The sequence below is a fragment of the Chionomys nivalis genome, chromosome 22 (genome assembly GCF_950005125.1).
Source record: "Chionomys nivalis chromosome 22, mChiNiv1.1, whole genome shotgun sequence".
NCBI lineage: Eukaryota > Metazoa > Chordata > Mammalia > Rodentia > Cricetidae > Chionomys > Chionomys nivalis.
The window spans coordinates 56,025,926-57,179,358 of NC_080107.1; positions in this window are offsets into that span (position 1 = coordinate 56,025,926).

Sequence of the window (1,153,433 nt, forward strand, 5' to 3'; positions counted from 1 at the left end):
GCTTTCGTGAAATCAATAAACTTTCAAAAGAACGCGATCTTCTTTCAAAATAAAGCTTGTACTGAGAACAGCAACACTGATCTCAGTTCTAACACTGCTTTCACACGTAGCAAACAACTGCTTGTCTTTACAAAGAAACGATGAGCGTTTCTTACTAAAGCTTTCGTGAAATTAATAAACTTTCAATAGAACGCGATAATCTTCCAAAGTAAAGCTTGTACTGAGAAAATTAAACCTGATCTCAGTTCTAACAGTGCTTTCACACGTATCAAACAACTGCTTGTCTTGACAAAGAAACACATGTGCGTTTCTTTCTAAAGCTTTCGTGAAATTAATATACTTTCAAAAGAACGCGATTATCTTTCAAAGTAAAGGTTGTACTGAGGAAATTAAATCTGATCTCAGTGCAAACAGTGCTTTCACACGTAGCAAACAACTGCTTGTCTTTACAAAGAAATGCATGAGCGTTTCTTACTAAAGCTTTCGTGAAATTAATAAACTTTCAAAGAACGCAATTATCTTTCAATGTAAAGCTTGTACTGAGGAAATTAAACCTGATCTCAGTTGTAACAGTGCTTTCACACATAGCAAACAACTGCTTGTCTTTACAAAGAAAAGCAATAGCGTTTCTTACTAAAGCTTTCATGAAATTAATAAACTTTCAATAGAACGCGATTATCTTTCAAAGTAAAGCTTGTACTGAGGAAATTAAACCTGATCTCAGTTCTAACAGTGCTTTCACACGGAGCAGCCAACTGCTTGTCTTGACAAAGAAACGCTTGTGTGTTTCTTACTAAAGCTTTCTTGAAATTAATAAACTTTCAAAAGAACTCGATTATCTTTCAAAGTAAAGCTTGTACTGAGAAAAGCAACACTGATCTCAGTTCTAACAGTGCTTTCACACGTAGCAAACAACTGCTTGTCTTTACAAAGAAACGCATGAGCGTTTCTTACTAAAGCTTTCGTAATATTAATAAACTTTCAAAAGAACTCGATTATCTTTCAAAGTAAAGCTTGTACTGAGAAAAGCAACACTGATCTCAGTTCTAACAGTGCTTTCACACGTAGCAAACAACTGCTTTTCTTTACAAAGAAACGCATGAGCGTTTCTTACTAAAGCTTTCGTGAAATAAACTTTCAGAAGAACGCGATTATCTTTCAAAGTAAAGCTTGTACTGAGAAAAGCAACACTGATCTCAGTTCTAACAGTGCTTTCACACGTAGCAAACAACTGCTTTTCTTTACAAAGAAACGCATGAGCGTTTCTTACTAAAGCTTTCGTGAAATAAACTTTCAGAAGAACGCGATTATCTTTCAAAGTAAAGCTTGTACTGAGAAAAGCAACACTGATCTCAGTTCTAACAGTGCTTTCACACGTAGCAAACAACTGCTTTTCTTTACAAAGAAACGCATGAGCGTTTCTTACTAAAGCTTTCGTGAAATAAACTTTCAGAAGAACGCGATTATCTTTCAAAGTAAAGCTTGTACTGAGAAAAGCAACACTGATCTCAGTTCTAACCGTGCTTTCACACGTAGCAAACAAGTGCTTGTCTTTACAAAGAAACGCATGAGCGTTTCTTACTAAAGCTTTCGTGAAATTAATAAACTTTCAATAGAACGCGATAATCTTCCAAAGTAAAGTTTGTACTGAGAAAATTAAACCTGATCTCAGTTCTAACAGTGCTTTCACACGTATCAAACAACTGCTTGTCTTTACAAAGAAACGCATGAGCGTTTCTTACTAAAGCTTTCTTAAAATTAATAAACTTTCAAAAGAACTCGATTTTCTTTCAAAGTAAAGCTTGTACTGAGAAAAGCTACACTGATCTCAGTTCTAACAGTGCTTTCACACGTAGCAAACAACTGCTTGTCTTGACAAAGAAACGCATGAGCGTTTCTTACTAAAGCTTTCGTGAAATTAATAAACTTTCTAAAGAACGCGATTATCTTTCAAAGTAAAGCTTGTACTGAGACAATTAAACCCGATGTCAGTTCTAACAGTGCTTTCACACGTAGCAAACAACTGCTTGTCTTGACAAAGAAACGCATGAGCGTTTCTTACTAAAGCTTTCGTGAAATTAATAAACTTTCAAAAGAACTCGATTATCTTTCAAAGTAAAGCTTGTACTGAGAAAAGCAACACTGATCTCAGTTCTAACAGTGCTTTCACACGTAGAAAACAACTGCTTGTCTTTACAAAGAAACGCATGTGCGTTTCTTACTAAAGCTTTCAGGAAATTAATATAGTTTCAAAGGAACGCGATTATCTTTCAAAGTAAAGCTTGTACTGAGAAAAGCAACACTGATCTCAGTTCTAACAGTGCTTTCACACGTAGCAAACAACTGCTTGTCTTTACAAAGAAACGCATGAGCATTTCTTACTAAAGCTTTCATGAAATTAATAAACTTTCAATAGAACGCGATTATCTTTCAAAGTAAAGCTTGTACTGAGGAAATTAAACCTGATCTCAGTAGTAACAGTGCTTTCACACATAGCAAACAACTGCTTGTCTTTACAAAGAAACGCATGAGCGTTTCTTACTAAAGCTTTCATGAAATTAATAAACTTTCAATAGAACGCGATTATCTTTCAAAGTAAAGCTTGTACTGAGAAAAGCAACACTGATCTCAGTTCTAACAGTGCTTTCACACGTAGCAAACAACAGCTTGTCTTTACAAAGAAATGCATGAGCGTTTCTTACTAAAGCTTTCGTGAAATTAATAAACTTTCAAAAGAACGCAATTATCTTTCAAAGTAAAGCTTGTACTGAGGAAATTACACCTGATCTCAGTTCTAACAGTGCTTTCACACGTACCAAACCACTGCTGTCTTGACAAAGAAACGCATGTGCGTTTCTTACTAAAGCTTTCGTGAAATTAATATACTTTCAAAAGAACGCGATTAACTTTCAAAGTAAAGCTTGTACTGAGAAAAGCAACACTGATCTCAGTTCTAACAGTGCTTTCACACGTAGCAAACAACTGCTTGTCTTTACAAAGAAACGAATGAGCGTTTCTTACTGAAGCTTTCGTGAAATTAGTAAACTTTCAAAAGAACGCGATTATCTTTCAAAATAAAGCTTGTACTGAGAAAAGCAACACTGATCTCAGTTCTAACACTGCTTTCACACGTAGCAAACAACTGCTTGTCTTTACAAAGAAACGCATGAGCGTTTCTTACTGAAGCTTTCGTGAAATTAGTAAACTTTCAAAAGAACGCGATTATCTTTCAAAATAAAGCTTGTACTGAGAAAAGCAACACTGATCTCAGTTCTAACACTGCTTTCACACGTAGCAAACAACTGCTTGTCTTTACAAAGAAACGCATGAGCGTTTCTTACTAAAGCTTTCGTGAAATTAATAAACTTTCAAAAGAACTCGATTATCTTTCAAAGTAAAGCTTGTACTGAGAAAAGCAACACTGATCTCAGTTCTAACAGTGCTTTCACACGTAGCAAACAACTGCTTGTCTTTACAAAGAAACGCATGTGCGTTTCTTACTAAAGCTTTCAGGAAATTAATATAGTTTCAAAGGAACGCGATTATCTTTCAAAGTAAAGCTTGTACTGAGAAAAGCAACACTGATCTCAGTTCTAACAGTGCTTTCACACGTAGCAAACAACTGCTTGTCTTTACAAAGAAACGCATGAGCGTTTCTTACTAAAGCTTTCATGAAATTAATAAACTTTCAATAGAACGCGATTATCTTTCAAAGTAAAGCTTGTACTGAGGAAATTAAACCTGATCTCAGTAGTAACAGTGCTTTCACACATAGCAAACAACTGCTTGTCTTTACAAAGAAACGCATGAGCGTTTCTTACTAAAGCTTTCATGAAATTAATAAACTTTCAATAGAACGCGATTATCTTTCAAAGTAAAGCTTGTACTGAGGAAATTAAACCTGATCTCAGTTCTAACAGTGCTTTCACACGTAGCAAACAACTGCTTGTCTTTACAAAGCAACGCATGAGCGTTTCTTAATAAAGCTTGCGTGAAATTAATAATCTTTCAAAAGAACGCGATTATCTTTCAAAGTAAAGCTTGTACTGAGAAAAGCAACACTGATCTCAGTTCTAACAGTGCTTTCACACGTAGCAAACAACTGCTTGTCTTTACAAAGAAATGCATGAGCGTTTCTAACTAAAGCTTTCGTGCAATTAATAAACTTTCAAAAGAACGCGATTATCTTTCAAAGTAACACTTCTACTGAGGAAATTAAACCTGATCTCAGTTCTAACAGTGCTTTCACATGTAGCAAACAACTGCTTGTCTTGACAAAGAAACACATGTGCGTTTCTTTCTAAAGCTTTCGTGAAATTAATATACTTTCAAAAGAACGCGATTATCTTTCAAAGTAAAGCTTGTACTGAGGATATTAAATCTGATCTCAGTTCTAACTGTGCTTTCACACGTAGCAAACAACTGCTTGTCTTTACAAAGAAACGCATGAGCGTTTCTTACTAAAGCTTTCGTGAAATTAATAAACTTTCAAAAGAACGCGATTATCTTTCAAAGTAAAGCTTGTACTGAGAAAAGCAACACTGATCTCAGTTCTAACACTGCTTTCACACGTAGCAAACATCTGCTTGTCTTTACAAAGAAACGCATGTGCGTTTCTTACTAAAGCTTTCGTGAAATTAATAAACTTTCAAAAGAACGCGATTATCTTTCAAAGTAAAGCTTGTACTGAGAAAAGCAACACTGATCTCAGTTCTAACAGTGCTTTCACACGTAGCAAAAAAGTGCTTTTCTTTACAAAGAAACGCATGAGCGTTTCTTACTAAAGCTTTCGTGAAATTAATAAACTTTCAATAGAACGCGATTATCTTTCAAAATAAAGCTTGTACTGAAGAAATTAAACCTGATCTCAGTTCTAACAGTGCTTGCACACGTAGCAAACAACTGCTTGCCTTGACAAAGAAACTCACGTGCGTTTCTTACTAAATCCTTCATAAAATTAATAAACTTTCAAAAGAACGCGATTATCTTTCAAAGTAAAGCTTGTACTGAAGAAATTAAACCTGATCTCAGTTCTAACAGTGCTTTCACATGTAGCAAACAACTGCTTGTCTTGACAAAGAAACACATGTGCGTTTCTTTCTAAAGCTTTCGTGAAATTAATATACTTTCAAAAGAACGCGATTATCTTTCAAAGTAAAGCTTGTACTGAGGATATTAAATCTGATCTCAGTTCTAACTGTGCTTTCACACGTAGCAAACAACTGCTTGTCTTTACAAAGAAACGCATGAGCGTTTCTTACTAAAGCTTTCGTAAAATTAATAAACTTTCAAAAGAAATCGATTATCTTTCAAAGTAAAGCTTGTACTGAGAAAAGCAACACTGATCTCAGTTCTAACAGTGCTTTCACACGTAGCAAACAACTGCTTGTGTTTACAAAGAAACGCATGAGCGTTTCTTACTAAAGCTTTCGTGAAATTAATAAACTTTCAAAGAACGCGATTATCTTTCAAAGTAAAGCTTGTACTGAGAAAAGCAACACTGATCTCAGTTCTAACCGTGCTTTCACACGTAGCAAACAAGTGCTTGTCTTTACAAAGAAACGCATGAGCGTTTCTTACTAAAGCTTTCGTGAAATTAATAAACTTTCAATAGAACGCGATAATCTTCCAAAGTAAAGCTTGTACTGAGAAAATTAAACCTGATCTCAGTTCTAACAGTGATTTCACACGTATCAAACAACTGCTTGTCTTCACAAAGAAACGCATGAGCGTTTCTTACTAAAGCTTTCTTAAAATTAATAAACTTTCAAAAGAACTCGATTATCTTTCAAAGTAAAGCTTGTACTGAGAAAAGCTACACTGATCTCATTTCTAACAGTGCTTTCACACGTAGCAAACAACTGCTTGTCTTTACAAAGAAACGCATGAGCGTTTCTTACTAAAGCTTTCGTGAAATTAATAAACTTTCTAAAGAATGCGATTATCTTTCAAAGTAAAGCTTGTACTGAGAAAATTAAACCCGATGTCAGTTCTAACAGTGCTTTCACACGTAGCAAACAACTGCTTGTCTTGACAAGAAACGCATATGCGTTTCTTACTAAATCTTTCATAAAATTAATAAACTTTCAAAAGAACGCGATTATCTTTCAAAGTAAAGCTTGTACTGAGAAAAGCAACACTGATCACCGTTCTAACAGTGCTTTCACACGTAGCAAACAACTGCTTGTCTTTACAAAGAAATGCATGAGAGTTTCTTACTAAAGCTTTCGTGAAATCAAAAAACTTTCAAAAGAACGCGATCTTCTTTCAAAATAAAGCTTGTACTGAGAAAAGCAACACTGATCTCAGTTCTAACACTGCTTTCACACGTAGCAAACAACTGCTTGTCTTTACAAAGAAACGATGAGCGTTTCTTACTAAAGCTTTCGTGAAATTAATAAACTTTCAATAGAACGCGATAATCTTCCAAAGTAAAGCTTGTACTGAGAAAATTAAACCTGATCTCAGTTCTAACAGTGATTTCACACGTATCAAACAACTGCTTGTCTTTACAAAGAAACGCATGAGCGTTTCTTACTAAAGCTTTCTTAAAATTAATAAACTTTCAAAAGAACTCGATTATCTTTCAAAGTAAAGCTTGTACTGAGAAAAGCTACACTGATCTCAGTTCTAACAGTGCTTTCACACGTAGCAAACAACTGCTTGTCTTTACAAAGAAACGCATGAGCGTTTCTTACTAAAGCTTTCGTGAAATTAATAAACTTTCTAAAGAACGCGATTATCTTTCAAAGTAAAGCTTGTACTGAGAAAATTAAACCCGATGTCAGTTCTAACAGTGCTTTCACACGTAGCAAACAACTGCTTGTCTTGACAAAGAAACGCATATGCGTTTCTGACTAAATCTTTCATAAAATTAATAAACTTTCAAAAGAACGCGATTATCTTTCAAAGTAAAGCTTGTACTGAGAAAAGCAACACTGATCACCGTTCTAACAGTGCTTTCACACGTAGCAAACAACTGCTTGTCTTTACAAAGAAATGCATGAGAGTTTCTTACTAAAGCTTTCGTGAAATCAATAAACTTTCAAAAGAACGCGATCTTCTTTCAAAATAAAGCTTGTACTGAGAAAAGCAACACTGATCTCAGTTCTAACACTGCTTTCACACGTAGCAAACAACTGCTTGTCTTTACAAAGAAACGATGAGCGTTTCTTACTAAAGCTTTCGTGAAATTAATAAACTTTCAATAGAACGCGATAATCTTCCAAAGTAAAGCTTGTACTGAGAAAATTAAACCCGATGTCAGTTCTAACAGTGCTTTCACACGTAGCAAACCACTGCTTGTCTTGACAAAGAAACGCATATGCGTTTCTTACTAAATCTTTCATAAAATTAATAAACTTTCAAAAGAACGCGATTATCTTTCAAAGTAAAGCTTGTACTGAGAAAAGCAACACTGATCTCCGTTCTAACAGTGCTTTCACACGTAGCAAACAACTGCTTGTCTTTACAAAGAAATGCATGAGAGTTTCTTACTAAAGCTTTCGTGAAATCAATAAACTTTCAAAAGAACGCGATTATCTTTCAAAGTAAAGCTTGAACTGAGGAAATTAAACCTGATCTCAGTTCTAACAGTGCTTTCACACATAGCAAAAAACTGCTTGTCTTGACAAAGAAACGCATGTGCGTTTCTTTCTAAAGCTTTCATGAAATTAATAAACTTTCAATAGAACGCGATTATCTTTCAAAGTAAAGCTTGTACTGAGGAAATTAAACCTGATCTCAGTTCTAACAGTGCTTTCACACGTGGCAAACAACTGCTTGTCTTTACAAAGCAACGCCTGAGCGTTTCTTAATAAAGCTTGCGTGAAATTAATAATCTTTCAAAAGAACGCGATTATCTTTCAAAGTAAAGCTTGTACTGAGAAAAGCAACACTGATCTCAGTTCTAACAGTGCTTTCACATGTAGCAAACAACTGCTTGTCTTTACAAAGAAATGCATGAGCGTTTCTAACTAAAGCTTTCGTGAAATTAATAAACTTTCAAAAGAACGCGATTATCTTTCAAAGTAACACTTCTACTGAGGAAATTAAACCTGACCTCAGTTCTAACAGTGCTTTCACATGTAGCAAACAACTGCTTGTCTTGACAAAGAAACACATGTGCGTTTCTTTCTAAAGCTTTCGTGAAATTAATATACTTTCAAAAGAACGCGATTATCTTTCAAAGTAAAGGTTGTACTGAGGAAATTAAATCTGATCTCAGTTCTAACAGTGCTTTCACACGTAGCAAACAACTGCTTGTCTTTACAAAGAAACGCATGAGCGTTTCTTACTAAAGCTTTCGTGAAATTAATAAACTTTCAATAGAACACGATTATCTTTCAAAGTAAAGCTTGTACTGAAGAAATTAAACCTGATCTCAGTTCTAACAGTGCGTTCACACGTAGCAAACAACTGCTTGTCTTTACAAAGAAATGCATGAGCGTTTCTTACTAAAGCTTTCGTGAAATTAATAAACTTTCAAAAGAACGCAATTATCTTTCAAAGTAAAGTTTGTACTGAGGAAATTAAACCTGATCTCAGTTCTAACAGTGCTTTCACACGGAGCAAACAACTGCTTGTCTTGACAAAGAAACGCTTGTGTGTTTCTTACTAAAGCTTTCTTGAAATTAATAAACTTTCAAAAGAACTCGATTATCTTTCAAAGTAAAGCTTGTACTGAGAAAAGCAACACTGATCTCAGTTCTAACAGTGCTTTCACACGTAGCAAACAACTGCTTGTCTTTACAAAGAAACGCATGAGCGTTTCTTACTAAACCTTTCGTAAAATTAATAAACTTTCAAAAGAACTCGATTATCTTTCAAAGTAAAGCTTGTACTGAGAAAAGCAACACTGATCTCAGTTCTAACAGTGCTTTCACACGTAGCAAACAACTGCTTGTCTTTACAAAGAAACGCATGAGCGTTTCTTACTAAAGCTTTCGTGAAATTAATAAACTTTCAAAAGAACGCGATTATCTTTCAAAGTAAAGCTTGTACTGAGAAAAGCAACACTGATCTCAGTTCTAACCGTGCTTTCACACGTAGCAAACAAGTGCTTGTCTTTACAAAGAAACGCATGAGCGTTTCTTACTAAAGCTTTCGTGAAATTAATAAACTTTCAATAGAACGCGATAATCTTCCAAAGTAAAGCTTGTACTGAGAAAATTAAACCTGATCTCAGTTCTAACAGTGCTTTCACACGTATCAAACAACTGCTTGTCTTTACAAAGAAACGCATGAGCGTTTCTTACTAAAGCTTTCTTAAAATTAATAAACTTTCAAAGGAACTCGATTTTCTTTCAAAGTAAAGCTTGTACTGAGAAAAGCTACACTGATCTCAGTTCTAACAGTGCTTTCACACGTAGCAAACAACTGCTTGTCTTTACAAAGAAACGCATGAGCGTTTCTTACTAAAGCTTTCGTGAAATTAATAAACTTTCTAAAGAACGTGATTATCTTTCAAAGTAAAGCTTGTACTGAGAAAATTAAACCCGATGTCAGTTCTAACAGTGCTTTCACACGTAGCAAACAACTGCTTGTCTTGACAAAGAAACGCATATGCGTTTCTTACTAAATCTTTCATAAAAAAAGAACCCGATTATCTTTCAAAGTAAAGCTTGTACTGAGAAAAGCAACACTGATCACCGTTCTAACAGTGCTTTCACACGTAGCAAACAACTGCTTGTCTTTACAAAGAAATGCATTAGAGTTTCTTACTAAAGCTTTCGTGAAATCAATAAACTTTCAAAAGAACGCGATCTTCTTTCAAAATAAAGCTTGTACTGAGAAAAGCAACACTGATCTCAGTTCTAACACTGCTTTCACACGGAGCAAACAACTGCTTGTCTTGACAAAGAAACGCTTGTGTGTTTCTTACTAAAGCTTTCTTGAAATTAATAAACTTTCAAAAGAACTCGATTATCTTTCAAAGTAAAGCTTGTACTGAGAAAAGCAACACTGATCTCAGTTCTAACAGTGCTTTCACACGTAGCAAACAACTGCTTGTCTTTACAAAGAAACGCATGAGCGTTTCTTACTAAAGCTTTCGTAAAATTAATAAACTTTCAAAAGAACTCGATTATCTTTCAAAGTAAAGCTTGTACTGAGAAAAGCAACACTGATCTCAGTTCTAACAGTGCTTTCACACGTAGCAAACAATTGCTTGTCTTTACAAAGAAACGCATGAGCGTTTCTTACTAAAGCTTTCGTGAAATTAATAAACTTTCAAAAGAACGCGATTATCTTTCAAAGTAAAGCTTGTACTGAGAAAAGCAACACTGATCTCAGTTCTAACCGTGCTTTCACACGTAGCAAACAAGTGCTTGTCTTTACAAAGAAACGCATGAGCGTTTCTTACTAAAGCTTTCGTGAAATTAATAAACTTTCAATAGAACGCGATAATCTTCCAAAGTAAAGCTTGTACTGAGAAAATTAAACCTGATCTCAGTTCTAACAGTGCTTTCACACGTATCAAACAACTGCTTGTCTTTACAAAGAAACGCATGAGCGTTTCTTACTAAAGCTTTCTTAAAAGTAATAAACTTTCAAAAGAACTCGATTTTCTTTCAAAGTAAAGCTTGTACTGAGAAAAGCTACACTGATCTCAGTTCTAACAGTGCTTTCACACGTAGCAAACAACTGCTTGTCTTTACAAAGAAACGCATGAGCGTTTCTTACTAAAGCTTTCGTGAAATTAATAAACTTTCTAAAGAACGCGATTATCTTTCAAAGTAAAGCTTGTACTGAGAAAATTAAACCCGATGTCAGTTCTAACAGTGCTTTCACACGTAGCAAACAACTGCTTGTCTTGACAAAGAAACGCATATGCGTTTCTTACTAAATCTTTCATAAAAAAAGAACCCGATTATCTTTCAAAGTAAAGCTTGTACTGAAGAAATTAAACCTGATCTCAGTTCTAACAGTGCGTTCACACGTAGCAAACAACTGCTTGTCTTTACAAAGAAATGCATGAGCGTTTCTTACTAAAGCTTTCGTGAAATTAATAAACTTTCAAAAGAACGCAATTATCTTTCAAAGTAAAGTTTGTACTGAGGAAATTAAACCTGATCTCAGTTCTAACAGTGCTTTCACACGGAGCAAACAACTGCTTGTCTTGACAAAGAAACGCTTGTGTGTTTCTTACTAAAGCTTTCTTGAAATTAATAAACTTTCAAAAGAACTCGATTATCTTTCAAAGTAAAGCTTGTACTGAGAAAAGCAACACTGATCTCAGTTCTAACAGTGCTTTCACACGTAGCAAACAACTGCTTGTCTTTACAAAGAAACGCATGAGCGTTTCTTACTAAACCTTTCGTAAAATTAATAAACTTTCAAAAGAACTCGATTATCTTTCAAAGTAAAGCTTGTACTGAGAAAAGCAACACTGATCTCAGTTCTAACAGTGCTTTCACACGTAGCAAACAACTGCTTGTCTTTACAAAGAAACGCATGAGCGTTTCTTACTAAAGCTTTCGTGAAATTAATAAACTTTCAAAAGAACGCGATTATCTTTCAAAGTAAAGCTTGTACTGAGAAAAGCAACACTGATCTCAGTTCTAACCGTGCTTTCACACGTAGCAAACAAGTGCTTGTCTTTACAAAGAAACGCATGAGCGTTTCTTACTAAAGCTTTCGTGAAATTAATAAACTTTCAATAGAACGCGATAATCTTCCAAAGTAAAGCTTGTACTGAGAAAATTAAACCTGATCTCAGTTCTAACAGTGCTTTCACACGTATCAAACAACTGCTTGTCTTTACAAAGAAACGCATGAGCGTTTCTTACTAAAGCTTTCTTAAAATTAATAAACTTTCAAAAGAACTCGATTTTCTTTCAAAGTAAAGCTTGTACTGAGAAAAGCTACACTGATCTCAGTTCTAACAGTGCTTTCACACGTAGCAAACAACTGCTTGTCTTTACAAAGAAACGCATGAGCGTTTCTTACTAAAGCTTTCGTGAAATTAATAAACTTTCTAAAGAACGCGATTATCTTTCAAAGTAAAGCTTGTACTGAGAAAATTAAACCCGATGTCAGTTCTAACAGTGCTTTCACACGTAGCAAACAACTGCTTGTCTTGACAAAGAAACGCATATGCGTTTCTTACTAAATCTTTCATAAAAAAAGAACCCGATTATCTTTCAAAGTAAAGCTTGTACTGAGAAAAGCAACACTGATCACCGTTCTAACAGTGCTTTCACACGTAGCAAACAACTGCTTGTCTTTACAAAGAAATGCATTAGAGTTTCTTACTAAAGCTTTCGTGAAATCAATAAACTTTCAAAAGAACGCGATCTTCTTTCAAAATAAAGCTTGTACTGAGAAAAGCAACACTGATCTCAGTTCTAACACTGCTTTCACACGGAGCAAACAACTGCTTGTCTTGACAAAGAAACGCTTGTGTGTTTCTTACTAAAGCTTTCTTGAAATTAATAAACTTTCAAAAGAACTCGATTATCTTTCAAAGTAAAGCTTGTACTGAGAAAAGCAACACTGATCTCAGTTCTAACAGTGCTTTCACACGTAGCAAACAACTGCTTGTCTTTACAAAGAAACGCATGAGCGTTTCTTACTAAAGCTTTCGTAAAATTAATAAACTTTCAAAAGAACTCGATTATCTTTCAAAGTAAAGCTTGTACTGAGAAAAGCAACACTGATCTCAGTTCTAACAGTGCTTTCACACGTAGCAAACAACTGCTTGTCTTTACAAAGAAACGCATGAGCGTTTCTTACTAAAGCTTTCGTGAAATTAATAAACTTTCAAAAGAACGCGATTATCTTTCAAAGTAAAGCTTGTACTGAGAAAAGCAACACTGATCTCAGTTCTAACCGTGCTTTCACACGTAGCAAACAAGTGCTTGTCTTTACAAAGAAACGCATGAGCGTTTCTTACTAAAGCTTTCGTGAAATTAATAAACTTTCAATAGAACGCGATAATCTTCCAAAGTAAAGCTTGTACTGAGAAAATTAAACCTGATCTCAGTTCTAACAGTGCTTTCACACGTATCAAACAACTGCTTGTCTTTACAAAGAAACGCATGAGCGTTTCTTACTAAAGCTTTCTTAAAAGTAATAAACTTTCAAAAGAACTCGATTTTCTTTCAAAGTAAAGCTTGTACTGAGAAAAGCTACACTGATCTCAGTTCTAACAGTGCTTTCACACGTAGCAAACAACTGCTTGTCTTTACAAAGAAACGCATGAGCGTTTCTTACTAAAGCTTTCGTGAAATTAATAAACTTTCTAAAGAACGCGATTATCTTTCAAAGTAAAGCTTGTACTGAGAAAATTAAACCCGATGTCAGTTCTAACAGTGCTTTCACACGTAGCAAACAACTGCTTGTCTTGACAAAGAAACGCATATGCGTTTCTTACTAAATCTTTCATAAAAAAAGAACCCGATTATCTTTCAAAGTAAAGCTTGTACTGAGAAAAGCAACACTGATCACCGTTCTAACAGTGCTTTCACACGTAGCAAACAACTGCTTGTCTTTACAAAGAAATGCATTAGAGTTTCTTACTAAAGCTTTCGTGAAATCAATAAACTTTCAAAAGAACGCGATCTTCTTTCAAAATAAAGCTTGTACTGAGAAAAGCAACACTGATCTCAGTTCTAACACTGCTTTCACACGTAGCAAACAACTGCTTGTCTTTACAAAGAAACGATGAGCGTTTCTTACTAAAGCTTTCGTGAAATTAATAAACTTTCAATAGAACGCGATAATCTTCCAAAGTAAAGCTTGTACTGAGAAAATTAAACCTGATCTCAGTTCTAACAGTGCTTTCACACGTATCAAACAACTGCTTGTCTTTACAAAGAAACGCATGAGCGTTTCTTACTAAAGCTTTCTTAAAATTAATAAACTTTCAAAAGAACTCGATTATCTTTCAAAGTAAAGCTTGTACTGAGAAAAGCAACACTGATCTCAGTTCTAACAGTGCTTTCACACGTAGCAAACAACTGCTTGTCTTGACAAAGAAACGCATGAGCGTTTCTTACTAAAGCTTTCGTGAAATTAATAAACTTTCAAAAGAACGCGATTATCTTTCAAAGTAAAGCTTGTACTGAGAAAATTAAACCCGATGTCAGTTCTAACAGTGCTTTCACACGTAGCAAACCACTGCTTGTCTTGACAAAGAAACGCATATGCGTTTCTTACTAAATCTTTCATAAAATTAATAAACTTTCAAAAGAACGCGATTATCTTTCAAAGTAAAGCTTGTACTGAGAAAAGCAACACTGATCTCCGTTCTAACAGTGCTTTCACACGTAGCAAACAACTGCTTGTCTTTACAAAGAAATGCATGAGAGTTTCTTACTAAAGCTTTCGTGAAATCAATAAACTTTCAAAAGAACGCGATTATCTTTCAAAGTAAAGCTTGAACTGAGGAAATTAAACCTGATCTCAGTTCTAACAGTGCTTTCACACGTAGCAAACAACTGCTTGTCTTGACAAAGAAACGCATCTGCGTTTCTTTCTAAAGCTTTCGTGAAATTAATGTACTTTCAAAAGAACGCGATTATCTTTCAATGTAAAGCTTGTACTGAGGAAATTAAACCTGATCTCAGTTGTAACAGTGCTTTCACACATAGCAAACAACTGCTTGTCTTTACAAAGAAACGCAATAGCGTTTCTTACTAAAGCTTTCATGAAATTAATAAACTTTCAATAGAACGCGATTATCTTTCAAAGTAAAGCTTGTACTGAGTAAATTAAACCTGATCTCAGTTCTAACAGTGCTTTCACACGTAGCAAACAACTGCTTGTCTTTACAAAGCAACGTCTGAGCGTTTCTTAATAAAGCTTGCGTGAAATTAATAATCTTTCAAAAGAACGCGATTATCTTTCAAAGTAAAGCTTGTACTGAGAAAAGCAACACTGATCTCAGTTCTAACAGTGCTTTCACACGTAGCAAACAACTGCTTGTCTTGACAAAGAAACACATGTGCGTTTCTTTCTAAAGCTTTCGTGAAATTAATATACTTTCAAAAGAACGCGATTATCTTTCAAAGTAAAGCTTGTACTGAGGATATTAAATCTGATCTCAGTTCTAACTGTGCTTCACACGTAGCAAACAACTGCTTGTCTTTACAAAGAAACGCATGAGCGTTTCTTACTAAAGCTTTCGTGAAATTAATAAACTTTCAAAAGAACGCGATTATCTTTCAAAGTAAAGCTTGTACTGAGAAAAGCAACACTGATCTCAGTTCTAACACTGCTTTCACACGTAGCAAACATCTGCTTGTCTTTACAAAGAAACTCATGTGCGTTTCTTACTAAAGCTTTCGTGAAATTAATAAACTTTCAAAAGAACGCGATTATCTTTCAAAGTAAAGGTTGTACTGAGAAAAGCAACACTGATCTCAGTTCTAACAGTGCTTTCACACGTAGCAAAAAAGTGCTTTTCTTTACAAAGAAATGCATGAGCGTTTCTTACTAAAGCTATCGTGAAATTAATAAACTTTCAAAAGAACTCGATTATCTTTCAAAGTAAAGCTTGTACTGAGAAAAGCAACACTGATCTCAGTTCTAACAGTGCTTTCACACGTAGCAAACAACTGCTTGTCTTTACAAAGCAACGTCTGAGCGTTTCTTAATAAAGCTTGCGTGAAATTAATAATCTTTCAAAAGAACGCGATTATCTTTCAAAGTAAAGCTTGTACTGAGAAAAGCAACACTGATCTCAGTTCTAACAGTGCTTTCACATGTAGCAAACAACTGCTTGTCTTTACAAAGAAATGCATGAGCGTTTCTAACTAAAGCTTTCGTGAAATTAATAAACTTTCAAAAGAACGCGATTATCTTTCAAAGTAACACTTCTACTGAGGAAATTAAACCTGATCTCAGTTCTAACAGTGCTTTCACATGTAGCAAACAACTGCTTGTCTTGACAAAGAAACACATGTGCGTTTCTTTCTAAAGCTTTCGTGAAATTAATAAACATTCAATAGAACACGATTATCTTTCAAAGTAAAGCTTGTACTGAAGAAATTAAACCTGATCTCAGTTCTAACAGTGCGTTCACACGTAGCAAACAACTGCTTGTCTTTACAAAGAAACGCATGAGCGTTTCTTACTAAAGCTTTCGTGAAATTAATAAACATTCAATAGAACACGATTATCTTTCAAAGTAAAGCTTGTACTGAAGAAATTAAACCTGATCTCAGTTCTAACAGTGCGTTCACACGTAGCAAACAACTGCTTGCCTTGACAAAGAAACGCATGTGCGTTTCTTACTAAATCTTTCATAAAATTAATAAACTTTCAAAAGAACGCGATTATCTTTCAAAGTAAAGCTTGTACTGAGAAAAGCAACACTGATCTCAGTTCTAACAGTGCTTTCACACGTAGCAAACAACTGCTTGTCTTTACAAAGAAATGCATGAGCGTTTCTTACTAAAGCTTTCGTGAAATTAATAAACTTTCAAAAGAACGCGATTATCTTTCAAAGTAAAGCTTGTACTGAGGAAATTAAACCTGATCTCAGTTCTAACAGTGCTTTCACACGGAGCAAACAACTGCTTGTCTTGACAAAGAAACGCTTGTGTGTTTCTTCCTAAAGCTTTCTTGAAATTAATAAAATTTCAAAAGAACTCGATTATCTTTCAAAGTAAAGCTTGTACTGAGAAAAGCAACACTGATCTCAGTTCTAACAGTGCTTTCACACGTAGCAAACAACTGCTTGTCTTTACAAAGAAACGCATGAGCGTTTCTTACTAAAGCTTTCGTAAAATTAATACTCTTTCAAAAGAACTCGATTATCTTTCAAAGTAAAGCTTGTACTGAGAAAAGCAACACTGATCTCAGTTCTAACACTGCTTTCACACGTAGCAAACAACTGCTTGTCTTTACAAAGAAACGCATGTGCGTTTCTTACTAAAGCTTTCATGAAATTAATATAGTTTCAAAAGAACGCGATTATCTTTCAAAGTAAAGCTTGTACTGAGAAAAGCAACACTGATCTCAGTTCTAACAGTGCTTTCACACGTAGCAAACAACTGCTTGTCTTTACAAAGCAACGCATGAGCGTTTCTTAATAAAGCTTTCGTAAAATTAATAAACTTTCAAAAGAACGCGATTATCTTTCAAAGTAAACTTGTACTGAGAAAAGCAACACTGATCTCAGTTCTAACTGTGCTCTCACACGTAGCAAACAACTGCTTGTCTTTACAAAGAAACGCATGAGCGTTTCTTACTAAAGCTTTCGTGAAATTAATAAACTTTCAAAAGAACGCGATTATCTTTCAAAGTAAAGCTTTTACTGGGAAAAGCAACACTGATCTCCGTTCTAACAGTGCTTTCACACGTACCAAACCACTGCTGTCTTGACAAAGAAACGCATGTGCGTTTCTTACTAAAGCTTTCGTGAAATTAATATACTTTCAAAAGAACGCGATTAACTTTCAAAGTAGTGCTTGTACTGAGAAAAGCAACACTGATCTCAGTTCTAACAGTGCTTTCACACGTAGCAAACAACTGCTTGTCTTTACAAAGCAATGCATGAGCGTTTCTTAATAAAGCTTTCGTAAAATTAATAAACTTTCAAAAGAACGCGATTATCTTTCAAAGTAAAGCTTGTACTGAGAAAAGCAACACTGATCTCAGTTCTAACAGTGCTTTCACACGTAGCAAACAACTGCTTGTCTTTACAAAGAAACGCATGAGCGTTTCTTACTGAAGCTTTCGTGAAATTAGTAAACTTTCAAAAGAACGCGATTATCTTTCAAAATAAAGGTTGTACTGAGAAAAGCAACACTGATCTCAGTTCTAACACTGCTTTCACACGTAGCAAACAACTACTTGTCTTTACAAAGAAACGCATGAGCGTTTCTTACTAAAGCTTTCGTGAAATTAATAAACTTTCAAAAGAACTCGATTATCTTTCAAAGTAAAGCTTGTACTGAGAAAAGCAACACTGATCTCAGTTCTAACCGTGCTTTCACACGTAGCAAACAACTGCTTGTCTTGACAAAGAAACGCATGAGCGTTTCTTACTAAATCTTTCATAAAATTAATACTCTTTCAAAAGAACTCGATTATCTTTCAAAGTAAAGCTTGTACTGAGAAAAGCAACACTGATCACCGTTCTAACAGTGCTTTCACACGTAGCAAACAACTGCTTGTCTTTACAAAGAAATGCATGAGAGTTTCTTACTAAAGCTTTCGTGAAATCAATAAACTTTCAAAAGAACGCGATCTTCTTTCAAAATAAAGCTTGTACTGAGAAAAGCAACACTGATCTCAGTTCTAACACTGCTTTCACACGTAGCAAACAACTGCTTGTCTTTACAAAGAAACGATGAGCGTTTCTTACTAAAGCTTTCGTGAAATTAATAAACTTTCAATAGAACGCGATAATCTTCCAAAGTAAAGCTTGTACTGAGAAAATTAAACCTGATCTCAGTTCTAACAGTGCTTTCACACGTATCAAACAACTGTTTGTCTTTACAAAGAAACGCATATGCGTTTCTTACTAAATCTTTCATAAAATTAATAAACTTTCAAAAGAACGCGATTATCTTTTAAAGTAAAGCTTGTACTGAGAAAAGCAACACTGATCTCCGTTCTAACAGTGCTTTCACACGTAGCAAACAACTGCTTGTCTTTACAAAGAAATGCATGAGAGTTTCTTACTAAAGCTTTCGTGAAATCAATAAAGTTTCAAAAGAACGCGATTATCTTTCAAAGTAAAGCTTGAAGTGAGGAAATTAAACCTGATCTCAGTTCTAACAGTGCTTTCACACGTAGCAAACAACTGCTTGTCTTGACAAAGAAACGCATGTGCGTTTCTTTCTAAAGCTTTCGTGAAATTAATATACTTTCAAAAGAACGCGATTATCTTTCAATGTAAAGCTTGTACTGAGGAAATTAAACCTGATCTCAGTTGTAACAGTGCTTTCACACATAGCAAAGAACTGCTTGTCTTTACAAAGAAACGCATGAGCGTTTCTTACTAAAGCTTTCATGAAATTAATAAACTTTCAATAGAACGCGATTATCTTTCAAAGTAAAGCTTGTACTGAGTAAATTAAACCTGATCTCAGTTCTAACAGTGCTTTCACACGTAGCAAACAACTGCTTGTCTTTACAAAGCAACGCATGAGCGTTTCTTAATAAAGCTTGCGTGAAATTAATAATCTTTCAAAAGAACGCGATTATCTTTCAAAGTAAAGCTTGTACTGAGAAAAGCAACACTGATCTCAGTTCTAACAGTGCTTTCACATGTAGCAAACAACTGCTTGTCTTTACAAAGAAATGCATGAGCGTTTCTAACTAAAGCTTTCGTGAAATTAATAAACTTTCAAAAGAACGCGATTATCTTTCAAAGTAACACTTCTACTGAGGAAATTAAACCTGATCTCAGTTCTAACAGTGCTTTCACATGTAGCAAACAACTGCTTGTCTTGACAAAGAAACACATGTGCGTTTCTTTCTAAAGCTTTCGTGAAATTAATAAACATTCAATAGAACACGATTATCTTTCAAAGTAAAGCTTGTACTGAAGAAATTAAACCTGATCTCAGTTCTAACAGTGCGTTCACACGTAGCAAACAACTGCTTGTCTTTACAAAGAAACGCATGAGCGTTTCTTACTAAAGCTTTCGTGAAATTAATAAACATTCAATAGAACACGATTATCTTTCAAAGTAAAGCTTGTACTGAAGAAATTAAACCTGATCTCAGTTCTAACAGTGCGTTCACACGTAGCAAACAACTGCTTGCCTTGACAAAGAAACGCATGTGCGTTTCTTACTAAATCTTTCATAAAATTAATAAACTTTCAAAAGAACGCGATTATCTTTCAAAGTAAAGCTTGTACTGAGAAAAGCAACACTGATCTCAGTTCTAACAGTGCTTTCACACGTAGCAAACAACTGCTTGTCTTTACAAAGAAATGCATGAGCGTTTCTTACTAAAGCTTTCATGAAATTAATAAACTTTCAAAAGAACGCGATTATCTTTCAAAGTAAAGCTTGTACTGAGGAAATTAAACCTGATCTCAGTTCTAACAGTGCTTTCACACGGAGCAAACAACTGCTTGTCTTGACAAAGAAACGCTTGTGTGTTTCTTCCTAAAGCTTTCTTGAAATTAATAAAATTTCAAAAGAACTCGATTATCTTTCAAAGTAAAGCTTGTACTGAGAAAAGCAACACTGATCTCAGTTCTAACAGTGCTTTCACACGTAGCAAACAACTGCTTGTCTTTACAAAGAAACGCATGAGCGTTTCTTACTAAAGCTTTCGTAAAATTAATACTCTTTCAAAAGAACTCGATTATCTTTCAAAGTAAAGCTTGTACTGAGAAAAGCAACACTGATCTCAGTTCTAACACTGCTTTCACACGTAGCAAACAACTGCTTGTCTTTACAAAGAAACGCATGTGCGTTTCTTACTAAAGCTTTCATGAAATTAATATAGTTTCAAAAGAACGCGATTATCTTTCAAAGTAAAGCTTGTACTGAGAAAAGCAACACTGATCTCAGTTCTAACAGTGCTTTCACACGTAGCAAACAACTGCTTGTCTTTACAAAGCAACGCATGAGCGTTTCTTAATAAAGCTTTCGTAAAATTAATAAACTTTCAAAAGAACGCGATTATCTTTCAAAGTAAACTTGTACTGAGAAAAGCAACACTGATCTCAGTTCTAACTGTGCTCTCACACGTAGCAAACAACTGCTTGTCTTTACAAAGAAACGCATGAGCGTTTCTTACTAAAGCTTTCGTGAAATTAATAAACTTTCAAAAGAACGCGATTATCTTTCAAAGTAAAGCTTTTACTGGGAAAAGCAACACTGATCTCCGTTCTAACAGTGCTTTCACACGTACCAAACCACTGCTGTCTTGACAAAGAAACGCATGTGCGTTTCTTACTAAAGCTTTCGTGAAATTAATATACTTTCAAAAGAACGCGATTAACTTTCAAAGTAGTGCTTGTACTGAGAAAAGCAACACTGATCTCAGTTCTAACAGTGCTTTCACACGTAGCAAACAACTGCTTGTCTTTACAAAGCAATGCATGAGCGTTTCTTAATAAAGCTTTCGTAAAATTAATAAACTTTCAAAAGAACGCGATTATCTTTCAAAGTAAAGCTTGTACTGAGAAAAGCAACACTGATCTCAGTTCTAACAGTGCTTTCACACGTAGCAAACAACTGCTTGTCTTTACAAAGAAACGCATGAGCGTTTCTTACTGAAGCTTTCGTGAAATTAGTAAACTTTCAAAAGAACGCGATTATCTTTCAAAATAAAGGTTGTACTGAGAAAAGCAACACTGATCTCAGTTCTAACACTGCTTTCACACGTAGCAAACAACTACTTGTCTTTACAAAGAAACGCATGAGCGTTTCTTACTAAAGCTTTCGTGAAATTAATAAACTTTCAAAAGAACTCGATTATCTTTCAAAGTAAAGCTTGTACTGAGAAAAGCAACACTGATCTCAGTTCTAACCGTGCTTTCACACGTAGCAAACAACTGCTTGTCTTGACAAAGAAACGCATGAGCGTTTCTTACTAAATCTTTCATAAAATTAATACTCTTTCAAAAGAACTCGATTATCTTTCAAAGTAAAGCTTGTACTGAGAAAAGCAACACTGATCACCGTTCTAACAGTGCTTTCACACGTAGCAAACAACTGCTTGTCTTTACAAAGAAATGCATGAGAGTTTCTTACTAAAGCTTTCGTGAAATCAATAAACTTTCAAAAGAACGCGATCTTCTTTCAAAATAAAGCTTGTACTGAGAAAAGCAACACTGATCTCAGTTCTAACACTGCTTTCACACGTAGCAAACAACTGCTTGTCTTTACAAAGAAACGATGAGCGTTTCTTACTAAAGCTTTCGTGAAATTAATAAACTTTCAATAGAACGCGATAATCTTCCAAAGTAAAGCTTGTACTGAGAAAATTAAACCTGATCTCAGTTCTAACAGTGCTTTCACACGTATCAAACAACTGTTTGTCTTTACAAAGAAACGCATATGCGTTTCTTACTAAATCTTTCATAAAATTAATAAACTTTCAAAAGAACGCGATTATCTTTTAAAGTAAAGCTTGTACTGAGAAAAGCAACACTGATCTCCGTTCTAACAGTGCTTTCACACGTAGCAAACAACTGCTTGTCTTTACAAAGAAATGCATGAGAGTTTCTTACTAAAGCTTTCGTGAAATCAATAAAGTTTCAAAAGAACGCGATTATCTTTCAAAGTAAAGCTTGAAGTGAGGAAATTAAACCTGATCTCAGTTCTAACAGTGCTTTCACACGTAGCAAACAACTGCTTGTCTTGACAAAGAAACGCATGTGCGTTTCTTTCTAAAGCTTTCGTGAAATTAATATACTTTCAAAAGAACGCGATTATCTTTCAATGTAAAGCTTGTACTGAGGAAATTAAACCTGATCTCAGTTGTAACAGTGCTTTCACACATAGCAAAGAACTGCTTGTCTTTACAAAGAAACGCATGAGCGTTTCTTACTAAAGCTTTCATGAAATTAATAAACTTTCAATAGAACGCGATTATCTTTCAAAGTAAAGCTTGTACTGAGTAAATTAAACCTGATCTCAGTTCTAACAGTGCTTTCACACGTAGCAAACAACTGCTTGTCTTTACAAAGCAACGCATGAGCGTTTCTTAATAAAGCTTGCGTGAAATTAATAATCTTTCAAAAGAACGCGATTATCTTTCAAAGTAAAGCTTGTACTGAGAAAAGCAACACTGATCTCAGTTCTAACAGTGCTTTCACATGTAGCAAACAACTGCTTGTCTTTACAAAGAAATGCATGAGCGTTTCTAACTAAAGCTTTCGTGAAATTAATAAACTTTCAAAAGAACGCGATTATCTTTCAAAGTAACACTTCTACTGAGGAAATTAAACCTGATCTCAGTTCTAACAGTGCTTTCACATGTAGCAAACAACTGCTTGTCTTGACAAAGAAACACATGTGCGTTTCTTTCTAAAGCTTTCGTGAAATTAATATACTTTCAAAAGAACGCGATTATCTTTCAAAGTAAAGGTTGTACTGAGCAAATTAAATCTGATCTCAGTTCTAACAGTGCTTTCACACGTAGCAAACAACTGCTTGCCTTGACAAAGAAACGCATGTGCGTTTCTTACTAAATCTTTCATAAAATTAATAAACTTTCAAAAGAACGCGATTATCTTTCAAAGTAAAGCTTGTACTGAGAAAAGCAACACTGATCTCAGTTCTAACAGTGCTTTCACACGTAGCAAACAACTGCTTGTCTTTACAAAAAAATGCATGAGCGTTTCTTACTAAAGCTTTCGTGAAATTAATAAACTTTCAAAAGAACGCGATTATCTTTCAAAGTAAAGCTTGAACTGAGGAAATTAAACCTGATCTCAGTTCTAACACTGCTTTCACACGTAGCAAACAACTACTTGTCTTTACAAAGAAACGCATGAGCGTTTCTTACTAAAGCTTTCGTGAAATTAATAAACTTTCAAAAGAACTCGATTATCTTTCAAAGTAAAGCTTGTACTGAGAAAAGCAACACTGATCTCAGTTCTAACCGTGCTTTCACACGTAGCAAACAACTGCTTGTCTTGACAAAGAAACGCATGAGCGTTTCTTACTAAATCTTTCATAAAATTAATACTCTTTCAAAAGAACTCGATTATCTTTCAAAGTAAAGCTTGTACTGAGAAAAGCAACACTGATCACCGTTCTAACAGTGCTTTCACACGTAGCAAACAACTGCTTGTCTTTACAAAGAAATGCATGAGAGTTTCTTACTAAAGCTTTCGTGAAATCAATAAACTTTCAAAAGAACGCGATCTTCTTTCAAAATAAAGCTTGTACTGAGAAAAGCAACACTGATCTCAGTTCTAACACTGCTTTCACACGTAGCAAACAACTGCTTGTCTTTACAAAGAAACAATGAGCGTTTCTTACTAAAGCTTTCGTGAAATTAATAAACTTTCAATAGAACGCGATAATCTTCCAAAGTAAAGCTTGTACTGAGAAAATTAAACCTGATCTCAGTTCTAACAGTGCTTTCACACGTATCAAACAACTGTTTGTCTTTACAAAGAAACGCATATGCGTTTCTTACTAAATCTTTCATAAAATTAATAAACTTTCAAAAGAACGCGATTATCTTTTAAAGTAAAGCTTGTACTGAGAAAAGCAACACTGATCTCCGTTCTAACAGTGCTTTCACACGTAGCAAACAACTGCTTGTCTTTACAAAGAAATGCATGAGAGTTTCTTACTAAAGCTTTCGTGAAATCAATAAACTTTCAAAAGAACGCGATTATCTTTCAAAGTAAAGCTTGAAGTGAGGAAATTAAACCTGATCTCAGTTCTAACAGTGCTTTCACACGTAGCAAACAACTGCTTGTCTTGACAAAGAAACGCATGTGCGTTTCTTTCTAAAGCTTTCGTGAAATTAATATACTTTCAAAAGAACGCGATTATCTTTCAATGTAAAGCTTGTACTGAGGAAATTAAACCTGATCTCAGTTGTAACAGTGCTTTCACACATAGCAAAGAACTGCTTGTCTTTACAAAGAAACGCATGAGCGTTTCTTACTAAAGCTTTCATGAAATTAATAAACTTTCAATAGAACGCGATTATCTTTCAAAGTAAAGCTTGTACTGAGTAAATTAAACCTGATCTCAGTTCTAACAGTGCTTTCACACGTAGCAAACAACTGCTTGTCTTTACAAAGCAACGCATGAGCGTTTCTTAATAAAGCTTGCGTGAAATTAATAATCTTTCAAAAGAACGCGATTATCTTTCAAAGTAAAGCTTGTACTGAGAAAAGCAACACTGATCTCAGTTCTAACAGTGCTTTCACATGTAGCAAACAACTGCTTGTCTTTACAAAGAAATGCATGAGCGTTTCTAACTAAAGCTTTCGTGAAATTAATAAACTTTCAAAAGAACGCGATTATCTTTCAAAGTAACACTTCTACTGAGGAAATTAAACCTGATCTCAGTTCTAACAGTGCTTTCACATGTAGCAAACAACTGCTTGTCTTGACAAAGAAACACATGTGCGTTTCTTTCTAAAGCTTTCGTGAAATTAATATACTTTCAAAAGAACGCGATTATCTTTCAAAGTAAAGGTTGTACTGAGCAAATTAAATCTGATCTCAGTTCTAACAGTGCTTTCACACGTAGCAAACAACTGCTTGCCTTGACAAAGAAACGCATGTGCGTTTCTTACTAAATCTTTCATAAAATTAATAAACTTTCAAAAGAACGCGATTATCTTTCAAAGTAAAGCTTGTACTGAGAAAAGCAACACTGATCTCAGTTCTAACAGTGCTTTCACACGTAGCAAACAACTGCTTGTCTTTACAAAAAAATGCATGAGCGTTTCTTACTAAAGCTTTCGTGAAATTAATAAACTTTCAAAAGAACGCGATTATCTTTCAAAGTAAAGCTTGAACTGAGGAAATTAAACCTGATCTCAGTTCTAACAGTGCTTTCACACGTAGCAAACAACTGCTTGTCTTGACAAAGAAACGCTTGTGTGTTTCTTACTAAAGCTTTCTTGAAATTAATAAACTTTAAAAAGAACTCGATTATCTTTCAAAGTAAAGCTTGTACTGAGAAAAGCAACACTGATCTCAGTTCTAACACTGCTTTCACACGTAGCAAACAACTGCTTGTCTTTACAAAAAAACGCATGAGCGTTTCTTACTAAAGCTTTCGTAAAATTAATACTCTTTCAAAAGAACTCGATTATCTTTCAAAGTAAAGCTTGTACTGAGAAAAGCAACACTGATCTCAGTTCTAACAGTGCTTTCACACGTAGCAAACAAGTGCTTGTCTTTACAAAGAAACGCATGAGCGTTTCTTACTAAAGCTTTCGTGAAATTAATAAACTTTCAATAGAACGCGATAATCTTCCAAAGTAAAGCTTGTACTGAGAAAATTAAACCTGATCTCAGTTCTAACAGTGCTTTCACACGTATCAAACAACTGCTTGTCTTTACAAAGAAACGCATGAGCGTTTCTTACTAAAGCTTTCTTAAAATTAATAAACTTTCAAAAGAACTCGATTATCTTTCAAAGTAAAGCTTGTACTGAGAAAAGCTACACTGATCTCAGTTCTAACAGTGCTTTCACACGTAGCAAACAACAGCTTGTCTTTACAAAGAAACGCATGAGCGTTTCTTACTAAAGCTTTTGTGAAATTAATAAACTTTCTAAAGAACGCGATTATCTTTCAAAGTAAAGCTTGTACTGAGAAAATTAAACCCGATGTCAGTTCTAACAGTGCTTTCACACGTAGCAAACAACTGCTTGTCTTGACAAAGAAACGCATAGCGTTTCTTACTAAATCTTTCATAAAATTAATAAACTTTCAAAAGAACGCGATTATCTTTCAAAGTAAAGCTTGTACTGAGAAAAGCAACACTGATCACCGTTCTAACACTGCTTTCACACGTAGCAAACAACTGCTTGTCTTTACAAAGAAATGCATGAGAGTTTCTTACTAAAGCTTTCGTGAAATCAATAAACTTTCAAAAGAACGCGATCTTCTTTCAAAATAAAGCTTGTACTGAGAAAAGCAACACTGATCTCAGTTTTAACACTGCTTTCACACGTAGCAAACAACTGCTTGTCTTTACAAAGAAACGATGAGCGTTTCTTACTAAAGCTTTCGTGAAATTAATAAACTTTCAATAGAACGCGATAATCTTCCAAAGTAAAGCTTGTACTGTGAAAATTAAACCTGATCTCAGTTCTAACAGTGCTTTCACACGTATCAAACAACTGCTTGTCTTTACAAAGAAACGCATATGCGTTTCTTACTAAAGCTTTCGTAAAATTAATACTCTTTCAAAAGAACTCGATTATCTTTCAAAGTAAAGCTTGTACTGAGAAAAGCAACACTGATCTCAGTTCTAACAGTGCTTTCACACGTAGCAAACAACTGCTTGTCTTTACAAAAAAATGCATGAGCGTTTCTTACTAAAGCTTTCGTGAAATTAATAAACTTTCAAAAGAACGCGATTATCTTTCAAAGTAAAGCTTGTACTGAGTAAATTAAACCTGATCTCAGTTCTAACAGTGCTTTCAAACGTAGCAAACAACTGCTTGTCTTTACAAAGCAACGCATGAGCGTTTCTTAATAAAGCTTGCGTGAAATTAATAATCTTTCAAAAGAACGCGATTATCTTTCAAAGTAAAGCTTGTACTGAGAAAAGCAACACTGATCTCAGTTCTAACAGTGCTTTCACATGTAGCAAACAACTGCTTGTCTTTACAAAGAAATGCATGAGCGTTTCTAACTAAAGCTTTCGTGAAATTAATAAACTTTCAAAAGAACGCGATTATCTTTCAAAGTAACACTTCTACTGAGGAAATTAAACCTGATCTCAGTTCTAACAGTGCTTTCACATGTAGCAAACAACTGCTTGTCTTGACAAAGAAACACATGTGCGTTTCTTTCTAAAGCTTTCGTGAAATTAATAAACTTTCAAAAGAACGCGATTATCTTTCAAAGTAAAGCTTGTACTGAGAAAAGCAACACTGATCTCAGTTCTAACAGTGCTTTCACACGTAGCAAACAACTGCTTGTCTTTACAAAGCAACGCATGAGCGTTTCTTAATAATGCTTTCGTAAAATTAATAAACTTTCAAAAGAACGCGATTATCTTTCAAAGTAAAGCTTGTACTGAGAAAAGCAGCACTGATCTCAGTTCTAACAGTGCTTTCACACGTAGCAAACAACTCCTTGTCTTTACAAAGAAACGCATGAGCGTTTCTTACTGAAGCTTTCGTGAAATTAGTAAACTTTCAAAAGAACGCGATTATCTTTCAAAATAAAGCTTGTACTGAGAAAAGCAACACTGATCTCAGTTCTAACACTGCTTTCACACGTAGCAAACAACTGCTTGTCTTTACAAAGAAACGCATGAGCGTTTCTTACTAAAGCTTTCGTGAAATTAATAAACTTTCAAAAGAACTCGATTATCTTTCAAAGTAAAGCTTGTACTGAGAAAAGCAACACTGATCTCAGTTCTAACAGTGCTTTCACACGTAGCAAACAACTGCTTGTCTTTACAAACGCATGTGCGTTTCTTACTAAAGCTTTCAGGAAATTAATATAGTTTCAAAGGAACGCGATTATCTTTCAAAGTAAAGCTTGTACTGAGAAAAGCAACACTGATCTCAGTTCTAACAGTGCTTTCACACGTAGCAAACAACTGCTTGTCTTTACAAAGGAACGCATGAGCGTTTCTTAATAAAGCTTTCGTAAAATTAATAAACTTTCAAAAGAACGCGATTATCTTTCAAAGTAAAGCTTGTACTGAGAAAAGCAACACTGATCTCAGTTCTAACAGTGCTTTCACACGTAGCAAACAACTGCTTGTCTTTACAAAGAAACGCATGAGCGTTTCTTACTAAAGCTTTCGTGAAATTAATAAACTTTCAAAAGAACGCGATTATCTTTCAAAGTAAAGCTTGTACTGAGAAAAGCAACACTGATCTCAGTTCTAAACGTGCTTTCACACGTAGCAAACAAGTGCTTGTCTTTACAAAGAAACGCATGAGCGTTTCTTACTAAAGCTTTCGTGAAATTAATAAACTTTCAATAGAACGCGATAATCTTCCAAAGTAAAGCTTGTACTGAGAAAATTAAACCTGATCTCAGTTCTAACAGTGCTTTCACACGTATCAAACAACTGCTTGTCTTTACAAAGAAACGCATGAGCGTTTCTTACTAAAGCTTTCTTAAAATTAATAAACTTTCAAAAGAACTCGATTATCTTTCAAAGTAAAGCTTGTACTGAGAAAAGCTACACTGACCTCAGTTCTAACAGTGCTTTCGCACGTAGCAAACAACTGCTTGTCTTTACAAAGAAATGCATGAGAGTTTCTTACTAAAGCTTTCGTGAAATCAATAAACTTTCAAAAGAACGCGATCTTCTTTCAAAATAAAGCTTGTACTGAGAAAAGCAACACTGATCTCAGTTTTAACACTGCTTTCACACGTAGCAAACAACTGCTTGTCTTTACAAAGAAACGATGAGCGTTTCTTACTAAAGCTTTCGTGAAATTAATAAACTTTCAATAGAACGCGATAATCTTCCAAAGTAAAGCTTGTACTGTGAAAATTAAACCTGATCTCAGTTCTAACAGTGCTTTCACACGTATCAAACAACTGCTTGTCTTTACAAAGAAACGCATATGCGTTTCTTACTAAAGCTTTCGTAAAATTAATACTCTTTCAAAAGAACTCGATTATCTTTCAAAGTAAAGCTTGTACTGAGAAAAGCAACACTGATCTCAGTTCTAACAGTGCTTTCACACGTAGCAAACAACTGCTTGTCTTTACAAAAAAATGCATGAGCGTTTCTTACTAAAGCTTTCGTGAAATTAATAAACTTTCAAAAGAACGCGATTATCTTTCAAAGTAAAGCTTGTACTGAGTAAATTAAACCTGATCTCAGTTCTAACAGTGCTTTCAAACGTAGCAAACAACTGCTTGTCTTTACAAAGCAACGCATGAGCGTTTCTTAATAAAGCTTGCGTGAAATTAATAATCTTTCAAAAGAACGCGATTATCTTTCAAAGTAAAGCTTGTACTGAGAAAAGCAACACTGATCTCAGTTCTAACAGTGCTTTCACATGTAGCAAACAACTGCTTGTCTTTACAAAGAAATGCATGAGCGTTTCTAACTAAAGCTTTCGTGAAATTAATAAACTTTCAAAAGAACGCGATTATCTTTCAAAGTAACACTTCTACTGAGGAAATTAAACCTGATCTCAGTTCTAACAGTGCTTTCACATGTAGCAAACAACTGCTTGTCTTGACAAAGAAACACATGTGCGTTTCTTTCTAAAGCTTTCGTGAAATTAATAAACTTTCAAAAGAACGCGATTATCTTTCAAAGTAAAGCTTGTACTGAGAAAAGCAACACTGATCTCAGTTCTAACAGTGCTTTCACACGTAGCAAACAACTGCTTGTCTTTACAAAGCAACGCATGAGCGTTTCTTAATAAAGCTTTCGTAAAATTAATAAACTTTCAAAAGAACGCGATTATCTTTCAAAGTAAAGCTTGTACTGAGAAAAGCAGCACTGATCTCAGTTCTAACAGTGCTTTCACACGTAGCAAACAACTGCTTGTCTTTACAAAGAAACGCATGAGCGTTTCTTACTGAAGCTTTCGTGAAATTAGTAAACTTTCAAAAGAACGCGATTATCTTTCAAAATAAAGCTTGTACTGAGAAAAGCAACACTGATCTCAGTTCTAACACTGCTTTCACACGTAGCAAACAACTGCTTGTCTTTACAAAGAAACGCATGAGCGTTTCTTACTAAAGCTTTCGTGAAATTAATAAACTTTCAAAAGAACTCGATTATCTTTCAAAGTAAAGCTTGTACTGAGAAAAGCAACACTGATCTCAGTTCTAACAGTGCTTTCACACGTAGCAAACAACTGCTTGTCTTTACAAACGCATGTGCGTTTCTTACTAAAGCTTTCAGGAAATTAATATAGTTTCAAAGGAACGCGATTATCTTTCAAAGTAAAGCTTGTACTGAGAAAAGCAACACTGATCTCAGTTCTAACAGTGCTTTCACACGTAGCAAACAACTGCTTGTCTTTACAAAGGAACGCATGAGCGTTTCTTAATAAAGCTTTCGTAAAATTAATAAACTTTCAAAAGAACGCGATTATCTTTCAAAGTAAAGCTTGTACTGAGAAAAGCAACACTGATCTCAGTTCTAACAGTGCTTTCACACGTAGCAAACAACTGCTTGTCTTTACAAAGAAACGCATGAGCGTTTCTTACTAAAGCTTTCGTGAAATTAATAAACTTTCAAAAGAACGCGATTATCTTTCAAAGTAAAGCTTGTACTGAGAAAAGCAACACTGATCTCAGTTCTAAACGTGCTTTCACACGTAGCAAACAAGTGCTTGTCTTTACAAAGAAACGCATGAGCGTTTCTTACTAAAGCTTTCGTGAAATTAATAAACTTTCAATAGAACGCGATAATCTTCCAAAGTAAAGCTTGTACTGAGAAAATTAAACCTGATCTCAGTTCTAACAGTGCTTTCACACGTATCAAACAACTGCTTGTCTTTACAAAGAAACGCATGAGCGTTTCTTACTAAAGCTTTCTTAAAATTAATAAACTTTCAAAAGAACTCGATTATCTTTCAAAGTAAAGCTTGTACTGAGAAAAGCTACACTGACCTCAGTTCTAACAGTGCTTTCGCACGTAGCAAACAACTGCTTGTCTTTACAAAGAAATGCATGAGAGTTTCTTACTAAAGCTTTCGTGAAATCAATAAACTTTCAAAAGAACGCGATCTTCTTTCAAAATAAAGCTTGTACTGAGAAAAGCAACACTGATCTCAGTTTTAACACTGCTTTCACACGTAGCAAACAACTGCTTGTCTTTACAAAGAAACGATGAGCGTTTCTTACTAAAGCTTTCGTGAAATTAATAAACTTTCAATAGAACGCGATAATCTTCCAAAGTAAAGCTTGTACTGTGAAAATTAAACCTGATCTCAGTTCTAACAGTGCTTTCACACGTATCAAACAACTGCTTGTCTTTACAAAGAAACGCATATGCGTTTCTTACTAAAGCTTTCGTAAAATTAATACTCTTTCAAAAGAACTCGATTATCTTTCAAAGTAAAGCTTGTACTGAGAAAAGCAACACTGATCTCAGTTCTAACAGTGCTTTCACACGTAGCAAACAACTGCTTGTCTTTACAAAAAAATGCATGAGCGTTTCTTACTAAAGCTTTCGTGAAATTAATAAACTTTCAAAAGAACGCGATTATCTTTCAAAGTAAAGCTTGTACTGAGTAAATTAAACCTGATCTCAGTTCTAACAGTGCTTTCAAACGTAGCAAACAACTGCTTGTCTTTACAAAGCAACGCATGAGCGTTTCTTAATAAAGCTTGCGTGAAATTAATAATCTTTCAAAAGAACGCGATTATCTTTCAAAGTAAAGCTTGTACTGAGAAAAGCAACACTGATCTCAGTTCTAACAGTGCTTTCACATGTAGCAAACAACTGCTTGTCTTTACGAAGAAATGCATGAGCGTTTCTAACTAAAGCTTTCGTGAAATTAATAAACTTTCAAAAGAACGCGATTATCTTTCAAAGTAACACTTCTACTGAGGAAATTAAACCTGATCTCAGTTCTAACAGTGCTTTCACATGTAGCAAACAACTGCTTGTCTTGACAAAGAAACACATGTGCGTTTCTTTCTAAAGCTTTCGTGAAATTAATATACTTTCAAAAGAACGCGATTATCTTTCAAAGTAAAGGTTGTACTGAGCAAATTAAATCTGATCTCAGTTCTAACAGTGCTTTCACACGTAGCAAACAACTGCTTGTCTTTACAAAGAAACGCATGAGCGTTTCTTACTAAAGCTTTCGTGAAATTAATAAACTTTCAATAGAACACGATTATCTTTCAAAGTAAAGCTTGTACTGAAGAAATTAAACCTGATCTCAGTTCTAACAGTGCTTTCACACGTAGCAAACAACTGCTTGCCTTGACAAAGAAACGCATGTGCGTTTCTTACTAAATCTTTCATAAAATTAATAAACTTTCAAAAGAACGCGATTATCTTTCAAAGTAAAGCTTGTACTGAGAAAAGCAACACTGATCTCAGTTCTAACAGTGCTTTCACACGTAGCAAACAACTGCTTGTCTTTACAAAGAAATGCATGAGCGTTTCTTACTAAAGCTTTCGTAAAATTAATAAACTTTCAAAAGAACGCGATTATCTTTCAAAGTAAAGCTTTTACTGAGGAAATTAAACCTGATCTCAGTTCTAACAGTGCTTTCACACGGAGCAAACAACTGCTTGTCTTGACAAAGAAACGCTTGTGTGTTTCTTCCTAAAGCTTTCTTGAAATTAATAAACTTTCAAAAGAACTCGATTATCTTTCAAAGTAAACTTGTCCTGAGAAAAGCAACACTGATCTCAGTTCTAACAGTGCTTTCACACGTAGCAAACAACTGCTTGTCTTTACAAAAAAACGCATGAGCGTTTCTTACTAAAGCTTTCGTAAAATTAATACTCTTTCAAAAGAACTCGATTATCTTTCAAAGTAAAGCTTGTACTGAGAAAAGCAACACTGATCTCAGTTCTAACAGTGCTTTCACACGTAGCAAACAACTGCTTGTCTTTACAAAGAAACGCATGTGCGTTTCTTACTAAAGCTTTCATGAAATTAATATAGTTTCAAAAGAACGCGATTATCTTTCAAAGTAAAGCTTGTACTGAGAAAAGCAACACTGATCTCAGTTCTAACAGTGCTTTCACACGTAGCAAACAACTGCTTGTCTTTACAAAGCAACGCATGAGCGTTTCTTAATAAAGCTTTCGTAAAATTAATAAACTTTCAAAAGAACGCGATTATCTTTCAAAGTAAAGCTTGTACTGAGAAAAGCAACACTGATCTCAGTTCTAACAGTGCTTTTACACGTAGCAAACAACTGCTTGTCTTTACAAAGAAACGCATGAGCGTTTCTTACTAAAGCTTTCGTGAAATTAATAAACTTTCAAAAGAACGCGATTATCTTTCAAAGTAAAGCTTGTACTGAGAAAAGCAACACTGATCTCAGTTCTAACCGTGCTTTCACACGTAGCAAACAAGTGCTTGTCTTTACAAAGAAACGCATGAGCGTTTCTTACTAAAGCTTTCGTGAAATTAATAAACTTTCAATAGAACGCGATAATCTTCCAAAGTAAAGCTTGTACTGAGAAAATTAAACCTGATCTCAGTTCTAACAGTGCTTTCACACGTATCAAACAACTGCTTGTCTTTACAAAGAAACGCATGAGCGTTTCTTACTAAAGCTTTCTTAAAATTAATAAACTTTCAAAAGAACTCGATTATCTTTCAAAGTAAAGCTTGTACTGAGAAAAGCAACACTGATCTCAGTTCTAACAGTGCTTTCACACGTAGCAAACAACTGCTTGTCTTTACAAAGAAACGCATGAGCGTTTCTTACTAAAGCTTTCGTGAAATTAATAAACTTTCAATAGAACACGATTATCTTTCAAAGTAAAGCTTGTACTGAAGAAATTAAACCTGATCTCAGTTCTAACAGTGCTTTCACACGTAGCAAACAACTGCTTGTCTTGACAAAGAAACGCATGTGCGTTTCTTACTAAATCTTTCATAAAATTAATAAACTTTCAAAAGAACGCGATTATCTTTCAAAGTAAAGCTTGTACTGAGAAAAGCAACACTGATCTCAGTTCTAACAGTGCTTTCACACGTAGCAAACAACTGCTTGTCTTTACAAAGAAATGCATGAGCGTTTCTTACTAAAGCTTTCGTAAAATTAATAAACTTTCAAAAGAACGCGATTATCTTTCAAAGTAAAGCTTGTACTGAGGAAATTAAACCTGATCTCAGTTCTAACAGTGCTTTCACACGGAGCAAACAACTGCTTGTCTTGACAAAGAAACGCTTGTGTGTTTCTTCCTAAAGCTTTCTTGAAATTAATAAACTTTCAAAAGAACTCGATTATCTTTCAAAGTAAAGCTTGTACTGAGAAAAGCAACACTGATCTAAGTTCTAACAGTGCTTTCACACGTAGCAAACAACTGCTTGTCTTTACAAAAAAACGCATGAGCGTTTCTTACTAAAGCTTTCGTAAAATTAATACTCTTTCAAAAGAACTCGATTATCTTTCAAAGTAAAGCTTGTACTGAGAAAAGCAACACTGATCTCAGTTCTAACAGTGCTTTCACACATAGCAAACAACTGCTTGTCTTTACAAAGAAACGCATGTGCGTTTCTTACTAAAGCTTTCATGAAATTAATATAGTTTCAAAAGAACGCGATTATCTTTCAAAGTAAAGCTTGTACTGAGAAAAGCAACACTGATCTCAGTTCTAACAGTGCTTTCACACGTAACAAACAACTGCTTGTCTTTACAAAGCAACGCATGAGCGTTTCTTAATAAAGCTTTCGTAAAATTAATAAACTTTCAAAAGAACGCGATTATCTTTCAAAGTAAAGCTTGTACTGAGAAAAGCAACACTGATCTCAGTTCTAACAGTGCTTTCACACGTAGCAAACAACTGCTTGTCTTTACAAAGAAACGCATGAGCGTTTCTTACTGAAGCTTTCGTGAAATTAGTAAACTTTCAAAAGAACGCGATTATCTTTCAAAATAAAGCTTGTACTGAGAAAAGCAACACTGATCTCAGTTCTAACACTGCTTTCACACGTAGCAAACAACTGCTTGTCTTTACAAAGAAACGCATGAGCGTTTCTTACTAAAGCTTTCGTGAAATTAATAAACTTTCAAAAGAACTCGATTATCTTTCAAAGTAAAGCTTGTACTGAGAAAAGCAACACTGATCTCAGTTCTAACAGTGCTTTCACACGTAGCAAACCACTGCTTGTCTTTACAAAGAAACGCATGTGCGTTTCTTACTAAAGCTTTCAGGAAATTAATATAGTTTCAAAGGAACGCGATTATCTTTCAAAGTAAAGCTTGTACTGAGAAAAGCAACACTGATCTCAGTTCTAACAGTGCTTTCACACGTAGCAAACAACTGCTTGTCTTTACAAAGAAACGCATGTGCGTTTCTTACTAAAGCTTTCATGAAATTAATATAGTTTCAAAAGAACGCGATTATCTTTCAAAGTAAAGCTTGTACTGAGAAAAGCAACACTGATCTCAGTTCTAACAGTGCTTTCACACGTAGCAAACAACTGCTTGTCTTGACAAAGAAACGCATGAGCGTTTCTTACTAAAGCTTTCGTGAAATTAATAAACTTTCAAAAGAACGCGATTATCTTTCAAAGTAAAGCTTGTACTGAGAAAAGCAACACTGATCTCAGTTCTAACAGTGCTTTCACACGTAGCAAACAACTGCTTGTCTTTACAAAGGAACGCATGAGCGTTTCTTAATAAAGCTTTCGTAAAATTAATAAACTTTCAAAAGAACGCGATTATCTTTCAAAGTAAAGCTTGTACTGAGAAAAGCAACACTGATCTCAGTTCTAACAGTGCTTTCACACGTATCAAACAACTGCTTGTCTTTACAAAGAAACGCATGAGCGTTTCTTACTAAAGCTTTCGTGAAATTAATAAACTTTCAAAAGAACGCGATTATCTTTCAAAGTAAAGCTTGTACTGAGAAAAGCAACACTGATCTCAGTTCTAAACGTGCTTTCACACGTAGCAAACAAGTGCTTGTCTTTACAAAGAAACGCATGAGCGTTTCTTACTAAAGCTTTCGTGAAATTAATAAACTTTCAATAGAACGCGATAATCTTCCAAAGTAAAGCTTGTACTGAGAAAATTAAACCTGATCTCAGTTCTAACAGTGCTTTCACACGTATCAAACAATTGCTTGTCTTTACAAAGAAACGCATGAGCGTTTCTTACTAAAGCTTTCTTAAAATTAATAAACTTTCAAAAGAACTCGATTATCTTTCAAAGTAAAGCTTGTACTGAGAAAAGCAACACTGATCTCAGTTCTAACAGTGCTTTCACACGTAGCAAACAACTGCTTGTCTTTACAAAGAAACGCATGAGCGTTTCTTACTAAAGCTTTCGTGAAATTAATAAACTTTCAATAGAACACGATTATCTTTCAAAGTAAAGCTTGTACTGAAGAAATTAAACCTGATCTCAGTTCTAACAGTGCTTTCACACGTAGCAAACAACTGCTTGCCTTGACAAAGAAACGCATGTGCGTTTCTTACTAAATCTTTCATAAAATTAATAAACTTTCAAAAGAACGCGATTATCTTTCAAAGTAAAGCTTGTACTGAGAAAAGCAACACTGATCTCAGTTCTAACAGTGCTTTCACACGTAGCAAACAACTGCTTGTCTTTACAAAGAAATGCATGAGCGTTTCTTACTAAAGCTTTCGTAAAATTAATAAACTTTCAAAAGAACGCGATTATCTTTCAAAGTAAAGCTTGTACTGAGGAAATTAAACCTGATCTCAGTTCTAACAGTGCTTTCACACGGAGCAAACAACTGCTTGTCTTGACAAAGAAACGCTTGTGTGTTTCTTCCTAAAGCTTTCTTGAAATTAATAAACTTTCAAAAGAACTCGATTATCTTTCAAAGTAAAGCTTGTACTGAGAAAAGCAACACTGATCTCAGTTCTAACAGTGCTTTCACACGTAGCAAACAACTGCTTGTCTTTACAAAAAAACGCATGAGCGTTTCTTACTAAAGCTTTCGTAAAATTAATACTCTTTCAAAAGAACTCGATTATCTTTCAAAGTAAAGCTTGTACTGAGAAAAGCAACACTGATCTCAGTTCTAACAGTGCTTTCACACATAGCAAACAACTGCTTGTCTTTACAAAGAAACGCATGTGCGTTTCTTACTAAAGCTTTCATGAAATTAATATAGTTTCAAAAGAACGCGATTATCTTTCAAAGTAAAGCTTGTACTGAGAAAAGCAACACTGATCTCAGTTCTAACAGTGCTTTCACACGTAGCAAACAACTGCTTGTCTTTACAAAGCAACGCATGAGCGTTTCTTAATAAAGCTTTCGTAAAATTAATAAACTTTCAAAAGAACGCGATTATCTTTCAAAGTAAAGCTTGTACTGAGAAAAGCAACACTGATCTCAGTTCTAACAGTGCTTTCACACGTAGCAAACAACTGCTTGTCTTTACAAAGAAACGCATGAGCGTTTCTTACTGAAGCTTTCGTGAAATTAGTAAACTTTCAAAAGAACGCGATTATCTTTCAAAATAAAGCTTGTACTGAGAAAAGCAACACTGATCTCAGTTCTAACACTGCTTTCACACGTAGCAAACAACTGCTTGTCTTTACAAAGAAACGCATGAGCGTTTCTTACTAAAGCTTTCGTGAAATTAATAAACTTTCAAAAGAACTCGATTATCTTTCAAAGTAAAGCTTGTACTGAGAAAAGCAACACTGATCTCAGTTCTAACAGTGCTTTCACACGTAGCAAACAACTGCTTGTCTTTACAAAGAAACGCATGTGCGTTTCTTACTAAAGCTTTCAGGAAATTAATATAGTTTCAAAGGAACGCGATTATCTTTCAAAGTAAAGCTTGTACTGAGAAAAGCAACACTGATCTCAGTTCTAACAGTGCTTTCACACGTAGCAAACAACTGCTTGTCTTTACAAAGAAACGCATGTGCGTTTCTTACTAAAGCTTTCATGAAATTAATATAGTTTCAAAAGAACGCGATTATCTTTCAAAGTAAAGCTTGTACTGAGAAAAGCAACACTGATCTCAGTTCTAACAGTGCTTTCACACGTAGCAAACAACTGCTTGTCTTTACAAAGAAACGCATGAGCGTTTCTTAATAAAGATTTCGTAAAATTAATAAACTTTCAAAAGAACGCGATTATCTTTCAAAGTAAAGCTTGTACTGAGAAAAGCAACACTGATCTCAGTTCTAACAGTGCTTTCACACGTAGCAAACAACTGCTTGTCTTTACAAAGAAACGCATGAGCGTTTCTTACTAAAGCTTTCGTGAAATTAATAAACTTTCAAAAGAACGCGATTATCTTTCAAAGTAAAGCTTGTACTGAGAAAAGCAACACTGATCTCAGTTCTAACCGTGCTTTCACACGTAGCAAACAAGTGCTTGTCTTTACAAAGAAACGCATGAGCGTTTCTTACTAAAGTTTTCGTGAAATTAATAAACTTTCAATAGAACGCGATAATCTTCCAAAGTAAAGCTTGTACTGAGAAAATTAAACCTGATCTCAGTTCTAACAGTGCTTTCACACGTATCAAACAACTGCTTGTCTTTACAAAGAAACGCATGAGCGTTTCTTACTAAAGCTTTCTTAAAATTAATAAACTTTCAAAAGAACTCGATTATCTTTCAAAGTAAAGCTTGTACTGAGAAAAGCTACACTGATCTCAGTTCTAACATTGCTTTCACACGTAGCAAACAACAGCTTGTCTTTACAAAGAAACGCATGAGCGTTTCTTACTAAAGCTTTCGTGAAATTAATAAACTTTCTAAAGAACGCGATTATCTTTCAAAGTAAAGCTTGTACTGAGAAAATTAAACCCGATGTCAGTTCTAACAGTGCTTTCACACGTAGCAAACAACTGCTTGTCTTGACAAAGAAACGCATAGCGTTTCTTACTAAATCTTTCATAAAATTAATAAACTTTCAAAAGAACGCGATTATCTTTCAAAGTAAAGCTTGTACTGAGAAAAGCAACACTGATCTCAGTTCTAACAGTGCTTTCACACGTAGCAAGCAACTGCTTGTCTTTACAAAAAAACGCATGAGCGTTTCTTACTAAAGCTTTCGTAAAATTAATACTCTTTCAAAAGAACTCGATTATCTTTCAAAGTAAAGCTTGTACTGAGAAAAGCAACACTGATCTCAGTTCTAACAGTGCTTTCACACGTAGCAAACAACTGCTTGTCTTTACAAAGAAACGCATGTGCGTTTCTTACTAAAGCTTTCATGAAATTAATATAGTTTCAAAAGAACGCGATTATCTTTCGAAGTAAAGCTTGTACTGAGAAAAGCAACACTGATCTCAGTTCTAACAGTGCTTTCACACGTAGCAAACAACTGCTTGTCTTTACAAAGAAACGCATGAGCGTTTCTTAATAAAGCTTCCGTAAAATTAATAAACTTTCAAAAGAACGCGATTATCTTTCAAAGTAAAGCTTGTACTGAGAAAAGCAACACTGATCTCAGTTCTAACAGTGCTTTCACACGTAGCAAACAACTGCTTGTCTTTACAAAGAAACGCATGAGCGTTTCTTACTGAAGCTTTCGTGAAATTAGTAAACTTTCAAAAGAACGCGATTATCTTTCAAAATAAAGCTTGTACTGAGAAAAGCAACACTGATCTCCGTTCTAACACTGCTTTCACACGTAGCAAACAACTGCTTGTCTTTACAAAGAAACGCATGAGTGTTTCTTACTAAAGCTTTCGTGAAATTAATAAACTTTCAAAAGAACTCGATTATCTTTCAAAGTAAAGCTTGTACTGAGAAAAGCAACACTGATCTCAGTTCTAACAGTGCTTTCACACGTAGCAAACAACTGCTTGTCTTTACAAAGAAACGCATGTGCGTTTCTTACTAAAGCTTTCAGGAAATTAATATAGTTTCAAAGGAACGCGATTATCTTTCAAAGTAAAGCTTGTACTGAGAAAAGCAACACTGATCTCAGTTCTAACAGTGCTTTCACACATAGCAAACAACTGCTTGTCTTTACAAAGGAACGCATGAGCGTTTCTTAATAAAGCTTTCGTAAAATTAATAAACTTTCAAAAGAACGCGATTATCTTTCAAAGTAAAGCTTGTACTGAGAAAAGCAACACTGATCTCAGTTCTAACAGTGCTTTCACACGTAGCAAACAAGTGCTTGTCTTTACAAAGAAACGCATGAGCGTTTCTTACTAAAGCTTTCGTGAAATTAGTAAACTTTCAATAGAACGCGATAATCTTCCAAAGTAAAGCTTGTACTGAGAAAATTAAACCTGATCTCAGTTCTAACAGTGCTTTCACACGTATCAAACAACTGCTTGTCTTTACAAAGAAACGCATGAGCGTTTCTTACTAAAGCTTTCTTAAAATTAATAAACTTTCAAAAGAACTCGATTATCTTTCAAAGTAAAGCTTGTACTGAGAAAAGCTACACTGATCTCTGTTCTAACAGTGCTTTCACACGTAGCAAACAACAGCTTGTCTTTACAAAGAAACGCATGAGCGTTTCTTACTAAAGCTTTCGTGAAATTAATAAACTTTCTAAAGAACGCGATTATCTTTCAAAGTAAAGCTTGTACTGAGAAAATTAAACCCGATGTCAGTTCTAACAGTGCTTTCACACGTAGCAAACAACTGCTTGTCTTGACAAAGAAACGCATAGCGTTTCTTACTAAATCTTTCATAAAATTAATAAACTTTCAAAAGAACGCGATTATCTTTCAAAGTAAAGCTTGTACTGAGAAAAGCAACACTGATCACCGTTCTAACAGTGCTTTCACACGTAGCAAACAACTGCTTGTCTTTACAAAGAAATGCATGAGAGTTTCTTACTAAAGCTTTCGTGAAATCAATAAACTTTCAAAAGAACGCGATCTTCTTTCAAAATAAAGCTTGTACTGAGAAAAGCAACACTGATCTCAGTTCTAACACTGCTTTCACACGTAGCAAACAACTGCTTGTCTTTACAAAGAAATGATGAGCGTTTCTTACTAAAGCTTTCGTGAAATTAATAAACTTTCAATAGAACGCGATAATCTTCCAAAGTAAAGCTTGTACTGAGAAAATTAAACCTGATCTCAGTTCTAACAGTGCTTTCACACGTAGCAAACAACTGCTTGTCTTTACAAAGAAACGCATATGCGTTTCTTACTAAAGCTTTCGTAAAATTAATACTCTTTCAAAAGAACTCGATTATCTTTCAAAGTAAAGCTTGTACTGAGAAAAGCAACACTGATCTCAGTTCTAACAGTGCTTTCACACGTAGCAAACAACTGCTTGTCTTTACAAAGAAATGCATGAGCGTTTCTTACTAAAGCTTTCGTGAAATTAATAAACTTTCAGAAGAACGCGATTATCTTTCAAAGTAAAGCTTGTACTGAGGAAATTAAACCTGATCTCAGTTCTAACAGTGCTTTCACACGGAGCAAACAACTGCTTGTCTTGACAAAGAAACGCTTGTGTGTTTCTTCCTAAAGCTTTCTTGAAATTAATAAACTTTCAAAAGAACTCGATTATCTTTCAAAGTAAAGCTTGTACTGAGAAAAGCAACACTGATCTCAGTTCTAACAGTCCTTTCACACGTAGCAAACAACTGCTTGTCTTTACAAAAAAACGCATGAGCGTTTCTTACTAAAGCTTTCGTAAAATTAATACTCTTTCAAAAGAACTCGATTATCTTTCAAAGTAAAGCTTGTACTGAGAAAAGCAACACTGATCTCAGTTCTAACAGTGCTTTCACACGTAGCAAACAACTGCTTGTCTTTACAAAGAAACGCATGTGCGTTTCTTACTAAAGCTTTCATGAAATTAATATAGTTTCAAAAGAACGCGATTATCTTTCAAAGTAAAGCTTGTACTGAGAAAAGCAACACTGATCTCAGTTCTAACAGTGCTTTCACACGTAGCAAACAACTGCTTGTCTTTACAAAGCAACGCATGAGCGTTTCTTAATAAAGCTTTCTTAAAATTAATAAACTTTCAAAAGAACGCGATTATCTTTCAAAGTAAAGCTTGTACTGAGAAAAGCAACACTGATCTCAGTTCTAACAGTGCTTTCACACGTAGCAAACAACTGCTTGTCTTTACAAAGAAACGCATGAGCGTTTCTTACTGAAGCTTTCGTGAAATTAGTAAACTTTCAAAAGAAATCGATTATCTTTCAAAATAAAGCTTGTACTGAGAAAAGCAACACTGATCTCAGTTCTAACACTGCTTTCACACGTAGCAAACAACTGCTTGTCTTTACAAAGAAACGCATGAGTGTTTCTTACTAAAGCTTTCGTGAAATTAATAAACTTTCAAAAGAACGCGATTATCTTTCAAAGTAAAGCTTGTACTGAGAAAAGCAACACTGATCTCAGTTCTAACCGTGCTTTCACACGTAGCAAACAAGTGCTTGTCTTTACAAAGAAACGCATGAGCGTTTCTTACTAAAGCTTTCGTGAAATTAATAAACTTTCAATAGAACGCGATAATCTTCCAAAGTAAAGCTTGTACTGAGAAAATTAAACCTGATCTCAGTTCTAACAGTGCTTTCACACGTAGCAAACAACTGCTTGTCTTTACAAAGAAACGCATATGCGTTTCTTACTAAAGCTTTCGTAAAATTAATACTCTTTCAAAAGAACTCGATTATCTTTCAAAGTAAAGCTTGTACTGAGAAAAGCAACACTGATCTCAGTTCTAACAGTGCTTTCACACGTAGCAAACAACTGCTTGTCTTTACAAAGAAATGCATGAGCGTTTCTTACTAAAGCTTTCGTGAAATTAATAAACTTTCAGAAGAACGCGATTATCTTTCAAAGTAAAGCTTGTACTGAGGAAATTAAACCTGATCTCAGTTCTAACAGTGCTTTCACACGGAGCAAACAACTGCTTGTCTTGACAAAGAAACGCTTGTGTGTTTCTTCCTAAAGCTTTCTTGAAATTAATAAACTTTCAAAAGAACTCGATTATCTTTCAAAGTAAAGCTTGTACTGAGAAAAGCAACACTGATCTCAGTTCTAACAGTCCTTTCACACGTAGCAAACAACTGCTTGTCTTTACAAAAAAACGCATGAGCGTTTCTTACTAAAGCTTTCGTAAAATTAATACTCTTTCAAAAGAACTCGATTATCTTTCAAAGTAAAGCTTGTACTGAGAAAAGCAACACTGATCTCAGTTCTAACAGTGCTTTCACACGTAGCAAACAACTGCTTGTCTTTACAAAGAAACGCATGTGCGTTTCTTACTAAAGCTTTCATGAAATTAATATAGTTTCAAAAGAACGCGATTATCTTTCAAAGTAAAGCTTGTACTGAGAAAAGCAACACTGATCTCAGTTCTAACAGTGCTTTCACACGTAGCAAACAACTGCTTGTCTTTACAAAGCAACGCATGAGCGTTTCTTAATAAAGCTTTCTTAAAATTAATAAACTTTCAAAAGAACGCGATTATCTTTCAAAGTAAAGCTTGTACTGAGAAAAGCAACACTGATCTCAGTTCTAACAGTGCTTTCACACGTAGCAAACAACTGCTTGTCTTTACAAAGAAACGCATGAGCGTTTCTTACTGAAGCTTTCGTGAAATTAGTAAACTTTCAAAAGAAATCGATTATCTTTCAAAATAAAGCTTGTACTGAGAAAAGCAACACTGATCTCAGTTCTAACAGTGCTTTCACACGTAGCAAACAACTGCTTGTCTTTACAAAGAAACGCATGAGTGTTTCTTACTAAAGCTTTCGTGAAATTAATAAACTTTCAAAAGAACGCGATTATCTTTCAAAGTAAAGCTTGTACTGAGAAAAGCAACACTGATCTCAGTTCTAACCGTGCTTTCACACGTAGCAAACAAGTGCTTGTCTTTACAAAGAAACGCATGAGCGTTTCTTACTAAAGCTTTCGTGAAATTAATAAACTTTCAATAGAACGCGATAATCTTCCAAAGTAAAGCTTGTACTGAGAAAATTAAACCTGATCTCAGTTCTAACAGTGCTTTCACACGTATCAAACAACTGCTTGTCTTTACAAAGAAACGATGAGCGTTTCTTACTAAAGCTTTCTTAAAATTAATAAACTTTCAAAAGAACTCGATTATCTTTCAAAGTAAAGCTTGTACTGAGAAAAGCTACACTGATCTCAGTTCTAACACTGCTTTCACACGTAGCAAACAACAGCTTGTCTTTACAAAGAAACGCATGAGCGTTTCTTACTAAAGCTTTCGTGAAATTAATAAACTTTCTAAAGAACGCTATTATCTTTCAAAGTAAAGCTTGTACTGAGAAAATTAAACCCGATGTCAGTTCTAACAGTGCTTTCACACGTAGCAAACAACTGCTTGTCTTGACAAAGAAACGCATAGCATTTCTTACTAAATCTTTTATAAAATTAATAAACTTTCAAAAGAACGCGATTATCTTTCAAAGTAAAGCTTGTACTGAGAAAAGCAACACTGATCACCGTTCTAACAGTGCTTTCACACGTAGCAAACAACTGCTTGTCTTTACAAAGAAATGCATGAGAGTTTCTTACTAAAGCTTTCGTGAAATCAATAAACTTTCAAAAGAACGCGATCTTCTTTCAAAATAAAGCTTGTACTGAGAAAAGCAACACTGATCTCAGTTCTAACACTGCTTTCACACGTAGCAAACAACTGCTTGTCTTTATAAAGAAATGATGAGCGTTTCTTACTAAAGCTTTCGTGAAATTAATAAACTTTCAATAGAACGCGGTAATCTTCCAAAGTAAAGCTTGTACTGAGAAAATTAAACCTGATCTCAGTTCTAACAGTGCTTTCACACGTATCAAACAACTGCTTGTCTTTACAAAGAAACGCATATGCGTTTCTTACTAAAGCTTTCGTAAAATTAATACTCTTTCAAAAGAACTCGATTATCTTTCAAAGTAAAGCTTGTACTGAGAAAAGCAACACTGATCTCAGTTCTAACAGTGCTTTCACACGTAGCAAACAACTGCTTGTCTTTACAAAGAAACGCATGTGCGTTTCTTACTAAAGCTTTCATGAAATTAATATAGTTTCAAAAGAACGCGATTATCTTTCAAAGTAAAGCTTGTACTGAGAAAAGCAACACTGATCTCAGTTGTAACAGTGCTTTCACACACAACAAACAACTGCTTGTCTTTACAAAGAAACGCATGAGCGTTTCTTACTAAAGCTTTCATGAAATTAATAAACTTTCAATAGAACGCGATTATCTTTCAAAGTAAAGCTTGTACTGAGTAAATTAAACCTGATCTCAGTTCTAACAGTGCTTTCACACGTAGCAAACAACTGCTTGTCTTTACAAAGCAACGCATGAGCGTTTCTTAATAAAGCTTGCGTGAAATTAATAATCTTTCAAAAGAACGCGATTATCTTTCAAAGTAAAGCTTGTACTGAGAAAAGCAACACTGATCTCAGTTCTAACAGTGCTTTCACATGTAGCAAACAACTGCTTGTCTGTACAAAGAAATGCATGAGCGTTTCTAACTAAAGCTTTCGTCAAATTAATAAACTTTCAAAAGAACGCGATTATCTTTCAAAGTAACACTTCTACTGAGGAAATTAAACCTGATCTCAATTCTAACAGTGCTTTCACATGTAGCAAACAACTGCTTGTCTTGACAAAGAAACACATGTGCGTTTCTTTCTAAAGCTTTCGTGAAATTAATATACTTTCAAAAGAACGCGATTATCTTTCAAAGTAAAGGTTGTACTGAGCAAATTAAATCTGATCTCAGTTCTAACAGTGCTTTCACACGTAGCAAACAACTGCTTGTCTTTACAAAGAAACGCATGAGCGTTTCTTACTAAAGCTTTCGTAAAATTAATACTCTTTCAAAAGAACTCGATTATCTTTCAAAGTAAAGCTTGTACTGAGAAAAGCAACACTGATCTCAGTTCTAACACTGCTTTCACACGTAGCAAACAACTGCTTGTCTTGACAAAAAAACGCATATGCGTTTCTTACTAAATCTTTCATAAAATTAATAAACTTTCAAAAGAACGCGATTATCTTTCAAAGTAAAGCTTGTACTGAGAAAAGCAACACTGATCTCCGTTCTAACAGTGCTTTCACACGTAGCAAACAACTGCTTGTCTTTACAAAGAAATGCATGAGAGTTTCTTACTAAAGCTTTCGTGAAATCAATAAACTTTCAAAAGAACGCGATTATCTTTCAAAGTAAAGCTTGAACTGAGGAAATTAAACCTGATCTCAGTTCTAACAGTGCTTTCACACGTAGCAAACAACTGCTTGTCTTGACAAAGAAACGCATGTGCGTTTCTTTCTAAAGCTTTCGTGAAATTAATATACTTTCAAAAGAACGCGATTATCTTTCAATGTAAAGCTTGTACTGAGGAAATTAAACCTGATCTCAGTTGTAACAGTGCTTTCACACATAGCAAACAACTGCTTGTCTTTACAAAGAAACGCATGAGCGTTTCTTACTAAAGCTTTCATGAAATTAATAAACTTTCAATAGAACGCGATTATCTTTCAAAGTAAAGCTTGTACTGAGGAAATTAAACCTGATCTCAGTTCTAACAGTGCTTTCACACGTAGCAAACAACTGCTTGTCTTTACAAAGCAACGCATGAGCGTTTCTTAATAAAGCTTGCGTGAAATTAATAATCTTTCAAAAGAACGCGATTATCTTTCAAAGTAAAGCTTGTACTGAGAAAAGCAACACTGATCTCAGTTCTAACAGTGCTTTCACACGTAGCAAACAACTGCTTGTCTTGACAAAGAAACGCATGTGCGTTTCTTTCTAAAGCTTTCGTGAAATTAATATACTTTCAAAAGAACGCGATTATCTTTCAATGGAAAGCTTGTACTGAGGAAATGAAACCTGATCTCAGTTGTAACAGTGCTTTCACACATAGCAAACAACTGCTTGTCTTTACAAAGAAACGCATGAGCGTTTCTTACTAAAGCTTTCATGAAATTAATAAACTTTCAATAGAACGCAATTATCTTTCAAAGTAAAGCTTGTACTGAGTAAATTAAACCTGATCTCAGTTCTAACAGTGCTTTCACACGTAGCAAACAACTGCTTGTCTTTACAAAGCAACGCATGAGCGTTTCTTAATAAAGCTTGCGTGAAATTAATAATCTTTCAAAAGAACGCGATTATCTTTCAAAGTAAAGCTTGTACTGAGAAAAGCAACACTGATCTCAGTTCTAACAGTGCTTTCACATGTAGCAAACAACTGCTTGTCTTTACAAAGAAACGCATGAGCGTTTCTTACTAAAGCTTTCGTGAAATTAATAAACTTTCAATAGAACACGATTATCTTTCAAAGTAAAGCTTGTACTGAAGAAATTAAACCTGATCTCAGTTCTAACAGTGCTTTCACACGTAGCAAACAACTGCTTGCCTTGACAAAGAAACGCATGTGCGTTTCTTACTAAATCTTTCATAAAATTAATAAACTTTCAAAAGAACGCGATTATCTTTCAAAGTAAAGCTTGTACTGAGAATAGCAACACTGATCTCAGTTCTAACAGTGCTTTCACACGTAGCAAACAACTGCTTGTCTTTACAAAGAAATGCATGAGTGTTTCTTACTAAAGCTTTCGTGAAATTAATAAACTTTCAAAAGAACGCGATTATCTTTCAAAGTAAAGCTTGTACTGAGGAAATTAAACCTGATCTCAGTTCTAACAGTGCTTTCACACGGAGCAAACAACTGCTTGTCTTGACAAAGAAACGCTTGTGTGTTTCTTCCTAAAGCTTTCTTGAAATTAATAAACTTTCAAAAGAACTCGATTATCTTTCAAAGTAAAGCTTGTACTGAGAAAAGCAACACTGATTTCAGTTCTAACAGTGCTTTCACACGTAGCAAACAACTGCTTGTCTTTACAAAGCAACGCATGAGCGTTTCTTAATAAAGCTTGCGTGAAATTAATAATCTTTCAAAAGAACGCGATTATCTTTCAAAGTAAAGCTTGTACTGAGAAAAGCAACACTGATCTCAGTTCTAACAGTGCTTTCACATGTAGCAAACAACTGCTTGTCTTTACAAAGAAATGCATGAGCGTTTCTAACTAAAGCTTTCGTGAAATTAATAAACTTTCAAAAGAACGCGATTATCTTTCAAAGAAACACTTCTACTGAGGAAATTAAACCTGATCTCAGTTCTAACAGTGCTTTCACATGTAGCAAACAACTGCTTGTCTTGACAAAGAAACACATGTGCGTTTCTTTCTAAAGCTTTCGTGAAATTAATATACTTTCAAAAGAACGCGATTATCTTTCAAAGTAAAGGTTGTACTGAGCAAATTAAATCTGATCTCAGTTCTAACAGTGCTTTCACACGTAGCAAACAAAAGCTTGTCTTTACAAAGAAACGCATGAGCGTTTCTTACTAAAGCTTTCGTAAAATTAATACTCTTTCAAAAGACCTCGATTATCTTTCAAAGTAAAGCTTGTACTGAGAAAAGCAACACTGATCTCAGTTCTAACAGTGCTTTCACACGTAGCAAACAACTGCTTGTCTTGACAAAAAAACGCATATGCGTTTCTTACTAAATCTTTCATAAAATTAATAAACTTTCAAAAGAACGCGATTATCTTTCAAAGTAAAGCTTGTACTGAGAAAAGCAACACTGATCTCCGTTCTAACAGTGCTTTCACACGTAGCAAACAACTGCTTGTCTTTACAAAGAAATGCATGAGAGTTTCTTACTAAAGCTTTCGTGAAATCAATAAACTTTCAAAAGAACGCGATTATCTTTCAAAGTAAAGCTTGAACTGAGGAAATTAAACGTGATCTCAGTTCTAACAGTGCTTTCACACGTAGCAAACAACTGCTTGTCTTGACAAAGAAACGCATGTGCGTTTCTTTCTAAAGCTTTCGTGAAATTAATATACTTTCAAAAGAACGCGATTATCTTTCAATGTAAAGCTTGTACTGAGGAAATTAAACCTGATCTCAGTTGTAACAGTGCTTTCACACATAGCAAACAACTGCTTGTCTTTACAAAGAAACGCATGAGCGTTTCTTACTAAAGCTTTCATGAAATTAATAAACTTTCAATAGAACGCGATTATCTTTCAAAGTAAAGCTTGTACTGAGGAAATTAAACCTGATCTCAGTTCTAACAGTGCTTTCACACGTAGCAAACAACTGCTTGTCTTTACAAAGCAACGCATGAGCGTTTCTTAATAAAGCTTGCGTGAAATTAATAATCTTTCAAAAGAACTCGATTATCTTTCAAAGTAAAGCTTGTACTGAGAAAAGCAACACTGATCACCGTTCTAACAGTGCTTTCACACGTAGCAAACAACTGCTTGTCTTTACAAAAAAATGCATGAGCGTTTCTTACTAAAGCTTCCGTGAAATTAATAAACTTTCTAAAGAACGCGATTATCTTTCAAAGTAAAGCTTGTACTGAGAAAATTAAACCCGATGTCAGTTCTAACAGTGCTTTCACACGTAGCAAACAACTGCTTGTCTTGACAAAGAAACGCATAGCGTTTCTTACTAAATCTTTCATAAAATTAATAAACTTTCAAAAGAACGCGATTATCTTTCAAAGTAAAGCTTGTACTGAGAAAAGCAACACTGATAACCGTTCTAACAGTGCTTTCACACGTAGCAAACAACTGCTTGTCTTTACAAAGAAATGCATGAGAGTTTCTTACTAAAGCTTTCGTGAAATCAATAAACTTTCAAAAGAACGCGATCTTCTTTCAAAATAAAGCTTGTACTGAGAAAAGCAACACTGATCTCAGTTTTAACGCTGCTTTCACACGTAGCAAACAACTGCTTGTCTTTAAAAAGAAACGCATGAGCGTTTCTTACTAAAGCTTTCATGAAATTAATAAACTTTCAATAGAACGCAATTATCTTTCAAACTAAAGCTTGTACTGAGTAAATTAAACCTGATCTCAGTTCTAACAGTGCTTTCACACGTAGCAAACAACTGCTTGTCTTTACAAAGCAACGCATGAGCGTTTCTTAATAAAGCTTGCGTGAAATTAATATACTTTCAAAAGAACGCGATTATCTTTCAAAGTAAAGCTTGTACTGAGAAAAGCAACACTGATCTCAGTTCTAACAGTGCTTTCACATGTAGCAAACAACTGCTTGTCTTTACAAAGAAATGCATGAGCGTTTCTAACTAAAGCTTTCGTGAAATTAATAAACTTTCAAAAGAACGCGATTATCTTTCAAAGTAACACTTCTACTGAGGAAATTAAACCTGATCTCAGTTCTAACAGTGCTTTCACATGTAGCAAACAACTGCTTGTCTTGACAAAGAAACACATGTGCGTTTCTTTCTAAAGCTTTCGTGAAATTAATATACTTTCAAAAGAACGCGATTATCTTTCAAAGTAAAGGTTGTACTGAGCAAATTAAATCTGATCTCAGTTCTAAAAGTGCTTTCACACGTAGCAAACAACTGCTTGTCTTTACAAAGAAACGCATGAGCGTTTCTTACTAAAGCTTTCGTGAAATTAATAAACTTTCAATAGAACACGATTATCTTTCAAAGTAAAGCTTGTACTGAAGAAATTAAACCTGATCTCAGTTCTAACAGTGCTTTCACACGTAGCAAACAACTGCTTGCCTTGACAAAGAAACGCATGTGCGTTTCTTACTAAATCTTTCATAAAATTAATAAACTTTCAAAAGAACGCGATTATCTTTCAAAGTAAAGCTTGTACTGAGAATAGCAACACTGATCTCAGTTCTAACAGTGCTTTCACACGTAGCAAACAACTGCTTGTCTTTACAAAGAAATGCATGAGCGTTTCTTACTAAAGCTTTCGTGAAATTAATAAACTTTCAAAAGAACGCGATTATCTTTCAAAGTAAAGCTTGTACTGAGGAAATTAAACCTGATCTCAGTTCTAACAGTGCTTTCACACGGAGCAAACAACTGCTTGTCTTGACAAAGAAACGCTTGTGTGTTTCTTCCTAAAGCTTTCTTGAAATTAATAAACTTTCAAAAGAACTCGATTATCTTTCAAAGTAAAGCTTGTACTGAGAAAAGCAACACTGATCTCAGTTCTAACAGTGCTTTCACACGTAGCAAACAACTGCTTGTCTTTACAAAGCAACGCATGAGCGTTTCTTAATAAAGCTTGCGTGAAATTAATAATCTTTCAAAAGAACGCGATTATCTTTCAAAGTAAAGCTTGTACTGAGAAAAGCAACACTGATCTCCGTTCTAACAGTGCTTTCACACGTAGCAAACAAATGCTTGTCTTTACAAAGAAATGCATGAGAGTTTCTTACTAAAGCTTTCGTGAAATCAATAAACTTTCAAAAGAACGCGATTATCTTTCAAAGTAAAGCTTGAACTGAGGAAATTAAACCTGATCTCAGTTCTAACAGTGCTTTCACACGTAGCAAACAACTGCTTGTCTTGACAAAGAAACGCATGTGCGTTTCTTTCTAAAGCTTTCGTGAAATTAATATACTTTCAAAAGAACGCGATTATCTTTCAATGTAAAGCTTGTACTGAGGAAATTAAACCTGATCTCAGTTGTAACAGTGCTTTCACACATAGCAAACAACTGCTTGTCTTTACAAAGAAACGCATGAGCGTTTCTTACTAAAGCTTTCATGAAATTAATAAACTTTCAATAGAACGCGATTATCTTTCAAAGTAAAGCTTGTACTGAGGAAATTAAACCTGATCTCAGTTCTAACAGTGCTTTCACACGTAGCAAACAACTGCTTGTCTTTACAAAGCAACGCATGAGCGTTTCTTAATAAAGCTTGCGTGAAATTAATAATCTTTCAAAAGAACGCGATTATCTTTCAAAGTAAAGCTTGTACTGAGAAAAGCAACACTGATCTCAGTTCTAACAGTGCTTTCACACGTAGCAAACAACTGCTTGTCTTTACAAAAAAATGCAAGAGCGTTTCTTACTAAAGCTTGCGTGAAATTAATAAACTTTCTAAAGAACGCGATTATCTTTCAAAGTAAAGCTTGTACTGAGAAAATTAAACCCGATGTCAGTTCTAACAGTGCTTTCACACGTAGCAAACAACTGCTTGTCTTGACAAAAAAACGCATAGCGTTTCTTACTAAATCTTTCATAAAATTAATAAACTTTCAAAAGAACGCGATTATCTTTCAAAGTAAAGCTTGTACTGAGAAAAGCAACACTGATCACCGTTCTAACAGTGCTTTCACACGTAGCAAACAACTGCTTGTCTTTACAAAGAAATGCATGAGAGTTTCTTACTAAAGCTTTCGTGAAATCAATAAACTTTCAAAAGAACGCGATCTTCTTTCAAAATAAAGCTTGTACTGAGAAAAGCAACACTGATCTCAGTTTTAACACTGCTTTCACACGTAGCAAACAACTGCTTGTCTTTACAAAGAAACGATGAGCGTTTCTTACTAAAGCTTTCGTGAAATTAATAAACTTTCAATAGAACGCGATAATCTTCCAAAGTAAAGCTTGTACTGTAAAAATTAAACCTGATCTCAGTTCTAACAGTGCTTTCACACGTATCAAACAACTGCTTGTCTTTACAAAGAAACGCATATGCGTTTCTTACTAAAGCTTTCGTAAAATTAATACTCTTTCAAAAGAACTCGATTATCTTTCAAAGTAAAGCTTGTACTGAGAAAAGCAACACTGATCTCAGTTCTAACAGTGCTTTCACACGTAGCAAACAACTGCTTGTCTTTACAAAAAAATGCATGAGCGTTTCTTACTAAAGCTTGCGTGAAATTAATAATCTTTCAAAACAACGCGATTATCTTTCAAAGTAAAGCTTGTACTGAGTAAATTAAACCTGATCTCAGTTCTAACAGTGCTTTCAAACGTAGCAAACAACTGCTTGTCTTTACAAAGCAACGCATGAGCGTTTCTTAATAAAGCTCGCGTGAAATTAATAATCTTTCAAAAGAACGCGATTATCTTTCAAAGTAAAGCTTGTACTGAGAAAAGCAACACTGATCTCAGTTCTAACAGTGCTTTCACATGTAGCAAACAACTGCTTGTCTTTACAAAGAAATGCATGAGCGTTTCTAACTAAAGCTTTCGTGAAATTAATAAACTTTCAAAAGAACGCGATTATCTTTCAAAGTAACACTTCTACTGAGGAAATTAAACCTGATCTCAGTTCTAACAGTGCTTTCACATGTAGCAAACAACTGCTTGTCTTGACAAAGAAACACATGTGCGTTTCTTTCTAAAGCTTTCGTGAAATTAATATACTTTCAAAAGAACGCGATTATCTTTCAAAGTAAAGGTTGTACTGAGCAAATTAAATCTGATCTCAGTTCTAAAAGTGCTTTCACACGTAGCAAACAACTGCTTGTCTTTACAAAGAAACGCATGAGCGTTTCTTACTAAAGCTTTCGTGAAATTAATAAACTTTCAATAGAACACGATTATCTTTCAAAGTAAAGCTTGTACTGAAGAAATTAAACCTGATCTCAGTTCTAACAGTGCTTTCACACGTAGCAAACAACTGCTTGCCTTGACAAAGAAACGCATGTGCGTTTCTTACTAAATCTTTCATAAAATTAATAAACTTTCAAAAGAACGCGATTATCTTTCAAAGTAAAGCTTGTACTGAGAATAGCAACACTGATCTCAGTTCTAACAGTGCTTTCACACGTAGCAAACAACTGCTTGTCTTTACAAAGAAATGCATGAGCGTTTCTTACTAAAGCTTTCGTGAAATTAATAAACTTTCAAAAGAACGCGATTATCTTTCAAAGTAAAGCTTGTACTGAGGAAATTAAACCTGATCTCAGTTCTAACAGTGCTTTCACACGGAGCAAACAACTGCTTGTCTTGACAAAGAAACGCTTGTGTGTTTCTTCCTAAAGCTTTCTTGAAATTAATAAACTTTCAAAAGAACGCGATCTTCTTTCAAAATAAAGCTTGTACTGAGAAAAGCAACACTGATCTCAGTTTTAACACTGCTTTCACACGTAGCAAACAACTGCTTGTCTTTACAAAGAAACGATGAGCGTTTCTTACTAAAGCTTTCGTGAAATTAATAAACTTTCAATAGAACGCGATAATCTTCCAAAGTAAAGCTTGTACTGTAAAAATTAAACCTGATCTCAGTTCTAACAGTGCTTTCACACGTATCAAACAACTGCTTGTCTTTACAAAGAAACGCATATGCGTTTCTTACTAAAGCTTTCGTAAAATTAATACTCTTTCAAAAGAACTCGATTATCTTTCAAAGTAAAGCTTGTACTGAGAAAAGCAACACTGATCTCAGTTCTAACAGTGCTTTCACACGTAGCAAACAACTGCTTGTCTTTACAAAAAAATGCATGAGCGTTTCTTACTAAAGCTTGCGTGAAATTAATAATCTTTCAAAACAACGCGATTATCTTTCAAAGTAAAGCTTGTACTGAGTAAATTAAACCTGATCTCAGTTCTAACAGTGCTTTCAAACGTAGCAAACAACTGCTTGTCTTTACAAAGCAACGCATGAGCGTTTCTTAATAAAGCTCGCGTGAAATTAATAATCTTTCAAAAGAACGCGATTATCTTTCAAAGTAAAGCTTGTACTGAGAAAAGCAACACTGATCTCAGTTCTAACAGTGCTTTCACATGTAGCAAACAACTGCTTGTCTTTACAAAGAAATGCATGAGCGTTTCTAACTAAAGCTTTCGTGAAATTAATAAACTTTCAAAAGAACGCGATTATCTTTCAAAGTAACACTTCTACTGAGGAAATTAAACCTGATCTCAGTTCTAACAGTGCTTTCACATGTAGCAAACAACTGCTTGTCTTGACAAAGAAACACATGTGCGTTTCTTTCTAAAGCTTTCGTGAAATTAATATACTTTCAAAAGAACGCGATTATCTTTCAAAGTAAAGGTTGTACTGAGCAAATTAAATCTGATCTCAGTTCTAAAAGTGCTTTCACACGTAGCAAACAACTGCTTGTCTTTACAAAGAAACGCATGAGCGTTTCTTACTAAAGCTTTCGTGAAATTAATAAACTTTCAATAGAACACGATTATCTTTCAAAGTAAAGCTTGTACTGAAGAAATTAAACCTGATCTCAGTTCTAACAGTGCTTTCACACGTAGCAAACAACTGCTTGCCTTGACAAAGAAACGCATGTGCGTTTCTTACTAAATCTTTCATAAAATTAATAAACTTTCAAAAGAACGCGATTATCTTTCAAAGTAAAGCTTGTACTGAGAATAGCAACACTGATCTCAGTTCTAACAGTGCTTTCACACGTAGCAAACAACTGCTTGTCTTTACAAAGAAATGCATGAGCGTTTCTTACTAAAGCTTTCGTGAAATTAATAAACTTTCAAAAGAACGCGATTATCTTTCAAAGTAAAGCTTGTACTGAGGAAATTAAACCTGATCTCAGTTCTAACAGTGCTTTCACACGGAGCAAACAACTGCTTGTCTTGACAAAGAAACGCTTGTGTGTTTCTTCCTAAAGCTTTCTTGAAATTAATAAACTTTCAAAAGAACTCGATTATCTTTCAAAGTAAAGCTTGTACTGAGAAAAGCAACACTGATCTCAGTTCTAACAGTGCTTTCACACGTAGCAAACAACTGCTTGTCTTTACAAAGCAACGCATGAGCGTTTCTTAATAAAGCTTGCGTGAAATTAATAATCTTTCAAAAGAACGCGATTATCTTTCAAAGTAAAGCTTGTACTGAGAAAAGCAACACTGATCTCCGTTCTAACAGTGCTTTCACACGTAGCAAACAAATGCTTGTCTTTACAAAGAAATGCATGAGAGTTTCTTACTAAAGCTTTCGTGAAATCAATAAACTTTCAAAAGAACGCGATTATCTTTCAAAGTAAAGTTTGAACTGAGGAAATTAAACCTGATCTCAGTTCTAACAGTGCTTTCACACGTAGCAAACAACTGCTTGTCTTGACAAAGAAACGCATGTGCGTTTCTTTCTAAAGCTTTCGTGAAATTAATATACTTTCAAAAGAACGCGATTATCTTTCAATGTAAAGCTTGTACTGAGGAAATTAAACCTGATCTCAGTTGTAACAGTGCTTTCACACATAGCAAACAACTGCTTGTCTTTACAAAGAAACGCATGAGCGTTTCTTACTAAAGCTTTCATGAAATTAATAAACTTTCAATAGAACGCGATTATCTTTCAAAGTAAAGCTTGTACTGAGGAAATTAAACCTGATCTCAGTTCTAACAGTGCTTTCACACGTAGCAAACAACTGCTTGTCTTTACAAAGCAACGCATGAGCGTTTCTTAATAAAGCTTGCGTGAAATTAATAATCTTTCAAAAGAACGCGATTATCTTTCAAAGTAAAGCTTGTACTGAGAAAAGCAACACTGATCTCAGTTCTAACAGTGCTTTCACACGTAGCAAACAACTGCTTGTCTTTACAAAAAAATGCATGAGCGTTTCTTACTAAAGCTTGCGTGAAATTAATAAACTTTCTAAAGAACGCGATTATCTTTCAAAGTAAAGCTTGTACTGAGAAAATTAAACCCGATGTCAGTTCTAACAGTGCTTTCACACGTAGCAAACAACTGCTTGTCTTGACAAAGAAACGCATAGCGTTTCTTACTAAATCTTTCATAAAATTAATAAACTTTCAAAAGAACGCGATTATCTTTCAAAGTAAAGCTTGTACTGAGAAAAGCAACACTGATCACCGTTCTAACAGTGCTTTCACACGTAGCAAACAACTGCTTGTCTTTACAAAGAAATGCATGAGAGTTTCTTACTAAAGCTTTCGTGAAATCAATAAACTTTCAAAAGAACGCGATCTTCTTTCAAAATAAAGCTTGTACTGAGAAAAGCAACACTGATCTCAGTTTTAACACTGCTTTCACACGTAGCAAACAACTGCTTGTCTTTACAAAGAAACGATGAGCGTTTCTTACTAAAGCTTTCGTGAAATTAATAAACTTTCAATAGAACGCGATAATCTTCCAAAGTAAAGCTTGTACTGTGAAAATTAAACCTGATCTCAGTTCTAACAGTGCTTTCACACGTATCAAACAACTGCTTGTCTTTACAAAGAAACGCATATGCGTTTCTTACTAAAGCTTTCGTAAAATTAATACTCTTTCAAAAGAACTCGATTATCTTTCAAAGTAAAGCTTGTACTGAGAAAAGCAACACTGATCTCAGTTCTAACAGTGCTTTCACACGTAGCAAACAACTGCTTGTCTTTACAAAAAAATGCATGAGCGTTTCTTACTAAAGCTTTCGTAAAATTAATACTCTTTCAAAAGAACTCGATTATCTTTCAAAGTAAAGCTTGTACTGAGAAAAGCAACACTGATCTCAGTTCTAACAGTGCTTTCACACGTAGCAAACAACTGCTTGTCTTTACAAAGAAACGCATGTGCGTTTCTTACTAAAGCTTTCATGAAATTAATATAGTTTCAAAAGAACGCGATTAATTCAAAGTAAAGCTTGTACTGAAGAAAGCAACACTGATCTCAGTTCTAACAGTGCTTTCACATGTAGCAAACAACTGCTTGTCTTTACAAACAAATGCATGAGCGTTTCTAACTAAAGCTTTCGTGAAATTAATAAACTTTCAAAAGAACGCGATTATCTTTCAAAGTAACACTTCTACTGAGGAAATTAAACCTGATCTCAGTTCTAACAGTGCTTTCACATGTAGCAAACAACTGCTTGTCTTGACAAAGAAACACATGTGCGTTTCTTTCTAAAGCTTTCGTGAAATAAATATACTTTCAAAAGAACGCGATTATCTTTCAAAGTAAAGGTTGTACTGAGCAAATTAAATCTGATCTCAGTTCTAACAGTGCTTTCACACGTAGCAAACAACTGCTTGTCTTTACAAAGAAACGCATGAGCGTTTCTTACTAAAGCTTTCGTAAAATTAATACCCTTTCAAAAGAACTCGATTATCTTTCAAAGTAAAGCTTGTACTGAGAAAAGCAACACTGATCTCCGTTCTAACAGTGCTTTCACACGTAGCAAACAACTGCTTGTCTTTACAAAGAAATGCATGTGAGTTTCTTACTAAAGCTTTCGTGAAATCAATAAACTTTCAAAAGAACGCGATTATCTTTCAAAGTAAAGCTTGAACTGAGGAAATTAAACCTGATCTCAGTTCTAACAGTGCTTTCACACGTAGCAAACAACTGCTTGTCTTGACAAAGAAACGCATGTGCGTTTCTTACTGAAGCTTTCGTGAAATTAGTAAACTTTCAAAAGAACGCGATTATCTTTCAAAGTAAAGCTTGTACTGAGAAAAGCAACACTGATCTCCGTTCTAACAGTGCTTTCACACGTAGCAAACAAATGCTTGTCTTTACAAAGAAATGCATGAGAGTTTCTTACTAAAGCTTTCGTGAAATCAATAAACTTTCAAAAGAACGCGATTATCTTTCAAAGTAAAGTTTGAACTGAGGAAATTAAACCTGATCTCAGTTCTAACAGTGCTTTCACACGTAGCAAACAACTGCTTGTCTTGACAAAGAAACGCATGTGCGTTTCTTTCTAAAGCTTTCGTGAAATTAATATACTTTCAAAAGAACGCGATTATCTTTCAATGTAAAGCTTGTACTGAGGAAATTAAACCTGATCTCAGTTGTAACAGTGCTTTCACACATAGCAAACAACTGCTTGTCTTTACAAAGAAACGCATGAGCGTTTCTTACTAAAGCTTTCATGAAATTAATAAACTTTCAATAGAACGCGATTATCTTTCAAAGTAAAGCTTGTACTGAGGAAATTAAACCTGATCTCAGTTCTAACAGTGCTTTCACACGTAGCAAACAACTGCTTGTCTTTACAAAGCAACGCATGAGCGTTTCTTAATAAAGCTTGCGTGAAATTAATAATCTTTCAAAAGAACGCGATTATCTTTCAAAGTAAAGCTTGTACTGAGAAAAGCAACACTGATCTCAGTTCTAACAGTGCTTTCACACGTAGCAAACAACTGCTTGTCTTTACAAAAAAATGCATGAGCGTTTCTTACTAAAGCTTGCGTGAAATTAATAAACTTTCTAAAGAACGCGATTATCTTTCAAAGTAAAGCTTGTACTGAGAAAATTAAACCCGATGTCAGTTCTAACAGTGCTTTCACACGTAGCAAACAACTGCTTGTCTTGACAAAGAAACGCATAGCGTTTCTTACTAAATCTTTCATAAAATTAATAAACTTTCAAAAGAACGCGATTATCTTTCAAAGTAAAGCTTGTACTGAGAAAAGCAACACTGATCACCGTTCTAACACTGCTTTCACACGTAGCAAACAACTGCTTGTCTTTACAAAGAAATGCATGAGAGTTTCTTACTAAAGCTTTCGTGAAATCAATAAACTTTCAAAAGAACGCGATCTTCTTTCAAAATAAAGCTTGTACTGAGAAAAGCAACACTGATCTCAGTTTTAACACTGCTTTCACACGTAGCAAACAACTGCTTGTCTTTACAAAGAAACGATGAGCGTTTCTTACTAAAGCTTTCGTGAAATTAATAAACTTTCAATAGAACGCGATAATCTTCCAAAGTAAAGCTTGTACTGTGAAAATTAAACCTGATCTCAGTTCTAACAGTGCTTTCACACGTATCAAACAACTGCTTGTCTTTACAAAGAAACGCATATGCGTTTCTTACTAAAGCTTTCGTAAAATTAATACTCTTTCAAAAGAACTCGATTATCTTTCAAAGTAAAGCTTGTACTGAGAAAAGCAACACTGATCTCAGTTCTAACAGTGCTTTAACACGTAGCAAACAACTGCTTGTCTTTACAAAAAAATGCATGAGCGTTTCTTACTAAAGCTTGCGTGAAATTAATAATCTTTCAAAACAACGCGATTATCTTTCAAAGTAAAGCTTGTACTGAGTAAATTAAACCTGATCTCAGTTCTAACAGTGCTTTCAAACGTAGCAAACAACTGCTTGTCTTTACAAAGCAACGCATGAGCGTTTCTTAATAAAGCTTGCGTGAAATTAATAATCTTTCAAAAGAACGCGATTATCTTTCAAAGTAAAGCTTGTACTGAGAAAAGCAACACTGATCTCAGTTCTAACAGTGCTTTCACATGTAGCAAACAACTGCTTGTCTTTACAAAGAAATGCATGAGCGTTTCTAACTAAAGCTTTCGTGAAATTAATAAACTTTCAAAAGAACGCGATTATCTTTCAAAGTAACACTTCTACTGAGGAAATTAAACCTGATCTCAGTTCTAACAGTGCTTTCACATGTAGCAAACAACTGCTTGTCTTGACAAAGAAACACATGTGCGTTTCTTTCTAAAGCTTTCGTGAAATTAATATACTTTCAAAAGAACGCGATTATCTTTCAAAGTAAAGGTTGTACTGAGCAAATTAAATCTGATCTCAGTTCTAAAAGTGCTTTCACACGTAGCAAACAACTGCTTGTCTTTACAAAGAAACGCATGAGCATTTCTTACTAAAGCTTTCGTGAAATTAATAAACTTTCAATAGAACACGATTATCTTTCAAAGTAAACCTTGTACTGAAGAAATTAAACCTGATCTCAGTTCTAACAGTGCTTTCACACGTAGCAAACAACTGCTTGCCTTGACAAAGAAACGCATGTGCGTTTCTTACTAAATCTTTCATAAAATTAATAAACTTTCAAAAGAACGCGATTATCTTTCAAAGTAAAGCTTGTACTGAGAATAGCAACACTGATCTCAGTTCTAACAGTGCTTTCACACGTAGCAAACAACTGCTTGTCTTTACAAAGAAATGCATGAGCGTTTCTTACTAAAGCTTTCGTGAAATTAATAAACTTTCAAAAGAACGCGATTATCTTTCAAAGTAAAGCTTGTACTGAGGAAATTAAACCTGATCTCAGTTCTAACAGTGCTTTCACACGGAGCAAACAACTGCTTGTCTTGACAAAGAAACGCTTGTGTGTTTCTTCCTAAAGCTTTCTTGAAATTAATAAACTTTCAAAAGAACTCGATTATCTTTCAAAGTAAAGCTTGTACTGAGAAAAGCAACACTGATCTCAGTTCTAACAGTGCTTTCACACGTAGCAAACAACTGCTTGTCTTTACAAAAAAATGCATGAGCGTTTCTTACTAAAGCTTTCGTGAAATTAATAAACTTTCAAAAGAACGCGATTATCTTTCAAAGTAAAGCTTGTACTGAGGAAATTAAACCTGATCTCAGTTCTAACAGTGCTTTCACACGGAGCAAACAACTGCTTGTCTTGACAAAGAAACGCTTGTGTGTTTCTTCCTAAAGCTTTCTTGAAATTAATAAACTTTCAAAAGAACTCGATTATCTTTCAAAGTAAAGCTTGTACTGAGAAAAGCAACACTGATCTCAGTTCTAACAGTGCTTTCACACGTAGCAAACAACTGCTTGTCTTTACAAAGAAACGCATGTGCGTTTCTTACTAAAGCTTTCATGAAATTAATATAGTTTCAAAAGAACGCGATTATCTTTCAAAGTAAAGCTTGTACTGAGAAAAGCAACACTGATCTCAGTTCTAACAGTGCTTTCACACGTAGCAAACAACTGCTTGTCTTTACAAAGCAACGCATGAGCGTTTCTTAATAAAGCTTTCGTAAAATTAATAAACTTTCAAAAGAACGCGATTATCTTTCAAAGTAAAGGTTGTACTGAGAAAAGCAACACTGATCTCAGTTCTAACAGTGCTTTCACACGTAGCAAACAACTGCTTGTCTTTACAAAGAAACGCATGAGCGTTTCTTACTGAAGCTTTCGTGAAATTAGTAAACTTTCAAAAGAACGCGATTATCTTTCAAAATAAAGCTTGTACTGAGAAAAGCAACACTGATCTCAGTTCTAACACTGCTTTCACACGTAGCAAACAACTGCTTGTCTTTACAAAGAAACGCATGAGTGTTTCTTACTAAAGCTTTCGTGAAATTAATAAACTTTCAAAAGAACTCGATTATCTTTCAAAGTAAAGCTTGTACTGAGAAAAGCAACACTGATCTCAGTTCTAACAGTGCTTTCACACGTAGCAAACAACTGCTTGTCTTTACAAAGAAACGCATGTGCGTTTCTTACTAAAGCTTTCAGGAAATTAATATAGTTTCAAAGGAACGCGATTATCTTTCAAAGTAAAGCTTGTACTGAGAAAAGCAACACTGATCTCAGTTCTAACAGTGCTTTCACACGTAGCAAACAACTGCTTGTCTTTACAAAGCAACGCATGAGCGTTTCTTACTAAAGCTTTCATGAAATTAATAAACTTTCTAAAGAAGGCGATTATCTTTCAAAGTAAAGCTTGTACTGAGAAAATTAAACCCGATGTCAGTTCTAACAGTGCTTTCACACGTAGCAAACAACTGCTTGTCTTGACAAAGAAACGCATAGCGTTTCTTACTAAATCTTTCATAAAATTAATAAACTTTCAAAAGAACGCGATTATCTTTCAAAGTAAAGCTTGTACTGAGAAAAGCAACACTGATCACCGTTCTAACAGTGCTTTCACACGTAGCAAACAACTGCTTGTCTTTACAAAGAAATGCATGAGAGTTTCTTACTAAAGCTTTCGTGAAATCAATAAACTTTCAAAAGAACGCGATCTTCTTTCAAAATAAAGCTTGTACTGAGAAAAGCAACACTGATCTCAGTTCTAACACTGCTTTCACACGTAGCAAACAACTGCTTGTCTTTACAAAGAAATGATGAGCGTTTCTTACTAAAGCTTTCGTGAAATTAATAAACTTTCAATAGAACGCAATAATCTTCCAAAGTAAAGCTTGTACTGAGGAAATTACACCTGATCTCAGTTCTAACAGTGCTTTCACACGTATCAAACAACTGCTTGTCTTTACAAAGAAACGCATATGCGTTTCTTACTAAAGCTTTCGTAAAATTAATACTCTTTCAAAAGAACTCGATTATCTTTCAAAGTAAAGCTTGTACTGAGAAAAGCAACACTGATCTCAGTTCTAACAGTGCTTTCACACGTAGCAAACAACTGCTTGTCTTTACAAAGAAATGCATGAGCGTTTCTTACTAAAGCTTTCGTGAAATTAATAAACTTTCAAAAGAACGCGATTATCTTTCAAAGTAAAGCTTGTACTGAGGAAATTAAACCTGATCTCAGTTCTAACAGTGCTTTCACACGGAGCAAACAACTGCTTGTCTTGACAAAGAAACGCTTGTGTGTTTCTTCCTAAAGCTTTCTTGAAATTAATAAACTTTCAAAAGAACTCGATTATCTTTCAAAGTAAAGCTTGTACTGAGAAAAGCAACACTGATCTGAGTTCTAACAGTGCTTTCACACGTAGCAAACAACTGCTTGTCTTTACAAAAAAACGCATGAGCGTTTCTTACTAAAGCTTTCGTAAAATTAATACTCTTTCAAAAGAACTCGATTATCTTTCAAAGTAAAGCTTGTACTGAGAAAAGCAACACTGATCTCAGTTCTAACAGTGCTTTCACACGTAGCAAACAACTGCTTGTCTTTACAAAGAAACGCATGTGCGTTTCTTACTAAAGCTTTCATGAAATTAATATAGTTTCAAAAGAACGCGATTAATTCAAAGTAAAGCTTGTACTGAAGAAAGCAACACTGATCTCAGTTCTAACAGTGCTTTCACATGTAGCAAACAACTGCTTGTCTTTACAAACAAATGCATGAGCGTTTCTAACTAAAGCTTTCGTGAAATTAATAAACTTTCAAAAGAACGCGATTATCTTTCAAAGTAACACTTCTACTGAGGAAATTAAACCTGATCTCAGTTCTAACAGTGCTTTCACATGTAGCAAACAACTGCTTGTCTTGACAAAGAAACACATGTGCGTTTCTTTCTAAAGCTTTCGTGAAATAAATATACTTTCAAAAGAACGCGATTATCTTTCAAAGTAAAGGTTGTACTGAGCAAATTAAATCTGATCTCAGTTCTAACAGTGCTTTCACACGTAGCAAACAACTGCTTGTCTTTACAAAGAAACGCATGAGCGTTTCTTACTAAAGCTTTCGTAAAATTAATACCCTTTCAAAAGAACTCGATTATCTTTCAAAGTAAAGCTTGTACTGAGAAAAGCAACACTGATCTCCGTTCTAACAGTGCTTTCACACGTAGCAAACAACTGCTTGTCTTTACAAAGAAATGCATGTGAGTTTCTTACTAAAGCTTTCGTGAAATCAATAAACTTTCAAAAGAACGCGATTATCTTTCAAAGTAAAGCTTGAACTGAGGAAATTAAACCTGATCTCAGTTCTAACAGTGCTTTCACACGTAGCAAACAACTGCTTGTCTTGACAAAGAAACGCATGTGCGTTTCTTACTGAAGCTTTCGTGAAATTAGTAAACTTTCAAAAGAACGCGATTATCTTTCAAAATAAAGCTTGTACTGAGAAAAGCAACACTGATCTCAGTTCTAACACTGCTTTCACACGTAGCAAACAACTGCTTGTCTTTACAAAGAAACGCATGAGTGTTTCTTACTAAAGCTTTCGTGAAATTAATAAACTTTCAAAAGAACTCGATTATCTTTCAAAGTAAAGCTTGTACTGAGAAAAGCAACACTGATCTCAGTTCTAACAGTGCTTTCACACGTAGCAAACAACTGCTTGTCTTTACAAAGAAACGCATGTGCGTTTCTTACTAAAGCTTTCAGGAAATTAATATAGTTTCAAAGGAACGCGATTATCTTTCAAAGTAAAGCTTGTACTGAGAAAAGCAACACTGATCTCAGTTCTAACAGTGCTTTCACACGTAGCAAACAACTGCTTGTCTTTACAAAGGAACGCATGAGCGTTTCTTAATAAAGCTTTCGTAAAATTAATAAACTTTCAAAAGAACGCGATTATCTTTCAAAGTAAAGCTTGTACTGAGAAAAGCAACACTGATCTCAGTTCTAACAGTGCTTTCACACGTAGCAAACAACTGCTTGTCTTTACAAAGAAACGCATGAGCGTTTCTTACTAAAGCTTTCGTGAAATTAATAAACTTTCAATAGAACGCGATAATCTTCCAAAGTAAAGCTTGTACTGAGAAAATTAAACCTGATCTCAGTTCTAACAGTGCTTTCACACGTATCAAACAACTGCTTGTCTTTACAAAGAAACGCATGAGCGTTTCTTACTAAAGCTTTCTTAAAATTAATAAACTTTCAAAAGAACTCGATTATCTTTCAAAGTAAAGCTTGTACTGAGAAAAGCTACACTGATCTCAGTTCTAACAGTGCTTTCACACGTAGCAAACAACAGCTTGTCTTTACAAAGAAACGCATGAGCGTTTCTTACTAAAGCTTTCGTGAAATTAATAAACTTTCTAAAGAACGCGATTATCTTTCAAAGTAAAGCTTGTACTGAGAAAATTAAACCCGATGTCAGTTCTAACAGTGCTTTCACACGTAGCAAACAACTGCTTGTCTTGACAAAGAAACGCATAGCGTTTCTTACTAAATCTTTCATAAAATTAATAAACTTTCAAAAGAACGCGATTATCTTTCAAAGTAAAGCTTGTACTGAGAAAAGCAACACTGATCACCGTTCTAACAGTGCTTTCACACGTAGCAAACAACTCCTTGTCTTTACAAAGAAATGCATGAGAGTTTCTTACTGAAGCTTTCGTGAAATCAATAAACTTTCAAAAGAACGCGATCTTCTTTCAAAATAAAGCTTGTACTGAGAAAAGCAACACTGATCTCAGTTCTAACACTGCTTTCACACGTAGCAAACAACTGCTTGTCTTTACAAAGAAATGATGAGCGTTTCTTACTAAAGCTTTCGTGAAATTAATAAACTTTCAATAGAACGCGATAATCTTCCAAAGTAAAGCTTGTACTGAGAAAATTAAACCTGATCTCAGTTCTAACAGTGCTTTCACACGTAGCAAACAACTGCTTGTCTTTACAAAGAAACGCATATGCGTTTCTTACTAAAGCTTTCGTAAAATTAATACTCTTTCAAATGAACTCGATTATCTTTCAAAGTAAAGCTTGTACTGAGAAAAGCAACACTGATCTCAGTTCTAACAGTGCTTTCACACGTAGCAAACAACTGCTTGTCTTTACAAAGAAATGCATGAGCGTTTCTTACTAAAGCTTTCGTGAAATTAATAAACTTTCAAAAGAACGCGATTATCTTTCAAAGTAAAGCTTGTACTGAGGAAATTAAACCTGATCTCAGTTCTAACAGTGCTTTCACACGGAGCAAACAACTGCTTGTCTTTACAAAGGAACGCATGAGCGTTTCTTAATAAAGCTTTCTTGAAATTAATAAACTTTCAAAAGAACGCGATTATCTTTCAAAGTAAAGCTTGTACTGAGAAAAGCAACACTGATCTCAGTTCTAACAGTGCTTTCACACGTAGCAAACAACTGCTTGTCTTTACAAAGAAACGCATGAGCGTTTCTTACTAAAGCTTTCGTGAAATTAATAAACTTTCAAAAGAACGCGATTATCTTTCAAAGTAAAGCTTGTACTGAGAAAAGCAACACTGATCTCAGTTCTAACCGTGCTTTCACACGTAGCAAACAAGTGCTTGTCTTTACAAAGAAACGCATGAGCGTTTCTTACTAAAGCTTTCGTGAAATTAATAAACTTTCAATAGAACGCGATAATCTTCCAAAGTAAAGCTTGTACTGAGAAAATTAAACCTGATCTCAGTTCTAACAGTGCTTTCACACGTATCAAACAACTGCTTGTCTTTACAAAGAAACGATGAGCGTTTCTTACTAAAGCTTTCTTAAAATTAATAAACTTTCAAAAGAACTCGATTATCTTTCAAAGTAAAGCTTGTACTGAGAAAAGCTACACTGATCTCAGTTCTAACAGTGCTTTCACACGTAGCAAACAACAGCTTGTCTTTACAAAGAAACGCATGAGCGTTTCTTACTAAAGCTTTCGTGAAATTAATAAACTTTCTAAAGAACGCTATTATCTTTCAAAGTAAAGCTTGTACTGAGAAAATTAAACCCGATGTCAGTTCTAACAGTGCTTTCACACGTAGCAAACAACTGCTTGTCTAGACAAAGAAACGCATAGCGTTTCTTACTAAATCTTTTATAAAATTAATAAACTTTCAAAAGAACGCGATTATCTTTCAAAGTAAAGCTTGTACTGAGAAAAGCAACACTGATCACCGTTCTAACAGTGCTTTCACACGTAGCAAACAACTGCTTGTCTTTACAAAGAAATGCATGAGAGTTTCTTACTAAAGCTTTCGTGAAATCAATAAACTTTCAAAAGAACGCGATCTTCTTTCAAAATAAAGCTTGTACTGAGAAAAGCAACACTGATCTCAGTTCTAACACTGCTTTCACACGTAGCAAACAACTGCTTGTCTTTATAAAGAAATGATGAGCGTTTCTTACTAAAGCTTTCGTGAAATTAATAAACTTTCAATAGAACGCGATAATCTTCCAAAGTAAAGCTTGTACTGAGAAAATTAAACCTGATCTCAGTTCTAACAGTGCTTTCACACGTATCAAACAACTGCTTGTCTTTACAAAGAAACGCATATGCGTTTCTTACTAAAGCTTTCGTAAAATTAATACTCTTTCAAAAGAACTCGATTATCTTTCAAAGTAAAGCTTGTACTGAGAAAAGCAACACTGATCTCAGTTCTAACAGTGCTTTCACACGTAGCAAACAACTGCTTGTCTTTACAAAGAAACGCATGTGCGTTTCTTACTAAAGCTTTCATGAAATTAATATAGTTTCAAAAGAACGCGATTATCTTTCAAAGTAAAGCTTGTACTGAGAAAAGCAACACTGATCTCAGTTGTAACAGTGCTTTCACACATAGCAAACAACTGCTTGTCTTTACAAAGAAACGCATGAGCGTTTCTTACTAAAGCTTTCATGAAATTAATAAACTTTCAATAGAACGCAATTATCTTTCAAAGTAAAGCTTGTCCTGAGTAAATTAAACCTGATCTCAGTTCTAACAGTGCTTTCACACGTAGCAAACAACTGCTTGTCTTTACAAAGCAACGCATGAGCGTTTCTTAATAAAGCTTGCGTGAAATTAATAATCTTTCAAAAGAACGCGATTATCTTTCAAAGTAAAGCTTGTACTGAGAAAAGCAACACTGATCTCAGTTCTAACAGTGCTTTCACATGTAGCAAACAACTGCTTGTCTTTACAAAGAAATGCATGAGCGTTTCTAACTAAAGCTTTCGTGAAATTAATAAACTTTCAAAAGAACGCGATTATCTTTCAAAGTAACACTTCTACTGAGGAAATTAAACCTGATCTCAGTTCTAACAGTGCTTTCACATGTAGCAAACAACTGCTTGTCTTGACAAAGAAACACATGTGCGTTTCTTTCTAAAGCTTTCGTGAAATTAATATACTTTCAAAAGAACGCGATTATCTTTCAAAGTAAAGGTTGTACTGAGCAAATTAAATCTGATCTCAGTTCTAACAGTGCTTTCACACGTAGCAAACAACTGCTTGTCTTTACAAAGAAACGCATGAGCGTTTCTTACTAAAGCTTTCGTAAAATTTATACTCTTTCAAAAGAACTCGATTATCTTTCAAAGTAAAGCTTGTACTGAGAAAAGCAACACTGATCTCAGTTCTAACAGTGCTTTCACACGTAGCAAACAACTGCTTGTCTTGACAAAAAAACGCATATGCGTTTCTTACTAAATCTTTCATAAAATTAATAAACTTTCAAAAGAACGCGATTATCTTTCAAAGTAAAGCTTGTACTGAGAAAAGCAACACTGATCTCCGTTCTAACAGTGCTTTCACACGTAGCAAACAACTGCTTGTCTTTACAAAGAAATGCATGAGAGTTTCTTACTAAAGCTTTCGTGAAATCAATAAACTTTCAAAAGAACGCGATTATCTTTCAAAGTAAAGCTTGAACTGAGGAAATTAAACCTGACCTCAGTTCTAACAGTGCTTTCACACGTAGCAAACAACTGCTTGTCTTGACAAAGAAACGCATGTGCGTTTCTTTCTAAAGCTTTCGTGAAATTAATATACTTTCAAAAGAACGCGATTATCTTTCAATGTAAAACTTGTACTGAGGAAATTAAACCTGATCTCAGTTGTAACAGTGCTTTCACACATAGCAAACAACTGCTTGTCTTTACAAAGAAACGCATGAGCGTTTCTTACTAAAGCTTTCATGAAATTAATAAACTTTCAATAGAACGCGATTATCTTTCAAAGTAAAGCTTGTACTGAGGAAATTAAACCTGATCTCAGTTCTAACAGTGCTTTCACACGTAGCAAACAACTGCTTGTGTTTACAAAGCAACGCATGAGCGTTTCTTAATAAAGCTTGCGTGAAATTAATAATCTTTCAAAAGAACGCGATTATCTTTCAAAGTAAAGCTTGTACTGAGAAAAGCAACACTGATCTCAGTTCTAACAGTGCTTTCACATGTAGCAAACAACTGCTTGTCTTTACAAAGAAATGCATGAGCGTTTCTAACTAAAGCTTTCGTGAAATTAATAAACTTTCAAAAGAACGCGATTATCTTTCAAAGTAACACTTCTACTGAGGAAATTAAACCTGATCTCAGTTCTAACAGTGCTTTCACATGTAGCAAACAACTGCTTGTCTTGACAAAGAAACACATGTGCGTTTCTTTCTAAAGCTTTCGTGAAATTAATATACTTTCAAAAGAACGCGATTATCTTTCAAAGTAAAGGTTGTACTGAGCAAATTAAATCTGATCTCAGTTCTAACAGTGCTTTCACACGTAGCAAACAACTGCTTGTCTTTACAAAGAAACGCATGAGCGTTTCTTACTAAAGCTTTCGTGAAATTAATAAACTTTCAATAGAACACGATTATCTTTCAAAGTAAAGCTTGTACTGAAGAAATTAAACCTGATCTCAGTTCTAACAGTGCTTTCACACGTAGCAAACAACTGCTTGCCTTGACAAAGAAACGCATGTGCGTTTCTTACTAAATCTTTCATAAAATTAATAAACTTTCAAAAGAACGCGATTATCTTTCAAAGTAAAGCTTGTACTGAGAATAGCAACACTGATCTCAGTTCTAACAGTGCTTTCACACGTAGCAAACAACTGCTTGTCTTTACAAAGAAATGCATGAGCGTTTCTTACTAAAGCTTTCGTGAAATCAATAAACTTTCAAAAGAACGCGATTATCTTTCAAAGTAAAGCTTGAACTGAGGAAATTAAACCTGACCTCAGTTCTAACAGTGCTTTCACACGTAGCAAACAACTGCTTGTCTTGACAAAGAAACGCATGTGCGTTTCTTTCTAAAGCTTTCGTGAAATTAATATACTTTCAAAAGAACGCGATTATCTTTCAATGTAAAACTTGTACTGAGGAAATTAAACCTGATCTCAGTTGTAACAGTGCTTTCACACATAGCAAACAACTGCTTGTCTTTACAAAGAAACGCATGAGCGTTTCTTACTAAAGCTTTCATGAAATTAATAAACTTTCAATAGAACGCGATTATCTTTCAAAGTAAAGCTTGTACTGAGGAAATTAAACCTGATCTCAGTTCTAACAGTGCTTTCACACGTAGCAAACAACTGCTTGTCTTTACAAAGCAACGCATGAGCGTTTCTTAATAAAGCTTGCGTGAAATTAATAATCTTTCAAAAGAACGCGATTATCTTTCAAAGTAAAGCTTGTACTGAGAAAAGCAACACTGATCTCAGTTCTAACAGTGCTTTCACACGTAGCAAACAACTGCTTGTCTTGACAAAGAAACGCATGTGCGTTTCTTTCTAAAGCTTTCGTGAAATTAATATACTTTCAAAAGAACGCGATTATCTTTCAATGGAAAGCTTGTACTGAGGAAATTAAACCTGATCTCAGTTGTAACAGTGCTTTCACACATAGCAAACAACTGCTTGTCTTTACAAAGAAACGCATGAGCGTTTCTTACTAAAGCTTTCATGAAATTAATAAACTTTCAATAGAACGCAATTATCTTTCAAAGTAAAGCTTGTACTGAGTAAATTAAACCTGATCTCAGTTCTAACAGTGCTTTCACACGTAGCAAACAACTGCTTGTGTTTACAAAGCAACGCATGAGCGTTTCTTAATAAAGCTTGCGTGAAATTAATAATCTTTCAAAAGAACGCGATTATCTTTCAAAGTAAAGCTTGTACTGAGAAAAGCAACACTGATCTCAGTTCTAACAGTGCTTTCACATGTAGCAAACAACTGCTTGTCTTTACAAAGAAATGCATGAGCGTTTCTAACTAAAGCTTTCGTGAAATTAATAAACTTTCAAAAGAACGCGATTATCTTTCAAAGTAACACTTCTACTGAGGAAATTAAACCTGATCTCAGTTCTAACAGTGCTTTCACATGTAGCAAACAACTGCTTGTCTTGACAAAGAAACACATGTGCGTTTCTTTCTAAAGCTTTCGTGAAATTAATATACTTTCAAAAGAACGCGATTATCTTTCAAAGTAAAGGTTGTACTGAGCAAATTAAATCTGATCTCAGTTCTAACAGTGCTTTCACACGTAGCAAACAACTGCTTGTCTTTACAAAGAAACGCATGAGCGTTTCTTACTAAAGCTTTCGTGAAATTAATAAACTTTCAATAGAACACGATTATCTTTCAAAGTAAAGCTTGTACTGAAGAAATTAAACCTGATCTCAGTTCTAACAGTGCTTTCACACGTAGCAAACAACTGCTTGCCTTGACAAAGAAACGCATGTGCGTTTCTTACTAAATCTTTCATAAAATTAATAAACTTTCAAAAGAACGCGATTATCTTTCAAAGTAAAGCTTGTACTGAGAATAGCAACACTGATCTCAGTTCTAACAGTGCTTTCACACGTAGCAAACAACTGCTTGTCTTTACAAAGAAATGCATGAGCGTTTCTTACTAAAGCTTTCGTGAAATCAATAAACTTTCAAAAGAACGCGATTATCTTTCAAAGTAAAGCTTGAACTGAGGAAATTAAACCTGACCTCAGTTCTAACAGTGCTTTCACACGTAGCAAACAACTGCTTGTCTTGACAAAGAAACGCATGTGCGTTTCTTTCTAAAGCTTTCGTGAAATTAATATACTTTTAAAAGAACGCGATTATCTTTCAATGTAAAACTTGTACTGAGCAAATTAAATCTGATCTCAGTTCTAACAGTGCTTTCACACGTAGCAAACAACTGCTTGTCTTTACAAAGAAATGCATGAGCGTTTCTTACTAAAGCTTTCGTGAAATTAATAAACTTTCAAAAGAACGCGATTATCTTTCAAAGTAAAGCTTGTACTGAGGAAATTAAACCTGATCTCAGTTCTAACAGTGCTTTCACACGGAGCAAACAACTGCTTGTCTTGACAAAGAAACGCTTGTGTGTTTCTTCCTAAAGCTTTCTTGAAATTAATAAACTTTCAAAAGAACTCGATTATCTTTCAAAGTAAAGCTTGTACTGAGAAAAGCAACACTGATCTCAGTTCTAACAGTGCTTTCACACGTAGCAAACAACTGCTTGTCTTTACAAAGAAATGCATGAGCGTTTCTAACTAAAGCTTTTGTGAAATTAATAAACTTTCAAAAGAACGCGATTATCTTTCAAAGAAACACTTCTACTGAGGAAATTAAACCTGATCTCAGTTCTAACAGTGTTTTCACATGTAGCAAACAACTGCTTGTCTTGACAAAGAAACACATGTGCGTTTCTTTCTAAAGCTTTCGTGAAATTAATATACTTTCAAAAGAACGCGATTATCTTTCAAAGTAAAGGTAGTACTGAGCAAATTAAATCTGATCTCAGTTCTAACAGTGCTTTCACACGTAGCAAAAAAAGCTTGTCTTTACAAAGAAACGCATGAGCGTTTCTTACTAAAGCTTTCGTAAAATTAATACTCTTTCAAAAGACCTCGATTATCTTTCAAAGTAAAGCTTGTACTGAGAAAAGCAACACTGATCTCAGTTCTAACAGTGCTTTCACACGTAGCAAACAACTGCTTGTCTTGACAAAAAACGCATATGCGTTTCTTACTAAATCTTTCATAAAATTAATAAACTTTCAAAAGAACGCGATTATCTTTCAAAGTAAAGCTTGTACTGAGAAAAGCAACACTGATCTCCGTTCTAACAGTGCTTTCACACGTAGCAAACAACTGCTTGTCTTTACAAAGAAATGCATGAGAGTTTCTTACTAAAGCTTTCGTGAAATCAATAAACTTTCAAAAGAACGCGATTATCTTTCAAAGTAAAGCTTGAACTGAGGAAATTAAACCTGATCTCAGTTCTAACAGTGCTTTCACACGTAGCAAACAACTGCTTGTCTTGACAAAGAAACGCATGTGCGTTTCTTTCTAAAGCTTTCGTGAAATTAATATACTTTCAAAAGTACGCGATTATCTTTCAATGTAAAGCTTGTACTGAGGAAATTAAACCTGATCTCAGTTGTAACAGTGCTTTCACACATAGCAAACAACTGCTTGTCTTTACAAAGAAACGCATGAGCGTTTCTTACTAAAGCTTTCATGAAATTAATAAACTTTCAATAGAACGCGATTATCTTTCAAAGTAAAGCTTGTACTGAGGAAATTAAACCTGATCTCAGTTCTAACAGTGCTTTCACACGTAGCAAACAACTGCTTGTCTTTACAAAGCAACGCATGAGCGTTTCTTAATAAAGCTTGCGTGAAATTAATAATCTTTCAAAAGAACGTGATTATCTTTCAAAGTAAAGCTTGTACTGAGAAAAGCAACACTGATCTCAGTTCTAACAGTGCTTTCACATGTAGCAAACAACTGCTTGTCTTTACAAAAAAATGCATGAGCGTTTCTTACTAAAGCTTGCGTGAAATTAATAAACTTTCTAAAGAACGCGATTATCTTTCAAAGTAAAGCTTGTACTGAGAAAATTAAACCCGATGTCAGTTCTAACAGTGCTTTCACACGTAGCAAACAACTGCTTGTCTTGACAAAGAAACGCATAGCGTTTCTTACTAAATCTTTCATAAAATTAATAAACTTTCAAAAGAACGCGATTATCTTTCAAAGTAAAGCTTGTACTGAGAAAAGCAACACTGATCACCGTTCTAACAGTGCTTTCACACGTAGCAAACAACTGCTTGTCTTTACAAAGAAATGCATGAGAGTTTCTTACTAAAGCTTTCGTGAAATCAATAAACTTTCAAAAGAACGCGATCTTCTTTCAAAATAAAGCTTGTACTGAGAAAAGCAACACTGATCTCAGTTTTAACACTGCTTTCACACGTAGCAAACAACTGCTTGTCTTTACAAAAAAATGCATGAGCGTTTCTTACTAAAGCTTTCGTGAAATTAATAAACTTTCAAAAGAACGCGATTATCTTTCAAAGTAAAGCTTGTACTGAGGAAATTAAACCTGATCTCAGTTCTAACAGTGCTTTCACACGGAGCAAACAACTGCTTGTCTTGACAAAGAAACGCTTGTGTGTTTCTTCCTAAAGCTTTCTTGAAATTAATAAATTTCAAAAGAACTCGATTATCTTTCAAAGTAAAGCTTGTACTGAGAAAAGCAACACTGATCTCAGTTCTAACAGTGCTTTCACACGTAGCAAACAACTGCTTGTCTTTACAAAAAAATGCATGAGCGTTTCTTACTAAAGCTTTCGTGAAATTAATAAACTTTCAAAAGAACGCGATTATCTTTCAAAGTAAAGCTTGTACTGAGGAAATTAAACCTGATCTCAGTTCTAACAGTGCTTTCACACGGAGCAAAAAACTGCTTGTCTTGACAAAGAAACGCTTGTGTGTTTCTTCCTAAAGCTTTCTTGAAATTAATAAACTTTCAAAAGAACTCGATTATCTTTCAAAGTAAAGCTTGTACTGAGAAAAGCAACACTGATCTTAGTTCTAACAGTGCTTTCACACGTAGCAAACAACTGCTTGTCTTTACAAAGAAACGCATGTGCGTTTCTTACTAAAGCTTTCATGAAATTAATATAGTTTCAAAAGAACGCGATTATCTTTCAAAGTAAAGCTTGTACTGAGAAAAGCAACACTGATCTCAGTTCTAACAGTGCTTTCACACGTAGCAAACAACTGCTTGTCTTTACAAAGCAACGCATGAGCGTTTCTTAATAAAGCTTTCGTAAAATTAATAAACTTTCAAAAGAACGCAATTATCTTTCAAAGTAAAGCTTGTACTGAGAAAAGCAACACTGATCTCAGTTCTAACAGTGCTTTCACACGTAGCAAACAACTGCTTGTCTTTACAAAGAAACGCATGAGCGTTTCTTACTGAAGCTTTCGTGAAATTAGTAAACTTTCAAAAGAACGCGATTATCTTTCAAAATAAAGCTTGTACTGAGAAAAGCAACACTGATCTCAGTTCTAACAGTGCTTTCACACGTAGCAAACAACTGCTTGTGTTTACAAAGCAACGCATGAGCGTTTCTTAATAAAGCTTGCGTGAAATTAATAATCTTTCAAAAGAACGCGATTATCTTTCAAAGTAAAGCTTGTACTGAGAAAAGCAACACTGATCTCAGTTCTAACCGTGCTTTCACACGTAGCAAACAAGTGCTGGTCTTTACAAGGAAACGCATGAGCGTTTCTTACTAAAGGTTTCGTGAAATTAATAAACTTTCAATAGAACGCGATAATCTTCCAAAGTAAAGCTTGTACTGAGAAAATTAAACCTGATCTCAGTTCTAACAGTGCTTTCACACGTATCAAACAACTGCTTGTCTTTACAAAGAAACGCATGAGCGTTTCTTACTAAAGCTTTCTTAAAATTAATAAACTTTCAAAAGAACTCGATTATCTTTCAAAGTAAAGCTTGTACTGAGAAAAGCTACACTGATCTCAGTTCTAACCATGCTTTCACACGTAGCAAACAACAGCTTGTCTTTACAAAGAAACGCATGAGCGTTTCTTACTAAAGCTTTTGTGAAATTAATAAACTTTCTAAAGAACGCGATTATCTTTCAAAGTAAAGCTTGTACTGAGAAAATTAAACCCGATGTCAGTTCTAACAGTGCTTTCACACGTAGCAAACAACTGCTTGTCTTGACAAAGAAACGCATAGCGTTTCTCACTAAATCTTTCATAAAATTAATAAACTTTCAAAAGAACCCGATTATCTTTCAAAGTAAAGCTTGTACTGAGAAAAGCAACACTGATCACCGTTCTAACAGTGCTTTCACACGTAGCAAACAACTGCTTGTCTTTACAAAGAAATGCATGAGAGTTTCTTACTAAAGCTTTCGTGAAATCAATAAACTTTCAAAAGAACGCGATCTTCTTTCAAAATAAAGCTTGTACTGAGAAAAGCAACACTGATCTCAGTTCTAACACTGCTTTCACACGTAGCAAACAACTGCTTGTCTTTACAACGAAATGATGAGCGTTTCTTACTAAAGCTTTCGTGAAATTAATAAACTTTCAATAGAACGCAATAATCTTCCAAAGTAAAGCTTGTACTGAGAAAATTAAACCTGATCTCAGTTCTAACAGTGCTTTCACACGTATCAAACAACTGCTTGTCTTTACAAAGAAACGCATATGCGTTTCTTACTAAAGCTTTCGTAAAATTAATACTCTTTCAAAAGAACTCGATTATCTTTCAAAGTAAAGCTTGTACTGAGAAAAGCAACACTGATCTCAGTTCTAACAGTGCTTTCACACGTAGCAAACAACTGCTTGTCTTTACAAAGAAATGCATGAGCGTTTCTTACTTAAGCTTTCGTGAAATTAATAAACTTTCAAAAGAACGCGATTATCTTTCAAAGTAAAGCTTGTACTGAGGAAATTAAACCTGATCTCAGTTCTAACAGTGCTTTCACACGGAGCAAACAACTGCTTGTCTTGACAAAGAAACGCTTGTGTGTTTCTTCCTAAAGCTTTCTTGAAATTAATAAACTTTCAAAAGAACTCGATTATCTTTCAAAGTAAAGCTTGTACTGAGAAAAGCAACACTGATCTCAGTTCTAACAGTGCTTTCACACGTAGCAAACAACTGCTTGTCTTTACAAAAAAACGCATGAGCGTTTCTTACTAAAGCTTTCGTAAAATTAATACTCTTTCAAAAGAACTCGATTATCTTTCAAAGTAAAGCTTGTACTGAGAAAAGCAACACTGATCTCAGTTCTAACAGTGCTTTCACACGTAGCAAACAACTGCTTGTCTTTACAAAGAAACGCATGAGCGTTTCTTACTAAAGCTTTCATGAAATTAATATAGTTTCAAAAGAACGCGATTATCTTTCAAAGTAAAGCTTGTACTGAAGAAAGCAACACTGATCTCAGTTCTAACAGTGCTTTCACATGTAGCAAACAACTGCTTGTCTTTACAAAGAAATGCATGAGCGTTTCTAACTAAAGCTTTCGTGAAATTAATAAACTTTCAAAAGAACGCGATTATCTTTCAAAGTAACACTTCTACTGAGGAAATTAAACCTGATCTCAGTTCTAACAGTGCTTTCACATGTAGCAAACAACTGCTTGTCTTGACAAAGAAACACATGTGCGTTTCTTTCTAAAGCTTTCGTGAAATAAATATACTTTCAAAAGAACGCGATTATCTTTCAAAGTAAAGGTTGTACTGAGCAAATTAAATCTGATCTCAGTTCTAACAGTGCTTTCACACGTAGCAAACAACTGCTTGTCTTTACAAAGAAACGCATGAGCGTTTCTTACTAAAGCTTTCGTAAAATTAATACCCTTTCAAAAGAACTCGATTATCTTTCAAAGTAAAGCTTGTACTGAGAAAAGCAACACTGATCTCAGTTCTAACAGTGCTTTCACACGTAGCAAACAACTGCTTGTCTTGACAAAAAAACGCATATGCGTTTCTTACTAAATCTTTCATAAAATTAATAAACTTTCAAAAGAACGCGATTATCTTTCAAAGTAAAGCTTGTACTGAGAAAAGCAACACTGATCTCCGTTCTAACAGTGCTTTCACACGTAGCAAACAACTGCTTGTCTTTACAAAGAAATGCATGAGAGTTTCTTACTAAAGCTTTCGTGAAATCAATAAACTTTCAAAAGAACGCGATTATCTTTCAAAGTAAAGCTTGAACTGAGGAAATTAAACCTGATCTCAGTTCTAACAGTGCTTTCACACGTAGCAAACAACTGCTTGTCTTGACAAAGAAACGCATGTGCGTTTCTTTCTAAAGCTTTCGTGAAATTAATATACTTTCAAAAGAACGCGATTATCTTTCAATGTAAAGCTTGTACTGAGGAAATTAAACCTGATCTCAGTTGTAACAGTGCTTTCACACATAGCAAACAACTGCTTGTCTTTACAAAGAAACGCATGAGCGTTTCTTACTAAAGCTTTCATGAAATTAATAAACTTTCAATAGAACGCGATTATCTTTCAAAGTAAAGCTTGTACTGAGGAAATTAAACCTGATCTCAGTTCTAACAGTACTTTCACACGTAGCAAACAACTGCTTGTCTTTACAAAGCAACGCATGAGCGTTTCTTAATAAAGCTTGCGTGAAATTAATAATCTTTCAAAAGAACGCGATTATCTTTCAAAGTAAAGCTTGTACTGAGAAAAGCAACACTGATGTCAGTTCTAACAGTGCTTTCACACGTAGCAAACAACTGCTTGTCTTGACAAAGAAACGCATGTGCGTTTCTTTCTAAAGCTTTCGTGAAATTAATATACTTTCAAAAGAACGCGATTATCTTTCAATGGAAAGCTTGTACTGAGGAAATTAAACCTGATCTCAGTTGTAACAGTGCTTTCACACATAGCAAACAACTGCTTGTCTTTACAAAGAAACGCATGAGCGTTTCTTACTAAAGCTTTCATGAAATTAATAAACTTTCAATAGAACGCGATTATCTTTCAAAGTAAAGCTTGTACTGAGTAAATTAAACCTGATCTCAGTTCTAACAGTGCTTTCACACGTAGCAAACAACTGCTTGTCTTTACAAAGCAACGCATGAGCGTTTCTTAATAAAGCTTGCGTGAAATTAATAATCTTTCAAAAGAACGCGATTATCTTTCAAAGTAAAGCTTGTACTGAGAAAAGCAACACTGATCTCAGTTCTAACAGTGCTTTCACATGTAGCAAACAACTGATTGTCTTTACAAAGAAATGCATGAGCGTTTCTAACTAAAGCTTTCGTGAAATTAATAAACTTTCAAAAGAACGTGATTATCTTTCAAAGTAACACTTCTACTGAGGAAATTAAACCTGATCTAAGTTCTAACAGTGCTTTCACATGTAGCAAACAACTGCTTGTCTTGACAAAGAAACACATGTGCGTTTCTTTCTAAAGCTTTCGTGAAATTAATATACTTTCAAAAGAACGCGATTATCTTTCAAAGTAAAGGTTGTACTGAGCAAATTAAATCTGATCTCAGTTCTAACAGTGCTTTCACACGTAGCAAACAACTGCTTGTCTTTACAAAGAAACGCATGAGCGTTTCTTACTAAAGCTTTCGTGAAATTAATAAACTTTCAAAAGAACGCGATTATCTTTCAAAGTAAAGGTTGTACTGAGGAAATTAAACCTGATCTCAGTTCTAACAGTGCTTTCACATGGAGCAAACAACTGCTTGTCTTGACAAAGAAACGCTTGTGTGTTTCTTCCTAAAGCTTTCTTGAAATTAATAAACTTTCAAAAGAACTCGATTATCTTTCAAAGTAAAGCTTGTACTGAGAAAAGCAACACTGATCTCAGTTCTAACAGTGCTTTCACACGTAGCAAACAACTGCTTGTCTTTACAAAACAATGCATGAGCGTTTCTTACTAAAGCTTTCATGAAATTAATAAACTTTCAAAAGAACGCGATTATCTTTCAAAGTAAAGCTTGTACTGAGGAAATTAAACCTGATCTCAGTTCTAACAGTGCTTTCACACGGAGCAAACAACTGCTTGTCTTGACAAAGAAACGCTTGTGTGTTTCTTCCTAAAGCTTTCTTGAAATTAATAAACTTTCAAAAGAACTCGATTATCTTTCAAAGTAAAGCTTGTACTGAGAAAAGCAACACTGATCTCAGTTCTAACAGTGCTTTCACACGTAGCAAACAACTGCTTGTCTTTACAAAGCAACGCATGAGCGTTTCTTAATAAAGCTTTCGTAAAATTAATAAACTTTCAAAAGAACTCGATTATCTTTCAAAGTAAAGCTTGTACTGAGAAAAGCAACACTGATCTCAGTTCTAACAGTGCTTTCACACGTAGCAAACAACTGCTTGTCTTTACAAAGAAACGCATGAGCGTTTCTTACTGAAGCTTTCGTGAAATTAGTAAACTTTCAAAAGAACGCGATTATCTTTCAAAATAAAGCTTGTACTGAGAAAAGCAACACTGATCTCAGTTCTAACACTGCTTTCACACGTAGCAAACAACTGCTTGTCTTTACAAAGAAACGCATGTGCGTTTCTTACTAAAGCTTTCAGGAAATTAATATAGTTTCAAAGGAACGCGATTATCTTTCAAAGTAAAGCTTGTACTGAGAAAAGCAACACTGATCTCAGTTCTAACAGTGCTTTCACACGTAGCAAACAACTGCTTGTCTTTACAAAGGAACGCATGAGCGTTTCTTAATAAAGCTTTCGTAAAATTAATAAACTTTCAAAAGAACGCGATTATCTTTCAAAGTAAAGCTTGTACTGAGAAAAGCAACACTGATCTCAGTTCTAACAGTGCTTTCACACGTAGCAAACAACTGCTTGTCTTTACAAAGAAACGCATGAGCGTTTCTTACTAAAGCTTTCGTGAAATTAATAAACTTTCAAAAGAACGCGATTATCTTTCAAAGTAAAGCTTGTACTGAGAAAAGCAACACTGATCTCAGTTCTAACCGTGCTTTCACACGTAGCAAACAAGTGCTTGTCTTTACAAGGAAACGCATGAGCGTTTCTTACTAAAGCTTTCGTGAAATTAATAAACTTTCAATAGAACGCGATAATCTTCCAAAGTAAAGCTTGTACTGAGAAAATTAAACCTGATCTCAGTTCTAACAGTGCTTTCACACGTATCAAACAACTGCTTGTCTTTACAAAGAAACGCATGAGCGTTTCTTAATAAAGCTTGCGTGAAATTAATAATCTTTCAAAAGAACGCGATTATCTTTCAAAGTAAAGCTTGTACTGAGAAAAGCAACACTGATCTCAGTTCTAACAGTGCTTTCACATGTAGCAAACAACTGCTTGTCTTGACAAAGAAACACATGTGCGTTTCTTTCTAAAGCTTTCGTGAAATTAATATACTTTCAAAAGAACGCGATTATCTTTCAAAGTAAAGGTTGTACTGAGCAAATTAAATCTGATCTCAGTTCTAACAGTGCTTTCACACGTAGCAAACAACTGCTTGTCTTTACAAAGAAACGCATGAGCGTTTCTTACTAAAGCTTTCGTGAAATTAATAAACTTTCAAAAGAACGCGATTATCTTTGAAAGTAAAGCTTGTACTGAGGAAATTAAACCTGATCTCAGTTCTAACAGTACTTTCACACGGAGCAAACAACTGCTTGTCTTGACAAAGAAACGCTTGTGTGTTTCTTCCTAAAGCTTTCTTGAAATTAATAAACTTTCAAAAGAACTCGATTATCTTTCAAAGTAAAGCTTGTACTGAGAAAAGCAACACTGATCTCAGTTCTAACAGTGCTTTCACACGTAGCAAACAACTGCTTGTCTTTACCAAGAAACGCATGTGCGTTTCTTACTAAAGCTTTCATGAAATTAATATAGTTTCAAAAGAACGCGATTATCTTTCAAAGTAAAGCTTGTACTGAGAAAAGCAACACTGATCTCAGTTCTAACAGTGCTTTCACACGTAGCAAACAACTGCTTGTCTTTACAAAGCAACGCATGAGCGTTTCTTAATAAAGCTTTCGTAAAATTAATAAACTTTCAAAAGAACTCGATTATCTTTCAAAGTAAAGCTTGTACTGAGAAAAGCAACACTGATCTCAGTTCTAACAGTGCTTTCACACGTAGCAAACAACTGCTTGTCTTTACAAAGAAACGCATGAGCGTTTCTTACTGAAGCTTTCGTGAAATTAGTAAACTTTCAAAAGAACGCGATTATCTTTCAAAATAAAGCTTGTACTGAGAAAAGCAACACTGATCTCAGTTCTAACACTGCTTTCACACGTAGCAAACAACTGCTTGTCTTTACAAAGAAACGCATGAGTGTTTCTTACTAAAGCTTTCGTGAAATTAATAAACTTTCAAAAGAACTCGATTATCTTTCAAAGTAAAGCTTGTACTGAGAAAAGCAACACTGATCTCAGTTCTAACAGTGCTTTCACACGTAGCAAACAACTGCTTGTCTTTACAAAGAAACGCATGTGCGTTTCTTACTAAAGCTTTCAGGAAATTAATATAGTTTCAAAGGAACGCGATTATCTTTCAAAGTAAAGCTTGTACTGAGAAAAGCAACACTGATCTCAGTTCTAACAGTGCTTTCACACGTAGCAAACAACTGCTTGTCTTTACAAAGGAACGCATGAGCGTTTCTTAATAAAGCTTTCGTAAAATTAATAAACTTTCAAAAGAACGCGATTATCTTTCAAAGTAAAGCTTGTACTGAGAAAAGCAACACTGATCTCAGTTCTAACAGTGCTTTCACACGTAGCAAACAACTGCTTGTCTTTACAAAGAAACGCATGAGCGTTTCTTACTAAAGCTTTCGTGAAATTAGTAAACTTTCAAAAGAACGCGATTATCTTTCAAAGTAAAGCTTGTACTGAGAAAAGCAACACTGATCTCAGTTCTAACCGTGCTTTCACACGTAGCAAACAAGTGCTTGTCTTTACAAAGAAACGCATGAGCGTTTCTTACTAAAGCTTTCGTGAAATTAATAAACTTTCAATAGAACGCGATAATCTTCCAAAGTAAAGCTTGTACTGAGAAAATTAAACCTGATCTCAGTTCTAACAGTGCTTTCACACGTATCAAACAACTGCTTGTCTTTACAAAGAAACGCATGAGCGTTTCTTAATAAAGCTTGCGTGAAATTAATAATCTTTCAAAAGAACGCGATTATCTTTCAAAGTAAAGCTTGTACTGAGAAAAGCAACACTGATCTCAGTTCTAACAGTGCTTTCACATGTAGCAAACAACTGATTGTCTTTACAAAGAAATGCATGAGCGTTTCTAACTAAAGCTTTCGTGAAATTAATAAACTTTCAAAAGAACGCGATTATCTTTCAAAGTAACACTTCTACTGAGGAAATTAAACCTGATCTCAGTTCTAACAGTGCTTTCACATGTAGCAAACAACTGCTTGTCTTGACAAAGAAACCCATGTGCGTTTCTTTCTAAAGCTTTCGTGAAATTAATATACTTTCAAAAGAACGCGATTATCTTTCAAAGTAAAGGTTGTACTGAGCAAATTAAATCTGATCTCAGTTCTAACAGTGCTTTCACACGTAGCAAACAACTGCTTGTCTTTACAAAGAAACGCATGAGCGTTTCTTACTAAAGCTTTCGTGAAATTAATAAACTTTCAAAAGAACGCGATTATCTTTCAAAGTAAAGCTTGTACTGAGGAAATTAAACCTGATCTCAGTTCTAACAGTGCTTTCACACGGAGCAAACAACTGCTTGTCTTGACAAAGAAACGCTTGTGTGTTTCTTCCTAAAGCTTTCTTGAAATTAATAAACTTTCAAAAGAACTCGATTATCTTTCAAAGTAAAGCTTGTACTGAGAAAAGCAACACTGATCTCAGTTCTAACAGTGCTTTCACACGTAGCAAACAACTGCTTGTCTTTACAAAAAAATGCATGAGCGTTTCTTACTAAAGCTTTCATGAAATTAATAAACTTTCAAAAGAACGCGATTATCTTTCAAAGTAAAGCTTGTACTGAGGAAATTAAACCTGATCTCAGTTCTAACAGTGCTTTCACACGGAGCAAACAACTGCTTGTCTTGACAAAGAAACGCTTGTGTGTTTCTTCCTAAAGCTTTCTTGAAATTAATAAACTTTCAAAAGAACTCGATTATCTTTCAAAGTAAAGCTTGTACTGAGAAAAGCAACACTGATCTCAGTTCTAACAGTGCTTTCACACGTAGCAAACAACTGCTTGTCTTTACCAAGAAACGCATGTGCGTTTCTTACTAAAGCTTTCATGAAATTAATATAGTTTCAAAAGAACGCGATTATCTTTCAAAGTAAAGCTTGTACTGAGAAAAGCAACACTGATCTCAGTTCTAACAGTGCTTTCACACGTAGCAAACAACTGCTTGTCTTTACAAAGCAACGCATGAGCGTTTCTTAATAAAGCTTTCGTAAAATTAATAAACTTTCAAAAGAACTCGATTATCTTTCAAAGTAAAGCTTGTACTGAGAAAAGCAACACTGATCTCAGTTCTAACAGTGCTTTCACACGTAGCAAACAACTGCTTGTCTTTACAAAGAAACGCATGAGCGTTTCTTACTGAAGCTTTCGTGAAATTAGTAAACTTTCAAAAGAACGCGATTATCTTTCAAAATAAAGCTTGTACTGAGAAAAGCAACACTGATCTCAGTTCTAACACTGCTTTCACACGTAGCAAACAACTGCTTGTCTTTACAAAGAAACGCATGAGTGTTTCTTACTAAAGCTTTCGTGAAATTAATAAACTTTCAAAAGAACTCGATAATCTTTCAAAGTAAAGCTTGTACTGAGAAAAGCAACACTGATCTCAGTTCTAACAGTGCTTTCACACGTAGCAAACAACTGCTTGTCTTTACAAAGAAACGCATGTGCTTTTCTTACTAAAGCTTTCAGGAAATTAATATAGTTTCAAAGGAACGCGATTATCTTTCAAAGTAAAGCTTGTACTGAGAAAAGCAACACTGATCTCAGTTCTAACAGTGCTTTCACACGTAGCAAACAACTGCTTGTCTTTACAAAGGAACGCATGAGCGTTTCTTAATAAAGCTTTCGTAAAATTAATAAACTTTCAAAAGAACGCGATTATCTTTCAAAGTAAAGCTTGTACTGAGAAAAGCAACACTGATCTCAGTTCTAACAGTGCTTTCACACGTAGCAAACAACTGCTTGTCTTTACAAAGAAACGCATGAGCGTTTCTTACTAAAGCTTTCGTGAAATTAATAAACTTTCAAAAGAACGCGATTATCTTTCAAAGTAAAGCTTGTACTGAGAAAAGCAACACTGATCTCAGTTCTAACCGTGCTTTCACACGTAGCAAACAAGTGCTTGTCTTTACAAGGAAACGCATGAGCGTTTCTTACTAAAGCTTTCGTGAAATTAATAAACTTTCAATAGAACGCGATAATCTTCCAAAGTAAAGCTTGTACTGAGAAAATTAAACCTGATCTCAGTTCTAACAGTGCTTTCACACGTAGCAAACAACTGCTTGTCTTTACAAAGAAACGCATGAGCGTTTCTTACTAAAGCTTTCTTAAAATTAATAAACTTTCAAAAGAACTCGATTATCTTTCAAAGTAAAGCTTGTACTGAGAAAAGCTACACTGATCTCAGTTCTAACCATGCTTTCACACGTAGCAAACAACAGCTTGTCTTTACAAAGAAACGCATGAGCGTTTCTTACTAAAGCTTTCGTGAAATTAATAAACTTTCTAAAGAACGCGATTATCTTTCAAAGTAAAGCTTGTACTGAGAAAATTAAACCCGATGTCAGTTCTAACAGTGCTTTCACACGTAGCAAACAACTGCTTGGCTTGACAAAGAAACGCATAGCGTTTCTCACTAAATCTTTCATAAAATTAATAAACTTTCAAAAGAACCCGATTATCTTTCAAAGTAAAGCTTGTACTGAGAAAAGCAACACTGATCACCGTTCTAACAGTGCTTTCACACGTAGCAAACAACTGCTTGTCTTTACAAAGAAATGCATGAGTTTCTTACTAAAGCTTTCGTGAAATCAATAAACTTTCAAAAGAACGCGATCTTCTTTCAAAATAAAGCTTGTACTGAGAAAAGCAACACTGATCTCAGTTCTAACACTGCTTTCACACGTAGCAAACAACTGCTTGTCTTTACAAAGAAATGATGAGCGTTTCTTACTAAAGCTTTCGTGAAATTAATATACTTTCAAAAGAACGCGATTATCTTTCAAAGTAAAGGTTGTACTGAGCAAATTAAATCTGATCTCAGTTCTAACAGTGCTTTCACACGTAGCAAACAACTGCTTGTCTTTACAAAGAAACGCATGAGCGTTTCTTACTAAAGCTTTCGTGAAATTAATAAACTTTCAAAAGAACGCGATTATCTTTCAAAGTAAAGGTTGTACTGAGGAAATTAAACCTGATCTCAGTTCTAACAGTGCTTTCACATGGAGCAAACAACTGCTTGTCTTGACAAAGAAACGCTTGTGTGTTTCTTCCTAAAGCTTTCTTGAAATTAATAAACTTTCAAAAGAACTCGATTATCTTTCAAAGTAAAGCTTGTACTGAGAAAAGCAACACTGATCTCAGTTCTAACAGTGCTTTCACACGTAGCAAACAACTGCTTGTCTTTACAAAACAATGCATGAGCCTTTCTTACTAAAGCTTTCATGAAATTAATAAACTTTCAAAAGAACGCGATTATCTTTCAAAGTAAAGCTTGTACTGAGGAAATTAAACCTGATCTCAGTTCTAACAGTGCTTTCACACGGAGCAAACAACTGCTTGTCTTGACAAAGAAACGCTTGTGTGTTTCTTCCTAAAGCTTTCTTGAAATTAATAAACTTTCAAAAGAACTCGATTATCTTTCAAAGTAAAGCTTGTACTGAGAAAAGCAACACTGATCTCAGTTCTAACAGTGCTTTCACACGTAGCAAACAACTGCTTGTCTTTACAAAGAAACGCATGTGCGTTTCTTACTAAAGCTTTCATGAAATTAATATAGTTTCAAAAGAACGCGATTATCTTTCAAAGTAAAGCTTGTACTGAGAAAAGCAACACTGATCTCAGTTCTAACAGTGCTTTCACACGTAGCAAACAACTGCTTGTCTTTACAAAGCAACGCATGAGCGTTTCTTAATAAAGCTTTCGTAAAATTAATAAACTTTCAAAAGAACTCGATTATCTTTCAAAGTAAAGCTTGTACTGAGAAAAGCAACACTGATCTCAGTTCTAACAGTGCTTTCACACGTAGCAAACAACTGCTTGTCTTTACAAAGAAACGCATGAGCGTTTCTTACTGAAGCTTTCGTGAAATTAGTAAACTTTCAAAAGAACGCGATTATCTTTCAAAATAAAGCTTGTACTGAGAAAAGCAACACTGATCTCAGTTCTAACACTGCTTTCACACGTAGCAAACAACTGCTTGTCTTTACAAAGAAACGCATGAGTGTTTCTTACTAAAGCTTTCGTGAAATTAATAAACTTTCAAAAGAACTCGATTATCTTTCAAAGTAAAGCTTGTACTGAGAAAAGCAACACTGATCTCAGTTCTAACAGTGCTTTCACACGTAGCAAACAACTGCTTGTCTTTACAAAGAAACGCATGTGCGTTTCTTACTAAAGCTTTCAGGAAATTAATATAGTTTCAAAGGAACGCGATTATCTTTCAAAGTAAAGCTTGTACTGAGAAAAGCAACACTGATCTCAGTTCTAACAGTGCTTTCACACGTAGCAAACAACTGCTTGTCTTTACAAAGGAACGCATGAGCGTTTCTTAATAAAGCTTTCGTAAAATTAATAAACTTTCAAAAGAACGCGATTATCTTTCAAAGTAAAGCTTGTACTGAGAAAAGCAACACTGATCTCAGTTCTAACAGTGCTTTCACACGTAGCAAACAACTGCTTGTCTTTACAAAGAAACGCATGAGCGTTTCTTACTAAAGCTTTCGTGAAATTAATAAACTTTCAAAAGAACGCGATTATCTTTCAAAGTAAAGCTTGTACTGAGAAAAGCAACACTGATCTCAGTTCTAACCGTGCTTTCACACGTAGCAAACAAGTGCTTGTCTTTACAAGGAAACGCATGAGCGTTTCTTACTAAAGCTTTCGTGAAATTAATAAACTTTCAATAGAACGCGATAATCTTCCAAAGTAAAGCTTGTACTGAGAAAATTAAACCTGATCTCAGTTCTAACAGTGCTTTCACACGTATCAAACAACTGCTTGTCTTTACAAAGAAACGCATGAGCGTTTCTTAATAAAGCTTGCGTGAAATTAATAATCTTTCAAAAGAACGCGATTATCTTTCAAAGTAAAGCTTGTACTGAGAAAAGCAACACTGATCTCAGTTCTAACAGTGCTTTCACATGTAGCAAACAACTGCTTGTCTTGACAAAGAAACACATGTGCGTTTCTTTCTAAAGCTTTCGTGAAATTAATATACTTTCAAAAGAACGCGATTATCTTTCAAAGTAAAGGTTGTACTGAGCAAATTAAATCTGATCTCAGTTCTAACAGTGCTTTCACACGTAGCAAACAACTGCTTGTCTTTACAAAGAAACGCATGAGCGTTTCTTACTAAAGCTTTCGTGAAATTAATAAACTTTCAAAAGAACGCGATTATCTTTCAAAGTAAAGCTTGTACTGAGGAAATTAAACCTGATCTCAGTTCTAACAGTGCTTTCACACGGAGCAAACAACTGCTTGTCTTGACAAAGAAACGCTTGTGTGTTTCTTCCTAAAGCTTTCTTGAAATTAATAAACTTTCAAAAGAACTCGATTATCTTTCAAAGTAAAGCTTGTACTGAGAAAAGCAACACTGATCTCAGTTCTAACAGTGCTTTCACACGTAGCAAACAACTGCTTGTCTTTACAAAAAAATGCATGAGCGTTTCTTACTAAAGCTTTCATGAAATTAATAAACTTTCAAAAGAACGCGATTATCTTTCAAAGTAAAGCTTGTACTGAGGAAATTAAACCTGATCTCAGTTCTAACAGTGCTTTCACACGGAGCAAACAACTGCTTGTCTTGACAAAGAAACGCTTGTGTGTTTCTTCCTAAAGCTTTCTTGAAATTAATAAACTTTCAAAAGAACTCGATTATCTTTCAAAGTAAAGCTTGTACTGAGAAAAGCAACACTGATCTCAGTTCTAACAGTGCTTTCACACGTAGCAAACAACTGCTTGTCTTTACCAAGAAACGCATGTGTGTTTCTTACTAAAGCTTTCATGAAATTAATATAGTTTCAAAAGAACGCGATTATCTTTCAAAGTAAAGCTTGTACTGAGAAAAGCAACACTGATCTCAGTTCTAACAGTGCTTTCACACGTAGCAAACAACTGCTTGTCTTTACAAAGCAACGCATGAGCGTTTCTTAATAAAGCTTTCGTAAAATTAATAAACTTTCAAAAGAACTCGATTATCTTTCAAAGTAAAGCTTGTACTGAGAAAAGCAACACTGATCTCAGTTCTAACAGTGCTTTCACACGTAGCAAACAACTGCTTGTCTTTACAAAGAAACGCATGAGCGTTTCTTACTGAAGCTTTCGTGAAATTAGTAAACTTTCAAAAGAACGCGATTATCTTTCAAAATAAAGCTTGTACTGAGAAAAGCAACACTGATCTCAGTTCTAACACTGCTTTCACACGTAGCAAACAACTGCTTGTCTTTACAAAGAAACGCATGAGTGTTTCTTACTAAAGCTTTCGTGAAATTAATAAACTTTCAAAAGAACTCGATTATCTTTCAAAGTAAAGCTTGTACTGAGAAAAGCAACACTGATCTCAGTTCTAACAGTGCTTTCACACGTAGCAAACAACTGCTTGTCTTTACAAAGAAACGCATGTGCGTTTCTTACTAAAGCTTTCAGGAAATTAATATAGTTTCAAAGGAACGCGATTATCTTTCAAAGTAAAGCTTGTACTGAGAAAAGCAACACTGATCTCAGTTCTAACAGTGCTTTCACACGTAGCAAACAACTGCTTGTCTTTACAAAGGAACGCATGAGCGTTTCTTAATAAAGCTTTCGTAAAATTAATAAACTTTCAAAAGAACGCGATTATCTTTCAAAGTAAAGCTTGTACTGAGAAAAGCAACACTGATCTCAGTTCTAACAGTGCTTTCACACGTAGCAAACAACTGCTTGTCTTTACAAAGAAACGCATGAGCGTTTCTTACTAAAGCTTTCGTGAAATTAATAAACTTTCAAAAGAACGCGATTATCTTTCAAAGTAAAGCTTGTACTGAGAAAAGCAACACTGATCTCAGTTCTAACCGTGCTTTCACACGTAGCAAACAAGTGCTTGTCTTTACAAGGAAACGCATGAGCGTTTCTTACTAAAGCTTTCGTGAAATTAATAAACTTTCAATAGAACGCGATAATCTTCCAAAGTAAAGCTTGTACTGAGAAAATTAAACCTGATCTCAGTTCTAACAGTGCTTTCACACGTATCAAACAACTGCTTGTCTTTACAAAGAAACGCATGAGCGTTTCTTAATAAAGCTTGCGTGAAATTAATAATCTTTCAAAAGAACGCGATTATCTTTCAAAGTAAAGCTTGTACTGAGAAAAGCAACACTGATCTCAGTTCTAACAGTGCTTTCACATGTAGCAAACAACTGCTTGTCTTGACAAAGAAACACATGTGCGTTTCTTTCTAAAGCTTTCGTGAAATTAATATACTTTCAAAAGAACGCGATTATCTTTCAAAGTAAAGGTTGTACTGAGCAAATTAAATCTGATCTCAGTTCTAACAGTGCTTTCACACGTAGCAAACAACTGCTTGTCTTTACAAAGAAACGCATGAGCGTTTCTTACTAAAGCTTTCGTGAAATTAATAAACTTTCAAAAGAACGCGATTATCTTTCAAAGTAAAGCTTGTACTGAGGAAATTAAACCTGATCTCAGTTCTAACAGTGCTTTCACACGGAGCAAACAACTGCTTGTCTTGACAAAGAAACGCTTGTGTGTTTCTTCCTAAAGCTTTCTTGAAATTAATAAACTTTCAAAAGAACTCGATTATCTTTCAAAGTAAAGCTTGTACTGAGAAAAGCAACACTGATCTCAGTTCTAACAGTGCTTTCACACGTAGCAAACAACTGCTTGTCTTTACAAAAAAATGCATGAGCGTTTCTTACTAAAGCTTTCATGAAATTAATAAACTTTCAAAAGAACGCGATTATCTTTCAAAGTAAAGCTTGTACTGAGGAAATTAAACCTGATCTCAGTTCTAACAGTGCTTTCACACGGAGCAAACAACTGCTTGTCTTGACAAAGAAACGCTTGTGTGTTTCTTCCTAAAGCTTTCTTGAAATTAATAAACTTTCAAAAGAACTCGATTATCTTTCAAAGTAAAGCTTGTACTGAGAAAAGCAACACTGATCTCAGTTCTAACAGTGCTTTCACACGTAGCAAACAACTGCTTGTCTTTACCAAGAAACGCATGTGTGTTTCTTACTAAAGCTTTCATGAAATTAATATAGTTTCAAAAGAACGCGATTATCTTTCAAAGTAAAGCTTGTACTGAGAAAAGCAACACTGATCTCAGTTCTAACAGTGCTTTCACACGTAGCAAACAACTGCTTGTCTTTACAAAGCAACGCATGAGCGTTTCTTAATAAAGCTTTCGTAAAATTAATAAACTTTCAAAAGAACTCGATTATCTTTCAAAGTAAAGCTTGTACTGAGAAAAGCAACACTGATCTCAGTTCTAACAGTGCTTTCACACGTAGCAAACAACTGCTTGTCTTTACAAAGAAACGCATGAGCGTTTCTTACTGAAGCTTTCGTGAAATTAGTAAACTTTCAAAAGAACGCGATTATCTTTCAAAATAAAGCTTGTACTGAGAAAAGCAACACTGATCTCAGTTCTAACACTGCTTTCACACGTAGCAAACAACTGCTTGTCTTTACAAAGAAACGCATGAGTGTTTCTTACTAAAGCTTTCGTGAAATTAATAAACTTTCAAAAGAACTCGATTATCTTTCAAAGTAAAGCTTGTACTGAGAAAAGCAACACTGATCTCAGTTCTAACAGTGCTTTCACACGTAGCAAACAACTGCTTGTCTTTACAAAGAAACGCATGTGCGTTTCTTACTAAAGCTTTAAGGAAATTAATATAGTTTCAAAGGAACGCGATTATCTTCCAAAGTAAAGCTTGTACTGAGAAAAGCAACACTGATCTCAGTTCTAACAGTGCTTTCACACGTATCAAACAACTGCTTGTCTTTACAAAGAAACGCATGAGCGTTTCTTAATAAAGCTTGCGTGAAATTAATAATCTTTCAAAAGAACGCGATTATCTTTCAAAGTAAAGCTTGTACTGAGAAAAGCAACACTGATCTCCGTTCTAACAGTGCTTTCACATGTAGCAAACAACTGATTGTCTTTACAAAGAAATGCATGAGCGTTTCTAACTAAAGCTTTCGTGAAATTAATAAACTTTCAAAAGAACGCGATTATCTTTCAAAGTAACACTTCTACTGAGGAAATTAAACCTGATCTCAGTTCTAACAGTGCTTTCACATGTAGCAAACAACTGCTTGTCTTGACAAAGAAACACATGTGCGTTTCTTTCTAAAGCTTTCGTGAAATTAATATACTTTCAAAAGAACGCGATTATCTTTCAAAGTAAAGGTTGTACTGAGCAAATTAAATCTGATCTCAGTTCTAACAGTGCTTTCACACGTAGCAAACAACTGCTTGTCTTTACAAAAAAATGCATGAGCGTTTCTTACTAAAGCTTTCGTGAAATTAATAAACTTTCAAAAGAACGCGATTATCTTTCAAAGTAAAGCTTGTACTGAGGAAATTAAACCTGATCTCAGTTCTAACAGTGCTTTCACACGGAGCAAACAACTGCTTGTCTTGACAAAGAAACGCTTGTGTGTTTCTTCCTAAAGCTTTCTTGAAATTAATAAATTTCAAAAGAACTCGATTATCTTTCAAAGTAAAGCTTGTACTGAGAAAAGCAACACTGATCTCAGTTCTAACAGTGCTTTCACACGTAGCAAACAACTGCTTGTCTTTACAAAAAAATGCATGAGCGTTTCTTACTAAAGCTTTCGTGAAATTAATAAACTTTCAAAAGAACGCGATTATCTTTCAAAGTAAAGCTTGTACTGAGGAAATTAAACCTGATCTCAGTTCTAACAGTGCTTTCACACGGAGCAAAAAACTGCTTGTCTTGACAAAGAAACGCTTGTGTGTTTCTTCCTAAAGCTTTCTTGAAATTAATAAACTTTCAAAAGAACTCGATTATCTTTCAAAGTAAAGCTTGTACTGAGAAAAGCAACACTGATCTTAGTTCTAACAGTGCTTTCACACGTAGCAAACAACTGCTTGTCTTTACAAAGAAACGCATGTGCGTTTCTTACTAAAGCTTTCATGAAATTAATATAGTTTCAAAAGAACGCGATTATCTTTCAAAGTAAAGCTTGTACAGAGAAAAGCAACACTGATCTCAGTTCTAACAGTGCTTTCACACGTAGCAAACAACTGCTTGTCTTTACAAAGCAACGCATGAGCGTTTCTTAATAAAGCTTTCGTAAAATTAATAAACTTTCAAAAGAACGCAATTATCTTTCAAAGTAAAGCTTGTACTGAGAAAAGCAACACTGATCTCAGTTCTAACAGTGCTTTCACACGTAGCAAACAACTGCTTGTCTTTACAAAGAAACGCATGAGCGTTTCTTACTGAAGCTTTCGTGAAATTAGTAAACTTTCAAAAGAACGCGATTATCTTTCAAAATAAAGCTTGTACTGAGAAAAGCAACACTGATCTCAGTTCTAACAGTGCTTTCACACGTAGCAAACAACTGCTTGTGTTTACAAAGCAACGCATGAGCGTTTCTTAATAAAGCTTGCGTGAAATTAATAATCTTTCAAAAGAACGCGATTATCTTTCAAAGTAAAGCTTGTACTGAGAAAAGCAACACTGATCTCAGTTCTAACCGTGCTTTCACACGTAGCAAACAAGTGCTGGTCTTTACAAGGAAACGCATGAGCGTTTCTTACTAAAGGTTTCGTGAAATTAATAAACTTTCAATAGAACACGATAATCTTCCAAAGTAAAGCTTGTACTGAGAAAATTAAACCTGATCTCAGTTCTAACAGTGCTTTCACACGTATCAAACAACTGCTTGTCTTTACAAAGAAACGCATGAGCGTTTCTTACTAAAGCTTTCTTAAAATTAATAAACTTTCAAAAGAACTCGATTATCTTTCAAAGTAAAGCTTGTACTGAGAAAAGCTACACTGATCTCAGTTCTAACCATGCTTTCACACGTAGCAAACAACAGCTTGTCTTTACAAAGAAACGCATGAGCGTTTCTTACTAAAGCTTTTGTGAAATTAATAAACTTTCTAAAGAACGCGATTATCTTTCAAAGTAAAGCTTGTACTGAGAAAATTAAACCCGATGTCAGTTCTAACAGTGCTTTCACACGTAGCAAACAACTGCTTGTCTTGACAAAGAAACGCATAGCGTTTCTCACTAAATCTTTCATAAAATTAATAAACTTTCAAAAGAACCCGATTATCTTTCAAAGTAAAGCTTGTACTGAGAAAAGCAACACTGATCACCGTTCTAACAGTGCTTTCACACGTAGCAAACAACTGCTTGTCTTTACAAAGAAATGCATGAGAGTTTCTTACTAAAGCTTTCGTGAAATCAATAAACTTTCAAAAGAACGCGATCTTCTTTCAAAATAAAGCTTGTACTGAGAAAAGCAACACTGATCTCAGTTCTAACACTGCTTTCACACGTAGCAAACAACTGCTTGTCTTTACAACGAAATGATGAGCGTTTCTTACTAAAGCTTTCGTGAAATTAATAAACTTTCAATAGAACGCAATAATCTTCCAAAGTAAAGCTTGTACTGAGAAAATTAAACCTGATCTCAGTTCTAACAGTGCTTTCACACGTATCAAACAACTGCTTGTCTTTACAAAGAAACGCATATGCGTTTCTTACTAAAGCTTTCGTAAAATTAATACTCTTTCAAAAGAACTCGATTATCTTTCAAAGTAAAGCTTGTACTGAGAAAAGCAACACTGATCTCAGTTCTAACAGTGCTTTCACACGTAGCAAACAACTGCTTGTCTTTACAAAGAAATGCATGAGCGTTTCTTACTTAAGCTTTCGTGAAATTAATAAACTTTCAAAAGAACGCGATTATCTTTCAAAGTAAAGCTTGTACTGAGGAAATTAAACCTGATCTCAGTTCTAACAGTGCTTTCACACGGAGCAAACAACTGCTTGTCTTGACAAAGAAACGCTTGTGTGTTTCTTCCTAAAGCTTTCTTGAAATTAATAAACTTTCAAAAGAACTCGATTATCTTTCAAAGTAAAGCTTGTACTGAGAAAAGCAACACTGATCTCAGTTCTAACAGTGCTTTCACACGTAGCAAACAACTGCTTGTCTTTACAAAAAAACGCATGAGCGTTTCTTACTAAAGCTTTCGTAAAATTAATACTCTTTCAAAAGAACTCGATTATCTTTCAAAGTAAAGCTTGTACTGAGAAAAGCAACACTGATCTCAGTTCTAACAGTGCTTTCACACGTAGCAAACAACTGCTTGTCTTTACAAAGAAACGCATGAGCGTTTCTTACTAAAGCTTTCATGAAATTAATATAGTTTCAAAAGAACGCGATTATCTTTCAAAGTAAAGCTTGTACTGAAGAAAGCAACACTGATCTCAGTTCTAACAGTGCTTTCACATGTAGCAAACAACTGCTTGTCTTTACAAAGAAATGCATGAGCGTTTCTAACTAAAGCTTTCGTGAAATTAATAAACTTTCAAAAGAACGCGATTATCTTTCAAAGTAACACTTCTACTGAGGAAATTAAACCTGATCTCAGTTCTAACAGTGCTTTCACATGTAGCAAACAACTGCTTGTCTTGACAAAGAAACACATGTGCGTTTCTTTCTAAAGCTTTCGTGAAATAAATATACTTTCAAAAGAACGCGATTATCTTTCAAAGTAAAGGTTGTACTGAGCAAATTAAATCTGATCTCAGTTCTAACAGTGCTTTCACACGTAGCAAACAACTGCTTGTCTTTACAAAGAAACGCATGAGCGTTTCTTACTAAAGCTTTCGTAAAATTAATACCCTTTCAAAAGAACTCGATTATCTTTCAAAGTAAAGCTTGTACTGAGAAAAGCAACACTGATCTCAGTTCTAACAGTGCTTTCACACGTAGCAAACAACTGCTTGTCTTGACAAAAAAACGCATATGCGTTTCTTACTAAATCTTTCATAAAATTAATAAACTTTCAAAAGAACGCGATTATCTTTCAAAGTAAAGCTTGTACTGAGAAAAGCAACACTGATCTCCGTTCTAACAGTGCTTTCACACGTAGCAAACAACTGCTTGTCTTTACAAAGAAATGCATGAGAGTTTCTTACTAAAGCTTTCGTGAAATCAATAAACTTTCAAAAGAACGCGATTATCTTTCAAAGTAAAGCTTGAACTGAGGAAATTAAACCTGATCTCAGTTCTAACAGTGCTTTCACACGTAGCAAACAACTGCTTGTCTTGACAAAGAAACGCATGTGCGTTTCTTTCTAAAGCTTTCGTGAAATTAATATACTTTCAAAAGAACGCGATTATCTTTCAATGTAAAGCTTGTACTGAGGAAATTAAACCTGATCTCAGTTGTAACAGTGCTTTCACACATAGCAAACAACTGCTTGTCTTTACAAAGAAACGCATGAGCGTTTCTTACTAAAGCTTTCATGAAATTAATAAACTTTCAATAGAACGCGATTATCTTTCAAAGTAAAGCTTGTACTGAGGAAATTAAACCTGATCTCAGTTCTAACAGTACTTTCACACGTAGCAAACAACTGCTTGTCTTTACAAAGCAACGCATGAGCGTTTCTTAATAAAGCTTGCGTGAAATTAATAATCTTTCAAAAGAACGCGATTATCTTTCAAAGTAAAGCTTGTACTGAGAAAAGCAACACTGATGTCAGTTCTAACAGTGCTTTCACACGTAGCAAACAACTGCTTGTCTTGACAAAGAAACGCATGTGCGTTTCTTTCTAAAGCTTTCGTGAAATTAATATACTTTCAAAAGAACGCGTTTATCTTTCAATGGAAAGCTTGTACTGAGGAAATTAAACCTGATCTCAGTTGTAACAGTGCTTTCACACATAGCAAACAACTGCTTGTCTTTACAAAGAAACGCATGAGCGTTTCTTACTAAAGCTTTCATGAAATTAATAAACTTTCAATAGAACGCGATTATCTTTCAAAGTAAAGCTTGTACTGAGTAAATTAAACCTGATCTCAGTTCTAACAGTGCTTTCACACGTAGCAAACAACTGCTTGTCTTTACAAAGCAACGCATGAGCGTTTCTTAATAAAGCTTGCGTGAAATTAATAATCTTTCAAAAGAACGCGATTATCTTTCAAAGTAAAGCTTGTACTGAGAAAAGCAACACTGATCTCAGTTCTAACAGTGCTTTCACATGTAGCAAACAACTGATTGTCTTTACAAAGAAATGCATGAGCGTTTCTAACTAAAGCTTTCGTGAAATTAATAAACTTTCAAAAGAACGTGATTATCTTTCAAAGTAACACTTCTACTGAGGAAATTAAACCTGATCTAAGTTCTAACAGTGCTTTCACATGTAGCAAACAACTGCTTGTCTTGACAAAGAAACACATGTGCGTTTCTTTCTAAAGCTTTCGTGAAATTAATATACTTTCAAAAGAACGCGATTATCTTTCAAAGTAAAGGTTGTACTGAGCAAATTAAATCTGATCTCAGTTCTTACAGTGCTTTCACACGTAGCAAACAACTGCTTGTCTTTACAAAGAAACGCATGAGCGTTTCTTACTAAAGCTTTCGTGAAATTAATAAACTTTCAAAAGAACGCGATTATCTTTCAAAGTAAAGGTTGTACTGAGGAAATTAAACCTGATCTCAGTTCTAACAGTGCTTTCACATGGAGCAAACAACTGCTTGTCTTGACAAAGAAACGCTTGTGTGTTTCTTCCTAAAGCTTTCTTGAAATTAATAAACTTTCAAAAGAACTCGATTATCTTTCAAAGTAAAGCTTGTACTGAGAAAAGCAACACTGATCTCAGTTCTAACAGTGCTTTCACACGTAGCAAACAACTGCTTGTCTTTACAAAACAATGCATGAGCGTTTCTTACTAAAGCTTTCATGAAATTAATAAACTTTCAAAAGAACGCGATTATCTTTCAAAGTAAAGCTTGTACTGAGGAAATTAAACCTGATCTCAGTTCTAACAGTGCTTTCACACGGAGCAAACAACTGCTTGTCTTGACAAAGAAACGCTTGTGTGTTTCTTCCTAAAGCTTTCTTGAAATTAATAAACTTTCAAAAGAACTCGATTATCTTTCAAAGTAAAGCTTGTACTGAGAAAAGCAACACTGATCTCAGTTCTAACAGTGCTTTCACACGTAGCAAACAACTGCTTGTCTTTACAAAGCAACGCATGAGCGTTTCTTAATAAAGCTTTCGTAAAATTAATAAACTTTCAAAAGAACTCGATTATCTTTCAAAGTAAAGCTTGTACTGAGAAAAGCAACACTGATCTCAGTTCTAACAGTGCTTTCACACGTAGCAAACAACTGCTTGTCTTTACAAAGAAACGCATGAGCGTTTCTTACTGAAGCTTTCGTGAAATTAGTAAACTTTCAAAAGAACGCGATTATCTTTCAAAATAAAGCTTGTACTGAGAAAAGCAACACTGATCTCAGTTCTAACACTGCTTTCACACGTAGCAAACAACTGCTTGTCTTTACAAAGAAACGCATGTGCGTTTCTTACTAAAGCTTTCAGGAAATTAATATAGTTTCAAAGGAACGCGATTATCTTTCAAAGTAAAGCTTGTACTGAGAAAAGCAACACTGATCTCAGTTCTAACAGTGCTTTCACACGTAGCAAACAACTGCTTGTCTTTACAAAGGAACGCATGAGCGTTTCTTAATAAAGCTTTCGTAAAATTAATAAACTTTCAAAAGAACGCGATTATCTTTCAAAGTAAAGCTTGTACTGAGAAAAGCAACACTGATCTCAGTTCTAACAGTGCTTTCACACGTAGCAAACAACTGCTTGTCTTTACAAAGAAACGCATGAGCGTTTCTTACTAAAGCTTTCGTGAAATTAATAAACTTTCAAAAGAACGCGATTATCTTTCAAAGTAAAGCTTGTACTGAGAAAAGCAACACTGATCTCAGTTCTAACCGTGCTTTCACACGTAGCAAACAAGTGGTTGTCTTTACAAGGAAACGCATGAGCGTTTCTTACTAAAGCTTTCGTGAAATTAATAAACTTTCAATAGAACGCGATAATCTTCCAAAGTAAAGCTTGTACTGAGAAAATTAAACCTGATCTCAGTTCTAACAGTGCTTTCACACGTATCAAACAACTGCTTGTCTTTACAAAGAAACGCATGAGCGTTTCTTAATAAAGCTTGCGTGAAATTAATAATCTTTCAAAAGAACGCGATTATCTTTCAAAGTAAAGCTTGTACTGAGAAAAGCAACACTGATCTCAGTTCTAACAGTGCTTTCACATGTAGCAAACAACTGCTTGTCTTGACAAAGAAACACATGTGCGTTTCTTTCTAAAGCTTTCGTGAAATTAATATACTTTCAAAAGAACGCGATTATCTTTCAAAGTAAAGGTTGTACTGAGCAAATTAAATCTGATCTCAGTTCTAACAGTGCTTTCACACGTAGCAAACAACTGCTTGTCTTTACAAAGAAACGCATGAGCGTTTCTTACTAAAGCTTTCGTGAAATTAATAAACTTTCAAAAGAACGCGATTATCTTTGAAAGTAAAGCTTGTACTGAGGAAATTAAACCTGATCTCAGTTCTAACAGTACTTTCACACGGAGCAAACAACTGCTTGTCTTGACAAAGAAACGCTTGTGTGTTTCTTCCTAAAGCTTTCTTGAAATTAATAAACTTTCAAAAGAACTCGATTATCTTTCAAAGTAAAGCTTGTACTGAGAAAAGCAACACTGATCTCAGTTCTAACAGTGCTTTCACACGTAGCAAACAACTGCTTGTCTTTACAAAAAAATGCATGAGCGTTTCTTACTAAAGCTTTCATGAAATTAATAAACTTTCAAAAGAACGCGATTATCTTTCAAAGTAAAGCTTGTACTGAGGAAATTAAACCTGATCTCAGTTCTAACAGTGCTTTCACACGGAGCAAACAACTGCTTGTCTTGACAAAGAAACGCTTGTGTGTTTCTTCCTAAAGCTTTCTTGAAATTAATAAACTTTCAAAAGAACTCGATTATCTTTCAAAGTAAAGCTTGTACTGAGAAAAGCAACACTGATCTCAGTTCTAACAGTGCTTTCACACGTAGCAAACAACTGCTTGTCTTTACCAAGAAACGCATGTGCGTTTCTTACTAAAGCTTTCATGAAATTAATATAGTTTCAAAAGAACGCGATTATCTTTCAAAGTAAAGCTTGTACTGAGAAAAGCAACACTGATCTCAGTTCTAACAGTGCTTTCACACGTAGCAAACAACTGCTTGTCTTTACAAAGCAACGCATGAGCGTTTCTTAATAAAGCTTTCGTAAAATTAATAAACTTTCAAAAGAACTCGATTATCTTTCAAAGTAAAGCTTGTACTGAGAAAAGCAACACTGATCTCAGTTCTAACAGTGCTTTCACACGTAGCAAACAACTGCTTGTCTTTACAAAGAAACGCATGAGCGTTTCTTACTGAAGCTTTCGTGAAATTAGTAAACTTTCAAAAGAACGCGATTATCTTTCAAAATAAAGCTTGTACTGAGAAAAGCAACACTGATCTCAGTTCTAACACTGCTTTCACACGTAGCAAACAACTGCTTGTCTTTACAAAGAAACGCATGAGTGTTTCTTACTAAAGCTTTCGTGAAATTAATAAACTTTCAAAAGAACTCGATTATCTTTCAAAGTAAAGCTTGTACTGAGAAAAGCAACACTGATCTCAGTTCTAACAGTGCTTTCACACGTAGCAAACAACTGCTTGTCTTTACAAAGAAACGCATGTGCGTTTCTTACTAAAGCTTTCAGGAAATTAATATAGTTTCAAAGGAACGCGATTATCTTTCAAAGTAAAGCTTGTACTGAGAAAAGCAACACTGATCTCAGTTCTAACAGTGCTTTCACACGTAGCAAACAACTGCTTGTCTTTACAAAGGAACGCATGAGCGTTTCTTAATAAAGCTTTCGTAAAATTAATAAACTTTCAAAAGAACGCGATTATCTTTCAAAGTAAAGCTTGTACTGAGAAAAGCAACACTGATCTCAGTTCTAACAGTGCTTTCACACGTAGCAAACAACTGCTTGTCTTTACAAAGAAACGCATGAGCGTTTCTTACTAAAGCTTTCGTGAAATTAGTAAACTTTCAAAAGAACGCGATTATCTTTCAAAGTAAAGCTTGTACTGAGAAAAGCAACACTGATCTCAGTTCTAACCGTGCTTTCACACGTAGCAAACAAGTGCTTGTCTTTACAAAGAAACGCATGAGCGTTTCTTACTAAAGCTTTCGTGAAATTAATAAACTTTCAATAGAACGCGATAATCTTCCAAAGTAAAGCTTGTACTGAGAAAATTAAACCTGATCTCAGTTCTAACAGTGCTTTCACACGTATCAAACAACTGCTTGTCTTTACAAAGAAACGCATGAGCGTTTCTTAATAAAGCTTGCGTGAAATTAATAATCTTTCAAAAGAACGCGATTATCTTTCAAAGTAAAGCTTGTACTGAGAAAAGCAACACTGATCTCAGTTCTAACAGTGCTTTCACATGTAGCAAACAACTGATTGTCTTTACAAAGAAATGCATGAGCGTTTCTAACTAAAGCTTTCGTGAAATTAATAAACTTTCAAAAGAACGCGATTATCTTTCAAAGTAACACTTCTACTGAGGAAATTAAACCTGATCTCAGTTCTAACAGTGCTTTCACATGTAGCAAACAACTGCTTGTCTTGACAAAGAAACCCATGTGCGTTTCTTTCTAAAGCTTTCGTGAAATTAATATACTTTCAAAAGAACGCGATTATCTTTCAAAGTAAAGGTTGTACTGAGCAAATTAAATCTGATCTCAGTTCTAACAGTGCTTTCACACGTAGCAAACAACTGCTTGTCTTTACAAAGAAACGCATGAGCGTTTCTTACTAAAGCTTTCGTGAAATTAATAAACTTTCAAAAGAACGCGATTATCTTTCAAAGTAAAGCTTGTACTGAGGAAATTAAACCTGATCTCAGTTCTAACAGTGCTTTCACACGGAGCAAACAACTGCTTGTCTTGACAAAGAAACGCTTGTGTGTTTCTTCCTAAAGCTTTCTTGAAATTAATAAACTTTCAAAAGAACTCGATTATCTTTCAAAGTAAAGCTTGTACTGAGAAAAGCAACACTGATCTCAGTTCTAACAGTGCTTTCACACGTAGCAAACAACTGCTTGTCTTTACAAAAAAATGCATGAGCGTTTCTTACTAAAGCTTTCATGAAATTAATAAACTTTCAAAAGAACGCGATTATCTTTCAAAGTAAAGCTTGTACTGAGGAAATTAAACCTGATCTCAGTTCTAACAGTGCTTTCACACGGAGCAAACAACTGCTTGTCTTGACAAAGAAACGCTTGTGTGTTTCTTCCTAAAGCTTTCTTGAAATTAATAAACTTTCAAAAGAACTCGATTATCTTTCAAAGTAAAGCTTGTACTGAGAAAAGCAACACTGATCTCAGTTCTAACAGTGCTTTCACACGTAGCAAACAACTGCTTGTCTTTACCAAGAAACGCATGTGCGTTTCTTACTAAAGCTTTCATGAAATTAATATAGTTTCAAAAGAACGCGATTATCTTTCAAAGTAAAGCTTGTACTGAGAAAAGCAACACTGATCTCAGTTCTAACAGTGCTTTCACACGTAGCAAACAACTGCTTGTCTTTACAAAGCAACGCATGAGCGTTTCTTAATAAAGCTTTCGTAAAATTAATAAACTTTCAAAAGAACTCGATTATCTTTCAAAGTAAAGCTTGTACTGAGAAAAGCAACACTGATCTCAGTTCTAACAGTGCTTTCACACGTAGCAAACAACTGCTTGTCTTTACAAAGAAACGCATGAGCGTTTCTTACTGAAGCTTTCGTGAAATTAGTAAACTTTCAAAAGAACGCGATTATCTTTCAAAATAAAGCTTGTACTGAGAAAAGCAACACTGATCTCAGTTCTAACACTGCTTTCACACGTAGCAAACAACTGCTTGTCTTTACAAAGAAACGCATGAGTGTTTCTTACTAAAGCTTTCGTGAAATTAATAAACTTTCAAAAGAACTCGATAATCTTTCAAAGTAAAGCTTGTACTGAGAAAAGCAACACTGATCTCAGTTCTAACAGTGCTTTCACACGTAGCAAACAACTGCTTGTCTTTACAAAGAAACGCATGTGCTTTTCTTACTAAAGCTTTCAGGAAATTAATATAGTTTCAAAGGAACGCGATTATCTTTCAAAGTAAAGCTTGTACTGAGAAAAGCAACACTGATCTCAGTTCTAACAGTGCTTTCACACGTAGCAAACAACTGCTTGTCTTTACAAAGGAACGCATGAGCGTTTCTTAATAAAGCTTTCGTAAAATTAATAAACTTTCAAAAGAACGCGATTATCTTTCAAAGTAAAGCTTGTACTGAGAAAAGCAACACTGATCTCAGTTCTAACAGTGCTTTCACACGTAGCAAACAAGTGCTTGTCTTTACAAAGAAACGCATGAGCGTTTCTTACTAAAGCTTTCGTGAAATTAATAAACTTTCAATAGAACGCGATAATCTTCCAAAGTAAAGCTTGTACTGAGAAAATTAAACCTGATCTCAGTTCTAACAGTGCTTTCACACGTAGCAAACAACTGCTTGTCTTTACAAAGAAACGCATGAGCGTTTCTTACTAAAGCTTTCTTAAAATTAATAAACTTTCAAAAGAACTCGATTATCTTTCAAAGTAAAGCTTGTACTGAGAAAAGCTACACTGATCTCAGTTCTAACCATGCTTTCACACGTAGCAAACAACAGCTTGTCTTTACAAAGAAACGCATGAGCGTTTCTTACTAAAGCTTTCGTGAAATTAATAAACTTTCTAAAGAACGCGATTATCTTTCAAAGTAAAGCTTGTACTGAGAAAATTAAACCCGATGTCAGTTCTAACAGTGCTTTCACACGTAGCAAACAACTGCTTGGCTTGACAAAGAAACGCATAGCGTTTCTCACTAAATCTTTCATAAAATTAATAAACTTTCAAAAGAACCCGATTATCTTTCAAAGTAAAGCTTGTACTGAGAAAAGCAACACTGATCACCGTTCTAACAGTGCTTTCACACGTAGCAAACAACTGCTTGTCTTTACAAAGAAATGCATGAGTTTCTTACTAAAGCTTTCGTGAAATCAATAAACTTTCAAAAGAACGCGATCTTCTTTCAAAATAAAGCTTGTACTGAGAAAAGCAACACTGATCTCAGTTCTAACACTGCTTCCACACGTAGCAAACAACTGCTTGTCTTTACAAAGAAATGATGAGCGTTTCTTACTAAAGCTTTCGTGAAATTAATATACTTTCAAAAGAACGCGATTATCTTTCAAAGTAAAGGTTGTACTGAGCAAATTAAATCTGATCTCAGTTCTAACAGTGCTTTCACACGTAGCAAACAACTGCTTGTCTTTACAAAGAAACGCATGAGCGTTTCTTACTAAAGCTTTCGTGAAATTAATAAACTTTCAAAAGAACGCGATTATCTTTCAAAGTAAAGGTTGTACTGAGGAAATTAAACCTGATCTCAGTTCTAACAGTGCTTTCACATGGAGCAAACAACTGCTTGTCTTGACAAAGAAACGCTTGTGTGTTTCTTCCTAAAGCTTTCTTGAAATTAATAAACTTTCAAAAGAACTCGATTATCTTTCAAAGTAAAGCTTGTCCTGAGAAAAGCAACACTGATCTCAGTTCTAACAGTGCTTTCACACGTAGCAAACAACTGCTTGTCTTTACAAAACAATGCATGAGCCTTTCTTACTAAAGCTTTCATGAAATTAATAAACTTTCAAAAGAACGCGATTATCTTTCAAAGTAAAGCTTGTACTGAGGAAATTAAACCTGATCTCAGTTCTAACAGTGCTTTCACACGGAGCAAACAACTGCTTGTCTTGACAAAGAAACGCTTGTGTGTTTCTTCCTAAAGCTTTCTTGAAATTAATAAACTTTCAAAAGAACTCGATTATCTTTCAAAGTAAAGCTTGTACTGAGAAAAGCAACACTGATCTCAGTTCTAACAGTGCTTTCACACGTAGCAAACAACTGCTTGTCTTTACAAAGAAACGCATGTGCGTTTCTTACTAAAGCTTTCATGAAATTAATATAGTTTCAAAAGAACGCGATTATCTTTCAAAGTAAAGCTTGTACTGAGAAAAGCAACACTGATCTCAGTTCTAACAGTGCTTTCACACGTAGCAAACAACTGCTTGTCTTTACAAAGCAACGCATGAGCGTTTCTTAATAAAGCTTTCGTAAAATTAATAAACTTTCAAAAGAACTCGATTATCTTTCAAAGTAAAGCTTGTACTGAGAAAAGCAACACTGATCTCAGTTCTAACAGTGCTTTCACACGTAGCAAACAACTGCTTGTCTTTACAAAGAAACGCATGAGCGTTTCTTACTGAAGCTTTCGTGAAATTAGTAAACTTTCAAAAGAACGCGATTATCTTTCAAAATAAAGCTTGTACTGAGAAAAGCAACACTGATCTCAGTTCTAACACTGCTTTCACACGTAGCAAACAACTGCTTGTCTTTACAAAGAAACGCATGAGTGTTTCTTACTAAAGCTTTCGTGAAATTAATAAACTTTCAAAAGAACTCGATTATCTTTCAAAGTAAAGCTTGTACTGAGAAAAGCAACACTGATCTCAGTTCTAACAGTGCTTTCACACGTAGCAAACAACTGCTTGTCTTTACAAAGAAACGCATGTGCGTTTCTTACTAAAGCTTTCAGGAAATTAATATAGTTTCAAAGGAACGCGATTATCTTTCAAAGTAAAGCTTGTACTGAGAAAAGCAACACTGATCTCAGTTCTAACAGTGCTTTCACACGTAGCAAACAACTGCTTGTCTTTACAAAGGAACGCATGAGCGTTTCTTAATAAAGCTTTCGTAAAATTAATAAACTTTCAAAAGAACGCGATTATCTTTCAAAGTAAAGCTTGTACTGAGAAAAGCAACACTGATCTCAGTTCTAACAGTGCTTTCACACGTAGCAAACAACTGCTTGTCTTTACAAAGAAACGCATGAGCGTTTCTTACTAAAGCTTTCGTGAAATTAATAAACTTTCAAAAGAACGCGATTATCTTTCAAAGTAAAGCTTGTACTGAGAAAAGCAACACTGATCTCAGTTCTAACCGTGCTTTCACACGTAGCAAACAAGTGCTTGTCTTTACAAGGAAACGCATGAGCGTTTCTTACTAAAGCTTTCGTGAAATTAATAAACTTTCAATAGAACGCGATAATCTTCCAAAGTAAAGCTTGTACTGAGAAAATTAAACCTGATCTCAGTTCTAACAGTGCTTTCACACGTATCAAACAACTGCTTGTCTTTACAAAGAAACGCATGAGCGTTTCTTAATAAAGCTTGCGTGAAATTAATAATCTTTCAAAAGAACGCGATTATCTTTCAAAGTAAAGCTTGTACTGAGAAAAGCAACACTGATCTCAGTTCTAACAGTGCTTTCACATGTAGCAAACAACTGCTTGTCTTGACAAAGAAACACATGTGCGTTTCTTTCTAAAGCTTTCGTGAAATTAATATACTTTCAAAAGAACGCGATTATCTTTCAAAGTAAAGGTTGTACTGAGCAAATTAAATCTGATCTCAGTTCTAACAGTGCTTTCACACGTAGCAAACAACTGCTTGTCTTTACAAAGAAACGCATGAGCGTTTCTTACTAAAGCTTTCGTGAAATTAATAAACTTTCAAAAGAACGCGATTATCTTTCAAAGTAAAGCTTGTACTGAGGAAATTAAACCTGATCTCAGTTCTAACAGTGCTTTCACACGGAGCAAACAACTGCTTGTCTTGACAAAGAAACGCTTGTGTGTTTCTTCCTAAAGCTTTCTTGAAATTAATAAACTTTCAAAAGAACTCGATTATCTTTCAAAGTAAAGCTTGTACTGAGAAAAGCAACACTGATCTCAGTTCTAACAGTGCTTTCACACGTAGCAAACAACTGCTTGTCTTTACAAAAAAATGCATGAGCGTTTCTTACTAAAGCTTTCATGAAATTAATAAACTTTCAAAAGAACGCGATTATCTTTCAAAGTAAAGCTTGTACTGAGGAAATTAAACCTGATCTCAGTTCTAACAGTGCTTTCACACGGAGCAAACAACTGCTTGTCTTGACAAAGAAACGCTTGTGTGTTTCTTCCTAAAGCTTTCTTGAAATTAATAAACTTTCAAAAGAACTCGATTATCTTTCAAAGTAAAGCTTGTACTGAGAAAAGCAACACTGATCTCAGTTCTAACAGTGCTTTCACACGTAGCAAACAACTGCTTGTCTTTACCAAGAAACGCATGTGCGTTTCTTACTAAAGCTTTCATGAAATTAATATAGTTTCAAAAGAACGCGATTATCTTTCAAAGTAAAGCTTGTTCTGAGAAAAGCAACACTGATCTCAGTTCTAACAGTGCTTTCACACGTAGCAAACAACTGCTTGTCTTTACAAAGCAACGCATGAGCGTTTCTTAATAAAGCTTTCGTAAAATTAATAAACTTTCAAAAGAACTCGATTATCTTTCAAAGTAAAGCTTGTACTGAGAAAAGCAACACTGATCTCAGTTCTAACAGTGCTTTCACACGTAGCAAACAACTGCTTGTCTTTACAAAGAAACGCATGAGCGTTTCTTACTGAAGCTTTCGTGAAATTAGTAAACTTTCAAAAGAACGCGATTATCTTTCAAAATAAAGCTTGTACTGAGAAAAGCAACACTGATCTCAGTTCTAACACTGCTTTCACACGTAGCAAACAACTGCTTGTCTTTACAAAGAAACGCATGAGTGTTTCTTACTAAAGCTTTCGTGAAATTAATAAACTTTCAAAAGAACTCGATTATCTTTCAAAGTAAAGCTTGTACTGAGAAAAGCAACACTGATCTCAGTTCTAACAGTGCTTTCACACGTAGCAAACAACTGCTTGTCTTTACAAAGAAACGCATGTGCGTTTCTTACTAAAGCTTTAAGGAAATTAATATAGTTTCAAAGGAACGCGATTATCTTCCAAAGTAAAGCTTGTACTGAGAAAAGCAACACTGATCTCAGTTCTAACAGTGCTTTCACACGTATCAAACAACTGCTTGTCTTTACAAAGAAACGCATGAGCGTTTCTTAATAAAGCTTGCGTGAAATTAATAATCTTTCAAAAGAACGCGATTATCTTTCAAAGTAAAGCTTGTACTGAGAAAAGCAACACTGATCTCAGTTCTAACAGTGCTTTCACATGTAGCAAACAACTGATTGTCTTTACAAAGAAATGCATGAGCGTTTCTAACTAAAGCTTTCGTGAAATTAATAAACTTTCAAAAGAACGCGATTATCTTTCAAAGTAACACTTCTACTGAGGAAATTAAACCTGATCTCAGTTCTAACAGTGCTTTCACATGTAGCAAACAACTGCTTGTCTTTACAAAGAAACGCATGTGCGTTTCTTACTAAAGCTTTCAGGAAATTAATATAGTTTCAAAGGAACGCGATTATCTTTCAAAGTAAAGCTTGTACTGAGAAAAGCAACACTGATCTCAGTTCTAACAGTGCTTTCACACGTAGCAAACAACTGCTTGTCTTTACAAAGGAACGCATGAGCGTTTCTTAATAAAGCTTTCGTAAAATTAATAAACTTTCAAAAGAACGCGATTATCTTTCAAAGTAAAGCTTGTACTGAGAAAAGCAACACTGATCTCAGTTCTAACAGTGCTTTCACACGTAGCAAACAACTGCTTGTCTTTACAAAGAAACGCATGAGCGTTTCTTACTAAAGCTTTCGTGAAATTAGTAAACTTTCAAAAGAACGCGATTATCTTTCAAAGTAAAGCTTGTACTGAGAAAAGCAACACTGATCTCAGTTCTAACCGTGCTTTCACACGTAGCAAACAAGTGCTTGTCTTTACAAAGAAACGCATGAGCGTTTCTTACTAAAGCTTTCGTGAAATTAATAAACTTTCAATAGAACGCGATAATCTTCCAAAGTAAAGCTTGTACTGAGAAAATTAAACCTGATCTCAGTTCTAACAGTGCTTTCACACGTATCAAACAACTGCTTGTCTTTACAAAGAAACGCATGAGCGTTTCTTAATAAAGCTTGCGTGAAATTAATAATCTTTCAAAAGAACGCGATTATCTTTCAAAGTAAAGCTTGTACTGAGAAAAGCAACACTGATCTCAGTTCTAACAGTGCTTTCACATGTAGCAAACAACTGATTGTCTTTACAAAGAAATGCATGAGCGTTTCTAACTAAAGCTTTCGTGAAATTAATAAACTTTCAAAAGAACGCGATTATCTTTCAAAGTAACACTTCTACTGAGGAAATTAAACCTGATCTCAGTTCTAACAGTGCTTTCACATGTAGCAAACAACTGCTTGTCTTGACAAAGAAACCCATGTGCGTTTCTTTCTAAAGCTTTCGTGAAATTAATATACTTTCAAAAGAACGCGATTATCTTTCAAAGTAAAGGTTGTACTGAGCAAATTAAATCTGATCTCAGTTCTAACAGTGCTTTCACACGTAGCAAACAACTGCTTGTCTTTACAAAGAAACGCATGAGCGTTTCTTACTAAAGCTTTCGTGAAATTAATAAACTTTCAAAAGAACGCGATTATCTTTCAAAGTAAAGCTTGTACTGAGGAAATTAAACCTGATCTCAGTTCTAACAGTGCTTTCACACGGAGCAAACAACTGCTTGTCTTGACAAAGAAACGCTTGTGTGTTTCTTCCTAAAGCTTTCTTGAAATTAATAAACTTTCAAAAGAACTCGATTATCTTTCAAAGTAAAGCTTGTACTGAGAAAAGCAACACTGATCTCAGTTCTAACAGTGCTTTCACACGTAGCAAACAACTGCTTGTCTTTACAAAAAAATGCATGAGCGTTTCTTACTAAAGCTTTCATGAAATTAATAAACTTTCAAAAGAACGCGATTATCTTTCAAAGTAAAGCTTGTACTGAGGAAATTAAACCTGATCTCAGTTCTAACAGTGCTTTCACACGGAGCAAACAACTGCTTGTCTTGACAAAGAAACGCTTGTGTGTTTCTTCCTAAAGCTTTCTTGAAATTAATAAACTTTCAAAAGAACTCGATTATCTTTCAAAGTAAAGCTTGTACTGAGAAAAGCAACACTGATCTCAGTTCTAACAGTGCTTTCACACGTAGCAAACAACTGCTTGTCTTTACCAAGAAACGCATGTGCGTTTCTTACTAAAGCTTTCATGAAATTAATATAGTTTCAAAAGAACGCGATTATCTTTCAAAGTAAAGCTTGTACTGAGAAAAGCAACACTGATCTCAGTTCTAACAGTGCTTTCACACGTAGCAAACAACTGCTTGTCTTTACAAAGCAACGCATGAGCGTTTCTTAATAAAGCTTTCGTAAAATTAATAAACTTTCAAAAGAACTCGATTATCTTTCAAAGTAAAGCTTGTACTGAGAAAAGCAACACTGATCTCAGTTCTAACAGTGCTTTCACACGTAGCAAACAACTGCTTGTCTTTACAAAGAAACGCATGAGCGTTTCTTACTGAAGCTTTCGTGAAATTAGTAAACTTTCAAAAGAACGCGATTATCTTTCAAAATAAAGCTTGTACTGAGAAAAGCAACACTGATCTCAGTTCTAACACTGCTTTCACACGTAGCAAACAACTGCTTGTCTTTACAAAGAAACGCATGAGTGTTTCTTACTAAAGCTTTCGTGAAATTAATAAACTTTCAAAAGAACTCGATAATCTTTCAAAGTAAAGCTTGTACTGAGAAAAGCAACACTGATCTCAGTTCTAACAGTGCTTTCACACGTAGCAAACAACTGCTTGTCTTTACAAAGAAACGCATGTGCTTTTCTTACTAAAGCTTTCAGGAAATTAATATAGTTTCAAAGGAACGCGATTATCTTTCAAAGTAAAGCTTGTACTGAGAAAAGCAACACTGATCTCAGTTCTAACAGTGCTTTCACACGTAGCAAACAACTGCTTGTCTTTACAAAGGAACGCATGAGCGTTTCTTAATAAAGCTTTCGTAAAATTAATAAACTTTCAAAAGAACGCGATTATCTTTCAAAGTAAAGCTTGTACTGAGAAAAGCAACACTGATCTCAGTTCTAACAGTGCTTTCACACGTAGCAAACAAGTGCTTGTCTTTACAAAGAAACGCATGAGCGTTTCTTACTAAAGCTTTCGTGAAATTAATAAACTTTCAATAGAACGCGATAATCTTCCAAAGTAAAGCTTGTACTGAGAAAATTAAACCTGATCTCAGTTCTAACAGTGCTTTCACACGTAGCAAACAACTGCTTGTCTTTACAAAGAAACGCATGAGCGTTTCTTACTAAAGCTTTCTTAAAATTAATAAACTTTCAAAAGAACTCGATTATCTTTCAAAGTAAAGCTTGTACTGAGAAAAGCTACACTGATCTCAGTTCTAACCATGCTTTCACACGTAGCAAACAACAGCTTGTCTTTACAAAGAAACGCATGAGCGTTTCTTACTAAAGCTTTCGTGAAATTAATAAACTTTCTAAAGAACGCGATTATCTTTCAAAGTAAAGCTTGTACTGAGAAAATTAAACCCGATGTCAGTTCTAACAGTGCTTTCACACGTAGCAAACAACTGCTTGGCTTGACAAAGAAACGCATAGCGTTTCTCACTAAATCTTTCATAAAATTAATAAACTTTCAAAAGAACCCGATTATCTTTCAAAGTAAAGCTTGTACTGAGAAAAGCAACACTGATCACCGTTCTAACAGTGCTTTCACACGTAGCAAACAACTGCTTGTCTTTACAAAGAAATGCATGAGTTTCTTACTAAAGCTTTCGTGAAATCAATAAACTTTCAAAAGAACGCGATCTTCTTTCAAAATAAAGCTTGTACTGAGAAAAGCAACACTGATCTCAGTTCTAACACTGCTTCCACACGTAGCAAACAACTGCTTGTCTTTACAAAGAAATGATGAGCGTTTCTTACTAAAGCTTTCGTGAAATTAATATACTTTCAAAAGAACGCGATTATCTTTCAAAGTAAAGGTTGTACTGAGCAAATTAAATCTGATCTCAGTTCTAACAGTGCTTTCACACGTAGCAAACAACTGCTTGTCTTTACAAAGAAACGCATGAGCGTTTCTTACTAAAGCTTTCGTGAAATTAATAAACTTTCAAAAGAACGCGATTATCTTTCAAAGTAAAGGTTGTACTGAGGAAATTAAACCTGATCTCAGTTCTAACAGTGCTTTCACATGGAGCAAACAACTGCTTGTCTTGACAAAGAAACGCTTGTGTGTTTCTTCCTAAAGCTTTCTTGAAATTAATAAACTTTCAAAAGAACTCGATTATCTTTCAAAGTAAAGCTTGTCCTGAGAAAAGCAACACTGATCTCAGTTCTAACAGTGCTTTCACACGTAGCAAACAACTGCTTGTCTTTACAAAACAATGCATGAGCCTTTCTTACTAAAGCTTTCATGAAATTAATAAACTTTCAAAAGAACGCGATTATCTTTCAAAGTAAAGCTTGTACTGAGGAAATTAAACCTGATCTCAGTTCTAACAGTGCTTTCACACGGAGCAAACAACTGCTTGTCTTGACAAAGAAACGCTTGTGTGTTTCTTCCTAAAGCTTTCTTGAAATTAATAAACTTTCAAAAGAACTCGATTATCTTTCAAAGTAAAGCTTGTACTGAGAAAAGCAACACTGATCTCAGTTCTAACAGTGCTTTCACACGTAGCAAACAACTGCTTGTCTTTACAAAGAAACGCATGTGCGTTTCTTACTAAAGCTTTCATGAAATTAATATAGTTTCAAAAGAACGCGATTATCTTTCAAAGTAAAGCTTGTACTGAGAAAAGCAACACTGATCTCAGTTCTAACAGTGCTTTCACACGTAGCAAACAACTGCTTGTCTTTACAAAGCAACGCATGAGCGTTTCTTAATAAAGCTTTCGTAAAATTAATAAACTTTCAAAAGAACTCGATTATCTTTCAAAGTAAAGCTTGTACTGAGAAAAGCAACACTGATCTCAGTTCTAACAGTGCTTTCACACGTAGCAAACAACTGCTTGTCTTTACAAAGAAACGCATGAGCGTTTCTTACTGAAGCTTTCGTGAAATTAGTAAACTTTCAAAAGAACGCGATTATCTTTCAAAATAAAGCTTGTACTGAGAAAAGCAACACTGATCTCAGTTCTAACACTGCTTTCACACGTAGCAAACAACTGCTTGTCTTTACAAAGAAACGCATGAGTGTTTCTTACTAAAGCTTTCGTGAAATTAATAAACTTTCAAAAGAACTCGATTATCTTTCAAAGTAAAGCTTGTACTGAGAAAAGCAACACTGATCTCAGTTCTAACAGTGCTTTCACACGGAGCAAACAACTGCTTGTCTTTACAAAGAAACGCATGTGCGTTTCTTACTAAAGCTTTCAGGAAATTAATATAGTTTCAAAGGAACGCGATTATCTTTCAAAGTAAAGCTTGTACTGAGAAAAGCAACACTGATCTCAGTTCTAACAGTGCTTTCACACGTAGCAAACAACTGCTTGTCTTTACAAAGGAACGCATGAGCGTTTCTTAATAAAGCTTTCGTAAAATTAATAAACTTTCAAAAGAACGCGATTATCTTTCAAAGTAAAGCTTGTACTGAGAAAAGCAACACTGATCTCAGTTCTAACAGTGCTTTCACACGTAGCAAACAACTGCTTGTCTTTACAAAGAAACGCATGAGCGTTTCTTACTAAAGCTTTCGTGAAATTAATAAACTTTCAAAAGAACGCGATTATCTTTCAAAGTAAAGCTTGTACTGAGAAAAGCAACACTGATCTCAGTTCTAACCGTGCTTTCACACGTAGCAAACAAGTGCTTGTCTTTACAAGGAAACGCATGAGCGTTTCTTACTAAAGCTTTCGTGAAATTAATAAACTTTCAATAGAACGCGATAATCTTCCAAAGTAAAGCTTGTACTGAGAAAATTAAACCTGATCTCAGTTCTAACAGTGCTTTCACACGTATCAAACAACTGCTTGTCTTTACAAAGAAACGCATGAGCGTTTCTTAATAAAGCTTGCGTGAAATTAATAATCTTTCAAAAGAACGCGATTATCTTTCAAAGTAAAGCTTGTACTGAGAAAAGCAACACTGATCTCAGTTCTAACAGTGCTTTCACATGTAGCAAACAACTGCTTGTCTTGACAAAGAAACACATGTGCGTTTCTTTCTAAAGCTTTCGTGAAATTAATATACTTTCAAAAGAACGCGATTATCTTTCAAAGTAAAGGTTGTACTGAGCAAATTAAATCTGATCTCAGTTCTAACAGTGCTTTCACACGTAGCAAACAACTGCTTGTCTTTACAAAGAAACGCATGAGCGTTTCTTACTAAAGCTTTCGTGAAATTAATAAACTTTCAAAAGAACGCGATTATCTTTCAAAGTAAAGCTTGTACTGAGGAAATTAAACCTGATCTCAGTTCTAACAGTGCTTTCACACGGAGCAAACAACTGCTTGTCTTGACAAAGAAACGCTTGTGTGTTTCTTCCTAAAGCTTTCTTGAAATTAATAAACTTTCAAAAGAACTCGATTATCTTTCAAAGTAAAGCTTGTACTGAGAAAAGCAACACTGATCTCAGTTCTAACAGTGCTTTCACACGTAGCAAACAACTGCTTGTCTTTACAAAAAAATGCATGAGCGTTTCTTACTAAAGCTTTCATGAAATTAATAAACTTTCAAAAGAACGCGATTATCTTTCAAAGTAAAGCTTGTACTGAGGAAATTAAACCTGATCTCAGTTCTAACAGTGCTTTCACACGGAGCAAACAACTGCTTGTCTTGACAAAGAAACGCTTGTGTGTTTCTTCCTAAAGCTTTCTTGAAATTAATAAACTTTCAAAAGAACTCGATTATCTTTCAAAGTAAAGCTTGTACTGAGAAAAGCAACACTGATCTCAGTTCTAACAGTGCTTTCACACGTAGCAAACAACTGCTTGTCTTTACCAAGAAACGCATGTGCGTTTCTTACTAAAGCTTTCATGAAATTAATATAGTTTCAAAAGAACGCGATTATCTTTCAAAGTAAAGCTTGTTCTGAGAAAAGCAACACTGATCTCAGTTCTAACAGTGCTTTCACACGTAGCAAACAACTGCTTGTCTTTACAAAGCAACGCATGAGCGTTTCTTAATAAAGCTTTCGTAAAATTAATAAACTTTCAAAAGAACTCGATTATCTTTCAAAGTAAAGCTTGTACTGAGAAAAGCAACACTGATCTCAGTTCTAACAGTGCTTTCACACGTAGCAAACAACTGCTTGTCTTTACAAAGAAACGCATGAGCGTTTCTTACTGAAGCTTTCGTGAAATTAGTAAACTTTCAAAAGAACGCGATTATCTTTCAAAATAAAGCTTGTACTGAGAAAAGCAACACTGATCTCAGTTCTAACACTGCTTTCACACGTAGCAAACAACTGCTTGTCTTTACAAAGAAACGCATGAGTGTTTCTTACTAAAGCTTTCGTGAAATTAATAAACTTTCAAAAGAACTCGATTATCTTTCAAAGTAAAGCTTGTACTGAGAAAAGCAACACTGATCTCAGTTCTAACAGTGCTTTCACACGTAGCAAACAACTGCTTGTCTTTACAAAGAAACGCATGTGCGTTTCTTACTAAAGCTTTAAGGAAATTAATATAGTTTCAAAGGAACGCGATTATCTTCCAAAGTAAAGCTTGTACTGAGAAAAGCAACACTGATCTCAGTTCTAACAGTGCTTTCACACGTATCAAACAACTGCTTGTCTTTACAAAGAAACGCATGAGCGTTTCTTAATAAAGCTTGCGTGAAATTAATAATCTTTCAAAAGAACGCGATTATCTTTCAAAGTAAAGCTTGTACTGAGAAAAGCAACACTGATCTCAGTTCTAACAGTGCTTTCACATGTAGCAAACAACTGATTGTCTTTACAAAGAAATGCATGAGCGTTTCTAACTAAAGCTTTCGTGAAATTAATAAACTTTCAAAAGAACGCGATTATCTTTCAAAGTAACACTTCTACTGAGGAAATTAAACCTGATCTCAGTTCTAACAGTGCTTTCACATGTAGCAAACAACTGCTTGTCTTGACAAAGAAACACATGTGCGTTTCTTTCTAAAGCTTTCGTGAAATTAATATACTTTCAAAAGAACGCGATTATCTTTCAAAGTAAAGGTTGTACTGAGCAAATTAAATCTGATCTCAGTTCTAACAGTGCTTTCACACGTAGCAAACAACTGCTTGTCTTTACAAAGAAACGCATGAGCGTTTCTTACTAAAGCTTTCGTGAAATTAATAAACTTTCAAAAGAACGCGATTATCTTTCAAAGTAAAGCTTGTACTGAGGAAATTAAACCTGATCTCAGTTCTAACAGTGCTTTCACACGGAGCAAACAACTGCTTGTCTTGACAAAGAAACGCTTGTGTGTTTCTTCCTAAAGCTTTCTTGAAATTAATAAACTTTCAAAAGAACTCGATTATCTTTCAAAGTAAAGCTTGTACTGAGAAAAGCAACACTGATCTCAGTTCTAACAGTGCTTTCACACGTAGCAAACAACTGCTTGTCTTTACAAAAAAATGCATGAGCGTTTCTTACTAAAGCTTTCATGAAATTAATAAACTTTCAAAAGAACGCGATTATCTTTCAAAGTAAAGCTTGTACTGGGAAATTAAACCTGATCTCAGTTCTAACAGTGCTTTCACACGGAGCAAACAACTGCTTGTCTTGACAAAGAAACGCTTGTGTGTTTCTTCCTAAAGCTTTCTTGAAATTAATAAACTTTCAAAAGAACTCGATTATCTTTCAAAGTAAAGCTTGTACTGAGAAAAGCAACACTGATCTCAGTTCTAACAGTGCTTTCACACGTAGCAAACAACTGCTTGTCTTTACCAAGAAACGCATGTGCGTTTCTTACTAAAGCTTTCATGAAATTAATATAGTTTCAAAAGAACGCGATTATCTTTCAAAGTAAAGCTTGTACTGGGAAAAGCAACACTGATCTCAGTTCTAACAGTGCTTTCACACGTAGCAAACAACTGCTTGTCTTTACAAAGCAACGCATGAGCGTTTCTTAATAAAGCTTTCGTAAAATTAATAAACTTTCAAAAGAACTCGATTATCTTTCAAAGTAAAGCTTGTACTGAGAAAAGCAACACTGATCTCAGTTCTAACAGTGCTTTCACACGTAGCAAACAACTGCTTGTCTTTACAAAGAAACGCATGAGCGTTTCTTACTGAAGCTTTCGTGAAATTAGTAAACTTTCAAAAGAACGCGATTATCTTTCAAAATAAAGCTTGTACTGAGAAAAGCAACACTGATCTCAGTTCTAACACTGCTTTCACACGTAGCAAACAACTGCTTGTCTTTACAAAGAAACGCATGAGTGTTTCTTACTAAAGCTTTCGTGAAATTAATAAACTTTCAAAAGAACTCGATAATCTTTCAAAGTAAAGCTTGTACTGAGAAAAGCAACACTGATCTCAGTTCTAACAGTGCTTTCACACGTAGCAAACAACTGCTTGTCTTTACAAAGAAACGCATGTGCTTTTCTTACTAAAGCTTTCAGGAAATTAATATAGTTTCAAAGGAACGCGATTATCTTTCAAAGTAAAGCTTGTACTGAGAAAAGCAACACTGATCTCAGTTCTAACAGTGCTTTCACACGTAGCAAACAACTGCTTGTCTTTACAAAGGAACGCATGAGCGTTTCTTAATAAAGCTTTCGTAAAATTAATAAACTTTCAAAAGAACGCGATTATCTTTCAAAGTAAAGCTTGTACTGAGAAAAGCAACACTGATCTCAGTTCTAACAGTGCTTTCACACGTAGCAAACAACTGCTTGTCTTTACAAAGAAACGCATGAGCGTTTCTTACTAAAGCTTTCGTGAAATTAATAAACTTTCAAAAGAACGCGATTATCTTTCAAAGTAAAGCTTGTACTGAGAAAAGCAACACTGATCTCAGTTCTAACCGTGCTTTCACACGTAGCAAACAAGTGCTTGTCTTTACAAGGAAACGCATGAGCGTTTCTTACTAAAGCTTTCGTGAAATTAATAAACTTTCAATAGAACGCGATAATCTTCCAAAGTAAAGCTTGTACTGAGAAAATTAAACCTGATCTCAGTTCTAACAGTGCTTTCACACGTAGCAAACAACTGCTTGTCTTTACAAAGAAACGCATGAGCGTTTCTTACTAAAGCTTTCTTAAAATTAATAAACTTTCAAAAGAACTCGATTATCTTTCAAAGTAAAGCTTGTACTGAGAAAAGCTACACTGATCTCAGTTCTAACCATGCTTTCACACGTAGCAAACAACAGCTTGTCTTTACAAAGAAACGCATGAGCGTTTCTTACTAAAGCTTTCGTGAAATTAATAAACTTTCTAAAGAACGCGATTATCTTTCAAAGTAAAGCTTGTACTGAGAAAATTAAACCCGATGTCAGTTCTAACAGTGCTTTCACACGTAGCAAACAACTGCTTGGCTTGACAAAGAAACGCATAGCGTTTCTCACTAAATCTTTCATAAAATTAATAAACTTTCAAAAGAACCCGATTATCTTTCAAAGTAAAGCTTGTACTGAGAAAAGCAACACTGATCACCGTTCTAACAGTGCTTTCACACGTAGCAAACAACTGCTTGTCTTTACAAAGAAATGCATGAGTTTCTTACTAAAGCTTTCGTGAAATCAATAAACTTTCAAAAGAACGCGATCTTCTTTCAAAATAAAGCTTGTACTGAGAAAAGCAACACTGATCTCAGTTCTAACACTGCTTTCACACGTAGCAAACAACTGCTTGTCTTTACAAAGAAATGATGAGCGTTTCTTACTAAAGCTTTCGTGAAAATAATAAACTTTCAATAGAACGCAATAATCTTCCAAAGTAAAGCTTGTACTGAGAAAATTAAACCTGATCTCAGTTCTAACAGTGCTTTCACACGTATCAAACAACTGCTTGTCTTTACAAAGAAACGCATATGCGTTTCTTACTAAAGCTTTCGTAAAATTAATACTCTTTCAAAAGAACTCGATTATCTTTCAAAGTAAAGCTTGTACTGAGAAAAGCAACACTGATCTCAGTTCTAACAGTGCTTTCACACGTAGCAAACAACTGCTTGTCTTTACAAAGAAATGCATGAGCGTTTCTTACTTAAGCTTTCGTGAAATTAATAAACTTTCAAAAGAACTCGATTATCTTTCAAAGTAAAGCTTGTACTGAGGAAATTAAGCCTGATCTCAGTTCTAACAGTGCTTTCACACGGAGCAAACAACTGCTTGTCTTGACAAAGAAACGCTTGTGTGTTTCTTCCTAAAGCTTTCTTGAAATTAATAAACTTTCAAAAGAACTCGATTATCTTTCAAAGTAAAGCTTGTACTGAGAAAAGCAACACTGATCTCAGTTCTAACAGTGCTTTCACACGTAGCAAACAACTGCTTGTCTTTACAAAAAAACGCATGAGCGTTTCTTACTAAAGCTTTCGTAAAATTAATACTCTTTCAAAAGAACTCGATTATCTTTCAAAGTAAAGCTTGTACTGAGAAAAGCAACACTGATCTCAGTTCTAACAGTGCTTTCACACGTAGCAAACAACTGCTTGTCTTTACAAAGAAACGCATGTGCGTTTCTTACTAAAGCTTTCATGAAATTAATATAGTTTCAAAAGAACGCGATTATCTTTCAAAGTAAAGCTTGTACTGAAGAAAGCAACACTGATCTCAGTTCTAACAGTGCTTTCACATGTAGCAAACAACTGCTTGTCTTTACAAAGAAATGCATGAGCGTTTCTAACTAAAGCTTTCGTGAAATTAATAAACTTTCAAAAGAACGCGATTATCTTTCAAAGTAACACTTCTACTGAGGAAATTAAACCTGATCTCAGTTCTAACAGTGCTTTCACATGTAGCAAACAACTGCTTGTCTTGACAAAGAAACACATGTGCGTTTCTTTCTAAAGCTTTCGTGAAATAAATATACTTTCAAAAGAACGCGATTATCTTTCAAAGTAAAGGTTGTACTGAGCAAATTAAATCTGATCTCAGTTCTAACAGTGCTTTCACACGTAGCAAACAACTGCTTGTCTTTACAAAGAAACGCATGAGCGTTTCTTACTAAAGCTTTCGTAAAATTAATACCCTTTCAAAAGAACTCGATTATCTTTCAAAGTAAAGCTTGTACTGAGAAAAGCAACACTGATCTCAGTTCTAACAGTGCTTTCACACGTAGCAAACAACTGCTTGTCTTGACAAAAAAACGCATATGCGTTTCTTACTAAATCTTTCATAAAATTAATAAACTTTCAAAAGAACGCGATTATCTTTCAAAGTAAAGCTTGTACTGAGAAAAGCAACACTGATCTCCGTTCTAACAGTGCTTTCACACGTAGCAAACAACTGCTTGTCTTTACAAAGAAATGCATGAGAGTTTCTTACTAAAGCTTTCGTGAAATCAATAAACTTTCAAAAGAACGCGATTATCTTTCAAAGTAAAGCTTGAACTGAGGAAATTAAACCTGATCTCAGTTCTAACAGTGCTTTCACATGTAGCAAACAACTGCTTGTCTTGACAAAGAAACGCATGTGCGTTTCTTTCTAAAGCTTTCGTGAAATTAATATACTTTCAAAAGAACGCGATTATCTTTCAATGGAAAGCTTGTACTGAGGAAATTAAACCTGATCTCAGTTGTAACAGTGCTTTCACACATAGCAAACAACTGCTTGTCTTTACAAAGAAACGCATGAGCGTTTCTTACTAAAGCTTTCATGAAATTATTAAACTTTCAATAGAACGCAATTATCTTTCAAAGTAAAGCTTGTACTGAGTAAATTAAACCTGATCTCAGTTCTAACAGTGCTTTCACACGTAGCAAACAACTGCTTGTCTTTACAAAGCAACGCATGAGCGTTTCTTAATAAAGCTTGCGTGAAATTAATAATCTTTCAAAAGAACGCGATTATCTTTCAAAGTAAAGCTTGTACTGAGAAAAGCAACACTGATCTCAGTTCTAACAGTGCTTTCACATGTAGCAAACAACTGCTTGTCTTTACAAAGAAATGCATGAGCGTTTCTAACTAAAGCTTTCGTGAAATTAATAAACTTTCAAAAGAACGCGATTATCTTTCAAAGTAAAGGTTGTACTGAGCAAATTAAATCTGATCTCAGTTCTAACAGTGCTTTCACACGTAGCAAACAACTGCTTGTCTTTACAAAGAAACGCATGAGCGTTTCTTACTAAAGCTTTCGTGAAATTAATAAACTTTCAATAGAACACGATTATCTTTCAAAGTAAAGCTTGTACTGAAGAAATTAAACCTGATCTCAGTTCTAACAGTGCTTTCACACGTAGCAAACAACTGCTTGCCTTGACAAAGAAACGCATGTGCGTTTCTTACTAAATATTTCATAAAATTAATAAACTTTCAAAAGAACGCGATTATCTTTCAAAGTAAAGCTTGTACTGAGAAAAGCAACACTGATCTCAGTTCTAACAGTGCTTTCACACGTAGCAAACAACTGCTTGTCTTTACAAAGAAATGCATGAGCGTTTCTTACTAAAGCTTTCGTGAAATTAATAAACTTTCAAAAGAACGCGATTATCTTTCAAAGTAAAGCTTGTACTGAGGAAATTAAACCTGATCTCAGTTCTAACAGTGCTTTCACACGGAGCAAACAACTGCTTGTTTGACAAAGAAACGCTTGTGTGTTTCTTCCTAAAGCTTTCTTGAAATTAATAAACTTTCAAAAGAACTCGATTATCTTTCAAAGTAAAGCTTGTACTGAGAAAAGCAACACTGATCTCAGTTCTAACAGTGCTTTCACACGTAGCAAACAACTGCTTGTCTTGACAAAGAAACGCATGAGCGTTTCTTACTAAAGCTTTCGTAAAATTAATACTCTTTCAAAAGAACTCGATTATCTTTCAAAGTAAAGCTTGTACTGAGAAAAGCAACACTGATCTCAGTTCTAACAGTGCTTTCACACGTAGCAAACAACTGCTTGTCTTGACAAAGAAACGCATATGCGTTTCTTTCTAAAGCTTTCGTGAAATTAATATACTTTCAAAAGAACGCGATTATCTTTCAATGTAAAGCTTGTACTGAGGAAATTAAACCTGATCTCAGTTGTAACAGTGCTTTCACACATAGCAAACAACTGCTTGTCTTTACAAAGAAACGCATGAGCGTTTCTTACTAAAGCTTTCATGAAATTAATAAACTTTCAATAGAACGCGATTATCTTTCAAAGTAAAGCTTGTACTGAGGAAATTAAACCTGATCTCAGTTCTAACAGTGCTTTCACACGTAGCAAACAACTGCTTGTCTTTACAAAGCAACGCATGAGCGTTTCTTAATAAAGCTTGCGTGAAATTAATAATCTTTCAAAAGAACGCGATTATCTTTCAAAGTAAAGCTTGTACTGAGAAAAGCAACACTGATCTCAGTTCTAACAGTGCTTTCACACGTAGCAAACAACTGCTTGTCTTGACAAAGAAACGCATGTGCGTTTCTTTCTAAAGCTTTCGTGAAATTAATATACTTTCAAAAGAACGCGATTATCTTTCAATGGAAAGCTTGTACTGAGGAAATTAAACCTGATCTCAGTTGTAACAGTGCTTTCACACATAGCAAACAACTGCTTGTCTTTACAAAGAAACGCATGAGCGTTTCTTACTAAAGCTTTCATGAAATTATTAAACTTTCAATAGAACGCAATTATCTTTCAAAGTAAAGCTTGTACTGAGTAAATTAAACCTGATCTCAGTTCTAACAGTGCTTTCACACGTACCAAACAACTGCTTGTCTTTACAAAGCAACGCATGAGCGTTTCTTAATAAAGCTTGCGTGAAATTAATAATCTTTCAAAAGAACGCGATTATCTTTCAAAGTAAAGCTTGTACTGAGAAAAGCAACACTGATCTCAGTTCTAACAGTGCTTTCACATGTAGCAAACAACTGCTTGTCTTTACAAAGAAATGCATGAGCGTTTCTAACTAAAGCTTTCGTGAAATTAATAAACTTTCAATAGAACACGATTATCTTTCAAAGTAAAGCTTGTACTGAGGAAATTAAACCTGATCTCAGTTCTAACAGTGCTTTCACACGGAGCAAACAACTGCTTGTTTGACAAAGAAACGCTTGTGTGTTTCTTCCTAAAGCTTTCTTGAAATTAATAAACTTTCAAAAGAACTCGATTATCTTTCAAAGTAAAGCTTGTACTGAGAAAAGCAACACTGATCTCAGTTCTAACAGTGCTTTCACACGTAGCAAACAACTGCTTGTCTTTACAAAGAAACGCATGAGCGTTTCTTACTAAAGCTTTCGTAAAATTAATAAACTTTCAAAAGAACGCGATTATCTTTCAAAGTAAAGCTTGTACTGAGAAAAGCAACACTGATCTCAGTTCTAACAGTGCTTTCACACGTAGCAAACAACTGCTTGTCTTTACAAAGCAACGCATGAGCGTTTCTTAATAAAGCTTTCGTAAAATTAATAAACTTTCAAAAGAACGCGATTATCTTTCAAAGTAAAGCTTGTACTGAGAAAAGCAACACTGATCTCAGTTCTAACAGTGCTTTCACACGTAGCAAACAACTGCTTGTCTTTACAAAGAAACGCATGAGCGTTTCTTACTGAAGCTTTCGTGAAATTAGTAAACTTTCAAAAGAACGCGATAATCTTCCAAAGAAAAGTTTGTACTGAGAATATTAAACCTGATCTCAGTTCTAACACTGCTTTCACACGTAGCAAACAACTGCTTGTCTTTACAAAGAAACGCATGAGCGTTTCTTACTAAAGCTTTCGTGAAATTAATAAACTTTCAATAGAACGCGATAATCTTCCAAAGTAAAGTTTGTACTGAGAATATTAAACCTGATCTCAGTTCTAACAGTGCTTTCACACGTATCACACAACTGCTTGTCTTTACAAAGAAACGCATGAGCGTTTCTTACTAAAGCTTTCTTAAAATTAATAAACTTTCAAAAGAACTCGATTATCTTTCAAAGTAAAGCTTGTACTGAGAAAAGCAACACTGATCTCAGTTCTAACAGTGCTTTCACACGTAGCAAACAACTGCTTGTCTTGACAAAGAAACGCATGAGCGTTTCTTACTAAAGCTTTCGTGAAATTAATAAACTTTCAAAAGAACGCGATTATCTTTCAAAGTAAAGCTTGTACTGAGAAAATTAAACCTGATCTCAGTTCTAACAGTGCTTTCACATGTAGCAAACAACTGCTTCTCTTGACAAAGAAACGCATATGCGTTTCTTACTAAATCTTTCATAAAATTAATAAACTTTCAAAAGAACGCCATTATCTTTCAAAGTAAAGATTGTACTGAGAAAAGTAACACTGATTTCAGTTCTAACAGTGCTTTCACACGTAGCAAACAAATGCTTGTCTTTACAAAGAAACGCATGAGCTTTTATTAATAAAGCTTTCGTGAAATGAATAAACTTTCAAAAGAACGCGATTATCTTTCAAAGAAAAGCTTGTACTGAGAAAAGCAACACTGATCTCAGTTCTAAAAGTGCTTTCACACGTAGCAAACAAAAGCTTGTCTTTACAAAGAAACGCATGAGCGTTTCTTACTAAAGCTTTCGTAAAATTAATACTCTTTCAAAAGACCTCGATTATCTTTCAAAGTAAAGCTTGTACTGCGAAAAGCAACACTGATCTCAGTTCTAACAGTGCTTTCACACGTAGCAAACAACTGCTTGTCTTGACAAAAAAACGCATATGCGTTTCTTACTAAATCTTTCATAAAATTAATAAACTTTCAAAAGAACGCGATTATCTTTCAAAGTAAAGCTTGTACAGAGAAAAGCAACACTGATCTCCGTTCTAACAGTGCTTTCACACGTAGCAAACAACTGCTTGTCTTTACAAAGAAATGCATGAGAGTTTCTTACTAAAGCTTTCGTGAAATCAATAAACTTTCAAAAGAACGCGATTATCTTTCAAAGTAAAGCTTGAACTGAGGAAATTAAACCTGATCTCAGTTCTAACAGTGCTTTCACACGTAGCAAACAACTGCTTGTCTTGACAAAGAAACGCATGTGCGTTTCTTTCTAAAGCTTTCGTGAAATTAATATACTTTCAAAAGAACGCGATTATCTTTCAATGTAAAGCTTGTACTGAGGATATTAAACCTGATCTCAGTTGTAACAGTGCTTTCACACATAGCAAACAACTGCTTGTCTTTACAAAGAAACGCATGAGCGTTTCTTACTAAAGCTTTCATGAAATTAATAAACTTTCAATAGAACGCGATTATCTTTCAAAGTAAAGCTTGTACTGAGGAAATTAAACCGGATCTCAGTTCTAACAGTGCTTTCACACGTAGCAAACAACTGCTTGTCTTTACAAAGCAACGCATGAGCGTTTCTTAATAAAGCTTGCGTGAAATTAATAATCTTTCAAAAGAACGCGATTATCTTTCAAAGTAAAGCTTGTACTGAGAAAAGCAACACTGATCTCAGTTCTAACAGTCTTTCACACGTAGCAAACAACTGCTTGTCTTGACAAAGAAACGCATGTGCGTTTCTTTCTAAAGCTTTCGTGAAATTAATATACTTTCAAAAGAACGCGATTATCTTTCAATGTAAAGCTTGTACTGAGGAAATTAAAACTGATCTCAGTTGTAACAGTGCTTTCACACATAGCAAACAACTGCTTGTCTTTACAAAGAAACGCATGAGCGTTTCTTACTAAAGCTTTCATGAAATTAATAAACTTTCAATAGAACGCAATTATCTTTCAAAGTAAAGCTTGTACTGAGTAAATTAAACCTGATCTCAGTTCTAACAGTGCTTTCACACGTAGCAAACAACTGCTTGTCTTTACAAAGCAACGCATGAGCGTTTCTTCATAAAGCTTGCGTGAAATTAATAATCTTTCAAAAGAACGCGATTATCTTTCAAAGTAAAGCTTGTACTGAGAAAAGCAACACTGATCTCAGTTCTAACAGTGCTTTCACATGTAGCAAACAACTGCTTGTCTTTACAAAGAAATGCATGAGCGTTTCTAACTAAAGCTTTCGTGAAATTAATAAACTTTCAAAAGAACGCGATTATCTTTCAAAGTAACACTTCTACTGAGGAAATTAAACCTGATCTCAGTTCTAACAGTGCTTTCACATGTAGCAAACAACTGCTTGTCTTGACAAAGAAACACATGTGCGTTTCTTTCTAAAGCTTTCGTGAAATTAATATACTTTCAAAAGAACGCGATTATCTTTCAAAGTAAAGGTTGTACTGAGCAAATTAAATCTGATCTCAGTTCTAACAGTGCTTTCACACGTAGCAAACAACTGCTTGTCTTTACAAAGAAACGCATGAGCGTTTCTTACTAAAGCTTTCGTGAAATTAATAAACTTTCAATAGAACACGATTATCTTTCAAAGTAAAGCTTGTACTGAAGAAATTAAACCTGATCTCAGTTCTAACAGTGCTTTCACACGTAGCAAACAACTGCTTGCCTTGACAAAGAAACGCATGTGCGTTTCTTACTAAATCTTTCATAAAATTAATAAACTTTCAAAAGAACGCGATTATCTTTCAAAGTAAAGCTTGTACTGAGAAAAGCAACACTGATCTCAGTTCTAACAGTGCTTTCACACGTAGCAAACAACTGCTTGTATTTACAAAGAAATGCATGAGCGTTTCTTACTAAAGCTTTCGTGAAATTAACAAACTTTCAAAAGAACGCGATTATCTTTCAAAGTAAAGCTTGTACTGAGGAAATTAAACCTGATCTCAGTTCTAACAGTGCTTTCACACGGAGCAAACAACTGCTTGTCTTGACAAAGAAACGCTTGTGTGTTTCTTCCTAAAGCTTTCTTGAAATTAATAAACTTTCAAAAGAACTCGATTATCTTTCAAAGTAAAGCTTGTACTGAGAAAAGCAACACTGATCTCAGTTCTAACAGTGCTTTCACACGTAGCAAACAACTGCTTGTCTTTACAAAGAAACGCATGAGCGTTTCTTACTAAAGCTTTCGTAAAATTAATACTCTTTCAAAAGAACTCGATTATCTTTCAAAGTAAAGCTTGTACTGAGAAAAGCAACACTGATCTCAGTTCTAACAGTGCTTTCACACGTAGCAAACAACTGCTTGTCTTTACAAAGAAACGCATGTGCGTTTCTTACTAAAGCTTTCATGAAATTAATATAGTTTCAAAAGAACGCGATTATCTTTCAAAGTAAAGCTTGTACTGAGAAAAGCAACACTGATCTCAGTTCTAACAGTGCTTTCACACGTAGCAAACAACTGCTTGTCTTTACAAAGCAACGCATGAGCGTTTCTTAATAAAGCTTTCATAAAATTAATAAACTTTCAAAAGAACGCGATTATCTTTCAAAGTAAAGCTTGTACTGAGAAAAGCAACACTGATCTCAGTTCTAACAGTGCTTTCACACGTAGCAAACAACTGCTTGTCTTTACAAAGAAACGCATGAGCGTTTCTTACTGAAGCTTTCGTGAAATTAGTAAACTTTCAAAAGAACGCGATTATCTTTCAAAATAAAGCTTGTACTGAGAAAAGCAACACTGATCTCAGTTCTAACACTGCTTTCATACGTAGCAAACAACTGCTTGTCTTTACAAAGAAACGCATGAGCGTTTCTTACTAAAGCTTTCGTGAAATTAATAAACTTTCAATAGAACGCGATAATCTTCCAAAGTAAAGTTTGTACTGAGAATATTAAACCTGATCTCAGTTCTAACACTGCTTTCACACGTAGCAAACAACTGCTTGTCTTTACAAAGAAACGCATGAGCGTTTCTTACTAAAGCTTTCGTGAAATTAATAAACTTTCAATAGAACGCGATAATCTTCCAAAGTAAAGTTTGTACTGAGAATATTAAACCTGATCTCAGTTCTAACAGTGCTTTCACACGTATCAAACAACTGCTTGTCTTTACAAAGAAACGCATGAGCGTTTCTTACTAAAGCTTTCTTAAAATTAATAAACTTTCAAAAGAACTCGATTATCTTTCAAAGTAAAGCTTGTACTGAGAAAAGCAACACTGATCTCAGTTCTAACAGTGCTTTCACACGTAGCAAACAACTGCTTGTCTTGACAAAGAAACGCATGAGCGTTTCTTACTAAAGCTTTCGTGAAATTAATAAACTTTCAATAGAACGCGATAATCTTTCAAAGTAAAGCTTGTACTGAGAAAATTAAACCTGATCTCAGTTCTAACAGTGCTTTCACACGTAGCAAACAACTGCTTGTCTTTACAAAGAAACGCATGAGCGTTTCTTACTAAAGCTTTCGTGAAATTAATAAACTTTCAAAAGAACGCGATTATCTTTCAAAGTAAAGCTTGTACTGAGAAAATTAAACCTGATCTCAGTTCTAACAGTGCTTTCACATGTAGCAAACAACTGCTTCTCTTGACAAAGAAACGCATATGCGTTTCTTACTAAATCTTTCATAAAATTAATAAACTTTCAAAAGAACGCCATTATCTTTCAAAGTAAAGATTGTACTGAGAAAAGTAACACTGATTTCAGTTCTAACAGTGCTTTCACACGTAGCAAACAACTGCTTGTCTTTACAAAGAAACGCATGAGCTTTTATTAATAAAGCTTTCGTGAAATGAATTAACTTTCAAAAGAACGCGATTATCTTTCAAAGAAAAGCTTGTACTGAGAAAAGCAACACTGATCTCAGTTCTAACAGTGCTTTCACACGTAGCAAACAACTGCTTCTCTTTACAAAGAAACGCATGAGCTTTTATTACTAAAGCTTTCGTGAAATGAATAAACTTTCAAAAGAACTCGATTATCTTTCAAAGTAAAGCTTGTACTGAGAAAAGCAACACTGATCTCAGTTCTAACAGTGCTTTCACACGTAGCAAACAACTGCTTGTCTTTACAAAGAAACGCATGAGCATTTCTTACTAAAGCTTTCGTAAAATTAATAAACTTTCAAAATAACTCGATTATCTTTGAAAGTAAAGCTTGTACTGAGAAAAGCAACACTGATCTCAGTTCTAACAGTGCTTTCACACGTAGCAAACAACTGCTTGTCTTTACAAAGAAACGCATGAGCGTTTCTTAATAAAGCTTCCGTAAAATTAATAAACTTTCAAAAGAACGCGATTATCTTTCAAAGTAAAGCTTGTACTGAGAAAAGCAACACTGATCTCAGTTCTAACAGTGCTTTCACACGTAGCAAACAACTGCTTGTCTTTACAAAGAAACGCATGAGCGTTTCTTACTAAAGCTTTCCTGAAATTAATAAACTTTCAATAGAACGTGATAATCTTCCAAAGTAAAGCTTGTACTGAGAAAATTAAACCTGATCTCAGTTCTAACAGTGCTTTCACACGTATCAAACAACTGCTTGTCTTTACAAAGAAACGCATGAGCGTTTCTTACTAATGCTTTCGTGAAATTAATAAACTTTCAAAAGAACTCGATTATCTTTCAAAGTAAAGCTTGTACTGAGAAAAGCAACACTGACCTCAGTTCTAACAGTGCTTTCACACGTAGCAAACAACTGCTTGTCTTGACAAAGAAACGCATGAGCGTTTCTTACTAAAGCTTTCGTGAAATTAATAAACTTTCAAAAGAACGCGATTATCTTTCAAAGTAAAGCTTGTACTGAGAAAATTAAACCCGATGTCAGTTCTAACAGTGCTTTCACACGTAGCAAACAACTGCTTGTCTTGACAAAGAAACGCATATGCGTTTCTTACTAAATCTTTCATAAAATTAATAAACTTTCAAAAGAACGCGATTATCTTTCAAAGTAAAGCTTGTACTGAGAAAAGCAACACTGATCTCCGTTCTAACAGTGCTTTCTCACGTAGCAAACAACTGCCTGTCTTTACAAAGAAATGCATGAGAGTTTCTTACTAAAGCTTTCGTGAAATCAATAAACTTTCAAAAGAACGCGATTATCTTTCAAAGTAAAGCTTGAACTGAGGAAATTAAACCTGATCTCAGTTCTAACAGTGCTTTCACACGTAGCAAACAACTGCTTGTCTTGACAAAGAAACGCATGTGCGTTTCTTTCTAAAGCTTTCGTGAAATTAATATACTTTCAAAAGAACGCGATTATCTTTCAATGTAAAGCTTGTACTGAGGAAATTAAACCTGATATCAGTTGTAACAGTGTTTTCACACATAGCAAACAACTGCTTGTCTTTACAAAGAAACTCATGAGCGTTTCTTACTAAAGCTTTCATAAAATTAATAAACTTTCAATAGAACGCGATTATCTTTCAAAGTAAAGCTTGTACTGAGGAAATTAAACCTGATCTCAGTTCTAACAGTGCTTTCACACGTAGCAAACAACTGCTTGTCTTTACAAAGCAACGCATGAGCGTTTCTTAATAAAGCTTGCGTGAAATTAATAATCTTTCAAAAGAACGCGATTATCTTTCAAAGTAAAGCTTGTACTGAGAAAAGCAACACTGATCTCAGTTCTAACAGTGCTTTCACACGTAGCAAACAACTGCTTGTCTTTACAAAGAAACGCATGAGCGTTTCTTACTAAAGCTTTCCTGAAATTAATAAACTTTCAATAGAACGCGATAATCTTCCAAATTAAAGCTTGTACTGAGAAAATTAAACCTGATCTCAGTTCTAACAGTGCTTTCACACGTATCAAACAACTGCTTGTCTTTACAAAGAAACGCATGAGCGTTTCTTACTAATGCTTTCGTGAAATTAATAAACTTTCAATAGAACGCGATAATCTTCCAAAGTAAAGCTTGTACTGAGAAAATTAAACCTGATCTCAGTTCTAACAGTGCTTTCACACGTATCAAACAACTGCTTGTCTTTACAAAGCAACGCATGAGCGTTTCTTAATAAAGCTTTCGTAAAATTAATAAACTTTCAAAAGAAAGCGATTATCTTTCAAAGTAAAGCTTGTACTGAGAAAAGCAACACTGATCTCAGTTCTAACAGTGCTTTCACACGTAGCAAACAACTGCTTGTCTTTACAAAGAAACGCATGAGCGTTTCTTACTGAAGCTTTCGTGAAATTAGTAAACTTTCAAAAGAACGCGATTATCTTTCAAAATAAAGCTTGTACTGAGAAAAGCAACACTGATCTCAGTTCTAACACTGCTTTCATACGTAGCAAACAACTGCTTGTCTTTACAAAGAAACGCATGAGCTTTTATTAATAAAGCTTTCGTAAAATTAATAAACTTTCAAAATAACTCGATTATCTTTGAAAGTAAAGCTTGTACTGAGAAAAGCAACACTGATCTCAGTTCTAACAGTGCTTTCACACGTAGCAAACAACTGCTTGTCTTTACAAAGAAACGCATGAGCGTTTCTTAATAAAGCTTCCGTAAAATTAATAAACTTTCAAAAGAACGCGATTATCTTTCAAAGTAAAGCTTGTACTGAGAAAAGCAACACTGATCTCAGTTCTAACAGTGCTTTCACACGTAGCAAACAACTGCTTGTCTTTACAAAGAAACGCATGAGCGTTTCTTACTAAAGCTTTCCTGAAATTAATAAACTTTCAATAGAACGTGATAATCTTCCAAAGTAAAGCTTGTACTGAGAAAATTAAACCTGATCTCAGTTCTAACAGTGCTTTCACACGTATCAAACAACTGCTTGTCTTTACAAAGAAACGCATGAGCGTTTCTTACTAATGCTTTCGTGAAATTAATAAACTTTCAAAAGAACTCGATTATCTTTCAAAGTAAAGCTTGTACTGAGAAAAGCAACACTGACCTCAGTTCTAACAGTGCTTTCACACGTAGCAAACAACTGCTTGTCTTGACAAAGAAACGCATGAGCGTTTCTTACTAAAGCTTTCGTGAAATTAATAAACTTTCAAAAGAACGCGATTATCTTTCAAAGTAAAGCTTGTACTGAGAAAATTAAACCCGATGTCAGTTCTAACAGTGCTTTCACACGTAGCAAACAACTGCTTGTCTTGACAAAGAAACGCATATGCGTTTCTTACTAAATCTTTCATAAAATTAATAAACTTTCAAAAGAACGCGATTATCTTTCAAAGTAAAGCTTGTACTGAGAAAAGCAACACTGATCTCCGTTCTAACAGTGCTTTCTCACGTAGCAAACAACTGCCTGTCTTTACAAAGAAATGCATGAGAGTTTCTTACTAAAGCTTTCGTGAAATCAATAAACTTTCAAAAGAACGCGATTATCTTTCAAAGTAAAGCTTGAACTGAGGAAATTAAACCTGATCTCAGTTCTAACAGTGCTTTCACACGTAGCAAACAACTGCTTGTCTTGACAAAGAAACGCATGTGCGTTTCTTTCTAAAGCTTTCGTGAAATTAATATACTTTCAAAAGAACGCGATTATCTTTCAATGTAAAGCTTGTACTGAGGAAATTAAACCTGATATCAGTTGTAACAGTGTTTTCACACATAGCAAACAACTGCTTGTCTTTACAAAGAAACTCATGAGCGTTTCTTACTAAAGCTTTCATAAAATTAATAAACTTTCAATAGAACGCGATTATCTTTCAAAGTAAAGCTTGTACTGAGGAAATTAAACCTGATCTCAGTTCTAACAGTGCTTTCACACGTAGCAAACAACTGCTTGTCTTTACAAAGCAACGCATGAGCGTTTCTTAATAAAGCTTTCGTAAAATTAATAAACTTTCAAAATAACTCGATTATCTTTGAAAGTAAAGCTTGTACTGAGAAAAGCAACACTGATCTCAGTTCTAACAGTGCTTTCACACGTAGCAAACAACTGCTTGTCTTTACAAAGAAACGCATGAGCGTTTCTTAATAAAGCTTCCGTAAAATTAATAAACTTTCAAAAGAACGCGATTATCTTTCAAAGTAAAGCTTGTACTGAGAAAAGCAACACTGATCTCAGTTCTAACAGTGCTTTCACACGTAGCAAACAACTGCTTGTCTTTACAAAGAAACGCATGAGCGTTTCTTACTAAAGCTTTCCTGAAATTAATAAACTTTCAATAGAACGTGATAATCTTCCAAAGTAAAGCTTGTACTGAGAAAATTAAACCTGATCTCAGTTCTAACAGTGCTTTCACACGTATCAAACAACTGCTTGTCTTTACAAAGAAACGCATGAGCGTTTCTTACTAATGCTTTCGTGAAATTAATAAACTTTCAAAAGAACTCGATTATCTTTCAAAGTAAAGCTTGTACTGAGAAAAGCAACACTGACCTCAGTTCTAACAGTGCTTTCACACGTAGCAAACAACTGCTTGTCTTGACAAAGAAACGCATGAGCGTTTCTTACTAAAGCTTTCGTGAAATTAATAAACTTTCAAAAGAACGCGATTATCTTTCAAAGTAAAGCTTGTACTGAGAAAATTAAACCCGATGTCAGTTCTAACAGTGCTTTCACACGTAGCAAACAACTGCTTGTCTTGACAAAGAAACGCATATGCGTTTCTTACTAAATCTTTCATAAAATTAATAAACTTTCAAAAGAACGCGATTATCTTTCAAAGTAAAGCTTGTACTGAGAAAAGCAACACTGATCTCCGTTCTAACAGTGCTTTCTCACGTAGCAAACAACTGCCTGTCTTTACAAAGAAATGCATGAGAGTTTCTTACTAAAGCTTTCGTGAAATCAATAAACTTTCAAAAGAACGCGATTATCTTTCAAAGTAAAGCTTGAACTGAGGAAATTAAACCTGATCTCAGTTCTAACAGTGCTTTCACACGTAGCAAACAACTGCTTGTCTTGACAAAGAAACGCATGTGCGTTTCTTTCTAAAGCTTTCGTGAAATTAATATACTTTCAAAAGAACGCGATTATCTTTCAATGTAAAGCTTGTACTGAGGAAATTAAACCTGATATCAGTTGTAACAGTGTTTTCACACATAGCAAACAACTGCTTGTCTTTACAAAGAAACTCATGAGCGTTTCTTACTAAAGCTTTCATAAAATTAATAAACTTTCAATAGAACGCGATTATCTTTCAAAGTAAAGCTTGTACTGAGGAAATTAAACCTGATCTCAGTTCTAACAGTGCTTTCACACGTAGCAAACAACTGCTTGTCTTTACAAAGCAACGCATGAGCGTTTCTTAATAAAGCTTGCGTGAAATTAATAATCTTTCAAAAGAACGCGATTATCTTTCAAAGTAAAGCTTGTACTGAGAAAAGCAACACTGATCTCAGTTCTAACAGTGCTTTCACACGTAGCAAACAACTGCTTGTCTTTACAAAGAAACGCATGAGCGTTTCTTACTAAAGCTTTCCTGAAATTAATAAACTTTCAATAGAACGCGATAATCTTCCAAATTAAAGCTTGTACTGAGAAAATTAAACCTGATCTCAGTTCTAACAGTGCTTTCACACGTATCAAACAACTGCTTGTCTTTACAAAGAAACGCATGAGCGTTTCTTACTAATGCTTTCGTGAAATTAATAAACTTTCAATAGAACGCGATAATCTTCCAAAGTAAAGCTTGTACTGAGAAAATTAAACCTGATCTCAGTTCTAACAGTGCTTTCACACGTATCAAACAACTGCTTGTCTTTACAAAGCAACGCATGAGCGTTTCTTAATAAAGCTTTCGTAAAATTAATAAACTTTCAAAAGAAAGCGATTATCTTTCAAAGTAAAGCTTGTACTGAGAAAAGCAACACTGATCTCAGTTCTAACAGTGCTTTCACACGTAGCAAACAACTGCTTGTCTTTACAAAGAAACGCATGAGCGTTTCTTACTGAAGCTTTCGTGAAATTAGTAAACTTTCAAAAGAACGCGATTATCTTTCAAAATAAAGCTTGTACTGAGAAAAGCAACACTGATCTCAGTTCTAACACTGCTTTCATACGTAGCAAACAACTGCTTGTCTTTACAAAGAAACGCATGAGCTTTTATTAATAAAGCTTTCGTAAAATTAATAAACTTTCAAAATAACTCGATTATCTTTGAAAGTAAAGCTTGTACTGAGAAAAGCAACACTGATCTCAGTTCTAACAGTGCTTTCACACGTAGCAAACAACTGCTTGTCTTTACAAAGAAACGCATGAGCGTTTCTTAATAAAGCTTCCGTAAAATTAATAAACTTTCAAAAGAACGCGATTATCTTTCAAAGTAAAGCTTGTACTGAGAAAAGCAACACTGATCTCAGTTCTAACAGTGCTTTCACACGTAGCAAACAACTGCTTGTCTTTACAAAGAAACGCATGAGCGTTTCTTACTAAAGCTTTCCTGAAATTAATAAACTTTCAATAGAACGTGATAATCTTCCAAAGTAAAGCTTGTACTGAGAAAATTAAACCTGATCTCAGTTCTAACAGTGCTTTCACACGTATCAAACAACTGCTTGTCTTTACAAAGAAACGCATGAGCGTTTCTTACTAATGCTTTCGTGAAATTAATAAACTTTCAAAAGAACTCGATTATCTTTCAAAGTAAAGCTTGTACTGAGAAAAGCAACACTGACCTCAGTTCTAACAGTGCTTTCACACGTAGCAAACAACTGCTTGTCTTGACAAAGAAACGCATGAGCGTTTCTTACTAAAGCTTTCGTGAAATTAATAAACTTTCAAAAGAACGCGATTATCTTTCAAAGTAAAGCTTGTACTGAGAAAATTAAACCCGATGTCAGTTCTAACAGTGCTTTCACACGTAGCAAACAACTGCTTGTCTTGACAAAGAAACGCATATGCGTTTCTTACTAAATCTTTCATAAAATTAATAAACTTTCAAAAGAACGCGATTATCTTTCAAAGTAAAGCTTGTACTGAGAAAAGCAACACTGATCTCCGTTCTAACAGTGCTTTCTCACGTAGCAAACAACTGCCTGTCTTTACAAAGAAATGCATGAGAGTTTCTTACTAAAGCTTTCGTGAAATCAATAAACTTTCAAAAGAACGCGATTATCTTTCAAAGTAAAGCTTGAACTGAGGAAATTAAACCTGATCTCAGTTCTAACAGTGCTTTCACACGTAGCAAACAACTGCTTGTCTTGACAAAGAAACGCATGTGCGTTTCTTTCTAAAGCTTTCGTGAAATTAATATACTTTCAAAAGAACGCGATTATCTTTCAATGTAAAGCTTGTACTGAGGAAATTAAACCTGATATCAGTTGTAACAGTGTTTTCACACATAGCAAACAACTGCTTGTCTTTACAAAGAAACTCATGAGCGTTTCTTACTAAAGCTTTCATAAAATTAATAAACTTTCAATAGAACGCGATTATCTTTCAAAGTAAAGCTTGTACTGAGGAAATTAAACCTGATCTCAGTTCTAACAGTGCTTTCACACGTAGCAAACAACTGCTTGTCTTTACAAAGCAACGCATGAGCGTTTCTTAATAAAGCTTGCGTGAAATTAATAATCTTTCAAAAGAACGCGATTATCTTTCAAAGTAAAGCTTGTACTGAGAAAAGCAACACTGATCTCAGTTCTAACAGTGCTTTCACACGTAGCAAACAACTGCTTGTCTTTACAAAGAAACGCATGAGCGTTTCTTACTAAAGCTTTCCTGAAATTAATAAACTTTCAATAGAACGCGATAATCTTCCAAAGTAAAGCTTGTACTGAGAAAATTAAACCTGATCTCAGTTCTAACAGTGCTTTCACACGTATCAAACAACTGCTTGTCTTTACAAAGAAACGCATGAGCGTTTCTTACTAATGCTTTCGTGAAATTAATAAACTTTCAATAGAACGCGATAATCTTCCAAAGTAAAGCTTGTACTGAGAAAATTAAACCTGATCTCAGTTCTAACAGTGCTTTCACACGTATCAAACAACTGCTTGTCTTTACAAAGCAACGCATGAGCGTTTCTTAATAAAGCTTTCGTAAAATTAATAAACTTTCAAAAGAACGCGATTATCTTTCAAAGTAAAGCTTGTACTGAGAAAAGCAACACTGATCTCAGTTCTAACAGTGCTTTCACACGTAGCAAACAACTGCTTGTCTTTACAAAGAAACGCATGAGCGTTTCTTACTGAAGCTTTCGTGAAATTAGTAAACTTTCAAAAGAACGCGATTATCTTTCAAAATAAAGCTTGTACTGAGAAAAGCAACACTGATCTCAGTTCTAACACTGCTTTCATACGTAGCAAACAACTGCTTGTCTTTACAAAGAAACGCATGAGCGTTTCTTACTAAAGCTTTCGTGAAATTAATAAACTTTCAAAAGAACGCGATTATCTTTCAAAGTAAAGCTTGTACTGAGAAAATTAAACCCGATGTCAGTTCTAACAGTGCTTTCACACGTAGCAAACAACTGCTTCTCTTGACAAAGAAACGCATATGCGTTTCTTACTAAATCTTTCATAAAATTAATAAACTTTAAAAGAACGCGATTATCTTTCAAAGTAAAGCTTGTACTGAGAAAAGCAACACTGATCTCCGTTCTAACAGTGCTTTCTCACCTAGCAAACAACTGCCTGTCTTTACAAAGAAATGCATGAGAGTTTCTTACTAAAGCTTTCGTGAAATTAATAAACTTTCAAAAGAACGCGATTATCTTTCAAAGTAAAGCTTGTACTGAGAAAAGCAACACTGATCTCAGTTCTAACAGTGCTTTCACACGTAGCAAACAACTGCTTGTCTTGACAAAGAAACGCATGTGCGTTTCTTTCTAAAGCTTTCGTGAAATTAATATACTTTCAAAAGAACGCGATTATCTTTCAATGTAAAGCTTGTACTGAGGAAATTAAACCTGATCTCAGTTGTAACAGTGCTTTCACACATAGCAAACAACTGCTTGTCTTTACAAAGAAACGCATGAGCGTTTCTTACTAAAGCTTTCATGAAATTAATAAACTTTCAATAGAACGCGATTATCTTTCAAAGTAAAGCTTGTACTGAGTAAATTAAACCTGATCTCAGTTCCAACAGTGCTTTCACACGTAGCAAACAACTGCTTGTCTTTACAAAGCAACGCATGAGCGTTTCTTAATAAAGCTTGCGTGAAATTAATAATCTTTCAAAAGAACGCGATTATCTTTCAAAGTAAAGCTTGTACTGAGAAAAGCAACACTGATCTCAGTTCTAACAGTGCTTTCACATGTAGCAAACAACTGCTTGTCTTTACAAAGAAATGCATGAGCGTTTCTAACTAAAGCTTTCGTGAAATTAATAAACATTGAAAAGAACGCGATTATCTTTCAAAGTAACACTTCTACTGAGGAAATTAAACCTGATCTCAGTTCTAACAGTGCTTTCACATGTAGCAAACAACTGCTTGTCTTGACAAAGAAACACATGTGCGTTTCTTTCTAAAGCTTTCGTGAAATTAATATACTTTCAAAAGAACGCGATTATCTTTCAAAGTAAAGGTTGTACTGAGCAAATTAAATCTGATCTCAGTTCTAACAGTGCTTTCACACGTAGCAAACAACTGCTTGTCTTTACAAAGAAACGCATGAGCGTTTCTTACTAAAGCTTTCGTGAAATTAATAAACTTTCAAAAGAACACGATTATCTCTCAAAGTAAAGCTTGTACTGAAGAAATTAAACCTGATCTCAGTTCTAACAGTGCTTTCACACGTAGCAAACAACTGCTTGCCTTGACAAAGAAACGCATGTGCGTTTCTTACTAAATCTTTCATAAAATTAATAAACTTTCAAAAGAACGCGATTATCTTTCAAAGTAAAGCTTGTACTGAGAAAAGCAACACTGATCTCAGTTCTAGCAGTGCTTTCACACGTAGCAAACAACTGCTTGTCTTTACAAAGAAATGCATGAGCGTTTCTTACTAAAGCTTTCGTGAAATTAATAAACTTTCAAAAGAACGCGATTATCTTTCAAAGTAAAGCTTGTACTGAGGAAATTAAACCTGATCTCAGTTCTAACAGTGCTTTCACACGTAGCAAACAACTGCTTGTCTTGACAAAGAAACGCTTGTGTGTTTCTTCCTAAAGCTTTCTTGAAATTAATAAACTTTCAAAAGAACTCGATTATCTTTCAAAGTAAAGCTTGTACTGAGAAAAGCAACACTGATCTCAGTTCTAACAGTGCTTTCACACGTAGCAAACAACTGCTTGTCTTTACAAAGAAACGCATGAGCGTTTCTTACTAAAGCTTTCGTAAAATTAATACTCTTTCAAAAGAACTCGATTATCTTTCAAAGTAAAGCTTGTACTGAGAAAAGCAACACTGATCTCAGTTCTAACAGTGCTTTCACATGTAGCAAACAACTGCTTGTCTTTACAAAGCAACGCATGAGCGTTTCTTACTAAAGCTTTCGTAAAATTAAAAAACTTTCAAAAGAACGCGATTATCTTTCAAAGTAAAGCTTGTACTGAGAAAAGCAACACTGACCTCAGTTCTAACAGTGCTTTCACACGTAGCAAACAACTGCTTGTCTTGACAAAGAAACGCATGAGCGTTTCTTACTAAAGCTTTCGTGAAATTAATAAACTTTCAAAAGAACGCGATTATCTTTCAAAGTAAAGCTTGTACTGAAGAAATTAAACCTGATCTCAGTTCTAACAGTGCTTTCACACGTAGCAAACAACTGCTTGCCTTGAAAAAGAAACTCACGTGCGTTTCTTACTAAATCCTTCATAAAATTAATAAACTTTCAAAAGAACGCGATTATCTTTCAAAGTAAAGCTTGTACTGAGAAAAGCAACACTGATCTCTGTTCTAACAGTGCTTTCTCACGTAGCAAACAACTGCCTGTCTTTACAAAGAAATGCATGAGAGTTTCTTACTAAAGCTTTCGTGAAATCAATAAACTTTCAAAAGAACGCGATTATCTTTCAAAGTAAAGCTTGAACTGAGGAAATTAAACCTGATCTCAGTTCTAACAGTGCTTTCACACGTAGCAAACAACTGATTGTCTTGACAAAGAAACGCATGTGCGTTTCTTTCTAAAGCTTTCGTGAAATTAATATACTTTCAAAAGAACGCGATTATCTTTCAATGTAAAGCTTGTACTGAAGAAATTAAACCTGATCTCAGTTGTAACAGTGTTTTCACACATAGCAAACAACTGCTTGTTTTTACAAAGAAACTCATGAGCGTTTCTTACTAAAGCTTTCATAAAATTAATAAACTTTCAATAGAACGCGATTATCTTTCAAAGTAAAGCTTGTACTGAGTAAATTAAACCTGATCTCAGTTCTAACAGTGCTTTCACACGTAGCAAACAACTGCTTGTCTTTACAAAGCAACGCATGAGCGTTTCTTAATAAAGCTTGCGTGAAATTAATAATCTTTCAAAAGAACGCGATTATCTTTCAAAGTAAAGCTTGTACTGAGAAAAGCAACACTGATCTCAGTTCTAACAGTGCTTTCACACGTAGCAAACAACTGCTTGTCTTTACAAAGAAACGCATGAGCGTTTCTTACTAAAGCTTTACTGAAATTAATAAACTTTCAATAGAACGCGATAATCTTCCAAAGTAAAGCTTGTACTGAGAAAATTAAACCTGATCTCAGTTCTAACAGTGCTTTCACACGTATCAAACAACTGCTTGTCTTTACAAAGAAACGCATGAGCGTTTCTTACTAAAGCTTTCTTAAAATTAATAAACTTTCAAAAGAACTCGATTATCTTTCAAAGTAAAGCTTGTACTGAGAAAAGCAACACTGACCTCAGTTCTAACAGTGCTTTCACACGTAGCAAACAACTGCTTGTCTTGACAAAGAAACGCATGAGCGTTTCTTACTAAAGCTTTCGTGAAATTAATAAACTTTCAAAAGAACGCGATTATCTTTCAAAGTAAAGCTTGTACTGAGAAAATTAAACCCGATGTCAGTTCTAACAGTGCTTTCACACGTAGCAAACAACTGCTTCTCTTGACAAAGAAACGCATATGCGTTTCTTACTAAATCTTTCATAAAATTAATAAACTTTAAAAGAACGCGATTATCTTTCAAAGTAAAGCTTGTACTGAGAAAAGCAACACTGATCTCCGTTCTAACAGTGCTTTCTCACCTAGCAAACAACTGCCTGTCTTTACAAAGAAATGCATGAGAGTTTCTTACTAAAGCTTTCGTGAAATTAATAAACTTTCAAAAGAACGCGATTATCTTTCAAAGTAAAGCTTGTACTGAGAAAAGCAACACTGATCTCAGTTCTAACAGTGCTTTCACACGTAGCAAACAACTGCTTGTCTTGACAAAGAAACGCATGTGCGTTTCTTTCTAAAGCTTTCGTGAAATTAATATACTTTCAAAAGAACGCGATTATCTTTCAATGTAAAGCTTGTACTGAGGAAATTAAACCTGATCTCAGTTGTAACAGTGCTTTCACACATAGCAAACAACTGCTTGTCTTTACAAAGAAACGCATGAGCGTTTCTTACTAAAGCTTTCGTGAAATTAATAAACTTTCAAAAGAACGCGATTATCTTTCAAAGTAAAGCTTGTACTGAGGAAATTAAACCTGATCTCAGTTCTAACAGTGCTTTCACACGTAGCAAACAACTGCTTGTCTTGACAAAGAAACGCTTGTGTGTTTCTTCCTAAAGCTTTCTTGAAATTAATAAACTTTCAAAAGAACTCGATTATCTTTCAAAGTAAAGCTTGTACTGAGAAAAGCAACACTGATCTCAGTTCTAACAGTGCTTTCACACGTAGCAAACAACTGCTTGTCTTTACAAAGAAACGCATGAGCGTTTCTTACTAAAGCTTTCGTAAAATTAATACTCTTTCAAAAGAACTCGATTATCTTTCAAAGTAAAGCTTGTACTGAGAAAAGCAACACTGATCTCAGTTCTAACAGTGCTTTCACATGTAGCAAACAACTGCTTGTCTTTACAAAGAAACGCATGTGCGTTTCTTACTAAAGCTTTCATGAAATTAATATAGTTTCAAAAGAACGCGATTATCTTTCAAAGTAAAGCTTGTACTGAGAAAAGCAACACTGATCTCAGTTCTAACAGTGCTTTCACACGTAGCAAACAACGGCTTGTCTTTACAAAGCAACGCATGAGCGTTTCTTACTAAAGCTTTCGTAAAATTAATAAACTTTCAAAAGAACGCGATTATCTTTCAAAGTAAAGCTTGTACTGAGAAAAGCAACACTGATCTCAGTTCTAACAGTGCTTTCACACGTAGCAAACAACTGCTTGTCTTGACAAAGAAACGCATGAGCTTTTCTTACTAAAGCTATCGTGAAATTAATAAACTTTCAAAAGAACGCGATTATCTTTCAAAGTAAAGCTTGTACTGAGAAAATTAAACCTGATCTCAGTTCTAACAGTGCTTTCACATGTAGCAAACAACTGCTTCTCTTGACAAAGAAACGCATATGCGTTTCTTACTAAATCTTTCATAAAATTAATAAACTTTCAAAAGAACGCCATTATCTTTCAAAGTAAAGCTTGTACTGAGAAAAGTAACACTGATTTCAGTTCTAACAGTGCTTTCACACGTAGCAAACAACTGCTTGTCTTAACAAAGAAACGCATGAGCTTTTATTAATAAAGCTTTCGTGAAATGAATAAACTTTCAAAAGAACGCGATTATCTTTCAAAGAAAAGCTTGTACTGAGAAAAGCAACACTGATCTCAGTTCTAACAGTGCTTTCACACGTAGCAAACAACTGCTTCTCTTTACAAAGAAACGCATGAGCTTTTATTACTAAAGCTTTCGTGAAATGAATAAACTTTCAAAATAACTCGAATATCTTTAAAGTAAAGCTTGTACTGAGAAAAGCAACACTGATCTCAGTTCTAACAGTGCTTTCACACGTAGCAAACAACTGCTTGTCTTTACAAAGTAACGCATGAGCGTTTCTTAATAAAGCTTCCGTAAAATTAATAAACTTTCAAAAGAACGCGATTATCTTTCAAAGTAAAGCTTTTACTGAGAAAAGCAACACTGATCTCAGTTCTAACAGTGCTTTCACACGTAGCAAACAACTGCTTGTCTTTACAAAGAAACGCATGAGCGTTTCTTACTAAAGCTTTCCTGAAATTAATAAACTTTCAATAGAATGCAATAATCTTCCAAAGTAAAGCTTGTACTGAGAAAATTAAACCTGATCTCAGTTCTAACAGTGCTTTCACACGTATCAAACAACTGCTTGTCTTTACAAAGAAACGCATGAGCGTTTCTTACTAATGCTTTCGTGAAATTAATAAACTTTCAATAGAACGCGATAATCTTCCAAAGTAAAGCTTGTACTGAGAAAATTAAACCTGATCTCAGTTCTAACAGTGCTTTCACACGTATCAAACAACTGCTTGTCTTTACAAAGAAACGCATGAGCGTTTCTTACTAAAGCTTTCGTGAAATTAATAAACTTTCAATAGAACGCGATAATCTTCCAAAGTAAAGTTTGTACTGAGAATATTAAACCTGATCTCAGTTCTAACAGTGCTTTCACACGTATCAAACAACTGCTTGTCTTTACAAAGAAACGCATGAGCGTTTCTTACTAAAGCTTTCTTAAAATTAATAAACTTTCAAAAGAACGCCATTATCTTTCAAAGTAAAGATTGTACTGAGAAAATTAAACCTGATCTCAGTTCTAACAGTGCTTTCACATGTAGCAAACAACTGCTTCTCTTGACAAAGAAACGCTTATGCGTTTCTTACTAAATCTTTCATAAAATTAATAAACTTTCAAAAGAACGCCATTATCTTTCAAAGTAAAGATTGTACTGAGAAAAGTAACACTGATTTCAGTTCTAACAGTGCTTTCACACGTAGCAAACAACTGCTTGTCTTTACAAAGAAACGCATGAGCTTTTATTAATAAAGCTTTCGTGAAATGAATAAACTTTCAAAAGAACGCGATTATCTTTCAAAGAAAAGCTTGTACTGAGAAAAGCAACACTGATCTCAGTTCTAACAGTGCTTTCACACGTAGCAAACAACTGCTTCTCTTTACAAAGAAACGCATGAGCTTTTATTACTAAAGCTTTCGTGAAATGAATAAACTTTCAAAAGAACTCGATTATCTTTCAAAGTAAAGCTTGTACTGAGAAAAGCAACACTGATCTCAGTTCTAACAGTGCTTTCACACGTAGCAAACAACTGCTTGTCTTTACAAAGAAACGCATGAGCGTTTCTTACTAAAGCTTTCGTAAAATTAATAAACTTTCAAAATAACTCGATTATCTTTGAAAGTAAAGCTTGTACTGAGAAAAGCAACACTGATCTCAGTTCTAACAGTGCTTTCACACGTAGCAAACAACTGCTTGTCTTTACAAAGAAACGCATGAGCGTTTCTTAATAAAGCTTCCGTAAAATTAATAAACTTTCAAAAGAACGCGATTATCTTTCAAAGTAAAGCTTGTACTGAGAAAAGCAACACTGATCTCAGTTCTAACAGTGCTTTCACACGTAGCAAACAACTGCTTGTCTTTACAAAGAAACGCATGAGCGTTTCTTACTAAAGCTTTCCTGAAATTAATAAACTTTCAATAGAACGTGATAATCTTCCAAAGTAAAGCTTGTACTGAGAAAATTAAACCTGATCTCAGTTCTAACAGTGCTTTCACACGTATCAAACAACTGCTTGTCTTTACAAAGAAACGCATGAGCGTTTCTTACTAATGCTTTCGTGAAATTAATAAACTTTCAAAAGAACTCGATTATCTTTCAAAGTAAAGCTTGTACTGAGAAAAGCAACACTGACCTCAGTTCTAACAGTGCTTTCACACGTAGCAAACAACTGCTTGTCTTGACAAAGAAACGCATGAGCGTTTCTTACTAAAGCTTTCGTGAAATTAATAAACTTTCAAAAGAACGCGATTATCTTTCAAAGTTAAGCTTGTACTGAGAAAATTAAACACGATGTCAGTTCTAACAGTGCTTTCACACGTAGCAAACAACTGCTTGTCTTGACAAAGAAACGCATATGCGTTTCTTACTAAATCTTTCATTAAATTAATAAACTTTCAAAAGAACGCGATTATCTTTCAAAGTAAAGCTTGTACTGAGAAAAGCAACACTGATCTCCGTTCTAACAGTGCTTTCTCACGTAGCAAACAACTGCCTGTCTTTACAAAGAAATGCATGAGAGTTTCTTACTAAAGCTTTCGTGAAATCAATAAACTTTCAAAAGAACGCGATTATCTTTCAAAGTAAAGCTTGAACTGAGGAAATTAAACCTGATCTCAGTTCTAACAGTGCTTTCACACGTAGCAAACAACTGCTTGTCTTGACAAAGAAACGCATGTGCGTTTCTTTCTAAAGCTTTCGTGAAATTAATATACTTTCAAAAGAACGCGATTATCTTTCAATGTAAAGCTTGTACTGAGGAAATTAAACCTGATCTCAGTTGTAACAGTGTTTTCGCACATAGCAAACAACTGCTTGTCTTTACAAAGAAACTCATGAGCGTTTCTTACTAAAGCTTTCATAAAATTAATAAACTTTCAATAGAACGCGATTATCTTTCAAAGTAAAGCTTGTACTGAGTAAATTAAACCTGATCTCAGTTCTAACAGTGCTTTCACACGTAGCAAACAACTGCTTGTCTTTACAAAGCAACGCATGAGCGTTTCTTAATAAAGCTCGCGTGAAATTAATAATCTTTCAAAAGAACGCGATTATCTTTCAAAGTAAAGCTTGTACTGAGAAAAGCAACACTGATCTCAGTTCTAACAGTGCTTTCACATGTAGCAAACAACTGCTTGTCTTTACAAAGAAATGCATGAGCGTTTCTAACTAAAGCTTTCGTGAAATTAATAAACTTTCAAAAGAACGCGATTATCTTTCAAAGTAAAGCTTGTACTGAGAAAAGCAACACTGATCTCAGTTCTAACAGTGCTTTCACACGTAGCAAACAACTGCTTGTCTTGACAAAGAAACGCATGTGCGTTTCTTTCTAAAGCTTTCGTGAAATTAATATACTTTCAAAAGAACGCGATTATCTTTCAATGTAAAGCTTGTACTGAGGAAATTAAACCTGATCTCAGTTGTAACAGTGCTTTCACACATAGCAAACAACTGCTTGTCTTTACAAAGAAACGCATGAGCGTTTCTTACTAAAGCTTTCATGAAATTAATAAACTTTCAATAGAACGCGATTATCTTTCAAAGTAAAGCTTGTACTGAGTAAATTAAACCTGATCTCAGTTCTAACAGTGCTTTCACACGTTGCAAACAACTGCTTGTCTTTACAAAGCAACGCATGAGCGTTTCTTAATAAAGCTTGCGTGAAATTAATAATCTTTCAAAAGAACGCGATTATCTTTCAAAGTAAAGCTTGTACTGAGAAAAGCAACACTGATCTCAGTTCTAACAGTGCTTTCACATGTAGCAAACAACTGCTTGTCTTTACAAAGAAATGCATGAGCGTTTCTAACTAAAGCTTTCGTGAAATTAATAAACATTCAAAAGAACGCGATTATCTTTCAAAGTAACACTTCTACTGAGGAAATTAAACCTGACCTCAGTTCTAACAGTGCTTTCACATGTAGCAAACAACTGCTTGTCTTGACAAAGAAACACATGTGCGTTTCTTTCTAAAGCTTTCGTGAAATTAATATACTTTCAAAAGAACGCGATTATCTTTCAAAGTAAAGGTTGTACTGAGCAAATTAAATCTCATCTCAGTTCTAACAGTGCTTTCACACGTAGCAAACAACTGCTTGTCTTTACAAAGAAACGCATGAGCGTTTCTTACTAAAGCTTTCGTGAAATTAATAAACTTTCAATAGAACACGATTATCTTTCAAAGTAAAGCTTGTACTGAAGAAATTAAACCTGATCTCAGTTCTAACAGTGCTTTCACACGGAGCAAACAACTGCTTGTCTTGACAAAGAAACGCTTGTGTGTTTCTTCCTAAAGCTTTCTTGAAATTAATAAACTTTCAAAAGAACTCGATTATCTTTCAAAGGAAAGCTTGTACTGAGAAAAGCAACACTGATCTCAGTTCTAACAGTGCTTTCACACGTAGCAAACAACTGCTTGTCTTTACAAAGAAACGCATGAGCGTTTCTTACTAAAGCTTTCGTAAAATTAATACTCTTTCAAAAGAACTCGATTATCTTTCAAAGTAAAGCTTGTACTGAGAAAAGCAACACTGATCTCAGTTCTAACAGTGCTTTCACATGTAGCAAACAACTGCTTGTCTTTACAAAGAAACGCATGTGCGTTTCTTACTAAAGCTTTCATGAAATTAATATAGTTTCAAAAGAACGCGATTATCTTTCAAAGTAAAGCTTGTACTGAGAAAAGCAACACTGATCTCAGTTCTAACAGTGCTTTCACACGTAGCAAACAACTGCTTGTCTTTACAAAGCAACGCATGAGCGTTTCTTAATAAAGCTTTCGTAAAATTAATAAACTTTCAAAAGAACGCGATTATCTTTCAATGTAAAGCTTGTACTGAGAAAAGCAACACTGATCTCAGTTCTAACAGTGCTTTCACACGTAGCAAACAACTGCTTGTCTTTACAAAGCAACGCATGAGCGTTTCTTAATAAAGCTTTCGTAAAATTAATAAACTTTCAAAAGAACGCGATTATCTTTCAAAGTAAAGCTTGTACTGAGAAAAGCAACACTGATCTCAGTTCTAACAGTGCTTTCACACGTAGCAAACAACTGCTTGTCTTGACAAAGAAACGCATGAGCGTTTCTTACTAAAGCTTTCGTGAAATTAATAAACTTTCAAAAGAACGCGATTATCTTTCAAAGTAAAGCTTGTACTGAGAAAATTAAACCTGATCTCAGTTCTAACAGTGCTTTCACATGTAGCAAACAACTGCTTCTCTTGACAAAGAAAGGCATATGTGTTTCTTACTAAATCTTTCATAAAATTAATAAACTTTCAAAAGAACGCGATTATCTTTCAAAGTAAAGCTTGTACTGAGAAAAGTAACACTGATCTCAGTTCTAACAGTGCTTTCACACGTAGCAAACAACTGCTTGTCTTTACAAAGAAACGCATGAGCTTTTATTAATAAAGCTTTCGTGAAATGAATAAACTTTCAAAAGAACGCGATTATCTTTCAAAGAAAAGCTGGTACTGAGAAAAGCAACACTGATCTCAGTTCTAACAGTGCTTTCACACGTAGCAAACAACTGCTTCTCTTTACAAAGAAACGCATGAGCTTTTATTACTAAAGCTTTCGTGAAATGAATAAACTTTCAAAAGAACTCGATTATCTTTCAAAGTAAAGCTTGTACTGAGAAAAGCAACACTGATCTCAGTTCTAACAGTGCTTTCACACGTACCAAACAACTGCTTGTCTTTACAAAGAAACGCATGAGCGTTTCTTACTAAAGCTTTCGTAAAATTAATAAACTTTCAAAATAACTCGATTATCTTTGAAAGTAAAGCTTGTACTGAGAAAAGCAACACTGATCTCAGTTCTAACAGTGCTTTCACACGTAGCAAACAACTGCTTGTCTTGACAAAGAAACGCACGTGCGTTTCTTTCTAAAGCTTTCGTGAAATTAATATACTTTCAAAAGAACGCGATTATCTTTCAATGTAAAGCTTGTACTGAGGAAATTAAACCTGATCTCAGTTGTAACAGTGCTTTCACACATAGCAAACAACTGCTTGTCTTTACAAAGAAACGCATGAGCGTTTCTTACTAAAGCTTTCATGAAATTAATAAACTTTCAATAGAACGCGATTATCTTTCAAAGTAAAGCTTGTACTGAGTAAATTAAACCTGATCTCAGTTCTAACAGTGCTTTCACACGTAGCAAACAACTGCTTGTCTTTACAAAGCAACGCATGAGCGTTTCTTAATAAAGCTTGCGTGAAATTAATAATCTTTCAAAAGAACGCGATTATCTTTCAAAGTAAAGCTTGTACTGAGAAAAGCAACACTGATCTCAGTTCTAACAGTGCTTTCACATGTAGCAAACAACTGCTTGTCTTTACAAAGAAATGCATGAGCGTTTCTAACTAAAGCTTTCGTGAAATTAATAAACTTTCAAAAGAACGCGATTATCTTTCAAAGTAAAGCTTGTACTGAGAAAAGCAACACTGATCTCAGTTCTAACAGTGCTTTCACACGTAGCAAACAACTGCTTGTCTTGACAAAGAAACGCATGTGCGTTTCTTTCTAAAGCTTTCGTGAAATTAATATACTTTCAAAAGAACGCGATTATCTTTCAATGTAAAGCTTGTACTGAGGAAATTAAACCTGATCTCAGTTGTAACAGTGCTTTCACACATAGCAAACAACTGCTTGTCTTTACAAAGAAACGCATGAGCGTTTCTTACTAAAGCTTTCATGAAATTAATAAACTTTCAATAGAACGCGATTATCTTTCAAAGTAAAGCTTGTACTGAGTAAATTAAACCTGATCTCAGTTCTAACAGTGCTTTCACACGTTGCAAACAACTGCTTGTCTTTACAAAGCAACGCATGAGCGTTTCTTAATAAAGCTTGCGTGAAATTAATAATCTTTCAAAAGAACGCGATTATCTTTCAAAGTAAAGCTTGTACTGAGAAAAGCAACACTGATCTCAGTTCTAACAGTGCTTTCACATGTAGCAAACAACTGCTTGTCTTTACAAAGAAATGCATGAGCGTTTCTAACTAAAGCTTTCGTGAAATTAATAAACATTCAAAAGAACGCGATTATCTTTCAAAGTAACACTTCTACTGAGGAAATTAAACCTGACCTCAGTTCTAACAGTGCTTTCACATGTAGCAAACAACTGCTTGTCTTGACAAAGAAACACATGTGCGTTTCTTTCTAAAGCTTTCGTGAAATTAATATACTTTCAAAAGAACGCGATTATCTTTCAAAGTAAAGGTTGTACTGAGCAAATTAAATCTGATCTCAGTTCTAACAGTGCTTTCACACGTAGCAAACAACTGCTTTTCTTTACAAAGAAACGCATGAGCGTTTCTTACTAAAGCTTTCGTGAAATTAATAAACTTTCAATAGAACACGATTATCTTTCAAAGTAAAGCTTGTACTGAAGAAATTAAACCTGATCTCAGTTCTAACAGTGCTTTCACACGGAGCAAACAACTGCTTGTCTTGACAAAGAAACGCTTGTGTGTTTCTTCCTAAAGCTTTCTTGAAATTAATAAACTTTCAAAAGAACTCGATTATCTTTCAAAGGAAAGCTTGTACTGAGAAAAGCAACACTGATCTCAGTTCTAACAGTGCTTTCACACGTAGCAAACAACTGCTTGTCTTTACAAAGAAACGCATGAGCGTTTCTTACTAAAGCTTTCGTAAAATTAATACTCTTTCAAAAGAACTCGATTATCTTTCAAAGTAAAGCTTGTACTGAGAAAAGCAACACTGATCTCAGTTCTAACAGTGCTTTCACATGTAGCAAACAACTGCTTGTCTTTACAAAGAAACGCATGTGCGTTTCTTACTAAAGCTTTCATGAAATTAATATAGTTTCAAAAGAACGCGATTATCTTTCAAAGTAAAGCTTGTACTGAGAAAAGCAACACTGATCTCAGTTCTAACAGTGCTTTCACACGTAGCAAACAACTGCTTGTCTTTACAAAGCAACGCATGAGCGTTTCTTAATAAAGCTTTCGTAAAATTAATAAACTTTCAAAAGAACGCGATTATCTTTCAAAGTAAAGCTTGTACTGAGAAAAGCAACACTGATCTCAGTTCTAACAGTGCTTTCACACGTAGCAAACAACTGCTTGTCTTTACAAAGCAACGCATGAGCGTTTCTTAATAAAGCTTTCGTAAAATTAATAAACTTTCAAAAGAACGCGATTATCTTTCAAAGTAAAGCTTGTACTGAGAAAAGCAACACTGATCTCAGTTCTAACAGTGCTTTCACACGTAGCAAACAACTGCTTGTCTTTAAAAAGAAACGCATGAGCGTTTCTTACTGAAGCTTTCGTGAAATTAGTAAACTTTCAAAAGAACGCGATTATCTTTCAAAATAAAGCTTGTACTGAGAAAAGCAACACTGATCTCAGTTCTAACACTGCTTTCACACGTAGCAAACAACTGCTTGTCTTTACAAAGAAACGCATGAGCGTTTCTTACTAAAGCTTTCGTGAAATTAATAAACTTCCAATAGAACGCGATAATCTTCCAAAGTAAAGCTTGTACTGAGAATATTAAACCTGATCTCAGTTCTAACAGTGCTTTCACACGTATCAAACAACTGCTTGTCTTTACAAAGAAACGCATGAGCGTTTCTTACTAAAGCTTTCTTAAAATTAATAAACTTTCAAAAGAACTCGATTATCTTTCAAAGTAAAGCTTGTACTGAGAAAAGCAACACTGATCTCAGTTCTAACAGTGCTTTCACACGTAGCAAACAACTGCTTGTCTTGACAAAGAAACGCATGAGCGTTTCTTACTAAAGCTTTCGTGAAATTAATAAACTTTCAAAAGAACGCGATTATCTTTCAAAGTTAAGCTTGTACTGAGAAAATTAAACCTGATCTCAGTTCTAACAGTGCTTTCACATGTAGCAAACAACTGCTTCTCTTGACAAAGAAAGGCATATGTGTTTCTTACTAAATCTTTCATAAAATTAATAAACTTTCAAAAGAACGCGATTATCTTTCAAAGTAAAGCTTGTACTGAGAAAAGTAACACTGATCTCAGTTCTAACAGTGCTTTCACACGTAGCAAACAACTGCTTGTCTTTACAAAGAAACGCATGAGCTTTTATTAATAAAGCTTTCGTGAAATGAATAAACTTTCAAAAGAACGCGATTATCTTTCAAAGAAAAGCTGGTACTGAGAAAAGCAACACTGATCTCAGTTCTAACAGTTCTTTCACACGTAGCAAACAACTGCTTCTCTTTACAAAGAAACGCATGAGCTTTTATTACTAAAGCTTTCGTGAAATGAATAAACTTTCAAAAGAACTCGATTATCTTTCAAAGTAAAGCTTGGACTGAGAAAAGCAACACTGATCTCAGTTCTAACAGTGCTTTCACACGTAGCAAACAACTGCTTGTCTTTACAAAGAAACGCATGAGCGTTTCTTACTAAAGCTTTCATGAAATTAATAAACTTTCAATAGAACGCGATTATCTTTCAAAGTAAAGCTTGTACTGAGTAAATTAAACCTGATCTCAGTTCTAACAGTGCTTTCACACGTAGCAAACAACTGCTTGTCTTTACAAAGCAACGCATGAGCGTTTCTTAATAAAGCTTGCGTGAAATTAATAATCTTTCAAAAGAACGCGATTATCTGTCAAAGTAAAGCTTGTACTGAGAAAAGCAACACTGATCTCAGTTCTAACAGTGCTTTCACATGTAGCAAACAACTGCTTGTCTTTACAAAGAAATGCATGAGCGTTTCTAACTAAAGCTTTCGTGAAATTAATAAACTTTAAAAAGAACGCGATTATCTTTCAAAGTAACACTTCTACTGAGGAAATTAAACCTGATCTCAGTTCTAACAGTGCTTTCACACGTAGCAAACAACTGCTTGTCTTGACAAAGAAACACATGTGCGTTAATTCTAAAGCTTTCGTGAAATTAATATACTTTCAAAAGAACGCGATTATCTTTCAAAGTAAAGGTTGTACTGAGCAAATTAAATCTGATCTCAGTTCTAACAGTGCTTTCACACGTAGCAAACAACTGCTTGTCTTTACAAAGAAACGCATGAGCGTTTCTTACTAAAGCTTTCGTGAAATTAATAAACTTTCAATAGAACACGATTATCTTTCAAAGTAAAGCTTGTACTGAAGAAATTAAACCTGATCTCAGTTCTAACAGTGCTTTCACACGTAGCAAACAACTGCTTGCCTTGACAAAGAAACGCATGTGCGTTTCTTACTAAATCTTTCATAAAATTAATAAACTTTCAAAAGAACGCGATTATCTTTCAAAGTAAAGCTTGTACTGAGAAAAGCAACACTGATCTCAGTTCTAACAGTGCTTTCACACGTAGCAAACAACTGCTTGTCTTTACAAAGAAATGCATGAGCGTTTCTTACTAAAGCTTTCGTGAAATTAATAAAATTTCAAAAGAACGCGATTATCTTTCAAAGTAAAGCTTGTACTGAGGAAATTAAACCTGATCTCAGTTCTAACAGTGCTTTCACACGGAGCAAACAACTGCTTGTCTTGACAAAGAAACGCTTGTGTGTTTCTTCCTAAAGCTTTCTTGAAATTAATAAACTTTCAAAAGAACTCGATTATCTTTCAAAGTAAAGCTTGTACTGAGAAAAGCAACACTGATCTCAGTTCTAACAGTGCTTTCACACGTAGCAAACAACTGCTTGTCTTTACAAAGAAACGCATGAGCGTTTCTTACTAAAGCTTTCGTAAAATTAATACTCTTTCAAAAGAACTCGATTATCTTTCAAAGTAAAGCTTGTACTGAGAAAAGCAACACTGATCTCAGTTCTAACAGTGCTTTCACATGTAGCAAACAACTGCTTGTCTTTACAAAGAAACGCATGTGCGTTTCTTACTAAAGCTTTCATGAAATTAATATAGTTTCAAAAGAACGCGATTATCTTTCAAAGTAAAGCTTGTACTGAGAAAAGCAACACTGATCTCAGTTCTAACAGTGCTTTCACACGTAGCAAACAACTGCTTGTCTTTACAAAGCAACGCATGAGTGTTTCTTAATAAAGCTTTCGTAAAATTAATAAACTTTCAAAAGAACGCGATTATCTTTCAAAGTAAAGCTTGTACTGAGAAAAGCAACACTGATCTCAGTTCTAACAGTGCTTTCACACGTAGCAAACAACTGCTTGTCTTTACAAAGCAACGCATGAGCGTTTCTTAATAAAGCTTTCGTAAAATTAATAAACTTTCAAAAGAACGCGATTATCTTTCAAAGTAAAGCTTGTACTGAGAAAAGCAACACTGATCTCAGTTCTAACAGTGCTTTCACACGTAGCAAACAACTGCTTGTCTTTACAAAGAAACGCATGAGCGTTTCTTACTGAAGCTTTCGTGAAATTAGTAAACTTTCAAAAGAACGCGATAATCTTTCAAAATAAAGCTTGTACTGAGAAAAGCAACACTGATCTCAGTTCTAACACTGCTTTCACACGTAGCAAACTACTGCTTGTCTTTACAAAGAAACGCATGAGCGTTTCTTACTAAAGCTTTCGTGAAATTAATAAACTTTCAATAGAACGCGATAATCTTCCAAAGTAAAGCTTGTACTGAGAATATTAAACCTGATCTCAGTTCTAACAGTGCTTTCACACGTATCAAACAACTGCTTGTCTTTACAAAGAAACGCATGAGCGTTTCTTACTAAAGCTTTCTTAAAATTAATAAACTTTCAAAAGAACTCGATTATCTTTCAAAGTAAAGCTTGTACTGAGAAAAGCAACACTGATCTCAGTTCTAACAGTGCTTTCACACGTAGCAAACAACTGCTTGTCTTGACAAAGAAACGCATGAGCGTTTCTTACTAAAGCTTGCGTGAAATTAATAAACTTTCAATAGAACGCGATTATCTTTCAAATAAAGCTTGTACTGAGAAAATTAAACCTGATCTCAGTTCTAACAGTGCTTTCACATGTAGGAAACAACTTCTTCTGACAAAGAAACGCATATGCGTTTCTTACTAAATCTTTCATAAAATTAATAAACTTTCAAAAGAACGCGATTATCTTTCAAAGTAAAGCTTGTACTGAGAAAAGTAACACTGATCTCAGTTCTAACAGTGCTTTCACACGTAGCAAACAACTGCTTGTCTTTACAAAGAAACGCATGAGCTTTTATTAATAAAGCTTTCGTGAAATGAATAAACTTTCAAAAGAACGCGATTATCTTTCAAAGAAAAGCTGGTACTGAGAAAAGCAACACTGATCTCAGTTCTAACAGTGCTTTCACACGTAGCAAACAACTGCTTCTCTTTACAAAGAAACGCATGAGCTTTTATTACTAAAGCTTTCGTGAAATGAATAAACTTTCAAAAGAACTCGATTATCTTTCAAAGTAAAGCTTGTACTGAGAAAAGCAACACTGATCTCAGTTCTAACAGTGCTTTCACACGTAGCAAACAACTGCTTGTCTTTACAAAGAAACGCATGAGCGTTTCTTACTAAAGCTTTCGTAAAATTAATAAACTTTCAAAATAACTCGATTATCTTTGAAAGTAAAGCTTGTACTGAGAAAAGCAACACTGATCTCAGTTCTAACAGTGCTTTCACACGTAGCAAACAACTGCTTGTCTTTACAAAGAAACGCATGAGCGTTTCTTAATAAAGCTTCCGTAAAATTAATAAACTTTCAAAAGAACGCGATTATCTTTCAAAGTAAAGCTTGTACTGAGAAAATTAAACCTGATCTCAGTTCTAACAGTGCTTTCACACGTATCAAACAACTGCTTGTCTTTACAAAGAAACGCATGAGCGTTTCTTACTGAAGCTTTCGTGAAATTAATAAACTTTCAATAGAACGCGATAATCTTCCAAAGTAAAGCTTGTACTGAGAAAATTAAACCTGATCTCAGTTCTAACAGTGCTTTCACACGTATCAAACAACTGCTTGTCTTTACAAAGAAACGCATGAGCGTTTCTTACTAACGCTTTCTTAAAATTAATAAACTTTCAAAAGAACTCGATTATCTTTCAAAGTAAAGCTTGTACTGAGAAAAGCAACACTGACCTCAGTTCTAACAGTGCTTTCACACGTAGCAAACAACTGCTTGTCTTTACAAAGAAACGCATGAGCGTTTCTTACTAAAGCTTTCGTAAAATTAATACTCTTTCAAAAGAACTCGATTATCTTTCAAAGTAAAGCTTGTACTGAGAAAAGCAACACTGATCTCAGTTCTAACAGTGCTTTCACATGTAGCAAACAACTGCTTGTCTTTACAAAGAAACGCATGTGCGTTTCTTACTAAAGCTTTCATGAAATTAATATAGTTTCAAAAGAACGCGATTATCTTTCAAAGTAAAGCTTGTACTGAGAAAAGCAACACTGATCTCAGTTCTAACAGTGCTTTCACACGTAGCAAACAACTGCTTGTCTTTACAAAGCAACGCATGAGCGTTTCTTAATAAAGCTTTCGTAAAATTAATAAACTTTCAAAAGAACGCGATTATCTTTCAATGTAAAGCTTGTACTGAGAAAAGCAACACTGATCTCAGTTCTAACAGTGCTTTCACACGTAGCAAACAACTGCTTGTCTTTACAAAGCAACGCATGAGCGTTTCTTAATAAAGCTTTCGTAAAATTAATAAACTTTCAAAAGAACGCGATTATCTTTCAAAGTAAAGCTTGTACTGAGAAAAGCAACACTGATCTCAGTTCTAACAGTGCTTTCACACGTAGCAAACAACTGCTTGTCTTTACAAAGAAACGCATGAGCGTTTCTTACTGAAGCTTTCGTGAAATTAGTAAACTTTCAAAATAACGCGATTATCTTTCAAAATAAAGCTTGTACTGAGAAAAGCAACACTGATCTCAGTTCTAACACTGCTTTCACACGTAGCAAACAACTGCTTGTCTTTACAAAGAAACGCATGAGCGTTTCTTACTAAAGCTTTCGTGAAATTAATAAACTTCCAATAGAACGCGATAATCTTCCAAAGTAAAGCTTGTACTGAGAATATTAAACCTGATCTCAGTTCTAACAGTGCTTTCACACGTATCAAACAACTGCTTGTCTTTACAAAGAAACGCATGAGCGTTTCTTACTAAAGCTTTCTTAAAATTAATAAACTTTCAAAAGAACTCGATTATCTTTCAAAGTAAAGCTTGTACTGAGAAAAGCAACACTGATCTCAGTTCTAACAGTGCTTTCACACGTAGCAAACAACTGCTTGTCTTGACAAAGAAACGCATGAGCGTTTCTTACTAAAGCTTTCGTGAAATTAATAAACTTTCAAAAGAACGCGATTATCTTTCAAAGTAAAGCTTGTACTGAGAAAATTAAACCTGATCTCAGTTCTAACAGTGCTTTCACATGTAGCAAACAACTGCTTCTCTTGACAAAGAAAGGCATATGTGTTTCTTACTAAATCTTTCATAAAATTAATAAACTTTCAAAAGAACGCGATTATCTTTCAAAGTAAAGCTTGTACTGAGAAAAGTAACACTGATCTCAGTTCTAACAGTGCTTTCACACGTAGCAAACAACTGCTTGTCTTTACAAAGAAACGCATGAGCTTTTATTAATAAAGCTTTCGTGAAATGAATAAACTTTCAAAAGAACGCGATTATCTTTCAAAGAAAAGCTGGTACTGAGAAAAGCAACACTGATCTCAGTTCTAACAGTGCTTTCACACGTAGCAAACAACTGCTTCTCTTTACAAAGAAACGCATGAGCTTTTATTACTAAAGCTTTCGTGAAATGAATAAACTTTCAAAAGAACTCGATTATCTTTCAAAGTAAAGCTTGTACTGAGAAAAGCAACACTGATCTCAGTTCTAACAGTGCTTTCACACGTAGCAAACAACTGCTTGTCTTTACAAAGAAACGCATGAGCGTTTCTTACTAAAGCTTTCGTAAAATTAATAAACTTTCAAAATAACTCGATTATCTTTGAAAGTAAAGCTTGTACTGAGAAAAGCAACACTGATCTCAGTTCTAACAGTGCTTTCAAACGTAGCAAACAACTGCTTGTCTTGACAAAGAAACGCACGTGCGTTTCTTTCTAAAGCTTTCGTGAAATTAATATACTTTCAAAAGAACGCGATTATCTTTCAATGTAAAGCTTGTACTGAGGAAATTAAACCTGATCTCAGTTGTAACAGTGCTTTCACACATAGCAAACAACTGCTTGTCTTTACAAAGAAACGCATGAGCGTTTCTTACTAAAGCTTTCATGAAATTAATAAACTTTCAATAGAACGCGATTATCTTTCAAAGTAAAGCTTGTACTGAGTAAATTAAACCTGATCTCAGTTCTAACAGTGCTTTCACACGTAGCAAACAACTGCTTGTCTTTACAAAGAAACGCATGAGCGTTTCTTACTAAAGCTTTCGTAAAATTAATAAACTTTCAAAATAACTCGATTATCTTTGAAAGTAAAGCTTGTACTGAGAAAAGCAACACTGATCTCAGTTCTAACAGTGCTTTCACACGTAGCAAACAACTGCTTGTCTTTACAAAGAAACGCATGAGCGTTTCTTAATAAAGCTTCCGTAAAATTAATAAACTTTCAAAAGAACGCGATTATCTTTCAAAGTAAAGCTTGTACTGAGAAAATTAAACCTGATCTCAGTTCTAACAGTGCTTTCACACGTATCAAACAACTGCTTGTCTTTACAAAGAAACGCATGAGCGTTTCTTACTGAAGCTTTCGTGAAATTAATAAACTTTCAATAGAACGCGATAATCTTCCAAAGTAAAGCTTGTACTGAGAAAATTAAACCTGATCTCAGTTCTAACAGTGCTTTCACACGTATCAAACAACTGCTTGTCTTTACAAAGAAACGCATGAGCGTTTCTTACTAACGCTTTCTTAAAATTAATAAACTTTCAAAAGAACTCGATTATCTTTCAAAGTAAAGCTTGTACTGAGAAAAGCAACACTGACCTCAGTTCTAACAGTGCTTTCACACGTAGCAAACAACTGCTTGTCTTTACAAAGAAACGCATGAGCGTTTCTTACTAAAGCTTTCGTAAAATTAATACTCTTTCAAAAGAACTCGATTATCTTTCAAAGTAAAGCTTGTACTGAGAAAAGCAACACTGATCTCAGTTCTAACAGTGCTTTCACATGTAGCAAACAACTGCTTGTCTTTACAAAGAAACGCATGTGCGTTTCTTACTAAAGCTTTCATGAAATTAATATAGTTTCAAAAGAACGCGATTATCTTTCAAAGTAAAGCTTGTACTGAGAAAAGCAACACTGATCTCAGTTCTAACAGTGCTTTCACACGTAGCAAACAACTGCTTGTCTTTACAAAGCAACGCATGAGCGTTTCTTAATAAAGCTTTCGTAAAATTAATAAACTTTCAAAAGAACGCGATTATCTTTCAATGTAAAGCTTGTACTGAGAAAAGCAACACTGATCTCAGTTCTAACAGTGCTTTCACACGTAGCAAACAACTGCTTGTCTTTACAAAGCAACGCATGAGCGTTTCTTAATAAAGCTTTCGTAAAATTAATAAACTTTCAAAAGAACGCGATTATCTTTCAAAGTAAAGCTTGTACTGAGAAAAGCAACACTGATCTCAGTTCTAACAGTGCTTTCACACGTAGCAAACAACTGCTTGTCTTTACAAAGAAACGCATGAGCGTTTCTTACTGAAGCTTTCGTGAAATTAGTAAACTTTCAAAATAACGCGATTATCTTTCAAAATAAAGCTTGTACTGAGAAAAGCAACACTGATCTCAGTTCTAACACTGCTTTCACACGTAGCAAACAACTGCTTGTCTTTACAAAGAAACGCATGAGCGTTTCTTACTAAAGCTTTCGTGAAATTAATAAACTTCCAATAGAACGCGATAATCTTCCAAAGTAAAGCTTGTACTGAGAATATTAAACCTGATCTCAGTTCTAACAGTGCTTTCACACGTATCAAACAACTGCTTGTCTTTACAAAGAAACGCATGAGCGTTTCTTACTAAAGCTTTCTTAAAATTAATAAACTTTCAAAAGAACTCGATTATCTTTCAAAGTAAAGCTTGTACTGAGAAAAGCAACACTGATCTCAGTTCTAACAGTGCTTTCACACGTAGCAAACAACTGCTTGTCTTGACAAAGAAACGCATGAGCGTTTCTTACTAAAGCTTTCGTGAAATTAATAAACTTTCAAAAGAACGCGATTATCTTTCAAAGTAAAGCTTGTACTGAGAAAATTAAACCTGATCTCAGTTCTAACAGTGCTTTCACATGTAGCAAACAACTGCTTCTCTTGACAAAGAAAGGCATATGTGTTTCTTACTAAATCTTTCATAAAATTAATAAACTTTCAAAAGAACGCGATTATCTTTCAAAGTAAAGCTTGTACTGAGAAAAGTAACACTGATCTCAGTTCTAACAGTGCTTTCACACGTAGCAAACAACTGCTTGTCTTTACAAAGAAACGCATGAGCTTTTATTAATAAAGCTTTCGTGAAATGAATAAACTTTCAAAAGAACGCGATTATCTTTCAAAGAAAAGCTGGTACTGAGAAAAGCAACACTGATCTCAGTTCTAACAGTGCTTTCACACGTAGCAAACAACTGCTTCTCTTTACAAAGAAACGCATGAGCTTTTATTACTAAAGCTTTCGTGAAATGAATAAACTTTCAAAAGAACTCGATTATCTTTCAAAGTAAAGCTTGTACTGAGAAAAGCAACACTGATCTCAGTTCTAACAGTGCTTTCACACGTAGCAAACAACTGCTTGTCTTTACAAAGAAACGCATGAGCGTTTCTTACTAAAGCTTTCGTAAAATTAATAAACTTTCAAAATAACTCGATTATCTTTGAAAGTAAAGCTTGTACTGAGAAAAGCAACACTGATCTCAGTTCTAACAGTGCTTTCAAACGTAGCAAACAACTGCTTGTCTTGACAAAGAAACGCACGTGCGTTTCTTTCTAAAGCTTTCGTGAAATTAATATACTTTCAAAAGAACGCGATTATCTTTCAATGTTAGCTTGTACTGAGGAAATTAAACCTGATCTCAGTTGTAACAGTGCTTTCACACATAGCAAACAACTGCTTGTCTTTACAAAGAAACGCATGAGCGTTTCTTACTAAAGCTTTCATGAAATTAATAAACTTTCAATAGAACGCGATTATCTTTCAAAGTAAAGCTTGTACTGAGTAAATTAAACCTGATCTCAGTTCTAACAGTGCTTTCACACGTAGCAAACAACTGCTTGTCTTTACAAAGCAACGCATGAGCGTTTCTTAATAAAGCTTGCGTGAAATTAATAATCTTTCAAAAGAACGCGATTATCTTTCAAAGTAAAGCTTGTACTGAGAAAAGCAACACTGATCTCAGTTCTAACAGTGCTTTCACATGTAGCAAACAACTGCTTGTCTTTACAAAGAAATGCATGAGCGTTTCTAACTAAAGCTTTCGTGAAATTAATAAACTTTCAAAAGAACGCGATTATCTTTCAAAGTAACACTTCTACTGAGGAAATAAAACCTGATCTCAGTTCTAACAGTGCTTTCACATGTAGCAAACAACTGCTTGTCTTGACAAAGAAACACATGTGCGTTTCTTTCTAAAGCTTTCGTGAAATTAATATACTTTCAAAAGAACGCGATTATCTTTCAAAGTAAAGGTTGTACTGAGCAAATTAAATCTGATCTCAGTTCTAACAGTGCTTTCACACGTAGCAAACAACTGCTTGTCTTTACAAAGAAACGCATGAGCGTTTCTTACTAAAGCTTTCGTGAAATTAATAAACTTTCAATAGAACACGATTATCTTTCAAAGTAAAGCTTGTACTGAAGAAATTAAACCTGATCTCAGTTCTAACAGTGCTTTCACACGTAGCAAACAACTGCTTGCCTTGACAAAGAAACGCATGTGCGTTTCTTACTAAATCTTTCATAAAATTAATAAACTTTCAAAAGAACGCGATTATCTTTCAAAGTAAAGCTTGTACTGAGAAAAGCAACACTGATCTCAGTTCTAACAGTGCTTTCACACGTAGCAAACAACTGCTTGTCTTTACAAAGAAATGCATGAGCGTTTCTTACTAAAGCTTTCGTGAAATTAATAAAATTTCAAAAGAACGCGATTATCTTTCAAAGTAAAGCTTGTACTGAGGAAATTAAACCTGATCTCAGTTCTAACAGTGCTTTCACACGGAGCAAACAACTGCTTGTCTTGACAAAGAAACGCTTGTGTGTTTCTTCCTAAAGCTTTCTTGAAATTAATAAACTTTCAAAAGAACTCGATTATCTTTCAAAGTAAAGCTTGTACTGAGAAAAGCAACACTGATCTCAGTTCTAACAGTGCTTTCACACGTAGCAAACAACTGCTTGTCTTTACAAAGAAACGCATGAGCGTTTCTTACGAAAGCTTTAGTAAAATTAATACTCTTTCAAAAGAACTCGATTATCTTTCAAAGTAAAGCTTGTACTGAGAAAAGCAACACTGATCTCAGTTCTAACAGTGCTTTCACATGTAGCAAACAACTGCTTGTCTTTACAAAGAAACGCATGTGCGTTTCTTACTAAAGCTTTCATGAAATTAATATAGTTTCAAAAGAACGCGATTATCTTTCAAAGTAAAGCTTGTACTGAGAAAAGCAACACTGATCTCAGTTCTAACAGTGCTTTCACACGTAGCAAACAACTGCTTGTCTTTACAAAGCAACGCATGAGCGTTTCTTAATAAAGCTTTCGTAAAATTAATAAACTTTCAAAAGAACGCGATTATCTTTCAAAGTAAAGCTTGTACTGAGAAAAGCAACACTGATCTCAGTTCTAACAGTGCTTTCACACGTAGCAAACAACTGCTTGTCTTTACAAAGCAACGCATGAGCGTTTCTTAATAAAGCTTTCGTAAAATTAATAAACTTTCAAAAGAACGCGATTATCTTTCAAAGTAAAGCTTGTACTGAGAAAAGCAACACTGATCTCAGTTCTAACAGTGCTTTCACACGTAGCAAACAACTGCTTGTCTTTACAAAGAAACGCATGAGCGTTTCTTACTGAAGCTTTCGTGAAATTAGTAAACTTTCAAAAGAACGCGATAATCTTTCAAAATAAAGCTTGTACTGAGAAAAGCAACACTGATCTCAGTTCTAACACTGCTTTCACACGTAGCAAACAACTGCTTGTCTTTACAAAGAAACGCATGAGCGTTTCTTACTAAAGCTTTCGTGAAATTAATAAACTTTCAATAGAACGCGATAATCTTCCAAAGTAAAGCTTGTACTGAGAATATTAAACCTGATCTCAGTTCTAACAGTGCTTTCACACGTAGCAAACAACTGCTTGTCTTTACAAAGAAACGCATGTGCGTTTCTTACTAAAGCTTTCTTAAAATTAATAAACTTTCAAAAGAACTCGATTATCTTTCAAAGTAAAGCTTGTACTGAGAAAAGCAACACTGATCTCAGTTCTAACAGTGCTTTCACACGTAGCAAACAACTGCTTGTCTTGACAAAGAAACGCATGAGCGTTTCTTACTAAAGCTTGCGTGAAATTAATAAACTTTCAATAGAACGCGATTATCTTTCAAATAAAGCTTGTACTGAGAAAATTAAACCTGATCTCAGTTCTAACAGTGCTTTCACATGTAGGAAACAACTTCTTCTCCTGACAAAGAAACGCATATGCGTTTCTTACTAAATCTTTCATAAAATTAATAAACTTTCAAAAGAACGCGATTATCTTTCAAAGTAAAGCTTGTACTGAGAAAAGCAACACTGATCTCAGTTCTAACAGTGCTTTCACACGTAGCAAACAACTGCTTGTCTTTACAAAGAAACGCATGAGCTTTTATTAATAAAGCTTTCGTGAAATGAATAAACTTTCAAAAGAACGCGATTATCTTTCAAAGAAAAGCTGGTACTGAGAAAAGCAACACTGATCTCAGTTCTAACAGTGCTTTCACACGTAGCAAACAACTGCTTCTCTTTACAAAGAAACGCATGAGCTTTTATTACTAAAGCTTTCGTGAAATGAATAAACTTTCAAAAGAACTCGATTATCTTTCAAAGTAAAGCTTGTACTGAGAAAAGCAACACTGATCTCAGTTCTAACAGTGCTTTCACACGTAGCAAACAACTGCTTGTCTTTACAAAGAAACGCATGAGCGTTTCTTACTAAAGCTTTCGTAAAATTAATAAACTTTCAAAATAACTCGATTATCTTTGAAAGTAAAGCTTGTACTGAGAAAAGCAACACTGATCTCAGTTCTAACAGTGCTTTCACACGTAGCAAACAACTGCTTGTCTTTACAAAGAAACGCATGAGCGTTTCTTAATAAAGCTTCCGTAAAATTAATAAACTTTCAAAAGAACGCAATTATCTTTCAAAGTAAAGCTTGTACTGAGAAAATTAAACCTGATCTCTGTTCTAACAGTGCTTTCACACGTATCAAACAACTGCTTGTCTTTACAAAGAAACGCATGAGCGTTTCTTACTAAAGCTTTCATGAAATTAATAAACTTTCAATAGAACGCGATAATCTTCCAAAGTAAAGCTTGTACTGAGAAAATTAAACCTGATCTCAGTTCTAACAGTGCTTTCACACGTATCAAACAACTGCATGTCTTTACAAAGAAACGCATGAGCGTTTCTTACTAACGCTTTCTTAAAATTAATAAACTTTCAAAAGAACTCGATTATCTTTCAAAGTAAAGCTTGTACTGAGAAAAGCAACACTGAACTCAGTTCTAACAGTGCTTTCACACGTAGCAAACAACTGCTTGTCTTGACAAAGAAACGCATGAGCGTTTCTTACTAAAGCTTTCGTGAAATTAATAAACTTTCAAAAGAACGCGATTATCTTTCAAAGTAAAGCTTGTACTGAGAAAATTAAACCCGATGTCAGTTCTAACAGTGCTTTCACACGTAGCAAACAACTGCTTGTCTTGACAAAGAAACGCATATGCGTTTCTTACTAAATCTTTCATAAAATTAATAAACTTTCAAAAGAACGCGATTATCTTTCAAAGTAAAGCTTGTACTGAGAAAAGCAACACTGATCTCCGTTCTAACAGTGCTTTCACACGTAGCAAACAACTGCTTGTCTTTACAAAGAAATGCATAAGAGTTTCTTACTAAAGCTTTCGTGAAATCAATAAACTTTCAAAAGAACGCGATTATCTTTCAAAGTAAAGCTTGAACTAAGGAAATTAAACCTGATCTCAGTTCTAACAGTGCTTTCACACGTAGCAAACAACTGCTTGTCTTTACAAAGAAACGCATGTGCGTTTCTTTCTAAAGCATTCGTGAAATTAATATACTTTCAAAAGAACGCGATTATCTTTCAATGTAAAGCTTGTACTGAGGAAATTAAACCTGATCTCAGTTGTAACAGTGCTTTCACACATAGCAAACAACTGCTTGCCTTGACAAAGAAACGCACGTGCGTTTCTTACTAAATCTTTCATAAAATTAATAAACTTTCAAAAGAACGCGATTATCTTTCAAAGTAAAGCTTGTACTGAGAAAAGCAACACTGATGTCAGTTCTAACAGTGCTTTCACACGTAGCAAACAACTGCTTGTCTTTACAAAGCAATGCATGAGCGTTTCTTACTAAAGCTTTCGTGAAATTAATAAACTTTCAAAAGAACGCGATTATCTTTCAAAGTAAAGCTTGTACTGAGGAAATTAAACCTGATCTCAGTTCTAACAGTGCTTTCACACGGAGCAAACAACTGCTTGTCTTGACAAAGAAACGCTTGTGTGTTTCTTCCTAAAGCTTTCTTGAAATTAATAAACTTTCAAAAGAACTCGATTATCTTTCAAAGTAAAGCTTGTACTGAGAAAAGCAACACTGATCTCAGTTCTAACAGTGCTTTCACACGTAGCAAACAACTGCTTGTCTTTACAAAGAAACGTATATGCGTTTCTTACTAAAGCTTTCATAAAATTAATACTCTTTCAAAAGAACTCGATTATCTTTCAAAGTAAAGTTTGTACTGAGAAAAGCAACACTGATCTCAGTTCTAACAGTGCTTTCACACGTAGCAAACAACTGCTTGTCTTTACAAAGAAATGCATGAGCGTTTCTTACTAAAGCTTTCGTGAAATTAATAAACTTTCAATAGAACGCGATAATCTTCCAAAGTAAAGCTTGTACTGAGAATATTAAACCTGATCTCAGTTCTAACAGTGCTTTCACACGTATCAAACAACTGCTTGTCTTTACAAAGAAACGCATGAGCGTTTCTTAATAAAGCTTTCTTAAAATTAATAAACTTTCAAAAGAACTCGATTATCTTTCAAAGTAAAGCTTGTACTGAGAAAAGCAACACTGATCTCAGTTCTAACAGTGCTTTCACACGTAGCAAACAACTGCTTGTCTTGACAAAGAAACGCATGAGCGTTTCTTACTAAAGCTTGCGTGAAATTAATAAACTTTCAATAGAACGCGATTATCTTTCAAATAAAGCTTGTACTGAGAAAATTAAACCTGATCTCAGTTCTAACAGTGCTTTCACATGTAGGAAACAACTTCTTCTCCTGACAAAGAAACGCATATGCGTTTCTTACTAAATCTTTCATAAAATTAATAAACTTTCAAAAGAACGCGATTATCTTTCAAAGTAAAGCTTGTACTGAGAAAAGTAACACTGATCTCAGTTCTAACAGTGCTTTCACACGTAGCAAACAACTGCTTGTCTTTACAAAGAAACGCATGAGCTTTTATTAATAAAGCTTTCGTGAAATGAATAAACTTTCAAAAGAACGCGATTATCTTTCAAAGAAAAGCTGGTACTGAGAAAAGCAACACTGATCTCAGTTCTAACAGTGCTTTCACACGTAGCAAACAACTGCTTCTCTTTACAAAGAAACGCATGAGCTTTTATTACTAAAGCTTTCGTGAAATGAATAAACTTTCAAAAGAACTCGATTATCTTTCAAAGTAAAGCTTGTACTGAGAAAAGCAACACTGATCTCAGTTCTAACAGTGCTTTCACACGTAGCAAACAACTGCTTGTCTTTACAAAGAAACGCATGAGCGTTTCTTAATAAAGCTTCCGTAAAATTAATAAACTTTCAAAAGAACGCGATTATCTTTCAAAGTAAAGCTTGTACTGAGAAAATTAAACCTGATCTCAGTTCTAACAGTGCTTTCACACGTATCAAACAACTGCTTGTCTTTACAAAGAAACGCATGAGCGTTTCTTACTAAAGCTTTCGTGAAATTAATAAACTTTCAATAGAACGCGATAATCTTCCAAAGTAAAGCTTGTACTGAGAAAATTAAACCTGATCTCAGTTCTAACAGTGCTTTCACACGTATCAAACAACTGCTTGTCTTTACAAAGAAACGCATGAGCGTTTCTTACTAACGCTTTCTTAAAATTAATAAACTTTCAAAAGAACTCGATTATCTTTCAAAGTAAAGCTTGTACTGAGAAAAGCAACACTGACCTCAGTTCTAACAGTGCTTTCACACGTAGCAAACAACTGCTTGTCTTTACAAAGAAACGCATGAGCGTTTCTTACTAAAGCTTTCGTAAAATTAATACTCTTTCAAAAGAACTCGATTATCTTTCAAAGTAAAGCTTGTACTGAGAAAAGCAACACTGATCTCAGTTCTAACAGTGCTTTCACATGTAGCAAACAACTGCTTGTCTTTACAAAGAAACGCATGTGCGTTTCTTACTAAAGCTTTCATGAAATTAATATAGTTTCAAAAGAACGCGATTATCTTTCAAAGTAAAGCTTGTACTGAGAAAAGCAACACTGATCTCAGTTCTAACAGTGCTTTCACACGTAGCAAACAACTGCTTGTCTTTACAAAGCAACGCATGAGCGTTTCTTAATAAAGCTTTCGTAAAATTAATAAACTTTCAAAAGAACGCGATTATCTTTCAAAGTAAAGCTTGTACTGAGAAAAGCAACACTGATCTCAGTTCTAACAGTGCTTTCACACGTAGCAAACAACTGCTTGTCTTTACAAAGCAACGCATGAGCGTTTCTTAATAAAGCTTTCGTAAAATTAATAAACTTTCAAAAGAACGCGATTATCTTTCAAAGTAAAGCTTGTACTGAGAAAAGCAACACTGATCTCAGTTCTAACAGTGCTTTCACACGTAGCAAACAACTGCTTGTCTTTACAAAGAAACGCATGAGCGTTTCTTACTGAAGCTTTCGTGAAATTAGTAAACTTTCAAAAGAACGCGATTATCTTTCAAAATAAAGCTTGTACTGAGAAAAGCAACACTGATCTCAGTTCTAACACTGCTTTCACACGTAGCAAACAACTGCTTGTCTTTACAAAGAAACGCATGAGCGTTTCTTACTAAAGCTTTCGTGAAATTAATAAACTTCCAATAGAACGCGATAATCTTCCAAAGTAAAGCTTGTACTGAGAATATTAAACCTGATCTCAGTTCTAACAGTGCTTTCACACGTATCAAACAACTGCTTGTCTTTACAAAGAAACGCATGAGCGTTTCTTACTAAAGCTTTCTTAAAATTAATAAACTTTCAAAAGAACTCGATTATCTTTCAAAGTAAAGCTTGTACTGAGAAAAGCAACACTGATCTCAGTTCTAACAGTGCTTTCACACGTAGCAAACAACTGCTTGTCTTGACAAAGAAACGCATGAGCCTTTCTTACTAAAGCTTTCGTGAAATTAATAAACTTTCAAAAGAACGCGATTATCTTTCAAAGTAAAGCTTGTACTGAGAAAATTAAACCTGATCTCAGTTCTAACAGTGCTTTCACATGTAGCAAACAACTGCTTCTCTTGACAAAGAAAGGCATATGTGTTTCTTACTAAATCTTTCATAAAATTAATAAACTTTCAAAAGAACGCGATTATCTTTCAAAGTAAAGCTTGTACTGAGAAAAGTAACACTGCTCTCAGTTCTAACAGTGCTTTCACACGTAGCAAACAACTGCTTGTCTTTACAAAGAAACGCATGAGCTTTTATTAATAAAGCTTTCGTGAAATGAATAAACTTTCAAAAGAACGCGATTATCTTTCAAAGAAAAGCTGGTACTGAGAAAAGCAACACTGATCTCAGTTCTAACAGTGCTTTCACACGTAGCAAACAACTGCTTCTCTTTACAAAGAAACGCATGAGCTTTTATTACTAAAGCTTTCGTGAAATGAATAAACTTTCAAAAGAACTTGATTATCTTTCAAAGTAAAGCTTGTACTGAGAAAAGCAACACTGATCTCAGTTCTAACAGTGCTTTCACACGTAGCAAACAACTACTTGTCTTTACAAAGAAACGCATGAGCGTTTCTTACTAAAGCTTTCGTAAAATTAATAAACTTTCAAAATAACTCGATTATCTTTGAAAGTAAAGCTTGTACTGAGAAAAGCAACACTGATCTCAGTTCTAACAGTGCTTTCACACGTAGCAAACAACTGCTTGTCTTGACAAAGAAACGCACGTGCGTTTCTTTCTAAAGCTTTCGTGAAATTAATATACTTTCAAAAGAACGCGATTATCTTTCAATGTAAAGCTTGTACTGAGGAAATTAAACCTGATCTCAGTTGTAACAGTGCTTTCACACATAGCAAACAACTGCTTGTCTTTACAAAGAAACGCATGAGCGTTTCTTACTAAAGCTTTCATGAAATTAATAAACTTTCAATAGAACGCGATTATCTTTCAAAGTAAAGCTTGTACTGAGTAAATTAAACCTGATCTCAGTTCTAACAGTGCTTTCACACGTAGCAAACAACTGCTTGTCTTTACAAAGCAACGCATGAGCGTTTCTTAATAAAGCTTGCGTGAAATTAATAATCTTTCAAAAGAACGCGATTATCTTTCAAAGTAAAGCTTGTACTGAGAAAAGCAACACTGATCTCAGTTCTAACAGTGCTTTCACATGTAGCAAACAACTGCTTGTCTTTACAAAGAAATGCATGAGCGTTTCTAACTAAAGCTTTCGTGAAATTAATAAACTTTCAAAAGAACGCGATTATCTTTCAAAGTAACACTTCTACTGAGGAAATTAAACCTGATCTCAGTTCTAACAGTGCTTTCACATGTAGCAAACAACTGCTTGTCTTGACAAAGAAACACATGTGCGTTTCTTTCTAAAGCTTTCGTGAAATTAATATACTTTCAAAAGAACGCGATTATCTTTCAAAGTAAAGGTTGTACTGAGCAAAATAAATCTGATCTCAGTTCTAACAGTGCTTTCACACGTAGCAAACAACTGCTTGTCTTTACAAAGAAACGCATGAGCGTTTCTTACTAAAGCTTTCGTGAAATTAATAAACTTTCAATAGAACACGATTATCTTTCAAAGTAAAGCTTGTACTGAAGAAATTAAACCTGATCTCAGTTCTAACAGTGCTTTCACACGTAGCAAACAACTGCTTGCCTTGACAAAGAAACGCATGTGCGTTTCTTACTAAATCTTTCATAAAATTAATAAACTTTCAAAAGAACGCGATTATCTTTCAAAGTAAAGCTTGTACTGAGAAAAGCAACACTGATCTCAGTTCTAACAGTGCTTTCACACGTAGCAAACAACTGCTTGTCTTTACAAAGAAATGCATGAGCGTTTCTTACTAAAGCTTTCGTGAAATTAATAAAATTTCAAAAGAACGCGATTATCTTTCAAAGTAAAGCTTGTACTGAGGAAATTAAACCTGATCTCAGTTCTAACAGTGCTTTCACACGGAGCAAACAACTGCTTGTCTTGACAAAGAAACGCTTGTGCGTTTCTTCCTAAAGCTTTCTTGAAATTAATAAACTTTCAAAAGAACTCGATTATCTTTCAAAGTAAAGCTTGTACTGAGAAAAGCAACACTGATCTCAGTTCTAACAGTGCTTTCACACGTAGCAAACAACTGCTTGTCTTTACAAAGAAACGCATGAGCGTTTCTTACGAAAGCTTTAGTAAAATTAATACTCTTTCAAAAGAACTCGATTATCTTTCAAAGTAAAGCTTGTACTGAGAAAAGCAACACTGATCTCAGTTCTAACAGTGCTTTCACATGTAGCAAACAACTGCTTGTCTTTACAAAGAAACGCATGTGCGTTTCTTACTAAAGCTTTCATGAAATTAATATAGTTTCAAAAGAACGCGATTATCTTTCAAAGTAAAGCTTGTACTGAGAAAAGCAACACTGATCTCAGTTCTAACAGTGCTTTCACACGTAGCAAACAACTGCTTGTCTTTACAAAGCAACGCATGAGCGTTTCTTAATAAAGCTTTCGTAAAATTAATAAACTTTCAAAAGAACGCGATTATCTTTCAAAGTAAAGCTTGTACTGAGAAAAGCAACACTGATCTCAGTTCTAACAGTGCTTTCACACGTAGCAAACAACTGCTTGTCTTTACAAAGAAACGCATGAGCGTTTCTTACTGAAGCTTTCGTGAAATTAGTAAACTTTCAAAAGAACGCGATAATCTTTCAAAATAAAGCTTGTACTGAGAAAAGCAACACTGATCTCAGTTCTAACACTGCTTTCACACGTAGCAAACAACTGCTTGTCTTTACAAAGAAACGCATGAGCGTTTCTTACTAAAGCTTTCGTGAAATTAATAAACTTTCAATAGAACGCGATAATCTTCCAAAGTAAAGCTTGTACTGAGAATATTAAACCTGATCTCAGTTCTAACAGTGCTTTCACACGTAGCAAACAACTGCTTGTCTTTACAAAGAAACGCATGAGCGTTTATAACTAAAGCTTTCTTAAAATTAATAAACTTTCAAAAGAACTCGATTATCTTTCAAAGTAAATCTTGTACTGAGAAAAGCAACACTGATCTCAGTTCTAACAGTGCTTTCACACGTAGCAAACAACTGCTTGTCTTGACAAAGAAACACATGAGCGTTTCTTACTAAAGCTTGCGTGAAATTAATAAACTTTCAATAGAACGCGATTATCTTTCAAATAAAGCTTGTACTGAGAAAATTAAACCTGATCTCAGTTCTAACAGTACTTTCACATGTAGGAAACAACTTCTTATCCTGACAAAGAAACGCATATGCGTTTCTTACTAAATCTTTCATAAAATTAATAAACTTTCAAAAGAACGCGATTATCTTTCAAAGTAAAGCTTGTACTGAGAAAAGTAACACTGATCTCAGTTCTAACAGTGCTTTCACACGTAGCAAACAACTGCTTGTCTTTACAAAGAAACGCATGAGCTTTTATTAATAAAGCTTTCGTGAAATGAATAAACTTTCAAAAGAACGCGATTATCTTTCAAAGAAAAGCTGGTACTGAGAAAAGCAACACTGATCTCAGTTCTAACAGTGCTTTCACACGTAGCAAACAACTGCTTCTCTTTACAAAGAAACGCATGAGCTTTTATTACTAAAGCTTTCGTGAAATGAATAAACTTTCAAAAAAACTCGATTATCTTTCAAAGTAAAGCTTGTACTGAGAAAAGCAACACTGATCTCAGTTCTAACAGTGCTTTCACACGTAGCAAACAACTGCTTGTCTTTACAAAGAAACGCATGAGCGTTTCTTACTAAAGCATTCGTAAAATTAATAAACTTTCAAAATAACTCGATTATCTTTGAAAGTAAAGCTTGTACTGAGAAAAGCAACACTGATCTCAGTTCTAACAGTGCTTTCACACGTAGCAAACAATTGCTTGTCTTTACAAAGAAACGCATGAGCGTTTCTTAATAAAGCTTCCGTAAAATTAATAAACTTTCAAAAGAACGCGATTATCTTTCAAAGTAAAGCTTGTACTGAGAAAATTAAACCTGATCTCAGTTCTAACAGTGCTTTCACACGTATCAAACAACTGCTTGTCTTTACAAAGAAACGCATGAGCGTTTCTTACTAAAGCTTTCATGAAATTAATAAACTTTCAATAGAACGCGATAATCTTCCAAAGTAAAGCTTGTACTGAGAAAATTAAACCTGATCTCAGTTCTAACAGTGCTTTCACACGTATCAAACAACTGCATGTCTTTACAAAGAAACGCATGAGCGTTTCTTACTAACGCTTTCTTAAAATTAATAAACTTTCAAAAGAACTCGATTATCTTTCAAAGTAAAGCTTGTACTGAGAAAAGCAACACTGAACTCAGTTCTAACAGTGCTTTCACACGTAGCAAACAACTGCTTGTCTTGACAAAGAAACGCATGAGCGTTTCTTACTAAAGCTTTCGTGAAACTAATAAACTTTCAAAAGAACGCGATTATCTTTCAAAGTAAAGCTTGTACTGAGGAAATTAAACCCGATGTCAGTTCTAACAGTGCTTTCACACGTAGCAAACAACTGCTTGTCTTGACAAAGAAACGCATATGCGTTTCTTACTAAATCTTTCATAAAATTAATAAACTTTCAAAAGAACGCGATTATCTTTCAAAGTAAAGCTTGTACTGAGAAAAGCAACACTGATCTCCGTTCTAACAGTGCTTTCACACGTAGCAAACAACTGCTTGTCTTTACAAAGAAATGCATAAGAGTTTCTTACTAAAGCTTTCGTGAAATCAATAAACTTTCAAAAGAACGCGATTATCTTTCAAAGTAAAGCTTGAACTGAGGAAATTAAACCTGATCTCAGTTCTAACAGTGCTTTCACACGTAGCAAACAACTGCTTGTCTTGACAAAGAAACGCATGTGCGTTTCTTTCTAAAGCATTCGTGAAATTAATATACTTTCAAAAGAACGCGATTATCTTTCAATGTAAAGCTTGTACTGAGGAAATTAAACCTGATCTCAGTTGTAACAGTGCTTTCACACATAGCAAACAACTGCTTGCCTTGACAAAGAAACGCACGTGCGTTTCTTACTAAATCTTTCATAAAATTAATAAACTTTCAAAAGAACGCGATTATCTTTCAAAGTAAAGCTTGTACTGAGAAAAGCAACACTGATGTCAGTTCTAACAGTGCTTTCACACGTAGCAAACAACTGCTTGTCTTTACAAAGCAATGCATGAGCGTTTCTTACTAAAGCTTTCGTGAAATTAATAAACTTTCAAAAGAACGCGATTATCTTTCAAAGTAAAGCTTGTACTGAGGAAATTAAACCTGATCTCAGTTCTAACAGTGCTTTCACACGGAGCAAACAACTGCTTGTCTTGACAAAGAAACGCTTGTGTGTTTCTTCCTAAAGCTTTCTTGAAATTAATAAACTTTCAAAAGAACTCGATTATCTTTCAAAGTAAAGCTTGTACTGAGAAAAGCAACACTGATCTCAGTTCTAACAGTGCTTTCACACGTAGCAAACAACTGCTTGTCTTTACAAAGAAACGCATATGCGTTTCTTACTAAAGCTTTCGTAAAATTAATACTCTTTCAAAAGAACTCGATTATCTTTCAAAGTAAAGTTTGTACTGAGAAAAGCAACACTGATCTCAGTTCTAACAGTGCTTTCACACGTAGCAAACAACTGCTTGTCTTTACAAAGAAACGCATGTGCGTTTCTTACTAAAGCTTTCATGAAATTAATATAGTTTCAAAAGAACGCGATTATCTTTCAAAGTAAAGCTTGTACTGAGAAAAGCAACACTGATCTCAGTTCTAACAGTGCTTTCACACGTAGCAAACAACTGCTTGTCTTTACAAAGAAACGCATGAGCGTTTCTTACTAAAGCTTTCTTAAAATTAATACTCTTTCAAAAGAACTCGATTATCTTTCAAAGTAAAGCTTGTACTGAGAAAAGCAACACTGATCTCAGTTCTAACAGTGCTTTCACACGTAGCAAACAAGTGCTTGTCTTTACAAAGAAACGCATGAGCGTTTCTTAATAAAGCTTTCGTAAAATTAATAAACTTTCAAAAGAACGCGAATATCTTTCAAAGTAAAGCTTGTACTGAGAAAAGCAACACTGATCTCAGTTCTACCATTGCTTTCACACGTAGCAAAAAACTGCTTGTCTTTACAAAGAAACGCATGAGCGTTTCTTACTGAAGCTTTCGTGAAATTAGTAAACTTTCAAAAGCACGCGATCTTCTTTCAAAATAAAGCTTGTACTGAGAAAAGCAACACTGATCTCAGTTCTAACACTGCTTTCACACGTAGCAAACAACTGCTTGTCTTAACAAAGAAACGCATGAGCGTTTCTTACTAAAGCTTTCGTGAAATTAATAAACTTTCAATAGAACACGATAATCTTCCAAAGTAAAGCTTGTAGTGAGAAAATTAAACCTGATCTCAGTTCTAACAGTGCTTTCACACGTAGCAAACAACTGCTTGTCTTGACAAAGTAACGCATGAGCGTTTCTTACTAAAGCTTTCGTGAAATTAATAAACTTTCAAAAGAACGCGATTATCTTTCAAAGTAAAGCTTGTACTGAGAAAAGCAACACTGATCTCTGTTCTAACACTGCTTTCACACGTAGCAAACATCTGCTTGTCTTTACAAAGAAACGCATGTGCGTTTCTTACTAAAGCTTTCGTGAAATTAATAAACTTTCAAAAGAACGCGATTATCTTTCAAAGTAAAGCTTGTACTGAGAAAAGCAACACTGATCTCAGTTCTAACAGTGCTTTCACACGTATCAAACAACTGCTTGTCTTTACAAAGAAATGCATGAGCGTTTCTTACTAAAGCTTTCGTGAAATTAATAAACTTTCAAAAGAACGCGATTATCTTTCAAAGTAAAGCTTGTACTGAGGAAATTAAACCTGATCTCAGTTCTAACAGTGCTTTCACACGGAGCAAACAACTGCTTGTCTTGACAAAGAAACGCTTGTGTGTTTCTTACTAAAGCTTTCTTGAAATTAATAAACTTTCAAAAGAACTCGATTATCTTTCAAAGTAAAGCTTGTACTGAGAAAAGCAACACTGATCTCAGTTCTAACAGTGCTTTCACACGTAGCAAACAACTGCTTGTCTTTACAAAGAAACGCATGAGCGTTTCTTACTAAAGCTTTCGTAAAATTAATAAACTTTCAAAAGAACGCGATTATCTTTCAAAGTAAAGCTTGTACTGAGAAAAGCAACACTGATCTCAGTTCTAACAGTGCTTTCACACGTAGCAAACAACTGCTTGTCTTTACAAAGAAACGCATGTGCGTTTCTTACTAAACCTTTCAGGAAATTAATATAGTTTCAAAGGAACGCGATTATCTTTCAAAGTAAAGCTTGTACTGAGAAAAGCAACACTGATCTCAGTTCTAACAGTGCTTTCACACGTAGCAAACAACTGCTTGTCTTTACAAAGCAACGCATGAGCGTTTCTTAATAAAGCTTTCGTAAAATTAATAAACTTTCAAAAGAACGCGATTATCTTTCAAAGTAAAGCTTGTACTGAGAAAAGCAACACTGATGTCAGTTCTAACAGTGCTTTCACACGTAGCAAACAACTGCTTGTCTTTACAAAGAAACGCATGAGCGTTTCTTACTAAAGCTTTCGTGAAATTAATAAACTTTCAAAAGAACGCGATTATCTTTCAAAGTAAAGCTTGTACTGAGAAAAGCAACACTGATCTCAGTTCTAACACTGCTTTCACACGTAGCAAACATCTGCTTGTCTTTACAAGGAAACGCATGTGCGTTTCTTACTAAAGCTTTCGTGAAATTAATAAACATTCAAAAGAACGCGATTATCTTTCAAAGTAAAGCTTGTACTGAGAAAAGCAACACTGATCTCAGTTCTAACAGTGCTTTCACACGTAGCAAACAACTGCTTGTCTTTACAAAGAAACGCATGAGCGTTTCTTACTAAAGCTTTCGTAAAATTAATAAACTTTCAAAAGAACTCAATTATCTTTCAAAGTAAAGATTTACTGAGAAAAGCAACACTGATCTCAGTTCTAACAGTGCTTTCACACGTAGCAAACAACTGCTTGTCTTTACGAAGAAACGCATGTGCGTTTCTTACTAAAGCTTTCAGGAAATTAATATAGTTTCAAAGGAACGCGATTATCTTTCAAAGTAAAGCTTGTACTGAGAAAAGCAACACTGATCTCAGTTCTAACAGTGCTTTCACACGTAGCAAACAACTGCTTGTCTTTACAAAGCAACGCATGAGCGTTTCTTAATAAAGATTTCGTAAAATTAATAAACTTTCAAAAGAACGCGATTATCTTTAAAGTAAAGCTTGTACTGAGAAAAGCAACACTGATCTCAGTTCTAACAGTGCTTTCACACGGAGCAAACAACTGCTTGTCTTTACAAAGCAACGCATGAGCGTTTCTTACTAAAGCTTTCGTGAAATTAATAAACTTTCAAAAGAACGCGATTATCTTTCAAAGTAAAGCTTGTACTGAGAAAAGCAACACTGATCTCAGTTCTAACACTGCTTTCACACGTAGCAAACATCTGCTTGTCTTTACAAAGAAACGCATGTGCGTTTCTTACTAAAGCTTTCGTGAAATTAATAAACTTTCAAAAGAACGCGATTATCTTTCAAAGTAAAGCTTGTACTGAGAAAAGCAACACTGATGTCAGTTCTAACAGTGCTTTCACACGTAGCAAACAACTGCTTGTCTTTACAAAGCAATGCATGAGCGTTTCTTACTAAAGCTTTCGTGAAATTAATAAACTTTCAAAAGAACGCGATTATCTTTCAAAGTAAAGCTTGTACTGAGAAAAGCAACACTGATGTCAGTTCTAACAGTGCTTTCACACGTAGCAAACAACTGCTTGTCTTTACAAAGAAACGCATGAGCGTTTCTTACTAAAGCTTTCGTGAAATTAATAAACTTTCAAAAGAACGCGATTATCTTTCAAAGTAAAGCTTGTACTGAGAAAAGCAACACTGATCTCAGTTCTAACACTGCTTTCACACGTAGCAAACGTCTGCTTGTCTTTACAAGGAAACGCATGTGCGTTTCTTACTAAAGCTTTCGTGAAATTAATAAACTTTCAAAAGAACGCGATTATCTTTCAAAGTAAAGCTTGTACTGAGAAAAGCAACACTGATCTCAGTTCTAACAGTGCTTTCACACGTAGCAAACAACTGCTTGTCTTTACAAAGAAACGCATGAGCATTTCTTACTAAAGCTTTCGTAAAATTAATAAACTTTCAAAAGAACTCAATTATCTTTCAAAGTAAAGCTTGTACTGAGAAAAGCAACACTGATCTCATTTCTAACAGTGCTTTCACACGTAGCAAACAAGTGCTTGTCTTTACAAAGAAACGCATGAGCGTTTCTTACTAAAGCTTTCGTGAAATTAATAAACTTTCAATAGAACGCGATTATCTTTCAAAGTAAAGCTTGTACTGAAGAAATTAAACCTGATCTCAGTTCTAACAGTGCTTTCACACATAGCAAACAACTGCTTGCCTTGACAAAGAAACGCACGTGCGTTTCTTACTAAATCTTTCATAAAATTAATAAACTTTCAAAAGAACGCGATTATCTTTCAAAGTAAAGCTTGTACTGAGAAAAGCAACACTGATGTCAGTTCTAACAGTGCTTTCACACGTAGCAAACAACTGCTTGTCTTTACAAAGCAATGCATGAGCGTTTCTTACTAAAGCTTTCGTGAAATTAATAAACTTTCAAAAGAACGCGATTATCTTTCAAAGTAAAGCTTGTACTGAGGAAATTAAACCTGATCTCAGTTCTAACAGTGCTTTCACACGGAGCAAACAACTGCTTGTCTTGACAAAGAAACGCTTGTGTGTTTCTTACTAAAGCTTTCTTGAAATTAATAAACTTTCAAAAGAACTCGATTATCTTTCAAAGTAAAGCTTGTCCTGAGAAAAGCAACACTGATCTCAGTTCTAACAGTGCTTTCACACGTAGCAAACAACTGCTTGTCTTTACAAAGAAACGCATGAGCCTTTCTTACTAAAGCTTTCGTAAAATTAATAAACTTTCAAAGAACTCGATTATCTTTCAAAGTAAAGCTTGTACTGAGAAAAGCAACACTGATCTCAGTTCTAACAGTGCTTTCACACGTAGCAAACAACTGCTTGTCTTTACAAAGAAACGCATGTGCGTTTCTTACTAAAGCTTTCAGGAAATTAATATAGTTTCAAAGGAACGCGATTATCTTTCAAAGTAAAGCTTGTACTGAGAAAAGCAACACTGATCTCAGTTCTAACAGTGCTTTCACACGTAGCAAACAACTGCTTGTCTTTACAAAGCAACGCATGAGCGTTTCTTAATAAAGCTTTCGTGAAATTAATAAACTTTCAAAAGAACGCGATTATCTTTCAAAGTAAAGCTTGTACTGAGAAAAGCAACACTGATCTCAGTTCTAACAGTGCTTTCACACGTAGCAAACAACTGCTTGTCTTTACAAAGAAACGCATGAGCGTTTCTTACTAAAGCTTTCGTGAAATTAATAAACTTCCAAAGAACGCGATTATCTTTCAAAGTAAAGCTTGTACTGAGAAAAGCAACACTGATCTCCGTTCTAACAGTGCTTTCACACGTAGCAAACAACTGCTTGTCTTTACAAAGAAATGCATAAGAGTTTCTTACTAAAGCTTTCGTGAAATCAATAAACTTTCAAAAGAACGCGATTATCTTTCAAAGTAAAGCTTGAACTAAGGAAATTAAACCTGATCTCAGTTCTAACAGTGCTTTCACACGTAGCAAACAACTGCTTGTCTTTACAAAGAAACGCATGTGCGTTTCTTTCTAAAGCATTCGTGAAATTAATATACTTTCAAAAGAACGCGATTATCTTTCAATGTAAAGCTTGTACTGAGGAAATTAAACCTGATCTCAGTTGTAACAGTGCTTTCACACATAGCAAACAACTGCTTGCCTTGACAAAGAAACGCACGTGCGTTTCTTACTAAATCTTTCATAAAATTAATAAACTTTCAAAAGAACGCGATTATCTTTCAAAGTAAAGCTTGTACTGAGAAAAGCAACACTGATGTCAGTTCTAACAGTGCTTTCACACGTAGCAAACAACTGCTTGTCTTTACAAAGCAATGCATGAGCGTTTCTTACTAAAGCTTTCGTGAAATTAATAAACTTTCAAAAGAACGCGATTATCTTTCAAAGTAAAGCTTGTACTGAGGAAATTAAACCTGATCTCAGTTCTAACAGTGCTTTCACACGGAGCAAACAACTGCTTGTCTTGACAAAGAAACGCTTGTGTGTTTCTTCCTAAAGCTTTCTTGAAATTAATAAACTTTCAAAAGAACTCGATTATCTTTCAAAGTAAAGCTTGTACTGAGAAAAGCAACACTGATCTCAGTTCTAACAGTGCTTTCACACGTAGCAAACAACTGCTTGTCTTTACAAAGAAACGTATATGCGTTTCTTACTAAAGCTTTCATAAAATTAATACTCTTTCAAAAGAACTCGATTATCTTTCAAAGTAAAGTTTGTACTGAGAAAAGCAACACTGATCTCAGTTCTAACAGTGCTTTCACACGTAGCAAACAACTGCTTGTCTTTACAAAGAAATGCATGAGCGTTTCTTACTAAAGCTTTCGTGAAATTAATAAACTTTCAATAGAACGCGATAATCTTCCAAAGTAAAGCTTGTACTGAGAATATTAAACCTGATCTCAGTTCTAACAGTGCTTTCACACGTATCAAACAACTGCTTGTCTTTACAAAGAAACGCATGAGCGTTTCTTAATAAAGCTTTCTTAAAATTAATAAACTTTCAAAAGAACTCGATTATCTTTCAAAGTAAAGCTTGTACTGAGAAAAGCAACACTGATCTCAGTTCTAACAGTGCTTTCACACGTAGCAAACAACTGCTTGTCTTGACAAAGAAACGCATGAGCGTTTCTTACTAAAGCTTGCGTGAAATTAATAAACTTTCAATAGAACGCGATTATCTTTCAAATAAAGCTTGTACTGAGAAAATTAAACCTGATCTCAGTTCTAACAGTGCTTTCACATGTAGGAAACAACTTCTTCTCCTGACAAAGAAACGCATATGCGTTTCTTACTAAATCTTTCATAAAATTAATAAACTTTCAAAAGAACGCGATTATCTTTCAAAGTAAAGCTTGTACTGAGAAAAGTAACACTGATCTCAGTTCTAACAGTGCTTTCACACGTAGCAAACAACTGCTTGTCTTTACAAAGAAACGCATGAGCTTTTATTAATAAAGCTTTCGTGAAATGAATAAACTTTCAAAAGAACGCGATTATCTTTCAAAGAAAAGCTGGTACTGAGAAAAGCAACACTGATCTCAGTTCTAACAGTGCTTTCACACGTAGCAAACAACTGCTTCTCTTTACAAAGAAACGCATGAGCTTTTATTACTAAAGCTTTCGTGAAATGAATAAACTTTCAAAAGAACTCGATTATCTTTCAAAGTAAAGCTTGTACTGAGAAAAGCAACACTGATCTCAGTTCTAACAGTGCTTTCACACGTAGCAAACAACTGCTTGTCTTTACAAAGAAACGCATGAGCGTTTCTTAATAAAGCTTCCGTAAAATTAATAAACTTTCAAAAGAACGCGATTATCTTTCAAAGTAAAGCTTGTACTGAGAAAATTAAACCTGATCTCAGTTCTAACAGTGCTTTCACACGTATCAAACAACTGCTTGTCTTTACAAAGAAACGCATGAGCGTTTCTTACTAAAGCTTTCGTGAAATTAATAAACTTTCAATAGAACGCGATAATCTTCCAAAGTAAAGCTTGTACTGAGAAAATTAAACCTGATCTCAGTTCTAACAGTGCTTTCACACGTATCAAACAACTGCTTGTCTTTACAAAGAAACGCATGAGCGTTTCTTACTAACGCTTTCTTAAAATTAATAAACTTTCAAAAGAACTCGATTATCTTTCAAAGTAAAGCTTGTACTGAGAAAAGCAACACTGACCTCAGTTCTAACAGTGCTTTCACACGTAGCAAACAACTGCTTGTCTTTACAAAGAAACGCATGAGCGTTTCTTACTAAAGCTTTCGTAAAATTAATACTCTTTCAAAAGAACTCGATTATCTTTCAAAGTAAAGCTTGTACTGAGAAAAGCAACACTGATCTCAGTTCTAACAGTGCTTTCACATGTAGCAAACAACTGCTTGTCTTTACAAAGAAACGCATGTGCGTTTCTTACTAAAGCTTTCATGAAATTAATATAGTTTCAAAAGAACGCGATTATCTTTCAAAGTAAAGCTTGTACTGAGAAAAGCAACACTGATCTCAGTTCTAACAGTGCTTTCACACGTAGCAAACAACTGCTTGTCTTTACAAAGCAACGCATGAGCGTTTCTTAATAAAGCTTTCGTAAAATTAATAAACTTTCAAAAGAACGCGATTATCTTTCAAAGTAAAGCTTGTACTGAGAAAAGCAACACTGATCTCAGTTCTAACAGTGCTTTCACACGTAGCAAACAACTGCTTGTCTTTACAAAGCAACGCATGAGCGTTTCTTAATAAAGCTTTCGTAAAATTAATAAACTTTCAAAAGAACGCGATTATCTTTCAAAGTAAAGCTTGTACTGAGAAAAGCAACACTGATCTCAGTTCTAACAGTGCTTTCACACGTAGCAAACAACTGCTTGTCTTTACAAAGAAACGCATGAGCGTTTCTTACTGAAGCTTTCGTGAAATTAGTAAACTTTCAAAAGAACGCGATTATCTTTCAAAATAAAGCTTGTACTGAGAAAAGCAACACTGATCTCAGTTCTAACACTGCTTTCACACGTAGCAAACAACTGCTTGTCTTTACAAAGAAACGCATGAGCGTTTCTTACTAAAGCTTTCGTGAAATTAATAAACTTCCAATAGAACGCGATAATCTTCCAAAGTAAAGCTTGTACTGAGAATATTAAACCTGATCTCAGTTCTAACAGTGCTTTCACACGTATCAAACAACTGCTTGTCTTTACAAAGAAACGCATGAGCGTTTCTTACTAAAGCTTTCTTAAAATTAATAAACTTTCAAAAGAACTCGATTATCTTTCAAAGTAAAGCTTGTACTGAGAAAAGCAACACTGATCTCAGTTCTAACAGTGCTTTCACACGTAGCAAACAACTGCTTGTCTTGACAAAGAAACGCATGAGCGTTTCTTACTAAAGCTTTCGTGAAATTAATAAACTTTCAAAAGAACGCGATTATCTTTCAAAGTAAAGCTTGTACTGAGAAAATTAAACCTGATCTCAGTTCTAACAGTGCTTTCACATGTAGCAAACAACTGCTTCTCTTGACAAAGAAAGGCATATGTGTTTCTTACTAAATCTTTCATAAAATTAATAAACTTTCAAAAGAACGCGATTATCTTTCAAAGTAAAGCTTGTACTGAGAAAAGTAACACTGCTCTCAGTTCTAACAGTGCTTTCACACGTAGCAAACAACTGCTTGTCTTTACAAAGAAACGCATGAGCTTTTATTAATAAAGCTTTCGTGAAATGAATAAACTTTCAAAAGAACGCGATTATCTTTCAAAGAAAAGCTGGTACTGAGAAAAGCAACACTGATCTCAGTTCTAACAGTGCTTTCACACGTAGCAAACAACTGCTTCTCTTTACAAAGAAACGCATGAGCTTTTATTACTAAAGCTTTCGTGAAATGAATAAACTTTCAAAAGAACTTGATTATCTTTCAAAGTAAAGCTTGTACTGAGAAAAGCAACACTGATCTCAGTTCTAACAGTGCTTTCACACGTAGCAAACAACTACTTGTCTTTACAAAGAAACGCATGAGCGTTTCTTACTAAAGCTTTCGTAAAATTAATAAACTTTCAAAATAACTCGATTATCTTTGAAAGTAAAGCTTGTACTGAGAAAAGCAACACTGATCTCAGTTCTAACAGTGCTTTCACACGTAGCAAACAACTGCTTGTCTTGACAAAGAAACGCACGTGCGTTTCTTTCTAAAGCTTTCGTGAAATTAATATACTTTCAAAAGAACGCGATTATCTTTCAATGTAAAGCTTGTACTGAGGAAATTAAACCTGATCTCAGTTGTAACAGTGCTTTCACACATAGCAAACAACTGCTTGTCTTTACAAAGAAACGCATGAGCGTTTCTTACTAAAGCTTTCATGAAATTAATAAACTTTCAATAGAACGCGATTATCTTTCAAAGTAAAGCTTGTACTGAGTAAATTAAACCTGATCTCAGTTCTAACAGTGCTTTCACACGTAGCAAACAACTGCTTGTCTTTACAAAGCAACGCATGAGCGTTTCTTAATAAAGCTTGCGTGAAATTAATAATCTTTCAAAAGAACGCGATTATCTTTCAAAGTAAAGCTTGTACTGAGAAAAGCAACACTGATCTCAGTTCTAACAGTGCTTTCACATGTAGCAAACAACTGCTTGTCTTTACAAAGAAATGCATGAGCGTTTCTAACTAAAGCTTTCGTGAAATTAATAAACTTTCAAAAGAACGCGATTATCTTTCAAAGTAACACTTCTACTGAGGAAATTAAACCTGATCTCAGTTCTAACAGTGCTTTCACATGTAGCAAACAACTGCTTGTCTTGACAAAGAAACACATGTGCGTTTCTTTCTAAAGCTTTCGTGAAATTAATATACTTTCAAAAGAACGCGATTATCTTTCAAAGTAAAGGTTGTACTGAGCAAAATAAATCTGATCTCAGTTCTAACAGTGCTTTCACACGTAGCAAACAACTGCTTGTCTTTACAAAGAAACGCATGAGCGTTTCTTACTAAAGCTTTCGTGAAATTAATAAACTTTCAATAGAACACGATTATCTTTCAAAGTAAAGCTTGTACTGAAGAAATTAAACCTGATCTCAGTTCTAACAGTGCTTTCACACGTAGCAAACAACTGCTTGCCTTGACAAAGAAACGCATGTGCGTTTCTTACTAAATCTTTCATAAAATTAATAAACTTTCAAAAGAACGCGATTATCTTTCAAAGTAAAGCTTGTACTGAGAAAAGCAACACTGATCTCAGTTCTAACAGTGCTTTCACACGTAGCAAACAACTGCTTGTCTTTACAAAGAAATGCATGAGCGTTTCTTACTAAAGCTTTCGTGAAATTAATAAAATTTCAAAAGAACGCGATTATCTTTCAAAGTAAAGCTTGTACTGAGGAAATTAAACCTGATCTCAGTTCTAACAGTGCTTTCACACGGAGCAAACAACTGCTTGTCTTGACAAAGAAACGCTTGTGCGTTTCTTCCTAAAGCTTTCTTGAAATTAATAAACTTTCAAAAGAACTCGATTATCTTTCAAAGTAAAGCTTGTACTGAGAAAAGCAACACTGATCTCAGTTCTAACAGTGCTTTCACACGTAGCAAACAACTGCTTGTCTTTACAAAGAAACGCATGAGCGTTTCTTACGAAAGCTTTAGTAAAATTAATACTCTTTCAAAAGAACTCGATTATCTTTCAAAGTAAAGCTTGTACTGAGAAAAGCAACACTGATCTCAGTTCTAACAGTGCTTTCACATGTAGCAAACAACTGCTTGTCTTTACAAAGAAACGCATGTGCGTTTCTTACTAAAGCTTTCATGAAATTAATATAGTTTCAAAAGAACGCGATTATCTTTCAAAGTAAAGCTTGTACTGAGAAAAGCAACACTGATCTCAGTTCTAACAGTGCTTTCACACGTAGCAAACAACTGCTTGTCTTTACAAAGCAACGCATGAGCGTTTCTTAATAAAGCTTTCGTAAAATTAATAAACTTTCAAAAGAACGCGATTATCTTTCAAAGTAAAGCTTGTACTGAGAAAAGCAACACTGATCTCAGTTCTAACAGTGCTTTCACACGTAGCAAACAACTGCTTGTCTTTACAAAGAAACGCATGAGCGTTTCTTACTGAAGCTTTCGTGAAATTAGTAAACTTTCAAAAGAACGCGATAATCTTTCAAAATAAAGCTTGTACTGAGAAAAGCAACACTGATCTCAGTTCTAACACTGCTTTCACACGTAGCAAACAACTGCTTGTCTTTACAAAGAAACGCATGAGCGTTTCTTACTAAAGCTTTCGTGAAATTAATAAACTTTCAATAGAACGCGATAATCTTCCAAAGTAAAGCTTGTACTGAGAATATTAAACCTGATCTCAGTTCTAACAGTGCTTTCACACGTAGCAAACAACTGCTTGTCTTTACAAAGAAACGCATGAGCGTTTATAACTAAAGCTTTCTTAAAATTAATAAACTTTCAAAAGAACTCGATTATCTTTCAAAGTAAATCTTGTACTGAGAAAAGCAACACTGATCTCAGTTCTAACAGTGCTTTCACACGTAGCAAACAACTGCTTGTCTTGACAAAGAAACACATGAGCGTTTCTTACTAAAGCTTGCGTGAAATTAATAAACTTTCAATAGAACGCGATTATCTTTCAAATAAAGCTTGTACTGAGAAAATTAAACCTGATCTCAGTTCTAACAGTACTTTCACATGTAGGAAACAACTTCTTATCCTGACAAAGAAACGCATATGCGTTTCTTACTAAATCTTTCATAAAATTAATAAACTTTCAAAAGAACGCGATTATCTTTCAAAGTAAAGCTTGTACTGAGAAAAGTAACACTGATCTCAGTTCTAACAGTGCTTTCACACGTAGCAAACAACTGCTTGTCTTTACAAAGAAACGCATGAGCTTTTATTAATAAAGCTTTCGTGAAATGAATAAACTTTCAAAAGAACGCGATTATCTTTCAAAGAAAAGCTGGTACTGAGAAAAGCAACACTGATCTCAGTTCTAACAGTGCTTTCACACGTAGCAAACAACTGCTTCTCTTTACAAAGAAACGCATGAGCTTTTATTACTAAAGCTTTCGTGAAATGAATAAACTTTCAAAAAAACTCGATTATCTTTCAAAGTAAAGCTTGTACTGAGAAAAGCAACACTGATCTCAGTTCTAACAGTGCTTTCACACGTAGCAAACAACTGCTTGTCTTTACAAAGAAACGCATGAGCGTTTCTTACTAAAGCATTCGTAAAATTAATAAACTTTCAAAATAACTCGATTATCTTTGAAAGTAAAGCTTGTACTGAGAAAAGCAACACTGATCTCAGTTCTAACAGTGCTTTCACACGTAGCAAACAATTGCTTGTCTTTACAAAGAAACGCATGAGCGTTTCTTAATAAAGCTTCCGTAAAATTAATAAACTTTCAAAAGAACGCGATTATCTTTCAAAGTAAAGCTTGTACTGAGAAAATTAAACCTGATCTCAGTTCTAACAGTGCTTTCACACGTATCAAACAACTGCTTGTCTTTACAAAGAAACGCATGAGCGTTTCTTACTAAAGCTTTCATGAAATTAATAAACTTTCAATAGAACGCGATAATCTTCCAAAGTAAAGCTTGTACTGAGAAAATTAAACCTGATCTCAGTTCTAACAGTGCTTTCACACGTATCAAACAACTGCATGTCTTTACAAAGAAACGCATGAGCGTTTCTTACTAACGCTTTCTTAAAATTAATAAACTTTCAAAAGAACTCGATTATCTTTCAAAGTAAAGCTTGTACTGAGAAAAGCAACACTGAACTCAGTTCTAACAGTGCTTTCACACGTAGCAAACAACTGCTTGTCTTGACAAAGAAACGCATGAGCGTTTCTTACTAAAGCTTTCGTGAAACTAATAAACTTTCAAAAGAACGCGATTATCTTTCAAAGTAAAGCTTGTACTGAGGAAATTAAACCCGATGTCAGTTCTAACAGTGCTTTCACACGTAGCAAACAACTGCTTGTCTTGACAAAGAAACGCATATGCGTTTCTTACTAAATCTTTCATAAAATTAATAAACTTTCAAAAGAACGCGATTATCTTTCAAAGTAAAGCTTGTACTGAGAAAAGCAACACTGATCTCCGTTCTAACAGTGCTTTCACACGTAGCAAACAACTGCTTGTCTTTACAAAGAAATGCATAAGAGTTTCTTACTAAAGCTTTCGTGAAATCAATAAACTTTCAAAAGAACGCGATTATCTTTCAAAGTAAAGCTTGAACTGAGGAAATTAAACCTGATCTCAGTTCTAACAGTGCTTTCACACGTAGCAAACAACTGCTTGTCTTGACAAAGAAACGCATGTGCGTTTCTTTCTAAAGCATTCGTGAAATTAATATACTTTCAAAAGAACGCGATTATCTTTCAATGTAAAGCTTGTACTGAGGAAATTAAACCTGATCTCAGTTGTAACAGTGCTTTCACACATAGCAAACAACTGCTTGCCTTGACAAAGAAACGCACGTGCGTTTCTTACTAAATCTTTCATAAAATTAATAAACTTTCAAAAGAACGCGATTATCTTTCAAAGTAAAGCTTGTACTGAGAAAAGCAACACTGATGTCAGTTCTAACAGTGCTTTCACACGTAGCAAACAACTGCTTGTCTTTACAAAGCAATGCATGAGCGTTTCTTACTAAAGCTTTCGTGAAATTAATAAACTTTCAAAAGAACGCGATTATCTTTCAAAGTAAAGCTTGTACTGAGGAAATTAAACCTGATCTCAGTTCTAACAGTGCTTTCACACGGAGCAAACAACTGCTTGTCTTGACAAAGAAACGCTTGTGTGTTTCTTCCTAAAGCTTTCTTGAAATTAATAAACTTTCAAAAGAACTCGATTATCTTTCAAAGTAAAGCTTGTACTGAGAAAAGCAACACTGATCTCAGTTCTAACAGTGCTTTCACACGTAGCAAACAACTGCTTGTCTTTACAAAGAAACGCATATGCGTTTCTTACTAAAGCTTTCGTAAAATTAATACTCTTTCAAAAGAACTCGATTATCTTTCAAAGTAAAGTTTGTACTGAGAAAAGCAACACTGATCTCAGTTCTAACAGTGCTTTCACACGTAGCAAACAACTGCTTGTCTTTACAAAGAAACGCATGTGCGTTTCTTACTAAAGCTTTCATGAAATTAATATAGTTTCAAAAGAACGCGATTATCTTTCAAAGTAAAGCTTGTACTGAGAAAAGCAACACTGATCTCAGTTCTAACAGTGCTTTCACACGTAGCAAACAACTGCTTGTCTTTACAAAGAAACGCATGAGCGTTTCTTACTAAAGCTTTCTTAAAATTAATACTCTTTCAAAAGAACTCGATTATCTTTCAAAGTAAAGCTTGTACTGAGAAAAGCAACACTGATCTCAGTTCTAACAGTGCTTTCACACGTAGCAAACAAGTGCTTGTCTTTACAAAGAAACGCATGAGCGTTTCTTAATAAAGCTTTCGTAAAATTAATAAACTTTCAAAAGAACGCGAATATCTTTCAAAGTAAAGCTTGTACTGAGAAAAGCAACACTGATCTCAGTTCTACCATTGCTTTCACACGTAGCAAAAAACTGCTTGTCTTTACAAAGAAACGCATGAGCGTTTCTTACTGAAGCTTTCGTGAAATTAGTAAACTTTCAAAAGCACGCGATCTTCTTTCAAAATAAAGCTTGTACTGAGAAAAGCAACACTGATCTCAGTTCTAACACTGCTTTCACACGTAGCAAACAACTGCTTGTCTTAACAAAGAAACGCATGAGCGTTTCTTACTAAAGCTTTCGTGAAATTAATAAACTTTCAATAGAACACGATAATCTTCCAAAGTAAAGCTTGTAGTGAGAAAATTAAACCTGATCTCAGTTCTAACAGTGCTTTCACACGTAGCAAACAACTGCTTGTCTTGACAAAGTAACGCATGAGCGTTTCTTACTAAAGCTTTCGTGAAATTAATAAACTTTCAAAAGAACGCGATTATCTTTCAAAGTAAAGCTTGTACTGAGAAAAGCAACACTGATCTCTGTTCTAACACTGCTTTCACACGTAGCAAACATCTGCTTGTCTTTACAAAGAAACGCATGTGCGTTTCTTACTAAAGCTTTCGTGAAATTAATAAACTTTCAAAAGAACGCGATTATCTTTCAAAGTAAAGCTTGTACTGAGAAAAGCAACACTGATCTCAGTTCTAACAGTGCTTTCACACGTATCAAACAACTGCTTGTCTTTACAAAGAAATGCATGAGCGTTTCTTACTAAAGCTTTCGTGAAATTAATAAACTTTCAAAAGAACGCGATTATCTTTCAAAGTAAAGCTTGTACTGAGGAAATTAAACCTGATCTCAGTTCTAACAGTGCTTTCACACGGAGCAAACAACTGCTTGTCTTGACAAAGAAACGCTTGTGTGTTTCTTACTAAAGCTTTCTTGAAATTAATAAACTTTCAAAAGAACTCGATTATCTTTCAAAGTAAAGCTTGTACTGAGAAAAGCAACACTGATCTCAGTTCTAACAGTGCTTTCACACGTAGCAAACAACTGCTTGTCTTTACAAAGAAACGCATGAGCGTTTCTTACTAAAGCTTTCGTAAAATTAATAAACTTTCAAAAGAACGCGATTATCTTTCAAAGTAAAGCTTGTACTGAGAAAAGCAACACTGATCTCAGTTCTAACAGTGCTTTCACACGTAGCAAACAACTGCTTGTCTTTACAAAGAAACGCATGTGCGTTTCTTACTAAACCTTTCAGGAAATTAATATAGTTTCAAAGGAACGCGATTATCTTTCAAAGTAAAGCTTGTACTGAGAAAAGCAACACTGATCTCAGTTCTAACAGTGCTTTCACACGTAGCAAACAACTGCTTGTCTTTACAAAGCAACGCATGAGCGTTTCTTAATAAAGCTTTCGTAAAATTAATAAACTTTCAAAAGAACGCGATTATCTTTCAAAGTAAAGCTTGTACTGAGAAAAGCAACACTGATGTCAGTTCTAACAGTGCTTTCACACGTAGCAAACAACTGCTTGTCTTTACAAAGAAACGCATGAGCGTTTCTTACTAAAGCTTTCGTGAAATTAATAAACTTTCAAAAGAACGCGATTATCTTTCAAAGTAAAGCTTGTACTGAGAAAAGCAACACTGATCTCAGTTCTAACACTGCTTTCACACGTAGCAAACATCTGCTTGTCTTTACAAGGAAACGCATGTGCGTTTCTTACTAAAGCTTTCGTGAAATTAATAAACATTCAAAAGAACGCGATTATCTTTCAAAGTAAAGCTTGTACTGAGAAAAGCAACACTGATCTCAGTTCTAACAGTGCTTTCACACGTAGCAAACAACTGCTTGTCTTTACAAAGAAACGCATGAGCGTTTCTTACTAAAGCTTTCGTAAAATTAATAAACTTTCAAAAGAACTCAATTATCTTTCAAAGTAAAGATTTACTGAGAAAAGCAACACTGATCTCAGTTCTAACAGTGCTTTCACACGTAGCAAACAACTGCTTGTCTTTACGAAGAAACGCATGTGCGTTTCTTACTAAAGCTTTCAGGAAATTAATATAGTTTCAAAGGAACGCGATTATCTTTCAAAGTAAAGCTTGTACTGAGAAAAGCAACACTGATCTCAGTTCTAACAGTGCTTTCACACGTAGCAAACAACTGCTTGTCTTTACAAAGCAACGCATGAGCGTTTCTTAATAAAGATTTCGTAAAATTAATAAACTTTCAAAAGAACGCGATTATCTTTAAAGTAAAGCTTGTACTGAGAAAAGCAACACTGATCTCAGTTCTAACAGTGCTTTCACACGGAGCAAACAACTGCTTGTCTTTACAAAGCAACGCATGAGCGTTTCTTACTAAAGCTTTCGTGAAATTAATAAACTTTCAAAAGAACGCGATTATCTTTCAAAGTAAAGCTTGTACTGAGAAAAGCAACACTGATCTCAGTTCTAACACTGCTTTCACACGTAGCAAACATCTGCTTGTCTTTACAAAGAAACGCATGTGCGTTTCTTACTAAAGCTTTCGTGAAATTAATAAACTTTCAAAAGAACGCGATTATCTTTCAAAGTAAAGCTTGTACTGAGAAAAGCAACACTGATGTCAGTTCTAACAGTGCTTTCACACGTAGCAAACAACTGCTTGTCTTTACAAAGCAATGCATGAGCGTTTCTTACTAAAGCTTTCGTGAAATTAATAAACTTTCAAAAGAACGCGATTATCTTTCAAAGTAAAGCTTGTACTGAGAAAAGCAACACTGATGTCAGTTCTAACAGTGCTTTCACACGTAGCAAACAACTGCTTGTCTTTACAAAGAAACGCATGAGCGTTTCTTACTAAAGCTTTCGTGAAATTAATAAACTTTCAAAAGAACGCGATTATCTTTCAAAGTAAAGCTTGTACTGAGAAAAGCAACACTGATCTCAGTTCTAACACTGCTTTCACACGTAGCAAACGTCTGCTTGTCTTTACAAGGAAACGCATGTGCGTTTCTTACTAAAGCTTTCGTGAAATTAATAAACTTTCAAAAGAACGCGATTATCTTTCAAAGTAAAGCTTGTACTGAGAAAAGCAACACTGATCTCAGTTCTAACAGTGCTTTCACACGTAGCAAACAACTGCTTGTCTTTACAAAGAAACGCATGAGCATTTCTTACTAAAGCTTTCGTAAAATTAATAAACTTTCAAAAGAACTCAATTATCTTTCAAAGTAAAGCTTGTACTGAGAAAAGCAACACTGATCTCATTTCTAACAGTGCTTTCACACGTAGCAAACAAGTGCTTGTCTTTACAAAGAAACGCATGAGCGTTTCTTACTAAAGCTTTCGTGAAATTAATAAACTTTCAATAGAACGCGATTATCTTTCAAAGTAAAGCTTGTACTGAAGAAATTAAACCTGATCTCAGTTCTAACAGTGCTTTCACACATAGCAAACAACTGCTTGCCTTGACAAAGAAACGCACGTGCGTTTCTTACTAAATCTTTCATAAAATTAATAAACTTTCAAAAGAACGCGATTATCTTTCAAAGTAAAGCTTGTACTGAGAAAAGCAACACTGATGTCAGTTCTAACAGTGCTTTCACACGTAGCAAACAACTGCTTGTCTTTACAAAGCAATGCATGAGCGTTTCTTACTAAAGCTTTCGTGAAATTAATAAACTTTCAAAAGAACGCGATTATCTTTCAAAGTAAAGCTTGTACTGAGGAAATTAAACCTGATCTCAGTTCTAACAGTGCTTTCACACGGAGCAAACAACTGCTTGTCTTGACAAAGAAACGCTTGTGTGTTTCTTACTAAAGCTTTCTTGAAATTAATAAACTTTCAAAAGAACTCGATTATCTTTCAAAGTAAAGCTTGTCCTGAGAAAAGCAACACTGATCTCAGTTCTAACAGTGCTTTCACACGTAGCAAACAACTGCTTGTCTTTACAAAGAAACGCATGAGCCTTTCTTACTAAAGCTTTCGTAAAATTAATAAACTTTCAAAGAACTCGATTATCTTTCAAAGTAAAGCTTGTACTGAGAAAAGCAACACTGATCTCAGTTCTAACAGTGCTTTCACACGTAGCAAACAACTGCTTGTCTTTACAAAGAAACGCATGTGCGTTTCTTACTAAAGCTTTCAGGAAATTAATATAGTTTCAAAGGAACGCGATTATCTTTCAAAGTAAAGCTTGTACTGAGAAAAGCAACACTGATCTCAGTTCTAACAGTGCTTTCACACGTAGCAAACAACTGCTTGTCTTTACAAAGCAACGCATGAGCGTTTCTTAATAAAGCTTTCGTGAAATTAATAAACTTTCAAAAGAACGCGATTATCTTTCAAAGTAAAGCTTGTACTGAGAAAAGCAACACTGATCTCAGTTCTAACAGTGCTTTCACACGTAGCAAACAACTGCTTGTCTTTACAAAGAAACGCATGAGCGTTTCTTACTAAAGCTTTCGTGAAATTAATAAACTTCCAAAGAACGCGATTATCTTTCAAAGTAAAGCTTGTACTGAGAAAAGCAACACTGATCTCAGTTCTAACACTGCTTTCACACGTAGCAAACATCTGCTTGTCTTTACAAAGAAACGCATGTGCGTTCCTTACTAAAGCTTTCGTGAAATTAATAAACTTTCAAAAGAACGCGATTATCTTTCAAAGTAAAGGTTGTACTGAGAAAAGCAACACTGATCTCAGTTCTAACAGTGCTTTCACACGTAGCAAACAAGTGCTTGTCTTTACAAAGAAACGCATGAGCGTTTCTTACTAAAGCTTTTGTGAAATAATTAAACTTTCAATAGAACGCGATTATCTTTCAAAGTAAAGCTTGTACTGAAGAAATTAAACCTGATCTCAGTTCTAACAGTGCTTTCACACATAGCAAACAACTGCTTGCCTTGACAAAGAAACGCACGTGCGTTTCTTACTAAATCTTTCATAAAATTAATAAACTTTCAAAAGAACGCGATTATCTTTCAAGGTAAAGCTTGTACTGAGAAAAGCAACACTGATGTCAGTTCTAACAGTGCTTTCACACGTAGCAAACAACTGCTTGTCTTTACAAAGCAATGCATGAGCGTTTCTTACTAAAGCTTTCGTGAAATTAATAAACTTTCAAAAGAACGCGATTATCTTTCAAAGTAAAGCTTGTACTGAGAAAAGCAACACTGATGTCAGTTCTAACAGTGCTTTCACACGTAGCAAACAACTGCTTGTCTTTACAAAGAAACGCATGAGCGTTTCTTACTAAAGCTTTCGTGAAATTAATAAACTTTCAAAAGAACGCGATTATCTTTCAAAGTAAAGCTTGTACTGAGAAAAGCAACACTGATCTCAGTTCTAACACTGCTTTCACACGTAGCAAACGTCTGCTTGTCTTTACAAGGAAACGCATGTGCGTTTCTTACTAAAGCTTTCGTGAAATTAATAAACTTTCAAAAGAACGCGATTATCTTTCAAAGTAAAGCTTGTACTGAGAAAAGCAACACTGATCTCAGTTCTAACAGTGCTTTCACACGTAGCAAACAACTGCTTGTCTTTACAAAGAAACGCATGAGCGTTTCTTACTAAAGCTTTCGTAAAATTAATAAACTTTCAAAAGAACTCAATTATCTTTCAAAGTAAAGCTTTTACTGAGAAAAGCAACACTGATCTCAGTTCTAACAGTGCTTTCACACGTAGCAAACAACTGCTTGTCTTTACGAAGAAACGCATGTGCGTTTCTTACTAAAGCTTTCAGGAAATTAATATAGTTTCAAAGGAACGCGATTATCTTTCAAAGTAAAGCTTGTACTGAGAAAAGCAACACTGATCTCAGTTCTAACACTGCTTTCACACGTAGCAAACATCTGCTTGTCTTTACAAAGAAACGCATGTGCGTTTCTTACTAAAGCTTTCGTGAAATTAATAAACTTTCAAAAGAACGCGATTATCTTTCAAAGTAAAGCTTGTACTGAGAAAAGCAACACTGATCTCATTTCTAACAGTGCTTTCACACGTAGCAAACAAGTGCTTGTCTTTACAAAGAAACGCATGAGCGTTTCTTACTAAAGCTTTCGTGAAATTAATAAACTTTCAATAGAACGCGATTATCTTTCAAAGTAAAGCTTGTACTGAAGAAATTAAACCTGATCTCAGTTCTAACAGTGCTTTCACACATAGCAAACAACTGCTTGCCTTGACAAAGAAACGCACGTGCGTTTCTTACTAAATCTTTCATAAAATTAATAAACTTTCAAAAGAACGCGATTATCTTTCAAAGTAAAGCTTGTACTGAGAAAAGCAACACTGATGTCAGTTCTAACAGTGCTTTCACACGTAGCAAACAACTGCTTGTCTTTACAAAGCAATGCATGAGCGTTTCTTACTAAAGCTTTCGTGAAATTAATAAACTTTCAAAAGAACGCGATTATCTTTCAAAGTAAAGCTTGTACTGAGGAAATTAAACCTGATCTCAGTTCTAACAGTGCTTTCACACGGAGCAAACAACTGCTTGTCTTGACAAAGAAACGCTTGTGTGTTTCTTACTAAAGCTTTCTTGAAATTAATAAACTTTCAAAAGAACTCGATTATCTTTCAAAGTAAAGCTTGTCCTGAGAAAAGCAACACTGATCTCAGTTCTAACAGTGCTTTCACACGTAGCAAACAACTGCTTGTCTTTACAAAGAAACGCATGAGCCTTTCTTACTAAAGCTTTCGTAAAATTAATAAACTTTCAAAGAACTCGATTATCTTTCAAAGTAAAGCTTGTACTGAGAAAAGCAACACTGATCTCAGTTCTAACAGTGCTTTCACACGTAGCAAACAACTGCTTGTCTTTACAAAGAAACGCATGTGCGTTTCTTACTAAAGCTTTCAGGAAATTAATATAGTTTCAAAGGAACGCGATTATCTTTCAAAGTAAATCTTGTACTGAGAAAAGCAACACTGATCTCAGTTCTAACAGTGCTTTCACACGTAGCAAACAACTGCTTGTCTTTACAAAGCAACGCATGAGCGTTTCTTAATAAAGCTTTCGTGAAATTAATAAACTTTCAAAAGAACGCGATTATCTTTCAAAGTAAAGCTTGTACTGAGAAAAGCAACACTGATCTCAGTTCTAACAGTGCTTTCACACGTAGCAAACAACTGCTTGTCTTTACAAAGAAACGCATGAGCGTTTCTTACTAAAGCTTTCGTGAAATTAATAAACTTCCAAAGAACGCGATTATCTTTCAAAGTAAAGCTTGTACTGAGAAAAGCAACACTGATCTCAGTTCTAACACTGCTTTCACACGTAGCAAACATCTGCTTGTCTTTACAAAGAAACGCATGTGCGTTCCTTACTAAAGCTTTCGTGAAATTAATAAACTTTCAAAAGAACGCGATTATCTTTCAAAGTAAAGGTTGTACTGAGAAAAGCAACACTGATCTCAGTTCCAACAGTGCTTTCACACGTAGCAAACAAGTGCTTGTCTTTACAAAGAAACGCATGAGCGTTTCTTACTAAAGCTTTTGTGAAATTAATAAACTTTCAATAGAACGCGATTATCTTTCAAAGTAAAGCTTGTACTGAAGAAATTAAACCTGATCTCAGTTCTAACAGTGCTTTCACACATAGCAAACAACTGCTTGCCTTGACAAAGAAACGCACGTGCGTTTCTTACTAAATCTTTCATAAAATTAATAAACTTTCAAAAGAACGCGATTATCTTTCAAAGTAAAGCTTGTACTGAGAAAAGCAACACTGATGTCAGTTCTAACAGTGCTTTCACACGTAGCAAACAACTGCTTGTCTTTACAAAGCAATGCATGAGCGTTTCTTACTAAAGCTTTCGTGAAATTAATAAACTTTCAAAAGAACGCGATTATCTTTCAAAGTAAAGCTTGTACTGAGAAAAGCAACACTGATGTCAGTTCTAACAGTGCTTTCACACGTAGCAAACAACTGCTTGTCTTTACAAAGAAACGCATGAGCGTTTCTTACTAAAGCTTTCGTGAAATTAATAAACTTTCAAAAGAACGCGATTATCTTTCAAAGTAAAGCTTGTACTGAGAAAAGCAACACTGATCTCAGTTCTAACACTGCTTTCACACGTAGCAAACGTCTGCTTGTCTTTACAAGGAAACGCATGTGCGTTTCTTACTAAAGCTTTCGTGAAATTAATAAACTTTCAAAAGAACGCGATGATCTTTCAAAGAAAAGCTTGTACTGAGAAAAGCAACACTGATCTCAGTTCTAACAGTGCTTTCACACGTAGCAAACAACTGCTTGTCTTTACAAAGAAACGCATGAGCGTTTCTTACTAAAGCTTTCGTAAAATTAATAAACTTTCAAAAGAACTCAATTATCTTTCAAAGTAAAGCTTTTACTGAGAAAAGCAACACTGATCTCAGTTCTAACAGTGCTTTCACACGTAGCAAACAACTGCTTGTCTTTACGAAGAAACGCATGTGCGTTTCTTACTAAAGCTTTCAGGAAATTAATATAGTTTCAAAGGAACGCGATTATCTTTCAAAGTAAAGCTTGTACTGAGAAAAGCAACACTGATCTCAGTTCTAACACTGCTTTCACACGTAGCAAACATCTGCTTGTCTTTACAAAGAAACGCATGTGCGTTTCTTACTAAAGCTTTCGTGAAATTAATAAACTTTCAAAAGAACGCGATTATCTTTCAAAGTAAAGCTTGTACTGAGGAAAGCAACACTGATCTCATTTCTAACAGTGCTTTCACACGTAGCAAACAAGTGCTTGTCTTTACAAAGAAACGCATGAGCGTTTCTTACTAAAGCTTTCGTGAAATTAATAAACTTTCAATAGAACGCGATTATCTTTCAAAGTAAAGCTTGTACTGAAGAAATTAAACCTGATCTCAGTTCTAACAGTGCTTTCACACATAGCAAACAACTGCTTGCCTTGACAAAGAAACGCACGTGCGTTTCTTACTAAATCTTTCATAAAATTAATAAACTTTCAAAAGAACGCGATTATCTTTCAAAGTAAAGCTTGTACTGAGAAAAGCAACACTGATCTCAGTTCTAAAACTGCTTTCACACGTAGCAAACGTCTGCTTGTCTTTACAAGGAAACGCATGTGCGTTTCTTACTAAAGCTTTCGTGAAATTAATAAACTTTCAAAAGAACGCGATTATCTTTCAAAGTAAAGCTTGTACTGAGAAAAGCAACACTGATCTCAGTTCTAACAGTGCTTTCACACGTAGCAAACAACTGCTTGTCTTTACAAAGAAACGCATGAGCGTTTCTTACTAAAGCTTTCGTAAAATTAATAAACTTTCAAAAGAACTCAATTATCTTTCAAAGTAAAGCTTTTACTGAGAAAAGCAACACTGATCTCAGTTCTAACAGTGCTTTCACACGTAGCAAACAACTGCTTGTCTTTACGAAGAAACGCATGTGCGTTTCTTACTAAAGCTTTCAGGAAATTAATATAGTTTCAAAGGAACGCGATTATCTTTCAAAGTAAAGCTTGTACTGAGAAAAGCAACACTGATCTCAGTTCTAACACTGCTTTCACACGTAGCAAACATCTGCTTGTCTTGACAAAGAAACGCATGTGCGTTTCTTACTAAAGCTTTCGTGAAATTAATAAACTTTCAAAAGAACGCGATTATCTTTCAAAGTAAAGCTTGTACTGAGAAAAGCAACACTGATCTCATTTCTAACAGTGCTTTCACACGTAGCAAACAAGTGCTTGTCTTTACAAAGAAACGCATGAGCGTTTCTTACTAAAGCTTTCGTGAAATTAATAAACTTTCAATAGAACGCGATTATCTTTCAAAGTAAAGCTTGTACTGAAGAAATTAAACCTGATCTCAGTTCTAACAGTGCTTTCACACATAGCAAACAACTGCTTGCCTTGACAAAGAAACGCACGTGCGTTTCTTACTAAATCTTTCATAAAATTAATAAACTTTCAAAAGAACGCGATTATCTTTCAAAGTAAAGCTTGTACTGAGAAAAGCAACACTGATGTCAGTTCTAACAGTGCTTTCACACGTAGCAAACAACTGCTTGTCTTTACAAAGCAATGCATGAGCGTTTCTTACTAAAGCTTTCGTGAAATTAATAAACTTTCAAAAGAACGCGATTATCTTTCAAAGTAAAGCTTGTACTGAGGAAATTAAACCTGATCTCAGTTCTAACAGTGCTTTCACACGGAGCAAACAACTGCTTGTCTTGACAAAGAAACGCTTGTGTGTTTCTTACTAAAGCTTTCTTGAAATTAATAAACTTTCAAAAGAACTCGATTATCTTTCAAAGTAAAGCTTGTCCTGAGAAAAGCAACACTGATCTCAGTTCTAACAGTGCTTTCACACGTAGCAAACAACTGCTTGTCTTTACAAAGAAACGCATGAGCCTTTCTTACTAAAGCTTTCGTAAAATTAATAAACTTTCAAAGAACTCGATTATCTTTCAAAGTAAAGCTTGTACTGAGAAAAGCAACACTGATCTCAGTTCTAACAGTGCTTTCACACGTAGCAAACAACTGCTTGTCTTTACAAAGAAACGCATGTGCGTTTCTTACTAAAGCTTTCAGGAAATTAATATAGTTTCAAAGGAACGCGATTATCTTTCAAAGTAAAGCTTGTACTGAGAAAAGCAACACTGATCTCAGTTCTAACAGTGCTTTCACACGTAGCAAACAACTGCTTGTCTTTACAAAGCAACGCATGAGCGTTTCTTAATAAAGCTTTCGTGAAATTAATAAACTTTCAAAAGAACGCGATTATCTTTCAAAGTAAAGCTTGTACTGAGAAAAGCAACACTGATCTCAGTTCTAACAGTGCTTTCACACGTAGCAAACAACTGCTTGTCTTTACAAAGAAACGCAAGAGCGTTTCTTACTAAATCTTTCGTGAAATTAATAAACTTCCAAAGAACGCGATTATCTTTCAAAGTAAAGCTTGTACTGAGAAAAGCAACACTGATCTCAGTTCTAACACTGCTTTCACACGTAGCAAACATCTGCTTGTCTTTACAAAGAAACGCATGTGCGTTTCTTACTAAAGCTTTCGTGAAATTAATAAACTTTCAAAAGAACGCGATTATCTTTCAAAGTAAAGCTTGTACTGAGAAAAGCAACACTGATCTCATTTCTAACAGTGCTTTCACACGTAGCAAACAAGTGCTTGTCTTTACAAAGAAACGCATGAGCGTTTCTTACTAAAGCTTTCGTGAAATTAATAAACTTTCAATAGAACGCGATTATCTTTCAAAGTAAAGCTTGTACTGAAGAAATTAAACCTGATCTCAGTTCTAACAGTGCTTTCACACATAGCAAACAACTGCTTGCCTTGACAAAGAAACGCACGTGCGTTTCTTACTAAATCTTTCATAAAATTAATAAACTTTCAAAAGAACGCGATTATCTTTCAAAGTAAAGCTTGTACTGAGAAAAGCAACACTGATCTCAGTTCTAACACTGCTTTCACACGTAGCAAACGTCTGCTTGTCTTTACAAGGAAACGCATGTGCGTTTCTTACTAAAGCTTTCGTGAAATTAATAAACTTTCAAAAGAACGCGATTATCTTTCAAAGTAAAGCTTGTACTGAGAAAAGCAACACTGATCTCAGTTCTAACAGTGCTTTCACACGTAGCAAACAACTGCTTGTCTTTACAAAGAAACGCATGAGCGTTTCTTACTAAAGCTTTCGTAAAATTAATAAACTTTCAAAAGAACTCAATTATCTTTCAAAGTAAAGCTTTTACTGAGAAAAGCAACACTGATCTCAGTTCTAACAGTGCTTTCACACGTAGCAAACAACTGCTTGTCTTTACGAAGAAACGCATGTGCGTTTCTTACTAAAGCTTTCAGGAAATTAATATAGTTTCAAAGGAACGCGATTATCTTTCAAAGTAAAGCTTGTACTGAGAAAAGCAACACTGATCTCAGTTCTAACACTGCTTTCACACGTAGCAAACATCTGCTTGTCTTTACAAAGAAACGCATGTGCGTTTCTTACTAAAGCTTTCGTGAAATTAATAAACTTTCAAAAGAACGCGATTATCTTTCAAAGTAAAGCTTGTACTGAGAAAAGCAACACTGATCTCATTTCTAACAGTGCTTTCACACGTAGCAAACAAGTGCTTGTCTTTACAAAGAAACGCATGAGCGTTTCTTACTAAAGCTTTCGTGAAATTAATAAACTTTCAATAGAACGCGATTATCTTTCAAAGTAAAGCTTGTACTGAAGAAATTAAACCTGATCTCAGTTCTAACAGTGCTTTCACACATAGCAAACAACTGCTTGCCTTGACAAAGAAACGCACGTGCGTTTCTTACTAAATCTTTCATAAAATTAATAAACTTTCAAAAGAACGCGATTATCTTTCAAAGTAAAGCTTGTACTGAGAAAAGCAACACTGATCTCAGTTCTAACACTGCTTTCACACGTAGCAAACGTCTGCTTGTCTTTACAAGGAAACGCATGTGCGTTTCTTACTAAAGCTTTCGTGAAATTAATAAACTTTCAAAAGAACGCGATTATCTTTCAAAGTAAAGCTTGTACTGAGAAAAGCAACACTGATCTCAGTTCTAACAGTGCTTTCACACGTAGCAAACAACTGCTTGTCTTTACAAAGAAACGCATGAGCGTTTCTTACTAAAGCTTTCGTAAAATTAATAAACTTTCAAAAGAACTCAATTATCTTTCAAAGTAAAGCTTTTACTGAGAAAAGCAACACTGATCTCAGTTCTAACAGTGCTTTCACACGTAGCAAACAACTGCTTGTCTTTACGAAGAAACGCATGTGCGTTTCTTACTAAAGCTTTCAGGGAATTAATATAGTTTCAAAGGAACGCGATTATCTTTCAAAGTAAAGCTTGTACTGAGAAAAGCAACACTGATCTCAGTTCTAACACTGCTTTCACACGTAGCAAACATCTGCTTGTCTTTACAAAGAAACGCATGTGCGTTTCTTACTAAAGCTTTCGTGAAATTAATAAACTTTCAAAAGAACGCGATTATCTTTAAAAGTAAAGCTTGTACTGAGAAAAGCAACACTGATCTCATTTCTAACAGTGCTTTCACACGTAGCAAACAAGTGCTTGTCTTTAAAAAGAAACGCATGAGCGTTTCTTACTAAAGCTTTCGTGAAATTAATAAACTTTCAATAGAACGCGATTATCTTTCAAAGTAAAGCTTGTACTGAAGAAATTAAACCTGATCTCAGTTCTAACAGTGCTTTCACACATAGCAAACAACTGCTTGCCTTGACAAAGAAACGCACGTGCGTTTCTTACTAAATCTTTCATAAAATTAATAAACTTTCAAAAGAACGCGATTATCTTTCAAAGTAAAGCTTGTACTGAGAAAAGCAACACTGATGTCAGTTCTAACAGTGCTTTCACACGTAGCAAACAACTGCTTGTCTTTACAAAGCAATGCATGAGCGTTTCTTACTAAAGCTTTCGTGAAATTAATAAACTTTCAAAAGAACGCGATTATCTTTCAAAGTAAAGCTTGTACTGAGGAAATTAAACCTGATCTCAGTTCTAACAGTGCTTTCACACGGAGCAAACAACTGCTTGTCTTGACAAAGAAACGCTTGTGTGTTTCTTACTAAAGCTTTCTTGAAATTAATAAACTTTCAAAAGAACTCGATTATCTTTCAAAGTAAAGCTTGTCCTGAGAAAAGCAACACTGATCTCAGTTCTAACAGTGCTTTCACACGTAGCAAACAACTGCTTGTCTTTACAAAGAAACGCATGAGCCTTTCTTACTAAAGCTTTCGTAAAATTAATAAACTTTCAAAGAACTCGATTATCTTTCAAAGTAAAGCTTGTACTGAGAAAAGCAACACTGATCTCAGTTCTAACAGTGCTTTCACACGTAGCAAACAACTGCTTGTCTTTACAAAGAAACGCATGTGCGTTTCTTACTAAAGCTTTCAGGAAATTAATATAGTTTCAAAGGAACGCGATTATCTTTCAAAGTAAAGCTTGTACTGAGAAAAGCAACACTGATCTCAGTTCTAACAGTGCTTTCACACGTAGCAAACAACTGCTTGTCTTTACAAAGCAACGCATGAGCGTTTCTTAATAAAGCTTTCGTGAAATTAATAAACTTTCAAAAGAACGCGATTATCTTTCAAAGTAAAGCTTGTACTGAGAAAAGCAACACTGATCTCAGTTCTAACAGTGCTTTCACACGTAGCAAACAACTGCTTGTCTTTACAAAGAAACGCAAGAGCGTTTCTTACTAAATCTTTCGTGAAATTAATAAACTTCCAAAGAACGCGATTATCTTTCAAAGTAAAGCTTGTACTGAGAAAAGCAACACTGATCTCAGTTCTAACACTGCTTTCAAACGTAGCAAACATCTGCTTGTCTTTACAAAGAAACGCATGTGCGTTCCTTACTAAAGCTTTCGTGAAATTAATAAACTTTCAAAAGAACGCGATTATCTTTCAAAGTAAAGGTTGTACTGAGAAAAGCAACACTGATCTCAGTTCTAACAGTGCTTTCACACGTAGCAAACAAGTGCTTGTCTTTACAAAGAAACGCATGAGCGTTTCTTACTAAAGCTTTTGTGAAATTAATAAACTTTCAATAGAACGCGATTATCTTTCAAAGTAAAGCTTGTACTGAAGAAATTAAACCTGATCTCAGTTCTAACAGTGCTTTCACACATAGCAAACAACTGCTTGCCTTGACAAAGAAACGCACGTGCGTTTCTTACTAAATCTTTCATAAAATTAATAAACTTTCAAAAGAACGCGATTATCTTTCAAAGTAAAGCTTGTACTGAGAAAAGCAACACTGATCTCAGTTCTAACAGTGCTTTCACACGTAGCAAACAACTGCTTGTCTTTACAAAGAAACGCATGAGCGTTTCTTACTAAAGCTTTCGTAAAATTAATAAACTTTCAAAAGAACTCGATTATCTTTCAAAGTAAAGCTTGTACTGAGAAAAGCAACACTGATCTCAGTTCTAACAGTGCTTTCAAACGTAGCAAACATCTGCTTGTCTTTACAAAGAAACGCATGTGCGTTTCTTACTAAAGCTTTCGTGAAATTAATAAACTTTCAAAAGAACGCGATTATCTTTCAAAGTAAAGCTTGTACTGAGAAAAGCAACCCTGATCTCAGTTCTAACAGTGCTTTCACACGTAGCAAACCAGTGCTTGTCTTTACAAAGAAACGCATGAGCGTTTCTTACTAAAGCTTTCGTGAAATTAATAAACTTTCAATAGAACGCGATAATCTTCCAAAGTAAAGCTTGTACTGAGAAAATTAAACCTGATCTCACTTCTAACAGTGCTTTCACACGTATAAAACAACTGCTTGTCTTTACAAAGAAACGCATGAGCGTTTCTTACTAAAGCTTTCAGGAAATTAATATAGTTTCAAAGGAACGCGATTATCTTTCAAAGTAAAGCTTGTACTGAGAAAAGCAACACTGATCTCAGTTCTAACAGTGCTTTCACACGTAGCAAACAACTGCTTGTCTTTACAAAGCAACGCATGAGCGTTTCTTAATAAAGCTTTCGTGAAATTAATAAACTTTCAAAAGAACGCGATTATCTTTCAAAGTAAAGCTTGTACTGAGAAAAGCAACACTGATCTCAGTTCTAACAGTGCTTTCACATGTAGCAAACAACTGCTTGTCTTTACAAAGAAACGCAAGAGCGTTTCTTACTAAATCTTTCGTGAAATTAATAAACTTCCAAAGAACGCGATTATCTTTCAAAGTAAAGCTTGTACTGAGAAAAGCAACACTGATCTCAGTTCTAACACTGCTTTCACACGTAGCAAACATCTGCTTGTCTTTACAAAGAAACGCATGTGCGTTCCTTACTAAAGCTTTCGTGAAATTAATAAACTTTCAAAAGAACGCGATTATCTTTCAAAGTAAAGGTTGTACTGAGAAAAGCAACACTGATCTCAGTTCTAACAGTGCTTTCACACGTAGCAAACAAGTGCTTGTCTTTACAAAGAAACGCATGAGCGTTTCTTACTAAAGCTTTTGTGAAATTAATAAACTTTCAATAGAACGCGATTATCTTTCAAAGTAAAGCTTGTACTGAAGAAATTAAACCTGATCTCAGTTCTAACAGTGCTTTCACACATAGCAAACAACTGCTTGCCTTGACAAAGAAACGCACGTGCGTTTCTTACTAAATCTTTCATAAAATTAATAAACTTTCAAAAGAACGCGATTATCTTTCAAAGTAAAGCTTGTACTGAGAAAAGCAACACTGATCTCAGTTCTAACAGTGCTTTCACACGTAGCAAACAACTGCTTGTCTTTACAAAGAAACGCATGTGCGTTTCTTACTAAAGCTTTCGTAAAATTAATAAACTTTCAAAAGAACTCGATTATCTTTCAAAGTAAAGCTTGTACTGAGAAAAGCAACACTGATCTCAGTTCTAACAGTGCTTTCAAACGTAGCAAACATCTGCTTGTCTTTACAAAGAAACGCATGTGCGTTTCTTACTAAAGCTTTCGTGAAATTAATAAACTTTCAAAAGAACGCGATTATCTTTCAAAGTAAAGCTTGTAATGGGAAAAGCAACCCTGATCTCAGTTCTAACAGTGCTTTCACACGTAGCAAACCAGTGCTTGTCTTTACAAAGAAACGCATGAGCGTTTCTTACTAAAGCTTTCGTGAAATTAATAAACTTTCAATAGAACGCGATAATCTTCCAAAGTAAAGCTTGTACTGAGAAAATTAAACCTGATCTCACTTCTAACAGTGCTTTCACACGTATAAAACAACTGCTTGTCTTTACAAAGAAACGCATGAGCGTTTCTTACTAAAACTTTCTTAAAATTAATAAACTTTCAAAAGAACTCGATTATCTTTCAAAGTAAAGCTTGTACTGAGAAAAGCAACACTGATGTCAGTTCTAACAGTGCTTTCACACGTAGCAAACAACTGCTTGTCTTTACAAAGAAACGCATGAGCGTTTTTTACTAAAGCTTTTGTGAAATTAATAAACTTTCTAAAGAACACGATTATCTTTCAAAGTAAAGCTTGTACTGAGAAAAGCAACACTGACCTCAGTTCTAACAGTGCTTTCACACGTAGCAAACAACTGCTTGCCTTGACAAAGAAACGCACGTGCGTTTCTTACTAAATCTTTCATAAAATTAATAAACTTTCAAAAGAACGCGATTATCTTTCAAAGTAAAGCTTGTACTGAGAAAAGCAACACTGATCTCAGTTCTAACAGTGCTTTCACACGTAGCAAACAACTGCTTGTCTTTACAAAGAAACGCATGAGCGTTTCTTACTAAAGCTTTCGTAAAATTAATAAACTTTCAAAAGAACTCGATTATCTTTCAAAGTAAAGCTTGTACTGAGAAAAGCAACACTGATCTCAGTTCTAACAGTGCTTTCAAACGTAGCAAACATCTGCTTGTCTTTACAAAGAAACGCATGTGCGTTTCTTACTAAAGCTTTCGTGAAATTAATAAACTTTCAAAAGAACGCGATTATCTTTCAAAGTAAAGCTTGTACTGAGAAAAGCAACCCTGATCTCAGTTCTAACAGTGCTTTCACACGTAGCAAACCAGTGCTTGTCTTTACAAAGAAACGCATGAGCGTTTCTTACTAAAGCTTTCGTGAAATTAATAAACTTTCAATAGAACGCGATAATCTTCCAAAGTAAAGCTTGTACTGAGAAAATTAAACCTGATCTCAGTTCTAACAGTGCTTTCACACGTATAAAACAACTGCTTGTCTTTACAAAGAAACGCATGAGCGTTTCTTACTAAAGCTTTCTTAAAATTAATAAACTTTCAAAAGAACTCGATTATCTTTCAAAGTAAAGCTTGTACTGAGAAAAGCAACACTGATGTCAGTTCTAACAGTGCTTTCACACGTAGCAAACAACTGCTTGTCTTTACAAAGAAACGCATGAGCGTTTTTTACTAAAGCTTTCGTGAAATTAATAAACTTTCTAAAGAACACGATTATCTTTCAAAGTAAAGCTTGTACTGAGAAAAGCAACACTGACCTCAGTTCTAACAGTGCTTTCACACGTAGCAAACAACTGCTTGTCTTGACAAAGAAACGCATGAGCGTTTCTTACTAAAGCTTTCGTGAAATTAATAAACTTTCAAAAGAACGCGATTATCTTTCAAAGTAAAGCTTGTACTGAGAAAATTAAACCCGATGTCAGTTCTAACAGTGCTTTCACACGTAGCAAACAACTGCTTGTCTTGACAAAGAAACGCATATGCGTTTCTTACTAAATCTTTCATAAAATTAATAAACTTTCAAAAGAACGCGATTATCTTTCAAAGTAAAGCTTGTACTGAGAAAAGCAACACTGATCTCCGTTCTAACAGTGCTTTCACACGTAGCAAACAACTGCTTGTCTTTACAAAGCAATGCATGAGCGTTTCTTACTAAAGCTTTCGTGAAATTAATAAACTTTCAAAAGAACGCGATTATCTTTCAAAGTAAAGCTTGTACTGAGGAAATTAAACCTGATCTCAGTTCTAACAGTGCTTTCACACGGAGCAAACAACTGCTTGTCTTGACAAAGAAACGCTTGTGTGTTTCTTCCTAAAGCTTTCTTGAAATTAATAAACTTTCAAAAGAACTCGATTATCTTTCAAAGTAAAGCTTGTACTGAGAAAAGCAACACTGATCTCAGTTCTAACAGTGCTTTCACACGTAGCAAACAACTGCTTGTCTTTACAAAGAAACGCATATGCGTTTCTTACTAAAGCTTTCGTAAAATTAATATTCTTTCAAAAGAACTCGATTATCTTTCAAAGTAAAGTTTGTACTGAGAAAAGCAACACTGATCTCAGTTCTAACAGTGCTTTCACACGTAGCAAACAACTGCTTGTCTTTACAAAGAAACGCATGTGCGTTTCTTACTAAAGCTTTCATGAAATTAATATAGTTTCAAAAGAACGCGATTATCTTTCAAAGTAAAGCTTGTACTGAGAAAAGCAACACTGATCTCAGTTCTAACAGTGCTTTCACACGTAGCAAACAACTGCTTGTCTTTACAAAGAAACGCATGAGCGTTTCTCACTAAAGCTTTCTTAAAATTAATACTCTTTCATAAGAACTCGATTATCTTATAAAGTAAAGCTTGTACTGAGAAAAGCAACACTGATCTCAGTTCTAACAGTGCTTTCACACGTAGCAAACAAGTGCTTGTCTTTACAAAGAAACGCATGAGCGTTTCTTAATAAAGCTTTCGTAAAATTAATAAACTTTCAAAAGAACGCGAATATCTTTCAAAGTAAAGCTTGTACTGAGAAAAGCAACACTGATCTCAGTTCTACCATTGCTTTCACACGTAGCAAACAACTGCTTGTCTTTACAAAGAAACGCATGAGCGTTTCTTACTGAAGCTTTCGTGAAATTAGTAAACTTTCAAAAGCACGCGATCTTCTTTCAAAATAAAGCTTGTACTGAGAAAAGCAACACTGATCTCAGTTCTAACACTGCTTTCACACGTAGCAAACAACTGCTTGTCTTTACAAAGAAACGCATGAGCGTTTCTTACTAAAGCTTTCGTGAAATTAATAAACTTTCAATAGAACACGATAATCTTCCAAAGTAAAGCTTGTAGTGAGAAAATTAAACCTGATCTCAGTTCTAACAGTGCTTTCACACGTAGCAAACAACTGCTTGTCTTGACAAAGTAACGCATGAGCATTTCTTACTAAAGCTTTCGTGAAATTAATAAACTTTCAAAAGAACGCGATTATCTTTCAAAGTAAAGCTTGTACTGAGAAAAGCAACACTGATCTCTGTTCTAACACTGCTTTCACACGTAGCAAACATCTGCATGTCTTTACAAAGAAACGCATGTGCGTTTCTTACTAAAGCTTTCGTGAAATTAATAAACTTTCAAAAGAACGCGATTATCTTTCAAAGTAAAGCTTGTACTGAGAAAAGCAACACTGATCTCAGTTCTAACAGTGCTTTCACACGTATCAAACAACTGCTTGTCTTTACAAAGAAATGCATGAGCGTTTCTTACTAAAGCTTTCGTGAAATTAATAAACTTTCAAAAGAACGCGATTATCTGTCAAAGTAAAGCTTGTACTGAGGAAATTAAACCTGATCTCAGTTCTAACAGTGCTTTCACACGGAGCAAACAACTGCTTGTCTTGACAAAGAAACGCTTGTGTGTTTCTTACTAAAGCTTTCTTGAAATTAATAAACTTTCAAAAGAACTCGATTATCTTTCAAAGTAAAGCTTGTACTGAGAAAAGCAACACTGATCGCAGTTCTAACAGTGCTTTCACACGTAGCAAACAACTGCTTGTCTTTACAAAGAAACGCATGAGCTTTTCTTACTAAAGCTTTCGTAAAATTAATAAACTTTCAAAAGAACGCGATTATCTTTCAAAGTAAAGCTTGTACTGAGAAAAGCAACACTGATCTCAGTTCTAACAGTGCTTTCACACGTAGCAAACAACTGCTTGTCTTTACAAAGAAACGCATGTGCGTTTCTTACTAAACCTTTCAGGAAATTAATATAGTTTCAAAGGAACGCGATTATCTTTCAAAGTAAAGCTTGTACTGAGAAAAGCAACACTGATCTCAGTTCTAACAGTGCTTTCACACGTAGCAAACAACTGCTTGTCTTTACAAAGAAACGCATGAGCGTTTCTTACTAAAGCTTTCGTGAAATTAATAAACTTTCAAAAGAACGCGATTATCTTTCAAAGTAAAGCTTGTACTGAGGAAATTAAACCTGATCTCAGTTCTAACAGTGCTTTCACACGTAGCAAACAACTACTTGTCTTGACAAAGAAACGCTTGTGTGTTTCTTCCTAAAGCTTTCTTGAAATTAATAAACTTTCAAAAGAACGCGATTATCTTTCAAAGTAAAGCTTGTACTGAGAAAAGCAACACTGATCTCAGTTCTAACAGTGCTTTCACACGTAGCAAACAACTGCTTGTCTTTACAAAGCAACGCATGAGCGTTTCTTACTGAAGCTTTCGTGAAATTAGTAAACTTTCAAAAGAACGCGATTATCTTTCAAAATAAAGCTTGTACTGAGAAAAGCAACACTGATCTCAGTTCTAACACTGCTTTCACACGTATCAAACAACTGCTTGTCTTTACAAAGAAACGCATGAGCGTTTCTTACTAAAGCTTTCGTGAAATTAATAAACTTTCAATAGAACGCGATAATCTTCCAAAGTAAAGCTTGTACTGAGAATATTAAACCTGATCTCAGTTCTAACAGTGCTTTCACACGTATCAAACAACTGCTTGTCTTTACAAAGAAACGCATGAGCGTTTCTTACTAAAGCTTTCTTAAAATTAATAAACTTTCAAAAGAACGCGATTATCTTTCAAAGTAAAGCTTGTACTGAGAAAATTAAACCTGATCTCAGTTCTTACAGTGCTTTCACATGTAGCAAACAACTGCTTCTCTTGACAAAGAAACGCATATGCGTTTCTTACTAAATCTTTCATAAAATTAATAAACTTTCAAAAGAACGCCATTATCTTTCAAAGTAAAGCTTGTACTGAGAAAAGTAACACTGATTTCAGTTCTAACAGTGCTTTCACACGTAGCAAACAACTGCTTGTCTTTACAAAGAAACGCATGAGCTTTTATTAATAAAGCTTTCGTGAAATGAATAAACTTTCAAAAGAACGCGATTATCTTTCAAAGAAAAGCTTGTACTGAGAAAAGCAACACTGACCTCAGTTCTAACAGTGCTTTCACACGTAGCAAACAACTGCTTCTCTTTACAAAGAAACGCATGAGCTTTTATTACTAAAGCTTTCGTGAAATGAATAAACTTTCAAAAGAACTCGATTATCTTTCAAAGTAAAGCTTGTACTGAGAAAAGCAACACTGATCTCAGTTCTAACAGTGCTTTCACACGTAGCAAACAATGCTTGTCTTTACAAAGAAACGCATGAGCGTTTCTTACTAAAGCTTTCGTAAAATTAATAAACTTTCAAAATAACTCGATTATCTTTGAAAGTAAAGCTTGTACTGAGAAAAGCAACACTAATCTCAGTTCTAACAGTGCTTTCACACGTAGCAAACAACTGCTTGTCTTTACAAAGAAACGCATGAGCGTTTCTTAATAAAGCTTCCGTAAAATTAATAAACTTTCAAAAGAACGCGATTATCTTTCAAAGTAAAGCTTGTACTGAGAAAAGCAACACTGATCTCAGTTCTAACAGTGCTTTCACACGTAGCAAACAACTGCTTGTCTTTACAAAGAAACGCATGAGCGTTTCTTACTAAAGCTTTCCTGAAATTAATAAACTTTCAATAGAACGCAATAATCTTCCAAAGTAAAGCTTGTACTGAGAAAATTAAACCTGATCTCAGTTCTAACAGTGCTTTCACACGTATCAAACAACTGCTTGTCTTTACAAAGAAACGCATGAGCGTTTCTTACTAAAGCTTTCTTAAAATTAATAAACTTTCAAAAGAACTCGATTATCTTTCAAAGTAAAGCTTGTACTGAGAAAAGCAACACTGACCTCAGTTCTAACAGTGCTTTCACACGTAGCAAACAACTGCTTGTCTTGACAAAGAAACGCATGAGCGTTTCTTACTAAAGCTTTCGTGAAATTAATAAACTTTCAAAAGAACGCGATTATCTTTCAAAGTAAAGCTTGTACTGAGAAAATTAAACCCGATGTCAGTTCTAACAGTGCTTTCACACGTAGCAAACAACTGCTTGTCTTGACAAAGAAACGCATATGCGTTTCTTACTAAATCTTTCATAAAATTAATAAACTTTCAAAAGAACGCGATTATCTTTCAAAGTAAAGCTTGTACTGAGAAAAGCAACACTGATCTCCGTTCTAACAGTGCTTTCTCACGTAGCAAACAACTGCCTGTCTTTACAAAGAAATGCATGAGAGTTTCTTACTAAAGCTTTCGTGAAATCAATAAACTTTCAAAAGAACGCGATTATCTTTCAAAGTAAAGCTTGAACTGAGGAAATTAAACCTGATCTCAGTTCTAACAGTGCTTTCACACGTAGCAAACAACTGCTTGTCTTGACAAAGAAACGCATGTGCGTTTCTTTCTAAAGCTTTCGTGAAATTAATATACTTTCAAAAGAACGCGATTATCTTTCAATGTAAAGCTTGTACTGAGGAAATTAAACCTGATCTCAGTTGTAACAGTGCTTTCACACATAGCAAACAACTGCTTGTCTTTACAAAGAAACGCATGAGCGTTTCTTACTAAAGCTTTCATGAAATTAATAAACTTTCAATAGAACGCGATTATCTTTCAAAGTAAAGCTTGTACTGAGTAAATTAAACCTGATCTCAGTTCTAACAGTGCTTTCACACGTTGCAAACAACTGCTTGTCTTTACAAAGCAACGCATGAGCGTTTCTTAATAAAGCTTGCATGAAATTAATAATCTTTCAAAAGAACGCGATTATCTTTCAAAGTAAAGCTTGTACTGAGAAAAGCAACACTGATCTCAGTTCTAACAGTGCTTTCACATGTAGCAAACAACTGCTTGTCTTTACAAAGAAATGCATGAGCGTTTCTAACTAAAGCTTTCGTGAAATTAATAAACATTCAAAAGAACGCGATTATCTTTCAAAGTAACACTTCTACTGAGGAAATTAAACCTGACCTCAGTTCTAACAGTGCTTTCACATGTAGCAAACAACTGCTTGTCTTGACAAAGAAACACATGTGCGTTTCTTTCTAAAGCTTTCGTGAAATTAATATACTTTCAAAAGAACGCGATTATCTTTCAAAGTAAAGGTTGTACTGAGCAAATTAAATCTCATCTCAGTTCTAACAGTGCTTTCACACTTAGCAAACAACTGCTTGTCTTTACAAAGAAACGCATGAGCGTTTCTTACTAAAGCTTTCGTGAAATTAATAAACTTTCAAAAGAACGCGATTATCTTTCAAAGTAAAGCTTGTACTGAGAAAAGCAACACTGATCTCAGTTCTAACACTACTTTCACACGTAGCAAACATCTGCTTGTCTTTACAAAGAAACGCATGTGCGTTTCTTACTAAAGCTTTCGTGAAATTAATAAACTTTCAAAAGAACGCGATTATCTTTCAAAGTAAAGCTTGTACTGAGAAAAGCAACACTGATCTCAGTTCTAACAGTGCTTTCACACGTAGCAAAAAAGTGCTTTTCTTTACAAAGAAACGCATGAGCGTTTCTTACTAAAGCTTTCGTGAAATTAATAAACTTTCAATAGAACGCGATTATCTTTCAAAGTAAAGCTTGTACTGAAGAAATTAAACCTGATCTCAGTTCTAACAGTGCTTGCACACGTAGCAAACAACTGCTTGCCTTGAGAAAGAAACTCACGTGCGTTTCTTACTAAATCCTTCATAAAATTAATAAACTTTCAAAAGAACGCGATTATCTTTCAAAGTAAAGCTTGTACTGAGAAAAGCAACACTGATCTCAGTTCTAACAGTGCTTTCACACGTAGCAAACAACTGCTTGTCTTTACAAAGAAATGCATGAGCGTTTCTTACTAAAGCTTTCGTGAAATTAATAAACTTTCAAAAGAACGCGATTATCTTTCAAAGTAAAGCTTGTACTGAAGAAATTAAACCTGATCTCAGTTCTAACAGTGCTTTCACACGTAGCAAACAACTGCTTGTCTTTACAAAGAAATGCATGAGCGTTTCTTACTAAAGCTTTCGTGAAATTAATAAACTTTCAAAAGAACGCGATTATCTTTCAAAGTAAAGCTTGTACTGAGAAAATTAAACCCGATGTCAGTTCTAACAGTGCTTTCACACGTAGCAAACAACTGCTTGTCTTGACAAAGAAACGCATATGCGTTTCTTACTAAATCTTTCATAAAATTAATAAACTTTCAAAAGAACGCGATTATCTTTCAAAGTAAAGCTTGTACTGAGAAAAGCAACACTGATCTCCGTTCTAACAGTGCTTTCTCACGTAGCAAACAACTGCCTGTCTTTACAAAGAAATGCATGAGAGTTTCTTACTAAAGCTTTCGTGAAATCAATAAACTTTCAAAAGAACGCGATTATCTTTCAAAGTAAAGCTTGAACTGAGGAAATTAAACCTGATCTCAGTTCTAACAGTGCTTTCACACGTAGCAAACAACTGCTTGTCTTGACAAAGAAACGCATGTGCGTTTCTTTCTAAAGCTTTCGTGAAATTAATATACTTTCAAAAGAACGCGATTATCTTTCAATGTAAAGCTTGTACTGAGGAAATTAAACCTGATCTCAGTTGTAACAGTGCTTTCACACATAGCAAACAACTGCTTGTCTTTACAAAGAAACGCATGAGCGTTTCTTACTAAAGCTTTCATGAAATTAATAAACTTTCAATAGAACGCGATTATCTTTCAAAGTAAAGCTTGTACTGAGTAAATTAAACCTGATCTCAGTTCTAACAGTGCTTTCACACGTTGCAAACAACTGCTTGTCTTTACAAAGCAACGCATGAGCGTTTCTTAATAAAGCTTGCATGAAATTAATAATCTTTCAAAAGAACGCGATTATCTTTCAAAGTAAAGCTTGTACTGAGAAAAGCAACACTGATCTCAGTTCTAACAGTGCTTTCACATGTAGCAAACAACTGCTTGTCTTTACAAAGAAACGCATGAGCGTTTCTTACTAAAGCTTTCGTGAAATTAATAAACTTTCAAAAGAACGCGATTATCTTTCAAAGTAAAGCTTGTACTGAGAAAAGCAACACTGATCTCAGTTCTAACACTACTTTCACACGTAGCAAACATCTGCTTGTCTTTACAAAGAAACGCATGTGCGTTTCTTACTAAAGCTTTCGTGAAATTAATAAACTTTCAAAAGAACGCGATTATCTTTCAAAGTAAAGCTTGTACTGAGAAAAGCAACACTGATCTCAGTTCTAACAGTGCTTTCACACGTAGCAAAAAAGTGCTTTTCTTTACAAAGAAACGCATGAGCGTTTCTTACTAAAGCTTTCGTGAAATTAATAAACTTTCAATAGAACGCGATTATCTTTCAAAGTAAAGCTTGTACTGAAGAAATTAAACCTGATCTCAGTTCTAACAGTGCTTGCACACGTAGCAAACAACTGCTTGCCTTGAGAAAGAAACTCACGTGCGTTTCTTACTAAATCCTTCATAAAATTAATAAACTTTCAAAAGAACGCGATTATCTTTCAAAGTAAAGCTTGTACTGAGAAAAGCAACACTGATCTCAGTTCTAACAGTGCTTTCACACGTAGCAAACAACTGCTTGTCTTTACAAAGAAATGCATGAGCGTTTCTTACTAAAGCTTTCGTGAAATTAATAAACTTTCAAAAGAACGCGATTATCTTTCAAAGTAAAGCTTGTACTGAAGAAATTAAACCTGATCTCAGTTCTAACAGTGCTTTCACACGTAGCAAACAACTGCTTGTTTTTACAAAGAAATGCATGAGCGTTTCTTACTAAAGCTTTCGTGAAATTAATAAACTTTCAAAAGAACGCGATTATCTTTCAAAGTAAAGCTTGTACTGAGGAAATTAAACCTGATCTCAGTTCTAACAGTGCTTTCACACGTAGCAAACAACTGCTTGTCTTGACAAAGAAACGCTTGTGTGTTTCTTCCTAAAGCTTTCTTGAAATTAATAAACTTTCAAAAGAACTCGATTATCTTTCAAAGTAAAGCTTGTACTGAGAAAAGCAACACTGATCTCAGTTCTAACAGTGCTTTCACACGTAGCAAACAACTGCTTGTCTTTACAAAGAAACGCATGAGCGTTTCTTACTAAAGCTTTCGTAAAATTAATACTCTTTCAAAAGAACTCGATTATCTTTCAAAGTAAAGCTTGTACTGAGAAAAGCAACACTGATCTCAGTTCTAACAGTGCTTTCACATGTAGCAAACAACTGCTTGTCTTGACAAAGAAACGCATATGCGTTTCTTACTAAATCTTTCATAAAATTAATAAACTTTCAAAAGAACGCGATTATCTTTCAAAGTAAAGCTTGTACTGAGAAAAGCAACACTGATCTCAGTTCTAACAGTGCTTTCACACGTAGCAAACAACTGCTTGTCTTTACAAAGAAACGCATGAGCGTTTCTTACTGAAGCTTTCGTGAAATTAGTAAACTTTCAAAAGAACGCGATTATCTTTCAAAATAAAGCTTGTACTGAGAAAAGCAACACTGATCTCAGTTCTAACACTGCTTTCACACGTATCAAACAACTGCTTGTCTTTACAAAGAAACGCATGAGCGTTTCTTACTAAAGCTTTCGTGAAATTAATAAACTTTCAATAGAACGCGATAATCTTCCAAAGTAAAGCTTGTACTGAGAATATTAAACCTGATCTCAGTTCTAACAGTGCTTTCACACGTATCAAACAACTGCTTGTGTTTACAAAGAAACGCATGAGCGTTTCTTACTAAAGCTTTCTTAAAATTAATAAACTTTCAAAAGAACGCGATTATCTTTCAAAGTAAAGCTTGTACTGAGAAAATTAAACCTGATCTCAGTTCTTACAGTGCTTTCACATGTAGCAAACAACTGCTTCTCTTGACAAAGAAACGCATATGCGTTTCTTACTAAATCTTTCATAAAATTAATAAACTTTCAAAAGAACGCCATTATCTTTCAAAGTAAAGCTTGTACTGAGAAAAGTAACACTGATTTCAGTTCTAACAGTGCTTTCACACGTAGCAAACAACTGCTTGTCTTTACAAAGAAACGCATGAGCTTTTATTAATAAAGCTTTCGTGAAATGAATAAACTTTCAAAAGAACGCGATTATCTTTCAAAGAAAAGCTTGTACTGAGAAAAGCAACACTGACCTCAGTTCTAACAGTGCTTTCACACGTAGCAAACAACTGCTTCTCTTTACAAAGAAACGCATGAGCTTTTATTACTAAAGCTTTCGTGAAATGAATAAACTTTCAAAAGAACTCGATTATCTTTCAAAGTAAAGCTTGTACTGAGAAAAGCAACACTGATCTCAGTTCTAACAGTGCTTTCACACGTAGCAAACAACTGCTTGTCTTTACAAAGAAACGCATGAGCGTTTCTTACTAAAGCTTTCGTAAAATTAATACTCTTTCAAAAGAACTCGATTATCTTTCAAAGTAAAGCTTGTACTGAGAAAAGCAACACTGATCTCAGTTCTAACAGTGCTTTCACATGTAGCAAACAACTGCTTGTCTTGACAAAGAAACGCATATGCGTTTCTTACTAAATCTTTCATAAAATTAATAAACTTTCAAAAGAACGCGATTATCTTTCAAAGTAAAGCTTGTACTGAGAAAAGCAACACTGATCTCAGTTCTAACAGTGCTTTCACACGTAGCAAACAACTGCTTGTCTTTACAAAGAAACGCATGAGCGTTTCTTACTGAAGCTTTCGTGAAATTAGTAAACTTTCAAAAGAACGCGATTATCTTTCAAAATAAAGCTTGTACTGAGAAAAGCAACACTGATCTCAGTTCTAACACTGCTTTCACACGTATCAAACAACTGCTTGTCTTTACAAAGAAACGCATGAGCGTTTCTTACTAAAGCTTTCGTGAAATTAATAAACTTTCAATAGAACGCGATAATCTTCCAAAGTAAAGCTTGTACTGAGAATATTAAACCTGATCTCAGTTCTAACAGTGCTTTCACACGTATCAAACAACTGCTTGTGTTTACAAAGAAACGCATGAGCGTTTCTTACTAAAGCTTTCTTAAAATTAATAAACTTTCAAAAGAACGCGATTATCTTTCAAAGTAAAGCTTGTACTGAGAAAATTAAACCTGATCTCAGTTCTTACAGTGCTTTCACATGTAGCAAACAACTGCTTCTCTTGACAAAGAAACGCATATGCGTTTCTTACTAAATCTTTCATAAAATTAATAAACTTTCAAAAGAACGCCATTATCTTTCAAAGTAAAGCTTGTACTGAGAAAAGTAACACTGATTTCAGTTCTAACAGTGCTTTCACACGTAGCAAACAACTGCTTGTCTTTACAAAGAAACGCATGAGCTTTTATTAATAAAGCTTTCGTGAAATGAATAAACTTTCAAAAGAACGCGATTATCTTTCAAAGAAAAGCTTGTACTGAGAAAAGCAACACTGACCTCAGTTCTAACAGTGCTTTCACACGTAGCAAACAACTGCTTCTCTTTACAAAGAAACGCATGAGCTTTTATTACTAAAGCTTTCGTGAAATGAATAAACTTTCAAAAGAACTCGATTATCTTTCAAAGTAAAGCTTGTACTGAGAAAAGCAACACTGATCTCAGTTCTAACAGTGCTTTCACACGTAGCAAACAACTGCTTGTCTTTACAAAGAAACGCATGAGCGTTTCTTACTAAAGCTTTCGTAAAATTAATAAACTTTCAAAATAACTCGATTATCTTTGAAAGTAAAGCTTGTACTGAGAAAAGCAACACTGATCTCAGTTCTAACAGTGCTTTCACACGTAGCAAACAACTGCTTGTCTTTACAAAGAAACGCATGAGCGTTTCTTAATAAAGCTTCCGTAAAATTAATAAACTTTCAAAAGAACGCGATTATCTTTCAAAGTAAAGCTTGTACTGAGAAAAGCAAAACTGATCTCAGTTCTAACAGTGCTTTCACACGTAGCAAACAACTGCTTGTCTTTACAAAGAAACGCATGAGCGTTTCTTACTAAAGCTTTCCTGAAATTAATAAACTTTCAATAGAACGCAATAATCTTCCAAAGTAAAGCTTGTACTGAGAAAATTAAACCTGATCTCAGTTCTAACAGTGCTTTCACACGTATCAAACAACTGCTTGTCTTTACAAAGAAACGCATGAGCGTTTCTTACTAAAGCTTTCTTAAAATTAATAAACTTTCAAAAGAACTCGATTATCTTTCAAAGTAAAGCTTGTACTGAGAAAAGCAACACTGACCTCAGTTCTAACAGTGCTTTCACACGTAGCAAACAACTGCTTGTCTTGACAAAGAAACGCATGAGCGTTTCTTACTAAAGCTTTCGTGAAATTAATAAACTTTCAAAAGAACGCGATTATCTTTCAAAGTAAAGCTTGTACTGAGAAAATTATACCCGATGTCAGTTCTAACAGTGCTTTCACACGTAGCAAACAACTGCTTGTCTTGACAAAGAAACGCATATGCGTTTCTTACTAAATCTTTCATAAAATTAATAAACTTTCAAAAGAACGCGATTATCTTTCAAAGTAAAGCTTGTACTGAGAAAAGCAACACTGATCTCCGTTCTAACAGTGCTTTCTCACGTAGCAAACAACTGCCTGTCTTTACAAAGAAATGCATGAGAGTTTCTTACTAAAGCTTTCGTGAAATCAATAAACTTTCAAAAGAACGCGATTATCTTTCAAAGTAAAGCTTGAACTGAGGAAATTAAACCTGATCTCAGTTCTAACAGTGCTTTCACACGTAGCAAACAACTGCTTGTCTTGACAAAGAAACGCATGTGCGTTTCTTTCTAAAGCTTTCGTGAAATTAATATACTTTCAAAAGAACGCGATTATCTTTCAATGTAAAGCTTGTACTGAGGAAATTAAACCTGATCTCAGTTGTAACAGTGCTTTCACACATAGCAAACAACTGCTTGTCTTTACAAAGAAACGCATGAGCGTTTCTTACTAAAGCTTTCATGAAATTAATAAACTTTCAATAGAACGCGATTATCTTTCAAAGTAAAGCTTGTACTGAGTAATTTAAACCTGATCTCAGTTCTAACAGTGCTTTCACACGTTGCAAACAACTGCTTGTCTTTACAAAGCAACGCATGAGCGTTTCTTAATAAAGCTTGCATGAAATTAATAATCTTTCAAAAGAACGCGATTATCTTTCAAAGTAAAGCTTGTACTGAGAAAAGCAACACTGATCTCAGTTCTAACAGTGCTTTCACATGTAGCAAACAACTGCTTGTCTTTACAAAGAAATGCATGAGCGTTTCTAACTAAAGCTTTCGTGAAATTAATAAACATTCAAAAGAACGCGATTATCTTTCAAAGTAACACTTCTACTGAGGAAATTAAACCTGACCTCAGTTCTAACAGTGCTTTCACATGTAGCAAACAACTGCTTGTCTTGACAAAGAAACACATGTGCGTTTCTTTCTAAAGCTTTCAGGAAATTAATATACTTTCAAAAGAACGCGATTATCTTTCAAAGTAAAGGTTGTACTGAGCAAATTAAATCTCATCTCAGTTCTAACAGTGCTTTCACACTTAGCAAACAACTGCTTGTCTTTACAAAGAAACGCATGAGCGTTTCTTACTAAAGCTTTCGTGAAATTAATAAACTTTCAAAAGAACGCGATTATCTTTCAAAGTAAAGCTTGTACTGAGAAAAGCAACACTGATCTCAGTTCTAACACTACTTTCACACGTAGCAAACATCTGCTTGTCTTTACAAAGAAACGCATGTGCGTTTCTTACTAAAGCTTTCGTGAAATTAATAAACTTTCAAAAGAACGCGATTATCTTTCAAAGTAAAGCTTGTACTGAGAAAAGCAACACTGATCTCAGTTCTAACAGTGCTTTCACACGTAGCAAAAAAGTGCTTTTCTTTACAAAGAAACGCATGAGCGTTTCTTACTAAAGCTTTCGTGAAATTAATAAACTTTCAATAGAACGCGATTATCTTTCAAAGTAAAGCTTGTACTGAAGAAATTAAACCTGATCTCAGTTCTAACAGTGCTTGCACACGTAGCAAACAACTGCTTGCCTTGAGAAAGAAACTCACGTGCGTTTCTTACTAAATCCTTCATAAAATTAATAAACTTTCAAAAGAACGCGATTATCTTTCAAAGTAAAGCTTGTACTGAGAAAAGCAACACTGATCTCAGTTCTAACAGTGCTTTCACACGTAGCAAACAACTGCTTGTCTTTACAAAGAAATGCATGAGCGTTTCTTACTAAAGCTTTCGTGAAATTAATAAACTTTCAAAAGAACGCGATTATCTTTCAAAGTAAAGCTTGTACTGAAGAAATTAAACCTGATCTCAGTTCTAACAGTGCTTTCACACGTAGCAAACAACTGCTTGTCTTTACAAAGAAATGCATGAGCGTTTCTTACTAAAGCTTTCGTGAAATTAATAAACTTTCAAAAGAACGCGATTATCTTTCAAAGTAAAGCTTGTACTGAGAAAATTAAACCCGATGTCAGTTCTAACAGTGCTTTCACACGTAGCAAACAACTGCTTGTCTTGACAAAGAAACGCATATGCGTTTCTTACTAAATCTTTCATAAAATTAATAAACTTTCAAAAGAACGCGATTATCTTTCAAAGTAAAGCTTGTACTGAGAAAAGCAACACTGATCTCCGTTCTAACAGTGCTTTCTCACGTAGCAAACAACTGCCTGTCTTTACAAAGAAATGCATGAGAGTTTCTTACTAAAGCTTTCGTGAAATCAATAAACTTTCAAAAGAACGCGATTATCTTTCAAAGTAAAGCTTGAACTGAGGAAATTAAACCTGATCTCAGTTCTAACAGTGCTTTCACACGTAGCAAACAACTGCTTGTCTTGACAAAGAAACGCATGTGCGTTTCTTTCTAAAGCTTTCGTGAAATTAATATACTTTCAAAAGAACGCGATTATCTTTCAATGTAAAGCTTGTACTGAGGAAATTAAACCTGATCTCAGTTGTAACAGTGCTTTCACACATAGCAAACAACTGCTTGTCTTTACAAAGAAACGCATGAGCGTTTCTTACTAAAGCTTTCATGAAATTAATAAACTTTCAATAGAACGCGATTATCTTTCAAAGTAAAGCTTGTACTGAGTAAATTAAACCTGATCTCAGTTCTAACAGTGCTTTCACACGTTGCAAACAACTGCTTGTCTTTACAAAGCAACGCATGAGCGTTTCTTAATAAAGCTTGCATGAAATTAATAATCTTTCAAAAGAACGCGATTATCTTTCAAAGTAAAGCTTGTACTGAGAAAAGCAACACTGATCTCAGTTCTAACAGTGCTTTCACATGTAGCAAACAACTGCTTGTCTTTACAAAGAAATGCATGAGCGTTTCTAACTAAAGCTTTCGTGAAATTAATAAACATTCAAAAGAACGCGATTATCTTTCAAAGTAACACTTCTACTGAGGGAATTAAACCTGACCTCAGTTCTAACAGTGCTTTCACATGTAGCAAACAACTGCTTGTCTTGACAAAGAAACACATGTGCGTTTCTTTCTAAAGCTTTCGTGAAATTAATATACTTTCAAAAGAACGCGATTATCTTTCAAAGTAAAGGTTGTACTGAGCAAATTAAATCTCATCTCAGTTCTAACAGTGCTTTCACACTTAGCAAACAACTGCTTGTCTTTACAAAGAAACGCATGAGCGTTTCTTACTAAAGCTTTCGTGAAATTAATAAACTTTCAAAAGAACGCGATTATCTTTCAAAGTAAAGCTTGTACTGAGAAAAGCAACACTGATCTCAGTTCTAACACTACTTTCACACGTAGCAAACATCTGCTTGTCTTTACAAAGAAACGCATGTGCGTTTCTTACTAAAGCTTTCGTGAAATTAATAAACTTTCAAAAGAACGCGATTATCTTTCAAAGTAAAGCTTGTACTGAGAAAAGCAACACTGATCTCAGTTCTAACAGTGCTTTCACACGTAGCAAAAAAGTGCTTTTCTTTACAAAGAAACGCATGAGCGTTTCTTACTAAAGCTTTCGTGAAATTAATAAACTTTCAATAGAACGCGATTATCTTTCAAAGTAAAGCTTGTACTGAAGAAATTAAACCTGATCTCAGTTCTAACAGTGCTTGCACACGTAGCAAACAACTGCTTGCCTTGAGAAAGAAACTCACGTGCGTTTCTTACTAAATCCTTCATAAAATTAATAAACTTTCAAAAGAACGCGATTATCTTTCAAAGTAAAGCTTGTACTGAGAAAAGCAACACTGATCTCAGTTCTAACAGTGCTTTCACACGTAGCAAACAACTGCTTGTCTTTACAAAGAAACGCATGAGCGTTTCTTACTAAAGCTTTCGTGAAATTAATAAACTTTCAAAAGAACGCGATTATCTTTCAAAGTAAAGCTTGTACTGAGAAAAGCAACACTGATCTCAGTTCTAACACTACTTTCACACGTAGCAAACATCTGCTTGTCTTTACAAAGAAACGCATGTGCGTTTCTTACTAAAGCTTTCGTGAAATTAATAAACTTTCAAAAGAACGCGATTATCTTTCAAAGTAAAGCTTGTACTGAGAAAAGCAACACTGATCTCAGTTCTAACAGTGCTTTCACACGTAGCAAAAAAGTGCTTTTCTTTACAAAGAAACGCATGAGCGTTTCTTACTAAAGCTTTCGTGAAATTAATAAACTTTCAATAGAACGCGATTATCTTTCAAAGTAAAGCTTGTACTGAAGAAATTAAACCTGATCTCAGTTCTAACAGTGCTTGCACACGTAGCAAACAACTGCTTGCCTTGAGAAAGAAACTCACGTGCGTTTCTTACTAAATCCTTCATAAAATTAATAAACTTTCAAAAGAACGCGATTATCTTTCAAAGTAAAGCTTGTACTGAGAAAAGCAACACTGATCTCAGTTCTAACAGTGCTTTCACACGTAGCAAACAACTGCTTGTCTTTACAAAGAAATGCATGAGCGTTTCTTACTAAAGCTTTCGTGAAATTAATAAACTTTCAAAAGAACGCGATTATCTTTCAAAGTAAAGCTTGTACTGAAGAAATTAAACCTGATCTCAGTTCTAACAGTGCTTTCACACGTAGCAAACAACTGCTTGTCTTTACAAAGAAATGCATGAGCGTTTCTTACTAAAGCTTTCGTGAAATTAATAAACTTTCAAAAGAACGCGATTATCTTTCAAAGTAAAGCTTGTACTGAGAAAATTAAACCCGATGTCAGTTCTAACAGTGCTTTCACACGTAGCAAACAACTGCTTGTCTTGACAAAGAAACGCATATGCGTTTCTTACTAAATCTTTCATAAAATTAATAAACTTTCAAAAGAACGCGATTATCTTTCAAAGTAAAGCTTGTACTGAGAAAAGCAACACTGATCTCCGTTCTAACAGTGCTTTCTCACGTAGCAAACAACTGCCTGTCTTTACAAAGAAATGCATGAGAGTTTCTTACTAAAGCTTTCGTGAAATCAATAAACTTTCAAAAGAACGCGATTATCTTTCAAAGTAAAGCTTGAACTGAGGAAATTAAACCTGATCTCAGTTCTAACAGTGCTTTCACACGTAGCAAACAACTGCTTGTCTTGACAAAGAAACGCATGTGCGTTTCTTTCTAAAGCTTTCGTGAAATTAATATACTTTCAAAAGAACGCGATTATCTTTCAATGTAAAGCTTGTACTGAGGAAATTAAACCTGATCTCAGTTGTAACAGTGCTTTCACACATAGCAAACAACTGCTTGTCTTTACAAAGAAACGCATGAGCGTTTCTTACTAAAGCTTTCATGAAATTAATAAACTTTCAATAGAACGCGATTATCTTTCAAAGTAAAGCTTGTACTGAGTAAATTAAACCTGATCTCAGTTCTAACAGTGCTTTCACACGTTGCAAACAACTGCTTGTCTTTACAAAGCAACGCATGAGCGTTTCTTAATAAAGCTTGCATGAAATTAATAATCTTTCAAAAGAACGCGATTATCTTTCAAAGTAAAGCTTGTACTGAGAAAAGCAACACTGATCTCAGTTCTAACAGTGCTTTCACATGTAGCAAACAACTGCTTGTCTTTACAAAGAAATGCATGAGCGTTTCTAACTAAAGCTTTCGTGAAATTAATAAACATTCAAAAGAACGCGATTATCTTTCAAAGTAACACTTCTACTGAGGGAATTAAACCTGACCTCAGTTCTAACAGTGCTTTCACATGTAGCAAACAACTGCTTGTCTTGACAAAGAAACACATGTGCGTTTCTTTCTAAAGCTTTCGTGAAATTAATATACTTTCAAAAGAACGCGATTATCTTTCAAAGTAAAGGTTGTACTGAGCAAATTAAATCTCATCTCAGTTCTAACAGTGCTTTCACACTTAGCAAACAACTGCTTGTCTTTACAAAGAAACGCATGAGCGTTTCTTACTAAAGCTTTCGTGAAATTAATAAACTTTCAAAAGAACGCGATTATCTTTCAAAGTAAAGCTTGTACTGAGAAAAGCAACACTGATCTCAGTTCTAACACTACTTTCACACGTAGCAAACATCTGCTTGTCTTTACAAAGAAACGCATGTGCGTTTCTTACTAAAGCTTTCGTGAAATTAATAAACTTTCAAAAGAACGCGATTATCTTTCAAAGTAAAGCTTGTACTGAGAAAAGCAACACTGATCTCAGTTCTAACAGTGCTTTCACACGTAGCAAAAAAGTGCTTTTCTTTACAAAGAAACGCATGAGCGTTTCTTACTAAAGCTTTCGTGAAATTAATAAACTTTCAATAGAACGCGATTATCTTTCAAAGTAAAGCTTGTACTGAAGAAATTAAACCTGATCTCAGTTCTAACAGTGCTTGCACACGTAGCAAACAACTGCTTGCCTTGAGAAAGAAACTCACGTGCGTTTCTTACTAAATCCTTCATAAAATTAATAAACTTTCAAAAGAACGCGATTATCTTTCAAAGTAAAGCTTGTACTGAGAAAAGCAACACTGATCTCAGTTCTAACAGTGCTTTCACATGTAGCAAACAACTGCTTGTCTTTACAAAGAAATGCATGAGCGTTTCTAACTAAAGCTTTCGTGAAATTAATAAACATTCAAAAGAACGCGATTATCTTTCAAAGTAACACTTCTACTGAGGAAATTAAACCTGACCTCAGTTCTAACAGTGCTTTCACATGTAGCAAACAACTGCTTGTCTTGACAAAGAAACACATGTGCGTTTCTTTCTAAAGCTTTCAGGAAATTAATATACTTTCAAAAGAACGCGATTATCTTTCAAAGTAAAGGTTGTACTGAGCAAATTAAATCTCATCTCAGTTCTAACAGTGCTTTCACACTTAGCAAACAACTGCTTGTCTTTACAAAGAAACGCATGAGCGTTTCTTACTAAAGCTTTCGTGAAATTAATAAACTTTCAAAAGAACGCGATTATCTTTCAAAGTAAAGCTTGTACTGAGAAAAGCAACACTGATCTCAGTTCTAACACTACTTTCACACGTAGCAAACATCTGCTTGTCTTTACAAAGAAACGCATGTGCGTTTCTTACTAAAGCTTTCGTGAAATTAATAAACTTTCAAAAGAACGCGATTATCTTTCAAAGTAAAGCTTGTACTGAGAAAAGCAACACTGATCTCAGTTCTAACAGTGCTTTCACACGTAGCAAAAAAGTGCTTTTCTTTACAAAGAAACGCATGAGCGTTTCTTACTAAAGCTTTCGTGAAATTAATAAACTTTCAATAGAACGCGATTATCTTTCAAAGTAAAGCTTGTACTGAAGAAATTAAACCTGATCTCAGTTCTAACAGTGCTTGCACACGTAGCAAACAACTGCTTGCCTTGAGAAAGAAACTCACGTGCGTTTCTTACTAAATCCTTCATAAAATTAATAAACTTTCAAAAGAACGCGATTATCTTTCAAAGTAAAGCTTGTACTGAGAAAAGCAACACTGATCTCAGTTCTAACAGTGCTTTCACACGTAGCAAACAACTGCTTGTCTTTACAAAGAAATGCATGAGCGTTTCTTACTAAAGCTTTCGTGAAATTAATAAACTTTCAAAAGAACGCGATTATCTTTCAAAGTAAAGCTTGTACTGAAGAAATTAAACCTGATCTCAGTTCTAACAGTGCTTTCACACGTAGCAAACAACTGCTTGTCTTTACAAAGAAATGCATGAGCGTTTCTTACTAAAGCTTTCGTGAAATTAATAAACTTTCAAAAGAACGCGATTATCTTTCAAAGTAAAGCTTGTACTGAGAAAATTAAACCCGATGTCAGTTCTAACAGTGCTTTCACACGTAGCAAACAACTGCTTGTCTTGACAAAGAAACGCATATGCGTTTCTTACTAAATCTTTCATAAAATTAATAAACTTTCAAAAGAACGCGATTATCTTTCAAAGTAAAGCTTGTACTGAGAAAAGCAACACTGATCTCCGTTCTAACAGTGCTTTCTCACGTAGCAAACAACTGCCTGTCTTTACAAAGAAATGCATGAGAGTTTCTTACTAAAGCTTTCGTGAAATCAATAAACTTTCAAAAGAACGCGATTATCTTTCAAAGTAAAGCTTGAACTGAGGAAATTAAACCTGATCTCAGTTCTAACAGTGCTTTCACACGTAGCAAACAACTGCTTGTCTTGACAAAGAAACGCATGTGCGTTTCTTTCTAAAGCTTTCGTGAAATTAATATACTTTCAAAAGAACGCGATTATCTTTCAATGTAAAGCTTGTACTGAGGAAATTAAACCTGATCTCAGTTGTAACAGTGCTTTCACACATAGCAAACAACTGCTTGTCTTTACAAAGAAACGCATGAGCGTTTCTTACTAAAGCTTTCATGAAATTAATAAACTTTCAATAGAACGCGATTATCTTTCAAAGTAAAGCTTGTACTGAGTAAATTAAACCTGATCTCAGTTCTAACAGTGCTTTCACACGTTGCAAACAACTGCTTGTCTTTACAAAGCAACGCATGAGCGTTTCTTAATAAAGCTTGCATGAAATTAATAATCTTTCAAAAGAACGCGATTATCTTTCAAAGTAAAGCTTGTACTGAGAAAAGCAACACTGATCTCAGTTCTAACAGTGCTTTCACATGTAGCAAACAACTGCTTGTCTTTACAAAGAAATGCATGAGCGTTTCTAACTAAAGCTTTCGTGAAATTAATAAACATTCAAAAGAACGCGATTATCTTTCAAAGTAACACTTCTACTGAGGGAATTAAACCTGACCTCAGTTCTAACAGTGCTTTCACATGTAGCAAACAACTGCTTGTCTTGACAAAGAAACACATGTGCGTTTCTTTCTAAAGCTTTCGTGAAATTAATATACTTTCAAAAGAACGCGATTATCTTTCAAAGTAAAGGTTGTACTGAGCAAATTAAATCTCATCTCAGTTCTAACAGTGCTTTCACACTTAGCAAACAACTGCTTGTCTTTACAAAGAAACGCATGAGCGTTTCTTACTAAAGCTTTCGTGAAATTAATAAACTTTCAAAAGAACGCGATTATCTTTCAAAGTAAAGCTTGTACTGAGAAAAGCAACACTGATCTCAGTTCTAACACTACTTTCACACGTAGCAAACATCTGCTTGTCTTTACAAAGAAACGCATGTGCGTTTCTTACTAAAGCTTTCGTGAAATTAATAAACTTTCAAAAGAACGCGATTATCTTTCAAAGTAAAGCTTGTACTGAGAAAAGCAACACTGATCTCAGTTCTAACAGTGCTTTCACACGTAGCAAAAAAGTGCTTTTCTTTACAAAGAAACGCATGAGCGTTTCTTACTAAAGCTTTCGTGAAATTAATAAACTTTCAATAGAACGCGATTATCTTTCAAAGTAAAGCTTGTACTGAGGAAATTAAACCTGATCTCAGTTCTAACAGTGCTTGCACACGTAGCAAACAACTGCTTGCCTTGAGAAAGAAACTCACGTGCGTTTCTTACTAAATCCTTCATAAAATTAATAAACTTTCAAAAGAACGCGATTATCTTTCAAAGTAAAGCTTGTACTGAGAAAAGCAACACTGATCTCAGTTCTAACAGTGCTTTCACACGTAGCAAACAACTGCTTGTCTTTACAAAGAAACGCATGAGCGTTTCTTACTAAAGCTTTCGTGAAATTAATAAACTTTCAAAAGAACGCGATTATCTTTCAAAGTAAAGCTTGTACTGAGAAAAGCAACACTGATCTCAGTTCTAACACTACTTTCACACGTAGCAAACATCTGCTTGTCTTTACAAAGAAACGCATGTGCGTTTCTTACTAAAGCTTTCGTGAAATTAATAAACTTTCAAAAGAACGCGATTATCTTTCAAAGTAAAGCTTGTACTGAGAAAAGCAACACTGATCTCAGTTCTAACAGTGCTTTCACACGTAGCAAAAAAGTGCTTTTCTTTACAAAGAAACGCATGAGCGTTTCTTACTAAAGCTTTCGTGAAATTAATAAACTTTCAATAGAACGCGATTATCTTTCAAAGTAAAGCTTGTACTGAAGAAATTAAACCTGATCTCAGTTCTAACAGTGCTTGCACACGTAGCAAACAACTGCTTGCCTTGAGAAAGAAACTCACGTGCGTTTCTTACTAAATCCTTCATAAAATTAATAAACTTTCAAAAGAACGCGATTATCTTTCAAAGTAAAGCTTGTACTGAGAAAAGCAACACTGATCTCAGTTCTAACAGTGCTTTCACACGTAGCAAACAACTGCTTGTCTTTACAAAGAAATGCATGAGCGTTTCTTACTAAAGCTTTCGTGAAATTAATAAACTTTCAAAAGAACGCGATTATCTTTCAAAGTAAAGCTTGTACTGAAGAAATTAAACCTGATCTCAGTTCTAACAGTGCTTTCACACGTAGCAAACAACTGCTTGTCTTTACAAAGAAATGCATGAGCGTTTCTTACTAAAGCTTTCGTGAAATTAATAAACTTTCAAAAGAACGCGATTATCTTTCAAAGTAAAGCTTGTACTGAGAAAATTAAACCCGATGTCAGTTCTAACAGTGCTTTCACACGTAGCAAACAACTGCTTGTCTTGACAAAGAAACGCATATGCGTTTCTTACTAAATCTTTCATAAAATTAATAAACTTTCAAAAGAACGCGATTATCTTTCAAAGTAAAGCTTGTACTGAGAAAAGCAACACTGATCTCCGTTCTAACAGTGCTTTCTCACGTAGCAAACAACTGCCTGTCTTTACAAAGAAATGCATGAGAGTTTCTTACTAAAGCTTTCGTGAAATCAATAAACTTTCAAAAGAACGCGATTATCTTTCAAAGTAAAGCTTGAACTGAGGAAATTAAACCTGATCTCAGTTCTAACAGTGCTTTCACACGTAGCAAACAACTGCTTGTCTTGACAAAGAAACGCATGTGCGTTTCTTTCTAAAGCTTTCGTGAAATTAATATACTTTCAAAAGAACGCGATTATCTTTCAATGTAAAGCTTGTACTGAGGAAATTAAACCTGATCTCAGTTGTAACAGTGCTTTCACACATAGCAAACAACTGCTTGTCTTTACAAAGAAACGCATGAGCGTTTCTTACTAAAGCTTTCATGAAATTAATAAACTTTCAATAGAACGCGATTATCTTTCAAAGTAAAGCTTGTACTGAGTAAATTAAACCTGATCTCAGTTCTAACAGTGCTTTCACACGTTGCAAACAACTGCTTGTCTTTACAAAGCAACGCATGAGCGTTTCTTAATAAAGCTTGCATGAAATTAATAATCTTTCAAAAGAACGCGATTATCTTTCAAAGTAAAGCTTGTACTGAGAAAAGCAACACTGATCTCAGTTCTAACAGTGCTTTCACATGTAGCAAACAACTGCTTGTCTTTACAAAGAAATGCATGAGCGTTTCTAACTAAAGCTTTCGTGAAATTAATAAACATTCAAAAGAACGCGATTATCTTTCAAAGTAACACTTCTACTGAGGAAATTAAACCTGACCTCAGTTCTAACAGTGCTTTCACACGTTGCAAACAACTGCTTGTCTTGACAAAGAAACGCATGTGCGTTTCTTTCTAAAGCTTTCGTGAAATTAATATACTTTCAAAAGAACGCGATTATCTTTCAAAGTAAAGGTTGTACTGAGCAAATTAAATCTCATCTCAGTTCTAACAGTGCTTTCACACTTAGCAAACAACTGCTTGTCTTTACAAAGAAACGCATGAGCGTTTCTTACTAAAGCTTTCGTGAAATTAATAAACTTTCAAAAGAACGCGATTATCTTTCAAAGTAAAGCTTGTACTGAGAAAAGCAACACTGATCTCAGTTCTAACACTACTTTCACACGTAGCAAACATCTGCTTGTCTTTACAAAGAAACGCATGTGCGTTTCTTACTAAAGCTTTCGTGAAATTAATAAACTTTCAAAAGAACGCGATTATCTTTCAAAGTAAAGCTTGTACTGAGAAAAGCAACACTGATCTCAGTTCTAACAGTGCTTTCACACGTAGCAAAAAAGTGCTTTTCTTTACAAAGAAACGCATGAGCGTTTCTTACTAAAGCTTTCGTGAAATTAATAAACTTTCAATAGAACGCGATTATCTTTCAAAGTAAAGCTTGTACTGAAGAAATTAAACCTGATCTCAGTTCTAACAGTGCTTGCACACGTAGCAAACAACTGCTTGCCTTGAGAAAGAAACTCACGTGCGTTTCTTACTAAATCCTTCATAAAATTAATAAACTTTCAAAAGAACGCGATTATCTTTCAAAGTAAAGCTTGTACTGAGAAAAGCAACACTGATCTCAGTTCTAACAGTGCTTTCACACGTAGCAAACAACTGCTTGTCTTTACAAAGAAATGCATGAGCGTTTCTTACTAAAGCTTTCGTGAAATTAATAAACTTTCAAAAGAACGCGATTATCTTTCAAAGTAAAGCTTGTACTGAAGAAATTAAACCTGATCTCAGTTCTAACAGTGCTTTCACACTTAGCAAACAACTGCTTGTCTTTACAAAGAAATGCATGAGCGTTTCTTACTAAAGCTTTCGTGAAATTAATAAACTTTCAAAAGAACGCGATTATCTTTCAAAGTAAAGCTTGTACTGAGGAAATTAAACCTGATCTCAGTTCTAACAGTGCTTTCACACGTAGCAAACAACTGCTTGTCTTGACAAAGAAACGCTTGTGTGTTTCTTCCTAAAGCTTTCTTGAAATTAATAAACTTTCAAAAGAACTCGATTATCTTTCAAAGTAAAGCTTGTACTGAGAAAAGCAACACTGATCTCAGTTCTAACAGTGCTTTCACACGTAGCAAACAACTGCTTGTCTTTACAAAGAAACGCATGAGCGTTTCTTACTAAAGCTTTCGTAAAATTAATACTCTTTCAAAAGAACTCGATTATCTTTCAAAGTAAAGCTTGTACTGAGAAAAGCAACACTGATCTCAGTTCTAACAGTGCTTTCACATGTAGCAAACAACTGCTTGTCTTTACAAAGAAACGCATGTGCGTTTCTTACTAAAGCTTTCATGAAATTAATATAGTTTCAAAAGAACGCGATTATCTTTCAAAGTAAAGCTTGTACTGAGAAAAGCAACCCTGATCTCAGTTCTAACAGTGCTTTCACACGTAGCAAACCAGTGCTTGTCTTTACAAAGCAACGCATGAGCGTTTCTTAATAAAGCTTTCGTAAAATTAATAAACTTTCAAAAGAACGCGATTATCTTTAAAAGTAAAGCTTGTACTGAGAAAAGCAACACTGATCTCAGTTCTAACAGTGCTTTCACACGTAGCAAACAACTGCTTGTCTTTACAAAGAAACGCATGAGCGTTTCTTACTGAAGCTTTCGTGAAATTAGTAAACTTTCAAAAGAACGCGATTATCTTTCAAAATAAAGCTTGTACTGAGAAAAGCAACAATGATCTCAGTTCTAACACTGCTTTCACACGTAGCAAACAACTGCTTGTCTTTACAAAGAAACGCATGAGCGTTTCTTACTAAAGCTTTCGTGAAATTAATAAACTTTCAATAGAACGCGATAATCTTCCAAAGTAAAGCTTGTACTGAGAATATTAAACCTGATCTCAGTTCTAACAGTGCTTTCACACGTATCAAACAACTGCTTGTCTTTACAAAGAAACGCATGAGCGTTTCTTACTAAAGTTTTCTTAAAATTAATAAACTTTCAAAAGAACGCGATTATCTTTCAAAGTAAAGCTTGTACTGAGAAAAGCAACACTGATCTCAGTTCTAACAGTGCTTTCACACGTAGCAAACAACTGCTTGTCTTGACAAAGAAACGGATGAGCGTTTCTTAGTAAAGCTATCGTGAAATTAATAAACTTTCAAAAGAACGCGATTATCTTTCAAAGTAAAGCTTGTACTGAGAAAATTAAACCTGATCTCAGTTCTTACAGTGCTTTCACATGTAGCAAACAACTGCTTCTCTTGACAAAGAAACGCATATGCGTTTCTTACTAAATCTTTCATAAAATTAATAAACTTTCAAAAGAACGCCATTATCTTTCAAAGTAAAGCTTGTACTGAGAAAAGCAACACTGATCTCCGTTCTAACAGTGCTTTCACACGTAGCAAACAACTGCTTGTCTTTACAAAGAAACGCATGAGCTTTTATTAATAAAGCTTTCGTAAAATGAATAAACTTTCAAAAGAACGCGATTATCTTTCAAAGAAAAGCTTGTACTGAGAAAAGCAACACTGATCTCAGTTCTAACAGTGCTTTCACACGTAGCAAACAACTGCTTCTCTTTACAAAGAAACGCATGAGCTTTTATTACTAAAGCTTTCGTGAAATGAATAAACTTTCAAAAGAACTCGATTATCTTTCAAAGTAAAGCTTGTACTGAGAAAAGCAACACTGATCTCAGTTCTAACAGTGCTTTCACACGTAGCAAACAACTGCTTGTCTTTACAAAGAAACGCATGAGCGTTTCTTACTAAAGCTTTCGTAAAATTAATAAACTTTCAAAATAACTCGATTATCTTTGAAAGTAAAGCTTGTACTGAGAAAAGCAACACTGATCTCAGTTCTAACAGTGCTTTCACACGTAGCAAACAACTGCTTGTCTTTACAAAGAAACGCATGAGCGTTTCTTAATAAAGCTTCCGTAAAATTAATAAACTTTCAAAAGAACGCGATTATCTTTCAAAGTAAAGCTTGTACTGAGAAAAGCAACACTGATCTCAGTTCTAACAGTGCTTTCACACGTAGCAAACAACTGCTTGTCTTTACAAAGAAACGCATGAGCGTTTCTTACTAAAGCTTTCCTGAAATTAATTAACTTTCAATAGAACGCAGTAATCTTCCAAAGTAAAGCTTGTACTGAGAAAATTAAACCTGATCTCAGTTCTAACAGTGCTTTCACAAGTATCAAACAACTGCTTGTCTTTACAAAGAAACCATGAGCGTTTCTTACTAATGCTTTCGTGAAATTAATAAACTTTCAATAGAACGCGATAATCTTCCAAAGTAAAGCTTGTACTGAGAAAATTAAACCTGATCTCAGTTCTAACAGTGCTTTCACACGTATCAAACAACTGCTTGTCTTTACAAAGAAACGCATGAGCCTTTCTTACTAAAGCTTTCTTAAAATTAATAAACTTTCAAAAGAACTCGATTATCTTTCAAAGTAAAGCTTGTACTGAGAAAAGCAACACTGACCTCAGTTCTAACAGTGCTTTCGCACATAGCAAACAACTGCTTGTCTTGACAAAGAAATGCATGAGCGTTTCTTACTAAAGCTTTCGTGAAATTAATAAACTTTCAAAAGAACGCGATTATCTTTCAAAGTAAAGCTTGTACTGAGAAAATTAAACCCGATGTCAGTTCTAACAGTGCTTTCACACGTAGCAAACAACTGCTTGTCTTGACAAAGAAACGCATATGCGTTTCTTACTAAATCTTTCATAAAATTAATAAACTTTCAAAAGAACGCGATTATCTTTCAAAGTAAAGCTTGTACTGAGAAAAGCAACACTGATCTCCGTTCTAACAGTGCTTTCTCACGTAGCAAACAACTGCCTGACTTTACAAAGAAATGCATGAGAGTTTCTTACTAAAGCTTTCGTGAAATCAATAAACTTTCAAAAGAACGCGATTATCTTTCAAAGTAAAGCTTGAACTGAGGAAATTAAACCTGATCTCAGTTCTAACAGTGCTTTCACACGTAGCAAACAACTGCTTGTCTTGACGAAGAAACGCATGTGCGTTTCTTTCTAAAGCTTTCGTGAAATTAATATACTTTCAAAAGAACGCAATTATCTTTCAATGTAAAGCTTGTACTGAGGAAATTAAACCTGATCTCAGTTGTAACAGTGTTTTCACACATAGCAAACAACTGCTTGTCTTTACAAAGAAACTCATGAGCGTTTCTTACTAAAGCTTTCATAAAATTAATAAACTTTCAATAGAACGCGATTATCTTTCAAAGTAAAGCTTGTACTGAGGAAATTAAACCTGATCTCAGTTCTAACAGTGCTTTCACACGTAGCAAACAACTGCTTGTCTTTACAAAGCAACGCATGAGCGTTTCTTAATAAAGCTTGCGTGAAATTAATAATCTTTCAAAAGAACGCGATTATCTTTCAAAGTAAAGCTTGTACTGAGAAAAGCAACACTGATCTCAGTTCTAACAGTGCTTTCACATGTAGCAAACAACTGCTTGTCTTTACAAAGAAATGCATGAGCGTTTCTAACTAAAGCTTTCGTGAAATTAATAAACTTTCAAAAGAACGCGATTATCTTTCAAAGTAAAGCTTGTACTGAGAAAAGCAACACTGATCTCAGTTCTAACAGTGCTTTCTCACGTAGCAAACAACTGCTTGTCTTGCCAAAGAAACGCATGTGCGTTTCTTTCTAAAGCTTTCGTGAAATTAATATACTTTCAAAAGAACGCGATTATCTTTCAATGTAAAGCTTGTACTGAGGAAATTAAACCTGATCTCAGTTGTAACAGTGCTTTCACACATAGCAAACAACTGCTTGTCTTTACAAAGAAACGCATGAGCGTTTCTTACTAAAGCTTTCATGAAATTAATAAACTTTCAATAGAACGCGATTATCTTTCAAAGTAAAGCTTGTACTGAGTAAATTAAACCTGATCTCAGTTCTAACAATGCTTTCACACGTTGCAAACAACTGCTTTTCTTTACAAAGCAACGCATGAGCGTTTCTTAATAAAGCTTGCGTGAAATTAATAATCTTTCAAAAGAACGCGATTATCTTTCAAAGTAAAGCTTGTACTGAGAAAAGCAACACTGATCTCAGTTCTAACAGTGCTTTCACATGTAGCAAACAACTGCTTGTCTTTACAAAGAAATGCATGAGCGTTTCTAACTAAAGCTTTCGTGAAATTAATAAACATTCAAAAGAACGCGATTATCTTTCAAACTAACACTTCTACTGAGGAAATTAAACCTGACCTCAGTTCTAACAGTGCTTTCACATGTAGCAAACAACTGCTTGTCTTGACAAAGAAACACATGTGCGTTTCTTTCTAAAGCTTTCGTGAAATTAATATACTTTCAAAAGAACGCGATTATCTTTCAAAGTAAAGGTTGTACTGAGCAAATTAAATCTGATCTCAGTTCTAACAGTGCTTTCACACGTAGCAAACAACTGCTTGTCTTTACAAAGCAACGCATGAGCGTTTCTTACTAAAGCTTTCGTGAAATTAATAAACTTCCAATAGAACGCGATAATCTTCCAAAGAAAAGCTTGTACTGAGAATATTAAACCTGATCTCAGTTCTAACAGTGCTTTCACACGTAGCAAACAACTGCTTGTCTTTACAAAGAAACGCATGAGCGTTTCTTACTAAAGCTTTCGTAAAATTAATACTCTTTCAAAAGAACTCGATTATCTTTCAAAGTAAAGCTTGTACTGAGAAAAGCAACACTGATCTCCGTTCTAACAGTGCTTTCTCACGTAGCAAACAACTGCCTGACTTTACAAAGAAATGCATGAGAGTTTCTTACTAAAGCTTTCGTGAAATCAATAAACTTTCAAAAGAACGCGATTATCTTTCAAAGTAAAGCTTGAACTGAGGAAATTAAACCTGATCTCAGTTCTAACAGTGCTTTCACACGTAGCAAACAACTGCTTGTCTTGACGAAGAAACGCATGTGCGTTTCTTTCTAAAGCTTTCGTGAAATTAATATACTTTCAAAAGAACGCAATTATCTTTCAATGTAAAGCTTGTACTGAGGAAATTAAACCTGATCTCAGTTGTAACAGTGTTTTCACACATAGCAAACAACTGCTTGTCTTTACAAAGAAACTCATGAGCGTTTCTTACTAAAGCTTTCATAAAATTAATAAACTTTCAATAGAACGCGATTATCTTTCAAAGTAAAGCTTGTACTGAGGAAATTAAACCTGATCTCAGTTCTAACAGTGCTTTCACACGTAGCAAACAACTGCTTGTCTTTACAAAGCAACGCATGAGCGTTTCTTAATAAAGCTTGCGTGAAATTAATAATCTTTCAAAAGAACGCGATTATCTTTCAAAGTAAAGCTTGTACTGAGAAAAGCAACACTGATCTCAGTTCTAACAGTGCTTTCACATGTAGCAAACAACTGCTTGTCTTTACAAAGAAATGCATGAGCGTTTCTAACTAAAGCTTTCGTGAAATTAATAAACTTTCAAAAGAACGCGATTATCTTTCAAAGTAAAGCTTGTACTGAGAAAAGCAACACTGATCTCAGTTCTAACAGTGCTTTCTCACGTAGCAAACAACTGCTTGTCTTGCCAAAGAAACGCATGTGCGTTTCTTTCTAAAGCTTTCGTGAAATTAATATACTTTCAAAAGAACGCGATTATCTTTCAATGTAAAGCTTGTACTGAGGAAATTAAACCTGATCTCAGTTGTAACAGTGCTTTCACACATAGCAAACAACTGCTTGTCTTTACAAAGAAACGCATGAGCGTTTCTTACTAAAGCTTTCATGAAATTAATAAACTTTCAATAGAACGCGATTATCTTTCAAAGTAAAGCTTGTACTGAGTAAATTAAACCTGATCTCAGTTCTAACAATGCTTTCACACGTTGCAAACAACTGCTTTTCTTTACAAAGCAACGCATGAGCGTTTCTTAATAAAGCTTGCGTGAAATTAATAATCTTTCAAAAGAACGCGATTATCTTTCAAAGTAAAGCTTGTACTGAGAAAAGCAACACTGATCTCAGTTCTAACAGTGCTTTCACATGTAGCAAACAACTGCTTGTCTTTACAAAGAAATGCATGAGCGTTTCTAACTAAAGCTTTCGTGAAATTAATAAACATTCAAAAGAACGCGATTATCTTTCAAACTAACACTTCTACTGAGGAAATTAAACCTGACCTCAGTTCTAACAGTGCTTTCACATGTAGCAAACAACTGCTTGTCTTGACAAAGAAACACATGTGCGTTTCTTTCTAAAGCTTTCGTGAAATTAATATACTTTCAAAAGAACGCGATTATCTTTCAAAGTAAAGGTTGTACTGAGCAAATTAAATCTGATCTCAGTTCTAACAGTGCTTTCACACGTAGCAAACAACTGCTTGTCTTTACAAAGCAACGCATGAGCGTTTCTTACTAAAGCTTTCGTGAAATTAATAAACTTCCAATAGAACGCGATAATCTTCCAAAGAAAAGCTTGTACTGAGAATATTAAACCTGATCTCAGTTCTAACAGTGCTTTCACACGTAGCAAACAACTGCTTGTCTTTACAAAGAAACGCATGAGCGTTTCTTACTAAAGCTTTCGTAAAATTAATACTCTTTCAAAAGAACTCGATTATCTTTCAAAGTAAAGCTTGTACTGAGAAAAGCAACACTGATCTCAGTTCTAACAGTGCTTTCACATGTAGCAAACAACTGCTTGTCTTTACAAAGAAACGCATGTGCGTTTCTTACTAAAGCTTTCATGAAATTAATATAGTTTCAAAAGAACGCGATTATCTTTCAAAGTAAAGCTTGTACTGAGAAAAGCAACACTGATCTCAGTTCTAACAGTGCTTTCACACGTAGCAAACAACTGCTTGTCTTTACAAAGCAACGCATGAGCGTTTCTTAATAAAGCTTTCGTAAAATTAATAAACTTTCAAAAGAACGCGATTATCTTTCAAAGTAAAGCTTGTACTGAGAAAAGTAACACTGATCTCAGTTCTAACAGTGCTTTCACACGTAGCAAACAACTGCTTTTCTTTACAAAGAAACTCATGAGCTTTTATTAATAAAGCTTTCGTGAAATGAATAAACTTTCAAAAGAACGCGATTATCTTTCAAAGAAAAGCTTGTACTGAGAAAAGCAACACTGATCTCAGTTCTAACAGTGCTTTCACACGTAGCAAACAACTGCTTCTCTTTACAAAGAAACGCATGAGCTTTTATTACTAAAGCTTTCGTGAAATGAATAAACTTTCAAAAGAACTCGATTATCTTTCAAAGTAAAGCTTGTACTGAGAAAAGCAACACTGATCTCAGTTCTAACAGTGCTTTCACACGTAGCAAACAACTGCTTGTCTTTACAAAGAAACGCATGAGCGTTTCTTACTAAAGCTTTCGTAAAATTAATAAACTTTCAAAATAACTCGATTATCTTTGAAAGTAAAGCTTGTACTGAGAAAAGCAACACTGATCTCAGTTCTAACAGTGCTTTCACACGTAGCAAACAACTGCTTGTCTTTACAAAGAAACGCATGAGCGTTTCTTAATAAAGCTTCCGTAAAATTAATAAACTTTCAAAAGAACGCGATTATCTTTCAAAGTAAAGCTTGTACTGAGAAAAGCAACACTGATCTCAGTTCTAACAGTGCTTTCACACGTAGCAAACAACTGCTTGTCTTTACAAAGAAATGCATGAGCGTTTCTTACTAAAGCTTTCCTGAAATTAATAAACTTTCAATAGAACGCAATAATCTTCCAAAGTAAAGCTTGTACTGATAAAATTAAACCTGATCTCAGTTCTAACAGTGCTTTCACACGTATCAAACAACTGCTTGTCTTTACAAAGAAACCATGAGCGTTTCTTACTAATGCTTTCGTGAAATTAATAAACTTTCAATAGAACGCGATAATCTTCCATGGTAAAGCTTGTACTGACAAAATTAAACCTGATCTCAGTTCTAACAGTGCTTTCACACGTATCAAACAACTGCTTGTCTTTACAAAGAAACGCATGAGCGTTTCTTACTAAAGCTTTCTTAAAATTAATAAACTTTCAAAAGAACTCGATTATCTTTCAAAGTAAAGCTTGTACTGAGAAAAGCAACACTGATCTCCGTTCTAACAGTGCTTTCTCACGTAGCAAACAACTGCCTGACTTTACAAAGAAATGCATGAGAGTTTCTTACTAAAGCTTTCGTGAAATCAATAAACTTTCAAAAGAACGCGATTATCTTTCAAAGTAAAGCTTGAACTGAGGAAATTAAACCTGATCTCAGTTCTAACAGTGCTTTCACACGTAGCAAACAACTGCTTGTCTTGACGAAGAAACGCATGTGCGTTTCTTTCTAAAGCTTTCGTGAAATTAATATACTTTCAAAAGAACGCAATTATCTTTCAATGTAAAGCTTGTACTGAGGAAATTAAACCTGATCTCAGTTGTAACAGTGTTTTCACACATAGCAAACAACTGCTTGTCTTTACAAAGAAACTCATGAGCGTTTCTTACTAAAGCTTTCATAAAATTAATAAACTTTCAATAGAACGCGATTATCTTTTAAAGTAAAGCTTGTACTGAGGAAATTAAACCTGATCTCAGTTCTAACAGTGCTTTCACACGTAGCAAACAACTGCTTGTCTTTACAAAGCAACGCATGAGCGTTTCTTAATAAAGCTTGCGTGAAATTAATAATCTTTCAAAAGAACGCGATTATCTTTCAAAGTAAAGCTTGTACTGAGAAAAGCAACACTGATCTCAGTTCTAACAGTGCTTTCACATGTAGCAAACAACTGCTTGTCTTTACAAAGAAATGCATGAGCGTTTCTAACTAAAGCTTTCGTGAAATTAATAAACTTTCAAAAGAACGCGATTATCTTTCAAAGTAAAGCTTGTACTGAGAAAAGCAACACTGATCTCAGTTCTAACAGTGCTTTCACACGTAGCAAACAACTGCTTGTCTTGACAAAGAAACGCATGTGCGTTTCTTTCTAAAGCTTTCGTGAAATTAATATACTTTCAAAAGAACGCGATTATCTTTCAATGTAAAGCTTGTACTGAGGAAATTAAACCTGATCTCAGTTGTAACAGTGCTTTCACACATAGCAAACAACTGCTTGTCTTTACAAAGAAACGCATGAGCGTTTCTTACTAAAGCTTTCATGAAATTAATAAACTTTCAATAGAACGCGATTATCTTTCAAAGTAAAGCTTGTACTGAGTAAATTAAACCTGATCTCAGTTCTAACAGTGCTTTCACACGTTGCAAACAACTGCTTGTCTTTACAAAGCAACGCATGAGCGTTTCTTAATAAAGCTTGCGTGAAATTAATAATCTTTCAAAAGAACGCGATTATCTTTCAAAGTAAAGCTTGTACTGAGAAAAGCAACACTGATCTCAGTTCTAACAGTGCTTTCACATGTAGCAAACAACTGCTTGTCTTTACAAAGAAATGCATGAGCGTTTCTAACTAAAGCTTTCGTGAAATTAATAAACATTCAAAAGAACGCGATTATCTTTCAAAGTAACACTTCTACTGAGGAAATTAAACCTGACCTCAGTTCTAACAGTGCTTTCACATGTAGCAAACAACTGCTTGTCTTGACAAAGAAACACATGTGCGTTTCTTTCTAAAGCTTTCGTGAAATTAATATACTTTCAAAAGAACGCGATTATCTTTCAAAGTAAAGGTTGTACTGAGCAAATTAAATCTGATCTCAGTTCTAACAGTGCTTTCACACGTAGCAAACAACTGCTTGTCTTTACAAAGAAACGCATGAGCGTTTCTTACTAAAGCTTTCGTGAAATTAAAACTTTCAATAGAACACGATTATCTTTCAAAGTAAAGCTTGTACTGAAGAAATTAAACCTGATCTCAGTTCTAACAGTGCTTTCACACGGAGCAAACAACTGCTTGTCTTGACAAAGAAACGCTTGTGTGTTTCTTCCTAAAGCTTTCTTGAAATTAATAAACTTTCAAAAGAACTCGATTATCTTTCAAAGGAAAGCTTGTACTGAGAAAAGCAACACTGATCTCAGTTCTAACAGTGCTTTCACACGTAGCAAACAACTGCTTGTCTTTACAAAGAAACGCATGAGCGTTTCTTACTAAAGCTTTCTTAAAATTAATACTCTTTCAAAAGAACTCGATTATCTTTCAAAGTAAAGCTTGTACTGAGAAAAGCAACACTGATCTCAGTTCTAACAGTGCTTTCACACGTTGCAAACAACTGCTTGTCTTTACAAAGCAACGCATGAGCGTTTCTTAATAAAGCTTGCGTGAAATTAATAATCTTTCAAAAGAACGCGATTATCTTTCAAAGTAAAGCTTGTACTGAGAAAAGCAACACTGATCTCAGTTCTAACAGTGCTTTCACATGTAGCAAACAACTGCTTGTCTTTACAAAGAAATGCATGAGCGTTTCTAACTAAAGCTTTCGTGAAATTAATAAACATTCAAAAGAACGCGATTATCTTTCAAAGTAACACTTCTACTGAGGAAATTAAACCTGACCTCAGTTCTAACAGTGCTTTCACATGTAGCAAACAACTGCTTGTCTTGACAAAGAAACACATGTGCGTTTCTTTCTAAAGCTTTCGTGAAATTAATATACTTTCAAAAGAACGCGATTATCTTTCAAAGTAAAGGTTGTACTGAGCAAATTAAATCTGATCTCAGTTCTAACAGTGCTTTCACACGTAGCAAACAACTGCTTGTCTTTACAAAGAAACGCATGAGCGTTTCTTACTAAAGCTTTCGTGAAATTAAAACTTTCAATAGAACACGATTATCTTTCAAAGTAAAGCTTGTACTGAAGAAATTAAACCTGATCTCAGTTCTAACAGTGCTTTCACACGGAGCAAACAACTGCTTGTCTTGACAAAGAAACGCTTGTGTGTTTCTTCCTAAAGCTTTCTTGAAATTAATAAACTTTCAAAAGAACTCGATTATCTTTCAAAGGAAAGCTTGTACTGAGAAAAGCAACACTGATCTCAGTTCTAACAGTGCTTTCACACGTAGCAAACAACTGCTTGTCTTTACAAAGAAACGCATGAGCGTTTCTTACTAAAGCTTTCTTAAAATTAATACTCTTTCAAAAGAACTCGATTATCTTTCAAAGTAAAGCTTGTACTGAGAAAAGCAACACTGATCTCAGTTCTAACAGTGCTTTCACATGTAGCAAACAACTGCTTGTCTTTACAAAGAAACGCATGTGCGTTTCTTACTAAAGCTTTCATGAAATTAATATAGTTTCAAAAGAACGCGATTATCTTTCAAAGTAAAGCTTGTACTGAGAAAAGCAACACTGATCTCAGTTCTAACAGTGCTTTCACACGTAGCAAACAACTGCTTGTCTTTACAAAGCAACGCAGGAGCGTTTCTTAATAAAGCTTTCGTAAAATTAATAAACTTTCAAAAGAACGCGATTATCTTTCAAAGTAAAGCTTGTACTGAGAAAAGCAACACCGATCTCAGTTCTAACAGTGCTTTCACACGTAGCAAACAACTGCTTGTCTTTACAAAGCAACGCATGAGCGTTTCTTAATAAAGCTTTCGTAAAATTAATAAACTTTCAAAAGAACGGGATTATCTTTCAAAGTAAAGCTTGTACTGAGAAAAGCAACACTGATCTCAGTTCTAACAGTGCTTTCACACGTAGCAAACAACTGCTTGTCTTTACAAAGAAATGCATGAGCGTTTCTTACTGAAGCTTTCGTGAAATTAGTAAACTTTCAAAAGAACGCGATTATCTTTCAAAATAAAGCTTGTACTGAGAAAAGCCACACTGATCTCAGTTCTAACACTGCTTTCACACGTAGCAAACAACTGCTTGTCTTTACAAAGAAACGCATGAGCGTTTCTTACTAAAGCTTTCGTGAAATTAATAAACTTCCAATAGAACGCGATAATCTTCCAAAGTAAAGCTTGTACTGAGAATATTAAACCTGATCTCAGTTCTAACAGTGCTTTCACACGTATCAAACAACTGCTTGTCTTTACAAAGAAACGCATGAGCGTTTCTTACTAAAGCTTTCTTAAAATTAATAAACTTTCAAAAGAACTCGATTATCTTTCAAAGTAAAGCTTGTACTGAGAAAAGCAACACTGATCTCAGTTCTAACAGTGCTTTCACACGTAGCAAACAACTGCTTGTCTTGACAAAGAAACGCATGAGCGTTTCTTACTAAAGCTTTCGTGAAATTAATAAACTTTCAAAAGAACGCGATTATCTTTCAAAGTAACACTTCTACTGAGGAAATTAAACCTGATCTCAGTTCTAACAGTGCTTTCACATGTAGCAAACAACTGCTTCTCTTGACAAAGAAAGGCATATGTGTTTCTTACTAAATCTTTCATAAAATTAATAAACTTTCAAAAGAACGCGATTATCTTTCAAAGTAAAGCTTGTACTGAGAAAAGTAACACTGATCTCAGTTCTAACAGTGCTTTCACACGTAGCAAACAACTGCTTGTCTTTACAAAGAAACGCATGAGCTTTTATTAATAAAGCTTTCGTGAAATGAATAAACTTTCAAAAGAACGCGATTATCTTTCAAAGAAAAGCTGGTACTGAGAAAAGCAACACTGATCTCAGTTCTAACAGTGCTTTCACACGTAGCAAACAACTGCTTCTCTTTACAAAGAAACGCATGAGCTTTTATTACTAAAGCTTTCGTGAAATGAATAAACTTTCAAAAGAACTCGATTATCTTTCAAAGTAAAGCTTGTACTGAGAAAAGCAACACTGATCTCAGATCTAACAGTGCTTTCACACGTAGCAAACAACTGCTTGTCTTTACAAAGAAACGCATGAGCGTTTCTTACTAAAGCTTTCGTAAAATTAATAAACTTTCAAAATAACTCGATTATCTTTGAAAGTAAAGCTTGTACTGAGAAAAGCAACACTGATCTCAGTTCTAACAGTGCTTTCACACGTAGCAAACAACTGCTTGTCTTGACAAAGAAACGCACGTGCGTTTCTTTCTAAAGCTTTCGTGAAATTAATATACTTTCAAAAGAACGCGATTATCTTTCAATGTAAAGCTTGTACTGAGGAAATTAAACCTGATCTCAGTTGTAACAGTGCTTTCACACATAGCAAACAACTGCTTGTCTTTACAAAGAAACGCATGAGCGTTTCTTACTAAAGCTTTCATGAAATTAATAAACTTTCAATAGAACGCGATTATCTTTCAAAGTAAAGCTTGTACTGAGTAAATTAAACCTGATCTCAGTTCTAACAGTGCTTTCACACGTAGCAAACAACTGCTTGTCTTTACAAAGCAACGCATGAGCGTTTCTTAATAAAGCTTGCGTGAAATTAATAATCTTTCAAAAGAACGCGATTATCTTTCAAAGTAAAGCTTGTACTGAGAAAAGCAACACTGATCTCAGTTCTAACAGTGCTTTCACATGTAGCAAACAACTGCTTGTCTTTACAAAGAAATGCATGAGCGTTTCTAACTAAAGCTTTCGTGAAATTAATAAACTTTCAAAAGAACGCGATTATCTTTCAAAGTAACACTTCTACTGAGGAAATTAAACCTGATCTCAGTTCTAACAGTGCTTTCACATGTAGCAAACAACTGCTTGTCTTGACAAAGAAACACATGTGCGTTTCTTTCTAAAGCTTTCGTGAAATTAATATACTTTCAAAAGAACGCGATTATCTTTCAAAGTAAAGGTTGTACTGAGCAAATTAAATCTGATCTCAGTTCTAACAGTGCTTTCACACGTAGCAAACAACTGCTTGTCTTTACAAAGAAACGCATGAGCGTTTCTTACTAAAGCTTTCGTGAAATTAATAAACTTTCAATAGAACGCGATTATCTTTCAAAGTAAAGCTTGTACTGAAGAAATTAAACCTGATCTCAGTTATAACAGTGCTTTCACACGTAGCAAACAGCTGCTTGCCTTGACAAAGAAACGCATGTGCGTTTCTTACTAAATCTTTCATAAAATTAATAAACTTTCAAAAGAACGCGATTATCTTTCAAAGTAAAGCTTGTACTGAGAAAAGCAACACTGATCTCAGTTCTAACAGTGCTTTCACACGTAGCAAACAACTGCTTGTCTTTACAAAGAAACGCATGAGCGTTTCTTACTAAAGCTTTCGTAAAATTAATACTCTTTCAAAAGAACTCGATTATCTTTCAAAGTAAAGCTTGTACTGAGAAAAGCAACACTGATCTCAGTTCTAACAGTGCTTTCACATGTAGCAAACAACTGCTTGTCTTTACAAAGAAACGCATGTGCGTTTCTTACTAAAGCTTTCATGAAATTAATATAGTTTCAAAAGAACGCGATTATCTTTCAAAGTAAAGCTTGTACTGAGAAAAGCAACACTGATCTCAGTTCTAACAGTGCTTTCACACGTAGCAAACAACTGCTTGTCTTTACAAAGCAACGCATGAGCGTTTCTTAATAAAGCTTTCGTAAAATTAATAAACTTTCAAAAGAACGCGATTATCTTTCAAAGTAAAGCTTGTACTGAGAAAAGCAACACTGATCTCAGTTCTAACACTGCTTTCACACGTAGCAAACAACTGCTTGTCTTTACAAAGCAACGCATGAGCGTTTCTTAATAAAGCTTTCGTAAAATTAATAAACTTTCAAAAGAACGCGATTATCTTTCAAAGTAAAGCTTGTACTGAGAAAAGCAACACTGATCTCAGTTCTAACAGTGCTTTCACACGTAGCAAACAACTGCTTGTCTTTACAAAGAAACGCATGAGCGTTTCTTACTGAAGCTTTCGTGAAATTAGTAAACTTTCAAAAGAACGCGATAATCTTTCAAAATAAAGCTTGTACTGAGAAAAGCAACACTGATCTCAGTTCTAACACTGCTTTCACACGTAGCAAACAACTGCTTGTCTTTACAAAGAAACGCATGAGCGTTTCTTACTAAAGCTTTCGTGAAATTAATAAACTTTCAATAGAACGCGATAATCTTCCAAAGTAAAGCTTGTACTGAGAATATTAAACCTGATCTCAGTTCTAACAGTGCTTTCAAACGTAGCAAACAACTGCTTGTCTTTACAAAGAAACGCATGAGCGTTTCTTACTAAAGCTTTCTTAAAATTAATAAACTTTCAAAAGAACTCGATTATCTTTCAAACTAAAGCTTGTACTGAGAAAAGCAACACTGATCTCAGTTCTAACAGTGCTTTCACACGTAGCAAACAACTGCTTGTCTTGACAAAGAAACGCATGAGCGTTTCTTACTAAAGCTTGCGTGAAATTAATAAACTTTCAATAGAACGCGATTATCTTTCAAATAAAGCTTGTACTGAGAAAATTAAACCTGATCTCTGTTCTAACAGTGCTTTCACATGTAGGAAACAACTTCTTCTCCTGACAAAGAAACGCATATGCGTTTCTTACTAAATCTTTCATAAAATTAATAAACTTTCAAAAGAACGCGATTATCTTTCAAAGTAAAGCTTGTACTGAGAAAAGTAACACTGATCTCAGTTCTAACAGTGCTTTCACACGTAGCAAACAACTGCTTGTCTTTACAAAGAAACGCATGAGCTTTTATTAATAAAGCTTTCGTGAAATGAATAAACTTTCAAAAGAACGCGATTATCTTTCAAAGAGAAGCTGGTACTGAGAAAAGTAACACTGATCTCAGTTCTAACAGTGCTTTCACACGTAGCAAACAACTGCTTCTCTTTACAAAGAAACGCATGAGCTTTTATTACTAAAGCTTTCGTGAAATGAATAAACTTTCAAAAGAACTCGATTATCTTTCAAAGTAAAGCTTGTACTGAGAAAAGCAACACTGATCTCAGTTCTAACAGTGCTTTCACACGTAGCAAACAACTGCTTGTCTTGACAAAGAAACGCATGAGCGTTTCTTACTAAAGCTTTCTTAAAATTAATAAACTTTCAAAAGAACTCGATTATCTTTCAAAGTAAAGCTTGTACTGAGAAAAGCAACACTGATCTCAGTTCTAACAGTGCTTTCACACGTAGCAAACAACTGCTTGTCTTGACAAAGAAACGCATGAGCGTTTCTTACTAAAGCTTTCGTAAAATTAATAAACTTTCAAAAGAACGCGATTATCTTTCAAAGTAAAGCTTGTACTGAGAAAAGCAACACTGATCTCAGTTCTAACAGTGCTTTCACACGTAGCAAACAACTGCTTGTCTTTACAAAGAAACGCATGAGCGTTTCTTACTGAAGCTTTCGTGAAATTAGTAAACTTTCAAAAGAACGCGATTATCTTTCAAAATAAAGCTTGTACTGAGAAAAGCAACACTGATCTCAGTTCTAACACTGCTTTCACACGTAGCAAACAACTGCTTGTCTTTACAAAGAAACGCATGAGCGTTTCTTACTAAAGCTTTCGTGAAATTAATAAACTTCCAATAGAACGCGATAATCTTCCAAAGTAAAGCTTGTACTGAGAATATTAAACCTGATCTCAGTTCTAACAGTGCTTTCACACGTATCAAACAACTGCTTGTCTTTACAAAGAAACGCATGAGCGTTTCTTACTAAAGCTTTCTTAAAATTAATAAACTTTCAAAAGAACTCGATTATCTTTCAAAGTAAAGCTTGTACTGAGAAAAGCAACACTGATCTCAGTTCTAACAGTGCTTTCACACGTAGCAAACAACTGCTTGTCTTGACAAAGAAACGCATGAGCGTTTCTTACTAAAGCTTTCGTGAAATTAATAAACTTTCAAAAGAACGCGATTATCTTTCAAAGTAAAGCTTGTACTGAGAAAATTAAACCTGATCTCAGTTCTAACAGTGCTTTCACATGTAGCAAACAACTGCTTCTCTTGACAAAGAAAGGCATATGTGTTTCTTACTAAATCTTTCATAAAATTAATAAACTTTCAAAAGAACGCGATTATCTTTCAAAGTAAAGCTTGTACTGAGAAAAGTAACACTGATCTCAGTTCTAACAGTGCTTTCACACCTAGCAAACAACTGCTTGTCTTTACAAAGAAACGCATGAGCTTTTATTAATAAAGCTTTCGTGAAATGAATAAACTTTCAAAAGAACGCGATTATCTTTCAAAGAAAAGCTGGTACTGAGAAAAGCAACACTGATCTCAGTTCTAACAGTGCTTTCACACGTAGCAAACAACTGCTTCTCTTTACAAAGAAACGCATGAGCTTTTATTACTAAAGCTTTCGTGAAATGAATAAACTTTCAAAAGAACTCGATTATCTTTCAAAGTAAAGCTTGTACTGAGAAAAGCAACACTGATCTCAGTTCTAACAGTGCTTTCACACGTAGCAAACAACTGCTTGTCTTGACAAAGAAACGCACGTGCGTTTCTTTCTAAAGCTTTCGTGAAATTAATATACTTTCAAAAGAACGCGATTATCTTTCAATGTAAAGCTTGTACAGAGGAAATTAAACCTGATCTCAGTTGTAACAGTGCTTTCACACATAGCAAACAACTGCTTGTCTTTACAAAGAAACGCATGAGCGTTTCTTACTAAAGCTTTCATGAAATTAATAAACTTTCAATAGAACGCGATTATCTTTCAAAGTAAAGCTTGTACTGAGTAAATTAAACCTGATCTCAGTTCTAACAGTGCTTTCACACGTAGCAAACAACTGCTTGTCTTTACAAAGCAACGCATGAGCGTTTCTTAATAAAGCTTGCGTGAAATTAATAATCTTTCAAAAGAACGCGATTATCTTTCAAAGTAAAGCTTGTACTGAGAAAAGCAACACTGATCTCAGTTCTAACAGTGCTTTCACATGTAGCAAACAACTGCTTGTCTTTACAAAGAAATGCATGAGCGTTTCTAACTAAAGCTTTCGTGAAATTAATAAACTTTCAAAAGAACGCGATTATCTTTCAAAGTAACACTTCTACTGAGGAAATTAAACCTGATCTCAGTTCTAACAGTGCTTTCACATGTAGCAAACAACTGCTTGTCTTGACAAAGAAACACATGTGCGTTTCTTTCTAAAGCTTTCGTGAAATTAATATACTTTCAAAAGAACGCGATTATCTTTCAAAGTAAAGGTTGTACTGAGCAAATTAAATCTGATCTCAGTTCTAACAGTGCTTTCACACGTAGCAAACAACTGCTTGTCTTTACAAAGAAACGCATGAGCGTTTCTTACTAAAGCTTTCGTGAAATTAATAAACTTTCAATAGAACACGATTATCTTTCAAAGTAAAGCTTGTACTGAAGAAATTAAACCTGATCTCAGTTCTAACAGTGCTTTCACACGTAGCAAACAACTGCTTGCCTTGACAAAGAAACGCATGTGCGTTTCTTACTAAATCTTTCATAAAATTAATAAACTTTCAAAAGAACGCGATTATCTTTCAAAGTAAAGCTTGTACTGAGAAAAGCAACACTGATCTCAGTTCTAACAGTGCTTTCACACGTAGCAAACAACTGCTTGTCTTTACAAAGAAATGCATGAGCGTTTCTTACTAAAGCTTTCGTGAAATTAATATACTTTCAATAGAACGCGATTATCTTTCAAAGTAAAGCTTGTACTGAGGAAATTAAACCTGATCTCAGTTCTAACAGTGCTTTCACACGGAGCAAACAACTGCTTGTCTTGACAAAGAAACGCTTGTGTGTTTCTTCCTAAAGCTTTCTTGAAATTAATAAACTTTCAAAAGAACTCGATTATCTTTCAAAGTAAAGCTTGTACTGAGAAAAGCAACACTGATCTCAGTTCTAACAGTGCTTTCACACGTAGCAAACAACTGCTTGTCTTTACAAAGAAACGCATGAGCGTTTCTTACTAAAGCTTTCGTAAAATTAATACTCTTTCAAAAGAACTCGATTATCTTTCAAAGTAAAGCTTGTACTGAGAAAAGCAACACTGATCTCAGTTCTAACAGTGCTTTCACATGTAGCAAACAACTGCTTGTCTTTACAAAGAAACGCATGTGCGTTTCTTACTAAAGCTTTCATGAAATTAATATAGTTTCAAAAGAACGCGATTATCTTTCAAAGTAAAGCTTGTACTGAGAAAAGCAACACTGATCTCAGTTCTAACAGTGCTTTCTCACGTAGCAAACAACTGCTTGTCTTTACAAAGCAACGCATGAGCGTTTCTTAATAAAGCTTTCGTAAAATTAATAAACTTTCAAAAGAACGCGATTATCTTTCAAAGTAAAGCTTGTACTGAGAAAAGCAACACTGATCTCAGTTCTAACAGTGCTTTCACACGTAGCAAACAACTGCTTGTATTTACAAAGAAACGCATGAGCGTTTCTTACTGAAGCTTTCGTGAAATTAGTAAACTTTCAAAAGAACGCGATAATCTTTCAAAATAAAGCTTGTACTGAGAAAAGCAACACTGATCTCAGTTCTAACACTGCTTTCACACGTAGCAAACAACTGCTTGTCTTTACAAAGAAACGCATGAGCGTTTCTTACTAAAGCTTTCGTGAAATTAATAAACTTTCAATAGAACGCGATAATCTTCCAAAGTAAAGCTTGTACTGAGAATATTAAACCTGATCTCAGTTCTAACAATGCTTTCACACGTAGCAAACAACTGCTTGTCTTTACAAAGAAACGCATGAGCGTTTCTTACTAAAGCTTTCTTAAAATTAATAAACTTTCAAAAGAACTCGATTATCTTTCAAAGTAAAGCTTGTACTGAGAAAAGCAACACTGATCTCAGTTCTAACAGTGCTTTCACACGTAGCAAACAACTGCTTGTCTTGACAAAGAAACGCATGAGCGTTTCTTACTAAAGCTTGCGTGAAATTAATAAACTTTCAATAGAACGCGATTATCTTTCAAATAAAGCTTGTACTGAGAAAATTAAACCTGATCTCAGTTCTAACAGTGCTTTCACACGTAGCAAACAACTGCTTGTCTTTACAAAGAAACGCATGAGCGTTTCTTACTAAAGCTTTCGTGAAATTAATAAACTTTCAATAGAACACGATTATCTTTCAAAGTAAAGCTTGTACTGAAGAAATTAAACCTGATCTCAGTTCTAACAGTGCTTTCACACGTAGCAAACAACTGCTTGCCTTGACAAAGAAACGCATGTGCGTTTTTTACTAAATCTTTCATAAAATTAATAAACTTTCAAAAGAACGCGATTATCTTTCAAAGTAAAGCTTGTACTGAGAAAAGCAACACTGATCTCAGTTCTAACAGTGCTTTCACACGTAGCAAACAACTGCTTGTCTTTACAAAGAAATGCATGAGCGTTTCTTACTAAAGCTTTCGTGAAATTAATAAAATTTCAAAAGAACGCGATTATCTTTCAAAGTAAAGCTTGTACTGAGGAAATTAAACCTGATCTCAGTTCTAACAGTGCTTTCACACGGAGCAAACAACTGCTTGTCTTGACAAAGAAACTCTTGTGTGTTTCTTCCTAAAGCTTTCTTGAAATTAATAAACTTTCAAAAGAACTCGATTATCTTTCAAAGTAAAGCTTGTACTGAGAAAAGCAACACTGATCTCAGTTCTAACAGTGCTTTCACACGTAGCAAACAACTGCTTGTCTTTACAAAGAAACGCATGAGCGTTTCTTACTAAAGCTTTCGTAAAATTAATACTCTTTCAAAAGAACTCGATTATCTTTCAAAGTAAAGCTTGTACTGAGAAAAGCAACACTGATCTCAGTTCTAACAGTGCTTTCACATGTAGCAAACAACTGCTTGTCTTTACAAAGAAACGCATGTGCGTTTCTTACTAAAGCTTTCATGAAATTAATATAGTTTCAAAAGAACGCGATTATCTTTCAAAGTAAAGCTTGTACTGAGAAAAGCAACACTGATCTCAGTTCTAACAGTGCTTTCACATGTAGCAAACAACTGCTTGTCTTTACAAAGCAACGCATGAGCGTTTCTTAATAAAGCTTTCGTAAAATTAATAAACTTTCAAAAGAACGCGATTATCTTTCAAAGTAAAGCTTGTACTGAGAAAAGCAACACTATTCTCAGTTCTAACAGTGCTTTCACACGTAGCAAACAACTGCTTGTATTTACAAAGAAACGCATGAGCGTTTCTTACTGAAGCTTTCGTGAAATTAGTAAACTTTCAAAAGAACGCGATAATCTTTCAAAATAAAGCTTGTACTGAGAAAAGCAACACTGATCTCAGTTCTAACACTGCTTTCACACGTAGCAAACAACTGCTTGTCTTTACAAAGAAACGCATGAGCGTTTCTTACTACAGCTTTCGTGAAATTAATAAACTTTCAATAGAACGCGATAATCTTCCAAAGTAAAGCTTGTACTGAGAATATTAAACCTGATCTCAGTTCTAACAATGCTTTCACACGTAGCAAACAACTGCTTGTCTTTACAAAGAAACGCATGAGCGTTTCTTACTAAAGCTTTCTTAAAATTAATAAACTTTCAAAAGAACTCGATTATCTTTCAAAGTAAAGCTTGTACTGAGAAAAGCAACACTGATCTCAGTTCTAACAGTGCTTTCACACGTAGCAAACAACTGCTTGTCTTGACAAAGAAACGCATGAGCGTTTCTTACTAAAGCTTGCGTGAAATTAATAAACTTTCAATAGAACGCGATTATCTTTCAAATAAAGCTTGTACTGAGAAAATTAAACCTGATCTCAGTTCTAACAGTGCTTTCACACGTAGCAAACAACTGCTTGTCTTTACAAAGAAACGCATGAGCGTTTCTTACTAAAGCTTTCGTGAAATTAATAAACTTTCAATAGAACACGATTATCTTTCAAAGTAAAGCTTGTACTGAAGAAATTAAACCTGATCTCAGTTCTAACAGTGCTTTCACACGTAGCAAACAACTGCTTGCCTTGACAAAGAAACGCATGTGCGTTTCTTACTAAATCTTTCATAAAATTAATAAACTTTCAAAAGAACGCGATTATCTTTCAAAGTAAAGCTTGTACTGAGAAAAGCAACACTGATCTCAGTTCTAACAGTGCTTTCACACGTAGCAAACAACTGCTTGTCTTTACAAAGAAATGCATGAGCGTTTCTTACTAAAGCTTTCGTGAAATTAATAAAATTTCAAAAGAACGCGATTATCTTTCAAAGTAAAGCTTGTACTGAGGAAATTAAACCTGATCTCAGTTCTAACAGTGCTTTCACACGGAGCAAACAACTGCTTGTCTTGACAAAGAAACGCTTGTGTGTTTCTTCCTAAAGCTTTCTTGAAATTAATAAACTTTCAAAAGAACTCGATTATCTTTCAAAGTAAAGCTTGTACTGAGAAAAGCAACACTGATCTCAGTTCTAACAGTGCTTTCACACGTAGCAAACAACTGCTTGTCTTTACAAAGAAACGCATGAGCGTTTCTTACTAAAGCTTTCGTAAAATTAATACTCTTTCAAAAGAACTCGATTATCTTTCAAAGTAAAGCTTGTACTGAGAAAAGCAACACTGATCTCAGTTCTAACAGTGCTTTCACATGTAGCAAACAACTGCTTGTCTTTACAAAGAAACGCATGTGCGTTTCTTACTAAAGCTTTCATGAAATTAATATAGTTTCAAAAGAACGCGATTATCTTTCAAAGTAAAGCTTGTACTGAGAAAAGCAACACTGATCTCAGTTCTAACAGTGCTTTCACACGTAGCAAACAACTGCTTGTCTTTACAAAGCAACGCATGAGCGTTTCTTAATAAAGCTTTCGTAAAATTAATAAACTTTCAAAAGAACGCGATTATCTTTCAAAGTAAAGCTTGTACTGAGAAAAGCAACACTATTCTCAGTTCTAACAGTGCTTTCACACGTAGCAAACAACTGCTTGTCTTTACAAAGCAACGCATGAGCGTTTCTTAATAAAGCTTTCGTAAAATTAATAAACTTTCAAAAGAACGCGATTATCTTTCAAAGTAAAGCTTGTACTGAGAAAAGCAACACTGATCTCAGTTCTAACAGTGCTTTCACACGTAGCAAACAACTGCTTGTATTTACAAAGAAACGCATGAGCGTTTCTTACTAAAGCTTGCGTGAAATTAATAAACTTTCAATAGAACGCGATTATCTTTCAAATAAAGCTTGTACTGAGAAAATTCAACCTGATCTCAGTTCTAACAGTGCTTTCACATGTAGGAAACAACTTCTTCTCCTGACAAAGAAACGCATATGCGTTTCTTACTAAATCTTTCATAAAATTAATAAACTTTCAAAAGAACGCGATTATCTTTCAAAGTAAAGCTTGTACTGAGAAAAGTAACACTGATCTCAGTTCTAACAGTGCTTTCACACGTAGCAAACAACTGCTTGTCTTTACAAAGAAACGCATGAGCTTTTATTAATAAAGCTTTCGTGAAATGAATAAACTTTCAAAAGAACGCGATTATCTTTCAAAGAAAAGCTGGTACTGAGAAAAGCAACACTGATCTCAGTTCTAACAGTGCTTTCACACGTAGCAAACAACTGCTTCTCTTTACAAAGAAACGCATGAGCTTTTATTACTAAAGCTTTCGTGAAATGAATAAACTTTCAAAAGAACTCGATTATCTTTCAAAGTAAAGCTTGTACTGAGAAAAGCAACACTGATCTCAGTTCTAACAGTGCTTTCACACGTAGCAAACAACTGCTTGTCTTTACAAAGAAACGCATGAGCGTTTCTTACTAAAGCTTTCGTAAAATTAATAAACTTTCAAAATAACTCGATTATCTTTGAAAGTAAAGCTTGTACTGAGAAAAGCAACACTGATCTCAGTTCTAACAGTGCTTTCACACGTAGCAAACAACTGCTTGTCTTTACAAAGAAACGCATGAGCGTTTCTTAATAAAGCTTCCGTAAAATTAATAAACTTTCAAAAGAACGCGATTATCTTTCAAAGTAAAGCTTGTACTGAGAAAATTAAACCTGATCTCAGTTCTAACAGTGCTTTCACACGTATCAAACAACTGCTTGTCTTTACAAAGAAACGCATGAGCGTTTCTTACTAAAGCTTTCGTGAAATTAATAAACTTTCAATAGAACGCGATAATCTTCCAAAGTAAAGCTTGTACTGAGAAAATTAAACCTGATCTCAGTTCTAACAGTGCTTTCACACGTATCAAACAACTGCTTGTCTTTACAAAGAAACGCATGAGCGTTTCTTACTAACGCTTTCTTAAAATTAATAAACTTTCAAAAGAACTCGATTATCTTTCAAAGTAAAGCTTGTACTGAGAAAAGCAACACTGACCTCAGTTCTAACAGTGCTTTCACACGTAGCAAACAACTGCTTGTCTTTACAAAGAAACGCATGAGCGTTTCTTACTAAAGCTTTCGTAAAATTAATACTCTTTCAAAAGAACTCGATTATCTTTCAAAGTAAAGCTTGTACTGAGAAAAGCAACACTGATCTCAGTTCTAACAGTGCTTTCACATGTAGCAAACATCTGCTTGTCTTTACAAAGAAACGCATGTGCGTTTCTTACTAAAGCTTTCATGAAATTAATATAGTTTCAAAAGAACGCGATTATCTTTCAAAGTAAAGCTTGTACTGAGAAAAGCAACACTGATCTCAGTTCTAACAGTGCTTTCACACGTAGCAAACAACTGCTTGTCTTTACAAAGCTACGCATGAGCGTTTCTTAATAAAGCTTTCGTAAAATTAATAAACTTTCAAAAGAACGCGATTATCTTTCAAAGTAAAGCTTGTACTGAGAAAAGCAACACTGATCTCAGTTCTAACAGTGCTTTCACACGTAGCAAACAACTGCTTGTCTTTACAAAGCAACGCATGAGCGTTTCTTAATAAAGCTTTCGTAAAATTAATAAACTTTCAAAAGAACGCGATTATCTTTCAAAGTAAAGCTTGTACTGAGAAAAGCAACACTGATCTCAGTTCTAACAGTGCTTTCACACGTAGCAAACAACTGCTTGTCTTTACAAAGAAACGCATGAGCGTTTCTTACTGAAGCTTTCGTGAAATTAGTAAACTTTCAAAAGAACGCGATTATCTTTCAAAATAAAGCTTGTACTGAGAAAAGCAACACTGATCTCAGTTCTAACACTGCTTTCACACGTAGCAAACAACTGCTTGTCTTTACAAAGAAACGCATGAGCGTTTCTTACTAAAGCTTTCGTGAAATTAATAAACTTCCAATAGAACGCGATAATCTTCCAAAGTAAAGCTTGTACTGAGAATATTAAACCTGATCTCAGTTCTAACAGTGCTTTCACACGTATCAAACAACTGCTTGTCTTTACAAAGAAACGCATGAGCGTTTCTTACTAAAGCTTTCTTAAAATTAATAAACTTTCAAAAGAACTCGATTATCTTTCAAAGTAAAGCTTGTACTGAGAAAAGCAACACTGATCTCAGTTCTAACAGTGCTTTCACACGTAGCAAACAACTGCTTGTCTTGACAAAGAAACGCATGAGCGTTTCTTACTAAAGCTTTCGTGAAATTAATAAACTTTCAAAAGAACGCGATTATCTTTCAAAGCTTGTACTGAGAAAATTAAACCTGATCTCAGTTCTAACAGTGCTTTCACATGTAGCAAACAACTGCTTCTCTTGACAAAGAAAGGCATATGTGTTTCTTACTAAATCTTTCATAAAATTAATAAACTTTCAAAAGAACGCGATTATCTTTCAAAGTAAAGCTTGTACTGAGAAAAGTAACACTGATCTCAGTTCTAACAGTGCTTTCACACGTAGCAAACAACTGCTTGTCTTTACAAAGAAACGCATGAGCTTTTATTAATAAAGCTTTCGTGAAATGAATAAACTTTCAAAAGAACGCGATTATCTTTCAAAGAAAAGCTGGTACTGAGAAAAGCAACACTGATCTCAGTTCTAACAGTGCTTTCACACGTAGCAAACAACTGCTTCTCTTTACAAAGAAACGCATGAGCTCTTATTACTAAAGCTTTCGTGAAATGAATAAACTTTCAAAAGAACTCGATTATCTTTCAAAGTAAAGCTTGTACTGAGAAAAGCAACACTGATCTCAGTTCTAACAGTGCTTTCACACTTAGCAAACAACTGCTTGTCTTGACAAAGAAACGCACGTGCGTTTCTTTCTAAAGCTTTCGTGAAATTAATATACTTTCAAAAGAACGCGATTATCTTTCAATGTAAAGCTTGTACTGAGGAAATTAAACCTGATCTCAGTTGTAACAGTGCTTTCACACATAGCAAACAACTGCTTGTCTTTACAAAGAAACGCATGAGCGTTTCTTACTAAAGCTTTCATGAAATTAATAAACTTTCAATAGAACGCGATTATCTTTCAAAGTAAAGCTTGTACTGAGTAAATTAAACCTGATCTCAGTTCTAACAGTGCTTTCACACGTAGCAAACAACTGCTTGTCTTTACAAAGCAACGCATGAGCGTTTCTTAATAAAGCTTGCGTGAAATTAATAATCATTCAAAAGAACGCGATTATCTTTCAAAGTAAAGCTTGTACTGAGAAAAGCAACACTGATCTCAGTTCTAACAGTGCTTTCACATGTAGCAAACAACTGCTTGTCTTTACAAAGAAATGCATGAGCGTTTCTAACTAAAGCTTTCGTGAAATTAATAAACTTTCAAAAGAACGCGATTATCTTTCAAAGTAACACTTCTACTGAGGAAATTAAACCTGATCTCAGTTCTAACAGTGCTTTCACATGTAGCAAACAACTGCTTGTCTTGACAAAGAAACACATGTGCGTTTCTTTCTAAAGCTTTCGTGAAATTAATATACTTTCAAAAGAACGCGATTATCTTTCAAAGTAAAGGTTGTACTGAGCAAATTAAATCTGATCTCAGTTCTAACAGTGCTTTCACATGTAGCAAACAACTGCTTGTCTTTACAAAGAAACGCATGAGCGTTTCTTACTAAAGCTTTCGTGAAATTAATAAACTTTCAATAGAACACGATTATCTTTCAAAGTAAAGCTTGTACTGAAGAAATTAAACCTGATCTCAGTTCTAACAGTGCTTTCACACGTAGCAAACAACTGCTTGCCTTGACAAAGAAACGCATGTGCGTTTCTTACTAAATCTTTCATAAAATTAATAAACTTTCAAAAGAACGCGATTATCTTTCAAAGTAAAGCTTGTACTGAGAAAAGCAACACTGATCTCAGTTCTAACAGTGCTTTCACACGTAGCAAACAACTGCTTGTCTTTACAAAGAAATGCATGAGCGTTTCTTACTAAAGCTTTCGTGAAATTAATAAAATTTCAAAAGAACGCGATTATCTTTCAAAGTAAAGCTTGTACTGAGGAAATTAAACCTGATCTCAGTTCTAACAGTGCTTTCACACGGAGCAAACAACTGCTTGTCTTGACAAAGAAACGCTTGTGTGTTTCTTCCTAAAGCTTTCTTGAAATTAATAAACTTTCAAAAGAACTCGATTATCTTTCAAAGTAAAGCTTGTACTGAGAAAAGCAACACTGATCTCAGTTCTAACAGTGCTTTCACACGTAGCAAACAACTGCTTGTCTTTACAAAGAAACGCATGAGCGTTTCTTACTAAAGCTTTCGTAAAATTAATACTCTTTCAAAAGAACTCGATTATCTTTCAAAGTAAAGCTTGTACTGAGAAAAGCAACACTGATCTCAGTTCTAACAGTGCTTTCACATGTAGCAAACAACTGCTTGTCTTTACAAAGAAACGCATGTGCGTTTCTTACTAAAGCTTTCATGAAATTAATATAGTTTCAAAAGAACGCGATTATCTTTCAAAGTAAAGCTTGTACTGAGAAAAGCAACACTGATCTCAGTTCTAACAGTGCTTTCACACGTAGCAAACAACTGCTTGTCTTTACAAAGCAACGCATGAGCGTTTCTTAATAAAGCTTTCGTAAAATTAATAAACTTTCAAAAGAACGCGATTATCTTTCAAAGTAAAGCTTGTACTGAGAAAAGCAACACTGATCTCAGTTCTAACAGTGCTTTCACACGTAGCAAACAACTGCTTGTCTTTACAAAGCAACGCATGAGCGTTTCTTAATAAAGCGTTCGTAAAATTAATAAACTTTCAAAAGAACGCGATTATCTTTCAAAGTAAAGCTTGTACTGAGAAAAGCAACACTGATCTCAGTTCTAACAGTGCTTTCACACGTAGCAAACAACTGCTTGTCTTTACAAAGAAACGCATGAGCGTTTCTTACTGAAGCTTTCGTGAAATTAGTAAACTTTCAAAAGAACGCGATTATCTTTCAAAATAAAGCTTGTACTGAGAAAAGCAACACTGATCTCAGTTCTAACACTGCTTTCACACGTAGCAAACAACTGCTTGTCTTTACAAAGAAACGCATGAGCGTTTCTTACTAAAGCTTTCGTGAAATTAATAAACTTCCAATAGAACGCGATAATCTTCCAAAGTAAAGCTTGTACTGAGAATATTAAACCTGATCTCAGTTCTAACAGTGCTTTCACACGTATCAAACAACTGCTTGTCTTTACAAAGAAACGCATGAGCGTTTCTTACTAAAGCTTTCTTAAAATTAATAAACTTTCAAAAGAACTCGATTATCTTTCAAAGTAAAGCTTGTACTGAGAAAAGCAACACTGATCTCAGTTCTAACAGTGCTTTCACACGTAGCAAACAACTGCTTGTCTTGACAAAGAAACGCATGAGCGTTTCTTACTAAAGCTTTCGTAAAATTAATAAACTTTCAAAAGAACGCGATTATCTTTCAAAGTAAAGCTTGTACTGAGAAAAGCAACACTGATCTCAGTTCTAACAGTGCTTTCACACGTAGCAAACAACTGCTTGTCTTTACAAAGAAACGCATGAGCGTTTCTTACTGAAGCTTTCGTGAAATTAGTAAACTTTCAAAAGAACGCGATTATCTTTCAAAATAAAGCTTGTACTGAGAAAAGCAACACTGATCTCAGTTCTAACACTGCTTTCACACGTAGCAAACAACTGCTTGTCTTTACAAAGAAACGCATGAGCGTTTCTTACTAAAGCTTTCGTGAAATTAATAAACTTCCAATAGAACGCGATAATCTTCCAAAGTAAAGCTTGTACTGAGAATATTAAACCTGATCTCAGTTCTAACAGTGCTTTCACACGTATCAAACAACTGCTTGTCTTTACAAAGAAACGCATGAGCGTTTCTTACTAAAGCTTTCTTAAAATTAATAAACTTTCAAAAGAACTCGATTATCTTTCAAAGTAAAGCTTGTACTGAGAAAAGCAACACTGATCTCAGTTCTAACAGTGCTTTCACACGTAGCAAACAACTGCTTGTCTTGACAAAGAAACGCATGAGCGTTTCTTACTAAAGCTTTCGTGAAATTAATAAACTTTCAAAAGAACGCGATTATCTTTCAAAGTAAAGCTTGTACTGAGAAAATTAAACCTGATCTCAGTTCTAACAGTGCTTTCACATGTAGCAAACAACTGCTTCTCTTGACAAAGAAAGGCATATGTGTTTCTTACTAAATCTTTCATAAAATTAATAAACTTTCAAAAGAACGCGATTATCTTTCAAAGTAAAGCTTGTACTGAGAAAAGTAACACTGATCTCAGTTCTAACAGTGCTTTCACACCTAGCAAACAACTGCTTGTCTTTACAAAGAAACGCATGAGCTTTTATTAATAAAGCTTTCGTGAAATGAATAAACTTTCAAAAGAACGCGATTATCTTTCAAAGAAAAGCTGGTACTGAGAAAAGCAACACTGATCTCAGTTCTAACAGTGCTTTCACACGTAGCAAACAACTGCTTCTCTTTACAAAGAAACGCATGAGCTTTTATTACTAAAGCTTTCGTGAAATGAATAAACTTTCAAAAGAACTCGATTATCTTTCAAAGTAAAGCTTGTACTGAGAAAAGCAACACTGATCTCAGTTCTAACAGTGCTTTCACACGTAGCAAACAACTGCTTGTCTTTACAAAGAAACGCATGAGCGTTTCTTACTAAAGCTTTCGTAAAATTAATAAACTTTCAAAAGAACGCGATTATCTTTGAAAGTAAAGCTTGTACTGAGAAAAGCAACACTGATCTCAGTTCTAACAGTGCTTTCACACGTAGCAAACAACTGCTTGTCTTGACAAAGAAACACATGTGCGTTTCTTTCTAAAGCTTTCGTGAAATTAATATACTTTCAAAAGAACGCGATTATCTTTCAAAGTAAAGGTTGTACTGAGCAAATAAAATCTGATCTCAGTTCTAACAGTGCTTTCACACGTAGCAAACAACTGCTTGTCTTTACAAAGAAACGCATGAGCGTTTCTTACTAAAGCTTTCGTGAAATTAATAAACTTTCAATAGAACACGATTATCTTTCAAAGTAAAGCTTGTACTGAAGAAATTAAACCTGATCTCAGTTCTAACAGTGCTTTCACACGTAGCAAACAACTGCTTGCCTTGACAAAGAAACGCATGTGCGTTTCTTACTAAATCTTTCATAAAATTAATAAACTTTCAAAAGAACGCGATTATCTTTCAAAGTAAAGCTTGTACTGAGAAAAGCAACACTGATCTCAGTTCTAACAGTGCTTTCACACGTAGCAAACAACTGCTTGTCTTTACAAAGAAATGCATGAGCGTTTCTTACTAAAGCTTTCGTGAAATTAATAAAATTTCAAAAGAACGCGATTATCTTTCAAAGTAAAGCTTGTACTGAGGAAATTAAACCTGATCTCAGTTCTAACAGTGCTTTCACACGGAGCAAACAACTGCTTGTCTTGACAAAGAAACGCTTGTGTGTTTCTTCCTAAAGCTTTCTTGAAATTAATAAACTTTCAAAAGAACTCGATTATCTTTCAAAGTAAAGCTTGTACTGAGAAAAGCAACACTGATCTCAGTTCTAACAGTGCTTTCACACGTAGCAAACAACTGCTTGTCTTTACAAAGAAACGCATGAGCGTTTCTTACTAAAGCTTTCGTAAAATTAATACTCTTTCAAAAGAACTCGATTATCTTTCAAAGTAAAGCTTGTACTGAGAAAAGCAACACTGATCTCAGTTCTAACAGTGCTTTCACATGTAGCAAACCACTGCTTGTCTTTACAAAGAAACGCATGTGCGTTTCTTACTAAAGCTTTCATGAAATTAATATAGTTTCAAAAGAACGCGATTATCTTTCAAAGTAAAGCTTGTACTGAGAAAAGCAACACTGATCTCAGTTCTAACAGTGCTTTCACACGTAGCAAACAACTGCTTGTCTTTACAAAGCAACGCATGAGCGTTTCTTAATAAAGCTTTCGTAAAATTAATAAACTTTCAAAAGAACGCGATTATCTTTCAAAGTAAAGCTTGTACTGAGAAAAGCAACACTGATCTCAGTTCTAACACTGCTTTCACACGTAGCAAACAACTGCTTGTCTTTACAAAGCAACGCATGAGCGTTTCTTAATAAAGCTTTCGTAAAATTAATAAACTTTCAAAAGAACGCGATTATCTTTCAAAGTAAAGCTTGTACTGAGAAAAGCAACACTGATCTCAGTTCTAACAGTGCTTTCACACGTAGCAAACAACTGCTTGTCTTTACAAAGAAACGCATGAGCGTTTCTTACTGAAGCTTTCGTGAAATTAGTAAACTTTCAAAAGAACGCGATTATCTTTCAAAATAAAGCTTGTACTGAGAAAAGCAACACTGATCTCAGTTCTAACACTGCTTTCACACGTAGCAAACAACTGCTTGTCTTTACAAAGAAACGCATGAGCGTTTCTTACTAAAGCTTTCGTGAAATTAATAAACTTCCAATAGAACGCGATAATCTTCCAAAGTAAAGCTTGTACTGAGAATATTAAACCTGATCTCAGTTCTAACAGTGCTTTCACACGTATCAAACAACTGCTTGTCTTTACAAAGAAACGCATGAGCGTTTCTTACTAAAGCTTTCTTAAAATTAATAAACTTTCAAAAGAACTCGATTATCTTTCAAAGTAAAGCTTGTACTGAGAAAAGCAACACTGATCTCAGTTCTAACAGTGCTTTCACACGTAGCAAACAACTGCTTGTCTTGACAAAGAAACGCATGAGCGTTTCTTACTAAAGCTTTCGTGAAATTAATAAACTTTCAAAAGAACGCGATTATCTTTCAAAGTAAAGCTTGTACTGAGAAAATTAAACCTGATCTCAGTTCTAACAGTGCTTTCACATGTAGCAAACAACTGCTTCTCTTGACAAAGAAAGGCATATGTGTTTCTTACTAAATCTTTCATAAAATTAATAAACTTTCAAAAGAACGCGATTATCTTTCAAAGTAAAGCTTGTACTGAGAAAAGTAACACTGATCTCAGTTCTAACAGTGCTTTCACACCTAGCAAACAACTGCTTGTCTTTACAAAGAAACGCATGAGCTTTTATTAATAAAGCTTTCGTGAAATGAATAAACTTTCAAAAGAACGCGATTATCTTTCAAAGAAAAGCTGGTACTGAGAAAAGCAACACTGATCTCAGTTCTAACAGTGCTTTCACACGTAGCAAACAACTGCTTCTCTTTACAAAGAAACGCATGAGCTTTTATTACTAAAGCTTTCGTGAAATGAATAAACTTTCAAAAGAACTCGATTATCTTTCAAAGTAAAGCTTGTACTGAGAAAAGCAACACTGATCTCAGTTCTAACAGTGCTTTCACACGTAGCAAACAACTGCTTGTCTTTACAAAGAAACGCATGAGCGTTTCTTACTAAAGCTTTCGTAAAATTAATAAACTTTCAAAAGAACGCGATTATCTTTGAAAGTAAAGCTTGTACTGAGAAAAGCAACACTGATCTCAGTTCTAACAGTGCTTTCACACGTAGCAAACAACTGCTTGTCTTGACAAAGAAACACATGTGCGTTTCTTTCTAAAGCTTTCGTGAAATTAATATACTTTCAAAAGAACGCGATTATCTTTCAAAGTAAAGGTTGTACTGAGCAAATAAAATCTGATCTCAGTTCTAACAGTGCTTTCACACGTAGCAAACAACTGCTTGTCTTTACAAAGAAACGCATGAGCGTTTCTTACTAAAGCTTTCGTGAAATTAATAAACTTTCAATAGAACACGATTATCTTTCAAAGTAAAGCTTGTACTGAAGAAATTAAACCTGATCTCAGTTCTAACAGTGCTTTCACACGTAGCAAACAACTGCTTGCCTTGACAAAGAAACGCATGTGCGTTTCTTACTAAATCTTTCATAAAATTAATAAACTTTCAAAAGAACGCGATTATCTTTCAAAGTAAAGCTTGTACTGAGAAAAGCAACACTGATCTCAGTTCTAACAGTGCTTTCACACGTAGCAAACAACTGCTTGTCTTTACAAAGAAATGCATGAGCGTTTCTTACTAAAGCTTTCGTGAAATTAATAAAATTTCAAAAGAACGCGATTATCTTTCAAAGTAAAGCTTGTACTGAGGAAATTAAACCTGATCTCAGTTCTAACAGTGCTTTCACACGGAGCAAACAACTGCTTGTCTTGACAAAGAAACGCTTGTGTGTTTCTTCCTAAAGCTTTCTTGAAATTAATAAACTTTCAAAAGAACTCGATTATCTTTCAAAGTAAAGCTTGTACTGAGAAAAGCAACACTGATCTCAGTTCTAACAGTGCTTTCACACGTAGCAAACAACTGCTTGTCTTTACAAAGAAACGCATGAGCGTTTCTTACTAAAGCTTTCGTAAAATTAATACTCTTTCAAAAGAACTCGATTATCTTTCAAAGTAAAGCTTGTACTGAGAAAAGCAACACTGATCTCAGTTCTAACAGTGCTTTCACATGTAGCAAACCACTGCTTGTCTTTACAAAGAAACGCATGTGCGTTTCTTACTAAAGCTTTCATGAAATTAATATAGTTTCAAAAGAACGCGATTATCTTTCAAAGTAAAGCTTGTACTGAGAAAAGCAACACTGATCTCAGTTCTAACAGTGCTTTCACACGTAGCAAACAACTGCTTGTCTTTACAAAGCAACGCATGAGCGTTTCTTAATAAAGCTTTCGTAAAATTAATAAACTTTCAAAAGAACGCGATTATCTTTCAAAGTAAAGCTTGTACTGAGAAAAGCAACACTGATCTCAGTTCTAACACTGCTTTCACACGTAGCAAACAACTGCTTGTCTTTACAAAGCAACGCATGAGCGTTTCTTAATAAAGCTTTCGTAAAATTAATAAACTTTCAAAAGAACGCGATTATCTTTCAAAGTAAAGCTTGTACTGAGAAAAGCAACACTGATCTCAGTTCTAACAGTGCTTTCACACGTAGCAAACAACTGCTTGTATTTACAAAGAAACGCATGAGCGTTTCTTACTGAAGCTTTCGTGAAATTAGTAAACTTTCAAAAGAACGCGATAATCTTTCAAAATAAAGCTTGTACTGAGAAAAGCAACACTGATCTCAGTTCTAACACTGCTTTCTCACGTAGCAAACAACTGCTTGTCTTTACAAAGAAACGCATGAGCGTTTCTTACTAAAGCTTTCGTGAAATTAATAAACTTTCAATAGAACGCGATAATCTTCCAAAGTAAAGCTTGTACTGAGAATATTAAACCTGATCTCAGTTCTAACAATGCTTTCACACGTAGCAAACAACTGCTTGTCTTTACAAAGAAACGCATGAGCGTTTCTTACTAAAGCTTTCTTAAAATTAATAAACTTTCAAAAGAACTCGATTATCTTTCAAAGTAAAGCTTGTACTGAGAAAAGCAACACTGATCTCAGTTCTAACAGTGCTTTCACACGTAGCAAACAACTGCTTGTCTTGACAAAGAAACGCATGAGCGTTTCTTACTAAAGCTTGCGTGAAATTAATAAACTTTCAATAGAACGCGATTATCTTTCAAATAAAGCTTGTACTGAGAAAATTAAACCTGATCTCAGTTCTAACAGTGCTTTCACATGTAGGAAACAACTTCTTCTCCTGACAAAGAAACGCATATGCGTTTCTTACTAAATCTTTCATAAAATTAATAAACTTTCAAAAGAACGCGATTATCTTTCAAAGAAAAGCTGGTACTGAGAAAAGCAACACTGATCTCAGTTCTAACAGTGCTTTCACACGTAGCAAACAACTGCTTCTCTTTACAAAGAAACGCATGAGCTTTTATTACTAAAGCTTTCGTGAAATGAATAAACTTTCAAAAGAACTCGATTATCTTTCAAAGTAAAGCTTGTACTGAGAAAAGCAACACTGATCTCAGTTCTAACAGTGCTTTCACACGTAGCAAACAACTGCTTGTCTTTACAAAGAAACGCATGAGCGTTTCTTACTAAAGCTTTCGTAAAATTAATAAACTTTCAAAATAACTCGATTATCTTTGAAAGTAAAGCTTGTACTGAGAAAAGCAACACTGATCTCAGTTCTAACAGTGCTTTCACACGTAGCAAACAACTGCTTGTCTTTACAAAGAAACGCATGAGCGTTTCTTAATAAAGCTTCCGTAAAATTAATAAACTTTCAAAAGAACGCGATTATCTTTCAAAGTAAAGCTTGTACTGAGAAAATTAAACCTGATCTCAGTTCTAACAGTGCTTTCACACGTATCAAACAACTGCTTGTCTTTACAAAGAAACGCATGAGCGTTTCTTACTAAAGCTTTCGTGAAATTAATAAACTTTCAATAGAACGCGATAATCTTCCAAAGTAAAGCTTGTACTGAGAAAATTAAACCTGATCTCAGTTCTAACAGTGCTTTCACACGTATCAAACAACTGCTTGTCTTTACAAAGAAACGCATGAGCGTTTCTTACTAACGCTTTCTTAAAATTAATAAACTTTCAAAAGAACTCGATTATCTTTCAAAGTAAAGCTTGTACTGAGAAAAGCAACACTGACCTCAGTTCTAACAGTGCTTTCACACGTAGCAAACAACTGCTTGTCTTTACAAAGAAACGCATGAGCGTTTCTTACTAAAGCTTTCGTAAAATTAATACTCTTTCAAAAGAACTCGATTATCTTTCAAAGTAAAGCTTGTACTGAGAAAAGCAACACTGATCTCAGTTCTAACAGTGCTTTCACATGTAGCAAACATCTGCTTGTCTTTACAAAGAAACGCATGTGCGTTTCTTACTAAAGCTTTCATGAAATTAATATAGTTTCAAAAGAACGCGATTATCTTTCAAAGTAAAGCTTGTACTGAGAAAAGCAACACTGATCTCAGTTCTAACAGTGCTTTCACACGTAGCAAACAACTGCTTGTCTTTACAAAGCAATGCATGAGCGTTTCTTAATAAAGCTTTCGTAAAATTAATAAACTTTCAAAAGAACGCGATTATCTTTCAAAGTAAAGCTTGTACTGAGAAAAGCAACACTGATCTCAGTTCTAACAGTGCTTTCACACGTAGCAAACAACTGCTTGTCTTTACAAAGCAACGCATGAGCGTTTCTTAATAAAGCTTTCGTAAAATTAATAAACTTTCAAAAGAACGCGATTATCTTTCAAAGTAAAGCTTGTACTGAGAAAAGCAACACTGATCTCAGTTCTAACAGTGCTTTCACCCGTAGCAAACAACTGCTTGTCTTTACAAAGAAACGCATGAGCGTTTCTTACTGAAGCTTTCGTGAAATTAGTAAACTTTCAAAAGAATGCGATTATCTTTCAAAATAAAGCTTGTACTGAGAAAAGCAACACTGATCTCAGTTCTAACACTGCTTTCACACGTAGCAAACAACTGCTTGTCTTTACAAAGAAACGCATGAGCGTTTCTTACTAAAGCTTTCGTGAAATTAATAAACTTCCAATAGAACGCGATAATCTTCCAAAGTAAAGCTTGTACTGAGAATATTAAACCTGATCTCAGTTCTAACAGTGCTTTCACACGTATCAAACAACTGCTTGTCTTTACAAAGAAACGCATGAGTGTTTCTTACTAAAGCTTTCTTAAAATTAATAAACTTTCAAAAGAACTCGATTATCTTTCAAAGTAAAGCTTGTACTGAGAAAAGCAACACTGATCTCAGTTCTAACAGTGCTTTCACACGTAGCAAACAACTGCTTGTCTTGACAAAGAAACGCATGAGCGTTTCTTACTAAAGCTTTCGTGAAATTAATAAACTTTCAAAAGAACGCGATTATCTTTCAAAGCTTGTACTGAGAAAATTAAACCTGATCTCAGTTCTAACAGTGCTTTCACATGTAGCAAACAACTGCTTCTCTTGACAAAGAAAGGCATATGTGTTTCTTACTAAATCTTTCATAAAATTAATAAACTTTCAAAAGAACGCGATTATCTTTCAAAGTAAAGCTTGTACTGAGAAAAGCAACACTGATCTCAGTTCTAACAGTGCTTTCACACGTAGCAAACAACTGCTTGTCTTTACAAAGCAACGCATGAGCGTTTCTTAATAAAGCTTTCGTAAAATTAATAAACTTTCAAAAGAACTCGATTATCTTTCAAAGTAAAGCTTGTACTGAGAAAAGCAACACTGATCTCAGTTCTAACAGTGCTTTCACACGTAGCAAACAACTGCTTGTCTTTACAAAGAAACGCATGAGCGTTTCTTACTGAAGCTTTCGTGAAATTAGTAAACTTTCAAAAGAACGCGATTATCTTTCAAAATAAAGCTTGTACTGAGAAAAGCAACACTGATCTCAGTTCTAACAGTGCTTTCACACGTAGCAAACAACTGCTTCTCTTTACAAAGAAACGCATGAGCTCTTATTACTAAAGCTTTCGTGAAATGAATAAACTTTCAAAAGAACTCGATTATCTTTCAAAGTAAAGCTTGTACTGAGAAAAGCAACACTGATCTCAGTTCTAACAGTGCTTTCACACGTAGCAAACAACTGCTTGTCTTGACAAAGAAACGCACGTGCGTTTCTTTCTAAAGCTTTCGTGAAATTAATAAACTTTCAAAAGAACGCGATTATCTTTCAATGTAAAGCTTGTACTGAGGAAATTAAACCTGATCTCAGTTCTAACAGTGCTTTCACATGTAGCAAACAACTGCTTGTCTTTACAAAGAAACGCATGAGCGTTTCTTACTAAAGCTTTCGTGAAATTAATAAACTTTCAATAGAACACGATTATCTTTCAAAGTAAAGCTTGTACTGAAGAAATTAAACCTGATCTCAGTTCTAACAGTGCTTTCACACGTAGCAAACAACTGCTTGCCTTGACAAAGAAACGCATGTGCGTTTCTTACTAAATCTTTCATAAAATTAATAAACTTTCAAAAGAACGCGATTATCTTTCAAAGTAAAGCTTGTACTGAGAAAAGCAACACTGATCTCAGTTCTAACAGTGCTTTCACACGTAGCAAACAACTGCTTGTCTTTACAAAGAAATGCATGAGCGTTTCTTACTAAAGCTTTCGTGAAATTAATAAAATTTCAAAAGAACGCCATTATCTTTCAAAGTAAAGCTTGTACTGAGGAAATTAAACCTGATCTCAGTTCTAACAGTGCTTTCACACGGAGCAAACAACTGCTTGTCTTGACAAAGAAACGCTTGTGTGTTTCTTCCTAAAGCTTTCTTGAAATTAATAAACTTTCAAAAGAACTCGATTATCTTTCAAAGTAAAGCTTGTACTGAGAAAAGCAACACTGATCTCAGTTCTAACAGTGCTTTCACACGTAGCAAACAACTGCTTCTCTTTACAAAGAAACGCATGAGCTTTTATTACTAAAGCTTTCGTGAAATGAATAAACTTTCAAAAGAACTCGATTATCTTTCAAAGTAAAGCTTGTACTGAGAAAAGCAACACTGATCTCAGTTCTAACAGTGCTTTCACACGTAGCAAACAACTGCTTGTCTTGACAAAGAAACGCACGTGCGTTTCTTTCTAAAGCTTTCGTGAAATTAATATACTTTCAAAAGAACGCGATTATCTTTCAATGTAAAGCTTGTACTGAGGAAATTAAACCTGATCTCAGTTGTAACAGTGCTTTCACACATAGCAAACAACTGCTTGTCTTTACAAAGAAACGCATGAGCGTTTCTTACTAAAGCTTTCATGAAATTAATAAACTTTCAATAGAACGCGATTATCTTTCAAAGTAAAGCTTGTACTGAGTAAATTAAACCTGATCTCAGTTCTAACAGTGCTTTCACACGTAGCAAACAACTGCTTGTCTTTACAAAGCAACGCATGAGCGTTTCTTAATAAAGCTTGCGTGAAATTAATAATCTTTCAAAAGAACGCGATTATCTTTCAAAGTAAAGCTTGTACTGAGAAAAGCAACACTGATCTCAGTTCTAACAGTGCTTTCACATGTAGCAAACAACTGCTTGTCTTTACAAAGAAATGCATGAGCGTTTCTAACTAAAGCTTTCGTGAAATTAATAAACTTTCAAAAGAACGCGATTATCTTTCAAAGTAACACTTCTACTGAGGAAATTAAACCTGATCTCAGTTCTAACAGTGCTTTCACATGTAGCAAACAACTGCTTGTCTTGACAAAGAAACACATGTGCGTTTCTTTCTAAAGCTTTCGTGAAATTAATAAACTTTCAAAAGAACGCGATTATCTTTCAAAGTAAAGCTTGTACTGAGAAAAGCAACACTGATCTCATTTCTAACAGTGCTTTCACACGTAGCAAACAAGTGCTTGTCTTTACAAAGAAACGCATGAGCGTTTCTTACTAAAGCTTTCGTGAAATTAATAAACTTTCAATAGAACGCGATTATCTTTCAAAGAAAAGCTTGTACTGAAGAAATTAAACCTGATCTCAGTTCTAACAGTGCTTTCACACATAGCAAACAACTGCTTGCCTTGACAAAGAAACGCACGTGCGTTTCTTACTAAATCTTTCATAAAATTAATAAACTTTCAAAAGAACGCGATTATCTTTCAAAGTAAAGCTTGTACTGAGAAAAGCAACACTGATGTCAGTTCTAACAGTGCTTTCACACGTAGCAAAGAACTGCTTGTCTTTACAAAGCAATGCATGAGCGTTTCTTACTAAAGCTTTCGTGAAATTAATAAACTTTCAAAAGAACGCGATTATCTTTCAAAGTAAAGCTTGTACTGAGGAAATTAAACCTGATCTCAGTTCTAACAGTGCTTTCACACGGAGCAAACAACTGCTTGTCTTGACAAAGAAACGCTTGTGTGTTTCTTACTAAAGCTTTCTTGAAATTAATAAACTTTCAAAAGAACTCGATTATCTTTCAAAGTAAAGCTTGTCCTGAGAAAAGCAACACTGATCTCAGTTCTAACAGTGCTTTCACACGTAGCAAACAACTGCTTGTCTTTACAAAGAAACGCATGAGCCTTTCTTACTAAAGCTTTCATAAAATTAATAAACTTTCAAAGAACTCGATTATCTTTCAAAGTAAAGCTTGTACTGAGAAAAGCAACACTGATCTCAGTTCTAACAGTGCTTTCACACGTAGCAAACAACTGCTTGTCTTTACAAAGAAACGCATGTGCGTTTCTTACTAAAGCTTTCAGGAAATTAATATAGTTTCAAAGGAACGTGATTATCTTTCAAAGTAAAGCTTGTACTGAGAAAAGCAACACTGATCTCAGTTCTAACAGTGCTTTCACACGTAGCAAACAACTGCTTGTCTTTACAAAGCAACGCATGAGCGTTTCTTAATAAAGCTTTCGTGAAATTAATAAACTTTCAAAAGAACGCGATTATCTTTCAAAGTAAAGCTTGTGCTGAGAAAAGCAACACTGATCTCAGTTCTAACAGTGCTTTCACACGTAGCAAACAACTGCTTGTCTTTACAAAGAAACGCATGAGCGTTTCTTACTAAAGCTTTCGTGAAATTAATAAACTTTCAAAAGAACGCGATTATCTTTCAAAGTAAAGCTTGTACTGAGAAAAGCAACACTGATCTCAGTTCTAACACTGCTTTCACACGTAGCAAACATCTGCTTGTCTTTACAAAGAAACGCATGTGCGTTCCTTACTAAAGCTTTCGTGAAATTAATAAACTTTCAAAAGAACGCGATTATCTTTCAAAGTAAAGCTTGTACTGAGAAAAGCAACACTGATCTTAGTTCTAACAGTGCTTTCACACGTAGCAAACAAGTGCTTGTCTTTACAAAGAAACGCATGAGCGTTTCTTACTAAAGCTTTTGTGAAATTAATAAACTTTCAATAGAACGCGATTATCTTTCAAAGTAAAGCTTGTCCTGAAGAAATTAAACCTGATCTCAGTTCTAACAGTGCTTTCACACATAGCAAACAACTGCTTGCCTTGACAAAGAAACGCACGTGCGTTTCTTACTAAATCTTTCATAAAATTAATAAACTTTCAAAAGAACGCGATTATCTTTCAAAGTAAAGCTTGTACTGAGAAAAGCAACACTGATCTCAGTTCTAACAGTGCTTTCACACGTAGCAAACAACTGCTTGTCTTTACAAAGAAACGCATGAGCGTTTCTTACTAAAGCTTTCGTGAAATTAATATACTTTCAAAAGAACGCGATTATCTTTCAAAGTAAAGCTTGTCCTGAGAAAAGCAACACTGACCTCAGTTCTAACATTGCTTTCAAACGTAGCAAACAACTGCTTGTCTTTACAAAGAAACGCATGAGCCTTTCTTACTAAAGCTTTCGTAAAATTAATAAACTTTCAAAGAACTCGATTATCTTTCAAAGTAAAGCTTGTACTGAGAAAAGCAACACTGATCTCAGTTCTAACAGTGCTTTCACACGTAGCAAACAACTGCTTGTCTTGACAAAGAAACGCATGAGCGTTTCTTACTAAAGCTTTCGTGAAATTAATAAACTTTCAAAAGAACGCGATTATCTTTCAAAGCTTGTACTGAGAAAATTAAACCTGATCTCAGTTCTAACAGTGCTTTCACATGTAGCAAACAACTGCTTCTCTTGACAAAGAAAGGCATATGTGTTTCTTACTAAATCTTTCATAAAATTAATAAACTTTCAAAAGAACGCGATTATCTTTCAAAGTAAAGCTTGTACTGAGAAAAGTAACACTGATCTCAGTTCTAACAGTGCTTTCACACGTAGCAAACAACTGCTTGTCTTTACAAAGAAACGCATGAGCTTTTATTAATAAAGCTTTCGTGAAATGAATAAACTTTCAAAAGAACGCGATTATCTTTCAAAGAAAAGCTGGTACTGAGAAAAGCAACACTGATCTCAGTTCTAACAGTGCTTTCACACGTAGCAAACAACTGCTTCTCTTTACAAAGAAACGCATGAGCTCTTATTACTAAAGCTTTCGTGAAATGAATAAACTTTCAAAAGAACTCGATTATCTTTCAATGTAAAGCTTGTACTGAGGAAATTAAACCTGATCTCAGTTGTAACAGTGCTTTCACACATAGCAAACAACTGCTTGTCTTTACAAAGAAACGCATGAGCGTTTCTTACTAAAGCTTTCATGAAATTAATAAACTTTCAATAGAACGCGATTATCTTTCAAAGTAAAGCTTGTACTGAGTAAATTAAACCTGATCTCAGTTCTAACAGTGCTTTCACACGTAGCAAACAACTGCTTGTCTTTACAAAGCAACGCATGAGCGTTTCTTAATAAAGCTTGCGTGAAATTAATAATCTTTCAAAAGAACGCGATTATCTTTCAAAGTAAAGCTTGTACTGAGAAAAGCAACACTGATCTCAGTTCTAACAGTGCTTTCACATGTAGCAAACAACTGCTTGTCTTTACAAAGAAATGCATGAGCGTTTCTAACTAAAGCTTTCGTGAAATTAATAAACTTTCAAAAGAACGCGATTATCTTTCAAAGTAACACTTCTACTGAGGAAATTAAACCTGATCTCAGTTCTAACAGTGCTTTCACATGTAGCAAACAACTGCTTGTCTTGACAAAGAAACACATGTGCGTTTCTTTCTAAAGCTTTCGTGAAATTAATATACTTTCAAAAGAACGCGATTATCTTTCAAAGTAAAGGTTGTACTGAGCAAATTAAATCTGATCTCAGTTCTAACAGTGCTTTCACATGTAGCAAACAACTGCTTGTCTTTACAAAGAAACGCATGAGCGTTTCTTACTAAAGCTTTCGTGAAATTAATAAACTTTCAATAGAACACGATTATCTTTCAAAGTAAAGCTTGTACTGAAGAAATTAAACCTGATCTCAGTTCTAACAGTGCTTTCACACGTAGCAAACAACTGCTTGCCTTGACAAAGAAACGCATGTGCGTTTCTTACTAAATCTTTCATAAAATTAATAAACTTTCAAAAGAACGCGATTATCTTTCAAAGTAAAGCTTGTACTGAGAAAAGCAACACTGATCTCAGTTCTAACAGTGCTTTCACACGTAGCAAACAACTGCTTGTCTTTACAAAGAAATGCATGAGCGTTTCTTACTAAAGCTTTCGTGAAATTAATAAAATTTCAAAAGAACGCGATTATCTTTCAAAGTAAAGCTTGTACTGAGGAAATTAAACCTGATCTCAGTTCTAACAGTGCTTTCACACGGAGCAAACAACTGCTTGTCTTGACAAAGAAACGCTTGTGTGTTTCTTCCTAAAGCTTTCTTGAAATTAATAAACTTTCAAAAGAACTCGATTATCTTTCAAAGTAAAGCTTGTACTGAGAAAAGCAACACTGATCTCAGTTCTAACAGTGCTTTCACACGTAGCAAACAACTGCTTCTCTTTACAAAGAAACGCATGAGCTTTTATTACTAAAGCTTTCGTGAAATGAATAAACTTTCAAAAGAACTCGATTATCTTTCAAAGTAAAGCTTGTACTGAGAAAAGCAACACTGATCTCAGTTCTAACAGTGCTTTCACACGTAGCAAACAACTGCTTGCCTTGACAAAGAAACGCACGTGCGTTTCTTTCTAAAGCTTTCGTGAAATTAATAAACTTTCAATAGAACGCGATTATCTTTCAAAGAAAAGCTTGTACTGAAGAAATTAAACCTGATCTCAGTTCTAACAGTGCTTTCACACATAGCAAACAACTGCTTGCCTTGACAAAGAAACGCACGTGCGTTTCTTACTAAATCTTTCATAAAATTAATAAACTTTCAAAAGAACGCGATTATCTTTCAAAGTAAAGCTTGTACTGAGAAAAGCAACACTGATGTCAGTTCTAACAGTGCTTTCACACGTAGCAAAGAACTGCTTGTCTTTACAAAGCAATGCATGAGCGTTTCTTACTAAAGCTTTCGTGAAATTAATAAACTTTCAAAAGAACGCGATTATCTTTCAAAGTAAAGCTTGTACTGAGGAAATTAAACCTGATCTCAGTTCTAACAGTGCTTTCACACGGAGCAAACAACTGCTTGTCTTGACAAAGAAACGCTTGTGTGTTTCTTACTAAAGCTTTCTTGAAATTAATAAACTTTCAAAAGAACTCGATTATCTTTCAAAGTAAAGCTTGTCCTGAGAAAAGCAACACTGATCTCAGTTCTAACAGTGCTTTCACACGTAGCAAACAACTGCTTGTCTTTACAAAGAAACGCATGAGCCTTTCTTACTAAAGCTTTCATAAAATTAATAAACTTTAAAAGAACTCGATTATCTTTCAAAGTAAAGCTTGTACTGAGAAAAGCAACACTGATCTCAGTTCTAACAGTGCTTTCACACGTAGCAAACAACTGCTTGTCTTTACAAAGAAACGCATGTGCGTTTCTTACTAAAGCTTTCAGGAAATTAATATAGTTTCAAAGGAACGTGATTATCTTTCAAAGTAAAGCTTGTACTGAGAAAAGCAACACTGATCTCAGTTCTAACAGTGCTTTCACACGTAGAAAACAACTGCTTGTGTTTACAAAGCAACGCATGAGCGTTTCTTAATAAAGCTTTCGTGAAATTAATAAACTTTCAAAAGAACGCGATTATCTTTCAAAGTAAAGCTTGTGCTGAGAAAAGCAACACTGATCTCAGTTCTAACAGTGCTTTCACACGTAGCAAACAACTGCTTGTCTTTACAAAGAAACGCATGAGCGTTTCTTACTAAAGCTTTCGTGAAATTAATAAACTTTCAAAAGAACGCGATTATCTTTCAAAGTAAAGCTTGTACTGAGAAAAGCAACACTGATCTCAGTTCTAACACTGCTTTCACACGTAGCAAACATCTGCTTGTCTTTACAAAGAAACGCATGTGCGTTCCTTACTAAAGCTTTCGTGAAATTAATAAACTTTCAAAAGAACGCGATTATCTTTCAAAGTAAAGCTTGTACTGAGAAAAGCAACACTGATCTTAGTTCTAACAGTGCTTTCACACGTAGCAAACAAGTGCTTGTCTTTACAAAGAAACGCATGAGCGTTTCTTACTAAAGCTTTTGTGAAATTAATAAACTTTCAATAGAACGCGATTATCTTTCAAAGTAAAGCTTGTCCTGAAGAAATTAAACCTGATCTCAGTTCTAACAGTGCTTTCACACATAGCAAACAACTGCTTGCCTTGACAAAGAAACGCACGTGCGTTTCTTACTAAATCTTTCATAAAATTAATAAACTTTCAAAAGAACGCGATTATCTTTCAAAGTAAAGCTTGTACTGAGAAAAGCAACACTGATCTCAGTTCTAACAGTGCTTTCACACGTAGCAAACAACTGCTTGTCTTTACAAAGAAACACATGAGCGTTTCTTACTAAAGCTTTCGTGAAATTAATATACTTTCAAAAGAACGCGATTATCTTTCAAAGTAAAGCTTGTCCTGAGAAAAGCAACACTGACCTCAGTTCTAACATTGCTTTCAAACGTAGCAAACAACTGCTTGTCTTTACAAAGAAACGCATGAGCCTTTCTTACTAAAGCTTTCGTAAAATTAATAAACTTTCAAAGAACTCGATTATCTTTCAAAGTAAAGCTTGTACTGAGAAAAGCAACACTGATCTCAGTTCTAACAGTGCTTTCACACGTAGCAAACAACTGCTTGTCTTTACAAAGAAACGCATGTGCGTTTCTTACTAAAGCTTTCAGGAAATTAATATAGTTTCAAAGGAACGTGATTATCTTTCAAAGTAAAGCTTGTACTGAGAAAAGCAACACTGATCTCAGTTCTAACAGTGCTTTCACACGTAGCAAACAACTGCTTGTCTTTACAAAGCAACGCATGAGCGTTTCTTAATAAAGCTTTCGTGAAATTAATAAACTTTCAAAAGAACGCGATTATCTTTCAAAGTAAAGCTTGTGCTGAGAAAAGCAACACTGATCTCAGTTCTAACAGTGCTTTCACACGTAGCAAACAACTGCTTGTCTTTACAAAGAAACGCATGAGCGTTTCTTACTAAAGCTTTCGTGAAATTAATAAACTTTCAAAAGAACGCGATTATCTTTCAAAGTAAAGCTTGTACTGAGAAAAGCAACACTGATCTCAGTTCTAACACTGCTTTCACACGTAGGAAACATCTGCTTGTCTTTACAAAGAAACGCATTTGCGTTCCTTACTAAAGCTTTCGTGAAATTAATAAACTTTCAAAAGAACGCGATTATCTTTCAAAGTAAAGCTTGTACTGAGAAAAGCAACACTGATCTTAGTTCTAACAGTGCTTTCACACGTAGCAAACAAGTGCTTGTCTTTACAAAGAAACGCATGAGCGTTTCTTACTAAAGCTTTTGTGAAATTAATAAACTTTCAATAGAACGCGATTATCTTTCAAAGTAAAGCTTGTCCTGAAGAAATTAAACCTGATCTCAGTTCTAACAGTGCTTTCACACATAGCAAACAACTGCTTGCCTTGACAAAGAAACGCACGTGCGTTTCTTACTAAATCTTTCATAAAATTAATAAACTTTCAAAAGAACGCGATTATCTTTCAAAGTAAAGCTTGTACTGAGAAAAGCAACACTGATCTCAGTTCTAACAGTGCTTTCACACGTAGCAAACAACTGCTTGTCTTTACAAAGAAACGCATGAGCGTTTCTTACTAAAGCTTTCGTGAAATTAATATACTTTCAAAAGAACGCGATTATCTTTCAAAGTAAAGCTTGTCCTGAGAAAAGCAACACTGACCTCAGTTCTAACATTGCTTTCAAACGTAGCAAACAACTGCTTGTCTTTACAAAGAAACGCATGAGCCTTTCTTACTAAAGCTTTCGTAAAATTAATAAATTTTCAAAGAACTCGATTATCTTTCAAAGTAAAGCTTGTACTGAGAAAAGCAACACTGATCTCAGTTCTAACAGTGCTTTCACACGTAGCAAACAACTGCTTGTCTTGACAAAGAAACGCATGAGCGTTTCTTACTAAAGCTTTCGTGAAATTAATAAACTTTCAAAAGAACGCGATTATCTTTCAAAGCTTGTACTGAGAAAATTAAACCTGATCTCAGTTCTAACAGTGCTTTCACATGTAGCAAACAACTGCTTCTCTTGACAAAGAAAGGCATATGTGTTTCTTACTAAATCTTTCATAAAATTAATAAACTTTCAAAAGAACGCGATTATCTTTCAAAGTAAAGCTTGTACTGAGAAAAGTAACACTGATCTCAGTTCTAACAGTGCTTTCACACGTAGCAAACAACTGCTTGTCTTTACAAAGAAACGCATGAGCTTTTATTAATAAAGCTTTCGTGAAATGAATAAACTTTCAAAAGAACGCGATTATCTTTCAAAGAAAAGCTGGTACTGAGAAAAGCAACACTGATCTCAGTTCTAACAGTGCTTTCACACGTAGCAAACAACTGCTTCTCTTTACAAAGAAACGCATGAGCTCTTATTACTAAAGCTTTCGTGAAATGAATAAACTTTCAAAAGAACTCGATTATCTTTCAAAGTAAAGCTTGTACTGAGAAAAGCAACACTGATCTCAGTTCTAACAGTGCTTTCACACGTAGCAAACAACTGCTTGTCTTGACAAAGAAACGCACGTGCGTTTCTTTCTAAAGCTTTCGTGAAATTAATATACTTTCAAAAGAACGCGATTATCTTTCAATGTAAAGCTTGTACTGAGGAAATTAAACCTGATCTCAGTTGTAACAGTGCTTTCACACATAGCAAACAACTGCTTGTCTTTACAAAGAAACGCATGAGCGTTTCTTACTAAAGCTTTCATGAAATTAATAAACTTTCAATAGAACGCGATTATCTTTCAAAGTAAAGCTTGTACTGAGTAAATTAAACCTGATCTCAGTTCTAACAGTGCTTTCACACGTAGCAAACAACTGCTTGTCTTTACAAAGCAACGCATGAGCGTTTCTTAATAAAGCTTGCGTGAAATTAATAAACTTTCAAAAGAACGCGATTATCTTTCAAAGTAAAGCTTGTACTGAGAAAAGCAACACTGATCTCAGTTCTAACAGTGCTTTCACATGTAGCAAACAACTGCTTGTCTTTACAAAGAAATGCATGAGCGTTTCTAACTAAAGCTTTCGTGAAATTAATAAACTTTCAAAAGAACGCGATTATCTTTCAAAGTAACACTTCTACTGAGGAAATTAAACCTGATCTCAGTTCTAACAGTGCTTTCACATGTAGCAAACAACTGCTTGTCTTGACAAAGAAACACATGTGCGTTTCTTTCTAAAGCTTTCGTGAAATTAATATACTTTCAAAAGAACGCGATTATCTTTCAAAGTAAAGGTTGTACTGAGCAAATTAAATCTGATCTCAGTTCTAACAGTGCTTTCACATGTAGCAAACAACTGCTTGTCTTTACAAAGAAACGCATGAGCGTTTCTTACTAAAGCTTTCGTGAAATTAATAAACTTTCAATAGAACACGATTATCTTTCAAAGTAAAGCTTGTACTGAAGAAATTAAACCTGATCTCAGTTCTAACAGTGCTTTCACACGTAGCAAACAACTGCTTGCCTTGACAAAGAAACGCATGTGCGTTTCTTACTAAATCTTTCATAAAATTAATAAACTTTCAAAAGAACGCGATTATCTTTCAAAGTAAAGCTTGTACTGAGAAAAGCAACACTGATCTCAGTTCTAACAGTGCTTTCACACGTAGCAAACAACTGCTTGTCTTTACAAAGAAATGCATGAGCGTTTCTTACTAAAGCTTTCGTGAAATTAATAAAATTTCAAAAGAACGCGATTATCTTTCAAAGTAAAGCTTGTACTGAGGAAATTAAACCTGATCTCAGTTCTAACAGTGCTTTCACACGGAGCAAACAACTGCTTGTCTTGACAAAGAAACGCTTGTGTGTTTCTTCCTAAAGCTTTCTTGAAATTAATAAACTTTCAAAAGAACTCGATTATCTTTCAAAGTAAAGCTTGTACTGAGAAAAGCAACACTGATCTCAGTTCTAACAGTGCTTTCACACGTAGCAAACAACTGCTTCTCTTTACAAAGAAACGCATGAGCTTTTATTACTAAAGCTTTCGTGAAATGAATAAACTTTCAAAAGAACTCGATTATCTTTCAAAGTAAAGCTTGTACTGAGAAAAGCAACACTGATCTCAGTTCTAACAGTGCTTTCACACGTAGCAAACAACTGCTTGTCTTGACAAAGAAACGCACGTGCGTTTCTTTCTAAAGCTTTCGTGAAATTAATATACTTTCAAAAGAACGCGATTATCTTTCAATGTAAAGCTTGTACTGAGGAAATTAAACCTGATCTCAGTTGTAACAGTGCTTTCACACATAGCAAACAACTGCTTGTCTTTACAAAGAAACGCATGAGCGTTTCTTACTAAAGCTTTCATGAAATTAATAAACTTTCAATAGAACGCGATTATCTTTCAAAGTAAAGCTTGTACTGAGTAAATTAAACCTGATCTCAGTTCTAACAGTGCTTTCACACGTAGCAAACAACTGCTTGTCTTTACAAAGCAACGCATGAGCGTTTCTTAATAAAGCTTGCGTGAAATTAATAATCTTTCAAAAGAACGCGATTATCTTTCAAAGTAAAGCTTGTACTGAGAAAAGCAACACTGATCTCAGTTCTAACAGTGCTTTCACATGTAGCAAACAACTGCTTGTCTTTACAAAGAAATGCATGAGCGTTTCTAACTAAAGCTTTCGTGAAATTAATAAACTTTCAAAAGAACGCGATTATCTTTCAAAGTAACACTTCTACTGAGGAAATTAAACCTGATCTCAGTTCTAACAGTGCTTTCACATGTAGCAAACAACTGCTTGTCTTGACAAAGAAACACATGTGCGTTTCTTTCTAAAGCTTTCGTGAAATTAATAAACTTTCAAAAGAACGCGATTATCTTTCAAAGTAAAGCTTGTACTGAGAAAAGCAACACTGATCTCATTTCTAACAGTGCTTTCACACGTAGCAAACAAGTGCTTGTCTTTACAAAGAAACGCATGAGCGTTTCTTACTAAAGCTTTCGTGAAATTAATAAACTTTCAATAGAACGCGATTATCTTTCAAAGAAAAGCTTGTACTGAAGAAATTAAACCTGATCTCAGTTCTAACAGTGCTTTCACACATAGCAAACAACTGCTTGCCTTGACAAAGAAACGCACGTGCGTTTCTTACTAAATCTTTCATAAAATTAATAAACTTTCAAAAGAACGCGATTATCTTTCAAAGTAAAGCTTGTACTGAGAAAAGCAACACTGATGTCAGTTCTAACAGTGCTTTCACACGTAGCAAAGAACTGCTTGTCTTTACAAAGCAATGCATGAGCGTTTCTTACTAAAGCTTTCGTGAAATTAATAAACTTTCAAAAGAACGCGATTATCTTTCAAAGTAAAGCTTGTACTGAGGAAATTAAACCTGATCTCAGTTCTAACAGTGCTTTCACACGGAGCAAACAACTGCTTGTCTTGACAAAGAAACGCTTGTGTGTTTCTTACTAAAGCTTTCTTGAAATTAATAAACTTTCAAAAGAACTCGATTATCTTTCAAAGTAAAGCTTGTCCTGAGAAAAGCAACACTGATCTCAGTTCTAACAGTGCTTTCACACGTAGCAAACAACTGCTTGTCTTTACAAAGAAACGCATGAGCCTTTCTTACTAAAGCTTTCATAAAATTAATAAACTTTCAAAGAACTCGATTATCTTTCAAAGTAAAGCTTGTACTGAGAAAAGCAACACTGATCTCAGTTCTAACAGTGCTTTCACACGTAGCAAACAACTGCTTGTCTTTACAAAGAAACGCATGTGCGTTTCTTACTAAAGCTTTCAGGAAATTAATATAGTTTCAAAGGAACGTGATTATCTTTCAAAGTAAAGCTTGTACTGAGAAAAGCAACACTGATCTCAGTTCTAACAGTGCTTTCACACGTAGCAAACAACTGCTTGTCTTTACAAAGCAACGCATGAGCGTTTCTTAATAAAGCTTTCGTGAAATTAATAAACTTTCAAAAGAACGCGATTGTCTTTCAAAGTAAAGCTTGTGCTGAGAAAAGCAACACTGATCTCAGTTCTAACAGTGCTTTCACACGTAGCAAACAACTGCTTGTCTTTACAAAGAAACGCATGAGCGTTTCTTACTAAAGCTTTCGTGAAATTAATAAACTTTCAAAAGAACGCGATTATCTTTCAAAGTAAAGCTTGTACTGAGAAAAGCAACACTGATCTCAGTTCTAACACTGCTTTCACACGTAGCAAACATCTGCTTGTCTTTACAAAGAAACGCATGTGCGTTCCTTACTAAAGCTTTCGTGAAATTAATAAACTTTCAAAAGAACGCGATTATCTTTCAAAGTAAAGCTTGTACTGAGAAAAGCAACACTGATCTTAGTTCTAACAGTGCTTTCACACGTAGCAAACAAGTGCTTGTCTTTACAAAGAAACGCATGAGCGTTTCTTACTAAAGCTTTTGTGAAATTAATAAACTTTCAATAGAACGCGATTATCTTTCAAAGTAAAGCTTGTCCTGAAGAAATTAAACCTGATCTCAGTTCTAACAGTGCTTTCACACATAGCAAACAACTGCTTGCCTTGACAAAGAAACGCACGTGCGTTTCTTACTAAATCTTTCATAAAATTAATAAACTTTCAAAAGAACGCGATTATCTTTCAAAGTAAAGCTTGTACTGAGAAAAGCAACACTGATCTCAGTTCTAACAGTGCTTTCACACGTAGCAAACAACTGCTTGTCTTTACAAAGAAACGCATGAGCGTTTCTTACTAAAGCTTTCGTGAAATTAATATACTTTCAAAAGAACGCGATTATCTTTCAAAGTAAAGCTTGTCCTGAGAAAAGCAACACTGACCTCAGTTCTAACATTGCTTTCAAACGTAGCAAACAACTGCTTGTCTTTACAAAGAAACGCATGAGCCTTTCTTACTAAAGCTTTCGTAAAATTAATAAACTTTCAAAGAACTCGATTATCTTTCAAAGTAAAGCTTGTACTGAGAAAAGCAACACTGATCTCAGTTCTAACAGTGCTTTCACACGTAGCAAACAACTGCTTGTCTTTACAAAGAAACGCATGTGCGTTTCTTACTAAAGCTTTCAGGAAATTAATATAGTTTCAAAGGAACGTGATTATCTTTCAAAGTAAAGCTTGTACTGAGAAAAGCAACACTGATCTCAGTTCTAACAGTGCTTTCACACGTAGCAAACAACTGCTTGTCTTTACAAAGCAACGCATGAGCGTTTCTTAATAAAGCTTTCGTGAAATTAATAAACTTTCAAAAGAACGCGATTATCTTTCAAAGTAAAGCTTGTGCTGAGAAAAGCAACACTGATCTCAGTTCTAACAGTGCTTTCACACGTAGCAAACAACTGCTTGTCTTTACAAAGAAACGCATGAGCGTTTCTTACTAAAGCTTTCGTGAAATTAATAAACTTTCAAAAGAACGCGATTATCTTTCAAAGTAAAGCTTGTACTGAGAAAAGCAACACTGATCTCAGTTCTAACACTGCTTTCACACGTAGGAAACATCTGCTTGTCTTTACAAAGAAACGCATTTGCGTTCCTTACTAAAGCTTTCGTGAAATTAATAAACTTTCAAAAGAACGTGATTATCTTTCAAAGTAAAGCTTGTACTGAGAAAAGCAACACTGATCTCAGTTCTAACAGTGCTTTCACACGTAGCAAACAAGTGCTTGTCTTTACAAAGAAACGCATGAGCGTTTCTTACTAAAGCTTTTGTGAAATTAATAAACTTTCAATAGAACGCGATTATCTTTCAAAGTAAAGCTTGTCCTGAAGAAATTAAACCTGATCTCAGTTCTAACAGTGCTTTCACACGTATAAAACAACTGCTTGTCTTTACAAAGAAACGCATGAGCGTTTCTTACTAAAGCTTTCTTAAAATTAATAAACTTTCAAAAGAACTCGATTATCTTTCAAAGTAAAGCTTGTACTGAGAAAAGCAACACTGATGTCAGTTCTAACAGTGCTTTCACACGTAGCAAACAACTGCTTGTCTTTACAAAGAAACGCATGAGCGTTTTTTACTAAAGCTTTCGTGAAATTAATAAACTTTCTAAAGAACACGATTATCTTTCAAAGTAAAGCTTTTACTGGGAAAAGCAACACTGATCTCAGTTCTATCAGTGCTTTCACACGTAGCAAACAACTGCTTGTCTTGACAAAGAAACGCATGTGCGTTTCTTCTAAAGCTTTCGTGAAATTAATATACTTTCAAAAGAACGCGATTATCTTTCAAAGTAAAGCTTGTACTGAGAAAAGCAACCCTGATCTCAGTTCTAACAGTGCTTTCACACGTAGCAAACAAGTGCTTGTCTTTACAAAGAAACGCATGAGCGTTTCTTAATAAAGCTTTCGTAAAATTAATAAACTTTCAAAAGAACGCGAATATCTTTCAAAGTAAAGCTTGTACTGAGAAAAGCAACACTGATCTCAGTTCTAACAGTGCTTTCACACGTATCAAACAACTGCTTGTCTTTACAAAGAAACGCATGAGCGTTTCTTACTAACGCTTTCTTAAAATTAATAAACTTTCAAAAGAACTCGATTATCTTTCAAAGTAAAGCTTGTACTGAGAAAATTAAACCCGATGTCAGTTCTAACAGTGCTTTCACACGTAGCAAACAACTGCTTGTCTTGACAAAGAAACGCATATGCGTTTCTTACTAAATCTTTCATAAAATTAATAAACTTTCAAAAGAACGCGATTATCTTTCAAAGTAAAGCTTGTACTGAGAAAAGCAACACTGATCTCCGTTCTAACAGTGCTTTCACACGTAGCAAACAACTGCTTGTCTTTACAAAGAAATGCATAAGAGTTTCTTACTAAAGCTTTCGTGAAATCAATAAACTTTCAAAAGAACGCGATTATCTTTCAAAGTAAAGCTTGAACTGAGGAAATTAAACCTGATCTCAGTTCTAACAGTGCTTTCACACGTAGCAAACAACTGCTTGTCTTGACAAAGAAACGCATGTGCGTTTCTTTCTAAAGCATTCGTGAAATTAATATACTTTCAAAAGAACGCGATTATCTTTCAATGTAAAGCTTGTACTGAGGAAATTAAACCTGATCTCAGTTGTAACAGTGCTTTCACACATAGCAAACAACTGCTTGCCTTGACAAAGAAACGCACGTGCGTTTCTTACTAAATCTTTCATAAAATTAATGATGTCAGTTCTAACAGTGCTTTCACACGTAGCAAACAACTGCTTGTCTTTACAAAGCAATGCATGAGCGTTTCTTACTAAAGCTTTCGTGAAATTAATAAACTTTCAAAAGAACGCGATTATCTTTCAAAGTAAAGCTTGTACTGAGAAAAGCAACACTGATGTCAGTTCTAACAGTGCTTTCACACGTAGCAAACAACTGCTTGTCTTTACAAAGAAACGCATGAGCGTTTCTTACTAAAGCTTTCGTGAAATTAATAAACTTTCAAAAGAACGCGATTATCTTTCAAAGTAAAGCTTGTACTGAGAAAAGCAACACTGATCTCAGTTCTAACACTGCTTTCACACGTAGCAAACATCTGCTTGTCTTTACAAGGAAACGCATGTGCGTTTCTTACTAAAGCTTTCGTGAAATTAATAAACTTTCAAAAGAACGCGATTATCTTTCAAAGTAAAGCTTGTACTGAGAAAAGCAACACTGATCTCAGTTCTAACAGTGATTTCACACGTAGCAAACAACTGCTTGTCTTTACAAAGAAACGCATGAGCGTTTCTTACTAAAGCTTTCGTAAAATTAATAAACTTTCAAAAGAACTCAATTATCTTTCAAAGTAAAGCTTTTACTGAGAAAAGCAACACTGATCTCAGTTCTAACAGTGCTTTCACACGTAGCAAACAACTGCTTGTCTTTACGAAGAAACGCATGTGCGTTTCTTACTAAAGCTTTCAGGAAATTAATATAGTTTCAAAGGAACGCGATTATCTTTCAAAGTAAAGCTTGTACTGAGAAAAGCAACACTGATCTCAGTTCTAACACTGCTTTCACACGTAGCAAACATCTGCTTGTCTTTACAAAGAAACGCATGTGCGTTTCTTACTAAAGCTTTCGTGAAATTAATAAACTTTCAAAAGAACGCGATTATCTTTCAAAGTAAAGCTTGTACTGAGAAAAGCAACACTGATCTCATTTCTAACAGTGCTTTCACACGTAGCAAACAAGTGCTTGTCTTTACAAAGAAACGCATGAGCGTTTCTTACTAAAGCTTTCGTGAAATTAATAAACTTTCAATAGAACGCGATTATCTTTCAAAGTAAAGCTTGTACGGAAGAAATTAAACCTGATCTCAGTTCTAACAGTGCTTTCACACATAGCAAACAACTGCTTGCCTTGACAAAGAAACGCACGTGCGTTTCTTACTAAATCTTTCATAAAATTAATAAACTTTCAAAAGAACGCGATTATCTTTCAAAGTAAAGCTTGTACTGAGAAAAGCAACACTGATGTCAGTTCTAACAGTGCTTTCACACGTAGCAAACAACTGCTTGTCTTTACAAAGCAATGCATGAGCGTTTCTTACTAAAGCTTTCGTGAAATTAATAAACTTTCAAAAGAACGCGATTATCTTTCAAAGTAAAGCTTGTACTGAGGAAATTAAACCTGATCTCAGTTCTAACAGTGCTTTCACACGGAGCAAACAACTGCTTGTCTTTACAAAGAAACGCTTGTGTGTTTCTTACTAAAGCTTTCTTGAAATTAATAAACTTTCAAAAGAACTCGATTATCTTTCAAAGTAAAGCTTGTCCTGAGAAAAGCAACACTGATCTCAGTTCTAACAGTGCTTTCACACGTAGCAAACAACTGCTTGTCTTTACAAAGAAACGCATGAGCCTTTCTTACTAAAGCTTTCGTAAAATTAATAAACTTTCAAAGAACTCGATTATCTTTCAAAGTAAAGCTTGTACTGAGAAAAGCAACACTGATCTCAGTTCTAACAGTGCTTTCACACGTAGCAAACAACTGCTTGTCTTTACAAAGAAACGCATGTGCGTTTCTTACTAAAGCTTTCAGGAAATTAATATAGTTTCAAAAGAACGCGATTATCTTTCAAAGTAAAGCTTGTACTGAGAAAAGCAACACTGATCTCAGTTCTAACAGTGCTTTCACACGTAGCAAACAACTGCTTGTCTTTACAAAGCAACGCATGAGCGTTTCTTACTAAAGCTTTCGTGAAATTAATAAACTTTCAAAAGAACGCGATTATCTTTCAAAGTAAAGCTTGTACTGAGAAAAGCAACACTGATCTCAGTTCTAACACTGCTTTCACACGTAGCAAACATCTGCTTGTCTTTACAAAGAAACGCATGTGCGTTCCTTACTAAAGCTTTCGTGAAATTAATAAACTTTCAAAAGAACGCGATTATCTTTCAAAGTAAAGGTTGTACTGAGAAAAGCAACACTGATCTCAGTTCTAACAGTGCTTTCACACGTAGCAAACAAGTGCTTGTCTTTACAAAGAAACGCATGAGCGTTTCTTACTAAAGCTTTTGTGAAATTAATAAACTTTCAATAGAACGCGATTATCTTTCAAAGTAAAGCTTGTACTGAAGAAATTAAACCTGATCTCAGTTCTAACAGTGCTTTCACACGTATAAAACAACTGCTTGTCTTTACAAAGAAACGCATGAGCGTTTCTTACTAAAGCTTTCTTAAAATTAATAAACTTTCAAAAGAACTCGATTATCTTTCAAAGTAAAGCTTGTACTGAGAAAAGCAACACTGATGTCAGTTCTAACAGTGCTTTCACACGTAGCAAACAACTTCTTGTCTTTACAAAGAAACGCATGAGCGTTTTTTACTAAAGCTTTCGTGAAATTAATAAACTTTCTAAAGAACACGATTATCTTTCAAAGTAAAGCTTGCACTGAGAAAAGCAACACTGACCTCAGTTCTAACAGTGCTTTCACACGTAGCAAACAACTGCTTGTCTTGACAAAGAAACGCATGAGCGTTTCTTACTAAAGCTTTCGTGAAATTAATAAACTTTCAAAAGAACGCGATTATCTTTCAAAGTAAAGCTTGTACTGAGGAAATTAAACCTGATCTCAGTTCTAACAGTGCTTTCACACGTAGCAAACAACTGCTTGTCTTGACAAAGAAACGCATATGCGTTTCTTACTAAATCTTTCATAAAATTAATAAACTTTCAAAAGAACGCGATTATCTTTCAAAGTAAAGCTTGTACTGAGAAAAGCAACACTGATCTCCGTTCTAACAGTGCTTTCACACGTAGCAAACAACTGCTTGTCTTTACAAAGAAATGCATAAGAGTTTCTTACTAAAGCTTTCGTGAAATCAATAAACTTTCAAAAGAACGCGATTATCTTTCAAAGTAAAGCTTGAACTGAGGAAATTAAACCTGATCTCAGTTCTAACAGTGCTTTCACACGTAGCAAACAACTGCTTGTCTTGACAAAGAAACGCATGTGCGTTTCTTTCTAAAGCATTCGTGAAATTAATATACTTTCAAAAGAACGCGATTATCTTTCAATGTAAAGCTTGTACTGAGGAAATTAAACCTGATCTCAGTTGTAACAGTGCTTTCACACATAGCAAACAACTGCTTGCCTTGACAAAGAAACGCACGTGCGTTTCTTACTAAATCTTTCATAAAATTAATGATGTCAGTTCTAACAGTGCTTTCACACGTAGCAAACAACTGCTTGTCTTTACAAAGCAATGCATGAGCGTTTCTTACTAAAGCTTTCGTGAAATTAATAAACTTTCAAAAGAACGCGATTATCTTTCAAAGTAAAGCTTGTACTGAGAAAAGCAACACTGATGTCAGTTCTAACAGTGCTTTCACACGTAGCAAACAACTGCTTGTCTTTACAAAGAAACGCATGAGCGTTTCTTACTAAAGCTTTCGTGAAATTAATAAACTTTCAAAAGAACGCGATTATCTTTCAAAGTAAAGCTTGTACTGAGAAAAGCAACACTGATCTCAGTTCTAACACTGCTTTCACACGTAGCAAACATCTGCTTGTCTTTACAAGGAAACGCATGTGCGTTTCTTACTAAAGCTTTCGTGAAATTAATAAACTTTCAAAAGAACGCGATTATCTTTCAAAGTAAAGCTTGTACTGAGAAAAGCAACACTGATCTCAGTTCTAACAGTGATTTCACACGTAGCAAACAACTGCTTGTCTTGACAAAGAAACGCATGTGGGTTTCTTACTAAAGCTTTCGTGAAATTAATAAACTTTCGAAGGAACGCGATTATCTTTCAAAGTAAAGCTTGTACTGAGAAAAGCAACACTGATGTCAGTTCTAACAGTGCTTTCACACGTAGCAAACAACTGCTTGTCTTTACAAAGCAATGCATGAGCGTTTCTTACTAAAGCTTTCGTGAAATTAATAAACTTTCAAAAGAACGCGATTATCTTTCAAAGTAAAGCTTGTACTGAGGAAATTAAACCTGATCTCAGTTCTAACAGTGCTTTCACACGGAGCAAACAACTGCTTGTCTTGACAAAGAAACGCTTGTGTGTTTCTTACTAAAGCTTTCTTGAAATTAATAAACTTTCAAAAGAACTCGATTATCTTTCAAAGTAAAGCTTGTCCTGAGAAAAGCAACACTGATCTCAGTTCTAACAGTGCTTTCACACGTAGCAAACAACTGCTTGTCTTTACAAAGAAACGCATGAGCCTTTCTTACTAAAGCTTTCGTAAAATTAATAAACTTTCAAAGAACTCGATTATCTTTCAAAGTAAAGCTTGTACTGAGAAAAGCAACACTGATCTCAGTTCTAACAGTGCTTTCACACGTAGCAAACAACTGCTTGTCTTTACAAAGAAACGCATGTGCGTTTCTTACTAAAGCTTTCAGGAAATTAACATAGTTTCAAAGGAACGCGATTATCTTTCAAAGTAAAGCTTGTACTGAGAAAAGCAACACTGATCTCAGTTCTAACAGTGCTTTCACACGTAGCAAACAACTGCTTGTCTTTACAAAGCAACGCATGAGCGTTTCTTAATAAAGCTTTCGTGAAATTAATAAACTTTCAAAAGAACGCGATTATCTTTCAAAGTAAAGCTTGTACTGAGAAAAGCAACACTGATCTCAGTTCTAACAGTGCTTTCACACGTAGCAAACAACTGCTTGTCTTTACAAAGAAACGCATGAGCGTTTCTTACTAAACCTTTTGTGAAATTAATAAACTTTCAATAGAACGCGATTATCTTTCAAAGTAAAGCTTGTACTGAAGAAATTAAACCTGATCTCAGTTCTAACAGTGCTTTCACACATAGCAAACAACTGCTTGCCTTGACAAAGAAACGCACGTGCGTTTCTTACTAAATCTTTCATAAAATTAATAAACTTTCAAAAGAACGCGATTATCTTTCAAAGTAAAGCTTGTACTGAGAAAAGCAACACTGATCTCAGTTCTAACAGTGCTTTCACACGTAGCAAACAACTGCTTGTCTTTAAAAAGAAATGCATGAGCGTTTCTTACTAAAGCTTTCGTGAAATTAATAAACTTTCAAAAGAACGCGATTATCTTTCAAAGTAAAGCTTGTACTGAGGAAATTAAACCTGATCTCAGTTCTAACAGTGCTTTCACACGGAGCAAACAACTGCTTGTCTTGACAAAGAAACGCTTGTGTGTTTCTTACTAAAGCTTTCTTGAAATTAATAAACTTTCAAAAGAACTCGATTATCTTTCAAAGTAAAGCTTGTACTGAGAAAAGCAACACTGATCTCAGTTCTAACAGTGCTTTCACACGTAGCAAACAACTGCTTGTCTTTACAAAGAAACGCATGAGCGTTTCTTACTAAAGCTTTCGTAAAATTAATAAACTTTCAAAAGAACTCGATTATCTTTCAAAGTAAAGCTTGTACTGAGAAAAGCAACACTGATCTCAGTTCTAACAGTGCTTTCACACGTAGCAAACATCTGCTTGTCTTTACAAAGAAACGCATGTTCGTTTCTTACTAAAGCTTTCGTGAAATTAATAAACTTTCAAAAGAACGCGATTATCTTTCAAAGTAAAGCTTGTACTGAGAAAAGCAACCCTGATCTCAGTTCTAACAGTGCTTTCACACGTAGCAAACCAGTGCTTGTCTTTACAAAGAAACGCATGAGCGTTTCTTACTAAAGCTTTCGTGAAATTAATAAACTTTCAATAGAACGCGATAATCTTCCAAAGTAAAGCTTGTACTGAGAAAATTAAACCTGATCTCAGTTCTAACAGTGCTTTCACACGTATAAAACAACTGCTTGTCTTTACAAAGAAACGCATGAGCGTTTCTTACTAAAGCTTTCTTAAAATTAATAAACTTTCAAAAGAACTCGATTATCTTTCAAAGTAAAGCTTGTACTGAGAAAAGCAACACTGATGTCAGTTCTAACAGTGCTTTCACACGTAGCAAACAACTGCTTGTCTTTACAAAGAAACGCATGAGCGTTTTTTACTAAAGCTTTCGTGAAATTAATAAACTTTCTAAAGAACACGATTATCTTTCAAAGTAAAGCTTTTACTGGGAAAAGCATCACTGATCTCAGTTCTAACAGTGCTTTCACACGTAGCAAACAACTGCTTGTCTTGACAAAGAAACGCATGTGCGTTTCTTCTAAGGCTTTCGTGAAATTAATAAACTTTCAAAAGAACGCGATTATCTTTCAAAGTAAAGCTTGTACTGAGAAAAGCAACACTGATGTCAGTTCTAACAGTGCTTTCACACGTAGCAAACAACTGCTTGTCTTTACAAAGCAATGCATGAGCGTTTCTTACTAAAGCTTTCGTGAAATTAATAAACTTTCAAAAGAACGCGATTATCTTTCAAAGTAAAGCTTGTACTGAGGAAATTAAACCTGATCTCAGTTCTAACAGTGCTTTCACACGGAGCAAACAACTGCTTGTCTTTACAAAGAAACGCTTGTGTGTTTCTTACTAAAGCTTTCTTGAAATTAATAAACTTTCAAAAGAACTCGATTATCTTTCAAAGTAAAGCTTGTCCTGAGAAAAGCAACACTGATCTCAGTTCTAACAGTGCTTTCACACGTAGCAAACAACTGCTTGTCTTTACAAAGAAACGCATGAGCCTTTCTTACTAAAGCTTTCGTAAAATTAATAAACTTTCAAAGAACTCGATTATCTTTCAAAGTAAAGCTTGTACTGAGAAAAGCAACACTGATCTCAGTTCTAACAGTGCTTTCACACGTAGCAAACAACTGCTTGTCTTTACAAAGAAACGCATGTGCGTTTCTTACTAAAGCTTTCAGGAAATTAATATAGTTTCAAAAGAACGCGATTATCTTTCAAAGTAAAGCTTGTACTGAGAAAAGCAACACTGATCTCAGTTCTAACAGTGCTTTCACACGTAGCAAACAACTGCTTGTCTTTACAAAGCAACGCATGAGCGTTTCTTAATAAAGCTTTCGTGAAATTAATAAACTTTCAAAAGAACGCGATTATCTTTCAAAGTAAAGCTTGTACTGAGAAAAGCAACACTGATCTCAGTTCTAACAGTGCTTTCACACGTAGCAAACAACTGCTTGTCTTTACAAAGAAACGCATGAGCGTTTCTTACTAAAGCTTTCGTGAAATTAATAAACTTTCAAAAGAACGCGATTATCTTTCAAAGTAAAGCTTGTACTGAGAAAAGCAACACTGATCTCAGTTCTAACACTGCTTTCACACGTAGCAAACATCTGCTTGTCTTTACAAAGAAACGCATGTGCGTTCCTTACTAAAGCTTTCGTGAAATTAATAAACTTTCAAAAGAACGCGATTATCTTTCAAAGTAAAGGTTGTACTGAGAAAAGCAACACTGATCTCAGTTCTAACAGTGCTTTCACACGTAGCAAACAAGTGCTTGTCTTTACAAAGAAACGCATGAGCGTTTCTTACTAAAGCTTTTGTGAAATTAATAAACTTTCAATAGAACGCGATTATCTTTCAAAGTAAAGCTTGTACTGAAGAAATTAAACCTGATCTCAGTTCTAACAGTGCTTTCACACGTATAAAACAACTGCTTGTCTTTACAAAGAAACGCATGAGCGTTTCTTACTAAAGCTTTCTTAAAATTAATAAACTTTCAAAAGAACTCGATTATCTTTCAAAGTAAAGCTTGTACTGAGAAAAGCAACACTGATGTCAGTTCTAACAGTGCTTTCACACGTAGCAAACAACTTCTTGTCTTTACAAAGAAACGCATGAGCGTTTTTTACTAAAGCTTTCGTGAAATTAATAAACTTTCTAAAGAACACGATTATCTTTCAAAGTAAAGCTTGCACTGAGAAAAGCAACACTGACCTCAGTTCTAACAGTGCTTTCACACGTAGCAAACAACTGCTTGTCTTGACAAAGAAACGCATGAGCGTTTCTTACTAAAGCTTTCGTGAAATTAATAAACTTTCAAAAGAACGCGATTATCTTTCAAAGTAAAGCTTGTACTGAGGAAATTAAACCTGATCTCAGTTCTAACAGTGCTTTCACACGTAGCAAACAACTGCTTGTCTTGACAAAGAAACGCATATGCGTTTCTTACTAAATCTTTCATAAAATTAATAAACTTTCAAAAGAACGCGATTATCTTTCAAAGTAAAGCTTGTACTGAGAAAAGCAACACTGATCTCCGTTCTAACAGTGCTTTCACACGTAGCAAACAACTGCTTGTCTTTACAAAGAAATGCATAAGAGTTTCTTACTAAAGCTTTCGTGAAATCAATAAACTTTCAAAAGAACGCGATTATCTTTCAAAGTAAAGCTTGAACTGAGGAAATTAAACCTGATCTCAGTTCTAACAGTGCTTTCACACGTAGCAAACAACTGCTTGTCTTGACAAAGAAACGCATGTGCGTTTCTTTCTAAAGCATTCGTGAAATTAATATACTTTCAAAAGAACGCGATTATCTTTCAATGTAAAGCTTGTACTGAGGAAATTAAACCTGATCTCAGTTGTAACAGTGCTTTCACACATAGCAAACAACTGCTTGCCTTGACAAAGAAACGCACGTGCGTTTCTTACTAAATCTTTCATAAAATTAATGATGTCAGTTCTAACAGTGCTTTCACACGTAGCAAACAACTGCTTGTCTTTACAAAGCAATGCATGAGCGTTTCTTACTAAAGCTTTCGTGAAATTAATAAACTTTCAAAAGAACGCGATTATCTTTCAAAGTAAAGCTTGTACTGAGAAAAGCAACACTGATGTCAGTTCTAACAGTGCTTTCACACGTAGCAAACAACTGCTTGTCTTTACAAAGAAACGCATGAGCGTTTCTTACTAAAGCTTTCGTGAAATTAATAAACTTTCAAAAGAACGCGATTATCTTTCAAAGTAAAGCTTGTACTGAGAAAAGCAACACTGATCTCAGTTCTAACACTGCTTTCACACGTAGCAAACATCTGCTTGTCTTTACAAGGAAACGCATGTGCGTTTCTTACTAAAGCTTTCGTGAAATTAATAAACTTTCAAAAGAACGCGATTATCTTTCAAAGTAAAGCTTGTACTGAGAAAAGCAACACTGATCTCAGTTCTAACAGTGATTTCACACGTAGCAAACAACTGCTTGTCTTGACAAAGAAACGCATGTGGGTTTCTTACTAAAGCTTTCGTGAAATTAATAAACTTTCGAAGGAACGCGATTATCTTTCAAAGTAAAGCTTGTACTGAGAAAAGCAACACTGATGTCAGTTCTAACAGTGCTTTCACACGTAGCAAACAACTGCTTGTCTTTACAAAGCAATGCATGAGCGTTTCTTACTAAAGCTTTCGTGAAATTAATAAACTTTCAAAAGAACGCGATTATCTTTCAAAGTAAAGCTTGTACTGAGGAAATTAAACCTGATCTCAGTTCTAACAGTGCTTTCACACGGAGCAAACAACTGCTTGTCTTGACAAAGAAACGCTTGTGTGTTTCTTACTAAAGCTTTCTTGAAATTAATAAACTTTCAAAAGAACTCGATTATCTTTCAAAGTAAAGCTTGTCCTGAGAAAAGCAACACTGATCTCAGTTCTAACAGTGCTTTCACACGTAGCAAACAACTGCTTGTCTTTACAAAGAAACGCATGAGCCTTTCTTACTAAAGCTTTCGTGAAATTAATAAACTTTCAAAGAACTCGATTATCTTTCAAAGTAAAGCTTGTACTGAGAAAAGCAACACTGATCTCAGTTCTAACAGTGCTTTCACACGTAGCAAACAACTGCTTGTCTTTACAAAGAAACGCATGTGCGTTTCTTACTAAAGCTTTCAGGAAATTAACATAGTTTCAAAGGAACGCGATTATCTTTCAAAGTAAAGCTTGTACTGAGAAAAGCAACACTGATCTCAGTTCTAACAGTGCTTTCACACGTAGCAAACAACTGCTTGTCTTTACAAAGCAACGCATGAGCGTTTCTTAATAAAGCTTTCGTGAAATTAATAAACTTTCAAAAGAACGCGATTATCTTTCAAAGTAAAGCTTGTACTGAGAAAAGCAACACTGATCTCAGTTCTAACAGTGCTTTCACACGTAGCAAACAACTGCTTGTCTTTACAAAGAAACGCATGAGCGTTTCTTACTAAACCTTTTGTGAAATTAATAAACTTTCAATAGAACGCGATTATCTTTCAAAGTAAAGCTTGTACTGAAGAAATTAAACCTGATCTCAGTTCTAACAGTGCTTTCACACATAGCAAACAACTGCTTGCCTTGACAAAGAAACGCACGTGCGTTTCTTACTAAATCTTTCATAAAATTAATAAACTTTCAAAAGAACGCGATTATCTTTCAAAGTAAAGCTTGTACTGAGAAAAGCAACACTGATCTCAGTTCTAACAGTGCTTTCACACGTAGCAAACAACTGCTTGTCTTTAAAAAGAAATGCATGAGCGTTTCTTACTAAAGCTTTCGTGAAATTAATAAACTTTCAAAAGAACGCGATTATCTTTCAAAGTAAAGCTTGTACTGAGGAAATTAAACCTGATCTCAGTTCTAACAGTGCTTTCACACGGAGCAAACAACTGCTTGTCTTGACAAAGAAACGCTTGTGTGTTTCTTACTAAAGCTTTCTTGAAATTAATAAACTTTCAAAAGAACTCGATTATCTTTCAAAGTAAAGCTTGTACTGAGAAAAGCAACACTGATCTCAGTTCTAACAGTGCTTTCACACGTAGCAAACAACTGCTTGTCTTTACAAAGAAACGCATGAGCGTTTCTTACTAAAGCTTTCGTAAAATTAATAAACTTTCAAAAGAACTCGATTATCTTTCAAAGTAAAGCTTGTACTGAGAAAAGCAACACTGATCTCAGTTCTAACAGTGCTTTCACACGTAGCAAACATCTGCTTGTCTTTACAAAGAAACGCATGTTCGTTTCTTACTAAAGCTTTCGTGAAATTAATAAACTTTCAAAAGAACGCGATTATCTTTCAAAGTAAAGCTTGTACTGAGAAAAGCAACCCTGATCTCAGTTCTAACAGTGCTTTCACACGTAGCAAACCAGTGCTTGTCTTTACAAAGAAACGCATGAGCGTTTCTTACTAAAGCTTTCGTGAAATTAATAAACTTTCAATAGAACGCGATAATCTTCCAAAGTAAAGCTTGTACTGAGAAAATTAAACCTGATCTCAGTTCTAACAGTGCTTTCACACGTATAAAACAACTGCTTGTCTTTACAAAGAAACGCATGAGCGTTTCTTACTAAAGCTTTCTTAAAATTAATAAACTTTCAAAAGAACTCGATTATCTTTCAAAGTAAAGCTTGTACTGAGAAAAGCAACACTGATGTCAGTTCTAACAGTGCTTTCACACGTAGCAAACAACTGCTTGTCTTTACAAAGAAACGCATGAGCGTTTTTTACTAAAGCTTTCGTGAAATTAATAAACTTTCTAAAGAACACGATTATCTTTCAAAGTAAAGCTTTTACTGGGAAAAGCATCACTGATCTCAGTTCTAACAGTGCTTTCACACGTAGCAAACAACTGCTTGTCTTGACAAAGAAACGCATGTGCGTTTCTTCTAAGGCTTTCGTGAAATTAATATACTTTCAAAAGAACGCAATTATCTTTCAAAGTAAAGCTTGTACTGAGAAAAGCAACACTGATCTCAGTTCTAACAGTGCTTTCACACGTAGCAAACAAGTGCTTGTCTTTACAAAGAAACGCATGAGCGTTTCTTAATAAAGCTTTCGTAAAATCAATAAACTTTCAAAAGAACGCGAATATCTTTCAAAGTAAAGCTTGTACTGAGAAAAGCAACACTGATCTCAGTTCTAACAGTGCTTTCACACGTATCAAACAACTGCTTGTCTTTACAAAGAAATGCATGAGCGTTTCTTACTAAAGCTTTCGTGAAATTAATAAACTTTCAAAAGAACGCGATTATCTTTCAAAGTAAAGCTTGTACTGAGGAAATTAAACCTGATCTCAGTTCTAACAGTGCTTTCACACGGAGCAAACAACTGCTTGTCTTGACAAAGAAACGCTTGTGTGTTTCTTACTAAAGCTTTCTTGAAATTAATAAACTTTCAAAAGAACGCGATTATCTTTCAAAGTAAAGCTTGTACTGAGAAAAGCAACACTGATCTCAGTTCTAACACTGCTTTCACACGTAGCAAACATCTGCTTGTCTTTACAAAGAAGCGCATGTGCGTTCCTTACTAAAGCTTTCGTGAAATTAATAAACTTTCAAAAGAACGCGATTATCTTTCAAAGTAAAGCTTGTACTGAGAAAAGCAACACTGATCTCATTTCTAACAGTGCTTTCACACGTAGCAAACAAGTGCTTGTCTTTACAAAGAAACGCACGAGCGTTTCTTACTAAAGCTTTCGTGAAATTAATAAACTTTCAATAGAACGCGATTATCTTTCAAAGTAAAGCTTGTACTGAAGAAATTAAACCTGATCTCAGTTCTAACAGTGCTTTCACACATAGCAAACAACTGCTTGCCTTGACAAAGAAACGCACGTGCGTTTCTTACTAAATCTTTCATAAAATTAATAAACTTTCAAAAGAACGCGATTATCTTTCAAAGTAAAGCTTGTACTGAGAAAAGCAACACTGATCTCAGTTCTAACAGTGCTTTCACACGTAGCAAACAACTGCTTGTCTTTACAAAGCAATGCATGAGCGTTTCTTACTAAAGCTTTCGTGAAATTAATAAACTTTCAAAAGAACGCGATTATCTTTCAAAGTAAAGCTTGTACTGAGGAAATTCAACCTGATCTCAGTTCTAACAGTGCACGGAGCAAACAACTGCTTGTCTTGACAAAGAAACGCTTGTGTGTTTAAGAAACACTAAAGCTTTCTTGAAATTAATAAACTTTCAAAAGAACTCGATTATCTTTCAAAGTAAAGCTTTTACTGAGAAAAGCAACACTGATCTCAGTTCTAACAGTGCTTTCACACGTAGCAAACAACTGCTTGTCTTTACAAAGAAATGCATGAGCGTTTCTTACTAAAGCTTTCGTGAAATCAATAAACTTTCAAAAGAACGCGATCTTCTTTCAAAATAAAGCTTGTACTGAGAAAAGCAACACTGATCTCAGTTCTAACACTGCTTTCACACGCAGCAAACAACTGCTTGTCTTTACAACGAAACGATGAGCGTTTCTTACTAAAGCTTTCGTGAAATTAATAAACTTTCAATAGAACGCGATAATCTTCCAAAGTAAAGCTTGTACTGAGAAAATTAAACCTGATCTCAGTTCTAACAGTGCTTTCACACGTATCAAACAACTGCTTGTCTTTACAAAGAAACGCATGAGCGTTTCTTACGAAAGCTTTCTTAAAATTAATAAACTTTCAAAAGAACTCGATTATCTTTCAAAGTAAAGCTTGTACTGAGAAAAGCAACACTGATCTCAGTTCTAACAGTGCTTTCACACGTAGCAAACAACTGCTTGTCTTGACAAAGAAACGCATGAGCGTTTCTTACGAAAGCTTTCGTGAAATTAATAAACTTTCAAAAGAACGCGATTATCTTTCAAAGTAAAGCTTGTACTGAGAAAATTAAACCCGATGTCAGTTCTAACAGTGCTTTCACACGTAGCAAACCACTGCTTGTCTTGACAAAGAAACGCATATGCGTTTCTTACTAAATCTTTCATAAAATTAATAAACTTTCAAAAGAACGCGATTATCTTTCAAATTAAAGCTTGTACTGTGAAAAGCAACACTGATCTCCGTTCTAACAGTGCTTTCACACGTAGCAAACAACTGCTTGTCTTTACAAAGAAATGCATGAGAGTTTCTTACTAAAGCTTTCGTGAAATCAATAAACTTTCAAAAGAACGCGATTATCTTTCAAAGTAAAGCTTGAACTGAGGAAATTAAACCTGATCTCAGTTCTAACAGTGCTTTCACACATAGCAAACAACTGCTTGCCTTGACAAAGAAACGCACGTGCGTTTCTTACTAAATCTTTCATAAAATTAATAAACTTTCAAAAGAACGCGATTATCTTTCAAAGTAAAGCTTGTACTGAGAAAAGCAACACTGATGTCAGTTCTAACAGTGCTTTCACACGTAGCAAACAACTGCTTGTCTTTACAAAGCAATGCATGAGCGTTTCTTACTAAAGCTTTCGTGAAATTAATAAACTTTCAAAAGAACGCGATTATCTTTCAAAGTAAAGCTTGTACTGAGGAAATTAAACCTGATCTCAGTTCTAACAGTGCTTTCACACGTAGCAAATATCTGCTTGTCTTGACAAAGAAACGCATGTGCGTTTCTTACTAAAGCTTTCGTGAAATTAATAAACTTTCGAAAGAACGCGATTTCCTTTCATAGTAAAGCTTGTACTGAGAAAAGCAACACTGATCTCAGTTCTAACAGTGCTTTCACACGTAGCAAACAACTGCTTGTCCTGACAAAGAAACGCATGGGCGTTTCTTACTAAAGCATTCGTGAAATTAATAAACTTTCAAAAGAACGCGATTATCTTTCAAAGTAAAGCTTGTACTGAGAAAAGCAACACTGATCTCAGTTCTAACAGTGCTTTCACACGTAGCAAACAACTGCTTGTCTTTACAAAGAAACGCATGAGCCTTTCTTACTAAAGCTTTCGTAAAATTAATAAACTTTCAAAGAACTCGATTATCTTTCAAAGTAAAGCTTGTACTGAGAAAAGCAACACTGATCTCAGTTCTAACAGTGCTTTCACACGTAGCAAACAACTGCTTGTCTTTACAAAGAAACGCATGTGCGTTTCTTACTAAAGCTTTCAGGAAATTAATATAGTTTCAAAGGAACGCGATTATCTTTCAAAGTAAAGCTTGTACTGAGAAAAGCAACACTGAGTTCAGTTCTAACAGTGCTTTCACACGTAGCAAATAACTGCTTGTCTTTACAAAGCAACGCATGAGCGTTTCTTAATAAAGCTTTCGTGAAATTAATAAACTTTCAAAAGAACGCGATTATCTTTCAAAGTAAAGCTTGTACTGAGAAAAGCAACACTGATCTCAGTTCTAACAGTGCTTTCACACGTAGCAAACAACTGCTTGTCTTTACAAAGAAACGCATGAGCGTTTCTTACTAAAGCTTTTGTGAAATTAATAAACTTTCAAAAGAACTCGATTATCTTTCAAAGTAAAGCTTGTACTGAAGAAATTAAACCTGATCTCAGTTCTAACAGTGCTTTCACACATAGCAAACAACTGCTTGTCTTGACAAAGAAACGCTTGTGTGTTTCTTACTAAAGCTTTCGTGAAATTAATAAACTTTCAAAAGAACTCGATTATCTTTCAAAGTAAAGCTTGTACTGAGAAAAGCAACACTGATCTCAGTTCTAACAGTGCTTTCACACGTAGCAAACAACTGCTTGTCTTTACAAAGAAACGCATGAGCGTTTCTTACTAAAGCTTTCGTAAAATTAATAAACTTTCAAAAGAACTCGATTATCTTTCAAAGTAAAGCTTGTACTGAGAAAAGCAACACTGATCTCAGTTCTAACAGTGCTTTCACACGTAGCAAACATCTGCTTGTCTTTACAAAGAAACGCATGTTCGTTTCTTACTAAAGCTTTCGTGAAATTAATAAACTTTCAAAAGAACGCGATTATCTTTCAAAGTAAAGCTTGTACTGAGAAAAGCAACCCTGATCTCAGTTCTAACAGTGCTTTCACACGTAGCAAACCAGTGCTTGTCTTTACAAAGAAACGCATGAGCGTTTCTTACTAAAGCTTTCGTGAAATTAATAAACTTTCAATAGAACGCGATAATCTTCCAAAGTAAAGCTTGTACTGAGAAAATTAAACCTGATCTCAGTTCTAACAGTGCTTTCACACGTATAAAACAACTGCTTGTCTTTACAAAGAAACGCATGAGCGTTTCTTACTAAAGCTTTCTTAAAATTAATAAACTTTCAAAAGAACTCGATTATCTTTCAAAGTAAAGCTTGTACTGAGAAAAGCAACACTGATGTCAGTTCTAACAGTGCTTTCACACGTAGCAAACAACTGCTTGTCTTTACAAAGAAACGCATGAGCGTTTTTTACTAAAGCTTTCGTGAAATTAATAAACTTTCTAAAGAACACGATTATCTTTCAAAGTAAAGCTTTTACTGGGAAAAGCATCACTGATCTCAGTTCTAACAGTGCTTTCACACGTAGCAAACAACTGCTTGTCTTGACAAAGAAACGCATGTGCGTTTCTTCTAAGGCTTTCGTGAAATTAATATACTTTCAAAAGAACGCAATTATCTTTCAAAGTAAAGCTTGTACTGAGAAAAGCAACACTGATCTCAGTTCTAACAGTGCTTTCACACGTAGCAAACAAGTGCTTGTCTTTACAAAGAAACGCATGAGCGTTTCTTAATAAAGCTTTCGTAAAATCAATAAACTTTCAAAAGAACGCGAATATCTTTCAAAGTAAAGCTTGTACTGAGAAAAGCAACACTGATCTCAGTTCTAACAGTGCTTTCACACGTATCAAACAACTGCTTGTCTTTACAAAGAAATGCATGAGCGTTTCTTACTAAAGCTTTCGTGAAATTAATAAACTTTCAAAAGAACGCGATTATCTTTCAAAGTAAAGCTTGTACTGAGGAAATTAAACCTGATCTCAGTTCTAACAGTGCTTTCACACGGAGCAAACAACTGCTTGTCTTGACAAAGAAACGCTTGTGTGTTTCTTACTAAAGCTTTCTTGAAATTAATAAACTTTCAAAAGAACGCGATTATCTTTCAAAGTAAAGCTTGTACTGAGAAAAGCAACACTGATCTCAGTTCTAACACTGCTTTCACACGTAGCAAACATCTGCTTGTCTTTACAAAGAAGCGCATGTGCGTTCCTTACTAAAGCTTTCGTGAAATTAATAAACTTTCAAAAGAACGCGATTATCTTTCAAAGTAAAGCTTGTACTGAGAAAAGCAACACTGATCTCATTTCTAACAGTGCTTTCACACGTAGCAAACAAGTGCTTGTCTTTACAAAGAAACGCACGAGCGTTTCTTACTAAAGCTTTCGTGAAATTAATAAACTTTCAATAGAACGCGATTATCTTTCAAAGTAAAGCTTGTACTGAAGAAATTAAACCTGATCTCAGTTCTAACAGTGCTTTCACACATAGCAAACAACTGCTTGCCTTGACAAAGAAACGCACGTGCGTTTCTTACTAAATCTTTCATAAAATTAATAAACTTTCAAAAGAACGCGATTATCTTTCAAAGTAAAGCTTGTACTGAGAAAAGCAACACTGATCTCAGTTCTAACAGTGCTTTCACACGTAGCAAACAACTGCTTGTCTTTACAAAGCAATGCATGAGCGTTTCTTACTAAAGCTTTCGTGAAATTAATAAACTTTCAAAAGAACGCGATTATCTTTCAAAGTAAAGCTTGTACTGAGGAAATTCAACCTGATCTCAGTTCTAACAGTGCACGGAGCAAACAACTGCTTGTCTTGACAAAGAAACGCTTGTGTGTTTAAGAAACACTAAAGCTTTCTTGAAATTAATAAACTTTCAAAAGAACTCGATTATCTTTCAAAGTAAAGCTTTTACTGAGAAAAGCAACACTGATCTCAGTTCTAACAGTGCTTTCACACGTAGCAAACAACTGCTTGTCTTTACAAAGAAATGCATGAGCGTTTCTTACTAAAGCTTTCGTGAAATCAATAAACTTTCAAAAGAACGCGATCTTCTTTCAAAATAAAGCTTGTACTGAGAAAAGCAACACTGATCTCAGTTCTAACACTGCTTTCACACGCAGCAAACAACTGCTTGTCTTTACAACGAAACGATGAGCGTTTCTTACTAAAGCTTTCGTGAAATTAATAAACTTTCAATAGAACGCGATAATCTTCCAAAGTAAAGCTTGTACTGAGAAAATTAAACCTGATCTCAGTTCTAACAGTGCTTTCACACGTATCAAACAACTGCTTGTCTTTACAAAGAAACGCATGAGCGTTTCTTACGAAAGCTTTCTTAAAATTAATAAACTTTCAAAAGAACTCGATTATCTTTCAAAGTAAAGCTTGTACTGAGAAAAGCAACACTGATCTCAGTTCTAACAGTGCTTTCACACGTAGCAAACAACTGCTTGTCTTGACAAAGAAACGCATGAGCGTTTCTTACGAAAGCTTTCGTGAAATTAATAAACTTTCAAAAGAACGCGATTATCTTTCAAAGTAAAGCTTGTACTGAGAAAATTAAACCCGATGTCAGTTCTAACAGTGCTTTCACACGTAGCAAACCACTGCTTGTCTTGACAAAGAAACGCATATGCGTTTCTTACTAAATCTTTCATAAAATTAATAAACTTTCAAAAGAACGCGATTATCTTTCAAATTAAAGCTTGTACTGTGAAAAGCAACACTGATCTCCGTTCTAACAGTGCTTTCACACGTAGCAAACAACTGCTTGTCTTTACAAAGAAATGCATGAGAGTTTCTTACTAAAGCTTTCGTGAAATCAATAAACTTTCAAAAGAACGCGATTATCTTTCAAAGTAAAGCTTGAACTGAGGAAATTAAACCTGATCTCAGTTCTAACAGTGCTTTCACACATAGCAAACAACTGCTTGCCTTGACAAAGAAACGCACGTGCGTTTCTTACTAAATCTTTCATAAAATTAATAAACTTTCAAAAGAACGCGATTATCTTTCAAAGTAAAGCTTGTACTGAGAAAAGCAACACTGATGTCAGTTCTAACAGTGCTTTCACACGTAGCAAACAACTGCTTGTCTTTACAAAGCAATGCATGAGCGTTTCTTACTAAAGCTTTCGTGAAATTAATAAACTTTCAAAAGAACGCGATTATCTTTCAAAGTAAAGCTTGTACTGAGGAAATTAAACCTGATCTCAGTTCTAACAGTGCTTTCACACGGAGCAAACAACTGCTTGTCTTGACAAAGAAACGCTTGTGTGTTTCTTACTAAAGCTTTCTTGAAATTAATAAACTTTCAAAAGAACTCGATTATCTTTCAAAGTAAAGCTTGTACTGAGAAAAGCAACACTGATCTCAGTTCTAACACTGCTTTCACACGTAGCAAACAACTGCTTGTCTTTACAAAGAAACGCATGAGCCTTTCTTACTAAAGCTTTCGTAAAATTAATAAACTTTCAAAGAACTCGATTATCTTTCAAAGTAAAGCTTGTACTGAGAAAAGCAACACTGATCTCAGTTCTAACAGTGCTTTCACACGTAGCAAACAACTGCTTGTCTTTACAAAGAAACGCATGTGCGTTTCTTACTAAAGCTTTCAGGAAATTAATATAGTTTCAAAGGAACGCGATTATCTTTCAAAGTAAAGCTTGTACTGAGAAAAGCAACACTGAGTTCAGTTCTAACAGTGCTTTCACACGTAGCAAATAACTGCTTGTCTTTACAAAGCAACGCATGAGCGTTTCTTAATAAAGCTTTCGTGAAATTAATAAACTTTCAAAAGAACGCGATTATCTTTCAAAGTAAAGCTTGTACTGAGAAAAGCAACACTGATCTCAGTTCTAACAGTGCTTTCACACGTAGCAAACAACTGCTTGTCTTTACAAAGAAACGCATGAGCGTTTCTTACTAAAGCTTTTGTGAAATTAATAAACTTTCAAAAGAACTCGATTATCTTTCAAAGTAAAGCTTGTACTGAAGAAATTAAACCTGATCTCAGTTCTAACAGTGCTTTCACACATAGCAAACAACTGCTTGTCTTGACAAAGAAACGCTTGTGTGTTTCTTACTAAAGCTTTCTTGAAATTAATAAACTTTCAAAAGAACTCGATTATCTTTCAAAGTAAAGCTTGTACTGAGAAAAGCAACACTGATCTCAGTTCTAACAGTGCTTTCACACGTAGCAAACAACTGCTTGTCTTGACAAAGAAACGCATGAGCGTTTCTTACGAAAGCTTTCGTGAAATTAATAAACTTTCAAAAGAACGCGATTATCTTTCAAAGTAAAGCTTGTACTGAGAAAATTAAACCCGATGTCAGTTCTAACAGTGCTTTCACACGTAGCAAACCACTGCTTGTCTTGACAAAGAAACGCATATGCGTTTCTTACTAAATCTTTCATAAAATTAATAAACTTTCAAAAGAACGCGATTATCTTTCAAATTAAAGCTTGTACTGTGAAAAGCAACACTGATCTCCGTTCTAACAGTGCTTTCACACGTAGCAAACAACTGCTTGTCTTTACAAAGAAATGCATGAGAGTTTCTTACTAAAGCTTTCGTGAAATCAATAAACTTTCAAAAGAACGCGATTATCTTTCAAAGTAAAGCTTGAACTGAGGAAATTAAACCTGATCTCAGTTCTAACAGTGCTTTCACACATAGCAAACAACTGCTTGCCTTGACAAAGAAACGCACGTGCGTTTCTTACTAAATCTTTCATAAAATTAATAAACTTTCAAAAGAACGCGATTATCTTTCAAAGTAAAGCTTGTACTGAGAAAAGCAACACTGATGTCAGTTCTAACAGTGCTTTCACACGTAGCAAACAACTGCTTGTCTTTACAAAGCAATGCATGAGCGTTTCTTACTAAAGCTTTCGTGAAATTAATAAACTTTCAAAAGAACGCGATTATCTTTCAAAGTAAAGCTTGTACTGAGGAAATTAAACCTGATCTCAGTTCTAACAGTGCTTTCACACGGAGCAAACAACTGCTTGTCTTGACAAAGAAACGCTTGTGTGTTTCTTACTGAAGCTTTCTTGAAATTAATAAACTTTCAAAAGAACTCGATTATCTTTCAAAGTAAAGCTTGTACTGAGAAAAGCAACACTGATCTCAGTTCTAACAGTGCTTTCACACGTAGCAAACAACTGCTTGTCTTTACAAAGAAACGCATGAGCCTTTCTTACTAAAGCTTTCGTAAAATTAATAAACTTTCAAAGAACTCGATTATCTTTCAAAGTAAAGCTTGTACTGAGAAAAGCAACACTGATCTCAGTTCTAACAGTGCTTTCACACGTAGCAAACAACTGCTTGTCTTTACAAAGAAACGCATGTGCGTTTCTTACTAAAGCTTTCAGGAAATTAATATAGTTTCAAAGGAACGCGATTATCTTTCAAAGTAAAGCTTGTACTGAGAAAAGCAACACTGAGTTCAGTTCTAACAGTGCTTTCACACGTAGCAAATAACTGCTTGTCTTTACAAAGCAACGCATGAGCGTTTCTTAATAAAGCTTTCGTGAAATTAATAAACTTTCAAAAGAACGCGATTATCTTTCAAAGTAAAGCTTGTACTGAGAAAAGCAACACTGATCTCAGTTCTAACAGTGCTTTCACACGTAGCAAACAACTGCTTGTCTTTACAAAGAAACGCATGAGCGTTTCTTACTAAAGCTTTTGTGAAATTAATAAACTTTCAAAAGAACTCGATTATCTTTCAAAGTAAAGCTTGTACTGAAGAAATTAAACCTGATCTCAGTTCTAACAGTGCTTTCACACATAGCAAACAACTGCTTGTCTTGACAAAGAAACGCTTGTGTGTTTCTTACTAAAGCTTTCTTGAAATTAATAAACTTTCAAAAGAACTCGATTATCTTTCAAAGTAAAGCTTGTACTGAGAAAAGCAACACTGATCTCAGTTCTAACAGTGCTTTCACACGTAGCAAACAACTGCTTGTCTTTACAAAGAAACGCATGAGCGTTTCTTACTAAAGCTTTCGTAAAATTAATAAACTTTCAAAAGAACTCGATTATCTTTCAAAGTAAAGCTTGTACTGAGAAAAGCAACACTGATCTCAGTTCTAACAGTGCTTTCACACGTAGCAAACATCTGCTTGTCTTTACAAAGAAACGCATGTTCGTTTCTTACTAAAGCTTTCGTGAAATTAATAAACTTTCAAAAGAACGCGATTATCTTTCAAAGTAAAGCTTGTACTGAGAAAAGCAACCCTGATCTCAGTTCTAACAGTGCTTTCACACGTAGCAAACCAGTGCTTGTCTTTACAAAGAAACGCATGAGCGTTTCTTACTAAAGCTTTCGTGAAATTAATAAACTTTCAATAGAACGCGATAATCTTCCAAAGTAAAGCTTGTACTGAGAAAATTAAACCTGATCTCAGTTCTAACAGTGCTTTCACACGTATAAAACAACTGCTTGTCTTTACAAAGAAACGCATGAGCGTTTCTTACTAAAGCTTTCTTAAAATTAATAAACTTTCAAAAGAACTCGATTATCTTTCAAAGTAAAGCTTGTACTGAGAAAAGCAACACTGATGTCAGTTCTAACAGTGCTTTCACACGTAGCAAACAACTGCTTGTCTTTACAAAGAAACGCATGAGCGTTTTTTACTAAAGCTTTCGTGAAATTAATAAACTTTCTAAAGAACACGATTATCTTTCAAAGTAAAGCTTTTACTGGGAAAAGCATCACTGATCTCAGTTCTAACAGTGCTTTCACACGTAGCAAACAACTGCTTGTCTTGACAAAGAAACGCATGTGCGTTTCTTCTAAGGCTTTCGTGAAATTAATATACTTTCAAAAGAACGCAATTATCTTTCAAAGTAAAGCTTGTACTGAGAAAAGCAACACTGATCTCAGTTCTAACAGTGCTTTCACACGTAGCAAACAAGTGCTTGTCTTTACAAAGAAACGCATGAGCGTTTCTTAATAAAGCTTTCGTAAAATCAATAAACTTTCAAAAGAACGCGAATATCTTTCAAAGTAAAGCTTGTACTGAGAAAAGCAACACTGATCTCAGTTCTAACAGTGCTTTCACACGTATCAAACAACTGCTTGTCTTTACAAAGAAATGCATGAGCGTTTCTTACTAAAGCTTTCGTGAAATTAATAAACTTTCAAAAGAACGCGATTATCTTTCAAAGTAAAGCTTGTACTGAGGAAATTAAACCTGATCTCAGTTCTAACAGTGCTTTCACACGGAGCAAACAACTGCTAGTCTTGACAAAGAAACGCTTGTGTGTTTCTTACTAAAGCTTTCTTGAAATTAATAAACTTTCAAAAGAACGCGATTATCTTTCAAAGTAAAGCTTGTACTGAGAAAAGCAACACTGATCTCAGTTCTAACACTGCTTTCACACGTAGCAAACATCTGCTTGTCTTTACAAAGAAGCGCATGTGCGTTCCTTACTAAAGCTTTCGTGAAATTAATAAACTTTCAAAAGAACGCGATTATCTTTCAAAGTAAAGCTTGTACTGAGAAAAGCAACACTGATCTCATTTCTAACAGTGCTTTCACACGTAGCAAACAAGTGCTTGTCTTTACAAAGAAACGCACGAGCGTTTCTTACTAAAGCTTTCGTGAAATTAATAAACTTTCAATAGAACGCGATTATCTTTCAAAGTAAAGCTTGTACTGAAGAAATTAAACCTGATCTCAGTTCTAACAGTGCTTTCACACATAGCAAACAACTGCTTGCCTTGACAAAGAAACGCACGTGCGTTTCTTACTAAATCTTTCATAAAATTAATAAACTTTCAAAAGAACGCGATTATCTTTCAAAGTAAAGCTTGTACTGAGAAAAGCAACACTGATCTCAGTTCTAACAGTGCTTTCACACGTAGCAAACAACTGCTTGTCTTTACAAAGCAATGCATGAGCGTTTCTTACTAAAGCTTTCGTGAAATTAATAAACTTTCAAAAGAACGCGATTATCTTTCAAAGTAAAGCTTGTACTGAGGAAATTCAACCTGATCTCAGTTCTAACAGTGCACGGAGCAAACAACTGCCTGTCTTGACAAAGAAACGCTTGTGTGTTTAAGAAACACTAAAGCTTTCTTGAAATTAATAAACTTTCAAAAGAACTCGATTATCTTTCAAAGTAAAGCTTTTACTGAGAAAAGCAACACTGATCTCAGTTCTAACAGTGCTTTCACACGTAGCAAACAACTGCTTGTCTTTACAAAGAAATGCATGAGCGTTTCTTACTAAAGCTTTCGTGAAATCAATAAACTTTCAAAAGAACGCGATCTTCTTTCAAAATAAAGCTTGTACTGAGAAAAGCAACACTGATCTCAGTTCTAACACTGCTTTCACACGCAGCAAACAACTGCTTGTCTTTACAACGAAACGATGAGCGTTTCTTACTAAAGCTTTCGTGAAATTAATAAACTTTCAATAGAACGCGATATTCTTCCAAAGTAAAGCTTGTACTGAGAAAATTAAACCTGATCTCAGTTCTAACAGTGCTTTCACACGTATCAAACAACTGCTTGTCTTTACAAAGAAACGCATGAGCGTTTCTTACTAAAGCTTTCTTAAAATTAATAAACTTTCAAAAGAACTCGATTATCTTTCAAAGTAAAGCTTGTACTGAGAAAAGCAACACTGATCTCAGTTCTAACAGTGCTTTCACACGTAGCAAACAACTGCTTGTCTTGACAAAGAAACGCATGAGCGTTTCTTACGAAAGCTTTCGTGAAATTAATAAACTTTCAAAAGAACGCGATTATCTTTCAAAGTAAAGCTTGTACTGAGAAAATTAAACCCGATGTCAGTTCTAACAGTGCTTTCACACGTAGCAAACCACTGCTTGTCTTGACAAAGAAACGCATATGCGTTTCTTACTAAATCTTTCATAAAATTAATAAACTTTCAAAAGAACGCGATTATCTTTCAAATTAAAGCTTGTACTGTGAAAAGCAACACTGATCTCCGTTCTAACAGTGCTTTCACACGTAGCAAACAACTGCTTGTCTTTACAAAGAAATGCATGAGAGTTTCTTACTAAAGCTTTCGTGAAATCAATAAACTTTCAAAAGAACGCGATTATCTTTCAAAGTAAAGCTTGAACTGAGGAAATTAAACCTGATCTCAGTTCTAACAGTGCTTTCACACGTAGCAAACAACTGCTTGTCTTTACAAAGAAACGCATGAGCGTTTCTTACTAAAGCTTTCGTGAAATTAATAAACTTTCAAAAGAACGCGATTATCTTTCAAAGTAAAGCTTGTACTGAGAAAAGCAACACTGATCTCAGTTCTAACACTGCTTTCACACGTAGCAAACATCTGCTTGTCTTTACAAAGAAACGCATGAGCGTTTCTTACTAAAGCTTTCGTGAAATTAATAAACTTTCAATAGAACGCGATTATCTTTCAAAGTAAAGCTTGTATTGAAGAAATTAAACCTGATCTCAGTTCTAACAGTGCTTGCACACGTAGCAAACAACTGCTTGCCTTGACAAAGAAACTCACGTGCGTTTCTTACTAAATCCTTCATAAAATTAATAAACTTTCAAAAGAACGCGATTATCTTTCAAAGTAAAGCTTGTACTGAGAAAAGCAACACTGATCTCAGTTCTAACAGTGCTTTCACACGTAGCAAACAACTGCTTGTCTTTACAAAGAAATGCATGAGCGTTTCTTACTAAAGCTTTCGTGAAATTAATAAACTTTCAAAAGAACGCGATTATCTTTCAAAGTAAAGCTTGTACTGAAGAAATTAAACCTGATCTCAGTTCTAACAGTGCTTTCACACGGAGCAAACAACTGCTTGTCTTGACAAAGAAACGCTTGTGTGTTTCTTCCTAAAGCTTTCTTGAAATTAATAAACTTTCAAAAGAACTCGATTATCTTTCAAAGTAAAGCTTGTACTGAGAAAAGCAACACTGATCTCAGTTCTAACAGTGCTTTCACACGTAGCAAACAACTGCTTGTCTTTACAAAAAAACGCATGAGCGTTTCTTACTAAAGCTTTCGTAAAATTAATACTCTTTCAAAAGAACTTGATTATCTTTCAAAGTAAAGCTTGTACTGAGAAAAGCAACACTGATCTCAGTTCTAACAGTGCTTTCACACGTAGCAAACAACTGCTTGTCTTTACAAAGAAACGCATGTGCGTTTCTTACTAAAGCTTTCATGAAATTAATATAGTTTCAAAAGAACGCGATTATCTTTCAAAGTAAAGCTTGTACTGAGAAAAGCAACACTGATCTCAGTTCTAACAGTGCTTTCACACGTAGCAAACAACTGCTTGTCTTTACAAAGCAACGCATTAGCGTTTCTTAATAAAGCTTTCGTAAAATTAATAAACTTTCAAAAGAACGCGATTATCTTTCAAAGTAAAGCTTGTACTGAGAAAAGCAACACTGATCTCAGTTCTAACAGTGCTTTCACACGTAGCAAACAACTGCTTGTCTTTACAAAGAAATGCATGAGCGTTTCTAACTAAAGCTTTCGTGAAATTAATAAACTTTCAAAAGAACGCGATTATCTTTCAAAGAAACACTTCTACTGAGGAAATTAAACCTGATCTCAGTTCTAACAGTGCTTTCAAATGTAGCAAACAACTGCTTGTCTTGAAAAAGAAACACATGTGCGTTTCTTTCTAAAGCTTTCGTGAAATTAATATACTTTCAAAAGAACGCGATTATCTTTCAAAGTAAAGCTTGTACTGAGTAAATTAAACCTGATCTCAGTTCTAACAGTGCTTTCACACGTAGCAAACAACTGCTTGTCTTTACAAAGCAACGCATGAGCGTTTCTTAATAAAGCTTGCGCGAAATTAATAATCTTTCAAAAGAACGCGATTATCTTTCAAAGTAAAGCTTGTACTGAGAAAAGCAACACTGATCTCAGTTCTAACAGTGCTTTCACACGTAGCAAACAACTGCTTGTCTTTACAAAAAAATGCATATGCGTTTCTTACTAAAGCTTTCGTGAAATTAATAAACTTTCAAAAGAACGCGATTATCTTTCAAAGTAAAGCTTGTACTGAGGAAATTAAACCTGATCTCAGTTCTAACAGTGCTTTCACACGGAGCAAACAACTGCTTGTCTTGACAAAGAAACGCTTGTGTGTTTCTTCCTAAAGCTTTCTTGAAATTAATAAACTTTCAAAAGAACTCGATTATCTTTCAAAGTAAAGCTTGTACTGAGAAAAGCAACACTGATCTCAGTTCTAACAGTGCTTTCACACGTAGCAAACAACTGCTTGTCTTTACAAAGAAACGCATGTGCGTTTCTTATTAAAGCTTTCATGAAATTAATATAGTTTCAAAAGAACGCGATTATCTTTCAAAGTAAAGCTTGTACTGAGAAAAGCAACACTGATCTCAGTTCTAACAGTGCTTTCACACGTAGCAAACAACTGCTTGTCTTTACAAAGCAACGCATGAGCGTTTCTTAATAAAGCTTTCGTAAAATTAATAAACTTTCAAAAGAACGCGATTATCTTTCAAAGTAAAGCTTGTACTGAGAAAAGCAACACTGATCTCAGTTCTAGAGTGCTTTAACACGTAGCAAACAACTGCTTGTCTTTACAAAGAAACGCATGAGCGTTTCTTACTGAAGCTTTCGTGAAATTAGTAAACTTTCAAAAGAACGCGATTATCTTTCAAAATAAAGCTTGTACTGAGAAAAGCAACACTGATCTCAGTTCTAACACTGCTTTCACACGTAGCAAACAACTGCTTGTCTTTACAAAGAAACGCATGAGTGTTTCTTACTAAAGCTTTCGTGAAATTAATAAACTTTCAAAAGAACTCGATTATCTTTCAAAGTAAAGCTTGTACTGAGAAAAGCAACACTGATCTCAGTTCTAACAGTGCTTTCACACGTAGCAAACAACTGCTTGTCTTTACAAAGAAACGCATGTGCGTTTCTTACTAAAGCTTTCAGGAAATTAATATAGTTTCAAAGGAACGCGATTATCTTTCAAAGGAAAACTTGTACTGAGAAAAGCAACACTGATCTCAGTTCTAACAGTGCTTTCACACGTAGCAAACAACTGCTTGTCTTTACAAAGGAACGCATGAGCGTTTCTTAATAAAGCTTTCGTAAAATTAATAAACTTTCAAAAGAACGCGATTATCTTTCAAAGTAAAGCTTGTACTGAGAAAAGCAACACTGATCTCAGTTCTAACAGTGCTTTCACACGTAGCAAACAACTGCTTGTCTTTACAAAGAAACACATGAGCGTTTCTTACTAAAGCTTTCGTGAAATTAATAAACTTTCAAAAGAACGCGATTATCTTTCAAAGTAAAGCTTGTACTGAAGAAATTAAACCTGATCTCAGTTCTAACAGTGCTTTCACACGGAGCAAACAACTGCTTGTCTTGACAAAGAAACGCTTGTGTGTTTCTTCCTAAAGCTTTCTTGAAATTAATAAACTTTCAAAAGAACTCGATTATCTTTCAAAGTAAAGCTTGTACTGAGAAAAGCAACACTGATCTCAGTTCTAACAGTGCTTTCACACGTAGCAAACAACTGCTTGTCTTTACAAAAAAAAGCATGAGCGTTTCTTACTAAAGCTTTCGTAAAATTAATACTCTTTCAAAAGAACTTGATTATCTTTCAAAGTAAAGCTTGTACTGAGAAAAGCAACACTGATCTCAGTTCTAACAGTGCTTTCACACGTAGCAAACAACTGCTTGTCTTTACAAAGAAACGCATGTGCGTTTCTTACTAAAGCTTTCATGAAATTAATATAGGTTCAAAAGAACGCGATTATCTTTCAAAGTAAAGCTTGTACTGAGAAAAGCAACACTGATCTCAGTTCTAACAGTGCTTTCACACGTAGCAAACAACTGCTTGTCTTTACAAAGCAACGCATTAGCGTTTCTTAATAAAGCTTTCGTAAAATTAATAAACTTTCAAAAGAACGCGATTATCTTTCAAAGTAAAGCTTGTACTGAGAAAAGCAACACTGATCTCAGTTCTAACAGTGCTTTCACACGTAGCAAACAACTGCTTGTCTTTACAAAGAAATGCATGAGCGTTTCTAACTAAAGCTTTCGTGAAATTAATAAACTTTCAAAAGAACGCGATTATCTTTCAAAGAAACACTTCTACTGAGGAAATTAAACCTGATCTCAGTTCTAACAGTGCTTTCAAATGTAGCAAACAACTGCTTGTCTTGAAAAAGAAACACATGTTCGTTTCTTTCTAAAGCTTTCGTGAAATTAATATACTTTCAAAAGAACGCGATTATCTTTCAAAGTAAAGGTTGTACTGAGCAAATTAAATCTGATCTCAGTTCTAACAGTGCTTTCACACGTAGCAAACAAAAGCTTGTCTTTACAAAGAAACGCACGAGCGTTTCTTACTAAAGCTTTCGTAAAATTAATACTCTTTCAAAAGACCTCGATTATCTTTCAAAGTAAAGCTTGTACTGAGAAAAGCAACACTGATCTCAGTTCTAACAGTGCTTTCACACGTAGCAAACAACTGCTTGTCTTGACAAAAAAACGCATATGCGTTTCTTACTAAATCTTTCATAAAATTAATAAACTTTCAAAAGAACGCGATTATCTTTCAAAGTAAAGCTTGTACTGAGAAAAGCTACACTGATCTCCGTTCTAACAGTGCTTTCACACGTAGCAAACAACTGCTTGTCTTTACAAAGAAACGCATATGCGTTTCTTACTAAAGCTTTCGTAAAATTAATACTCTTTCAAAAGAACTCGATTATCTTTCAAAGTAAAGCTTGTACTGAGAAAAGCAACACTGATCTCAGTTCTAACAGTGCTTTCACACGTAGCAAACAACTGCTTGTCTTTACAAAGAAATGCATGAGCGTTTCTTACTAAAGCTTTCGTGAAATTAATAAACTTTCAAAAGAACGCGATTATCTTTCAAAGTAAAGCTTGTACTGAGGAAATTAAACCTGATCTCAGTTCTAACAGTGCTTTCACACATAGCAAACAACTGCTTGTCTTTACAAAGAAACGCATGAGCGTTTCTTACTAAAGCTTTCTTGAAATTAATAAACTTTCAATAGAACGCGATTATCTTTCAAAGTAAAGCTTGTACTGAGGAAATTAAACCTGATCTCAGATCTAACAGTGCTTTCACACGTAGCAAACAACTGCTTGTCTTTACAAAGCAACGCATGAGCTTTTCTTAATAAAGCTTGCGTGAAATTAATAATCTTTCAAAAGAACGCGATTATCTTTCAAAGTAAAGCTTGTACTGAGGAAATTAAACCTGATCTCAGTTCTAACAGTGCTTTCACACGGAGCAAACAACTGCTTGTCTTGACAAAGAAACGCTTGTGTGTTTCTTCCTAAAGCTTTCTTGAAATTAATAAACTTTCAAAAGAACTCGATTATCTTTCAAAGTAAAGCTTGTACTGAGAAAAGCAACACTGATCTCAGTTCTAACAGTGCTTTCACACGTAGCAAACAACTGCTTGTCTTTACAAAGCAACGCATGAGCGTTTCTTAATAAAGCTTGCGCGAAATTAATAACCTTTCAAAAGAACGCGATTATCTTTCAAAGTAAAGCTTGTACTGAGAAAAGCAACACTGATCTCAGTTCTAACAGTGCTTTCACACGTAGCAAACAACTGCTTGTCTTGACAAAAAAACGCATATGCGTTTCTTACTAAATCTTTCATAAAATTAATAAACTTTCAAAAGAACGCGATTATCTTTCAAAGTAAAGCTTGAACTGAGGAAATTAAACCTGATCTCAGTTCTAACAGTGCTTTCACACGTAGCAATCAACTGCTTGTCTTGACAAAGAAACGCATGTGCGTTTCTTTCTAAAGCTTTCGTGAAATTAATATACTTTCAAAAGAACGCGATTATCTTTCAATGGAAAGCTTGTACTGAGGAAATTAAACCTGATCTCAGTTGTAACAGTGCTTTCACACATAGCAAACAACTGCTTGTCTTTACAAAGAAACGCATGAGCGTTTCTTACTAAAGCTTTCATGAAATTAATAAACTTTCAATAGAACGCAATTATCTTTCAAAGTAAAGCTTGTACTGAGTAAATTAAACCTGATCTCAGTTCTAACAGTGCTTTCACACGTAGCAAACAACTGCTTGTCTTTACAAAGCAACGCATGAGCGTTTCTTAATAAAGCTTGCGTGAAATTAATAATCTTTCAAAAGAACGCGATTATCATTCAAAGTAAAGCTTGTACTGAGAAAAGCAACACTGATCTCAGTTCTAACAGTGCTTTCACATGTAGCAAACAACTGCTTGTCTTTACAAAGAAATGCATGAGCGTTTCTAACTAAAGCTTTCGTGAAATTAATAAACTTTCAAAAGAACGCGATTATCTTTCAAAGTAACACTTCTACTGAGGAAATTAAACCTGATCTCAGTTCTAACAGTGCTTTCACATGTAGCAAACAACTGCTTGTCTTGACAAAGAAACACATGTGCGTTTCTTTCTAAAGCTTTCGTGAAATTAATATACTTTCAAAAGAACGCGATTATCTTTCAAAGTAAAGGTTGTACTGAGCAAATTAAATCTGATCTCAGTTCTAACAGTGCTTTCACACGTAGCAAACAACTGCTTGTCTTTACAAAGAAACGCATGAGCGTTTCTTACTAAAGCTTTCGTGAAATTAATAAACTTTCAATAGAACACGATTATCTTTCAAAGTAAAGCTTGTACTGAAGAAATTAAACCTGATCTCAGTTCTAACAGTGCTTTCACACGTAGCAAACAACTGCTTGCCTTGACAAAGAAACGCATGTGCGTTTCTTACTAAATCTTTCATAAAATTAATAAACTTTCAAAAGAACGCGATTATCTTTCAAAGTAAAGCTTGTACTGAGAATAGCAACACTGATCTCAGTTCTAACAGTGCTTTCACACGTAGCAAACCACTGCTTGTCTTTACAAAGAAATGCATGAGCGTTTCTTACTAAAGCTTTCGTGAAATTAATAAACATTCAAAAGAACGCGATTATCTTTCAAAGTAAAGCTTGTACTGAGGAAATTAAACCTGATCTCAGTTCTAACAGTGCTTTCACACGGAGCAAACAACTGCTTGTCTTGACAAAGAAACGCTTGTGTGTTTCTTCCTAAAGCTTTCTTGAAATTAATAAACTTTCAAAAGAACGCGATTATCTTTCAAAGTAAAGCTTGTACTGAGAAAAGCAACACTGATCTCAGTTCTAACAGTGCTTTCACACGTAGCAAACAACTGCTTGTCTTTACAAAGCAACGCATGAGCGTTTCTTAATAAAGCTTGCGCGAAATTAATAATCTTTCAAAAGAACGCGATTATCTTTCAAAGTAAAGCTTGTACTGAGAAAAGCAACACTGATCTCAGTTCTAACAGTGCTTTCACATGTAGCAAACAACTGCTTGTCTTTACAAAGAAATGCATGAGCGTTTCTAACTAAAGCTTTCGTGAAATTAATAAACTTTCAAAAGAACGCGATTATCTTTCAAAGAAACACTTCTACTGAGGAAATTAAACCTGATCTCAGTTCTAACAGTGCTTTCAAATGTAGCAAACAACTGCTTGTCTTGAAAAAGAAACACATGTTCGTTTCTTTCTAAAGCTTTCGTGAAATTAATATACTTTCAAAAGAACGCGATTATCTTTCAAAGTAAAGGTTGTACTGAGCAAATTAAATCTGATCTCAGTTCTAACAGTGCTTTCACACGTAGCAAACAAAAGCTTGTCTTTACAAAGAAACGCACGAGCGTTTCTTACTAAAGCTTTCGTAAAATTAATACTCTTTCAAAAGACCTCGATTATCTTTCAAAGTAAAGCTTGTACTGAGAAAAGCAACACTGATCTCAGTTCTAACAGTGCTTTCACACGTAGCAAACAACTGCTTGTCTTGACAAAAAAACGCATATGCGTTTCTTACTAAATCTTTCATAAAATTAATAAACTTTCAAAAGAACGCGATTATCTTTCAAAGTAAAGCTTGTACTGAGAAAAGCTACACTGATCTCCGTTCTAACAGTGCTTTCACACGTAGCAAACAACTGCTTGTCTTTACAAAGAAACGCATATGCGTTTCTTACTAAAGCTTTCGTAAAATTAATACTCTTTCAAAAGAACTCGATTATCTTTCAAAGTAAAGCTTGTACTGAGAAAAGCAACACTGATCTCAGTTCTAACAGTGCTTTCACACGTAGCAAACAACTGCTTGTCTTTACAAAGAAATGCATGAGCGTTTCTTACTAAAGCTTTCGTGAAATTAATAAACTTTCAAAAGAACGCGATTATCTTTCAAAGTAAAGCTTGTACTGAGGAAATTAAACCTGATCTCAGTTCTAACAGTGCTTTCACACATAGCAAACAACTGCTTGTCTTTACAAAGAAACGCATGAGCGTTTCTTACTAAAGCTTTCTTGAAATTAATAAACTTTCAATAGAACGCGATTATCTTTCAAAGTAAAGCTTGTACTGAGGAAATTAAACCTGATCTCAGTTCTAACAGTGCTTTCACACGTAGCAAACAACTGCTTGTCTTTACAAAGCAACGCATGAGCTTTTCTTAATAAAGCTTGCGTGAAATTAATAATCTTTCAAAAGAACGCGATTATCTTTCAAAGTAAAGCTTGTACTGAGGAAATTAAACCTGATCTCAGTTCTAACAGTGCTTTCACACGGAGCAAACAACTGCTTGTCTTGACAAAGAAACGCTTGTGTGTTTCTTCCTAAAGCTTTCTTGAAATTAATAAACTTTCAAAAGAACTCGATTATCTTTCAAAGTAAAGCTTGTACTGAGAAAAGCAACACTGATCTCAGTTCTAACAGTGCTTTCACACGTAGCAAACAACTGCTTGTCTTTACAAAGCAACGCATGAGCGTTTCTTAATAAAGCTTGCGCGAAATTAATAATCTTTCAAAAGAACGCGATTATCTTTCAAAGTAAAGCTTGTACTGAGAAAAGCAACACTGATCTCAGTTCTAACAGTGCTTTCACACGTAGCAAACAACTGCTTGTCTTGACAAAAAAACGCATATGCGTTTCTTACTAAATCTTTCATAAAATTAATAAACTTTCAAAAGAACGCGATTATCTTTCAAAGTAAAGCTTGAACTGAGGAAATTAAACCTGATCTCAGTTCTAACAGTGCTTTCACACGTAGCAATCAACTGCTTGTCTTTACAAAGAAACGCATGTGCGTTTCTTTCTAAAGCTTTCGTGAAATTAATATACTTTCAAAAGAACGCGATTATCTTTCAATGGAAAGCTTGTACTGAGGAAATTAAACCTGATCTCAGTTGTAACAGTGCTTTCACACATAGCAAACAACTGCTTGTCTTTACAAAGAAACGCATGAGCGTTTCTTACTAAAGCTTTCATGAAATTAATAAACTTTCAATAGAACGCAATTATCTTTCAAAGTAAAGCTTGTACTGAGTAAATTAAACCTGATCTCAGTTCTAACAGTGCTTTCACACGTAGCAAACAACTGCTTGTCTTTACAAAGCAACGCATGAGCGTTTCTTAATAAAGCTTGCGTGAAATTAATAATCTTTCAAAAGAACGCGATTATCATTCAAAGTAAAGCTTGTACTGAGAAAAGCAACACTGATCTCAGTTCTAACAGTGCTTTCACATGTAGCAAACAACTGCTTGTCTTTACAAAGAAATGCATGAGCGTTTCTAACTAAAGCTTTCGTGAAATTAATAAACTTTCAAAAGAACGCGATTATCTTTCAAAGTAACACTTCTACTGAGGAAATTAAACCTGATCTCAGTTCTAACAGTGCTTTCACATGTAGCAAACAACTGCTTGTCTTGACAAAGAAACACATGTGCGTTTCTTTCTAAAGCTTTCGTGAAATTAATATACTTTCAAAAGAACGCGATTATCTTTCAAAGTAAAGGTTGTACTGAGCAAATTAAATCTGATCTCAGTTCTAACAGTGCTTTCACACGTAGCAAACAACTGCTTGTCTTTACAAAGAAACGCATGAGCGTTTCTTACTAAAGCTTTCGTGAAATTAATAAACTTTCAATAGAACACGATTATCTTTCAAAGTAAAGCTTGTACTGAAGAAATTAAACCTGATCTCAGTTCTAACAGTGCTTTCACACGTAGCAAACAACTGCTTGCCTTGACAAAGAAACGCATGTGCGTTTCTTACTAAATCTTTCATAAAATTAATAAACTTTCAAAAGAACGCGATTATCTTTCAAAGTAAAGCTTGTACTGAGAATAGCAACACTGATCTCAGTTCTAACAGTGCTTTCACACGTAGCAAACCACTGCTTGTCTTTACAAAGAAATGCATGAGCGTTTCTTACTAAAGCTTTCGTGAAATTAATAAACATTCAAAAGAACGCGATTATCTTTCAAAGTAAAGCTTGTACTGAGGAAATTAAACCTGATCTCAGTTCTAACAGTGCTTTCACACGGAGCAAACAACTGCTTGTCTTGACAAAGAAACGCTTGTGTGTTTCTTCCTAAAGCTTTCTTGAAATTAATAAACTTTCAAAAGAACGCGATTATCTTTCAAAGTAAAGCTTGTACTGAGAAAAGCAACACTGATCTCAGTTCTAACAGTGCTTTCACACGTAGCAAACAACTGCTTGTCTTTACAAAGCAACGCATGAGCGTTTCTTAATAAAGCTTGCGCGAAATTAATAATCTTTCAAAAGAACGCGATTATCTTTCAAAGTAAAGCTTGTACTGAGAAAAGCAACACTGATCTCAGTTCTAACAGTGCTTTCACATGTAGCAAACAACTGCTTGTCTTTACAAAGAAATGCATGAGCGTTTCTAACTAAAGCTTTCGTGAAATTAATAAACTTTCAAAAGAACGCGATTATCTTTCAAAGAAACACTTCTACTGAGGAAATTAAACCTGATCTCAGTTCTAACAGTGCTTTCAAATGTAGCAAACAACTGCTTGTCTTGACAAAGAAACACATGTGCGTTTCTTTCTAAAGCTTTCGTGAAATTAATATACTTTCAAAAGAACGCGATTATCTTTCAAAGTAAAGGTTGTACTGAGCAAATTAAATCTGATCTCAGTTCTAACAGTGCTTTCACACGTAGCAAACAAAAGCTTGTCTTTACAAAGAAACGCATGAGCGTTTCTTACTAAAGCTTTCGTAAAATTAATACTCTTTCAAAAGACCTCGATTATCTTTCAAAGTAAAGCTTGTACTGAGAAAAGCAACACTGATCTCAGTTCTAACAGTGCTTTCACACGTAGCAAACAACTGCTTGTCTTGACAAAAAAACGCATATGCGTTTCTTACTAAATCTTTCATAAAATTAATAAACTTTCAAAAGAACGCGATTATCTTTCAAAGTAAAGCTTGTACTGAGAAAAGCAACACTGATCTCCGTTCTAACAGTGCTTTCACACGTAGCAAACAACTGCTTGTCTTTACAAAGAAATGCATGAGAGTTTCTTACTAAAGCTTTCGTGAAATCAATAAACTTTCAAAAGAACGCGATTATCTTTCAAAGTAAAGCTTGAACTGAGGAAATTAAACCTGATCTCAGTTCTAACAGTGCTTTCACACGTAGCAAACAACTGCTTGTCTTGACAAAGAAACGCATGTGCGTTTCTTTCTAAAGCTTTCGTGAAATTAATATACTTTCAAAAGAACGCGATTATCTTTCAATGTAAAGCTTGTACTGAGGAAATTAAACCTGATCTCAGTTGTAACAGTGCTTTCACACATAGCAAACAACTGCTTGTCTTTACAAAGAAACGCATGAGCGTTTCTTCCTAAAGCTTTCGTGAAATTAATAAACTTTCAATAGAACGCGATTATCTTTCAAAGTAAAGCTTGTACTGAGTAAATTAAACCTGATCTCAGTTCTAACAGTGCTTTCACACGTAGCAAACAACTGCTTGTCTTTACAAAGCAACGCATGAGCGTTTCTTAATAAAGCTTGCGTGAAATTAATAATCTTTCAAAAGAACGCGATTATCTTTCAAAGTAAAGCTTGTACTGAGAAAAGCAACACTGATCTCAGTTCTAACAGTGCTTTCACACGTAGCAAACAACTGCTTGTCTTGACAAAGAAACGCATGTGCGTTTCTTTCTAAAGCTTTCGTGAAATTAATATAATTTCAAAAGAACGCGATTATCTTTCAATGTAAAGCTTGTACTGAGGAAATTAAACCTGATCTCAGTTGTAACAGTGCTTTCACACATAGCAAACAACTGCTTGTCTTTACAAAGAAACGCATGAGCGTTTCTTACAAAAGCTTTCATGAAATTAATAAACTTTCAATAGAACGCAATTATCTTTCAAAGTAAAGCTTGTACTGAGTAAATTAAACCTGATCTCAGTTCTAACAGTGCTTTCACACGTAGCAAACAACTGCTTGTCTTTACAAAGCAACGCATGAGCGTTTCGTAATAAAGCTTGCGTGAAATTAATAATCTTTCAAAAGAACGCGATTATCTTTCAAAGTAAAGCTTGTACTGAGAAAAGCAACACTGATCTCAGTTCTAACAGTGCTTTCACACGTAGCAAACAACTGCTTGTCTTTACAAAGCAACGCATGAGCGTTTCTTAATAAAGCTTGCGCGAAATTAATAATCTTTCAAAAGAACGCGATTATCTTTCAAAGTAAAGCTTGTACTGAGAAAAGCAACACTGATCTCAGTTCTAACAGTGCTTTCACATGTAGCAAACAACTGCTTGTCTTTACAAAGAAATGCATGAGCGTTTCTAACTAAAGCTTTCGTGAAATTAATAAACTTTCAAAAGAACGCGATTATCTTTCAAAGAAACACTTCTACTGAGGAAATTAAACCTGATCTCAGTTCTAACAGTGCTTTCACATGTAGCAAACAACTGCTTGTCTTGACAAAGAAACACATGTGCGTTTCTTTCTAAAGCTTTCGTGAAATTAATATAATTTCAAAAGAACGCGATTATCTTTCAATGTAAAGCTTGTACTGAGGAAATTAAACCTGATCTCAGTTGTAACAGTGCTTTCACACATAGCAAACAACTGCTTGTCTTTACAAAGAAACGCATGAGCGTTTCTTACAAAAGCTTTCATGAAATTAATAAACTTTCAATAGAACGCAATTATCTTTCAAAGTAAAGCTTGTACTGAGTAAATTAAACCTGATCTCAGTTCTAACAGTGCTTTCACACGTAGCAAACAACTGCTTGTCTTTACAAAGCAACGCATGAGCGTTTCGTAATAAAGCTTGCGCGAAATTAATAATCTTTCAAAAGAACGCGATTATCTTTCAAAGTAAAGGTTGTACTGAGCAAATTAAATCTGATCTCAGTTCTAACAGTGCTTTCACACGTAGCAAACAAAAGCTTGTCTTTACAAAGAAACGCATGAGCGTTTCTTACTAAAGCTTTCGTAAAATTAATACTCTTTCAAAAGACCTCGATTATCTTTCAAAGTAAAGCTTGTACTGAGAAAAGCAACACTGATCTCAGTTCTAACAGTGCTTTCACACGTAGCAAACAACTGCTTGTCTTGACAAAAAAACGCATATGCGTTTCTTACTAAATCTTTCATAAAATTAATAAACTTTCAAAAGAACGCGATTATCTTTCAAAGTAAAGCTTGTACTGAGAAAAGCAACACTGATCTCAGTTCTAACAGTGCTTTCACACGTAGCAAACAACTGCTTGTCTTGACAAAGAAACGCATGTGCGTTTCTTTCTAAAGCTTTCGTGAAATTAATATAATTTCAAAAGAACGCGATTATCTTTCAATGTAAAGCTTGTACTGAGGAAATTAAACCTGATCTCAGTTGTAACAGTGCTTTCACACATAGCAAACAACTGCTTGTCTTTACAAAGAAACGCATGAGCGTTTCTTACAAAAGCTTTCATGAAATTAATAAACTTTCAATAGAACGCAATTATCTTTCAAAGTAAAGCTTGTACTGAGTAAATTAAACCTGATCTCAGTTCTAACAGTGCTTTCACACGTAGCAAACAACTGCTTGTCTTTACAAAGCAACGCATGAGCGTTTCGTAATAAAGCTTGCGTGAAATTAATAATCTTTCAAAAGAACGCGATTATCTTTCAAAGTAAAGCTTGTACTGAGAAAAGCAACACTGATCTCAGTTCTAACAGTGCTTTCACACGTAGCAAACAACTGCTTGTCTTTACAAAGCAACGCATGAGCGTTTCTTAATAAAGCTTGCGCGAAATTAATAATCTTTCAAAAGAACGCGATTATCTTTCAAAGTAAAGCTTGTACTGAGAAAAGCAACACTGATCTCAGTTCTAACAGTGCTTTCACATGTAGCAAACAACTGCTTGTCTTTACAAAGAAATGCATGAGCGTTTCTAACTAAAGCTTTCGTGAAATTAATAAACTTTCAAAAGAACGCGATTATCTTTCAAAGAAACACTTCTACTGAGGAAATTAAACCTGATCTCAGTTCTAACAGTGCTTTCACATGTAGCAAACAACTGCTTGTCTTGACAAAGAAACACATGTGCGTTTCTTTCTAAAGCTTTCGTGAAATTAATATAATTTCAAAAGAACGCGATTATCTTTCAATGTAAAGCTTGTACTGAGGAAATTAAACCTGATCTCAGTTGTAACAGTGCTTTCACACATAGCAAACAACTGCTTGTCTTTACAAAGAAACGCATGAGCGTTTCTTACAAAAGCTTTCATGAAATTAATAAACTTTCAATAGAACGCAATTATCTTTCAAAGTAAAGCTTGTACTGAGTAAATTAAACCTGATCTCAGTTCTAACAGTGCTTTCACACGTAGCAAACAACTGCTTGTCTTTACAAAGCAACGCATGAGCGTTTCGTAATAAAGCTTGCGCGAAATTAATAATCTTTCAAAAGAACGCGATTATCTTTCAAAGTAAAGGTTGTACTGAGCAAATTAAATCTGATCTCAGTTCTAACAGTGCTTTCACACGTAGCAAACAAAAGCTTGTCTTTACAAAGAAACGCATGAGCGTTTCTTACTAAAGCTTTCGTAAAATTAATACTCTTTCAAAAGACCTCGATTATCTTTCAAAGTAAAGCTTGTACTGAGAAAAGCAACACTGATCTCAGTTCTAACAGTGCTTTCACACGTAGCAAACAACTGCTTGTCTTGACAAAAAAACGCATATGCGTTTCTTACTAAATCTTTCATAAAATTAATAAACTTTCAAAAGAACGCGATTATCTTTCAAAGTAAAGCTTGTACTGAGAAAAGCAACACTGATCTCCGTTCTAACAGTGCTTTCACACGTAGCAAACAACTGCTTGTCTTTACAAAGAAATGCATGAGAGTTTCTTACTAAAGCTTTCGTGAAATCAATAAACTTTCAAAAGAACGCGATTATCTTTCAAAGTAAAGCTTGAACTGAGGAAATTAAACCTGATCTCAGTTCTAACAGTGCTTTCACACGTAGCAAACAACTGCTTGTCTTGACAAAGAAACGCATGTGCGTTTCTTTCTAAAGCTTTCGTGAAATTAATATACTTTCAAAAGAACGCGATTATCTTTCAATGTAAAGCTTGTACTGAGGAAATTAAACCTGATCTCAGTTGTAACAGTGCTTTCACACATAGCAAACAACTGCTTGTCTTTACAAAGAAACGCATGAGCGTTTCTTCCTAAAGCTTTCGTGAAATTAATAAACTTTCAATAGAACGCGATTATCTTTCAAAGTAAAGCTTGTACTGAGTAAATTAAACCTGATCTCAGTTCTAACAGTGCTTTCACACGTAGCAAACAACTGCTTGTCTTTACAAAGCAACGCATGAGCGTTTCTTAATAAAGCTTGCGTGAAATTAATAATCTTTCAAAAGAACGCGATTATCTTTCAAAGTAAAGCTTGTACTGAGAAAAGCAACACTGATCTCAGTTCTAACAGTGCTTTCACACGTAGCAAACAACTGCTTGTCTTGACAAAGAAACGCATGTGCGTTTCTTTCTAAAGCTTTCGTGAAATTAATATAATTTCAAAAGAACGCGATTATCTTTCAATGTAAAGCTTGTACTGAGGAAATTAAACCTGATCTCAGTTGTAACAGTGCTTTCACACATAGCAAACAACTGCTTGTCTTTACAAAGAAACGCATGAGCGTTTCTTACAAAAGCTTTCATGAAATTAATAAACTTTCAATAGAACGCAATTATCTTTCAAAGTAAAGCTTGTACTGAGTAAATTAAACCTGATCTCAGTTCTAACAGTGCTTTCACACGTAGCAAACAACTGCTTGTCTTTACAAAGCAACGCATGAGCGTTTCGTAATAAAGCTTGCGTGAAATTAATAATCTTTCAAAAGAACGCGATTATCTTTCAAAGTAAAGCTTGTACTGAGAAAAGCAACACTGATCTCAGTTCTAACAGTGCTTTCACACGTAGCAAACAACTGCTTGTCTTTACAAAGCAACGCATGAGCGTTTCTTAATAAAGCTTGCGCGAAATTAATAATCTTTCAAAAGAACGCGATTATCTTTCAAAGTAAAGCTTGTACTGAGAAAAGCAACACTGATCTCAGTTCTAACAGTGCTTTCACATGTAGCAAACAACTGCTTGTCTTTACAAAGAAATGCATGAGCGTTTCTAACTAAAGCTTTCGTGAAATTAATAAACTTTCAAAAGAACGCGATTATCTTTCAAAGAAACACTTCTACTGAGGAAATTAAACCTGATCTCAGTTCTAACAGTGCTTTCACATGTAGCAAACAACTGCTTGTCTTGACAAAGAAACACATGTGCGTTTCTTTCTAAAGCTTTCGTGAAAAAATATACTTTCAAAAGAACGCGATTATCTTTCAAAGTAAAGGTTGTACTGAGCAAATTAAATCTGATCTCAGTTCTAACAGTGCTTTCACACGTAGCAAACAAAAGCTTGTCTTTACAAAGAAACGCATGAGCGTTTCTTACTAAAGCTTTCGTAAAATTAATACTCTTTCAAAAGACCTCGATTATCTTTCAAAGTAAAGCTTGTACTGAGAAAAGCAACACTGATCTCAGTTCTAACAGTGCTTTCACACGTAGCAAACAACTGCTTGTCTTGACAAAAAAACGCATATGCGTTTCTTACTAAATCTTTCATAAAATTAATAAACTTTCAAAAGAACGCGATTATCTTTCAAAGTAAAGCTTGTACTGAGAAAAGCAACACTGATCTCCGTTCTAACAGTGCTTTCACACGTAGCAAACAACTGCTTGTCTTTACAAAGAAATGCATGAGAGTTTCTTACTAAAGCTTTCGTGAAATCAATAAACTTTCAAAAGAACGCGATTATCTTTCAAAGTAAAGCTTGAACTGAGGAAATTAAACCTGATCTCAGTTCTAACAGTGCTTTCACACATAGCAAACAACGGCTTGCCTTGACAAAGAAACGCACGTGCGTTTCTTACTAAATCTTTCATAAAATTAATAAACTTTCAAAAGAACGCGATTATCTTTCAAAGTAAAGCTTGTACTGAGAAAAGCAACACTGATCTCAGTTCTAACAGTGCTTTCACACGTAGCAAACAACTGCTTGTCTTTACAAAGAAACGCATGTGCGTTTCTTACTAAAGCTTTCAGGAAATTAATATAGTTTCAAAGGAACGCGATTATCTTTCAAAGTAAAGCTTGTACTGAGAAAAGCAACACTGATCTCAGTTCTAACAGTGCTTTCACACGTAGCAAACAACTGCTTGTCTTTACAAAGCAACGCATGAGCGTTTCTTAATAAAGCTTTCGTAAAATTAATAAACTTTCAAAAGAACAAGATTATCTTTCAAAGTAAAGCTTGTACTGAGAAAAGCAACCCTGATCTCAGTTCTAACAGTGCTTTCACACGTAGCAAACAACTGCTTGTCTTTACAAAGAAACGCATGAGCGTTTCTTACTAAAGCTTTCGTGAAATTAATAAACTTTCAATAGAACGCGATAATCTTCCAAAGTAAAGCTTGTACTGAGAAAATTAAACCTGATCTCAGTTCTAACAGTGCTTTCACACGTATAAAACAACTGCTTGTCTTTACAAAGAAACGCATGAGCGTTTCTTACTAAAGCTTTCTTAAAATTAATAAACTTTCAAAAGAACTCGATTATCTTTCAAGGTAAAGCTTGTACTGAGAAAAGCAACACTGATGTCAGTTCTAACAGTGCTTTCACACGTAGCAAACAACTGCTTGTCTTTACAAAGAAACGCATGAGCGTTTTTTACTAAAGCTTTCGTGAAATTAATAAACTTTCTAAAGAACGCGATTATCTTTCAAAGTAAAGCTTTTACTGGGAAAAGCAACACTGATCTCAGTTCTAACAGTGCTTTCACACGTAGCAAACAAGTGCTTGTCTTTACAAAGAAACGCATGAGCGTTTCTTACTAAAGCTTTCGTGAAATTAATAAACTTTCAATAGGACGCGATTATCTTTCAAAGTAAAGCTTGTACTGAAGAAATTAAACCTGATCTCAGTTCTAACAGTGCTTTCACACATAGCAAACAACTGCTTGCCTTGACAAAGAAACGCACGTGCGTTTCTTACTAAATCTTTCATAAAATTAATAAACTTTCAAAAGAACGCGATTATCTTTCAAAGTAAAGCTTGTACTGAGAAAAGCAACACTGATGTCAGTTCTAACAGTGCTTTCACACGTAGCAAACAACTGCTTGTCTTTACAAAGCAATGCATGAGCGTTTGTTACTAAAGCTTTCGTGAAATTAATAAACTTTCAAAAGAACACGATTATCTTTCAAAGTAAAGCTTGTACTGAGGAAATTAAACCTGATCTCAGTTCTAACAGTGCTTTCACACGGAGCAAACAACTGCTTGTCTTGACAAAGAAACGCTTGTGTGTTTCTCACTAAAGCTTTCTTGAAATTAATAAACTTTCAAAAGAACTCGATTATCTTTCAAAGTAAAGCTTGTACTGAGAAAAGCAACACTGATCTCAGTTCTAACAGTGCTTTCACACGTAGCAAACAACTGCTTGTCTTTACAAAGCAACGCATGAGCGTTTCTTAATAAAGCTTGCGCGAAATTAATAATCTTTCAAAAGAACGCGATTATCTTTCAAAGTAAAGCTTGTACTGAGAAAAGCAACACTGATCTCAGTTCTAACAGTGCTTTCACACGTAGCAAACAACTGCTTGTCTTGACAAAAAAACGCATATGCGTTTCTTACTAAATCTTTCATAAAATTAATAAACTTTCAAAAGAACGCGATTATCTTTCAAAGTAAAGCTTGAACTGAGGAAATTAAACCTGATCTCAGTTCTAACAGTGCTTTCACACGTAGCAATCAACTGCTTGTCTTGACAAAGAAATGCATGTGCGTTTCTTTCTAAAGCTTTCGTGAAATTAATATACTTTCAAAAGAACGCGATTATCTTTCAATGGAAAGCTTGTACTGAGGAAATTAAACCTGATCTCAGTTGTAACAGTGCTTTCACACATAGCAAACAACTGCTTGTCTTTACAAAGAAACGCATGAGCGTTTCTTACTAAAGCTTTCATGAAATTAATAAACTTTCAATAGAACGCAATTATCTTTCAAAGTAAAGCTTGTACTGAGTAAATTAAACCTGATCTCAGTTCTAACAGTGCTTTCACACGTAGCAAACAACTGCTTGTCTTTACAAAGCAACGCATGAGCGTTTCTTAATAAAGCTTGCGTGAAATTAATAATCTTTCAAAAGAACGCGATTATCATTCAAAGTAAAGCTTGTACTGAGAAAAGCAACACTGGTCTCAGTTCTAACAGTGCTTTCACATGTAGCAAACAACTGCTTGTCTTTACAAAGAAATGCATGAGCGTTTCTAACTAAAGCTTTCGTGAAATTAATAAACTTTCAAAAGAACGCGATTATCTTTCAAAGTAACACTTCTACTGAGGAAATTAAACCTGATCTCAGTTCTAACAGTGCTTTCACATGTAGCAAACAACTGCTTGTCTTGACAAAGAAACACATGTGCGTTTCTTTCTAAAGCTTTCGTGAAATTAATATACTTTCAAAAGAACGCGATTATCTTTCAAAGTAAAGGTTGTACTGAGCAAATTAAATCTGATCTCAGTTCTAACAGTGCTTTCACACGTAGCAAACAACTGCTTGTCTTTACAAAGAAACGCATGAGCGTTTCTTACTAAAGCTTTCGTGAAATTAATAAACTTTCAATAGAACACGATTATCTTTCAAAGTAAAGCTTGTACTGAGAATAGCAACACTGATCTCAGTTCTAACAGTGCTTTCACACGTAGCAAACCACTGCTTGTCTTTACAAAGAAATGCATGAGCGTTTCTTACTAAAGCTTTCGTGAAATTAATAAACATTCAAAAGAACGCGATTATCTTTCAAAGTAAAGCTTGTACTGAGGAAATTAAACCTGATCTCAGTTCTAACAGTGCTTTCACACGGAGCAAACAACTGCTTGTCTTGACAAAGAAACGCTTGTGTGTTTCTTCCTAAAGCTTTCTTGAAATTAATAAACTTTCAAAAGAACGCGATTATCTTTCAAAGTAAAGCTTGTACTGAGAAAAGCAACACTGATCTCAGTTCTAACAGTGCTTTCACACGTAGCAAACAACTGCTTGTCTTTACAAAGCAACGCATGAGCGTTTCTTAATAAAGCTTGCGCGAAATTAATAATCTTTCAAAAGAACGCGATTATCTTTCAAAGTAAAGCTTGTACTGAGAAAAGCAACACTGATCTCAGTTCTAACAGTGCTTTCACATGTAGCAAACAACTGCTTGTCTTTACAAAGAAATGCATGAGCGTTTCTAACTAAAGCTTTCGTGAAATTAATAAACTTTCAAAAGAACGCGATTATCTTTCAAAGAAACACTTCTACTGAGGAAATTAAACCTGATCTCAGTTCTAACAGTGCTTTCAAATGTAGCAAACAACTGCTTGTCTTGACAAAGAAACACATGTGCGTTTCTTTCTAAAGCTTTCGTGAAATTAATATACTTTCAAAAGAACGCGATTATCTTTCAAAGTAAAGGTTGTACTGAGCAAATTAAATCTGATCTCAGTTCTAACAGTGCTTTCACACGTAGCAAACAAAAGCTTGTCTTTACAAAGAAACGCATGAGCGTTTCTTACTAAAGCTTTCGTAAAATTAATACTCTTTCAAAAGACCTCGATTATCTTTCAAAGTAAAGCTTGTACTGAGAAAAGCAACACTGATCTCAGTTCTAACAGTGCTTTCACACGTAGCAAACAACTGCTTGTCTTGACAAAAAAACGCATATGCGTTTCTTACTAAATCTTTCATAAAATTAATAAACTTTCAAAAGAACGCGATTATCTTTCAAAGTAAAGCTTGTACTGAGAAAAGCAACACTGATCTCCGTTCTAACAGTGCTTTCACACGTAGCAAACAACTGCTTGTCTTTACAAAGAAATGCATGAGAGTTTCTTACTAAAGCTTTCGTGAAATCAATAAACTTTCAAAAGAACGCGATTATCTTTCAAAGTAAAGCTTGAACTGAGGAAATTAAACCTGATCTCAGTTCTAACAGTGCTTTCACACGTAGCAAACAACTGCTTGTCTTGACAAAGAAACGCATGTGCGTTTCTTTCTAAAGCTTTCGTGAAATTAATATACTTTCAAAAGAACGCGATTATCTTTCAATGTAAAGCTTGTACTGAGGAAATTAAACCTGATCTCAGTTGTAACAGTGCTTTCACACATAGCAAACAACTGCTTGTCTTTACAAAGAAACGCATGAGCGTTTCTTACAAAAGCTTTCATGAAATTAATAAACTTTCAATAGAACGCAATTATCTTTCAAAGTAAAGCTTGTACTGAGTAAATTAAACCTGATCTCAGTTCTAACAGTGCTTTCACACGTAGCAAACAACTGCTTGTCTTTACAAAGCAACGCATGAGCGTTTCGTAATAAAGCTTGCGTGAAATTAATAATCTTTCAAAAGAACGCGATTATCTTTCAAAGTAAAGCTTGTACTGAGAAAAGCAACACTGATCTCAGTTCTAACAGTGCTTTCACACGTAGCAAACAACTGCTTGTCTTTACAAAGCAACGCATGAGCGTTTCTTAATAAAGCTTGCGCGAAATTAATAATCTTTCAAAAGAACGCGATTATCTTTCAAAGTAAAGCTTGTACTGAGAAAAGCAACACTGATCTCAGTTCTAACAGTGCTTTCACATGTAGCAAACAACTGCTTGTCTTTACAAAGAAATGCATGAGCGTTTCTAACTAAAGCTTTCGTGAAATTAATAAACTTTCAGAAGAACGCGATTATCTTTCAAAGAAACACTTCTACTGAGGAAATTAAACCTGATCTCAGTTCTAACAGTGCTTTCACATGTAGCAAACAACTGCTTGTCTTGACAAAGAAACACATGTGCGTTTCTTTCTAAAGCTTTCGTGAAATTAATATACTTTCAAAAGAACGCGATTATCTTTCAAAGTAAAGGTTGTACTGAGCAAATTAAATCTGATCTCAGTTCTAACAGTGCTTTCACACGTAGCAAACAAAAGCTTGTCTTTACAAAGAAACGCATGAGCGTTTCTTACTAAAGCTTTCGTAAAATTAATACTCTTTCAAAAGACCTCGATTATCTTTCAAAGTAAAGCTTGTACTGAGAAAAGCAACACTGATCTCCGTTCTAACAGTGCTTTCACACGTAGCAAACAACTGCTTGTCTTTACAAAGAAATGCATGAGAGTTTCTTACTAAAGCTTTCGTGAAATCAATAAACTTTCAAAAGAACGCGATTATCTTTCAAAGTAAAGCTTGAACTGAGGAAATTAAACCTGATCTCAGTTCTAACAGTGCTTTCACACATAGCAAACAACGGCTTGCCTTGACAAAGAAACGCACGTGCGTTTCTTACTAAATCTTTCATAAAATTAATAAACTTTCAAAAGAACGCGATTATCTTTCAAAGTAAAGCTTGTACTGAGAAAAGCAACACTGATCTCAGTTCTAACACTGCTTTCACACGTAGCAAACAACTGCTTGTCTTTACAAAGAAACGCATGTGCGTTTCTTTCTAAAGCTTTCGTGAAATTAATATACTTTCAAAAGAACGCGATTATCTTTCAATGTAAAGCTTGTACTGAGGAAATTAAACCTGATCTCAGTTGTAACAGTGCTTTCACACATAGCAAACAACTGCTTGTCTTTACAAAGAAACGCATGAGCGTTTCTTCCTAAAGCTTTCGTGAAATTAATAAACTTTCAATAGAACGCGATTATCTTTCAAAGTAAAGCTTGTACTGAGTAAATTAAACCTGATCTCAGTTCTAACAGTGCTTTCACACGTAGCAAACAACTGCTTGTCTTTACAAAGCAACGCATGAGCGTTTCTTAATAAAGCTTGCGTGAAATTAATAATCTTTCAAAAGAACACGATTATCTTTCAAAGTAAAGCTTGTACTGAGAAAAGCAACACTGATCTCAGTTCTAACAGTGCTTTCACACGTAGCAAACAACTGCTTGTCTTGACAAAGAAACGCATGTGCGTTTCTTTCTAAAGCTTTCGTGAAATTAATATAATTTCAAAAGAACGCGATTATCTTTCAATGTAAAGCTTGTACTGAGGAAATTAAACCTGATCTCAGTTGTAACAGTGCTTTCACACATAGCAAACAACTGCTTGTCTTTACAAAGAAACGCATGAGCGTTTCTTACAAAAGCTTTCATGAAATTAATAAACTTTCAATAGAACGCAATTATCTTTCAAAGTAAAGCTTGTACTGAGTAAATTAAACCTGATCTCAGTTCTAACAGTGCTTTCACACGTAGCAAACAACTGCTTGTCTTTACAAAGCAACGCATGAGCGTTTCGTAATAAAGCTTGCGTGAAATTAATAATCTTTCAAAAGAACGCGATTATCTTTCAAAGTAAAGCTTGTACTGAGAAAAGCAACACTGATCTCAGTTCTAACAGTGCTTTCACACGTAGCAAACAACTGCTTGTCTTTACAAAGCAACGCATGAGCGTTTCTTAATAAAGCTTGCGCGAAATTAATAATCTTTCAAAAGAACGCGATTATCTTTCAAAGTAAAGCTTGTACTGAGAAAAGCAACACTGATCTCAGTTCTAACAGTGCTTTCACATGTAGCAAACAACTGCTTGTCTTTACAAAGAAATGCATGAGCGTTTCTAACTAAAGCTTTCGTGAAATTAATAAACTTTCAAAAGAACGCGATTATCTTTCAAAGAAACACTTCTACTGAGGAAATTAAACCTGATCTCAGTTCTAACAGTGCTTTCACATGTAGCAAACAACTGCTTGTCTTGACAAAGAAACACATGTGCGTTTCTTTCTAAAGCTTTCGTGAAATTAATATACTTTCAAAAGAACGCGATTATCTTTCAAAGTAAAGGTTGTACTGAGCAAATTAAATCTGATCTCAGTTCTAACAGTGCTTTCACACGTAGCAAACAAAAGCTTGTCTTTACAAAGAAACGCATGAGCGTTTCTTACTAAAGCTTTCGTAAAATTAATACTCTTTCAAAAGACCTCGATTATCTTTCAAAGTAAAGCTTGTACTGAGAAAAGCAACACTGATCTCAGTTCTAACAGTGCTTTCACACGTAGCAAACAACTGCTTGTCTTGACAAAAAAACGCATATGCGTTTCTTACTAAATCTTTCATAAAATTAATAAACTTTCAAAAGAACGCGATTATCTTTCAAAGTAAAGCTTGTACTGAGAAAAGCAACACTGATCTCCGTTCTAACAGTGCTTTCACACGTAGCAAACAACTGCTTGTCTTTACAAAGAAATGCATGAGAGTTTCTTACTAAAGCTTTCGTGAAATCAATAAACTTTCAAAAGAACGCGATTATCTTTCAAAGTAAAGCTTGAACTGAGGAAATTAAACCTGATCTCAGTTCTAACAGTGCTTTCACACGTAGCAAACAACTGCTTGTCTTGACAAAGAAACGCATGTGCGTTTCTTTCTAAAGCTTTCGTGAAATTAATATACTTTCAAAAGAACGCGATTATCTTTCAATGTAAAGCTTGTACTGAGGAAATTAAACCTGATCTCAGTTGTAACAGTGCTTTCACACATAGCAAACAACTGCTTGTCTTTACAAAGAAACGCATGAGCGTTTCTTCCTAAAGCTTTCGTGAAATTAATAAACTTTCAATAGAACGCGATTATCTTTCAAAGTAAAGCTTGTACTGAGTAAATTAAACCTGATCTCAGTTCTAACAGTGCTTTCACACGTAGCAAACAACTGCTTGTCTTTACAAAGCAACGCATGAGCGTTTCTTAATAAAGCTTGCGTGAAATTAATAATCTTTCAAAAGAACGCGATTATCTTTCAAAGTAAAGCTTGTACTGAGAAAAGCAACACTGATCTCAGTTCTAACAGTGCTTTCACACGTAGCAAACAACTGCTTGTCTTGACAAAGAAACGCATGTGCGTTTCTTTCTAAAGCTTTCGTGAAATTAATATAATTTCAAAAGAACGCGATTATCTTTCAATGTAAAGCTTGTACTGAGGAAATTAAACCTGATCTCAGTTGTAACAGTGCTTTCACACATAGCAAACAACTGCTTGTCTTTACAAAGAAACGCATGAGCGTTTCTTACAAAAGCTTTCATGAAATTAATAAACTTTCAATAGAACGCAATTATCTTTCAAAGTAAAGCTTGTACTGAGTAAATTAAACCTGATCTCAGTTCTAACAGTGCTTTCACACGTAGCAAACAACTGCTTGTCTTTACAAAGCAACGCATGAGCGTTTCGTAATAAAGCTTGCGTGAAATTAATAATCTTTCAAAAGAACGCGATTATCTTTCAAAGTAAAGCTTTTACTGAGAAAAGCAACACTGATCTCAGTTCTAACAGTGCTTTCACACGTAGCAAACAACTGCTTGTCTTTACAAAGCAACGCATGAGCGTTTCTTAATAAAGCTTGCGCGAAATTAATAATCTTTCAAAAGAACGCGATTATCTTTCAAAGTAAAGCTTGTACTGAGAAAAGCAACACTGATCTCAGTTCTAACAGTGCTTTCACATGTAGCAAACAACTGCTTGTCTTTACAAAGAAATGCATGAGCGTTTCTAACTAAAGCTTTCGTGAAATTAATAAACTTTCAAAAGAACGCGATTATCTTTCAAAGAAACACTTCTACTGAGGAAATTAAACCTGATCTCAGTTCTAACAGTGCTTTCACATGTAGCAAACAACTGCTTGTCTTGACAAAGAAACACATGTGCGTTTCTTTCTAAAGCTTTCGTGAAAAAATATACTTTCAAAAGAACGCGATTATCTTTCAAAGTAAAGGTTGTACTGAGCAAATTAAATCTGATCTCAGTTCTAACAGTGCTTTCACACGTAGCAAACAAAAGCTTGTCTTTACAAAGAAACGCATGAGCGTTTCTTACTAAAGCTTTCGTAAAATTAATACTCTTTCAAAAGACCTCGATTATCTTTCAAAGTAAAGCTTGTACTGAGAAAAGCAACACTGATCTCAGTTCTAACAGTGCTTTCACACGTAGCAAACAACTGCTTGTCTTGACAAAAAAACGCATATGCGTTTCTTACTAAATCTTTCATAAAATTAATAAACTTTCAAAAGAACGCGATTATCTTTCAAAGTAAAGCTTGTACTGAGAAAAGCAACACTGATCTCCGTTCTAACAGTGCTTTCACACGTAGCAAACAACTGCTTGTCTTTACAAAGAAATGCATGAGAGTTTCTTACTAAAGCTTTCGTGAAATCAATAAACTTTCAAAAGAACGCGATTATCTTTCAAAGTAAAGCTTGAACTGAGGAAATTAAACCTGATCTCAGTTCTAACAGTGCTTTCACACATAGCAAACAACGGCTTGCCTTGACAAAGAAACGCACGTGCGTTTCTTACTAAATCTTTCATAAAATTAATAAACTTTCAAAAGAACGCGATTATCTTTCAAAGTAAAGCTTGTACTGAGAAAAGCAACACTGATCTCAGTTCTAACAGTGCTTTCACACGTAGCAAACAACTGCTTGTCTTTACAAAGAAACGCATGTGCGTTTCTTACTAAAGCTTTCAGGAAATTAATATAGTTTCAAAGGAACGCGATTATCTTTCAAAGTAAAGCTTGTACTGAGAAAAGCAACACTGATCTCAGTTCTAACAGTGCTTTCACACGTAGCAAACAACTGCTTGTCTTTACAAAGCAACGCATGAGCGTTTCTTAATAAAGCTTTCGTAAAATTAATAAACTTTCAAAAGAACAAGATTATCTTTCAAAGTAAAGCTTGTACTGAGAAAAGCAACCCTGATCTCAGTTCTAACAGTGCTTTCACACGTAGCAAACAACTGCTTGTCTTTACAAAGAAACGCATGAGCGTTTCTTACTAAAGCTTTCGTGAAATTAATAAACTTTCAATAGAACGCGATAATCTTCCAAAGTAAAGCTTGTACTGAGAAAATTAAACCTGATCTCAGTTCTAACAGTGCTTTCACACGTATAAAACAACTGCTTGTCTTTACAAAGAAACGCATGAGCGTTTCTTACTAAAGCTTTCTTAAAATTAATAAACTTTCAAAAGAACTCGATTATCTTTCAAGGTAAAGCTTGTACTGAGAAAAGCAACACTGATGTCAGTTCTAACAGTGCTTTCACACGTAGCAAACAACTGCTTGTCTTTACAAAGAAACGCATGAGCGTTTTTTACTAAAGCTTTCGTGAAATTAATAAACTTTCTAAAGAACGCGATTATCTTTCAAAGTAAAGCTTTTACTGGGAAAAGCAACACTGATCTCAGTTCTAACAGTGCTTTCACACGTAGCAAACAAGTGCTTGTCTTTACAAAGAAACGCATGAGCGTTTCTTACTAAAGCTTTCGTGAAATTAATAAACTTTCAATAGGACGCGATTATCTTTCAAAGTAAAGCTTGTACTGAAGAAATTAAACCTGATCTCAGTTCTAACAGTGCTTTCACACATAGCAAACAACTGCTTGCCTTGACAAAGAAACGCACGTGCGTTTCTTACTAAATCTTTCATAAAATTAATAAACTTTCAAAAGAACGCGATTATCTTTCAAAGTAAAGCTTGTACTGAGAAAAGCAACACTGATGTCAGTTCTAACAGTGCTTTCACACGTAGCAAACAACTGCTTGTCTTTACAAAGCAATGCATGAGCGTTTGTTACTAAAGCTTTCGTGAAATTAATAAACTTTCAAAAGAACACGATTATCTTTCAAAGTAAAGCTTGTACTGAGGAAATTAAACCTGATCTCAGTTCTAACAGTGCTTTCACACGGAGCAAACAACTGCTTGTCTTGACAAAGAAACGCTTGTGTGTTTCTCACTAAAGCTTTCTTGAAATTAATAAACTTTCAAAAGAACTCGATTATCTTTCAAAGTAAAGCTTGTACTGAGAAAAGCAACACTGATCTCAGTTCTAACAGTGCTTTCACACGTAGCAAACAACTGCTTGTCTTTACAAAGCAACGCATGAGCGTTTCTTAATAAAGCTTGCGCGAAATTAATAATCTTTCAAAAGAACGCGATTATCTTTCAAAGTAAAGCTTGTACTGAGAAAAGCAACACTGATCTCAGTTCTAACAGTGCTTTCACACGTAGCAAACAACTGCTTGTCTTGACAAAAAAACGCATATGCGTTTCTTACTAAATCTTTCATAAAATTAATAAACTTTCAAAAGAACGCGATTATCTTTCAAAGTAAAGCTTGAACTGAGGAAATTAAACCTGATCTCAGTTCTAACAGTGCTTTCACACGTAGCAATCAACTGCTTGTCTTGACAAAGAAACGCATGTGCGTTTCTTTCTAAAGCTTTCGTGAAATTAATATACTTTCAAAAGAACGCGATTATCTTTCAATGGAAAGCTTGTACTGAGGAAATTAAACCTGATCTCAGTTGTAACAGTGCTTTCACACATAGCAAACAACTGCTTGTCGTTACAAAGAAACGCATGAGCGTTTCTTACTAAAGCTTTCATGAAATTAATAAACTTTCAATAGAACGCAATTATCTTTCAAAGTAAAGCTTGTACTGAGTAAATTAAACCTGATCTCAGTTCTAACAGTGCTTTCACACGTAGCAAACAACTGCTTGTCTTTACAAAGCAACGCATGAGCGTTTCTTAATAAAGCTTGCGTGAAATTAATAATCTTTCAAAAGAACGCGATTATCATTCAAAGTAAAGCTTGTACTGAGAAAAGCAACACTGATCTCAGTTCTAACAGTGCTTTCACATGTAGCAAACAACTGCTTGTCTTTACAAAGAAATGCATGAGCGTTTCTAACTAAAGCTTTCGTGAAATTAATAAACTTTCAAAAGAACGCGATTATCTTTCAAAGTAACACTTCTACTGAGGAAATTAAACCTGATCTCAGTTCTAACAGTGCTTTCACATGTAGCAAACAACTGCTTGTCTTGACAAAGAAACACATGTGCGTTTCTTTCTAAAGCTTTCGTGAAATTAATATACTTTCAAAAGAACGCGATTATCTTTCAAAGTAAAGGTTGTACTGAGCAAATTAAATCTGATCTCAGTTCTAACAGTGCTTTCACACGTAGCAAACAACTGCTTGTCTTTACAAAGAAACGCATGAGCGTTTCTTACTAAAGCTTTCGTGAAATTAATAAACTTTCAATAGAACACGATTATCTTTCAAAGTAAAGCTTGTACTGAAGAAATTAAACCTGATCTCAGTTCTAACAGTGCTTTCACACGTAGCAAACAACTGCTTGCCTTGACAAAGAAACGCATGTGCGTTTCTTACTAAATCTTTCATAAAATTAATAAACTTTCAAAAGAACGCGATTATCTTTCAAAGTAAAGCTTGTACTGAGAATAGCAACACTGATCTCAGTTCTAACAGTGCTTTCACACGTAGCAAACCACTGCTTGTCTTTACAAAGAAATGCATGAGCGTTTCTTACTAAAGCTTTCGTGAAATTAATAAACATTCAAAAGAACGCGATTATCTTTCAAAGTAAAGCTTGTACTGAGGAAATTAAACCTGATCTCAGTTCTAACAGTGCTTTCACACGGAGCAAACAACTGCTTGTCTTGACAAAGAAACGCTTGTGTGTTTCTTCCTAAAGCTTTCTTGAAATTAATAAACTTTCAAAAGAACGCGATTATCTTTCAAAGTAAAGCTTGTACTGAGAAAAGCAACACTGATCTCAGTTCTAACAGTGCTTTCACACGTAGCAAACAACTGCTTGTCTTTACAAAGCAACGCATGAGCGTTTCTTAATAAAGCTTGCGCGAAATTAATAATCTTTCAAAAGAACGCGATTATCTTTCAAAGTAAAGCTTGTACTGAGAAAAGCAACACTGATCTCAGTTCTAACAGTGCTTTCACATGTAGCAAACAACTGCTTGTCTTTACAAAGAAATGCATGAGCGTTTCTAACTAAAGCTTTCGTGAAATTAATAAACTTTCAAAAGAACGCGATTATCTTTCAAAGAAACACTTCTACTGAGGAAATTAAACCTGATCTCAGTTCTAACAGTGCTTTCAAATGTAGCAAACAACTGCTTGTCTTGACAAAGAAACACATGTGCGTTTCTTTCTAAAGCTTTCGTGAAATTAATATACTTTCAAAAGAACGCGATTATCTTTCAAAGTAAAGGTTGTACTGAGCAAATTAAATCTGATCTCAGTTCTAACAGTGCTTTCACACGTAGCAAACAAAAGCTTGTCTTTACAAAGAAACGCATGAGCGTTTCTTACTAAAGCTTTCGTAAAATTAATACTCTTTCAAAAGACCTCGATTATCTTTCAAAGTAAAGCTTGTACTGAGAAAAGCAACACTGATCTCAGTTCTAACAGTGCTTTCACACGTAGCAAACAACTGCTTGTCTTGACAAAAAAACGCATATGCGTTTCTTACTAAATCTTTCATAAAATTAATAAACTTTCAAAAGAACGCGATTATCTTTCAAAGTAAAGCTTGTACTGAGAAAAGCAACACTGATCTCCGTTCTAACAGTGCTTTCACACGTAGCAAACAACTGCTTGTCTTTACAAAGAAATGCATGAGAGTTTCTTACTAAAGCTTTCGTGAAATCAATAAACTTTCAAAAGAACGCGATTATCTTTCAAAGTAAAGCTTGAACTGAGGAAATTAAACCTGATCTCAGTTCTAACAGTGCTTTCACACGTAGCAAACAACTGCTTGTCTTGACAAAGAAACGCATGTGCGTTTCTTTCTAAAGCTTTCGTGAAATTAATATACTTTCAAAAGAACGCGATTATCTTTCAATGTAAAGCTTGTACTGAGGAAATTAAACCTGATCTCAGTTGTAACAGTGCTTTCACACATAGCAAACAACTGCTTGTCTTTACAAAGAAACGCATGAGCGTTTCTTCCTAAAGCTTTCGTGAAATTAATAAACTTTCAATAGAACGCGATTATCTTTCAAAGTAAAGCTTGTACTGAGTAAATTAAACCTGATCTCAGTTCTAACAGTGCTTTCACACGTAGCAAACAACTGCTTGTCTTTACAAAGCAACGCATGAGCGTTTCTTAATAAAGCTTGCGTGAAATTAATAATCTTTCAAAAGAACGCGATTATCTTTCAAAGTAAAGCTTGTACTGAGAAAAGCAACACTGATCTCAGTTCTAACAGTGCTTTCACACGTAGCAAACAACTGCTTGTCTTGACAAAGAAACGCATGTGCGTTTCTTTCTAAAGCTTTCGTGAAATTAATATAATTTCAAAAGAACGCGATTATCTTTCAATGTAAAGCTTGTACTGAGGAAATTAAACCTGATCTCAGTTGTAACAGTGCTTTCACACATAGCAAACAACTGCTTGTCTTTACAAAGAAACGCATGAGCGTTTCTTACAAAAGCTTTCATGAAATTAATAAACTTTCAATAGAACGCAATTATCTTTCAAAGTAAAGCTTGTACTGAGTAAATTAAACCTGATCTCAGTTCTAACAGTGCTTTCACACGTAGCAAACAACTGCTTGTCTTTACAAAGCAACGCATGAGCGTTTCGTAATAAAGCTTGCGTGAAATTAATAATCTTTCAAAAGAACGCGATTATCTTTCAAAGTAAAGCTTGTACTGAGAAAAGCAACACTGATCTCAGTTCTAACAGTGCTTTCACACGTAGCAAACAACTGCTTGTCTTTACAAAGCAACGCATGAGCGTTTCTTAATAAAGCTTGCGCGAAATTAATAATCTTTCAAAAGAACGCGATTATCTTTCAAAGTAAAGCTTGTACTGAGAAAAGCAACACTGATCTCAGTTCTAACAGTGCTTTCACATGTAGCAAACAACTGCTTGTCTTTACAAAGAAATGCATGAGCGTTTCTAACTAAAGCTTTCGTGAAATTAATAAACTTTCAAAAGAACGCGATTATCTTTCAAAGAAACACTTCTACTGAGGAAATTAAACCTGATCTCAGTTCTAACAGTGCTTTCACATGTAGCAAACAACTGCTTGTCTTGACAAAGAAACACATGTGCGTTTCTTTCTAAAGCTTTCGTGAAAAAATATACTTTCAAAAGAACGCGATTATCTTTCAAAGTAAAGGTTGTACTGAGCAAATTAAATCTGATCTCAGTTCTAACAGTGCTTTCACACGTAGCAAACAAAAGCTTGTCTTTACAAAGAAACGCATGAGCGTTTCTTACTAAAGCTTTCGTAAAATTAATACTCTTTCAAAAGACCTCGATTATCTTTCAAAGTAAAGCTTGTACTGAGAAAAGCAACACTGATCTCAGTTCTAACAGTGCTTTCACACGTAGCAAACAACTGCTTGTCTTGACAAAAAAACGCATATGCGTTTCTTACTAAATCTTTCATAAAATTAATAAACTTTCAAAAGAACGCGATTATCTTTCAAAGTAAAGCTTGTACTGAGAAAAGCAACACTGATCTCCGTTCTAACAGTGCTTTCACACGTAGCAAACAACTGCTTGTCTTTACAAAGAAATGCATGAGAGTTTCTTACTAAAGCTTTCGTGAAATCAATAAACTTTCAAAAGAACGCGATTATCTTTCAAAGTAAAGCTTGAACTGAGGAAATTAAACCTGATCTCAGTTCTAACAGTGCTTTCACACGTAGCAAACAACTGCTTGTCTTGACAAAGAAACGCATGTGCGTTTCTTTCTAAAGCTTTCGTGAAATTAATATACTTTCAAAAGAACGCGATTATCTTTCAATGTAAAGCTTGTACTGAGGAAATTAAACCTGATCTCAGTTGTAACAGTGCTTTCACACATAGCAAACAACTGCTTGTCTTTACAAAGAAACGCATGAGCGTTTCTTCCTAAAGCTTTCGTGAAATTAATAAACTTTCAATAGAACGCGATTATCTTTCAAAGTAAAGCTTGTACTGAGTAAATTAAACCTGATCTCAGTTCTAACAGTGCTTTCACACGTAGCAAACAACTGCTTGTCTTTACAAAGCAACGCATGAGCGTTTCTTAATAAAGCTTGCGTGAAATTAATAATCTTTCAAAAGAACGCGATTATCTTTCAAAGTAAAGCTTGTACTGAGAAAAGCAACACTGATCTCAGTTCTAACAGTGCTTTCACACGTAGCAAACAACTGCTTGTCTTGACAAAGAAACGCATGTGCGTTTCTTTCTAAAGCTTTCGTGAAATTAATATAATTTCAAAAGAACGCGATTATCTTTCAATGTAAAGCTTGTACTGAGGAAATTAAACCTGATCTCAGTTGTAACAGTGCTTTCACACATAGCAAACAACTGCTTGTCTTTACAAAGAAACGCATGAGCGTTTCTTACAAAAGCTTTCATGAAATTAATAAACTTTCAATAGAACGCAATTATCTTTCAAAGTAAAGCTTGTACTGAGTAAATTAAACCTGATCTCAGTTCTAACAGTGCTTTCACACGTAGCAAACAACTGCTTGTCTTTACAAAGCAACGCATGAGCGTTTCGTAATAAAGCTTGCGTGAAATTAATAATCTTTCAAAAGAACGCGATTATCTTTCAAAGTAAAGCTTGTACTGAGAAAAGCAACACTGATCTCAGTTCTAACAGTGCTTTCACACGTAGCAAACAACTGCTTGTCTTTACAAAGCAACGCATGAGCGTTTCTTAATAAAGCTTGCGCGAAATTAATAATCTTTCAAAAGAACGCGATTATCTTTCAAAGTAAAGCTTGTACTGAGAAAAGCAACACTGATCTCAGTTCTAACAGTGCTTTCACATGTAGCAAACAACTGCTTGTCTTTACAAAGAAATGCATGAGCGTTTCTAACTAAAGCTTTCGTGAAATTAATAAACTTTCAAAAGAACGCGATTATCTTTCAAAGAAACACTTCTACTGAGGAAATTAAACCTGATCTCAGTTCTAACAGTGCTTTCACATGTAGCAAACAACTGCTTGTCTTGACAAAGAAACACATGTGCGTTTCTTTCTAAAGCTTTCGTGAAAAAATATACTTTCAAAAGAACGCGATTATCTTTCAAAGTAAAGGTTGTACTGAGCAAATTAAATCTGATCTCAGTTCTAACAGTGCTTTCACACGTAGCAAACAAAAGCTTGTCTTTACAAAGAAACGCATGAGCGTTTCTTACTAAAGCTTTCGTAAAATTAATACTCTTTCAAAAGACCTCGATTATCTTTCAAAGTAAAGCTTGTACTGAGAAAAGCAACACTGATCTCAGTTCTAACAGTGCTTTCACACGTAGCAAACAACTGCTTGTCTTGACAAAAAAACGCATATGCGTTTCTTACTAAATCTTTCATAAAATTAATAAACTTTCAAAAGAACGCGATTATCTTTCAAAGTAAAGCTTGTACTGAGAAAAGCAACACTGATCTCCGTTCTAACAGTGCTTTCACACGTAGCAAACAACTGCTTGTCTTTACAAAGAAATGCATGAGAGTTTCTTACTAAAGCTTTCGTGAAATCAATAAACTTTCAAAAGAACGCGATTATCTTTCAAAGTAAAGCTTGAACTGAGGAAATTAAACCTGATCTCAGTTCTAACAGTGCTTTCACACATAGCAAATAACGGCTTGCCTTGACAAAGAAACGCACGTGCGTTTCTTACTAAATCTTTCATAAAATTAATAAACTTTCAAAAGAACGCGATTATCTTTCAAAGTAAAGCTTGTACTGAGAAAAGCAACACTGATCTCAGTTCTAACAGTGCTTTCACACGTAGCCAACAACTGCTTGTCTTTACAAAGAAACGCATGTGCGTTTCTTACTAAAGCTTTCAGGAAATTAATATAGTTTCAAAGGAACGCGATTATCTTTCAAAGTAAAGCTTGTACTGAGAAAAGCAACACTGATCTCAGTTCTAACAGTGCTTTCACACGTAGCAAACAACTGCTTGTCTTTACAAAGCAACGCATGAGCGTTTCTTAATAAAGCTTTCGTAAAATTAATAAACTTTCAAAAGAACAAGATTATCTTTCAAAGTAAAGCTTGTACTGAGAAAAGCAACCCTGATCTCAGTTCTAACAGTGCTTTCACACGTATAAAACAACTGCTTGTCTTTACAAAGAAACGCATGAGCGTTTCTTACTAAAGCTTTCTTAAAATTAATAAACTTTCAAAAGAACTCGATTATCTTTCAAGGTAAAGCTTGTACTGAGAAAAGCAACACTGATGTCAGTTCTAACAGTGCTTTCACACGTAGCAAACAACTGCTTGTCTTTACAAAGAAACGCATGAGCGTTTTTTACTAAAGCTTTCGTGAAATTAATAAACTTTCTAAAGAACGCGATTATCTTTCAAAGTAAAGCTTTTACTGGGAAAAGCAACACTGATCTCAGTTCTAACAGTGCTTTCACACGTAGCAAACAAGTGCTTGTCTTTACAAAGAAACGCATGAGCGTTTCTTACTAAAGCTTTCGTGAAATTAATAAACTTTCAATAGGACGCGATTATCTTTCAAAGTAAAGCTTGTACTGAAGAAATTAAACCTGATCTCAGTTCTAACAGTGCTTTCACACATAGCAAACAACTGCTTGCCTTGACAAAGAAACGCACGTGCGTTTCTTACTAAATCTTTCATAAAATTAATAAACTTTCAAAAGAACGCGATTATCTTTCAAAGTAAAGCTTGTACTGAGAAAAGCAACACTGATGTCAGTTCTAACAGTGCTTTCACACGTAGCAAACAACTGCTTGTCTTTACAAAGCAATGCATGAGCGTTTGTTACTAAAGCTTTCGTGAAATTAATAAACTTTCAAAAGAACACGATTATCTTTCAAAGTAAAGCTTGTACTGAGGAAATTAAACCTGATCTCAGTTCTAACAGTGCTTTCACACGGAGCAAACAACTGCTTGTCTTGACAAAGAAACGCTTGTGTGTTTCTTACTAAAGCTTTCTTGAAATTAATAAACTTTCAAAAGAACTCGATTATCTTTCAAAGTAAAGCTTTTACTGAGAAAAGCAACAATGATCTCAGTTCTAACAGTGCTTTCACACGTAGCAAACAACTGCTTGTCTTTACAAAGAAACGCATGAGCGTTTCTTACTAAAGCTTTCGTAAAATTAATAAACTTTCAAAAGAACTCGATTATCTTTCAAAGTAAAGCTTGTACTGAGAAAAGCAACACTGATCTCAGTTCTAACAGTGCTTTCACACGTAGCAAACAACTGCTTGTCTTTACAAAGAAACGCATGTGCGTTTCTTACTAAAGCTTTCAGGAAATTAATATAGTTTCAAAGGAACGGGATTATCTTTCAAAGTAAAGCTTGTACTGAGAAAAGCAACACTGATCTCAGTTCTAACAGTGCTTTCACACGTAGCAAACAACTGCTTGTCTTTACAAAGCAACGCATGAGCGTTTCTTAATAAAGCTTTCGTAAAATTAATAAACTTTCAAAAGAACAAGATTATCTTTCAAAGTAAAGCTTGTACTGAGAAAAGCAATACTGATCTCAGTTCTAACAGTGCTTTCACACGTAGCAAACAACAGCTTGTCTTTACAAAGAAACGCATGAGCGTTTCTTACTAAAGCTTTCGTGAAATTAATAAACTTTCAAAAGAACGCGATTATCTTTCAAAGTAAAGCTTGTACTGAGGAAATTAAACCTGATCTCAGTTATAACCGTGCTTTCACACGGAGCAAACAACTGCTTGTCTTGACAAAGAAACGCTTGTGTGTTTCTTACTAAAGCTTTCTTGAAATTAATAAACTTTCAAAAGAACGCGATTATCTTTCAAAGTAAAGCTTGTACTGAGAAAAGCAACACTGATCTCAGTTCTAACACTGCTTTCACACGTAGCAAACATCTGCTTGTCTTTACAAAGAAACGCATGTGCGTTCCTTACTAAAGCTTTCGTGAAATTAATAAACTTTCAAAAGAACGCGATTATCTTTCAAAGTAAAGCTTGTACTGAGAAAAGCAACACTGATCTCATTTCTAACAGTGCTTTCACACGTAGCAAACAAGTGCTTGTCTTTACAAAGAAACGCATGAGCGTTTCTTACTAAAGCTTTCGTGAAATTAATAAACTTTCAATAGAACGCGATTATCTTTCAAAGTAAAGCTTGTACTGAAGAAATTAAACCTGATCTCAGTTCTAACAGTGCTTTCACACATAGCAAACAACTGCTTGCCTTGACAAAGAAACGCACGTGCGTTTCTTACTAAATCTTTCATAAAATTAATAAACTTTCAAAAGAACGCGATTATCTTTCAAAGTAAAGCTTGTACTGAGAAAAGCAACACTGATGTCAGTTCTAACAGTGCTTTCACACGTAGCAAACACTGCTTGTCTTTACAAAGCAATGCATGAGCGTTTCTTACTAAAGCTTTCGTGAAATTAATAAACTTTCAAAAGAACGCGATTATCTTTCAAAGTAAAGCTTGTACTGAGGAAATTAAACCTGATCTCAGTTCTAACAGTGCTTTCACACGGAGCAAACAACTGCTTGTCTTGACAAAGAAACGCTTGTGTGTTTCTTACTAAAGCTTTCTTGAAATTAATAAACTTTCAAAAGAACTCGATTATCTTTCAAAGTAAAGCTTTTACTGAGAAAAGCAACACTGATCTCAGTTCTAACAGTGCTTTCACACGTAGCAAACAACTGCTTGTCTTTACAAAGAAACGCATGAGCGTTTCTTACTAAAGCTTTCGTAAAATTAATAAACTTTCAAAAGAACTCGATTATCTTTCAAAGTAAAGCTTGTACAGAGAAAAGCAACACTGATCTCAGTTCTAACAGTGCTTTCACACGTAGCAAACAACTGCTTGTCTTTACAAAGAAACGCATGTGCGTTTCTTACTAAAGCTTTCAGGAAATTAATATAGTTTCAAAGGAACGCGATTATCTTTCAAAGTAAAGCTTGTACTGAGAAAAGCAACACTGATCTCAGTTCTAACAGTGCTTTCACACGTAGCAAACAACTGCTTGTCTTTACAAAGCAACGCATGAGCGTTTCTTAATAAAGCTTTCGTAAAATTAATAAACTTTCAAAAGAACGCGATTATCTTTCAAAGTAAAGCTTGTACTGAGAAAAGCAACACTGATCTCAGTTATAACCGTGCTTTCACACGTAGCAAACAACTGCTTGTCTTGACAAAGAAACGCATGAGCGTTTCTTAGTAAAGCTTTCGTGAAATTAATAAACTTTCAAAAGAACGCGATTATCTTTCAAAGTAAAGCTTGTACTGAGAAAAGCAACACTGATCTCAGTTCTAACACTGCTTTCACACGTAGCAAACATCTGCTTGTCTTTACAAAGAAACGCATGTGCGTTCCTTACTAAAGCTTTCGTGAAATTAATAAACTTTCAAAAGAACGCGATTATCTTTCAAAGTAAAGCTTGTACTGAGAAAAGCAACACTGATCTCATTTCTAACAGTGCTTTCACACGTAGCAAACAAGTGCTTGTCTTTACAAAGAAACGCATGAGCGTTTCTTACTAAAGCTTTCGTGAAATTAATAAACTTTCAATAGAACGCGATTATCTTTCAAAGTAAAGCTTGTACTGAAGAAATTAAACCTGATCTCAGTTCTAACAGTGCTTTCACACATAGCAAACAACTGCTTGCCTTGACAAAGAAACGCACGTGCGTTTCTTACTAAATCTTTCATAAAATTAATAAACTTTCAAAAGAACGCGATTATCTTTCAAAGTAAAGCTTGTACTGAGAAAAGCAACACTGATGTCAGTTCTAACAGTGCTTTCACACGGAGCAAACAACTGCTTGTCTTGACAAAGAAACGCATGAGCGTTTCTTACTAAAGCTTTCGTAAAATTAATAAACTTTCAAAAGAACTCGATTATCTTTCAAAGTAAAGCTTGTACTGAGAAAAGCAACACTGATCTCAGTTCTAACAGTGCTTTCACACGTAGCAAACAACTGCTTGTCTTTACAAAGAAACGCATGTGCGTTTCTTACTAAAGCTTTCAGGAAATTAATATAGTTTCAAAGGAACGCGATTATCTTTCAAAGTAAAGCTTGTACTGAGAAAAGCAACACTGATCTCAGTTCTAACAGTGCTTTCACACGTAGCAAACAACTGCTTGTCTTTACAAAGCAACGCATGAGCGTTTCTTAATAAAGCTTTTGTAAAATTAATAAACTTTCAAAAGAACAAGATTATCTTTCAAAGTAAAGCTTGTACTGAGAAAAGCAACCCTGATCTCAGTTCTAACAGTGCTTTCACACGTAGCAAACCAGTGCTTGTCTTTACAAAGAAACGCATGAGCGTTTCTTACTAAAGCTTTCGTGAAATTAATAAACTTTCAATAGAACGCGATAATCTTCCAAAGTAAAGCTTGTACTGAGAAAATTAAACCTGATCTCAGTTCTAACAGTGCTTTCACACGTATAAAACAACTGCTTGTCTTTACAAAGAAACGCATGAGCGTTTCTTACTAAAGCTTTCTTAAAATTAATAAACTTTCAAAAGAACTCGATTATCTTTCAAAGTAAAGCTTGTACTGAGAAAAGCAACACTGATGTCAGTTCTAACAGTGCTTTCACACGTAGCAAACAACTGCTTGTCTTTACAAAGAAACGCATGAGCGTTTTTTACTAAAGCTTTCGTGAAATTAATAAACTTTCTAAAGAACGCGATTATCTTTCAAAGTAAAGCTTTTACTGGGAAAAGCAACACTGATCTCAGTTCTAACAGTGCTTTCACACGTAGCAAACAAGTGCTTGTCTTTACAAAGCAACGCATGAGTGTTTCTTACTAAAGCTTTCGTGAAATTAATAAACTTTCAATAGAACGCGATTATCTTTCAAAGTAAAGCTTGTACTGAAGAAATTAAACCTGATCTCAGTTCTAACAGTGCTTTCACACATAGCAAACAACTGCTTGCCTTGACAAAGAAACGCACGTGCGTTTCTTACTAAATCTTTCATAAAATTAATAAACTTTCAAAAGAACGCGATTATCTTTCAAAGTAAAGCTTGTACTGAGAAAAGCAACACTGATCTCAGTTCTAACAGTGCTTTCACACGTAGCAAACAACTGCTTGTCTTTACAAAGAAACGCATGTGCGTTTCTTACTAAAGCTTTCAGGAAATTAATATAGTTTCAAAGGAACGCGATTATCTTTCAAAGTAAAGCTTGTACTGAGAAAAGCAACACTGATCTCAGTTCTAACAGTGCTTTCACACGTAGCAAACAACTTCTTGTCTTTACAAAGCAACGCATGAGCGTTTCTTAATAAAGCTTTCGTAAAATTAATAAACTTTCAAAAGAACAAGATTATCTTTCAAAGTAAAGCTTGTACTGAGAAAAGCAACACTGATCTCAGTTCTAACAGTGCTTTCACACGTAGCAAACAACTGCTTGTCTTTACAAAGAAACGCATGAGCCTTTCCTACTAAAGCTTTCGTAAAATTAATAAACTTTCAAAGAACTCGATTATCTTTCAAAGTAAAGCTTGTACTGAGAAAAGCAACACTGATGTCAGTTCTAACAGTGCTTTCACACGTAGCAAACAACTGCTTGTCTTTACAAAGCAATGCATGAGCGTTTGTTACTAAAGCTTTCGTGAAATTAATAAACTTTCAAAAGAACACGATTATCTTTCAAAGTAAAGCTTGTACTGAGGAAATTAAACCTGATCTCAGTTCTAACAGTGCTTTCACACGGAGCAAACAACTGCTTGTCTTGACAAAGAAACGCTTGTGTGTTTCTTACTAAAGCTTTCGTGAAATTAATAAACTTTCAAAAGAACTCGATTATCTTTCAAAGTAAAGCTTTTACTGAGAAAAGCAACAATGATCTCAGTTCTAACAGTGCTTTCACACGTAGCAAACAACTGCTTGTCTTTACAAAGAAACGCATGAGCGTTTCTTACTAAAGCTTTCGTAAAATTAATAAACTTTCAAAAGAACTCGATTATCTTTCAAAGTAAAGCTTGTACTGAGAAAAGCAACACTGATCTCAGTTCTAACAGTGCTTTCACACGTAGCAAACAACTGCTTGTCTTTACAAAGAAACGCATGTGCGTTTCTTACTAAAGCTTTCAGGAAATTAATATAGTTTCAAAGGAACGGGATTATCTTTCAAAGTAAAGCTTGTACTGAGAAAAGCAACACTGATCTCAGTTCTAACAGTGCTTTCACACGTAGCAAACAACTGCTTGCCTTGACAAAGAAACGCACGTGCGTTTCTTACTAAATCTTTCGTAAAATTAATAAACTTTCAAAAGAACGCGATTATCTTTCAAAGTAAAGCTTGTACTGAGAAAAGCAACACTGATGTCAGTTCTAACAGTGCTTTCACACGTAGCAAACACTGCTTGTCTTTACAAAGCAATGCATGAGCGTTTCTTACTAAAGCTTTCGTGAAATTAATAAACTTTCAAAAGAACGCGATTATCTTTCAAAGTAAAGCTTGTACTGAGGAAATTAAACCTGATCTCAGTTCTAACAGTGCTTTCACACGGAGCAAACAACTGCTTGTCTTGACAAAGAAACGCTTGTGTGTTTCTTACTAAAGCTTTCTTGAAATTAATAAACTTTCAAAAGAACTCGATTATCTTTCAAAGTAAAGCTTTTACTGAGAAAAGCAACACTGATCTCAGTTCTAACAGTGCTTTCACACGTAGCAAACAACTGCTTGTCTTTACAAAGAAACGCATGAGCGTTTCTTACTAAAGCTTTCGTAAAATTAATAAACTTTCAAAAGAACTCGATTATCTTTCAAAGTAAAGCTTGTACAGAGAAAAGCAACACTGATCTCAGTTCTAACAGTGCTTTCACACGTAGCAAACAACTGCTTGTCTTTACAAAGAAACGCATGTGCGTTTCTTACTAAAGCTTTCAGGAAATTAATATAGTTTCAAAGGAACGCGATTATCTTTCAAAGTAAAGCTTGTACTGAGAAAAGCAACACTGATCTCAGTTCTAACAGTGCTTTCACACGTAGCAAACAACTGCTTGTCTTTACAAAGCAACGCATGAGCGTTTCTTAATAAAGCTTTCGTAAAATTAATAAACTTTCAAAAGAAGGCGATTATCTTTCAAAGTAAAGCTTGTACTGAGAAAAGCAACACTGATCTCAGTTATAACCGTGCTTTCACACGTAGCAAACAACTGCTTGTCTTGACAAAGAAACGCATGAGCGTTTCTTAGTAAAGCTTTCGTGAAATTAATAAACTTTCAAAAGAACGCGATTATCTTTCAAAGTAAAGCTTGTACTGAGAAAAGCAACACTGATCTCAGTTCTAACACTGCTTTCACACGTAGCAAACATCTGCTTGTCTTTACAAAGAAACGCATGTGCGTTCCTTACTAAAGCTTTCGTGAAATTAATAAACTTTCAAAAGAACGCGATTATCTTTCAAAGTAAAGCTTGTACTGAGAAAAGCAACACTGATCTCATTTCTAACAGTGCTTTCACACGTAGCAAACAAGTGCTTGTCTTTACAAAGAAACGCATGAGCGTTTCTTACTAAAGCTTTCGTGAAATTAATAAACTTTCAATAGAACGCGATTATCTTTCAAAGTAAAGCTTGTACTGAAGAAATTAAACCTGATCTCAGTTCTAACAGTGCTTTCACACATAGCAAACAACTGCTTGCCTTGACAAAGAAACGCACGTGCGTTTCTTACTAAATCTTTCATAAAATTAATAAACTTTCAAAAGAACGCGATTATCTTTCAAAGTAAAGCTTGTACTGAGAAAAGCAACACTGATGTCAGTTCTAACAGTGCTTTCACACGGAGCAAACAACTGCTTGTCTTGACAAAGAAACGCATGAGCGTTTCTTACTAAAGCTTTCGTAAAATTAATAAACTTTCAAAAGAACTCGATTATCTTTCAAAGTAAAGCTTGTACTGAGAAAAGCAACACTGATCTCAGTTCTAACAGTGCTTTCACACGTAGCAAACAACTGCTTGTCTTTACAAAGAAACGCATGTGCGTTTCTTACTAAAGCTTTCAGGAAATTAATATAGTTTCAAAGGAACGCGATTATCTTTCAAAGTAAAGCTTGTACTGAGAAAAGCAACACTGATCTCAGTTCTAACAGTGCTTTCACACGTAGCAAACAACTGCTTGTCTTTACAAAGCAACGCATGAGCGTTTCTTAATAAAGCTTTTGTAAAATTAATAAACTTTCAAAAGAACAAGATTATCTTTCAAAGTAAAGCTTGTACTGAGAAAAGCAACCCTGATCTCAGTTCTAACAGTGCTTTCACACGTAGCAAACCAGTGCTTGTCTTTACAAAGAAACGCATGAGCGTTTCTTACTAAAGCTTTCGTGAAATTAATAAACTTTCAATAGAACGCGATAATCTTCCAAAGTAAAGCTTGTACTGAGAAAATTAAACCTGATCTCAGTTCTAACAGTGCTTTCTCACGTATAAAACAACTGCTTGTCTTTACAAAGAAACGCATGAGCGTTTCTTACTAAAGCTTTCTTAAAATTAATAAACTTTCAAAAGAACTCGATTATCTTTCAAAGTAAAGCTTGTACTGAGAAAAGCAACACTGATGTCAGTTCTAACAGTGCTTTCACACGTAGCAAACAACTGCTTGTCTTTACAAAGAAACGCATGAGCGTTTTTTACTAAAGCTTTCGTGAAATTAATAAACTTTCTAAAGAACGCGATTATCTTTCAAAGTAAAGCTTTTACTGGGAAAAGCAACACTGATCTCAGTTCTAACAGTGCTTTCACACGTAGCAAACAAGTGCTTGTCTTTACAAAGCAACGCATGAGTGTTTCTTACTAAAGCTTTCGTGAAATTAATAAACTTTCAATAGAACGCGATTATCTTTCAAAGTAAAGCTTGTACTGAAGAAATTAAACCTGATCTCAGTTCTAACAGTGCTTTCACACATAGCAAACAACTGCTTGCCTTGACAAAGAAACGCACGTGCGTTTCTTACTAAATCTTTCATAAAATTAATAAACTTTCAAAAGAACGCGATTATCTTTCAAAGTAAAGCTTGTACTGAGAAAAGCAACACTGATCTCAGTTCTAACAGTGCTTTCACACGTAGCAAACAACTGCTTGTCTTTACAAAGAAACGCATGTGCGTTTCTTACTAAAGCTTTCAGGAAATTAATATAGTTTCAAAGGAACGCGATTATCTTTCAAAGTAAAGCTTGTACTGAGAAAAGCAACACTGATCTCAGTTCTAACAGTGCTTTCACACGTAGCAAACAACTTCTTGTCTTTACAAAGCAACGCATGAGCGTTTCTTAATAAAGCTTTCGTAAAATTAATAAACTTTCAAAAGAACAAGATTATCTTTCAAAGTAAAGCTTGTACTGAGAAAAGCAACACTGATCTCAGTTCTAACAGTGCTTTCACACGTAGCAAACAACTGCTTGTCTTTACAAAGAAACGCATGAGCCTTTCCTACTAAAGCTTTCGTAAAATTAATAAACTTTCAAAGAACTCGATTATCTTTCAAAGTAAAGCTTGTACTGAGAAAAGCAACACTGATGTCAGTTCTAACAGTGCTTTCACACGTAGCAAACAACTGCTTGTCTTTACAAAGCAATGCATGAGCGTTTGTTACTAAAGCTTTCGTGAAATTAATAAACTTTCAAAAGAACACGATTATCTTTCAAAGTAAAGCTTGTACTGAGGAAATTAAACCTGATCTCAGTTCTAACAGTGCTTTCACACGGAGCAAACAACTGCTTGTCTTGACAAAGAAACGCTTGTGTGTTTCTTACTAAAGCTTTCGTGAAATTAATAAACTTTCAAAAGAACTCGATTATCTTTCAAAGTAAAGCTTTTACTGAGAAAAGCAACAATGATCTCAGTTCTAACAGTGCTTTCACACGTAGCAAACAACTGCTTGTCTTTACAAAGAAACGCATGAGCGTTTCTTACTAAAGCTTTCGTAAAATTAATAAACTTTCAAAAGAACTCGATTATCTTTCAAAGTAAAGCTTGTACTGAGAAAAGCAACACTGATCTCAGTTCTAACAGTGCTTTCACACGTAGCAAACAACTGCTTGTCTTTACAAAGAAACGCATGTGCGTTTCTTACTAAAGCTTTCAGGAAATTAATATAGTTTCAAAGGAACGGGATTATCTTTCAAAGTAAAGCTTGTACTGAGAAAAGCAACACTGATCTCAGTTCTAACAGTGCTTTCACACGTAGCAAACAACTGCTTGCCTTGACAAAGAAACGCACGTGCGTTTCTTACTAAATCTTTCGTAAAATTAATAAACTTTCAAAAGAACGCGATTATCTTTCAAAGTAAAGCTTGTACTGAGAAAAGCAACACTGATGTCAGTTCTAACAGTGCTTTCACACGTAGCAAACACTGCTTGTCTTTACAAAGCAATGCATGAGCGTTTCTTACTAAAGCTTTCGTGAAATTAATAAACTTTCAAAAGAACGCGATTATCTTTCAAAGTAAAGCTTGTACTGAGGAAATTAAACCTGATCTCAGTTCTAACAGTGCTTTCACACGGAGCAAACAACTGCTTGTCTTGACAAAGAAACGCTTGTGTGTTTCTTACTAAAGCTTTCTTGAAATTAATAAACTTTCAAAAGAACTCGATTATCTTTCAAAGTAAAGCTTTTACTGAGAAAAGCAACACTGATCTCAGTTCTAACAGTGCTTTCACACGTAGCAAACAACTGCTTGTCTTTACAAAGAAACGCATGAGCGTTTCTTACTAAAGCTTTCGTAAAATTAATAAACTTTCAAAAGAACTCGATTATCTTTCAAAGTAAAGCTTGTACAGAGAAAAGCAACACTGATCTCAGTTCTAACAGTGCTTTCACACGTAGCAAACAACTGCTTGTCTTTACAAAGAAACGCATGTGCGTTTCTTACTAAAGCTTTCAGGAAATTAATATAGTTTCAAAGGAACGCGATTATCTTTCAAAGTAAAGCTTGTACTGAGAAAAGCAACACTGATCTCAGTTCTAACAGTGCTTTCACACGTAGCAAACAACTGCTTGTCTTTACAAAGCAACGCATGAGCGTTTCTTAATAAAGCTTTCGTAAAATTAATAAACTTTCAAAAGAAGGCGATTATCTTTCAAAGTAAAGCTTGTACTGAGAAAAGCAACACTGATCTCAGTTATAACCGTGCTTTCACACGTAGCAAACAACTGCTTGTCTTGACAAAGAAACGCATGAGCGTTTCTTAGTAAAGCTTTCGTGAAATTAATAAACTTTCAAAAGAACGCGATTATCTTTCAAAGTAAAGCTTGTACTGAGAAAAGCAACACTGATCTCAGTTCTAACACTGCTTTCACACGTAGCAAACATCTGCTTGTCTTTACAAAGAAACGCATGTGCGTTCCTTACTAAAGCTTTCGTGAAATTAATAAACTTTCAAAAGAACGCGATTATCTTTCAAAGTAAAGCTTGTACTGAGAAAAGCAACACTGATCTCATTTCTAACAGTGCTTTCACACGTAGCAAACAAGTGCTTGTCTTTACAAAGAAACGCATGAGCGTTTCTTACTAAAGCTTTCGTGAAATTAATAAACTTTCAATAGAACGCGATTATCTTTCAAAGTAAAGCTTGTACTGAAGAAATTAAACCTGATCTCAGTTCTAACAGTGCTTTCACACATAGCAAACAACTGCTTGCCTTGACAAAGAAACGCACGTGCGTTTCTTACTAAATCTTTCATAAAATTAATAAACTTTCAAAAGAACGCGATTATCTTTCAAAGTAAAGCTTGTACTGAGAAAAGCAACACTGATGTCAGTTCTAACAGTGCTTTCACACGGAGCAAACAACTGCTTGTCTTGACAAAGAAACGCATGAGCGTTTCTTACTAAAGCTTTCGTAAAATTAATAAACTTTCAAAAGAACTCGATTATCTTTCAAAGTAAAGCTTGTACTGAGAAAAGCAACACTGATCTCAGTTCTAACAGTGCTTTCACACGTAGCAAACAACTGCTTGTCTTTACAAAGAAACGCATGTGCGTTTCTTACTAAAGCTTTCAGGAAATTAATATAGTTTCAAAGGAACGCGATTATCTTTCAAAGTAAAGCTTGTACTGAGAAAAGCAACACTGATCTCAGTTCTAACAGTGCTTTCACACGTAGCAAACAACTGCTTGTCTTTACAAAGCAACGCATGAGCGTTTCTTAATAAAGCTTTTGTAAAATTAATAAACTTTCAAAAGAACAAGATTATCTTTCAAAGTAAAGCTTGTACTGAGAAAAGCAACCCTGATCTCAGTTCTAACAGTGCTTTCACACGTAGCAAACCAGTGCTTGTCTTTACAAAGAAACGCATGAGCGTTTCTTACTAAAGCTTTCGTGAAATTAATAAACTTTCAATAGAACGCGATAATCTTCCAAAGTAAAGCTTGTACTGAGAAAATTAAACCTGATCTCAGTTCTAACAGTGCTTTCTCACGTATAAAACAACTGCTTGTCTTTACAAAGAAACGCATGAGCGTTTCTTACTAAAGCTTTCTTAAAATTAATAAACTTTCAAAAGAACTCGATTATCTTTCAAAGTAAAGCTTGTACTGAGAAAAGCAACACTGATGTCAGTTCTAACAGTGCTTTCACACGTAGCAAACAACTGCTTGTCTTTACAAAGAAACGCATGAGCGTTTTTTACTAAAGCTTTCGTGAAATTAATAAACTTTCTAAAGAACGCGATTATCTTTCAAAGTAAAGCTTTTACTGGGAAAAGCAACACTGATCTCAGTTCTAACAGTGCTTTCACACGTAGCAAACAAGTGCTTGTCTTTACAAAGCAACGCATGAGTGTTTCTTACTAAAGCTTTCGTGAAATTAATAAACTTTCAATAGAACGCGATTATCTTTCAAAGTAAAGCTTGTACTGAAGAAATTAAACCTGATCTCAGTTCTAACAGTGCTTTCACACATAGCAAACAACTGCTTGCCTTGACAAAGAAACGCACGTGCGTTTCTTACTAAATCTTTCATAAAATTAATAAACTTTCAAAAGAACGCGATTATCTTTCAAAGTAAAGCTTGTACTGAGAAAAGCAACACTGATCTCAGTTCTAACAGTGCTTTAACACGTAGCAAACAACTGCTTGTCTTTACAAAGAAACGCATGTGCGTTTCTTACTAAAGCTTTCAGGAAATTAATATAGTTTCAAAGGAACGCGATTATCTTTCAAAGTAAAGCTTGTACTGAGAAAAGCAACACTGATCTCAGTTCTAACAGTGCTTTCACACGTAGCAAACAACTTCTTGTCTTTACAAAGCAACGCATGAGCGTTTCTTAATAAAGCTTTCGTAAAATTAATAAACTTTCAAAAGAACAAGATTATCTTTCAAAGTAAAGCTTGTACTGAGAAAAGCAACACTGATCTCAGTTCTAACAGTGCTTTCACACGTAGCAAACAACTGCTTGTCTTTACAAAGAAACGCATGAGCGTTTCTTACTAAAGCTTTCGTGAAATTAATAAACTTTCAAAAGAACGCGATTATCTTTCAAAGTAAAGCTTGTACTGAGGAAATTAAACCTGATCTCAGTTATAACCGTGCTTTCACACATAGCAAACAACTGCTTGTCTTGACAAAGAAACGCTTGTGTGTTTCTTACTAAAGCTTTCTTGAAATTAATAAACTTTCAAAAGAACGCGATTATCTTTCAAAGTAAAGCTTGTACTGAGAAAAGCAACACTGATCTCAGTTCTAACACTGCTTTCACACGTAGCAAACATCTGCTTGTCTTTACAAAGAAACGCATGTGCGTTCTTTACTAAAGCTTTCGTGAAATTAATAAACTTTCAAAAGAACGCGATTATCTTTCAAAGTAAAGCTTGTACTGAGAAAAGCAACACTGATCTCATTTCTAACAGTGCTTTCACACGTAGCAAACAAGTGCTTGTCTTTACAAAGAAACGCATGAGCGTTTCTTACTAAAGCTTTCGTGAAATTAATAAACTTTCAATAGAACGCGATTATCTTTCAAAGTAAAGCTTGTACTGAAGAAATTAAACCTGATCTCAGTTCTAACAGTGCTTTCACACATAGCAAACAAGTGCTTGCCTTGACAAAGAAACGCACGTGCGTTTCTTACTAAATCTTTCATAAAATTAATAAACTTTCAAAAGAACGCGATTATCTTTCAAAGTAAAGCTTGTACTGAGAAAAGCAACACTGATGTCAGTTCTAACAGTGCTTTCACACGTAGCAAACACTGCTTGTCTTTACAAAGCAATGCATGAGCGTTTCTTACTAAAGCTTTCGTGAAATTAATAAACTTTCAAAAGAACGCGATTATCTTTCAAAGTAAAGCTTGTACTGAGGAAATTAAACCTGATCTCAGTTCTAACCGTGCTTTCACACGGAGCAAACAACTGCTTGTCTTGACAAAGAAACGCTTGTGTGTTTCTTACTAAAGCTTTCTTGAAATTAATAAACTTTCAAAAGAACTCGATTATCTTTCAAAGTAAAGCTTTTACTGAGAAAAGCAACACTGATCTCAGTTCTAACAGTGCTTTCACACGTAGCAAACAACTGCTTGTCTTGACAAAGAAACGCATGAGCGTTTCTTACTAAAGCTTTCGTAAAATTAATAAACTTTCAAAAGAACTCGATTATCTTTCAAAGTAAAGCTTGTACTGAGAAAAGCAACACTGATCTCAGTTCTAACAGTGCTTTCACACGTAGCAAACAACTGCTTGTCTTTACAAAGAAACGCATGTGCGTTTCTTACTAAAGCTTTCAGGAAATTAATATAGTTTCAAAGGAACGCGATTATCTTTCAAAGTAAAGCTTGTACTGAGAAAAGCAACACTGATCTCAGTTCTAACAGTGCTTTCACACGTAGCAAACAACTGCTTGTCTTTACAAAGCAACGCATGAGCGTTTCTTAATAAAGCTTTCGTAAAATTAATAAACTTTCAAAAGAACGCGATTATCTTTCAAAGTAAAGCTTGTACTGAGAAAAGCAACACTGATCTCAGTTATAACCGTGCTTTCACACGTAGCAAACAACTGCTTGTCTTGACAAAGAAACGCATGAGCGTTTCTTACTAAAGCATTCGTGAAATTAATAAACTTTCAAAAGAACGCGATTATCTTTCAAAGTAAAGCTTGTACTGAGAAAAGCAACACTGATCTCAGTTCTAACACTGCTTTCACACGTAGCAAACAACTGCTTGTCTTTACAAAGCAATGCATGAGCGTTTCTTACTAAAGCTTTCGTGAAATTAATAAACTTTCAAAAGAACGCGATTATCTTTCAAAGTAAAGCTTGTACTGAGGAAATTACACCTGATCTCAGTTCTAACAGTGCTTTCACACGGAGCAAACAACTGCTTGTCTTGACAAAGAAACGCTTGTGTGTTTCTTACTAAAGCTTTCTTGAAATTAATAAACTTTCAAAAGAACTCGATTATCTTTCAAAGTAAAGCTTGTACTGAGAAAAGCAACACTGATCTCAGTTCTAACAGTGCTTTCACACGTAGCAAACAACTGCTTGTCTTTACAAAGAAACGCATGAGCGTATCTTACTAAAGCTTTCGTGAAATTAATAAACTTTCAAAAGAACGCGATTATCTTTCAAAGTAAAGCTTGTACTGAGAAAAGCAACACTGATCTCAGTTCTAACACTGCTTTCACACGTAGCAAACATCTGCTTGTCTTTACAAAGAAACGCATGTGCGTTCCTTACTAAAGCTTTCGTGAAATTAATAAACTTTCAAAAGAACGCGATTATCTTTCAAAGTAAAGCTTGTACTGAGAAAAGCAACACTGATCTCAGTTCTAACAGTGCTTTCACACGTAGCAAACAAGTGCTTGTCTTTACAAAGAAACGCATGAGCGTTTCTTACTAAAGCTTTCGTGAAATTAATAAACTTTCAATAGAACGCGATTATCTTTCAAAGTAAAGCTTGTACTGAAGAAATTAAACCTGATCTCAGTTCTAACAGTGCTTTCACACATAGCAAACAACTGCTTGCCTTGACAAAGAAACGCACGTGCGTTTCTTACTAAATCTTTCATAAAATTAATAAACTTTCAAAAGAACGCGATTATCTTTCAAAGTAAAGCTTGTACTGAGAAAAGCAACACTGATCTCAGTTCTAACAGTGCTTTCACACGTAGCAAACAACTGCTTGTCTTTAAAAAGAAATGCATGAGCGTTTCTTACTAAAGCTTTCGTGAAATTAATAAACTTTCAAAAGAACGCGATTATCTTTCAAAGTAAAGCTTGTACTGAGGAAATTAAACCTGATCTCAGTTCTAACAGTGCTTTCACACGGAGCAAACAACTGCTTGTCTTGACAAAGAAACGCTTGTGTGTTTCTTACTAAAGCTTTCTTGAAATTAATAAACTTTCAAAAGAACTCGATTATCTTTCAAAGTAAAGCTTGTACTGAGAAAAGCAACACTGATCTCAGTTCTAACAGTGCTTTCACACGTAGCAAACAACTGCTTGTCTTTACAAAGAAACGCATGAGCGTTTCTTACTGAAGCTTTCGTGAAATTAGTAAACTTTCAAAAGCACGCGATCTTCTTTCAAAATAAAGCTTGTACTGAGAAAAGCAACACTGATCTCAGTTCTAACAGTGCTTTCACACGTAGCAAACAACTGCTTGCCTGACAAAGAAACGCATGAGCGTTTCTTACTAAAGCTTTCGTGAAATTAATAAATTTTCAATAGAACGCGATTATCTTTCAAAGTAAAGCTTGTACTGAAGAAATTAAACCTGATCTCAGTTCTAACAGTGCTTTCACACATAGCAAACAACTGCTTGCCTTGACAAAGAAACGCACGTGCGTTTCTTACTAAATCTTTCATAAAATTAATAAACTTTCAAAAGAACGCGATTATCTTTCAAAGTAAAGCTTGTACTGAGAAAAGCAACACTGATGTCAGTTCTAACAGTGCTTTCACACGTAGCAAACACTGCTTGTCTTTACAAAGCAATGCATGAGCGTTTCTTACTAACGCTTTCGTGAAATTAATAAACTTTCAAAAGAACGCGATTATCTTTCAAAGTAAAGCTTGTACTGAGGAAATTAAACCTGATCTCAGTTCTAACAGTGCTTTCACACGGAGCAAACAACTGCTTGTCTTGACAAAGAAACGCTTGTGTGTTTCTTACTAAAGCTTTCTTGAAATTAATAAACTTTCAAAAGAACTCGATATCTTTCAGAGTAAAGCTTTTACTGAGAAAAGCAACACTGATCTCAGTTCTAACACTGCTTTCACACGTAGCAAACATCTGCTTGTCTTTACATAGAAACGCATGTGCGTTCCTTACTAAAGCTTTCGTGAAATTAATAAACTTTCAAAAGAACGCGATTATCTTTCAAAGTAAAGCTTGTACTGAGAAAAGCAACACTGATCTCATTTCTAACAGTGCTTTCACACGTAGCAAACAAGTGCTTGTCTTTACAAAGAAACGCATGAGCGTTTCTTACTAAAGCTTTCGTGAAATTAATAAACTTTCAATAGAACGCGATTATCTTTCAAAGTAAAGCTTGTACTGAAGAAATTAAACCTGATCTCAGTTCTAACAGTGCTTTCACACATAGCAAACAACTGCTTGCCTTGACAAAGAAACGCACGTGCGTTTCTTACTAAATCTTTCATAAAATTAATAAACTTTCAAAAGAACGCGATTATCTTTCAAAGTAAAGCTTGTACTGAGAAAAGCAACACTGATGTCAGTTCTAACAGTGCTTTCACACGTAGCAAACAACTGCTTGTCTTTACAAAGCAATGCATGAGCGTTTCTTACTAAAGCTTTCGTGAAATTAATAAACTTTCAAAAGAACGCGATTATCTTTCAAAGTAAAGCTTGTACTGAGGAAATTACACCTGATCTCAGTTCTAACAGTGCTTTCACACGGAGCAAACAACTGCTTGTCTTGACAAAGAAACGCTTGTGTGTTTCTTACTAAAGCTTTCTTGAAATTAATAAACTTTCAAAAGAACTCGATTATCTTTCAAAGTAAAGCTTGTACTGAGAAAAGCAACACTGATCTCAGTTCTAACAGTGCTTTCACACGTAGCAAACAACTGCTTGTCTTTACAAAGAAACGCATGAGCGTATCTTACTAAAGCTTTCGTGAAATTAATAAACTTTCAAAAGAACGCGATTATCTTTCAAAGTAAAGCTTGTACTGAGAAAAGCAACACTGATCTCAGTTCTAACACTGCTTTCACACGTAGCAAACATCTGCTTGTCTTTACAAAGAAACGCATGTGCGTTCCTTACTAAAGCTTTCGTGAAATTAATAAACTTTCAAAAGAACGCGATTATCTTTCAAAGTAAAGCTTGTACTGAGAAAAGCAACACTGATCTCAGTTCTAACAGTGCTTTCACACGTAGCAAACAAGTGCTTGTCTTTACAAAGAAACGCATGAGCGTTTCTTACTAAAGCTTTCGTGAAATTAATAAACTTTCAATAGAACGCGATTATCTTTCAAAGTAAAGCTTGTACTGAAGAAATTAAACCTGATCTCAGTTCTAACAGTGCTTTCACACATAGCAAACAACTGCTTGCCTTGACAAAGAAACGCACGTGCGTTTCTTACTAAATCTTTCATAAAATTAATAAACTTTCAAAAGAACGCGATTATCTTTCAAAGTAAAGCTTGTACTGAGAAAAGCAACACTGATCTCAGTTCTAACAGTGCTTTCACACGTAGCAAACAACTGCTTGTCTTTAAAAAGAAATGCATGAGCGTTTCTTACTAAAGCTTTCGTGAAATTAATAAACTTTCAAAAGAACGCGATTATCTTTCAAAGTAAAGCTTGTACTGAGGAAATTAAACCTGATCTCAGTTCTAACAGTGCTTTCACACGGAGCAAACAACTGCTTGTCTTGACAAAGAAACGCTTGTGTGTTTCTTACTAAAGCTTTCTTGAAATTAATAAACTTTCAAAAGAACTCGATTATCTTTCAAAGTAAAGCTTGTACTGAGAAAAGCAACACTGATCTCAGTTCTAACAGTGCTTTCACACGTAGCAAACAACTGCTTGTCTTTACAAAGAAACGCATGAGCGTTTCTTACTGAAGCTTTCGTGAAATTAGTAAACTTTCAAAAGCACGCGATCTTCTTTCAAAATAAAGCTTGTACTGAGAAAAGCAACACTGATCTCAGTTCTAACACTGCTTTCACACGTAGCAAACAACTGCTTGCCTGACAAAGGAACGCATGAGCGTTTCTTACTAAAGCTCTCGTGAAATTAATAAACTTTCAAAAGAACGCGATTATCTTTCAAAGTAAAGCTTGTACTGAGGAAATTAAACCTGATCTCAGTTCTAACAGTGCTTTCACACGGAGCAAACAACTGCTTGTCTTTACAAAGAAACGCATGAGCGTTTCTTACTAAAGCTTTCATGAAATTAATAAACTTTCAATAGAACGCGATTATCTTTCAAAGTAAAGCTTGTACTGAAGAAATTAAGAAACGCATGTGCGTTTCTTACTAAAGCTTTCAGGAAATTAATATAGTTTCAAAGGAACGCGATTATCTTTCAAAGTAAAGCTTGTACTGAGAAAAGCAACACTGATCTCAGTTCTAACAGTTCTTTCACACGTAGCAAACAAGTGCTTGTCTTTACAAAGAAATGCATGAGCGTTTCTTACTAAAGCTTTCGTGAAATTAATAAACTTTCAAAAGAACGCGATTATCTTTCAAAGTAAAGCTTGTACTGAGAAAAGCAACACTGATCTCAGTTCTAACACTGCTTTCACACGTAGCAAACATCTGCTTGTCTTTACAAAGAAACGCATGTGCGTTCCTTACTAAAGCTTTCGTGAAATTAATAAACTTTCAAAAGAACGCGATTATCTTTCAAAGTAAAGCTTGTACTGAGAAAAGCAACACTGATCTCAGTTCTAACAGTGCTTTCACACGTAGCAAACAAGTGCTTGTCTTTACAAAGAAACGCATGAGCGTTGCTTACTAAAGCTTTCGTGAAATTAATAAACTTTCAATAGAACGCTATTATCTTTCAAAGTAAAGCTTGTACTGAAGAAATTAAACCTGATCTCAGTTCTAACAGTGCTTTCACACGTAGCAAACAACTGCTTGCCTTGACAAAGAAACGCACGTGCGTTTCTTACTAAATCTTTCATAAAATTAATAAACTTTCAAAAGAACGCGATTATCTTTCAAAGTAAAGCTTTTACTGGGAAAAGCAACACTGATCTCAGTTCTAACAGTGCTTTCACACGTAGCAAACAACTGCTTGTCTTTACAAAGAAACGCATGAGCGTTTCTTACTAAAGCTTTCGTGAAATAAATAAACTTTCAAAAGAACGCGATTATCTTTCAAAGTAAAGCTTGTACTGAGGAAATTAAACCTGATCTCAGTTCTAACAGTGCTTTCACACGGAGCAAACAACTGCTTGTCTTGACAAAGAAACGCTTGTGTGTTTCTTACTAAAGCTTTCTTGAAATTAATAAACTTTCAAAAGAACTCGATTATCTTTCAAAGTAAAGCTTGTACTGAGAAAAGCAACACTGATCTCAGTTCTAACAGTGCTTTCACACGTAGCAAACGACTGCTTGTCTTTATAAAGAAACGCATGAGCGTTTCTTACTAAATCTTTCGTAAAATTAATAAACTTTCAAAAGAACTCGATTATCTTTCAAAGTAAAGCTTGTACTGAGAAAAGCAACACTGATCTCAGTTCTAACAGTGCTTTCACACGTAGCAAACAACTGCTTGTCTTTACAAAGAAACGCATGTGCGTTTCTTACTAAAGCTTTCAGGAAATTAATATAGTTTCAAAGGAACGCGATTATCTTTCAAAGTAAAGCTTGTACTGAGAAAAGCAACACTGATCTCAGTTCTAACAGTGCTTTCACACGTAGCAAACATCTGCTTGTCTTTACAAAGAAACGCATGTGCGTTCCTTACTAAAGCTTTCGTGAAATTAATAAACTTTCAAAAGAACGCGATTATCTTTCAAAGTAAAGCTTGTACTGAGAAAAGCAACACTGATCTCAGTTCTAACAGTGCTTTCACACGTAGCAAACAACTGATTGTCTTTACAAAGAAACGCATGAGCGTTTCTTACTAAAGCTTTTGTGAAATTAATAAACTTTCAATAGAACGCGATTATCTTTCAAAGTAAAGCTTGTACTGAAGAAATTAAACCTGATCTCAGTTCTAACAGTGCTTTCACACATAGCAAACAACTGCTTGCCTTGACAAAGAAACGCACGTGCGTTTCTTACTAAATCTTTCATAAAATTAATAAACTTTCAAAAGAACGCGATTATCTTTCAAAGTAAAGCTTGTACTGAGGAAATTAAACCTGATCTCAGTTCTAACAGTGCTTTCACACGGAGCAAACAACTGCTTGTCTTGACAAAGAAACGCTTGTGTGTTTCTTACTAAAGCTTTCTTGAAATTAATAAACTTTCAAAAGAACTCGATTATCTTTCAAAGTAAAGCTTGTACTGAGAAAAGCAACACTGATCTCAGTTCTAACAGTGCTTTCACACGGAGCAAACAACTGCTTGTCTTGACAAAGAAACGCTTGTGTGTTTCTTACTAAAGCTTTCTTGAAATTAATAAACTTTCAAAAGAACTCGATATCTTTCAGAGTAAAGCTTTTACTGAGAAAAGAAACACTGATCTCAGTTCTAACAGTGCTTTCACACGTAGCAAACAACTGCTTGTCTTTACAAAGCAACGCATGAGCGTTTCTTACTAAAGCTTTCGTGAAATTAATAAACTTTCAAAAGAACTCGATTATCTTTCAAAGTAAAGCTTGTACTGAGAAAAGCAACACTGATCTCAGTTCTAACAGTGCTTTCACACGTAGCAAACAACTGCTTGTCTTTACAAAGAAACGCATGTGCGTTTCTTACTAAAGCTTTCAGGAAATTAATATAGTTTCAAAGGAACGCGATTATCTTTCAAAGTAAAGCTTGTACTGAGAAAATCAACACTGATCTCAGTTCTAACAGTGCTTTCACACGTAGCAAACAACTGCTTGTCTTTACAAAGCAACGCATGAGCGTTTCTTAATAAAGCTTTTGTAAAATTAATAAACTTTCAAAAGAACAAGATTATCTTTCAAAGTAAAGCTTGTACTGAGAAAAGCAACCCTGATCTCAGTTCTAACAGTGCTTTCACACGTAGCAAACCAGTGCTTGTCTTTACAAAGAAACGCATGAGCGTTTCTTACTAAAGCTTTCGTGAAATTAATAAACTTTCAATAGAACGCGATAATCTTCCAAAGTAAAGCTTGTACTGAGAAAATTAAACCTGATCTCAGTTCTAACAGTGCTTTCACACGTATAAAACAACTGCTTGTCTTTACAAAGAAACGCATGAGCGTTTCTTACTAAAGCTTTCTTAAAATTAATAAACTTTCAAAAGAACTCGATTATCTTTCAAGGTAAAGCTTGTACTGAGAAAAGCAACACTGATGTCAGTTCTAACAGTGCTTTCACACGTAGCAAACAACTGCTTGTCTTTACAAAGAAACGCATGAGCGTTTTTTACTAAAGCTTTCGTGAAATTAATAAACTTTCTAAAGAACGCGATTATCTTTCAAAGTAAAGCTTTTACTGGGACAAGCAACACTGATCTCCGTTCTAACAGTGCTTTCACACGTAGCAAACAACTGCTTGTCTTTACAAAGAAACGCATGTGCGTTTCTTACTAAAGCTTTCAGGAAATTAATATAGTTTCAAAGGAACGCGATTATCTTTCAAAGTAAAGCTTGTACTGAGAAAAGCAACACTGATCTCAGTTCTAACAGTGCTTTCACACGTAGCACACAACTGCTTGTCTTTACAAAGCAACGCATGAGCGTTTCTTAATAAAGCTTTCGTAAAATTAATAAACTTTCATAAGAACAAGATTATCTTTCAAAGTAAAGCTTGTACTGAGAAAAGCAACACTGATCTCAGTTCTAACAGTGCTTTCACACGTAGCAAACAACTGCTTGTCTTTACAAAGAAACGCATGAGCGTTTCTTACTAAAGCTTTCGTGAAATTAATAAACTTTCAAAAGAACGCGATTATCTTTCAAAGTAAAGCTTGTACTGAGGAAATTAAACCTGATCTCATTTATAACCGTGCTTTCACACGGAGCAAACAACTGCTTGTCTTGACAAAGAAACGCTTGTGTGTTTCTTACTAAAGCTTTCTTGAAATTAATAAACTTTCAAAAGAACGCGATTATCTTTCAAAGTAAAGCTTGTACTGAGAAAAGCAACACTGATCTCAGTTCTAACAGTGCTTTCACACATAGCAAACAACTGCTTGCCTTGACAAAGAAACGCACGTGCGTTTCTTACTAAATCTTTCATAAAATTAATAAACTTTCAAAAGAACGCGATTATCTTTCAAAGTAAAGCTTGTACTGAGAAAAGCAACACTGATCTCAGTTCTAACAGTGCTTTCACACGTAGCAAACAACTGCTTGTCTTTACAAAGCAATGCATGAGCGTTTCTTACTAAAGCTTTCGTGAAATTAATAAACTTTCAAAAGAACGCGATTATCTTTCAAAGTAAAGCTTGTACTGAGGAAATTAAACCTGATCTCAGTTCTAACAGTGCTTTCACACGGAGCAAACAACTGCTTGTCTTGACAAAGAAACGCTTGTGTGTTTCTTACTAAAGCTTTCTTGAAATTAATAAACTTTCAAAAGAACTCGATTATCTTTCAAAGTAAAGCTTTTACTGAGAAAAGCAACACTGATCTCAGTTCTAACAGTGCTTTCACACGTAGCAAACAACTGCTTGTCTTTACAAAGAAACGCATGAGCGTTTCTTACTAAAGCTTTCGTAAAATTAATAAACTTTCAAAAGAACTCGATTATCTTTCAAAGTAAAGCTTGTACTGAGAAAAGCAACACTGATCTCAGTTCTAACAGTGCTTTAACACGTAGCAAACAACTGCTTGTCTTTACAAAGAAACGCATGTGCGTTTCTTACTAAAGCTTTCAGGAAATTAATATAGTTTCAAAGGAACGCGATTATCTTTCAAAGTAAAGCTTGTACTGAGAAAAGCAACACTGATCTCAGTTCTAACAGTGCTTTCACACGTAGCAAACAACTGCTTGTCTTTACAAAGCAACGCATGAGCGTTTCTTAGTAAAGCTTTCGTAAAATTAATAAACTTTCAAAAGAACGCGATTATCTTTCAAAGTAAAGCTTGTACTGAGAAAAGCAACACTGATCTCAGTTCTAACAGTGCTTTCACACGTAGCAAACAAGTGCTTGTCTTTACAAAGAAACGCATGAGCGTTTCTTACTAAAGCTTTCGTGAAATTAATAAACTTTCAAAAGAACGCGATTATCTTTCAAAGTAAAGCTTGTACTGAGAAAAGCAACACTGATCTCAGTTCTAACACTGCTTTCACACGTAGCAAACATCTGCTTGTCTTTACAAAGAAACGCATGTGCGTTCCTTACTAAAGCTTTCGTGAAATTAATAAACTTTCAAAAGAACGCGATTATCTTTCAAAGTAAAGCTTGTACTGAGGAAATTAAACCTGATCTCAGTTCTAACAGTGCTTTCACACGGAGCAAACAACTGCTTGTCTTGACAAAGAAACGCTTGTGTGTTTCTTACTAAAGCTTTCTTGAAATTAATAAACTTTCAAAAGAACTCGATATCTTTCAGAGTAAAGCTTTTACTGAGAAAAGCAACACTGATCTCAGTTCTAACAGTGCTTTCACACGTAGCAAACAACTGCTTGTCTTTACAAAGAAACGCATGAGCGTTTCTTACTAAAGCTTTCGTAAAATTAATAAACTTTCAAAAGAACTCGATTATCTTTCAAAGTAAAGCTTGTACTGAGAAAAGCAACACTGATCTCAGTTCTAACAGTGCTTTCACACGTAGCAAACAACTGCTTGTCTTTACAAAGAAACGCATGTGCGTTTCTTACTAAAGCTTTCAGGAAATTAATATAGTTTCAAAGGAACGCGATTATCTTTCAAAGTAAAGCTTGTACTGAGAAAAGCAACACTGATCTCTGTTCTAACAGTGCTTTCACACGTAGCAAACAACTGCTTGTCTTTACAAAGCAACGCATGAGCGTTTCTTAATAAAGCTTTTGTAAAATTAATAAACTTTCAAAAGAACAAGATTATCTTTCAAAGTAAAGCTTGTACTGAAGAAATTAAACCTGATCTCAGTTCTAACAGTGCTTTCACACATAGCAAACAACTGCTTGCCTTGACAAAGAAACGCACGTGCGTTTCTTACTAAATCTTTCATAAAATTATTAAACTTTCAAAAGAACGCGATTATCTTTCAAAGTAAAGCTTGTACTGAGAAAAGCAACACTGATGTCAGTTCTAACAGTGCTTTCACACGTAGCAAACACTGCTTGTCTTTACAAAGCAATGCATGAGCGTTTCTTACTAAAGCTTTCGTGAAATTAATAAACTTTCAAAAGAACGCGATTATCTTTCAAAGTAAAGCTTGTACTGAGGAAATTAAACCTGATCTCAGTTCTAACAGTGCTTTCACACATAGCAAACAACTGCTTGCCTTGACAAAGAAACGCACGTGCGTTTCTTACTAAATCTTTCATAAAATTAATAAACTTTCAAAAGAACGCGATTATCTTTCAAAGTAAAGCTTGTACTGAGAAAAGCAACACTGATCTCAGTTCTAACAGTGCTTTCACACGTAGCAAACAACTGCTTGTCTTTACAAAGCAATGCATGAGCGTTTCTTACTAAAGCTTTCGTGAAATTAATAAACTTTCAAAAGAACGCGATTATCTTTCAAAGTAAAGCTTGTACTGAGGAAATTAAACCTGATCTCAGTTCTAACAGTGCTTTCACACGGAGCAAACAACTGTTTGCCTTGACAAAGAAACGCACGTGCGTTTCTTACTAAATCTTTCATAAAATTAATAAACTTTCAAAAGAACGCGATTATCTTTCAAAGTAAAGCTTGTACTGAGAAAAGCAACACTGATGTCAGTTCTAACAGTGCTTTCACACGTAGCAAACAACTGCTTGTCTTTACAAAGCAATGCATGAGCGTTTCTTACTAAAGCTTTCGTGAAATTAATAAACTTTCAAAAGAACGCGATTATCTTTCAAAGTAAAGCTTGTACTGAGGAAATTACACCTGATCTCAGTTCTAACAGTGCTTTCACACGGAGCAAACAACTGCTTGTCTTGACAAAGAAACGCTTGTGTGTTTCTTACTAAAGCTTTCTTGAAATTAATAAACTTTCAAAAGAACTCGATTATCTTTCAAAGTAAAGCTTGTACTGAGAAAAGCAACACTGATCTCAGTTCTAACAGTGCTTTCACACGTAGCAAACAACTGCTTGTCTTTACAAAGAAACGCATGAGCGTATCTTACTAAAGCTTTCGTGAAATTAATAAACTTTCAAAAGAACGCGATTATCTTTCAAAGTAAAGCTTGTACTGAGAAAAGCAACACTGATCTCAGTTCTAACACTGCTTTCACACGTAGCAAACATCTGCTTGTCTTTACAAAGAAACGCATGTGCGTTCCTTACTAAAGCTTTCGTGAAATTAATAAACTTTCAAAAGAACGCGATTATCTTTCAAAGTCAAGCTTGTACTGAGAAAAGCAACACTGATCTCAGTTCTAACAGTGCTTTCACACGTAGCAAACAAGTGCTTGTCTTTACAAAGAAACGCATGAGCGTTTCTTACTAAAGCTTTCGTGAAATTAATAAACTTTCAATAGAACGCGATTATCTTTCAAAGTAAAGCTTGTACTGAAGAAATTAAACCTGATCTCAGTTCTAACAGTGCTTTCACACATAGCAAACAACTGCTTGCCTTGACAAAGAAACGCACGTGCGTTTCTTACTAAATCTTTCATAAAATTAATAAACTTTCAAAAGAACGCGATTATCTTTCAAAGTAAAGCTTGTACTGAGAAAAGCAACACTGATCTCAGTTCTAACAGTGCTTTCACACGTAGCAAACAACTGCTTGTCTTTAAAAAGAAATGCATGAGCGTTTCTTACTAAAGCTTTCGTGAAATTAATAAACTTTCAAAAGAACGCGATTATCTTTCAAAGTAAAGCTTGTACTGAGGAAATTAAACCTGATCTCAGTTCTAACAGTGCTTTCACACGGAGCAAACAACTGCTTGTCTTGACAAAGAAACGCTTGTGTGTTTCTTACTAAAGCTTTCTTGAAATTAATAAACTTTCAAAAGAACTCGATTATCTTTCAAAGTAAAGCTTGTACTGAGAAAAGCAACACTGATCTCAGTTCTAACAGTGCTTTCACACGTAGCAAACAACTGCTTGTCTTTACAAAGAAACGCATGAGCGTTTCTTACTGAAGCTTTCGTGAAATTAGTAAACTTTCAAAAGCACGCGATCTTCTTTCAAAATAAAGCTTGTACTGAGAAAAGCAACACTGATCTCAGTTCTAACACTGCTTTCACACGTAGCAAACAACTGCTTGCCTGACAAAGGAACGCATGAGCGTTTCTTACTAAAGCTCTCGTGAAATTAATAAACTTTCAAAAGAACGCGATTATCTTTCAAAGTAAAGCTTGTACTGAGGAAATTAAACCTGATCTCTGTTCTAACAGTGCTTTCACACGGAGCAAACAACTGCTTGTCTTTACAAAGAAACGCATGAGCGTTTCTTACTAAAGCTTTCATGAAATTAATAAACTTTCAATAGAACGCGATTATCTTTCAAAGTAAAGCTTGTACTGAAGAAATTAAACCTGATCTCAGTTCTAACAGTGCTTTCACACATAGCAAACAACTGCTTGCCTTGACAAAGAAACGCACGTGCGTTTCTTACTAAATCTTTCATAAAATTAATAAACTTTCAAAAGAACGCGATTATCTTTCAAAGTAAAGCTTTTACTGGGAAAAGCAACACTGATCTCAGTTCTAACAGTGCTTTCACACGTAGCAAACAACTGCTTGTCTTTACAAAGAAACGCATGAGCGTTTCTTACTAAAGCTTTAGTGAAATTAATAAACTTTCAAAAGAACGCGATTATCTTTCAAAGTAAAGCTTGTACTGAGGAAATTAAACCTGATCTCAGTTCTAACAGTGCTTTCACACGGAGCAAACAACTGCTTGTCTTGACAAAGAAACGCTTGTGTGTTTCTTACTAAAGCTTTCTTGAAATTAATAAACTTTCAAAAGAACTCGATTATCTTTCAAAGTAAAGCTTGTACTGAGAAAAGCAACACTGATCTCAGTTCTAACAGTGCTTTCACACGTAGCAAACAACTGCTTGTCTTTACAAAGAAACGCATGAGCGTTTCTTACTAAAGCTTGCGTAAAATTAATAAACTTTCAAAAGAACTCGATTATCTTTCAAAGTAAAGCTTGTACTGAGAAAAGCAACACTGATCTCAGTTCTAACAGTGGTTTCACACGTAACAAACAACTGCTTGTCTTTACAAAGAAACGCATGTGCGTTTCTTACTAAAGCTTTCAGGAAATTAATATAGTTTCAAAGGAACGCGATTATCTTTCAAAGTAAAGCTTGTACTGAGAAAAGCAACACTGATCTCAGTTCTAACAGTTCTTTCACACGTAGCAAACAAGTGCTTGTCTTTACAAAGAAATGCATGAGCGTTTCTTACTAAAGCTTTCGTGAAATTAATAAACTTTCAAAAGAACGCGATTATCTTTCAAAGTAAAGCTTGTACTGAGAAAAGCAACACTGATCTCAGTTCTAACACTGCTTTCACACGTAGCAAACATCTGCTTGTCTTTACAAAGAAACGCATGTGCGTTCCTTACTAAAGCTTTCGTGAAATTAATAAACTCTCAAAAGAACGCGATTATCTTTCAAAGTAAAGCTTGTACTGAGAAAAGCAACACTGATCTCAGTTCTAACAGTGTTTTCACACGTAGCAAACAAGTGCTTGTCTTTACAAAGAAACGCATGAGCGTTTCTTACTAAAGCTTTCGTGAAATTAATAAACTTTCAATAGAACGCTATTATCTTTCAAAGTAAAGCTTGTACTGAAGAAATTAAACCTGATCTCAGTTCTAACAGTGCTTTCACACGTAGCAAACAACTGCTTGCCTTGACAAAGAAACGCACGTGCGTTTCTTACTAAATCTTTCATAAAATTAATAAACTTTCAAAAGAACGCGATTATCTTTCAAAGTAAAGCTTTTACTGGGAAAAGCAACACTGATCTCAGTTCTAACAGTGCTTTCACACGTAGCAAACAACTGCTTGTCTTTACAAAGAAACGCATGAGCGTTTCTTACTAAAGCTTTCGTGAAATTAATAAACTTTCAAAAGAACGCGATTATCTTTCAAAGTAAAGCTTGTACTGAGGAAATTAAACCTGATCTCAGTTCTAACAGTGCTTTCACACGGAGCAAACAACTGCTTGTCTTGACAAAGAAACGCTTGTGTGTTTCTTACTAAAGCTTTCTTGAAATTAATAAACTTTCAAAAGAACTCGATTATCTTTCAAAGTAAAGCTTGTACTGAGAAAAGCAACACTGATCTCAGTTCTAACAGTGCTTTCACACGTAGCAAACGACTGCTTGTCTTTATAAAGAAACGCATGAGCGTTTCTTACTAAAGCTTTCGTAAAATTAATAAACTTTCAAAAGAACTCGATTATCTTTCAAAGTAAAGCTTGTACTGAGAAAAGCAACACTGATCTCAGTTCTAACAGTGCTTTCACACGTAGCAAACAACTGCTTGTCTTTACAAAGAAACGCATGTGCGTTTCTTACTAAAGCTTTCAGGAAATTAATATAGTTTCAAAGGAACGCGATTATCTTTCAAAGTAAAGCTTGTACTGAGAAAAGCAACACTGATCTCAGTTCTAACAGTGCTTTCACACGTAGCAAACATCTGCTTGTCTTTACAAAGAAACACATGTGCGTTCCTTACTAAAGCTTTCGTGAAATTAATAAACTTTCAAAAGAACGCGATTATCTTTCAAAGTAAAGCTTGTACTGAGAAAAGCAACACTGATCTCAGTTCTAACAGTGCTTTCACACGTAGCAAACAAGTGCTTGTCTTTACAAAGAAACGCATGAGCGTTTCTTACTAAAGCTTTTGTGAAATTAATAAACTTTCAATAGAACGCGATTATCTTTCAAAGTAAAGCTTGTACTGAGGAAATTAAACCTGATCTCAGTTCTAACAGTGCTTTCACACATAGCAAACAACTGCTTGCCTTGACAAAGAAACGCACGTGCGTTTCTTACTAAATCTTTCATAAAATTAATAAACTTTCAAAAGAACGCGATTATCTTTCAAAGTAAAGCTTGTACTGAGAAAAGCAACACTGATCTCAGTTCTAACAGTGCTTTCACACGTAGCAAACAACTGCTTGTCTTTACAAAGCAATGCATGAGCGTTTCTTACTAAAGCTTTCGTGAAATTAATAAACTTTCAAAAGAACGCGATTATCTTTCAAAGTAAAGCTTGTACTGAGGAAATTAAACCTGATCTCAGTTCTAACAGTGCTTTCACACGGAGCAAACAACTGTTTGCCTTGACAAAGAAACGCACGTGCGTTTCTTACTAAATCTTTCATAAAATTAATAAACTTTCAAAAGAACGCGATTATCTTTCAAAGTAAAGCTTGTACTGAGAAAAGCAACACTGATGTCAGTTCTAACAGTGCTTTCACACGTAGCAAACAACTGCTTGTCTTTACAAAGCAATGCATGAGCGTTTCTTACTAAAGCTTTCGTGAAATTAATAAACTTTCAAAAGAACGCGATTATCTTTCAAAGTAAAGCTTGTACTGAGGAAATTACACCTGATCTCAGTTCTAACAGTGCTTTCACACGGAGCAAACAACTGCTTGTCTTGACAAAGAAACGCTTGTGTGTTTCTTACTAAAGCTTTCTTGAAATTAATAAACTTTCAAAAGAACTCGATTATCTTTCAAAGTAAAGCTTGTACTGAGAAAAGCAACACTGATCTCAGTTCTAACAGTGCTTTCACACGTAGCAAACAACTGCTTGTCTTTACAAAGAAACGCATGAGCGTATCTTACTAAAGCTTTCGTGAAATTAATAAACTTTCAAAAGAACGCGATTATCTTTCAAAGTAAAGCTTGTACTGAGAAAAGCAACACTGATCTCAGTTCTAACACTGCTTTCACACGTAGCAAACATCTGCTTGTCTTTACAAAGAAACGCATGTGCGTTCCTTACTAAAGCTTTCGTGAAATTAATAAACTTTCAAAAGAACGCGATTATCTTTCAAAGTAAAGCTTGTACTGAGGAAATTAAACCTGATCTCTGTTCTAACAGTGCTTTCACACGGAGCAAACAACTGCTTGTCTTTACAAAGAAACGCATGAGCGTTTCTTACTAAAGCTTTCATGAAATTAATAAACTTTCAATAGAACGCGATTATCTTTCAAAGTAAAGCTTGTACTGAAGAAATTAAACCTGATCTCAGTTCTAACAGTGCTTTCACACATAGCAAACAACTGCTTGCCTTGACAAAGAAACGCACGTGCGTTTCTTACTAAATCTTTCATAAAATTAATAAACTTTCAAAAGAACGCGATTATCTTTCAAAGTAAAGCTTTTACTGGGAAAAGCAACACTGATCTCAGTTCTAACAGTGCTTTCACACGTAGCAAACAACTGCTTGTCTTTACAAAGAAACGCATGAGCGTTTCTTACTAAAGCTTTAGTGAAATTAATAAACTTTCAAAAGAACGCGATTATCTTTCAAAGTAAAGCTTGTACTGAGGAAATTAAACCTGATCTCAGTTCTAACAGTGCTTTCACACGGAGCAAACAACTGCTTGTCTTGACAAAGAAACGCTTGTGTGTTTCTTACTAAAGCTTTCTTGAAATTAATAAACTTTCAAAAGAACTCGATTATCTTTCAAAGTAAAGCTTGTACTGAGAAAAGCAACACTGATCTCAGTTCTAACAGTGCTTTCACACGTAGCAAACAACTGCTTGTCTTTACAAAGAAACGCATGAGCGTTTCTTACTAAAGCTTGCGTAAAATTAATAAACTTTCAAAAGAACTCGATTATCTTTCAAAGTAAAGCTTGTACTGAGAAAAGCAACACTGATCTCAGTTCTAACAGTGGTTTCACACGTAACAAACAACTGCTTGTCTTTACAAAGAAACGCATGTGCGTTTCTTACTAAAGCTTTCAGGAAATTAATATAGTTTCAAAGGAACGCGATTATCTTTCAAAGTAAAGCTTGTACTGAGAAAAGCAACACTGATCTCAGTTCTAACAGTTCTTTCACACGTAGCAAACAAGTGCTTGTCTTTACAAAGAAATGCATGAGCGTTTCTTACTAAAGCTTTCGTGAAATTAATAAACTTTCAAAAGAACGCGATTATCTTTCAAAGTAAAGCTTGTACTGAGAAAAGCAACACTGATCTCAGTTCTAACACTGCTTTCACACGTAGCAAACATCTGCTTGTCTTTACAAAGAAACGCATGTGCGTTCCTTACTAAAGCTTTCGTGAAATTAATAAACTCTCAAAAGAACGCGATTATCTTTCAAAGTAAAGCTTGTACTGAGAAAAGCAACACTGATCTCAGTTCTAACAGTGTTTTCACACGTAGCAAACAAGTGCTTGTCTTTACAAAGAAACGCATGAGCGTTTCTTACTAAAGCTTTCGTGAAATTAATAAACTTTCAATAGAACGCTATTATCTTTCAAAGTAAAGCTTGTACTGAAGAAATTAAACCTGATCTCAGTTCTAACAGTGCTTTCACACGTAGCAAACAACTGCTTGCCTTGACAAAGAAACGCACGTGCGTTTCTTACTAAATCTTTCATAAAATTAATAAACTTTCAAAAGAACGCGATTATCTTTCAAAGTAAAGCTTTTACTGGGAAAAGCAACACTGATCTCAGTTCTAACAGTGCTTTCACACGTAGCAAACAACTGCTTGTCTTTACAAAGAAACGCATGAGCGTTTCTTACTAAAGCTTTCGTGAAATTAATAAACTTTCAAAAGAACGCGATTATCTTTCAAAGTAAAGCTTGTACTGAGGAAATTAAACCTGATCTCAGTTCTAACAGTGCTTTCACACGGAGCAAACAACTGCTTGTCTTGACAAAGAAACGCTTGTGTGTTTCTTACTAAAGCTTTCTTGAAATTAATAAACTTTCAAAAGAACTCGATTATCTTTCAAAGTAAAGCTTGTACTGAGAAAAGCAACACTGATCTCAGTTCTAACAGTGCTTTCACACGTAGCAAACGACTGCTTGTCTTTATAAAGAAACGCATGAGCGTTTCTTACTAAAGCTTTCGTAAAATTAATAAACTTTCAAAAGAACTCGATTATCTTTCAAAGTAAAGCTTGTACTGAGAAAAGCAACACTGATCTCAGTTCTAACAGTGCTTTCACACGTAGCAAACAACTGCTTGTCTTTACAAAGAAACGCATGTGCGTTTCTTACTAAAGCTTTCAGGAAATTAATATAGTTTCAAAGGAACGCGATTATCTTTCAAAGTAAAGCTTGTACTGAGAAAAGCAACACTGATCTCAGTTCTAACAGTGCTTTCACACGTAGCAAACATCTGCTTGTCTTTACAAAGAAACACATGTGCGTTCCTTACTAAAGCTTTCGTGAAATTAATAAACTTTCAAAAGAACGCGATTATCTTTCAAAGTAAAGCTTGTACTGAGAAAAGCAACACTGATCTCAGTTCTAACAGTGCTTTCACACGTAGCAAACAAGTGCTTGTCTTTACAAAGAAACGCATGAGCGTTTCTTACTAAAGCTTTTGTGAAATTAATAAACTTTCAATAGAACGCGATTATCTTTCAAAGTAAAGCTTGTACTGAAGAAATTAAACCTGATCTCAGTTCTAACAGTGCTTTCACACATAGCAAACAACTGCTTGCCTTGACAAAGAAACGCACGTGCGTTTCTTACTAAATCTTTCATAAAATTAATAAACTTTCAAAAGAACGCGATTATCTTTCAAAGTAAAGCTTGTACTGAGAAAAGCAACACTGATGTCAGTTCTAACAGTGCTTTCACACGTAGCAAACAACTGCTTGTCTTTACAAAGCAATGCATGAGCGTTTCTTACTAAAGCTTTCGTGAAATTAATAAACTTTCAAAAGAACGCGATTATCTTTCAAAGTAAAGCTTGTACTGAGGAAATTAAACCTGATCTCAGTTCTAACAGTGCTTTCACACGGAGCAAACAACTGCTTGTCTTGACAAAGAAACGCTTGTGTGTTTCTTACTAAAGCTTTCTTGAAATTAATAAACTTTCAAAAGAACTCGATATCTTTCAGAGTAAAGCTTTTACTGAGAAAAGAAACACTGATCTCAGTTCTAACAGTGCTTTCACACATAGCAAACAACTGCTTGTCTTTACAAAGCAACGCATGAGCGTTTCTTACTAAAGCTTTCGTGAAATTAATAAACTTTCAAAAGAACTCGATTATCTTTCAAAGTAAAGCTTGTACTGAGAAAAGCAACACTGATCTCAGTTCTAACAGTGCTTTCACACGTAGCAAACAACTGCTTGTCTTTACAAAGAAACGCATGTGCGTTTCTTACTAAAGCTTTCAGGAAATTAATATAGTTTCAAAGGAACGCGATTATCTTTCAAAGTAAAGCTTGTACTGAGAAAAGCAACACTGATCTCAGTTCTAACAGTGCTTTCACACGTAGCAAACAACTGCTTGTCTTTACAAAGCAACGCATGAGCGTTTCTTAATAAAGCTTTTGTAAAATTAATAAACTTTCAAAAGAACAAGATTATCTTTCAAAGTAAAGCTTGTACTGAGAAAAGCAACCCTGATCTCAGTTCTAACAGTGCTTTCACACGTAGCAAACCAGTGCTTGTCTTTACAAAGAAACGCATGAGCGTTTCTTACTAAAGCTTTCGTGAAATTAATAAACTTTCAATAGAACGCGATAATCTTCCAAAGTAAAGCTTGTACTGAGAAAATTAAACCTGATCTCAGTTCTAACAGTGCTTTCACACGTATAAAACAACTGCTTGTCTTTACAAAGAAACGCATGAGCGTTTCTTACTAAAGCTTTCTTAAAATTAATAAACTTTCAAAAGAACTCGATTATCTTTCAAGGTAAAGCTTGTACTGAGAAAAGCAACACTGATGTCAGTTCTAACAGTGCTTTCACACGTAGCAAACAACTGCTTGTCTTTACAAAGCAACGCATGAGCGTTTCTTAATAAAGCTTTTGTAAAATTAATAAACTTTCAAAAGAACAAGATTATCTTTCAAAGTAAAGCTTGTACTGAGAAAAGCAACCCTGATCTCAGTTCTAACAGTGCTTTCACACGTAGCAAACCAGTGCTTGTCTTTACAAAGAAACGCATGAGCGTTTCTTACTAAAGCTTTCGTGAAATTAATAAACTTTCAATAGAACGCGATAATCTTCCAAAGTAAAGCTTGTACTGAGAACATTAAACCTGATCTCAGTTCTAACAGTGCTTTCACACGTATAAAACAACTGCTTGTCTTTACAAAGAAACGCATGAGCGTTTCTTACTAAAGCTTTCTTAAAATTAATAAACTTTCAAAAGAACTCGATTATCTTTCAAGGTAAAGCTTGTACTGAGAAAAGCAACACTGATGTCAGTTCTAACAGTGCTTTCACACGTAGCAAACAACTGCTTGTCTTTACAAAGAAACGCATGAGCGTTTTTTACTAAAGCTTTCGTGAAATTAATAAACTTTCTAAAGAACGCGATTATCTTTCAAAGTAAAGCTTTTACTGGGACAAGCAACACTGATCTCCGTTCTAACAGTGCTTTCACACGTAGCAAACAAGTGCTTGTCTTTACAAAGAAACGCATGAGCGTTTCTTACTAAAGCTTTCGTGAAATTAATAAACTTTCAATAGAACGCGATTATCTTTCAAAGTAAAGCTTGTACTGAAGAAATTAAACCTGATCTCAGTTCTAACAGTGCTTTCACACATAGCAAACAACTGCTTGCCTTGACAAAGAAACGCACGTGCGTTTCTTACTAAATCTTTCATAAAATTAATAAACTTTCAAAAGAACGCGATTATCTTTCAAAGTAAAGCTTGTACTGAGAAAAGCAACACTGATCTCAGTTCTAACAGTGGTTTCACACGTAACAAACAACTGCTTGTCTTTACAAAGAAACGCATGTGCGTTTCTTACTAAAGCTTTCAGGAAATTAATATAGTTTCAAAGGAACGCGATTATCTTTCAAAGTAAAGCTTGTACTGAGAAAAGCAACACTGATCTCAGTTCTAACAGTTCTTTCACACGTAGCAAACAAGTGCTTGTCTTTACAAAGAAATGCATGAGCGTTTCTTACTAAAGCTTTCGTGAAATTAATAAACTTTCAAAAGAACGCGATTATCTTTCAAAGTAAAGCTTGTACTGAGAAAAGCAACACTGATCTCAGTTCTAACACTGCTTTCACACGTAGCAAACATCTGCTTGTCTTTACAAAGAAACGCATGTGCGTTCCTTACTAAAGCTTTCGTGAAATTAATAAACTTTCAAAAGAACGCGATTATCTTTCAAAGTAAAGCTTGTACTGAGAAAAGCAACACTGATCTCAGTTCTAACAGTGTTTTCACACGTAGCAAACAAGTGCTTGTCTTTACAAAGAAACGCATGAGCGTTTCTTACTAAAGCTTTCGTGAAATTAATAAACTTTCAATAGAACGCTATTATCTTTCAAAGTAAAGCTTGTACTGAAGAAATTAAACCTGATCTCAGTTCTAACAGTGCTTTCACACATAGCAAACAACTGCTTGCCTTGACAAAGAAACGCACGTGCGTTTCTTACTAAAGCTTTCTTAAAATTAATAAACTTTCAAAAGAACTCGATTATCTTTCAAGGTAAAGCTTGTACTGAGAAAAGCAACACTGATGTCAGTTCTAACAGTGCTTTCACACGTAGCAAACAACTGCTTGTCTTTACAAAGAAACGCATGTGCGTTTCTTACTAAAGCTTTCGTGAAATTAATAAACTTTCAAAAGAACGCGATTATCTTTCAAAGTAAAGCTTGTACTGAGGAAATTAAACCTGATCTCAGTTCTAACAGTGCTTTCACACGGAGCAAACAACTGCTTGTCTTGACAAAGAAACGCTTGTGTGTTTCTTACTAAAGCTTTCTTGAAATTAATAAACTTTCAAAAGAACTCGATTATCTTTCAAAGTAAAGCTTTTACTGAGAAAAGCAACACTGATCTCAGTTCTAACAGTGCTTTCACACGTAGCAAACAACTGCTTGTCTTTACAAAGAAACGCATGAGCGTTTCTTACTAAAGCTTTCGTAAAATTAATAAACTTTCAAAAGAACTCGATTATCTTTCAAAGTAAAGCTTGTACTGAGAAAAGCAACACTGATCTCAGTTCTAACAGTGCTTTAACACGTAGCAAACAACTGCTTGTCTTTACAAAGAAACGCATGTGCGTTTCTTACTAAAGCTTTCAGGAAATTAATATAGTTTCAAAGGAACGCGATTATCTTTCAAAGTAAAGCTTGTACTGAGAAAAGCAACACTGATCTCAGTTCTAACAGTGCTTTCACACGTAGCAAACAACTGCTTGTCTTTACAAAGCAACGCATGAGCGTTTCTTAATAAAGCTTTCGTAAAATTAATAAACTTTCAAAAGAACGCGATTATCTTTCAAAGTAAAGCTTGTACTGAGAAAAGCAACACTGATCTCAGTTCTAACAGTGCTTTCACACGTAGCAAACAAGTGCTTGTCTTTACAAAGAAACGCATGAGCGTTTCTTACTAAAGCTTTCGTGAAATTAATAAACTTTCAAAAGAACGCGATTATCTTTCAAAGTAAAGCTTGTACTGAGAAAAGCAACACTGATCTCAGTTCTAACACTGCTTTCACACGTAGCAAACATCTGCTTGTCTTTACAAAGAAACGCATGTGCGTTCCTTACTAAAGCTTTCGTGAAATTAATAAACTTTCAAAAGAACGCGATTATCTTTCAAAGTAAAGCTTGTACTGAGGAAATTAAACCTGATCTCAGTTCTAACAGTGCTTTCACACGGAGCAAACAACTGCTTGTCTTGACAAAGAAACGCTTGTGTGTTTCTTACTAAAGCTTTCTTGAAATTAATAAACTTTCAAAAGAACTCGATATCTTTCAGAGTAAAGCTTTTACTGAGAAAAGCAACACTGATCTCAGTTCTAACAGTGCTTTCACACGTAGCAAACAACTGCTTGTCTTTACAAAGAAACGCATGAGCGTTTCTTACTAAAGCTTTCGTAAAATTAATAAACTTTCAAAAGAACTCGATTATCTTTCAAAGTAAAGCTTGTACTGAGAAAAGCAACACTGATCTCAGTTCTAACAGTGCTTTCACACGTAGCAAACAACTGCTTGTCTTTACAAAGAAACGCATGTGCGTTTCTTACTAAAGCTTTCAGGAAATTAATATAGTTTCAAAGGAACGCGATTATCTTTCAAAGTAAAGCTTGTACTGAGAAAAGCAACACTGATCTCAGTTCTAACAGTGCTTTCACACGTAGCAAACAACTGCTTGTCTTTACAAAGCAACGCATGAGCGTTTCTTAATAAAGCTTTTGTAAAATTAATAAACTTTCAAAAGAACAAGATTATCTTTCAAAGTAAAGCTTGTACTGAGAAAAGCAACCCTGATCTCAGTTCTAACAGTGCTTTCACACGTAGCAAACCAGTGCTTGTCTTTACAAAGAAACGCATGAGCGTTTCTTACTAAAGCTTTCGTGAAATTAATAAACTTTCTAAAGAACGCGATTATCTTTCAAAGTAAAGCTTTTACTGGGAAAAGCAACACTGATCTCAGTTCTAACAGTGCTTTCACACGTAGCAAACAAGTGCTTGTCTTTACAAAGAAACGCATGAGCGTTTCTTACTAAAGCTTTCGTGAAATTAATAAACTTTCAATAGAACGCGATTATCTTTCAAAGTAAAGCTTGTACTGAGGAAATTAAACCTGATCTCAGTTCTAACAGTGCTTTCACACGGAGCAAAAAACTGCTTGTCTTGACAAAGAAACGCTTGTGTGTTTCTTACTAAAGCTTTCTTGAAATTAATAAACTTTCAAAAGAACTCGATTATCTTTCAAAGTAAAGCTTTTACTGAGAAAAGCAACACTGATCTCAGTTCTAACAGTGCTTTCACACGTAGCAAACAACTGCTTGTCTTTACAAAGAAACGCATGTGCGTTTCTTACTAAAGCTTTCAGGAAATTAATATAGTTTCAAAGGAACGCGATTATCTTTCAAAGTAAAGCTTGTACTGAGAAAAGCAACACTGATCTCAGTTCTAACAGTGCTTTCACACGTAGCAAACAACTGCTTGTCTTTACAAAGCAACGCATGAGCGTTTCTTAATAAAGCTTTCGTAAAATTAATAAACTTTCAAAAGAACAAGATTATCTTTCAAAGTAAAGCTTGTACTGAGAAAAGCAACACTGATCTCAGTTCTAACAGTGCTTTCACACGTAGCAAACAACTGCTTGTCTTTACAAAGAAACGCATGAGCGTTTCTTACTAAAGCTTTCGTGAAATTAATAAACTTTCAAAAGAACGCGATTATCTTTCAAAGTAAAGCTTGTACTGAGGAAATTAAACCTGATCTCATTTATAACCGTGCTTTCACACGGAGCAAACAACTGCTTGTCTTGACAAAGAAACGCTTGTGTGTTTCTTACTAAAGCTTTCTTGAAATTAATAAACTTTCAAAAGAACGCGATTATCTTTCAAAGTAAAGCTTGTACTGAGAAAAGCAACACTGATCTCAGTTCTAACACTGCTTTCACACGTAGCAAACATCTGCTTGTCTTTACAAAGAAACGCATGTGCGTTCCTTACTAAAGCTTTCGTGAAATTAATAAACTTTCAAAAGAACGCGATTATCTTTCAAAGTAAAGCTTGTACTGAGAAAAGCAACACTGATCTCATTTCTAACAGTGCTTTCACACGTAGCAAACAAGTGCTTGTCTTTACAAAGAAACGCATGAGCGTTTCTTACTAGAGCTTTCGTGAAATTAATAAACTTTCAATAGAACGCGATTATCTTTCAAAGTAAAGCTTGTACTGAAGAAATTAAACCTGATCTCAGTTCTAACAGTGCTTTCACACATAGCAAACAACTGCTTGCCTTGACAAAGAAACGCACGTGCGTTTCTTACTAAATCTTTCATAAAATTAATAAACTTTCAAAAGAACGCGATTATCTTTCAAAGTAAAGCTTGTACTGAGAAAAGCAACACTGATGTCAGTTCTAACAGTGCTTTCACACGTAGCAAACACTGCTTGTCTTTACAAAGCAATGCATGAGCGTTTCTTACTAAAGCTTTCGTGAAATTAATAAACTTTCAAAAGAACGCGATTATCTTTCAAAGTAAAGCTTGTACTGAGGAAATTAAACCTGATCTCAGTTCTAACAGTGCTTTCACACATAGCAAACAACTGCTTGCCTTGACAAAGAAACGCACGTGCGTTTCTTACTAAATCTTTCATAAAATTAATAAACTTTCAAAAGAACGCGATTATCTTTCAAAGTAAAGCTTGTACTGAGAAAAGCAACACTGATCTCAGTTCTAACAGTGCTTTCACACGTAGCAAACAACTGCTTGTCTTTACAAAGCAATGCATGAGCGTTTCTTACTAAAGCTTTCGTGAAATTAATAAACTTTCAAAAGAACGCGATTATCTTTCAAAGTAAAGCTTGTACTGAGGAAATTAAACCTGATCTCAGTTCTAACAGTGCTTTCACACGGAGCAAACAACTGCTTGTCTTGACAAAGAAACGCTTGTGTGTTTCTTACTAAAGCTTTCTTGAAATTAATAAACTTTCAAAAGAACTCGATTATCTTTCAAAGTAAAGCTTTTACTGAGAAAAGCAACACTGATCTCAGTTCTAACAGTGCTTTCACACGTAGCAAACAACTGCTTGTCTTTACAAAGAAACGCATGAGCGTTTCTTACTAAAGCTTTCGTAAAATTAATAAACTTTCAAAAGAACTCGATTATCTTTCAAAGTAAAGCTTGTACTGAGAAAAGCAACACTGATCTCAGTTCTAACAGTGGTTTCACACGTAGCAAACAACTGCTTGTCTTTACAAAGAAACGCATGTGCGTTTCTTACTAAAGCTTTCAGGAAATTAATATAGTTTCAAAGGAACGCGATTATCTTTCAAAGTAAAGCTTGTACTGAGAAAAGCAACACTGATCTCAGTTCTAACAGTGCTTTCACACGTAGCAAACAACTGCTTGTCTTTACAAAGCAACGCATGAGCGTTTCTTAATAAAGCTTTCGTAAAATTAATAAACTTTCAAAAGAACGCGATTATCTTTCAAAGTAAAGCTTGTACTGAGAAAAGCAACACTGATCTCAGTTCTAACAGTGCTTTCACACGTAGCAAACAAGTGCTTTTCTTTACAAAGAAACTCATGAGCGTTTCTTACTAAAGCTTTCGTGAAATTAATAAACTTTCAAAAGAACGCGATTATCTTTCAAAGTAAAGCTTGTACTGAGAAAAGCAACACTGATCTCAGTTCTAACACTGCTTTCACACGTAGCAAACATCTGCTTGTCTTTACAAAGAAACGCATGTGCGTTCCTTACTAAAGCTTTCGTGAAATTAATAAACTTTCAAAAGAACGCGATTATCTTTCAAAGTAAAGCTTGTACTGAGGAAATTAAACCTGATCTCAGTTCTAACCGTGCTTTCACACGGAGCAAACAACTGCTTGTCTTGACAAAGAAACGCTTGTGTGTTTCTTACTAAAGCTTTCTTGAAATTAATAAACTTTCAAAAGAACGCGATTATCTTTCAAAGTAAAGCTTGTACTGAGAAAAGCAACACTGATCTCAGTTCTAACACTGCTTTCACTCGTAGCAAACATCTGCTTGTATTTACAAAGAAACGCATGTGCGTTCCTTACTAAAGCTTTCGTGAAATTAATAAACTTTCAAAAGAACGCGATTATCTTTCAAAGTAAAGCTTGTACTGAGAAAAGCAACACTGATCTCATTTCTAACAGTGCTTTCACACGTAGCAAACAAGTGCTTGTCTTTACAAAGAAACGCATGAGCGTTTCTTACTAAAGCTTTCGTGAAATTAATAAACTTTCAATAGAACGCGATTATCTTTCAAAGTAAAGCTTGTACTGAAGAAATTAAACCTGATCTCAGTTCTAACAGTGCTTTCACACATAGCAAACAACTGCTTGTCTTTACAAAGGAATGCATGAGCGTTTCTTACTAAAGCTTTCGTGAAATTAATAAACTTTCAAAAGAACGCGATTATCTTTCAAAGTAAAGCTTGTACTGAGGAAATTACACCTGATCGCAGTTCTAACAGTGCTTTCACACGGAGCAAACAACTGCTTGTCTTGACAAAGAAACGCTTGTGTGTTTCTTACTAAAGCTTTCTTGAAATTAATAAACTTTCAAAAGAACTCGATTATCTTTCAAAGTAAAGCTTTTACTGAGAAAAGCAACACTGATCTCAGTTCTAACAGTGCTTTCACACGTAGCAAACAACTGCTTGTCTTTACAAAGAAACGCATAAGCGTTTCTTACTAAAGCTTTCGTAAAATTAATAAACTTTCAAAAGAACTCGATTATCTTTCAGAGTAAAGCTTGTACTGAGAAAAGCAACACTGATCTCAGTTCTAACAGTGCTTTCACACGTAGCAAACAACTGCTTGTCTTTACAAAGAAACGCATGTGCGTTTCTTACTAAAGCTTTCAGGAAATTAATATAGTTTCAAAGGAACGCGATTATCTTTCAAAGTAAAGCTTGTACTGAGAAAAGCAACACTGATCTCAGTTCTAACAGTGCTTTCACACGTAGCAAACAACTGCTTGTCTTTACAAAGCAACGCATGAGCGTTTCTTAATAAAGCTTTCGTAAAATTAATAAACTTTCAAAAGAACGCGATTATCTTTCAAAGTAAAGCTTGTACTGAGAAAAGCAACACTGATCTCAGTTCTAACAGTGCTTTCACACGTAGCAAACAACTGCTTGTCTTTACAAAGAAACGCATGAGCGTTTCTTACTAAAGCTTTCGTGAAATTAATAAACTTTCAAAAGAACGCGATTATCTTTCAAAGTAAAGCTTGTACTGAGAAAAGCAACACTGATCTCAGTTCTAACACTGCTTTCACACGTAGCAAACATCTGCTTGTCTTTACAAAGAAACGCATGTGCGTTCCTTACTAAAGCTTTCGTGAAATTAATAAACTTTCAAAAGAACGCGATTATCTTTCAAAGTAAAGCTTGTACTGAGAAAAGCAACACTGATCTCAGTTCTAACAGTGCTTTCACACGTAGCAAACAAGTGCTTGTCTTTACAAAGAAACGCATGAGCGTTTCTTACTAAAGCTTTGTGAAATTAATAAACTTTCAATAGAACGCGATTATCTTTCAAAGTAAAGCTTGTACTGAAGAAATTAAACCTGATCTCAGTTCTAACAGTGCTTTCACACATAGCAAACAACTGCTTGCCTTGACAAAGAAACGCACGTGCGTTTCTTACTAAATCTTTCATAAAATTAATAAACTTTCAAAAGAACGCGATTATCTTTCAAAGTAAAGCTTGTACTGAGAAAAGCAACACTGATCTCAGTTCTAACAGTGCTTTCACACGTAGCAAACAACTGCTTGTCTTTAAAAAGAAATGCATGAGCGTTTCTTACTAAAGCTTTCGTGAAATTAATAAACTTTCAAAAGAACGCGATTATCTTTCAAAGTAAAGCTTGTACTGAGGAAATTAAACCTGATCTCAGTTCTAACAGTGCTTTCACACGGAGCAAACAACTGCTTGTCTTGACAAAGAAACGCTTGTGTGTTTCTTACTAAAGCTTTCTTGAAATTAATGAACTTTCAAAAGAACTCGATTATCTTTCAAAGTAAAGCTTGTACTGAGAAAAGCAACACTGATCTCAGTTCTAACAGTGCTTTCACACGTAGCAAACAACTGCTTGTCTTTACAAAGAAACGCATGAGCGTTTCTTACTGAAGCTTTCGTGAAATTAGTAAACTTTCAAAAGCACGCGATCTTCTTTCAAAATAAAGCTTGTACTGAGAAAAGCAACACTGATCTCAGTTCTAACACTGCTTTCACACGTAGCAAACAACTGCTTGCCTGACAAAGAAACGCATGAGCGTTTCTTACTAAAGCTTTCGTGAAATTAATAAACTTTCAAAAGAACGTGATTATCTTTCAAAGTAAAGCTTGTACTGAAGAAATTAAACCTGATCTCAGTTCTAACAGTGCTTTCAGACGTAGCAAACAACTGCTTGTCTTTACAAAGAAACGCATGAGCGTTTCTTACTAAAGCTTTCGTAAAATTAATAAACTTTCAAAAGAACTCGATTATCTTTCAAAGTAAAGCTTGTACTGAGAAAAGCAACACTGATCTCAGTTCTAACAGTGGTTTCACACGTAGCAAACAACTGCTTGTCTTTACAAAGAAACGCATGTGCGTTTCTTACTAAAGCTTTCAGGAAATTAATATAGTTTCAAAGGAACGCGATTATCTTTCAAAGTAAAGCTTGTACTGAGAAAAGCAACACTGATCTCAGTTCTAACAGTGCTTTCACACGTAGCAAACAAGTGCTTGTCTTTACAAAGAAACGCATGAGCGTTTCTTACTAAAGCTTTCGTGAAATTAATAAACTTTCAAAAGAACGCGATTATCTTTCAAAGTAAAGCTTGTACTGAGAAAAGCAACACTGATCTCAGTTCTAACACTGCTTTCACACGTAGCAAACATCTGCTTGTCTTTACAAAGAAACGCATGTGCGTTCCTTACTAAAGCTTTCGTGAAATTAATAAACTTTCAAAAGAACGCGATTATCTTTCAAAGTAAAGCTTGTACTGAGAAAAGCAACACTGATCTCAGTTCTAACAGTGCTTTCACACGTAGCAAACAAGTGCTTGTCTTTACAAATAAACGCATGAGCGTTTCTTACTAAAGCTTTCGTGAAATTAATAATCTTTCAATAGAACGCGATTATCTTTCAAAGTAAAGCTTGTACTGAAGAAATTAAACCTGATCTCAGTTCTAACAGTGCTTTCACACATAGCAAACAACTGCTTGCCTTGACAAAGAAACGCACGTGCGTTTCTTACTAAATCTTTCATAAAATTAATAAACTTTCAAAAGAACGCGATTATCTTTCAAAGTAAAGCTTTTACTGGGAAAAGCAACACTGATCTCAGTTCTAACAGTGCTTTCACACGTAGCAAACAACTGCTTGTCTTTACAAAGAAACGCATGAGCGTTTCTTACTAAAGCTTTCGTGAAATTAATAAACTTTCAAAAGAACTCGATTATCTTTCAAAGTAAAGCTTGTACTGAGAAAAGCAACACTGATCTCAGTTCTAACAGTGCTTTCACACGTAGCAAACAACTGCTTGTCTTTACAAAGAAACGCATGTGCGTTTCTTACTAAAGCTTTCAGGAAATTAATATAGTTTCAAAGAACGCGATTATCTTTCAAAGTAAAGCTTGTACTGAGAAAAGCAACACTGATCTCAGTTCTAACAGTGTTTTCACACATAGCAAACAACTGCTTGTCTTTACAAAGCAACGCATGAGCGTTTCTTAATAAAGCTTTCGTAAAATTATTAAACTTTCAAAAGAACGCGATTATCTTTCAAAGTAAAGCTTGTACTGAGAAAAGCAACACTGATCTCAGTTCTAACACTGCTTTCACACGTAGCAAACATCTGCTTGTCTTTACAAAGAAACGCATGTGCGTTCCCTACTAAAGCTTTCGTGAAATTAATAAACTTTCAAAAGAACGCGATTATCTTTCAAAGTAAAGCTTGTACTGAGAAAAGCAACACTGATCTCAGTTCTAACAGTGCTTTCACACGTAGCAAACAAGTGCTTGTCTTTACAAAGAAACGCATGAGCGTTTCTTACTAAAGCTTTCGTGAAATTAATAAACTTTCAATAGAACGCGATTATCTTTCAAAGTAAAGCTTGTACTGAAGAAATTAAACCTGATCTCAGTTCTAACAGTGCTTTCACACATAGCAAACAACTGCTTGCCTTGACAAAGAAACGCACGTGCGTTTCTTACTAAATCTTTCATAAAATTAATAAACTTTCAAAAGAACGCGATTATCTTTCAAAGTAAAGCTTGTACTGAGAAAAGCAACACTGATCTCAGTTCTAACAGTGCTTTCACACGTAGCAAACAACTGCTTGTCTTTAAAAAGAAATGCATGAGCGTTTCTTACTAAAGCTTTCGTGAAATTAATAAACTTTCAAAAGAACGCGATTATCTTTCAAAGTAAAGCTTGTACTGAGGAAATTAAACCTGATCTCTGTTCTAACAGTGCTTTCACACGTAGCAAACAAGTGCTTGTCTTTACAAAGAAACGCATGAGCGTTTCTTACTAAAGCTTTCGTGAAATTAATAAACTTTCAAAAGAACGCGATTATCTTTCAAAGTAAAGCTTGTACTGAGAAAAGCAACACTGATCTCAGTTCTAACAGTGCTTTCACACGTAGCAAACAAGTGCTTGTCTTTACAAAGAAACGCATGAGCGTTTCTTACTAAAGCTTTCGTGAAATTAATAATCTTTCAATAGAACGCGATTATCTTTCAAAGTAAAGCTTGTACTGAAGAAATTAAACCTGATCTCAGTTCTAACAGTGCTTTCACACATAGCAAACAACTGCTTGCCTTGACAAAGAAACGCACGTGCGTTTCTTACTAAATCTTTCATAAAATTAATAAACTTTCAAAAGAACGCGATTATCTTTCAAAGTAAAGCTTTTACTGGGAAAAGCAACACTGATCTCAGTTCTAACAGTGCTTTCACACGTAGCAAACAACTGCTTGTCTTTACAAAGAAACGCATGAGCGTTTCTTACTAAAGCTTTCGTAAAATTAATAAACTTTCAAAAGAACTCGATTATCTTTCAAAGTAAAGCTTGTACTGAGAAAAGCAACACTGATCTCAGTTCTAACAGTGCTTTCACACGTAGCAAACAACTGCTTGTCTTTACAAAGAAACGCATGAGCGTTTCTTACTAAAGCTTTCGTAAAATTAATAAACTTTCAAAAGAACTCGATTATCTTTCAAAGTAAAGCTTGTACTGAGAAAAGCAACACTGATCTCAGTTCTAACAGTGCTTTCACACGTAGCAAACAACTGCTTGTCTTTACAAAGAAACGCATGTGCGTTTCTTACTAAAGCTTTCAGGAAATTAATATAGTTTCAAAGAACGCGATTATCTTTCAAAGTAAAGCTTGTACTGAGAAAAGCAACACTGATCTCAGTTCTAACAGTGCTTTCACACGTAGCAAACAACTGCTTGTCTTTACAAAGAAACGCATGTGCGTTTCTTACTAAAGCTTTCAGGAAATTAATATAGTTTCAAAGAACGCGATTATCTTTCAAAGTAAAGCTTGTACTGAGAAAAGCAACACTGATCTCAGTTCTAACAGTGTTTTCACACATAGCAAACAACTGCTTGTCTTTACAAAGCAACGCATGAGCGTTTCTTAATAAAGCTTTCGTAAAATTATTAAACTTTCAAAAGAACGCGATTATCTTTCAAAGTAAAGCTTGTACTGAGAAAAGCAACACTGATCTCAGTTCTAACACTGCTTTCACACGTAGCAAACATCTGCTTGTCTTTACAAAGAAACGCATGTGCGTTCCCTACTAAAGCTTTCGTGAAATTAATAAACTTTCAAAAGAACGCGATTATCTTTCAAAGTAAAGCTTGTACTGAGAAAAGCAACACTGATCTCAGTTCTAACAGTGCTTTCACACGTAGCAAACAACTGCTTGTCTTTACAAAGAAACGCATGAGCGTTTCTTACTAAAGCTTTCGTGAAATTAATAAACTTTCAATAGAACGCGATTATCTTTCAAAGTAAAGCTTGTACTGAAGAAATTAAACCTGATCTCAGTTCTAACAGTGCTTTCACACATAGCAAACAACTGCTTGCCTTGACAAAGAAACGCACGTGCGTTTCTTACTAAATCTTTAATAAAATTAATAAACTTTCAAAAGAACGCGATTATCTTTCAAAGTAAAGCTTGTACTGAGAAAAGCAACACTGATCTCAGTTCTAACAGTGCTTTCACACGTAGCAAACAACTGCTTGTCTTTAAAAAGAAATGCATGAGCGTTTCTTACTAAAGCTTTTGTGAAATTAATAAACTTTCAAAAGAACGCGATTATCTTTCAAAGTAAAGCTTGTACTGAGGAAATTAAACCTGATCTCAGTTCTAACAGTGCTTTCACACGTAGCAAACAAGTGCTTGTCTTTACAAAGAAACGCATGAGCGTTTCTTACTAAAGCTTTCGTGAAATTAATAAACTTTCAAAAGAACGCGATTATCTTTCAAAGTAAAGCTTGTACTGAGAAAAGCAACAGTGATCTCAGTTCTAACACTGCTTTCACACGTAGCAAACATCTGCTTGTCTTTACAAAGAAACGCATGTGCGTTCCTTACTAAAGCTTTCGTGAAATTAATAAACTTTCAAAAGAACGCGATTATCTTTCAAAGTAAAGCTTGTACTGAGAAAAGCAACACTGATCTCAGTTCTAACAGTGCTTTCACAAGTAGCAAACAAGTGCTTGTCTTTACAAAGAAACGCATGAGCGTTTCTTACTAAAGCTTTCGTGAAATTAATAAACTTTCAATAGAACGCGATTATCTTTCAAAGTAAAGCTTGTAGTGAAGAAATTAAACCTGATCTCAGTTCTAACAGTGCTTTCACACATAGCAAACAACTGCTTGCCTTGACAAAGAAACGCACGTGCGTTTCTTAATAAATCTTTCATAAAATTAATAAACTTTCAAAAGAACGCGATTATCTTTCAAAGTAAAGCTTTTACTGGGAAAAGCAACACTGATCTCAGTTCTAACAGTGCTTTCACACGTAGCAAACAACTGCTTGTCTTTACAAAGAAACGCATGAGCGTTTCTTACTAAAGCTTTCGTGAAATTAATAAACTTTCAAAAGAACGCGATTATCTTTCAAAGTAAAGCTTGTACTGAGGAAATTAAACCTGATCTCAGTTCTAACAGTGCTTTCACACGGAGCAAACAACTGCTTGTCTTGACAAAGAAACGCTTGTGTGTTTCTTACTAAAGCTTTCTTGAAATTAATAAACTTTCAAAAGAACTCGATTATCTTTCAAAGTAAAGCTTGTACTGAGAAAAGCAACACTGATCTCAGTTCTAACAGTGCTTTCACACGTAGCAAACGACTGCTTGTCTTTACAAAGAAACGCATGAGCGTTTCTTACTAAAGCTTTCGTAAAATTAATAAACTTTCAAAAGAACTCGATTATCTTTCAAAGTAAAGCTTGTACTGAGAAAAGCAACACTGATCTCAGTTCTAACAGTGCTTTCACACGTAGCAAACAACTGCTTGTCTTTACAAAGAAACGCATGTGCGTTTCTTACTAAAGCTTTCAGGAAATTAATATAGTTTCAAAGGAACGCGATTATCTTTCAAAGTAAAGCTTGTACTGAGAAAAGCAACACTGATCTCAGTTCTAACAGTGTTTTCACACATAGCAAACAACTGCTTGTCTTTACAAAGCAACGCATGAGCGTTTCTTAATAAAGCTTTCGTAAAATTATTAAACTTTCAAAAGAACGCGATTATCTTTCAAAGTAAAGCTTGTACTTAGAAAAGCTACACTGATCTCAGTTCTAACAGTGCTTTCACACGTAGCAAGCAACTGCTTGTCTTTACAAAGAAACGCATGAGCGTTTCTTACAAAAGCTTTCGTGAAATTAATAAACTTTCAAAAGTACGTGATTATCTTTCAAAGTAAAGCTTGTACTGAGAAAAGCAACACTGATCTCTGTTCTAACACTGCTTTCACACGTAGCAAACATGTGCTTGTCTTTACAAAGAAACGCATGTGCGTTTCTTACTAAAGCTTTCGTGAAATTAATAAACTTTCAAAAGAACGCGATTATCTTTCAAAGTAAAGCTTGTACTGAGAAAAGCAACCCTGATCTCAGTTCTAACAGTGCTTTCACACGTAGCACACAACTGCTTGTCTTTACAACTAAAGCTTTCGTGAAATTAATAAACTTTCAATAGAACGCGATTATCTTTCAAAGTAAAGCTTGTACTGAAGAAATTAAACCTGATCTCAGTTCTAACACTGCTTTCACACGTAGCAAACATCTGTTTGTCTTTACAAAGAAACGCATGTGCGTTCCTTACTAAAGCTTTCGTGAAATTAATAAACTTTCAAAAGAACGCGATTATCTTTCAAAGTAAAGCTTGTACTGAGAAAAGCAACACTGATCTCAGTTCTAACAGTGCTTTCACACGTAGCAAACAAGTGCTTATCTTTACAAAGAAACGCATGAGCGTTTCTTACTAAAGCTTTCGTGAAATTAATAAACTTTCAATAGAACGCGATTATCTTTCAAAGTAAAGCTTGTACTGAAGAAATTAAACCTGATCTCAGTTCTAACAGTGCTTTCACACATAGCAAACAACTGCTTGCCTTGACAAAGAAACGCACGTGCGTTTCTTACTAAATCTTTCATAAAATTAATAAACTTTCAAAAGAACGCGATTATCTTTCAAAGTAAAGCTTGTACTGAGAAAAGCAACACTGATCTCAGTTCTAACAGTGCTTTCACACGTAGCAAACAACTGCTTGTCTTTACAAAGAAATGCATGAGCATTTCTTACTAAAGCTTTCGTGAAATTAATAAACTTTCAAAAGAACGCGATTATCTTTCAAAGTAAAGCTTGTACTGAGGAAATTAAACCTGATCTCAGTTCTAACAGTGCTTTCACACGGAGCAAACCACTGCTTGTCGTTACAAAGAAACGCATGTGTCTTTCTTACTAAAGCTTTCGTGAAATTAATAAACTTTAGAAAGAACGCGATTATCTTTCAAAGTAAAGCTTGTACTGAGAAAAGCAACACTGATCTCAGTTCTAACAGTGCTTTCACACGTAGCAAACAGCTGCTTGTCTTTACAAAGAAACGCATGAGCGTTTCTTACTGAAGCTTTCGTGAAATTAGTAAACTTTCAAAAGCACGCGATCTTCTTTCAAAATAAAGCTTGTACTGAGAAAAGCAACACTGATCTCAGTTCTAACACTGCTTTCACACGTAGCAAACAACTGCTTGTCTTTACAAAGAAACGCATGAGCGTTTCTTATTAAAGCTTTCGTGAAATTAATAAACTTTAAATAGAACGCGATAATCTTCCAAAGTAAAGCTTGTACTGAGAAAATTAAACCTGAACTCAGTTCTAATAGTGCTTTCACACGTATCAAACAACTGCTTGTCTTTACAAAGAAACGCATGAGCGTTTCTTACTAAAGCTTTCTTAAAATTAATAAACTTTCAAAAGAACTCGATTATCTTTCAAAGTAAAGCTTGTACTGAGAAAAGCAACACTGATCTCAGTTCTAACAGTGCTTTCACACGTTGCAAACAACTGCTTGCCTGACAAAGAAACGCATGAGCGTTTCTTACTAAAGCTTTCGTGAAATTAATAAACTTTCAAAAGAACGCGATTATCTTTCAAAGTAAAGCTTGTACTGAGGAAATTAAACCTGATCTCAGTTCTAACAGTGCTTTCAGACGTAGCAAACAACTGCTTGTCTTTACAAAGAAACGCATGAGCGTTTCTTACTAAAGGTTTCTTGAAATTAATAAACTTTCAAAAGAACTCGATTATCTTTCAAAGTAAAGCTTGTACTGAGAAAAGCAACACTGATCTCAGTTCTAACAGTGCTTTCACACGTAGCAAACAACTGCTTGTCTTTACAAAGAAACGCATGAGCGTTTCTTACTAAAGCTTTCGTAAAATTAATAAACTTTCAAAAGAACTCGATTATCTTTCAAAGTAAAGCTTGTACTGAGAAAAGCAACACTGATCTCAGTTCTAACAGTGGTTTCACACGTAGCAAACAACTGCTTGTCTTTACAAAGAAACGCATGTGCGTTTCTTACTAAAGCTTTCAGGAAATTAATATAGTTTCAAAGGAACGCGATTATCTTTCAAAGTAAAGCTTGTACTGAGAAAAGCAACACTGATCTCAGTTCTAACAGTGCTTTCACACGTAGCAAACAACTGCTTGTCTTTACAAAGAAACGCATGAGCGTTTCTTACTAAAGCTATCTTGAAATTAATAAACTTTCAAAAGAACGCGATTATCTTTCAATGTAAAGCTTGTACTGAGAAAAGCAACACTGATCTCAGTTCTAACACTGCTTTCACACGTAGCAAACATCTGCTTGTCTTTACAAAGAAACGCATGTGCGTTCCTTACTAAAGCTTTCATGAAATTAATAACTTTCAAAAGAACGCGATTATCTTTCAAAGTAAAGCTTGTACTGAGAAAAGCAACACTGATCTCAGTTCTAACAGTGCTTTCACACGTAGCAAACAAGTGCTTGTCTTTACAAAGAAACGCATGAGCGTTTCTTACTAAAGCTTTCGTGAAATTAATAAACTTTCAGTAGAACGCGATTATCTTTCAAAGTAAAGCTTGTACTGAAGAAATTAAACCTGATCTCAGTTCTAACAGTGCTTTCACACATAGCAAACAACTGCTTGCCTTGACAAAGAAACGCACGTGCGTTTCTTACTAAATCTTTCATAAAATTAATAAACTTTCAAAAGAACGCGATTATCTTTCAAAGTAAAGCTTTTACTGGGAAAAGCAACACTGATCTCAGTTCTAACAGTGCTTTCACACGTAGCAAACAACTGCTTGTCTTTACAAAGAAACGCATGAGCGTTTCTTACTAAAGCTTTCGTGAAATTAATAAACTTTCAAAAGAACGCGATTATCTTTCAAAGTAAAGCTTGTACTGAGGAAATTAAACCTGATCTCAGTTCTAACAGTGCTTTCACACGGAGCAAACAACTGCTTGTCTTGACAAAGAAACGCTTGTGTGTTTCTTACTAAAGCTTTCTTGAAATTAATAAACTTTCAAAAGAACTCGATTATCTTTCAAAGTAAAGCTTGTACTGAGAAAAGCAACACTCATCTCAGTTCTAACAGTGCTTTCACACGTAGCAAACAACTGCTTGTCTTTACAAAGAAACGCATGTGCGTTTCTTACTAAAGCTTTCAGGAAATTAATATAGTTTCAAAGGAACGCGATTATCTTTCAAAGTAAAGCTTTTACTGAGAAAAGCAACACTGATCTCAGTTCTAATAGTGTTTTCACACATAGCAAACAACTGCTTGTCTTTACAAAGCAACGCATGAGCGTTTCTTAATAAAGCTTTCGTAAAATTATTAAACTTTCAAAAGAACGCGATTATCTTTCAAAGTAAAGCTTGTACTGAGAAAAGCAACACTGATCTCAGTTCTAACAGTGCTTTCACACGTTGCAAACAACTGCTTGCCTGACAAAGAAACGCATGAGCGTTTCTTACTAAAGCTTTCGTGAAATTAATAAACTTTCAAAAGAACGCGATTATCTTTCAAAGTAAAGCTTGTACTGAGGAAATTAAACCTGATCTCAGTTCTAACAGTGCTTTCAGACGTAGCAAACAACTGCTTGTCTTTACAAAGAAACGCATGAGCGTTTCTTACTAAAGCTTTCTTGAAATTAATAAACTTTCAAAAGAACTCGATTATCTTTCAAAGTAAAGCTTGTACTGAGAAAAGCAACACTGATCTCAGTTCTAACAGTGCTTTCACACGTAGCAAACAACTGCTTGTCTTTACAAAGAAACGCATGAGCGTTTCTTACTAAAGCTTTCGTAAAATTAATAAACTTTCAAAAGAACTCGATTATCTTTCAAAGTAAAGCTTGTACTGAGAAAAGCAACACTGATCTCAGTTCTAACACTGGTTTCACACGTAGCAAACAACTGCTTGTCTTTACAAAGAAACGCATGTGCGTTTCTTACTAAAGCTTTCAGGAAATTAATATAGTTTCAAAGGAACGCGATTATCTTTCAAAGTAAAGCTTGTACTGAGAAAAGCAACACTGATCTCAGTTCTAACAGTGTTTTCACACATAGCAAACAACTGCTTGTCTTTACAAAGCAACGCATGAGCGTTTCTTAATAAAGCTTTCGTAAAATTATTAAACTTTCAAAAGAACGCGATTATCTTTCAAAGTAAAGCTTGTACTTAGAAAAGCTACACTGATCTCAGTTCTAACAGTGCTTTCACACGTAGCAAGCAACTGCTTGTCTTTACAAAGAAACGCATGAGCGTTTCTTACAAAAGCTTTCGTGAAATTAATAAACTTTCAAAAGTACGTGATTATCTTTCAAAGTAAAGCTTGTACTGAGAAAAGCAACACTGATCTCTGTTCTAACACTGCTTTCACACGTAGCAAACATGTGCTTCTCTTTACAAAGAAACGCATGTGCGTTTCTTACTAAAGCTTTCGTGAAATTAATAAACTTTCAAAAGAACGCGATTATCTTTCAAAGTAAAGCTTGTACTGAGAAAAGCAACCCTGATCTCAGTTCTAACAGTGGTTTCACACGTAGCACACAACTGCTTGTCTTTACAAAGAAACGCATGAGCGTTTCTTACTAAAGCTTTCGTAAAATTAATAAAGTTTCAATAGAACGCGATTATCTTTCAAAGTAAAGCTTGTACTGAAGAAATTAAACCTGATCTCAGTTCTAACACTGCTTTCACACGTAGCAAACATCTGCTTGTCTTTACAAAGAAACGCATGTGCGTTCCTTACTAAAGCTTTCGTGAAATTAATAAACTTTCAAAAGAACGCGATTATCTTTCAAAGTAAAGCTTGTACTGAGAAAAGCAACACTGATCTCAGTTCTAACAGTGCTTTCACACGTAGCAAACAAGTGCTTATCTTTACAAAGAAACGCATGAGCGTTTCTTACTAAAGCTTTCGTGAAATTAATAAACTTTCAATAGAACGCGATTATCTTTCAAAGTAAAGCTTGTACTGAAGAAATTAAACCTGATCTCAGTTCTAACAGTGCTTTCACACATAGCAAACAACTGCTTGCCTTGACAAAGAAACGCACGTGCGTTTCTTACTAAATCTTTCATAAAATTAATAAACTTTCAAAAGAACGCGATTATCTTTCAAAGTAAAGCTTGTACTGAGAAAAGCAACACTGATCTCAGTTCTAACAGTGCTTTCACACGTAGCAAACAACTGCTTGTCTTTAAAAAGAAATGCATGAGCATTTCTTACTAAAGCTTTCGTGAAATTAATAAACTTTCAAAAGAACGCGATTATCTTTCAAAGTAAAGCTTGTACTGAGGAAATTAAACCTGATCTCAGTTCTAACAGTGCTTTCACACGGAGCAAACAACTGCTTGTCTTGACAAAGAAACGCTTGTGTGTTTCTTACTAAAGCTTTCTTGAAATTAATAAACTTTCAAAAGAACTCGATTATCTTTCAAAGTAAAGCTTGTACTGAGAAAAGCAACACTGATCTCAGTTCTAACAGTGCTTTCACACGTAGCAAACAGCTGCTTGTCTTTACAAAGAAACGCATGAGCGTTTCTTACTGAAGCTTTCGTGAAATTAGTAAACTTTCAAAAGCACGTGATCTTCTTTCAAAATAAAGCTTGTACTGAGAAAAGCAACACTGATCTCAGTTCTAACACTGCTTTCACACGTAGCAAACAACTGCTTGTCTTTACAAAGAAACGCATGAGCGTTTCTTATTAAAGCTTTCGTGAAATTAATAAACTTTAAATAGAACGCGATAATCTTCCAAAGTAAAGCTTGTACTGAGAAAATTAAACCTGAACTCAGTTCTAATAGTGCTTTCACACGTATCAAACAACTGCTTGTCTTTACAAAGAAACGCATGAGCGTTTCTTACTAAAGCTTTCTTAAAATTAATAAACTTTCAAAGAACTCGATTATCTTTCAAAGTAAAGCTTGTACTGAGAAAAGCAACACTGATCTCAGTTCTAACAGTGCTTTCACACGTTGCAAACAACTGCTTGCCTGACAAAGAAACGCATGAGCGTTTCTTACTAAAGCTTTCGTGAAATTAATAAACTTTCAAAAGAACGCGATTATCTTTCAAAGTAAAGCTTGTACTGAGGAAATTAAACCTGATCTCAGTTCTAACAGTGCTTTCAGACGTAGCAAACAACTGCTTGTCTTTACAAAGAAACGCATGAGCGTTTCTTACTAAAGCTTTCTTGAAATTAATAAACTTTCAAAAGAACTCGATTATCTTTCAAAGTAAAGCTTGTACTGAGAAAAGCAACACTGATCTCAGTTCTAACAGTGCTTTCACACGTAGCAAACAACTGCTTGTCTTTACAAAGAAACGCATGAGCGTTTCTTACTAAAGCTTTCGTAAAATTAATAAACTTTCAAAAGAACTCGATTATCTTTCAAAGTAAAGCTTGTACTGAGAAAAGCAACACTGATCTCAGTTCTAACAGTGGTTTCACACGTAGCAAACAACTGCTTGTCTTTACAAAGAAACGCATGTGCGTTTCTTACTAAAGCTTTCAGGAAATTAATATAGTTTCAAAGGAACGCGATTATCTTTCAAAGTAAAGCTTGTACTGAGAAAAGCAACACTGATCTCAGTTCTAACAGTGCTTTCACACGTAGCAAACTACTGCTTTTCTTTACAAAGCAACGCATGAGCGTTTCTTAATAAAGCTTTCGTAAAATTAATAAACTTTCAAAAGAACGCGATTATCTTTCAAAGTAAAGCTTGTACTGAGAAAAGCAACACTGATCTCAGTTCTAACAGTGCTTTCACACGTAGCAAACAACTGCTTGTCTTTACTAAGAAACGCATGTGCGTTCCTTACTAAAGCTTTCGTGAAATTAATAAACTTTCAAAAGAACGCGATTATCTTTCAAAGTAAAGCTTGTACTGAGAAAAGCAACACTGATCTCAGTTCTAACAGTGCTTTCACACGTAGCAAACAAGTGCTTATCTTTACAAAGAAACGCATGAGCGTTTCTTACTAAAGCTTTCGTGAAATTAATAAAGTTTCAATAGAACGCGATTATCTTTCAAAGTAAAGCTTGTACTGAAGAAATTAAACCTGATCTCAGTTCTAACAGTGCTTTCACACATAGCAAACAACTGCTTGCCTTGACAAAGAAACGCACGTGCGTTTCTTACTAAATCTTTCATAAAATTAATAAACTTTCAAAAGAACGCGATTATCTTTCAAAGTAAAGCTTGTACTGAGAAAAGCAACACTGATCTCAGTTCTAACAGTGCTTTCACACGTAGCAAACAACTGCTTGTCTTTAAAAAGAAATGCATGAGCATTTCTTACTAAAGCTTTCGTGAAATTAATAAACTTTCAAAAGAACGCGATTATCTTTCAAAGTAAAGCTTGTACTGAGGAAATTAAACCTGATCTCAGTTCTAACAGTGCTTTCACACGGAGCAAACAACTGCTTGTCTTGACAAAGAAACGCTTGTGTGTTTCTTACTAAAGCTTTCTTGAAATTAATAAACTTTCAAAAGAACTCGATTATCTTTCAAAGTAAAGCTTGTACTGAGAAAAGCAACACTGATCTCAGTTCTAACAGTGCTTTCACACGTAGCAAACAGCTGCTTGTCTTTACAAAGAAACGCATGAGCGTTTCTTACTGAAGCTTTCGTGAAATTAGTAAACTTTCAAAAGCACGCGATCTTCTTTCAAAATAAAGCTTGTACTGAGAAAAGCAACACTGATCTCAGTTCTAACACTGCTTTCACACGTAGCAAACAACTGCTTGTCTTTACAAAGAAACGCATGAGCGTTTCTTATTAAAGCTTTCGTGAAATTAATAAACTTTAAATAGAACGCGATAATCTTCCAAAGTAAAGCTTGTACTGAGAAAATTAAACCTGAACTCAGTTCTAATAGTGCTTTCACACGTATCAAACAACTGCTTGTCTTTACAAAGAAACGCATGAGCGTTTCTTACTAAAGCTTTCTTAAAATTAATAAACTTTCAAAGAACTCGATTATCTTTCAAAGTAAAGCTTGTACTGAGAAAAGCAACACTGATCTCAGTTCTAACAGTGCTTTCACACGTTGCAAACAACTGCTTGCCTGACAAAGAAACGCATGAGCGTTTCTTACTAAAGCTTTCGTGAAATTAATAAACTTTCAAAAGAACGCGATTATCTTTCAAAGTAAAGCTTGTACTGAGGAAATTAAACCTGATCTCAGTTCTAACAGTGCTTTCAGACGTAGCAAACAACTGCTTGTCTTTACAAAGAAACGCATGAGCGTTTCTTACTAAAGCTTTCTTGAAATTAATAAACTTTCAAAAGAACTCGATTATCTTTCAAAGTAAAGCTTGTACTGAGAAAAGCAACACTGATCTCAGTTCTAACAGTGCTTTCACACGTAGCAAACAACTGCTTGTCTTTACAAAGAAACGCATGAGCGTTTCTTACTAAAGCTTTCGTAAAATTAATAAACTTTCAAAAGAACTCGATTATCTTTCAAAGTAAAGCTTGTACTGAGAAAAGCAACACTGATCTCAGTTCTAACAGTGGTTTCACACGTAGCAAACAACTGCTTGTCTTTACAAAGAAACGCATGTGCGTTTCTTACTAAAGCTTTCAGGAAATTAATATAGTTTCAAAGGAACGCGATTATCTTTCAAAGTAAAGCTTGTACTGAGAAAAGCAACACTGATCTCAGTTCTAACAGTGCTTTCACACGTAGCAAACTACTGCTTTTCTTTACAAAGCAACGCATGAGCGTTTCTTAATAAAGCTTTCGTAAAATTAATAAACTTTCAAAAGAACGCGATTATCTTTCAAAGTAAAGCTTGTACTGAGAAAAGCAACACTGATCTCAGTTCTAACAGTGCTTTCACACGTAGCAAACAACTGCTTGTCTTTACAAAGAAATGCATGAGCGTTTCTTACTAAATATTTCGTGAAATTAATAAACTTTCAAAGAACGCGATTATCTTTCAAAGTAAAGCTTGTACTGAGAAAAGCAACACTGATCTCAGTTCTAACAGTGCTTTCACACGTAGCAAACAACTGCTTGTCTTTACAAAGAAATGCATGAGCGTTTCTTACTAAAGCTTTCGTGAAATTAATAAACTTTCAAAAGAACGCGATTATCTTTCAAAGTAAAGCTTGTACTGAGGAAATTAAACCTGATCTCAGTTCTAACAGTGCTTTCACACGGAGCAAACAACTGCTTGTCTTGACAAAGGAACGCTTGTGTGTTTCTTACTAAAGCTTTCTTGAAATTAATAAACTTTCAAAAGAACTCGATTATCTTTCAAAGTAAAGCTTGTACTGAGAAAAGCAACCCTGATCTCAGTTCTAACAGTGCTTTCACACGTAGCAAACAACTGCTTGTCTTTACAAAGAAACGCATGAGCGTTTCTTACTAAAGCTTTCGTAAAATTAATAAACTTTCAAAAGAACTCGATTATCTTTCAAAGTAAAGCTTGTACTGAGAAAAGCAATACTGATCTCAGTTCTATCAGTGGTTTCACACGTAGCAAACAACTGCTTGTCTTTACAAAGAAACGCATGTGCGTTTCTTACTAAAGCTTTCAGGAAATTAATATAGTTTCAAAGGAACGCGATTATCTTTCAAAGTAAAGCTTGTACTGAGAAAAGCAACACTGATCTCAGTTCTAACAGTGCTTTCACACGTAGCAAACAACTGCTTGTCTTTACAAAGAAACGCATGAGCGTTTCTTACTAAAGCTATCGTGAAATTAATAAACTTTCAAAAGAACGCGATTATCTTTCAATGTAAAGCTTGTACTGAGAAAAGCAACACTGATCTCAGTTCTAACACTGCTTTCACACGTAGCAAACATCTGCTTGTCTTTACAAAGAAACGCATGTGCGTTGCTTACTAAAGCTTTCATGAAATTAATAACTTTCAAAAGAACGCGATTATCTTTCAAAGTAAAGCTTGTACTGAGAAAAGCAACACTGATCTCAGTTCTAACAGTGCTTTCACACGTAGCAAACAAGTGCTTGTCTTTACAAAGAAACGCATGAGCGTTTCTTACTAAAGCTTTCGTGAAATTAATAAACTTTCAGTAGAACGCGATTATCTTTCAAAGTAAAGCTTGTACTGAAGAAATTAAACCTGATCTCAGTTCTAACAGTGCTTTCACACATAGCAAACAACTGCTTGCCTTGACAAAGAAACGCACGTGCGTTTCTTACTAAATCTTTCATAAAATTAATAAACTTTCAAAAGAACGCGATTATCTTTCAAAGTAAAGCTTTTACTGGGAAAAGCAACACTGATCTCAGTTCTAACAGTGCTTTCACACGTAGCAAACAACTGCTTGTCTTTACAAAGAAACGCATGAGCGTTTCTTAATAAAGCTTTCGTGAAATTAATAAACTTTCAAAAGAACGCGATTATCTTTCAAAGTAAAGCTTGTACTGAGGAAATTAAACCTGATCTCAGTTCTAACAGTGCTTTCACACAGAGCAAACAACTGCTTGTCTTGACAAAGAAACGCTTGTGTGTTTCTTACTAAAGCTTTCTTGAAATTAATAAACTTTCAAAAGAACGCGATTATCTTTCAAAGTAAAGCTAGTACTGAGAAAAGCAACACTGATCTCAGTTCTAACAGTGCTTTCACACGTAGCAAACAACTGCTTGTCTTCACAAAGAAACGCATGAGCTTTTATTACTAAAGCTTTCGTAAAATTAATAAACTTTCAAAAGAACTCGATTATCTTTCAAAGTAAAGCTTGTACTGAGAAAAGCAACACTGATCTCAGTTCTAACAGTGGTTTCACACGTAGCAAACAACTGCTTGTCTTTACAAAGAAACGCATGTGCGTTTCTTACTAAAGCTTTCAGGAAATTAATATAGTTTCAAAGGAACGCGATTATCTTTCAAAGTAAAGCTTGTACTGAGAAAAGCAACACTGATCTCAGTTCTAACAGTGCTTTCACACGTAGCAAACTACTGCTTTTCTTTACAAAGCAACGCATGAGCGTTTCTTAATAAAGCTTTCGTAAAATTAATAAACTTTCAAAAGAACGCGATTATCTTTCAAAGTAAAGCTTGTACTGAGAAAAGCAACACTGATCTCAGTTCTAACAGTGCTTTCACACGTAGCAAACAACTGCTTGTCTTTACAAAGAAATGCATGAGCGTTTCTTACTAAATATTTCGTGAAATTAATAAACTTTCAAAGAACGCGATTATCTTTCAAAGTAAAGCTTGTACTGAGAAAAGCAACACTGATCTCAGTTCTAACAGTGCTTTCACACGTAGCAAACAACTGCTTGTCTTTACAAAGAAATGCATGAGCGTTTCTTACTAAAGCTTTCGTGAAATTAATAAACTTTCAAAAGAACGCGATTATCTTTCAAAGTAAAGCTTGTACTGAGGAAATTAAACCTGATCTCAGTTCTAACAGTGCTTTCACACGGAGCAAACAACTGCTTGTCTTGACAAAGGAACGCTTGTGTGTTTCTTACTAAAGCTTTCTTGAAATTAATAAACTTTCAAAAGAACTCGATTATCTTTCAAAGTAAAGCTTGTACTGAGAAAAGCAACCCTGATCTCAGTTCTAACAGTGCTTTCACACGTAGCAAACAACTGCTTGTCTTTACAAAGAAACGCATGAGCGTTTCTTACTAAAGCTTTCGTAAAATTAATAAACTTTCAAAAGAACTCGATTATCTTTCAAAGTAAAGCTTGTACTGAGAAAAGCAACACTGATCTCAGTTCTAACAGTGCTTTCACACGTAGCAAACAACTGCTTGTCTTTACAAAGAAACGCATGAGCGTTTCTTACTAAAGCTATCGTGAAATTAATAAACTTTCAAAAGAACGCGATTATCTTTCAATGTAAAGCTTGTACTGAGAAAAGCAACACTGATCTCAGTTCTAACACTGCTTTCACACGTAGCAAACATCTGCTTGTCTTTACAAAGAAACGCATGTGCGTTGCTTACTAAAGCTTTCATGAAATTAATAACTTTCAAAAGAACGCGATTATCTTTCAAAGTAAAGCTTGTACTGAGAAAAGCAACACTGATCTCAGTTCTAACAGTGCTTTCACACGTAGCAAACAAGTGCTTGTCTTTACAAAGAAACGCATGAGCGTTTCTTACTAAAGCTTTCGTGAAATTAATAAACTTTCAGTAGAACGCGATTATCTTTCAAAGTAAAGCTTGTACTGAAGAAATTAAACCTGATCTCAGTTCTAACAGTGCTTTCACACATAGCAAACAACTGCTTGCCTTGACAAAGAAACGCACGTGCGTTTCTTACTAAATCTTTCATAAAATTAATAAACTTTCAAAAGAACGCGATTATCTTTCAAAGTAAAGCTTTTACTGGGAAAAGCAACACTGATCTCAGTTCTAACAGTGCTTTCACACGTAGCAAACAACTGCTTGTCTTTACAAAGCAACGCATGAGCGTTTCTTAATAAAGCTTTCGTAAAATTATTAAACTTTCAAAAGAACGCGATTATCTTTCAAAGTAAAGCTTGTACTTAGAAAAGCAACACTGATCTCAGTTCTAACAGTGCTTTCACACGTAGCAAACAACTGCTTGTCTTTACAAAGAAACGCATGAGCGTTTCTTACTAAAGCTTTCGTGAAATTAATAAACTTTCAAAAGTACGTGATTATCTTTCAAAGTAAAGCTTGTACTGAGAAAAGCAACACTGATCTCTGTTCTAACACTGCTTTCACTAGTAGCAAACATCTGCTTGTCTTTACAAAGAAACGCATGTGCGTTTCTTACTAAAGCTTTCGTGAAATTAATAAACTTTCAAAAGAACGCGATTATCTTTCAAAGTAAAGCTTGTACTGAGAAAAGCAACCCTGATCTCAGTTCTAACAGTGCTTTCACACGTAGCAAACAAGTGCTTGTCTTTACAAAGAAACGCATGAGCGTTTCTTACTAAAGCTTTCGTGAAATTAATAAACTTTCAATAGAACGCGATAATCTTCCAAAGTAAAGCTTGTACTGAGAATATTAAACCTGATCTCAGTTCTAACAGTGCTTTCACACGTAGCAAACAACTGCTTGTCTTTACAAGAAACGCATGAGCGTTTCTTACTAAAGCTTTCGTGAAATTAATAAACTTTCTAAAGAACGCGATTATCTTTCAAAGTAAAGCTTTTACTGGGAAAAGCAACACTGATCTCAGTTCTAACAGTGCTTTCACACGTAGCAAACCACTGCTTGTCTTGACAAAGAAACGCATGTGCGTTTCTTCTAAAGCTTTCGTGAAATTAATATACTTTCAAAAGAACGCGATTATCTTTCAAGGTAAAGCTTGTACTGAGAAAAGCAACACTGATCTCAGTTCTAACAGTGCTTTCACATGTAGCAAACAAGTGCTTGTCTTTACAAAGAAACGCATGAGCGTTTCTTACTAAAGCTTTCGTGAAATTAATAAACTTTCAGTAGAACGCGATTATCTTTCAAAGTAAAGCTTGTACTGAAGAAATTAAACCTGATCTCAGTTCTAACAGAGCTTTCACACATAGCAAACAACTGCTTGCCTTGACAAAGAAACGCACGTGCGTTTCTTACTAAATCTTTCATAAAATTAATAAACTTTCAAAAGAACGCGATTATCTTTCAAAGTAAAGCTTTTACTGGGAAAAGCAACACTGATCTCAGTTCTAACAGTGCTTTCACACGTAGCAAACAACTGCTTGTCTTTACAAAGAAACGCATGAGCGTTTCTTACTAAAGCTTTCGTGAAATTAATAAACTTTCAAAAGAACGCGATTATCTTTCAAAGTAAAGCTTGTACTGAGGAAATTAAACCTGATCTCAGTTCTAACAGTGCTTTCACACAGAGCAAACAACTGCTTGTCTTGACAAAGAAACGCTTGTGTGTTTCTTACTAAAGCTTTCTTGAAATTAATAAACTTTCAAAAGAACTCGATTATCTTTCAAAGTAAAGCTTGTACTGAGAAAAGCAACACTGATCTCAGTTCTAACAGTGCTTTCACACGTAGCAAACAACTGCTTGTCTTTACAAAGAAACGCATGTGCGTTTCTTACTAAAGCTTTCAGGAAATTAATATAGTTTCAAAGGAACGCGATTATCTTTCAAAGTAAAGCTTTTACTGAGAAAAGCAACACTGATCTCAGTTCTAATAGTGTTTTCACACATAGCAAACAACTGCTTGTCTTTACAAAGCAACGCATGAGCGTTTCTTAATAAAGCTTTCGTAAAATTATTAAACTTTCAAAAGAACGCGATTATCTTTCAAAGTAAAGCTTGTACTTAGAAAAGCAACACTGATCTCAGTTCTAACAGTGCTTTCACACGTAGCAAACAACTGCTTGTCTTTACAAAGAAACGCATGAGCGTTTCTTACTAAAGCTTTCGTGAAATTAATAAACTTTCAAAAGTACGTGATTATCTTTCAAAGTAAAGCTTGTACTGAGAAAAGCAACACTGATCTCTGTTCTAACACTGCTTTCACTAGTAGCAAACATCTGCTTGTCTTTACAAAGAAACGCATGTGCGTTTCTTACTAAAGCTTTCGTGAAATTAATAAACTTTCAAAAGAACGCGATTATCTTTCAAAGTAAAGCTTGTACTGAGAAAAGCAACCCTGATCTCAGTTCTAACAGTGCTTTCACACGTAGCAAACAAGTGCTTGTCTTTACAAAGAAACGCATGAGCGTTTCTTACTAAAGCTTTCGTGAAATTAATAAACTTTCAATAGAACGCGATAATCTTCCAAAGTAAAGCTTGTACTGAGAATATTAAACCTGATCTCAGTTCTAACAGTGCTTTCACACGTAGCAAACAACTGCTTGTCTTTACAAGAAACGCATGAGCGTTTCTTACTAAAGCTTTCGTGAAATTAATAAACTTTCTAAAGAACGCGATTATCTTTCAAAGTAAAGCTTTTACTGGGAAAAGCAACACTGATCTCAGTTCTAACAGTGCTTTCACACGTAGCAAACCACTGCTTGTCTTGACAAAGAAACGCATGTGCGTTTCTTCTAAAGCTTTCGTGAAATTAATATACTTTCAAAAGAACGCGATTATGTTTCAAGGTAAAGCTTGTACTGAGAAAAGCAACACTGATCTCAGTTCTAACAGTGCTTTCACATGTAGCAAACAAGTGCTTGTCTTTACAAAGAAACGCATGAGCGTTTCTTACTAAAGCTTTCCTGAAATTAATAAACTTTCAAAAGAATGCGATTATCTTTCAAAGTAAAGCTTGTACTGAGAAAAGCAACACTGATCTCTGTTCTAACACTGCTTTCACACGTAGCAAATATCTTCTTGTCTTTACAAAGAAACGTATGTGCGTTTCTTACTAAAGCTTTCGTAAAAATAATAAACTTTCAAAAGAACGCGATTATCTTTCAAAGTAAAGCTTGTACTGAGAAAAGCAACACTGATCTCCGTTCTAACAGTGCTTTCACACGTAGCAAACAACTGCTTGTCTTTACAAAGAAACGCATGAGCGTTTCTTACTAAAGCTTTCGTGAAATTAATAAACTTTCTAAAGAACGCGATTATCTTTCAAAGTAAAGCTTTTACTGGGAAAAGCAACACTGATCTCAGTTCTAACAGTGCTTTCACACGTAGCAAACCACTGCTTGTCTTGACAAAGAAACGCATGTGCGTTTCTTCTAAAGCTTTCGTGAAATTAATATACTTTCAAAAGAACGCGATTATCTTTCAAGGTAAAGCTTGTACTGAGAAAAGCAACACTGATCTCAGTTCTAACAGTGCTTTCACATGTAGCAAACAAGTGCTTGTCTTTACAAAGAAACGCATGAGCGTTTCTTACTAAAGCTTTCCTGAAATTAATAAACTTTCAAAAGAATGCGATTATCTTTCAAAGTAAAGCTTGTACTGAGAAAAGCAACACTGATCTCTGTTCTAACACTGCTTTCACACGTAGCAAATATCTTCTTGTCTTTACAAAGAAACGCATGAGCGTTTCTTACTAAAGCTTTCGTGAAAATAATAAACTTTCAAAAGAACGCGATTATCTTTCAAAGTAAAGCTTGTACTGAGAAAAGCAACCCTGATCTCAGTTCTAACAGTGCTTTCACACGTAGCAAACAAGTGCTTGTCTTTACAAAGAAACGCATGAGCGTTTCTTACTAAAGATTTCGTGAAATTAATAAACTTTCAATAGAACGCGATAATCTTCCAAAGTAAAGCTTGTACTGAGAAAATTAAACCTGATCTCTGTTCTAACAGTGCTTTCACACGTATCAAACAACTGGTTGTCTTTACAAAGAAACGCATGAGCGTTTCTTACTGAAGCTTTCGTGAAACTAGTAAACTTTCAAAAGCACGCGATCTTCTTTCAAAATAAAGCTTGTACTGAGAAAAGCAACACTGATCTCAGTTCTAACACTGCTTTCACACGTAGCAAACAACTGCTTGTCTTTACAAAGAAACGCATGAGCGTTTCTTACTAAAGCTTTCTTAAAATTAATAAACTTTCAAAAGAACGCGATTATCTTTCAAAGTAAAGCTTGTACTGAGGAAATTAAACCTGATCTCAGTTCTAACAGTGCTTTCAGATGTAGCAAACAACTGCTTGTCTTTACAAAGAAACGCATGAGCGTTTCTTACTAAAGCTTTCATGAAATTAATAAACTTTCAATAGAACGCGATTATCTTTCAAAGTAAAGCTTGTACTGAGGAAATTAAACCTGATCTCAGTTCTAACAGTGCTTTCACACGTAGCAAAGAACTGCTTCTCTTTACAAAGAAACGCATGTGCGTTTCTTACTAAAGCTTTCGTGAAATTAATAAAGTTTCAAAAGAACGCGATTATCTTTCAAAGTAAAGCTTGTACTGAGAAAAGCAACACTGATCTCAGTTCTAACAGTGCTTTCACACGTAGCAAACAACTGCTTGTCTTTACAAAGAAACGCATGAGCGTTTCTTAATAAAGCTTTCGTAAAATTAATAAACTTTCAAAAGAACGCGATTATCTTTCAAAGTAAAGCTTGTACTGAGAAAAGCAACACTGATCTCAGTTCTAACAGTGCTTTCACACGTAGCAAACAACTTCTTGTCTTTACAAAGAAATGCATGAGTGTTTCTTACTAAAGTTTTCGTGAAATCAATAAACTTTCAAAAGAACGCGATTATCTTTCAAAGTAAAGCTTGAGCTGAGGAAATTAAACCTGATCTCAGTTCTAACAGTGCTTTCACACGTAGCAAACAACTGCTTGTCTTGACAAAGAAACGCATGTGCGTTTCTTTCTAAAGCTTTCGTGAAATTAATATACTTTCAAAAGAACTCGATTATCTTTCAAAGTAAAGCTTGTACTGAGAAAAGCAACACTGATCTCAGTTCTAACAGTGCTTTCACACGTAGCAAACAACTGCTTGTCTTTACAAAGAAACGCATGAGCGTTTATTACTAAAGCTTTCGTAAAATTAATAAACTTTCAAAAGAACTCGATTATCTTTCAAAGTAAAGCTTGTACTGAGAAAAGCAACACTGATCTCAGTTCTAACAGTGCTTTCACACGTAGCAAACAACTGCTTGTCTTTACAAAGAAACGCATGAGCGTTTCTTAAAGCTTTCGTAAAGTTAATAAACTTTCAAAAGATCGCGATTATCTTTCAAAGTAAAGCTTGTACTGAGAAAGGGAACACTGATCTCAGTTCTACCATTGCTTTCACATGTAGCAAACAACTGCTTGTCTTTACAAAGAAACGCATGAGCGTTTCTTACTGAAGCTTTCGTGAAATTAGTAAACTTTCAAAAGAACGCGATTATCTTTCAAAGTAAAGCTTGTACTGAGAAAAGCAACACTGATCTCAGTTCTAACACTGCTTTCACACGTAGCAAACAACTGCTTGTCTTTACAAAGAAACACATGAGCGTTTCTTACTAAAGCTTTCGTGAAATTAATAAACTTTCAATAGAACGCGATAATCTTAAAAAAGTAAAGCTTGTACTCAGAAAATTAAACCTGATCTCAGTTCTAACAGTGCTTTCACACGTAGCAAACGACTGCTTGTCTTTACAAAGAAACGCATGACCGTTTCTTACTAAAGCTTTCTTAAAATTAATAAACTTTCAAAAGGACTCGATTATCTTTCAAAGTAAAGCTTGTACTGAGAAAAGAAACACTGATCTCAGTTCTAACAGTGCTTTCACACGTAGCAAACAACTGCTTGTCTTGACAAAGAAACGCATGAGCGTTTCTTACTAAAGCTTTCGTGAAATTAATAAACTTTCAAAAGAACGCGATTATCTTTAAAAGTAAAGCTTGTACTGAGAAAAGTAACACTGATCTCAGATCTAACAGTGCTTTCACACGTATCAAACAACTGCTTGTCTTTACAAAGAAACGCATGAGCTTTTATTACTAAAGCTTTCGTGAAATGAATAAACTTTCAAAAGAACTCGATTATCTTTCAAATTAAAGCTTGTACTGAGAAAAGCAACACTGATCTCAGTTCTAACAGTGGTTTCACACGTAGCAAACAACTGCTTGTCTTTACTTTCAAAAGAACGCTCATGCGTTTCTTACTAAAGCTTTCGTGAAATTAATAAACTTTCAAAAGAATGCGATTATCTTTCAAAGTAAAGCTTGTACTGAGAAAAGTAAACCTGATCTCAGTTCTAACACTGCTTTCGCATGTAGCAAACATCTGCTTGTCTTTACAAAGAAACGCATGTGAGTTTCTTCCTAAAGCTTTCGTGAAATTAATAAACTTTCAAAAGAACGTGATTATCTTTCAAAGTAAAGCTTGTACTGAGAAAAGGAACACTGATCTCATTTCTAACAGTGCTTTCACACGTATCAAACAACTCCTTGTCTTTACAAAGAAACGCATGAGCGTTTCTTACTAAAGCTTTCTTAAAATTAATAAACTTTCAAGAGAACTCGATTATCTTTCAAAGTAAAGCTTGTACTGAGAAAAGCAACACTGATCTCAGTTCTAACAGTGCTTTCACACGTAGCAAACAACTGCTTGTCTTTAAAAAGAAACGCATGAGCGTTTCTTACTATATCTTTCGTGAAATTAATAAACTTTTAAAAGAACGCAATTATCTTTCAAAGTAAAGCTTGTACTGAGAAAATTAAACATGATCTCAGTTCTAACAGTGCTTTCACACGTAGCAAACAAATACTTGTCTTGACAAAGAAACGCATATGCGTTTCTTACTAAATCTTTCATAAAATTAATAAACTTTCAAAAGAACGCGATTATCTTTCAAAGTAAAGCTTGTACTGAGAAAAGCAACACTGATCTCAGTTCTAACAGTGCTTTCACGTAGCAAGCAACTGCTTGTCTTTACAAAGAAACGCATGAGCGTTTCTTACTAAAGATTTCGTGAAATTAATAAACTTTCAATAGAACGCGATAATCTTCCAAAGTAAAGCTTGTACTGAGAAAATTAAACCTGATCTCTGTTCTAACAGTGCTTTCACACGTATCAAACAACTGGTTGTCTTTACAAAGAAACGCATGAGCGTTTCTTACTGAAGCTTTCGTGAAATTAGTAAACTTTCAAAAGCACGCGATTATCTTTCAAAGTAAAGCTTGTGCTGAGAAAAGCAACACTGATCTCAGTTCTAACAGTGCTTTCACACGTAGCAAACAACTGCTTGTCTTTACAAAGAAACGCATGAGCTTTTCTTACTAAAGCTTTCTTAAAATTAATAAACTTTCAAAAGAACGCGATTATCTTTCAAAGTAAAGCTTGTACTGAGGAAATTAAACCTGATCTCAGTTCTAACAGTGCTTTCAGATGTAGCAAACAACTGCTTGTCTTTACAAAGAAACGCATGAGCGTTTCTTACTAAAGCTTTCATGAAATTAATAAACTTTCAATAGAACGCGATTATCTTTCAAAGTAAAGCTTGTACTGAGGAAATTAAACCTGATCTCAGTTCTAACAGTGCTTTCACACGTAGCAAAGAACTGCTTCTCTTTACAAAGAAACGCATGTGCGTTTCTTACTAAAGCTTTCGTGAAATTAATAAAGTTTCAAAAGAACGCGATTATCTTTCAAAGTAAAGCTTGTACTGAGAAAAGCAACACTGATCTCAGTTCTAACAGTGCTTTCACACGTAGCAAACAACTTCTTGTCTTTACAAAGAAATGCATGAGTGTTTCTTACTAAAGCTTTCGTGAAATCAATAAACTTTCAAAAGAACGCGATTATCTTTCAAAGTAAAGCTTGAGCTGAGGAAATTAAACCTGATATCAGTTCTAACAGTGCTTTCACACGTAGCAAACAACTGCTTGTCTTGACAAAGAAACGCATGTGCGTTTCTTTCTAAAGCTTTCGTGAAATTAATATACTTTCAAAAGAACTCGATTATCTTTCAAAGTAAAGCTTGTACTGAGAAAAGCAACACTGATCTCAGTTCTAACAGTGCTTTCACACGTAGCAAACAACTGCTTGTCTTTACAAAGAAACGCATGAGCGTTTATTACTAAAGCTTTCGTAAAATTAATAAACTTTCAAAAGAACTCGATTATCTTTCAAAGTAAAGCTTGTACTGAGAAAAGCAACACTGATCTCAGTTCTAACAGTGCTTTCACACGTAGCAAACAACTGCTTGTCTTTACAAAGAAACGCATGAGCGTTTCTTAAAGCTTTCGTAAAGTTAATAAACTTTCAAAAGATCGCGATTATCTTTCAAAGTAAAGCTTGTACTGAGAAAGGGAACACTGATCTCAGTTCTACCATTGCTTTCACATGTAGCAAACAACTGCTTGTCTTTACAAAGAAACGCATGAGCGTTTCTTACTGAAGCTTTCGTGAAATTAGTAAACTTTCAAAAGAACGCGATTATCTTTCAAAGTAAAGCTTGTACTGAGAAAAGCAACACTGATCTCAGTTCTAACACTGCTTTCACACGTAGCAAACAACTGCTTGTCTTTACAAAGAAACACATGAGCGTTTCTTACTAAAGCTTTCGTGAAATTAATAAACTTTCAATAGAACGCGATAATCTTAAAAAAGTAAAGCTTGTACTCAGAAAATTAAACCTGATCTCAGTTCTAACAGTGCTTTCACACGTAGCAAACGACTGCTTGTCTTTACAAAGAAACGCATGACCGTTTCTTACTAAAGCTTTCTTAAAATTAATAAACTTTCAAAAGGACTCGATTATCTTTCAAAGTAAAGCTTGTACTGAGAAAAGAAACACTGATCTCAGTTCTAACAGTGCTTTCACACGTAGCAAACAACTGCTTGTCTTGACAAAGAAACGCATGAGCGTTTCTTACTAAAGCTTTCGTGAAATTAATAAACTTTCAAAAGAACGCGATTATCTTTAAAAGTAAAGCTTGTACTGAGAAAAGTAACACTGATCTCAGATCTAACAGTGCTTTCACACGTATCAAACAACTGCTTGTCTTTACAAAGAAACGCATGAGCTTTTATTACTAAAGCTTTCGTGAAATGAATAAACTTTCAAAAGAACTCGATTATCTTTCAAATTAAAGCTTGTACTGAGAAAAGCAACACTGATCTCAGTTCTATCAGTGGTTTCACACGTAGCAAACAACTGCTTGTCTTTACTTTCAAAAGAACGCTCATGCGTTTCTTACTAAAGCTTTCGTGAAATTAATAAACTTTCAAAAGAATGCGATTATCTTTCAAAGTAAAGCTTGTACTGAGAAAAGTAAACCTGATCTCAGTTCTAACACTGCTTTCGCATGTAGCAAACATCTGCTTGTCTTTACAAAGAAACGCATGTGAGTTTCTTCCTAAAGCTTTCGTGAAATTAATAAACTTTCAAAAGAACGCGATTATCTTTCAAAGTAAAGCTTGTACTGAGAAAAGCAACACTGATCTCAGTTCTAACAGTGCTTTCACACGTATCAAACAACTCCTTGTCTTTACAAAGAAACGCATGAGCGTTTCTTACTAAAGCTTTCTTAAAATTAATAAACTTTCAAGAGAACTCGATTATCTTTCAAAGTAAAGCTTGTACTGAGAAAAGCAACACTGATCTCAGTTCTAACAGTGCTTTCACACGTAGCAAACAACTGCTTGTCTTTAAAAAGAAACGCATGAGCGTTTCTTACTATATCTTTCGTGAAATTAATAAACTTTTAAAAGAACGCGATTATCTTTCAAAGTAAAGCTTGTACTGAGAAAATTAAACATGATCTCAGTTCTAACAGTGCTTTCACACGTAGCAAACAAATACTTGTCTTGACAAAGAAACGCATATGCGTTTCTTACTAAATCTTTCATAAAATTAATAAACTTTCAAAAGAACGCGATTATCTTTCAAAGTAAAGCTTGTACTGAGAAAAGCAACACTGATCTCAGTTCTAACAGTGCTTTCACGTAGCAAGCAACTGCTTGTCTTTACAAAGAAATGCATGAGCGTTTCTTACTAAAGCTTTCGTGAAATCAATAAACTTTCATAAGAACGCGATTATCTTTCAAAGTAAAGCTTGAACTGAGGAAATTAAACCTGATCTCAGTTCTAACAGTGCTTTCACACGTAGCAAACAACTGCTTGTTTGACAAAGAAACGCATGTGCGTTTCTTTCTAAAGCTTTTGTGAAATTAATATACTTTCAAAAGAACGCGATTATCTTTCAATGTAAAGCTTGTACTGAGGAAATTAAACCTGATCTCAGTTCTAACAGTGCTTTCACACGTATCAAACAACTGCTTGTCTTTACAAAGAAACGCATGAGCTTTTCTTACTAAAGCTTTCGTAAAATTAATAAACTTCTAAAAAAACTCGATTATCTTTGAAAGTAAAGCTTGTACTGAGAAAATCAACACTGATCTCAGTTCTAACAGTGCTTTCACACGTAGCAAACAACTTCTTGTCTTTACAAAGAAATGCATGAGTGTTTCTTACTAAAGCTTTCGTGAAATCAATAAACTTTCAAAAGAACGCGATTATCTTTCAAAGTAAAGCTTGAGCTGAGGAAATTAAACCTGATCTCAGTTCTAACAGTGCTTTCACACGTAGCAAACAACTGCTTGTCTTGACAAAGAAACGCATGTGCGTTTCTTTCTAAAGCTTTCGTGAAATTAATATACTTTCAAAAGAACTCGATTATCTTTCAAAGTAAAGCTTGTACTGAGAAAAGCAACACTGATCTCAGTTCTAACAGTGCTTTCACACGTAGCAAACAACTGCTTGTCTTTACAAAGAAACGCATGAGCGTTTCTTACTAAAGCTTTCGTAAAATTAATAAACTTTCAAAAGAACTCGATTATCTTTCAAAGTAAAGCTTGTACTGAGAAAAGCAACACTGATCTCAGTTCTAACAGTGCTTTCACACGTAGCAAACAACTGCTTGTCTTTACAAAGAAACGCATGAGCGTTTCTTAAAGCTTTCGTAAAGTTAATAAACTTTCAAAAGATCGCGATTATCTTTCAAAGTAAAGCTTGTACTGAGAAAGGGAACACTGATCTCAGTTCTACCATTGCTTTCACATGTAGCAAACAACTGCTTGTCTTTACAAAGAAACGCATGAGCGTTTCTTACTGAAGATTTCGTGAAATTAGTAAACTTTCAAAAGAACGCGATTATCTTTCAAAGTAAAGCTTTTACTGAGATAAGCAACACTGATCTCAGTTCTAACACTGCTTTCACACGTAGCAAACAACTGCTTGTCTTTACAAAGAAACACATGAGCGTTTCTTACTAAAGCTTTCGTGAAATTAATAAACTTTCAATAGAACGCGATAATCTTAAAAAAGTAAAGCTTGTACTCAGAAAATTAAACCTGATCTCAGTTCTAACAGTGCTTTCACACGTAGCAAACGACTGCTTGTCTTTACAAAGAAACGCATGACCGTTTCTTACTAAAGCTTTCTTAAAATTAATAAACTTTCAAAAGGACTCGATTATCTTTCAAAGTAAAGCTTGTACTGAGAAAATAAACACTGATCTCAGTTCTAACAGTGCTTTCACACGTAGCAAACAACTGCTTGTCTTGACAAAGAAACGCATGAGCGTTTCTTACTAAAGCTTTCGTGAAATTAATAAACTTTCAAAAGAACGCGATTATCTTTAAAAGTAAAGCTTGTACTGAGAAAAGTAACACTGATCTCAGATCTAACAGTGCTTTCACACGTATCAAACAACTGCTTGTCTTTACAAAGAAACGCATGAGCTTTTATTACTAAAGCTTTCGTGAAATGAATAAACTTTCAAAAGAACTCGATTATCTTTCAAAGTAAAGCTTGTACTGAGAAAAGCAACACTGATCTCAGTTCTAACAGTGCTTTCACACGTAGCAAACAACTGCTTGTCTTTACTTTCAAAAGAACGCTCATGCGTTTCTTACTAAAGCTTTCGTGAAATTAATAAACTTTCAAAAGAATGCGATTATCTTTCAAAGTAAAGCTTGTACTGAGAAAAGTAAACCTGATCTCAGTTCTAACACTGCTTTCGCATGTAGCAAACATCTGCTTGTCTTTACAAAGAAACGCATGTGAGTTTCTTCCTAAAGCTTTCGTGAAATTAATAAACTTTCAAAAGAACGCGATTATCTTTCAAAGTAAAGCTTGTACTGAGAAAAGCAACACTGATCTCAGTTCTAACAGTGCTTTCACACGTAAACAACTCCTTGTCTTTACAAAGAAACGCATGAGCGTTTCTTACTAAAGCTTTCTTAAAATTAATAAACTTTCAAGAGAACTCGATTATCTTTCAAAGTAAAGCTTGTACTGAGAAAAGCAACACTGATCTCAGTTCTAACAGTGCTTTCACACGTAGCAAACAACTGCTTGTCTTTAAAAAGAAACGCATGAGCGTTTCTTACTATATCTTTCGTGAAATTAATAAACTTTTAAAAGAACGCGATTATCTTTCAAAGTAAAGCTTGTACTGAGAAAATTAAACATGATCTCAGTTCTAACAGTGCTTTCACACGTAGCAAACAAATACTTGTCTTGACAAAGAAACGCATATGCGTTTCTTACTAAATCTTTCATAAAATTAATAAACTTTCAAAAGAACGCGATTATCTTTCAAAGTAAAGCTTGTACTGAGAAAAGCAACACTGATCTCAGTTCTAACAGTGCTTTCACGTAGCAAGCAACTGCTTGTCTTTACAAAGAAATGCATGAGCGTTTCTTACTAAAGCTTTCGTGAAATCAATAAACTTTCATAAGAACGCGATTATCTTTCAAAGTAAAGCTTGAACTGAGGAAATTAAACCTGATCTCAGTTCTAACAGTCCTTTCACACGTAGCAAACAACTGCTTGTTTGACAAAGAAACGCATGTGCGTTTCTTTCTAAAGCTTTTGTGAAATTAATATACTTTCAAAAGAACGCGATTATCTTTCAATGTAAAGCTTGTACTGAGGAAATTAAACCTGATCTCAGTTCTAACAGTGCTTTCACACGTATCAAACAACTGCTTGTCTTTACAAAGAAACGCATGAGCTTTTCTTACTAAAGCTTTCGTAAAATTAATAAACTTCTAAAAAAACTCGATTATCTTTGAAAGTAAAGCTTGTACTGAGAAAATCAACACTGATCTCAGTTCTAACAGTGCTTTCACACGTAGCAAACAACTTCTTGTCTTTACAAAGAAATGCATGAGTGTTTCTTACTAAAGCTTTCGTGAAATCAATAAACTTTCAAAAGAACGCGATTATCTTTCAAAGTAAAGCTTGAGCTGAGGAAATTAAACCTGATCTCAGTTCTAACAGTGCTTTCACACGTAGCAAACAACTGCTTGTCTTGACAAAGAAACGCATGTGCGTTTCTTTCTAAAGCTTTCGTGAAATTAATATACTTTCAAAAGAACTCGATTATCTTTCAAAGTAAAGCTTGTACTGAGAAAAGCAACACTGATCTCAGTTCTAACAGTGCTTTCACACGTAGCAAACAACTGCTTGTCTTTACAAAGAAACGCATGAGCGTTTCTTACTAAAGCTTTCGTAAAATTAATAAACTTTCAAAAGAACTCGATTATCTTTCAAAGTAAAGCTTGTACTGAGAAAAGCAACACTGATCTCAGTTCTAACAGTGCTTTCACACGTAGCAAACAACTGCTTGTCTTTACAAAGAAACGCATGAGCGTTTCTTAAAGCTTTCGTAAAGTTAATAAACTTTCAAAAGATCGCGATTATCTTTCAAAGTAAAGCTTGTACTGAGAAAGGGAACACTGATCTCAGTTCTACCATTGCTTTCACATGTAGCAAACAACTGCTTGTCTTTACAAAGAAACGCATGAGCGTTTCTTACTGAAGATTTCGTGAAATTAGTAAACTTTCAAAAGAACGCGATTATCTTTCAAAGTAAAGCTTTTACTGAGATAAGCAACACTGATCTCAGTTCTAACACTGCTTTCACACGTAGCAAACAACTGCTTGTCTTTACAAAGAAACACATGAGCGTTTCTTACTAAAGCTTTCGTGAAATTAATAAACTTTCAATAGAACGCGATAATCTTAAAAAAGTAAAGCTTGTACTCAGAAAATTAAACCTGATCTCAGTTCTAACAGTGCTTTCACACGTAGCAAACGACTGCTTGTCTTTACAAAGAAACGCATGACCGTTTCTTACTAAAGCTTTCTTAAAATTAATAAACTTTCAAAAGGACTCGATTATCTTTCAAAGTAAAGCTTGTACTGAGAAAATAAACACTGATCTCAGTTCTAACAGTGCTTTCACACGTAGCAAACAACTGCTTGTCTTGACAAAGAAACGCATGAGCGTTTCTTACTAAAGCTTTCGTGAAATTAATAAACTTTCAAAAGAACGCGATTATCTTTAAAAGTAAAGCTTGTACTGAGAAAAGTAACACTGATCTCAGATCTAACAGTGCTTTCACACGTATCAAACAACTGCTTGTCTTTACAAAGAAACGCATGAGCTTTTATTACTAAAGCTTTCGTGAAATGAATAAACTTTCAAAAGAACTCGATTATCTTTCAAAGTAAAGCTTGTACTGAGAAAAGCAACACTGATCTCAGTTCTAACAGTGCTTTCACACGTAGCAAACAACTGCTTGTCTTTACTTTCAAAAGAACGCTCATGCGTTTCTTACTAAAGCTTTCGTGAAATTAATAAACTTTCAAAAGAATGCGATTATCTTTCAAAGTAAAGCTTGTACTGAGAAAAGTAAACCTGATCTCAGTTCTAACACTGCTTTCGCATGTAGCAAACATCTGCTTGTCTTTACAAAGAAACGCATGTGAGTTTCTTCCTAAAGCTTTCGTGAAATTAATAAACTTTCAAAAGAACGCGATTATCTTTCAAAGTAAAGCTTGTACTGAGAAAAGCAACACTGATCTCAGTTCTAACAGTGCTTTCACACGTAAACAACTCCTTGTCTTTACAAAGAAACGCATGAGCGTTTCTTACTAAAGCTTTCTTAAAATTAATAAACTTTCAAGAGAACTCGATTATCTTTCAAAGTAAAGCTTGTACTGAGAAAAGCAACACTGATCTCAGTTCTAACAGTGCTTTCACACGTAGCAAACAACTGCTTGTCTTTAAAAAGAAACGCATGAGCGTTTCTTACTATATCTTTCGTGAAATTAATAAACTTTTAAAAGAACGCGATTATCTTTCAAAGTAAAGCTTGTACTGAGAAAATTAAACATGATCTCAGTTCTAACAGTGCTTTCACACGTAGCAAACAAATACTTGTCTTGACAAAGAAACGCATATGCGTTTCTTACTAAATCTTTCATAAAATTAATAAACTTTCAAAAGAACGCGATTATCTTTCAAAGTAAAGCTTGTACTGAGAAAAGCAACACTGATCTCAGTTCTAACAGTGCTTTCACGTAGCAAGCAACTGCTTGTCTTTACAAAGAAATGCATGAGCGTTTCTTACTAAAGCTTTCGTGAAATCAATAAACTTTCATAAGAACGCGATTATCTTTCAAAGTAAAGCTTGAACTGAGGAAATTAAACCTGATCTCAGTTCTAACAGTGCTTTCACACGTAGCAAACAACTGCTTGTTTGACAAAGAAACGCATGTGCGTTTCTTTCTAAAGCTTTTGTGAAATTAATATACTTTCAAAAGAACGCGATTATCTTTCAATGTAAAGCTTGTACTGAGGAAATTAAACCTGATCTCAGTTCTAACAGTGCTTTCACACGTATCAAACAACTGCTTGTCTTTACAAAGAAACGCATGAGCTTTTCTTACTAAAGCTTTCGTAAAATTAATAAACTTCTAAAAAAACTCGATTATCTTTGAAAGTAAAGCTTGTACTGAGAAAATCAACACTGATCTCAGTTCTAACAGTGCTTTCACACGTAGCAAACAACTGCTTCTCTTTACAAAGAAACGCATGTGCGTTTCTTACTAAAGCTTTCGTGAAATTAATAAAGTTTCAAAAGAACTCGATTATCTTTCAAAGTAAAGCTTGTACTGAGAAAAGCAACACTGATCTCAGTTCTAACAGTGCTTTCACACGTAGCAAACAACTGCTTGTCTTTACTTTCAAAAGAACGCTCATGCGTTTCTTACTAAAGCTTTCGTGAAATTAATAAACTTTCAAAAGAACGCGATTATCTTTCAAAGTAAAGCTTGTACTGAGAAAAGCAACACTGATCTCAGTTCTAACAGTGCTTTCACACGTAGAAAACAACTGCTTGTCTTTACAAAGAAACGCATGAGCGTTTCTTACTAAAGCTTTCGTGAAAGTAATAAACTTTCAATAGAAGGCAATAATCTTCCAAAGTAAAGCTTGTACTGAGAAAATTAAACCTGATCTCAGTTCTAACAGTGCTTTCACATGTATCAAACAACTGCTTGTCTTTACAAAGAAACACATGAGCGTTTCTTAATAAAGCTTTCGTGAAATTAATAAACTTTCAATAGAACGCGATAATCTTCCAAAGTAAAGCTTGTACTGAGAAAATTAAACCTGATCTCAGTTCTAACAGTGCTTTCACACGTATCAAACAACTGCTTGTCTTTACAAAGAAACGCATGAGCGTTTCTTACTAAAGCTTTCTTAAAATTAATAAACTTTCAAAAGAACTCGATTATCTTTCAAAGTAAAGCTTGTACTGAGAAAAGCAACACTGATCTCAGTTCTAACAGTGCTTTCACACGTAGCAAACAACTGCTTGTCTTTAAAAAGAAACGCATGAGCGTTTCTTACTATATCTTTCGTGAAATTAATAAACTTTCAAAAGAACGTGATTATCTTTCAAAGTAAAGCTTGTACTGAGAAAATTAAACATGATCTCAGTTATAACAGTGCTTTCACACGTAGCAAACAAATACTTGTCTTGACAAAGAAACGCATATGCGTTTCTTACTAAATCTTTCATAAAATTAATAAACTTTCAAAAGAACGCGATTATCTTTCAAAGTAAAGCTTGTACTGAGAAAAGCAACACTGATCTCAGTTCTAACAGTGCTTTCACGTAGCAAACAACTGCTTGTCTTTACAAAGAAATGCATGAGCGTTTCTTACTAAAGCTTTCGTGAAATCAGTAAACTTTCATAAGAACGCGATTATCTTTCAAAGTAAAGCTTGAACTGAGGAAATTAAACCTGATCTCAGTTCTAACAGTGCTTTCACACGTAGCAAACAACTGCTTGTCTTGACAAAGAAACGCATGTGCGTTTCTTTCTAAAGCTTTCGTGAAATTAATATACTTTCAAAAGAACGCGATTATCTTTCAATGTAAAGCTTGTACTGAGGAAATTAAACCTGATCTCAGTTCTAACAGTGCTTTCAGACGTAGCAAACAACTGCTTGTCTTGACAAAGAAACGCATGTGCGTTTCTTACTAAATCTTTCATAAAATTAATAAACTTTCAAAAGAACGCGGTTATCTTTCAAAGTAAAGCTAGTACTGAGAAAAGCAACACTGATCTCAGTTCTAACAGTGCTTTCACACGTAGCAAACAACTGCTTGTCTGACAAAGAAACGCATGTGCGTTTCTTACTAAATCTTTCATAAAATTAATAAACTTTCAAAGAACGCGATTATCTTTCAAAGTAAAGCTAGTACTGAGAAAAGCAACACTGATCTCAGTTCTAACAGTGCTTTCACACGTAGCAAACAACTGCTTGTCTTCACAAAGAAACGCATGTGCGTTTCTTACTAAAGCTTTCGTGAAATTAATAAAGTTTCAAAGGAACGCGATTATCTTTCAAAGTAAAGCTTGTACTGAGAAAAGCAACACTGATCTCAGTTCTAACAGTGCTTTCACACGTAGCAAACAACTGCTTGTCTTTACAAAGCAACGCATGAGCGTTTCTTAATAAAGCTTTCGTAAAATTAATAAATTTTCAAAAGAACGCGATTATCTTTCAAAGTAAAGCTTGTACTGAGGAAATTAAACCTGATCTCAGTTCTAACAGTGCTTTCAGATGTAGCAAACAACTGCTTGTCTTTACAAAGAAACGCATGAGCGTTTCTTACTAAAACTTTCATGAAATTAATAAACTTTCAATAGAACGCGATTATCTTTCAAAGTAAAGCTTGTACTGAGGAAATTAAACCTGATCTCAGTTCTAACAGTGCTTTCACACGTAGCAAAGAACTGCTTCTCTTTACAAAGAAACGCATGTGCGTTTCTTACTAAAGCTTTCGTGAAATTAATAAAGTTTCAAAAGAACGCAATTATCTTTCAAAGTAAAGCTTGTACTGAGAAAAGCAACACTGATCTCAGTTCTAACAGTGCTTTCACACGTAGCAAACAACTGCTTGTCTTTACAAAGAAACGCATGAGCGTTTCTTAATAAAGCTTTCGTAAAATTAATAAACTTTCAAAAGAACGCGATTATCTTTCAAAGTAAAGCTTGTACTGAGAAAAGCAACACTGATCTCAGTTCTAACAGTGCTTTCACACGTAGCAAACAACTTCTTGTCTTTACAAAGAAATGCATGAGTGTTTCTTACTAAAGCTTTCGTGAAATCAATAAACTTTCAAAAGAACGCGATTATCTTTCAAAGTAAAGCTTGAGCTGAGGAAATTAAACCTGATCTCAGTTCTAACAGTGCTTTCACACGTAGCAAACAACTGCTTGCCTTGACAAAGAAACGCATGTGCGTTTCTTTCTAAAGCTTTCGTGAAATTAATATACTTTCAAAAGAACTCGATTATCTTTCAAAGTAAAGCTTGTACTGAGAAAAGCAACACTGATCTCAGTTCTAACAGTGCCTTCACACGTAGCAAACAACTGCTTGTCTTTACAAAGAAACGCATGAGCGTTTCTTACTAAAGCTTTCGTAAAATTAATAAACTTTCAAAAGAACTCGATTATCTTTCAAAGTAAAGCTTGTACTGAGAAAAGCAACACTGATCTCAGTTCTAACAGTGCTTTCACACGTAGCAAACAACTGCTTGTCTTTACAAAGAAACGCATGAGCGTTTCTTAAAGCTTTCGTAAAGTTAATAAACTTTCAAAAGATCGCGATTATCTTTCAAAGTAAAGCTTGTACTGAGAAAGGGAACACTGATCTCAGTTCTACCATTGCTTTCACATGTAGCAAACAACTGCTTGTCTTTACAAAGAAACGCATGAGCGTTTCTTACTGAAGCTTTCGTGAAATTAGTAAACTTTCAAAAGAACGCGATTATCTTTCAAAGTAAAGCTTGTACTGAGAAAAGCAACACTGATCTCAGTTCTAACACTGCTTTCACACGTAGCAAACAACTGCTTGTCTTTACAAAGAAACACATGAGCGTTTCTTACTAAAGCTTTCGTGAAATTAATAAACTTTCAATAGAACGCGATAATCTTAAAAAAGTAAAGCTTGTACTGAGAAAATTAAACCTGATCTCAGTTCTAACAGTGCTTTCACACGTAGCAAACGACTGCTTGTCTTTACAAAGAAACGCATGACCGTTTCTTACTAAAGCTTTCTTAAAATTAATAAACTTTCAAAAGGACTCGATTATCTTTCAAAGTAAAGCTTGTACTGAGAAAAGAAACACTGATCTCAGTTCTAACAGTGCTTTCACACGTAGCAAACAACTGCTTGTCTTGACAAAGAAACGCATGAGCGTTTCTTACTAAAGCTTTCGTGAAATTAATAAACTTTCAAAAGAACGCGATTATCTTTAAAAGTAAAGCTTGTACTGAGAAAAGTAACACTGATCTCAGATCTAACAGTGCTTTCACACGTATCAAACAACTGCTTGTCTTTACAAAGAAACGCATGAGCTTTTATTACTAAAGCTTTCGTGAAATGAATAAACTTTCAAAAGAACTCGATTATCTTTCAAAGTAAAGCTTGTACTGAGAAAAGCAACACTGATCTCAGTTCTAACAGTGCTTTCACACGTAGAAAACAACTGCTTGTCTTTACTTTCAAAAGAACGCTCATGCGTTTCTTACTAAAGCTTTCGTGAAATTAATAAACTTTCAAAAGAATGCGATTATCTTTCAAAGTAAAGCTTGTACTGAGAAAAGTAAACCTGATCTCAGTTCTAACACTGCTTTCGCATGTAGCAAACATCTGCTTGTCTTTACAAAGAAACGCATGTGAGTTTCTTCCTAAAGCTTTCGTGAAATTAATAAACTTTCAAAAGAACGCGATTATCTTTCAAAGTAAAGCTTGTACTGAGAAAAGCAACACTGATCTCAGTTCTAACAGTGCTTTCACACGTAGAAAACAACTGCTTGTCTTTACAAAGAAACGCATGAGCGTTTCTTACTAAAGCTTTCTTAAAATTAATAAACTTTCAAGAGAACTCGATTATCTTTCAAAGTAAAGCTTGTACTGAGAAAAGCAACACTGATCTCAGTTCTAACAGTGCTTTCACACGTAGCAAACAAATACTTGTCTTGACAAAGAAACGCATATGCGTTTCTTACTAAATCTTTCATAAAATTAATAAACTTTCAAAAGAACGCGATTATCTTTCAAAGTAAAGCTTGTACTGAGAAAAGCAACACTGATCTCAGTTCTAACAGTGCTTTCACGTAGCAAGCAACTGCTTGTCTTTACAAAGAAATGCATGAGCGTTTCTTACTAAAGCTTTCGTGAAATCAATAAACTTTCATAAGAACGCGATTATCTTTCAAAGTAAAGCTTGAACTGAGGAAATTAAACCTGATCTCAGTTCTAACAGTGCTTTCACACGTAGCAAACAACTGCTTGTTTGACAAAGAAACGCATGTGCGTTTCTTTCTAAAGCTTTTGTGAAATTAATATACTTTCAAAAGAACGCGATTATCTTTCAATGTAAAGCTTCTACTGAGGAAATTAAACCTGATCTCAGTTCTAACAGTGCTTTCACACGTATCAAACAACTGCTTGTCTTTACAAAGAAACGCATGAGCTTTTCTTACTAAAGCTTTCGTAAAATTAATAAACTTCTAAAAAAACTCGATTATCTTTGAAAGTAAAGCTTGTACTGAGAAAATCAACACTGATCTCAGTTCTAACAGTGCTTTCACACGTAGCAAACAACTGCTTCTCTTTACAAAGAAACGCATGTGCGTTTCTTACTAAAGCTTTCGTGAAATTAATAAAGTTTCAAAAGAACTCGATTATCTTTCAAAGTAAAGCTTGTACTGAGAAAAGCAACACTGATCTCAGTTCTAACAGTGCTTTCACACGTATCAAACAACTGCTTGTCTTTACAAAGAAACGCATGAGCGTTTCTTACTAAAGCTTTCTTAAAATTAATAAACTTTCAAGAGAACTCGATTATCTTTCAAAGTAAAGCTTGTACTGAGAAAAGCAACACTGATCTCAGTTCTAACAGTGCTTTCACACGTAGCAAACAACTGCTTGTCTTTAAAAAGAAACGCATGAGCGTTTCTTACTATATCTTTCGTGAAATTAATAAACTTTCAAAAGAACGCGATTATCTTTCAAAGTAAAGCTTGTACTGAGAAAATTAAACATGATCTCAGTTATAACAGTGCTTTCACACGTAGCAAACAAATACTTGTCTTGACAAAGAAACGCATATGCGTTTCTTACTAAATCTTTCATAAAATTAATAAACTTTCAAAAGAACGCGATTATCTTTCAAAGTAAAGCTTGTACTGAGAAAAGCAACACTGATCTCAGTTCTAACAGTGCTTTCACGTAGCAAACAACTGCTTGTCTTTACAAAGAAATGCATGAGCGTTTCTTACTAAAGCTTTCGTGAAATCAGTAAACTTTCATAAGAACGCGATTATCTTTCAAAGTAAAGCTTGAACTGAGGAAATTAAACCTGATCTCAGTTCTAACAGTGCTTTCACACGTAGCAAACAACTGCTTGTCTTGACAAAGAAACGCATGTGCGTTTCTTTCTAAAGCTTTCGTGAAATTAATATACTTTCAAAAGAACGCGATTATCTTTCAATGTAAAGCTTGTACTGAGGAAATTAAACCTGATCTCAGTTCTAACAGTGCTTTCAGACTTAGGAAACAACTGCTTGTCTTGACAAAGAAACGCATGTGCGTTTCTTTCTAAAGCTTTCGTGAAATTAATATACTTTCAAAAGAACGCGATTATCTTTCAATGTAAAGCTTGTACTGAGGAAATTAAACCTGATCTCAGTTCTAACAGTGCTTTCAGACGTAGCAAACAACTGCTTGTCTTGACAAAGAAACGCATGTGCGTTTCTTACTAAATCTTTCATAAAATTAATAAACTTTCAAAAGAACGCGATTATCTTTCAAAGTAAAGCTAGTACTGAGAAAAGCAACACTGATCTCAGTTCTAACAGTGCTTTCACACGTAGCAAACAACTGCTTGTCTGACAAAGAAACGCATGTGCGTTTCTTACTAAATCTTTCATAAAATTAATAAACTTTCAAAAGAACGCGATTATCTTTCAAAGTAAAGCTAGTACTGAGAAAAGCAACACTGATCTCAGTTCTAACAGTGCTTTCACACGTAGCAAACAACTGCTTGTCTTCACAAAGAAACGCATGTGCGTTTCTTACTAAAGCTTTCGTGAAATTAATAAAGTTTCAAAGGAACGCGATTATCTTTCAAAGTAAAGCTTGTACTGAGAAAAGCAACACTGATCTCAGTTCTAACAGTGCTTTCACACGTAGCAAACAACTGCTTGTCTTTACAAAGCAACGCATGAGCGTTTCTTAATAAAGCTTTCGTAAAATTAATAAACTTTCAAAAGAACGCGATTATCTTTCAAAGTAAAGCTTGTACTGAGGAAATTAAACCTGATCTCAGTTCTAACAGTGCTTTCAGATGTAGCACACAACTGCTTGTCTTTACAAAGAAACGCATGAGCGTTTCTTACTAAAGCTTTCATGAAATTAATAAACTTTCAATAGAACGCGATTATCTTTCAAAGTAAAGCTTGTACTGAGGAAATTAAACCTGATCTCAGTTCTAACAGTGCTTTCACACGTAGCAAAGAACTGCTTCTCTATACAAAGAAACGCATGTGCGTTTCTTACTAAAGCTTTCGTGAAATTAATAAAGTTTCAAAAGAACGCAATTATCTTTCAAAGTAAAGATTGTACTGAGAAAAGCAACACTGATCTCAGTTCTAACAGTGCTTTCACACGTAGCAAACAACTGCTTGTCTTTACAAAGAAACGCATGAGCGTTTCTTAATAAAGCTTTCGTAAAATTAATAAACTTTCAAAAGAACGCGATTATCTTTCAAAGTAAAGCTTGTACTGAGAAAAGCAACACTGATCTCAGTTCTAACAGTGCTTTCACACGTAGCAAACAACTTCTTGTCTTTACAAAGAAATGCATGAGTGTTTCTTACTAAAGCTTTCGTGAAATAAATAAACTTTCAAAAGAACGCGATTATCTTTCAAAGTAAAGCTTGAGCTGAGGAAATTAAACCTGATCTCAGTTCTAACAGTGCTTTCACACGTAGCAAACAACTGCTTGCCTTGACAAAGAAACGCATGTGCGTTTCTTTCTAAAGCTTTCGTGAAATTAATATACTTTCAAAAGAACTCGATTATCTTTCAAAGTAAAGCTTGTACTGAGAAAAGCAACACTGATCTCAGTTCTAACAGTGCTTTCACACGTAGCAAACAACTGCTTGTCTTTACAAAGAAACGCATGAGCGTTTCTTACTAAAGCTTTCGTAAAATTAATAAACTTTCAAAAGAACTCGATTATCTTTCAAAGTAAAGCTTGTACTGAGAAAAGCAACACTGATCTCAGTTCTAACAGTGCTTTCACACGTAGCAAACAACTGCTTGTCTTTACAAAGAAACGCATGAGCGTTTCTTAAAGCTTTCGTAAAGTTAATAAACTTTCAAAAGATCGCGATTATCTTTCAAAGTAAAGCTTGTACTGAGAAAGGGAACACTGATCTCAGTTCTACCATTGCTTTCACATGTAGCAAACAACTGCTTGTCTTTACAAAGAAACGCATGACCGTTTCTTAAAAGCTTTCTTAAAATTAATAAACTTTCAAAAGGACTCGATTATCTTTCAAAGTAAAGCTTGTACTGAGAAAAGAAACACTGATCTCAGTTCTAACAGTGCTTTCACACGTAGCAAACAACTACTTGTCTTGACAAAGAAACGCATGAGCGTTTCTTACTAAAGCTTTCGTGAAATTAATAAACTTTCAAAAGAACGCGATTATCTTTAAAAGTAAAGCTTGTACTGAGAAAAGTAACACTGATCTCAGATCTAACAGTGCTTTCACACGTATCAAACAACTGCTTGTCTTTACAAAGAAACGCATGAGCTTTTATTACTAAAGCTTTCGTGAAATGAATAAACTTTCAAAAGAACTCGATTATCTTTCAAAGTAAAGCTTGTACTGAGAAAAGCAACACTGATCTCAGTTCTAACAGTGCTTTCACACGTAGCAAACAACTGCTTGTCTTTACTTTCAAAAGAACGCTCATGCGTTTCTTACTAAAGCTTTCGTGAAATTAATAAACTTTCAAAAGAATGCGATTATCTTTCAAAGTAAAGCTTGTACTGAGAAAATTAAACTGATCTCAGTTCTAACAGTGCTTTCACATGTATCAAACAACTGCTTGTCTTGACAAAGAAACGCATGAGCGTTTCTTTCTAAAGCTTTCCTGAAATTAATATACTTTCAAAAGAACGCGATTATCTTTCAATGTAAAGCTTGTACTGAGGAAATTAAACCTGATCTCAGTTCTAACAGTGCTTTCAGACGTAGCAAACAACTGCTTGTCTTGACAAAGAAACGCATGTGCGTTTCTTACTAAATCTTTCATAAAATTAATAAACTTTCAAAAGAACGCGATTATCTTTCAAAGTAAAGCTAGTACTGAGAAAAGCAACACTGATCTCAGTTCTAACAGTGCTTTCACACGTAGCAAACAACTGCATGTCTGACAAAGTAACGAATGAGCTTTTATTACTAAAGCTTTCGTGAAATGAATAAACTTTCAAAAGAACTCGATTATCTTTCAAAGTAAAGCTTGTACTGAGAAAAGCAACACTGATCTCAGTTCTAACATTGCTTTCACACGTAGCAAACAACTGCTTGTCTTTACAAAGAAACGCATGAGCGTTTCTTACTAAAGCTTTCGTAAAATTAATAAACTTCTAAAAAAACTCGATTATCTTTGAAAGTAAAGCTTGTACTGAGAAAATCAACACTGATCTCAGTTCTAACAGTGCTTTCACACGTAGCAAACAACTGCTTGTCTTTACAAAGAAACGCATGTGCGTTTCTTACTAAAGCTTTCGTGAAATTAATAAAGTTTCAAAAGAACACGATTATCTTTCAAAGTAAAGCTTGTACTGAGAAAAGCAACACTGATCTCAGTTCTAACAGTGCTTTCACACGTAGCAAACAAGTGCTTGTCTTTACAAAGAAATGCATGGGCGTTTCTTACTAAAGCTTTCGTGAAATCAATAAACTTTCAAAAGAACGCGATTATCTTTCAAAGTAAAGCTTGAACTGAGGAAATTAAACCTGATCTCAGTTCTAACAGTGCTTTCACACGTAGCAAACAACTGCTTGTCTTGACAAATAAACGCATGTGCGTTTCTTACTAAAGCTTTCGTGAAATTAATAAAGTTTCAAAAGAACGCGATAATCTTCCAAAGTAAAGCTTGTACTGAGAAAATTAAACCTGATCTCAGTTCTCACAGTGCATTCACACGTATCAAACAACTGCTTGTCTTTACAAAGAAACGCATGAGCGTTTCTTACTAAAGCTTTCGTGAAATTAATAAACTTTCAATAGAACGCGATAATCTTAAAAAAGTAAAGCTTGTACTGAGAAAATTAAACCTGATCTCAGTTCTAACAGTGCTTTCACATGTATCAAACAACTGCTTGTCTTGACAAAGAAACGCATGAGCGTTTCTTACTAAAGCTTTCGTGAAATTAATAAACTTTCAAAAGAACGCGATTATCTTTCAAAGTAAAGCTTGTACTGAGAAGAGTAACACTGATCTCAGTTCTAACAGTGCTTTCACACGTAGCAAACAACTGCTTGTCTTTACAAAGCAACGCATGAGCGTTTCTTACTAAAGCTTTCGTGAAATGAATAAACTTTCAAAAGAACTCGATTATCTTTCAAAGTAAAGCTTGTACTGAGAAAAGCAACACTGATCTCAGTTCTAACTGTGCTTTCACACGTAGCAAACAACTGCTTGTCTTTACAAAGAAACGCATGAGCTTTTATTACTAAAGCTTTCGTGAAATGAATAAACTTTCAAAAGAACTCGATTATCTTTCAAAGTAAAGCTTGTACTGAGAAAAGCAACACTGATCTCAGTTCTAACAGTGCTTTCACACGTAGCAAACAACTGCTTGTCTTTACTTTCAAAAGAACGCTCATGCGTTTCTTACTAAAGCTTTCGTGAAATTAATAAACTTTCAAAAGAATGCGATTATCTTTCAAAGTAAAGCTTGTACTGAGAAAAGTAAACCTGATCTCAGTTCTAACACTGCTTTCACACGTAGCAAACATCTCCTTGTCTTTACAAAGAAACGCATGTGAGTTTCTTACTAAAGCTTTCGTGAAATTAATAAACTTTCAAAAGAACGCGATTATCTTTCAAAGTAAAGCTTGTACTGAGAAAAGCAACACTGATCTCAGTTCTAACAGTGCTTTCACACGTAGAAAACAACTGCTTGTCTTTACAAAGAAACGCATGAGCGTTTCTTACTAAAGCATTCGTGAAATTAATAAACTTTCAATAGAAGGCAATAATCTTCCAGAGTAAAGCTTGTACTGAGAAAATTAAACCTGATCTCAGTTCTAACAGTGCTTTCACACGTATCAAACAACTGCTTGTCTTTACAAAGAAACGCATGAGCGTTTCTTAATAAAGCTTTCGTGAAATTAATAAACTTTCAATAGAACGCGATAATCTTCCAAAGTAAAGCTTGTACTGAGAAAATTAAACCTGATCTCAGTTCTCACAGTGCTTTCACACGTATCAAACAACTGCTTGTCTTTACAAAGAAACGCATGAGCGTTTCTTACTAAAGCTTTCTTAAAATTAATAAACTTTCAAAAGAACTCGATTATCTTTCAAAGTAAAGCTTGTACTGAGAAAAGCAACACTGATCTCAGTTCTAACAGTGCTTTCACACGTAGCAAACAACTGCTTGTCTTGACAAAGAAACGCATGAGCGTTTCTTACTATATCTTTCGTGAAATTAATAAACTTTCAAAAGAACGCGATTATCTTTCAAAGTAAAGCTTGTACTGAGAAAATTAAACATGATCTCAGTTCTAACAGTGCTTTCACACGTAGCAAACAAATACTTGTCTTGACAAAGAAACGCATATGCGTTTCTTACTAAATCTTTCATAAAATTAATAAACTTTCAAAAGAACGCGATTATCTTTCAAAGTAAAGCTTGTACTGAGAAAAGCAACACTGATCTCAGTTCTAACAGTGCTTTCACGTAGCAAACAACTGCTTGTCTTTACAAAGAAATGCATGAGCGTTTCTTACTAAAGCTTTCGTGAAATCAGTAAACTTTCATAAGAACGCGATTATCTTTCAAAGTAAAGCTTGAACTGAGGAAATTAACCCTGGTCTCGGTTCTAACAGTGCTTTCACACGTAGCAAACAACTGCTTGTCTTGACAAAGAAACGCATGTGCGTTTCTTTCTAAAGCTTTCGTGAAATTAATATACTTTCAAAAGAACGCGATTATCTTTCAATGTAAAGCTTGTACTGAGGAAATTAAACCTGATCTCAGTTCTAACAGTGCTTTCAGACGTAGCAAACAACTGCTTGTCTTTACAAAGAAACGCATGTGCGTTTCTTACTAAATCTTTCATAAAATTAATAAACTTTCAAAAGAACGCGATTATCTTTCAAAGTAAAGCTAGTACTGAGAAAAGCAACACTGATCTCAGTTCTAACAGTGCTTTCACACGTAGCAAACAACTGCTTGTCTTCACAAAGAAACGCATGAGCTTTTATTACTAAAGCTTTCATGAAATTAATAAACTTTCAAATGTACGCGATTATCTTTCAAAGTAAAGCTTGTACTGAGATAACCAACACTGATCTCAGTTCTAACAGTGCTTTCACACGTAGCAAACAACTGCTTGTCTTTACAAAGTAACGAATGAGCTTTTATTACTAAAGCTTTCGTGAAATGAATAAACTTTCAAAAGATCTCGATTATCTTTCAAAGTAAAGCTTGTACTGAGAAAAGCAACACTGATCTCAGTTCTAACATTGCTTTCACACGTAGCAAACAACTGCTTGTCTTTACAAAGAAACGCATGAGCGTTTCTTACTAAAGCTTTCGTAAAATTAATAAACTTCTAAAAAAACTCGATCATCTTTGAAAGTAAAGCTTGTACTGACAAAAGCAACACTGATCTCAGTTCTAACAGTGCTTTCACACGTAGCAAACTACTGCTTGTCTTTACAAAGAAATGCATGGGCGTTTCTTACTAAAGCTTTCGTGAAATTAATAAACTTTCAATAGAACGCGATAATCTTAAAAAAGTAAAGCTTGTACTGAGAAAATTAAACCTGATCTCAGTTCTAACAGTGCTTTCACACGTATCAAACAACTGCTTGTCTTTACAAAGAAACGCATGAGCGTTTTTTACTAAAGCTTTCTTAAAATTAATAAACTTTCAAAAGAACTCGATTATCTTTCAAAGTAAAGCTTGTACTGAGAAAAGCAACACTGATCTCAATTCTAACAGTGCTTTCACACGTAGCAAACAACTGCTTGTCTTGACAAAGAAACGCATGAGCGTTTCTTACTAAAGCTTTCGTGAAATGAATAAACTTTCAAAGAACTCGATTATCTTTCAAAGTAAAGCTTGTACTGAGAAAAGCAACACTGATCTCAGTTCTAACTGTGCTTTCACACGTAGCAAACAACTGCTTGTCTTTACAAAGAAACGCATGAGCTTTTATTACTAAAGCTTTCGTGAAATGAATAAACTTTCAAAAGAACGCGATTATCTTTCAAAGTAAAGCTTGTACTGAGAAAAGCAACACTGATCTCAGTTCTAACAGTGCTTTCACACGTAGCAAACAACTGCTTGTCTTTACTTTCAAAAGAACGCTCATGCGTTTCTTACTAAAGCTTTCGTGAAATTAATAAACTTTCAAAAGAATGCGATTATCTTTCAAAGTAAAGCTTGTACTGAGAAAAGTAAACCTGATCTCAATTCTAACACTGCTTTCACACGTAGCAAACATCTCCTTTTCTTTACAAAGAAACGCATGTGAGTTTCTTACTAAAGCTTTCGTGAAATTAATAAACTTTCAAAAGAACGCGATTATCTTTCAAAGTAAAGCTTGTACTGAGAAAAGCAACACTGATCTCAGTTCTAACAGTGCTTTCACACGTAGAAAACAACTGCTTGTCTTTACATAGAAACGCATGAGCGTTTCTTACTAAAGCTTTCGTGAAATTAATAAACTTTCAATAGAAGGCAATAATCTTCCAAAGTAAAGCTTGTACTGAGAAAATTAAACCTGATCTCAGTTCTAACAGTGCTTTCACACGTATCAAACAACTGCTTGTCTTTACAAAGAAACGCATGAGCGTTTCTTACTAAAGCTTTCTTAAAATTAATAAACTTTCAAAAGAACTCGATTATCTTTCAAAGTAAAGCTTGTACTGAGAAAAGCAACACTGATCTCAGTTCTAACAGTGCTTTCACACGTAGCAAACAACTGCTTGTCTTTAAAAAGAAACGCATGAGCGTTTCTTACTATATCTTTCGTGAAATTAATAAACTTTCAAAAGAACGCGATTATCTTTCAAAGTAAAGCTTGTACTGAGAAAATTAAACATGATCTCAGTTCTAACAGTGCTTTCACACGTAGCAAACAAATACTTGTCTTGACAAAGAAACGCATATGCGTTTCTTACTAAATCTTTCATAAAATTAATAAACTTTCAAAAGAACGCGATTATCTTTCAAAGTAAAGCTTGTACTGAGAAAAGCAACACTGATCTCAGTTCTAACAGTGCTTTCACGTAGCAAACAACTGCTTTTCTTTACAAAGAAATGCATGAGCGTTTCTTACTAAAGCTTTGGTGAAATCAGTAAACTTTCATAAGAACGCGATTATCTTTCAAAGTAAAGCTTGAACTGAGGAAATTAAACCTGATCTCAGTTCTAACAGTGCTTTCACACGTAGCAAACAACTGCTTGTCATGACAAAGAAACGCATGTGCGTTTCTTTCTAAAGCTTTCGTGAAATTAATATACTTTTAAAAGAACTCGATTATCTTTCAAAGTAAATCTTGTACTGAGAAAAGCAACACTGATCTCAGTTCTAACAGTGCTTTCACACGTAGCAAACAACTGCTTGTCTTGACAAAGAAACTCATGTGCGTTTCTTACTAAAGCTTTCGTGAAATTAATAAACTTTCGAAAGAACGCGATTATCATTCAAAGTAAAGCTTGTACTGAGAAAAGAAACAGTGATCTCAGTTCAAACAGTGATTTCACACGTATCAAACCACTGCTTGCGGTTACAAAGAAACGCATGTGCGTTTCTTACTAAACCAATCGTGAAATTAATAAACTTTCGAAAGAACGCGATTATCTTTCAAAGTAAAGCTTGTACTGAGAAAGAAACACTGATCTCAGTTCAAACAGTGGTTTGACACGTAGCAACGCACTGATTGTCGTTACATAGAAACGCATGAGCGTTTCTTACTAAAGCTTTCGTGAAATTAATAAACTTTCGAAAGAACGCGATTATCTTTCAAAGCGAAGCTTGTACTGAGAAAAGAAACACTGATCTCAGTTCAAACAGTGCTTTCACACGGAGCAAAGCACTGCTTGTCGTTACAAAGAAACGCATGTGCATTTCTTCCTAAAGCTTTCGTGAAATTAAAAAACTTTCGAAAAACGCGATTATCTTTCAAAGTAAAGCTTGTACTGAGAAAAGAAACACTGAACTCTGTTCAAACAGTGCTTTCACACGTAGAAAACCACTGCTTTTCTTTACAAATAAACTCATGTGCGTTTCTTACTAAAGCTTTCGTGAAATTAATAAACTTTCGAGAGAACGCGATTATCTTTCAAAGTATAGCTTGTACTGAGAAAATTAAACCTGATCTCAGTTCTCACAGTGCTTTCACACGTATCAAACAACTGCTTGTCTTTACAAAGAAACGCAGGAGCGTTTCTTACTAAAGCTTTCGTGAAATTAATAAACTTTCAATAGAACGCGATAATCTTAAAAAAGTAAAGCTTGTACTGAGAAAATTAAACCTGATCTCAGTTCTAACAGTGCTTTCACACGTATCAAACAACTGCTTGTCTTTACAAAGAAACGCATGAGCGTTTTTTACTAAAGCTTTCTTAAAATTAATAAACTTTCAAAAGAACTCGATTATCTTTCAAAGTAAAGCTTGTACTGAGAAAAGCAACACTGATCTCAATTCTAACAGTGCTTTCACACGTAGCAAACAACTGCTTGTCTTGACAAAGAAACGCATGAGCGTTTCTTACTAAAGCTTTCGTGAAATTAATAAACTTTCAAAAGAACGCGATTATCTTTCAAAGTAAAGCTTGTACTGAGAAAAGTAACACTGATCTCAGTTCTAACAGTGCTTTCACACGTAGCAAACAACTGCTTGTCTTTACAAAGAAACGCATGAGCGTTTCTTACTAAAGCTTTCGTGAAATGAATAAACTTTCAAAGAACTCGATTATCTTTCAAAGTAAAGCTTGTACTGAGAAAAGCAACACTGATCTCAGTTCTAACTGTGCTTTCACACGTAGCAAACAACTGCTTGTCTTTACAAAGAAACGCATGAGCTTTTATTACTAAAGCTTTCGTGAAATGAATAAACTTTCAAAAGAACTCGATTATCTTTCAAAGTAAAGCTTGTACTGAGAAAAGCAACACTGATCTCAGTTCTAACAGTGCTTTCACACGTAGCAAACAACTGCTTGTCTTTACTTTCAAAAGAACGCTCATGCGTTTCTTACTAAAGCTTTCGTGAAATTAATAAACTTTCAAAAGAATGCGATTATCTTTCAAAGTAAAGCTTGTACTGAGAAAAGTAAACCTGATCTCAGTTCTAACACTGCTTTCACACGTAGCAAACATCTCCTTGTCTTTACAAAGAAACGCATGTGAGTTTCTTACTAAAGCTTTCGTGAAATTAATAAACTTTCAAAAGAACGCGATTATCTTTCAAAGTAAAGCTTGTACTGAGAAAAGCAACACTGATCTCAGTTCTAACAGTGCTTTCACACGTAGAAAACAACTGCTTGTCTTTACAAAGAAACGCATGAGCGTTTCTTACTAAAGCTTTCGTGAAATCAATAAACTTTCAAAAGAACGCGATTATCTTTCAAAGTAAAGCTTGAACTGAGGAAATTAAACCTGATCTCAGTTCTAACAGTGCTTTCACACGTAGCAAACAACTGCTTGTCTTGACAAATAAACGCATGTGCGTTTCTTACTAAAGCTTTCGTGAAATTAATAAAGTTTCAAAAGAACGCGATAATCTTCCAAAGTAAAGCTTGTACTGAGAAAATTAAACCTGATCTCAGTTCTCACAGTGCTTTCACACGTATCAAACAACTGCTTGTCTTTACAAAGAAACGCGTGAGCGTTTCTTACTAAAGCTTTCGTGAAATTAATAAACTTTCAAAAGAACTCGATTATCTTTCAAAGTAAATCTTGTACTGAGAAAAGCAACACTGATCTCAGTTCTAACAGTGCTTTCACACGTAGCAAACAACTGCTTGTCTTGACAAAGAAACTCATGTGCGTTTCTTACTAAAGCTTTCGTGAAATTAATAAACTTTCGAAAGAACGCGATTATCATTCAAAGTAAAGCTTGTACTGAGAAAAGAAACAGTGATCTCAGTTCAAACAGTGATTTCACACGTATCAAACCACTGCTTGCGGTTACAAAGAAACGCATGTGCGTTTCTTACTAAACCTATCGTGAAATTAATAAACTTTCGGAAGAACGCGATTATCTTTCAAAGTAAAGCTTGTACTGAGAAAGAAACACTGATCTCAGTTCAAACAGTGGTTTTACACGTAGCAACGCACTGATTGTCGTTACATAGAAACGCATGAGCGTTTCTTACTAAAGCTTTCGTGAAATTAATAAACTTTCGAAAGAACGCGATTATCTTTCAATGCGAAGCTTGTACTGAGAAAAGAAACACTGATCTCAGTCCAAACAGTGCTTTCACATGTAGCAAACCACTGCTTGTCTTTACAAAGAAACGCATGTGCGTTTCTTACTAAAGCTTTCATGAAATTAATAAACTTTCGAAAGAACGCGATTATCTTTCAAAGTAAAGCTTGTACTGAAAAAGAAACACTGATCTCAGTTCAAACAGTGGTTTCACACGTAGAAAAGCGCTGCTTGTCGTTACAAAGAAACGCATGTGCGTTTCTTCCTAAAGCTTTCGTGAAATTAATAAACTTTCGAAAGAACGCGATTATCTTTCAAAGTAAAGCTTGTACTGAGAAAAGAAACACTGATCTCAGTTCAAACAGTGCTTTCACACGTAGCAAACCACTGCTTTTCTTTGCAAAGAAACTCATGTGCGTTTCTTACTAAAGCTTTCGTGAAATTAATAAATTTTCGAAAGAACGCGATTATCTTTCAAAGTAAAGCTTGTACTGCGAAAAGAAACACTGATCTCAGTTCAAACAGTGCTTTCACATGTAGCAAACCACTGCTTGTCTTCACAAAGAAACGCATGTGCGTTTCTTACTAAAGCTTTCATGAAATTAATAAACTTTCGAAAGAACGCGATTATCTTTCAAAGTAAAGCTTGTACTGAGAAAGAAACACTGATCTCAGTTCAAACAGTGGTTTCACACGTAGAAAAGCGCTGCTTGTCGTTACAAAGAAACGCATGTGCGTTTCTTATTAAAGCTTTCGTGAAATTAATAAACTTTCGAAAGAACGCAATTATCTTTCAAAGTAAAGCTTGTCCTGAGATAATAAACACTGATCTCAGTTCAAACAGTGCTTTCACATGTAGCAAACCACTGCTTTTCTTTACAAATAAACTCATGTGCGTTTCTTAATTAAACTTTCATGAAATTAATAAACTTTCAAGAGAACGCGATTATCTTTCAAAGTAAAGCTTGTACTGAGAAAAGGAACACTGATCTCACTTCTAACCATGCTTTCACACGTAGCAAACAACTGCTTGTCTTTACAAAGAAACGCGTGTGCGTTTCTTACTAAAGCTTTAGTGAAATTAATAAACTTTCAAAAGAACGTGATTATCTTTCAAAGTAAAGCTTGTACTGAGAAAAGAAACACTGATCTCTGTTCAAACAGTGCTTTCACACGTAGAAAACCACTGCTTTTCTTTACAAATAAACTCATGTGCGTTTCTTACTAAATCTTTCGTGAAATTAATAAACTTTCGAGAGAACGCGATTATCTTTCAAAGTATAGCTTGTACTGAGAAAAGGAACACTGATCTCACTTCTAACCATGCTTTCACACGTAGCAAACAACTGCTTGTCTTTAAAAAGAAACGCATGTGCGTTTCTTACTAAAGCTTTCGTGAAATTAATAAACTTTCGAAAGAACGCGATTATCTTTCAAAGTAAAGCTTGTACTGAGAAAAGAAACACTGATCTCAGTTCAAACAGTGCTTTCACACGTAGCAAACCACTGCTTTTCTTTGCAAAGAAACTCATGTGCGTTTCTTACTAAAGCTTTCGTGAAATTAATAAATTTTCGAAAGAACGCGATTATCTTTCAAAGTAAAGCTTGTACTGCGAAAAGAAACACTGATCTCAGTTCAAACAGTGCTTTCACATGTAGGAAACCACTGCTTGTCTTTACAAAGAAACGCATGTGCGTTTCTTACTAAAGCTTTCATGAAATTAATAAACTTTCGAAAGAACGCGATTATCTTTCAAAGTAAAGCTTGTACTGAGAAAGAAACACTGATCTCAGTTCAAAGAGTGGTTTCACACGTAGAAAAGCGCTGCTTGTCGTTACAAAGAAACGCATGTGCGTTTCTTATTAAAGCTTTCGTGAAATTAATAAACTTTCGAAAGAACGCGATTATCTTTCAAAGTAAAGCTTGTACTGAGAAAAGAAACACTGATCTCAGTTCTAACAGTGCTTTCACGTAGCATACAACTGCTTGTCTTTACAAAGAAATGCATGAGCGTTTCTTACTAAAGCTTTCGTGAAATCAGTAAACTTTCATAAGAACGCGATTATCTTTCAAAGTAAAGCTTGAACTGAGGAAATTAAACCTGATCTCAGTTCTAACAGTGCTTTCACACGTAGCAAACAACTGCTTGTCTTGACAAAGAAACGCATGTGCGTTTCTTTCTAAAGCTTTCGTGAAATTAATATACTTTCAAAAGAACGCGATTATCTTTCAATGTAAAGCTTGTACTGAGGAAATTAAACCTGATCTCAGTTCTAACAGTGCTTTCAGACGTAGCAAACAACTGCTTGTCTTTACAAAGAAACGCATGAGCGTTTCTTACTAAAGCTTTCATGAAATTAATAAACTTTCAATAGAACGCGATTATCTTTCAAAGTAAAGCTTGTACTGAGGAAATTAAACCTGATCTCAGTTCTAACAGTGCTTTCACACGTAGCAAAGAACTGCTTGTCTTGACAAAGAAACGCATGTGCGTTTCTTACTAAATCTTTCATAAAATTAATAAACTTTCAAAAGAACGCGATTATCTTTCAAAGTAAAGCTAGTACTGAGAAAAGCAACACTGATCTCAGTTCTAACAGTGCTTTCACACGTAGCAAACAACTGCTTGTCTTCACAAAGAAACGCATGAGCTTTTATTACTAAAGCTTTCATGAAATTAATAAACTTTCAAATGTACGCGATTATCTTTCAAAGTAAAGCTTGTACTGAGATAGGCAACACTGATCTCAGTTCTTACAGTGCTTTCACACGTAGCAAACAACTGCTTGTCTTTACAAAGTAACGAATGAGCTTTTATTACTAAAGCTTTCGTGAAATGAATAAACTTTCAAAAGAACTCGATTATCTTTCAAAGTAAAGCTTGTACTGAGAAAAGCAACACTGATCTCAGTTCTAATATTGCTTTCACACGTAGCAAACAACTGCTTGTCTTTACAAAGAAACGCATGAGCGTTTCTTACTAAAGCTTTCGTAAAATTAATAAACTTCTAAAAAAACTCGATTATCTTTGAAAGTAAAGCTTGTACTGACAAAAGCAACACTGATCTCAGTTCTAACAGTGCTTTCACACGTAGCAAACAACTGCTTGTCTTTACAAAGAAATGCATGGGCGTTTCTTACTAAAGCTTTCGTGAAATCAATAAACTTTCAAAAGAACGCGATTATCTTTCAAAGTAAAGCTTGAACTGAGGAAATTAAACCTGATCTCAGTTCTAACAGTGCTTTCACACGTAGCAAACAACTGCTTGTTTGACAAAGAAACGCATGTGCGTTTCTTTCTAAAGCTTTCGTGAAATTAATAAACTTTCAAAAGAACGCGATTATCTTTCAAAGTAAAGCTTGTACTGAGGAAATTAAACCTGATCTCAGTTCTAACAGTGCTTTCACACGTAGCAAACAACTGCTTGTCTTGACAAATAAACGCATGTGCGTTTCTTACTAAAGCTTTCGTGAAATTAATAAAGTTTCAAAAGAACGCGATTATCTTTCAAATTAAAACTTGTACTGAGAAAAGAAACACTGATCTCTGTTCAAACAGTGCTTTCACACGTAGAAAACCACTGCTTTTCTTTACAAATAAACTCATGTGCGTTTCTTACTAAAGCTTTCGTGAAATTAATAAACTTTCGAGAGAACGCGATTATCTTTCAAAGTATAGCTTGTACTGAGAAAAGGAACACTGATCTCACTTCTAACCATGCTTTCACACGTAGCAAACAACTGCTTGTCTTTAAAAAGAAACGCATGTGCGTTTCTTACTAAAGCTTTCGTGAAATTAATAAACTTTCGAAAGAACGCGTTTATCTTTCAAAGTAAAGCTTGTACTGAGAAAAGGAACATTGATCTCAGTTCTACCAGTGCTTTCACAGGTAGCAAACAACTGTTTGTCGTTACAAAGAAACCCATGTGCGTTTCTTACTAAAGCTTTCGTGAAATTAATAAATTTTCGAAAGAACGCGATTATCTTTCAAAGTAAAGCATGTACTGCGAAAAGAAACACTGATCTCAGTTCAAACAGTGCTTTCACATGTAGCAAACCACTGCTTGTCTTCACAAAGAAACGCATGTGCGTTTCTTACTAAAGCTTTAATGAAATTAATAAACTTTCGAAAGAACGCGATTATCTTTCAAAGTAAAGCTTGTACTGAAAAAGAAACACTGATCTCAGTTCAAACAGTGGTTTCACACGTAGAAAAGCGCTGCTTGTCGTTACAAAGAAACGCATGTGCATTTCTTCCTAAAGCTTTCGTGAAATTAATAAACTTTCGAAAGAACGCGATTATCTTTCAAAGTAAAGCTTGTACTGAGAAAAGAAACACTGATCTCAGTTCAAACAGTGCTTTCACACGTAGCAAACCACTGCTTTTCTTTGCAAAGAAACTCATGTGCGTTTCTTACTAAAGCTTTCGTGAAATTAATAAATTTTCGAAAGAACGCGATTATCTTTCAAAGTAAAGCTTGTACTGCGAAAAGAAACACTGATCTCAGTTCAAACAGTGCTTTCACATGTAGGAAACCACTGCTTGTCTTTACAAAGAAACGCATGTGCGTTTCTTACTAAAGCTTTCATGAAATTAATAAACTTTCAAAAGAACGCGATTATCTTTCAAAGTAAAGCTTGTACTGAGAAAGAAACACTGATCTCAGTTCAAACAGTGGTTTCACACGTAGAAAAGCGCTGCTTGTCGTTACAAAGAAACGCATGTGCGTTTCTTATTAAAGCTTTCGTGAAATTAATAAACTTTCGAAAGAACGCGATTATCTTTCAAAGTAAAGCTTGTACTGAGAAAAGAAACACTGATCTCAGTTCAAACAGTGCTTTCACACGTAGCAAACCACTGCTTTTCTTTACAAATAAACTCATTGCGTTTCTTAATAAAGCTTTCGTGAAATTAATAAACTTTTAAGAGAATGCGATTATCTTTCAAAGTAAAGCTTGTACTGAGAAAAGGAACACTGATCTCACTTCTAACCATGCTTTCACACGTAGCAAACAACTGCTTGTCTTTACAAAGAAACGCATGTGCGTTTCTTACTAAAGCTTTAGTGAAATTAATAATCTTTCGAAAGAAAGTGATTATCTTTCAAAGTAAAGCTTGTACTGAGAAAAGAAACACTGATCTCAGTTCTAACAGTGCTTTCACGTAGCAAACAACTGCTTGTCTTTACAAAGAAATGCATGAGCGTTTCTTACTAAAGCTTTCGTGAAATCAGTAAACTTTCATAAGAACGCGATTATCTTTCAAAGTAAAGCTTGAACTGAGGAAATTAAACCTGATCTCAGTTCTAACAGTGCTTTCACACGTAGCAAACAACTGCTTGTCTTGACAAAGAAACGCATGTGCGTTTCTTTCTAAAGCTTTCGTGAAATTAATATACTTTCAAAAGAACGCGATTATCTTTCAATGTAAAGCTTGTACTGAGGAAATTAAACCTGATCTCAGTTCTAACAGTGCTTTCAGACGTAGCAAACAACTGCTTGTCTTTACAAAGAAACGCATGAGCGTTTCTTACTAAAGCTTTCATGAAATTAATAAACTTTCAATAGAACGCGATTATCTTTCAAAGTAAAGCTTGTACTGAGGAAATTAAACCTGATCTCAGTTCTAACAGTGCTTTCACACGTAGCAAACAACTGCTTGTCTTGACAAAGAAACGCATGTGCGTTTCTTACAAAATCTTTCATAAAATTAATAAACTTTCAAAAGAACGCGATTATCTTTCAAAGTAAAGCCTGTACTGAGAAAAGCAACACTGATCTCAGTTCTAACAGTGCTTTCACACGTAGCAAACAACTGCTTGTCTTCACAAAGAAACGCATGAGCTTTTATTACTAAAGCTTTCATGAAATTAATAAACTTTCAAATGTACGCGATTATCTTTCAAAGTAAAGCTTGTACTGAGATAGGCAACACTGATCTCAGTTCTTACAGTGCTTTCACACGTAGCAAACAACTGCTTGTCTTTACAAAGTAACGAATGAGCTTTTATTACTAAAGATTTCGTGAAATGAATAAACTTTCAAAAGAACTCGATTATCTTTCAAAGTAAAGCTTGTACTGAGAAAAGCAACACTGATCTCAGTTCTAATATTGCTTTCACACGTAGCAAACAACTGCTTGTCTTTACAAAGAAAAGCATTAGCGTTTCTTACTAAAGCTTTCGTAAAATTAATAAACTTCGAAAAAAACTCGATTATCTTTGAAAGTAAAGCTTGTACTGACAAAAGCAACACTGATCTCAGTTCTAACAGTGCTTTCACACGTAGCAAACAACTGCTTGTCTTTACAAAGAAATGCATGGGCGTTTCTTACTAAAGCTTTCGTGAAATCAATAAACTTTCAAAAGAACGCGATTATCTCTCAAAGTAAAGCTTGAACTGAGGAAATTAAACCTGATCTCAGTTCTAACAGTGCTTTCACACGTAGCAAACAACTGCTTGTTTGACAAAGAAACGCATGTGCGTTTCTTTCTAAAGCTTTCGTGAAATTAATAAACTTTCAAAAGAACGCGATTATCTTTCAAAGTAAAGCTTGTACTGAGGAAATTAAACCTGATCTCAGTTCTAACAGTGCTTTCACACGTAGCAAACAACTGCTTGTCTTGACAAATAAACGCATGTGCGTTACTTACTAAAGCTTTCGTGAAATTAATAAAGTTTCAAAAGAACGCGATTATCTTTCAAATTAAAGCTTGTACTGAGAAAAGAAACACTGATCTCTGTTCAAACAGTGCTTTCACACGTAGAAAACCACTGCTTTTCTTTACAAATAAACTCATGTGCGTTTCTTACTAAAGCTTTCGTGAAATTAATAAACTTTCGAGAGAACGCGATTATCTTTCAAAGTATAGCTTGTACTGAGAAAAGGAACACTGATCTCACTTCTAACCATGCTTTCACACGTAGCAAACAACTGCTTGTCTTTAAAAAGAAACGCATGTGCGTTTCTTACTAAAGCTTTCGTGAAATTAATAAACTTTCGAAAGAACGCGTTTATCTTTCAAAGTAAAGCTTGTACTGAGAAAAGGAACATTGATCTCAGTTCTACCAGTGCTTTCACAGGTAGCAAACAACTGTTTGTCGTTACAAAGAAACCCATGTGCGTTTCTTACTAAAGCTTTCGTGAAATTAATAAATTTTCGAAAGAACGCGATTATCTTTCAAAGTAAAGCATGTACTGCGAAAAGAAACACTGATCTCAGTTCAAACAGTGCTTTCACATGTAGCAAACCACTGCTTGTCTTCACAAAGAAACGCATGTGCGTTTCTTACTAAAGCTTTAATGAAATTAATAAACTTTCGAAAGAACGCGATTATCTTTCAAAGTAAAGCTTGTACTGAAAAAGAAACACTGATCTCAGTTCAAACAGTGGTTTCACACGTAGAAAAGCGCTGCTTGTCGTTACAAAGAAACGCATGTGCATTTCTTCCTAAAGCTTCGTGAAATTAATAAACTTTCGAAAGAACGCGATTATCTTTCAAAGTAAAGCTTGTACTGAGAAAAGAAACACTGATCTCAGTTCAAACAGTGCTTTCACACGTAGCAAACCACTGCTTTTCTTTGCAAAGAAACTCATGTGCGTTTCTTACTAAAGCTTTCGTGAAATTAATAAATTTTCGAAAGAACGCGATTATCTTTCAAAGTAAAGCTTGTACTGCGAAAAGAAACACTGATCTCAGTTCAAACAGTGCTTACACATGTAGGAAACCACTGCTTGTCTTTACAAAGAAACGCATGTGCGTTTCTTACTAAAGCTTTCATGAAATTAATAAACTTTCAAAAGAACGCGATTATCTATCAAAGTAAAGCTTGTACTGAGAAAGAAACACTGATCTCAGTTCAAACAGTGGTTTCACACGTAGAAAAGCGCTGCTTGTCGTTACAAAGAAACGCATGTGCGTTTCTTATTAAAGCTTTCGTGAAATTAATAAACTTTCGAAAGAACGCGATTATCTTTCAAAGTAAAGCTTGTACTGAGAAAAGAAACACTGATCTCAGTTCAAACAGTGCTTTCACACGTAGCAAACCACTGCTTTTCTTTACAAATAAACTCATTGCGTTTCTTAATAAAGCTTTCGTGAAATTAATAAACTTTTAAGAGAATGCGATTATCTTTCAAAGTAAAGCTTGTACTGAGAAAAGGAACACTGATCTCACTTCTAACCATGCTTTCACACGTAGCAAACAACTGCTTGTCTTTACAAAGAAACGCATGTGCGTTTCTTACTAAAGCTTTAGTGAAATTAATAAACTTTCGAAAGAAAGTGATTATCTTTCAAAGTAAAGCTTGTACTGAGAAAAGAAACACTGATCTCAGTTCTAACAGTGCTTTCACGTAGCAAACAACTGCTTGTCTTTACAAAGAAATGCATGAGCGTTTCTTACTAAAGCTTTCGTGAAATCAGTAAACTTTCATAAGAACGCGATTATCTTTCAAAGTAAAGCTTGAACTGAGGAAATTAAACCTGATCTCAGTTCTAACAGTGCTTTCACACGTAGCAAACAACTGCTTGTCTTGACAAAGAAACGCATGTGCGTTTCTTTCTAAAGCTTTCGTGAAATTAATATACTTTCAAAAGAACGCGATTATCTTTCAATGTAAAGCTTGTACTGAGGAAATTAAACCTGATCTCAGTTCTAACAGTGCTTTCAGACGTAGCAAACAACTGCTTGTCTTTACAAAGAAACGCATGAGCGTTTCTTACTAAAGCTTTCATGAAATTAATAAACTTTCAATAGAACGCGATTATCTTTCAAAGTAAAGCTTGTACTGAGGAAATTAAACCTGATCTCAGTTCTAACAGTGCTTTCACACGTAGCAAACAACTGCTTGTCTTGACAAAGAAACGCATGTGCGTTTCTTACTAAATCTTTCATAAAATTAATAAACTTTCAAAAGAACGCGATTATCTTTCAAAGTAAAGCTAATACTGAGAAAAGCAACACTGATCTCAGTTCTAACAATGCTTTCACACGTAGCAAACAACTGCTTGTCTTCACAAAGAAACCCATGAGCTTTTATTACTAAAGCTTTCATGAAATTAATAAACTTTCAAATGTACGCGATTATCTTTCAAAGTAAAGCTTGTACTGAGATAGGCAACACTGATCTCAGTTCTTACAGTGCTTTCACACGTAGCAAACAACTGCTTGTCTTTACAAAGTAACGAATGAGCTTTTATTACTAAAGCTTTCGTGAAATGAATAAACTTTCAAAAGAACTCGATTATCTTTCAAAGTAAAGCTTGTACTGAGAAAAGCAACACTGATCTCAGTTCTAATATTGCTTTCACACGTAGCAAACAACTGCTTGTCTTTACAAAGAAACGCATGAGCGTTTCTTACTAAAGCTTTCGTAAAATTAATAAACTTCTAAAAAAACTCGATTATCTTTGAAAGTAAAGCTTGTACTGACAAAAGCAACACTGATCTCAGTTCTAACAGTGCTTTCACACGTAGCAAACAACTGCTTGTCTTTACAAAGAAATGCATGGGCGTTTCTTACTAAAGCTTTCGTGAAATCAATAAACTTTCAAAAGAACGCGATTATCTTTCAAAGTAAAGCTTGAACTGAGGAAATTAAACCTGATCTCAGTTCTAACAGTGCTTTCACACGTAGCAAACAACTGCTTGTCTTGACAAAGAAACGCATGTGCGTTTCTTTCTAAAGCTTTCGTGAAATTAATATACTTTCAAAAGAACGCGATTATCTTTCAAAGTAAAGCTTGTACTGAGGAAATTAAACCTGATCTCAGTTCTAACAGTGCTTTCACACGTAGCAAACAACTGCTTGTCTTGACAAATAAACGCATGTGCGTTTCTTACTAAAGCTTTCGTGAAATTAATAAAGTTTCAAAAGAACGCGATAATCTTCCAAAGTAAAGCTTGTACTGAGAAAATTAAACCTGATCTCAGTTCTCACAGTGCTTTCACACGTATCAAACAACTGCTTGTCTTTACAAAGAAACGCATGAGCGTTTCTTACTAAAGCTTTCGTGAAATTAATAAACTTTCAAAAGAACTCAATTATCTTTCAAAGTAAATCTTGTACTGAGAAAAGCAACACTGATCTCAGTTCTAACAGTCCTTTCACACGTAGCAAACAACTACTTGTCTTTAAAAAGAAACGCATGAGCGTTTCTTACTATATCTTTCGTGAAATTAATAAACTTTCAAAAGAACGCGATTATCTTTCAAAGTAAAGCTTGTACTGAGAAAATTAAACATGATCTCAGTTCTAACAGTGCTTTCACACGTAGCAAACACATACTTGTCTTGACAAAGAAACGCATATGCGTTTCTTACTAAATCTTTCATAAAATTAATAAACTTTCAAAAGAACGCGATTATCTTTCAAAGTAAAGCTTGTACTGAGAAAAGCAACACTGATCTCAGTTCTAACAGTGCTTTCACGTAGCAAACAACTGCTTGTCTTTACAAAGAAATGCATGAGCGTTTCTTACTAAAGCTTTCGTGAAATCAGTAAACTTTCATAAGAACGCGATTATCTTTCAAAGTAAAGCTTGAACTGAGGAAATTAAACCTGATCTCAGTTCTAACAGTGCTTTCACACGTAGCAAACAACTGCTTGTCTTGACAAATAAACGCATGTGCGTTTCTTACTAAAGCTTTCGTGAAATTAATAAAGTTTCAAAAGAACGCGATAATCTTCCAAAGTAAAGCTTGTACTGAGAAAATTAAACCTGATCTCAGTTCTCACAGTGCTTTCACACGTATCAAACAACTGCTTGTCTTTACAAAGAAACGCATGAGCGTTTCTTACTAAAGCTTTCGTGAAATTAATAAACTTTCAAAAGAACTCGATTATCTTTCAAAGTAAATCTTGTACTGAGAAAAGCAACACTGATCTCAGTTCTAACAGTGCTTTCACACGTAGCAAACAACTGCTTGTCTTGACAAAGAAACTCATGTGCGTTTCTTACTAAAGCTTTCGTGAAATTAATAAACTTTCGAAAGAACGCGATTATCATTCAAAGTAAAGCTTGTACTGAGAAAAGAAACAGTGATCTCAGTTCAAACAGTGATTTCACACGTATCAAACTACTGCTTGCGGTTACAAAGAAACGCATGTGCGTTTCTTACTAAACCTATCGTGAAATTAATAAACTTTCGAAAGAACGCGATTATCTTTCAAAGTAAAGCTTGTACTGAGAAAGAAACTGATCTCAGTTCAAACAGTGGTTTCACACGTAGAAAAGCGCTGCTTGTCGTTACAAAGAAACGCAAGTGCGTTTCTTATTAAAGCTTTCGTGAAATTAATAAACTTTCGAAAGAACGCGATTATCTTTCAAAGTAAAGCTTGTACTGAGAAAAGAAACACTGATCTCAGTTCAAACAGTGCTTTCACACGTAGCAAACCACTGCTTTTCTTTACAAAGAAACTCATTGCGTTTCTTAATAAAGCTTTCGTGAAATTAATAAACTTTTAAGAGAATGCGATTATCTTTCAAAGTAAAGCTTGTACTGAGAAAAGGAACACTGATCTCACTTCTAACCATGCTTTCACACGTAGCAAACAACTGCTTGTCTTTACAAAGAAACGCATGTGCGTTTCTTACTAAAGCTTTAGTGAAATTAATAAACTTTCGAAAGAAAGTGATTATCTTTCAAAGTAAAGCTTGTACTGAGAAAAGAAACACTGATCTCAGTTCTAACAGTGCTTTCACGTAGCAAACAACTGCTTGTCTTTACAAAGAAATGCATGAGCGTTTCTTACTAAAGCTTTCGTGAAATCAGTAAACTTTCATAAGAACGCGATTATCTTTCAAAGTAAAGCTTGAACTGAGGAAATTAAACCTGATCTCAGTTCTAACAGTGCTTTCACACGTAGCAAACAACTGCTTGTCTTGACAAAGAAACGCATGTGCGTTTCTTTCTAAAGCTTTCGTGAAATTAATATACTTTCAAAAGAACGCGATTATCTTTCAATGTAAAGCTTGTACTGAGGAAATTAAACCTGATCTCAGTTCTAACAGTGCTTTCAGACGTAGCAAACAACTGCTTGTCTTTACAAAGAAACGCATGAGCGTTTCTTACTAAAGCTTTCATGAAATTAATAAACTTTCAATAGAACGCGATTATCTTTCAAAGTAAATCTTGTACTGAGGAAATTAAACCTGATCTCAGTTCTAACAGTGCTTTCACACGTAGCAAACAACTGCTTGTCTTGACAAAGAAACGCATGTGCGTTTCTTACTAAATCTTTCATAAAATTAATAAACTTTCAAAAGAACGCGATTATCTTTCAAAGTAAAGCTAGTACTGAGAAAAGCAACACTGATCTCAGTTCTAACAGTGCTTTCACACATAGCAAACAACTGCTTGTCTTCACAAAGAAACGCATGAGCTTTTATTACTAAAGCTTTCATGAAATTAATAAACTTTCAAATGTACGCGATTATCTTTCAAAGTAAAGCTTGTACTGAGATAGGCAACACTGATCTCAGTTCTTACAGTGCTTTCACACGTAGCAAACAACTGCTTGTCTTTACAAAGTAACGAATGAGCTTTTATTACTAAAGCTTTCGTGAAATGAATAAACTTTCAAAAGAACTCGATTATCTTTCAAAGTAAAGCTTGTACTGAGAAAAGCAACACTGATCTCAGTTCTAATATTGCTTTCACACGTAGCAAACAACTGCTTGTCTTTACAAAGAAACGCAAGAGCGTTTCTTACTAAAGCTTTCGTAAAATTAATAAACTAAAAAAACTCGATTATCTTTGAAAGTAAAGCTTGTACTGACAAAAGCAACACTGATCTCAGTTCTAACAGTGCTTTCACACGTAGCAAACAACTGCTTGTCTTTACAAAGAAACACATGGGCGTTTCTTACTAAAGCTTTCGTGAAATCAATAAACTTTCAAAAGAACGCGATTATCTTTCAAAGTAAAGCTTGAACTGAGGAAATTAAACCTGATCTCAGTTCTAACAGTGCTTTCACACGTAGCAAACAACTGCTTGTCTTGACAAAGAAACGCATGTGCGTTTCTTTCTAAAGCTTTCGAGAAATTAATATACTTTCAAAAGAACGCGATTATCTTTCAAAGTAAAGCTTGTACTGAGGAAATTAAACCTGATCTCAGTTCTAACAGTGCTTTCACACGTAGCAAACAACTGCTTGTCAGGACAAATAAACGCATGTGCGTTTCTTACTAAAGCTTTCGTGAAATTAATAAAGTTTCAAAAGAACGCGATAATCTTCCAAAGTAAAGCTTGTACTGAGAAAATTAAACCTGATCTCAGTTCTCACAGTGCTTTCACACGTATCAAACAACTGCTTGTCTTTACAAAGAAACGCATGAGCGTTTCTTACTAAAGCTTTCGTGAAATTAATAAACTTTCAAAAGAACTCGATTATCTTTCAAAGTAAATCTTGTACTGAGAAAAGCAACACTGATCTCAGTTCTAACAGTGCTTTCACACGTAGCAAACAACTGCTTGTCTTGACAAAGAAACTCATGTGCGTTTCTTACTAAAGCTTTCGTGAAATTAATAAACTTTCGAAAAAACGCGATTATCTTTCAATGTTAAGCTTGTACTGTGAAAAGAAACACTGATCTCAGTTCAAACAGTGCTTTCACGTGTAGCAAACCATTGCTTGTCTTTACAAAGAAACGCATATGCATTACTTACTAAAGCTTTCATGAAATTAATAAACTTTCGAAAGAACGCGATTATCATTCAAAGTAAAGCTTGTACTGAGAAAGAAATACTGATCTCAGTTCAAACAGTGGTTTCACACGTAGCAACGCACTGATTGTCTTTACATAGAAACGCATGAGCGTTTCTTACTAAAGCTTTCGTGAAATTAATAAACTTTCGAAAGAACGCGATTATCTTTCAAAGCAAAGCTTGTACTGAGAAAAGAAACACTGATCTCAGTTCAAACAGTGCTTTCACACGTAGCAAACCACTGCTTGTCGTTACAAAGAAACGCATGTGCATTTCTTACTAAAGCTTTCGTGAAATTAATAAACTTTCGAAAGAACGCGATTATCTTTCAAAGTAAAGCTTGTACTGAGAAAAGGAACACTGATCTCACTTCTAACCATGCTTTCACACGTAGCAAACAACTGCTTGTCTTTACAAAGAAACGCGTGTGCGTTTCTTACTAAAGCTTTAGTGAAATTAATAAACTTTCGAAAGAACGTGATTATCTTTCAAAGTAAAGCTTGTACTGAGAAAAGAAACACTGATCTCTGTTCAAACAGTGCTTTCACACGTAGAAAACCACTGCTTTTCTTTACAAATAAACTCATGTGCGTTTCTTACTAAAGCTTTCGTGAAATTAATAAACTTTCGAGAGAACGCGATTATCTTTCAAAGTATAGCTTGTACTGAGAAAAGGAACACTGATCTCACTTCTAACCATGCTTTCACACGTAGCAAACAACTGCTTGTCTTTAAAAAGAAACGCATGTGCGTTTCTTACTAAAGCTTTCGTGAAATTAATAAACTTTCGAAAGAACGCGTTTATCTTTCAAAGTAAAGCTTGTACTGAGAAAAGGAACATTGATCTCAGTTCTACAAGTGCTTTCACAGGTAGCAAACAACTGTTTGTCGTTACAAAGAAACCCATGTGCGTTTCTTACTAAAGCTTTCGTGAAATTAATAAATTTTCGAAAGAACGCGATTATCTTTCAAAGTAAAGCATGTACTGCGAAAAGAAACACTGATCTCAGTTCAAACAGTGCTTTCACATGTAGCAAACCACTGCTTGTCTTCACAAAGAAACGCATGTGCGTTTCTTACTAAAGCTTTAATGAAATTAATAAACTTTCGAAAGAACGCGATTATCTTTCAAAGTAAAGCTTGTACTGAGAAAGAAACACTGATCTCAGTTCAAACAGTGGTTTCACACGTAGAAAAGCGCTGCTTGTCGTTACAAAGAAACGCAAGTGCGTTTCTTATTAAAGCTTTCGTGAAATTAATAAACTTTCGAAAGAACGCGATTATCTTTCAAAGTAAAGCTTGTACTGAGAAAAGAAACACTGATCTCAGTTCAAACAGTGCTTTCACACGTAGCAAACCACTGCTTTTCTTTGCAAAGAAACTCATGTGCGTTTCTTACTAAAGCTTTCATGAAATTAATAAACTTTTGAAAGAACGCGATTATCTTTCAAAGTAAAGCTTGTACTGAGAAAGAAACACTGATCTCAGTTCAAACAGTGGTTTCACACGTAGAAAAGCGCTGCTTGTCGTTACAAAGAAACGCATGTGCGTTTCTTATTAAAGCTTTCGTGAAATTAATAAACTTTCGAAAGAACGCGATTATCTTTCAAAGTAAAGCTTGTACTGAGAAAAGAAACAATGATCTCAGTTCAAACAGTGCTTTCACACGTAGCAAACCACTGCTTTTCTTTACAAAGAAACTCATTGCGTTTCTTAATAAAGCTTTCGTGAAATTAATAAACTTTTAAGAGAATGTGATTATCTTTCAAAGTAAAGCTTGTACTGAGAAAAGGAACACTGATCTCACTTCTAACCATGCTTTCACATGTAGCAAACAACTGCTTGTCTTTACAAAGAAACGCATGTGCGTTTCTTACTAAAGCTTTAGTGAAATTAATAAACTTTCGAAAGAAAGTGATTATCTTTCAAAGTAAAGCTTGTACTGAGAAAAGAAACACTGATCTCAGTTCTAACAGTGCTTTCACGTAGCAAACAACTGCTTGTCTTTACAAAGAAATGCATGAGCGTTTCTTACTAAAGCTTTCGTGAAATCAGTAAACTTTCATAAGAACGCGATTATCTTTCAAAGTAAAGCTTGAACTGAGGAAATTAAACCTGATCTCAGTTCTAACAGTGCTTTCACACGTAGCAAACAACTGCTTGTCTTGACAAAGAAACGCATGTGCGTTTCTTTCTAAAGCTTTCGTGAAATTAATATACTTTCAAAAGAACGCGATTATCTTTCAATGTAAAGCTTGTACTGAGGAAATTAAACCTGATCTCAGTTCTAACAGTGCTTTCAGACGTAGCAAACAACTGCTTGTCTTTACAAAGAAACGCATGAGCGTTTCTTACTAAAGCTTTCATGAAATTAATAAACTTTCAATAGAACGCGATTATCTTTCAAAGTAAATCTTGTACTGAGGAAATTAAACCTGATCTCAGTTCTAACAGTGCTTTCACACGTAGCAAACAACTGCTTGTCTTGACAAAGAAACGCATGTGCGTTTCTTACTAAATCTTTCATAAAATTAATAAACTTTCAAAAGAACGCGATTATCTTTCAAAGTAAAGCTAGTACTGAGAAAAGCAACACTGATCTCAGTTCTAACAGTGCTTTCACACGTAGCAAACAACTGCTTGTCTTCACAAAGAAACGCATGAGCTTTTATTACTAAAGCTTTCGTGAAATGAATAAACTTTCAAAAGAACTCGATTATCTTTCAAAGTAAATCTTGTACTGAGAAAAGCAACACTGATCTCAGTTCTAACAGTGCTTTCACACGTAGCAAACAACTGCTTGTCTTGACAAAGAAACTCATGTGCGTTTCTTACTAAAGCTTTCGTGAAATTAATAAACTTTCGAAAGAACGCGATTATCTTTCAATGTTAAGCTTGTACTGTGAAAAGAAACACTGATCTCAGTTCAAACAGTGCTTTCACGTGTAGCAAACCATTGCTTGTCTTTACAAAGAAACGCATATGCATTACTTACTAAAGCTTTCATGAAATTAATAAACTTTCGAAAGAACGCGATTATCATTCAAAGTAAAGCTTGTACTGAGAAAGAAATACTGATCTCAGTTCAAACAGTGGTTTCACACGTAGCAACGCACTGATTGTCGTTACATAGAAACGCATGAGCGTTTCTTACTAAAGCTTTCGTGAAATTAATAAACTTTCGAAAGAACGCGATTATCTTTCAAAGCAAAGCTTGTACTGAGAAAAGAAACACTGATCTCAGTTCAAACAGTGCTTTCACACGTAGCAAACCACTGCTTGTCGTTACAAAGAAACGCATGTGCATTTCTTACTAAAGCTTTCGTGAAATTAATAAACTTTCGAAAGAACGCGATTATCTTTCAAAGTAAAGCTTGTACTGAGAAAAGGAACACTGATCTCACTTCTAACCATGCTTTCACACGTAGCAAACAACTGCTTGTCTTTACAAAGAAACGCGTGTGCGTTTCTTACTAAAGCTTTAGTGAAATTAATAAACTTTCGAAAGAACGTGATTATCTTTCAAAGTAAAGCTTGTACTGAGAAAAGAAACACTGATCTCTGTTCAAACAGTGCTTTCACACGTAGAAAACCACTGCTTTTCTTTACAAATAAACTCATGTGCGTTTCTTACTAAAGCTTTCGTGAAATTAATAAACTTTCGAGAGAACGCGATTATCTTTCAAAGTATAGCTTGTACTGAGAAAAGGAACACTGATCTCACTTCTAACCATGCTTTCACACGTAGCAAACAACTGCTTGTCTTTAAAAAGAAACGCATGTGCGTTTCTTACTAAAGCTTTCGTGAAATTAATAAACTTTCGAAAGAACGCGTTTATCTTTCAAAGTAAAGCTTGTACTGAGAAAAGGAACATTGATCTCAGTTCTACAAGTGCTTTCACAGGTAGCAAACAACTGTTTGTCGTTACAAAGAAACCCATGTGCGTTTCTTACTAAAGCTTTCGTGAAATTAATAAACTTTCGAAAGAACGCGATTATCTTTCAAAGTAAAGCATGTACTGCGAAAAGAAACACTGATCTCAGTTCAAACAGTGCTTTCACATGTAGCAAACCACTGCTTGTCTTCACAAAGAAACGCATGTGCGTTTCTTACTAAAGCTTTAATGAAATTAATAAACTTTCGAAAGAACGCGATTATCTTTCAAAGTAAAGCTTGTACTGAGAAAGAAACACTGATCTCAGTTCAAACAGTGGTTTCACACGTAGAAAAGCGCTGCTTGTCGTTACAAAGAAACGCAAGTGCGTTTCTTATTAAAGCTTTCGTGAAATTAATAAACTTTCGAAAGAACGCGATTATCTTTCAAAGTAAAGCTTGTACTGAGAAAAGAAACACTGATCTCAGTTCAAACAGTGCTTTCACACGTAGCAAACCACTGCTTTTCTTTGCAAAGAAACTCATGTGCGTTTCTTACTAAAGCTTTCATGAAATTAATAAACTTTTGAAAGAACGCGATTATCTTTCAAAGTAAAGCTTGTACTGAGAAAGAAACACTGATCTCAGTTCAAACAGTGGTTTCACACGTAGAAAAGCGCTGCTTGTCGTTACAAAGAAACGCATGTGCGTTTCTTATTAAAGCTTTCGTGAAATTAATAAACTTTCGAAAGAACGCGATTATCTTTCAAAGTAAAGCTTGTACTGAGAAAAGAAACAATGATCTCAGTTCAAACAGTGCTTTCACACGTAGCAAACCACTGCTTTTCTTTACAAAGAAACTCATTGCGTTTCTTAATAAAGCTTTCGTGAAATTAATAAACTTTTAAGAGAATGTGATTATCTTTCAAAGTAAAGCTTGTACTGAGAAAAGGAACACTGATCTCACTTCTAACCATGCTTTCACATGTAGCAAACAACTGCTTGTCTTTACAAAGAAACGCATGTGCGTTTCTTACTAAAGCTTTAGTGAAATTAATAAACTTTCGAAAGAAAGTGATTATCTTTCAAAGTAAAGCTTGTACTGAGAAAAGAAACACTGATCTCAGTTCTAACAGTGCTTTCACGTAGCAAACAACTGCTTGTCTTTACAAAGAAATGCATGAGCGTTTCTTACTAAAGCTTTCGTGAAATCAGTAAACTTTCATAAGAACGCGATTATCTTTCAAAGTAAAGCTTGAACTGAGGAAATTAAACCTGATCTCAGTTCTAACAGTGCTTTCACACGTAGCAAACAACTGCTTGTCTTGACAAAGAAACGCATGTGCGTTTCTTTCTAAAGCTTTCGTGAAATTAATATACTTTCAAAAGAACGCGATTATCTTTCAATGTAAAGCTTGTACTGAGGAAATTAAACCTGATCTCAGTTCTAACAGTGCTTTCAGACGTAGCAAACAACTGCTTGTCTTTACAAAGAAACGCATGTGCGTTTCTTACTAAAGCTTTCATGAAACTAATAAACTTTCAATAGAACGCGATTATCTTTCAAAGTAAATCTTGTACTGAGGAAATTAAACCTGATCTCAGTTCTAACAGTGCTTTCACACGTAGCAAACAACTGCTTGTCTTGACAAAGAAACGCATGTGCGTTTCTTACTAAATCTTTCATAAAATTAATAAACTTTCAAAAGAACGCGATTATCTTTCAAAGTAAAGCTAGTACTGAGAAAAGCAACACTGATCTCAGTTCTAACAGTGCTTTCACACGTAGCAAACAACTGCTTGTCTTCACAAAGAAACGCATGAGCTTTTATTACTAAAGCTTTCGTGAAATGAATAAACTTTCAAAAGAACTCGATTATCTTTCAAAGTAAAGCTTGTACTGAGAAAAGCAACACTGATCTCAGTTCTAACATTGCTTTCACACGTAGCAAACAACTGCTTGTCTTTACAAAGAAACGCATGAGCGTTTCTTACTAAAGCTTTCATAAAATTAATAAACTTCTAAAAAAACTCGATTATCTTTGAAAGTAAAGCTTGTACTGACAAAAGCAACACTGATCTCAGTTCTAACAGTGCTTTCACACGTAGCAAACAACTGCTTGTCTTTACAAAGAAATGCATGGGCGTTTCTTACTAAAGCTTTAGTGAAATTAATAAACTTTCGAAAGAAAGTGATTATCTTTCAAAGTAAAGCTTGTACTGAAAAAGAAACACTGATCTCAGTTCAAACAGTGGTTTCACACGTAGAAAAGCGCTGCTTGTCGTTACAAAGAAACGCATGTGCGTTTCTTCCTAAAGGTTTCGTGAAATTAATAAACTTTCGAAAGAACGCGATTATCTTTCAAAGTAAAGCTTGTACTGAGAAAAGAAACACTGATATCAGTTCAAACAGTGCTTTCACACGTAGCAAACCACTGCTTTTCTTTGCAAAGAAACTTATGTGCGTTTCTTACTAAAGCTTTGGTGAAATTAATAAATTTTCGAAAGAACGCGATTATCTTTCAAAGTAAAGCTTGTACTGCGAAAAGAAACACTGATCTCAGTTCAAACAGTGCTTTCACATGTAGCAAACCACTGCTTGTCTTTACAAAGAAACGCATGTGCGTTTCTTACTAAAGCTTTCATGAAATTAATAAACTTTCGAAAGAACGCGATTATCTTTCAAAGTAAAGCTTGTACTGAGAAAGAAACACTGATCTCAGTTCAAACAGTGGTTTCACACGTAGAAAAGCGCTGCTTGTCGTTACAAAGAAACGCATGTGCGTTTCTTATTAAAGCTTTCGTGAAATTAATAAACTTTCGAAAGAACGCGATTATCTTTCAAAGTAAAGCTTGTACTGAGAAAAGAAACACTGATCTCAGTTCAAACAGTGCTTTCACACGTAGCAAACCACTGCTTTTCTTTACAAAGAAACTCATGTGCTTTCTTACTAAAGCTTTCGGGAAATTAATAAACTTTCAAGAGAACGCGATTATCATTCAAAGTCAAGCTTGTACTGAGAAAAGGAACACTGATCTCACTTCTATCCATGCTTTCACACGTAGCAAACAACTGCTTGTCTTTACAAAGAAACGCATGTGCGTTTCTTACTAAAGCTTTAGTGAAATTAATAAACTTTCGAAAGAACGTGATTATCATTCAAAGTAAAGCTTGTACTGAGAAAAGAAACACTGATCTCAGTTCAAACAGTGCTTTCACATGTAGCAAACCACTGCTTGTCTTTACAAAGAAACGCATGTGCGTTTCTTACTAAAGCTTTCATGAAATTAATAAACTTTCGAAAGAACGCGATTATCTTTCAAAGTAAAGCTTGTACTGAGAAAGAAACACTGATCTCAGTTCAAACAGTGGTTTCACACGTAGCAACGCACTGATTGTCTTTACATCGAAACACATGAGTGTTTCTTACTAAAGCTTTCGTGAAATTAATAAACTTTCGAAAGAACGCGATTATCTTTCAAAGCAAAGCTTGTACTGAGAAAAGAAACACTGATCTCAGTTCAAACAGTGCTTTCACACGTAGCAAACCACTGCTTTTCTTTACAAATAAACTCATGTGCGTTTCTTACTAAAGCTTTCGTGAAATTAATAAACTTTCAAGAGAACGCGATTATCTTTCAAAGTAAAGCTTATACTGAGAAAAGGAACACTGATCTCACTTCTAACCATGCTTTCACACGTAGCAAACAACTGCTTGTCTTTACAAAGAAACGCATGTGCGTTTCTTACTAAAGCTTTAGTGAAATTAATAAACTTTCGAAAGAAAGTGATTATCTTTCAAAGTAAAGCTTGTACTGAGAAAAGAAACACTGATCTCAGTTCAAACAGTGGTTTCACACGTAGCAACGCACTGATTGTCGTTACATAGAAACGCATGAGAGTTTCTTACTAAAGCTTTCATGAAATTAATAAACTTTCGAAAGAACGCGATTAACTTTCAAAGTAAAGCTTGTACTGAGAAAGAAACACTGATCTCAGTTCAAACAGTGGTTTCACACGTAGCAACGCTCTGATTGTCGTTACATAGAAACGCATGAGCGTTTCTTACTAAAGCTTTCGTGAAATTAATAAACTTTCGAAAGAACGCGATTATCTTTCAAAGCAAAGCTTGTACTGAGAAAAGAAACACTGATCTCAGTTCAAACAGTGCTTTCACACGTAGGAATCCACTGCTTGTCGTTACAAAGAAACGCATGTGCATTTCTTACTAAAGCTTTCGTGAAATTAATAAACTTTCGAAAGAACGCGATTATCTTTCAAAGTAAAGCTTGTACTGAGAAAAGAAACACTGATCTCAGTTCAAACAGTGCTTTCACATGTAGCAAACCACTGCTTTTCTTTACAAATAAACTCATGTGCGTTTCTTAATAAAGCTTTCGTGAAATTAATAAACTTTCAAGAGAACGCGATTATCTTTCAAAGTAAAGCTTGTACTGAGAAAAGGAACACTGATCTCACTTCTAACCATGCTTTCACACGTAGCAAACAACTGCTTGTCTTTACAAAGAAACGCGTGTGCGTTTCTTACTAAAGCTTTAGTGAAATTAATAAACTTTCGAAAGAACGTGATTATCTTTCAAAGTAAAGCTTGTACTGAGAAAAGAAACACTGATCTCTGTTCAAACAGTGCTTTCACACGTAGAAAACCACTGCTTTTCTTTACAAATAAACTCATGTGCGTTTCTTACTAAAGCTTTCGTGAAATTAATAAACTTTCGAAAGAACGCAATTATCTTTCAAAGTAAAGCTTGTACTGAGAAAAGAAACACTGATCTCAGTTGAAACAGTGCTTTCACACGTAGCAAACCACTGCTTTTCTTTACAAATAAACTCATGTGTGTTTCTTACTAAAGCTTTCGGGAAATTAATAAACTTTCAAGAGAACGCGATTATCTTTCAAAGTAAAGCTTGTACTGAGAAAAGGAACACTGATCTCAGTTCTAACCATTCTTTCACACGTAGCAAACAACTGCTTGTCTTTACAAAGAAACGCATGTGAGTTTCTTACTAAAGCTTTAGTGAAATTAATAAACTTTCGAAAGAACGTGATTATCTTTCAAAGTTAAGCTTGTACTGTGAAAAGAAACACTGATCTCAGTTCAAACAGTGCTTTCACATGTAGCAAACCATTGCTTGTCTTTACAAAGAAACGCATATGCGTTACTTACTAAAGCTTTCATGAAATTAATAAACTTTCGAAAGGACGCGATTATCATTCAAAGTAAAGCTTGTACTGAGAAAGAAATACTGATCTCAGTTCAAACAGTGGTTTCACACGTAGCAACGCACTGATTGTCGTTACATAGAAACGCATGAGCGTTTCTTACTAAAGCTTTCGTGAAATTAATAAACTTTCGAAAGAACGCGATTATCTTTCAAAGCAAAGCTTGTACTGAGAAAAGGAACACTGATCTCACTTCTAACCATGCTTTCACACGTAGCAAACAACTGCTTGTCTTTACAAAGAAACGCGTGTGCGTTTCTTACTAAAGCTTTAGTAAAATTAATAAACTTTCGAAAGAACGTGATTATCTTTCAAAGTAAAGCTTGTACTGAGAAAAGAAACACTGATCTCTGTTCAAACAGTGCTTTCACACGTAGAAAACCACTGCTTTTCTTTACAAATAAACTCATGTGCGTTTCTTACTAAAGCTTTCGTGAAATTAATAAACTTTCGAGAGAACGCGATTATCTTTCAAAGTATAGCTTGTACTGAGAAAAGGAACACTGATCTCACTTCTAACCATGCTTTCACACGTAGCAAACAACTGCTTGTCTTTAAAAAGAAACGCATGTGCGTTTCTTACTAAAGCTTTCGTGAAATTAATAAACTTTCGAAAGAACGCGTTTATCTTTCACAGTAAAGCTTGTACTGAGAAAAGGAACATTGATCTCAGTTCTACCAGTGCTTTCACAGGTAGCAAACAACTGTTTGTCGTTACAAAGAAACCCATGTGCGTTTCTTACTAAAGCTTTCGTGAAATTAATAAATTTTCGAAAGAACGCGATTATCTTTCAAAGTAAAGCATGTACTGCGAAAAGAAACACTGATCTCAGTTCAAACAGTGCTTTCACATGTAGCAAACCACTGCTTGTCTTCACAAAGAAACGCATGTGCGTTTCTTACTAAAGCTTTAATGAAATTAATAAACTTTCGAAAGAACGCGATTATCTTTCAAAGTAAAGCTTGTACTGAAAAAGAAACACTGATCTCAGTTCAAACAGTGGTTTCACACGTAGAAAAGCGCTGCTTGTCGTTACAAAGAAACGCATGTGCATTTCTTCCTAAAGCATTCGTGAAATTAATAAACTTTCGAAAGAACGCGATTATCTTTCAAAGTAAAGCTTGTACTGAGAAAAGAAACACTGATCTCAGTTCAAACAGTGCTTTCACACGTAGCAAACCACTGCTTTTCTTTGCAAAGAAACTCATGTGCGTTTCTTACTAAAGCTTTCGTGAAATTAATAAATTTTCGAAAGAACGCGATTATCTTTCAAAGTAAAGCTTGTACTGCGAAAAGAAACACTGATCTCAGTTCAAACAGTGCTTTCACATGTAGGAAACCACTGCTTGTCTTTACAAAGAAACGCATGTGCGTTTCTTACTAAAGCTTTCATGAAATTAATAAACTTTCAAAAGAACGCGATTATCTTTCAAAGTAAAGCTTGTACTGAGAAAGAAACACTGATCTCAGTTCAAACAGTGGTTTCACACGTAGAAAAGCGCTGCTTGTCGTTACAAAGAAACGCATGTGCGTTTCTTATTAAAGCTTTCGTGAAATTAATAAACTTTCGAAAGAACGCGATTATCTTTCAAAGTAAAGCTTGTACTGAGAAAAGAAACACTGATCTCAGTTCAAACAGTGCTTTCACACGTAGCAAACCACTGCTTTTCTTTACAAACAAACTCATTGCGTTTCTTAATAAAGCTTTCGTGAAATTAATAAACTTTTAAGAGAATGCGATTATCTTTCAAAGTAAAGCTTGTACTGAGAAAAGGAACACTGATCTCACTTCTAACCATGCTTTCACACGTAGCAAACAACTGCTTGTCTTTACAAAGAAACGCATGTGCGTTTCTTACTAAAGCTTTAGTGAAATTAATAAACTTTCGAAAGAAAGTGATTATCTTTCAAAGTAAAGCTTGTACTGAGAAAAGAAACACTGATCTCAGTTCAAACAGTGGTTTCACACGTAGCAACGCACTGATTGTCGTTACATAGAAACGCATGAGAGTTTCTTACTAAAGCTTTCATGAAATTAATAAACTTTCGAAAGAACGCGATTATCTTTCAAAGTAAAGCTTGTACTGAGAAAGAAACACTGATCTCAGTTCAAACAGTGGTTTCACACGTAGCAACGCACTGATTGTCGTTACAAAGAAACGCATGTGCGTTTCTTACTAAAGCTTTCGTGAAATTAATAAACTTTCGAAAGAACGCGATTATCATTCAAAGTAAAGCTTGTACTGAGAAAAGAAACAGTGATCTCAGTTCAAACAGTGATTTCACACGTATCAAACCACTGCTTGCGGTTACAAAGAAACGCATGTGCGTTTCTTACTAAACCTTTCGTGAAATTAATAAACTTTCGAAAGAACGCGATTATCTTTCAAAGTAAAGCTTGTACTGAGAAAAGAAACACTGATCTCACTTCTAACCATGCTTTCACACGTAGAAAACAACTGCTTGTCTTTAAAAAGAAACGCATGTGCGTTTCTTACTAAAGCTTTCGTGAAATTAATAAACTTTCGAAAGAACGTGATTATCTTTCAAAGTAAAGCTTGTACTGAGAAAAGAAACACTGATCTCAGTTCTAACAGTGCTTTCACATGTAGCAAACAACTGCTTGTCTTTACAAAGAAACGCATGTGCGTTTCTTACTAAAGCTTTCGTGAAATTAAAAAACTTTCGAAAGAACACGATTATCTTTCAAAGTAAAGCTTGTACTGAGAAAAGGAACACTGACCTCACTTCTAACCATGCTTTCAAATGTAGCAAACAACTGCTTGTCTTTACAAAGAAACGCATGTGCGTTTCTTACTAAAGCTTCCGTCAAATTAAGAATCTTTTGAAAGAACGCGATTATCTTTCAAAGTAAAGCTTGTACTGAGAAAAGAAACACTGATCTCAGTTCAAACAGTGGTTTCACATGTAGAAACGCACTGATTGTCGTTACATAGAAACGCATGAGCGTTTCTTACTAAAGCTTTCGTGAAATTAATAAACTTTCGAAAGAAGGCGATTATCTTTCAAAGCCAAGCTTGTACTGAGAAAAGAAACACTGATCTCAGTTCAAACAGTGCTTTCATACGTAGCAAACCACTGCTTGTTGTTACAAAGAAACGCATGTGCATTTCTTACTAAAGCTTTCGTGAAATTAATAAACTTTCGAAAGAACGCGATTATCTTTCAAAGTAAAGCTTGTACTGAGAAAAGAAACACTGATCTCAGTTGAAACAGTGCTTTCACACGTAGCAAACCACTGCTTTTCTTTACAAATAAACTCATGTGTGTTTCTTACTAAAGCTTTCGGGAAATTAATAAACTTTCAAGAGAACGCGATTATCTTTCAAAGTAAAGCTTTTACTGAGAAAAGGAACACTGATCTCAGTTCTAACCATGCTTTCACACGTAGCAAACAACTGCTTGTCTTTACAAAGAAACGCATGTGCGTTTCTTACTAAAGCTTTCGTGAAATTAATAAACTTTCGAAAGAACGTGATTATCTTTCAAAGTTAAGCTTGTACTGTGAAAAGAAACACTGATCTCAGTTCAAACAGTGCTTTCACATGTAGCAAACCACTGCTTTTCTTTACAAATAAACTCATGTGCGTTTCTTACTAAAGCTTTCATGAAATTAATAAACTTTCGAAAGAACGCGATTATCATTCAAAGTAAAGCTTGTACTGAGAAAGAAACACTGATCTCAGTTCAAACAGTGGTTTCACACGTAGCAACGCACTGATTGTCGTTACATAGAAACGCATGAGCGTTTCTTACTAAAGCTTTCGTGAAATTAATAAACTTTCGAAAGAACACGAGTATCTTTCAAAGCAAAGCTTGTACTGAGAAAAGAAACACTGATCTCAGTTCAAACAGTGCTTTCACACGTAGCAAACCACTGCTTGTCGTTACAAAGAAACGCATGTGCATTTCTTACTAAAGCTTTCCTGAAATTAATAAACTTTCGAAAGAACGAGATTATCTTTCAAAGCGAAGCTTGTACTGAGAAAAGAAACACTGATCTCAGTTCAAACAGTGCTTTCACACGTAGCAAACCACTGCTTGTCGTTACAAAGAAACGCATGTGCGTTTCTTATTAAAGCTTTCGTGAAATTAATAAACTTTCGAAAGAACGCGATTATCTTTCAAAGTAAAGCTTGTACTGAGAAAAGAAACACTGATCTCAGTTCAAACAGTGCTTTCACATGTAGCAAACCACTGCTTTTCTTTACAAATAAACTCATGTGCGTTTCTTAAAAAAGCTTTCGTGAAATTAATAAACTTTCAAGAGAACGCGATTATCTTTCAAAGTAAAGCTTGTACTGAGAAAAGGAACACTGATCTCAGTTCTAACACTGCTTTCACACGTAGCAAACATCTGCTCGTCTTTACAAAGAAACGCGTGTGCGTTTCTTACTAAATCTTTAGTGAAATTAATAAACTTTCGAAAGAACGTGATTATCTTTCAAAGTAAAGCTTGTACTGAGAAAAGAAACACTGATCTCAGTTCTAACAGTGCTTTCACACGTAGCAAACAACTGCTTGTCGTTACAAAGAAAAGCATGTGCGTTTCTTACTAAAGCTTTCGTGAAATTAATAATCTTTCGAAAGAAGGTGATTATCTTTAAAGTAAAGCTTGTACTGAGAAAAGAAACACTGATCTCAGTTCAAACACTGCTTTCACATGTAGCAAACCACTGCTTGTCTTTACAAAGAAACGCATGTGCGTTTCTTACTAAAGCTTTCGTGAAATTAATAAACTTTCGAAAGAACGCGATTATCTTTCAAAGTAAAGCTTGTACTGAGAAAAGAAACACTGATCTCAGTTCAAACAGTGCTTTCACACGTAGCAAACCACTGCTTTTCTTTGCAAAGAAACTCATGTGCGTTTCTTACTAAAGCTTTCGTGAAATTAATAAATTTTCGAAAGAACGCGATTATCTTTCAAAGTAAAGCTTGTACTGAAAAAGAAACACTGATCTCAGTTCAAACAGTGGTTTCACACGTAGAAAAGCGCTGCTTGTCGTTACAAAGAAACGCATGTGCGTTTCTTATTAAAGCTTTCGTGAAATTAATAAACTTTCGAAAGAACGCGATTATCTTTCAAAGTAAAGCTTGTACTGAGAAAAGAAACACTGATCTCAGTTCAAACAGTGCTTTCACACGTAGCAAACCACTGCTTTTCTTTACAAAGAAACTCATGTGCTTTCTTACTAAAGCTTTCGGGAAATTAATAAACTTTCAAGAGAACGCGATTATCTTTCAAAGTCAAGCTTGTACTGAGAAAAGGAACACTGATCTCACTTCTATCCATGCTTTCACACGTAGCAAACAACTGCTTGTCTTTACAAAGAAACGCATGTGCGTTTCTTACTAAAGCTTTAGTGAAATTAATAAACTTTCGAAAGAACGTGATTATCATTCAATTTAAAGCTTGTACTGAGAAAAGAAACACTGATCTCAGTTCAAACAGTGCTTTCACATGTAGCAAACCACTGCTTGTCTTTACAAAGAAACGGATATGCGTTTCTTACTAAAGCTTTCATGAAATTAATAAACTTTCGAAAGAACGCGATTATCTTTCAAAGTAAAGCTTGTACTGAGAAAGAAACACTGATCTCAGTTCAAACAGTGGTTTCACACGTAGCAACGCACTGATTGTCGTTACATAGAAACGCATGAGCGTTTCTTACTAAAGCTTTCGTGAAATTAATAAACTTTCGAAAGAACGCGATTATCTTTCAAAGCAAAGCTTGTACTGAGAAAAGAAACACTGATCTCAGTTCAAACAGTGCTTTCACACATAGCAAACCACTGCTTGTCATTACAAAGAAACGCATGTGCGTTTCTTACTAAAGCTTTCGTGAAATTAATAAACTTTCGAAAGAACGCGATTATCATTCAAAGTAAAGCTTGTACTGAGAAAAGAAACAGTGATCTCAGTTCAAACAGTGATTTCACACGTATCAAAAAACTGCTTGCGGTTACAAAGAAACGCATGTGCGTTTCTTACTAAACCTTTCGTGAAATTAATAAACTTTCGAAAGAACGCGATTATCTTTCAAAGTAAAGCTTGTACTGAGAAAAGAAACACTGATCTCACTTCTAACCATGCTTTCACACGTAGAAAACAACTGCTTGTCTTTAAAAAGAAACGCATGTGCGTTTCTTACTAAAGCTTTCGTGAAATTAATAAACTTTCGAAAGAACGTGATTATCTTTCAAAGTAAAGCTTGTACTGAGAAAAGAAACACTGATCTCAGTTCTAACAGTGCTTTCACATGTAGCAAACAACTGCTTGTCTTTACAAAGAAACGCATGTGCGTTTCTTACTAAAGCTTTCGTGAAATTAAAAAACTTTCGAAAGAACACGATTATCTTTCAAAGTAAAGCTTGTATTGAGAAAAGGAACACTGACCTCACTTCTAACCATGCTTTCAAATGTAGCAAACAACTGCTTGTCTTTACAAAGTAACGCATGTGCGTTTCTTACTAAAGCTTCCGTCTAATTAAGAATCTTTTGAAAGAACGCGATTATCTTTCAAAGTAAAGCTTGTACTGAGAAAAGAAACACTGATCTCAGTTCAAACAGTGGTTTCACACGTAGCAACGCACTGATTGTCGTTACATAGAAACGCATGAGCGTTTCTTACTAAAGCTTTCGTGAAATTAATAAACTTTCGAAAGAACGCGATTATCTTTCAAAGCAAAGCTTGTACTGAGAAAAGAAACACTGATCTCAGTTCTAACAGTGCTTTCACATGTAGCAAACAACTGCTTGTCTTTACAAAGAAACACATGTGCGTTTCTTACTAAAGCTTTCGTGAAATTAAAAAACTTTCAAAAGAACACGATTATCTTTCAAAGTAAAGCTTGTATTGAGAAAAGGAACACTGACCTCACTTCTAACCATGCTTTCAAATGTAGCAAACAACTGCTTGTCTTTACAAAGTAACGCATGTGCGTTTCTTACTAAAGCTTCCGTCAAATTAAGAATCTTTTGAAAGAACGCGATTATCTTTCAAAGTAAAGCTTGTACTGAGAAAAGAAACACTGATCTCAGTTCAAACAGTGGTTTCACACGTAGCAACGCACTGATTGTCGTTACATAGAAACGCATGAGCGTTTCTTACTAAAGCTTTCGTGAAATTAATAAACTTTCGAAAGAACGCGATTATCTTTCAAAGCAAAGCTTGTACTGAGAAAAGAAACACTGATCTCAGTTCAAACAGTGCTTTCACACGTAGCAAACAACTGCTTGTCTTTACAAAGAAACGCATGTGCGTTTCTTACTAAAGCTTTAGTGAAATTAATAAACTTTCGAAAGAACGTGATTATCTTTCAAAGTTAAGCTTGTACTGTGAAAAGAAACACTGATCTCAGTTCAAACAGTGCTTTCACATGTAGCAAACCACTGCTTGTCTTTACAAAGAAACGCATATGCGTTTCTTACTAAAGCTTTCATGAAATTAATAAACTTTCGAAAGAACGCGATTATCATTCAAAGTAAAGCTTGTACTGAGAAAGAAACACTGATCTCAGTTCAAACAGTGGTTTCACACGTAGCAACGCACTGATTGTCGTTACATAGAAACGCATGAGCGTTTCTTACTAAAGCTTTCGTGAAATTAATAAACTTTCGAAAGAACGCGATTATCTTTCAAAGCAAAGCTTGTACTGAGAAAAGAAACACTGATCTCAGTTCAAACAGTGCTTTCACACGTAGCAAACCACTGCTTGTCGTTACAAAGAAACGCATGTGCATTTCTTACTAAAGCTTTCGTGAAATTAATAAACTTTCGAAAGAACGCGATTATCTTTCAAAGTAAAGCTTGTACTGAGAAAAGAAACACTGATCTCAGTTCAAACAGTGCTTTCACATGTAGCAAACCACTGCTTTTCTTTACAAATAAACTCATGTGCGTTTCGTAATAAAGCTTTCGTGAAATTAATAAACTTTCAAGAGAACGCGATTATCTTTCAAAGTAAAGCTTGTACTGAGAAAAGGAACACTGATCTCACTTCTAACCATGCTTTCACACGTAGCAAACAACTGCTTGTCTTTACAAAGAAACGCGTGTGCGTTTCTTACTAAATCTTTAGTGAAATTAATAAACTTTCGAAAGAACGTGATTATCTTTCAAAGTAAAGCTTGTACTGAGAAAAGAAACACTGATCTCAGTTCTAACAGTGCTTTCACACGTAGCAAACAACTGCTTGTCGTTACAAAGAAAAGCATGTGCGTTTCTTACTAAAGCTTTCGTGAAATTAATAATCTTTCGAAAGAAGGTGATTATCTTTCAAAGTAAAGCTTGTACTGAGAAAAGAAACACTGATCTCAGTTCAAACAGTGATTTCACACGTATCAAACCACTGCTATTGGTTACAAAGAAACGCATGTGCGTTTCTTACTAAAGCTTTCGTGAAATTAATAAACTTTCGAAAGAACGCGATTATCTTTCAAAGTAAAGCTTGTACTGAGAAAAGAAACACTGATCTCAGTTCAAACAGTGCTTTCACACGTAGAAAACCGCTGCTTGTCGTTACAGAGAAACGCATGTGTGTTTCTTAGTAAAGTTTTGGTGAAATTAATAAACTTTCGAAAGAAAGCGATTATCTTTCAAAGTAAAGCTTGTACTGGGAAAAGAAACACTGATCTCAGTTCAAACAGTGCTTTCACATGTAGCAAACCACTGCTTGTTTTTACAAAGAAACGCATGTGCGTTTCTTACTAAAGCTTTCATGAAATTAATAAACTTTTGAAAGAACGCGATTATCTTTCAAAGTAAAGCTTGTACTGAGAAAGAAACACTAATCTCAGTTCAAACAGTGCTTTCACACGTAGAAAAGCGCTGCTTGTCGTTACAAAGAAACGGATGTGCGTTTCTTACTAAAGCTTTCGTGAAATTAATAAACTTTCGAAAGAACGCGATTATCTTTCAAAGTAAAGCTTGTACTGAGAAAAGGAACATTGATCTCTGTTCTACCAGTGCTTTCACACGTAGCAAACAACTGCTTGTCATTTCAAAGAAACCCATGTGCGTTTCTTACTAAAGCTTTCATGAAATTAATAAACTTTCGAAAGAACGCGATTATCTTTCAAAGTAAAGCTTGTACTGAGAAAGGAAAATTGATCTCAGTTCTACCAGTGCTTTCACACGTGGCAAACAACTGCTTGTCGTTACAAAGAACCCCATATGCGTTTCTTACTAAAGCTTTCGGGAAATTAATAAACTTTCAAAAGAACGTGATTATCTTTCAAAGTAAAGCTTGTACTGGGAAAAGAAACACTGATCTCAGTTCAAACAGTGCTTTCACACGTAGCAAACCACTGCTTGTCGTTACAAAGAAACGCATGTGCATTTCTTACTAAAGCTTTCGTGAAATTAATAAACTTTCGAAAGAACGCGATTATCTTTCAAAGTAAAGCTTGTACTGAGAAAAGAAACACTGATCTCAGTTCAAACAGTGCTTTCACATGTAGCAAACCACTGCTTTTCTTTACAAATAAACTCATGTGCGTTTCGTAATAAAGCTTTCGTGAAATTAATAAACTTTCAAGAGAACGCGATTATCTTTCAAAGTAAAGCTTGTACTGAGAAAAGGAACACTGATCTCACTTCTAACCATGCTTTCACACGTAGCAAACAACTGCTTGTCTTTACAAAGAAACGCGTGTGCGTTTCTTACTAAATCTTTAGTGAAATTAATAAACTTTCGAAAGAACGTGATTATCTTTCAAAGTAAAGCTTGTACTGAGAAAAGAAACACTGATCTCAGTTCTAACAGTGCTTTCACACGTAGCAAACAACTGCTTGTCGTTACAAAGAAAAGCATGTGCGTTTCTTACTAAAGCTTTCGTGAAATTAATAATCTTTCGAAAGAAGGTGATTATCTTTCAAAGTAAAGCTTGTACTGAGAAAAGAAACACTGATCTCAGTTCAAACAGTGATTTCACACGTATCAAACCACTGCTATTGGTTACAAAGAAACGCATGTGCGTTTCTTACTAAAGCTTTCGTGAAATTAATAAACTTTCGAAAGAACGCGATTATCTTTCAAAGTAAAGCTTGTACTGAGAAAAGAAACACTGATCTCAGTTCAAACAGTGCTTTCACACGTAGAAAACCGCTGCTTGTCGTTACAGAGAAACGCATGTGTGTTTCTTAGTAAAGTTTTGGTGAAATTAATAAACTTTCGAAAGAAAGCGATTATCTTTCAAAGTAAAGCTTGTACTGGGAAAAGAAACACTGATCTCAGTTCAAACAGTGCTTTCACATGTAGCAAACCACTGCTTGTTTTTACAAAGAAACGCATGTGCGTTTCTTACTAAAGCTTTCATGAAATTAATAAACTTTTGAAAGAACGCGATTATCTTTCAAAGTAAAGCTTGTACTGAGAAAGAAACACTAATCTCAGTTCAAACAGTGCTTTCACACGTAGAAAAGCGCTGCTTGTCGTTACAAAGAAACGGATGTGCGTTTCTTACTAAAGCTTTCGTGAAATTAATAAACTTTCGAAAGAACGCGATTATCTTTCAAAGTAAAGCTTGTACTGAGAAAAGGAACATTGATCTCTGTTCTACCAGTGCTTTCACACGTAGCAAACAACTGCTTGTCATTTCAAAGAAACCCATGTGCGTTTCTTACTAAAGCTTTCGTGAAATTAATAAACTTTCGAAAGAACGCGATTATCTTTCAAAGTAAAGCTTGTACTGAGAAAGGAAAATTGATCTCAGTTCTACCAGTGCTTTCACACGTGGCAAACAACTGCTTGTCGTTACAAAGAACCCCATATGCGTTTCTTACTAAAGCTTTCGGGAAATTAATAAACTTTCAAAAGAACGTGATTATCTTTCAAAGTAAAGCTTGTACTGGGAAAAGAAACACTGATCTCAGTTCAAACAGTGCTTTCACATGTAGCAAACCACTGCTTGTCTTTCCAAAGAAACGCATGTGCGTTTCTTACTAAAGCTTTCGTGAAATTAATAAACTTTCGAAAGAACGCGATTATCTTTCAAAGTAAAGCTTGTATTAAGAAAAAGAACACTGATCTCAGTTCTAGGAGTGCTTTCAAACGTAGCAAACTACTGCTTGTCTTTACAAAGAAAAGCATGTGCGTTTCTTACTAAAGCTTTCGTGAAATTAACAAACTTTCGAAAGAACGCAATTATCTTTCAAAGTAAAGCTTGTCCTCAGAAAAGAAACACTGATCTCAGTTCAAACAGTGCTTTCACACGTAGAAAACCGCTGCTTGTTGTTACTAAGAAACGCACATGCTTTCGTGAAATTAATAAACTTTCGAAAGAACGCGATTATCTTTCAAAGTAAAGCTTGTACTGAGAAAAGGTACACTGATCTCAGTTCTACCAGTGCTTTCACACGTAGCAAACAACTGCTTGTCGTTACAAAGAAACACATGTGCATTTCTTACTAAAGCTTTCGTGAAATTAATAAACTTTCGAAAGAACGCAATTATCTTTCAAAGTAAAGCTTGTCCTGAGATAATAAACACTGATCTCAGTTCAAACAGTGCTTTCACACGCAGAAATACGCTGCTTGTCGTTACTAAGAAACGCACATGCTTTCGTGAAATTAATAAACTTTCGAAAGAACGCGATTATCTTTCAAAGTAAAGCTTGTACTGAGTAAATTAACACTGATCTCAGTTCTAACAGTGCTTTCACATGTAGCAAACAACTGCTTGTCTTTACGAAGAAACGCATGTGCGTTTCTTACTAAAGCTTTCGTGAAATTAATAAACATTCGTAAGAACGCGATTATCTTTCAAAGTAAAGCTTGTACTGAGAAAAGGAACACTGATCTCAGTTCTAACAGTGCTTTCACAACGTAGCAAACCACTGCTTGTCTTTCCAATAAAACACATGTGCGTTTCTTACTAAAGCTTTCGTGAAATTAATAAACTTTTGAAAGAACGCGATTATCTTTCAATGTAGAGCTTGTACTGAGAAAAGGAACACTGATCTCAGTTTCAACAGTGCTTTCACACGTAGCAAACCACTGCTTGTCTTTATAAAGAAACACATGTGCGTTTCTTACTAAAGCTTTCGTGAAATTAATATACTTTCGAAAGAACGCGATTATCTTTCAAAGTAAAGCTTGTACTGAGAAAAATAACACAGATCTCAGTTCTAACAGTGCTTTCACATGTAGCAAACAACTGCTTGTCTTTACGAAGAAACGCATGTGCGTTTCTTACTAAAGCTTTGGTGAAATTAATAAACTTTCGAAAGAACGTGATTATCTTTCAAAGTAAAGCTTGTACTGCGAAAAGAAACACTGATCTCAGTTCAAACAGTGCTTTAACACGGAGCAAACCACTGCTTGTCGTTAGAAAGAAACGCATGTGCGTTTCTTACTAAAGCTTTCGTGAAATTAATAAACTTTCGAAAGAACGCGATTTTCTTTCAAAGTGAAGCCTGTACTGAGAAAAGAAACACTGATCTCAGTTCAAACAGTGCTTTCACACGTAGCAAACCACTGCTATTCTTTACAAATAAACGCATGTGCGTTTCTTACTAAAGCTTTCGTGAAATTAATAAACATTCGAAAAACGCGATTATCTTTCAAAGTAAAGCTTGTAATGATAAAGGAACACTGATCTCAGTTCTAACAGTGCTTTCACACGTAGCAAACCACTGCTTGTCTTTACAAAGTAACGCATGTGCGTTTCTTACTAAAGCTTTCGTGAAATTAATAAACTTTCGAAAGAACGCGATTATCTTTCAAAGTAAAGCTTGTACTGAGAAAAGGAACACTGATCTCAGTTTTAACAGTGCTTTCACACGTAGCAAACCATTGCTTGTCTTTACAAAGAAACACATGTGTGTTTCTTACTAAGACTTTCGTGAAATTAATAAACTTTTGAAAGAACACGATTATCTTTCAAAGTAAAGCTTGTACTGAGAAAATTAACACTGATCTCAGTTCTATCAGTGCTTTCACACGTAGCAAAACACTGCTTGTCTTTACAAAGAAACGCATGTGCGTTTCTTACTAAAGCTTTCGTGAAATTAATAAACTTTCGAAAGAACGCGATTATCTTTCAAAGTAAAGCTTGTACTGAGAAAAGAAACACTGATCTCAGTTCAAATGGTGCTTTCACAGGTAGCAAACCACTGCTTGTGGTAACAAAGAAAAGCATGTACGTTTCTAACTAAAGCTTTCGTGAAATTAATAAACTTTCGAAAGAACGCGATTTTCTTTCAAAGTGAAGCTTGTACTGAGAAAAGAAACACTGATACCAGATCACACAGTGCTTTCACATGTAGCAAACCACTGCTTGTCTTTACAAAAAAACGCATGTGCGTGTCTTACTAAAGCTTTCGTGAAATTAATAAACTTTCGAAAGAACGCGATTATCTTTCAAAGTAAAGCTTGTACTGAGAAAAGGAACACTGATCTCAGTTCTAACAGTGCTTTCACACGTAGCAAACCACTGCTTGTCTTTACAAAGAAACGCATGTGTGTTTCTTACTAAAGGTTTCCTCATATTAATAAACTTTTGAAAGAACGCGATTATCTTTCAAAGTAAAGCTTGTACTGAGAAAAGCAACACTGATCTCAGTTCAAACAGTACTTTCACACGTAGAAAACCACTGCTTGTCTTTACAAAGAAACGCATGTGCCTTTCTTAATAAAGCTTTCTTGAAATTAATAAACTTTCGAAAGAACGCATTTGTCTTTCAAAGTAAAGCTTGTACTGAGAAAAGGAACACTGATCTCAGTTTTAACAGTGCTTTCACACGTAGCAAAACATTGCTTGTCTTTACAAAGAAACACATGTGCCTTTTTTAGTAAGACTTTCGTGAAATTAATAAACTTTTAAAAGAACGCGATTTTCTTTCAAAGTGAAGCTTGTACTGAGAAAAGAATCACTGATATCAGATCAAACTGTGCTTTCACACGTAGCAAACCACTGCTTGTCTTTACAAAGAAACGCATGTGCGTTACTTACTAAAGCTTTCGTGAAATTAATAAACTTTCGCAAGTACACGATTTTCTTTCAAAGTGAAGCTTGTACTGAGAAAAGAAACACTGATCTCAGTTCAAACAGTGCTTTCACATGTAGCAAACCACTGCTATTCTTTACAAAGAAACACATGTGCGTTTCTTACTAAAGCTTTCGTGAAATTAATAAACTTTCGAAAGAACGCGATTATGTTTCAAAGTAAAGCTTGTACTGAGAAAAGGAACAGTGATCTCAGTTCTTACAGTGCTTTCCCACGTAGCAAACCACTGCTTTTCTTTCCAAAGAAACACATGTTCGTTTGTTACTAAAGCTTTCGTGAAATTAATAAACTTTCGAAAGAACGCGATTATCTTTCAAGGTAGAGCTTGTACTGAGAAAGGAACACTGATCTCAGTTTCAACAGTGCTTTCACACGTAGCAAACCACTGCTTGTCTTTACAAAGAAACACATGTGCGTTTCTTACTAAAGCTTCCGTCAAATAAAGAAACTTTTGAAAGAACGCGATTATCTTTCAAAGTAAAGCTTGTACTGAGAAAAGGAACACTGATCTCAGTTCTAACAGTGCTTCCACGCATAGCAAACCACTGCTTGTCTTTCCAAAGAAACGCATGTGCGTTTCTTACTAAAGCTTTCGTGAAATTAATAAACTTTCGAAAGAACGCAATTATCTTTCAAAGTAAAGCTTGTCCTGAGAAAAGAAACACTGATCACAATTCAAACAGTGCTTTCACAAGTAGCAAACCACTGCATTTCTTTACAAATAAACTCATGTGCGTTTCTTACTAAAGCTTTCGTGAAATTACTAAACTTTCGAAAGGACTCGATTGTCTTTCAAAGTAAAGCTTGTCCAGAGAAAAGAAACACTGATCTCAGTTCAAACAGTGCTTTCACACGTAGCATACCACTGCTTGTCATTACAAAGAAACGCATGTGCGTTTCTTACTAAAGCTTTCGTGAAATTAATAAACTTTCGAAAGAACGCGATTATCTTTCAAAGCAAAGCTTGTACTGAGAAAAGAAACACTGATCTCAGTTCAAACAGTGCTTTCACACGTAGCAAACCACTGCTTTTCTTTACAAATAAACTCATGTGCGTTTCTTACTAAAGATTTCGTGAAATTAATAAACTTTCGAGAGAACGCGATTATCTTTCAAAGTAAAGCTTGTACTGAGAAAAGGAACACTGATCTCACCTCTAATCATGCTTTCACATGTAGCAAACAACTGCTTGTCTTTACAAAAATACGCATGTGCTTTTCTTAATAAAGCTTCCGTGAAATTAATAAACTTTCGAAAGAACGCGATTATCTTTCAAAGTAAAGCTTGTATTAAGAAAAAGAACACTGATCTCAGTTCTAGGAGTGCTTTCACACGTAGCAAAACACTGCTTGTCTTTAAAAAAAAACCCATGTGCGTTTCTTACTAAAGTTTTCGTTAAATTAATAAACTTTCGAACGAACACGATTATCTTTCAAAGTAAAGCTTGTACTGAGAAAAGGAACATTGATCTCACTTCTAAACCTGCTTTCACAAGAAGCAAAAAACTGCTTGGTTTTACGAAGGAACACATGTGCGTTTCTTCCTAAAGATTTTGTGAAATTAATAAACTTTTGAAAGAATGCGATTATCTTTCAAAATAAAGCTTGTACTGAGAAAAGGAACACTGATCTCACTTGTAACCATGCTTTCACACGTAGCAAACAACTGCTTGTCTTTACAAAGAAACGCATGTGCGTTTCTTACTAAAGCTTTCGTCAAATTAATAAAATATTCGAAAGAACGCAATTATCTTACAAAGTAAAGCTTGTACTGAGAAAAGGAACACTGATCTCACTTCTAACCATGCTTTCAAACGTACTAAACAACTGCTTGTCTTTACATGAAACGCATAGCGTTTCTTACTAAAGCTTTCGTGAAATTAATAAACTTTCGAAAGAACGCGATTATCTTTCAAATTAAAGCTGTACTGAGAAAAGAAACACTGATCTCAGTTCAAACAGTGCTTTCACACGTAGGAAACCATGGCTTGTCGTTAAAAAGAAACGTATATGCGTTTCTTACTAAAGCTTTTGTGAAATTAATAAACTTTCGAAAGAACGCGATAAACTCTCAAAGTAAAGCTTGTACTGAGAAAAGGAACACTGATCTCAGTTCTAAAAGTGCTTTCACACGTAGCAAACCACTGCTTGTCTTTAAGAAAAAACCCATGTGCGTTTCTTACTAAAGCTTTCATGAAATTAATAAACTTTCGAAAGAACGCGATTATCTTTCAAAGTAAAGCTTGTACTGAGAAAGAAACACTGATCTCAGTTCAAACCATGCTTTCACACGTAGCAAACCACTGCTTTTCTTTACAAATAAACTCATGTGCGTTTCTTACTAAAGATTTCGTGAAATTAATAAACTTTCGAGAGAATGCGATTATCTTTCAAAGTAAAGCTGGTACTGAGAAAAGGAACACTGATCTCACTTCTAATCATGCTTTCACACGTAGCAAACAACTGCTTGTCTTTACAAAAATACGCATGTGCGTTTCTTAATAAAGCTTCCGTGAAATTAATAAACTTTCGAAAGAACGCGATTATCTTTCAAAGTAAAGCTTGTATTAAGAAAAAGAACACTGATCTCAGTTCTAGGAGTGCTTTCACACGTAGCAAAACACTGCTTGTCTTTAAAAAAAAACCCATGTGCGTTTCTTACTAAAGTTTTCGTTAAATTAATAAACTTTCGAACGAACACGATTATCTTTCAAAGTAAAGCTTGTACTGAGAAAAGGAACATTGATCTCACTTCTAACCCTGCTTTCACAAGAAGCAAAAAACTGCTTGGTTTTACGAAGAAACACATGTGCGTTTCTTCCTAAAGGTTTTGTGAAATTAATAAACTTTTGAAAGAATGCGATTATCTTTCAAAATAACGCTTGTACTGAGAAAAGGAACACTGATCTCACTTGTAACCATGCTTTCACACGGAGCAAACCACTGCTTGTCTTTACAAAGAAGCCAATGTTCGTTTCTTACTAAAGCTTTCGAGAATTTAACAAACTTTCGAAAGAACGCGTTTATCTTTCAAAGTAAAGCTTGTACTGGGAAAAGAAACACTGATCTCTGTTCAAACAGTGCTTTCACATGTAGCAAACAACTGCTTGTCTTTACAAAGAAACACATGTGCGTTTCTTACTAAAGCTTTCGTGAATATATAAACTTTCGAAAGAACGTGATTATCTTTCAAAGTAAAGCTTGTACTGAGAAATGAAAACTGATCTCAGTTCTACCAGTTCTTTCACACGTAGAATACCACTGCTTGTCTTTCCAAAGAAACGCATGTGCGTTTCTTACTAAAGCTTTCATGAAATAAATAAACTTTCGAAAGAAGGCGATTATCTTTCAAATTAAAGCTTGTACTTAGAAAAGAAACACTGATCTCACTTGTAACCATGCTTTCACACGTAGCAAACAACTGCTTGTCTTTACAAAGAAACGCATGTGCGTTTCTTACTAAAGCTTTCGTCAAATTAACAAAATATTCGAAAGAACGCAATTATCTTACAAAGTAAAGCTTGTACTGAGAAAAGGAACACTGATCTCACTTCTAACCATGCTTTCAAACGTACTAAACAACTGCTTGTCTTTACATGAAACGCATAGCGTTTCTTACTAAAGCTTTCGTGAAATTAATAAACTTTCGAAAGAACGCGATTATCTTTCAAAGTAAAGCTTGTACTGAGAAAGAAACACTGATCTCAGTTCAAACAGTGGTTTCAGACGTTGCAAAGCACTGATTGTCGTTACATAGAAATGCATGAGCGTTTCTTACAAAAGCTTTCGTGAAATTAATAAACTTTCGAAAGAACACGATTATCTTTCAAAGCAAAGCTTGTACTGAGAAAAGAAACACTGATCTCAGTTCAAACAGTGCTTTCACACGTAGCAAACCAATGCTTGTCGTTACAAAGAAACTCATGTGCGTTTCTTACTAAAGCTTTCGTGAAATTAATAAACTTTCGAAAGAACGCGATTATCTTTCAAAGTAAAGCTTGTACTGAGAAAAGAAACACTGATCTCAGTTCAAACAGTGATTTCACACGTATCAAACCACTGCTTGTGGTTACAAAGAAACGCATGTGCGTTTCTTACTAAAGCTCTCGTGAAATTAATAAACTTTCGACAGAACGCGATTATCTTTCAAAGTAAAGCTTGTACTGAGAAATGAAACACTGATCTCAGTTCAAACAGTGCTTTCACACGTAGAAAACCGCTGCTTGTCGTTACAAAGAAACCCATGGGCGTTTCTTACTAAAGCTTTCGTGAAATTAATAAACTTTCGAAGGAACGCGATTATCTTTCAAAGTAAAGCTTGTACTGAGAAAGGAAAATTGATCTCAGTTCTACCAGTGCTTTCACACGTGGCAAACAACTGCTTGTCGTTACAAAGAACCCCATATGCGTTTCTTACTAAAGCTTTCGGGAAATTAATAAACTTTCGAAATAACGTGATTATCTTTCAAAGTAAAGCTTGTACTGGGAAAAGAAACACTGATCTCTGTTCAAACAGTGCTTTCACATGTAGCAAACAACTGCTTGTCTTTACAAAGAAACACATGTGCGTTTCTTACTAAAGCTTTCGTGAAATTAATAAACTTTCGAAAGAACGTGATTATCTTTCAAAGTAAAGCTTGTACTGAGAAAAGAAACACTGATCTCAGTTTAAACAGTGCTTTCACAAGTAGCAAACCACTGCTTTTCTTTACAAATAAACTCATGTGCGTTTCTTACTAAAGCTTTCGTGAAATTAATAAACTTTCGAAAGAACTCGATTGTCTTTCAAAGTAAAGCTTGTCCGGAGAAAAGAAACACTGATCTCAGTTCAACCAGTGCTTTCACACGTAGCATACCACTGCTTGTCATTACAAAGAAACGCATGTGCGTTTCTTACTAAAGCTTTCGTGAAATTAATAATCTTTTGAAAGAACGCGATTATCTTTCAAAGCAAAGCTTGTACTGAGAAAAGAAACACTGATCTCAGTTCAAACAGTGCTTTCACACGTAGCAAACCACTGCTTTTCTTTACAAATAAACTCATGTGCGTTTCTAACTAAAGATTTCGTGAAATTAATAAACTTTCGAGAGAACGCGATTATCTTTCAAAGTAAAGCTTGTACTGAGAAAAGGAACACTGATCTCACTTCTAACCATGCTTTCACACGTAGCAAACAACTGCTTGTCTTTACAAAGATACGCATGTGCGTTTCTTAATAAAGCTTCCGTGAAATTAATAAACTTTCGAAAGAACTCGATTATCTTTCAAATAAAGCTTGTATTAAGAAAAAGAACACTGATCTCAGTTCTAGGAGTGCTTTCACACGTAGCAAACTACTGCTTGTCTTTACAAAGAAACGCATGTGCGTTTCTTACTAAAGCTTTCGTGAAATTAACAAACTTTCGAAAGAACGCAATTATCTTTCAAAGTAAAGCTTGTCCTGAGAAAAGAAACACTGATCTCAGTTCAAACAGTGCTTTCACACGTAGCAAACCAGTGCTTTTCTTTACAAATAAACTCATGTGCGTTTCTTACTAAAGATTTCGTGAAATTAATAAACTTTCGAGAGAACGCGATTATCTTTCAAAGTAAAGCTTGTACTGAGAAAAGGAACACTGATCTCACTTCTAATCATGCTTTCACATGTAGCAAACAACTGCTTGTCTTTACAAAAATACGCATGTGCGTTTCTTAATAAAGCTTCCGTGAAATTAATAAACTTTCGAAAGAACGCGATTATCTTTCAAAGTAAAGCTTGTATTAAGAAAAAGAACACTGATCTCAGTTCTAGGAGTGCTTTCACACGTAGCAAAACACTGCTTGTCTTTAAAAAAAAACCCATGTGCGTTTCTTACTAAAGTTTTCGTTAAATTAATAAACTTTCGAACGAACACGATTATCTTTCAAAGTAAAGCTTGTACTGAGAAAAGGAACATTGATCTCACTTCTAAACCTGCTTTCACAAGAAGCAAAAAACTGCTTGGTTTTACGAAGAAACACATGTGCGTTTCTTCCTAAAGATTTTGTGAAATTAATAAACTTTTGAAAGAATGCGATTATCTTTCAAAATAAAGCTTGTACTGAGAAAAGGAACACTGATCTCACTTGTAACCATGCTTTCACACGTAGCAAACAACTGCTTGTCTTTACAAAGAAACGCATGTGCGTTTCTTACTAAAGCTTTCGTCAAATTAATAAAATATTCGAAAGAACGCAATTATCTTACAAAGTAAAGCTTGTACTGAGAAAAGGAACACTGATCTCACTTCTAACCATGCTTTCAAACGTACTAAACAACTGCTTGTCTTTACATGAAACGCATAGCGTTTCTTACTAAAGCTTTCGTGAAATTAATAAACTTTCGAAAGAACGCGATTATCTTTCAAATTAAAGCTGTACTGAGAAAAGAAACACTGATCTCAGTTCAAACAGTGCTTTCACACGTAGGAAACCATGGCTTGTCGTTAAAAAGAAACGTATATGCGTTTCTTACTAAAGCTTTCGTGAAATTAATAAACTTTCGAAAGAACGCGATTAACTCTCAAAGTAAAGCTTGTACTGAGAAAAGGAACACTGATCTCAGTTCTAAAAGTGCTTTCACACGTAGCAAACCACTGCTTGTCTTTAAGAAAAAACCCATGTGCGTTTCTTACTAAAGCTTTCATGAAATTAATAAACTTTCGAAAGAACGCGATTATCTTTCAAAGTAAAGCTTGTACTGAGAAAGAAACACTGATCTCAGTTCAAACAGTGCTTTCACACGTAGCAAACCACTGCTTTTCTTTACAAATAAACTCATGTGCGTTTCTTACTAAAGATTTCATGAAATTAATAAACTTTCGAGAGAACGCGATTATCTTTCAAAGTAAAGCTTGTACTGAGAAAAGGAACACTGATCTCACTTCTAATCATGCTTTCACACGTAGCAAACAACTGCTTGTCTTTACAAAAATACGCATGTGCGTTTCTTAATAAAGCTTCCGTGAAATTAATAAACTTTCGAAAGAACGCGATTATCTTTCAAAGTAAAGCTTGTATTAAGAAAAAGAACACTGATCTCAGTTCTAGGAGTGCTTTCACACGTAGCAAAACACTGCTTGTCTTTAAAAAAAAACCAATGTGCGTTTCTTACTAAAGTTTTCGTTAAATTAATAAACTTTCGAACGAACACGATTATCTTTCAAAGTAAAGCTTGTACTGAGAAAAGGAACATTGATCTCACTTCTAACCCTGCTTTCACAAGAAGCAAAAAACTGCTTGGTTTTACGAAGAAACACATGTGCGTTTCTTCCTAAAGATTTTGTGAAATTAATAAACTTTTGAAAGAATGCGATTATCTTTCAAAATAACGCTTGTACTGAGAAAAGGAACACTGATCTCACTTGTAACCATGCTTTCACACGGAGCAAACCACTGCTTGTCTTTACAAAGAAGCCAATGTTCATTTCTTACTAAAGCTTTCGAGAATTTAACAAACTTTCGAAAGAACGCGTTTATCTTTCAAAGTAAAGCTTGTACTGGGAAAAGAAACACTGATCTCTGTTCAAACAGTGCTTTCACATGTAGCAAACAACTGCTTGTCTTTACAAAGAAACACATGTGCGTTTCTTACTAAAGCTTTCGTGAATATATAAACTTTCGAAAGAAGGCGATTATCTTTCAAATTAAAGCTTGTACTTAGAAAAGAAACACTGATCTCAGTTCTAACCATGCTTTCACACGTAGCAAACAACTGCTTGTCTTTACAAAGAAACGCATGTGCGTTTCTTACTAAAGCTTTCGTCAAATTAACAAAATATTCGAAAGAACGCAATTATCTTACAAAGTAAAGCTTGTACTGAGAAAAGGAACACTGATCTCACTTCTAACCATGCTTTCAAACGTACTAAACAACTGCTTGTCTTTACATGAAACGCATAGCGTTTCTTACTAAAGCTTTCGTGAAATTAATAAACTTTCGAAAGAACGCGATTATCTTTCAAAGTAAAGCTTGTACTGAGAAAGAAACACTGATCTCAGTTCAAACAGTGGTTTCAGACGTTGCAAAGCACTGATTGTCGTTACATAGAAATGCATGAGCGTTTCTTACAAAAGCTTTCGTGAAATTAATAAACTTTCGAAAGAACACGATTATCTTTCAAAGCAAAGCTTGTACTGAGAAAAGAAACACTGATCTCAGTTCAAACAGTGCTTTCACACGTAGCAAACCAATGCTTGTCGTTACAAAGAAACTCATGTGCGTTTCTTACTAAAGCTTTCGTGAAATTAATAAACTTTCGAAAGAACGCGATTATCTTTCAAAGTAAAGCTTGTACTGAGAAAAGAAACACTGATCTCAGTTCAAACAGTGATTTCACACGTATCAAACCACTGCTTGTGGTTACAAAGAAACGCATGTGCGTTTCTTACTAAAGCTCTCGTGAAATTAATAAACTTTCGACAGAACGCGATTATCTTTCAAAGTAAAGCTTGTACTGAGAAAAGAAACACTGATCTCAGTTCAAACAGTGCTTTCACACGTAGAAAACCGCTGCTTGTCGTTATAAAGAAACGCATGTGCGTTTCTTACTAAAGCTTTCGTGAAATTAATAAACTTTCGAAAGAAAGCGATTATCTTTTAAAGTAAAGCTTGTACTGAGAAAAGGAACATTGATCTCAGTTCTACCAGTGCTTTCACACGTAGCAAACAACTGCTTGTCGTTACAAAGAAACCCATGTGCGTTTCTTACTAAAGCTTTCGTGAAATTAATAAACTTTCGAAAGAACGTGATTATCTTTCAAAGTAAAGCTTGTACTGGGAAAAGAAACACTGATCTCAGTTCAAACAGTGCTTTCACATGTAGCAAACCACTGCTTGTCTTTACAAAGAAACGCATGTGCGTTTCTTACTAAAGCTTTCATGAAATTAATAAACTTTCGAAAGAACGCGATTATCTTTCAAAGTAAAGCTTGTACTGAGAAAGAAACACTGATCTCAGTTCAAACAGTGCTTTCACACGTAGAAAAGCGCTGCTTGTCGTTACAAAGAAACGCATGTGCGTTTCTTACTAAAGCTTTCGTGAAATTAATAAACTTTCGAAAGAACGCGATTATCTTTCAAAGTAAAGCTTGTACTGAGAAAAGGAACATTGATCTCAGTTCTACCAGTGCTTTCACACGTAGCAAACAACTGATTGTCGTTACAAAGAAACCCATGTGCGTTTCTTACTAAAGCTTTCGTGAAATTAATAAACTTTCGACGGAACGCGATTATCATTCAAAGTAAAGCTTGTACTGAGAAAGGAAAATTGATCTCAGTTCTACCAGTGCTTTCACACGTGGCAAACAAATGCTTTTCGTTACAAAGAACCCCATATGCGTTTCTTACTAAAGCTTTCGGGAAATTAATAAACTTTCGAAAGAACGTGATTATCTTTCAAAGTAAAGCTTGTACTGGGAAAAGAAACACTGATCTCAGTTCAAACAGTGCTTTCACATGTAGCAAACAACTGCTTGTCTTTACAAAGAAACACACGTGCGTTTCTTACTAAAGCTTTCGTGAGATTAATAAACTTTCGAAAGAACGTGATTATCTTTCAAAGTAAAGCTTGTACTGAGAAAAGAAACACTGATCTCAGTTCAAACAGTGCTTTCACAAGTAGCAAACCACTGCTTTTCTTTACAAATAAACTCATGTGCGTTTCTTACTAAAGCTTTCGTGAAATTAATATACTTTCGAAAGAACGCGATTATCTTTCAAAGTAAAGCTTGTACTGAGAAAAATAACACAGATCTCAGTTCTAACAGTGCTTTCACATGTAGCAAACAACTGCTTGTCTTTACGAAGAAACGCATGTGCGTTTCTTACTAAAGCTTTCGTGAAATTAATAAACTTTCGAAAGAACGTGATTATCTTTCAAAGTAAAGCTTGTACTGAGAAAAGAAACACTGATCTCAGTTCAAACAGTGCTTTAACACGTAGCAAACCATGGCTTGTCGTTAGAAAGAAACACATGTGCGTTTCTTATTAAAGCTTTCGTGAAATTAATAAACTTTCGAAAGAACGCGATTTTCTTTCAAAGTGAAGCTTGTACTGAGAAAAGAAACACTGATCTCAGTTCAAACAGTGCTTTCACACGTAGCAAACCACTGCTATTCTTTACAAAGAAACGCATGTGCGTTTCTTACTAAAGCTTTCGTGAATATATAAACTTTCGAAAGAACGTGATTATCTTTCAAAGTAAAGCTTGTACTGAGAAATGAAAACTGATCTCAGTTCTACCAGTGCTTTCACACGTAGAATACCACTGCTTGTCTTTCCAAAGAAACGCATGTGCGTTTCTTACTAAAGCTTTCATGAAATAAATAAACTTTCGAAAGAAGGCGATTATCTTTCAAATTAAAGCTTGTACTTAGAAAAGAAACACTGATCTCACTTGTAACCATGCTTTCACACGTAGCAAACAACTGCTTGTCTTTACAAAGAAACGCATGTGCGTTTCTTACTAAAGCTTTCGTCAAATTAACAAAATATTCGAAAGAACGCGATTACCTTACAAAGTAAAGCTTGTACTGAGAAAAGGAACATTGATCTCACTTCTAACCCTGCTTTCACAAGAAGCAAAAAACTGCTTGGTTTTACGAAGAAACGCATGTGCGTTTCTTCCTAAAGATTTTGTGAAATTAATAAACTTTTGAAAGAACGCGATTATCTTTCAAAGTAAAGCTTGTACTGAGAAAAGGAACACTGATCTCACTTCTAACCATGCTTTCAAACGTACTAAACAACTGCTTGTCTTTACATGAAACACATAGCGTTTCTTACTAAAGCTTTCGTGAAATTAATAAACTTTCGAAAGAACGCGATTATCTTTCAAAGTAAAGCTGTACTGAGAAAAGGAACACTGATATCAGTTCTAAAAGTGCTTTCACACGTAGCAAACCACTGCTTGTCTTTAAGAAAAAACCCATGTGCGTTTCTTACTAAAGCTTTCATGAAATTAATAAACTTTCGAAAGAACGCGATTATCTTTCAAAGTAAAGCTTGTACTGAGAAAGAAACACTGATCTCAGTTCAAACAGTGGTTTCAGACGTAGCAAAGCACTGATTGTCGTTACATAGAAATGCATGAGCGTTTCTTACTAAAGCTTTCGTGAATTTAATAAACTTTCGAAAGAACACGATTATCTTTCAAAGCAAAGCTTGTACTGAGAAAAGAAACACTGATCTCAGTTCAAACAGTGCTTTCACACGTAGCAAACCACTTCTTGTCGTTACAAAGAAACTCATGTGCGTTTCTTACTAAAGCTTTCGTGAAATTAATAAACTTTCGAAAGAACGCGATTATCTTTCAAAGTAAAGCTTGTACTGAGAAAGAAACACTGATCTCAGCTCAAACAGTGCTTTCACACGTAGAAAAGCGCTGCTTGTCGTTACAAAGAAACGCATGTGCGTTTCTTACTAAAGCTTTCGTGAAATTAATAAACTTTCAAAAGAACGCGATTATCTTTCAAAGTAAAGCTTGTACTGAGAAAAGGAACATTGATCTCAGTTCTACCAGTGCTTTCACACGTAGCAAACAACTGCTTGTCGTTACAAAGAAACCCATGTGCGTTTCTTACTAAAGCTTTCGTGAAATTAATAAACTTTCGAAGGAACGCGATTATCTTTCAAAGTAAAGCTTGTACTGAGAAAGGAAAATTGATCTCAGTTCTACCAGTGCTTTCACACGTGGCAAACAAATGCTTGTCGTTACAAAGAACCCAATATGCGTTTCTTACTAAAGCTTTCGGGAAATTAATAAACTTTCGAAAGAACGTGATTATCTTTCAAAGTAAAGCTTGTACTGGGAAAAGAAACACTGATCTCAGTTCAAACAGTGCTTTCACATGTAGCAAACAACTGCTTGTCTTTACAAAGAAACACATGTGCGTTTCTTACTAAAGCTTTCGTGAGATTAATAAACTTTCGAAAGAACGTGATTATCTTTCAAAGTAAAGCTTGTACTGAGAAAAGAAACACTGATCTCAGTTCAAACAGTGCTTTCACAAGTAGCAAACCACTGCTTTTCTTTACAAATAAACTCATGTGCGTTTCTTACTAAAGCTTTCATGAAATTAATAAACTTTCGAAAGGACTCGATTGTCCTTCAAAGTAAAGCTTGTCCGGAGAAAAGAAACACTGATCTCAGTTCAAACAGTGCTTTCACACGTAGCACACCACTGCTTGTCATTACAACGAAACGCATGTGCGTTTCTTACTAAAGCTTTCGTGAAATTAATAAACTTTCGAAAGAACGCGATTATCTTTCAAAGCAAAGCTTGTACTGAGAAAAGAAACACTGATCTCAGTTCAAACAGTGCTTTCACATGTAGAAAACCGCTGCTTGTCGTTATAAAGAAACGCATGTGCGTTTCTTACTAAAGCTTTCGTGAAATTAATAAACTTTCGAAAGAAAGCGATTATCTTTCAAAGTAAAGCTTGTACTGAGAAAAGGAACATTGATCTCAGTTCTACCAGTGCTTTCACACGTAGCAAACAACTGCTTGTCGTTACAAAGAAACCCATGTGCGTTTCTTACTAAAGCTTTCGTGAAATTAATAAACTTTCGAAAGAACGTGATTATCTTTCAAAGTAAAGCTTGTACTGGGAAAAGAAACACTGATCTCAGTTCAAACAGTGCTTTCACATGTAGCAAACCACTGCTTGTCTTTACAAAGAAACGCATGTGCGTTTCTTACTAAAGCTTTCATGAAATTAATAAACTTTCGAAAGAACGTGATTATCTTTCAAAGTAAAGCTTGTACTGAGAAAGAAACACTGATCTCAGTTCAAACAGTGCTTTCACACGTAGAAAAGCGCTGCTTGTCGTTACAAAGAAACGCATGTGCGTTTCTTACTAAAGCTTTCGTGAAATTAATAAACTTTTGAAAGAACGCGATTATCTTTCAAAGTAAAGCTTGTACTGAGAAAAGGAACATTGATCTCAGTTCTACCAGTGCTTTCACACGTAGCAAACAACTGATTGTCGTTACAAAGAAACCCATGTGCGTTTCTTACTAAAGCTTTCGTGAAATTAATAAACTTTCGAAAGAACGTGATTATCTTTCAAAGTAAAGCTTGTACTGAGAAAAGGAACATTGATCTCAGTTCTACCAGTGCTTTCACACGTAGCAAACAACTGATTGTCGTTACAAAGAAACCCATGTGCGTTTCTTACTAAAGCTTTCGTGAAATTAATAAACTTTCGACGGAACGCGATTATCTTTCAAAGTAAAGCTTGTACTGAGAAAGGAAAATTGATCTCAGTTCTACCAGTGCTTTCACACGTGGCAAACAAATGCTTGTCGTTACAAAGAACCCCATATGCGTTTCTTACTAAAGCTTTCGGGAAATTAATAAACTTTCGAAAGAACGTGATTATCTTTCAAAGTAAAGCTTGTACTGGGAAAAGAAACACTGATCTCAGTTCAAACAGTGCTTTCACATGTAGCAAACAACTGCTTGTCTTTACAAAGAAACACACGTGCGTTTCTTACTAAAGCTTTCGTGAGATTAATAAACTTTCGAAAGAACGTGATTATCTTTCAAAGTAAAGCTTGTACTGAGAAAAGAAACACTGATCTCTGTTCAAACAGTGCTTTCACAAGTAGCAAACCACTGCTTTTCTTTACAAATAAACTCATGTGCGTTTCTTACTAAAGCTTTCGTGAAATTAATATACTTTCGAAAGAACGCGATTATCTTTCAAAGTAAAGCTTGTACTGAGAAAAATAACACAGATCTCAGTTCTAACAGTGCTTTCACATGTAGCAAACAACTGCTTGTCTTTACGAAGAAACGCATGTGCGTTTCTTACTAAAGCTTTCGTGAAATTAATAAACTTTCAAAAGAACGTGATTATCTTTCAAAGTAAAGCTTTTACTGAGAAAAGAAACACTGATCTCAGTTCAAACAGTGCTTTAACACGTAGCAAACCACGGCTTGTCGTTAGAAAGAAACGCATGTGCGTTTCTTATTAAAGCTTTCGTGAAATTAATAAACTTTCGAAAGAACGCGATTTTCTTTCAAAGTGAAGCTTGTACTGAGAAAAAAAACACTGATCTCAGTTCAAACAGTGCTTTCACACGTAGCAAACCACTGCTATTCTTTACAAAGAAACGCATGTGCGTTTCTTACTAAAGCTTTCGTGAATATATAAACTTTCGAAAGAACGTGATTATCTTTCAAAGTAAAGCTTGTACTGAGAAATGAAAACTGATCTCAGTTCTACCAGTGCTTTCACACGTAGAATAACACTGCTTGTCTTTCCAAAGAAACGCATGTGCGTTTCTTACTAAAGCTTTCATGAAATAAATAAACTTTCGAAAGAAGGCGATTATCTTTCAAATTAAAGCTTGTACTTAGAAAAGAAACACTGATCTCACTTGTAACCATGCTTTCACACGTAGCAAACAACTGCTTGTCTTTACAAAGAAACGCATGTGCGTTTCTTACTAAAGCTTTCGTTAAATTAACAAAATATTCGAAAGAACGCGATTACCTTACAAAGTAAAGCTTGTACTGAGAAAAGGAACATTGATCTCACTTCTAACCCTGCTTTCACAAGAAGCAAAAAACTGCTTGGTTTTACGAAGAAACGCATGTGCGTTTCTTCCTAAAGATTTTGTGAAATTAATAAACTTTTGAAAGAACGCGATTATCTTTCAAAGTAAAGCTTGTACTGAGAAAAGGAACACTGATCTCACTTCTAACCATGCTTTCAAACGTACTAAACAACTGCTTGTCTTTACATGAAACACATAGCCTTTCTTACTAAAGCTTTCGTGAAATTAATAAACTTTCGAAAGAACGCGATTATCTTTCAAAGTAAAGCTGTACTGAGAAAAGGAACACTGATATCAGTTCTAAAAGTGCTTTCACACGTAGCAAACCACTGCTTGTCTTTAAGAAAAAACCCATGTGCGTTTCTTACTAAAGCTTTCATGAAATTAATAAACTTTCGAAAGAACGCGATTATCTTTCAAAGTAAAGCTTGTACTGAGAAAGAAACACTGATCTCAGTTCAAACAGTGGTTTCAGACGTAGCAAAGCACTGATTGTCGTTACATAGAAATGCATGAGCGTTTCTTACTAAAGCTTTCGTGAATTTAATAAACTTTCGAAAGAACACGATTATCTTTCAAAGCAAAGCTTGTACTGAGAAAAGAAACACTGATCTCAGTTCAAACAGTGCTTTCACACGTAGCAAACCACTGCTTGTCGTTACAAAGAAACTCATGTGCGTTTCTTACTAAAGCTTTCGTGAAATTAATAAACTTTCGAAAGAACGCGATTATCTTTCAAAGTAAAGCTTGTACTGAGAAAGAAACACTGATCTCAGTTCAAACAGTGCTTTCACACGTAGAAAAGCGCTGCTTGTCGTTACAAAGAAACGCATGTGCGTTTCTTACTAAAGCTTTCGTGAAATTAATAAACTTTCAAAAGAACGCGATTATCTTTCAAAGTAAAGCTTGTACTGAGAAAAGGAACATTGATCTCAGTTCTACCAGTGCTTTCACACGTAGCAAACAACTGCTTGTCGTTACAAAGAAACCCATGTGCGTTTCTTATTAAGCTTTCGTGAAATTAATAAACTTTCGAAGGAACGCGATTATCTTTCAAAGTAAAGCTTGTACTGAGAAAGGAAAATTGATCTCAGTTCTACCAGTGCTTTCACACGTGGCAAACAAATGCTTGTCGTTACAAAGAACCCAATATGCGTTTCTTACTAAAGCTTTCGGGAAATTAATAAACTTTCGAAAGAACGTGATTATCTTTCAAAGTAAAGCTTGTACTGGGAAAAGAAACACTGATCTCAGTTCAAACAGTGCTTTCACATGTAGCAAACAACTGCTTGTCTTTACAAAGAAACACAAGTGCGTTTCTTACTAAAGCTTTCGTGAGATTAATAAACTTTCGAAAGAACGTGATTATCTTTCAAAGTAAAGCTTGTACTGAGAAAAGAAACACTGATCTCAGTTCAAACAGTGCTTTCACAAGTAGCAAACCACTGCTTTTCTTTACAAATAAACTCATGTGCGTTTCTTACTAAAGCTTTCATGAAATTAATAAACTTTCGAAAGGACTCGATTGTCTTTCAAAGTAAAGCTTGTCCGGAGAAAAGAAACACTGATCTCAGTTCAAACAGTGCTTTCACACGTAGCATACCACTGCTTGTCATTACAAAGAAACGCATGTGCGTTTCTTACTAAAGCTTTCGTGAAATTAATAAACTTTCGAAAGAACGTGATTATGTTTCAAAGTAAAGCTTGTACTGAGAAAAGAAACACTGATCTCAGTTCAAACAGTGCTTTAACACGTAGCAAACCACGGCTTGTCGTTAGAAAGAAACGCATGTGCGTTTCTTACTAAAGCTTTCGTGAAATTAATAAACTTTCGAAAGAACGCGATTTTCTTTCAAAGTGAAGCTTGTACTGAGAAAAGAAACACTGATCTCAGTTCAAACAGTGCTTTCACACGTAGCAAACCACTGCTATTCTTTACAAAGAAACGCATGTGCGTTTCTTACTAAAGCTTTCGTGAATATATAAACTTTCGAAAGAACGTGATTATCTTTCAAAGTAAAGCTTGTACTGAGAAATGAAAACTGATCTCAGTTCTACCAGTGCTTTCACACGTAGAATACCACTGCTTGTCTTTCCAAAGAAACGCATGTGCGTTTCTTACTAAAGCTTTCATGAAATAAATAAACTTTCGAAAGAAGGCGATTATCTTTCAAATTAAAGCTTGTACTTAGAAAAGAAACACTGATCTCACTTGTAACCATGCTTTCACACGTAGCAAACAACTGCTTGTCTTTACAAAGAAACGCATGTGCGTGTCTTACTAAAGCTTTCGTCAAATTAACAAAATATTCGAAAGAACGCGATTACCTTACAAAGTAAAGCTTGTACTGAGAAAAGGAACATTGATCTCACTTCTAACCCTGCTTTCACAAGAAGCAAAAAACTGCTTGGTTTTACGAAGAAACGCATGTGCGTTTCTTCCTAAAGATTTTGTGAAATTAATAAACTTTTGAAAGAACGCGATTATCTTTCAAAGTAAAGCTTGTACTGAGAAAAGGAACACTGATCTCACTTCTAACCATGCTTTCAAACGTACTAAACAACTGCTTGTCTTTACATGAAACACATAGCGTTTCTTACTAAAGTTTTCGTGAAATTAATAAACTTTCGAAAGAACGCGATTATCTTTCAAAGTAAAGCTGTACTGAGAAAAGGAACACTGATATCAGTTCTAAAAGTGCTTTCACACGTAGCAAACCACTGCTTGTCTTTAAGAAAAAACCCATGTGCGTTTCTTACTAAAGCTTTCATGAAATTAATAAACTTTCGAAAGAACGCGATTATCTTTCAAAGTAAAGCTTGTACTGAGAAAGAAACACTGATCTCAGTTCAAACAGTGGTTTCAGACGTAGCAAAGCACTGATTGTCGTTACATAGAAATGCATGAGCGTTTCTTACTAAAGCTTTCGTGAATTTAATAAACTTTCGAAAGAACACGATTATCTTTCAAAGCAAAGCTTGTACTGAGAAAAGAAACACTGATCTCAGTTCAAACAGTGCTTTCACACGTAGCAAACCACTGCTTGTCGTTACAAAGAAACTCATGTGCGTTTCTTACTAAAGCTTTCGTGAAATTAATAAACTTTCGAAAGAACGCGATTATCTTTCAAAGTAAAGCTTGTACTGAGAAAGAAACACTGATCTCAGTTCAAACAGTGCTTTCACACGTAGAAAAGCGCTGCTTGTCATTACAAAGAAACGCATGTGCGTTTCTTACTAAAGCTTTCGTGAAATTAATAAACTTTCAAAAGAACGCGATTACCTTTCAAAGTAAAGCTTGTACTGAGAAAAGGAACATTGATCTCAGTTCTACCAGTGCTTTCACACGTAGCAAACAACTGCTTGTCGTTACAAAGAAACCCATGTGCGTTTCTTACTAAAGCTTTCGTGAAATTAATAAACTTTCGAAGGAACGCGATTATCTTTCAAAGTAAAGCTTGTACTGAGAAAGGAAAATTGATCTCAGTTCTACCAGTGCTTTCACACGTGGCAAACAAATGCTTGTCGTTACAAAGAACCCAATATGCGTTTCTTACTAAAGCTTTCGGGAAATTAATAAACTTTCGAAAGAACGTGATTATCTTTCAAAGTAAAGCTTGTACTGGGAAAAGAAACACTGATCTCAGTTCAAACAGTGCTTTCACATGTAGCAAACAACTGCTTGTCTTTACAAAGAAACACATGTGCGTTTCTTACTAAAGCTTTCGTGAGATTAATAAACTTTCGAAAGAACGTGATTATCTTTCAAAGTAAAGCTTGTACTGAGAAAAGAAACACTGATCTCAGTTCAAACAGTGCTTTCACAAGTAGCAAACCACTGCTTTTCTTTACAAATAAACTCATGTGCGTTTCTTACTAAAGCTTTCATGAAATTAATAAACTTTCGAAAGGACTCGATTGTCTTTCAAAGTAAAGCTTGTCCGGAGAAAAGAAACACTGATCTCAGTTCAAACAGTGCTTTCACACGTAGCATACCACTGCTTGTCATTACAAAGAAACGCATGTGCGTTTCTTACTAAAGCTTTCGTGAAATTAATAAACTTTCGAAAGAACGCGATTATCTTTCAAAGCAAAGCTTGTACTGAGAAAAGAAACACTGATCTCAGTTCAAACAGTGCTTTCACACGTAGAAAACCGCTGCTTGTCGTTATAAAGAAACGCATGTGCGTTTCTTACTAAAGCTTTCGTGAAATTAATAAACTTTCGAAAGAAAGCGATTATCTTTCAAAGTAAAGCTTGTACTGAGAAAAGGAACATTGATCTCAGTTCTACCAGTGCTTTCACACGTAGCAAACAACTGCTTGTCGTTACAAAGAAACCCATGTGCGTTTCTTACTAAAGCTTTCGTGAAATTAATAAACTTTCGAAAGAACGTGATTATCTTTCAAAGTAAAGCTTGTACTGGGAAAAGAAACACTGATCTCAGTTCAAACAGTGCTTTCACATGTAGCAAACCACTGCTTGTCTTTACAAAGAAACGCATGTGCGTTTCTTACTAAAGCTTTCATGAAATTAATAAACATTCGAAAGAACGCGATTATCTTTCAAAGTAAAGCTTGTACTGAGAAAGAAACACTGATCTCAGTTCAAACAGTGCTTTCACACGTAGAAAAGCGCTGCTTGTCCTTACAAAGAAACGCATGTGCGTTTCTTACTAAAGCTTTCGTGAATTTAATAAACTTTCGAAAGAACGCGATTATCTTTCAAAGTAAAGCTTGTACTGAGAAAAGGAACATTGATCTCAGTTCTACCAGTGCTTTCACACGTAGCAAACAACTGATTGTCGTTACAAAGAAACCCATGTGCGTTTCTTACTAAAGCTTTCGTGAAATTAATAAACTTTCGACGGAACGCGATTATCTTTCAAAGTAAAGCTTGTACTGAGAAAGGAAAATTGATCTCAGTTCTACCAGTGCTTTCACACGTGGCAAACAAATGCTTGTCGTTACAAAGAACCCCATATGCGTTTCTTACTAAAGCTTTCGGGAAATTAATAAACTTTCGAAAGAACGTGATTATCTTTCAAAGTAAAGCTTGTACTGGGAAAAGAAACACTGATCTCAGTTCAAACAGTGCTTTCACATGTAGCAAACAACTGCTTGTCTTTACAAAGAAACACACGTGCGTTTCTTACTAAAGCTTTCGTGAGATTAATAAACTTTCGAAAGAACGTGATTATCTTTCAAAGTAAAGCTTGTACTGAGAAAAGAAACACTGATCTCAGTTCAAACAGTGCTTTCACAAGTAGCAAACCACTGCTTTTCTTTACATATAAACGCATGTGCGTTTCTTACTAAAGCTTTCGTGAATATATAAACTTTCGAAAGAACGTGATTATCTTTCAAAGTAAAGCTTGTACTGAGAAATGAAAACTGATCTCAGTTCTACCAGTGCTTTCACACGTAGAATACCACTGCTTGTCTTTCCAAAGAAACGCATGTGCGTTTCTTACTAAAGCTTTCATGAAATAAATAAACTTTCGAAAGAAGGCGATTATCTTTCAAATTAAAGCTTGTACTTAGAAAAGAAACACTGATCTCACTTGTAACCATGCTTTCACACGTAGCAAACAACTGCTTGTCTTTACAAAGAAACGCATGTGCGTTTCTTACTAAAGCTTTCGTCAAATTAACAAAATATTCGAAAGAACGCGATTACCTTACAAAGTAAAGCTTGTACTGAGAAAAGGAACATTGATCTCACTTCTAACCCTGCTTTCACAAGAAGCAAAAAACTGCTTGGTTTTACGAAGAAACGCATGTGCGTTTCTTCCTAAAGATTTTGTGAAATTAATAAACTTTTGAAAGAACGCGATTATCTTTCAAAGTAAAGCTTGTACTGAGAAAAGGAACACTGATCTCACTTCTAACCATGCTTTCAAACGTACTAAACAACTACTTGTCTTTACATGAAACACATAGCGTTTCTTACTAAAGCTTTCGTGAAATTAATAAACTTTCGAAAGAACGCGATTATCTTTCAAAGTAAAGCTGTACTGAGAAAAGGAACACTGATATCAGTTCTAAAAGTGCTTTCACACGTAGCAAACCACTGCTTGTCTTTAAGAAAAAACCCATGTGCGTTTCTTACTAAAGCTTTCATGAAATTAATAAACTTTCGAAAGAACGCGATTATCTTTCAAAGTAAAGCTTGTACTGAGAAAGAAACACTGATCTCAGTTCAAACAGTGCTTTCACACGTAGAAAAGCGCTGCTTGTCATTACAAAGAAACGCATGTGCGTTTCTTACTAAAGCTTTCGTGAAATTAATAAACTTTCAAAAGAACGCGATTACCTTTCAAAGTAAAGCTTGTACTGAGAAAAGGAACATTGATCTCAGTTCTACCAGTGCTTTCACACGTAGCAAACAACTGCTTGTCGTTACAAAGAAACCCATGTGCGTTTCTTACTAAAGCTTTCGTGAAATTAATAAACTTTCGAAGGAACGCGATTATCTTTCAAAGTAAAGCTTGTACTGAGAAAGGAAAATTGATCTCAGTTCTACCAGTGCTTTCACACGTGGCAAACAAATGCTTGTCGTTACAAAGAACCCAATATGCGTTTCTTACTAAAGCTTTCGGGAAATTAATAAACTTTCGAAAGAACGTGATTATCTTTCAAAGTAAAGCTTGTACTGGGAAAAGAAACACTGATCTCAGTTCAAACAGTGCTTTCACATGTAGCAAACAACTGCTTGTCTTTACAAAGAAACACATGTGCGTTTCTTACTAAAGCTTTCGTGAGATTAATAAACTTTCGAAAGAACGTGATTATCTTTCAAAGTAAAGCTTGTACTGAGAAAAGAAACACTGATCTCAGTTCAAACAGTGCTTTCACAAGTAGCAAACCACTGCTTTTCTTTACAAATAAACTCATGTGCGTTTCTTACTAAAGCTTTCATGAAATTAATAAACTTTCGAAAGGACTCGATTGTCTTTCAAAGTAAAGCTTGTCCGGAGAAAAGAAACACTGATCTCAGTTCAAACAGTGCTTTCACACGTAGCATACCACTGCTTGTCATTACAAAGAAACGCATGTGCGTTTCTTACTAAAGCTTTCGTGAAATTAATAAACTTTCGAAAGAACGCGATTATCTTTCAAAGCAAAGCTTGTACTGAGAAAAGAAACACTGATCTCAGTTCAAACAGTGCTTTCACACGTAGAAAACCGCTGCTTGTCGTTATAAAGAAACGCATGTGCGTTTCTTACTAAAGCTTTCGTGAAATTAATAAACTTTCGAAAGAAAGCGATTATCTTTCAAAGTAAAGCTTGTACTGAGAAAAGGAACATTGATCTCAGTTCTACCAGTGCTTTCACACGTAGCAAACAACTGCTTGTCGTTACAAAGAAACCCATGTGCGTTTCTTACTAAAGCTTTCGTGAAATTAATAAACTTTCGAAAGAACGTGATTATCTTTCAAAGTAAAGCTTGTACTGGGAAAAGAAACACTGATCTCAGTTCAAACAGTGCTTTCACATGTAGCAAACCACTGCTTGTCTTTACAAAGAAACGCATGTGCGTTTCTTACTAAAGCTTTCATGAAATTAATAAACATTCGAAAGAACGCGATTATCTTTCAAAGTAAAGCTTGTACTGAGAAAGAAACACTGATCTCAGTTCAAACAGTGCTTTCACACGTAGAAAAGCGCTGCTTGTCCTTACAAAGAAACGCATGTGCGTTTCTTACTAAAGCTTTCGTGAATTTAATAAACTTTCGAAAGAACGCGATTATCTTTCAAAGTAAAGCTTGTACTGAGAAAAGGAACATTGATCTCAGTTCTACCAGTGCTTTCACACGTAGCAAACAACTGATTGTCGTTACAAAGAAACCCATGTGCGTTTCTTACTAAAGCTTTCGTGAAATTAATAAACTTTCGACGGAACGCGATTATCTTTCAAAGTAAAGCTTGTACTGAGAAAGGAAAATTGATCTCAGTTCTACCAGTGCTTTCACACGTGGCAAACAAATGCTTGTCGTTACAAAGAACCCCATATGCGTTTCTTACTAAAGCTTTCGGGAAATTAATAAACTTTCGAAAGAACGTGATTATCTTTCAAAGTAAAGCTTGTACTGGGAAAAGAAACACTGATCTCAGTTCAAACAGTGCTTTCACATGTAGCAAACAACTGCTTGTCTTTACAAAGAAACACACGTGCGTTTCTTACTAAAGCTTTCGTGAGATTAATAAACTTTCGAAAGAACGTGATTATCTTTCAAAGTAAAGCTTGTACTGAGAAAAGAAACACTGATCTCAGTTCAAACAGTGCTTTCACAAGTAGCAAACCACTGCTTTTCTTTACAAATAAACGCATGTGCGTTTCTTACTAAAGCTTTCGTGAATATATAAACTTTCGAAAGAACGTGATTATCTTTCAAAGTAAAGCTTGTACTGAGAAATGAAAACTGATCTCAGTTCTACCAGTGCTTTCACACGTAGAATACCACTGCTTGTCTTTCCAAAGAAACGCATGTGCGTTTCTTACTAAAGCTTTCATGAAATAAATAAACTTTCGAAAGAAGGCGATTATCTTTCAAATTAAAGCTTGTACTTAGAAAAGAAACACTGATCTCACTTGTAACCATGCTTTCACACGTAGCAAACAACTGCTTGTCTTTACAAAGAAACGCATGTGCGTTTCTTACTAAAGCTTTCGTCAAATTAACAAAATATTCGAAAGAACGCGATTACCTTACAAAGTAAAGCTTGTACTGAGAAAAGGAACATTGATCTCACTTCTAACCCTGCTTTCACAAGAAGCAAAAAACTGCTTGGTTTTACGAAGAAACGCATGTGCGTTTCTTCCTAAAGATTTTGTGAAATTAATAAACTTTTGAAAGAACGCGATTATCTTTCAAAGTAAAGCTTGTACTGAGAAAAGGAACACTGATCTCACTTCTAACCATGCTTTCAAACGTACTAAACAACTACTTGTCTTTACATGAAACACATAGCGTTTCTTACTAAAGCTTTCGTGAAATTAATAAACTTTCGAAAGAACGCGATTATCTTTCAAAGTAAAGCTGTACTGAGAAAAGGAACACTGATATCAGTTCTAAAAGTGCTTTCACACGTAGCAAACCACTGCTTGTCTTTAAGAAAAAACCCATGTGCGTTTCTTACTAAAGCTTTCATGAAATTAATAAACTTTCGAAAGAACGCGATTATCTTTCAAAGTAAAGCTTGTACTGAGAAAGAAACACTGATCTCAGTTCAAACAGTGGTTTCAGACGTAGCAAAGCACTGATTGTCGTTACATAGAAATGCATGAGCGTTTCTTACTAAAGCTTTCGTGAATTTAATAAACTTTCGAAAGAACACGATTATCTTTCAAAGCAAAGCTTGTACTGAGAAAAGAAACACTGATCTCAGTTCAAACAGTGCTTTCACACGTAGCAAACCACTGCTTGTCGTTACAAAGAAACTCATGTGCGTTTCTTACTAAAGCTTTCGTGAAATTAATAAACTTTCGAAAGAACGCGATTATCTTTCAAAGTAAAGCTTGTACTGAGAAAGAAACACTGATCTCAGTTCAAACACTGCTTTCACACGTAGAAAAGCGCTGCTTGTCGTTACAAAGAAACGCATGTGCGTTTCTTACTAAAGCTTTCGTGAAATTAATAAACTTTCAAAAGAACGCGATTACCTTTCAAAGTAAAGCTTGTACTGAGAAAAGGAACATTGATCTCAGTTCTACCAGTGCTTTCACACGTAGCAAACAACTGCTTGTCGTTACAAAGAAACCCATGTGCGTTTCTTACTAAAGCTTTCGTGAAATTTATAAACTTTCGAAGGAACGCGATTATCTTTCAAAGTAAAGCTTGTACTGAGAAAGGAAAATTGATCTCAGTTCTACCAGTGCTTTCACACGTGGCAAACAAATGCTTGTCGTTACAAAGAACCCAATATGCGTTTCTTACTAAAGCTTTCGGGAAATTAATAAACTTTCGAAAGAACGTGATTATCTTTCAAAGTAAAGCTTGTACTGGGAAAAGAAACACTGATCTCAGTTCAAACAGTGCTTTCACATGTAGCAAACAACTGCTTGTCTTTACAAAGAAACACATGTGCGTTTCTTACTAAAGCTTTCGTGAGATTAATAAACTTTCGAAAGAACGTGATTATCTTTCAAAGTAAAGCTTGTACTGAGAAAAGAAACACTGATCTCAGTTCAAACAGTGCTTTCACAAGTAGCAAACCACTGCTTTTCTTTACAAATAAACTCATGTGCGTTTCTTACTAAAGCTTTCATGAAATTAATAAACTTTCGAAAGGACTCGATTGTCTTTCAAAGTAAAGCTTGTCCAGAGAAAAGAAACACTGATCTCAGTTCAAACAGTGCTTTCACACGTAGCATACCACTGCTTGTCTTTAAAAAGATACGCATGTGCGTTTCTTAATAAAGCTTCCGTGAAATTAATAAACTTTCGAAAGAACGCGATTATCTTTCAAAGTAAAGCTTGTATTAAGAAAAAGAACACTGATCTCAGTTCTAGGAGTGCTTTCACACGTAGCAAACTACTGCTTGTCTTTACAAAGAAACGCATGTGCGTTTCTTACTAAAGCTTTCGTGAAATTAACAAACTTTCGAAAGAATGCAATTATCTTTCAAAGTAAAGCTTGTCCTGAGAAAAGAAACACTGATCTCAGTTCAAACAGTGCTTTCACACGTAGAAAACCGCTGCTTGTTGTTACTAAGAAACGCACATGCTTTCGTGAAATTAATAAACTTTCGAAAGAACGCGATTATCTTTCAAAGTAAAGCTTTTACTGAGAAAAGGAACATTGATCTCAGTTCTACCAGTGCTTTCACACGTAGCAAACAACTGCTTGTCGTTACAAAGAAACCCATGTGCGTTTCTTACTAAAGCTTTCGTGAAATTAATAAACTTTCGAAGGAACGCGATTATCTTTCAAAGTAAAGCTTGTACTGAGAAAGGAAAATTGATCTCAGTTCTACCAGTGCTTTCACACGTGGCAAACAACTGCTTGTCGTTACAAAGAACCCCATATGCGTTTCTTACTAAAGCTTTCGGGAAATTAATAAACTTTCGAAAGAACGTGATTATCTTTCAAAGTAAAGCTTGTACTGGGAAAAGAAACACTGATCTCAGTTCAAACAGTGCTTTCACATGTAGCAAACAACTGCTTGTCTTTACAAAGAAACACATGTGCGTTTCTTACTAAAGCTTTCGTGAAATTAATAAACTTTCGAAAGAACGTGATTATCTTTCAAAGTAAAGCTTGTACTGAGAAAAGAAACACTGATCTCAGTTCAAACAGTGCTTTCACAAGTAGCAAACCACTGCTTTTCTTTACAAATAAACTCATGTGCGTTTCTTACTAAAGCTTTCGTGAAATTAATAAACTTTCGAAAGGACTCGATTGTCTTTCAAAGTAAAGCTTGTCCGGAGAAAAGAAACACTGATCTCAGTTCAAACAGTGCTTTCACACGTAGAAAACCGCTGCTTGTTTTTACTAAGAAACGCACATGCTTTCGTGAAATTAATAAACTTTCGAAAGAACGCGATTATCTTTCAAAGTAAAGCTTGTACTGAGAATAGGAACACTGATCTCAGTTCTACCAGTGCTTTCACACGTAGCAAACAACTGCTTGTTGTTACAAAGATACGCATGTGCGTTTCTTAATAAAGCTTACGTGAAATTAATAAACTTTCGAAAGAACGCGATTATCTTTCAAAATAAAGCTTGTATTAAGAAAAAGAACACTGATCTCAGTTCTAGGAGTGCTTTCACACGTAGCAAACTACTGCTTGTCTTTACAAAGAAACGCATGTGCGTTTCTTACTAAAACTTTCGTGAAATTAACAAACTTTCGAAAGAATGCAATTATCTTTCAAAGTAAAGCTTGTCCTGAGAAAAGAAACACTGATCTCAGTTCAAACAGTGCTTTCACACGTAGAAAACCGCTGCTTGTTGTTACTAAGAAACGCACATGCTTTCGTGAAATTAATAAACTTTCGAAAAAACGCGATTATCTTTCAAAGTAAAGCTTGTACTGAGAAAAGGAACACTGCTCTCAGTTCAAACAGTGCTTTCACATGTAGCAAACCACTGCTTGTCGTTTCAAAGAAACGCATGAGGGTTTCTTACTTAAGTTTTCGTGAAATTAATAAACTTTCGAAAGAACGTTATTATATTTCAAAAAAAGCTTGTACTGAGGAAAGGAACACTGATCTCAGTTCTACAGTGCTTTCACACGTAGCAAACCACTGCTTGTCTTTACAAAAAAACGCATGTGCGTATCTTACTAAAGCTTTCGTGAAATTAATAAACTTTCGAAAGAACGCGATTATCTTTCAAAGTAAAGCTAGTACTGAGAAAAGAAACACTGATCTCAGTACAAACAGTGCTTTCACACGTAGCAAACCACTGCTTGGCTTTCCAAAAAAACGTATGTGCCTTTCTTACTAAAGCTGTCGTGAAATTAATAATCTTTAGAAAGAACGCGATTATCTTGCAAAGTAAAGCTTGTACTGAGAAAAAGAACACTGATCTCAGTTCAAACAGTGCGTTCACACTTATCAAACCACTGCTTGTCTTTCCAAAGAAACCCATGTGCATTTCTTACTAAAGCTTTAGTGAAATTAATATTCTTTGGAAAGAACGCGATTATCTTTCAAAATAAAGCTTGTACTGAGAAAAGAATCACTGATCTCAGTTCTAATAGTGCTTTCACACGTAGTAAACCACTGCTTGTCTTTCCAAAGAATCACATGTGCGTTTCTTACTTAAGCTTTCGTGAAATTAATAAACTTTCGAAAGAACGCGATTATCTTTCAAAGTAAAGCTTGTACTTAGAAAAGGAACACTGATTGAAAGTCTAACAGTGCTTTCACACGTAGCAAACTACTGCTTGACTTTCCAAAGAAACCCATGTGCATTTCTTACTAAAGCTTTCGTGAAATTAATAAACTTTCGAAAGAACGCGATCATCATTCAAAGTAAATATTGTACTGAGAAAAGAAACACTGATCTCAGTTCAAACAGTGCTTTCACACGTGGCAAACCACAGCTTGTCTTTCCAAAGAAACCCATGTGCGTTTCTTACTAAAGCTTTCGTGAAATTAATAAACTTTGGAAAGAATGCGATTATCTTTCAAAGTAAAGCTTGTACTGAGAAAAGGAACACAGATCTCAGTTCTAACAGTGCTTTCACACGTAGCAAACCACTGCTTCTCTTTACAAAAAAACGCATGTGCGTTTCTTACTAAAGCTTTCGTGAAATTAATAAACTTTCGAAAGAACGCGATTATCTTTCAAAGTAAAGCTTGTACTGAGAAAAGAAACACTGATATCAGTACAAACAGTGCTTTCACACGTAGCAAACCACTGCTTGGCTTTCCAAAAAAACGTATGTGCCTTTCTTACTAAAGCTTTCGTGAAATTAATAAACTTTGGAAAGAATGCGATTATCTTTCAAAGTAAAGTTGTACTGAGAAAAGAAACACTGATCTCAGTTCAAACAGTGCTTTCACACATAGAAAACCACTGCTTGTATTTTAAAAAAAACCCATGTGCGTTTCTTACTAAAGCTTTCATGAAATTAATAAAATTTCAAAAGAACGCGATTATCTTTCAAAGTAAAGATTGTACTGAGAAATAAAACACTGATCTCAGTTCAAACAGTGCTTTCACACATAGAAAACCACTGCTTGTATTTAAAAAAAAAACCCATGTGCCTTTCTTACTAAAGCTTTCGTGAAATTAATATACTTTCGAAAGAACGCGATTATCTTTCAAAGTAAAGCTTGTACTGAGAAAAATAACACAGATCTCAGTTCTAACAGTGCTTTCACATGTAGCAAACAACTGCTTGTCTTTACAAAGAAACGCATGTGCGTTTCTTACTAAAGCTTTCGTCAAATTAACAAAATATTCGAAAGAACGCGATTATCTTACAAAGTAAAGCTTGTACTGAGAAAAGGAACATTGATCTCACTTCTAACCCTGCTTTCACAAGAAGCAAAAAACTGCTTGGTTTTACGAAGAAACGCATGTGCGTTTCTTCCTAAAGATTTTTTGAAATTAATAAACTTTTGAAAGAACGCGATTATCTTTCAAAGTAAAGCTTGTACTGAGAAAAGGAACACTGATCTCACTTCTAACCATGCTTTCAAACGTACTAAACAACTGCTTGTCTTTACATGAAACGCATAGCGTTTCTTACTAAAGCTTTCGTGAAATTAATAAACTTTCGAAAGAACGCGATTATCTTTCAAAGTAAAGCTGTACTGAGAAAAGGAACACTGATATCAGTTCTAAAAGTGCTTTCACACGTAGCAAACCACTGCTTGTCTTTAAGAAAAAACCCATGTGCGTTTCTTACAAAAGCTTTCATGAAATTAATAAACTTTCGAAAGAACGCGATTATCTTTCAAAGTAAAGCTTGTACTGAGAAAGAAACACTGATCTCAGTTCAAACAGTGGTTTCAGACGTAGCAAAGCACTGATTGTCGTTACATAGAAATGCATGAGCGTTTCTTACAAAAGCTTTCGTGAAATTAATAAACTTTCGAAAGAACACGATTATCTTTCAAAGCAAAGCTTGTACTGAGAAAAGAAACACTGATCTCAGTTCAAACAGTGCTTTCACACGTAGCAAACCACTGCTTGTCGTTACAAAGAAACTCATGTGCGTTTCTTACTAAAGCTTTCGTGAAATTAATAAACTTTCGAAAGAACGCGATTATCTTTCAAAGTAAAGCTTGTACTGAGAAAAGAAACACTGATCTCAGTTCAAACAGTGATTTCACACGTATCAAACCACTGCTTGTGGTTACAAAGAAACGCATGTGCGTTTCTTACTAAAGCTCTCGTGAAATTAATAAACTTTCGACAGAACGCGATTATCTTTCAAAGTAAAGCTTGTACTGAGAAAAGAAACACTGATCTCAGTTCAAACAGTGCTTTCACACGTAGAAAACCGCTGCTTGTGGTTACAAAGAAACGCATGTGCGTTTCTTACTAAAGCTTTCGTGAAATTAATAAACTTTCGAAAGAAAGCGATTATGTTTCAAAGTAAAGCTTGTACTGAGAAAAGGAACATTGATCTCAGTTCTACCAGTGCTTTCACACGTAGCAAACAACTGCTTGTCTTTCCAAAGAAACCCATGTGCATTTCTTACTAAAGCTTTAGTGAAATTAATATTCTTTGGAAAGAACGCGATTATCTTTCAAAATAAAGCTTGTACTGAGAAAAGAATCACTGATCTCAGTTCTAATAGTGCTTTCACACGTAGTAAACCACTGCTTGTCTTTCCAAAGAATCACATGTGCGTTTCTTACTTAAGCTTTCGTGAAATTAATAAACTTTGGAAAGAACGCGATTATCTTTCAAAGTAAAGCTTGTACTTAGAAAAGGAACACTGATTGAAAGTCTAACAGTGCTTTCACACGTAGCAAACTACTGCTTGTCTTTCCAAAGAAACCCATGTGCATTTCTTACTAAAGCTTTCGTGATATTAATAAACTTTCGAAAGACCGCGATCATCATTCAAAGTAAATATTGTACTGAGAAAAGAAACACTGATCTCAGTTCAAACAGTGCTTTCACACGTGGCAAACCACAGCTTGTCTTTCCAAAGAAACCCATGTGCGTTTCTTACTAAAGCTTTCGTGAAATTAATAAACTTTGGAAAGAATGCGATTATCTTTCAAAGTAAAGCTTGTACTGAGAAAAGGAACACAGATCTCAGTTCTAACAGTGCTTTCACACGTAGCAAACCACTGCTTGTCTTTCCAAAGAAACCCATGTGCGTTTCTTACTAAAGATTTAGTGAAATTAATAATCTTTGGAAAGAACGCGATTATCTTTCAAATTAAAGGTTGTACTGAGGAAAGGAACACTGATCTCAGTTCTACAGTGCTTTCACACGTAGCAAACCACTGCTTGTCTTTCCAAAGAAACCCATGTGCGTTTCTTACTAAACTTTCGTGAAATTAATAATCTTTCGAAAGAACGCGATTATCTTTCAAAGTAAAGCTAGTACTGAGAAAAGCAACACTGATCTCAGTTCTAACAGTGCTTTCACACGTAGCAAACAAGTGCTTGTCTTTACGAAGAAACGCATGTGCGTTTCTTACTAAAGCTTTCGTGAAATTAATAAACTTTCGAAAGAACGTGATTATCTTTCAAAGTAAAGCTTGTACTGAGAAAAGAAACACTGATCTCAGTTCAAACAGTGCTTTAACACGTAGCAAACCACTGCTTGTCGTTAGAAAGAAACGCATGTGCGTTTCTTAATAAAGCTTTCGTGAAATTAATAAACTTTCGAAAGAACGCGATTTTCTTTCAAAGTGAAGCTTGTAGTGAGAAAAGAAACACTGATCTCAGTTCAAACAGTGCTTTCACACGTAGCAAACCACTGCTATTCTTTACAAAGAAACGCATGTGCGTTTCTTACTAAAGCTTTCGTGAATATATAAACTTTCGAAAGAACGTGATTATCTTTCAAAGTAAAGCTTGTACTGAGAAATGAAAACTGATCTCAGTTCTACCAGTGTTTTCACACGTAGAATACCACTGCTTGTCTTTCCAAAGAAACGCATGTGCGTTTCTTACTAAAGCTTTCATGAAATAAATAAATTTTCGAAAGAAGGCGATTATCTTTCAAATTAAAGCTTGTACTTAGAAAAGAAACACTGATCTCACTTGTAACCATGCTTTCACACGTAGCAAACAACTGCTTGTCTTTACAAAGAAACGCATGTGCGTTTCTTACTAAAGCTTTCGTCAAACTAACAAAATATTCGAAAGAACGCGATTATCTTACAAAGTAAAGCTTGTACTGAGAAAAGGAACATTGATCTCACTTCTAACCCTGCTTTCACAAGAAGCAAAAAACTGCTTGGTTTTACGAAGAAACGCATGTGCGTTTCTTCCTAAAGATTTTTTGAAATTAATAAACTTTTGAAAGAACGCGATTATCTTTCAAAGTAAAGCTTGTACTGAGAAAAGGAACACTGATCTCACTTCTAACCATGCTTTCAAACGTACTAAACAACTGCTTGTCTTTACATGAAACGCATAGCGTTTCTTACTAAAGCTTTCGTGAAATTAATAAACTTTCGAAAGAACGCGATTATCTTTCAAAGTAAAGCTGTACTGAGAAAAGGAACACTGATATCAGTTCTAAAAGTGCTTTCACACGTAGCAAACCACTGCTTGTCTTTAAGAAAAAACCCATGTGCGTTTCTTACAAAAGCTTTCATGAAATTAATAAACTTTCGAAAGAACGCGATTATCTTTCAAAGTAAAGCTTGTACTGAGAAAGAAACACTGATCTCAGTTCAAACAGTGGTTTCAGACGTAGCAAAGCACTGATTGTCGTTACATAGAAATGCATGAGCGTTTCTTACAAAAGCTTTCGTGAAATTAATAAACTTTCGAAAGAACACGATTATCTTTCAAAGCAAAGCTTGTACTGAGAAAAGAAACACTGATCTCAGTTCAAACAGTGCTTTCACACGTAGCAAACCACTGCTTGTCGTTACAAAGAAACTCATGTGCGTTTCTTACTAAAGCTTTCGTGAAATTAATAAACTTTCGAAAGAACGCGATTATCTTTCAAAGTAAAGCTTGTACTGAGAAAAGAAACACTGATCTCAGTTCAAACAGTGATTTCACACGTATCAAACCACTGCTTGTGGTTACAAAGAAACGCATGTGCGTTTCTTACTAAAGCTCTCGTGAAATTAATAAACTTTCGACAGAACGCGATTATCTTTCAAAGTAAAGCTTGTACTGAGAAAAGAAACACTGATCTCAGTTCAAACAGTGCTTTCACACGTAGAAAACCGCTGCTTGTCGTTACAAAGAAACGCATGTGCGTTTCTTACTAAAGCTTTCGTGAAATTAATAAACTTTCGAAAGAAAGCGATTATGTTTCAAAGTAAAGCTTGTACTGAGAAAAGGAACATTGATCTCAGTTCTACCAGTGCTTTCACACGTAGCAAACAACTGCTTGTCGTTACAAAGAAACCCATGTGCGTTTCTTACTAAAGCTTTCGTGAAATTAATAAACTTTCGAAAGAACGTGATTATCTTTCAAAGTAAAGCTTGTACTGGGAAAAGAAACAATGATCTCAGTTCAAACAGTGCTGTCACATGTAGCAAACCACTGCTTGTCTTTACAAAGAAACGCATGTGCGTTTCTTACTAAAGCTTTCATGAAATTAATAAACTTTAGAAAGAACGCGATCATCTTTCAAAGTAAAGCTTGTACTGAGAAAGAAACACTGATCTCAGTTCAAACAGTGTTTTCACACGTAGAAAAGCGCTGCTTGTCGTTACAAAGAAACGCATGTGCGTTTCTTACTAAAGCTTTCGAGAAATTAATAAACTTTCAAAAGAACGCGATTATCTTTCAAAGTAAAGCTTGTACTGAGAAAAGGAACATTGATCTCAGTTCTACCAGTGCTTTCACACGTAGCAAACAACTGCTTGTCGTTACAAAGAAACCCATGTGCGTTTCTTACTAAAGCTTTCGTGAAATTAATAAACTTTCGAAGGAACGCGATTATCTTTCAAAGTAAAGCTTGTACTGAGAAAGGAAAATTGATCTCAGTTCTACCAGTGCTTTCACACGTGGCAAACAAATGCTTGTCGTTACAAAGAACCCAATATGCGTTTCTTACTAAAGCTTTCGGGAAATTAATAAACTTTCGAAAGAACGTGATTATCTTTCAAAGTAAAGCTTGTACTGGGAAAAGAAACACTGATCTCAGTTCAAACAGTGCTTTCACATGTAGCAAACAACTGCTTGTCTTTACAAAGAAACACATGTGCGTTTCTTACTAAAGCTTTCGTGAGATTAATAAACTTTCGAAAGAACGTGATTTTCTTACAAAGTAAAGCTTGTACTGAGAAAAGAAACACTGATCTCAGTTAAAACAGTGCTTTCACAAGTAGCAAACCACTGCTTTTCTTTACAAATAAACTCATGTGCGTTTCTTACTAAAGCTTTCATGAAATTAATAAACTTTCGAAAGGACTCGATTGTCTTTCAAAGTAAAGCTTGTCCGGAGAAAAGAAACACTGATCTCAGTTCAAACAGTGCTTTCACACGTAGCATACCACTGCTTGTCATTAAAAAGAAACGCATGTGCGTTTCTTACTAAAGCTTTCGTGAAATTAATAAACTTTCGAAAGAACGCGATTATCTTTCAAAGCAAAGCTTGTACTGAGAAAAGAAACACTGATCTCAGTTCAAACAGTGCTTTCACACGTAGCAAACCACTGCTTTTCTTTACAAATAAACTCATGTGCGTTTCTTACTAAAGATTTCGTGAAATTAATAAACTTTCGAGAGAACGCGATTATCTTTCAAAGTAAAGCTTGTACTGAGAAAAGGAACACTGATCTCACTTCTAACCATGCTTTCACACGTAGCAAACAACTGCTTGTCTTTACAAAGATACGCATGTGCGTTTCTTAATAAAGCTTCCGTGAAATTAATAAACTTTCGAAAGAACGCGATTATCTTTCAAAGTAAAGCTTGTATTAAGAAAAAGAACACTGATCTCAGTTCTAGGAGTGCTTTCACACGTAGCAAACTACTGCTTGTCTTTACAAAGAAACGCATGTGCGTTTCTTACTAAAGCTTTCGTGAAATTAATAAACTTTGGAAAGAATGCGATTATCTTTCAAAGTAAAGCTTGTACTGAGAAAAGGAACACAGATCTCAGTTCTAACAGTGCTTTCACACGTAGCAAACCACTGCTTGTCTTTCCAAAGAAACCCATGTGCGTTTCTTACTAAAGATTTAGTGAAATTAATAATCTTTGGAAAGAACGCGATTATCTTTCAAATTAAAGGTTGTACTGAGGAAAGGAACACTGATCTCAGTTCTACAGTGCTTTCACACGTAGCAAACCACTGCTTGTCTTTCCAAAGAAACCCATGTGCGTTTCTTACTAAACTCGTGAAATTAATAATCTTTCGAAAGAACGCGATTATCTTTCAAAGTAAAGCTAGTACTGAGAAAAGGAACACTTATTGAAATTCTAACAGTGCTTTCACACGTAGCAAACCACTGCTTGTCTTTCCAAAGAAACCCATGTGCATTTCTTACGAAAGCTTTCGTGAAATTAATAAACTTTCGAAAGAACGCGATCATCATTCAAAGTTAAGGTTGTACTGAGAAAAGAAACACTGATCTCAGTTCAAACAGTGTTTTCACACGTAGAAAACCACTGCTTGTCTTTACAAAGAAACGCATGTGCCTTTCTTAATAAAGCTTTCGTGAAATTAATAAACTTTCGAAAGAATGCGATTATCTTTCAAAGTAAAGCTTGTACTGAGAAAAGAAACACAGATCTCAGTTCAAACAGTGCTTTCACACGTACAAAACCACTGCTTGTCATTACAAAGAAACGCATGTGCCTTTCTTACTAAAGCTTTCGTGAAATTAATAATCTTTGGTAAGAATGCGATTATCTTTCAAAGTAAAGCTTGTACTGAGAAAAGAAACACTGATCTCAGTTCAAACAGTGCTTTCACATGTAGCAAACCACTGCTTGTAGTTAAAAAGAAACGCATGTGCGTTTCTTACTAAAGATTTCTTGAAATTAATAATCTTTAGAAAGATGGCGATTATCTTTCAAAGTAAAGCTTGTACTAATAAAGGGAACACTGATCTCAGTTCTAAAAGTGCTTTCACACGGAGCAAACCACTTCTTGTCTTTACAAAGAAGCCAATGTTCGTTTCTTACTAAAGCTTTCGAGAATTTTACAAACTTTCGAAAGAACGTGTTTATCTTTCAAGGTAAAGCTTGTACTGAGAAAAGAAACACTGATCTCAGTTCAAACAGTGCTTTCACACATAGCAAATCTTTGTTTGACATTACAAAGAAACGCATGTGCCTTTGTTAATAAATCTTTCGTGAAATTAATAAACTTTCGAAAGAACGCGATTATCTTTCAAAGTAAAGCTTGTACTGAGAAAAGGAACTCTGATCTCAGTTCAAACAGTGCTTTCACACGTAGAAAACCACTGCTTGTCGTTACAAATAAACGCATGAGCGTTTTTTACTAAAGCTTTCGTGAAATTAATAATCTTTCGAAAGAAAGCTATTATCTTTCAAAGTAAAGCTTGTACTGAGAAATGGTACACTGATCTCAGTTCTAACAGTGCTTTCACACTGAGCAAACTACTGCTTGTCTTTCCAAAGAAACCCATGTGATTTTCTTACTAAAGCTTTTGTGAAATTAATAATCTTTCGAAAGAACGTGATTATCTTTCAAAGTAAAGCTTGTACTGAGAAAGGGAACACTGATCTCAGTTCTAACAGTGCTTTCACACGGAGCAAACCACTGCTTGTCTTTCCAAAGAAACCCATGTGCTTTTCTTACTAAAGCTTTCGTGAAATTAATAAACTTTTGTAAGAACGCAATTATCTTTCAAAGTAAAGCTTGTACTGAGTAAAGGAACACTGATTGAAAGTCTAACAGTGCTTTCACATGTAGCAAACAACTGCTAGTAGTTACAAAGAAAAGCATGTGCATTTCTTACTAAAGCTTTCGTGAAATTAATAAACTTGCGAAAGAACGCGATTATCATTCAAAGTAAAGCTTGTACTGAGAAAAGAAACACTGATCTCAGTTCTAACAGTGCTTTCACACGTAGCAAACCATTGCTTGTCTTTACAAAGAAACCCATGTGCGTTTCTTACTAAAGCTTTCGTGAAATTAATAAACTTTCAAAAGAACGAGATTATCTTTCAAAGTAAAGCTTGTACTGAGAAAAGAAACACTGATCTCAGTTCAAACAGTGCTTTCACATGTAGAAAAACACTGCTTGTCTTTACAAAGAAACACATGTGCGTTTCTTAGTAAAGCTTTCGTGAAATTAATAAACTTTGGAAAGAACGCGATTATCTTTCAAATTAAAGCTTGTACTGAGAAAAGGAAGACTTAGTAAAATTCTAACAGTGCTTTCACACGTAGCAAACCAATGCTTGTCTTTCCAAAGAAACCCATGTGCGTTTCTTATTAAAGCTTTCGTGAAATTAATAATCTTTCGAAAGAACGCGTTTATCTTTCAAAGTAAAGCATGTACTGAGAAAAGAAACACTGATCTCAGTTCAAAGAGTGCTTTCAAACGTAGCAAACCACTGCTTGTCGGTACAAAGAAACGCATGTGCCTTTCTTACTAAAGCTTTCGTGAAATTAATAAACTTTCGAAAGAACACGATTATCTTTCAAAGTAAAGATTGTACTGAGAAAAGGAACACTGATTGAAAGTCTAACAGTGCTTTCACACATAGCAAACCACTGCTTGTCTTTCCAAAGAAAACCATGTGCGTTTCTTACTAAAGCTTTTGTGAAGTTAATAAACTTTGGAAGGAACGCGATTATCTTTCAAAGTAAAGCTTGTACTGAGAAAAGAAACACTGATCTCAGTTCTAACAGTGCTTTCACACGTTGCAAACCATTGCTTGTCTTTACAAAGAAACCCATGTGTGTTTCTTACTAAAGCTTTCTTGAAATTAATAATCTTTCGAAACAACGCGAATATCTTTCAAAGTAAAGCTTGTACTGAGAAAAGAAACACTGATCTCAGTTCAAACAGTACTTTCACACGTAGAAAAACACTGCTTGTCTTTACAAAGAAACACATGTGCGTTTCTTAGTAAAGCTTTCGTGAAATTAATAAACTTTGGAAAGAACGCGATTATCTTTCAAATTAAAGCTTGTACTGAGAAAAGGAAGACTTATTGAAATTCTAACAGTGCTTTCATACGTAGCAAACCACTGCTTGTCTTTCCAAAGAAACCCATGTGCGTTTCTTGCTAAAGCTTTCTTGAAATTAATAAACTTTGGAAAGAACGCGATAATCTTTCAAAGTAAAGCTTGTACTGAGAAAAGAAACACTGATCTCAGTTCAAACAATGCTTTCACACGTACCAAACCACTGCTTGTCATTACAAAGAAACGCATGTGCCTTTCTTAATAAAGCTTTCGTGAAATTAATAAACTTTCGAAAGAATGCGATTATCTTTCAAAGTAAAGCTTGTACTGAGAAAAGAAACACAGATCTCAGTTCAAACAGTGCTTTCACACGTACAAAACCACTGCTTGTCATTATAAAGAAACGCATGTGCCTTTCTTACTAAAGCTTTCGTGAAATTAATAATCTTTGTTAAGAACGCGATTATCTTTCAAAGTAAAGCTTGTACTGAGAAAAGAAACACTGATCTCAGTTCAAACAGTGCTTTCACTTGTAGCAAACCACTGCTTGTAGTTACAAAGAAACGCATGTGCGTTTCTTAATAAAGATTACTTGAAATTAATAATCTTTCGAAAGAAAGCGATTATCTTTCAAAGTAAAGCTTGTACTAAGAAAGGGAACACTGATCTCAGTTCTAAAAGTGCTTTCACACGGAGCAAACCACTGCTTGTCTTTACAAAGAAGCCAATGTTCGTTTCTTACTAAAGCTTTCGAGAATTTAACAAACTTTCGAAAGAACGCGTTTATCTTTCAAAGTAAAGCTTGTACTGAGAAAAGAAACACTGATCTCAGTTTGAACAGTGCTTTCACACGTAGCAAACCACTGCTTGTCATTACAAAGAAACGCATGTGCCTTTGTTAATAAATCTTTCGTGAAATTAATAAACTTTCGAAAGAACGCGATTATCTTTCAAAGTAAAGCTTGTACTGAGAAAAGAAACACTGATCTCAGCTCAAACAGTGCTTCCACATGTAGCAAACCACTGCTTTTAGTTACAAAGAAACGCATGTGCCTTTCTTACTTAAGCTTTCGTGAAATTAATAAACTTTCGAAAGAACGCGATTATCTTTCAAAGTAAAGCTTGTACTGAGAAAAGAAACTCTGATCTCAGTTCAAACAGTGCTTTCACACGTAGCAAACCACTCCTTGTCGTTACAAAGAAACGCAGGTACCTTTCTTACTAAAGCTTTCGTGAAATTAATAAACTTTCGAAAGAACGCGATTATTTTCAAAGTAAAGCTTGTTCTGAGAAAAGGAACACTGATTGAAAGTCTAACAGTGCTTTCACACGTAGCAAACCACTGCTTGTCTTTCCAAAGAAACCCATGTGCGTTTCTTACTAAAGCTTTCGTGAAATTAATAATCTTTCGAATGAACGTGATTATCTTTCACAGTAAAGCTTGTACTGAGAAAGGGAACACTGATCTCAGTTATAACAGTGCTTTCACACGGAGCAAACCACTGCTTGTTTTTCCAAAGAAACCCATGTGCATTTCTTACTAAAGCTTTAGTGAAATTAATAAACTTTCAAAAGAACGCGATTACCTTTCAAAGTAAAGCTTGTACTGAGAAAAGGAACATTGATCTCAGTTCTACCAGTGCTTTCACACGTAGCAAACAACTGCTTGTCGTTACAAAGAAACCCATGTGCGTTTCTTACTAAAGCTTTCGTGAAATTAATAAACTTTCGAAGGAACGCGATTATCTTTCAAAGTAAAGCTTGTACTGAGAAAGGAAAATTGATCTCAGTTCTACCAGTGCTTTCACACGTGGCAAACAAATGCTTGTCGTTACAAAGAACCCAATATGCGTTTCTTACTAAAGCTTTCGGGAAATTAATAAACTTTCGAAAGAACGTGATTATCTTTCAAAGTAAAGCTTGTACTGGGAAAAGAAACACTGATCTCAGTTCAAACAGTGCTTTCACATGTAGCAAACAACTGCTTGTCTTTACAAAGAAACACATGTGCGTTTCTTACTAAAGCTTTCGTGAGATTAATAAACTTTCGAAAGAACGTGATTATCTTTCAAAGTAAAGCTTGTACTGAGAAAAGAAACACTGATCTCAGTTCAAACAGTGCTTTCACAAGTAGCAAACCACTGCTTTTCTTTACAAATAAACGCATGTGCGTTTCTTACTAAAGCTTTCGTGAATATATAAACTTTCGAAAGAACGTGATTATCTTTCAAAGTAAAGCTTGTACTGAGAAATGAAAACTGATCTCAGTTCTACCAGTGCTTTCACACGTAGAATACCACTGCTTGTCTTTCCAAAGAAACGCATGTGCGTTTCTTACTAAAGCTTTCATGAAATAAATAAACTTTCGAAAGAAGGCGATTATCTTTCAAATTAAAGCTTGTACTTAGAAAAGAAACACTGATCTCACTTGTAACCATGCTTTCACACGTAGCAAACAACTGCTTGTCTTTACAAAGAAACGCATGTGCGTTTCTTACTAAAGCTTTCGTCAAATTAACAAAATATTCGAAAGAACGCGATTACCTTACAAAGTAAAGCTTGTACTGAGAAAAGGAACATTGATCTCACTTCTAACCCTGCTTTCACAAGAAGCAAAAAACTGCTTGGTTTTACGAAGAAACGCATGTGCGTTTCTTCCTAAAGATTTTGTGAAATTAATAAACTTTTGAAAGAACGCGATTATCTTTCAAAGTAAAGCTTGTACTGAGAAAAGGAACACTGATCTCACTTCTAACCATGCTTTCAAACGTACTAAACAACTGCTTGTCTTTACATGAAACACATAGCGTTTCTTACTAAAGCTTTCGTGAAATTAATAAACTTTCGAAAGAACGCGATTATCTTTCAAAGTAAAGCTGTACTGAGAAAAGGAACACTGATATCAGTTCTAAAAGTGCTTTCACACGTAGCAAACCACTGCTTGTCTTTAAGAAAAAACCCATGTGCGTTTCTTACTAAAGCTTTCATGAAATTAATAAACTTTCGAAAGAACGCGATTATCTTTCAAAGTAAAGCTTGTACTGAGAAAGAAACACTGATCTCAGTTCAAACAGTGGTTTCAGACGTAGCAAAGCACTGATTGTCGTTACATAGAAATGCATGAGCGTTTCTTACTAAAGCTTTCGTGAATTTAATAAACTTTCGAAAGAACACGATTATCTTTCAAAGCAAAGCTTGTACTGAGAAAAGAAACACTGATCTCAGTTCAAACAGTGCTTTCACACGTAGCAAACCACTGCTTGTCGTTACAAAGAAACTCATGTGCGTTTCTTACTAAAGCTTTCGTGAAATTAATAAACTTTCGAAAGAACGCGATTATCTTTCAAAGTAAAGCTTGTACTGAGAAAGAAACACTGATCTCAGTTCAAACAGTGCTTTCACACGTAGAAAAGCGCTGCTTGTCGTTACAAAGAAACGCATGTGCGTTTCTTACTAAAGCTTTCGTGAAATTAATAAACTTTCAAAAGAACGCGATTACCTTTCAAAGTAAAGCTTGTACTGAGAAAAGGAACATTGATCTCAGTTCTACCAGTGCTTTCACACGTAGCAAACAACTGCTTGTCGTTACAAAGAAACCCATGTGCGTTTCTTACTAAAGCTTTCGTGAAATTTATAAACTTTCGAAGGAACGCGATTATCTTTCAAAGTAAAGCTTGTACTGAGAAAGGAAAATTGATCTCAGTTCTACCAGTGCTTTCACACGTGGCAAACAAATGCTTGTCGTTACAAAGAACCCAATATGCGTTTCTTACTAAAGCTTTCGGGAAATTAATAAACTTTCGAAAGAACGTGATTATCTTTCAAAGTAAAGCTTGTACTGGGAAAAGAAACACTGATCTCAGTTCAAACAGTGCTTTCACATGTAGCAAACAACTGCTTGTCTTTACAAAGAAACACATGTGCGTTTCTTACTAAAGCTTTCGTGAGATTAATAAACTTTCGAAAGAACGTGATTATCTTTCAAAGTAAAGCTTGTACTGAGAAAAGAAACACTGATCTCAGTTCAAACAGTGCTTTCACAAGTAGCAAACCACTGCTTTTCTTTACAAATAAACTCATGTGCGTTTCTTACTAAAGCTTTCATGAAATTAATAAACTTTCGAAAGGACTCGATTGTCTTTCAAAGTAAAGCTTGTCCAGAGAAAAGAAACACTGATCTCAGTTCAAACAGTGCTTTCACACGTAGCATACCACTGCTTGTCTTTAAAAAGATACGCATGTGCGTTTCTTAATAAAGCTTCCGTGAAATTAATAAACTTTCGAAAGAACGCGATTATCTTTCAAAGTAAAGCTTGTATTAAGAAAAAGAACACTGATCTCAGTTCTAGGAGTGCTTTCACACGTAGCAAACTACTGCTTGTCTTTACAAAGAAACGCATGTGCGTTTCTTACTAAAGCTTTCGTGAAATTAACAAACTTTCGAAAGAATGCAATTATCTTTCAAAGTAAAGCTTGTCCTGAGAAAAGAAACACTGATCTCAGTTCAAACAGTGCTTTCACACGTAGAAAACCGCTGCTTGTTGTTACTAAGAAACGCACATGCTTTCGTGAAATTAATAAACTTTCGAAAGAACGCGATTATCTTTCAAAGTAAAGCTTTTACTGAGAAAAGGAACATTGATCTCAGTTCTACCAGTGCTTTCACACGTAGCAAACAACTGCTTGTCGTTACAAAGAAACCCATGTGCGTTTCTTACTAAAGCTTTCGTGAAATTAATAAACTTTCGAAGGAACGCGATTATCTTTCAAAGTAAAGCTTGTACTGAGAAAGGAAAATTGATCTCAGTTCTACCAGTGCTTTCACACGTGGCAAACAACTGCTTGTCGTTACAAAGAACCCCATATGCGTTTCTTACTAAAGCTTTCGGGAAATTAATAAACTTTCGAAAGAACGTGATTATCTTTCAAAGTAAAGCTTGTACTGGGAAAAGAAACACTGATCTCAGTTCAAACAGTGCTTTCACATGTAGCAAACAACTGCTTGTCTTTACAAAGAAACACATGTGCGTTTCTTACTAAAGCTTTCGTGAAATTAATAAACTTTCGAAAGAACGTGATTATCTTTCAAAGTAAAGCTTGTACTGAGAAAAGAAACACTGATCTCAGTTCAAACAGTGCTTTCACAAGTAGCAAACCACTGCTTTTCTTTACAAATAAACTCATGTGCGTTTCTTACTAAAGCTTTCGTGAAATTAATAAACTTTCGAAAGGACTCGATTGTCTTTCAAAGTAAAGCTTGTCCGGAGAAAAGAAACACTGATCTCAGTTCAAACAGTGCTTTCACACGTAGAAAACCGCTGCTTGTTTTTACTAAGAAACGCACATGCTTTCGTGAAATTAATAAACTTTCGAAAGAACGCGATTATCTTTCAAAGTAAAGCTTGTACTGAGAATAGGAACACTGATCTCAGTTCTACCAGTGCTTTCACACGTAGCAAACAACTGCTTGTTGTTACAAAGATACGCATGTGCGTTTCTTAATAAAGCTTACGTGAAATTAATAAACTTTCGAAAGAACGCGATTATCTTTCAAAATAAAGCTTGTATTAAGAAAAAGAACACTGATCTCAGTTCTAGGAGTGCTTTCACACGTAGCAAACTACTGCTTGTCTTTACAAAGAAACGCATGTGCGTTTCTTACTAAAACTTTCGTGAAATTAACAAACTTTCGAAAGAATGCAATTATCTTTCAAAGTAAAGCTTGTCCTGAGAAAAGAAACACTGATCTCAGTTCAAACAGTGCTTTCACACGTAGAAAACCGCTGCTTGTTGTTACTAAGAAACGCACATGCTTTCGTGAAATTAATAAACTTTCGAAAAAACGCGATTATCTTTCAAAGTAAAGCTTGTACTGAGAAAAGGAACACTGCTCTCAGTTCAAACAGTGCTTTCACATGTAGCAAACCACTGCTTGTCGTTTCAAAGAAACGCATGAGGGTTTCTTACTTAAGTTTTCGTGAAATTAATAAACTTTCGAAAGAACGTTATTATATTTCAAAAAAAGCTTGTACTGAGGAAAGGAACACTGATCTCAGTTCTACAGTGCTTTCACACGTAGCAAACCACTGCTTGTCTTTACAAAAAAACGCATGTGCGTATCTTACTAAAGCTTTCGTGAAATTAATAAACTTTCGAAAGAACGCGATTATCTTTCAAAGTAAAGCTAGTACTGAGAAAAGAAACACTGATCTCAGTACAAACAGTGCTTTCACACGTAGCAAACCACTGCTTGGCTTTCCAAAAAAACGTATGTGCCTTTCTTACTAAAGCTGTCGTGAAATTAATAATCTTTAGAAAGAACGCGATTATCTTGCAAAGTAAAGCTTGTACTGAGAAAAAGAACACTGATCTCAGTTCAAACAGTGCGTTCACACTTATCAAACCACTGCTTGTCTTTCCAAAGAAACCCATGTGCATTTCTTACTAAAGCTTTAGTGAAATTAATATTCTTTGGAAAGAACGCGATTATCTTTCAAAATAAAGCTTGTACTGAGAAAAGAATCACTGATCTCAGTTCTAATAGTGCTTTCACACGTAGTAAACCACTGCTTGTCTTTCCAAAGAATCACATGTGCGTTTCTTACTTAAGCTTTCGTGAAATTAATAAACTTTCGAAAGAACGCGATTATCTTTCAAAGTAAAGCTTGTACTTAGAAAAGGAACACTGATTGAAAGTCTAACAGTGCTTTCACACGTAGCAAACTACTGCTTGACTTTCCAAAGAAACCCATGTGCATTTCTTACTAAAGCTTTCGTGAAATTAATAAACTTTCGAAAGAACGCGATCATCATTCAAAGTAAATATTGTACTGAGAAAAGAAACACTGATCTCAGTTCAAACAGTGCTTTCACACGTGGCAAACCACAGCTTGTCTTTCCAAAGAAACCCATGTGCGTTTCTTACTAAAGCTTTCGTGAAATTAATAAACTTTGGAAAGAATGCGATTATCTTTCAAAGTAAAGCTTGTACTGAGAAAAGGAACACAGATCTCAGTTCTAACAGTGCTTTCACACGTAGCAAACCACTGCTTCTCTTTACAAAAAAACGCATGTGCGTTTCTTACTAAAGCTTTCGTGAAATTAATAAACTTTCGAAAGAACGCGATTATCTTTCAAAGTAAAGCTTGTACTGAGAAAAGAAACACTGATATCAGTACAAACAGTGCTTTCACACGTAGCAAACCACTGCTTGGCTTTCCAAAAAAACGTATGTGCCTTTCTTACTAAAGCTTTCGTGAAATTAATAAACTTTGGAAAGAATGCGATTATCTTTCAAAGTAAAGTTGTACTGAGAAAAGAAACACTGATCTCAGTTCAAACAGTGCTTTCACACATAGAAAACCACTGCTTGTATTTTAAAAAAAACCCATGTGCGTTTCTTACTAAAGCTTTCATGAAATTAATAAAATTTCAAAAGAACGCGATTATCTTTCAAAGTAAAGATTGTACTGAGAAATAAAACACTGATCTCAGTTCAAACAGTGCTTTCACACATAGAAAACCACTGCTTGTATTTAAAAAAAAAACCCATGTGCCTTTCTTACTAAAGCTTTCGTGAAATTAATATACTTTCGAAAGAACGCGATTATCTTTCAAAGTAAAGCTTGTACTGAGAAAAATAACACAGATCTCAGTTCTAACAGTGCTTTCACATGTAGCAAACAACTGCTTGTCTTTACGAAGAAACGCATGTGCGTTTCTTACTAAAGCTTTCGTGAAATTAATAAACTTTCGAAAGAACGTGATTATCTTTCAAAGTAAAGCTTGTACTGAGAAAAGAAACACTGATCTCAGTTCAAACAGTGCTTTAACACGTAGCAAACCACTGCTTGTCGTTAGAAAGAAACGCATGTGCGTTTCTTAATAAAGCTTTCGTAAAATTAATAAACTTTCGAAAGAACGCGATTTTCTTTCAAAGTTAAGCTTGTAGTGAGAAAAGAAACACTGATCTCAGTTCAAACAGTGCTTTCACACGTAGCAAACCACTGCTATTCTTTACAAAGAAACGCATGTGCGTTTCTTACTAAAGCTTTCGTGAATATATAAACTTTCGAAAGAACGTGATTATCTTTCAAAGTAAAGCTTGTACTGAGAAATGAAAACTGATCTCAGTTCTACCAGTGTTTTCACACGTAGAATACCACTGCTTGTCTTTCCAAAGAAACGCATGTGCGTTTCTTACTAAAGCTTTCATGAAATAAATAAACTTTCGAAAGAAGGTGATTATCTTTCAAATTAAAGCTTGTACTTAGAAAAGAAACACTGATCTCACTTGTAACCATGCTTTCACACGTAGCAAACAACTGCTTGTCTTTACAAAGAAACGCATGTGCGTTTCTTACTAAAGCTTTCGTCAAATTAACAAAATATTCGAAAGAACGCGATTATCTTACAAAGTAAAGCTTGTACTGAGAAAAGGAACATTGATCTCACTTCTAACCCTGCTTTCACAAGAAGCAAAAAACTGCTTGGTTTTACGAAGAAACGCATGTGCGTTTCTTCCTAAAGATTTTGTGAAATTAATAAACTTTTGAAAGAACGCGATTATCTTTCAAAGTAAAGCTTGTACTGAGAAAAGGAACACTGATCTCACTTCTAACCATGCTTTCAAACGTACTAAACAACTGCTTGTCTTTACATGAAACGCATAGCGTTTCTTACTAAAGCTTTCGTGAAATTAATAAACTTTCGAAAGAACGCGATTATCTTTCAAAGTAAAGCTGTACTGAGAAAAGGAACACTGATATCAGTTCTAAAAGTGCTTTCACACGTAGCAAACCACTGCTTGTCTTTAAGAAAAAACCCATGTGCGTTTCTTACTAAAGCTTTCATGAAATTAATAAACTTTCGAAAGAACGCGATTATCTTTCAAAGTAAAGCTTGTACTGAGAAAGAAACACTGATCTCAGTTCAAACAGTGGTTTCAGACGTAGCAAAGCACTGATTGTCGTTACATAGAAATGCATGAGCGTTTCTTACTAAAGCTTTCGTGAAATTAATAAACTTTCGAAAGAACATGATTATCTTTCAAAGCAAAGCTTGTACTGAGAAAAGAAACACTGATCTCAGTTCAAACAGTGCTTTCACACGTAGCAAACCACTGCTTGTCGTTACAAAGAAACTCATGTGCGTTTCTTACTAAAGCTTTCGTGAAATTAATAAACTTTCGAAAGAACGCGATTATCTTTCAAAGTAAAGCTTGTACTGAGAAAAGAAACACTGATCTCAGTTCAAACAGTGATTTCACACATATCAAACCACTGCTTGTGGTTACAAAGAAACGCATGTGCCTTTCTTACTAAAGCTCTCGTGAAATTAATAAACTTTCGAAAGAAAGCGATTATGTTTCAAAGTAAAGCTTGTACTGAGAAAAGGAACATTGATCTCAGTTCTACCAGTGCTTTCACACGTAGCAAACAACTGCTTGTCTTTCCAAAGAAACCCATGTGCATTTCTTACTAAAGCTTTAGTGAAATTAATATTCTTTGGAAAGAACGCGATTATCTTTCAAAATAAAGCTTGTACTGAGAAAAGAATCACTGATCTCAGTTCTAATAGTGCTTTCACACGTAGTAAACCACTGCTTGTCTTTCCAAAGAATCACATGTGCGTTTCTTACTTAAGCTTTCGTGAAATTAATAAACTTTGGAAAGAACGCGATTATCTTTCAAAGTAAAGCTTGTACTTAGAAAAGGAACACTGATTGAAAGTCTAACAGTGCTTTCACACGTAGCAAACTACTGCTTGTCTTTCCAAAGAAACCCATGTGCATTTCTTACTAAAGCTTTCGTGATATTAATAAACTTTCGAAAGAACGCGATCATCATTCAAAGTAAATATTGTACTGAGAAAAGAAACACTGATCTCAGTTCAAACAGTGCTTTCACACGTGGCAAACCACAGCTTGTCTTTCCAAAGAAACCCATGTGCGTTTCTTACTAAAGCTTTCGTGAAATTAATAAACTTTGGAAAGAATGCGATTATCTTTCAAAGTAAAGCTTGTACTGAGAAAAGGAACACAGATCTCAGTTCTAACAGTGCTTTCACACGTAGCAAACCACTGCTTGTCTTTCCAAAGAAACCCATGTGCGTTTCTTACTAAAGATTTAGTGAAATTAATAATCTTTGGAAAGAACGCGATTATCTTTCAAATTAAAGGTTGTACTGAGGAAAGGAACACTGATCTCAGTTCTACAGTGCTTTCACACGTAGCAAACCACTGCTTGTCTTTCCAAAGAAACCCATGTGCGTTTCTTACTAAACTTTCGTGAAATTAATAATCTTTCGAAAGAACGCGATTATCTTTCAAAGTAAAGCTAGTACTGAGAAAAGCAACACTGATCTCAGTTCTAACAGTGCTTTCACACGTAGCAAACAAGTGCTTGTCTTTACGAAGAAACGCATGTGCGTTTCTTACTAAAGCTTTCGTGAAATTAATAAACTTTCGAAAGAACGTGATTATCTTTCAAAGTAAAGCTTGTACTGAGAAAAGAAACACTGATCTCAGTTCAAACAGTGCTTTAACACGTAGCAAACCACTGCTTGTCGTTAGAAAGAAACGCATGTGCGTTTCTTAATAAAGCTTTCGTGAAATTAATAAACTTTCGAAAGAACGCGATTTTCTTTCAAAGTGAAGCTTGTAGTGAGAAAAGAAACACTGATCTCAGTTCAAACAGTGCTTTCACACGTAGCAAACCACTGCTATTCTTTACAAAGAAACGCATGTGCGTTTCTTACTAAAGCTTTCGTGAATATATAAACTTTCGAAAGAACGTGATTATCTTTCAAAGTAAAGCTTGTACTGAGAAATGAAAACTGATCTCAGTTCTACCAGTGTTTTCACACGTAGAATACCACTGCTTGTCTTTCCAAAGAAACGCATGTGCGTTTCCTACTAAAGCTTTCATGAAATAAATAAATTTTCGAAAGAAGGCGATTATCTTTCAAATTAAAGCTTATACTTAGAAAAGAAACACTGATCTCACTTGTAACCATGCTTTCACACGTAGCAAACAACTGCTTGTCTTTACAAAGAAACGCATGTGCGTTTCTTACTAAAGCTTTCGTCAAATTAACAAAATATTCGAAAGAACGCGATTATCTTACAAAGTAAAGCTTGTACTGAGAAAAGGAACATTGATCTCACTTCTAACCCTGCTTTCACAAGAAGCAAAAAACTGCTTGGTTTTACGAAGAAACGCATGTGCGTTTCTTCCTAAAGATTTTTTGAAATTAATAAACTTTTGAAAGAACGCGATTATCTTTCAAAGTAAAGCTTGTACTGAGAAAAGGAACACTGATCTCACTTCTAACCATGCTTTCAAACGTACTAAACAACTGCTTGTCTTTACATGAAACGCATAGCGTTTCTTACTAAAGCTTTCGTGAAATTAATAAACTTTCGAAAGAACGCGATTATCTTTCAAAGTAAAGCTGTACTGAGAAAAGGAACACTGATATCAGTTCTAAAAGTGCTTTCACACGTAGCAAACCACTGCTTGTCTTTAAGAAAAAACCCATGTGCGTTTCTTACAAAAGCTTTCATGAAATTAATAAACTTTCGAAAGAACGCGATTATCTTTCAAAGTAAAGCTTGTACTGAGAAAGAAACACTGATCTCAGTTCAAACAGTGGTTTCAGACGTAGCAAAGCACTGATTGTCGTTACATAGAAATGCATGAGCGTTTCTTACAAAAGCTTTCGTGAAATTAATAAACTTTCGAAAGAACACGATTATCTTTCAAAGCAAAGCTTGTACTGAGAAAAGAAACACTGATCTCAGTTCAAACAGTGCTTTCACACGTAGCAAACCACTGCTTGTCGTTACAAAGAAACTCATGTGCGTTTCTTACTAAAGCTTTCGTGAAATTAATAAACTTTCGAAAGAACGCGATTATCTTTCAAAGTAAAGCTTGTACTGAGAAAAGAAACACTGATCTCAGTTCAAACAGTGATTTCACACGTATCAAACCACTGCTTGTGGTTACAAAGAAACGCATGTGCGTTTCTTACTAAAGCTCTCGTGAAATTAATAAACTTTCGACAGAACGCGATTATCTTTCAAAGTAAAGCTTGTACTGAGAAAAGAAACACTGATCTCAGTTCAAACAGTGCTTTCACACGTAGAAAACCGCTGCTTGTGGTTACAAAGAAACGCATGTGCGTTTCTTACTAAAGCTTTCGTGAAATTAATAAACTTTCGAAAGAAAGCGATTATGTTTCAAAGTAAAGCTTGTACTGAGAAAAGGAACATTGATCTCAGTTCTACCAGTGCTTTCACACGTAGCAAACAACTGCTTGTCTTTCCAAAGAAACCCATGTGCATTTCTTACTAAAGCTTTAGTGAAATTAATATTCTTTGGAAAGAACGCGATTATCTTTCAAAATAAAGCTTGTACTGAGAAAAGAATCACTGATCTCAGTTCTAATAGTGCTTTCACACGTAGTAAACCACTGCTTGTCTTTCCAAAGAATCACATGTGCGTTTCTTACTTAAGCTTTCGTGAAATTAATAAACTTTGGAAAGAACGCGATTATCTTTCAAAGTAAAGCTTGTACTTAGAAAAGGAACACTGATTGAAAGTCTAACAGTGCTTTCACACGTAGCAAACTACTGCTTGTCTTTCCAAAGAAACCCATGTGCATTTCTTACTAAAGCTTTCGTGATATTAATAAACTTTCGAAAGACCGCGATCATCATTCAAAGTAAATATTGTACTGAGAAAAGAAACACTGATCTCAGTTCAAACAGTGCTTTCACACGTGGCAAACCACAGCTTGTCTTTCCAAAGAAACCCATGTGCGTTTCTTACTAAAGCTTTCGTGAAATTAATAAACTTTGGAAAGAATGCGATTATCTTTCAAAGTAAAGCTTGTACTGAGAAAAGGAACACAGATCTCAGTTCTAACAGTGCTTTCACACGTAGCAAACCACTGCTTGTCTTTCCAAAGAAACCCATGTGCGTTTCTTACTAAAGATTTAGTGAAATTAATAATCTTTGGAAAGAACGCGATTATCTTTCAAATTAAAGGTTGTACTGAGGAAAGGAACACTGATCTCAGTTCTACAGTGCTTTCACACGTAGCAAACCACTGCTTGTCTTTCCAAAGAAACCCATGTGCGTTTCTTACTAAACTTTCGTGAAATTAATAATCTTTCGAAAGAACGCGATTATCTTTCAAAGTAAAGCTAGTACTGAGAAAAGCAACACTGATCTCAGTTCTAACAGTGCTTTCACACGTAGCAAACAAGTGCTTGTCTTTACGAAGAAACGCATGTGCGTTTCTTACTAAAGCTTTCGTGAAATTAATAAACTTTCGAAAGAACGTGATTATCTTTCAAAGTAAAGCTTGTACTGAGAAAAGAAACACTGATCTCAGTTCAAACAGTGCTTTAACACGTAGCAAACCACTGCTTGTCGTTAGAAAGAAACGCATGTGCGTTTCTTAATAAAGCTTTCGTGAAATTAATAAACTTTCGAAAGAACGCGATTTTCTTTCAAAGTGAAGCTTGTAGTGAGAAAAGAAACACTGATCTCAGTTCAAACAGTGCTTTCACACGTAGCAAACCACTGCTATTCTTTACAAAGAAACGCATGTGCGTTTCTTACTAAAGCTTTCGTGAATATATAAACTTTCGAAAGAACGTGATTATCTTTCAAAGTAAAGCTTGTACTGAGAAATGAAAACTGATCTCAGTTCTACCAGTGTTTTCACACGTAGAATACCACTGCTTGTCTTTCCAAAGAAACGCATGTGCGTTTCTTACTAAAGCTTTCATGAAATAAATAAATTTTCGAAAGAAGGCGATTATCTTTCAAATTAAAGCTTGTACTTAGAAAAGAAACACTGATCTCACTTGTAACCATGCTTTCACACGTAGCAAACAACTGCTTGTCTTTACAAAGAAACGCATGTGCGTTTCTTACTAAAGCTTTCGTCAAATTAACAAAATATTCGAAAGAACGCGATTATCTTAGAAAGTAAAGCTTGTACTGAGAAAAGGAACATTGATCTCACTTCTAACCCTGCTTTCACAAGAAGCAAAAAACTGCTTGGTTTTACGAAGAAACGCATGTGCGTTTCTTCCTAAAGATTTTTTGAAATTAATAAACTTTTGAAAGAACGCGATTATCTTTCAAAGTAAAGCTTGTACTGAGAAAAGGAACACTGATCTCACTTCTAACCATGCTTTCAAACGTACTAAACAACTGCTTGTCTTTACATGAAACGCATAGCGTTTCTTACTAAAGCTTTCGTGAAATTAATAAACTTTCGAAAGAACGCGATTATCTTTCAAAGTAAAGCTGTACTGAGAAAAGGAACACTGATATCAGTTCTAAAAGTGCTTTCACACGTAGCAAACCACTGCTTGTCTTTAAGAAAAAACCCATGTGCGTTTCTTACAAAAGCTTTCATGAAATTAATAAACTTTCGAAAGAACGCGATTATCTTTCAAAGTAAAGCTTGTACTGAGAAAGAAACACTGATCTCAGTTCAAACAGTGGTTTCAGACGTAGCAAAGCACTGATTGTCGTTACATAGAAATGCATGAGCGTTTCTTACAAAAGCTTTCGTGAAATTAATAAACTTTCGAAAGAACACGATTATCTTTCAAAGCAAAGCTTGTACTGAGAAAAGAAACACTGATCTCAGTTCAAACAGTGCTTTCACACGTAGCAAACCACTGCTTGTCGTTACAAAGAAACTCATGTGCGTTTCTTACTAAAGCTTTCGTGAAATTAATAAACTTTCGAAAGAACGCGATTATCTTTCAAAGTAAAGCTTGTACTGAGAAAAGAAACACTGATCTCAGTTCAAACAGTGATTTCACACGTATCAAACCACTGCTTGTGGTTACAAAGAAACGCATGTGCGTTTCTTACTAAAGCTCTCGTGAAATTAATAAACTTTCGACAGAACGCGATTATCTTTCAAAGTAAAGCTTGTACTGAGAAAAGAAACACTGATCTCAGTTCAAACAGTGCTTTCACACGTAGAAAACCGCTGCTTGTCGTTACAAAGAAACGCATGTGCGTTTCTTACTAAAGCTTTCGTGAAATTAATAAACTTTCGAAAGAAAGCGATTATGTTTCAAAGTAAAGCTTGTACTGAGAAAAGGAACATTGATCTCAGTTCTACCAGTGCTTTCACACGTAGCAAACAACTGCTTGTCGTTACAAAGAAACCCATGTGCGTTTCTTACTAAAGCTTTCGTGAAATTAATAAACTTTCGAAAGAACGTGATTATCTTTCAAAGTAAAGCTTGTACTGGGAAAAGAAACAATGATCTCAGTTCAAACAGTGCTGTCACATGTAGCAAACCACTGCTTGTCTTTACAAAGAAACGCATGTGCGTTTCTTACTAAAGCTTTCATGAAATTAATAAACTTTAGAAAGAACGCGATCATCTTTCAAAGTAAAGCTTGTACTGAGAAAGAAACACTGATCTCAGTTCAAACAGTGTTTTCACACGTAGAAAAGCGCTGCTTGTCGTTACAAAGAAACGCATGTGCGTTTCTTACTAAAGCTTTCGAGAAATTAATAAACTTTCAAAAGAACGCGATTATCTTTCAAAGTAAAGCTTGTACTGAGAAAAGGAACATTGATCTCAGTTCTACCAGTGCTTTCACACGTAGCAAACAACTGCTTGTCGTTACAAAGAAACCCATGTGCGTTTCTTACTAAAGCTTTCGTGAAATTAATAAACTTTCGAAGGAACGCGATTATCTTTCAAAGTAAAGCTTGTACTGAGAAAGGAAAATTGATCTCAGTTCTACCAGTGCTTTCACACGTGGCAAACAAATGCTTGTCGTTACAAAGAACCCAATATGCGTTTCTTACTAAAGCTTTCGGGAAATTAATAAACTTTCGAAAGAACGTGATTATCTTTCAAAGTAAAGCTTGTACTGGGAAAAGAAACACTGATCTCAGTTCAAACAGTGCTTTCACATGTAGCAAACAACTGCTTGTCTTTACAAAGAAACACATGTGCGTTTCTTACTAAAGCTTTCGTGAGATTAATAAACTTTCGAAAGAACGTGATTTTCTTACAAAGTAAAGCTTGTACTGAGAAAAGAAACACTGATCTCAGTTAAAACAGTGCTTTCACAAGTAGCAAACCACTGCTTTTCTTTACAAATAAACTCATGTGCGTTTCTTACTAAAGCTTTCATGAAATTAATAAACTTTCGAAAGGACTCGATTGTCTTTCAAAGTAAAGCTTGTCCGGAGAAAAGAAACACTGATCTCAGTTCAAACAGTGCTTTCACACGTAGCATACCACTGCTTGTCATTAAAAAGAAACGCATGTGCGTTTCTTACTAAAGCTTTCGTGAAATTAATAAACTTTCGAAAGAACGCGATTATCTTTCAAAGCAAAGCTTGTACTGAGAAAAGAAACACTGATCTCAGTTCAAACAGTGCTTTCACACGTAGCAAACCACTGCTTTTCTTTACAAATAAACTCATGTGCGTTTCTTACTAAAGATTTCGTGAAATTAATAAACTTTCGAGAGAACGCGATTATCTTTCAAAGTAAAGCTTGTACTGAGAAAAGGAACACTGATCTCACTTCTAACCATGCTTTCACACGTAGCAAACAACTGCTTGTCTTTACAAAGATACGCATGTGCGTTTCTTAATAAAGCTTCCGTGAAATTAATAAACTTTCGAAAGAACGCGATTATCTTTCAAAGTAAAGCTTGTATTAAGAAAAAGAACACTGATCTCAGTTCTAGGAGTGCTTTCACACGTAGCAAACTACTGCTTGTCTTTACAAAGAAACGCATGTGCGTTTCTTACTAAAGCTTTCGTGAAATTAATAAACTTTGGAAAGAATGCGATTATCTTTCAAAGTAAAGCTTGTACTGAGAAAAGGAACACAGATCTCAGTTCTAACAGTGCTTTCACACGTAGCAAACCACTGCTTGTCTTTCCAAAGAAACCCATGTGCGTTTCTTACTAAAGATTTAGTGAAATTAATAATCTTTGGAAAGAACGCGATTATCTTTCAAATTAAAGGTTGTACTGAGGAAAGGAACACTGATCTCAGTTCTACAGTGCTTTCACACGTAGCAAACCACTGCTTGTCTTTCCAAAGAAACCCATGTGCGTTTCTTACTAAACTCGTGAAATTAATAATCTTTCGAAAGAACGCGATTATCTTTCAAAGTAAAGCTAGTACTGAGAAAAGGAACACTTATTGAAATTCTAACAGTGCTTTCACACGTAGCAAACCACTGCTTGTCTTTCCAAAGAAACCCATGTGCATTTCTTACGAAAGCTTTCGTGAAATTAATAAACTTTCGAAAGAACGCGATCATCATTCAAAGTTAAGGTTGTACTGAGAAAAGAAACACTGATCTCAGTTCAAACAGTGCTTTCACACGTAGAAAACCACTGCTTGTCTTTACAAAGAAACGCATGTGCCTTTCTTAATAAAGCTTTCGTGAAATTAATAAACTTTCGAAAGAATGCGATTATCTTTCAAAGTAAAGCTTGTACTGAGAAAAGAAACACAGATCTCAGTTCAAACAGTGCTTTCACACGTACAAAACCACTGCTTGTCATTACAAAGAAACGCATGTGCCTTTCTTACTAAAGCTTTCGTGAAATTAATAATCTTTGGTAAGAATGCGATTATCTTTCAAAGTAAAGCTTGTACTGAGAAAAGAAACACTGATCTCAGTTCAAACAGTGCTTTCACATGTAGCAAACCACTGCTTGTAGTTAAAAAGAAACGCATGTGCGTTTCTTACTAAAGATTTCTTGAAATTAATAATCTTTAGAAAGAAGGCGATTATCTTTCAAAGTAAAGCTTGTACTAATAAAGGGAACACTGATCTCAGTTCTAAAAGTGCTTTCACACGGAGCAAACCACTGCTTGTCTTTACAAAGAAGCCAATGTTCGTTTCTTACTAAAGCTTTCGAGAATTTTACAAACTTTCGAAAGAACGCGTTTATCTTTCAAGGTAAAGCTTGTACTGAGAAAAGAAACACTGATCTCAGTTCAAACAGTGCTTTCACACATAGCAAATCTTTGTTTGACATTACAAAGAAACGCATGTGCCTTTGTTAATAAATCTTTCGTGAAATTAATAAACTTTCGAAAGAACGCGATTATCTTTCAAAGTAAAGCTTGTACTGAGAAAAGGAACTCTGATCTCAGTTCAAACAGTGCTTTCACACGTAGAAAACCACTGCTTGTCGTTACAAATAAACGCATGAGCGTTTTTTACTAAAGCTTTCGTGAAATTAATAATCTTTCGAAAGAAAGCTATTATCTTTCAAAGTAAAGCTTGTACTGAGAAATGGTACACTGATCTCAGTTCTAACAGTGCTTTCACACTGAGCAAACTACTGCTTGTCTTTCCAAAGAAACCCATGTGATTTTCTTACTAAAGCTTTTGTGAAATTAATAATCTTTCGAAAGAACGTGATTATCTTTCAAAGTAAAGCTTGTACTGAGAAAGGGAACACTGATCTCAGTTCTAACAGTGCTTTCACACGGAGCAAACCACTGCTTGTCTTTCCAAAGAAACCCATGTGCTTTTCTTACTAAAGCTTTCGTGAAATTAATAAACTTTTGTAAGAACGCAATTATCTTTCAAAGTAAAGCTTGTACTGAGTAAAGGAACACTGATTGAAAGTCTAACAGTGCTTTCACATGTAGCAAACAACTGCTAGTAGTTACAAAGAAAAGCATGTGCATTTCTTACTAAAGCTTTCGTGAAATTAATAAACTTGCGAAAGAACGCGATTATCATTCAAAGTAAAGCTTGTACTGAGAAAAGAAACACTGATCTCAGTTCTAACAGTGCTTTCACACGTAGCAAACCATTGCTTGTCTTTACAAAGAAACCCATGTGCGTTTCTTACTAAAGCTTTCGTGAAATTAATAAACTTTCAAAAGAACGAGATTATCTTTCAAAGTAAAGCTTGTACTGAGAAAAGAAACACTGATCTCAGTTCAAACAGTGCTTTCACATGTAGAAAAACACTGCTTGTCTTTACAAAGAAACACATGTGCGTTTCTTAGTAAAGCTTTCGTGAAATTAATAAACTTTGGAAAGAACGCGATTATCTTTCAAATTAAAGCTTGTACTGAGAAAAGGAAGACTTAGTAAAATTCTAACAGTGCTTTCACACGTAGCAAACCAATGCTTGTCTTTCCAAAGAAACCCATGTGCGTTTCTTATTAAAGCTTTCGTGAAATTAATAATCTTTCGAAAGAACGCGTTTATCTTTCAAAGTAAAGCATGTACTGAGAAAAGAAACACTGATCTCAGTTCAAAGAGTGCTTTCAAACGTAGCAAACCACTGCTTGTCGGTACAAAGAAACGCATGTGCCTTTCTTACTAAAGCTTTCGTGAAATTAATAAACTTTCGAAAGAACACGATTATCTTTCAAAGTAAAGATTGTACTGAGAAAAGGAACACTGATTGAAAGTCTAACAGTGCTTTCACACATAGCAAACCACTGCTTGTCTTTCCAAAGAAAACCATGTGCGTTTCTTACTAAAGCTTTTGTGAAGTTAATAAACTTTGGAAGGAACGCGATTATCTTTCAAAGTAAAGCTTGTACTGAGAAAAGAAACACTGATCTCAGTTCTAACAGTGCTTTCACACGTTGCAAACCATTGCTTGTCTTTACAAAGAAACCCATGTGTGTTTCTTACTAAAGCTTTCTTGAAATTAATAATCTTTCGAAACAACGCGAATATCTTTCAAAGTAAAGCTTGTACTGAGAAAAGAAACACTGATCTCAGTTCAAACAGTACTTTCACACGTAGAAAAACACTGCTTGTCTTTACAAAGAAACACATGTGCGTTTCTTAGTAAAGCTTTCGTGAAATTAATAAACTTTGGAAAGAACGCGATTATCTTTCAAATTAAAGCTTGTACTGAGAAAAGGAAGACTTATTGAAATTCTAACAGTGCTTTCATACGTAGCAAACCACTGCTTGTCTTTCCAAAGAAACCCATGTGCGTTTCTTGCTAAAGCTTTCTTGAAATTAATAAACTTTGGAAAGAACGCGATAATCTTTCAAAGTAAAGCTTGTACTGAGAAAAGAAACACTGATCTCAGTTCAAACAATGCTTTCACACGTACCAAACCACTGCTTGTCATTACAAAGAAACGCATGTGCCTTTCTTAATAAAGCTTTCGTGAAATTAATAAACTTTCGAAAGAATGCGATTATCTTTCAAAGTAAAGCTTGTACTGAGAAAAGAAACACAGATCTCAGTTCAAACAGTGCTTTCACACGTACAAAACCACTGCTTGTCATTATAAAGAAACGCATGTGCCTTTCTTACTAAAGCTTTCGTGAAATTAATAATCTTTGTTAAGTACGCGATTATCTTTCAAAGTAAAGCTTGTACTGAGAAAAGAAACACTGATCTCAGTTCAAACAGTGCTTTCACTTGTAGCAAACCACTGCTTGTAGTTACAAAGAAACGCATGTGCGTTTCTTAATAAAGATTACTTGAAATTAATAATCTTTCGAAAGAAAGCGATTATCTTTCAAAGTAAAGCTTGTACTAAGAAAGGGAACACTGATCTCAGTTCTAAAAGTGCTTTCACACGGAGCAAACCACTGCTTGTCTTTACAAAGAAGCCAATGTTCGTTTCTTACTAAAGCTTTCGAGAATTTAACAAACTTTCGAAAGAACGCGTTTATCTTTCAAAGTAAAGCTTGTACTGAGAAAAGAAACACTGATCTCAGTTTGAACAGTGCTTTCACACGTAGCAAACCACTGCTTGTCATTACAAAGAAACGCATGTGCCTTTGTTAATAAATCTTTCGTGAAATTAATAAACTTTCGAAAGAACGCGATTATCTTTCAAAGTAAAGCTTGTACTGAGAAAAGAAACACTGATCTCAGCTCAAACAGTGCTTCCACATGTAGCAAACCACTGCTTTTAGTTACAAAGAAACGCATGTGCCTTTCTTACTTAAGCTTTCGTGAAATTAATAAACTTTCGAAAGAACGCGATTATCTTTCAAAGTAAAGCTTGTACTGAGAAAAGAAACTCTGATCTCAGTTCAAACAGTGCTTTCACACGTAGCAAACCACTCCTTGTCGTTACAAAGAAACGCAGGTACCTTTCTTACTAAAGCTTTCGTGAAATTAATAAACTTTCGAAAGAACGCGATTATTTTCAAAGTAAAGCTTGTTCTGAGAAAAGGAACACTGATTGAAAGTCTAACAGTGCTTTCACACGTAGCAAACCACTGCTTGTCTTTCCAAAGAAACCCATGTGCGTTTCTTACTAAAGCTTTCGTGAAATTAATAATCTTTCGAATGAACGTGATTATCTTTCACAGTAAAGCTTGTACTGAGAAAGGGAACACTGATCTCAGTTATAACAGTGCTTTCACACGGAGCAAACCACTGCTTGTTTTTCCAAAGAAACCCATGTGCATTTCTTACTAAAGCTTTAGTGAAATTAATAAACTTTCGAAAGAACGCGATTATCTTTCAAAGTAAAGCTTGTACTGAGAAAAGGAACACTGATCTCAGTTCTAACAGTGCTTTCACACTTAGCAAACCACTGCTTGTCGTTACAAAGAAACGCATGAGCGTTTCTTACTAAAACTTTCGTGAAATTAATAATCTTTCGAAAGAAAGCAATTATCTTTCAAAGTAAAGCTTGTACTGAGAAAGGGAACACTGATCTTAGTTCTAACAGTGCTTTCACACGGAACAAACCACTGCCTGTCTTTACAAAGAAGCCCATGTTCGTTTCTTACCAAAGCTTTCGTGAAATTAATAAACTTTAGAAAGAACGTGTTTATCTTTCAAAGTAGCTTGTACTGAGAAAAGAAACACAGATCTCAGTTCAAACAGTGCTTTCACACGTACAAAACCACTGCTTGTCATTACAAAGAAACGCATGTGCCTTTCTTACTAAAGCTTTCGTGAAATTAATAATCTTTGGTAAGAATGCGATTATCTTTCAAAGTAAAGCTTGTACTGAGAAAAGAAACACTGATCTCAGTTCAAACAGTGCTTTCACATGTAGCAAACCACTGCTTGTAGTTAAAAAGAAACGCATGTGCGTTTCTTACTAAAGATTTCTTGAAATTAATAATCTTTAGAAAGAAGGCGATTATCTTTCAAAGTAAAGCTTGTACTAATAAAGGGAACACTGATCTCAGTTCTAAAAGTGCTTTCACACGGAGCAAACCACTGCTTGTCTTTACAAAGAAGCCAATGTTCGTTTCTTACTAAAGCTTTCGAGAATTTTACAAACTTTCGAAAGAACGCGTTTATCTTTCAAGGTAAAGCTTGTACTGAGAAAAGAAACACTGATCTCAGTTCAAACAGTGCTTTCACACATAGCAAATCTTTGTTTGACATTACAAAGAAACGCATGTGCCTTTGTTAATAAATCTTTCGTGAAATTAATAAACTTTCGAAAGAACGCGATTATCTTTCAAAGTAAAGCTTGTACTGAGAAAAGGAACTCTGATCTCAGTTCAAACAGTGCTTTCACACGTAGAAAACCACTGCTTGTCGTTACAAATAAACGCATGAGCGTTTTTTACTAAAGCTTTCGTGAAATTAATAATCTTTCGAAAGAAAGCTATTATCTTTCAAAGTAAAGCTTGTACTGAGAAATGGTACACTGATCTCAGTTCTAACAGTGCTTTCACACTGAGCAAACTACTGCTTGTCTTTCCAAAGAAACCCATGTGATTTTCTTACTAAAGCTTTTGTGAAATTAATAATCTTTCGAAAGAACGTGATTATCTTTCAAAGTAAAGCTTGTACTGAGAAAGGGAACACTGATCTCAGTTCTAACAGTGCTTTCACACGGAGCAAACCACTGCTTGTCTTTCCAAAGAAACCCATGTGCTTTTCTTACTAAAGCTTTCGTGAAATTAATAAACTTTTGTAAGAACGCAATTATCTTTCAAAGTAAAGCTTGTACTGAGTAAAGGAACACTGATTGAAAGTCTAACAGTGCTTTCACATGTAGCAAACAACTGCTAGTAGTTACAAAGAAAAGCATGTGCATTTCTTACTAAAGCTTTCGTGAAATTAATAAACTTGCGAAAGAACGCGATTATCATTCAAAGTAAAGCTTGTACTGAGAAAAGAAACACTGATCTCAGTTCTAACAGTGCTTTCACACGTAGCAAACCATTGCTTGTCTTTACAAAGAAACCCATGTGCGTTTCTTACTAAAGCTTTCGTGAAATTAATAAACTTTCAAAAGAACGAGATTATCTTTCAAAGTAAAGCTTGTACTGAGAAAAGAAACACTGATCTCAGTTCAAACAGTGCTTTCACATGTAGAAAAACACTGCTTGTCTTTACAAAGAAACACATGTGCGTTTCTTAGTAAAGCTTTCGTGAAATTAATAAACTTTGGAAAGAACGCGATTATCTTTCAAATTAAAGCTTGTACTGAGAAAAGGAAGACTTAGTAAAATTCTAACAGTGCTTTCACACGTAGCAAACCAATGCTTGTCTTTCCAAAGAAACCCATGTGCGTTTCTTATTAAAGCTTTCGTGAAATTAATAATCTTTCGAAAGAACGCGTTTATCTTTCAAAGTAAAGCATGTACTGAGAAAAGAAACACTGATCTCAGTTCAAAGAGTGCTTTCAAACGTAGCAAACCACTGCTTGTCGGTACAAAGAAACGCATGTGCCTTTCTTACTAAAGCTTTCGTGAAATTAATAAACTTTCGAAAGAACACGATTATCTTTCAAAGTAAAGATTGTACTGAGAAAAGGAACACTGATTGAAAGTCTAACAGTGCTTTCACACATAGCAAACCACTGCTTGTCTTTCCAAAGAAAACCATGTGCGTTTCTTACTAAAGCTTTTGTGAAGTTAATAAACTTTGGAAGGAACGCGATTATCTTTCAAAGTAAAGCTTGTACTGAGAAAAGAAACACTGATCTCAGTTCTAACAGTGCTTTCACACGTTGCAAACCATTGCTTGTCTTTACAAAGAAACCCATGTGTGTTTCTTACTAAAGCTTTCTTGAAATTAATAATCTTTCGAAACAACGCGAATATCTTTCAAAGTAAAGCTTGTACTGAGAAAAGAAACACTGATCTCAGTTCAAACAGTACTTTCACACGTAGAAAAACACTGCTTGTCTTTACAAAGAAACACATGTGCGTTTCTTAGTAAAGCTTTCGTGAAATTAATAAACTTTGGAAAGAACGCGATTATTTTTCAAATTAAAGCTTGTACTGAGAAAAGGAAGACTTATTGAAATTCTAACAGTGCTTTCATACGTAGCAAACCACTGCTTGTCTTTCCAAAGAAACCCATGTGCGTTTCTTGCTAAAGCTTTCTTGAAATTAATAAACTTTGGAAAGAACGCGATAATCTTTCAAAGTAAAGCTTGTACTGAGAAAAGAAACACTGATCTCAGTTCAAACAATGCTTTCACACGTACCAAACCACTGCTTGTCATTACAAAGAAACGCATGTGCCTTTCTTAATAAAGCTTTCGTGAAATTAATAAACTTTCGAAAGAATGCGATTATCTTTCAAAGTAAAGCTTGTACTGAGAAAAGAAACACAGATCTCAGTTCAAACAGTGCTTTCACACGTACAAAACCACTGCTTGTCATTATAAAGAAACGCATGTGCCTTTCTTACTAAAGCTTTCGTGAAATTAATAATCTTTGTTAAGAACGCGATTATCTTTCAAAGTAAAGCTTGTACTGAGAAAAGAAACACTGATCTCAGTTCAAACAGTGCTTTCACTTGTAGCAAACCACTGCTTGTAGTTACAAAGAAACGCATGTGCGTTTCTTAATAAAGATTACTTGAAATTAATAATCTTTCGAAAGAAAGCGATTATCTTTCAAAGTAAAGCTTGTACTAAGAAAGGGAACACTGATCTCAGTTCTAAAAGTGCTTTCACACGGAGCAAACCACTGCTTGTCTTTACAAAGAAGCCAATGTTCGTTTCTTACTAAAGCTTTCGAGAATTTAACAAACTTTCGAAAGAACGCGTTTATCTTTCAAAGTAAAGCTTGTACTGAGAAAAGAAACACTGATCTCAGTTTGAACAGTGCTTTCACACGTAGCAAACCACTGCTTGTCATTACAAAGAAACGCATGTGCCTTTGTTAATAAATCTTTCGTGAAATTAATAAACTTTCGAAAGAACGCGATTATCTTTCAAAGTAAAGCTTGTACTGAGAAAAGAAACACTGATCTCAGCTCAAACAGTGCTTCCACATGTAGCAAACCACTGCTTTTAGTTACAAAGAAACGCATGTGCCTTTCTTACTTAAGCTTTCGTGAAATTAATAAACTTTCGAAAGAACGCGATTATCTTTCAAAGTAAAGCTTGTACTGAGAAAAGAAACTCTGATCTCAGTTCAAACAGTGCTTTCACACGTAGCAAACCACTCCTTGTCGTTACAAAGAAACGCAGGTACCTTTCTTACTAAAGCTTTCGTGAAATTAATAAACTTTCGAAAGAACGCGATTATCTTTCAAAGTAAAGCTTGTTCTGAGAAAAGGAACACTGATTGAAAGTCTAACAGTGCTTTCACACGTAGCAAACCACTGCTTGTCTTTCCAAAGAAACCCATGTGCGTTTCTTACTAAAGCTTTCGTGAAATTAATAATCTTTCGAATGAACGTGATTATCTTTCACAGTAAAGCTTGTACTGAGAAAGGGAACACTGATCTCAGTTATAACAGTGCTTTCACACGGAGCAAACCACTGCTTGTTTTTCCAAAGAAACCCATGTGCATTTCTTACTAAAGCTTTAGTGAAATTAATAAACTTTCGAAAGAACGCGATTATCTTTCAAAGTAAAGCTTGTACTGAGAAAAGGAACACTGATCTCAGTTCTAACAGTGCTTTCACACTTAGCAAACCACTGCTTGTCGTTACAAAGAAACGCATGGGCGTTTCTTACTAAAACTTTCGTGAAATTAATAATCTTTCGAAAGAAAGCAATTATCTTTCAAAGTAAAGCTTGTACTGAGAAAGGGAACACTGATCTTAGTTCTAACAGTGCTTTCACACGGAACAAACCACTGCCTGTCTTTACAAAGAAGCCCATGTTCGTTTCTTACCAAAGCTTTCGTGAAATTAATAAACTTTAGAAAGAACGTGTTTATCTTTCAAAGTAGCTTGTACTGAGAAAAGAAACACTGATCTCAGTTCAAACAGTGCTTTCACACGTACCAAACCAGTGCTTGTCATTACAAAGAAACGCATGTGCCTTTCTTAATAAAGCTTTCGTGAAATTAATAAACTTTGGAAAGAACGCGATTATCTTTCAAATTAAAGCTTGTACTGAGAAAAGGAAGACTTATTGAAATTCTAACAGTGCTTTAACACGTAGCAAACCACTGCTTGTCTTTCCAAAGAAACCCATGTGCGTTTCTTGCTAAAGCTTTCTTGAAATTAATAAACTTTGGAAAGAACGCGATAATCTTTCAAAGTAAAGCTTGTTCTGAGAAAAGAAACACTGATCTCAGTTCAAACAGTGCTTTCACACGTACCAAACCACTGCTTGTCATTACAAAGAAATGCATGTGCCTTTCTTAATAAAGCTTTCGTGAAATTAATAAACTTTCGAAAGAGGGCGATTATCTTTCAAAGTAACGCTTGTACTAATACAGGGAACACTGATCTCAGTTCTAAAAGTGCTTTCACACGGAGCAAACCACTGCTTGTCTTTACAAAGAAGCCAATGTTCGTTTCTTACTAAAGCTTTCGAGAATTTAACAAACTTTCGAAAGAACGCGTTTATCTTTCAAAGTAAAGCTTGTACTGAGAAAAGAAACACTGATCTCAGTTCAAACAGTGCTTTCACACGTAGCAAATCTTTGTTTGACATTACAAAGAAACGCATGTGCCTTTGTTAATAAATCTTTCGTGAAATTAATAAACTTTCGAAAGAACGCGATTATCTTTCAAAGTAAAGCTTGTACTGAGAAAAGGAACTCTGATCTCAGTTCAAACAGTGCTTTCACACGTAGAAAACCACTGCTTGTCGTTACAAATAAACGCATGAGCGTTTTTACTAAAGCTTTCGTGAAATTAATAATCTTTCGAAAGAAAGCTATTATCTTTCAAAGTAAAGCTTGTACTGAGAAATGGTACACTGATCTCAGTTCTAACAGTGCTTTCACACTGAGCAAAGCACTGCTTGTCTTTCCAAAGAAACCCATGTGCTTTTCTTACTAAAGCTTTTGTGAAATTAATAATCTTTCGAAAGAACGTGATTATCTTTCAAAGTAAAGCTTGTACTGAGAAAGGGAACACTGATCTCAGTTCTAACAGTGCTTTCACACGGAGCAAACCACTGCTTGTCTTTCCAAAGAAACCCATGTGCTTTTCTTACTAAAGCTTTCGTGAAATTAATAAACTTTTGTAAGAACGCAATTATCTTTCAAAGTAAAGCTTGTACTGAGAAAAGGAACACTGTTTGAAAGTCTAACAGTGCTTTCACATGTAGCAAACAACTGCTAGTAGTTACAAAGAAAAGCATGTGCATTTCTTACTAAAGCTTTCGTGAAATTAATAAACTTTCGAAAGAACGCGATTATCATTCAAAGTAAAGCTTGTACTGAGAAAAGGAACACTGATCTCAGTTCAAACAGTGCTTTCACACGTAGCAAACCATTGCTTGTCTTTACAAAGAAACCCATGTGCGTTTCTTGCTAAAGCTTTCGTGAAATTAATAAACTTTCAAAAGAACGAGATTATCTTTCAAAGTAAAGCTTGTACTGAGAAAAGAAACACTGATCTCAGTTCAAACAGTGCTTTCACACGTAGAAAAACACTGCTTGTCTTTACAAAGAAACACATGTGCGTTTCTTAGTAAAGCTTTCGTGAAATTAATAAACTTTGGAAAGAACGCGATTATCTTTCAAATTAAAGCTTGTACTGAGAAAAGGAAGACTTTGTAAAATTCTAACAGTGCTTTCACACGTAGCAAACCAATGCTTGTCTTTCCAAAGAAACCCATGTGCGTTTCTTATTAAAGCTTTCGTGAAATTAATAATCTTTCGAAAGAACGCGTTTATCTTTCAAAGTAAAGCATGTACTGAGAAAAGAAACACTGATCTCAGTTCAAAGAGTGCTTTCAATCGTAGCAAACCACTGCTTGTCGTTACAAAGAAACGCATGTGCCTTTCTTACTAAAGCTTTCGTGAAATTAATAAACTTTCGAAAGAACACGATTATCTTTCAAAGTAAAGATTGTACTGAGAAAAGGAACACTGATTGAAAGTCTAACAGTGCTTTCACACATAGCAAACCACTGCTTGTCTTTCCAAAGAAAACCATGTGCGTTTCTTACTAAAGCTTTTGTGAAGTTAATAAACTTTGGAAGGAACGCGATTATCTTTCAAAGTAAAGCTTGTACTGAGAAAAGAAACACTGATCTCAGTTCTAACAGTGCTTTCACACGTTGCAAACCATTGCTTGTCTTTACAAAGAAACCCATGTGTGTTTCTTACTAAAGCTTTCTTGAAATTAATAATCTTTCGAAAGAACACGAATATCTTTCAAAGTAAAGCTTGTACTGAGAAAAGAAACACTGATCTCAGTTCAAACAGTACTTTCACACGTAGAAAAACACTGCTTGTCTTTACAAAGAAACACATGTGCGTTTCTTAGTAAAGCTTTCGTGAAATTAATAAACTTTGGAAAGAACGCGATTATCTTTCAAATTAAAGCTTGTACTGAGAAAAGGAAGACTTATTGAAATTCTAACAGTGCTTTCATACGTAGCAAACAACTGCTTGTCTTTCCAAAGAAACCCATGTGCGTTTCTTGCTAAAGCTTTCTTGAAATTAATAAACTTTGGAAAGAACGCGATAATCTTTCAAAGTAAAGCTTGTACTGAGAAAAGAAACACTGATCTCAGTTCAAACAATGCTTTCACATGTACCAAACCACTGCTTGTCATTACAAAGAAACGCATGTGCCTTTCTTAATAAAGCTTTCGTGAAATTAATAAACTTTCGAAAGAATGCGATTATCTTTCAAAGTAAAGCTTGTACTGAGAAAAGAAACACAGATCTCAGTTCAAACAGTGCTTTCACACGTACAAAAACACTGCTTGTCATTACAAAAAAACGCATGTGCCTTTCTTACTAAAGCTTTCGTGAAATTAATAATCTTTGTTAAGAACGCGATTATCTTTCAAAGTAAAGCTTGTACTGAGAAAAGAAACACTGATCTCAGTTCAAACAGTGCTTTCACATGTAGCAAACCACTGCTTGTAGTTACAAAGAAACGCATGTGCTTTTCTTACTAAAGATTTCTTGAAATTAATAATCTTTCGAAAGAAAGCGATTATCTTTCAAAGTAAAGCTTGTACTAAGAAAGGGAACACTGATCTCAGTTCTAAAAGTGCTTTCACACGGAGCAAACCACTGCTTGTCTTTACAAAGAAGCCAATGTTCGTTTCTTACTAAAGCTTTCGAGAATTTAACAAACTTTCGAAAGAACGCGTTTATCTTTCAAAGTAAAGCTTGTACTGAGAAAAGAAACACTGATCTCAGTTTGAACAGTGCTTTCACACGTAGCAAACCACTGCTTGTCATTACAAAGAAACGCATGTGCCTTTGTTAATAAATCTTTCGTGAAATTAATAAACTTTCGAAAGAACGCGATTATCTTTCAAAGTAAAGCTTGTACTGAGAAAAGAAACACTGATCTCAGCTCAAACATTGCTTCCACATGTAGCAAACCACTGCTTTTAGTTACAAAGAAACGCATGTGCCTTTCTTACTTAAGCTTTCGTGAAATTAATAAACTTTCGAAAGAACGCGATTATCTTTCAAAGTAAAGCTTGTACTGAGAAAAGGAACTCTGATCTCAGTTCAAACAGTGCTTTCACACGTAGCAAACCACTGCTTGTCGTTACATGAAACGCATGAGCGTTTCTTACTAAAGCTTTCGTGAAATTAATAAACTTTCGAAAGAACGCGATTATCTTTCAAAGTAAAGCTTGTTCTGAGAAAAGGAACACTGATTGACAGTCTAACAGTGCTTTCACACGTAGGAAACCACTGCTTGTCTTTCCAAAGAAACCCATGTGCGTTTCTTACTAAAGCTTTCGTGAAATTAATAAACTTTCGAAAGAACGCGATTATCTTTCAAAGTAAAGCTTGTACTGAGAAAAGAAACACTGATCTCAGTTCAAACAGTACTTTCACACGTAGAAAAACACTGCTTGTCTTTACAAAGAAACACATGTGCGTTTCTTAGTAAAGCTTTCGTGAAATTAAACTTTGGAAAGAACGCGATTATCTTTCAAATTAAAGCTTGTACTGAGAAAAGGAAGACTTATTGAAATTCTAACAGTGCTTTCATACGTAGCAAACCACTGCTTGTCTTTCCAAAGAAACCCATGTGCGTTTCTTACTAAAGCTTTCATGAAATTAATAAACTTTGGAAAGAACGCGATAATCTTTCAAAGTAAAGCTTGTACTGAGAAAAGAAACACTGATCTCAGTTCAAACAATGCTTTCACATGTACCAAACCACTGCTTGTCATTACAAAGAAACGCATGTGCCTTTCTTAATAAAGCTTTCGTGAAATTAATAAACTTTCGAAAGAATGCGATTATCTTTCAAAGTAAAGCTTGTACTGAGAAAAGAAACACAGATCTCAGTTCAAACAGTGCTTTCACACGTACAAAAACACTGCTTGTCATTACAAAAAAACGCATGTGCCTTTCTTACTAAAGCTTTCGTGAAATTAATAATCTTTGTTAAGAACGCGAATATCTTTCAAAGTAAAGCTTGTACTGAGAAAAGAAACACTGATCTCAGTTCAAACAGTGCTTTCACATGTAGCAAACCACTGCTTGTAGTTACAAAGAAACGCATGTGCTTTTCTTACTAAAGATTTCTTGAAATTAATAATCTTTCGAAAGAAAGCGATTATCTTTCAAAGTAAAGCTTGTACTAAGAAAGGGAACACTGATCTCAGTTCTAAAAGTGCTTTCACACGGAGCAAACCACTGCTTGTCTTTACAAAGAAGCCAATGTTCGTTTCTTACTAAAGCTTTCGAGAATTTAACAAACTTTCGAAAGAACGCGTTTATCTTTCAAAGTAAAGCTTGTACTGAGAAAAGAAACACTGATCTCAGTTTGAACAGTGCTTTCACACGTAGCAAACCACTGCTTGTCATTACAAAGAAACGCATGTGCCTTTGTTAATAAATCTTTCGTGAAATTAATAAACTTTCGAAAGAACGCGATTATCTTTCAAAGTAAAGCTTGTACTGAGAAAAGAAACACTGATCTCAGCTCAAACATTTCTTCCACATGTAGCAAACCACTGCTTTTAGTTACAAAGAAACGCATGTGCCTTTCTTACTTAAGCTTTCGTGAAATTAATAAACTTTCGAAAGAACGCGATTATCTTTCAAAGTAAAGCTTGTACTGAGAAAAGGAACTCTGATCTCAGTTCAAACAGTGCTTTCACACGTAGCAAACCACTGCTTGTCGTTACATGAAACGCATGAGCGTTTCTTACTAAAGCTTTCGTGAAATTAATAAACTTTCGAAAGAACGCGATTATCTTTCAAAGTAAAGCTTGTTCTGAGAAAAGGAACACTGATTGAAAGTCTAACAGTGCTTTCACACGTAGGAAACCACTGCTTGTCTTTCCAAAGAAACCCATGTGCGTTTCTTACTAAAGCTTTCGTGAAATTAATAATCTTTCGAATGAACGTGATTATCTTTCAAAGTAAAGCTTGTACTGAGAAAGGGAACACTGATCTCAGTTATAACAGTGCTTTCACACGGAGCAAACCACTGCTTGTCTTTCCAAAGAAACCCATGTGCATTTCTTACTAAAGCTTTAGTGAAATTAATAAACTTTCGAAAGAACGCGATTATCTTTCAAAGTAAAGCTTGTACTGAGAAAAGGAACACTGATCTCAGTTCTAACAGTGCTTTCACACTTAGCAAACCAGTGCTTGTCATTACAAAGAAACGCATGTGCCTTTCTTAATAAAGCTTTCGTGAAATTAATAAACTTTGGAAAGAACGCGATTATCTTTCAAATTAAAGCTTGTACTGAGAAAAGGAAGACTTATTGAAATTCTAACAGTGCTTTCCCACGTAGCAAACCACTGCTTGTCTTTCCAAAGAAACCCATGTGCGTTTCTTGCTAAAGCTTTCTTGAAATTAATAAACTTTGGAAAGAACGCGATAATCTTTCAAAGTAAAGCTTGTTCTGAGAAAAGAAACACTGATCTCAGTTCAAACAGTGCTTTCACACGTACCAAACCACTGCTTGTCATTACAAAGAAATGCATGTGCCTTTCTTAATAAAGCTTTCGTGAAATTAATAAACTTTCGAAAGAATGCGATTATCTTTCAAAGTAAAGCTTGTACTGAGAAAAGAAACACAGATCTCAGTTCAAACAGTGCTTTCACACGTACAAAACCACTGCTTGTCATTACAAAGAAACGCATGTGCCTTTCTTACTAAAGCTTTCTTGAAATTAATAATCTTTGGTAAGAACGCGATTATCTTTCAAAGTAAAGCTTGTACTGAGAAAAGAAACACTGATCTCAGTTCAAACAGTGCTTTCACATGTAGCAAACCACTGCTTGTAGTTACAAAGAAACGCATGTGCGTTTCTTACTAAAGATTTCTTGAAATTAATAATCTTTCGAAAGAAGGCGATTATCTTTCAAAGTAAAGCTTGTACTAATAAAGGGAACACTGATCTCAGTTCTAAAAGTGCTTTCACACGGAGCAAACCACAGCTTGTCTTTACAAAGAAGCCAATGTTCGTTTCTTACTAAAGCTTTCGAGAATTTAACAAACTTTCGAAAGAACGCGTTTATCTTTCAAAGTAAAGCTTGTACTGAGAAAAGAAACACTGATCTCAGTTCGAACAGTGCTTTCACACGTAGCAAACAACTGCTTGTCTTTACAAAGAAACACATGTGCGTTTCTTACAAAAGCTTTCGTGAAGTTAATAAACTTTGGAAAGAATTTGATCATCATTCAAAGTAAAGGTTGTAATGAGAAAAGGAACACTGATCTCAGTTCAAACAGTGCTTTCACACGTAGCAAACCACTGCTTGTCTTTCCAAAGAAACCCATGTGCATTTCTTACTAAAGCTTTCGTGAAATTAATAAACTTTCGAAAGAACGCGATCATCATTCAAAGTTAAGGTTGTACTGAGAAAAGAAACACTGATCTCAGTTCAAACAGTGCTTTCACATGTAGAAAACCACTGCTTGTCTTTACAAAGAAACGCATGTGCCTTACTTAATGAAGCTTTCGTGAAATTAATAAACTTTTGAAAGAATGCGATTATCTTTCAAAGTAAAGCTTGTACTGAGAAAAGAAACACAGATCTCAGTTCAAACAGTGCTTTCACACGTACAAAACCACTGCTTGTCATTACAAAGAAACGCATGAGCATTTCTTACTAAAGCTTTCGTGAAATTAACAATCTTTCGAAAGAAAGCGATTATCTTTCAAAGTAAAGCTTGTACTGATTAAGGGAACACTGATCTTAGTTCTAACAGTGCTTTCACACGGAGCAAACCACTGCTTGTCTTTACAAAGAAGCCCATGTTCGTTTCTTACTAAAGCTTTCGAGAATTTAACAAACTTTCGAAAGAACGCGTTTATCTTTCAAAGTAAAGCTTGTGCTGTGAAAAGAAACACTGATCTCAGTTCGAACAGTGCTTTCACACGTAGCAAACCACTGCTTGTCATTACAAAGAAACACATGTGCCTTTGTTAATAAAGCTTTCGTGAAATTAATAAACTTTCGAAAGAACGCGATTACCTTTCAAAGTAAAGCTTGGACTGAGAAAAGCAACACTGATCTCAGTTCAAACAGTGCTTTCACATGTAGCAAACCACTGCTTGTCGTTACAAAGAAACGCATGTGCCTTTCTTACTTAAGCTTTCGTGATATTAATAAACTTTCAAAAGAACGCGATTATCTTTCAAAGTGAAGCTTATACTGAGAAAAGGAACACTGATTGAAAGTTAACAGTGCTTTCACATGTAGCAAACAACTGCTTGTCATTACAAAGAAAAGCATGTGCATTTCTTACTAAAGCTTTCGTGAAATTAATAAACTTTCGAAAGAACGCGATTATCTTTCAAAGTAAAGCTTGTACTGAGAAAAGGAACACTGATCTCAGTTTAAACAGTGCTTTCACACGTAGCAAAACACAGATTGTTTTTCCAAAAAAACGCATGTGCTTTTCTTACTAAATCTTTCGTGAAATTAACAATCTTTGGAAAGAACGCGATTATCTTTCAAAGTAAAGCTTGTACTGAGAGAAGGAAAACTGATCAAAGTTCTAACAGTGCCTCCACACGTAGCAAACCACTGCTTGTCTTTACAAAGAAACCCATGTGCGTTTCTTACTAAAGCTTTCGTGAAATTAATAAACTTTCGAAAGAACGCGATTATCTATCAAAGTAAAGCTTGTACTGAGAAAAGAAACACTGATCTCAGTACAAACAGTGCTTTCACACGTAGCAAACCACTGCTTGTCTTTCCAAAAAAAACGCATGTGACTATCTTACTAAAGCTTTTGTGAAATAAATAAACATTCGAAAGAACGTGATTATCTTTCAAATAAAGCTTGTACTGAGAAAAGGAACACTGATCTCAGTTCTAACAGTGCTTTCACACGTAGCAAACCACTGCTTGTCTTTCCAAAGAAACCCATGTGCGTTTCTTACTAAAGCTTTCGTGAAATTAATAAACTTTGGAAAGAACGCGATTATCTTTCAAAGTAAAGCTTGTACTGAGAAAAGGAACACTGTTCTCAGTTCAAACAGTGCTTTCACATGTAGCAAACCACTGCTTGTCGTTACAAAGAAACGCATGTGCGTTTCTTACTAAAGCTTTCGTGAAATTAATAAACTTTCGAAAGAAGGCGAATATCTTTCAAAGTAAAGCTTGTACTGAGAAAAGAAACACTGATCTCAGTACAAACAGTGCTTTCACACGTAGCAAACCACTGCTTGGCTTTCCAAAAAAACGTATGTGCCTTTCTTACTAAAGCTGTCGTGAAATTAATAATCTTTAGAAAGAACGCGATTATCTTGCAAAGTAAAGCTTGTACTGAGAAAAAGAACACTGATCTCAGTTCAAACCGTGCGTTCACACTTAGCAAACCACTGCTTGTCTTTCCAAAGAAACCCATGTGCATTTCTTACTAAAGCTTTAGTGAAATTAATATTCTTTGGAAAGAACGCGATTATCTTTCAAAATAAAGCTTGTACTGAGAAAAGAAACACTGATCTCAGTTCTAACAGTGCTTTCACACGTAGTAAACCACTGCTTGTCTTTCCAAAGAATCGCATGTGCGTTTCTTACTTAAGCTTTCGTGAAATTAATAAACTTTCGAAAGAACGCGATTATCTTTCAAAGTAAAGCTTGTACTTAGAAAAGTAACACTGATTGAAAGTCTAACAGTGCTTTCACACGTAGCAAACCACTGCTTGTCTTTCCAAAGAAACCCATGTGCATTTCTTACTAAAGCTTTCGTGAAATTAATAAACTTTCGAAAGAACGCGATCATCATTCAAAGTAAAGGTTGTACTGAGAAAAGAAACACTGATCTCAGTTCAAACAGTGCTTTCACACGTAGAAAACCACTGCTTGTCTTTCAAAGAAACGCATGTGCCTTACTTAATAAAGCTTTCGTGAAATTAATAAACTTTTGAAAGAATGCGATTATCTTTCAAAGTAAAGCTTGTACTGAGAAAAGAAACACAGATCTCAGTTCAAACAGTGCTTTCACACGTACAAAACCACTGCTTGTCATTACAAAGAAACGCATGTGCCTTTCTTACTAAAGCTTTCGTGAAATTAATAATCTTTGGTAAGAACGCGATTATCTTTCAAAGTAAAGCTTGTACTGAGAAAAGAAACACTGATCTCAGTTCAAACAGTGCTTTCACATGTAGCAAACCACTGCTTGTAGTTACAAAGAAACGCATGTGCGTTTCTTACTAAAGATTACTTGAAATTAATAATCTTTCGAAAGAAGGTGATTATCTTTCAAAGTAAAGCTTGTACTAATAAAGGGAACACTGATCTCAGTTCTAAAAGTGCTTTCACACGGAGCAAACCACTGCTTGTCTTTACAAAGAAGCCAATGTTCGTTTCTTACTAAAGCTTTCGAGAATTTAACAAACTTTCGAAAGAACGCGTTTATCTTTCAAAGTAAAGCTTGTACTGAGAAAAGCAACACTGATCTCAGTTCTAACAGTGCTTTCACACGTAGCAAACCACTGCTTGTCATTACAAAGAAACGCATGTGCCTTTGTTAATAAATCTTTCGTGAAATTAATAAACTTTCGAAAGAACGCGATTATCTTTAAAAGTAAAGCTTGTACTGAGAAAAGAAACACTGATCTCAGCTCAAACAGTGCTTTCACATGTAGCAAACCACTGCTTGTAGTTACAAAGAAACGCATGTGCCTTTCTTACTTAAGCTTTCGTGAAATTAATAAACTTTCGAAAGAACGCGATTATCTTTCAAAGTAAAGCTTGTACTGAGGAAAGGAACACTGATGTCAGTTCAAACAGTGCTTTCACACGTAGCAAACCACTGCTTGTCGTTATAAAAAAACGCATGAGCGTTTCTTACTAAAGCTTTCGTGAAATTAATAAACTTTCGAAAGAACGCGATTATCTTTCAAAGTAAAGCTTGTTCTGAGAAAAGGAACACTGATAGAAAGTCTAACAGTGCTTTCACACGTAGCAAACCACTGCTTGTCTTTCCAAAGAAACCCATGTGCATTACTTACTAAAGCTTTAGTGAAATTAATAAACTTTGGAAAGAATGCGATTATCTTTCAAAGTAAAGCTTGTACTGAGAAAAGAAACACGGATCTCAGTTCTAACAGTGCTTTCACACGAAGCAAACCACTGCTTGTCTTTCCAAAGAAACCCATGTGCGTTTCTTACTAAAGATTTAGTGAAATTAATAATAATTGGAAAGAACGCGTTTATCTTTCAAATTAAAGGTTGTACTGAGGAAAGGAACACTTATTGAAATTCTAACAGTGCTTTCACACGTAGCAAACCACTGCTTGTCTTTCCAAAGCGACCCATGTGCGTTTCTTACAAAAGCTTTCGTGAAGTTAATAAACTTTGGAAAGAATTTGATCATCATTCAAAGTAAAGGTTGTAATGAGAAAAGGAACACTGATCTCAGTTCAAACAGTGCTTTCACACGTAGCAAACCACTGCTTGTCTTTCCAAAGAAACCCATGTGCAATTCTGTCTAAAGCTTTCGTGAAATTAATAAACTTTCGAAAGAACGCGATCATCATTCAAACTTAAGGTTGTACTGAGAAAAGAAACACTGATCTCAGTTCAAACAGTGCTTTCACACGTAGAAAACCACTGCTTGTCTTTACAAAGAAACCCATGTGCGTTTCTTACTAAAGCTTTCGTGAAATTAATAATCTTTGGAAAGAACGTGATTATCTTTCAAAGTAATGCTAGTACTGAAAAAAGGAAAACTGATCTCAGTCTAACAGTGCTTTCACACGTACCAAACCACTGCTTGTCGTTACAAAGAAACGCATGAGCGTTTCTTACTAAAGCTTTCGTGAAATTAATAATCTATCGAAAGAAAGCAATTATGTTTCAAAGTAAAGCTTGTACTGAGAAAGGGAACACTGATCTCAGTTCTAACAGTGCTTTTACATGGAGGCACCCACTGCTTGTCTTTACAAAGAAGCCCATGATCGTTTCTTACTAAAGCTTTCGTGAAATTAATAAACTTTAGAAAGAATGCGTTTATCTTTTAACGTAAAGCTTGTACTGATAAAGAAACACTGATCTCAGTTCAAACAGTGCTTTCACAAGTACCAAACCACTGCTTGTCATTACAAAGAAACCCATGTGCATTTCTTACTAAAGCTTTCGTGAAATTAATAAACTTTCGAAAGTACGCGATTATCTTTCAAAGTAAAGCTTGTACTGAGAAAAGGAACACTGATTGAAAGTCAAACAGTGCTTTCACACATAGCAAACCACTGCTTGTCTTTCCTAAGAAACCCATGTGCATTTCTTACTAAAGCTTCCGTGAAATTAATAAACTTTGGAAAGAACGCGAATATCTTTCAAACTAAAGCTTGTACTGAGAAAAGGAACACTGACCTCAGTTCTAACAGTGCTTTCACACATAACAAACAACTGCATGTCTTTACAAAGAAACGCATGTGCGTTTCTTACTAAAGCTTTCGTGAAATTAATAAACTTTCATAAGAACGCGATTATCTTTCAAATTAAAGCTTGTACTGAGAAAAGAAACACTGATCTCAGTTCAAACAGTGGTTTCACACGTGGCAAACCACTGCTTGTCGTTACAAAGAAACGCATGTGCCTTTCTTACTAAAGCTTTCGTGAAATTAATAAACTTTCGAAAGAACGCGAATATCTTTCAATGTTAAGCATGTACTGAGAAAAGGAACACTGATCTCAGTTTTATCAGTGCTTTTACACGTAGCAAACCACTGCTTGTCGTTACAAAGAAAGGCATGAGCGTTTCTTACTAAAGCTTTCGTGAAATTAATAATCTTTCGAAAGAAAGCGATTATCTTTCAAAGTAAAGCTTGTACTGAGAAAGGGAACACTGATCTCCGTTCTAACAGTGCTTTCACATGGAGCAAACCACTTCTGGTCTTTACAAAGAAGCCCATGTTCGGTTCTTACTAAAGCTTTAGGGAAATTAATAAACTTTAGAAAGAACGCGTTTATCTTTCAAAGTAAAGATTGTACTAAAAAAAGAAACACTGATCTCAGTTCAAACAGTGCTTTCCCACGTACCTAACCACTGCTGGTCATTACAAAGAAATGCATGTGCCTTTCTTAATAAGGCTTTCGTGAAATTAATAATCTTTGGAAAGAACGCGATTATCTTTCAAAGTAAAGCTTGTACTGAGAAAAGAAACACTGATCTCAGTTCAAACAGTGCTTTCACACGTAGGAAACCACTGCTTTTCGTTACAAAGAAACGCATGTGCCTTTCTTAATAAAGCTTTCGTGAAATTAATAAACTTTCGAAAGAACGCGATTATCTTTCAAAGTAAAGCTTTACTGAGAAAAGGAACACTGATCTCAGTTCAAACAGTGCTTTCACACGTAGCAAACCACTGCTTGTCTTTACAAAGAAACCCATGTGCGTTTCTTACTAAAGCTTTCGTGAAATTAATAAACTTTGGAAAGAACGCGATTATCTTTCAAAGTAAAGCTTGTACTGAGAAAAGGAACACTGCTCTCAGTTCAAACAGTGCTTTCACATGTAGCAAACCACTGCTTGTCGTTACAAAGAAACGCATGAGCGTTTCTTACTTAAGTTTTCGTGAAATTAATAAACTTTCGAAAGAACGTTATTATCTTTCAAAAAAAGCTTGTACTGAGGAAAGGAACACTGATCTCAGTTCTACAGTGCTTTCACACGTAGCAAACCACTGCTTGTCTTTCCAAAGAAACCCATGTGCGTTTCTTACTAAACTTTCGTGAAATTAATAATCTTTCGAAAGAACGCGATTATCTTTCAAAGTAAAGCTTGTATTGAGAAAAGGAACACTTATTGAAATTCTAACAGTGCTTTAACACGTAGCAAACCACTGCTTGTCTTTCCAAAGAAACCCATGTGCATTTCTTACTAAAGCTTTCTTGAAATTAATAAACTTTGGAAAGAACGCGATTATCTTTCAAAATAAAGCTTGTACTGAGAAAAGAAACACTGATCTCAGTTCTAACAGTGCTTTCACACGTAGTAAACCACTGCTTGTCTTTCCAAAGAATCGCATGTGCGTTTCTTACTTAAGCTTTCGTGAAATTAATAAACTTTCGAAAGAACGCGATTATCTTTCAAAGTAAAGCTTGTACTTAGAAAAGTAACACTGATTGAAAGTCTAACAGTGCTTTCACACGTAGCAAACCACTGCTTGTCTTTCCAAGGAAACCCATGTGCATTTCTTACTAAAGCTTTCGTGAAATTAATAAACTTTCGAAAGAACGCGATCATCATTCAAAGTAAAGGTTGTACTGAGAAAAGAAACACTGATCTCAGTTCAAACAGTGCTTTCACACGTAGAAAACCACTGCTTGTCTTGACAAAGAAACACATGTGCGTTTCTTACTAAAGCTTTCGTGAAATTAATAAACTTTCGAAAGAACGCGATTATCTTTCAAAGTAAAGCTTGTACTGAGAAAAGGAACACTGATCTCAGTTCAAAGAGTGCATTCACACGTAGAAAACCACTGCTTGTCTTTCCAAGAAAACGCATGTGCGTTTCTTACTAAAGCTTTCTTGAAATTAATAAACTTTCGAAAGAATGCGATTATCTTTCAAAGTAAAGCTTGTACTGAGAAAAGGAACACTGATTTCAATTCTAACAGTACTTTCACACGTGGCAAACCACAGCTTGTCTTTCCAAAGAAACGCATGAGAGTTTCTTACTAAAGCTTTCGTGAAATTAATAAACTTTGGAAAGAATGCGATTATGTTTCAAAGTAAAGCTTGTACTGAGAAAAGAAACACGGATCTCAGTTCTAACAGTGCTTTCACACGTAGCAAACCACTGCTTGTCTTTCCAAAGAAACCCATGTGCGTTTCTTACTAAAGCTTTCGTGAAATTAATAATCTTTGGAAAGAACGCGATTATCTTTCAAATTAAAGGTTGTACTGAGGAAAGGAACACTTATTGAAATTCTAACAGTGCTTTCACACGTAGCAAACCACTGCTTGTCTTTCCAAAGAAACGCATGTGCGTTTCTTACTAAAGCTTTCGTGAAATTAATAAACTTTGGAACGAATGCGATTATCTTTCAAAGTAAAGTTGTACTGAGAAAAGAAACACTGATCTCAGTTCAAACAGTGCTTTCACACATAGAAAACCACTGCTTGTATTTACAAAAAAACCCATGTGCGTTTCTTACTAAAGCTTTCATGAAATTAATAAAATTTCAAAAGAACGCGATTATCTTTCAAAGTAAAGATTGTACTGAGAAATAAAACACTGATCTCAGTTCAAACAGTGCTTTCACACGTAGGAAACGACTGCTTGTCTTTACAAAGAAACACATGTGGGTTTCTTACAAAAGCTTTCGTGAAGTTAATAAACTTTGGAAAGAATTTGATCATCATTCAAAGTAAAGGTTGTAATGAGAAAAGGAACACTGATCTCAGTTCAAACAGTGCTTTCACACGTAGCAAACCACTGCTTGTCTTTCCAAAGAAACCCATGTGCATTTCTTACTAAAGCTTATGTGAAATTAATAAACTTTCAAAGAACGCGATCATCATTCAAAGTTAAGGTTGTACTTAGAAAAGAAACACTGATCTCAGTTCAAACAGTGCTTTCACCCGTAGAAAACCACTGCTTGTCTTTCAAAGAAACGCATGTGCCTTACTTAATAAAGCTTTCGTGAAATTAATAAACTTTTGAAAGAATGCGATTATCTTTCAAAGTAAAGCTTGTACTGAGAAAAGAAACACAGATCTCAGTTCAAACAGTGCTTTCACACGTACAAAACCACTGCTTGTCATTACAAAGAAACGCATGTGCCTTTCTTACTAAAGCTTTCGTGAAATTAATAATCTTTGGTAAGAACGCGATTATCTTTCAAAGTAAAGCTTGTACTGAGAAAAGAAACACTGATCTCAGTTCAAACAGTGCTTTCACATGTAGCAAACCACTGCTTGTAGTTACAAAGAAACGCATGTGCGTTTCTTACTAAAGATTACTTGAAATTAATAATCTTTCGAAAGAAGGTGATTATCTTTCAAAGTAAAGCTTGTACTAATAAAGGGAACACTGATCTCAGTTCTAAAAGTGCTTTCACACGGAGCAAACCACTGCTTGTCTTTACAAAGAAGCCAATGTTCGTTTCTTACTAAAGCTTTCGAGAATTTAACAAACTTTCGAAAGAACGCGTTTATCTTTCAAAGTAAAGCTTGTACTGAGAAAAGAAACACTGATCTCAGTTCGAACAGTGCTTTCACACGTAGCAAACCACTGCTTGTCATTACAAAGAAACGCATGTGCCTTTGTTAATAAATCTTTCGTGAAATTAATAAACTTTCGAAAGAACGCGATTATCTTTAAAAGTAAAGCTTGTACTGAGAAAAGAAACACTGATCTCAGCTCAAACAGTGCTTTCACATGTAGCAAACCACTGCTTGTAGTTACAAAGAAACGCATGTGCCTTTCTTACTTAAGCTTTCGTGAAATTAATAAACTTTCGAAGAACGCGATTATCTTTCAAAGTAAAGCTTGTACTGAGAAAAGGAACACTGATCTCAGTTCAAACAGTGCTTTCACACGTAGCAAACCACTGCTTGTCGTTACAAAAAAACGCATGAGCGTTTCTTACTAAAGCTTTCGTGAAATTAATAAACTTTCGAAAGAACGCGATTATCTTTCAAAGTAAAGCTTGTTCTGAGAAAAGGAAAACTGATAGAAAGTCTAACAGTGCTTTCACACGTAGCAAACCACTGCTTGTCTTTCCAAAGAAACCCATGTGCATTACTTACTAAAGCTTTAGTGAAATTAATAAACTTTGGAAAGAATGCGATTATCTTTCAAATTAAAGGTTGTACTGAGGAAAGGAACACTTATTGAAATTCTAACAGTGCTTTCACACGTAGCAAAGTACTGCTTGTCTTTCCAAAGAAACCCATGTGCGTTTCTTACAAAAGCTTTCGTGAAGTTAATAATCTTTGGAAAGAATTTGATCATCATTCAAAGTAAAGGTTGTAATGAGAAAAGGAACACTGATCTCAGTTCAAACAGTGCTTTCACACGTAGAAAACCACTGCTTGTCTTTACAAAGAAACCCATGTGCGTTTCTTACTAAAGCTTTCGTGAAATTAATAAACTTTAGAAAGAATGCGTTTATCTTTTAACGTAAAGCTTGTACTGATAAAGAAACACTGATCTCAGTTCAAACAGTGCTTTCACAAGTACCAAACCACTGCTTGTCATTACAAAGAAACCCATGTGCATTTCTTACTAAAGCTTTCGTGAAATTAATAAACTTTCGAAAGTACGCGATTATCTTTCAAAGTAAAGCTTGTACTGAGAAAAGGAACACTGATTGAAAGTCAAACAGTGCTTTCACACATAGCAAACCACTGCTTGTCTTTCCTAAGAAACCCATGTGCATTTCTTACTAAAGCTTCCGTGAAATTAATAAACTTTGGAAAGAACTCGAATATCTTTCAAACTAAAGCTTGTACTGAGAAAAGGAACACTGACCTCAGTTCTAACAGTGCTTTCACACATAACAAACAACTGCATGTCTTTACAAAGAAACGCATGTGCGTTTCTTAATAAAGCTTTCGTGAAATTAATAAACTTTCGAAAGAACGTGATTATCTTTCAAATTAAAGCTTGTACTGAGAAAAGAAAAACTGATCTCAGTTCAAACAGTGCTTTCACACGTAGCAAACCACTGCTTGTCGTTACAAAGAAACGCATGTGCCTTTCTTACTAAAGGTTTCGTGAAATTAATAAACTTTCGAAAGAACGCGATTATCTTTCAATGTAAAGCTTGTACTGAGAAAAGGAACACTGATCTCAGTTCTAACAGTGCTTTCACACGTAGCAAACCACTGCTTGTCGTTACAAAGAAAGGCATGAGTGTTTCTTACTAAAGCTTTCGTGAAATTAATAATCTTTCGAAAGAAAGCGATTATCTTTCAAAGTAAAGCTTGTACTGAGAAAAGGAACACTGATCTCAGTTCTAACAGTGCTTTCACACGGAGCAAACCACTGCTTGTCTTTACAAAGAAGCCCATGTTCGTTTCTTACTAAAGCTTTCGTGAAATTAATAAACTTTCGAAAGAACGCGTTTATCTTTCAAAGTAAAGCTTGTACTGAGAAAAGAAACACTGATCTCAGTTCAAACAGTGCTTTCACACGTACCAAACCACTGCTATTCATTACAATGAAACGCATGTGCCTTTCTTAATAAAGCTTTCGTGAAATTAATAAACTTTCGAAAGAACGCGATTATATTTCAAAGTAAAGCTTGTACTGAAAAAATTAACACTGATATCAGTTCTAACAGTGCTTTCACACAGAGCAAACCACTGCTTGTCATTACAAAGAAACGCATGTGCCTTTCTTAATAAAGCTTTCGTGAAATTAATAAACTTTCGAAAGAACGTGATTATCTTTCAAAGTAAAGCTTGTACTGAGAAAAGAAACACTGATCTCTGTTCAAACAGTGCTTTCACACGGAGCAAACCACTGCTTGTCTTTACAAAGAAGCCCATGTTCGATTCTTACTAAAGCTTTCGTGAAATTAATAAACTTTCGTAAGAACGCGATTATCTTTCAAAGTAAAGCTTGTACTGAGAAAAGAAACACTGATCTCAGTTCAAACACTGCTTTAACACGTACCTAACCACTGCTTGTCATTACAAAGAAATGCATGTGCCTTTCTTAATAAGGCTTTCGTGAAATTAATAATCTTTGGAAAGAACGCGAATATCTTTCAAAGTAAAGCTTGTACTGAGAAAAGAAACACTGATCTCAGTTCTAACAGTGCTTTCACACGTAGGAAACCACTGCTTTTCGTTACAAAGAAACGCATGTGCCTTTCTTAATAAAGCTTTCGTGAAATTAATAAACTTTCGAAAGAACGCGATTATCTTTCAAAGTAAAGCTTGTACTGAGAAAAGGAACACTGATCTCAGTTCAAACAGTGCTTTCACACGTAGCAAACCACTGCTTGTCTTTACAAAGAAACGCATGAGAGTTTCTTACTAAAGCTTTCGTGAAATTAATAAACTTTCGTAAGAACGCGATTATCTTTAAAAGTAAAGCTTGTACTGAGAAAAGGAACACTGATTGAAAGTCTAACAGTGCTTTCACACGTAGCAAACCACTGCTTGTCTTTCCTAAGAAACCCATGTGCATTTCTTACTAAAGCTTTAGTGAAATTATAAACTTAGGAAAGAATGCGAATATCTTTCAAAGTAAAGCTTGTACTGAGAAAAGGAACACTGACCTCAGTTCTAACAGTGCTTTCACACATAGCAAACGACTGGATGTCTTTACAAAGAAACGCATGTGCGTTTCTTACTAAAGCTTTTGTGAAATTAATAAACTTTCGTAAGAACGCGATTATCTTTCAAATTAAAGCTTGTACTGAGAAAAGAAACACTGATCTCAGTTCAAACAGTGCTTTCACACGTGGCAAACCACTGCTTGTCGTTACAAAGAAACGCATGTGCCTTTCTTACTAAAGCTTTCGTGAAATTAATAAACTTTCGAAAGAACGCGAATATCTTTCAATGTAAAGCATGTACTGAGAAAAGGAACACTGATCTCAGTTTTATCAGTGCTTTTACACGTAGCAAACCACTGCTTGTCGTTACAAAGAAAGGCATGAGCGTTTCTTACTAAAGCTTTCGTGAAATTAATAATCTTTCGAAAGAAAGCGATTATCTTTCAAAGTAAAGCTTGTACTGAGAAAGGGAACACTGATCTCCGTTCTAACAGTGCTTTCACATGGAGCAAACCACTTCTGGTCTTTACAAAGAAGCCCATGTTCGGTTCTTACTAAAGCTTTAGGGAAATTAATAAACTTTCGAAAGAACGCGTTTATCTTTCAAAGTAAAGATTGTACTGAGAAAAGAAACACTGATCTCAGTTCAAACAGTGCTTTCCCACGTACCTAACCACTGCTGGTCATTACAAAGAAATGCATGTGCCTTTCTTAATAAGGCTTTCGTGAAATTAATAATCTTTGGAATAACGCGAATATCTTTCAAAGTAAAGCTTGTACTGAGAAAAGAAACACTGATCTCAGTTCAAACAGTGCTTTCACACGTAGGAAACCACTGCTTTTCGTTACAAAGAAACGCATGTGCCTTTCTTAATAAAGCTTTCGTGAAATTAATAAACTTTCGAAAGAACGCGATTATCTTTCAAAGTAAAGCTTGTACTGAGAAAAGAAACACTGATCTCAGTTCAAACAGTGCTTTCCCACGTATCAAACCACTGCTTGTCATTACAAAGAAACGCATGTGCCTTTCTTAATAAAGCTTTCGTGAAATTAATAAACTTTCGAAAGAACGCGATTATATTTCAAAATAAAGCTTGTACTGAATAAAGGAACACTGATATCAGTTCAAACAGTGCTTTCACACAGAGCAAACCACTGCTTGTCATTACAAAGAAACGCATGTGCCTTTCTTAATAAAGCTTTCGTGAAATTAATAAACTGTCGAAAGAACGCGATTATCTTTCAAAGTAAAGCTGTACTGAGAAAAGAAACACTGATCTCTGTTCAAACAGCGCTTTCACACGGAGCAAACCACTGCTTGTCTTTACAAAGAAGCCCATGTTCGTTTCTTACTAAAGCTTTCGTGAAATTAATAAACTTTCGTAAGAATCCAATTATCTTTCAAAGTAAAGCTTGTACTGAGAAAAGGAACACTGATTGAAAGTCTAAGAGTGCTTTCAAACGTAGCAAACCACTGCTTGTCTTTCCAAAGAAACCCATGTGCGTTTCCTACTAAAGCTGTCTTGAAATTAATAAACTTTGGAAAGAACGCGATTATATTTCAAAGTAAAGCTTGTACTGCGAAAAGAAACACTGATTTCAGTTCAAACAGTGCTTTCACACGTAGCAAACCACTCCTTGTCGTTACAAAGAAACGCAGGTACCTTTCTTACTAAAGCTTTCGTGAAATTAATAAACTTTCGAAAGAACGCGATTATCTTTCAAAGTAAAGATTGTACTGAGAAAAGGAACACTGATCTCAGTTCTAACAGTGCTTTCATACGTAGCATACCACTGCTTGTCGTTACAAAGAAAGGCATGAGCGTTTCTTACTAAAGCTTTCGTGAAATTAATAATCTTTCGAAAGAAAGCGATTATCTTTCAAAGTAAAGCTTGTACTGAGAAAAGGAACACTGATCTCAGTTCTAACAGTGCTTTCACAAGTAGCAAACCACTGCTTGTCTTTCCAAAGAAACTCATGTGCGTTTCTTACTAAAGCTTTCGTGAAATTAATAAACTTTCGTAAAAACGTGATTATCTTTCAAATAAAGCTTGTACTGAGAAAAGGAACACTGATTGAAAGTCTAACAGTGCTTTCACACGTTGCAAACCACTGCTTGTCTTTCCAAAGAAACCCATGTGCATTTCTTAATAAAGCTTTAGTTAAATTAATAAACTTTGGAAAGAACGCAATTTTCTTTCAAAATGAAGCTTGTACTGAGAAAAGAAACACTGATCTCAGTTCAAACAGTGCTTTCACACGTAGAAAACCACTGCTTGTCTTTACAAAGAAACGCTTGTGCGTTTCTTACTAAAGCTTTCGTGAAATTAATAAACTTTCGAAAGAACGCGTTTACCTTTCAAAGTAAAGCTTGTACTGAGAAAAGAAACACTGATCTCAGTTCAAACACTGCTTTCACACGTACCTAACCACTGCTTGTCATTACATAGAAACGCATGTGCCTTTCTTAATAAAGCTTTCGTGAAATTAATAATCTTTTGAAACAACGCGAATATCTTTCAAAGTAAAGCTTGTACTGAGAAAAGGAACACTGATTGATAGTCTAACAGTGCTTTCACACGTAGCAAACCACTGCTTGTCGTTACAAAGAAAGGCATGAGCGTTTATTACTAAAGCTTTTGTAAAATTAATAATCTTTCGAAAGAAAGGGATTATCTTTCAAAGTAAAGCTTGTATTGAGAAAGGGAACACTGATCTCAGTTCTAACAGTGCTTTCACACGGAGCAAACCACTGCTTTTCTTTACAAAGAAACGCATGTGCCTTTCTTAATAAAGCTTTCGGGAAATTAATAAACTTTCGAAAGAACGCGATTATCTTTCAAAGTAAAGCTTGTACTGAGAAAAGGAACACTATCTCAGTTCAAACAGTGCTTTCACACGTAGCAAACCACTGCTTGTCGTTACAAAGAAACGCATGAGCGTTTCTTACTAAAGCTTTCGTGAAATTAATAAACGTTCGTAAGAACGCGATTACCTTTCAAAGTAAAGCTTGTACTGAGAAAAGGAACACTGCTTGAAAGTCTAACAGTGCTTTCACACGTAGCAAACCACTGCTTGTCTTTCCAAAGAAACCCATGTGCATTTCTTACTAAAGCTTCAGTGAAATTAATAAACTTTCGAAAGAACGCGATTATCTTTCAAAGTAAAGCTTGTACTGAGAAAAGAAACACTGATCTCAGTTCAAACAGTGCTTTCACACGTAGCAAACCACTGCTTGTCGTTACAAAGAAACGCATGTGTGTTTCTTACTAAAGCTTTCGTGAAATTAATAAACTTTCGAAAGAACGCGTTTACCTTTCAAAGTAAAGCTTGTACTGAGAAATGGAACACTGATCTCAGTTCTAACAGTGCTTTCATACGGAGCAAACCACTGCTTGTCTTTCCAAAGAAGCCCATGTTCGTTTCTTACTAAAGCTTTCGTGAAATTAATAAACTTTCGAAAGAACGCGTTTATCTTTCAAAGTAAAGCTTGTACTGAGAAAAGAAACATTGATCTCAGTTCAAACACTGCTTTCACACGTACCTAACCACTGCTTGTCATTACAAAGAAACGCATGTGCCTTTCTTAATAAAGCTTTTGGGAAATTAATAATCTTTGGAAACAAAGCGAATATCTTTCAAAGTAAAGCTTGTACTGAGAAAAGGAACACTGATTGATAGTCTAACAGTGCTTTCACACGTAGCAAACCACTGCTTGTCGTTACAAAGAAAGGCATGAGCGTTTATTACTAAAGCTTTTGTAAAATTAATAATCTTTCGAAAGAAAGCGATTATCTTTCAAAGTAAAGCTTGTATTGAGAAAGGGAACACTGATCTCAGTTCTAACAGTGCTTTCACACGGAGCAAACCACTGCTTTTCATTACAAAGAAACGCATGTGCCTTTCTTAATAAAGCTTTCATGAAATTAATAAACTTTCGAAGAACGCGATTATCTTTCAAAGTAAAGCTTGTACTGAGAAAGGAACACTATCTCAGTTCAAACAGTGCTTTCACACGTAGCAAACCACTGCTTGTCGTTACAAAGAAATGCATGAGCGTTTCTTAATAAAGCTTTCGTGAAATTAATAAACGTTCGTAAGAACGCGATTACCTTTCAAAGTAAAGCTTGTACTGAGAAAAGGAACACTGCTTGAAAGTCTAACAGTGCTTTCACACGTAGCAAACCACTGCTTGTCTTTCCAAAGAAATCCATGTGCATTTCTTACTAAAGCTTCAGTGAAATTAATAAACTTTCGAAAGAACGCGATTATCTTTCAAAGTAAAGCTTGTACTGAGAAAAGAAACACTGATCTCAGTTCAAACAGTGCTTTCACACGTAGAAAACCGCTGCTTGTCGTTACAAAGAAACGCATGTGCGTTTCTTACTAAAGCTTTCGTGAAATTAATAAACTTTCGAAAGAACGCGTTTACCTTTCAAAGTAAAGCTTGTACTGAGAAATGGAACACTGATCTCAGTTCTAACAGTGCTTTCACACGAGGCAAACCACTGCTTGTCTTTACAAAGAAGCCCATGTTCGTTTCTTACTAAAGCTTTCGTGAAATTAATAAACTTTCGAAAGAACGCGTTTACCTTTCAAAGTAAAGCTTGTACTGAGAAAAGAAACACTGATCTCAGTTCAAACACTGCTTTCACACGTACCTAACCACTGCTTGTCATTACAAAGAAAGGCATGTGCCTTTCTTAATAAAGCTTTCGTGAAATTAATAATCTTTGGAAACAACGCGAATATCTTTCAAAGTAAAGCTTGTACTGAGAAAAGGAACACTGATTGATAGTCTAACAGTGCTTTCACACGTAGCAAACCACTGCTTGTCGTTACAAAGAAAGGCATGAGCGTTTATTACTAAAGCTTTTGTAAAATTAATAATCTTTCAAAAGAAAGCGATTATCTTTCAAAGTAAAGCTTGTATTGAGAAAGGGAACACTGATCTCAGTTCTAACAGTGCTTTCACACGGAGCAAACCACTGCTTTTCGTTACAAAGAAACGCATGTGCCTTTCTTAATAAAGCTTTCGTGAAATTAATAAACTTTCGAAAGAATGCGATTATCTTTCAAAGTAAAGCTTGTACTGAGAAATGGAACACTATCTCAGTTCAAACAGTGCTTTCACACGTAGCAAACCACTGCTTGTCGTTACAAAGAAACGCATGAGCGTTTCTTACTAAAGCTTTCGTGAAATTAATAAACGTTCGTAAGAACGCGATTACCATTCAAAGTAAAGCTTGTACTGAGAAAAGGAACACTGATTGAAAGTCTAACAGTGCTTTACACGTAGCAAAACACTGCTTGTCTTTCCAAAGAAACCCATGTGCATTTCTTACTAAAGCTAAAGTGAAATTAATAATCTTTCGAAAGAACGCGATTATCTTTCAAAGTAAAGCTTGTACTGAGAAAAGAAACACTGATCTCAGTTCAAACAGTGCTTTCACACGTAGCAAACCACTGCTTGTCGTTACAAAGAAACGCATGTGCGTTTCTTACTAAAGCTTTCGTGAAATTAATAAACTTTCGAAAGAACGCGTTTACCTTTCAAAGTAAAGCTTGTACTGAGAAAAGAAACACTGATCTCAGTTCAGTGCTTTCACACATACCAAACCACTGCTTGTCATTACAAAGAAATGCATGTGCCTTTCTTAATAAAGCTTTTGTGAAATTAATAAACTTTCGAAAGAACGCGATTATCTTTCAAAGTAAAGCTTGTACTGAGAAAAGAAACACTGATCTCAGTTCAAACAGTGCTTTCACACGTAGCAAACCACTCCTTGTCGTTACAAAGAAACGCAGGTACCTTTCTTACTAAAGCTTTCGTGAAATTAATAAACTTTCGAAAGAACGCGATTATCTTTCAAAGTAAAGCTTGTACTGAGAAAAGGAACACTGATCTCAGTTCTAACAGTGCTTTCACACGTAGCAAACCACTGCTTGTCGTTACAAAGAAAGGCATGAGCGTTTATTACTAAAGCTTTCTTGAAATTAATAATCTTTCGAAAGAATGCGATTATCTTTCAAAGTAAAGCTTGTACTGAGAAATGGAACACTGATCTCAGTTCTAACAGTGCTTTCACACATAGAAAACGACTGCTTGTCTTTACAAAGAAGCCCATGTTCGTTTCTTACTAAAGCTTTCGTGAAATTAATAAACTTTCGAAAGAACACGTTTATCTTTCAAAGTAAAGCTTGTACTGAGAAAAGAAACACTGATCTCAGTTCAAGCACTGCTTTCACACGTAGCAAACCACTGCTTGTCGTTACAAAGAAACGCATGTGCGTTTCTTAATAAAGCTTTCGTGAAATTAATAAACGTTCGTAAGAACGCGATTACCTTTCAAAGTAAAGCTTGTACTGAGAAAAGGAACACTGATTGAAAGTCTAACAGTGCTTTCACACGTAGCAAACCACTGCTTGTCTTTCCAAAGAAACCCATGTGCATTTCTTACTAAAGCTTCAGTGAAATTAATAAACTTTCGAAAGAACGCGATTATCTTTCAAAGTAAAGCTTGTACTGAGAAAAGAAACACTGATCTCAGTTCAAACAGTGCTTTCACACGTAGCAAACCGCTGCTTGTCGTTACAAAGAAACGCATGTGCGTTTCTTACTAAAGCTTTCGTGAAATTAATAAACTTTCGAAAGAACGCGTTTACCTTTCAAAGTAAAGCTTGTACTGAGAAATGGAACACTGATCTCAGTTCTAACAGTGCTTTCACACGGAGCAAACCACTGCTTGTCTTTACAAAGAAGCCCATGTTCGTTTCTTACTAAAGCTTTCGTGAAATTAATAAACTTTCGAAAGAACGCGTTTATCTTTCAAAGTAAAGCTTGTACTGAGAAAAGAAACACTGATCTCAGTTCAAACACTGCTTTCACACGTACCTAACCACTGCTTGTCATTACAAAGAAAGGCATGTGCCTTTCTTAATAAAGCTTTCGTGAAATTAATAATCTTTGGAAACAACGCGAATATCTTTCAAAGTAAAGCTTGTACTGAGAAAAGGAACACTGATTGATAGTCTAACAGTGCTTTCACACGTAGCAAACCACTGCTTGTCGTTACAAAGAAAGGCATGAGCGTTTATTACTAAAGCTTTTGTAAAATTAATAATCTTTCAAAAGAAAGCGATTATCTTTCAAAGTAAAGCTTGTATTGAGAAAGGGAACACTGATCTCAGTTCTAACAGTGCTTTCACACGGAGCAAACCACTGCTTTTCGTTACAAAGAAACGCATGTGCCTTTCTTAATAAAGCTTTCGTGAAATTAATAAACTTTCGAAAGAATGCGATTATCTTTCAAAGTAAAGCTTGTACTGAGAAAAGGAACACTATCTCAGTTCAAACAGTGCTTTCACACGTAGCAAACCACTGCTTGTCGTTACAAAGAAACGCATGAGCGTTTCTTACTAAAGCTTTAGTGAAATTAATAAACGTTCGTAAGAACGCGATTACCTTTCAAAGTAAAGCTTGTACTGAGAAAAGGAACACTGATTGAAAGTCTAACAGTGCTTTACACGTAGCAAACCACTGCTTGTCTTTCCAAAGAAACCCATGTGCATTTCTTACTAATGCTAAAGTGAAATTAATAATCTTTCGAAAGAACGCGATTATCTTTCAAAGTAAAGCTTGTACTGAGAAAAGAAACACTGATCTCAGTTCAAACTGTGCTTTCACACGTAGCAAACCACTGCTTGTCGTTACAAAGAAACGCATGTGCGTTTCTTACTAAAGCTTTCGTGAAATTAATAAACTTTCGAAAGAACGCGTTTACCTTTCAAAGTAAAGCTTGTACTGAGAAAAGAAACACTGATATCAGTTCAGTGCTTTCACACATACCAAACCACTGCTTGTCATTACAAAGAAATGCATGTGCCTTTCTTAATAAAGCTTTTGTGAAATTAATAAACTTTCGAAAGAACGCGATTATCTTTCAAAGTAAAGCTTGTACTGAGAAAAGAAACACTGATCTCAGTTCAAACAGTGCTTTCACACGTAGCAAACCACTCCTTGTCGTTACAAAGAAACTCAGGTACCTTTCTTACTAAAGCTTTCATGAAATTAATAAACTTTCGAAAGAACGCGATTATCTTTCAAAGTAAAGCTTGTACTGAGAAAAGGAACACTGATCTCAGTTCTAACAGTGCTTTCACACGTAGCAAACCACTGCTTGTCGTTACAAAGAAAGGCATGAGCGTTTCTTACTAAAGCTTTCTTGAAATTAATAATCTTTCGAAAGAATGCGATTATCTTTCAAAGTAAAGCTTGTACTGAGAAATGGAACACTGATCTCAGTTCTAACAGTGCTTTCACACGGAGCAAACCACTGCTTGTCTTTACAAAGAAGCCCTTGTTCGTTTCTTACTAAAACTTTCGTGAAATTAATAAACTTTCGAAAGAACGCGTTTATCTTTCAAAGTAAAGCTTGTACTGAGAAAAGAAACACTGATCTCAGTTCAAGCACTGCTTTCACACGTACCTAACCACTGCTTGTCATTACAAAGAAACGCATGTGCCTTTCTTAATAAAGCTTTCGTGAAATTAATAATCTTTGGAAACAATGCGAATATCTTTCAAAGTAAAGCTTGTACTGAGAAAAGGAACACTGATTGATAGTCTAACAGTGCTTTCACACGTAGCAAACCACAGCTTGTCGTTACAAAGAAAGGCATGAGCGTTTATTACTAAAGCTTTTGTAAAATTAATAATCTTTCGAAAGAAAGCGATTATCTTTCAAAGTAAAGCTTGTATTGAGAAAGGGAACACTGATCTCAGTTCTAACAGTGCTTTCACACGGAGCAAACCACTGCTTTTCGTTACAAAAAACGCATGTGCCTTTCTTAATAAAGCTTTCGTGAAATTAATAAACTTTCGAAAGAACGCGATTATCTTTCAAAGTAAAGCTTGTACTGAGAAAAGAAACACTGATCTCAGTTCAAACAGTGCTTTCACACGTAGCAAACCACTCCTTGTCGTTACAAAGAAACGCATGTGCGTTTCTTACTAAAGCTTTCGTGAAATTAATAAACTTTCGAAACAACGCGTTTACCTTTCAAAGTAAAGCTTGTACTGAGAAAAGAAACACTGATCTCAGTTCAGTGCTTTCACCCATACCAAACCACTGCTTGTCATTACAAAGAAATGCATGTGCCTTTCTTAATAAAGCTTTTGTGAAATTAATAAACTTTCGAAAGAACGCGATTATCTTTCAAAGTAAAGCTTGTACTGAGAAAAGAAACACTGATCTCAGTTCAAACAGTGCTTTCACACGTAGCAAACCACTCCTTGTCGTTAGAAAGAAACGCAGGTACCTTTCTTACTAAAGCTTTCATGAAATTAATAAACTTTCGAAAGAACGCGATTATCTTTCAAAGTAAAGCTTGTACTGAGAAAAGGAACACTGATCTCAGTTCTAACAATGCTTTCACACGTAGCAAACCACTGCTTGTCGTTACAAAGAAAGGCACGAGCGTTTCTTACTAAAGCTTTCTTGAAATTAATAATCTTTCGAAAGAAAGCGATTATCTTTCAAAGTAAAGCTTGTACTGAGAAATGGAACACTGATCTCAGTTCTAACAGTGCTTTCACACATAGAAAACGACTGCTTGTCTTTACAAAGAAGCCCATGTTCGTTTCTTACTAAAGCTTTCGTGAAATTAATAAACTTTCGAAAGAACGCGTTTATCTTTCAAAGTAAAGCTTGTACTGAAAAAAGAAACAGTGATCTCAGTTCAAGCACTGCTTTCACACGTACCTAACCACTGCTTGTCATTACAAAGAAAGGCATGTGCCTTTCTTAATAAAGCTTTCGTGAAATTAATAATCTTTGGAAACAATGCGAATATCTTTCAAAGTAAAGCTTGTACTGAGAAAAGGAACACTGATTGATAGTCTAACAGTGCTTTCACACGTAGCAAACCACTGCTTGTCGTTACAAAGAAAGGCATGAGCGTTTATTACTAAAGCTTTTGTAAAATTAATAATCTTTCGAAAGAAAGCGATTATCTTTCAAAGTAAAGCTTGTATTGAGAAAGGGAACACTGATCTCAGTTCTAACAGTGCTTTCACACGGAGCAAACCACTGCTTTTCGTTACAAAGAAACGCATGTGCCTTTCTTAATAAAGCTTTCGTGAAATTAATAAACTTTTGAAAGAATGCGATTATCTTTCAAAGTAAAGCTTGTACTGAGAAAAGGAACACTATCTCAGTTCAAACAGTGCTTTCACACGTAGCAAACCACTGCTTGTCGTTACAAAGAAACGCATGAGCGTTTCTTAATAAAGCTTTCGTGAAATTAATAAACGTTCGTAAGAACGCGATTACCTTTCAAAGTAAAGCTTGGACTGAGAAAAGGAACACTGATTGAAAGTCTAACAGTGCTTTACACGTAGCAAACCACTGCTTGTCTTTCCAAAGAAACCCATGTGCATTTCTTACTAAAGCTTTAGTGAAATTAATAAACTTTCGAAAGAACGCGATTATCTTTCAAAGTAAAGCTTGTACTGAGAAAAGAAACACTGATCTCAGTTCAAACAGTGCTTTCACACGTAGCAAACCACTGCTTGTCGTTACAAAGAAACGCATGTGCGTTTCTTACTAAAGCTTTCGTGAAATTAATAAACTTTCGAAACACCGCGTTTACCTTTCAAATTAAAGCTTGTACTGAGAAAAGAAACACTGATCTCAGTTCAGTGCTTTCACACATACCAAACCACTGCTTGTCATTACAAAGAAATGCATGTGCCTTTCTTAATAAAGCTTTTGTGAAATTAATAAACTTTCGAAAGAACGCGATTATCTTTCAAAGTAAAGCTTGTACTGAGAAAAGAAACACTGATCTCAGTTCAAACAGTGCTTTCACACGTAGCAAACCACTCCTTGTCGTTACAAAGAAACGCAGGTACCTTTCTTACTAAAGCTTTCGTAAAATTAATAAACTTTCGAAAGAACGCGATTATCTTTCAAAGTAAAGCTTGTACTGAGAAAAGGAACACTGATCTCAGTTCTAACAGTGCTTTCACACGTAGCAAACCACTGCTTGTCGTTACAAAGAAAGGCATGAGCGTTTCTTACTAAAGCTTTCGTGAAATTAATAATCTTTCGAAAGAAAGCGATTATCTTTCAAAGTAAAGCTTGTACTGAGAAATGCAACACTGATCTCAGTTCTAACAGTGCTTTCACACATAGAAAACGTCTGCTTGTCTTTACAAAGAAGCCCATGTTCGTTTCTTACTACAGCTTTCGTGAAATTAATAAACTTTCGAAAGAACGCGTTTATCTTTCAAAGTAAAGCTTGTACTGAGAAAAGAAACACTGATCTCAGTTCTAACAAAGCTTTCACACGGAGCAAATAACTGCTTGTCATTACAAAGAAACGCATTTGCCTTTCTTAATAAAGCTTTCTTGAAATTAATAATCTTTGGAAAGAACGCGATTATCTTTCCAAGTAAAGCTTGTACTGAGAAAAGGAACACTGATCTCAGTTCTAACAGTGCTTTCACACGTAGCAAACCACTGCTTGTCGTTACAAAGAAAGGCATGAGCGTTTCTTACTAAAGCTTTCGTGAAAATAATAATCTTTCGAAAGAAAGCGATTATCTTTCAAAGTAAAGCTTGTACTGAGAAAGGGAACACTGATCTCAGTTCTAACAGTGCTTTCACACGGAGCAAACCACTGCTTGTCTTTACAAAGAAGCCCATGTTCGTTTCTTACTAAAGCTTTCGTGAAATTAATAAACTTTCGAAAGAACGCGTTTATCTTTCAAAGTAAAGCTTGTACTGAGAAAAGAAACACTGATCTCAGTTCAAACACTGCTTTCACACGTACCTAACCACTGCTTGTCATTACAAAGAAAGGCATGTGCCTTTCTTAATAAAGCTTTCGTGAAATTAATAATCTTTGGAAACAACGCGAATATCTTTCAAAGTAAAGCTTGTACTGAGAAAAGGAACACTGATTGATAGTCTAACAGTGCTTTCACACGTAGCAAACCACTGCTTGTCGTTACAAAGAAAGGCATGAGCGTTTATTACTAAAGCTTTTGTAAAATTAATAATCTTTCAAAAGAAAGCGATTATCTTTCAAAGTAAAGCTTGTATTGAGAAAGGGAACACTGATCTCAGTTCTAATAGTGCTTTCACACGGAGCAAACCACTGCTTTTCGTTACAAAGAAACGCATGTGCCTTTCTTAATAAAGCTTTCGTGAAATTAATAAACTTTCGAAAGAATGCGATTATCTTTCAAAGTAAAGCTTGTACTGAGAAAAGGAACACTATCTCAGTTCAAACAGTGCTTTCACACGTAGCAAACCACTGCTTGTCGTTACAAAGAAACGCATGAGCGTTTCTTACTAAAGCTTTAGTGAAATTAATAAACGTTCGTAAGAACGCGATTACCTTTCAAAGTAAAGCTTGTACTGAGAAAAGGAACACTGATTGAAAGTCTAACAGTGCTTTACACGTAGCAAACCACTGCTTGTCTTTCCAAAGAAACCCATGTGCATTTCTTACTAATGCTAAAGTGAAATTAATAATCTTTCGAAAGAACGCGATTATCTTTCAAAGTAAAGCTTGTACTGAGAAAAGAAACACTGATCTCAGTTCAAACTGTGCTTTCACACGTAGCAAACCACTGCTTGTCGTTACAAAGAAACGCATGTGCGTTTCTTACTAAAGCTTTCGTGAAATTAATAAACTTTCGAAAGAACGCGTTTACCTTTCAAAGTAAAGCTTGTACTGAGAAAAGAAACACTGATATCAGTTCAGTGCTTTCACACATACCAAACCACTGCTTGTCATTACAAAGAAATGCATGTGCCTTTCTTAATAAAGCTTTTGTGAAATTAATAAACTTTCGAAAGAACGCGATTATCTTTCAAAGTAAAGCTTGTACTGAGAAAAGAAACACTGATCTCAGTTCAAACAGTGCTTTCACACGTAGCAAACCACTCCTTGTCGTTACAAAGAAACTCAGGTACCTTTCTTACTAAAGCTTTCATGAAATTAATAAACTTTCGAAAGAACGCGATTATATTTCAAAGTAAAGCTTGTACTGAGAAAAGGAACACTGATCTCAGTTCTAACAGTGCTTTCACACGTAGCAAACCACTGCTTGTCGTTACAAAGAAAGGCATGAGCGTTTCTTACTAAAGCTTTCTTGAAATTAATAATCTTTCGAAAGAATGCGATTATCTTTCAAAGTAAAGCTTGTACTGAGAAATGGAACACTGATCTCAGTTCTAACAGTGCTTTCACACGGAGCAAACCACTGCTTGTCTTTACAAAGAAGCCCTTGTTCGTTTCTTACTAAAACTTTCGTGAAATTAATAAACTTTCGAAAGAACGCGTTTATCTTTCAAAGTAAAGCTTGTACTGAGAAAAGAAACACTGATCTCAGTTCAAGCACTGCTTTCACACGTACCTAACCACTGCTTGTCATTACAAAGAAACGCATGTGCCTTTCTTAATAAAGCTTTCGTGAAATTAATAATCTTTGGAAACAATGCGAATATCTTTCAAAGTAAAGCTTGTACTGAGAAAAGGAACACTGATTGATAGTCTAACAGTGCTTTCACACGTAGCAAACCACAGCTTGTCGTTACAAAGAAAGGCATGGGCGTTTATTACTAAAGCTTTTGTAAAATTAATAATCTTTCGAAAGAAAGCGATTATCTTTCAAAGTAAAGCTTGTATTGAGAAAGGGAACACTGATCTCAGTTCTAACAGTGCTTTCACACGGAGCAAACCACTGCTTTTCGTTACAAAAAACGCATGTGCCTTTCTTAATAAAGCTTTCGTGAAATTAATAAACTTTCGAAAGAACGCGATTATCTTTCAAAGTAAAGCTTGTACTGAGAAAAGAAACACTGATCTCAGTTCAAACAGTGCTTTCACACGTAGCAAACCACTCCTTGTCGTTACAAAGAAACGCAGGTACCTTTCTTACTAAAGCTTTCGTGAAATTAATAAACTTTCGAAAGAACGCGATTATCTTTCAAAGTAAAGCTTATACTGAGAAAAGGAACACTGATCTCAGTTCCAACAGTGCTTTCAAACGTAGCAAACCACTGCTTGTCGTTACAAAGAAACGCATGAGCGTTTCTTACTAAAGCTTTCGTGAAATTAATAAACGTTCGTAAGAACGCGATTACCTTTCAAAGTAAAGCTTGGACTGAGAAAAGGAACACTGATTGAAAGTCTAACAGTGCTTTACACGTAGCAAACCACTGCTTGTCTTTCCAAAGAAACCCATGTGCATTTCTTACTAAAGCTTTAGTGAAATTAATAATCTTTCGAAAGAACGCGATTATCTTTCAAAGTAAAGCTTGTAGTGAGAAAAGAAACACTGATCTCAGTTCAAACAGTGCTTTCACACGTAGCAAACCACTGCTTGTCGTTACAAAGAAACGCATGTGCGTTTCTTACTAAAGCTTTCGTGAAATTAATAAACTTTCGAAACAACGCGTTTACCTTTCAAAGTAAAGCTTGTACTGAGAAAAGAAACACTGATCTCAGTTCAGTGCTTTCACCCATACCAAACCACTGCTTGTCATTACAAAGAAATGCATGTGCCTTTCTTAATAAAGCTTTTGTGAAATTAATAAACTTTCGAAAGAACGCGATTATCTTTCAAAGTAAAGCTTGTACTGAGAAAAGAAACACTGATCTCAGTTCAAACAGTGCTTTCACACGTAGCAAACCACTCCTTGTCGTTAGAAAGAAACGCAGGTACCTTTCTTACTAAAGCTTTCATGAAATTAATAAACTTTCGAAAGAACGCGATTATCTTTCAAAGTAAAGCTTGTACTGAGAAAAGGAACACTGATCTCAGTTCTAACAGTGCTTTCACACGTAGCAAACCACTGCTTGTCGTTACAAAGAAAGGCACGAGCGTTTCTTACTAAAGCTTTCTTGAAATTAATAATCTTTCGAAAGAATGCGATTATCTTTCAAAGTAAAGCTTGTACTGAGAAATGGAACACTGATCTCAGTTCTAACAGTGCTTTCACACATAGAAAACGACTGCTTGTCTTTACAAAGAAGCCCATGTTCGTTTCTTACTAAAGCTTTCGTGAAATTAATAAACTTTCGAAAGAACGCGTTTATCTTTCAAAGTAAAGCTTGTACTGAAAAAAGAAACAGTGATCTCAGTTCAAGCACTGCTTTCACACGTACCTAACCACTGCTTGTCATTACAAAGAAAGGCATGTGCCTTTCTTAATAAAGCTTTCGTGAAATTAATAATCTTTGGAAACAATGCGAATATCTTTCAAAGTAAAGCTTGTACTGAGAAAAGGAACACTGATTGATAGTCTAACAGTGCTTTCACACGTAGCAAACCACTGCTTGTCGTTACAAAGAAAGGCATGAGCGTTTATTACTAAAGCTTTTGTAAAATTAATAATCTTTCGAAAGAAAGCGATTATCTTTCAAAGTAAAGCTTGTATTGAGAAAGGGAACACTGATCTCAGTTCTAACAGTGCTTTCACACGGAGCAAACCACTGCTTTTCGTTACAAAGAAACGCATGTGCCTTTCTTAATAAAGCTTTCGTGAAATTAATAAACTTTTGAAAGAATGCGATTATCTTTCAAAGTAAAGCTTGTACTGAGAAAAGGAACACTATCTCAGTTCAAACAGTGCTTTCACACGTAGCAAACCACTGCTTGTCGTTACAAAGAAACGCATGAGCGTTTCTTAATAAAGCTTTCGTGAAATTAATAAACGTTCGTAAGAACGCGATTACCTTTCAAAGTAAAGCTTGGACTGAGAAAAGGAACACTGATTGAAAGTCTAACAGTGCTTTACACGTAGCAAACCACTGCTTGTCTTTCCAAAGAAACCCATGTGCATTTCTTACTAAAGCTTTAGTGAAATTAATAAACTTTCGAAAGAACGCGATTATCTTTCAAAGTAAAGCTTGTACTGAGAAAAGAAACACTGATCTCAGTTCAAACAGTGCTTTCACACGTAGCAAACCACTGCTTGTCGTTACAAAGAAACGCATGTGCGTTTCTTACTAAAGCTTTCGTGAAATTAATAAACTTTCGAAACACCGCGTTTACCTTTCAAATTAAAGCTTGTACTGAGAAAAGAAACACTGATCTCAGTTCAGTGCTTTCACACATACCAAACCACTGCTTGTCATTACAAAGAAATGCATGTGCCTTTCTTAATAAAGCTTTTGTGAAATTAATAAACTTTCGAAAGAACGCGATTATCTTTCAAAGTAAAGCTTGTACTGAGAAAAGAAACACTGATCTCAGTTCAAACAGTGCTTTCACACGTAGCAAACCACTCCTTGTCGTTACAAAGAAACGCAGGTACCTTTCTTACTAAAGCTTTCGTAAAATTAATAAACTTTCGAAAGAACGCGATTATCTTTCAAAGTAAAGCTTGTACTGAGAAAAGGAACACTGATCTCAGTTCTAACAGTGCTTTCACACGTAGCAAACCACTGCTTGTCGTTACAAAGAAAGGCATGAGCGTTTCTTACTAAAGCTTTCGTGAAATTAATAATCTTTCGAAAGAAAGCGATTATCTTTCAAAGTAAAGCTTGTACTGAGAAATGCAACACTGATCTCAGTTCTAACAGTGCTTTCACACATAGAAAACGTCTGCTTGTCTTTACAAAGAAGCCCATGTTCGTTTCTTACTACAGCTTTCGTGAAATTAATAAACTTTCGAAAGAACGCGTTTATCTTTCAAAGTAAAGCTTGTACTGAGAAAAGAAACACTGATCTCAGTTCGAACAAAGCTTTCACACGGAGCAAATAACTGCTTGTCATTACAAAGAAACGCATTTGCCTTTCTTAATAAAGCTTTCTTGAAATTAATAATCTTTGGAAAGAACGCGATTATCTTTCCAAGTAAAGCTTGTACTGAGAAAAGGAACACTGATCTCAGTTCTAACAGTGCTTTCACACGTAGCAAACCAATGCTTGTCGTTACAAAGAAAGGCATGTGCGTTTCTTACTAAAGCTTTCGTGAAATTAATAACCTTTCGATAGAATGCGATTATCTTTCAAAGTAAAGCTTGTACTGAGAAAAGGAACACTGATTGAAAGTCTAACAGTGCTTTCACACGTTGCAAACCACTGCTTGTCTTTCCAAAGAAACCCATGTGCATTTCTTAATAAAGCTTTAGTTAAATTAATAAACTTTGGAAAGAACGCAATTATCTTTCAAAATGAAGCTTGTACTGAGAAAAGAAACACTGATCTCAGTTCAAACAGTGCTTTCACACGTAGAAAACCACTGCTTGTCTTTACAAAGAAACGCTTGTGCGTTTCTTACTAAAGCTTTCGTGAAATTAATAAACTTTTGAAAGAACGCGTTTACCTTTCAAAGTAAAGCTTGTACTGAGAAAAGAAACACTGATCTCAGTTCAAACACTGCTTTCACACGTACCAAACCACAGCTTGTCATTACATAGAAACGCATGTGCCTTTCTTAATAAAGCTTTCGTGAAATTAATAATCTTTGGAAACAACGCGAATATCTTTCAAAGTAAAGCTTGTACTGAGAAAAAGAACACTGATTGATAGTCTAACAGTGCTTTCACACGTAGCAAACCACTGCTTGTCGTTACAAAGAAAGGCATGAGCGTTTATTACTAAAGCTTTTGTAAAATTAATAATCTTTCGAAAGAAAGCGATTATCTTTCAAAGTAAAGCTTGTATTGAGAAAGGGAACACTGATCTCAGTTCTAACAGTGCTTTCACACGGAGCAAACCACTGCTTTTCGTTACAAAGAAACGCATGTGCCTTTCTTAATAAAGCTTTCGTGAAATTAATAAACTTTCGAAAGAACGCGATTATCTTTCAAAGTAAAGCTTGTACTGAGAAAAGGAACACTATCTCAGTTCAAACAGTGCTTTCACATGTAGCAAACCACTGCTTGTCGTTACAAAGAAACGCATGAGCGTTTCTTACTAAAGCTTTAGTGAAATTAATAAACGTTCGTAAGAACGCGATTACCTTTCAAAGTAAAGCTTGTACTGAGAAAAGGAACACTGATTGAAAGTCTAACAGTGCTTTACACGTAGCAAACCACTGCTTGTCTTTCCAAAGAAACCCATGTGCATTTCTTACTAATGCTAAAGTGAAATTAATAATCTTTCGAAAGAACGCGATTATCTTTCAAAGTAAAGCTTGTACTGAGAAAAGAAACACTGATCTCAGTTCAAACTGTGCTTTCACACGTAGCAAACCACTGCTTGTCGTTACAAAGAAACGCATGTGCGTTTCTTACTAAAGCTTTCGTGAAATTAATAAACTTTCGAAAGAACGCGTTTACCTTTCAAAGTAAAGCTTGTACTGAGAAAAGAAACACTGATATCAGTTCAGTGCTTTCACACATACCAAACCACTGCTTGTCATTACAAAGAAATGCATGTGCCTTTCTTAATAAAGCTTTTGTGAAATTAATAAACTTTCGAAAGAACGCGATTATCTTTCAAAGTAAAGCTTGTACTGAGAAAAGAAACACTGATCTCAGTTCAAACAGTGCTTTCACACGTAGCAAACCACTCCTTGTCGTTACAAAGATACTCAGGTACCTTTCTTACTAAAGCTTTCATGAAATTAATAAACTTTCGAAAGAACGCGATTATCTTTCAAAGTAAAGCTTGTACTGAGAAAAGGAACACTATCTCAGTTCAAACAGTGCTTTCACATGTAGCAAACCACTGCTTGTCGTTACAAAGAAACGCATGAGCGTTTCTTACTAAAGCTTTAGTGAAATTAATAAACGTTCGTAAGAACGCGATTACCTTTCAAAGTAAAGCTTGTACTGAGAAAAGGAACACTGATTGAAAGTCTAACAGTGCTTTACACGTAGCAAACCACTGCTTGTCTTTCCAAAGAAACCCATGTGCATTTCTTACTAATGCTAAAGTGAAATTAATAATCTTTCGAAAGAACGCGATTATCTTTCAAAGTAAAGCTTGTACTGAGAAAAGAAACACTGATCTCAGTTCAAACTGTGCTTTCACACGTAGCAAACCACTGCTTGTCGTTACAAAGAAACGCATGTGCGTTTCTTACTAAAGCTTTCGTGAAATTAATAAACTTTCGAAAGAACGCGTTTACCTTTCAAAGTAAAGCTTGTACTGAGAAAAGAAACACTGATATCAGTTCAGTGCTTTCACACATACCAAACCACTGCTTGTCATTACAAAGAAATGCATGTGCCTTTCTTAATAAAGCTTTTGTGAAATTAATAAACTTTCGAAAGAACGCGATTATCTTTCAAAGTAAAGCTTGTACTGAGAAAAGGAACACTGATCTCAGTTCTAACAGTGCTTTCACACGTAGCAAACCACTGCTTGTCGTTACAAAGAAAGGCATGAGCGTTTCTTACTAAAGCTTTCTTGAAATTAATAATCTTTCGAAAGAATGCGATTATCTTTCAAAGTAAAGCTTGTACTGAGAAATGGAACACTGATCTCAGTTCTAACAGTGCTTTCACACGGAGCAAACCACTGCTTGTCTTTACAAAGAAGCCCATGTTCGTTTCTTACTAAAACTTTCGTGAAATTAATAAACTTTCGAAAGAACGCGTTTATCTTTCAAAGTAAAGCTTGTACTGAGAAAAGAAACACTGATCTCAGTTCAAGCACTGCTTTCACACGTACCTAACCACTGCTTGTCATTACAAAGAAACGCATGTGCCTTTCTTAATAAAGCTTTCGTGAAATTAATAATCTTTGGAAACAATGCGAATATCTTTCAAAGTAAAGCTTGTACTGAGAAAAGGAACACTGATTGATAGTCTAACAGTGCTTTCACACGTAGCAAACCACAGCTTGTCGTTACAAAGAAAGGCATGAGCGTTTATTACTAAAGCTTTTGTAAAATTAATAATCTTTCGAAAGAAAGCGATTATCTTTCAAAGTAAAGCTTGTATTGAGAAAGGGAACACTGATCTCAGTTCTAACAGTGCTTTCACACGGAGCAAACCACTGCTTTTCGTTACAAAAAACGCATGTGCCTTTCTTAATAAAGCTTTCGTGAAATTAATAAACTTTCGAAAGAACGCGATTATCTTTCAAAGTAAAGCTTGTACTGAGAAAAGAAACACTGATCTCAGTTCAAACAGTGCTTTCACACGTAGCAAACCACTCCTTGTCGTTACAAAGAAACGCAGGTACCTTTCTTACTAAAGCTTTCGTGAAATTAATAAACTTTCGAAAGAACGCGATTATCTTTCAAAGTAAAGCTTATACTGAGAAAAGGAACACTGATCTCAGTTCCAACAGTGCTTTCAAACGTAGCAAACCACTGCTTGTCGTTACAAAGAAAGGCATGAGCGTTTCTTACTAAAGCTTTCGTGAAATTAATAATCTTTCGAAAGAAAGCGATTATCTTTCAAAGTAAAGCTTGTACTGAGAAAAGGAACACTGATTGATAGTCTAACAGTGCTTTCACACGTAGCAAACCACTGCTTGTCGTTACAAAGAAAGGCATGAGCGTTTATTACTAAAGCTTTTGTAAAATTAATAATCTTTCGAAAGAAAGCGATTATCTTTCAAAGTAAAGCTTGTATTGAGAAAGGGAACACTGATCTCAGTTCTAACAGTGCTTTCACACGGAGCAAACCACTGCTTTTCGTTACAAAGAAACGCATGTGCCTTTCTTAATAAAGCTTTCGTGAAATTAATAAACTTTCGAAAGAATGCGATTATCTTTCAAAGTAAAGCTTGTACTGAGAAAAGGAACACTATCTCAGTTCAAACAGTGCTTTCACACGTAGCAAACCACTGCTTGTCGTTACAAAGAAACGCATGAGCGTTTCTTACTAAAGCTTTCGTGAAATTAATAAACGTTCGTAAGAACGCGATTACCTTTCAAAGTAAAGCTTGGACTGAGAAAAGGAACACTGATTGAAAGTCTAACAGTGCTTTACACGTAGCAAACCACTGCTTGTCTTTCCAAAGAAACCCATGTGCATTTCTTACTAAAGCTTTAGTGAAATTAATAATCTTTCGAAAGAACGCGATTATCTTTCAAAGTAAAGCTTGTAGTGAGAAAAGAAACACTGATCTCAGTTCAAACAGTGCTTTCACACGTAGCAAACCACTGCTTGTCGTTACAAAGAAACGCATGTGCGTTTCTTACTAAAGCTTTCGTGAAATTAATAAACTTTCGAAACAACGCGTTTACCTTTCAAAGTAAAGCTTGTACTGAGAAAAGAAACACTGATCTCAGTTCAGTGCTTTCACCCATACCAAACCACTGCTTGTCATTACAAAGAAATGCATGTGCCTTTCTTAATAAAGCTTTTGTGAAATTAATAAACTTTCGAAAGAACGCGATTATCTTTCAAAGTAAAGCTTGTACTGAGAAAAGAAACACTGATCTCAGTTCAAACAGTGCTTTCACACGTAGCAAACCACTCCTTGTCGTTAGAAAGAAACGAGGTACCTTTCTTACTAAAGCTTTCATGAAATTAATAAACTTTCGAAAGAACGCGATTATCTTTCAAAGTAAAGCTTGTACTGAGAAAAGGAACACTGATCTCAGTTCTAACAGTGCTTTCACACGTAGCAAACCACTGCTTGTCGTTACAAAGAAAGGCACGAGCGTTTCTTACTAAAGCTTTCTTGAAATTAATAATCTTTCGAAAGAATGCGATTATCTTTCAAAGTAAAGCTTGTACTGAGAAATGGAACACTGATCTCAGTTCTAACAGTGCTTTCACACATAGAAAACGACTGCTTGTCTTTACAAAGAAGCCCATGTTCGTTTCTTACTAAAGCTTTCGTGAAATTAATAAACTTTCGAAAGAACGCGTTTATCTTTCAAAGTAAAGCTTGTACTGAAAAAAGAAACAGTGATCTCAGTTCAAGCACTGCTTTCACACGTACCTAACCACTGCTTGTCATTACAAAGAAAGGCATGTGCCTTTCTTAATAAAGCTTTCGTGAAATTAATAATCTTTGGAAACAATGCGAATATCTTTCAAAGTAAAGCTTGTACTGAGAAAAGGAACACTGATTGATAGTCTAACAGTGCTTTCACACGTAGCAAACCACTGCTTGTCGTTACAAAGAAAGGCATGAGCGTTTATTACTAAAGCTTTTGTAAAATTAATAATCTTTCGAAAGAAAGCGATTATCTTTCAAAGTAAAGCTTGTATTGAGAAAGGGAACACTGATCTCAGTTCTAACAGTGCTTTCACACGGAGCAAACCACTGCTTTTCGTTACAAAGAAACGCATGTGCCTTTCTTAATAAAGCTTTCGTGAAATTAATAAACTTTCGAAAGAATGCGATTATCTTTCAAAGTAAAGCTTGTACTGAGAAAAGGAACACTATCTCAGTTCAAACAGTGCTTTCACACGTAGCAAACCACTGCTTGTCGTTACAAAGAAACGCATGAGCGTTTCTTACTAAAGCTTTCGTGAAATTAATAAACGTTCGTAAGAACGCGATTACCTTTCAAAGTAAAGCTTGGACTGAGAAAAGGAACACTGATTGAAAGTCTAACAGTGCTTTACACGTAGCAAACCACTGCTTGTCTTTCCAAAGAAACCCATGTGCATTTCTTACTAAAGCTTTAGTGAAATTAATAAACTTTCGAAAGAACGCGATTATCTTTCACAGTAAAGCTTGTACTGAGAAAAGAAACACTGATCTCAGTTCAAACAGTGCTTTCACACGTAGCAAACCACTGCTTGTCTTTCCAAAGAAACCCATGTGCATTTCTTACTAATGCTAAAGTGAAATTAATAATCTTTCGAAAGAACGCGATTATCTTTCAAAGTAAAGCTTGTACTGAGAAAAGAAACACTGATCTCAGTTCAAACAGTGCTTTCACATGTAGCAAACCACTGCTTGTCGTTACAAAGAAACGCATGTGCGTTTCTTACTAAAGCTTTCGTGAAATTAATAAACTTTCGAAAGAACGCGTTTACCTTTCAAAGTAAAGCTTGTACTGAGAAATGGAACACTGATCTCAGTTCTAACAGTGCTTTCATACGGAGCAAACCACTGCTTGTCTTTACAAAGAAGCCCATGTTCGTTTCTTACTAAAGCTTTCGTGAAATTAATAAACTTTCGAAAGAACGCGTTTATCTTTCAAAGTAAAGCTTGTACTGAGAAAAGAAACACTGATCTCAGTTCAAACACTGCTTTCACACGTACCTAACCACTGCTTGTCATTACAAAGTAACGCATGTGCCTTTCTTAATAAAGCTTTCGTGAAATTAATAATCTTTGGAAACAACGCGAATATCTTTCAAAGTAAAGCTTGTACTGAGAAAAGGAACACTGATTGATAGTGTAACAGTGCTTTCACACGTAGCAAACCACTGCTTGTCGTTACAAAGAAAGTCATGTGCGTTTATTACTAAAGCTTTTGTAAAATTAATAATCTTTCGAAAGAAAGCGATTATCTTTCAAAGTAAAGCTTGTATTGAGAAAGGGAACACTGATCTCAGTTCTAACAGTGCTTTCACACGGAGCAAACCACTGCTTTTCGTTACAAAGAAACGCATGTGCCTTTCTTAATAAAGCTTTCATGAAATTAATAAACTTTCGAAAGAACGCGATTATCTTTCAAAGTAAAGCTTGTACTGAGAAAAGGAACACTATCTCAGTTCAAACAGTGCTTTCACACGTAGCAAACCACTGCTTGTCGTTACAAAGAAACGCATGAGCGTTTCTTAATAAAGCTTTCGTGAAATTAATAAACGTTCGTAAGAACGCGATTACCTTTCAAAGTAAAGCTTGTACTGAGAAAAGGAACACTGATTGAAAGTCTAAGAGTGTTTTCACACGTAGCAAACCACTGCTTGTCTTTCCAAAGAAACCCATGTGCATTTCTTACTAAAGCTTCAGTGAAATTAATAAACTTTCGAAAGAACGCGATTATCTTTCAAAGTAAAGCTTGTAGTGAGAAAAGAAACACTGATCTCAGTTCAAACAGTGCTTTCACACGTAGCAAACCGCTGCTTGTCGTTACAAAGAAACGCATGTGCGTTTCTTACTAAAGCTTTCGTGAAATTAATAAACTTTCGAAAGAACGCGTTTACCTTTCAAAGTAAAGCTTGTACTGAGAAATGGAACACTGATCTCAGTTCTAACAGTGCTTTCACACGGAGCAAACCACTGCTTGTCTTTACAAAGAAGCCCATGTTCGTTTCTTACTAAAGCTTTCGTGAAATTAATAAACTTTCGAAAGAACGCGTTTATCTTTCAAAGTAAAGCTTGTACTGAGAAAAGAAACACTGATCTCAGTTCAAACACTGCTTTCACACGTACCTAACCACTGCTTGTCATTACAAAGAAACGCATGTGCCTTTCTTAATAAAGCTTTCGTGAAATTAATAATCTTTGGAAACAACGCGAATATCTTTCAAAGTAAAGCTTGTACTGAGAAAAGGAACACTGATTGATAGTCTAACAGTGCTTTCACACGTAGCAAACCACTGCTTGTCGTTACAAAGAAAGGCATGAGCGTTTATTACTAAAGCTTTTGTAAAATTAATAATCTTTCGAAAGAAAGCGATTATCTTTCAAAGTAAAGCTTGTATTGAGAAAGGGAACACTGATCTCAGTTCTAACAGTGCTTTCACACGGAGCAAACCACTGCTTTTCGTTACAAAGAAACGCATGTGCCTTTCTTAATAAAGCTTTCGTGAAATTAATAAACTTTCGAAAGAATGCGATTATCTTTCAAAGTAAAGCTTGTACTGAGAAAAGGAACACTATCTCAGTTCAAACAGTGCTTTCACACGTAGCAAACCAGTGCTTGTCGTTACAAAGAAACGCATGAGCGTTTCTTACTAAAGCTTTCGTGAAATTAATAAACGTTCGTAAGAACGCGATTACCTTTCAAAGTAAAGCTTGGACTGAGAAAAGGAACACTGATTGAAAGTCTAACAGTGCTTTACACGTAGCAAACCACTGCTTGTCTTTCCAAAGAAACCCATGTGCATTTCTTACTAAAGCTAAAGTGAAATTAATAATCTTTCGAAAGAACGCGATTATCTTTCAAAGTAAATCTTGTACTGAGAAAAGAAACACTGATCTCAGTTCAAACAGTGCTTTCACACGTAGCAAACCACTGCTTGTCGTTACAAAGAAACGCATGTGCGTTTCTTACTAAAGCTTTCGTGAAATTAATAAACTTTCGAAAGAACGCGTTTACCTTTCAAAGTAAAGCTTGTACTGAGAAAAGAAACACTGGTCTCAGTTCAGTGCTTTCACACATACCAAACCAGTGCTTGTCATTACAAAGAAATGCATGTGCCTTTCTTAATAAAGCTTTTGTAAAATTAATAAACTTTCGAAAGAACGCGATTATCTTTCAAAGTAAAGCTTGTACTGAGAAAAGAAACACTGATCTCAGTTCAAACAGTGCTTTCACACCTAGCAAACCACTCCTTGTCGTTACAAAGAAACGCAGGTACCTTTCTTACTAAAGCTTTCGTGAAATTAATAAACTTTCGAAAGAACGCGATCATCTTTCAAAGTAAAGCTTGTACTGAGAAAAGGAACACTGATCTCAGTTCTAACAGTGCTTTCACACGTAGCAAACCACTGCTTGTCGTTACAAAGAAAGGCATGAGCGTTTCTTACTAAAGCTTTCTTGAAATTAATAATCTTTCGAAAGAATGCGATTATCTTTCAAAGTAAAGCTTGGACTGAGAAAGGGAACACTGATCTCAGTTCTAACAGTGCTTTCACACATAGAAAACGACTGCTTGTCTTTACAAAGAAGCCCATGTTCGTTTCTTACTAAAGCTTTCGTGAAATTAATAAACTTTCGAAAGAACGCGTTTATCTTTCAAAGAAAAGCTTGTACTGAGAAAAGAAACACTGATCTCAGTTCAAGCAATGCATTCACACGTACCTAACCACTGCTTGTCATTACAAAGAAAGGCATGTGCCTTTCTTAATAAAGCTTTCGTGAAATTAATAATCTTTGGAAACAATGCGAATATCTTTCAAAGTAAAGCTTGTACTGAGAAAAGGAACACTGATTGATAGTCTAACAGTGCTTTCACACGTAGCAAACCACTGCTTGTCGTTACAAAGAAAGGCATGAGCGTTTATTACTAAAGCTTTTGTAAAATTAATAATCTTTCGAAAGAAAGCGATTATCTTTCAAAGTAAAGCTTGTATTGAGAAAGGGAACACTGATCTCAGTTCTAACAGTGCTTTCACACGGAGCAAACCACTGCTTTTCGTTACAAAGAAACGCATGTGCCTTTCTTAATAAAGCTTTCGTGAAATTAATAAACTTTCGAAAGAATGCGATTATCTTTCAAAGTAAAGCTTGTACTGAGAAAAGGAACACTATCTCAGTTCAAACAGTGCTTTCACACGTAGCAAACCACTGCTTGTCGTTACAAAGAAACGCATGAGCGTTTCTTACTAAAGCTTTCGTGAAATTAATAAACGTTCGTAAGAACGCGATTACCTTTCAAAGTAAAGCTTGGACTGAGAAAAGGAACACTGATTGAAAGTCTAACAGTGCTTTACACGTAGCAAACCACTGCTTGTCTTTCTAAAGAAACCCATGTGCATTTCTTACTAAAGCTTTAGTGAAATTAATAAACTTTCGAAAGAACGCGATTATCTTTCAAAGTAAAGCTTGTACTGAGAAAAGAAACACTGATCTCAGTTCAAACAGTGCTTTCACACGTAGCAAACCACTGCTTGTCGTTACAAAGAAACGCATGTGCGTTTCTTACTAAAGCTTTTGTGAAATTAATAAACTTTCGAAACACCGCGTTTACCTTTCAAATTAAAGCTTGTACTGAGAAAAGAAACACTGATCTCAGTTCAGTGCTTTCACACATACCAAACCACTGCTTGTCATTACAAAGAAATGCATGTGCCTTTCTTAATAAAGCTTTTGTGAAATTAATAAACTTTCGAAAGAACGCGATTATCTTTCAAAGTAAAGCTTGTACTGAGAAAAGAAACACTGATCTCAGTTCAAACAGTGCTTTCACACGTAGCAAACCACTCCTTGTCGTTACAAAGAAACGCAGGTACCTTTCTTACTAAAGCTTTCGTAAAATTAATAAACTTTCGAAAGAACGCGATTATCTTTCAAAGTAAAGCTTGTACTGAGAAAAGGAACACTGATCTCAGTTCTAACAGTGCTTTCACACGTAGCAAACCACTGCTTGTCGTTACAAAGAAAGGCATGAGCGTTTCTTACTAAAGCTTTCGTGAAATTAATAATCTTTCGAAAGAAAGCGATTATCTTTCAAAGTAAAGCTTGTACTGAGAAATGGAACACTGATCTCAGTTCTAACAGTGCTTTCACACATAGAAAACGTCTGCTTGTCTTTACAAAGAAGCCCATGTTCGTTTCTTACTACAGCTTTCGTGAAATTAATAAACTTTCGAAAGAACGCGTTTATCTTTCAAAGTAAAGCTTGTACTGAGAAAAGAAACACTGATCTCAGTTCTAACAAAGCTTTCACACGGAGCAAATCACTGCTTGTCATTACAAAGAAACGCATTTGCCTTTCTTAATAAAGCTTTCTTGAAATTAATAATCTTTGGAAAGAACGCGATTATCTTTCAAAGTAAAGCTTGTACTGAGAAAAGGAACACTGATCTCAGTTCTAACAGTGCTTTCACACGTAGCAAACCACTGCTTGTCGTTACAAAGAAAGGCATGTGCGTTTCTTACTAAAGCTTTCGTGAAATTAATAAACTTTCGTAAGAACGCGATTATCTTTCAAAGTAAAGCTTGTACTGAGAAAAGGAACACTGATTGAAAGTCTAACAGTGCTTTCACACGTTGCAAACCACTGCTTGTCTTTCCAAAGAAACCCATGTGCATTTCTTAATAAAGCTTTAGTTAAATTAATAAACTTTGGAAAGAACGCAATTATCTTTCAAAATGAAGCTTGTACTGAGAAAAGAAACACTGATCTCAGTTCAAACAGTGCTTTCACACGTAGAAAACCACTGCTTGTCTTTACAAAGAAACGCTTGTGCGTTTCTTACTAAAGCTTTCGTGAAATTAATAAACTTTCGAAAGAACGCGTTTACCTTTCAAAGTAAAGCTTGTACTGAGAAAAGAAACACTGATCTCAGTTCAAACACTGCTTTCACACGTACCAAACCACAGCTTGTCATTACATAGAAACGCATGTGCCTTTCTTAATAAAGCTTTCGTGAAATTAATAATCTTTGGAAACAACGCGAATATCTTTCAAAGTAAAGCTTGTACTGAGAAAAAGAACACTGATTGATAGTCTAACAGTGCTTTCACACGTAGCAAACCACTGCTTGTCGTTACAAAGAAAGGCATGAGCGTTTATTACTAAAGCTTTTGTAAAATTAATAATCTTTCGAAAGAAAGCGATTATCTTTCAAAGTAAAGCTTGTATTGAGAAAGGGAACACTGATCTCAGTTCTAACAGTGCTTTCACACGGAGCAAACCACTGCTTTTCGTTACAAAGAAACGCATGTGCCTTTCTTAATAAAGCTTTCGTGAAATTAATAAACTTTCGAAAGAATGCGATTATCTTTCAAAGTAAAGCTTGTACTGAGAAAAGGAACACTATCTCAGTTCAAACAGTGCTTTCACACGTAGCAAACCACTGCTTGTCGTTACAAAGAAACGCATGAGCGTTTCTTACTAAAGCTTTCGTGAAATTAATAAACGTTCGTAAGAACGCGATTACCTTTCAAAGTAAAGCTTGGACTGAGAAAAGGAACACTGATTGAAAGTCTAACAGTGCTTTACACGTAGCAAACCACTGCTTGTCTTTCTAAAGAAACCCATGTGCATTTCTTACTAAAGCTTTAGTGAAATTAATAAACTTTCGAAAGAACGCGATTATCTTTCAAAGTAAAGCTTGTACTGAGAAAAGAAACACTGATCTCAGTTCAAACAGTGCTTTCACACGTAGCAAACCACTGCTTGTCGTTACAAAGAAACGCATGTGCGTTTCTTACTAAAGCTTTCGTGAAATTAATAAACTTTCGAAACACCGCGTTTACCTTTCAAATTAAAGCTTGTACTGAGAAAAGAAACACTGATCTCAGTTCAGTGCTTTCACACATACCAAACCACTGCTTGTCATTACAAAGAAATGCATGTGCCTTTCTTAATAAAGCTTTTGTGAAATTAATAAACTTTCGAAAGAACGCGATTATCTTTCAAAGTAAAGCTTGTACTGAGAAAAGAAACACTGATCTCAGTTCAAACAGTGCTTTCACACGTAGCAAACCACTCCTTGTCGTTACAAAGAAACGCAGGTACCTTTCTTACTAAAGCTTTCGTAAAATTAATAAACTTTCGAAAGAACGCAATTATCTTTCAAAGTAAAGCTTGTACTGAGAAAAGGAACACTGATCTCAGTTCTAACAGTGCTTTCACACGTAGCAAACCACTGCTTGTCGTTACAAAGAAAGGCATGAGCGTTTCTTACTAAAGCTTTCGTGAAATTAATAATCTTTCGAAAGAAAGCGATTATCTTTCAAAGTAAAGCTTGTACTGAGAAATGGAACACTGATCTCAGTTCTAACAGTGCTTTCACACATAGAAAACGTCTGCTTGTCTTTACAAAGAAGCCCATGTTCGTTTCTTACTACAGCTTTCGTGAAATTAATAAACTTTCGAAAGAACGCGTTTATCTTTCAAAGTAAAGCTTGTACTGAGAAAAGAAACACTGATCTCAGTTCTAACAAAGCTTTCACACGGAGCAAATCACTGCTTGTCATTACAAAGAAACGCATTTGCCTTTCTTAATAAAGCTTTCTTGAAATTAATAATCTTTGGAAAGAACGCGATTATCTTTCAAAGTAAAGCTTGTACTGAGAAAAGGAACACTGATCTCAGTTCTAACAGTGCTTTCACACGTAGCAAACCACTGCTTGTCGTTACAAAGAAAGGCATGTGCGTTTCTTACTAAAGCTTTCGTGAAATTAATAAACTTTCGTAAGAACGCGATTATCTTTCAAAGTAAAGCTTGTACTGAGAAAAGGAACACTGATTGAAAGTCTAACAGTGCTTTCACACGTTGCAAACCACTGCTTGTCTTTCCAAAGAAACCCATGTGCATTTCTTAATAAAGCTTTAGTTAAATTAATAAACTTTGGAAAGAACGCAATTATCTTTCAAAATGAAGCTTGTACTGAGAAAAGAAACACTGATCTCAGTTCAAACAGTGCTTTCACACGTAGAAAACCACTGCTTGTCTTTACAAAGAAACGCTTGTGCGTTTCTTACTAAAGCTTTCGTGAAATTAATAAACTTTCGAAAGAACGCGTTTACCTTTCAAAGTAAAGCTTGTACTGAGAAAAGAAACACTGATCTCAGTTCAAACACTGCTTTCACACGTACCAAACCACAGCTTGTCATTACATAGAAACGCATGTGCCTTTCTTAATAAAGCTTTCGTGAAATTAATAATCTTTGGAAACAACGCGAATATCTTTCAAAGTAAAGCTTGTACTGAGAAAAAGAACACTGATTGATAGTCTAACAGTGCTTTCACACGTAGCAAACCACTGCTTGTCGTTACAAAGAAAGGCATGAGCGTTTATTACTAAAGCTTTTGTAAAATTAATAATCTTTCGAAAGAAAGCGATTATCTTTCAAAGTAAAGCTTGTATTGAGAAAGGGAACACTGATCTCAGTTCTAACAGTGCTTTCACACGGAGCAAACCACTGCTTTTCGTTACAAAGAAACGCATGTGCCTTTCTTAATAAAGCTTTCGTGAAATTAATAAACTTTCGAAAGAACGCGATTATCTTTCAAAGTAAAGCTTGTACTGAGAAAAGGAACACTATCTCAGTTCAAACAGTGCTTTCACACGTAGCAAACCACTGCTTGTCGTTACAAAGAAACGCATGAGCGTTTCTTACTAAAGCTTTCGTGAAATTAATAAACGTTCGTAAGAACGCGATTACCTTTCAAAGTAAAGCTTGTACTGAGAAAAGGAACACTGATTGAAAGTCTAACAGTGCTTTCACACGTAGCAAACCACTGCTTGTCTTACCAAAGAAACCCATGTGCATTTCTTACTAAAGCTTTAGTGAAATTAATAAACTTTCGAAAGAACGCGATTATCTTTCAAAGTAAAGCTTGTACTGAGAAAAGAAACACTGATCTCAGTTCAAACAGTGCTTTCACATGTAGCAAACCACTGCTTGTCGTTACAAAGAAACGCATGTGCGTTTCTTACTAAAGCTTTCGTGAAATTAATAAACTTTCGAAAGAACGCGTTTACCTTTCAAAGTAAAGCTTGTACTGAGAAATGGAACACTGATCTCAGTTCTAACAGTGCTTTCACACGGAGCAAACCACTGCTTATCTTTACAAAGAAGCCCATGTTCGTTTCTTACTAAAGCTTGCGTGAAATTAATAAACTTTTGAAAGAACGCGTTTATCTTTCAAAGTAAAGCTTGTACTGAGAAAAGAAACACTGATCTCAGTTCAAACACTGCTTTCACACGTACCTAACCACTGCTTGTCATTACAAAGTAACGCATGTGCCTTTCTTAATAAAGCTTTCGTGAAATTAATAATCTTTGGAAACAACGCGAATATCTTTCAAAGTAAAGCTTGTACTGAGAAAAGGAACACTGATTGATAGTGTAACAGTGCTTTCACACGTAGCAAACCACTGCTTGTCGTTACAAAGAAAGTCATGTGCGTTTATTACTAAAGCTTTTGTAAAATTAATAATCTTTCGAAAGAAAGCGATTATCTTTCAAAGTAAAGCTTGTATTGAGAAAGGGAACACTGATCTCAGTTCTAACAGTGCTTTCACACGGAGCAAACCACTGCTTTTCGTTACAAAGAAACGCATGTGCCTTTCTTAATAAAGCTTTCATGAAATTAATAAACTTTCGAAAGAACGCGATTATCTTTCAAAGTAAAGCTTGTACTGAGAAAAGGAACACTATCTCAGTTCAAACAGTGCTTTCACACGTAGCAAACCACTGCTTGTCGTTACAAAGAAACGCATGAGCGTTTCTTAATAAAGCTTTCGTGAAATTAATAAACGTTCGTAAGAACGCGATTACCTTTCAAAGTAAAGCTTGTACTGAGAAAAGGAACACTGATTGAAAGTCTAACAGTGCTTTCACACGTAGGAAACCACTGCTTGTCTTTCCAAAGAAACCCATGTGCATTTCTTACTAAAGCTTCAGTGAAATTAATAAACTTTCGAAAGAACGCGATTATCTTTCAAAGTAAAGCTTGTACTGAGAAAAGAAACACTGATCTCAGTTCAAACAGTGCTTTCACTCGTAGCAAACCGCTGCTTGTCGTTACAAAGAAACGCATGTGCGTTTCTTACTAAAGCTTTCGTGAAATTAATAAACTTTCGAAAGAACGCGTTTACCTTTCAAAGTAAAGCTTGTACTGAGAAATGGAACACTGATCTCAGTTCTAACAGTGCTTTCACACGGAGCAAACCACTGCTTGTCTTTACAAAGAAGCCCATGTTCGTTTCTTACTAAAGCTTTCGTGAAATTAATAAACTTTCGAAAGAACGCGTTTATCTTTCAAAGTAAAGCTTGTACTGAGAAAAGAAACACTGATCTCAGTTCAAACACTGCTTTCACACGTACCTAACCACTGCTTGTCATTACAAAGAAACGCATGTGCCTTTCTTAATAAAGCTTTCGTGAAATTAATAATCTTTGCAAACAACGCGAATATCTTTCAAAGTAAAGCTTGTACTGAGAAAAGGAACACTGATTGATAGTCTAACAGTGCTTTCACACGTAGCAAACCACTGCTTGTCGTTACAAAGAAAGGCATGAGCGTTTATTACTAAAGCTTTTGTAAAATTAATAATCTTTCGAAAGAAAGCGATTATCTTTCAAAGTAAAGCTTGTATTGAGAAAGGGAACACTGATCTCAGTTCTAACAGTGCTTTCACACGGAGCAAACCACTGCTTTTCGTTACAAAGAAACGCATGTGCCTTTCTTAATAAAGCTTTCGTGAAATTAATAAACTTTCGAAAGAATGCGATTATCTTTCAAAGTAAAGCTTGTACTGAGAAAAGGAACACTATCTCAGTTCAAACAGTGCTTTCACACGTAGCAAACCAGTGCTTGTCGTTACAAAGAAACGCATGAGCGTTTCTTACTAAAGCTTTCGTGAAATTAATAAACGTTCGTAAGAACGCGATTACCTTTCAAAGTAAAGCTTGGACTGAGAAAAGGAACACTGATTGAAAGTCTAACAGTGCTTTACACGTAGCAAACCACTGCTTGTCTTTCCAAAGAAACCCATGTGCATTTCTTACTAAAGCTAAAGTGAAATTAATAATCTTTCGAAAGAACGCGATTATCTTTCAAAGTAAAGCTTGTACTGAGAAAAGAAACACTGATCTCAGTTCAAACAGTGCTTTCACACGTAGCAAACCACTGCTTGTCGTTACAAAGAAACGCATGTGCGTTTCTTACTAAAGCTTTCGTGAAATTAATAAACTTTCGAAAGAACGCGTTTACCTTTCAAAGGAAAGCTTGTACTGAGAAAAGAAACACTGATCTCAGTTCAGTGCTTTCACACATACCAAACCACTGCTTGTCATTACAAAGAAATGCATGTGCCTTTCTTAATAAAGCTTTTGTGAAATTAATAAACTTTCGAAAGAACGCGATTATCTTTCAAAGTAAAGCTTGTACTGAGAAAAGAAACACTGATCTCAGTTCAAACAGTGCTTTCACACCTAGCAAACCACTCCTTGTCGTTACAAAGAAACGCAGGTACCTTTCTTACTAAAGCTTTCGTGAAATTAATAAACTTTCGAAAGAACGCGATCATCTTTCAAAGTAAAGCTTGTACTGAGAAAAGGAACACTGATCTCAGTTCTAACAGTGCTTTCACACGTAGCAAACCACTGCTTGTCGTTACAAAGAAAGGCATGAGCGTTTCTTACTAAAGCTTTCTTGAAATTAATAATCTTTCGAAAGAACGCGATTATCTTTCAAAGTAAAGCTTGTACTGAGAAAGGGAACACTGATCTCAGTTCTAACAGTGCTTTCACACGGAGAAAACCACTGCTTGTCTTTACAAAGAAGCCCATGTTCGTTTCTTACTAAAGCTTTCGTGAAATTAATAAACTTTCGAAAGAACGCGATTATCTTTCAAAGTAAAGCTTGTACTGAGAAAAGAAACACTGATCTCAGTTCAAGCAATGCATTCACACGTACCTAACCACTGCTTGTCATTACAAAGAAACGCATGTGCCTTTCTTAATAAAGCTTTCGTGAAATTAATAATCTTTGGAAACAATGCAAATAACTTTCAAAGTAAAGCTTGTACTGAGAAAAGGAACACTGATTGATAGTCTAACAGTGCTTTCACACGTAGCAAACCACTGCTTGTCGTTACAAAGAAAGGCATGAGCGTTTATTACTAAAGCTTTTGTAAAATTAATAATCATTCGAAAGAAAGCGATTATCTTTCAAAGTAAAGCTTGTATTGAGAAAGGGAACACTGATCTCAGTTCTAACAGTGCTTTCACACGGAGCAAACCACTGCTTTTCGTTACAAAGAAACGCATGTGCCTTTCTTAATAAAGCTTTCGTGAAATTAATAAACTTTCGAAAGAACGCGATTATCTTTCAAAGTAAAGCTTGTACTGAGAAAAGAAACACTGATCTCAGTTCAAACAGTGCTTTCACACGTAGCAAACCACTCCTTGTCGTTACAAAGAAACGCAGGTACCTTTCTTACTAAAGCTTTAGTGAAATTAATAAACTTTCGAAAGAACGCGATTATCTTTCAAAGTAAAGCTTATACTGAGAAAAGGAACACTGATCTCAGTTCTAACAGTGCTTTCAAACGTAGCAAACCACTGCTTGTCGTTACAAAGAAAGGCATGAGCATTTCTTACTAAAGCTTTCGTGAAATTAATAATCTTTCGAAAGAAAGCGATTATCTTTCAAAGTAAAGCTTGTACTGAGAAAAGGAACACTGATTGATAGTCTAACAGTGCTTTCACACGTAGCAAACCACTGCTTGTCGTTACATTGAAAGGCATGAGCGTTTATTACTAAAGCTTTTGTAAAATTAATAATCTTTCGAAAGAAAGCGATTATCTTTCAAAGTAAAGCTTGTATTGAGAAAGGGAACACTGATCTCAGTTCTAACAGTGCTTTCACACGGAGCAAACCACTGCTTTTCGTTACAAAGAAACGCATGTGCCTTTCTTAATAAAGCTTTCGTGAAATTAATAAACTTTCGAAAGAATGCGATTATCTTTCAAAGTAAAGCTTGTACTGAGAAAAGGAACACTATCTCAGTTCAAACAGTGCTTTCACACGTAGCAAACCACTGCTTGTCGTTACAAAGAAACGCATGAGCGTTTCTTACTAAAGCTTTCGTGAAATTAATAAACGTTCGTAAGAACGCGATTACCTTTCAAAGTAAAGCTTGGACTGAGAAAAGGAACACTGATTGAAAGTCTAACAGTGCTTTACACGTAGCAAACCACTGCTTGTCTTTCCAAAGAAACCCATGTGCATTTCTTACTAAAGCTTTAGTGAAATTAATAAACTTTCGAAAGAACGCGATTATCTTTCAAAGTAAAGCTTGTACTGAGAAAAGAAACACTGATCTCAGTTCAAACAGTGCTTTCACACGTAGCAAACCACTGCTTGTCGTTACAAAGAAACGCATGTGCGTTTCTTACTAAAGCTTTCGTGAAATTAATAAACTTTCGAAACACCGCGTTTACCTTTCAAATTAAAGCTTGTACTGAGAAAAGAAACACTGATCTCAGTTCAGTGCTTTCACACATACCAAACCACTGCTTGTCATTACAAAGAAATGCATGTGCCTTTCTTAATAAAGCTTTTGTGAAATTAATAAACTTTCGAAAGAACGCGATTATCTTTCAAAGTAAAGCTTGTACTGAGAAAAGAAACACTGATCTCAGTTCAAACAGTGCTTTCACACGTAGCAAACCACTCCTTGTCGTTACAAAGAAACGCAGGTACCTTTCTTACTAAAGCTTTCGTAAAATTAATAAACTTTCGAAAGAACGCGATTATCTTTCAAAGTAAAGCTTGTACTGAGAAAAGGAACACTGATCTCAGTTCTAACAGTGCTTTCACACGTAGCAAACCACTGCTTGTCGTTACAAAGAAAGGCATGAGCGTTTCTTACTAAAGCTTTCGTGAAATTAATAATCTTTCGAAAGAAAGCGATTATCTTTCAAAGTAAAGCTTGTACTGAGAAATGGAACACTGATCTCAGTTCTAACAGTGCTTTCACTCATAGAAAACGTCTGCTTGTCTTTACAAATAAGCCCATGTTCGTTTCTTACTACAGCTTTCGTGAAATTAATAAACTTTCGAAAGAACGCGTTTATCTTTCAAAGTAAAGCTTGTACTGAGAAAAGAAACACTGATCTCAGTTCTAACAAAGCTTTCACACGGAGCAAATCACTGCTTGTCATTACAAAGAAACGCATTTGCCTTTCTTAATAAAGCTTTCTTGAAATTAATAATCTTTGGAAAGAACGCGATTATCTTTCAAAGTAAAGCTTGTACTGAGAAAAGGAACACTGATCTCAGTTCTAACAGTGCTTTCACACGTAGCAAACCACTGCTTGTCGTTACAAAGAAAGGCATGTGCGTTTCTTACTAAAGCTTTCGTGAAATTAATAACCTTTCAATAGAATGCGATTATCTTTCAAAGTAAAGCTTGTACTGAGAAAAGGAACACTGATTGAAAGTCTAACAGTGCTTTCACACGTTGCAAACCACTGCTTGACTTTCCAAAGAAACCCATGTGCATTTCTTAATAAAGCTTTAGTTAAATTAATAAACTTTGGAAAGAACGCAATTATCTTTCAAAATGAAGCTTGTACTGAGAAAAGAAACACTGATCTCAGTTCAAACAGTGCTTTCACACGTAGAAAACCACTGCTTGTCTTTACAAAGAAACGCTTGTGCGTTTCTTACTAAAGCTTTCGTGAAATTAATAAACTTTCGAAAGAACGCGTTTACCTTTCAAAGTAAAGCTTGTACTGAGAAAAGAAACACTGATCTCAGTTCAAACACTGCTTTCACACGTACCAAACCACAGCTTGTCATTACATAGAAACGCATGTGCCTTTCTTAATAAAGCTTTCGTGAAATTAATAATCTTTGGAAACAACGCGAATATCTTTCAAAGTAAAGATTGTACTGAGAAAAAGAACACTGATTGATAGTCTAACAGTGCTTTCACACGTAGCAAACCACTGCTTGTCGTTACAAAGAAAGGCATGAGCGTTTATTACTAAAGCTTTTGTAAAATTAATAATCTTTCGAAAGAAAGCGATTATCTTTCAAAGTAAAGCTTGTATTGAGAAAGGGAACACTGATCTCAGTTCTAACAGTGCTTTCACACGGAGCAAACCACTGCTTTTCGTTACAAAGAAACGCATGTGCCTTTCTTAATAAAGCTTTCGTGAAATTAATAAACTTTCGAAAGAATGCGATTATCTTTCAAAGTAAAGCTTGTACTGAGAAAAGGAACACTATCTCAGTTCAAACAGTGCTTTCACACGTAGCAAACCAGTGCTTGTCGTTACAAAGAAACGCATGAGCGTTTCTTACTAAAGCTTTCGTGAAATTAATAAACGTTCGTAAGAACGCGATTACCTTTCAAAGTAAAGCTTGGACTGAGAAAAGGAACACTGATTGAAAGTCTAACAGTGCTTTACACGTAGCAAACCACTGCTTGTCTTTCCAAAGAAACCCATGTGCATTTCTTACTAAAGCTAAAGTGAAATTAATAATCTTTCGAAAGAACGCGATTATCTTTCAAAGTAAAGCTTGTACTGAGAAAAGAAACACTGATCTCAGTTCAAACAGTGCTTTCACACGTAGCAAACCACTGCTTGTCGTTACAAAGAAACGCATGTGCGTTTCTTACTAAAGCTTTCGTGAAATTAATAAACTTTCGAAAGAACGCGTTTACCTTTCAAAGGAAAGCTTGTACTGAGAAAAGAAACACTGATCTCAGTTCAGTGCTTTCACACATACCAAACCACTGCTTGTCATTACAAAGAAATGCATGTGCCTTTCTTAATAAAGCTTTTGTGAAATTAATAAACTTTCGAAAGATCGCGATTATCTTTCAAAGTAAAGCTTGTACTGAGAAAAGAAACACTGATCTCAGTTCAAACAGTGCTTTCACACCTAGCAAACCACTCCTTGTCGTTACAAAGAAACGCAGGTACCTTTCTTACTAAAGCTTTCGTGAAATTAATAAACTTTCGAAAGAACGCGATCATCTTTCAAAGTAAAGCTTGTACTGAGAAAAGGAACACTGATCTCAGTTCTAACAGTGCTTTCACACGTAGCAAACCACTGCTTGTCGTTACAAAGAAAGGCATGAGCGTTTCTTACTAAAGCTTTCTTGAAATTAATAATCTTTCGAAAGAACGCGATTATCTTTCAAAGTAAAGCTTGTACTGAGAAAGGGAACACTGATCTCAGTTCTAACAGTGCTTTCACACGGAGAAAACCACTGCTTGTCTTTACAAAGAAGCCCATGTTCGTTTCTTACTAAAGCTTTCGTGAAATTAATAAACTTTCGAAAGAACGCGTTTATCTTTCAAAGTAAAGCTTGTACTGAGAAAAGAAACACTGATCTCAGTTCAAGCAATGCATTCACACGTACCTAACCACTGCTTGTCATTACAAAGAAACGCATGTGCCTTTCTTAATAAAGCTTTCGTGAAATTAATAATCTTTGGAAACAATGCAAATAACTTTCAAAGTAAAGCTTGTACTGAGAAAAGGAACACTGATTGATAGTCTAACAGTGCTTTCACACGTAGCAAACCACTGCTTGTCGTTACAAAGAAAGGCATGAGCGTTTATTACTAAAGCTTTTGTAAAATTAATAATCATTCGAAAGAAAGCGATTATCTTTCAAAGTAAAGCTTGTATTGAGAAAGGGAACACTGATCTCAGTTCTAACAGTGCTTTCACACGGAGCAAACCACTGCTTTTCGTTACAAAGAAACGCATGTGCCTTTCTTAATAAAGCTTTCGTGAAATTAATAAACTTTCGAAAGAACGCGATTATCTTTCAAAGTAAAGCTTGTACTGAGAAAAGAAACACTGATCTCAGTTCAAACAGTGCTTTCACACGTAGCAAACCACTCCTTGTCGTTACAAAGAAACGCAGGTACCTTTCTTACTAAAGCTTTAGTGAAATTAATAAACTTTCGAAAGAACGCGATTATCTTTCAAAGTAAAGCTTATACTGAGAAAAGGAACACTGATCTCAGTTCTAACAGTGCTTTCAAACGTAGCAAACCACTGCTTGTCGTTACAAAGAAAGGCATGAGCATTTCTTACTAAAGCTTTCGTGAAATTAATAATCTTTCGAAAGAAAGCGATTATCTTTCAAAGTAAAGCTTGTACTGAGAAAAGGAACACTGATTGATAGTCTAACAGTGCTTTCACACGTAGCAAACCACTGCTTGTCGTTACATTGAATGGCATGAGCGTTTATTACTAAAGCTTTTGTAAAATTAATAATCTTTCGAAAGAAAGCGATTATCTTTCAAAGTAAAGCTTGTATTGAGAAAGGGAACACTGATCTCAGTTCTAACAGTGCTTTCACACGGAGCAAACCACTGCTTTTCGTTACAAAGAAACGCATGTGCCTTTCTTAATAAAGCTTTCGTGAAATTAATAAACTTTCGAAAGAATGCGATTATCTTTCAAAGTAAAGCTTGTACTGAGAAAAGGAATACTATCTCAGTTCAAACAGTGCTTTCACACGTAGCAAACCACTGCTTGTCGTTACAAAGAAACGCATGAGCGTTTCTTACTAAAGCTTTCGTGAAATTAATAAACGTTCGTAAGAACGCGATTACCTTTCAAAGTAAAGCTTGGACTGAGAAAAGGAACACTGATTGAAAGTCTAACAGTGCTTTACACGTAGCAAACCACTGCTTGTCTTTCCAAAGAAACCCATGTGCATTTCTTACTAAAGCTTTAGTGAAATTAATAAACTTTCGAAAGAACGCGATTATCTTTCAAAGTAAAGCTTGTACTGAGAAAAGAAACACTGATCTCAGTTCAAACAGTGCTTTCACACGTAGCAAACCACTGCTTGTCGTTACAAAGAAACGCATGTGCGTTTCTTACTAAAGCTTTCGTGAAATTAATAAACTTTCGAAACAACGCGTTTACCTTTCAAAGTAAAGCTTGTACTGAGAAAAGAAACACTGATCTCAGTTCAGTGCTTTCACACATACCAAACCACTGCTTGTCATTACAAAGAAATGCATGTGCCTTTCTTAATAAAGCTTTTGTGAAATTAATAAACTTTCGAAAGAACGCGATTATCTTTCAAAGTAAAGCTTGTACTGAGAAAAGAAACACTGATCTCAGTTCAAACAGTGCTTTCACACGTAGCAAACCACTCCTTGTCGTTACAAAGAAACGCAGGTACCTTTCTTACTAAAGCTTTCGTAAAATTAATAAACTTTCGAAAGAACGCGATTATCTTTCAAAGTAAAGCTTGTACTGAGAAAAGGAACACTGATCTCAGTTCTAACAGTGCTTTCACACGTAGCAAACCACTGCTTGTCGTTACAAAGAAAGGCATGAGCGTTTCTTACTAAAGCTTTCGTGAAATTAATAATCTTTCGAAAGAAAGCGATTATCTTTCAAAGTAAAGCTTGTACTGAGAAATGGAACACTGATCTCAGTTCTAACAGTGCTTTCACACATAGAAAACGACTGCTTGTCTTTACAAAGAAGCCCATGTTCGTTTCTTACTACAGCTTTCGTGAAATTAATAAACTTTCGAAAGAACCCGTTTATCTTTCAAAGTAAAGCTTGTACTGAGAAAAGAAACACTGATCTCAGTTCTAACAAACTTTCACACGGAGCAAATCACTGCTTGTCATTACAAAGAAACGCATTTGCCTTTCTTAATAAAGCTTTCTTGAAATTAATAATCTTTGGAAAGAACGCGATTATCTTTCAAAGTAAATCTTGTACTGAGAAAAGGAACACTGATCTCAGTTCTAACAGTGCTTTCACACGTAGCAAACCACTGCTTGTCGTTACAAAGAAAGGCATGTGCGTTTCTTACTAAAGCTTTCGTGAAATTAATAACCTTTCGATAGAATGCGATTATCTTTCAAAGTAAAGCTTGTACTGAGAAAAGGAACACTGATCTCAGTTCTAACAGTGCTTTCACACGTAGCAAACCACTGCTTGTCGTTACAAAGAAAGGCATGTGCGTTTCTTACTAAAGCTTTCGTGAAATTAATAACCTTTCGATAGAATGCGATTATCTTTCAAAGTAAAGCTTGTACTGAGAAAAGGAACACTGATCTCAGTTCTAACAGTGCTTTCACACATAGCAAACAACTGCATGTCTTTCAAAGAAACGCATGTGCGTTTCTTACTAAAGCTTTCGTGAAATTAATAAACTTTCGAAAGAACGCGATTATCTTTCAAATTAAAGCTTGTACTGAGAAAAGGAACACTTATTGAAATTCTAACAGTGCTTTCACACGTAGCAAACCACTGCTTGTCTTTCCAAAGAAACCCATGTGCGTTTCTTACTAAAGCTTTCTTGAAATTAATAAACTTTGGAAAGAACGTGATTATCTTTCAAAGTAAAGCTTGTACTGAGAAAAGAAACACTGATCTCAGATCAAACAGTGCTTTCACACGTAGGAAACCACTGTTTGTCGTTACAAAGAAACGCATGTGCCTTTCTTACTAAAGCTTTCTTGAAATTAATAAACTTTAAAAGAACGCGATTATCTTTCAAAGTAAAGCTTGTACTGAGAAAAGGAACACTGATCTCAATTCTAACAGTGCTTTTACACGTAGCAAACCACTGCTTGTCGTTACAAAGAAAGGCATGAGCGTTTCTTACTAAAGCTTTCGTGAAATTAATAATCTTTCGAAAGAAAGCGATTATCTTTCAAAGTAAAGCTTGTACTGAGAAAAGAAACACTGATCTCAGTTCAATCAGTGCTTTCACACGTACCAAACCACAGCTTGTCATTACAAAGAAACGCATGTGCCTTTCTTAATAAGCTTTCGTGAAATAAATAAACTTTCGAAAGAACGCGATTAGCTTTCAAAGTAAAGCTTGTACTGAGAAAAGAAACACTGATCTCAGTTCAAACAGTGCTTTCACACTTAGCAAACCACTGCTTTTCGTTACAAAGAAACGCATGTGCCTTTCTTCCTAAAGCTTTCGTGAAATTAATAAACATTCGAAAGAACGCGATTATCTTTCAAAGTAAAGCTTGTACTGAGAAAAGGAACACTGATCTCAGTTCTAACAGTGCTTTCACACGTAGCAAACCACTGCTTGTCTTTCCAAAGAAACCCATGTGCGTTTATTACTAAAGCTTTCGTGAAATTAATAATATTTCGAAAGAACGCGATCATCTTTCAAAGTAAAGCTTGTACTGAGAAAAGAAACACTGATCTCAGTTCTAACAAAGCTTTCACACGGAGCAAATCACTGCATGTCATTACAAAGAAACGCATTTGCCTTTCTTAATAAAGCTTTCTTGAAATTAATAATCTTTGGAAAGAACGCGATTATCTTTCAAAGTAAAGCTTGTACTGAGAAAAGGAACACTGATCTCAGTTCTAACAGTGCTTTCACACGTAGCAAACCACTGCTTGTCGTTACAAAGAAAGGCATGTGCGTTTCTTACTAAAGCTTTCGTGAAATTAATAACCTTTCGATAGAATGCGATTATCTTTCAAAGTAAAGCTTGTACTGAGAAAAGGAACACTGATCTCAGTTCTAACAGTGCTTTCACACATAGCAAACAACTGCATGTCTTTGAAAGAAACGCATGTGCGTTTCTTACTAAAGCTTTCGTGAAATTAATAAACTTTCGAAAGAACGCGATTATCTTTCAAATTAAAGCTTGTACTGAGAAAAGGAACACTTATTGAAATTCTAACAGTGCTTTCACACGTAGCAAACCACTGCTTGTCTTTCCAAAGAAACCCATGTGCGTTTCTTACTAAAGCTTTCTTGAAATTAATAAACTTTGGAAAGAACGTTATTATCTTTCAAAGTAAAGCTTGTACTGAGAAAAGAAACACTGATCTCAGATCAAAGAGTGCTTTCACACGTAGCAAACCACTGCTTGTCGTTACAAAGAAACGCATGTGCCTTTCTTACTAAAGCTTTCTTGAAATTAATAAACTTTGAAAGAACGCGATTATCTTTCAAAGTAAAGCTTGTACTGAGAAAAGGAACACTGATCTCAATTCTAACAGTGCTTTTACACGTAGCAAACCACTGCTTGTCGTTACAAAGAAAGGCATGAGCGTTTCTTACTAAAGCTTTCGTGAAATTAATAATCTTTCGAAAGAAAGCGATTATCTTTCAAAGTAAAGCTTGTATTGAGAAAGGGAACACTGATCTCAGTTCTAACAGTGCTTTCACACGGAGCAAACCACTGCTTTTCGTTACAAAGAAACGCATGTGCCTTTCTTAATAAAGCTTTCGTGAAATTAATAAACTTTCGAAAGAATGCGATTATCTTTCAAAGTAAAGCTTGTACTGAGAAAAGGAACACTATCTCAGTTCAAACAGTGCTTTCACACGTAGCAAACCACTGCTTGTCGTTACAAAGAAACGCATGAGCGTTTCTTACTAAAGCTTTCGTGAAATTAATAAACGTTCGTAAGAACGCGATTACCTTTCAAAGTAAAGCTTGGACTGAGAAAAGGAACACTGATTGAAAGTCTAACAGTGCTTTACACGTAGCAAACCACTGCTTGTCTTTCCAAAGAAACCCATGTGCATTTCTTACTAAAGCTTTAGTGAAATTAATAAACTTTCGAAAGAACGCGATTATCATTCAAAGTAAAGCTTGTACTGAGAAAAGAAACACTGATCTCAGTTCAAACAGTGCTTTCACACGTAGCAAACCACTGCTTGTCGTTACAAAGAAACGCATGTGCGTTTCTTACTAAAGCTTTCGTGAAATTAATAAACTTTCGAAACAACGCGTTTACCTTTCAAAGTAAAGCTTGTACTGAGAAAAGAAACACTGATCTCAGTTCAGTGCTTTCACACATACCAAACCACTGCTTGTCATTACAAAGAAATGCATGTGCCTTTCTTAATAAAGCTTTTGTGAAATTAATAAACTTTCGAAAGAACGCGATTATCTTTCAAAGTAAAGCTTGTACTGAGAAAAGAAACACTGATCTCAGTTCAAACAGTGCTTTCACACGTAGCAAACCACTCCTTGTCGTTACAAAGAAACGCAGGTACCTTTCTTACTAAAGCTTTTGTAAAATTAATAAACTTTCGAAAGAACGTGATTATCTTTCAAAGTAAAGCTTGTACTGAGAAAAGGAACACTGATCTCAGTTCTAACAGTGCTTTCACACGTAGCAAACCACTGCTTGTCGTTACAAAGAAAGGCATGAGCGTTTCTTACTAAAGCTTTCGTGAAATTAATAATCTTTCGAAAGAAAGCGATTATCTTTCAAAGTAAAGCTTGTACTGAGAAATGGAACACTGATCTCAGTTCTAACAGTGCTTTCACACATAGAAAACGACTGCTTGTCTTTACAAAGAAGCCCATGTTCGTTTCTTACTACAGCTTTCGTGAAATTAATAAACTTTCGAAAGAACGCGTTTATCTTTCAAAGTAAAGCTTGTACTGAGAAAAGAAACACTGATCTCAGTTCTAACAAAGCTTTCACACGGAGCAAATCACTGCTTGTCATTACAAAGAAACGCATTAGCCTTTCTTAATAAAGCTTTCTTGAAATTAATAATCTTTGGAAAGAACGCGATTATCCTTCAAAGTAAATCTTGTACTGAGAAAAGGAACACTGATCTCAGTTCTAACAGTGCTTTCACACGTAGCAAACCACTGCTTGTCGTTACAAAGAAAGGCATGTGCGTTTCTTACTAAAGCTTTCGTGAAATTAATAACCTTTCGATAGAATGCGATTATCTTTCAAAGTAAAGCTTGTACTGAGAAAAGGAACACTGATCTCAGTTCTAACAGTGCTTTCACATATAGCAAACAACTGCATGTCTTTCAAAGAAACGCATGTGCGTTTCTTACTAAAGCTTTCGTGAAATTAATAAACTTTCGAAAGAACGCGATTATCTTTCAAATTAAAGCTTGTACTGAGAAAAGGAACACTTATTGAAATTCTAACAGTGCTTTCACACGTAGCAAACCACTGCTTGTCTTTCCAAAGAAACCCATGTGCGTTTCTTACTAAAGCTTTCTTGAAATTAATAAACTTTGGAACGAACGTGATTATCTTTCAAAGTAAAGCTTGTACTGAGAAAAGAAACACTGATCTCAGATCAAACAGTGCTTTCACACGTAGCAAACCACTGCTTGTCGTTACAAAGAAACGCATGTGCCTTTCTTACTAAAGCTTTCTTGAAATTAATAAACTTTGAAAGAACGCGATTATCTTTCAAAGTAAAACTTGTACTGAGAAAAGGAACACTGATCTGAATTCTAAAAGTGGTTTTACACGTAGCAAACCACTGCTTGTCGTTACAAAGAAAGGCATGAGCGTTTCTTACTAAAGCTTTCGTGAAATTAATAATCTTTCGAAAGAAAGCGATTATCTTTCAAAGTAAAGCTTGTACTGAGAAAGGGAACACTGTTCTCAGTTCTAACAGTGCTTTCACACGGAGCAAACCACTGCTTGTCTTTACAAAGAAGCCCATATTCGTTTCTTACTAAAGCATTCGTGAAATTAATAAACCTTCGAAAGAATGCATTTATCTTTCAAAGTAAAGCTTGTACTGAGAAAAGAAACACTGATCTCAGTTCAAACCGTGCTTTCACACTTAGCAAACCACTGCTTTTCGTTACAAAGAAACGCATGTGCCTTTCTTACTAAAGCTTTCGTGAAATTAATAAACATTCGAAAGAACGCGATTATCTTTCAAAGTAAAGCTTGTACTGAGAAAAGGAACACTGATCTCAGTTCTAACAGTGCTTTCACACGTAGCAAACCACTGCTTGTCTTTCCAAAGAAGCCCATGTGCGTTTATTACTAAAGCTTTCGTGAAATTAATAATATTTCGAAAGAACGCGATCATCTTTCAAAGTAAAGCTTGTACTGAGAAAAGAAACACTGATCTCAGTTCTAACAAAGCTTTCACACGGAGCAAATCACTGCTTGTCATTACAAAGAAACGCATTTGCCTTTCTTAATAAAGCTTTCTTGAAATTAATAATCTTTGGAAAGAACGCGATTATCTTTCAAAGTAAAGCTTGTACTGAGAAAAGGAACACTGATCTCAGTTCTAACAGTGCTTTCACACGTAGCAAACCACTGCTTGTCGTTACAAAGAAAGGCATGTGCGTTTCTTACTAAAGCTTTCGTGAAATTAATAACCTTTCGATAGAATGCGATTATCTTTCAAAGTAAAGCTTGTACTGAGAAAAGGAACACTGATCTCAGTTCTAACAGTGCTTTCACACATAGCAAACAACTGCATGTCTTTCAAAGAAACGCATGTGCGTTTCTTACTAAAGCTTTCGTGAAATTAATAAAGTTTCGAAAGAACGCGATTATCTTTCAAATTAAAGCTTGTACTGAGAAAAGGAACACTTATTGAAATTCTAACAGTGCTTTCACACGTAGCAAACCACTGCTTGTCTTTCCAAAGAAACCCATGTGCGTTTCTTACTAAAGCTTTCTTGAAATTAATAAACTTTGGAAAGAACGTGATTATCTTTCAAAGTAAAGCTTGTACTGAGAAAAGAAACACTGATCTCAGATCAAACAGTGCTTTCCCACGTAGCAAAACACTGCTTGTCGTTACAAAGAAACGCATGTGCCTTTCTTACTAAAGCTTTCGTGAAATTAATAAACTTTCGAAAGAAAGCGATTATCTTTCAAAGTAAAGCTTGTACTGAGAAAGGGAACACTGATATGAGTTCTAACAGTGCTTTCACACGTAGCAAACCACTGCTTTTCGTTACAAAGAAACGCATGAGCGTTTCTTACTACAGCTTTCGTGAAATTAATAAACTTTCGAAAGAACGCGTTTATCTTTCAAAGTAAAGCTTGTACTGAGAAGGGAACACTGATCTCAGTTCTAACAGTGCTTTCACACGGAGCAAACCACTGCTTGTCTTTACAAAGAAGCCCATGTTCGTTTCTTACTAAAGGTTTCGTGAAATTAATAAACTTTCGAAAGAACGCGTTTATCTTTCAAAGTAAAGCTTCTACTGAGAAAAGAAATACTGATCTCAGTTCAAACAGTGCTTTCACACCTACCAAACCACTGCTTGTCATTACAAAGAAATGCATGTGCCTTTCTTAATAAAGCTTTCGTGAAATTAATAAACTTTCGAAAGAACGCGATTATCTTTCAAATAAAGCTTGTAATGAGAAAAAAAACACTGATCTCAGTTCTAACAGTGCTTTCACACGTAGCAAACCACTGCTTGTCGTTACAAAGAAAGGCATGTGCGTTTCTTACTAAAGCTTTCGTGAAATTAATAACCTTTCGATAGAATGCGATTATCTTTCAAAGTAAAGCTTGTACTGAGAAAAGGAACACTGATCTCAGTTCTAACAGTGCTTTCACACATAGCAAACAACTGCATGTCTTTCAAAGAAACGCATGTGCGTTTCTTACTAAAGCTTTCGTGAAATTAATAAACTTTCGAAAGAACGCGATTATCTTTCAAATTAAAGCTTGTACTGAGAAAAGGAACACTTATTGAAATTCTAACAGTGCTTTCACACGTAGCAAACCACTGCTTGTCATTCCAAAGAAACCCATGTGCGTTTCTTACTAAAGCTTTCTTGAAATTAATAAACTTTGGAAAGAACGTGATTATCTTTCAAAGTAAAGCTTGTACTGAGAAAAGAAACACTGATCTCAGATCAAACAGTGCTTTCACACGTAGCAAACCACTGCTTTTCGTTACAAAGAAACGCATGTGCCTTTCTTACTAAAGCTTTCTTGAAATTAATAAACTTAGAAAGAACGCGATTATCTTTCAAAGTAAAGCTTGTACTGAGAAAAGGAACACTGATCTCAGTTCTAACAGTGCTTTCACACGTAGCAAACCACTGCTTGTCGTTACAAAGAAAGGCATGTGCGTTTCTTACTAAAGCTTTCGTGAAATTAATAACCTTTCGATAGAATGCGATTATCTTTCAAAGTAAAGCTTGTACTGAGAAAAGGAACACTGATCTCAGTTCTAACAGTGCTTTCACACATAGCAAACAACTGCATGTCTTTCAAAGAAACGCATGTGCGTTTCTTACTAAAGCTTTCGTGAAATTAATAAACTTTCGAAAGAACGCGATTATCTTTCAAATTAAAGCTTGTACTGAGAAAAGGAACACTTATTGAAATTCTAACAGTGCTTTCACACGTAGCAAACCACTGCTTGTCTTTCCAAAGAAACCCATGTGCGTTTCTTACTAAAGCTTTCTTGAAATTAATAAACTTTGGAAAGAACGTGATTATCTTTCAAAGTAAAGCTTGTACTGAGAAAAGAAACACTGATCTCAGATCAAACAGTGCTTTCACACGTAGCAAACCACTGCTTGTCGTTACAAAGAAACGCATGTGCCTTTCTTACTAAAGCTTTCTTGAAATTAATAAACTTTGGAAAGAACGTGATTATCTTTCAAAGTAAAGCTTGTACTGAGAAAAGGAACACTGATCTCAATTCTAACAGTGCTTTTACACGTAGCAAACCACTGCTTGTCTTTCCAAAGAAACCCATGTGCATTTCTTACTAAAGCTTTCTTGAAATTAATAAACTTTGGAAAGAACGTGATTATCTTTCAAAGTAAAGCTTGTACTGAGAAAAGGAACACTGATCTCAATTCTAACAGTGCTTTTACACGTAGCAAACCACTGCTTGTCGTTACAAAGAAAGGCATGAGCGTTTCTTACTAAAGCTTTCGTGAAATTAATAATCTTTCGAAAGAAAGCGATTATCTTTCAAAGTAAAGCTTGTACTGAGAAAGGGAACACTGTTCTCAGTTCTAACAGTGCTTTCACACGGAGCAAACCACTGCTTGTCTATACAAAGAAGCCCATATTCGTTTCTTACTAAAGCATTCGTGAAATTAATAAACCTTCGAAAGAATGCATTTATCTTTCAAAGTAAAGCTTGTACTGAGAAAAGAAACACTGATCTCAGTTCAAACAGTGCTTTCACACGTACCAAACCACAGCTTGTCATTACAAAGAAACGCATGTGCCTTTCTTAATAAGCTTTCGTGAAATAAATAAACTTTCGAAAGAACGCGATTATCTTTCAAAGTAAAGCTTGTACTGAGAAAAGAAACACTGATCTCAATTCAAACAGTGCTTTCACACTTAGCAAACAACTGCTTTTCGTTACAAAGAAACGCATGTGCCTTTCTTACTAAAGCTTTCGTGAAATTAATAAACATTCGAAAGAACGCGATTATCTTTCAAAGTAAAGCTTGTACTGAGAAAAGGAACACTGATCTCAGTTCTAACAGTGCTTTCACACGTAGCAAACCACTGCTTGTCTTTCCAAAGAAACCCATGTGCGTTTATTACTAAAGCTTTCGTGAAATTAATAATATTTCGAAAGAACGCGATCATCTTTCAAAGTAAAGCTTGTACTGAGAAAAGAAACACTGATCTCAGTTCAAACAGTGCTTTCACACGTAGCAAACCACTGCTTTTCGTTACAAAGAAACGCATGTGCCTTTCTTACTAAAGCTTTCGTGAAATTAATAAACTTTCGAAAGAAAGCGATTATCTTTCAAAGTAAAGCTTGTACTGAGAAAGGGAACACTGATATGAGTTCTAACAGTGCTTTCACACGTAGCAAACCACTGCTTTTCGTTACAAAGAAACGCATGAGCGTTTCTTACTACAGCTTTCGTGAAATTAATAAACTCTCGAAAGAACGCGTTTATCTTTCAAGTAAAGCTTGTACTGAGAAGGGAACACTGATCTCAGTTCTAACAGTGCTTTCACACGGAGCAAACCACTGCTTGTCTTTACAAAGAAGCCCATGTTCGTTTCTTACTAAAGGTTTCGTGAAATTAATAAACTTTCGAAAGAACGCGTTTATCTTTCAAAGTAAAGCTTCTACTGAGAAAAGAAATACTGATCTCAGTTCAAACAGTGCTTTCACACCTACCAAACCACTGCTTGTCATTACAAAGAAATGCATGTGCCTTTCTTAATAAAGCTTTCGTGAAATTAATAAACTTTCGAAAGAACGCGATTATCTTTCAAATAAAGCTTGTAATGAGAAAAAAAACACTGATCTCAGATCAAACAGTGCTTTCACACGTAGCAAACCATTGCTTGTCGTTACAAAGAAACGCATGAGCGTTTCTTACTAAAGCTTTCGTCAAATTAATAAACTTTTGTAAGAACGCGATTATCTTTCAAATTAAAGCTTGTACTGAGAAAAGGAACACTGATTGAAAGTCTAACAGTGCTTTCACACATAGCAAACCACTGCCTGCCTTTCCAAAGAAACACATGTGCATTTCTTACTAAAGCTTTATTGAAATTAATAAACTCTGGAAAGAACGGGAATATCTTTCAAAGTAAAGCTTGTACTGAGAAAAGGAACACTGATCTCAGTTCTAACAGTGCTTTCACACATAGCAAACAACTGCATGTCTTTACAAAAAAACGCATGTGCATTTCTTACTAAAGCTTTCGTGAAATTAATAAACTTTCAAAAGAACGCGATTATCTTTCAAATTAAAGCTTGTACTGAGAAAAGGAACACTTATTGAAATTCTAAGAGTGCTTTCACACGTAGCAAAACACTGCTTGTCTTTCCAAAGAAACCCATGTGCGTTTCTTAGTAAAGCTTTCTTGAAATTAATAAACTTTGGAAAGAACGCGATTATCTTTCAAAGGAAAGCTTGTACTGAGAAAAGAAACACTGATCTCAGTTCAAACAGTGCTTTCACACGTAGCAAACCACTGCTTGTCGTTACAAAGAAACGCATGTGCCTTTCATACTAAAGCTTTCGTGAAATTAATAAACTTTGAAAGAACGCGATTATCTTTCAAAGTAAAGCTTGTACTGAGAAAAGGAACACTGATCTCAATTCTAACAGTGCTTTTACATGTAGCAAACCACTGCTTGTCGTTACAAAGAAAGGCATGAGCGTTTCTTACTAAAGCTTTCGTGAAATTAATAATCTTTCAAAAGAAAGCGATTATCTTTCAAAGTAAAGCTTGTACTGAGAAAGGGAACACTGATCTCAGTTCTAACAGTGCTTTCACACGGAGCAAACCACTGCTTGTCTTTACAAAGAAGCCCATGTTCGTTTCTTACTAAAGCATTCGTGAAATAAATAAACCTTCGAAAGAATGCATTTATCTTTCAAAGTAAAGCTTGTACTGAGAAAAGAAACACTGATCTCAGTTCAAACAGTGCTTTCACACGTACCAAACCACAGCTTGTCATTACAAAGAAACGCATGTGCCTTTCTTAATAAGCTTTCGTGAAATAAATAAACTTTCGAAAGAACGCGATTAGCTTTCAAAGTAAAGCTTGTACTGAGAAAAGAAACACTGATCTCAGTTCAAACAGTGCTTTCACACTTAGCAAACCACTGCTTTTCGTTACAAAGAAACGCATGTGCCTTTCTTACTAAAGCTTTCGTGAAATTAATAAACATTCGAAAGAACGCGATTATCTTTCAAAGTAAAGCTTGTACTGAGAAAAGGAACACTGATCTCAGTTCTAACAGTGCTTTCACACGTAGCAAACCACTGCTTGTCGTTACAAAGAAAGGCATGTGCGTTTCTTACTAAAGCTTTCGTGAAATTAATAACCTTTCGATAGAATGCGATTATCTTTCAAAGTAAAGCTTGTAATGAGAAAAAAAACACTGATCTCAGTTCAAACAGTGCTTTCACACGTAGCAAAACAGTGCTTGTCGTTACAAAGAAAGGCATGATCGTTTCTTACTACAGCTTTCGTGAAATTAATAAACTTTCGAAAGAACGCGTTTATCTTTCAAAGTAAAGCTTGTACTGAGAAGGGAACACTGATCTCAGTTCTAACGGTGCTTTCATACGGAGCAAACCACTGCTTGTCTTTACAAAGAAGCCCATGTTTGTTTCTTACTAAAGGTTTCGTGAAATTAATAAACTTTCGAAAGAACGCGTTTATCTTTCAAAGTAAAGCTTCTACTGAGAAAAGAAACACTGATTGAAAGTCTAACAGTGCTTTCACACATAGCAAACCACTGCCTGTCTTTCCAAAGAAACCCATGTGCATTTCTTACTAAACCTTTAGTGAAATTAATAAACTCTGGAAAGAACGCGAATATCTTTCAAAGTAAAGCTTGTACTGAGAAAAGGAACACTGATCTCAGTTCTAACAGTGCTTTCACACGTAGCAAACAACTGCATGTCTTTACAAAGAAACGCATGTGCTTTTCTTACTATAGCTTTCGTGAAATTAATAAACTTTCGAAAGAACGCGATTATCTTTCAAATTAAAGCTTGTACTGAGAAAAGGAACACTTATTGAAATTCTAAAAGTGCTTTCACACATAGCAAACCACTGCTTGTCGTTACAAAGAAACGCATGAGCGTTTCTTACTAAAGCTTTCGTGAAATTATAATCTTTTGAAAGAAAGCGATTATCTTTCAAAGTAAAGCTTGTACTGAGAAATGGAACACTGATCTCAGTTCTAACAGTGCTTTCACACGGAGCAAACCACTGCTTGTCTTTACAAAGAAGCCCATGTTCGTTTTTTACTAAAGCTTTAGTGAAATTAATAAACTTTCGAAAGAACGAGTTTATCTTTCAAAGTAAAGCTTGTACTGAGAAAGGGAACACTGATCTCAGTTCTAACAGTGCTTTCACACGGAGCAAACCACTGCTTGTCTTTACAAAGAAGCCCATGTTCGTTTCTTACTAAAGCTTTCGTGAAATTAATAAACATTCGAAAGAACGCGATTATCTTTCAAAGTAAAGCTTGTACTGAGAAAAGGAACACTGATCTCAGTTCTAACAGTGCTTTCACACGTAGCAAACCACTGCTTGTCTTTCCAAAGAAACCCATGTGCGTTTATTACTAAAGCTTTCGTGAAATTAATAATATTTCGAAAGAACGCGATCATCTTTCAAAGTAAAGCTTGTACTGAGAAAAGAAACACTGATCTCAGTTCTAACAAAGCTTTCACACGGAGCAAATCACTGCTTGTCATTACAAAGAAATGCATTTGCCTTTCTTAATAAAGCTTTCTTGAAATTAATAATCTTTGGAAAGAACGCGATTATCTTTCAAAGTAAAGCTTGTACTGAGAAAAGGAACACTGATCTCAGTTCTAACAGTGCTTTCACACGTAGCAAACCACTGCTTGTCGTTACAAAGAAAGGCATGTGCGTTTCTTACTAAAGCTTTCGTGAAATTAATAACCTTTCGATAGAATGCGATTATCTTTCAAAGTAAAGCTTGTACTGAGAAAAGGAACACTGATCTCAGTTCTAACAGTGCTTTCACACATAGCAAACAACTGCATGTCTTTCAAAGAAACGCATGTGCGTTTCTTACTAAAGCTTTCGTGAAATTAATAAACTTTCGAAAGAACGCGATTATCTTTCAAATTAAAGCTTGTACTGAGAAAAGGAACACTTATTGAAATTCTAACAGTGCTTTCACACGTAGCAAACCACTGCTTGTCTTTCCAAAGAAACCCATGTGCGTTTATTACTAAAGCTTTCGTGAAATTAATAATATTTCGAAAGAACGCGATTATCTTTCAAAGTAAAGCTTGTACTGAGAAAAGGAACAATGATCTCAGTTCTAACAGTGCTTTCACATGTAGCAAACCACTGCTTGTCTTTACAAAGAAGCCCATGTGCGTTTCTTACTAAAGCTTTCGTGAAATTAATAAACTTTCGTAAGAACGTTATTATCTTTCAAATAAAGCTTGTACTGAGAAGGAACACTCATTGAAAGTTTAACAGTGCTTTCACACGTTGCAAACCACTGCTTGTCTTTCCAAAGATACCCATGTGCATTTCTTACTAAAGCTTTAGTTAAATTAATAAACTTTGGAAGGAACGCAATTTTCTTTCAAAGTAAAGCTTGTACTGAGAAAAGAAACACTGATTTCAGTTCAAACAGTGCTTTCACACGTAGAAAACCACTGCTTGTCTTTACAAAGAAACGCATGTGCGTTTCTTACTAAAGCTTTCGTGAAATTAATAAACTTTCGAGAGAACGCGATTATCGTTCAAATTAAAGCTTGTACTGAGAAAAGGAACACTTATTGAAATTCTAACAGTCCTTTCACACATAGCAAACCACTGCTTGTCGTTCCAAAGGAAACCATGTGCGTTTCTTACTAAAGCTTTCTTGAAATTAATAAACTTTGGAAAGAACGCGATTATCTTTCAAAGTACAGCTTGTACTGGAAAAGGAACACTGATCTCAGTTCTAACAGTGCTTTCACATGTAGTTAACCACTGCTTGTCGTTACAAGAAACGCATGAGCATTTCTTACTAAAGCTTTCGTGAAATTAATAATCTTTCGAAAGAACGCGTTTATCTTTCAAAGTAAAGCTTGTACTTAGAAATGGAACACTGATCTCAGTTCTAACAGTGCTTTCACACGGAGCAAACCACTGCTTGTCTTTACAAAGAAGCCCATGTTCGTTTCTAACTAAAGCTTTCGTGAAGTTAATAAACTTTCGAAAGAACGCGTTTATCTTTTAACGTAAAGCTTGTACTGATAAAGAAACACTGATCTCAGTTCAAACAGTGTTTTCACACGTACTAAACCACTGCTTGTCATTACAAAGAAACGCATGTGCCTTTCTTAATAAAGCTTTCGTGAAATTAATAAACTTTCGAAAGAACGCGGTTGTCTTTCAAAGTAAAGCTTGTACTGAGAAAAAAAAACTGATCTCAGTTCAAACAGGGCTTTCCCACGTAGCAAACCACTGCTTGTCGTTACAAAGAAACGCATCTGCCTTTCTTACTAAAGCTTTCGTGAAATTAATAAACTTTCGAAAGAACGCGATTATCTTTCAAAGTAAAGCTTGTACTGAGAAAAAAAACACTGATCTCAGTTCAAACAGTGCTTTCACACGTACAAAACCACTGCTTGTCATTACAAAGAAACGCATGTGCCTTTCTTAATAAAGCTATCGTGAAATTAATAATCTTTGGAAAGAACGTGACTCTCTTTCAAAGTAAAGCTTGTACTGAGAAAAGAAACACTGATCTCAGTTCAAACAGTGCTTTCACACGTAGCAAACCACTGCTTTTCGTTACAAAGAAACACATGTGCCTTTCTTAATAAAGCTTTAGTGAAATTAATAAACTTTCGAAAGAACGCGATTATCTTTCAAAGTAAAGCTTGTAATGAGAAAAAAAACACTGATCTCAGTTCAAACAGTGCTTTCACACGTAGGAAACCACTGCTTGTCGTTACAAAGAAACGCATGAGCTTTTCTTACTAAAGGTTTCGTGAAATTAATAAACTTTCGTAAGAACGCGATTATCATTCAAAGTAAAGCTTGTACTGAGAAAAGGAACACTGATTGAAAGTCTAACAGTGCATTCACACGTAGCAACCCACTGCTTGTCTTTCCAAAGAAACCCATGTGCATTTCTTACTAAAGCTTTAGTGAAATCAATAAACTCTGGAAAGAACGCGAATATCTTTCAAAGTAAAGCTTGTACTGAGAAAAGGAACACTGATCTCAGTTCTAACAGTGCTTTCACACATAGCAAACAACTGCATGTCTTTACAAAGAAATGCATGTGCGTTTCTTACTAAAGCTTTCGTGAAATTAATAAACTTTCGAAAGAACGCGATTATCTTTCAAATTAAAGCTTGTACTGAGAAAAGGAACACTTATTGAAATTCTAACAGTGCTTTCACACGTAGCAAACCACTGCTTGTCTTTCCAAAGAAACCCATGTGCGTTTCTTAGTGAAGCTTTCTTGAAATTAATAAACTTTGGAAAGAACGCGATTATCTTTTAAAGTAAAGCTGGTACTGAGAAAGGGAACACTGATCTCAGTTCTAACAGTGCTTTCACACGGAGCAAACCACTGCTTGTCATTACAAAGAAACGCATGTACCTTTCTTAATAAAGCTTTCGTGAAATTAATAAACTTTGGAAAGAACGCGATTATCTTTCAAAGTAAAGCTTGTACTGAGAATAGAAACACTGATCTCAGTTCAAACAGTGCTTTCACACGTAGCAAACCACTGCTTTTCGTTACAAAGAAACGCATGTGCGTTTCTTACTAAAGCTTTCGTGAAATTAATAAACTTTGGAAAGAATGCAATTATCTTTCAAAGTAAAGCTTGTACTAGGAAAAGAAACACTGATCTCAGTTCAAACAGTGCTTTAACACGTACCAAACCACTGCTTGTCGTTACAAAAAAACGCATGAGCGTTTCTTAATAAAGCTTTCGTGAAATTAATAATCTTTCGAAAGAAAGCGATTATCTTTCAAAGTAAAGCTTGTACTGAGAAAAAAAACACTGATCTCAGTTCAAACAGTGCTTTCACACGTAGCAAAACAGTGCTTGTCGTTACAAAGAAAGGCATGATCGTTTCTTACTACAGCTTTCGTGAAATTAATAAACTTTCGAAAGAACGCGTTTATCTTTCAAAGTAAAGCTTGTACTGAGAAGGGAACACTGATCTCAGTTCTAACGGTGCTTTCATACGGAGCAAACCACTGCTTGTCTTTACAAAGAAGCCCATGTTTGTTTCTTACTAAAGGTTTCGTGAAATTAATAAACTTTCGAAAGAACGCGTTTATCTTTCAAAGTAAAGCTTCTACTGAGAAAAGAAACACTGATTGAAAGTCTAACAGTGCTTTCACACGTAGCAAACCACTGCCTGTCTTTCCAAAGAAACCCATGTGCATTTCTTACTAAACCTTTAGTGAAATTAATAAACTCTGGAAAGAACGCGAATATCTTTCAAAGTAAAGCTTGTACTGAGAAAAGGAACACTGATCTCAGTTCTAACAGTGCTTTCACACGTAGCAAACAACTGCATGTCTTTACAAAGAAACGCATGTGTGTTTCTTACTATAGCTTTCGTGAAATTAATAAACTATCGAAAGAACGCGATTATCTTTCAAATTAAAGCTTGTACTGAGAAAAGGAACACTTATTGAAATTCTAAAAGTGCTTTCACACATAGCAAACCACTGCTTGTCGTTACAAAGAAACGCATGAGCGTTTCTTACTAAAGCTTTCGTGAAATTAATAATCTTTCGAAAGAAAGCGATTATCTTTCAAAGTAAAGCTTGTACTGAGAAATGGAACACTGATCCCAGTTCTAACAGTGCTTTCACACGGAGCAAACCACTGCTTGTCTTTACAAAGAAGCCCATGTTCGTTTTTTACTAAAGCTTTAGTGAAATTAATAAACATTCGAAAGAACGAGTTTATCTTTCAAAGTAAAGCTTGTACTGAGAAAGGAAACACTGATCTCAGTTCTAACAGTGCTTTCACACGGAGCAAACCACTCCTTGTCTTTACAAAGAAGCCCATGTTCGTTTCATACTAAAGCTTTCGTGAAATTAATAAACTATCGAAAGAACGCGTTTATCTTACAAAGTAAAGCTTGTACTGAGAAAAAAACACTGATCTCAGTTCAAACAGTGCTTTCACACGTACAAATCCACTGCTTGTCATTACAAAGAAACGCATGTGCCTTTCTTAATAAAGCTTTCGTGAAATTAATAAACTTTCGAAAGAACGCGATTATCTTTCAAAGTAAAGCTTGTACTGAAAAAAGGAACACTGATCTCAGTTCAAACAGTGCTTTCACACGTACCAAAACACTGCTTGTCGTTACAAAGAAACGCATGAGCGTTTCTTACTAAAGCTTTCGTGAAATTAATAATCTTTCGAAAGAAAGCGATTATCGTTCAAAGTAAAGCTTGTACTGAGAAAGGGAACACTGATCTCAGTTCTAACAGTGGTTTTACACAGAGGAAACCACTGCTTGTCTTTACAAAGAAGCCCATGATCGTTTCTTACTAAAGCTTTCGTGAAATTAATAAACTTTCGAGAGAACGTGTTTATCTTTTAACGTAAAGCTTGTACTGATAAAGAAACACTGATCTCAGTTCAAACAGTGCTTTCACACATACCAAACCACTGCTTGTCATTACAAGAAACCCATGTGCCTTTCTTAATAAAGCTTTCGTGAAATTAATAAACTTTCGAAAGAACGCGATTATCTTTCAAAGTAAAGCTTGTACTGAGAAAAGGAACACAGATTTCAATTCTAACAGTGCTTTCACACATAGCAAACCAGTGCTTGTCTTTACAAAGTATCCCATGTGCGTTTCTTACTAAAGCTTATCTTGAAATTAATAATCTTTGGAAAGAACGCGATTATCTTTCAAAGTAAAGCTTGTACTGAGAAAAAAAAACACTGATCTCAGTTCAAACAGTGCTTTCACACGTAGCAAAACACTGCTTGTCGTTACAAAGAAACGCATGAGCGTTTCTTACTACAGCTTTCGTGAAATTAATAAACTTTCGAAAGAACGCGTTTATCTTTTAAAGTAAATCTTGTACTGAGAAGTTAACACTGATCTCAGTTCTAACAGTGCTTTCACACGGAGCTAACCACTGCTTGTCTTTACAAAGAAGCCCATGTGCTTTTCTTACTAAAGCTTTAGTGAAATTAATAATCTCTGGAAAGAACGCGAATATCTTTCAAAGTAAAGCTTGTACTGAGTAAAGAAACACTGATCTCAGTTCAAACAGTGCTTTCACACGTAGCAAACCACTGCTTGTTATTACAAAGAAACGCAGCTGCCTTTCTTAATAAAGCTTCGTGAAATTAATAAACTTTGGAAAGAACGCGATTATCTTTCAAAGTAAAGCTTGTACTGAGAAAAAAAAACACTGATCTCAGTTCAAGCAGTGCTTTCACACGTAGCAAAACACTGCTTGTCATTACAAAGAAACGCATGAACGTTTCTTACTACAGCTTTCGTGAAATTAATAAACTTTCGAAAGAACGCGTTTATCATTTAACGTAAAGCTTGTACTGAGAAGTTAACACTGATCTCAGTTCTAACAGTGCTTTCACACGTAGCAAACCACTGCTTGTCTTTACAAAGAAGCCCATGTTCGTTTCTTACTAAAGGTTTCGTGAAATTAATAAACTTTCGAAACAATGCGATTATCTTTCAAAGTAAAGCTTGTACTGAGAAAAGATACACTGATCTCAGTTCAAACACTGCTTTGTCCCGTAGCAAACCACCGCTTTTCATTACAATGAAACGCATGTGCGTTTCTTACTAAAGCTTTCGTGAAATTAATAAACTTTCGAAAGAACGCGATTATCTTTCAAAGAAAGCTTGTCTTGAGAAAAGGAACACTGATCTCAGTTCTAAGAGTGCTTTCATTCGTAGCAAAGCACTGCTTGTCGTTACAAAGAAACGCATTAGCGTTTCTTACTAAAGCTTTCGTGAAATTAATAACCTTTTGAAAGAACGCGATTATCTTTCCAAGTAAAGCTAGTACTGACAAAAGGAACACTGATCTCAGTTCTAACAATGCTTTCACACGTAGCAAACCACTGCTTGTCTTTCCAAAGAAACCCATGTGCGTTCCTTACTAAACCTTTCGGAAATTAATAATCTTTCGAAAGAACGCGATTATCTTTCAAAGTAAAGCTTGTACTGACAAAGGGAACACTGATCTCAGTTCTAACAGTGCTTCCACTCGGAGCAAACCACTGTTTGTCTTTACAAAGAAGCCCATGTGCGTTTCTTACTAAAGCTTTCGTGAAATTAATAAACTTTCGAAAGAACGCGATTATCTTTCAAAGTAAAGCTTGTACTGAGAAAAGAAACACTGATCTCAGTTCAAACAGTGCTTTTACACGTACCAAACCACTGCTTGTCATTACAAAGAAACGCATGTGCCTTTCTTAATGAAGCTTTCGTGAAATTAATAATTTTTCGAAAGAACGCGATTATCTTTCAAAGTAAAGCTTGTACTGAGAAAAGAAACACTGATCTCAGTTCAAAGAGTGCTTTTACACGTACCAAACCACTGCTTGTCATTACAAAGAAACGCATGTGCCTTTCTTAATGAAGCTTTCGTGAAATTAATAATTTTTCGAAAGAACGCGATTATCTTTCAAATTAAAGCTTGTACTGAGAAAAGAAACACTGATCTCAGTTCAAACAGTGCTTTTACACGTACCAAACCACTGCTTGTCATTACAAAGAAACGCATGTGCCTTTCTTACTAAAGCTTTCGTGAAATTAATAAACTTTCGAAAGAAGGCGATTATCTTTCAAAGAAAGCTTCTCCTGAGAAAAGGAACACTGATCTCAGTTCTAAGAGTGCTTTCACACGTAGCAAACCACTGCTTGTCTTTCCAAAGAAACCCATGTGCGTTTCTTACTAAAGCTTTCGTGAAATTAATAATCTTTCGAAAGAACGTGATTATCTTCAAAGTAAAGCTTGTACTGAGAAAGGGAACACTGATCTCCGTTCTAACAGTGCTTTCACTCGGAGCAAACCACTACTTGTCTTTACAAAGAAGCCCATGTTCGTTTCTTACTAAGGCTTTCGTGAAATTAATAAACTTTGGAAACAATGCGATTATCTTTCAAAGTAAAGCTTGTACTAAGAAAGGGAACACTGATCTCATTTCTAACAGTGCTTTCACACGGAGCAAACCACTGCTTGTCTTTACAAAGAAGCCCTTGTTCGTTTCTTACTAAAGCTTTCGTGAAATTAATAAACTTTCGAAAGAACGCGATTATCTTTCAAAGTAAAGCTAGTACTGAGAAAAGGAACACTGATCTCAGTTCTAACAGTGCTTTCACACGTAGCAAACCACTGCTTGTCTTTCCAAAGAAACCCATGTGCGTTTCTTACTAAAGCTTTCGTGAAATTAATAATCTTTCGAAAGAACGCGATTATCTTTCAAAGTAAAGCTTGTACTGAGAAAGGGAACACTGATCTCAGTTCTAACAGTGCTTTCACACGGAGCAAACCACTGCTTGTCTTTACAAAGAAGCCCATGTTCGTTTCTTACTAAAGCTTTCGTGAAATTAATAAACTTTCGAAACAATGCGATTATCTTTCAAAGTAAAGCTTGTACTAAGAAAGGGAACACTGATCTCATTTCTAACAGTGCTTTCACACGGAGCAAATCACTGCTTTTATTTACAAAGAAGCCCATGTTCATACCTTACTAAAGCTTTCGTGAAATTAATAAACTTTCGAAAGAACGCGTTTATCTTTCAAAGTAAAGCCTGTACTGAGAAAAGAAACACTGATCTCAGTTCAAACAGTGCTTTCACACGTAGCAAACCACTGCTTTTCATTACAAAGAAACGCATGTGCCTTTCTTACTAAAGCTTTCGTGAAATTAATAAACTTTCGAAAGAAGGCGATTATCTTTCAAAGTAAAGCTTGTACTGAGAAAAGGAACACTGATCTCAGTTCTAACAGTGCTTTCACACGTAGCAAACCACTGCTTGTCTTTCCAAAAAAACCCATGTGCGTTTCTTACTAAAGCTTTCGTGAAATTAATAATCTTTCGAAAGAAAGCGATTATCGTTCAAAGTAAAGCTTGTACTGAGAAAGGGAACACTGATCTCTGTTCTAACAGTGCTTTCACTCGGAGCAAACCACTGCTTGTCTTTACAAAGAAGCCCATGTTCGTTTCTTACTAAAGCTTTCGTGAATTTAATAAACTTTCGAAAGAACGCGTTTATCGTTCAAAGTAAAGCTTGTACTGAGAAAAGCAACACTGATCTCAGTTCAAACAGTGCTTTCACACGTACCAAACCACTGCGTGTCATTACAAAGAAACGCATGTGCCTTTGTTAATAAAGCTTTAGTGAAATTAATAAACTTTCGAAAGAACGAGATTATCTTTCAAAGTAAACCTTGTACTGAGAAAAGAAACACTGATCTCAGTTGAAACAGTGCTTTCACACGTAGCAAACCACTGCTTGTCTTTCCAAAGAAACCCATGTGCGTTTCTTACTAAAGCTTTCGTGAAATTAATAATCTTTCGAAAGAACGCCATTATCTTTCAAAGTAAAGCTTGTACTGAGAAAGGGAACACTGATCTCATTTCTAACAGTGCTTTCACACGGAGCAAACCACTGCTTGTCTTTACAAAGAATCCCATGTTCGTTTCTTACTAAAGCTTTCGTGAAATTAATAAACTTTCGAAAGAACGCTTTTATCTTTCAAAGTAAAGCATGTACTGAGAAAAGAAACACTGATCTCAGTTCAAACAGTGCTTTTACACGTACCAAACCACTGCTTGTCATTACAAAGAAACGCATGTGCCTTTCTTAATAAAGCTTTCTTGAAATTAATAAACTTTCAAAAGAACACGATTATCTTTCAAAGAAAGCTTGTCCTGAGAAAAGGAACACTGATCTCAGTTCTAAGAGTGCTTTCAAACGTAGCAAACCACTGCTTGTCGTTACAAAGAAACGCATTAGCGTTTCTTACTATAGCTTTCATGAAATTAATAAACTTTCGAAAGAACGGGATTATCTTTCAAATTAAAGCTAGTACTGAGAAAAGGAACACTGATCTCAGTTCTAACAGTGCTTTCACACGTAGCAAACCACTGCTTGTCTTTCCAAAGAAACCCATGTGCGTTTCTTACTAAAGCTTTCGTGAAATTAATAATCTTTCGAAAGAACGCGATTATCTTTCAAAGTAAAGCTTGTACTGAGAAAGGGAACACTGATCTCAGTTCTAACAGTGCTTTCACACGGAGCAAACCACTGCTTGTCTTTACAAAGAAGCCCGTGTTCGTTTCTTACTAAAGCTTTCGGGAAATTAATAAACTTTCGAAACAATGCGATTATCTTTCAAAGTAAAGCTTGTACTAAAAAAGGGAACACTGATCTCATTTCTAACAGTGCTTTCACACGGAGCAAATCACTGCTTTTCTTTACAAAGAAGCCCATGTTCGTACCTTACTAAAGCTTTCGTGAAATTAATAAACTTTCGAAAGAACGCGTTTATCTTTCAAAGTAAAGCTTGTACTGAGAAAAGAAACACTGATCTCAGTTCAAACAGTGCTTTCACACGTAGCAAACCACTGCTTTTCATTACAAAGAAATGCATGTGCCTTTCTTACTAAAGCTTTCGTGAAATTAATAAACTTTCGAAAGAAGGCGATTATCTTTCAAAGTAAAGCTAGTACTGAGAAAAGGAACACTGATCTCAGTTCTAACAGTGCTTTCACACGTAGCAAACCACTGCTTGTCTTTCAAAAAAAACCCATGTGCGTTTCTTACTAAAGCTTTCGTGAAATTAATAATCTTTCGAAAGAAAACGATTATCGTTCAAAGTAAAGCTTGTACTGAGAAAGGGAACACTGATCTCCGTTCTAACAGTGATTTCACTCGGAGCAAAACACTGCTTGTCTTTACAAAGAAGCCCATGTTCGTTTCTTACTAAAGCTTTCGTGAAATTAATAAACCTTCGAAACAATGCGATTATCTTTCAAAGTAAAGCTTGTACTAAGAAAGGGAACACTGATCTCATTTCTAACAGTGCTTTCACATGGAGCAAACCACTGCTTGTCTTTACAAAGAAGCCCATGTTCATTTCTTACTAAAGCTTTCGTGAATTTAATAAACTTTCAAAAGAACGCGTTTATCTTTCAAAGTAAAGCTTGTACTGAGAAAAGCAACACTGATCTCAGTTCAAACAGTGCTTTCACACGTACCAAACCACTGCGTGTCATTACAAAGAAACGCATGTGCCTTTGTTAATAAAGCTTTAGTGAAATTAATAAACTTTCGAAAGAACGAGATTATCTTTCAAAGTAAACCTTGTACTGAGAAAAGAAACACTGATCTCAGTTCAAACAGTGCTTTCACACGTAGCAAACCACTGCTTGTCTTTCCAAAGAAACCCATGTGCGTTTCTTACTAAAGCTTTCGTGAAATTAATAATCTTTCGAAAGAACGCCATTATCTTTCAAAGTAAAGCTTGTACTGAGAAAGGGAACACTGATCTCATTTCTAACAGTGCTTTCACACGGAGCAAACCACTGCTTGTCTTTACAAAGAATCCCATGTTCGTTTCTTACTAAAGCTTTCGTGAAATTAATAAACTTTCGAAAGAACGCTTTTATCTTTCAAAGTAAAGCTTGTACTGAGAAAAGAAACACTGATCTCAGTTCAAACAGTGCTTTTACACGTACCAAACCACTGCTTGTCATTACAAAGAAACGCATGTGCCTTTCTTAATAAAGCTTTCTTGAAATTAATAAACTTTCGAAAGAACACGATTATCTTTCAAAGAAAGCTTGTCCTGAGAAAAGGAACACTGATCTCAGTTCTAAGAGTGCTTTCAAACGTAGCAAACCACTGCTTGTCGTTACAAAGAAACGCATTAGCGTTTCTTACTATAGCTTTCATGAAATTAATAAACTTTCGAAAGAACGCGATTATCTTTCAAAGTAAAGCTAGTACTGAGAAAAGGAACACTGATCTCAGTTCTAACAGTGCTTTCACACGTAGCAAACCACTGCTTGTCTTTCCAAAGAAACCCATGTGCGTTTCTTACTAAAGCTTTCGTGAAATTAATAATCTTTCGAAAGAACGCGATTATCTTTCAAAGTAAAGCTTGTACTGAGAAAGGGAACACTGATCTCAGTTCTAACAGTGCTTTCACACGGAGCAAACCACTGCTTGTCTTTACAAAGAAGCCCATGTTCGTTTCTTACTAAAGCTTTCGTGAAATTAATAAACTTTCGAAACAATGCGATTATCTTTCAAAGTAAAGCTTGTACTAAGAAAGGGAACACTGATCTCATTTCTAACAGTGCTTTCACACGGAGCAAATCACTGCTTTTCTTTACAAAGAAGCCCATGTTCGTACCTTACTAAAGCTTTCGTGAAATTAATAATGTTTGGAAAGAACGCGATTATCTTTCAAAGTAAAGCTTGTACTGAGAAAAGAAAAACTGATCTCAGTTCTAACAGTGCTTTCACACGTAGCAAACCACTGCTTGTCTTTACAAAGAAACCCATGTGCGTTTCTTACTAAAGCTTTCGTGAAATTAATAAACTTTCGAAAGAACGCGATTATCTTTCAAATAAAGCTTGTACTGAGAAAAGGAACACTGATCTCAGTTCTAACAGTGCTTTCACACGTAGCAAACCACTGCTTGTCTTTCCAAAGAAACCCATGTGCGTTTCTTACTAAAGCTTTCGTGAAATTAATAATCTTTAAAAAGAACGCGATTATCTTGCAAAGTAAAGCTTGTACTGAGAAGAGGAACACTTATTGAAATTCGAACAGTGCTTTCACACGTGGCAAACCACTGCTTGTCTTTCCAAAGAAACCCATGTGCGTTCCTTACTAAACCTTTCGGAAATTAATAATCTTTGGGAAGAACGCGATCATCATTCAAAGTAAATGTTGTACTGAGAAAAGGAACACTGATCTCAGTTCAAACAGTGCTTTCACAGGTAACAAACCACTGCTTGTCTTTCCAAGAAAACGCATGTGCGATTCTTACTAAAGCTTTTGTGAAATTAATAACCTTTCGAAAGAACGCGATTATCTTTCAAAGTAAAGCTTGTACTGAGAAAAGGAACACTGATCCCAGTTCTAACAGTGCTTTCACACATAGCAAACAACTGCATGTCTTTCCAAAGAAACGCATGTGCGTTTCTTACTAAAGCTTTCGTGAAATTAATAAACTTTCGAAAGAACGCGATTATCTTTCAAAGTAAAGCTTGTACTGAGAAAAGGAACACAGATTGAAAGTCTAACAGTGCTTTCACACGTAGCAAACCACTGCTTGTCTTTCCCAAGAAACCCATGTGCGTTTTTTACTAAAGCTTTCGTCAAATTAATAAACTTTGCAAAGAATGCAATTATCTTTCAAAGTAAAGCTAGTAATAGTAAAAGAAACACTGATCTAAGTTCAAACAGTGCTTTCACACGTACCAAACCACTGCTTGTCGTTACAAAGAAACGCATGATCGTTTCTTACTAAAGCTTTCGTGAAATTAATAATCTTTCGAAAGAAAGCGATTATCTTTCAAAGTAAAGCTTGTACTGAGAAAGGGAACACTGATCTCAGTTCTAACAGTGCTTTCACACGGAGAAAACCACTGCTTGTCTTTACAAAGAAGCCCATGATCGTTTCTTACTAAAGCTTTCATGAAATTAATAAACTTTCGAAAGAACGCGTTTATCTTTTAACGTAAAACTTGTACTGATAAAGAAACACTGATCTCAGTTCAAACAGTGATTTCACACGTACCAAACCACTGTTTGTCATTACAAAGAAACGCATGAGCGTTTCTTACTAAAGCTTTCGTGAAATTAATAAACTTTCGAAAGAACGTGATTATCTTTCAAAGTTAAGCTTGTACTGAGAAAAGGAACACTGATCTCAGTTCTAACAGTGCTTTCACACGTAGCAAACCACTGCTTGTCTTTCCAAAGAAACCCATGTGCTTTTCTTACTAAAGCTTTCGTGAAATTAATAATCTTTCGAAAGAACGTGATTATCTTTCAAAGTAAAGCTTGTACTGAGAAAGGGAACACTGATCTCAGTTCTAACAGTGCTTTCTCATGGAGCAAACCACTGCTTGTCTTTACAAAGAAGCCCATGTGCGTTTCTTACTAAAGCTTTCGTGAAATTAATAAACTTTCGAACGAACGCGATTATATTTCAAAGTAAAGCTTGTACTGAAAAAAGGAACACTGATATCAGTTCTAACAGTGCTTTCACACAGAGCAAACCACTGCTTGTCATTACAAAGAAACGCATGTCCCTTTCTTAATAAAGCTTTCGTGAAATTAATAAACTTTCGAAAGAACGCGATTATCTTTCAAAGTAAAGCTTGTACTGAGAAAAGAAACACTGATCTCTGTTCAAACAGTGCTTTCACACCGAGCAAACCACTGCTTGTCTTTACAAAGAAGCCCATGTTCGTTTCTTACTAAAGCTTTCGTGAAATTAATAAACTTTCGAAAGAACGCGATTATCTTTCAAAGTAAAGCTTGTACTGAGAAAAGAAACACTGATCTCAGTTCAAACAGTGCTTTTACACATACCAAACCACTGCTTGTCATTACAAAGAAACGCATGTGCCTTTCTTAATGAAGCTTTCGTGAAATTAATAATTTTTCGAAAGAACGCCATTATCTTTCAAAGTAAAGCTTGTACTGAGAAAAGAAACACTGATCTCAGTTCAAACAGTGCTTTCACAAGTAGCAAACCACTGTTTTTCATTACAAAGAAACGCATGTGCCTTTCTTACTAAAGCTTTCGTGAAATTAATAAACTTTCGAAAGCAGGCGATTATCTTTCAAAGTAAAGCTACTACTGAGAAAAGGAACACTGATCTCAGTTCTAACCGTGCTTTCACACGTAGCAAACCACTGCTTGTCTTTCCAAAGAAACCCATGTGCGTTTCTTACTAAAGCTTTCGTGAAATTAATAATCTTTCGAAAGAACGCGATTATCTTTCAAAGTAAAGCTTGTACTGAGAAAGGGAACACTGATCTCCGTTCTAACAGTGCTTTCACTCGGAGTAAACCACTACTTGATTAACAAAGAAGCCCATGTTCGTTTCTTACTAAAGCTTTCGTGAAATTAATAAACTTTCGAAACAATGCGATTATCTTTCAAAGTAAAGCTTGTACTAAGAAAGGGAACACTGATCTCATTTCTAACAGTGCTTTCACACGGAGGAAACCACTGCTTGTCTTTACAAAGAAGCCCTTGTTCGTTTCTTACTAAAGCTTTCGTGAAATTAATAAACTTTCGAAGAACGCGTTTATCTTTTAACGTAAAGCTTGTACTGATAAAGAAACACTGATCTCAGTTCAAACAGTGCTTTCATACACACCAAACCACTGCTTGTCTTTCCAAGAAAACGCATGTGCGTTTCTTACTAAAGCTTTCGTGAAATTAATAACCTTTGGAAAGAACGCGATTATCTTTCAAAGTAAAGCTTGTACTGAGAAAAGGAACACTGGTCCCAGTTCTAACCTTGCTTTCACACATAGCAAACAACTGCATGTCTTTACAAAGAAACGCATGTGCGTTTCTTACTAAACTTTCGTGAAATTAATAAACTTTCGAAAGAACGCGATTATCTTTCAAATTAAAGCTTGTACTGAGAAAAGGAATACTTATTGAAATTCTTACAGTGCTTTCACACGTAGCAAACCACTGCTTGTCTTTCCAAAGAAACCCATGTGCGTTTCTTACTATAGCTTTCGAGATATTAATAATCTTTGGAAAGAACGCGATTATCTTTCAAATTAAAGCTTGTACTGAGAAAAGGAACATTTATTGAAATTCTAACAGTGCTTTCACACGTAGCAAACCACTGCTTGTCTTTCCAAAGAAACCCATGTGCGTTTCTTACTAAAGCTTTCGTCAAATTAATAAACTTTGGAAAGAATGCAATTATCTTTCAAAGTAAAGCTAGTAATAGTAAAAGAAACACTGATCTAAGTTCAAACAGTGCTTTCACACGTACCAAACCACTGCTTGTCGTTACAAAGAAACGCATGAGCGTTTCTTACTAAAGCTTTCGTGAAATTAATAATCTTTCGAAAGAAAGCGATTATCTTTCAAAGTAAAGCTTGTACTGAGAAAGGGAACACTGATCTCAGTTCTAACAGTGCTTTCACACGAAGGAAACCACTGCTTGTCTTTACAAAGAAGCCCATGATCGTTTCTTACTAAAGCTTTCGTGAAATTAATAAACTTTCGAAAGAACGCGTTTATCTTTTAACGTAAAACTTGTACTGATAAAGAAACACTGATCTCAGTTCAAACAGTGATTTCACACATACCAAACCACTGCTTGTCATTACAAAGAAACGCATGAGCGTTTCTTACTAAAGCTTTCGTGAAATTAATAAACTTTCGAAAGAACGTGATTATCTTTCAAAGTTAAGCTTGTACTGAGAAAAGGAACACTGATCTCAGTTCTAACAGTGCTTTCACACGTAGCAAACCACTGCTTGTCTTTCCAAAGAAACCCATGTCCGTTTCTTACTAAAGCTTTCGTGAAATTAATAATCTTTCGAAAGAACGTGATTATCTTTCAAAGTAAAGCTTGTACTGAGAAAGGGAACGCTGATCTCAGTTCTAAGAGTGCTTTCTCATGGAGCAAACCACTGCTTGTCTTTACAAAGAAGCCCATGTGCGTTTCTTACTAAAGCTTTCGTGAAATTAATAAACTTTGGAAAGAACGCGATTATCTTTCAAAGTAAAGCTTGTACTGAGAAAAGGAACACTGATCTCAGTTCAAACAGTGCTTTCACACGTAGCAAACCACTGCTTGTCGTTACAAAGAAACGCATGTGCGTTTCTTACTAAAGCTTTCGTGAAATTAATAAACTTTCGAAAGAACGTGATTATCTTTCAAAGTAAAGCTTGTACTGAGAAAAGGAACACTGATCTCAGTTCTAACAGTGCTTTCACACGTAGCAAACCACTGCTTGTCTTTCCAAAGAAACCCATGTGCGTTTCTTACTAAAGCTTTCGTGAAATTAATAATCTTTCGAAAGAACATGATTATCTTTCAAAGTAAAGCTTGTACTGAGAAAGGGAACACTGATCTCAGTTCTAACAGTGATTTCACATGGAGCAAACCACTGCTTGTCTTTACAAAGAAGCCCATGTGCGTTTCTTTCTAAAGCTTTCGTGAAATTAATAAACTTTCATAAGAACGCGATTATCTTTCAAAGTAAAGCTTGTACTGAGAAAAGGAACACTGATTGAAAGTCTAATAGTGCTTTCACATGTAGCAAACCACTGCTTGTCTTTCCAAAGAAACCCATGTGCATTTCTTACTAAGGCTTTCGTGGAATTAATAAACTTTCGAAAGAACGCGATCATCATGCAAAGTAAAGGTTGTACTGAGAAAAGAAACACTGATCTCAGTTCAAACAGTGCTTTCACACGTAGAAAACCACTGCTTGTCTTTACAAAGAAACACATGTGCGTTTCTTACTAAAGCTTTCGTGAAATTTATAAACTTTCGAAAGAACGCGATTATCTTTCAAAGTAAAGCTTGTACTGAGAAAAGGAACACTGATCTCAGTTCAAAGAGTGCTTTCCCACGTAGAAAACCACTGCTTGTCTTTCCAAGAAAACGCATGTGCGTTTCTTACTAAAGCTTTCGTGAAATTAATAAACTTTAGAAAGAACGCGATCATCTTTCAAATAAAGCCTGTACTGAGAAAAGGAACACTGACCTCAGTTCTAACAGTGCTTTCACACGTAGCAAACCACTGCTTGTCTTTCCAAAGTAACCCATGTGCGTTTCTTACTAAAGCTTTCGTGAAATTAATAATCTTTAAAAAGAAGGCGATTATCTTGCAAAGTAAAGCTTGTACTGAGAAAAGGAACACTTATTGAAATTCTAACAGTGTTTCACACGTAGCAAACCACTGCTTGTCTTTCCAAAGAAACCCATGTGCGTTTCTTACTAAAGCTTTCGTGAAATTAATAAACTATGAAAAGAATGCGATTATCTTTCGAAGTAAAGTTGTACTGAGAAAAGAAACACTGATCTCAGTTCAAACAGTGCTTTCACACATAGAAAACCACTGCTTGTATTTACAAAGGAACCCATGTGTATTTCTTACTAAAGCTTTCGTGAAATTAATAAAATTTCAAAAGAACGCGATTATCTTTCGAAGTAAAGTTGTACTGAGAAAAGAAACACTGATCTCAGTTCAAACAGTGCTTTCACACATAGAAAACCACTGCTTGTCTTTCCAAAGAAACCCATGTGCGTTTCTTACTAAAGCTTTCGTGAAATTAATAATCTGTCGAAAGAACGTGATTATCTTTCAAAGTAAAGCTTGTACTGAGAAAGGGAACGCTGATCTCAGTTCTAACAGTGCTTTCTCATGGAGCAAACCACTGCTTGTCTTTACAAAGAAGCCCATGTGCGTTTCTTACTAAAGCTTTCGTGAAATTAATAAACTTTGGAAAGAACGCGATTATCTTTCAAAGTAAAGCTTGTACTGAGAAAAGGAACACTGATCTCAGTTCTAACAGTGCTTTCACACGTAAAAACCACTGCTTGTCTTTCCAAAGAAACCCATGTGCATTTCTTACTAAGGCTTTCGTGGAATTAATAAACTTTCGAAAGAACGCGATCATCATTCAAAGTAAAGGTTGTACTGAGAAAAGAAACACTGATCTCAGTTCAAACAGTGCTTTCACACGTAGAAAACCACTGCTTGTCTTTACAAAGAAACACATGTGCGTTTCTTACTAAAGCTTTCGTGAAATTTATAAACTTTCGAAAGAACGCAATTATCTTTCAAAGTAAAGCTTGTATTGAGAAAAGGAACACTGATCTCAGTTCAAAGAGTGATTTCACACGTAGAAAACCACTGCTTGTCCTTCCAAGAAAACGCAGGTGCGTTTCTTACTAAAGCTTTCTTGAAATTAATAAACTTTCGAAAGAACGCGATTATCTTTCAAAGTAAAGCTTGTACTGAGAAAAGGAACACTGATCTCAGTACAAACAGTGCTTTCACACGGAGAAAACCCCTGCTTGTCTTTCCAAAAAAACGCATGTGCGTTTCTTACTAAAGCTTTCGTGAAATTAATAAACTTTTGAAAGAACGCGATCATCTTTCAAATAAAGCCTGTACTGAGAAAAGGAACACTGACCTCAGTTCTAACAGTGCTTTCACACGTAACAAACCACTGCTTGTCTTTCCAAAGTAACCCATGTGCGTTTCTTACTAAAGCTTTCGTGAAATTAATAATCTTTAAAAAGAACGCGATTATCTTGCAAAGTAAAGCTTGTACTGAGAAAAGGAACACTTATTGAAATTCTAACAGTGTTTCACACGTAGCAAACCACTGCTTGTCTTTCCAAAGAAACCCATGTGCGTTTCTTACTAAAGCTTTCGTGAAATTAATAAACTATGAAAAGAATGCGATTATCTTTCGAAGTAAAGTTGTACTGAGAAAAGAAACACTGATCTCAGTTCAAACAGTGCTTTCACACATAGAAAACCACTGCTTGTATTTACAAAGGAACCCATGTGTATTTCTTACTAAAGCTTTCGTGAAATTAATAAAATTTCAAAAGAACGCGATTATCTTTCGAAGTAAAGTTGTACTGAGAAAAGAAACACTGATCTCAGTTCAAACAGTGCTTTCACACATAGAAAACCACTGCTTGTCTTTCCAAAGAAACCCATGTGCGTTTCTTACTAAAGCTTTCGTGAAATTAATAATCTGTCGAAAGAACGTGATTATCTTTCAAAGTAAAGCTTGTACTGAGAAAGGGAACGCTGATCTCAGTTCTAACAGTGCTTTCTCATGGAGCAAACCACTGCTTGTCTTTACAAAGAAGCCCATGTGCGTTTCTTACTAAAGCTTTCGTGAAATTAATAAACTTTGGAAAGAACGCGATTATCTTTCAAAGTAAAGCTTGTACTGAGAAAAGGAACACTGATCTCAGTTCTAACAGTGCTTTCACACGTAAAAACCACTGCTTGTCTTTCCAAAGAAACCCATGTGCATTTCTTACTAAGGCTTTCGTGGAATTAATAAACTTTCGAAAGAACGCGATCATCATTCAAAGTAAAGGTTGTACTGAGAAAAGAAACACTGATCTCAGTTCAAACAGTGCTTTCACACGTAGAAAACCACTGCTTGTCTTTACAAAGAAACACATGTGCGTTTCTTACTAAAGCTTTCGTGAAATTTATAAACTTTCGAAAGAACGCAATTATCTTTCAAAGTAAAGCTTGTATTGAGAAAAGGAACACTGATCTCAGTTCAAAGAGTGATTTCACACGTAGAAAACCACTGCTTGTCCTTCCAAGAAAACGCAGGTGCGTTTCTTACTAAAGCTTTCTTGAAATTAATAAACTTTCGAAAGAACGCGATTATCTTTCAAAGTAAAGCTTGTACTGAGAAAAGGAACACTGATCTCAGTACAAACAGTGCTTTCACACGGAGAAAACCCCTGCTTGTCTTTCCAAAAAAACGCATGTGCGTTTCTTACTAAAGCTTTCGTGAAATTAATAAACTTTTGAAAGAACGCGATCATCTTTCAAATAAAGCCTGTACTGAGAAAAGGAACACTGACCTCAGTTCTAACAGTGCTTTCACACGTAACAAACCACTGCTTGTCTTTCCAAAGTAACCCATGTGCGTTTCTTACTAAAGCTTTCGTGAAATTAATAATCTTTAAAAAGAACGCGATTATCTTGCAAAGTAAAGCTTGTACTGAGAAAAGGAACACTTATTGAAATTCTAACAGTGTTTCACACGTAGCAAACCACTGCTTGTCTTTCCAAAGAAACCCATGTGTGTTTCTTACTAAAGCTTTCGTGAAATTAATAAACTACGGAAAGAATGCGATTATCTTTCGAAGTAAAGTTGTACTGAGAAAAGAAACACTGATCTCAGTTCAAACAGTGCTTTCACACATAGAAAACCACTGCTTGTATTTACAAAGGAACCCATGTGTGTTTCTTACTAAAGCTTTCGTGAAATTAATAAAATTTCAAAAGAACGCGATTATCTTTCAAAGTAAAGCTTGTACTGAGAAAAGAAGCACTGATCTCAGTTCAAACAGTGCTTTCACACGTAGAAAACGACTGCTTGTCTTTACAAAGAAACACATGTGCGTTTCTTACTAAAGCTTTCGTGAAATTAATAAACTTTGGAAAGAACGCGATCATCATTCAAAGTAAAGGTGTACTGAGAAAAGGAACACTGATCTCAGTTCAAACAGTGCATTCACACGTAGCAAACCACTGCTTGTCTTTCCAAGAAAACGCATGTGCGTTTCTTCCAAAAGCTTTCGTGAAATTAATAAACTTTCAAAAGAATAGAATTATCTTTCAAAGTAAAGCTTGTACTGAGAGAAGGAACACTGATTTCAATTCTAACAGTGCTTTCACACGTTTCCAACCACTGCTTGTCTTTACAAAGAAACCCATGTGCGTTTCTTACTAAAGGTTTCCTGAAATTAATAAACTTTGGAAAGAACGTGATTATCTTTCAAAGAAAAGCTTGTACTGAGAAAAGGAAAACTGATCTCAGTTCTAACAGTGCTTTCACACATAGTAAACCTCTGCTTGTCTTTCCAAAGAAACGCATGTGCGTTTCTTACTAAAGCTATCGTGAAATTAATAAACTTTTGAAAGAACGCGATTATCTTTCAAATTAAAGCTTGTACTGAGAAAAGGAATACTTATTGAAATTCTTACAGTGCTTTCACAGGTAGCAAACCACTGCTTGTTTTCCAAAGAAACCCATGTGCGTTTCTTACTAAAGCTTTCGTGATATTAATAATCTTTGGAAAGAACGCGATTATCTTTCAAATTAAAGCTTGTAATGAGAAAAGGAACACTTATTGAAATTCTAACAGTGCCCTCACACGTAGCAAACCACTGTTTGTCTTTCCAAAGAAACCCATGTGCGTTTCTTACTAAAGGTTTCCTGAAATTAATAAACTTTGGAAAGAACGTGATTATCTTTCAAAGAAAAGCTTGTACTGAGAAAAGGAAAACTGATCTCAGTTCTAACAGTGCTTTCACACATAGTAAACCTCTGCTTGTCTTTCCAAAGAAACGCATGTGCGTTTCTTACTAAAGCTATCGTGAAATTAATAAACTTTTGAAAGAACGCGATTATCTTTCAAATTAAAGCTTGTACTGAGAAAAGGAATACTTATTGAAATTCTTACAGTGCTTTCACAGGTAGCAAACCACTGCTTGTTTTCCAAAGAAACCCATGTGCGTTTCTTACTAAAGCTTTCGTGATATTAATAATCTTTGGAAAGAATGCAATTATCTTTCAAAGTAAAGCTTGTACTAGGAAAAGAAACACTGATCTCAGTTCAAACACTGCTTTCACACGTACCAAACCACTGCTTGTCGTTACAAAGAAACGCATGAGCGTTTCTTACTAAAGCTTTCGTGAAATTAATAATCTTTCGAAAGAATGCGATTATCTTTCAAAGTAAAGCTTGTACTGAGAAAGGGAACACTGATCTCAGTTCTAACAGTGCTTTCACACGGAGGAAACCCCTGCTTGTCTTTACAAAGAAGCCCATGATGGTTTTTACTAAAGCTTTCGTGAAATTAATAAACTTTCGAAAGAACGCGTTTATCTTTTAACGTAAAGCTTGTACTGATAAAGAAACACTGATCTCAGTTCAAACAGTGCTTTCACACGTACCAAACCACTGCTTCTCATTACAAAGAAAAGCATGTGCCTTTGTTAATAAAGCTTTCGTGAAATTAATAAACTTTTGAAAGAATGCGATTATCTTTCAAAGTAAAGCTTGTACTGAGAAAAGAAACACTGATCTCAGTTTAAACAGTGCTTTCACACATAGAAAACCAATGCTTGTCGTTACAAAGAAACGCATGTGCCTTTGTTAATAAAGCTTTCGTGAAATTAATAAACTTTCGAAAGAACGTGATTATCTTTCAAAGTAAAGCTTGTACTGAAAAAAGGAACACTGATCTCAGTTCTAACAGTGCTTTCACACGTAGCAAACCACTGCTTGTCTTTCCAAAGAAACCCATGTGCGTTTCTTACTAAAGCTTTCGTGAAATTAATAATCTTTTGAAAGAACGTGATTATCTTTCAAAGTAAAGCTTGTACTGAGAAAGGGAACACTGATCTCAGTTCTAATAGTGCTTTCACACGGAGCAAACCACTGCTTGTCTTTACAAAGAATCCCATGTGCGTTTCTTACTAAAGCTGTCGTGAAATTAATAATCTCTCGAAAGAACGTGATTATCTTTCAAAGTAAAGCTTGTACTGAGAAAGGGAACCCTGATCTCAGTTCTAACAGTGCTTTCACACGGAGCAAACCACTGCTTGTCTTTACAAAGAAGCCCATGTGAGTTTCTTACTAAAGCTTTTGTGAAATTAATAAACTTTGGAAAGAACGCGATTATCTTTCAAAGTAAAGCTTGTACTGAGAAAAGGAACACTTATTGAAATTCTAACAGTGCTTTCACACGTAGCAAACCACTGCTTGTCTTTCCAAAGAAACCCATGTGCGTTTCTTACTAAAGCTTTCGTGAAATTAATAAACTTTGGAAAAATGCGATTATCTTTCAAAGTAAAGCTTGTACTGAGAAAAGAAACACTGATCTCAGTTCAAACAGTGCTTTCACACGAAGAAAACCACTGCTTGTCTTTCCAAAGAAACCCATGTGCGTTTCTTACTAAAGCTTTCGTGAAATTAATAAACTTTCGAAAGAACGCGATTATCTTTCAAAGTAAAGCTTGTACTGAGAAAAGAAACACTGATCTCAGTACAAACAGTGCTCTCACACGTAGCAAACCACTGCTTGTCTTTCCAAAAAAACGCATGTGCCTTTCTTACTAAAGCTTTCGTGAAATTAATAAACTTTGGAGAGAACGTGATTATCTTTCAAAGTAAAGCTTGTACTGAGAAAAGAAACACTGATCTCAGTTCAAACAGTGCTTTCACACGTAGCAAACCACTGCTTGTCTTTCCAAAGAAACCCATGTGCGTTTCTTACTAAAGCTCTCGTGAAATTAATAAACTTTGGAAAGAACGTGATTATCTTTCAAAGTAAAGCTTGTACTGAAAAAAGGAAAACTGATCTCGGTTCTAACAGTGCTTTCACACGTAGTAAACCACTGCTTGTCTTTCCAAGAAACGCATGTGCGTTTCTTACTAATGCTTTCGTGATATTAATAATCTTTGGAAAGAACGCGATTATCTTTCAAATTAAAGCTTGTACTGAGAAAAGGAACACTTATGGAAATTCTTACAGTGCTTTCACACGTAGCAAACCACTGCTTGTCTTTCCAAAGAAACCCATGTGCGTTTCTTACTAAAGCTTTCGTGAAATTAATAATCTTTCGAAAGAACGCGATTATCTTTCAAAGTAAAGCTTGTACTGAGAAAAGGAACACTTATTGAAATTCTAACAGTGCTTTCACACGTAGCAAACCACTGTTTGTCTTTCCAAAGAAACCCATGTGCGTTTCTTACTAAAGCTTTCGTCAAATTAATAAACTTTCGAAAGAACGCGTTTATCTTTTAACATAAAGCTTGTACTGATAAAGAAACACTGATCAGTTCAAACAGTGCTTTCACACGTACCAAACCACTGCTTGTCATTACAAAGAAACGCATGTGCCTTTGTTAATAAAGCTTTCGTGAAATTAATAAACTTTTGAAAGAACGCGATCATCTTTCAAAGTAAAGCTTGTACTGAGAAAAGAAACACTGATCTCAGTTTAAACAGTGCTTTCACACATAGAAAACCACTGCTTGTCGTTACAAAGAAACGCATGTGCCTTTGTCAATAAAGCTTTCGTGAAATTAATAAACTTTCGAAAGAACGCGATTATCTTTCAAAGTAAAGCTTGTACTGAGAAAAGAAACACTGATCTCAGTTCAAACAGTGCTTTCACATGTAGCAAACCACTGCTTGTCTTTCCAAAGAAACCCATGTGCATTTCTTACTAAAGCTTTAGTGAAATTAATATTCTTTGGAAAGAACGCGATTATCTTTCAAAGTAAAGCTTGTACTGAGAAAAGGAACACTGATTGAAAGTCTAACAGTGCTTTCACACGTAGCAAACCACTGCTTGTCTTTCCAAAGAAACCCATGTGCATTTCTTACTAAAGCTTTAGTGAAATTAATATTCTTTTTTTAAAGAACGGGATTATCGTTCAAATTAAAGCTTGTACTGAGAAAAGGAACACTTATTGAAATTCTAACAGTGCTTTTACACGTACCAAACCACTGCTTGTCGTTCCAAAGAAAACCATGTGCGTTTCTTACTAAAGCTTTCTTGAAATTAATAAAATTTGGAAAGAACGCGATTATCTTTCAAAGTACAGCTTGTACTGGAAAAGGAACACTGATCTCAGTTCTAACAGTGCTTTCACATGTAGCAAACCACTGCTTGTCGTTACAAAAAAAAGCATGAGCGTTTCTTACTAAAGCTTTCGTGAAATTAATAAACTTTCGAAAGAACGTGTTTATCTTTCAAAGTAAAGCTTGTACTGAGAAAAGAAACACTGATATCAGTTCAAACAGTTCTTTTACACATACCTAACCACTGCTTGTAATTACAAAGAAACGCATGTGCCTTTCTTAATAAAGCTTTCGTGAAATTTATAATCTTTGGAAAGAACGCGATTATCTTTCAAAGTAAAGCTTGTACTGAGAAAAGAAACACTGATCTCAGTTCTAACAGTGCTTTCACACGGAGCAAACCACTGCTTGTCTTTCCTAAGAAACCCATGTGCATTTCTTACTAAAGATTTAGTGAAATTAATAAACTTTGGAAAGAACGCGAATATCTTTCAAAGTAAAGCTTGTACTGAGAAAAGGAACACTGACCTCAGTTCTAACAGTGCTTTCACACATAGCAAACAACTGCATGTCTTTACCAAGAAACGCATGTGCGTTTCTTACTAAAGCTTTCGTGAAATTAATAAACTTTCGAAAGAACACGATTATCTTTCAAATTAAAGCTTGTACTGAGAAAAGAAACACTGATCTCAGTTCAAACAGTGCTTTCACACGTAGCAAACCACTGCTTGTCTTTCCAAAGGAACCCATGTGCGTTTCTTACTAAAGCTTTCATGAAATTAATAATCTTTAAAAAGAACGCGATTATCTTGCAAAGTAAAGCTTGTACTGAGAAGAGGAACACTTATTGAAATTCGAACAGTGCTTTCACACGTGGCAAACCACTGCTTGTCTTTCCAAAGAAACCCATGATTGTTTCTTACTAAAGATTAGTGAAATTAATAATCTTTGGGAAGAATGCGATCATCATTCAAAGTAAATGTTGTACTGAGAAAAGGAACACTGATATCAGTTCAAACAGTGCTTTCACACATAACAAACCACTGCTTGTCTTTCCAAGAAAACGCATGTGCGATTCTTACTAAAGCTTTCGTGAAATTAATAACCTTTCGAAAGAACGCGATTATCTTTCAAAGTAAAGCTTGTACTGAGAAAAGGAACACTGATCCCAGTTCTAACAGTGCTTTCACACATAGCAAACAACTGCATGTCTTTACAAAGAAACGCATGTGCGTTTCTTACTAAAGCTTTCGTGAAATTAATAAACTTTCGAAAGAACGCGATTATCTTTCAAATTAAAGCTTGTACTGAGAAAAGGAATACTTATTGAAAATCTTACAGTGCTTTCACACGTAGCAAACCACTGCTTGTCTTTCCAAAGAAACCCATGTCCGTTTCTTACTATAGCTTTCTAGATATTAATAATCTTTGGAAAGAACGCGATTATCTTTCAAATTAAAGCTTGTACTGAGAAAAGGAACATTTACTGAAATTCTAACAGTGCTTTCACACGTAGCAAACCACTGCTTGTCTTTCCAAAGAAACCCATGTGCGTTTTTTACTAAAGCTTTCGTCAAATTAATAAACTTTGCAAAGAATGCAATTATCTTTCAAAGTAAAGCTAGTAATAGTAAAAGAAACACTGATCTAAGTTCAAACAGTGCTTTCACACGTACCAAACCACTGCTTGTCGTTACAAAGAAACGCATGAGCGTTTCTTACTAAAGCTTTCGTGAAATTAATAATCTTTCGAAAGAAAGCGATTATCTTTCAAAGTAAAGCTTGTACTGAGAAAGGGAACACTGATCTCAGTTCTAACAGTGCTTTCACACGGTGGAAACCACTGCTTGTCTTTACAAAGAAGCCCATGATCGTTTCTTACTAAAGCTTTCGTGAAATTAATAAACTTTCGAAAGAACGCGTTTATCTTTTAACGTAAAACTTGTACTGATAAAGAAACACTGATCTCAGTTCAAACAGTGATTTCACACGTACCAAACCACTGCTTGTCTTTCCAAGAAAACGCATGTGCGTTTCTTACTAAAGCTTTCGTGAAATTAATAACCTTTGGAAAGAACGCGATTATCTTTCAAAGTAAAGCTTGTACTGAGAAAAGGAACACTGGTCCCAGTTCTAACCTTGCTTTCACACATAGCAAACAACTGCATGTCTTTACAAAGAAACGCATGTGCGTTTCTTACTAAACTTTCGTGAAATTAATAAACTTTCGAAAGAACGCGATTATCTTTCAAATTAAAGCTTGTACTGAGAAAAGGAATACTTATTGAAATTCTTACAGTGCTTTCACACGTAGCAAACCACTGCTTGTCTTTCCAAAGAAACCCATGTGCGTTTCTTACTATAGCTTTCGAGATATTAATAATCTTTGGAAAGAACGCGATTATCTTTCAAATTAAAGCTTGTACTGAGAAAAGGAACATTTATTGAAATTCTAACAGTGCTTTCACACGTAGCAAACCACTGCTTGTCTTTCCAAAGAAACCCATGTGCGTTTCTTACTAAAGCTTTCGTCAAATTAATAAACTTTGGAAAGAATGCAATTATCTTTCAAAGTAAAGCTAGTAATAGTAAAAGAAACACTGATCTAAGTTCAAACAGTGCTTTCACACGTACCAAACCACTGCTTGTCGTTACAAAGAAACGCATGAGCGTTTCTTACTAAAGCTTTCGTGAAATTAATAATCTTTCGAAAGAAAGCGATTATCTTTCAAAGTAAAGCTTGTACTGAGAAAGGGAACACTGATCTCAGTTCTAACAGTGCTTTCACACGAAGGAAACCACTGCTTGTCTTTACAAAGAAGCCCATGATCGTTTCTTACTAAAGCTTTCGTGAAATTAATAAACTTTCGAAAGAACGCGTTTATCTTTTAACGTAAAACTTGTACTGATAAAGAAACACTGATCTGAGTTCAAACAGTGATTTCACACATACCAAACCACTGCTTGTCATTACAAAGAAACGCATGAGCGTTTCTTACTAAAGCTTTCGTGAAATTAATAAACTTTCGAAAGAACGTGATTATCTTTCAAAGTTAAGCTTGTACTGAGAAAAGGAACACTGATCTCAGTTCTAACAGTGCTTTCACACGTAGCAAACCACTGCTTGTCTTTCCAAAGAAACCCATGTGCGTTTCTTACTAAAGCTCTCGTGAAATTAATAATCTTTCGAAAGAACATGATTATCTTTCAAAGTAAAGCTTGTACTGAGAAAGGGAACACTGATCTCAGTTCTAACAGTGATTTCACATGGAGCAAACCACTGCTTGTCTTTACAAAGAAGCCCATGTGCGTTTCTTACTAAAGCTTTCGTGAAATTAATAAACTTTCATAAGAACGCGATTATCTTTCAAAGTAAAGCTTGTACTGAGAAAAGGAACACTGATTGAAAGTCTAATAGTGCTTTCACATGTAGCAAACCACTGCTTGTCTTTCCAAAGAAACCCATGTGCATTTCTTACTAAGGCTTTCGTGGAATTAATAAACTTTCGAAAGAACGCGATCATCATTCAAAGTAAAGGTTGTACTGAGAAAAGAAACACTGATCTCAGTTCAAACAGTGCTTTCACACGTAGAAAACCACTGCTTGTCTTTACAAAGAAACACATGTGCGTTTCTTACTAAAGCTTTCGTGAAATTTATAAACTTTCGAAAGAACGCGATTATCTTTCAAAGTAAAGCTTGTACTGAGAAAAGGAACACTGATCTCAGTTCAAAGAGTGCTTTCCCACGTAGAAAACCACTGCTTGTCTTTCCAAGAAAACGCATGTGCGTTTCTTACTAAAGCTTTCGTGAAATTAATAAACTTTTGAAAGAACGCGATCATCTTTCAAATAAAGCCTGTACTGAGAAAAGGAACACTGACCTCAGTTCTAACAGTGCTTTCACACGTAGCAAACCACTGCTTGTCTTTCCAAAGTAACCCATGTGCGTTTCTTACTAAAGCTTTCGTGAAATTAATAATCTTTAAAAAGAAGGCGATTATCTTGCAAAGTAAAGCTTGTACTGAGAAAAGGAACACTGATCTCAGTTCAAACAGTGCTTTCCCACGTAGAAAACCACTGCTTGTCTTTCCAAGAAAACGCATGTGCGTTTCTTACTAAAGCTTTCGTGAAATTAATAAACTATGAAAAGAATGCGATTATCTTTCGAAGTAAAGTTGTACTGAGAAAAGAAACACTGATCTCAGTTCAAACAGTGCTTTCACACATAGAAAACCACTGCTTGTATTTACAAAGGAACCCATGTGTGTTTCTTACTAAAGCTTTCGTGAAATTAATAAAATTTCAAAAGAACGCGATTATCTTTCGAAGTAAAGTTGTACTGAGAAAAGAAACACTGATCTCAGTTCAAACAGTGCTTTCACACATAGAAAACCACTGCTTGTCTTTCCAAAGAAACCCATGTGCGTTTCTTACTAAAGCTTTCGTGAAATTAATAATCTGTCGAAAGAACGTGATTATCTTTCAAAGTAAAGCTTGTACTGAGAAAGGGAACGCTGATCTCAGTTCTAACAGTGCTTTCTCATGGAGCAAACCACTGCTTGTCTTTACAAAGAAGCCCATGTGCGTTTCTTACTAAAGCTTTCGTGAAATTAATAAACTTTGGAAAGAACGCGATTATCTTTCAAAGTAAAGCTTGTACTGAGAAAAGGAACACTGATCTCAGTTCTAACAGTGCTTTCACACGTAAAAACCACTGCTTGTCTTTCCAAAGAAACCCATGTGCATTTCTTACTAAGGCTTTCGTGGAATTAATAAACTTTCGAAAGAACGCGATCATCATTCAAAGTAAAGGTTGTACTGAGAAAAGAAACACTGATCTCAGTTCAAACAGTGCTTTCACACGTAGAAAACCACTGCTTGTCTTTACAAAGAAACACATGTGCGTTTCTTACTAAAGTTTTCGTGAAATTTATAAACTTTCGAAAGAACGCGATTATCTTTCAAAGTAAAGCTTGTATTGAGAAAAGGAACACTGATCTCAGTTCAAAGAGTGCTTTCACACGTAGAAAACCACTGCTTGTCTTTCCAAGAAAACGCAGGTGCGTTTCTTACTAAAGCTTTCTTGAAATTAATAAACTTTCGAAAGAACGCGATTATCTTTCAAAGTAAAGCTTGTACTGAGAAAAGGAACACTGATCTCAGTACAAACAGTGCTTTCACACGGAGAAAACCCCTGCTTGTCTTTCCAAAAAAAGCATGTGCGTTTCTTACTAAAGCTTTCGTGAAATTAATAAACTTTTGAAAGAACGCGATCATCTTTCAAATAAAGCCTGTACTGAGAAAAGGAACACTGACCTCAGTTCTAACAGTGCTTTCACACGTAACAAACCACTGCTTGTCTTTCCAAAGTAACCCATGTGCGTTTCTTACTAAAGCTTTCGTGAAATTAATAATCTTTAAAAAGAACGCGATTATCTTGCAAAGTAAAGCTTGTACTGAGAAAAGGAACACTTATTGAAATTCTAACAGTGTTTCACACGTAGCAAACCACTGCTTGTCTTTCCAAAGAAACCCATGTGTGTTTCTTACTAAAGCTTTCGTGAAATTAATAAACTACGGAAAGAATGCGATTATCTTTCGAAGTAAAGTTGTACTGAGAAAAGAAACACTGATCTCAGTTCAAACAGTGCTTTCACACATAGAAAACCACTGCTTGTATTTACAAAGGAACCCATGTGTGTTTCTTACTAAAGCTTTCGTGAAATTAATAAACTTTCTAAAGAACGTGATTATCTTTCAAAGTAAAGCTTGTACTGAGAAAAGGAACACTGATCTCAGTTCAAAGAGTGCTTTCACACGTAAAAACCACTGCTTGTCTTTACAAAGAAAGACATGTGCGTTTCTTACTAAAGCTTTCGTGAAATTAATAAACTTTCTAAAGAACGTGATTATCTTTCAAAGTAAAGCTTGTACTGAGAAAAGGAACACTGATCTCAGTTCAAAGAGTGCTTTCCCACGTAGAAAACCACTGCTTGTCTTTCCAAGAAAACGCAAGTGCGTTTCTTACTAAAGCTTTCTTGAAATTAATAAACTTTCGAAAGAACGCGATTATCTTTCAAAGTAAAGCTTGTACTGAGAAAACAACACTGATTGAAAGTCTAACAGTGCTTTCACACGTAGCAAACCACTGCTTGTCTTTCCTAAGAAACCCATGTGCATTTCTTACTAAAGCTTTAGTGAAATTAATAAACTTTGGAAAGAACGCGAATATCTTTCAAAGTAAAGCTTGTACTGAGAAAAGGAACACTGACCTCAGTTCTAACAGTGCTTTCACACATAGCAAACAACTGCATGTCTTTACAAAGAAACGCATGTGCGTTTCTTACTAAAGCTTTCGTGAAATTAATAAACTTTCGAAAGAACGCGATTACTTTTCAAATTAAAGATTGTACTGAGAAAAGAAACACTGATCTCAGTTCAAACAGTGCTTTCACACATAGCAAACCACTGCTTGTCGTTACAAAGAAACGCATGTGCCTTTCTTACTAGAGCTTTCGTGAAATTAATAAACTTTCGAAAGAAAGCGATTATCTTTCAAAGTAAAGCTTGTACTGAGAAAGGGAACACTGATCTCAGTTCTAACTGTGCTTTCACACGGAGCAAACAACTGCTTGTCTTTACAAAGAAGCTCATGTTCGTTTCTTACTAAAGCTTTCGTGCAATTAATAAACTTTCGAAAGACGCATTTATCTTTCAAAGTAAATCTTGTACTGAGAAAAGAAACACTGATATCAGTTCAAACAGTGCTTTCACACGTACCAAACCACTGCTTGTCATTACAAAGAAACGCATGTGCCTTTCTTAATAAAGCTTTTGAGATATTAATAAACTTTCGAAAGAACACAATTATCTATCAAAGTAAAGCTTGTACTGAGAAAAGAAACACTGATCTCAGTTGAAACAGTGCTTTCAATCGTAGCAAACCACTGCTTTTCGTTACATGAAACGCATGTGCCTTTCTTACTAAAGCTTTCGTTAAATTAATAAACTTTCGTAAGAACGCGACTATCTTTCAAAGTAAAGGTTGTACTGAGAAAAGAAACACTGATCTAGTTCAAACAGTGCTTTCACACGTAGAAAACCACTGCTTGTCTTTACAAAGAAACACATGTGCGTTTCTTAGTAAAGCTTTCGTGAAATTAATAAACTTTCGAAAGAACGCGATTATCTTTCAGAGTAAAGCTTGTACTGAGAAAAGGAACACAGATTTCAATTCTAACAGTGCTTTCACACGTAGCAATCCACTGCTTGTCTTTACAAAGTATCCCATGTGCGTTTCTTACTAAAGTTTATCTCGAAATTAATAATCTTTGGAAAGAACGTGATTATCTTTCAAAGTAAAGCTTGTACTGAGAAAAGGAACACTGATCTCAGTTCAAACAGTGCTTTCACACGTAGCAAACCATTGCTTGTCTTTCCAAAGAAACCCATGTGCATTTCTTACTAAAGCTTTAGTGAAATTAATATTCTTTGGAAAGAACGCGATTATCTTTCAAAGTAAAGCTTGTACTGAGAAAAGGAACATTGATCTCAGTTCTAACAGTGCTTTTACACATAGCAAACAACTGCATGTCTTTACAAAGAAACGCATGTGCGTTTCTTACTAAACCTTCGTGAAATTAATAAACTTTCGAAAGAACGCGATTATCTTTCAAAGTAAAGCTTGTACTGAGAAAAGGAACACTTATTGAAATTCTAACAGTGCTTTCATAGGTAGCAAACCACTGCTTGTCATTCCAAAGAAACCCATGTGCGTTTCTTACTAAAGCTTTCTTGAAATTAATAAACTTTGGAAAGAACGCGATTATCTTTCAAAGTAGCTTGTACTGAGAAAAGAAACACTGATCTCAGTTGAAACAGTGCTTTTACACGTAGCAAACCACTGCTTGTCATTGCAAAGAAACGCATGTGCCTTTCTTACTAAAGCTTTCGTGAAATTAATAAACTTTCGAAAGAACGCGATTATCTTTCAAAGTAAATCTTGTACTGAGAAAAGGAACACTGATCACAGTTCAAACAGTGCCTTCACACGTAGCAAACCACTGCTTGTCGTTACAAAGAAACGCATTAGCGTTTCTTAATAAAGCTTTCGTGAAATTAATAAACTTTCGAAAGAACGTGATTATCTTTCAAAGTAAAGCTTGTACTGAGAAAAGGAACACTTATCTCAGTTCCAACAGTGCTTTCACACGTAGCAAACCACTGCTTGTCTTTCCAAAGAAACCCATGTGCCTTTCTTACTAGAGCTGTCGTGAAATTAATAATCTTTAGAAAGAACGCGATTATCTTGCAAAGTAAAGCTTGTACTGAGAAAAGGAACACTGATCTCAGTTCAAACAGTGCTTTCACACGTAGCAAACCACTGCTTGTCTTTCCAAAGAAACCCATGTGCCATTCTTACTAAAGCTTTAGTGAAATTAATATCCTTTGGAAAGAACGCGATTATCTTTCAAAGTAAAGCTTGTACTGAGAAAAGGAACACAGATTGAAAGTCTAACAGTGCTTTCACACGTAGAAAACCACTGCTTGTCTTTCCAAAGAAACACATGTGCGTTTCTTACGAAAGCTTTCGTGAAATTAATAAACTTTCGAAAGAACGCGATTATCTTTCAAATAAAGCTTGTACTGAGAAAAGGAACTCTGATCTCAGTTCAAAGAGTGCTTTCACACGTAGAAAACCACTGCTTGTCTTTCCAAGAAAACGCATGTGCGTTTCTTACTAAAGCTTTCGTGAAATTAATAAACTTTCGAAAGAACGCGAATATCTTTCAAAGTAAAGCTTGTACTGAGAAAAGGAACACTGATTTCAATTCTAACAGTGCTTTCACACGTAGCAAACCACTGCTTGTCTTTACAAAGAATCCCATGTGCGTTTCTTACTAAAGCTTATCTTGAAATTAATAATCTTTGGAAAGAACGGGATTATCTTTCAAAGTAAAGCTTGTACTGAGAAAAGGAAAACTGATCTCAGTTCAAACAGTGCTTTCACACGTAGCAAACCACTGCTTGTCTTTCCAAAGAAACCCATGTGCGTTTCTTACTAAAGCTTTAGTGAAATTAATATTCTTTGGAAAGAACGCGATTTCTTTCAAAGTAAAGCTTGTACTGAGAAAAGGAACACTGATCTCAGTTCTAACAGTGCTTTTACACATAGCAAACAACTGCATGTCTTTACAAAGAAACGCATGTGCATTTCTTACTAAACTTTCGTGAAATTAATAAACTTTCGAAAGAACGCGATTATCTCTCAAAGTAAAGCTTGAACTGAGAAAAGGAACACTGATCTCAGTTCTAACAGTGCTTTCACACGTAGTAAACCACTGCTTGTCTTTCCAAAGAAACGCATGTGCGTTTATTACTTAAGCTTTCGTGAAATTAATAAACTTTCGAAAGAACGCGATTATCTTTCAAAGTAAAGCTTGTACTGAGAAAAGGAACACTGATTGAAAGTCTAACAGTGATTTCACACGTAGCAAACCACTGCTTGTCTTTCCAAAGAAACCCATGTGCGTTTCTTACTAAAGCTTTCGTGAAATTAATAAACTTTGGAAAAATGCGATTATCTTTCAAAGTAAAGCTTGTACTGAGAAAAGAAACACTGATCTCAGTTCAAACAGTGCTTTCACACGAAGAAAACCACTGCTTGTCTTTCCAAAGAAACCCATGTGCGTTTCTTACTAAAGCTTTCGTCAAATTAATAAACGTTCGAAAGAACGCGATTATCTTTCAAAGTAAAGCTTGTACTGAGAAAAGAAACACTGATCTCAGTACAAACAGTGCTCTCACACGTAGCAAACCACTGCTTGTCTTTCCAAAAAAACGCATGTGCCTTTCTTACTAAAGCTTTCGTGAAATTAATAAACTTTGGAGAGAACGTGATTATCTTTCAAAGTAAAGCTTGTACTGAGAAAAGAAACACTGATCTCAGTTCAAACAGTGCTTTCACACGTAGCAAACCACTGCTTGTCTTTCCAAAGAAACCCATGTGCGTTTCTTACTAAAGCTCTCGTGAAATTAATAAACTTTGGAAAGAACGTGATTATCTTTCAAAGTAAAGCTTGTACTGAAAAAAGCAAAACTGATCTCAGTTCTAACAGTGCTTTCACACGTAGTAAACCACTGCTTGTCTTTCCAAAGAAACGCATGTGCGTTTCTTACTAATGCTTTCGTGATATTAATAATCTTTGGAAAGAACGCGATTATCTTTCAAATTAAAGCTTGTACTGAGAAAAGGAACACTTATTGAAATTCTTACAGTGCTTTCACACGTAGCAAACCACTGCTTGTCTTTCCAAAGAAACCCATGTGCGTTTCTTACTAAAGCTTTCGTGAAATTAATAATCTTTCGAAAGAACGCGATTATCTTTCAAAGTAAAGCTTGTACTGAGAAAAGGAACACTTATTGAAATTCTAACAGTGCTTTCACACGTAGCAAACCACTGTTTGTCTTTCCAAAGAAACCCATGTGCGTTTCTTACTAAAGCTTTCGTCAAATTAATAAACTTTCGAAAGAACGCGTTTATCTTTTAACGTAAAGCTTGTACTGATAAAGAAACACTGATCAGTTCAAACAGTGCTTTCACACGTACCAAACCACTGCTTGTCATTACAAAGAAACGCATGTGCCTTTGTTAATAAAGCTTTCGTGAAATTAATAAACTTTCGAAAGAACGCGATTATCTTTCAAAGTAAAGCTTGTACTGAGAAAAGGAACACTGATTTCAATTCTAACAGTGCTTTCACACGTAGCAAACTACTGCTTGTCTTTTTAAAAAATCCCATGTGCGTTTCTTACTAAAGCTTTCGTGAAATTAATAAACTTTCGATAGAACGCGATTATCTTTCAAAGTAAAGCTTGTACTGAGAAAAGGAACACTGATCTCAGTTCTAACAGTGCTTTTACACATAGCAAACAACTGCATGTCTTTACAAAGAAACGCATGTGCGTTTCTTACTAAACTTTCGTGAAATTAATAAACTTTCGAAAGAACGCGATTATCTTTCAAAGTAAAGCTTGTACTGAGAAAAAGAACACTCATCTCAGTTCAAACAGTGCTTTCACACGTAGCAAACCACTGCTTGTCTTTCCAAAAAAACGCATGTGCGTTTCTTACTAAAGCTCTCGTGAAATTAATAAACTTTTGAAAGAACGAAATTATCTTTAAAATAAAGCTTGTACTGAGAAAAGGAACACTGATCTCAGTTATAACAGTGCTTTCACATATAGCAAACCACTGCTTGTCTTTCCAAAGAAACCCATGTGCGTTTCTTACTAAAGCTTTCGTGAAATTAATAATCTTTAGAAAGAACGCGATTATCTTGCAAAGTAAAGCTTGTACTGAGAAAAGGAACACTAATTGAAATTCTAACATTGCTTTCACACGTAGCTAACCACTGCTTGTCTTTCCAAAGAAACCCATGATTGTTTCTTATTAAAGATTTAGTGAAATTAATAAACTTTGGAAAGAATGCGATTATCTTTCAAAGTAAAGCTTGTACTGAGAAAAGGAACACTGATCTCAGTTCAAACAGTTCTTTCACACGTAGCAAAACACTGCTTGTCATTACAAAGAAACGCATGAGCGTTTCTTACTAAAGCTTTCGAGAAATTAATAATCTTTCGTAAGAACGCGATTATCTTTCAAAGTAAAGCTTGTACTGAGAAAAGGAACACTGATTGAAAGTCTAACAGTGCTTTCACACGTAGCAAACCACTGCTTGTCTTTCCTAAGAAACCCATGTGCATTTCTTACTAAAGCTTTAGTGAAATTAATAAACTTGGAAAGAACGCGAATATCTTTCAAAGTAAAGCTTGTACTGAGAAAAGGAACACTGACCTCAGTTCTAACAGTGCTTTCACACATAGCAAACAACTGCATGTCTTTACAAAGAAACGCATGTGCGTTTCTTACTAAAGCTTTCGTGAAATTAATAAACTTTCGAAAGAACACGATTACCTTTCAAATTAAAGCTTGTACTGAGAAAAGAAACACTGATCTCAGTACAAACAGTGCTTTCACACGTAGCAAACCACTGCTTGTCGTTACAAAGAAACGCATGTGCCTTTCTTACTAAAGCTTTCGTTAAATTAATAAAATTTCGTAAGAACGCGACTATCTTTCAAAGTAAAGCTTGTACTGAGAAAAGAAACACTGATCTCAATTGAAACAGTGCTTTCACACGTACCAAACCACTGCTTGTCATTACAAAGAAACGCATGTGCCTTTCTTAATAAAGCATTCGTGAAATTAATAATCTTTGGAAAGAACGTGATTATCTTTCAAAGTAAAGCTTGTACTGAGAAAAGGAACACTGATCTCAGTTCTAACAGTGCTTTCACACGTAGCAAACCACTGCTTGTTGTTACAAAGAAAGGCATGAGCGTTTCTTACTAAAGCTTTCGTGAAATTAATAACCTTTCGAAAGAACGCGATTATCTTTCAAAGTAAAGGTTGTACTGAGAAAAGGAACACTGATCTCAGTTCTAACAGTGCTTTCACACGTAGCAAACCACTGCTTGTCTTTCCAAAGAAACTCATGTGCATTTATTACTAAACTTTCGTGAAATTAATAATCTTTCGAAAGAACGCGATTATGTTTCAAATTAAAGCTTGTACTGAGAAAAGGAACACAGATCTCAGTTGTAACAGTGCTTTCACACGGAACAAACCACTGCTTGTCTTTACAAAGAAGCCCATGTGCGTTTCTTACTAAAGCTTTCGTGAAATTAATAAACTTTCGTAAGAACGTGATTATCTTTCAAATAAAACTTGTACTGAGAAAAGGAGCACTGATGAAAGTCTAACAGTGCTTTCACACGTTGGAAACCACTGCTTGTCTTTCCAAAGAAACCCATGTGCATTTCTTACTAAAGCTTTAGTTAAATTAATAAACTTTGGAAAGAACGCAATTATCTTTCAAAGTAAAGCTTGTACTGAGAAAAGAAACACTGATCTCAGTTCAAACAGTGCTTTCACACGTAGAAGACCACTGCTTGTCGTTACAAAGAAACGCATGAGCGTTTCTTACTAAAGCTTTCGTGAAATTAATAAACTTTCGAAAGAACATGATTATCTTTCAAAGTAAAGCTTGTACTGAGAAAAGGAACACTTATCTCTGTTCTAACAGTGCTTTCACACGGAGCAAACCACTGCTTGTCTTTCCAAAGAAACCCATGTGCGTTTCTTACTAAAGCTTTCGTGAAATTAATAAACTTTCGAAAGAACGCGATTATCTTTCAAAGTAAAGCTTGTACTGAGAAAAGGAACACGTATTGAAATTTTAACAGTGCTTTCACACGTAGCAAACCACTGCTTGTCTTTCCAAAGAAACCCATGTGCGTTTCTTACTAAAGCTTTCGTGAAATTAATAAACTTTGGAAAGAATGCGATTATCTTTCAAAGTAAAGCTTGTACTGAGAAAAGAAACACTGATCTCAGTTCAAACAGTGCTTTCACACGTAGAAAACCACTGCTTGTCTTTACAAAGAAACACATGTGCGTTTCTTAGTAAAGCTTTCGTGAAATTAATAAACTTTCGAAAGAACGCGATTATCTTTCAAAGTAAAGCTTGTACTGAGAAAAGGAACACAGATTTCAATTCTAACAGTGCTTTCACACGTAGCAAACCACTGCTTGTCTTTACAAAGTATCCCATGTGCGTTTCTTACTAAAGTTTATCTTGAAATTAATAATCTTTGGAAAGAACGCGATTATTTTTCAAAGTAAAGCTTGTACTGAGAAAAGGAACACTGATCTCAGTTCAAACAGTGCTTTCACACGTAGCAAACCATTGCTTGTCTTTCCAAAGAAACCCATTTGCATTTCTTACTAAAGCTTTAGTGAAATTAATATTCTTTGGAAAGAACGCGATTATCTTTCAAAGTAAAGCTTGTACTGAGAAAAGGAACATTGATCTCAGTTCTAACAGTGCTTTTGCACATAGCAAACAACTGTATGTCTTTACAAAGAAACGCATGTGCGTTTCTTACTAAACTTTCGTGAAATTAATAAACTTTCGAAAGAACGCGATTACCTTTCAAAGTAAAGCTTGTACTGAGAAAAGGAACACGTATTGAAATTTTAACAGTGCTTTCACACGTAGCAAACCACTGCTTGTCTTTCCAAAGAAACCCATGTGCGTTTCTTACTAAAGCTTTCGTGAAATTAATAAACTTTAGAAAGAATGCGATTATCTTTCAAAGTAAAGCTTGTACTGAGAAAAGAAACACTGATCTCAGTTCAAACAGTGCTTTCACACGTAGAAAACCACTGTTTGTCTTTACAAAGAAACGCATGTGCCTTTCTTACTAGAGTTGTCGTGAAATTAATAATCTTTCGAAAGAACGCGATTATCTTTCAAAGTAAACTTGTATTGAGAAAAGAAACACTGATCTCAGTACAAACAGTGCTTTCACACGTAGCAAACCACTGCTTGTCTTTCCAAAGAAACCCATGTGCATTTCTTACTAAGGCTTTAGTGAAATTAATATTTTTTGGAAAGAACGCGATTATCTTTCAAAGTAAAGCTTGTACTGAGAAAAGGAACACAGATTGAAAGTCTAACAGTGCTTTCACACGTAGAAAACCACTGCTTGTCTTTCCAAAGAAACACATGTGCGTTTCTTACTAAAGCTTTCGTGAAATTAATAAACTTTCGAAAGAACGCGATTATCTTTCAAAGTAAAGCTTGTACTGAGAAAAGGAACACTGATCTCAGTTCAAAGAGTGCTTTCACACGTAGAAAACCACTGCTTGTCTTTCCAAGAAAACGCATGTGCGTTTCTTACTAAAGCTTTCCTGAAATTAATAAACTTTCAAAAGAACGCGATTATCTTTCAGAGTAAAGCTTGTACTGAGAAAAGGAACACTGATTTCAATTCTAACAGTGCTTTCACACGTAGCAAACCACTGCTTGTCTTTACAAAGAATCCCATGTGCGTTTCTTACTAAAGCTTATCTTGAAATTAATAATCTTTGGAAAGAACGGGATTATCTTTCAAAGTAAAGCTTGTACTGAGAAAAGGAAAACTGATCTCAGTTCAAACAGTGCTTTCACACGTAGCAAACCACTGCTTGTCTTTCCAAAGAAACCCATGTGCGTTTCTTACTAAAGCTTTAGTGAAATTAATATTCTTTGGAAAGAACGCGATTTCTTTCAAAGTAAAGCTTGTACTGAGAAAAGGAACACTGATCTCAGTTCTAACAGTGCTTTTACACATAGCAAACAACTGCATGTCTTTACAAAGAAACGCATGTGCGTTTCTTACTAAACTTTCGTGAAATTAATAAACTTTCGAAAGAACGCGATTATCTCTCAAAGTAAAGCTTGAACTGAGAAAAGGAACACTGATCTCAGTTCAAGGAGTGCTTTCACACGTAGAAAACCACTGCTTGTCTTTCCAAGAAAACGCATGTGCGTTTCTTACTAAAGCTTTCTTGAAATTAATAAACTTTCGAAAGAACGCGATTATCTTTCAAAGTAAAGCTTGTACTGAGAAAAGGAACACTGATTTCAATTCTAACAGTGCTTTCACACGTAGCAAACCACTGCTTGTCTTTCCAAAGAAACCCATGTGCGTTTCTTACTAAAGCTTTCATGAAATTAATAAACTTTGGAAAGAGTGCGATTATCTTTCAAAGTAAAGCTTGTACTGAGAAAAGAAACACTGATCTCAGTTCAAACAGTGCTTTCACACGTACAAAACCACTGCTTGTCTTTACAAAAAAACGCAATTGCCTTTCTTACTAAAGTTGTCGTGAAATTAATAATCTTTAGAAAGAACGTGATTATCTTGCAAAGTAAAGCTTGTACTGAGAAAAGGAACACTGATCTCAGTTCAAACAGTGCTTTCACACGTAGCAAACCACTGCTTGTCTTTCCAAAGAAACCCATGTGCATTTCTTACTAAAGCTTTAGTGAAATTAATATTCTTTGGAAAGAACGCGATTATCTTTCAAAGTAAAGCTTGAACTGAGAAAAGAAACACTGATCTCAGTTCTAACAGTGCTTTCACACGTAGTAAACCACTGCTTGTCTTTCCAAAGAAACGCATGTGCGTTTATTACTTAAGCTTTCGTGAAATTAATAAACTTTCGAAAGAACGCGATTATCTTTCAAAGTAAAGCTTGTACTGAGAAAAGGAACACTGATTGAAAGTCTAACAGTGATTTCACACGTAGCAAACCACTGCTTGTCTTTCCAAAGAAACGCATGTGCATTTCTTACTAAAGCTTTCGTGAAATTAATAAACTTTCGAAAGAACACGATCATCATTCAAAGTAAAGCTTGTACTGAGAAAAGGAACACTGATCTCAGTTCAAAGAGTACTTTCACAAGTAGCAAACCACTGCTTGTCTTTCCAAGAAAACGCATGTGCGTTTCTTACTAAAGCTTTCTTGAAATTAATAAACTTTCGAAAGAACGCGATTATCTTTCAAAGTAAAGCTTGTACTGAGAAAAGGAACACAGATTTCAATTCTAACAGTGCTTTCACACGTAGCAAACCACTGCTTGTCTTTACAAAGTATCCCATGTGCGTTTCTTACTAAAGCTTTAGTGAAATTAATATTCTTTGGAAAGAACGCGATTATCTTTCAAAGTAAAGCTTGTACTGAGAAAAGGAACATTGATCTCAGTTCTAACAGTGCTTTTGCACATAGCAAACAACTGTATGTCTTTACAAAGAAACGCATGTGCGTTTCTTACTAAACTTTCGTGAAATTAATAAACTTTCGAAAGAACGCGATTACCTTTCAAAGTAAAGCTTGTACTGAGAAAAGGAACACTTATTGAAATTCTAACAGTGCTTTCACAGGTAGCAAACCACTGCTTGTCATTCCAAAGAAACCCATGTGCGTTTCTTACTAAAGCTTTCTTGAAATTAATAAACTTTGGAAAGAACGCGATTATCTTTCAAAGTAGCTTGTACTGAGAAAAGAAACACTGATCTCAGTTGAAACAGTGCTTTCACACGTAGCGAACCACTGCTTGTCATTACAAAGAAACGCATGTGCCTTTCTTACTAAAGCTTTCGTGAAATTAATAAACTTTCGAAAGAACGCGATTATATTTCAAAGTAAAGCTTGTACTGAGAAAAGGAACACTGATCTCAGTTCAAACAGTGCCTTCACACGTAGCAAACCACTGCTTGTCGTTACAAAGAAACGCATGAGCGTTTCTTACTAAAGCTTTCGTAAAATTAATAAACTTTCGAAAGAACGTGATTATCTTTCAAAGTAAAGCTTGTAGTGAGAAAAGGAACACTGATCTCAGTTCCAACAGTGCTTTCACATGTAGCAAACCACTGCTTGTCTTTCCAAAGAAACCCATGTGCGTTTCTTACTAAAGCTTTCGTGAAATTAATAAACTTTCGAAAGAACGCGATTATCTTTCAAAGTAAAGCTTGTACTGAGAAAAGGAACACGTATTGAAATTTTAACAGTGCTTTCACACGTAGCAAACCACTGCTTGTCTTTCCAAAGAAACCCATGTGCGTTTCTTACTAAAGCTTTCGTGAAATTAATAAACTTTAGAAAGAATGCGATTATCTTTCAAAGTAAAGCTTGTACTGAGAAAAGAAACACTGATCTCAGTTCAAACAGTGCTTTCACACGTAGCAAACCACTGCTTGTCTTTCCAAAGAAACCCATGTGCATTTCTTACTAAGGCTTTAGTGAAATTAATATTTTTTGGAAAGAACGCGATTATCTTTCAAAGTAAAGCTTGTACTGAGAAAAGGAACACAGATTGAAAGTCTAACAGTGCTTTCACACGTAGAAAACCACTGCTTGTCTTTCCAAAGAAACACATGTGCGTTTCTTACTAAAGCTTTCGTGAAATTAATAAACTTTCGAAAGAACGCGATTATCTTTCAAAGTAAAGCTTGTACTGAGAAAAGGAACACTGATCTCAGTTCAAAGAGTGCTTTCACACGTAGAAAACCACTGCTTGTCTTTCCAAGAAAACGCATGTGCGTTTCTTACTAAAGCTTTCCTGAAATTAATAAACTTTCGAAAGAACGCGATTATCTTTCAAAGTAAAGCTTGTACTGAGAAAAGGAACACTGATTTCAATTCTAACAGTGCTTTCACACGTAGCAAACCACTGCTTGTCTTTACAAAGAATCCCATGTGCGTTTCTTACTAAAGCTTATCTTGAAATTAATAATCTTTGGAAAGAACGGGATTATCTTTCAAAGTAAAGCTTGTACTGAGAAAAGGAAAACTGATCTCAGTTCAAACAGTGCTTTCACACGTAGCAAACCACTGCTTGTCTTTCCAAAGAAACCCATGTGCGTTTCTTACTAAAGCTTTAGTGAAATTAATATTCTTTGGAAAGAACGCGATTTCTTTCAAAGTAAAGCTTGTACTGAGAAAAGGAACACTGATCTCAGTTCTAACAGTGCTTTTACACATAGCAAACAACTGCATGTCTTTACAAAGAAACGCATGTGCGTTTCTTACTAAACTTTCGTGAAATTAATAAACTTTCGAAAGAACGCGATTATCTCTCAAAGTAAAGCTTGAACTGAGAAAAGGAACACTGATCTCAGTTCAAGGAGTGCTTTCACACGTAGAAAACCACTGCTTGTCTTTCCAAGAAAACGCATGTGCGTTTCTTACTAAAGCTTTCTTGAAATTAATAAACTTTCGAAAGAACGCGATTATCTTTCAAAGTAAAGCTTGTACTGAGAAAAGGAACACTGATTTCAATTCTAACAGTGCTTTCACACGTAGCAAACCACTGCTTGTCTTTCCAAAGAAACCCATGTGCGTTTCTTACTAAAGCTTTCATGAAATTAATAAACTTTGGAAAGAGTGCGATTATCTTTCAAAGTAAAGCTTGTACTGAGAAAAGAAACACTGATCTCAGTTCAAACAGTGCTTTCACACGTACAAAACCACTGCTTGTCTTTACAAAAAAACGCAATTGCCTTTCTTACTAAAGTTGTCGTGAAATTAATAATCTTTAGAAAGAACGTGATTATCTTGCAAAGTAAAGCTTGTACTGAGAAAAGGAACACTGATCTCAGTTCAAACAGTGCTTTCACACGTAGCAAACCACTGCTTGTCTTTCCAAAGAAACCCATGTGCATTTCTTACTAAAGCTTTAGTGAAATTAATATTCTTTGGAAAGAACGCGATTATCTTTCAAAGTAAAGCTTGAACTGAGAAAAGAAACACTGATCTCAGTTCTAACAGTGCTTTCACACGTAGTAAACCACTGCTTGTCTTTCCAAAGAAACGCATGTGCGTTTATTACTTAAGCTTTCGTGAAATTAATAAACTTTCGAAAGAACGCGATTATCTTTCAAAGTAAAGCTTGTACTGAGAAAAGGAACACTGATTGAAAGTCTAACAGTGATTTCACACGTAGCAAACCACTGCTTGTCTTTCCAAAGAAACGCATGTGCATTTCTTACTAAAGCTTTCGTGAAATTAATAAACTTTCGAAAGAACACGATCATCATTCAAAGTAAAGCTTGTACTGAGAAAAGGAACACTGATCTCAGTTCAAAGAGTACTTTCACAAGTAGCAAACCACTGCTTGTCTTTCCAAGAAAACGCATGTGCGTTTCTTACTAAAGCTTTCTTGAAATTAATAAACTTTCGAAAGAACGCGATTATCTTTCAAAGTAAAGCTTGTACTGAGAAAAGGAACACAGATTTCAATTCTAACAGTGCTTTCACACGTAGCAAACCACTGCTTGTCTTTACAAAGTATCCCATGTGCGTTTCTTACTAAAGCTTTAGTGAAATTAATATTCTTTGGAAAGAACGCGATTATCTTTCAAAGTAAAGCTTGTACTGAGAAAAGGAACATTGATCTCAGTTCTAACAGTGCTTTTGTACATAGCAAACAACTGTATGTCTTTACAAAGAAACGCATGTGCGTTTCTTACTAAACTTTCGTGAAATTAATAAACTTTCGAAAGAACGCGATTACCTTTCAAAGTAAAGCTTGTACTGAGAAAAGGAACACTTATTGAAATTCTAACAGTGCTTTCACAGGTAGCAAACCACTGCTTGTCATTCCAAAGAAACCCATGTGCGTTTCTTACTAAAGCTTTCTTGAAATTAATAAACTTTGGAAAGAACGCGATTATCTTTCAAAGTAGCTTGTACTGAGAAAAGAAACACTGATCTCAGTTGAAACAGTGCTTTCACACGTAGCGAACCACTGCTTGTCATTACAAAGAAACGCATGTGCCTTTCTTACTAAAGCTTTCGTGAAATTAATAAACTTTCGAAAGAACGCGATTATATTTCAAAGTAAAGCTTGTACTGAGAAAAGGAACACTGATCTCAGTTCAAACAGTGCCTTCACACGTAGCAAACCACTGCTTGTCGTTACAAAGAAACGCATGAGCGTTTCTTACTAAAGCTTTCGTAAAATTAATAAACTTTCGAAAGAACGTGATTATCTTTCAAAGTAAAGCTTGTAGTGAGAAAAGGAACACTGATCTCAGTTCCAACAGTGCTTTCACATGTAGCAAACCACTGCTTGTCTTTCCAAAGAAACCCATGTGCGTTTCTTACTAAAGCTTTCGTGAAATTAATAAACTTTCGAAAGAACGCGATTATCTTTCAAAGTAAAGCTTGTACTGAGAAAAGGAACACGTATTGAAATTTTAACAGTGCTTTCACACGTAGCAAACCACTGCTTGTCTTTCCAAAGAAACCCATGTGCGTTTCTTACTAAAGCTTTCGTGAAATTAATAAACTTTAGAAAGAATGCGATTATCTTTCAAAGTAAAGCTTGTACTGAGAAAAGAAACACTGATCTCAGTTCAAACAGTGCTTTCACACGTAGAAAACCACTGTTTGTCTTTACAAAGAAACGCATGTGCCTTTCTTACTAGAGTTGTCGTGAAATTAATAATCTTTCGAAAGAACGCGATTATCTTTCAAAGTAAACTTGTATTGAGAAAAGAAACACTGATCTCAGTACAAACAGTGCTTTCACACGTAGCAAACCACTGCTTGTCTTTCCAAAGAAACCCATGTGCATTTCTTACTAAGGCTTTAGTGAAATTAATATTTTTTGGAAAGAACGCGATTATCTTTCAAAGTAAAGCTTGTACTGAGAAAAGGAACACAGATTGAAAGTCTAACAGTGCTTTCACACGTAGAAAACCACTGCTTGTCTTTCCAAAGAAACACATGTGCGTTTCTTACTAAAGCTTTCGTGAAATTAATAAACTTTCGAAAGAACGCGATTATCTTTCAAAGTAAAGCTTGTACTGAGAAAAGGAACACTGATCTCAGTTCAAAGAGTGCTTTCACACGTAGAAAACCACTGCTTGTCTTTCCAAGAAAACGCATGTGCGTTTCTTACTAAAGCTTTCCTGAAATTAATAAACTTTCGAAAGAACGCGATTATCTTTCAAAGTAAAGCTTGTACTGAGAAAAGGAACACTGATTTCAATTCTAACAGTGCTTTCACACGTAGCAAACCACTGCTTGTCTTTACAAAGAATCCCATGTGCGTTTCTTACTAAAGCTTATCTTGAAATTAATAATCTTTGGAAAGAACGGGATTATCTTTCAAAGTAAAGCTTGTACTGAGAAAAGGAAAACTGATCTCAGTTCAAACAGTGCTTTCACACGTAGCAAACCACTGCTTGTCTTTCCAAAGAAACCCATGTGCGTTTCTTACTAAAGCTTTAGTGAAATTAATATTCTTTGGAAAGAACGCGATTTCTTTCAAAGTAAAGCTTGTACTGAGAAAAGGAACACTGATCTCAGTTCTAACAGTGCTTTTACACATAGCAAACAACTGCATGTCTTTACAAAGAAACGCATGTGCGTTTCTTACTAAACTTTCGTGAAATTAATAAACTTTCGAAAGAACGCGATTATCTCTCAAAGTAAAGCTTGAACTGAGAAAAGGAACACTGATCTCAGTTCAAGGAGTGCTTTCACACGTAGAAAACCACTGCTTGTCTTTCCAAGAAAACGCATGTGCGTTTCTTACTAAAGCTTTCTTGAAATTAATAAACTTTCGAAAGAACGCGATTATCTTTCAAAGTAAAGCTTGTACTGAGAAAAGGAACACTGATTTCAATTCTAACAGTGCTTTCACACGTAGCAAACCACTGCTTGTCTTTCCAAAGAAACCCATGTGCGTTTCTTACTAAAGCTTTCATGAAATTAATAAACTTTGGAAAGAGTGCGATTATCTTTCAAAGTAAAGCTTGTACTGAGAAAAGAAACACTGATCTCAGTTCAAACAGTGCTTTCACACGTACAAAACCACTGCTTGTCTTTACAAAAAAACGCAATTGCCTTTCTTACTAAAGTTGTCGTGAAATTAATAATCTTTAGAAAGAACGTGATTATCTTGCAAAGTAAAGCTTGTACTGAGAAAAGGAACACTGATCTCAGTTCAAACAGTGCTTTCACACGTAGCAAACCACTGCTTGTCTTTCCAAAGAAACCCATGTGCATTTCTTACTAAAGCTTTAGTGAAATTAATATTCTTTGGAAAGAACGCGATTATCTTTCAAAGTAAAGCTTGAACTGAGAAAAGAAACACTGATCTCAGTTCTAACAGTGCTTTCACACGTAGTAAACCACTGCTTGTCTTTCCAAAGAAACGCATGTGCGTTTATTACTTAAGCTTTCGTGAAATTAATAAACTTTCGAAAGAACGCGATTATCTTTCAAAGTAAAGCTTGTACTGAGAAAAGGAACACTGATTGAAAGTCTAACAGTGATTTCACACGTAGCAAACCACTGCTTGTCTTTCCAAAGAAACGCATGTGCATTTCTTACTAAAGCTTTCGTGAAATTAATAAACTTTCGAAAGAACACGATCATCATTCAAAGTAAAGCTTGTACTGAGAAAAGGAACACTGATCTCAGTTCAAAGAGTACTTTCACAAGTAGCAAACCACTGCTTGTCTTTCCAAGAAAACGCATGTGCGTTTCTTACTAAAGCTTTCTTGAAATTAATAAACTTTCGAAAGAACGCGATTATCTTTCAAAGTAAAGCTTGTACTGAGAAAAGGAACACAGATTTCAATTCTAACAGTGCTTTCACACGTAGCAAACCACTGCTTGTCTTTACAAAGTATCCCATGTGCGTTTCTTACTAAAGCTTATCTTGAAATTAATAATCTTTGGAAAGAACGCGATTATCTTTCAAAGTAAAGCTTGTACTGAGAAAAGGAACACTGATCTCAGTTCAAACAGTGCTTTCACACGTAGCAAACCATTGCTTGTCTTTCCAAAAAAACCCATGTGCATTTCTTACTAAAGCTTTAGTGAAATAAATATTCTTTGGAAAGAACGCGATTATCTTTCAAAGTAAAGCTTGTACTGAGAAAAGGAACATTGATCTCAGTTCTAACAGTGCTTTTACACATAGCAAACAACTGCATGTCTTTACAAAGAAACGCATGTGCGTTTCTTACTAAACCTTCGTGAAATTAATAAACTTTCGAAAGAACGCGATTATCTTTCAAAGTAAAGCTTGTACTGAGAAAAGGAACACTTATTGAAATTCTAACAGTGCTTTCACACGTAGCAAACCACTGCTTGTCATTCCAACGAAACCCATGTGCGTTTCTTACTAAAGCTTTCTTGATATTAATAAACTTTGGAAAGAACGCGATTATCTTTCAAAGTAAAGCTTGTACTGAGAAAAGGAACACTGATCTCAGTTCTAACAGTGCTTTCACATGTAGCAAACCACTGCTTGTCGTTACAAAGAAACGCATGAGTGTTTCTGACTAAAGCTTTCGTGAAATTAATAAACTTTCGAAAGAACGTGATTATCTTTCAAAGTAAAGCTTGTACTGAGAAAAGGAACACTTATCTCAGTTCTAACAGTGCTTTCACAAGTAGCAAACCACTGCTTGTCTTTCCAAAGAAACCCATGTGCGTTTCTTACTAAAGCTTTCGTGAAATTAATAATCTTCTGAAAGAACGTGATTATCTTTCAAAGTAAAGCTTGTACTGAGAAAGGGAACACTGATCTCAGTTCTAACAGTGCTTTCACACGGAGCAAACCACTGCTTGTCTTTCCAAAGAAACCCATGTGCATTTCTTACTGAAGCTTTTGTGAAATTAATAAACTTTCGAAAGAACGCGATCATCATTCAAAGTAAAGGTTGTACTGAGAAAAGAAACACTGATCTCAGTTCAAACAGTGCTTTCACACGTAAAAACCACTGCTTGTCTTTACAAACACATGTGTGTTTCTTACTAAAGCTTTCATGAAATTAATAAACTTTCTAAAGAACGTGATTATCTTTCAAAGTAAAGCTTGTACTGAGAAAATGAACACTGATCTCAGTTCAAAGAGTGCTTTCACATGTAGCAAACCACTGCTTGTCTGTTCAAAAAATCCCATGTGCGTTTCTTACTGAAGCTTTCGTGAAATTATTAAACTTTCGAAAGAACGCGATCATCATTCAAAGTAAAGGTTGTACTGAGAAAAGAAACACTGATCTCAGTTCAAACAGTGCTTTCACACGTAAAAACCACTGCTTGTCTTTACAAAGAAACACATGTGCGTTTCTTAGTAAAGCTTTCGTGAAATTAATAAACTTTCTAAAGAACGTGATTATCTTTCAAAGTAAAGCTTGTACTGAGAAAAGGAACACTGATCTCAGTTCAAAGAGTGCTTTCCCACGTAGAAAACCACTGCTTGTCTTTCCAAGAAAACGCAAGTGCGTTTCTTACTAAAGCTTTCTTGAAATTAATAAACTTTCGAAAGAACGCGATTATCTTTCAAAGTAAAGCTTGTACTGAGAAAAGGAACACTGATTTCAATTCTAACAGTGCTTTCACACGTAGCAAACCACTGCTTGTCTTTTCAAAAAATCCCATGTGCGTTTCTTACTAAAGCTTTCGTGAAATTAATAAACTTTCGATAGAACGCGATTATCTTTCAAAGTAAAGCTTGTACTGAGAAAAGAAACACTGATCTCAGTTCAAACAGTGCTTTCACACGTACCAAACCACTGCTTGTCATTACAAAGAAACGCATGTGCCTTTCTTAATAAAGCTTTTGAGAAATTAATAAACTTTCGAAAGAACGCGATTATCTTTCAAAGTAAAGCTTGTACTGAGAAAAGAAACACTGATCTCAGTTGAAACAGTGCTTTCACTCGTAGCAAACCACTGCTTTTCGTTACAAAGAAACGCATGTGCCTTTCTTACTAAAGCTTTCGTTAAATTAATAAAATTTCGTAAGAACGCGACTATCTTTCAAAGTAAAGCTTGTACTGAGAAAAGGAACACTGATCTCAGTTCTAACAGTGCTTTCACACGTAGCAAACCACTGCTTGTTGTTACAAAGAAAGGCATGAGCGTTTCTTACTAAAGCTTTCGTGAAATTAATAACCTTTCGAAAGAACGCGATTATCTTTCAAAGTAAAGCTTGTACTGAGAAAAGGAACACTGATCTCAGTTCTAACAGTGCTTTCACACGTAGCAAACCACTGCTTGTCTTTCCAAAGAAACTCATGTGCATTTATTACTAAACTTTCGTGAAATTAATAATCTTTCGAAAGAACGCGATTATGTTTCAAATTAAAGCTTGTACTGAGAAAAGGAACACAGATCTCAGTTGTAACAGTGCTTTCACACGGAACAAACCACTGCTTGTCTTTACAAAGAAGCCCATGTGCGTTTCTTACTAAAGCTTTCGTGAAATTAATAAACTTTCGTAAGAACGTGATTATCTTTCAAATAAAACTTGTACTGAGAAAAGGAGCACTGATGAAAGTCTAACAGTGCTTTCACACGTTGGAAACCACTGCTTGTCTTTCCAAAGAAACCCATGTGCATTTCTTACTAAAGCTTTAGTTAAATTAATAAACTTTGGAAAGAACGCAATTATCTTTCAAAGTAAAGCTTGTACTGAGAAAAGAAACACTGATCTCAGTTCAAACAGTGCTTTCACACGTAGAAGACCACTGCTTGTCGTTACAAAGAAACGCATGAGCGTTTCATACTAAAGCTTTCGTGAAATTAATAAACTTTCGAAAGAACATGATTATCTTTCAAAGTAAAGCTTGTACTGAGAAAAGGAACACTTATCTCTGTTCTAACAGTGCTTTCACACGGAGCAAACCACTGCTTGTCTTTCCAAAGAAACCCATGTGCGTTTCTTACTAAAGCTTTCGTGAAATTAATAAACTTTCGAAAGAACGCGATTATCTTCCAAAGTAAAGCTTGTACTGAGAAAAGGAACACGTATTGAAATTTTAACAGTGCTTTCACACGTAGCAAACCACTGCTTGTCTTTCCAAAGAAACCCATGTGCGTTTCTTACTAAAGCTTTCGTGAAATTAATAAACTTTGGAAAGAACGCGATTATCTTTCAAAGTAAAGCTTGTACTGAGAAAAGAAACACTGATCTCAGTTCAAACAGTGCTTTCACACGTAGAAAACCACTGCTTGTCTTTACAAAGAAACACATGTGCGTTTCTTAGTAAAGCTTTCGTGAAATTAATAAACTTTCGAAGGAACGCGATTATCTTTCAAAGTAAAGCTTGTACTGAGAAAAGGAACACAGATTTCAATTCTAACAGTGCTTTCACACGTAGCAAACCACTGCTTGTCTTTACAAAATATCCCATGTGCGTTTCTTACTAAAGTTTATCTTGAAATTAATAATCTTTGGAAAGAACGCGATTATTTTTCAAAGTAAAGCTTGTACTGAGAAAAGGAACACTGATCTCAGTTCAAACAGTGCTTTTACACATAGCAAACAACTGTATATCTTTACAAAGAAACGCATGTGCGTTTCTTACTAAACTTTCGTGAAATTAATAACTTTCGAAAGAACGCGATTATCTTTCAAAGTAAAGCTTGTACTGAGAAAAGGAACACTTATTGAAATTCTAACAGTGTTTCACAGGTAGCAAACCACTGCTTGTCATTCCAAAGAAACCCATGTGCGTTTCTTACTAAAGCTTTCTTGAAATTAATAAACTTTGGAAAGAACGCGATTATCTTTCAAAGTAGCTTGTACTGAGAAAAGAAACACTGATCTCAGTTGAAACAGTGCTTTCACACGTAGCGAACCACTGCTTGTCATTACAAAGAAACACATGTGCCTTTCTTACTAAAGCTTTCGTGAAATTAATAAACTTTCGAAAGAACGCGATTATCTTTCAAAGTAAAGCTTGTACTGAGAAAAGGAACACTGATCTCAGTTCAAACAGTGCCTTCACACGTAGCAAACCACTGCTTGTCGTTACAAAGAAACGCATGAGCGTTTCTTACTAAAGCTTTCGTTAAATTAATAAAATTTTGTAAGAACGCGACTATCTTTCAAAGTAAAGCTTGTACTGAGAAAAGAAACACTGATCAATTCAAACAGTGCTTTCACACGTACCAAACCACTGCTTGTCATTACAAAGAAACGCATGTGCCTTTCTTAATAAAGCTTTCGTGAAATTAATAATCTTTGGAAAGAACGTGATTATCTTTCAAAGTAAAGCTTGTACTGAGAAAAGGAACACTGATCTCAGTTCTAACAGTGCTTTCACACGTAGCAAACCACTGCTTGTTGTTACAAAGAAAGGCATGAGCGTTTCTTACTAAAGCTTTCGTGAAATTAATAACCTTTCGAAAGAACGCGATTATCTTTCAAAGTAAAGCTTGTACTGAGGAAAGGAACACTGATCTCAGTTCTAACAGTGCTTTCACACGTAGCAAACCACTGCTTGTCTTTCCAAAGAAACTCATGTGCATTTATTACTAAACTTTCGTGAAATTAATAATCTTTCGAAAGAACGCGATTATGTTTCAAATTAAAGCTTGTACTGAGAAAAGGAACACAGATCTCAGTTGTAACAGTGCTTTCACACGGAACAAACCACTGCTTGTCTTTACAAAGAAGCCCATGTGCGTTTCTTACTAAAGCTTTCGTGAAATTAATAAACTTTCGTAAGAACGTGATTATCTTTCAAATAAAACTTGTACTGAGAAAAGGAGCACTGATGAAAGTCTAACAGTGCTTTCACACGTTGGAAACCACTGCTTGTCTTTCCAAAGAAACCCATGTGCATTTCTTACTAAAGCTTTAGTTAAATTAATAAACTTTGGAAAGAACGCAATTATCTTTCAAAGTAAAGCTTGTACTGAGAAAAGAAACACTGATCTCAGTTCAAACAGTGCTTTCACACGTAGAAGACCACTGCTTGTCGTTACAAAGAAACGCATGAGCGTTTCATACTAAAGCTTTCGTGAAATTAATAAACTTTCGAAAGAACATGATTATCTTTCAAAGTAAAGCTTGTACTGAGAAAAGGAACACGTATCTCTGTTCTAACAGTGCTTTCACACGGAGCAAACCACTGCTTGTCTTTCCAAAGAAACCCATGTGCGTTTCTTACTAAAGCTTTCGTGAAATTAATAAACTTTCGAAAGAACGCGATTATCTTCCAAAGTAAAGCTTGTACTGAGAAAAGGAACACGTATTGAAATTTTAACAGTGCTTTCACACGTAGCAAACCACTGCTTGTCTTTCCAAAGAAACCCATGTGCGTTTCTTACTAAAGCTTTCGTGAAATTAATAAACTTTGGAAAGAACGCGATTATCTTTCAAAGTAAAGCTTGTACTGAGAAAAGAAACACTGATCTCAGTTCAAACAGTGCTTTCACACGTAGAAAACCACTGCTTGTCTTTACAAAGAAACACATGTGCGTTTCTTAGTAAAGCTTTCGTGAAATTAATAAACTTTCGAAGGAACGCGATTATCTTTCAAAGTAAAGCTTGTACTGAGAAAAGGAACACAGATTTCAATTCTAACAGTGCTTTCACACGTAGCAAACCACTACTTGTCTTTACAAAATATCCCATGTGCGTTTCTTACTAAAGTTTATCTTGAAATTAATAATCTTTGGAAAGAACGCGATTATTTTTCAAAGTAAAGCTTGTACTGAGAAAAGGAACACTGATCTCAGTTCAAACAGTGCTTTTACACATAGCAAACAACTGTATATCTTTACAAAGAAACGCATGTGCGTTTCTTACTAAACTTTCGTGAAATTAATAAACTTTGGAGAGAACGTGATTATCTTTCAAAGTAAAGCTTGTACTGAGAAAAGAAACACTGATCTCAGTTCAAACAGTGCTTTCACAGGTAGCAAACCACTGCTTGTCATTCCAAAGAAACCCATGTGCGTTTCTTACTAAAGCTTTCTTGAAATTAATAAACTTTGGAAAGAACGCGATTATCTTTCAAAGTAGCTTGTACTGAGAAAAGAAACACTGATCTCAGTTGAAACAGTGCTTTCACACGTAGCGAACCACTGCTTGTCATTACAAAGAAACGCATGTGCCTTTCTTACTAAAGCTTTCGTGAAATTAATAAACTTTCGAAAGAACGCGATTATCTTTCAAAGTAAAGCTTGTACTGAGAAAAGGAACACTGATCTCAGTTCAAACAGTGCCTTCACACGTAGCAAACCACTGCTTGTCGTTACAAAGAAACGCATGAGCGTTTCTTACTAAAGCTTTCGTAAAATTAATAAACTTTCGAAAGAACGTGATTATCTTTCAAAGTAAAGCTTGTAGTGAGAAAAGGAACACTGATCTCAGTTCCAACTGTGCTTTCACACGTAGCAAACCACTGCTTGTCTTTCCAAAGAAACCCATGTGCGTTTCTTACTAAAGCTTTCGTGAAATTAATAAACTTTCGAAAGAACGCGATTATCTTTCAAAGTAAAGCTTGTACTGAGAAAAGGAACACGTATTGAAATTTTAACAGTGCTTTCACACGGAGCAAACCACTGCTTGTCTTTCCAAAGAAACCCATGTGCGTTTCTTACTAAAGCTTTCGTGAAATTAACAAACTTTAGAAAGAATGCGATTATCTTTCAAAGTAAAGCTTGTACTGAGAAAAGAAACACTGATCTCAGTTCAAACAGTGCTTTCACACGTAGAAAACCACTGTTTGTCTTTACAAAGAAACGCATGTGCCTTTCTTATTAAAGCTTTCGTGAAATTAATAAACTTTCGAAAGAACGCGATTATCTTTCAAAGTAAAGCTTGTATTGAGAAAAGAAACACTGATCTCAGTACAAACAGTGCTTTCACACATAGCAAACCACTGCTTGTCTTTCCAAAAAAATGCATGTGCCTTTCTTACTAGAGCTGTCGTGAAATTAATAATCTGTAGAAAGAACGCGATTATCTTGCAAAGTAAAGCTTGTACTGAGAAAAGGAACACTGATCTCAGTTCAAACAGTGCTTTCACACGTAGCAAACCACTGCTTGTCTTTCCAAAGAAACCCATGTGCATTTCTTACTAAAGCTTTAGTGAAATTAATATTCTTTGGAAAGAACGCGATTATCTTTCAAAGTAAAGCTTGTACTGAGAAAAGGAACACAGATTGAAAGTCTAACAGTGCTTTCACACGTAGAAAACCACTGCTTGTCTTTCCAAAGAAACACATGTGCGTTTCTTACTAAAGCTTTCGTGAAATTAATAAACTTTCGAAAGAACGCGATTATCTTTCAAAGTAAAGCTTGTACTGAGAAAAGGAACACTGATCTCAGTTCAAAGAGTGCTTTCACACGTAGAAAACCACTGCTTGTCTTTCCAAGAAAACGCATGTGCGTTTCTTACTAAATCTTTCCTGAAATTAATAAACTTTCGAAAGAACGCGATTATCTTTCAAAGTAAAGCTTGTACTGAGAAAAGGAACACTGATTTCAATTCTAACAGTGCTTTCACACGTAGCAAACCACTGCTTGTCTTTACAAAGAATCCCATGTGCGTTTCTTACTAAAGCTTATCTTGAAATTAATAATCTTTGGAAAGAACGGGATTATCTTTCAAAGTAAAGCTTGTACTGAGAAAAGGAAAACTGATCTCAGTTCAAACAGTGCTTTCACACGTAGCAAACCACTGCTTGTCTTTCCAAAGAAACCCATGTGCGTTTCTTACTAAAGCTTTAGTGAAATTAATATTCTTTGGAAAGAACGCGATTTCTTTCAAAGTAAAGCTTGTACTGAGAAAAGGAACACTGATCTCAGTTCTAACAGTGCTTTTACACATAGCAAACAACTGCATGTCTTTACAAAGAAACGCATGTGCGTTTCTTACTAAACTTTCGTGAAATTAATAAACTTTCGAAAGAACGCGATTATCTCTCAAAGTAAAGCTTGAACTGAGAAAAGGAACACTGATCTCAGTTCAAGGAGTGCTTTCACATGTAGAAAACCACTGCTTGTCTTTCCAAGAAAACGCATGTGCGTTTCTTACTAAAGCTTTCTTGAAATTAATAAACTTTCGAAAGAACGCGATTATCTTTCAAAGTAAAGCTTGTACTGAGAAAAGGAACACTGATTTCAATTCTAACAGTGCTTTCACACGTAGCAAACCACTGCTTGTCTTTACAAAGAAACCCATGTGCGTTTCTTACTAAAGCTTTCGTGAAATTAATAAACTTTCAAAAGAACGCAATTATCTTACAAAGTAAAGCTTGTACTGAGAAAAGAAACACTGATCTCAGTTCAAACAGTGCTTTCACACGTAGCAAACCACTGCTTGTCTTTCCAAAGAAACCCATGTGCATTTCTTACTAAGCTTTAGTGAAATTAATATTCTTTGGAAAGAACGCGATTATCTTTCAAAGTAAAGCTTGAACTGAGAAAAGAAACACTGATCTCAGTTCTAACAGTGCTTTCACACGTAGTAAACCACTGCTTGTCTTTCCAAAGAAACGCATGTGCGTTTATTACTTAAGCTTTCGTGAAATTAATAAACTTTCGAAAGAACGCGATTATCTTTCAAAGTAAAGCTTGTACTGAGAAAAGGAACACTGATTGAAAGTCTAACAGTGATTTCACACGTAGCAAACCACTGCTTGTCTTTCCAAAGAAACGCATGTGCATTTCTTACTAAAGCTTTCGTGAAATTAATAAACTTTCGAAAGAACACGATCATCATTCAAAGTAAAGCTTGTACTGAGAAAAGGAACACTGATCTCAGTTCAAAGAGTACTTTCACAAGTAGCAAACCACTGCTTGTCTTTCCAAGAAAACGCATGTGCGTTTCTTACTAAAGCTTTCTTGAAATTAATAAACTTTCGAAAGAACGCGATTATCTTTCAAAGTAAAGCTTGTACTGAGAAAAGGAACACAGATTTCAATTCTAACAGTGCTTTCACACGTAGCAAACCACTGCTTGTCTTTACAAAGTATCCCATGTGCGTTTCTTACTACAGCTTATCTTGAAATTAGTAATCTTTGGAAAGAACGCGATTATCTTTCAAAGTAAAGCTTGTACTGAGAAAAGGAACACTGATCTCAGTTCAAACAGTGCTTTCACACGTAGCAAACCATTGCTTGTCTTTCCAAAAAAACCCATGTGCATTTCTTACTAAAGCTTTAGTGAAATAAATATTCTTTGGAAAGAACGCGATTATCTTTCAAAGTAAAGCTTGTACTGAGAAAAGGAACATTGATCTCAGTTCTAACAGTGCTTTTACACATAGCAAACAACTGCATGTCTTTACAAAGAAACGCATGTGCGTTTCTTACTAAACATTCGTGAAATTAATAAACTTTCGAAAGAACGCGATTATCTTTCAAAGTAAAGCTTGTACTGAGAAAAGGAACACTTATTGAAATTCTAACAGTGCTTTCACACGTAGCAAACCACTGCTTGTCTTTTCAAAAAATCCCATGTGCGTTTTTTACTAAAGCTTTCGTGAAATTAATAAACTTTCGATAGAAGGCGATTATCTTTCAAAGTAAAGCTTGTACTGAGAAAAAGAACACTCATCTCAGTTCTAACAGTGCTTTCACACGTAGCAAACCACTGCTTGTCTTTCCAAAAAAACGCATGTGCGTTTCTTACTAAAGCTTTCGTGAAATTAATTAACTTTTGAAAGAACGCAATTATCTTTAAAATAAAGATTGTACTGAGAAAAGGAACACTGATCTCAGTTCTAACAATGCTTTCACATATAGCAAACCACTGCTTGTCTTTCCAAAGAAACCCATGTGCGTTTCTTACTAAAGCTTTCGTGAAATTAATAAACTTTAGAAAGAATGCGATTATCTTTCAAAGTAAAGCTTGTACTGAGAAAAGAAACACTGATCTCAGTTCAAACAGTGCTTTCACACGTAGAAAACCACTGTTTGTCTTTACAAAGAAACGCATGTGCCTTTCTTATTAAAGCTTTCGTGAAATTAATAAACTTTCAAAAGAACGCGATTATCTTTCAAAGTAAAGCTTGTATTGAGAAAAGAAACACTGATCTCAGTACAAACAGTGCTTTCACACATAGCAAACCACTGCTTGTCTTTCCAAAAAAATGCATGTGCCTTTCTTACTAGAGCTGTCGTGAAATTAATAATCTTTAGAAAGAACGCGATTATCTTGCAAAGTAAAGCTTGTACTGAGAAAAGGAACACTGATCTCAGTTCAAACAGTGCTTTCACACGTAGCAAACCACTGCTTGTCTTTCCAAAGAAACCCATGTGCATTTCTTACTAAAGCTTTAGTGAAATTAATATTCTTTGGAAAGAACGCGATTATCTTTCAAAGTAAAGCTTGTACTGAGAAAAGGAACACAGATTGAAAGTCTAACAGTGCTTTCACACGTAGAAAACCACTGCTTGTCTTTCCAAAGAAACACATGTGCGTTTCTTACTAAAGCTTTCGTGAAATTAATAAACTTTCGAAAGAACGCGATTATCTTTCAAAGTAAAGCTTGTACTGAGAAAAGGAACACTGATCTCAGTTCAAAGAGTGCTTTCACACGTAGAAAACCACTGCTTGTCTTTCCAAGAAAACGCATGTGCGTTTCTTACTAAAGCTTTCCTGAAATTAATAAACTTTCGAAAGAACGCGATTATCTTTCAAAGTAAAGCTTGTACTGAGAAAAGGAACACTGATTTCAATTCTAACAGTGCTTTCACACGTAGCAAACCACTGCTTGTCTTTACAAAGAATCCCATGTGCGTTTCTTACTAAAGCTTATCTTGAAATTAATAATCTTTGGAAAGAACGGGATTATCTTTCAAAGTAAAGCTTGTACTGAGAAAAGGAAAACTGATCTCAGTTCAAACAGTGCTTTCACACGTAGCAAACCACTGCTTGTCTTTCCAAAGAAACCCATGTGCGTTTCTTACTAAAGCTTTAGTGAAATTAATATTCTTTGGAAAGAACGCGATTTCTTTCAAAGTAAAGCTTGTACTGAGAAAAGGAACACTGATCTCAGTTCTAACAGTGCTTTTACACATAGCAAACAACTGCATGTCTTTACAAAGAAACGCATGTGCGTTTCTTACTAAACTTTCGTGAAATTAATTAACTTTCGAAAGAACGCGATTATCTCTCAAAGTAAAGCTTGAACTGAGAAAAGGAACACTGATCTCAGTTCAAGGAGTGCTTTCACATGTAGAAAACCACTGCTTGTCTTTCCAAGAAAACGCATGTGCGTTTCTTACTAAAGCTTTCTTGAAATTAATAAACTTTCGAAAGAACGCGATTATCTTTCAAAGTAAAGCTTGTACTGAGAAAAGGAACACTGATTTCAATTCTAACAGTGCTTTCACACGTAGCAAACCACTGCTTGTCTTTACAAAGAAACCCATGTGCGTTTCTTACTAAAGCTTTCGTGAAATTAATAAACTTTCAAAAGAACGCAATTATCTTACAAAGTAAAGCTTGTACTGAGAAAAGAAACACTGATCTCAGTTCAAACAGTGCTTTCACACGTAGCAAACCACTGCTTGTCTTTCCAAAGAAACCCATGTGCATTTCTTACTAAGCTTTAGTGAAATTAATATTCTTTGGAAAGAACGCGATTATCTTTCAAAGTAAAGCTTGAACTGAGAAAAGAAACACTGATCTCAGTTCTAACAGTGCTTTCACACGTAGTAAACCACTGCTTGTCTTTCCAAAGAAACGCATGTGCGTTTATTACTTAAGCTTTCGTGAAATTAATAAACTTTCGAAAGAACGCGATTATCTTTCAAAGTAAAGCTTGTACTGAGAAAAGGAACACTGATTGAAAGTCTAACAGTGATTTCACACGTAGCAAACCACTGCTTGTCTTTCCAAAGAAACGCATGTGCATTTCTTACTAAAGCTTTCGTGAAATTAATAAACTTTCGAAAGAACACGATCATCATTCAAAGTAAAGCTTGTACTGAGAAAAGGAACACTGATCTCAGTTCAAAGAGTACTTTCACAAGTAGCAAACCACTGCTTGTCTTTCCAAGAAAACGCATGTGCGTTTCTTACTAAAGCTTTCTTGAAATTAATAAACTTTCGAAAGAACGCGATTATCTTTCAAAGTAAAGCTTGTACTGAGAAAAGGAACACAGATTTCAATTCTAACAGTGCTTTCACACGTAGCAAACCACTGCTTGTCTTTACAAAGTATCCCATGTGCGTTTCTTACTACAGCTTATCTTGAAATTAATAATCTTTCGAAAGAACGCGATTATCTTTCAAAGTAAAGCTTGTACTGAGAAAAGGAACACTGATCTCAGTTCAAACAGTGCTTTCACACGTAGCAAACCATTGCTTGTCTTTCCAAAAAAACCCATGTGCATTTCTTACTAAAGCTTTAGTGAAATAAATATTCTTTGGAAAGAACGCGATTATCTTTCAAAGTAAAGCTTGTACTGAGAAAAGGAACATTGATCTCAGTTCTAACAGTGCTTTTACACATAGCAAACAACTGCATGTCTTTACAAAGAAACGCATGTGCGTTTCTTACTAAACATTCGTGAAATTAATAAACTTTCGAAAGAACGCGATTATCTTTCAAAGTAAAGCTTGTACTGAGAAAAGGAACACTTATTGAAATTCTAACAGTGCTTTCACACGTAGCAAACCACTGCTTGTCTTTTCAAAAAATCCCATGTGCGTTTTTTACTAAAGCTTTCGTGAAATTAATAAACTTTCGATAGAAGGCGATTATCTTTCAAAGTAAAGCTTGTACTGAGAAAAGGAACACTGATCTCAGTTCTAACAGTGCTTTTACACATAGCAAACAACTGCATGTCTTTACAAAGAAACGCATGTGCGTTTCTTACTAAACTTTCGTGAAATTAATAAACTTTCGAAAGAACGCGATTATCTTTCAAAGTAAAGCTTGTACTGAGAAAAAGAACACTCATCTCAGTTCTAACAGTGCTTTCACACGTAGCAAACCACTGCTTGTCTTTCCAAAAAAACGCATGTGCGTTTCTTACTAAAGCTTTCGTGAAATTAATTAACTTTTGAAAGAACGCAATTATCTTTAAAATAAAGATTGTACTGAGAAAAGGAACACTGATCTCAGTTCTAACAGTGCTTTCACATATAGCAAACCACTGCTTGTCTTTCCAAAGAAACCCATGTGCGTTTCTTACTAAAGCTTTCGTGAAATTAATAATCTTTAGAAAGAACGCGATTATCTTGCAAAGTAAAGCTTGTACTGAGAAAAGGAACACTTATTGAAATTCTCACAGTGCTTTCACACGTGGCAAACCACTGCTTGTCTTTCCAAAGAAACCCATGAGTGTTTCTTATTAAAGATTTAGTGATATTAATAAACTTTGGAAAGAATGCGATTATCTTTCAAAGTAAAGCTTGTACTGAGAAAAGGAACACTGACCTCAGTTCTAACAGTGCTTTCACACATAGCAAACAACTGCATGTCTTTACAAAGAAACGCATATGCGTTTCTTACTAAAGCTTTCGTGAAATTAATAAACTTTCGAACGAACGCGATTACCTTGCAAATTAAAGCTTGTACTGAGAAAAGAAACACTGATCTCAGTTCAAACAGTGCTTTCACACATAGCAAACCACTGCTTGTCGTTACAAAGAAACGCATGTGCCTTTCTTACTAGAGCTTTCGTGAAATTAATAAACTTTCGAAAAAAAGCGATTATCTTTCAAAGTAAAGCTTGTACTGAGAAAGGGAACACTGATCTCAGTTCTAACTGTGCTTTCACACGGAGCAAACCACTGCTTGTCTTTACAAAGAAGCCCATGTTCGTTTCTTACTAAAGCTTTCGTGCAATTAATAAACTTTCGAAAGACGCATTTATCTTTCAAAGTAAATCTTGTACTGAGAAAAGAAACACTGATCTCAGTTCAAACAGTGCTTTCACACGTACCAAACCACTGCTTGTCATTACAAAGAAACGCATGTGCCTTTCTTAATAAAGCTTTTGAGATATTAATAAACTTTCGAAAGAACGCGATTATCTATCAAAGTAAAGCTTGTACTGAGAAATGAAACACTGATCTCAGTTGAAACAGTGCTTTCACTCGTAGCAAACCACTGCTTTTCGTTACATGAAACGCATGTGCCTTTCTTACTAAAGCTTTCGTTAAATTAATAAACTTTCGTAAGAACGCGACTATCTTTCAAAGTAAAGGTTGTACTGAGAAAAGAAACACTGATCTCAGTTCAAACAGTGCTTTCACACGTAGAAAACCACTGCTTGTCTTTACAAAGAAACACATGTGCGTTTCTTAGTAAAGCTTTCGTGAAATTAATAAACTTTTGAAAGAACGCGATTATCTTTCAAAGTAAAGCTTGTACTGAGAAAAGGAACACAGATTTCAATTCTAACAGTGCTTTCACACGTAGCAAACCACTGCTTGTCTTTACAAAGTATCCCATGGGCGTTTCTTACTAAAGTTTATCTCGAAATTAATAATCTTTGGAAAGAACGCGATTATCTTTCAAAGTAAAGCTTGTACTAAGTAAAGGAACACTGATCTCAGTTCAAACAGTGCTTTCACACGTAGCAAACCATTGCTTGTCTTTCCAAAGAAACCCATGTGCATTTCTTACTAAAGCTTTAGTGAAATTAATATTCTTTGGAAAGAACGCGATTATCTTTCAAAGTAAAGCTTGTACTGAGAAAAGGAACACTTATTGAAATTCTAACAGTGCTTTCACAGGTAGCAAACCACTGCTTGTCATTCCAAAGAAACCCATGTCCGTTTCTTACTAAAGCTTTCTTGAAATTAATAAACTTTGGAAAGAACGCGATTATCTTTCAAAGTAGCTTGTACTGAGAAAAGAAACACTGATCTCAGTTGAAACAGTGCTTTCACACGTAGCAAACCACTGCTTGTCATTACAAAGAAACGCATGTGCCTTTCTTACTAAAGCTTTCGTGAAATTAATAAACTTTCGAAAGAACGCGATTATCTTTCAAAGTAAATCTTGTACTGAGAAAGGAACACTGATCTCAGTTCAAACAGTGCCTTCACACGTAGCAAACCACTGCTTGTCGTTACAAAGAAACGCATTAGCGTTTCTTACTAAAGCTTTCGTGAAATTAATAAACTTTCGAAAGAACGTGATTATCTTTCAAAGTAAAGCTTGTACTGAGAAAAGGAACACTTATCTCAGTTCCAACAGTGCTTTCACACGTAGCAAACCACTGCTTGTCTTTCCAAAGAAACCCATGTGCGTTTCTTACTAAAGCTTTCGTGAAATTAATAAACTTTGGAAAGAATGCGATTATCTTTCAAAGTAAAGCTTGTACTGAGAAAAGAAACACTGATCTCAGTTCAAACAGTGCTTTCACACGTAGAAAACCACTGTTTGTCTTTACAAAGAAACGCATGTGCGTTTCTTACTAAAGCTTTCGTGAAATTAATAAACTTTCGAAAGAACGCGATTATCTTTCAAAGTATAGCTTGTATTGAGAAAAGAAACACTGATCTCAGTACAAACAGTGCTTTCACACATAGCAAACCACTGCTTGTCTTTCCAAAAAAATGCATGTGCCTTTCTTACTAGAGTTGTCGTGAAATTAATAATCTTTAGAAAGAACGCGATTATCTTGCAAAGTAAAGCTTGTACTGAGAAAAGGAACACTGATCTCAGTTCAAACAGTGCTTTCACACGTAGCAAACCACTGCTTGTCTTTCCAAAGAAACCCATGTGCATTTCTTACTAAAGCTTTAGTGAAATTAATATTCTTTGGAAAGAACGCGATTATCTTTCAAAGTAAAGCTTGTACTGAGAAAAGGAACACTGATTTCAATTCTAACAGTGCTTTCACACGTAGCAAACCACTGCTTGTCTTTACAAAGAATCCCATGTGCGTTTCTTACTAAAGCTTTCTTGAAATTAATAAACTTTGGAAAGAACGCGATTATCTTTCAAAGTAGCTTGTACTGAGAAAAGAAACACTGATCTCAGTTGAAACAGTGCTTTCACACGTAGCAAACCACTGCTTGTCATTACAAAGAAACGCATGTGCCTTTCTTACTAAAGCTTTCGTGAAATTAATAAACTTTCGAAAGAACGCGATTATCTTTCAAAGTAAATCTTGTACTGAGAAAGGAACACTGATCTCAGTTCAAACAGTGCCTTCACACGTAGCAAACCACTGCTTGTCGTTACAAAGAAACGCATTAGCGTTTCTTACTAAAGCTTTCGTGAAATTAATAAACTTTCGAAAGAACGTGATTATCTTTCAAAGTAAAGCTTGTACTGAGAAAAGGAACACTTATCTCAGTTCCAACAGTGCTTTCACACGTAGCAAACCACTGCTTGTCTTTCCAAAGAAACCCATGTGCGTTTCTTACTAAAGCTTTCGTGAAATTAATAAACTTTGGAAAGAATGCGATTATCTTTCAAAGTAAAGCTTGTACTGAGAAAAGAAACACTGATCTCAGTTCAAACAGTGCTTTCACACGTAGAAAACCACTGTTTGTCTTTACAAAGAAACGCATGTGCGTTTCTTACTAAAGCTTTCGTGAAATTAATAAACTTTCGAAAGAACGCGATTATCTTTCAAAGTATAGCTTGTATTGAGAAAAGAAACACTGATCTCAGTACAAACAGTGCTTTCACACATAGCAAACCACTGCTTGTCTTTCCAAAAAAATGCATGTGCCTTTCTTACTAGAGTTGTCGTGAAATTAATAATCTTTAGAAAGAACGCGATTATCTTGCAAAGTAAAGCTTGAACTGAGAAAAGGAACACTGAAATCAGTTCAAGGAATGCTTTCACACCTAGAAAACCACTGCTTGTCTTTCCAAGAAAACGCATGTGCGTTTCTTACTAAAGCTTTCTTGAAATTAATAAACTTTCGAAAGAACGCGATTATCTTTCAAAGTAAAGCGTGTACTGAGAAAAGGAACACTGATTTCAATTCTAACAGTGCTTTCACACGTAGCAAACCACTGCTTGTCTTTCCAAAGAAACCCATGTGCGTTTCTTACTAAAGCTTTCATGAAATTAATAAACTTTGGAAAGAGTGCGATTATCTTTCAAAGTAAAGCTTGTACTGAGAAAAGAAACACTGATCTCAGTTCAAGCAGTGCTTTCACACGTACAAAACCACTGCTTGTCTTTACAAAGAAACGCATATGCGTTTCTTACTAAAGCTTTCGTGAAATTAATAAACTTTCAAAATTACGCGATTATTTTTCAAAGTAAAGCTTGTACTGAGAAAAGAAACACTGATCTCAGTACAAACAGTGCTTTCACACGTAGCAAACCATTGCTTGTCTTTCCAAAAAAACGCATGTGCCTTTCTTACTAAAGTTGTCGTGAAATTAATAATCTTTAGAAAGAACGTGATTATCTTGCAAAGTAAAGCTTGTACTGAGAAAAGGAACACTGATCTCCGTTCTAACAGTGCTTTCACACGTAGCAAACCACTGCTTGTCTTTCCAAAGAAACCCATGTGCATTTCTTACTAAAGCTTTAGTGAAATTAATATTCTTTGGAAAGAACGCGATTATCTTTCAAAGTAAAGCTTGAACTGAGAAAAGAAACACTGATCTCAGTTCTAACAGTGCTTTCACACGTAGTAAACCACTGCTTGTCTTTCCAAAGAAACGCATGTGCGTTTATTACTTAAGCTTTCGTGAAATTAATAAACTTTCGAAAGAACGCGATTATCTTTCAAAGTAAAGCTTGTACTGAGAAAAGGAACACTGATTGAAGTCTAACAGTGATTTCACACGTAGCAAACCACTGCTTGTCTTTCCAAAGAAACGCATGTGCATTTCTTACTAAAGCTTTCGTGAAATTAATAAACTTTCGAAAGAACACGATCATCATTCAAAGTAAAGCTTGTACTGAGAAAAGGAACACTGATCTCACTTCAAAGAGTACTTTCACAAGTAGCAAGCCACTGCTTGTCTTTCCAAGAAAACGCATGTGCGTTTCTTACTAAAGCTTTCTTGAAATTAATAAACTTTCGAAAGAACGCGATTATCTTTCAAAGTAAAGCTTGTACTGAGAAAAGGAACACAGATTTCAATTCTAACAGTGCTTTCACACGTAGTAAACCACTGCTTGTCTTTAAAAAGTATCCCATGTGCGTTTCTTACTAAAGCTTATCTTGAAATTAATAATCTTTGGAAAGAACGCGATTATCTCTCAAAGTAAAGCTTGTATTGAGAAAAGGTACACTGATCTCAGTTCAAACAGTGCTTTCACACGTAGCAAACCATTGCTTGTCTTTCCAAAGAAACCCATGTGCATTTCTTACTAAAGCTTTAGTGAAATTAATATTCTTTGGAAAGAACGCGATTATCTTTCAAAGTAAAGCTTGTACTGAGAAAAGGAACATTGATCTCAGTTCTAACAGTGCTTTTACACATAGCAATCAACTGCATGTCTTTACAAAGAAACGTATGTGCGTTTCTTACTAAACCTTCGTGAAATTAATAAACTTTCGAAAGAACGCGATTATCTTTCAAAGTAAAGCTTGTACTGAGAAAAGGAACACTTATTGAAATTCTAACAGTGCTTTCACACGTAGCAAACCACTGCTTGTCATTCCAACGAAACCCATGTGCGTTTCTTACTAAAGCTTTCTTGATATTAATAAACTTTGGAAAGAACGCGATTATCTTTCAAAGTAAAGCTTGTACTGAGAAAAGGAACACTGATCTCAGTTCTAACAGTGCTTTCACACGTAGCAAACCACTGCTTGTCGTTACAAAGAAACGCATGAGCGTTTCTGACTAAAGCTTTCGTGAAATTAATAAACTTTCGAAAGAACGTGATTATCTTTCAAAGTAAAGCTTGTACTGAGAAAAGGAACACTTATCTCAGTTCTAACAGTGCTTTCACAAGTAGCAAACCACTGCTTGTCTTTCCAAAGAAACCCATGTGCGTTTCTTACTAAAGCTTTCGTGAAATTAATAATCTTCTGAAAGAACGTGATTATCTTTCAAAGTAAAGCTTGTACTGAGAAAGGGAACACTGATCTCAGTTCTAACAGTGCTTTCACACGGAGCAAACCACTGCTTGTCTTTCCAAAGAAACCCATGTGCATTTCTTACTGAAGCTTTTGTGAAATTAATAAACTTTCGAAAGAACGCGATCATCATTCAAAGTAAAGGTTGTACTGAGAAAAGAAACACTGATCTCAGTTCAAACAGTGCTTTCACACGTAAAAACCACTGCTTGTCTTTACAAACACATGTGTGTTTCTTACTAAAGCTTTCATGAAATTAATAAACTTTCTAAAGAAAGTGATTATCTTTCAAAGTAAAGCTTGTACTGAGAAAATGAACACTGATCTCAGTTCAAAGAGTGCTTTCACACCTAGCAAACCACTGCTTGTCTTTTCAAAAAATCCCATGTGCGTTTCTTACTGAAGCTTTCGTGAAATTATTAAACTTTCGAAAGAACGCGATCATCAAACAAAGTAAAGGTTGTACTGAGAAAAGAAACACTGATCTCAGTTCAAACAGTGCTTTCACACGTAAAAACCACTGCTTGTCTTTACAAAGAAACACATGTGCGTTTCTTACTAAAGCTTTCGTGAAATTAATAAACTTTCTAAAGAACGTGATTATCTTTCAAAGTAAAGCTTGTACTGAGAAAAGGAACACTGATCTCAGTTCAAAGAGTGCTTTCCCACGTAGAAAACCACTGCTTGTCTTTCCAAGAAAACGCAAGTGCGTTTCTTACTAAAGCTTTCTTGAAATTAATAAACTTTCGAAAGAACGCGATTATCTTTCAAAGTAAAGCTTGTACTGAGAAAAGGAACACTGATTTCAATTCTAACAGTGCTTTCACACGTAGCAAACCACTGCTTGTCTTTTCAAAAAATCCCATGTGCGTTTCTTACTAAAGCTTTCGTGAAATTAATAAACTTTCGATAGAACGCGATTATCTTTCAAAGTAAAGCTTGTACTGAGAAAAGGAACACTGATCTCAGTTCTAACAGTGCTTTTACACATAGCAAACAACTGCATGTCTTTACAAAGAAACGCATGTGCGTTTATTACTAAACTTTCGTGAAATTAATAAACTTTCGAAAGAACGCGATTATCTTTCAAAGTAAAGCTTGTACTGAGAAAAAGAACACTCATCTCAGTTCTAACAGTGCTTTCACACGTAGCAAACCACTGCTTGTCTTTCCAAAAAAACGCATGTGCGTTTCTTACTAAAGCTTTCGTGAAATTAATAAACTTTTGAAAGAACGCAATTATCTTTAAAATAAAGCTTGTACTGAGAAAAGGAACACTGATCTCAGTTCTAACAGTGCTTTCACATATAGCAAACCACTGCTTGTCTTTCCAAAGAAACCCATGTGCGTTTCTTACTAAAGCTTTCGTGAATTTAATAATCTTTAGAAAGAACGCGATTATCTTGCAAAGTAAAGCTTGTACTGAGAAAAGGAACACTTATTGAAATTCTAACAGTGCTTTCACACGTAGCAAACCACTGCTTGTCTTTCCAAAGAAACCCATGATTGTTTCTTATTAAAGATTTAGTGAAATTAATAAACTTTGGAAAGAATGCGATTATCTTTCAAAGTAAAGCTTGTACTGAGAAAAGGAACAGTGATCTCAGTTCAAACAGTTCTTTCACACGTAGCAAAACACTGCTTGTCATTACAAAGAAACGCATGAGCGTTTCTTACTAAAGCTTTCGAGAAATTAATAAACTTTCGTAAGAACGCGATTATCTTTCAAAGTAAAGCTTGTACTGAGAAAAGGAACACTGATTGAAAGTCTAACAGTGCTTTCACACGTAGCAAACCACTGCTTGTCTTTCCTAAGAAACCCATGTGCATTTCTTACTAAAGCTTTAGTGAAATTAATAAACTTGGAAAGAACGCGAATATCTTTCAAAGTAAAGCTTGTACTGAGAAAAGGAACACTGACCTCAGTTCTAACAGTGCTTTCACACATAGCAAACAACTGCATGTCTTTACAAAGAAACGCATGTGCGTTTCTTACTAAAGCTTTCGTGAAATTAATAAACTTTCGAAAGAACGTGATTACATTTCAAATTAAAGCTTGTACTGAGAAAAGAAACACTGATCTCAGTACAAACAGTGCTTTCACACGTAGCAAACCACTGCTTGTCGTTACAAAGAAATGCATGTGCCTTTCTTACTAGAGCTTTCGTGAAATTAATAAACTTTCGAAAGAAAGCGATTATCTTTCAAAGTAAAGCTTGTACTGAGAAAGGGAACACTGATCTCAGTTCTAACAGTGCTTTCACAAGAAGCAAACCACTGCTTGTCTTTACAAAGAAGCCCATGTTCGTTTCTTACTAAAGCTTTCGTGCAATTAATAAACTTTCGAAAGACGCATTTATCTTTCAAAGTAAAGCTTGTACTGAGAAAAGAAACACTGATCTCAGTTCAAACAGTGCTTTCACACGTACCAAACCACTGCTTGTCATCACAAAGAAACGCATGTGCCTTTCTTAATAAAGCTTTTGAGAAATTAATAAACTTTCGAAAGAACGCGATTATCTTTCAAAGTAAAGATTGTACTGAGAAAAGAAACACTGATCTCAGTTGAAACAGTGCTTTCACTCGTAGCAAACCACTGCTTTTCGTTACAAAGAAACGCATGTGCCTTTCTTACTAAAGCTTTCGTTAAATTAATAAAATTTCGTGAGAACGCGACTATCTTTCAAAGTAAAGCTTGTACTGAGAAACGAAACACTGATCTCAATTCAAACAGTGCTTTCACACGTACCAAACCACTGCTTGTCATTACAAAGAAACGCATGTGCCTTTCTTAATAAAGCTTTCGTGAAATTAATAATCTTTGGAAAGAACGTGATTATCTTTCAAAGTAAAGCTTGTACTGAGAAAAGGAACACTGATCTCAGTTCTAACAGTGCTTTCACACGTAGCAAACCACTGCTTGTTGTTACAAAGAAAGGCATGAGCGTTTCTTACTAAAGCTTTCGTGAAATTAATAACATTTCGAAAGAACGCGATTATCTTTCAAAGTAAAGCTTGTACTGAGAAAAGGAACACTGATCTCAGTTCTAACAGTGCTTTCACACGTAGCAAACCACTGCTTGTCTTTCCAAAGAAACTCATGTGCATTTATTACTAAACTTTCGTGAAATTATTAATCTTTCAAAAGAACGCGATTATGTTTCAAATTAAAGCTTGTACTGAGAAAAGGAACACAGATCTCAGTTGTAACAGTGCTTTCACACGGAACAAACCACTGCTTGTCTTTACAAAGAAGCCCATGTGCGTTTCTTACTAAAGCTTTCGTGAAATTAATAAACTTTCGTAAGAACGTGATTATCTTTCAAATAAAACTTGTACTGAGAAAAGGAACACTGATGAAAGTCTAACAGTGCTTTCACACGTTGGAAACCACTGCTTGTCTTTCCAAAGAAACCCATGTGCATTTCTTACTAAAGCTTTAGTTAAATTAATAAACTTTGGAAAGAACGCAATTATCTTTCAAAGTAAAGCTTGTACTGAGAAAAGAAACACTGATCTCAGTTCAAACAGTGCTTTCACACGTAGAAGACCACTGCTTGTCGTTACAAAGAAACGCATGAGCGTTTCTTACTAAAGCTTTCGTGAAATTAATAAACTTTCGAAAGAACATGATTATCTTTCAAAGTAAAGCTTGTACTGAGAAAAGGAACACTTATCTCAGTTCTAACAGTGCTTTCACACGTAGCAAACCACTGCTTGTCTTTCCAAAGAAACCCATGTGCGTTTCTTACTAAAGCTTTCGTGAAATTAATAAACTTTGGAAAGAACGCGATTATCTTTCAAAGTAAAGCTTGTACTGAGAAAAGAAACACTGATCTCAGTTCAAACAGTGCTTTCACACGTACAAAACCACTGCTTGTCTTAACAAAGAAACGCATGTGCGTTTCTTACTAAAGCTTTCGTGAAATTAATAAACTTTCAAAAGAACGCGATTATCTTTCAAAGTAAAGCTTGTACTGAGAAAAGAAACACTGATCTCAGTACAAACAGTGCTTTCACACGTAGCAAACCATTGCTTGTCTTTCCAAAAAAACGCATGTGCCTTTCTTACTAAAGTTGTCGTGAAATTAATAATCTTTAGAAAGAACGTGATTATCTTGCAAAGTAAAGCTTGTACTGAGAAAAGGAACAATGATCTCAGTTCAAACAGTGCTTTCACACGTAGCAAACCACTGCTTGTTTTTCCAAAGAAACCCATGTGCATTTCTTACTAAAGCTTTAGTGAAATTAATATTCTTTGGAAAGAACGCGATTATCTTTCAAAGTAAAGCTTGAACTGAGAAAAGAAACACTGATCTCAGTTCTAACAGTGCTTTCACACGTAGTAAACCACTGCTTGTCTTTCCAAAGAAACGCATGTGCGTTTATTACTTAAGCTTTCGTGAAATTAATAAACTTTCGAAAGAACGCGATTATCTTTCAAAGTAAAGCTTATACTGAGAAAAGGAACACTGATTGAAAGTCTAACAGTGCTTTCACACGTAGCAAACCACTGCTTGTCTTTACAAAGTATCCCATGTGCGTTTCTTACTAAAGCTTATCTTGAAATTAATAATCTTTGGAAAGAACGCGATTATCTTTCAAAGTAAAGCTTGTACTGAGGAAAGGAACACTGATCTCAGTTCTATCAGTGCTTTCACACGGAGCAAACCACTGCTTGTCTTTCCAAAGAAACCCATGTGCATTTCTTACTGAAGCTTTCGTGAAATTAATAAACTTTCGAAAGAACGCGATCATCATTCAAAGTAAAGGTTGTACTGAGAAAAGAAACACTGATCTCAGTTCAAACAGTGCTTTCACACGTAAAAACCACTTCTTGTCTTTACAAACACATGTGTGTTTCTTACTAAAGCTTTCGTGAAATTAATAAACTTTCTAAAGAACGTGATTATCTTTCAAAGTAAAGCTTGTACTGAGAAAATGAACACTGATCTCAGTTCAAAGAGTGCTTTCACACGTAGCAAACCACTGCTTGTCTTTTCAAAAAATCCCATGTGCGTTTCTTACTGAAGCTTTCATGAAATTATTAAACTTTCGAAAGAACGTGATCATCATTCAAAGTAAAGGTTGTACTGAGAAAAGAAACACTGATCTCAGTTCAAACAGTGCTTTCACATGTAGAAAACCACTGCTTGTCTTTACAAAGAAACACATGTGCGTTTCTTACTAAAGCTTTCGTGAAATTAATAAACTTTCTAAAGAACGTGATTATCTTTCAAAGTAAAGCTTGTACTGAGAAAAGGAACACTGATCTCAGTTCAAAGAGTGCTTTCCCACGTAGAAAACCACTGCTTGTCTTTCCAAGAAAACGCAAGTGCGTTTCTTACTAAAGCTTTCTTGAAATTAATAAACTTTCGAAAGAACGCGATTATCTTTCAAAGTAAAGCTTGTACTGAGAAAAGGAACACTTATTGAAATTCTACAGTGCTTTCACACGTAGCAAACCACTGCTTGTCTTTCCAAAGAAACCCATGATTGTTTCTTACTAAAGATTTAGTGAAATTAATAAACTTTGGAAAGAATGCGATTATCTTTCAAAGTAAAGCTTGTACTGAGAAAAGGAACACTGATCTCAGTTTAAACAGTTCTTTCACACGTAGCAAAACACTGCTTGTCATTACAAAGAAACGCATGAGCGTTTCTTACTAAAGCTTTCGTGAAATTAATAAACTTTCGTAAGAACGCGATTATCTTTCAAAGTAAAGCTTGTACTGAGAAAAGAAACACTGATTGAAAGTCTAACAGTGCTTTCACACGTAGCAAACCACTGCTTGTCTTTCCTAAGAAACCCATGTGCATTTCTTACTAAAGCTTTAGTGAAATTAATAAACTTGGAAAGAACGCGAATATCTTTCAAAGTAAAGCTTGTACTGAGAAAAGGAACACTGACCTCAGTTCTAACAGTGCTTTCACACATAGCAAACAACTGCATGTCTTTACAAAGAAACGCATGTGCGTTTCTTACTAAAGCTTTCGTGAAATTAATAAACTTTCGAAAGACGCATTTATCTTTCAAAGTAAAGCTTGTACTGAGAAAAGAAACACTGATCTTAGTTCAAACAGTGCTTTCACACGTACCAAACCACTGCTTGTCATTACAAAGAAACGCATGTGCCTTTCTTAATAAAGCTTTTGAGAAATTAATAAACTTTCGAAAGAACGCGATTATCTTTCAAAGTAAAGCTTGTACTGAGAAAAGAAACACTGATCTCAGTTGAAACAGTGCTTTCACTCATAGCAAACCACTGCTTTTCGTTACAAAGAAACGCATGTGCCTTTCTTACTAAAGCTTTCGTTAAATTAATAAAATTTCGTAAGAACGCGACTATCTTTCAAAGTAAAGCCTGTACTGAGAAAAGGAACACTGATCTCAGTTCTAACAGTGCTTTCACACGGAGCAAACCACTGCATGTCTTTACAAAGAAGCCCATGTGCGTTTATTACTAAAGCTTTCGTGAAATTAATAAACATTCGTAAGAACACGATTATCTTTCAATGTAAAGCTTGTACTGAGAAAAGGAACACTGATTGAAAGTCTAACAGTGCTTTCACACGTAGCAAACCACTGCTTGTCTTTCCAAAGAAACCCATGTGCATTTCTTACTAAAGCTTTAGTGAAATTAATAAACTTTGGAAAGAACGCGATTATCTTTCAAAGTAAAGCTTGTACTGAGAAAAGGAACACTGATTTCAATTCTAACAGTGCTTTCACACGTAGCAAATCACTGCTTGTCTTTACAAAGTATCCCATGTGCGTTTCTTACTAAAGCTTTCGTGAAATTAATAAACTTTGGAAAGAACGCGATTATCTTTCAAAGTAAAGCTTGTACTGAGAAAAGGAACACTGATTTCAATTCTAACAGTGCTTTCACACGTAGCAAATCACTGCTTGTCTTTACAAAGAATCCCATGTGCGTTTCTTACTAAAGCTTATCTTGAAATTAATAATCTTTGGAAAGAACGGGATTATCTTTCAAAGTAAAGCTTGTACTGAGAAAAGGAAAACTGATCTCAGTTCAAACAGTGCTTTCACACGTAGCAAACCACTGCTTGTCTTTCCAAAGAAACCCATATGCGTTTCTTACTAAAGCTTTAGTGAAATTAATATTCTTTGGAGAGAACGCGATTTCTTTCAAAGTAAAGCTTGTACTGAGAAAAGGAACACTGATCTCAGTTCTAACAGTGCTTTTACACATAGCAAACAACTGCATGTCTTTACAAAGAAACGCATGTGTGTTTCTTACTAAACTTTCGTGAAATTAATAAACTTTCGAAAGAACGCGATTATCTCTCAAAGCAAAGCTTGAACTGAGAAAAGGAACACTGAAATCAGTTCAAGGAGTGCTTTCACACGTAGAAAACCACTGCTTGTCTTTCCAAGAAAACGCATGTACGTTTCTTACTAAAGCTTTCTTGAAATTAATAAACTTTCGAAAGAACGCGATTATCTTTCAAAGTAAAGCTTGTACTGAGAAAAGGAACACTGATTTCAATTCTAACAGTGCTTTCACACGTAGCAAACCACTGCTTGTCTTTCCAAAGAAACCCATGTGCGTTTCTTACTAAAGCTTTCATGAAATTAATAAACTTTGGAAAGAGTGCGATTATCTTTCAAAGTAAAGCTTGTACTGAGAAAAGAAACACTGATCTCAGTTCAAACAGTGCTTTCACACGTACAAAACCACTGCTTGTCTTAACAAAGAAACGCATGTGCGTTTCTTACTAAAGCTTTCGTGAAATTAATAAACTTTCAAAAGAACGCGATTATCTTTCAAAGTAAAGCTTGTACTGAGAAAAGAAACACTGATCTCAGTACAAACAGTGCTTTCACACGTAGCAAACCATTGCTTGTCTTTCCAAAAAAACGCATGTGCCTTTCTTACTAAAGTTGTTGTGAAATTAATAATCTTTAGAAAGAACGTGATTATCTTGCAAAGTAAAGCTTGTACTGAGAAAAGGAACAATGATCTCAGTTCAAACAGTGCTTTCACACGTAGCAAACCACTGCTTGTTTTTCCAAAGAAACCCATGTGCATTTCTTACTAAAGCTTTAGTGAAATTAATATTCTTTGGAAAGAACGCGATTATCTTTCAAAGTAAAGCTTGAACTGAGAAAAGAAACACTGATCTCAGTTCTAACAGTGCTTTCACACGTAGTAAACCACTGTTTGTCTTTCCAAAGAAACGCATGTGCGTTTATTACTTAAGCTTTCGTGAAATTAATAAACTTTCGAAAGAACGCGATTATCTTTCAAAGTAAAGCTTATACTGAGAAAAGGAACACTGATTGAAAGTCTAACAGTGCTTTCACACGTAGCAAACCACTGCTTGTCTTTACAAAGTATCCCATGTGCGTTTCTTACTAAAGCTTATCTTGAAATTAATAATCTTTGGAAAGAACGCGATTATCTTTCAAAGTAAAGCTTGTACTGAGGAAAGGAACACTGATCTCAGTTCTATCAGTGCTTTCACACGGAGCAAACCACTGCTTGTCTTTCCAAAGAAACCCATGTGCATTTCTTACTGAAGCTTTCGTGAAATTAATAAACTTTCGAAAGAACGCGATCATCATTCAAAGTAAAGGTTGTACTGAGAAAAGAAACACTGATCTCAGTTCAAACAGTGCTTTCACACGTAAAAACCACTTCTTGTCTTTACAAACACATGTGTGTTTCTTACTAAAGCTTTCGTGAAATTAATAAACTTTCCAAAGAACGTGATTATCTTTCAAAGTAAAGCTTGTACTGAGAAAATGAACACTGATCTCAGTTCAAAGAGTGCTTTCACACGTAGCAAACCACTGCTTGTCTTTTCAAAAAATCCCATGTGCGTTTCTTACTGAAGCTTTCGTGAAATTATTAAACTTTCGAAAGAACGTGATCATCATTCAAAGTAAAGGTTGTACTGAGAAAAGAAACACTGATCTCAGTTCAAACAGTGCTTTCACATGTAGAAAACCACTGCTTGTCTTTACAAAGAAACACATGTGCGTTTCTTACTAAAGCTTTCGTGAAATTAATAAACTTTCTAAAGAACGTGATTATCTTTCAAAGTAAAGCTTGTACTGAGAAAAGGAACACTGATCTCAGTTCAAAGAGTGCTTTCCCACGTAGAAAACCACTGCTTGTCTTTCCAAGAAAACGCAAGTGCGTTTCTTACTAAAGCTTTCTTGAAATTAATAAACTTTCGAAAGAACGCGATTATCTTTCAAAGTAAAGCTTGTACTGAGAAAAGGAACACTTATTGAAATTCTACAGTGCTTTCACACGTAGCAAACCACTGCTTGTCTTTCCAAAGAAACCCATGATTGTTTCTTACTAAAGATTTAGTGAAATTAATAAACTTTGGGAAGAATGCGATTATCTTTCAAAGTAAAGCTTGTACTGAGAAAAGGAACACTGATCTCAGTTTAAACAGTTCTTTCACACGTAGCAAAACACTGCTTGTCATTACAAAGAAACGCATGAGCGTTTCTTACTAAAGCTTTCGTGAAATTAATAAACTTTCGTAAGAACGCGATTATCTTTCAAAGTAAAGCTTGTACTGAGAAAAGGAACACTGATTGAAAGTCTAACAGTGCTTTCACACGTAGCAAACCACTGCTTGTCTTTCCTAAGAAACCCATGTGCATTTCTTACTAAAGCTTTAGTGAAATTAATAAACTTGGAAAGAACGCGAATATCTTTCAAAGTAAAGCTTGTACTGAGAAAAGGAACACTGACCTCAGTTCTAACAGTGCTTTCACACATAGCAAACAACTGCATGTCTTTACAAAGAAACGCATGTGCGTTTCTTACTAAAGCTTTCGTGAAATTAATAAACTTTCGAAAGAACGCGATTACCTTTCAAATTAAAGCTTGTACTGAGAAAAGAAACACTGATCTCAGTTCAAACAGTGCTTTCACACGTAGCAAACCACTGCTTGTCGTTACAAAGAAACGCATGTGCCTTTCTTACTAGAGCATTCCTGAAATTAATAAACTTTCGAAAGAAAGCGATTATCTTTCAAAGTAAAGCTTGTACTGAGAAAGGGAACACCGATCTCAGTTCTAACAGTGCTTTCACACGGAGTAAACCACTGCTTGTCTTTACAAAGAAGCCCATGTTCGTTTCTTATTAAAGCTTTCGTGCAATTAATAAACTTTCGAAAGACGCATTTATCTTTCAAAGTAAAGCTTGTACTGAGAAAAGAAACACTGATCTTAGTTCAAACAGTGCTTTCACACGTACCAAACCACTGCTTGTCATTACAAAGAAACGCATGTGCCTTTCTTAATAAAGCTTTTGAGAAATTAATAAACTTTCGAAAGAACGCGATTATCTTTCAAAGTAAAGCTTGTACTGAGAAAAGAAACACTGATCTCAGTTGAAACAGTGCTTTCACTCATAGCAAACCACTGCTTTTCGTTACAAAGAAACGCATGTGCCTTTCTTACTAAAGCTTTCGTTAAATTAATAAACTTTCGTAAGAACGCGACTATCTTTCAAAGTAAAGCTTGTACTGAGAAAAGAAACACTGATCTCAATTCAAACAATGCTTTCACACGTACCAAACCACTGCTTGTCATTACAAAGAAACACACGTGCCTTTCTTAATAAAGCTTTCGTGAAATTAATAATCTTTGGAAAGAACGTGATTATCTTTCAAAGTAAAGCTTGTACTGAGAAAAGGAACACTGATCTCAGTTCTAACAGTGCTTTCACACGTACCAAACCACTGCATGTCGATACAAAGAAACGCATGTGCGTTTCTTACTAAAGCTTTCTTGAAATTGATAATCTTTCGAAAGAAAGCGATTATCTTTCAAAGTAAAGCTTGTACTAAGAAAGGGAACACTGATCTCAGTTCTAACAGTGCATTCACACGGAGCAAACCACTGCTTGTCTTTACAAAGAAGCCCATGTTCATTTCTTACTAAAACTTTCGTGAAATTAAGAATCTTTCTAAAGAACGCGTTTATCTTTCAAAGTAAAGCTTGTACTGAGAAAAGAAACACTGATCTCAATTCAAACAGTGCTTTCACACGTACCAAACCACTGCCTGTCATTACAAAGAAACGCATGTGCCTTTCTTAATAAAGCTTTCGTGAAATTAATAAACTTTCGAAAGAACATGATTATCTTTCAAAGTAAAGTTTGTACTGAGAAAAGAAACACTGATCTTAGTTCAAACAGTGCTTTCACACGTAGCAAACCACTGCTTGTCGTTACAAAGAAACGCATGTGCCTTTCTTACTAAAGCTTTCGTGAAATTAATAAACTTTCGAAAGAACGCGATTATCTTTCAAAGTAAAGCCTGTACTGAGAAAAGGAACACTGATCTCAGTTCTAACAGTGCTTTCACACGTAGCAAACCACTGCATGTCTTTACAAAGAAGCCCATGTGCGTTTATTACTAAAGCTTTCGTGAAATTAATAAACATTCGTAAGAACGCGATTATCTTTCAATGTAAAGCTTGTACTGAGAAAAGGAACACTGATTGAAAGTCTAACAGTGCTTTCACACGTAGCAAACCACTGCTTGTCTTTCCAAAGAAACCCATGTGCATTTCTTACTAAAGCTTTAGTGAAATTAATAAACTTTGGAAAGAACGCGATTATCTTTCAAAGTAAAGCTTGTACTGAGAAAAGGAACACTGATCTAAGTTCTAACAGTGCTTTCACATGTAGGAAAACACTGCTTGTCGTTACAAAGAAAAGCATGTGTATTTCTTACTAAAGCTTTCGTGAAATTAATAAACTTTCGAAAGAACGCGATTATCATTCAAAGTAAAGCTTGTACTGAGAAAAGAAACACTGATCTCAGTTCTAACAGTGCTTTCACATGTAGCAAACCAATGCTTGTCTTTACAAAGAAACGCATGTGCGTTTCTTACTAAAGGTTACCTGAAATTAATAAACTTAGGAAAGAAAGCGATTATCTTTCAAATTAAAGCTTGTACTGAGAAAAGGAAGACTTAGTGAAATTCTAACAGTGCTTTCACACGTAGCAAACCACTGCTTGTCTTTCCAAAGAAACCCATGTGCATTTCTTACTAAAGCTTTAGTGAAATTAATAAACTTTGGAAAGAACACGATTATCTTTCAAAGTAAAGCTTGTACTGAGAAAGGGAACACTGATCTCAGTTCTAACAGTGCTTTCACATGTAGCAAACCACTGCTTGTCTTTACAAAGAAACCCATGTGCGTTTCTTACTAAAGCTTTCGTGAAATTAATAAACTTTCAAAAGAATGCAATTATCTTACAAAGTAAAGCTTGTACTGAGAAAAGAAACACTGATCTCAGTTCAAACAGTGCTTTCACATGTAGAAAAACACTGCTTGTCTTTACAAAGAAACCCATGTGCGTTTCTTACTAAAGCTTTCGCGAAATTAATAAACTTTCGAAAGAACGCGATTATCTTTCAAAGTAAAGCTTGTACTGAGAAAAGGAACACTGATCTCAGTTCTAACAGTGCTTTCACACGTAGAAAAACACTGCTTGTCTTTCCAAAGTAACCCATGTGCGTTTATTACTAAAGTTTTCGTGAAATTAATAATCTTTCGAAAGAACGCCATTATCTTTCAAAGTAAAGCTTGTACTGAGAAAGGGAACACTGATCTCATTTCTAACAGTGCTTTCACACGTAGCAAACCACTGCTTGTCTTTACAAAGAAGCCCATGTACGTTTCTTACTAAAGCTTTCGTGAAATTAATAATCTTTCGAAAGAACGCGATTATCTTTCAATGTAAAGCTTGTACTGAGAAAAGGAACACTGATTGAAAGTCTAACAGTGCTTTCACACGTAGCAAACCACTGCTTGTCATTACAAAAAAACGCATGTGCCTTTCTTAATAAAGCTTTCGTGAAATTAATAAACTTTCGAAAGAACGCGATTATCTTTCAAAGTAAAGCATGTACTGAGAAAAGAAACACTGATCTCAGTTTAAACAGTGCTTTCACACGTAGCAAACCACTGCTTGTCGTTACAAAGATAATCATGTGCATTTCTTACTAAAGCTTTCGTGAAATTAATAAACTTTCGAAAGAACGCGATTATCTTTCAAAGTAAAGCATGTACTGAGAAAAGGAACACTGATCTAAGTTCTAACAGTGCTTTCACATGTAGCAAACCACTGCTTGTCTTAACAAATAAACCCATGTGCGTTTCTTACTAAAGCTTTCGTGAAATTATTAAACTTTCAAAAGAACGTGATTATCTTTCAAAGTAAAGCTTGTACTGAGAAAAGAAACACGGATCTCAGTTCAAACAGTGCTTTCACACGTGAAAAACACTGCTTGTCTTTACAAAGAAACGCATGTGCGTATCTTAGTATAGCTTTCGTGAAATTAATAAACTTTGGAAAGAACGCGATTATCTTTCAAAGTAAAGCTTGTACTGAGAAAAGAAACACTGATCTCAGTTCAAACAGTGCTTTCACACGTACCAAACCACTGCTTGTCGATACAAAGAAACGCATGTGCGTTTCTTACTAAAGCTTTCTTGAAATTGATAATCTTTCGAAAGAAAGCGATTATCTTTCAAAGTAAAGCTTGTACTAAGAAAGGGAACACTGATCTCAGTTCTAACAGTGCATTCACATGGAGCAAACCACTGCTTGTCTTTACAAAGAAGCCCATGTTCATTTCTTACTAAAACTTTCGTGAAATTAAGAATCTTTCTAAAGAACGCGTTTATCTTTCAAAGTAAAGCTTGTACTGAGAAAAGAAACACTGATCTCAATTCAAACAGTGCTTTCACACGTACCAAACCACTGCCTGTCATTACAAAGAAACGCATGTGCCTTTCTTAATAAAGCTTTCGTGAAATTAATAAACTTTCGAAAGAACATGATTATCTTTCAAAGTAAAGCTTGTACTGAGAAAAGAAACACTGATCTCAGTTCAAACAGTGCTTTCTCACGTAGCAAACCACTGCTTGTTGTTACAAAGAAACGCATGTGCCTTTCTTACTAAAGCTTTCGTGAAATTAATAAACTTTCGAAAGAACGCGATTATCTTTCAAATTAAAGCCTGTACTGAGAAAAGGAACACTGATCTCAGTTCTAACAGTGCTTTCACACGGAGCAAACCACTGCTTGTCTTTACAAAGAAGCCCATGTGCGTTTATTACTAAAGCTTTCGTGAAATTAATAAACATTCGTAAGAACGCGATTATCTTTCAATGTAAAGCTTGTACTGAGAAAAGGAACACTGATTGAAAGTCTAACAGTGCTTTCACACGTAGCAAACCACTGCTTGTCTTTCCAAAGAAACCCATGTGCATTTCTTACTAAAGCTTTAGTGAAATTAATAAACTTTGGAAAGAACGCGATTATCTTTCAAAGTAAAGCTTGTACTGAGAAAAGGAACACTGATCTAAGTTTTAAGAGTGCTTTCACATGTAGCAAACCACTGCTTGTCGTTACAAAGAAAAGCATGTGTATTTCTTACTAAAGCTTTCGTGAAATTAATAAACTTTCGAAAGAACGCGATTATCATTCAAAGTAAAGCTTGTACTGAGAAAAGAAACACTGATCTCAGTTCTAACAGTGCTTTCACATGTAGCAAACCACTGCTTGTCTTTACAAAGAAACGCATGTGCGTTTCTTACTAAAGGTTTCCTGAAATTAATAAACTTAGGAAAGAAAGCGATTATCTTTCAAATTAAAGCTTGTACTGAGAAAAGGAAGACTTAGTGAAATTCTAACAGTGCTTTCACACGTAGCAAACCACTGCTTGTCTTTCCAAAGAAACCCATGTGCATTTCTTACTAAAGCTTATTGAAATTAATAAACTTTGGAAAGAACGCGATTATCTTTCAAAGTAAAGCTTGTACTGAGAAAGGGAACACTGATCTCAGTTCTAACAGTGCTTTCACATGTAGCAAACCACTGCTTGTCTTTACAAAGAAACCCATGTGCGTTTCTTACTAAAGCTTTCGTGTAATTAATAAACTTTCAAAAGAACGCAATTATCTTACAAAGTAAAGCTTGTACTGAGAAAAGAAACACTGATCTCAGTTCAAACAGTGCTTTCACATGTAGAAAAACACTGCTTGTCTTTACAAAGAAACCCATGTGCGTTTCTTACTAAAGCTTTCGTGAAATTAATAACCTTTCGAAAGAACGAGATTATCTTTCAAAGTAAAGCTTGTACTGAGAAAAGGAACACTGATCTCAGTTCTAACAGTGCTTTCACACGTAGAAAAACACTGCTTGTCTTTCCAAAGTAACCCATGTGCGTTTATTACTAAAGTTTTCGTGAAATTAATAATCTTTCGAAAGAACGCGATTATCTTTCAAAGTAAAGCTTGTACTGAGAAAGGGAACACTGATCTCATTTCTAACAGTGCTTTCACACTTAGCAAACGACTGCTTGTCTTTACAAAGAAGCCCATGTGCGTTTCTTACTAAAGCTTTCGTGAAATTAATAAACTTTCGTAAGAACGCGATTATCTTTCAAAGTAAAGCTTGTACTGAGAAAAGGAACACTGATCTCAGTTGAAACAGTGCTTTCACACGGAGCAAACCACTGCTTGTCATTACAAAGAAACGCATGTGCCTTTCTTACTAAAGCTTTCGTGAATTTAACAAACTTTCAAAAGAACGCGTTTATCTTTCAAAGTAAAGCTTGTACTGAGAAAAGGAACACTGATCTCAGTTCACACAGTGCTTTCACACGTAGCAAACCACTGCTTGTGGTTACAAAGAAACGCATGTGCCTTTCTTACTAAAGCTTTCGTGAAATTAATAAACTTTCGAAAGAACGTGATTATCTTTCAAAGTAAAGCTTGTACTGAGAAAAGGAACACTGATCTCAGTTCACACAGTGCTTTCACACGTAGCAAAACACTGCTTGTCTTTCCAAAGAATCCCATGTGCTTTTCTTCCTAAAGCTTTCGTGAAATTAATAAACTTTCGAAAGAACGTGATTATCTTTCAAAGTAAAGCTTGTACTGAGAAAAGGAACACTTATCTCAGTTCTAACCGTGCTTTCTAACGTAGCAAACCACTGCTTGTCTTTCCAAAGAAACCCATGTGCGTTTCTTCCTAAAGCTTTCGTGAAATTAATAAACTTTCGAAAGAACGCGATCATCAAACAAAGTAAAGCTTGTACTGAGAAGGGGAACACTGATCTCAGTTCAAACAGTGCTTTCACACGTAAAAACCACTGCTTGTCTTTACAAAGAAACACATGTGCGTTTCTTACTGAAGCTTTCGTGAAATTAATAAACTTTCTAAAGAACGTGATTATCTTTCAAAGTAAAGGTTGTACTGAGAAAAGGAACACTGATCTCAGTTCAAAGAGTGCTTTCCCACGTAGAAAACCACTGCTTGTCTTTCCAAGAAAACGCAAGTGCGTTTCTTACTAAAGCTTTCGTGAAATTAATAAACTTTCGAAAGAACGCGATTATCTTTCAAAGTAAAGCTTGTACTGAGAAAAGGAACACTGATCTCAGTTCAAAGAGTGCTTTCCCACGTAGAAAACCACTGCTTGTCTTTTCAAAAAATCCCATGTGCGTTTCTTTCTAAAGCTTTCGTGAAATTAATAAACTTTCGATAGAACGCGATTATCTTTCAAAGTAAAGCTTGTACTGAGAAAAGGAACACTGATCTCAATTCTAACAGTGCTTTCACACGTAGCAAACCACTGCTTGTCTTTTCAAAAAATCCCATGTGCGTTTCTTTCTAAAGCTTTCGTGAAATTAATAAACTTTCGAAAGAACGCGATTATCTTTCAAAGTAAAGCTTGTACTGGAAAAAGAACACTCATCTCAGTTCTAACAGTGCTTTCACACGTAGCAAACCACTGCATGTCTTTACAAAGAAACGCATGTGCGTTTCTTACTAAAGCTTTCGTGAAATTAATAAACTTTTGAAAGAACGCGATTATCTTTAAAATAAAGCTTGTACTGAGAAAAGGAACATTGATCTCAGTTCTAACAGTGCTTTCACACGTAGCAAACCACTGCTTTTCTTTCCAAAAAAACGCATGTGCGTTTCTTACTAAAGCTTTCGTGAAATTAATAAACTTTCGAAAGAACTTGATTATCTTTCAAAGTAAAGCTTGTACTGAGAAGGGGAACACTGATCTCAGTTCTAACAGTGCTTTCACACGGAGCAAACCACTGCTTGTCTTTCCAAAGAAACCCATGTGCATTTCTTACTGAAGCTTTCGTGAAATTAATAAACTTTTGAAAGAACGCGATTATCTTTCAAATTAAAGCTTGTACCGAGAAAAGGAAGACTTAGTGAAATTCTAACAGTGCTTTCACACGTAGCAAACCACTGCTTGTCTTTCCAAAGAAACCCATGTGCGTTTCTTACTAAAGCTTTCGTGAAATTAATAAACTTTGGAAGGAATGCGATTATCTTTCAATGTAAAGCTTGTACTGAGAAAAGAAACACTGATCTCAGTTCAAACAGTGCTTTCACACGTACCAAACCACTGCTTGTCATTACTTAGAAAGGCATGTGCGTTTCTTACTAACGCTTTCTTGAAATTAATAATCTTTCGAAAGAAAGCGATTATCTTTCAAAGTAAAGCTTGTACTGAGAAAGGGAACGCTGATCTCAGTTCTAACAGTGCATTCACATGGAGCAAACCACTGCATGTTTTTACAAAGTAGCCCATGTTCATTTTTTACTAAAACGTTCGTGAAATTAATAATCTTTCGAAAGAACGCGTTTATCTTTCAAAGTAAAGCTTGTACTAAGAAAGGGAACACTGATCTCAGTTCTAACAGTGCATTCACACGGAGCAAAACACTGCATGTTTTTACAAAGAAGCCCATGTTCATTTTTTACTAAAACTTTCGTGAAATTAATAATCTTTCGAAAGAACGCATTGATCTTTCAAAGTAAAGCTTGTACTGAGAAAAGAAACACTGATCTCAATTGAAACAGTGCTTTCACACGTACCAAACCACTGCCTGTCATTCCAAAGAAACGCATGTGCCTTTCTTAATAAAGCTTTCGAGAAATTAATAAACTTTCGAAAGAACACGATTATCTTTCAAAGTAAAGCTTGTACTGAGAATAGAAACACTGATCTCAGTTCAAACAGTGCTTTCACACGTAGCAAACCACTGCTTGTCGTTACAAAGAAACGCATGTGCCTTACTTACTAAAGCTTTCGTGAAATTAATAAACTTTCGAAAGAACGCGATTATCTTTCAAAGTAAAGCTTGTACTGAGAAAAGGAACACTGATCTCAGTTCTAACAGTGCTTTCACACGGAGCAAACCACTGCTTGTCTTTACAAAGAAGCCCATGTGCGTTTCTTACTAAAGCTTTCGTGATATTAATAAACTTTCGTAAGAACGCGATTATCTTTCAAAGTAAAGCTTGTACTGAGAAAAGGAACACTGATCTCAGTTCTAACAGTGCTTTCACACGGAGCAAACCACTGCTTGTCTTTACAAAGAAGCCCATGTGCGTTTCTTACTAAAGCTTTCGTGAAATTAATAAACTTTCGTAAGAACGCGATTATCTTTCAATGTAAAGCTTGTACTGAGAAAAGGAACACTGATTGAAAGTCTAACAGTGCTTTCACACGTAGTAAACCACTGCTTGTCTTTCCAAAGAAACCCATGTGCACTTCTTACTAAAGCTTAGTGAAATTAATAAACTTTGGAAAGAACGCGATTATCTTTCAAAGTAAAGCTTGTACTGAGAAAAGGAACACTGATCTAAGTTCTAACAGTGCTTTCACATGTAGCAAACCACTGCTTGTCGTTACAAAGAAAGGCATGTGCATTTCTTACTAAAGCTTTCGTGAAATTAATAAACTTTCGAAAGAAAGCGATTATCTTTCAAATTAAAGCTTGTACTGAGAAAAGAAACACTGATCTCAGTTCTAACAGTGCTTTCACATGTAGCAAACCACTGCTTGTCTTTACAAAGAAGCGCATGTGCGTTTCTTACTAAAGTTTTCCTGAAATTAATAAACTTTGGAAAGAAAGCGATTATCTTTCAAATTAAAGCTTGTACTGAGAAAAGGAAGACTTAGAGAAATTCTAACAGTGCTTTCACACGTAGCAAACCACTGCTTGTCTTTCCAAAGAAACCCATGTGCATTTCTTACTAAAGCTTTAGTGAAATTAATAAACTTTGGAAAGAACGCGATTATCTTTCAAAGTAAAGCTTGTACTGAGAAAGGGAACACTGTTCTCAGTTCTAACAGTGCTTTCACATGTAGCAAACCACTGCTTGTCTTTACAAAGAAACCCATGTGCGTTTCTTACTAAAGCTTTCGTGAAATTAATAAACTTTCAAAAGAACGCAATTATCTTACAAAGTAAAGCTTGTACTGAGAAAAGAAACACTGATCTCAGTTCAAACAGTGCTTTCACATGTAGAAAAACACTGCTTGTCTTTACAAAGAAACGCATGTGCGTTTCTTACTAAAGCTTTCGTGAAATTAATAAACTTTTGAAAGAACGCGATTATCTTTCAAATTAAAGCTTGTACTGAGAAAAGGAAGACTTAGTAAAATTCTAACAGTGCGTTCACACGTAGCAAACCAATGCTTGTCTTTCAAAAGAAACCCATGTGCGTTTCTTATTAAAGCTTTCGTGAAATTAATAATCTTTCGAAAGAACGCGTTTATCTTTCAAAGTAAAGCATGTACTTAGAAAAGAAACACTGATCTCAGTTCAAAGAGTGCTTTCACACGTAGCAAACTACTGCTTGTCGTTACAAAGAAACACATGTGCGTTTCTTACTAAAGCTGTCTTGAAATTAATAATCTTTCGAAAGAACGCGTTTATCTTTCAAAGTAAAGCTTGTACTGAAAAAAGAAACACTAATCTCAGTTCAAACAGTGCTTTCACACGTACCAAACCACTGCTTGTCATTCCATAAAAACGCATGTGCCTTTCTTAATAAAGCTTTCGTTAAATTAATAAACTTTCGAAAGAACGCGATTATCTTTCAAAGTAAAGCATGTACTGAGAAAAGAAAAACTGATATCAGTTCAAACAGTGCTTTCACACGTAGCAAACCACTGCTTGTCGTTACAAAGATAAGCATGTGCATTTCTTACTAAAGCTTTCGTGAAATTAATAAACTTTCGAAAGAACGCGATTATCTTTCAAAGTAAAGCATGTACTGAGAAAAGGAACACTGATCTAAGTTCCAACATTGCTTTCACATGTAGCAAACCACTGCTTGTCGTTACAAAGAAACACATGTGCGTTTCTTACTAAAGCTTTCGTGAAATTAATAAACTTTCGAAAGAACGCGATTATCATTCAAAGTAAAGCTTGTACTGAGAAAAGAAACACTGATCTCAGTTCTAACAGTGCTTTCACATGTAGCAAACCACTGCTTGTCTTTACAAAGAAACGCATGTGCGTTTCTTACTAAAGGTTTCCTGAAATTAATAAACTTAGGAAAGAAAGCGATTATCTTTCAAATTAAAGCTTGTACTGAGAAAAGGAAGACTTAGTGAAATTCTAACAGTGCTTTCACACGTAGCAAACCACTGCTTGTCTTTCCAAAGAAACCCATGTGCATTTCTTACTAAAGCTTTAGTGAAATTAATAAACTTTGGAAAGAACGCGATTATCTTTCAAAGTAAAGCTTGTACTGAGAAAGGGAACACTGATCTCAGTTCTAACAGTGCTTTCACATGTAGCAAACCACTGCTTGTCTTTACAAAGAAACCCATGTGTGTTTCTTACTAAAGCTTTCGTGAAATTAATAAACTTTCAAAAGAACGCAATTATCTTACAAAGTAAAGCTTGTACTGAGAAAAGAAACACTGATCTCAGTTCAAACAGTGCTTTCACATGTAGAAAAACACTGCTTGTCTTTACAAAGAAACCCATGTGCGTTTCTTACTAAAGCTTTCGTGAAATTAATAACCTTTCGAAAGAACGAGATTATCTTTCAAAGTAAAGCTTGTACTGAGAAAAGGAACACTGATCTCAGTTCTAACAGTGCTTTCACACGTAGAAAAACACTGCTTGTCTTTCCAAAGTAACCCATGTGCGTTTATTACTAAAGTTTTCGTGAAATTAATAATCTTTCGAAAGAACGCGATTATCTTTCAAAGTAAAGCTTGTACTGAGAAAGGGAACACTGATCTCATTTCTAACAGTGCTTTCACACTTAGCAAACCACTGCTTGTCTTTACAAAGAAGCCCATGTGCGTTTCTTACTAAAGCTTTCGTGAAATTAATAAACTTTCGTAAGAACGCGATTATCTTTCAAAGTAAAGCTTGTACTGAGAAAAGGAACACTGATCTCAGTTGAAACAGTGCTTTCACACGGAGCAAACCACTGCTTGTCATTACAAAGAAACGCATGTGCCTTTCTTACTAAAGCTTTCGTGAATTTAACAAACTTTCAAAAGAACGCGTTTATCTTTCAAAGTAAAGCTTGTACTGAGAAAAGGAACACTGATCTCAGTTCACACAGTGCTTTCACACGTAGCAAACCACTGCTTGTCGTTACAAAGAAACGCATGTGCCTTTCTTACTAAAGCTTTCGTGAAATTAATAAACTTTCGAAAGAACGTGATTATCTTTCAAAGTAAAGCTTGTACTGAGAAAAGGAACACTGATCTCAGTTCACACAGTGCTTTCACACGTAGCAAACCACTGCTTGTCTTTCCAAAGAAACCCATGTGCGTTTCTTCCTAAAGCTTTCGTGAAATTAATAAACTTTCGAATGAACGTGATTATCTTTCAAAGTAAAGCTTGTACTGAGAAAAGGAACATTTATCTCAGTTCTAACCGTGCTTTCAAACGTAGCAAACCACTGCTTGTCTTTCCAAAGAAACCCATGTGCGTTTCTTACTAAAGCTTTCGTGAAATTAATAAACTTTCGAAAGAACGCGATCATCAAACAAAGTAAAGCTTGTACTGAGAAGGGGAACACTGATCTCAGTTCAAACAGTGCTTTCACACGTAAAAACCACTGCTTGTCTTTACAAAGAAACACATGTGCGTTTCTTACTGAAGCTTTCGTGAAATTAATAAACTTTCTAAAGAACGTGATTATCTTTCAAAGTAAAGGTTGTACTGAGAAAAGGAACACTGATCTCAGTTCAAAGAGTGCTTTCCCACGTAGAAAACCACTGCTTGTCTTTCCAAGAAAACGCAAGTGCGTTTCTTACTAAAGCTTTCGTGAAATTAATAAACTTTCGAAAGAACGCGATTATCTTTCAAAGTAAAGCTTGTACTGAGAAAAGGAACACTGATCTCAGTTCAAAGAGTGCTTTCCCACGTAGAAAACCACTGCTTGTCTTTTCAAAAAATCCCATGTGCGTTTCTTTCTAAAGCTTTCGTGAAATTAATAAACTTTCGATAGAACGCGATTATCTTTCAAAGTAAAGCTTGTACTGAGAAAAGGAACACTGATCTCAATTCTAACAGTGCTTTCACACGTAGCAAACCACTGCTTGTCTTTTCAAAAAATCCCATGTGCGTTTCTTTCTAAAGCTTTCGTGAAATTAATAAACTTTCGAAAGAACGCGATTATCTTTCAAAGTAAAGCTTGTACTGGAAAAAGAACACTCATCTCAGTTCTAACAGTGCTTTCACACGTAGCAAACCACTGCATGTCTTTACAAAGAAACGCATGTGCGTTTCTTACTAAAGCTTTCGTGAAATTAATAAACTTTTGAAAGAACGCGATTATCTTTAAAATAAAGCTTGTACTGAGAAAAGGAACATTGATCTCAGTTCTAACAGTGCTTTCACACGTAGCAAACCACTGCTTTTCTTTCCAAAAAAACGCATGTGCGTTTCTTACTAAAGCTTTCGTGAAATTAATAAACTTTCGAAAGAACTTGATTATCTTTCAAAGTAAAGCTTGTACTGAGAAGGGGAACACTGATCTCAGTTCTAACAGTGCTTTCACACGGAGCAAACCACTGCTTGTCTTTCCAAAGAAACCCATGTGCATTTCTTACTGAAGCTTTCGTGAAATTAATAAACTTTTGAAAGAACGCGATTATCTTTCAAATTAAAGCTTGTACCGAGAAAAGGAAGACTTAGTGAAATTCTAACAGTGCTTTCACACGTAGCAAACCACTGCTTGTCTTTCCAAAGAAACCCATGTGCGTTTCTTACTAAAGCTTTCGTGAAATTAATAAACTTTGGAAGGAATGCGATTATCTTTCAATGTAAAGCTTGTACTGAGAAAAGAAACACTGATCTCAGTTCAAACAGTGCTTTCACACGTACCAAACCACTGCTTGTCATTACTTAGAAACGCATGTGCGTTTCTTACTAACGCTTTCTTGAAATTAATAATCTTTCGAAAGAAAGCGATTATCTTTCAAAGTAAAGCTTGTACTAAGAAAGGGAACACTGATCTCAGTTCTAACAGTGCATTCACATGGAGCAAACCACTGCATGTTTTTACAAAGAAGCCCATGTTCATTTTTTACTAAAACGTTCGTGAAATTAATAATCTTTCGAAAGAACGCGTTTATCTTTCAAAGTAAAGCTTGTACTAAGAAAGGGAACACTGATCTCAGTTCTAACAGTGCATTCACACGGAGCAAAACACTGCATGTTTTTACAAAGAAGCCCATGTTCATTTTTTACTAAAACTTTCGTGAAATTAATAATCTTTCGAAAGAACGCATTGATCTTTCAAAGTAAAGCTTGTACTGAGAAAAGGATCACTGATCTCAGTTCTAACAGTGCTTTCACACGGAGCAAACCACTGCTTGTCTTTACAAAGAAGCCCATGTGCGTTTCTTACTAAAGCTTTCGTGATATTAATAAACTTTCGTAAGAACGCGATTATCTTTCAAAGTAAAGCTTGTACTGAGAAAAGGAACACTGATCTCAGTTCTAACAGTGCTTTCACACGGAGCAAACCACTGCTTGTCTTTACAAAGAAGCCCATGTGCGTTTCTTACTAAAGCTTTCGTGAAATTAATAAACTTTCGTAAGAACGCGATTATCTTTCAATGTAAAGCTTGTACTGAGAAAAGGAACACTGATTGAAAGTCTAACAGTGCTTTCACACGTAGCAAACCACTGCTTGTCTTTCCAAAGAAACCCATGTGCACTTCTTACTAAAGCTTAGTGAAATTAATAAACTTTGGAAAGAACGCGATTATCTTTCAAAGTAAAGCTTGTACTGAGAAAAGGAACACTGATCTAAGTTCTAACAGTGCTTTCACATGTAGCAAACCACTGCTTGTCGTTACAAAGAAAGGCATGTTCATTTCTTACTAAAGCTTTCGTGAAATTAATAAACTTTCGAAAGAACGCGATTATCATTCAAAGTAAAGCTTGTACTGAGAAAAGAAACACTGATCTCAGTTCTAACAGTGCTTTCACATGTAGCAAACCACTGCTTGTCTTTACAAAGAAGCGCATGTGCGTTTCTTACTAAAGTTTTCCTGAAATTAATAAACTTTGGAAAGAAAGCGATTATCTTTCAAATTAAAGCTTGTACTGAGAAAAGGAAGACTTAGAGAAATTCTAACAGTGCTTTCACAAGTAGCAAACCACTGCTTGTCTTTCCAAAGAAACCCATGTGCATTTCTTACTAAAGCTTTAGTGAAATTAATAAACTTTGGAAAGAACGCGATTATAGTTCAAAGTAAAGCTTGTACTGAGAAAGGGAACACTGTTCTCAGTTCTAACAGTGCTTTCACATGTAGCAAACCACTGCTTGTCTTTACAAAGAAACCCATGTGCGTTTCTTACTAAAGCTTTCGTGAAATTAATAAACTTTCAAAAGAACGCAATTATCTTACAAAGTAAAGCTTGTACTGAGAAAAGAAACACTGATCTCAGTTCAAACAGTGCTTTCACATGTAGAAAAACACTGCTTGTCTTTACAAAGAAACGCATGTGCGTTTCTTACTAAAGCTTTCGTGAAATTAATAAACTTTTGAAAGAACGCGATTATCTTTCAAATTAAAGCTTGTACTGAGAAAGGAAGACTTAGTAAAATTCTAACAGTGCTTTCACACGTAGCAAACCAATGCTTGTCTTTCCAAAGAAACCCATGTGCGTTTCTTATTAAAGCTTTCGTGAAATTAATAATCTTTCGAAAGAACGCGTTGATCTTTCAAAGTAAAGCATGTACTGAGAAAAGAAACACTGATCTCAGTTCAAAGAGTGCTTTCACACGTAGCAAACTACTGCTTGTCGTTACAAAGAAACGCATGAGCGTTTCTTACTAAAGCTGTCTTGAAATTAATAATCTTTCGAAAGAACGCGTTTATCTTTCAAAGTAAAGCTTGTACTGAAAAAAGAAACACTAATCTCAGTTCAAACAGTGCTTTCACACGTACCAAACCACTGCTTGTCATTCCATAAAAACGCATGTGCCTTTCTTAATAAAGCTTTCGTTAAATTAATAAACTTTCGAAAGAACGCGATTATCTTTCAAAGTAAAGCTTGTACTGAGAAAAGAAAAACTGATATCAGTTCAAACAGTGCTTTCACACGTAGCAAACCACTGCTTGTCGTTACAAAGATAAGCATGTGCATTTCTTACTAAAGCTTTCGTGAAATTAATAAACTTTCGAAAGAACGCGATTATCTTTCAAAGTAAAGCATGTACTGAGAAAAGGAACACTGATCTAAGTTCCAACATTGCTTTCACATGTAGCAAACCACTGCTTGTCGTTACAAAGAAAAGCATGTGCATTTCTTACTAAAGCTTTCGTGAAATTAATAAACTTTCGAAAGAACGCGATTATCATTCAAAGTAAAGCTTGTACTGAGAATGGGAACACTGATCTCAGTTCTAACAGTGCTTTCACACGGAGCAAACCACTGCTTGTCTTTCCAAAGAAACCCATGTGCATTTCTTACTGAAGCTTTCGTGAAATTAATAAACTTTCGAAAGAACGCGATCATCAAACAAAGTAAAGGTTGTACTGAGAAAAGAAACACTGATCTCAGTTCTAACAGTGCTTTCACATGTAGCAAACCACTGCTTGTCTTTACAAAGAAACGCATGTGCGTTTCTTACTAAAGGTTTCCTGAAATTAATAAACTTAGGAAAGAAAGCGATTATCTTTCAAATTAAAGCTTGTACTGAGAAAAGGAAGACTTAGTGAAATTCTAACAGTGCTTTCACACGTAGCAAACCACTGCTTGTCTTTCCAAAGAAACCCATGTGCATTTCTTACTAAAGCTTTAGTGAAATTAATAAACTTTGGAAAGAACGCGATTATCTTTCAAAGTAAAGCTTGTACTGAGAAAGGGAACGCTGATCTCAGTTCTAACAGTGCTTTCACATGTAGCAAACCACTGCTTGTCTTTACAAAGAAACCCATGTGTGTTTCTTACTAAAGCTTTCGTGAAATTAATAAACTTTCAAAAGAACGCAATTATCTTACAAAGTAAAGCTTGTACTGAGAAAAGAAACACTGATCTCAGTTCAAACAGTGCTTTCACATGTAGAAAAACACTGCTTGTCTTTACAAAGAAACCCATGTGCGTTTCTTACTAAAGCTTTCGTGAAATTAATAACCTTTCGAAAGAACGAGATTATCTTTCAAAGTAAAGCTTGTACTGAGAAAAGGAACACTGATCTCAGTTCTAACAGTGCTTTCACACGTAGAAAAACACTGCTTGTCTTTCCAAAGTAACCCATGTGCGTTTATTACTAAAGTTTTCGTGAAATTAATAATCTTTCGAAAGAACGCGATTATCTTTCAAAGTAAAGCTTGTACTGAGAAAGGGAACACTGATCTCATTTCTAACAGTGCTTTCACACTTAGCAAACCACTGCTTGTCTTTACAAAGAAGCCCATGTGCGTTTCTTACTAAAGCTTTCGTGAAATTAATAAACTTTCGTAAGAACGCGATTATCTTTCAAAGTAAAGCTTGTACTGAGAAAAGGAACACTGATCTCAGTTGAAACAGTGCTTTCACACGGAGCAAACCACTGCTTGTCATTACAAAGAAACGCATGTGCCTTTCTTACTAAAGCTTTCGTGAATTTAACAAACTTTCAAAAGAACGCGTTTATCTTTCAAAGTAAAGCTTGTACTGAGAAAAGGAACACTGATCTCAGTTCACACAGTGCTTTCACACGTAGCAAACCACTGCTTGTCGTTACAAAGAAACGCATGTGCCTTTCTTACTAAAGCTTTCGTGAAATTAATAAACTTTCGAAAGAACGTGATTATCTTTCAAAGTAAAGCTTGTACTGAGAAAAGGAACACTGATCTCAGTTCACACAGTGCTTTCACACGTAGCAAACCACTGCTTGTCTTTCCAAAGAAACCCATGTGCGTTTCTTCCTAAAGCTTTCGTGAAATTAATAAACTTTCGAATGAACGTGATTATCTTTCAAAGTAAAGCTTGTACTGAGAAAAGGAACATTTATCTCAGTTCTAACCGTGCTTTCAAACGTAGCAAACCACTGCTTGTCTTTCCAAAGAAACCCATGTGCGTTTCTTACTAAAGCTTTCGTGAAATTAATAAACTTTCGAAAGAACGCGATCATCAAACAAAGTAAAGCTTGTACTGAGAAGGGGAACACTGATCTCAGTTCAAACAGTGCTTTCACACGTAAAAACCACTGCTTGTCTTTACAAAGAAACACATGTGCGTTTCTTACTGAAGCTTTCGTGAAATTAATAAACTTTCTAAAGAACGTGATTATCTTTCAAAGTAAAGGTTGTACTGAGAAAAGGAACACTGATCTCAGTTCAAAGAGTGCTTTCCCACGTAGAAAACCACTGCTTGTCTTTCCAAGAAAACGCAAGTGCGTTTCTTTCTAAAGCTTTCGTGAAATTAATAAACTTTCGATAGAACGCGATTATCTTTCAAAGTAAAGCTTGTACTGAGAAAAGGAACACTGATCTCAATTCTAACAGTGCTTTCACACGTAGCAAACCACTGCTTGTCTTTTCAAAAAATCCCATGTGCGTTTCTTTCTAAAGCTTTCGTGAAATTAATAAACTTTCGAAAGAACGCGATTATCTTTCAAAGTAAAGCTTGTACTGGAAAAAGAACACTCATCTCAGTTCTAACAGTGCTTTCACACGTAGCAAACCACTGCATGTCTTTACAAAGAAACGCATGTGCGTTTCTTACTAAAGCTTTCGTGAAATTAATAAACTTTTGAAAGAACGCGATTATCTTTAAAATAAAGCTTGTACTGAGAAAAGGAACATTGATCTCAGTTCTAACAGTGCTTTCACACGTAGCAAACCACTGCTTTTCTTTCCAAAAAAACGCATGTGCGTTTCTTACTAAAGCTTTCGTGAAATTAATAAACTTTCGAAAGAACTTGATTATCTTTCAAAGTAAAGCTTGTACTGAGAAGGGGAACACTGATCTCAGTTCTAACAGTGCTTTCACACGGAGCAAACCACTGCTTGTCTTTCCAAAGAAACCCATGTGCATTTCTTACTGAAGCTTTCGTGAAATTAATAAACTTTTGAAAGAACGCGATTATCTTTCAAATTAAAGCTTGTACCGAGAAAAGGAATACTTAGTGAAATTCTAACAGTGCTTTCACACGTAGCAAACCACTGCTTGTCTTTCCAAAGAAACCCATGTGCGTTTCTTACTAAAGCTTTCGTGAAATTAATAAACTTTGGAAGGAATGCGATTATCTTTCAATGTAAAGCTTGTACTGAGAAAAGAAACACTGATCTCAGTTCAAACAGTGCTTTCACACGTACCAAACCACTGCTTGTCATTACTTAGAAACGCATGTGCGTTTCTTACTAACGCTTTCTTGAAATTAATAATCTTTCGAAAGAAAGCGATTATCTTTCAAAGTAAAGCTTGTACTAAGAAAGGGAACACTGATCTCAGTTCTAACAGTGCATTCACATGGAGCAAACCACTGCATGTTTTTACAAAGAAGCCCATGTTCATTTTTTACTAAAACGTTCGTGAAATTAATAATCTTTCGAAAGAACGCGTTTATCTTTCAAAGTAAAGCTTGTACTAAGAAAGGGAACACTGATCTCAGTTCTAACAGTGCATTCACACGGAGCAAAACACTGCATGTTTTTACAAAGAAGCCCATGTTCATTTTTTACTAAAACTTTCGTGAAATTAATAATCTTTCGAAAGAATGCATTGATCTTTCAAAGTAAAGCTTGTACTGAAAAGGAACACTGATCTCAGTTCTAACAGTGCTTTCACACGGAGCAAACCACTGCTTGTCTTTACAAAGAAGCCCATGTGCGTTTCTTACTAAAGCTTTCGTGATATTAATAAACTTTCGTAAGAACGCGATTATCTTTCAAAGTAAAGCTTGTACTGAGAAAAGGAACACTGATCTCAGTTCTAACAGTGCTTTCACACGGAGCAAACCACTGCTTGTCTTTACAAAGAAGCCCATGTGCGTTTCTTACTAAAGCTTTCGTGAAATTAATAAACTTTCGTAAGAACGCGATTATCTTTCAATGTAAAGCTTGTACTGAGAAAAGGAACACTGATTGAAAGTCTAACAGTGCTTTCACACGTAGCAAACCACTGCTTGTCTTTCCAAAGAAACCCATGTGCACTTCTTACTAAAGCTTAGTGAAATTAATAAACTTTGGAAAGAACGCGATTATCTTTCAAAGTAAAGCTTGTACTGAGAAAAGGAACACTGATCTAAGTTCTAACAGTGCTTTCACATGTAGCAAACCACTGCTTGTCGTTACAAAGAAAGGCATGTTCATTTCTTACTAAAGCTTTCGTGAAATTAATAAACTTTCGAAAGAACGCGATTATCATTCAAAGTAAAGCTTGTACTGAGAAAAGAAACACTGATCTCAGTTCTAACAGTGCTTTCACATGTAGCAAACCACTGCTTGTCTTTACAAAGAAGCGCATGTGCGTTTCTTACTAAAGTTTTCCTGAAATTAATAAACTTTGGAAAGAAAGCGATTATCTTTCAAATTAAAGCTTGTACTGAGAAAAGGAAGACTTAGAGAAATTCTAACAGTGCTTTCACACGTAGCAAACCACTGCTTGTCTTTCCAAAGAAACCCATGTGCATTTCTTACTAAAGCTTTAGTGAAATTAATAAACTTTGGAAAGAACGCGATTATCGTTCAAAGTAAAGCTTGTACTGAGAAAGGGAACACTGTTCTCAGTTCTAACAGTGCTTTCACATGTAGCAAACCACTGCTTGTCTTTACAAAGAAACCCATGTGCGTTTCTTACTAAAGCTTTCGTGAAATTAATAAACTTTCAAAAGAACGCAATTATCTTACAAAGTAAAGCTTGTACTGAGAAAAGAAACACTGATCTCAGTTCAAACAGTGCTTTCACATGTAGAAAAACACTGCTTGTCTTTACAAAGAAACGCATGTGCGTTTCTTACTAAAGCTTTCGTGAAATTAATAAACTTTTGAAAGAACGCGATTATCTTTCAAATTAAAGCTTGTACTGAGAAAAGGAAGACTTAGTAAAATTCTAACAGTGCTTTCACACGTAGCAAACCAATGCTTGTCTTTCCAAAGAAACCCATGTGCGTTTCTTATTAAAGCTTTCGTGAAATTAATAATCTTTCGAAAGAACGCGTTGATCTTTCAAAGTAAAGCATGTACTGAGAAAAGAAACACTGATCTCAGTTCAAAGAGTGCTTTCACACGTAGCAAACTACTGCTTGTCGTTACAAAGAAACGCATGTGCGTTTCTTACTAAAGCTGTCTTGAAATTAATAATCTTTCGAAAGAACGCGTTTATCTTTCAAAGTAAAGCTTGTACTGAAAAAAGAAACACTAATCTCAGTTCAAACAGTGCTTTCACACGTACCAAACCACTGCTTGTCATTCCATAAAAACGCATGTGCCTTTCTTAATAAAGCTTTCGTTAAATTAATAAACTTTCGAAAGAACGCGATTATCTTTCAAAGTAAAGCTTGTACTGAGAAAAGAAAAACTGATATCAGTTCAAACAGTGCTTTCACACGTAGCAAACCACTGCTTGTCGTTACAAAGATAAGCATGTGCATTTCTTACCAAAGCTTTCGTTAAATTAATAAACTTTCGAAAGAACGCGATTATCATTCAAAGTAAAGCTTGTACTGAGAATGGGAACACTGATCTCAGTTCTAACAGTGCTTTCACACGGAGCAAACCACTGCTTGTCTTTCCAAAGAAACCCATGTGCATTTCTTACTGAAGCTTTCGTGAAATTAATAAACTTTCGAAAGAACGCGATCATCAAACAAAGTAAAGGTTGTACTGAGAAAAGAAACACTGATCTCAGTTCAAACAGTGCTTTCACACGTAAAAACCACTGCTTGTCTTTCCAAGAAAACGCAAGTGCGTTTCTTACTAAAGCTTTCTTGAAATTAATAAACTTTCGAAAGAACGCGATTATCTTTCAAATAAAGCTTGTACTGAGAAAAGGAACACTGATTTCAATTCTAACAGTGCTTTCACACGTAGCAAACCTCTGCTTGTCTTTTCAAAAAATCCCATGTGCGTTTCTTACTAAAGCTTTCGTGAAATTAATAAACTTTCGATAGAACGCGATTATCTTTCAACGTAAAGCTTGTACTGAGAAAAGGAACACTGATCTCAGTTCTAACAGTGCTTTTACACATAGCAAACAACTGCATGTCTTTACAAAGAAACGCATGTGCGTTTCTTACTAAACTTTCGTGAAATTAATAAACTTTCGAAAGAACGCGATTATCTTTCAAAGTAAAGCTTGTACTGGAAAAAGAACACTCATCTCAGTTCTAACAGTGCTTTCACACGTAGCAAACCACTGCTTGTCTTTCCAAAAAAACGCATGTGCGTTTCTTACTAAAGCTTTCGTGAAATTAATAAACTTTTGAAAGAACGCAATTATATTTAAAATAAAGCTTGTACTGAGAAAAGGAACATTGATCTCAGTTCTAATAGTGCTTTCACACGGAGCAAACCACTGCTTGTCTTTCCAAAGTAACCCATGTGCGTTTCTTCCTAAAGCTTTCGTGAAATTAATAAACTTTCGAAAGAACGTGATTATCTTTCAAAGTAAAGCTTGTACTGAGAAGGGGAACACTGATCTCAGTTCTAACAGTGCTTTCACACGGAGCAAACCACTGCTTGTCTTTCCAAAGAAACCCATGTGCATTTCTTACTGAAGCTTTCGTGAAATTAATAAACTTTTGAAAGAACGCGATTATCTTTCAAATTAAAGCTTGTACTGAGAAAAGGAAGACTTAGTGAAATTCTAACAGTGCTTTCACACATAGCAAACCACTGCTTGTCTTTCCAAAGAAACCCATGTGCGTTTCTTACTAAAGCTTTCGTGAAATTAATAAACTTTGGAAGGAATGCGATTATCTTTCAATGTAAAGCTTGTACTGAGAAAAGAAACACTGATCTCAGTTCAAACAGTGCTTTCACACGTACCAAACCACTGCTTGTCATTACTTAGAAACGCATGTGCGTTTCTTACTAACGCTTTCTTGAAATTAATAATCTCTCGAAAGAAAGCGATTATCTTTCAAAGTAAAGCTTGTACTAAGAAAGGGAACACTGATCTCAGTTCTAACAGTGCATTCACATGGAGCAAACCACTGCATGTTTTTACAAAGAAGCCCATGTTCATTTTTTACTAAAACGTTCGTGAAATTAATAATCTTTCGAAAGAACGCGTTTATCTTTCAAAGTAAAGCTTGTACTAAGAAAGGGAACACTGATCTCAGTTCTAACAGTGCATTCACACGGAGCAAAACACTGCATGTTTTTACAAAGAAGCCCATGTTCATTTTTTACTAAAACTTTCGTGAAATTAATAATCTTTCGAAAGAACGCGTTGATATTTCAAAGTAAAGCTTGTACTGAGAAAAGAAACACTGATCTCAATTGAAACAGTGCTTTCACACGTACCAAACCACTGCCTGTCATTCCAAAGAAACGCATGTGCCTTTCTTAATAAAGCTTTCGAGAAATTAATAAACTTTAGAAAGAACACGATTATCTTTCAAAGTAAAGCTTGTACTGAGAATAGAAACACTGATCTCAGTTCAAACAGTGCTTTCACACGTAGCAAACCACTGCTTGTCGTTACAAAGAAACGCATGTGCCTTTCTTACTAAAGCTTTCGTGAAATTAATAAACTTTCGAAAGAACGCGATTATCTTTCAAAGTAAAGCTTGTACTGAGAAAAGGAACACTGATCTCAGTTCTAACAGTGCTTTCACACGGAGCAAACCACTGCTTGTCTTTACAAAGAAGCCCATGTGCGTTTCTTACTAAACTTTCGTGATATTAATAAACTTTCGTAAGAACGCGATTATCTTTCAAAGTAAAGCTTGTACTGAGAAAAGGAACACTGATCTCAGTTCTAACAGTGCTTTCACACGGAGCAAACCACTGCTTGTCTTTACAAAGAAGCCCATGTGCGTTTCTTACTAAAGCTTTCGTGAAATTAATAAACTTTCGTAAGAACGCGATTATCTTTCAATGTAAAGCTTGTACTGAGAAAAGGAACACTGATTGAAAGTCTAACAGTGCTTTCACACGTAGCAAACCACTGCTTGTCTTTCCAAAGAAACCCATGTGCACTTCTTACTAAAGCTTTAGTGAAATTAATAAACTTTGGAAAGAACGCGATTATCTTTCAAAGTAAAGCTTGTACTGAGAAAAGGAACACTGATCTAAGTTCTAACAGTGCTTTCACATGTAGCAAACCACTGCTTGTCGTTACAAAGAAAGGCATGTGCATTTCTTACTAAAGCTTTCGTGAAATTAATAAACTTTCGAAAGAACGCGATTATCATTCAAAGTAAAGCTTGTACTGAGAAAAGAAACACTGATCTCAGTTCTAACAGTGCTTTCACATGTAGCAAACCACTGCTTGTCTTTACAAAGAAGCGCATGTGCGTTTCTTACTTAAGCTTTCCTGAAATTAATAAACTTTGGAAAGAAAGCGATTATCTTTCAAATTAAAGCTTGTACTGAGAAAAGGAAGACTTAGAGAAATTCTAACAGTGCTTTCACACGTAGCAAACCACTGCTTGTCTTTCCAAAGAAACCCATGTGCATTTCTTACTAAAGCTTTAGTGAAATTAATAAACTTTGGAAAGAACGCGATTATCTTTCAAAGTAAAGCTTGTACTGAGAAAGGGAACACTGTTCTCAGTTCTAACAGTGCTTTCACATGTAGCAAACCACTGCTTGTCTTTACAAAGAAACCCATGTGCGTTTCTTACTAAAGCTTTCGTGAAATTAATAAAATTTCAAAAGAACGCAATTATCTTACAAAGTAAAGTTTGTACTGAGAAAAGAAACACTGATCTCAGTTCAAACAGTGCTTTCACATGTAGAAAAACACTGCTTGTCTTTACAAAGAAACGCATGTGCGTTTCTTACTAAAGCTTTCGTGAAATTAATAAACTGTTGAAAGAACGCGATTATCTTTCAAAGTAAAGCTTGTACTGAGAAAAGGAACACTGATCTCAGTTCAAAGAGTGCTTTCCCACGTAGAAAACCACTGCTTGTCTTTCCAAGAAAACGCAAGTGCGTTTCTTACTAAAGCTTTCTTGAAATTAATAAACTTTCAAAAGAACGCAATTATCTTACAAAGTAAAGCTTGTACTGAGAAAAGAAACACTGATCTCAGTTCAAACAGTGCTTTCACATGTAGAAAAACACTGCTTGTCTTTACAAAGAAACGCATGTGCGTTTCTTACTAAAGCTTTCGTGAAATTAATAAACTTTTGAAAGAACGCGATTATCTTTCAAATTAAAGCTTGTACTGAGAAAAGGAAGACTTAGTAAAATTCTAACAGTGCTTTCACACGTAGCAAACAATGCTTGTCTTTCCAAAGAAACCCATGTGCGTTTCTTATTAAAGCTTTCGTGAAATTAATAATCTTTCGAAAGAACGCGTTTATCTTTCAAAGTAAAGCATGTACTGAGAAAAGAAACACTGATCTCAGTTCAAAGAGTGCTTTCACACGTAGCAAACTACTGCTTGTCGTTACAAAGAAACGCATGTGCGTTTCTTACTAAAGCTGTCTTGAAATTAATAATCTTTCGAAAGAACGCGTTTATCTTTCAAAGTAAAGCTTGTACTGAAAAAAGAAACACTAATCTCAGTTCAAACAGTGCTTTCACACGTACCAAACCACTGCTTGTCATTCCATAAAAACGCATGTGCCTTTCTTAATAAAGCTTTCGTTAAATTAATAAACTTTCGAAAGAACGCGATTATCTTTCAAAGTAAAGCATGTACTGAGAAAAGAAAAACTGATATCAGTTCAAACAGTGCTTTCACACGTAGCAAACCACTGCTTGTCGTTACAAAGATAAGCATGTGCATTTCTTACTAAAGCTTTCGTGAAATTAATAAACTTTCGAAAGAACGCGATTATCTTTCAAAGTAAAGCATGTACTGAGAAAAGGAACACTGATCTAAGTTCCAACATTGCTTTCACATGTAGCAAACCACTGCTTGTCATTACAAAGAAAAGCATGTGCATTTCTTACTAAAGCTTTCGTGAAATTAATAAACTTTCGAAAGAACGCGATTATCATTCAAAGTAAAGCTTGTACTGAGAATGGGAACACTGATCTCAGTTCTAACAGTGCTTTCACACGGAGCAAACCACTGCTTGTCTTTCCAAAGAAACCCATGTGCATTTCTTACTGAAGCTTTCGTGAAATTAATAAACTTTCGAAAGAACGCGATCATCAAACAAAGTAAAGGTTGTACTGAGAAAAGAAACACTGATCTCAGTTCAAACAGTGCTTTCACACGTAAAAACCACTGCTTGTCTTTACAAAGAAACACATGTGCGTTTCTTACTAAAGCTTTCGTGAAATTAATAAACTTTCTAAAGAACGTGATTATCTTTCAAAGTAAAGCTTGTACTGAGAAAAGGAACACTGATCTCAGTTCAAAGAGTGCTTTCCCACGTAGAAAACCACTGCTTGTCTTTCCAAGAAAACGCAAGTGCGTTTCTTACTAAAGCTTTCTTGAAATTAATAAACTTTCGAAAGAACGCGATTATCTTTCAAAGTAAAGCTTGTACTGAGAAAAGGAACACTGATTTCAATTCTAACAGTGCTTTCACACGTAGCAAACCACTGCTTGTCTTTTCAAAAAATCCCATGTGCGTTTCTTACTAAAGCTTTCGTGAAATTAATAAACTTTCGATAGAACGCGATTATCTTTCAACGTAAAGCTTGTACTGAGAAAAGGAACACTGATCTCAGTTCTAACAGTGCTTTTACACATAGCAAACAACTGCATGTCTTTACAAAGAAACGCATGTGCGTTTCTTACTAAACTTTCGTGAAATTAATAAACTTTCGAAAGAACGCGATTATCTTTCAAAGTAAAGCTTGTACTGAGAAAAGGAACACTGATCTCAGTTCTAACAGTGCTTTCACACGTAGAAAAACACTGCTTGTCTTTCCAAAGTAACCCATGTGCGTTTATTACTAAAGTTTTCGTGAAATTAATAATCTTTCGAAAGAACGCGATTATCTTTCAAAGTAAAGCTTGTACTGAGAAAGGGAACACTGATCTCATTTCTAACAGTGCTTTCACACTTAGCAAACCACTGCTTGTCTTTACAAAGAAGCCCATGTGCGTTTCTTACTAAAGCTTTCGTGAAATTAATAAACTTTCGTAAGAACGCGATTATCTTTCAAAGTAAAGCTTGTACTGAGAAAAGGAACACTGATCTCAGTTGAAACAGTGCTTTCACACGGAGCAAACCACTGCTTGTCATTACAAAGAAACGCATGTGCCTTTCTTACTAAAGCTTTCGTGAATTTAACAAACTTTCAAAAGAACGCGTTTATCTTTCAAAGTAAAGCTTGTACTGAGAAAAGGAACACTGATCTCAGTTCACACAGTGCTTTCACACGTAGCAAACCACTGCTTGTCGTTACAAAGAAACGCATGTGCCTTTCTTACTAAAGCTTTCGTGAAATTAATAAACTTTCGAAAGAACGTGATTATCTTTCAAAGTAAAGCTTGTACTGAGAAAAGGAACACTGATCTCAGTTCACACAGTGCTTTCACACGTAGCAAACCACTGCTTGTCGTTACAAAGAAACGCATGTGCCTTTCTTACTAAAGCTTTCGTGAAATTAATAAACTTTCGAAAGAACGTGATTATCTTTCAAAGTAAAGCTTGTACTGAGAAAAGGAACACTGATCTCAGTTCACACAGTGCTTTCACACGTAGCAAACCACTGCTTGTCTTTCCAAAGAAACCCATGTGCGTTTCTTCCTAAAGCTTTCGTGAAATTAATAAACTTTCGAAAGAACGCGATCATCAAACAAAGTAAAGCTTGTACTGAGAAAAGGAACACTGATCTCAGTTCAAACAGTGCTTTCACACGTAAAAACCACTGCTTGTCTTTACAAAGAAACCCATGTGCGTTTCTTACTAAAGCTTTCGTGAAATTAATAAACTTTCTAAAGAACGTGATTATCTTTCAAAGTAAAGCTTGTACTGAGAAAAGGAACACTGATCTCAGTTCAAAGAGTGCTTTCCCACGTAGAAAACCACTGCTTGTCTTTCCAAGAAAACGCAAGTGCGTTTCTTACTAAAGCTTTCTTGAAATTAATAAACTTTCGAAAGAACGCGATTATCTTTCAAAGTAAAGCTTGTACTGAGAAAAGGAACACTGATTTCAATTCTAACAGTGCTTTCACACGTAGCAAACCACTGCTTGTCTTTTCAAAAAATCCCATGTGCGTTTCTTACTAAATCTTTCGTGAAATTAATAAACTTTCGAAAGAACGCGATTATCTTTCAAAGTAAAGCTTGTACTGAGAAAAGGAACACTGATCTCAGTTCTAACAGTGCTTTTACACATAGCAAACAACTGCATGTCTTTACAAAGAAACGCATGTGCGTTTCTTACTAAACTTTCGTGAAATTAATAAACTTTCGAAAGAACGCGATTATCTTTCAAAGTAAAGCTTGTACTGGAAAAAGAACACTCATCTCAGTTCTAACAGTGCTTTCACATGTAGCAAACCACTGCTTGTCTTTCCAAAAAAACGCATGTGCGTTTCTTACTAAAGCTTTCGTGAAATTAATAAACTTTTGAAAGAACGCAATTATATTTAAAATAAAGCTTGTACTGAGAAAAGGAACATTGATCTCAGTTCTAACAGTGCTTTCACACGTAGCAAACCACTGCTTGTCTTTCCAAAGTAACCCATGTGCGTTTCTTCCTAAAGCTTTCGTGAAATTAATAAACTTTCGAAAGAACGTGATTATCTTTCAAAGTAAAGCTTGTACTGAGAAGGGGAACACTGATCTCAGTTCTAACAGTGCTTTCACACGGAGCAAACCACTGCTTGTCTTTCCAAAGAAACCCATGTGCATTTCTTACTGAAGCTTTCGTGAAATTAATAAACTTTTGAAAGAACGCGATTATCTTTCAAATTAAAGCTTGTACTGAGAAAAGGAAGACTTAGTGAAATTCTAACAGTGCTTTCACACATAGCAAACCACTGCTTGTCTTTCCAAAGAAACCCATGTGCGTTTCTTACTAAAGCTTTCGTGAAATTAATAAACTTTGGAAGGAATGCGATTATCTTTCAATGTAAAGCTTGTACTGAGAAAAGAAACACTGATCTCAGTTCAAACAGTGCTTTCACACGTACCAAACCACTGCTTGTCATTACTTAGAAACGCATGTGCGTTTCTTACTAACGCTTTCTTGAAATTAATAATCTCTCGAAAGAAAGCGATTATCTTTCAAAGTAAAGCTTGTACTAAGAAAGGGAACACTGATCTCAGTTCTAACAGTGCATTCACATGGAGCAAACCACTGCATGTTTTTACAAAGAAGCCCATGTTCATTTTTTACTAAAACGTTCGTGAAATTAATAATCTTTCGAAAGAACGCGTTTATCTTTCAAAGTAAAGCTTGTACTAAGAAAGGGAACACTGATCTCAGTTCTAACAGTGCATTCACACGGAGCAAAACACTGCATGTTTTTACAAAGAAGCCCATGTTCATTTTTTACTAAAACTTTCGTGAAATTAATAATCTTTCGAAAGAACGTGTTGATATTTCAAAGTAAAGCTTGTACTGAGAAAAGAAACACTGATCTCAATTGAAACAGTGCTTTCACACGTACCAAACCACTGCTTGTCATTCCATAAAAACGCATGTGCCTTTCTTAATAAAGCTTTCGTTAAATTAATAAACTTTCGAAAGAACGCGATTATCTTTCAAAGTAAAGCATGTACTGAGAAAAGAAAAACTGATATCAGTTCAAACAGTGCTTTCACACGTAGCAAACCACTGCTTGTCGTTACAAAGATAAGCATGTGCATTTCTTACTAAAGCTTTCGTGAAATTAATAAACTTTCGAAAGAACGCGATTATCTTTCAAAGTAAAGCATGTACTGAGAAAAGGAACACTGATCTAAGTTCCAACATTGCTTTCACATGTAGCAAACCACTGCTTGTCATTACAAAGAAAAGCATGTGCATTTCTTACTAAAGCTTTCGTGAAATTAATAATCTTTCGAAAGAACGCGATTATCATTCAAAGTAAAGCTTGTACTGAGAATGGGAACACTGATCTCAGTTCTAACAGTGCTTTCACACGGAGCAAACCACTGCTTGTCTTTCCAAAGAAACCCATGTGCATTTCTTACTGAAGCTTTCGTGAAATTAATAAACTTTCGAAAGAACGCGATCATCAAACAAAGTAAAGGTTGTACTGAGAAAAGAAACACTGATCTCAGTTCAAACAGTGCTTTCACACGTAAAAACCACTGCTTGTCTTTACAAAGAAACACATGTGCGTTTCTTACTAAAGCTTTCGTGAAATTAATAAACTTTCTAAAGAACGTGATTATCTTTCAAAGTAAAGCTTGTACTGAGAAAAGGAACACTGATCTCAGTTCAAAGAGTGCTTTCCCACGTAGAAAACCACTGCTTGTCTTTCCAAGAAAACGCAAGTGCGTTTCTTACTAAAGCTTTCTTGAAATTAATAAACTTTCGAAAGAACGCGATTATCTTTCAAAGTAAAGCTTGTACTGAGAAAAGGAACACTGATTTCAATTCTAACAGTGCTTTCACACGTAGCAAACCACTGCTTGTCTTTTCAAAAAATCCCATGTGCGTTTCTTACTAAAGCTTTCGTGAAATTAATAAACTTTCGATAGAACGCGATTATCTTTCAACGTAAAGCTTGTACTGAGAAAAGGAACACTGATCTCAGTTCTAACAGTGCTTTTACACATAGCAAACAACTGCATGTCTTTACAAAGAAACGCATGTGCGTTTCTTACTAAACTTTCGTGAAATTAATAAACTTTCGAAAGAACGCGATTATCTTTCAAAGTAAAGCTTGTACTGAGAAAAGGAACACTGATCTCAGTTCTAACAGTGCTTTCACACGTAGAAAAACACTGCTTGTCTTTCCAAAGTAACCCATGTGCGTTTATTACTAAAGTTTTCGTGAAATTAATAATCTTTCGAAAGAACGCGATTATCTTTCAAAGTAAAGCTTGTACTGAGAAAGGGAACACTGATCTCATTTCTAACAGTGCTTTCACACTTAGCAAACCACTGCTTGTCTTTACAAAGAAGCCCATGTGCGTTTCTTACTAAAGCTTTCGTGAAATTAATAAACTTTCGTAAGAACGTGATTATCTTTCAAAGTAAAGCTTGTACTGAGAAAAGGAACACTGATCTCAGTTGAAACAGTGCTTTCACACGGAGCAAACCACTGCTTGTCATTACAAAGAAACGCATGTGCCTTTCTTACTAAAGCTTTCGTGAATTTAACAAACTTTCAAAAGAACGCGTTTATCTTTCAAAGTAAAGCTTGTACTGAGAAAAGGAACACTGATCTCAGTTCACACAGTGCTTTCACACGTAGCAAACCACTGCTTGTCGTTACAAAGAAACGCATGTGCCTTTCTTACTAAAGCTTTCGTGAAATTAATAAACTTTCGAAAGAACGTGATTATCTTTCAAAGTAAAGCTTGTACTGAGAAAAGGAACACTGATCTCAGTTCACACAGTGCTTTCACACGTAGCAAACCACTGCTTGTCGTTACAAAGAAACGCATGTGCCTTTCTTACTAAAGCTTTCGTGAAATTAATAAACTTTCGAAAGAACGTGATTATCTTTCAAAGTAAAGCTTGTACTGAGAAAAGGAACACTGATCTCAGTTCACACAGTGCTTTCACACGTAGCAAACCACTGCTTGTCTTTCCAAAGAAACCCATGTGCGTTTCTTCCTAAAGCTTTCGTGAAATTAATAAACTTTCGAAAGAACGCGATCATCAAACAAAGTAAAGCTTGTACTGAGAAAAGGAACACTGATCTCAGTTCAAACAGTGCTTTCACACGTAAAAACCACTGCTTGTCTTTACAAAGAAACCCATGTGCGTTTCTTACTAAAGCTTTCGTGAAATTAATAAACTTTCTAAAGAACGTGATTATCTTTCAAAGTAAAGCTTGTACTGAGAAAAGGAACACTGATCTCAGTTCAAAGAGTGCTTTCCCACGTAGAAAACCACTGCTTGTCTTTCCAAGAAAACGCAAGTGCGTTTCTTACTAAAGCTTTCTTGAAATTAATAAACTTTCGAAAGAACGCGATTATCTTTCAAAGTAAAGCTTGTACTGAGAAAAGGAACACTGATTTCAATTCTAACAGTGCTTTCACACGTAGCAAACCACTGCTTGTCTTTTCAAAAAATCCCATGTGCGTTTCTTACTAAATCTTTCGTGAAATTAATAAACTTTCGAAAGAACGCGATTATCTTTCAAAGTAAAGCTTGTACTGAGAAAAGGAACACTGATCTCAGTTCTAACAGTGCTTTTACACATAGCAAACAACTGCATGTCTTTACAAAGAAACGCATGTGCGTTTCTTACTAAACTTTCGTGAAATTAATAAACTTTCGAAAGAACGCGATTATCTTTCAAAGTAAAGCTTGTACTGGAAAAAGAACACTCATCTCAGTTCTAACAGTGCTTTCACATGTAGCAAACCACTGCTTGTCTTTCCAAAAAAACGCATGTGCGTTTCTTACTAAAGCTTTCGTGAAATTAATAAACTTTTGAAAGAACGCAATTATATTTAAAATAAAGCTTGTACTGAGAAAAGGAACATTGATCTCAGTTCTAACAGTGCTTTCACACGTAGCAAACCACTGCTTGTCTTTCCAAAGTAACCCATGTGCGTTTCTTCCTAAAGCTTTCGTGAAATTAATAAACTTTCGAAAGAACGTGATTATCTTTCAAAGTAAAGCTTGTACTGAGAAGGGGAACACTGATCTCAGTTCTAACAGTGCTTTCACACGGAGCAAACCACTGCTTGTCTTTCCAAAGAAACCCATGTGCATTTCTTACTGAAGCTTTCGTGAAATTAATAAACTTTTGAAAGAACGCGATTATCTTTCAAATTAAAGCTTGTACTGAGAAAAGGAAGACTTAGTGAAATTCTAACAGTGCTTTCACACATAGCAAACCACTGCTTGTCTTTCCAAAGAAACCCATGTGCGTTTCTTACTAAAGCTTTCGTGAAATTAATAAACTTTGGAAGGAATGCGATTATCTTTCAATGTAAAGCTTGTACTGAGAAAAGAAACACTGATCTCAGTTCAAACAGTGCTTTCACACGTACCAAACCACTGCTTGTCATTACTTAGAAACGCATGTGCGTTTCTTACTAACGCTTTCTTGAAATTAATAATCTCTCGAAAGAAAGCGATTATCTTTCAAAGTAAAGCTTGTACTAAGAAAGGGAACACTGATCTCAGTTCTAACAGTGCATTCACATGGAGCAAACCACTGCATGTTTTTACAAAGAAGCCCATGTTCATTTTTTACTAAAACGTTCGTGAAATTAATAATCTTTCGAAAGAACGCGTTTATCTTTCAAAGTAAAGCTTGTACTAAGAAAGGGAACACTGATCTCAGTTCTAACAGTGCATTCACACGGAGCAAAACACTGCATGTTTTTACAAAGAAGCCCATGTTCATTTTTTACTAAAACTTTCGTGAAATTAATAATCTTTCGAAAGAACGTGTTGATATTTCAAAGTAAAGCTTGTACTGAGAAAAGAAACACTGATCTCAATTGAAACAGTGCTTTCACACGTACCAAACCACTGCCTGTCATTCCAAAGAAACGCATGTGCCTTTCTTAATAAAGCTTTCGAGAAATTAATAAACTTTCGAAAGAACACGATTATCTTTCAAAGTAAAGCTTGTACTGAGAATAGAAACACTGATCTCAGTTCAAACAGTGCTTTCACACGTAGCAAACCACTGCTTGTCGTTACAAAGAAACGCATGTGCCTTTCTTACTAAAGCTTTCGTGAAATTAATAAACTTTCGAAAGAACGCGATTATCTTTCAAAGTAAAGCTTGTACTGAGAAAAGGAACACTGATCTCAGTTCTAACAGTGCTTTCACACGGAGCAAACCACTGCTTGTCTTTACAAAGAAGCCCATGTGCGTTTCTTACTAAAGCTTTCGTGATATTAATAAACTTTCGTAAGAACGCGATTATCTTTCAAAGTAAAGCTTGTACTGAGAAAAGGAACACGGATCTCAGTTCTAACAGTGCTTTCACACGGAGCAAACCACTGCTTGTCTTTACAAAGAAGCCCATGTGCGTTTCTTACTAAAGCTTTCGTGAAATTAATAAACTTTCGTAAGAACGCGATTATCTTTCAATGTAAAGCTTGTACTGAGAAAAGGAACACTGATTGAAAGTCTAACAGTGCTTTCACACGTAGCAAACCACTGCTTGTCTTTCCAAAGAAACCCATGTGCACTTCTTACTAAAGCTTTAGTGAAATTAATAAACTTTGGAAAGAACGCGATTATCTTTCAAAGTAAAGCTTGTACTGAGAAAAGGAACACTGATCTAAGTTCTAACAGTGCTTTCACATGTAGCAAACCACTGCTTGTCGTTACAAAGAAAGGCATGTGCATTTCTTACTAAAGCTTTCGTGAAATTAATAAACTTTCGAAAGAACGCGATTATCATTCAAAGTAAAGCTTGTACTGAGAAAAGAAACACTGATCTCAGTTCTAACAGTGCTTTCACATGTAGCAAACCACTGCTTGTCTTTACAAAGAAGCGCATGTGCGTTTCTTACTTAAGTTTTCCTGAAATTAATAAACTTTGGAAAGAAAGCGATTATCTTTCAAATTAAAGCTTGTACTGAGAAAAGGAAGACTTAGAGAAATTCTAACAGTGCTTTCACACGTAGCAAACCACTGCTTGTCTTTCCAAAGAAACCCATGTGCATTTCTTACTAAAGCTTTAGTGAAATTAATAAACTTTGGAAAGAACGCGATTATCTTTCAAAGTAAAGCTTGTACTGAGAAAGGGAACACTGTTCTCAGTTCTAACAGTGCTTTCACATGTAGCAAACCACTGCTTGTCTTTACAAAGAAACCCATGTGCGTTTCTTACTAAAGCTTTCGTGAAATTAATAAACTTTCAAAAGAACGCAATTATCTTACAAAGTAAAGCTTGTACTGAGAAAAGAAACACTGATCTCAGTTCAAACAGTGCTTTCACATGTAGAAAAACACTGCTTGTCTTTACAAAGAAACGCATGTGCGTTTCTTACTAAAGCTTTCGTGAAATTAATAAACTGTTGAAAGAACGCGATTATCTTTCAAATTAAAGCTTGTACTGAGAAAAGGAAGACTTAGTAAAATTCTACAGTGCTTTCACACGTAGCAAACCAATGCTTGTCTTTCCAAAGAAACCCATGTGCGTTTCTTATTAAAGCTTTCGTGAAATTAATAATCTTTCGAAAGAACGCGTTTATCTTTCAAAGTAAAGCATGTACTGAGAAAAGAAACACTGATCTCAGTTCAAAGAGTGCTTTCACACGTAGCAAACTACTGCTTGTCGTTACAAAGAAACGCATGTGCGTTTCTTACTAAAGCTGTCTTGAAATTAATAATCTTTCGAAAGAACGCGTTTATCTTTCAAAGTAAAGCATGTACTGAGAAAAGAAAAACTGATATCAGTTCAAACAGTGCTTTCACACGTAGCAAACCACTGCTTGTCGTTACAAAGATAAGCATGTGCATTTCTTACTAAAGCTTTCGTGAAATTAATAAACTTTCGAAAGAACGCGATTATCTTTCAAAGTAAAGCATGTACTGAGAAAAGGAACACTGATCTAAGTTCCAACATTGCTTTCACATGTAGCAAACCACTGCTTGTCATTACAAAGAAAAGCATGTGCATTTCTTACTAAAGCTTTCATGAAATTAATAAACTTTCGAAAGAACGCGATTATCATTCAAAGTAAAGCTTGTACTGAGAAAAGAAACACTGATCTCAGTTCTAACAGTGCTTTCACACTTAGCAAACCACTGCTTGTCTTTACAAAGAAGCCCATGTGCGTTTCTTACTAAAGCTTTCGTGAAATTAATAAACTTTCGTAAGAACGCGATTATCTTTCAAAGTAAAGCTTGTACTGAGAAAAGGAACACTGATCTCAGTTGAAACAGTGCTTTCACACGGAGCAAACCACTGCTTGTCATTACAAAGAAACGCATGTGCCTTTCTTACTAAAGCTTTCGTGAATTTAACAAACTTTCAAAAGAACGCGTTTATCTTTCAAAGTAAAGCTTGTACTGAGAAAAGGAACACTGATCTCAGTTCACACAGTGCTTTCACACGTAGCAAACCACTGCTTGTCGTTACAAAGAAACGCATGTGCCTTTCTTACTAAAGCTTTCGTGAAATTAATAAACTTTCGAAAGAACGTGATTATCTTTCAAAGTAAAGCTTGTACTGAGAAAAGGAACACTGATCTCAGTTCACACAGTGCTTTCACACGTAGCAAACCACTGCTTGTCGTTACAAAGAAACGCATGTGCCTTTCTTACTAAAGCTTTCGTGAAATTAATAAACTTTCGAAAGAACGTGATTATCTTTCAAAGTAAAGCTTGTACTGAGAAAAGGAACACTGATCTCAGTTCACACAGTGCTTTCACACGTAGCAAACCACTGCTTGTCTTTCCAAAGAAACCCATGTGCGTTTCTTCCTAAAGCTTTCGTGAAATTAATAAACTTTCGAAAGAACGCGATCATCAAACAAAGTAAAGCTTGTACTGAGAAAAGGAACACTGATCTCAGTTCAAACAGTGCTTTCACACGTAAAAACCACTGCTTGTCTTTACAAAGAAACCCATGTGCGTTTCTTACTAAAGCTTTCGTGAAATTAATAAACTTTCTAAAGAACGTGATTATCTTTCAAAGTAAAGCTTGTACTGAGAAAAGGAACACTGATCTCAGTTCAAAGAGTGCTTTCCCACGTAGAAAACCACTGCTTGTCTTTCCAAGAAAACGCAAGTGCGTTTCTTACTAAAGCTTTCTTGAAATTAATAAACTTTCGAAAGAACGCGATTATCTTTCAAAGTAAAGCTTGTACTGAGAAAAGGAACACTGATTTCAATTCTAACAGTGCTTTCACACGTAGCAAACCACTGCTTGTCTTTTCAAAAAATCCCATGTGCGTTTCTTACTAAATCTTTCGTGAAATTAATAAACTTTCGAAAGAACGCGATTATCTTTCAAAGTAAAGCTTGTACTGAGAAAAGGAACACTGATCTCAGTTCTAACAGTGCTTTTACACATAGCAAACAACTGCATGTCTTTACAAAGAAACGCATGTGCGTTTCTTACTAAACTTTCGTGAAATTAATAAACTTTCGAAAGAACGCGATTATCTTTCAAAGTAAAGCTTGTACTGGAAAAAGAACACTCATCTCAGTTCTAACAGTGCTTTCACATGTAGCAAACCACTGCTTGTCTTTCCAAAAAAACGCATGTGCGTTTCTTACTAAAGCTTTCGTGAAATTAATAAACTTTTGAAAGAACGCAATTATATTTAAAATAAAGCTTGTACTGAGAAAAGGAACATTGATCTCAGTTCTAACAGTGCTTTCACACGTAGCAAACCACTGCTTGTCTTTCCAAAGTAACCCATGTGCGTTTCTTCCTAAAGCTTTCGTGAAATTAATAAACTTTCGAAAGAACGTGATTATCTTTCAAAGTAAAGCTTGTACTGAGAAGGGGAACACTGATCTCAGTTCTAACAGTGCTTTCACACGGAGCAAACCACTGCTTGTCTTTCCAAAGAAACCCATGTGCATTTCTTACTGAAGCTTTCGTGAAATTAATAAACTTTTGAAAGAACGCGATTATCTTTCAAATTAAAGCTTGTACTGAGAAAAGGAAGACTTAGTGAAATTCTAACAGTGCTTTCACACATAGCAAACCACTGCTTGTCTTTCCAAAGAAACCCATGTGCGTTTCTTACTAAAGCTTTCGTGAAATTAATAAACTTTGGAAGGAATGCGATTATCTTTCAATGTAAAGCTTGTACTGAGAAAAGAAACACTGATCTCAGTTCAAACAGTGCTTTCTCACGTACCAAACCACTGCTTGTCATTACTTAGAAACGCATGTGCGTTTCTTACTAACGCTTTCTTGAAATTAATAATCTCTCGAAAGAAAGCGATTATCTTTCAAAGTAAAGCTTGTACTAAGAAAGGGAACACTGATCTCAGTTCTAACAGTGCATTCACATGGAGCAAACCACTGCATGTTTTTACAAAGAAGCCCATGTTCATTTTTTACTAAAACGTTCGTGAAATTAATAATCTTTCGAAAGAACGCGTTTATCTTTCAAAGTAAAGCTTGTACTAAGAAAGGGAACACTGATCTCAGTTCTAACAGTGCATTCACACGGAGCAAAACACTGCATGTTTTTACAAAGAAGCCCATGTTCATTTTTTACTAAAACTTTCGTGAAATTAATAATCTTTCGAAAGAACGTGTTGATATTTCAAAGTAAAGCTTGTACTGAGAAAAGAAACACTGATCTCAATTGAAACAGTGCTTTCACACGTACCAAACCACTGCCTGTCATTCCAAAGAAACGCATGTGCCTTTCTTAATAAAGCTTTCGAGAAATTAATAAACTTTCGAAAGAACACGATTATCTTTCAAAGTAAAGCTTGTACTGAGAATAGAAACACTGATCTCAGTTCAAACAGTGCTTTCACACGTAGCAAACCACTGCTTGTCGTTACAAAGAAACGCATGTGCCTTTCTTACTAAAGCTTTCGTGAAATTAATAAACTTTCGAAAGAACGCGATTATCTTTCAAAGTAAAGCTTGTACTGAGAAAAGGAACACTGATCTCAGTTCTAACAGTGCTTTCACACGGAGCAAACCACTGCTTGTCTTTACAAAGAAGCCCATGTGCGTTTCTTACTAAAGCTTTCGTGATATTAATAAACTTTCGTAAGAACGCGATTATCTTTCAAAGTAAAGCTTGTACTGAGAAAAGGAACACGGATCTCAGTTCTAACAGTGCTTTCACACGGAGCAAACCACTGCTTGTCTTTACAAAGAAGCCCATGTGCGTTTCTTACTAAAGCTTTCGTGAAATTAATAAACTTTCGTTAGAACGCGATTATCTTTCAATGTAAAGCTTGTACTGAGAAAAGGAACACTGATTGAAAGTCTAACAGTGCTTTCACACGTAGCAAACCACTGCTTGTCTTTCCAAAGAAACCCATGTGCACTTCTTACTAAAGCTTTAGTGAAATTAATAAACTTTGGAAAGAACGCGATTATCTTTCAAAGTAAAGCTTGTACTGAGAAAAGGAACACTGATCTAAGTTCTAACAGTGCTTTCACATGTAGCAAACCACTGCTTGTCGTTACAAAGAAAGGCATGTGCATTTCTTACTAAAGCTTTCGTGAAATTAATAAACTTTCGAAAGAACGCGATTATCATTCAAAGTAAAGCTTGTACTGAGAAAAGAAACACTGATCTCAGTTCTAACAGTGCTTTCACATGTAGCAAACCACTGCTTGTCTTTACAAAGAAGCGCATGTGCGTTTCTTACTTAAGTTTTCCTGAAATTAATAAACTTTGGAAAGAAAGCGATTATCTTTCAAATTAAAGCTTGTACTGAGAAAAGGAAGACTTAGAGAAATTCTAACAGTGCTTTCACACGTAGCAAACCACTGCTTGTCTTTCCAAAGAAACCCATGTGCATTTCTTACTAAAGCTTTAGTGAAATTAATAAACTTTGGAAAGAACGCGATTATCTTTCAAAGTAAAGCTTGTACTGAGAAAGGGAACACTGTTCTCAGTTCTAACAGTGCTTTCACATGTAGCAAACCACTGCTTGTCTTTACAAAGAAACCCATGTGCGTTTCTTACTAAAGCTTTCGTGAAATTAATAAACTTTCAAAAGAACGCAATTATCTTACAAAGTAAAGCTTGTACTGAGAAAAGAAACACTGATCTCAGTTCAAACAGTGCTTTCACATGTAGAAAAACACTGCTTGTCTTTACAAAGAAACGCATGTGCGTTTCTTACTAAAGCTTTCGTGAAATTAATAAACTGTTGAAAGAACGCGATTATCTTTCAAATTAAAGCTTGTACTGAGAAAAGGAAGACTTAGTAAAATTCTACAGTGCTTTCACACGTAGCAAACCAATGCTTGTCTTTCCAAAGAAACCCATGTGCGTTTCTTATTAAAGCTTTCTTGAAATTAATAATCTTTCGAAAGAACGCGTTTATCTTTCAAAGTAAAGCATGTACTGAGAAAAGAAACACTGATCTCAGTTCAAAGAGTGCTTTCACACGTAGCAAACTACTGCTTGTCGTTACAAAGAAACGCATGTGCGTTTCTTACTAAAGCTGTCTTGAAATTAATAATCTTTCGAAAGAACGCGTTTATCTTTCAAAGTCAAGCATGTACTGAGAAAAGAAAAACTGATATCAGTTCAAACAGTGCTTTCACACGTAGCAAACCACTGCTTGTCGTTACAAAGATAAGCATGTGCATTTCTTACTAAAGCTTTCGTGAAATTAAGAATCTTTCGAAAGAACGCGTTTATCTTTCAAAGTAAAGCTTGTACTGAGAAAAGAAACACTGATCTCAGTTCAAACAGTGCTTTCACACGTAGCAAACCACTGCTTGTCGTTACAAAGAAACGCATGTGCCTTTCTTACTAAAGCTTTCGTGAAATTAATAAACTTTCGAAATAACGCGATTATCTTTCAAAGTAAAGCTTGTACTGAGAAAAGGAACACTGATCTCAGTTCTAACAATGCTTTCACACGGAGCAAACCACTGCTTGTCTTTACAAAGAAGCCCATGTGCGTTTCTTACTAAAGCTTTCGTGAAATTAATAAACTTTCGTAAGAACGCGATTATCTTTCAATGTAAAGCTTGTACTGAGAAAAGGAACACTGATTGAAAGTCTAACAGTGCTTTCACACGTAGCAAACCACTGCTTGTCTTTCCAAAGAAACCCATGTGCACTTCTTACTAAAGCTTTAGTGAAATTAATAAACTTTGGAAAGAACGCGATTATCTTTCAAAGTAAAGCTTGTACTGAGAAAAGGAACACTGATCTAAGTTCTAACAGTGCTTTCACATGTAGCAAACCACTGCTTGTCGTTACAAAGAAAGGCATGTGCATTTCTTACTAAAGCTTTCGTGAAATTAATAAACTTTCGAAAGAACGCGATTATCATTCAAAGTAAAGCTTGTATTGAGAAAAGAAACACTGATCTCAGTTCTAACAGTGCTTTCACATGTAGCAAACCACTGCTTGTCTTTACAAAGAAACGCATGTGCGTTTCTTACTAAAGTTTTCCTGAAATTAATAAACTTTGGAAAGAAAGCGATTATCTTTCAAATTAAATCTTGTACTGAGAAAAGGAAGACTTAGAGAAATTCTAACAGTGCTTTCACACGTAGCAAACCAATGCTTGTCTTTCCAAAGAAACCCATGTGCATTTCTTACTAAAGCTTTAGTGAAATTAATAAACTTTGGAAAGAACGCGATTATCTTTCAAAGTAAAGCTTGTACTGAGAAAGCAACACTGATCTCAGTTCTAACAGTGCTTTCACATGTAGCAAACCACTGCTTGTCTTTACAAAGAAACCCATGTGCGTTTCTTACTAAAGCTTTCGTGAAATTAATAAACTTTCAAAAGAACGCAATTATCTTACAAAGTAAAGCTTGTACTGAGAAAAGAAACACTGATCTCAGTTCAAACAGTGCTTTCACATGTAGAAAAACACTGCTTGTCTTTACAAAGAAACGCATGTGCGTTTCTTACTAAAGCTTTCGTGAAATTAATAAACTTTTGAAAGAACGCGATTATCTTTCAAATTAAAGCTTGTACTGAGAAAAGGAAGACTTAGTAAAATTCTAACAGTGCTTTCACACGTAGCAAACCAATGCTTGTCTTTCCAAAGAAACCCATGTGCGTTTCTTATTAAAGCTTTCGTGAAATTAATAATCTTTCGAAAGAACGCGTTTATCTTTCAAAGTAAAGCATGTACTGAGAAAAGAAACACTGATCTCAGTTCAAAGAGTGCTTTCACACGTAGCAAACCACTGCTTGTCGTTACAAAAAAACGCATGTGCGTTTCTTACTAAAGCTGTCTTGAAATTAATAATCTTTCGAAAGAACGCGTTTATCTTTCAAAGTAAAGCATGTACTGAGAAAAGAAAAACTGATATCAGTTCAAAAAGTGCTTTCACACGTAGCAAACCACTGCTTGTCGTTACAAAGATAAGCATGTGCATTTCTTACTAAAGCTTTCGTGAAATTAATAAACTTTCGAAAGAACGCGATTATCTTTCAAAGTAAAGCATGTACTGAGAAAAGGAACACTGATCTAAGTTCCAACATTGCTTTCACATGTAGCAAACCACTGCTTGTCATTACAAAGAAAAGCATGTGCATTTCTTACTAAAGCTTTCATGAAATTAATAAACTTTCGAAAGAACGCGATTATCATTCAAAGTAAAGCTTGTACTGAGAAAAGAAACACTGATCTCAGTTCTAACAGTGCTTTCACACTTAGCAAACCACTGCTTGTCTTTACAAAGAAGCCCATGTGCGTTTCTTACTAAAGCTTTCGTGAAATTAATAAACTTTCGTAAGAACGCGATTATCTTTCAAAGTAAAGCTTGTACTGAGAAAAGGAACACTGATCTCAGTTGAAACAGTGCTTTCACACGGAGCAAACCACTGCTTGTCATTACAAAGAAACGCATGTGCCTTTCTTACTAAAGCTTTCGTGAATTTAACAAACTTTCAAAAGAACGCGTTTATCTTTCAAAGTAAAGCTTGTACTGAGAAAAGGAACACTGATCTCAGTTCACACAGTGCTTTCACACGTAGCAAACCACTGCTTGTCGTTACAAAGAAACGCATGTGCCTTTCTTACTAAAGCTTTCGTGAAATTAATAAACTTTCGAAAGAACGTGATTATCTTTCAAAGTAAAGCTTGTACTGAGAAAAGGAACACTGATCTCAGTTCACACAGTGCTTTCACACGTAGCAAACCACTGCTTGTCGTTACAAAGAAACGCATGTGCCTTTCTTACTAAAGCTTTCGTGAAATTAATAAACTTTCGAAAGAACGTGATTATCTTTCAAAGTAAAGCTTGTACTGAGAAAAGGAACACTGATCTCAGTTCACACAGTGCTTTCACACGTAGCAAACCACTGCTTGTCTTTCCAAAGAAACCCATGTGCGTTTCTTCCTAAAGCTTTCGTGAAATTAATAAACTTTCGAAAGAACGCGATCATCAAACAAAGTAAAGCTTGTACTGAGAAAAGGAACACTGATCTCAGTTCAAACAGTGCTTTCACACGTAAAAACCACTGCTTGTCTTTACAAAGAAACCCATGTGCGTTTCTTACTAAAGCTTTCGTGAAATTAATAAACTTTCTAAAGAACGTGATTATCTTTCAAAGTAAAGCTTGTACTGAGAAAAGGAACACTGATCTCAGTTCAAAGAGTGCTTTCCCACGTAGAAAACCACTGCTTGTCTTTCCAAGAAAACGCAAGTGCGTTTCTTACTAAAGCTTTCTTGAAATTAATAAACTTTCGAAAGAACGCGATTATCTTTCAAAGTAAAGCTTGTACTGAGAAAAGGAACACTGATTTCAATTCTAACAGTGCTTTCACACGTAGCAAACCACTGCTTGTCTTTTCAAAAAATCCCATGTGCGTTTCTTACTAAATCTTTCGTGAAATTAATAAACTTTCGAAAGAACGCGATTATCTTTCAAAGTAAAGCTTGTACTGAGAAAAGGAACACTGATCTCAGTTCTAACAGTGCTTTTACACATAGCAAACAACTGCATGTCTTTACAAAGAAACGCATGTGCGTTTCTTACTAAACTTTCGTGAAATTAATAAACTTTCGAAAGAACGCGATTATCTTTCAAAGTAAAGCTTGTACTGGAAAAAGAACACTCATCTCAGTTCTAACAGTGCTTTCACATGTAGCAAACCACTGCTTGTCTTTCCAAAAAAACGCATGTGCGTTTCTTACTAAAGCTTTCGTGAAATTAATAAACTTTTGAAAGAACGCAATTATATTTAAAATAAAGCTTGTACTGAGAAAAGGAACATTGATCTCAGTTCTAACAGTGCTTTCACACGTAGCAAACCACTGCTTGTCTTTCCAAAGTAACCCATGTGCGTTTCTTCCTAAAGCTTTCGTGAAATTAATAAACTTTCGAAAGAACGTGATTATCTTTCAAAGTAAAGCTTGTACTGAGAAGGGGAACACTGATCTCAGTTCTAACAGTGCTTTCACACGGAGCAAACCACTGCTTGTCTTTCCAAAGAAACCCATGTGCATTTCTTACTGAAGCTTTCGTGAAATTAATAAACTTTTGAAAGAACGCGATTATCTTTCAAATTAAAGCTTGTACTGAGAAAAGGAAGACTTAGTGAAATTCTAACAGTGCTTTCACACATAGCAAACCACTGCTTGTCTTTCCAAAGAAACCCATGTGCGTTTCTTACTAAAGCTTTCGTGAAATTAATAAACTTTGGAAGGAATGCGATTATCTTTCAATGTAAAGCTTGTACTGAGAAAAGAAACACTGATCTCAGTTCAAACAGTGCTTTCACACGTACCAAACCACTGCTTGTCATTACTTAGAAACGCATGTGCGTTTCTTACTAACGCTTTCTTGAAATTAATAATCTCTCGAAAGAAAGCGATTATCTTTCAAAGTAAAGCTTGTACTAAGAAAGGGAACACTGATCTCAGTTCTAACAGTGCATTCACATGGAGCAAACCACTGCATGTTTTTACAAAGAAGCCGATGTTCATTTTTTACTAAAACGTTCGTGAAATTAATAATCTTTCGAAAGAACGCGTTTATCTTTCAAAGTAAAGCTTGTACTAAGAAAGGGAACACTGATCTCAGTTCTAACAGTGCATTCACACGGAGCAAAACACTGCATGTTTTTACAAAGAAGCCCATGTTCATTTTTTACTAAAACTTTCGTGAAATTAATAATCTTTCGAAAGAACGTGTTGATATTTCAAAGTAAAGCTTGTACTGAGAAAAGAAACACTGATCTCAATTGAAACAGTGCTTTCACACGTACCAAACCACTGCCTGTCATTCCAAAGAAACGCATGTGCCTTTCTTAATAAAGCTTTCGAGAAATTAATAAACTTTCGAAAGAACACGATTATCTTTCAAAGTAAAGCTTGTACTGAGAATAGAAACACTGATCTCAGTTCAAACAGTGCTTTCACACGTAGCAAACCACTGCTTGTCGTTACAAAGAAACGCATGTGCCTTTCTTACTAAAGCTTTCGTGAAATTAATAAACTTTCGAAAGAACGCGATTATCTTTCAAAGTAAAGCTTGTACTGAGAAAAGGAACACTGATCTCAGTTCTAACAGTGCTTTCACACGGAGCAAACCACTGCTTGTCTTTACAAAGAAGCCCATGTGCGTTTCTTACTAAAGCTTTCGTGATATTAATAAACTTTCGTAAGAACGCGATTATCTTTCAAAGTAAAGCTTGTACTGAGAAAAGGAACACGGATCTCAGTTCTAACAGTGCTTTCACACGGAGCAAACCACTGCTTGTCTTTACAAAGAAGCCCATGTGCGTTTCTTACTAAAGCTTTCGTGAAATTAATAAACTTTCGTTAGAACGCGATTATCTTTCAATGTAAAGCTTGTACTGAGAAAAGGAACACTGATTGAAAGTCTAACAGTGCTTTCACACGTAGCAAACCACTGCTTGTCTTTCCAAAGAAACCCATGTGCACTTCTTACTAAAGCTTTAGTGAAATTAATAAACTTTGGAAAGAACGCGATTATCTTTCAAAGTAAAGCTTGTACTGAGAAAAGGAACACTGATCTAAGTTCTAACAGTGCTTTCACATGTAGGAAACCACTGCTTGTCGTTACAAAGAAAGGCATGTACATTTCTTACTAAAGCTTTCGTGAAATTAATAAACTTTCGAAAGAACGCGATTATCATTCAAAGTAAAGCTTGTACTGAGAAAAGAAACACTGATCTCAGTTCTAACAGTGCTTTCACATGTAGCAAACCACTGCTTGTCTTTACAAAGAAGCGCATGTGCGTTTCTTACTTAAGTTTTCCTGAAATTAATAAACTTTGGAAAGAAAGCGATTATCTTTCAAATTAAAGCTTGTACTGAGAAAAGGAAGACTTAGAGAAATTCTAACAGTGCTTTCACACGTAGCAAACCACTGCTTGTCTTTCCAAAGAAACCCATGTGCATTTCTTACTAAAGCTTTAGTGAAATTAATAAACTTGGAAAGAACGCGATTATCTTTCAAAGTAAAGCTTGTACTGAGAAAGGGAACACTGTTCTCAGTTCTAACAGTGCTTTCACATGTAGCAAACCACTGCTTGTCTTTACAAAGAAACCCATGTGCGTTTCTTACTAAAGCTTTCGTGAAATTAATAAACTTTCAAAAGAACGCAATTATCTTACAAAGTAAAGCTTGTACTGAGAAAAGAAACACTGATCTCAGTTCAAACAGTGCTTTCACATGTAGAAAAACACTGCTTGTCTTTACAAAGAAACGCATGTGCGTTTCTTACTAAAGCTTTCGTGAAATTAATAAACTGTTGAAAGAACGCGATTATCTTTCAAATTAAAGCTTGTACTGAGAAAAGGAAGACTTAGTAAAATTCTACAGTGCTTTCACACGTAGCAAACCAATGCTTGTCTTTCCAAAGAAACCCATGTGCGTTTCTTATTAAAGCTTTCGTGAAATTAATAATCTTTCGAAAGAACGCGTTTATCTTTCAAAGTAAAGCATGTACTGAGAAAAGAAACACTGATCTCAGTTCAAAGAGTGCTTTCACACGTAGCAAACTACTGCTTGTCGTTACAAAGAAACGCATGTGCGTTTCTTACTAAAGCTGTCTTGAAATTAATAATCTTTCGAAAGAACGCGTTTATCTTTCAAAGTCAAGCATGTACTGAGAAAAGAAAAACTGATATCAGTTCAAACAGTGCTTTCACACGTAGCAAACCACTGCTTGTCGTTACAAAGATAAGCATGTGCATTTCTTACTAAAGCTTTCGTGAAATTAATAAACTTTCGAAAGAACGCGATTATCTTTCAAAGTAAAGCATGTACTGAGAAAAGGAACACTGATCTAAGTTCCAACATTGCTTTCACATGTAGCAAACCACTGCTTGTCATTACAAAGAAAAGCATGTGCATTTCTTACTAAAGCTTTCATGAAATTAATAAACTTTCGAAAGAACGCGATTATCATTCAAAGTAAAGCTTGTACTGAGAAAAGAAACACTGATCTCAGTTCTAACAGTGCATTCACACGGAGCAAACCACTGCTTGTCTTTACAAAGAAGCCCATGTTCATTTCTTACTAAAACTTTCGTGAAATTAAGAATCTTTCGAAAGAACGCGTTTATCTTTCAAAGTAAAGCTTGTACTGAGAAAAGAAACACTGATCTCAGTTCAAACAGTGCTTTCACACGTAGCAAACCACTGCTTGTCGTTACAAAGAAACGCATGTGCCTTTCTTACTAAAGCTTTCGTGAAATTAATAAACTTTCGAAATAACGCGATTATCTTTCAAAGTAAAGCTTGTACTGAGAAAAGGAACACTGATCTCAGTTCTAACAATGCTTTCACACGGAGCAAACCACTGCTTGTCTTTACAAAGAAGCCCATGTGCGTTTCTTACTAAAGCTTTCGTGAAATTAATAAACTTTCGTAAGAACGCGATTATCTTTCAATGTAAAGCTTGTACTGAGAAAAGGAACACTGATTGAAAGTCTAACAGTGCTTTCACACGTAGCAAACCACTGCTTGTCTTTCCAAAGAAACCCATGTGCACTTCTTACTAAAGCTTTAGTGAAATTAATAAACTTTGGAAAGAACGCGATTATCTTTCAAAGTAAAGCTTGTACTGAGAAAAGGAACACTGATCTAAGTTCTAACAGTGCTTTCACATGTAGCAAACCACTGCTTGTCGTTACAAAGAAAGGCATGTGCATTTCTTACTAAAGCTTTCGTGAAATTAATAAACTTTCGAAAGAACGCGATTATCATTCAAAGTAAAGCTTGTATTGAGAAAAGAAACACTGATCTCAGTTCTAACAGTGCTTTCACATGTAGCAAACCACTGCTTGTCTTTACAAAGAAACGCATGTGCGTTTCTTACTAAAGTTTTCCTGAAATTAATAAACTTTGGAAAGAAAGCGATTATCTTTCAAATTAAATCTTGTACTGAGAAAAGGAAGACTTAGAGAAATTCTAACAGTGCTTTCACACGTAGCAAACCAATGCTTGTCTTTCCAAAGAAACCCATGTGCATTTCTTACTAAAGCTTTAGTGAAATTAATAAACTTTGGAAAGAACGCGATTATCTTTCAAAGTAAAGCTTGTACTGAGAAAGCAACACTGATCTCAGTTCTAACAGTGCTTTCACATGTAGCAAACCACTGCTTGTCTTTACAAAGAAACCCATGTGCGTTTCTTACTAAAGCTTTCGTGAAATTAATAAACTTTCAAAAGAACGCAATTATCTTACAAAGTAAAGCTTGTACTGAGAAAAGAAACACTGATCTCAGTTCAAACAGTGCTTTCACATGTAGAAAAACACTGCTTGTCTTTACAAAGAAACGCATGTGCGTTTCTTACTAAAGCTTTCGTGAAATTAATAAACTTTTGAAAGAACGCGATTATCTTTCAAATTAAAGCTTGTACTGAGAAAAGGAAGACTTAGTAAAATTCTAACAGTGCTTTCACACGTAGCAAACCAATGCTTGTCTTTCCAAAGAAACCCATGTGCGTTTCTTATTAAAGCTTTCGTGAAATTAATAATCTTTCGAAAGAACGCGTTTATCTTTCAAAGTAAAGCATGTACTGAGAAAAGAAACACTGATCTCAGTTCAAAGAGTGCTTTCACACGTAGCAAACCACTGCTTGTCGTTACAAAAAAACGCATGTGCGTTTCTTACTAAAGCTGTCTTGAAATTAATAATCTTTCGAAAGAACGCGTTTATCTTTCAAAGTAAAGCTTGTACTGAAAAAAGAAACACTAATCTCAGTTCAAACAGTGCTTTCACACGTACCAAACCACTGCTTGTCATTCCAAAAAAACGCATGTTCCTTTCTTAATAAAGCTTTCGTGAAATTAATAAACTTTCGAAAGAACGCGATTATCTTTCAAAGTAAAGCATGTACTGAGAAAAGAAAAACTGATATCAGTTCAAACAGTGCTTTCACACGTAGCAAACCACTGCTTGTCGTTACAAAGATAAGCATGTGCATTTCTTACTAAAGCTTTCGTGAAATTAATAAACTTTCGAAAGAACGCGATTATCTTTCAAAGTAAAGCATGTACTGAGAAAAGGAACACTGATCTAAGTTCCAACATTGCTTTCACATGTAGCAAACCACTGCTTGTCGTTACAAAGAAAAGCATGTGCATTTCTTACTAAAGCTTTCGTGAAATTAATAAACTTTCGAAAGAACGCGATTATCATTCAAAGTAAAGCTTGTACTGAGAAAAGAAACACTGATCTCAGTTCTAACAGTGCATTCACACGGAGCAAACCACTGCTTGTCTTTACAAAAAAGCCCATGTTCATTTCTTACTAAAACTTTCGTGAAATTAAGAATCTTTCGAAAGAACGCGTTTATCTTTCAAAGTAAAGCTTGTACTGAGAAAAGAAACACTGATCTCAGTTCAAACAGTGCTTTCACACGTAGCAAACCACTGCTTGTCGTTACAAAGAAACGCATGTGCCTTTCTTACTAAAGCTTTCGTGAAATTAATAAACTTTCGAAATAACGCGATTATCTTTCAAAGTAAAGCTTGTACTGAGAAAAGGAACACTGATCTCAGTACTAACAGTGCTTTCACACGGAGCAAACAACTGCTTGTCTTTACAAAGAAGCCCATGTGCGTTTCTTACTAAAGCTTTCGTGAAATTAATAAACTTTCGTAAGAACGCGATTATCTTTCAATGTAAAGCTTGTACTGAGAAAAGGAACACTGATTGAAAGTCTAACAGTGCTTGCACACGTAGCAAACCACTGCTTGTCTTTCCAAAGAAACCCATGTGCATTTCTTACTAAAGCTTTAGTGAAATTAATAAACTTTGGAAAGAACGCGATTATCTTTCAAAGTAAAGCTTGTACTGAGAAAAGGAAGACTTAGTGAAATTCTAACAGTGCTTTCACACGTAGCAAACCACTGCTTGTCTTTCCAAAGTAACCCATGTGCATTTCTTACTAAAGCTTTAGTGAAATTAATAAAATTTGGAAAGAACGCGATTATCTTTCAAAGTAAAGCTTGTACTGAGAAAGCAACACTGATCTCAGTTCTAACAGTGCTTTCACATGTAGCAAACCACTGCTTGTCTTTACAAAGAAACCCATGTGCGTTTCTTACTAAAGCTTTCGTGAAATTAATAAACTTTCAAAAGAACGCAATTATCTTACAAAGTAAAGCTTGTACTGAGAAAAGAAACACTGATCTCAGTTCAAACAGTGCTTTCACATGTAGAAAAACACTGCTTGTCTTTACAAAGAAACGCATGTGCGTTTCTTACTAAAGCTTTCGTGAAATTAATAAACTTTTGAAAGAACGCGATTATCTTTCAAATTAAAGCTTGTACTGAGAAAAGGAAGACTTAGTAAAATTCTAACAGTGCTTTCACACGTAGCAAACCAATGCTTGTCTTTCCAAAGAAACCCATGTGCGTTTCTTATTAAAGCTTTCGTGAAATTAATAATCTTTCGAAACAACGCGTTTATCTTTCAAAGTAAAGCATGTACTGAGAAAAGAAACACTTATCTCAGTTCAAAGAGTGCTTTTACACGTAGCAAACCACTGCTTGTCGTTACAAAGAAACGCATGTGCCTTTCTTACTAAAGCTTTCGTGAAATTAATAAACTTTCGAAAGAACGCGAATATCTTTCAAAGTAAAGCTTGTACTGAGAAAAGGAACACTGATTGAAAGTCTAACAGTGCTTTAACACATAGCAAACCACTGCTTGTCTTTCCCAAGAAAACCTTGTGCGTTTCTTACTAAAGCTTTCGTGAAGTTAATAAACTTTGGAAGGAACGCGATTGTCTTTCAAAGTAAAGCTTGTACTGAGAAAAGAAACACTGATCTCAGTTCTAACAGTGCTTTCACACGTAGCAAACCATTGCTTGTCTTTACAAAGAAACCCATGTGTGTTTCTTACTAAAGCTTTCTTGAAATTAATAATCTTTCGAAAGAACGTGAATATCTTTCAAAGTAAAGCTTGTACTGAGAAAAGAAACACTGATCTCAGTTCAAACAGTGCTTTCACACGTAGGAAACCACTGCTTTTCGTTACAAAGAAACGCATGTGCCTTTCTTAATAAAGCTTTCGTGAAATTAATAAACTTTGGAAAGAACGCGATTATCTTTCAAATTAAAGCTTGTACTGAGAAAAGGAAGACTTATTGAAATTCTAACAGTGCTTTCATACGTAGCAAACCACTGCTTGTCTTTCCAAAGAAACCCATGTGCGTTCCTTGCTAAAGCTTTCTTGAAATTAATAAACTTTGGTAAGAACGCGATTATCTTTCAAAGTAAATCTTGTACTGAGAAAAGAAACACTGATCTCAGTTCAAACAGTGCTTTCACATGTAGCAAACCACTGCTTGTCGTTACAAAGAAACGCATGTGCGTTTCGTACTAAAGATTTCTTGAAATTAATAATCTTTCGAAAGAAAGCGATTATCTTTCAAAGTAAAGCTTGTACTAAGAAAGGGAACACTGATCTCAGTTCTAAAAGTGCTTTCACACGGAGCAAACCACTGCTTGTCTTTACAAGAAGCCAATGTTCGTTTCTTACTAAAGCTTTCGAGAATTTAACAAACTTTCGAAAGAACGCGTTTAGCTTTCAAAGTAAAGCTTGTACTGAGAAAAGGAACACTGATCTCAGTTCAAACAGTGCTTTCACACGTAGCAAACCACTGCTTGTCGTTACAAAGAAACGCATGAGCGTTTCTTACTAAAGCTTTCGTGAAATTAATAAACTTTCGAAAGAACGCGATTATCTTTCAAAGTAAAGCTTGTTCTGAGAAAAGGAACACTGATTGAAAGTCTAACAGTGCTTTCACACGTAGAAAACCACTGCTTGTCTTTCCAAAGAAACCCATGTGCGTTTCTTACTAAAGCTTTCGTGAAATTAATAATCTTTCGAATGAACGTGATTATCTTTCAAAGTAAAGCTTGTACTGAGAAAGGGAACACTGATCTCAGTTCTAACAGTGCTTTCACACGGAGCAAGCCACTGCTTGTCTTTCCAAAGAAACCCATGTGCATTTCTTACCAAAGCTTTAGTGAAATTAATAAACTTTCGAAAAAACGCGATTATCTTTCAAAGTAAAGCTTGTACTGAGAAAAGGAACACTGATCTCAGTTCTAACAGTGCTTTCACACTTAGCAAACCACTGCTTGTCGTTACAAAGAAACGCATGAGCGTTTCTTACTAAAACTTTCGTGAAATTAATAATCTTTCGAAAGAAAGCGATTATCTTTCAAAGTAAAGCTTGTACTGAGAAAGGGAACACTGATCTTAGTTCTAACAGTGCTTTCACACGGAGCAAACCACTGCCTGTCTTTACAAAGAAGCCCATGTTCGTTTCTTACCAAAGCTTTCGTGAAATTAATAAACTTTAGAAAGAACGTGTTTATCTTTCAAAGTAACTTGTACTGAGAAAAGCAACACTGATCTCAGTTCAAACAGTGCTTTCACACGTACCAAACCAGTGCTTGTCATTACAAAGAAACGCATGTGCCTTTCTTAATAAAGCTTTCGTGAAATTAATAAACTTTGGAAAGAACGTGATTATCTTTCAAATTAAAGCTTGTACTGAGAAAAGGAAGACTTATTGAAATTCTAACAGTGCTTTCACACGTAGCAAACCACTGCTTGTCTTTCCAAAGAAACCCATGTGCGTTTCTTGCTAAAGCTTTCTTGAAATTAATAAACTTTGGAAAGAACGCGATAATCTTTCAAAGTAAAGCTTGTTCTGAGAAAAGAAACACTGATCTCAGTTCAAACAGTGCTTTCACACGTAGCAAACCACTGCTTGTCTTTCCAAAAAAAACGCATGTGACTTTCTTACTAAAGCTTTTGTGAAATAAATAAACATTCGAAAGAACGTGATTATCTTTCAAATAAAGCTTGTACTGAGAAAAGCTACACTGATCTCAGTTCTAACAGTGCTTTCACACGTAGCAAACAACTGCTTGTCTTTACAAAGAAACGCATGAGCGTTTCTTACTAAAGCTTTCGTGAAATTAATAAACTTTCTAAAGAACGCGATTATCTTTCGAAGTAAAGCTTGTACTGAGAAAATTAAACCCGATGTCAGTTTTAACAGTGCTTTCACACGTAGTAAACCACTGCTTGTCTTTCCAAAGAAACCCATGTGCGTTTCTTGCTAAAGCTTTCTTGAAATTAATAAACTTTGGAAAGAACGCGATAATCTTTCAAAGTAAAGCTTGTTCTGAGAAAAGAAACACTGATCTCAGTTCAAACAGTGCTTTCACACGTAGCAAACCACTGCTTGTCTTTCCAAAAAAAACGCATGTGACTTTCTTACTAAAGCTTTTGTGAAATAAATAAACATTCGAAAGAACGCGATTATCTTTCAAAGTAAAGCTTGTACTTAGAAAAGGAACACTGATTGAAAATCTAACAGTGCTTTCACACCTAGCAAACCACTGCTTGTCTTTCCTAAGAAACCCATGTGGATTTCTTACTAAAGCTTTAGTGAAATTAATAAACTTTGGAAAGAACGTGAATATCTTTCAAACTAAAGCTTGTACTGAGAAAAGAAACACTGACCTCAGTTCTAACAGTGCTTTCACACATAACAAACAACTGCATGTCTTTACAAAGAAACGCATGTGCGTTTCTTACTAAAGCATTCGTGAAATTAATAAACTTTCGAAAGAACGCGATTATCTTTCAAATTAAAGCTTGTACTGAGAAAAGGAACACTGATCTCAGTTCAAAGAGTGCATTCACACGTAGAAAACCACTGCTTGTCTTTCCAAGAAAACGCATGTGCGTTTCTTACTAAAGCTTTCTTGAAATTAATAAACTTTCGAAAGAATGCGATTATCTTTCAAAGTACAGCTTGTACTGAGAAAAGGAACACTGATTTCAATTCTAACAGTACTTTCACACGTGGCAAACCACAGCTTGTCTTTCCAAAGAAACCCATGTGCGTTTCTTACTAAAGCTTTCGTGAAATTAATAAACTTTGGAAAGAATGCGATTATCTTTCAAAGTAAAGCTTGTACTGAGAAAAGAAACATGGATCTCAGTTCTAACAGTGCTTTCACACGTAGCAAACCACTGCTTGTCTTTCCAAAGAAACCCATGTGCGTTTCTTACTAAAGATTTAGTGAAATTAATAATCTTTGGAAAGAACGCGATTATCTTTCAAATTAAAGGTTGTACTGAGGAACGGAACACTTATTGAAATTCTAACAGTGCTTTAACACTTAGCAAACCACTGCTTGTCTTTCCAAAGAAACCCATGTGCGTTTCTTACTAAAGCTTTCATGAAATTAATAAACTTTGGAAAGAATGCGATTATCTTTCAAAGTAAAGTTGTACTGAGAAAAGAAACACTGATCTCAGTTCAAACAGTGCTTTCACACATAGAAAACCACTGCTTGTATTTACAAAAAAACCCATGGGCGTTTCTTACTAAAGCTTTCATGAAATTAATAAAATTTCAAAAGAACGCGATTATCTTTCAAAGAAAAGATTGTACTGAGAAATAAAACACTGATCTCAGTTCAAACAGTGCTTTCACACGTAGAAAACGACTGCTTGTCTTTACAAAGAAACACATGTGCGTTTCTTACAAAAGCTTTCGTGAAGTTAATAAACTTTGGAAAGAATTTGATCATCATTCAAAGTAAAGGTTGTAATGAGAAAAGGAACACTGATTGAAAGTCTAACAGTGCTTTCACACGTAGCAAACCACTGCTTGTCTTTCCAAAGAAACCCATGTGCATTTCTTACTAAAGCTTTCGTGAAATTAATAAACTTTCGAAAGAACGCGATCATCATTCAAAGTTAAGGTTGTACTAAGAAAAGAAACACTGATCTCAGTTCAAACAGTGCTTTCACACCTAGAAACCACTGCTTGTCTTTACAAAGAAACCCATGTGCGTTTCTTACTAAAGCTTTCGTGAAATTAATAAATTTGGAAAGAACGTGATTATCTTTCAAAGTAATGCTAGTACTGAAAAAAGGAAAACTGATCTCAGTCTCACAGTGCTTTCACACGTACCAAACCACTGCTTGTCGTTACAAAGAAACGCATGAGCGTTTCTTACTAAAGCTTTCGTGAAATTAATAATCTATCGAAAGAAAGCAATTATCTTTCAAAGTAAAGCTTGTACTGAGAAAGGGAACACTGATCTCAGTTCTAACAGTGCTTTTACACGGAGGCAACCACTGCTTGTCTTTACAAAGAAGCCCATGATCGTTTCTTACTAAAGCTTTCGTGAAATTAATAAACTTTCGAAAGAATGCGTTTATCTTTTAACGTAAAGCTTGTACTGATAAAGAAACACTGATCTCAGTTCAAACAGTGCTTTCACACGTACCAAACCACTGCTTGTCATTACAAAGAAACCCATGTGCCATTCTTAATAAAGCTTCGTGAAATTAATAAACTTTCGAAAGAACGCGATTATCTTTCAAAGTAAAGCTTGTACTGAGAAAAGGAACACTGATTGAAAGTCTAACAGTGCTTTCACACGTAGCAAACCACTGCTTGTCTTTCCTAAGAAACCCATGTGCATTTCTTACTAAAGCTTCAGTGAAATTAATAAACTTTGGAAAGAACGCGAATATCTTTCAAACTAAAGCTTGTACTGAGAAAAGGAACACTGACCTCAGTTCTAACAGTGCTTTCACACATAACAAACAACTGCATGTCTTTACAAAGAAACGCATGTGCGTTTCTTACTAAAGCTTTCGTGAAATTAATAAACTTTCGAAAGAACGCGATTATCTTTCAAATTAAAGCTTGTACTGAGAAAAGAAAAACTGATCTCAGTTCAAACAGTGCTTTCACACGTAGCAAACCACTGCTTGTCGTTACAAAGAAACGCATGTGCCTTTCTTACTAAAGCTTTCGTGAAATTAATAAACTTTCGAAAGAACGCGATTATCTTTCAATGTAAAGCTTGTACTGAGAAAAGGAACACTGATCTCAGTTCTAACAGTGATTTCACACGTAGCAAACCACTGCTTGTCGTTACAAAGAAAGGCATGAGAGTTTCTTACTAAAGATTTCGTGAAATTAATAATCTTTCGAAAGAAAGCGATTATCTTTCAAAGTAAAGCTTGTACTGAGAAAAGGAACACTGATCTCAGTTCTAACAGTGCTTTCACACGGAGCAAACCACTGCTTGTCTTTACAAAGAAGCCCATGTTCGTTTCTTACTAAAGCTTTCGTGAAATTAATAAACTTTCGAAAGAACGCATTTATCTTTCAAAGTAAAGCTTGTACTGAGAAAAGAAACACTGATCTCAGTTCAAACAGTGCTTTCACATGTACCAAACCACTGCTTTTCGTTACAAAGAAACGCATGTGCCTTTCTTACTAAAGCTTTCGTTAAATTAATAAACTTTCGTAAGAACGCGATTATCTTTCAAAGTAAAGCTTGTACTGAGAAAAGAAACACTGATCTCAGTTCAAACAGTGCTTTCACATGTAGCAAACCACTGCTTGTCGTTACAAATAAACGCATGAGCGTTTCTTACTAAAGCTTTCGTGAAATTAATCATCTTTCGAAAGAAAGCGATTATCTTTCAAAGTAAAGCTTGTACTGAGAAAGGGAACACTGATCTCAGTTCTAACAGTGCTTTCACACGGAGCAAACCACTGCTTGTCTTTACAAAGAAGCCCATGTTTGTTTCTTACTAAAGTTTTCGTGAAATTAATAAACATTCGAAAGAACGTGTTTATCTTTCAAAGTAAAGCTTGTACTGAGAAAAGAAACACTGATCTCAGTTCAAACAGTGCTTTCACACGTACCAAACCACTGCTTGTCATTACAAATAAACGCATGTGCCTTTCTTAATAAAGCTTTTGAGATATTAATAAACTTTCGAAAGAACGCGATTATGTTTCAAAGTAAAGCTTGTACTGAGAAAAGAAACACTGATTTCAGTTCAAACAGTGCTTTCACACGTAGCAAACCACTGCTTTTCGTTACAAAGAAACGCATGTGCCTTTCTTACTAAAGCTATCGTGAAATTAATAATCTTTGGAAAGAACGTGATTATCTTTCAAAGTAAAGCTTGTACTGAGAAAAGAAACACTGATCTCAGTTCAAACAGTGCTTTCACACGTAGCAAACCACTGCTTTTCGTTACAAAGAAACGCATGTGCCTTTCTTAATAAAGCTTTAGTGAAATTAATAAACTTTCGAAAGAACGCGATTATCTTTCAAAGTAAAGCTTGTAATGAGAAAAAAAACACTGATCTCAGTTCAAACAGTGCTTTCACACGTGGCAAACCACTGCTTGTCGTTACAAAGAAACGCATGTGCCTTTCTTACTAAAGCTTTCGTGAAATTAATAAACTTTCGAAAGAACGCGATTATCTTTCAATGTAAAGCATGTACTGAGAAAAGGAACACTGATCTCAGTTTTATCAGTGCTTTTACACGTAGCAAACCACTGCTTGTCGTTACAAAGAAAGGCATGAGCGTTTCTTACTAAAGCTTTCGTGAAATTAATAATCTTTCGAAAGAAAGCGATTTTCTTTCAAAGTAAAGCTTGTAATGAGAAAGGGAACACTGATCTCAGTTCTAACAGTGCTTTCACATGGAGCAAACCACTTCTGGTCTTTACAAAGAAGCCCATGTTCGTTTCTTACTAAAGCTTTAGGGAAATTAATAAACTTTCGAAAGAACGCGTTTATCTTTCAAAGTAAAGCTTGTACTGAGAAAAGAAACACTGATCTCAGTTCAAACAGTGCTTTCCCACGTACCTAAACACTGCTGGTCATTACAAAGAAATGCATGTGCCTTTCTTAATAAGGCTTTCGTGAAATTAATAATCTTTGGAAAGAACGCGAATATCTTTCAAAGTAAAGCTTGTACTGAGAAAAGAAACACTGATCTCAGTTCAAACAGTGCTTTCACACGTAGGAAACCACTGCTTTTCGTTACAAAGAAACGCATGTGCCTTTCTTAATAAAGCTTTCGTGAAATTAGTAACTTTCGAAAGAACGCGATTATCTTTCAAAGTAAAGCTTGTACTGAGAAAAGGAACACTGATCTCAGTTTTATCAGTGCTTTTACACATAGCAAACCACTGCTTGTCGTTACAAAGAAAGGCATGAGCGTTTCTTACTAAAGCTTTCGTGAAATTAATAATCTTTCGAAAGAAAGCGATTATCTTTCAAAGTAAAGCTTGTACTGAAAAAGGGAACACTGATCTCAGTTCTAACAGTGCTTTCACATGGAGCAAACCACTTCTGGTCTTTACAAAGAAGCCCATGTTCGTTTCTTACTAAAGCTTTAGGGAAATTAATAAATTTTCTAAAGAACGCGTTTATCTTTCAAAGTAAAGCTTGTACTGAGAAAAGAAACACTGATCTCAGTTCAAACAGTGCTTTCACACGTACCAAACCACTGCTTGTCATTACAAAGAAACGCATGTGCCTTTCTTATTAAAGCTTTCGTGAAATTAATAAACTTTCGAAAGAACGCGATTATATTTCAAAATAAAGCTTGTACTGAAAAAAGGAACACTGATATCAGTTCTAACAGTGCTTTCACACAGAGCAAACCACTGCTTGTCATTACAAAGAAACGCATGTGCCTTTCTTAATAAAGCTTTCGTGAAATTAATAAACTGTCGAAAGAACGCGATTATCTTTCAAAGTAAAGCTGTACTGAGAAAAGAAACACTGATCTCTGTTCAAACAGCGCTTTCACACGGAGCAAACCACTGCTTGTCTTTACAAAGAAGCCCATGTTCGTTTCTTACTAAAGCTTTCGTGAAATTAATAAACTTTCGTAAGAATGCAATTATCTTTCAAAGTAAAGCTTGTACTGAGAAAAGGAACACTGATTGAAAGTCTAAGAGTGCTTTCACACGTAGCAAACCACTGCTTGTCTTTCCAAAGAAACCCATGTGCGTTTCCTACTAAAGCTTTCTTGAAATTAATAAACTTTGGAAAGAACGCGATTATATTTCAAAGTAAAGCTTGTACTGAGAAAAGAAACACTGATTTCAGTTCAAACAGTGCTTTCACACGTAGCAAACCACTCCTTGTCGTTACAAAGAAACGCAGGTACCTTTCTTACTAAAGCTTTCGTGAAATTAATAAACTTTCGAAAGAACGCGATTATCTTTCAAAGTAAAGATTGTACAGAGAAAAGGAACACTGATCTCAGTTCTAACAGTGCTTTCAATCGTAGCAAACCACTGCTTGTCGTTACAAAGAAAGGCATGAGCGTTTCTTACTAAAGCTTTCGTGAAATTAATAATCTTTCGAAAGAAAGCGATTATCTTTCAAAGTAAAGCTTGTACTGAGAAATGGAACACTGATCTCAGTTCTAACAGTGCTTTCACACATAGAAAACGACTGCTTAACTTTACAAAGAAGCCCATGTTCATTTCTTACTACAGCTTTCGTGAAATTAATAAACTTTCGAAAGAACGCGTTTATCTTTCAAAGTAAAGCTTGTACTGAGAAAAGAAACACTGATCTCAGTTCTAACAAAGCTTTCACATGGAGGAAACCACTGCTTGTCATTACAAAGAAACGCATTTGCCTTTCTTAATAAAGCTTTCGTGAAATTAATAATCTTTGGAAAGAACGAGATTATCTTTCAAAGTAAAGCTTGTACTGAGAAAAGGAACACTGATCTCAGTTCTAACAGTGCTTTCACACGTAGCAAACCACTGCTTGTCGTTACAAAGAAAGGCATGAGCGTTTCTTACTAAAGCTTTCGTGAAATTAATAACCTTTCGATAGAACGCGATTATCTTTCAAAGTAAAGCTTGTACTGAGAAAAGGAACACTGATCTCAGTTCTAACAGTGCTTTCACAAGTAGCAAACCACTGCTTGTCTTTCCAAAGAAACTCATGTGCGTTTATTACTAAAGCTTTCGTGAAATTAATAATCTTTCGAAAGAACGCGATTATCTTCAAAGTAAAGCTTGTACTGAGAAAAGGAACACTGATCTCAGTTCTTACAGTGCTTTCACACGGAGCAAACCACTGCTTGTCTTTACAAAGAAGCCCATGTGCGTTTCTTACTAAAGCTTTCGTGAAATTAATAAACTTTCGTAAGAACGTGATTATCTTCCAAATAAAGCTTGTACTGAGAAAAGGAACACTGATTGAAAGTCTAACAGTGCTTTCACACGTTGCAAACCACTGCTTGTCTTTCCAAAGAAACCCATGTGCATTTCTTAATAAAGCTTTAGCTAAATTAATAAACTTTGGAAAGAACGCAATTATCTTTCAAAATAAAGCTTGTACTGAGAAAAGAAACACTGATCTCAGTTCAAACAGTGCTTTCACACGTAGAAAACCACTGCTTGTCTTTACAAAGAAACGCTTGTGCGTTTCTTACTAAAGCTTTCGTGAAATTAATAAACTTTCAAAAGAACGCGTTTATCTTTCAAAGTAAAGCTTGTACTGAGAAAAGAAACACTGATCTCAGTTCAAACACTGCTTTCACACGTACCTAACCACTGCTTGTCGTTACAAAGAAACGCATGTGCCTTTCTTAATAAAGCTTTCGTGAAATTAATAATCTTTGGAAACAACGCGAATATCTTTCAAAGTAAAGCTTGTACTGAGAAAAGGAACACTGATTGATAGTCTAACAGTGCTTTCACACGTAGCAAACCACTGCTTGTCGTTACAAAGAAAGGCATGTGCGTTTATTACTAAAGCTTTTGTAAAATTAATAATCTTTCGAAAGATAGCGATTATCTTTCAAAGTAAAGCTTGTATTGAGAAAGGAAACACGGATCTCAGTTCTAACAGTGCTTTCACACGGAGCAAACCACTGCTTTTCGTTACAAAGAAACGCATGTGCCTTTCTTAATAAAGCTTTCGTGAAATTAATAAACTTTCGAAAGAACGCGATTATCTTTCAAAGTAAAGCTTGTACTGAGAAAAGGAACACTATCTCAGTTCAAATAGTGCTTTCACACGTAGCAAACCACTGCTTGTCGTTACAAAGAAACGCATGAGCGTTTCTTACTAAAGCTTTCGTGAAATTAATAAACGTTCGTAAGAACGCGATTACCTTTCAAAGTAAAGCTTGTACTGAGAAAAGGAACACTGATTGAAAGTCTAACAGAGCTTTCACACGTAGCAAACCACTGCTTGTCTTTCCAAAGAAACCCATGTGAATTTCTTACTAAAGCTTTAGTGAAATTAATAAACTTTCGAAAGAACGCGATTATCTTTCAAAGTAAAGCTTGTACTGAGAAAAGAAACACTGATCTCAGTTCAAACAGTGCTTTCACACGTAGCAAACCACTGCTTGTCGTTACAAAGAAACGCATGTGCGTTTCTTACTAAAGCTTTCGTGAAATTAATAAACTTTCGAAAGAACGCGTTTACCTTTCAAAGTAACGCTTGTACTGAGAAATGGAACACTGATCTCAGTTCTAACAGTGCTTTCACACGGAGCAAACCACTGCTTGTCTTTACAAAGAAGCCCATGTTCGTTTCTTACTAAAGCTTTCGTGAAATTAATAAACTTTCGAAAGAACGCGTTTATCTTTCAAAGTAAAGCTTGTACTGAGAAAAGAAACACTGATCTCAGTTCAAACACTGCTTTCACACGTACCTAACCACTGCTTGTCATTACAAAGAAACGCATGTGCCTTTCTTATTAAAGCTTTCGTGAAATTAATAATCTTTGGAAACAACGCGAATATCTTTCAAAGTAAAGCTTGTACTGAGAAAAGGAACACTGATTGATAGTCTAACAGTGCTTTCACACGTAGCAAACCACTGCTTGTCGTTACAAAGAAAGGCATGAGCATTTATTACTAAAGCTTTTGTAAAATGAATAATCTTTCGAAAGAAAGCGATTATCTTTCAAAGTAAAGCTTGTATTGAGAAAGGGAACACTGATCTCAGTTCTAACAGTGCTTTCACACGGAGCAAACCACTGCTTTTCGTTACAAAGAAACGCATGTGCCTTTCTTAATAAAGCTTTCGTGAAATTAATAAACTTTCTAAAGAACGCGTTTATCTTTCAAAGTAAAGCTTGTACTGAGAAAAGAAACACTGATCTCAGTTCTAACAAAGCTTTCACACGGAGCAAACCACTGCTTGTCATTACAAAGAAACGCATTTGCCTTTCTTAATAAAGCTTTCGTGAAATTAATAATCTTTGGAAAGAACGCGATTATCTTTCAAAGTAAAGCTTGTACTGAGAAAAGGAACACTGATCTCAGTTCTAACAGTGCTTTCACACGTAGCAAACCACTGCTTGTCTTTCCAAAGAAACTCATGTGCGTTTATTACTAAAGCTTTCGGGAAATTAATAATCTTTCGAAAGAACGCGATTATCTTCAAAGTAAAGCTTGTACTGAAAAAAGGAACACTGATCTCAGTTCTAACAGTGCTTTCAAACGGAGCAAACCACTGCTTGTCTCTACAAAGAAGCCCATGTGCGTTTCTTACTAAAGCTTTCGTGAAATTAATAAACTTTCGTAAGAACGTGATTATCTTTCAAATAAAGTTTGTACTGAGAAAAGGAACACTGATTGAAAGTCTAACAGTGCTTTCACACGTTGCAAACCACTGCTTGTCTTTCCAAAGAAACCCATGTGCATTTCTTAATAAAGCTTTAGTTAAATTAATAAACTTTGGAAAGAACGCAATTATCTTTCAAAATAAAGCTTGTACTGAGAAAAGAAACACTGATCTCAGTTCAAACCGTGCTTTCACACGTAGAAAACCACTGCTTGTCTTTCCAAAGAAACGCATGTGCGTTTCTTACTAAAGCTTTCTTGAAATTAATAAACTTTCGAAAGAACGCGATTATGGTTCAAATTAAAGCTTGTACTGAGAAAAGGAACACTTATTGAAATTCTAACAGTGCTTTCATACGTCGCAAACCACTGCTTGTCGTTCCAAAGAAAACCATGTGCGTTTCTTACTAAAGCTTTCTTGAAATTAATAAACTTTGGAAAGAACGCGATTATCTTTCAAAGTACAGCTTGTACTGGAAAAGGAACACTGATCTCAGTTCTAACAGTGCTTTCACATGTAGCAAACCACTGCTTGTCGTTATAAAGAAACGCATGAGCGTTTATTACTAAAGCTTTTGTAAAATTAATAATCTTTCGAAAGAAAGCGATTATCTTTCAAAGTAAAGCTTGTATTGAGAAAGGGAACACTGATCTCAGTTCTAACAGTGCTTTCACACGGAGCAAACCACTGCTTTTCGTTACAAAGAAACGCATGTGCCTTTCTTAATAAAGCTTTCGTGAAATTAATAAACTTTCGAAAGAACGCGATTATCTTTCAAAGTAAAGCTTGTACTGAGAAAAGGAACACTATCTCAGTTCAAACAGTGCTTTCACACGTAGCAAACCACTGCTTGTCGTTACAAAGAAACGCATGAGCGTTTCTTACTAAAGCTTTCGTGAAATTAATAAACGTTCGTAAGAACGCGATTACCTTTCAAAGTAAAGCTTGTACTGAGAAAAGGAACACTGATTGAAAGTCTAACAGTGCTTTACACGTAGCAAACCACTGCTTGTCTTTCCAAAGAAACCCATGTGCATTTCTTACTAAAGCTTTAGTGAAATTAATAAACTTTCGAAAGAACGCGATTATCTTTCAAAGTAAAGCTTGTACTGAGAAAAGAAACACTGATCTCAGTTCAGTGCTTTCACACATACCAAACCACTGCTTGTTATTACAAAGAAATGCATGTGCCTTTCTTAATAAAGCTTTTGTGAAATTAATAAACTTTCGAAAGAACGCGATTATCTTTCAAAGTAAAGCTTGTACTGAGAAAAGAAACACTGATCTCAGTTCAAACAGTGCTTTCACACGTAGCAAACCACTCCTTGTCGTTACAAAGAAACGCAGGTACCTTTCTTACTAAAGCTTTCGTGAAATTAATAAACTTTCGAAAGAACGCGATTATCTTTCAAAGTAAAGCTTGTACTGAGAAAAGGAACACTGATCTCAGTTCTAACAGTGCTTTCACACGTAGCAAACCACTGCTTGTCGTTACAAAGAAAGGCATGAGCGTTTCTTACTAAAGCTTTCGTGAAATTAATAATCTTTCGAAAGAAAGCGATTATCTTTCAAAGTAAAGCTTGTACTGAGAAATGGAACACTGATCTCAGTTCTAACAGTGCTTTCACACATAGAAAATGACTGCTTGTCTTTACAAAGAAGCCCATGTTCGTTTCTTACTAAAGCTTTCGTGAAATTAATAAACTTTCGAAAGAACGCGTTTATCTTTCAAAGTAAAGCTTGTACTGAGAAAAGAAACAATGATCTCAGTTCAAGCACTGCTTTCACACGTACCTAACCACTGCTTGTCATTACAAAGAAACGCATGTGCCTTTCTAAATAAAGCTCTCGTGAAATTATTAATCTTTGGAAACAACGCGAATATCTTTCAAAGTAAAGCTTGTACTGAGAAAAGAAACACTGATTGATAGTCTAACAGTGCTTTCACACGTAGCAAACCACTGCTTGTCGTTACAAAGAAACGCATGAGCGTTTCTTACTAAAGGTTTCGTGAAATTAATAAACGTTCGTAAGAACGCGATTACCTTTCAAAGTAAAGCTTGGACTGAGAAAAGGAACACTGATTGAAAGTCTAACAGTGCTTTACACGTAGCAAACCACTGCTTGTCTTTCCAAAGAAACCCATGTGCATTTCTTACTAAAGCTTTAGTGAATTTAATAAACTTTCGAAAGAACGCGATTATCTTTCAAAGTAAAGCTTGTACTGAGAAAAGAAACACTGATCTCAGTTCAAACAGTGCTTTCACACGTAGCAAACCACTGCTTGTCGTTACAAAGAAACGCATGTGCGTTTCTTACTAAAGCTTTCGTGAAATTAATAAACTTTCGAAAGAACGCGTTTACCTTTCAAAGTAAAGCTTGTACTCAGAAAAGAAACACTGATCTCAGTTCAGTGCTTTCACACATACCAAACCACTGCTTGTCATTACAAAGAAATGCATGTGCCTTTCTTAATAAAGCTTTTGTGAAATTAATAAACTTTCGAAAGAACGCGATTATCTTTCAAAGTAAAGCTTGTACTGAGAAAAGAAACACTGATCTCAGTTCAAACAGTGCTTTCACACGTAGCAAACCACTCCTTGTCGTTACAAAGAAACGCAGGTACCTTTCTTACTAAAGCTTTCGTGAAATTAATAAACTTTCGAAAGAACGCGATTATCTTTCAAAGTAAAGCTTGTACTGAGAAAAGGAACACTGATCTCAGTTCTAACAGTGCTTTCACACGTAGCAAACCACTGCTTGTCGTTACAAAGAAAGGCATGAGCGTTTCTTACTAAAGCTTTCGTGAAATTAATAATCTTTCGAAAGAAAGCGATTATCTTTCAAAGTAAAGCTTGTACTGAGAAATGGAACACTGATCTCAGTTCTAACAGTGCTTTCACACATAGAAAACGACTGCTTGTCTTTACAAAGAAGCCCATGTTCGTTTCTTACTACAGCTTTCGTGAAATTAATAAACTTTCGAAAGAACGCGTTTATCTTTCAAAGTAAAGCTTGTACTGAGAAAAGAAACACTGATCTCAGTTCTAACAAAGCTTTCACACGGAGCAAACCACTGCTTGTCATTACAAAGTAACGCATTTGCCTTTCTTAATAAAGCTTTCGTGAAATTAATAATCTTTGGAAAGAACGCGATTATCTTTCAAAGTAAAGCTTGTACTGAGAAAAGGAACACTGATCTCAGTTCTAACAGTGCTTTCACACGAAGCAAACCACTGCTTGTCGTTACAAAGAAAGGCATGAGCGTTTCTTTCTAAAGCTTTCATGAAATTAATAACCTTTCGATAGAATGCGATTATCTTTCAAAGTAAAGCTTGTACTGAGAAAAGGAACACTGATCTCAGTTCTAACAGTGCTTTCACACATAGCAAACTACTGCATGTCTTTCAAAGAAACGCATGTGCGTTTCTTACTAAAGCTTTCGTGAAATTAATAAAATTTCGAAAGAACGCGATTATCTTTCAAATTAAAGCTTGTACTGAGAAAAGGAACACTTATTGAAATTCTAACAGTGCTTTCACACGTAGCTAACCACTGCTTGTCTTTCCAAAGAAACCCATGTGCGTTTCTTACTAAAGCTTTCTTGAAATTAATAAACTTTGGAAAGAACGTGATTATCTTTCAAAGTAAAGCTTGTACTGAGAAAAGAAACACTGATCTCAGATCAAACAGTGCTTTCACACGTAGCAAACCACTGCTTGTCGTTACAAAGAAACGCATGTGCCTTTCTTACTAAAGCTTTCGTGAAATTAATAAACTTTCGAAAGAACGCGATTATCTTTCAAAGTAAAGCTTGTACTGAGAAAAGGAACACTGATCTCAGTTCTAACAGTGCTTTCACACGTAGCAAACCACTGCTTGTCGTTACAAAGAAAGGCATGAGCGTTTCTTACTAAAGCTTTCGTGAAATTAATAATCTTTCGAAAGAAAGCGATTATCTTTCAAAGTAAAGCTTGTACTGAGAAATGGAACACTGATCTCAGTTCTAACAGTGCTTTCACACATAGAAAACGACTGCTTGTCTTTACAAAGAAGCCCATGTTCGTTTCTTACTACAGCTTTCGTGAAATTAATAAACTTTCGAAAGAACGCGTTTATCTTTCAAAGTAAAGCTTGTACTGAGAAAAGAAACACTGATCTCAGTTCAAGCACTGCTTTCACACGTACCTAACCACTGCTTGTCATTACAAAGAAACGCATGTGCCTTTCTAAATAAAGCTCTCGTGAAATTAATAATCTTTGGAAACAACGCGAATATCTTTCAAAGTAAAGCTTGTACTGAGAAAAGGAACACTGATTGATAGTCTAACAGTGCTTTCACACGTAGCAAACCACTGCTTGTCGTTACAAAGAAACGCATGAGCGTTTCTTACTAAAGCTTTCGTGAAATTAATAAACGTTCGTAAGAACGCGATTACCTTTCAAAGTAAAGCTTGGACTGAGAAAAGGAACACTGATTGAAAGTCTAACAGTGCTTTACACGTAGCAAACCACTGCTTGTCTTTCCAAAGAAACCCATGTGCATTTCTTACTAAAGCTTTAGTGAATTTAATAAACTTTCGAAAGAACGCGATTATCTTTCAAAGTAAAGCTTGTACTGAGAAAAGAAACACTGATCTCAGTTCAAACAGTGCTTTCACACGTAGCAAACCACTGCTTGTCGTTACAAAGAAACGCATGTGCGTTTCTTACTAAAGCTTTCGTGAAATTAATAAACTTTCGAAAGAACGCGTTTACCTTTCAAAGTAAAGCTTGTACTCAGAAAAGAAACACTGATCTCAGTTCAGTGCTTTCACACATACCAAACCACTGCTTGTCATTACAAAGAAATGCATGTGCCTTTCTTAATAAAGCTTTTGTGAAATTAATAAACTTTCGAAAGAACGCGATTATCTTTCAAAGTAAAGCTTGTACTGAGAAAAGAAACACTGATCTCAGTTCAAACAGTGCTTTCACACGTAGCAAACCACTCCTTGTCGTTACAAAGAAACGCAGGTAACTTTCTTACTAAAGCTTTCGTGAAATTAATAAACTTTCGAAAGAACGCGATTATCTTTCAAAGTAAAGCTTGTACTGAGAAATGGAACACTGATCTCAGTTCTAACAGTGCTTTCACACATAGAAAACGACTGCTTGTCTTTACAAAGAAGCCCATGTGCGTTTCTTACTAAAGCTTTCTTGAAATTAATAAACTTTGGAAAGAACGTGATTATCTTTCAAAGTAAAGCTTGTACTGAGAAAAGAAACACTGATCTCAGATCAAACAGTGCTTTCACACGTAGCAAACCACTGCTTGTCGTTACAAAGAAACGCATGTGCCTTTCTTACTAAAGCTTTCGTGAAATTAATAAACTTTCGAAAGAACGCGATTATCTTTCAAAGTAAAGCTTGTACTGAGAAAAGGAACACTGATCTCAGTTCTAACAGTGCTTTCACACGTAGCAAACCACTGCTTGTCGTTACAAAGAAAGGCATGAGCGTTTCTTACTAAAGCTTTCGTGAAATTAATAATCTTTCAAATGAAAGCGATTATCTTTCAAAGTAAAGCTTGTACTGAGAAAGGGAACGCTGATCTCAGTTCTAACAGTGTTTTCACACGGAGCACACCACTGCTTGTCTTTACAAAGAAGTCCATGTTCGTTTCTTACTAAAGCTTTCGTGAAATTAATAAACCTTCGAAAGAATGCATTTATCTTCAAAGTAAAGCTTGTACTGAGAAAAGAAACACTGATCTCAGTTCAAACAGTGCTTTCACACGTACCAAACCACAGCTTGTCATTACAAAGAAACGCATGTGCCTTTCTTAATAAAGCTTTCGTGAAATTAATAAACTTTCGAAAGAACACGATTATCTTTCAAAGTAAAGCTTTTACTGAGAAAATAACACTGATCTCAGTTCAAACAGTGCTTTCACACGTAGCAAACCACTGCTTTTCGTTACAAAAAAACGCATGTGCATTTCTTACTAAAGCTTTCGTGAAATTAATAAACTTTCGAAAGAACGGATTATCTTTCAAAGTAAAGCTTGTACTGAGAAAAGAAACACTGATCTCAGTTCAAACAGTGCTTTCACACGTAGCAAACCACTGCTTTTCGTTACAAAGAAACTCATGTGCCTTTCTTACTAAAGCTTTCGTGAAATTAATAAACTTTCGAAAGAAAGCGATTATCTTTCAAAGTAAAGCTTGTACTGAGAAATGGAACACTGATCTCAGTTCTAACAGTGCTTTCACACATAGAAAACGACTGCTTGTCTTTACAAAGAAGCCCATGTTCGTTTCTTACTACAGCTTTCGTGAAATTAATAAACTTTCGAAAGAACGCGTTTATCTTTCAAAGTAAAGCTTGTACTGAGAAAAGAAACACTGATCTCAGTTCTAACAAAGCTTTCACTCGGAGCAAACCACTGCTTGTCATTACAAAGAAACGCATTTGCCTTTCTTAATAAAGCTTTCGTGAAATTAATAATCTTTGGAAAGAACGCGATTATCTTTCAAAGTAAAGCTTGTACTGAGAAAAGGAACACTGATCTCAGTTCTAACAGTGCTTTCACACGTAGCAAACCACTGCTTGTCGTTACAAAGAAAGGCATGAGCGTTTCTTACTAAAGCTTTCGTGAAATTAATAACCTTTCGATAGAACGCGATTATCTTTCAAAGTAAAGCTTGTACTGAGAAAAGGAACACTGATCTCAGTTCTAACAGTGCTTTCACACGTAGCAAACCACTGCTTGTCTTTCCAAAGAAACTCATGTGCGTTTATTACTAAAGCTTTCGGGAAATTAATAATCTTTCGAAAGAACGCGATTATCTTCAAAGTAAAGCTTGTACTGAAAAAAGGAACACTGATCTCAGTTCTAACAGTGCTTTCAAACGGAGCAAACCACTGCTTGTCTTTACAAAGAAGCCCATGTGCGTTTCTTACTAAAGCTTTCGTGAAATTAATAAACTTTCGTAAGAACGTGATTATCTTTCAAATAAAGTTTGTACTGAGAAAAGGAACACTGATTGAAAGTCTAACAGTGCTTTCACGCGTTGCAAACCACTGCTTGTCTTTCCAAAGAAACCCATGTGCATTTCTTAATAAAGCTTTAGTTAAATTAATAAACTTTGGAAAGAACGCAATTATCTTTCAAAATAAAGCTTGTACTGAGAAAAGAAACACTGATCTCAGTTCAAACCGTGCTTTCACACGTAGAAAACCACTGCTTGTCTTTCCAAAGAAACGCATGTGCGTTTCTTACTAAAGCTTTCTTGAAATTAATAAACTTTCGAAAGAACGCGATTATGGTTCAAATTAAAGCTTGTACTGAGAAAAGGAACACTTATTGAAATTCTAACAGTGCTTTCATACGTTGCAAACCACTGCTTGTCGTTCCAAAGAAAACCATGTGCGTTTCATCCTAAAGCTTTCTTGAAATTAATAAACTTTGGAAAGAACGCGATTATCTTTCAAAGTACAGCTTGTACTGGAAAAGGAACACTGATCTCAGTTTTAACAGTGCTTTCACATGTAGCAAACCACTGCTTGTCGTTATAAAGAAACGCATGAGCGTTTATTACTAAAGCTTTTGTAAAATTAATAATCTTTCGAAAGAAAGCGATTATCTTTCAAAGTAAAGCTTGTATTGAGAAAGGGAACACTGATCTCAGTTCTAACAGTGCTTTCACACGGAGCAAACCACTGCTTTTCGTTACAAAGAAACGCATGTGCCTTTCTTAATAAAGCTTTCGTGAAATTAATAAACTTTCGAAAGAACGCGATTATCTTTCAAAGTAAAGCTTGTACTGAGAAAAGGAACACTATCTCAGTTCAAACAGTGCTTTCACACGTAGCAAACCACTGCTTGTCGTTACAAAGAAACGCATGAGCGTTTCTTACTAAAGCTTTCGTGAAATTAATAAACGTTCGTAAGAACGCGATTACCTTTCAAAGTAAAGCTTGTACTGAGAAAAGAAACACTGATCTCAGTTCAGTGTTTCACACATACCAAACCACTGCTTGTTATTACAAAGACATGCATGTGCCTTTCTTAATAAAGCTTTTGTGAAATTAATAAACTTTCGAAAGAACGTGATTATCTTTCAAAGTAAAGCTTGTACTGAGAAAAGAAACACTGATCTCAGTTCAAACAGTGCTTTCACACGTAGCAAACCACTCCTTGTCGTTACAAAGAAACGCAGGTACCTTTCTTACTAAAGCTTTCGTGAAATTAATAAACTTTCGAAAGAACGCGATTATCTTTCAAAGTAAAGCTTGTACTGAGAAAAGGAACACTGATCTCAGTTCTAACAGTGCTTTCACACGTAGCAAACCACTGCTTGTCGTTACAAAGAAAGGCATGAGCGTTTCTTACTAAAGCTTTCGTGAAATTAATAATCTTTCGAAAGAAAGCGATTATCTTTCAAAGTAAAGCTTGTACTGAGAAATGGAACACTGATCTCAGTTCTAACAGTGCTTTCACACATAGAAAACGACTGCTTGACTTTACAAAGAAGCCCATGTTCGTTTCTTACTAAAGCTTTCGTGAAATTAATAAACTTTCGAAAGAACGCGTTTATCTTTCAAAGTAAAGCTTGTACTGAGAAAAGAAACACTGATCTCAGTTCAAGCACTTCTTTCACACGTACCTAACCACTGCTTGTCATTACAAAGAAACGCATGTGCCTTTCTAAATAAAGCTTTCGTGAAATTAATAATCTTTGGAAACAACGCGAATATCTTTCAAAGTAAAGCTTGTACTGAGAAAAGGAACACTGATTGATAGTCTAACAGTGCTTTCACACGTAGCAAACCACTGCTTGTCGTTACAAAGAAACGCATGAGCGTTTCTTACTAAAGCTTTCGTGAAATTAATAAACGTTCGTAAGAACGCGATTACCTTTCAAAGTAAAGCTTGGACTGAGAAAAGGAACACTGATTGAAAGTCTAACAGTGCTTTACACGTAGCAAACCACTGCTTGTCTTTCCAAAGAAACCCATGTGCATTTCTTACTAAAGCTTTAGTGAATTTAATAAACTTTCGAAAGAACGCGATTATCTTTCAAAGTAAAGCTTGTACTGAGAAAAGAAACACTGATCTCAGTTCAAACAGTGCTTTCACACGTAGCAAACCACTGCTTGTCGTTACAAAGAAACGCATGTGCGTTTCTTACTAAAGCTTTCGTGAAATTAATAAACTTTCGAAACAACGCGTTTACCTTTCAAAGTAAAGCTTGTACTCAGAAAAGAAACACTGATCTCAGTTCAGTGCTTTCACACATACCAAACCACTGCTTGTCATTACAAAGAAATGCATGTGCCTTTCTTAATAAAGCTTTTGTGAAATTAATAAACTTTCGAAAGAACGCGATTATCTTTCAAAGTAAAGCTTGTACTGAGAAAAGAAACACTGATCTCAGTTCAAACAGTGCTTTCACACGTAGCAAACCACTCCTTGTCGTTACAAAGAAACGCAGGTACCTTTCTTACTAAAGCTTTCGTGAAATTAATAAACTTTCGAAAGAACGCGATTATCTTTCAAAGTAAAGCTTGTACTGAGAAAAGGAACACTGATCTCAGTTCTAACAGTGCTTTCACACGTAGCAAACCACTGCTTGTCGTTACAAAGAAAGGCATGAGCGTTTCTTACTAAAGCTTTCGTGAAATTAATAATCTTTCGAAAGAAAGCGATTATCTTTCAAAGTTAAGCTTGTACTGAGAAATGGAACACTGATCTCAGTTCTAACAGTGCTTTCACACATAGAAAACGACTGCTTGTCTTTACAAAGAAGCCCATGTTCGTTTCTTACTAAAGCTTTCGTGAAATTAATAAACTTTCGAAAGAACGCGTTTATCTTTCAAAGTAAAGCTTGTACTGAGAAAAGAAACACTGATCTCAGTTCTAACAAAGCTTTCACACGGAGCAAACCACTGCTTGTCATTACAAAGTAACGCATTTGCCTTTCTTAATAAAGCTTTCGTGAAATTAATAATCTTTGGAAAGAACGCGATTATCTTTCAAAGGAAAGCTTGTACTGAGAAAAGGAACACTGATCTCAGTTCTAACAGTGCTTTCACACGTAGCAAACCACTGCTTGTCGTTACAAAGAAAGGCATGAGCGTTTCTTACTAAAGCTTTCGTGAAATTAATAACCTTTCGATAGAATGCGATTATCTTTCAAAGTAAAGCTTGTACTGAGAAAAGGAACACTGATCTCAGTTCTAACAGTGCTTTCACACATAGCAAACTACTGCATGTCTTTCAAAGAAACGCATGTGCGTTTCTTACTAAAGCTTTCGTGAAATTAATAAACTTTCGAAAGAACGCGATTATCTTTCAAATTAAAGCTTGTACTGAGAAAAGGAACACTTATTGAAATTCTAACAGTGCTTTCACACGTAGCAAACCACTGCTTGTCTTTCCAAAGAAACCCATGTGCATTTCTTACTAAAGCTTTCTTGAAATTAATAAACTTTGGAAAGAACGTGATTATCTTTCAAAGTAAAGCTTGTACTGAGAAAAGAAACACTGATCTCAGATCAAACAGTGCTTTCACACGTAGCAAACCACTGCTTGTCGTTACAAAGAAACGCATGTGCCTTTCTTACTAAAGCTTTCGTGAAATTAATAAACTTTCGAAAGAACGCGATTATCTTTCAAAGTAAAGCTTGTACTGAGAAAAGGAACACTGATCACAGTTCTAACAGTGCTTTCACACGTAGCAAACCACTGCTTGTCGTTACAAAGAAAGGCATGAGCGTTTCTTACTAAAGCTTTCGTGAAATTAATAATCTTTCAAATGAAAGCGATTATCTTTCAAAGTAAAGCTTGTACTGAGAAAGGGAACGCTGATCTCAGTTCTAACAGTGTTTTCACACGGAGCACACCACTGCTTGTCTTTACAAAGAAGTCCATGTTCGTTTCTTACTAAAGCTTTCGTGAAATTAATAAACCTTCGAAAGAATGCATTTATCTTCAAAGTAAAGCTTGTACTGAGAAAAGAAACACTGATCTCAGTTCAAACAGTGCTTTCACACGTACCAAACCACAGCTTGTCATTACAAAGAAACGCATGTGCCTTTCTTAATAAAGCTTTCGTGAAATTAATAAACTTTCGAAAGAACGCGATTATCTTTCAAAGTAAAGCTTTTACTGAGAAAATAACACTGATCTCAGTTCAAACAGTGCTTTCACACGTAGCAAACCACTGCTTTTCGTTACAAAAAAACGCATGTGCATTTCTTACTAAAGCTTTCGTGAAATTAATAAACTTTTGAAAGAACGGATTATCTTTCAAAGTAAAGCTTGTACTGAGAAAAGAAACATTGATCTCAGTTCAAACAGTGCTTTCACACGTAGCAAACCACTGCTTTTCGTTACAAAGAAACGCATGTGCCTTTCTTACTAAAGCTTTCGTGAAATTAATAAACTTTCGAAAGAAAGCGATTATCTTTCAAAGTAAAGCTTGTACTGAGAAAGGGAACACTGATCTGAGTTCTAACAGTGCTTTCACACGTAGCAAACCACTGCTTTTCGTTACAAAGAAACGCATGAGCGTTTCTTACTACAGCTTTCGTGAAATTAATAAACTCTCGAAAGAACGCGTTTATCTTTCAAAGTAAAGCTTGTACTGAGAAGGGAACACTGATCTCAGTTCTAACAGTGCTTTCACACGGAGCAAACCACTGTTTGTCTTTACAAAGAAGCCCATGTTCGTTTCTTACTAAAGGTTTCGTGAAATTAATAAACTTTCGAAAGAACGCGTTTATCTTTCAAAGTAAAGCTTCTACTGAGAAAAGAAATACTGATCTCAGTTCAAACAGTGCTTTCACTCCTACCAAACCACTGCTTGTCATTACAAAGAAATGCATGTGCCTTTCTTAATAAAGCTTTCGTGAAATTAATAATCTTTGGAAAGAACGCGATTATCTTTCAAAGTAAAGCTTGTACTGAGAAAAGAAACACTGATCTCAGTTCAAACAGTGCTTTCACACGTAGCAAACCACTGCTTTTCGTTACAAAGAAACGCATGTGCCTTTCTTAATAAAGCTTTCGTGAAATTAATAAACTTTCGAAAGAATGCGATTATCTTTCAACAGAAGAAGTTAAAATGGCCAAAAGATACTTAAGGTCATGCTCAACCTCCTTAGCGATCAGAGAAATGCAAATCAAAACAACTTTGAGATATCATCTTACACCTGTCAGAATGGCTAAAATCAAAAACACCAAGGATAGCCTTTGCTGGAGAGGTTGTGGAGAAAGGGGTACCCTCAACCATTGCTGGTGGGACTGCAAACTTGTGCAACCACTTTGGAAATCAGTGTGGCGGTTTCTCAGAAAAATTGGGATCAACCTACCCCTGGACCCAGCAATACCACTCTTGGGAATATACCCAAGAGATGCCCTATCATATGACAAAAGCATTTGTCCAACTATGTTCATAGCAGTATTATTTGTAATAGCCAGAACCTGGAAGCAACCTAGATGCCCTTCAATGGAAGAATGGATGAAGAAAGTGTGGAATATATACACATTAGGGTACTACTCTGCGGTAAAAAACAATGACTTCTCGAATTTTGCATGCAAATGGATGGAAATAGAAAATACGATCCTTAGTGAGGTAACCCAGACCCAAAAAGAAGAACATGGGATGTACTCACTCATAATTGGTTTCTAGCCATGGATAGGGGCCACTGAGTCTATAATTTGTGATCCTAAAGAAGCTAAACAAGAGGGTAAACCCAAGGGAAAACATATAGATATCCTCCCAGCTATGGGAAATAGTCATGACTGATGGGCAAAGTAAAGCTTGTAATGAGAAAAAAAACACTGATCTCAGATTAAACAGTGCTTTCACATGTAGCAAACCACTGCTTGTCGTTACAAAGAAACGCATGAGCGTTTCTTACTAAAGCTTTCGTCAAATTAATAAACTTTCGTAAGAACGCGATTATCTTTCAAATTAAAGCTTGTACTGAGAAAAGGAACACTGATTGAAAGTCTAACAGTGCTTTCACACATAGCAAACCACAGCCTGTCTTTCCAAAGAAACACATGTGCATTTCTTACTAAAGCTTTAGTGAAATTAATAAACTCTGGAAAGAACGCGAACATCTTTCAAAGTAAAGCTTGTACTGAGAAAAGGAACACTGATCTCAGTTCTAACAGTGCTTTCACACATAGCAAACAACTGCATGTCTTTACAAAGAAACGCATGTGCATTTCTTACTAAAGCTTTCGTGAAATTAATAAATTTTCAAAAGAACGCGATTATCTTTCAAATTAAAGCTTGTACTGAGAAAAGGAACACTTATTGAAATTCTAAGATTGCTTTCACACTTAGCAAAACACTGCTTGTCTTTCCAAAGAAACCCATGTGCGTTTCTTAGTAAAGCTTTCTTGAAATTAATAAACTTTGGAAAGAACGCGATTATCTTTCAAAGTAAAGCTTGTACTGAGAAAAGAAACACTGATCTCAGTTCAAACAGTGCTTTCACACGTAGCAAACCACTGCTTGTCGTTACAAAGAAACGCATGTGCCTTTCTTACTAAAGCTTTCTTGAAATTAATAAACTTTGAAAGAACGCGATTATCTTTCAAAGTAAAGCTTGTACTGAGAAAAGGAACACTGATCTCAATTCTAACAGTGCTTTTACACGTAGCAAACCACTGCTTGTCGTTACAAAGAAAGGCATGAGCGTTTCTTACTAAAGCTTTCGTGAAAATAATAATCTTTCGAAAGAAAGCGATTATCTTTCAAAGTAAAGCTTGTACTGAGAAAGGGAACACTGATCTCAGTTCTAACAGTGCTTTCACACGGAGCAAACCACTGCTTGTCTTTACAAAGAAGCCCATGTTCGTTTCTTACTAAAGCATTCGTGAAATTAATAAACCTTCGAAAGAATGCATTTATCTTTCAAAGTAAAGCTTGTACTGAGAAAAGAAACACTGATCTCAGTTCAAACAGTGCTTTCACACGTACCAAATCACAGCTTGTCATTACAAAGAAACGCATGTGCCTTTCTTAATAAGCTTTCGTGAAATAAATAAACTTTCGAAAGAACGCGATTAGCTTTCAAAGTAAAGCTTGTACTGATAAAAGAAACACTGATCTCAGTTCAAACAGTGCTTTCACACTTAGCAAACCACTGCTTTTCGTTACAAAGAAACGCATGTGCCTTTCTTACTAAAGCTTTCGTGAAATTAATAATCTTTGGAAAGAACGCGATTATCTTTCAAAGTAAAGCTTGTACTGAGAAAAGGAACACTGATCTCAGTTCTAACAGTGCTTTCACACGTAGCAAACCACTGCTTGTCGTTACAAAGAAAGGCATGAGCGTTTCTTACTAAAGCTTTCGTGAAATTAATAACCTTTCGATAGAACGCGATTATCTTTCAAAGTAAAGCTTGTACTGAGAAAAGGAACACTGATCTCAGTTCTAACAGTGCTTTCACACGTAGCAAACCACTGCTTGTCTTTCCAAAGAAACTCATGTGCGTTTATTACTAAAGCTTTCGTGAAATTAATAATCTTTCGAAAGAACGCGATTATCTTCAAAGTAAAGCTTGTACTGAAAAAAGGAACACTGATCTCAGTTCTAACAGTGCTTTCAAACGGAGCAAACCACTGCTTGTCTTTACAAAGAAGCCCATGTGCGTTTCTTACTAAAGCTTTCGTGAAATTAATAAACTTTCGTAAGAACGTGATTATCTTTCAAATAAAGTTTGTACTGAGAAAAGGAACACTGATTGAAAGTCTAACAGTGCTTTCACGCGTTGCAAACCACTGCTTGTCTTTCCAAAGAAACCCATGTGCATTTCTTAATAAAGCTTTAGTTAAATTAATAAACTTTGGAAAGAACGCAATTATCTTTCAAAATAAAGCTTGTACTGAGAAAAGAAACACTGATCTCAGTTCAAACCGTGCTTTCACACGTAGAAAACCACTGCTTGTCTTTCCAAAGAAACGCATGTGCGTTTCTTACTAAAGCTTTCTTGAAATTAATAAACTTTCGAAAGAACGCGATTATGGTTCAAATTAAAGCTTGTACTGAGAAAAGGAACACTTATTGAAATTCTAACAGTGCTTTCATACGGTGCAAACCACTGCTTGTCGTTCCAAAGAAAACCATGTGCGTTTCATCCTAAAGCTTTCTTGAAATTAATAAACTTTGGAAAGAACGCGATTATCTTTCAAAGTACAGCTTGTACTGGAAAAGGAACACTGATCTCAGTTTTAACAGTGCTTTCACATGTAGCAAACCACTGCTTGTCGTTATAAAGAAACGCATGAGCGATTATTACTAAAGCTTTTGTATAATTAATAATCTTTCGAAAGAAAGCGATTATCTTTCAAAGTAAAGCTTGTATTGAGAAAGGGAACACTGATCTCAGTTCTAACAGTGCTTTCACACTGAGCAAACCACTGCTTTTCGTTACAAAGAAACGCATGTGCCTTTCTTAATAAAGCTTTCGTGAAATTAATAAACTTTCGAAAGAACGCGATTATCTTTCAAAGTAAAGCTTGTACTGAGAAAAGGAACACTATCTCAGTTCAAACAGTGCTTTCACACGTAGCAAACCACTGCTTGTCGTTACAAAGAAACGCATGAGCGTTATTTACTAAAGCTTTCGTGAAATTAATAAACGTTCGTAAGAACGCGATTACCTTTCAAAGTAAAGCTTGTACTGAGAAAAGGAACACTGATTGAAAGTCTAACAGTGCTTTACACATAGCAAACCACTGCTTGTCTTTCCAAAGAAACCCATGTGCATTTCTTACTAAATCTTTAGTGAAATTAATAAACTTTCGAAAGAACGCGATTATCTTTCAAAGTAAAGCTTGTACTGAGAAAAGAAACACTGATCTCAGTTCAAACAGTGCTTTCACACGTAGCAAACCACTGCTTGTCGTTACAAAGAAACGCAAGTGCGTTTCTTACTAAAGCTTTCGTGAAATTAATAAACTTTCGAAAGAACGCGTTTACCTTTCAAAGTAAAGCTTGTACTGAGAAAAGAAACACTGATCTCAGTTCAGTGCTTTCACACATACCAAACCACTGCTTGTTATTACAAAGACATGCATGTGCCTTTCTTAATAAAGCTTTTGTGAAATTAATAAACTTTCGAAAGAACGTGATTATCTTTCAAAGTAAAGCTTGTACTGAGAAAAGAAACACTGATCTCAGTTCAAACAGTGCTTTCACACGTAGCAAACCATTCCTTGTCGTTACAAAGAAACGCAGGTACCTTTCTTACTAAAGCTTTCGTGAAATTAATAAACTTTCGAAAGAACGCGATTATCTTTCAAAGTAAAGCTTGTACTGAGAAAAGGAACACTGATCTCAGTTCTAACAGTGCTTTCACACGTAGCAAACCACTGCTTGTCGTTACAAAGAAAGGCATGAGCGTTTCTTACTAAAGCTTTCGTGAAATTAATAATCTTTCGAAAGAAAGCGATTATCTTTCAAAGTAAAGCTTGTACTGAGAAATGGAACACTGATCTCAGTTCTAACAGTGCTTTCACACATAGAAAACGACTGCTTGACTTTACAAAGAAGCCCATGTTCGTTTCTTACTAAAGCTTTCGTGAAATTAATAAACTTTCGAAAGAACGCGTTTATCTTTCAAAGTAAACCTTGTACTGAGAAAAGAAACACTGATCTCAGTTCAAGCACTTCTTTCACACGTACCTAACCACTGCTTGTCATTACAAAGAAACGCATGTGCCTTTCTAAATAAAGCTTTCGTGAAATTAATAATCTTTGGAAACAACGCGAATATCTTTCAAAGTAAAGCTTGTACTGAGAAAAGGAACACTGATTGATAGTCTAACAGTGCTTTCACACGTAGCAAACCACTGCTTGTCGTTACAAAGAAACGCATGAGCGTTTCTTACTAAAGCTTTCGTGAAATTAATAAACGTTCGTAAGAACGCGATTACCTTTCAAAGTAAAGCTTGGACTGAGAAAAGGAACACTGATTGAAAGTCTAACAGTGCTTTACACGTAGCAAACCACTGCTTGTCTTTCCAAAGAAACCCATGTGCATTTCTTACTAAAGCTTTAGTGAATTTAATAAACTTTCGAAAGAACGCGATTATCTTTCAAAGTAAAGCTTGTACTGAGAAAAGAAACACTGATCTCAGTTCAAACAGTGCTTTCACACGTAGCAAACCACTGCTTGTCGTTACAAAGAAACGCATGTGCGTTTCTTACTAAAGCTTTCGTGAAATTAATAAACTTTCGAAACAACGCGTTTACCTTTCAAAGTAAAGCTTGTACTCAGAAAAGAAACACTGATCTCAGTTCAGTGCTTTCACACATACCAAACCACTGCTTGTCATTACAAAGAAATGCATGTGCCTTTCTTAATAAAGCTTTTGTGAAATTAATAAACTTTCGAAAGAACGTGATTATCTTTCAAAGTAAAGCTTGTACTGAGAAAAGAAACACTGATCTCAGTTCAAACAGTGCTTTCACACGTAGCAAACCACTCCTTGTCGTTACAAAGAAACGCAGGTACCTTTCTTACTAAAGCTTTCGTGAAATTAATAAACTTTCGAAAGAACGCGATTATCTTTCAAAGTAAAGCTTGTACTGAGAAAAGGAACACTGATCTCAGTTCTAACAGTGCTTTCACACATAGCAAACCACTGCTTGTCGTTACAAAGAAAGGCATGAGCGTTTCTTACTAAAGCTTTCGTGAAATTAATAATCTTTCGAAAGAAAGCGATTATCTTTCAAAGTAAAGCTTGTACTGAGAAATGGAACACTGATCTCAGTTCTAACAGTGCTTTCACACATAGAAAACGACTGCTTGTCTTTACAAAGAAGCCCATGTTCGTTTCTTACTACAGCTTTCGTGAAATTAATAAACTTTCGAAAGAACGCGTTTATCTTTCAAAGTAAAGCTTGTACTGAGAAAAGAAACACTGATCTCAGTTCTAACAAAGCTTTCACACGGAGCAAACCACTGCTTGTCATTACAAAGTAACGCATTTGCCTTTCTTAATAAAGCTTTCGTGAAATTAATAATCTTTGGAAAGAACGCGATTATCTTTCAAAGTAAAGCTTGTACTGAGAAAAGGAACACTGATCTCAGTTCTAACAGTGCTTTCACACGTAGCAAACCAATGCTTGTCGTTACAAAGAAAAGCATGAGCGTTTCTTACTAAAGCTTTCGTGAAATTAATAACCTTTCGATAGAATGCGATTATCTTTCAAAGTAAAGCTTGTACTGAGAAAAGGAACACTGATCTCAGTTCTAACAGTGCTTTCACACATAGCAAACTACTGCATGTCTTTCAAAGAAACGCATGTGCGTTTCTTACTAAAGCTTTCGTGAAATTAATAAACTTTCGAAAGAACGCGATTATCTTTCAAATTAAAGCTTGTACTGAGAAAAGGAACACTTATTGAAATTCTAACAGTGCTTTCACACGTAGCAAACCACTGCTTGTCTTTCCAAAGAAACCCATGTGCATTTCTTACTAAAGCTTTCTTGAAATTAATAAACTTTGGAAAGAACGTGATTATCTTTCAAAGTAAAGCTTGTACTGAGAAAAGAAACACTGATCTCAGATCAAACAGTGCTTTCACACGTAGCAAACCACTGCTTGTCGTTACAAAGAAACGCATGTGCCTTTCTTACTAAAGCTTTCGTGAAATTAATAAACTTTCGAAAGAACGCGATTATCTTTCAAAGTAAAGCTTGTACTGAGAAAAGGAACACTGATCTCAGTTCTAACAGTGCTTTCACACGTAGCAAACCACTGCTTGTCGTTACAAAGAAAGGCATGAGCGTTTCTTACTAAAGCTTTCGTGAAATTAATAATCTTTCGAAAGAAAGCGATTATCTTTCAAAGTAAAGCTTGTACTGAGAAAGGGAACGCTGATCTCAGTTCTAACAGTGTTTTCACACGGAGCACACCACTGCTTGTCTTTACAAAGAAGTCCATGTTCGTTTCTTACTAAAGCTTTCGTGAAATTAATAAACTTTCGAAAGAATGCATTTATCTTCAAAGTAAAGCTTGTACTGAGAAAAGAAACACTAATCTCAGTTCAAACAGTGCTTTCACACGTACCAAACCACAGCTTGTCATTACAAAGAAACGCATGTGCCTTTCTTAATAAAGCTTTCGTGAAATTAATAAACTTTCGAAAGAACGCGATTATCTTTCAAAGTAAAGCTTTTACTGAGAAAATAACACTGATCTCAGTTCAAACAGTGCTTTCACACGTAGCAAACCACTGCTTTTCGTTACAAAAAAACGCATGTGCATTTCTTACTAAAGCTTTCGTGAAATTAATAAACTTTCGAAAGAACGGATTATCTTTCAAAGTAAAGCTTGTACTGAGAAAGGGAACACTGATCTGAGTTCTAACTGTGCTTTCACACGTAGCAAACCACTGCTTTTCGTTACAAAGAAACGCATGAGCGTTTCTTACTACAGCTTTCGTGAAATTAATAAACTCTCGAAAGAACGCGTTTATCTTTCAAAGTAAAGCTTGTACTGAGAAGGGAACACTGATCTCAGTTCTAACAGTGCTTTCAAACGGAGCAAACCACTGCTTGTCTTTACAAAGAAGCCCATGTTCGTTTCTTACTAAAGGTTTCGTGAAATTAATAAACTTTCGAAAGAACGCATTTATCTTTCAAAGTAAAGCTTCTACTGAGAAAAGAAATACTGATCTCAGTTCAAACAGTGCTTTCACACCTAACAAACCACTGCTTGTCATTACAAAGAAATGCATGTGCCTTTCTTAATAAAGCTTTCGTGAAATTAATAATCTTTGGAAAGAACGCGATTATCTTTCAAAGTAAAGCTTGTACTGAGAAAAGAAACACTGATCTCAGTTCAAACAGTGCTTTCACACGTAGCAAACCACTGCTTTTCGTTACAAAGAAACGCATGTGCCTTTCTTAATAAAGCTTTCGTGAAATTAATAAACTTTCGAAAGAATGCGATTATCTTTCAACAGAAGAAGTTAAAATGGCCAAAAGATACTTAAGGTCATGCTCAACCTCCTTAGCGATCAGAGAAATGCAAATCAAAACAACTTTGAGATATCATCTTACACCTGTCAGAATGGCTAAAATCAAAAACACCAAGGATAGCCTTTGCTGGAGAGGTTGTGGAGAAAGGGGTACCCTCATCCATTGCTGGTGGGACTGCAAACTTGTGCAACCACTTTGGAAATCAGTGTGGCGGTTTCTCAGAAAAATTGGGATCAACCTACCCCTGGACCCAGCAATACCACTCTTGGGAATATACCCAAGAGATGCCCTATCATATGACAAAAGCATTTGTCCAACTATGTTCATAGCAGTATTATTTGTAATAGCCAGAACCTGGAAGCAACCTAGATGCCCTTCAATGGAAGAATGGATGAAGAAAGTGTGGAATATATACACATTAGAGTACTACTCTGTGGTAAAAAACAATGACTACTCGAATTTTGCATGCAAATGGATGGAAATAGAAAATACGATCCTTAGTGAGGTAACCCAGACCCAAAAAGAAGAACATGGGATGTACTCACTCATAATTGGTTTCTAGCCATGGATAGGGGCCACTGAGTCTATAATTTGTGATCCTAAAGAAGCTAAACAAGAGGGTAAACCCAAGGGAAAACATATAGATATCCTCCCAGCTATGGGAAATAGTCATGACTGATGGGCAAAGTAAAGCTTGTAATGAGAAAAAAAACACTGATCTCAGATTAAACAGTGCTTTCACATGTTACAAACCACTGCTTGTCGTTACAAAGAAACGCATGAGCGTTTCTTACTAAAGCTTTCGTCAAATTAATAAACTTTCGTAAGAACGCGATTATCTTTCAAATTAAAGCTTGTACTGAGAAAAGGAACACTGATTGAAAGTCTAACAGTGCTTTCACACATAGCAAACCACTGCCTGTCTTTCCAAAGAAACACATGTGCATTTCTTACTAAAGCTTTAGTGAAATTAATAAACTCTGGAAAGAACGCGAACATCTTTCAAAGTAAAGCTTGTACTGAGAAAAGGAACACTGATCTCAGTTCTAACAGTGCTTTCACACATAGCAAACAACTGCATGTCTTTACAAAGAAACGCATGTGCATTTCTTACTAAAGCTTTCGTGAAATTAATAAATTTTCAAAAGAACGCGATTATCTTTCAAATTAAAGCTTGTACTGAGAAAAGGAACACTTATTGAAATTCTAAGATTGCTTTCACACTTAGCAAAACACTGCTTGTCTTTCCAAAGAAACCCATGTGCGTTTCTTAGTAAAGCTTTCTTGAAATTAATAAACTTTGGAAAGAACGCGATTATCTTTCAAAGTAAAGCTTGTACTGAGAAAAGAAACACTGATCTCAGTTCAAACAGTGCTTTCACACGTAGCAAACCACTGCTTGTCGTTACAAAGAAACGCATGTGCCTTTCTTACTAAAGCTTTCTTGAAATTAATAAACTTTGAAAGAACGCGATTATCTTTCAAAGTAAAGCTTGTACTGAGAAAAGGAACACTGATCTCAATTCTAACAGTGCTTTTACACGTAGCAAACCACTGCTTGTCGTTACAAAGAAAGGCATGAGCGTTTCTTACTAAAGCTTTCGTGAAAATAATAATCTTTCGAAAGAAAGCGATTATCTTTCAAAGTAAAGCTTGTACTGAGAAAGGGAACACTGATCTCAGTTCTAACAGTGCTTTCACACGGAGCAAACCACTGCTTGTCTTTACAAAGAAGCCCATGTTCGTTTCTTACTAAAGCATTCGTGAAATTAATAAACCTTCGAAAGAATGCATTTATCTTTCAAAGTAAAGCTTGTACTGAGAAAAGAAACACTGATCTCAGTTCAAACAGTGCTTTCACACGTAGCAAACCACAGCTTGTCATTACAAAGAAACGCATGTGCCTTTCTTAATAAGCTTTCGTGAAATAAATAAACTTTCGAAAGAACGCGATTAGCTTTCAAAGTAAAGCTTGTACTGATAAAAGAAACACTGATCTCAGTTCAAACAGTGCTTTCACACTTAGCAAACCACTGCTTTTCGTTACAAAGAAACGCATGTGCCTTTCTTACTAAAGCTTTCGTGAAATTAATAAACATTCGAAAGAACGCGATTATCTTTCAAAGTAAAGCTTGTACTGAGAAAAGGAACACTGATCTCAGTTCTAACAGTGCTTTCACACGTAGCAAACCACTGCTTGTCTTTCCAAAGAAACCCATGTGCGTTTATTACTAAAGCTTTCGTGAAATTAATAATATTTCGAAAGAACGCGATCATCTTTCAAAGTAAAGCTTGTACTGAGAAAAGAAACACTGATCTCAGTTCAAACAGTGCTTTCACACGTAGCAAACCACTGCTTTTCGTTACAAAGAAACGCATGTGCCTTTCTTACTAAAGCTTTCGTGAAATTAATAAACTTTCGAAAGAAAGCGATTATCTTTCAAAGTAAAGCTTGTACTGAGAAAGGGAACACTGATCTGAGTTCTAACAGTGCTTTCACACGTAGCAAACCACTGCTTTTCGTTACAAAGAAACGCATGAGCGTTTCTTACTACAGCTTTCGTGAAATTAATAAACTCTCGAAAGAACGCGTTTATCTTTCAAAGTAAAGCTTGTACTGAGAAGGGAACACTGATCTCAGTTCTAACAGTGCTTTCACACGGAGCAAACCACTGCTTGTCTTTACAAAGAAGCCCATGTTCGTTTCTTACTAAAGGTTTCGTGAAATTAATAAACTTTCGAAAGAACGCATTTATCTTTCAAAGTAAAGCTTCTACTGAGAAAAGAAATACTGATCTCAGTTCAAACAGTGCTTTCACACCTAACAAACCACTGCTTGTCATTACAAAGAAATGCATGTGCCTTTCTTAATAAAGCTTTCGTGAAATTAATAATCTTTGGAAAGAACGCGATTATCTTTCAAAGTAAAGCTTGTACTGAGAAAAGAAACACTGATCTCAGTTCAAACAGTGCTTTCACACGTAGCAAACCACTGCTTTTCGTTACAAAGAAACGCATGTGCCTTTCTTAATAAAGCTTTCGTGAAATTAATAAACTTTGGAAAGAACGCGATTATCTTTCAAAGTAAAGCTTGTAATGAGAAAAAAAACACTGATCTCAGATCAAACAGTGCTTTCACACGTAGCAAACCACTGCTTGTCGTTACAAAGAAACGCATGAGCGTTTCTTACTAAAGCTTTCGTCAAATTAATAAACTTTCGTAAGAACGCGATTATCTTTCAAATTAAAGCTTGTACTGAGAAAAGGAACACTGATTGAAAGTCTAACAGTGCTTTCACACATAGCAAACCACTGCCTGTCTTTCCAAAGAAACACATGTGCATTTCTTACTAAAGCTTTAATGAAATTAATAAACTCTGGAAAGAACGCGAATATCTTTCAAAGTAAAGCTTGTACTGAGAAAAGGAACACTGATCTCAGTTCTAACAGTGCTTTCACACATAGCAAACAACTGCATGTCTTTACAAAGTAACGCATGTGCATTTCTTACTAAAGCTTTCGTGAAATTAATAAACTTTCAAAAGAACGCGATTATCTTTCAAATTAAAGCTTGTACTGAGAAAAGGAACACTTATTGAAATTCTAAGAATGCTTTCACACGTAGCAAAACACTGCTTGTCTTTCCAAAGAAACCCATGTGCGTTTCTTAGTAAAGCTTTCTTGAAATTAATAAACTTTGGAAAGAACGCGATTATCTTTCAAAGTAAAGCTTGTACTGAGAAAAGAAACACTGATCTCAGTTCAAACAGTGCTTTCACACGTAGCAAACCACTGCTTGTCGTTACAAAGAAACGCATGTGCCTTTCTTACTAAAGCTTTCGTGAAATTAATAAACTTTGAAAGAACGCGATTATCTTTCAAAGTAAAGCTTGTACTGAGAAAAGGAACACTGATCTCAATTCTAACAGTGCTTTTACACGTAGCAAACCACTGCTTGTCGTTACAAAGAAAGGCATGAGCGTTTCTTACTAAAGCTTTCGTGAAATTAATAATCTTTCGAAAGAAAGCGATTATCTTTCAAAGTAAAGCTTGTACTGAGAAAGGGAACACTGATCTCAGTTCTAACAGTGCTTTCAGACGGAGCAAACCACTGCTTGTCTTTACAAAGAAGCCCATGATCGTTTCTTACTAAAGCATTCGTGAAATTAATAAACCTTCGAAAGAATGCATTTATCTTTCAAGTAAAGCTTGTACTGAGAAAGGAAACACTGATCTCAGTTCAAACAGTGCTTTCACACGTACCAAACCGCAGCTTGTCATTACAAAGAAACACATGTGCCTTTCTTAATAAGCTTTCGTGAAATTAATAAACATTCGAAAGAACGCGATTATCTTTCAAAGTAAAGCTTGTACTGAGAAAAGGAACACTGATCTCAGTTCTAACAGTGCTTTCACACGTAGCAAACCACTGCTTGTCTTTCCAAAGAAACCCATGTGCGTTTATTACTAAAGCTTTCGTGAAATTAATAATATTTCGAAAGAACGCGATTATCTTTCAAAGTAAAGCTTGTACTGAGAAAAGGAACACTGATCTCAGTTCTAACAGTGCTTTCACACGGAGCAAACCACTGCTTGTCTTTACAAAGAAGCCCATGTGCGTTTCTTACTAAAGCTTTCGTGAAATTAATGAACTTTCGTAAGAACGTTATTATCTTTCAAATAAAGCTTGTACTGAGAAGGAACACTGATTGAAAGTCTAACAGTGCTTTCACACGTTGCAAACCACTGCTTGTCTTTCCAAAGAAACCCATGTGCATTTCTTACTAAAGCTTTCGTGAAATTAATAAACTTTCGAGAGAACGCGATTATCGTTCAAATTAAAGCTTGTACTGAGAAAAGGAACACTTATTGAAATTCTAACAGTGCTTTCACACGTCACAAACCACTGCTTGGCGTTCCAAAGGAAACCATGTGCGTTTCTTACTAAAGCTTTCTTGAAATTAATAAACTTTGGAAAGAACCCGATTATCTTTCAAAGTACAGCTTGTACTGGAAAAGGAACACTGATCTCAGTTCTAACAGTGCTTTCACATGTAGCAAACCACTGCTTGTCGTTACAAGAAACGCATGAGCATTTCTTACTAAAGCTTTCGTGAAATTAATAATCTTTCGAAAGAACGCGTTTATCTTTCAAAGTAAAGCTTGTACTGAGAAATGGAACACTGATCTCAGTTCTAACAGTGCTTTCACACGGAGCAAACCAATGCTTGTCTTTACAAAAAGCCCATTTTCGTTTCTTACTAAAGCTTTCGTGAAGTTAATAAACTTTCGAAAGAACGCGTTTATCTTTTAACGTAAAGCTTGTACTGATAAAGAAACACTGATCTCAGTTCAAACAGTGCTTTCACACGTACCAAACCACTGCTTGTCATTACAAAGAAACCCATGTGCCTTTCTTAATAAAGCTTTCGTGAAATTAATAAACTTTAAAGAACGCGGTTATCTTTCAAAGTAAAGCTTGTACTGAGAAAAAAAACACTGATCTCAGTTCAAACAATGCTTTCACATGTAGCAAACCACTGCTTGTCATTACATAGAAATGCATGGGAGTTTTTTACTAAAGCTTTCGTGAAATTAATAATCTTTCAAAAGAAAGCGATTATCTTTCAAAGTAAAGCTTGTACTGAGAAAGGGAACACTGATCTCAGTTCGAACAGTGCTTTCACACGTAGCAAACCACTGCTTTTCGTTACAAAGAAACGCATGAGCGTTTCTTACTACAGCTTTCGTGAAATCAATAAACTCTCGAAAGAACGCGTTTATCTTTCAAAGTAAAGCTTGTACTGAGTAGGGAACACTGATCTCAGTTCTAACAGTGCTTTCACACGGAGCAAACCACTGCCTGTCTTTCCAAAGAAACCCATGTGCATTTCTTACTAAAGCTTTAGTGAAATTAATAAACTCTGGAAAGAACGCGAATATCTTTCAAAGTAAAGCTTGTACTGAGAAAAGGAACACTGATCTCAGTTCTAACAGTGCTTTCACACATAGCAAACAACTGCATGTCTTTACAAAGAAACGCATGTGCGTTTCTTACTAAAGATTTCGTGAAATTAATAAACTTTCGAAATAACGCGATTATCTTTCAAATTAAAGCTTGTACTGAGAAAAGGAACACGTATTGAAATTCTAACAGTGCTTTCACACGTAGCAAAACACTGCTTGTCTTTCCAAAGAAACCCATGTGCGTTTCTTAGTAAAGCTTTCTTGAAATTAATAAACTTTGGAAAGAACGCGATTATCTTTCAAAGTAAAGCTTGTACTGAGAAAAGAAACACTGATCTCAGTTCAAACAGTGCTTTCACACGTAGCAAACCACTGCTTGTCGTTACAAAGAAACGCATGTGCCTTTCTTACTAAAGCTTTCGTGAAATTAATAATCTTTCGAAAGAAAGCGATTATCTTTCAAAGTAAAGCTTGTACTGAGAAATGGAACACTGATCTCAGTTCTAACAGTGCTTTCACACATAGAAAACGACTGCTTGTCTTTACAAAGAAGCCCATGTTCGTTTCTTACTACAGCTTTCGTGAAATTAATAAACTTTCGAAAGAACGCGTTTATCTTTCAAAGTAAAGCTTGTACTGAGAAAAGAAACACTGATCTCAGTTCTAACAAAGCTTTCACACGGAGCAAACCACTGCTTGTCATTACAAAGTAACGCATTTGCCTTTCTTAATAAAGCTTTCGTGAAATTAATAATCTTTGGAAAGAACGCGATTATCTTTCAAAGTAAAGCTTGTACTGAGAAAAGGAACACTGATCTCAGTTCTAACAGTGCTTTCACACGTAGCAAACCAATGCTTGTCGTTACAAAGAAAAGCATGAGCGTTTCTTACTAAAGCTTTCGTGAAATTAATAACCTTTCGATAGAATGCGATTATCTTTCAAAGTAAAGCTTGTACTGAGAAAAGGAACACTGATCTCAGTTCTAACAGTGCTTTCACACATAGCAAACTACTGCATGTCTTTCAAAGAAACGCATGTGCGTTTCTTACTAAAGCTTTCGTGAAATTAATAAACTTTCGAAAGAACGCGATTATCTTTCAAATTAAAGCTTGTACTGAGAAAAGGAACACTTATTGAAATTCTAACAGTGCTTTCACACGTAGCAAACCACTGCTTGTCTTTCCAAAGAAACCCATGTGCATTTCTTACTAAAGCTTTCTTGAAATTAATAAACTTTGGAAAGAACGTGATTATCTTTCAAAGTAAAGCTTGTACTGAGAAAAGCAACACTGATCTCAGTTCTAACAGTGCTTTCACACGTAGCAAACCACTGCTTGTCGTTACAAAGAAACGCATGTGCCTTTCTTACTAAAGCTTTCGTGAAATTAATAAACTTTCGAAAGAACGCGATTATCTTTCAAAGTAAAGCTTGTACTGAGAAAAGGAACACTGATCTCAGTTCTAACAGTGCTTTCACACGTAGCAAACCACTGCTTGTCGTTACAAAGAAAGGCATGAGCGTTTCTTACTAAAGCTTTCGTGAAATTAATAATCTTTCGAAAGAAAGCGATTATCTTTCAAAGTAAAGCTTGTACTGAGAAAGGGAACGCTGATCTCAGTTCTAACAGTGTTTTCACACGGAGCACACCACTGCTTGTCTTTACAAAGAAGTCCATGTTCGTTTCTTACTAAAGCTTTCGTGAAATTAATAAACTTTCGAAAGAATGCATTTATCTTCAAAGTAAAGCTTGTACTGAGAAAAGAAACACTAATCTCAGTTCAAACAGTGCTTTCACACGTACCAAACCACAGCTTGTCATTACAAAGAAACGCATGTGCCTTTCTTAATAAAGCTTTCGTGAAATTAATAAACTTTCGAAAGAACGCGATTATCTTTCAAAGTAAAGCTTTTACTGAGAAAATAACACTGATCTCAGTTCAAACAGTGCTTTCACACGTAGCAAACCACTGCTTTTCGTTACAAAAAAACGCATGTGCATTTCTTACTAAAGCTTTCGTGAAATTAATAAACTTTCGAAAGAACGGATTATCTTTCAAAGTAAAGCTTGTATTGAGAAAGGGAACACTGATCTGAGTTCTAACAGTGCTTTCACACGTAGCAAACCACTGCTTTTCGTTACAAAGAAACGCATGAGCGTTTCTTACTACAGCTTTCGTGAAATTAATAAACTCTCGAAAGAACGCGTTTATCTTTCAAAGTAAAGCTTGTACTGAGAAGGGAACACTGATCTCAGTTCTAACAGTGCTTTCAAACGGAGCAAACCACTGCTTGTCTTTACAAAGAAGCCCATGTTCGTTTCTTACTAAAGGTTTCGTGAAATTAATAAACTTTCGAAAGAACGCATTTATCTTTCAAAGTAAAGCTTCTACTGAGAAAAGAAATACTGATCTCAGTTCAAACAGTGCTTTCACACCTAACAAACCACTGCTTGTCATTACAAAGAAATGCATGTGCCTTTCTTAATAAAGCTTTCGTGAAATTAATAATCTTTGGAAAGAACGCGATTATCTTTCAAAGTAAAGCTTGTACTGAGAAAAGAAACACTGATCTCAGTTCAAACAGTGCTTTCACACGTAGCAAACCACTGCTTTTCGTTACAAAGAAACGCATGTGCCTTTCTTAATAAAGCTTTCGTGAAATTAATAAACTTTCGAAAGAATGCGATTATCTTTCAACAGAAGAAGTTAAAATGGCCAAAAGATACTTAAGGTCATGCTCAACCTCCTTAGCGATCAGAGAAATGCAAATCAAAACAACTTTGAGATATCATCTTACACCTGTCAGAATGGCTAAAATCAAAAACACCAAGGATAGCCTTTGCTGGAGAGGTTGTGGAGAAAGGGGTACCCTCATCCATTGCTGGTGGGACTGCAAACTTGTGCAACCACTTTGGAAATCAGTGTGGCGGTTTCTCAGAAAAATTGGGATCAACCTACCCCTGGACCCAGCAATACCACTCTTGGGAATATACCCAAGAGATGCCCTATCATATGACAAAAGCATTTGTCCAACTATGTTCATAGCAGTATTATTTGTAATAGCCAGAACCTGGAAGCAACCTAGATGCCCTTCAATGGAAGAATGGATGAAGAAAGTGTGGAATATATACACATTAGAGTACTACTCTGTGGTAAAAAACAATGACTACTCGAATTTTGCATGCAAATGGATGGAAATAGAAAATACGATCCTTAGTGAGGTAACCCAGACCCAAAAAGAAGAACATGGGATGTACTCACTCATAATTGGTTTCTAGCCATGGATAGGGGCCACTGAGTCTATAATTTGTGATCCTAAAGAAGCTAAACAAGAGGGTAAACCCAAGGGAAAACATATAGATATCCTCCCAGCTATGGGAAATAGTCATGACTGATGGGCAAAGTAAAGCTTGTAATGAGAAAAAAAACACTGATCTCAGATTAAACAGTGCTTTCACATGTTACAAACCACTGCTTGTCGTTACAAAGAAACGCATGAGCGTTTCTTACTAAAGCTTTCGTCAAATTAATAAACTTTCGTAAGAACGCGATTATCTTTCAAATTAAAGCTTGTACTGAGAAAAGGAACACTGATTGAAAGTCTAACAGTGCTTTCACACATAGCAAACCACTGCCTGTCTTTCCAAAGAAACACATGTGCATTTCTTACTAAAGCTTTAGTGAAATTAATAAACTCTGGAAAGAACGCGAACATCTTTCAAAGTAAAGCTTGTACTGAGAAAAGGAACACTGATCTCAGTTCTAACAGTGCTTTCACACATAGCAAACAACTGCATGTCTTTACAAAGAAACGCATGTGCATTTCTTACTAAAGCTTTCGTGAAATTAATAAATTTTCAAAAGAACGCGATTATCTTTCAAATTAAAGCTTGTACTGAGAAAAGGAACACTTATTGAAATTCTAAGATTGCTTTCACACTTAGCAAAACACTGCTTGTCTTTCCAAAGAAACCCATGTGCGTTTCTTAGTAAAGCTTTCTTGAAATTAATAAACTTTGGAAAGAACGCGATTATCTTTCAAAGTAAAGCTTGTACTGAGAAAAGAAACACTGATCTCAGTTCAAACAGTGCTTTCACACGTAGCAAACCACTGCTTGTCGTTACAAAGAAACGCATGTGCCTTTCTTACTAAAGCTTTCTTGAAATTAATAAACTTTGAAAGAACGCGATTATCTTTCAAAGTAAAGCTTGTACTGAGAAAAGGAACACTGATCTCAATTCTAACAGTGCTTTTACACGTAGCAAACCACTGCTTGTCGTTACAAAGAAAGGCATGAGCGTTTCTTACTAAAGCTTTCGTGAAAATAATAATCTTTCGAAAGAAAGCGATTATCTTTCAAAGTAAAGCTTGTACTGAGAAAGGGAACACTGATCTCAGTTCTAACAGTGCTTTCACACGGAGCAAACCACTGCTTGTCTTTACAAAGAAGCCCATGTTCGTTTCTTACTAAAGCATTCGTGAAATTAATAAACCTTCGAAAGAATGCATTTATCTTTCAAAGTAAAGCTTGTACTGAGAAAAGAAACACTGATCTCAGTTCAAACAGTGCTTTCACACGTACCAAACCACAGCTTGTCATTACAAAGAAACGCATGTGCCTTTCTTAATAAGCTTTCGTGAAATAAATAAACTTTCGAAAGAACGCGATTAGCTTTCAAAGTAAAGCTTGTACTGATAAAAGAAACACTGATCTCAGTTCAAACAGTGCTTTCACACTTAGCAAACCACTGCTTTTCGTTACAAAGAAACGCATGTGCCTTTCTTACTAAAGCTTTCGTGAAATTAATAAACATTCGAAAGAACGCGATTATCTTTCAAAGTAAAGCTTGTACTGAGAAAAGGAACACTGATCTCAGTTCTAACAGTGCTTTCACACGTAGCAAACCACTGCTTGTCTTTCCAAAGAAACCCATGTGCGTTTATTACTAAAGCTTTCGTGAAATTAATAATATTTCGAAAGAACGCGATCATCTTTCAAAGTAAAGCTTGTACTGAGAAAAGGAACACTGATCTCAGTTCTAACAGTGCTTTCACACGTAGCAAACCAATGCTTGTCGTTACAAAGAAAAGCATGAGCGTTTCTTACTAAAGCTTTCGTGAAATTAATAACCTTTCGATAGAATGCGATTATCTTTCAAAGTAAAGCTTGTACTGAGAAAAGGAACACTGATCTCAGTTCTAACAGTGCTTTCACACATAGCAAACTACTGCATGTCTTTCAAAGAAACGCATGTGCGTTTCTTACTAAAGCTTTCGTGAAATTAATAAACTTTCGAAAGAACGCGATTATCTTTCAAATTAAAGCTTGTACTGAGAAAAGGAACACTTATTGAAATTCTAACAGTGCTTTCACACGTAGCAAACCACTGCTTGTCTTTCCAAAGAAACCCATGTGCATTTCTTACTAAAGCTTTCTTGAAATTAATAAACTTTGGAAAGAACGTGATTATCTTTCAAAGTAAAGCTTGTACTGAGAAAAGCAACACTGATCTCAGTTCTAACAGTGCTTTCACACGTAGCAAACCACTGCTTGTCGTTACAAAGAAACGCATGTGCCTTTCTTACTAAAGCTTTCGTGAAATTAATAAACTTTCGAAAGAACGCGATTATCTTTCAAAGTAAAGCTTGTACTGAGAAAAGGAACACTGATCTCAGTTCTAACAGTGCTTTCACACGTAGCAAACCACTGCTTGTCGTTACAAAGAAAGGCATGAGCGTTTCTTACTAAAGCTTTCGTGAAATTAATAATCTTTCGAAAGAAAGCGATTATCTTTCAAAGTAAAGCTTGTACTGAGAAAGGGAACGCTGATCTCAGTTCTAACAGTGTTTTCACACGGAGCACACCACTGCTTGTCTTTACAAAGAAGTCCATGTTCGTTTCTTACTAAAGCTTTCGTGAAATTAATAAACTTTCGAAAGAATGCATTTATCTTCAAAGTAAAGCTTGTACTGAGAAAAGAAACACTAATCTCAGTTCAAACAGTGCTTTCACACGTACCAAACCACAGCTTGTCATTACAAAGAAACGCATGTGCCTTTCTTAATAAAGCTTTCGTGAAATTAATAAACTTTCGAAAGAACGCGATTATCTTTCAAAGTAAAGCTTTTACTGAGAAAATAACACTGATCTCAGTTCAAACAGTGCTTTCACACGTAGCAAACCACTGCTTTTCGTTACAAAAAAACGCATGTGCATTTCTTACTAAAGCTTTCGTGAAATTAATAAACTTTCGAAAGAACGGATTATCTTTCAAAGTAAAGCTTGTACTGAGAAAGGGAACACTGATCTGAGTTCTAACAGTGCTTTCACACGTAGCAAACCACTGCTTTTCGTTACAAAGAAACGCATGAGCGTTTCTTACTACAGCTTTCGTGAAATTAATAAACTCTCGAAAGAACGCGTTTATCTTTCAAAGTAAAGCTTGTACTGAGAAGGGAACACTGATCTCAGTTCTAACAGTGCTTTCAAACGGAGCAAACCACTGCTTGTCTTTACAAAGAAGCCCATGTTCGTTTCTTACTAAAGGTTTCGTGAAATTAATAAACTTTCGAAAGAACGCATTTATCTTTCAAAGTAAAGCTTCTACTGAGAAAAGAAATACTGATCTCAGTTCAAACAGTGCTTTCACACCTAACAAACCACTGCTTGTCATTACAAAGAAATGCATGTGCCTTTCTTAATAAAGCTTTCGTGAAATTAATAATCTTTGGAAAGAACGCGATTATCTTTCAAAGTAAAGCTTGTACTGAGAAAAGAAACACTGATCTCAGTTCAAACAGTGCTTTCACACGTAGCAAACCACTGCTTTTCGTTACAAAGAAACGCATGTGCCTTTCTTAATAAAGCTTTCGTGAAATTAATAAACTTTCGAAAGAATGCGATTATCTTTCAACAGAAGAAGTTAAAATGGCCAAAAGATACTTAAGGTCATGCTCATCCTCCTTAGCGATCAGAGAAATGCAAATCAAAACAACTTTGAGATATCATCTTACACCTGTCAGAATGGCTAAAATCAAAAACACCAAGGATAGCCTTTGCTGGAGAGGTTGTGGAGAAAGGGGTACCCTCATCCATTGCTGGTGGGACTGCAAACTTGTGCAACCACTTTGGAAATCAGTGTGGCGGTTTCTCAGAAAAATTGGGATCAACCTACCCCTGGACCCAGCAATACCACTCTTGGGAATATACCCAAGAGATGCCCTATCATATGACAAAAGCATTTGTCCAACTATGTTCATAGCAGTATTATTTGTAATAGCCAGAACCTGGAAGCAACCTAGATGCCCTTCAATGGAAGAATGGATGAAGAAAGTGTGGAATATATACACATTAGAGTACTACTCTGTGGTAAAAAACAATGACTACTCGAATTTTGCATGCAAATGGATGGAAATAGAAAATACGATCCTTAGTGAGGTAACCCAGACCCAAAAAGAAGAACATGGGATGTACTCACTCATAATTGGTTTCTAGCCATGGATAGGGGCCACTGAGTCTATAATTTGTGATCCTAAAGAAGCTAAACAAGAGGGTAAACCCAAGGGAAAACATATAGATATCCTCCCAGCTATGGGAAATAGTCATGACTGATGGGCAAAGTAAAGCTTGTAATGAGAAAAAAAACACTGATCTCAGATTAAACAGTGCTTTCACATGTTACAAACCACTGCTTGTCGTTACAAAGAAACGCATGAGCGTTTCTTACTAAAGCTTTCGTCAAATTAATAAACTTTCGTAAGAACGCGATTATCTTTCAAATTAAAGCTTGTACTGAGAAAAGGAACACTGATTGAAAGTCTAACAGTGCTTTCACACATAGCAAACCACTGCCTGTCTTTCCAAAGAAACACATGTGCATTTCTTACTAAAGCTTTAGTGAAATTAATAAACTCTGGAAAGAACGCGAACATCTTTCAAAGTAAAGCTTGTACTGAGAAAAGGAACACTGATCTCAGTTCTAACAGTGCTTTCACACATAGCAAACAACTGCATGTCTTTACAAAGAAACGCATGTGCATTTCTTACTAAAGCTTTCGTGAAATTAATAAATTTTCAAAAGAACGCGATTATCTTTCAAATTAAAGCTTGTACTGAGAAAAGGAACACTTATTGAAATTCTAAGATTGCTTTCACACTTAGCAAAACACTGCTTGTCTTTCCAAAGAAACCCATGTGCGTTTCTTAGTAAAGCTTTCTTGAAATTAATAAACTTTGGAAAGAACGCGATTATCTTTCAAAGTAAAGCTTGTACTGAGAAAAGAAACACTGATCTCAGTTCAAACAGTGCTTTCACACGTAGCAAACCACTGCTTGTCGTTACAAAGAAACGCATGTGCCTTTCTTACTAAAGCTTTCTTGAAATTAATAAACTTTGAAAGAACGCGATTATCTTTCAAAGTAAAGCTTGTACTGAGAAAAGGAACACTGATCTCAATTCTAACAGTGCTTTTACACGTAGCAAACCACTGCTTGTCGTTACAAAGAAAGGCATGAGCGTTTCTTACTAAAGCTTTCGTGAAAATAATAATCTTTCGAAAGAAAGCGATTATCTTTCAAAGTAAAGCTTGTACTGAGAAAGGGAACACTGATCTCAGTTCTAACAGTGCTTTCACACGGAGCAAACCACTGCTTGTCTTTACAAAGAAGCCCATGTTCGTTTCTTACTAAAGCATTCGTGAAATTAATAAACCTTCGAAAGAATGCATTTATCTTTCAAAGTAAAGCTTGTACTGAGAAAAGAAACACTGATCTCAGTTCAAACAGTGCTTTCACACGTACCAAACCACAGCTTGTCATTACAAAGAAACGCATGTGCCTTTCTTAATAAGCTTTCGTGAAATAAATAAACTTTCGAAAGAACGCGATTAGCTTTCAAAGTAAAGCTTGTACTGATAAAAGAAACACTGATCTCAGTTCAAACAGTGCTTTCACACTTAGCAAACCACTGCTTTTCGTTACAAAGAAACGCATGTGCCTTTCTTACTAAAGCTTTCGTGAAATTAATAAACATTCGAAAGAACGCGATTATCTTTCAAAGTAAAGCTTGTACTGAGAAAAGGAACACTGATCTCAGTTCTAACAGTGCTTTCACACGTAGCAAACCACTGCTTGTCTTTCCAAAGAAACCCATGTGCGTTTATTACTAAAGCTTTCGTGAAATTAATAATATTTCGAAAGAACGCGATCATCTTTCAAAGTAAAGCTTGTACTGAGAAAAGAAACACTGATCTCAGTTCAAACAGTGCTTTCACACGTAGCAAACCACTGCTTTTCGTTACAAAGAAACGCATGTGCCTTTCTTACTAAAGCTTTCGTGAAATTAATAAACTTTCGAAAGAAAGCGATTATCTTTCAAAGTAAAGCTTGTACTGAGAAAGGGAACACTGATCTGAGTTCTAACAGTGCTTTCACACGTAGCAAACCACTGCTTTTCGTTACAAAGAAACGCATGAGCGTTTCTTACTACAGCTTTCGTGAAATTAATAAACTCTCGAAAGAACGCGTTTATCTTTCAAAGTAAAGCTTGTACTGAGAAGGGAACACTGATCTCAGTTCTAACAGTGCTTTCACACGGAGCAAACCACTGCTTGTCTTTACAAAGAAGCCCATGTTCGTTTCTTACTAAAGGTTTCGTGAAATTAATAAACTTTCGAAAGAACGCATTTATCTTTCAAAGTAAAGCTTCTACTGAGAAAAGAAATACTGATCTCAGTTCAAACAGTGCTTTCACACCTAACAAACCACTGCTTGTCATTACAAAGAAATGCATGTGCCTTTCTTAATAAAGCTTTCGTGAAATTAATAATCTTTGGAAAGAACGCGATTATCTTTCAAAGTAAAGCTTGTACTGAGAAAAGAAACACTGATCTCAGTTCAAACAGTGCTTTCACACGTAGCAAACCACTGCTTTTCGTTACAAAGAAACGCATGTGCCTTTCTTAATAAAGCTTTCGTGAAATTAATAAACTTTGGAAAGAACGCGATTATCTTTCAAAGTAAAGCTTGTAATGAGAAAAAAAACACTGATCTCAGATCAAACAGTGCTTTCACACGTAGCAAACCACTGCTTGTCGTTACAAAGAAACGCATGAGCGTTTCTTACTAAAGCTTTCGTCAAATTAATAAACTTTCGTAAGAACGCGATTATCTTTCAAATTAAAGCTTGTACTGAGAAAAGGAACACTGATTGAAAGTCTAACAGTGCTTTCACACATAGCAAACCACTGCCTGTCTTTCCAAAGAAACACATGTGCATTTCTTACTAAAGCTTTAATGAAATTAATAAACTCTGGAAAGAACGCGAATATCTTTCAAAGTAAAGCTTGTACTGAGAAAAGGAACACTGATCTCAGTTCTAACAGTGCTTTCACACATAGCAAACAACTGCATGTCTTTACAAAGTAACGCATGTGCATTTCTTACTAAAGCTTTCGTGAAATTAATAAACTTTCAAAAGAACGCGATTATCTTTCAAATTAAAGCTTGTACTGAGAAAAGGAACACTTATTGAAATTCTAAGAATGCTTTCACACGTAGCAAAACACTGCTTGTCTTTCCAAAGAAACCCATGTGCGTTTCTTAGTAAAGCTTTCTTGAAATTAATAAACTTTGGAAAGAACGCGATTATCTTTCAAAGTAAAGCTTGTACTGAGAAAAGAAACACTGATCTCAGTTCAAACAGTGCTTTCACACGTAGCAAACCACTGCTTGTCGTTACAAAGAAACGCATGTGCCTTTCTTACTAAAGCTTTCGTGAAATTAATAAACTTTGAAAGAACGCGATTATCTTTCAAAGTAAAGCTTGTACTGAGAAAAGGAACACTGATCTCAATTCTAACAGTGCTTTTACACGTAGCAAACCACTGCTTGTCGTTACAAAGAAAGGCATGAGCGTTTCTTACTAAAGCTTTCGTGAAATTAATAATCTTTCGAAAGAAAGCGATTATCTTTCAAAGTAAAGCTTGTACTGAGAAAGGGAACACTGATCTCAGTTCTAACAGTGCTTTCAGACGGAGCAAACCACTGCTTGTCTTTACAAAGAAGCCCATGATCGTTTCTTACTAAAGCATTCGTGAAATTAATAAACCTTCGAAAGAATGCATTTATCTTTCAAGTAAAGCTTGTACTGAGAAAGGAAACACTGATCTCAGTTCAAACAGTGCTTTCACACGTACCAAACCGCAGCTTGTCATTACAAAGAAACACATGTGCCTTTCTTAATAAGCTTTCGTGAAATTAATAAACATTCGAAAGAACGCGATTACCTTTAAAGTAAAGCTTGTACTGAGAAAAGGAACACTGATCTCAGTTCTAACAGTGCTTTCACACGTAGCAAACCACTGCTTGTCTTTCCAAAGAAACCCATGTGCGTTTATTACTAAAGCTTTCGTGAAATTAATAATATTTCGAAAGAACGCGATTATCTTTCAAAGTAAAGCTTGTACTGAGAAAAGGAACACTGATCTCAGTTCTAACAGTGCTTTCACACGGAGCAAACCACTGCTTGTCTTTACAAAGAAGCCCATGTGCGTTTCTTACTAAAGCTTTCGTGAAATTAATAAACTTTCGTAAGAACGTTATTATCTTTCAAATAAAGCTTGTACTGAGAAGGAACACTGATTGAAAGTCTAACAGTGCTTTCACACGTTGCAAACCACTGCTTGTCTTTCCAAAGAAACCCATGTGCATTTCTTACTAAAGCTTTCGTGAAATTAATAAACTTTCGAGAGAACGCGATTATCGTTCAAATTAAAGCTTGTACTGAGAAAAGGAACACTTACTGAAATTCTAACAGTGCTTTCACACGTCACAAACCACTGCTTGGCGTTCCAAAGGAAACCATGTGCGTTTCTTACTAAAGCTTTCTTGAAATTAATAAACTTTGGAAAGAACGCGATTATCTTTCAAAGTACAGCTTGTACTGGAAAAGGAACACTGATCTCAGTTCTAACAGTGCTTTCACATGTAGCAAACCACTGCTTGTCGTTACAAGAAACGCATGAGCATTTCTTACTAAAGCTTTCGTGAAATTAATAATCTTTCGAAAGAACGCGTTTATCTTTCAAAGTAAAGCTTGTACTGAGAAATGGAACACTGATCTCAGTTCTAACAGTGCTTTCACACGGAGCAAACCAATGCTTGTCTTTACAAAAAGCCTATTTTCGTTTCTTACTAAAGCTTTCGTGAAGTTAATAAACTTTCGAAAGAACGCGTTTATCTTTTAACGTAAAGCTTGTACTGATAAAGAAACACTGATCTCAGTTCAAACAGTGCTTTCACACGTACCAAACCACTGCTTGTCATTACAAAGAAACCCATGTGCCTTTCTTAATAAAGCTTTCGTGAAATTAATAAACTTTCGAAAGAACGCGGTTATCTTTCAAAATAAAGCTTGTACTGAGAAAAAAAACACTGATCTCAGTTCAAACAATGCTTTCACATGTAGCAAACCACTGCTTGTCATTACATAGAAATGCATGGGAGTTTTTTACTAAAGCTTTCGTGAAATTAATAATCTTTCAAAAGAAAGCGATTATCTTTCAAAGTAAAGCTTGTACTGAGAAAGGGAACACTGATCTCAGTTCGAACAGTGCTTTCACACGTAGCAAACCACTGCTTTTCGTTACAAAGAAACGCATGAGCGTTTCTTACTACAGCTTTCGTGAAATCAATAAACTCTCGAAAGAACGCGTTTATCTTTCAAAGTAAAGCTTGTACTGAGTAGGGAACACTGATCTCAGTTCTAACAGTGCTTTCACACGGAGCAAACCACTGCCTGTCTTTCCAAAGAAACCCATGTGCATTTCTTACTAAAGCTTTAGTGAAATTAATAAACTCTGGAAAGAACGCGAATATCTTTCAAAGTAAAGCTTGTACTGAGAAAAGGAACACTGATCTCAGTTCTAACAGTGCTTTCACACAGGGCAAACAACTGCATGTCTTTACAAAGAAACGCATGTGCGTTTCTTACTAAAGATTTCGTGAAATTAATAAACTTTCGAAATAACGCGATTATCTTTCAAATTAAAGCTTGTACTGAGAAAAGGAACACGTATTGAAATTCTAACAGTGCTTTCACACGTAGCAAAACACTGCTTGTCTTTCCAAAGAAACCCATGTGCGTTTCTTAGTAAAGCTTTCTTGAAATTAATAAACTTTGGAAAGAACGCGATTATCTTTCAAAGTAAAGCTTGTACTGAGAAAAGAAACACTGATCTCAGTTCAAACAGTGCTTTCACACGTAGCAAACCACTGCTTGTCGTTACAAAGAAACGCATGTGCCTTTCTTACTAAAGCTTTCGTGAAATTAATAATCTTTCGAAAGAAAGCGATTATCTTTCAAAGTAAAGCTTGTACTGAGAAATGGAACACTGATCTCAGTTCTAACAGTGCTTTCACACATAGAAAACGACTGCTTGTCTTTACAAAGAAGCCCATGTTCGTTTCTTACTACAGCTTTCGTGAAATTAATAAACTTTCGAAAGAACGCGTTTATCTTTCAAAGTAAAGCTTGTACTGAGAAAAGAAACACTGATCTCAGTTCTAACAAAGCTTTCACACGGAGCAAACCACTGCTTGTCATTACAAAGTAACGCATTTGCCTTTCTTAATAAAGCTTTCGTGAAATTAATAATCTTTGGAAAGAACGCGATTATCTTTCAAAGTAAAGCTTGTACTGAGAAAAGGAACACTGATCTCAGTTCTAACAGTGCTTTCACACGTAGCAAACCACTGCTTGTCGTTACAAAGAAAGGCATGAGCGTTTCTTCCTAAAGCTTTCGTGAAATTAATAACCTTTCGATAGAATGCGATTATCTTTCAAAGTAAAGCTTGTACTGAGAAAAGGAACACTGATCTCAGTTCTAACAGTGCTTTCACAAGTAGCAAACCACTGCTTGTCTTTCAAAGAAACGCATGTGCGTTTCTTACTAAAGCTTTCGTGAAATTAATAAAATTTCGAAAGAACGCGATTATCTTTCAAATTAAAGCTTGTACTGAGAAAAGGAACACTTATTGAAATTCTAACAGTGCTTTCACACGTAGCAAACCACTGCTTGTCTTTCCAAAGAAACCCATGTGCGTTTCTTACTAAAGCTTTCTTGAAATTAATAAACTTTGGAAAGAACGTGATTATCTTTCAAAGTAAAGCTTGTACTGAGAAAAGAAACACTGATCTCAGATCAAACAGTGCTTTCACACGTAGCAAACCACTGCTTGTCGTTACAAAGAAACGCATGTGCCTTTCTTACTAAAGCTTTCGTGAAATTATTAAACTTTCGAAAGAACGCGATTATCTTTCAAAGTAAAGCTTGTACTGAGAAAAGGAACACTGATCTCAGTTCTAACAGTGCTTTCACACGTAGCAAACCACTGCTTGTCGTTACAAAGAAAGGCATGAGCGTTTCTTACTAAAGCTTTCGTGAAATTAATAAACTTTCGAAGAAAGCGATTATCTTTCAAAGTAAAGCTTGTACTGAGAAAGGGAACGCTGATCTCAGTTCTAACAGTGTTTTCACACGGAGCACACCACTGCTTGTCTTTACAAAGAAGTCCTTGTTCGTTTCTTACTAAAGCTTTCGTGAAATTAATAAACCTTCGAAAGAATGCATTTATCTTCAAAGTAAAGCTTGTACTGAGAAAAGAAACACTGATCTCAGTTCAAACAGTGCTTTCACACGTACCAAACCACAGCTTGTAATTACAAAGAAACGCATGTGCCTTTCTTAATAAAGCTTTCGTGAAATTAATAAACTTTCGAAAGAACACGATTATCTTTCAAAGTAAAGCTTTTACTGAGAAAATAACACTGATCTCAGTTCAAACAGTGCTTTCACACGTAGCAAACCACTGCTTTTCGTTACAAAAAAACGCATGTGCATTTCTTACTAAAGCTTTCGTGAAATTAATAAACTTTCGAAAGAACAGATTATCTTTCAAAGTAAAGCTTGTACTGAGAAAAGAAACACTGATCTCAGTTCAAACAGTGCTTTCACACGTAGCAAACCACTGCTTTTCGTTACAAAGAAATGCATGTGCCTTTCTTACTAAAGCTTTCGTGAAATTAATAAACTTTCGAAAGAAAGCGATTATCTTTCAAAGTAAAGCTTGTACTGAGAAATGGAACACTGATCTCAGTTCTAACAGTGCTTTCACACATAGAAAACGACTGCTTGTCTTTACAAAGAAGCCCATGTTCGTTTCTTACTACAGCTTTCGTGAAATTAATAAACTTTCGAAAGAACGCGTTTATCTTTCAAAGTAAAGCTTGTACTGAGAAAAGAAACACTGATCTCAGTTCTAACAAAGCTTTCACACGGAGCAAACCACTGCTTGTCATTACAAAGAAACGCATTTGCCTTTCTTAATAAAGCTTTCGTGAAATTAATAATCTTTGGAAAGAACGCGATTATCTTTCAAAGTAAAGCTTGTACTGAGAAAAGGAACACTGATCTCAGTTCTAACAGTGCTTTCACACGTAGCAAACCACTGCTTGTCGTTACAAAGAAAGGCATGAGCGTTTCTTACTAAAGCTTTCGTGAAATTAATAACCTTTCGATAGAACGCGATTATCTTTCAAAGTAAAGCTTGTACTGAGAAAAGGAACACTGATCTCAGTTCTAACAGTGCTTTCTCACGTAGCAAACCACTGCTTGTCTTTCCAAAGAAACTCATGTGCGTTTATTACTAAAGCTTTCGTGAAATTAATAATCTTTCGAAAGAACGCGATTATCTTCAAAGTAAAGCTTGTACTGAAAAAAGGAACACTGATCTCAGTTCTAACAGTGCTTTCAAACGGAGCAAACCACTGCTTGTCTTTACAAAGAAGCCCATGTGCATTTCTTACTAAAGCTTTCGTGAAATTAATAAACTTTCGTAAGAACGTGATTATCTTTCAAATAAAGTTTGTACTGAGAAAAGGAACACTGATTGAAAGTCTAACAGTGCTTTCACACATAGCAAACCACTGCTTGTCTTTCCAAAGAAACCCATGTGCATTTCTTAATAAAGCTTTAGTTAAATTAATAAACTTTGGAAAGAACGCAATTATCTTTCAAAATAAAGCTTGTACTGAGAAAAGAAACACTGATCTCAGTTCAAACCGTGCTTTCACACGTAGAAAACCACTGCTTGTCTTTCCAAAGAAACGCATGTGCGTTTCTTACTAAAGCTTTCTTGAAATTAATAAACTTTCGAAAGAACGCGATTATCTTTCAAATTAAAGCTTGTACTGAGAAAAGGAACACTTATTGAAATTCTAACAGTGCTTTCACACGTAGCAAACCACTGCTTGTCTTTCCAAAGAAACCCATGTGCGTTTCTTACTAAAGCTTTCTTGAAATTAATAAACTTTGGAAAGAACGTGATTATCTTTCAAAGTAAAGCTTGTACTGAGAAAAGAAACACTGATCTCAGATCAAACAGTGCTTTCACACGTAGCAAACCACTGCTTGTCGTTACAAAGAAACGCATGTGCCTTTCTTACTAAAGCTTTCGTGAAATTAATAAACTTTCGAAAGAACGCGATTATCTTTCAAAGTAAAGCTTGTACTGAGAAAAGGAACACTGATCTCAGTTCTAACAGTGCTTTCACACGTAGCAAACCACTGCTTGTCGTTACAAAGAAAGGCATGAGCGTTTCTTACTAAAGCTTTCGTGAAATTAATAATCTTTCGAAAGAAAGCGATTATCTTTCAAAGTAAAGCTTGTACTGAGAAAGGGAACGCTGATCTCAGTTCTAACAGTGTTTTCACACGGAGCACACCACTGCTTCTCTTTACAAAGAAGTCCATGTTCGTTTCTTACTAAAGCTTTCGTGAAATTAATAAACCTTCGAAAGAATGCATTTATCTTCAAAGTAAAGCTTGTACTGAGAAAAGAAACACTGATCTCAGTTCAAACAGTGCTTTCACACGTACCAAACCACAGCTTGTCATTACAAAGAAACGCATGTGCCTTTCTTAATAAAGCTTTCGTGAAATTAATAAACTTTCGAAAGAACACGATTATCTTTCAAAGTAAAGCTTTTACTGAGAAAATAACACTGATCTCAGTTCAAACAGTGCTTTCACACGTAGCAAACCACTGCTTTTCGTTACAAAAAAACTCATGTGCATTTCTTACTAAAGCCTTCGTGAAATTAATAAACTTTCGAAAGAACGGATTATCTTTCAAAGTAAAGCTTGTACTGAGAAAAGAAACACTGATCTCAGTTCAAACAGTGCTTTCACACGTAGCAAACCACTGCTTTTCGTTACAATGAAACGCATGTACCTTTCTTACTAAAGCTTTCGTGAAATTAATAAACTTTCGAAAGAAAGCGATTATCTTTCAAAGTAAAGCTTGTACTGAGAAATGGAACACTGATCTCAGTTCTAACAGTGCTTTCACACATAGAAAACGACTGCTTGTCTTTACAAAGAAGCCCATGTTCGTTTCTTACTACAGCTTTCGTGAAATTAATAAACTTTCGAAAGAACGCGTTTATCTTTCAAAGTAAAGCTTGTACTGAGAAAAGAAACACTGATCTCAGTTCTAACAAAGCTTTCACATGGAGCAAACCACTGCTTGTCATTACAAAGAAACGCATTTGCCTTTCTTAATAAAGCTTTCGTGAAATTAATAACCTTTCGATAGAACGCGATTATCTTTCAAAGTAAAGCTTGTACTGAGAAAAGGAACACTGATCTCAGTTCTAACAGTGCTTTCACACGTAGCAAACCACTGCTTGTCTTTCCAAAGAAACTCATGTGCGTTTATTACTAAAGCTTTCGTGAAATTAATAATCTTTCGAAAGAACGCGATTATCTTCAAAGTAAAGCTTGTACTGAAAAAAGGAACACTGATATCAGTTCTAACAGTGCTTTCAAACGGAGCAAACCACTGCTTGTCTTTACAAAGAAGCCCATGTGCGTTTCTTACTAAAGCTTTCGTGAAATTAATAAACTTTCGTAAGAACGTGATTATCTTTCAAATAAAGTTTGTACTGAGAAAAGGAACACTGATTGAAAGTCTAACAGTGCTTTCACACGTTGCAAACCACTGCTTGTCTTTCCAAAGAAACCCATGTGCATTTCTTAATAAAGCTTTAGTTAAATTAATAAACTTTGGAAAGAACGCAATTATCTTTCAAAATAAAGCTTGTACTGAGAAAAGAAACACTGATCTCAGTTCAAACCGTGCTTTCACACGTAGAAAACCACTGCTTGTCTTTCCAAAGAAACGCATGTGCGTTTCTTACTAAAGCTTTCTTGAAATTAATAAACTTTCGAAAGAACGCGATTATCTTTCAAATTAAAGCTTGTACTGAGAAAAGGAACACTTATTGAAATTCTAACAGTGCTTTCACACGTAGCAAACCACTGCTTGTCTTTCCAAAGAAACGCATGTGCGTTTCTTACTAAAGCTTTCTTGAAATTAATAAACTTTGGAAAGAACGTGATTATCTTTCAAAGTAAAGCTTGTACTGAGAAAAGAAACACTGATCTCAGATCAAACAGTGCTTTCACACGTAGCAAAACACTGCTTGTCGTTACAAAGAAACGCATGTGCCTTTCTTACTAAAGCTTTCGTGAAATTAATAAACTTTCGAAAGAACGCGATTATCTTTCAAAGTAAAGCTTGTACTGAGAAAAGGAACACTGATCTCAGTTCTAACAGTGCTTTCACACGTAGCAAACCACTGCTTGTCGTTACAAAGAAAGGCATGAGCGTTTCTTACTAAAGCTTTCGTGAAATTAATAATCTTTCGAAAGAAAGCGATTATCTTTCAAAGTAAAGCTTGTACTGAGAAAGGGAACGCTGATCTCAGTTCTAACAGTGTTTTCACACGGAGCACACCACTGCTTCTCTTTACAAAGAAGTCCATGTTCGTTTCTTACTAAAACTTTCGTGAAATTAATAAACCTTCGAAAGAATGCATTAATCTTCAAAGTAAAGCTTGTACTGAGAAAAGAAACACTGATCTCAGTTCAAACAGTGCTTTCACACGTACCAAACCACAGCTTGTCATTACAAAGAAACGCATGTGCCTTTCTTAATAAAGCTTTCGTGAAATTAATAAACTTTCGAAAGAACACGATTATCTTTCAAAGTAAAGCTTTTACTGAGAAAATAACACTGATCTCAGTTCAAACAGTGCTTTCACACGTAGCAAACCACTGCTTTTCGTTACAAAAAAACGCATGTGCATTTCTTACTAAAGCTTTCGTGAAATTAATAAACTTTCGAAAGAACGGATTATCTTTCAAAGTAAAGCTTGTACTGAGAAAAGAAACACTGATCTCAGTTCAAACAGTGCTTTCACACGTAGCAAACCACTGCTTTTCGTTACAAAGAAACGCATGTGCCTTTCTTACTAAAGCTTTCGTGAAATTAATAAACTTTCGAAAGAAAGCGATTATCTTTCAAAGTAAAGCTTGTACTGAGAAATGGAACACTGAATTCAGTTCTAACAGTGCTTTCACACATAGAAAACGACTGCTTGTCTTTACAAAGAAGCCCATGTTCGTTTCTTACTACAGCTTTCGTGAAATTAATAAACTTTCGAAAGAACGCGTTTATCTTTCAAAGTAAAGCTTGTACTGAGAAAAGAAACACTGATCTCAGTTCTAACAAAGCTTTCACATGGAGCAAACCACTGCTTGTCATTACAAAGAAACGCATTTGCCTTTCTTACTAAAGCTTTCGTGAAATTAATAATCTTTGGAAAGAACGCGATTATCTTTCAAAGTAAAGCTTGTACTGAGAAAAGGAACACTGATCTCAGTTCTAACAGTGCTTTCACACGGAGCAAACCACTGCTTTTCGTTACAAAGAAACGCATGAGCGTTTCTTACTAAAGCTTTCGTGAAATTAATAAACGTTCGTAAGAACGCGATTACCTTTCAAAGTAAAGCTTGTACTGAGAAAAGGAACACTGATTGAAAGTCTAACAGTGCTTTACACGTAGCAAACCACTGCTTGTCTTTCCAAAGAAACCCATGTGCATTTCTTACTAAAGCTTTAGTGAAATTAATAAACTTTCGAAAGAACGCGATTATCTTTCAAAGTAAAGCTTGTACTGAGAAAAGAAACACTGATCTCAGTTCAAACAGTGCTTTCACACGTAGCAAACCACTGCTTGTCGTTACAAAGAAACGCAAGTGCGTTTCTTACTAAAGCTTTCGTGAAATTAATAAACTTTCGAAAGAACGCGTTTACCTTTCAAAGTAAAGCTTGTACTGAGAAAAGAAACACTGATCTCAGTTCAGTGCTTTCACACATACCAAACCACTGCTTCTTATTACAAAGAAATGCATGTGCCTTTCTTAATAAAGCTTTTGTGAAATTAATAAACTTTCGAAAGAACGCGATTATCTTTCAAAGTAAAGCTTGTACTGAGAAAAGAAACACTGATCTCAGTTCAAACAGTGCTTTCACACGTAGCAAACCACTCCTTGTCGTTACAAAGAAACGCAGGTACCTTTCTTACTAAAGCTTTCGTGAAATTAATAAACTTTCGTAAGAACACGATTATCTTTCAAAGTAAAGCTTGTACTGAGAAAAGGAACACTGATCTCAGTTCTAACAGTGCTTTCACACGTAGCAAACCACTGCTTGTCGTTACAAAGAAAGGCATGAGCGTTTCTTACTAAAGCTTTCGTGAAATTAATAATCTTTCGAAAGAAATCGATTATCTTTCAAAGTAAAGCTTGTACTGAGAAATGGAACACTGATCTCAGTTCTAACAGTGCTTTCACACATAGAAAACGACTGCTTGTCTTTACAAAGAAGCCCATGTTCGTTTCTTACTAAAGCTTTCGTGAAATTAATAAACTTTCGAAAGAACGCGATTATCTTTCAAAGTAAAGCTTGTACTGAGAAAAGAAACACTGATCTCAGTTCAAGCACTGCTTTCACACGTACCTAACCACTGCTTGTCATTACAAAGAAACGCATGTGCCTTTCTAAATAAAGCTTTCGTGAAATTAATAATCATTGGAAACAACGCGAATATCTTTCAAAGTAAAGCTTGTACTGAGAAAAGGAACACTGATTGATAGTCTAACAGTGCTTTCACACGTAGCAAACCACTGCTTGTCGTTACAAAGAAAGGCATGAGCGTTTCTTACTAAAGCTTTCGTGAAATTAATAACCTTTCGATAGAACGCGATTATCTTTCAAAGTAAAGCTTGTACTGAGAAAAGGAACACTGATCTCAGTTCTAACAGTGCTTTCACACGTAGCAAACCACTGCTTGTCTTTCCAAAGAAACTCATGTGCGTTTATTACTAAAGCTTTCGTGAAATTAATAATCTTTCGAAAGAACGCGATTATCTTCAAAGTAAAGCTTGTACTGAAAAAAGGAACACTGATCTCAGTTCTAACAGTGCTTTCAAAGGGAGCAAACCACTGCTTGTCTTTACAAAGAAGCCCATGTGCGTTTCTTACTAAAGCTTTCATGAAATTAATAAACTTTCGTAAGAACGTGATTATCTTTCAAATAAAGTTTGTACTGAGAAAAGGAACACTGATTGAAAGTCTAACAGTGCTTTCACACGTTGCAAACCACTGCTTGTCTTTCCAAAGAAACCCATGTGCATTTCTTAATAAAGCTTTAGTTAAATTAATAAACTTTGGAAAGAACGCAATTATCTTTCAAAATAAAGCTTGTACTGAGAAAAGAAACACTGATCTCAGTTCAAACCGTGCTTTCACACGTAGAAAACCACTGCTTGTCTTTCCAAAGAAACGCATGTGCGTTTCTTACTAAAGCTTTCTTGAAATTAATAAACTTTCGAAAGAACGCGATTATGGTTCAAATTAAAGCTTGTACTGAGAAAAGGAACACTTATTGAAATTCTAACAGTGCTTTCATACGTCGCAAACCACTGCTTGTCGTTCCAAAGAAAACCATGTGCGTTTCTTACTAAAGCTTTCTTGAAATTAATAAACTTTGGAAAGAACGCGATTATCTTTCAAAGTACAGCTTGTACTGGAAAAGGAACACTGATCTCAGTTCTAACAGTGCTTTCACATGTAGCAAACCACTGCTTGTCGTTATAAAGAAACGCATGAGCGTTTATTACTAAAGCTTTTGTAAAATTAATAATCTTTCGAAAGAAAGCGATTATCTTTCAAAGTAAAGCTTGTATTGAGAAAGGGAACACTGATCTCAGTTCTAACAGTGCTTTCACACGGAGCAAACCACTGCTTTTCGTTACAAAGAAACGCATGTGCCTTTCTTAATAAAGCTTTCGTGAAATAAATAAACTTTCGAAAGAACGCGATTATCTTTCAAAGTAAAGCTTGTACTGAGAAAAGGAACATTATCTCAGTTCAAACAGTGCTTTCACACGTAGCAAACCACGGCTTGTCGTTACAAAGAAACGCATGAGCGTTTCTTACTAAAGCTTTCGTGAAATTAATAAACGTTCGTAAGAACGCGATTACCTTTCAAAGTAAAGCTTGTACTGAGAAAAGGAACACTGATTGAAAGTCTAACAGTGCTTTTCACGTAGCAAACCACTGCTTGTCTTTCCAAAGAAACCCATGTGCATTTCTTACTAAAGCTTTAGTGAAATTAATAAACTTTCGAAAGAACACGATTATCTTTCAAAGTAAAGCTTGTACTGAGAAAAGATACACTGATCTCAGTTCAAACAGTGCTTTCACACGTAGCAAACCACTGCTTGTAGTTACAAAGAAACGCAAGTGCGTTTCTTACTAAAGCTTTCGTGAAATTAATAAACTTTCGAAAGAACGCGTTTACCTTTCAAAGTAAAGCTTGTACTGAGAAAAGAAACACTGATCTCAGTTCAGTGCTTTCACACATACCAAACCACTGCTTCTTATTACAAAGAAATGCATGTGCCTTTCTTAATAAAGCTTTTGTGAAATTAATAAACTTTCGAAAGAACGCGATTATCTTTCAAAGTAAAGCTTGTACTGAGAAAAGAAACACTGATCTCAGTTCAAACAGTGCTTTCACACGTAGCAAACCACTCCTTGTCGTTACAAAGAAACGCAGGTACCTTTCTTACTAAAGCTTTCGTGAAATTAATAAACTTTCGAAAGAACGCGATTATCTTTCAAAGTAAAGCTTGTACTGAGAAAAGGAACACTGATCTCAGTTCTAACAGTGCTTTCACACGTAGCAAACCACTGCTTGTCGTTACAAAGAAAAGCATGAGCGTTTCTTACTAAAGCTTTCGTGAAATTAATAATCTTTCGATAGAAAGCGATTATCTTTCAAAGTAAAGCTTGTACTGAGAAATGGAACACTGATCTCAGTTCTAACAGTGCTTTCACACATAGAAAACGACTGCTTGTCTTTACAAAGAAGCCCATGTTCGTTTCTTACTAAAGCTTTCGTGAAATTAATAAACTTTCGAAAGAACGCGTTTATCTTTCAAAGTAAAGCTTGTACTGAGAAAAGAAACACTGATCTCAGTTCAAGCACTGCTTTCACACGTACCTAACCACTGCTTGTCATTACAAAGAAACGCATGTGCCTTTCTAAATAAAGCTTTCGTGAAATTAATAATCTTTGGAAACAACGCGAATATCTTTCAAAGTAAAGCTTGTACTGAGAAAAGGAACACTGATTGATAGTCTAACAGTGCTTTCACACGTAGCAAACCACTGCTTGTCGTTACAAAGAAACGCATGAGCGTTTCTTACTAAAGCTTTCGTGAAATTAATAATCGTTCGTAAGAACGCGATTACCTTTCAAAGTAAAGCTTGGACTGAGAAAAGGAACACTGATTGAAAGTCTAACAGTGCTTTACACGTAGCAAACCACTGCTTGTCTTTCCAAAGAAACCCATGTGCATTTCTTACTAAAGCTTTAGTGAATTTAATAAACTTTCGAAAGAACGCGATTATCTTTCAAAGTAAAGCTTGTACTGAGAAAAGAAACACTGATCTCAGTTCAAACAGTGCTTTCACACGTAGCAAACCACTGCTTGTCGTTACAAAGAAACGCATGTGCGTTTCTTACTAAAGCTTTCGTGAAATTAATAAACTTTCGAAACAACGCGTTTACCTTTCAAAGTAAAGCTTGTACTCAGAAAAGAAACACTGATCTCAGTTCAGTGCTTTCACACATACCAAACCACTGCTTGTCATTACAAAGAAATGCATGTGCCTTTCTTAATAAAGCTTTTGTGAAATTAATAAACTTTCGAAAGAACGCGATTATCTTTCAAAGTAAAGCTTGTACTGAGAAAAGAAACACTGATCTCAGTTCAAACAGTGCTTTCACACATAGCAAACCACTCCTTGTCGTTACAAAGAAACGCAGGTACCTTTCTTACTAAAGCTTTCGTGAAATTAATAAACTTTCGAAAGAACGCGATTATCTTTCAAAGTAAAGCTTGTACTGAGAAAAGGAACACTGATCTCAGTTCAAACAGTGCTTTCACACGTAGCAAACCACTGCTTGTCGTTACAAAGAAAGGCATGAGCGTTTCTTACTAAAGCTTTCGTGAAATTAATAATCTTTCGAAAGAAAGCGATTATCTATCAAAGTAAAGCTTGTACTGAGAAATGGAACACTGATCTCAGTTCTAACAGTGCTTTCACACATAGAAAACGACTGCTTGTCTTTACAAAGAAGCCCATGTTCGTTTCTTACTACAGCTTTCATGAAATTAATAAACTTTCGAAAGAACGCGTTTATCTTTCAAAGTAAAGCTTGTACTGAGAAAAGAAACACTGATCTCAGTTCAAGCACTGCTTTCACACCTACCTAACCACTGCTTGTCATTACAAAGAAACGCATGTGCCTTTCTAAATAAAGCTTTCGTGAAATTAATAATCTTTGGAAACAACGCGAATATCTTTCAAAGTAAAGCTTGTACTGAGAAAAGGAACACTGATTGATAGTCTAACAGTGCTTTCACACGTAGCAAACCACTGCTTGTCGTTACAAAGAAACGCATGAGCGTTTCTTACTAAAGCTTTCGTGAAATTAATAATCGTTCGTAAGAACGCGATTACCTTTCAAAGTAAAGCTTGGACTGAGAAAAGGAACACTGATTGAAAGTCTAACAGTGCTTTACACGTAGCAAACCACTGCTTGTCTTTCCAAAGAAACCCATGTGCATTTCTTACTAAAGCTTTAGTGAATTTAATAAACTTTCGAAAGAACGCGATTATCTTTCAAAGTAAAGCTTGTACTGAGAAAAGAAACACTGATCTCAGTTCAAACAGTGCTTTCACACGTAGCAAACCACTGCTTGTCGTTACAAAGAAACGCATGTGCGTTTCTTACTAAAGCTTTCGTGAAATTAATAAACTTTCGAAACAACGCGTTTACCTTTCAAAGTAAAGCTTGTACTCAGAAAAGAAACACTGATCTCAGTTCAGTGCTTTCACACATACCAAACCACTGCTTGTCATTACAAAGAAATGCATGTGCCTTTCTTAATAAAGCTTTTGTGAAATTAATAAACTTTCGAAAGAACGCGATTATCTTTCAAAGTAAAGCTTGTACTGAGAAAAGAAACACTGATCTCAGTTCAAACAGTGCTTTCACACATAGCAAACCACTCCTTGTCGTTACAAAGAAACGCAGGTACCTTTCTTACTAAAGCTTTCGTGAAATTAATAAACTTTCGAAAGAACGCGATTATCTTTCAAAGTAAAGCTTGTACTGAGAAAAGGAACACTGATCTCAGTTCAAACAGTGCTTTCACACGTAGCAAACCACTGCTTGTCGTTACAAAGAAAGGCATGAGCGTTTCTTACTAAAGCTTTCGTGAAATTAATAATCTTTCGAAAGAAAGCGATTATCTATCAAAGTAAAGCTTGTACTGAGAAATGGAACACAGATCTCAGTTCTAACAGTGCTTTCACACATAGAAAACGACTGCTTGTCTTTACAAAGAAGCCCATGTTCGTTTCTTACTACAGCTTTCGTGAAATTAATAAACTTTCGAAAGAACGCGTTTATCTTTCAAAGTAAAGCTTGTACTGAGAAAAGAAACACTGATCTCAGTTCTAACAAAGCTTTCACACGGAGCAAACCACTGCTTGTCATTACAAAGAAACGCATTTGCCTTTCTTAATAAAGCTTTTGTGAAATTAATAATCTTTGGAAAGAACGCGATTATCTTTCAAAGTAAAGCTTGTACTGAGAAAAGGAACACTGATCTCAGTTCTAACAGTGCTTTCACACGTAGCAAACCACTGCTTGTCGTTACAAAAAAGGCATGAGCGTTTCTTACTAAAGCTTTCGTGAAATTAATAACCTTTCGATAGAACGCGATTATCTTTCAAAGTAAAGCTTGTACTGAGAAAAGGAACACTGATCTCAGTTCTAACAGTGCTTTCACACGGAGCAAACCACTGCTTTTCGTTACAAAGAAACGCATGAGCGTTTCTTACTAAAGCTTTCGTGAAATTAATAAACGTTCGTAAGAACGCGATTACCTTTCAAAGTAAAGCTTGTACTGAGAAAAGGAACACTGATTGAAAGTCTAACAGTGCTTTACACGTAGCAAACCACTGCTTGTCTTTCCAAAGAAACCCATGTGCATTTCTTACTAAAGCTTTAGTGAAATTAATAAACTTTCGAAAGAACGCGATTATCTTTCAAAGTAAAGCTTGTACTGAGAAAAGAAACACTGATCTCAGTTCAAACAGTGCTTTCACACGTAGCAAACCACTGCTTGTCGTTACAAAGAAACGCAAGTGCGTTTCTTACTAAAGCTTTCGTGAAATTAATAAACTTTCGAAAGAACGCGTTTACCTTTCAAAGTAAAGCTTGTACTGAGAAAAGAAACACTGATCTCAGCTCAGGGCTTTCACACATACCAAACCACTGCTTCTTATTACAAAGAAATGCATGTGCCTTTCTTAATAAAGCTTTTGTGAAATTAATAAACTTTCGAAAGATCGCGATTATCTTTCAAAGTAAAGCTTGTACTGAGAAAAGAAACACTGATCTCAGTTCAAACAGTGCTTTCACACGTAGCAAACCACTCCTTGTCGTTACAAAGAAACGCAGGTACCTTTCTTACTAAAGCTTTCGTGAAATTAATAAACTTTCGAAAGAACGCGATTATCTTTCAAAGTAAAGCTTGTACTGAGAAAAGGAACACTGATCTCAGTTCTAACAGTGCTTTCACACGTAGCAAACCACTGCTTGTCGTTACAAAGAAAGGCATGAGCGTTTCTTACTAAAGCTTTCGTGAAATTAATAATCTTTCGAAAGAAAGCGATTATCTTTCAAAGTAAAGCTTGTACTGAGAAATGGAACACTGATCTCAGTTCTAACAGTGCTTTCACACATAGAAAACGACTGCTTGTCTTTACAAAGAAGCCCATGTTCGTTTCTTACTAAAGCTTTCGTGAAATTAATAAACTTTCGAAAGAACGCGTTTATCTTTCAAAGTAAAGCTTGTACTGAGAAAAGAAACACTGATCTCAGTTCAAGCACTGCTTTCACACGTACCTAACCACTGCTTGTCATTACAAAGAAACGCATGTGCCTTTCTAAATAAAGCTTTCGTGAAATTAATAATCTTTGGAAACAACGCGAATATCTTTCAAAGTAAAGCTTGTACTGAGAAAAGGAACACTGATTGATAGTCTAACAGTGCTTTCACACGTAGCAAACCACTGCTTGTCGTTACAAAGAAAGGCATGAGCGTTTCTTACTAAAGCTTTCGTGAAATTAATAACCTTTCGATAGAACGCGATTATCTTTCAAAGTAAAGCTTGTACTGAGAAAAGGAACACTGATCTCAGTTCTAACAGTGCTTTCACACGTAGCAAACCACTGCTTGTCTTTCCAAAGAAACTCATGTGCGTTTATTACTAAAGCTTTCGTGAAATTAATAATCTTTCGAAAGAACGCGATTATCTTCAAAGTAAAGCTTGTACTGAAAAAAGGAACACTGATCTCAGTTCTAACAGTGCTTTCAAAGGGAGCAAACCACTGCTTGTCTTTACAAAGAAGCCCATGTGCGTTTCTTACTAAAGCTTTCGTGAAATTAATAAACTTTCGTAAGAACGTGATTATCTTTCAAATAAAGTTTGTACTGAGAAAAGGAACACTGATTGAAAGTCTAACAGTGCTTTCACACGTTGCAAACCACTGCTTGTCTTTCCAAAGAAACCCATGTGCATTTCTTAATAAAGCTTTAGTTAAATTAATAAACTTTGGAAAGAACGCAATTATCTTTCAAAATAAAGCTTGTACTGAGAAAAGAAACACTGATCTCAGTTCAAACCGTGCTTTCACACGTAGAAAACCACTGCTTGTCTTTCCAAAGAAACGCATGTGCGTTTCTTACTAAAGCTTTCTTGAAATTAATAAACTTTCGAAAGAACGCGATTATGGTTCAAATTAAAGCTTGTACTGAGAAAAGGAACACTTATTGAAATTCTAACAGTGCTTTCATACGTCGCAAACCACTGCTTGTCGTTCCAAAGAAAACCATGTGCGTTTCTTACTAAAGCTTTCTTGAAATTAATAAACTTTGGAAAGAACGCGATTATCTTTCAAAGTACAGCTTGTACTGGAAAAGGAACACTGATCTCAGTTCTAACAGTGCTTTCACATGTAGCAAACCACTGCTTGTCGTTATAAAGAAACGCATGAGCGTTTATTACTAAAGCTTTTGTAAAATTAATAATCTTTCGAAAGAAAGCGATTATCTTTCAAAGTAAAGCTTGTATTGAGAAAGGGAACACTGATCTCAGTTCTAACAGTGCTTTCACACGGAGCAAACCACTGCTTTTCGTTACAAAGATACGCATGTGCCTTTCTTAATAAAGCTTTCGTGAAATTAATAAACGTTCGTAAGAACGCGATTACCTTTCAAAGTAAAGCTTGTACTGAGAAAAGGAACACTGATTGAAAGTCTAACAGTGCTTTTCACGTAGCAAACCACTGCTTGTCTTTCCAAAGAAACCCATGTGCATTTCTTACTAAAGCTTTAGTGAAATTAATAAACTTTCGAAAGAACGCGATTATCTTTCAAAGTAAAGCTTGTACTGAGAAAAGAAACACTGATCTCAGTTCAAACAGTGCTTTCACACGTAGCAAACCACTGCTTGTAGTTACAAAGAAACGCAAGTGCGTTTCTTACTAAAGCTTTCGTGAAATTAATAAACTTTCGAAAGAACGCGTTTACCTTTCAAAGTAAAGCTTGTACTGAGAAAAGAAACACTGATCTCAGTTCAGTGCTTTCACACATACCAAACCACTGCTTCTTATTACAAAGAAATGCATGTGCCTTTCTTAATAAAGCTTTTGTGAAATTAATAAACTTTCGAAAGAACGCGATTATCTTTCAAAGTAAAGCTTGTACTGAGAAAAGAAACACTGATCTCAGTTCAAACAGTGCTTTCACACGTAGCAAACCACTCCTTGTCGTTACAAAGAAACGCAGGTACCTTTCTTACTAAAGCTTTCGTGAAATTAATAAACTTTCGAAAGAACGCGATTATCTTTCAAAGTAAAGCTTGTACTGAGAAAAGGAACACTGATCTCAGTTCTAACAGTGCTTTCACACGTAGCAAACCACTGCTTGTCGTTACAAAGAAAAGCATGAGCGTTTCTTACTAAAGCTTTCGTGAAATTAATAATCTTTCGATAGAAAGCGATTATCTTTCAAAGTAAAGCTTGTACTGAGAAATGGAACACTGATCTCAGTTCTAACAGTGCTTTCACACATAGAAAACGACTGCTTGTCTTTACAAAGAAGCCCATGTTCGTTTCTTACTAAAGCTTTCGTGAAATTAATAAACTTTCGAAAGAACGCGTTTATCTTTCACAGTAAAGCTTGTACTGAGAAAAGAAACACTGATCTCAGTTCAAGCACTGCTTTCACACGTACCTAACCACTGCTTGTCATTACAAAGAAACGCATGTGCCTTTCTAAATAAAGCTTTCGTGAAATTAATAATCTTTGGAAACAACGCGAATATCTTTCAAAGTAAAGCTTGTACTGAGAAAAGGAACACTGATTGATAGTCTAACAGTGCTTTCACACGTAGCAAACCACTGCTTGTCGTTACAAAGAAACGCATGAGCGTTTCTTACTAAAGCTTTCGTGAAATTAATAATCGTTCATAAGAACGCGATTACCTTTCAAAGTAAAGCTTGGACTGAGAAAAGGAACACTGATTGAAAGTCTAACAGTGCTTTACACGTAGCAAACCACTGCTTGTCTTTCCAAAGAAACCCATGTGCATTTCTTACTAAAGCTTTAGTGAATTTAATAAACTTTCGAAAGAACGCGATTATCTTTCAAAGTAAAGCTTGTACTGAGAAAAGAAACACTGATCTCAGTTCAAACAGTGCTTTCACACGTAGCAAACCACTGCTTGTCGTTACAAAGAAACGCATGTGCGTTTCTTACTAAAGCTTTCGTGAAATTAATAAACTTTCGAAACAACGCGTTTACCTTTCAAAGTAAAGCTTGTACTCAGAAAAGAAACACTGATCTCAGTTCAGTGCTTTCACACATACCAAACCACTGCTTGTCATTACAAAGAAATGCATGTGCCTTTCTTAATAAAGCTTTTGTGAAATTAATAAACTTTCGAAAGAACGCGATTATCTTTCAAAGTAAAGCTTGTACTGAGAAAAGAAACACTGATCTCAGTTCAAACAGTGCTTTCACACATAGCAAACCACTCCTTGTCGTTACAAAGAAACGCAGGTACCTTTCTTACTAAAGCTTTAGTGAAATTAATAAACTTTCGAAAGAACGCGATTATCTTTCAAAGTAAAGCTTGTACTGAGAAAAGGAACACTGATCTCAGTTCAAACAGTGCTTTCACACGTAGCAAACCACTGCTTGTCGTTACAAAGAAAGGCATGAGCGTTTCTTACTAAAGCTTTCGTGAAATTAATAATCTTTCGAAAGAAAGCGATTATCTATCAAAGTAAAGCTTGTACTGAGAAATGGAACACTGATCTCAGTTCTAACAGTGCTTTCACACATAGAAAACGACTGCTTGTCTTTACAAAGAAGCCCATGTTCGTTTCTTACTACAGCTTTCGTGAAATTAATAAAATTTCGAAAGAACGCGTTTATCTTTCAAAGTAAAGCTTGTACTGAGAAAAGAAACACTGATCTCAGTTCTAACAAAGCTTTCACACGGAGCAAACCACTGCTTGTCATTACAAAGAAACGCATTTGCCTTTCTTAATAAAGCTTTTGTGAAATTAATAATCTTTGGAAAGAACGCGATTATCTTTCAAAGTAAAGCTTGTACTGAGAAAAGGAACACTGATCTCAGTTCTAACAGTGCTTTCACACGTAGCAAACCACTGCTTGTCGTTACAAAGAAAGGCATGAGCGTTTCTTACTAACGCTTTCATGAAATTAATAACCTTTCGATAGAACGCGATTATCTTTCAAAGTAAAGCTTGTACTGAGAAAAGGAACACTGATCTCAGTTCTAACAGTGCTTTCACACGGAGCAAACCACTGCTTTTCGTTACAAAGAAACGCATGAGCGTTTCTAACTAAAGCTTTCGTGAAATTAATAAACGTTCGTAAGAACGCGATTACCTTTCAAAGTAAAGCTTGTACTGAGAAAAGGAACACTGATTGAAAGTCTAACAGTGCTTTACACGTAGCAAACCACTGCTTGTCTTTCCAAAGAAACCCATGTGCATTTCTTACTAAAGCTTTAGTGAAATTAATAAACTTTCGAAAGAACGCGATTATCTTTCAAAGTAAAGCTTGTACTGCGAAAAGAAACACTGATCTCAGTTCAAACAGTGCTTTCACACGTAGCAAACCACTGCTTGTCGTTACAAAGAAACGCAAGTGCGTTTCTTACTAAAGCTTTCGTGAAATTAATAAACTTTCGAAAGAACGCGTTTACCTTTCAGAGTAAAGCTTGTACTGAGAAAAGAAACACTGATCTCGGTTCAGTGCTTTCACACATACCAAACCACTGCTTCTTATTACAAAGAAATGCATGTGCCTTTCTTAATAAAGCTTTTGTGAAATTAATAAACTTTCGAAAGATCGCGATTATCTTTCAAAGTAAAGCTTGTACTGAGAAAAGAAACACTGATCTCAGTTCAAACAGTGCTTTCACACGTAGCAAACCACTCCTTGTCGTTACAAAGAAAGGCAGGTACCTTTCTTACTAAAGCTTTCGTGAAATTAATAAACTTTCGAAAGAACGCGATTATCTTTCAAAGTAAAGCTTGTACTGAGAAAAGGAACACTGATCTCAGTTCTAACAGTGCTTTCACACGTAGCAAACCACTGCTTGTCGTTACAAAGAAAGGCATGAGCGTTTCTTACTAAAGCTTTCGTGAAATTAATAATCTTTCGAAAGAAAGCGATTATCTTTCAAAGTAAAGCTTGTACTGAGAAATGGAACACTGATCTCAGTTCTAACAGTGCTTTCACACATAGAAAACGACTGCTTGTCTTTACAAAGAAGCCCATGTTCGTTTCTTACTAAAGCTTTCGTGAAATTAATAAACTTTCGAAAGAACGCGTTTATCTTTCAAAGTAAAGCTTGTACTGAGAAAAGAAACACTGATCTCAGTTCAAGCACTGCTTTCACACGTACCTAACCACTGCTTGTCATTACAAAGAAACGCATGTGCCTTTCTAAATAAAGCTTTCGTGAAATTAATAATCTTTGGAAACAACGCGAATATCTTTCAAAGTAAAGCTTGTACTGAGAAAAGGAACACTGATTGATAGTCTAACAGTGCTTTCACACGTAGCAAACCACTGCTTCTCGTTACAAAGAAAGGCATAAGCGTTTCTTACTAAAGCTTTCGTGAAATTAATAACCTTTCGATAGAACGCGATTATCTTTCAAAGTAAAGCTTGTACTGAGAAAAGGAACACTGATCTCAGTTCTAACAGTGCTTTCACACGTAGCAAACCACTGCTTGTCGTTACAAAGAAACGCATGTGCCTTTCTTACTAAAGCTTTCGTGAAATTAATAAACTTTCGAAAGAACGCGATTATCTTTCAAAGTAAAGCTTGTACTGAGAAAAGCAACACTGATCTCAGTTCTAACAGTGCTTTCACACGTAGCAAACCACTGCTTGTCGTTACAAAGAAAGGCATGAGCGTTTCTTACTAAAGCTTTCGTGAAATTAATAATCTTTCGAAAGAAAGCGATTATCTTTCAAAGTAAAGCTTGTACTGAGAAAGGGAACGCTGATCTCAGTTCTAACAGTGTTTTCACACGGAGCACACCACTGCTTGTCTTTACAAAGAAGTCCATGTTCGTTTCTTACTAAAGCTTTCGTGAAATTAATAAACCTTCGAAAGAATGCATTTGTCTTCAAAGTAAAGCTTGTACTGAGAAAAGAAACACTGATCTCAGTTCAAACAGTGCTTTCACACGTACCAAACCACAGCTTGTCATTACAAAGAAACGCATGTGCCTTTCTTAATAAAGCTTTCGTGAAATTAATAAACTTTCGAAAGAACGCGATTATCTTTCAAAGTAAAGCTTTTACTGAGAAAATAACACTGATCTCAGTTCAAACAGTGCTTTCACACGTAGCAAACCACTGCTTTTCGTTACAAAAAAACGCATGTGCATTTCTTACTAAAGCTTTCGTGAAATTAATAAACTTTCGAAAGAACGGATTATCTTTCAAAGTAAAGCTTGTACTGAGAAAAGAAACACTGATCTCAGTTCAAACAGTGCTTTCACACGTAGCAAACCACTGCTTTTCGTTACAAAGAAACGCATGTGCCTTTCTTACTAAAGCTTTCGTGAAATTAATAAACTTTCGAAAGAAAGCGATTATCTTTCAAAGTAAAGCTTGTACTGAGAAAGGGAACACTGATCTGAGTTCTAACAGTGCTTTCACACGTAGCAAACCACTGCTTTTCGTTACAAAGAAACGCATGAGCGTTTCTTACTACAGCTTTCGTGAAATTAATAAAATCTCGAAAGAACGCGTTTATCTTTCAAAGTAAAGCTTGTACTGAGAAGGGAACACTGATCTCAGTTCTAACAGTGCTTTCACACGGAGCAAACCACTGTTTGTCTTTACAAAGAAGCCCATTTCGTTTCTTACTAAAGGTTTCGTGAAATTAATAAACTTTCGAAAGAACGCGTTTATCTTTCAAAGTAAAGCTTCTACTGAGAAAAGAAATACTGATCTCAGTTCAAACAGTGCTTTCACTCCTACCAAACCACTGCTTGTCATTACAAAGAAATGCATGTGCCTTTCTTAATAAAGCTTTCGTGAAATTAATAATCTTTGGAAAGAACGCGTTTATCTTTCAAAGAAAAGCTTGTACTGAGAAAAGAAACACTGATCTCAGTTCAAACAGTGCTTTCACACGTAGCAAACCACTGCTTTTCGTTACAAAGAAACGCATGTGCCTTTCTTAATAAAGCTTTCGTGAAATTAATAAACTTTCGAAAGAATGCGATTATCTTTCAAAGTAAAGCTTGTAATGAGAAAAAAAACACTGATCTCAGATTAAACAGTGCTTTCACATGTAGCAAACCACTGCTTGTCGTTACAAAGAAACGCATGAGCGTTTCTTACTAAAGCTTTCGTCAAATTAATAAACTTTCGTAAGAACGCGATTATCTTTCAAATTAAAGCTTGTACTGAGAAAAGGAACACTGATTGAAAGTCTAACAGTGCTTTCACACATAGCAAACCACTGCCTGTCTTTCCAAAGAAACACATGTGCATTTCTTACTAAAGCTTTAGTGAAATTAATAAACTCTGGAAAGAACGCGAACATCTTTCAAAGTAAAGCTTGTACTGAGAAAAGGAACACTGATCTCAGTTCTAACAGTGCTTTCACACATAGCAAACAACTGCATGTCTTTACAAAGAAACGCATGTGCATTTCTTACTAAAGCTTTCGTGAAATTAATAAATTTTCAAAAGAACGCGATTATCTTTCAAATTAAAGCTTGTACTGAGAAAAGGAACACTTATTGAAATTCTAAGATTGCTTTCACACTTAGCAAAACACTGCTTGTCTTTCCAAAGAAACCCATGTGCGTTTCTTAGTAAAGCTTTCTTGAAATTAATAAACTTTGGAAAGAACGCGATTATCTTTCAAAGTAAAGCTTGTACTGAGAAAAGAAACACTGATCTCAGTTCAAACAGTGCTTTCACACGTAGCAAACCACTGCTTGTCGTTACAAAGAAACGCATGTGCCTTTCTTACTAAAGCTTTCTTGAAATTAATAAACTTTGAAAGAACGCGATTATCTTTCAAAGTAAAGCTTGTACTGAGAAAAGGAACACTGATCTCAATTCTAACAGTGCTTTTACACGTAGCAAACCACTGCTTGTCGTTACAAAGAAAGGCATGAGCGTTTCTTACTAAAGCTTTCGTGAAATTAATAATCTTTCGAAAGAAAGCGATTATCTTTCAAAGTAAAGCTTGTACTGAGAAAGGGAACACTGATCTCAGTTCTAACAGTGCTTTCACACGGAGAAAACCGCTGCTTGTCTTTACAAAGAAGCCCATGTTCGTTTCTTACTAAAGCATTCGTGAAATTAATAAACCTTCGAAAGAATGCATTTATCTTTCAAAGTAAAGCTTGTACTGAGAAAAGAAACACTGATCTCAGTTCAAACAGTGCTGTCACACGTACCAAACCACAGCTTGTCATTACAAAGAAACGCATGTGCCTTTCTTAATAAGCTTTCGTGAAATAAATAAACTTTCGAAAGAACGCGATTAGCTTTCAAAGTAAAGCTTGTACTGAGAAAAGAAATACTGATCTCAGTTCAAACAGTGCTTTCACACGTAGCAAACCACTGCTTTTCGTTACAAAGAAACGCATGAGCGTTTCTTACTAAAGCTTTCGTCAAATTAATAAACTTTCGTAAGAACGCGATTATCTTTCAAATTAAAGCTTGTACTGAGAAAAGGAACACTGATTGAAAGTCTAACAGTGCTTTCACACATAGCAAACCACTGCCTGTCTTTCCAAAGAAACACATGTGCATTTCTTACTAAAGCTTTAATGAAATTAATAAACTCTGGAAAGAACGCGAATATCTTTCAAAGTAAACCTTGTACTGAGAAAAGGAACACTGATCTCAGTTCTAACAGTGCTTTCACACATAGCAAACAACTGCATGTCTTTACAAAGAAACGCATGTGCATTTCTTACTAAAGCTTTCGTGAAATTAATAAACTTTCAAAGAACGCGATTATCTTTCAAATTAAAGCTTGTACTGAGAAAAGGAACACTTATTGAAATTCTAAGAGTGCTTTCACACGTAGCAAAACACTGCTTGTCTTTCCAAAGAAACCCATGTGCGTTTCTTAGTAAAGCTTTCTTGAAATTAATAAACTTTGGAAAGAACGCGATTATCTTTCAAAGTAAAGCTTGTACTGAGAAAAGAAACACTGATCTCAGTTCAAACAGTGCTTTCACACGTAGCAAACCACTGCTTGTCGTTACAAAGAAACGCATGTGCCTTTCTTACTAAAGCTTTCTTGAAATTAATAAACTTTGAAAGAACGCGATTATCTTTCAAAGTAAAGCTTGTACTGAGAAAAGGAACACTGATCTCAATTCTAACAGTGCTTTTACACGTAGCAAACCACTGCTTGTCGTTACAAAGAAAGGCATGAGCGTTTCTTACTAAAGCTTTCGTGAAATTAATAATCTTTCGAAAGAAAGCGATTATCTTTCAAAGTAAAGCTTGTACTGAGAAAGGGAACACTGATCTCAGTTCTAACAGTGCTTTCACACGGAGAAAACCGCTGCTTGTCTTTACAAAGAAGCCCATGTTCGTTTCTTACTAAAGCATTCGTGAAATTAATAAACCTTCGAAAGAATGCATTTATCTTTCAAAGTAAAGCTTGTACTGAGAAAAGAAACACTGATCTCAGTTCAAACAGTGCTGTCACACGTACCAAACCACAGCTTGTCATTACAAAGAAACGCATGTGCCTTTCTTAATAAGCTTTCGTGAAATAAATAAACTTTCGAAAGAACGCGATTAGCTTTCAAAGTAAAGCTTGTACTGAGAAAAGAAATACTGATCTCAGTTCAAACAGTGCTTTCACACGTAGCAAACCACTGCTTTTCGTTACAAAGAAACGCATGAGCGTTTCTTACTAAAGCTTTCGTCAAATTAATAAACTTTCGTAAGAACGCGATTATCTTTCAAATTAAAGCTTGTACTGAGAAAAGGAACACTGATTGAAAGTCTAACAGTGCTTTCACACATAGCAAACCACTGCCTGTCTTTCCAAAGAAACACATGTGCATTTCTTACTAAAGCTTTAATGAAATTAATAAACTCTGGAAAGAACGCGAATATCTTTCAAAGTAAACCTTGTACTGAGAAAAGGAACACTGATCTCAGTTCTAACAGTGCTTTCACACATAGCAAACAACTGCATGTCTTTACAAAGAAACGCATGTGCATTTCTTACTAAAGCTTTCGTGAAATTAATAAACTTTCAAAGAACGCGATTATCTTTCAAATTAAAGCTTGTACTGAGAAAAGGAACACTTATTGAAATTCTAAGAGTGCTTTCACACGTAGCAAAACACTGCTTGTCTTTCCAAAGAAACCCATGTGCGTTTCTTAGTAAAGCTTTCTTGAAATTAATAAACTTTGGAAAGAACGCGATTATCTTTCAAAGTAAAGCTTGTACTGAGAAAAGAAACACTGATCTCAGTTCAAACAGTGCTTTCACACGTAGCAAACCACTGCTTGTCGTTACAAAGAAACGCATGTGCCTTTCTTACTAAAGCTTTCGTGAAATTAATAAACTTTGAAAGAACGCGATTATCTTTCAAAGTAAAGCTTGTACTGAGAAAATGAACACTGATCTCAGTTCTAACAGTGCTTTCACACGTAGCAAACCACTGCTTGTCTTTCCAAAGAAACCCATGTGCGTTTATTACTAAAGCTTTCGTGAAATTAATAATATTTCGAAAGAACGCGATTATCTTTCAAAGTAAAGCTTGTACTGAGAAAAGGAACACTGATCTCAGTTCTAACAGTGCTTTCACACGGAGCAAACCACTGCTTGTCTTTACAAAGAAGCCCATGTGCGTTTCTTACTAAAGCTTTCGTGAAATTAATAAACTTTCGTAAGAACGTTATTATCTTTCAAATAAAGCTTGTACTGAGAAGGAACACTGATTGAAAGTCTAACAGTGCTTTCACACGTTGCAAACCACTGCTTGTCTTTCCAAAGAAACCCATGTGCATTTCTTACTAAAGCTTTCGTGAAATTAATAAACTTTCGAGAGAACGCGATTATCGTTCAAATTAAAGCTTGTACTGAGAAAAGGAACACTTATTGAAATTCTAACAGTGCTTTCACACGTCGCAAACCACTGCTTGGCGTTCCAAAGGAAACCATGTGCGTTTCTTACTAAAGCTTTTGTGAAATTAAGAAACTTTGGAAAGAACGCGATTATCTTTCAAAGTACAGCTTGTACTGGAAAAGGAACACTGATCTCAGTTCTAACAGTGCTTTCACATGTAGCAAACCACTGCTTGTCGTTACAAGAAACGCATGAGCATTTCTTACTAAAGCTTTCCTGAAATTAATAATCTTTCGAAAGAACGCGTTTATCTTTCAAAGTAAAGCTTGTACTGAGAAATGGAACACTGATCTCAGTTCTAACAGTGCTTTCACACGGAACAAACCAATCCTTGTCTTTACAAAGAAGCCCATGTTCGTTTCTTACTAAAGCTTTCGTGAAGTTAATAAACTTTCGAAAGAACGCGTTTATCTTTTAACGTAAAGCTTGTACTGATAAAGAAACACTGATCTCAGTTCAAACAGTGCTTTCACATGTACCAAACCACTGCCTGTCATTACAAAGAAACCCATGTGCCTTTCTTAATAAAGCTTTCGTGAAATTAATAAACTTTCGAAAGAACGCGGTTATCTTTCAAAGTAAAGCTTGTACTGAGAAAAAAAACACTGATCTCAGTTCAAACAATGCTTTCACACGTAGCAAACCACTGCTTGTCGTTACAAAGAAATGCATGAGCGTTTTTTACTAAAGCTTTCTGAAATTAATAATCTTTCAAAAGAAAGCGATTATCTTTCAAAGTAAAGCTTGTACTGAGAAAGGGAACACTGATCTCAGTTCGAACAGTGCTTTCACACGTAGCAAACCACTGCTTTTCGTTACAAAGAAACTCATGAGCGTGTCTTACTACAGCTTTCGTGAAATCAATAAACTCTCGAAAGAACGCGTTTATCTTTCAAAGTAAAGCTTGTACTGAGTAGGGAACACTGATCTCAGTTCTAACAGTGCTTTCACACGGAGCAAACCACTGCCTGTCTTTCCAAAGAAACCCATGTGCATTTCTTACTAAAGCTTTAGTGAAATTAATAAACTCTGGAAAGAACGTGAATATCTTTCAAAGTAAAGCTTGTACTGAGAAAAGAAACACTGATCTCAGTTCAAACAGTGCTTTCACACGTAGCAAACCACTGCTTGTCGTTACAAAGAAACGCAAGTGCGTTTCTTACTAAAGCTTTCGTGAAATTAATAAACTTTCGAAAGAACGCGTTTACCTTTCAAAGTAAAGCTTGTACTGAGAAAAGAAACACTGATCTCAGTTCAGTGCTTTCACACATACCAAACCACTGCTTCTTATTACAAAGAAATGCATGTGCCTTTCTTAATAAAGCTTTTGTGAAATTAATAAACTTTCGAAAGATCGCGATTATCTTTCAAAGTAAAGCTTGTACTGAGAAAAGAAACACTGATCTCAGTTCAAACAGTGCTTTCACACGTAGCAAACCACTCCTTGTCGTTACAAAGAAACGCAGGTACCTTTCTTACTAAAGCTTTCGTGAAATTAATAAACTTTCGAAAGAACGCGATTATCTTTCAAAGTAAAGCTTGTACTGAGAAAAGGAACACTGATCTCAGTTCTAACAGTGCTTTCACACGTAGCAAACCACTGCTTGTCGTTACAAAGAAAGGCATGAGCGTTTCTTACTAAAGCTTTCGTGAAATTAATAATCTTTCGAAAGAAAGCGATTATCTTTCAAAGTAAAGCTTGTACTGAGAAATGGAACACTGATCTCAGTTCTAACAGTGCTTTCACACATAGAAAACTACTGCTTGTCTTTACAAAGAAGCCCATGTTCGTTTCTTACTAAAGCTTTCGTGAAATTAATAAACTTTCGAAAGAACGCGTTTATCTTTCAAAGTAAAGCTTGTACTGAGAAAAGAAACACTGATCTCAGTTCAAGCACTGCTTTCACACGTAACTAACCACTGCTTGTCATTACAAAGAAACGCATGTGCCTTTCTAAATAAAGCTTTCGTGAAATTAATAATCTTTGGAAACAACGCGAATATCTTTCAAAGTAAAGCTTGTACTGAGAAAAGGAACACTGATTGATAGTCTAACAGTGCTTTCACACGTAGCAAACCACTGCTTGTCGTTACAAAGAAAGGCATGAGCGTTTCTTACTAAAGCTTTCGTGAAATTAATAACCTTTCGATAGAACGCGATTATCTTTCAAAGTAAAGCTTGTACTGAGAAAAGGAACACTGATCTCAGTTCTAACAGTGCTTTCACACGTAGCAAACCACTGCTTGTCTTTCCAAAGAAACTCATGTGCGTTTATTACTAAAGCTTTCGTGAAATTAATAATCTTTCGAAAGAACGCGATTATCTTCAAAGTAAAGCTTGTACTGAAAAAAGGAACACTGATTCAGTTCTAACAGTGCTTTCAAAGGGAGCAAACCACTGCTTGTCTTTACAAAGAAGCCCATGTGCGTTTCTTACTAAAGCTTTCGTGAAATTAATAAACTTTCGTAAGAACGTGATTATCTTTCAAATAAAGTTTGTACTGAGAAAAGGAACACTGATTGAAAGTCTAACAGTGCTTTCACACGTTGCAAACCACTGCTTGTCTTTCCAAAGAAACCCATGTGCATTTCTTAATAAAGCTTTAGTTAAATTAATAAACTTTGGAAAGAACGCAATTATCTTTCAAAATAAAGCTTGTACTGAGAAAAGAAACACTGATCTCAGTTCAAACCGTGCTTTCACACGTAGAAAACCACTGCTTGTCTTTCCAAAGAAACGCCTGTGCGTTTCTTACTAAAGCTTTCTTGAAATTAATAAACTTTCGAAAGAACGCGATTATGGTTCAAATTAAAGCTTGTACTGAGAAAAGGAACACTTATTGAAATTCTAACAGTGCTTTCATACGTCGCAAACCACTGCTTGTCGTTCCAAAGAAAACCTTGTGCGTTTCTTACTAAAGCTTTCTTGAAATTAATAAACTTTGGAAAGAACGCGATTATCTTTCAAAGTACAGCTTGTACTGGAAAAGGAACACTGATCTCAGTTCTAACAGTGCTTTCACATGTAGCAAACCACTGCTTGTCGTTATAAAGAAACGCATGAGCGTTTATTACTAAAGCTTTTGTAAAATTAATAATCTTTCGAAAGAAAGCGATTATCTTTCAAAGTAAAGCTTGTATTGAGAAAGGGAACACTGATCTCAGTTCTAACAGTGCTTTCACACGGAGCAAACCACTGCTTTTCGTTACGAAGAAACGCATGTGCCTTTCTTAATAAAGCTTTCGTGAAATTAATAAACTTTCGAAAGAACGCGATTATCTTTCAAAGTAAAGCTTGTACTGAGAAAAGGAACACTATCTCAGTTCAAACAGTGCTTTCACACGTAGCAAACCACTGCTTGTCGTTACAAAGAAATGCATGAGCGTTTCTTACTAAAGCTTTCGTGAAATTAATAAACGTTCGTAAGAACGCGATTACCTTTCAAAGTAAAGCTTGTACTGAGAAAAGGAACACTGATTGAAAGTCTAACAGTGCTTTTCACGTAGCAAACCACTGCTTGTCTTTCCAAAGAAACCCATGTGCATTTCTTACTAAAGCTTTAGTGAAATTAATAAACTTTCGAAAGAACGCGATTATCTTTCAAAGTAAAGCTTGTACTGAGAAAAGAAACACTGATCTCAGTTCAAACAGTGCTTTCACACGTAGCAAACCACTGCTTGTAGTTACAAAGAAACGCAAGTGCGTTTCTTACTAAAGCTTTCGTGAAATTAATAAACTTTCGAAAGAACGCGTTTACCTTTCAAAGTAAAGCTTGTACTGAGAAAAGAAACACTGATCTCAGTTCAGTGCTTTCACACATACCAAACCGCTGATTCTTATTACAAAGAAATGCATGTGCCTTTCTTAATAAAGCTTTTGTGAAATTAATAAACTTTCGAAAGAACGCGATTATCTTTCAAAGTAAAGCTTGTACTGAGAAAAGAAACACTGATCTCAGTTCAAACAGTGCTTTCACACGTAGCAAACCACTCCTTGTCGTTACAAAGAAACGCAGGTACCTTTCTTACTAAAGCTTTCGTGAAATTAATAAACTTTCGAAAGAACGCGATTATCTTTCAAAGTAAAGCTTGTACTGAGAAAAGGAACACTGATCTCAGTTCTAACAGTGCTTTCACACGTAGCAAACCACTGCTTGTCGTTACAAAGAAAAGCATGAGCGTTTCTTACTAAAGCTTTCGTGAAATTAATAATCTTTCGATAGAAAGCGATTATCTTTCAAAGTAAAGCTTGTACTGAGAAATGGAACACTGATCTCAGTTCTAACAGTGCTTTCACACATAGAAAACGACTGCTTGTCTTTACAAAGAAGCCCATGTTCGTTTCTTACTAAAGCTTTCGTGAAAATAATAAACTTTCGAAAGAACGCGTTTATCTTTCAAAGTAAAGCTTGTACTGAGAAAAGAAACACTGATCTCAGTTCAAGCACTGCTTTCACACGTACCTAACCACTGCTTGTCATTACAAAGAAACGCATGTGCCTTTCTAAATAAAGCTTTCGTGAAATTAATAATCTTTGGAAACAACGCGAATATCTTTCAAAGTAAAGCTTGTACTGAGAAAAGGAACACTGATTGATAGTCTAACAGTGCTTTCACACGTAGCAAACCACTGCTTGTCGTTACAAAGAAACGCATGCGCGTTTCTTACTAAACTTTCGTGAAATTAATAATCGTTCGTAAGAACGCGATTACCTTTCAAAGTAAAGCTTGGACTGAGAAAAGGAACACTGATTGAAAGTCTAACAGTGCTTTACACGTAGCAAACCACTGCTTGTCTTTCCAAAGAAACCCATGTGCATTTCTTACTAAAGCTTTAGTGAATTTAATAAACTTTCGAAAGAACGCGATTATCTTTCAAAGTAAAGCTTGTACTGAGAAAAGAAACACTGATCTCAGTTCAAACAGTGCTTTCACACGTAGCAAACCACTGCTTGTCGTTACAAAGAAACGCATGTGCGTTTCTTACTAAAGCTTTCGTGAAATTAATAAACTTTCGAAACAACGCGTTTACCTTTCAAAGTAAAGCTTGTACACAGAAAAGAAACACTGATCTCAGTTCAGTGCTTTCACACATACCAAACCACTGCTTGTCATTACAAAGAAATGCATGTGCCTTTCTTAATAAAGCTTTTGTGAAATTAATAAACTTTCGAAAGAACGCGATTATCTTTCAAAGTAAAGCTTGTACTGAGAAAAGAAACACTGATCTCAGTTCAAACAGTGCTTTCACACATAGCAAACCACTCCTTGTCGTTACAAAGAAACGCAGGTACCTTTCTTACTAAAGCTTTAGTGAAATTAATAAACTTTCGAAAGAACGCGATTATCTTTCAAAGTAAAGCTTGTACTGAGAAAGGGAACACTGATCTCAGTTCTAACAGTGCTTTCACACGTAGCAAACCACTGCTTGTCGTTACAAAGAAACGCATGAGCGTTTCTTACTAAAGCTTTCGTCAAATTAATAAACTTTCGTAAGAACGCGATTATCTTTCAAATTAAAGCTTGTACTGAGAAAAGGAACACTGATTGAAAGTCTAACAGTGCTTTCACACATAGCAAACCACTGCCTGTCTTTCCAAAGAAACACATGTGCATTTCTTACTAAAGCTTTAGTGAAATTAATAAACTCTGGAAAGAACGCGAACATCTTTCAAAGTAAAGCTTGTACTGAGAAAAGGAACACTGATCTCAGTTCTAACAGTGCTTTCACACATAGCAAACAACTGCATGTCTTTACAAAGAAACGCATGTGCATTTCTTACTAAAGCTTTCGTGAAATTAATAAATTTTCAAAAGAACGCGATTATCTTTCAAATTAAAGCTTGTACTGAGAAAAGGAACACTTATTGAAATTCTAAGATTGCTTTCACACTTAGCAAAACACTGCTTGTCTTTCCAAAGAAACCCATGTGCGTTTCTTAGTAAAGCTTTCTTGAAATTAATAAACTTTGGAAAGAACGCGATTATCTTTCAAAGTAAAGCTTGTACTGAGAAAAGAAACACTGATCTCAGTTCAAACAGTGCTTTCACACGTAGCAAACCACTGCTTGTCGTTACAAAGAAACGCATGTGCCTTTCTTACTAAAGCTTTCTTGAAATTAATAAACTTTGAAAGAACGCGATTATCTTTCAAAGTAAAGCTTGTACTGAGAAAAGGAACACTGATCTCAATTCTAACAGTGCTTTTACACGTAGCAAACCACTGCTTGTCGTTACAAAGAAAGGCATGAGCGTTTCTTACTAAAGCTTTCGTGAAATTAATAATCTTTCGAAAGAAAGCGATTATCTTTCAAAGTAAAGCTTGTACTGAGAAAGGGAACACTGATCTCAGTTCTAACAGTGCTTTCACACGGAGAAAACCACTGCTTGTCTTTACAAAGAAGCCCATGTTCGTTTCTTACTAAAGCATTCGTGAAATTAATAAACCTTCGAAAGAATGCATTTATCTTTCAAAGTAAAGCTTGTACTGAGAAAAGAAACACTGATCTCAGTTCAAACAGTGCTTTCACACGTACCAAACCACAGCTTGTCATTACAAAGAAACGCATGTGCCTTTCTTAATAAGCTTTAGTGAAATAAATAAACTTTCGAAAGAACGCGATTAGCTTTCAAAGTAAAGCTTGTACTGAGAAAAGAAACACTGATCTCAGTTCAAACAGTGCTTTCACACTTAGCAAACCACTGCTTTTCGTTACAAAGAAACGCATGTGCCTTTCTTACTAAAGCTTTCGTGAAATTAATAAACATTCGAAAGAACGCGATTATCTTTCAAAGTAAAGCTTGTACTGAGAAAAGGAACACTGAACTCAGTTCTAACAGTGCTTTCACACGTAGCAAACCACTGCTTGTCTTTCCAAAGAAACCCATGTGCGTTTATTACTAAAGCTTTCGTGAAATTAATAATATTTCGAAAGAACGCGATCATCTTTCAAAGTAAAGCTTGTACTGAGAAAAGAAACACTGATCTCAGTTCAAACAGTACTTTCACACGTAGCAAACCACTGCTTTTCGTTACAAAGAAACGCATGTGCCTTTCTTACTAAAGCTTTCGTGAAATTAATAAACTTTCGAAAGAAAGCGATTATCTTTCAAAGTAAAGCTTGTACTGAGAAAGGGAACACTGATCTGAGTTCTAACAGTGCTTTCACACATAGCAAACCACTGCTTTTCGTTACAAAGAAACGCATGAGCGTTTCTTACTACAGCTTTCGTGAAATTAATAAAATCTCAAAAGAACGCGTTTATCTTTCAAAGTAAAGCTTGTACTGAGAAGGGAACACTGATCTCAGTTCTAACAGTGCTTTCACACGGAGCAAACCACTGCTTGTCTTTACAAAGAAGCCCATGTTCGTTTCTTACTAAAGGTTTCGTGAAATTAATAAACTTTCGAAAGAACGCATTTATCTTTCAAAGTAAAGCTTCTACTGAGAAAAGAAATACTGATCTCAGTTCAAACAGTGCTTTCACACCTAACAAACCACTGCTTGTCATTACAAAGAAATGCATGTGCCTTTCTTAATAAAGCCTTCGTGAAATTAATAATCTTTGGAAAGAACGCGATTATCTTTCAAAGTAAAGCTTGTACTGAGAAAAGAAACACTGATCTCAGTTCAAACAGTGCTTTCACACGTAGCAAACCACTGCTTTTCGTTACAAAGAAACGCATGTGCCTTTCTTAATAAAGCTTTCGTGAAATTAATAAACTTTCGAAAGAACGCGATTATCTTTCAAAGTAAAGCTTGTAATGAGAAAAAAAACACTGATCTCATATCAAACAGTGCTTTCACACGTAGCAAACCACTGCTTGTCGTTACAAAGAAACGCATGAGCGTTTCTTACTAAATCTTTCGTCAAATTAATAAACTTTCGTAAGAACGCGATTATCTTTCAAATTAAAGCTTGTACTGAGAAAAGGAACACTGATTGAAAGTCTAACAGTGCTTTCACACATAGCAAACCACTGCCTGTCTTTCCAAAGAAACACATGTGCATTTCTTACTAAAGCTTTAGTGAAATTAATAAACTCTGGAAAGAACGCGAACATCTTTCAAAGTAAAGCTTGTACTGAGAAAAGGAACACTGATCTCAGTTCTAACAGTGCTTTCACACATAGCAAACAACTGCATGTCTTTACAAAGAAACGCATGTGCATTTCTTACTAAAGCTTTCGTGAAATTAATAAATTTTCAAAAGAACGCGATTATCTTTCAAATTAAAGCTTGTACTGAGAAAAGGAACACTTATTGAAATTCTAAGATTGCTTTCACACTTAGCAAAACACTGCTTGTCTTTCCAAAGAAACCCATGTGCGTTTCTTAGTAAAGCTTTCTTGAAATTAATAAACTTTGGAAAGAACGCGATTATCTTTCAAAGTAAAGCTTGTACTGAGAAAAGAAACACTGATCTCAGTTCAAACAGTGCTTTCACACGTAGCAAACCACTGCTTGTCGTTACAAAGAAACGCATGTGCCTTTCTTACTAAAGCTTTCTTGAAATTAATAAACTTTGAAAGAACGCGATTATCTTTCAAAGTAAAGCTTGTACTGAGAAAAGGAACACTGATCTCAATTCTAACAGTGCTTTTACACGTAGCAAACCACTGCTTGTCGTTACAAAGAAAGGCATGAGCGTTTCTTACTAAAGCTTTCGTGAAATTAATAATCTTTCGAAAGAAAGCGATTATCTTTCAAAGTAAAGCTTGTACTGAGAAAGGGAACACTGATCTCAGTTCTAACAGAGCTTTCACACGGAGAAAACCACTGCTTGTCTTTACAAAGAAGCCCATGTTCGTTTCTTACTAAAGCATTCGTGAAATTAATAAACCTTCGAAAGAATGCATTTATCTTTCAAAGTAAAGCTTGTACTGAGAAAAGAAACACTGATCTCAGTTCAAACAGTGCTTTCACACGTACCAAACCACAGCTTGTCATTACAAAGAAACGCATGTGCCTTTCTTAATAAGCTTTCGTGAAATAAATAAACTTTCGAAAGAACGCGATTAGCTTTCAAAGTAAAGCTTGTACTGAGAAAAGAAACACTGATCTCAGTTCAAACAGTGCTTTCACACTTAGCAAACCACTGCTTTTCGTTACAAAGAAACGCATGTGCCTTTCTTACTAAAGCTTTCGTGAAATTAATAAACATTCGAAAGAACGCGATTATCTTTCAAAGTAAAGCTTGTACTGAGAAAAGGAACACTGAACTCAGTTCTAACAGTGCTTTCACACATAGCAAACAACTGCATGTCTTTACAAAGAAACGCATGTGCATTTCTTACTAAAGCTTTCGTGAAATTAATAAACTTTCAAAAGAACGCCATTATCTTTCAAATTAAAGCTTGTACTGAGAAAAGGAACATTTATTGAAATTCTAAGAGTGCTTTCACACGTAGCAAAACACTGCTTGTCTTTCCAAAGAAACCCATGTGCGTTTCTTAGTAAAGCTTTCTTGAAATTAATAAACTTTGGAAAGAACGCGATTATCTTTCAAAGTAAAGCTTGTACTGAGAAAAGAAACACTGATCTCAGTTCAAACAGTGCTTTCACACGTAGCAAACCACTGCTTGTCGTTACAAAGAAACGCATGTGCCTTTCTTACTAAAGCTTTCGTGAAATTAATAAACTTTGAAAGAACGCGATTATCTTTCAAAGTAAAGCTTGTACTGAGAAAATGAACACTGATCTCAGTTCTAACAGTGCTTTCACACGTAGCAAACCACTGCTTGTCTTTCCAAAGAAACCCATGTGCGTTTATTACTAAAGCTTTCGTGAAATTAATAAAATTTCGAAAGAACGCGATTATCTTTCAAAGTAAAGCTTGTACTGAGAAAAGGAACACTGATCTCAGTTCTAACAGTGCTTTCACACGGAGCAAACCACTGCTTGTCTTTACAAAGAAGCCCATGTGCGTTTCTTACTAAAGCTTTCGTGAAATTAATAAACTTTCGTAAGAACGTTATTATCTTTCAAATAAAGCTTGTACTGAGAAGGAACACTGATTGAAAGTCTAACAGTGCTTTCACACGTTGCAAACCACTGCTTGTCTTTCCAAAGAAACCCATGTGCATTTCTTACTAAAGCTTTCGTGAAATTAATAAACTTTCGAGAGAACGCGATTATCGTTCAAATTAAAGCTTGTACTGAGAAAAGGAACACTTATTGAAATTCTAACAGTGCTTTCACACGTCGCAAACCACTGCTTGGCGTTCCAAAGGAAACCATGTGCGTTTCTTACTAAAGCTTTCGTGAAATTAATAAACTTTGGAAAGAACGCGATTATCTTTCAAAGTACAGCTTGTACTGGAAAAGGAACACTGATCTCAGTTCTAACAGTGCTTTCACATGTAGCAAACCACTGCTTGTCGTTACAAGAAACGCATGAGCATTTCTTACTAAAGCTTTCGTGAAATTAATAATCTTTCGAAAGAACGCGTTTATCTTTCAAAGTAAAGCTTGTACTGAGTAATGGAACACTGATCTCAGTTCTAACAGTGCTTTCACACGGAACAAACCAATGCTTGTCTTTACAAAGAAGCCCATGTTCGTTTCTTACTAAAGCTTTCGTGAAGTTAATAAACTTTCGAAAGAACGCGTTTATCTTTTAACGTAAAGCTTGTACTGATAAAGAAACACTGATCTCAGTTCAAACAGTGCTTTCACACGTACCAAACCACTGCTTGTCATTACAAAGAAACCCATGTGCCTTTCTTAATAAAGCTTTCGTGAAATTAATAAACTTTCGAAAGAACGCGGTTATCTTTCAAAGTAAAGCTTGTACTGAGAAAAAAAACACTGATCTCAGTTCAAACAATGCTTTCACACGTAGCAAACCACTGCTTGTCGTTACAAAGAAATGCATGAGCGTTTTTTACTAAAGCTTTCGTGAAATTAATAATCTTTCAAAAGAAAGCGATTATCTTTCAAAGTAAAGCTTGTACTGAGAAAGGGAACACTGATCTCAGTTCGAACAGTGCTTTCACACGTAGCAAACCACTGCTTTTCGTTACAAAGAAACGCATGAGCGTTTCTTACTACAGCTTTCGTGAAATCAATAAACTCTCGAAAGAACGCGTTTATCTTTCAAAGTAAAGCATGTACTGAGTAGGGAACACTGATCTCAGTTCTAACAGTGCTTTCACACGGAGCAAACCACTGCCTGTCTTTCCAAAGAAACCCATGTGCATTTCTTACTAAAGCTTTAGTGAAATTAATAAACTCTGGAAAGAACGCGAATATCTTTCAAAGTAAAGCTTGTACTGAGAAAAGGAACACTGATCTCAGTTCTAACAGTGCTTTCACACATAGCAAACAACTGCATGTCTTTACAAAGAAACGCATGTGCGTTTCTTACTAAAGATTTCGTGAAATTAATAAACTTTCGAAAGAACGCGATTATCTTTCAAATTAAAGCTTGTACTGAGAAAAGGAACACGTATTGAAATTCTAACAGTGCTTTCACACGTAGCAAAACACTGCTTGTCTTTCCAAAGAAACCCATGTGCGTTTCTTAGTAAAGCTTTCTTGAAATTAATAAACTTTGGAAAGAACGCGATTATCTTTCAAAGTAAAGCTTGTACTGAGAAAAGAAACACTGATCTCAGTTCAAACAGTGCTTTCACACGTAGCAAACCACTGCTTGTCGTTACAAAGAAACGCATGTGCCTTTCTTACTAAAGCTTTCGTGAAATTAATAAACTTTGGAAGGAACGCGATTATCTTTCAAAGTAAAGCTTGTACTGAGAAAAGGAACACTGATCTCATTTCTAACAGTGCATTTACACGTAGCAAACCACTGCTTGTCGTTACAAAGAAAGGCATGAGCGTTTCTTACTAAAGCTTTCGTGAAATTAATAATGTTTCGAAAGAAAGCGATTATCTTTCAAAGTAAAGCTTGTACTGAGAAAGGGAACACTGATCTCAGTTCTAACAGTGCTTTCACACGGAGCAAACCACTGCTTGTCTTTAGAAAGAAGCCCATGTTCGTTTCTTACTAAAGGTTTCGTGAAATTAATAAACTTTCGAAAGAACGCGTTTATCTTTCAAAGTAAAGCTTCTACTGAGAAAAGAAACACTGATCTCAGTTCAAACAGTGCTTTCACACGTACAAAACCACTGCTTGTCATTACAAAGAAACGCATGTGCCTTTCTTAATAAAGCTACCGTGAAATTAATAATCTTTGGAAAGAACGTGACTATCTTTCAAAGTAAAGCTTGTACTGAGAAAAGAAACACTGATCTCAGTTCAAACAGTGCTTTCACACGTAGCAAACCACTGCTTTTCGTTACAAAGAAACACATGTGCCTTTCTTAATAAAGCTTTAGTGAAATTAATAAACTTTCGAAAGAACGCGATTATCTTTCAAAGTAAAGCTTGTACTGAGAAAAGGAACACTGATCTAAGTTCTAACAGTGCTTTCACATGTAGCAAACCACTGCTTGTCGTTACAAAGAAAAGCTTGTGCATTTCTTACTAAAGCTTCCGTGAAATTAATAAACTTTCGAAAGAACGCAATTATCATTCAAAGTAAAGCTTTTACTGAGAAAAGAAACACTGATCTCAGTTCAAACAATGCTTTCACATGGAGCAAACCACTGCTTGTCTTTCCAAACAAACCCATGTGCGTTTCTTACCAAAGCTTTAATGAAATTAATAATTTTTCGAAAGAACGTGATTATCTTTCAAAGAAAAGCTTGTACTGAGAAAGGGAACACTGATCTCAGTTCTAACAGTGCTTTCACACGGAGCAAACCACTGCTTGTCTTTACAAAGAAGCCCATGTGCGTTTCTTACTAAAGCTTTCGTGAAATTAATAAACTTTCGTAAGAACGCGATTATCATTCAAAGTAAAGATTGTACTGAGAAAAGGAACACTGATTGAAAGTCTAACAGTGCTTTCACATGTAGCAAACAACTGCTTGTCGTTACAAAGAAAAGAATGTGCATTTCTTACTAAAGCTTTCGTGAAATTAATAAACTTTGGAAAGAACGCGATTATCATTCAAAGTAAAGCTTGTACTGAGAAAAAGAACACTGATCTCAGTTCTAACAGTGCTTTCACACGTACCAAACCACTGCTTGTCATTACAAAGAAACGCACGTGCGTTTCTTAATAAAGCTTTTGTGAAATTAATAAACATTTGAAAGAACGCGATTATCTTTCAAAGTAAATCATGTACTGAGAAAAGAAACACTGATCTCAGTTCAAACAGTGCTTTCACACGTAGCAAACCACTGCTTGTCGTTACAAAGAAACGCATGTGTCTTTCTTACTAAAGCTTTCGTGAAATTAATAAACTTTAGAAAGAACGCGATTATCTTTCAAAGTAAAGCTTGTACTGAGAAAAAGAACACTGATCTCAGATCTAACAGTGCTTTCACACGGAACAAACCACTGCTTGTCTTTAAAAAGAAGCCCATGTGCGTTTCTTACTAAAGCTTTCGTGAAATTAATAAACTTTCGTAAGAACGCGATTATCTTTCAATGTAAAGCTTGTACTGAGAAAAGGAACTCTGATTGAAAGTCTAACAGTGCTTTCACACGTAGCAAACCACTGCTTGTCTTTCCAAAGAAACCCATGTACATTTCTTACTAAAGCTTTAGTGAAATTAATAAACTTTGGAAAGAACGCGATTATCTTTCAAAGTAAAGCTTGTACTGAGAAAGGGAACACTGGTCTCAGTTCTAACAGATTCACACGGAGGAAACCACTGCTTGTCTTTACAAAGAAGCCCATGTTCGTTTCTTACTAAATCTTTCGTGAAATTAATAATCTTTCGAAAGAACGTGATTATCTTTCAAAGAAAAGCTTGTACTGAGATAGGGAACACTGATCTCAGTTCTAACAGTGGTTTCACACGGAGCAAACCACTGCTTGTCTTTACAAAGAAGCCCATGTGCGTTTCTTTCTAAAGCTTTCGTGAAATTAATAAACTTTCGTAAGAACGAGATTATCTTTCAAAGTAAAGCTTGTACTGAGAAAAGGATCACGTATTGAAATTCTAACAGTGCTTTCACACGTAGCAAAACACTGCTTGTCTTTCCAAAGAAACCCATGTGCGTTTCTTAGTAAAGCTTTCTTGAAATTAATAAACTTTGGAAAGAACGCGATTATCTTTCAAAGTAAAGCTTGTACTGAGAAAAGAAACACTGATCTCAGTTCAAACAGTGCTTTCACACGTAGCAAACCAATGCTTGTCTTTACAAAGAAGCCCATGTTCGTTTCTTACTAAAGCTTTCGTGAAGTTAATAAACTTTCGAAAGAACGCGTTTATCTTTTAACGTAAAGCTTGTACTGATAAAGAAACACTGATCTCAGTTCAAACAGTGCTTTCACACGTACCAAACCACTGCTTGTCATTACAAAGAAACCCATGTGCCTTTCTTAATAAAGCTTTCGTGAAATTAATAAACTTTCGAAAGAACGCGGTTATCTTTCAAAGTAAAGCTTGTACTGAGAAAAAAAACACTGATCTCAGTTCAAACAATGCTTTCACACGTAGCAAACCACTGCTTGTCGTTACAAAGAAATGCATGAGCGTTTTTTACTAAAGCTTTCGTGAAATTAATAATCTTTCAAAAGAAAGCGATTATCTTTCAAAGTAAAGCTTGTACTGAGAAAGGGAACACTGATCTCAGTTCGAACAGTGCTTTCACACGTAGCAAACCACTGCTTTTCGTTACAAAGAAACGCATGAGCGTTTCTTACTACAGCTTTCGTGAAATCAATAAACTCTCGAAAGAACGCGTTTATCTTTCAAAGTAAAGCTTGTACTGAGTAGGGAACACTGATCTCAGTTCTAACAGTGCTTTCACACGGAGCAAACCACTGCCTGTCTTTCCAAAGAAACCCATGTGCATTTCTTACTAAAGCTTTAGTGAAATTAATAAACTCTGGAAAGAACGCGAATATCTTTCAAAGTAAAGCTTGTACTGAGAAAAGGAACACTGATCTCAGTTCTAACAGTGCTTTCACACATAGCAAACAACTGCATGTCTTTACAAAGAAACGCATGTGCGTTTCTTACTAAAGATTTCGTGAAATTAATAAACTTTCGAAAGAACGCGATTATCTTTCAAATTAAAGCTTGTACTGAGAAAAGGAACACGTATTGAAATTCTAACAGTGCTTTCACATGTAGCAAAACACTGCTTGTCTTTCCAAAGAAACCCATGTGCGTTTCTTAGTAAAGCTTTCTTGAAATTAATAAACTTTGGAAAGAACGCGATTATCTTTCAAAGTAAAGCTTGTACTGAGAAAAGAAACACTGATCTCAGTTCAAACAGTGCTTTCACACGTAGCAAACCACTGCTTGTCGTTACAAAGAAACGCATGTGCCTTTCTTACTAAAGCTTTCGTGAAATTAATAAACTTTGGAAGGAACGCGATTATCTTTCAAAGTAAAGCTTGTACTGAGAAAAGAAACACTGATCTCAGTTCAAACAGTGCTTTCACACGTAGCAAACCACTGCTTGTCGTTACAAAGAAACGCATGTGCCTTTCTTACTAAAGCTTTCGTGAAATTAATAAACTTTGGAAGGAACGCGATTATCTTTCAAAGTAAAGCTTGTACTGAGAAAAGGAACACTGATCTCAGTTCTAACAGTGCATTTACACGTAGCAAACCACTGCTTGTCGTTACAAAGAAAGGCATGAGCGTTTCTTACTAAAGCTTTCGTGAAATTAATAATCTTTCGAAAGAAAGCGATTATCTTTCAAAGTAAAGCTTGTACTGAGAAAGGGAACACTGATCTCAGTTCTAACAGTGCTTTCACACGGAGCAAACCACTGCTTGTCTTTAGAAAGAAGCCCATGTTCGTTTCTTACTAAAGGTTTCGTGAAATTAATAAACTTTCGAAAGAACGCGTTTATCTTTCAAAGTAAAGCTTCTACTGAGAAAAGAAACACTGATCTCAGTTCAAACAGTGCTTTCACACGTACAAAACCACTGCTTGTCATTACAAAGAAACGCATGTGCCTTTCTTAATAAAGCTATCGTGAAATTAATAATCTTTGGAAAGAACGTGACTATCTTTCAAAGTAAAGCTTGTACTGAGAAAAGAAACACTGATCTCAGTTCAAACAGTGCTTTCACACGTAGCAAACCACTGCTTTTCGTTACAAAGAAACACATGTGCCTTTCTTAATAAAGCTTTAGTGAAATTAATAAACTTTCGAAAGAACGCGATTATCTTTCAAAGTAAAGCTTGTACTGAGAAAAGGAACACTGATCTAAGTTCTAACAGTGCTTTCACATGTAGCAAACCACTGCTTGTCGTTACAAAGAAAAGCTTGTGCATTTCTTACTAAAGCTTCCGTGAAATTAATAAACTTTCGAAAGAATGCAATTATCATTCAAAGTAAAGCTTGTACTGAGAAAAGAAACACTGATCTCAGTTCAAACAGTGCTTTCACACGGAGCAAACCACTGCTTGTCTTTCCAAACAAACCCATGTGCGTTTCTTACCAAAGCTTTAAGAAATTAATAATTTTTCGAAAGAACGTGATTATCTTTCAAAGAAAAGCTTGTACTGAGAAAGGGAACACTGATCTCAGTTCTAACAGTGCTTTCACACGGAGCAAACCACTGCTTGTCTTTACAAAGAAGCCCATGTGCGTTTCTTACTAAAGCTTTCGTGAAATTAATAAACTTTCGTAAGAACGCGATTATCATTCAAAGTAAAGATTGTACTGAGAAAAGGAACACTGATTGAAAGTCTAACAGTGCTTTCACATGTAGCAAACAACTGCTTGTCGTTACAAAGAAACGAATGTGCATTTCTTACTAAAGCTTTCGTGAAATTAATAAACTTTGGAAAGAACGCGATTATCATTCAAAGTAAAGCTTGTACTGAGAAAAAGAACACTGATCTCAGTTCTAACAGTGCTTTCACACGTACCAAACCACTGCTTGTCATTACAAAGAAACGCACGTGCGTTTCTTAATAAAGCTTTTGTGAAATTAATAAACTTTTGAAAGAACGCGATTATCTTTCAAAGTAAAGCATGTACTGAGAAAAGAAACACTGATCTCAGTTCAAACAGTGCTTTCACACGTAGCAAACCACTGCTTGTCGTTACAAAGAAACGCATGTGTCTTTCTTACTAAAGCTTTCGTGAAATTAATAAACTTTAGAAAGAACACGATTATCTTTCAAAGTAAAGCTTGTACTGAGAAAAAGAACACTGATCTCAGATCTAACAGTGCTTTCACAAGAACAAACCACTGCTTGTCTTTACAAAGAAGCCCATGTGCGTTTCTTACTAAAGCTTTCGTGAAATTAATAAACTTTCGTAAGAACGCGATTATCTTTCAATGTAAAGCTTGTACTGAGAAAAGGAACTCTGATTGAAAGTCTAACAGTGCTTTCACACGTAGCAAACCACTGCTTGTCTTTCCAAAGAAACCCATGTACATTTCTTACTAAAGCTTTAGTGAAATTAATAAACTTTGGAAAGAACGCGATTATCTTTCAAAGTAAAGCTTGTACTGAGAAAGGGAACACTGGTCTCAGTTCTAACAGATTCACACGGAGGAAACCACTGCTTGTCTTTACAAAGAAGCCCATGTTCGTTTCTTACTAAATCTTTCGTGAAATTAATAATCTTTCTAAAGAACGTGATTATCTTTCAAAGAAAAGCTTGTACTGAGAAAGGGAACACTGATCTCAGTTCTAACAGTGCTTTCACACGGAGCAAACCACTGCTTGTCTTTACAAAGAAGCCCATGTGCGTTTCTTTCTAAAGCTTTCGTGAAATTAATAAACTTTCGTAAGAACGAGATTATCTTTCAAAGTAAAGATTGTACTTTGAAAAGGAACACTGATTGAAAGTCTAACAGTGCTTTCACATGTAGCAAACCACTGCTTGTCTTTCCAAAGAAACCCATGTGCTTTTCTTACTAAAGCTTTAGTGAAATTAATAAACTTTGGAACGAAAGCGATTATCTTTCAAAGTAAAGCTTGTACTGAGAAAAGGAACACTGATCTAAGTTCTAACAGTGCTTTCACATGTAGCAAACCACTGCTTGTTGTTACAAAGAAAAGCATGTGCATTTCTTTCTAAAGCTTTCGTGAAATTAATAATCTTTCTAAAGAACGCGTTTATCTTTCAAAGTAAAGCTTGTACTGAGAAAAGAAATACTGATCTCAGTTCAAACAGTGCTTTCACACGTACCAAACCACTATTATCATTACAAAGAAACACATGTGCCTTTCTTAATAAAGCTTTCGTGAAATTAATAAACTTTCGAAAGAACGCGATTATCTTTCAAAGTAAAGCATGTACTGAGAAAAGAAACACTGATCTCAATTCAAACAGTGCTTTCACACGTAGCAAACCACTGCTTGTCGTTACAAAGAAACGCATGTGCCTTTCTTACTAAAGCTTTCGTGAAATTAATAAACTGTCGAAAGAACGCGATTATCTTTCTTTTTTTTTTTTTGTTTGTTTGTTTTTTTTGAGACAGGGTTTCTCTGTGGTTTTGGAGCCTGTCCTGGAACTAGCTCTGTAGACCAGGCTGGTCTCGAATTCACAGAGATCTGCCTGCCTCTGCCTCCCAAGTGCTGGGATTAAAGGCGTGCGCCACCACCGCCCGGCACGATTATCTTTCAAAGTAAAGCTTGCACTGAGAAAAGGAACACTGATCTCAGTTCTAACAGTGCTTTCTCACGGAGCAAACCACTGCTTGTCTTTCCAAACAAACCCATGTGCATTTCTTACTAAAGCTTTAGTGAAATTAATAACCTTTGGAAAGAACGCGATTATCTTTCAAAGTAAAGCTTGTACTGAGAAAAGGAACACTGATCTAAGTTCTAACAGTGCTTTCACATGTAGCAAACCACTGCTTGTCGTTACAAAGAAAAGCATGTGCATTTATTCCTAAAGCTTTCGTGAAATTAATAAACTTTCGAAAGAACGCAATTATCATTCAAAGTAAAGCTTGTACTGAGAAAAGAAACACTGATCTCAGTTCTAACAGTGCTTTCACATGTAGCAAACCACTGCTTGTCTTTACAAATAAACCCATGTGCGTTTCTTACTAAAGCTTTCGTGAAATTAATAAACTTTGTAAAGAACGCGATTATCTTTCAAATTAAAGCTTGTACTGAGAAAAGGAAGACTTATTGAAATTCTAACAGTGCTTTCACACATAGCAAACCACTGCTTGTATTTCCAAAGAAACCCATGTGCGTTTTTTACTAAAGCTTTCGTGAAATTAATAAACTTTGGAAGGAACGCGATTATCTTTCAAAGTAAAGCTTGTACTGAGAAAAGAAACACTGATCTCAGTTCAAACAGTGCTTTCACACGACCAAACCACTGCTTGTCATTACAAAGAAACGCATGTGCGTTTCTTACTAAATTTTTCGTGAAATTAATAAACTTTCGTAAGAACGCGATTATCTTTCAAAGTAAAGCTTGTACTGAGAAAAGAAACATTGATCTCAGTTCAAACAGTGCTTTCACACGTACCAAACCACTGCTTGTCATTACAAAGAAACGCATGTGCGTTTCTTACTAAAGCTTACGTGAAATTAATAAACCTTCGTAAGAACGCGATTATCTTTCAATGTAAAGCTTGTACTGAGAAAAGGAACACTGATTGAAAGTCTAACAGTGCTTTCACACATAGCAAACCACTGCTTGTCTTTACAAAGAAACCCATGTGCATTTCTTACTAAAGCTTTAGTGAAATTAATAAACTTTGGAAAGAACGCGATTATCTTTCAAAGTAAAGCTTGTACTGAGAAAAGGAACACTGATCTAAGTTCTAACAGTGCTTTCACATGTAGCAAACCACTGCTTGTCGTTACAAAGAAAAGCATGTGCATTTATTCCTAAAGCTTTCGTAAAATTAATAAACTTTCGAAAGAACGCAATTATCATTCAAAGTAAAGCTTGTACTGAGAAAAGAAACACTGATCTCAGTTCTAACAGTGCTTTCACATGTAGCAAACCACTGCTTGTCTTTACAAATAAACCCATGTGCGTTTCTTACTAAAGCTTTCGTGAAATTAATAAACTTTGTAAAGAACGCGATTATCTTTCAAATTAAAGCTTGTACTGAGAAAAGGAAGACTTATTGAAATTCTAACAGTGCTTTCACACGTAGCAAACCACTGCTTGTATTTCCAAAGAAACCCATGTGCGTTTTTTACTAAAGCTTTCGTGAAATTAATAAACTTTGGAAGGAACGCGATTATCTTTCAAAGTAAAGCTTGTACTGAGAAAAGAAACACTGATCTCAGTTCAAACAGTGCTTTCACACGACCAAACCACTGCTTGTCATTACAAAGAAACGCATGTGCGTTTCTTACTAAATTTTTCGTGAAATTAATAAACTTTCGTAAGAACGCGATTATCTTTCAAAGTAAAGCTTGTACTGAGAAAAGAAACACTGATCTCAGTTCAAACAGTGCTTTGACACGTACCAAACCACTGCTTGTCATTACAAAGAAACGCATGTGCGTTTCTTACTAAAGCTTACGTGAAATTAATAAACCTTTGTAAGAACGCGATTATCTTTCAATGTAAAGCTTGTACTGAGAAAAGGAACACTGATTGAAAGTCTAACAGTGCTTTCACACATAGCAAACCACTGCTTGTCTTTACAAAGAAACCCATGTGCATTTCTTACTAAAGCTTTAGTGAAATTAATAAACTTTGGAAAGAACGCGATTATTTTTCAAAGTAAAGCTTGTACTGAGAAAAGGAACACTGATCTAAGTTCTAACAGTGCTTTCACATGTAGCAAACCACTGCTTGTCATTACAAATAAACGCATGAGCGTTTCTTACTAAAGCTTTCGTGAAATTAATAAACTTTGGAAAGAACGCGATTATCTTTCAAAGTAAAGCTTGTACTGAGAAAAGGAACTCTGATCTCAGTTGACACAGTGCTTTCACACGTAGAAAACCACTGCTTGTCATTACAAATAAACGCATGAGCTTTTCTTACTAAAGTTTTCGTGAAATTAATAAACTTTCGAAAGAACGCAATTGTCATTCAAAGTAAAGCTTGTACTGAGAAAAGAAACACTGATCTCAGTTCAAACAGTGCTTTCACACGGAGCAAACCACTGCTTGTCTTTCCAAACAAACCTTTGTGCGTTTCTTACCAAAGCTTTAATGAAATTAATAATTTTTCGAAAGAACGTGATTATCTTTCAAAGAAAAGCTTGTACTGAGAAAGGGAACACTGATCTCAGTTCTAACAGTGCTTTCACACGGAGCAAACCACTGCTTGTCTTTACAAAGAAGCCCATGTGCGTTTCTTACTAAAGCTTTCGTGAAATTAATAAACTTTCGTAAGAACGCGATTATCTTTCAAAGTAAAGATTGTACTGAGAAAAGGAACACTGATTGAAAGTCTAACGGTGCTTTCACATGTAGCAAACAACTGCTTGTCGTTACAAAGAAAAGAATGTGCATTTCTTACTAAAGCTTTCGTGAAATTAATAAACTTTGGAAAGAACGCGATTATCATTCAAAGTAAAGCTTGTACTGAGAAAAAGAACACTGATCTCAGTTCTAACAGTGCTTTCACACGTACCAAACCACTGCTTGTCATTACAAAGAAACGCATGTTCGTTTCTTAATAAAGCTTTTGTGAAATTAATAAACGTTCGAAAGAACGCGATTATCTTTCAAAGTAAATCATGTACTGAGAAAAGAAACACTGATCTCAGTTCAAACAGTGCTTTCACACGTAGCAAACCACTGCTTGTCGTTACAAAGAAACGCATGTGTCTTTCTTACTAAAGCTTTCGTGAAATTAATAAACTTTAGAAAGAACGCGATTATCTTTCAAAGTAAAGCTTGTACTGAGAAAAAGAACACTGATCTCAGATCTAACAGTGCTTTCACACGGAACAAATCACTGCTTGTCTTTACAAAGAAGCCCATGTGCGTTTCTTACTAAAGCTTTCGTGAAATTAATAAACTTTCGTAAGAACGCGATTATCTTTCAATGTAAAGCTTGTACTGAGAAAAGGAACACTGATTGAAAGTCTATCAGTGCTTTCACACGTAGCAAACCACTGCTTGTCTTTCCAAAGAAACCCATGTACATTTCTTACTAAAGCTTTAGTGAAATTAATAAACTTTGGAAAGAACGCGATTATCTTTCAAAGTAAAGCTTGTACTGAGAAAGGGAACACTGATCTCAGTTCTAACAGATTCACACGGAGGAAACCACTGCTTGTCTTTACAAAGAAGCCCATGTTCGTTTCTTACTAAAGCTTTCGTGAAATTAATAATCTTTCGAAAGAACGTGATTATCTTTCAAAGAAAAGCTTGTACTGAGAAAGTGAACACTGATGTCAGTTCTAAAAGTGCTTTCACACGGAGCAAACCACTGCTTGTCTTTACAAAGAAGCCCATGTGCGTTTCTTTCTAAAGCTTTCGTGAAATTAATAAACTTTCGTAAGAACGCGATTATCATTCAAAGTAAAGATTGTACTGAGAAAAGGAACACTGATTGAAAGTCTAACAGTGCTTTCACATGTAGCAAACCACTGCTTGTCATTACAAACACATGTGCATTTCTTACTAAAGCTTTCGTGAAATTAATAAACTTTGGAAAGAACGCGATTATCTTTCAAAGTAAAGCTTGTACTGAGAAAAGGAACACTGATTTAAGTCTAACAGTGCTTTCACACGTAGCAAACCACTGCTTGTTTTTCCAAAGAAACCCATGTGCATTTCTTACTAATGCTTTCGTGAAATTAATAAACTTTCTAAAGAACGTGATTATCTTTCAAAGTAAAGCTTGTACTGAGAAAAGAAACACTGATCTCAGTTCTAACAGTGCTTTTACATGTAGCAAACCACTGCTTGTCTTTCCAAAGAAACCCAAGTGCGTTTATTACTAAAGCTTTCGTGAAATTAATAATCTTTCGAAAGAACGCGATTATCTTACAAAGTAAAGCTTGTACTGAGAAAAGAAACACTTATCTCAGTTCAAACAATGCTTTCACATGTAGAAAAACACTGCTTGTCTTTACAAAGAAACACATCTGCATTTCTTACTAAAGGTTTCGTGAAATTAATAAACTTTGGAAAGAACGCGATTATCTTTCAAATTAAAGCTTGTACTGAGAAAAGGAACACTGATCTCAGTTCTAACAGTGCTTTCACACATAGCAAACAACTTCATGTCTTTACAAAGAAACGCATGTGCGTTTCTTACTAAAGCTTTCGTGAAATTAATAAACTTTCGAAAGAACGCGATTATCTTTCAAATTAAAGCTTGTACTGAGAAAAGGAACACTTATTGAAATTCTAACAGTGCTTTCACACATAGCAAACTACTGCTTGTCTTTCCAAAGAAACCCATGTGCATTTCGTACTAAAGCTTTCTTGAAATTAATAAACTTTGGAAAGAACGCGATTATCTTTCAAAGTAAAGCTTCTACTGAGAAAAGAAACACTGATCTCAGTTCAAACAGTGCTTTCACATGGAGCAAACCACTGCTTGTCGTTACAAAGAAACGCATGTGCCTTTCTTACTAAAGCTTTTGTGAAATTAATAAACTTTGGAAAGAACGCGATTATCTTTCAAAGTAAAGCTTGTACTGAGAAAAGGAACACTGATCTAAGTTCTAACAGTGCTTTCACATGTAGCAAACCACTGCTTGTCGTTACAAAGAAACGCATGTGCCTTTCTTACTAAAGCTTTTGTGAAATTAATAAACTTTGGAAAAAACGCGATTATCTTTCAAAGTAGAGCTTGTACTGAGAAAAGGAACACTGATCTCAGTTCTAACAGTGCTTTCACACGGAGCAAACCACTGCTTGTCTTTACAAAGAAGCCCATGTGCGTTTCTTACTAAAGCTTTCGTGAAATTAATAAACTTTCGTAAGAACACGATTATCTTTCAATGTAAAGCTTGTACTGAGAAAAGGAACACTGAATGAAAGTCCAACAGTGCTTTCACACGTAGCAAACCACTGCTTGTCTTTCCAAAGAAACCCATGTGCATTTCTTACTAAAGCTTTAGTGAAATTAATAAACTTTGGAAAGAAAGCGATTATCTTTCAAAGTAAAGCTTGTACTGAGAAAAGGAACACTGATCTAAGTTCTAACAGTGCTTTCACATGTAGCAAACCACTGCTTGTCGTTACAAAGAAAAGCATGTGCATTTCTTTCTAAAGCTTTCGTGAAATTAATAATCTTTCTAAAGAACGCGTTTATCTTTCAAAGTAAAGCTTGTACTGAGAAAAGAAATACTGATCTCAGTTCAAACAGTGCTTTCACAAGTACCAAACCACTACTTGTCATTACAAAGAAACACATGTGCCTTTCTTAATAAAGCTTTCGTGAAATTAATAAACTTTCGAAAGAACGCGATTATCTTTCAAAGTAAAGCATGTACTGAGAAAAGAAACACTGATCTCAATTCAAACAGTGCTTTCACACGTAGCAAACCACTGCTTGTCGTTACAAAGAAACGCATGTGCCTTTCTTACTAAAGCTTTCGTGAAATTAATAAACTGTCGAAAGAACGCGATTATCTTTCTTTTTTTTTTTTTGTTTGTTTGTTTTTTTTGAGACAGGGTTTCTCTGTGGTTTTGGAGCCTGTCCTGGAACTAGCTCAGTAGACCAGGCTGGTCTCGAATTCACAGAGATCCGCCTGCCTCTGCCTCCCAAGTGCTGGGATTAAAGGCGTGCGCCACCACCGCCCGGCACGATTATCTTTCAAAGTAAAGCTTGTACTGAGAAAAGGAACACTGATTGAAAGTCTAACAGTGCTTTCACATGTAGCAAACCACTGCTTGTCTTTCCAAAGAAACCCATGTGCATTTCTTACTAAAGCTTTAGTGAAATTAATAAAATTTGGAAAGAACGCGATCATCTTTCAAAGTAAAGCTTGTACTGAGAAAAGAAACACTGATCTCAGTTCAAACAGTGCTTTCCCACGTAGAAAACCACTGCTTGTCATTACAAATAAACGCATGAGCGTTTCTTACTAAAGCATTCGTGAAATTAATAAACTTTCGAAAGAACGCGATTATCTTTCAAATTAAAGCTCGTACTGAGAAAAGGAACACTGATCTAAGTTCTAACAGTGCTTTCACATGTAGCAAACCACTGCTTGTCGTTACAAAGAAAAGCATGTGCATTTCTTACTAAAGCTTCCATGAAATAATAAACTTTCGAAAGAACACGATTATCATTCAAAGTAAAGCTTGTACTGAGAAAGAAACACTGATCTCAGTTCTAACATTGCTTTCACACGTAGCAAACCACTGCTTGTCTTTACAAAGAAATCCATGTGCGTTTCTTACTAAAGCTTTCGTGAAATTAATAATCTTTCGAAAGAACGTGATTATCTTTCAAAGTAAAGCTTGTACTGAGAAAGGGAACACTGATCTCAGTTCTAACAGTGCTTTCACATGGACCAAACCACTGCTTGTCTTTACAAAGAAGCCCATGTGCGTTTCTTAATAAAGCTTTCGTGAAATTAATAAACTTTTGTAAGAACGCGATTATCTTTCAAAGTAAAGGTTGTACTGAGAAAAGGAACACTGATTGAAAGTCTAACAGTGCTTTCACATGTAGCAAACCACTGCTTGTCTTTCCAAAGAAACCCATGTGCATTTCTTACTAAAGCTTTAGTGAAATTAATAAACTTTGGAAAGAACGCATCATCTTTCAAAGTAAAGTTTGTACTGAGAAAAGAAACACTGATCTCAGTTCAAACAGTGCTTTCACACGTAGAAAACCACTGCTTGTCATTACAAAGAAATGCATGAGATTTCTTACGAAAGCTTTCGTGAAATTAATAAACTTTCGAAAAAACACGATTATCTTTCAAAGTAAAGCTTGTACTGGGAAAAGGAACACTGATCTCAGTTCTAACAGTGCTTTCACACGTAGCAAACCACTGCTTGTCTTTCCAAAGAAACCCATGTGTGTTTCTTACTAAAGCTTTAATGAAATTAATAATCTTTCGAAAGAACGTGATTATCTTTCAAAGAAAAGCTTGTACTGAGAAAGGGAACACTGATCTCAGTTCTAACAGTGCTTTCACACGGAGCAAACCACTGCTTGTCTTTACAAAGAATCCCATGTGCGTTTCTTACTAAAGCTTTCTTGAAATTAATAAACTTTCGTAAAAACGCGATTATCTTTCAAAGTAAAGATTGTACTGAGAAAAAGAACACTGATTGAAAGTCTAACAGTGCTTTTACATGTAGCAAACAACTGCTTGTCATTACAAAGAAAAGAATGTGCATTTCTTACTAAAGCTTTAGTGAAATTAATAAACTTTGGGAAGAACGCGATTATCTTTCAAAGTAAAGCTTGTACTGAGAAAGGGAACACTGATCTCAGTGCTAACAGTTTCACACGGTGCAAACCACTGCTTGTCTTTACAAAGAAGCCCATGTTCGTTACTTACTAAAGCTTTCGTGAAATTAATAATCTTTCGAAAGAACGCGTTTATCTTTCAAAGGAAAGCTTGTACTGAGAAAAGGAACACTGATTGAAAGTCTAACAGTGCTTTCACACGTAGCAAACCACTGCTTGTCTTTCCAAAGAAACCCATGTGCATTTCTTACTAAAGCTTTAGTGAAATTAATAAACTTTGGAAAGAACGCGATTATCTTTCAAAGTAAAGCTTGTACTGAGAAAAGGAACACTGATCTAAGTTCTAACAGTGCTTTCACATTTAGCAAACCACTGCTTGTCGTTACAAAGAAAAGCATGTGCATTTCTTACTAAAGCTTCCGTGAAATTAATAAACTTTCGAAAGAACGCAATTATCATTCAAAGTAAAGCTTGTACTGAGAAAAGAAACACTGATCTCAGTTCTAACAGTGCTTTCACATGTAGCAAACCACTGCTTGTCTGTACAAATAAACCCATGTGCGTTTCTTACTAAAGCTTTCGTGAAATTAATAAACTTTGGAAAGAACGCGATTATCTTTCAAATTAAAGCTTGTACTGAGAAAAGGAAGACTTATTGAAATTCTAACAGTGCTTTCACACGTAGCAAACCACTGCTTGTCTTTCCAAAGAAACCCATGTGCGTTTCTTACTAAAATTTTCGTGAAAATAATGAACATTGGAAAGAATGCGATTATCTTTCAAAGTAAAGCTTGTACTGAGAAAAGAAACACTGATCTCAGTTCAAACAGTGCTTTCACACGTACCAAACCACTGCTTGTCATTACAAAGAAACGCATGTGCGTTTCTTACTAAAGCTTTCTTGAAATTAATAAACTTTCGAAAGAACGCGTTTATCTTTCAATGTAAAGCTTGTACTGAGAAAAGGAACACTGATTGAAAGTCTAACAGTGCCTTCACACATAGCAAACCACTGCTTGTCTTTCCAAAGAAACCCATGTGCATTTCTTACTAAAGCTTTAGTGAAATTAATAAACTTTGGAAAGAACGCGATTATCTTTCAAAGTAAAGCTTGTATTGAAAAAAGGATCACTTATCTAAGTTCTAACAGTGCTTTCACGTGTAGCAAACCACTGCTTGTCGTTACAAAGAAAAGCATGTGCATTTCTTACTAAAGCTTCCGTGAAATTAATAAACTTTCGAAAGAACGCGATTATCATTCAAAGTAAAGCTTGTACTGAGAAAAGAAACACTGATCTCAGTTCAAACAGTGCTTTCATACGTAGAAAAACACTGCTTCTCTTTACAAAGAAGCCCATGTGTCTTTCTTACTAAAGCTTTCGTGAAATTAAAAAACTTTGGAAAGAACGCGATTATCTTTCAAATTAAAGCTTGTACTGAGAAAAGGAAGACTTATTGAAATTCTAACAGTGCTTTCACACGTAGCAAACCACTGCTTGTCTTTCCAAAGAAACCCATGTGCGTTTCTTACTAAAGCTTTCGTGAAATTAATAATCTTTGGAAAGAACGCGTTTATCTTTCAAATTAAACCTTGTACTGAGAAAAGGAACACTGATCTAAGTTCTAACAGTGCTTTCACATGTAGAAAAACACTGCTTGTCGTTACAAAGAAAAGCATGTGCATTTCTTACTAAAGCTGTCGTGAAATTAATAAACTTTCGAAAGAACGCGATTATCATTCAAAGTAAAGCTTGTACTGAGAAAAGGAACACTGATCTCAGTTCTAACAGTGCTTTTACACGGATCAAACCACTGCTTGTCTTTCCAAAGAAACCCAAGTGCGTTTATTACTAAAGCTTTCGTGAAATTAATAAACTTTGGAAAGAACGCGATTATCTTTCAAAATAAGCTTGTACTGAGAAAAGGAAGACTTATTGAATTTCTAACAGTGCTTTCACATGTAGCAAACCACTGCTTGTCTTTCCAAAGAAGCCCATGTGCGTTTCTTTCTAAAGCTTTCGTGAAATTAATAAACTTTCGTAAGAACGTGATTATCTTTCAAAGTAAAGATTGTACTGAGAAAAGGAACACTGATTGAAAGTCTAACAGTGCTTTCACATGTAGCAAATCACTGCTTGTCATTACAAAGAAACGCATGTGCATTTCTTACTAAAGCTTTAGTGAAATTAATAAACTTTGGAAAGAACGCGATTATATTTCAAAGTAAAGCTTGTACTGAGAAAAGGAACACTGATCTAAGTTCTAACAGTGCTTTCACATGTAGCAAACCACTGCTTGTCGTTACAAAGAAACGCATGTGCCTTTCTTACTAAAGCTTTCGTGAAATTAATAAACTTTCTAAAGAACGCGATTATCTTTCAAAGTAAAGCTTGTACTGAGAAAAGAAACACTGATCTCAGTTCAAACAGTGCTTTCACACGTAGAAAAACACTGCTTCTCTTTACAGAGAAGCCCATGTGTCTTTCTTACTAAAGCTTTCCTGAAATTAATAAACTTTGGAAAGAACGCGATTATCTTTCAAATTAAAGCTTGTACTGAGAAAAGGAAGACTTATTGAAATTCTAACAGTGCTTTCACACGTAGCAAAGCACTGCTTGTCTTTCCAAAGAAACCCATATGCGTTTCTTACTAAAGCTTTCGTGAAATTAATAATCTTTGGAAAGAACGCGTTTATCTTTCAAATTAAAGCTTGTACTGAGAAAAGGAAGACTTATTGAAATTCTAACAGTGCTTTCACATGTAGCAAACCACTGCTTGTCGTTACAAAGAAAAGCATGTGCATTTCTTATTAAGCTTTCGTGAAATTAATAAACTTTGGAAAGAACGCGATTATCATTCAAAGTAAAGCTTGTACTGAGAAAAGGAACACTGATCTAAGTTCTAACAGTGCTTTCACATGTAGCAAACCACTGCTTGTCGTTGCAAAGAAAAGCAGGTTCATTTCTTATAAAGCTTTCGTGAAATTAATAAACTTTCGAAAGAACGCGATTATCATTCAACGTAAAGCTTGTACTGAAAATAGAAACACTGATCACAGTTCTAACAGTGCTTTTACATGTAGCAAACCACTGCTTGTCTTTACAAAGAAACCCATGTGCGTTTCTTACTAAAGCTTCGTGAAATTAATAAACTTTCAAAAGAACGCGATTATCTTACAAAGTAAAGCTTGTACTGAGAAAAGAAACACTGATCTCAGTTCAAACAGTGCTTTCACATGTAGAAAAACACTGCTTGTCTTTACAAAGAAACCCATGTGCGTTTCTTACTAAAGCTTTCATGAAATTAATAATCTTTGGAAAGAACGCGATTATGTTTCAAATTAAAGCTTGTACTGAGAAAAGGAACAATCATTGAAATTCTAACAGTGCTTTAAACGTAGCAAACCACTGCTTGTCTTTCCAAAGAAACCCATGTGCTTTTCTTACTAAAGCTTTCGTGGAAATTAATAAACTTTGGAAAGAATGCGATTATCTTTCAAAGTAAAGCTTGTACTGAGAAAAGAAACACTGATCTCAGTTCAAACAGTGCTTTCACACTTACCAAACCACTGCTTGTCATTACAAAGAAACGCATGTGCGTTTCTTACTAAAGCTTACGTGAAATTAATAATCTTTCGAAAGAACGCGTTTATCTTTCAAAGTAAAGCCTGTACTGAGAAAAGAAACAATGATCTCAGTTCAAACAGTGCTTTCACCCGTACCAAACCAAGGCTTGTCATTACAAAGAAACGCATGTGCCTTTCTTAATAAAGCTTTTGTGAAATTAATAAACTTTCGAAAGAACGCGATTATCTTTCAAAGTAAAGCATGTACTGAGAAAAGAAACACTGATCTCAGTTCAAACAGTGCTTTCACACGTAGCAAACCACTGCTTGTCGTTACAAAGAAACGCATGTGTCTTTCTTACTAAAGCTTTCGTGAAATTAATAAACTTTCGAAAGAACGCGATTATCTTTCAAAGTAAAGCTTGTACTGAGAAAAAGAACACTGATCTCAGATCTAACAGTGCTTTCACACGGAACAAACCACTGCTTGTCTTTACAAAGAAGCCCATGTGCGTTTCTTACTAAAGCTTTCGTGAAATTAATAAACTTTCGTAAGAACGCGATTATCTTTCAATGTAAAGCTTGTACTGAGAAAAGGAACACTGATTGAGAGTCTAACAGTGCTTTCACACGTAGCAAACCACTGCTTGACTTTCCAAAGAAACCCATGTACATTTCTTACTAAAGCTTTAGTGAAATTAATAAACTTTGGAAAGAACGCGATTATCTTTCAATGTAAAGCTTGTACTGAGAAAGGGAACACTGATCTCAGTTCTAACAGTTTCACAGGGAGGAAACCACTGCTTGTCTTTACAAAGAAGCCCATGTTTGTTTCTTACTAAAGCTTTCGTGAAATTAATAATCTTTCGAAAGAACGCGTTTATCTTTCAAAGGAAAGCTTGTACTGAGAAAAGGAACACTGATTTCAGTTCAAACAGTGCTTTCACAGGTACCAAACCACTGCTTGTCATTACAAAGAAACGCATGTGCCTTTCTTAATAAAGCATTCGTGAAATTAATAAACTTTCGAAAGAACGCGATTATCTTTCAAAGTTAGCTTGCACTGAGAAAAGAAACACTGATCTCAGTTCAAACAGTGCTTTCACACTTAGAAAAACACTGCTTGTGTTTACAAAGAAAGGCATGTGCGTTTCTTACTAAAGCTTTCGTGAAATTAATAAACTTTGGAAAGAACGCGATTATCTTTCAAATTAAAGCTTGTACTGAGAAAAGGAAGACTTATTGAAATTCTAACAGTGCTTTCACATGTAGCAAACCACTGCTTTTCTTTCCAAAGAAACCCATGTGCGTTTCTTACTAAAGCTTTCCTGAAATTAATAATCTTTGGAAAGAACGCGATTATCTTTCAAATTAAAGCTTGTACTGAGAAAAGGAACACTCATTGAAATTCTAACAGTGCTTTCACATGTAGCAAACCACTGCTTGTCTTTCCAAAGAAACCCATGTGCGGTTCTTACTAAAGCTTTCGTGGAAATTAATAAACTTTGGAAAGAATGCGATTATCTTTCAAAGTAAAGCTTTTACGGAGAAAAGAAACACTGATCTCAGTTCAAACAGTGCTTTCACACGTACCAAACCACTGCTTGTCATTCCAAAGAAACGCATGTGCGTTTCTTACTAAAGCTTTCGTGAAATTAATAATCTTTCGAAAGAAAGCGATTATCTTTCAAAGTAAAGCTTGTACTGAGAAAGGGAACACTGATCTCAGTTCTAACAGTGCTTCCACACGGAGCAAACCACTGCTTGTCTTTACAAAGAAGCCCATGTTCGTTTCTTACTAAAGCTTTCTTGAAATTAATAAACTTGTAAAGAACGCGATTATCTTTCAAATTAAAGTTGTACTGAGAAGAGGAACACTGATCTCAGTTCTAACAGTGCTTTCACACGGAGCAAACCACTGCTTGTCTTTACAAAGAAGCCCATGTGCGTTTCTTAATAAAGCTTTCGTGAAATTAATAAACTTTCGTAAGAACGCAATTATCTTTCAAAGTAAAGCTTGTACTGAGAAAAGGAACACTGATTGAAAGTCTAACAGTGCTTTCACATGTAGCAAACCACTGCTTGTCTTTCCAAAGAAACCCATGTGCATTTCTTACTAAAGCTTTAGTGAAATTAAAAAACTTTGGAAAGAACGCGATCATCTTTCAAAGTAAAGCTTGTACTGAGAAAAGAAACACTGATCTCAGTTCAAACAGTGCATTCACATGTAGAAAACCACTGCTTGTCATTACAAAGAAATGCATGAGCTTTTCTTACGAAAGCTTTCGTGAAATTAATAAACTTTTGAAAAAACACGATTATCTTTGAAAGAAAAGCTTGTACTGAGAAAAGGAACACTGATCTCAGTTCAAACAGTGCTTTCACACGGAGCAAACCACTGCTTGTCTTTCCAAAGAAACCCATGTGCGTTTCTTACTAAAGCTTTAATGAAATTAATAATCTTTCGAAAGAACGTGATTATCATTCAAAGAAAAGCTTGTACTGAGAAAGGGAACACTGATCTCAGTTCTAACAGTGCTTTTACACGGAGCAAACCACTGCTTGTCTTTCCATAGAAACCCAAGTGCGTTTATTACTAAAGCTTTCGTGAAATTAATAATCCTTCGAAAGAACGCGATTATCTTACAAAGTAAAGCTTGTACTGGGAAAAGGAACACTGATCTCAGTTCAAACAATGCTTTCACATGTAGAAAAACACTGCTTGTCTTTACAAAGAAACGCATCTGCGTTTCTTACTAAAGGTTTCGTGAAATTAATAAACTTTGGAAAGAACGCGATTATCTTTCAAATTAAAGCTTGTACTGAGAAAAGGAAGACTTATTGAAATTCTAACAGTGCTTTCACACGTAGCAAACCACTGCTTGTCTTTCCAAAGAAACCCATGTGCGTTTCTTACTAAAGCTTTCGTGAAATTTATAAACTTTTGAAGGAACACGATTATCTTTCAAAGTAAAGCTTGTACTGAGAAAAGAAACACTGATTTCAGTTCAAAGAGTGCTTTCACACGTACCAAACCACTGCTTGTCATTACAAAGAAACGCATGTGAGTTTCTTACTAAAGCTATCGTGAAATTAATAAACTTTCGTAAGAACGCGATTATCTTTCAATGTAAAGCTTGTACTGAGAAAAGGAACACTGATTGAAAGTCTAACAGTGCTTTCACACGTAGCAAACCACTGCTTATCTTTCCAAAGAAACCCATGTGCTTTTCTTACTAAAGCTTTAGTGAAATTAATAAACTTTGGAAAGAACGCGATTATCTTTCAAAGTAAAGCTTGTACTGAGAAAAGGAACACTGATCTAAGTTCTAACAGTGCTTTCACATGTAGCAAACCACTGCTTGTCGTTGCAAAGAAAAGCAGGTGCATTTCTTACTAAAGCTTTCGTGAAATTAATAAACTTTCGAAAGAACGCGATTATCATTCAAAGTAAAGCCTGTACTGAGAAAAGAAACACTGATCTCAGTTCAAACAGTGCTTTCAACCGTACGAAAGCACGGCTTGTCATTACAAAGAAACGCATGTGCCTTTCTTAAAGCTTTTGTGAAATTAATAAACTTTCGAAAGAACGCGATTATCTTTCAAAGTAAAGCATGTACTGAGAAAAGAAACACTGATCTCAGTTCAAACAGTGCTTTCACACGTAGCAAACCACTGCTTGTCGTTACAAAGAAACGCATGTGTCTTTCTTACTAAAGCTTTCGTGAAATTAATAAACTTTTGAAAGAACGCGATTATCTTTCAAAGTAAAGCTTGTCCTGAGAAAAAGAACACTGATCTCAGATCTAACAGTGCTTTCACACGGAACAAACCACTGCTTGTCTTTACAAAGAAGCCCATGTGCGTTTCTTACTAAAGCTTTCGTGAAATTAATAAACTTTCGTAAGAACGCGATTATCTTTCAATGTAAAGCTTGTACTGAGAAAAGGAACACTGATTGAGAGTCTAACATTGCTTTCACACGTAGCAAACCACTGCTTGACTTTCCAAAGAAACCCATGTACATTTCTTACTAAAGCTTTAGTGAAATTAATAAACTTTGGAAAGAACGCGATTATCTTTCAAAGTAAAGCTTGTACTGAGAAAGGGAACACTGATCTCAGTTCTAACAGTTTCACAGGGAGGAAACGACTGCTTGTCTTTACAAAGAAGCCCATGTTCGTTTCTTACTAAAGCTTTCGTGAAATTAATAATCTTTGGAAAGAACGCGTTTGTCTTTCAAAGGAAAGCTTGTACTGAGAAAAGGAACACTGATTTCAGTTCAAACAGTGCTTTCACAGGTACCAAACCACTGCTTGTCATTACAAAGAAACGCATGTGCCTTTCTTAATAAAGCTTTCGTGAAATTAATAAACTTTCGAAAGAACGTGATTATCTTTCAAAGTTAGCTTGCACTGAGAAAAGAAACACTGATCTCAGTTCAAACAGTGCTTTAACACTTAGAAAAACACTGCTTGTGTTTACAAAGAAAGGCATGTGCGTTTCTTACTAAAGCTTTCGTGAAATTAATAAACTTTGGAAAGAACGCGATTATCTTTCAAATTAAAGCTTGTACTGAGAAAAGGAAGACTTATTGAAATTCTAACAGTGCTTTCACATGTAGCAAACCACTGCTTTTCTTTCCAAAGAAACCCATGTGCATTTCTTACTAAAGCTTTCGTGAAATTAATAATCTTTGGAAAGAACGCGATTATCTTTCAAAGTAAAGCTTGTACTGAGAAAAGGAACACTGATCTAAGTTCTAACAGTGCTTTCACATGTAGCAAACCACTGCTTGTCGTTGCAAAGAAAAGCAGGTGCATTTCTTACTAAAGCTTTCGTGAAATTAATAAACTTTCGAAAGAACGCGATTATCATTCAAAGTAAAGCTTGTACTGAGAAAAGAAACACTGATCACAGTTCTAACAGTGCTTTCACATGTAGCAAACCACTGCTTGTCTTTACAAAGAAACCCATGTGCGTTTCTTACTAAAGCTTCGTGAAATTAATAAACTTTCAAAAGAACGCGATTATCTTACAAAGTAAAGCTTGTACTGAGAAAAGAAACACTGATCTCAGTTCAAACAGTGCTTTCACATTTAGCAAAACACTGCTTGTCTTTACAAAGAAACCCATGTGCGTTTCTTACTAAAGCTTTCGTGAAATTAATAATCTTTGGAAAGAACGCGATTATCTTTCAAATTAAAGCTTGTACTGAGAAGAGGAACAATCATTGAAATTCTAACAGTGCTTTAAACGTAGCAAACCACTGCTTGTCTTTCCAAAGAAACCCATGTGCTTTTCTTACTAAAGCTTTCGTGGAAATTAATAAACTTTGGAAAGAATGCGATTATCTTTCAAAGTAAAGCTTGTACTGAGAAAAGAAACACTGATCTCAGTTCAAACAGTGCTTTCACACATACCAAACCACTGCTTGTCATTACAAAGAAACGCATGTGCGTTTCTTACTAAAGCTTACGTGAAATTAATAATCTTTTGAAAGAACGCGTTTATCTTTCAAAGTAAAGCCTGTACTGAGAAAAGAAACACTGATCTCAGTTCAAACAGTGCTTTCACCCGTACCAAACCACGGCTTATCATTACAAAGAAACGCATGTGCCTTTCTTAATAAAGCTTTTGTGAAATTAATAAACTTTGGAAAGAACGCGATTATCTTTCAAAGTAAAGCATGTACTGAGAAAAGAAACACTGATCTCAGTTCAAACAGTGCTTTCACACGTAGCAAACCACTGCTTGTCATTACAAAGAAACGCATGTGTCTTTCTTACTAAAGCTTTCGTGAAATTAATAAACTTTCGAAAGAACGCGATTATCTTTCAAAGTAAAGCTTGTACTGAGAAAAGGAACACGGATTGAGAGTCTAACAGTGCTTTCACACGTAGCAAACCACTGCTTGACTTTCCAAAGAAAGCCATGTACATTTCTTACTAAAGCTTTAGTGAAATTAATAACCTTTCGATAGAACGCGATTATCTTTCAAAGTAAAGCTTGTACTGAGAAAGGGAACACTGATCTCAGTTCTAACAGTTTCACAGGGAGGAAACCACTGCTTGTCTTTACAAAGAAGCCCATGTTCGTTTCTTACTAAAGCTTTCGTGAAATTAATAATCTTTCGAAAGAACGCGTTTATCTTTCAAAGGAAAGCTTGTACTGAGAAAAGGAACACTGATTTCAGTTCAAACAGTGCTTTCACAGGTACCAAACCACTGCTTGTCATTACAAAGAAACGCATGTGCCTTTCTTAATAAAGCTTTCGTGAAATTAATAAAATTTCGAAAGAACGCGATTATCTTTCAAAGTTAGCTTGCACTGAGAAAAGAAACACTGATCTCAGTTCAAACAGTGCTTTCACACTTAGAAAAACACTACTTTTGTTTACAAAGAAAGGCATGTGCGTTTCTTACTAAAGCTTTCGTGAAATTAATAAACTTTGGAAAGAACGTGATTATCTTTCAAATTAAAGCTTGTACTGAGAAAAGGAAGACTTATTGAAATTCTAACAGTTCTTTCACATGTAGCAAACCACTGCTTTTCTTTCCAAAGAAACCCATGTGCGTTTCTTACTAAAGCTTTCGTGAAATTAATAATCTTTGGAAAGAACGCGATTATCTTTCAAATTAAAGCTTGTACTGAGAAAAGGAACACTCATTGAAATTCTAACAGTGCTTTCACACGTAGCAAACCACTGCTTGTCTTTCCAAAGAAACCCATGTGCGTTTCTTACTAAAGCTTTCGTGGAAATTAATAAACTTTGGAAAGAACGCGATTATCTTTCAAAGTAAAGCTTGTACTGAGAAAAGAAACACCGATCTCAGTTCAAACAGTGCTTTCACACGTAGAAAAACACTGCAAGTGTTTACAAAGAAACGCATGTGTGTTTCTTACTAAAGCTTTCGTGAAATTAATAAACTTTGTAAAGAACGCGATTATCTTTCAAATTAAAGTTGTACTGAGAAGAGGAACACTGATCTGAGTTCTAACAGTGCTTTCACACGGAGCAAACCACTGCTTGTCTTTACAAAGAAGCCCATGTGCGTTTCTTAATAAAGCTTTCGTGAAATTAATAAACTTTCGTAAGAACGCGATTATCTTTCAAAGTAAAGCTTGTACTGAGAAAAGGAACACTGATTGAAAGTCTAACAGTGCTTTCACACGTAGCAAACCACTGCTTGTCTTTCCAAAGAAACCCATGTGCATTTTTTACTGAAGCTTTAGTGAAATTAAAAAACTTTGGAAAGAACGCGATCATCTTTCAAAGTAAAGCTTGTACTGAGAAAAGAAACACTGATCTCTGTTCAAACAGTGCATTCACATGTAGAAAACCACTGCTTGTCATTACAAAGAAATGCATGAGCTTTTCTTACGAAAGCTTTCGTGATATTAATAAACTTTTGAAAAAACACGATTATCTTTGAAAGTAAAGCTTGTACTGAGAAAAGGAACACTGATCTCAGTTCAAACAGTGCTTTCACACGGAGCAAACCACTGCTTGTCTTTACAAATAAGCCCATGTGCGTTTCTTACTAAAGCTTTCGTGAAATTAATAAACTTTCGTAAGAACGCGATTATCTTTCAAAGTAAAGATTGTACTGAGAAAAGGAACACTGATTGAAAGTCTAACAGTGCTTTCACATGTAGCAAACAAATGCTTGTCGTTACAAAGAAAAGAATGTGCATTTCTTACTAAAGCTTTCGTGAAATTAATAAACTTTCGAAAGAACGCAATTATCATTCAAAGTAAAGCTTGTACTGAGAAAAAGAACACTGATCTCAGTTCTAACAGTGCTTTCACAGGTACCAAACCACTGCTTGTCATTACAAAGAAACGCATGTGCGTTTCTTACTAAAGCTTTCGTGAAATTAATAAACTTTCGTAGGAACGCGATTATCTTTCAATGTAAAGCTTGTACTGAGAAAAGGAACACTGATTGAAAGTCTAACAGTGCTTTCACATGTAGCAAACCACTGCTTGTCTTTCCAAAGAAACCCATGTGCATTTCTTACTAAAGCTTTAGTGAAATTAATAAACTTTCGAAAGAACGTGATTATCTTACAAAGTAAAGCTTGTATTGAAAAAAGGATCACTTATCTAAGTTCTAACAGTGCTTTCACACGTAGCAAACCACTGCCTGTCTTTACAAAGAAACCCATGTGTGTTTCTTACTAAAGCTTTCTTGAAATTAATAAACTTTGGAAAGAATGCAATTATCTTTCAAAGTAAAGCTTGTATTAGGAAAAGAAACACTGATCTCAGTTCAAACATTGCTTTCACACGTACCAAGCACTGCTTGTCGTTACAAAAAAATGCATGAGCGTTTCTTCCAAAAGCTTTCGTGAAATTAATAATCTTTCGAAAGAAAGCGATTATCTTTCAAAGTAAAGCTTGTACTGAGAAAGGGAAGACTGATCTCAGTTATAACAGTGCTTTTACACAGAGGAAACCACTGCTTGTCTTTACAAAGAAGCCCATGATCGTTTCTTACTAAAGCTTTCGTGAAATTAATAAACTTTCGAAAGAACGCGTTTATCTTTTAACGTAAAGCTTGTACTGATAAAGAAACACTGATCTCAGTTCAAACAGTGCTTTCACACTTACCAAACCACTGCTTGGCATTACAAAGAATCCCATGTGCCTTTCTTAATAAAGCTTTTGTGAAATTAATAAACTTTCGAAAGAACGTGATTATCTTTCAAATTAAAGCGTGTACTGAGAAAAGAAACACTGATCTCAGTTCAAACAGTGCTTTCACACGTAGCAAACCACTGCATGTCGTTACAAAGAAACGCATCGGCCTTTCTTACTAAAGCTTTGTGAAATTAATAAACTTTCGAAAGAACGCGATTATCTTTCAAAGTAAAGCTTGTACTGAGAAAAAAAACACTGATCTCAGTTCAAATAGTGCTTTCACACATAGCAAACCACTGCTTTTCGTTACAAAGAAACGCATGTGCCTTTCTTACTACAGCTTTCGTGAAATTAATAAACTCTCGAAAGAACGCGTTTATCTTTCAAAGTAAAGCTTTTACTGAGAAGGGAACACTGATCTCAGTTCTAACAGTGCTTTCACATGGAGCAAACCACTGCTTGTCTTTACAAAGAAGCCCATGTTCGTTTCTTACTAAAGCTTTCGTGGAAATTAATAAACTTTGGAAAGAATGCGATTATCTTTCAAAGTAAAGCTTTTACGGAGAAAAGAAACACTGATCTCAGTTCAAACAGTGCTTTCACACGTACCAAACCACTGCTTGTCATTACAAAGAAACGCATGTGCGTTTCTTACTAAAGCTTTCGTGAAATTAATAAACTTTCGTAGGAACGCGATTATCTTTCAATGTAAAGCTTGTACTGAGAAAAGGAACACTGATCTCAGTTCTAACAGTGCTTTCACACGTAGCAAACCACTGCTTGTCTTTCCAAAGAAACCCATGTGCGTTTCTTACTAAAGCTTTCGTGAAATTAATAATCTTTCGAAAGAACGTGATTATCTTACAAAGTAAAGCTTGTACTGAAAAAGGGAACACTGATCTCAGTTCTAACAGTGCTTTCACACGTAGCAAACCACTGCCTGCCTTTACAAAGAAACCCATGTGTGTTTCTTACTAAAGCTTTCTTGAAATTAATAAACTTTGGAAAGAATGCAATTATCTTTCAAAGTAAAGCTTGTATTAGGAAAAGAAACACTGATCTCAGTTCAAACATTGCTTTCACACGTACCAAACCACTGCTTGTCGTTACAAAAAAATGCATGAGCGTTTCTTCCAAAAGCTTTCGTGAAATTAATAATCTTTCGAAAGAAAGCGATTATCTTTCAAAGTAAAGCTTGTACTGAGAAAGGGAACACTGATCTCAGTTCTAACAGTGCTTTTACACAGAGGAAACCACTGCTTGTCTTTACAAAGAAGCCAATGATCGTTTCTTACTAAAGCTTTCGTGAAATTAATAAACTTTCGAAAGAACGCGTTTATCTTTTAACGTAAAGCTTGTACTGATAAAGAAACACTGATCTCAGTTCAAACAGTGCTTTCACACTTACCAAACCACTGCTTGGCATTACAAAGAATCCCATGTGCCTTTCTTAATAAAGCTTTCGTGAAATTAATAAACTTTCGAAAGAACGTGATTATCTTTCAAAGTAAAGCTTGTACTGAGAAAAGAAACACTGATCTCAGTTCAAACATTGCTTTCACACGTAGCAAACCACTGCATGTCGTTACAAAGAAACGCATCTGCCTTTCTTACTAAAGCTTTGTGAAATTAATAAACTTTCGAAAGAACGCGATTATCTTTCAAAGTAAAGCTTGTACTGAGAAAAGAAACACTGATCTCAGTTCAAATAGTGCTTTCACACATAGCAAACCACTGCTTTTCGTTACAAAGAAACGCATGTGCCTTTCTTACTAAAGCTTTCGTGAAATTAATAAGCTATCATAAGAACGCTATTATCTTTCAAGGTAAAGCTTGTACTAAGAAAAGAAACACTGATCTCAGTTCAAACAGTGCTTTCACATGTAGCAAACCACTGCTTGTCGTTACAAAGGAATGCATGAGCGTTTCTTACTAAAGCTTTCGTGAAATCAATAATATTTCGAAAGAAAGCGATTATCTTTCAAAGTAAAGCTTGTCCTGAGAAAGGGAACACTGATCTCAGTTCTAACAGTGCTTTCACTCGGAGCAAACCACAGCTTGTCATTACAAAGAAACGCATGTGCCTTTCTTAATAAAGCTTTTGTGAAATTAATAAGCTTTCGAAAGAACGCGATTATCTTTCAAAGTAAAGCTTGTACTGAGAAAAGAAACACTGATCTCAGTTCAAACAGTGCTTTCACACGCAGCAAACCACTGCTTTTCGTTACAAAGAAACGCATGAGCGTTTCTTACTACAGCTTTCGTGAAATTAATAAACTCTCGAAAGAACGCGTTTATCTTTCAAAGTAAAGCTTGTACTGAGAAAGAAACACTGATCTCAGTTCTAACAGTGCTTTCACACGGAGCAAACCACTGCTTGACGTTACAAAGAAGCCCATGTTCGTTTCTTACTAAAGCTTTCGTCAAATTAATAAACTTTCGTAAGAACGTGATTATCTTTCAAAGTAAAGCTTGTACTGAGAAAAGGAATACTGATTGAAAGTCTAACAGTGCTTTCACACGTAGCAAACCACTGCCTGTCTTTCCAAAGAAACCCATGTGCATTTCTTACTAAAGCTTTAGTGAAATTAATAAACTCTGGAAAGAACGCGAATATCTTTCAAAGTAAAGCTTGTACTGAGAAAAGGAACACTGATCTCAGTTCTAAGAGAGCTTTCACACATAGCAAACAACTGCATGTCTTTCAAAGAAACGCATGTGCGTTTCTTACTAAAGCTTTCGTGAAATTAATAAACTTTCGAAAGAAAGCGATTATCTTTCAAAGTAAAGCTTGTACTGAGAAGGGAACACTGATCTCAGTTCTTACAGTGCTTTCACACGGAGCAAACCACTGCTTGTCTTTACAAAGAAGCCCATGTGCGTTTCTTACTAAAGCTTTCTTGAAATTAATAAACTTTGGAAAGAACGTGATTATCTTTCAAAGTAAAGCTTGTACTGAGAAAAGAAACACTTATCTCAGATCAAACAGTGCTTTCACATGTAGCAAACCACTGCTTGTCGTTACAAAGAAACGCATGTGCCTTTCTTACTAAAGCTTTCGTGAAATTAATAAACTTTGGAAGGAACGCGATTATCTTTCAAAGTAAAGCTTGTACTGAGAAAAGGAACACTGATCTCAGTTCTAACAGTGCTTTCACACGTAGCAAACCACTGCTTGTCGTTACAAAGAAAGGCATGAGCGTTTCTTACTAAAGCTTTCGTGAAATTAATAATCTTTCGAAAGAAAGCGATTATCTTTCAAAGTAAAGCTTGTACTGAGAAAGGGAACACTGATCTCAGTTCTAACAGTGTTTTCACACAGAGCAAACCACTGCTTGTCTTTACAAAGAAGTCCATGTTCGTTTCTTACTAAAGCTTTCGTGAAATTAATAAACTTTCGAAAGAACAGATTATCTTTCAAAGTAAAGCTTGTATTGAGAAAAGAAACACTGATCTCACTTCAAACAGTGCTTTCACACGTAGCAAACCACTGCATTTCGTTACAAAGAAACGCATGTGCCTTTCTTACTAAAGCTTTCGTGAAATTAATAAACTTTCGAAAGAAAGCGATTATCTTTCAAAGTAAAGCTTGTACTGAGAAAGGGAACACTGATCTGAGTTCTAACAGTGCTTTCACACGTAGCAAACCACTGCTTTTCGTTACAAAGAAACGCATGAACGTTTCTTACTACAGCTTTCGTGAAATTAATAAACTCTCGAAAGAACGCGTTTATCTTTCAAAGTAAAGTTTGTACTGAGAAGGGAACACTGATCTCAGTTCTAACAGTGCTTTCACACGGAGCAAACCACTGCTTGTCTTTACAAAGAAGCCCATGTTCGTTTCTTACTAAAGGTTTCGTGAAATTAATAAACTTTCGAAAGAAAGCGTTTATCTTTCAAAGTAAAGCTTCTACTGAGAAAAGAAATACTGATCTCAGTTCAAACAGTGCTTTCACACCTACCAAACGACTGCTTGTCATTACAAAGAAATGCATGTGCCTTTCTTAATAAGCTTTCGTGAAATAAATAAACTTTCGAAAGAACGCGATTAGCTTTCAAAGTAAAGCTTGTACTGAGAAAAGAAACACTGATCTCAGTTCAAACAGTGCTTTCACACTTAGCAAACCACTGCTTTTCGTTACAAAGAAACGCATGTGCCTTTCTTACTAAAGCATTCGTGAAATTAATAAACATTCGAAAGAACGCGATTATCTTTCAAAGTAAAGCTTGTACTGAGAAAAGGAACACTGATCTCAGTTCTAACAGTGCTTTCACACGTAGCAAACCACTGCTTGTCTTTCCAAAGAAACCCATGTGCGTTTATTACTAAAGCTTTCGTGAAATTAATAATATTTCGAAAGAACGCGATTATCTTTCAAAGTAAAGCTTGTACTGAGAAAAGGAACACTGATCTCAGTTCTAACAGTGCTTTCACACGGAGCAAACCACTGCTTGTCTTTACAAAGAAGCCCATGTGCGTTTCTTACTAAAGCTTTCGTGAAATTAATAAACTTTCGTAAGAACGTTATTATCTTTCCAATAAAGCTTGTACTGAGAAGGAACACTGATTGAAAATCTAACAGTGCTTTCACACGTTGCAAACCACTGCTTGTCTTTCCAAAGAAACCCATGTGCATTTCTTACTAAAGCTTTAGTTAAATTAATAAACTTTGGAAGGAACGCAATTATCTTTCAAAGTAAAGCTTGTACTGAGAAAAGAAACACTGATCTCAGTTCAAACAGTGATTTCACACGTAGAAAACCACTGCTTGTCTTTACAAAGAAACGCATGTGCGTTTCTTACTAAAGCTTTCGTGAAATTAATAAACTTTCGAGAGAACGCGATTATCGTTCAAATTAAATCTTGTACTGAGAAAAGGAACACTTATTGAAATTCTAACAGTGCTTTCACACGTCGCAAACCACTGCTTGGCGTTCCAAAGAAAACCATGTGCGTTTCTTACTAAAGCTTTCTTGAAATTAATAAACTTTGGAAAGAACGCGATTATCTTTCAAAGTACAGCTTGTACTGGAAAAGGAACACTGATCTCAGTTCTAACAGTGCTTTCACATGTAGCAAACCACTGCTTGTCGTTACAAGAAACGCATGAGCATTTCTTACTAAAGCTTTCGTGAAATTAATATCTTTCGAAAGAACGCGTTTATCTTTCAAAGTAAAGGTTGTACTGAGAAATGGAACACTGATCTCAGTTCTGACAGTGCTTTCACACGGAGCAAACCACTGCTTGTCTTTACAAAGAAGCCCATGATCGTTCCTTACTAAAGCTTTCGTGAAATTAATAAACTTTCGTAAACACGCGATTATCTTTCAAATAAAGCTTGTACTGAGAAAAGGAACACTGATTGAAAGTCTAACAGTGCTTTCACACGTAGCAAACCACTGCTTGTATTTCCAAAGTAACCCATGTGCCTTTCTTACTAAAGCTTTAGTGAAAATAATAATCTTTCGAAAGAACGCGATTATCTTTCAAAGTAAAGCTTGTACTGAGAAAAGCAACACTGATCTCAGTTCTAACAGTGCTTTCACATGTAGCAAAACAGTGCTTGTCATTAAAAGAAAAGTATCTGCATTTCTTACCAAAGCTTTCGTGAAATTAATAAACTTTCGAAAGAATGCGATTATCAATCACAGTAAAGCTTGTACTGAGAAAAGAAACACTGATCTCAGTTCTAACAGTGCTTTCACACAGAGCAAACCACTGCTTGTCTTAACAAAGAAACCCATGTGCGTTTCTTACTAAAGCTTTCGTGAAATTAATACACTTTCGAAAGAACGCGATTATCTTTCAAAGTAAAGCTTGTACTGAGAAAAGGAACACTGATTGAAAGTCTAACAGTGCTTTCACACGTAGCAAACCACTGCTTGTCTTTCCTAGGAAACCCATGTGCATTTCTTACTAAAGCTTTCATGAAATTAATAAACTTTGGAAAGAACGCGATTATCTTTCAAAGTAAAGCTTGTAGTGAGAAAAGAAACCCTGATATCAGTACAAACAGTGCTTTCACACGTACCGAACCACTGCTTCTCATTACAAAGAAATGCATGAGCGTTTCTTACTAAAGCTTTCGTGAAATTAATAATCTTTTGAAAGAATGCGATTATCTTTCAAAGTAAAGCTTGTACTGAGAAAGGGAACACTGATCTCAGTTCTAACAGTGCTTTCACACAGAGCAAACCACTGCTTGCTTGTCTTTTCCAAGAAGCCCATGTTCGTTTCTTACTAAAGCTTTCGTGAAATTAATAATCTTTCGAAATAACGAGATTATCCTTCAAAGTAAAGTTTGTACTGAGAAAAGGAACACTGATCTCAGTTCAAACAGTGCTTTCACACGTAGCAAACCACAGCTTGTCTTTCCAAAGAAACGCATGTGCGTTTCTTACTAAAGCTTTCGTGAAATTAATAAACTTTGGAAAGAACGCAATTATCTGTCAAAGTAAAGCTTGTACTGAGAAAAAGAACACTGATTGAAAGTCTAAAGTGCGTTCACTCGCAGCAAACCACTGATTGTCTTTCCAAAGAAACCCATTTGCATTTCTTACTAAAGCTTTAGTGAAATTAATAAACTTTGGAAAGAACGCCATTATCTTTCAAAGTAAAGCTTGTACTGAGAAAAGGAACTTTGATCTCAGTTCTAACAGTGCTTTCACATGTAGCAAACAACTGCTTGTCGTTACAAAGAAACGCATGTGCATTTCTTACTAAAGCTTTCGTGAAATTAATAAACTTTCGAAAGAACGCGATTATCTTTCAAAGAAAAGCTTGTACTGAGAAAAGGAACACTGATCTCAGTTCTAACAGTGCTTTCACACGTAGCAAACCACTGCTTGTCTTTCAAAGAAACGCATGTGCGTTTCTTACTAAAGCTTTCGTGAAATTAATAAACTTTCTAAAGAACACGATTATCTTTCAAAGTTAATCTTGTACTGATAAAAGGGACTTTGATCTCATTTCTAATAGTGCTTTCACACGTAGCAAACCACTGCTGGTCTTTACAAAGAAACCCATGTGCGTTTCTTACTAAAGCTTTCGTGAATTTAATAAACTTTCGATGGAACGCGATTATCTTTCAAAGTAAAGCTTGTACTGAGAAAAGAAACACTTATCTATGTTCAAACATTGCTTTCACACGTAGAAAACCACTGCTTGTCTTTACAAAGAAATGCAGGTGCGTTTCTTACTAAAGCTTCGTGAAATTAATAAACTTCCGAAAGAAAGCAATTATCTTTCAAAGTAAAGCTTGTACTGAGAAAAGGAACAAAGATCTCAGTTCAAACAGTGCTTTCACACGTAGCAAACCACTGATTATCTTTCCAAAAAAAAGCATGTGCGTTTCTTACTAAAGCTTTTGTGAAATTATTAAACCTTCGAAAAACCGCGATTATCTTTCAAAATAAAGCTTGTACTGAGAAAAGGAACACTGATCTCAGTTCATACAGTGCTTTCACACGTTCAAACCACTGCTTGTCTTTCCAAGGAAACCCATGTGTGTTTCTTACTAAAGCTTTCATGAAATTAATAAACTTTGGAAAGAACGGTATTATCTTTCAAAGTAAAGCTTGTACTGAGAAAAGAAACCCTGATATCAGTTCAAACAGTGCTTTCACATGTACCGAAACAATGCTTGTCGTTACAAAGAAACGCATGAGCGTTTCTTACTAAAGCTTTCGTGAAATTAATAATCTTTCGAAAGAATGCGATTATCTTTCAAAGTAAAGCTTGTACTGAGAAAGGGAACACTGATCTCAGTTCTAACTGTGCTTTCACACGTAGCAAACCACTGCTTGTCTTTACAAAGAAACTCATGAACGTCTCTTACTAAAGCTTTCGTGAAATTAATAAACTTTCGTAAGAACGCGATTATCTTTGAAAGTAAAGCTTGTACTGAGAAAAGGAACACTTATTGAAATTCAAACAGTAATTTCCCACGTAGCAAACCACTGCTTGTCTTTCCAAAAAGCCCATGTTCGTTTCTTACTAAAGCTTTCGTGAAATTAATAATCTTTCGAAATAACGAGATTATCTTTCAAAGTAAAGCTTGTACTGAGAAAAGTAACACTGATCTCAGTTCCAACAGTGCTTTCACACGTAGCAAACCACTGCTTGTTGTTACAAAGAAACGCATGAGCATTTCTTTCTAAAGCTTTCGTGAAATTAATAAACCTTTGAAAGAACGCGATTATCTTTCTAAGTAAAGCTTGTACTGAGAAAAGGAACACTGATCTCAGTTCTAACAGTGCTTTCACATGTAGCAAACCAGTGATTGTCGTTACAAAGAAAAGCATGTGCACTTCTTACTAAAGCTTTTGTGAAATTAATAAACTTTGAAAGAACGCGATTATCATTCAAAGTAAAGCTTGTACTGAGAAAAGAAACACTGATCTCAGTTCAAACAGTGCTTTCACACTTAGCAAACCACTGCTTTTCGTTACAAAGAAACGCATGTGCCTTTCTTACTAAAGCATTCGTGAAATTAATAAACATTCGAAAGAACGCGATTATCTTTCAAAGTAAAGCTTGTACTGAGAAAAGGAACACTGATCTCAGTTCTAACAGTGCTTTCACACGTAGCAAACGACTGCTTGTCTTTCCAAAGAAACCCATGTGCGTTTATTACTAAAGCTTTCGTGAAATTAATAATATTTCGAAAGAACGCGATTATCTTTCAAAGTAAAGCTTGTACTGAGAAAAGGAACACTGATCTCAGTTCTAACAGTGCTTTCACACGGAGCAAACCACTGCTTGTCTTTACAAAGAAGCCCATGTGCGTTTCTTACTAAAGCTTTCGTGAAATTAATAAACTTTCGTAAGAACGTTATTATCTTTCCAATAAAGCTTGTACTGAGAAGGAACACTGATTGAAAATCTAACAGTGCTTTCACACGTTGCAAACCACTGCTTGTCTTTCCAAAGAAACCCATGTGCATTTCTTACTAAAGCTTTAGTTAAATTAATAAACTTTGGAAGGAGCGCAATTATCTTTCAAAGTAAAGCTTGTACTGAGAAAAGAAACACTGATCTCAGTTCAAACAGTGATTTCACACGTAGAAAACCACTGCTTGTCTTTACAAAGAAACGCATGTGCGTTTCTTACTAAAGCTTTCGTGAAATTAATAAACTTTCGAGAGAACGCGATTATCGTTCAAATTAAAGCTTGTACTGAGAAAAGGAACACTTATTGAAATTCTAACAGTGCTTTCACACGTCGCAAACCACTGCTTGGCGTTCCAAAGAAAACCATGTGCGTTTCTTACTAAAGCTTTCTTGAAATTAATAAACTTTGGAAAGAACGCGATTATCTTTCAAAGTACAGCTTGTACTGGAAAAGGAACACTGATCTCAGTTCTAACAGTGCTTTCACATGTAGCAAACCACTGCTTGTCGTTACAAGAAACGCATGAGCATTTCTTACTAAAGCTTTCGTGAAATTAATATCTTTCGAAAGAACGCGTTTATCTTTCAAAGTAAAGGTTGTACTGAGAAATGGAACACTGATCTCAGTTCTGACAGTGCTTTCACACGGAGCAAACCACTGCTTGTCTTTACAAAGAAGCCCATGATCGTTCCTTACTAAAGCTTTCGTGAAATTAATAAACTTTCGTAAACACGCGATTATCTTTCAAATAAAGCTTGTACTGAGAAAAGGAACACTGATTGAAAGTCTAACAGTGCTTTCACACGTAGCAAACCACTGCTTGTATTTCCAAAGTAACCCATGTGCCTTTCTTACTAAAGCTTTAGTGAAAATAATAATCTTTCGAAAGAACGCGATTATCTTTCAAAGTAAAGCTTGTACTGAGAAAAGCAACACTGATCTCAGTTCTAACAGTGCTTTCACATGTAGCAAAACAGTGCTTGTCATTAAAAGAAAAGTATCTGCATTTCTTACCAAAGCTTTCGTGAAATTAATAAACTTTCGAAAGAATGCGATTATCAATCACAGTAAAGCTTGTACTGAGAAAAGAAACACTGATCTCAGTTCTAACAGTGCTTTCACACAGAGCAAACCACTGCTTGTCTTAACAAAGAAACCCATGTGCGTTTCTTACTAAAGCTTTCGTGAAATTAATACACTTTCGAAAGAACGCGATTATCTTTCAAAGTAAAGCTTGTACTGAGAAAAGGAACACTGATTGAAAGTCTAACAGTGCTTTGACACGTAGCAAACCACTGCTTGTCTTTCCTAGGAAACCCATGTGCATTTCTTACTAAAGCTTTCATGAAATTAATAAACTTTGGAAAGAACGCGATTATCTTTCAAAGTAAAGCTTGTAGTGAGAAAAGAAACCCTGATATCAGTACAAACAGTGCTTTCACACGTACCGAACCACTGCTTCTCATTACAAAGAAATGCATGAGCGTTTCTTACTAAAGCTTTCGTGAAATTAATAATCTTTTGAAAGAATGCGATTATCTTTCAAAGTAAAGCTTGTACTGAGAAAGGGAACACTGATCTCAGTTCTAACAGTGCTTTCACACAGAGCAAACCACTGCTTGCTTGTCTTTTCCAAGAAGCCCATGTTCGTTTCTTACTAAAGCTTTCGTGAAATTAATAATCTTTCGAAATAACGAGATTATCCTTCAAAGTAAAGTTTGTACTGAGAAAAGGAACACTGATCTCAGTTCAAACAGTGCTTTCACACGTAGCAAACCACAGCTTGTCTTTCCAAAGAAACGCATGTGCGTTTCTTACTAAAGCTTTCGTGAAATTAATAAACTTTGGTAAGAACGCAATTATCTGTCAAAGTAAAGCTTGTACTGAGAAAAGGAACACTGATTGAAAGTCTAAAGTGCGTTCACTTGCAGCAAACCACTGATTGTCTTTCCAAAGAAACCCATTTGCATTTCTTACTAAAGCTTTAGTGAAATTAATAAACTTTGGAAAGAACGCCATTATCTTTCAAAGTAAAGCTTGTACTGAGAAAAGGAACTTTGATCTCAGTTCTAACAGTGCTTTCACATGTAGCAAACAACTGCTTGTCGTTACAAAGAAACGCATGTGCATTTCTTACTAAAGCTTTCGTGAAATTAGTAAACTTTCGAAAGAACGCGATTATCTTTCAAAGAAAAGCTTGTACTGAGAAAAGGAACACTGATCTCAGTTCTAACAGTGCTTTCACACGTAGCAAACCACTGCTTGTCTTTCAAAGAAACGCATGTGCGTTTCTTACTAAAGCTTTCGTGAAATTAATAAACTTTCTAAAGAACACGATTATCTTTCAAAGTTAATTTTGTACTGATAAAAGGGACTTTGATCTCATTTCTAATAGTGCTTTCACACGTAGCAAACCACTGCTGGTCTTTACAAAGAAACCCATGTGCGTTTCTTACTAAAGCTTTCGTGAATTTAATAAACTTTCGATGGAACGCGATTATCTTTCAAAGTAAAGCTTGTACTGAGAAAAGAAACACTTATCTATGTTCAAACATTGCTTTCACACGTAGAAAACCACTGCTTGTCTTTACAAAGAAATGCAGGTGCGTTTCTTACTAAAGCTTCGTGAAATTAATAAACTTCCGAAAGAAAGCAATTATCTTTCAAAGTAAAGCTTGTACTGAGAAAAGGAACAAAGATCTCAGTTCAAACAGTGCTTTCACACGTAGCAAACCACTGATTATCTTTCCAAAAAAAAGCATGTGCGTTTCTTACTAAAGCTTTTGTGAAATTATTAAACCTTCGAAAAACCGCGATTATCTTTCAAAATAAAGCTTGTACTGAGAAAAGGAACACTGATCTCAGTTCATACAGTGCTTTCACACGTTCAAACCACTGCTTGTCTTTCCAAGGAAACCCATGTGTGTTTCTTACTAAAGCTTTCATGAAATTAATAAACTTTGGAAAGAACGGTATTATCTTTCAAAGTAAAGCTTGTACTGAGAAAAGAAACCCTGATATCAGTTCAAACAGTGCTTTCACATGTACCGAAACAATGCTTGTCGTTACAAAGAAACGCATGAGCGTTTCTTACTAAAGCTTTCGTGAAATTAATAATCTTTCGAAAGAATGCGATTATCTTTCAAAGTAAAGCTTGTACTGAGAAAGGGAACACTGATCTCAGTTCTAACTGTGCTTTCACACGTAGCAAACCACTGCTTGTCTTTACAAAGAAACTCATGAACGTCTCTTACTAAAGCTTTCGTGAAATTAATAAACTTTCGTAAGAACGCGATTATCTTTGAAAGTAAAGCTTGTACTGAGAAAAGGAACACTTATTGAAATTCAAACAGTAATTTCCCACGTAGCAAACCACTGCTTGTCTTTCCAAAAAGCCCATGTTCGTTTCTTACTAAAGCTTTCGTGAAATTAATAATCTTTCGAAATAACGAGATTATCTTTCAAAGTAAAGCTTGTACTGAGAAAAGTAACACTGATCTCAGTTCCAACAGTGCTTTCACACGTAGCAAACCACTGCTTGTTGTTACAAAGAAACGCATGAGCATTTCTTTCTAAAGCTTTCGTGAAATTAATAAACCTTTGAAAGAACGCGATTATCTTTCTAAGTAAAGCTTGTACTGAGAAAAGGAACACTGATCTCAGTTCTAACAGTGCTTTCACATGTAGCAAACCAGTGATTGTCGTTACAAAGAAAAGCATGTGCACTTCTTACTAAAGCTTTTGTGAAATTAATAAACTTTGAAAGAACGCGATTATCATTCAAAGTAAAGCTTGTACTGAGAAAAGAAACACTGATCTCAGTTCTAACAGTGCGTTCACACGTAGCAAACCACTGCTTGTCTTTACAAAGAAACCCATGTGCGTTTCTTACTAAAGCTTTCGTGAACTTAATAAACTTTCAAAAGAACGCAATTATCTTTCAAAGTAAAGGTTGTACTGAGAAAAGAAACACTGATCTCAGTTTAAACAGTGCTTTGACACGTAGAAAAACACTGCTTGTCTTTACAAAGAAGCATGTGCGTTTCTTACTAAATCTTTCATGAAATTAATAAACTTTCGAAAGAACGCGATTATCTTTCAAATTAAAGCTTGTACTGAGAAAAGGAACACTGATATCAGTTTAAACAGTGCTTTCACACGTAGCATACCACAGATTTTCTTTCCAAAAAAACGCACGTGCGTTTCTTACTAAAGCTTTTGTGAAATTAATATACTTTCGAAAGAACGCGATTATCTTTCAAAATAGCTTGTGTTGAGAAAAGGAGCACTGATCTGAGTTCAAACAGTGCTTTCACACATAGCAAACCACTGCTTGTCTTTGCAAAGAAACCCATATGCATTTCTTACTAAAGCTTTCGTGAAATTAATAAACTTTGGAAAGAACGTGATTATCTTTCAAAGTAAAGCTTGTACTGCGAAAAGAAACACTGATCTCAGTTCAAACAGTGCTTTCACATGTAGCAAACCACTGCTTTTCGTTATAAAGAAACGCATGTGCCTTTCTTACTAAAGCTTTCTTGAAATTAATAAACTTTCGAAGGAATGTGATTATCTTTCAAAGTAAAGCTTGTACTAAGAAAAGGAACACTGACCTCAGTTCAAACAGTGCTTTCACACGTAGAAAACCACTGTTTGTCTTTACTAAGAAACGCAGGTGCGTTTCTTACTTAAGCTTTTGTGAAATTAATAAACTTTCTAAAGAACGCGATTATCTTTCAAAGTAAAGCTTGTACTGAGAAAAGGAACACTGATCTCAGTTCAAACAGTGCTTTCCCACGTAGCAAACCTCTGCTTGTCTTTCCAAGAAAACGCATAGGCGTTTCTTACTAAAGTTTTCGTGAAATTAATAATCTTTCGAAAGAAAGCGATTATCTTTCAAAGTAAAGCTTGTTCTGAGAAAAGGAACTTTGATCTCAGTTCTAACAGTGCTTTCACATGTAGCAAACCACTGCTTGTCATTACAAGGAAACGCATGTGCATTTCTTACTAAAGCTTTTGTGAAATTAATAAACTTTCGAAAAAACGCGATTATCTTTCATAATAAAGCTTGTACTGAGAAAAGGAACACTGATCTCAGTTCAAACAGTGCTTTCACACTTAGCAAACCATTGCTTGTCTTTCCAAAGAAACCCATGTGCATTTCTTACTAAAGCTTTAGTGAAATTAATAAACATTGGAAAGATCGCGATCATCATTCAAAGTAAAGATTGTACTGAGAAAAGTAACACTGATTGAAAGTGTAACAGTGCTTTCACATATAGCAAACCACTGCTTGGCTTTACAAGAAACCCATGTGCGTTCCTTACTAAAGCTTTCGTGAATTTAATAAACTTTCGATGGAACGCGATTATCTTTCAAAGTAAAGCTTGTACTGAGAAAAGAAACACTGATCTCAGTTCTAACAGTGCGTTCACACGTAGCAAACCACTGCTTGTCTTTACAAAAGAACCCATGTGCATTTCTTACTAAAGCTTTCGTGAACTTAATAAACTTTCAAAAGAACGCAATTATCTTTCAAAGTAAAGCTTGTACTGAGAAAAGAAACACTGATCTCAGTTTAAACAGTGCTATCACACGTAGAAAAACACTGCTTGTCTTTACAAAGAAGCATGTGCTTTTCTTACTAAAGCTTTCGTGAAATTAATAAACTTTCGAAAGAACGCGATTATCTTTCAAATTAAAGCTTGTACTGAGAAAAGGAACACTGATATCAGTTTAAACAGTGCTTCCACACGTAGCAAACCACAGATTTTCTTTCCAAGAAAACGCATAGGCGTTTCTTACTAAAGCTTTCGTGAAATTAATAATCTTTCGAAAGAAAGCGATTATCTTTCAAAGTAAAGCTTGTTCTGAGAAAAGGAACTTTGATCTCAGTTCTAACAGTGCTTTCACATGTAGCAAACCACTGCTTGTCATTACAAGGAAACACATGTGCATTTCTTACTAAAGCTTTTGTGAAATTAATAAACTTTCGAAAAAACGCGATTATCTTTCATAATAAAGCTTGTACTGAGAAAAGGAACACTGATCTCAGTTCAAACAGTGCTTTCACACGTAGCAAACCACTGCTTGTCTTTCCTAGGAAACCCATGTGCGCTTCTCTACTAAAGCTTTCATGAAATTAATAAACTTTGGAAAGAACGCGATTATCTTTCAAAGTAAAGCTTGTACTGAGAAAAGAAACCCTGATATCAGTTCAAACAGTGCTTTCACACGTACCGAACCACTGCTTGTCGTTACAAAGAAATGCATGAGCGTTTCTTACTAAAGCTTTCGTGAAATTAATAATCTTTCGAAAGAATGCGATTATCTTTCAAAGTAAAGCTTGTACTGAGAAAGGGAACACTGATCTCAGTTCTAACTGTGCTTTCACACGGAGCAAAGCACTGCTTGTCTTTACAAAGAAGCCCATGTTCGTTCCTTACTAAAGCTTTCGTGAAATTCATAAACTTTCGTAAGAAGGCGATTATCTTTGAAATAAAGCTTGTACTGAGAAAAGGAACACTGATTGAAAGTCTAACAGTACTTTCACACGTAGCAAACCACTGCTTGTCTTTCCAAAGAAACCCATGTGCGTTTCTTACTAAAGCTTTTGTGAAATTAATAATCTTTCGAAAGAACGCGATTATCTTTCAAAGTAAAGCTTGTACTGAGAAAAGGAACACTGATCTCAGTTCTAACAGTGCTTTCACACGTAGCAAACCATTGCTTGTCTTTCCAAAGAAACCCATGTGCATTTCTTACTAAAGCTTTAGTGAAATTAATAAACATTGGAAAGATCGCGATCATCATTCAAAGTAAAGATTGTACTGAGAAAAGTAACACTGATTGAAAGTGTAACAGTGCTTTCACATATAGCAAACCACTGCTTGGCTTTACAAGAAACCCATGTGCGTTCCTTACTAAAGCTTTCGTGAATTTAATAAACTTTCGATGGAACGCGATTATCTTTCAAAGTAAAGCTTGTACTGAGAAAAGAAACACTGATCTCAGTTCTAACAGTGCGTTCACACGTAGCAAACCACTGCTTGTCTTTACAAAAGAACCCATGTGCATTTCTTACTAAAGCTTTCGTGAACTTAATAAACTTTCAAAAGAACGCAATTATCTTTCAAAGTAAAGCTTGTACTGAGAAAAGAAACACTGATCTCAGTTTAAACAGTGCTATCACACGTAGAAAAACACTGCTTGTCTTTACAAAGAAGCATGTGCGTTTCTTACTAAAGCTTTCGTGAAATTAATAAACTTTCGAAAGAACGCGATTATCTTTCAAATTAAAGCTTGTACTGAGAAAAGGAACACTGATATCAGTTTAAACAGTGCTTCCACACGTAGCAAACCACAGATTTTCTTTCCAAAAAAACGCATGTGCGTTTCTTACTAAAGCTTTTGTGAAATTAATATACTTTCGAAAGAACGCGATTATCTTTCAAAATAGCTTGTGTTGAGAAAAGGAACACTGATCTGATTTCAAACAGTGCTTTCACACATAGCAAACCACTGCTTGTCTTTGCAAAGAAACCCATATGCATTTCTTACTAAAGCTTTCGTGAAATTAATAAACTTTGGAAAGAACGCGATTATCTTTCAAAGTAAAGCTTGTACTGAGAAAAGAAACACTGATCTCAGTTCTAACAGTGCTTTCACACGTACCGAACCACTGCTTGTCATTACAAGGAAACGCATGTGCATTTCTTACTAAAGCTTTCGTGAAATTAATAAACTTTCGAAAGAACGCGATTATCTTTCAAAGTAAATCTTGTACTGAGAAAAGGAACACTGATCTCAGTTCTAACAGTGCTTTCACATGTAGCAAACCACTGCTTGTCTTTACAAAGAAACGCATGTGCCTTTCTTACTAAAGCTTTCGTGAATTTAAAAAACTTTCGATGGAACGCGATTATCTTTCAAAGTAAAGCTTGTACTGAGAAAAGAAACACTTATCTCAGTTCAAACAGTGCTTTCACACGTAGAAAACCACTGCTTGTCTTTACAAAGAAACGCATGTGCGTTTCTTACTAAAGCTTCGTGAAATTAATAAACTTTCAAAAGAAAGCGATTATCTTTCAAAGTAAAGCTTGTACTGAGAAAAGGAACACTGATCTCAGTTCAAACAGTGCTTTCACACGTAGCAAACTACTGATTACCTTTCCAAAAAAACGCATGTGCGTTTCTTACTAAAGCTTTTGTGAAATTAATAAACTTTCGAAAAAACGCGATTATCTTTCAAAATAAAGCTTGTACTGAGAAAAGGAACACTGATCTCAGTTCAAACAGTGCTTTCACACGTAGCAAACCACTGCTTGTCTTTCCTAGGAAACCCATGTGCGCTTCTTACTAAAGCTTTCATGAAATTAATAAACTTGGAAAGAACGCGAATATCTTTCAAAGTAAAGCTTGTACTGAGAAAAGAAACCCTGATATCAGTTCAAACAGTGCTTTCACACGTAACGAACCACTGCTTGTCGTTACAAAGAAATGCATGAGCGTTTCTTACTACAGCTTTCGTGAAATTAATAATCTTTCGAAAGAATGCGATTATCTTTCAAAGTAAAGCTTGTACTGAGAAAGGGAACACTGAACTCAGTTCTAACTGTGCTTTCACACGGAGCAAACCACTGCTTGTCTTTACAAAGAAGCCCATGTTCGTTCCTTACTAAAGCTTTCGTGAAATTAATAAACTTTCGTAAGAACGCGATTATCTTTCAAATAAAGCTTGTACTGAGAAAAGGAACACTGATTGAAAGTCTAACAGTACTTTCACACGTAGCAAACCACTGCTTGTCTTTCCAAAGAAACCCATGTGCATTTCTTACTAAAGCTTTCGTGAAATTAATAATCTTTCGAAAGAACGCGATTATCTTTCAAAGTATAGCTTGTACTGAGAAAAGGAACACTGATCTCAGTTCTAACAGTGCTTTCACACGTAGCAAACCATTGCTTGTCTTTCCAAAGAAACCCATGTGCATTTCTTACTAAAGCTTTAGTGAAATTAATAAACATTGGAAAGATCGCGATCATCATTCAAAGTAAAGATAGTACTGAGAAAAGGAACACTGATTGAAAGTGTAACAGTGCTTTCACACGTAGCACACCACTGCTTGTCTTTCCAAAGAAACCCATGTGCATTTCTTACTAAAGCTTTAGTGAAATTAATAAACTTTGGAAAGAACGCGATTATCTTTCAAAGTAAAGCTTGTACTGAGAAAAGGAACACTAATCGAGTAAAAACAGTGCTTTCACACGTAGCAAACCACTAAATATCTTTCCAAAAAAACGCATGTGCGTTTTTTACTAAAGCTTTTGTGAAATTATAAAACTTTCGAAAAAACGCGATTATCTTTCAAAATAAAGCTTGTACTGAGAAAAAGAACACTGATCTCAGTTCAAACAGTGCTTTAACACGTAGCAAACCACTGCATGTCTTTACAAAGAAACGCAGGTGTGTTTCTTACTAAAGCTTCGTGAAATTAATAAACTTTCGAAAGAAAGCGATTATCTTTCAAAGTAAAGCTTGTACTGAGAAAAGGAACACTGATCTCAATTCTAACAGTGCTTTCCCACGGAGCAAACAACTACTTGTCTTTAAAAAGAAATCCATGTGCGTGTCTTACTAAAGCTTTCGTGAAATTAATAAACTTTCGAAAGAACGCGATTATCTTTCAAATTAAAGCTTGTACTGAGAAAAGGAACACTTATTGAAATTCAAACAGTAATTTCCCACGTAGCAAACCACTGCTTGTCTTTCCCAAAAGCCCATGCTCGTTTCTTACTAAAGCTTTCGTGAAATTAATAATCTTTCGAAATAACGAGATTATCTTTCAAAGTAAAATTTGTACTGAGAAAAGGAACACTGATCTCTGTTCAAACAGTGGTTTCACACGTAGCAAACCACTGCTTGTCTTTCCAAGAAAACGCATATGCGTTTCATACTAAAGTTTTCGTGAAATTAATAATCTTTCGAAAGAAAGCGATTATCTTTCAAAGTAAAGCTTGTACTGAGAAAGGGAACACTGATCTCAGTTCTAACAGTGCTTTCACACAGAGCAAACCACTGCTTGCTTGTCTTTTCAAAGAAGCCCATGTTCGTTTCTTACTAAAGCTTTCGTGAAATTAATAATCTTTCTAAATAACGAGATTATCCTTCAAAGTAAAGTTTGTACTGAGTAAAGGAACACTGATCTCAGTTCAAACAGTGCTTTCACACGTAGCAAACCACTGCTTGTCTTTCCAAAGAAACGCATGTCCGTTTCTTACTAAAGCTTTCGTGAAATTAATAAACTTTCGAAAGAACGCGATTATCTTTCAAAGTAAAGCTTGTACTGAGAAAAGGAACACTGATTGAAAGTCTAACAGTGCGTTCACACGTAGCAAACCACTGCTTGTCTTTCCAAAGAAACCCATGTGCATTTCTTACTAAAGCTTTAGTGAATTTAATAAACTTTGGGAAGAACGCGATTATCTTTCAAAGTAAAGCTTGCACTGAGAAAAGGAACTTTGATCTCAGTTCTAACAGTGCTTTCACACGTAGCAAACAACTGCTTGTCGTTACAAAGAAACGCATGTGCATTTCTTACTAAAGCTTTCGTGAAATTAATAAACTTTCGAAAGAACGCGATTATCTTTCAAAGTAAAACTTGTACTGAGAAAAGGAACACTGATCTCAGTTCTAACAGTGCTTTCACACATAGCAAACCACTGCTTGTCTTTACAAACAAACCCATGTGCGTTTCTAACTAAAGCTTTCGTGAAATGAATAAACTTTCGATGGAACGCGATTATCTTTCAAAGTAAAGCTTGTACTGAGAAAAGAAACACTTATCTCAGTTCAAACAGTGCTTTCACACGTAGCAAACCACTGCTTGTCTTTACAAAGAAACGCAGGTGTGTTTCTTACTAAAGCTTTCATGAAATTAATAAACTTGGAAAGAACGCGATTATCTTTCAAAGTAAAGCTTGTACTGAGAAAAGAAACCCTGATATCAGTTCAAACAGTGCTTTCACCCGTACCGAACCACTGCTTGTCGTTACAAAGAAATGCATGAGCGTTTCTTACTAAAGCTTTCGTGAAATTAATAATCTTTCGAAAGAATGCGATTATCTTTCAAAGTAAAGCTTGTACTGAGAAAGGGAACACTGATCTCAGTTCTAACTGTGCTTTCACACGGAGCAAACCACTGCTTGTCTTTACAAAGAAGCCCATGTTCGTTCCTGACTAAAGCTTTCGTGAAATTAATAAACTTTCGTAAGAACGCGATTATCTTTCAAATAAAGCTTGTACTGAGAAAAGGAACACTGATTGAAAGTCTAACAGTGTTTTCACACTTAGCAAACAACTGCTTGTTTTTCCAAAAAGCCCATGTTCGTTTCTTACTAAAGCTTTCATGTAATTAATAATCTTTCGAAATAACGAGATTTTCTTTAAAAGTAAAGCTTGTACTGAGAAAAGTAACACTGATCTCAGTTCAAACAGTGCTTTCACACGTAGCAAACCACTGCTTGTCGTTACAAAGAAACGCATGAGCATTTCTTTCTAAAGCTTTCGTGAAATTAATAAACTTTCGAAAGAACGCGATTATCTTTCTAAGTAAAACTTGTACTGAGAAAAGGAACACTGATCTCAGTTCTAATAGTGCTATCACATGTAGCAAACCAGTGCTTGTCGTTACAAAGAAAAGCATGTGCACTTCTTACTAAAGCTTTCGTGAAATTAATAAACTTTCGAAAGAACGCGTTTATCTTTCAAAGTAAAGCTTGTACTGAGAAAAGAAACACTGATCTCAGTTCAAACAGTGCGTTCACACGTAGCAAACCACTGCTTGTCTTTACAAAGAAACCCATGTGCATTTCTTACTAAAGCTTTAGTGAATTTAATAAACTTTGGGAAGAACGCGATTATCTTTCAAAGTAAAGCTTGCACTGAGAAAAGGAACTTTGATCTCAGTTCTAACAGTGCTTTCACACGTAGCAAACAACTGCTTGTCGTTACAAAGAAACGCATGTGCATTTCTTACTAAAGCTTTCGTGAAATTAATAAACTTTCGAAAGAACGCGATGATCTTTCAAAGTAAAGCTTGTACTGAGAAAAGGAACACTGATCTCAGTTCTAACAGTGCTTTCACACATAGCAAACCACTGCTTGTCTTTACAAAGAAACCCATGTGCGTTTCTAACTAAAGCTTTTGTGAAATTAATAAACTTTCAAAAGAACGCGATTATCTTTCAAAGTAAAGCCCTTACTTTGAAAAGAAACACGTATCTCAGTTCAAACAGTGCTTTCACACGTAGAAAACCACTGCTTGTCTTTACAAAGAAACGCAGGTGCGTTTCTTACTAACGATTTCTTGAAATTAATAAACTTTCTAAAGAACGCGATTATCTTTCAAAGTTAATCTTGTACTGATAAAAGGGACTTTGATCTCATTTCTAACAGTGCTTTCACACACAGCAAACCACTGCTTGTCGTTAAAAAGAAACGCATGTGCATTTCTTACTAAAGCTTTTGTGAAATTAATAAACTTTCGAAAGAACGCGATTATCTTTCAAAGTAAACATGTAATGAGAAAAGGAACACTGATCTCAGTTCTAACAATGCTTTCACATGTAGCAAACCACTGCTTGTCTTTACAAAGAAACCCATGTGCGTTTCTTACTAAAGCTTTCGTGAATTTAATAAACTTTTGATGGAATGCGATTATCTTTCAAAGTAAAGCTTGTACTGAGAAAAGGAACACTGATCTCAGTTCAAACAGTGCTTTCACACGTAGCAAACCACTGCTTGTCTTTACAAAGAAACGCAGGTGCGTTTCTTACTAAAGCTTCGTGAAATTAATAAACTTTCGAAAGACAGCGATTATCTTTCAAAGTAAAGCTTGTACTGAGAAAAGGAACAAAGATCTCCGTTCAAACAGTGCTTTCACACGTAGCAAACCACTGATTATCTTTCCAAAAAAAAGCATGTGCGTTTCTTACTAAAGCTTTTGTGAAATTAATAAACTTTTGAAAAAACGTGATTATCTTTCAAAATAAAGCTTGTACTGAGAAAAGGAACACTGATCTCAGTTCATACAGTGCTTTCACACGGAGCAAACCACTGCTTGTCTTTACAAAGAAGCCCATGATCGTTCCTTACTTATGCTTTCGTGAAATTAATAAACTTTCGTAAACACGCGATTATCTTTCAAATAAAGCTTGTACTGAGAAAAGGAAAACTGATTGGAAGTCTTACAGTGCTTTCACACGTAGCAAACCACTGCATGTCTTTCCAAAGAAACCCATGTGCATTTCTTACTAAAGCTTTCGTGAAATTAATAATCTTTCGAAAGAACGCGATTATCTTTCAAAGTAAAGCTTGTACTGAGAAAAGGAACACTGATCTCAGTTCTAACAGTGCTTTCACACGTAGCAAACCATTGCTTGTCTTTCCAAAGAAACCCATGTGCATTTCTTACTAAAGCTTTAGTGAAATTAATAAACATTGGAAAGATCGCGATCATCATTCAAATTAAAGATTGTACTGAGAAAAGGAACACTGATTGAAAGTGTAACAGTGCTTTCACACGTAGCACACCACTGCTTGTCTTTCCAAAGAAACCCATGTGCATTTCTTACTAAAGCTTTAGTGAAATTAATAAACTTTGGAAAGAACGCGATTATCTTTCAAAGTAAAGCTTGTACTGAGAAAAGGAACACTAATCGAGTAAAAACAGTGCTTTCACACGTAGCAAACCACTAAATATCTTTCCAAAAAAACGCATGTGCGTTTTTTACTAAAGCTTTTGTGAAATTATAAAACTTTCGAAAAAACGCGATTATCTTTCAAAATAAAGCTTGTACTGAGAAAAGGAACACTGATCTCAGTTCAAACAGTGCTTTAACACGTAGCAAACCACTGCTTGTCTTTACAAAGAAACGCAGGTGTGTTTCTTACTAAAGCTTCGTGAAATTGATAAACTTTCGAAAGAAAGCGATTATCTTTCAAAGTAAAGCTTGTACTGAGAAAAGGAACACTGATCTCAGTTCAAACAGTGCTTTCACACGTAGCAAACCACTGCTTGTCTTTACAAAGAAACGCAGGTGCGTTTCTTACTAAAGCTTCGTGAAATTAATAAACTTTCGAAAGAAAGCGATTATCTTTCAAAGTAAAGCTTGTACTGAGAAAAGGAACAAAGATCTCAGTTCAAACAGTGCTTTCACACGTAGCAAACCACTGATTATCTTTCCAAAAAAAAGCATGTGCGTTTCTTACTAAAGCTTTTGTGAAATTAATAAACTTTTGAAAAAACGTGATTATCTTTCAAAATAAAGCTTGTACTGAGAAAAGGAACACTGATCTCAGTTCATACAGTGCTTTCACACGGAGCAAACCACTGCTTGTCTTTACAAAGAAGCCCATGATCGTTCCTTACTTATGCTTTCGTGAAATTAATAAACTTTCGTAAACACGCGATTATCTTTCAAATAAAGCTTGTACTGAGAAAAGGAAAACTGATTGGAAGTCTAACAGTGCTTTCACACGTAGCAAACCACTGCATGTCTTTCCAAAGAAACCCATGTGCATTTCTTACTAAAGCTTTCGTGAAATTAATAATCTTTCGAAAGAACGCGATTATCTTTCAAAGTAAAGCTTGTACTGAGAAAAGGAACACTGATCTCAGTTCTAACAGTGCTTTCACACGTAGCAAACCATTGCTTGTCTTTCCAAAGAAACCCATGTGCATTTCTTACTAAAGCTGTCGTGAAATTAATAAACTTTCGAAAGAACGCGATTATCTTTCAAATTAAAGCTTGTCCTGAGAAAAGGAACACTTATTGAAATTCAAACAGTAATTTCACACGTAGCAAACCACTGCTTGTCTTTCCCAAAAGCCCATGCTCGTTTCTTACTAAAGCTTTCGTGAGATTAATAATCTTTCGAAATAACGAGATTATCTTTCAAAGTAAAGTTTGTACTGAGAAAAGGAACACTGATCTCAGTTCAAACAGTGGTTTCACACGTAGCAAACCACTGCTTGTCTTTCCAAGAAAACGCATATGCGTTTCATACTAAAGTTTTCGTGAAATTAATAATCTTTCGAAAGAAAGCGATTATCTTTCAAAGTAAAGCTTGTACTGAGAAAGGGAACACTGATCTCAGTTCTAACAGTGCTTTCACACAGAGCAAACCACTGCTTGCTTGTCTTTTCAAAGAAGCCCATGTTCGTTTCTTACTAAAGCTTTCGTGAAATTAATAATCTTTCTAAATAACGAGATTATCCTTCAAAGTAAAGTTTGTACTGAGAAAAGGAACACTGATCTCAGTTCAAACAGTGCTTTCACACGTAGCAAACCACTGCTTGTCTTTCCAAAGAAACGCATGTCCGTTTCTTACTAAAGCTTTCGTGAAATTAATAAACTTTCGAAAGAACGCGATTATCTTTCAAAGTAAAGCTTGTACTGAGAAAAGGAACACTGATTGAAAGTCTAACAGTGCGTTCACACGTAGCAAACCACTGCTTGTCTTTCCAAAGAAACCCATGTCATTTCTTACTAAAGCTTTAGTGAAATTAATAATCTTTTGAAAGAACGTGATTATCTTTCAAATTAAAGCTTGTACTGAGAAAGGGATCACTGATCTCAGTTCTAACAGTGCTTTCACACGGAGCAAACCACTGCTTGTCTTTACAAAGAAGCCCATGTTCGTTTCTTACTAAAGCTTTCGTGAAATTAATAAACTTTCGAAAGAACGCTTTTATCTTTCAAAGTAAAGCTTGTACTGAGAAAAGAAACACTGATCTCAGTTCAAACAGTGCTTTCACACGTTCAAAAACACTGCTTGTCATTACAAAGAAACGCATGTGCCTTTCTTAATAAAGCTTTCGTGAAATTAATAAACTTTCGAAAGAACGCGATTATCTTTCAAAGTAAAGCTTGTACTGAGAAAAGAAACACTGATCTCAGTTCAAACAGTGCTTTACAGGTAGCAAACCACTGCTTGTCTTTCCAAAGAAACCCATGTGCGTTTCTTACTAAAGCTTTCGTGAAATTAATAATCTTTCGAAAGAACGCGATTATCTTTCAAAGTAAAGCTTGTACTGAGAAAGGAAACACTGATCTCAGTTCTACCAGTGCTTTCACACGGAGCAAACCACTGCTTGTCTTTACAAAGAAGCCCGTGTTCGTTTCTTACTAAAGCTTTCGTGAAATAATAAACTTTCGTAAACACGCGATTATCTTTCAAATAAAGCTTGTACTGAGAAAAGGAACACTGATTGAAAGTCTAACAGTTCTTTCACACGTAGTAAACCACTGCTTGTCTTTCCAAAGAAACCCATGTGCATTTCTTACTAAAGCTTTAGTGAAATTAATAAACTTTGGAAAGAACGCGATTATCTTTCAAAGTAAAGCTTGTACTGAGAAAAGGAACACTGATCTCAGTTCAAACAGTGCTTTCCACGTACCGAACCACTGCTTCTCGTTACAAAGAAACGCATGTGCGTTTCTTACTAAAGTTTTCTTGAAATTTATAACTTTCTAAAGAAAGCGATTATCTTTCAAAGTAAAACTTATACTAAGAAAGGGAACACTGATCTCAGTTCTAACAGTGCTTTCACACGTAGCAAACCACTGCTTGTCGTTACAAAGAAACGCATGAGCATTTCTTTCTAAAGCTTTCGTGAAATTAATAAACTTTCGAAAGAACGCGATTATCTTTCTAAGTAAAACTTGTACTGAGAAAAGGAACACTGATCTCAGTTCTAATAGTGCTATCACATGTAGCAAACCAGTGCTTGTCGTTACAAAGAAAAGCATGTGCACTTCTTACTAAAGCTTTCGTGAAATTAATAAACTTTCGAAAGAACGCGTTTATCTTTCAAAGTAAAGCTTGTACTGAGAAAAGAAACACTGATCTCAGTTCAAACAGTGCGTTCACACGTAGCAAACCACTGCTTGTCTTTACAAAGAAACCCATGTGCATTTCTTACTAAAGCTTTAGTGAATTTAATAAACTTTGGGAAGAACGCGATTATCTTTCAAAGTAAAGCTTGCACTGAGAAAAGGAACTTTGATCTCAGTTCTAACAGTGCTTTCACACGTAGCAAACAACTGCTTGTCGTTACAAAGAAACGCATGTGCATTTCTTACTAAAGCTTTCGTGAAATTAATAAACTTTCGAAAGAACGCGATGATCTTTCAAAGTAAAGCTTGTACTGAGAAAAGGAACACTGATCTCAGTTCTAACAGTGCTTTCACACATAGCAAACCACTGCTTGTCTTTACAAAGAAACCCATGTGCGTTTCTAACTAAAGCTTTTGTGAAATTAATAAACTTTCAAAAGAAAGCGATTATCTTTCAAAGTAAAGCCTATACTTTGAAAAGAAACACGTATCTCAGTTCAAACAGTGCTTTCACACGTAGAAAACCACTGCTTGTCTTTACAAAGAAACGCAGGTGCGTTTCTTACTAACGATTTCTTGAAATTAATAAACTTTCTAAAGAACGCGATTATCTTTCAAAGTTAATCTTGTACTGATAAAAGGGACTTTGATCTCATTTCTAACAGTGCTTTCACACACAGCAAACCACTGCTTGTCGTTAAAAAGAAACGCATGTGCATTTCTTACTAAAGCTTTTGTGAAATTAATAAACTTTCGAAAGAACGCGATTATCTTTCAAAGTAAACATGTAATGAGAAAAGGAACACTGATCTCAGTTCTAACAATGCTTTCACATGTAGCAAACCACTGCTTGTCTTTACAAAGAAACCCATGTGCGTTTCTTACTAAAGCTTTCGTGAATTTAATAAACTTTTGATGGAATGCGATTATCTTTCAAAGTAAAGCTTGTACTGAGAAAAGGAACACTGATCTCAGTTCAAACAGTGCTTTCACACGTAGCAAACCACTGCTTGTCGTTACAAAGAAACGCATGAGCGTTTCTTACTAAAGCTTTCGTGAAATTAATAATTTTTCGAAAGAATGCGATTATCTTTCAAAGTAAAGCTTTTACTGAGAAAGGGAACACTGATCTCAGATCTAACTGTGCTTTCACACGGAGCAAACCACTGCTTGTCTTTATAAAGAAGCCCATGTTCGTTCCTTACTAAAGCTTTCGTGAAATTAATAAACTTTCGTAAGAACGCGATTATCTTTCAAATATAGCTTGTACTGAGAAAAGGAACACTGATTGAAAGTCTAACAGTACTTTCACACGAAGCAAACCACTGCTTGCCTTTCCAAAGAAACCCATGTGCATTTCTTACAAAAGCTTTAGTGAAATTAATAATCTTTCGAAAGAACGTGATTATCTTTCAAATTAAAGCTTGTACTGAGAAAGGAACACTGATCTCAGTTCTAACAGTGCTTTCACACGGAGCAAACCACTGCTTGTCTTTACAAAGAAGCCCAGGTTCGTTTCTTACTAAAGCTTTCGTGAAATTAATAAACTTTCGAAAGAACGCGTTTATCTTTCAAAGTAAAGCTTGTACTGAGAAAAGAAACACTGTTCTCAGTTCAAACAGTGCTTTCACACGTACCAAAACACTGCTTGTCATTACAAAGAAACGCATGTGCCTTTCTTAATAAAGCTTTCGTGTAATTAATAAACTTTCGAAAGAACGCGATTATCTTTCAAAGTAAAGCTTGTACTGAGAAAAGAAACACTGTTCTCAGTTCAAACAGTGCTTTCACACGTACCAAAACACTGCTTGTCATTACAAAGAAACGCATGTGCCTTTCTTAATAAAGCTTTCGTGAAATTAATAAACTTTCGAAAGAACGCGATTATCTTTCAAAGTAAAGCTTGTACTGAGAAAAGAAACACTGATCTCAGTTCAAACAGTGCTTTCACAGGTAGCAAAACTCTGCTTTTCATTACAAAGAAACGCATGTGCCTTTCTTACTAAAGCTTTCCTGAAATTAATAATCTTTCGAAAGAACGCGATTATCGTTCAAAATAAAGCTTGTACTGAGAAAGGGAACACTGATATCAGTTCTACCAGTGCTTTCACACGGAGCAAACCACTGCTTGTCTTTACAAAGAAGCCCATGTTCATTTCTTACTAAAGCTTTCATGAAATTAATAAACTTTCGTAAACACGCGATTATCTTTCAAATAAAGCTTGTACTGAGAAAAGGAACACTGATTGAAAGTCTAACAGTTCTTTCACACGTAGCAAACCACTGCTTGTCATTACAAGGAAACGGATGTGCATTTCTTACTAAAGCTTACGTGAAATTAATAAACTTTCGAAAGAACGCGATTATCTTTCAAAGTAAAGCTTGTACTGAGAAAAGGAACACTGATCTCAGTTCTAACAGTGCTTTCACACGTAGAAAACTACTGCTTGTCTTTACAAAGAAACACAGGTGCATTTCTTACTAAAGCTTTCGTGAAATTAATAAACTTTCGATAGAACTCGATTATCTTTCCTAGTAAAGCTTGTACTGAAAAAGGAACACTGATTGAAAGTCTAACAGTGCTTTCACACGTAGCAAAACATTGCTTGTCTTTTCAAAGAAACCCATGTGCATTTCTTACTAAAGCTTTAGTGAAATTAATAAACTTTGGAAACAACGCGATTATCTTTCAAAGTAAAGCTTGTACTGATAAAAGGGACTTTGATCTCAGTTCTAACAGTGCTATTACACGTAGCAAACCACTGCTTATCGTTACAAAGAAACGCATGTGCATTTCTTAATAAAGCTTTCGTGAAATTAATAAACTTTCAAAAGAACGCAATTATCTTTCAAAGTAAAGCTTGTACTGAGAAAAGAAATACTTATCTCAGTTCAAACAGTACTTTCACACGTAGAAAACCACTGCTTGTCATTACAAGGAAACGCATGTGCATTTCTTAATAAAGCTTTCGTGAAATTAATAAACTTTGGAAAGAACGCGATGATCTTTCAAAGTAAAGCTTGTACTGAGAAAAGAAACACTGATCTCATTTCAAACAGTGCTTTCACACGTACCGAACCACTGCTAGTCGTTACAAAGAAACGCATGTGCGTTTCTTACTAAAGCTTTCTTGAAATTTATAATCTTTCGAAAGAAAGCGATTATCTTTCAAAGTAAAACTTGTACTAAGAAAGGGAACACTGATCTCAGTTCTAACAGTGCTTTCACACGTAGCAAAGCACTGCTTGTCTTTCCAAAGAAACCCATGTGCGTTTCTTACTAAAGCTTTCGTGAAATTAATAAACTTTCTAAAGAACGTGATTATCTTTCAAATAAAGCTTGTACTGAGAAAAGAAACACTGATCTCAGTTCAAACAGTGCTTTCACACGTAGAAAAACACTGCTTGTCTTTACAAAGAAGCATGTCCTTTTTTTACTAAAGCTTTCGTGAAATTAATAAACTTTCGAAAGAACGTGATTATCTTTCAAATTAAAGCTTGTACTGAGAAAAGGAACACTGATCTCAGTTTAAACAGTGCTTTCAGAGTTTGTGACCTGACTGGCGGCGGCGGAAGCAGCCCTGGACAGGGAACTCTGAAGTTCCTCATCCCCCACCCTATACTCCCTGGGCTCCCTGCAGGGGCTCTACACCCTGCATACTGCCTCTCTCTTCTTGTCCCACCCAGCTTGCATCCAGAACCCTTCTTCCTTCTGCCCCCTTTCCTCTTTGGGCACATAACACCATCCAGGTCAGTTTGTCTGGCGCTGGGGGCAAATCCTCAGGGCAAGTAGGCAGGCGAGACTTCCTTTGTCTCTCCAGCCTGCCTGCATCAAACAAGGTAAGGCCTTTGTTTACAAACTACCCAACCTGCATGGAGATCTGATCTAGGTACCAGGAGAGACAGCAGCGGGGTGAGTTTGTGACCTGACCGGCGGCGGCGGAAGCAGCCCTGGACAGGGAACTCTGAAGTTCCTCATCCCCCACCCTATACTCCCTGGGCTCCCTGCAAGGGCTCTACACCCTGCATACTGCCTCTCTCTTCTTGTCCCACCCAGCTTGCATCCAGAACCCTTCTTCCTTCTGCCCCCTTTCCTCTTTGGGCACATAACACCATCCAGCTCAGTCTGTCTGGCGCTGGGGACAAATCCTCAGGGCAAGTAGGCAGACAAGACTTCCTTTGTCTCTCCAGCCTGCCTGCATCAAGCAAGGTAAGGCCTTTGTTTACAAACTACCCAACCTGCATGGAGATCTGATCTAGGCACCAGGAGAGACAGCAGCGGGGTGAGTTTCTGACCTGACCGGCGGCGGCGGAAGCAGCCCTGGACAGGGAACTCTGAAGTTCCTCATCCCCCACCCTATACTCCCTGGGCTCCCTGCAGGATCTCTACACCCTGCATACTGCCTCTCTCTTCTTGTCCCACCCAGCTTGCATCCAGAACCCTTCTTCCTTCTGCCCCCTTTCCTCTTTGGGCACATAACACCATCCAGCTCAGTCTGTCTGGCGCTGGGGGCAAATCCTCAGGGCAAGTAGGCAGGCGAGACTTCCTTTGGTTCACTGGCCTGCCTGCACCAAACAAGGTAAGGCCTTTGTTTACGAACTACCCAACCTGCACGGAGATCTGATCTTGGCACCAGGAGAGCCATCAGTGGTAGAGCTAATCTGGGCACCAGGATTGCCGTCTTTGGGCACGGAGATCTGATATTGGTACCAGGAGAGACATCACTGGAGCACCAGGAGAGCTATCACTACAGGGTGCCATCACTGGGAAAGTACATCAGTAGGCAAGGAGACCTGATCCGGTAAAAGAAGATCCATAGGGGAGCATTCAGAGAAAGAGATGGGCAGGCGCCAATGCAAGAATTCACCCAACAATCTGAAAAACTATATGAAACCACCAGAACCCAGCGACCTCACAACAGGAGGACATGAACACCTTAATCATGAAGAAGTAGATAAAATTGACTTTATGAAAGTGATTGACGCCCTTAAACAACATGTTAAAAATGCCCTTATAGAAATGGATGAGAAGTATAACAGAAAGTTTGAAGAATTGAGTAAATCAGTGAATGATACCCTAGGAAACCAAGGAAAAACAATCAAACAAATAATGGAAACAGTTCAAGACTTAAAAACTGAAATGGAGGCAAAGAAGAAAACACAAACAGAAGGCCAGCTGGACAGGGAAAATCTTGGTAAACGAATAGAGACTACAGAAACAAGCATAACCAACAGAATACAAGAGATAGAAGAAAGAATCTCAGATTCTGAAGATACCATAGAGAAAATAAACACGCTGATCAAAGAAAACAGCAAGGCCAACAAATTCTCATCACAAAACATTCAGGAAATATGGGACACAATAAAAAGACCAAACGTAAGAATAATAGGAATAGAAGAAGGAGAAGAAGCGCAGCTCAACGGTCCAGAAAATATATTTAATAAAATTATAGAAGAAAACTTTCCCAACCTAAACAAAGATATACCTATGAAGGTTCAAGAAGCATACAGAACACCAAATAGGCTGGATCAAAAAAAAACATCCTCTCGCCATATAATAATCAAAACACAAAGCATACAGAATAAAGAAAGAATACTAAGAGCAGCAAAGGAAAAAGGCCAAGTTACTTATAAAGGTAAACCTATCAGACTTACACCTGACTTCTCCATGAAAGCCAGAAGGTCCTGGATAGATGTACTGCAGAAACTAAGAGACCATGGATGCAAGCCCAGACTACTATACCCAGCCAAGCTTTCGTTCACCATAAATGGAGAAAACAAAATTTTCCAGGATAAAAACAAATTTAAACAATACGTAGCCACAAATCCAGCCTTACAGAAAGTAATAGAAGGAAAATCACTAATCAAGGAGTCCAACAATGACCACAGTAACTCAGACATCTAGAAACCCTTTACCAGCACATCTCAAAGAAGGGAAACACACAAAATCTACTACTAAAAAAAAATGACCAGAGTTAACAACCACTGGTCATTAATATCACTTAATGTCAATGGACTCAACTCACCTATAAAAAGGCACAGACTAAGTGATTGGATACGAAAACAGGATCCAACATTCTGCTGTTTACAAGAAACACACCTCAACCACAAAGACAGGCACCTACTCAGAGTAAAGGGCTGGGATAAGGCTTATCAAGTAAATGGACCTAGGAAACAAGCAGGTGTGGCCATACTAATTTCTAACAAAGTTGACTTCAAACTTAAATCAATCAGAAGAGATGGAGAGGGACATTTTCTACTCATAACAGGAACAATTCATCAGGATGAAATCTCAATCCTGAATATCTATGCCCCTAATATAAAAGCACCCACGTACGTAAAAGAAACATTGTTAAAACTCAAGGCAGCCATCAAACCGCACACATTAATAGTAGGAGACTTTAATACTCCTCTCTCACCAATGGACAGGTCAATCAGACAGAAACCTAACAGAGAAATAAGAGAATTAATGGAGGTAATGAATCAAATGGACTTAACAGACATCTATAGAATATTCCACCCAAATAGGAAAGAATATACCTTCTTCTCTGCAGCTCATGGAACCTTCTCAAAAATCGACCACATACTCAGTAACAAAGCAAACATTCACAGTTACAAAAAAATATTAATAACCACCTGTATCTTATCAGATCACCATGGATTAAAGCTAGAATTCAGCAACAATGCTACCCCCAGAAAGCCTACAAACTCATGGAAACTGAATAGTCAACTACTGAACCATACCTGGATTAAGGAAGAAATAAAGAAAGAAATTAAAGTCTTCCTTGAAGACAATGAAAATAAAGAAACAACATACTCAAACCTATGGGACACTATGAAAGCAGTCCTGAGAGGAAAGTTCATAGCACTAACTGCCCACTTAAAGAAAACAGAGAAAGCACACATTGTAGACTTAACAGCCCACCTGAAAGCTCTAGAAAAAAAAGAAGCAGACTCACCTAGAAGGGGTAGAAGACTGGAAATAATCAAACTGAGGGCTGAAATCAACAAAATAGAGACACAGAAAACAATTGAAAGAATCAATAAATCAAAAAGCTGGTTCCTGGAGAAAATCAACAAGATTGATAAACCCCTATCCAAACTAATCAAACGGCAGAGAGAGAATTTGCAAATTAATAAGATCAGAAATGAAAAGGGAGACATAACCACAGACACAGAGGAAATTCAGAGAATCATTAGATCTTACTACAAAAGCCTGTATTCCACAAAACTGGAAAATGTAAAAGAAATGGACACTTTTTTAGATAAATACCATATACCAAAGTTAAACCAGGACCAGGTGAACAACCTAAATAGACCTGTTAGTCGTGAAGAATTAGAAGCAGTTATCAAAAACCTCCCTTCCAAAAAAAGTCCAGGACCAGATGGTTTCAATGCGGAATTCTACCAGAACTTCCAAGAAGACCTAATACCTATACTCCTTAAGGTATTTCACAATACAGAAACAGAATAGTCATTGCCAAATTCCTTTTATGAAGCTACAGTAACTCTGATACCAAAACCACACAAAGACCCAACCAAGAAAGAAAATTACAGGCCAATCTCACTCATGAACATCGATGCAAAAATCCTCAACAAAATTCTGGCAAACCGAATCCAAGAACACATTAGAAAAATTATCCATTATGATCAAGTAGGCTTCATACCAGAGATGCAGGGCTGGTTTAACATACGCAAGTCTATCAATGTAATCCATCATATAAATAAACTGAAAGAAAAAAACCATATGATCGTTTCATTAGACGCTGAAAAAGCATTTGACAAAATTCAACATCCCTTTATGATAAAAGTCTTGGAGAGATTAGGGATACAAGGGTCATACCTAAATTTAATTAAAGCTATATACAGCAAGCCGACAGCTAATATCAAATTAAATGGAGAGAAACTTAAAGCCATCCCACTAAAATCAGGAACACGCCAAGGCTGTCCACTCTCTCCATACCTCTTCAATATAGTTCTCGAAGTTTTAGCAATAGCAATAAGACAACATAAGGGGATAAAGGGGATTCAAATTGGAAAGGAAGAAGTTAAACTTGCATTATTTGCAGACGATATGATAGTGTACATGAGCGACCCCAAAAACTCCACCAAAGAACTCCTACAGCTGATAAACGCCTTTAGTAATGTGGCAGGATACAAGATCAACTCCAAAAAATCAGTCGCCCTCTTATACACAAAGGATATGGAAGCAGAGAGGGAAATAAGAGAATCATCACCTTTCACGATAGCCACAAAAAGCATAAAATATCTTGGGGTAACTCTAACCAAGGAAGTGAAAGATCTATTTGACAAGAACTTTAAGGCATTGAAGAAAGAAATTGAAGAGGATACCAGAAAATGGAAGGATCTCCCTTGCTCCTGGATTGGGAGGATCAACATAGTAAAAATGGCAATTCTACCAAGGGCAATCTATAGATTCAATGCAATCCCCATTAAAATCCCATCAAAATTCTTCACAGATCTTGAAAGGACAATAATCAACTTTATATGGAGAAACAGAAAACCCAGGATAGCCAAAACAATCTTATATAATAAAGGAACTTCTGGAGGCATTACCATCCCTGACTTCAAACTCTATTACAGAGCTACAGTAATGAAAACAGCGTGGTACTGGCATAAAAACAGAGCAGTCGACCAATGGAATCGTATAGAAGACCCAGATTTTAACCCACAAACCTATGAACAACTAATTTTCGATAAAGGAGCTAAAAGTATACAATGGAAGAAAGAAAGCATCTTCAACAAATGGTGCTGGCACAATTGGATGTCAACCTGTAGAAGAATGAAAATCGACGTATATCTATCACCATGCACAAAACTCAAGTCCAAATGGATAAAAGACCTCAATATCAATCTGAACACACTGAACCTGATAGAAGAGAAAATGGGAAGTACCCTACAACATATGGGCACAGGAGATCGCTTCCTATGTATAACCCCAGCAGCACAGACATTAAGGGCAACATTGAATAAATGGGACCTCCTGAAACTGAGAAGCTTCTGTAAAGCAAAGGACACTGTCATTAAGACAAAAAGGCAGCCTACTGACTGGGAGAAGATCTTCACCAACCCTGCTACAGACAAAGGTCTGATCTCCAAAATATATAAAGAACTCAAGAAACTAGACTTTAAAAGGATAATTAACCCAATTAAAAAATGGGGCACTGAACTGAACAGAGAATTCTCATCAGAAGAAGTTAAAATGGCCAAAAGATACTTAAGGTCATGCTCAACCTCCTTAGCGATCAGAGAAATGCAAATCAAAACAACTTTGAGATATCATTTTACACCTGTCAGAATGGCTAAAATCAAAAACACCAAGGATAGCCTTTGCTGGAGAGGTTGTGGAGAAAGGGGTACCCTCATCCATTGCTGGTGGGACTGCAAACTTGTGCAACCACTTTGGAAATCAGTGTGGCGGTTTCTCAGAAAAATTGGGATCAACCTACCCCTGGACCCAGCAATAGCACTCTTGGGAATATACCCAAGAGATGCCCTAGCATATGACAAAAGCATTTGTCCAACTATGTTCATAGCAGCATTATTTGTAATAGCCAGAACCTGGAAGCAACCTAGATGCCCTTCAATAGAAGAATGGATGAAGAAAGTGTGGAATATATATACATTAGAGTACTACTCTGTGGTAAAAAACAATGACTTCTCGAATTTTGCATGCAAATGGATGGAAATAGAAAATACGATCCTGAGTGAGGTAACCCAGACCCAAAAAGAAGATCATGGGATGTACTCACTCATAATTGGTTTCTAGCCATGGATAGGAGCCACTGAGTCTATAATTTGTGATCCTAAAGAAGCTAAACAAGAGGGTAAACCCAAGGAAAAACATGTAGATATCCTCCCAGCTATGGGAAATAGACAAGATTGATGGGCAAAAAATGGGAATCTTGGGTGGTGGGGTGGGATGGGGATGAGGGGAGATGGGGAGAGAAAAGTGTGAAGGAGAGGATGAGGGGAACTGGGGGAATCGGGGTGATTGGGGGTAAAGGAAGGTTGGATGGGGGAGCAGGGAAACTCATGCCTTAGTTAAGGGAGCCACCTAAGGGTTGGCAAGAGACTTCGACCTGGAATGGCTACCAGAAGCCCAGGGCAATGTCCCCAGTTAGCTCATTGGGGCACCTGAGGATAGGGAACCTGAAATGAACCTATCCTATAATCATACTGATGAATATCTTGCATATCGCCATAGAACCTTCATCTAGCGATGGATGGAGATAGAGACAGAGACCCACACTTGAGCACCGGACTGAGCTCCCAAGGTTATAATGAGGAGCAGAAGGAGAGAGAACATGAACAAGGAAGTCAGGACCATGAGGGGTGCACCCAACCACTGAGACAGGGGGGCCGATCTATTGGGAGCTCACCAAGGCCAGCTGGACTGCTACTGAAAAAAACATGGGATAAAACCGGACTCTCTTAATGTGGTGGACAATGAGAGCTGACGAGAGGCCAAGGAGAATGGCACAGGAACTTTCATCTGGCGATGGATCGAGAGAGAGACAGAGACCCAATTTGGATCAACCGTCTGAGCTCTTAAGGTCCAAATGAGGAGCAGAAGGAGGGAGAACATGAGCAAGGAAATCAGGACCACGAGGGGTGCACCCACCCACTGTGACAGTGGAACTGATCTATTGGGAGCTCTCCAAGGCCAGCTGGACTGGGACTGAATAAGCATGGGTTGAAACTGGACTCTCTGAACAAGGCGGACAATGAAGGCTGATGAGAAACCAAGGACAATGGCACTAGGTTTCGATCCTAATACATGAACTGGCTTTGTGGGAGCGTAGCCTGTTTGGATGCTCACCTTCCTGGACCTGGATAGAAGTGGGAGGACCTTGGTCTTCATGTAGTGCAGGGAATTTGGACTGCTCTTCAGTATCGAGAGGGAGGGGGAGTGGACTAGGGGAAGGAGAAGTGGAGTGGGGATAGGGGAAGGGGAACAGGGGGAGGGGGCAATATGTGGGAGGAGGGGGAGGGAAATGGGAAACGGGGAGCAGTTGGAAATTTTAAGTAAAAAAGAATAAAAAAAAAAAAGAAAAAAAAAGAAATTCCAAGGAATATATAAATGCCTAGGAATAGCCATAGTTCTTTCTCTTCATTTTTCATACAAACTCCCACTTCAATATTGTCACAAATACTTTAATTTTCAATTTATTATGAAAATAGATACAAAGATTGTAAAACATTTACTTTTCACTCCTATTAAAAAATGCAGCAAATATTTCCAAAATAAACAAACATTCTCCACAATTAAAAAAAAAAAAAAACAAAAAAAACAGTGCTTTCAACGTAGCAAACCACAGATTGTCTTTCCAAAAAAACGCATTTGCGTTTCTTACTAAAGCTTTTGTGAAATTAATAAACTTTCGAAAGAACACGATTATCTTTCAAAATAAAGCTTGTACTGAGAAAAGGAACACTGATCTCAGTTCAAACAGTGCTTTCACACATAGCAAACCACTGCTTGTCTTTCCAAAGAAACCCATATGCGTTTCTTACTAAAGCTTTCATGAAATTAATAAACTTTGGAAAGAACGCGATTATCTTTCAAAGTAAAGCTTGTACTGAGAAAGGGAACACTGATCTCAGTTCTAACAGTGCTTTCACACGTAGCAAACCACTGCTTGTCTTTACAAAGAAGCCCATGTTCGTTTCTTACTAAAGCTTTCGTGAAATTAATAAACTTTCGAAACAACACGTTTAACTTTCAAAGTAAAGCTTGTACTGAGAAAAGGAACACTGATCTCAGTTCAAACAGTGCTTTCACACGTAGCAAACCACTGCTTGTCTTTCCAAGAAAACGCATGTGCGTTTCTTACTAAAGCTTTCGTGAAATTAATAAACTTTCGAAAGAACGCGGTTATCTTTCAAAGTAAAGCTTGTACTGAGAAAAGGAACACTGATTGAAAGTATAACAGTGCTTTCACACGTAGCAAACCACTGCTTGTCTTTCCAAAGAAACCCATGTGCATTTCTTACTAAAGCTTTAGTGAAATTAATAAACTTTGGAAAGAACGCGATTATCTTTCAAAGTAAAGCTTGTACTGAGAAAGGGAACACTGATCTCAGTTCTAACAGTGCTTTCACACGTAGCAAAACATTGCTTGTCTTTACAAAGAAACCCATGTGCGTTTCTTACTAAAGCATTCGTGAAATTAATAAACTTTCAAAAGAACGCGATTATCTTTCAAAGTAAAGCTTGTACTGAGAAAAGAAACACGTATCTCAGTTCAAATAGCTTTTACACGTAGAAAACTACTGCTTGAGCCGGGCGGTGGTGGCGCACGCCTTTAATCACAGCACTTGGGAGGCAGAGGCAGGTGGATCTCTATGAGTTCGAGACCAGCCTGGTCTACAGAGCTAGTTCGAGGACAGGCTCCAAAACCACAGAGAAACCCTGTCTGGAAAAACCAAAAAAAAAAAAAAAAAAAAAAAAAGAAAACTACTGCTTGTCTTTACAAAGAAACGCAGGTGCGTTTCTTACTAAAGCTTTCGTGAAATTAATAAACTTTCAAAAGAACGCGATTATCTTTCAAAGTAAAGCTTATACTGAGAAAAGGAACACTGATTGAAAGTCTAACAATGCTTTCACACGTAGCAAACCACTGCTTGTCTTTCCAAGGAAACCCATGTGCGTTTCTTACTAAAGCTTTCGGGAAATTAATAAACTTTTGAAAGAACGTGATTATCTTTCAAAGTAAAGCTTGTACTGAGAAAAGGAAAAATGATCTCAGTTCAAACAGTGCTTTCACACGTAGCAAACCACTGATTGTCTTTCCAAAAAAACGCATGTGCGTTTCTTACTAAAGCTTTCATGAAATTAATAAACTTTTGAAAGAACACGATTATCTTTCAAAATAAAGCTTGTACTGAGAAAAGGAACACTGATCTCAGTTCAAACAGTGCTTTCACACGTAGCAAACCACTGCTTGTCTTTCCAAGGAAACCCATGTGCGTTTCTTACTAAAGCTTTCGTGAAATTAATAAACTTTGGAAAGAACGCGATTATCTTTCAAAGTAAAGCTTGTACTGAGAAAAGAAACACTGATCTCAGTTCAAACAGTGCTTTCACACGTACCAAACCACTGCTTGTCATTACAAAGAAACGCATGTGCGTTTCTTACTAAAGCTTTAGTGAAATTAATAAACTTTCGAAAGAACGCGATTTTCTTTCAAAGTAAAGCTTTTACTGAGAAAGAAAACACTGATCTCAGTTCAAACAGTGCTTTCACACGTAGGAAACCTCTGCTTGTCTTTCCAAAAACGCATGTGCGTTTCTTAAAAGCTTTCGTGAAATTAATAAACTTTCGAAAGAACGCGATTATCTTTCAAAGTAAAGCTTTTACTGAGAAAAAAACACTGATCTCAGTTCAAACAGTGCTTTCACACGTAGTAAACAACTGCTTGTCATTACAAAGAAACGCATGTGCCTTTCTTAATTAAGCTTTCGTGAAATTAATAAACTTTCGAACGAATGCGATTATCTTTCAAAGTAAAGCTTTTACTGAGGAAAAAAACACTGATCTCAGTTCAAACAGTGCTTCCACACTTAGCAAAACACTGCTTGTCGTTACAAAGAAACGCATGTGCCTTTCTTACTAAAGCTTTCCTGAAATTAATAAACTTTCTAAAGAACGCGATTATCTTTCAAAGCAAAGCTTGTACTGAGAAAGGAACACTGTTCTCAGTTCTAACAGTGCTTTCAAACGTAGCAAACCACTGCTTGTCTTTACAATGAAGCCCATGTTAGTTTCTTACTAAACCTTTAATGAAATTAATAAACTTTCGAAAGAACACGTTTATCTTTCAAAGTAAAGCTTGTACTGAGAAAAGAAACACTGATCTCAGTTCAAACAGTGCTTTCACACGTACCAAAACACTGCTTTTCATTACAAAGAAACGCATGTACCTTTCTTAATAAAGCTTTCGTGAAATTAATAAACTTTCGAAACAATGCGATTCTCTTCCAAAGTAAAACTTGTACTGAGAAAAGAAACAATGATCTCAGTTCAAACAGTGCTTTCACACGTAGCAAAACACTGCTTTTCGTTACAAAGAAACGCATGTGTCTTTCTTACTAAAGCTTTCCTGAAATTAATAATCTTTCGAAAGAACGTGATTATCTTTCAAAGTAAAGCTTGTACTGAGAAAAGGAACACTGATCTCAGTTCTAACAGTGCTTTCACACATAGCAAGCAACTGCATGTCTTTACAAAGAAAAGCATGTGCGTTTCTTACTAAAGCTTTCTTGAAATTAATAATCTTTGGAAAGAACGCGATTATCTTTCAAATTAAACTTGTACTGAGAAAAGGAACACTTATTGAAATTCAAACACTGCTTTCACACGTAGCAATCACTGTTTGTCTTTCCAAAGAAACCCATGTGCGTTTCTTACTAAAGCTTTCGTGAAATTAATAATCTTTGGAAAGAACGCGATTATCTTTCAAATTAAAGCCTGTACTGAGAAAAGGAACACTTATTGAAATTCTAACAGTGCTTTCACACGTAGCAAACCACTGCTTGTCTTTCCAAAGAAACCCATGTTCGTTTCTTACTAAAGCTCTCTTGAAATTAATAAACTTTGGAAAGAACGCGATTATGTTTCAAATTAAAGCTTGTACTGAGAAAAGAAACACTGATCTCAGTTCAAACAGTGCTTTCACAGGTACCGGACCACTGCTAGTCGTTACAAAGAAACACATGTGCGTTTCTTACTAAAGCTTTCTTGAAATTTATAATCTTTCGAAAGAAAGCGATTATCTTTGAAAGTAAAACTTGTACTAAGAAAGGGAACACTGATCTCAGTTCTAACAGTGCCTTCACACGGTGTAAACCACTGCTTGTCTTTACAAAGAAGCCCATATTCGTTTCTTACTAAAGCTTTCGTGAAATTAATAAACTTTCGAAAGAATGCGATTCTCTTTCAAAGTAAAGCTTGTACTGAGAAAAGAAACACTGATCTCAGTTCAAACAGTGCTTTCACACGTAGCAAAACACTGCTTTTCGTTACAAAGAAACTCATGTGTCTTTCTTACTAAAGCTTTCCTGAAATTAATAATATTTCGAAAGAACGTGATTATCTTTCAAAGTAAAGCTTGTACTGAGAAAAGGAACACTGATCTCAGTTCTAACAGTGCTTTCACATGGAGCAAACCACTGCTTGTATTTACAAAGAAGCCCATGTTCGTTCCTTACTAAAGCTTTCGTGAAATTAATAAACTTTCGTAAGAACGCGATTATCTTTCAAATAAAGCTTGTACTGAGAAAAGGAACACTGATTGAAACTCTAAAAGTGCTTTCACACGTAGCAAACCACTGCTTGTCTTTCCAAAGAAACCCATGTGCATTTCTTACTAAAGCTTTAGTGAAATTAATAATCTTTCGAAAGAACGCGATTATCTTTCAAATAAAGCTTGTACTGAGAAAAGGAACACTTATTGAAATTCTAACAGTGCTTTCACACGTAGCAAACCACTGCTTGTCTTTCCAAAGAAACCCATGTTCGTTTCTTACTAAAGCTTTCTTGAAATTTATAATCTTTCGAAAGAAAGCAATTATCTTTCATAGTAAAACTTGTACTAAGAAAGGGAACACTGATCTCAGTTCTAACAGTGCTTTCACACGGAGCAAACCACTGCTTGTCTTTACAAAGAAGCCCATATTCTTTTCTTACTAAAGCTTTCATGAAATTAATAAACTTTCGAAAGAACGCGTTTATCTTTCAAAGTAAAGCTTGTACTGAGAAAAGAAACAATGATCTCAGTTCAAACAGTGATTTCACATGTAGCAAACCACTGCTTGTTATTACAAAGAAACGCATGTGCGTTTTTACTAAAGCTCTCGTAAAATTAATAATCTTTCAAAAGAAAGCGATTATCTTTCAAAGTAAAGCTTGTACTGAGAAAGGGAACACTGATCTCAGTTCTAACAGTGCTTTCACACGGAGCAAACCACTGCCTGTCTTTACAAAGAAGCCCATGTTCGTTTCTTACTAAAGTTTTCGTGAAATTAATAAACTTACGAAAGAACACATTTATTTTTTAAAAGTAAAGCTTACAATGAGAAAAGAAACACTGATCTCAGTTCAAACAGTGATTTCACATGTACCAAACCACTGCTTGTCATTACAAAGAAACGCATGTGCCTTTCTTAATAAAGCTTTCGTGATATTAATAAACTTTCGAAAGAACGCGATTATCTTTCAAAGTAAAGCTTGTACTGAGAAAAGGAACACTGATCTCAGTTCTAACAGTGCTTTCACACGTAGTAAACCACTGCTTGTCTTTCCAAAAACGCATGTGCGTTTCTTAATAAAGCTTTTGTGAAATTAATAAACTTTCGTAAACACGCGATTATCTTTCAAATAAAGCTTGTACTGAGAAAAGGAACACTGATTGAAAGTCTAAAAGTGCTTTCACACGTAGCAAACCACTGCTTGTCTTTCCAAAGAAACCCATGTGCATTTCTTACTAAAGCTTTAGTGAAATTAATAAACTTTCGAAAGAACGCGATTATTTTTCAAAGTAAAGCTTGTACTGAGAAAAGGAACACTGATCTCAGTTCTAACAGTGCTTTCACACATAGCAAACCACTGCTTGTCGTTAGAAAGAAACGCATGAGCGTTTCTTATTAAAGCTTTCGTGAAATTAATAATCTTTCGAAAGAATGCGATTATCTTTCAAAGTAAAGCTTGTACTGAGAAAGGGAACACTGATCTCAGTTCTACCAGTGCTTTCACACGGAGCAAACCACTGCTTGTCTTTACAAAGAAGCCCATGTTCGTTCCTTACTAAAGCTTTCGTGAAATTAATAAACTTTCGTAAGAACACGATTATCTTTCAAATAAAGCTTGTACTGAGAAAAGGAACACTGATTGAAAGTCCAACAGTGCTTTCACACATAGCAAACCACTGCTTGTCTTTCCAAAGAAACCCATGTGCATTTCTTACTAAAGCTTTAGTGAAATTAATAAACTTTGGAAAAAACGCAATTATCTTTCAAAGTAAAGCTTGTCCTGAGAAAAGGAACACTGATCTCAGATCTAACAGTGCTTTCACACATAGCATACCACAGATTGTCTTTCCAAAAAAACGCATGTTCGTTTCTTACTAAAGCTTTCGTGAAATTAATAAACTTTCGAAAGAACGCGATTATCTTTCAAAGAAAAGCTTGTACTGAGAAAAAGTACACTGATCTCAGTTCTAACAGTGCTTTCACACATAGCAACCAACTGCATGTCTTTACAAAGAAACGCATGTGCGTTTCTTAATAAAGCTTTCGTGAAATTAATAAACTTTCGAAAGAACGCGATTATCTTTCAAAGTAAAGCTTGTACTGAGAAAAGGAACACTAATCTCAGTTCAAACAGTGATTTCACACGTACCAAACCACTGCTTGTCATTACAAAGAAACGCATGTGCCTTTCATAATAAAGCTTTCGTGAAATTAATAAACTTTCGAAAGAACGCGATTATCTTTCAAAGTAAAGCTTTTACTGAGAAAAAAAACACTGATCTCAGTTCAAGCAGTGTTTTCACACGTAGCAAACCACTGCTTGTCGTTGCAAAAAAACGCATGTGCCTATCTTACTAAAGCTTTCGTGAAATTAATAAACTTTCGAAAGAACGCGATTATCTTTCAAAGTAAAGCTTGTACTGAGAAAAGGAACACTGATCTCAGTTCTAACAGTGCTTTCATGCGTAGAAAACCACTGCTTGTCTTTCCAAAAACGCATGTGCGTTTCTTAATAAAGCTTTCGTGAAATTAATAAACTTTCGTAAGAACGCGATTATCTTTCAAAGTAAAGCTTGTACTGAGAAAAGGAACACTGATTGAAACTCTAAAAGTGCTTTCACACGTAGCAAACAACTGCTTGTCTTTCCAAAGAAACCCATGTGCATTTCTTACTAAAGCTTTAGTGAAATTAATAAACTTTCGAAAGAACGCGATTATCTTTCAAAGTAAAGCTTGTACTGAGAAAAGGAACACATATTGAAATTCTAACAGTGCTTTCACTCGTAGCAAACCACTGCTTGTCTTTCCAAAGAAACCCATGTTCGTTTCTTACTAAAGCTCCCTTGAAATTAATAAACTTTGGAAAGAACGCGATTATCTTTCAAAGTAAAGCTTGTACTGAGAAAAGAAACACTGATCTCTGTTCAAACAGTGCTTTCACACGTACCGAACCACTGCTGGTCGTTACAAAGAAACGAATGTGCGTTTCTTACTAAAGCTTTCTTGAAATTTATAATCTTTCGAAAGAAAGCGATTATCTTTCAAAGGAAAACTTGTACTTAGAAAGGGAACACTGATCTCAGTTCTAGCAGTGCTTTCACACGGAGCAAACCACTGCTTGTCTTTACAAAGAAGCCCATGTTCGTTTCTTACTAAAGCTTTCATGAAATTAATAAACTTTCGAAACAACGCGTTTATCTTTCAAAGTAAAGCTTGTACTGAGAAAAGAAACAATGATCTCAGTTCAAACAGTGATTTCACACGTAGCAAACCACTGCTTGTCATTACAAAGAAACGCATGTGCCTTTCTTAATAAAGCTTTAGTGAAATTAATAAACTTTCGAAAGAACGCGATTATCTTTCAAAGTAAAGCTTTTACTGAAAAAAAAACACTGATCTCAGTTCAAACAGTGCTTTCACACGTAGAAAACCACTGCTTGTCTTTCCATAAACGCATGTGCGTTTCTTAGTAAAGCTTTCGTGAAATTAATAAACTTTCGTAAGAACGCGATTATCTTTCAAATAAAGCTTGTACTGAGAAAAGGAACACTGATTGAAAGTCTAACAGTGCTTTCACACGTTGCAAACCACTGCTTGTCTTTCCAAAGTAACCCATGTGCATTTCTTAATAAAGCTTTAGTGAAATTAATAAACTTTCGAAAGAACGCGATTATCTTTCAAAGTAAAGCTTGTACTGAGAAAAGGAACACATATTGAAATTCTAACAGTGCTTTCACTCGTAGCAAACCACTGCTTGTCTTTCCAAAGAAACCCATGTTCGTTTCTTACTAAAGCTCTCTTGAAATTAATAAACTTTGGAAAGAACGCGATTATCTTTCAAAGTAAAGCTTGTACTGAGAAAAGAAACACTGATCTCAGTTCAAACAGTGCTTTCACACGTACCGAACCACTGCTGGTCGTTACAAAGAAACGCATGTGCGTTTCTTACTAAAGCTTTCTTGAAATTTATAATCTTTCGAAAGAAAGGGATTATCTTTCAAAGGAAAACTTGTACTTAGAAAGGGAACACTGATCTCAGTTCTAACAGTGCTTTCACACGGAGCAAACCACTGCTTGTCTTTACAAAGAAGCCCATGTTCGTTTCTTACTAAAGCTTTCATGAAATTAATAAACTTTCGAAAGAACGCGTTTATCTTTCAAAGTAAAGCTTGTACTGAGAAAAGAAACAATGATCTCAGTTCAAACAGTGATTTCACACGTAGCAAACCACTGCTTGTCATTACAAAGAAACGCATGTGCCTTTCTTAATAAAGCTTTCGTGAAATTAATAAACTTTCGAAAGAACGCGATTATCTTTCAAAGTAAAGCTTTTACTGAAAAAAAAACACTGATCTCAGTTCAAACAGTGCTTTCACACGTAGCACAACACTGCTTGTCGTTACAAAGAAACACATGTGCCTTTCTAACTAAAGCTTTCGTGAAATTAATAAACTTTCGAAAGAATGCAATTATCTTTCAAAGTAAAGCTTGTACTGAGAAAAGGAACACTGATCTCAGTTCAAACAGTGCTTTCACACGGAGCAAACCACTGCTTGTCTTTACAAAGAAGCCCGTGTTCGTTTCTTACTAAAGCTTTCGTGAAATAATAAACTTTCGTAAACACGCGATTATCTTTCAAATAAAGCTTGTACTGAGAAAAGGAACACTGATTGAAAGTCTAACAGTTCTTTCACACGTAGTAAACCACTGCTTGTCTTTCCAAAGAAACCCATGTGCATTTCTTACTAAAGCTTTAGTGAAATTAATAAACTTTGGAAAGAACGCGATTATCTTTCAAAGTAAAGCTTGTACTGAGAAAAGGAACACTGATCTCAGTTCAAACAGTGCTTTCCACGTACCGAACCACTGCTTCTCGTTACAAAGAAACGCATGTGCGTTTCTTACTAAAGTTTTCTTGAAATTTATAACTTTCTAAAGAAAGCGATTATCTTTCAAAGTAAAACTTATACTAAGAAAGGGAACACTGATCTCAGTTCTAACAGTGCTTTCACACGTAGCAAACCACTGCTTGTCGTTACAAAGAAACGCATGAGCATTTCTTTCTAAAGCTTTCGTGAAATTAATAAACTTTCGAAAGAACGCGATTATCTTTCTAAGTAAAACTTGTACTGAGAAAAGGAACACTGATCTCAGTTCTAATAGTGCTATCACATGTAGCAAACCAGTGCTTGTCGTTACAAAGAAAAGCATGTGCACTTCTTACTAAAGCTTTCGTGAAATTAATAAACTTTCGAAAGAACGCGTTTATCTTTCAAAGTAAAGCTTGTACTGAGAAAAGAAACACTGATCTCAGTTCAAACAGTGCGTTCACACGTAGCAAACCACTGCTTGTCTTTACAAAGAAACCCATGTGCATTTCTTACTAAAGCTTTAGTGAATTTAATAAACTTTGGGAAGAACGCGATTATCTTTCAAAGTAAAGCTTGCACTGAGAAAAGGAACTTTGATCTCAGTTCTAACAGTGCTTTCACACGTAGCAAACAACTGCTTGTCGTTACAAAGAAACGCATGTGCATTTCTTACTAAAGCTTTCGTGAAATTAATAAACTTTCGAAAGAAAGCGATGATCTTTCAAAGTAAAGCTTGTACTGAGAAAAGGAACACTGATCTCAGTTCTAACAGTGCTTTCACACATAGCAAACCACTGCTTGTCTTTACAAAGAAACCCATGTGCGTTTCTAACTAAAGCTTTTGTGAAATTAATAAACTTTCAAAAGAAAGCGATTATCTTTCAAAGTAAAGCCTATACTTTGAAAAGAAACACGTATCTCAGTTCAAACAGTGCTTTCACACGTAGAAAACCACTGCTTGTCTTTACAAAGAAACGCAGGTGCGTTTCTTACTAACGATTTCTTGAAATTAATAAACTTTCTAAAGAACGCGATTATCTTTCAAAGTTAATCTTGTACTGATAAAAGGGACTTTGATCTCATTTCTAACAGTGCTTTCACACACAGCAAACCACTGCTTGTCGTTAAAAAGAAACGCATGTGCATTTCTTACTAAAGCTTTTGTGAAATTAATAAACTTTCGAAAGAACGCGATTATCTTTCAAAGTAAACATGTAATGAGAAAAGGAACACTGATCTCAGTTCTAACAATGCTTTCACATGTAGCAAACCACTGCTTGTCTTTACAAAGAAACCCATGTGCGTTTCTTACTAAAGCTTTCGTGAATTTAATAAACTTTTGATGGAATGCGATTATCTTTCAAAGTAAAGCTTGTACTGAGAAAAGGAACACTGATCTCAGTTCAAACAGTGCTTTCACACGTAGCAAACCACTGCTTGTCGTTACAAAGAAACGCATGAGCGTTTCTTACTAAAGCTTTCGTGAAATTAATAATTTTTCGAAAGAATGCGATTATCTTTCAAAGTAAAGCTTTTACTGAGAAAGGGAACACTGATCTCAGATCTAACTGTGCTTTCACACGGAGCAAACCACTGCTTGTCTTTATAAAGAAGCCCATGTTCGTTCCTTACTAAAGCTTTCGTGAAATTAATAAACTTTCGTAAGAACGCGATTATCTTTCAAATATAGCTTGTACTGAGAAAAGGAACACTGATTGAAAGTCTAACAGTACTTTCACACGAAGCAAACCACTGCTTGCCTTTCCAAAGAAACCCATGTGCATTTCTTACAAAAGCTTTAGTGAAATTAATAATCTTTCGAAAGAACGTGATTATCTTTCAAATTAAAGCTTGTACTGAGAAAGGAACACTGATCTCAGTTCTAACAGTGCTTTCACACGGAGCAAACCACTGCTTGTCTTTACAAAGAAGCCCAGGTTCGTTTCTTACTAAAGCTTTCGTGAAATTAATAAACTTTCGAAAGAACGCGTTTATCTTTCAAAGTAAAGCTTGTACTGAGAAAAGAAACACTGTTCTCAGTTCAAACAGTGCTTTCACACGTACCAAAACACTGCTTGTCATTACAAAGAAACGCATGTGCCTTTCTTAATAAAGCTTTCGTGTAATTAATAAACTTTCGAAAGAACGCGATTATCTTTCAAAGTAAAGCTTGTACTGAGAAAAGAAACACTGTTCTCAGTTCAAACAGTGCTTTCACACGTACCAAAACACTGCTTGTCATTACAAAGAAACGCATGTGCCTTTCTTAATAAAGCTTTCGTGAAATTAATAAACTTTCGAAAGAACGCGATTATCTTTCAAAGTAAAGCTTGTACTGAGAAAAGAAACACTGATCTCAGTTCAAACAGTGCTTTCACAGGTAGCAAAACTCTGCTTTTCATTACAAAGAAACGCATGTGCCTTTCTTACTAAAGCTTTCCTGAAATTAATAATCTTTCGAAAGAACGCGATTATCGTTCAAAATAAAGCTTGTACTGAGAAAGGGAACACTGATATCAGTTCTACCAGTGCTTTCACACGGAGCAAACCACTGCTTGTCTTTACAAAGAAGCCCATGTTCATTTCTTACTAAAGCTTTCATGAAATTAATAAACTTTCGTAAACACGCGATTATCTTTCAAATAAAGCTTGTACTGAGAAAAGGAACACTGATTGAAAGTCTAACAGTTCTTTCACACGTAGCAAACCACTGCTTGTCATTACAAGGAAACGGATGTGCGTTTCTTAAAAGCTTTCGTGAAATTAATAAACTTTCGAAAGAACGCGATTATCTTTCAAAGTAAAGCTTTTACTGAGAAAAAAACACTGATCTCAGTTCAAACAGTGCTTTCACACGTAGTAAACAACTGCTTGTCATTACAAAGAAACGCATGTGCCTTTCTTAATTAAGCTTTCGTGAAATTAATAAACTTTCGAACGAATGCGATTATCTTTCAAAGTAAAGCTTTTACTGAGGAAAAAAACACTGATCTCAGTTCAAACAGTGCTTCCACACTTAGCAAAACACTGCTTGTCGTTACAAAGAAACGCATGTGCCTTTCTTACTAAAGCTTTCCTGAAATTAATAAACTTTCTAAAGAACGCGATTATCTTTCAAAGCAAAGCTTGTACTGAGAAAGGAACACTGTTCTCAGTTCTAACAGTGCTTTCAAACGTAGCAAACCACTGCTTGTCTTTACAATGAAGCCCATGTTAGTTTCTTACTAAACCTTTAATGAAATTAATAAACTTTCGAAAGAACACGTTTATCTTTCAAAGTAAAGCTTGTACTGAGAAAAGAAACACTGATCTCAGTTCAAACAGTGCTTTCACACGTACCAAAACACTGCTTTTCATTACAAAGAAACGCATGTACCTTTCTTAATAAAGCTTTCGTGAAATTAATAAACTTTCGAAACAATGCGATTCTCTTCCAAAGTAAAACTTGTACTGAGAAAAGAAACAATGATCTCAGTTCAAACAGTGCTTTCACACGTAGCAAAACACTGCTTTTCGTTACAAAGAAACGCATGTGTCTTTCTTACTAAAGCTTTCCTGAAATTAATAATCTTTCGAAAGAACGTGATTATCTTTCAAAGTAAAGCTTGTACTGAGAAAAGGAACACTGATCTCAGTTCTAACAGTGCTTTCACACATAGCAAGCAACTGCATGTCTTTACAAAGAAAAGCATGTGCGTTTCTTACTAAAGCTTTCTTGAAATTAATAATCTTTGGAAAGAACGCGATTATCTTTCAAATTAAACTTGTACTGAGAAAAGGAACACTTATTGAAATTCAAACACTGCTTTCACACGTAGCAATCACTGTTTGTCTTTCCAAAGAAACCCATGTGCGTTTCTTACTAAAGCTTTCGTGAAATTAATAATCTTTGGAAAGAACGCGATTATCTTTCAAATTAAAGCCTGTACTGAGAAAAGGAACACTTATTGAAATTCTAACAGTGCTTTCACACGTAGCAAACCACTGCTTGTCTTTCCAAAGAAACCCATGTTCGTTTCTTACTAAAGCTCTCTTGAAATTAATAAACTTTGGAAAGAACGCGATTATGTTTCAAATTAAAGCTTGTACTGAGAAAAGAAACACTGATCTCAGTTCAAACAGTGCTTTCACAGGTACCGGACCACTGCTAGTCGTTACAAAGAAACACATGTGCGTTTCTTACTAAAGCTTTCTTGAAATTTATAATCTTTCGAAAGAAAGCGATTATCTTTGAAAGTAAAACTTGTACTAAGAAAGGGAACACTGATCTCAGTTCTAACAGTGCCTTCACACGGTGTAAACCACTGCTTGTCTTTACAAAGAAGCCCATATTCGTTTCTTACTAAAGCTTTCGTGAAATTAATAAACTTTCGAAAGAATGCGATTCTCTTTCAAAGTAAAGCTTGTACTGAGAAAAGAAACACTGATCTCAGTTCAAACAGTGCTTTCACACGTAGCAAAACACTGCTTTTCGTTACAAAGAAACTCATGTGTCTTTCTTACTAAAGCTTTCCTGAAATTAATAATATTTCGAAAGAACGTGATTATCTTTCAAAGTAAAGCTTGTACTGAGAAAAGGAACACTGATCTCAGTTCTAACAGTGCTTTCACATGGAGCAAACCACTGCTTGTATTTACAAAGAAGCCCATGTTCGTTCCTTACTAAAGCTTTCGTGAAATTAATAAACTTTCGTAAGAACGCGATTATCTTTCAAATAAAGCTTGTACTGAGAAAAGGAACACTGATTGAAACTCTAAAAGTGCTTTCACACGTAGCAAACCACTGCTTGTCTTTCCAAAGAAACCCATGTGCATTTCTTACTAAAGCTTTAGTGAAATTAATAATCTTTCGAAAGAACGCGATTATCTTTCAAATAAAGCTTGTACTGAGAAAAGGAACACTTATTGAAATTCTAACAGTGCTTTCACACGTAGCAAACCACTGCTTGTCTTTCCAAAGAAACCCATGTTCGTTTCTTACTAAAGCTTTCTTGAAATTTATAATCTTTCGAAAGAAAGCAATTATCTTTCATAGTAAAACTTGTACTAAGAAAGGGAACACTGATCTCAGTTCTAACAGTGCTTTCACACGGAGCAAACCACTGCTTGTCTTTACAAAGAAGCCCATATTCTTTTCTTACTAAAGCTTTCATGAAATTAATAAACTTTCGAAAGAACGCGTTTATCTTTCAAAGTAAAGCTTGTACTGAGAAAAGAAACAATGATCTCAGTTCAAACAGTGATTTCACATGTAGCAAACCACTGCTTGTTATTACAAAGAAACGCATGTGCGTTTTTACTAAAGCTCTCGTAAAATTAATAATCTTTCAAAAGAAAGCGATTATCTTTCAAAGTAAAGCTTGTACTGAGAAAGGGAACACTGATCTCAGTTCTAACAGTGCTTTCACACGGAGCAAACCACTGCCTGTCTTTACAAAGAAGCCCATGTTCGTTTCTTACTAAAGTTTTCGTGAAATTAATAAACTTACGAAAGAACACATTTATTTTTTAAAAGTAAAGCTTACAATGAGAAAAGAAACACTGATCTCAGTTCAAACAGTGATTTCACATGTACCAAACCACTGCTTGTCATTACAAAGAAACGCATGTGCCTTTCTTAATAAAGCTTTCGTGATATTAATAAACTTTCGAAAGAACGCGATTATCTTTCAAAGTAAAGCTTGTACTGAGAAAAGGAACACTGATCTCAGTTCTAACAGTGCTTTCACACGTAGTAAACCACTGCTTGTCTTTCCAAAAACGCATGTGCGTTTCTTAATAAAGCTTTTGTGAAATTAATAAACTTTCGTAAACACGCGATTATCTTTCAAATAAAGCTTGTACTGAGAAAAGGAACACTGATTGAAAGTCTAAAAGTGCTTTCACACGTAGCAAACCACTGCTTGTCTTTCCAAAGAAACCCATGTGCATTTCTTACTAAAGCTTTAGTGAAATTAATAAACTTTCGAAAGAACGCGATTATTTTTCAAAGTAAAGCTTGTACTGAGAAAAGGAACACTGATCTCAGTTCTAACAGTGCTTTCACACATAGCAAACCACTGCTTGTCGTTAGAAAGAAACGCATGAGCGTTTCTTATTAAAGCTTTCGTGAAATTAATAATCTTTCGAAAGAATGCGATTATCTTTCAAAGTAAAGCTTGTACTGAGAAAGGGAACACTGATCTCAGTTCTACCAGTGCTTTCACACGGAGCAAACCACTGCTTGTCTTTACAAAGAAGCCCATGTTCGTTCCTTACTAAAGCTTTCGTGAAATTAATAAACTTTCGTAAGAACACGATTATCTTTCAAATAAAGCTTGTACTGAGAAAAGGAACACTGATTGAAAGTCCAACAGTGCTTTCACACATAGCAAACCACTGCTTGTCTTTCCAAAGAAACCCATGTGCATTTCTTACTAAAGCTTTAGTGAAATTAATAAACTTTGGAAAAAACGCAATTATCTTTCAAAGTAAAGCTTGTCCTGAGAAAAGGAACACTGATCTCAGATCTAACAGTGCTTTCACACATAGCATACCACAGATTGTCTTTCCAAAAAAACGCATGTTCGTTTCTTACTAAAGCTTTCGTGAAATTAATAAACTTTCGAAAGAACGCGATTATCTTTCAAAGAAAAGCTTGTACTGAGAAAAAGTACACTGATCTCAGTTCTAACAGTGCTTTCACACATAGCAACCAACTGCATGTCTTTACAAAGAAACGCATGTGCGTTTCTTAATAAAGCTTTCGTGAAATTAATAAACTTTCGAAAGAACGCGATTATCTTTCAAAGTAAAGCTTGTACTGAGAAAAGGAACACTAATCTCAGTTCAAACAGTGATTTCACACGTACCAAACCACTGCTTGTCATTACAAAGAAACGCATGTGCCTTTCATAATAAAGCTTTCGTGAAATTAATAAACTTTCGAAAGAACGCGATTATCTTTCAAAGTAAAGCTTTTACTGAGAAAAAAAACACTGATCTCAGTTCAAGCAGTGTTTTCACACGTAGCAAACCACTGCTTGTCGTTGCAAAAAAACGCATGTGCCTATCTTACTAAAGCTTTCGTGAAATTAATAAACTTTCGAAAGAACGCGATTATCTTTCAAAGTAAAGCTTGTACTGAGAAAAGGAACACTGATCTCAGTTCTAACAGTGCTTTCATGCGTAGAAAACCACTGCTTGTCTTTCCAAAAACGCATGTGCGTTTCTTAATAAAGCTTTCGTGAAATTAATAAACTTTCGTAAGAACGCGATTATCTTTCAAAGTAAAGCTTGTACTGAGAAAAGGAACACTGATTGAAACTCTAAAAGTGCTTTCACACGTAGCAAACAACTGCTTGTCTTTCCAAAGAAACCCATGTGCATTTCTTACTAAAGCTTTAGTGAAATTAATAAACTTTCGAAAGAACGCGATTATCTTTCAAAGTAAAGCTTGTACTGAGAAAAGGAACACATATTGAAATTCTAACAGTGCTTTCACTCGTAGCAAACCACTGCTTGTCTTTCCAAAGAAACCCATGTTCGTTTCTTACTAAAGCTCCCTTGAAATTAATAAACTTTGGAAAGAACGCGATTATCTTTCAAAGTAAAGCTTGTACTGAGAAAAGAAACACTGATCTCTGTTCAAACAGTGCTTTCACACGTACCGAACCACTGCTGGTCGTTACAAAGAAACGAATGTGCGTTTCTTACTAAAGCTTTCTTGAAATTTATAATCTTTCGAAAGAAAGCGATTATCTTTCAAAGGAAAACTTGTACTTAGAAAGGGAACACTGATCTCAGTTCTAGCAGTGCTTTCACACGGAGCAAACCACTGCTTGTCTTTACAAAGAAGCCCATGTTCGTTTCTTACTAAAGCTTTCATGAAATTAATAAACTTTCGAAACAACGCGTTTATCTTTCAAAGTAAAGCTTGTACTGAGAAAAGAAACAATGATCTCAGTTCAAACAGTGATTTCACACGTAGCAAACCACTGCTTGTCATTACAAAGAAACGCATGTGCCTTTCTTAATAAAGCTTTAGTGAAATTAATAAACTTTCGAAAGAACGCGATTATCTTTCAAAGTAAAGCTTTTACTGAAAAAAAAACACTGATCTCAGTTCAAACAGTGCTTTCACACGTAGAAAACCACTGCTTGTCTTTCCATAAACGCATGTGCGTTTCTTAGTAAAGCTTTCGTGAAATTAATAAACTTTCGTAAGAACGCGATTATCTTTCAAATAAAGCTTGTACTGAGAAAAGGAACACTGATTGAAAGTCTAACAGTGCTTTCACACGTTGCAAACCACTGCTTGTCTTTCCAAAGTAACCCATGTGCATTTCTTAATAAAGCTTTAGTGAAATTAATAAACTTTCGAAAGAACGCGATTATCTTTCAAAGTAAAGCTTGTACTGAGAAAAGGAACACATATTGAAATTCTAACAGTGCTTTCACTCGTAGCAAACCACTGCTTGTCTTTCCAAAGAAACCCATGTTCGTTTCTTACTAAAGCTCTCTTGAAATTAATAAACTTTGGAAAGAACGCGATTATCTTTCAAAGTAAAGCTTGTACTGAGAAAAGAAACACTGATCTCAGTTCAAACAGTGCTTTCACACGTACCGAACCACTGCTGGTCGTTACAAAGAAACGCATGTGCGTTTCTTACTAAAGCTTTCTTGAAATTTATAATCTTTCGAAAGAAAGGGATTATCTTTCAAAGGAAAACTTGTACTTAGAAAGGGAACACTGATCTCAGTTCTAACAGTGCTTTCACACGGAGCAAACCACTGCTTGTCTTTACAAAGAAGCCCATGTTCGTTTCTTACTAAAGCTTTCATGAAATTAATAAACTTTCGAAAGAACGCGTTTATCTTTCAAAGTAAAGCTTGTACTGAGAAAAGAAACAATGATCTCAGTTCAAACAGTGATTTCACACGTAGCAAACCACTGCTTGTCATTACAAAGAAACGCATGTGCCTTTCTTAATAAAGCTTTCGTGAAATTAATAAACTTTCGAAAGAACGCGATTATCTTTCAAAGTAAAGCTTTTACTGAAAAAAAAACACTGATCTCAGTTCAAACAGTGCTTTCACACGTAGCACAACACTGCTTGTCGTTACAAAGAAACACATGTGCCTTTCTAACTAAAGCTTTCGTGAAATTAATAAACTTTCGAAAGAATGCAATTATCTTTCAAAGTAAAGCTTGTACTGAGAAAAGGAACACTGATCTCAGTTCAAACAGTGCTTTCACACGGAGCAAACCACTGCTTGTCTTTACAAAGAAGCCCGTGTTCGTTTCTTACTAAAGCTTTCGTGAAATAATAAACTTTCGTAAACACGCGATTATCTTTCAAATAAAGCTTGTACTGAGAAAAGGAACACTGATTGAAAGTCTAACAGTTCTTTCACACGTAGTAAACCACTGCTTGTCTTTCCAAAGAAACCCATGTGCATTTCTTACTAAAGCTTTAGTGAAATTAATAAACTTTGGAAAGAACGCGATTATCTTTCAAAGTAAAGCTTGTACTGAGAAAAGGAACACTGATCTCAGTTCAAACAGTGCTTTCCACGTACCGAACCACTGCTTCTCGTTACAAAGAAACGCATGTGCGTTTCTTACTAAAGTTTTCTTGAAATTTATAACTTTCTAAAGAAAGCGATTATCTTTCAAAGTAAAACTTATACTAAGAAAGGGAACACTGATCTCAGTTCTAACAGTGCTTTCACACGTAGCAAACCACTGCTTGTCGTTACAAAGAAACGCATGAGCATTTCTTTCTAAAGCTTTCGTGAAATTAATAAACTTTCGAAAGAACGCGATTATCTTTCTAAGTAAAACTTGTACTGAGAAAAGGAACACTGATCTCAGTTCTAATAGTGCTATCACATGTAGCAAACCAGTGCTTGTCGTTACAAAGAAAAGCATGTGCACTTCTTACTAAAGCTTTCGTGAAATTAATAAACTTTCGAAAGAACGCGTTTATCTTTCAAAGTAAAGCTTGTACTGAGAAAAGAAACACTGATCTCAGTTCAAACAGTGCGTTCACACGTAGCAAACCACTGCTTGTCTTTACAAAGAAACCCATGTGCATTTCTTACTAAAGCTTTAGTGAATTTAATAAACTTTGGGAAGAACGCGATTATCTTTCAAAGTAAAGCTTGCACTGAGAAAAGGAACTTTGATCTCAGTTCTAACAGTGCTTTCACACGTAGCAAACAACTGCTTGTCGTTACAAAGAAACGCATGTGCATTTCTTACTAAAGCTTTCGTGAAATTAATAAACTTTCGAAAGAACGCGATGATCTTTCAAAGTAAAGCTTGTACTGAGAAAAGGAACACTGATCTCAGTTCTAACAGTGCTTTCACACATAGCAAACCACTGCTTGTCTTTACAAAGAAACCCATGTGCGTTTCTAACTAAAGCTTTTGTGAAATTAATAAACTTTCAAAAGAAAGCGATTATCTTTCAAAGTAAAGCCTATACTTTGAAAAGAAACACGTATCTCAGTTCAAACAGTGCTTTCACACGTAGAAAACCACTGCTTGTCTTTACAAAGAAACGCAGGTGCGTTTCTTACTAACGATTTCTTGAAATTAATAAACTTTCTAAAGAACGCGATTATCTTTCAAAGTTAATCTTGTACTGATAAAAGGGACTTTGATCTCATTTCTAACAGTGCTTTCACACACAGCAAACCACTGCTTGTCGTTAAAAAGAAACGCATGTGCATTTCTTACTAAAGCTTTTGTGAAATTAATAAACTTTCGAAAGAACGCGATTATCTTTCAAAGTAAACATGTAATGAGAAAAGGAACACTGATCTCAGTTCTAACAATGCTTTCACATGTAGCAAACCACTGCTTGTCTTTACAAAGAAACCCATGTGCGTTTCTTACTAAAGCTTTCGTGAATTTAATAAACTTTTGATGGAATGCGATTATCTTTCAAAGTAAAGCTTGTACTGAGAAAAGGAACACTGATCTCAGTTCAAACAGTGCTTTCACACGTAGCAAACCACTGCTTGTCGTTACAAAGAAACGCATGAGCGTTTCTTACTAAAGCTTTCGTGAAATTAATAATTTTTCGAAAGAATGCGATTATCTTTCAAAGTAAAGCTTTTACTGAGAAAGGGAACACTGATCTCAGATCTAACTGTGCTTTCACACGGAGCAAACCACTGCTTGTCTTTATAAAGAAGCCCATGTTCGTTCCTTACTAAAGCTTTCGTGAAATTAATAAACTTTCGTAAGAACGCGATTATCTTTCAAATATAGCTTGTACTGAGAAAAGGAACACTGATTGAAAGTCTAACAGTACTTTCACACGAAGCAAACCACTGCTTGCCTTTCCAAAGAAACCCATGTGCATTTCTTACAAAAGCTTTAGTGAAATTAATAATCTTTCGAAAGAACGTGATTATCTTTCAAATTAAAGCTTGTACTGAGAAAGGAACACTGATCTCAGTTCTAACAGTGCTTTCACACGGAGCAAACCACTGCTTGTCTTTACAAAGAAGCCCAGGTTCGTTTCTTACTAAAGCTTTCGTGAAATTAATAAACTTTCGAAAGAACGCGTTTATCTTTCAAAGTAAAGCTTGTACTGAGAAAAGAAACACTGTTCTCAGTTCAAACAGTGCTTTCACACGTACCAAAACACTGCTTGTCATTACAAAGAAACGCATGTGCCTTTCTTAATAAAGCTTTCGTGTAATTAATAAACTTTCGAAAGAACGCGATTATCTTTCAAAGTAAAGCTTGTACTGAGAAAAGAAACACTGTTCTCAGTTCAAACAGTGCTTTCACACGTACCAAAACACTGCTTGTCATTACAAAGAAACGCATGTGCCTTTCTTAATAAAGCTTTCGTGAAATTAATAAACTTTCGAAAGAACGCGATTATCTTTCAAAGTAAAGCTTGTACTGAGAAAAGAAACACTGATCTCAGTTCAAACAGTGCTTTCACAGGTAGCAAAACTCTGCTTTTCATTACAAAGAAACGCATGTGCCTTTCTTACTAAAGCTTTCCTGAAATTAATAATCTTTCGAAAGAACGCGATTATCGTTCAAAATAAAGCTTGTACTGAGAAAGGGAACACTGATATCAGTTCTACCAGTGCTTTCACACGGAGCAAACCACTGCTTGTCTTTACAAAGAAGCCCATGTTCATTTCTTACTAAAGCTTTCATGAAATTAATAAACTTTCGTAAACACGCGATTATCTTTCAAATAAAGCTTGTACTGAGAAAAGGAACACTGATTGAAAGTCTAACAGTTCTTTCACACGTAGCAAACCACTGCTTGTCATTACAAGGAAACGGATGTGCATTTCTTACTAAAGCTTACGTGAAATTAATAAACTTTCGAAAGAACGCGATTATCTTTCAAAGTAAAGCTTGTACTGAGAAAAGGAACACTGATCTCAGTTCTAACAGTGCTTTCACACGTAGAAAACTACTGCTTGTCTTTACAAAGAAACACAGGTGCATTTCTTACTAAAGCTTTCGTGAAATTAATAAACTTTCGATAGAACTCGATTATCTTTCCTAGTAAAGCTTGTACTGAAAAAGGAACACTGATTGAAAGTCTAACAGTGCTTTCACACGTAGCAAAACATTGCTTGTCTTTTCAAAGAAACCCATGTGCATTTCTTACTAAAGCTTTAGTGAAATTAATAAACTTTGGAAACAACGCGATTATCTTTCAAAGTAAAGCTTGTACTGATAAAAGGGACTTTGATCTCAGTTCTAACAGTGCTATTACACGTAGCAAACCACTGCTTATCGTTACAAAGAAACGCATGTGCATTTCTTAATAAAGCTTTCGTGAAATTAATAAACTTTCAAAAGAACGCAATTATCTTTCAAAGTAAAGCTTGTACTGAGAAAAGAAATACTTATCTCAGTTCAAACAGTACTTTCACACGTAGAAAACCACTGCTTGTCATTACAAGGAAACGCATGTGCATTTCTTAATAAAGCTTTCGTGAAATTAATAAACTTTGGAAAGAACGCGATGATCTTTCAAAGTAAAGCTTGTACTGAGAAAAGAAACACTGATCTCATTTCAAACAGTGCTTTCACACGTACCGAACCACTGCTAGTCGTTACAAAGAAACGCATGTGCGTTTCTTACTAAAGCTTTCTTGAAATTTATAATCTTTCGAAAGAAAGCGATTATCTTTCAAAGTAAAACTTGTACTAAGAAAGGGAACACTGATCTCAGTTCTAACAGTGCTTTCACACGTAGCAAAGCACTGCTTGTCTTTCCAAAGAAACCCATGTGCGTTTCTTACTAAAGCTTTCGTGAAATTAATAAACTTTCTAAAGAACGTGATTATCTTTCAAATAAAGCTTGTACTGAGAAAAGAAACACTGATCTCAGTTCAAACAGTGCTTTCACACGTAGAAAAACACTGCTTGTCTTTACAAAGAAGCATGTCCTTTTTTTACTAAAGCTTTCGTGAAATTAATAAACTTTCGAAAGAACGTGATTATCTTTCAAATTAAAGCTTGTACTGAGAAAAGGAACACTGATCTCAGTTTAAACAGTGCTTTCAGAGTTTGTGACCTGACTGGCGGCGGCGGAAGCAGCCCTGGACAGGGAACTCTGAAGTTCCTCATCCCCCACCCTATACTCCCTGGGCTCCCTGCAGGGGCTCTACACCCTGCATACTGCCTCTCTCTTCTTGTCCCACCCAGCTTGCATCCAGAACCCTTCTTCCTTCTGCCCCCTTTCCTCTTTGGGCACATAACACCATCCAGGTCAGTTTGTCTGGCGCTGGGGGCAAATCCTCAGGGCAAGTAGGCAGGCGAGACTTCCTTTGTCTCTCCAGCCTGCCTGCATCAAACAAGGTAAGGCCTTTGTTTACAAACTACCCAACCTGCATGGAGATCTGATCTAGGTACCAGGAGAGACAGCAGCGGGGTGAGTTTGTGACCTGACCGGCGGCGGCGGAAGCAGCCCTGGACAGGGAACTCTGAAGTTCCTCATCCCCCACCCTATACTCCCTGGGCTCCCTGCAAGGGCTCTACACCCTGCATACTGCCTCTCTCTTCTTGTCCCACCCAGCTTGCATCCAGAACCCTTCTTCCTTCTGCCCCCTTTCCTCTTTGGGCACATAACACCATCCAGCTCAGTCTGTCTGGCGCTGGGGACAAATCCTCAGGGCAAGTAGGCAGACAAGACTTCCTTTGTCTCTCCAGCCTGCCTGCATCAAGCAAGGTAAGGCCTTTGTTTACAAACTACCCAACCTGCATGGAGATCTGATCTAGGCACCAGGAGAGACAGCAGCGGGGTGAGTTTCTGACCTGACCGGCGGCGGCGGAAGCAGCCCTGGACAGGGAACTCTGAAGTTCCTCATCCCCCACCCTATACTCCCTGGGCTCCCTGCAGGATCTCTACACCCTGCATACTGCCTCTCTCTTCTTGTCCCACCCAGCTTGCATCCAGAACCCTTCTTCCTTCTGCCCCCTTTCCTCTTTGGGCACATAACACCATCCAGCTCAGTCTGTCTGGCGCTGGGGGCAAATCCTCAGGGCAAGTAGGCAGGCGAGACTTCCTTTGGTTCACTGGCCTGCCTGCACCAAACAAGGTAAGGCCTTTGTTTACGAACTACCCAACCTGCACGGAGATCTGATCTTGGCACCAGGAGAGCCATCAGTGGTAGAGCTAATCTGGGCACCAGGATTGCCGTCTTTGGGCACGGAGATCTGATATTGGTACCAGGAGAGACATCACTGGAGCACCAGGAGAGCTATCACTACAGGGTGCCATCACTGGGAAAGTACATCAGTAGGCAAGGAGACCTGATCCGGTAAAAGAAGATCCATAGGGGAGCATTCAGAGAAAGAGATGGGCAGGCGCCAATGCAAGAATTCACCCAACAATCTGAAAAACTATATGAAACCACCAGAACCCAGCGACCTCACAACAGGAGGACATGAACACCTTAATCATGAAGAAGTAGATAAAATTGACTTTATGAAAGTGATTGACGCCCTTAAACAACATGTTAAAAATGCCCTTATAGAAATGGATGAGAAGTATAACAGAAAGTTTGAAGAATTGAGTAAATCAGTGAATGATACCCTAGGAAACCAAGGAAAAACAATCAAACAAATAATGGAAACAGTTCAAGACTTAAAAACTGAAATGGAGGCAAAGAAGAAAACACAAACAGAAGGCCAGCTGGACAGGGAAAATCTTGGTAAACGAATAGAGACTACAGAAACAAGCATAACCAACAGAATACAAGAGATAGAAGAAAGAATCTCAGATTCTGAAGATACCATAGAGAAAATAAACACGCTGATCAAAGAAAACAGCAAGGCCAACAAATTCTCATCACAAAACATTCAGGAAATATGGGACACAATAAAAAGACCAAACGTAAGAATAATAGGAATAGAAGAAGGAGAAGAAGCGCAGCTCAACGGTCCAGAAAATATATTTAATAAAATTATAGAAGAAAACTTTCCCAACCTAAACAAAGATATACCTATGAAGGTTCAAGAAGCATACAGAACACCAAATAGGCTGGATCAAAAAAAAACATCCTCTCGCCATATAATAATCAAAACACAAAGCATACAGAATAAAGAAAGAATACTAAGAGCAGCAAAGGAAAAAGGCCAAGTTACTTATAAAGGTAAACCTATCAGACTTACACCTGACTTCTCCATGAAAGCCAGAAGGTCCTGGATAGATGTACTGCAGAAACTAAGAGACCATGGATGCAAGCCCAGACTACTATACCCAGCCAAGCTTTCGTTCACCATAAATGGAGAAAACAAAATTTTCCAGGATAAAAACAAATTTAAACAATACGTAGCCACAAATCCAGCCTTACAGAAAGTAATAGAAGGAAAATCACTAATCAAGGAGTCCAACAATGACCACAGTAACTCAGACATCTAGAAACCCTTTACCAGCACATCTCAAAGAAGGGAAACACACAAAATCTACTACTAAAAAAAAATGACCAGAGTTAACAACCACTGGTCATTAATATCACTTAATGTCAATGGACTCAACTCACCTATAAAAAGGCACAGACTAAGTGATTGGATACGAAAACAGGATCCAACATTCTGCTGTTTACAAGAAACACACCTCAACCACAAAGACAGGCACCTACTCAGAGTAAAGGGCTGGGATAAGGCTTATCAAGTAAATGGACCTAGGAAACAAGCAGGTGTGGCCATACTAATTTCTAACAAAGTTGACTTCAAACTTAAATCAATCAGAAGAGATGGAGAGGGACATTTTCTACTCATAACAGGAACAATTCATCAGGATGAAATCTCAATCCTGAATATCTATGCCCCTAATATAAAAGCACCCACGTACGTAAAAGAAACATTGTTAAAACTCAAGGCAGCCATCAAACCGCACACATTAATAGTAGGAGACTTTAATACTCCTCTCTCACCAATGGACAGGTCAATCAGACAGAAACCTAACAGAGAAATAAGAGAATTAATGGAGGTAATGAATCAAATGGACTTAACAGACATCTATAGAATATTCCACCCAAATAGGAAAGAATATACCTTCTTCTCTGCAGCTCATGGAACCTTCTCAAAAATCGACCACATACTCAGTAACAAAGCAAACATTCACAGTTACAAAAAAATATTAATAACCACCTGTATCTTATCAGATCACCATGGATTAAAGCTAGAATTCAGCAACAATGCTACCCCCAGAAAGCCTACAAACTCATGGAAACTGAATAGTCAACTACTGAACCATACCTGGATTAAGGAAGAAATAAAGAAAGAAATTAAAGTCTTCCTTGAAGACAATGAAAATAAAGAAACAACATACTCAAACCTATGGGACACTATGAAAGCAGTCCTGAGAGGAAAGTTCATAGCACTAACTGCCCACTTAAAGAAAACAGAGAAAGCACACATTGTAGACTTAACAGCCCACCTGAAAGCTCTAGAAAAAAAAGAAGCAGACTCACCTAGAAGGGGTAGAAGACTGGAAATAATCAAACTGAGGGCTGAAATCAACAAAATAGAGACACAGAAAACAATTGAAAGAATCAATAAATCAAAAAGCTGGTTCCTGGAGAAAATCAACAAGATTGATAAACCCCTATCCAAACTAATCAAACGGCAGAGAGAGAATTTGCAAATTAATAAGATCAGAAATGAAAAGGGAGACATAACCACAGACACAGAGGAAATTCAGAGAATCATTAGATCTTACTACAAAAGCCTGTATTCCACAAAACTGGAAAATGTAAAAGAAATGGACACTTTTTTAGATAAATACCATATACCAAAGTTAAACCAGGACCAGGTGAACAACCTAAATAGACCTGTTAGTCGTGAAGAATTAGAAGCAGTTATCAAAAACCTCCCTTCCAAAAAAAGTCCAGGACCAGATGGTTTCAATGCGGAATTCTACCAGAACTTCCAAGAAGACCTAATACCTATACTCCTTAAGGTATTTCACAATACAGAAACAGAATAGTCATTGCCAAATTCCTTTTATGAAGCTACAGTAACTCTGATACCAAAACCACACAAAGACCCAACCAAGAAAGAAAATTACAGGCCAATCTCACTCATGAACATCGATGCAAAAATCCTCAACAAAATTCTGGCAAACCGAATCCAAGAACACATTAGAAAAATTATCCATTATGATCAAGTAGGCTTCATACCAGAGATGCAGGGCTGGTTTAACATACGCAAGTCTATCAATGTAATCCATCATATAAATAAACTGAAAGAAAAAAACCATATGATCGTTTCATTAGACGCTGAAAAAGCATTTGACAAAATTCAACATCCCTTTATGATAAAAGTCTTGGAGAGATTAGGGATACAAGGGTCATACCTAAATTTAATTAAAGCTATATACAGCAAGCCGACAGCTAATATCAAATTAAATGGAGAGAAACTTAAAGCCATCCCACTAAAATCAGGAACACGCCAAGGCTGTCCACTCTCTCCATACCTCTTCAATATAGTTCTCGAAGTTTTAGCAATAGCAATAAGACAACATAAGGGGATAAAGGGGATTCAAATTGGAAAGGAAGAAGTTAAACTTGCATTATTTGCAGACGATATGATAGTGTACATGAGCGACCCCAAAAACTCCACCAAAGAACTCCTACAGCTGATAAACGCCTTTAGTAATGTGGCAGGATACAAGATCAACTCCAAAAAATCAGTCGCCCTCTTATACACAAAGGATATGGAAGCAGAGAGGGAAATAAGAGAATCATCACCTTTCACGATAGCCACAAAAAGCATAAAATATCTTGGGGTAACTCTAACCAAGGAAGTGAAAGATCTATTTGACAAGAACTTTAAGGCATTGAAGAAAGAAATTGAAGAGGATACCAGAAAATGGAAGGATCTCCCTTGCTCCTGGATTGGGAGGATCAACATAGTAAAAATGGCAATTCTACCAAGGGCAATCTATAGATTCAATGCAATCCCCATTAAAATCCCATCAAAATTCTTCACAGATCTTGAAAGGACAATAATCAACTTTATATGGAGAAACAGAAAACCCAGGATAGCCAAAACAATCTTATATAATAAAGGAACTTCTGGAGGCATTACCATCCCTGACTTCAAACTCTATTACAGAGCTACAGTAATGAAAACAGCGTGGTACTGGCATAAAAACAGAGCAGTCGACCAATGGAATCGTATAGAAGACCCAGATTTTAACCCACAAACCTATGAACAACTAATTTTCGATAAAGGAGCTAAAAGTATACAATGGAAGAAAGAAAGCATCTTCAACAAATGGTGCTGGCACAATTGGATGTCAACCTGTAGAAGAATGAAAATCGACGTATATCTATCACCATGCACAAAACTCAAGTCCAAATGGATAAAAGACCTCAATATCAATCTGAACACACTGAACCTGATAGAAGAGAAAATGGGAAGTACCCTACAACATATGGGCACAGGAGATCGCTTCCTATGTATAACCCCAGCAGCACAGACATTAAGGGCAACATTGAATAAATGGGACCTCCTGAAACTGAGAAGCTTCTGTAAAGCAAAGGACACTGTCATTAAGACAAAAAGGCAGCCTACTGACTGGGAGAAGATCTTCACCAACCCTGCTACAGACAAAGGTCTGATCTCCAAAATATATAAAGAACTCAAGAAACTAGACTTTAAAAGGATAATTAACCCAATTAAAAAATGGGGCACTGAACTGAACAGAGAATTCTCATCAGAAGAAGTTAAAATGGCCAAAAGATACTTAAGGTCATGCTCAACCTCCTTAGCGATCAGAGAAATGCAAATCAAAACAACTTTGAGATATCATTTTACACCTGTCAGAATGGCTAAAATCAAAAACACCAAGGATAGCCTTTGCTGGAGAGGTTGTGGAGAAAGGGGTACCCTCATCCATTGCTGGTGGGACTGCAAACTTGTGCAACCACTTTGGAAATCAGTGTGGCGGTTTCTCAGAAAAATTGGGATCAACCTACCCCTGGACCCAGCAATAGCACTCTTGGGAATATACCCAAGAGATGCCCTAGCATATGACAAAAGCATTTGTCCAACTATGTTCATAGCAGCATTATTTGTAATAGCCAGAACCTGGAAGCAACCTAGATGCCCTTCAATAGAAGAATGGATGAAGAAAGTGTGGAATATATATACATTAGAGTACTACTCTGTGGTAAAAAACAATGACTTCTCGAATTTTGCATGCAAATGGATGGAAATAGAAAATACGATCCTGAGTGAGGTAACCCAGACCCAAAAAGAAGATCATGGGATGTACTCACTCATAATTGGTTTCTAGCCATGGATAGGAGCCACTGAGTCTATAATTTGTGATCCTAAAGAAGCTAAACAAGAGGGTAAACCCAAGGAAAAACATGTAGATATCCTCCCAGCTATGGGAAATAGACAAGATTGATGGGCAAAAAATGGGAATCTTGGGTGGTGGGGTGGGATGGGGATGAGGGGAGATGGGGAGAGAAAAGTGTGAAGGAGAGGATGAGGGGAACTGGGGGAATCGGGGTGATTGGGGGTAAAGGAAGGTTGGATGGGGGAGCAGGGAAACTCATGCCTTAGTTAAGGGAGCCACCTAAGGGTTGGCAAGAGACTTCGACCTGGAATGGCTACCAGAAGCCCAGGGCAATGTCCCCAGTTAGCTCATTGGGGCACCTGAGGATAGGGAACCTGAAATGAACCTATCCTATAATCATACTGATGAATATCTTGCATATCGCCATAGAACCTTCATCTAGCGATGGATGGAGATAGAGACAGAGACCCACACTTGAGCACCGGACTGAGCTCCCAAGGTTATAATGAGGAGCAGAAGGAGAGAGAACATGAACAAGGAAGTCAGGACCATGAGGGGTGCACCCAACCACTGAGACAGGGGGGCCGATCTATTGGGAGCTCACCAAGGCCAGCTGGACTGCTACTGAAAAAAACATGGGATAAAACCGGACTCTCTTAATGTGGTGGACAATGAGAGCTGACGAGAGGCCAAGGAGAATGGCACAGGAACTTTCATCTGGCGATGGATCGAGAGAGAGACAGAGACCCAATTTGGATCAACCGTCTGAGCTCTTAAGGTCCAAATGAGGAGCAGAAGGAGGGAGAACATGAGCAAGGAAATCAGGACCACGAGGGGTGCACCCACCCACTGTGACAGTGGAACTGATCTATTGGGAGCTCTCCAAGGCCAGCTGGACTGGGACTGAATAAGCATGGGTTGAAACTGGACTCTCTGAACAAGGCGGACAATGAAGGCTGATGAGAAACCAAGGACAATGGCACTAGGTTTCGATCCTAATACATGAACTGGCTTTGTGGGAGCGTAGCCTGTTTGGATGCTCACCTTCCTGGACCTGGATAGAAGTGGGAGGACCTTGGTCTTCATGTAGTGCAGGGAATTTGGACTGCTCTTCAGTATCGAGAGGGAGGGGGAGTGGACTAGGGGAAGGAGAAGTGGAGTGGGGATAGGGGAAGGGGAACAGGGGGAGGGGGCAATATGTGGGAGGAGGGGGAGGGAAATGGGAAACGGGGAGCAGTTGGAAATTTTAAGTAAAAAAGAATAAAAAAAAAAAAGAAAAAAAAAGAAATTCCAAGGAATATATAAATGCCTAGGAATAGCCATAGTTCTTTCTCTTCATTTTTCATACAAACTCCCACTTCAATATTGTCACAAATACTTTAATTTTCAATTTATTATGAAAATAGATACAAAGATTGTAAAACATTTACTTTTCACTCCTATTAAAAAATGCAGCAAATATTTCCAAAATAAACAAACATTCTCCACAATTAAAAAAAAAAAAAAACAAAAAAAACAGTGCTTTCAACGTAGCAAACCACAGATTGTCTTTCCAAAAAAACGCATTTGCGTTTCTTACTAAAGCTTTTGTGAAATTAATAAACTTTCGAAAGAACACGATTATCTTTCAAAATAAAGCTTGTACTGAGAAAAGGAACACTGATCTCAGTTCAAACAGTGCTTTCACACATAGCAAACCACTGCTTGTCTTTCCAAAGAAACCCATATGCGTTTCTTACTAAAGCTTTCATGAAATTAATAAACTTTGGAAAGAACGCGATTATCTTTCAAAGTAAAGCTTGTACTGAGAAAGGGAACACTGATCTCAGTTCTAACAGTGCTTTCACACGTAGCAAACCACTGCTTGTCTTTACAAAGAAGCCCATGTTCGTTTCTTACTAAAGCTTTCGTGAAATTAATAAACTTTCGAAACAACACGTTTAACTTTCAAAGTAAAGCTTGTACTGAGAAAAGGAACACTGATCTCAGTTCAAACAGTGCTTTCACACGTAGCAAACCACTGCTTGTCTTTCCAAGAAAACGCATGTGCGTTTCTTACTAAAGCTTTCGTGAAATTAATAAACTTTCGAAAGAACGCGGTTATCTTTCAAAGTAAAGCTTGTACTGAGAAAAGGAACACTGATTGAAAGTATAACAGTGCTTTCACACGTAGCAAACCACTGCTTGTCTTTCCAAAGAAACCCATGTGCATTTCTTACTAAAGCTTTAGTGAAATTAATAAACTTTGGAAAGAACGCGATTATCTTTCAAAGTAAAGCTTGTACTGAGAAAGGGAACACTGATCTCAGTTCTAACAGTGCTTTCACACGTAGCAAAACATTGCTTGTCTTTACAAAGAAACCCATGTGCGTTTCTTACTAAAGCATTCGTGAAATTAATAAACTTTCAAAAGAACGCGATTATCTTTCAAAGTAAAGCTTGTACTGAGAAAAGAAACACGTATCTCAGTTCAAATAGCTTTTACACGTAGAAAACTACTGCTTGAGCCGGGCGGTGGTGGCGCACGCCTTTAATCACAGCACTTGGGAGGCAGAGGCAGGTGGATCTCTGTGAGTTCGAGACCAGCCTGGTCTACAGAGCTAGTTCGAGGACAGGCTCCAAAACCACAGAGAAACCCTGTCTGGAAAAACCAAAAAAAAAAAAAAAAAAAAAAAAGAAAACTACTGCTTGTCTTTACAAAGAAACGCAGGTGCGTTTCTTACTAAAGCTTTCGTGAAATTAATAAACTTTCAAAAGAACGCGATTATCTTTCAAAGTAAAGCTTATACTGAGAAAAGGAACACTGATTGAAAGTCTAACAATGCTTTCACACGTAGCAAACCACTGCTTGTCTTTCCAAGGAAACCCATGTGCGTTTCTTACTAAAGCTTTCGGGAAATTAATAAACTTTTGAAAGAACGTGATTATCTTTCAAAGTAAAGCTTGTACTGAGAAAAGGAAAAATGATCTCAGTTCAAACAGTGCTTTCACACGTAGCAAACCACTGATTGTCTTTCCAAAAAAACGCATGTGCGTTTCTTACTAAAGCTTTCATGAAATTAATAAACTTTTGAAAGAACACGATTATCTTTCAAAATAAAGCTTGTACTGAGAAAAGGAACACTGATCTCAGTTCAAACAGTGCTTTCACACGTAGCAAACCACTGCTTGTCTTTCCAAGGAAACCCATGTGCGTTTCTTACTAAAGCTTTCGTGAAATTAATAAACTTTGGAAAGAACGCGATTATCTTTCAAAGTAAAGCTTGTACTGAGAAAAGAAACACTGATCTCAGTTCAAACAGTGCTTTCACACGTACCAAACCACTGCTTGTCATTACAAAGAAACGCATGTGCGTTTCTTACTAAAGCTTTAGTGAAATTAATAAACTTTCGAAAGAACGCGATTTTCTTTCAAAGTAAAGCTTTTACTGAGAAAGAAAACACTGATCTCAGTTCAAACAGTGCTTTCACACGTAGGAAACCTCTGCTTGTCTTTCCAAAAACGCATGTGCGTTTCTTAAAAGCTTTCGTGAAATTAATAAACTTTCGAAAGAACGCGATTATCTTTCAAAGTAAAGCTTTTACTGAGAAAAAAACACTGATCTCAGTTCAAACAGTGCTTTCACACGTAGTAAACAACTGCTTGTCATTACAAAGAAACGCATGTGCCTTTCTTAATTAAGCTTTCGTGAAATTAATAAACTTTCGAACGAATGCGATTATCTTTCAAAGTAAAGCTTTTACTGAGGAAAAAAACACTGATCTCAGTTCAAACAGTGCTTCCACACTTAGCAAAACACTGCTTGTCGTTACAAAGAAACGCATGTGCCTTTCTTACTAAAGCTTTCCTGAAATTAATAAACTTTCTAAAGAACGCGATTATCTTTCAAAGCAAAGCTTGTACTGAGAAAGGAACACTGTTCTCAGTTCTAACAGTGCTTTCAAACGTAGCAAACCACTGCTTGTCTTTACAATGAAGCCCATGTTAGTTTCTTACTAAACCTTTAATGAAATTAATAAACTTTCGAAAGAACACGTTTATCTTTCAAAGTAAAGCTTGTACTGAGAAAAGAAACACTGATCTCAGTTCAAACAGTGCTTTCACACGTACCAAAACACTGCTTTTCATTACAAAGAAACGCATGTACCTTTCTTAATAAAGCTTTCGTGAAATTAATAAACTTTCGAAACAATGCGATTCTCTTCCAAAGTAAAACTTGTACTGAGAAAAGAAACAATGATCTCAGTTCAAACAGTGCTTTCACACGTAGCAAAACACTGCTTTTCGTTACAAAGAAACGCATGTGTCTTTCTTACTAAAGCTTTCCTGAAATTAATAATCTTTCGAAAGAACGTGATTATCTTTCAAAGTAAAGCTTGTACTGAGAAAAGGAACACTGATCTCAGTTCTAACAGTGCTTTCACACATAGCAAGCAACTGCATGTCTTTACAAAGAAAAGCATGTGCGTTTCTTACTAAAGCTTTCTTGAAATTAATAATCTTTGGAAAGAACGCGATTATCTTTCAAATTAAACTTGTACTGAGAAAAGGAACACTTATTGAAATTCAAACACTGCTTTCACACGTAGCAATCACTGTTTGTCTTTCCAAAGAAACCCATGTGCGTTTCTTACTAAAGCTTTCGTGAAATTAATAATCTTTGGAAAGAACGCGATTATCTTTCAAATTAAAGCCTGTACTGAGAAAAGGAACACTTATTGAAATTCTAACAGTGCTTTCACACGTAGCAAACCACTGCTTGTCTTTCCAAAGAAACCCATGTTCGTTTCTTACTAAAGCTCTCTTGAAATTAATAAACTTTGGAAAGAACGCGATTATGTTTCAAATTAAAGCTTGTACTGAGAAAAGAAACACTGATCTCAGTTCAAACAGTGCTTTCACAGGTACCGGACCACTGCTAGTCGTTACAAAGAAACACATGTGCGTTTCTTACTAAAGCTTTCTTGAAATTTATAATCTTTCGAAAGAAAGCGATTATCTTTGAAAGTAAAACTTGTACTAAGAAAGGGAACACTGATCTCAGTTCTAACAGTGCCTTCACACGGTGTAAACCACTGCTTGTCTTTACAAAGAAGCCCATATTCGTTTCTTACTAAAGCTTTCGTGAAATTAATAAACTTTCGAAAGAATGCGATTCTCTTTCAAAGTAAAGCTTGTACTGAGAAAAGAAACACTGATCTCAGTTCAAACAGTGCTTTCACACGTAGCAAAACACTGCTTTTCGTTACAAAGAAACTCATGTGTCTTTCTTACTAAAGCTTTCCTGAAATTAATAATATTTCGAAAGAACGTGATTATCTTTCAAAGTAAAGCTTGTACTGAGAAAAGGAACACTGATCTCAGTTCTAACAGTGCTTTCACATGGAGCAAACCACTGCTTGTATTTACAAAGAAGCCCATGTTCGTTCCTTACTAAAGCTTTCGTGAAATTAATAAACTTTCGTAAGAACGCGATTATCTTTCAAATAAAGCTTGTACTGAGAAAAGGAACACTGATTGAAACTCTAAAAGTGCTTTCACACGTAGCAAACCACTGCTTGTCTTTCCAAAGAAACCCATGTGCATTTCTTACTAAAGCTTTAGTGAAATTAATAATCTTTCGAAAGAACGCGATTATCTTTCAAATAAAGCTTGTACTGAGAAAAGGAACACTTATTGAAATTCTAACAGTGCTTTCACACGTAGCAAACCACTGCTTGTCTTTCCAAAGAAACCCATGTTCGTTTCTTACTAAAGCTTTCTTGAAATTTATAATCTTTCGAAAGAAAGCAATTATCTTTCATAGTAAAACTTGTACTAAGAAAGGGAACACTGATCTCAGTTCTAACAGTGCTTTCACACGGAGCAAACCACTGCTTGTCTTTACAAAGAAGCCCATATTCTTTTCTTACTAAAGCTTTCATGAAATTAATAAACTTTCGAAAGAACGCGTTTATCTTTCAAAGTAAAGCTTGTACTGAGAAAAGAAACAATGATCTCAGTTCAAACAGTGATTTCACATGTAGCAAACCACTGCTTGTTATTACAAAGAAACGCATGTGCGTTTTTACTAAAGCTCTCGTAAAATTAATAATCTTTCAAAAGAAAGCGATTATCTTTCAAAGTAAAGCTTGTACTGAGAAAGGGAACACTGATCTCAGTTCTAACAGTGCTTTCACACGGAGCAAACCACTGCCTGTCTTTACAAAGAAGCCCATGTTCGTTTCTTACTAAAGTTTTCGTGAAATTAATAAACTTACGAAAGAACACATTTATTTTTTAAAAGTAAAGCTTACAATGAGAAAAGAAACACTGATCTCAGTTCAAACAGTGATTTCACATGTACCAAACCACTGCTTGTCATTACAAAGAAACGCATGTGCCTTTCTTAATAAAGCTTTCGTGATATTAATAAACTTTCGAAAGAACGCGATTATCTTTCAAAGTAAAGCTTGTACTGAGAAAAGGAACACTGATCTCAGTTCTAACAGTGCTTTCACACGTAGTAAACCACTGCTTGTCTTTCCAAAAACGCATGTGCGTTTCTTAATAAAGCTTTTGTGAAATTAATAAACTTTCGTAAACACGCGATTATCTTTCAAATAAAGCTTGTACTGAGAAAAGGAACACTGATTGAAAGTCTAAAAGTGCTTTCACACGTAGCAAACCACTGCTTGTCTTTCCAAAGAAACCCATGTGCATTTCTTACTAAAGCTTTAGTGAAATTAATAAACTTTCGAAAGAACGCGATTATTTTTCAAAGTAAAGCTTGTACTGAGAAAAGGAACACTGATCTCAGTTCTAACAGTGCTTTCACACATAGCAAACCACTGCTTGTCGTTAGAAAGAAACGCATGAGCGTTTCTTATTAAAGCTTTCGTGAAATTAATAATCTTTCGAAAGAATGCGATTATCTTTCAAAGTAAAGCTTGTACTGAGAAAGGGAACACTGATCTCAGTTCTACCAGTGCTTTCACACGGAGCAAACCACTGCTTGTCTTTACAAAGAAGCCCATGTTCGTTCCTTACTAAAGCTTTCGTGAAATTAATAAACTTTCGTAAGAACACGATTATCTTTCAAATAAAGCTTGTACTGAGAAAAGGAACACTGATTGAAAGTCCAACAGTGCTTTCACACATAGCAAACCACTGCTTGTCTTTCCAAAGAAACCCATGTGCATTTCTTACTAAAGCTTTAGTGAAATTAATAAACTTTGGAAAAAACGCAATTATCTTTCAAAGTAAAGCTTGTCCTGAGAAAAGGAACACTGATCTCAGATCTAACAGTGCTTTCACACATAGCATACCACAGATTGTCTTTCCAAAAAAACGCATGTTCGTTTCTTACTAAAGCTTTCGTGAAATTAATAAACTTTCGAAAGAACGCGATTATCTTTCAAAGAAAAGCTTGTACTGAGAAAAAGTACACTGATCTCAGTTCTAACAGTGCTTTCACACATAGCAACCAACTGCATGTCTTTACAAAGAAACGCATGTGCGTTTCTTAATAAAGCTTTCGTGAAATTAATAAACTTTCGAAAGAACGCGATTATCTTTCAAAGTAAAGCTTGTACTGAGAAAAGGAACACTAATCTCAGTTCAAACAGTGATTTCACACGTACCAAACCACTGCTTGTCATTACAAAGAAACGCATGTGCCTTTCATAATAAAGCTTTCGTGAAATTAATAAACTTTCGAAAGAACGCGATTATCTTTCAAAGTAAAGCTTTTACTGAGAAAAAAAACACTGATCTCAGTTCAAGCAGTGTTTTCACACGTAGCAAACCACTGCTTGTCGTTGCAAAAAAACGCATGTGCCTATCTTACTAAAGCTTTCGTGAAATTAATAAACTTTCGAAAGAACGCGATTATCTTTCAAAGTAAAGCTTGTACTGAGAAAAGGAACACTGATCTCAGTTCTAACAGTGCTTTCATGCGTAGAAAACCACTGCTTGTCTTTCCAAAAACGCATGTGCGTTTCTTAATAAAGCTTTCGTGAAATTAATAAACTTTCGTAAGAACGCGATTATCTTTCAAAGTAAAGCTTGTACTGAGAAAAGGAACACTGATTGAAACTCTAAAAGTGCTTTCACACGTAGCAAACAACTGCTTGTCTTTCCAAAGAAACCCATGTGCATTTCTTACTAAAGCTTTAGTGAAATTAATAAACTTTCGAAAGAACGCGATTATCTTTCAAAGTAAAGCTTGTACTGAGAAAAGGAACACATATTGAAATTCTAACAGTGCTTTCACTCGTAGCAAACCACTGCTTGTCTTTCCAAAGAAACCCATGTTCGTTTCTTACTAAAGCTCCCTTGAAATTAATAAACTTTGGAAAGAACGCGATTATCTTTCAAAGTAAAGCTTGTACTGAGAAAAGAAACACTGATCTCTGTTCAAACAGTGCTTTCACACGTACCGAACCACTGCTGGTCGTTACAAAGAAACGAATGTGCGTTTCTTACTAAAGCTTTCTTGAAATTTATAATCTTTCGAAAGAAAGCGATTATCTTTCAAAGGAAAACTTGTACTTAGAAAGGGAACACTGATCTCAGTTCTAGCAGTGCTTTCACACGGAGCAAACCACTGCTTGTCTTTACAAAGAAGCCCATGTTCGTTTCTTACTAAAGCTTTCATGAAATTAATAAACTTTCGAAACAACGCGTTTATCTTTCAAAGTAAAGCTTGTACTGAGAAAAGAAACAATGATCTCAGTTCAAACAGTGATTTCACACGTAGCAAACCACTGCTTGTCATTACAAAGAAACGCATGTGCCTTTCTTAATAAAGCTTTAGTGAAATTAATAAACTTTCGAAAGAACGCGATTATCTTTCAAAGTAAAGCTTTTACTGAAAAAAAAACACTGATCTCAGTTCAAACAGTGCTTTCACACGTAGAAAACCACTGCTTGTCTTTCCATAAACGCATGTGCGTTTCTTAGTAAAGCTTTCGTGAAATTAATAAACTTTCGTAAGAACGCGATTATCTTTCAAATAAAGCTTGTACTGAGAAAAGGAACACTGATTGAAAGTCTAACAGTGCTTTCACACGTTGCAAACCACTGCTTGTCTTTCCAAAGTAACCCATGTGCATTTCTTAATAAAGCTTTAGTGAAATTAATAAACTTTCGAAAGAACGCGATTATCTTTCAAAGTAAAGCTTGTACTGAGAAAAGGAACACATATTGAAATTCTAACAGTGCTTTCACTCGTAGCAAACCACTGCTTGTCTTTCCAAAGAAACCCATGTTCGTTTCTTACTAAAGCTCTCTTGAAATTAATAAACTTTGGAAAGAACGCGATTATCTTTCAAAGTAAAGCTTGTACTGAGAAAAGAAACACTGATCTCAGTTCAAACAGTGCTTTCACACGTACCGAACCACTGCTGGTCGTTACAAAGAAACGCATGTGCGTTTCTTACTAAAGCTTTCTTGAAATTTATAATCTTTCGAAAGAAAGGGATTATCTTTCAAAGGAAAACTTGTACTTAGAAAGGGAACACTGATCTCAGTTCTAACAGTGCTTTCACACGGAGCAAACCACTGCTTGTCTTTACAAAGAAGCCCATGTTCGTTTCTTACTAAAGCTTTCATGAAATTAATAAACTTTCGAAAGAACGCGTTTATCTTTCAAAGTAAAGCTTGTACTGAGAAAAGAAACAATGATCTCAGTTCAAACAGTGATTTCACACGTAGCAAACCACTGCTTGTCATTACAAAGAAACGCATGTGCCTTTCTTAATAAAGCTTTCGTGAAATTAATAAACTTTCGAAAGAACGCGATTATCTTTCAAAGTAAAGCTTTTACTGAAAAAAAAACACTGATCTCAGTTCAAACAGTGCTTTCACACGTAGCACAACACTGCTTGTCGTTACAAAGAAACACATGTGCCTTTCTAACTAAAGCTTTCGTGAAATTAATAAACTTTCGAAAGAATGCAATTATCTTTCAAAGTAAAGCTTGTACTGAGAAAAGGAACACTGATCTCAGTTCAAACAGTGCTTTCACATGTAGCAAACCACTGCTTGTCTTTCCAAGGAAACCCATGTGCGTTTCTTACTAAAGCTTTTTGAAATTAATAAACTTTGAAAGAACGCGATTATCTTTCAAAGTAAAGCTAGTACTGAGAAAAGAAACACTGATCTCAGTTCAAACAGTGCTTTCACACGTACCAAACCACTGCTTCTTATTACAAAAAACGCATGTGCGTTTCTTACTAAAGCTTTCTTAAAATTAATAATCTTTCGAAAGAAATCATTTATCTTTCAAAGTAAAGCTTGTACTGAGAAAGGGAACACTGATCTCAGTTCTAACAGTGCTTTCACACGGAGCAAACCACTGCTTGTCTTTACAAAGAAGCCCATGTTCGTTTCTTACTAAAGCTTTCGTGAAATTAATAAACTTTCGAAAGAACGCGTTTATTTTTCAAAGTAAAGCTTACACTGAGAAAAGAAACACTGATCTCAGTTCAAACATTGATTTCACACGTAGCAAACCACTGCTTGTCATTAAAAGAAACGCATTTGCCTTTCTTAGTAAAGCTTTCGTGAAATTAATAAACTTTCGAAAGAACGCGATTATCTTTCAAAGTAAAGCTTGTACTGAGAAAAGGAACACTGATCTCAGTTCTCACAGTGCTTTCACACGTAGCAAACCACTGCTTGTCGTTACAAAGAAACGCATGAGCGTTTCTTATTAAAGCTTTCGTGAAATTAATAATCTTTCGAAAGAATGTGATTATCTTTCAAAGTGAAGCTTGTACTGAGAAAGGGAAGACCGATCTCAGTTCTAACTGTGCTTTCAAACGGAGCAAACCACTGCTTGTCTTTACAAAGAAGCCCATGTTCGTTCCTTACTAAAGCTTTCATGAAATTAATAAACTTTCGTAAGAACGCGGTTATCTTTCAAATAAAGCTTGTACTGAGAAAAGGAACACTGATTGAAAGTCCAACAGTGCTTTCACACATAGCAAACCACTGCTTCTCTTTCCAAAGAAACCCATGTGCATTTCTTACTAAAGCTTTAGTGAAATTAATAATCTTTGGAAAAAACGCGATTATCTTTCAAAGTAAAGCTTGTACTGAGAAAAGGAACAATGATCTCAGTTCTAACAGTGCTTTCACACGTAGCAAACCACAGATTGTCTTTCCAAAAAAACGCATGTTCTTTTCTTACTAAAGCTTTCGAGAAATTAATAATCTTTGGAAAGAAAGCGATTATCTTTCACAGTAAAGCTTGTACTGAGAAAAGGAACACTGATCTCAGTTCTAACAGTGCTTTCACACGTAGTAAACCACTGCTTGTCTTTCCAAAAACGCATGTGCGTTTCTTAATAAAGCTTTCGTGAAATTAATAAACTTTCGTAAGAACGCGATTATCTTTCAAATAAAGCTTGTACTGAGAAAAGGAACACTGATTGAAAGTCTAAAAGTTCTTTCACACGTAGTAAACCACTGCTTGTCTTTCCAAAAAAACCCATGTGTATTTCTTACTAAAGCTTTAGTGAAATTAATAAACTTTCGAAAGAACGCGATTATCTTTCAAAGTAAAGCTTGTACTGAGAAAAGGAACACATATTGAAATTCTAACAGTGCTTTCACTCGTAGCAAACCACTGCTTGTCTTTCCAAAGAAACCCATGTTCGTTTCTTACTAAAGCTCCCTTGAAATTAATAAACTTTGGAAAGAACGCGATTATCTTTCAAAGTAAAGCTTGTACTGAGAAAAGAAACACTGATCTCTGTTCAAACAGTGCTTTCACACGTACCGAACCACTGCTGGTCGTTACAAAGAAACGCATGTGCGTTTCTTACTAAAGCTTTCTTGAAATTTATAATCTTTCGAAAGAAAGCGATTATCTTTCAAAGGAAAACTTGTACTTAGAAAGGGAACACTGATCTCAGTTCTAGCAGTGCTTTCACACGGAGCAAACCACTGCTTGTCTTTACAAAGAAGCCCATGTTCGTTTCTTACTAAAGCTTTCATGAAATTAATAAACTTTCGAAACAACGCGTTTATCTTTCAAAGTAAAGCTTGTACTGAGAAAAGAAACAATGATCTCAGTTCAAACAGTGATTTCACACGTAGCAAACCACTGCTTGTCATTACAAAGAAACGCATGTGCCTTTCTTAATAAAGCTTTAGTGAAATTAATAAACTTTCGAAAGAACGCGATTATCTTTCAAAGTAAAGCTTTTACTGAAAAAAAAACACTGATCTCAGTTCAAACAGTGCTTTCACACGTAGAAAACCACTGCTTGTCTTTCCATAAACGCATGTGCTTTTCTTAGTAAAGCTTTCGTGAAATTAATAAACTTTCGTAAGAACGCGATTATCTTTCAAATAAAGCTTGTACTGAGAAAAGGAACACTGATTGAAAGTCTAACAGTGCTTTCACACGTTGCAAACCACTGCTTGTCTTTCCAAAGAAACCCATGTGCATTTCTTAATAAAGCTTTAGTGAAATTAATAAACTTTTGAAAGAACGCGATTATCTTTCAAAGTAAAGCTTGTACTGAGAAAAGGAACACATATTGAAATTCTAACAGTGCTTTCACTCGTAGCAAACCACTGCTTGTCTTTCCAAAGAAACCCATGTTCGTTTCTTACTAAAGCTCTCTTGAAAATAATAAACTTTGGAAAGAACGCGATCATCTTTCAAAGTAAAGCTTGTACTGAGAAAAGAAACACTGATCTCAGTTCAAACAGTGCTTTCACACGTACCGAACCACTGCTGGTCGTTACAAAGAAACGCATGTGCGTTTCTTACTAAAGCTTTCTTGAAATTTATAATCTTTCGAAAGAAAGGGATTATCTTTCAAAGGAAAACTTGTACTTAGAAAGGGAACACTGATCTCAGTTCTAACAGTGCTTTCACACGGAGCAAACCACTGCTTGTCTTTACAAAGAAGCCCATGTTCGTTTCTTACTAAAGCTTTCATGAAATTAATAAACTTTCGAAAGAACGCGTTTATCTTTCAAAGTAAAGCTTGTACTGAGAAAAGAAACAATGATCTCAGTTCAAACAGTGATTTCACACGTAGCAAACCACTGCTTGTCATTACAAAGAAACGCATGTGCCTTTCTTAATAAAGCTTTCGTGAAATTAATAAACTTTCGAAAGAACGCGATTATCTTTCAAAGTAAAGCTTTTACTGAAAAAAAAACACTGATCTCAGTTCAAACAGTGCTTTCACACGTAGCACAACACTGCTTGTCGTTACAAAGAAACACATGTGCCTTTCTAACTAAAGCTTTCGTGAAATTAATAAACTTTCGAAAGAATGCAATTATCTTTCAAAGTAAAGCTTGTACTGAGAAAAGGAACACTGATCTCAGTTCAAACAGTGCTTTCACATGTAGCAAACCACTGCTTGTCTTTCCAAGGAAACCCATGTGCGTTTCTTACTAAAGCTTTTTGAAATTAATAAACTTTGAAAGAACGCGATTATCTTTCAAAGTAAAGCTAGTACTGAGAAAAGAAACACTGATCTCAGTTCAAACAGTGCTTTCACACGGAGCAAACCACTGCTTGTCTTTACAAAGAAGCCCATGTTCGTTTCTTACTAAAGCTTTCGTGAAATTAATAAACTTTCGAAAGAACGCGTTTATTTTTCAAAGTAAAGCTTACACTGAGAAAAGAAACACTGATCTCAGTTCAAACATTGATTTCACACGTAGCAAACCACTGCTTGTCATTAAAAGAAACGCATTTGCCTTTCTTAGTAAAGCTTTCGTGAAATTAATAAACTTTCGAAAGAACGCGATTATCTTTCAAAGTAAAGCTTGTACTGAGAAAAGGAACACTGATCTCAGTTCTCACAGTGCTTTCACACGTAGCAAACCACTGCTTGTCGTTACAAAGAAACGCATGAGCGTTTCTTATTAAAGCTTTCGTGAAATTAATAATCTTTCGAAAGAATGTGATTATCTTTCAAAGTGAAGCTTGTACTGAGAAAGGGAAGACCGATCTCAGTTCTAACTGTGCTTTCAAACGGAGCAAACCACTGCTTGTCTTTACAAAGAAGCCCATGTTCGTTCCTTACTAAAGCTTTCATGAAATTAATAAACTTTCGTAAGAACGCGGTTATCTTTCAAATAAAGCTTGTACTGAGAAAACGAACACTGATTGAAAGTCCAACAGTGCTTTCACACGTAGCAAACCACTGCTTCTCTTTCCAAAGAAACCCATGTGCATTTCTTACTAAAGCTTTAGTGAAATTAATAATCTTTGGAAAAAACGCGATTATCTTTCAAAGTAAAGCTTGTACTGAGAAAAGGAACAATGATCTCAGTTCTAACAGTGCTTTCACACGTAGCAAACCACAGATTGTCTTTCCAAAAAAACGCATGTTCTTTTCTTACTAAAGCTTTCGAGAAATTAATAATCTTTGGAAAGAAAGCGATTATCTTTCACAGTAAAGCTTGTACTGAGAAAAGGAACACTGATCTCAGTTCTAACAGTGCTTTCACACGTAGTAAACCACTGCTTGTCTTTCCAAAAACGCATGTGCGTTTCTTAATAAAGCTTTCGTGAAATTAATAAACTTTCGTAACAACGCGATTATCTTTCAAATAAAGCTTGTACTGAGAAAAGGAACACTGATTGAAAGTCTAAAAGTTCTTTCACACGTAGTAAACCACTGCTTGTCTTTCCAAAAAAACCCATGTGTATTTCTTACTAAAGCTTTAGTGAAATTAATAAACTTTCGAAAGAACGCGATTATCTTTCAAAGTAAAGCTTGTACTGAGAAAAGGAACACATATTGAAATTCTAACAGTGCTTTCACTCGTAGCAAACCACTGCTTGTCTTTCCAAAGAAACCCATGTTCGTTTCTTACTAAAGCTCTCTTGAAATTAATAAACTTTAGAAAGAACGCGATTATCTTTCAAAGTAAAGCTTGTACTGAGAAAAGAAACACTGATCTCAGTTCAAACACTGCTTTCACACGTAGCAAACAAGTGCTTGTCTTTCCAAAAACGCATGTGCGTTTCTTAATAAAGCTTTCGTGAAATTAATAAACTTTCGTAAGAACGCGATTATCTTTCAAATAAAGCTTGTACTGAGAAAAGGAACACTGATTGAAAGTCTAAAAGTGCTTTCACACGTAGCAAACCACTGCTCTTCTTTCCAAAGAAACCCATGTGCATTTCTTACTAAAGCTTTCGTGAAATTAATAAACTTTCGAAAGAATGCAATTATCTTTCAAAGTAAAGCTTGTACTGACAAAAGGAACACTGATCTCCATTCAAACACTGCTTTCACATGTAGCAAACCACTGCTTGTCTTTCCAAGGAAACCCATGTGCGTTTCTTACTAAAGCTTTTTGAAATTAATAAACTTTAAAGAACACGATTATCTTTCAAAGTAAAGCTTGTACTGAGAAAAGAAACACTGATCTCAGTTCAAAAAGTGCTTTCACACGTACCAAACCACTGCTTGTTATTACAAAAAACACATGTGCGTTTCTTACTAAAGCTTTCTTAAAATTAATAATCTTTCGAAAGAAATCGATTATCTTTCAAAGTAAAGCTTGTACTGAGAAAGGAAACACTGATCTCAGTTCTAACAGTGCTTTCACACGGAGCAAACCACTGCTTGTCTTTACAAAGAAGCCCATGTTCGTTTCTTACTAAAGCTTTCGTGAAATTAATAAACTTTCGAAAGAACGCGTTTATTTTTCAAAGTAAAGCTTACACTGAGAAAAGAAACACTGATCTCAGTTCAAACAGTGATTTCACACGTACCAAACCACTGCTTGTCATTACAAAGAAACGCATGTGCCTTTCTTAGTAAAGCTTTCGTGAAATTAATAAACTTACGAAAGAACGCGATTATCTTTCAAAGTAAAGCTTGTACTGAGAAAAGGAACACTGATCTCAGTTCTCACAGTGCTTTCACACGTAGCAAACCACTGCTTGTCGTTACAAAGAAACGCATGAGCGTTTCTTATTAAAGCTTTCGTGAAATTAATAATCTTTCGAAAGAATGTGATTATCTTTCAAAGTGAAGCTTGTACTGAGAAAGGGAAGACCGATCTCAGTTCTAACTGTGCTTTCAAACGGAGCAAACCACTGCTTGTCTTTACAAAGAAGCCCATGTTCGTTCCTTACTAAAGCTTTCATGAAATTAATAAACTTTCATAAGAACGCGGTTATCTTTCAAATAAAGCTTGTACTGAGAAAAGGAACACTGATTGAAAGTCCAACAGTGCTTTCACACGTAGCAAACCACTGCTTCTCTTTCCAAAGAAACCCATGTGCATTTCTTACTAAAGCTTTAGTGAAATTAATAAACTTTGGAAAAAACGCAATTATCTTTCAAAGTAAAGCTTGTACTGAGAAAAGGAACAATGATCTCAGTTCAAACAGTGCTTTCACACGTACCGAACCACTGCTGGTCGTTACAAAGAAACGCATGTGCGTTTCTTACTAAAGCTTTCTTGAAATTTATAATCTTTCGAAAGAAAGCGATTATCTTTCAAAGGAAAACTTGTACTTAGAAAGGGAACACTGATCTCACTTCTAACAGTGCTTTCACACGGAGCAAACCACTGCTTGTCTTTACTAAGAAGCCCATGTTCGTTTCTTACTAAAGCTTTCATGAAATTAATAAACTTTCGAAAGAATGCGTTTATCTTTCAAAGTAAAGCTTGTACTGAGAAAAGAAACAATGATCTCAGTTCAAACAGTGATTTCACACGTAGCAAACTGCTGCTTGTCATTACAAAGAAACGCATGTGCCTTTCTTAATAAAGCTTTAGTGAAATTAATAAACTTTCGAAAGAACGCGATTATCTTTCAAAGTAAAGCTTTTACTGAAAAAAAAACACTGAACTCAGTTCGAACAGTGCTTTCACACGTAGAAAACCACTGCTTGTCTTTCAAAAAACGCATGTGCGTTTCTTAATAAAGCTTTCGTGAAATTAATAAACTTTCGTAAGAACGCGATTATCTTTCAAATAAAGCTTGTACTGAGAAAAGGAACACTGATTGAAAGTCTAAAAGTGCTTTCACACGTAGCAAACCACTGCTTGTCTTTCCAAAGAAACCCATGTCCATTTCTTACTAAAGCTTTAGTGAAATTAATAAACTTTCGAAAGAATGCGATTATCTTTCAAAGTAAAGCTTGTACTGAGAAAAGGAACACATATTGAAATTCTAACAGTGCTTTCACTCGTAGCAAACCACTGCTTGTCTTTCCAAAGAAACCCATGTTCGTTTCTTACTAAAGCTCTCTTGAAATTCATAAACTTTGGAAAGAACGCGATAATCTTTCAAAGTAAAGCTTGTACTGAGAAAAGAAACACTGATCTCAGTTCAAACAGTGCTTTCACACGTACCGAACCACTGCTGGTCGTTACAAAGAAACGCATGTGCGTTTCTTACTAAAGCTTTCTTGAAATTTATAATCTTTCGAAAGAAAGCGATTATCTTTCAAAGGAAAACTTGTACTTAGAAAGGGAACACGGATCTCAGTTCTAACAGTGCTTTCACACGGAGCAAACCACTGCTTGTCTTTACAAAGAAGCCCATGTTCGTTTCTTACTAAAGCTTTCATGAAATTAATAAACTTTCGAAAGAACGCGTTTATCTTTCAAAGTAAAGCTTGTACTGAGAAAAGAAACAATGATCTCAGTTCAAACAGTGATTTCACACGTAGCAAACCACTGCATGTCATTACAAAGAAACGCATGTGCCTTTCTTAATAAAGCTTTCTTGAAATTAATAAACTTTCGAAAGAACGCGATTATCTTTCAAAGTAAAGCTTTTACTGAAAAAAAAAACACTGATCTCAGTTCAAAGAGTGCTTTCACACGTAGCAAAACACTGCTTGTCGTTACAAAGAAACACATGTGCCTTTCTAACTAAAGCTTTCGTGAAATTAATAAACTTTCGAAAGAATGCGATTATCTTTCAAAGTAAAGCTTGTACTGAGAAAAGGAACACTGATCTCAGTTCAAACAGTGCTTTCACATGTAGCAAACCACTGCTTGTCTTTCAAAGGAAACCCATGTGCGTTTCTTACTAAAGCTTTTTGAAATTAATAAACTTTGAAAGAACGCGATTATCTTTCAAAGTAAAGCTAGTACTGAGAAAAGAAACACTGATCTCAGTTCAAACAGTGCTTTCACACGTACCAAACCACTGCTTGTTCTTACAAAAAACGCATGTGCGTTTCTTACTAAAGCTTTCTAAAAATTAATAATCTTTCGAAAGAAATCGATTATCTTTCAAAGTAAAGCTTGTACTGAGAAAGGGAAGACCGATCTCAGTTCTAACTGTGCTTTCAAACGGAGCAAACCACTGCTTGTCTTTACAAAGAGGCCTATGTTCGTTCCTTACTAAAGCTTTCATGAAATTAATAAACTTTCGTAAGAACGCGGTTATCTTTCAAATAAAGCTTGTACTGAGAAAAGGAACACTGATTGAAAGTCCAACAGTGCTTTCACACGTAGCAAACCACTGCTTCTCTTTCCAAAGAAACCCATGTGCATTTCTTACTAAAGCTTTAGTGAAATTAATAAACTTTGGAAAAAACGCGATTATCTTTCAAAGTAAAGCTTGTACTGAGAAAAGGAACAATGATCTCAGTTCTAACAGTGCTTTCACACGTAGCAAACCACAGATTGTCTTTCCAAAAAAACGCATGTTCTTTTCTTACTAAAGCTTTCGAGAAATTAATCATCTTTGGAAAGAACGCGATTATCTTTCACAGTAAAGCTTGTACTGAGAAAAGGAACACTGATCTCAGTTCTAACAGTGCTTTCACACGTAGTAAACCACTGCTTGTCTTTCCAAAAACGCATGTGCGTTTCTTAATAAAGCTTTCGTGAAATTAATAAACTTTCGTAAGAACGCGATTATCTTTCAAATAAAGCTTGTACTGAGAAAAGGAACACTGATTGAAAGTCTAAAAGTTCTTTCACACGTAGTAAACCACTGCTTGTCTTTCCAAAAAAACCCATGTGCATTTCTTACTAAAGCTTTAGTGAAATTAATAAACTTTCGAAAGAACGCGATTATCTTTCAAAGTAAAGCTTGTACTGAGAAAAGGAACACATATTGAAATTCTAACAGTGCTTTCACTCGTAGCAAACCACTGCTTGTCTTTCCAAAGAAACCCATGTTCGTTTCTTACTAAAGCTCTCTTGAAATTAATAAACTTTGGAAAGAACGCGATTATCTTTCAAAGTAAAGCTTGTACTGAGAAAAGAAACACTGATCTCAGTTCAAACAGTGCTTTCACACGTAGCAAACAAGTGCTTGTCTTTCCAAAAACGCATGTGCGTTTCTTAATAAAGCTTTCGTGAAATTAATAAACTTTCGTAAGAACGCGATTATCTTTCAAATAAAGCTTGTACTGAGAAAAGGAACACTGATTGAAAGTCTAAAAGTGCTTTCACACGTAGCAAACCACTGCTTGTCTTTCCAAAGAAACCCATGTGCATTTCTTACTAAAGCTTTCGTGAAATTAATAAACTTTCGAAAGAATGCGATTATCTTTCAAAGTAAAGCTTGTACTGACAAAAGGAACACTGATCTCCGTTCAAACAGTGCTTTCACATGTAGCAAACCACTGCTTGTCTTTCCAAGGAAACCCATGTTCGTTTCTTACTAAAGCTTTTTGAAATTAATAAACTTTGAAAGAACACGATTATCTTTCAAAGTAAAGCTTGTACTGAGAAAAGAAACACTGATCTCAGTTCAAACAGTGCTTTCACACGTACCAAACCACTGCTTGTTATTACAAAAAACGCATGTGCGTTTCTAACTAAAGCTTTCTTAAAATTAATAATCTTTCGAAAGAAATCGATTATCTTTCAAAGTAAAGCTTGTACTGAGAAAGGGAACACTGATCTCAGTTCTAACAGTGCTTTCACACGGAGCAAACCACTGCTTGTCTTTACAAAGAAGCCCCTGTTCGTTTCTTACTAAAGCTTTCGTGAAATTAATAAACTTTCGAAAGAACGCGATTATCTTTCAAAGTAAAGCTTGTACTGAGAAAAGGAACACTGAGCTCAGTTCTCACAGTGCTTTCACACGTAGCAAACCACTGCTTGTCGTTACAAAGAAACGCATGAGCGTTTCTTATTAAAGCTTTCGTGAAATTAATAATCTTTCGAAAGAATGTGATTATCTTTCAAAGTGAAGCTTGTACTGAGAAAGGGAAGACCGATCTCAGTTCTAACTGTGCTTTCAAACGGAGCAAACCACTGCTTGTCTTTACAAAGAGGCCCATGTTCGTTCCTTACTAAAGCTTTCATGAAATTAATAAACTTTCGTAAGAACGCGGTTATCTTTCAAATAAAGCTTGTACTGAGAAAAGGAACACTGATTGAAAGTCCAACAGTGCTTTCACACGTAGCAAACCACTGCTTCTCTTTCCAAAGAAACCCATGTGCATTTCTTACTAAAGCTTTAGTGAAATTAATAAACTTTGGAAAAAACGCGATTATCTTTCAAAGTAAAGCTTGTACTGAGAAAAGGAACAATGATCTCAGTTCTAACAGTGCTTTCACACGTAGCAAACCACAGATTGTCTTTCCAAAAAAACGCATGTTCTTTTCTTACTAAAGCTTTCGAGAAATTAATAATCTATGGAAAGAACGCGATTATCTTTCACAGTAAAGCTTGTACTGAGAAAAGGAACACTGATCTCAGTTCTAACAGTGCTTTCACACGTAGTAAACCACTGCTTGTCTTTCCAAAAACGCATGTGCGTTTCTTAATAAAGCTTTCGTGAAATTAATAAACTTTCGTAAGAACGCGATTATCTTTCAAATAAAGCTTGTACTGAGAAAAGGAACACTGATTGAAAGTCTAAAAGTTCTTTCACACGTAGTAAACCACTGCTTGTCTTTCCAAAAAAACCCATGTGCATTTCTTACTAAAGCTTTAGTGAAATTAATAAACTTTCGAAAGAACGCGATTATCTTTCAAAGTAAAGCTTGTACTGAGAAAAGGAACACATATTGAAATTCTAACAGTGCTTTCACTCGTAGCAAACCACTGCTTGTCTTTCCAAAGAAACCCATGTTCGTTTCTTACTAAAGCTCTCTTGAAATTAATAAACTTTGGAAAGAACGCGATTATCTTTCAAAGTAAAGCTTGTACTGAGAAAAGAAACACTGATCTCAGTTCAAACAGTGCTTTCACACGTAGCAAACAAGTGCTTGTCTTTCCAAAAACGCATGTGCGTTTCTTAATAAAGCTTTCGTGAAATTAATAAACTTTCGTAAGAACGCGATTATCTTTCAAATAAAGCTTGTACTGAGAAAAGGAACACTGATTGAAAGTCTAAAAGTGCTTTCACACGTAGCAAACCACTGCTTGTCTTTCCAAAGAAACCCATGTGCATTTCTTACTAAAGCTTTCGTGAAATTAATAAACTTTCGAAAGAATGCGATTATCTTTCAAAGTAAAGCTTGTACTGACAAAAGGAACACTGATCTCCGTTCAAACAGTGCTTTCACATGTAGCAAACCACTGCTTGTCTTTCCAAGGAAACCCATGTTCGTTTCTTACTAAAGCTTTTTGAAATTAATAAACTTTGAAAGAACACGATTATCTTTCAAAGTAAAGCTTGTACTGAGAAAAGAAACACTGATCTCAGTTCAAAAAGAGCTTTCACACGTACCAAACCACTGCTTGTTATTACAAAAAACGCATGTGCGTTTCTTTCTAAAGCTTTCTTAAAATTAATAATCTTTCGAAAGAAATCGATTATCTTTCAAAGTAAAGCTTGTACTGAGAAAGGGAACACTGATCTCAGTTCTAACAGTGCTTTCACACGGAGCAAACCACTGCTTGTCTTTACAAAGAAGCCCATGTTCGTTTCTTACTAAAGCTTTCGTGAAATTAATAAACTTTCGAAAGAACGCGTTTATTTTTCAAAGTAAAGCTTACACTGAGAAAAGAAACACTGATCTCAGTTCAAACAGTGATTTCACACGTACCAAACCACTGCTTGTCATTACAAAGAAACGCATGTGCCTTTCTTAGTAAAGCTTTCGTGAAATTAATAAACTTTCGAAAGAACGCGATTATCTTTTAAAGTAAAGCTTTTACTGAGAAAAAAAACAGTGATCTCAGTTCAAACAGTGCTTTCACACGTAGCAAACCACTGCTTGTCGTTGCAAAAAAACGCATGAGCCTTTCTTACTAAAGCTTTCGTGAAATTAATAAACTTACGAAAGAACGCGATTATCTTTCAAAGTAAAGCTTGTACTGAGAAAAGGAACACTGATCTCAGTTCTCACAGTGCTTTCACACGTAGCAAACCACTGCTTGTCGTTGCAAAAAAACGCATGTGCCTTTCTTACTAAAGCTTTCGTGAAATTAATAAACTTACGAAAGAACGCGATTATCTTTCAAAGTGAAGCTTGTACTGAGAAAGGGAAGACCGATCTCAGTTCTAACTGTGCTTTCAAACGGAGCAAACCACTGCTTGTCTTTACAAAGAAGCCGATGTTCGTTCCTTACTAAAGCTTTCATGAAATTAATAAACTTTCGTAAGAACGCGGTTATCTTTCAAATAAAGCTTGTACTGAGAAAAGGAACACTGATTGAAAGTCTAAAAGTTCTTTCACACGTAGCAAACCACTGCTTGTCTTTCCAAAAAAACCCATGTGCATTTCTTACTAAAGCTTTAGTGAAATTAATAAACTTTCAAAAGGACGTGATTATCTTTCAAAGTAAAGCTTGTACTGAGAAAAGGAACACTGGTCTCAGTTCTAACAGTGCTTTCACACGTAGCAAACCACTGCTTGTCGTTACAAAGAAACGCATGAGCGTTTCTTATTAAAGCTTTCGTGAAATTAATAATCTTTCGAAAGAATGCGATTATCTTTCAAAGTAAAGCTTGTACTGAGAAAGGGAACACTGATCTCTGTTCTACCAGTGCTTTCACACGGAGCAAACCACTGCTTGTCTTTACAAAGAAGCCCATGTTCGTTCCTTACTAAAGCTTTCGTGAAATTAATAAACTTTCGTAAGAACGCGATTATCTTTCAAATAAAGCTTGTACTGAGAAAAGGAACACTGATTGAAAGTCCAACAGTGCTTTCACACGTAGCAAACCACTGCTTGTCTTTCCAAAGAAACCCATGTGCATTTCTTACTTAAGCTTTAGTGAAATTAATAAACTTTTAAAAAAAACGCAATTATCTTACAAAGTAAAGCTTGTACTGAGAAAAGGAACACTGATCTCAGTTCTAACAGTGCTTTCACACATAGCAAACCACAGATTGTCTTTCCAAAAAAACGCATGTTCGTTTCTTACTAAAGCTTTCGTGAAATTAATAATCTTTGGAAAGAACGCGATTATCTTTCAAAGTAAAGCTTGTACTGAGAAAAGGAACACTGATCTCAGTTCTAACAGTGCTTTCACACGGAGCAAACCACTGCTTGTCTTTACAAAGAAGCCCATGTTCCTTTCTTGTTTTTCCAAAAACGCATGTGCGTTTCTTAAAACCTTTCGTGAAATGAATAAACTTTCCAAAGAACGCGATTATCTTTCAAAGAAAAGCTTGTACTGAGAAAAAGTACACTGATCTCAGTTCTAACAGTGCTTTCACACATAGCAAACAACTGCATGTCTTTACAAAGAAACGCATGTGCGTTTCTTACTAAAGCTTTTGTGAAATTAATAAACTTTCGAAAGAACGCGATTATCTTTCAATGATAAGCTTGTACTGAGAAAAGGAACACTGATCTCAGTTCTAACAGTGTTTTCACACATAGCAAACAACTGCATGTCTTTACAAAGAAACACATGTGCGTTTCTTACTAAAGCTTTCGTGAAATTAATAAACTTTTGAAAGAACGTGATTATCTTTCAAATTAAAGCTTGTACTGAGCAAAGGAACACTTATTGAAATTCTAACAGTGCTTTCACACGTAGCAAACCACTGCTTGTCTTTCCAAAGAAACCCATGTGCGTTTCTTACTAAAGCTTTCGTGAAATTAATAAACTTTCGTAAGATCGCGATTATCTTTCAAATAAAGCTTGTACTGAGAAAAGGAACACTGATTGAAAGTCCAACAGTGCTTTCACACTTAGCAAACCACTGCTTGTCTTTCCAAATAAACCCATGTGCATTTCTTACTAAAGCTTTAGTGAAATAATAAACTTTGGGAAAAACGCAATTATCTTTCAAAGTAAAGCTTGTACTGAGAAAAGAAACACTGATCTCAGTTCTAAGAGTGCTTTCACACGTAGCATACCACTGCTTGTCTTTCCAAAAACGCATGAGGGTTTCTTAATAAAGCTTTCGTGAAATTAATAATCTTTTGAAAGAAAGCGATTATCTTTCAAAGTAAAGCTTGTACTGAGAAAGGGAAAACTGATCTCAGTTCTAACAGTGCTTTCACACGGAGCAAACCACTGCTTGTCTTTACAAAGAAGCCCATGTTCCTTTCTTACTAAACCTTTCATGAAATTAATAAACTTTCGAATGAACGAGTTTATCTTTCAAAGTAAAGCTTGTACTGATAAAAGAAACACTGATCTCAGTTCAAACAGTGCTTTCACACGTACCAAAACACTGCTTTTCATTACTAAGAAACGCATGTGACTTTCTTAATAAAGCTTTCCTGAAATTAATAAACTTTCAAAAGAATGCGATTCTCTTTCAAAGTAAAGCTTGTACTGAAAAAAAAAACCCTGATCTCCGTTCAAACAGTGCTTTAACACGTAGCACAACACTGCTTTTCGTTACAAAGAAACGCAAGTGTCTTTCTTACTAAAGCTTTCATGAAATTAATAATCTTTCGAAAGAACGCGATTATCTTTCAAAGTAAAGCTTGTACTGAGAAAAGGAACACTGATCTCAGTTCTAACAGTGCTTTCACATGGAGCAAACCACTTATTGTCTTTACAAAGAAGCCCATGTTCGTTCCTTACTAAAGCTTTCGTGAAATTAATAAACTTTCATAAGAACGCGATTATCTTTCAAAGGAAAGCTTGTACTGAGAAAGGGAACACTGATCTCAGTTTTAACAGTGCTTTCACACGTAGAAAACCACTGATTGTCTTTCCAAAATAACGCATGTGCGTTTCTTACTAAAGCTTTTGTGAAATTAATAAACTTTCGAAAAAACGCGATTATCTTTCAAAATAAAGCTTGTACTGAGAAAAGGAACACAGATCTCAGTTCAAACAGTGCTTTCACACGTAGCAAACCACTGCTTGTCTATCCAAAGAAACCCATGTGCGTTTCTTACTAAAGCTTTCGTGAAATTAATAATCTATCGAAAGAAAGCGATTATCTTTCAATGTAAAGCTTGTACTGAGAAAAGAAACACTGATTGAAAGTCTAACAGTGCTTTCACACGTAGCAAACCACTGCTTGTCTTTACTAAGAAACCCATGTGCATTTCTTACTAAAGCTTTAGTGAAATTAATAAACTTTGGAAAGAACGCGATTATCTTTCAAAGTAAAGCTTGTACTGAGAAAGGGAACACTGATCTCATTTCTAACAGTGCTTTCACACGTAGCAAACCATGGCTTGTCTTTCCAAAGAAACCCATGTGCGTTTCTTACTAAAGCTTTCGTGAAATTAATAAACTTTCAAAAGAACACGATTATCTTTCAAAGTAAATCTTGTACTGAGAAAAGAAACACGTATCTCAGTTCAAATAGTGCTTTCTCACATAGAAAACTACTGCTTGTCTTTACAAAGAAACGCAGGAGCGTTTCTTACTAAAGCTTTCGTGAAATTAATAAACTTTCAAAAGAACGCGATTATCTTTCAAAGTAAAGCTTGTACTGAAAAAGGAACACTGATTGAAAGTCTAACAGTGCTTTCACACGTAGCAAACCACTGCTTGTCTTTTCAAAGAAACCCATGTGCATTTATTACTAAAGCTTTATTGAAATTAATAAACTTTGGAAAGAACGCGATTATCTTTCAAAGTAAAGCTTGTACTGATAAAAAGGACTTTGATCTCAGTTCTAACAGTGCTTTCACACGTAGCAAACCACTGCTTGTCTTTACAAAGAAACCCATGTGCGTTTCTTACTAAAGCTTTCGTGAAATTAATAAACTTTCAAAAGAACGCAATTATCTTTCAAAGTAAAGCTTGTACTGAAAAGAAACACTTATCTCAGTTCAAACAGTGCTTTCACACATAGAAAGCCACTGCTTGTCTTTACAAAGAAACGCAGGTGCATTTCTTACTAAAGCTTTCGTGAAATTAATAAACTTTCAAAAGAACGTGATTATCTTTCAAAGTAAAGCTTGTACTGAGAAAGGGAAAACTGATCTCAGTTCTAACAGAGCTTTCACACGGAGCAAACCACTGCTTGTCTTTACAAAGAAGCCCATGTTCCTTTCTTACTAAACCTTTCATGAAATTAATAAACTTTCGAATGAACGAGTTTATCTTTCAAAGTAAAGCTTGTACTGAGAAAAGAAACACTGATCTCAGTTCAAACAGTGCTTTCACACGTACCAAAACACTGCTTTTCATTACTAAGAAACGCATGTGACTTTCTTAATAAAGCTTTCGTGAAATTAATAAACTTTCGAAAGAATGCGATTCTCTTTCAAAGTAAAGCTTGTACTGAGAAAAAAAACCCTGATCTCAGTTCAAACAGTGCTTTAACACGTAGCAAAACACTGCTTTTCGTTACAAAGAAACGCAAGTGTCTTTCCTACTAAAGCTTTCCTGAAATTAATAATCTTTTGAAAGAACGCGATTATCTTTCAAAGTAAAGCTTGTACTGAGAAAAGGAACACTGGTCTCAGTTCTAACAGTGCTTTCACATGGAGCAAACCACTGCTTGTCTTTACAAAGAAGCCCATGTTCGTTCCTTACTAAAGCTTTCGTGAAATTAATAAACTTTCGTAAGAACGTGATTATCTTTCAAAGGAAAGCTTGTACCGAGAAAGGGAACACTGATCTCAGTTTTAACAGTGCTTTCACACGTAGCAAACCACTGATTGTCTTTCCAAAATAACGCATGTGCGTTTCTTACTAAAGCTTTTGTGAAATTAATAAACTTTCGAAAAAACGCGATTATCTTTCAAAATAAAGCTTGTACTGAGAAAAGGAACACTGATCTCAGTTCTAACAGTGCTTTCTCACGTAGCAAACCACAGATTGTCTTTCCAAAAAAACGCATGTTCTTTTCTTACTAAAGCTTTCGTGAAATTAATAATCTTTGGAAAGAACGCGATTATCTTTCAAAGTAAAGCTTGTACTGAGAAAAGGAACACTGATCTCAGTTCTAACAGTGCTTTCACACGTAGTAAACCACTGCTTGTCTTTCCAAAAACGCATGTGCGTTTCTTAATAAAGCTTTCGTGAAATTAATAAACTTTCGAAAGAACGCGATTATCTTTCAAAGTAAAGCTTGTACTGAGAAAAGGAACACTGATCTCAGTTCTAACAGTGCTTTCACACGTAGTAAACCACTGCTTGTCTTTCCAAAGAAACCCATGTGCGTTTCTTACTAAAGCTTTCGTGAAATTAATAATCTTTGGAAAGAACGCGATTATCTTTCAAATTAAAGCTTGTACTGAGAAAAGAACACAAATTGAAATTCTAACAGTGCTTTCACTCGTAGCAAACCACTGCTTGTCTTTACAAAGAAGCCCATGTTCGTTCCTTACTAAAGCTTTCGTGAAATTAATAAACTTTCGTAAGAACGCGATTATCTTTCAAAGTAAAGCTTGTACCGAGAAAGGGAACACTGATCACAGTTTTAACAGTGCTTTCACACGTAGCAAACCACTGATTGTCTTTCCAAAATAACGCATGTGCGTTTCTTACTAAAGCTTTTGTGAAATTAATAAACTTTCGAAAAAAACGCGATTATCTTTCAAAATAAAGCTTGTACTGAGAAAAGGAACACAGATCTCCGTTCAAACGGTGCTTTCACACGTAGCAAACCACTGCTTGTCTATCCATAGAAACCCATGTGCGTTTCTTACTAAAGCTTTCGTGAAATTAATAATCTATCGAAAGAAAGCGATTATCTTTCAAAGGAAAGCTTGTACTGAGAAAAGAAACACTGATTGAAAGTCTAACAGTGCTTTCACACGTAGCACAACACTGCTTGTCTTTCCAAAGAAACCCATGTGCATTTCTTACTAAAGCTTTAGTGAAATTAATAAACTTTGGAAAGAACGCGATTATCTTTCAAAGTAAATCTTGTACGGAGAAAGGGAACACTGATCTCATTTCTAACAGTGCTTTCACACATAGCAAACCATGGCTTGTCTTTACAAACAAACCCTTGTGCGTTTCTTACTAAAGCTTATGTGAAATTAATAAACTTTCAAAAGAACGCGATTATCTTTCAAAGTAAATCTTGTACTGAGAAAAGAAACACGTATCTCAGTTCAAATAGTTCTTTCACACGTAGAAAACTACTGCTTGTCTTTACAAAGAAACGCAGGATCGTTTCTTACTAAAGCTTTCGTGAAATTAATAAACTTTCAAAAGAACGCGATTATCTTTCAAAGTAAAGCTTGTACTGAAAAAGGAACACTGATTGAAAGTCTAACAGTGCTTTCACATGTAGCAAACCACTGCTTGTCTTTTCAAATAAACCCATGTGCATTTCTTACTAAAGCTTTAGTGAAATTAATAAACTTTGGAAAGAACGCGATTATCTTTCAAAGTAAAGCTTGTACTGATAAAGGGACTTTGATCTCAGTTCTAACAGTGCTTTCACACGTAGCAAACCACTGCTTGTAGTTACAAAGAAACGCATGTGCATTTCTTACTAAAGCTTTCGTGAAATAAACTTTCGAAACAACGCGATTATCTTTCAAATAAAGCTTGTACTGAGAAAAGGAACACTGATCTCAGTTCTAACAGTGCTTTCACACGTAGCAAACCACTGCTTGTCTTTACAAAGAAACCCATGTGCGTTTCTTAATAAGCTTTCGTGAAATTAATAAACTTTCAAAAGAACGCAATTATCTTTCAAAGTAAAGCTTGTACTGAGAAAAGAAACACTTATCTCAGTTCAAACAGTGCTTTCACACGTAGAAAACCACTGCTTGTCTTTACAAAGAAACGCAGGTACGTTTCTTACTCTAGCTTTCGTGAAATTAATAAACTTTCAAAAGAACGTGATTATCTTTCAAAGTAAAGCTTGTACTGAGAAAAGGAACACTTATCTCAGTTCTAACTGTGCTTTCACATGGAGCAAACCACTGCTTGTCTTTACAAAGAAGCCCATGTTCGTTCCTTACTAAAGCTTTCGTGAAATTAATAAACTTTCGTAAGAACGCGATTATCTTACAAATAAAGCTTGTACTGAGAAAAAGAACACTGATTGAAAGTCCAACAGTGCTTTCACATGTAGCAAACCACTCCTTGTCTTTCCAAAGAAACCCATGTGCATTTCTTACTAAAGCTTTAGTGAAATTAATAAACTTTGGAAAAAACGCAATTATCTTTCAAAGTAAAGCTTGTACTGAGGAAAGGAACACTGATCTCAGTTCTAACAGTGCTTTCACACATAGCAAACCACAGATTGTCTTTCCAAAAAAACGCATGTTCGTTTCTTACTAAAGCTTTCGTGAAATTGATAATCTTTGGAAAGAACGCGATTATCTTTCAAAGTAAAGCTTGTACTGAGAAAAGGAACACTGATCTCAGTTCTAACAGTGCTTTCACACGTAGTAAACCACTGCTTGTCTTTCCAAAAACGCATGTGCGTTTCTTAAAAGCTTTCGTGAAATTAATAAACTTTCGAAAGAACGCGATTATCTTTCAAAGAAAACCTTGTACTGAGAAAAAGTACACTGATCTCAGTTCTAACAGTGCTTTCACACATAGCAAACAACTGCATGTCTTTACAAAGAAACGCATGTGCGTTTCTTACTAAAGCTTTTGTGAAATTAATAAACTTTCGAAAGAACGCGATTATCTTTCAAATTAAAGCTTGTACTGAGCAAAGGAACACTTATTGAAATTCAAACAGTGCTTTCACACGAAGCAAACCACTGCTTGTCTTTCCAAAGAAACCAATGTGCATTTCTTACTAAAGCTTTCGTGAAATTAATAATCTTTGAAAGAACGCGATTATCTTTCAAATTAAAGCTTGTACTGAGAAAAGGACCACTTATTGAAATTCTAAAAGTGCTTTCACACGTAGCAAACCACTGCTTTTCTTTCCAAAGAAACCCATGTGCGTTTCTTACTAAAGCTTTCGTGAAATTAATAAACTTTCGTAAGATCGCGATTATCTTTCAAATAAAGCTTGTACTGAGAAAAGGAACACTGATTGAAAGTCCAACAGTGCTTTCACACGTAGCAAACCACTGCTTTTCTTTCCAAATAAACCCATGTGCATTTCTTACTAAAGCTTTAGTGAAATAATAAACTTTGGAAAAAACGCAATTATCTTTCAAAGTAAAGCTTGTACTGAGAAAAGGAACACTGATCTCAGTTCTAACAGTGCTTTCACAGGTAGCAAACCACTGCTTGTCTTTCCAAAAACGCATGTGCGTTTCTTAATAAAGCTTTCGTGAAATTAATAATCTTTCGAAAGAACGCTATTATCTTTCAAAGTAAAGCTTGTAGTGAGAAAAGGAACACTGATCTCAGTTCTAACAGTGCTTTCACACGTAGCAAACCACTGCTTGTCGTTACAAAGAAACGCATGAGGGTTTCTTACTAAAGCTTTCGTGAAATTAATAATCTTTTGAAAGAAAGCGATTATCTTTCAAATTAAAGCTTGTACTGAGAAAGGGAAAACTGATCTCAGTTCTAACAGAGCTTTCACATGGAGCAAACCACTGCTTGTGTTTACAAAGAAGCCCATGTTCCTTTCTTACTAAACCTTTCATGAAATTAATAAACTTTCGAATGAACGAGTTTATCTTTCAAAATAAAGCTTGTACTGAGAAAAGAAACACTGATCTCAGTTCAAACAGTGCTTTCACACGTACCAAAACACTGCTTTTCATTACTAAGAAACGCATGTGCCTTTCTTAATAAAGCTTTCGTGAAATTAATAAACTTTCGAAAGAATGCGATTCTCTTTCAAAGTAAAGCTTGTACTGAGAAAAAAAACCCTGATCTCAGTTCAAACAGTGCTTTAACACGTAGCAAAACACTGCTTTTCGTTACAAAGAAACGCAAGTGTCTTTCTTACTAAAGCTTTCCTGAAATTAATAATCTTTCGAAAGAACGCGATTATCTTTCAAAGTAAAGCTTGTACTGAGAAAAGGAACACTGATCTCAGTTCTAACAGTGCTTTCACATGGAGCAAACCACTGCTTGTCTTTACAAAGAAGCCCATGTTCGTTCCTTACTAAAGCTTTCGTGAAATTAATAAACTTTCGTAAGAACGCGATTATCTTTCAAAGGAAAGCTTGTACTGAGAAAGGGAACACTGATCTCAGTTTTAACAGTGCTTTCACACGTAGGAAACCACTGATTGTCTTTCCAAAATAACGCATGTACGTTTCTTACTAAAGCTTTTGTGAAATTAATAAACTTTCGAAAAAACGCGATTATCTTTCAAAATAAAGCTTGTACTGAGAAAAGGAACACCGATCTCAGTTCAAACAGTGCTTTCACACGTAGCAAACCACTGCTTGTCTATCTAAAGAAACCCATGTGCGTTTCTTACTAAAGCTTTCGTGAAATTAATAATCTATCGAAAGAAAGCGATTATCTTTCAAAGTAAAGCTTGTACTGAGAAAAGAAACACTGATTGAAAGTCTAACAGTGCTTTCACACGTAGCAAACCACTGCTTGTCTTTCCAAAGAAACCCATGTGCATTTCTTACTAAAGCTTTAGTGAAATTAATAAACTTTGGAAAGAACGCGATTATCTTTCAAAGTAAAGCTAGTACTGATAAAAGGGACTTTGATCTCAGTTCTAACAGTGCTTTCACACGTAGCAAACCACTGCTTGTAGTTACAAAGAAACGCATGTGCATTTCTTACTAAAGCTTTCGTTAAATAAACTTTCGAAACAACGCGATTATCTTTCAAAGTAAAGCTTGTACTGAGAAAAGAAACATGTATCTCAGTTCTAACAGTGCTTTCACACGTAGCAAACCACTGCTTGTCTTTACAAAGAAACCCATGTGCGTTTCTTACTAAAGCTTTCTTGAAATTAATAAACTTTCAAAAGAATGCAATTATCTTTCAAAGTAAAGCTTGTACTGAGAAAAGAAACACTTATCTCAGTTCAAACAGTGCTTTCACACATTGAAAACCACTGCTTGTCTTTACAAAGAAACGCAGGTGCGTTTCTTACTAAAGCTTTCGTGAAATTAATAAACTTTCAAAAGAACGTGATTATCTTTCAAAGTAAAGCTTGTAGTGAGAAAAGGAACACTGATCTCAGTTCTAACAGTGCTTTCACACGTAGCAAACCACTGCTTGTCGTTACAAAGAAACGCATGAGCGTTTCCTACTAAAGCTTTCGTGAAATTAATAATCTTTTGAAAGAAAGCGATTATCTTTCAAAGTAAAGCTTGTACTGAGAAACGGAAAACTGATCTCAGTTCTAACAGTGCTTTCACACGGAGCAAACCACTGCTTGTCTTTACAAAGAAGCCCATGTTCCTTTCTTACTAAACCTTTAATGAAATTAATAAACTTTCGAATGAACGAGTTTATCTTTCAAAGTAAAGCTTGTACTGAGAAAAGAAACACTGATCTCAGTTCAAACAGTGCTTTCACACGTACCAAAACACTGCTTTTCATTACTAAGAAACGCATGTGACTTTCTTAATAAAGCTTTCGTGAAATTAATAAACTTTCGAAAGCGTGCGATTCTCTTTCAAAGTAAAGCTTGTACTGAGAAAAAAAACCCTGATCTCAGTTCAAACAGTGCTTTAACACGTAGCAAAACACTGCTTTTCGTTACAAAGAAACGCAAGTGTCTTTCCTACTAAAGCTTTCCTGAAATTAATAATCTTTCGAAAGAACGCGATTATCTTTCAAAGTAAAGCTTGTACTGAGAAAAGGAACACTGGTCTCAGTTCTAACAGTGCTTTCACATGGAGCAAACCACTGCTTGTCTTTTCAAAGAAGCCCATGTTCGTTCCTTACTAAAGCTTTCGTGAAATTAATAAACTTTCGTAAGAACGTGATTATCTTTCAAAGGAAAGCTTGTACCGAGAAAGGGAACACTGATCTCAGTTTTAACAGTGCTTTCACACGTAGCAAACCACTGATTGTCTTTCCAAAATAACGCATGTGCGTTTCTTACTAAAGCTTTTGTGAAATTAATAAACTTTCGAAAAAACGCGATTATCTTTCAAAATAAAGCTTGTACTGAGAAAAGGAACACAGATCTCAGTTCAAACAGTGCTTTCACACGTAGCAAACCACTGCTTGTCTATCCAAAGAAACCCATGTGCATTTCTTACTAAAGCTTTAGTGAAATTAATAAACTTTAAAAAAAACGCAATTATCTTACAAAGTAAAGCTTGTACTGAGAAAAGGAACACTGATCTCAGTTCTAACAGTGCTTTCACACATAGCAAACCACAGATTGTCTTTCCAAAAAAACGCATGTTCGTTTCTTACTAAAGTTTTCGTGAAATTAATAATCTTTGGAAAGAACGCGATTATCGTTCAAAGTAAAGCTTGTACTGAGAAAAGGAACACTGGTCTCAGTTCTAACAGTGCTTTCACATGGAGCAAACCACTGCTTGTCTTTAAAAAGAAGCCCATGTTCGTTCCTTACTAAAGCTTTCGTGAAATTAATAAACTTTCGTAAGAACGCGATTATCTTTCAAAGGAAAGCTTGTACCGAGAATGGGAACACTGATCTCAGTTTTAACAGTGCTTTCACACATAGCAAACCACTGATTGTCTTTCCAAAATAACACATGTGCGTTTCTTACTAAAGCTTTTGTGAAATTAATAAACTTTCGAAAAAACGCGATTATCTTTCAAAATAAAGCTTGTACTGAGAAAAGGAACACAGATCTCAGTTCAAACAGTGCTTTCACACGTAGCAAACCACTGCTTGTCTATCCAAAGAAACCCATGTGCATTTCTTACTAAAGCTTTAGTGAAATTAATAAACTTTAAAAAAAACGCAATTATCTTACAAAGTAAAGCTTGTACTGAGAAAAGGAACACTGATCTCAGTTCTAACAGTGCTTTCACACATAGCAAACCACAGATTGTCTTTCCAAAAAAACGCATGTTCGTTTCTTACTAAAGTTTTCGTGAAATTAATAATCTTTGGAAAGAACGCGATTATCTTTCAAAGTAAAGCTTGTACTGAGAAAAGGAACACTGGTCTCAGTTCTAACAGTGCTTTCACATGGAGCAAACCACTGCTTGTCTTTACAAAGAAGCCCATGTTCGTTCCTTACTAAAGCTTTCGTGAAATTAATAAACTTTCGTAAGAACGCGATTATCTTTCAAAGGAAAGCTTGTACCGAGAATGGGAACACTGATCTCAGTTTTAACAGTGCTTTCACACATAGCAAACCATTGATTGTCTTTCCAAAATAACGCATGTGCGTTTCTTACTAAAGCTTTTGTGAAATTAATAAACTTTCGAAAAAACGCGATTATCTTTCAAAATAAAGCTTGTACTGAGAAAAGGAACACAGATCTCAGTTCAAACAGTGCTTTCACATGTAGCAAACCACTGCTTGTCTATCCAAAGAAACCCATGTACGTTTCTTACTAAAGCTTTCGTGAAATTAATAATCTATCGAAAGAAAGCGATTATCTTTCAAAGTAAAGCTTGTACTGAGAAAAGAAACACTGATTGAAAGTCTAACAGTGCTTTCACACGTAGCAAACCACTGCTTGTCTTTCCAAAGAAACCCATGTGCATTTCTTACTAAAGCTTTAGTGAAATTAATAAACTTTGGAAAGAACGCGATTATCTTTCAAAGTAAAGCTTGTACGGAGAAAGGGAACACTGATCTCATTTCTAACAGTGCTTTCACACGTAGCAAACCATGGCTTGTCTTTACAAAGAAACCCATGTGCGTTTCTTACTAAAGCTTTCGTGAAATTAATAAACTTTCAAAAGAACGCGATTATCTTTCAAAGTAAATCTTGTACTGAGAAAAGAAACACGTATCTCAGTTCAAATAGTGCTTTCACACGTAGAAAACTACTGCTTGTCTTTACAAAGAAACGCAGGATCGTTTCTTACTAAAGCTTTCGTGAAATTAATAAACTTTCAAAAGAACGCGATTATCTTTCAAAGTAAAGCTTGTACTGAAAAAGGAACACTGATTGAAAGTCTAACAGTGCTTTCACACGTAGCAAACCACTGCTTGTCTTTTCAAAGAAACCCATGTGCATTTCTTACTAAAGCTTTAGTGAAATTAATAAACTTTGGAAAGAACGCGATTATCTTTCAAAGTAAAGCTTGTACTGATAAAAGGGACTTTGATCTCAGTTCTAACAGTGCTTTCACACGTAGCAAACCACTGCTTGTAGTTACAAAGAAACGCATGTGCATTTCTTACTAAAGCTTTCGTGAAATAAACTTTCGAAACAACGCGATTATCTTTCAAATAAAGCTTGTACTGAGAAAAGAAACACGTATCTCAGTTCTAACAGTGCTTTCACACGTAGCAAACCACTGCTTGTCTTTACAAAGAAACCCATGTGCGTTTCTTACTAAAGCTTTCGTGAAATTAATAAACTTTCAAAAGAACGCAATTATCTTTCAAAGTAAACTTGTACTGAGAAAAGAAAGACTTATCTCAGTTCAAACAGTGCTTTCACACGTAGAAAACCACTGCTTGTCTTTACAAAGAAACGCAGGTGCATTTCTTACTAAAGCTTTCGTGAATTTAATAAACTTTCAAAAGGACGTGATTATCTTTCAAAGTAAAGCTTGTACTGAGAAAAGGAACACTGATCCCAGTTCTAACTGTGCTTTCACATGTAGCATACAACTGCTTGTCTTTACAAAGACTAAAGCTTTCGTGAAATTAATAAAGTTTTGAAAGAATGCGATTATCTTTCAAAGTAAAGGTTGTACTAAGAAAAGGAACACTGATCTCACTTCTAACCGTGCTTCCACAAGAAGTAAAAAACTGCTTGTCTTTACAAAGAAACGCATGTGCGTGTCTTACTAAAGCGTTCGTGAAATTAATAACTTTCGAAAGAAAGCTATTATCTTTCAAAGTAAAGCTTGTACTGAAAAAAGGAACACTGATCTCAGTTCTAACTGTGCTTTCACATGTAGCATACAACTGCTTGTCTTTACAAAGACTAAAGCTTTCGTGAAATTAATAAAGTTTCGAAAGAACGCGATTATCTTTCAAAGTAAAGCTTGTACTGAGAAAAGGAACACTGATCTCAGTTCTAACAGTGCTTTCACATGTAGCAAACAACTGCTTGTCTTTACAAAGAAATCCATGTGCGTTTCTTACTAAAGCTTTCGTGAAATTAATAAACTTTTGAAAGAACGCGAATATCTTTCATAGGAAAGCTTATATTGAGAAAAGGAACACTGATCATAGTTCTAACAGTGCTTTCACACGATTGAAACCACTACTTGTCTTTACAAAGTAACGCATGTGCGTTTCTTACTAAAGCTTTCGTGAAATTAATATACTTTGGAAAGAATGCGATTATCTTTCAAAGTAAAGCTTGTACTGAGAAAAGGAACACTGATCTCAGTTCTAACCGTCTTTCACACAAAGCAAACAACTGCTTGTCTTTCTAACAGTGCTTTCACACGATTGAAACCACTACTTGTCTTTACAAAGTAACGCATGTGCGTTTCTTACTAAAGCTTTCGTGAAATTAATAAACTTTCCAAAAAAGGCGATTATCTTTCAAAGTAAAGCTTGTACTGAGAAAAGGAACACTGATCTCACTTCTAACCATGCTTTCACAAGAAGTAAAAAACTGCTTGTCTTTACAAAGAAACGCATGTGCTTGTCTTATTAAAGCTTTCGTGAAATTAATAACCATTCAAAAGAACGCGATTATCTTTCAAAGTAAAGCTTGTACTGAGAAAAGGAACAGTGATCTCAGTTCTAAGAGTGCTTTCTGACGTAGCAAACAGTTGCTAGTCTTGACAAAGAAACACATGTGCGTTTCTTACTATAGCTTCTTGAAATTAATAAACTTTCGAAAAACGTGATTATCGTTCAAATAAAACATGTACTGAAAAAAGGAACACTGATCTCAGTTCTTACAGTGCTTTCACATGTAGCAAACTACTGCTTGTCTTTACCAAGAAACGCATGTGCGTTTCTTACTAAAGCTTTCGTGAAATTAATAATCTTTCGAAAGAATGCGATTATCTTTCAAAGTAGAGCTTGTACTGATAAAAGGAACACTGATCTCAGTTCTAAGAGTGCTTTCACACATAGCAAACAACTGCTTGTCTTGACAAAGAAACGCATGTGCGTTTCTTATTAAAGTTTTCGTGAAATTAATAAACTTTCAAAAGAACGCGATTATCTTTCAAAGTAAAGCTTGTACTGAGAAAAGGAACACTGATCTCAGTTCTAACAGTGCTTTCCTACGAAGCAAACAGTTGCTTGTCTCTAAAAAGAAACGCATTTGCATTTCTTACTAAAGCTTTTGTGAAATTAATAAACTTTCCAAAAAACGCGATTATCTTTCAAAGTAAAGCTTGTACTGAGAAAAGGAACACTGATCTCACTTCTAACCGTGCTTTCACAAGAAGTAAAAAACTGCTTGTCTTTACAAAGGAACGCATGTGCGTGTCTTACTAAAGCTTACGTGAAATAAATAAACTTTAGAAAGAACGCGATTATCTTACAAAGTAAAGCTTGTACTGAGTAAAGGAACACTGATCTCAGTTCTAACAGTGCTTTCCCACATAGCAAACAACTCCTTGTCTTTAGAAAGGAACACATGTGCGTTTCTTACTAAAGCTTTCGTGAAATTAATAAAGTTTCAAAAGAACGCGGTTATCCTTCAAAGTAAAGCTTGTACTGAGAAAAGAAACACTGATCTCAGTTCTAACAGTGCTTTCACACGTAGAAAACCACTGCTTGTCGTTACAAAGAAACGCATGTGCGTTTCTTACTAAAGCTTTCGTGAAATTAATAATCTTTCGAAAGAAAGCAATTACCTTTCAAAGTAAAGCTTATACTGAGAAAAGGAACACTTATCTCAGTTCTAACAGTGCTTTCACACGTAGCAAACCACTGCTTGTCTTTACAAAGATACGCATGTGCATTTCTTACTAAATCTTTCGTGAAATTAATATACTTTCACAAGAACACGATTATCTTTCAAAGTAAAGCTTGTACTGAGAAAAGGAACACTGATCTCAGTTCTAACAGTGCTTTCACATGTAGCATACAACTGCTTGTCTTTACAAAGACTAATGCTTTGTTAAATTAATACAGTTTCGAAAGAACGCGATTATCTTTCAAAGTAAAGCTTGTACTGAGAAAAGGAACACTGATCTCAGTTCTAACAGTGCTTTCACACATAGCAAACAACTGCTTGTCTTTACAAAGAAACGCATGTACGTTTCTTACTAAAGCTTTCCTGAAATTAATAAACTTTCGAAAGAACGCGATTATCTTTCATAGTAAAGCTTGTATTGAGAAAAGGAACACTGATAATAGTTCTAACAGTGCTTTCACACGATTGAAACCACTGCTTGTCTTTACAAAGAAACGCATGTGCGTTTCTTACTAAAGATTTTGTGAAATTATTAAAATTTCGAAAGAACGCTATTATCTTTCAAAATAATGCTTGTACTGACAAAAGGAACAATGATCTCAGTTCTAACAGTGCTTTCACACGTACCAAACCACTCCCTGTCTTTAGAAAGAATCGCATGTGCGTTTCTTACTAAAGCTTTCGTGAAATTAATAAACTTTCGAAAGAACGCCATTATCTTTCAAAGTAAAGATTATACTGAGAAAAGAAACACTGATCTCAGTTAAAACCGTGCTTTCAGAGATAGCAAACCACTGCTTGTCTTTCCAAAGAAACGCATGTACGTTTCTTACTAAAGCTTTCATGAAATTAATAAACTTTCGAAAGAAAGCGTTTATCTTTCAAAGTAAAGCTTGTACTGAGAAAAGGAACACTGATCTCAGTTCTAATTGTGCTTTCACATGTAGCATACAACTGCTTGTCTTTACAAAGACTAAATCTTTCGTGAAATTAATAAAGTTTCGAATGAACGCCATTATCTTTCAAAGTAAAGCTTGTACTGAGAAAAGGAACACTGATCTCAGTTCTAACAGTGCTTTCACACGTAGCAAACAACTGCTTGTCTTTACAAAGGAATGCATGTGCATTTCTTACTAAAGCTTTCGTGAAATTAATAAACTTTCGAAAGAACGCATTATCTTTCAAAGTAAAGCTTGTACTGAGAAAAGGAACACTGATCTCAGTTCTAACAGTGCTTTCACACGTAGCCAAAACTGCTTGTCTTTACAAAGAAACACATGTGCGTTTCTTACTAAAGCTTTCGTGAAATAAATAAACTTTCTAAAGAACGCGATTATCTATCAAAGTAAAGCTTGTACTGAGAAAGGAACACTGATCTCAGTTCTAACAGTGCTTGTACACATAGCAAACAACGGCTTGTTTTAAAAAGAAACGCATGTGTGTTTCTTACTAAAGCTTTCTTGAAATTAATAAACTTTCGTAAGAACATGATTATCTTTCCAAGTAAACTTGTACTGATGAAAGGAACACTAATCTCAGTTCTAACAGTGCTTTCACACGTAGCCAACACCTGCTTGTCTTTACAAAAAAACGCATGTGCGTTTCTTACTAAAGCTGTCATGAAATTAATAAACTTTCGTAAGAAGGCGATTATCTTTCAAAGTAAAGCTTGTACTGAGAAAAGGAACACTGATTTCAGTTCTAACAGTGCTTTCACACGTAACAAACCACTGCTTGTCTTAACAAGGAAAGCATGTGCGTTTCTTACTACAGCTTTCGTGAAATTAATTAACTTTCGAAAGAACGCGATTTCTTTCAAAGTAAGGCTAGTACTGAGAAAAAGAACACTGATCTCGGTTCTAACAGTGCTTTCACACTTTGCAAACTATTGAATGCCTTTACAAAGAAACGCATGTGCGTTTCTTACTAAAGGTTTCCTGAACTTAATAAACTTTCGAAAGAACGCTATTAATTTTCAAAGTAAAGCTTGTGCTGAGAAAAGGAACACTGATCTCAGTTCTAACAGTGCTTTCACACCTAGCAAACAACTGCTTGTCTTTAAAAAGAAACGCATGTGCGTTTCTTTCTAAAGCTTTCGTGAAATTAATAAACTTTCAAAAGAACGAGATTATCTTTCAAAGTAAAGCTTGAAATGAGAAAAGGAACAGTGATCTCAGTTCTAACATTGCTTTCACACGTAGCAAACAACTGCTTGTCTTTAGAAAGACACGCATGTGCGTTTCTTCCTAAAGCGTTCGTGAAATTAATAAACTTTCGAAAGAACGCGATTATCTCTCAAAGTAAAGCTTGTATTGAGAAAAGAAACACTGATTTCAGTTCTAACAGTGCCTTCACATGGAACCAACAACTGCTTGACTTTACAAAGAAACGCATGTGCGTTTCTTACTAAAGCATTCGTGAAATTAATAAACTTTCGAAAGAACGCATTATCTTTCAAAGTAAAGCTTGTACCGAGAAAAGGAACACTGATCTCAGTTCTAACAGTGCTTTCACACATAGCCAAAACTGCTTGTCTTTACAAAGAAACGCATGTGCGTTTCTTACTACAGTTTTCATAAATAAAATTTCTAAAGAACGTGATTATCTTTCAAAGTAAAGCTTGTACTGAGAAAAGGAACACTGATGTCAGTTCTAACAGTGCTTGTACACGTAGCAAACAACGGCTTGTCTTTAGAAAGAAAAGCATGCGTTTCTTTCTAAAGCTTTCTTGAAATTAATAAACTTTCGTAAGAACATGATTATCTTTCCAAGTAAACTTGTACTGAGGAAAGGAACACTAATCTCTGTTCTAACAGTGCTTTCACATGTAGCCAACACCTGCTAGTCTTTACAAAAAAAAAGCATGTGCGTTTCTTACTAAAGCTTTCATGAAATTAATAAACTTTCGAAAGAAGGCGATTATCTTTCAAAGTAAAGCTTGTACTGAGAAAAGGAACACTGATTTCAGCTCTAACAGTGCTTTCACACGTAACAAACCACTGCTTGTCTTAACAAGGAAAGCAAGTGCGTTTCTTACTACAGCTCTCGTGAAATTAATTAACTTTCGAAAGAACGCAATTTCTTTCAAAGTAAAGCTTGTACTGAGAAAAAGAACACTGATTTCAGTTCTAACAGTACTTTCACATTTAGCAAAATATTGAATGCCTTTACAAAGAAACGCATGTGCGTTTCTTACTAAAGCTTTTGTGAAATTAATAAACTTTCGAAAGAACCCAATTATCTTTGAATGTAAAGCTTGTACTGAGAAAAGGAACACTGATCTCAGTTCTAACAGTGCTTAAACACTAAGCAAACAACTGCTTGTCTTTACAAAGAAACGCATGTGCGTTTCTTACTAAAGCTTTTGTGAAATTAGTAAACTTTCGAAAAACGCGATTATCTTTCAAAGTAAAGCTTGTACTGAGAAACGGAACACTGATCTCACGTCTAACCATGCTTTCACAAGAAGTAAAATACTGCTTGTCTTTACAAAGAAACTCATGTGCGTGTCTTACTAAAGCTTTTGTGAAATTAATAAACTTTCGAAAGAACGCGATCATCTTTCAAAGTAAAGCTTGTACTGAGAAAACGAACACTGATCTCAATTCTAACAGTGCTTTCCCACGTAGCAAAAAACTGCTTTTCTTGACAAAGAAATGCATGTGCGTTTCTTACTAAAGCTTTCGTGAAATTAGTAAACCTTTGAAAGAACGCGATTATCTTTCAAAGTAAAGCGTGTATTGATTAAAGGACCACTGATCATAGTTCTAAGAGTGCTTACACATGAATCAAACCACTGCTTGTCTTGACAAAGAAACGCATGTGCGTTTCTTACTAAAGCTTTCGTGAAATTAATAAACTTTCGGAAGAACGTGATTATCTTTCAAAGTAAAGCTTGTACTGAGAAAAGGAACACTGATCTCAGTTCTAACCGTGCTTTCACACATAGCAAACCACTGCTTGTATTTACAAAGAAACGCATGGCGTTTCTTAGTAAAGCTTTCGTGAAATTAATAAACTTTCGAAAGAACGCGATTATCATTCAAAGTAAAGCGTGTGCTGAGAAAAAGAACACCGATCTCATTTCTAACAGTGCTTTCACACGTAGCAAACAACTGCATGCCTTTACAAAGAAACGCATGTGCGTTTCTTAATAAAGCTTTCATGAAATTAATAAACTTTAGAAAGAACACGATTATCTTTCAAAGTAAAGCTTGTACTGAGAAAAGGAACATTGATCTGAGTTCTAAGAGTGCTTTCACACGTAGCCAACCACTGCTTGTCTTTCCAAAGAAACGCATGTGCGTTTCATACTAAAGCTTTCGGGAAATTAATAATCTTTCGAAAGAACGCGATTATCTTTCAAAGTAAAGCTTGTACTGAGAAATGGAACCCTGATCTCAGTTTTAACAGTGCTTTCACACGTATCAAACAACTGCATATCTTTACAAAGAAACGCATGTGCGTTTCTTACTAAAGCTTACATGAAATTAATAAACTTTCTAAAGAACGTGATTATCTTTCATAGTAAAGCTTGTATTGAAAAAGGAACACTGATCATAGTTCTAACAGTGCTTTCACACGATTCAAACTACTGCTTGTCTTTTCAAAGAAACACATGTGCGTTTCTTATTAAACCTTTTGTGAAATTAATAAAATTTTGACCGAATGCTATTATATTTCAAAATAATTCTTGTACTGAGAAAAGGAACACTGATCTCAGTTCTAACAGTGCTTTCACACGTAGCAAACAACTGCTTGTCTTTAGAAAGAAATGCATGTGCGTTTCTTCCTAAAGCATTCGTGAAATTAATATACTTTTGAAAGAACAGGATTATCTTTCCAAGTAAAGCTAGTACTGAGAAAAGGAACACTGATCTCAGTTCTAACAGTGCTTTCACATGTAGCAAACCACTGCATGTCTTTACAAAGACTAAAACTTTCGTGAAGTTAATAAACTTTCGAAAGAACGAGATTATCTTTCAAAGTAAAGCTTGTACTGAGAAAAGGAACTCTGTTATCAGTTCTAACAGTGCTTTCCGACGTAGCAAACAGTTGCTAGTCTTGACAAAGAAACGCATGTGCGTTTCTTATTAAAGATTTCGTGAAATTAATAAATTTTCGAAAGGACGCGAATATCTTTCAAAGTAAAGCTTGTACTGAGAAAGGAACACTGATCTCAGTTCTAACAGTGCTTTCACACGTAGCAAACCACTGCTTGTTTTAACAAAGAAACGCATGTGCGTTTCTTACTGCAGCCTTCGTGAAATTTATCAACTTTCGAGAGAACGCGATTTCTTACAAAGTTAAGCTTGTACTGAGAAAAAGAACACTGATCTTGGTTCTAACAGTGCTTTCACACTTAGCAAACTATTGAATGCCTTTACAAAGAAACGCATGTGCGTTTCTTACTAAAGCTTTTGTGAAATTAATAAACTTTCGAAAGAACCCAATTATCTTTGAAAGTAAAGCTTGTACTGAGAAAAGGAACACTGATCTCAGTTCTAACAGTGCTTAAACACTAAGCAAACAACTGCTTGTCTTTACAAAGAAACGCATGTGCGTTTCTTACTAAAGCTTTTGTGAAATTAATAATATTTCCATAGAACGCGGTAATCTTTCAAAGTAAAGCTTGAACTGAGAAAAGGAACACTGATCTCACGTCTAACCGTGCTTTCACAAGAAGTAAAATACTGCTTGTCTTTACAAAGAAACTCATGTGCGTGTCTTACTAAAGCTTTTGTGAAATTAATAAACTTTCGAAAGAACGAGATCATCTTTCAAAGTAAAGCTTGTACTGAGAAAACGAACACTGATCTCAATTCTAACAGTGCTTTCCCATGTAGCAAAAAAATGCTTTTCTTGACAAAGTAATGCATGTGCGTTTCTTACTAAAGCTTTTGTGAAATTAGTAAACCTTTGAAAGAACGCGATTATCTTTCAAAGTAAAGCTTGTATTGAGGAAAGGACCACTGATCATAGTTCTAAAAGTGCTTACACACGATTCAAACCACTGCTTGACTTGACAAAGAAACGCATGTGCGTTTCTTACTAAAGCTTTCGTGAAATTAATAAACTTTCGGAAGAACGTGATTATCTTTCAAAGTAAAGCTTGTACTGAGAAAAGGAACACTGATCTCAGTTCTAACCGTGCTTTCACACATAGCAAACCACTGCTTGTATTTACAAAGAAACGCATGGCGTTTCTTAGTAAAGCTTTCGTGAAATTAATAAACTTTCGAAAGAACGCGATTATCTTTCAAAGTAAAGCATGTACTGAGAAAAAGAACACCGATCTCATTTCTAACAGTGCTTTCACACGTAGCAAACAACTGCATGCCTTTACAAAGAAACGCATGTGCGTTTCTTAATAAAGCTTTCATGAAATTAATAAACTTTTGAAAGAACACGATTATCTTTCAAAGTAAAGCTTGTACTGAGAAAAGGAACATTGATCTGAGTTCTAAGAGTGCTTTCACACGTAGCCAACCACTGCTTGTCTTTCCAAAGAAACGCATGTGCGTTTCATACTAAAGCTTTCGGGAAATTAATAATCTTTCGAAAGAACGCGATTATCTTTCAAAGTAGATCTTGTACTGAGAAAAGGAACACTGATCTCAGTTATAACAGTGCTTTCACACGTATCAAACAACTGCATGTCTTTCCAAAAAAACGCATGTGCGTTTCTTACTAAAGCTTACATGAAATTAATAAACTTTCTAAAGAACGTGATTATCTTTCAAAGTAAAGCTTGTATTGAGAAAAGGAACACTGATCATAGTTCTAACAGTGCTTTCACACGATTCAAACTACTGCTTGTCTTTTCAAAGAAACACATGTGCGTTTCTTATTAAACCTTTTGTGAAATTAATAAAATTTTGACCGAATGCTATTATATTTCAAAATAATTCTTGTACGGAGAAAAGGAACACTGATCTCAGTTCTAACAGTGCTTTCACACGTAGCAAACAACTGCTTGTCTTTAGAAAGAAATGCATGTGCGTTTCTTCCTAAAGCGTTCGTGAAATTAATATACTTTTGAAAGAACAGGATTATCTTTCCAAGTAAAGCTAGTACTGAGAAAAGGAACACTGATCTAAGTTCTAACAGTGCTTTCACATGTAGCAAACCACTGCATGTCTTTACAAAGACTAAAGCTTTCGTGAAGTTAATAAACTTTCGAAAGAACGAGATTATCTTTCAAAGTAAAGCTTGTACTGAGAAAAGGAACTCTGTTATCAGTTCTAAGAGTGCTTTCCGACGTAGCAAACAGTTGCTAGTCTTGACAAAGAAACGCATGTGCGTTTCTTACTAAAGCTTCTTGAAATTAATAAACTTTCGAAAAAACGCGATTATCGTTCAAATAAAACATGTACTGAGACAAGGAACACTGATCTCAGTTCTAACAGTGCTTTCACATGTAGCAAACTACTGCTTGTCTTTACCAAGAAATGCATGTGCGTTTCTTACTAAAGCTTTCGTGAAATTAATAATCTTTCGAAAGAACGCGATTATCTTTCAAAGTAGATCTTGTACTGAGAAAAGGAACACTGATCTCAGTTCTAAGAGTGCTCTCACACATAGCAAACAACTGCTTGTCTTGACAAAGAAACGCATGTGCGTTTCTTATTAAAGATTTCGTGAAATTAATAAATTTTCGAAAGGACGCGATTATCTTTCAAAGTAAAGCTTGTACTGAGAAAGGAACACTGATCTCAGTTCTAACAGTGCTTTCACACGTAGCAAACTACTGCTTGTTTTAACAAAGAAACGCATGTGCGTTTCTTACTGCAGCCTTCGTGAAATTTATCAACTTTCGAGAGAACGCGATTTCTTACAAAGTAAAGCTTGTACTGAGAAAAAGAACACTGATCTCGGTTCTAACAGTGCTTTCACACTTAGCAAACTATTGAATGCCTTTACAAAGAAACGCATGTGCGTTTCTTACTAAAACTTTTGTGAAATGAATAAACTTTCGAAAGAACCCAATTATCTTTGAAAGTAAAGCTTGTACTGAGAAAAGGAACACTGATCTCAGTTCTAACAGTGCTTAAACACTAAGCAAACAACTGCTTGTCTTTACAAAGAAACGCATGTGCGTTTCTTACTAAAGCTTTTGTGAAATTAAGAATATTTCCATAGAACGCGGTAATCTTTCAAAGTAAAGCTTGAACTGAGAAAAGGAACACTGATGTTGGTTCTAACAGTGCTTTCACACGTAGCAACAACTGCTCGACTTGACAAAGAAACGCATGTGCGTTTCTTATTTAAGCTTTCGTGAAATTAGTAAACTTTCGAAAAACGCGATTATCTTTCAAAGTAAAGCTTGTACTGAGAAAAGGAACACTGATCTCACGTCTAACCGTGCTTTCACAAGAAGTAAAATACTGCTTGTCTTTACAAAGAAACTCATGTGCGTGTCTTACTAAAGCTTTTGTGAAATTAATAAACTTTCGAAAGAACGCGATCATCTTTCAAAGTAAAGCTTGTACTGAGAAAAGGAACACTGATCTCAATTCTAACAGTGCTTTCCCACGTAGCAAAAAACTGCTTTTCTTGACAAAGAAATGCATGTGCGTTTCTTACTAAAGCTTTCATGAAATTAGTAAACCTTTGAAAGAACGCGATTATCTTTCAAAGTAAAGCTTGTATTGAGGAAAGGACCACTGATCATAGTTCTAACAGTGCTTACACACGATTCAAACCACTGCTTGTCTTGACAAAGAAACGCATGTGCGTTTCTTACTAAAGCTTTCGTGAAATTAATAAACTTTCGGAAGAACGTGATTATCTTTCAAAGTAAAGCTTGTACTGAGAAAAGGAACACTGATCTCAGTTCTAACCGTGCTTTCACACATAGCAAACCACTGCTTGTATTTACAAAGAAACGCATGGCGTTTCTTAGTAAAGCTTTCGTGAAATTAATAAAATTTCCAAAGAACGCGGTAATCTATCAAAGTAAAGCTTATACTGAGAAAAGGAACACTGATGTTGGTTCTAACAGTGCTTTCACACATAGCAACAACTGCTTGTCTTGACAAAGAAACGCATGTGCGTTTCTTAGTAAAGCTTTCGTGAATTTAGTAAACTCTCGAAAGAACGCATTATCTTTAAAAGTAAAGTTTGTACTGAGAAAAGGAACACTCATCTCAGTTCTAACAGTGCTTTCACATGTAGCCAACAACTGCTTGTCTTTACAAAGAAACACATGCGCGTTTCTTACTAAAGCTTTCGTGAAATTAAAAAACTTTCATAAGAACATGATTATCTTTCCAAGTAAACTTGTACTGAGTAAAGGAACACTTATCTCAGTTCTAACAGTGCTTTTACACGTAGCCAACACCTGCTTGTCTCTACAAAAAAACGCATGTGCGTTTCTTACTAAAGCTTTCATGAAATTAATAAACTTTCGAAAGAAGGCGATTATCTTTCAAAGTAAAGCTTGTACTAAGAAAAGGAACACTGATCTCAGTTCTAACAGTGCTTTCACACGTAGCAAACCACTGCTTGTCTTAACAAAAAAACGCATTTGCGTTTCTTACTACAGCTCTCGTGAAATTAATTAACTTTCGAAAGAATGCAATTTCTTTCAAAGTAAAGCTTGTACTGAGAAAAAGAACACTGATCTCGGTTCTAACAGTGCTTTCACACTTAAGAAACTATTGAATGCCTTTACAAAGAATCGCATGTGCGTTTCTTACTAAAGCTTTCTTGAAATTAATAAACTTTCGAAAGAACGCGATTATCTTTCAAGGTAAAGCTTGTACTGAGAAAAGGAACACTGATCTCAGTTCTAATAGTGTTTTCACACGTAGAATACAACTGCTTGTCTTTACAAAGAAACGCATGTGCGTTTCTTACTAAATCTTTCGTGAAATTAATAAAATTTCCAAAGAATGTGGTAATCTTTCAAAGTAAAGCTTGTACTGAGAAAAGGAACACTGATGTTGGTTCTAACAGTCCTTTCACACGTAGCAACAACTGCTTGTCTTGACAAAGAAATGCATGTGCGTTTCTTACTAAAGCTTTCGTGAAATTAGTAAACTTTCGAAAGAACGCGATTATCTTTCAAATTAAAGCTTGTACTGAGAAAAGGAACACTGATTTCAATTCTAACAGTGCTTTCACACGTAGCAAACAACTGCTTGTCTTGACAAAGAAATGCATGTGCGTTTCTTATTAAACGTTTCGTGAAAATAATAAAATTTCGAAAGAACCCTTTTATCTTTCAAAATAATTCTTGTACTGAGAAAAGCAGCAATGATCTCAGTTTTAACAGTGCTTTCACACTTAGAAAACAACTACTTGTCTTTACAAAGGAACGCATGTGCGTTTCTTACTAAAGCTTTTGTGAAATTAATAAACTTCCGAAAGAACGTGATTATCGTTCAAAGTTAAGCTTGGACTGAGAAAAGGAACACTGATCTCAGTTTTATCAGTCCTTTTCCATGTAGGAATCAACTGCTTGTCTTTACTAAGAAACGCATATGCGTTTCTTACTAAAGCTTTCTTGAAATTAATAAACTTTCAAAAGAACGCGATTATCTTTCAATATAATGGTTGTACTGAGAAAAGGAACAATGATCTCAGTTCTAACAGTGCTTTCACACGTAGCAAACAACTGCTTGTCTTTACAAAGAAACGCATGTGCCTTTCTTACCGAAGCTTTCGTGAAATTAATAAACTTTCGAAAGAACGCGATTATCTTTCATAGTAAAGCTTCTACTGAGAAAAGGAACACTGATCTCAGTTCTAACAGTGCTTTCACACGTAGCAAACAAGTGCTTGTCTTGACAAAGAAACGCATGTGCGTTTGTTACTAAAGCTTTCGTGAAATTAGTAAACTTTCAAAAGAACGCGATTTTCTTTCATAGTAAAGCTTGTATTGAGAAAAGGAACACTGATCATAGTTCTAACAGTACTTTCACACGATTCAAACCACTGCTTGTCTTTACAAAGAAACGCATGTTCGTTTCTTACTAATGCTTTTGTGAAATTAATAAAATTTCGAAAGAACGCTATTATCTTTCAAAATAATGCTTGTACTGAGAAAAGGAAAACTGATCTCAGTTCTAACAGTGCTTTCACACGGAGCAAACAACTGCTTGTCTTTAGAAAGAAACACATGTGCATTTCTTCCTAAAGCGTTCGTGAAATTAATAAACTTTCGAAAGAACGCGATTATCTTTCAAAGTAAAACTTGTGCTGAGAAAAGGAACACTGATCTCAGTTTTAACAGTGCTTTCACACGTAGCAGACAGCTGCTTGTCTTGACAAAGAAACGCATGTGCGTTTCTTACTAAAGCTTTCGTGAAATTAATAACCTTTCAAAAGAACAGGATTATCTTTCCAAGTAAAGATTGTACTGAGAAAAGGAACACTGATCTCAGTTCTAACAGTGCTTTCACATGTAGAAACAACTACTTGTCTTTACAAAGAAACCCATGTGCGTTTCTTAGTAAAGCTTTTGTGAAATTAATAAACTTTCGAAAGAACGCCATTATCTTTCAAAGTAAAGCTTGTACTGAGAAAAGGAACACTGATCTCAGTTCTAACAGTGCTTTCACACGTAGCCAACCACTGCTTGTCTTTACAAAGAAACGCATGTCCGTTTCTTACTAAAGTTTTCGTGAAAATAATAAACTTTCGAAAGAACGCATTATCTTTCAAAGTAAAGCTTGTACTGAGAAAAGGTTTCTTTATTAAATGAAAGTAACTCCTCCATCATTTTCCCTTTTTTTGTTTAAACAAAAAAGAGAGTCTTTAACTTTAATGTGGCAAAATTACATATAACAAAATGGTTATCAAGCAAGAATTACAGTTATAATATTTATATCTATTTTATCTCTTATCATAACTAAGGAAAACTATAACTATCTGTCCATTCTTCAACTCCATCAAAGACTCCAGAACGATATAATATTACCTAAGTAAACAAGAAATCCAAAACTCTAGAAATGACAGAGACATCTCACTGCCTGGACAGTCACCCAAACTTCTTTAGTACCGTTGGGTCATCCATCTTCAGCCTTCAGGCACATAGTTTTCGCAGACATTTCCATTAAGCAGGAAAATTCCAAAGACAGTTCAGTCACTTTCTGCTGTGTCCTGCAGAATGTCTCGTAGACTCTTTCGTGAATCAGGAACCCCGAAAGACCATCTCACCTTTAGGCAAGTTCAGCAGTTCTTTTTCTGTGGGTTCTTTGTGTCCAGTTTATGCAACAGTCTAGGCATGAGCAGTTTCATGACCAAATGGTTTTCAAACTCCACAAGGAGCCTCTTCGATTCCCATCTTCCTCTTGAAGTAGCTTGGTGCTGCCATGAGCAGACGTGTTTCATTGTCATGAAAAGCCCTAAGTTATTAAAACATTAAATGCCATATTCTGCAGTCTTTGAAAGACATGAGGAATGCCTGTCTAAAATATATCTATTCACATCTAGAAAATCTAAATAACATAACTACAAGCTTGACTATTATTGATGATTATCCATTAACAACCTATATACGTTACATTTTTAAATGAACGACACAATACCTTAATTAATATCAGAAATACATATACATATAACAAAATTTACCTTAAAATCCACACCAATGCAAATTATTCATATCTATATCAATTTTCTCCAAGAACCAGCCTTTCGTTTCATTGATTCTTTGGATTGTTTTCTGTTTTTCTATTTTGTTGATTTCAGCTCACAGTTTGATCATTTCCTGTCTTCTACTCCTTTCAGGTGAGTCTGCTTCTTTTTTTCTAGATCTTTGAGGTGTGCTGTTAAGTCTCCAATGTGTACTTTCTCCATTTTCTTTAAGTGGGTACTTAGTGCTATGAACTTTCCTCTTAGGACTCCTCTCATAGTATCCTATAGGTTTGAGTATGTTGTGTCTGTATTTTCATTAAATTCAAGGAAGACTTTAATTTCTTTCCTTATAAGTGATACCCTTAAATATTTATAATTTCTAGTATTTCTCTTCTGGATCTTTAGGAGACAGTAAAGTGACTTGAAATGTCCAGTGTCATTTCAGAATTAAAAGTAAGCATCTTTAAAATTTCAGACTGCTTGCTTGTGGAGGTGAGTGGAGATAGCGTGGGGGAGATCCTTCTAGAGAATAACCTGATTTTTTTTTCTTTCAATTTTAATTTTATAAACTTAGGTCTTGCTTGTAGAGAATAAAAGATGGTTTATAAGAACTGTTTGTGGAATGTGTTTGGAGGATTAATTCTAGAATCTTTGTATATTTAATAGTATTTTTAACGGTCATTTCTTTTTTTTATTCTTTTTTAATTAAAATTTCCACCTTCTCCCCGTTTCCCATTTCCCTCCCCTCCTCCCAAATATTGCCCCCTCCCCCCAGTCCCCTCCCCCTATCCCCACTCCTCTTCTCCTCCCCCCACACCATTCCCCCTCCCTCTCGATACTGAAGAGCAGTCCAAATTCTCTGCCCTGCGGGAAGACGAAGGTCTTCTATCTATGTCCAGGAAGGTGAGCGTCTAAACAGGCTAAGCACCCACAAAGCCAGTTCATGTATTAGGATCGAAACCTAGTGCCATTGTCCTTGGCTTCTCATCAGCCTTCATTGTCCGCCATGCTCAGAGAGTCCAGTTTCAACCCATGCTTATTCAGACCCAGACCAGCTGGCCTTGGTGGGCTCACAATAAATCAGTTCCACTGTCATAGTGGGTGGGTGCATCTTTCATGGTCCTGGTTTCCTTGCTCACGTTCTCCCTCCTTCTGCTCCTCATTTGGACCTTAAGAGCTCAGACCGTTGCTCCAAACTGAGACTCTGTCTCTACCTCGATCCATCGCCAGATGAAGGTTCTAAGGTGATATGCAAGATATTCATCAGTATAGGATAGAGTCATTTCAGGTTCCCTATCCTTAGTTGCCCAAGGTACCAGCTGGGGACATCTCCCTGGACACCTGCTAACCCCTCTAGAGTCAAGTTTAAGGCCAACCCTAAGATGGCTCTCTTGGTTAGGATATATACTTCGCTGCTCCCATATCCTCCCTTCCTATATCCCAACCATCCTTATCCCCCGAGCTCCTCCCATCCTCCCCTTCTCATATTTCTCATCCCATTTCCCATTTCATTGTCTTCAAGGAAGACTTTAATTTCTTTCTTTATTTCTTCCTTAATCCAGGTATGGTTCAGTAGTTGACTATTCAGTTTCCATGAGTTTGTAGGCTTTCTGGGGGTAGCATTGTTGCTGAATTCTAGCTTTAGTCCATGGTGATCTGATAAGATACAGGTGGTTATTAATATTTTTTTGTAACTGTGAATGTTTTGTAACTGTGAATGACAGCATTGTTAGAACTGAGATCAGTGTTTCTTTTCTCAGTACAAGCTTTACTTTGGAAGATCATCACGTTCTTTTGAAAGTTTATTAATTTCACGAAAGCTTTAGTATGAAACACGCATGTGTTTCTTTGTAAAGACAAGCAGTTTTTTGCTACGTGTGAAAGCATTGTTAGAACTGAGATCAGTGTTCCGTTTCTCAGTACAAGCTTTACTTTAAAAGATATTCGCCTTCTTTTGAACGTTTATTAATTTCAAGAAAGCTTTAGTAAGAAACGGATATGTGTTTCTATGTAAAGACAAGCAGTTGTTTGCTACATGTTAAAGCATTGTTAGAACTAAGATCAATATTCCTTTTCTCAGTACAAGCTTTACTTTGATAGATAATTGCGTTCTTTTGAAAGTTTATTAATTTCAAGAATTCTCCAATACCAAAGGCATATGTGTTCCTTTGTAAAGACAAGCAGTTGTTTGCTACGTGTAAAATCATTGTTAGACCTGAGATCAGTGTTCCTTTTCTCAGAACAAGCTTTACTTTGAAAGATAATCACGTTCTTTTGCAAGTTTATTCATTTCACGAAAGCTTTAGTGAGAAATGTACATGTGTTTCTTTGTAAAGACAAGCAGTTGTTTGCTATATGCGAAAGCATCATGAGAACGGAGATCAGTGTTCCTTTTCTCAGTACAGGCTTTATTTTGAAAGATAATCGCGTTCTTTTGAAAGTTTATTAATTTCAAGAATTCTCAAGTACCAAACCCACATGTGTTCCTTTGTAAAGACAAGCAGTTGTTTGCTACGAGTGAAATCATTGTTAGAACTGAGATCAGTGTTCCTTTTCTCAGTACAAGCTTTTCTTTGAAAGATAATCACGTTCTTTTCAAAGTTTATTAATTTTTTGAAAGCTTTATTACCAAAGGCACATGTGTTTCTTTGTAAAGACCAACAGTTGTTTGCTACGTGTGAATGCATTCTTCGAACTGAGATCAGTGTTCATTTTCTCAGTACAAGCTTTACTTTGAAAGATAATAGCGTTCTTTTGAAAGTTTATTAATTTCACGAAAGCTTTAGTAAGAAACGCACATGTAGTTCTTTGTAAAGACAAGTAGTTGTTTGCTACGTGTGAAAGCATTGTTAGAACTGAGATTAGTGTTCCTATTCTCAGTACAAGCTTAATTTGAAGGATAATCGTGTTCTTTTGAAAGTTTATTAATTTCACGAAAGCTTTAGTAAAAAACGCACATGTGTTTCTTTGTAAAGACAAGCAGTTGTTTGCTACATGTGTGTGAAAGCATTGTTAGAACTGAGATCAGTTTTTCTTTTCTCAGTACAATTTTACCTGGAAAGATAATCGCGTTCTTTTGAAAGTTTATTAATTTCAAGAATTCTCCAGTACCAAAGGCATATGTGTTCCTTTGTAAAGACAAGCAGTTGCTTGCTACATGTAAAATCATTGTTAGAACTGAGATCAGTGTTCCTTTTCTCAGTACAAGCTTTAATTTGAAAGATAATCGCGTTCTTATGCAAGTTTATTAATTTAACGAAACCTTTAGTAAGAAACGCACATGTGTTTCTTTGTAAAGACAAGCAGTTATTTGCTATGTGCGAAAGCATCATGAGAACTGAGATCAGTGTTCCTCTTCTCAGTACAAGCTTTACTTTGAAAGATAATGACGTTCTTTTGAAAGTTTATTAATTTCACAAAAGCTTTAGTAAGAAACACACATGTGTGTCTTTCTAAAGAAAAAAATTGTTTTCTACATGTGAAAGCATTGTTAGAACTGAGATCAGTGTCCCTTTTCTCAGTACAAGCTTTACTTTGAGAGATAATCGCGTTCTTTTGAAAGTTTATTAATTTCAAGAATTCTCAAGTACCAAACACACATATGTTCCTTTGTAAAGACAAACAGTTGTTTGCTACGTGTGAAATCATTCTTAGAACTGAGATCAGTGTTCCTTTTCTTAGTACAAGCTTTACTTTGAAATATAATCATGTTCTTTTCAAAGTTTATTAATTTCTTGAAAGCTTTATTACCAAAGACACATGTGTTTCTTTGTAAAGACTAGCAGTTGTTTGGTACGTGTGAAAGCATTGTTAGAACTGAGATCTTTGTTCCTTTTCTCAGTACAAGCTTTACTTTGAAAGATAATCGCCTTCTTTTGAAAGTTTATTAATTTCACGAAAGCTTTAGTAAGAAACGCACATGTGTTTCTTTGTAAATACAAGTAGTTGTTTGCTACGTGTGAAAGCATTGTTAGAACTGAGATCAGTGTTCCTTTTCTCAGTACAAGCTTTACTTTGAAAGATAATCACGTTCTTTTGAAAGTTTATTAATTTCAAGAAAGCTCCAGTACCAAACGCAAATGTGTTTCTTTGTAAAGGAAAGCAGTTTTTTGCTTCGTTGGAAAGCATTGTTAGAACTGAGATCAGTGTCCCTTTTCTCAGTACAAGCTTTACTTTGAAAGATAATCGCGTTCTTTTGAAAGTTTATTAATTTCACGAAAATTTTAGTAAGAAACGCACATGTGTTTCTTTGTAAAGACAAGCAGTTGTTTGCTGCGTGTGAAAGCATTGTTAGAACTGAGATCAGTGTTCCTTTTCTCAGTACAATTTTACCTGGAAAGATAATTGCGTTCTTTTGAAAGTTTATTAATTTCAAGAATTCTCCAGTACCAAAGGCATATGTGTTCCTTTGTAAAGACAAGCAGTTGCTTGCTACATGTAAAATCATTGTTAGAACTGAGATCAGTGTTCCTTTTCTCAGTACAAGCTTTACTTTGAAAGATAATCGCGTTCTTATGCAAGTTTATTAATTTAACGAAACCTTTAGTAAGAAACGCAAATGTGTTTCTTTGTAAAGACAAGCAGTTATTTGCTATGTGCGAAAGCATCATGAGAACTGAGATCAGTGTTCCTCTTCTCAGTACAAGCTTTACTTTGAAAGATAATGACGTTCTTTTGAAAGTTTATTAATTTCACAAAAGCTTTAGTAAGAAACACACATGTGTGTCTTTCTAAAGACAAAAATTGTTTTCTACGTGTGAAAGCATTGTTAGAACTGAGATCAGTGTCCCTTTTCTCAGTACAAGCTTTACTTTGAGAGATAATTGCGTTCTTTTGAAAGTTTATTAATTTCAAGAATTCTCAAGTACCAAACACACATGTGTTCCTTTGTAAAGACAAACAGTTGTTTGCTACGTGTGAAATCATTCTTAGAACTGAGATCAGTGTTCCTTTTCTTAGTACAAGCTTTACTTTGAAATATAATCATGTTCTTTTCAAAGTTTATTAATTTCTTGAAAGCTTTATTACCAAAGACACATGTGTTTCTTTGTAAAGACCAGCAGTTGTTTGGTACGTGTGAAAGCATTGTTAGAACTGAGATCTTTGTTCCTTTTCTCAGTACAAGCTTTACTTTGAAAGATAATCGCCTTCTTTTGAAAGTTTATTAATTTCACGAAAGCTTTAGTAAGAAACGCAGATGTGTTTCTTTGTAAATACAAGTAGTTGTTTGCTACGTGTGAAAGCATTGTTAGAACTGAGATCAGTGTTCCTTTTCTCAGTACAAGCTTTACTTTGAAAGATAATCACGTTCTTTTGAAAGTTTATTAATTTCAAGAAAGCTCCAGTACCAAACGCAAATGTGTTTCTTTGTAAAGGAAAGCAGTTTTTTGCTTCGTTGGAAAGCATTGTTAGAACTGAGATCAGTGTCCCTTTTCTCAGTACAAGCTTTACTTTGAAAGATAATCGCGTTCTTTTGAAAGTTTATTAATTTCACGAAAATTTTAGTAAGAAACGCACATGTGTTTCTTTGTAAAGACAAGCAGTTGTTTGCTACGTGTGAAAGCATTGTTAGAACTGAGATCAGTGTTCCTTTTCTCAGTACAAGCTTTACTTTGAAAGATAATCGCGTTCTTTTGAATGTTTATTAATTTCACGAAAGTTTCAGTTAGAAAAGCACATGTGGCACTAAGGCTAAGAACCCAGAGCAGTGAGAGCCTGACTAGAGGTCAGACCTCAAGGTCCTCGCCAGGGAACGCGGGCTCCTGCTGCTGGGGCTGCAGTGTCTGCTGTGCTCTTCTGGATCTGCTCTGCCTGCCCCCCATTTCCCTTGGCCCCTGGCTCACTGGGGCTACCAGGAGTCCCTCTGTAGGTGCTGCGAAGTCCCATCTGGATGGGTAAGTGTGTGCTATCCTGGGGCGGACTGTCCTGGTAGAGAGCACAAACGCCCCTCCCCCAGCTCCTGTTGCAGGGCTTTCTTTCCTACACACGCACCCCCACCCCCATCCCCAAGCCTGCCTTTTCTGCAAGGTCCTTTGCTGTAGATCAGTTTCCTGCCCAACCCAGAGCAGTGAGTGCCTGACTTGAGGGCAGGCTTCAAGGTCCCCACCAGGGAACGCGGGCCCCTGCTGCTGGGGCTGTAGTGTCTGCTGTGCTCTCCTGGACCTGCTCTGCCTGCCCCCTACTTCCCTTGGTCCCTGGCTCATTGGGGCTACCAGGAGACCCTCTGTAGGTGTTGAGAAGTTCCATCTGGACGGGTGAGTGTGTACTAGCCTGGGGCACACTGTCCCGGTAGAGAGCACAAACCCCCCTACACTAAGGCTTCCCAACCAGAGCAGTGGGTGCCTGCCTAGCGGGCAGGCCTCAGTAACCCCCGAAAGGGAGCGCAGGCACCTCCAAATTGTACTGCAGTGTCCCCTGTGTTCTACCCGACCCCGCCCTACACCTTGCATTCAGCCTTCTTTCCACCGGTCATTGGAATACCAGGCATCCCTGTTTTGGTGTTGGGGAGTTCATCTGCAAGGGAACGGTTCCTGCCCCTACACTGAGGAGATACACCCAGAGAGTTAGTCACATCAAAGACTGTTCCAAAACACCAGGCCTCTCCTGGCTCCATTTGAAGGAAAAGATGGGCAGGTGCCAATGCAAGAATTCCCCCAACAACTTGAAAAGCAACGTGACATCACCAGAATCCAGGAATCCCGAAATGAGAAGTGTACACGCTAATCCAGAAGAATTAGAAGAATTCGACTCAAAAGTGAATTATATGAAAATAATAGAGGACCTTAAACAGGAGGTGAAAAACTGCCATAATCAATTAGAGATTACAAAAAAAGGTAGAGGAAATGAATAAATATCTCAAAGATACCCAAGAAAACCAAGAGAAACAAGAAAAAGTAATCAAACAGGTAAGGGAAACAGTTCAAGACTTGAAGAATGAAGTGGAAGTAATAAAGAAAACACAAACCGAGGGAAGGATGGACATGGAAAACTTGGATAAACGAACAGGAACTACAGAGACAAGTACCACCAACAGATTACAAGAGATAGAAGAAAGAATCTCAGACATTGAAGATACCATAGAGAAAATAAACACTCTGATCAAAGAAAACAGCATAACCAACAAATTCTCCTCACAAAACATTCAGGAAATCTGGGACACAATAAAAAGACCAAACCTAAGAATAATAGGGATAGAAGAAGGAGAAGAAGTACAGCTCAATGGTCCAGAAAATATATTTAATAAATTATAGAAGAAAACTTTCCCAACCTTAAGAAAGATATTCCTTTGAAGGTCCAAGAAGCATACAGAACACCGAATCGACTGGATCAAAAAAAAAAAAAAACATCTCCTCGTCATATAATAATCAAAACGCAAAACATACAAAATAAAGAAAGAATATTAAGAGCTGCAAAGGAAAAAGGTCAAGTTACCTATAAAGGTAAACCTATCAGACTCACACCTGATTTCTCTATGGAAACCATGAAAGCCAGAAGGTCCTGGATAGATGTACTGCAGAAACTAAGAGACCATGGATGCAAGCCCAGACTACTGTACCCAGCCAAGCTTTCATTCACTATAAATGGAGAAAACAAAATTTTCCAGGATAAAAACAAATTTAAACAATACGAAGCCACAAATCCAGCCCTACAGAAAGAAATAGAAGGAAAATCACAAACCAAGGAGTCCAACAATGCCCATAATAACTCAGACATCTAATGACCCTTCACCAGCACAACTTGAAGAAGGGAAACACACAAACTCTACTACCAAAAGAAAGAAAGAGAGAAAGGAAAAATGACCGGAGTTACCAACCACTGGTCACTAATATCACTTAGTATCAATGGACTCAACTCACCTATAAAGAGGCACAGGCTAAGAGATTGGATTCGAAAACAGGATCCAACATTCTGCTGCTTACAATAAACACACCTCAACCACAAAGACATACATCTACTCAGAGTAAAGGGCTGGGAAAAGGTTTATCAAGCAAACGGACCTAAGAAACAAGCAGGTGTGGCCATACTAATTTCTAAGAAAGTTGACTTCAAACTAAAATCAATCAAAAGAGATGGAGAGGGACATTTTTTACTCATAACAGGAACAATTCACCAGGATGAAGTCTCAATCCTGAATATATATGCCCCTAATATAAAAGCACCCACTTATGTAAAAGAAACGTTACTAAAACTCAAGGCAGTCATCAAACCACACACACTAATAGTAGGAGATTTCAACACTCCTCTCTCACCAATGGACAGGTCAATCAGACAGAAACCTAACAGAGAAATAAGAGGATTAAGGGAGGTAATGAATCAAATGGACTTAACAGACATCTATAGAACATTCCACTCAAATAAGAAAGAATATACATTCTTCTCTGCAGCTCATGGAACCTTCTCGAAAATAGACCACATACTCGGTAACAAAGCAAACTTACACAGTTACAATAAAAATATTGGTAACCACCTGTGTCTTATCAGATCACCATGGATTAAAGTTAAAATTCAACAACAATGCTATCCCCAGAAAGCCTATGAACTCATGGAAACTGGACAGTCAACTACGGAACCACACCTGGATCAAGGAAGAAATAAAGAAAGAAATTAAAGTCTTTCTTGAATTCAATGAAAACGAAGACTCAACATACTCAAACCTATGGGACACTATGAAAGCAGTGCTAAGAGGAAAGTTCATAGCATTAAGTGCCCACTTAAAGAAAACGGAGAAAGCACACATTGGAGACTTAATAGCCCACCTGAAAGCTTTAGAAAAAAAAGAAGCAGACTCACCTAGGAGAAGTAGAAGACTCGAAATAATCAAATTGAGGGCTGAAATCAACAAAATAGAAACACAGAAAACAATCCAAAGAATCAATTAAACAAAAAGCTGGTTCTTGGAGAAAATCAATAAGATTGATAAACCCCTATCCAAACTAATCAAATGACGGAGAGAGAATACGCAAATTAACAAAATCAGAAACAAAAAGGGAGACATAACCACAGACACAGAGGAAATTCAGAGAATCATTAGATCTTACTACAAAAACCTGCATGCCACAAAATTGGAAAATGTAAAAGAAATGGACACTTTTTTAGATAAGTACCATATACCAAAGTTAAACCAGGACCAGGTGAACAATCTAAATATACCTGTTAGTCGCGAAGAATTAGAAGTTGTTATAAAAAACCTCCCCACCAAAAAAAGCCCAGGTCCAGACGGCTTCAATGCAGAATTCTACCAGAACTTCCAAGAAGACCTAATACCTATACTCCTTAATGTATTTCACAATATTGAAACAGAGAAGTCATTGCCAAATTCTTTTTATGAAGCTGAAGTTACTCTGATACCAAAACCACACAAAGACACAACCAAGAAAGAGAACTACAGGCCAATCTCACTCATGAACATAGACGCAAAAATACTCAATAAAATACTGGCAAACCGAATCCAAGAACACATTAGAAAAATTATCCATTATGATCAAGTAGGCTTCATCCCAGAGATGCAGGGCTGGTTCAACATACGAAAATCTATCAATGTAATCCATCATATAAATAATCTGAAAGAAAAAAAACCATATGATCATTTCATTAGATGCGGAAAAAGCATTTGACAAAATTCAACATCCCTTTATGATAAAGGTCTTAGAGAGATTAGGAATACAAGGGTCGTTCCTAAGTATAATAAAAGCTATTTATAGCAAGCCGTCAGCTAACCTCAAATTAAATGGAGAGAAACTCAAAGCTATTCCACTAAAATCAGGAACACGACAAGGTTGTCCACTCTCTCCATACCTCTTTAATATAGTGCTTGAAATTCTAGCAATAGCAATAAGACAACATAAGGGGATCAAAGGGATTCAAATTGGAAAGGAAGAAGTTAAACTTTCATTATTTGCAGACGATATGATAGTGTACATGAGCAACCCCAAAAACTCCACCAAAGAACTCCTACGGCTGATAAACGCCTTTAGTAATGTGGCAGGATACAAGATCAACTCCAAAAAATCAGTCGCCCTCTTATACACAAAGGATATGGAAGCAGAGAGGGAAATAAGAGAATCATCACCTTTCACGATAGCCACAAAAAGCATAAAATATCTTGGGGTAACTCTAACCAAGGAAGTGAAAGATCTATTTGACAAGAACTTTAAGGCATTGAAGAAAGAAATTGAAGAGGATACCAGAAAATGGAAGGATCTCCCTTGCTCCTGGATTGGGAGGATCAACATAGTAAAAATGGCAATTCTACCAAGGGCAATTTATAGATTCAATGCAATCCCCATTAAAATCCCATCAAAATTCTTCACAGATCTTGAAAGGACAATAATCAACTTTATATGGAGAAACAAAAAACCCAGGATAGCCAAAACAATCTTATACAATAAAGGAACTTCTGGAGGCATTACCATCCCTGACTTCAAACTCTATTACAGAGCTACAGTAATGAAAACAGTGTGGTACTGGCATAAAAACAGAGCAGTCGACCAATGGAATCGTATAGAAGACCCGGATTTTAACCCACAAACATATGAACAACTAATTTTCGATAAAGGAGCTAAAAATATACAATGGAAGAAAGAAAGCATCTTCAACAAATGGTGCTGGCACAATTGGATGTCAACCTGTAGAAGAATGAAAATCGACGTATATCTATCACCATGCACAAAACTCAAGTCCAAATGGATAAAAGACCTCAATATCAATCTGAACACACTGAACCTGATAGAAGAGAAAATGGGAAGTACCCTACAACATATGGGCACAGGAGATCGCTTCCTATGTATAACCCCAGCAGCACAGACATTAAGGGCAACATTGAATAAATGGGACCTCCTGAAACTGAGAAGCTTCTGTAAAGCAAAGGACACTGTCATTAAGACAAAAAGGCAGCCTACTGACTGGGAGAAGATCTTCACCAACCCCGCTACAGACAAAAGGTCTGATCTCCAAAATATATAAAGAACTCAAGAAACTAGACTTTAAAAGGATAATTAACCCAATTAAAAAATGGGGCACTGAACTGAACAGAGAATTCTCATCAGAAGAAGTTAAAATGGCCAAAAGATACTTAAGGTCATGCTCAACCTCCTTAGCGATCAGAGAAATGCAAATCAAAACAACTTTGAGATATCATCTTACACCTGTCAGAATGGCTAAAATCAAAAACACCAAGGATAACCTTTGCTGGAGAGGTTGTGGAGAAAGGGGTACCCTCATCCATTGCTGGTGGGACTGCAAACTTGTGCAACCACTTTGGAAATCAGTGTGGCGGTTTCTCAGAAAAATTGGGATCAACCTACCCCTGGACCCAGCAATAGCACTCTTGGGAATATACCCAAGAGATGCCCTATCATATGACAAAAGCATTTGTCCAACTATGTTCATAGCAGAATTATTTGTAATAGCCAGAACCTGGAAGCAACCTAGATGCCCTTCAATAGAAGAATGGATGAAGAAAGTGTGGAATATATATACATTAGAGTACTACTCTGCAGTAAAAAACAATGACTTCTCTAATTTTGCATGCAAATGGATGGAAATAGAAAATACGATCCTGAGTGAGGTAACCCAGACCCAAAAAGAAGATCATGGGATGTACTCACTCATAATTGGTTTCTAGCCATGGATAGGGGCCACTGACTCTATAATTTGTGATCCTAAAGAAGCTAAACAAGAGGGTAAACCCAAGGAAAAACATATAGATCTCCTCCCAGCTATGGGAAATAGACATGATTGACGGGCAAAAAATTGGAATCTTGGGGGTGGGGTGGGATGGGGATGAGGGGTGATGGGGAGAGAAAAGTGTGAAGGAGAGGATGAGGGGAACTGGGGGAATTGGGGTGATTGGGGATAAAGGAAAGTTGGATAGGGGAGCAGGGAAACTCATACCTTAGTTAAGGGAGCCACCTAAGGGTTGGCAAGAGACTTGAACTTGGAATGGCTACCAGATGCCCAGGGCAATGTCCCCAGTTAGTTCATTGGGGCACCTGAGGATAGGGAACCTGAAATGAACCTATCCTATAATCATACTGATGAATATCTTGCATATCGCCATAGAACCTTCATCTAGCGATGGATGGAGATAGAGACAGAGACCCATACTGGAGCACCGGACTGAGCTCCCAAGGTTATAATGAGGAGCAAAAGGAGAGAGAACATGAACAAGGAAGTCAGGACCATGAGGGGTGCACCCAACCACTGAGACAGTGGGGCCGATCTATTGGGAGCTCACCAAGGCCAGCTGGACTGCTACTGAAAAAACATGGGATAAGACCGGACTCTCTGAATGTGGCGGACAATGAGAGCTGATGAGAGGCCAAGGAGAATGGCACAGGAACTTTCATCGGGCGATGGATCGAGAGAGAGACAGAGACCCAATTTGGAGCAATGGTCTGAGCTCTTAAGGTCCAAATGAGGAGCGGAAGGAGGGAGAACATGAGCAAGGAAATCAGGACCAAGAGGCGTGCACCCACCCACTGTGACTGAAGAACTGATCTATTGGGAGCTCTCCAAGGCCAGCTGGACTGGGACTGAATAAGCATGGGTCGAACCTGGACTCTCTGAACATGGCGGACAATGAAGGCTGATGAGAAGCCAAGGACAATGGCACTAGGTTTCGATCCTAATACATGAACTAGCTTTGTGAGAGCTTAGCCTGTTTGGATGCTCATCTTCCTGGACTTAGATAGAAGTGGGAGGACCTTGGTCTTCCTGTAGGGCAGGGAATTTGGACTGCTCTTCAGTATCGAGATGGAGGCGGAATGGACTGGGGGGAGGAGAAGAGGAGTGGGGATAGGGGGAGGGGAGCGGGGGGAGTGGGCAATATGTGGGAGGAGGGGGAGGGAAATGGGAAACGGGGAGGAGTTGGAAATTTTAATTAAAAAAGAATAAAAAATAAAAATAAAAAAAAGAACGTGATTATCCTTCAAAGTAAAGCTTGTACTGAGAAAAGGAAAACTGATCTCAGTTCTAACAATGCTTTCCCATGTAGCAAACAACTGCTTATCTTTACACAGAAACACATGTGCGTTTGTAACTAAAGCTTTCGTGAAATTAATGAACTTTCAAAAGAACACGAATATATTTCAAAGTAAAGCTTGTACTGAGTAAAGGAACACTGATCTCAGTTCTAACAATGCTTTAACACGTAGCAAACAATTTTTATATTTACCAAGAAACACATGTGCGTTTCTTACTACAATTTTCGTGAAATTAAGAAACTTTCGAAAGAACACGATTATCTTTCAAAGTAAAGCTTGTACTGAGAAAAGGGACACTGATGTCAGTTCTAACAATGCTTTCCAACGAAGCAAAAAACTGCTTGCCTTTACAAAGAAACACATTTGAGTTTGGTACTGGAGCTTTCTTGAAATTAATAAATTTTAAAAAGAACGCGATTATCTTTCAAAGTAAAGCTTGTACTGAGAAAAGGAACACTGTTCTCAGTTCTAACAATGCTTTCACACGTAGCAAACAACTACTTGTATTTACAAAGAAACACATGTGCGTTTCTTACTAAAGTTTTCTTGAAATTAATAAACTTTCAAAAGAAGGTGATTATCTTTCAAAGTAAAGCTTGTACTGAGAAAAGGAACAAAGATCTCAGTTCTAACAATGCTTTCACATGTACCAAACAACTGCTGGTCTTTACAAAGAAACACATGTGCCTTTGGTAATAAAGCTTTCAAGAAATTAATAAACTTTGAAAAGAACGTGATTATCTTTCAAAGTAAAGCTTGTACTGAGAAAAGGAACACTGATCTCAGTTCTAAGAATGATTACACACGTAGCAAACAACTGCTTGTCTTTACGAAGGAACACATGTCGGTTTGGTACTTGAGAAATCTTGAAATTTTAAACTTTCAAAAGAACGTGATTATCTTTCAAAGTAAAGCTTGTACTGAGAAAAGGGACACTGATCTCAGTTCTAACAATGCTTTCACACGTAGAAAACAATTTTTGTCTTTAGAAAGACACACATGTGTTTCTTACTAAAGCTTTTGTGAAATTAATAAACTTTCAAAAGAACGTGATTATCTTTCAAAGTAAAGCTTGTACTGAGAAGAGGAACACTGATCTCAGTTCTCATGATGCTTTCACACATAGCAAACAACTGCTTGTCTTTACAAAGAAACACATGTGCGTTTCTTAATAAAGGTTTCGTTAAATAAATAAACTTGTATAAGAACGCGATTATCTTTCAAATAAAAGCTTGTACTGAGAAAAGGAACACTGATCTCAGTTCTAACAATGATTTTACACGTAGCAAGCAACTGCTTGTCTTTACAAAGGAACACATATGCCTTTGGTACTGGAGAATTCTTGAAATTAATAAACTTTCAAAAGAACGCGATTATCTTTCCAGGTAAAGCTTGTACTGAGAAAAGGAAAACAGATCTCAGTTCGAACAATGCATTCCCTCGTAGCAAACAACTGTTGGTCTTTACAAAGAAACACATGTGGCTTTGGTAATAAAGCTTTCAAAAAATTCATAAACTTTGAAAAGAACGTGATTATCTTTCAAAGTAAAGCTTGTACTGAGAAAAGGAACACTGATCTCAGTTCTAACAATGATTTCACATGTAGCAAACAACTGCTTGTCTTTACAAAGGAACACATGTGGGTTTGGTACTTGAGAATTCTTGAAATTAATAAACTTTCAAAAGAACGCATTATCTTTCAAAGTAAAGCTTGTACTGAGAAAAGGGACACTGATCTCAGTTCTAACAATGCTTTCACATGTAGCAAACAAATGCTGGTCTTTACAAAGAAACACATGTGCCTTTGGTAATAAAGCTTTCGAGAAATTAATAAACTTTCAAAAGAACGCGATTATCTTTCAAAGTAAAGCATGTACTGAGAAAAGGAACACTGATCTCAGTTCTAACAATGAATACAAACGTAGCAAACAATTTTTGTCTTTAGAAAGACACACATGTGCATTTCTTACTAAACCTTTTGTGAAATTAATAAACTTTCAAAAGTACGTGATTATCTTTCAAAGTAAAGTTTGTACTGAGAAAAGGAAAACTGATCTCAGTTCTAACAATGCTTTCCCACATACCAAACAACTGCTTATCTTTACACAGAAACACATGTGCGTTTCTAACTAAAGCTTTCGTGAAATTAATAAACTTTCAAAAGAACGTGATGATCTTCCAAATTAAAGCTTGTACTGAGAAAAGGAAAACTGATCTCAGTTCTAACAATGCTTTCACATGTAGCAAACAACTGCTAGTCTTTACAAAGAACACATGTGTGTTTGGTACTTGAGAATTCTTGAAATTAATAAACTTTCAAAAGAACGCTATTATCTTTCAAAGTAAAGCTTGTACTGAAAAAAGGGACACTGTTCTCAGTTCTAATGATGCTTTCACACATAGCAAACAACTGCTTGTCTTTACAGAGAAACACATGTGCGTTTCTTACTAAAGCTTTCGTGAAATTAATAAACTTGCAAAAGAACGCGATTATCTTTCTTAGTAAAGCTTGCACTGAGAAAAAAAACACTGATCTCAGTTCTAACAGTGATTTTACACGTAGCAAAAAACTGCTTGTCCTTACAAAGGAACACATGTGGGTTTGGTATTGGAGAATTCTTAAAATTAATAAACTTTCAAAAGAACGTGATGATCTTTCGAGGTAAAGCTTGTTCTGGGAAAAGGAATATTGATCTTAGTTCTAACAATGCCTTAACATTTAGCAAACAACTGCTTGTCTTTAAATAGAAACACATATCCGTTTCTTACTACAGCTTTCGTGAAATTAATAAACGTTCAAAAGAACGCGATTATCTTTCAAAGTAAAGCTTGTATTGAGAAAAGGAACACTGATCTCAGTTCTAACAATGCTTTCACTCCTGGCAAACAACTGCTTGTCTTAACAAACAAACACATGTGCGATTCATACTAAAGCTTTCGTGAAATTAATAAAATTTCAAAAGAACGTGATGATCTTCCAAAGTAAAGCCTGTACTGAGAAAAGGAAAACTGATCTCAGTTCTAACAATGCTTTCACATGTAGCAAACAACTGCTTGTCTTTACAAAGGAAAACATATGCCTTTGGTACTGGAGAATTCTTAAAATTTATAAACTTTCAAAAGAACGAGATTATCTTTCGAGGTAAACCTTGTACTGAGAAAAGGAATATTGATCTTCGTTCTAACCATGCTTTAATATGTAGCAAATAACTGCTTGTCTTTACACAGAAACACATATCCGTTTCTTACTAAAGCTTTCATGAAATTAATAAACGTTCAAAAGAGTGCTTTTATCTTTCAAAGTAAAGCTTGTACTGAGAAAAGGAACACTGATCTCAGTTCTAACTATGCTTTCACTCCTGGCAAACAACTGCTTGTCTTAACAAAGAAACACATGTGCGTTTCATACTAAAGCTTTCGTGAAATTAATAAACTTTAAAAAGAACGTGATGATCTTCCAAAGTAAAGCTTGTACTGAGAAAAGTAAAACTGATCTCAGTTCTACCAATGCTTTCACATGTAGAAAACCACTGCTTGTCTTTACAAAGAAACACATGTGCGATTTTTACTAAAGCTTTCCTGAAATTAATAAACTTTCAAAAGAACGCGATTATCTTTCAAAGTAAAGCTTGTAGTGACAAAAGGAACACTGATCTCAGTTCTAACAATGCTTTCACACGTAGCAAACAACTACCTGTCTTTACAAAGAAAGACATGTGCCTTTCTTACTAAATGTTTCATGGAATTAATAAACTTTCAAAAGAATGCGATTATCTTTTTAAAAAAAGCTTGTACTGAGAAAAGGAACACTGATCTCAGTTCTAACAATGCTTTCTCTCGTAGCAAACAACTGCTTGTCTTTACAAAGAAACACATGTGCGTTTCTTACTAAAGCTTTCGTGAAATTAATAAACTTTCCAAAGAACGCGATTAGCTTTCAAATGAAAACTAGTACTGAGAAAAGGGAACTGATCTCAGTTCTAACAGTGCTTTCCAACGAAGCAAAAAACTGCTTGCCTTTACAAAGAAACACATTTGCGTTTGTTACTGGAGCTTTCTTGAGATTAATAAACTTTCAAAAGAACGCGATTATCTTTCAAAGTAAAGCTTGTACTGAGAAAAGGGACACTGATCTCAGTTCTAACAATGCTTTCACATGTAGCAAACAAATGCTGGTCTTTACAAAGAAACACATGTGCCTTTGGTAATAAAGCTTTCGAGAAATTAATAAACTTTCAAAAGAACGTGATTATCTTTCAAAATAAAGCTTGTACTGAGAAAAGGAACACTGATCTCAGTTCTAACAATGAATACAAACGTAGCAAACAATTTTTGTCTTTAGAAAGACACACATGTGCGTTTCTTACTAAAACTTTTGTGAAATTAATAAAATTTCAAAAGAACGTGATTATCTTTCAAAGTAAAGTTTGTACTGAGAAAAGGAAAACTGATCTCAGTTCTAGCAATGCTTTCCCACATACCAAACAACTGCTTATCTTTACACAGAAACACATGTGCGTTTCTAACTAAAGTTTTTGTGAAATTAATAAACTTTCAAAAGAACGTGATGATCTTCCAAATTAAAGCTTGTACTGAGAAAAGGAAAACTGATCTCAGTTCTAACAATGCTTTCACATGTAGCAAACAACTGCTTGTCTTTACAAAGAAACACATGTGTGTTTTTTACTAAAGCTTTCCTGAAATTAATAAACTTTCAAAAGAACGCAATTATCTTTCAAAGTAAAGCTTGTACTGAGAAAAGGAAAACTGATCTCAGTTCTAACAATGCTTTCACATGTAGTAAACAACTGCTTGTCTTTACTCAGAAACACATGTGCGTTACTAACTAAAGCTTTCGAGAAAATAATAATTTTTCGAAAGAACGCAATTATCTTTCAAAGAAAAACATGTACTGAGAAAAGAAACACTCATCTCAGTTCAAACAGTGCTTTCATACGTAGCAAACCACTGCTTGTCGTTACAAAGAAACGCATGTACGTTTCTTACTAAAGCTTTCATGAAATTAATAAACTTTCGAAAGAATGCAATTATCTTGCAAAGTAAAGCTTGTACTGAGAAAAGGCACACTGATCTCAGTTCTAACAGTGCTTCCACATGTAGCAATCCACTGCTTGTCTTTCCAAAGAACCCCATGTGCGTTTCTTAATAAAGCTTTCGTGAAATTAATAAACTTTCGAAAGAACGCGATTATCTTTCAAAGTAAAGCTTGTAATGAGAAAAGCAACACTGATCTCAGGTCGAACCGTGCTTTCACATGTAGCAAACCACTGCTTGTCTTTCCAAAGAAACCCATGTGCGTTTCTTACTAAAGCTTTCGTGAAATTAATAAACTTTCAAAAGAACGTGATTATCTCTCAAAGTAAAGCTTGTACTAAGAAAAGAAACACTCATCTCAGTTCAAACAGTCTTTTCACAAGTACCAAACCACTGCTTGTCCTTACAAAGAATCGCAAGTGCGTTTCTTCCTAAAGCTTTCGTGAAATTAATAAACTTTCGAAAGAACGCGATTATCTTTCAAAGTAAAGCTTGTACTGAGAAAAGGAACAATGATCTCAGTTCTAACAGTGCTTTCACAGGTAGCAAACAACTCCTTGTTTTTAAAAGAAATGCATTTGCCTTTCTTACTAAAGATTTCGTGAAATTAATAAACTTTCAAAAGAACGCGATTATCTTTCAAAGTAGAGCTTGTACGGAGAAAAGGAACACTGATCTCACTTCTAACCATGGTTTCTCACGTAGCAAACAACTGCTTTTCTATACAAAGATACGCATGTGCGTTTCTTACTAAAGCTTTCGTGAAATTAATATACTTTCGAAAGAATGCGATTATCTTTCAAAGTAAGGCTTGTACTGAGAAAAGGAACACTGATCTCACTTCTAACCGTGCTTTCAGAAGAAGTAAAAAACTGCTTGTCTTTACAAAGAAACGCATGTGCGTGTCTTACTAAAGCTTTTGTGAAATTAATAAAGTTTCCGAAAATTGCGATTATCTTTCAAAGTAAAGCTTGTACTGAGAAAAGGAACACTGATCTCAGTTCTAACAGTGCTTTCACACATAGCAAACAACTGCATGTCTTTACAAAGAAACGCATGTGCGTTTCTTACTAAAGCTTTTGGGAAATTAATAAATTTTAAAGAATGCGATTATCTTTCAAAGTAAAGCTTGTACTGAAAAAGGAACACTGATTGAAATTCTAACAGTGCTTTCACACGTAGCAAACCAATGCTTGTCTTTCCAAAGAAACCCATGTGCATTTCTTACTAAAGCTTTAGTGAAATTAATAAACTTTCAAATAACGCGATTATCTTTCAAAGCAAAGCTTGTACTGAGAAAGGAACACTGATCTCAGTTCACACGTAGCAAACCACTGCTTGTCGTTACAAAGAAACGCATGTGCATTTCTTACTAAAGCTTTCGTGAAATTAATAAACTTTCGAAAGAATGCGATTATCTTTCAAAGTAAAGCTTGTACTGAGAAAAGGAACACTGATCTCTCTTCTAACCGTGCTTTCAGAGGAAGTAAAAAACTGCTTGTCTTTACAGAGATACGCATGTGCGTTTCTTACTAAAGCTTTCGTGAAATTAATAAACTTTCGAAAGAACGCGATTATCTTTCAAAGTAAAGCTTGTACTGCGAAAAGGAACACTGATCTCAGTTCTAACAGTGCTTTCAGACGTATCAAACCAAAGCTTGTCTTTCCAAGAAAACACATGTGTGTTTCTTACTAAAGCTTTCGTGAAATTAATAAGCTTTCGAAAGAACGCGATTATCATTCAAACTAAAGCTTGTACTGAGAAAAGGAACACTAATTGAAATACTAACTTTGCTTTCACACGTAGCAAACCACTGCTTGTCGTTACAAAGAAACGCATGTGCATTTTTTACTAAAGCTTTCGTGAAATTAATAAACTTTCGAAAGAACGCAATTATCTTGCAAAGTAAAGCTTGTACTGAGAAAAGGCACACTGATCTCAGTTTTAACAGTGCTTCCACAGGTAGCAATCCACTGCTTGTCTTTCCAAAGAACCCCATGTGCGTTTCTTACTAAAGCTTTCGTGAAATTAATAAACTTTCGAAAGAACGCGATTATCTTTCAAAGTAAAGCTTGTACTGAGAAAAGCAACACTGATCTCAGGTCGAACCATGCTTTCACATGTAGCAAACCACTGCTTGTCTTTACAAAGATACGCATGTGCGTTTCTTACTAAAGCTTTCGTGAAATTAATATACATTCGAAAGAACGCGATTATCTTTCAAAGTAAAGCTTGTACTGAGAAAAGGAACATTGATCTCAGTTCTAACAGTGCTTTCCCACGTAGCAAACAACTGCTTGTCTTTACAAAGAAACGCATGTGCGTTTTTTACTAAAGCTTTCGTGAAATTAATAAACTTTCGATAGAACACGATTATCTTTCAAAGTAAAGCTTGTACTGAGAAAAGAAACACTGATCTCTGTTCAAACAGTACTTTCACACGTAGCAAACCACTGCTTGTCGTTACAAAGAAACGTATGTGCGTTTCTTACTAAAGCTTTCGTGAAATTAATAAACTTTCGAAAGAACGCGATTATCTTTCAAATTAAAGCTTGTACTGCGAAAAGGAACACTGATCTCAGTTCTAACAGTGCTTTCAGACGTATCAAACCAAAGCTTGTCTTTCCAAGAAAACACATGTGTGTTTCTTACTAAAGCTTTCGTGAAATTAATAAGCTTTCGAAAGAACGCGATTATCTTTCAAACTAAAGCTTGTACTGAGAAAAGGAACACTGATTGAAATACTAACAGTGCTTTCACACGTAGCAAACCACTGCTTGTTGTTACAAAGAAACGCATGTGCATTTTTAACTAAAGCTTTCGTGAAATTAATAAACTTTCGAAAGAACGCAATTATCTTGCAAAGTAAAGCTTGTACTGAGAAAAGGCACACTGATCTCAGTTTTAACAGTGCTTCCACATGTAGCAATCCACTGCTTGTCTTTCCAAAGAACCCCATGTGCGTTTCTTACTAAAGCTTTCGTGAAATTAATAAACTTTCGAAAGAACGCGATTATCTTTCAAAGTAAAGCTTGTACTGAGAAAAGCAACACTGATCTCAGGTCGAACCGTGCTTTCACATGTAGCAAACCACTGCTTGTCTTTACAAAGATACGCATGTGCGTTTCTTACTAAAGCTTTCGTGAAATTAATATACATTCGAAAGAACGCGATTATCTTTCAAAGTAAAGCTTGTACTGAGAAAAGGAACATTGATCTCAGTTCTAACAGTGCTTTCCCACGTAGCAAACAACTGCTTGTCTTTACAAAGAAACGCATGTGCGTTTTTTACTAAAGCTTTCGTGAAATTAATAAACTTTCGATAGAACACGATTATCTTTCAAAGTAAAGCTTGTACTGAGAAAAGAAACACTGATCTCTGTTCAAACAGTACTTTCACACGTAGCAAACCACTGCTTGTCGTTACAAAGAAACGTATGTGCGTTTCTTACTAAAGCTTTCGTGAAATTAATAAACTTTCGAAAGAACGCGATTATCTTTCAAATTAAAGCTTGTACTGCGAAAAGGAACACTGATCTCAGTTCTAACAGTGCTTTCAGACGTATCAAACCAAAGCTTGTCTTTCCAAGAAAACACATGTGTGTTTCTTACTAAAGCTTTCGTGAAATTAATAAGCTTTCGAAAGAACGCGATTATCTTTCAAACTAATGCTTGTACTGAGAAAAGGAACACTGATTGAAATACTAACAGTGCTTTCACACGTAGCAAACCACTGCTTGTCGTTACAAAGAAACGCATGTGCATTTTTTACTAAAGCTTTCGTGAAATTAATAAACTTTCGAAAGAACGCAATTATCTTGCAAAGTAAAGCTTGTACTGAGAAAAGGCACACTGATCTCAGTTTTAACAGTGCTTCCACATGTAGCAATCCACTGCTTGTCTTTCCAAAGAACCCCATGTGCGTTTCTTACTAAAGCTTTCGTGAAATTAATAAACTTTCGAAAGAACGCGATTATCTTTCAAAGTAAAGCTTGTACTGAGAAAAGCAACACTGATCTCAGGTCGAACCATGCTTTCACATGTAGCAAACCACTGCTTGTCTTTCCAAAGAAACCCATGTGCGTTTATTACTAAAGCTTTCGTGAAATTAATATACATTCGAAAGAACGCGATTATCTTTCAAAGTAAAGCTTGTACTGAGAAAAGGAACACTGATCTCAGTTCTAACAGTGCTTTCACACGTAGCAAACAACTCCTTGTTTTTACAAAGAAATGCATTTGCGTTTCTTACTAAAGATTTCGTGAAATTAATAAACTTTCAAAAGAAAGCGATTATCTTTCAAAGTAGAGCTTGTACTGAGAAAAGGAACACTGATCTCACTTCTAACCATGGTTTCTCACGTACAAACAACTGCTTTTCTATATAAAGATACGCATGTGCGTTTCTTACTAAGCTTTCGTGAAATTAATATACTTTCGAAAGAATGCGATTATCTTTCAAAGTAAAGCTTGTACTGAGAAAAGGAACACTGATCTCACTTCTAACCGTGCTTTAAGAAGAAGTAAAAAACTGCTTGTCTTTACAAAGAAACGCATGTGAGTGTCTTACTAAAGCTTTTGTGAAATTAATAAAGTTTCCGAAAATTGCGATTATCCTTCAAAGTAAAGCTTGTACTGAGAAAAGGAACACTGATCTCAGTTCTAACAGTGCTTTCAGAAGTATCAAACCAAAGCTTGTCTTTCCAAGAAAACCCATGTGCGTTTCTTACTAAAGCTTTCGTGAAATTAATAAGCTTTGAAAGAACGCGATTATCTTTCAAAGTAAAGCTTGTACTGAGAAAAGGAACACTGATTGAAAGTCTAACAGTGCTTTCACACCTAGCAAACAACTGCTTGTTTTTACAAAGAAATGCATTTGTATTTCTTACTAAAGATTTCGTGAAATTAATAAACTTTCAAAAGAACGCGATTATCTTTCAAAGTAAAAACTTGTACTGAGAAAAGGAACACTGATCTCACTTCTAACCATGGTTTCTCACGTAGCAAACAACTGCTTTTCTTTACAAAGATACGCATGTGCGTTTCTTACTAAAGCTTTCGTGAAATTAATAAACTTTCAAAAGAACGCGATTATCTTTCAAAGTAAAGCTTGTACTGAGAAAAGGAACACTGATCTCACTTCTAACCGTGCTTTCAGAAGAAGTAAAAAACTGCTTGTCTTTACAAAGAAACGCATGTGCGTTTCTTACTAAAGCTTTCGTGAAATTAATAAACTTTCGAAAGAACGTGATTATCTTTCAAAGTAGAGCTTGTACTGAGCAAAGGAACACTGATCTCAGTTCTAACAGTGCTTTCACACGGAGCAAACCACTGCTTGTCTTTACAAAGAAGCCCATGTTCGTTTCTTACTAAAGCTTTCGTGAAATTAATAAACTTTCGAAACAACGCGTTTATCTTTCAAAGTAAAGCTTGTACTGAGAAAAGGAACACTGATCTCAGTTCTAACAGTGCTTTCACACTTGGAAAACCACTGCTTGTCTTTACAAAGAAACGCGTGTGCTTATCTTACTAAAGCTTTCGTGAAACTAATAAACTTTCGAAAGAACATGATTATCTTTCAAAGTAAAGCTTCTACTGAGAAAAGGAACACTGATTGAAAGTCTAACAGTGCTTTCACACGTAGGAAACCACTGCTTGTCTTTCCAAAGGCACCCATGTGCATTTCTTACTAAAACTTTAGTGAAATTAATAAACTTTGGAACGAACGCGATTATCTTTCAAAGTAAAGCTTGTACTGCGAAAAGGAACACGGATCTCAGTTCTAACAGTGCTTTAACACTTAGCAAACCACTGCTTGTCGTTACAAAGAAACGCACATGCATTTCTTACTTAAGCTTTCCTGAAATTAAAAATCTTTTGAAAGAACGCGATTATCTTGCAAAGGAAAGCTTGTACTGCGAAAAGGAACACTGATCTCAGTTCTAACAGTGCTTTCACACGTAGCAAACCACTGCTTGTCGTTACAAAGAAACGCACGTGCATTTCTTACTAAAGCTTTCGTGAAATTAATAAACTTTTGAAAGAACGTGATTATCTTTCAAAGTAAAGCTTGTACTGAGAAAAGGAACACTGATCTCAGTTCTAACAGTGCTTTCACACGTAGCAAACCACCGCTCGTCTTTCCAAAGAAAAGCATGTGTGTTTCTTACTAAAGCTTTCGTGAAATTAATAAACTTTCGAAAGAATGCGATTATCTTTCAAAATAAAGCTTGTACTGAGAAAAGGAACACTGATCTCAGTTCAAACAGTGCTTTCACATGTAGCAAACCACTGCGTGTCTTTACAAAGAAACCCATGTGCGTTTCTTACTAAAGCATTCGTGAAATTAATAAACTTTCAAAAGTACGTGATTATCTTTCAAAGTAAAGCTTGTACTGAGAAAAGGAACACTAATCTCAGGTCTAACCGTGCTTCCACACGTAGCAAACCACTGCTTGTCTTTCCAAAGAAACCCATGTGCGTTTCTTACTAAAGCTTTCGTGAAAATAATAAACTTTCAATAGTACGCGATTATCTTTCAAAGTAAAGCTTGTACTGAGAAAAGGAACACTGATCTCAGTTCTAACCGTGCTTTCGCACGTAGCTAACCACTGCTTGTCGTTAGATAGAAACGCATGTGCGTTTCTTACTAAAGCTTTTGTGAAATTAATAATCTTTCTAAAGAAAGCGATTATCTTTCAAAGTAAAGCTTGTACTGAGAAAAGGAACACTGATCTCAGTTCTAACCGTCTTTCACACATAGAAAACAACTGCTTGTCTTTACAAAGAAACGCATGTGGGTTTCTTACTAAAGCTTTCGTGAAATTAATAAACTTTCGAAAGAACGCGATTATCTTTCAAAGTAAAGCTTGTACTGAGAAAAGGAACACTGATCTCACTTCTAACCGTGCTTTCACAAGAAGTAAAATACTCCTTGTTTTTACAAAGAAACGCATGTGCGTGTCTTACTAAGCTTTCGTGAAATTAATAAACTTTCGAAAGAACGCGATTATCTTTCAAAGTAAAGCTTGTACTGAGAAAAGGAACACTGATCTCAGATCAAACAGTGCTTTCACACGTAGCAAACCAGTGCTTGTCGTTACAAAGAAACGCACGTGCGTTTCTTACTAAAGCTTTCGTGAAATTAATATACTTTCGAAAGAATGCGATTATCTTTCAAAGTAAAGCTTGTACTGAGAAAAGGAACACTGATCTCACTTCTAACCGTGCTTTCACAAGAAGTAAAATACTGCTTGTCTTTACAAAGAAACGCATGTGCTCGTCTTACTAAAGCTTTCGTGAAATTAATAAACTTTCGAAAGAACGCGATTATCTTTCAAAGTAAAGCTTGTACTGAGAAAAGGAACACTGATCTCATTTCAAACAGTGCTTTCACATGTAGCAAACCACTGCTTGTCTTTAAAAGAAACGCATGTGTGTTTCCTACTAAAGATGTCGTGAAATTAATAAACTTTCGAAAGAACGCGATTATCTGTCAAAGTAAAGCTTGTACTGAGAAAAGAAACACTGATCTCAGGTTAAACAGTGCTTTCACACGTACCAAACCAGTGCTTGTCATTACAAAAAACGCATGTCCGTTTCTTACTAAAGCTTTCGTGAAATTAATTATGTTTCGAAAGAAAGAGATTAACTTTCAAAGTAAAGCTTGTACTGACAAAGGAACACTGATCTCAGTTCAAACAGTGCTTTCACACGTAGCAAAGCACTGAGTGTCTTTCCAAAAAAACGCATGTGTGTTTCTTAATAAGCTTTTGTGAAATTAATAAACTTTCAAAAGAACGAGATTATCTTTCAAAGTAAAGCTTGTAATGCGAAAAGGAACACTGATCTCAGTTGTAACAGTGCTTTCACACGTAGCAAACCAAAGCTTGTCTTTCCAAGAAAACGCATGTGCGTTTCTTACTAAAGCTTTTATGAAATTAATCAACTTTCGAAAGAACGCGATTAGCTTTCAAAGTAAAGCTTGTACTGAGAAAAGGAATACTGATTGAAATTCTAACAGTGCTTTCATACGTAGCAAACCACTGCTTGTCTTTCAAAAGAAACCCATGTGTATTTCTTATTAAGCTTTAGTGAAATTAATAAACTTTGGAAAGAACGCGATTATCGTTCATAGTAAAGCTTGTACTGAGAAAAGGAACACTGATATCAGTTCTAACAGTGCTTTCACACGTAGCAAAACACTGCTTGTCGTTAAAAAGAAACGCATGTGCATTTCTTACTAAAGCTTTCGTGGATTAACAAACTTTCGAAAGAACGCAATTATCTTTCAAAGTAAAGCTTGTACTGAGAAAATGAACACTGATCTCACTTCTAACCATGGTTTCTCACGTAGCAAACAACTGCTTTTCTATACAAAGATACGCATGTGCGTTTCTTACTAAAGCTTTAGTGAAATTAATATACTTTCGAAAGAATGTGATTATCTTTCAAAGTAAAGCTTGTACTGAGAAAAGGAACACTGATCTCACTTCTAACCGTGCTTTAGGAAGAAGTAAAAAACTGCTTGTGTTTACAAAGAAACGCATGTGCGTGTCTTACTAAAGCTTTCGTGAAATTAATAAAGTTTCCGAAAATTGCGATTATCTTTCAAAGTAAAGCTTGTACTGAGAAAAGGAACACTGATGTCAGTTCTAACAGTGCTTTCCCACGTAGCAAACCACTGCTTGTCGTTAAAAAAAAAACGCACGTGCATTTCTTACTAAAGCTTTCGTGAAGTTAATAAACTTTCGAAAGAACACAATTATCTTTCAAAGTAAAGCTTGTACTGAGAAAAGGAACACTGATCTCAGTTCTAACAGTGCTTTCACATGTAGCAAACCACTGCTTGTCTTTCCAAAGAACCCCATGTGCGTTTCTTACTAAAGTTTTCGTGAAATTAATAAACTTTCAAAAGAACGCGATTATCTTTCAAAGTAAAGCTTGTAATGAAAAAAGAAACACTGATCTCAGTTCAAACAGTGCTTTCACACGTGAAAACCACTGCTTGTCTTTACAAAGAAACGCATGTGCGTTTCTTACTAAAGCTTTCGTGAAATTAATAAACTTTTGAAAGAACGCGATTATCTTGCAAAGTAAAGCTTGTACTGAGAAAAGAAACACTGATCTCAGTTCAAAAGGTACTTTCACACGTAGCAAACCACTGCTTGTCTTTACAAAGAAACGCATGTGCCTTTCTTACTAAAGCTTTCGTGAAATTAATAAACTTTCGAACGAACGCGATTATCTTGGAAAGTAAAGCTTGTACTGAGAAAAGAAACACTGATCTCAGTTCAAACAGTGCTTTCACACCTAGCAAACCACTGCTTGTCGTTACAAAGAAACGCATGTGCATATCTTACTAAAGCTTCGTGAAATTAATAACCTTTCGAAAGAACGCGATTATCTTTCAAAGTAAAGCTCGTACTGAGAAAAGGAACACTGATCTCTGTTCAAACAGTGCTTTCACACTTAGCAAACCCCTGATTCTTTCCAAAAAAACGCAAGTGCGTTTCTTACTAAAGCTTTTGTGAAATTAATAAACTTTCGAAAGAACGCGATTATCTTTCAAACTAAAGCTTGTACTGAGAAAAGGAACACTGATCTCAGTTCAAACAGTGCTTTCACACGTAGCAAACCACTGCTTGTCTTTCCAAAGAAACCCATGTGCGTTTCTTACTAAAGCTTTCGTGAAATTAATAAACTTTGGAAAGAACGCGATTATCTTTCAAAGTAAAGCTTGTACTGAGAAAAGAATCACTGATCTCAGTTCAAACAGTGCTTTCACACGTGAAAACCACTGCTTGTCTTTACAAAGAAGCCCATGTTCGTTTCTTACTAAAGCATTCGTGAAATTAATAAACTTTTGAAACAACGCGTTTATCTTTCAAAGTAAAGCCTGTACTAAGAAAAGGAACACTGATCTCAGTTCTAACAGTGCTTTCACACGTAGCAGACCACTGCATGTCTTTCCAAAGAAACGCATGTGCGTTTCTTAGTAAAGCTTACGTGAAATTAATAAACTTTCGAAAGAACGGGATTATCTTTCAAAGTAAAGCTTGAACTGAGAAAAGGAACACTGATCTCAGTTCTAACAGTGCTTTCACACGTAGCAAACAACTGCATGTCTTTACAAAGAAACGCATGTGCATTTCTTAAAAGCTTTTGGGAAATTAATAAACTTTAAAGAACGCGATTATCTTTCAAAGTAAAGCTTGTACTGAAAAAGGAACACTGATTGAAATTCTAACAGTGATTTCACACGTAGCAAACCACTGCTTGTCTTTCCAATGAAGCCCATGTGCATTTCTTACTAAAGCTTTAGTGAAATTAATAAACTTTGGAAAGAACCCGATTATCTTTCAAAGTAAAGCTTGTAATGAGAAAAGGAACAGTGATCTCAGTTCACACGTAGCAAACCACTGCTTGTCGTTACAAAGAAACGCATGTGCATTTCTTACTAAAGCTTTCGTGAAATTAATAAACTTTCGAAAGAACGCGATTATCTTTCAAAGTAAAGCTTGTACTGAGAGAAGGAACACTGATCTCTCTTCTAACAGTGCTTTCAGAAGAAGTAAAAAACTGCTTGTCTTTACAAAGATACGCATGTGCGTTTCTTACTAAAGCTTTCGTTAAATTAATATACATTCGAAAGAACGCGATTATCTTTCAAAGTAAAGCTTGTACTGAGAAAAGGAACACTGATCTCAGTTCTAACAGTGCTTTCCCACATAGCAAACAACTGCTTGTCTTTACAAAGATACGCATGTGCGTTTTTTACTAAAGCTTTCGTGAAATTAATAAACTTTCGATGGAACGCGATTATCTTTCAAAGTAAAGCTTGTACTGAGAAAAGAAACACTGATCTCTGTTCAAACCATACTTTCACACGTAGCAAACCACTGCTTGTCGTTACAAAGAAACGCATGTGCGTTTCTTACTAAAGCTTTCGAGAAATTAATAAACTTTCGAAAGAACGTGATTATCTTTCAAAGTAACGCTTGTACTGCGAAAAGGAACACTGATCTCAGTTCTAACAGTGCTTTCAGACGTATCAAACCAAAGCTTGTCTTTCCAAGAAAACCCATGTGCGTTTCTTACTAAAGCTTTCGTGAAATTAATAAGCTTTCGAAAGAACGCGATTATCTTTCAAAGTAAAGCTTGTACTGAGAAAAGAAACACTGATCTCAGTTCAAACAGTGCTTTCAAACGTAGCAAACCACTGCTTGTCGTTACAAATAAACGCATGTGCCTTTCTTACTAAAGCTTTCGTGAAATTAATAAACTTTCTAAAGAACGCGATTATCTTTCAAAGTAAAGCTTGTACTGAGAAAAGGAACACTGATCTCAGTTCTAACAGTGCTTTCACATGTAGCAAACCTCTGCTTGTCTTTCCAAAGAAACGCATGTGCGTTTCTTACTAAAGCTTTTGTGAAATTAATAAACTTTGGAAAGAACGCGATCATCATTCAAAGTAAAGATTGTACTTAGAAAAGAAACACTGATCTCAGTTCAAACAGTGCTTTCACAAGTACCAAACCACTGCTTGTCGTTACCAAGAAACGCATGTGCGTTTCTTACTAAAGCTTTCGTGAAATTAATAATCTTTCGAAAGAAAGCGATTATCTTTCAAAGTAAAGCTTGTACTGAGAAAGGGAACACTGATCTCAGTTCTAACAGTGCTTTCACACGGAGCAAACCACTGCTTGTCTTTACAAAGAAGCCCATGTTCGTTTCTTACTAAAGCTTTCGTGAAATTAATAAACTTTCGAAACAACGCGTTTATCTTTCAAAGTAAAGCTTGTACTGAGAAAAGGAACACTGATCTCAGTTCTAACAGTGCTTTCACACGTGGAAAACCACTGCTTGTCTTTACAAAGAAACGCATGTGCTAATCTTACTAAAGCTTTCTTGAAACTAATAAACTTTCGAAAGAACGTGATTATCTTTCAAAGTAAAGCTTGTACTGAGAAAAGGAACACTGATCTCACTTCTAACCATGGTTTCACACGTATCAAACAACTGCTTTTCTTTGCAAAGATACGCATGTGCGTTTCTTACTAAAGCTTTCCTGAAATTAATATATTTCGAAAGAATGCGATTATCTTTCAAAGTAAAGCTTATACTGAGAAAATGAACACTGATCTCATTTCTAACCGTCGTTAACACGTAGCAAACAACTGCTTGTCTTTACAAAGAAACGCATGTGCGTTTCTTACTAAAGCTTTCGTGAAATTAATAAACTTTCCGAAAATTGCGATTATCTTTCAAAGTAAAGCTTGTACTGAGAAAAGGAACACTAATCTCACTTCTAACCGTGCTTTCACAAGAAGTAAAAAACTGCTTGTCTTTACAAAGGAACGCATGTGCGTGTCTTACTAAAGCTTTCGTGAAATTAATAAACTTTCGAAAGAACGCGATTATCTTTCAAAGTAAACCTTGTACTGAAAAAGGAACACTGATCTCAGTTCTAACAGTGCTTTCACACGTAGCAAACCACTGCTTGTCTTATAAAGATACGCATGTGCGTTTCTTACTAAAGCTTTCGTGAAATTAATATACTTTCGTAAGAACGCGATTATCTTTCAAAGTAAAGCTTGTACTGACAAAGGAACACTGATCTCAGTTCTAACCGTCTTTCACACGTAGCAAACAACTGCTTGTTTTTACAAAGAAACGCATTTGCGTTTCTTACTAAAGCTTTCGTGAAATTAATAATATTTCGAAAGAACGCAATTATCTTTCAAAGTAAAGCTTGTACTGAGAAAAGGAACACTGATCTCAGTTCAAACAGTGCTTTCACACGTAGCAAACCACTGAGTGTCTTTCCAAAAAAACGCATGTGCGTTTCTTAATAAGCTTTTGTGAAATTAATAAACTTTCGAAAGAACGAGATTATCTTTCAAAGTAAAGCTTGTAATGCGAAAAGGAACACTGATCTCAGTTGTAACAGTGCTTTCACACGTATCAAACCAAAGCTTGTCTTTCCAAGAAAACGCATGTGCGTTTCTTACTAAAGCTTTTATGAAATTAATCAACTTTCGAAAGAACGCGATTAGCTTTCAAAGTAAAGCTTGTACTGAGAAAAGGAATACTGATTGAAATTCTCACAGTGCTTTCATACGTAGCAAACCACTGCTTGTCTTTCCAAAGAAACCCATGTGTATTTCTTATTAAGCTTTAGTGAAATTAATAAACTTTGGAAAGAACGCGATTATCTTTCATAGTAAAGCTTGTACTGAGAAAAGGAACACTGATCTCAGTTCTAACAGTGCTTTCACACGTAGCAAACCACTGCTTGTCGTTAAAAAGAAACGCATGTGCATTTCTTACTAAAGCTTTCGTGGATTAACAAACTTTCGAAAGAACGCAATTATCTTTCAAAGTAAAGCTTGTATTGAGAAAAGGAACACTGATCTCAGTTCTAACAGTGCTTTCACATGTAGCAAACCACTGCTTGTCTTTCCAAAGAACCCCATGTGCGTTTCTTACTAAAGTTTTCGTGAAATTAATAAACTTTCAAAAGAACGCGATTATCTTTCAAAGTAAAGCAGGTACTGAAAAAAGAAACACTGATCTCAGTTCAAACAGTGCTTTCACACGTGAAAACCACTGCTTGTCTTTACAAAGAAACGCATGTGCGTTTCTTACTAAAGCTTTCGTGAAATTAATAAACTTTTGAAAGAACGCGATTATCTTGCAAAGTAAAGCTTGTACTGAGAAAAGAAACACTGATCTCAGTTCAAAAGGTACTTTCACACGTAGCAAACCACTGCTTGTCTTTACAAAGAAACGCATGTGCCTTTCTTACTAAAGCTTTCGTGAAATTAATAAACTTTCGAACGAACGCGATTATCTTGGAAAGTAAAGCTTGTACTGAGAAAAGAAACACTGATCTCAGTTCAAACAGTGCTTTCACACCTAGCAAACCACTGCTTGTCGTTACAAAGAAACGCATGTGCATATCTTACTAAAGCTTTCGTGAAATTAATAACCTTTCGAAAGAACGCGATTATCTTTCAAAGTAAAGCTTGTACTGAGAAAAGGAACACTGATCTCTGTTCAAACAGTGCTTTCACACTTAGCAAACCCCTGATTCTTTCCAAAAAAACGCAAGTGCGTTTCTTACTAAAGCTTTTGTGAAATTAATAAACTTTCGAAAGAACGCGATTATCTTTCAAACTAAAGCTTTTACTGAGAAAAGGAACACTGATCTCAGTTCAAACAGTGCTTTCACACGTAGCAAACCACTGCTTGTCTTTCCAAAGAAACCCATGTGCGTTTCTTACTAAAGCTTTCGTGAAATTAATAAACTTTGGAAGGAACGCGATTATCTTTCAAAGTAAAGCTTGTACTGAGAAAAGAAACACTGATCTCAGTTCAAACAGTGCTTTCACACGTGAAAACCACTGCTTGTCTTTACAAAGAAACGCATGTGCATATCTTACTAAAGCTTTCGTGAAATTAATAATCTTTCGAAAGAAAGCCATTATCTTTCAAAGTAAATCTTGTACTAAGAAAGGGAACACTGATCTCAGTTCTAGCAGTGCTTTCACACGGAATAAACCACTGCTTGTCTTTACAAAGAAGCCCATGTTCGTTTCTTACTAAAGCATTCGTGAAATTAATAAACTTTTGAAACAACGCGTTTATCTTTCAAAGTAAAGCCTGTACTAAGAAAAGGAACACTGATCTCAGTTCTAACAGTGCTTTCACACGTAGCAGACCACTGCATGTCTTTCCAAAGAAACGCATGTGCGTTTCTTAGTAAAGCTTACGTGAAATTAATAAACTTTCGAAAGAACGGGATTATCTTTCAAAGTAAAGCTTGAACTGAGAAAAGGAACACTGATCTCAGTTCTAACAGTGCTTTCACACGTAGCAAACAACTGCATGTCTTTACAAAGAAACGCATGTGCATTTCTTAAAAGCTTTTGGGAAATTAATAAACTTTAAAGAACGCGATTATCTTTCAAAGTAAAGCTTGTACTGAAAAAGGAACACTGATTGAAATTCTAACAGTGCTTTCACACGTAGCAAACCACTGCTTGTCTTTCCAATGAAGCCCATGTGCATTTCTTACTAAAGCTTTAGTGAAATTAATAAACTTTGGAAAGAACCCGATTATCTTTCAAAGTAAAGCTTGTAATGAGAAAAGGAACAGTGATCTCAGTTCACACGTAGCAAACCACTGCTTGTCGTTACAAAGAAACGCATGTGCATTTCTTACTAAAGCTTTCGTGAAATTAATAAACTTTCGAAAGAACGCGATTATCTTTCAAAGTAAAGCTTGTACTGAGAGAAGGAACACTGATCTCTCTTCTAACAGTGCTTTCAGAAGAAGTAAAAACTGCTTGTCTTTACAAAGATACGCATGTGCGTTTCTTACTAAAGCTTTCGTTAAATTAATATACATTCGAAAGAACGCGATTATCTTTCAAAGTAAAGCTTGTACTGAGAAAAGGAACACTGATCTCAGTTCTAACAGTGCTTTCCCACGTAGCAAACCACTGAGTGTCTTTCCAAAAAAACGCATGTGCGTTTCTTAATAAGCTTTTGTGAAATTAATAAACTTTCGAAAGAACGAGATTATCTTTCAAAGTAAAGCTTGTAATGCGAAAAGGAACACTGATCTCAGTTGTAACAGTGCTTTCACACGTAGCAAACCAAAGCTTGTCTTTCCAAGAAAACGCATGTGCGTTTCTTACTAAAGCTTTTATGAAATTAATCAACTTTCGAAAGAACGCGATTAGCTTTCAAAGTAAAGCTTGTACTGAGAAAAGGAATACTGATTGAAATTCTAACAGTGCTTTCATACGTAGCAAACCACTGCTTGTCTTTCAAAAGAAACCCATGTGTATTTCTTATTAAGCTTTAGGTAAATTAATAAACTTTGGAAAGAACGCGATTATCTTTCATAGTAAAGCTTGTACTGAGAAAAGGAACACTGATATCAGTTCTAACAGTGCTTTCACACGTAGCAAAACACTGCTTGTCGTTAAAAAGAAACGCATGTGCATTTCTTACTAAAGCTTTCTTGGATTAACAAACTTTCGAAAGAACACAATTATCTTTCAAAGTAAAGCTTGTACTGAGAAAATGAACACTGATCTCACTTCTAACCATGGTTTCTCACGTAGCAAACAACTGCTTTTCTATACAAAGATACGCATGTGCGTTTCTTACTAAAGCTTTAGTGAAATTAATATACTTTCGAAAGAATGTGATTATCTTTCAAAGTAAAGCTTGTACTGAGAAAAGGAACACTGATCTCACTTCTAACCGTGCTTTAGGAAGAAGTAAAAAACTGCTTGTGTTTACAAAGAAACGCATGTGCGTGTCTTACTAAAGCTTTCGTGAAATTAATAAAGTTTCCGAAAATTGCGATTATCTTTCAAAGTAAAGCTTGTACTGAGAAAAGGAACACTGATGTCAGTTCTAACAGTGCTTTCCCACGTAGCAAACCACTGCTTGTCGTTAAAAAAAAAACGCACGTGCATTTCTTACTAAAGCTTTCGTGAAGTTAATAAACTTTCGAAAGAACACAATTATCTTTCAAAGTAAAGCTTGTACTGAGAAAAGGAACACTGATCTCAGTTCTAACAGTGCTTTCACATGTAGCAAACCACTGCTTGTCTTTCCAAAGAACCCCATGTGCGTTTCTTACTAAAGTTTTCGTGAAATTAATAAACTTTCAAAAGAACGCAATTATCTTTCAAAGTAAAGCTTGTACTGAAAAAAGAAACACTGATCTCAGTTCAAACAGTGCTTTCACACGTGAAAACCACTGCTTGTCTTTACAAAGAAACGCATGTGCGTTTCTTACTAAAGCTTTCATGAAATTAATAAACTTTTGAAAGAACGCGATTATCTTGCAAAGTAAAGCTTGTACTGAGAAAAGAAACACTGATCTCAGTTCAAAAGGTACTTTCACACGTAGCAAACCACTGCTTGTCTTTACAAAGAAACGCATGTGCCTTTCTTACTAAAGCTTTCGTGAAATTAATAAACTTTCGAACGAACGCGATTATCTTGGAAAGTAAAGCTTGTACTGAGAAAAGAAACACTGATCTCAGTTCAAACAGTGCTTTCACACCTAGCAAACCACTGCTTGTCGTTACAAAGAAACGCATGTGCACATCTTACTAAAGCTTTCGTGAAATTAATAACCTTTCGAAAGAACGCGATTATCTTTCAAAGTAAAGCTTGTACTGAGAAAAGGAACACTGATCTCTGTTCAAACAGTGCTTTCACACTTAGCAAACCCCTGATTCTTTCCAAAAAAACGCAAGTGCGTTTCTTACTAAAGCTTTTGTGAAATTAATAAACTTTCGAAAGAACGCGATTATCTTTCAAACTAAAGCTTTTACTGAGAAAAGGAACACTGATCTCAGTTCAAACAGTGCTTTCACACGTAGCAAACCACTGCTTGTCTTTCCAAAGAAACCCATGTGCGTTTCTTACTAAAGCTTTCGTGAAATTAATAAACTTTGGAAAGAACGCGATTATATTTCAAAGTAAAGCTTGTACTGAGAAAAGAAACACTGATCTCAGTTCAAACAGTGCTTTCACACGTGAAAACCACTGCTTGTCTTTACAAAGTAACGCATGTGCATATCTTACTAAAGCTTTCGTGAAATTAATAATCTTTCGAAAGAAAGCCATTATCTTTCAAAGTAAATCTTGTACTAAGAAAGGGAACACTGATCTCAGTTCTAGCAGTGCTTTCACACGGAATAAACCACTGCTTGTCTTTACAAAGAAGCCCATGTTCGTTTCTTACTAAAGCATTCGTGAAATTAATAAACTTTTGAAACAACGCGTTTATCTTTCAAAGTAAAGCCTGTACTAAGAAAAGGAACACTGATCTCAGTTCTAACAGTGCTTTCACACGTAGCAGACCACTGCATGTCTTTCCAAAGAAACGCATGTGCGTTTCTTAGTAAAGCTTACGTGAAATTAATAAACTTTCGAAAGAACGGGATTATCTTTCAAAGTAAAGCTTGAACTGAGAAAAGGAACACTGATCTCAGTTCTAACAGTGCTTTCACACGTAGCAAACAACTGCATGTCTTTACAAAGAAACGCATGTGCATTTCTTAAAAGCTTTTGGGAAATTAATAAACTTTAAAGAACGCGATTATCTTTCAAAGTAAAGCTTGTACTGAAAAAGGAACACTGATTGAAATTCTAACAGTGCTTTCACACGTAGCAAACCACTGCTTGTCTTTCCAATGAAGCCCATGTGCATTTCTTACTAAAGCTTTAGTGAAATTAATAAACTTTGGAAAGAACCCGATTATCTTTCAAAGTAAAGCTTGTAATGAGAAAAGGAACAGTGATCTCAGTTCACACGTAGCAAACCACTGCTTGTCGTTACAAAGAAACGCATGTGCATTTCTTACTAAAGCTTTCGTGAAATTAATAAACTTTCGAAAGAACGCGATTATCTTTCAAAGTAAAGCTTGTACTGAGAGAAGGAACACTGATCTCTCTTCTAACAGTGCTTTCAGAAGAAGTAAAAAACTGCTTGTCTTTACAAAGATACGCATGTGCGTTTCTTACTAAAGCTTTCGTTAAATTAATATACATTCGAAAGAACGCGATTATCTTTCGAAGTAAAGCTTGTACTGAGAAAAGGAACACTGATCTCAGTTCTAACAGTGCTTTCCCACATAGCAAACAACTGCTTGTCTTTACAAAGAAACGCATGTGCGTTTTTTACTAAAGCTTTCGTGAAATTAATAAACTTTCGATGGAACGCGATTATCTTTCAAAGTAAAGCTTGTACTGAGAAAAGAAACACTGATCTCTGTTCAAACAGTACTTTCACACGTAGCAAACCACTGCTTGTCGTTACAAAGAAACGCATGTGCGTTTCTTACTAAAGCTTTCGAGAAATTAATAAACTTTCGAAAGAACGTGATTATCTTTCAAAGTAACGCTTGTACTGCGAAAAGGAACACTGATCTCAGTTCTAACAGTGCTTTCAGACGTATCAAACCAAAGCTTGTCTTTCCAAGAAAACCCATGTGCGTTTCTTACTAAAGCTTTCGTGAAATTAATAAGCTTTCGAAAGAACGCGATTATCTTTCAAAGTAAAGCTTGTACTGAGAAAAGAAACACTAATCTCAGTTCAAACAGTGCTTTCAAACGTAGCAAACCAATGCTTGTCGTTACAAATAAACGCATGTGCCTTTCTTACTAAAGCTTTCGTGAAATTAATAAACTTTCTAAAGAACGCGATTATCTTTCAAAGTAAAGCTTGTACTGAGAAAAGGAACACTGATCTCAGTTCTAACAGTGCTTTCACATGTAGCAAACCTCTGCTTGTCTTTCCAAAGAAACGCATGTGCGTTTCTTACTAAAGCTTTTGTGAAATTAATAAACTTTCGAAAGAACGCGATCATCATTCAAAGTAAAGATTGTACTTAGAAAAGAAACACTGATCTCAGTTCAAACAGTGCTTTCACAAGTACCAAACCACTGCTTGTCGTTACCAAGAAACGCATGTGCGTTTCTTACTAAAGCTTTCGTGAAATTAATAATCTTTCGAAAGAAAGCGATTATCTTTCAAAGTAAAGCTTGTACTGAGAAAGGGAACACTGATCTCAGTTCTAACAGTGCTTTCACACGGAGCAAACCACTGCTTGTCTTTACAAAGAAGCCCATGTTCGTTTCTTACTAAAGCTTTCGTGAAATTAATAAACTTTCGAAACAACGCGTTTATCTTTCAAAGTAAAGCTTGTACTGAGAAAAGGAACACTGATCTCTGTTCTAACAGTGCTTTCACACGTGGAAAACCACTGCTTGTCTTTACAAAGAAACGCATGTGCTAATCTTACTAAAGCTTTCTTGAAACTAATAAACTTTCGAAAGAACGTGATTATCTTTCAAAGTAAAGCTTGTACTGAGAAAAGGAACACTGATCTCACTTCTAACCATGGTTTCACACGTATCAAACAACTGCTTTTCTTTGCAAAGATACGCATGTGCGTTTCTTACTAAAGCTTTCCTGAAATTAATATATTTCGAAAGAATGCGATTATCTTTCAAAGTAAAGCTTATACTGAGAAAATGAACACTGATCTCATTTCTAACCGTCGTTAACACGTAGCAAACCACTGCTTGTCTTTACAAAGATACGCATGTGCGTTTCTTACTAAAGCTTTCGTGAAATTAATATACTTTCGTAAGAACGCGATTATCTTTCAAAGTAAAGCTTGTACTGACAAAGGAACACTGATCTCAGTTCTAACCGTCTTTCACACGTAGCAAACAACTGCTTGTTTTTACAAAGAAACGCATTTGCGTTTCTTACTAAAGCTTTCGTGAAATTAATAATATTTCGAAAGAACGCAATTATCTTTCAAAGTAAAGCTTGTACTGAGAAAAGGAACACTGATCTCAGTTCATACAGTGCTTTCACACGTAGCAAACCACTGAGTGTCTTTCCAAAAAAACGCATGTGCGTTTCTTAATAAGCTTTTGTGAAATTAATAAACTTTCGAAAGAACGAGATTATCTTTCAAAGTAAAGCTTGTAATGCGAAAAGGAACACTGATCTCAGTTGTAACAGTGCTTTCACACGTAGCAAACCAAAGCTTGTCTTTCCAAGAAAAGGCATGTGCGTTTCTTACTAAAGCTTTTATGAAATTAATCAACTTTCGAAAGAACGTGATTAGCTTTCAAAGTAAAGCTTGTACTGAGAAAAGGAATACTGATTGAAATTCTAACAGTGCTTTCATACGTAGCAAACCACTGCTTGTCTTTCCAAAGAAACCCATGTGTATTTCTTATTAAGCTTTAGTGAAATTAATAAACTTTGGAAAGAACGCGATTATCTTTCATAGTAAAGCTTGTACTGAGAAAAGGAACACTGATCTCAGTTCTAACAGTGCTTTCACACGTAGCAAACCACTGCTTGTCGTTAAAAAGAAACGCATGTGCATTTCTTACTAAAGCTTTCGTGGATTAACAAACTTTCGAAAGAACGCAATTATCTTTCAAAGTAAAGCTTGTACTGAGAAAATGAACACTGATCTCACTTGTAACCATGGTTTCCCACGTAGCAAACAACTGCTTTTCTATACAAAGATACGCATGTGCGTTTCTTACTAAAGCTTTAGTGAAATTAATATACTTTCGAAAGAATGCGATTATCTTTCAAAGTAAAGCTTGTACTGAGAAAAGGAACACTGATCTCACTTCTAACCGTGCTTTAGGAAGAAGTAAAAAACTGCTTGTGTTTACAAAGAAACGCATGTGCGTGTCTTACTAAAGCTTTCGTGAAATTAATAAAGTTTCCGAAAATTGCGATTATCTTTCAAAGTAAAGCTTGTACTGAGAAAAGGAACACTGATCTCAGTTCTAACAGTGCTTTCCCACGTAGCAAACCACTGCTTGTCGTTAAAAAGAAACGCATGTGCATTTCTTACTAAAGCTTTCGTGAAGTTAATAAACTTTCGAAAGAACGCGATTATCTTGCAAAGTAAAGCTTGTACTGAGAAAAGAAACACTGATCTCAGTACAAACAGTGCTTTCACACATGAAAACCACTGCTTGTCTTTACAAAGAAACGCATGTGCGTTTCTTACTAAAGCTTTCGTGAAATTAATAAACTTTTGAAAGAACGCGATTATCTTGCAAAGTAAAGCTTGTACTGAGAAAAGAAACAATGATCTCAGTTCAAAAGGTACTTTCACACGTAGCCACCCACTGCTTGTCTTTACAAAGAAACGCATGTGCCTTTCTTACTAAAGCTTTCGTGAAATTAATAAACTTTCGAACGAACGCGATTATCTTGGAAAGTAAAGCTTGTACTGAGAAAAGAAACACTGATCTCAGTTCAAACAGTGCTTTCACACCTAGGAAACCACTGCTTGTCGTTACAAAGAAACGCATGTGCATATCTTACTAAAGCTTTCGTGAAATTAATAACCTTTCGAAAGAACGCGATTATCTTTCAAAGTAAAGCTTGTACTGAGAAAAGGAACACTGATCTCAGTTCAAACAGTGCTTTCACACGTAGCAAACCCCTGATTGTCTTTCCAAAAAAACGCAACTGCGTTTCTTACTAAAGCTTTTGTGAAATTAATAAACTTTCGAAAGAACGCGATTATCTTTCAAAATAAAGCTTGTACTGAGAAAAGGAACACTGATCTCAGTTCAAACAGTGCTTTCACACGTAGCAAACCACTGCTTGTCTTTCCAAAGAAACCCATGTGCGTTTCTTACTAAAGCTTTCGTGAAATTAATAAACTTTGGAAAGAACGCGATTATCTTTCAAAGTAAAGCTTGTACTGAGAAAAGAAACACTGATCTCAGTTCAAACAGTGCTTTTACATGTACCAAACCACTGCTTGTCGTTACCAAGAAACGCATGTGCATATCTTACTAAAGCTTACGTGAAATTAATAATCTTTCGAAAGAAAGCCATTATCTTTCAAAGTAAATCTTGTACTAAGAAAGGGAACACTGATCTCAGTTCTAGCAGTGCTTTCACACGGAATAAACCACTGCTTGTCTTTACAAAGAAACCCATGTTCGTTTCTTACTAAAGCATTCGTGAAATTAATAAACTTTTGAAACAACGCGTTTATCTTTCAAAGTAAAGCCTGTACTGAGAAAAGGAACACTGATCTCAGTTCTAACAGTGCTTTCACACGTAGCAGACCACTGCATGTCTTTCCAAAGAAACGCATGTGCGTTTCTTAGTAAAGCTTACGTGTAATTAATAAACTTTCGAAAGAACGGGATTATCTTTCAAAGTAAAGCTTGTACTGAGAAAAGGAACACTGATCTCAGTTCTAACAGTGCTTTCACAAGTAGCCAAAAACTGCATGTCTTTACAAAGAAACGCATGTGCGTTTCTTAAAAGCTTTTGGGAAATTAATAAACTTTAAAGAACGCGATTATCTTTCAAAGTAAAGCTTGTACTGAAAAAGGAACACTGATTGAAATTCTAACAGTGCTTTCACACGTAGCAAACCACTGCTTGTCTTTCCAATGAAACCCATGTGCATTTCTTACTAAAGCTTTAGTGAAATTAATAAACTTTGGAAAGAACCCGATTATCTTTCAAAGTAAAGCTTGTACTGAGAATAGGAACACAGATCTCAGTTCACACGTAGCAAACCACTGCTTGTCGTTACAAAGAAACGCATGTGCATTTCTTACTAAAGCTTTCGTGAAATTAATAAACTTTCGAAAGAACGCGATTATCTTTCAAAGTAAAGCTTGTACTGAGAGAAGGAACACTGATCTCTCTTCTAACCGTGCTTTCAGAAGAAGTAAAAAACTGCTTGTCTTTACAAAGATACGCATGTGCGTTTCTTACTAAAGCTTTTGTGAAATTAATATACATTCGAAAGAACGCGATTATCTTTCAAAGTAAAGCTTGTACTGAGAAAAGGAACACTGATCTCAGTTCTAACAGTGCTTTCCCACGTAGCAAACAACTGCTTGTCTTTACAAAGAAACGCATGTGCGTTTTTTATTAAAGCTCTCGTGAAATTAATAAACTTTCGATGGAACGCGATTATCTTTCAAAGTAAAGCTTGTACTGAGAAAAGAAACACTGATCTCTGTTCAAACAGTACTTTCACACGTAGCAAACCACTGCTTGTCGTTACAAAGAAACGCATGTGCGTTTCTTACTAAAGCTTTCGTGAAATTAATAAACTTTCGAAAGAACGCGATTATCTTTCAAAGTAACGCTTGTACTGCGAAAAGGAACACTGATCTCAGTTCTAACAGTGCTTTCAGACGTATCAAACCAAAGCTTGTCTTTCCAAGAAAACCCATGTGCGTTTCTTACTAAAGCTTTCGTGAAATTAATAAGCTTTCGAAAGAACGCGATTATCTTTCAAAGTAAAACTTGTACTGAGAAAAGGAACACTGATCTCACTTCTAACCATGGTTTATCACGTAGCAAACAACTGCTTTTCTTTACAAAGATAAGCATGTGCGTTTCTTACTAAAGCTTTCGTGAAATTAATAAACTTTCAAAAGAACGCGATTATCTTTCAAAGTAAAGCTTGTACTGAGGAAAGGAACACTGATCTCACTTCTAACCGTGCTTTCAGAAGAAGTAAAAAACTGCTTGTCTTTACAAAGAAACGCATGTGCGTTTCTTACTAAAGCTTTCGTGAAATTAATAAACTTTCGAAAGAACCTGATTATCTTTCAAAGTAGAGCTTGTACTGAGCAAAGGAACACTGATCTCAGTTCTAACAGTGCTTTCACACGGAGCAAACCACTGCTTGTCTTTACAAAGAAGCCCATGTTCGTTTCTTACTAAAGCTTTCGTGAAATTAATAAACTTTCGAAACAACGCGTTTATCTTTCAAAGTAAAGCTTGTACTGAGAAAAGGAACACTGATCTCAGTTCTAACAGTGCTTTCACACGTGGAAAACCACTGCTTGTCTTTACAAAGAAACGCGTGTGCTTATCTTACTAAAGCTTTCGTGAAACTAATAAACTTTCGAAAGAACATGATTATCTTTCAAAGTAAAGCTTGTACTGAGAAAAGGAACACTGATTGAAAGTCTAACAGTGCTTTCACACGTAGGAAACCACTGCTTGTCTTTCCAAAGGCACCCATGTGCATTTCTTACTAAAACGTTAGTGAAATTAATAAACTTTGGAACGAACGCGATTATCTTTCAAAGTAAAGCTTGTACTGAGAAAAGTAACACTGATCTCAGTTCAAACAGTGCTTTCACCCGTAGAAAACCACTGCTTGTCGTTACAAAGAAACGCATGTGCGTTTCTTACTAAAGCTTTCGTGAAATTAATAATCTTTCGAAAGAAAGCGATTACCTTTCAAATAAAGCTTGTACTGCGAAAAGGAACACTGATCTCAGTTCTAACAGTGCTTTCACACGTAGCAAACCACTGCTTGTCTTTACAAAGATACGCATGTGCATTTCTTACTAAATCTTTCGTGAAATTAATATACTTTCAAAAGAACGTGATTATCTTTCAAAGTAAAGCTTGTACTGAGAAAAGGAACACTAATCTCACGTCTAACCGTGCTTTCACATGTAGCATACAACTGCTTGTCTTTACAAAGACTAATGCTTTCGTTAAATTAATACAGTTTCGAAAGAACGCGATTATCTTTCAAAGTAAAGCTTGTACTGAGAAAAGGAACACTGATCTCAGTTCTAACATTGTTTTCACACGTAGCAAACAACTGCTTGTCTTTACAAAGAAACGCATGTGCGTTTCTTACTAAAGCTTTCGTGAAATTAATAAACTTTCGAAAGAACGCGATTATCTTTCATAGTAAAGCTTGTATTGAGAAAAGGAACACTGATCAAAGTTCTAACAGTGCTTTCACACGTACCAAACCACTGCTTGTCTTTATAAAGAAACGCATGTGCGTTTCTTACTAAAGATATTGTGAAATTATAAAAATTTCGAAAGAACGCTATTATCTTTCAAAATAATGCTTGTACTGACAAAAGGAATAATGATCTCAGTTCTAACAGTGCTTTCACACGTACCAAACCACTGCTTGTCTTTAGAAAGAAACGCATGTGCGTTTCTTACTAAAGCTTTCGTGAAATTAATAAACTTTCGAAAGAACCTGATTATCTTTCAAAGTAGAGCTTGTACTGAGCAAAGGAACACTGATCTCAGTTCTAACAGTGCTTTCACACGGAGCAAACCACTGCTTGTCTTTACAAAGAAGCCCATGTTCGTTTCTTACTAAAGCTTTCGTGAAATTAATAAACTTTCGAAACAACGCGTTTATCTTTCAAAGTAAAGCTTGTACTGAGAAAAGGAACACTGATCTCTGTTCTAACAGTGCTTTCACACGTGGAAAACCACTGCTTGTCTTTACAAAGAAACGCGTGTGCTTATCTTACTAAAGCTTTCGTGAAACTAATAAACTTTCGAAAGAACATGATTATCTTTCAAAGTAAAGCTTGTACTGAGAAAAGGAACACTGATTGAAAGTCTAACAGTGCTTTCACACGTAGGAAACCACTGCTTGTCTTTCCAAAGGCACCCATGTGCATTTCTTACTAAAACGTTAGTGAAATTAATAAACTTTGGAACGAACGCGATTATCTTTCAAAGTAAAGCTTGTACTGCGAAAAGGAACACGGATCTCAGTTCTAACAGTGCTTTAACACTTAGCAAACCACTGCTTGTCGTTACAAAGAAACGCACATTCATTTCTTACTTAAACTTTCGTGAAATTAAAAAACTTTTGAATGAACGCGATTATCTTTCAAAGGAAAGCTTGTACTGCGAAAAGGAACACTGATCTCAGTTCTAACAGTGCTTTCACACGTAGCAAACCACCGCTTGTCTTTCCAAAGAAAAGCATGTGCGTTTCTTACTAAAGCTTTCGTGAAATTAATAAACTTTCGAAAGAATGCGATTATCTTTCAAAATAAAGCTTGTACTGAGAAAAGGAACACTGATCTCAGTTTAAACAGTGCTTTCACATGTAGCAAACCACTGCATGTCTTTACAAAGAAACCCATGTGCGTTTCTTACTAAAACATTCGTGAAATTAATAAACTTTCAAAAGTACGTGATTATCTTTCAAAGTAAAGCTTGTACTGAGAAAAGGAACACTAATCTCACGTCTAACCGTGCTTCCACACGTAGCAAACCACTGCTTGTCTTTCCAAAGAAACCCATGTGCGTTTTTTACTAAAGCTTTCGTGAAAATAATAAACTTTCAAAAGTACGCGATTATCTTTCAAAGTAAAGCTTGTACTGAGAAAAGGAACACTGATTTCAGTTCTAACCGTGCTTTCGCACGTAGCTAACCACTGCTTGTCATTACAAAGAAACGCATGTGCGTTTCTTACTAAAGCTTTTGTGAAATTAATAATCTTTCTAAAGAAAGCGATTATCTTTCAAAGTAAAGCTTGTACTGAGAAAAGGAACACTGATCTCAGTTCTAACCATCTTTCACACATAGAAAACAACTGCTTGTCTTTACAAAGAAACGCATGTGCGTTTCTTACTAAAGCCTTCGTGAAATTAATAAACTTTCGAAAGAACGCGATTATCTTCAAAGTAAAGCTTGTACTGAGAAAAGGAACACTGATCTCACTTTTAACCGTGCTTTCACAAGAAGTAAAATACTCCTTGTCTTTACAAAGAAAGGCATGTGCGTGTCTTACTAAGCTTTCGTGAAATTAATAAACTTTCGAAAGAACGCGATTATCTTTCAAAGTAAAGCTTGTACTGAGAAAAGGAACACTGACATCAGATCAAACAGTGCTTTCACACGTAGCAAACCAGTGCTTGTCGTTTCAAAGAAACGCATGTGCGTTTCTTACTAAAGTTTTCGTGAAATTAATATACTTTTGAAAGAATGCGATTATCTTTCAAAGTAAAGCTTGTACTGAGAAAAGGAACACTGATCTCACTTCTAACCGTGCTTTCACAAGAAGTAAAATACTGCTTGTCTTTACAAAGAAACGCATGTTCTCGTCTTACTAAAGCTTTCGTGAAATTAATAAACTTTCGAAAGAACGCGATTATCTTTAAAAGTAAAGCTTGTACTGAGAAAAGGAACACTGATCTCATTTCAAACAGTGCTTTCACATGTAGCAAATCACTGCTTGTCTTTAAAAGAAACGCATGTGTGTTTCCTACTAAAGATGTCGTGAAATTAATAAACTTTCGAAAGAACGCGATTATCTGTCAAAGTAAAGCTTGTACTGAGAAAAGAAACACTGATCTCAGGTTAAACAGTGCTTTCACACGTACCAAACCAGTGCTTGTCATTACAAAAAACGCATGTGCGTTTCTTACTAAAGCTTTCGTGAAATTAATTATCTTTCGAAAGAAAGAGATTATCTTTCAAAGTAAAGCTTGTACTGAGAAAAGGAACACTGATTTCAGGTCTAACCGTGCTTCCACACGTAGCAAACCACTGCTTGTCTTTCCAAAGAAACCCATGTGCGTTTCTTACTAAAGCTTTCGGGAAATTAATAAACTTTCAAAAGAACGCGATTATCTTTCAAAGTTAAGCTTTTACTGAGAAAAGGAACACTTATCTCAGTTCTAACAGTGCTTTCACACGTAGCAAACCACTGCTTGTCTTTACAAAGAAACGCTTAATCAAGCTTTCGTAAAATTTATAAACTTTCGAAAGAACGCAATTATCTTCCAAAGGAAAGCTTTTACTGAGGAAAGGAACACTCATCTCAGTTGTAAGAGTGCTTTCACACGTAGCAAACAACTGCTTGTTTTTACAAAGAAATGCATTTGTGTTTCTTACTAAAGCTTTCATGAAATTAATAAACTTTCGAAAGAACTAGATTATCTTTCAAAGTAAAGCTTGTACTGAGAAAAGAAACACTGATCTCAGTTCAAACATTGCTTTCACACGTAGCAAACCACTGCTTGTCGTTACAAAGAAACGCATGTGCGTTTCTTACTAAAGCTTTCGTGAAATTAATAAACTTTCGAAAGAACCCGATTATCTTTCCAAGTAAAGCTTGTACTGAGAAAAGAAACACTGATCTCTGTTCAAACAGTACTTTCACACGTAGAAAACAACTTCTTGTCGTTACAAAGAAACACATTACCGAGTCTTTCTAAAGCTTTCGTGAAATTAATAAACTTTCGAAAGAACGGGATTATCTTTCAAAGTAAAGCGTGTACTGAGAAAAGGAACACTGATCTCAGTTCTAACTGTGCTTTCACATGTAGCATACTACTGCCTGTCTTTACAAAGACTAAAGCTTTCGTGAAATTAATAAAGTTTCGAAAGAACGTGATTATCTTTCAAAGTAAGGCTTGTACTGAGAAAAGTAACACTGATCTCAGTTCTAACAGTGCTTTCACATGTAGCAAACAACAGCTTGTCTTTACAAAGAAACGCATGTGCGTTCCTTACTAAAGCTTTCGTGAAATTAATATACTTTCAAAAGAATGCGATTATCTTTCAAAGTAAAGCTTGTACTGAGAAAAGGAACACTGATCACAGTTCTAACCGTCTTTCAGACATAGCAAACAACTGCTTGTCTTTACAAAGAAACGCATGTGCGTTTCTTACTAAAGCATTCGTGAAATTAATAAACTTTCCAAAAAACGCAATTATCTTTCAAAGTAAAGCTTGTACTGAGAAAAGGAACAGTGATCTCAGTTCAAACAGTGCTTTCACAAGAAGTAAAACACTGCTTGTCTTTACAAAGAAACGCATATGCTTGTCTTACTAAAGTTTTCGTGAAATTAATAAACTTTCGAAAGAACGCGATTATCTTTCAAAATAAAGCTTGTACTGAGAAAAGGAACACTAATCTCAGTTCTAACCGTACTTTCACATGAAGAAAACCACTGCTTGTTGTTACAAAGAAACGCATGAGCGTTTCTTACAAAAGCTTTCGTGAAATTAATAATCTTTCGAAAGAAAGTGATTATCTTTCAAAGTAAAGCTTGTACTGAGAAAATGAACACTGATCTCAGTTCTAACAGTGCTTTCACACGTAGCAAACCACTGCTTATCGTTACAAAGAAACGCATGTGCGTATCTTACTAAAGCTATCGTGAAGTTAATAATCTTTCAAAGAACGCGATTATCTTTCAAAGTAAAGCTTGTACTGAGAAAAGGAACACTGATCTCAGTTCTAACAGTGCTTTCCCACGTAGCAAACAACTGCTTGTCTTTAGAAAGGAACACATGTGCGTTTCTTACTAGAGCTTTCGTGAAATTAATAAACTTTCGATGGAACGCGGTTATCCTTCAAAGTAAAGCTTGTACTGAGAAAAGAAACACTGATCTCAGTTCAAACAGTGCTTTCACACTTAGAAAACCACTGCTTGTCGTTACAAAGAAACGCATGTGCGTTTCTTACTAAAGCTTTCGTGAAATTGATAATCTTTCGAAAGAAAGCGATTACCTTTCAAAGTAAAGCTTGTACTGAGAAAAGGAACACTGATCTCAGTTCTAACAGTGCTTTCACACGTAGCAAACCACTGCTTGTCTTTACAAAGATACGCATGTGCATTTCTTACTAAATCTTTCGTGAAATTAATATACTTTCAAAAGAACGTGATTATCTTTCAAAGTAAAGCTTGTACTGAGAAAAGGAACACTGATCTCAGTTCTAACAGTGCTTTCACATGTAGCATACAACTGCTTGTCTTTACAAAGACTAATGCTTTCGTTAAATTAATACAGTTTCGAAAGAACGCGATTATCTTTCAAAGTAAAGCTTGTACTGAGAAAAGGAACACTGATCTCAGTTCTAACATTGCTTTCACACGTAGCAAACAACTGCTTGTCTTTACAAAGAAACGCATGTGCGTTTCTTACTAAAGCTTTCGTGAAATTAATAAACTTTCGAAAGAACACGATTATCTTTCATAGTAAAGCTTGTATTGAGAAAAGGAACACTGATCAAAGTTCTAACAGTGCTTTCACACGTACCAAACCACTGCTTGTCTTTAGAAAGAATCGCATGTGCGTTTCTTACTAAAGATTTTGTGAAATTATTAAAATTTCGAAAGAACGCTATTATCTTTCAAAATAATGCTTGTACTGACAAAAGGAATAATGATCTCAGTTCTAACATTGCTTTCACACGTACCAAACCACTGCTTGTCTTTTGAAAGAAACGCATGTGCGTTTCTTACTAAAGCTTTCGTGAAATTAATAAACTTTCGAAAGAACGCCATTATCTTTCAAAGTAAAGATTGTACTGAGAAAAGAAACACTGATCTCAGTTCAAACCGTGCTTTCATAGATAGCAAGCCACTGCTTGTCTTTCCAAAGAAACGCATGTGCGTTTCTTACTAAAGCTTTCGTGAAATTAATAAACTTTCGAAAGAAAGCGTTTATCTTTCAAAGTAAAGCTTGTACTGAGAAAAGGAACACTGATCTCAGTTATAACTGTGCTTTCACATGTAGCATACAACTGCTTGTCTTTACAAAGACTAAAGCTTTCGTGAAATTAATAAAGTTTCGAAAGAACGCGATTATCTTTCAAAGTAAAGCTTGTACTGAGAAAAGGAACACTGATCTCAGTTCTAACTATGCTTTCACACGTAGCAAACAACTGCTGGTCTTTACAAAGAAACACATGTGCCTTTGGTAATAAAGCTTTCAACAAATTAATAAACTTTGAAAAGAAAGTGATTATCTTTCAAAGTAAAGCTTGCACTGAGAAAAGGAACACTGATCTCAGTTCTAACAATGATTTCACACATAGCAAACAACTGCTTGTCTTTACAAAGGAACACATGTCGGTTTGGTACTTGAGAATTCTTGAAATTAATTAACTTTCAAAAGATCGCGATTATCGTTCAAAGTAAAGCTTGTACTGAGAAAAGGGACACTGATCTCAGTTCTAACAATGCCTTCACACGTAAAAAACTATTTTTGTCTACAGAAAGTCACACATGTGTGTTTCTTACTAAAGCTTGTGAAATTAATAAACTTTCAAAAGAACGCGATTATCTTTCAAAGTAAAGCTTGTACTGAGAAAAGAAACACTGATCTCAGTTCTAACATTGCTTTCACAGGTAGGAAACAACTTCTTGTCTTTACAAAGAAATACATGTGCGTTTCTTACTAAAGCTTTCGTGAAATTAATAAACTTCCAAAACAACGCGATTATCTCTCAAAGTAAAGCTTGCACTGAGAAAAGGAACCCTGATCTCAGTTCTAACAGTGATTTTACACGTAGCAAAAAACTGCTTGTCTTTACAAAGTAACACATGTGTGTTTGGTACTGGAGAATTCTTAAAATTAATAAACTTTCAAAAGAACGTGATTATATTTCGAGGTAAAGCTTGTACTGAGAAAAGGAATATTGATCTTAGTTCTAACAATGCTTTAACATGTAGCAAACAATTGCTTGTCTTTACATAGAAAAACATATCCGTTTCTTACTAAAGCTTTCGTGAAATTAATAAACGTTCAAAAGAACTTGATTATCTTTCAAAGTAAAGCTTGTACTGAGAAAAGGAACACTGATCTCACTTCTAACTATGCTTTCACACGTAGTAAACAACTGCTGGTCATTACAAAGAAACACATGTGCCTTTGGTAATAAAGCTTTCGAGAAATTAATAAACATTGAAAAGAAAGTGATTATCTTTCAAAGTAAAGCTTGTACTGAGAAAAGGGACACTGATCTCAGTTCTAACACTGCTTTCTCACGTAAAAAACAATTTTTGTCTACAGAAAGTCACACATGTGTGTTTCTCACTAAAGCTTGTGAAATTAATAAACTTTGAAAAGAAAGTGATTATCTTTCAAAGTAAAGCTTGCACTGAGAAAAGGAACACTGATCTCAGTTCTAACAATGATTTCACACATAGCAAACAACTGCTTGTCTTTACAAAGGAACACATGTCGGTTTGGTACTTGAGAATTCTTGAAATTAACTAACTTTCAAAAGATCGCGATTATCTTTCGAGGTAAACCTTGTACTGAGAAAAGTAATATTGATCTGAGTTCTAACAATGCTTTAACATATAGCAAATAACTGCTTGTCTTTACACAGAAACACATATCCGTTTCTTTCTAAAGCTTTCGTGAAATTAATAAACGTTCAAAAGAATGCTTTTATCTTTCAAAGTAAAGCTTGTACTGAGAAAAGGAACACTGATCTCAGTTCTAACTATGCTTTCAAACGTAGCAAACAACTGCTGGTCTTTACAAAGAAACACATGTGCCTTTGGTAATAAAGCTTTCGAGAAATTAATAAACTTTGAAAATAAAGTGATTATCTTTCAAAGAAAAGCTTGCACTGAGAAAAGGAACACTGATCTCCGTTCTAACAATGATTTCACACATAGCAAACAACTGCTTGTCTTTACAAAGGAACGCATGTCGGGTTGGTACTTGAGAATTCTTGAAATTTATTAATTTTCAAAAGATCGCGATTATCTTTCAAAGTAAAGCTTGTACTGAGAAAAGGAACACTGATCTCAGTTCAAACAATGCTTTCACATGTAGCAAATGACTACTGGTCTTTACAAAGAAACACATGTGCCTTTGGTAATAAAGCTTTCGAGAAATTAATAAACTTTGAAAAGAACATGATTATCTTTCAAAGTAAAGCTTGCACTGAGAAAAGGAACACTGATCTCAGTTCTAACAATGATTTCACACGTAGCAAACAACTGCTTGTCTTTACTAAGGAACACATGTGGGTTTGGTACTTGAGAATTTTTGAAATTAATAAACTTTCAAAAGAATGCTATTATCTTTCAAAGTAAAGCTTGTACTGAGAAAAGGGACACTGATCTCAGTTCTCATGATGCTTTCACACATAGCAAACAACTGCTTTTCTTTACAGAGAAACACGTGTGCGTTTCTTACTAAAGCTTTCGTGAAATTAATAAACTTGCAAAAGAACGGGATTATCTTTCATAGTAAAGCTTGCACTTTGAAAAGGAACACTGATCTCAGTTCTAACAGTGATTTTACAGGTAGCAAACAACTGCTGGTCTTTACAAAGAAACACATGTGCGTTTCTTACTAAAACTTTCGTGAAATTAATAAACGTGCAAAAGAACGCGATTATCTTTCATAGTAAAGCTTGCACTGAGAAAAGGAACACTGATCTCAGTTCTAACAATGATTTCACACATAGCAAACAACTGCTTGTCTTTACAAAGGAACACATGTCGGTTTGGTACTTGAGAATTCTTGAAATTAATTAACTTTCAAAAGATCATGATTATCTTTCAAAGTAAAGCTTGTACTGAGAAAAGGGACACTGATCTCAGTTCTAACAATGCTTTAACACGTAAAAAACAATTTTTGTTTACAGAAAGTCACACATGTGTGTTTCTCACTAAAGCTTGTGAAATTAATAAACTTTCAAAAGAACGCGATTATCTTTCAAAGTAAAGCTTTTACTGAGAAAAGAAACACTGATCTCAGTTCTAACAATGCTTTCACAGGTAGCAAACAACTTCTTGTCTTTACAAAGAAACAAATGTGCGTTTCTTACTAAAATTTTCGTGAAATTAATAAACTTTCTAAAGAACGTGATTATCTTTCAAAGTAAAGCTTGTACTGTGAAAAGGAACACTGATCTCACTTCAAACAATGCTTTCACATGTAGCAAACAACTGCTGGTCTTTACAAAGAAACACATGTGCCTTTGGTAATAAAGCTTTCGAGAAATTAATAAACTTTGAAAAGAACCTGATTATCTTTCAAAGTAAAGCTTGCACTGAGAAAAGGAACACTGATCTCTGTTCTAACAATGATTTCACAAGTAGCAAACAACTGCTTGCCTTTTCAAAGGAACACATGTGGGTTTGGTACTTGAGAATTCTTGAAATTAATAAACTTTCAAAAGAACGTGATTATCTTTCAAAATAAAGCTTGTACTGAGAAAAGCAACACTGATCTCAGTTCTCATGATGCTTTCACACATAGCAAACAACTGCTTGTCTTTACAGAGAAACACATGTGCGTTTCTTACTAAAGCTTTCGTGAAATTAATAAACGTGCAAAAGAACGCGATTATCTTTCATAGTAAAGCTTGCACTGAGAAAAGGAACACTGATCTCAGTTCTAACAGTGATTTTACACGTAGCAAAAACTGCTTGTCCTTACAAAGGAACACATTTGGGTTTTGTATTGGAGAATTCTTAAAATTAATAAACTTTCAAAAGAACGTGATGATCTTTCGAGGTAAAGCTTGTACTGGGAAAAGGAATATTGATCTTAGTTCTAACAATGCCTTAACATTTAGCAAACAACTGCTTGTCTTTACATAGAAACACATATCCTTTTCTTACTAAAGCTTTCGTGAAATTAATAAACGATCAAAATAACGCGATCATCTTTCAAAGTAAAGTTTGTATTGAGAAAAGGAAAACTGATATCAGTTCTAACTATGCTTTCACACATAGCAAATAACTGCTTGTCTTTACAGAGAAACACATGTGCGTTTCATTCCAAAGCTTTCGTGAAATTAATAAACTTTCAAAAGAACTTGATGATCTTCCAAAGTAAAGCTTGTACTGAGAAAAGGAAAACTGATCTCAGTTCTAACAATGCTTTCACATGTAGCAAACAATCTGCTTGTTTTTACAAAGGAACACATATGCCTTTGGTACTGGAGAATTCTTAAAATTAATAAATTTTCAAAATAACGAGATTATCTTTCGAGGTAAACCTTGTGTGAGAAAAGGAACACTGATCTCAGTTCTAACAATGCCTTCACACGTAGCAAACAACTGCTGGTCTTTAGAAAGAAACACATGTGCCTTTGGTAATAAAGCTTTCGAGAAATTAATAAACTTTGAAAAGAACGTGATTATCTTTCAAAGTAAAGCTTGCACAGAGAAAAGGAACACCGATCTCAGTTCTAACAATGCTTTCACACGTAAAAAAGGATTTTTGTCTATAGAAAGCCACACATGTGTGTTTCTCACTAAAGCATTTGTGAAATTAATAAACTTTCAAAAGAACGTGATTATCTTTCAAAGTAAAACTTGTACTGAAAAAAGGAACACTGATCACAGTTCTCATGATGCCTTCGCACCTAGCAAATAACTGCTTGTCTTTACAAAGGAACACATGTGGGTTTGGTACTGGAGAATCCTTGATATTAATAAACTTTCAAAAGAAAGCGATTATCTTTCAAACTAAAGCTTGTACTGAGAAAAGGAACACTGATCTCAGTTCTAACAATGCTTTCACACGTAGCAAACAACTGCTTGTCTATACAAAGAAATCAATGTTCGTTTCTAACTAAAGCTTTCCAGAAATTAATGAACTTTCAAAAGAATGCGATTATCTTTCAAAGTAAAGCTTGTACTGAGAAAAGGAACACTGATCTCAGTTCTAACAATGCTTTCACACATAGCAAACAACAGCTTGTCTGTACAAAGAAACACATGTGCGTTTCTTACAAAAGCTTTCGTGAAATTAATAAACTTTCCAAAGAACGCAATTATCTTTCAAATGAAAGCTTGTACTGAGAAAAGAGGACTGATCTCAGTTCTAACAATGCATTCCAACGAAGCAAAAAACTGCTTGCCTTTACAAAGAAACGCATTTGCGTTTGTTACTGGAGCTTTCTTGAGATTAATAAACTTTCAAAAGAACGTAATTATCTTTCAAAATAAAGCTTGTACTGAGAAAAGGAACACTGATCTCAGTTCTAACAATGCTTTCACATGTAGCAAACAACTGCTGGTCTTTACAAAGAAACACATGTGCCTTTGGTAATAAAGCTTTCGAGAAATTAATAAACTTTCAAACAACGCGATTATCTTTCAAAGTAAAGCTTGTACTGAGAAAAGGAACACTGATCTCAGTTCTAACAATGATTACACACGTAGCAAACAACTGATGTCTTTACAAAAAAACACATGTGGGTTTGGTACTTGAGAATTCTTGAAATTAATAAACTTTCAAAAGAACGCTATTATCTTTCAAAGTAAAGCTTGTACTGAGAAAAGGGACACTGTTCTCAGTTCTCATGATGCCTTCACACATAGCAAACAACTGCTTGTCTTTACAGAGAAACACATGTGCGTTTCTTACTAAAGCTTTCGTGAAATTAATAAACTTGCAAAAGAACGCGATTATCTTTCATATAAAGCTTGCACTGAGAAAAGGAACACTGATTTCAGTTCTAACAGTGATTTTACACGTAGCAAAAAACTGCTTGTCCTTACAAAGGAACACATGTGGGTTTTGTATTGGAGAATTCTTAAAATTAATAAACGTTCAAAAGAACGTGATTATCTTTTGAGGTAAAGCTTGTACTGGGAAAAGGAATATTGATCTTAGTTCTAACAATGCCTTAACATTTAGCAAACAACTGCTTGTCTTTACATAGAAACACATATCCGTTTCTTACTAAAGCTTTCGTGAAATTAATAAACGTTCAAAATAACGCGATCATCTTTCAAAGTAAAGCTTGTATTGAGAAAAGGAAAACTGATCTCAGTTCTAACTATGCTTTCACACATAGCAAATAACTGCTTGTCTTTACAAAGAAACACATGTGCGTATCATTCCAAAGCTTTCGTGAAATTAATAAACTTTCCAAAGAACGTGATGATCTTCCAAAGTAAAGCTTGTAATGAGAAAAGGGAAACTGATCTCAGTACTAACAATGCTTTCACATGTAGCAAACAACTGCTTGTCTTTACAAAGGAACACATGTGCCTTTGGTACTGGAGAATTCTTAAAATTAATAAACTTTCAAAAGAACGAGATTATCTTGCGAGGTAAACCTTGTACTGAGAAAAGGATTATTGATCTTAGTTCTAACAATGCTTTAACATATAGCAAATAACTGCTTGTCTTTACACAGAAACACATATCTGTTTCTTTCTAAAGCTTTCGTGAAATTAATAAACGTTCAAAAGAATGCTTTTATCTTTCAAAGTAAAGCTTGTACTGAGAAAAGGAACACTGATCTCAGTCTAACAATGCTTTCACCCCTGGCAAAAAACTGCTTGTCTTAACAAAGAAACACATGTGTGTTTCATACTAAAGCTTTCGTGAAATTAATAAACTTTCCAAAGAACGTGATGATCTTCCAAAGTAAAGCCTGTACTGAGAAAAGGAAAACTGATCTCAGTTCTAACAATGCTTTCACATGTAGCAAACAACTGCTTGTCTTTACAAAGAAACACATGCGCGTTTTTTACTAAAGCTTTCCTGAAATTAATAAACTTTCAAAAGAACGCGATTATCTTTCAAATTAAAGCTTGTATTGACAAAAGGAACACTAATCTCAGTTCTAACAATGCTTTCACAGGTAGCAAACAACTACTTGTTTTTACAAAGAAAGACATGTGCGTTTCTTACTAAATGTTTCATTGGATTAATAAACTTTGAAAAGAATGCGATTATCTTTTAAATAAAGCTTGTACTGAGAAAAGGAACACTGATCTCAGTTCTAACAATGCTTTCTCACGTAACAAACAACTGCTTGTCTTTACACAGAAACACAATGGCGTTACTAACTAAACCTTTCGTGAAATTAATAAACCTTCCAAAGCACGCGATTATCTTTCAAAGTAAAGCTTGTACGGAGAAAGGGAACACTGATCTCAGTTCTAACAATGTTTTCAGATGTAACAAACAACTGCTTGTATTTAAAAATAAACACATGTGCGTTTGTTACTGGAGCATTCTTAAAATTAATAAATTTTCAAAAGAACATGATTATCTTTCAAAGTAAAGCTTGTACTGTGAAAAGGAACACTGATCTCAGTTCTAACAATGCTTTCACACGTTGAAAACAACTGCTTGTTATTACAAAGAAACACATGTGCGTTTATTTCTAAAGCTTTCGTGAAATTAATAAACATTCAAAGGAACGCAATTATCTTTCAAAGAAAAGCTTGTACTGAGAAAAGGAACACTGATCTCAGTTCTAACATTGCCTTCACACGAAACAAACAACTGCTTGTCTTTACAAAGAAACACATGTACGTTTCTTACTAATCCTGGTGTGAAATTAATAAACTTTCAAAAGTACGAGATTATCTTTCCAATTAAAGCTTATACTGAGAAAAGGAACACTGAACACTGTTCTATAAATGCTTTCACACATAGCAAACAACTGCTTATCTTTACAAAGAAACACATGTGCGTGTCTTACTAAACCTTGTGTGAAATTAATAAACTTTCAAAGAACGTGATTATCTTTCAAAGTAAAGCTTGTACTGAGAAAGGAACACTGATCTCAGTTTTAAGAATGCTTTCACACATAGCAAACAACTGCTTATCTTTACAAAGAAACACATGTGCGTGTCTTACTAAACCTTGTGTGAAATTAATAAACTTTCAAGAGAACGTGATTATCTTTGAATGTAAAGCTTATACTGAGAAAAGGAACACTGATCTCATTTCTAACAATGGTTTCACACGTAGCATACAACTGCTTGTCTTTACAAAGAAACACATGTGCGTTTGGTAATGGAGCATTCTTAAAATTAATAAACTTTCAAAAGAACGTGATTATCTTTCAAATTAAAGCTTGTACTGAGAAAAGGAACACTGATCTCAGTTCTAACAATGCTTTCACATGTAGCAAACAACTGCTTGTCTTTAAAATGAAACACATTTGCGTTTCTTACTAACGCTTTCGTGAAATTAATAAACTTTCAAAAGAATGCAATTATCTTTCAAAGTAAAGCTTGTAGTTAGAAAAGGAACACTGATCTCAGTTCTAAAAATGCTATCACACGTTGCAAACAAGTGCTTGTGTTTACAAAGAAACACATGTACGTTTCTTACTAAAGCTTTCGTGAAATTAATAAACTTCAAAAGTTTACTTTCAAAGTAAAGCTTGTACTGAGAAAAGGAACACTGATCTCATTTCTAACAATGGTTTCACACGTAGCATACAACTGCTTGTCTTTACATGAAACACATGTGCGTTTCTTACTAAAGCTTTCCTGAATTTAATAAACTTTCAAAAGAACGCGATTATCGTTCAAAGTTAAGCTTGTACTGAGAAAAGGAACATTGATCCTCATTCTAACAATGCTTTAACATGTTGCAAACAATTGCTTGTCTTTACATAGAAACACATTTCCGTTTCTTACTAAAGCTTTCGTGAAATTAATAAACTTTCCAAAGAACACGATTATCTTTCAAAGTAAAGATGGTTCTGAGAAAAGGAACTCTGAACTCAGTTCTCATGATGCTTTCACACGTAGCAAACATCTGCATTTTTTACAAAGAAACACATGTGCGTTTCTTACTAAGGCTTTCTTGAAATTAAAAAACTTCAAAAGAACCTGATTATCTTTTAAAGTAAAGCTTGTACTGAGAAAAGGAACACTGATCTCAGTTCTAACAATGCTTTGACACGTTGCAAACAACTGCTTGTCTTTACCAAGAAACACATGTGCGTTTGGTAATAAAGCTTTCCTGAAATTAATAAACTTTCAAAAGAACGTGATTATCTTTCAAAGTAAAGCTTGTACTGAGAAAAGGAACACTGATCTCAGTTCTCATGATGCTTTCACATGTAGCAAACAACTGCTTGTCTTTACAAAGAAACACATGTGCGTTTCTTACTAAGTCTTTCGTGAAATTAATAAACTTCAAAAGAACCGGATTATCTTTCAAAGTAAAGCTTGTACTGAGAAAAGGAACACTGATCTCAGTTCTAACAATGCTTTCACTTGAAGCAAAAAAATGCTTGTCTTTACAAAGAAACACATGTGCATTTGGTACTGGAGCATTCTTAAAATTAATAAACTTTCAAAAGAACGTGATTATCTTTCAAGTAAAATTTGTACTTAGAAAAGGAACACTGATCTCAGTTCTCATGATGCTTTCACATGTAGCAAACAACTGCTCTTATTTACAATGAAACACATGTGCGTTTCATACCAAAGTTTTCGTTAAATTAATACGCTTTCAAAAGAACGCTATTATCTTTCAAATTAAAGCTTGTACTGAGAAAAGGAACAGTGATCTCAGTTCTTACAATGCTTTCACACGTAGCAAACAACTGCTTGTCTTTACAGGAAACACATGTGCATTTGGAAACAAAGTTTTTGTGAAGTTAATAAACTTTTTAAAAAACGTGATTATCTTTCAAAATAAAGCTTGTACTGAGAAAAGGAACATTGATATTAGTTCTAACAATGCTTTAACATGTAGCAAACAACTGCTTTTCTTTACAGAGAAATACGTCCGTTTCTTACTAAAGCTTTCGTGAAATAAAAAAACTTTCCAAAGAACGAGATTATCTTTCAAAGTAAAGCTTGTTCTGAGAAAAGGAACATTGATCTTAGTTCTAACAATGCTTTAACATGTTGCAAACAACTGCTAGTCTTTACAGAGAAACACATGTCCATTTCTTACTAAAGCTTTCGTGAAATTAATAAACTTTCAAAAGAACGCGATTATCTTTCAGAGTAAAGCTTGTACTGAGAAAAGGAAAACTGATTTCAGTTCTAACAATGCTTTCATATGTAGCATACAACTATTTTCCTTTACAAAAAAACACATGTGCCTTTGGTACTGGAGCTTTCTTGAAATTAGTAAACTTTCAAAAGAAAGCGATTATCTTTCAAAGTAAAGCTTGTACTGAGTAAAGGAACACTGATGTCAGTTCTAACAATGCTTTCACATGTAGCAAACAACTACTTGTCTTTACAAAGTAACACATGTGCGTTTCTTACTAAAGCTTTTGTGAAATTAATAAACTTTCTTAAGAACGTGATTATCTTTCAAAATAAAGCTTGTACCGAGAAAAAAAAAACACTGATCTCAGTTCTCATAATGCTTTCAGATGTAGCAAACAACTGCTTGTCTTTAAAAAGAAACACATGTGCGTTTGTTACTGGAGCATCCTTAAAATTAATAAACTTTCAAAAGATCGTGATTACCTTTAACGTAAAGCTTGTACTGTGAAAAGGAACACTGATCTCAGTTCTAACAATGCTTTCACACGTTGAAAACAACTGCTTGTCTTTACAAAGAAACACATGTGCGTTTCTTTCTAAAGCTTTCGTGAAATTAATAAACTTTCAAAAGAATGCAATTATCTTTCATGTAAAGCTTGTAGTTAGAAAAGGAACACGGAAAACAGTTATAACAATGCCTACATACGTAGCAAACAACTGGTTGTCTTTACAAAGAAACACATGTGCGTTTTTTACTTAAGCTTTCGTAAAATTAATAAACTTTCAAAAGTACGAGATTACCTTTCAAAGTAAAGCTTATACTAAGAAAAGGAACACTGAACTCAATTCTCTCAATGCTTTCACACATAACAAACAACTGCTTGTCTTTACAAAGGAACACTTATGCCTTTGGTACTGGAGAATTCATGAAATTATTAAACTTTCAAAGAATGCGATTATCTTTAAAAGTAAAGCTTGTATTGACAAAAGGAAAACTGATCTAGTTCTAACAATGCTTTCACATGTAGCAAACAACTACTTATCTTTACAAAGAAACACATGTGCGTTTCTTACTTAAGGTTTCCTGAAATTAATAAACTTTCAAAAGAACGTGATTATCTTTCAAAGTAAAGCTTGTACTGAGAAAAGGAACACTGATCTCAGTTTTCATAATGGTTTCAGACTTAGCAAAAAATTGCTAGACTTTACAAAGAAACACATGTGCGTTTCTTACTAAAGCTTTTGTGAAATTAGTAAACTTTCAAAAGGACGCGATTATCTTTCAAAGTAAAGCTAGTACTGAGAAAAGGAACACTTATCTCAATTCTAACAGTGCTTTCTCACGTGGCAAACAACTGCTTGTCTTTATAAAGGAACACATGTGCGTTTCTTACTAAAGCTTTGGCGAACTTAATAAACTTTCAAAAGAACGCGATTATCTTCCAAAGTAAAGCTTGTACTGAGAAGAGGAACATTGATCTTAGTTCTAACAATGCTTTAACATGTTGCAAACAACTGCTTGTCTTTACAGAGAAACACATGTCCATTTCTTACTAAAGCTTTTGTGAAATATTTAACTTTCCAAAGAACGTGATTATCTTTCAAAGTAAAGCTTGTACTGAGAAAAGGAACACTGATCTCAGTTCTCATTATGGTTTCGCACGTAGCATACAACTGCTTGTCTTTACAAAGAAACACATGTGCGTTTCTTACTAAATCTATCGTGAAATTAGTAAAATTCAAAAGAACCTGATTATCTTTTAAAATAAAGCTTGTACTGAGAAAAGGAACACTGATCTCAGTGCTAACATTGCCTTCACACGAAACAAACAACTGCTTGTCTTTACAAAGAAACACATGTACGTTTCTTACTAACCCTTGTGTGAAATTAATAAACTTTCAAAAGTACGAGATTATCTTTCAAAGTAAAGCTTGTACTGAGAAAAGGAACACTGATCTCAGTTCTAAAAATGCTTTCACACGTAGCAAACAACTGCTTGCCTTTACAAAGGAACACATGTGTGTATGGTACCAAAGCTTTCGTGAAATTAACTAACTTTCAAAAGAACGCGATTTGCTTTCAAAGTAAAGCTAGTACTGAGAAAAGGAACATTGATCTTAGTTTTAACAATGCTTTTACATGTAGCATACAACTGCTTTTCTTTATATAGAAACACAAATCCGTTTCTTACTAAAGCTTTCGTGAAATTAATAAACTTTCAAAAGCACGCGATTATCTTTCAAAGTAAAACTTGTACTGAGAAAAATAACACTGATTTCAATTCTAACAGTGCTTTCTCATGTAGCAAACTACTGCTTGTTTTTACAAAGAAACACATGTGCGTTTCTTACTAAAGCTTTCTTGAATTTAATAAACTTTCAAAAGAACGCGATTATCTTTCAAAGTAAAGCTTGTACTGAGAAAAGGAACATTGATCTTCATGCTAACAATGCTTTAACATGTTGCAAACAACTGCTTTTCTTTACATAGAAACACATGTCCCTTTCTTACTAAAGCTTTCGTGAAATTAATAAACTTTCCAAAGAACACGATTATCTTTCAAAGTAAAGCTTGTACTGAGAAAAGGAACACTGAATTCAGTTCTCATGATGCATTCGCACGTAGCAACCATCTGCATTTTTTACAAAGAAACACATGTGCTTTTCTTACTAAAGCTTTCCTGAAATTAAAAAACTTCAAAAGAACCTTATTATCTTTCAAAGTAAAGCTTGTACTGAGAAAAGGAACACTGATCTCAGTTCTAACAATGCTTTCACACGTTGCAAACAACTGCTTGTCTTTACAAAGAAACGCATGTGCGTTTGCTACTGGAGCATACTTAAAATTAATAAACTTTCAAAAGAACGTGATTATCTTTCAAAGTAAAGTTTGTATTGAGAAAAGGAACACTGATCTCAATTCTAACAATGCTTTCACATGTAGCAAACAACTGCTCTTATTTACAATGAAACACTTGTGCGTTTCTTACCAAAGCTTTCGTGAAATTAATACACTTTCAAAAGAACGCAATTATCTTTCAAATTAAAGCTTGTACTGAGAAAAGGAACACGGATCTCAGTTCTGTCAATTCTTTATCACGTAGCAAGCAACTCCTTGTCTTTACAATGGAACACATGTGCCTTTCTAATAAAGTTTTCGTGGAATTAAAAAACTTTCAAAAGAACGCGATTATCTTTCAAAGTAAAGCTTGTACTGAGAAAAGGAACAGTGATCTCAGTTCTTACAATGCTTTCACACGTAGCAAACAGCTGCTTGTCTTTACAGGAAACACATGTGCATATGGTAACAAAGTTTTTGAAAAGTTAATATACTTTCAAAGAGACGTGATTATCATTCAAAATAAAGATTGTACTGAGAAAAGGAACATTGATCTTAGTTCTAACAATGCTTTAACATGTAGCAAACAACTGCTTGTCTTTACAAAGGAACACATGTTCATTTCTTACTAAAGCTTTTGTGAAATTAATAAACTTTCATAAGAACGCGATTGACTTTCAAAATAAAGCTTGTACCGAGAAAAGGAACACTGATCTCAATTCTCGTAATGCTTTCAGATGTCACAAACAACTGCTTGTCTTTACAAAGAAACACATGTGTGTTTCTTACCAAAGCTTTTGGGAAATTAATAAACTCTCAAAAGGACGTGATTATCTTTCTAAGTAAAGCTTGTACTGAGAAAAGGAACACTGATCTCAGTTCCAATCGTCTTTCACACGTAGCAAACAACTGCTTGTCTTTACAAAGAAACGCATGTGCATTTCTTACTAAAGCTTTCGTGAAATTAATAAACTTTCAAAAAAACGCGATTATCTTTCAAAGTAAAGCTTGTACTGAGAAAAGGAACACTGATCTCACTTCTAACCCTGCTTTCACAAGAAGTAAAAACTGCTTGTCTTTACAAAGAAACGCATGTGCGTGTCTTACTAAAGCTTACGTGAAATAAATAAACTTTAGAAAGAAAGCGATTATCTTACAAAGTAAAGCTTGTACTGAGAAAAGGAACACTGATCTCAGTTCTAACAGTGCTTTCCCACGTTGCAAACAACTGCTTGTCTTTAGAAAGAAACGCATGTGCGTTTCTTACTAAAGGTTTCGTGAAATTAATAAACTTTTGATAGAACGTGATTATCCTACAAAGTGAAGCTTGTACTGAGAAAAGAAACACTGATCTCAGTTCTAACAGTGCTTTCACAATGAGCAAAACACTGCTTGTCTTTATAAAGAAGCCCATGTGCGTTTCTTACTAAAGCTTTCGTGAAGTTAATAATCTTTCGAGTAAAGCGATTATCTTTCAAAGTAAAGCTTGTACTGAGAAAAGGAACACTGATCTTAGTTGTAACAGTGCTTTCACACGTAGCAAACCAATGCTTGTCTTTCCAAAGAAACGCATGTGCGTTTCTTACTAAAGCTTTCGTGAAATTAATATACTTTCAAAAGAACGCGATTACTTTCAAAGTAAAGCTTGTACTGAGAAAAGGAACACTGATCTCACTTCTAACCGTGCTTTCACAAGAAGTAAAAAACTGCTTGTCTTTACAAAGAAATGCATGTGCTTGTCTTACTAAAGCTTTCGTGAAATTAATAAACTTTCGAAAGAACGCGATCATCATTCAAAGTAAAGCTTGTACTGAGAAAAGGAACACTGATCTCAGTTCTAACAGTGATTTCACACGTAGCAAACCACCTCTTGTCTTTACAAAGATACGCATGTGCGTTTCTTCCTAAAGCGTTCGTGAAATTAATAAACTTTCAAAAGACCAGGATTATCTTTCCAAGTAAACTTGTACTGAGGAAAGGAACACTTATCTCAGTTCTAACAGTGCTCTCACACGTAGCAAACCACTGCTTGTCTTTAGAAATAAACGCATGTGTGTTTCTTACTAAAGCTTTCTTGAAATTACTAAACTTTCGTAAGAACACGATTATCTTTCCTAGTAAACTTGTACTGAGGAAAGGAACACTGATCTCACTTCTAACCATGGTTTCACACGTAGCAAACAAATGCTTTTCTTTACAAAGATACGCATGTGCGTTTCTTACTAAAGCTTTCGTGAAATTAACATACTTTCGAAAGAATGCGATTATCTTTCAAAGTAAAGCTTGTACTGAGAAAAGGAACACTGATCTCAGTTCTAACCATCTTTCACACCTAGCAAACCACTGCTTGTCTTTACAAAGAAACCCATGTGCGTTTCTTACTAAAGCTTTAGTGAAATTAATAAACTTTCAAAAGAACGCGATTATCTTTCAAAGTAAAGCTTGTACTGAGAAAAGGAACACTGATCTCAGTTCTAACAGTGCTTTCACACGTAGCAAACCACTGCTTGTCTTTACAAAGAAACGCATGTGCGTTTCTTACTAAAGCTTTCGTGAAATTTATAAACTTTCGAAAGAACGCGATTATCTTTCAAAGTAAAGCTTGTACTGAGAAAAGGAACACTGATCTCAGTTCTAACAGTGCTTTCACACGTAGCAAACCACTGCTTGTCTTTACAAAGAAACGCATGTGCGTTTCTTAATAAAGCTTTAGATAAATTAATAAACTTTGGAAAGAACGCGATTATCTTTCAAAATAAAGCTTGTACTGAGGAAAGGAACACTCATCTCAGTTGTAAGAGTGCTTTCACACGTAGGAAACAACTGCTTGTTTTTACAAAGAAATGCATTTGCGTTTCTTACTAAAGATTTCGTGAAATTAATAAACTTTCGAAAGAACGCGATTATCTTTCAAAGTAAAGCTTGTACTGAGAAAAGGAACACTGATCTCAGTTGTAACAGTGCTTTCACACGTAGCAAACCAATGCTTGTCTTTCCAAAGAAACCCATGTGCGTTTCTACTAGAGCTCTCGTGAAATTAATAAACTTTCGAAAGAACGCGATTTCTTTCAAAGTAAAGCTTGTACTGAGAAAAATAACACTGATCTGAGTTCTAAGAGTGCTTTCACACGTAGTATACCAATGCTTGTATTCACAAAAAAACGCATGTGCGTTTATTATTAAATTTTTCGTGAAATTAATCAACTTTCTAAAGAACGCGATTATCTTTCAAACTAAAGGTTGTATTGAAATTATTAACACTGATCTCAGTTCTAACAGTGCTTTCATATGTAGCAAACAACTGTTTGTCTTTCCAAAGAAACGCATGTGCGTTTCTTGCTAAAGCATTCGTGAAATTAATAAACTTTCGAAAGAACGCGATTATCTTTCAAAGTAAAACTTGTACTGAGAAAAGGAACACTGATCTGAATTCTAACAGTGCCTTCACACGTAGCAAACCACTGCTTGTCTTTCCAAAGAAACGCATGTGCGTTTCTTACTAAAGTTTTCGTGAAATTAATAAACTTTTGAAAGAACGCGATTATCTTTCAAATTAAAGCTTGTACTGAGAAAAGGAACACTGATCTCAGTTCTAACAGTGCTTTCACACGTAGCAAACAGTTGCTAGTCTTGACAAAGAAACGCATGTGCGTTTCTTACTAAAGCTTCTTGAAATTAATAAAATTTCCAAAAAACGCGATTATCGTTCAAATAAAACATGTACTGAGACAAGGAACACTGATCTCAGTTCTTACAGTGCTTTCACATGTAGCAAACTACTGCTTGTCTTTACCAAGAAACGCATGTGCGTTTCTTATTAAAGCTTTCGTGAAATTAATAATCTTTCGAAAGAACGCGATTATCTTTCAAAGTAGAGCTTGTACTGAGAAAAGGAACACTGATCTCAGTTCTAAGAGTGCTTTCACACATAGCAAACAACTGCTTGTATTGACAAAGAAACGCATGTGCGTTTCTTATTAAAGCTTTCGTGAAATTAATAAATTTTCGAAAGAACGCGATTATCTTTCAAATTAAAGCTTGTACTGAGAAAGGGAACAATGATCTCAGTTCTAACAGTGCTTTCACACGTAGCAAACCACTGCTTGTCTTAACAAAGAAACGCATGTGCGTTTCTGACTAGAGCTCTCGTGAAATTAATAAACTTTCGAAAGAACGCGATTTCTTTCAAAGTAAAGCTTGTACTGAGAAAAAGAACACTGATCTCGGTTCTAACAGTGCTTTCACACTTAGCAAACTATTGAATGCCTTTACAAAGAAACGCATGTGCGTTTCTTACTAAAGCTTTCGTGAAATTAATAAACTTTCGAAAGAACGCAATTGTCTTTCAAAGTAAAGCTTGTACTGAGAAAAGGAACACTGATCTCAGTTCTAACAGTGCTTTTGCACGAAGCAAACAACTGCTTGTCTTTACAAAGAAACGCATGTGCGTTTCTTACTTAAGCTTTCGTGAAATTAATAAAATTTCCAAAGAACGCGGTAATCTATCAAAGTAAAGCTTGTACTGAGAAAAGGAACACTTATCTCAGATCTAACAGTGGTTAAACACGAAGCAAACAACTGCTTGTCTTTACAAAGAAACGCATGTGCGTTTCTTTCTAAAGCCTCATGAAATTAATAAACTTTCGAAAGAAGGCGATTATCTTTAAAAGTAAAGCTTGTACTGAGAAAAGGAACACTGATCTCAATTCTAACAGTGCCTTCACATGTAGCAAACCACTGCTTGTCTTTCCAAAGTAACGCATGTGCGTTTCATACTAAAGCTTTCGTGAAATTTATAAACTTTCGAAAGAACGCGATTATCTTTCAAAATAATGCTTGTACTGAGAAAAGGAACAATGATCTCAGTTCTAACAGTGATTTCACACGTAGCAAACAACTGCTTGCCTTTAGAAAGAAATGCATGTGAGTTTTTTTCCTAAAGCGTTCGTGAAATTAATATATTTTTCAAAGAACAGGGTTATATTTCCAAGTAAAGCTAGTACTGAGAAAAGGAACACTGATCTCAGTTCTAACAGTGCTTTTACACATAGCAAACCACTGCATTTCTTTCCAAAGAAACTCATGTGCGTTTCTTACTAAAGCATTCGTGAAATAAATAAATTTTCGAAAGAACGCGATTATCTTTCAAAGTCAAGCTTGTACTGAGAAAAGGAACACTGATCTCAGTTCTAACAGTGCTTTCACACGTAGCAAACCTCTGCTTGTCTTTACAAAGACTGAAGGTCTCGTGAAATTAATAAACTTTCGAAAGAATGCGATTATCTTTCAAAGTAAAGCTTGTACTGAGAAAAGGAACACTGATCTGAGTCCTAACAGTGCTTTCTGACGTAGCAAACAGTTGCTAGTCTTGACAAAGAAACGCATGTGCGTTTCTTACAAAAGCTTCTTGAAATGAATAAACTTTCGAAAAAACGCGATTATCATTCAAATAAAACATGTACTGAGACAAGGAACACTGATTTCAGTTCTTACAGTGCTTTCACATGTAGCAAACTACTGCTTGTCTTTATCAAGAAATGCATGTGCGTTTCTTACTAAAGCTTTCGTGAAATTAATAATCTTTCGAAAGAACGCGATTACCTTTCAAAGTAGAGCTTGTACTGAGAAAAGGATCACTGATCTCAGTTCTAAGAGTGTGTTCACACAAAGCAAACAACTGCTTGTCTTGACAAAGAAACGCATGTGCGTTTCTATTGAAGCTTTCGTGAAATTAATAAATTTTCGAAAGAACGCAATTATCTTTCAAAGTAAAGCTTGTACTGAGAAAAGGAACACTGATCTCAGTTCTAACAGTGCTTTTACACGTAGCAAACAACTGCTTGTCTTTACAAAGAAACGCATGTGCCTTTCTTACTAAAGCTTTCGTGAAATTAATAAAATTTCCAAAGAACGCGGTAATCTATCAAAGTAAAGCTTGTACTGAGAAAAGGAACACTGATGTTGGTTCTAACAGTGCTTTCACACGTAGCAACAACTGCTTGTCTTGACAAAGAAACGCATATGCGTTTCTTGCTAAAGCTTTCGTGAAATTAGTAAACTCTCAAAAGAACGTGATTATCTTTCAAAGTAAAGCTTGTACTGAGAAAAGGAACACTGATCTCAATTCTAACAGTGCTTTTACACTTAGCAAACAACTGCTTGTCTTGACAAAGAAATGCATGTGCGTTTCTTACTAAACCTTTGGGGAAATTAGTAAACTTTAGAAAGAACGCGATTATCTTTCATAGTAAAGCTTGTATTGAGAAAAGGAACACTGATCATAGCTCTAACAATACTTTCACATGATTCAAAACACTGCTTGTCTTTACAAAGGAACGCATGTGCGTTTCTTACTAAAGCTTTTGTGAACTTAATAAAATTTCGAAAGAACGCTATTATCTTTAAAAATAATGCTTGTACTGAAAAAAGGAACACTGATCTCAGTTCAAACAGTGCTTTCACACGTAGCAAACAACGGCTTGTCTTTAGAAAGAAACGCATGTGTGTTTCTTACTAAAGCTTTCTTGAAATTAATAAACTTTCGTAAGAACATGATTATCTTTCCAAGTAAACTTGTACGGAGGAAAGGAACACTAATCTCAGTTCTAACAGTGCTTTCACGCGTAGCCAACACCTGCTTGTCTTTATAAAAAAACGCATGTGCGTTTCTTACTAAAGCTTTCATGAAATTAATAAACTTTCGAAAGAAGGCGATTATCTTTCAAAGTAAAGCTTGTACTGAGAAAAAGAACACTGATCTCAGTTCTAACAGTGCTTGTACACGTAGCAAACAACTGCTTGCCTTTAGAAAGAAATGCATGTCAGTTTCTTCCTAAAGCGTTCGTGAAATTAATATAGTTTTGAAAGAACAGGATTATCTTTCCAAGTAAAGCTAGTACCTAGAAAAAGAACACTGATCTGAGTTCTAAGAGTGCTTTCACACTTAGCAAACTATTGAATGCCTTTACAAGAAACGCATTTGCGTTTCTTACTAAAGCTTTCGTGAAATTAATAAACTTTCGAAAGAACGCGATTCTTTCAAAGTAAAGCTTGTACTGAGAAAAAGAACACTGATCTCGGTTCTAACAGTGCTTTCACACTTAGCAAACTATTGAATGCCTTTACAAGAAACGCATGTGCGTTTCTTACTAAAGCTTTCGTGAAATTAATAAACTTTCGAAAGAACGCAATTATCTTTCAAAGTAAAGCTTGTACTGAGAAAAGGAACACTGATCTCAGTTCTAACAGTGCTTTCACACGTAGCCAAAACCTGCTTGTCTTTACAAAAAAACGCATGTGCGTTTCTTACTAAAGCTTTCATGAAATTAATAAACTTTCGAAAGAAGGCGATTATCTTTCAAATTAAAGCTTGTACTGAGAAAAGGAACACTGATTTCAGTTCTAACAGTGCTTTCACATGTAACAAACCACTGCTTGTCTTAACAAAGGAAAGCATGTGCGTTTCTTACTACAGCTCTCGTGAAATTAATTAACTTTCGAAAGAACGTGATTTCTTTCAAATTAAAGCTTGTACTGAGAAAAATAACACTGATCTCGGTTCTAACAGTGCTTTCACACTTAGCAAACTATTGAAAGCCTTTACAAAGAAACGCATGTGCGTTTCTTACTAAAGCTTTCTTGAAATTAATAAACTTTAAAAAGAACGCGATTATCTTTCAAAGTAAAGCTTGTACTGAGAAAAGGAACACTGATCTCAGTTCTAACAATGCTTTCACACGTAGCAAACAACTGCTTTTCTTTACAAAGAAACACATGTGCATTTCTTACTAAAGCTTTCGTGAAATTAATAAACTTTTAATGAACGCGATTATCTACCAAAGTAAAGCTTGTACTGCGAAAAGGAACACTGATCTCACTTCTAACAATGCTTTCACACGTAGCAAACAACGACTTGCCTTTACAAACGAACACATGTGCGTTTGATACTGGAGTTTTCTTGAAATTAGTAAATTTTCAAAGGAACGCACGTATTTTTCAAAGTAAACCTTGTACTGAGAAAAGGAACACTGATCTCAGTTCGAACAATGATTTCACACATAGAAAACAACTGTTTGTCTTTACAAAGAAACACATGTGCGTTTCTTACTAAAGCTTTCTTGAAATTAATAAATTTTCAAAAGAACGTGATTATCTTTCAAAGTAAAACTTGTACAGAGAAAAGGAACACTGATCTCAGTTCTAACAATGTTTTCACACATAGCAAACAACTTCCTGACTTAACAAAGAAACACACGTGCATTTGGTACTGGAGCTTTCTTTAAATTAGTAAACTATCAAAAAAAACGAGATTATCTTACAAAGTAAGGCATGTACTGAGAGAAGGAACAATGATCTCAGTTCTATCAATGCTTTCACACGTAGCAAATAACTGCTTGTCTTTACAAAATAAAACATGTGCATTTGGTGCTGCTAGCTAACTTGAAATTAGTAAACTTTCAAAAGAACGCAATTATCTTTCAAAGTAAAGCTTGTACTGAGTAAAGGAAGACTGATCTCAGTTCTAACTATGCTTTAACACGTCCCAAAATACTGCTTGTCTTTACAGAGAAACACATGTGCATTTCTTAGTAAAGCTTTCATGAAATTAATAAACTTTTAATGAACGCGATTATCTATCAAAGTAAAGCTTGTACTGCGAAGAGGAACACTGATCTCAGTTCTAACAATGCTTACACACCTATCAAATAACTGCTTTTCTTTTCAAAGAAACACAGGTGCGTTTGGTACTAGAGCTTTTGTTAAATTAATAAACTTTCAAAAGAACGCGATTATCTTTCAAAGTAAAGCTTGTACTGAGGAAAGGGTCACTGATCTCAGTTCTAACAATTCTTTCACACTTACCAAATAACTGCTTGTCTTTACAAAGAAACACATGTGCGTTTCTTAATAAAGATTTCTTGAAATTAATAAACTTTCAATAGAACGCGATTATCTTTCAAAGTAAATTTGTACTGAGAAAAGGAACAGTGATTTCAGTTCTAACAATGCTTTCACACGTAGCAAACAACTGCTTGTCTTTACAAAGAAACACATGTGCGTTTCTTACTAAAGTTTTCTTGAAATTAATAAACTTTCAAAAGAACCCGATTATCTTTCAACGTAAAGCTTTTACTGAGAAAAGGAACACTGATCTCACTTATTACAATGCTTTCACACGTAGCAAACAATGGCTTGCCTTTACAAAGAAACACATGTGCATTTGATACTCGAGTTTTCTTGAAATTAAAAAATTTTCAAAAGAACGCACTTATCTTTCAAAGTAAAGCTTGTACTGAGAAAAGGAACACTGATCTCAGTTCTATCAATGCTTTCACACGTAGCAAATAACTGCTTGTCTTTACAAAAAAATACATGTGCGTTTGGTATTAACTTGAAACTAGTAAACATTCAAAAGAACGCAATTATCTTTCAAAGTAAGGCTTATACTGAGAAAAGGAAGACTGACCTCAGTTCTAACAATGCTTTCACACGTAGCAAAATACTGCTTGTCTTTACAGAGAAACACATGTGCATTTCTTACTAAAGCTTTCGTGAAATTAATAAAATTTTAATTAACGCAATTATCTTTCAAAGTAAAGTTTGTACTGCGAAAAGGAACACTGATCTCAGTTCTAACAATGCTTTCACATGTAGCAAACAACTGCTTGTCTTTACAAAGAAACACATGTGCGTTTCTTACTAAATCTTTCATGAAATTAATATACTTTCAAAGGAAACACATGTGCGTTTCTACTAAAGCTTCCTTGAAATTAGTAAATTTTCAAAGGAACGCACTTATATTTCAACGTAAACCTTGTACTGAGAAAAGGAACACTGATCTCAGGTCGAAAAATGCTTTCACACGTACCAAACAACTGTTTGTCCTTAAAAGAAACACATGTGCGTTTCTTACTAAAGATTCCTTGAAATTAATAAACTTTCAAAAGAACGCGATTATCTTTCAAAGTAAAACTTGTACTGAGAAAAGGAACACTGATCTCAGTTCTAACAATGCTTTCACATGTAGCAAACAACTGCTTGTCTTTACAAAGAAACACATGTGTGTTTCTTACTAAATCTTTCATGAAATTAATATACTTTCAAAAGAAACACATGTGCGTTTCTACTAAAGCTTTCTTGAAATTAATAAATTTTCAAAAGAATGCTATTATCTTTCAAAGTAAAGCTTGTACTGAGAAAAGGTACACTGATCTCAGTTCTAACAATGCTTTCACATGTAGCAAACAATTGCTTGCCTCTACAAAGAAACACCTGTGCGTTTGGTACTAGAGCTTTCTTGAAATTAATAAACTTTTAAAGAAAGCGATTATCTTTCAAAGTAAAGCTTGTACTGAAAAAGGAACACTGATCTCAGTTCTAACAATGCTTTCACATGTAGCAAACAATTGCTTGCCTCTACAAAGACACACCTGTGCGTTTGGTACTAGAGCTTTCTTGAAATTAATAAACTTTTAAAGAAAGCGATTATCTTTCAAATTAAAGCTTGTACTGAAAAAGGAACACTGATCTCAGTTCTAACAATGCTTTCACACGTAGCAAACAACTGCTTGTCTTTACAAAGAAACACATGTGCCTTTCCTACTAAAGCACTCAGGAAATAAATAAACTTCAAAAGAACGCGATTATCTTTCAAGTAAAGCTTGTACTGAGAAAAGGAACACTGATCTCAGTTCTAACAATGCTTTCACATGTAGCAAACAACTGCTTGTTTTAAAAAGAAACGCATATTCTTTTCTTACTAAATCTTTCATAATATTGAAGAACTTTCAAAAGAACGAAATTATCTTTCAAAGTAAAATTTGTACTGAGAAAAGGAAGACTGATCTCAGTTCTAACAATGCTTTCACACGTAGCAAACAACTTCTTGCCTTTACAAAAAAACACATGGGCGTTTGGTACAGGAGCTTTCTTTAAATTAGTAAACTTTCAAAAGTACGTGATTATCTTTCAAAGTAATGCTTTTACTGAGAAAAGGAACACTTATCTCAGTTCTAACAATGCTTTCACATGTACCAAACAACTGCTTGTCTTTACAAAGAAACACATGTGCGTCTCTTACTAAAGCTTTCGTGAAATTAATAAACTTTCAAATGAAAGCGATTACCTTTCAAAGTAAAACTTGTACTGAGAAAAGGAAGACTGGTCTCAGGTCTAACAATGCTTTCACACGTATCAAACAACTACTTGTCTATTCAAAGAAACACATGTGCGTTTGGTACTAAAGCTTTTGTTAAATAAATAAACTTTGAAAAGAACGTGATTATCTTTCAAAGTAAAGCTTGTACTGAGAAAAGGAACACTGATCTCAGTTCTAACAATGCTTTCACACGTAGCAAACAACTGCTTGTCTTGCAAACAAACACATGTGCGTTTCTTACTAAAGCTTTCGTGAAATTAATAAGTTTTCAAAGAACGCGATTATCTTTCAAAGTAAAGCTTGTAATGAGAAAAGGAACACTGATTTCAGTTCTCACAATGCTTTGACACACAGCAAACTACTGCTTGTCTTTACAAAAACACATGTACCTTTGGTACTGGAGCTTTCTTGAAATTAGTCAACTTTAAAAAGAACACTATTATCTTTCAAAGTAAAGCTTGTACTGAGAAAAGGAACACTGATCTCAGTTCTAACAATGCTTTCACACGTAGCAACCAACTGCTTGTTTTAAAAAGAAACACATGTGCGTTTCTTACTAAATCTTTCATGATATTAATAAACTTTCAAAAGAACGCAATTATCTTTCAAAGTAAAGCTTGTACTGAGAAAAGGAAGACTGATCTCAGTTCTAACAATTCTTTCACACGTAACAAACAACTTCTTGCCTTTACAAAGAAACACATGTGCGTTTGGTGCTGGAGCTTTCTTTAAATTAGTAAACTTTCAAAAGTACGTGATTATCTTTCAAAGTAATGCTTGTACTGAGAAAAGGAACACTTATCTCAGTTCTAACAATGCTTTCACACGTACCAAACAACTGCTTGTTTTTACAAAGAAACACATGTGCATTTCTTATTAAAGCTTTCGTGAAATTAATAAACTTTCAAACGAACGCGATTATCTGTCTAAGTAAAGCTTGTACTGAGTAAAGGAAGACTGATCTCAGTTCTAACAATGCTTTCACACATAGCAAACAACTGCTTGCCTTTACAAAGAAACACATGTGTGTTTGGTACTGGAGCTTTCGTGAAACTAATAAACTTCCAAAAGAACTCAATTATCTTTCAAATAAAGCTTGTACTGAGAAAATGAACACTGATCTCAGTTCTAACGATGCTTTCACAGGAAGCAAACAATTGCTTTCCTTTACAAAGAAACACTTGTGCGTTTCTTACTAAAGCTTTCGTGAAATTAATAAACTTTGAAAAGAACGTGATTCTTTCAAAGTAAAGCTTGTACTGAGAAAAGGAACACTTATCTCGGTCCTAACAATGTTTTCACACGTGGCTAACAACTGCTTGCCTGTACAAATAAACACTTGTGCGTTTGGTACTGGAGCTTTCTTGAAATTAGTGAACTTTCAAATGAAAGCTATTATCTTTCAAAGTAAAAGCTTGTACTGATAAAAGGAACACTGATCTCACTTCTAACAATGCTTTCACACGTATCAAACAACTGCTTGTCTTTTCAAAGAAACACATTTGCGTTTGGTACTAAAGCTTTTATTAAATTAATAAACTTTCAAAAGAACGCGATTATCTTTCAAATTAAAGCTTGTACTGAGAAAAGGATCACTGATCTCAGTTCTAACAATGCTTTCACACGTAGCAAACAACTGCTTGTCTTTACAAAGAAACACATGTGCTTTTCTTACTAAAGCTTTTGTGAAATTAATAAACTTTCAAAAGAACACGATTATCTTTCAAAGTAAAGCTTGTACTGAGAAAATGAACACTGATTTCAGTTCTCACAATGCTTTCACACGTAGCAAACAACTGCTTGCCTTTACAAAGAAACACCTGTGCATTTGGTACTGGAGCTTTCTTGAAATTAGTAAACGTTCAAATGAAAGTGATTATCTTTCAAACTAAAGCTTGTACTGAGAAATGGAACACTGATCTCTGTTCTAACAATGCTTTTACACGTAGCAAACAACTGCTTGTCTTTACAAAGAAATACATTTGCGAAACTTACTAAAGCTTTCGTTAAATTAATAAACTTTCAAAAGAACGCGATTATCTTTCAAAGTAAAGCTTGTACTGAGAAAAGGAACACTGATCTCAGTTCTAACAATGCTTTCACACGTAGCAAAAAACTGCTTGTCTTTTCTTTTTTTTTCATTTTTTTATTCTTTTTTAATTTAAATTTCCAACTGCTCCCCGTTTCTCATTTCCCTCCCCCTCCTCCCACATATTGCCCACTCCCCCCGCTCTCCTCCCTCTCCCCACTCCTCTTCTCCTCCCCCCAGTCCATTCCCCCTCCCTCTCAATGCTGAAGAGCAGTCCAAATTCCCTGCCCTACAGGGAGACCAAGGTCCTCCCACTTCTATCTAGGTCCAGGAATTTGAGCACCCAAAGAGGCTAAGCTTCCACAAAGCCAGTTCATGTATTAGGATTGAAACCTAGTGCCATTGTCCTTGGCTTCTCATCAGCCTTCATTGTCCGCCATGTTCAGTGAGTCCAGATTCAACCCATGCTTATTCAGTCCCACTCCAGCTGGCCTTGGAGAGCTCCCAATAGATCAGTTCCACTGTCACAGTGGGTGGTTGCACGCCTCGTGGTCCTGATTTCCTTGCTCATGTTCTCCCTCCTTCTGCTCCTCATTTGGACCTCAAGAGCTCAGACCGTTGCTCCAAATTGAGTCTCTGTCTCTCTCTCGATCCATCGCCAGATGAAAGTTCCCGTGCCTTTCTCCTTGGCCTCTCATCAGCTCTCATTGTCCACCGCATTCAGAAAGTCCGGTTTTATCCCATGTTTTTTCAGTAGCAGTCCAGCTGGCCTTGGTGAGCTCCCAATAGATCGGCCCCACTGTCTCAGTGGTTGGGTGCACCCCTCATGGTCCTGACTTCCTTGTTCATGTTCTCTCTCCTTTTGCTCCTCATTATAACCTTGGGAGCTCAGTCCGTTGCTCCAGTGTGGGTCTCTGTCTCTATCTCCATCCATCGCTAGATGAAGGTTCTATGGCGATATGCAAGATATTCATCAGTATGATTATAGGATAGGTTCATTTCAGGTTCCCTATCCTCAGGTGCCCCAATGAACTAACTGGGGACATTGCCCTGGGCATCTGATAGCCATTCCAAGTTCAAGTCTCTTGCCAACCCTTAGGTGGCTCCCTTAACTAAGGTATGAGTTTCCCTGCTCCCCTATCCAACCTTCCTTTATCCCCAATCACCCCGATTCCCCCAGTTCCCCTCATCCTCTCCTTCACACTTTTCTCTCCCCATCACCCCTCATCCCCATCCCACCGCACCCCCAAGATTCCAATTTTTTGCCCATCAATCTTGTCTATTTCCCATAGCTGGGGGGATATCTATATGTTTTTCCTTGGGTTTACCCTCTTGTTTAGCTTCTTTAGGATCACAAATCATAGAGTCAGTGGCCCCTATCCATGGCTAGAAACCAATTATGAGTGAGTACATCCCATGATCTTCTTTTTGGGTCTGGGTTACCTCACTCAGGATCGTATTTTCTATTTCCATCCATTTGCATGCAAAATTCGAGAAGTCATTGTTTTTTACCGCAGAGTAGTACTCTAATGTGTATATATTCCACACTTTCTTCATCCATTCTTCCATTGAAGGGCATCTAGGTTGCTTCCAGGTTCTGGCTATTACAAATAATGCTGCTATGAACATAGTTGGACAAATGCTTTTGTCATATGATAGGGCATCTCTTGGGTATATTCCCAAGAGTGCTATTGCTGGGTCCAGGGGTAGGTTGATCCCAATTTTTCTGAGAAACCGCCACACTGATTTCCAAAGTGGTTGCACAAGTTTGCAGTCCCACCAGCAATGGATGAGGGTACCCCTTTCTCCACAACCTCTCCAGCAAAGGCTATCCTTGGTGATTTTGATTTTAGCCATTCTGACAGGTGTAAGATGATATCTCAAAGTTGTTTTGATTTGCATTTCTCTGATCGCTAAGGAGATTGAGCATGACCTTAAGTATCTTTTGGATATTTTAACTTCTTCTGTTGAGAATTCTCTGTTCAGTTCAGTGCCCCATTTTTTAATTGGGTTAATTATCCTTTTAAAGTCTAGTTTCTTGAGTTCTTTATATATTTTGGAGATCAGACCTTTGTCTGTTGCGGGGTTGGTGAAGATCTTCTCCCAGTCAGTAGGCTGCCTTTTTGTCTTATTGACAGTGTCCTTTGCTTTACAGAAGCTTCTCAGTTTCAGGAGGTCCCATTTATTCAATGTTGCCCTTAATGTCTGTGCTGCTGGGGTTATACATAGGAAGCGATCTCCTGTGCCCATATGTTGTAGGGTACTTCCCATTTTCTCTTCTATCAGGTTCAGTGTGTTCAGATTGATATTGAGGTCTTTGATACATTTGGACTTGAGTTTTGTGCATGGTGATAGATATGGGTCTATTTTCATTCTTCTACAAGTTGACATCCAATTGTGCCAGCACCATTTGTTGAAGATGCTTTCTTTCTTCCATTGTATACTTTTAGCTCCTTTATCGAAAATCAGTTGTTCATAGGTTTGTGGGTTAAAATCCGGGTCTTCTATACGATTCCATTGGTCGACTTCTCTGTTTTTATGCCAGTACCATGCTGTTTTCATTACTGTAGCTCTGTAATAGAGTTTGAAGTCAAGGATGGTAATGCCTCCAGAAGTTCCTTTATTGTATAAGATTGTTTTGGCTATCCTGGGTTTTTTGTTTCTCCATATAAAGTTGATTATTGTCCTTTCAAGATCTGTGAAGAATTTTGATGGGATTTTAATGGAGATTGCATTGAATCTATAAATTGCCCTTGGTAGAATTGCCATTTTTACTATGTTGATCCTCCCAATCCAAGAGCAAGGGAGATCCTTCCATTTTCTGGTATCCTCTTCAATTTCTTTCTTCAATGCCTTAAAGTTCTTGTCAAATAGATCTTTCACTTCCTTGGTTAGAGTTACCCCAAGATATTTTATGCTGTTTGTGGCTATCGTGAAAGGTGATGATTCTCTTATTTCCCTCTCTGCTTCCATATCCTTTGTGTATAAGAGGGCGACTGATTTTTTGGAGTTGATCTTGTATCCTGCCACATTACTAAAGGCGTTTATCAGCTGTAGGAGTTCTTTGGTGGAGTTTTTGGGGTCGCTCATGTATACTATCATATCATCTGCAAATAATGCAAGTTTAACTTCTTCCTTTCCAATTTGAATCCCCTTTATCCCCTTATGTTGTCTTATTGCTATTGCTAAAACTTCGAGAAGTATATTGAAGAGGTATGGAGAGAGTGGACAGCCTTGGCGTGTTCCTGATTTTAGTGGGATGGCTTTAAGTTTTTCTCCATTTAATTTGATATTAGCTGTCAGCTTGCTGTATATAGCTTTAATTAAATTTAGGTATGATCCTTGTATCCCTAATCTCTCCAAGACTTTTATCATAAAGGGATGTTGAATTTTGTCAAATGCTTTTTCAGCATCTAATGAAACGATCATATGGTTTTTTTCTTTCAGTTTATTTATATGATGGATTACATTGATAGATTTGCGTATGTTAAACCAGCCCTGCATCTCTGGTATGAAGCCTACTTGATCATAATGGATAATTTTTCTTTTTTTTTTTTCTTTTTTTTTTTATTTTATTTTTTTTTTTTTGGTTTTTCAAGACAGGGTTTCTCTGTGGTTTTGGAGCCTGTCCTGGAACTAGCTCTTGTAGACCAGGCTGGTCTCGAACTCACAGAGATCCGCCTGCCTCTGCCTCCCGAGTGCTGGGATTAAAGGCGTGCGCCACCACCGCCCGGCTGATAATTTTTCTAATGTGTTCTTGGATTCGGTTTGCCAGAATTTTGTTGAGGATTTTTGCGTCGATGTTCATGAGTGAGATTGGCCTGTAATTCTCTTTCTTGGTTGGGTCTTTGTGTGGTTTTGGTATCAGAGTTACTGTAGCTTCATAAAAGGAATTTGGCAATGACTTCTCTGTTTCTATATAGTGAAATACATTAAGGAGTATAGGTATTAGGTCTTCTTGGAAGTTCTGGTAGAATTCCGCATTGAAACCATCTGGTCCCGGACTTATTTTGGAAGGGAGGTTTTTGATAACAGCTTCTAAGTCTTCACGAATAACAGATCTATTTAGGTTGTTCACCTGGTCCTGGTTTAACTTTGGTATATGGTATTTATCTAAAAAAGTGTCCATTTCTTTTACATTTTCCAGTTTTGTGGAATACAGGCTTTTGTAGTAAGATCTAATGATTCTCTGAATTTCCTCTGTGTCTGTGGTTATGTCCCCCTTTTCATTTCTGATCTTATTAATTTGCAAGTTCTCTCTCTGCCGTTTGATTAGTTTGGATAGGGGTTTATCAATCTTGTTGATTTTCTCCAGGAACCAGCTTTTTGACTCATTGATTCTTTCAATTGTTTTCTGTGTTTCTAATTTGTTGATTTCAGCCCTCAGTTTGATTATTTCCAGTCTTCTACCCCTTCTAGGTGAGTCTGTTTCTTTTTTTTTCTAGAGCTTTCAGGTGGGCTGTTAAGTCTCCAATGTGTGCTTTCTCTGTTTTCTTTAAGTGGGCAGTTAGTGCTATGAACTTTCCTCTCAGGACTGCTTTCATATTGTCCCATAGGTTTGAGTATGTTGTTTCTTTATTTTCATTGTCTTCAAAGAAGACTTTAATTTCTTTCTTTATTTCTTCCTTAATCCAGGTATGGTTCAGTAGTTGACTATTCAGTTTCCATGAGTTTGTAGGCTTTCTGGGGGTAGCATTGTGGTTGAATTCTAGCTTTAATCCATGGTGATCTGATAAGATACAGGTGGTTATTAATATTTTTTTGTAACTGTGGATGTTTGCTTTGTTACCGAGTATGTGGTCAATTTTTGAGAAGGTTCCATGAGCTGCAGAGAAGAAGGTATATTCTTTCCTATTTGGGTGGAAAATTCTATAGATGTCTGTTAAGTCCATTTGATTCATTACCTCCATTAATTCTCTTATTTCTCTGTTAGGTTTCTGTCTAACTGACCTGTCCATTGGTGAGAGAGGAGTATTAAAGTCTCCTACTATTAATGTGTGCGGTTTGATGGCTGCCTTGAGTTTTAACAATGTTTCTTTTACGTACGTGGGTGCTTTTATATTAGTGGCATAGATATTCAGGATTGAGACTTCATCCTGATGAATTGTTCCTGTTATGAGTAGAAAATGTCCCTCTCCATCTCTTCTGATTGATTTAAGTTTGAAGTCAACTTTGTTAGAAATTAGTATGGCCATACCTGCTTGTTTCTTAGGTCCATTTACTTGATAAGCCTTATCCCAACCCTTTACTCTGAGTAGGTGCCTGTCTTTGTGGTTGAGGTGTGTTTCTTGTAAACAGCAGAATGTTGGATCCTGTTTTCGTATCCAATCTCTTAGTCTGTGCCTTTTTATAGGAGAGTTGAGTCCATTGACATTAAGTGATATTAATGACCAGTGGTTGTTAACTCCGGTCATTTTTTTAGTAGTAAATTTTGTGTGTTTCCCTTCTTTGTATTGCACTGGTGAAGGGTCTCTAGTTGTCTGAGATATTGTGGTCATTGTTGGACTCCTTGGTTAGTGATTTTCCTTCTATTACTTTCTGTAAGGCTGGATTTGTGGCTACGTATTGTTTAAATTTGTTTTTATCCTGGAAAATTTTGTTTTCTCCATTTATAGTGAACGAAAGCTTGGCTGGGTATAGTAGTCTGGGCTTGCATCCATGGTCTCTTAGTTTCTGCAGTACATCTATCCAGGACCTTCTGGCTTTCATGGTTTCCATAGAGAATTCAGGTGTAAGTCTGATAGGTTTACCTTTATAAGTAACTTGGCCTTTTTCCTTTGCTGCTCTTAGTATTCTTTCTTTATTCTGTATGCTTTGTGTTTTGATTATTATATGGCGAGAGGATTTTTTTTTTGATCCAGCCTATTCAGTGTTCTGTATGCTTCTTGAACCTTCATAGGTATATCTTTCTTTAGGTTGGGAAAGTTTTCTTCTATAATTTTATTAAATATATTTTCTGGACCGTTGAGCTGCGCTTCTTCTCCTTCTTCTATTTCTATTATTCTTAGGTTTGGTCTTTTTATTGTGTCCCATATTTCCTGAATGTTTTGTGATTAGAATTTGTTGGCCTTGCTGTTTTCTTTGATCAGCGTGTTTATTTTCTCTATGGTATCTTCAGAATCTGAGATTCTTTCTTCTATCTCTTGTATTCTGTTGGTTATGCTTGCTTCTGTAGTCTCTATTCGTTTACCTAGAATTTCCCTGTCCAGCTGGCCTTCTGTTTGTGTTTTCTTCTTTGCCTCCATTTCAGTTTTTAAGTCTTGAACTGTTTCCATTATCTGTTTGATTGTTTTTCCTTGGTTTCCTAGGGTATCATTCACTGATTTACTCAATTCTTCAAACTTTCTGTTATACTTCTCATCCATTTCTATAAGGGCATTTTTTACATGCTGTTTAAGGGCGTCAATCATTTTCATAAAGTCAGTTTTATCTACTTCTTCATGATTAAGGTGTTCATGTCCTCCTGTTGTGAGGTCGCTGGGTTCTGGTGGTTTCATATAGTTTTTCAGATTGTTGGGTGAATTCTTGCATTGGCGCCTGCCCATCTCTTTCTCCGAATGCTCCCCTATGGATCTTCTTTTACCAGATCAGGTCTTCTTGCCTACTGATGTACCTTCCCAGTGATGGCACTCTGCAGTGATAGCTCTCCTGGTGCTCCAGTGATGTCTCCCCTGGTACCAATATCAGATCTCCGTGCCCAAAGACGGCTCTCCTGGTAACAAGATTAGCTCTCCCACTGATGGCTCTCCTGGTGCCAATATCAGATCTCCATGCAGGTTGGGTAGTTCGTAAACAAAGCGCCTACCTTGCTTGCTGCAGGCAGGCCAGTGAAACAAAGGAATTCTCGCCTGCCTACTTGCCCTGAGGATTTGCCCCCAGTGCCAGACAGACTGAGCTGGATGGTGTTTTGTGCCCAAAGAGGAAAGGGGGCAGAAGGGAGAAGGGTTCTGGATGCAAGCTGGCTGGGACAAGAAGAGAGAGGCAGTATGCCGGGTGTAGAGCCCCTGCAGGGAGCCCAGGGAGTATAGGGTGGGGATGAGGGACTTCAGAGTTCCCTGTCCAGGGCTGCTTCCGCCGCCGGTCACAAACTCACCACACTGCTGTCTCTCCTGGTGCCGAGATCAGGTCTCCGTGCAGGTTGGGTAGTTCGTAAACAAAGCGCCTACCTTGCTTGCTGCAGGCAGGCCAGTGAAACAAAGGAAGTCTCGCCTGCCTACTTGCCCTGAGGAATGCCCCCAGCGCCAGACAGAGTGCGCTGGATGGTGTTATGTGCACAAAGAGGAAAGGGCGCAGAAGGGAGAAGGGTTCTGGATGCAAGCGGGGTGGGACAAGAAGATAGAGGCAGTATTCGGGGTGCAGAGCCCCTGAGGGACTTGTCTTTTCAAAAAAACACATGTGCGTTTGGTACTAAAGCTTTCCTGAAATTAATACTTTCAAAAGAACGCGATTATCTTTCAAAGAATACTTGTACTGAGAAAAGGATCACTGATCTCTGTTCTAACAATGCTTTCACACCTAGCAAACAACTACTTGTGTTTTCAAAGAAACACATGTGCATTTCTCTTTAAAGCTTTATGAAATTAATAAACTTTCAAAAGAACGCTTTTATCTTTCAAAGTAAAGCTTGTACTGAGAAAAAAAACACTGATCTCTGTACTAACAATGCTTTCATACGAAGCAAACAACTGCTTTCCTTTACAAAGTAACACATGTGCGTTTGGTACTGGAGCTTTCTTGAAATTAGTAAACTTTCAAAAGAACGCGATTATCTTACAAAGTAAAGCTTGTACTGAGAAAAGGAACACTGATCTCAGTTCTAACAATGCTTTCACATGTAGCAAACAACTGTTTGTCTTTACAAACAAACACATGTGCGTTTCCTACTAAAGCTTTCATGAAATTAATAAACTTCCAAAGAACGTGATTATCTTTCAAAGTAAAGCTTGTACTGAGAAAAGAAACACTGATCTCAGTTCTAACAATGCTTTCACACGTAGCAAACAACTGCGTATCTTTTCAAAGAAACTCATGTGTGTTTGGTACTAAAGCTTTTGTTAAATTAATAAACTTTCAAAAGAACGTGATTATCTTTCAAAGTAAAGCTTGTACTGAGAAAAGCATGACTGATCACAGTTCAAACAACGCTTTCACAAATAGCAAACAACTGCTTGTCTTTACAAAGAAACACATGTGCTTTTGATACTGGAGTTTTCTTAAAATTAGTAAAATTTCAAAAGAACGCAATTATCTTTCAAAGTAAAGCTTGTACTGAGAAAAGGAACACTGATGTCAGTTCTAACAATGCTTTCACACTTAGCAAACAACTGCTTGTCTTTACAAAGAAACACATGTGCGTTTCATACTAAAGCTCTGGTGAAATTAATAAACTTTCAAAAAAACGTGATTATCTTTCAAAATAAAGCTTGTAATGAGAAAAGGAACACTGATCTCAGTTCTAACAATGCTTTCACACTTAGCAAACAACTGCTTGTCTTTACAAAGAAACACATGTGCGTTTCTTAATAAAGCTTTCGTGAAATTAATAAACTTTCAAAAGAACGCGATTATCATTCAAAGTAAAGCTTGTACTGAGAAAAGGATGACTGATCACAGTTCTAAGAATGCTTTCACACATAGAAAACAACTGCTTGTCTTTACAAAGAAACACATGTGCTTTTGATACTGGAGTTTTCTTAAAATTAGTAAAATTTCAAAAGAACGCAATTATCTTTCAAAGTAAAGCTTGTACTGAGAAAAGGAACACTGATGTCAGTTCTAACAATGCTTTCACACTTAGCAAACAACTGCTTGTCTTTGCAAAGAAACACATGTGCGTTTCATACTAAAGCTCTGGTGACATTAATAAACTTTCAAAAGAACGAGATTATCTTTCAAAATAAAGCTTGTACTGAGAAAAGGAACACTGATCTCAGTTCTAACAATGCTTTCAGATGTAGCAAACAACTGCTTGTCTTTACAAAGAAACACATGTGCACTTCTTATTAAGCTTTAGTGAAATAAATAAACTTTCAAAAGAAACACGTGCGTTTTTTACTAAAGCTTCCTTGAAATTAATAAACTTGCAAAAGAACGCAATATTCTTTCAAAGTAAAGCTTGTACTGATAAAAGGAACACTAATCTAAGTTCTAACAATGCTTTCACATGAAGCAAACAACTGCTTTTCTTTACAAAGAAACACATGTGTGTTTGATGCTGGAGTTTTCTTAAAATTAGTAAAATTTCAAAAGAACGCAATTATCTTTCAAAGTAAAGCTTGTACTGAGAAAAGGAACACTGGTCTCAGTTCTAACAATGCTTTCACAAGTAGCAAAAACTGCTTGCCTTTACAAAGTAACACATGTGCGTTTCTTACTAAAGCTTTCGTGAAATTTATAATCTATCAAAAGAAACACATGTGCGTTTCTACTAAAGCTTTCATGAAATTAATAAACTTTCAAAAGAATGCTATTATCTTTCAAAGTAAAGCTTTTTCTGAGAAACGGAACACTGATCTCAGTTCTAACAATGCTTTCACACGTAGCAAACAACTGCTTGCCTTTACAAAGAAACACATGTGCGTTTCTTACTTAAGCTTTCGTGAAATTAATAAACTTGCAAAAGAACACAATATCCTTTCAAAGTAAAGCTTGTACTGAGAAAAGAAACACTGATCTCAGTTCTAACAATGCTTTCACATGAAGCAAACAACTGCTTGTCTTTACAAAGAAACACATGTGCGTTTCATACTAAAGCTCTGGTGAAATTAATAAACTTTCAAAAGAACGAGATTATCTTTCAAAATAAAGCTTGTACTGAGAAAAGGAACACTGATCTCAGTTCTAACAATGCTTTCAGATGTAGCAAACAACTGCTTGTCTTTACAAAGAAACACATGTGCATTTCTTATTAAGCTTTAGTGAAATAAATAAACTTTCAAAAGAAACACGTGCGTTTTTTACTAAAGCTTCCTTGAAATTAATAAACTTGCAAAAGAACGCAATATTCTTTCAAAGTAAAGCTTGTACTGATAAAAGGAACACTAATCTAAGTTCTAACAATGCTTTCACACGAAGCAAACAACTGCTTTTCTTTACAAAGAAACACATGTGTGTTTGATGCTGGAGTTTTCTTAAAATTAGTAAAATTTCAAAAGAACGCAATTATCTTTCAAAGTAAAGCTTGTACTGAGAAAAGGAACACTGATCTCAGTTCTAACAATGCTTTCACAAGTAGCAAAAACTGCTTGCCTTTACAAAGTAACACATGTGCATTTCTTACTAAAGCTTTCGTGAAATTTATAAACTATCAAAAGAAACACATGTGCGTTTCTACTAAAGCTTTCATGAAATTAATAAACTTTCAAAAGAATGCTATTATCTTTCAAAGTAAAGCTTTTTCTGAGAAACGGAACACTGATCTCAGTTCTAACAATGCTTTCACACGTAGCAAACAACTGCTTGCCTTAACAAAGAAACACATGTGCGTTTCTTACTAAAGCTTTCGTGAAATTAATAAACTTGCAAAAGAACACAATATTCTTTCAAAGTAAAGCTTGTACTGAGAAAAGAAACACTGATCTCAGTTCTAACAATGCTTTCACATGAAGCAAACAACTGCTTGTCTTTACAAAGAAACACATGTGCGTTTCATACTAAAGCTCTGGTGAAATTAATAAACTTTCAAAAGAACGAGATTATCTTTCAAAATAAAGCTTGTACTGAGAAAAGGAACACTGATCTCAGTTCTAACAATGCTTTCACACATTGCAAAAAACTGCTTGTCTTTACAAAGAAACACATGTGCGTTTCTTAATAAAGCTTTCGTGAAATTAATAAACTTTCAAAAGAACGCGATTATCTTTCAAAGTAAAGCTTGTACTGAGAAAAGGATGACTGATCACAGTTTTAACAATGCTTTCACACATAGCAAACAACTGCTTGCCTTTACAAAGAAACACATGTGTGTTTGGTACTGGATTCGTGAAACTAATAAACTTTCAAAAGAAAGAAATTATCTTTCAAGTAAAGCTTGTACTGAGAAAATGAACACTAATCTAAGTTCTAACAATGCTTTCACACGAAGCAAACAACTGCTTGTCTTTACAAAGAAACACATGTGCGTTTGATACTGGAGTTTTCTTAAAATTAGTAAAATTTCAAAAGAACGCAATTATCTTTCAAAGTAAAGCTTGTACTGAGAAAAGGAACACTGATCTCAGTTCTAACAATGCTTTCACACTTAGCAAACAACTGCTTGTCTTTACGAAGAAACACATGTGCGTTTCTTACTAAAGATTTCGTGAAATTAATAAACTTTGAAACAACGCGATTATCTTTTAAAGTAAAGCTTGTACAGAGAAAGGAACAGGGATCTCAGTCCTAACAATGTTTGCACACGTGGCAAACAACTGCTTGCCTTTACAAAGAAACACATGTGCATTTGGTACTAAATCTTTGTTAAATTAGTAAACGTTCAAAAGAACGCGATTATCTTTCACAGTAAAGCTTGTACTGAGAAAAGGAAGACTGATATCAGTTCTAACAATGCTTTCACAAGTAGCAAAAACTGCTTGCCTTTACAAAGTAACACATGTGCGTTTCTCACTAAAGCTTTCGTGAAATTTATACTATCAAAAGAAACACATGTGCGTTTTTACTAAAGCTTTCATGAAATTAATAAACTTTCAAGTGAATGCAATTATCTTTCAAAGTAAAGCTTGTTCTGAGAAATGGAACACTGATCTCAGTTCTAACAATGCTTTCACATGAAGCAAACAACTGCTTGTCTTTACAAAGAAACACATGTGCGTTTCATACTAAAGCTCTGGTGAAATTAATAAACTTTCAGAAGAACGCGATTATCTTTCAAAATAAAGCTTGTACTGAGAAAAGGAACACTGATCTCAGTTCTAACAATGCTTTCACACGTAGCAAACAACTGCTTGCCTTTACAAAGAAACACATGAGCGTTTCTTACTAAAGCTTTCGTGAAATTAATAAACTTTCAAAAGAACGCGATTATCTTTCAAAGTAAAGCTTGTACTGAGAAAAGGATGACTGATCTCAGTTCTAACAATGCTTTCACACATAGCAAACAACTGCTTGTCTTTACAAAGAAACACATGTGTGTTTGGTACTGGATTCGTGAAACTAATAAACTTTCAAATGAAAGAAATTATCTTTCAAGCAAAGCTTGTACTGAGAAAATGAACACTAATCTCAGTTCTAACAATGCTTTCACACTAAGCAAACAACTGCTTGTCTTTACAAAGAAACACATGTGGTTTTGATACTGGAGTTTTCTTAAAATTAGTAAACTTTCAAAAGAATGCTATTATCTTTCAAAGTAAAGCTTGTACTGAGAAAAGGAACACTGATCTCAGTTCTGACAATGCTTTCACACTTAGCAAACAACTGCTTGTCTTTACAAAGAAACACATGTACGTTTCATACTAAAACTCTGGTGAAATTAATAAACTTACAAAAAACGCGATTATCTTTCAAAGTAAACTTGTACTGAGAAAAGGGTGACTGATCTCAGTTCTAACAATGCTTTCACACATAGCAAACAACTGCTTGCCTTTACAAAGAAACACATGTGTGTTTGCTACTGGATTCGTGAAACTAATAAACTTTCAAAAGAAAGAAATTATCTTTCAAGTAAAGCTTGTACTGAGAAAATGAGCACTAATCTAAGTTCTAACAATGCTTTCACACGAAGCAAACAACTGCTTGTCTTTACAAAGAAACACATGTGCGTTTGATACTGGAGTTTTCTTAAAATTAGTAAAATTTCAAAAGAACGCAATTATCTTTCAAAGTAAAGCTTGTACTGAGAAAAGGAACACTGATCTCAGTTCTAACAATGCTTTCACACTTAGCAAACAACTGCTTGTCTTTACGAAGAAACACATGTGCGTTTCTTACTAAAGATTTCGTGAAATTAATAAACTTTGAAACAACGCGATTATCTTTTAAAGTAAAGCTTGTACAGAGAAAGGAACAGGGATCTCAGTCCTAACAATGTTTGCACACGTGGCAAACAACTGCTTGCCTTTACAAAGAAACACATGTGCATTTGGTACTAAATCTTTGTTAAATTAGTAAACGTTCAAAAGAACGCGATTATCTTTCACAGTAAAGCTTGTACTGAGAAAAGGAAGACTGATATCAGTTCTAACAATGCTTTCACAAGTAGCAAAAACTGCTTGCCTTTACAAAGTAACACATGTGCGTTTCTCACTAAAGCTTTCGTGAAATTTATACTATCAAAAGAAACACATGTGCGTTTTTACTAAAGCTTTCATGAAATTAATAAACTTTCAAGTGAATGCAATTATCTTTCAAAGTAAAGCTTGTTCTGAGAAATGGAACACTGATCTCAGTTCTAACAATGCTTTCACATGAAGCAAACAACTGCTTGTCTTTACAAAGAAACACATGTGCGTTTCATACTAAAGCTCTGGTGAAATTAATAAACTTTCAGAAGAACGCGATTATCTTTCAAAATAAAGCTTGTACTGAGAAAAGGAACACTGATCTCAGTTCTAACAATGCTTTCACACGTAGCAAACAACTGCTTGCCTTTACAAAGAAACACATGAGCGTTTCTTACTAAAGCTTTCGTGAAATTAATAAACTTTCAAAAGAACGCGATTATCTTTCAAAGTAAAGCTTGTACTGAGAAAAGGATGACTGATCTCAGTTCTAACAATGCTTTCACACATAGCAAACAACTGCTTGTCTTTACAAAGAAACACATGTGTGTTTGGTACTGGATTCGTGAAACTAATAAACTTTCAAATGAAAGAAATTATCTTTCAAGCAAAGCTTGTACTGAGAAAATGAACACTAATCTCAGTTCTAACAATGCTTTCACACTAAGCAAACAACTGCTTGTCTTTACAAAGAAACACATGTGGTTTTGATACTGGAGTTTTCTTAAAATTAGTAAACTTTCAAAAGAATGCTATTATCTTTCAAAGTAAAGCTTGTACTGAGAAAAGGAACACTGATCTCAGTTCTGACAATGCTTTCACACTTAGCAAACAACTGCTTGTCTTTACAAAGAAACACATGTACGTTTCATACTAAAACTCTGGTGAAATTAATAAACTTACAAAAAACGCGATTATCTTTCAAAGTAAACTTGTACTGAGAAAAGGGTGACTGATCTCAGTTCTAACAATGCTTTCACACATAGCAAACAACTGCTTGCCTTTACGAAGAAACAGATGTGTGTTTGGTACTGGATTCGTGAAACTAATAAACTTTCAAAAGAAAGAAATTATCTTTCAAGTAAAGCTTGTACTGAGAAAATGAACACTAATCTCAGTTCTAACAATGCTTTCACACGAAGCAAACAACTGCTTGTCTTTACAAAGAAACACATGTGCTTTTCATACTGGAGATTTCTTAAAATTACTAAAATTTCAAAAGAACGCAATTATCTTTCAAAGTAAAGCTTGTACTGAGAAAAGGAACACTGATCTCAGTTCTAACAATGCTTTCACACTTAGCAAACAACTGCTTGTCTTTACAAAGAAACACATGTGCGTTTGATACTGGAGTATTATTGAAATTAGTAAACTTTCAAAACAACGAACTTATCTTTCAAAGTAAAACTTGTACTGAGAAAAGGAACACTGATCTCAGTTCTCACAATGCTTTCACACGTAGCAAACAACTGTGTGCCTTTCGAAGAAACACATTTATGTACGGTACTGGAGCTTTCTTGAAGTTAGTGAACTTTGAAATGATCACGATTATCTTTCAAAGTAAAGCTTGTACTGAGAAATGGAGCACTGATCTCAGTTCTAACAATGCTTTCACATGTAGCAAACAACTGCTTGCCTTTACAAAGAAACACATGTGCGTTTGGTTCTGGAGCTTTATTGAAATTAGTAAACTTTCAAAAGAACGCGATTATCGTTCAAAGTAAAGCTTGTACTGAGAAAAGAAACACTGATCTCAGTTCTATCAATGCTTTCACACGTAGCAAACAACTGCTTGTTTTTACAAAGAAACACATGTGCCTTTCTTAATAAGCTCTGGTGAAATTGATAATCTTTCAAAAGAACGCGATTATCTTTCAAAGTAAAGCTTGTACTGAGAAAAGAAACACTGATTTCAGTTCTAACAATGCTTTCACACGTAGCAAACAACTGCTTGCCTTTACAAAGAAACACATGAGCGTTTCTTACTAAAGCTTTCGTGAAATTAATAAACTTTCAAAAGAACGCGATTATCTTTCAAAGTAAAGCTTGTACTGAGAAAAGGATGACTGATCTCAGTTCTAACAATGCTTTCACACATAGCAAACAACTGCTTGTCTTTACAAAGAAACACATGTGTGTTTGGTACTGGATTCGTGAAACTAATAAACTTTCAAATGAAAGAAATTATCTTTCAAGCAAAGCTTGTACTGAGAAAATGAACACTAATCTCAGTTCTAACAATGCTTTCACACTAAGCAAACAACTGCTTGTCTTTACAAAGAAACACATGTGGTTTTGATACTGGAGTTTTCTTAAAATTAGTAAACTTTCAAAAGAATGCTATTATCTTTCAAAGTAAAGCTTGTACTGAGAAAAGGAACACTGATCTCAGTTCTGACAATGCTTTCACACTTAGCAAACAACTGCTTGTCTTTACAAAGAAACACATGTACGTTTCATACTAAAACTCTGGTGAAATTAATAAACTTACAAAAAATGCGATTATCTTTGAAAGTAAACTTGTACTGAGAAAAGGGTGACTGATCTCAGTTCTAACAATGCTTTCACACATAGCAAACAACTGCTTGCCTTTACAAAGAAACACATGTGTGTTTGCTACTGGATTCGTGAAACTAATAAACTTTCAAAAGAAAGAAATTATCTTTCAAGTAAAGCTTGTACTGAGAAAATGAACACTAATCTCAGTTCTAACAATGCTTTCACAAGAAGCAAACAACTGCTTGTCTTTACAAAGAAACACATGTGCTTTTCATACTGGAGATTTCTTAAAATTACTAAAATTTCAAAAGAACGCAATTATCTTTCAAAGTAAAGCTTGTACTGAGAAAAGGAACACTGATCTCAGTTCTAACAATGCTTTCACACTTAGCAAACAACTGCTTGTCTTTACAAAGAAACACATGTGCGTTTGATACTGGAGTATTATTGAAATTAGTAAACTTTCAAAACAACGAACTTATCTTTCAAAGTAAAACTTGTACTGAGAAAAGGTACACTGATCTCAGTTCTCACAATGCTTTCACACGTAGCAAACAACTGTGTGCCTTTCAAAGAAACACATTTACGTTCGGTACTGGAGCTTTCTTGAAGTTAGTGAACTTTGAAATGATCACGATTATCTTTCAAAGTAAAGCTTGTACTGAGAAATGGAACACTGATCTCAGTTCTAACAATGCTTTCACATGTAGCAAACAACTGCTTGCCTTTACAAAGAAACACTTGTGCGTTTGGTTCTGGAGCTTTATTGAAATTAGTAAACTTTCAAAGAACGCGATTATCGTTCAAAGTAAAGCTTGTACTGAGAAAAGGAACACTGATCTCAGTTCTAACAATGCTTTCACACGTAGCAAACAACTGCTTGTTTTTACAAAGAAACACATGTGCCTTTCTTACTAAAGCTCTGGTGAAATTGATAATCTTTCAAAAGAACGTGATTATCTTTCAAAGTAAAGCTTGTACTGAGAAAAGAAACACTGATCTCAGTTCTAACAATGCTTTCACATGAAGCAAACAACTGCTTGCCTTTACAAAGTAACACATGTGCGTTTCTTATTAACGATTCGAGAAATTAATAAACTTTAAAAAGAACGCGATTATCTTTCAAAGTAAAGCTTGTACTGAGAAAAGGATCACTGATCTCAGTTCTCACAATGCTTTCACACGTAGCACACAACTGCTTGTCTTTACAAAGAAACACATGTATGTTTGGTACTAGAGCTTTTTGAAATTAGTCAACTTTGAAAAGAACACGATTATCTTTCAAAGTAAAGCTTATAATGAGAAAAGTAACACTGATCTCAGTTCTAACAATGCTTTCACACGTAGCCAACAACTGATTCTCTTTACAAAGAAACACATATGAATTTCTTACTAAAGCTTTCGTGAAATTAATGAACTTTGAAAAGAATACATTTATCTTTCAAAGTAAAGCTTGTACTGAGAAAAATAACACTGATCTCAGTTCTAACAATGCTTTCACATGTAGCAAACAACTGCTTGTCTTTACAAAGAAACACATATGTGTTTCTTACTAAAGCTTTCGGGAAATTAATAAACATTCAAAAGAACACGATTATCTTTCAAAGTAAAGCTTGTACTGAGAACAGGAACACTGATCTCAGTTCTAACAATGCTTTCACATGTAGCAAACAACTGCTTGTCTTTACAAAGAAACACATGTGTGTTTCTTACTAAAGCTTTCATGAAATTAATAAACTTTCAAAAGAAACACATGTGCGTTTCTTACTAAAGCTTTCGTGAAATTAATAAACTTTCAAAGAACGCTATTATCTTTCAAAGTAAAGCTTGTAGTGAGAAAAGGATGACTGATCTCAGTTCTAACAATGCTTTCACACATAGCAAACAACAGCTTGCCTTTACAAAGAAACACATGTGTGTATGGTACTGGATTCGTGAAACTAATAAACTTTCAAAAGAAAGAAATTATCTTTCAAGTAAAACTTGTACTGAGAAAATGAACACTAATCTAAGTTCTAACAATGCTTTCACACGAAGCAAACAACTGCTTGTCTTTACAAAGAAACACATGTGCGTTTGATACTGGAGTTTTCATAAAATTAGTAAAATTTCAAAAGAACGCAATTATCTTTCAAAGTAAAGCTTGTACTGAAAAAGGAACACTGATCTCAGTTCTAACATTGCTTTCACACTTATCAAACAATTGCTTGTCTTTACAAAGAAACACATGTGCGTTTCTTACTAAAGATTTCGTGAAATTAATAAACTTTGAAACAACGCGATTATCTTTGAAAGTAAAGCTTGTACTGAGAAAGGAACAGGGATCTCAGTCCTAACAATGTTTTCACACGTGGCAAACAACTGCATGCCTTTACAAAGAAACACATGTGCATTTGGTACTAAAGCTTTTGTTAAATTAGTAAACTTTCAAAAGAACGCGATTATCTTTCAAAGTAAAGCTTGTACTGAGAAAAGGAAGAATGATATCAGTTCTAACAATGCTTTCACAAGTAGCAAAAACTGCTTGCCTTTACAAAGTAACACATGTGCGTTTCTTACTAAATCTTTCGTGAAATTTATAAACTATCAAAAGAAACACATGTGCGATTTTACTAAAGCTTTCATGAAATTAATAAACTTTCAAGTGAATGCAATTATCTTTCAAAGTAAAGCTTGTTCTGAGAAATGGAACACTGATCTCAGTTCTAACAATGCTTTCACATGTAGCAAACAACGGCTTGCCTTTACAAAGAAACACATGTGCATTTCTTACTAAAGCTTTCATGAAGTAATAAACTTTCAAAAGAACGCGATTATCTTTCAAAGTAAACTTGTACTGAGAAAAGGATGACTGATCTCAGTTCGAACAATGCTTTCACACATAGCAAACAACTGCTTGCCTTTACGAAGAAACAGATGTGTGTTTGGTACTGGATTCGTGAAACTAATAAACTTTCAAAAGAAAGAAATTATCTTTCAAGTAAAGCTTGTACTGAGAAAATGAACACTAATCTCAGTTCTAACAATGCTTTCACACGAAGCAAACAACTGCTTGTCTTTACAAAGAAACACATGTGCTTTTCATACTGGAGATTTCTTAAAATTACTAAAATTTCAAAAGAACGCAATTATCTTTCAAAGTAAAGCTTGTACTGAGAAAAGGAACACTGATCTCAGTTCTAACAATGCTTTCACACTTAGCAAACAACTGCTTGTCTTTACAAAGAAACACATGTGCGTTTGATACTGGAGTATTATTGAAATTAGTAAACTTTCAAAACAACGAACTTATCTTTCAAAGTAAAACTTGTACTGAGAAAAGGAACACTGATCTCAGTTCTCACAATGCTTTCACACGTAGCAAACAACTGTGTGCCTTTCGAAGAAACACATTTATGTACGGTACTGGAGCTTTCTTGAAGTTAGTGAACTTTGAAATGATCACGATTATCTTTCAAAGTAAAGCTTGTACTGAGAAATGGAGCACTGATCTCAGTTCTAACAATGCTTTCACATGTAGCAAACAACTGCTTGCCTTTACAAAGAAACACATGTGCGTTTGGTTCTGGAGCTTTATTGAAATTAGTAAACTTTCAAAAGAACGCGATTATCGTTCAAAGTAAAGCTTGTACTGAGAAAAGAAACACTGATCTCAGTTCTATCAATGCTTTCACACGTAGCAAACAACTGCTTGTTTTTACAAAGAAACACATGTGCCTTTCTTACTAAAGCTCTGGTGAAATTCATAATCTTTCAAAAGAACGCGATTATCTTTCAAAGTAAAGCTTGTACTGAGAAAAGAAACACTGATTTCAGTTCTAACAATACTTTCACATGAAGCAAACAACTGCTTGCCTTTACAAAGAAACACATGTGCGTTTGGTTCTGGAGCTTTATTGAAATTAGTAAACTTTCAAAAGAACGCGATTATCTTTCAAAGTAAAGCTTGTACTGAGAAAAGGAACACTGATCTCAGTTCTCACAATGCTTTCACACGTAGCACACAACTGCTTGTCTTTACAAAGAAACACATGTACGTTTGGTACTAGAGCTTTTTGAAATTAGTCAACTTTGAAAAGAACACGATTATCTTTCAAAGTAAAGCTTGTAATGAGAAAAGTAACACTGATCTCAGTTCTAACAATGCTTTCACACGTAGCCAACAACTGATTCTCTTTACAAAGAAACACATGTGAGTTTCTTCCTAAAGCTTTCGTGAAATTAATGAACTTTGAAAAGAATACAATTATCTTTCAAAGTAAAGCTTGTACTGAGAAAAATAACACTGATCTCAGTTCTAACAATGCTTTCACATGTAGCAAACAACTGCTTGTCTTTACAAAGAAACACATATGTGTTTCTTACTAAAGCTTTCGGGAAATTAATAAACTTTCAAAAGAACACGATTATCTTTAGAAGTAAAGCTTGTACTGAGAATAGGACCACTGATCTCAGTTCTAACAATGCTTTCACATGTAGCAAACAACTGCTTGTCTTTACAAAGAAACACATGTGTGTTTCTTACTAAATCTTTCATGAAATTAATAAACTTTCAAAAGAAACACATGTGCGTTTCTTACTAAAGCTTTCGTGAAATTAATAAACTTTCAAAAGAACGTGATTATCTTTCAAAGTAAAACTTGTACTTAAAAAAGGAACACTGATCTCAGTTCTAACAATGCTTTCACACTTAGCAAACAACTGCTTGTCTTTACAAAGAAACACATGTGCGTTTCTTACTAAATTTTTCGCGAAATTAATAAACTTTCAAATGAACGCGATTATCTTTCAAAGTAAAGCTTGTACTGAGAAAAGAAACACTGATCTCAGTTCTAACAATGCTTTCACACATAGCAATTAACTGCTTGCCTTTCCCAAGAAACACATATGCGTTTCTTAATAAAGATTTTGTGAAATTAATAAACTTTCAATAGAACGTGATTATTTTTCAAAGTAAACTTGTACTGAGAAAAGGAACACAGATCTCAGTTCTAACAATGCTTTCACACGTAGAAACAACTGCTTGTCATTACAAAGAAACACATGTGCGTTTCTTACTAAATCTTTCATAATATTAATAAACTTTCAAAAGAACGTGATTATCTTTCAAAGTAAAACTTGTACTTAAAAAAGGAACACTGATCTCAGTTCTAACAATGCTTTCACACTTAGCAAACAACTGCTTGTCTTTACAAAGAAACACATGTGCGTTTCTTACTAAATTTTTCGTGAAATTAATAAACTTTCAAATGAACGCGATTATCTTTCAAAGTAAAGCTTGTACTGAGAAAAGAAACACTGATCTCAGTTCTAACAATGCTTTCACACATAGCAATTAACTGCTTGCCTTTCCCAAGAAACACATATGCGTTTCTTACTAAAGATTTTGTGAAATTAATAAACTTTCAATAGAACGTGATTATTTTTCAAAGTAAACTTCTACTGAGAAAAGGAACACTGATCTCAGTTCTAACAATGCTTTCACACGTAGAAACAACTGCTTGTCATTACAAAGAAACACATGTGCGTTTCTTACTAAATCTTTCATAATATTAATAAACTTTCAAAAGAACGTGATTATCTTTCAAAGTAAAGCTTGTACTGAGAAAAGGAACACTGATCTCAATTCTAACAATGCTTTCACATGAAGCAAACAACTGCATTCCTCTACACAGGAACACATTTGCATTTGGTCCTGGAGCTTTCTTGAAATTAGTAAACTTACGAAAGACCGCGATTATCTTTCAAGGTAAAGCTTGTACTGCGAAAAGGAACACTGATCTCGGTTCTAAGAATGCTTTCACACGTAGCAAACAACTGCATCCTTTACAAAGAAACATATGTGCGTTTGATACTGGAGTATTATTGAAATTAGTAAACTTTCAAAAGAACGAACTTATCTTTCAAAGTAAAACTTGTACTGAGAAAAGGAACACTGTTCTCAGTTCTCACAATGCTTTCACACGTAGCAAACAACTGTGTGCCTTTCGAAGAAACACATTTACGTACGGTACTGGAGCTTTCTTGAAGTTAGTGAACTTTGAAATGATCACGATTATCTTTCAAAGTAAAGCTTGTACTGAGAAATGGAGCACTGATCTCAGTTCTAACAATGCTTTCACATGTAGCAAACAACTGCTTGCCTTTACAAAGAAACACATGTGCGTTTGGTTCTGGAGCTTTATTGAAATTAGTAAACTTTCAAAAGAACGCGATTATCGTTCAAAGTAAAGCTTGTACTGAGAAAAGGAACACTGATCTCAGTTCTCACAATGCTTTCACACGTAGCACACAACTGCTTGTCTTTACAAAGAAACACATGTACGTTTGGTACTAGAGCTTTTTGAAATTAGTCAACTTTGAAAAGAACACGATTATCTTTCAAAGTAAAGCTTGTAATGAGAAAAGTAACACTGATCTCAGTTCTAACAATGCTTTCACACGTAGCCAACAACTGATTCTCTTTACAAAGAAACACATGTGAGTTTCTTCCTAAAGCTTTCGTGAAATTAATGAACTTTGAAAAGAATACAATTATCTTTCAAAGTAAAGCTTGTACTGAGAAAAATAACACTGATCTCAGTTCTAACAATGCTTTCACATGTAGCAAACAACTGCTTGTCTTTACAAAGAAACACATATGTGTTTCTTACTAAAGCTTTCGGGAAATTAATAAACTTTCAAAAGAACACGATTATCTTTAGAAGTAAAGCTTGTACTGAGAATAGGACCACTGATCTCAGTTCTAACAATGCTTTCACATGTAGCAAACAACTGCTTGTCTTTACAAAGAAACACATGTGTGTTTCTTACTAAATCTTTCATGAAATTAATAAACTTTCAAAAGAAACACATGTGCGTTTCTTACTAAAGCTTTCGTGAAATTAATAAACTTTCAAAAGAACGTGATTATCTTTCAAAGTAAAACTTGTACTTAAAAAAGGAACACTGATCTCAGTTCTAACAATGCTTTCACACTTAGCAAACAACTGCTTGTCTTTACAAAGAAACACATGTGCGTTTCTTACTAAATTTTTCGCGAAATTAATAAACTTTCAAATGAACGCGATTATCTTTCAAAGTAAAGCTTGTACTGAGAAAAGAAACACTGATCTCAGTTCTAACAATGCTTTCACACATAGCAATTAACTGCTTGCCTTTCCCAAGAAACACATATGCGTTTCTTACTAAAGATTTTGTGAAATTAATAAACTTTCAATAGAACGTGATTATTTTTCAAAGTAAACTTGTACTGAGAAAAGGAACACAGATCTCAGTTCTAACAATGCTTTCACACGTAGAAACAACTGCTTGTCATTACAAAGAAACACATGTGCGTTTCTTACTAAATCTTTCATAATATTAATAAACTTTCAAAAGAACGTGATTATCTTTCAAAGTAAAACTTGTACTTAAAAAAGGAACACTGATCTCAGTTCTAACAATGCTTTCACACTTAGCAAACAACTGCTTGTCTTTACAAAGAAACACATGTGCGTTTCTTACTAAATTTTTCGTGAAATTAATAAACTTTCAAATGAACGCGATTATCTTTCAAAGTAAAGCTTGTACTGAGAAAAGAAACACTGATCTCAGTTCTAACAATGCTTTCACACATAGCAATTAACTGCTTGCCTTTCCCAAGAAACACATATGCGTTTCTTACTAAAGATTTTGTGAAATTAATAAACTTTCAATAGAACGTGATTATTTTTCAAAGTAAACTTCTACTGAGAAAAGGAACACTGATCTCAGTTCTAACAATGCTTTCACACGTAGAAACAACTGCTTGTCATTACAAAGAAACACATGTGCGTTTCTTACTAAATCTTTCATAATATTAATAAACTTTCAAAAGAACGTGATTATCTTTCAAAGTAAAGCTTGTACTGAGAAAAGGAACACTGATCTCAATTCTAACAATGCTTTCACATGAAGCAAACAACTGCATTCCTCTACACAGGAACACATTTGCATTTGGTCCTGGAGCTTTCTTGAAATTAGTAAACTTACGAAAGACCGCGATTATCTTTCAAGGTAAAGCTTGTACTGCGAAAAGGAACACTGATCTCGGTTCTAAGAATGCTTTCACACGTAGCAAACAACTGCATCCTTTACAAAGAAACATATGTGCGTTTGATACTGGAGTATTATTGAAATTAGTAAACTTTCAAAAGAACGAACTTATCTTTCAAAGTAAAACTTGTACTGAGAAAAGGAACACTGTTCTCAGTTCTCACAATGCTTTCACACGTAGCAAACAACGGTGTGCCTTTCGAAGAAACACATTTACGTACGGTACTGGAGCTTTCTTGAAGTTAGTGAACTTTGAAATGATCACGATTATCTTTCAAAGTAAAGCTTGTACTGAGAAATGGAGCACTGATCTCAGTTCTAACAATGCTTTCACATGTAGCAAACAACTGCTTGCCTTTACAAAGAAACACATGTGCGTTTGGTTCTGGAGCTTTATTGAAATTAGTAAACTTTCAAAAGAACGCGATTATCGTTCAAAGTAAAGCTTGTACTGAGAAAAGAAACACTGATCTCAGTTCTATCAATGCTTTCACACGTAGCAAACAACTGCTTGTTTTTACAAAGAAACACATGTGCCTTTCTTACTAAAGCTCTGGTGAAATTGATAATCTTTCAAAAGAACGCGATTATCTTTCAAAGTAAAGCTTGTACTGAGAAAAGAAACACTGATTTCAGTTCTAACAATGCTTTCACATGAAGCAAACAACTGCTTGCCTTTACAAAGTAACACATGTGCGTTTCTTATTAACGATTCGAGAAATTAATAAACTTTCAAAAGAACGCGATTATCTTTCATAGTAAAGCTTGTACTGAGAAAAGGAACACTGATCTCAGTTCTCACAATGCTTTCACACGTAGCACACAACTGCTTGTCTTTACAAAGAAACACATGTACGTTTGGTACTAGAGCTTTTTGAAATTAGTCAACTTTGAAAAGAACACGATTATCTTTCAAAGTAAAGCTTGTAATGAGAAAAGTAACACTGATCTCAGTTCTAACAATGCTTTCACACGTAGCCAACAACTGATTCTCTTTACAAAGAAACACATGTGAGTTTCTTACTAAAGCTTTCGTGAAATTAATGAACTTTGAAAAGAATACAATTATCTTTCAAAGTAAAGCTTGTACTGAAAAAATAACACTGATCTCAGTTCTAACAATGCTTTCACATGTAGCAAACAACTGCTTGTCTTTACAAAGAAACACATATGTGTTTCTTACTAAAGCTTTCGGGAAATTAATAAACTTTCAAAAGAACACGATTATCTTTCAAAGTAAAGCTTGTACTGAGAACAGGAACACTGATCTCAGTTCTAACAATGCTTTCACATGTAGCAAACAACTGCTTGTCTTTACAAAGAAACACATGTGTGTTTCTTACTAAATCTTTCATGAAATTAATAAACTTTCAAAAGAAACACATGTGCGTTTCTTACTAAAGCTTTCGTGAAATTAATAAACTTTCAAAAGAACGTGATTATCTTTCAAAGTAAAACTTGTACTTAAAAAAGGAACACTGATCTCAGTTCTAACAATGCTTTCACACTTAGCAAACAACTGCTTGTCTTTACAAAGAAACACATGTGCGTTTCTTACTAAATTTTTCGTGAAATTAATAAACTTTCAAATGAACGCGATTATCTTTCAAAGTAAAGCTTGTACTGAGAAAAGAAACACTGATCTCAGTTCTAACAATGCTTTCACACATAGCAATTAACTGCTTGCCTTTCCCAAGAAACACATATGCGTTTCTTACTAAAGATTTTGTGAAATTAATAAACTTTCAATAGAACGTGATTATTTTTCAAAGTAAACTTCTACTGAGAAAAGGAACACTGATCTCAGTTCTAACAATGCTTTCACACGTAGAAACAACTGCTTGTCATTACAAAGAAACACATGTGCGTTTCTTACTAAATCTTTCATAATATTAATAAACTTTCAAAAGAACGTGATTATCTTTCAAAGTAAAGCTTGTACTGAGAAAAGGAACACTGATCTCAATTCTAACAATGCTTTCACATGAAGCAAACAACTGCATTCCTCTACACAGGAACACATTTGCATTTGGTCCTGGAGCTTTCTTGAAATTAGTAAACTTACGAAAGACCGCGATTATCTTTCAAGGTAAAGCTTGTACTGCGAAAAGGAACACTGATCTCGGTTCTAAGAATGCTTTCACACGTAGCAAACAACTGCATCCTTTACAAAGAAACATATGTGCGTTTGATACTGGAGTATTATTGAAATTAGTAAACTTTCAAAAGAACGAACTTATCTTTCAAAGTAAAACTTGTACTGAGAAAAGGAACACTGTTCTCAGTTCTCACAATGCTTTCACACGTAGCAAACAACTGTGTGCCTTTCGAAGAAACACATTTACGTACGGTACTGGAGCTTTCTTGAAGTTAGTGAACTTTGAAATGATCACGATTATCTTTCAAAGTAAAGCTTGTACTGAGAAATGGAGCACTGATCTCAGTTCTAACAATGCTTTCACATGTAGCAAACAACTGCTTGCCTTTACAAAGAAACACATGTGCGTTTGGTTCTGGAGCTTTATTGAAATTAGTAAACTTTCAAAAGAACGCGATTATCGTTCAAAGTAAAGCTTGTACTGAGAAAAGGAACACTGATCTCAGTTCTCACAATGCTTTCACACGTAGCACACAACTGCTTGTCTTTACAAAGAAACACATGTACGTTTGGTACTAGAGCTTTCATAATATTAATAAACTTTCAAAAGAACGCGATTATCGTTCAAAGTAAAGCTTGTACTGAGAAAAGAAACACTGATCTCAGTTCTATCAATGCTTTCACACGTAGCAAACAACTGCTTGTTTTTACAAAGAAACACATGTGCCTTTCTTACTAAAGCTCTGGTGAAATTGATAATCTTTCAAAAGAACGCGATTATCTTTCAAAGTAAAGCTTGTACTGAGAAAAGAAACACTGATTTCAGTTCTAACAATGCTTTCACATGAAGCAAACAACTGCTTGCCTTTACAAAGTAACACATGTGCGTTTCTTATTAACGATTCGAGAAATTAATAAACTTTCAAAAGAACGCGATTATCTTTCATAGTAAAGCTTGTACTGAGAAAAGGAACACTGATCTCAGTTCTCACAATGCTTTCACACGTAGCACACAACTGCTTGTCTTTCCAAAGAAACACATGTACGTTTGGTACTAGAGCTTTTTGAAATTAGTCAACTTTGAAAAGAACACGATTATCTTTCAAAGTAAAGCTTGTAATGAGAAAAGTAACACTGATCTCAGTTCTAACAATGCTTTCACACGTAGCCAACAACTGATTCTCTTTACAAAGAAACACATGTGAGTTTCTTACTAAAGCTTTCGTGAAATTAATGAACTTTGAAAAGAATACAATTATCTTTCAAAGTAAAGCTTGTACTGAAAAAATAACACTGATCTCAGTTCTAACAATGCTTTCACATGTAGCAAACAACTGCTTGTCTTTACAAAGAAACACATATGTGTTTCTTACTAAAGCTTTCGGGAAATTAATAAACTTTCAAAAGAACACGATTATCTTTCAAAGTAAAGCTTGTACTGAGAACAGGAACACTGATCTCAGTTCTAACAATGCTTTCACATGTAGCAAACAACTGCTTGTCTTTACAAAGAAACACATGTGTGTTTCTTACTAAATCTTTCATGAAATTAATAAACTTTCAAAAGAAACACATGTGCGTTTCTTACTAAAGCTTTCGTGAAATTAATAAACTTTCAAAAGAACGTGATTATCTTTCAAAGTAAAACTTGTACTTAAAAAAGGAACACTGATCTCAGTTCTAACAATGCTTTCACACTTAGCAAACAACTGCTTGTCTTTACAAAGAAACACATGTGCGTTTCTTACTAAATTTTTCGTGAAATTAATAAACTTTCAAATGAACGCGATTATCTTTCAAAGTAAAGCTTGTACTGAGAAAAGAAACACTGATCTCAGTTCTAACAATGCTTTCACACATAGCAATTAACTGCTTGCCTTTCCCAAGAAACACATATGCGTTTCTTACTAAAGATTTTGTGAAATTAATAAACTTTCAATAGAACGTGATTATTTTTCAAAGTAAACTTCTACTGAGAAAAGGAACACTGATCTCAGTTCTAACAATGCTTTCACACGTAGAAACAACTGCTTGTCATTACAAAGAAACACATGTGCGTTTCTTACTAAATCTTTCATAATATTAATAAACTTTCAAAAGAACGTGATTATCTTTCAAAGTAAAGCTTGTACTGAGAAAAGGAACACTGATCTCAATTCTAACAATGCTTTCACATGAAGCAAACAACTGCATTCCTCTACACAGGAACACATTTGCATTTGGTCCTGGAGCTTTCTTGAAATTAGTAAACTTACGAAAGACCGCGATTATCTTTCAAGGTAAAGCTTGTACTGCGAAAAGGAACACTGATCTCGGTTCTAAGAATGCTTTCACACGTAGCAAACAACTGCATCCTTTACAAAGAAACATATGTGCGTTTGATACTGGAGTATTATTGAAATTAGTAAACTTTCAAAAGAACGAACTTATCTTTCAAAGTAAAACTTGTACTGAGAAAAGGAACACTGTTCTCAGTTCTCACAATGCTTTCACACGTAGCAAACAACTGTGTGCCTTTCGAAGAAACACATTTACGTACGGTACTGGAGCTTTCTTGAAGTTAGTGAACTTTGAAATGATCACGATTATCTTTCAAAGTAAAGCTTGTACTGAGAAATGGAGCACTGATCTCAGTTCTAACAATGCTTTCACATGTAGCAAACAACTGCTTGCCTTTACAAAGAAACACATGTGCGTTTGGTTCTGGAGCTTTATTGAAATTAGTAAACTTTCAAAAGAACGCGATTATCGTTCAAAGTAAAGCTTGTACTGAGAAAAGGAACACTGATCTCAGTTCTCACAATGCTTTCACACGTAGCACACAACTGCTTGTCTTTACAAAGAAACACATGTACGTTTGGTACTAGAGCTTTTTGAAATTAGTCAACTTTGAAAAGAACACGATTATCTTTCAAAGTAAAGCTTGTAATGAGAAAAGTAACACTGATCTCAGTTCTAACAATGCTTTCACACGTAGCCAACAACTGATTCTCTTTACAAAGAAACACATGTGAGTTTCTTCCTAAAGCTTTCGTGAAATTAATGAACTTTGAAAAGAATACAATTATCTTTCAAAGTAAAGCTTGTACTGAGAAAAATAACACTGATCTCAGTTCTAACAATGCTTTCACATGTAGCAAACAACTGCTTGTCTTTACAAAGAAACACATATGTGTTTCTTACTAAAGCTTTCGGGAAATTAATAAACTTTCAAAAGAACACGATTATCTTTAGAAGTAAAGCTTGTACTGAGAATAGGACCACTGATCTCAGTTCTAACAATGCTTTCACATGTAGCAAACAACTGCTTGTCTTTACAAAGAAACACATGTGTGTTTCTTACTAAATCTTTCATGAAATTAATAAACTTTCAAAAGAAACACATGTGCGTTTCTTACTAAAGCTTTCGTGAAATTAATAAACTTTCAAAAGAACGTGATTATCTTTCAAAGTAAAACTTGTACTTAAAAAAGGAACACTGATCTCAGTTCTAACAATGCTTTCACACTTAGCAAACAACTGCTTGTCTTTACAAAGAAACACATGTGCGTTTCTTACTAAATTTTTCGCGAAATTAATAAACTTTCAAATGAACGCGATTATCTTTCAAAGTAAAGCTTGTACTGAGAAAAGAAACACTGATCTCAGTTCTAACAATGCTTTCACACATAGCAATTAACTGCTTGCCTTTCCCAAGAAACACATATGCGTTTCTTACTAAAGATTTTGTGAAATTAATAAACTTTCAATAGAACGTGATTATTTTTCAAAGTAAACTTGTACTGAGAAAAGGAACACAGATCTCAGTTCTAACAATGCTTTCACACGTAGAAACAACTGCTTGTCATTACAAAGAAACACATGTGCGTTTCTTACTAAATCTTTCATAATATTAATAAACTTTCAAAAGAACGTGATTATCTTTCAAAGTAAAACTTGTACTTAAAAAAGGAACACTGATCTCAGTTCTAACAATGCTTTCACACTTAGCAAACAACTGCTTGTCTTTACAAAGAAACACATGTGCGTTTCTTACTAAATTTTTCGTGAAATTAATAAACTTTCAAATGAACGCGATTATCTTTCAAAGTAAAGCTTGTACTGAGAAAAGAAACACTGATCTCAGTTCTAACAATGCTTTCACACATAGCAATTAACTGCTTGCCTTTCCCAAGAAACACATATGCGTTTCTTACTAAAGATTTTGTGAAATTAATAAACTTTCAATAGAACGTGATTATTTTTCAAAGTAAACTTCTACTGAGAAAAGGAACACTGATCTCAGTTCTAACAATGCTTTCACACGTAGAAACAACTGCTTGTCATTACAAAGAAACACATGTGCGTTTCTTACTAAATCTTTCATAATATTAATAAACTTTCAAAAGAACGTGATTATCTTTCAAAGTAAAGCTTGTACTGAGAAAAGGAACACTGATCTCAATTCTAACAATGCTTTCACATGAAGCAAACAACTGCATTCCTCTACACAGGAACACATTTGCATTTGGTCCTGGAGCTTTCTTGAAATTAGTAAACTTACGAAAGACCGCGATTATCTTTCAAGGTAAAGCTTGTACTGCGAAAAGGAACACTGATCTCGGTTCTAAGAATGCTTTCACACGTAGCAAACAACTGCATCCTTTACAAAGAAACATATGTGCGTTTGATACTGGAGTATTATTGAAATTAGTAAACTTTCAAAAGAACGAACTTATCTTTCAAAGTAAAACTTGTACTGAGAAAAGGAACACTGTTCTCAGTTCTCACAATGCTTTCACACGTAGCAAACAACTGTGTGCCTTTCGAAGAAACACATTTACGTACGGTACTGGAGCTTTCTTGAAGTTAGTGAACTTTGAAATGATCACGATTATCTTTCAAAGTAAAGCTTGTACTGAGAAATGGAGCACTGATCTCAGTTCTAACAATGCTTTCACATGTAGCAAACAACTGCTTGCCTTTACAAAGAAACACATGTGCGTTTGGTTCTGGAGCTTTATTGAAATTAGTAAACTTTCAAAAGAACGCGATTATCGTTCAAAGTAAAGCTTGTACTGAGAAAAGGAACACTGATCTCAGTTCTCACAATGCTTTCACACGTAGCACACAACTGCTTGTCTTTACAAAGAAACACATGTACGTTTGGTACTAGAGCTTTTTGAAATTAGTCAACTTTGAAAAGAACACGATTATCTTTCAAAGTAAAGCTTGTAATGAGAAAAGTAACACTGATCTCAGTTCTAACAATGCTTTCACACGTAGCCAACAACTGATTCTCTTTACAAAGAAACACATGTGAGTTTCTTCCTAAAGCTTTCGTGAAATTAATGAACTTTGAAAAGAATACAATTATCTTTCAAAGTAAAGCTTGTACTGAGAAAAATAACACTGATCTCAGTTCTAACAATGCTTTCACATGTAGCAAACAACTGCTTGTCTTTACAAAGAAACACATATGTGTTTCTTACTAAAGCTTTCGGGAAATTAATAAACTTTCAAAAGAACACGATTATCTTTAGAAGTAAAGCTTGTACTGAGAATAGGACCACTGATCTCAGTTCTAACAATGCTTTCACATGTAGCAAACAACTGCTTGTCTTTACAAAGAAACACATGTGTGTTTCTTACTAAATCTTTCATGAAATTAATAAACTTTCAAAAGAAACACATGTGCGTTTCTTACTAAAGCTTTCGTGAAATTAATAAACTTTCAAAAGAACGTGATTATCTTTCAAAGTAAAACTTGTACTTAAAAAAGGAACACTGATCTCAGTTCTAACAATGCTTTCACACTTAGCAAACAACTGCTTGTCTTTACAAAGAAACACATGTGCGTTTCTTACTAAATTTTTCGCGAAATTAATAAACTTTCAAATGAACGCGATTATCTTTCAAAGTAAAGCTTGTACTGAGAAAAGAAACACTGATCTCAGTTCTAACAATGCTTTCACACATAGCAATTAACTGCTTGCCTTTCCCAAGAAACACATATGCGTTTCTTACTAAAGATTTTGTGAAATTAATAAACTTTCAATAGAACGTGATTATTTTTCAAAGTAAACTTGTACTGAGAAAAGGAACACAGATCTCAGTTCTAACAATGCTTTCACACGTAGAAACAACTGCTTGTCATTACAAAGAAACACATGTGCGTTTCTTACTAAATCTTTCATAATATTAATAAACTTTCAAAAGAACGTGATTATCTTTCAAAGTAAAACTTGTACTTAAAAAAGGAACACTGATCTCAGTTCTAACAATGCTTTCACACTTAGCAAACAACTGCTTGTCTTTACAAAGAAACACATGTGCGTTTCTTACTAAATTTTTCGTGAAATTAATAAACTTTCAAATGAACGCGATTATCTTTCAAAGTAAAGCTTGTACTGAGAAAAGAAACACTGATCTCAGTTCTAACAATGCTTTCACACATAGCAATTAACTGCTTGCCTTTCCCAAGAAACACATATGCGTTTCTTACTAAAGATTTTGTGAAATTAATAAACTTTCAATAGAACGTGATTATTTTTCAAAGTAAACTTCTACTGAGAAAAGGAACACTGATCTCAGTTCTAACAATGCTTTCACACGTAGAAACAACTGCTTGTCATTACAAAGAAACACATGTGCGTTTCTTACTAAATCTTTCATAATATTAATAAACTTTCAAAAGAACGTGATTATCTTTCAAAGTAAAGCTTGTACTGAGAAAAGGAACACTGATCTCAATTCTAACAATGCTTTCACATGAAGCAAACAACTGCATTCCTCTACACAGGAACACATTTGCATTTGGTCCTGGAGCTTTCTTGAAATTAGTAAACTTACGAAAGACCGCGATTATCTTTCAAGGTAAAGCTTGTACTGCGAAAAGGAACACTGATCTCGGTTCTAAGAATGCTTTCACACGTAGCAAACAACTGCATCCTTTACAAAGAAACATATGTGCGTTTGATACTGGAGTATTATTGAAATTAGTAAACTTTCAAAAGAACGAACTTATCTTTCAAAGTAAAACTTGTACTGAGAAAAGGAACACTGTTCTCAGTTCTCACAATGCTTTCACACGTAGCAAACAACGGTGTGCCTTTCGAAGAAACACATTTACGTACGGTACTGGAGCTTTCTTGAAGTTAGTGAACTTTGAAATGATCACGATTATCTTTCAAAGTAAAGCTTGTACTGAGAAATGGAGCACTGATCTCAGTTCTAACAATGCTTTCACATGTAGCAAACAACTGCTTGCCTTTACAAAGAAACACATGTGCGTTTGGTTCTGGAGCTTTATTGAAATTAGTAAACTTTCAAAAGAACGCGATTATCGTTCAAAGTAAAGCTTGTACTGAGAAAAGAAACACTGATCTCAGTTCTATCAATGCTTTCACACGTAGCAAACAACTGCTTGTTTTTACAAAGAAACACATGTGCCTTTCTTACTAAAGCTCTGGTGAAATTGATAATCTTTCAAAAGAACGCGATTATCTTTCAAAGTAAAGCTTGTACTGAGAAAAGAAACACTGATTTCAGTTCTAACAATGCTTTCACATGAAGCAAACAACTGCTTGCCTTTACAAAGTAACACATGTGCGTTTCTTATTAACGATTCGAGAAATTAATAAACTTTCAAAAGAACGCGATTATCTTTCATAGTAAAGCTTGTACTGAGAAAAGGAACACTGATCTCAGTTCTCACAATGCTTTCACACGTAGCACACAACTGCTTGTCTTTACAAAGAAACACATGTACGTTTGGTACTAGAGCTTTTTGAAATTAGTCAACTTTGAAAAGAACACGATTATCTTTCAAAGTAAAGCTTGTAATGAGAAAAGTAACACTGATCTCAGTTCTAACAATGCTTTCACACGTAGCCAACAACTGATTCTCTTTACAAAGAAACACATGTGAGTTTCTTACTAAAGCTTTCGTGAAATTAATGAACTTTGAAAAGAATACAATTATCTTTCAAAGTAAAGCTTGTACTGAAAAAATAACACTGATCTCAGTTCTAACAATGCTTTCACATGTAGCAAACAACTGCTTGTCTTTACAAAGAAACACATGTACGTTTGGTACTAGAGCTTTTTGAAATTAGTCAACTTTGAAAAGAACACGATTATCTTTCAAAGTAAAGCTTGTAATGAGAAAAGTAACACTGATCTCAGTTCTAACAATGCTTTCACACGTAGCCAACAACTGATTCTCTTTACAAAGAAACACATGTGAGTTTCTTCCTAAAGCTTTCGTGAAATTAATGAACTTTGAAAAGAATACAATTATCTTTCAAAGTAAAGCTTGTACTGAGAAAAATAACACTGATCTCAGTTCTAACAATGCTTTCACATGTAGCAAACAACTGCTTGTCTTTACAAAGAAACACATATGTGTTTCTTACTAAAGCTTTCGGGAAATTAATAAACTTTCAAAAGAACACGATTATCTTTAGAAGTAAAGCTTGTACTGAGAATAGGACCACTGATCTCAGTTCTAACAATGCTTTCACATGTAGCAAACAACTGCTTGTCTTTACAAAGAAACACATATGTGTTTCTTACTAAATCTTTCATGAAATTAATAAACTTTCAAAAGAAACACATGTGCGTTTCTTACTAAAGCTTTCGTGAAATTAATAAACTTTCAAAAGAACGTGATTATCTTTCAAAGTAAAACTTGTACTTAAAAAAGGAACACTGATCTCAGTTCTAACAATGCTTTCACACTTAGCAAACAACTGCTTGTCTTTACAAAGAAACACATGTGCGTTTCTTACTAAATTTTTCGCGAAATTAATAAACTTTCAAATGAACGCGATTATCTTTCAAAGTAAAGCTTGTACTGAGAAAAGAAACACTGATCTCAGTTCTAACAATGCTTTCACACATAGCAATTAACTGCTTGCCTTTCCCAAGAAACACATATGCGTTTCTTACTAAAGATTTTGTGAAATTAATAAACTTTCAATAGAACGTGATTATTTTTCAAAGTAAACTTCTACTGAGAAAAGGAACACTGATCTCAGTTCTAACAATGCTTTCACACGTAGAAACAACTGCTTGTCATTACAAAGAAACACATGTGCGTTTCTTACTAAATCTTTCATAATATTAATAAACTTTCAAAAGAACGTGATTATCTTTCAAAGTAAAGCTTGTACTGAGAAAAGGAACACTGATCTCAATTCTAACAATGCTTTCACATGAAGCAAACAACTGCATTCCTCTACACAGGAACACATTTGCATTTGGTCCTGGAGCTTTCTTGAAATTAGTAAACTTACGAAAGACCGCGATTATCTTTCAAGGTAAAGCTTGTACTGCGAAAAGGAACACTGATCTCGGTTCTAAGAATGCTTTCACACGTAGCAAACAACTGCATCCTTTACAAAGAAACATATGTGCGTTTGATACTGGAGTATTATTGAAATTAGTAAACTTTCAAAAGAACGAACTTATCTTTCAAAGTAAAACTTGTACTGAGAAAAGGAACACTGTTCTCAGTTCTCACAATGCTTTCACACGTAGCAAACAACTGTGTGCCTTTCGAAGAAACACATTTACGTACGGTACTGGAGCTTTCTTGAAGTTAGTGAACTTTGAAATGATCACGATTATCTTTCAAAGTAAAGCTTGTACTGAGAAATGGAGCACTGATCTCAGTTCTAACAATGCTTTCACATGTAGCAAACAACTGCTTGCCTTTACAAAGAAACACATGTGCGTTTGGTTCTGGAGCTTTATTGAAATTAGTAAACTTTCAAAAGAACGCGATTATCGTTCAAAGTAAAGCTTGTACTGAGAAAAGGAACACTGATCTCAGTTCTCACAATGCTTTCACACGTAGCACACAACTGCTTGTCTTTACAAAGAAACACATGTACGTTTGGTACTAGAGCTTTTTGAAATTAGTCAACTTTGAAAAGAACACGATTATCTTTCAAAGTAAAGCTTGTAATGAGAAAAGTAACACTGATCTCAGTTCTAACAATGCTTTCACACGTAGCCAACAACTGATTCTCTTTACAAAGAAACACATGTGAGTTTCTTCCTAAAGCTTTCGTGAAATTAATGAACTTTGAAAAGAATACAATTATCTTTCAAAGTAAAGCTTGTACTGAGAAAAATAACACTGATCTCAGTTCTAACAATGCTTTCACATGTAGCAAACAACTGCTTGTCTTTACAAAGAAACACATATGTGTTTCTTACTAAAGCTTTCGGGAAATTAATAAACTTTCAAAAGAACACGATTATCTTTAGAAGTAAAGCTTGTACTGAGAATAGGACCACTGATCTCAGTTCTAACAATGCTTTCACATGTAGCAAACAACTGCTTGTCTTTACAAAGAAACACATGTGTGTTTCTTACTAAATCTTTCATGAAATTAATAAACTTTCAAAAGAAACACATGTGCGTTTCTTACTAAAGCTTTCGTGAAATTAATAAACTTTCAAAAGAACGTGATTATCTTTCAAAGTAAAACTTGTACTTAAAAAAGGAACACTGATCTCAGTTCTAACAATGCTTTCACACTTAGCAAACAACTGCTTGTCTTTACAAAGAAACACATGTGCGTTTCTTACTAAATTTTTCGCGAAATTAATAAACTTTCAAATGAACGCGATTATCTTTCAAAGTAAAGCTTGTACTGAAAAAAGAAACACTGATCTCAGTTCTAACAATGCTTTCACACATAGCAATTAACTGCTTGCCTTTCCCAAGAAACACATATGCGTTTCTTACTAAAGATTTTGTGAAATTAATAAACTTTCAATAGAACGTGATTATTTTTCAAAGTAAACTTGTACTGAGAAAAGGAACACAGATCTCAGTTCTAACAATGCTTTCACACGTAGAAACAACTGCTTGTCATTACAAAGAAACACATGTGCGTTTCTTACTAAATCTTTCATAATATTAATAAACTTTCAAAAGAACGTGATTATCTTTCAAAGTAAAACTTGTACTTAAAAAAGGAACACTGATCTCAGTTCTAACAATGCTTTCACACTTAGCAAACAACTGCTTGTCTTTACAAAGAAACACATGTGCGTTTCTTACTAAATTTTTCGTGAAATTAATAAACTTTCAAATGAACGCGATTATCTTTCAAAGTAAAGCTTGTACTGAGAAAAGAAACACTGATCTCAGTTCTAACAATGCTTTCACACATAGCAATTAACTGCTTGCCTTTCCCAAGAAACACATATGCGTTTCTTACTAAAGATTTTGTGAAATTAATAAACTTTCAATAGAACGTGATTATTTTTCAAAGTAAACTTCTACTGAGAAAAGGAACACTGATCTCAGTTCTAACAATGCTTTCACACGTAGAAACAACTGCTTGTCATTACAAAGAAACACATGTGCGTTTCTTACTAAATCTTTCATAATATTAATAAACTTTCAAAAGAACGTGATTATCTTTCAAAGTAAAGCTTGTACTGAGAAAAGGAACACTGATCTCAATTCTAACAATGCTTTCACATGAAGCAAACAACTGCATTCCTCTACACAGGAACACATTTGCATTTGGTCCTGGAGCTTTCTTGAAATTAGTAAACTTACGAAAGACCGCGATTATCTTTCAAGGTAAAGCTTGTACTGCGAAAAGGAACACTGATCTCGGTTCTAAGAATGCTTTCACACGTAGCAAACAACTGCATCCTTTACAAAGAAACATATGTGCGTTTGATACTGGAGTATTATTGAAATTAGTAAACTTTCAAAAGAACGAACTTATCTTTCAAAGTAAAACTTGTACTGAGAAAAGGAACACTGTTCTCAGTTCTCACAATGCTTTCACACGTAGCAAACAACTGTGTGCCTTTCGAAGAAACACATTTACGTACGGTACTGGAGCTTTCTTGAAGTTAGTGAACTTTGAAATGATCACGATTATCTTTCAAAGTAAAGCTTGTACTGAGAAATGGAGCACTGATCTCAGTTCTAACAATGCTTTCACATGTAGCAAACAACTGCTTGCCTTTACAAAGAAACACATGTGCGTTTGGTTCTGGAGCTTTATTGAAATTAGTAAACTTTCAAAAGAACGCGATTATCGTTCAAAGTAAAGCTTGTACTGAGAAAAGAAACACTGATCTCAGTTCTATCAATGCTTTCACACGTAGCAAACAACTGCTTGTTTTTACAAAGAAACACATGTGCCTTTCTTACTAAAGCTCTGGTGAAATTGATAATCTTTCAAAAGAACGCGATTATCTTTCAAAGTAAAGCTTGTACTGAGAAAAGAAACACTGATTTCAGTTCTAACAATGCTTTCACATGAAGCAAACAACTGCTTGCCTTTACAAAGTAACACATGTGCGTTTCTTATTAACGATTCGAGAAATTAATAAACTTTCAAAAGAACGCGATTATCTTTCATAGTAAAGCTTGTACTGAGAAAAGGAACACTGATCTCAGTTCTCACAATGCTTTCACACGTAGCACACAACTGCTTGTCTTTACAAAGAAACACATGTACGTTTGGTACTAGAGCTTTTTGAAATTAGTCAACTTTGAAAAGAACACGATTATCTTTCAAAGTAAAGCTTGTAATGAGAAAAGTAACACTGATCTCAGTTCTAACAATGCTTTCACACGTAGCCAACAACTGATTCTCTTTACAAAGAAACACATGTGAGTTTCTTACTAAAGCTTTCGTGAAATTAATGAACTTTGAAAAGAATACAATTATCTTTCAAAGTAAAGCTTGTACTGAAAAAATAACACTGATCTCAGTTCTAACAATGCTTTCACATGTAGCAAACAACTGCTTGTCTTTACAAAGAAACACATATGTGTTTCTTACTAAAGCTTTCGGGAAATTAATAAACTTTCAAAAGAACACGATTATCTTTCAAAGTAAAGCTTGTACTGAGAACAGGAACACTGATCTCAGTTCTAACAATGCTTTCACATGTAGCAAACAACTGCTTGTCTTTACAAAGAAACACATGTGTGTTTCTTACTAAATCTTTCATGAAATTAATAAACTTTCAAAAGAAACACATGTGCGTTTCTTACTAAAGCTTTCGTGAAATTAATAAACTTTCAAAAGAACGTGATTATCTTTCAAAGTAAAACTTGTACTTAAAAAAGGAACACTGATCTCAGTTCTAACAATGCTTTCACACTTAGCAAACAACTGCTTGTCTTTACAAAGAAACACATGTGCGTTTCTTACTAAATTTTTCGTGAAATTAATAAACTTTCAAATGAACGCGATTATCTTTCAAAGTAAAGCTTGTACTGAGAAAAGAAACACTGATCTCAGTTCTAACAATGCTTTCACACATAGCAATTAACTGCTTGCCTTTCCCAAGAAACACATATGCGTTTCTTACTAAAGATTTTGTGAAATTAATAAACTTTCAATAGAACGTGATTATTTTTCAAAGTAAACTTCTACTGAGAAAAGGAACACTGATCTCAGTTCTAACAATGCTTTCACACGTAGAAACAACTGCTTGTCATTACAAAGAAACACATGTGCGTTTCTTACTAAATCTTTCATAATATTAATAAACTTTCAAAAGAACGTGATTATCTTTCAAAGTAAAGCTTGTACTGAGAAAAGGAACACTGATCTCAATTCTAACAATGCTTTCACATGAAGCAAACAACTGCATTCCTCTACACAGGAACACATTTGCATTTGGTCCTGGAGCTTTCTTGAAATTAGTAAACTTACGAAAGACCGCGATTATCTTTCAAGGTAAAGCTTGTACTGCGAAAAGGAACACTGATCTCGGTTCTAAGAATGCTTTCACACGTAGCAAACAACTGCATCCTTTACAAAGAAACATATGTGCGTTTGATACTGGAGTATTATTGAAATTAGTAAACTTTCAAAAGAACGAACTTATCTTTCAAAGTAAAACTTGTACTGAGAAAAGGAACACTGTTCTCAGTTCTCACAATGCTTTCACACGTAGCAAACAACAGTGTGCCTTTCGAAGAAACACATTTACGTACGGTACTGGAGCTTTCTTGAAGTTAGTGAACTTTGAAATGATCACGATTATCTTTCAAAGTAAAGCTTGTACTGAGAAATGGAGCACTGATCTCAGTTCTAACAATGCTTTCACATGTAGCAAACAACTGCTTGCCTTTACAAAGAAACACATGTGCGTTTGGTTCTGGAGCTTTATTGAAATTAGTAAACTTTCAAAAGAACGCGATTATCGTTCAAAGTAAAGCTTGTACTGAGAAAAGGAACACTGATCTCAGTTCTCACAATGCTTTCACACGTAGCACACAACTGCTTGTCTTTACAAAGAAACACATGTACGTTTGGTACTAGAGCTTTTTGAAATTAGTCAACTTTGAAAAGAACACGATTATCTTTCAAAGTAAAGCTTGTAATGAGAAAAGTAACACTGATCTCAGTTCTAACAATGCTTTCACACGTAGCCAACAACTGATTCTCTTTACAAAGAAACACATGTGAGTTTCTTCCTAAAGCTTTCGTGAAATTAATGAACTTTGAAAAGAATACAATTATCTTTCAAAGTAAAGCTTGTACTGAGAAAAATAACACTGATCTCAGTTCTAACAATGCTTTCACATGTAGCAAACAACTGCTTGTCTTTACAAAGAAACACATATGTGTTTCTTACTAAAGCTTTCGGGAAATTAATAAACTTTCAAAAGAACACGATTATCTTTAGAAGTAAAGCTTGTACTGAGAATAGGACCACTGATCTCAGTTCTAACAATGCTTTCACATGTAGCAAACAACTGCTTGTCTTTACAAAGAAACACATGTGTGTTTCTTACTAAATCTTTCATGAAATTAATAAACTTTCAAAAGAAACACATGTGCGTTTCTTACTAAAGCTTTCGTGAAATTAATAAACTTTCAAAAGAACGTGATTATCTTTCAAAGTAAAACTTGTACTTAAAAAAGGAACACTGATCTCAGTTCTAACAATGCTTTCACACTTAGCAAACAACTGCTTGTCTTTACAAAGAAACACATGTGCGTTTCTTACTAAATTTTTCGTGAAATTAATAAACTTTCAAATGAACGCGATTATCTTTCAAAGTAAAGCTTGTACTGAGAAAAGAAACACTGATCTCAGTTCTAACAATGCTTTCACACATAGCAATTAACTGCTTGCCTTTCCCAAGAAACACATATGCGTTTCTTACTAAAGATTTTGTGAAATTAATAAACTTTCAATAGAACGTGATTATTTTTCAAAGTAAACTTCTACTGAGAAAAGGAACACTGATCTCAGTTCTAACAATGCTTTCACACGTAGAAACAACTGCTTGTCATTACAAAGAAACACATGTGCGTTTCTTACTAAATCTTTCATAATATTAATAAACTTTCAAAAGAACGTGATTATCTTTCAAAGTAAAGCTTGTACTGAGAAAAGGAACACTGATCTCAATTCTAACAATGCTTTCACATGAAGCAAACAACTGCATTCCTCTACACAGGAACACATTTGCATTTGGTCCTGGAGCTTTCTTGAAATTAGTAAACTTACGAAAGACCGCGATTATCTTTCAAGGTAAAGCTTGTACTGCGAAAAGGAACACTGATCTCGGTTCTAAGAATGCTTTCACACGTAGCAAACAACTGCATCCTTTACAAAGAAACATATGTGCGTTTGATACTGGAGTATTATTGAAATTAGTAAACTTTCAAAAGAACGAACTTATCTTTCAAAGTAAAACTTGTACTGAGAAAAGGAACACTGTTCTCAGTTCTCACAATGCTTTCACACGTAGCAAACAACTGTGTGCCTTTCGAAGAAACACATTTACGTACGGTACTGGAGCTTTCTTGAAGTTAGTGAACTTTGAAATGATCACGATTATCTTTCAAAGTAAAGCTTGTACTGAGAAATGGAGCACTGATCTCAGTTCTAACAATGCTTTCACATGTAGCAAACAACTGCTTGCCTTTACAAAGAAACACATGTGCGTTTGGTTCTGGAGCTTTATTGAAATTAGTAAACTTTCAAAAGAACGCGATTATCGTTCAAAGTAAAGCTTGTACTGAGAAAAGGAACACTGATCTCAGTTCTCACAATGCTTTCACACGTAGCACACAACTGCTTGTCTTTACAAAGAAACACATGTACGTTTGGTACTAGAGCTTTTTGAAATTAGTCAACTTTGAAAAGAACACGATTATCTTTCAAAGTAAAGCTTGTAATGAGAAAAGTAACACTGATGTCAGTTCTAACAATGCTTTCACACGTAGCCAACAACTGATTCTCTTTACAAAGAAACACATGTGAGTTTCTTCCTAAAGCTTTCGTGAAATTAATGAACTTTGAAAAGAATACAATTATCTTTCAAAGTAAAGCTTGTACTGAGAAAAATAACACTGATCTCAGTTCTAACAATGCTTTCACATGTAGCAAACAACTGCTTGTCTTTACAAAGAAACACATATGTGTTTCTTACTAAAGCTTTCGGGAAATTAATAAACTTTCAAAAGAACACGATTATCTTTAGAAGTAAAGCTTGTACTGAGAATAGGACCACTGATCTCAGTTCTAACAATGCTTTCACATGTAGCAAACAACTGCTTGTCTTTACAAAGAAACACATGTGTGTTTCTTACTAAATCTTTCATGAAATTAATAAACTTTCAAAAGAAACACATGTGCGTTTCTTACTAAAGCTTTCGTGAAATTAATAAACTTTCAAAAGAACGTGATTATCTTTCAAAGTAAAACTTGTACTTAAAAAAGGAACACTGATCTCAGTTCTAACAATGCTTTCACACTTAGCAAACAACTGCTTGTCTTTACAAAGAAACACATGTGCGTTTCTTACTAAATTTTTCGCGAAATTAATAAACTTTCAAATGAACGCGATTATCTTTCAAAGTAAAGCTTGTACTGAGAAAAGAAACACTGATCTCAGTTCTAACAATGCTTTCACACATAGCAATTAACTGCTTGCCTTTCCCAAGAAACACATATGCGTTTCTTACTAAAGATTTTGTGAAATTAATAAACTTTCAATAGAACGTGATTATTTTTCAAAGTAAACTTGTACTGAGAAAAGGAACACAGATCTCAGTTCTAACAATGCTTTCACACGTAGAAACAACTGCTTGTCATTACAAAGAAACACATGTGCGTTTCTTACTAAATCTTTCATAATATTAATAAACTTTCAAAAGAACGTGATTATCTTTCAAAGTAAAACTTGTACTGAGAAAAGGAACACTGTTCTCAGTTCTCACAATGCTTTCACACGTAGCAAACAACTGTGTGCCTTTCGAAGAAACACATTTACGTACGGTACTGGAGCTTTCTTGAAGTTAGTGAACTTTGAAATGATCACGATTATCTTTCAAAGTAAAGCTTGTACTGAGAAATGGAGCACTGATCTCAGTTCTAACAATGCTTTCACATGTAGCAAACAACTGCTTGCCTTTACAAAGAAACACATGTGCGTTTTGTTCTGGAGCTTTATTGAAATTAGTAAACTTTCAAAAGAACGCGATTATCGTTCAAAGTAAAGCTTGTACTGAGAAAAGGAACACTGATCTCAGTTCTCACAATGCTTTCACACGTAGCACACAACTGCTTGTCTTTACAAAGAAACACATGTACGTTTGGTACTAGAGCTTTTTGAAATTAGTCAACTTTGAAAAGAACACGATTATCTTTCAAAGTAAAGCTTGTAATGAGAAAAGTAACACTGATCTCAGTTCTAACAATGCTTTCACACGTAGCCAACAACTGATTCTCTTTACAAAGAAACACATGTGAGTTTCTTCCTAAAGCTTTCGTGAAATTAATGAACTTTGAAAAGAATACAATTATCTTTCAAAGTAAAGCTTGTACTGAGAAAAATAACACTGATCTCAGTTCTAACAATGCTTTCACATGTAGCAAACAACTGCTTGTCTTTACAAAGAAACACATATGTGTTTCTTACTAAAGCTTTCGGGAAATTAATAAACTTTCAAAAGAACACGATTATCTTTAGAAGTAAAGCTTGTACTGAGAATAGGACCACTGATCTCAGTTCTAACAATGCTTTCACATGTAGCAAACAACTGCTTGTCTTTACAAAGAAACACATGTGTGTTTCTTACTAAATCTTTCATGAAATTAATAAACTTTCAAAAGAAACACATGTGCGTTTCTTACTAAAGCTTTCGTGAAATTAATAAACTTTCAAAAGAACGTGATTATCTTTCAAAGTAAAACTTGTACTTAAAAAAGGAACACTGATCTCAGTTCTAACAATGCTTTCACACTTAGCAAACAACTGCTTGTCTTTACAAAGAAACACATGTGCGTTTCTTACTAAATTTTTCGCGAAATTAATAAACTTTCAAATGAACGCGATTATCTTTCAAAGTAAAGCTTGTACTGAGAAAAGAAACACTGATCTCAGTTCTAACAATGCTTTCACACATAGCAATTAACTGCTTGCCTTTCCCAAGAAACACATATGCGTTTCTTACTAAAGATTTTGTGAAATTAATAAACTTTCAATAGAACGTGATTATTTTTCAAAGTAAACTTGTACTGAGAAAAGGAACACAGATCTCAGTTCTAACAATGCTTTCACACGTAGAAACAACTGCTTGTCATTACAAAGAAACACATGTGCGTTTCTTACTAAATCTTTCATAATATTAATAAACTTTCAAAAGAACGTGATTATCTTTCAAAGTAAAACTTGTACTTAAAAAAGGAACACTGATCTCAGTTCTAACAATGCTTTCACACTTAGCAAACAACTGCTTGTCTTTACAAAGAAACACATGTGCGTTTCTTACTAAATTTTTCGTGAAATTAATAAACTTTCAAATGAACGCGATTATCTTTCAAAGTAAAGCTTGTACTGAGAAAAGAAACACTGATCTCAGTTCTAACAATGCTTTCACACATAGCAATTAACTGCTTGCCTTTCCCAAGAAACACATATGCGTTTCTTACTAAAGATTTTGTGAAATTAATAAACTTTCAATAGAACGTGATTATTTTTCAAAGTAAACTTCTACTGAGAAAAGGAACACTGATCTCAGTTCTAACAATGCTTTCACACGTAGAAACAACTGCTTGTCATTACAAAGAAACACATGTGCGTTTCTTACTAAATCTTTCATAATATTAATAAACTTTCAAAAGAACGTGATTATCTTTCAAAGTAAAGCTTGTACTGAGAAAAGGAACACTGATCTCAATTCTAACAATGCTTTCACATGAAGCATACAACTGCATTCCTCTACACAGGAACACATTTGCATTTGGTCCTGGAGCTTTCTTGAAATTAGTAAACTTACGAAAGACCGCGATTATCTTTCAAGGTAAAGCTTGTACTGCGAAAAGGAACACTGATCTCGGTTCTAAGAATGCTTTCACACGTAGCAAACAACTGCATCCTTTACAAAGAAACATATGTGCGTTTGATACTGGAGTATTATTGAAATTAGTAAACTTTCAAAAGAACGAACTTATCTTTCAAAGTAAAACTTGTACTGAGAAAAGGAACACTGTTCTCAGTTCTCACAATGCTTTCACACGTAGCAAACAACTGTGTGCCTTTCGAAGAAACACATTTACGTACGGTACTGGAGCTTTCTTGAAGTTAGTGAACTTTGAAATGATCACGATTATCTTTCAAAGTAAAGCTTGTACTGAGAAATGGAGCACTGATCTCAGTTCTAACAATGCTTTCACATGTAGCAAACAACTGCTTGCCTTTACAAAGAAACACATGTGCGTTTGGTTCTGGAGCTTTATTGAAATTAGTAAACTTTCAAAAGAACGCGATTATCGTTCAAAGTAAAGCTTGTACTGAGAAAAGAAACACTGATCTCAGTTCTATCAATGCTTTCACACGTAGCAAACAACTGCTTGTTTTTACAAAGAAACACATGTGCCTTTCTTACTAAAGCTCTGGTGAAATTGATAATCTTTCAAAAGAACGCGATTATCTTTCAAAGTAAAGCTTGTACTGAGAAAAGAAACACTGATTTCAGTTCTAACAATGCTTTCACATGAAGCAAACAACTGCTTGCCTTTACAAAGTAACACATGTGCGTTTCTTATTAACGATTCGAGAAATTAATAAACTTTCAAAAGAACGCGATTATCTTTCATAGTAAAGCTTGTACTGAGAAAAGGAACACTGATCTCAGTTCTCACAATGCTTTCACACGTAGCACACAACTGCTTGTCTTTACAAAGAAACACATGTACGTTTGGTACTAGAGCTTTTTGAAATTAGTCAACTTTGAAAAGAACACGATTATCTTTCAAAGTAAAGCTTGTAATGAGAAAAGTAACACTGATCTCAGTTCTAACAATGCTTTCACACGTAGCCAACAACTGATTCTCTTTACAAAGAAACACATGTGAGTTTCTTACTAAAGCTTTCGTGAAATTAATGAACTTTGAAAAGAATACAATTATCTTTCAAAGTAAAGCTTGTACTGAAAAAATAACACTGATCTCAGTTCTAACAATGCTTTCACATGTAGCAAACAACTGCTTGTCTTTACAAAGAAACACATATGTGTTTCTTACTAAAGCTTTCGGGAAATTAATAAACTTTCAAAAGAACACGATTATCTTTCAAAGTAAAGCTTGTACTGAGAACAGGAACACTGATCTCAGTTCTAACAATGCTTTCACATGTAGCAAACAACTGCTTGTCTTTACAAAGAAACACATGTGTGTTTCTTACTAAATCTTTCATGAAATTAATAAACTTTCAAAAGAAACACATGTGCGTTTCTTACTAAAGCTTTCGTGAAATTAATAAACTTTCAAAAGAACGTGATTATCTTTCAAAGTAAAACTTGTACTTAAAAAAGGAACACTGATCTCAGTTCTAACAATGCTTTCACACTTAGCAAACAACTGCTTGTCTTTACAAAGAAACACATGTGCGTTTCTTACTAAATTTTTCGTGAAATTAATAAACTTTCAAATGAACGCGATTATCTTTCAAAGTAAAGCTTGTACTGAGAAAAGAAACACTGATCTCAGTTCTAACAATGCTTTCACACATAGCAATTAACTGCTTGCCTTTCCCAAGAAACACATATGCGTTTCTTACTAAAGATTTTGTGAAATTAATAAACTTTCAATAGAACGTGATTATTTTTCAAAGTAAACTTGTACTGAGAAAAGGAACACAGATCTCAGTTCTAACAATGCTTTCACACGTAGAAACAACTGCTTGTCATTACAAAGAAACACATGTGCGTTTCTTACTAAATCTTTCATAATATTAATAAACTTTCAAAAGAACGTGATTATCTTTCAAAGTAAAGCTTGTACTGAGAAAAGGAACACTGATCTCAATTCTAACAATGCTTTCACATGAAGCAAACAACTGCATTCCTCTACACAGGAACACATTTGCATTTGGTCCTGGAGCTTTCTTGAAATTAGTAAACTTACGAAAGACCGCGATTATCTTTCAAGGTAAAGCTTGTACTGCGAAAAGGAACACTGATCTCGGTTCTAAGAATGCTTTCACACGTAGCAAACAACTGCATCCTTTACAAAGAAACATATGTGCGTTTGATACTGGAGTATTATTGAAATTAGTAAACTTTCAAAAGAACGAACTTATCTTTCAAAGTAAAACTTGTACTGAGAAAAGGAACACTGTTCTCAGTTCTCACAATGCTTTCACACGTAGCAAACAACTGTGTGCCTTTCGAAGAAACACATTTACGTACGGTACTGGAGCTTTCTTGAAGTTAGTGAACTTTGAAATGATCACGATTATCTTTCAAAGTAAAGCTTGTACTGAGAAATGGAGCACTGATCTCAGTTCTAACAATGCTTTCACATGTAGCAAACAACTGCTTGCCTTTACAAAGAAACACATGTGCGTTTGGTTCTGGAGCTTTATTGAAATTAGTAAACTTTCAAAAGAACGCGATTATCGTTCAAAGTAAAGCTTGTACTGAGAAAAGGAACACTGATCTCAGTTCTCACAATGCTTTCACACGTAGCACACAACTGCTTGTCTTTACAAAGAAACACATGTACGTTTGGTACTAGAGCTTTTTGAAATTAGTCAACTTTGAAAAGAACACGATTATCTTTCAAAGTAAAGCTTGTAATGAGAAAAGTAACACTGATCTCAGTTCTAACAATGCTTTCACACGTAGCCAACAACTGATTCTCTTTACAAAGAAACACATGTGAGTTTCTTCCTAAAGCTTTCGTGAAATTAATGAACTTTGAAAAGAATACAATTATCTTTCAAAGTAAAGCTTGTACTGAGAAAAATAACACTGATCTCAGTTCTAACAATGCTTTCACATGTAGCAAACAACTGCTTGTCTTTACAAAGAAACACATATGTGTTTCTTACTAAAGCTTTCGGGAAATTAATAAACTTTCAAAAGAACACGATTATCTTTAGAAGTAAAGCTTGTACTGAGAATAGGACCACTGATCTCAGTTCTAACAATGCTTTCACATGTAGCAAACAACTGCTTGTCTTTACAAAGAAACACATGTGTGTTTCTTACTAAATCTTTCATGAAATTAATAAACTTTCAAAAGAAACACATGTGCGTTTCTTACTAAAGCTTTCGTGAAATTAATAAACTTTCAAAAGAACGTGATTATCTTTCAAAGTAAAACTTGTACTTAAAAAAGGAACACTGATCTCAGTTCTAACAATGCTTTCACACTTAGCAAACAACTGCTTGTCTTTACAAAGAAACACATGTGCGTTTCTTACTAAATTTTTCGTGAAATTAATAAACTTTCAAATGAACGCGATTATCTTTCAAAGTAAAGCTTGTACTGAGAAAAGAAACACTGATCTCAGTTCTAACAATGCTTTCACACATAGCAATTAACTGCTTGCCTTTCCCAAGAAACACATATGCGTTTCTTACTAAAGATTTTGTGAAATTAATAAACTTTCAATAGAACGTGATTATTTTTCAAAGTAAACTTCTACTGAGAAAAGGAACACTGATCTCAGTTCTAACAATGCTTTCACACGTAGAAACAACTGCTTGTCATTACAAAGAAACACATGTGCGTTTCTTACTAAATCTTTCATAATATTAATAAACTTTCAAAAGAACGTGATTATCTTTCAAAGTAAAGCTTGTACTGAGAAAAGGAACACTGATCTCAATTCTAACAATGCTTTCACATGAAGCAAACAACTGCATTCCTCTACACAGGAACACATTTGCATTTGGTCCTGGAGCTTTCTTGAAATTAGTAAACTTACGAAAGACCGCGATTATCTTTCAAGGTAAAGCTTGTACTGCGAAAAGGAACACTGATCTCGGTTCTAAGAATGCTTTCACACGTAGCAAACAACTGCATCCTTTACAAAGAAACATATGTGCGTTTGATACTGGAGTATTATTGAAATTAGTAAACTTTCAAAAGAACGAACTTATCTTTCAAAGTAAAACTTGTACTGAGAAAAGGAACACTGTTCTCAGTTCTCACAATGCTTTCACACGTAGCAAACAACTGTGTGCCTTTCGAAGAAACACATTTACGTACGGTACTGGAGCTTTCTTGAAGTTAGTGAACTTTGAAATGATCACGATTATCTTTCAAAGTAAAGCTTGTACTGAGAAATGGAGCACTGATCTCAGTTCTAACAATGCTTTCACATGTAGCAAACAACTGCTTGCCTTTACAAAGAAACACATGTGCGTTTGGTTCTGGAGCTTTATTGAAATTAGTAAACTTTCAAAAGAACGCGATTATCGTTCAAAGTAAAGCTTGTACTGAGAAAAGGAACACTGATCTCAGTTCTCACAATGCTTTCACACGTAGCACACAACTGCTTGTCTTTACAAAGAAACACATGTACGTTTGGTACTAGAGCTTTTTGAAATTAGTCAACTTTGAAAAGAACACGATTATCTTTCAAAGTAAAGCTTGTAATGAGAAAAGTAACACTGATCTCAGTTCTAACAATGCTTTCACACGTAGCCAACAACTGATTCTCTTTACAAAGAAACACATGTGAGTTTCTTCCTAAAGCTTTCGTGAAATTAATGAACTTTGAAAAGAATACAATTATCTTTCAAAGTAAAGCTTGTACTGAGAAAAATAACACTGATCTCAGTTCTAACAATGCTTTCACATGTAGCAAACAACTGCTTGTCTTTACAAAGAAACACATATGTGTTTCTTACTAAAGCTTTCGGGAAATTAATAAACTTTCAAAAGAACACGATTATCTTTAGAAGTAAAGCTTGTACTGAGAATAGGACCACTGATCTCAGTTCTAACAATGCTTTCACATGTAGCAAACAACTGCTTGTCTTTACAAAGAAACACATGTGTGTTTCTTACTAAATCTTTCATGAAATTAATAAACTTTCAAAAGAAACACATGTGCGTTTCTTACTAAAGCTTTCGTGAAATTAATAAACTTTCAAAAGAACGTGATTATCTTTCAAAGTAAAACTTGTACTTAAAAAAGGAACACTGATCTCAGTTCTAACAATGCTTTCACACTTATCAAACAACTGCTTGTCTTTACAAAGAAACACATGTGCGTTTCTTACTAAATTTTTCGTGAAATTAATAAACTTTCAAATGAACGCGATTATCTTTAAAAGTAAAGCTTGTACTGAGAAAAGAAACACTGATCTCAGTTCTAACAATGCTTTCACACATAGCAATTAACTGCTTGCCTTTCCCAAGAAACACATATGCGTTTCTTACTAAAGATTTTGTGAAATTAATAAACTTTCAATAGAACGTGATTATTTTTCAAAGTAAACTTCTACTGAGAAAAGGAACACTGATCTCAGTTCTAACAATGCTTTCACACGTAGAAACAACTGCTTGTCATTACAAAGAAACACATGTGCGTTTCTTACTAAATCTTTCATAATATTAATAAACTTTCAAAAGAACGTGATTATCTTTCAAAGTAAAGCTTGTACTGAGAAAAGGAACACTGATCTCAATTCTAACAATGCTTTCACATGAAGCAAACAACTGCATTCCTCTACACAGGAACACATTTGCATTTGGTCCTGGAGCTTTCTTGAAATTAGTAAACTTACGAAAGACCGCGATTATCTTTCAAGGTAAAGCTTGTACTGCGAAAAGGAACACTGATCTCGGTTCTAAGAATGCTTTCACACGTAGCAAACAACTGCATCCTTTACAAAGAAACATATGTGCGTTTGATACTGGAGTATTATTGAAATTAGTAAACTTTCAAAAGAACGAACTTATCTTTCAAAGTAAAACTTGTACTGAGAAAAGGAACACTGTTCTCAGTTCTCACAATGCTTTCACACGTAGCAAACAACTGTGTGCCTTTCGAAGAAACACATTTACGTACGGTACTGGAGCTTTCTTGAAGTTAGTGAACTTTGAAATGATCACGATTATCTTTCAAAGTAAAGCTTGTACTGAGAAATGGAGCACTGATCTCAGTTCTAACAATGCTTTCACATGTAGCAAACAACTGCTTGCCTTTACAAAGAAACACATGTGCGTTTGGTTCTGGAGCTTTATTGAAATTAGTAAACTTTCAAAAGAACGCGATTATCGTTCAAAGTAAAGCTTGTACTGAGAAAAGAAACACTGATCTCAGTTCTATCAATGCTTTCACACGTAGCAAACAACTGCTTGTTTTTACAAAGAAACACATGTGCCTTTCTTACTAAAGCTCTGGTGAAATTGATAATCTTTCAAAAGAACGCGATTATCTTTCAAAGTAAAGCTTGTACTGAGAAAAGAAACACTGATTTCAGTTCTAACAATGCTTTCACATGAAGCAAACAACTGCTTGCCTTTACAAAGTAACACATGTGCGTTTCTTATTAACGATTCGAGAAATTAATAAACTTTCAAAAGAACGCGATTATCTTTCATAGTAAAGCTTGTACTGAGAAAAGGAACACTGATCTCAGTTCTCACAATGCTTTCACACGTAGCACACAACTGCTTGTCTTTACAAAGAAACACATGTACGTTTGGTACTAGAGCTTTTTGAAATTAGTCAACTTTGAAAAGAACACGATTATCTTTCAAAGTAAAGCTTGTAATGAGAAAAGTAACACTGATCTCAGTTCTAACAATGCTTTCACACGTAGCCAACAACTGATTCTCTTTACAAAGAAACACATGTGAGTTTCTTACTAAAGCTTTCGTGAAATTAATGAACTTTGAAAAGAATACAATTATCTTTCAAAGTAAAGCTTGTACTGAGAAAAATAACACTGATCTCAGTTCTAACAATGCTTTCACATGTAGCAAACAACTGCTTGTCTTTACAAAGAAACACATATGTGTTTCTTACTAAAGCTTTCGGGAAATTAATAAACTTTCAAAAGAACACGATTATCTTTAGAAGTAAAGCTTGTACTGAGAATAGGACCACTGATCTCAGTTCTAACAATGCTTTCACATGTAGCAAACAACTGCTTGTCTTTACAAAGAAACACATGTGTGTTTCTTACTAAATCTTTCATGAAATTAATAAACTTTCAAAAGAAACACATGTGCGTTTCTTACTAAAGCTTTCGTGAAATTAATAAACTTTCAAAAGAACGTGATTATCTTTCAAAGTAAAACTTGTACTTAAAAAAGGAACACTGATCTCAGTTCTAACAATGCTTTCACACTTAGCAAACAACTGCTTGTCTTTACAAAGAAACACATGTGCGTTTCTTACTAAATTTTTCGTGAAATTAATAAACTTTCAAATGAACGCGATTATCTTTCAAAGTAAAGCTTGTACTGAGAAAAGAAACACTGATCTCAGTTCTAACAATGCTTTCACACATAGCAATTAACTGCTTGCCTTTCCCAAGAAACACATATGCGTTTCTTACTAAAGATTTTGTGAAATTAATAAACTTTCAATAGAACGTGATTATTTTTCAAAGTAAACTTCTACTGAGAAAAGGAACACTGATCTCAGTTCTAACAATGCTTTCACACGTAGAAACAACTGCTTGTCATTACAAAGAAACACATGTGCGTTTCTTACTAAATCTTTCATAATATTAATAAACTTTCAAAAGAACGTGATTATCTTTCAAAGTAAAGCTTGTACTGAGAAAAGGAACACTGATCTCAATTCTAACAATGCTTTCACATGAAGCAAACAACTGCATTCCTCTACACAGGAACACATTTGCATTTGGTCCTGGAGCTTTCTTGAAATTAGTAAACTTACGAAAGACCGCGATTATCTTTCAAGGTAAAGCTTGTACTGCGAAAAGGAACACTGATCTCGGTTCTAAGAATGCTTTCACACGTAGCAAACAACTGCATCCTTTACAAAGAAACATATGTGCGTTTGATACTGGAGTATTATTGAAATTAGTAAACTTTCAAAAGAACGAACTTATCTTTCAAAGTAAAACTTGTACTGAGAAAAGGAACACTGTTCTCAGTTCTCACAATGCTTTCACACGTAGCAAACAACTGTGTGCCTTTCGAAGAAACACATTTACGTACGGTACTGGAGCTTTCTTGAAGTTAGTGAACTTTGAAATGATCACGATTATCTTTCAAAGTAAAGCTTGTACTGAGAAATGGAGCACTGATCTCAGTTCTAACAATGCTTTCACATGTAGCAAACAACTGCTTGCCTTTACAAAGAAACACATGTGCGTTTGGTTCTGGAGCTTTATTGAAATTAGTAAACTTTCAAAAGAACGCGATTATCGTTCAAAGTAAAGCTTGTACTGAGAAAAGAAACACTGATCTCAGTTCTATCAATGCTTTCACACGTAGCAAACAACTGCTTGTTTTTACAAAGAAACACATGTGCCTTTCTTACTAAAGCTCTGGTGAAATTGATAATCTTTCAAAAGAACGCGATTATCTTTCAAAGTAAAGCTTGTACTGAGAAAAGAAACACTGATTTCAGTTCTAACAATGCTTTCACATGAAGCAAACAACTGCTTGCCTTTACAAAGTAACACATGTGCGTTTCTTATTAACGATTCGAGAAATTAATAAACTTTCAAAAGAACGCGATTATCTTTCATAGTAAAGCTTGTACTGAGAAAAGGAACACTGATCTCAGTTCTCACAATGCTTTCACACGTAGCACACAACTGCTTGTCTTTACAAAGAAACACATGTACGTTTGGTACTAGAGCTTTTTGAAATTAGTCAACTTTGAAAAGAACACGATTATCTTTCAAAGTAAAGCTTGTAATGAGAAAAGTAACACTGATCTCAGTTCTAACAATGCTTTCACACGTAGCCAACAACTGATTCTCTTTACAAAGAAACACATGTGAGTTTCTTACTAAAGCTTTCGTGAAATTAATGAACTTTGAAAAGAATACAATTATCTTTCAAAGTAAAGCTTGTACTGAAAAAATAACACTGATCTCAGTTCTAACAATGCTTTCACATGTAGCAAACAACTGCTTGTCTTTACAAAGAAACACATATGTGTTTCTTACTAAAGCTTTCGGGAAATTAATAAACTTTCAAAAGAACACGATTATCTTTCAAAGTAAAGCTTGTACTGAGAACAGGAACACTGATCTCAGTTCTAACAATGCTTTCACATGTAGCAAACAACTGCTTGTCTTTACAAAGAAACACATGTGTGTTTCTTACTAAATCTTTCATGAAATTAATAAACTTTCAAAAGAAACACATGTGCGTTTCTTACTAAAGCTTTCGTGAAATTAATAAACTTTCAAAAGAACGTGATTATCTTTCAAAGTAAAACTTGTACTTAAAAAAGGAACACTGATCTCAGTTCTAACAATGCTTTCACACTTAGCAAACAACTGCTTGTCTTTACAAAGAAACACATGTGCGTTTCTTACTAAATTTTTCGTGAAATTAATAAACTTTCAAATGAACGCGATTATCTTTCAAAGTAAAGCTTGTACTGAGAAAAGAAACACTGATCTCAGTTCTAACAATGCTTTCACACATAGCAATTAACTGCTTGCCTTTCCCAAGAAACACATATGCGTTTCTTACTAAAGATTTTGTGAAATTAATAAACTTTCAATAGAACGTGATTATTTTTCAAAGTAAACTTCTACTGAGAAAAGGAACACTGATCTCAGTTCTAACAATGCTTTCACACGTAGAAACAACTGCTTGTCATTACAAAGAAACACATGTGCGTTTCTTACTAAATCTTTCATAATATTAATAAACTTTCAAAAGAACGTGATTATCTTTCAAAGTAAAGCTTGTACTGAGAAAAGGAACACTGATCTCAATTCTAACAATGCTTTCACATGAAGCAAACAACTGCATTCCTCTACACAGGAACACATTTGCATTTGGTCCTGGAGCTTTCTTGAAATTAGTAAACTTACGAAAGACCGCGATTATCTTTCAAGGTAAAGCTTGTACTGCGAAAAGGAACACTGATCTCGGTTCTAAGAATGCTTTCACACGTAGCAAACAACTGCATCCTTTACAAAGAAACATATGTGCGTTTGATACTGGAGTATTATTGAAATTAGTAAACTTTCAAAAGAACGAACTTATCTTTCAAAGTAAAACTTGTACTGAGAAAAGGAACACTGTTCTCAGTTCTCACAATGCTTTCACACGTAGCAAACAACTGTGTGCCTTTCGAAGAAACACATTTACGTACGGTACTGGAGCTTTCTTGAAGTTAGTGAACTTTGAAATGATCACGATTATCTTTCAAAGTAAAGCTTGTACTGAGAAATGGAGCACTGATCTCAGTTCTAACAATGCTTTCACATGTAGCAAACAACTGCTTGCCTTTACAAAGAAACACATGTGCGTTTGGTTCTGGAGCTTTATTGAAATTAGTAAACTTTCAAAAGAACGCGATTATCGTTCAAAGTAAAGCTTGTACTGAGAAAAGGAACACTGATCTCAGTTCTCACAATGCTTTCACACGTAGCACACAACTGCTTGTCTTTACAAAGAAACACATGTACGTTTGGTACTAGAGCTTTTTGAAATTAGTCAACTTTGAAAAGAACACGATTATCTTTCAAAGTAAAGCTTGTAATGAGAAAAGTAACACTGATCTCAGTTCTAACAATGCTTTCACACGTAGCCAACAACTGATTCTCTTTACAAAGAAACACATGTGAGTTTCTTCCTAAAGCTTTCGTGAAATTAATGAACTTTGAAAAGAATACAATTATCTTTCAAAGTAAAGCTTGTACTGAGAAAAATAACACTGATCTCAGTTCTAACAATGCTTTCACATGTAGCAAACAACTGCTTGTCTTTACAAAGAAACACATATGTGTTTCTTACTAAAGCTTTCGGGAAATTAATAAACTTTCAAAAGAACACGATTATCTTTAGAAGTAAAGCTTGTACTGAGAATAGGACCACTGATCTCAGTTCTAACAATGCTTTCACATGTAGCAAACAACTGCTTGTCTTTACAAAGAAACACATGTGTGTTTCTTACTAAATCTTTCATGAAATTAATAAACTTTCAAAAGAAACACATGTGCGTTTCTTACTAAAGCTTTCGTGAAATTAATAAACTTTCAAAAGAACGTGATTATCTTTCAAAGTAAAACTTGTACTTAAAAAAGGAACACTGATCTCAGTTCTAACAATGCTTTCACACTTAGCAAACAACTGCTTGTCTTTACAAAGAAACACATGTGCGTTTCTTACTAAATTTTTCGTGAAATTAATAAACTTTCAAATGAACGCGATTATCTTTCAAAGTAAAGCTTGTACTGAGAAAAGAAACACTGATCTCAGTTCTAACAATGCTTTCACACATAGCAATTAACTGCTTGCCTTTCCCAAGAAACACATATGCGTTTCTTACTAAAGATTTTGTGAAATTAATAAACTTTCAATAGAACGTGATTATTTTTCAAAGTAAACTTCTACTGAGAAAAGGAACACTGATCTCAGTTCTAACAATGCTTTCACACGTAGAAACAACTGCTTGTCATTACAAAGAAACACATGTGCGTTTCTTACTAAATCTTTCATAATATTAATAAACTTTCAAAAGAACGTGATTATCTTTCAAAGTAAAGCTTGTACTGAGAAAAGGAACACTGATCTCAATTCTAACAATGCTTTCACATGAAGCAAACAACTGCATTCCTCTACACAGGAACACATTTGCATTTGGTCCTGGAGCTTTCTTGAAATTAGTAAACTTACGAAAGACCGCGATTATCTTTCAAGGTAAAGCTTGTACTGCGAAAAGGAACACTGATCTCGGTTCTAAGAATGCTTTCACACGTAGCAAACAACTGCATCCTTTACAAAGAAACATATGTGCGTTTGATACTGGAGTATTATTGAAATTAGTAAACTTTCAAAAGAACGAACTTATCTTTCAAAGTAAAACTTGTACTGAGAAAAGGAACACTGTTCTCAGTTCTCACAATGCTTTCACACGTAGCAAACAACTGTGTGCCTTTCGAAGAAACACATTTACGTACGGTACTGGAGCTTTCTTGAAGTTAGTGAACTTTGAAATGATCACGATTATCTTTCAAAGTAAAGCTTGTACTGAGAAATGGAGCACTGATCTCAGTTCTAACAATGCTTTCACATGTAGCAAACAACTGCTTGCCTTTACAAAGAAACACATGTGCGTTTGGTTCTGGAGCTTTATTGAAATTAGTAAACTTTCAAAAGAACGCGATTATCGTTCAAAGTAAAGCTTGTACTGAGAAAAGGAACACTGATCTCAGTTCTCACAATGCTTTCACACGTAGCACACAACTGCTTGTCTTTACAAAGAAACACATGTACGTTTGGTACTAGAGCTTTTTGAAATTAGTCAACTTTGAAAAGAACACGATTATCTTTCAAAGTAAAGCTTGTAATGAGAAAAGTAACACTGATCTCAGTTCTAACAATGCTTTCACACGTAGCCAACAACTGATTCTCTTTACAAAGAAACACATGTGAGTTTCTTCCTAAAGCTTTCGTGAAATTAATGAACTTTGAAAAGAATACAATTATCTTTCAAAGTAAAGCTTGTACTGAGAAAAATAACACTGATCTCAGTTCTAACAATGCTTTCACATGTAGCAAACAACTGCTTGTCTTTACAAAGAAACACATATGTGTTTCTTACTAAAGCTTTCGGGAAATTAATAAACTTTCAAAAGAACACGATTATCTTTAGAAGTAAAGCTTGTACTGAGAATAGGACCACTGATCTCAGTTCTAACAATGCTTTCACATGTAGCAAACAACTGCTTGTCTTTACAAAGAAACACATGTGTGTTTCTTACTAAATCTTTCATGAAATTAATAAACTTTCAAAAGAAACACATGTGCGTTTCTTACTAAAGCTTTCGTGAAATTAATAAACTTTCAAAAGAACGTGATTATCTTTCAAAGTAAAACTTGTACTTAAAAAAGGAACACTGATCTCAGTTCTAACAATGCTTTCACACTTAGCAAACAACTGCTTGTCTTTACAAAGAAACACATGTGCGTTTCTTACTAAATTTTTCGCGAAATTAATAAACTTTCAAATGAACGCGATTATCTTTCAAAGTAAAGCTTGTACTGAGAAAAGAAACACTGATCTCAGTTCTAACAATGCTTTCACACATAGCAATTAACTGCTTGCCTTTCCCAAGAAACACATATGCGTTTCTTACTAAAGATTTTGTGAAATTAATAAACTTTCAATAGAACGTGATTATTTTTCAAAGTAAACTTGTACTGAGAAAAGGAACACAGATCTCAGTTCTAACAATGCTTTCACACGTAGAAACAACTGCTTGTCATTACAAAGAAACACATGTGCGTTTCTTACTAAATCTTTCATAATATTAATAAACTTTCAAAAGAACGTGATTATCTTTCAAAGTAAAACTTGTACTTAAAAAAGGAACACTGATCTCAGTTCTAACAATGCTTTCACACTTAGCAAACAACTGCTTGTCTTTACAAAGAAACACATGTGCGTTTCTTACTAAATTTTTCGTGAAATTAATAAACTTTCAAATGAACGCGATTATCTTTCAAAGTAAAGCTTGTACTGAGAAAAGAAACACTGATCTCAGTTCTAACAATGCTTTCACACATAGCAATTAACTGCTTGCCTTTCCCAAGAAACACATATGCGTTTCTTACTAAAGATTTTGTGAAATTAATAAACTTTCAATAGAACGTGATTATTTTTCAAAGTAAACTTCTACTGAGAAAAGGAACACTGATCTCAGTTCTAACAATGCTTTCACACGTAGAAACAACTGCTTGTCATTACAAAGAAACACATGTGCGTTTCTTACTAAATCTTTCATAATATTAATAAACTTTCAAAAGAACGTGATTATCTTTCAAAGTAAAGCTTGTACTGAGAAAAGGAACACTGATCTCAATTCTAACAATGCTTTCACATGAAGCAAACAACTGCATTCCTCTACACAGGAACACATTTGCATTTGGTCCTGGAGCTTTCTTGAAATTAGTAAACTTACGAAAGACCGCGATTATCTTTCAAGGTAAAGCTTGTACTGCGAAAAGGAACACTGATCTCGGTTCTAAGAATGCTTTCACACGTAGCAAACAACTGCATCCTTTACAAAGAAACATATGTGCGTTTGATACTGGAGTATTATTGAAATTAGTAAACTTTCAAAAGAACGAACTTATCTTTCAAAGTAAAACTTGTACTGAGAAAAGGAACACTGTTCTCAGTTCTCACAATGCTTTCACACGTAGCAAACAACTGTGTGCCTTTCGAAGAAACACATTTACGTACGGTACTGGAGCTTTCTTGAAGTTAGTGAACTTTGAAATGATCACGATTATCTTTCAAAGTAAAGCTTGTACTGAGAAATGGAGCACTGATCTCAGTTCTAACAATGCTTTCACATGTAGCAAACAACTGCTTGCCTTTACAAAGAAACACATGTGCGTTTGGTTCTGGAGCTTTATTGAAATTAGTAAACTTTCAAAAGAACGCGATTATCGTTCAAAGTAAAGCTTGTACTGAGAAAAGAAACACTGATCTCAGTTCTATCAATGCTTTCACACGTAGCAAACAACTGCTTGTTTTTACAAAGAAACACATGTGCCTTTCTTACTAAAGCTCTGGTGAAATTGATAATCTTTCAAAAGAACGCGATTATCTTTCAAAGTAAAGCTTGTACTGAGAAAAGAAACACTGATTTCAGTTCTAACAATGCTTTCACATGAAGCAAACAACTGCTTGCCTTTACAAAGTAACACATGTGCGTTTCTTATTAATGATTCGAGAAATTAATAAACTTTCAAAAGAACGCGATTATCTTTCATAGTAAAGCTTGTACTGAGAAAAGGAACACTGATCTCAGTTCTCACAATGCTTTCACACGTAGCACACAACTGCTTGTCTTTACAAAGAAACACATGTACGTTTGGTACTAGAGCTTTTTGAAATTAGTCAACTTTGAAAAGAACACGATTATCTTTCAAAGTAAAGCTTGTAATGAGAAAAGTAACACTGATCTCAGTTCTAACAATGCTTTCACACGTAGCCAACAACTGATTCTCTTTACAAAGAAACACATGTGAGTTTCTTACTAAAGCTTTCGTGAAATTAATGAACTTTGAAAAGAATACAATTATCTTTCAAAGTAAAGCTTGTACTGAAAAAATAACACTGATCTCAGTTCTAACAATGCTTTCACATGTAGCAAACAACTGCTTGTCTTTACAAAGAAACACATATGTGTTTCTTACTAAAGCTTTCGGGAAATTAATAAACTTTCAAAAGAACACGATTATCTTTCAAAGTAAAGCTTGTACTGAGAACAGGAACACTGATCTCAGTTCTAACAATGCTTTCACATGTAGCAAACAACTGCTTGTCTTTACAAAGAAACACATGTGTGTTTCTTACTAAATCTTTCATGAAATTAATAAACTTTCAAAAGAAACACATGTGCGTTTCTTACTAAAGCTTTCGTGAAATTAATAAACTTTCAAAAGAACGTGATTATCTTTCAAAGTAAAACTTGTACTTAAAAAAGGAACACTGATCTCAGTTCTAACAATGCTTTCACACTTAGCAAACAACTGCTTGTCTTTACAAAGAAACACATGTGCGTTTCTTACTAAATTTTTCGTGAAATTAATAAACTTTCAAATGAACGCGATTATCTTTCAAAGTAAAGCTTGTACTGAGAAAAGAAACACTGATCTCAGTTCTAACAATGCTTTCACACATAGCAATTAACTGCTTGCCTTTCCCAAGAAACACATATGCGTTTCTTACTAAAGATTTTGTGAAATTAATAAACTTTCAATAGAACGTGATTATTTTTCAAAGTAAACTTCTACTGAGAAAAGGAACACTGATCTCAGTTCTAACAATGCTTTCACACGTAGAAACAACTGCTTGTCATTACAAAGAAACACATGTGCGTTTCTTACTAAATCTTTCATAATATTAATAAACTTTCAAAAGAACGTGATTATCTTTCAAAGTAAAGCTTGTACTGAGAAAAGGAACACTGATCTCAATTCTAACAATGCTTTCACATGAAGCAAACAACTGCATTCCTCTACACAGGAACACATTTGCATTTGGTCCTGGAGCTTTCTTGAAATTAGTAAACTTACGAAAGACCGCGATTATCTTTCAAGGTAAAGCTTGTACTGCGAAAAGGAACACTGATCTCGGTTCTAAGAATGCTTTCACACGTAGCAAACAACTGCATCCTTTACAAAGAAACATATGTGCGTTTGATACTGGAGTATTATTGAAATTAGTAAACTTTCAAAAGAACGAACTTATCTTTCAAAGTAAAACTTGTACTGAGAAAAGGAACACTGTTCTCAGTTCTCACAATGCTTTCACACGTAGCAAACAACTGTGTGCCTTTCGAAGAAACACATTTACGTACGGTACTGGAGCTTTCTTGAAGTTAGTGAACTTTGAAATGATCACGATTATCTTTCAAAGTAAAGCTTGTACTGAGAAATGGAGCACTGATCTCAGTTCTAACAATGCTTTCACATGTAGCAAACAACTGCTTGCCTTTACAAAGAAACACATGTGCGTTTGGTTCTGGAGCTTTATTGAAATTAGTAAACTTTCAAAAGAACGCGATTATCGTTCAAAGTAAAGCTTGTACTGAGAAAAGGAACACTGATCTCAGTTCTCACAATGCTTTCACACGTAGCACACAACTGCTTGTCTTTACAAAGAAACACATGTACGTTTGGTACTAGAGCTTTTTGAAATTAGTCAACTTTGAAAAGAACACGATTATCTTTCAAAGTAAAGCTTGTAATGAGAAAAGTAACACTGATCTCAGTTCTAACAATGCTTTCACACGTAGCCAACAACTGATTCTCTTTACAAAGAAACACATGTGAGTTTCTTCCTAAAGCTTTCGTGAAATTAATGAACTTTGAAAAGAATACAATTATCTTTCAAAGTAAAGCTTGTACTGAGAAAAATAACACTGATCTCAGTTCTAACAATGCTTTCACATGTAGCAAACAACTGCTTGTCTTTACAAAGAAACACATATGTGTTTCTTACTAAAGCTTTCGGGAAATTAATAAACTTTCAAAAGAACACGATTATCTTTAGAAGTAAAGCTTGTACTGAGAATAGGACCACTGATCTCAGTTCTAACAATGCTTTCACATGTAGCAAACAACTGCTTGTCTTTACAAAGAAACACATGTGTGTTTCTTACTAAATCTTTCATGAAATTAATAAACTTTCAAAAGAAACACATGTGCGTTTCTTACTAAAGCTTTCGTGAAATTAATAAACTTTCAAAAGAACGTGATTATCTTTCAAAGTAAAACTTGTACTTAAAAAAGGAACACTGATCTCAGTTCTAACAATGCTTTCACACTTAGCAAACAACTGCTTGTCTTTACAAAGAAACACATGTGCGTTTCTTACTAAATTTTTCGTGAAATTAATAAACTTTCAAATGAACGCGATTATCTTTCAAAGTAAAGCTTGTACTGAGAAAAGAAACACTGATCTCAGTTCTAACAATGCTTTCACACATAGCAATTAACTGCTTGCCTTTCCCAAGAAACACATATGCGTTTCTTACTAAAGATTTTGTGAAATTAATAAACTTTCAATAGAACGTGATTATTTTTCAAAGTAAACTTCTACTGAGAAAAGGAACACTGATCTCAGTTCTAACAATGCTTTCACACGTAGAAACAACTGCTTGTCATTACAAAGAAACACATGTGCGTTTCTTACTAAATCTTTCATAATATTAATAAACTTTCAAAAGAACGTGATTATCTTTCAAAGTAAAGCTTGTACTGAGAAAAGGAACACTGATCTCAATTCTAACAATGCTTTCACATGAAGCAAACAACTGCATTCCTCTACACAGGAACACATTTGCATTTGGTCCTGGAGCTTTCTTGAAATTAGTAAACTTACGAAAGACCGCGATTATCTTTCAAGGTAAAGCTTGTACTGCGAAAAGGAACACTGATCTCGGTTCTAAGAATGCTTTCACACGTAGCAAACAACTGCATCCTTTACAAAGAAACATATGTGCGTTTGATACTGGAGTATTATTGAAATTAGTAAACTTTCAAAAGAACGAACTTATCTTTCAAAGTAAAACTTGTACTGAGAAAAGGAACACGGTTCTCAGTTCTCACAATGCTTTCACACGTAGCAAACAACTGTGTGCCTTTCGAAGAAACACATTTACGTACGGTACTGGAGCTTTCTTGAAGTTAGTGAACTTTGAAATGATCACGATTATCTTTCAAAGTAAAGCTTGTACTGAGAAATGGAGCACTGATCTCAGTTCTAACAATGCTTTCACATGTAGCAAACAACTGCTTGCCTTTACAAAGAAACACATGTGCGTTTGGTTCTGGAGCTTTATTGAAATTAGTAAACTTTCAAAAGAACGCGATTATCGTTCAAAGTAAAGCTTGTACTGAGAAAAGGAACACTGATCTCAGTTCTCACAATGCTTTCACACGTAGCACACAACTGCTTGTCTTTACAAAGAAACACATGTACGTTTGGTACTAGAGCTTTTTGAAATTAGTCAACTTTGAAAAGAACACGATTATCTTTCAAAGTAAAGCTTGTAATGAGAAAAGTAACACTGATCTCAGTTCTAACAATGCTTTCACACGTAGCCAACAACTGATTCTCTTTACAAAGAAACACATGTGAGTTTCTTCCTAAAGCTTTCGTGAAATTAATGAACTTTGAAAAGAATACAATTATCTTTCAAAGTAAAGCTTGTACTGAGAAAAATAACACTGATCTCAGTTCTAACAATGCTTTCACATGTAGCAAACAACTGCTTGTCTTTACAAAGAAACACATATGTGTTTCTTACTAAAGCTTTCGGGAAATTAATAAACTTTCAAAAGAACACGATTATCTTTAGAAGTAAAGCTTGTACTGAGAATAGGACCACTGATCTCAGTTCTAACAATGCTTTCACATGTAGCAAACAACTGCTTGTCTTTACAAAGAAACACATGTGTGTTTCTTACTAAATCTTTCATGAAATTAATAAACTTTCAAAAGAAACACATGTGCGTTTCTTACTAAAGCTTTCGTGAAATTAATAAACTTTCAAAAGAACGTGATTATCTTTCAAAGTAAAACTTGTACTTAAAAAAGGAACACTGATCTCAGTTCTAACAATGCTTTCACACTTAGCAAACAACTGCTTGTCTTTACAAAGAAACACATGTGCGTTTCTTACTAAATTTTTCGCGAAATTAATAAACTTTCAAATGAACGCGATTATCTTTCAAAGTAAAGCTTGTACTGAGAAAAGAAACACTGATCTCAGTTCTAACAATGCTTTCACACATAGCAATTAACTGCTTGCCTTTCCCAAGAAACACATATGCGTTTCTTACTAAAGATTTTGTGAAATTAATAAACTTTCAATAGAACGTGATTATTTTTCAAAGTAAACTTGTACTGAGAAAAGGAACACAGATCTCAGTTCTAACAATGCTTTCACACGTAGAAACAACTGCTTGTCATTACAAAGAAACACATGTGCGTTTCTTACTAAATCTTTCATAATATTAATAAACTTTCAAAAGAACGTGATTATCTTTCAAAGTAAAACTTGTACTTAAAAAAGGAACACTGATCTCAGTTCTAACAATGCTTTCACACTTAGCAAACAACTGCTTGTCTTTACAAAGAAACACATGTGCGTTTCTTACTAAATTTTTCGTGAAATTAATAAACTTTCAAATGAACGCGATTATCTTTCAAAGTAAAGCTTGTACTGAGAAAAGAAACACTGATCTCAGTTCTAACAATGCTTTCACACATAGCAATTAACTGCTTGCCTTTCCCAAGAAACACATATGCGTTTCTTACTAAAGATTTTGTGAAATTAATAAACTTTCAATAGAACGTGATTATTTTTCAAAGTAAACTTCTACTGAGAAAAGGAACACTGATCTCAGTTCTAACAATGCTTTCACACGTAGAAACAACTGCTTGTCATTACAAAGAAACACATGTGCGTTTCTTACTAAATCTTTCATAATATTAATAAACTTTCAAAAGAACGTGATTATCTTTCAAAGTAAAGCTTGTACTGAGAAAAGGAACACTGATCTCAATTCTAACAATGCTTTCACATGAAGCAAACAACTGCATTCCTCTACACAGGAACACATTTGCATTTGGTCCTGGAGCTTTCTTGAAATTAGTAAACTTACGAAAGACCGCGATTATCTTTCAAGGTAAAGCTTGTACTGCGAAAAGGAACACTGATCTCGGTTCTAAGAATGCTTTCACACGTAGCAAACAACTGCATCCTTTACAAAGAAACATATGTGCGTTTGATACTGGAGTATTATTGAAATTAGTAAACTTTCAAAAGAACGAACTTATCTTTCAAAGTAAAACTTGTACTGAGAAAAGGAACACTGTTCTCAGTTCTCACAATGCTTTCACACGTAGCAAACAACTGTGTGCCTTTCGAAGAAACACATTTACGTACGGTACTGGAGCTTTCTTGAAGTTAGTGAACTTTGAAATGATCACGATTATCTTTCAAAGTAAAGCTTGTACTGAGAAATGGAGCACTGATCTCAGTTCTAACAATGCTTTCACATGTAGCAAACAACTGCTTGCCTTTACAAAGAAACACATGTGCGTTTGGTTCTGGAGCTTTATTGAAATTAGTAAACTTTCAAAAGAACGCGATTATCGTTCAAAGTAAAGCTTGTACTGAGAAAAGAAACACTGATCTCAGTTCTATCAATGCTTTCACACGTAGCAAACAACTGCTTGTTTTTACAAAGAAACACATGTGCCTTTCTTACTAAAGCTCTGGTGAAATTGATAATCTTTCAAAAGAACGCGATTATCTTTCAAAGTAAAGCTTGTACTGAGAAAAGAAACACTGATTTCAGTTCTAACAATGCTTTCACATGAAGCAAACAACTGCTTGCCTTTACAAAGTAACACATGTGCGTTTCTTATTAACGATTCGAGAAATTAATAAACTTTCAAAAGAACGCGATTATCTTTCATAGTAAAGCTTGTACTGAGAAAAGGAACACTGATCTCAGTTCTCACAATGCTTTCACACGTAGCACACAACTGCTTGTCTTTACAAAGAAACACATGTACGTTTGGTACTAGAGCTTTTTGAAATTAGTCAACTTTGAAAAGAACACGATTATCTTTCAAAGTAAAGCTTGTAATGAGAAAAGTAACACTGATCTCAGTTCTAACAATGCTTTCACACGTAGCCAACAACTGATTCTCTTTACAAAGAAACACATGTGAGTTTCTTACTAAAGCTTTCGTGAAATTAATGAACTTTGAAAAGAATACAATTATCTTTCAAAGTAAAGCTTGTACTGAAAAAATAACACTGATCTCAGTTCTAACAATGCTTTCACATGTAGCAAACAACTGCTTGTCTTTACAAAGAAACACATATGTGTTTCTTACTAAAGCTTTCGGGAAATTAATAAACTTTCAAAAGAACACGATTATCTTTCAAAGTAAAGCTTGTACTGAGAACAGGAACACTGATCTCAGTTCTAACAATGCTTTCACATGTAGCAAACAACTGCTTGTCTTTACAAAGAAACACATGTGTGTTTCTTACTAAATCTTTCATGAAATTAATAAACTTTCAAAAGAAACACATGTGCGTTTCTTACTAAAGCTTTCGTGAAATTAATAAACTTTCAAAAGAACGTGATTATCTTTCAAAGTAAAACTTGTACTTAAAAAAGGAACACTGATCTCAGTTCTAACAATGCTTTCACACTTAGCAAACAACTGCTTGTCTTTACAAAGAAACACATGTGCGTTTCTTACTAAATTTTTCGTGAAATTAATAAACTTTCAAATGAACGCGATTATCTTTCAAAGTAAAGCTTGTACTGAGAAAAGAAACACTGATCTCAGTTCTAACAATGCTTTCACACATAGCAATTAACTGCTTGCCTTTCCCAAGAAACACATATGCGTTTCTTACTAAAGATTTTGTGAAATTAATAAACTTTCAATAGAACGTGATTATTTTTCAAAGTAAACTTCTACTGAGAAAAGGAACACTGATCTCAGTTCTAACAATGCTTTCACACGTAGAAACAACTGCTTGTCATTACAAAGAAACACATGTGCGTTTCTTACTAAATCTTTCATAATATTAATAAACTTTCAAAAGAACGTGATTATCTTTCAAAGTAAAGCTTGTACTGAGAAAAGGAACACTGATCTCAATTCTAACAATGCTTTCACATGAAGCAAACAACTGCATTCCTCTACACAGGAACACATTTGCATTTGGTCCTGGAGCTTTCTTGAAATTAGTAAACTTACGAAAGACCGCGATTATCTTTCAAGGTAAAGCTTGTACTGCGAAAAGGAACACTGATCTCGGTTCTAAGAATGCTTTCACACGTAGCAAACAACTGCATCCTTTACAAAGAAACATATGTGCGTTTGATACTGGAGTATTATTGAAATTAGTAAACTTTCAAAAGAACGAACTTATCTTTCAAAGTAAAACTTGTACTGAGAAAAGGAACACTGTTCTCAGTTCTCACAATGCTTTCACACGTAGCAAACAACTGTGTGCCTTTCGAAGAAACACATTTACGTACGGTACTGGAGCTTTCTTGAAGTTAGTGAACTTTGAAATGATCACGATTATCTTTCAAAGTAAAGCTTGTACTGAGAAATGGAGCACTGATCTCAGTTCTAACAATGCTTTCACATGTAGCAAACAACTGCTTGCCTTTACAAAGAAACACATGTGCGTTTGGTTCTGGAGCTTTATTGAAATTAGTAAACTTTCAAAAGAACGCGATTATCGTTCAAAGTAAAGCTTGTACTGAGAAAAGGAACACTGATCTCAGTTCTCACAATGCTTTCACACGTAGCACACAACTGCTTGTCTTTACAAAGAAACACATGTACGTTTGGTACTAGAGCTTTTTGAAATTAGTCAACTTTGAAAAGAACACGATTATCTTTCAAAGTAAAGCTTGTAATGAGAAAAGTAACACTGATCTCAGTTCTAACAATGCTTTCACACGTAGCCAACAACTGATTCTCTTTACAAAGAAACACATGTGAGTTTCTTCCTAAAGCTTTCGTGAAATTAATGAACTTTGAAAAGAATACAATTATCTTTCAAAGTAAAGCTTGTACTGAGAAAAATAACACTGATCTCAGTTCTAACAATGCTTTCACATGTAGCAAACAACTGCTTGTCTTTACAAAGAAACACATATGTGTTTCTTACTAAAGCTTTCGGGAAATTAATAAACTTTCAAAAGAACACGATTATCTTTAGAAGTAAAGCTTGTACTGAGAATAGGACCACTGATCTCAGTTCTAACAATGCTTTCACATGTAGCAAACAACTGCTTGTCTTTACAAAGAAACACATGTGTGTTTCTTACTAAATCTTTCATGAAATTAATAAACTTTCAAAAGAAACACATGTGCGTTTCTTACTAAAGCTTTCGTGAAATTAATAAACTTTCAAAAGAACGTGATTATCTTTCAAAGTAAAACTTGTACTTAAAAAAGGAACACTGATCTCAGTTCTAACAATGCTTTCACACTTAGCAAACAACTGCTTGTCTTTACAAAGAAACACATGTGCGTTTCTTACTAAATTTTTCGTGAAATTAATAAACTTTCAAATGAACGCGATTATCTTTCAAAGTAAAGCTTGTACTGAGAAAAGAAACACTGATCTCAGTTCTAACAATGCTTTCACACATAGCAATTAACTGCTTGCCTTTCCCAAGAAACACATATGCGTTTCTTACTAAAGATTTTGTGAAATTAATAAACTTTCAATAGAACGTGATTATTTTTCAAAGTAAACTTCTACTGAGAAAAGGAACACTGATCTCAGTTCTAACAATGCTTTCACACGTAGAAACAACTGCTTGTCATTACAAAGAAACACATGTGCGTTTCTTACTAAATCTTTCATAATATTAATAAACTTTCAAAAGAACGTGATTATCTTTCAAAGTAAAGCTTGTACTGAGAAAAGGAACACTGATCTCAATTCTAACAATGCTTTCACATGAAGCAAACAACTGCATTCCTCTACACAGGAACACATTTGCATTTGGTCCTGGAGCTTTCTTGAAATTAGTAAACTTACGAAAGACCGCGATTATCTTTCAAGGTAAAGCTTGTACTGCGAAAAGGAACACTGATCTCGGTTCTAAGAATGCTTTCACACGTAGCAAACAACTGCATCCTTTACAAAGAAACATATGTGCGTTTGATACTGGAGTATTATTGAAATTAGTAAACTTTCAAAAGAACGAACTTATCTTTCAAAGTAAAACTTGTACTGAGAAAAGGAACACTGTTCTCAGTTCTCACAATGCTTTCACACGTAGCAAACAACTGTGTGCCTTTCGAAGAAACACATTTACGTACGGTACTGGAGCTTTCTTGAAGTTAGTGAACTTTGAAATGATCACGATTATCTTTCAAAGTAAAGCTTGTACTGAGAAATGGAGCACTGATCTCAGTTCTAACAATGCTTTCACATGTAGCAAACAACTGCTTGCCTTTACAAAGAAACACATGTGCGTTTGGTTCTGGAGCTTTATTGAAATTAGTAAACTTTCAAAAGAACGCGATTATCGTTCAAAGTAAAGCTTGTACTGAGAAAAGGAACACTGATCTCAGTTCTCACAATGCTTTCACACGTAGCACACAACTGCTTGTCTTTACAAAGAAACACATGTACGTTTGGTACTAGAGCTTTTTGAAATTAGTCAACTTTGAAAAGAACACGATTATCTTTCAAAGTAAAGCTTGTAATGAGAAAAGTAACACTGATCTCAGTTCTAACAATGCTTTCACACGTAGCCAACAACTGATTCTCTTTACAAAGAAACACATGTGAGTTTCTTCCTAAAGCTTTCGTGAAATTAATGAACTTTGAAAAGAATACAATTATCTTTCAAAGTAAAGCTTGTACTGAGAAAAATAACACTGATCTCAGTTCTAACAATGCTTTCACATGTAGCAAACAACTGCTTGTCTTTACAAAGAAACACATATGTGTTTCTTACTAAAGCTTTCGGGAAATTAATAAACTTTCAAAAGAACACGATTATCTTTAGAAGTAAAGCTTGTACTGAGAATAGGACCACTGATCTCAGTTCTAACAATGCTTTCACATGTAGCAAACAACTGCTTGTCTTTACAAAGAAACACATGTGTGTTTCTTACTAAATCTTTCATGAAATTAATAAACTTTCAAAAGAAACACATGTGCGTTTCTTACTAAAGCTTTCGTGAAATTAATAAACTTTCAAAAGAACGTGATTATCTTTCAAAGTAAAACTTGTACTTAAAAAAGGAACACTGATCTCAGTTCTAACAATGCTTTCACACTTAGCAAACAACTGCTTGTCTTTACAAAGAAACACATGTGCGTTTCTTACTAAATTTTTCGCGAAATTAATAAACTTTCAAATGAACGCGATTATCTTTCAAAGTAAAGCTTGTACTGAGAAAAGAAACACTGATCTCAGTTCTAACAATGCTTTCACACATAGCAATTAACTGCTTGCCTTTCCCAAGAAACACATATGCGTTTCTTACTAAAGATTTTGTGAAATTAATAAACTTTCAATAGAACGTGATTATTTTTCAAAGTAAACTTGTACTGAGAAAAGGAACACAGATCTCAGTTCTAACAATGCTTTCACACGTAGAAACAACTGCTTGTCATTACAAAGAAACACATGTGCGTTTCTTACTAAATCTTTCATAATATTAATAAACTTTCAAAAGAACGTGATTATCTTTCAAAGTAAAACTTGTACTTAAAAAAGGAACACTGATCTCAGTTCTAACAATGCTTTCACACTTAGCAAACAACTGCTTGTCTTTACAAAGAAACACATGTGCGTTTCTTACTAAATTTTTCGTGAAATTAATAAACTTTCAAATGAACGCGATTATCTTTCAAAGTAAAGCTTGTACTGAGAAAAGAAACACTGATCTCAGTTCTAACAATGCTTTCACACATAGCAATTAACTGCTTGCCTTTCCCAAGAAACACATATGCGTTTCTTACTAAAGATTTTGTGAAATTAATAAACTTTCAATAGAACGTGATTATTTTTCAAAGTAAACTTCTACTGAGAAAAGGAACACTGATCTCAGTTCTAACAATGCTTTCACACGTAGAAACAACTGCTTGTCATTACAAAGAAACACATGTGCGTTTCTTACTAAATCTTTCATAATATTAATAAACTTTCAAAAGAACGTGATTATCTTTCAAAGTAAAGCTTGTACTGAGAAAAGGAACACTGATCTCAATTCTAACAATGCTTTCACATGAAGCAAACAACTGCATTCCTCTACACAGGAACACATTTGCATTTGGTCCTGGAGCTTTCTTGAAATTAGTAAACTTACGAAAGACCGCGATTATCTTTCAAGGTAAAGCTTGTACTGCGAAAAGGAACACTGATCTCGGTTCTAAGAATGCTTTCACACGTAGCAAACAACTGCATCCTTTACAAAGAAACATATGTGCGTTTGATACTGGAGTATTATTGAAATTAGTAAACTTTCAAAAGAACGAACTTATCTTTCAAAGTAAAACTTGTACTGAGAAAAGGAACACTGTTCTCAGTTCTCACAATGCTTTCACACGTAGCAAACAACTGTGTGCCTTTCGAAGAAACACATTTACGTACGGTACTGGAGCTTTCTTGAAGTTAGTGAACTTTGAAATGATCACGATTATCTTTCAAAGTAAAGCTTGTACTGAGAAATGGAGCACTGATCTCAGTTCTAACAATGCTTTCACATGTAGCAAACAACTGCTTGCCTTTACAAAGAAACACATGTGCGTTTGGTTCTGGAGCTTTATTGAAATTAGTAAACTTTCAAAAGAACGCGATTATCGTTCAAAGTAAAGCTTGTACTGAGAAAAGAAACACTGATCTCAGTTCTATCAATGCTTTCACACGTAGCAAACAACTGCTTGTTTTTACAAAGAAACACATGTGCCTTTCTTACTAAAGCTCTGGTGAAATTGATAATCTTTCAAAAGAACGCGATTATCTTTCAAAGTAAAGCTTGTACTGAGAAAAGAAACACTGATTTCAGTTCTAACAATGCTTTCACATGAAGCAAACAACTGCTTGCCTTTACAAAGTAACACATGTGCGTTTCTTATTAACGATTCGAGAAATTAATAAACTTTGAAAAGAATACAATTATCTTTCAAAGTAAAGCTTGTACTGAGAAAAATAACACTGATCTCAGTTCTAACAATGCTTTCACATGTAGCAAACAACTGCTTGTCTTTACAAAGAAACACATATGTGTTTCTTACTAAAGCTTTCGGGAAATTAATAAACTTTCAAAAGAACACGATTATCTTTAGAAGTAAAGCTTGTACTGAGAATAGGACCACTGATCTCAGTTCTAACAATGCTTTCACATGTAGCAAACAACTGCTTGTCTTTACAAAGAAACACATGTGTGTTTCTTACTAAATCTTTCATGAAATTAATAAACTTTGAAAAGAATACAATTATCTTTCAAAGTAAAGCTTGTACTGAAAAAATAACACTGATCTCAGTTCTAACAATGCTTTCACATGTAGCAAACAACTGCTTGTCTTTACAAAGAAACACATATGTGTTTCTTACTAAAGCTTTCGGGAAATTAATAAACTTTCAAAAGAACACGATTATCTTTCAAAGTAAAGCTTGTACTGAGAACAGGAACACTGATCTCAGTTCTAACAATGCTTTCACATGTAGCAAACAACTGCTTGTCTTTACAAAGAAACACATGTGTGTTTCTTACTAAATCTTTCATGAAATTAATAAACTTTCAAAAGAAACACATGTGCGTTTCTTACTAAAGCTTTCATAATATTAATAAACTTTCAAAAGAACGTGATTATCTTTCAAAGTAAAACTTGTACTTAAAAAAGGAACACTGATCTCAGTTCTAACAATGCTTTCACACTTAGCAAACAACTGCTTGTCTTTACAAAGAAACACATGTGCGTTTCTTACTAAATTTTTCGTGAAATTAATAAACTTTCAAATGAACGCGATTATCTTTCAAAGTAAAGCTTGTACTGAGAAAAGAAACACTGATCTCAGTTCTAACAATGCTTTCACACATAGCAATTAACTGCTTGCCTTTCCCAAGAAACACATATGCGTTTCTTACTAAAGATTTTGTGAAATTAATAAACTTTCAATAGAACGTGATTATTTTTCAAAGTAAACTTCTACTGAGAAAAGGAACACTGATCTCAGTTCTAACAATGCTTTCACACGTAGAAACAACTGCTTGTCATTACAAAGAAACACATGTGCGTTTCTTACTAAATCTTTCATAATATTAATAAACTTTCAAAAGAACGTGATTATCTTTCAAAGTAAAGCTTGTACTGAGAAAAGGAACACTGATCTCAATTCTAACAATGCTTTCACATGAAGCAAACAACTGCATTCCTCTACACAGGAACACATTTGCATTTGGTCCTGGAGCTTTCTTGAAATTAGTAAACTTACGAAAGACCGCGATTATCTTTCAAGGTAAAGCTTGTACTGCGAAAAGGAACACTGATCTCGGTTCTAAGAATGCTTTCACACGTAGCAAACAACTGCATCCTTTACAAAGAAACATATGTGCGTTTGATACTGGAGTATTATTGAAATTAGTAAACTTTCAAAAGAACGAACTTATCTTTCAAAGTAAAACTTGTACTGAGAAAAGGAACACTGTTCTCAGTTCTCACAATGCTTTCACACGTAGCAAACAACTGTGTGCCTTTCGAAGAAACACATTTACGTACGGTACTGGAGCTTTCTTGAAGTTAGTGAACTTTGAAATGATCACGATTATCTTTCAAAGTAAAGCTTGTACTGAGAAATGGAGCACTGATCTCAGTTCTAACAATGCTTTCACATGTAGCAAACAACTGCTTGCCTTTACAAAGAAACACATGTGCGTTTGGTTCTGGAGCTTTATTGAAATTAGTAAACTTTCAAAAGAACGCGATTATCGTTCAAAGTAAAGCTTGTACTGAGAAAAGGAACACTGATCTCAGTTCTCACAATGCTTTCACACGTAGCACACAACTGCTTGTCTTTACAAAGAAACACATGTACGTTTGGTACTAGAGCTTTTTGAAATTAGTCAACTTTGAAAAGAACACGATTATCTTTCAAAGTAAAGCTTGTAATGAGAAAAGTAACACTGATCTCAGTTCTAACAATGCTTTCACACGTAGCCAACAACTGATTCTCTTTACAAAGAAACACATGTGAGTTTCTTCCTAAAGCTTTCGTGAAATTAATGAACTTTGAAAAGAATACAATTATCTTTCAAAGTAAAGCTTGTACTGAGAAAAATAACACTGATCTCAGTTCTAACAATGCTTTCACATGTAGCAAACAACTGCTTGTCTTTACAAAGAAACACATATGTGTTTCTTACTAAAGCTTTCGGGAAATTAATAAACTTTCAAAAGAACACGATTATCTTTAGAAGTAAAGCTTGTACTGAGAATAGGACCACTGATCTCAGTTCTAACAATGCTTTCACATGTAGCAAACAACTGCTTGTCTTTACAAAGAAACACATGTGTGTTTCTTACTAAATCTTTCATGAAATTAATAAACTTTCAAAAGAAACACATGTGCGTTTCTTACTAAAGCTTTCGTGAAATTAATAAACTTTCAAAAGAACGTGATTATCTTTCAAAGTAAAACTTGTACTTAAAAAAGGAACACTGATCTCAGTTCTAACAATGCTTTCACACTTAGCAAACAACTGCTTGTCTTTACAAAGAAACACATGTGCGTTTCTTACTAAATTTTTCGCGAAATTAATAAACTTTCAAATGAACGCGATTATCTTTCAAAGTAAAGCTTGTACTGAGAAAAGAAACACTGATCTCAGTTCTAACAATGCTTTCACACATAGCAATTAACTGCTTGCCTTTCCCAAGAAACACATATGCGTTTCTTACTAAAGATTTTGTGAAATTAATAAACTTTCAATAGAACGTGATTATTTTTCAAAGTAAACTTGTACTGAGAAAAGGAACACAGATCTCAGTTCTAACAATGCTTTCACACGTAGAAACAACTGCTTGTCATTACAAAGAAACACATGTGCGTTTCTTACTAAATCTTTCATAATATTAATAAACTTTCAAAAGAACGTGATTATCTTTCAAAGTAAAACTTGTACTTAAAAAAGGAACACTGATCTCAGTTCTAACAATGCTTTCACACTTAGCAAACAACTGCTTGTCTTTACAAAGAAACACATGTGCGTTTCTTACTAAATTTTTCGTGAAATTAATAAACTTTCAAATGAACGCGATTATCTTTCAAAGTAAAGCTTGTACTGAGAAAAGAAACACTGATCTCAGTTCTAACAATGCTTTCACACATAGCAATTAACTGCTTGCCTTTCCCAAGAAACACATATGCGTTTCTTACTAAAGATTTTGTGAAATTAATAAACTTTCAATAGAACGTGATTATTTTTCAAAGTAAACTTCTACTGAGAAAAGGAACACTGATCTCAGTTCTAACAATGCTTTCACACGTAGAAACAACTGCTTGTCATTACAAAGAAACACATGTGCGTTTCTTACTAAATCTTTCATAATATTAATAAACTTTCAAAAGAACGTGATTATCTTTCAAAGTAAAGCTTGTACTGAGAAAAGGAACACTGATCTCAATTCTAACAATGCTTTCACATGAAGCAAACAACTGCATTCCTCTACACAGGAACACATTTGCATTTGGTCCTGGAGCTTTCTTGAAATTAGTAAACTTACGAAAGACCGCGATTATCTTTCAAGGTAAAGCTTGTACTGCGAAAAGGAACACTGATCTCGGTTCTAAGAATGCTTTCACACGTAGCAAACAACTGCATCCTTTACAAAGAAACATATGTGCGTTTGATACTGGAGTATTATTGAAATTAGTAAACTTTCAAAAGAACGAACTTATCTTTCAAAGTAAAACTTGTACTGAGAAAAGGAACACTGTTCTCAGTTCTCACAATGCTTTCACACGTAGCAAACAACTGTGTGCCTTTCGAAGAAACACATTTACGTATGGTACTGGAGCTTTCTTGAAGTTAGTGAACTTTGAAATGATCACGATTATCTTTCAAAGTAAAGCTTGTACTGAGAAATGGAGCACTGATCTCAGTTCTAACAATGCTTTCACATGTAGCAAACAACTGCTTGCCTTTACAAAGAAACACATGTGCGTTTGGTTCTGGAGCTTTATTGAAATTAGTAAACTTTCAAAAGAACGCGATTATCGTTCAAAGTAAAGCTTGTACTGAGAAAAGGAACACTGATCTCAGTTCTCACAATGCTTTCACACGTAGCACACAACTGCTTGTCTTTACAAAGAAACACATGTACGTTTGGTACTAGAGCTTTTTGAAATTAGTCAACTTTGAAAAGAACACGATTATCTTTCAAAGTAAAGCTTGTAATGAGAAAAGTAACACTGATCTCAGTTCTAACAATGCTTTCACACGTAGCCAACAACTGATTCTCTTTACAAAGAAACACATGTGAGTTTCTTCCTAAAGCTTTCGTGAAATTAATGAACTTTGAAAAGAATACAATTATCTTTCAAAGTAAAGCTTGTACTGAGAAAAATAACACTGATCTCAGTTCTAACAATGCTTTCACATGTAGCAAACAACTGCTTGTCTTTACAAAGAAACACATATGTGTTTCTTACTAAAGCTTTCGGGAAATTAATAAACTTTCAAAAGAACACGATTATCTTTCAAAGTAAAGCTTGTACTGAGAACAGGAACACTGATCTCAGTTCTAACAATGCTTTCACATGTAGCAAACAACTGCTTGTCTTTACAAAGAAACACATGTGTGTTTCTTACTAAATCTTTCATGAAATTAATAAACTTTCAAAAGAAACACATGTGCGTTTCTTACTAAAGCTTTCGTGAAATTAATAAACTTTCAAAAGAACGTGATTATCTTTCAAAGTAAAACTTGTACTTAAAAAAGGAACACTGATCTCAGTTCTAACAATGCTTTCACACTTAGCAAACAACTGCTTGTCTTTACAAAGAAACACATGTGCGTTTCTTACTAAATTTTTCGTGAAATTAATAAACTTTCAAATGAACGCGATTATCTTTCAAAGTAAAGCTTGTACTGAGAAAAGAAACACTGATCTCAGTTCTAACAATGCTTTCACACATAGCAATTAACTGCTTGCCTTTCCCAAGAAACACATATGCGTTTCTTACTAAAGATTTTGTGAAATTAATAAACTTTCAATAGAACGTGATTATTTTTCAAAGTAAACTTCTACTGAGAAAAGGAACACTGATCTCAGTTCTAACAATGCTTTCACACGTAGAAACAACTGCTTGTCATTACAAAGAAACACATGTGCGTTTCTTACTAAATCTTTCATAATATTAATAAACTTTCAAAAGAACGTGATTATCTTTCAAAGTAAAGCTTGTACTGAGAAAAGGAACACTGATCTCAATTCTAACAATGCTTTCACATGAAGCAAACAACTGCATTCCTCTACACAGGAACACATTTGCATTTGGTCCTGGAGCTTTCTTGAAATTAGTAAACTTACGAAAGACCGCGATTATCTTTCAAGGTAAAGCTTGTACTGCGAAAAGGAACACTGATCTCGGTTCTAAGAATGCTTTCACACGTAGCAAACAACTGCATCCTTTACAAAGAAACATATGTGCGTTTGATACTGGAGTATTATTGAAATTAGTAAACTTTCAAAAGAACGAACTTATCTTTCAAAGTAAAACTTGTACTGAGAAAAGGAACACTGTTCTCAGTTCTCACAATGCTTTCACACGTAGCAAACAACTGTGTGCCTTTCGAAGAAACACATTTACGTACGGTACTGGAGCTTTCTTGAAGTTAGTGAACTTTGAAATGATCACGATTATCTTTCAAAGTAAAGCTTGTACTGAGAAATGGAGCACTGATCTCAGTTCTAACAATGCTTTCACATGTAGCAAACAACTGCTTGCCTTTACAAAGAAACACATGTGCGTTTGGTTCTGGAGCTTTATTGAAATTAGTAAACTTTCAAAAGAACGCGATTATCGTTCAAAGTAAAGCTTGTACTGAGAAAAGAAACACTGATCTCAGTTCTATCAATGCTTTCACACGTAGCAAACAACTGCTTGTTTTTACAAAGAAACACATGTGCCTTTCTTACTAAAGCTCTGGTGAAATTGATAATCTTTCAAAAGAACGCGATTATCTTTCAAAGTAAAGCTTGTACTGAGAAAAGAAACACTGATTTCAGTTCTAACAATGCTTTCACATGAAGCAAACAACTGCTTGCCTTTACAAAGTAACACATGTGCGTTTCTTATTAACGATTCGAGAAATTAATAAACTTTCAAAAGAACGCGATTATCTTTCATAGTAAAGCTTGTACTGAGAAAAGGAACACTGATCTCAGTTCTCACAATGCTTTCACACGTAGCACACAACTGCTTGTCTTTACAAAGAAACACATGTACGTTTGGTACTAGAGCTTTTTGAAATTAGTCAACTTTGAAAAGAACACGATTATCTTTCAAAGTAAAGCTTGTAATGAGAAAAGTAACACTGATCTCAGTTCTAACAATGCTTTCACACGTAGCCAACAACTGATTCTCTTTACAAAGAAACACATGTGAGTTTCTTACTAAAGCTTTCGTGAAATTAATGAACTTTGAAAAGAATACAATTATCTTTCAAAGTAAAGCTTGTACTGAAAAAATAACACTGATCTCAGTTCTAACAATGCTTTCACATGTAGCAAACAACTGCTTGTCTTTACAAAGAAACACATATGTGTTTCTTACTAAAGCTTTCGGGAAATTAATAAACTTTCAAAAGAACACGATTATCTTTCAAAGTAAAGCTTGTACTGAGAACAGGAACACTGATCTCAGTTCTAACAATGCTTTCACATGTAGCAAACAACTGCTTGTCTTTACAAAGAAACACATGTGTGTTTCTTACTAAATCTTTCATGAAATTAATAAACTTTCAAAAGAAACACATGTGCGTTTCTTACTAAAGCTTTCGTGAAATTAATAAACTTTCAAAAGAACGTGATTATCTTTCAAAGTAAAACTTGTACTTAAAAAAGGAACACTGATCTCAGTTCTAACAATGCTTTCACACTTAGCAAACAACTGCTTGTCTTTACAAAGAAACACATGTGCGTTTCTTACTAAATTTTTCGTGAAATTAATAAACTTTCAAATGAACGCGATTATCTTTCAAAGTAAAGCTTGTACTGAGAAAAGAAACACTGATCTCAGTTCTAACAATGCTTTCACACATAGCAATTAACTGCTTGCCTTTCCCAAGAAACACATATGCGTTTCTTACTAAAGATTTTGTGAAATTAATAAACTTTCAATAGAACGTGATTATTTTTCAAAGTAAACTTCTACTGAGAAAAGGAACACTGATCTCAGTTCTAACAATGCTTTCACACGTAGAAACAACTGCTTGTCATTACAAAGAAACACATGTGTGTTTCTTACTAAATCTTTCATAATATTAATAAACTTTCAAAAGAACGTGATTATCTTTCAAAGTAAAGCTTGTACTGAGAAAAGGAACACTGATCTCAATTCTAACAATGCTTTCACATGAAGCAAACAACTGCATTCCTCTACACAGGAACACATTTGCATTTGGTCCTGGAGCTTTCTTGAAATTAGTAAACTTACGAAAGACCGCGATTATCTTTCAAGGTAAAGCTTGTACTGCGAAAAGGAACACTGATCTCGGTTCTAAGAATGCTTTCACACGTAGCAAACAACTGCATCCTTTACAAAGAAACATATGTGCGTTTGATACTGGAGTATTATTGAAATTAGTAAACTTTCAAAAGAACGAACTTATCTTTCAAAGTAAAACTTGTACTGAGAAAAGGAACACTGTTCTCAGTTCTCACAATGCTTTCACACGTAGCAAACAACTGTGTGCCTTTCGAAGAAACACATTTACGTACGGTACTGGAGCTTTCTTGAAGTTAGTGAACTTTGAAATGATCACGATTATCTTTCAAAGTAAAGCTTGTACTGAGAAATGGAGCACTGATCTCAGTTCTAACAATGCTTTCACATGTAGCAAACAACTGCTTGCCTTTACAAAGAAACACATGTGCGTTTGGTTCTGGAGCTTTATTGAAATTAGTAAACTTTCAAAAGAACGCGATTATCGTTCAAAGTAAAGCTTGTACTGAGAAAAGGAACACTGATCTCAGTTCTCACAATGCTTTCACACGTAGCACACAACTGCTTGTCTTTACAAAGAAACACATGTACGTTTGGTACTAGAGCTTTTTGAAATTAGTCAACTTTGAAAAGAACACGATTATCTTTCAAAGTAAAGCTTGTAATGAGAAAAGTAACACTGATCTCAGTTCTAACAATGCTTTCACACGTAGCCAACAACTGATTCTCTTTACAAAGAAACACATGTGAGTTTCTTCCTAAAGCTTTCGTGAAATTAATGAACTTTGAAAAGAATACAATTATCTTTCAAAGTAAAGCTTGTACTGAGAAAAATAACACTGATCTCAGTTCTAACAATGCTTTCACATGTAGCAAACAACTGCTTGTCTTTACAAAGACACACATATGTGTTTCTTACTAAAGCTTTCGGGAAATTAATAAACTTTCAAAAGAACACGATTATCTTTAGAAGTAAAGCTTGTACTGAGAATAGGACCACTGATCTCAGTTCTAACAATGCTTTCACATGTAGCAAACAACTGCTTGTCTTTACAAAGAAACACATGTGTGTTTCTTACTAAATCTTTCATGAAATTAATAAACTTTCAAAAGAAACACATGTGCGTTTCTTACTAAAGCTTTCGTGAAATTAATAAACTTTCAAAAGAACGTGATTATCTTTCAAAGTAAAACTTGTACTTAAAAAAGGAACACTGATCTCAGTTCTAACAATGCTTTCACACTTAGCAAACAACTGCTTGTCTTTACAAAGAAACACATGTGCGTTTCTTACTAAATTTTTCGCGAAATTAATAAACTTTCAAATGAACGCGATTATCTTTCAAATTAAAGCTTGTACTGAGAAAAGAAACACTGATCTCAGTTCTAACAATGCTTTCACACATAGCAATTAACTGCTTGCCTTTCCCAAGAAACACATATGCGTTTCTTACTAAAGATTTTGTGAAATTAATAAACTTTCAATAGAACGTGATTATTTTTCAAAGTAAACTTGTACTGAGAAAAGGAACACAGATCTCAGTTCTAACAATGCTTTCACACGTAGAAACAACTGCTTGTCATTACAAAGAAACACATGTGCGTTTCTTACTAAATCTTTCATAATATTAATAAACTTTCAAAAGAACGTGATTATCTTTCAAAGTAAAACTTGTACTTAAAAAAGGAACACTGATCTCAGTTCTAACAATGCTTTCACACTTAGCAAACAACTGCTTGTCTTTACAAAGAAACACATGTGCGTTTCTTACTAAATTTTTCGTGAAATTAATAAACTTTCAAAAGAACGTGATTATCTTTCAAAGTAAAGCTTGTACTGAGAAAAGGAACACTGATCTCAATTCTAACAATGCTTTCACATGAAGCAAACAACTGCATTCCTCTACACAGGAACACATTTGCATTTGGTCCTGGAGCTTTCTTGAAATTAGTAAACTTACGAAAGACCGCGATTATCTTTCAAGGTAAAGCTTGTACTGCGAAAAGGAACACTGATCTCGGTTCTAAGAATGCTTTCACACGTAGCAAACAACTGCATCCTTTACAAAGAAACATATGTGCGTTTGATACTGGAGTATTATTGAAATTAGTAAACTTTCAAAAGAACGAACTTATCTTTCAAAGTAAAACTTGTACTGAGAAAAGGAACACTGTTCTCAGTTCTCACAATGCTTTCACACGTAGCAAACAACTGTGTGCCTTTCGAAGAAACACATTTACGTACGGTACTGGAGCTTTCTTGAAGTTAGTGAACTTTGAAATGATCACGATTATCTTTCAAAGTAAAGCTTGTACTGAGAAATGGAGCACTGATCTCAGTTCTAACAATGCTTTCACATGTAGCAAACAACTGCTTGCCTTTACAAAGAAACACATGTGCGTTTGGTTCTGGAGCTTTATTGAAATTAGTAAACTTTCAAAAGAACGCGATTATCGTTCAAAGTAAAGCTTGTACTGAGAAAAGAAACACTGATCCCAGTTCTATCAATGCTTTCACACGTAGCAAACAACTGCTTGTTTTTACAAAGAAACACATGTGCCTTTCTTACTAAAGCTCTGGTGAAATTGATAATCTTTCAAAAGAACGCGATTATCTTTCAAAGTAAAGCTTGTACTGAGAAAAGAAACACTGATTTCAGTTCTAACAATGCTTTCACATGAAGCAAACAACTGCTTGCCTTTACAAAGTAACACATGTGCGTTTCTTATTAACGATTCGAGAAATTAATAAACTTTCAAAAGAACGCGATTATCTTTCATAGTAAAGCTTGTACTGAGAAAAGGAACACTGATCTCAGTTCTCACAATGCTTTCACACGTAGCACACAACTGCTTGTCTTTACAAAGAAACACATGTACGTTTGGTACTAGAGCTTTTTGAAATTAGTCAACTTTGAAAAGAACACGATTATCTTTCAAAGTAAAGCTTGTTTTGAGAAAAGTAACACTGATCTCAGTTCTAACAATGCTTTCACACGTAGCCAACAACTGATTCTCTTTACAAAGAAACACATGTGAGTTTCTTACTAAAGCTTTCGTGAAATTAATGAACTTTGAAAAGAATACAATTATCTTTCAAAGTAAAGCTTGTACTGAAAAAATAACACTGATCTCAGTTCTAACAATGCTTTCACATGTAGCAAACAACTGCTTGTCTTTACAAAGAAACACATATGTGTTTCTTACTAAAGCTTTCGGGAAATTAATAAACTTTCAAAAGAACACGATTATCTTTCAAAGTAAAGCTTGTACTGAGAACAGGAACACTGATCTCAGTTCTAACAATGCTTTCACATGTAGCAAACAACTGCTTGTCTTTACAAAGAAACACATGTGTGTTTCTTACTAAATCTTTCATGAAATTAATAAACTTTCAAAAGAAACACATGTGCGTTTCTTACTAAAGCTTTCGTGAAATTAATAAACTTTCAAAAGAACGTGATTATCTTTCAAAGTAAAACTTGTACTTAAAAAAGGAACACTGATCTCAGTTCTAACAATGCTTTCACACTTAGCAAACAACTGCTTGTCTTTACAAAGAAACACATGTGCGTTTCTTACTAAATTTTTTGCGAAATTAATAAACTTTCAAATGAACGCGATTATCTTTCAAAGTAAAGCTTGTACTGAGAAAAGAAACACTGATCTCAGTTCTAACAATGCTTTCACACATAGCAATTAACTGCTTGCCTTTCCCAAGAAACACATATGCGTTTCTTACTAAAGATTTTTTGAAATTAATAAACTTTCAATAGAACGTGATTATTTTTCAAAGTAAACTTGTACTGAGAAAAGGAACACTGATCTCAGTTCTAACAATGCTTTCACACGTAGAAACAACTGCTTGTCATTACAAAGAAACACATGTGCGTTTCTTACTAAATCTTTCATAATATTAATAAACTTTCAAAAGAACGTGATTATCTTTCAAAGTAAAGCTTGTACTGAGAAAAGGAACACTGATCTCAATTCTAACAATGCTTTCACATGAAGCAAACAACTGCATTCCTCTACACAGGAACACATTTGCATTTGGTCCTGGAGCTTTCTTGAAATTAGTAAACTTACGAAAGACCGCGATTATCTTTCAAAGTAAAGCTTGTACTGCGAAAAGGAACACTGATCTCGGTTCTAAGAATGCTTTCACACGTAGCAAACAACTGCATCCTTTACAAAGAAACATATGTGCGTTTGATACTGGAGTATTATTGAAATTAGTAAACTTTCAAAAGAACGAACTTATCTTTCAAAGTAAAACTTGTACTGAGAAAAGGAACACTGTTCTCAGTTCTCACAATGCTTTCACACGTAGCAAACAACTGTGTGCCTTTCAAAGAAATACATTTACGTTAGGTACTGGAGCTTTCTTGAAGTTAGTGAACTTTGAAAAGATCACGATTATCTTTCAAAGTAAAGCTTGTACTGAGAAATGGAGCACTGATCTCAGTTCTAACAATGCTTTCACATGTAGCAAACAACTGCTTGCCTTTACAAAGAAACACATGTGCGTTTGGTTCTGGAGCTTTATTGAAATTAGTAAACTTTCAAAAGAACGCGATTATCGTTCAAAGTAAAGCTTGTACTGAGAAAAGGAACACTGATCTCAGTTCTAACAATGCTTTCACACGTAGCAAACAACTGCTTGTTTTTACAAAGAAACACATGTGCCTTTCTTACTAAAGCTCTGGTGAAATTGATAATCTTTCAAAAGAACGCGATTATCTTTCAAAGTAAAGCTTGTACTGAGAAAAGAAACACTGATTTCAGTTCTAACAATGCTTTCACATGAAGCAAACAACTGCTTGCCTTTACAAAGTAACACATGTGCGTTTCTTATTAACGATTCTAGAAATTAATAAACTTTCAAAAGAACGCGATTATCATTCAAAGTAAAGCTTGTACTGAGAAAAGGAACACTGATCTCAGTTCTCACAATGCTTTCACACGTAGCACACAACTGCTTGTCTTTACAAAGAAGCACATGTACGTTTGGTACTAGAGCTTTTTGAAATTAGTCAACTTTGAAAAGAACACGATTATCTTTCAAAGTAAAGCTTGTAATGAGAAAAGTAACACTGATCTCAGTTCTAACAATGCTTTCACATGTAGCAAACAACTGCTTGTCTTTACAAAGAAACACATATGTGTTTCTTACTAAAGCTTTCGGGAAATTAATAAACTTTCAAAAGAACACGATTATCTTTCAAGTAAAGCTTGTACTGAGAACAGGAACACTGATCTCAGTTCTAACAATGCTTTCACATGTAGCAAACAACTGCTTGTCTTTACAAAGAAACACATGTGTGTTTCTTACTAAAGCTTACATGAAATTAATAAACTTTCAAAAGAAACACATGTGCGTTTCTTACTAAAGCTTTCGTGAAATTAATAAACTTTCAAAAGAACGTGATTATCTTTCAAAGTAAAACTTTTACTTAAAAAAGGAACACTGATCACAGTTCTAACAATGCTTTCACACTTAGCAAACAACTGCTTGTCTTTACAAAGAAACACATGAGCGTTTCTTACTAAAGTTTTCGTGAAATTAATAAACTTTCAAAAGAACGCGATTATCTTTCAAAGTAAAGCTTGTACTGAGAAAAGAAACACTGTTCTCAGTTCTAACAATGCTTTCACACATAGCAATTAACTGCTTGTCTTTCCCAAGAAACACATATGCGTTTCTTACTAAAGATTTTGTGAAATTAATAAACTTTCAATAGAACGTGATTATTTTTCAAAGTAAACTTCTACTGAGAAAAGGAACACTGATCTCAGTTCTAACAATGCTTTCACACGTAGAAACAACTGCTTGTCATTACAAAGAAACACATGTGCGTTTCTTACTAAATCTTTCATAATATTAATAAACTTTCAAAAGAACGTGATTATCTTTCAAAGTAAAGCTTGTACTGAGAAAAGGAACACTGATCTCAATTCTAACAATGCTTTCACATGAAGCAAACAACTGCATTCCTCTACACAGGAACACATTTGCATTTGGTCCTGGAGCTTTCTTGAAATTAGTAAACTTATGAAAGACCGCGATTATCTTTCTAAGTAAAGCTTGTACTGCGAAAAGGAACACTGATCTCGGTTCTAAGAATGCTTTCACACGTAGCAAAAAACTGCTTCCTTTACAAAGAAACATATGTGCGTTTGATACTGGAGTATTATTGAAATTAGTAAACTTTCAAAAGAACGAACTTATCTTTCAAAGTAAAACTTGTACTGAGAAAAGGAACACTGATCTCAGTTCTTACAATGCTTTCACACATAGCAAACAACTGCTTGTCTTTACAAAGAAACACATGTGCGTTTCTTACTAAATCTTTCATAATATTAATAAACTTTCAAAAGAACGTGATTATCTTTCAAAGTAAAGCTTGTACTGAGAAAAGGAACACTGATCTCAATTTTAACAATGCTTTCACATGAAGCAAACAATGGCATTCCTCTACACAGTAACACATTTGCATTTGGTACTGGAGCTTTTTTGAAATTAGTAAACTTATGAAAGAACGCGATTATCTTTCAAAGTAATGCTTGTACTGAGAAAAGGAACACTGATCTCGGTTCTAAGAATGCTTTCACACGTAGCAAAAACTGCTTGCCTTTACAAAGAAACACATGTGTGTTTGGTACTGGATTCGAGAAACTAATAAACTTTCAAAAGAAAGAAATTATCTTTCAAGTAAAGCTTGTCCTGAGAAAATGAACACTAATCTCAGTTGTAACAAAGCTTTCACACGAAGCAAACAACTGCTTGTCTTTACAAAGAAACACATGTGCTTTTGATACTGGAGTTTTCTTAAAATTAGTAAAATTTCAAAAGAACGCAATTATCTTTCAAAGTAAAGCTTGTACTAAGAAAAGGAACACTGATCTCAGTTCTAACAATGCTTTCATACTTAGCAAACAACTGCTTGTCTTTACAAAGAAACACATGTGCGTTTCATACTAAAGCTCTGGTGAAATTAATAAACTTTCAAAAGAACGCGATTATCTTTCAAAATAAAGCTTGTACTGAGAAAAGGAACACTGATCTCAGTTCTAACAATGCTTTCACATGTAGCAAAACTGCTTGTCTTTACAAAGAAACACATGTGCATTTCTTAATAAAGCTTTCGTGAAATTAATAAACTTTCAAAAGAACGCGATTATCTTTCAAAGTAAAGCTTGTACTGAGAAAAGGATGACTGATCACAGTTCTAACAATGCTTTCACACATAGCAAACAACTGCTTGCCTTTACAAAGAAACACATGTGTGTTTGGTACTGGATTCCTGAAACTAATAAACTTTCAAAAGAAAGAAATTATCTTTCAAGTAAAGCTTGTACTGAGAAAATGAACACTAATCTAAGTTCTAACAATGCTTTCACACGAAGCAAACAACTGCTTGTCTTTACAAAGAAACACATGTGCGTTTGATACTGGAGTTTTCATAAAATTAGTAAAATTTCAAAAGAACGCAATTATCTTTCAAAGTAAAGCTTGTACTGAGAAAAGGAACACTGATCTCAGTTCTAACAATGCTTTCACACTTAGCAAACAACTGCTTGTCTTTACAAAGAAACACATGTGCGTTTCTTACTAAAGATTTCGTGAAATTAATAAACTTTGAAAAAACGCGATTATCTTTGAAAGTAAAGCTTGTACTGAGAAAGGAACAGGGATCTCAGTCCTAACAATGTTTTCACACGTGGCAAACAACTGCTTGCCTTTACAAAGAAACACATGTGCATTTGGTACTAAAGCTTTTGTTAAATTAGTAAACTTTCAAAGAACGCGATTATCTTTCACAGTAAAGCTTGTACTGAGAAAAGGAAGACTGATATCAGTTCTAACAATGCTTTCACAAGTAGCAAAAACTGCTTGCCTTTACAAAGTAACACATGTGCGTTTCTCACTAAAGCTTTCGTGAAATTTATAAACTATCAAAAGAAACACATGTGCGTTTTTACTAAAGCTTTCATGAAATTAATAAACTTTCAAAAGAATGCTATTATCTTTCAAAGTAAAGCTTGTACTGAGAAATGGAACACTGATCTCAGTTCTAACAATGCTTTCACACGTAGCAAACAACGGCTTGCCTTTACAAAGAAACACATGTGCATTTCTTACTAAAGCTTTCATGAAGTAATAAACTTTCAAAAGAACATGATTATCTTTCAAAGTAAACTTGTACTGAGAAAAGGATGACTGATCTCAGTTCTAACAATGCTTTCACACATAGCAAACAACTGCTTGCCTTTACAAAGAAACACATGTGTGTTTGGTACTGGATTCGTGAAACTAATAAACTTTCAAAAGAAAGAAATTATCTTTCAAGTAAAGCTTGTACTGAGAAAATGAACACTAATCTCAGTTCTAAAAATGCTTTCACACGAAGCAAACAACTGCTTGTCTTTACAAAGAAACACATGTGCTTTTGATACTGGAGATTTCTTAAAATTAGTAAAATTTCAAAAGAACGCAATTATCTTTCAAAGTAAAGCTTGTACTGAGAAAAGGAACACTGATCTCAGTTCTAACAATGCTTTCACACTTAGCAAACAACTGCTTGTCTTTACAAAGAAACACATGTGCATTTCATACTAAAGCTCTGGTGAAATTAATAAACTTTCAAATGAACGCGATTATCTTTCAAAGTAAAGCTTGTACTGAGAAAAGGAACACTGATCTCAATTCTAACAATGCTTTCACATGAAGCAAACAACTGCATTCCTCTACACAGGAACACATTTGCATTTGGTCCTGGAGCTTTCTTGAAATTAGTAAACTTACGAAAGACCACGATTATCTTTCAAAGTAAAGCTTGTACTGCGAAAAGGAACACTGATCTCGGTTCTAAGAATGCTTTCACACGTAGCAAACAACTGCTTCCTTTACAAAGAAACATATGTGCGTTTGATACTGGAGTTTTATTGAAATTAGTAAACTTTCAAAAGAACGAACTTATCTTTCAAAGTAAAACTTGTACTGAGAAAAGGAACACTGTTCTCAGTTCTCACAATGCTTTCACACGTAGCAAACAACTGTGTGCCTTTCAAAGAAATACATGTACGTTCGGTACTGGAGCTTTCTTGAAGTTAGTGAACTTTGAAAAGATCACGATTATCTTTCAAAGTAAAGCTTGTACTGAGAAATGGAACACTGATCTCAGTTCTAACAATGCTTTCACATGTAGCAAACAACTGCTTGCCTTTACAAAGAAACACATGTGCGTTTGGTTCTGGAGCTTTATTGAAATTAGTAAACTTTCAAAAGAACGCGATTATCGTTCAAAGTAAAGCTTGTACTGAGAAAAGGAACACTGATCTCAGTTCTAACAGTGCTTTCACACGTAGCAAACAACTGCTTGTCTTTACAAACAAACACATGTGCCTTTCTTACTAAAGCTCTGGTGAAATTGATAATCTTTCAAAAGAACGCGATTATCTTTCAAAGTAAAGCTTGTACTGAGAAAAGAAACACTGATGTCAGTTCTAACAATGCTTTCACATGAAGCAAACAACTGCTTGCCTTTACAAAGTAACACATGTGCGTTTCTTATTAACGATTCTAGAAATTAATAAACTTTCAAAAGAACGCGATTATCTTTCAAAGTAAAGCTTGTACTGAGAAAAGGAACACTGATCTCAGTTCTCACAATACTTTCACACGTAGCACACAACTGCTTGTCTTTACAAAGAAACACATGTACGTTTGGTACTAGAGCTTTTTGAAATTAGTCAACTTTGAAAAGAACACAATTATCTTTCAAAGTAAAGCTTGTAATGAGAAAAGTAACACTGATCTCAGTTCTAAAAATGCTTTCACACGTAGCCAACAACTGATTCTCTTTACAAAGAAACACATGTGAGTTTCTTACTAAAGCTTTCGTGAAATTAATGAACTTTGAAAAGAATACAATTATCTTTCAAAGTAAAGCTTGTACTGAGAAAAATAACACTGATCTCAGTTCTAACAATGCTTTCACATGTAGCAAACAACTGCTTGTCTTTACAAAGAAACACATATGTGTTTCTTACTAAAGCTTTCGGGAAATTAATAAACTTTGAAAAGAACACGATTATCTTTCAAGTAAAGCTTGTACTGAGAACAGGAACACTGATCTCAGTTCTAACAATGCTTTCACATGTAGCAAACAACTGCTTGTCTTTACAAAGAAACACATGTGTGTTTCTTACTAAAGCTTTCATGAAATTAATAAACTTTCAAAAGAAACACATGTGCGTTTCTTACTAAAGCTTTCGTGAAATTAATAAACTTTCAAAAGAACGTGATTATCTTTCAAAGTAAAACTTTTACTTAAAAAAGGAACACTGATCTCAGTTCTAACAATGCTTTCACACTTAGCAAACAACTGCTTGTCTTTACAAAGAAACACATGTGCGTTTCTTACTAAAGTTTTCGTGAAATTAATAAACTTTCAAAAGAACGCGATTATCTTTCAAAGTAAAGCTTGTACTGAGAAAAGAAACACTGTTCTCAGTTCTAACAATGCTTTCACACATAGCAATTAACTGCTTGTCTTTCCCAAGAAACACATATGCGTTTCTTACTAAAGATTTTGTGAAATTAATAAACTTTCAATAGAACGTGATTATTTTTCAAAGTAAACTTCTACTGAGAAAAGGAACACTGATCTCAGTTCTAACAATGCTTTCACACGTAGAAACAACTGCTTGTCATTACAAAGAAACACATGTGCGTTTCTTACTAAATCTTTCATAATATTAATAAACTTTCAAAAGAACGTGATTATCTTTCAAAGTAAAGCTTGTACTGAGAAAAGGAACACTGATCTCAATTCTAACAATGCTTTCACATGAAGCAAACAACTGCATTCCTCTACACAGGAACACATTTGCATTTGGTCCTGGAGCTTTCTTGAAATTAGTAAACTTACGAAAGACCGCGATTATCTTTCAAAGTAAAGCTTGTACTGCGAAAAGGAACACTGATCTCGGTTCTAAGAATGCTTTCACACGTAGCAAAAAACTGCTTCCTTTACAAAGAAACATATGTGCGTTTGATACTGGAGTATTATTGAAATTAGTAAACTTTCAAAAGAACGAACTTATCTTTCAAAGTAAAACTTGTACTGAGAAAAGGAACACTGATCTCAGTTCTTACAATGCTTTCACACATAGCAAACAACTGCTTGTCTTTACAAAGAAACACATGTGCGTTTCTTACTAAATCTTTCATAATATTAATAAACTTTCAAAAGAACGTGATTATCTTTCAAAGTAAAGCTTGTACTGAGAAAAGGAACACTGATCTCAATTTTAACAATGCTATCACATGAAGCAAACAATGGCATTCCTCTACACAGGAACACATTTGCATTTGGTACTGGAGCTTTTTTGAAATTAGTAAACTTATGAAAGAACGCGATTATCTTTCAAAGTAATGCTTGTACTGAGAAAAGGAACACTGATCTCGGTTCTAAGAATGCTTTCACACGTAGCAAAAACTGCTTGCCTTTACAAAGAAACACATGTGTGTTTGGTACTGGATTCGAGAAACTAATAAACTTTCAAAAGAAAGAAATTATCTTTCAAGTAAAGCTTGTCCTGAGAAAATGAACACTAATCTCAGTTGTAACAAAGCTTTCACACGAAGCAAACAACTGCTTGTCTTTACAAAGAAACACATGTGCTTTTGATACTGGAGTTTTCTTAAAATTAGTAAAATTTCAAAAGAACGCAATTATCTTTCAAAGTAAAGCTTGTACTGAGAAAAGGAACACTGATCTCAGTTCTAACAATGCTTTCATACTTAGCAAACAACTGCTTGTCTTTACAAAGAAACACATGTGCGTTTCATACTAAAGCTCTGGTGAAATTAATAAACTTTCAAAAGAACGCGATTATCTTTCAAAATAAAGCTTGTACTGAGAAAAGGAACACTGATCTCAGTTCTAACAATGCTTTCACATGTAGCAAAACTGCTTGTCTTTACAAAGAAACACATGTGCATTTCTTAATAAAGCTTTCGTGAAATTAATAAACTTTCAAAAGAACGCGATTATCTTTCAAAGTAAAGCTTGTACTGAGAAAAGGATGACTGATCACAGTTCTAACAATGCTTTCACACATAGCAAACAACTGCTTGCCTTTACAAAGAAACACATGTGTGTTTGGTACTGGATTCCTGAAACTAATAAACTTTCAAAAGAAAGAAATTATCTTTCAAGTAAAGCTTGTACTGAGAAAATGAACACTAATCTAAGTTCTAACAATGCTTTCACACGAAGCAAACAACTGCTTGTCTTTACAAAGAAACACATGTGCGTTTGATACTGGAGTTTTCAAAAAATTAGTAAAATTTCAAAAGAACGCAATTATCTTTCAAAGTAAAGCTTGTACTGAGAAAAGGAACACGGATCTCAGTTCTAACAATGCTTTCACACTTAGCAAACAACTGCTTGTCTTTACAAAGAAACACATGTGCGTTTCTTACTAAAGATTTCGTGAAACTAATAAACTTTGAAAAAACGCGATTATCTTTGAAAGTAAAGCTTGTACTGAGAAAGGAACAGGGATCTCAGTCCTAACAATGTTTTCACACGTGGCAAACAACTGCTTGCCTTTACAAAGAAACACATGTGCATTTGGTACTAAAGCTTTTGTTAAATTAGTAAACTTTCAAAGAACGCGATTATCTTTCACAGTAAAGCTTGTACTGAGAAAAGGAAGACTGATATCAGTTCTAACAATGCTTTCACAAGTAGCAAAAACTGCTTGCCTTTACAAAGTAACACATGTGCGTTTCTCACTAAAGCTTTCGTGAAATTTATAAACTATCAAAAGAAACACATGTGCGTTTTTACTAAAGCTTTCATGAAATTAATAAACTTTCAAAAGAATGCTATTATCTTTCAAAGTAAAGCTTGTAATGAGAAATGGAACACTGATCTCAGTTCTAACAATGCTTTCACACGTAGCAAACAAGGGCTTGCCTTTACAAAGAAACACATGTGCATTTCCTACTAAAGCTTTCATGAAGTAATAAACTTTCAAAAGAACACCATTATCTTTCAAAGTAAACTTGTACTGAGAAAAGGATGACTGATCTCAGTTCTAACAATGCTTTCACACATAGCAAACAACTGCTTGCCTTTACAAAGAAACACATGTGTGTTTGGTACTGGATTCGTGAAACTAATAAACTTTCAAAAGAAAGAAATTATCTTTCAAGTAAAGCTTGTACTGAGAAAATGAACACTAATCTCAGTTCTAAAAATGCTTTCACACGAAGCAAACAACTGCTTGTCTTTACAAAGAAACACATGTGCTTTTGATACTGGAGATTTCTTAAAATTAGTAAAATTTCAAAAGAACGCAATTATCTTTCAAAGTAAAGCTTGTACTGAGAAAAGGAACACTGATCTCAGTTCTAACAATGCTTTCACACTTAGCAAACAACTGCTTGTCTTTACAAAGAAACACATGTGCATTTCATACTAAAGCTCTGGTGAAATTAATAAACTTTCAAAAGAACGCGATTATCTTTCAAAATAAAGCTTGTACTGACAAAAGGAACACTGATCTCAGTTCTAACAATGCTTTCACACGTAGCAAACAACTGCTTGCCTTTACAAAGAAACACATGTATGTTTGGTACTTGAGCTTTTTGAAATTAGTCAACTTTGAAAAGAACACGATTATCTTTCAAAGTAAAGCTTGTAATGAGAAAAGTAACACTGATCTCAGTTCTAACAATGCTTTCACACGTAGCCAACAACTGATTCTCTTTACAAAGAAACACATGTGAGTTTCTTACTAAATCTTTCGTGAAATTAATGAACTTTGAAAAGAATACAATTATCTTTCAAAGTAAAGCTTGTACTGAGAAAAATAACACTGATCTCAGTTCTAACAATGCTTTCACATGTAGCAAACAACTGCTTGTCTTTACAAAGAAACACATATGTGTTTCTTACTAAAGCTTTCGGGAAATTAATAAACTTTCAAAAGAACGCGATTATCTTTCAAAGTAAAGCTCGTACTGAGAACAGGAACACTGATGTCAGTTCTAACAATGCTTTCACATGTAGCAAACAACTGCATGTCTTTACAAAGAAACACATGTGTGTTTCTTACTAAAGCTTTCATGAAATTAATAAACTTTCAAAAGAAACACATGTGCGTTTCTTACTAACGCTTTTGTGAAATTAATAAACTTTCAAAAGAAGGTGATTATCTTTCAAAGTAAAGCTTGTACTGAGAAAAGGAAGACTGATCTCAGTTCTAACAATGCTTTCACACGTAGCAAACAACTCTTTGTGTTTACAAAGAAACACATGTGCGTTTCTTAATAAAGCTTTGTTGAAATTAATAAACTTTCAAAAGAACGTGATTATCTTTCAAAGTAAAACTTGTACTTAAAAAAGGAACACTGATCTCAGTTCTAACAATGCTTTCACACCTAGCAAACCACTGCTTGTCTTTACAAAGAAACACATGTGCGTTTCTTACTAAAGATTTTGTGAAATTAATAAACTTTCAATAGAACGCGATTATCTTTCAAAGTAAACTTGTACTGAGAAAAGGAAGACTGATCTCAGTTCTAACAATGCTTTCACACGTAGCAAACAACTGCTTGTCTTTACAAAAAAACACATGTGCGTTTCCTACTAAAGCTTTCGTGAAATTAATAAACTTCCAAAGAACGCGATTATCTTTCAAAATAAAGCTTGTTCTGAGAAAGGGAACACTGATCTCAGTTCTAACAATGCTTTCACATGTAGCAAACAACTGCTTGTCTTTACAAAGAAACACATGTGCGTTTCTTACTAAATCTTTCATAATATTAATAAACTTTCAAAAGAACGTGATTATCTTTCAAAGTACAGCTTGTACTGAGAAAAGGAACACTGATCTCAATTCTCACAATGCTTTCACATGAAGCAAACAACTGCATTCCTCTACACAGGAACACATTTGCATTTGGTACTGGAGCTTTCTTGAAATTAGTAAACTTACGAAAGAACGCGATTATCTTTCAAAGTAAAGCTTGTACTGAGAAAAGGAACACTGATCTCGGTTCTAAGAATGCTTTCACACGTAGCAAAAACTGCTTGTCTTTTCAAAGTACCACATGTGCATGTCTTGTTAAAGCTTTCGAGAAATTAATAAATAAACTTTCAAAAGAACGCGATTATCTTTCAAAGTAAAGCTTGTACTGAGAAAAGGAACACTGATTTCAGTTCTACCAAAATCTTTCACATGTAGAAAACAACTGCTTGCCTTTAGAAAGAAATAGATGTGCATTTCTTAATAAAGCTTTCCTTAAATTAATAAACTTTCAAAAGAACATGATTATCTTTAAAAGTAAAGCTTGTACAGAGAAAAGGAACACTGATCTCTGTTCTAAAAACGCTATTACTCGTACCAAACAACAGCTTGTCTATACAAAGAAACATGTGCGTTTCTTACTAAAGCCTTCCTTAAATTAATATACTTTCAAAAGAACGTGATTATCTTTCAAAGTAAAGCTTATACAGAGTCAAGGAACATTGACCTCAATTATAACCATACTATCACATGTATCAGACAAATATACAAAGAAACATGTGCTTTTCTTACTGAAGCTTTCCTTAAAATATTAAACTTTCAAAAGAATGGGATTATCTCTCAAATTAAATCTTGTACAGAGAAAAGGATCATTGATCTCAGTTCTAACAATGCTTTGACACGTGCCAAGCAAGTGCTTGTATTTAGAAAGGAACACGTGTGCGTTACTTAAGAAAACTTTCCTTAAATAAATCAACTTTCTAAAGAACATGATCATCTTTCAAAGTAAAGCTTGTACAGAGAAAAGGAACACTGATCTCTGTTCTCACAATGCTTGGACACGTGCCAGAAAACAGAATTTCTTTAGAAAGAAACACATTTGCGTTTCTTATTAAGCTTGCATTAAATTAATAAACTTTCAAAAGAATGGGGTTATCTTTCAAAGTACAGCTTGTACAGAGAAAAATAACACTGATCTCAGTTCTAACAATGCTTTGACACGTGCCAAACAACTGCTTGTCTTTAGAAAGAAACACATGTGCGTTTCTTACGAAAGCTTTCCTTAAATTAATATACTTTCAAAAGAACGTGGTTATCTTTCAAAGTACACTTTATACAGAGAAAAGGAACACTGATCTCAGTTCTAACAATGTGATTACACGTACCAAACACCAGCTTGTCTATACAAAAAAAATGTGCGTTTCTTACTGAAGCTCTACTTAAATCAATATATTTTCAAAAGAACTTGATTATCTTTCAAAGTAAAGCTTGTACTGAGAAAAGGAACACTGATCTAAGTTCTACAAATACTATCACACGTACCAAACAACTTCGTGTTTATACAAAGAAACACATGTGTGTTTCTTAATAAGCTTTCTTTAAATTAATAAACTTTCCAAAGAACGTGATTTCTTTCAAAGTAAAGCTTGTACAGAGAAAAGGAACAATGAACTCAATTATAACAATACTATCACAGGTACCAAACAACAGCTTGTCTATCCAAAGAAACATGTGCTTTTCTTACTGAAGCTTTCCCTAAATTATTAAACTTTCAAAAGAACGGGATTATCTCTCAAATTAAATCTTGTACAGAGAAAAGGATCATTGATCTCAGTTCTAACAATGCTTTGACACGTGCCAAACAACTGCTTGTATGTAGAAAGAAACACATGTGCGTTTCTTACGAAAACTATCTAAAGAACATGAGCATCTTCCAAATAAAGCTTTTAAAAAGAAAAGGAACCCTGATCTCAGTTCTAACAATGCTATTACACGTAAGAAACAACAGTTTATCTCTACAAAGAAACATGTGCGTTTCTTACTAAAGCTTTCCTTAAATTAATATACTTTCAAAAGAACGTGGTTATCTTTCAAAGTAAAGCTTGTACAGAGAAAAGGAACACTGCTCTCAGTTCTAACAATACTATCACCTATACCAAACTCCTGCTTGTGAATACAAAGAAACAGTGTGCGTTTCTTACTAAAGCTTTCGTTAAATTAATAAACTTTCCAAAACATGATTTTCTTTCAAAGTAAAGCTTGTACAGAGAAAAGTAACACTGATCTCACTTCTAAAAACCTTTGACACATACCGAGCAACTGCTTGTCTTTAGAAAGAAACACATATGAGTTTCTTTCTAAAGCTTTCCTTAAATTAATAATCTTTCAAAGAACGTGATTATCTTTCAAAGGAAAGCTTGTACAGAGAAATGCAATACTGATCTCAGTTCTAACAATACTATCACAGGTAATAAAACATCAGCATGTCTATACAAAGAAACATGTACATTTCTTACTAAAGCTTTCCTTTAATTAATAAACTTTCAAAAGAATGTGATTATCTCTCAAATTAAAGCTTGGACAGAGAAAAGGATCACTGATCTCAGTTGTAACAATGCTTTGACATGTGCCAAACAACTGCTTGTCTTTAGAAAGAAACACGTGTGCGTTTCTTACGAAAGCTTTCCTTAAATTAATAAACTTTCTAAAGAACGTGATCATCTTCCAAAGTAAAGCTTCTAAAGAGAAAAGGAACACTGATCTCAGTTCTAACAATGCTTTTACATGTGCCACACAATGGCTTTTGTTTGGAAAGAAACACATGAGCGATTCTTACTAAAGCATTCCTTAAATTAGTAAACTTTCAAAAGTACGTTATTATCTTTCAAAGTAAAGCTTGTACAGAGAAAAGTAACACTGATGTCTGATTGACAATGCTTTTACACGGGCCAAATAACTGAATGTCTTTACTAAGAAACACATGTGCGTTTCTTACTAAAGCTTTCCTTAAATTAATCAACGTTCAAAAGAACGTGATAACCTTTCAAAGTAAAGCTTGTACAGAGAAAAGTAACACTGCTCTCATTTCAAACAATGCTTTCACAAGTAACGAAAAACTGCTTGTCTTTACGAGGAAACACATGTGTTTTTCTTATTAAAGCTTTCCTTAAATTAATAAACTTTCAAAAGAACGCAATTATCTTTCAAAGTAAAACTTGTACAGAGAAAACAATCATTGATCTCAATTCTAACAATGCTTTGACACGTGCCAAACTACAGCTTGTCTTAATAAAGAAACACATGTGTGTTTCTTAAGAAAGCTTTCCTTAAATTAATAAACTTTCAAAGAACATGATTATCTTTCAAAGTAAAAATTGTACAGAGAATAGTAACACTGATCTCTGTTCTAAGAATGCTTTGCCACGTGCCAAACAACTGAATTTCTTTAGAAAGAAACACATATGTTTTTCTTACTAAAGCTTTCCTTAAACTAATAAACTTTCAAAAGAACATGATTTCTTTCAAAGTAAAGCTTGTACAGAGAAAAGGAACACTGATCTCAGTTCAAACAGTGCTTTGACACGTGCCAAAAACTGCTTGTCTTTTGAAAGAAACACATGTGCGTTTCTTAGGAAAGCTTTCCTTAAATTAATAAATTTTCAATGAACATGATTATCTTTCAAAGTAAAACTTGTACAGAGAAAAGGATCATTGATCTCAGTTATAAAAATGCTTTGACACGTGCCAAACAGCTGCTTGTCTTTTGAAAGAAACACATGTGTGCTTCTTACGAAAGCTTTCCTTAAATTAATAAACTTTCAAAAGAACTTGATCATCTACCAAAGTAAAGCATGTAAAGAGAAAAGGAAGACTGATCTCAGTTCTAACAATGCTTTCACACGTGCCACACAACTGCTTGTGTTCTGAAAGAAACACATGAGCGATTCTTACTAAAGCTTTCCTTGCATTAATAAACTTTCAAAAGAACATGATTATCTTTAAAAGTAAAGCTTGTACAGAGAAAAGGAACACTGATCTCTGTTCTAAAAATGCTATTACACGTACCAAACAACAGCTTGTCTATACAAAGAAACATGTGCGTTTCTTACTAAAGCCTTCCTTAAATTAATATACTTTCTAAAGAACGTGATTATCTTTCAAAGTAAAGCTTGTACAGAGTCAAGGAACAATGATCTCAATTATAACAATACTATCACATGTACCAGACAACAGCTTGTCTATACAAAGAACCATGTGCTTTTCTTACTGAAGCTTTCCTTAAATTATTAAACTTTCAAAAGAACGGGATTATCTCTCAAATTAAATCTTGTACAGAGAAAAGGATCATTGATCTCAGTTCTAACAACGCTTTGACACGTGCCAAGCAAATGCTTGTATTTAGAAAGAAACACATGTGCGTTACTTAAGAAAACTTTCCTTAAATAAATCAACTTTCTAAAGAACATGATCATCTTTCAAAGTAAAGCTTGTACAGAGAAAAGGAACACTGATCTCTGTTCTCACAATGCTTTGACACGTGCCAAAAAACTGAATTTCTTTAGAAAGAAACACATGTGCGTTTCTTATTAAGCTTGCATTAAATTAATAAACTTTCAAAAGAATGGGATTATTCTTCAAAGTAAAGCTTGTACAGAGAAAAGTAACACTGATCTCAGTTCTAACAATGCTTTGACACGTGCCAAACAACTGCTTGTCTTTAGAAAGAAACACATGTGCGTTTCTTACGAAAGCTTTCCTTAAATTAATATACTTTCAAAAGAACGTGATTATCTTTCAAAGTACACTTTATACAGAGAAAAGGAACACTGATCTCAGTTCTAACAATGCGATTACACATACCAAACACCAGCTTGTCTATACAAAAAAAAACATGTGCGTTTCTTACTAAAGCTCTAATTAAATCAATATATTTTCAAAAGAACTTGATTATCTTTCAAAGTAAAGCTTGTACTGAGAAAAGGAACACTGATCTAAGTTCTACAAATACTATCACACGTACCAAACAACTTCTTGTTTATACAAAGAAACACATGTGTGTTTCTTAATAAGCTTTCTTTAAATTAATAAACTTTCCAAAGAACGTGATTTCTTTCAAAGTAAAGCTTGTACAGAGAAAAGGAACAATGAACTCAATTATAACAATACTATCACAGGTACCAAACAACAGCTTGTCTATCCAAAAAAACATGTGCTTTTCTTATTGATGCTTTCCCTAAATTATTAAACTTTCAAAAGAACGGGATTATCTCTCAAATTAAATCTTTTTTTTTTAGATTCTTATATATGGTTTATTGTTTAGTGTTTTTATGGTATTCATGAGCATGAGTACAAGTGGATCTCTGATCCTTTTTTTGTTTTGTTTTTTTTTCTTTTCTCATTTTTTTTATTCTTTTTTAATTAAAATTTCCAACTGCTCCCCGTTTCCCATTTCCCTCCCCCTCCTCCCACATATTGCCCCCTCCCCCCGCTCGCCTCCCCCTATCCCCACTCCTCTTCTCCTCCCCCCAGTCCATTCCCCCTCCCTCTCGATACTGAAGAGCAGTCCAAATTCCCTGCCCTACAGGAAGACCAAGGTCCTCCCACTTCTATCTAGGTTCAGGAAGCTGAGCATCCAAACAGGCTAAGCTCCCACAAAGCCACTTCATGTATTAGGATCGAAACCTAGTGCCATTGTCCGCCATGTTCAGAGAGTCCAGTTTCATCCCATGCTTATTCAGTCCCAGTCCAGCTGGCCTTGGAGAGCTCCCAATAGATCAGTTCCACTGTCACAGTGAGTGGGTGCACGCCTCGTGATCCTGATTTCCTTGCTCATGTTCTCCCGCCTTCTGCTCCTCATTTGGACCTCAAGAGCTCAGACCGTTGCTCCAAATTGGGTCTCTGTCTCTCTCTTGATACATCGCCAGATGAAAGTTCCCGTGCCATTCTCCTTGGCCTCTCGTCAGCTCTCATTGTCCACCGCATTCAGAGAGTCCGGTTTTATCCCATGTTTTTTCAGTAGCAGTCCAGCTGGCCTTGGTGAGCTCCCAATAGATCGGCCCCACTGTCTCAGTGGTTGGGTGCACCCCTCATGGTCCTGACTTCCTTGTTCATATTCTCTCTCCTTCTGCTCCTCGTTATAACCTTGGGAACTCCGTCCGTTGCTCCAGTGTGGGTCTCTGTCTCTATCTTCATCCATCGATAGATGAAGGTTCTATGGCGATATGCAAGATATTCATCAGTATGATTATAGGATAGGTTCATTTCAGGTTCCCTATCCTCAGGTGCCCAAGGAACTAACTGGGGACATTGCCCTGGGCATCTGGTAGCCATTCCAAGTTCAAGTCTCTTGCCAACCCTTATGTGGTTCCCTTACCTAAGGTATGAGTTTCCCTGCTCCCCATCCAATCTTCCTTTATCCCCAATCACCCCGATTCCCCCAGTTCCCCTCATCCTCTCCTTCACACTTTTCTCTCCCCATCACCCCTCATCCCCATCCCACCCCACCCCCAAGATTCCAATTTTTTGCCCATCAATCTTGTCTATTTCCCATAGCTGGGAGGATATCTATATGTTTTTCCTTGGGTTTACCCTCTTTTTTAGCTTCTTAGGATCACAAATTATAGAGTCAGTGGCCCCTATCCATGGCTAGAAACCAATTATGAGTGAGTACATCCCATGATCTTCTTTTTGGGTCTGGGTTACCTCACTCAGGATCGTATTTTCTATTTCCATCCATTTGCATGCAAAATTCGAGAAGTCATTGTTTTTTACCGCAGAGTAGTACTCTAATGTGTATATATTCCACACTTTCTTCATCCATTCTTCCATTGAAGGGCATCTAGGTTGCTTCCAGGTTCTGGCTATTACAAATAATGCTGCTATGAACATAGTTGGACAAATGCTTTTGTCATATGATAAGGCATCTCTTGGGTATATTCCCAAGAGTGCTATTGCTGGGTCCAGGGGTAGGTTGATCCCAATTTTTCTGAGAAACCGCCACACTGATTTCCAAAGTGGTTGCACAAGTTTGCAGTCCCACCAGCAATGGATGAGGGTACCCCTTTCTCCACAACCTCTCCAGCAAAGGATATCCTTGGTGTTTTTGATTTTAGCCATTCTGACAGGTGTAAGATGATATCTCAAAGTTGTTTTGATTTGCATTTCTCTGATTGCTAAGGAGGTTGAGCATGATCTTAAGTATCTTTTGGCCATTTGAACTTCTTCTGTTGAGAATTCTCTGTTCAGTTCAGTGCCCCATTTTTTAATTGGGTTAATTATCCTTTTAAAGTCTAGTTTCTTGAGTTCTTTATATATTTTGGAGATCAGACCTTTGTCTGTTGCGGGGTTGGTGAAGATCTTCTCCCAGTCAGTAGGCTGCCTTTTTGTCTTAATGACAGTGTCCTTTGCTTTACAGAAGCTTCTCAGTTTCAGGAGGTCCCATTTATTCAATGATGCCCTTAATGTCTGTGCTGCTGGGGTTATACATAGGAAGCAATCTCCTGTGCCCATATGTTGTAGGGTACAATACAAAGAAACACATGTGCGTTTCTTACGAAAGCTTTCCTTAAATTTATAAACTTTCAAAAGATCGTGATTATCTTTCAAAGTAAAGCTTGGACAGAGAAAAGGATCATTGATCTCAGTTCTAACAACGCTTTGACACGTACCAAGCAAATGCTTGTATGTAGAAAGAAACACATGTGCGTTACTTAAGAAAACTTTCCTTAAATAAATCAACTTTCTAAAGAACATGATCATCTTTCAAAGTAAAGCTTGTACAGAGAAAAGGAACACTGATCTCTGTTCTCACAATGCTTTGACACGTACCAAAAAACTGCTTGCCTTTAGAAAGGAACACATATGCATTTCTTACTAATCCTTTCCTTAAATTAATAAACTTTCAAAGAACGTGATTATCATTCAAAGGAAAGCTTGTACAGAGAAAAGGAACACTGATCTCAGTTCAAACAATTCTTTGACAAGTACTGAAAAACAGCTTGTCTTTACAAAGAAACACATGTATGTTTCTTACTAAAGCTTTCCTTAAATTAATATAATTTCAAAAGAACGTGATAATCTTTTTAACTAAAGCTTGTACAGAGAAAATGAACACTGTTCTCAGTTCTAACAATGCTATTACACGTACCAAACAACAGCTTGTCTATACAAGAAACATGTTCGTTTCTTACTAAAGCTTTCCTTAAATTAATATACTTTCAAAAGAATGTGATAAGCTTTCAAAGTAAAGCTTGTTCAGAGAAAAGGAACCCTGATCTCTGGTCTAACTCTGCTGTGACACGTGCCAAACAACTGCTTGTCTTTAGAAAAAAACACATGTGCGTTTCTTACTAAAGCTTTCCTTAAATTAATAAACTTTCAAAACAATGTGATTATCTTTCAACATAAAGCTTGTACAAAGAAAAGAAACACTGGTTTCAGTTCTAACAATGCTTTGACAGGTACCAAGCAAATGCTTGTTTTTACAAAGAAACACATGTGTGTTTCTTACTAAAGCTTTCCTTAAATTAATAAACTTCCAAAAGAACGTGATTATCTTTCCAAGTAAAGCTGGTACAGAGAAAAGGAACACTGATCTCAGTAATAACAATGCTTTCACACTTATCAATCAACAGCTTGTCTATACAAGTAACATGAGCGTTTCTTATTAAAGCTTTCCTTAAATTAATATCCTTTCAATAGAACGTGATTATCTTTTAAAGTAAAGCTTGTAAAGAGAAAAGGAACACTGATCTCTGTCCTAACACTGCTTTGACACGTGCCAAACAACTGCTTGTCTTTAGAAAGAAACACATGTTCGTTTCTTACTAAAGCTTTCGTTAAATTAATAAACTTTCAATAGAACGTGATTATCTTTCAAAGTAACGCTTGTACAGAGAAAAGGAACACTGATCTCAGTTCTAACAATGCTTTGAGACGTACCAAACACCTGCTTGTCTTTACAAAGAAACACATGTGCGTTTCTTACTAAAGCTTTCCTTAAATTAATAAACTTTCAAAAAAAACTTGTTTATCTTTCAAAGTAAAGCTTGTACTGAGAAAAGGAACACTGATCTAAGTTCTAAAAATGCTTTGACACGTGCCAAACAATGGCTTGTCTTTAGGAAGAAACACATGTGCGTTTCTTACTAAAGCTATCCTTAAATTAATAAACTTTCAAAGAACATGATTATCTTTCAAAGTAAAGCTTGTAAAGAGAAAAGGAACACTGGTCTCACTTCTAACAATGCTTTTCACTGTGCCAAACTACTGCATGTCTTTGAAAGAAACACATATGCGTTTCTTACTAAAGCTTTCCTTAAATTAACATACTTTAAAAAGAATGTGATTATCTTTCAAAGTAAAGCTTGTACAGAGAAAAGGAACACTGATATCAGTTAAAACAATGCTTTCACAAGTACCGGAAAACTGCTTGTCTTTACAAAGAAACACATGTGTGTTTCTTACTAAAGCTTTCCTTAAATTAATAAACTTTCAAAAGAATGTGATCTCAGTTCTAAAAATGCTTTTACACGTGCAACACAACTGCATGTCTATACAAAGAAACACGTGTGCGTTTCATACTAAAGCTTTCCTTAAATTAATAAACTTTCAAAAGAACATGATTATCTTTCAAAGTAAATCTTTTACAGAGAAAAAAACACTGATCTCAGTTCTAACAATTCTTAGACACGTACCAAGCAACTGCATGTCTTTACAAATAAACACATGTGTGTTTCTTACTAAAGCTTTCCTTAAATTAATAAACTTTCAAAAGAACGTGATTATCTTTCAAATTAAAGCTTGTAAAGAGAAAATGAACACTGATCTTACTTCTTACAATACCTAGACCCGTACCAGATCTCTGTCTTTTTTAAGAGAAATACTTGTGTGTTCCTCACTAAATCTTTTCATGGAATTAATACACATTCAAAAAAACGCGATTATCTTTTTATAGTAAAGATTGTACAGGGAAAAAGAACACTGATCTCACTTGCAACAATACCTTGATACGTACCACAGAACAACGGCTCTCTTCAGAGAAACACATGTGCCCTTAAAATAAAAGAGATGTGTGTGGCACACGCCTTTAATTCTAGCACTTGGGAAATAGAGGTAGCGAGAACTGAGTTCAAAACTAGCCTGGTCTCGAGTTAGATCCAGGACATCCAAAGAAACACAGAAAACCTATCTCAAAAAGCCATAATCAGCGCTAAAAGACATCTGAGTAGATAGAAGTCTGCTGGATTAGTCCAACCTAGATATTTCAAAAAGGCTGTGAGTTCAAAAATTGTAATTCAATGTATATTTTACTTTGGAGAAGTTTTGCTTTTGGTTCCACATGAAGTGAGAGGCTGAGGGTCCATTCAGTGTTTAAAAAAAATAAGGATTCTTCAAGAGAGACCCCTGAAATATCTCATAGGGACAGATGGCCCAGATGATCCAATGTTTTAGAGCACCTCTGTTGCTGTTTCCTCTGAGTTCCACATCCACAGTAGTTTCAAGACTGCTGCTGAGATGATCCAGCCTCACCGAATAATCCAGTCAGGACTTGACCATAATCCTAAATCTTCTTTGTGTCCCCCATAAGATTATCAGTTCCTCCAATCAGCAGGAAGTACCCTAGAAAACTATGCCCACATTTCCCAAAAATGGATTATGGATGGTCTGTCTTTGTTTAGTGTGTTGGTTACAAGTTATGGATAATGGTCAGGAAAACAACTAAACAAAGGAAATTAGATTCAATGTTTTTGTGAGACAAGGTTTCTCTACATAGCTTTGTAGGCTGTCCTGGCAGTAGCTCAGTAGACCAAGCGGGCCCTGATCTGAGAGATCTGCCTGCCTCTTCCTCCTGACAATGCTGATCCTTTGGTGAATTTAAGATAAGTATTTTTCTTTGGTGTGGGGGATACAGAGTTTATTAGTGGGTGATGTAAGGAAAAAGGGGAAGGGAGAGAGGGAGAGAGAGGAAAGGAGAGAGAGGCAGTAGCCACTTTTCTGAAGTGAGACTGGGAGAGAGAGAGACAGAGAGAGAGAGAGAGAGAGAGAGAGAGACAGAGAGAGAGGCAGAGAGGGAGAGAGCTAGCTAATCTACATATTCTTGAGCATGCCTTAAATCCCCGCAGTAGGGAAGCAGAGGAAGGCTGATACTTACTGGTGAGTTTGAGATCAGCCTAGGCTTCACAGTGAGTTCTAACCCAGGAGGTGTTGGAATGCTATTTCATCCCAGCATATAGCAGACACGGGGAGGTGGATGTCTGAGTTCGAGGCCACCCTGGTCTACAGAGATTTCCAGGACAGCCAGGGTTCACAGTGAATTCCAAACAGCCAGGGTCACTATCTAGTTTTGAAATTGAAAATGAAAAAATAAAAAGTTTTTGCATGGAGCCTATAGTGTCCTAGAATTTGCAGAAAGCAGCCTGCTTCCATTCAGTGTCCAGCTGACATTTAATTAGAAATCCTACCCCCTTCAGTCTTACTTGTTTCAGAAGAACTCAGGAAGCCATTCTGGTGCTCTAGAAGTAAACAGTTGTGGCAGTGTTCTAGTGAGTTTCCTTCCTCCAGAATGTGAATAATCATTTCCATCTCTAGTCCTCTCCTTTTTAGTTTTATTTTTCTTTTTTGCCTGTTGTCCTCCTGTTTCTTTGGAGAGACTGCACACCACAGAGAGGTGAATTGTGGCTTTAACTCCAGGAGAAGGTGATCAAAATTGGTCAATGGAGATCTCAACAATCCCTCAGCACTGACTGCCCTGACAGCTCCCTGTGTGTGCAGAAGGACTTCCTAAGTTTACCATCATTAATGGTCTCTTTCTTTGCCTGCTTCCCCAGTCACAATGAGAGATCAAGCCCCACCAACACTCCAGCAGCTAGCGTTCGAGAGCCTACTGAAGAAGGAGGCCTTGGCCATTTCTGGTCTGGCAGACTGGCCCTGGTTCCTGTTCCCAGCAGCATTTGAGAGGGCCTTCAGGAACAATCAGACCAACATCCTGCGGGACATGGTGCCTGCCTGGCCATTCACATGCCTTCTTGTAGGAATCCTGATGAAGAAGCCCCACCTGGAGACTTTGAAAGCTCTGCTTGATGGACTAGATGTGCTGATTACAGAGGAGCCTTGCCCCCTGTAAGCAAGGTCCAGTTCTGTTGGAGGAGGCTCTGTGTGAACAAAGCAAGACCATGTGGAGCCATGGATTATTTGGTCAAAGAGGGTTGGGAATTCTAATAGCATCTGCTTAGAGGAATTCAGAGGCTTTGGCCTGGTCTCAGCCATCTTGGCAATAATAATGTGGAGAACACGAGAACAGCCACTGAGCAATCCCTCAAGGGTGTCTGTCACTCAAAGTTCCAGGTCGAATGAGGCTGGGATTAAGGGGAATGGAAGGATGTGGGACAGGGCTGAGGATGCCTCCCTGGTAAAGTTCTCTTTATACTGAGCCTGAGGTCCTGGTTTTCATTCTTTGCATAGGAAAAAGCAAACTTTTGGAAGGGAGAGCTGAAGTGTGAGATGTGGATAAGAAGAAGACTTTATTATGTATGGTATTTGCTGAGATTGCTACCTGTTTCTCC